This window comes from Lithobates pipiens, unplaced genomic scaffold, assembly GCF_037356315.1.
Source record: "Lithobates pipiens isolate NorthernLeopardFrog02 unplaced genomic scaffold, aLitPip1_a1.2 Scaffold_16, whole genome shotgun sequence".
NCBI lineage: Eukaryota > Metazoa > Chordata > Amphibia > Anura > Ranidae > Lithobates > Lithobates pipiens.
The window spans coordinates 252,421,861-253,403,964 of NW_027507748.1; the positions used below are offsets into that span (position 1 = coordinate 252,421,861).

Below are 982,104 nucleotides of genomic sequence, written 5' to 3' on the forward strand. Positions count from 1 at the left end.
AAGGCTTACATCTTCATGTGTGAGGAGATGGGTTGGTGTCTGCACACATACTCAGCTTCGGGGATCCTGCTGTTTTTGCAGCGAAGAATGGATCGGAAACTTGCTTTGAGTGTCTTTTTCCAACATCCCTTGGCAACTCACTTATTGGTGAGTACTTTTGTGCGAGGGGCTCGACACGTAGTCCCTCCGGTTCCACCACCGCTACCTCCGTGGGATCTGAACGTGGTGCTATCAGCGCTTCAGAAACCGCCGTTTGAAAATATTAGGGAGATTCCTTTTGTTAACTCTTTCTCAGAAAGTAGTCTTTCTAGCGGCTATTACATCTCCCAGGAGGGTTTCAGCCTTGTCATGCAAGTCTCCCTACCTGGTCATCCACAAGGATAAGGTGGTGCTAAGTCCGCAGCTCTCTTTTCTTCCAAAGGTGGTTTCAGCATTTCATCTGAATGAGGACACCGTGTTACCATCCGTATGTCCTAAGCCGACACATTTGAAAGAAGTTGCTTTACATTCCCTGGATGTTTGTCTCTTTGGCTGGTCCAAAGAAAGGTCTATCGGTCTCGTCAACCACCATTTCTCAGTGGATCAGACAGATCGTGGTTCCTGCCTATGACTTAAAGGGTTGGGTGCCCCCTTTTCCTGTCACAGCTCATTTCACCAGGGCAATTGGAACCTCCAAGACTTTCCGACATCAAGCGTCTGTCTCCCAGGTGTGTAAGGCGGCAACTTGGTCGTCCGTTCACACTTTCACAAAATTCTACAAAGTTGACATCGGATGCTTGCTTTGGCTGCAAGGTTTTGCAGGCAGCTGTGTAGGTTGCAATTCACACTTTCATTAAGTTACAAATTTGTTGTGAACGCATCTTAGATGCATAAGTTGGCCGCAGGTTTTGTTGGCGGCCATTTAAGGTGGCAACTCCTCTGTTGAGGTGTTCCTCTTGTTGTGGGTGAAGTGTGTTGTGCGTTTTTGCCATTTCCACCCCTCGTTTTTTGACACTGCTTGGGGATGTCCCTAAGGTCAAGAATTGAAGGAGCTGTGTCAATCAATGAACTCCAGAGAAAAGGATTTTACAGGGAGTACAAAAACGTTTTTTTTTACGCCCAATATCTTCCACAGTTTAGTCATTACTTCACTAGTGAAATGTGTACCCCTATCAGATTCTATTCTTTTCTCTGGGGAAGGCCGAAGCATGAAAATCTATAATTTATCAAAAGGGCAGCACATGTGTCGGCACTGTTTTGGTGCTGAAATACACTCAACATATTTGGTAAACAAACATGTCACGGTTAACATATATTGATTCCTTAGAAGATTTAGTTACATAGCTAATGAAATTAATTTGAAGGTCTGACCAAGGCATGCATATCCCCCTTTTCTGAAGGGGTGCCCTATGGGTGGGCAAAGCTGGTTGAAATTGAGGACATATTAAGCAGCCTTGGCAGTATGCTTTTACATCATGCAGCATATGAGGCCAGTAAGCGTAATCTTGGAGAATCTGATTTTTTTTTTCCTCTGCAGTGCCCAGACGTGGGGGCATCATGGACAGGCTGTAGCATTAAACCTTTGAATTTAAGTGGCACTAACCATTGTTGGATACCCCCTTTTGAGGTGCGGATCACCAATCCCTGGGATTTGGATTTCATTAATGTATGTAAGTCTTTCTTACTAGGAAAATTTTCTTGACTAAGGGGATTCTGGTCTGGGCGTTCTAAATGGTTAGAAAACAAGCCACTTATTGGGTCTTCCTTTTGGGCTGTGATTAAATCTTCACTGTGGTTTTTATGACACCATTGCAATACATTTGAATCATCTGTCATTTTAGCTTGTTGTCTAGTCACAGCTTCTAACTGTACCGAACCTAAGAGATTATCTATATCTAGCAACTCCTTCTTTTGCTAGGGTATGGGCCTGATCATTCCCTTCCTTTTCTTCACCTTGGACTTTGGAGTGACCCTTGGTTTTTTTAAAATAGAGTTATCTTGTGTTCCCTTACCAATTGGTCGATTTGACAAAACAACTTACCAAGCTTGACATGTTTATGGTTACTTTTTACCATGTTGTTCCTTTTTCCATCATGGAAGATGCGCAACTAAACTATCCCTGGCATAATTTGAATCGGTGATGATGGCAAATTCTTTAATGCGGTAATCTATGGCCATCTCAGCAGCTTTCAGGATTGCAGCGAGTTCAGAAACTTGACTGCTTCTTGGACCAAGCTTGTATCCCACAGAGTTTGGAGCTACACCTTGGGACCATATGATCCCAATAACGGCCACAGTTGTTGTGTATGTCCGTGTATGTCCGTGGTCCCAGTGCAGGGATCAGGGGCAGAACAATCATGCAGCTCATCAAGGCCCTGGGCCACTGGACTTTTCTTGTTCTGTTTGTATAGAATTTCCAGGGGCCACCCTTGCAAGGACAGAGTCCAAGCAGTGATGCAGCTATTAGACACATTTCCATCCCTGATGCGTTCACTCTTTCACCTTGAATATAACTGCATAAATTCTGTAATGCCCAGACAGTGGACAATAAAGCTTTTTCGCAGTCAGAAAACGTAATCTCAACTGAGCACAGTGTTTTACTGACATAGGTGATAATCTTACTGACATTCTTTTGTTTTTTGGTAAAGAATGGAACTCATACTCACCAGCATGTACCCTGATTCAAGGAAAAATGGTTTACTTCCTTCTGGATATGCAAGGCAGGGGGCTTGGGTGAGTCGTACCTTCAGTTCCTTCACCGCGTCTGCTTGTTCCTTGCCCCATGACCATTCAGTGTCTTTCTTCAGCAGATGAAGTAACGGTTTGCTAATCTCTTTGCTAATTTTCGATGAACTTGCGTGAATAGTTAACAATTCCTAGAAACCATCTTAATTCCTTAAGATTAGTAGGGACCTTACAGTTAAGTACTGCCTTAACCTTTTTCTTTTGGGGATTTAAACCTTCTGAGGTAACTTCACGGCCTAAGAAATTTACCCGGGTGTGGCACCACTGTGCTTTCTGAATGGATAACTTCACTCCGGCTGTCCTTAACTGGCCCAAGATATGTCGAAGTTCTGTAAGGTGCTTGGTCATAACAGTACTTTTGATGAGGATGTCATTGACATATGCCAATGTTCCTCACTCAAAGGCATTTAGCACAGCCTTTTGCGTGAAGATGGCAAATTCATGGCCAGAATTAATATAGAAGAAAGGCATACGCGCCCAGCAGTGCTGTTGGTTTCCAAAACTGAAGTCCAGTTTATACTGATCTTCTTCGATGACTTTTATGGTCCAGTACCCCTGGGCACAGTCAAGAGCCGAGAATACTTGGGATCCCTGGAGTTGGGCAAGGCACTGGTCTATGTAGGGTACAGGCCATCCTGACATGTAGACACATTTGTTGAGTCGTTGGAGATCAGCGCACAAGCGCCACTGTGCATTGGGTTTAAAAATCCTCAGGATGGGGAGATTGTACGAGCTGTGAATGGGCTTAATTATACCCTGTTCATGTAACTTTCTAATGATCTCAGCGAGATACTCATAGGAGTCTGAGGATCGGTCTGGATCAATGGCGTCCCTAGGGCAATGTCTTTTTGTTTGCATTTGTAGGGGATGTGCCGCATCTTACTCAGGCCGCTGCTGGAGTAACAGTTTCTATTGAGAGGGAGAGCATCCCCAGTCAGCTCCTGCGTGTGATTCCTCCCCTCTCCCTCTGCTCGCTGACACTGCATAATGCGAATGCTCACACAAACACGGCTGTCCGATCTGCTCCTTCCCCTGCATCCTCATTGGCAGGGAGAAGAGCGAGTTGCAGTAAGGACTCCACCAGGACTCGGTTTCTGAAAAAACAGACTGATTTCTCTCGTCATTAGGACAGGAGGACCAGCCTGTAAATTCCAAGAGTTGTGACTGCAAGCTGAGCCGAATGTCAGTCTATGACCCTCTTTCACAGCCTCTCTCCTCATGTACGTTAGAGCAGAGATGAATACAGCTCCTCCTCCTCCCCCCGCCCCTGTTCCTCCTGAGTCTACCAGTCCCGCCCACACTATCCCCAGCGTGCAGCTATAATATCTGAAGAGAGGGGATGTGTGGGCGGGAAATATGAAAAGCGACAGCATTCCTGGCTGTGTGTCAACAATGATGCCTAAGCCTTGACTTGTGGGTAAGTGTGTGCACTGCAGTACAGTGATTACAGTGAACTGCGTTATCTCCATCCCTTCTCTCCCCCATCTGTCCCTCTCCCTCTCCTGTTTTTTCAGGACCTTCACAATTTACTTTCACTTTCAGTTAGGCAGGTAATATATGGTGCAAATGTATTTCCTGCATCCAGAGATTGAAGGAAAGAAACTTGCATAATTCCCCCCCATCAACACAGACAGTGGTGACGGGGAATCCTTCCTGCCCAGCAATTGTATTCTCCCAACAAACAGTGATTTATCACTAGTGGCTATAGCAACCCTTAGTGATAATCATAAGCGTATCTGGCAGGCTGGTTGTACCAAATTTGATCGATCAACTTGGTACATTCAGCCTGCCCATTAATGGTTCAAATCTCAGCCAGTTCCTGCTGAACCAGCTGGGACTTAAACTGTCTATGGCTGGTCTTAGCACTTAGGTAGTCATACATTGATCACTTTTTTCATTCAACTAGTAGGTGAATGGAAAAAAAAAAAAAAGAAGTGATCCAATTCTCCCATCTACACATTATAGGTGGTTGGGGGAATCCTCCCAGTGTGGACCAGTGGTGGAACTACCAGGGCTGCTGTCCTGTCCCAGCTATTCACAGCTCTGGTCTCTGTCTCCATGGCAGCGGTGGCACATTGGAACCCAGTGCTGGTTACTTTATGGGGCCAGCACAATTTGTTGTTAGAGATGGGCTGGGCATGTTCAAAATCCCACATGCCCAAGCCCGCCAGGAAGCCCACACTGCACAGCGCTAATCAAAAGCAGTGAGACATTTCCCGGTCCGCAGCTGCACAGATCAGGAATGTCTCACTGCCTGTGATTAGCCGTGTGCAGTCTTGGCTTCCTGGCAGCATCGGGCATGTGGGATTTCAAACACACATGAGCCCATCTCTAATGGTTGTAGAGTAGACAGTTGACCGCCCTGCAGGTTGATTAGCAGCAGTGCAGCCTTCTCTGACATGCTGATCGGGATGCAATCCAGGTGATGCTCCTAGTCAAATCCTAGTGTTAAATATCATAGTGATTTTATTGATCAAAGCCCACACCTTACAGGCATAGAGCCCACATGGCTGCTGAACATATGGTTGATGTGGTTGTACTCTTGATGCTAATAAATACTGTGTTTATTAGATCTGACTGGGAGCATCACTTGGATCACATCCTGATCAGCATTATTGCTGCTAGGTGACCAGCTGCTAGGTGACCAGCTGGGGGCTTGGCTCTCTACAACCAATAGTGCCAGCCTTCCCCTGCATGCACCCATCAGCACTAGGTCCTAATAGACTGCCACCACTGAGACAGGAGACAGATGCCAGACCAGCACTGTCAATAGCAGGGGAAGGACAGCAAGAGGGGGCTGGGGAACCCCGTAGTGGCAGAACACCAAGGCGCCTGCAAGAAGAGGCCGGTTTGAAGATGTGTTGGTGACTTCGGATATGAGGTCATTCTTTCAGCCGACCCATCGACAGGTGTCATCCGGATCCAGCATCAGGGAACGCCTAGACCGTCAGGTGTCCGACTACATCGGGTTAATGGCCGGTTATGGATGCTCTGAGGAGTGATGAACCCCTGGACTACTGGGTGGGCAGGCTTGACCTCTGGCCAGAGCTTGCCCAATTTGCAATGGAACTGTTGGCTTGCCCCTCATCCAGTGTCCTGTCCGAAAGGACGTTCAGCGCAGCAGGGGGGGGATCGTGACCGATAAGTGTACTCGCCTAGCTCACGACAGTGTTAACTACCTCACATTTCTAAAAATGAATGAGGCATGGATCTTGGAGGAATTCAACACATGTGACCAGTAGACCATGTGTATGTCTATAAACAATTTTTTTAAACGAGCACAAAGACCTTCTTTCTTCATTTGGCTCACTTCCTTGTCCAAAAAAAGCACACCGTACTATATGCCCGTACCCTCCTCTTTAAAGAGGTTGAGCGGTGTCATATTTCTACTGGGGCTGCTTATTATGAGGGGCTCCCACCATCCCTGTGCTGTGCTGACTTCCTCCTGGGGCTGCTTATTATGAGGGGCTCCCACCATCCCTGTGCTGTGCTGACTTCCTCCTGGGACTGTACCTCTGCTGTGCATATTATGAGGGGCTCCCACCATCCCTGTGCTATGCTCATTATGAGGGGCTTCCACCATCCCTGTGCTATGCTGACTTCCTCCTGGGGCTGCTTACGGTGCAGGTGTCAGTGCTGTATATCACGGTGCTTGTGTGAGTGCTTTATGTCACGCTGCTGATGTCAGTGCTCTCTATCACGGGTGCTGTTGTCAGATCACTATCACGGTGCAGGTGTCATTGCTGTATGTCACGCTGCTGATGTCAGTGCTCTCTATCACGGTGCTGTTGTCAGATCACTATCAAGGTGCAGGTGTCATTGCTGTATGTCACGCTGCTGATGTCAGTGCTCTCTATCACGGTGCTGCTGTCAGATGACTCTATCACGGTGCAGGTGTCATTGCTGTATGTCACGCTGCTGGTGATCATCTCCTGCACCCTCTTCTTTGCCTACCCTGGTCCCTGACCTTCCCTCTCCTCCATTGCCTTCATGCGCTCCACAGTCCTGAATTGTCACAACAATTTCCCATATAAAAAAAGAATGCTAGTAGTTGTCGATCCCAGATTCACCTCATGCATGTGTTATGTCATTGGCCACGTGGTGGGACTATGTTTGCACAGCTATTAATTATTTTGTGGCTGCAAATTTGACCTGTAAGTTTGAAAAGTTCGCCTCCCATTGAAGTCAATGGGGCCCGCCGCGAACGTTACGGTTCGCGAACTATCGGCCGCGTTCGCGGTCCGCGTTCGCGAAACGTCCCGTCGGAAGTTCGTCCATCACTAATGCTCTTGCTTTTAGATCAGTTTTGGCATATTTTCTTTTCAAATGTTTTTATTGAGATTTTTAGCAGAGTTAGTTACAACAAGGGTTACAAAAAAATAAAATAATATATACCGTATATACTCGAGTATAGGCCGACCCGAATATAAGCCGAGGCCCCCAATTTACCCCCAAAAAAACTGGCAAACTTATTGACTCGTGTATAAGCCGAGGGTGAGACATGCCTGTCCATCCCTGTGTGTGTGTCCGTCCATCCCTGTGTGTCCGTCCATCCCTGTGTGTCCGTCCATCCCTGTGTGTCCGTCCATCCCTGTGTGTCCGTCCATCCATCCCTGTGTGTGTGTGTGTCCATCCATCCATCCATCCCTGTGTGTGTGTGTGTCCATCCATCCATCCATCCCTGTGTGTGTGTGTGTCCATCCATCCATCCATCCCTGTGTGTGTGTGTCTCCATCCATCCATCCATCCCTGTGTGTGTGTGTCTCCATCCATCCATCCCTGTGTGTGTGTGTCTCCATCCATCCCTGTGTGTGTGTGTATCCATCCATCCCTGTGTGTGTGTGTCTCCATCCATCCATCCCTGTGTGTGTGTGTCCATGTGTGTGTGTGTGTGTGTGTGTGTGTGTGTGTGTGTGTGTGTGTGTGTGTGTGTGTGTCCAGCCTACCTGTGTCCCGAGCCTGTGTCCCGAGCCTCCGTCCCGTGCCTTGCCTCCTTGCCTCCGTCCCGTGCCGTGCCTTGCCTCCTTGCCTCCGTCCCGTGCCGTGCCTTGCCTCCGTCCCGTGTCGTGCCTTGCCTCCGTCCCGTCCCGTGCCGTGCCTTGCCTTGCCTCCATCCCGTGCCTTGCCAGGATCGCCGCTCTTCGTCGGCGCCTCGGCGGCCATTCTAAAATTCAAAAGCCGCGCCTCCGCCTTCGCCTGTGATAGGCGGAACACTGAATTTCCCAGCAGCCTGTGTTCCGCCTATCACGGACATCGTCTCATCCTCGTCCGTAGTACGAGGATGAGACGATGTCCGTGATAGGCGGAACACAGGCTGCTGGGAAATTCAGTGTTCCGCCTATCACAGGCGAAGGCGGAGGCGGAGGCGCGGCGTTTGAAGGGTAGAATGTCCGCTGTCTGTCTGCTCGACACGCTGATCGAGCAGGCAGACAGCGATGACTCGAGTATAAGCCGAGGGGGGCACTTTCAGCCTCAAAAAAGAGGCTGAAAATCTCGGCTTATACTCGAGTATATACGGTAGTAACAAAAGTAACCTAACACAGTATAATGTAGTGACAGGGTTTTCTCAGCACAATATAGCATAGTAACAAATAGTCCACAATAAAGAATAAAGTAGTATTCCCAAGTATCTAATATTCATAGTCATAAAGGGATTCGTACAAGAGTAAGTCTCTAGGAACTTGTATAATAAAGTCCGTAATATAATTATTGTAAGAGTTATAAATAGCAATATGGATAATGGCCACTTCTGGACCCCAAGACACCCCTCACAGGGATCTATCTGTGTGTGTGTGGAGTACCTAGGCCAACATCCTAAAGGAAATTCAAACACAGTAGTTATCTTTTATGAAGGAGAATAAAGATCTATTCTTACTCCGCAGCTCAATTCAGATAAACAGACGTGATATATTTGTCACTTTGTTATGAAATTATTTTTAAAGCCATCCAAAAAAATATTAAAAACGCACAGGAGTTCTTTCTTCTATATGATTAAAGAATCAGCATTATCTAAATTGTGGAAGTATAATTTTTGTACCATATACTCCAAGGTTCCCATAGTTGTTGTTCCCTAATATATAGGGATTTGTCATTAGGAATTAATTCGTAGGAGTGGTGGAGTTGGGTTAATTCTATAACTTCTGTCATAGTAGGAAGAGAGTCAGTTTTCCATTTTCTAGTTATGGATAGTCTCGCAGCTAAAAGTATATGTGTTACTACTTTACGATATTGTTTGGGAATCGTATGTAAATTCATATTCAGAATGGCTAGTTCTGGTGAAAGTTGAAGGACAATACCTGTTACGGAAGTGAGTAAATGGGAGATTGCCTGCCAGTAGTTATGTAAGCTTGAACAGTCCCACATAATATGAAATAGGGTCCCCAATTGGGTACAATTTCTCCAACAATTTGGTGAAGAGTTCCCCTTGAATTTTGCTAGGATATGTGGAGTCAGGTATTGCCTTTGAACATTTTTTTGTGCCAATTCCCATAGTGTAACACATGCAGTGGCCCTATATATGCTTCGTAGGGAAGCCATCCATTGTTTAATTGAAAATTCTTGCTCCAAATCTTGTTCCCATTTAAGGAAGGAAGGTAGTTTGCTGGGTATGTTTTTTTCCCCTAGAATTGGGTATATTGTAGCTACTCCTTTCTGTGAGGTGGCATGGTTATTGAGGAAAGACCATATTTTAACCGGGATTGAAGCTCTGAGTTGTGGATTGTGTAGCAGACACTTTTCTATTTGAATATATGTAGATCGCTCAGATTTCGGAAGCTGTAATTCATTACTTAACTGAGAAAAAAGACTTTAATGAGCCCTGTTGGAAGAAGGAACCAAGTTTGATATCCCGACCAAAATTCCAGTAGTGTATTTGTATGCCAGGAATTAATGTTGGTATGATTGTTAGAGGAGGGTTTAACACCATGATTGGAGTTTTATCCCATTTGTATGTGATGATTCTCTGCCAAGAGTGTAGCGTCGCTTTCACCGTTGGTGGGTATTGAGCTGTAATTGTGGACTTAATTTTCCTACTAAGTAACCAGAATTGCATATTAGGCTGTCGCGTGATGTCTTTCTCAATTTGTCCCCATAAAGTTTTAGGAGTAGGCAAGAACCATTCTTGCAATTGGGTCAAAAGAGTTGCGTCATAATAATCCTGTAGATCAGGTACGGTCGCACCACCTATATTTCTATGTTTAATTAGTATATGGTATGCGCAATGGGATTTTTTGCCATTCCATAGATATTTTCCCCAAGCTGCTTTGTAAGGATTTAAAGTAGTATTTAGGGATATATATTGGAAGGGACCTGAGTTGATATAATAATTTTGGTAAGGTCATCATTTTGAAAGCTGCCAGGCAACCGGCCCATGTAAATTCGAATTTACTAAGTGTTGTCAGATCTGTTTCAAAATGTTTCTTAAATGGTAAAAAGTTTGTTTTTAATAACTGTTTTGTTTTGTTAGTGAGAGTGATTCCTAAGTAAGAAATCTCCTCGTCTTTCCAGTGGTAGGGGTATTTATTAGACAATAACTGCCTGGTTGTGTTATCTAATCCTAGGTCTAAAATATGGGACTTGGTTTCATTGATTTTATAATATGATGCTGCTCCAAATGTCGTTAGTATATTTTGGAGATTCGGGAGAGATGAAATAGGATCAGACACTATAAGCACTATGTCATCTGTGAACAGACTCATTTTATTATCTATTTGCCCAATTTTTATACAAGATAGTTTTGTGTCAGATCGTATACGTTCTGCTAGAGGTTCGATGGCTAAATTAAATATTAAAAGGAGATAAGGGGCAACCTTGTCGTGTTCCATTCGAGATGCCAAAGGGCCTAGATATCATATAATTTGTGTATACTCTCGCTGAGGGGCCTCTATACAGTGCAAAAATTGCCGATAAAGGGGGGCGTGGCCGGACCTCACAGGAAGATGGACACATAACAGGTTAGCTCCCGCTGTGTTAACTGCCGCTTTGCTGCTGAGAGACTTTTCTTTGCTTACCCGGTCCAGCTGACATGGGGACAGCATCGCGGACATCCTCCAGCTCTCGTTCCCGCTCACCAAGAAGTAATCAAAGCGGCACAAACAGCAATTTTCCTGACCCTTTCTGGACACAGGGCTCTAACATGGCAGCTTCCCGCCAAATTTCCTCACAGAACTCCCAGTTACCTCAGCAGAGAATACCTGGAATGCAGCCAGATTATCACCCCGCTGACTCAGATATTTCAGTGGCCTCTGCTTCTGCCCTAGGTGCTACACACCCAAGTCTTTTAGACCTCAGAACAGTAGCAGCAGATATAAAGGATACTCTGTCAGCTGCCATTGCAAACCTGCATCTAGACATCTGTGCTATTGCTGACAGGGTTCTTGTGGTAGAAAACACAGCTGCCCATCATCATACAATTCTGCGCAGAATGTCCCATAAAATAGATGCCCACACACTACAGTTTAGAGACCTACAAAGACACACAGAAGATTTGGATAATAGAGGGACAAGACATAATCTGATAATTTACTGTCTGCCATTACTACTATATTCAATGACCTGCTAGACAGACCAGTGCACACAAATATAGCAATGGAAAGAATTCACAGGGCCCTCAAACCTAAAGACAGAGAGAATAATCCCCCCAGGGATGTGGTGTGCTGTTTGGTTGATTATAAACTTAAAGAAGACATTCTTCACAAAGCGAGAAACAGGATTCGCATTATGTATGAGGGAGCGGAGATTCATATATACCAAGACCTTTCTGGCATTACTCTGAAGAACCGAAGAGACCTAAAACCCCTATTAGACACACTGCGTGCCAAAAATATTCCGTACAGGTGGAAATTCTCCTTTGGGCTCTCAGCTACATTTCAAGGTCGCACGGCTCTGTTGAGAGTGCCCGAGGACCTACCATCCTTTTGCAACACCATGGGCATTCCTCTAGCAGAAGTCCCAAATTGGTACGCTGAATTCCGACAATCTGCGACTAAAAAAGAACAACAACATGAAGAGCCTATGGAGGCACAGGAGACCCGACACCGTCGTCGCAGATCTCCATCAGACAACAGGTCTTCAATGTCCACCAGAAGACAGCACAACGGTACAAGCTCACCTGAATCACCACGACCTAGAAGGGCCAGAAGGGACCACGGGTCACAGCACAACCGTGTTTACCAACGCTAACAATCAAGCTTGGAGAGTATACTGGTTTAATCCATGGTTACATAGTTAGTCAGGTTGAAAAAAGACACAAGTCCACCCAGTTCAACCAAAAAAAATAAAAATAAAATATATATAATAAATATACCAGCCCATATACCCAATTCTATACCCACAGTTGATCCAGAGGAAGGCAAAAAAAAACAGCAGAGCATGATCCAATTTGCTAAAGCAGGGGAAAAAATTCCTTCCTGATCCCCCGAGAGGCAATCGGATTTTCCCCGGATCAACTTTACCTATAAATTTTAGTACCCAGTTATATTACGTACACTTAGGAAATAATCCAGGCCTTTCTTAAAGCAATCCACTGAGCTGGCCATAACCACCTCTGCAGGGGGTCTATTCCACAATTTCACAGCTCTTACTGTGAAGAAACCTTTCTGTATTTGGAGATTAAATCTCTTCTCCTCTAGACGTAAAGAGTGCCCCCTTGTCCTCTTTGTTGACTTTAAAGTGAATAACTCGACACCAAGTTCCCTATATGGACCCCTTATATATTTGTACATGTTGATCAAATCCCCCCTTAATCTCCTCTTATCAAGAGTGAATAAATTCAGTTCCTCTAATCTTTCCTCATAGCTGAGTTGCTCCATGCCTCTTATCAGTTTGGTTGCCCTTCTCTGCACTTTCTCCAGTTCCCCGATATCCTTTTTGAGAACTGGTGCCCAAAACTGAACGGCATATTCCAGATGAGGTCTTACTAATGATTTGAACAGGGGCAAAATGATAGCTCTCTCTCTGGAGTACATACCTCTCTTAATACAGGAAAGGACTTTGCTCGCTTTGGAAACCGCAGCTTGGCATTGCATGCTATTATTGAGCTTATGATCTACCAAAACCCCCAGATCCTTCTCCACTATGGATTCCCCCAGTTGTACTCCCCCTAGCGTGTATGATGCATGCATATTCTTAGCCCCCAAGTGCATAACCTTACATTTCTCAACATTAAACCTCCTCTGTCACATAGTCCCCAATTAGACAGAGCATTGAGGTCGGCTTGTAAATTGGTGACATCCTGTAAGGACTTTATTGCACTGCATAGCTTGGTGTCATCTGCAAAGACGGAAATGTTACTCTTGATCCCAGACCCAATATCATTTATAAAGATATTAAAAAGCAAGGGTCCCAGCACTGAACCTTGGGGTACACCACTTATAACCTTAGACCATTCAGAGTAAGAATCATTAACCACTACTCTCTGAATTCTGTCTTTTAGCCAGTTTTCTATCCATCTACAAACTGATGTTTCCAAACCTGTAGACTTTACCTTACACATGAGCCGTGTGTGCGGAACTGTATCGAACGCTTTTGCAAAATCCAAATATATCACGTCCACCGCCACCCCTCTGTCCAAGGTTTTACTTACCACCTCATAAAAAGAAATCAGGTTTGTCTGACAACTCCTGTCTTTCATGAATCCATGCTGTCTATTGCTCAAAATATTTTTTTCCTGCAAGAACTTGTCTATGTGGTCTTTTATTAATCCCTCCAGTATCTTCCCAACTATAGAAGTTAAACTAACGGGTCTATAATTACTTGGTAAAGACTTTGTTCCCTTTTTAAATATAGGCCCCACATTGGCCCTGCGCCAATCCAGTGGTACTATTCCTGTCATTAATGAGTCCCTAAAAATTTGATACAATGGCTTTGAAATTACAGAGCTCAATTCTTTTAGGATCCGTGGGTGGATGCCATCAGGTCCAGGTGCTTTATCCATCTTTATTCTGTCCAAATATTTCTGGACCATATCACTTATGAGCCATTGTGGATTAGGGGCTGCGTCAGTACCACCCCCATTGTGGACATGAGCTCCCCCCATGCTCCTTTGTATACACAGAGCTGAAGAAAGTATTTAATAAGTTAGCCTTCTCTTTGTCCCCAGTCACCCACTCCAGATTATTTTGCAAAGGCCTACATGCTCAGACTTAACCTTTTTACTATTAATATATTTGAAGAATTTTTTGGGGTTTGTCCTACTGTCTTTTGCAATCTGTCTTTCATTTTACATTTTTGCATCCTTGATTTCCTTTTTAAATATTCTGTTATATTCCTTGTAACATTTAAAGCACACTTGTGTTCCTTCATTTTTATATTTTTTGAAAGCTCCTTTTTTATAGTTTATAGCTTTTTTAACTTTGGCCGTGAGCCACATCGGCTTTATTTTTAACCTTTTAAACTTATTGCCCATGGGAATATACTTGTCAGGTACTCACCAAAGCCGAAGTGCTGAGAGCGGCTTCCCTTGCAGCTGGGTGCACAGTACCCCTGAGGATGGAACAGTGGGTACAGGGCACAGAGAGGCACGGGTTACCAGCAGGTGACTGGAATGCAGCAGGTCTACTGAAGGAAGAGATGCCCGTGCAGAAGATCTCGAAACTGGTAGAGGTAAACGCCTGCCAGGGGTTCCAACACCTGGAGTGAAGGCCGAGGGTCAAACACAGGTACAGTCCGTGAGACAAAGGATATTCCAGAGGCAGGCCAAGGGTCAAGTACAGGTATCAGTCCGTGAGATAAAGGATATTCCAGAAGCAGGCCGAGGGTCAAGCACAGGTATCAGTCCGTGAGATAAAGGATATTCCAGAGGCAAGCCGAGGGTCAAGCACAGGTATCAGTCCGTGAGCCAGCAAGGCTAAGTGTAGAAAGTCCGTTTAAACAAGCCAGGGGTCAGATCAGGAGAGAAGCAGAGTGGTCTTCAAACAAGCCGGGTCACAACAGGAAGTGGTCAACAGGAACAGGAAACAGGAACACAGGAACACAGGTGAGCTGAGGAGACAAACCAGCAAAGACACAGAGCACATTGATGCCTTTTATAGGACTGTCAGGCCAATCAGGTAAGGCCCATAGCCGTGTGCATAGGCTTGCACATGCATGTACGACATTGTGTCGTACGACGCATATGCATGCGTCGTTGTGCAGCTCTTCCCCGCAGGCGCACGGGGAAGTGCCGACGTTGAAGTCTGGTGATTCTCTGACAATACTTTGCCGTGAGATCACAAACAAGCTTTTTGAAGAATTCCCATTTCTGTTCTGTGCCCATTGGTGCCAATATTCTCTCCCAGTCTAAGTCCTGGAGAGCAGCCCTCATCCTTGGAAAATTTGCTCTCTTGAAATTAAGTGTTTTTATCTTTCCCGTATGTGATTTTTGCTTACAGCTAACATCAAATGAAATCATGTTATGGTCACTGCTACCCAGATGTTCCTTTATCTGAACATTAGTAATACGTTCTGCTTGGTTTGAGATTACCAGGTCCAACAGAGCATCATTCCTAGTTGGGGCCTCAATAAACTGTACCATAAAATTGTCCTGTAATAGGTTTACAAATTTTTGCCCTTTAACTGTCCCAGCAGTGCCATTACCCCAGTCAATTTCTGGGTAGTTAAAATCCCCCATTATTATCACTGTCCCAGCCCTTGCAGCCCTTTCTATCTGTGCAAGGAGCTGAGTCTCCACCTCCTCATGAACATTGGGTGGTCTATAACATACTCCAATGATTAACTTTGAACTACGCGCATCTGTATGCAGTTCTACCCATAATGCCTCAGACTCATCACACTCTCCGCCCACCAGGTCCTCTTTCTCACTCGCTTTGAGATTATTTCTCACATACAGCCAGACCCCTCCACCTTTCCTTTTTACTCTGTCTTTCCGAAAGAGTGCATAGCCAGGAATATTAATAGCCCAGTCATGTGAGGAATGAAGCCAAGTTTCAGCAATACCGATTACATCATAGCTCTCCTGATGCACCAGAGCTTCCAACTCGCCTATTTTGCTTCTGGCATTGGCGAACAAACATTTTAATGTATTAATATATTTTGACCGGTCACATACTATCCTCTTGGGTGTTCCAAGATTACAACTAGGACTTGCTACTATATTTACCTTGGGTTTATGTGCTTCGGTTACCCCACCACTAATGCCCCTAATATTACCCTCTGGAATATGCTCCACGCTGACTATCTCTATCTCTGAACCCCCCCCCCCATCACCTAGTTTAAAAAACCCTCTCACTTTTTTGGCCATCCTCAATCCCAGCTGATCTGCACCCTCCTCATTTAGGTGCAGTCCGTCCCTTCTATAGTACCGGTTGTCGACTGAGAAGTTGTCCCAGTCCTCCAGGAACCCAAACCCCTCCTTACTACACCAGCTTTTGAGCCACTTGTTTACTTCCCTAATCTCCCTCTTCCTTTCTGGTGTGGCTCGATGTACTGGTAGTATTCCTGAGAATACTACCTTGGAGGTCCTTTTCCTCAACTTAGCTCCCAAGCCCCTAAAATCATTCTTTAGGACACTCCATCTGCCTCTGACTTTGTCATTGGTGCCAACGTGCACCATGACAGCTGGGTCTTCCCCAGCCCCTCCCAGTAATCTGTCCACCAGATCCGTGATGTGCCGAACCCGAGCGCCCGGCAGACAACATACAGTTCGGCACTTCAGGTTGTTGTTACAGATTGGCCTCTCTGTCCTCCTAAGAATTGAGTCCCCTATCACCAGAATCTGTCTTTCCTTTCCCTTCGCTCCCCCCCCCCCACTCTCACTGGAGGAGTTCTTCTCCTGGCAGCTAGGAGAATCCCTCAGCTCCAGCAGTGCTGGTCCCTGACTGGGATCACCAATGTCACTCAATGGAGCGTACTTATTGGGATGCTCCAGCCCTGGATCAGCCTCCCTGGCACTTGCCCCTCTACCCTTCCTGACTGTCACCCATCTACTCTCTGCTACTGCCTGCACCTCCTTGTCTCCACCCACCTCTGTGCTGGCCCCTGCTGGCACCTGCCGTGTACTATCCTGGTTCTCATTTAGGGTGGAGGGGCCTCTCAGTGCTGACAGTTGCTTCCCCAGATTCAGAACCTGGGCTTCCAGGGAAACAATGTGCTTACATTTTGCACAGCAGTATTCACCCTCGATCAGATGATCAAGGAACGCATACATGCCGCAAGATGTACACGAGTCGCCTCTCCACACCCGCCAGTCATCGTACCTATTAAATTTAATGAGGATTAGAGATTATACCCAGTCCAAATTACATAACAACTAGCTTCCTGACACTGATACTCAACAAGACAGTACACAGGTACTCAAAGACCAGCGTGCACCCACAATGCACAAGTACTAACGATATACACACTACTCAGACAAAAACTCGGGTACTTACACTACACAGCTACTATGACCCCTGTTATAACCTCCTGTTTTAAACTCTGGTTTTTAACTCCCCACTTGGACCAGTTCCACTAACTCTGGTTTTTAACTCACCACTTTGACCAGTTCCACTAACTCTGGTTTTTAACTCACCACTTTGACCAGTTCCACTTAGACAGAGTTCTCACAAATTCAAGATGAGCAGGCTCAAATGAGTTCTACCCAAACTTATATAGTCCTCAAGCACCTGTGCCCAATTAAACCCTCCCCTTAATTAGTAGGCTGAAGGAAGGAAAGGAAGAAAAAAAACAAAAAAAAACACTATTTAAAAAGTGACAGAAAAGGGTATAAAAAGCTACAAGAAAAAGCCCCAAAAGAACCTAAAAATGCAACCCAGCAGTCACCAGCAGCCAAAAAGCAATACTTATTGACACTCCACTCAAGGCTCCACGCAAGCACTTTGGCTGGTTATTTATAATCTCCTAGTTCAATGGGTTTATTGCATAGTACAAGATGCCTTTTCTAGCCTCTTTACACCGACTTTACTCATCTGCTTTGGTTAAACTGATTAGAGATTGTCAACATCATATAAATTCTGGGGTTAAGTTACTGTTATAGATTGGATATGATAAATTCTCTTACACAATTCAAATCTCATGTTCCCACTAGAAGAGTACATAGGAAAGTACTACTGCACAGTTTTTAAACATCCTCATCCTCATTTATAGTGCTTTGATATTAGTTACTGCTCAGTCTGTTTCGTTCAATTTCCAGCAGTTGATTAGTCCTATATAAGGTTTTCCAATGCAGAACTCCCCTCCCCCTCATCACACCCGTAGGACTACGGTTATTAGGATTTGTTTTCGTTTATCCTGCTCTGAGGAGACCAATGAACTAGTATCATCCTCTGTATGATACCTAGAAACAGTCAAGCTAGGCAATGTTTAAATGAGATGTAAGGCATAAAGGTGGTCCAACAAGGCCCAAGGAAAATCGGAAGCACTATTCATTTTTTTTTTTTTCTTTGCTTTTTTTATTTATTTATTTATTTTGCATTTTTTAAGCCATCATAGGTAAAATTGGCCTTTAATTTTAATTTCAATTTTAGTGTTATAGTATACCACTTTAGTGGAATCATCATAATGGTTATGTCTCGTTCTTATGGATGAAATACTAGAAAGCTTTATTGAATTACACTACGGTCAAAACAGTAAGTGAGACTCGAATTTTATAATTGTTAGTTTTGCATTAATACTTGTGCTGTTGTCCTAGTTAGTGCTTAGGTATGGCTATTTTACTTCCAGCACTTGATAAGTCCATCCCAGCATTCTACCTTAAACTATCCCCAACTATCCTCACACCCACTGGAATGTGGCAGTGAGAGATTGTTATATTTCTTCCACCGTTGTGGATATACTAAGGAACGAGAATGGGTTTATACATAGGTATAGTACCAATACAATTAGACACTACACAAGTAGTTGGGAGATACTAGTTTGGTTCAAGAAAGCCCAAAATACTCCGACTGCACTAGAATTATTTTATTACATTATTTTTATTTTATTTATTTTCCTGTTCCGTACTTGTCTTCTTAGGTTAAGATAATCTTTGATATTAAGGTTAAAGTACACCAAAGACACCTTATTAATGGTATATTGGTAAGGACTAGGGATGAGCTTTGTGTTCAACTCGAACATCGGCTGTTCGTCCGTTCGGCGAAGTCTGAACATTTTGGTCCGTTCGCGCCAAATTCGTGTGGCGCTCACGGCCCACAATGCACTGCGATGGCGCAGTGCATTGCTGGCTCATGATTGGCCAAGCATGCACTGTGACCCCGCATGCTTGGCCAATCGCAGCGCCAGCAGCGAGGAGAGCCATGATTGGCCACAGGCAGGATGCCCCACACTATATAAGGCCACCAGGGCTTCGGCCTTGTGTAGTGTGTTGGCGTCTGAAGCAGTGGGTGTTCTGTGTACCTTCAACACAGTACACACCGATCGTTTTCGGCCGATTTTCGATCTTGCTGTTGTGTAGTGGTTGTTGTCTACATGCCCTGACCGCAGTATACACCGCTATATTCACCTCACCTATATAGCTAGTGATCTATCTTTTATAATAGAGCTTGCAGTCAGTAGTATTAGGAGCTAGTGCGTGCTGTCTGCGTGCTCTGTACCCAGTACATACCGCTATATCCACCTACATAGCTCTTCTCTATTTGAGCCCACTTGCCATCTGCAGGAGTTATTGGAAGTTGTGTGTGCCTCCAGCACAGCACAGTATACATCTGTATATACCCCTTTATCTCTGGTGTTCGATAATAAAGGCATCTGCAGGAGTTAGTAGGTGTTCTGTGTACCTTCAACACAGTACACACTGATCGTTTTCGGACGATTTTCGATCTTGCTGTTGTGTAGTGGTTGTTGTCTGCGTGCCCTGACCGCAGTATACACCGCTATATTCACCTCACCTATATAGCTAGTGATCTATCTTTTATAATAGAGCTTGCAGTCAGTAGTGTTAGGAGCTAGTGCGTGCTGTCTGCGTGCTCTGTACCCAGTACATACCGCTACATCCACCTACATAGCTCTTCTCTATTTGAGACCACTTGCCATCTGCAGGAGTTATTGGAAGTTGTGTGTGCCTCCAGCACAGCACAGTATACATTTGTATATACCCCTTTATCTCTGGTGTTCTATAATAAAGGCATCTGCAGGAGTTAGTGGGTGTTGTGTGCCTCTAGCACAATATACACTACCCAACTGCTTTTTTACCCAACTCCCTTCAGGCCATTACCATGTCTGGAAGGCCAGCAAGTAGAGGCAGACAGGCGCGAGCCGATAAAAGAGGGCAAGCAGGCTCTGTGTCTAGAGACAACAGTGCTGGTCGTGGACGCGGTGCATTGTCATCAGCACGTGGCCATGGGACACGCTTGTCCTTCTTTTCGGCAGCTGGACATGTTGAGCCGCAACATGCCAACGACTTGGTAGAGTGGATGACCAAGCCCTCTTCATCCTCCTCATCCTCTCTCACCCAGTCTCAGGATACCAGCAAAGCAGCTGCCAACGCATCGTCTTCCCTCCTCTCAATGTCATCATCAGTGACTCCTTCCCTAGACCCACCACGTCCTCCTGAGGAGTCTCCTGAACTCTTTGAGCACAGTGTTGGGTACATGCTCCAGGAGGATGCCCAGTGTTTTGTAGCCTCTGATGATGACACTCAGCTAGAGGAAGGCAGTAGCGTGAATGCAGAAAGAGGGGATGCTCAAGAAGGACAGCAAACTGGCAGTCATGTTCCACAAGCTGCAGCATACTGCCAGGTTTGCTACAGCGATGAAGAGGGAGGGGATGATGAGGGCACTGACTCCACGTGGGTGCCTGGTAGGAGAGAGGAGGAGGAGGAGGCACATGTCCAACGAGGCAGGATGCCCTCCGGGGCCAGCTTAGGGGCAGCACACTGACTGAATCACACCGCAGAGCTCAGCCTGTGCAGGGCGCTGCCTCTGCACGTTATGCTAAAAGTTCTTTGGTGTGGGCCTTTTTTGAGACGAGTGCATCAGATCGCACCGCTGCTATTTGCAACATATGTCTCAAGCGTATCTCGTGTGGCCAAAACATCAGCCGCTTGGACACCACATGCTTGACCAGACATATGTTGACCTGCCATGCAGCTCGTTGGCAAGCGTACCTCAAAGACCCACACCAAAGAACAAAGTGGCCCTCTCCTTGCTCCTCATCAGCTGGCATCTCCAACCCCACTAGACCCTCAGTCCTCTCTGAAACCTGCTCTGAGAGGAATGAAGGTGTAGAATTAGGTGTGTCACAGCCAAGTGCTTCCGGGCACTCTGCTAGCAGTAACCCACGTCCGATTATAGCAGGCAAATGTCCCTGCCCCAGCTGCTGGACCGGCGAAAAAAGTTCACTCCCAGCCATCCACATGCCCAGCGGTTGAATGCTAGCTTGGCTAAATTGCTAGCACTTCAACTGCTGCCTTTTCAGTTGGTAGACTCGGCCCCCTTCCGTGAGTTTGTACAATGTGCGGTTCCTCAGTGGCAGGTCCCCAAACGCCACTTTTTCTCACGGAAGGCGATTCCGGCTCTCTACCGGCATGTGGAAGGCAATGTCCTTGCCTCGCTGGACAGGGCGGTCAGCAGTAAGGTGCATATTACCGCTGACTCATGGTCCAGCAGGCATGGACAGGGACGTTACCTGTCTTTCACGGCCCATTGGGTCACTCTTCTGGCAGCTGGGAAGGATGCAGGACAAGGTGCAGTAGTGTTGGAGGTTGTTCCGCCACCACGCCTCCAAAATGCTACTATTGGTTGTGACACACCTCTCTCCTCCACCCCCTCCTCTTCTTCTTCCTCCATGGCCTCTTCCAGTGCTCTGTCCTCAGAACCGGCGGTGCTCCCTAGGCGCTCCAGGGGCTACGCAAGTACGCAGGCAAAACGATGCCATGCCGTGCTTGCGCTGGTTTGTTTGGGGGACAGGAGCCACACTGGGGTGGATGTTTTGTCAGCTCTGCAGGGGCAGGCCGAGAGGTGGTTGACGCCACGCCAGCTTAAGCCAGGAATGGTGGTTTGCGACAATGGTACGAACCTCCTCTCCGCCCTCCGACAGGGACAACTGACCCATGTGCCCTGTGTAGCTCACGTCCTTAACCTGGTGGTGCAGCGGTTCTTGGGCAGGTACCCCGGCTTACAGGATGTCCTGAAGCAGGCCAGGAAAGTCTGTGTGCATTTCCGCCGATCATTTAATGCCTGTGCTCGGCTGGCTGAGCTCCAAAAGGAGTTGAACCTGCCCAAGAACCGCCTTATATGTGACATGCCCACCAGGTGGAACTCAACGTTGGCCATGCTGCAGCGGCTGCACACGCAGAAGAGGGCCATCAATGAGTACCTGTGCGACTACGGCACCAGGACAGGGTCAGGGGAGCTCAGATTTTTCTCACCACGCCAGTGGGGCATGATCAGGGATGCATGCACTGTCCTGTCACCGTTTGAGGAGGCCACAAGGATGGTGAGCAGTGACAGTGCATGCATCAGTGACACTGTACCTCTTGTCCACCTCTTGGAGCATACGCTGCGTGGAATAATGGACAGGGCACTTGAGGCAGAACAGAGGCAGGAAGAGGAGGACTTCCTTGCCTCTCAAGGCCCCCTTTATCCAGACAGTGTTCCTGCTGTGCCACCCATCACACAGGAAGAGGATGAGGAGGAGGAAGAGGAGGAGGAGGATGATTGTGTCAGCATGGAGGTGGAGGCTGGCACTCAGCATCAGCAGCAGCAGTCTTGTAGGGATGATTTACAGTCCCAAGAAACACGTGGACTTGTACGTGGCTGGGAGGAGGTAGCTGCGGATCATGTTGTCCTTAGTGACCCAGAGGACTCCGGACTGAATGCCTCAGCTAACCTACGCTGCATGGCCTCCCTGATCCTGCAAAGCCTGCGGAAGGATCCTCGTATTCTTCGGATCAAGGAGAGGGACCATTACTGGCTGGCCACTCTCCTTGATCCACGGTACAAGGGTAAGGTTGCCGACCTTATCTTGCCATCGCAGAGGGAGCAGAGGATGAGACATCTCCGGGAGGCCTTGCAGAAAGGTCTGTGCAATGCGTTCCCAGAGACTGGAAGGTTACAAACTCCTGGTCCTGGACAACGTGTTGCTGAGGCATCGGTCAGAAGGAGCGGTGGAGAAGGTGGCCGTCTGACTGATGCTTTCAGACAATTTTTTAGTCCGCAGCCCCAAGGTATGATCGGTTCCAGCACCCATCGCCAGCGTCTGATTTACATGGTGCAGGAATACCTAGGGGCAAGGTCAGACTTGGACCCCATTCCCACAGAAAATCCTCTGGCTTACTGGGTCTTGAGGATGGATCACTGGCCAGAGCTTGCACAGTATGCAATTGAGCTACTGGCCTGTCCTGCATCCAGCGTTCTTTCGGAACGCACCTTCAGTGCTGCTGGTGGCTTTGTTACCGATCACAGGGTGCGGCTGTCTATCAAATCAGTTGATTGACTGACCTTCATCAAGATGAATCAGTCTTGGATCACCCACAGCTACCAAGCACCTGAAGCTGATGTAACCGAATAATTTTTTTTGAAATATCACATCCCTTCAAGACTGCCTATGCTGATGCTGAGTGACTGTCCTGTTATGTTGATTGTCTATCCTCTTCCTCCTCCGATGATATGTTGGAAGAACATTTCTGTTTCTGGGTGATGCCATCAGCCCAATTTTTCTGCCCCTGTTTAACAGGGGCGTTTAAGTACTATTTTTGATGCAATGCTTTGCAGCAGGGCTAATTCCTGCAATAAAACTAGAGTATATGGGAGAGGTTGCAGTGTGATGGCACCAGCACCAAAGGCCCAATTTTTCTGCCCCTGTTTAACAGGGACATGTAATTACAATTCTTGATATAATATTTTACTGGAGGGCCCGTTCCTGTGCCCATCCAGAGTAACTGTGAGGACTTATAGTGTTGTGGCACCAGCACCACAACCACCAAAGGTCAATTTTTCTACCACTGTTCAACAATGGCATGTAATTACAATTCTTGATATAATCGTTCACAGCAGGGCGCTCCAGCGCCCACCAAAAGTCACTTTGAGGGCTTACAATGTTGTGGCAAAACCAACACCTTGTTCCGCCATTTCTGCAGAGCATATAGGGCAGGCCCCTACTTTCAAACATCCAACTTACAAACATCTCCTACTTGCAAACGGAAGGAGACAACAGCAAGTGAGATGAAAAAAGATGGACGACAAAACAAATTATACAGGGGTGATAACCCTTCCCTATGTTTTCCAAAAAGCTTAAAAATTTTTTTTTTGACTGGAGCTACACTTTAAAAATAGACAGAGGATATATATAGAGAAAGGCTAATGGTCACATAAGTATATATGATAGAAAAAGTGCCACATCCCAATTAAAATTTTTTGAAAGAAAGGGGGAAATGAATAAAGGGGACTGGAGGGTAACCAACCCCCGGGACTTTTTTAAGTCCTTCTAGGGATCCCCAATCTCCCCCACGAATCTGCAGAGGCACGAGAAAAATATATATAATGTATCTAGGCCATTTAAGTGTGATCTTCATATGGCAAAATAAATATTAGAAACATACCTGGCAATGCCCAGAAGGTGGCTGAATTAGAACCAGTTGAACATGCCCAATAACAGCAAACCCCGTGTGTTGTCAGATAGAGATTAAACGAAATATGTTTTTGAACCCGAGAGATTTCTCTGTGCTGATCTAGAGAACGTAGAGTAAAAAAGGGAGACCACATCCCCATCAATAATATATATCTACTTCAGAGATATAGAGTACATAGTTCCAATTGAGACTTCAGGAACATCCTTCAGGTCCCATCAAAACCATCCCATTCCTACCTGTTTTGTAAGGCAATAGTAATGTAGTCAGAGAGATTTAAATACTTCTCCGTCTGGGAGTGGCCCCACGTGTCTTCTCCCGTCGCTTGCCTGAATGACACTGACGGGACCCGCGTCTTAACTCGTGTCTCCAGCCCGGCGGCGTCTGACGTCACTGCCGGGCTGCGGGCACACCTATAGGGAGGATCTCCTCACTGTGCGTACGTTCTCTATTGCGCATGCGCAGAGGACGTAAATCACGTCCATGCAGCGCATCGGCCATTTTAGAGTATGGCCAAAGTCAGGAAGTTTGCCAGTAATGGTCTGTCCATATCCGCACTCAGACTTAGCATGACGCTTTGTCAGAGGCAGGCGACCATGATGGACAAAGGGCAGTATGCTCTGGTCTTCTTCTCGGATAGAACAAAATGCAAATAAACGGGCATGGGGATGACCCGAAACAATTGCCACTCACCATATAATCCCCGGTTTCAAATGATGGTAAAAGAAAGTTATTTGCGACAATCAGGCAAAAAAGGAAACCTCACATTTAGAAACGGGGCGGGCTGACCAAACCCCTAACTGGTTGGAATGGGTTTTAGGTCAAACCCGCCCCGGGGTGCCCGTACAGACTCAAGTGGAAGACATTCAGAAGATCCCTTATAGAATACGGAGCTCCCACCACAGTCCACTAATTAACCATAGTGTATTACTAATGGTACAATGCATTTTATTTAATACAGTATATTTTTTTCTTCTCCATCCCACTGGGAAAAAAAAAAAAAAAATTCATCTTAAAATCTACAGAAAAGGTTTGAAGCTAATCGCATCATTGAGTCCGGGAGATCGAGTGGCTTCCAAATTAAATATCCATCGGGTCTCTCGTTGTAAGAGAGTATGATTATAGTCCCCCCCTCTTTCTCCCGGAGGGACATATTCCAATGGAAAGAAGTGCATGAGGTTATCATTAAACTGATGATATAAACCAAAATGTCGACTGATTGGGGTTTCCATCTTCTTCCCCCGCACCAGGGACACATGGTCCCTGATGCGGTGGAAGAAGGGACGTTTTGTTTTCCCAACGTAGAAAGCATTACATTGACAAATCATGATGTACACCACCCCCACTGATTGACATGTCACAGCAAATTTGGGCTTGAATAGATGACCATTTGGCAAACGTATAGATCCCAACGCATGTAGGTATCTGCAAAAACCACACTTATGGCATGGGGCACATCCTGTTCGTTTGAGTCCCACCTTCAAAGGAGGGGAAAAATGGCTTTGTACTAGAGAGTCCTTTAAAGATCGTGATCTCCTGTAAGTAATGCCTGGATAGTCCGGGAGATGTTTAGCTAAAAGGGATCCCCCTTCAGGAGATACCAATATCTCTGGAGGATTCCTTTTACTTGCAAGTGTTGTTCGTTGAATGTGGTGATAAATCTAACCTCATCAATGGTCTTTGATGGTCTATGACTATGTATTAAGGAGGCCCTACTTTGTTTCCTAGCTTGCGTATATGCCCTTTTTAGGCTTTTATTGCTGTAGCCTCTTTGACGAAGGCGCAGTCTTAATTTCCTAGCCTCTAAGGCAAAATATCCATGATTGCTACAATTCTGTCTTAGACGGAGATACTGTCCGTATGGGATGCTCGCTATCAGAGGGGACGGGTGTGAGCTGGATGCATGTAAAAGCAAATTTGCCGCAGTGGTTTTTCGGTGGAGAGTGGACTGAATCCCTCCCCCCAAATCGGTAAAAATTTGCACATCAAGGAAAGTTATCCTAGAAAGGCTCTTTTCCATGGTAAATTTTAAATTAAAGGAATTCGTCCCCAACAAGTCCACAAAGGTATCTAAGTCTTCCTCATTACCCGTCCAAATAAAGAAGATGTGGGGGGCGCATGCACGGCGCGATGGAGAGCGGACGTCCATAGAGAGAGCTCCAGAGGCACGGAGACTTCTCGCCTTCCCGCAGGGCTAATATCCCACTAAATCTTACCGAAATTGCCAGACACCCCTGCGGGAACTCCGGGTGTATGCCGTCCCGCAAAAAACTGAAAAACAACAAGCCGCAAGGGTCGCTTTCAACTTACCTCCTTCGCACAACTCCCAGAACAAGCATGGCTAAAGATGGCGCCCAGGCGCGGCGATCCGCTTTATCTCCGGAGGTCTGCCCTGGAATCTCCTCTCCTGTCCAGGATGATGGTGAGTGCCCCGCACATCTCACTAAAGCAGATTTGGAAGATAGCCTGACATCCATGTATGAAAAGTTAGCTGGGACTTTCCAATCAGAGCTGCACAAAGCTACGAACACTTTATCATTGGAAATTACGAAACTAGCCAACCGAACGGATATCCTAGAGACCAAACACGATGAGTTGGCACTAGCGCATGCGGATCTTCGTAAAGAATACGAAGCCCTTGCCGACAACTTTCACATGGTTCAATCACAGGTCGAGGACCTCGACAATCGTAACCGCAGATATAACCTTCGTTTGCGTGGCATTCCCGAAACTGTCACCGACCTCACTGCGGCGGCCATTAAAATATTTCTATCTCTTCTCCCCACTACCCCTTCTTCAGCGTTCACATGCGACAGGATACACAGGGCTCTCCGCCCCAAACCTCCCGCAGACAAACCGCCTCGAGACATTATTCTGTGCCTCAAAGACTATTTAACTAAGGAAGAAATCCTGTGCTCGGCAAGAAATTCCACCAATATTGAATTGGAGGGAAACAAAATTCAAATCTATCCAGATATCTCCCAAGCTACATTAGACCGTAGACGTAGGATGAAAGAAGTCACCTCTGTGCTACAAGCTGCTAGGATCCGCTACAGATGGGGATTCCCATTTAAACTTACGATACCTCATAATGGTTCAACATATACAGCATACAACGCAACAGAAGGAAAGGAGATACTGATTAAGCTGGGCCTCATGGAACCGAACACTCCAAACCGCCGCCCTTCTACACCGGCACCCAGTCCTATCTGGAACACACCTTCTTCACGCCGTGGTCAAGGTAGTTGGCGCCAATCCCTCCGTGACAAGCCAGCCTGATTCATCATTTCCCTCACGTTTTTGCTCTTCACGAACTCAAACTTTAATCCAACAGCTATTTTTTACCCACTTGCCGTTGGCCACTTGGCCTATTTGTTCACCACTTAACATTTCAATCTGTCTTCTATGACCGGTCTCTAGGTCTATGGCTGAACATTGGGTTTTCCCTCCTACCCCCCCCCCTGTCCCCCATACCCCCCCCCCCCCCTGTGTGTCTACTTTTTCTCCACCCCTTTCGCCTTTTATATCCACAAAATGGGGACGGCCTTCCTACACCTATGCACTTTTAAGTTTGTTACTGTAGTCCTGTTGGGCGACTGGTCTCCCCTCGTCCGCTGTTATGCCCCCCTATCAGCCACTGGCATCCTCCTTTTTCTGGATCCACTGGCTGATATTGGACGTATTGTCCATGGTTATTTTGTCTTTTTTGGTCATTAAGATTTTTTTTTCTTATGACCCCATTGCCTTCAGATTAATGAGAAAGAGATCCGGCCTTTTTTTTTGGCCCCTCATTGATCCACTTTTTTTCTCTGGGTCTTTTCTCTTTCCAGATTTTTTCAATGACGCTAGAAAACTTAGTTACATCATTTTGTTCTTTTTACACTCATTTAAATATTCAGTATGTTATAGTCGATCAGACGGTTACTTGTAAAATACTAACACATGGATTTGGTCATTATTTCTATCACTATGTATGCATTCTGCTTATGGTCTCTCCACGATACGTAATCCCCCTCTATCTTGCCTATGCTATCCTAGTCAAAGTGTTGATATTTTATCAATGGCTTTAAAAATTTTATCACATAATGTTCAAGGCTTTAACCTACCACAAAACGCAAAAAAGCCTTTTATCAATATAAAAGCCTGGGAGCTGATATCCTCCTGCTCCAAGAGACCCATTTTTCAACCGATAACCACCCACATTACTTTGATAAATCATTTAAACAATTTTTTGTATCCTCTTATTCTTCCAAGTCTCGTGGAGTGGCCATATTCATTAAAAACTCTCTATTTTTTGACCCCGAACATATTTATAGAGACCCTGGTAGCAGATTTATAATTCTACAAGGCAAACTGCAAGGCCGTACCACAACAATTGCCTCTGTTTACGCCCCAAATGTCGCACAAGTAACTTTTTTTCAACAATTTTTTACCATTCTTGATAGGTACATATCTCCTCATATGATAGTAGGTGGCGACTTTAATCTAACAGCACACCCCACCCTTGACAGAAGCAGTGTTACCCCTTCCTCCAAGGCCTTTCCTAAATCACTCTCACATAGCTTAAACACACATCAACTCTTAGACGCATGGCGAGCACACAATATCGGTTGTAAATCATACACTTTCTATTCTCATCCACATGATAGCTCAGCCCGCATAGACTACATCTTCTGTACTCCTTTAGTTCTTGCAAATTCCACCAATGCTGACATACATGTCTGCCCATGGTCAGACCATCAAATTGTGGCTTTCAGCATCTCTAGATTAGGTCTTAAGCCCACCACTCACACCTGGAGACTGAATGACTCCCTGTTAATTGATACGTTAACTGTGGAGAATCTCACAACACATCTCCATAACTACTTTAATGAGAATCAACTACCAGACACCCAACCTGGTTCTCTCTGGACTGCCCACAAAGCAGTGATGCGTGGACATCTCATCAACATAGCCTCCAAGAAGAATAAGGCTAGGTTGTTGGAACTCAAATCACTTACTAAAACACTTGATAAACTTTACAATCGTTACAACCAATCACCCACCCCTGACTTATTACAGCAAATAAATAGCAAAAAACAAACCTTAGACCTTTTATTATCTGACAAAACAGAAAAATCCCTACGTTGGGCTAAAGCTAAGTTCCTCCTTTACAGTAATACTGCTTCTACAATGTTTGCTCGCAAACTCAATCAAACGGTTAAACCGACTCACAATTACAAACTCCGTAACTCCACAGGCTCCTTGGTTACACACCCTGAAGATATACTTAGAATCTTTGTAGATTATTATGAAAAACTTTATGCTGCTCCCTCTTCTACTAAGGACCCTTCCTCCCAATCTTGGTTCTCCAACCTCTCACTGCCATCTTTGTCACCTCAACAAATAGAGGCATTAAATGCCCCATGCACAGAGCTAGAGATCTTGACGCTTATCAAATCACTTAAAACTTCTACTGCGCCAGGCCCCGACGGATACTCAGCCTCTTACTACAAAAAATTTGCACACATCCTATCTCCCAAACTGACCTCTCTATATAATCATGTATTAAAGGGTAATGACTTCCCTACAGAAATGTTATTAGCCAACATGTCCCTTATCCCCAAACCCCACAAAGACCATACTCTCCCCCAAAATTTTCGCCCAATATCAGTGATTAACAACGATTTGAAGATTTTCGGTAAGTTGTTAGCCAACAGGTTGGCTGCTGTTATATCTTCTCTCATCTCACCTGACCAAACCGGATTTATTCCAGGCAGACAAATTACCGACAATATTCGCTTGGTCACAAACATAATCCAGGATGCCAATCTTAACTCGAACCAAACACTCCTGCTTAGTCTTGACGTTCACAAGGCATTTGACAGCGTCAGCTGGTCCTACTTAGACCACCTATTACCCAAATTCAGTATCTCTGGCGAATTCTTACACGGCTTCCACGCCTTATATAGAGAACCCCAAACTAGAATCAAATTGCCAGGTAATTACTCCCAATTTTTCCCACTGCAGAGAGGCACAAGGCAGGGATGCCCTTTATCCCCCCCCTCCTCTTTGCTCTAGCAATAGAGCCCCTAGCCTGTGCCATTAAAGGTAACACTAACATTCAAGGTTATCACAAAGGCCCAGACGAATTCAAAATAAGCCTATATGCTGACGATGTACTTCTTTTTATAACCAACCCCTTAATTGCGCTCCCCAACTTAATTACTCTGTTAGATTCTTTCTTCTCTATCTCAGGGTTAGGAGTTAATTTATCCAAATGCTCAGCTATGCCCATTAACATCCCTAACGACTTGGCCTTTTCATTACAACGCCTCTTCCCCTTTGCTTGGTGCACCCAAACGTTTCGCTACCTAGGTATTCAACTTACCCCTGATTTTAAAACTTTGCTCCAAGCAAATTATCACCCGGTAGTTACAAAAATTTGATCGCTTCTACTTACTTGGGATAAGTATCATATCTCATTTCTTGGCAGGGTCACAGCCATTAAGATGGCTATATTGCCAAAATTACTCTTTTTTTTTAGATCCCTACCTATTTATATCACAAAAACATACATAGACTCTATTCAAAGAGACATCAATAAATTTATTTGGCACCATAAAAAGCCCAGATTCCACAAATCCTTGCTATACAGACCTCTTCATGTGGGAGGCCTAGGACTTCCAAATTTATGGCTTTACTATTTATACGCCAGACTAGCCCAATCGGCTCAATGGCATAGCCCTCCAGCCGATATCCCTTGGCTTAAATTTGAAAGCAACTCCATCTTTCCCTTCCTACCCTCAGGATTGCTATGGTCTAATTCAATCAAACCCAGTTGTTTCACCTCTCGCAATACAATCATCTATCAATCCATATATTTATGGTCACTCTATAGAAAGAAATTCCATCTAGCCTCCTCTATCTCACCCTTACTGTCATATCTGGGAGACCCTGAGTTTCCCCAAGCATTCCATGACTCCTCACAGTTTTTTCTTTGGCGAAGGGCTAATCTAAACACACTCCAGTGCTTTTTAACAGGATCTCACTTTAAGTCTTTTCCTCAATTACAAATGCAATACAAACTCCCTTCCTCACAACTACATAATTACACGTTAATTAAACAATTTTTTCAATCTAGAGGCCCCTTAGACTCACGCCTACAATGTACCTGCTTTGAACGTATTTGCTCTCATTCCCCTAGAGATAGAGGCATAATTTCTATCTTATATCGCTCACTTATGGAGACCACAATTGATGATAAAACCAAACCAATACTCAAATGGGAAACAGATATGGGCTTATCATTTAGTCCATCTGATTGGCAGAAAATGCTGTCCAACATGCTCAAAAGTACAATATCTTACTCGATACGTGAAACCGCTGTTAAATTACATATGAGATGGTACATGACCCCTGCAAAAATCCATTCGATTTACCCTGCAGTTTCCCCACTTTGCTTCCGTGGATGCAACGAAACAGGCACACTATCACATATCTTTTGGAGCTGTAGCCGCCTTTCCCCAATATGGCAGAAAGCCTTGGCCGTGGTCTCCTCCATAGTAGGCCGTCCTATCACCTTTACGATGCAAACCTGCCTATGTTTTTCTTCCATCCCCAATATACCAAAACACTGTAGAAAGCTTATTTACACACTCTTTATAGCGATCCACTGGGTTATTGCTTTTAACTGGCGTTCTCCATCTCTTCCGTGGGCACAAGTCTTGTCAAGAATGGAAACTATTAAATTATCTGAACGCATCCACCATATCTTATTCGACACTATGCAGTTATTTGATGCTAAATGGAAACATTGGAACACATCACTACTATAAATGCCTTGCATGTTTTCCAAACTTCCACCCCTCAGTTTTTGTCTTGCTTCTTACCCTCTCAGACCAATTTCTATACCTAATAACCTTTTATATCCCATCCTGTATATGTAAACTTTATCTCACTCTGTATACAAAATCCATTCTGACGCTACTGTTGTACTCATTTTTACATTTATTGAATAAAAACTCTTTGTAAACAAATAAAGAAGATGTCATCAATGAATCTTCGCCACATTGGTATCGAATCAAAAAATCGTTGTAAATTTTCTTGGTGAAATATCTGGCGCTCCCAACCCCCCAGGTACAGGTTGGCATATGAGGGAGCACATTTGGTCCCCATAGCCACCCCCTGCACCTGGAGGTAATGGGAGTGCCCAAACATAAAGGTGAGAATAAAATGTAGGAGATCCAAAATGAATTTCATATAGTTGGGAGGGATGCGCCCATCCTCCACTATGAAACTCTCAACTATCCGAACCCCCAAATCATGGGGGATCGAATTGTACAGAGCCTCTACATCCAAGGTCACTAGCCAGGTCCCCTCTGATAGCGAAATCCCATCCAAAGCCCGCAGTAAGTCAGAGGTATCCCGTAAATATGATGTCAAATCCTCCACATAGGGACGTAAGAAATCGTCAACTAGAGCACTTGCATGCTCAGTCAGACAGCCTCTTCCTGAGACGATAGGGCGGCCCGGGGGTTTCAAAGGATGTTTATGCACCTTTGGAAGGGCATACATTGTTGGCATTTTGGGATTAGAAACGTGTAACTATTCTCAAGTCTTTTTCGTAATGGTTCCCTGTCTATAATTTAATTCAATAAGTTTGCCAAATTGGGCATTGATGTGACCAATATGGCTCGCTGGAATTTTTCGATACCATTGTTTATTTTGCAAGAGGTCTAGAACCATATTTTCATATTGGGTGACATCTATTATTACAAGGTTGCCCCCTTTGTCTGCTGGTTTAATCATAATATCTGTGTTAGCTTTTAACACAGATAGGGCCTCCTTTTGTTGTTTCGTTAGATTAGATTGTTGTGAACCCACCCATTTGGTTTTTGTTATTTCTTTAGTCACCTGTTGTACAAATGCCCATATGTTGGGATTATTTTGTAGAGTGGGAAATTTTTGAGACCGTGATTTGTACTCCTTCACTGTATATGAGGAGTGTGATTCTGAGGTGGCATCTGAGAGCTACGGTTCAGAATCCTGGTCCGCGAACAATGCAGATGCCTCCTCAAGATCAGTAGAGTCAATTCCCCCCTCATCCCATAATTCCATTAAATCTTCGATGGCTTTAATCTCAGAGAGACTGAGGCCATCCAATGATGTATTGGATTGTTGTGAGTCTTGTTTAAAGTTTGATGATTTATCAAAAATCACTTTAAACATAAGTTTTCGAGCAAACAGATACGTGTCTTTCACCAAATTCAAAAGTGTCAATAGGTTGTGTAGGACAAAAAGAGAGACCCAGTCTCAATAAAGAGATTTGGGCTTCTGTGAGTGAACTCGAAGAGAGATTAATTATTTCAAAGGGATTTTGTTGTGTCTCGAGTGAGTCGTGGTTTGATCTAACAATTTGGGAACAGGTTGGCTGAAGATAGGAGCTGTACGAAAACCCGACTCAGTGGTGCCCATAGTCCGCCCCCCATCTATTTGGGGCAAGGCCATGGGCACCTGTGAGTCGGGCGTTGAATTGTGATGTGAGAGGGGCAAAGTATTGGGTTTAGTCGCAGAAGCCGCTTTGGCTGCTGAGGCTCTGGTGTGAATAGAAGTGTTTGATGTGTGAGAGATTGATTTAATTTGGGAGATACCCTCCTTCTCATTAGTGCGTTTCGTGTGACGTGTTTTCTTACCCGACATAGTAATTGCTGTGACCTGTGAAGATGAAAGAGAAGAAGAAGAAACAGAAGAGTTAGAAGACATATCTGAGTCTGTTTGCTCTACAGTATTGGTTCTCACTTTACCTTGTTTGGGCATAAATCTGGTTTTATTACTTCGATTAGAAGTCCAATTGTATGCCTGGTTGTTATCGTAGGCTAATTTGTCTCGCATGTATTTATTCTCTTTATTTTGTATCAATGTGGCCACATATTGTTCTAAATTGGATTTTAAATTCATTTCTCCATCTAAAAAAGATTCATGCGAGATCACTTTGGTATTTTCTTCATACAATTTTTGGATTTCATTGTCAGTAATGTTCAACTCACTTGTATAATGAGAACATAATATCTGCATCATAGTAGTGGAACATTGCTGAAGATTTGCTTCCCATTGAAGTTTAAAGGTGGATTCTATTTTGTAAATAGTAGGAAAAATTTGTATTCTCAAGCCCCAAGGGGACATCTCATCCTCTATGTATTTAAGGAAATATTGTTTATTCCAATAAATACGTGATTTTTTTTCCAACATTCGTTGGAGTCTTAAAAAGAAATGATTCATAGTTAATCCCCCTGTTGCCAAGCCTTGGGAGTGATGAAAAGTGTTCATAAGCCCATCAAACTCGCTGCCACAGAATTTAGCCATACCAAAAAAAAAGGAAAAAAATAAAAAATAAAAAAATAAACACAAATAACAACCCCCACCTGCTAGAACATCAATAACTAGTATTCATTCAATTTGCAAGGACAACCTTGCTAGGATTTACCTAAAACAGGGAATTGAGACCCAAAATTATTATTTTTTTTTCCCAGTGGCATGGAGAAGAAAAAAATATACTGTATTAAATAAAATGCATTGTACCATTAGTAATACACTATGGTTAACATTGGATAATTAGTGGACTGTGGTGGGAGCTCCGTATTCTATAAGGGATCTTCTGAATGTCTTCCACTTCTTGAGTCTGTACGGGCACCCCGGGGTGGGTTTGACCTATAACCCATTCCAACCAGTTAGGGGTTTGGTCAGCCCGCCCCGTTTCTAAATGTGAGGTTTCCTTTTTTGCCTGATTGTCGCAAATAACTTTCTTTTACCATCATTTGAAACCGGGGATTATATGGTGAGTGGCAATTGTTTCGGGCCATCCCCATCCCCGTTTATTTGCATTTTGTTCTATCCGAGAAGAAGACCAGGGCATACTGCCCTTTGTCCATCATGGTCGCCTGCCTCTGACAAAGCGTCATGCTAAGTCTGAGTGCGGATATGGACAGACCATTACTGGCAAACTTCCTGACTTTGGCCATACTCTAAAATGGCTGATGCGCTGCATGGACGTGATTTACGTCCTCTGCGCATGCGCAATAGAGAACGTACGCGCAGTGAGGAGATCCTCCCTATAGGTGTGCCCGCAGTCACCGCCGGGCTGGAGACATGAGTTAAGACGCGGGTCCCGTCAGTGTCATTCAGACAAGCGACGGGAGAAGACACGTGGGGCCGCTCCCAGACGGAGAAGTATTTTAATCTCTCTGACTACATTACTATTGCCTTTCAAAACAGGTAGGAATGGGATGGTTTTGATGGGACCTGAAGGATGTTCCTGAAGTCTCAATTGGAACTATGTACTCTATATCTCTGAAGTAGATATATATTATTGATGGGGATGTGGTCTCCCTTTTTTACTCTACGTTCTCTAGATCAGCACAGAGAAATCGCTCGGGTTCAAAAACATATTTCGTTTAATCTCTATCTGACAACACACGGGGTTTGCTGTTATTGGGCATGTTCAACTGGTTCTAATTCAGCCACCTTCTGGGCATTGCCAGGTATGTTTCTAATATTTATTTTGCCATATGAAGATCACACTTAAATGGCCTAGATACATTATATATATTTTTCTCGTGCCTCTGCAGATTCGTGGGGGAGATTGGGGATCCCTAGCGTTGCTCTCATCACAGTCCACCTATTTGGTGGAAAAGGAGGAGAATCTAAATTTTTCTCGCCTAAGCATAAATTAATGTTTACAACATTTGGAAATAATGATATACATTTATATGAATTCACCAACTATATGGGGTAAGATGTTCTTTTTGCTTTTTTTGTCTGTTTTCTCATAATTCTATCTGCAATCTCCATAATGGAGAATTATATTATTATTTGTTTATTCAATAGATTTGGGATGCCACTCATGGGAGTAAGTGTCTGTTCCCCTTAACGAATCAATTTGTTATTTAGTATTGTGGCAGCATGCAGGTAAAGTCACCTGGTTGTATCCAGGATGGGAAATATGTGTGCCCTAGATTCAGGCTTTATGCAGACTTGTACAATTAGAGGGGAAGAGTTAATGAGCCCAGCTGAAGTAAGTGGGCTCATTAAGACCTCTACAAAAAACCCCAGCATGCTTAGGGAGATGCTCCATCCTGGAACCAGTTTTGTGTTGTATAGACTGGGGAGTGTGATATCTGTTCTGTGCGGTGAGTTAACGCCTGTGTGGCAAACCTCTACAACAGAGACAGGGACTGGTGCAGCACAAGGCTGCACTCAGTTGTTAGATAGGGAATCTAAGTGTGTAATTAGAGGTCAAGCTGACCAGGATTTATTTTCATGTTTTATTTTTGTTTGGCTGTTATATGTTTCACTGCATGTAGCATAAATAAACCGCATCTTTTGTTTTTTTGCACCTACAATGCTGTCTGCTGGGCCTGATTTTGTGTTGTGAACCCATCCAGGGGGTCACACACACCCGCTGCCGAGCTAACCCCTCACAGTATTTATATAAAAACTATGTCCTGTTGTTCAATATTGTAGAGGTGGTCGATTCATTCCTCTCTGGCTAAAATGTTAGATTCAAATGAATCCATCACCAGATTTATTTAATTGGTTGTGTTAACCTGTTGGGTGGACACTTTTTGTGCCCCCCAGGGGTCTCTTGTGTGTACAGAACCACTTATGTTTATTTATTTATTTTTTGTATATTTTCAGTTTTCTATTGATTGCTGTATGCTGCAATTGTCCTGAGGAAGCTCAGAAGAGCGAAACATGTAGGAAAGAAACAATGCAGTTTAAATCGTATATAAATGTGGTAATTTGTGGAGTCTTGTAGGCTTATGTACCAACTTTTGTATACTCATATTTTCTACTTTGTATGTATATGGACAAAATTGTCTTTTTTATCTGAAAAATGTTTTTTGTACATTGAATAAAACTTTATTGATTTTACTTATCGTTTATACATATTTGGTGCCGTTAAAAAAGTCCCGGGGGTTGGTTACCCTCCAGTCCCCTTTATTCATTTCCCCCTTTCTTTCAAAAATACACTTTAAAAATGTACCAGTTGAAAATTACAAACAGATTCAACTTAACACAACAAACCTACACAGTCCCTGTCTTGTTTGCACCGCCTGTATACTGCTGTTCTGAGTATATAGGGCCTGGGGGCCACACGCATTTCCTTTTTTTAATATGGGTATGGGGTTCCCCTTAATATGCGTACAAGACCCAAAGGGGCTGGTAATGGGCAGGGAGGGCTACCCATGCCATTTTTCTCAATGATTTTCAACCATATTGCAGGAACCAGATATAACATTAAAACCGCAAGCAGCTTTAAATGACGTTATTTCCGTTAAATGTTATTTTGTGCAGGGACTGTTCTAAACACGGGAAACACGTGGCACTTCACAGGCATACTACAGACACCCCCCAGGCACCATATTTAAAGGAATATTTCACTTTTTTTTTCCACTTTAATCGTCATTAAAATCAGTGCTCCCGCCAAAACGGACGTTTTTAAAACTTTTTTTTGCATTGACCCATGTCCCCTGGGGCAGGAGCCAGGTCCCCAAACCCTTTTTAGGACAGTATCTTGCATATTAGCCGTTAAAATGAGCACTTTTAATTCCGAACGTTCGAGTCCCATAGACTTCAATGGGGTTCTAACGTTCGTACGAATTTGGGGTCCGTTCGAAAGTTCTGGTGCGAACCGAACCGGGGGGTGTTCGGCTCATCCCTAGTAAGGACATTCTGGTGTGGCAAATATTTCAAATTTTACACTGTCTATTCCATACACCCACTAATATTTCCTGTTAGTTGTTCTATATATATATATATATATATATATATATATATATATATATATATATATATAAAAGGATTCAGAGCTGGGGTTTGTAGTCCTTTCCAAAGAAGTAGAAGTTTATATAGGCGTGATACTGCTATGCTTTATAAATTTACAATTTATTTATTTATTTTTAATTTTTTTATGTGAGAACATCTCAGTATTTTTATTTGCAGATTCCACAAAACAAGTCTCTACTCGCATACACCATGTCCTGATTTGCGTCACTCATGTAGTTGCTCGGGTCTATTATCATAATTAGATATTTCGTACTTCCACACCCATGCATAGTTACACCTTTACAGGCATTTGGCATTGATAACAGCGGATTACCATGCCACTCATTCTCCTGTTCTCCGTGAGGTTTTATCCAACCCCCACACAGTAGCTTGGACCAGAGTTGGCCTGTGTTATGTAGGCTCTCTGGCCTTGCTCTGTACTTCTCCGATTAATTTTACACAGGTCTTGGGTAGATCCCATAACCTGCTCGGTTATTGCTTCAGACTTTTCCCCACATTACACCATCTTAGCCTTATCACATAACCTGGTCTATTCCCCTTTCCCTTTCCCCTATTGCCAAAGTTAATCCAAAAAGAAAGCTACTAATCAAAACATACAATGTCTCTTGCAGGAAGGCACTTCCCTCCTCCCCAGGTCAAGCTATATTCTTTAACCACTTACCGACCAGCGCACGACGATGCACGTCGACAGAATGGCACGGGCAGGCATATTGGCGTACAGGTACGTCCAATATTCGATGCCGCCCTGCCATCGGGAGTGCGCCGCCGACGGCGCGCTCCCGCGCTGGTCGGGACCCCCGTGAGTCCGGTCGCGGGACCCGCGGACTCGATCGCTGCGGGCATCCCCGCGATCGTCTCACGGAGCGGCCGAATGGAGGAAATGCTGTATAAACAACATTTCTCCATTCTGCCTAGCAACTAGTGACGCTGATCTCTGCTCCATGTGATTGGAGCAGAGATCAGTGTACACTAAATGAAAGCCCAACCCCCCCACAGTTAGTAACACACCCCTAGGAACACTTAACCCCTACACTGCCACCCACTGGTTAACCCTTTCACTGCCAGTGTCATTTACACAGGAATCACTGCATTTATATAGCAGTGATTACTGTATAAATGACAATGGTCCCAAAAATGTGTCAAAAATGTCCGATGGGTCCCCCACAATGTTGCAGTCACAATAAAAATCGCAGATCGCCGCCATTACTAGTAAAAAAAAAAATAATAAAAAATTATTAATAAAAATGCTACAAAACTATCCCTATTTTGTAAACGCTATAACTTTTGCGCAAACCAATTAATAATCGCTTATTGCGATTTTTTTTACCAAAAATATGTAGAAGAATACGCATCGGCCTAAACTGAGGGAAAAAAATGTTTTTTTATATATTTTTGGGGGATATTTATTATAACAAAAAGTAAAAAATAATGCGTTTTTTTCAAAATTGTCGCTCTATTTTTGTTTATAGCGCAAAAAATAAAAACCGCAGGGGTGATCAAATACCACCAAAAGAAAGCTCTATTTGTGGGGAAAAAAGGACGTCAATTTTGTTTGGGAGCCACGTCGCACGACCGCGCAATTGTCAGTTAAAGCGACGCAGTGCCGAATCGCAAAAAGTGGTCTGGTCTTTGACCAGCAAAATGGTCCGGTCTGCAAGTGGTTAAACATAAGGGGTCTTAACACTCCAGAAAAAAGATCTCAGTTGTTTATGTTACTAAGAAAAGCTAAAGCGGACATTGTATACCTCCAAGAAACACATATTCAGATAATATCCCCAAACTTTTCAATCCGGAGTATCCAACAGTATTTCATGCCACTAATCCAGACTCCAAATCAAAGGGAGTATCTATTCTGATATCTAAAAAATGCCCATTGCAGATCCAAGATACTTTGATTGATACTAATGCAAGATATTTTTTTCTAAAAGGCAAATTGCATAACAAACTCGTTACTTTGGCTAATTTGTACACCCCTAACAAACAACACGTTCCTTATTTCCGCGAAGCCTTACAAAACCTTAGTACATTTCGCGCAGGCATACTCATCGTCGGGGGTGATTTCAATTTGGCCTTGAACCCCTCACTTGATACGTCCTCAGGTGCCTCCTCTATCACACGTAGGGCTCTTCGGGTAATAAAAACACAGCTATCTAACCTGGAGTTACACGATACTTGGCGCACATTGAACCCAAACTGTAAAGATTTCACTTTCTATTCCCCTCCGCATCATAGATACACAAGAATAGACTACTTCTTCTTATCACAACCGGATTTGGATCTACTTCATCAAGCTACAATTGACCCAATGGTAATTTCAGATCATCACCCTATTTCTGTCACAATCACATTTTTTACATCCAACACTAGACAATCAATATGGCGAATGAATAGCTCTATTTTAACGGATCCAGTAAATGTTAAGCGTATAAATGATCGCTTGTTGCAGTATTTTCAGGAGAATGATTCCTCCGAAATTACCCCGGTAACTCTTTGGGCGGCACCATAAGTGTGTCATACGGGGAGAACTCATTTCCATAAACGCTCAATGTCAAAAAGCTAGACAAGCTCTGATATCCAAATTATCGGATACAATTCATTCCCTGGAAAGACAGCATAAACAATCATTGGCTGATCAAACTTTTCAAGAGTTATTAAAAACTAGGGAAGAACTAGGGAAATCCATACGTCGCAAATATGCCCTATCACAAAAAACCTTCTATGAGTTTGGGAATAAATCCAGCAAATTTCTAGCTAAAGCCCTGCAATCTAAAAAAGCAAATACTACCATTCATTACATAACGGACCCCAAAGGGAATAAAATAGAATCATCCAGTGGAATTGCAAATCAATTTAAACAATTTTTTTCTAAACTTTACAACATACAATCCCATTCGCAGACAGGCTCAAACAAGGACAGGATAAGATTAATACAAGATTTCCTTACACAATATGGTCCACACCCTATCACTGAAGAGGAAGCAGATGATTTAGATAAACCTCTTACCAGGGAAGAAACGCTGGAAGCCCTCAAAATTATGAAGCCAAACAAAAGCCCTGGCCCAGATGGCCTTCCAGTTAGTTACTATAAAACATTCATTGAAGTTCTCATACCAAGGTTCTTAGAGACCTTTAATTCCCTAGATACCCTCTCAGATAAAAATAAAGATCTTTTAGAAGCCCATATAGTTATGATACCAAAACCAAATAAAGATTAATCTATAGTTTCTAACTACAGGCCCATTTCTTTAATAAATGTTGATGTGAAACTTTATGCAAAAATTTTAGCTAATCGTATACTTCCTCTACTGTCCTCTTTGATTTCTCTGGACCAAGTGGGATTTGTCCCAGGCAGAGAAGCTAGGGACAATACCTTGAAGGCACTCAATGTTCATCATTGGCTGACATCTTCCAACACCCCTGCGTTTTTCCTTTCCCTCGATGCGGAGAAAGCGTTCGACAGAGTGGCCTGGGACTATATGACGGAAGTCTTACGCAAAATAGGTTTCAAGGAACGCATGATGAACTATATCTTAACCTTATATTCGTCCCCAACAGCAAAAATCAGAGTTAATGGTCTTCTGTCGGACGCTTTCTCCATGTCGAATGGAACTAGACAGGGTTGTCCCTTATCCCCCCTTATATTTATACTAACCATGGAACCTATTCTAAGCAAAATTAGAGCCAACAGAGATATTAAAGGAGTTGAAATAGCAAATACTCATTACAAATTAGCGGCTTACGCCGATGATATTCTTCTTTTTCTTACTGATCCCATCATAACAATTCCAAAAACTTATTGAAGGATTTTGACCTTTTCAAAAAAATCTCCAACCTCCAAATAAATTTATCCAAATCGAAAGCACTCAACATTTCTCTGTCAGATTCCATTGTATCGCAATATCAGTCCAATTTCCCGTTTGGCTGGGATGCATCAGCCATAACCTACCTAGGGATACAATTACCATCAAAACTACCTGATCTTTACAATAAAAATTTCGCCCCCATTTTAAAAACCATACAGAAGAACCTTCAAGACTGGAACAAAGGCAATTTTTCCTGGTTTGGTAGGGCAGCGATTATAAAAATGAATGTACTCCCTAGACTCTTATATTTACTCCAAACAATTCCTATAAAACTACCGCCAGCTTTCTTCTCCACATAAAAAAGATTATGTTTAAAATTTATCTGGGCAGAGAAACCATCACGGGTCAAATGGGGTAAGCTAGTATCCCCAAAATTGAAGGGGGGGAATAGGTCTTCTGGATATTCAAAAGTATTACTGGGCTTGTCATCTGACTAGAATATTAGATTGGCATTTACATCACAAGACAAAGGCCTGGATAGGTATCGAAGAAGCTGTCCTCCATTTACCAATGTCTTATTTACCATGGATCAATCCACAAAAATTAACACACGAGTTCAGATCACATCCTCTAATAGCTCCCACGTTACAAATCTTCCATTCGAATCGCAAGAAGCTACACATTGCCTCAGTTCCGGGCCCACTAACCCCAATTGACCAGAATCCGGACTTCCCTCCTGGTATTTCGCCTAAATCCGATGCTGACATATCTGCAGTGGAACCCGTGAGAGCTAAATCCTTCTATCACAATGGTCAGATATTATCTTTTCAAGAAATTTTAGCTCGTTTCCCTGGAATGAAGATTCCTTTCTTTAAATACCTTCAAATAAGACATTTTTTGCAAAGCTCTAACTCCCAATCTCTGTGGTATAGAGACCATACGCTGTTCGAAAACGTATGCTCCAAAACAGACCCTCAAAGACATCTCATTTCATTGACCTATTCTTTAATGTTCCCAAATGCTTCTTTCTCAAATGACACCACATGTAAGAAATGGGTTAGAGAACTGTCCTTGGATTTAACACACGAGGACTGGCAAAACATATATACACACATACATTCAGGCTCCCTAAATGTTACCACTCAAGAAAATGGATACAAATTATACTCTAGATGGTATAGAATGCCTGACCGAATTCACAAATTCCATTCTACTATCCCTCCCACATGTTGGAGATGTAATCTAGCGCACGGTTCTCTTCTCCACATATGGTGGGATTGTCCTTTAATCCAACCATATTGGAAGGAAGTCCATAAGCTCATCACTAAAATCACAACCTATACCCCAGACTACACACCAGCTCAATACCTCCTGCATCATACATCTATTCCGCAATCGACTTATAAAAGATCCCTCACATTACATCTTATAAATGCAGCAAAGCTTTGCGTCCCCGTTCATTGGCGTTCTTCCTCTCCCCCCACTATTTCTGAATGGCTCAGCAGAATAGAGAAAATAGCTGAAATGGAGGGCTTGATCTCTCAAGCGAAAGATACCCATATTGAATTTCATAAAACGTGGTCATGTTGGTCACATTTTAAGTGCTCGACTACATATAACACCCTAATATCTGTCCCTGTTTAGCTTGACCTGGGGACCCCAACTTAATATAATAGAATAAATTACATTTCACTGCTTTTATATAGCAGCTTGTACTCAATTCTGGATACTAATCCCTTATAAGGTAGACAACCATGTTGGTTGTAGCTCAGATTAAAGCCATACAGACCACTACTTTATATATAGTCTGATATTAGGACTCAAATTATTTTCACGCACAGTTTGATCCCATTAGGGGTGCGTGAGATAATATGGAATTTACAGATTGATTGTTACTCTAGTTTTTTACACCTTTTTTTGGTTTCTTATGAGATGTAGGTATGCGACTAATATGACTCCATATATACACATGTGTTGTTTAAATCAATTTTTTCCAGCTTGGAGTAATTTCATCTATATGATAGATATTTACAAGTGTGTTTTTTTTTTTTTGTTTAATTTTTATTTTATTGATCTATGCATTTCTATCTTATGCCAAATATCAATTCATATTGTTGCTTTATTTTCAAATTCAGATTTATGTTTTACTATGTGTATGTAACATGCAATTTTAGTTTTATCATAGTTTCATAGTTAGTAAGGTTGAATAAAGACACCAGTCCATCCAGTTCAACCTGAGCGAGTGTCTACCCCTATGCCTGTACATTGCACACTCACATTGGTCCCTACCCTCAAGGAGCCCACAATCTAAGGTCTCCATTCATATACTAGGGCCAATTTTGGACAGAAGCCAATTAACCTACCTGCATGTCTTTGGAGTGTGGGAGGAAACCGGAGTACCCGGAGGAAACCCACGCAAGCACAGGGAGAACATGCAAACTCCAGGCAGGTAGTGTCGTGGTTGGGATTTGAACCAGCGACCCTTTTTACTGCTAGGTGAGAGTGCTAACCACTACACCACTGTGCTGCCCACAATAATAATCAATAAAAACATTGAAACAAAAAAATTGCAGATAAAATATTTCCATGAAAGTCGAATTTTAAAAGCACTGACTGTAAATAGCCCCAATGGACCCTATCAAACGCCTTCTCTGCATCCAAAGAAAGAAGCAGAGAAGGCGTTTGATGTCTCTCAGTGAAGTGTATAATATCAATCAGACGTCTTGTTGCATCTGAAGATTGTCGACCTTTAGTAAAGCCAGATTGATCTTTGTGAATGAGGTCTGGTATGTAGTTCATCAGTCGATTCGCTATTGCTTTGGCGTATATTTTGATGTCAATGTTCAATAATGAAATCGGTCTGAAATTTTGGGGAGGGTTGGGGTCTTTGCCTGGTTTCGGCAGTGTTATGATCAAGGCCTGAAGCATCTCAGCCGGAAATTCTGATTTGGATACCGCTTCGTTACAAAGTGAACATAAGTGGGGAGCCAGTATATCTCAAAGTAATTTATAGTATTCTCCTATCATTCCGTCTGGGCCCGGAGATTTATTGTTGGGCAGGGAGTCTATAGTTCTAGCAATTTCTTCCACTGAAAATGGGACGTTAAGGTCAGAGATTTGATCAGTAGTTAATGATGGGAGACTAATAGTATCTAAGAAATCACTTATTATCTTTGGGGTAGGTGTGGGAGTTTGAGAATCATCTTTAAGATTGTAAAGGGAGCTATAATAACAGCTAAATGCATTCGCTATGTCTTGCGGGTCTTGCAATTTTTCTCTAGTAATAGGGTGGTATAGATATGGAATCTTTGATTTGGAATATCTGCCTTTGATCCGAAGTGCCATGTTTTTTCCTGCTTTGTTGCTAGTATGGTAATATTTAGCTTTAAGTTTTCTAGTATGTTTTTCAAATGTATCCAATAAAGTCGTTCTGAGTTCCTGTCATAATATTTGTAGTTTAGTTTTCCTTTGTTGTGATGGGTGAGATTGGTTTTGGGAATCTAATGTTTTATGTCAGCAGTAAGTTTCTCAATGAGTTTCGTTTTATTTTTCCTGAATTGAGCGTTCAGTTGCATTAGGATTCCCCTACTAAATGCTTTATGAGCTCCCCATAGGGTGGCGGAGTCTGACACCGATCCCACATTATATTTAAAGAATTCAGTTATCTGGTTTTGTATAGCTGTAGCATAGGTAGGCATTTTGATAAGATATGCATTTGTTCTCCATAGAAAATGGGTCGTTTGAGAGTGTTTAGGTAGAATAGTCATACTAATTGGGGCATGATCAGTCCAAGTGATGGGTGCAATGTCAGACTCCCTCACCCGCTGCAATAACCACTTATCCGTAAAAATATAATCGATACGAGTATAGGTATTATGTACCAGGGAATGATATGTGTATTCACGATCTCCAGGATGATGGCATCTCCATACATCATAGAGATCGCTTTTATTAAAAAAAAATTTAAGTGCACAGTTGGTTCTGGTTTTGGAATTAGAAGTGTCTAGTTCTTGTTCATGTATTGTGTTGAAGTCTCCACAAATTATTAAGGCACCTTTTCGGCATTTACCTATTTTTCTCATCAGGCCATTCAGAAAATGGGATTGCCTTTTATTAGGCGCATACACATTTACCAATGTAGTAAGTGTATTATCAATGGTACATATTAATATGAGGTATCGTCCATTGGTATCTACAATAGATTCATGTAATTGAATATTAACTGAATGATGTATGGCAATAAGTACTCCTCTTTTTTTCTGTTGGCCTGAGGCTGTAAATATGTGAGGAAAGTTCTTATGGGTGCATGTGGGAATAGCGCCTGTTTTGAAATGGGTTTCTTGTATACACAATATTTGACATCGCTGGGTGTTAGCCATTTGCCACATCGACGCTTTTTGCTGGATGGTTAAGACCATTAGTATTTAAAGATATTAACTTTATACTCATAAAAGGATATTAATAAGATGGAAAAAGTAAGTACATACTAGCCTGATAATAGCTTTAAACCCTACTTCCATGTGAACAATCTGTAGTCTGAAATGACTATGAATGTCCAAAAATTTAGTGACTGAAAAGTTTTGATTCAAATTTTGTAGGTTCACAATATACCTGTCTCTTTGAACGCTATGAGTTGTGTATAGGATACTGTGAAGAAAAAAATAAAAGTGAAAACAAATAAAAATATAACCAAACGTTAAACTTAACTTGCAGTGGTAAACATTTCAATGCATACTGCAACATTAGAATGGGGAATTAGTTCAAAAGTCAGCTGTTCCAAAGATTTAGTATCGCACGGCACGGCGGGCAAGCTGATAGATCGGTTTCCTATAGATAGGATTGTATTTTGACCGGATCTAGTCAATGAAAGCTAATGCCATTGTGGCGTAAGTTTCTCTGGATTCTTCTTAGCTCCGATGGGTGGAGTTGGTTCGGGGATAATACCCCATGTGTGAAGTAACTTGATGCCTTGTTCCACAGAAGTGATTGTATGGTAGGTGTCGTTCTTCTGTATCAGTAGTTTAGATGGTTGTTTCCAACGGTATTCAATTTTATGATTGCGCAGAGCTTTTGTAATCGTGGAAAGTTGTCTTCTCATATCTAGAGTATGTTTAGACAAGTCAGCAGAAATCTGGATTGTATTATATGGTTGTGGAAGTTGTCCTAGATGTGGCACTTTATATAGGATTTGTTCTTTAACATGGTAGAAATGTACTCTAAGTAGTACATCACGTGGTATCTGTGGAGGGAGAAATGATGGTTTTGGAATCCGATTGATACGATCAATTGTGAGCTCTAAAGCCGCGTACACACGGGCGGACTGTCTGTCAAACTTAGTCCGTCAGACAATCCGACGGACAGTCCGTCATACTTTCGAATGAACAGACTTGCCCACACACACCACTTTTTGAGCGGACTAATACGGCGTACTAAGTCCGCCATACTATCCGCCCTACTTTTGAAATGAACGGACTCACCCACACACGCGGAGGAAAGTCCGCTCATTTCGAGCGCGTCTCCAGGTAGGCGGGGCCCGCGAAGGAGACGTCGCTGACCCCGCCGCCTGGTATGGACTTAAAGGGGAACCCCAAATCGGCGTGGGGGTCCCCCCCAAGTCCACAACAGACCCTTGTCCGAGCAAGCTACCCGGCCGGCCAGGAAAGGGGGGCGAGCGAGCGCCCCCCCTCCTAAACCGTACCAGGCCGCGTGCCCTCAACATGGGGGGGTGCCTTGGGGAAGGGGGGCCCCGCGGCCCACCCACCCCAAAGCACCTTGTCCCCATGTTGATGAGGACAAGGGCCTCTTCCCGACAACCCTGGCCGTTGGTTGTCGGGGTCTGCGGGCGGGGGGCTTATCGGAATCCGGGAGCCCCCTTTAATAAGGGGGCCCCCGGATACCGGCCCCCCACCCTATGTGAATGAGTATGGAGTACAATGTACCCCTACCCATTCACCTGTAAAATAAAAGTACAAAAAAAACACAACACACGAGATAAAATACTTTATTGCACAGCTCCGGGGGTCTTCCGTCTTCGGGGGTCTTCTCGCCGGACTCCTCCGCTATCTTCTTGTAGCTCTTTTGCTAGCGGAGGAGTCCGGCTTTCTTCCTCGCCGCCGGCCTCTTCTCCCGACTTCGGGGGTCTTGTCCCCCTCTTCGGTTCTTCTGCCGGGCCACCGCGCCTTCTTATAGCTCTTTTACAGGCGGTGGCCCAGTCTTCTGTCGCCGTCGCCGCCGCCGCCTTCTGTTCTTCTTCTTCTTCTTCTCCAGGAGATGTTGCCTCGACGATCTCTCCGGCCGGAATGCCAGGGACGCACTGCGCGGCCACTTATATAGGGACAATGGGGCGGTGTCACATGGCTTTATGTCACATGGGTTGATGTCACATGGGGACTATGACATCGTAAGGGGGCGGGGTCACCATGTGACACCAACCCATGTGACATAAAGCCATGTGACACCGCCCCATTGTCCCTATATAAGTGGCCGCGCAGCGCTTCCCTGGCATTCCGGCCGGAGAGATCGTCGAGGCAACATCTCCTGGAGAAGAAGAAGAAGAAGAAGAAGAACGGAAGGCGGCGGCGGCGGCGACGGCGACGGCGACAGAAGACCGGGCCACCGCCTGTAAAAGAGCTATAAGAAGGCGAGGTGGCCCGGCAGAAGAACCGAAGAGGGGGACAAGACCCCCGAAGTCGGGAGAAGAGGCCGGCGGCGAGGAAGAAAGCCGGACTCTTCCGCTAGCAAAAGAGCTACAAGAAGATAGCGGAGGAGTCCGGCGAGAAGACCCCCGAAGACGGAAGGCCCCCGGAGCTGTGCAATAAAGTATTTTATCTCGTGTGTTGTGTTTTTTTTTGTACTTTTATTTTACAGGTGAATGGGTAGGGGTACATTGTACCTCATACTCATTCACATAGGGTGGGGGCCGGTATCCGGGGGCCCCCTTATTAAAGGGGGCTCCCAGGTTCCAATAAGCCCCCCGCCCGCAGACCCCGACAACCAACGGCCAGGGTTGTCGGGAAGAGGCCCTTGTCCTCATTAACATGGGGACAAGGTGCTTTGGGGTGGGGGGGCCGCGTGGCCCCCCTTCCCCAAGGCACCCCCCTTGTTGAGGGCACGCGGCCTGGTACGGCTCAGGAGGGGGGCGCTCGCTCGTCCCCCTTTCCTGGCCGGCCGGGTAGCGTGCTCGGACAAGGGTCTGTTGTGGACTTGGGGGGGACCCCCACGCCGATTTTTTTTCGGCGTTGGGGTTCCCATTTAAGTCCATACCAGGCGGCGGGGCCAGCGACGTCTCCTTCGCGGGCCCTGCCTACCTGGATACCCGCTCGAAATGAGCGGACTTTTCTCCGGGCGGGAAAAGTCCGCTCATTTCAAAAGTACGGCGGACTGGCATACACACGGGCGGATTGTCCGCCGAAATGCGAGTCCGACGGACAGTATTACGGAAATTCCGAAATACTTAGTCCGCCAGACTGTACGCTGAAAAAGTCCGCTGAAGCCCACACACGAGCGGACTGTCCGCTGAAATGTGTTTCGGCGGACTAATTGGGTGTCCAGAATAGGCTGGTTATTAGTGGGGAATGCGGCTATAGGCGAAGCTATAGGAGTTATGACTGTGTTATCTTGACTAATATGAGGTATTTTATGGCTTACCTCCTGGTCTGTGAAATCCAGTTTGATACGAGTTTTAGCCGGGCTGTGACATGTAGGGCTGAGGCAATCTTCCTCATGAGGAGATTCCAGATGTGTTTTGTGAGATGATTCTTCTAGAGCAGCATCAGGCATGTCAGTGTAGTGCGCTCTCCCTGAGGAGGCCGTTGCTGGTACAGCAGCTGTGAGAGGATCTGCGCCATCTTTTTTTCTCCTTCCCGCTGACTGAGAGGAGAATGTCATTAGTTTTTTCATTTTCCGTTCGTCTTTCCGCTTTTTCGACATCACCTTCGGATTCAGGAACTCTTCCGTCGTCTGTTTGTATCTTTTTTACCGATATTCGCTGTGAATTGTCGCTAATATGCCCGTTCGTGTCACGGAGCTCTCTCACAGAGCGTCCATTCGGCTTGTGCGCTGGCCACGCCCCCGAATAATCAATTTTGGCATATTATGACCTATTAAGACCATTAGGGATAGGGATAAATGGGTCTTTGCTAACCCTTTCCACTTCTGTCAGGAACTGGGCATGATTCCCCCCTTTCTTAGTTGTATCCTCCCGATGGAGGGATAGTACATTATCCTGGAGGGAGATCATTTTTATTTTATCCCAGGGAATTTTAAAAATATGGTCTCCTAATCCCAGGCCATGATTGTCGGTTGGATAACCGTAACATTGGGGAACTGACTATTCCTGAAATGTATTTCTAGGGAACCAGGTGGCAATGTCGCCAGGAATGGGTAGTTTTAAGTCTTTCATATTTAATTGGGAAATTGACCTGTGACCACATCACTTGATTCACACAGTCCACAATTATGTTGAGCCTCTTATGGAGATCCATCTCAATTATCATGTGATGGCGTGGAAGATTTGCAATAATAATAGGCCTTATTGCCCAATTTCCTTAATGCCTAATTTAAGTTTAAGCCAGGCAGTACCCATGACTTGCAGTGGCTCTCCCCCCCAGCAATCAAAGTTTCTAAGTTTTGGTTTGTTGGGCACTGAATTTATTGCTTCATTAAACTGTTCCTGCGACAGGATGGTGGCTTGGGATCCTGTGTTAATTAAACATGAAATGGGATGATCATCGGCCTCATGTAGCTTTACAGTAGTGAAATATCTTCAAATTCAGTCAACTCACACATGAAATTAGCATGATTGAGGATATGTGGGCTTTCCTATAATTTACAGTTGGCATTTATCTCACCGCATGTCAAAGCTTCTTTGCGCTTATGATTCCTGCCAGATGGCCTGTGGGGCCTACCCGAGACAGAAGCATCACGGAGGTGATAACTCTCTCTGACTAACCAAACCAGGGAACGTCCTTTCTTAAAATCCAAAAAATACGAGTATCGCCTCTCGTACAAATATGTAATCACCAAGTACCATCATCCACAATTCTTAGTATTGAGAAATTGTTTGGTGTGGGGGTACTGGGGCAGCCATTCGCGCTAGCCTTCTAGACAAAACCCAAATCAAAATAATATTACTTGGACTATACCGGTACTTTAAAGTCAGACAAAAATATAATTTTAAGATTTACTAATGTTTAATAAATACATAAAAGAACAAACAATACACAGAACATCCTTATTAAAATATGAATCATTGTACACCACAATATAAATGTTGTTTATAGATACTCAAAAAGAGTTTGATTCTAGTGGCGTACAGGGTCTCCTCTACTAGTTTCGCGGGACAACCGCTTCTTCAGGAGGATATCTATATAAAGTGTAATAGACAATATAAAAGCCATTAACAGTTGGACAAAAATAATATAGAAGAATCGAAACATCCATTAACAATCAGTATAAGTCATTACATAGGGAAGATGAAGAGGTCGACTCACCCAAGATTCAAAAGATAGCTTTAAGAACAAAAGACAGACCCCTATATTCCCCCTACGGCGGACATGGGGGATTGGTTAGGCGGCTCCAATGAAGAAGATAGATATTTGATTAATGACAATAGAAGAAAAAAAAAAAAGGAAAAAGGGGGGGGGGGGAGGGGGATGGGGTTTGGGGGGAAAAAAAACATTTAATTATTTTTCCTTTCCATTGCTATAATCAAAGCTTACCAAAAAGATATAAATTTACCAAGTCGTAGTATATGTGACCTCCAAGGTTATAGCCATTTAGGTATTAAGTTGCAAATAGACTGATAAATTCACATAAATCCAATCAGCAGGAAAGTGGATTGCAGGTTAATCTATAAATAAGGAAGTAACTGGAATTAAAAGATATACCCATCATTGGATGAATAAATATAAGACTAGGTTCTTTGGGAGGCATTTACCTGATGGTGCGGTTCAAAGCCTTCAGTCCTCAGAGCGATCTCTCCTAACCTGCCCACCCAGCGGTCAAATGGCCGCTATATGGGCTCCCTGATGCACACCACGCCAGACGCCCACCGGCGGGAAGCCGGCGGCATCTGACATCATGCAGTCACCTCCTCCACACTGCGCAGGTGCAGTATACAGTGCTACTGCGGAAGTGCGCAGGGGAAATAGAGAGGAGACACCGGTAATCCGGATGTCTCTATCTTAACCCCTGCAAGCCTAAATACAGACAAAAAGAAAGAATAATAATGAAAATATATAATCATGCAATATGATACAAAAAAATATATCAAAGCAGTTTTAAGAATATATATCGGGACTATACAATATCCCAATAGTATGCCCTTAATAGCAAAATGACTAACAAAAAAAAAAGAAAGAAAAGACAATACATATATTTTCCAAAAAAGGTTTATAAGAAATTGGTTTCCCTCTGTAGGATCATTCGGTCCCAATCGCCACCCCTTGGGTTTGGAGGGATCACCTCCAGGACATAGAACTGTATAACCGAAGTATCGAAGCGGTGGTGAAGGCCTATATGTCTACCAATCCTTGTAAGTTTACCACTTTCAGAATAATAAAGGTGGTCTCCAATTCGTTGTCTAAATTCCTGGATTGTTTTTCCAATATAGAATGCATCACATCTGCAAATCATTATGTATACGATACCTCTAGTGCCACAATCAGAAAAAGTATGTGGTGAGAGTAATTCACCATTTGGTAAGGTAAATTATTTACCTTCCATAACCCATGGGCAACGAGAACAGCTGTTACATTTGTATGTACCGCCAGGGGCATCATGTACCTGACCGACAGGTGTATAGTGACTGTGTGTTAGGTGGTCACGTAGTGAACGTGCTCTATGGAACACTAACTCCGGAGTAGAGCGTACATGTTTGGTCAAAATATGGTGGTTGGTAAGGAGATGCCAATTTTTACTTAAAATGTATTTGATGGTGAGCAGAGTATGTTGTAATAAACCTGACGGAATCCCTATCTGCGACTTTAGGGCGTTGATGTAATAGTGTACTACGAGGACGTGACACAACCCTATTGAATGCTCTCTTCAAGCTCGTATGAGAGTATCCTCTTAATAAGAATTGATCACTTAAGGCATCAGCCTGAATCTTAAAGTCTGTATCTAAGCTACAATTTCTGTGCAAACGCAGAAATTGCACAAAAGGAATACTACGTATCAAAGGTTCTGGGTGGGCACTAGTAGCGAACAAAAGAGTATTACCCGCAGTGGGTTTACGATAAAGATCTGTATATAGGGTACCGTCAGACCGTTTAATGATAAGCAAGTCCAGAAAGGAAATCTATCTTCTACATTAGAGCCGCCTAACCAATCCCCCATGTCCGCTGTAGGGGGAATATAGGGGTCCGTCTTTTGTTCTTAAAGCTATCTTTTGAATCTTGGGTGAGTCGACCTCTTAATCTTCCCTATGTAATGACTTATACTGATTGTTAATGGATTTTCGATTCCTCTATATTTTTGTCCAACTGTTAATGGCATTTATATTGTCTATTACACTTTATATAGATATCCTCCTGAAGAAGCGCTTGTCCTGCGAAACTAGTAAAGGAGACCCTGTACACCACTAGAATCAAACTCTTTGAGTATCTATAAACAACATTTATATTGTGGTGTACAACAATGATTCATATTTTAATAAGGATGTTCTGTGTATTGTTTCTTCTTTTATGTATTTATTAAACATTAGTAAATCTTAAAATTATATTTTTGTCTGACTTTAAAGTACCGGCATAGTCCAAGTAATATTATTTTGGTTTGGGTTTTGTCTAGAAGGCTAGCGTGAACGGCTGCCCCAATACCCCCACACCAAACAATTTCTCGATACCTTCTTAAAATCCCTTGCTAGTCTTTTTTTTTTTTTTTTTTTTTTTTATCATTAGTTTTTCATTGAAGAAAACAATTTCCATTACATATTTACATTAGTGTCATTTGTATGCTAACAGCAATGCTTTTTATTATATATCTGATTCTCACTTTAGTACAAGTATAAACAGTACTAATACTGGGGTTCAGATGTGTACATTTGTTACCTTTTTGATTTGTTTCCTTTTTTTGATTTGTGTGGCGCTCTTCCAGCTCGAGATGCCCTAATGGGAACACTCTGCATCCCGGAGCTGGAGTTACTACTATTTCGTACACTCTGGTGGCCCAAATCGTTATATGACATCTCTTTTCGGGAAATTGGAATCAGCATAGTATAGATTATTTGGATTTGCAGATTTTTAAACAAGAGGGGACAATAGGTACACACACACTTTCTTTAAAACCACGGATCGCATCGGGTATATTCCTACCAAAAGCTGCCATCATCCTCAGTGGATAAGGAATATACTCAAAGGGCAATTGGTGCGACTATATAGGACTGCAGTAGGGAAACGGACTTTGAAATGCAAGCAGAAGAGATCATACAGAGATTACAAAGGGATACAAGGAAAGTGAATTATGTAGCCTAAAAGATAAGGTAAAAGATGATGGAAAGAAACAGTTTGATCGATGGAGTACCGAATGCCAGACGACAAAAAAAAATAAAAAAAGAGAACAAAAAAGGTGGATGTTGCATTCTTGACAGGATACAACAGACAACATAAGGCTTTGGAACACATAATCAAAAAACATTGGCCCATTCTGCAATCCGATAACATTCTAAAGTCTGTACTACCTAACAAGCCCTTGTTTATTTAACGAAGAGCACCAACCTTGAGAAACAAGTTGGTAAAACTTTTTATAGATCCCCTCCAAACAAACAAAGATTTTCGCCAACTTAAAAGGATTTTTCATATGTGGGAGGTGTCTTCCTTGTAAACTTAGTAAAAAAAAAACGACACTTTATGTCTTTCGCTAATGGAAGTGAGTACAAGATCAATGAGTACTTTCGTCACGTATGTCATTGAATGTCTTTGCCGCAAACAATACGTAGGAAGAACCACAAGACAACTACATGTAAGAATCAAGGAACACATTGCGAATATAAAAAAAGGATACAATAACCATACTGTTTCTAGACACTTCCGAGACCATCATGACCGTGACCCTACATGCATGGCATTTTACGCAATAGATCAGATAAAAGGACATTGGAGGGGAGGAGACAAGAGAATAAAGGTGTCACAAAATGAGACCAAATGGATTTTTTAATTAGAAACCCTCCAACCCTTGGGCCTTAACATCAATCTTGATCTGAATTGCTTTTTAACAAATGATTAGGTCCTGTTCTTTATGAAAAATGTAATGTATTCACAGTTACTTTGGGGATAAAATGCAAAATTCAAAAAATTAAACGTTTTGGTAGGGTCGAATATGATATATTCATAAAACCAACAGCAGGTATACATACAGGGAAACAAAATCTCTGACTATTAGGGCCCTTTTCTCTTTTTTAAAGAAAAAAATACATCGAAAGATAACTAAATGAAAGATAAAAAATAAGAAGGTTTTCATGCATTGGGTCGAATGTACCACCAAAAAGTACCAAAAGTATAAAATAAAATTCAGTACTGGCTCTTTGCCAATATGGATATAGTCCATGTATATATATTCCTAATCTATAAATCCCAACATCAGGTCATTTTCTAATGCTAGCTTCCCTCTACCTCTTTTGTTCCTTTAGTAGATCTTATAAGAGCCTTTTTCAGAGCTTGTATTGGTTGATCTACCTCCTTTTATTGGTTTATTTCTAATTTTTAGTAATGGGCCCATTTCATTTTGTTTTTATTAAAATACATTCTCAGGGTCCACATCTATTTATTCACTGTTCATTTCCATTTCATTTTTGTTTTTCATTTTTTCTCATTTTTACTTTTTGCTTATTTTTTATTCTTATTTTTTCTCATTGATTTGTATTTACATGACTTTTGGAAGAGAATTTTATATGCCAATAGAAATGTACGGGTATGCAGTATTTGTCTATCCCAATATACAAGCACATCAGCGGTATGTATATAATGTAGTGTGGAGTTAGGCTGAATGGTCATATAATAGGAGAAGTTGCAGCCATAATAGGGCGGGTGTAATGTAATATCACCTGTATAAATAAATGAACGCTGGTTTAGCATCACACGATCGCGGAGTAACAACAGGGAAGTTCCCTCACCAAATATGGCGACCGAAGGTTCGCGCAGGCGTGGTATGACATTACACCCTATAAAAAGGAAGAGGTGTACAAAATGGCCGCTCCAGAGGACGTCGTATGACTAAACGCATAGGGCGTGGCCTAGGACGTACACAGACTCTTCCTTCAAGCGGCAGTACCTGGAGATATTTGTATACTGCGTTTTTTAATTCTATCATTGTGAGTAAGCTCTTTTACTTTACCAATAAACCTTGCCTGTTACTGTATTACACTATGGGCGGTTTTCTTTCCTCATATCCATGGAAAATAACATATCACTGAGATGAGAGACAGCGGTTCTGGAAGCAGCACATAGCAGAAATTCCTGGATCAGTGTATAGCAACACAGTGGCTGATACTGTGGAGGCGCTTCTACCCTTGAAGGGGCAAGGAAGTCGGTGAGTGCAAGATTCACCTGTTGCACAGATATTGCACTGGGTTTTTACCCGCCAAGGAACATTTGCACTTGGCACTTTAGGACTGTGTGACATTGGGGTGTTTAGCGCAAGTGGTTAGATGTATTTTCAGTCCACATCAGGCAGGCATTTATAGTTAAGGGCCTGGTAGCCCACGTTATTAACCACTTGCTTACTGGGCACTTAAACACCCTTCCTGACCAGACCAATTTTCAGCTTTTGGTGCTCTCACACTTTGAATGACAATTACTCAGTCATGCAACACTGTACCCAAATGAATTTTGTGTCCTTTTTTTCCCACAAATAGAGCTTTCTTTTGGTGGTATTTGATCACCTCTGGGGTTTTTATTTTTTGAGCTATAAATGAAAAAAGACCGAAAATTTTGAAAAAAAACGCATATTTCTTTGTTTCTGTGATAAAATTTTGCAAATTATAATTTTTTTTCATAAATTTTGGCCACAATTTATACTGCTACATATCTTTGGTAAAAATAACCCAAATTAGTGGATATTATTTGGTCTTTGTGAAAGTTAGAGAGTCTCCCAGCTGTGGTGCGAATTGCACAAAATTGATCACACCTGATGTACTGGTGGCCTATCTCATTTCTTGCGACCCGAACAAGTCAGGAAAGTACAAATACCCCCCAAATGACCCCTTTAGACATTCCAAGGTATTTACTAAGATGCATTGTGAGGTTTTTGATGTTGTCATCTTTTTCCCACAATTCTTTGCAAAATGAAGATTTTTTTTTTTTTTCTCACAAAATTTTCAATGTAATAGGTTATTTCTCTCACATGGCATGTGTATACCACAAATGACACCCCAAAATACGTTCTGCTACTCCTTCTGAGTATTACGATACCAAATGTGTGAGACTTTTACACAGCCTGGCCACATACATAGGCCCAATATTGAAATAGCACCATCAGGCGTTCTAGGAGCATAAATTACACATTTCATTTCTCAACCACCTATTACATTTTTGAAGGCCCTGGAGCACCAGAACAATGGAAATGCCCACAAAGTGACCCCATTTTGGAAAGCTAATACCCCAACGTATAATCTATGAGGCATAATGAGTCGTTTGAATGGTTCATTTTTTTTTTCCAGAAGTTTTGGGAAAATGTGGGAAAAAAATGAAAACGCATTTTTTTTACGCAAAGTTGTCCATTTATAAGATATTTCCAACACATAGCATGTACATAGCAAAAATGACACCCCAAAATACGTTCTACTACTCCTCCTGAGTATAACGATACCAAATGTGTGAGACTTACACAGCCTGGCCACATACAGAGGCCCAATATTGAAATAGCACCATCAGGCGTTCTAGGAGCATAAATTACACATCTTATTTCTCAACCACCTATTACAGTTTTGAAGGCCCTGGAGCACCAGGACAATGGAAATGCCCACAAAGTGACCCCACGTGGCACTGACAACACGTGGCACTGACGACACGTGGCACTGACAGATGGCACTGGAGGCAGATGGGGCTGACAGATGGGGCTGGCAGATGGGGCTGGCAGATGGGGCTGGCAGATGTCGCTGACAGATGGCACTGGGGCTGGCACTGGCAGATGGTGCTGGCTATTTGCTCAGGCTAATTTCTCTGGCAAATGGGGCTGGCAGATGGCACTGCGGCTGGCAGATGGCGCTGGCAGGTGGCACTGGCGCTGGCAGGTGGCACTGGCAGGTGGCACTGGCGCTGACGGCACTGGGGCTGACGGATGGCACTGGCAGGTGGCACTGGCGCTGGCAGGTGGCACTGGCAGGTGGCACTGGCACTGGCAGGTGGCACTGGCACGTGGCACTGGCGGCACTGGGGCTGGCGGCACTGGGGCTGGCGGCACTGGGGCTGACGGATGGCACTGGCAGGTGGCACTGGTGCTGGCAGGTGGCACTGGCGGCACTGGCACTGGCGGCACTGGTGGCACTGGTGCTGGCAGGTGGCACTGGCAGGTGGCACTGGCGGCACTGGCAGCACTGGGGCTGACGGCACTGGGGCTGACGGCACTGGGGCTGACGGATGGCACTGGCGCTGGCAGGTGGCACTGGCGCTGGCGGCACTGACGGCACTGGGGCTGACGGCACTGGGGCTGACGGATGGCACTGGCGCTGGCAGGTGGCACTGGTGCTGGCAGGTGGCACTGGCGCTGGCAGGTGGCACTGGCACTGGCAGGTGGCACTGGCGGCACTGGGGCTGACGGCACTGGCGGCACTGGGGCTGACGGCACTGGGGCTGACGGATGGCACTGGCGCTGGCAGGTGGCACTGGTGCTGGCAGGTGGCACTGGCGCTGGCAGGTGGCGCTGGCGGCACTGGCGCTGGGGGCACTGGGGCTGACGGCACTAGGGCTGACGGCAGGCACTGGCGCTGGCAGGTGGCACTGGCGCTGGCAGGTGGCACTACTGGCAGATGGCACTGGGCTGACAGATGGCACTGGGGCTGACAGATGGCACTGGGGCTGACTTACAGATCGCTCTCACACGCTGTCTCTGTGTGAGGAGGGAGAGACACGGCAATGGGAGATGATCTCATATGTTTACATATGAGATCATCTCCCATTGGCAGCTGCGATCGCGCTGTGAACGGCCGCTTTGATTGGCCGTTCGCGGCGATCTGTATTTGCCTGTCTCCGGGAGACACGGCGAATACAAAACTTCAGCGATGCGCGCCCCCGGCGGCGCGCATTGCAGAAGTAAACACAAGGCCGTCCAGGGACGGCCAGGCGAAGGAACCCGCCTGCTCTACGGCCGTCATTCGGCTATAGGGCGGGCGGGAGGTGGTTAAAGGAAAAACAAAGCAATAGTCCATCCAGGAATCCCACGCAGGGGTTTAACTTCATTCAGCACACAAATGAAAACATACCAAGCCACCTGGCTCTCAATTGTCAGCAGTTCCTCTGCTTGCTCCCAACAGATTTATCAATTCTTTCCAGCCCCCTGGACTCACTGGCTTCCTTAGTCTTCCTGACTCTCAAGACTGTTAGCCTTTCCCAGTCCCTTACACAGACTACAGTCTCCCCAGAGGGCAGACCACTCTCCAAACACAGGCTTGTCTTCAAGCAGCAGCAGCAAGCTGCTCACACTCCACCATCCTCCACACTCTACTCCCAACAGCCCCTCGTTATATGGGCTGTGTGCAGCTGGGCACACACCCTGCTCGCTATCGTCAAGACCCGGACACAGGGTTGGAGATCCCGTCCCAACCATGACTCTCAGGGATCTCCAAACTACAGAATCCCATCAAAACTAGCAAAACCTGGAGAAAACTGGACAGGGCAGTTTTCTCCATTTAAATGCTACACTCTGTAGTCTTGCAGTCCGCAGATATGCAAACTCTGTGTCTGTGTCTCTTTTTCCTCTAATTTCATAAGGGCAGAGCCTCGCTCTGTCACATATCCCCCCCCCTTTGTTTCGATCCGGAGGGAGGAACACCAGCACCCATCATGATGGTTGGGACACCTCTGTGCTGGCTGTCAGCCACGTAGGCCCAACCCTTTTTCTGGGTGCGCTTCCAGGAACATTTCCCCCTGGATCTTAACAGGTTCCTATATTGTCCTATACTCAGCCTTCCTCTTCTTTTGGGGTCCCTGGGCTTATTGATTTTTCTTGGGGGAACTCTGCCTTCCTTGAGCCCTCCTTTCAACTTACAAATACCCATTTTACCCTGCACCATCGGTATTTCAGGTTCAAAACTGTTTCTCTTGGTACCCACTGCAACCAAATCATTGTTTGCAGAACAAACTCTTAACAGAACACAGCTTTCCATATCATCAGTGCTTTCCAACTCAGTGTTTGTTAGAAGAAGACCTGAGGAGGGACTACATCCGACGGGACCATAGCACAGCTCCTCCTCACCCTTTGTCCAACACTCCATGGGTACCTGTTCTAACAAACTACCCTGACCCAAGCATAAACCATTTTTTTCAGGTGTACACATTACATTGTTACGGCAACCAACACTTTCTCCCACAGTGTCTATTCTGGGCCGTTCCTTCTCATGAGGCCTAGCGGGTATGGCAGTATCTGCGCCCTCTACTGACCACTGCTCAGCCGCACCTCGGACCACACCAGCAGAGATTTTTCTAGTCACCGCATCAGGCGGAGAGACCTCTGATATCTCAAGCAGTTCTCCCTCGTGCCTTCCATACCAATCAATAACTAGAAGTACGCTCACAGAGAATCTGGAGATCCTGTGCCAAATGTTTAACCATTGGTCCCACCAATTCCACTCTTGGTCAAGGTTTCTCAGCACTGCCTGTACCACCTGGCTCCACCCATTGGTGCTACGCAGCACCACCTGATCCAACTGCGGTGGAGACACCCAAGTATACAGTAAGTTCATCTTTACCAACTCTAGCATTTCCAGTAAGGTTTCTGTCATCTCTAAACATCCCATATCTAAACACCAGAACTTTCTAGGGTCTTTTACCCTGTCCAAGACATGGAGGGGCTCATCGACTGCAGGTCGAGACATTTGAAGAGACCTCATCCTCCTTGGGAGGTACCCATCATCACAGCCTTTTGCTCCCCTGGAGTGCTGTCAGACACATGTCTCACACTTATCCCTTCTGCACATGTGTTAGTGAACCGCTGCAGGTCATTACAAGTCACACTATCACTTTGATACTCAACATTATTTAGCTGTGGGGCTGTGGACAACACATCTGCGATGCCAGTGCCCTGAACTGTTTCTTCAGACTGGAGGGCAGCATCCTTTGCAGGGACCAAGACGCCCTCAACCACCGGCGGCTCTGCGATCCCCCTGTCTGGCATAGCAGTTGTGTCCACACCCTTGTTACTTAAGCTAGCCTTACCCAGCATGGCTAGCAATTGTTTGGCCCAGCTGTCCCAGTCCATCGTGGTTACCTCATGGGCGTTCCACAGCGTTGCATCACCTGCTGTAGAAGGCCGCACAGAAACCTGGGATTCAATAGCTTCAACTGCACATTCGTCACTTCTATATACATCATTTTGTGACACCACACTTTTACCAATGTTGCATTGGGATGATGCTTCGTTACCTAAAGCTTGGTGCAACACACCATTTTGAACACCTTTTTCTGGTGGCACTACAGACACATCCAGCTTTGTACACTCAGCTTTTGCAGGCTGAATTAACCCCTTGCCCACTGGGCTATACGTAGGGTTGTGGGGCTGCGCCCACACTCGCTCACTGTGTGACTCAGTCATAACATTACCAATAACATCACATTGGCCAACACCATTGTCGGCATGACCATCAATATTCTCATTACATGGAGACATAGCTACTGCTTTTGTGGGTTGTCTATGAGCCACCACAATCTCTGAGTGACTCCTGACAGCACACGTTCTCTGTAAAGGAGCACTCTTACCTACTTGGGCAGCTCCATAGCTGACCTGAAAAACTCTCGGCTCCATCACTGTGGGCTTCTTGGAAGTTTCCCTGGGCAACCCTGCAGCAGCTGTCACTAGGGAACATGGTACCAGCACTGTTTTGGTCACCCCTAGCTCATTTTCCCCAGCCATCTGCTGGATCATAGCAGGCACATGCAGAGCCCCAATGTCCTTTTCAGTCTTTAGTCCTGCGTCTAGTTGGGCTTTACGCTGTGCCTCCCCACTGCTCTGGGTAGCACACTGCAGCAAGTCTATGTCCATTTGTACTGCAGATCTCCCCATTGGACATACTCCCACATCACTGGGTTCAGCATCATAAACTGAAACAGTCTTACCAGTTCCCGCAGCTGGTTTCATAGCCTTCACTTGAGTGCGTTGTCTCACAGGTGTGGTGTCTTCACAGGCTGACTCCCCCATGTGGCCATGGAGCAAAACTGCAGCCTTTCTGTACCCACTGACGCCCCCTGTAGGTAACACAAGATTCTGATTGCTAGGAGTAACTGCAGACCTGCACTCCAAATCTGGTCGGCTATACCTCATGCAGGATTCAGGCTGATGTGCTCTTCTTTCTGGTCTGACCACTTTCCCTAAGCGGTCATGACAGAAAACCTAGCGTTTCTCTGGATTTCGAAAACCTAGGACTTCAGGTGACACTTCTCCCATCCTGGAGCATTGCTGGCGGCCCATGATGCAATGGAACTCTCCTCTAAGAAGAATTTCCTCTTTAAACTTGCGGTAGTCATCTTGGTCCCCATCCATCAAATGGTAAACCGACCGGAACTCTATCTGCAATAAGGTTTGCAGCAGTTTTGGCCACCGGTCCCTAGGCCATTTTCTCTTTACAGCAACTTTTTCAAATCTTACAAGGAAGTCTCCCACCTCCTCTGTAGGCAGCATGGGTTGCATATAGTCAGAGGCCAAGATCTGAGCCCCTTGCACTGCACCCCACTCTTTGCGATTCCGCTTGAACCATTCATTCACTGTCTCACACATCACTGGCCCCTTTTTACTGACCCTACAAGGTGGAAACATCTTCTCAGGTCATGCTGAGCTCACTTCTTGGCATCTTCTCCATGACTGGCTTTCACTCGTTGCCATGGGATACCACTTCTGAGGACACAGCTGATCACAATCATTAGTAGATGAGTTCCAGAATTCATTAACCTCCCGTCCAGCTTGGTTATGCCACGAACATTCCTGTGACAAGGGGCAATGGGCAACAGCATGTCCCCACTCACTACAACGCATGCAGCGCAGAGGCCTCCTTGCGTCATGCTGTGGCACCTTTGGGCTCAGGCTGCCAGGAACAACATCCTCTTTCACTTCTCCTTTAACTGGGGGTGACATGATCAATTTACCCCAGGTCAAAGCGATGTCAGACTCAGACGAATTCTCTGGTGTGGCTGGGGCATGTGGTGAAATACCCTCTAGCCACAATAGCCACTCCCTTGCTTTAGCAAGGATTGCTTCCTTTTTTTGCTTCGACTGTCCCATCCTTGCGATCTTGCACACAGCAGCTTGTAACAGTTCTCAGCAGAGGGAAAAAAAATAATATGAGGTTTGATTCTTCTTTCACAGGTACATAACCTGCATGCAACACAGTCCATCAAATACCTATGCGCAATGCTGTTCGCCTGGCTGCCACACACCGCTATCAGTAGTTCCTGATGCGACTCACCATGGAGCAAGGACCCGGATTCCACCATCTACATGCCCGCATTCAAGCACCACTTGTGACATTGGGGTGTTTAGCTCAAGTGGTTAGATGCATTTTCAGTCCACATCAGACATGCATTTATAGTTAAGGGCCTGGTAGCCCACATTTATTAAAGGAAAAACAAAGCAATAGTCCATCCAGGAATCCCACGCAGGGGTTTAACTTCATTCAGCACACAAATGAAAACATACCAAGCCACCTGGCTCTCAATTGTCAGCAGTTCCTCTGCTTGCTCCCAACAGATTTATCAATTCTTTCCAGTCCCCTGGACTCACTGGCTTCCTTAGTCTTCCTGACTCTCAAGGCTGTCAGCCTTTCCCAGTCCCTTACACGGACTACAGTCTCCCCAGAGGGCAGACCACTCTCCAAACACAGGCTTGTCTTCAAGCAGCAAGCTGCTCACACTCCACCATCCTCCACACTCTACTCCCAACAGCCCCTTGTTATATGGGCTGTGTGCAGCTGGGCACATACCCTGCTCGCTATCGTCAAGACCCGGACACAGGGTTGGAGATCCCGTCCCACCCATTACTCTCAGGGATCTCCAAACTACAGAATCCCATCCAAAACTAGCAAAACCTGGAGAAAACTGACAGAGCAGTTTTCTCCATTTAAACGCTACACTCTGTAGTCTTGCAGTCTGCAGATATGCAAACTCTGTGTCTGTGTCTCTTTTTCCTCCAATTTCATAAGGGCAGAGCCTCGCTCTGTCACAACTGTTATTCACGTTTCCAGCATTGCAAATCATATACATGTAGTTTCATAATATCTGCATCACGTGTTTGTGTAATATAGCATTGTGCACGTGTGATTTTAACACACAACAGTGGTGTTTCATATATTTTTATTAATTTTATTTCTATTTTTCACCTTGTACTTTACTTGTTCTGGCATTTTAATTTTAATTTTTAATTTTTATCACGAGTTACCATTCATTTATAATATTGTTCAATAGGATTTATTAGATATTCAGGAATTTTTATTGTGAGACACTTTGGTTTATAAAATGTTTATTTATTTTTTCCTGCTATGCACATAGTTTGCACATTGCACTTTTTTCATATTGCACTTTTTACACATAACCTTTGGCACAGATTTTAACAAGCAGCACTTTTAGTGTTTTTTTTTATTTTTAGAAATAGCACTTATTAATTTCCTTACTGGAGATTTGGGTTTAGAGTGGAGCACCTTTACTATCTATATTTCCATTTCTTTCGCTATTGTTCCTACCTATGGTTGTAAACTTTGGATAGTGGCAGCCCTCCTTTTTGCATGGTAATTCTTCTGTTGCTTATCCATAGCGCAAACCCACCATATTTTTTGCCAGATTGTTAATTAACAAGCAATAGAGCAAACAAAACATGAATGAAGGGTGGAGTGGAGAATTTCCAAGTACATACGCTTATGTAGTGCTAGTCCTAATTTGATATAAGCAGGTATTGCTTCATAAAATAGAGTCTTGAATTCTGGCTGGTCTGGATTGGGGTCCTTTTCAGACAGAAAGTACGTGCTTCTCAATGCGGCCAGAAATTCTGTGGGACTTTGATAAGGGCCACATTTTAAATTGTAGGCCGTAGCTTTGGCAACGGTGACAGTTTTGTAGGGCCCAAACTCCATTTGACACCTATGTTTAATTTCCCTCCATGACTGATCATATAGGGCCTGTAATGAATCAAAGAATTGTCTGTACTTTTCTCCAAATATCCATGGCAGTAACTCAATTTTGGAACAGGGGTGGTAGGTTGCGCTATGGAGCTTATATGTAAATATAAAATAAAATGAGATGAAATAGGTAGGAGCTGCCTCTATTAGTATCCACCTGGTAGGGTGGGGAATGTTAAATTGGGGGTTGCTATGAATAGATCTGGCGCTATACCTATATGTGAAAGTATGTCTCCAGGGACTTAATGGTGTAATAAATTAAAAGTGTTACTTCAACCTGATATATAAGTGACAATGTGCAATGTGCTGTTCTAGTATGAAATATATATAAGTAAAAATTGGAAAATGTATAAATAGAAATATTTGCCACAGAAGATATTTGCCAGCGTGCTGGCTATAGAATAAAATTATGTGCAATGTAAGACTTAAATTAGTGATCACTACTTAATGTCTAAAAACATATAAATATCCAGAACATGTAAGGTGCTAGTGCTAGTTCTACTTAATATATTGGTGACAAATATGAAATGTAAACACAGAATTAACCAAACTATAAAGTTTAAAGTGCACAAATGTGACGGTAAAATATATGCATGCAATAATAAAATACACAATAAATATGTGATAGATGTCAGTACATCAAGTGGAACATGCCAAAAAATTGGGAGTGAAAAAAAGGGGGAAAAAACCAAGAAAAAGGGTAAAAATTAAAAATAAAAATGTTAAATATTTGTCCAAGAAATATAAAAATATATAAAAATATAAAAGAAAAAATGTAAAAAAGAGCAAGAAGTCTTTAGTGCAGTGCAATTAATGGGGTTTTTTCCGTGGATAAAAGGAGGGGATGTGATAGATCCAAATCTATTCTTCATGCATTGTGGACACTTCTAGGTTGTACTCTCACCAGAAAAATAACCCCATCCGGGGAGGATCAGCCTTCACAGTATGAGCTACTGTGTCGCTCTCTGGCTTGCTTCTGGTGGGCTGCTGGGGATCCCTCGTTATTTCCAGGTGGAGTGTGCCACAGTATGTATATGTTAAAAGAGAGGACCATCCATAGTGTGATACCGTATAAATCAATTTATTAAACAAATACTTAAAACTACTCACAATTTTAGATATAGGTAATGGCATAAAGGGTTGCTGTATAAGAAGTAAGGAAGCTGCTGCGAGCGTTCCGTTCGGCTTCCCCGCCGTCTGTGTTGAAAGTGTGTGTTCAATAGGCCACGCCCTACGCGTTTCGTCACTGGGACGTCATCTGGAGCGGCCATCTTCACACACCTTACGCTCTATATAGAGCACAATACACCTATCGCGCATGCGCGGGCGAACGCCGCCATTTTAACTATGGGAATGCCCTTATATCGAATAAAGCGCTGTGGTGATTGTGTTCCTGCTACTATCCTTTACAGTATTCTACAATTTAGCCCACCGGAGGTTTTTCAAGACCTACAAAGCATATATGTGCATACCCATGCATATATGCCTATTTGCTGTTATATATTTATGCACATATTCTCTATGCTAAAATCAGAGTTACAATTACGGACTAATATAAAAAATAAGTGAATATAAAAATACAGATAAAAATGCAAATAAAAATGACATTAACAATAGACAGACCGTGCTATAGAAAGTAAGATACAAATATTAATACCCGATCATAAAAACAATAGAGGCTTGGACGGATAATGTTTAGATTTGGTTATATGATACAGAGGGAAGGAAGTATGTTGTGAATGGGAATTATCATTCCTTAGCACCATAAAATGTATCTGGGCATAAAATAAAGACATATGTGTATGATGGAAAAAATGCCTGGAAGTGTGAGGTAGGGAGTAAGGAATAAAGGTTAGAATTGAAGGATTGGATTGGGATGAAGTGAATACAGTGATTTTAATAAAATTTACTTAATATGAGATGTTTGGACTTTTCGACTACGTGAATTACATAAAACCATATGTATATATATATATATGTGTGTACAAAGAGAATAGAGAGGAATGTTTCAAGGTTAAATGTGCCCCTCCACAGTTATTGTTTTTCGTATTAAAGTAATGGGTTGGAATGTTGGTTTATCGAATAGATAACATTCGACCCACAGTACTGCAGGTTTCATTCGATTCGAAATTCGACCTAAAAACGTATGTATTTTTTTCTTTAATAATGTTAAAATGGTTGCTTGGTTTATTAAGTGGACAGCATTCGGCCTAAGATGCTGTGGACTGTATTCGATCAGAAATTCGACACTAAATAATATATTTTCTCTTTGGTAATAGTGTGGATAGAGTTACATTCGATCTGGATGAATTATTAAAAAATTAAAATTATTGGAAATGTTAAAAGGAAGAATTTTAAATGAATTTTGAATTAAAAATTAGTTAAAAAACAATTCAAATCCAGGTCTATGTTCATTCCTGCTGGGTGTAAACTTTCTAAATTAAAAATCCACCTTGTTTCATTCTGTGAAATCTTTTTAGTCATGTCTTCTCCTCTCCAGTGTCCCTTCACTTTATCAATGGCATAAAAAATCATTTGATTGGGATCTTGATTGTGAAAATCCCTAAAATGCCGCGAGACACTGTGTTTGTCATATCCTTTCTTAATATTTTTAATGTGTTCACTGATTCTTATATGTAGTTCCCGTGTTGTTCTTCCTACATATTGTTTGCGGCACGGACATTCTATAACGTATGTCACATGCGTGCTTTTACAGGAAATCAGTTCTTTTATGAGGAATTCCCTTCCATTGGTGGCTGACATGAATTTGGTGGTTTTTCTTTGGGTTTTTTTGCTTTTGCGACATGGGAGACACTGTCCACATTTGAAGAAACCTTTCAGGTGTTTACTGATTTTTATGTGTCGTGGGGGGTCGATAGTGTTTTTAACCAATTTATTTCTTAGGTTAGGGGCCTTCTTATAAATGAAAGCGGGGTTATTGGGTAATATTTTCTTTAGCGTTTCATCTGTTTTTAGGATTGGCCAATGTTTCTTTATGATCTTTTCTATTTGTTTGTGATGTCTATTAAAACCTGTAAAAAAAGCCGTTTCTATATTTTTCTTGTTCCTGAAGGTCGTCTTGTCCTCTATTAATTTTTTTCTCTCCGTTTTATTTATGGTTTCTTTGAGGGCTCTGAGATAGGGTTCTTTATATCCCTTCTGTGTAAATCTCCTAATTATAACCTCCGCTTGTGCTTCAAAGTCCTCTCTTTTGGTACAGTTTCTATATATTCTTAAGAGCTGTCCTTTGGGTATATTGCCTATCCATCTTGGGTGGTGGCAGCTTGACGTAGGTATGTACCCATGACCAGGGTAGTCTAAGGGCCCACCACTATTACCTGTTGCCCATATACTCCCACCTCAACCCCCCATGTTATTACATAAGTAAGAGACCACACCTTGCTTGGAGTAAAATGGCCACAACAGCCTTTATTACAAACCTCAAAAATACTCCAACCAAAATATATAAATATATATAAATATATATCTCCATAAATATATATATATAACCAAGAAAATGTGCAATATCAAATGTACTTGTAAACATAAACATATAACCAATAACACACAAACATGCCCGGTCTGGTGATCTCTGACGGTGACCCATAACTTTTCCAACCAACAAGTCACTGCGGTACCCACTTCCCACTTCTCCAGGCCTCGAGCTGTGAACGCTCGGAGACAACCTCCGCAGTGACAACCATACCGGTATTCCCTCCAACGTTCAGGAATACACCGGAGGGACCCATCTTAGCAATGGGCCCCCCACCCCATATCAGATGACTTCTGATTTTTACCGCCAACCGTCAAAGACCACCAGACACACACCGCCAGCATCCAATTCCGACTCCACCGCTGTCATGACATGCGATCCACAGAACCTGCAAGACAAGAAAAAACAAACAAACACAAGAACCAAGAACCCATCTGAAAAAGTAGGGAGGGAGGGTGGGACAACTGCCTCCTCTCTGTTTCCCCTCCGACGAACTGGCTCAAAGCTCCGCCCCCCTCCACTTTTAAGCCGCTCCGCCCCCCTACAGCAACGGACACTCCCAGCTCCTCCTCCCAGCTTCTGCCTGAAAATTAACCCCCTGCTGCCCTATCCATCCCTGTCATGCCCGGTCCTCCGTTATCTTCCTTGCAGTCATTGCACTCCGGGCCTCACTTTTCTGTCCGTAGCCTTAAAGAAAGTTTTTGTACCTAGTGATCCTTCTGACTTAAAGATTTGTAGATCTAGGTAGTCTATACTTTGTGTGTCCCATTTTTCTGTAAATGTGATGCCATAAATGTTATAATTTATTTCTTACAGAAAGGACCGTAGTTCCTCTTGGGAGCCACCCCAGACTATTAAAATGTCATCTATATATCTTCTGTACATTTTTAAATTCTCTCTGGGGGTTCCATAAATTTGCTCTTCCTCCCAGTGATCCAGGAATAAGTTTGCTACGCTAGGTGCGTATTTGGCCCCCATGGCAACTCCCTTGGTTTGGACATAATATTTGTCTTTGTACCAGAAGTGGTTATGTTTCATCGCCAAGTCTAATCCTTCCAGTATGTAGTCTATTTGTTCTTGTTTTAGATCAGATCTTCTGTGGAGGGCCCATTCTACCGCATTGAGGCCGTCTTTCTGTTTAATGTTAGTGTATAAAGAATTGACATCAATAGTGACTAGTAAATCCTTTTCATCTATCTTAATGTTATCCAGTTCCTTCAATAATTGTCTGCTATCTCTTAGGTAAGATTTGCCTTTGGTTACCAGCGGTTGTAAAAAACCATCCACATATGCTCCCAGTCTTGAAAAAAGGGAGTCAATTCCACTTACTATGGGTCTCCCTGGGGGTTGCGTTTGGCTCTTGTGGATTTTTGGGACATAGTAAATTACAGGAATTTTTGGTGCTTTTGGGATTAAGTATTGGGCTTCTTTTTTATTAAGAATCCCATTGTTTAGGCCTTTCTGGACGTAGCTGTTAAGTTTGTTCTTATATACCGTTTTTGGATTTTTCTTTAATTGTTGGTAAGTGTCTGGAATATTCAGAAGATTGGCCATTTCTTGTTCGTAGTCTGTTTTGTTAAGTATGACCAGTCCACCGCCCTTGTCCGCTGGTCTTATGACTATATCTTTCTTTTTTTCCAACTGTTTTATGGTCTTCCAAATACCCTTCTTCTTGGAGGGTTTAATTGTTAATTCCCTAATGTCTCTTTCAACCAATTTTTTGAAAACTTTAATTCCCTCGTTTTGCTGTTGATTTGGATTAAAAATTTAATTATTTCTCAACTCAGAATGTTTGAAACTTGATTCTTCCTTCCCTTTTTCTGAGTTTTTATTGTTGGCAAAAAACTTTTTTATATTTAATTTCCTAATGAATTTTTGTAGGTCGATAAAGGTTTCAAATTTATCCAGATCTTTATCCGGCGCATATTTTAAGCCTAAGTCAAGTATTTTGAGTTCCTCCTCGCAGAAAGTGGTCCCGCTTAGATTGTATATACCTTCACCTAATATTCTCGCCTTCTTTTTCTTGAGGCCTCCTCTTTTGCCCCTCTTTCGTTTCCTTCTGCCCACCTTGGGGGTCTGTACTCTCTTCCTTGGTTCTCTCGGTAGTCCTGTTGTGCTAAATGTTCTTCTCTCATGTTTCCTGGACCTGTCCACCTGGGATTCCATCCTCCATTCCTCCTCGGAGGTCTCTGATGTTGGTTTCTTGTTGGGTACCGGAAAGGTCTCCAGCCGTCTCTTGGTCCAAATGGGGGATTCCTCGGTGGTCTGTGTCCTTGTCCCCTGTGAAAAAAATCATTTTGGTACCTGCCATGAGAGGGGGTAGTTTGAGGGTATCTTCTAAGAGGGGAGTACCTGTTGTGATGTCTTGGAATGTTATAAGGATCCGGGTGTGGTTGAGGGACATATCTAGGAGTGTCCCATTCTCTTCTGTCCCTGTTTGTGTTCTGATTAGTTTCTGGTCCTCGGTAATTAGGTGTGTAAGGTTCTGTTAGTCTAATTGCCCTGTTGGGTGTTTGGGTGGGTTGTTGCCATTCTACATCTCCTCCATTTCCTTGATCTTCGTCTGGGTCATCACCCATGGAAATGTTGTTGTCCTCATCTGTATAAGTGGTATCCATTTGCCACTTGTAGATTTGTTGATTTTTATAATCCAGTACATCCCTCCGGAATTTTTTCTGCTTTTTTTGTTGGACATCCTTATCATATTTCCTGATTGCTTCTTGCAAATTTTGTTCTTTCTCCTTGTATTCAGTTGTTTCTTTATGTGGTGACAGTTGTTCTTTAATGTGTGAAATCTCTGCTTCAATGTTTTTGAGTTTGACTTGTCTTCTCAGTACAATCTTTTGTAGTAGCAGAGTTTCACTTTCATTAAAAAATTTAAACCAGTCTTCCATTAGGTGTTTATCATTTAGGGCGTCGTTGGGGGAAACATCCCATCTTAGCCTCCTGGGGGTGATTTTTGCTGAGATGTACATCTCCAAGATGGCTATGTCCCACCATACTCTTAATTGCTTTTCTAAATTGTGCTTTAATTGTTTGAACAGACTGTCTAAATCCTGTTTATTGGCTACATGTTCTTGGTTAAAGATTTCCATTAAATTAATAGCTCTGCTGTCAACATATTTAAAAAGGTCCATTGCTGCAACCTGTTATTGGGAGTCAAAAAGGCTCCAAATAAAGGAACCCCCAGAGAGAATTTAAAAATGTACAGAAGATATATAGATGACATTTTAATAGTCTGGGGTGGCTCCCAAGAGGAACTACGGTCCTTTCTGTAAGAAATAAATTATAACATTTATGGCATCACATTTACAGAAAAATGGGACACACAAAGTATAGACTACCTAGATCTACAAATCTTTAAGTCAGAAGGATCACTAGGTACAAAAACTTTCTTTAAGGCTACGGACAGAAATGGGTACATACCTACGTCAAGCTGCCACCACCCAAGATGGATAGGCAATATACCCAAAGGACAGCTCTTAAGAATATATAGAAACTGTACCAAAAGAGAGGACTTTGAAGCACAAGCGGAGGTTATAATTAGGAGATTTACACAGAAGGGATATAAAGAACCCTATCTCAGAGCCCTCAAAGAAACCATAAATAAAACGGAGAGAAAAAAATTAATAGAGGACAAGACGACCTTCAGGAACAAGAAAAATATAGAAACGGCTTTTTTTACAGGTTTTAATAGACATCACAAACAAATAGAAAAGATCATAAAGAAACATTGGCCAATCCTAAAAACAGATGAAACGCTAAAGAAAATATTACCCAATAACCCCGCTTTCATTTATAAGAAGGCCCCTAACCTAAGAAATAAATTGGTTAAAAACACTATCGACCCCCCACGACACATAAAAATCAGTAAACACCTGAAAGGTTTCTTCAAATGTGGACAGTGTCTCCCATGTCGCAAAAGCAAAAAAACCCAAAGAAAAACCACCAAATTCATGTCAGCCACCAATGGAAGGGAATTCCTCATAAAAGAACTGATTTCCTGTAAAAGCACGCATGTGACATACGTTATAGAATGTCCGTGCCGCAAACAATATGTAGGAAGAACAACACGGGAACTACATATAAGAATCAGTGAACACATTAAAAATATTAAGAAAGGATATGACAAACACAGTGTCTCGCGGCATTTTAGGGATTTTCACAATCAAGATCCCAATCAAATGATTTTTTATGCCATTGATAAAGTGAAGGGACACTGGAGAGGAGAAGACATGACTAAAAAGATTTCACAGAATGAAACAAGGTGGATTTTTAATTTAGAAAGTTTACACCCAGCAGGAATGAACATAGACCTGGATTTGAATTGTTTTTTAACTAATTTTTAATTCAAAATTCATTTAAAATTCTTCCTTTTAACATTTCCAATAATTTTAATTTTTTAATAATTCATCCAGATCGAATGTAACTCTATCCACACTATTACCAAAGAGAAAATATATTATTTAGTGTCGAATTTCTGATCGAATACAGTCCACAGCATCTTAGGCCGAATGCTGTCCACTTAATAAACCAAGCAACCATTTTAACATTATTAAAGAAAAAAATACATACGTTTTTAGGTCGAATTTCGAATCGAATGAAACCTGCAGTACTGTGGGTCGAATGTTATCTATTCGATAAACCAACATTCCAACCCATTACTTTAATACGAAAAACAATAACTGTGGAGGGGCACATTTAACCTTGAAACATTCCTCTCTATTCTCTTTGTACACACATATATATATATATACATATGGTTTTATGTAATTCACGTAGTCGAAAAGTCCAAACATCTCATATTAAGTAAATTTTATTAAAATCACTGTATTCACTTCATCCCAATCCAATCCTTCAATTCTAACCTTTATTCCTTACTCCCTACCTCACACTTCCAGGCATTTTTTCCATCATACACATATGTCTTTATTTTATGCCCAGATACATTTTATGGTGCTAAGGAATGATAATTCCCATTCACAACATACTTCCTTCCCTCTGTATCATATAACCAAATCTAAACATTATCCGTCCAAGCCTCTATTGTTTTTATGATCGGGTATTAATATTTGTATCTTACTTTCTATAGCACGGTCTGTCTATTGTTAATGTCATTTTTATTTGCATTTTTATCTGTATTTTTATATTCACTTATTTTTTATATTAGTCCGTAATTGTAACTCTGATTTTAGCATAGAGAATATGTGCATAAATATATAACAGCAAATAGGCATATATGCATGGGTATGCACATATATGCTTTGTAGGTCTTGAAAAACCTCCGGTGGGCTAAATTGTAGAATACTGTAAAGGATAGTAGCAGGAACACAATCACCACAGCGCTTTATTCGATATAAGGGCATTCCCATAGTTAAAATGGCGGCGTTCGCCCGCGCATGCGCGATAGGTGTATTGTGCTCTATATAGAGCGTAAGGTGTGTGAAGATGGCCGCTCCAGATGACGTCCCAGTGACGAAACGCGTAGGGCGTGGCCTATTGAACACACACTTTCAACACAGACGGCGGGGAAGCCGAACGGAACGCTCGCAGCAGCTTCCTTACTTCTTATACAGCAACCCTTTATGCCATTACCTATATCTAAAATTGTGAGTAGTTTTAAGTATTTGTTTAATAAATTGATTTATACGGTATCACACTATGGATGGTCCTCTCTAGTGATGGACGAACTTCCGACGGGACGTTTCGCGAACGCGAAATGCGAACGGACCCAAACGTTCGCGAAACCGAACGTTCGCCGCGGGCCCCATTGACTTCAATGGGAGGCGAACTTTGCAAACCTTCATGTCGAATTTGCGGCCACGTGGTAATTATTAGGGGGTAAAACGTAGTCCCACCATCTGGACAATGACATAATACATGTATGAGGTGAATTTGGGATCGATAACTACAAGCATTTTTATTTTATTTGGGAAATTGTTCTAACAATTCAGGACTATGGAGCTAATGAAGGCAATGGAGGAGAGGGAAGGTCAGGGACCAGGGTAGGCAAAGAAGAGGGTGCAGGAGATGATCACCAGCAGCGTGACATACCGGAATGACACATGCACCGTGATAGAGGCATCTGACAGCAGCACCGTAATACAGAGCACTGACAGCAGCACCGTGACATACAGCGCTGACAGCAGCACCGTGACATACAGCGCTGACAGCAGCACCGTGACATACAGCGCTGACAGCAGCACCGTGACATACAGCGCTGACAGCAGCACCGTGACATACAGCGCTGACAGCAGCACCGTGACATACAGCGCTGACAGCAGCACCGTGACATACAGCGCTGACAGCAGCACCGTGACATACAGCGCTGACAGCAGCACCGTGACATACAGCGCTGACAGCAGCACCGTGACATACAGCGCTGACAGCAGCACCGTGACATACAGCGCTGACAGCAGCACCGTGACATACAGCACTGACAGCAGCACCGTAAGCAGCCCCAGGAGGAAGTCAGCACAGCACAGGGATGGTGTGATCCCCTCATAATAAGAACCCCCAGGAGGAAGTCAGCACAGCACAGGGATAGTGTGATCCCTTCATAATAAGAACCCCCAGGAGGAAGTCAGCACAGCACAGGGATATCATAAGCAGCCCCAGTAGAAATATGACACCGCTCAACCTCTTCAAAGAGGAGGGTAGGGGCATATAGTACGGTGTGCTTTTTTGGGTCAAGGAAGTGAGCCAAATGAATTAAGAAGGTCTGTGTGCTTGATTAAAAAAATAGTTTATAGACATATACATGGTCTACTGGTCACATGTGTTGAATTCCTCCGAGATCCATGCCTCATTCATTTTTAGAAATGTGAGGTAGTTAACACTGTGGTGAGCTAGGCGAGTACGCTTATCGGTCACAATCCCCCCTGCTGCGCTGAACGTCCTTTCGGACAGGACACTGGATGAGGGGCAAGCCAACAGTTCGATTGCAAATTGGGCAAGCTCTGGCCAGAGGTCAAGCCTGCCCACCCAGTAGTCTAGGGGTTCATCACTCCTCAGAGCGTCCACATCGGCCGTTAACCCAATGTAGTCGGACACCTGACGGTCTAGGCGTTCCCTGATGCTGGATCCGGATGACACCTGTCGATGGGTCGGCTGAAAGAATGACCTCATATCCGAAGTCACCAACACATCTTCAAACCGGCCTCTTCTTGCAGGCGCTGTTGGATTGGTACCCGCAAATCCTTCTCTGGGAGTGGGAATTGCTCCTCTGCCAGCGCACGCAAAAGCAGAATGCAGCATTTCTCGAAGCAAGGCCTGGAAGTGCTGCATTCTGACAGCCCTCTGCGACGGCGGTAACATTTCCGCCATTTTGTGTTTGTACCGGGGGTCTAAGTACGTTGCCACCCAGTACTGGTCCTTGACCCTCATGCTTTTTATACGGGGGTCCCTATTAAAACACTGGAGCATGAAGGCCCCCATTTGCACTAAAGTGGAAGCGGTGTGGTGGCCTGGCTCCTGCTCATCATCCAGGATAATGTCGTCCTCTTCATTCTCCTCTCCCCATCCTCGCACAACAGGGATCCCAGAAAGGTTTAAAGCATGCTCTTCTTGCTCCTGCTCATCCGCCCCGGCACCATCCTCCTCTGACTCCTCATCAGACTCCTGTTGTTGACTTGTCTCAGATAGAGTAGCCCCCCCTGGGAATTCATCCAGCATTGCGACTTCCTCATCTTCCCGCTCCTGCTCCTCCACAGCCTGATCAATGACACGACGCAATGCACGCTCCAGAAAGAAGGCATAAGGTACCATGTCACTGATGGCGCCATGGCTGCGACTGACCAGTTTGGTGATCTCCTCAAATGGCCGCAGAAGTCTGCATGTGTCGCGCATGAGCAGCCACTGGCGCGGTGAAAAAAAACCCAGCTCCCCAGAACCGTTTCTTTCGCAGAGTTCATACAGGTAGACGTTAACTGCACGTTTCTGCTGGAGCAGCCTATCAAGCATATAGAAGGTTGAGTTCCATCGCGTCGGGCAATCGCAAATAAGACGTCTGACCGGCAGATGGTGTCGCCGCTGAATGTCAGCAAGGCGAGCCATGGCCGTGTAAGATCTTCTGAAATGGGCCGAGATTTTCCTTGCCTGCCGCAAGATGTCCTGGACCCCAGGGTATTTGACAAGGAATCGCTGCACGACCAAGTTTAAGACGTGTGCCATGCACGGCACGTGCGTGATTTTGCCCTGTTTCAATGCGCTAAGCAGATTGGCACCGTTGTCACACACCACTTTACCAACTGTCAAATTGAGCGGTGTTAGCCACTCATCTGCCTGTGAACGCAAAGCTGAAAGGAGTGCCGGGCCAGTGTGGCTCTTTGCTTCCAGGCACAACAGACGCAGCACGGCATGGCAACGTCTCACCTGGCATGTGGAATAGGTTCTGGGGAGCTTGGGCGGTGCAGTGGAAGAGACGCTAGCAGCGGAAAAGGAGGAGGCAGCTGAGGAGGAGAGGGAGGAGGATGGAGTAGGAGGAGGAGAAGAAGAGTCAGGCCTGCATGCAATCCGTGGCGGTAAAACCAAATCTACACGGGTGCCACGGGTTACATGCTTGACGGCCGTCAGAAGGTTCACCCAGTGGGCAGTAAAACTGATATACCTTCCCTGCCCGTGTTTGCTAGACCACGTGTCTGTGGTCAGATGTATCTTGGCACCGACACTGTGTGCCAGAGATACATTCACTTGCCGCTGAACATGGCCATATAGCTCTGGGATGCCCTTCTCTGAGAAATACTTCCTTCCTGGGACCTTCCATTGTGGTGTTCCAATGGCCACAAATTTGCGAAAGGCCTCCGAGTCCACCAGTTTATATGGCAGTAGTTGGCGGGCTATGAGTTCTGACAAGCCAGCCGCCAACCGTTGGGCAAGAGGGTTATCCGGCATCATCATTTTTTTACGCTCAAACATTAGGCCCACGGAAGCCTGCCTTTTTGCAGAAAAATGTGAGCTTGGCGTGATGGAAGGTGGAGTGGAGGACAATTGTGAGGAGAGAGGAGAAGGAGAAGTAGAAGACGAGGCTGGACGGTGAGAGCCTGCAGTGTGGCTTTGTGTGTTCCGTTGCTCCCACTGGGCTCGGTGATGGCTGCTCATGTGCCTTCTTAAGGCGGTCGTCCCTAGGTGAGTATTGGGCTTACCGCGACTAACGCGTTGACTGCAAAGATTGCAGATGGCAACGCTATTGTCAGCAGCGGACACGTTAAAAAAAGCCCACACTGCGGAGCCATGTGCCGGTGTCCTGGGAGCGCCAGATGTGACCGTACATGGTCGATGACTCGCTCCTGATACATTTGCAGTCTGCTTTGTCCCTGCTGTGCAATGTAAGTCATTGCTGCTTCTCCTCCCTATCTGCTGGTCCATATCTCCCTCTGAACTCCCCTCCTCTTCCTCTCTTGTGGGCACCCACGTGACATCACTAGACACGTCATCATCAACGTCACCTTCCCCACCGCTATAAGTAGAGATCTCGGAGTAGGCAGCAACACCGGGGACCAACCTCCTCCTTGGGCTGATCTGGGTACTGGCGTCAGACTGCTGAGTAGCGCTTGTTGCTACCTCCTCTTCCTGATCCAATACCAAGAGTGGCTGCGCATCAGAAATGTCCTCTTGATATGGATCGGAAAATAATTCCAGTGACTCAAGCGGAAGGTATGTGGTGGTGGTGGTGGTGGTCGTGTTGTTGGTGGTAGTGTCTTTGGGGGTGCACATAGCAGAGAGTGAAGAAGAGGGTGCAGATCGAGAGGATGAGGAGGGTGCAGAAGAGTAAGGCTGAGCGAGCCACTCAACCAAGTCTGGTGCATCCTTTAAAGTAATTGAACGCACCTTCTGCAACTTCCCACTTTGGCTCAAGCCTGTTGCTCCTGCCCTACCCCTACCACCCCTGCGGAAGGGCCTGCCTCTTCCTCTGCATGTCATTTTTTAAATGACCCTGTGACAAAACTCTTAGTCCCTATACCGCTGAAGGACTGCTGCAGTATAGGTGAGCGGTCAGCAGTGGTGCACGTCAACCCTATCTATTGTGGACCGATAGCGGTCCTTACAGAACAGCAGACTGTACCGCACTCAAGCCTATGTACCGTAGCACCCTATACCAAGTTACCAGTCCTTATAAGAACTTTTGTGGAACAAGCAGGTTGTGTGTTAGTGATTAGCAGACTGTACGTCAGTCCCTATACCGCTGAAGGACTGCTGCAGTATAGGTGAGCGGTCAGCAGTGGTGCACGTCAACCCTATCTATTGTGGACCGATAGCGGTCCTTACAGAACAGCAGACTGTACCGCACTCAAGCCTATGTACCGTAGCACCCTATACCAAGTTACCAGTCCTTATAAGAACTTTTGTGGACCAAGCAGGTTGTGTATTAGTGTTTAGCAGACTGTACGTCAGTCCCTATACCGCTGAAGGACTGCTGCAGTATAGGGCAGCGGTCAGCAGTGGTGCACGTCAACCCTATCTATTGTGGACCGATAGCGGTCCTTACAGAACAGCAGACTGTACCGCACTCAAGCCTATGTACCGTAGCACCCTATACCAAGTTACCAGTCCTTATAAGAACTTTTGTGGACCAAGCAGGTTGTGTATTAGTGTTTAGCAGACTGTACGTCAGTCCCTATACCGCTGAAGGACTGCTGCAGTATAGGGCAGCGGTCAGCAGTGGTGCACGTCAACCCTATCTATTGTGGACCGATAGCGGTCCTTACAGAACAGCAGACTGTACCGCACTCAAGCCTATGTACCGTAGCACCCTATACCAAGTTACCAGTCCTTATAAGAACTTTTGTGGAACAAGCAGGTTGTGTGTTAGTGATTAGCAGACTGTACGTCAGTCCCTATACCGCTGAAGGACTGCTGCAGTATAGGTGAGCGGTCAGCAGTGGTGCACGTCAACCCTATCTATTGTGGACCGATAGCGGTCCTTACAGAACAGCAGACTGTACCGCACTCAAGCCTATGTACCGTAGCACCCTATACCAAGTTACCAGTCCTTATAAGAACTTTTGTGGAACAAGCAGGTTGTGTGTTAGTGATTAGCAGACTGTACGTCAGTCCCTATACCGCTGAAGGACTGCTGCAGTATAGGTGAGCGGTCAGCAGTGGTGCACGTCAACCCTATCTATTGTGGACCGATAGCGGTCCTTACAGAACAGCAGACTGTACCGCACTCAAGCCTATGTACCGTAGCACCCTATACCAAGTTACCAGTCCTTATAAGAACTTTTGTGGACCAAGCAGGTTGTGTATTAGTGTTTAGCAGACTGTACGTCAGTCCCTATACCGCTGAAGGACTGCTGCAGTATAGGGCAGCGGTCAGCAGTGGTGCACGTCAACCCTATCTATTGTGGACCGATAGCGGTCCTTACAGAACAGCAGACTGTACCGCACTCAAGCCTATGTACCGTAGCACCCTATACCAAGTTACCAGTCCTTATAAGAACTTTTGTGGACCAAGCAGGTTGTGTGTTAGTGATTAGCAGACTGTACGTCAGTCCCTATACCGCTGAAGGACTGCTGCAGTATAGGTGAGCGGTCAGCAGTGGTGCACGTCAACCCTATCTATTGTGGACCGATAGCGGTCCTTACAGAACAGCAGACTGTACCGCACTCAAGCCTATGTACCGTAGCACCCTATACCAAGTTACCAGTCCTTATAAGAACTTTTGTGGAACAAGCAGGTTGTGTGTTAGTGATTAGCAGACTGTACGTCAGTCCCTATACCGCTGAAGGACTGCTGCAGTATAGGTGAGCGGTCAGCAGTGGTGCACGTCAACCCTATCTATTGTGGACCGATAGCGGTCCTTACAGAACAGCAGACTGTACCGCACTCAAGCCTATGTACCGTAGCACCCTATACCAAGTTACCAGTCCTTATAAGAACTTTTGTGGACCAAGCAGGTTGTGTATTAGTGTTTAGCAGACTGTACGTCAGTCCCTATACCGCTGAAGGACTGCTGCAGTATAGGGCAGCGGTCAGCAGTGGTGCACGTCAACCCTATCTATTGTGGACCGATAGCGGTCCTTACAGAACAGCAGACTGTACCGCACTCAAGCCTATGTACCGTAGCACCCTATACCAAGTTACCAGTCCTTATAAGAACTTTTGTGGACCAAGCAGGTTGTGTGTTAGTGATTAGCAGACTGTACGTCAGTCCCTATACCGCTGAAGGACTGCTGCAGTATAGGGCAGCGGTCAGCAGTGGTGCACGTCAACCCTATCTATTGTGGACCGATAGCGGTCCTTACAGAACAGCAGACTGTACCGCACTCAAGCCTATGTACCGTAGCACCCTATACCAAGTTACCAGTCCTTATAAGAACTTTTGTGGAACAAGCAGGTTGTGTGTTAGTGATTAGCAGACTGTACGTCAGTCCCTATACCGCTGAAGGACTGCTGCAGTATAGGTGAGCGGTCAGCAGTGGTGCACGTCAACCCTATCTATTGTGGACCGATAGCGGTCCTTACAGAACAGCAGACTGTACCGCACTCAAGCCTATGTACCGTAGCACCCTATACCAAGTTACCAGTCCTTATAAGAACTTTTGTGGACCAAGCAGGTTGTGTATTAGTGTTTAGCAGACTGTACGTCAGTCCCTATACCGCTGAAGGACTGCTGCAGTATAGGGCAGCGGTCAGCAGTGGTGCACGTCAACCCTATCTATTGTGGACCGATAGCGGTCCTTACAGAACAGCAGACTGTACCGCACTCAAGCCTATGTACCGTAGCACCCTATACCAAGTTACCAGTCCTTATAAGAACTTTTGTGGACCAAGCAGGTTGTGTATTAGTGTTTAGCAGACTGTACGTCAGTCCCTATACCGCTGAAGGACTGCTGCAGTATAGGGCAGCGGTCAGCAGTGGTGCACGTCAACCCTATCTATTGTGGACCGATAGCGGTCCTTACAGAACAGCAGACTGTACCGCACTCAAGCCTATGTACCGTAGCACCCTATACCAAGTTACCAGTCCTTATAAGAACTTTTGTGGAACAAGCAGGTTGTGTGTTAGTGATTAGCAGACTGTACGTCAGTCCCTATACCGCTGAAGGACTGCTGCAGTATAGGGCAGCGGTCAGCAGTGGTGCACGTCAACCCTATCTATTGTGGACCGATAGCGGTCCTTACAGAACAGCAGACTGTACCGCACTCAAGCCTATGTACCGTAGCACCCTATACCAAGTTACCAGTCCTTATAAGAACTTTTGTGGAACAAGCAGGTTGTGTGTTAGTGATTAGCAGACTGTACGTCAGTCCCTATACCGCTGAAGGACTGCTGCAGTATAGGTGAGCGGTCAGCAGTGGTGCACGTCAACCCTATCTATTGTGGACCGATAGCGGTCCTTACAGAACAGCAGACTGTACCGCACTCAAGCCTATGTACCGTAGCACCCTATACCAAGTTACCAGTCCTTATAAGAACTTTTGTGGACCAAGCAGGTTGTGTATTAGTGTTTAGCAGACTGTACGTCAGTCCCTATACCGCTGAAGGACTGCTGCAGTATAGGGCAGCGGTCAGCAGTGGTGCACGTCAACCCTATCTATTGTGGACCGATAGCGGTCCTTACAGAACAGCAGACTGTACCGCACTCAAGCCTATGTACCGTAGCACCCTATACCAAGTTACCAGTCCTTATAAGAACTTTTGTGGACCAAGCAGGTTGTGTATTAGTGTTTAGCAGACTGTACGTCAGTCCCTATACCGCTGAAGGACTGCTGCAGTATAGGGCAGCGGTCAGCAGTGGTGCACGTCAACCCTATCTATTGTGGACCGATAGCGGTCCTTACAGAACAGCAGACTGTACCGCACTCAAGCCTATGTACCGTAGCACCCTATACCAAGTTACCAGTCCTTATAAGAACTTTTGTGGAACAAGCAGGTTGTGTGTTAGTGATTAGCAGACTGTACGTCAGTCCCTATACCGCTGAAGGACTGCTGCAGTATAGGGCAGCGGTCAGCAGTGGTGCACGTCAACCCTATCTATTGTGGACCGATAGCGGTCCTTACAGAACAGCAGACTGTACCGCACTCAAGCCTATGTACCGTAGCACCCTATACCAAGTTACCAGTCCTTATAAGAACTTTTGTGGAACAAGTGAGTTGTGAATGTTTAGCAGACTGCAGCAGAAGGGCAGCAGTCAAGTATAATATCCTTTCTATATTTGGAAGAAAGAATATTATACATGTACAAGCCTATTACTGTACCACTGATACCAGTCCTGAAAAGAACCTTTGTGGAACTAATAATAACAGCAAGTCTTTAAAATTACCCTCACTGCCTGACAACACTGCTTCCTTCCTGTCCCTATACAAATTGGCAAAAAAAGAGAACGATTAGTGGTTACTGGAACAGCTCTTTTGTGGACCTTGATAGTAACAGCTAATGATGATGATGATGATGATGATGATGAAAGACTAATCTGGCTGTCCCTGTAGCATACACCGTCCTTTCCCTTTCTCTAAACTAACAAAAGACACTCAGGCTGCTGCAAGAATCAGCAGCACAGCAAACCTATCAACACCTAACACCTATACCAGTCCTGAAAAGAACTTTTGTGTACCAAATAGCTAGTGGTTTATCTCTCCCTACTCCACACAGGAACCTGTCCCTATCTTAACAGAAGAAAGAATGTAAAATGGCCACCGGATCGGGTGTATTTATAGGTTAGGGGGAATGTACAAGTGTCCATGTGCTGTCATGTCTCAATTGGCTGTCCTGTATCACATGATAAACGTGTCACCAAAGGTTAAAGTTCTTGTATACATTAAACACGTAAGTCCGCCGCGGCGAACGACGGAAAAAGGCGTTCGAACGTGCGGACCGCGAATGTCGGAAATTCGCCGCGAAACGACCGCCGGGCGAACCGTTCGGCCATCACTAGTCCTCTCTTTTAACATATACATACTGTGGCACACTCCACCTGGAAATAACGAGGGATCCCCAGCAGCCCACCAGAAGCAAGCCAGAGAGCGACACAGTAGCTCATACTGTGAAGGCTGATCCTCCCCGGATGGGGTTATTTTTCTGGTGAGAGTACAACCTAGAAGTGTCCACAATGCATGAAGAATAGATTTGGATCTATCACATCCCCTCCTTTTATCCACGGAAAAAACCCCATTAATTGCACTGCACTAAAGACTTCTTGCTCTTTTTTACATTTTTTCTTTTATATTTTTATATATTTTTATATTTCTTGGACAAATATTTAACATTTTTATTTTTAATTTTTACCCTTTTTCTTGGTTTTTTCCCCCTTTTTTTCACTCCCAATTTTTTGGCATGTTCCACTTGATGTACTGACATCTATCACATATTTATTGTGTATTTTATTATTGCATGCATATATTTTACCGTCACATTTGTGCACTTTAAACTTTATAGTTTGGTTAATTCTGTGTTTACATTTCATATTTGTCACCAATATATTAAGTAGAACTAGCACTAGCACCTTACATGTTCTGGATATTTATATGTTTTTAGACATTAAGTAGTGATCACTAATTTAAGTCTTACATTGCACATAATTTTATTCTATAGCCAGCACGCTGGCAAATATCTTCTGTGGCAAATATTTCTATTTATACATTTTCCAATTTTTACTTATATATATTTCATACTAGAACAGCACATTGCACATTGTCACTTATATATCAGGTTGAAGTAACACTTTTAATTTATTACACCATTAAGTCCCTGGAGACATACTTTCACATATAGGTATAGCGCCAGATCTATTCATAGCAACCCCCAATGTAACTCAATTTTGGTACGATCGTCCTGAATGTTTAAGATTTTTAAGGTACGTTCATAGGTTTCTAGATGGTCAGCGATAGTTGGGGATCCCTTCTTGGGGAAAAAAAAAACGGGAACGGTTTCTTTTAAGAATTTTATCATTTTGGGGATGTCAGATCTTTTAACTCCTCCTCTGTACACTCTGGGGAGTATCTTTGAAGCTTAGGGGGTGACCTGTCTTCTAACCTAGTCTCATTGTGACTTACCTGTGTCCCCTGGAAATATAAATATTTTCTTTCCTTTCCATTTCCCATTCCTCTAAGCTACTTCAGCTCATGGATTAATAGTCTAATTTTTATGTTCATTTTTCTATCCATTCCTCCATTGCTCTCTGCTCGGATTGGAGTGTATCAATTTCTGCTTCTCTCTTTATCTCCAGCAGCATAGTTTGCTTCAATGGAGCCTTTTTTCTGTCATTTGTAATATTCTATTTCTTGTTTAGATTTTTGACATTTCTCTTGCAGGTTTTTAAGTAGTTGATGGGATTCTTCATTTAAGGCTCATTTTGGATCTGGCCCACAAACTCTTCCTGACCTTCTCTAGATTGTCTGAGTCTGCTCTCAGCCTGTTGGACTTTGATTGACAGGGATTCTATCATCTCTATTTTGTTATTTAGGGTGGTGCGGGTTTCCAGCAATTCTATCTTTAAGGCTGGCATTTGTTTGGCAACTTCATTACACAAAAATCACAAGATTGGCCAAGACTCCATAATGAGCCATTCTTGACTTTTTGTGTCTTTTTGTACTAGCAAAAGCCATAATCATTTGGTAAACCCAATCATTTTCAATAAAAAAAAAAACTATCACTTAACCTCTGGGCCTGCTCTTTCTCCTCTTTGATACATTTCTCTAAATTGCCTCCTAGGTCTAATCTTTTACGAAGATATTTGGTCACACCATAGTCCAACCATTCTCAACCCTTTCAACACAGAGGAGCCCTTGAAATAGTTCTCCAGTAGATTTCTAAAAATTAGAAATCTACAACTCATGATACATTAGTGTGATGGTCAGTGGGAAGAATGGTGCCTACACTTGTGGTTTTTGGGAAGAATTACCTCCTTACAGATAGCTAAAAAGATCAATGGTGTCAGTGGGAACTCATCCCAGAGGCATAAATGGTCCCATGCTGAAGGAACCCCTAGCAACCTCTGGAGGAACCCTGGTTGAGAATCACTGCCATAGTCAATGACCTCACTTAAGTTTTTCTGAGGCCCAGTGACCTTTTTCTGTTTTGAGGTAGCTACAGCTGGGGCGGAATTACCATCTCGACTGTTTCTAGATGAACTCGATTCATTATCACTTCCTGCCATGTTATTATAGAACAGATATCTTTTACAATGTATATGCAAATACAATCACCGGTATGTTCTGTAATGTGGTAAGATTCCCTCTTACAAAATATCTCAGCAGTGCCTCAAATTTTATGTTGTGAGTGTGGTATGGAATTTAAATTAAGATCTTAGTGTTTTGTTCAGTGCCTTATGGTAAAATTGTGAATTTGGTCAGATAATCAGTACATACCACAATACTTTCCTGAGTTTATTTATGGGGAATTCTTGCCAATGTATACATTTCTCCCAATAAAATTAATAAGTAAATAATTAGATTTCATTAATTTACAAGTATAGTTATACAATATCATACAGAACTGGAATTTCTGGGGATTTATATTTCACACACTAACAAAAACATCGACGTGGCAATAAAAACGATTTTTCTTAATATATTGCAATTAACTCAGCCGAGCCCTAATGGCTGTTAGAAAAATATTTGCGGTAATTGCGCCTTACGTTCAAGAACACAATATCCCTCGTTGCTCGGAAACAGTCCTCTGAATTTCTCTGGCCGAAAGGAATAAACTAAATCCTACTAATTAATCCTACTAAATTGAATGGGGCGATAAATACTTTCCCTGGGACCACAGTAATTTAAATTGATGTAATACAGGTATATGTCTAAATTCCCCAAACAACACAGCTTCAACTCCCACAGCCTAGACAACCAATATGGAAAAATTATAAATGATAAAACTACTCTACACACTGTACATGATAACAGTAACAATCCCTACAATTTTGAGAGGAAAAGATTAATATTCGTCTGATGGGAAGATATCAGGCAAATTATAAGTACTTCGAGTAGTTCCAGTAACAAGATCCAGCAAGCTGGGGAGTGATAAATTATCAGCAGGCTTCTTCATCATTTAGGGGTGTATGGCCCTCACCTACTTTATACTATCTGGGACAATTAGCTCATAAAATTATCGTGAGCTCACCCCAGAAGGTTTGGCTTATTCTCCAGTGTTTGGAGAACTGTAATGATTTACCTGGTGTGCTCAGGTAATATCATCTTCAGCCAATAGACGTGTCTAAGGGTAGAAAAATGTGTTCTAAATTATTTGTTAAAATAAAATATGTTCTCTTTCATAATGGGCATCTACCTATATATTGGGGCTCATGAATATATATCTATATTATTCAGGGACTTCGGCAACTGGCACGATATACAATGTACTCAGTATAATTCTAATTAATCAATATAACACAAAATGGATGTCTATATGGATAAATGCATAACTCCTGGATATCCTATGAAGACCTAGTCATCTTGGGACAACACATGCTATACGGGTATTTTTATGTAGATGTGGTCATGATTTATATGTCTTTATAATAATGATGGGTATCTTCACACAATTTATAATTTGTTCTGTATCAAAATATTATATTTCTGATGTAGGAAGACGTGCTTACCTTGAGCTCCGCCAGCCATCCGTGAATCCATCCTTCCAGTCTGCCCTGAAACGTCGTTTTCGGGGCCCCTACCTCCTGCCCCGCTAGGTGAAGCATCCCGGACCACCGCGGCACATCCCGGGACCCCCGCTGCGATGTCCAGACGCCATACCGGAGGGAAGGGGCTGACCGACCCCCCAGGCCAAGATGGCGCCGGCGCGCGGTGTGCAGCCAAAGACCAATACAAGGAAGCAGCACAGAAGCTCCTCTATGGCGGTAAATCATACAAGGATGCCCTGGCTGGCCAGCCCTCTGCTCAAGCTACCCCTGGAGGCTCTCCTGAGGCAGATGACACAGTCCCCTTGGAGGATGAGGATGGATTGTCTGCAGCATGGCAAACAGTGAGTACACCCAGGGACAGTGTTAGGCCTGACACACAGGCCATCCCCTCCCCAGTGCTGGAAAATGAGCCTACACTAAGGGACATATTCACTGCTGTCACTTCCTGTAATCACTCTATTGCAGCCCTCTCTGAGGACATTAAAGGGGTTAAAGCTGAAATAACGTTTGTCCGCCATGACATGCAAAAGCTCAGGGAGCGAACGGCTGCATTGGAAGGCAGACTGAGCACAGTAGAGGATGACCTGGCCCCCATGCAAAGGGATCTAAAATATAATTGCCATCTTACTGAACAGCACCCTATGCGACTTGATGAGATGGAAAATCGCATGAGACGCAATAATATACGCGCTTTGGGGATTCCGGAACGTGTTGAGGGTAAAAACCCAGTAGACTTTATTGAAAATTGGTTGATTGCCACCTTTGGTAAAGAATCCTTGTCACCGCTTTTTGCAGTGGAACGTGCCCACCGGGTGCCGTCTCGCCCCCTACCTACGGGCAATCGTCCCAGGCCCTTCTTGTTTAAACTCCTCAACTATAGAGACAGGGACACCATTCTCTCTAAAGCGTGGGGGTTGTTGGACAAGATGGAGATTGAGAATTCCAGGATTTCACTATTTCCGGATTTTTCAGCAGAGCTCCAGAAAAAGCGTGCAACATTTCTTGAAGTTAAGAGGCGCCTTCGGGACCTTAACGTTCAATATGGAATGCTATATCCAGCCAGGCTCAGAGTTACGGCCCTGGGTTCAACGCACTTTTTTTGATCGCCCCGCGGCGGCAGCACAGTGGCTTGACCAGGAGTACAACGCACTCAAAGCCGCCAAACTTCAAAGATCTCCTCCACGCTAACGGCACTTTCAAACAGGCTGACTGGACTTCCACTTTTGCAGGACCGGCAGAAGGCTGAGGTTTGTGGTTCCACTGTAACCCTACTAGAACTACAACATGCATGCGTATGTGAAACCCCGTCTGTCATCAGGGAGAGTCCTCTCTGGGTGTTTCCATGGCCTTCCCCCAGCCCCCAAGTTTCGGATGGGGCCTGTTATTCTGCTATTTTTCCCGTGTGTGAGCCCCATGGGCTTTAATACAGAAGATGCCACGGTTTTTTGCTGTTTAACTGTTTCTCTTTTCTTTTTCTTTTTGGTTCATTTTTTCTCTCTCAGGATCGCAACGGACAAGGACTATTTTCTGGCCTGTCTGCACCCCTCTGGGCGCCTCTTCCTAGCTGCGACAGCTCCTGTCGGACTTTTTTCTCTCCAGATTTGGGACATCTCAGGTGATGCGACTTCCCAGTCGCTAGTTGCTGCTAAATGTGTATTAATTGCCTTTTTCCTCCTCCCTGGTGGTTTACGACTGTTAATATGGTTACTCCTACTTGCACTTATGTTTTGTATTTCTGATGGCTAAGATTAGATTTCTTTCTTGGAATGTTAGGGGGCTGGGCAGTCCGGTGAAGAGGCTGGCGGTGCTGAGGCACCTTAAAGATATGAAAGCTGACATTGTGTGTCTGCAGGAGACGCATTTTGCTCCTGCTGGTACTCTTAGCCTGGGTTCCAGACTGTATATCCACCAATACCATTCTACATACTCTGCCTATGCAAGAGGAGTGAGTATTCTCATCAGACAGCATACACGTTTCTCTTGCTCCCAACAGGTTATTGATCCGGGGGGGAGGTACATTTTTTTGCTGTGTAAGCTTGCTACTATACAATGCATTATTGCCAATGTTTATATCCCACCGCCGTATTCGGCGGAGATTCTTAGGCGCCTAGCTGGGTTTATGGCACAGTTCCCCGGCATACCCCTGTTGGCGATGGGTGATTTTAACAACTATGTCAACGGCCTGTGGGATAAGATTCCAACTCCTCCTGTGGTCCCCTCACACGCCCTAATGGCGATACTCCTTTTGCTGCTCTGTTAGCTGAACTTGGGCTGGTTGATGTCTGGCGGAGAGCCCACCCCCACTCCCGTTTATACTCCTGTTGCTCTCCAGCGTTTGGGAGCTTGTCCAGAATAGACCTGGGACTGGGGAACTCCGCCCTCCTCCCCCTAATTAGAGATTCTGGTTATGGGGTTAGACATGTATCCGACCACTCCTCTTTGTGGATTGAGATGTCCCTGTCTACTGACCTCGCACCTAGGAGTTGGAAGCTTAACCCCTTTTGGCTTGCACTGTTCCCGCAGCCTGACCCCATTGCAAATGCCCTTAAACTTTTCCTGCAGGACAATTTAGGTTCGGCATCTATAGATGTAGTCTGGGATGCAGCTAAGGCCTTTCTTAGGGGGCAATTTATCACTACTATAACTGATATAAAACGGAACACTAAAGCTTGGGAACTGGAGGTCGGTAGAGCACTTAGAGAGTCGGAGCAGGCCTATGTTGACAACCCCTCGGAGGACACTAAGAGGGCTTGGTTGGGGGCGCAATCTATGTCTAGACAGGTAACTTTACAACTGGCAGAAAATAAAAGGTTTTTCCTACAACAAACACACTTTGAGGAGGGGGAATCGACGGGCCATATGCTGGCTCTGCTGGCGAGGGCCCAGGGTTCCGCTCCTATGACTCACTCACTGTGCGATTCGCAGGGAGTGACCCACTCGGATACCCCTGGGATCTTGCGGGTATTTCGATCCTTTTATGCAGATCTGTACTCCTCTAAGGTGCAGCCTGGTGATGGGGAGATTGCGGACTTTTTAAATGGTTGTGATATTCCATGCCTGTCTGCGTCGGATGGAGAGCTGTTGAACGCCCCCTTAACGGAGGATGAATTGGCTTCTGCATTGGAACATTCTCATAATAACAAAGCTCCGGGGGCGGATGGTCTCCCATCCGAGGTATACAAGCGTTATGCCGGTGTTCTTTTGCCAACCCTTTTAAAAGTGTTTAACAATGCCTTAGAGACGGGGGTCCTACCTGCTTCTATGAACGAAGCAATCATAATTGTACTTCTAAAACCGGGTAAGGTAGCAACATCACCGGACGCATATAGGCCCATCTCCTTGCTCACGACAGACGTTAAACTATTGGCTCGGGTCTTGGCAACGAGATTATCTCTGGTAATACACAAACTGATCCATAGGGATCAATCAGGTTTTATTCCCTCACGTTCCACTGCCCTAAATATTCGCCGTTTATTTTTAAACCTACAGGTCCCTGTGGATAACCCTGGTAATCAGGCCGTCCTCTCGCTGGACGCGGCTAAGGCCTTTGATAGTGTTGAGTGGCCTTATCTGTGGAAAGTGATGGAGTGGATGGGGCTGGGCAGTACATTTATTAGCTGGGTCCGACTGTTATATGCCAAGCCTACGGCTAGAATCAGAGCTAATGCGGAGCTCTCCGACCCATTCGTGCTGCACAGAGGCACGAGACAGGGGTGCCCTCTGTCGCCCCTGCTCTTTGCCATGGCGCTTGAACCACTAGCAGCCAGAATGAGATCGGCTCCGGATATTGTGGGTTTCCGCAGGCCCACTGGAATAGATGTGGTATCGCTATATGCTGATGACACGCTTATATACCTGGGGGACACGCAGGATTCCCTTACGGCCACCATGAACCTGATTACCCTATTTGGTACACTGTCAGGTTTTAAGATTAACTGGGACAAATCTGTGTTGCTGCCCTTGTCCCCTCTAACGGCTCCCTTACCGCCTTGTGCAAGCATGATTCAGACGGTTACATCCTTTAAGTATCTGGGGGTGCAGATATCCCCCGAGGTGACGGAATATGCCAAACTGAATCTTATGCCATTGTTACTTAAGTTCAGGGATAAATGTAAGATCTGGTGCAAACTACCGTTATCGGTGGTGGGCAGGGTAAACCTCATTAAAATGGTGTGGGCCCCGCAGTTACTCTATATTTGTCATAATTCCCCGACCTGGATCCCGAAACGTTGGTTCGATAAAATTGACTCTCAGTTTAGGGAATTAATATGGTGTAGAAAGACGGCCAGACTTAGTTTACATACCTTGCAACATAATAAGGACGAAGGGGGTTGGCACTTCCACACGCCAGGATGTATTTTTTGGCTTCGCAGCTCCAGCACCTGGGTGGGTGGGGGTCAGATGATCCCCTGGACCCGATCCGGAGGATACTGGCTGACACGGTCGCCTCGGACACAGCATTGTCTAGATTGGAGGCAGGTTTCCCTCATATGGAAAGGGGTTCCCCGACTATTATACTGCTGAATACCATGTGGTCTCATGTTAAAAAACTGCTACGAATACGTGGCTTCCTTGCCCTCACCCCTATTTGGCGGAATGCTAATTATGCTGAACTTTTTAAGCTCAAGGGATTTGGCAACTGGAGTAGGAGTGGTCTTCAGTATCTCTCGCAACTGTATAGTGGACGGGTACTGAAGTCCTTTATGGAAATACAAGCTGAGTTTGACATCCCACGCAGGGATTTTTTTAAATATTTACAGTTACGTCATGCGCTGCAGACACAGGCACGGAGTGTGCAGCTCTCTCTAACAGACCATCCTGTGGTGCAGGGGATATTCATGCAGATTGACCGTAAAGGCATGATCTCTAGGGGGTATGCTATGCTTCTTGACGCGGTGCAGGACCCGGCACGTCTCCCATGTCGGCAGAGATGGGAGGCGGACCTGGGGCCCGTGGACGCGGAGACCTGGAACCTTTGCTTGTCCTCCGCTCCGTTGGTGTCGGTATCGACCTCTCATAGGCTCTCCCACCTATATTTACTACATAGGACCTATAGAACTCCAGTTAAACTGCACAGTTGGGGTGTTAGAGGGTCTCCCCTTTGCCCCAAATGTATGCGGGACCATGGGGATCTTATGCACATGTTCTGGAGGTGCCCGAAACTAAAACGATATTGGGCTGGAATTCTTGACAATATATCCTCAGTGTTCTCTGTTAGTATTCCGCGGTGTCCGTTGGTCTGCCTGTTGGGGGCCCTGGATGAGGAATCATTGACGCCCTCGACCCATACAGCCATTATTAGGTTACTATATGTAGCCAGAAAATTGATAGCGAGATTGTGGATGACCCACAGGGTTCCCACCAGGCAGCAATGGATAGAACAGGTGAACCAGATGCTGATCAGGGAAAAGATAACATACCAACACAGAAACGCACCGCACAAATTTAATGCCATGTGGGGGGGTTGGCTTGAGGTCCCGGGACTAGCTCCCCACCAACTTATACAAGACAGACTTTTACAGGGTTGACTGAAGGTCCTAGGACCGGTATATGGAGGTACATAAATGGTTATGTTCCCAGGATGGGTCTAATCCTATGTCTCTCCCTCATCCGATAATTGTACAGGGTGTAGGGAGACACCAGTGGGACGGTATGATGGGCTGTGGGCCGCAGTATATGTTTAAGGTACCTATGAGGTTGATTCCTGATACGGAGTGGTCTATGAGAGAATGTTACTTTTGTTTTTACTTTTGGTTCCTTCTTCTTACCTCCTTTCTTATTTATTTTTTAGTTTTCTTGATACTTTCCATGTCTCAACAGTCTTCAAACCAAACCTATTTGTATTTTTATATTTCCTGTATACTTTTGGATGTAAAACCAATGTTACTGTAAGACTGTACTTTACTCATATGTTTGATTTGTACCATATGTGTTTTACAATAAAAACTTATTTGATTTAAAAAAAAATATATATTATATTTCTACTTTATGACCGAGTACTAATCGGGTCAGTGGATACCAAAATCATGGTTGGATCTGTGATCTGGAATCTAATATAGAATTTGAATGACTTATAATCACATATATTTAACCACTTGACCACTGGGCACTTAAACACCCTTAATAGCCAGACCAATTTTCAGCTTCCGGTGCTCTCACATTTTGAATGACAATTACTCAGTCATGCAACAGTGTACCCATATGAATTTTTTGTCCTTTTCTTCGCACAAATAGAGCTTTCTTTTGGTGCTATTTAATCACCACTGGGTTTTTTATTTTTTGTGCTATAAAAGAAAGACCGAAAATTCTGTAAAAAAAAAAAGTTTCTTCGTTTCTGTTATAAAATTTAGCAGATTAGTAATTTTTCTTCATAAATTTTGGCCAAAATTTATACTACTGGATATCTTTGGTAAAAATAAGTACAAATTGGTGGATATTATTTGGTCTTAGTGAAAGTTATAGAGTCCACAAGCTATGGTGCCAATATCTGAAATTTGATCACACCTAGAGTACTGATGGCCTGTCTCATTTCTTGAGACCCTAACATGCCAGAAAAGTACAAATACCCCCCAAATGACCCCCTTTTGGAAAGAAGACATTCCAAGGTATTTAGTAAGAGGCATCGTGAGGTTTTTGAAGTTGTCATTTTTTTCCCACAATTTTTTGAAAAATCAAGATATTTTTTTCACAAAATTGTCATATTATCAGGTTATTTCTCACACACAGCATATGCATACCACAAATTACACCCCAAAACACATTTTGCTATTATTCCCGAGTATGGCGATACCACGTGTGAGATTTTTACACAGTGTGGCCACATACAGAGGCCCAACATGCAGGGAGCACCATCAGGCGTTCTGGAGCACCCAGGCCAATTCTGACATTTCTCTCCTACATGTAAAAATCATCATTTATTTGCAAGAAAACTACATAGAACCCCAAAACATTATATATGTTTTTTTAGCAAAGACCCTAGAGAATAGAATGGTGGTCGTTGCAACTTTTTATCTCACACGGTATTTTTGCAGCAATTTTTCAAACACTTTTTTTTAGAAGAAAAACTGTTTTGTGCTTTTAAAAAAACAAAACAGTAAAGTTAGCCCAATGTTTTTGCATAATGTGAAAGATGAAGTTACGCTGAGTAAATAGATATCTAACATGTCACCCTTCAAAATTGCACACGCTCGTGGAATGGTGCAAAACGTCGCTACTTAAAAATCCCCATAGGCGACGCTTTAAATTTTTTTACTGGTTACATGTTTTGACTTAGAGGAGGTCTAGGGCCAAAATGTATTGCTCTCGCTCTAACGTTCGCAGTGACACCTCACATGTGTGGTTTGAACACTGTTTTCATATGTGGGTGGGACTTGCGTATGAGATCGCTTCTGTGTGCGAGCACATGGGGACAGGGGCGCTTTAAAAAAATGTTTTCTTTTTTTATTGTTCATTTTACTTTTATTTTAGTTTGACTTTTTTTTCCCCCAAAAATACATTTTTTGATCACTTTTTTTTATTCCTAATGCAAACATCCCTTGTAATAGGAATATGGCATGATAGGTCCTCTTTACATTGAGATATAGGGTCAATAAGAACCCACATCTCACCTCTAGGCTGGGAAGCCTGAAATAAAAAAATAAAAAAATATTCTGGCTTTGATCATATTGGCGAGTCGGTAGAAGCGCCGGAGGACGGTGGGAGGGGGGGATGTCCCGTCTCTCCTACTGTAAGAACGATCAAGCAGCGGAACAGCCACTACGATCATTTTTATGGCGTAGGGAATCGCCGGCTGAAAAGGCTGATATCTGAATGATGCCTGTAGCTACACCCATCATTCAGATATCCCCGCACAAAGTCAAGGATGCCATATGACAGCCGGCGGGCGGGAAGTGGTTAAAATGCATTTTTTTTAACACAAAGTTGTCCATATGTACAATATTTCTAACACATAGCATGTACATACCAAAAATGACACCACAAAATAGATTCTCCTTCTCCTCCTGGGTACGGCGATACCACGTGTGTGAGACTTCCACAGCCTGGCAACATACAGAGGCTGAGTACAGCCAAGCATGGCTGAGCATGGCTGGGTATCACTGAGTATTGGAGGGTATCACCGAGTATGGCTGGTTATTGCAGGGTATTGCAGGGTATCACCAGGTATTGCAGGGTATCACCGGGTATGGCTGGGTATGGCAGGGTATCACTGGGTAAGGCAGGGTATCACTGGGTAAGGCAGGGTATCACCGGGTATGGCAATTTATGGCAGAGTATTGGCTGGGCATTGCAGAATATTGGCAGGGCATTGAGGAGTTAATTGTCAGTGAGCAGTGCTGCGGGCACTGCAGATGCAGCCCACAGCACTGCTGACACCGATATCTCCCCTCTCACTGTACTGATTGGTACAGAGAGGGGAGGGAGGAACCGGCATCGTAACATGGCGCTGGTTTGTTTACAAGTGATCGCTCCGTCATTTGACAAAGCGATTACGTGGTAAACAGCCGCGATGAGAGGCCGTTTACCGTGATCCGTGATGCACTGGGTCCTGTGGACCCGATGGTCATGGATGCTCACGCGGGCGCACGAGAGTGGAATTCTGGGAGGACGTCATATGACGGCCTCCCAGAGTTAAGCAACCACCCTGTAGCCGTCATTCAGCTATGGGCCAGTTGTTAACTGGTTAAAATGCCACATGTATCAGGCCGTATCCAGGGCCCTGTTCCAGGCCCACAAGCTGCTCCTTAGGTGCTGGAAGGCGGTGGACCCCGCGACACTTGGAGAGTGGATAGCACAGATGGGGGACACACTCCATCTGGAAAAATATATTTTCCAACATAGGGGACGCCCACAAAAATGTGACAAATTGTGGTCACCCAGGCTGGACACCCCGGCCTTTCACCTTTAGACTTGGTGCTGGATAGATTATTGCTTTAAATTATTTATATATCCTTGGAGTATTAGTAAATATTGGAGCCAGGAATGTGTTGAGTTAGAGCCCAGGGATAAACATTGTGGGTGAGGGTGCAGACATGCGCGACCAGGGGGTGTGGGTGGGTTGAATTTACATTGAATGTCTCTTATAAATTGGAATCACTAGTTATGGTCCTTTACCGTATGTTACTGACTTTTCTGGGTGTTGGTGCCTTATTTGTGCAATGAGAACATGGAGCGTTGTTGGATTGTTTTTTGAGAGTCCTGGGAACTTTTACAGAGAAATCGAGAATTTTTTTTCTAATTTGCCAGGCCTAACCTCTGATATCATGTCATATCCTGGCGCTATGGTAAACCTCAAACCATACCGCATAGCTGAAGCTTGCCCGAATATTGTCTTGGCAGAGCTTAAAAGAAAAATCTTGGGATCATTGAAGAGTCCTCAAATAGTTGGTCAAGTCCTATAGTGATTGTCCACAAGCCAAATGGAACCTGGTGGTTATGATTTTTATAAATTAAATGAAGTCTCCAAACCAGATGCGTATGCAATCCGCCTTGTGGAATTCATTAATCAAGAGATTAGGGCCGGCCTAATGCATTACCACTTGATTTGACAAAAGGATATCGGCATATTCTACTTTCCTAAGAAGCTACGGAGAAAACTGCATTTGCCACACCAGAGGTGTTGTGGCAGTACGCCAGAATGCCATTTGTGTTGGATGGGGCCTCAGATACTTTCCAGAGAGCCACGGACTTCGTTCTGAGACCCCATAATGAAGTTTCAGGAGCCTACCTTGTTGACATTGCCATCTTTAGTCATGAATAGGAGAGTAATTTACTGAAAGTACAGTTAGTGTAGGCCGGTTCACACTGCGGGCGACTGCGATCCGACTTCAGGTCGGTCTAGGTCGCCTCAAGTCGCCTCCAGGTCGCGCTGCAGAAATAACAATGAGAGTCAATGGAGCTGTCTTAATAGACGCTACTGCAGTAGCTCCGACTTTTAAAAAAGGTTCCTGTACTACTTTGAAACGACTTCTAGGCGACTTGTACCCATTCATTTCAATGTAAGTCGCCTCCCCTGTTCATCTGCAGGCTACTTGCAGGCTACTTGACAGGAAGTCACCCAGCCCCCGCTGCAGGCAGCCCCTCCTTCCCATACACATTTTAGTTTCGTTTTCCTCCTGATCTTGAACACACAGAACAAGAGCTCTCTCCTCAAAAATGTCTGCTGTGAACAGAAGAGATCCTGTAGACAATGAGTCCCTGATACGATATGTTAGGGAGAGAAGGTGCCTCTATACCAAGACAGACAAATCATATCAGTTGATCCAAAAAAGAGAGAGTGCCTGGCTAGAGATCTGCCGACTCTCTTTTGAAGACTGGGATGTCTTGTCGCAGGCCGACCGCTCTGCAAAAAGTAAGTTTATATGTCTTTTCTCCTTCACTATGCATGATTGTTGTAGTTCAATATAGGTCTTGTAGGTCTTCTTTTGCACAGAGAATCGGTGCATAAATGCCCCCTTTCACAACAGTCCTTGTTTCCTCCCCCTAGATCCCCCTGTCATCGAAAATATAACACCCGAGCAACAAAAGCTCCAATTACATGAACATTAGATGAACTGACTGTTCTAATGGTGTCTGAACTGTATTCCCCACGTTTTTGCTTCAAAAAAGCATTGTTTCAATACCAACTTGATGTGCCACGTGACCTGCCACGGCTGCCACGGGACCTGCCACGGGACATGCCACGGGTGCCACGGGACGTGCCACGGGTGCCACGTAACCTGCCACGGGTGCCACGGGACGTGCCACAGGTGCCACGTAACCTGCCACGGGTGCCACGGGACGTGCCACGGGTGCCACGTAACCTGCCATGGGTGCCACGGGACGTGCCACGGGTGCCACGGGACCTGCCACGGGTGCCACGGGACGTGCCACGGGTGCCACGTAACCTGCCACGGATGCCACGGGACGTGCCACGGGTGCCACGGGACCTGCCACGGGTGCCACGTAACCTGCCACGGGTGCCACGGGACGTGCCACGGGTGCCACGGGACCTGCCACATGTGACATTTTACATGGCACTCATTACAGGTCACCTGGCACTTGGGGTTCCTAATGGTGCCTATTAACTCTAGGGCAAGATTACGGCGCAACCTTGTGAAGTCTGTCACTGATGTGTAGCACTATGCTAATTTTATTCCAAGAATGATTGAACAATATAACCACAGCAAAAGTAAGTTCAACATAATTTTAACATATTAAATTTATTGAACATATAATAACAAATAACAAAAAACATAGCAGACAACTTTAATTAAAAAACAATAATCCATATCAGCACATGTTAACAACCGTACTCAAAAATTCAAAAAAAGATACTTGATATGAAATCAAAACAGTTGTGTAAAAATATTTATGAAGTTGATTAGGAAATGGCGTCCATCTGCCACGGTACTGCACCAGCCGGTGAATTGAAATAGGATCTAAATTGATCGCGCACTGTGGCACCATCAGTGGATCCCCTTGTAGCACTGATGTGTGCACTTTCCATTTCGTGTATTAGAGAATCCTCAAAACAATATCCGTCCCTGACTCTGACAAAATTGTGCAGCACGCATGCTGCTTTTACAGCAGTTATAGCATTTTCAATGTTTAAGCTTATTGTAGTATGTAGAAAGCGCCATTTATTGGCTAGAATTCCAAAACTACACTCAACCACCCTTCTTGCCCTTGTTAACCGGTAGTTGAAAATCCTTTTAGGAGTGGACAGGTGCCTACTAGAGTAAGGCCTCATCATGTGTTCACCCAATGCAAAGGCCTCATCCGCAACAAACACATAGGGTAGCGCAGGTTCAGCTGTGCCAGGAAGGGGGCAATTTTCAGGAATATCAAGTAGATTCTCCCGTAGTCTTTCAGCAAAGGATGAATTTCCAAAAATCCTTGCATCACAGCTACCTCCATAGGATCCAATGTCTACATATGTGAAACAGTAGTTGGAATCTGTAACGGCGAGCAGTACAAAGGAGCAATATTTTTTGTAGTTAAAGTACATACTTCCGCTACCCACAGGCTTTTGTACACGTACATGCTTCCCATCGATAGCTCCAATGCAATTGGGAAAATTGCACCTACTCCAAAATTGATTTGCTATATCACGCCATGTTTCAGGTGTCGGCCTCTTCATCACCATGGTGTTAAGCACGTCCCATAAAACTTTGCTGGTGTCTCGGATGATATAGCTGATAGTCGACTTGCCAGCCATGAACTCATAATGTAGACTTACAATTGAATGACCTGTTGCAAGGTATCTGAAAAACAAAAGAATTGATTATGTTCCTGTTTATGTTTTGCAGTGACCATCTTACAAACGAGGTGGAAGGGGCTTAGGGATTGTTTTAACAGATACCTCAAAAAAGTGGCCAACCAAAGAAGTGGTTCCGGGGGGAAAAGGGTAGTACCCTACATCCATGCGGAAGAGATGGAGTTCCTGAGGCCGTTCATGGATCTTAGAGCGTAAGATAATATTTTTCATATTAGGACAGTGATACTATACAGTTGTATAAGGTTATAATAATTGTATTCTATCTTTCATGCAGAACACAATCCAGTATGCCGCACCCTGACCAGGCAGGTGCATCTGCGCAATGTGCTGCAGCGGGCAATGCTCCCGGCGAAGAGGAAGGGGCACCTTCTCCGTCTTTGCTCCAGAGTACTGTTCTTAACTCGATGGAGACAAACTTCAATGATGATTCCCAGCCGGCCAATAGCAGTATGGCTGAGGTCGAGGAGCAGGAATGTCCACAAGAACCAGAGCGTCCCGCTCTACCGGGAAGATCGGGCAGACCGATTCGACACCAGAGCAACATGGACCGATTTGCCACCCTGATGGAGCGAATGAACAATAAATTGGCAGACATGGAGAGTGCCGAAAGTGGCTTCGGAATTATGGTGGCAGCAATGCTAAAAAAAGTTCCGCAGGAGCGCCAGGGTTATGTAAAAAAAAAACATTATTGATCTCCTTGAGGCTAATATAGCCTACCAGCCAGCCGCCACTGCCCCCTCTCCAATGTTTGCCCCACCACCACCCCCATCAGTACCCTTCCCAAATTATTATAATCCCCCGCCACCCAGAACCCACCCCTACTATTCCCCTCGTTACAGGCCATATTCTGACGAATATGGCAACACCGCCCAAAATACCAATGCCCCCATGCCCTATCCATTGCCAACCCCTGCAATGGCCACCCGTGATGCCGTCCCACCCACACCTTCCCCCATTCCTTCGACTGAAGGTGATAATTTTTTTCAACTTATCACAATTTATAATTTGTATCATTATTTTCTTTGTTTTTAAAAAAAAATTTCTGCTGTTATTTGTTAAAAAAATTTTTACTGTTTTTTGCTGCTAGTTTGAAAAAAAAAATTAATATTAAAAAAGTTTATGTTTTGCTAATGTGTGGTATGTTTGAGTGTTATTTTATTACATTTAATTACATGATATGTTTTTTTATGTCAAAAATAATTACCTAGGTGGCTGCAGCATTGGAGCAAAGCTTCATCTGCTGCTCCTTCACACAAAAAATAATAATCAAACATCATCAATGGGTCTCTTCTATCCCCTCCAAGATGTGAGAGCTGCTGACACTCAGCAGCTATCCTGCTCTGCTCCTCCACGCTAATTGTAGCGCTGAGCTGTGAGGATGCAAAGTGTATTGCGCACCAGAAAGACAGTTTACCTTAATGTAATAATTAGTCTTTCAATGGATGAGATACTCTTCCTGTATGTTGTGTTCTGTCGCTCAAGATGGATGTCAACCAGACCAAGCAATTCATCAAAACTGCAACAAATTATTTTTAATCATCTATGTTGAAAATAAGAAATATAAACCACTGGTATCTACACACACACACATTATCGCATCAACAATATGCCAAATATAAATCATCCAATTGAAGGGATTTAGCTAGGGTGAGGTGACGTAGCAAGTCATGTGTTAAGTAGACAATACACAAAGTGTGGAATGTGTGACACCTGTGGCAGGTAATGTCGAAGGGGAAAACTACTCTATTTTACTCCTGAAAAATGCTTTTGCAACATGACTTTAAGGCCACATATTTGGGAACACTTACTGCTAGCAAACACACTACTTCTGGTATGTCATGTGCCATCTGTGCCAAGTCACGTGGCACCCGTGGCAGGTTACGTGGCACCCGTGGCACGTCCCGTGGCACCCGTGGCAGGTCTCGTGGCACGTCCCGTGGCACCAGTGGCACGTCCCGTGGCACCCGTGGCAGGTCCCGTGGCACCCGTGGCAGGTCCCGTGGCACCCGTGGCACGTCCCGTGGCACCCGTGGCAGGTCCCGTGGCACCCGTGGCAGGTCCCGTGGCACCCGTGGCATGTCCCGTGGCACCCGTGGCAGGTCCCGTGGCACCCGTGGCACGTCCCGTGGCACCCGTGGCAGGTCCCGTGGCACCCGTGGCACGTCCCGTGGCACCCGTGGCAGGTCCCGTGGCACCCGTGGCACGTCCCGTGGCACCCGTGGCAGGTCCCGTGGCACCCGTGGCACGTCCCGTGGCACCCGTGGCAGGTCCCGTGGCACCCGTGGCACGTCCCGTGGCACCCGTGGCAGGTTCAGTGGCACCCGTGGCATGTCCCGTGGCACCCGTGGCAGGTCCCGTGGCACCCGTGGCACGTCCCGTGGCACCCGTGGCAGGTCCCGTGGCACGTCCCGTGGCACCCGTGGAAGGTCCCGTGGCACCCGTGGCAGGTCTCGTGGCACCCGTGGCACATCCCGTGGCACCCGTGGCAGGTCCCGTGGCACCCGTGGCAGGTCCCGTGGCACCCCCCGTGGCACCCGTGGCACGTCCCGTGGCACCCGTGGCAGGTCCCGTGGCACCCGTGGCACGTCCCGTGGCACCCGTGGCAGGTCTCGTGGCACCCGTGGCAGGTCCCGTGGCACCCGTGGCAGGTCCCGTGGCAGGTCCCGTGGCACCCGTGGCACGTCCCGTGGCACCCGTGGCAGGTCCCGTGGCACCCGTGGCACGTCCCGTGGCACCCGTGGCAGGTCCCGTGGCACATCCCGTGGCACCCGTGGCAGGTCCCGTGGCACGTCTTGTGCCAAGCGCGGCACGTCGCGTGGCATGTGACATGGCACATGTGGCAAGGGACGTGGCAGGTCGACAATCCACAACTTGTGGCAAGTGACGTGGAAAGTGGACAATGACATACAGCATATGTACTTGCCTTGTGATCGACATCCGTGTATACTTGAAAAACTTGTCATCAAAACTACGCAAGTTCTCATACATAGCCCAGAACTGCCCTCTGTTATGTCGATTGGCAATGATTGGATGGATCCAGTAGCGACGTCTTCTTCCCATCCTCCTCCTCCGCTTCATTTCTTCTTCTTCCTCTTCCATCAGTACTGCCAAACCAGCTGTTAGGACAGCTGACATAAGGTAACGCACAGAGAGCATTTTGGACACAGAACAACAGGCAAGAACAGGAACAAGGAAGAAGACAGGAACAGGAATGATGTCACAAGGGGTGAAAGCTCACTTGTACAGTTCCCTGTCCTGGAGGCGACTTGTAAGTGGCCCCAAGTCGCGCTGTTAAGTCGGATACAAGTCGTATCCGACTTGCCTTCCCAAGTCGTATCGCCTCGTGTCGCCCCCTGTGTGAACCGGCCCTTAGTGTTGGATGCGAACCAAAAGGCTTGGTTCACAGTGAAGCCAGAAAAAAAACAAGATTGGGTTGGATGAGGCCGAATATTTGGGTCATGTTGTAGGCAGAGGGGTGATTAAACTCCAACTGAACAAGGTGGAGGCCATCTAAAATTGGCCCTGTCCCCTCACAAAAACAGATGCTTTCCTTTCTTGGTATTGTGGGGTATTTTAGGAGAATTGTCCCCAACTTTGCCAGCCTAGCAGCCCCTTTGGCAGATCTCACAAAAGGGAAGAAATTCTACGGTTGTTCATTGGAATACTGAAACAGGAGCAGTGTTCTGCCATCTTGAAGCATGCTTTGTTCCAGGAACCAGTAGTAGTAGCCCCAGACATTCAAAAAGAGTTTGTGGTACAAACTGATGCTTCAAAGTTGGGGGAGAGTGCAATATTGGCCCAGGTGGTTGGGGGAGATGAGCACCCTGTTGTGCATTTGAGCCGGAAACTCACCCCGGCTGAGAGGAGCTATTAGGGAGTGTCTGGCAATAAAATGGGCCCTGGGGACACTCCACTACTACCTGTTGGGCCAATCCTTCTCCCAAAATAAAGATAAAACCTCCAGAACCATCCGATTGTTTCTCGGCCTACAGGACTTCAAATTTGCAGTTATGCAGTTAGACTGGGGGCAGTACATCAGAAAGCAGATGCATTTTCCCGGTTCTATTGCCATTTTGCTCATGGTGTCCATTCCTCTTGCCTGGAATGGGGTGGAGGAATATATGGAGAGTCAACTTGGGGCAGGGTTGAGAGGGCTCACGGAGGAGGGCAGGTACTTTCCCTTCAGACTTGGTTACTAGTCAGCTGGTCTGAGAGTTTGGGTGGAGCTGTTTGCTAGCAGTGAGAGAGAGACATCTGTATCCTGTTGGGATGGCTCCACAAGTGGACTGTGACCTGCTGGGTGAGCTAACCTTTGTGAAGGACTGTAACTCTGGCCTGTCTGCTGAAGAAACTGAACTTTACCTGTTTGTGGGAACTGTATCTAAAAGACAAGCCTGTAATTTCTTCAGTTTGTTTTGCTTTTATGCTGAATAAAGCACCTTATACTTTAATTTAACTTTCTCCGAGCCAGTTGTTCACCCCTCTGATCTTGACTCTATATATATATATATATATATATATATATATATATATATATATATATATATATATATTACTATACACACGAGTACACCCCTACAGATCTGTCAGAAAAACTTTTACTTTCCTTTTAAAATCAACATTTTCTATGGCACACTATGCTACGAAATACTCCCACAAATGCGGGCCATTGACTGTAACCAAGATTTGTTCATTTTCACACACAAAAAAGTATTTTTCCTAACAAATTCATTTAAGACCATGTTGTAAAAATGAATACATGTCAATGAAAAGGTCCTTTCACATGGGACGGATCTGTGATGATCCATCCCGTGAACATCCGCTTGCTCAGCGGGGATCACTCCATTGATCCCCACTGAGCCGGCGGATGACAGGGTGGTCCCTGTCCTGTCAGATTTCCGATCTCCCCTATGGGGGGATCGGATGAACAAGGACCGTCTGTCCGTGTTCATCTGATTCGCTCTGCAGACGGATAGAAAAATAGGATTTTCCTCCGTCTGTAGAATCCCACCATAGTGGGGACGGATGATATAGGGGGTCAGAGGATGTTCATCCGCTGACACCCGCTATCCCATAGGGATGCATGTATGTCCGTATTTCATCCAAAAACGTATGGATGAAATACAGACATACTGTCTGCATATGTGAAAGGGGCCAAAGTTTTAGGAGCAAAGCTACATTTTAGACAACAAAATCCTAATTAACATTTAAAGGACAGGCGAGTCTAATTATTCACTAAACAGGTATCAAGCAGACAGTTGATTATCAAAGGGCATTTCTTAATAAAGGAAACCTCTTCCCATTTCATGCTGTCACAAGAAAGGTAAAGGCTACAAGACGATTAGCAAAGCTTTAGTTGTCAGAATAAGTAGATACAAGTGATACAAAATTTAACAAAAGATGGAACTGCAACCATCTCACAGATGTCCAGGCCTTCCATAGAAATTAATACTTCGTCAGGAGCATCTTCTGATAATAAGGGTTGAAGAAAATCACCATGCAAATTCACTGCACTACTGTAGCTAAAGAAATAGAAAGCCAAACTAGGGTGATTGTTTCCACAATACACAATACGGCATACACTGCAGAGGAATGGCATGCATTAGTGTTGCCCACAAAGGAAGCCTCTCCTAAAACCCATGCACAAAAAAGCCTGCCTAGAATTTTCAAGGATCCATGCTACAAAAGATGATGGCTGGGACTCTGTACTTTGGAGTGGTGATACCAAGATAAATGGTTTTGGAACTGATGGCTTAAAAACTGTATGGCACTGCAAAGATGAGTACAAAGAAAAATGCATGGTTTCTACAGTGAAACATGGTGGTGGTAGTGTCCTTCTGTGGGGGTGCCCGAGTGCTGCTGATGTTGGAAGGCTGCATCATGAATTCACAGATGTACTGCTCTTTATTGAAAGAAAAGATGCACCCATCACTCCGTGCCCTTGGTTGTCTTGCACTTTTCCAACATGACAATGATATCCAAAACACACATCTAAGGCCACTGTTGCATTTCTGAAGGAGAACAGGGTGAATGATTCAGTGGCCAAGTATGTCTCCTGATCTGAACCCAATTGAACACCTATGGGGAATTCTGAAGAGACAAGTTGAGCATCACTCTCCATCCAGCATCCAGGCTCTAAAAGAGGTCATTTTTGAAGAATGGAAAAAGATGTTGCAATATGTCGCCATATTGTTCATTACATGCCTAGAAGACTTGGTTCTGTCCTTACAAATCATGGAGGTCATACAAAATACTAAATGTAGTCGTTTTTGTTGTGGAGTGTATTCATTTTTGCATTAACTAATTTGAGTAAAACTGAAGATTTTGTAATCCTAAGCTATATTATTAACCTTACAGTATCCCACAAAAGTGAGTACTCAGCTCATATTTTTGTAAATATTTTATTACATCTTTTCATGTGACAACACTGAAGAAATTACACTTTGCTACAATGTAAAGCAGTGAATGTACAGCTTGTATAACAGTGTACATTTGCTGTCCCCCCAAAATAACACACAGCCATTAATGTCTAAACCGCTGGCAACAAATGTGAGTACACGCCTAAGTGAAAATGTCCAAATTGGGCCTAAAGTGTCAATATTTTGTGTGCCTTGAGGGTTACTGCCTTAACCGTCTTGGGCATGGAGTTCACCAGAGCTTCACAGGTTGCCGCTGGAGTCCTCTTCCACTCCTCCATGATGACATTGTGGATGTTAGAGACCTTGCACTCCACCACCTTCTGATTTGAGGATGCCCTTTAATAGGATTTAGGTCTGGAGATATCCTTGGCCAGTCCATCACCTTTACCCTCAGCTTCTTTAGCAAGGCAGTGTTCATCTTGGAGGTGTGTTTGGGGTCGTTATGTTGAAATAATGCCCTGCAGCCTAGTCACCAAAGGGAGGAGATCATGCTCTGCTTCAGTAAGTCACAGTACATACACAAAGCACACACCCGCAAAAACAAATCGGGCTGGTTCAATGACTCTTAAATCACTGAAACAAGAATGCAGAAGAGCCGAAGAAGCATGGAGAAGGAACCCAACAATGGAAAACCACACAAATTACAAATCACTCACCACAAGATACCACAAAGTCATCGTCATAGCAAAAAAAAGAAAATATTTCTCCATAACCATCTCAAAAGCCATAAACCGCCCTCGAGCACTCTTCAAACTAGTCGCCCAGACTATGAACCCCACCTGTTTAGAGTCTCCAGCAAACGAAACACAAGATGCAATGAGTTATCTGATTTTAATTTTTTTTTCATTAACAAAAACGTAACCGTTCAGGAAATAATTTAGCAGAACATAGCAACTAACCCCACTCGGCCAGAACAAGAAAAAAAAAAACACACAAAGTTTCTACAACCACTGAGATTTACTCTGGTCCTAATCACCATTGACACCACCAAAACCATTATCAGAAACCTCAGAGACAGCACATTGCCAAACGACATCATTCCCACAAAACTTCTGAAAGAATGTACCAACATCCTTGGCCCCTATCATAACATACCTCATAAACCAATCATTTAAAGAAGGAATCATCCCGACCTCTCTCAAGCAAGGCACAATCAAACCCCTCCTAAAGAAGTCTAACTTTGAGCCCAAAGACCCAAATGATCGCAGACCTGTTGTCACAATTAGGGATGAGCTTCGAGTTCGAGGCGAACTCATGTTCGACTCGAACATTGTCTGTTCGGTGAACAATTTGAGGTGTTCGCGGCAAATTCGAAAAGCCGGGAACACCCTGTACAAGTCCATGGGAGAAATCTAAAGAGCTAATTTTAAAGGCTAATATGCAAGTTATTGTCCTAAAGTGTTTTTGGGACCTGGGTCCTGCCCCAGGGGGACATGGATCAATGCAAAAAAAAGTTTTAAAAACTGCAGTTTTTTCGGGAGCAATGATTAAAGTGAATCAATGAAAGTGTAATATTGCTTTAAATTTTGTACCTGGGGGGGTGTCTATAGTATGCCTGTGAAGAGACGCATGTTTCCCGTGCTTAGAACTGTCATTTCTGCAGGAAAAAAAGTACCTTCAGGTCTGGTGTGGATATTAAGGGGAACCCCGCGACAAATTAAAAAAAAAACTTGACTTGGGGGTCGCCCTAAACATCCATACCAGACCCTTTATCCGAGCACGCAACCAGGCAGGCCGCAGGAAAAGAGGGGTGATGAGAGAGCGCCCCCCTCCTGAACTGTACCAGGCCACATGCCCTCAACATTGGGGGTCTGTGACCCCTCAAAACACCATGTCCCCATGTTGATGGGGACAAGGGCCTCATCCTCACAACCCTGGCCGGTGGTTGTGGGGGTCTGCGGGCGGGGGGCTTATCAGAATCTGGAAGCCCCCTTTAACAAGGAGATCCCGCCCCCCTGTTTGAAATGGTAAGGGGGTACAAAAGTACCCCTACCATTTCACAAAGAAAGTGTAAAGAATAGTTAAATAAGACAAACACACTTTTGAAAAATTCCTTTGTTAAAAATAAAAAAAAAGATTCCAGCGGTGGTAATCCACTCTTGCTATCCAGCGACGGATGATCATCTCTCCGGGGTCCAGCGATGGCTGATCTGATCCAGCGCAATCCATCCATGCATCCATCTTCTGTCTCCACTGTCGGGGACACTGCGGGATGCTGGCGCCTGACGTTTCTTATATTAGGAGGGCAGGGCCATCCATCACCCTCCCCCTCCCCCTCTGATGCTAGTGAGGGAAGCCGGGGATCCCCAATGACTAATGGGTGACCCCGCCCCCCTCTGATGTAACGGAAACCTGCAAATCAATCACCTCCCATTCCTGAGGAACCTCCATTGGCTAGCCGTGAGTTACGTTCAAGACCCTCTGCCTCACTCACAAATGTGCACAAGGAAAAGCCCCGCAATACCTCTGCAACAAAATAAAGCACTACACCCCCAGGTCGCACGCTTCGGTCAACTAACCAGAACCTCCTCCACATCCCCAAGACCCGTTACAAATTAAAAGGTGAACGAAAACTATCTGGCCTCAGGAAGAAGCTCAAGACCCATCTCTTCTGCAGAAGCGCCGAGGCGATTTAGTTTGCATATGTAGCACTATACAATTTGTTCATTCATTCACATGTTGGCATTCATGGTTCTCTTAATGAACTGTAGCTCCCCAGTGCCGGCAGCACTCATGCAGCCCCAGACCATGACACTCCCACCACCATGCTTGACTGTAGGCAAGACACACTTGTCTTTGTACTCCTCACCTGGTTGCTGCCACATACGCTTAACACCACCTGAACCTAATAAGTTCATCTTGGTCTCATCAGACCACAGGACATGATTTCAATAATCCATGTCCTTAGTCAGCAAACTGTTTGCAGGCTTTCTTGTGCATCATCTTTATAAGAGGCTTCCTTCTGGGATGAAAGCCATGCAGACAAATTTAATGAAGTGTGCAGCATATGACCACTGACAGGCTGACCCCTTCAACCTCTGCAGCAATGCTGGCAGCACTCATATGTCTATTTCCCAAAGTAAACCTCTGGATATGACACTGAACACATGCACTCAACTTCTTTGGCGAGGCCTATTTTGAGTGGAACCTGTCCTGTTAAACCGCTGTATGGTCTTGGCCACCATGCTGCAGCTCATTTTCAGGGTCTTGCCAATCTTCTGATAGCCTAGACCATCTTTATGTAGAGCAATAATTCTTTTATTTTCAGATCCTCAGAGATTTCTTTGCCATGAGGTGCTATGATGAACTTCCAGTGGCCAGTAAGAGTGAGAACGATAAAACAAAATTTAACACACCTGCTCCCCCATTCCCATATGAGGAGTGTACACACTTTTGTGAGATACCGTACTTTCATGTAATACATGTAATGTAATGTAATACATCTAAACAAATGTCCTAAAACTCAGTTTTGTCAAATTTTGGAAATTGTTCTTGTATATTGAGATATAAAATTACAATCTTACTTTTCAAAGGGGGTGTACTTATTTATTCTGAGCACTGTATAATATAGATAGAGTGCCTTCTCTCTCTCATATTATATTATACACACACTTTTTTTTTTTTTTACATATACAATTGTGTAAATACAGTGCCTTGAAAAAGTATTCACGCCCCTTGACATTTTCCACATTTAGTCATCTTACAACGTAAATGTATATTATTGGGAATTTATGAGATAATATAAATGGTTTTAAATGTTTTACATATAAATATCTGAAAAGTGTGGTGTGCATTTGTATTCAGACCCCTTTACTCTGATACACCTAACTAAAATCTAGTGAAACCAATTGCCTTCAGAAGTCACCAAACTAGTGAATAAAGTCCAACTGCGTGTAATTTAATCTCAGTATAAATACAGATGTTCTGTAAAGTCCTCAGGAATTTGTTAGAGAACCAGAGTAAACAAACTGCATCATGAAGGCAAAGGAACACACCAGACAGGCCAGGGATACAGTTGTGGAGAAGTTTAAAGCAGGGTTAGGTTATAGAAAATATCCCAGGCTTTGAACGTCTCATAGAGCACTGTTCAAGCCATCATCTGAAAGTGGAAAGCGTATGGAACAACTGCAAACCTACCATGACATGACCATCAACCTAAATTGATAGGCTGGGCAATGAGAGCATTAATCATAAAAGCAGCCAAGAGGCCCATGTTAACTCTGGAGGAGCTGCAGAGATCCAGAGCTCAGAGAATCTGTCCACAGGACAATTATTAGTTGTGCACTCCACAAATCTGGCCTTTATGGAAGTGTGGTAAGAAAGCCATTGTTGAAAGAAAGCCATAAGAAGGCTTGTTTTTAGTGTGCGAGAAGCCATGTGGGGGACACAGCAACCATGTGGAAGAAGGTGCTGTGTTGTGGGGATGCTTTTCTTCAGCAGGGACAGGGAAGATGGTCAGAGTTGATGGGAAGATGGATGGAGCTAAATACAGGGAAATCTTAGAAGAAAACCTGTTGTGCCGTGTACACACAACCGGACTTTCTGGTAGAAAATGTACGACGGAATCAATCTGTTGGATATTACGATTGTGTGTGGGCTCCAGTGGACTTTTTTTCTTCAAAAACTCAGATGGACCTAGAAATAGAACATGTTTCAAATCTATCCGATGGACTTGAATTTCTATTGGGAAAACCATTCGTCTGTGTGCTAGACCAACGGGCCAAAAACAACGCATGCTCTGAAGCAAGTACAAGACGGAAGTGCTCGGTGTGGTAAAACTAGCGTTCGTAATGAAGCTAGCACATTCCTCATGCTGCTAATTCTGTGATCTTTTAATACAGCACATTCTTTTCTTTAGAATGCTAGAAGAATGAAATTGTTTTGCTGATCATATTTACACAGATTTCTCACAAACGTCTTTCTTCATTATTATCCTCATCTCATGACTAATATATTCTAGTTTTCAAAAGCCTGATCTCCATAAAGGTTTCCAATTATTTTTTATACTCCTTTTTTATAATTGTTTTATTTCATCAATATTTATTTTACAATTACTTAAAAAAAACGAATTATATGGAGCTCACTAGAAAATAATTTTTGAGTTTCAAGTTACCACAATATTATCTTGCACTTTTTATTAACCTTAAGAAGGTTGGTGTCCCTATTTAATTTGACATAGGGGATTATTTACGAAAGGCAAAATCATTTTGCACTACAAGTGCAAAGAGCACTTGAAATTGCACTTGGAAGTGCAGTTGCTGCAGATCCAAGGGGGACATGCAAGGATAATAAACAGCATTTTAGCTTGCATGTGATTGGATGATAAAATGAGCAGAGCTTCCCTTCATTTCAGATCTACCCCTCAGATTTACAGTGACTGCACTTCCAAGTGCACTTGCAGTGCAATTTCAAGTGCACTTTGCACTTGTCGTGCAAAGTGGATTTGCCTTTTGTAAATAACCCCCATAGTCTTTTTGAAATGTACCTGCCTACTCACAAACTATCCTTTTTGAATAAAAAACACATAAGAAAGTATTTAGTGAAAATAAAATACTCATTTATTCTGGTTAATAAAATTAAGAGGAAGGCAACACTGGAGAAACTTTTGGCATTTGTGAAGCCTTTTGGCCCCCAGGGCACACATCAAGTCAGTGGAAAACAAAATTGAGGAGTCCATATAATCAGGAGTACAATCTGGTCCAGGAATCCCAGAGATCAGGACAAGCAGCAGATGACATTTCCGTCCCCAGGCTGTGGTACTACAACAGCCTGCGTCTTTTGTCAGACCAGACTGAACCCAGGCCATCACTTTCTTGTCTTTGCTGCAGCCATCCCTCCATGCTTCCCTGCAGCCTTTCTTGGAGGCTGTGCCTCTGGTGGTGGACTTGTGGCAGGAGGAGGAGGAAGAGGAGTAGGGGCTTGCTCATATATATGGCTGTTTTCAGTGAGCTGGCCCCTTAACCCCTTCGGAAGGGCCTCAGCAAAAATTCCCTCACAGAGGAGGCGTTGGCCCTTCTCCAATTCCACCAAACTAGTGGCCAGATAGCAGCCATAGGCTTCTTCAGCATTGGGGCTTCTCAGGAACTGTCTGGCTTGCCGAATGAGGGCAAGTGACGCCTCCTCTGTCATTGACGCCTTCCTGGGCCTTTTGGTGGTAATGCAGAGGGGAGGCACCTGTGATTGTGTGAGGCTCCTACTACTGGGCCAAGCCACCTTCTGCCTGCCACTGGTCATGGCCTCCTCCTGGTTGCCAGTGGGCACGGCCTCCTCCTGGCTACCACTTTCCAGACTCTCCTCCTGGCTACCACTTTCCAGACTCTCCTCCTGGCTGAGATTGTCCTGTGTATAAAAAAAAGGGACATAGTTGTAGTTTTTGCTTCATCAATCACAATTTTCATCTCGTGAATTGCAAATTGAATGTTAATAAATAGAAAAGGCTATCATTCTGGCCCCAACATTATTCAAGCTGGTCACCAACATTTTTGGCCACTACTGTCTAGTGATATTTATACATAATTTTTGGTATAAAATCATTGATTTGTAAGCAATTATAACCTAAATCTATTTCTAAAAAAATAATATACCTGGCTCCAGCTGGGCGCATCCACTTCCTTAATGATGGAAGGGCCCGGTTGTTCCTGGAAAGCCACTGCTGGGGTTAAGGGAAGGGTGGAGGGAAGGGTGGAGGGAAGGGTGGAGGGAAGGCTGCAGGGAAGGGTCGAAAAAGATTCCCTCGCTTCAGTCTGGTCGTCCAGAAACCGCAGTTTGTGGAAGCACCACAGCTTGGGGACATAAACATTATCTGCTGCTGCTTCTGATCTGAGGGAAACCTGGATCCTCTTGTGCTCCCACCTGTACGTGTTCCTCAAGATCCCAATTTTATTTTCCAAAAATGTGATGTTTGCTTCAGGGACCCGAGTCTTGACAAATTCCAGAAGTGTCTCCAGTGTTGCCTTCCTTGTTTGCTTATTATAATACAAACTGTGTTTGACCTCCCACAGATTTCTCCTCTCCCTCTTCCTCTCTTTAAACTGATTATTTTTTTCTGTAAGACAATACACAAGACAAAAACATTAATGTCAGTCATAACTCTCATTATTATCTTATCCCAATATAGGGCACACACACACACACACACACACACACACACACACACACACCGAACGTACGATGTGTGTTAGCTTGATATGACTAAAACAACAATGTCAATCTAAACTAGCCCAATATAGGCCTCAATCTGGGCCTAGTTCAAATGTTACCTTTGTTTAGGACTCTTGTCACTGCCGTTCATCTGACACAAATCGGCTGTACGGTGCGCAGTAGGAGTGTATTGAGAAAAATGGAGACACATTGTGGAAGTAGCGCGGAGGAAAGCCCGGAACCACAAACATCTGGTTCCAGGAGGAGATTGAAGGCCACCAACATGGCCTTTGAGGAAATGGTAGAGATGAAGGGGATTTTAAAGAGTGAGGATAATTATGGAAAACATGGCCCATACACCCATCCAAATAGAAGAAAGGATGACATGTCAACTGTGGTCAGCACTCTGGAGCAGAAGCTTGGGGTACGCCGGACAAAATAGCAGTTGAGGAAGCAATGATCCGACATAAAACTGAGGGAGCCGGATCAGTATTGCAACATCAAGAAGGAGCTCCAAAAAAGTAAGTACTTGTCGTGTGTTCCTATAATGATAATTAACTTGAATGGTTACATTCATCATTGTGGGCAGTCGTTCGTAGAAAACATTGTTTGTAGAACATCGTTCATCGTTCTGGTAATTTTGAAGATGCACATGGTGTGTCAACATGTGCTATCTGCTATCGGATCTCGATGTTCACATTTTAGGGGGTGGGCGAGGGTTATAAATTTAAGAACACACATTACATTTTGACACATTTTAGGGGGTGTTTCGGGGAAAGGAGTACAATGGAGCTGACAATATACATTGTTAAAGGGACTAGGCTATAGGTGTACATGGGCCCAGGATAGCATGCTGGGGAGGTTAGTGAAAGCAAATATGCATGTAGGCAGGGCCATCTTTAATATTGATTGACTGCTCCGGAGTGATGGCTTGCCGCCTGCAGATATCCTGCCTGCTGATATAAGGGATCAGCAAAGCCAACAGATGGTGAAAACGGGGTCCGTCATCCTGAGATCATTCCTGAAATCCCCAGGATTATTCTCCTGGATCTCACGAAGCAAAGGCATGTGCGAGAATTGGTCACACTGGAGTAACCAATTCTTGGTTTCCTCGCCCTGTTCATGGACCGGGCTCGGGCCAAAGTATTAACCCCAACACCAAGCCTCCACACAGCACGAACTCGAGAACGAGTATGTCCATGCACAATGGCTTCAAAACGGTTGGCTGGTCAGAACAAACTTACAGGAGCGCACTGAAGAACAGCAAGGCCTGTGAAGAGTGAGCTGAAGAACAGGAACGAGTGGATCAGAACACCCAGATATACAGGTACGAACAGACCAACACGCACTGAAAACCAGATACAAACCCTACAAGCACAAACTGAACCACAGTAAAACGAGTGGAATAAGCTGGAGTCTGAAAAGCGTGAATTGTCTCTAACCAAACTTCTACTAACACAAGATAAACGCGTGATCAGCAGAAGGAGCCCAAAGGGTGGTGTACTGGGTCTTAGACTTCCTTATTCTAGTCCTGTCGTGCGTATTGTACGTCAATGCGTTCTAAGCGGGTGGAATTTGAAGAGATCGTGTGTGGGCAAGTCCGTTTGTTCTAAGGTCCGTCTGACCTTCTCTGAAAAGTCTGTCTGGAATATTGTTGGACTTGTGTGTACGTGGCAATAGAGTCTTCAAAAGACTTGAGAATGTGGTGGAAGTTCACCTTCCACCAGGACAACGACCCTAAACATACAGCCAGAACTACAATGGAATGGTTTAGATCATAGCATATTCATGTGCTAGAATGGCCCAGTCAAAGTCCAAACCTAAATCCAATTGAGAATCTGTGGCAAGCCTTGAAATTTGCTGTTCACAGATGCTCCCCACCCAATCTGACAGAGCTTGAGCTATTTTGCAAAAAAGAATGGGCAAAAAAAAATTCACTCTCTAGTGTGCATACCCAAAACGTTTTGCAGCTGTAATTGCAGAGACATGTGCTTCTACCAAGTATTGACTCAGGAGGCCTGAATACAAATGCATGCCACTTTTCAGATATGTATTTGTAAAAAAAATGTAAAACCATTTATAATTTTCCTTCTACTTCACAATTATGTGGCACTTTGTGTTGGCCTATCACATAAAATTCCAATAAAATACATTTATGTTTTTGCTTGTAACATGACAAAATGTGGAAACTTTCAAGGGGTATGAATACTTTTTCAAAACACTGTGTGTTGTATATTTATACATACACATCTATATATAATATATCTATCTATCTATCTATCTATCTATCTATCTATCTATCTATCTATCTATCTATCTATCTCACACATACACTTTTTTTTGCAGTGCAGAAGACTTGGGGGAAATATCTGAGATCTAAAAAGACCACTGATATTAAATTTTTATTAAAAGGAAGATATTGAAGAGGGAGGTAATTTATGAAAGTCAAATCCACTTTGCACTGCAAGAGCACTTTCAAGCGCAATCACTGTAGATCTGAGGGGGACATGCAAGGAAAACAAAAAAAAAATGCATTTTTGCTTGCAAATGAGTGGTTGATAAAATCAGCAGAGCTTACCCTAACTTCAGAGCTTCCTCTCAGCGACTGCACTTACAAATGCACTTGTAGTGCAAAGGGGATTTGCCTTTCGTAAATAACCCCCACGGTCTCCAGTTTCCCTCTCCTCTGTAGCACTGCAATGAACTGAACACAGTAAATGCTCTAGATAGATGTCATTGTGTTTATTCACAAACAGAAAGACACAGTAAACAGGTGGCTGATATTTACCATGTCTTTCCAGTCTGACCGAACACAGTGGGACGTGTAGCACATTCTGTGTTCATCCAGAAAATCGTTTTATCAAATTGTTGTTCTGCAGTTTTTCCAGTGGCCTACATTCATGGAACATGTTCTTTTTTCCCATAAGGCACACAGATTCTGATCCACCAGTTTACCAAACAACTGGATGTGACTGGATGGGACTACTCTGAGGCAATAGTGGAGTGTAATTGCCTAAGGGTAAAACAAATCTTAATGCCCAACCACAATTTTTGCAACTAACATTTTTTGAGAACAAATTGGGATTTTATTTGGTTATGGATATTCCCTGATTTTTTTTTTATTTAGCTGTATATTTCTTGTTTTACCTACCACCAAACGAACAAGTGTTCCAGTCTCTGTTGCAGAGAAACACCCCCATAACAGGATATTACTACCTCTGTGCTTTACTCTAGGAATGGTGTTATTTGGATGGTGAGCTGTATAGTATTTCCATGGGACATATTGTTTGGTGTTGAGGCCAAATAATTCAATTTTAGTCTCATCTGACCATTTTAAACGCACCTTGAAGATTCTGGGGCCACATGTGTGAGAGAGCCCATACCTGTCACTCTGCCACTCATAAAAATGTTGCAGATGGACTTGAGGTGTGCAGTATCTCCATACTTCCGAGAGGATTTTCAGAACACACCCCTGGGTTAGTCTGCTTACATTTATCTGCTGCCACATTGGAATGGCTTTGGAGGCTATTCTGGTTCTGGATAGCCTCCAAAGGCTATCCAGAACCAGGATTCCCACCTTTGCCTGAGGTGGAAATGCCTATGGGTGACACTAAAGATCATTACTGGTTACTTAACTCTGAGTCTGCTTCGGTAGAAGCACTTTGGGATGCCTTCAAGGGCTGAGAAAACAGCTCAGGCATTTGAAACTAGTTGTGAATCTACCTCCGATTCCTGAGCATATCATGATGTGTAAATCATTGTAAATCTATTAACCACTAGAGAAGTTCCCCTGCTTCATACTGCTAGCACCATAAAAAGGTTACTAGCCCAGAAACAGCGTATTTTTGAAAAGGACAAACATATTAGGAAGCTTCTGGCATGGTTTAGCAAGAGAGCAGTCTCCTCTCACTATTACTGCTTGCATGCAAGCTCAGGATGGTATGCTCTTGCAGGACTCACTCAGCAACAACCAGTGTTTCTCTGAATAGCTTATACACCTCCATATGCACCTCTGACCCAGTTAGTCTACTTCATTATCTATATACTATTGAGGTTCCTTATGCTTTCTGCAGCTCAACGGGAAAACTGTGAGAAGTCGCTCTTCTCTAGATGATGAAGTTCAATCCACCTTTGCAGAATTGCAATCCAATAAAACTCTCCGGCCTTCCCATCCAGTTTTACAAAACATATGTTGACTGGCTGACACTCTCACCTACATCGGACTAAAGCATTAGAAGTTGGATCCCTCCCTGCCTCAATGTGTCCTAGAGCTAGCAGTACTGTTCACCTCCTACTGTCACATTTCTCTTTATAATTCCAACTCAAAAATCCTGACAGTCACTCTCTGCCCTGTCGACAGGGCAGGAGTGCCATGCCGAGAGGCTCAGACAGCTGCTGGTAGGGAATTTGGTTAATCCCGACATTTTAAGTGACATCATCCAACAGCTGGCTTTAGCTGAATATGAATCACAGGAGTGTAGAACTATGTGCACTCCTGTGACTCACAGGAAATGTAGGGCCAAAAGAACTCTTGCCTTTAATTTGTCCATAAACAATATAGAGGTTGGAATAATTAGTTCAATCTCAGTGTTGAGACAATACAAAACTTGCAAGATATAGACATTTTACAAGAAGACCTAGCTAAAATAGGGAGGTGGGCAGCAATGTGGCAAATGTGGCCTAAAAACTGTACTCATCCCATCAAGTACAGAGTAACTTCCCAGGCGGTAGGAGCAATATGCCTTTGCGGAGGTTTCTATATAGGGAAAACTAAGGGCCCTTTTTTTATAAGAGATCATATCAAATCAATACGAAAATGATTGATGGCGACAGCTATTAGCCGGTATGTGGGTATATACCATAACTTTAAACTAAACATGATTAAAGTTATGGCCCTGGAACACATGCCCTTACACGCTAGAGGTGGCAGTGTTGATCAAACATTGTTACAATTAAAGTCTCACTGGATCTATAATCTAAAAGCCACTGAATATATCCTAGATTTAATGAAAAGTTTTAAAGAGGAAGTAAACCCTCTCTAATAAAAAAAAACACCCTGCAGGACAAAGGCATAATGAGCATAGCATACTAGCTCATTATGAATTACTTACCTGAGATCGAAGCCCCGAAGCGACCCACATTCACATCCTCTGTGGCCACCATGCTACTCAGAGTGACTTCTGGGTATCGTGCTCCGGCACTGTGACTGGCTGGAGCAGCGATGACGTGCATGCGCGCCAGATCCCTCAGTGATGGCATGATAGCCTTCACTAATGGCATGCTCAGTGCGCCTGCGCCATTGGCTACGGTGCACATGCGCCATAGACATCAGTGCCCGTTTTTAGGAAAATATCTTCTTAACCGTGTAGGTTAAGGAGATATTTCTTGCACCTACAGGTAAGCCTTAATCTAGGTTTACCTGTAAATTAAAAGTGGTCTGTAAGGGTTTACAACCACCTTAAGCCCTTTCTTTAATTTGTGGTTTAATTAGTGGTTCCAAATTAATAACTACTGCAGTAGGGAACAGACACAAAAGATACGCTCAGCATCTTTCCAAATAACCGTTCTCCTTTATTATGACGCATTTGAAGGCTTTTATACACATGATTACGTAGGTATCACATTATTATTACAATTGTACGTTTATGGTAACAAGGGGCGTTACATAGGCAGGCTAATTCTAATCAGGACTTGAAAGAATGCAAAACATGTACTGAAAACATTGTTAGTGCCGTGTGCACAGTGAGGGCATCGTGCAATACATATAAAATAGAATACAATTATATACAGAACCTACAAATTGCCATTACAGTCTCCTCTCTTTTGATCAATATTTTGATCACTAACCATACCTGCTATCACCTTTAACCTGGAACCTCCACACGCTTAGGTGGAGGTAGTCCTGGCCAAAGAGGCAAAAACTCCATTGTGGAGAAAATAATAGCCGAGCAGCTTTTTTCATTACAAAACGACTTTTCACTGTGAAAAACAAATGATTGATAAGACATATTTACAGAGTACTGGCTGTACACTCCTGTGGCCAGAATGGCCTTCTAGCTTAATTGCTGGTATGCTGACTTATCAGCATATGTAAACACAGACAATTCTACATAAAATGGAAGAGGTACAAAAGACAAATATTACTTCAACATGGCTAAACTACTTTTCAAATATATGTATCCCTTACAATTAAAGTAATTGAATCATAAAATACCCTAGACTGTTATTGCAAGAGGGAATCAAATCAAACAGAGATTTCTTTAATTTAGACATTTTTTCACTGTCTGGTGTGGATCCAGGTGACTTTTCCTTCAAGTGTTGCAAAACTGTACATTAAATAGATGCTGTATTGAGTCTCCAAACATTTCTTTATATATAAATGTCTCTTAACAATCCACATGTCACCTGGCTTTAGTTTTAGATCTTTCCAAACTTTTAGGATCTGGAATTGGGGAGAAAACACATAAATAAGTTTGTCAAAAACCTTAAAAGATCAGCACCATTCTCTGTGAGATCTGAATGGAGGACTTCAGCTGCTGAGACAAAATATAAGCAAGTGAGCAACACACCCCCAAACCAAATCCCATAGGGAAAGAGTCCAACATCCCCCTACGGGCTTGATAAAATATAATAAAACATTCAGGCAAAAGTTTTCTAGTTTCTTACTCTACTTTGTCCGCTACATTGTAGACAGTAGGGGGTGTAAAAATAAAACTTCAAAACTTCTAATAAGGACTCTGCTATAAAAATGATTTCCTCTATTACTCTCTTTTTTTTTTTAAATGCACTGTTTCCACTATCACAGGATATTAAATTTGTGTAAGACATGGTTAATTTGTAACCTTCATTTTACCATGTTTGGAAAACAGATTCAAAAATAATTGTGATCACATTGTTTATCATTAGATTCGTTAACCCAGCACATTTTGTTATAAATGTTTTGTCTAAAAAACTGAAATTGGCATGGTGTCCTTCCAGCTTATCACCAACCTCTCATGCCAGCTACATTCTTACAGGAGAGCACAAAGGAGGGGGTCACATCTGCGTACATGACACAAGCGATAGAACTAAAGGTTCCAGCATTCACAAACATACACAAGTATATCTCTAAAATCGCTTACATTATTCCCATTTGTACAAAACACATGCATATCATTCTCTCACTTTATTTTAACACTTTTTAATACTTCCTTGCTTAAATTTCTGCTTTCTTTATTTTGTTCTGATATCCTTTGCATCCAATGTATTGTAATTCCATACTTCACATACTGTACCTTCTATGATCAGACGGGCAGCCATAGTGCTCATCCCATCTTCCCTCTCTGACAACATATAAAGGATTCTGTTTTAACTCTCATTACTGTTTCTTGACTTTACTAGTTGTAATGTCTGACCCCAAATTCATCCCACAACTTAACATCAAAAAGTCCCTTTCTGTCTAGTGTTAATGTCCCTTTTGATCCATCCTGCTCACATAAATAGTTGTTTCTCTAGATGTATACTCTGCACGATTCTTTGTTCCTGCGGACTTTGGTGGTAACCCTTTGTGGATCCCTGTCCACTTTAACCATTAATCTAGGGGCTCAGTATAGGCGGAACCGCACCTTCGGTTCATATATAGCGCTCCTCTTGCGCTGTGCATTTTTGAGGGTCTCTTACCCATCATTCCCTTACTTAATTTAATGCCCATAATGAATGGCCAGTCTTCTCTACGTGTGGCTATACCCTTTTGCCTCTAAACTACTTTATCTAGCAGATGTACTACATATACCTGTGAACAGCACTATTCTTCCCTTTCTCTATAACACTCTGATGGACAGTAGACAGTGACAACATAACATATAACCACTAATCAAAACAGTTCGATTAAGGGGAGTAAAATAGGTACCCTTTGTCCCGAAAATGCCTTACCGATCAAGGAAGTCTGATAACTCAAAATGTAAGCAAAATTCTTACCTCAGCCGGCTGATTATCAGAAATTCCCGGATCGTCTCAAGCTCCTCGTTTCAGATATTCAGGGTCACCTGATAACCCCACCTGGCTGGCTTTGCCACCTGAAATGGATATTTTGATGATAGGCAACTCCTATCCTCATATTGATTAGTGGTTCCAAATTAATAACTACTGTAGTAGGGAACAGACACAAAAGATACGCTCAGCATCTTTCCAAATAACCGTTCTCCTTTATTATGACGCATTTGAAGGCTTTTATACACATGATTACGTAGGTATCACATTAATATTACAATTGTACGTTTATGGTAACAAGGGGCGTTACATAGGCAGGCTAATTCTAATCAGGACTTGAAAGAATGCAAAACATGTACTGAAAACATTGTTAGTGCCGTGTGCACAGTGAGGGCATCGTGCAATACATATAAAATAGAATACAATTATATACAGAACCTACAAATTTCCATTACAATATGGTTATGTGTTTTCCCTCCCTGTGTCCTGTCCTACAGTAGGCCAGTTAGCCAACATTATGTTTTAGTCATCAATCTAACAATATTTCCTACACATTTATTGTTTTGTTTTTCTCTCTCATTTTTATTGTATTATGGATGTATGTATACAGAGATATATGCTTAATTGATATTGGCTATAGATACTGTATATATGAATTTTTGATTATATTATAATTTTGTATTTTTTGTTTCTTGGTACTCATTTGCCTTGTCTATCACTGTGGGAACTGGATATGTGGTCGGAGAAATATGTATCCCTTGCCCAATTGGCCAATGAAGGGATGGGTTGATGAGATGAGCATTCCCATGGCAATACGGCGACTGGGTCCTCTGACCATCATCGCCATCGCTGGTCACACCCTTCACAACCCCCTGCTAGGCATTTTGGGCAAAGGCAGTACAGAGACTGATCTGGGACTCCGACGCATGCGCAGTGGTGCCCTCACGTCCACATTCGGCCAATGACGTCACACGCCGGTCGAATGGAGGACACAAAGCTGGCTCCTCTGGCATGAGAACAGCCAGGGATTGAGGGCGGCCTGCTGAACGTTATTTGTTTTGCTTGAAAGGTGAGCCTCTGTGCAAAATTGTTTAAACTATTTCTCTCTCTTGCTTTTAAGACCATTACACTATATTAATATATAAATAGACTAAGGCCGCGTACACACGGGCGGACTGTCTGCCCAACTTAGTCCGCCGAAACACATTTCAGCGGACAGTCCACTCGTGTGTGGGCTTCAGCGGACTTTTTCAGCGGACAGTCTGGCGGACTAAGTCTTTCGGAATGTTGGAAAGACTGTCCGCTGGACTCGCATTTGGGCGGACAATCCGCCCGTGTGTGTGCCAGTCCGCCCAACTTTTGAAATGAGCGGACTTTTCCTGCCCGGAGAAAAGTCAGCTCATTTCGAGCGGGTATCCAGGTAGGCGGGGCCCGCAACGGAGATGTCGCTGGCCCCGCCGCCTGATATGGATTTAAAGGGGAACCCCAACGCCGAAAAAAATCGGCGTGGGGGTCCCCCTTAAGTCCACAACAGACCCTCGTCCGAGCACGCTACCCGGCCGGCCAGGAAAGGGGGGCGAGCGAGCGCCCCCCCCTCCTGAGCCGTACCAGGCCGCGTGCCCTCAACATGGGGGGGTGCCTTGGGGAAGGGGGGGCCGCGCGGTCCCCCCACCCCAAAGCACCTTGTCCCCATGTTGATGAGGACAAGGGCCTCTTCCCGACAACCCTGGCCGTTGGTTGTCGGGGTCTGCGGGCAGGGGGCTTATCGGAATCCGGGAGCACCCTTTAATAAGGGGGCCCCCGGATACCGGCCCCCCACCCTATGTGAATGAGTATGGGGTACAATGTACCCCTACCCATTCACCTGTGAAAAAAAGTACAAAAAAAACACAACACAGGGTTAAAATATTTTATTGCACAGCTCCGGGGGTCTTCCGTCTTCGGGGGTCTTCTCGCCGGACTCCTCCGCTATCTTCTTGTAGCTCTTTTGCTAGCGGAGGAGTCCGGCTTTCTTCCTCCCCGCCGCCGGCCTCTTCTCCCGACTTCGGGGGTCTTGTCCCCCTCTTTGGTCTTCTGCCGCCGCCGCCTTCCATTCTTCTTCTTCTTCTTCTTCTTCTTCTTCTTCTCCAGGAGATGTTGCCTCGACGATCTCTCCGGCCGGAATGCCAGAGCCGCGCTGCGCGGCCACTTATATAGTGACAATGGGGCGGTGTCACATGGCTTTATGTCACATGGGTTGGTCACATGGGTTGATGTCACATGGGGACTATGACATCTTAAGGGGGCGGGGTCACCATGTGACACCAACCCATGTGACATATACCATGTGACACCGCCCCATTGTCACTATATAAGTGGCCGCGCAGCGCGGCTCTGGCATTCCGGCCGGAGAGATCGTCGAGGCAACATCTCCTGGAGAAGAAGAAGAAGAAGAAGAACGGAAGGCGGTGGCGACAGCGGCGACAGAAGACCGGGCCACCGCCTGTAAAAGAGCTACAAGAAGGCGCGGTGGCCCGGCAGAAGAACCAAAGAGGGGGACAAGACCCCCGAAGTCGGGAGAAGAGGCCGGCGGCGGGGAGGAAGAAAGCCGGACTCCTCCGCTAGTAAAAGAGCTACACACAGATAGCGGAGGAGTCCGGCGAGAAGACCCCCGAAGACGGAAGACCCCCGGAGCTGTGCAATAAAATATTTTTTCCCCTGTGTTGTGTTTTTTTTTGTACTTTATTTCACAGGTGAATGGGTAGGGGTACATTGTACCCCATACTCATTCACATAGGGTGGGGGGCCGGTATCCGGGGGCCCCCTTATTAAAGGGGGCTCCCGGATTCCGATAAGCCCCCTGCCCGCAGACCCCGACAACCAACGGCCAGGGTTGTCGGGAAGAGGCCCTTGTCCTCATCAACATGGGGACAAGGCACCCCCCCATGTTGAGGGCACGCGGCCTGGTACGGCTCAGGAGGGGGGGGCGCTCGCTCGCCCCCCTTTCCTGGCCGGCCGGGTAGCGTGCTCGGACAAGGGTCTGTTGTGGACTTGGGGGCACCCCACGCCGATTTTTTTCGGCGTTGGGGTTCCCCTTTAAGTCCATTCCAGGCGGCGGGGTCAGAGACGTCTCCTTCACGGGCCCCGCCTACCTGGAGACGCGCTCGAAATGAGCGGACTTTCCTCCGCGTGTGTGGGCGAGTCCGTTCATTTCAAAAGTAGGGCGGATAGTATGGCGGACTTAGTCCGCCGTATTAGTCCGCTGAAAAAGTGCCGTGTGTGGGCAAGTCCGGTCATTCAAAAGTTTGGACGGACTGTCTGTCGGATTGTCTGACGAACTTAGTTGGGCAGACAATCTGCCCGTGTGTACGCGGCCTAACACCTTTTGCTTTATACATCTCTCTAAGCCCTTGTACACACGGTCGGAGATTCCGACGGAATGTTTCGGATATTCCGACTGTGTGTGGTCTGCATCGGACTGTTTCCGTCGGAGTGTCCGGCAGACCAACTTTTCCAACTTGCCGGTAAAATTTTCCGACAAAATGCTCCGATCGGACATACTCCGATCATGTGTAGCCTACTCCGACGGACAAGGTGCCACACATGCTCGCAATCAAATTCGGACACGGAAGCGCTCGCTCAGGTAAAACTACTGCTCGTAATCGATATAGCACATTCGTCACGCTGCAATGTTAAAAATTCTTTCATGAAGCGCATTCTCTTGTTCTTTACAATGCTGCAAGAATGAACTTCTTTTGATGCTCATAGTCCCACACACTTATCCCGAACGTATTTCCTGAGTCTTTTTTACTCATTTCAGCAATACAATTTTTTAAATCGTCACATCTACACAATTTTTTTGTTTTGTTTTTTGGGTGAATTTTGTGTTTTTTTTTCATAAACATCTCCTTTTTTGACAGTTTGCTCATCTTTGCATTTTTTGGGGTGTGTTTTGTGTGTCAACTTACCACAACAACATTATTATCTTTTTTATATTTTCTTTTTCTTTTTTTAATCTACAGGAGGTTGTTTAGTGTTGGTGTCCCTTGTTATTCATTTTACTTTGTATTTTTGAAATGTACCTGCCTGCTCACAAATAAACTGGCCTTTTTGAAGTAAAACACATACGCAAGTATTTCTTCAAACAAAAAAACGTTATTTAGGTGTCAGTAACAGATAAAGAGGGAGGCAGCGATGGAGAAACTGGGGAGATTAGCGAAGCCTTTGGCCCCCAGGGCACACATCAACTATTTAAATGCAAAAATTGGTGGCCTGAGGAATACATGTCTGAGGGAGAGAAGTCTGGTCCTGAAGTCCAAGAAACCCGGAACAGCAGCAGATGACATCTATGTTCCCAGGCTGTGGTACTACAACAGGCTGCATCTTCTGTCAGACCAGTCTGAATCCAGGTCATCACACTCTGGTCTTCCTTCCATGCTTCCTTCTAGGCTGTGGCTGTGGTGCTGGAGGTGTGGCAGAAGGAGGAGGAGGAGGGGCATGGGCCAAATCACACAAGTGTGTTGTTTGTGTCATTTGGCCCAACAGACCCTTGTTGAGGGTGTGTATAATTATCTCCTCACATAACAGCTGTTGCCCCTCCTCCATGTTCTCCAGTTTGCACGCAGCCAAGGCGGCAAAGGCCTCTTGATAGGTGGGGGTGGCTTTGAGGGCAGAAGCCTCCCCGATCAGCCTCAGAGCCGACTCCTCCACATTCCCCCCCTTTCTCGCCCTTTTGCGTGGAAGGCGGAGGGGAGGGACCTGGCATTCTGTCAGGCTCCTCCGCCCGCCCACCGCCTGGCTGCCACTTACCCCTGCCTCCTCCTGGCTGCCACTTTCCACAGCCACCTCCTGGCTGCTGCATTCCACACCCTCCTCCTGGCTGATGTATTCCTGTGTATGAAAAAGGGACATAGTTTTAGTTTTTGGTTCATCAAACACGCACACAATTTTCACATCAAGACTGTTGCAAATTGTTAAGCAATACAAAAGACTATCATTCTGAGCCCAGCATTTTTCTTTCTTGTCCCAAAGGTTTTGGCCACTACTGTCTATTGATATATGAAACACTTTCTAAAATCAGCAATTAGTGAGCAAAAATCAAGTTAACATCATTAATTTTTACTCCCAAAATATGTACAACAATACTATACCTGGCTCAAGCTGGGCTCCCCCAGTTCTTCCTGAGTGGAAGGCCCAGGTTGGGCATCGGAAGACTCAGTGGGTGTGGAATGTAGCATAGGACGCGTGAAAGGAAGGGTAGAGAGTGATTCTCTGACCTCAGCCTGGTCTGACAGAAACGACATCCTGTTATAATACCACAGCCTGGGGACATAAACGTCATCTGCTGAAGCTCCAGATTGCATGGACTGCAGCACCTTCTTCCTCTGCTTCAGATATGTACTCCTCAGGCCACCGATTTTCACTTTTAAATAGTGGATGTCTGCCCTGAGGACCACCGGCTTCACAAACTCAACCAGTTTCTCCATTGCTGCCTGCCTCTTTTGTCTGTTACTATAATGAGGGTGCGTTGCTTGCCACAGGCTAAACTCCACTAATGCAGGCCTCAATCTAGAAGCAGTATAGCCTAGTGATGTACCAAGTTCAAAATGTTACCTTCGTTTGCACGATCGTCTCGTCAGCTTCTCCCTCTGTTCACAGATCGTACGTACGACACACGCGTGTTGCGTTTTATATACAGTGCGCATGTGTGAAACTCCGTGCGCCCCTGACGTTCTTTCTAGACTATTCCCCGCCCCTTTGCTTTCGGTGCAGTGGGGAGAGCACATGGCGGAGAGAATGCAGGTGCGCAATCATAGTTCCACTAACGAGGAGGAGGGTGAGGAAAGCCCGGAGCATGAAGCGTCCCGATCCAGGAAGAGAAGGCCTCCAATATGTCTCTTGTAGAGATGTTGGAGATGGTGGACATATTGAAGAGGACCGACTATGATGGGAAGTATGGACCTTACCCAAACCCAAATATCAGAAAGGCCAAGATCATGACTAAAGTTGTGAAGAGTCTTCACAAGAACTGAGAAAATGCTGGTCAGACCTGAAACTGAGGGTGCACGATCAGTACAGAAGGATCAAGCGTCTTCTTCAAAAATGTAAGTAGTTGTCGTGTGTTCATATGATTATTCTTGCTTGCATACTGCTCCATGTGCTTTGATTTCATGTTGTGCAGTTTAAAATGGCCACTTTCAAGTTCATGGTTTCATTCGTTCATAAGAAACATTGTTCTGCAGGTAAGTATTCCAGCTTAACAAAGTGTCCCCAATAATGTTCTCACCTTTGAACTTGGCCAAAAAACACAAATGTACAACACTTCCAAGCAATGTTTCATATTTCTATTTCTGCCCTCTGTGTGCTAATTATAAATTTTTTACATTCTCATAGGGGAGAGAAGACTCGGGAAGTCTGAGGACACCAGGGACCCCACCCCTCCCAAAGAAGGCAAAATTCCAACATCAGAAGCAGAGGAGCAGGAGGAGGAATTGTTGAAGTTGGACAAATTGTCACCACAACAGGTGAGTGTCGGAGAACACAGCTTCCGGTAAGCTCATCAATGTATGTCGTCATATTTATAATACATGGTGTTTTTTTGCTTTGTTTTGTAGGTGATGTGGAAGAAGAATCACATTTTTCCAGTGAAAGTGCCCAGATCCTGATTGGGGAGAAAATGGGGTGTAATCAGGATTTAGAAAATATACAGCAAAACATCAATGATGTTAAAAATAAAATGAAGAACATCATTGATGTTTTGGGGAGAGTGTGAAACACCCCAAACTAGCTAGGATTTAATTTTTTTGCTTTTAAACAACTTTTGTCTTTTATAAAAATCCACATTTGGAAGATGCACAGAGTGTGTCAACATGCGCTCCCATCATGGGGATCAATGTACGTGTTTTGTGGAATGTGGCTGAGATGAAGGAATTGCAGCCCCAAAACATGTACATTGATCCCCCATGATGGGAGATAGCACATGTTGACACACTGTGTGCATCTTCCAAATTTGGATTTTCCAGGGGTGACACCCCATGTGATGAAGGCAATATCAGCCCAGTTTGTACATACTCATGTCTGATATTGTCTTCACTTTTAAAAGTTGAACTTTGTAAGTTCCTGTGTTCTGTATGTTACGCTTTGATACATGCATGTTTACACAAAAACACCAAGTTACAAAAAAAATACCTGAAATAATGTTTTTGATACACCCAATTTGTTGGTTTGTTGTAAAACCCTTTTCTACACGCACATGTGAATGTGCTTTGATTAAAAAGTTAAATTATCAACAATGTGTGGCTTCCTTTTTCAATGCGCAAAAGCAGGATTTGTAGTAAAATTGTTGTTTTCGGTGACAATGGGTGTTATTTACTAAAGGCAACTCCACTTTGCACTCCAAGTGCAGTTTTAGGTGCACTTTTACAGTGCACTTGTAGTGCATAGTGGATGTGCCTTTAGTAAATAATACCCACAGTGATGTGTTAATTTTCACAATCATGCCATTTCCTGAGCCCACATATTTCTGTCATGGTGCTGAAAATGAGCAAGATTGTGGTCAGTTATGCACTACATACATTAGTTAACAAAAACAAGGTGTGTGTGTAGCAGACCCACAACATAATAAGCTTATCTGAAGAAGAGACTGTCCCCTCATCTCGCTCAGAACTTGAGTTTGCACTGTTGTAGAAAAAGGCACAACAAGAAAAATCATAAATTTACCTAGGAGACACCTAAAACCAAGCCAAGCAGTAAATGAAAACAAATATTGGAGTTTCAAAGAAAAATGTATTCCAAAAATGCCGCTCAGACATTGTCTGGCATATCAATGGCCCCCCTACCCACAAAGTACTCCATGTATTGGTTTCTGACCTCACGGGCGCTTTGGGGGGGCAAGCCAGGACGAGCAGCTTCAAAGCCCGTGAGGTTCTCATTTTCAAGCAAATCTGCTTCTTGGACAACTGAGACTGCATAGTTTGCAGAATGTCTTTTTAGGAAATTGTGCAGAACACAGCAGGCCAGCACAATGTGATTTTGTATTCCGCCATGTGGATAGGTGTTAATAAAAGGCGGAACCGGCTGGCCAGTATTCCAAAAGTGTTCTCCACCACTCTTCTGGCTCTGGACAGCCGGAAATTAAAAATCCTCTGGTCCAGGGTGAGGGTCCTCATCGGGAAAGGCCGCATCAAATGGTTTGCCAGGGCAAACACCTCATCAGCGACAAAGACGAACGGGAGTCCTTCCTGATTCTCTTCTGGGGGTGGCAAGCCCAGACTGCCACTCTGGAGACGCCAGTAGAATTCCGTCCATGAGAACACTCCACCATCCGACATCCGGCCATTTTGCCCCACGTCCACATACCAGAAGTCATAGGTCGCAGACACCACCGCCAACATCACAATACTATTAAACCCCTTGTAGTTAAAATAGTACGACCCCGAGTTGGGTGGTGGGACGAAGCGGACGTGTTTCCCATCAATTGCACCTCCACTATTGGAAAAGTCCCAACGACTGGCAAAGTGGGAGGCCACAGTCTGCCATTCCTGTAGCGTTGAAGGAAACTGTGGAGTGAAACAAGACCAAAAATTTGTAATTTTGCAAATCAACATTGCAAGCAGATTAGACACCAACAATTTTGGCCAAGATCAGTATAACATTTTGGGAAATTAGTATTTAAAGCCTAAAGTATAAGGTCCCCTTATCAGAGTCATCACCCCCCCATCCCTCCCCCACCCCCCATCCCCCCCCATCTGATGGGCCCTTGCAAAAAAGGAGGGGGGGGTGTTTTGGACAGGTAACCCTCTCCACTTGATTGAGAGCTGAATGGCTAAATAATATGTGATACTTTGGGCAGCCCCTCCTTACTTACACTATTGGTGCATGTAGAGAACTTGAGGTCCTGAAGGATTCTCCCTGTTGCCAAGTAGCGCAACGTGGCGATGAGCCTCTGCTCCGGAGTGATGGCTTGCCGCATGCAGGTATCCTGCCTGCTGATATAAGGGGACAGCAAAGCCAGCAGACGGTGAAAAACGGGGTATGTCATCCGGAGATAATTCCTGAAATCATCAGGATTATTCTCTCGGACCTCACGGAGCAAAGGCATGTGCGAGAACTGGTCATACTGGCGTAACCAATTCTTGGTCCACAAACGCCTTCCCTCCCTGTTCATGGACCGGGCTTGTGTCAAAGTAAGAACCCCAACACGAAGCCCCTGCACAGCACAAACTCTACGACGAGTACGTAGACGAAACATGGTTTGAAAACGGTCGGCTGGTCAGAATGGACAACAGAAAGCACCGATAAACAGCAATGCCTGAAAGAACGACCTGAATAGCAAAAGCAAGCAGACAATAAGCAATGCAAATCAAAGCGTACTATACCAAGATATAGTCCACAATGAGAAACAAATGCTTACCGACTACAGGCGCTGATTATCAGATACGCAAAGACAAGCAGAAACTGAAGAGCAGTAGCGAACTGAAGCACAAATCTGAAAAGCGCGAATCGTCTCTCACCAAACTTCTACTAACATGCGATACACACGAGATCAGCAGAAGGAGCCCAAAGGGTGCCGGACGTGGTGCTGAACTTCCCTTTTCTAGGCCCATCGTACGCGGCTTACGTCACCGCGTTCTCTGCAACCGGAAATTCTGACAACTTAGTCCGACCGTGTGTATGCAACATCACTTTCGGACCTCGTCCGGAATTAATCCGTCGGAATGACTCAGACAGATTTGGTTGTCGGAATCTCCGACCGTGTGTACAAGGGGTAAGACTGTTAGTATATATTTTTTCTATTTTTTTTATCTGATTGGCTTCTATTTATCTTGATAGATATAGGATCTCTTTTTTTTTTCTCCTAAATTATTTACTATTGTGAGACATTAGTCCTTGTATTTATTGATGTTTAATAGTGGAAAGGAAACAAAATAATTGATTGAATATATAATGAATTAACCACCTTCAGACCGGACCATTTTGCTGGTAAATGACCAGAGGTCTTTTTACAATTTGGCACTGCGCTGCTTTAACTGGTAATTGCGCGGTCATGCAATGTTGTACCCAAACAAAATTTGCGTCCTTTTCTTCCCACAAATAGAGCTTTCTTTTGATGGTATTTGATTGCCTCTGCGATTTTTATTTTTTTGCGATATAAACGTAAAAAGACCGCAAATTTTGAAAAAAAATGATATTTTCTACTTTTTGTTATTAGAAAAATCCAATAAACTCAATTTTAGTCATACATTTAGGCCAAAATGTATTCAGCCACATGTCTTTGGTAAAAAAAAAGTCAATAATTGTATATTTATTGGTTTGCGCAAAAGTTGTCACATCTACAAACTAAGGTAAGTTTTCTGGAATTTACGCAGCTTTTAGTTTACGACTGCCTATCTCATTTCTTGAGGTGCTAAAATGGCAGGGCAGTACAAAACCCCCCCAAATGACCCATTTTGGAAAGTAGACACCCTAAGGAAATTGATAAGTGGCATGTTGAGCCCATTGAATATTTTATTTTTTTGCCTCAAGCGATTGAATAATGACAAAAAATATATATATTTTTTTTTTTACACAAAGTTGTCACTAAATGATATATTGCTCACACATGCTATGGGCATATGTGAAATGACACCCCAAAATAAATTCTGCTGCTTCTCCTGAGTACGGGGATACCACATATGTGGGACTTTTTGGGAGCCTAGCCGCGTAGGGGGCCCCGAAAACCAAGCACCGCCTTCAGGCTTTCTAAGGGCGTAAATTTTTGATTTCACTTCTCACTACCTATTACAGTTTTGAAGGCCATAAAATGCCAAGATGGCACAAAACCCCCACAAATGACCCCATTTTAGAAAGTAGACACCCCAAGCTATTTGCTGAGAGGCATTTTGAGTCCATGGAATATTTTATATTTTGCCACAAGTTGCGGGAAAATTACAAACTTTTATTTTTTTTTCACAAAGTTGTCACTAAATGATATATTGCTCACACATGCTATGGGCATATGTGAAATGACACCCCAAAATAAATTCTGCTGCTTCTCCTGAGTACGGGGATACCACATATGTGGGACTTTTTGGGAGCCTAGCCACGTACGGGGCCCCGAAAACCAAGAACCGCCTTCAGGTTTTCTAAGGGCGTAAATATTTGACTTCACTCCTCACTACCTATTACAGTTTTGAAGGCCATAAAATGCCAAGATGGCACAAAACCCCCACAAATTACCCCATTTTAGAAAGTAGACACCCCAAGCTATTTTCTGAGAGGCATGTTGAGTCCATGGAATATTTTATATTTTGCCACAAGTTGCGGGAAAATTACAAACTTTTTTTTTCACAAAGTTGTCACTAAATGATATATTGCTCACGCATGCCATGGGCATATGTGAAATGACACCCCAAAATAAATTCTGCTGCTTCTCCTGAGTACGGGGATACCACATATGTGGGACTTTTTGGGAGCCTAGCCGCGTACGGGGCCCCGAAAACCAAGCACCGCCTTCAGGCTTTCTAAGGGCGTTACAGTTTTGAAGGCCATAAAATGCCAAGATGGCACAAACCCCCCCCCCAAATGACCCCATTTTGGAAAGTAGACACCCCTAAATTTAGGGGTACACTAGTGAGACTAGGTAATAAATGGCGGGTGCCCTGAAACTATAAAAAAATAACTAACCAACCAGCGTCACCTGTAACAGTTATATGGTGATCACTGGTGAAAGGGTTAACTAGGGGGCAATCAGGGGGCTTTATGCGGTAGTATATGGGGGTCCCTGGCGCTATAAAAAGCTGCGGCGAACCTAAATACCTACCTGCCTAACTAGCGTCACCTGTGACACTAATACAGTGATCAGAAAAACGATCGCTTATTAGGCTGGGTTCACACTGGAGCGATGTGGGAACGCCACGAATGCGCGGCGGGTTCCCGCATCGCATGCCTCCCGGCGGCAGTTCACACTGCCCTATGCGAACTGCTGGGAGTGTCAGTGAAATGTTAATGACACCCCCAGATCAGTTCGCATATCGCAGTGCGATCTGCAAACTCGGATCGCATGGTGTGAACACCCATGCGATCCGATTCTGCTGCGGGCCAAAAAAAGGGTCCCGTGCGAATTTACGGCGGGTGCGGCGGGTGCGACACGAATTCAGCCATACTATCTGTATGGCTGAACTCGAATCGCACAGAGATCGGATGTGATTTGCACTGCAGTGCGGTGCGAATCACATTCGTTCTCATAAACCGCTGCAATGTGAACCCAGCCTTAGTGACACTGGCGAGGGGGGGTGATCACGGGGTTAAACCTTTATTGGGGGGGTTAGGGGGGCACATTAGAACTAAAGGGGGCTAACCCTAACTGCCCTAACAGTTATTACAGTCACAAATGACACCAATGCAAAAAAAAAAAAAAAAAGCAATTGGTGTCACTGTGACTGGGGGGGCAGGGGTAATTGGGGGGTGATCGGGGGGTAAAGGGGGGGTGTGAGTGTGCCTGGCATTTTCTACTGTGTAGTGTAGTGCTTGTGCAACTCACCGATGCTCTCTCCTCGGTGCCGGAACGAAAAATACCGACACGGAGGAGAGAATACATCACTTCCTCTCCTGTGTTAACATTACAGGAGAGGAAGTGATGTCACGGGACATTTTCATTCGTCGGGAGCGATCGCGAGGGGGTGGCCATGAATGAATGGCCGTCCCCTCGTCCGGGATCGCTCCCGAACGAATACCGACCACCGCAGGCACCGGGCGGGGGCCCGATCGGGCCCCCAACCGGCGGGCAGGCAAGGACGTACATGTAAGCCTGCCCGTGCCATTCTGTCGACGTACATCGTCGTGCGGCGGTCGGCAAGTGGTTAATATATACCATATTTAATGAATCCATTGAATAGGGAATTTTTCTTTTGTTGTTAGCCAGGTCGTTGTGTTGCCCTCTGTGGCCACATGGTGCCTCCTCATTTCGTTGGTGCTGATTGCCTAGGGGCTCTAGGAAGATAGCCTAGAAAAGCAGTTACTGGTAAGTAAGGCCGCGTACACACGAGAGGATTGTCCGTCCAACTTAGTCCGCTGAAACGTGTTTCAGCGGACAGTCCGCTCGTGTGTGGGCTTCAGTGGACTTTTTCAGCGGACAGTCTGGCGGACTAAGTCTTTCCGAATTTCCGTAATACACTCCGTCCAACTTTGGTTTCAGCGGACAGTCCGCTCGTGAGTAGGCTAGTTGGACGGACTAAGTATGGCGCATGCTCAGAAAGGATTTACACGCCCAAAGGTTGCATTGCAGTGTATTGGACGTCGTATTTCTAGTCCCGTCGTACGTGCTGTACACGTCATCGTGCAAGCTTTCAGCGGACTGTCTGTTCATCGTGTGTGGTCAAGTCCGTTCATTCAAAAGTAGGACGGACTGTCTGTTGGATTGTCTGACGGACTTAGTTGGCCAGACAATCCTCTCGTGTGTACGCGGCCTAACTGTCAATTTTCACTATCATATCCCTTAAGTGTTGCTTCTGCAAAGAGAATGTGTTTGTAGTTGTTCCTCATAACTGAGGTCCTCCAGCTTTGTTGCCCTTCTCTGTTCAAGGACATCCTTCTTCCTGTTTGATGACCAGAGCTGGACCGCATATTCATGATGTGGATTCACCTGAATTTTGTAAAGTGGTACAAAATTCACAGTAGCATTTTCAGCCCTTCTGTCCACTTGGTCTTTAAGGTTATCCGAGTCCTCAAATGACAAATCAGATTTTTTTAGAGACCTGAGACAGGGCTGCATCCAATTTGGGGGTCTTGAAGAACTTCTCCTCTTCTTCCCCAGAGGGAAACCCCCTCTTCCAAGCTTTGAGCTTAAAGCGGCGTTCCACCCTGAAGTGGAACTTCCACTCATCAGATTCCTCCCCCCTCTGGTGTCACAATTGGCACCTTTCGGGGGGAGGGGGTACAGGATACCCGTCTTTGACAGGTATCCTTTCCCACTTCCGGGAGTCCGGCCGCAGCCGTGATGTCACCGCGGGGCTCCCTCGGCCGCTGGGCTAATAGGAGAGAGGAGCGGGGGCCTTGCGCATGCGCAGCAGGGTTCCCAGCATGAAGCCGAAAGGCTACACTGTCGCGTTCCCTTACCCGCAATGGCGGCGAACAGCACCCGGCAGCTGATGGAAACATCAGCTGCAGTGCCGACATTGAGGGACTGCAGGACAGGTAAGCGTCCATTTATTAAAAGCCAGCAGCTGCAGTATGTGTAGCTAATGGCTTTTAATTATTTATTTTTTCCCAGAACTCCACTTTAAGGACCTTTCTCTCTGGGTCCTTCCACTCTCTCTCAAGATTACCTCTTTCAAAGTTGGATGAACTGAAAAATACCCCGGACTGAGGTTTAGCCGACACCCTGTACATCTTATCCCGGGCTGTCGCCTGAACCAGAGGTTCTGGGATATCCTCAGAGGCATAGATTGCCCTGAGTAACTGCCCATGTCCTTCATGGGGAAAAGGTGTCTATTATGCCTAGGGCTATCGATATCCTGGCTCTCAGAGTCTGAGTTTTCCCCCTCCTCTAATGAGCTTTCATCTGACTCCTCCAATTCCTCAAACTCCTCTACTCCTGAAGTGACAGAGGAGGGAGGCCTCTGCAGAGTTTTCAAACTTCTGTCAGAAGCACTTTCTTGAGCGGAAGTACCTTATTTAGAAGACAGTCTCTCTGCCACTAGTACTAGACCCTTCTTTAGATGCTATTGTAATGGATGTGGGAATGTCAGGATGCTTATAAGCCTTAAAACATATTCAGTAAATATCAAAGCTTATCCCTCCCTTGCTGTTGTGGAACTGAAGAGTTAACAGGAGGAGAGTTAACAGAAGGATCACACCTCTTCTAAGAATACACTCAAAGTTAACACCAACATTTCAGAAGAAGGAAGAACACTGCAAGAACAAAGCTACTTCCTCATATGGGCGACCCAGCTAAAGCCAATACTTTGTCACTATGTGTATTTATATATCTGTGGTTGTTTTGTGGTTTGCATATGCCAGTCTTATCTGACGTATCTTAATCTTAACGAAATGGTATATAAGTCTTGAAAAGAGGAAATAAATAAGAGAAAGTAATTTGACTCTGAACTAAGTGTCAGCGTGAATTGCTTGAAGCATGCACACTTTATATTCAATAATTTGATCAGGGGCAGATAAAAAAAATACCGAACCTTGTTTCTGGTTCTGGTCCAATACATCTGGAGCCCAACATGGGGCTTGAGGCTAGGCCCAAAGCATAGCAGAATGAGGAGGAGACTGAGAGAAATCAACATGGGCAGGGCGGAGACTGATCACCTCTGGGGAAACGGTAAGACAGTTTTAATATCTAGTCTACAGTTTATCCTGTACCCGTGGCTGGTTAATCTCTGTGTCCATATCAACTTCCTTTGGTCCTCAAAGACATGTACATATCTTGCTTCGAGTCTGTTGATACAATAAGGAACCTGCAATTATATCTGCCCCTTGTTTTGTTCTGTTTTTCTGATCGATCTTGTGTCTTGGGGTGGCTGTCGGAAATGTGGGATTGATTTTATAGTCACTGATGAAATTAGTTGACGTGGATTAAACTTCTCTTGGAGGAATAAATAAATGTACGGTAACGCATGGGTGCAAGGAAGCATGGGAGAACTAGGAGGGGGCATCAAGAACATGTGGGTATCCCGTGAGGATCTGAGCAATCCTGTATTTCTCTACGGCCATCACACATCTTGTTTGTTGGTCACATCTTGTTGGTGGTAATGTCATGTCCTAAGTGTGTCTGAGGTCTGTTATTTGGCATACATGAAGAGGGTTGGGGGTTGATTGAAGTGGTAGAGCCAGGATATAGGACTAAGTCTCTTGGTTATAAACCCTAATTCCCGGAGACGTATTGGTGTTCAGATGTACATTATCCAGTCAAAATTGTTGTTGGCAAATCATTGAAAGTCATAGAAGCTGGATCTAGAATAAGAGGACAGGGAGATGAGAGGTTGATCTTGAATAACCAGAAGGACTTGAAGTGGTAGAGAAGGACAGAGTGAGAAGTTTGGGTTTTGTGTTGGGACATCTAGATAATGTTTAAAATTGTATTTTAAAGTGGTACATTATTGAATTGTATTTTATCTGCTAAACACAGTAGACACTCTCTCTCTCTATCACTCCCTGTCTCTCCTCGTTAACTTGAGACTGTGATATAGTCTGAACTGGTACCAGGTGACAGATAGAGGAATTGTCGGACCCTTGAGTCCAGGACAGCCTCGTGACCCATCTAAAAATCCTGAGCAGACACAAAAATATTCCAGTCATCAAGAGAGAACATAACAAGGTAGCCTTATATATTGGAGGGTGGTCCTAATGAGGACAGGTGGCAGTCAGGATTGTTGGACCTTTGAGTCCAACACAGCTTCATGACACCGCCATACAAACCCTGAGCCCGAACACAAACTCTTCAATAGCTAACAATGGGGCAAAAGTTAGAAAGGCCCAAAGAAGGCAGCCTGGCCTGTGATCTGGTGCTAGAACGGGAAGGAGAGGGTGCTGTTAAAAAGGGAAAGAAATTGGCAAAAGTTTATGGGGTCGATATGCATTTGGGAGGATAGCTACAGCCAGATGAATGGAGCACTATTTTATGTATTTAAGTCTGTTGTTAGATCACGGACTGCTACAGATGCTTGGTTCAAAGTGGCAAAAGCTATTCATGAGGAAGATAGGGTTTAAATATTTGGACTTTAAAAGGCACATTGGTAAACAAACTAGAGGTAAAAATAGTTTTTTTAATTATATTTTTTATAAAAAGATTTTTTTATATATAAATAGTACACTATAAAAGATGATTCAGAAGACATATTGCATAATATCACCATATTATAACCACAGCAGAAATCAGTAGATGGAAATCGTCTGTTGAAACCTTCTAAGTAACAATGTAGTTATATGGCAGTTGTGAATCAGGTTATGAATCCGGGTGCAAGGCGCTTATCTAGTTGCTCGACATGTTGTGCGGAAGAGTACATTTCTTCAGGAGCTTAAGATTCTATTAAAATATGTACAAAACAATAACATCATAAAGAACATTTCTTCTTTCCCCCTTCTTTCCTCTTTCTTCAATAACCTTATTTAGTGATATGTCAATAATTTGTACATTTGTGCTGGACACTGGCACGCCCCTAAGTCATGTACTCCCCTATATAACCCCTCCCATTACTGGGAGTCCTCAGTTTTGTAGGCAAGCAATACAAGTGTATACAGGGGTCAAGACCTGGGGAAAAAAGTGTGGGAACTCCCACCCAAGATCCGCTCGCCCACCCAAAAAAATAAATGATAAGCTTCATACACACAATCCAAAAATTGGATGAAAAATACCACTTTTGAAGCGTTCGTCCATATGAGTGTAACTGCTAGTACATAAAAAAGCAATCCTCAATAAACATAAATACGGTAATTATCTGAATAATCAGCATTCATTCAATTGTGCTTCCATGCAAATGTGAACATCATGTTCGGATCTTTATTGGGGGATTTTATTTTGTATATAGAGTGTTTATGTCTCAAGTTTACACTTTTCATTGAACAGAGTTTGGATAACACAGGGTTAAATGGAAAGGTCATAAATTAACTGCACATTATCTGGACAGAATGCTTGATAGTGATCTGTTCCTGCTTAGGAGATGTATGTTAGCTTGGGGGGCTGCAAACTCTGCAGGGCTCCAACACACACTTGCTGCTATTCCAACCCTTCACATATTTCCACATAAACTTCCGTCCTGGCATTAAACTTTGCCAGGTATTGTGCTCAGCTTACCACCCCTAACTGATGTTCCTCCCTCAGCTCACCTTTCTCCCTGCATGTCCTGTAAGCAGAATAGCTGTGCTCCTCCTCTGGGTTCTCTCATCATATGGCACTGAAGATAGAGGAGGGGGAATTCAGCGGGACACACAGAGCAAGTATGCAGGAGACTGGGAGGGGGGGATGAGGAGACAGAAAATGAGGAGGGGCCGGCGGGGAGGAGCGCATCACGAGAGGTCTGACTAAATACAATCTCTTAGCAGCAGGGACCTGATCTACCCGTCAGCTAGCTGTGATTGACAGGTAGATCGAAGCGGAAGATGTCATGGGGCCCCCTACTGGCAATGCCTGAATGGTCAGGTGTGTGGCACTTACTATTGCGAGCTGTGTCGGCAGCTGCTGGTGTAGCACCTGCCACACAGCTCACATACTTCAAAGTCTTGGAGGACACGGCAGGTAACAGGAACTGAGTTCCTGTTGTGGAAAAAGTACAGGAACTCCATTCCCATGCATTCCCACAGGACTTGAGCCCTGAGTGTATACCAAAGAAGGGAGGGACCTCTGTGTACCCTGATGTACAGCAAAGAAAAGGATTTAAGGATTTCTTCTCTTACATCAGGGGACACAGAGCCATAGTAATTACTATGTGGGATGTCCCATAGCAATGGCAACTAAAGGAGGGGGAAGACACAACAAAAAAGAAAGGAAGTCAGAGGACTCATACTGCAGCCTGCAGCACACTGTGCCTGAAGGCAATATCTGCATGACCTTTAACATCGATTTTATAAAATCTGTTAAACGTATGAACTGAAGACCAGGTTGCAGCCTTACAGATCTGAGCCATAGAGGCCTGATGATGCACCGCCCAAAAGGCACTAATCGCCCTGGTTGAGTGTGCTTTAACATGAAAAGGAGGAATTTTCTTCTTTAACCACTTGCCGCCCGCCCTATTACAAATAGACGGCGGCAAAGTGGTTTCATAATCCTAACCGGACGTCATATGACATGATCAGGATTATGAGCCGCTGCGCGCCCCCGGGGGCGCGCATCGCGGCGATCGTTGTTGCGGGGTGTCATTCTGACACCCGGCAACTACGATCTCGGTAAAGAGTCTCCGACGGAGACTCTTTACCACGTGATCAGCCGTGTCCAATCACGGCTGATCACAGTGTAAATGGGAAGAGCCGGTGATCGGCTTTTCCTCACTCGCGTCTGTCAGACGCGAGTAGAGGAGAGCCGATCGGCTGCTCCTCTGACAGGGGGGGTCTGTGCTGATCGATTATCAGCACAGCCCCCCCGAGGATGCCCACACTGGACCACCAGGGACGCCACCAGACCACCAGGGATGCCCAGCAGAGGTAATCCTCCCTAGACCACCAGGGATGCCAGTCAGGCACAATGGATGCCAATCAGTGCCCACAATGGGCATCACTGATTGGCATGCATTATTGTTTGGCACTGATTGGCATCCATTAGTACAGTATAACACCTGTGTTGCTAATGAGTGCCCACCTGTGCCGCTAATGAGTGCCCACCTGTGCCGCTAATGAGTGCCCACCTGTGCCGCCTATCAGTGCCCACCCATGCCCATCTGTGCCGCCTACCATTGCCCATCTGTGCCGCCTACCCATGCCCATCTGTGCCGCCTACCCATGCCCATCTGTGCCGCCCATCCATGCCAATACATGCCAGCTATCAGTGCCAATTTGTGCCACCTATCAGTGTCCATCCGTGTCGCCCATCCGTGTCGCCTATCAGTGTCGCCTATCAGTGCCGCCTATCAGTGTCCATCAATGCCACCTCATCAGTGCCACTTCATTGGTGCCCATCAGTGCCGCCTTATCAGTGCCCATCAGTGTAGCCCCATCAGTGCCCATCCGTGAAGGAGAAAACGTACTTATTTACAAAGTTTTGAAACTGAAACAAAAAAAAAACATTTTTTTTTTCAAAATTTTCGGTATTTTTTTATTTGTAGCACAAAAAATAAAAACCGCAGAGGTGATCAAATACCACCAAAAGAAAGCTCTATTTGTGGGAAAAAAATGATAAAAATTTCATTTGGGTACAGTGTAGCATGACCGCGCAATTGTCATTCAAAGTGCGACAGCGCTGAAAGCTCAAAATTGGTCTGGGCAGGAAGGTGTTTAAGTGCCCTGTATTGAAGTGGTTAAACCATAAGCCTGAATAATGACTTGACAAATCCACTTGGAAATAGTGGATTTTGACCCCGCCTGTCCTCTCTTTGGACCATATAGCAGCACGAATGAAAAAATCTGTTTTACAAACCTGAGCGGTCTCCCTTGAATGCACTCTGACTGCTCTTACTACATCAAGGGAATGTAGTGCCTTTTCTTCCCTAGATCGAGGCTCTGGGAAGAGAGAAGGAAGAACAATATCTTGGTTTAAGTGAAATCCTGTCACCACTTTTGGCAGGAATTCAGGATGAGGACTTAACATCACCTTATCCTTATGCATGATCAGATATGGCTCTTTATAAGACAGATCCTCTAGTTCTGATAGTCTTTCTGGTTGCCATTTCTTCTGCTAGAAGAGTATCTTTCTAGTCAAAAGAACAAAGGGAATTTTACGTAAAGGTTCAAAAGGCTGTTTCTGCAAAGCCAACAAAACCAAATTCAAATGCCAAGGATTTAGAGGTGCCTTGATAGGGGGATGAATTCGTGTTACACCCTGAACAAAGCTACACACTAAAGAGTGAGAAGCCAAAGAGTGAGAAGACAAGGCCCAGATCTGGCCCTTGATATAGTATTCAAGGCCAGATTCATTTCTAATCCCATTTGCAGGAATTCAAGGTTCCTTCCTTATGACATACTTCCTTGGGTGCCAACTAGGGATGAGCTTCGTGTTCGAGTCAAACGCATGTTCGACTCGAACATCGGTCGTTCGTGCGTTCGCCGAATTCCGAACGTTTGGGCCGTTCGCAGCAAAATTCGTGTGGCCCACAATGCACTGCGATGGCGCAATGCATTGCTGTCTCACGATTGGCCAAGCATGCACTGTGACCCCGCATGCTTGGCCAATCGCAGCGCCAGCAGCGAGGAGAGCCATGGTTGGCCACAGGCATCCTGCCTGTGGCCAATCATAGCTCAGGCTGTGTAGTGCACGCCCCACACTATATAAGGCCGCCATTAAGGCAGCCTCGTGCAGTGTGTTGGCGTCTGAAGCAGTGGGTGTTCTGTGTACCTTCAACACAGTTACACACCAATCGTTTTTGGCTGATTTACTATCTTGCTCTTGTGTAGTGGTTACTGTCTGTGCCCTGACCGCAGTATACACCACTATATTCACCTCACCTATATAGCTAGTGATCTAGCTTTAATAATAGAGCTTGCAGTCAGTAGTGTTAGTGCGTGCTGTGTGCGTGCTCTGTACCCAGTACATACCGCTATAATCCACCTACATAGCTGTTCTCTATTTGGGCCCGATTGTCATCTGCAGGAGTTATAGGAAGTTGTGTGTGCTTCCAGCACAGCACAGTATACATCTGTATATACCCCTTTAACTCTGCTGTTTTCTGGTTATTGTCTGCGTGCCCTGACCGCAGTATACACCGTGATATTCACCTCACCTATATAGCTAGTGGTCCATCTTTAACAATAGAGCTTGCAGTCAGTAGTGTCACTCAGGAGATAGTGCGTGCTGTGTGCGTGCTCTGTACCCAGTACATACCGCTATAATCCACCTACATAGCTGTTCTCTATTTGGGCCCGATTGTCATCTGCAGGAGTTATAGGAAGTTGTGTGTGCTTCCAGCACAGCACAGTATACATCTGTATATACCCCTTTAACTCTGCTGTTTTCTGGTTATTGTCTGCGTGCCCTGACCGCAGTATACACCGTGATATTCACCTCACCTATATAGCTAGTGGTCCATCTTTAACAATAGAGCTTGCAGTCAGTAGTGTCACTCAGGAGATAGTGCGTGCTGTGTGCGTGCTCTGTACCCAGTACATACCGCTATAATCCACCTACATAGCTGTTCTCTATTTGGGCCCGATTGTCATCTGCAGGAGTTATAGGAAGTTGTGTGTGCTTCCAGCACAGCACAGTATACATCTGTATATACCCCTTTAACTCTGCTGTTTTCTGGTTATTGTCTGCGTGCCCTGACCGCAGTATACACCGTGATATTCACCTCACCTATATAGCTAGTGGTCCATCTTTAACAATAGAGCTTGCAGTCAGTAGTGTCACTCAGGAGATAGTGCGTGCTGTGTGCGTGCTCTGTACCCAGTACATACCGCTATAATCCACCTACATAGCTGTTCTCTATTTGGGCCCGATTGTCATCTGCAGGAGTTATTGGAAGTTGTGTGTGCTTCCAGCACAGCACAGTATACATCTGTATATACCCCTTTAACTCTGCTGTTCTATAAAAAAGGCATCTGCAGGAGTTAGTGGGTGTTGTGTGCCTCCAGCACAATATAAACTACCCAACTACTGTTTTACCCAACTCCCTTCAGGCCATTACCATGTCTGGAAGGCCAGCAAGGAGAGGCAGACAGGCGCGAGCCGATAAAAGAGGGCAAGCAGGCTCTATGTCTAGAGACAACAGTGCTGGTCGTGGACGAGGTGCATTGTCATCAGCACGTGGCCATGGGACATGCTTGTCCTTCTTTTCTGCAGCTGGACATGTTGAACCGCAACATGCCAACGACTTGGTAGAGTGGATGACCAAGCCCTCTTCATCCTCCTCATCCTCTCTCACCCAGTCTCAGGGTAGTAGAAAAGCAGCTGCCAACACATCGTCGTCCCTCCTCTCAATGTCATCATCAGTGACTCCTTCCCTAGACCCACCACGTCCTCCTGAGGAGTCTCCTGAACTCTTTGAGCACAGTGTTGGGTACATGCTCCAGGAGGATGCCCAGTGTTTGGTGGGCTCTGATGATGACACTCAGCTAGAGGAAGGCAGTAGCGTGAGCGCAGAGAGAGAGGATGCTCAAGAAGCACAGCAATCTGGCAGTCATGTTCCACAAGCTGCAGCATACTGCCAGGTTTGCTACAGCGATGAAGAGGGAGGGGATGATGAGGGCACTGACTCCACGTGGGTGCCTGGAAGGAGGGAGGAGGAGAAGGAGGAGGCACATGTCCAACGAGGCAGGATGCCCTCCGGGGGCCAGCTTAGGGGCAGCACACCGACTGAATCACACCGCAGAGCTCCGCCTGCGCAGAGCGCTTCCTCTGCGCGTTATTCTAAAAGTTCTTTGGTGTGGGCCTTTTTTGAGACGAGTGCATCAGATCGCACCGCTGCTATTTGCAACATATGTCTCAAGCGTATCTCACGTGGCCAAAACATCAGCCGCTTGGGCACCACATGCTTGACCAGACATATGTTGACCTGCCATGCAGCTCGTTGGCAAGCATACCTCAAAGACCCACACCAAAGAACAAAGCGGACCTCTCCTTGCTCCTCATCAGCTGGCATCTCCAACCCCACTAGACCTTCAGTCCTCTCTGAAACCTGCTCTGAGAGGAATGAAGGTGTAGAATTAGGTGTGTCACAGCCAAGTGCTTCCGGGAACTCTGCTAGTGGTACATCCACGTCCGAATATAGCAGACAAATGTCCCTGCCCCAGCTGCTGGACCGGCGGAAGAAATTTACTCCCAGCCATCCACATGCCCAGCGGTTGAATGCTAGCTTGGCTAAATTGCTAGCACTTCAACTGCTGCCTTTTCAGTTGGTAGACTCGGCCCCCTTCCGTGAGTTTGTACAATGTGCGGTTCCTCAGTGGCAGGTCCCCAAACGCCACTTTTTCTCACGGAAGGCGATTCCAGCTCTCTACCGGCATGTAGAAGGCAATGTCCTTGCCTCGCTGGACAGGGCGGTCAGCGGTAAGGTGCATATTACCGCTGACTCATGGTCCAGCAGGCATGGACAGGGACGTTACCTGTCTTTCACGGCCCATTGGGTCACTCTTCTGGCTGCTGGGAAGGATGCAGGACAAGGTGCAGTAGTGTTGGAGGTTGTTCCGCCACCACGCCTCCAAAATGCTACTATTGGTTGTGACACACCTCTCTCCTCCACCCCCTCCTCTTCGTCTTCCTCCATGGCCTCTTCCAGTGCACTGTCCTCAGAACCAGCGGTGCTCCGTAGGCGTTGCAGGGGCTACGCAAGTACGCAGGCAAAACGATGCCATGCCGTGCTTGCGCTGGTTTGTTTGGGGGACAGGAGCCACACTGGGGCGGATGTTTTGTCAGCTCTGCAGGGGCAGGCCGAGAGGTGGTTGACGCCACGCCAGCTTAAGCCAGGAATGGTGGTTTGCGACAATGGCACCAACCTCCTCTCCGCCCTCCGACAGGGACAACTGACCCATGTGCCCTGTGTAGCTCACGTCCTTAACCTGGTGGTGTAGCGGTTCTTGGGCAGGTACCCCGGCTTACAGGATGTCCTGAAACAGGCCAGGAGAGTCTGTGTGCATTTCCGCCGATCATTTAATGCCTGTGCTCGGCTGGCTGAGCTCCAAAAGGAGTTGAACCTGCCCAAGAACCGCCTTATATGTGACATGCCCACCAGATGGAACTCAACATTGGCCATGCTGCAGCGGCTGCACACGCAGCAGAGGGCCATCAATGAGTACCTGTGCGACTACGGCACCAGGACAGGGTCAGGGGAGCTTGGTTTTTTCTCACCACGCCAGTGGGGCATGATCAGGGATGCATGCACTGTCCTGTCACCGTTTGAGGAGGCCACAAGGATGGTGAGCAGTGACAGTGCATGCATCAGTGACACTGTACCTCTTGTCCACCTCTTGGAGCATACGCTGCGCGGAATAATGGACAGGGCACTTGAGGCAGAACAGAGGCAGGAAGAGGAGGACTTCCTTGCCTCTCAAGGCCCCCTTTATCCAGACAGTGTTCCTGCTGTGCCACCCATCACACAGGAAGAGGGTGAGGAGGAGGAAGAGGAGGAGGAGGATGATTGTGTCAGCATGGAGGTGGAGGCTGGCACTCAGCATCAGCAGCAGCAGCAGCAGTCTTATAGGGATGATTTACAGTCCCAAGAAACACGTGGACTTGTATGTGGCTGGGAGGAGGTAGCTGCGGATCATGTTGTCCTTAGTGACCCAGAGGACTCCGGACCGAATGCCTCAGCTAACCTACGCTGCATGGCCTCCCTGATCCTGCAAAGCCTGTGGAAGGATCCTCGTATTCTTCGGATCAAGGAGAGGGACCATTACTGGCTGGCCACTCTCCTTGATCCACGGTACAAGGGTAAGGTTGCCGACCTTATCTTGCCATCGCAGAGGGAGCAGAGGATGATGCAATGCTTTGCAGCAGGGCTAATTCCTGCAATAAAACTACAGTATATGGCAGAGGTTGCAGTGTGATGGCACCAGTGCCTAAGGCCCAATTTTTCTGCCCCTGTTTAACAGGGGCGTTTAAGTACAATTTTTGATGCAATGCTTTGCAGCAGGGCTAATTCCTGCAATAAAACTACAGTATATGGCAGAGGTTGCAGTGTGATGGCACCAGTGCCTAAGGCCCAATTTTTCTGCCCCTGTTTAACAGGGGCATTTAAGTACAATTTTTGATGCAATGCTTTGCAGCAGGGCTAATTCCTGCAATAAAACTACAGTATATGGCAGAGGTTGCAGTGTTATGGCACCAGTGCCTAAGGCCCAATTTTTCTGCCCCTGTTTAACAGGGGCGTTTAAGTACAATTTTTGATGCAATGCTTTGCAGCAGGGCTAATTCCTGCAATAAAACTAGAGTATATACGCCTGACCGAATTCACAAATTCCATTCTACTATCCCTCCCACATGTTGGAGATGTAATCTAGCGCACGGTTCTCTTCTCCACATATGGTGGGATTGTCCTTTAATCCAACCATATTGGAAGGAAGTCCATAAGCTCATCACTAAAATCACAACCTATTCCCCAGACTACACGCCAGCTCAATACCTCCTGCATCATACATCTATTCCGCAATCCACTTATAAAAGATCCCTCACATTACATCTTATAAATGCAGCAAAGCTTTGCGTCCCCGTTCATTGGCGTTCTACCTCTCCCCCCACTATTTCTGAATGGCTCCGCAGAATAGAGAAAATAGCTGAAATGGAGGGCTTGATCTCTCAAGCGAAAGATACTCATACTAAATTTTATAAAACGTGGTCATTTTGGTCACATTTTAAGTGCTCGACTACCTATAACACCCTAATATCTGTCCCTGTTTAGCTTGACCTGGGGACCCCAACATAATATAATAGAATAAATTACATTTCACTGCTTTTATATAGCAGCTTGTACTCAATTCTGGATACTAATCCCTTATAAGGTAGACAACCATGTTGGTTGTAGCTCAGATTAAAGCCATACAGACCACTACCTTATATATAGTCTGATGTTAAGACTCAAATTATTTTCGCGCACAGTTTGATCCCATTAGGGGTGCGTGAGATAATATGGAATTTACAGATTCATTGTTACTCTAGTTTGTTACACCTTTTTTTTGGTTTCTTATGAGATGTAGGTATGCGACTAATATGACTCCATATATACGCATGTGTTGTTTAAATCAATTTTATCCAGCTTGGAGTAATTTCATCTATATGATAGATATTTACAAGTGTTTTTTTTTTTTTTTTTTTTTGTTTAATTTTTTTTTTTTTTATTGATCTATGCATGTCTATCTTATGCCAAATATCAATTCATATTGTTGCTTTATTTTCAAATTCTGTATTTCATAATTACAATGATATTCAGATTTATGTTTTACTATGTGTATGTAGCATGCAATATTTGTTTTATCAATAATAATCAATAAAAACATTGAAACAAAAACTAGAGTATATGGCAGAGGTTGCAGTGTGATGGCACCAGTGCCTAAGGCCCAATTTTTCTGCCCCTGTTTAACAGGGGCATTTAAGTACAATTTTTGATGCAATGCTTTGCAGCAGGGCTAATTCCTGCAATAAAACTACAGTATATGGCAGAGGTTGCAGTGTGATGGCACCAGTGCCTAAGGCCCAATTTTTCTGCCCCTGTTTAACAGGGGCGTTTAAGTACAATTTTTGATGCAATGCTTTGCAGCAGGGCTAATTCCTGCAATAAAACTAGAGTATATGGCAGAGGTTGCAGTGTGATGGCACCAGTGCCTAAGGCCCAATTTTTCTGCCCCTGTTTAACAGGGGCGTTTAAGTACAATTTTTGATGCAATGCTTTGCAGCAGGGCTAATTTCTGCAATAAAACTAGAGTATATGGCAGAGGTTGCAGTGTGATGGCACCAGTGCCTAAGGCCCAATTTTTATGCCCCTGTTTAACAGGGGCGTTTAAGTACAATTTTTGATGCAATGCTTTGCAGCAGGGCTAATTTCTGCAATAAAACTAGAGTATATGGCAGAGGTTGCAGTGTGATGGCACCAGTGCCTAAGGCCCAATTTTTCTGCCCCTGTTTAACAGGGGCGTTTAAGTACAATTTTTGATGCAATGCTTTGCAGCAGGGCTAATTCCTGCAATAAAACTACAGTATATGGCAGAGGTTGCAGTGTGATGGCACCAGTGCCTAAGGCCCAATTTTTCTGCCCCTGTTTAACAGGGGCGTTTAAGTACAATTTTTGATGCAATGCTTTGCAGCAGGGCTAATTCCTGCAATAAAACTAGAGTATATGGCAGAGGTTGCAGTGTGATGGCACCAGTGCCTAAGGCCCAATTTTTCTGCCCCTGTTTAACAGGGACATGTAATTACAATTCTTGATATAATATTTCACAGGAGGGCCCCTTCCTGTGCCCACCCAGAGTAACGGTGAGGACTTATAGTGTGGTGGCACCAGCACCACAACCACTAAAGGTCAATTTTTCTACCACTGTTCAACAATGGCATGTAATTACAATTCTTGATATAATCGTTCACAGCAGGGCGCTCCAGCGCCCACCAAGAGTCACTTTGAGGGCTTACAATGTTGTGGCAAAACCAACACCTTGTTCCGCCATTTCTGCAGAGCATATAGGGCAGGCCCCTACTTTCAAACATCCAATTTACAAACATCTCCTACTTGCAAACGGAAGGAGACAACAGCAAGTGAGATGAAAAAAGATGGACGACAAAACAAATTATACAGGGGTGATAACCCTTCCCTATGTTTTCCAAAAAGCTTAAAAATAGTTTTTTTGACTGGAGCTACACTTTAAAAATGTACCAGTTGAAAATTACAAACAGATTCAACTTAACACAACAAACCTACACAGTCCCTGTCTTGTTTGCACCACCTGTATACTGCTGTTCTGAGTATATAGGGCCTGGGGGCCACACACATTTCCTTTTTTTAATATGGGTACGGGGTTCCCCTTAATATGCGTACAAGACCCAAATAGGCTGGTAATGGGCAGGGAGGGCTACCCATGCCATTTTTCTGAATGATTTTCAACCATATTGCAGGAACCAGATATAACATTAAAACCGCAAGCAGTTTTAAATGGTGTTATTTCCGTTTAATGTCATTTTGTGCAGGGACTGTTCTAAACACGGGAAACACGTGGCACTTCACAGGCATACTACAGACATCCCCCAGGCACCATATTTAAAGGAATATTTCATTTTTTTTTTCACTTTAATCGTCATTAAAATCAGTGTTCCCGCCAAAACGGCCGCTTTTAAAACTTTTTATTGCATTGACCCATGTCCCCTGAGGCAGGAGTCAGGTCCCCAAACCCTTTTTAGGACAGTATCTTGCATATCAGCCGTTAAAATTAGCACTTTCCATTTCGAACGTTCGAGTCCCATAGACTTCAATGGGGTTCTAACGTTCGTTACGAACGCGGGGTCCGTTCGAAAGTTCTGGTGCGAACCGAACCGGGGGGTGTTCGGCTCATCCCTAGTGCCAACCCCTGGATCCACACCAGGAAACATATATGCCTTCCAGACTCTATAGTAAATTAACCTGGAAGCCGCTTTCCTGGCATTAATCAAGGTAGATATTCCCGAAGGAGACAACCCACAATCCTTTAGAATGGGGGTCTCAATAGCCAGACCATTACATTTTTAGCGATTGTAAGGTAGGATGGAATACCGGACCTTGCGCGAGAAGGTCTGGCCATAATGGCAGAGTGCAAGGGACTCCTACTGCCATCTTTATGATCTCGACAAACCAAGATCTTCTGGGCCACCAGATTCGCCTCCTTTTGTTCCTGCATGATCCTGTGAAGAAGACGCAGAAGAAGCAGAACTGGAGGAGATGCATAGATCAGAGAAAACTGATCCCATGGGAAGACTAATGTGTCTTTTTTCCACAAGTTAACGGATCTTTTGTTCCCGACACAAAGTTGTCAACTTTGTTGTTGAATCTGGATGCAAACAGGTCTACGTCCGGAGTACCCATCTCTGACATATCACTAGGAAGATGTCGGGGTGAAGAGACCATTCTCCCATAAATAATTGGTGGCGACTCAAGTAGTCCGCCTGCCAATTCTCTATCCTGGGAATGAAAACCTCCGATAGGCAAGGGACGTTGTGTTCTGCCCAAGACAGAACACGATTCCTGTCTTTTTGGGCTGCATTGACTCCTCGTGCCCCCCTGGTGATTGATGTGAGCCACAGCTGTGGCATTGTCAGACTGAATCCTGACAGGACAGTCCCTCAGTCTGATTGTCCAGGACTTTAGAGCCAGACGAACTGCCCGAATCTCCAAAATGTTGATAGGCAAGGTCCTTTTCAACTTGGACCACTTCCCCTGGACAGAATCCTCTTCCAGGACTGCTCCCCAGCCTAGAGGACTGGCATCCGTAGTCACCAATTTCCAAGAGACTGATAGAAACCATTTTCCCTTTTAAAGGTTGCTGGATATCAACCACCAGTTTAGGCTCTGACGCACGTCAGGAACCAAACAAATTGGAAAATCTAAGGCCTGAACCTTCTTGTTCCAGGCCGACAGGATTGCGTTTTGTAGCAATCTTGAATTAAACTGCGCGTAAGGGATGGCCTCGAAGGAGGCCACCATTTTTTCCAATAGTCTCAACCGAATGGAAGGCTTTTTCTTTGCCTTTGATGAGTTGAATTAGTTCTACAAATGAAATGATTATTTTCTGGGGTAGAAATACCTTTTTCTGTATGATATCTATGACCAGACCCAGGCACTGTAATCTCCTTGATGGAGGAGAAGAAGCCTGCTTAAAGGAGAAATGTCTGAATTTCTTCTTTACTGGTAAAAGAGAACTTTTACCATTAAAAATCTTTTGTAGGTATTTATCCAAATCATATCCAAATAGCCATTCACCATGAAAGGGGAAACTGGCTAAGAGCTTTTTACACTGCGTTTCTGCTGACCAACTTTACCAAAGAATTCTGTGAGAATGCACCAGTCCAAGCATAAGCGGTGAGATCTGAATGACAGCATCTCTCATAGCGTCTATTGTGAAACAAAGTGCGTCTGATAAATCAGCGCAATGTTGGACCTGTTCATCAGGCAGAATTTTAAACATCTCCTCAAACTGTTCCTTAATGGACTGGGATATGCCAATTGTGGCAAGAACCGGCTGCGCTGCTGAACTTACTAAAGCCATATGGTTTTTAGAAAGAAGCTCCAACTTTTTATCTGCTGGATCCTTTAACATGAGCACATTATCAACCGGACATGTGAGATTCTTATTCACTGAGGCGATTGCAGCATCAACCGCTGGAACCCCCTATTTCTTATAGAAATCCTCTTCCATAGGATAAAGTGTGAAGAATCTCTTAGGCAGATAATATTGTTTATCTGGATGTTCCCATTCAGCATACATAAGCTTCCTTAGCCATGCATGAATAGGAAAGGCATCCCCAGACGGAGGAGGTTTTAATGATCCAAACTTAGAGCTGGGATCATCAAGAGCCTGCGCCGCAGGTAGCAGAAAAAGTTGAATGAACCAACTTAGTAAGAGAGTGCACAAGCAAGCAGTCTTGTGATGTTGCTCCTTCTATATTAAGATCCCCAGAAGAGGATAAACCAGTATCTTCCAAATCTTTGGGAAGATCTGCCTGATCCCCAGCGTCCTGAACCTCCCAAGGAGGGTCTTCAGCACTAGATGGGGATCTGCTATGTTTAATCCCACTATGGAGGGATAAAATGGCATCAATCTTCTTTTCCAAATTGGCAATGGTAGAAGACAAAACCTCTCATGTAATATACTCAGGGGCTGAAATGTCTTGTGCGACTGCAAGCACAGTTTCCCCTGAAACTGACTGGCCACAACACTCTCAGAGGAGGATGACATTCTTTTGGAAATGGTTTTAGTTTGTTGTGTAACCAGTGACCCCTTAGAACTCTAAGCCCTTGTACACACGGTCGGAGAATCCGTCGGAATGTGTCCTATCGGACCGTGTCGTCGGATAATCCGACTGTGTGTGGTATGTATCGGACTGATTCGGTCGGAATATCCGTCGGACCCAATTTTCCAACATGTTGGAAATATTTCCCGACCAACTGGGCCGATCGGACATACTCCGATCATGTGTAGAGAATTTTGATCGGACCAAGTGCCACGCATGCTCAGATCAAATTCCTACATCAAAACTATTGGCTACTAGCTTGAATGTAGTCCCATCGTAACGAAATTATGTCATCACGTTCTGAAAGATCAGATTTTTCGCCAACTTTGTCCGACCATGTGTATGCAACAGTTTCGGACAAGATGCGACGGGCAAAATCCGACGGATTTGGTTGTGGAAATCTCCGACCGTTTGTACAAGGGCTTAGAGGAGTTCCTGGTCCCTTTGCCACTCATAGCTTAAAAACACAAAGCAGAGGCACTACCAGCAAAAGAATGTAAACTTGCTAGGCTATAGTACAGCACAATAGCTGCTAATAATCCCAGCTTATTTACAGTACAATGTGTCAAAGGGAAATGCCTGTGTCAAACCTGATCCAGCCAACCTCTCTGCTCTGTCCCTCCACCGCCAGGCAGCAGCTTCACTCACAGTGCTTTAAACACTTCCTAAAACAAAACAATATAAAGTTGGCGCACAAATGACTGGACTCTTTAAGAGCGCTTGGCTATCTCGTGGGATGTTCGTTTATTTAAATAAATGTCCTGTAGATGGTCTCAATGTGCGGCTGTTAACCCATTATGGACTTGGCAAAAAATGGATGCAGCAGAAAAAACGATCAAAAACAGCGCATCAAAGGGACTAGTAGATTGATGTGAAAAAGACTATAAAATGTCATTTATTAAATGTAAACAATGAACACAGACATCTGATCCCTGCAGGATCTAAAACACATAAAAAACACCAATCATAAAACGGACAGATGTTTGATAATGAAAAGCTCCTCAGATCTCTCAATTATAACTTTGGAAAGGTGAAAACCAAAGACCAATGTGCACAGCTATCGAATGTGTCAGGGAAATAGGCGTAACCTTGCGAGGTACGATCGTGTTAACGCGCGTCAGCGCTCACAGAGGCGCAACGTGGTTCCCAGACGAACGCCTGATGCTACGTCCGATCGAGTGCGAGTACGCGGGGCAGGACGAATGCTTAACGCTACACGTCGTAGGCGTACGAACACGACGGCGCGCTCACGACGTAATCCAGGCTCCGTGTCTATTTAAACGTTCACCTGACAGTGCAGCATCGCTGGATTATCGTCAGCTTCTCCTGTGTACCTGTGCATGTTATCCCTGCTGTTTGATCTCCTGTTACCGACCCGGCTTGTTTGACCTGCTTCTGCTACTCTCCTGGCTCCGACCTCTGGCTTGTACCCGGCATTCCCTGTCTGCTCCCGGCACCGACCTCGGCTTGGCTTGGCTTCTGCTTCCCGGTCCCCAGCTCAGGACCCATTGCTCTGACCTCCGGATTGATCTCCCGTGTTTGACCCTCGGCCTGGCCTTGACCCTGCCTTTGGACTTCCTTGCACAGTTGCCTCCAGAGACTGCTCCTCTCAGCTTTTCCATCTGCTGCTGCTACCCGGCAACCTGTGCTACTGTGGGCACTGCATCCCTGTGTCATCTTCAGGGTTGTACTGCACTCGGCCGCAAGGGGAGCCCTCTCAGCATCTCGGCCTCCTACCTCGTTATTGACAGTATAATCCAGCCAAAATGTCAGAGGCCGACAGAGGTAACTCCCCGATAGAGGCCATTCTACAGGAAGTTATGGCCCTTACCCCAGCGATTAAGGGACTCCAAGAGAAGTATCTCCGGCTGGAGGAACGTCTGCAGCACTCTTCTGAGTCACCCATCCCTTCCGGCCAGGGTTCTACCACTATAGTCACAACCCCTCCAGAGCCACAAGTCCCTGTACCAGAGTATTTTCACGGGAACCGAAGAAAATTTAGATCCTTCAGGAACTCATGCTATTTGTACTTCTCCCTGCAGCCTCAGACTTTTTCTTCTGAAGAGACCAAAGTGGGTTTTACCATCTCTCTACTAAGGGACGATCCCCAGACATGGGCCCACGGCCTACTAGAGCAACGCAGCTCTTTCACTAATACTTTGGATCAGTTTTTTCAAGCTATGGCTCACTTATATGATGATCCCTTTCGGGCAGCTACTGCCGAAGCAACCTTGTACTCCCTCCGCCAGGGTGAGCGGCCTGCAGAGGACTATACAGTAGAGTTCCGTACTTGGTCTACAGATGCTGGCTGGAATGAGGCAGCCCTAAAATATCAATACCGGATGGGGTTGTCCGAAGTCCTCAAGGATGAGCTAGCCAGATTGGAGGTTCCCCCAACACTTGAGGATCTGATCCGACTTACCATTCAGCTTGACAGGCGCCTACGAGAGCGCCAGTCTGAACGCGCTCGGGCTCCTAATTCTATCCAGGCCCCACCTCCGGTCTGCCCGATGGCAACCTCTGTTCCGAATGGCCTGTTCCGTTCCTCCTTAACCACTGAGGAAAGGCTGCACCGTCATCAGGCACACCTCTGCTTCTATTGTGGGGAGTCAGGACATCTTATAAACAACTGTCCCACAAGACCAAGTAAACCGACCCCCTGTACTCCATTTCACCTCCAAGTAACGAAGCCTGCTTCAGCCCACATCACCCTTCCTGTCACGTTGATGGTGGCAGGCCAGGAAGTCCACTTACAGGCAATACTTGATTCTGGGGCCTGCAGCTGTTTTTTGGATTTAACCTTGGCTAAGAGTCTTGCTCTCCCACTTCTTCTAAAGAAACAAAGACTGACTGTCCGTCTGGCCGATGGCTCCCTACCTAGCTCTGGCCATGTCACCAGGGAAACGAGACCCATTCTAACGACTACAGATTCAGGTCATCGGGAGTTTCTTAAATTTGATATCCTGTGTTCTCCCATGTTTCCCGTCATCCTAGGAATCCCGTGGCTTCAGGCACACAACCCTCGGATTGATTGGTTCAAGAAAGAAATAACCTTTACTTCCGCCTACTGCCAACAATATTGTCTGGATTCCGAATCTAGAGACTTGTCCAGCTGTTTGACCGTTCAACCCGTACCCAGTCCAGCTCCTAACATACCAGCAGCTTACCAGGAATTCAGAGATGTGTTCGACAAGAAGAAGGCAGATATCTTACCCCCTCATCGTCACTACGACTGCCCCATCGAATTATTGCCAGGAGCTCCCATTCCCTTCGGCCGGATATTCCCTCTTTCCGAGACTGAACTTGGGGCCTTGAGACAGTATATAGACGAGAATCTGGCAAAGGGATTCATCCGTCCCTCTTCATCCCCTGCCGGTACAGGCATCTTCTTTGTAGAAAAGAAGGACAAGACTCTAAGACCATGTGTGGACTACAGGGAATTAAATAACATCACCCTTAAGAACCGCTACCCACTTCCGCTCATCCCAGAACTTTTCCAAAGGTTCCACACTTCCCGCATTTTTACCAAACTTGATCTACGTGGAGCCTATAATCTTGTCCGTATCCAGGAGGGGGACGAGTGGAAGACGGCATTCAGAACAAGATTTGGGCATTTCGAATATTTAGTCATGCCCTTCGGATTGTGCAATGCCCCAGCAACTTTCCAGCACTTTATTAATGATATCTTCCGGGAGTACTTAGACCACTTCGTCGTTGCTTATTTAGACGACATTCTTATCTTCTCGACCACTCTGGAACTCCACAGAATACACGTTAGGAAAGTGTTATGCATTCTTAGGACCCATGGACTATTCGTTAAAGCCGAGAAGTGTGACTTTGAAAAAGAATCCATTCAATTCCTGGGACTCATCATCACCACAGGTGGAATTGCCATGGACCCCCAAAAGGTGAAATCTATTCTGGACTGGCCCGCTCCCTCTGACAAGAAGGGTGTTCAGAGATTTATCGGGTTCGCAAACTTCTACCGAAGATTCATAAGGAACTTCTCCACCATCGTAGCACCCATCACGCAGACCACTCGTCAGCATACCAAGTTCCTCTGGTCCTCAGCAGCACAGTCCGCCTTTGACCAGCTCAAGACCCTCTTCACTACCGCACCAATTCTGCAGCATCCAGATCCTGCCTTACCCTACGTGCTGGAGGTTGATGCCTCAGAGGTGGCCACAGGGGCAATTCTATCTCAGCGTCAAGGTCCCAAAGCATTATTGCACCCCGTAGCCTTCTTCTCACGGAAGATGAGCCCCCCAGAAAGGAACTACGATGTAGGTGATCGGGAACTTCTGGCGATTAAAACCGCCCTCGAAGAGTGGAGGTACCTCCTGGAAGGTGCCGCTCACCCCATTCTGGTCTTCACTGATCACAAAAACTTAGAATATCTCCGCACGGCCAAACGTCTAAGACCCCGACAAGCCCGTTGGGCTTTATTCTTCTCGAGGTTCAATTTTCATGTGACCTATCGTCCAGGATCAAAGAATGGCAAGGCAGATGCCTTGTCCCGGATGTTCCCAGATTCCCCAGAAAGAATTCCACCCAGTACAATTCTGTCCCCTCAGAATTTCCTATTAATTCAACCGGATCTAAGGGCTTCAATAGTGCAGGCCTCTAGCCAGTGTACAGAAATAGAAGCTTCTTCCCTGAGAAGCCAAGAAGGGCTTCTATGGCATCAAAATAAAATTTTTGTTCCTCAGCAAGCCAGGTTACTTGTATTAAGGACCTTCCACGACCATCAACTAGCCAGCCACTTCGGAGTCCGGAAGACGATTGATCTTGTGCAGCGGTCCCTATGGTGGCCTACCCTAAGATCTGACTGTAAGAAGTACGTTGACTCCTGTACAACCTGCCAATGTAACAAGGGGTCTAACGCTAGATCCTGGGGCCTGCTAAGGCCGCTACCAGTCCCAGAAAAACCCTGGAAGGAAATCTCGCTGGATTTCATTGTGGAGTTACCTCCTTCTGAAGAGTATACTACCATCTTGGTGGTGGTGGACCGTTTATCCAAGATGGCGCACTTTTTGCCGATGAAAGGGACCCCCTCCGCCTTGGATACCGCAAAAATGTTCATAAAGGAAATTGTCCGATTACATGGTGTGCCCGACAGCATTGTATCAGATAGAGGGGTACAGTTTACCTCCAGGTTTTGGAAGGAGCTCTGTAAGTTGCTGTCAATTAGAATATGTCTATCCTCGGCCTATCATCCACAGAGTAATGGACAAACGGAAAGAACCAACCAGACGCTTGAACAATACCTACGATGCTTCTGTTCCTTTTCCCAGGATGACTGGGTTTCCTTGCTACCTTGTGCGGAATTCGCATATAACAATTCAGTGCACGCTTCTACCAACCAATCACCCTTTTGGGCAAATTACGGTTTCCATCCTTTATTCTTACCCAATACCATTCCTGAATCCACGGTCCCAGCAGTCCAAGACAGAGTAAACCTCATCCAAGCAAACTATCAATTGCTCCAGGATACTATGAAGAAGGCTCAGGAGGAGTACAAGAAACATTATGACAAGAGGAAGAGAATTAACCCTGCTTTTAAGATAGGGGACAAAGTGTGGCTCTCAGCAGTGAATCTGAAATTGTCATGTCCATCTCGGAAGTTGGGACCCAAATTTCTGGGCCCTTTTGAGATTAGACGTGAAATTAACCCTGTAGCATTTGAACTTGCTTTGCCTAAATCTTTCAGAATCCATCCTGTGTTTCATGTCTCTCTTCTCAAACGTGTCATCTTCAGTCCTTTTTCAGGAAGAGAAGAGGTGCCCCCGCCTCCGGTTCAGGTTGGTGGCGAAACCGAATTTGAGGTTGAGTCTATCCTTGATTGTCGTCGGAGAGGTAGGACAATCCAATTTCTAATTAAATGGAAGGGGTACTCTGCTGAAGAGAATTCTTGGGAACCTGCAAGTTTTGTACATGCACCTAGGCTCATACACAGGTTTCGTAGTCTTCATCCCGAAAAATGGGCTCGTTTAGGCATCCGGTGGCTGCCCCTTGGGGGGAGGCACTGTCAGGGAAATAGGCGTAACCTTGCGAGGTACGATCGTGTTAACGCGCGTCAGCGCTCACGGAGGCGCAACGTGGTTCCCAGACGAACGCCTGATGCTACGTCCGATCGAGTGCGAGTACGCGGGGCAGGACGAATGCTTAACGCTACACTTAGTAGGCGTACGAACGCGACGGCGCGCTCACGACGTAATCCAGGCTCCGTGTCTATTTAAACGTTCACCTGACAGTGCAGCATCGCTGGATTATCGTCAGCTTCTCCTGTGTACCTGTGCCTGTTATCCCTGCTGTTTGATCTCCTGTTACCGACCCGGCTTGTTTGACCTGCTTCTGCTACTCTCCTGGCTCCGACCTCTGGCTTGTACCCGGCATTCCCTGTCTGCTCCCGGCACCGACCTCGGCTTGGCTTGGCTTCTGCTTCCCGGTCCCCAGCTCAGGACCCATTGCTCTGACCTCCGGATTGATCTCCCGTGTTTGACCCTCGGCCTGGCCTTGACCCTGCCTTTGGACTTCCTTGCACAGTTGCCTCCAGAGACTGATCCTCTCAGCTTTTCCATCTGCTGCTGCTACCCGGCAACCTGTGCTACTGTGGGCACTGCATCCCTGTGTCATCTTCAGGGTTGTACTGCACTCGGCCGCAAGGGGAGCCCTCTCAGCATCTCGGCCTCCTACCTCGTTATTGACAGAATGCCTAATGAATGCAATCAATCATCTGAAAGAACCCAGAGCGTTGTATGAAAAGTCAGTGTAAACGAATGGAACAACGTTCCTAGGGACACTCACTTCATAGGTGTTCAATGGGCTGCAGAGCTGATGAGTCCAGTCTGATGACCGAGGGGGAGGTGTTTATTTCAGCTCCATCTGAAGCGTTCGGCTTGGAGGCAGAGGTGTAATGCTGCACGCTGGGTGGTAAGGATCAAGCTTAGTCACCAGATGATATCAGCTGTACACATAGGCAGCTTAGAGAACGCTGCACTGCTTGCAGCGCCGCTTGTCCGAGCGGCTGTGGATCACATGAGAGGCTTGTCACGTGGAAGGCTGTGAAGGGGAAGGTTGCTATGCCGACTCTCCTGCTTACATGTTTCGCGCTCCTGCGCTTTGTCAAAGCTTTGAAAGGACATCAGAATGGATCCAGTCAGCATGGCTAGCCCTCGTCAAGGATTACTACCTGTGGAGCTCAGCTGAGCACATCTTTACTCGTGACCAACACCTTAGACACTGAAAAAAAAAACTGATGACTCCCAGTAATGGGAGGGGTTATATAGGGAAGTAAACGCCTTAGGGCGTGTTCAGCACCTGTCGGTCCAATATAACCCACATAGTAATTACTATGGCTCTGTGTCCCTTGAGGTAAGAAAAGAAAGGAAGATACGTAGTCAGCCACCGGCCTATGATGGCGTCTGGTCCTCCCGAATTAGGTACGGCCCCTCTGCCACTGGCGACCCCTCCCACTTTGATACCTCCCACTTTGATACCCCCCTGTGGCAACACGCCCTATGCCACCACCCCTTGAACTGCCCACACCGAAACCCACCCACATGTTCCCGGTGATAGACCAGTCCTCCGGAACATATTATAATCAAAGTAGTATTTAAATTTATGTACAGGGTGTCTTGATTATTTTGGTCAGAGTCTGACTTTAAGGACTGTTTTAGTTGTAGTTGCCTATCCTTGCATTATTGAAGTTAAAAGGTGTTTCATTTCTAATAACAGCAAATGTGTTATTTTTATGGTTTTAATTCTTTAAGCTGTATTAACAATAATTGGGGATTTTAAAATGTTGATTTTGACCAAATACAAGTTTAAGAATATTATAATTGACAGGTATATATATCAATGCTAAGAATGAGGAAGTTATATATTCTGGGCATTATGCCAGATGAATTGTGGTTAGTAAGGAAAAAAAAGTAGTGATTTAAGGGTGCGTAATTCTATGCACTAGAATCTCACAAGTGTTTACCAACTGCCGTGTTAGTCTCAGGAGTATAGAGTAATGGCTCTTGAGACATTGTTATTAGTAGCAAAAGGTCTAAAATCCTCACAGAGCAGTAGAAATGTAGCTCCTCTCATGATGGCCTCTGACACACCGTATCTGCGCCCACCAGTACCAACTCCATGTGTCTGCTACACACATGAAAGCACTCAGTATCAGAAACAAAATCAATATAATTCGTGCAGGCTGGAGATCGACACTCACTGATCCAGCACTTCACACTTTTGCTGAGGCATCTGCAGTTCAGGATCTTATTGATCTTCTTGATGAAAATGCACCCACTGATCTAATTGATACCATCGATCTTGATCGCATTTTTGCTGAGGTTGACAGTGATTCAGTCATTAATAGGCCACATACTTCTATAAAAAAGAAATCTAGTGTATATCCACCTCCTAGCATGAACCTCAATGTAGCCCTATTCCTCAAATTGGTAACTCGTGAACTACGCTATTTCAAACACACCTCCAAGTATGATAGAAACCTTACATATCATGAGCACCTTGCTCTTCAGTATCTTAAAGCTAATTCTTCTATTGTCATCAAACCTGCTGATAAAGGTGGGAATATAGTTATTCAAAATAAGTCTGATTATGTGCATAGCTATCCTCTCTGACACAAACTGTTATATAACCATATCCCATTCCTCTATTCAAGGTTTTACTCAAGAACTTTACAGTCTAATAGACCAGGCATTTAATCAACATATCATTAACAAATCTACTCGTGACTTCGTTAGGACGGCCTTTCCTCGCAAAGCTACCTTCTACGCACTTCCCAAAGTGCACAAAAATCCCACACATCCACCCGGTCGACCCATTGTATCGGGTCGTGGTAGTCTCACTGACAACCTCAGCAAATATGTTGACAAATTATCGTTGTGCTTCTTTACTTGCCAACATTATTGCCATATTCCATAGGGGGCGCACACATAACTGCATCTAATGCATATACTTATTTACATACAATACAATTACACTTTTCCCCTTTAATATATAGTCCATAATGGTTGTTGTGGTACCCTGCGCGCGGGAGACTTGCACACTCCCATGCTACATGGGATTCGTGCAGTCTCTTTGCCCAACTGGCGGGGCTCTCACACTTTGCCATGGCGTGCTTGCGCTCCAGCATGGTGCGTAGACGCCAGGGCTACCCGTGCATCGGTGACGTCATGACGGGGGATGCAGCCCCACCCATTGGGGGCGGGTCTGCGCCCTGCGCTGTCCCGTCAGAGGTCTCAATGTGGCCGGCTAGGAAGTAGCCATAGGCGCTCCCACCGGCCCCATCAGCTTCAGCTGTGGAGGTGGCTTATCGCCGCCTACTCACAGCTGACAAGTATTACCCTTGTGGGTTATATATGGCATGCACAGACGGCATTCAGTACACTGCCTGGTGCATGCCGCTCTGGATCTTCACACATCCCTAACGACTGGGTGAGACACTATGGTACTGTATTTATTCTTATTGATGTTCTCATTCGCTTATACTCCAACATACCTATTGCTTCCATATACTCTCCTTCTCACCTAGATATATATCAATGCTGTTCCAACCTTGTGCTGGTGTTATACTGTGGTAAGCTAATAGATTAGCTTCCCAGTAGAGACCTTGTAATCACAGCAGCCATGGACATCACTGGCTTATTTAGCCTCATTCTCTATAGCACAAATTGGCTTACTTCACATCAGGCACAGCTCTACATACTTTGGCACTCTTGAACACTAGACCTGCACCCCCTGCGGATTTCCATTGGTATTTGGGTTTGGTTGGTATATATCGTTTATTTTTGGATTTTGTTATGCATTGTTATTTATGACCTCTTTGCAAACTTTTTGCACGTATTAATTTATACAAAGTTGTACTAATGCCATTATATTTACGTTTATAGACTATGTACATACGAGATAAAATATATGCCTAGGAAAAAGGACCATCGGCCTGAAACATGTCGGCATTCCTCTCAAAATATACATAAGTCGCAAGTCCATTGTTTACATTATCAATGTTTGGTCTAGTAATTTTTCATGCATTGCTACTACTATGTTTTTTTTTACTATATATGTATGTAATATCTTCTATGAATAAACTTATTGTATTATCCTTTTTTTACGGACTGGTCTATCTATATTCAAACATCCCCAGGGGTACTGGCTGTGCTATTTGCACTAGGCTAAGTTTTCAAGTCAGTATCAGAAACATGACACCCCACCGCCATCCCTCTCTGGATCACATGGACCTTCTTCGCTAGGATTCAGGCAAGCCTGTGTTACCTGCCCCTGCCATGGTATCCCCTGGAGACTCAGGAGGCCCTCTTGCAAAAATTACCCTAAATGCACCTCACCAAAGAAAGAGTTGCTGTAATCAAGGCCATCCTTTTGCCTCAAGGTCAAAAGCCCCTTCACACCTTTCTGGGTTTAATTCCCTATTATCGCTCCTGGATCCTGGGAGCCTCCCTCTTGATGCAACCTCTCTATGATGCCCTTAATTCTGATCCTTTCTCACTTTCTTCATAAGCTGTGGACAATTTTGAAGTTCTGAAGGACAATCCTCTCAACAGCCCCTGCTTTGGGCCTCCCAGACTATGAAAAGACTTTCAAACTGTTTGTCTCAGAGATACAAGGACATGCCACAGGAGTTTTGGCTCAAGCCCATGGCAACAGGCTCAGACTCATTGGGTATTACTCTTGTCAGCTGGACTCAGTGGCCAGGGGAGACCTTCCTTCCGTTTTTGCGGCCCAAGTTCTTTTGGACAAGATTGCTGACCGACCTTGTGTTGGGCCATCCCTTGATCCTCCTTGCCCCTCATGACATAACTGCCCTACTAAACCAAGCAGAACCCAAACACCTGTCCTCGCAGAGGCACCTCAGACTCCAGTGTGCCATGCTTCTCCCCGATAACATCACCATCCTCCAATGTGATACCCTTAACCCATCCACTCTGCTTCCTCTTCTCGAGGGGGAAACCTCTTTGAAGAATGAGCCTCACCTCACCACTCATGACTGCTTTAGCGTGAATACACCCATCCTGGATGACCCAATAGATACGCCTTTTGTAGAATCATGGTGCAAACCACCATGATGCTACAAAACCCTCCTGCAGACAGGACGTACCTCAAGGAACAGGAAGCAGCTGACAAAGAAGAAAAAGAAGAGTGGATCAAAAAATTAGCCACAGAAGTTGAGGGAATCATGGAATTAAACAAGAGGCCGTGTCTGCCACGATCAATGTCTCCTGCAGTGGTACCGTGGGCTCACGGTGCCTCGCATCTGTCAAAAACCTTGATGAATGCCCCGATTAACAAATACTACTAGGCTCTGGGGATCACCCCACTCACCAACAACTTCTGCAAGTCGTGCACTATCTGTGCTAAATGCAATCCAGGAAGAACAGAGAAGGTACATTTTGAAGCATCTGGCAAAAGCCCAGTACCCCTTCCAAAGGATACAGATCGACCCCATCCAGATGCCAAAAGTGGCTGATAAGAGTACACATTAGTCATCCTATCCTAGAGACCTATCCCATCACCAACATGACAGCAAAGACCACAGCACAAAGACTTCTCACAGAAATAGTGTGCAGATATGGTGTCCCAGAAGTTACAGAGAGTGACCAGGGGCCGGCTTTCATGGCCTCAGTGACCAAGGAAATATGGGCAGCCTTAGGGGTCACGCTAGCTTTCCACACCCCATACCATCCTTAGAGCAGTGGGAAGGTGGAAAAATTTAATGGCACAATACAATCTAGAATGCTAAAAATGTCTCAAGGAAACAGGAATGAGTTGGCCAGACAGCCTACCCATTGCCTTATTTAGTGTTTGGTACTCTCCAAGGGGAAACCATGGTCTGTCACCCTATGAGATATTGTATGGTTCAACCCCCAGACTGGGTTGTTACTTCCCACAGCAATTACAGCTCCAAGCTGATGTATTGGCTGATTATGTGACTGCTTTATCTCAAGAATTAACCCGTATCAATTCGCAAGTGTTTTCCTCCATTCCAGATCCTGAGTTAGATACAGGAACACACAAGCTGGTCCCTGGTGACTGGGTGTCAGGGCTGGCTTAGCCCTTCCTTCTCTGGGCGGGCTGCTCAGCTGTCGGCTAATTGCCAGCTCTCATCTCTCTCCACAGTTACCAGCAGTTCCTGATCATGCTCGTCTGACCTGCCTAGTTAAAGCTGTCCAGCTCACTTCACCTCTGCCTTGGTCACATCACAAGAAACCATCTCCTGCGGTTCGGTTTAAAGACTGGATTGCTGACATCCCTTCTGGCTCCTTATCCTGCTTGCTCTACTTGGATCCTTGACTCTGGCTTGGCTGATTATCCGATCTTGTTATTGAACTCTGGCCTGGCTGACTACTCGATCTGGTTACTGGACTCTGGCTATGCTTTGACTATGCTTTTTCTATTTACCTTTTTTTTATTTTTATTTAATAAACAAGTGTGATTTAATTGTACTTCTGTCTCGGTCTTTTTCATGGTTTCTGACAGTAGGCAAAGGCCATGAATTCAGAAGATACAGTCAATCCACTTGTTGGTAATATTTTTTCCAGATTGGATGAGCAAGATCACTGCATGGATCAGTTTGCCATTTGTTTCGCAGCACTCGATTCCACTGCAGCTGCGCGACACTCCACTTGCCATTGAGGCTCTTGATGGGAGACCTTTACAGCCTGCCCATGTGACTCACGACACGGTTCCATTGTCCATGGCCGTAGGGGCTCTTCACCATGAGATAATCCAATTCCAAGTTATTTCCTCACCCAGGTTTCCGCTGGTTATTGGTTATCCTTGGTTACAGAGGCACAACCCCTCTTTTGATTGGCTCTGTGCGGTAGGGATAGACAGCGCCTGGTCATCCTCCTCTATGTTTTGAGGGGGGTAGTGAGTTAGTTTCTGCTCTTTTCTATATACAGCACAAAAGAGTTTGAGGAGAATCGGCCATGTGAGTAGGACCTTCAGTATGAGGGACAGTATTGAAATAGACTGTAATGGATGTGGGAATGTCATGGTGAAATGTCTTTTCCAATATATATGTACATTTTTTATATATCTGACATATATCAGCTTCTATGCTTATAAGCCTTCAGTAGATATCAAAGCTTATCCCTCCCTTGCTGCTGTGGAACTGAAGCGTTAAAAGAAGGACAGTTAACAGAAGGATCACACCTCTTTTAAGAATACACTCAAAGGTGTTGTGTTTTGTTTTCCAAAATTTCTGTTTATTATTGTTTAGTTTCATAGAAAACATAGAAATACAACGTCTACTGGGTCATGTCAAATGTAGCATTAACCCAGCAAGGCGGCCATGCAGGACCTAACAATCCACTTACTAACAAGTGCAAACTATCTCTCTTAAACATCCCAAAATCCCCCCCCCCCCCTTTTTGTCACAGCTCAGTTGCCCTGGTGTATGGTATTATGTAATGAAGGTAAGCTCCTAAATATTCAGATCATATAATCCTTATAAAATAGTTGCCTGTTGTTTCATTTGATTCCACTTCCCCTAATTTTATTTCAATCACCCATATATGGTAAAGCATAAAGATTGTATAGTTTTCTTCAGTCTGACTTTTCCTATCTACACAGATTATATTATATCTACGAACCATAATATGCTTGCCTTTCAATCCACCATGGTATCCGATTCATACCAAGCCCTTCACACTTTATCAATTTTTTTCCCACAACCCCTCGCCCTGTATGTTGTTTTATAGTAGGGTAACATGGAATTGACCAACTTCTTCCAGAAACTAATATACGGGGCTTGTTTGTTCTTCCATTTGAGTAATATAGCTTTTTTGCCATAGAACAGAAGGCTGGTTAGTATTGTTTTCAGTTCATCTCCTCCACCAATCCCAACAAGCACACCCGTACCGTCAATGGAATGGGCACCGATATCAGATCTGAGATACATGCTGCAATCTCCTTCCAGAAACCTTGTACGTGTGGGCACTGCCAGAAAACATGGTCAGCATCTGCTGGAGAGAAGGAACACCTCCAGCACTCCGCCACACCATTTCCATATATTCTAGCAAGCCTAACCAGTGTGTAGTAGCTTCTATGCAAGAATTTGAATTGTATCAGTCGGTCCCTTGCTGGGTTGAGTCCAGAGGTCATCCCAGTCTTCTCCCTGTATATCAGGGACTTCCAGTTCCCATTTGTTTCACCCTCAGATCCCCAAACTGTGCTTGATAAGTGTGTCGGAGCTGAAGATAGTGAAAAAAAATAGGAGTTGGGTAGGTCATGTCTTGTTTTCAGTTGTGGGAAAGTCTGCAATTCCCCCAAATAGGTGAGATCTTTAAGTGTATTAACCCCTTTAACCGCCCAAATCACGGGATCTGGTAAGTTGTAAAAGTGAGGCAACTTCTGGTTCATCCCCAGTGGGGTAGATGGGGACATTCCTGTATAACTGGGAGATGCTAATTTAACTGCTGTTTCCCACGCCTTAATAGTGGCTGTCATTGTTAAGGTTATGGGCAAGTCCGCTTTGGTACCTCTAAGCAGGGCCAGGCGCAAACTTTCATAGAATCCCAGATGGGCTGCTTCCAACACTGTGGCCGCGTCTCCATCATCTGATATTAACCATCTGCGGGCAAAAACCATTTGCCCCGCAAGATATTTGTGCCAGTCTGGTAGCGCCAACCCTCCCTGATCACCCGGTTCTTGCAGTACTTTGATCCCTATCCTAGGTGGTTTAGGTGCCCATAGGAATGAGCTAACAATGCCATCTATCTGTTTGAAAAATGATCTTGGTATCCAAACCGGTGCATGTCTAATTACTGGAAGGATTATAGAGAATTACCGGAAAGATTTTCATTTTAAGCATACTTATTCTACCAATTAGATAGGGGTAGTTTGATCCAGGGCTTTGTTTTCTGTTTGAGGAGAGACAACAATGGGAGTAAGTTTAGAGTCAGGTAGTCATGCACATTTGAAGTAGTCTTTATCCCCAAATATTTGAGGGACTCCACCCACTGCAATGGCAAGTCTGGGTCGGCTCTTTCTTTAGCCTTTGCATCTAGCGGCAGAATAGACCACTTACTCCAGTTTACCGAGTCCGAGTATGTGGTAAATTCTTCAAAAACTGCCAGAACCGCCCTTAGGGAGTCCTCCGGGTCGTTGAGAAACAGGAGCATGTCGTCTGCATAAAGTGCTAGATTCTTGAATTGTACCCACCCTAATGGCCCGAACCTCCCCAGAAGACCTCAGTGCAGTGGCCAGGGGCTCCATTACCAGGGAAAAGAGGAATGGGGATAATGGGCAACCCTGTCTGGTGCCCCTGCCCACCTCAAAGAAGTCCGATATCATGGACCCCAATCTAATTGCTACCTTGGGGTTTTTATATAACAGAGATCCATTTTTGAAATTCTGGCCCAAATCCCATGACCTCCAATCCACAGAATCAAATGCCTTCTCTGTCTATGGACACTACTATTCTGTGAGTTGAGTCACCAGGTGGGAGTTGTAAATGGGTGAAAAGCCTACGTAAATTTGTGGCTGTCAATTTCCCTGGCATAAACCCCATCTGGCCAATGTCGACTATCGTTGGGATGACCTTAGCAAGTCTGGTAGCTCGAATTTTGGTTAGGATCTCAAGGTCTGCATTTAAAAGGGTTATGGGGCTATATGATGCAAATTCCGTCGGGTCTTTCCCTGGCTTTAATAGTAGAATCATGTACGCCTCTAACAGAGTCTGGCAGTGAGGAACTGACCAAGCAGTGTTCCAACAGCCAGTTAAATCTCGTGGTCAGCTGTTCAATATGGGCTTTGTAAAAATCTAAGGGAAAACCGTCCGGCCTGGTTGGGCGGGAAAGCAAAAATTGCTGCTTGAATTTTCTTGAGTGTTATTTTGGCTTCTAGTTCATTACTATCTTCCTCTGACAATTTCGGTATGGGCAACCCTGCCAACAGTGAGTCCAGAGCCCCAGAGTCGTAGCTTGGGATTGGTGAGTATAGAGCATTATAAGGGACGGCTCAGTAACTAAATTGCCCACCCCATTTTTGATTGCAGGAATATGTGCAATAGGGTGTTGATCCGCCTACTAGCATAGCCAAGAGCTTGCCTTTCCTATCCCCTTCTGCAAACACTGTGTGTACGGTTTTGGTAATGTCCGAGCTCGTCAACCCCTTAATATGGAGAGACAAGCACCGCTGCGCCTTAAGCAGATTCTCATATGCGGTCCCAGTGGGAGACCCCGCAAGAGCCTCCACACATTCTCATGCTCCAGAGTATTAAGCTCTTTGTTTTCATTAATTCGTGCCATTTTTATGGTTGATATACATTCTCCTCTTGTAACCGCCTTAAAGGCGTCCCAAAGTATTGGTGGCTCAGAGGTATCTACATTATCCAACCAGTATGTCTTGATTGCGCTTTTCAAGATGTCCTGATACGTGTTCATTTTGCAGCCAGCTTGGAGAGACGCCACCCTTCCTTTCCCAACCCCGTCGGAAAGGACAGGGTAAGGGAGAGAGGATTATGATCTGACAATCCCCCTGCCAGGTATTCTACACTTTCTACATTTTGTAACATTCTGTCATTACCAAATGCCAGATCAATTCTGGCTGCCGATCTATGTGACGTTGAAATATGAGAGTAGCATATAACTGCCGGATGCCTCCATCTCCACAATTCGATCAAACTCGCAACAGAAGCCCATCCTACCAGTTCGGTCTAAATCTACCTGCCCCGATTAGAATAGTCTAGCGCCGCATCCAATATGGCGTTGAAATCTCCCATCATCACCAGGGGTAGATGGAGGAAGTGGGCCAACCAAGCAAGCATATCATATAACAATTGTACCTGGAATGGCGGTATATAAACATTTATCAATAACAGTCGACAATAACACACATCCAGCACCACTGGCACGTACCTCCGCGCCCCCCCCCCCAATCTGATATGACCTGATGGATCGTACATGAGATTGCCTTGTTGATAAGCACAGACACGCCTCTGGCAAAGGTGGAATAAGTAGAGTGTAAGGCTCTCTGAATCCACGGTTTCCGAAGGGCTATCACCCTGCTACCATCAAGGTGTGTCTCCTGAAAGAAAATTATGTGTGGTTTTGACTGTTTTAGATATTGGAATACTGAGGCCCTCTTAAACTTGTGATTCAGGCCCCTGACAATCCAAGATACTATCTTTAGTCTATCCGCCATTATCCCATGCACTGTAAAATTTAACATACTTAATTATGTGAAACTCTTTCTTCCTTTACCTTGGGAACCTTTTCTATTACATTGCATTTCCAAGATAGGAACTTCTGGGCAGTTATAGGCTTCTGAGCAGTGACAATTGATCAATTCCCCCCCTACTATTATACCAGTAACCTTTAAAAAAAAAAAAAAAAAGTCCTGGAATTTATCTTTCTCCCAAAAACAATCCTGCAAGAACTTGCGGTGAGTCCTAGCCGCATTGATCAAAAGTCTGGCAAAGTCTTCATGGTGAAGAGAACGAGAGGTACTGGGCAGGATTATTGCGGTGCTATAGAAATAGAAAAACTATATAATATAAAAAAGGAAAAAGGTTTTATTTAATATAATGATAAAAAATTTTTTTTAAAGAGTGAAGATAAATTCGAGATTTTGAAAACACAGATAACAATATCAGTACAATAATTAAGAGTACATATAACCACAATCCGTCAATTAGTTCAAATCGAAAACTTCTTGGCTATTCTGATGGAATCCCGACATGTTTCGCCTACACATAGGCTTCTTCAGGGGAGCCAGTGAATTGACATAGATTAGTGCATAAAACAAGAAAAGAGATTCACTGTGAAAAAAATACAACAAATTTAGTAAATTAGGTCATGAAAAACAAAAGCAGCCCAGACTCTGAACACGCTCACAAATTTCAAGAAATATTATTAGGCTGGTGTAATGGAAATTTGTAGGTTCTGTATATAATTGTATTCTATTTTATATGTATTGCACAATGCCCTCACTGTGCACACGGCACTAACAATGTTTTCAGTACATGTTTTGCATTCTTTCGAGTTCTGATTAGAATAAGCCTGCCTATGTAACGCCCCTTGTTACCATAAACGTACAATTGTAATATTAATGTGATACCTACGTAATCATGTGTATAAAAGCCTTCAAATGCGTCATAATAAAGGAGAACGGTTATTTGGAAAGATGCTGAGCGTATCTTTTGTGTCTGTTCCCTACTGCAGTAGTTATTAATTTGGAACCACTAATCAATATGAGGATAGGAGTTGCCTATCATCAAAATATCCATTTCAGGTGGCGAAGCCAGCCCAGCAGGGGTTATCAGGTGACCCTGAGTATCCGAAACGAGGAGCTTGAGACGATCCGGGAATTTCTGATAATCAGCCGGCTGAGGTAAGCCTTTTGCTTACATTTGAGTTATCAGACTTCCTTGATCGGTAAGGCATTTTCGGGACAAAGGGTACCTATTTTACTCCCCTTAATCGAACTGTATTGATTAGTGGTTATATGTTATGTTGTCACTGTCTACTGTCCATCAGAGTGTTATAGAGAAAGGGAAGAATAGTGCTGTTCACAGATATATGTAGTACATCTGCTAGTTAAAGTAGTTTAGAGGCAAGAGGGTATAGGCACACGTAGAGAAGACTGGCCAGTCATTATGGGCATTAAATTAAGTAAGGGAATGATGGGTAAGAGACCCTCAAAAATGCCCAGCGCAAGAGGAGCGCTATATATGAACCGAAGGTGCGGTTCCGCCTATACTGAGCCCCTAGATTAATGGTTAAAGTGGACAGGGATCCACAAAGGGTAACTGGGTTACCACCAAAGTCCATAGGGACAAAGAATCATGCAGAGTATACAGCTAGAGAAACAGCTATTTATGTGAGCAGGATGGATCAAGAGTGACATTAACACTAGACAGAAAGGGACTTTTTGATGTTAAGTTGTGGGCTGAATTTGGGGTCAGGCACTACAACTAGTAAAGTCAAGAAACAGTAATGAGAGTTAAAACAGAATGCTTTATATGTTGTCAGAGAGGGAAGATGGGATGAGCACTATGGCTGCCCGTCTGATTATAGAAGGTACAGTATGTGAAGTATGGAATTACAATACATTGGATGCAAAGGATATCAGAACAAAATAAAGAAAGCAGAAGTTTAAGCAAGGAAGTATTAAAAAAGCGTTAAAAGAAAGTGAGAGAATGATATGCATGTGTTGTGTACAAATGGGAATAATGTAAGCAATTTTAGAGATATATTTGAGTATGTTTGTGAATGCTGGAACCTTTAGTTCGCTCGCTTGTGTCATGTACGCAGATGTGACCCCCCCCTTTGTGCTCTCCTCAAAGAATGTAGCTGGGATGAGAGTTGGTGATAAGCTGGGAGGACACCATGCCAATTTCAGTTTTTTAGACAAAACATTTATAACTAAATGTGTCGGGTTAACGAATCTAATGATAAACAATGTGATCACAATTATTTTTGAATCTGTTTTCCAAACATGGTAAAATGAAGGTTACAAATTAACCGTGTCTTACACAAATTTAATATCCTATGATAGTGGAAACAGTGCATTAAAAAAAAAAAAAGAGAGAGAAATTGAGTAAAATTAAGTAATATGTCCCCCTTTAAGGACATTTATCTGTGCATATATATTAGTGTGTGATATTGAAATTATCATATGAGTATTAATTTCTAATATGAGTTTAACAATTTTATTAATAAATATAGATATATTGAAACTGGTTTAGACAACCTTTGGTTGGAAATGAAATCAAGGTTAATGGGGAAATTGGTAAAAATTGAATTAGTTTAGATTAAGATAACAATTTTGTAATTTTACATTTATTGAGTGGAAAGAAAAAATATTAAGATGAGGTTGTTGATTTGAATACAGCTGCAATAATGTTTAACAAAGCCAAGATGGATGGGATACATAGGAAGTTTTTCTACAAAAATGAAATCTTAAAGTCTGATAATAACTTAATGTGTGGTCCATGATGTGAGAGTAATAATAACATGTAAATATAACAGACCCATCACATCAAGTCCACACACCCTGTTAGGATAGCTGCAGCCTGCAGCCAGTTGGTTTATAGTTTTTGATGGCCAAGTGCTTTCTGGTCCGTCATACATATTGTTGGTCCTTTTGTTTTTATGTATTTTTATTTTTGAAATCCAAAGCAGAATGTGTGGATTGTGAAATGATGTGCCCCTTTTCCTTGTAAGTGCAGTGGGTATAAGTAGAAGAATATTTAGGATTTATGGACATCTCTGCATGACTGCAGGGTATTCTTATCATTTATTATAATATTGCTAGGAAAAAGTTGTCTTTTTGAAACATTAAACTGGAGTTCTTACACAAACAGCATGATAGAAAACAAGCCATTGTTATATTTATGCAAGCTGGACCCAGTAATGAAGGGTTCACTCTGATATATCAGAGTTGTAGCTTTATGCAAAGTTGCTATTAGACAAAGTTACATATATTATTTTGGTTGAATATTTAATTTTTAATAGTCCGACATTCTGCACAGCAAATATATAGCTAAGTGTTTGTCTAATGAAAGGTTCAAAATATGAATTTGTTTTGTGTGTTTATGTACAAATCTAACAATGAAAAATGTGTACATTTGAATCCAGCCACCTTATTGCCTCTATTAGAGGAGGCTGGAGACAAAGAAAAAACACATGTGTTAAATTGATGACATAGGAATCAGCTGCTGTGAGCCCAGTGCAGGACACACTCCCTGAAGACCCGAGTATTTACTTTTTTGTAGTGTTATTCCTGGTTTTATACCGAGGATGAAGTTTATCACCCAGAAGGATTCCCTGTATTCAGAGTCATTGGATCCTTTTTCCCCATCTCAAGAAGCAGAGCTCCATGTTTTAGAAAAACCTGTGAGCTATAAAAAGAGTATATATTTATATAGTCAAGAGATAGAGAGCTTTTGGTTCCATTTGAAGGGTCAGAAGTTTGTTTTACTTCGGCAGGTAAACCAATCAAGCATGCCAAGTTAATTTGATCGGCTGTTTTCAGCCTTCCAGGTTCTTGCTGAGGTAGCCATACTAACAGTAAAACTCACATATGGAAGCAGACCAGGCGACTCTAAAGATGCTGCATTTACAGCCCTGGACACTTGCTGGGTCTGTGCAACTCACAGATTCCACCCTAGTTCTGGCCCAGTATAGCTGGGATTAATAATTCAACTTTAAGGTAGAGAGAGATAGCAAAAAGATATATCCAAATGCCCAAGTCAGGATGTTACGAGTATGTATTTTGTTTGTATGGACATGTTTCCTGGATGTCCAGTGGCAAATGCTACTGCAACGGCCACAGTAAAAAAGTGTTATCAGAAGTAGTTTTTAAGTACAGAGTGCAGAATCTACAGAGAGTAACAGAGGAAATCATTTTTATAGGAGAGTCCTTACTAGAAGTTTTGAGGTTTTATTTTTACACCCCCTACTGTCTACAATGTAGCGGACAAAGTAGAGTAAGAAACTAGAAAACTTTTGCCTGAATGTTTTATTATATTTTATCAAGCCCGTGAGGGGATATTGGACTCTCTGGGATTTGGTTTGGGAGTGTGTTGCTCACTTGCTTATATTTTGTCTCAGCAGCTGAAGTCCTCCATTCGGATCTCACAGAGAATGTTGCTGATCTTTTAAGGTTTTTGACAAACTCATTTATGTGTTTTCTCCCCAATTCCAGATCCTAAAAGTTTGGAAGGATCTAAAATTAAAGCCAGTTGACTTGTGGATTGTTAAGAGACATTTATATATAAGGAGATGTTTGGAGACTCAATACAGCATCTATTTCATGTACAGTTTTGCAAAACTTGAAGGAAAAGTGACCTGGATCTACACCAGACACTGCAAAAATGACTAAATGAAAGAAATCTCTGTGTTTGATTTGTTTCCTTCTTGCGATCACAGTCTAGGGCAATTTTTGATTCAATTACTTTAATTGTAAGGGATATATATATATTTGAAAAGTAGTTTAGCCATGTTGAAGTCATATTTGTCTTTTGTACCTCCATTTTATGTAGAATCGTCTGTGTTTACATATGCTGATAAGTCAGCATACCAGCAATTACGCTAGAAGGCCATTCTGGCCACAGGAGTGTACAGCCAGTACTCTGTAAATATGTCTTTGTTTTTCACAGTGAAAAGTCATTTTGTAATGAAAAAAGCTGCTCAGCTATTATTTTCTCCACAATGGAGTTTTTGCCTCTTTGGCCAGGATTACCTCCACCTAAGCGTGTGGAGGTTCCAGGTTAAAGGTGATAGCAGGTATGGTTAGTGATCAAAATATTGATCAAAAGAGAGGAGACTGTAATGGAAATTTGTAGGTTCTGTATATAATTGTATTCTATTTTATATGTATTGCACAATGCCCTCACTGTGCACACGGCACTAACAATGTTTTCAGTACATGTTTTGCATTCTTTCGAGTTCTGATTAGAATAAGCCTGCCTATGTAACGCCCCTTGTTACCATAAACGTACAATTGTAATATTAATGTGATACCTACGTAATCATGTGTATAAAAGCCTTCAAATGCGTCATAATAAAGGAGAACGGTTATTTGGAAAGATGCTGAGCGTATCTTTTGTGTCTGTTCCCTACTGCAGTAGTTATTAATTTGGAACCACTAATCAATATGAGGATAGGAGTTGCCTATCATCAAAATATCCATTTCAGCTGGAAAAGCCAGTTGTGCATTAGATTGAAGAACTGTGCCTACCTAACTCCAAACAAGAACCCCACCCTCACGATAAGACAGGGACACCTTTAGTACGTGGAGAGCGGACCAGTCCCAAAATTCCCCAAATGGTGGCTGCAGGAGATAAATGGGACAGATATCCACTATCAGTTAGAATTCAAGAGGCCAGAACGGGCTCCCAAGATCGATCTACCGGATTTAGAGGAGATGCCAATATCACTTAAGGTAAAACAACAATAAGAGCCTACCTGAGCCTACCTGAGCAAGTTGGTATTTGGTGTGTTTCAAAAAAGGAACAAATAGCTGCGGATAAGCAGGTCCAGAATAGAATGTAGTATCAAAGTGTGGACCTAGATTATGATTGAATTAATAAGGAGTTACCCTGAGAAAGGCCAATATATGTATGTACAAAAGAAATAAAATATATGGATGGATGAAATTATTCATAGATAATATTTGGTTAAGCTATGATTTTAAAGATGGCATTATGCTCAGATTTGTTAAATAGATCGCTAGAAGAAAAACGCTTACCATAGGCAGACAAAAGAAAGAAATTTCAGTGTTCCACTGGACTTGATATAAGCTTGCACTGTGATGGAGGAATTTGGCAATGGGTTACAGCAGGCAGGTCAAACAGCCAACGTATGTAGACCCTATAGGTATCAATATGTGACAGATAAGAAATAAGGAGACCCCAATAGAAAGACAGGGGGAGGAAAAGGAGAAGGTATAACTCAAAAGTAGGACAAGAAACATGGGCTGTGTGGAGAGACCATGTTCTAGTCAAAAAACCAACCTTTAGAAAAAAGTATCCTCGCTGTAGTGTCTTGCAGAGCCGACACACCTGCAAAGTGGGTGTGCCTTTTATCTCCCAGACACTCGGCGTCAAATCAATTACGCCGGGTGAAAGCCGACGAAAATGCATGACTGCGCATGCGTCCCGGGAGGTTGAGCCTACAATCCCCACAAAGCAATGCGGCGGCGGCTCCGTAACCACGGAAACCCGAATGACGCAGCAAGCATATGCGGAGATCGCAGAGATGACAGCGTAGAGGTTCGCTAAGCGTAGCAAGCCGCTACCTCACAATGACCACCACGGGACACAATACTCTCCCGAGGCAGCCTGCATTCAAACGGGTCGGGCTTCCACACAGCTCGACCCGTGCGTCCATACAGGCACCAATCCCGGGGATGAGGGAGACAGGTACGCTCCCACAAAAGAGACCCCATCAGGAGGATGGGCTCCAGGAGAGGAGAAATAAGTGGCTACAAGTGCTAAAAGGATTTTTTGTATAAAAAAAAACATTTATTATTAGGAAGTAGATAGGTGTTGGTAAAATAAGTGAGCGAGCAGAGTAATGGGCTGCAATGTGTAGACCAAATCCACAAAGATACAAAAATACACAATAAAGGAATGATGGTAGGATAATCAAATGAACAAGAAAAAAATAATCAAAAAATAAAACGTTATTATGAATATACAAGGGACAATGAATTAAACTTATTTTGGTAAGTATAACGCAACAACAAGTAACAGAAAAATGGATAATAAGGTCCGTTTAACAATCTTATAACATCCTTACAACAATGTGACAATATAACACTATATAGTGATCCAAAGGAACTACAATTAAATACAGAAATAGATAAATATACGTAAAAAAGGAACAATGAGGTGAGCACATACGGACATAAAAACATACCATTCGCACAGAAGACAATAAAAAAAAAAAAGGGGGTATATTATCTTTAAATATGGGAAGTACAGGGAAGGGAAACAGTCAACCATATAACAATTATGTGAAGCTGGTACCTAAATTTATGAAGTATGGATTTTTATAGAGTACTGACAAAAATCCATTCTTGAATAATGTAAATGCATAATTCTAAGCAGAGGGTTGAACAGAATTAAATTAAAGGAAATGCTTATAGGTTATATATTCATTTAAGCCTGGATTATTTGTGGCCTCTAGAGTGTATATCCATTTTGTTTCTAATTGAAGTAAACGGGTATCGATTTCACCCCCTCGAGCATGAGAAGGTACATGCTCAAGGGCCGAGAAATATACAACATTGGGATCAAAGTTGTGAAAAATACCTATGTGTCTATTCAATGCTGTAGTGCACAGTCGTTTGAATAGTGGTGACATATGGTCTCTGATCCGTTTAAAAAACGGGCGCTTGGTTTTACCAATATAGAAACTTCCGCAGGAGCAGCTTGCAAGGTATACTATTCCTACGGTTTTGCATGTCACATTATATCTGATGGTGTGAAGAGACCCATTAGGTAATGTAATGTGTGGTGATTTAGAGATGAACCGGCAAACATCGCAGTGGCCACAAGGATATGTGCCAGTGCGATTAGTTTTAATAAGTTGTCGAATATCAAAATGACTTGTGACTAGTCGGTCTTTCATAGACTGGGACCTACGATATGCAAGTTGAGGAAATGGTTTTATATATTTGTGAATTGTTTGGTCCGCCAGCAATAAAGGCCAGTACTTGATGAGAATTGCTCTCATTTGGTTGTGTTGCCGGGAGTATTGCGTAATGATGCGTAGAGGTGAATTAGAAGTAGGTTTCGGTTTCGGATTAATTAGGTCAGTTCTATTTAATTGAATCACTTTATTATAAGTACGTTTAAGTAATGATTTACTGTAACCACGTTGATATAATCTAGTGGACAAATCTTTGGCAGCTAATTGAAAATCTGAGTCTTGAGTGCAGTTTCGGCGAAGACGCAAATATTGGCTGTAGGGAATGCTATTTAGAAGTGATCTAGGATGTGCACTTTCGGCGTGTAAGATAGTGTTTCCTGCTGGGGGCTTACGGTAGAGAGATGTATCGATTACACCCCTATCATCTAATTTGATGCATAAGTCGAGAAAATTAACCTGAGTCTGACTGTATTCCATTGTGAATTTCAAATTAAATTGATTGTTAGCCAAACCATCAAAAAACTCATGTAGTTCGTCAAGGGTGCCTGTCCAAAGGATCAGGATATCATCGATATAGCAATGCCAACCCAGGATGAACTGATTCCAATCCTGAGGTTGGTCGCTGGAAAAAATCTGTCGTTCCCACCCCCCAGGTACAGATTGGCATAGGAAGGGGCACATTTGGTGCCCATTGCTACACCCTGTACCTGGAGGTAGTGGGAACGATCAAACATAAAAATATTATGAGTGAGGATGAACTCCAAAAGTTGGAGCACAAAACCATCATACGCTTGAGAGGTTGGTCCTCTTTCTTTCAAAAAAGAATGCATGACTTTAATGCCCGCCGTATGCGGAATGGAGTTATAGAGACACTCCACATCTAGGGCAACCAGCCAAGTATTCAAGGGAAGCTGTTTTCCATCCAGGATTCGTAGTAAGTCAATGGTGTCCTTTACATAGGAGGGCAAAGATAGTACATGCGGGAATAAATGCTTGTCAACTAGTGTGCTAGCGTTTTCTGTTAAACCCTGGCACCCTGATACAATGAGTCGGCCCGGGGGGTTAACAAGGGATTTATGCAGTTTTGGTAACGAATAGAATGTGGGAATTTGTGGATTTTTTACATTTAAGTATTTCCACGTATTAAGGTCAATGATGCCCTGTCGATAAGCTTGAAAAATGAGTTGGTAGTATTCCGTGTTGAAATTTGCAATGATGAGTTTATATATATATATATATATATATATATATATATGTGTATATCTATAATGAGAAAGCAATATAAGAAAAATGTAGCAATATATTTGTAGAGGTGACCACAAATATTGACCATAGAAATGAGAACATCTCACATATAAATTCAACCATATATACTGACCCTGTGGTGTATCATGCAATCATAATAATGCATCCAAATTTTCTTTTTTTAAAATCAAAGGAGGGAAGATCCTTGGTGATGTATGTACAAAGGTAGGAGAGAAATCACCGCTCGGTACTCAGATGCCCGGCCCGGGGCTAAAGGCGGAGCCCACTCATTCACCCACTGCAGAAAGTCCTCAGCAGGGGCGCCCACAAGAAATCCCCCACGGGGCCCGGGAACAAACACCATGTAGGAAACAGGTAGCTGGAAGAGGGAGAAAATGGTGATAGGGTCTTGATAAAGAGGTAGAAATGTATAGGTATGTAAATATGAGAAACAAAAGGGGGCTATGCAGGGTACCTTTTTTCGCAGGGAGCCATTAGGAGGGGTCCCATCTGTATTTAACAAGAATATATGGGAGCCCATCCATTGTCAACAATAGTAGACAGGAGTCCTCAGAGGGGACGTGAACTATCCAGAAAGAGAGGGTGTTACAGTCACAGATTGTTGGGGGGTTGCAACCAGGGCACCTGGGGCATCAAAGCACTGCTGGAAAATGTTGAAAGGACACAAAGCTGCATAGAAGCTGGCCAAAGGGCCCAAGGAGGGCTCCTAAAGGGGTAATAGTGTACAAGTAAACACGGTAGGTCTAAAGCAGGGGTGTCCAAACTTTTTTCAAAGAGGGCCAGATTTGATGAAGTGAACATGCACGAGGGCCGACCATTTTGCCTGACATTCTTTGAACCATTAAAAATCGGTCTAAGTGTGTTCGTTCGAACACTAATACACGGCCCAACAAGAATTCTCTTGCCTTTGTGGCTGTGTGTGTTGAAGAGATGAGCTTGGGCGTGTTATTTGGATATACCGTATTTATTGGCGAATAAGAGGGAAGTTTCCGGAAAAAAAACTTAAAATTTTAAATAAAAAACTCTGAAGCAAAATAAGGGTCAGTGCCCATCTGCGCTCCCACCATTGCCAGGAATGCACCCACCATTAGCCAGGAATGCAGCCACCATTAGCCAGGATTTCAGCCACCATTAGCCAGGAATGCAGCCACCATTGGCAGGATTTCACTCACTATTAGCCAGGAATGCAGCCACCATTAGCCAGGAATGCAGCCACCATTAGCCAGGAATGCAGCCACCATTAGCCAGGATTTCACTCACTATTGCCAGGAATGCAGCCACCATTAGCCAGGATTTCACTCACTATTGCCAGGAATGCAGCCACCATTGCCAGGATTTCACTCACTATTGCCAGGAATGCAGCCACCATTAGCCAGGATTTCACTCACTATTGCCAGGAATGCAGCCACCATTGCCAGGATTTCACTCACTATTAGCCAGGAATGCAGCCACCATTGCCAGGATTTCACATACTATTGCCAGGAATGCAGCCACCATTGCCAGGATTTCACTCACTATTAGCCAGGAATGCAGCCACCATTGCCAGGATTTCACTCACTATTGCCAGGAATGCAGCCACCATTGCCAGGATTTCACTTACTATTGCCAGGAATGCACCCACCATTGCCAGGATTTCACATACTATTGCCAGAAATGCAGCCACCATTGCCAGGATTTCACATACTATTGCCAGGAATGCCGCCACCATTGCCAGGATTTCACATACTATTGCCAGGAATGCAGCCACCATTGCCAGGATTTCACATACTATTGCCAGAAATGCAGCCACCATTAGCCAGGATTTCACTCACTATTGCCAGGAATGCAGCCACCATTGCCAGGATTTCACTCACTATTAGCCAGGAATGCAGCCACCATTGCCAGGATTTCACATACTATTGCCAGGAATGCAGCCACCATTGCCAGGATTTCACATACTACTGCCAGGAATGCAGCCACCATTGCCAGGATTTCACTCACTATTGCCAGGAATGCAGCCACCATTGCCAGGATTTCACATACTATTGCCAGGAATGCAGCCACCATTGCCAGGATTTCACTTACTATTGCCAGGAATGCACCCACCATTGCCAGGATTTCACTCACTATTGCCAGGAATGCAGCCACCATTGCCAGGATTTCACATACTATTGCCAGAAATGCAGCCACCATTGCCAGGATTTCACTCACTATTGCCAGGAATGCAGCCACCATTGCCAGGATTTCACTCACTATTGCCAGGAATGCAGCCACCATTAGCCAGGATTTCACATACTATTGCCAGAAATGCAGCCACCATTGCCAGGATTTCACATACTATTGCCAGGAATGCAGCCACCATTGCCAGGATTCCACATACTATTGCCAGAAATGCAGCCACCATTGCCAGGATTTCACTCACTATTGCCAGAAATGCAGCCACCATTGCCAGGATTTCACTCACTATTGCCAGGAATGCAGCCACCATTAGCCAGGATTTCACTCACTATTGCCAGGAATGCAGCCACCATTAGCCAGGATTTCACATACTATTGCCAGGAATGCAGCCACCATTAGCCAGGATTTCACATACTATTGCCAGGAATGCAGCCACCATTGCCAGGATTTCACTCACTATTGCCAGGAATGCAGCCACCATTAGCCAGGATTTCACATACTATTGCCAGAAATGCAGCCACCATTGCCAGGATTTCACATACTATTGCCAGGAATGCAGCCACCATTGCCAGGATTTCACTCACTATTAGCCAGGAATGCACTTACCATTGCCATCAGTGCAGCCTTGGAGGAGACATGGAGGGGGCTGGACGAGCGCCAAAGAACAGGAGAATCTCCTGTTTTCACAGCGGCCTCTTTAAGAGAAAGTCCCGCCTCCTTTGATGGACAGAACAGTCGTCCAATGGCGGAGATGGGACTTCCTATTACAGAGGCTGCAGTGTAAACAGGAAATACTCCTGTGTGCACAGCGCTCGTACAGCCTCCTATCTCCAATGCAGCCAGACTATATATCTTTTGTGGCCCTGGCGCTGGGAGATCGTCGGGGGCCACAAAAGATATATATGTTTAGATTACCAGGCGGGCCGCTCAAAACCGGACCGCGGGCCGCGATTGGCCCGCGGGCCGGACTTTGGACATGCTTGGTCTAAAGTAACATCTATAAAATCCAAATGTGTTTATGTATAAAAAGGTACCTGATGCAGCGGTCCTGTTAGAGCAGTGGTCATCAACCCTGTCCTCAGGGCCCACTAACAGGCCAGGTTTTATGTATTACCTTGAGGGAGATGCAGACTAGAATACTACAATCACTGAGCAGCAAATGATATCACCTGTGATGTATTTCGGTTATCTTGCAAACCTGGCCTGTTAGTGGGCCCTGAGGACAGGGTTGATGACCACTGTGTTAGAGTATAGGATGCCTCTGTGCAGGGGAATTGACCCCCCTCAACCAGGAGGTAAAGAGAACCTGGTATATATAGGAGACCAACCTGGGACACCTGGCATGGAAGGCAATATTACCGGCCAGGGAATCTGTGGAGGACAGCGGTACAAAAAGGTGCTATTGCCATGTATGCAACAGAGGTCAACAGACCCGCAGAAAAATGAAAAAATATATGTCTAATACACAAGGATCGGATTAGTACCTGAGATGGATGTTAACCAGTCAAGGGGCGGGAGGTCCAGCAAACAAGCCATGACAGACCTGCAGGTATATGCCTGCTACACTCACAAAGTGAGAGCAGCCATTAAATAACTGGTGGCATGAAGTATTGAATTCCCAGTGGAGGGTTTCCTAAACAGACCTGTTATAAGTAGGCCGTGGGTATCTTTTTGTATGGTTGTGTCAAGGAACGCGATAGCTTCCTTGTTCCAAGTCATAGTAAAAGACAGATTAAATGCATTGATGTTGAGTTGTTCCAAAAAGTTAGAAACCACATGTGTGACATTCTCCATGTATTGAGCCAGTGGTGCCGAGTGCTGAATCATTTGTTCCCACTCCCCCAAGTACAGATTAGTGTACGATGGGGCACAAGAGGTCCCCATTGCAACACCCTGCACCTGGAGGCAGTGGGAACCATTGAAGGTTAAATAGTTGTAGTGTACGATGAATTCAAGAGCAGCCAAGGGGAACTCATTGGTCTTAGGGTCACACTGGCTGTTCTGACATATAATATGTCTTATGCATGCAAGGCCTTTGTCATGCGGGATCGAGCTGTATAAGGCCTGGTCATCCATGGCAACTAGTACAGAGTCTGGGGGGACACTCAGCCCGTCTAAATTTTGAAGTAGGTGTGGAGTATCACGGATGTAGCTAGGAAGTTTGAGGAGGGGGGGCGTAAGTAGCTGTCCACAAATTTGCTAAGCTTCTCGGTTAGGGAACCATTACCGGAGATAATGGGTCTACCTAAAGGTCGTGTCAAGCTTTTATGGAGTTTTGGCAAAGCATAGAAGGTAGGCGTGCGTGGGTGCTGCGTTCTGATGTAGTTCCACTCAGCTTTGTTAAGAATGTTAGCACTATAGGCCTGGTCAATCAACTCATAAAATGCTTTGCGAAATCTCTCAATCCGTCCAGCTGGTATCTTGCAATACCAGTCTTGATTGTTCAATATGGAAGTACACATATCCACATAGAATTCATTATCCATCACCACAATGTTACCACCCCTGTCGGATGGTTTGATCGTTATTGTGGGGTGGTCCCTGAGTGAACTCAGGGCTTCACGTTCAGGTCCGGACAGGTTGTTCTTGCTGCAGTCAGATAATTTGATCTTGCATATGTCTCTGGTTACTAGTTTTACGAAAAGCTAATACATTAGGATTGGTGTTAAGGTTAGGGAACTTGTCCGATTTCTTTTTGACTGCAGGGGGTGGTGGAGTGGGGAGATGCCGACTGATCGAAAGGAACCAAAAGTTGTTCAAGATCTATATGGTTGATAAGGTCTGGCGTTTCATTTTCCTCTAACAGTTTGGATAAGTGTTTCTAATGCTTCTAATTTGTATGGTTAGAAGTCTGATCGGGTAGGAATTTCTTTAGTATACATTTGTTTTAAGATGAGTTTCCTGGCAAAGAGTTGGAGATCTTTGATAACTTCAAACTGATCTATGTTCTGGTTGGGGCAGAAGCTTAATCCCCTAGCCAAGACTTGTATTTGTAAGTTGGATAGGGTGTACGTAGACAGATTAATAACATTCAGATTGTCCGAAAAAGGATCAGTGGGTACAGGGGATTCAGTCCTTACCTGATCCGAATGTCATGAAGCTTCCGAATTGTGCGTAGTTTCAACAGTGCGATCTTCCCGAGACGTGGTGGTGCCTTTGTACCGGATAATGGAATTCTCGGGAGTAGAGTGTTAGTGTCAGATTGGAACATGGTGGGGAGAGGTGGGGCAGTATTACCAGGGACCGAGGAGTCGTGGCGAGATGCGCCAAGTACCGACGATTTAGTTATGTGTTTTTTCTGGGAGTTACCGTGGGTGTTGTTGCCCTGGGAGTTCCTTTTGGATTTCTTGGGCCTATTGTAATTGAGTTGACTTCTAGAGGAAGCTTATGATGCTGATGAAGCATTAGAAAAATTGGGGTCACTCAAAGATGTGAAGGATTTGGGGATCTATTTCGTAAATTGTAATTTTTCCAATTTTAGGCTTTGGATTCCTGAAAGGCCTTTGTATCTCTCAGGAGCTTCTTCTCCTTTTTAATGAGTATGTCACGATTAAACTGTTCCAGATGCTCATTGAGTTCTCTGCCCAGTTGGTTGTATAAAGCGTGGGTTTTATGTGTAGCTAATTGTGCATACAGGGGGTCAAGTTCTTTGTCTAGCTCGCTGATTGTTCTTTTGTATTCATCAATGAGGAGGGCCATCATTTTATTAGAGCATGAGGAGAGGTTCTCCTCCCATTCTTTTTTAAAATTGGGATTGATATTTTCTATGGTCGGAAAAATCTGGATTCTAAGGCTGAAGGGATTTATGTTTTTGGCCATATATTGTTCAAAGAAATGAACATGCCAGTGGTTAAGGGATCCCTTAACCACGTCGCGTTGCACCCGGAAGTGGTGTTCCTCATGCACGCCCACCACTAGAGATCTCTTGGCGACGTGTATGAGGACATGGGGTGCTAGGGGCTGGTGCACGTGCTACCCGAGCTGGTCGGGTAACTCCGCCCACTTGGGTTACTTAACGGCTGCTCTCACTTTGTGTGTGCAGCAGGCATATACCTGCAGGTCTGTCATGGCTTGCTCACTGGACCTCCTGCCCCTTGACTGGTTAACATCCATCTCAGGTACTAATCCGATCCTTGTGTATTAGACATATATTTTTTCATTTTTCTGCAGGTCTGTTGATCTTTTTTGCATATATGGCGATAGCACCTTTTTGTACTGCTGCACTTCACAGATTCCCTTGCCAGTAATATTGCTTTCAATCCCAGGTGTCCCAGGTTGGTCTCCTATATATACCAGGTTCTCTTTACCTCCCTGGCTGAGGGGGGTCAATTCCCCTGCGCAGAAGCATCCCATACTCTAACAGGACATCTGCATCAGGTACCTTTTTATACATAAACCCATTTGGATTTTATAGATGTTACTTTAGACCTACCCTGTTCACTTGTACACTATTACCCCTTTAGGAGCCCTCCTGGGGCCCTTTGGCCAGCTTCTATGCAGCTTTGTGTCTTTTCAATATTTTTCAGCAGTGCTTTGATGCCCCAGGGTGCCCTGATTGCAACAATCCGTGACTGTGGTTCTTCCCACACACCAGGTATATGCTTCTGTTTTGGTTTCCTCCTTAACACTCTCTCTTTCTGGATAGTTCACGTCCCCTCCGAGGACTCCTGTCTACTATTGTTGACAATGGACAGACTCCCGTATATTCCTGTTAAATACAGGCGGGACCCCCCTAATGTGTCCCTGTGAGTACAGTACCCTGCATAGCCCCCCTTTTGTTTCTCACATTTAAATACCTATACATTTCTACCTCTTTATCAAGACCCTATCACCATTTTCTCCCTCTTCCAGCTACCAGTTTCCTACATGGTGTTTGTTCCCAGGCCCCGTGGGGGATTTCATGTAGGCGCCCTCTGCTGAGGACTTTCTGCAGTGGGTGAATGAGTGGGCTCCGCCTTCAGCCCCGGGCCGGGCACCTGAGTACCGAGCAGTGATTTCTCTCCTACTTTCGTGCATACCGCACCAAAGGATCTTCCCTCCTCCTTTGTTTTTTTTTAAAAGAATGTTTTGGATGCATTATTTTCAACCTTTTGCCACATTTCAGACTTCAAACATAAAGATATAACAATTTTATTTTTTGTGAAGAATCACCAACAAGTGGGACACAATTGTGAAGTGGAACGAAATCTATTGAATTTTTGAAACTTTTTTAACTAATAAAAAAATGAAAAGTGGGGCGTGCAAAATTATTCGGCCCCCTTGCGTTAATACTTTGTAGAGCCACCTTTTGCTGCGATTACAGCTGCAAGTCGCTTGGGGTATGTCTCTATCAGTTTTGCACATCGAGAGACTGAAATTCTTGCCCATTCTTCCTTGCAAAACAGCTCGAGCTCAGTGAGGTTGGATGGAGAGCGTTTGTGAACAGCAGTTTTCAGCTCTTTCCACAGATTCTCGATTGGATTCAGGTCTGGACTTTGACTTGGCCATTCTAACACCTGGATACGTTTATTTGTGAACCATTCCTTTGTAGATTTTGCTGTATGTTTGGGATCATTGTCTCGTTGGAAGATAAATCTCCGTCCCAGTTTCAGGTCTTTTGCAGACTCCAACAGGTTTTCATCCAGAATGGTCCTGTATTTGGCTGCATCCATCTTCCCCTCAATTTTAACCATCTTCCCTGTCCCTGCTGAAGAGCAGACCCAAACCATGATGCTGCCACCACCATGTTTGACAGTGGGGATGGTGTGTTGAGGGTGATGAGCTGTGTTGCTTTTCCGCCAAACATATCGTTTTGCACTGTGGGCAAAAAGTTGGATTTTGGTTTCATCTGACCAGAGCACCTTCTTCCACATGTTTGGTGTGTCTCCCAGGTGGCTTGTGGCAAACTTTAGACGAGACTTTTTATGGATATCTTTGAGAAATGGCTTTCTTCTTGCCACTCTTCCATAAAGGCCAGATTTGTGCAGTGTACGACAGACTCTCCCACCTCAGCTGTAGTTCTCTGCAGTTCATCCAGAGTGATCATGGGCCTCTTGGCTGCATCTCTGATCAGTCTTCTCCTTGTCTGAGCTGAAAGTTTAGAGGGACGGCCAGGTCTTGGTAGATTTGCAGTGGTCTGATACTCTTTCCATTTCAAAATGATCGCTTGCACAGTGCTCCTTGGGATGTTTAAAGCTTGGGAAATCTTTTTGTATCCAAATCCGGCTTTAAACTTCTCCACAACAGTATTACGGACCTACCTGGTGTGTTCCTTGGTCTTTATGATGCTCTCTGCGCTTTCAACAGAACCCTGAGACTATCACAGAGCAGGTCCATTTATACTGAGACTTGATTACACACAGGTGGATTCTATTTATCACCATCAGTCATTTAGGACAACATTGGATCATTCAGAGATCCTCGCTGAACTTCTGGCGTGAGTTTGCTGCACTGAAAGTAAAGGGGCTAAATAATTTTGCACGCATCACTTTTCAGTTTTTTATTTGCTAAAAAAGTTTAAAATATCGAATAGATTTCATTCCACTTCACAATTGTGTCCCACTTGTTGGTGATTCTTCACAAAAAATTAAAATTTTATATCTTTATGTTTGAAGCCTGAAATGTGGCAAAAGGTTAAAAAGTTCAAAGGGGCCGAATACTTTCGCAAGGCACTGTATGTTGATCAGTGTTCCCTGAAGAAGAATCGAAATGCGTCGGAATACCAACCTGTATCTGTGATTCTTTTTTTTGCATCCTATATCATTTTCATGTACACCTCCTGTTCACATTGTTTAGCACTTATACGTACCCCACTTTTTTAGCTCTCTAAATAAATCGTGAATAATTTAGCATAACAGAGTAGTTGTCTTTTCCATAAAAAAAAAAAAATCCCCAAGAAGAATAAACTCCACCTATACTGGATTTATGGGATGTGGGTTAAACCTACTCCAGATCAAATCTAGCACCTCTCCCCCAGCTAATCTTAACAAAATGGCATTTAAGTATTGAAAAGAGGAAATATTAAAGAGAAAGTAATTTGACTCTGAACTAAGTGTCAGCGTGAGTTGCTTGAAGCATACACATTTTATATTCAATAATTTTATCAGGGTCAGATATAAAAATACCAGACCTTGGTTCTGGTTCTAATCCAATACACTATAACTACCTTCAGAGATTGGCGCAGAGAAAGCATCTCTGACTGTACTAAGGAAGTACCTCATAACCTGTGAGGGTTTCCTTAGCCGACAATTTATGTATGCATCTGTAACAAAAAGGTTTTACATGATCTTGTTGGAGCTTTTCGTTGCAATACCCACACCTTTTTGTTCTAGGGGGAGGGGTTTTTTTGCCCTTAGCCTTGTGTGCCCCTTGAGAAGATCCACTGGGTTCTAAGGAGACAAAATACAGAACCCAAACTTTAAAGTCTATAATTTTTCTCCTAACCTCCCCCAAACGGGTGTGGGTAAGACCCCTCTTAACTCACCACCTGCCAAACAGAGGAGGAATCACCACCTGTGTCCTCCTCTCTTTCCATAACTGGCCCCCGCTGGTTCCGTACCAAGGAGCCCTGCTGTGAAGATCCAGAAGGTGTGAGGGCTTGTGGGGCCTCCGCCTGGCTCCACCGGAGTCTTATAGCAAAGACGCCACTGATCGGCACCATTTTGTTGGAGTCCCACCGTCGGAAGGGTGTTTTGGCCTCTAGTGTCTCCGGTCCCGCGATTTTGGCGTAGATAGGAAACAGAATTGAAGCCGCCTGGAAATGGAAGCGGCACCATCACTCAGCTAGAACGCTCACTCCTAACCCGGGAGTGTTACCAGCATTACCTATGGAGCAGAAATCTGCAGGAGACAGACGCCCTCTGCCCCTCCAACAGCCTGGACTCCAGCTGACCCTCTGCCTCCTTCAGCCCCCATGTACCTGGAATGGGTGGAAGGCACGTAAGGAGGTATGTGCCCACAGAAGCTCTGGGATGCCCCAGCCATTGGGGCTCCCTGAGAAGGGACTAGGCCCTGGCTGGACCCGCAGCCCTCCCTGGCATTGGCGTCCAGCTGCCGGGGGGAGCTTCCGCTACCGGCTGCGGGTCTGACAAAAAATAAACATTTCACTGAAGGGAAACACAATCAAGAACTGAGGTGCAGGGGGAAAGAAGGGGCCTTTTAACCTCATGTGTTGATTGTGTTTCCTGTCAGGTGGACCAGTCATCTCAGGTTGTGCCGTCCTGGAAGATGACTAGAGAAATACAAATCTTTAAATGGGGACTCTAGCACTAGTAGGAAACGTTTTGTCATGTAAATGTTTTAAATGCAAATGTTTTGTCATGTCCGTCAATGATGAAACGCATACGACGGAGCCATGCACACTATGTAGCCATGCACACTACGTCACTTCCAGGTCGCTGATCATGTGGAACGCAGTTGGAGCGCACACCGCTCTTCCACAGATGTAGCATCCCCCTGCAACATAATGCCTAATTTTGTTTGGACTTTTCTTCCCAATATGTGGCACATTATTTAAAACCTATGTGCCAGTAGTGGGTGAATAACGTCGGTGACTAGCTCATTACATGGACGCTTCTAATAGCTGATAAAAAATGTTTTTTTTTATATATATATTTTTTATTTATATATTTTTTTGACATTTTTGTCATTTGCTATTTGTATATTTTTTTTGATTATGTTCTATGGAAAAAAAAAAATTAATAAATGAACTGTGACAGTTAAACTACTACGCTATGGGAGCTGCTTTTTGTTTCCTCTGAGGATTCACCAGATCATATTGCTATAAGCACATACTTTCAAGGAGAACACCCCCAGATATAAGGACCTCCCGGAATATACGGATTGGAGAGAGGAGGGGAAGGAGCGGAGGTGATCCGGCTGGATACAGAGAGATTATATGCACTTGGCCCCTTAGGGGTAAGAGGATCTGGTGAGTGGGGACCCAAGAGGGCGAGCACGCAAGTCACTGGAAATTTCTGCTCAAGAACATAAAGTCATTCCTCCTTTTTTATCTATTTTGGACTTATTATATATATGCAGTTCCTTTTGTGCTGCTGTGCACACTGTTTGCATTTTTTTGCACTATAAAAAATATTTTTGCACTATTTTGGACTTGATTGATATATGGACACTTTTTTCTTCTCTACTTATTTATATATAAATTGGGATAGTATGGTGTTATAAACATAAGAACATCATTATTGTAATTTTGTATTCATCGTGCACGTAGCACTTTCATTGCATGTGTATTCTATATTTTCCATTTATTAGTCTTTATTTTTTCTTTATTTTTCCAATATTGCTTTCGGTAGTTCACACATAATTGCACATGTACAGTATGCACGCATGGTATTTGGTGCGTGCATTTCTAGCCCACTTTTATTGTGCATATTGCATATATGGCGTTTGATCATAATACAATATAGGTTTAGTACACATTATATATAATTTGTTTTTTGCAAATAGGTTATGGTGTTTAAGGCCGGGTACTTTATGAGTACACTATATATATTCCTCTGATAAAACAGCCTAGGGGGACATCTGATGTAAGCTCTGTGAACTGTGGGAAATCTATTAGTGAGTGGATACTCCTGGCTTTTTTCCCCCCCTATCCAGGTTTTTTTTCTCCCTGCTGTTTGAGAGGATTCTGGGGAAGCGCTGCTTCTGGAGGGAGTACCTCCATAATTATTATACATTATTTGAGGTAGTGCCTTTTTACCTTATTTTATTATATATTTGTACATCGTCAGCCTTCTAGGGGGTTGTAGATTTAAGGGTGGCAGCAACCGGGTTTTCAATCTAAGAGCGGCCTTGTATAAATTGATTTACTCCCCACACCTTACCAACTATATAACTGTAGCTGGGCTCATTCCTTTTGGCTTTGTTTGAGCAACAGATGATTTTTCTAGCATCAGGTACCAGTGGTTTCAAGTGATTTCCATGTAGTTTAGTAGACAATAGTCCCCCATCATTCTAAGCAGAGAAGATTCCTAGTGTAGAAGTTAAATAGTGTCCCTGGCTTCCTTGTGACCCAAGACTCCTAGCATTATAGGCTTTGAAAAACTCCTAGTGACCTAGATTTTCCTTATGGTCCTGTGGCTGGACCCCCCTTGATCCTAGTGTATGTTTGCAAGCATCACCCAGTGCCATTCAGTGTGATCTCAGTACCCCCAAACTTTCTTGGTCTGCCCCATTGTGTTCCCTGCTGTATCCACGTACCTGTTGCCAGTGTCATTGTGCCTGTGTTTACCTTGTGTACTTTTGACAGCTTTTACATCCTCTGTGATTTCCTTCCTGCTATTGTGTCTGTAGTCTGCTTCAGTATCTCCCAGTTCATTTCTAGTTTGGTGAATTCTTATCTGCTTATCAGTTCTTAGTTCCCAGTAGTTGCCTGTTTGGGTGAGCCCAAGAACCACAACCTGGAAATGCCTGCCGTGCAATGTATTTCCACCTGCTGAAGACCAGAATGAGCCTCAGCCCTTTCAAGGGCCCTCACCTTTGTGGTATGCGTGGGCAGGCTGGGTTTTCCCCAGACACTACCAATATGTATCCTTCCTGTCCTAGACTCCTCCTTGTGTACTTTGTCTGTATTCCTGTGCAAATGTATCCCTGTGACCCCATGCACTTTAATGATGCTGAAACAGAGGTAACAGTATGTGGTTACCTCTGTTTCTGTAAGCTCAGCATCCAACTGATGCTACCTGTTTCCCTATGAGCTGGTATTCTGTATCATACATGCCTGTATGACCAGCACACAAGTGCACTCACTCCAGTGAGTCCTGTATTACATGCTTTCCAAGATCTTTGTCTGTGCTTCTCTGCGCTAGGGCAGGTGTAGCCTGCATGAGAGCATTCTTACAATATATTATCATCCAGTGCGCAGGCTAAATCCCAATGATTCAAGTCCACTATCCAAATGATATCTTATTTGTGACACTGAAGTTAGATAAAACCAGCCCTGTGGCCCTGACCCAAGGTGACACACCAGATCCCTCTACCAACAATGCTGTGAATCCTCAATGAATATTTAAATCTGGGGCACTGGTATGACACTAAGCTGGTATGATACTGGGACCGATGATACCCACTGGAATGCATATCTGAATAATGTGGTCCAATATTGTCAGAGAAGCAGGAAATAATCCCTTTTCTCTTAGTTTAAATGATCTCTGTCCTCACAATTGCAGTGCACAATGCTCTTCTACTGCAGAGAAAGAGGGGAAGTATCTGCCAAAGTCTGCTAGAACAGGAAACTAGAGCAGATGAATGAAATAGAAGAAATGGGGCTATTGGTATTAGTCTATATGTGGCCTAAGCTGGGTATTTAATTGACCACACGGGGTAGATGTTACAGCAACACTAAAGCTCTGTAGCATTTCGTTTTTGCTTACAATGTTCAGCAATACTGATTGGAAGAGACCATTGACAACTAAAAAGAAAACAGCTTGCAGCAGCCTCTATGAATATTTACTTTCAACTTATATTGCACTGGGAATGGAAAGTGTCATTTTAGTGTCCATGCATACATGAAAGAACGTCAGCACCCCTTATCTGGGCTAAGCTTAGTCCAAACAAAAAAACTTAAATGTTTTAGTGAGGAGTTGTACTGTAAATGTTGCACCTGTTATATATGTATACCAATTGTTCTTTATTCTTATCTCTATGGGTTAGGAACTATAAGCTCTACTTTGTTTTTTGTTAATTGATACAAATCAAAAGTTGATACTCGAAATATCTAAACTGAGATTACATAGTCTCTAAAGCTAAAACAGATCTAACTACATTATCATAAAACATTCTACAAGAAATATAACATAATAAACAATATTAAGCCATTATTGAATGATAATGATAACGAGTAATGAGATAACAGCCTTCACAGACCTCCCATGTAAAACAGTACAAAATGGTTATGCTGAATCGGCTGAACCATGCAAGAGAAAGTTAAAACTAATGAAAAAATGTGTAGTTCTTTACAATACTTTGTTAAATTTAAAGCACAGTTTTCAAGAAGAAGTGATTACATTTGTTACATATCTAACTTTTTGCCATATTACTACTTAAAGCACACTTTCAGATTTTTTTCAAAATATAAAAGTCAAATATATACACTCTTTAAAAATGGCTATTTTGGCCAGCCTTTTACTCGTAGGTTAGCAAATGGGTATGGACTGGACCATTTGCAAATGAAAACTGATTTGACTTATGGTACTGACTGGATCAGTGGTTAACAAATTAACAAGTAGAAATGTGTATTTAAATAAGTACTAAGTTTAGGTTGGGGTTTGAAGTCTCTAAATTGCATCATAGACTGCAATTACTACCAAAGCTCCTGCCAAAAATAAGTTGTCAGCATTCTAAAAGATATAAACGCAGGTCAAGCTAAAAGTTAATAATAGAACTTGGTAAAAATTTGAATACGTGAAATGCAAGAGTTTATAAAACAGAAACACAAACCAAAATAAATGTCATCAGTTTATATAGTACACAAATCTCTTAGAAGAGGATTGTGAATCAGCATATGTTATTCTAGCAGAGTAAAGGATATTCATCCAATCAAATAAAACATTAAGTCTCCAAAAATAATGGTGCTGGTTTAATTTTAGACATTGTTGAATGCGAATGAAGGAGGATTCGGTAACCCATTCATTAACAATCTATGCAGATTTTCTATAGGGAATCAGGCTCTCAGAAGGTTCAGCTGTCTATCATTTCCGACAATTCCATTAGAAGATCATCCTCATCTTTGCTGGGATCCAGATCAATTTCCTCATCTAGTTTACCATCTGAGATATCCCAGATCAGTTCATCAAAGTCATCTTCTGTGAGAATTGAAGGTTTCCCCAGTAAAGCAATACTTGCTCTTCGTGAATTTACAACAGTCGGCGCCATACCTGAATGTCCAGGATCTGACGCAGGAACCTGAGAACTAAAGCATAAAAGTCCTTCAGTTGGGGGATAGGCAACAGGTAAAACATAACTTTTTAAAGAGACCAATATTTTTGTCAATGTAATAACATTTACAAAAAAAAAGATCACTTTAAAAAGAAACTTGCATTAGATAAAAAAGTGATTTTTTATGTTTTAACCCTTTTATGACTAAGCCTATTTTTGACATTTGTTGTTTACAAGTTAAAATTCGTATTTTATTCTGGAAAATTACTTGGAACCCTCAAACATTATATATATTTTTTATAAGAGAATCTAGAGAATAAAATGGCGATTGTTACAATATTTTATGTCACACAGTATTTGTGCAGTATATCGAGTAAATAGATACCAAACATGGCTAATAGGGTAGTTATTCCAGTGCTGCCACTATTATGATATAGATTGAGGAATTGCTGCGTTCACCGAGATGGATCAAACCAAATCCACTTAGTTATAACGTGAGGGTAGGTTGGTGTCGCGCTGTTCTGGTTTAAGGTATTACACGGGAGGGGATAGTTCCCTATATTTCTCACTCAACAAATATGAGTGGGAGAGGTATTTCTCACTCAAAGATATGGGGGAGAGGTATTATCCCTTAACACAATATGAAACTCTTCCCCTCTAGTTAGAAGTGCATATAATACATTTATATAAATTATCAGACACTGAAATAAACCCAGACTATTAAAAAAATTAAAAGATTTTTTTTTTAATTAGTAAACGCACTACAGGGGTGCCTGCACCTAGACCCCACACAAGAAATATAATACTTGTTTGACCAGAAAGGTAAGTTCAGTGTAATCGTGGTACACCAATACGAACAATATAGTCAGAAGAATTATCAGAAAAGTAAACGCACTGCAGAGCCAGCTGACTAAACATGCACCAGAATGGAAATAAAAGCTTAGCTCCGTCACCTTCAGCAGACCCAGCAAGCAAAAAAGTGCTATGTGCTAATAAAACCAGGGTAAATAAATAACTACATGTCTCTTGGTGCAGTGTATAAAACTTAATTTAAAATAAAAGTGAAATCAGGTGACCAAAATAGATTAACCACTTCAGCCCCGGACCAATTTTCAACCTAAGGACCAGAGGTCTTTTTACAATTTCGCACTGCACTGCTTTAACTGGTAATTGCACGGTCATGCAATGTTGTACCCAAACAAAATTTGCGTCCTTTTCTTCCCACAAATAGAGCTTTCTTTTGACGGTATTTGATTGCCTCTGCGTTTTTTATTTTTTGCAATATAAATGGAAAAAGACCGAACATTTTGAGAAAAAAATATATTTTCTACTTTTTGTTATAAGAAAAATCGAATAAACTCAATTTTAGTCATACATTTAGGGCAAAATTTATTCAGCCACATGTCTTTAGTAAAAAAAAATGTCAATAAGGGTATATTTATTGGTTTACGCAAAAGTTATAGCGTCTACAAACTAGAGTAAATTTTCTGGAATTTACACAGCTTTTAATTTATGACTGCCTATCTCATTTCTTGAGGTGCTAAAATGGCAGGGCAGTACAAACCCACCCAAATGACCCCATTTTGGAAAGTAGACACCCCAAGGAAATTGCTGAGGGGCATGTTGAGCCCATTGAATATTGTTTTTGTCCCAAGTGATTGAATAATGACACAAAAAAAAGTTTACAAAAAGTTGTCACTAAATGATATATTGCTCACACATGCCATAGTTATATGTGGAATTGCACCCCAAAATATATTCTGCTGCTTCTCCTGGGTACGAAGATACCACATATGTGGGACTTTTTGGGAGTCTAGCTGCGTACGGCACCCCGAAAACCAATCACTGCCTTCAGGGTTTCTAAGGGTGTAAATTTTTGATTTCACTCCTCACTACCTATCACAGTTTCGAAGGCCATAAAATGCCAAAATAGCACAACCCCCCCCCCCCCCCCCCAAATGACCCCATTTTGGAAAGTAGACACCCCAAGCTATTTACTGAGAGGCATGTTGAGTTCATGAAATATTTTATATTTTGCCACAAGTTGCAGGAATATTAAAATTATTTATTTTTTGCACAAAGTTGTCACTAAATGATATATTGCTCACACATGCTATGGGCATAAGTCAAATTACACCCCAAAATAAATTCTGCTGCTTCTCCCGAGTACGGGGATACCACATGTGGGGTACTTTTTGGGAGCCTAGCCACGTACGGGACCCCGAAAACCAAGCACTGCCTTCCGGATTTAAATATAAAACGCTACCAAAAAAACTGTTAGTGATCGCAGGGATCAGGCCTGACTCTGCGATCGCTGCAGTTATGTGTTTAGTGTTTTGTAAGTGACAGTGATCGATCGATACTGCACTTGGGTGGGCTGGGCGGAGGGGCAAAACGCAGGTGCTAGCAGGTATCTGGGCTGATCCTACTAACAATGCATTTTTTTGGAACCCTAAACTCCTGGGGACGGAAACTCGAGGACCCCCCTACCCCTGCCTTGTGGAGGAAATCAGTGAACCTGGTGCTCCCCCTGTATAAGCTGACCTATGAAAGTAGACAATGCCCGGGGAAATTTGATAAAATTTGGTCATCCTGGATAGATGCGTCCGCTGATCTTGGTTCCCCCTCCCCCTAACTTTGAGTTGAGCTGAGACGGTGGTGATTCCCCCCCCCCCCCCCCCCCGGCCGACCGCCCTGTCCTCTCTCTCCCGACCATTTCCTCCCTGGCCCCCCCCCTTCCGCGGGCTCGCGCAAATGTCAGGTACCTGCATGATGGCTGTGAAGTTTCGCTGGGAATGTCCTGCATTTATGATAGAGTTATGGATGCTCCTGTTATCTGTACTGCTGGATTATTGATTTAAGAATGGTTACTGGATGAAGGTGTTTTTGTTTTTTTTGTTTTTTTTTTTCCTTTCTACAACTGTGTAATATTGGATCTACTGTACTTTGCAATGTAATGCTGATTTGTCTAATAAAATTTTCTGTTAAAAAAAAAAAAAAAAACTCCTGGGGACGCTAGTATAGATCTGATCAGATCAGATATTGATCTGTTCAGATTCTATACCACTACGGGAGGTGTATGCTTTGCGTGTGGGTGTTAGTGGTACTGGCACTAACCTAGCGCTGCCTGGGGCGACGCAGACCCTGACCCTAAAACCTAATTGATATCACCCGCCGGGTGATCAGGGGGTTAAACCTTTATTGGGTAATAAATGGTGGGTGCCCTGATGCTATAAAAAGCAAACTAACCAGAGTCACCCATAACACTTATACGGTGGTCACTGGTGAAAGGGTTAACTAGGGGCAATCAGGGGGTTCAAATTTTTATTAGGTAGTATATGGGGGTCCCTGGCGCTATATAAAAACCTGACGGGGAACCTAAATAACTAACTGGCTAACCAGCGTCACCAGTGACACTTATACTGTGATCGCTGGTGAAAGGGTTAACTAGGGGCAATCAGGGGGTTAAAACCATTATTGGGTAGTATATGGGGGTACCTAGTGCTATAAAAACCTGGCGGTGAACCTAAAAAAATAACTAGCTACCTAGCGACACTAATGCAGCGATCAGAAAAATTATCGCTTAGTGACACTGGCAAAAGGGGGTGAAAGGGTTAACTAGGGGCAATCAGGGGGTTAAAACCATTATTGGGTAGTATATCGGGGTACCTAGCATTATAAAAAACCTGGCGGTGAACCTAAAAAAATAACTAGCTACTTAGCGGCACCAGTGACACTAATGCAGCGATCAGAAAAACGATCGCTTAGTGACACTGGCAAAAGGGAATGAAAGGGTTAACTAGGGGCAATCAGGGGGTTAAAACCATTATTGGGTAGTATATCAGGTTCTTGTGTGTGGTCTAGGTGCAGGCACCCCTGTAGTGAGTTTACTAATTTAAAAAATAAAATAAAAATCTTTTCCTTTTTTTAATGGCCTGGGTTTATTTCAGTGTCTGATAATTGATATAAATATGACTGCATTATATGCACTTCTAGCTGGAGGGGAAGAGTTTCATATTGTGTTAAGGGATAATACCCCTCCCCCATATCTTTGAGTGAGAAATACCTCGCCCACTCATATTTGTTGAGTGAGAAATATAGGGAACTATCCCCTCCCGTGTAATACCTTAAACCAGAACAGCACGACACCAACCTACCCTCGCGTTAGATACCAAACATGTCACGCTTTATAATTGCACGCACTCGTGGAATGACGACCAACCAGGGTACCTAAAAATCTCCATAGGCGACGATTTAATTTTTTTTCCAGTTACCAGGTTAAAGTTACAGAAGAGGTCTAGTGCTAGAATTATTGCTCTCGCTCTGATGATCGCGGCGATACCTCACATGTATGATTTGAACACCGTTTACATATGCGGATGCGACTTCCTTATGCGTTTTCTTTGCTGTGCGAACTCGCGGCGACGGGGGTGTTTAAAAAAAAATAGAAAATTCTTATTTATTTTAACCACTTCAGCCCCAGAGAGGATTTTACCCCCTTCGTTACCAGAGCACTTTTTTGCGATTTGGCACTGCGTCGCTTTAACTGACAATTGCGCAGACTTGCGACGTTGCACCCAAACAAAATTGATGTCCTTTTTTTCCCACAAATAGAGCTTTATTTTGGTGGTATTTGATCACCTCTGCAGCTTTTATTTTTTGCACTATAAACAAAGAGCGACAATTTTGAAAAAAAAAAAAAAAAACACAATATTTTTTACTTTTTGCTATAATAAATATCCCATTTAAAAAAAAAAAAATATATGTTTTCCTCAGTTTAGGCCAATACGTATTCTTCTACATATTTTTGGTTAAAAGAAAACACAATTAGCGATTATTGATTGGTTTGTGCAAAGGTTATAGCATCTACAAAATAGGGGATAGATTTATGTCATTTTTTAAACAAAACTTTTTTTAAATTTGCATTTATGTGAGATCTGAGGTTTTTTTGACTCTAGATCTCCCATTTAAGAGGTCCTGTCATGATTTGTTATATTACCAGGGATATTTACATTGTAATAGGAATAAAAAAAGAGACCCAAATTTATTTTCTTAAATGGGACAGTGTAAAAAAGTGAAATCAATAATAAACAAAAAAAATTTTAAGCGCCCCATCCTGCAGAAGTGAACGCATACATAAGTTGCGCCCGCATATGAAAACAGTGTTCAAATCACACATGTGAGGTATCTCTGTGATCATTAGTGTTAGAGCTCCTTTGTAACTCAAAACTGGTAACCTGTAGAATTTTTTTAAACATCGCCTACGGAGATTTTTAAGGGTCAAAGTTTGTCGCCATTACACGAACTGGCACAATTTTGTAGCATGACATTAGGTACCAATTTACTTGGTGTAACATTATCTTTCATGATGTAAATAATAAAATAATTCAAAAAGTGTATTTTGCCCAAAAATGCGTTTGTAAGACCGTTGCACAAATACGGTGTGACAAAGTATTTGAACGACCACCATTTTATTCTCTAGGGTGTCTGGAAAAATTATTTTTGGAGGGTTCTAAGTAATTTTCTACCAAAAAAATTATTTTAACTTGTAAACAACAGGTCTCAAAAAGAGGCTTAGTCCTTAAGTAGTTAAACATATGTACCATCATATTTGCAACTCACAATTCAATAGATCACCATTCTGTTGCACTGTGGATGACAGGCGTGGACAGAGCGAGTTTAACGTGGACCTATACCTAAAGTTATTTGGCACTAATACCACACAGACAGCACTATTAAGAACCTCAAAAATGGACTTATGAATTGCTTTATTTATCTATCACCATAACGTTGGATTTAGTTGACTGTTATATGCATTTTACACTTTATTTATAGAGCATTGTTATTTGATATGTGTATTTTAGCACTGTGCACTTTCATTTATTCAGGAATATTTGGTTGAATTATATATCTTTTTTAGATAGTAACTGATGTATTAATATGCGTTTAAATGTGGTGTAGGGATAAGAGGATACACATTACTTCACAGTCATTAAAGATCTGTCTCACCTACCTTCTCCATTGTCTGTATAACTAGAAAGGGATTAGCATTACACACCAAGATAGTGTGATCAGATGCTTTCCAAACTTAAAAATGACACTGTTTATATTCAGCGAAACAGAAGTGATGAAATGCTCATAGCTTTTGGTTTCTTAGATTGGAAACTTTGCGACCTTCGTTCAGCTCCGACTGACAACCACCGACTGCATTCTAGGGTTACCCAGTGGGACGGGAGAGGCTGAGAAAACTTAGGGGGCGCGCTAGGATTGATTTTACATGAAAGACGGTTGAAGAAAACGATACCAAGATGATCATCCCAATATAAAAAGTCAAAGTCCAGCGACATATCAGCTGGTCCTTGTTCTTTTTTTCATGCAGCTTGTAGGCTGCACGAAAATAAGTATCTAACAGGTTCCTCCATTCACATCGATCAATGTGGATGAATAAATCTCTGCTAAAAAACTGAAAAAGATCTCCCCGAAGCATAGGGACAGTCAGCCCACTGACCACCCCAGGCCCCCATTAATTTTATCATTACACATGATTTGTATAGCGCCAACAATTTATGCAGTGCTTTACAATGTACAGTACAGTTCAATACAGAAGGGACAGGAGGGCCCTGCTTGTAGAGCTTATATTCTAAAGGGAGGGGGTGGTGGTACAAAAGGTAATAGCTGCGGGGGATGATTTGATGGGGGTAGCTTAGGTACAGTTCTTAGGTGGGTGGGGGATAGGCTTCCCTGAATAGATGAGCTAATAGGGATCTCCTAAAGGTGGACAGGTTATGGGCTGATCGGACATACTGGGGCAGGGAGTTCCAGAGGATGGGGGCTCTGGAGAAGCCCTTAAGGCGAGCATGGGAGCAGGTAACAAGGGAGCTAGAGAGCAGGCGGTCCTGGGAGGAGTGCAGTGGACAATTTGGGTTATATCTGCAGATGAGATTGGTGGTTTAGCTGGGTGCGATGTTGTGTGTGGCCTTGTATGTTGTAGTTAGTATTTTTAATTTTACACAAAGGGGTAGGGGAAGTCAATGAAGGGATTTGCAGAGAGGAGCAGCAGTCACAGATCGGTTAGTGAGGTGTATTAGTCTATTATGAATGCTGCTGCTAGACTAAAGGGAGATAGCATGCGTAAGTGTAGGCCATTAAGGTGAGAGTTGCAGTAGTCAAGGTGGGAAAGAACCAAGGAGTGAATAAGTTGCTTTGTGGTGTCATTAGTCAGGAAGGGTTGAATTCTAGAGATGTTGCGAAGGTTAAGTCATCAAGATTTAGCCAGTGATTGGATGTGGGGCTGAAGGAGAGGTCAAAGTTAAGGATTACACCCAGCACCCTGCCAGGTGTGGAGGGACCAATGGTTGTGCTGTTGATCTTATAGGTAAAATCATGGGGGGGGGAGGGGGGGGAATGGGAAGGAGGAAATATAACAAGCTCAGTTTTAGAAAGATTGAGTTTAACTAGATGCTGACCGCCGACCGTCAAATGGGGCGCACCTATTGTGGTGGGAGGCCGTCATACGACGGCCTCCCATTTAAACAGGGAATGCCCGCGATTGTGCGCGCGCATCCCTGTTTCTTCGGTGGCGGCGTGTCACGGAGACACCGCTCGCCACCGAAGGGGGTGAACAGCCATTGGTTATGGCTGTTTACCACGTGATCGGCCGTGATGAAGTCACGGCTGATCACAGATGGTCACACCCCGGCTGTGCACGGCGCATGCGCGCGATCGCGCTGCGCGTGCACGTCGGTGGCGGCGTGTTCCCCAGGAACACTGCTCGTCACCGACGCTGGTAAACAGCCATTGGCCGGCTGTTTACCCACGTGATCGGCTGTGATCCTTTCACAGCCGATCACTAAAATGTAAACAAACCGCGGTAACGTGATGTTACCGGGTTGTTCTCCTCCTCACACACCGATTGTGTGTGAGGAGGAGATTGCATCTCGTTACCGCCTAGTGTACACCAACCACACTGATTGCCCCCCCCCCAATAAAGAGGACCTGTCACCACCCCTCATAGTACCTATCAATCACAGTCCATCAGAGTACCTGTCCCAGCCCATTAGAGTACCCGAGTACCTGTCCCAGCCTATCAGAGTACCAGAGTACCTGTCCCAGCCCATCAGAGTACCCGAGTACCTGTCCCAGCCCATCAGAGTACCCGAGTACCTGTCCCAGCCCATCAGAGTACCCGAGTACCCGTCCCAGCCCATCAGAGTACCCGAGTACCCGTCCCAGCCCATCAGAGTACCCGAGTACCCGTCCCAGCCCATCAGAGTACCCGAGTACCTGTCACAGCACATCAGGGTACCCGAGTACCTGTCACAGCACATCAGAGTACCCAAGTACCTATCACGGCCCATCAGAGTACCCGAAGACCTGTCACGGCACATCAGGGTATCCGAGTACCTGTCACAGTCCATCAGGGTACCCGAGTACCTGTCACAGTCCATCAGGGTACCCGAGTACCTGTCACAGTCCATCAGGGTACCCGAGTACCTGTCACAGTCGATCAGGGTACCCGAGTACCTGTCACAGTTCATCTGAGTACCCGAGTACCTGTCACAGTTCATCTGAGTACCTGTCACAGATTCATCTGAGTACCTGTCACAGATTCATCTGAGTACCTGTCACAGATTCATCTGAGTACCTGTCACAGATTCATCTGAGTACCTGTCACAGTTCATCTGAGTAATTATTCTGAGTACCTGTCACAGTTCATCTGAGTACCTGTCACAGTTCATCTGAGTACCTGTCACAGTTCATCTGAGTACCCGAGTACCTGTCACTGCCCTTCAGAGTACCCAAATACCAGTCACCAAGCCAACAGAGTACCTGTCACCAGGCCATCAGAGTACCTGAGTACCTGTCACCAGGCCATCAGAGTACCCGAGTACCTGTCACCAGGCCATCAGACTACCCCGAGTACCTGTCACCAGGCCATCAGAGTACCCGAGTACCTGTCACCAGGCCATCAGAGTACCAAAGTACCCATCTCCAGCCCATCAGAGTACCCAAGTACCTATTTGCAGCCCATGTCTCATAGAATATACGTTGGGGTGTTTGCTTTCCAAAATGGGGTCATTTTGGGGGTAATTTCACTGTCCTGGTGGTCCAGGACCTTCAAAAGTGTGATGGGTAGGAATGAAATGAGATGTGTCATTTATGCTCCTAGAACGCCTGAACGTACTACTTCAATGTTCGGCGCCTCTATGTGGCCAGGCTGTGTAAAAGTCCTACACATGTGGTATCGCCATACTCGGGAGGAGTAGCAGAATGTGTTGTGGGTTGTAATTTTTGCTATATACATGCTATGTGTTAGAAATATCTCATAAATTGACAATTTTGTGTAAAAAAAATGTGTTTTAATTTTTTTCCACATATTCCAAAAACTTCTGGAAAAAAATTAACCATTCAAAAGACTCATTATGCCTCACAGATTATACGTTGGGGTGTTTGCTTTCCAAAATGGGGTCATTTTATGGGAAATTCCATTGTCCTGGTGGTTGAGAAATGAGATGCGTCATTTTTGCTCGTAGAACGTCTGAAGGTACTTCATCAATGTTGGTGCTCTGTATGTGGCCAGGCTGTGTAAAAGTCTCACACATGTGGTATCGCCGTACTCGGGAAGAGTAGCAGAATGTATTTTGGGGTGTAATTTGTTGTATGCATATGTTGTGTGTGAGAAATAACCTGATAATATGACAATTTAGTAAAAAATAATAATAATAATACTAAAAATCTTCATTTTGCAAAGAATTGTGGAAAAAATGACAACTTAAAAAAACTCATCATGCTACTTACTTAATACCTTGGAATGTCTACTTTGTAAAAAGGGGTCATTTGGGGGGTATTTGTACTTTCCTGACTTGTTAGTGTCTCAAGAAATGAGGTACACCTGATGTACTGAAGGCCTGATCAGATGTGATCAATTTTCAGCGATTGGCACCATAGTTTGTAGACTCTATAACTTTCACAAAGACCAAATAATATATACTAATGTGGGTTATTTTTACCAAAGATATGTAGCAGTATAAATTTTGGCCAAAATGTATGAAGAAAAATTACTAATTAGCAAAAATTTATGACAAAAAACAAAGAAAAAGGCATTTTTTTTCACAAAATTTACGTTTTATTTTATTTATAGCACAAAAAATAAAAAACTCACTAGTGATTAAATACCACTAAAAGAAAGCTCTATTTGTGTGGAAAAAAGGACGCAAGTTTCATATGGGTACAGTGTTGCATGACTGAGTAATTGTCATTCAAACTGTGAGAGCGCTGAAAGCTGAAAATTGGTCTGGTCAGGAAGGGGGTGTAACTGCACTGTATTGAGGTGGTTAAGATCTGTAAGGAAAACGAGGGGGTGAGTTGATGAGTGGAGAGATAGATCTGAGTTTCGTCGGCATAGAGGTGGTATTGAAAGCCATGGGAGGTTTTTTAAATATATATGCCGAAGCATAGGAGTGATATGCCCACTGACCACCCAGGCTCCCTTGCTTGGGCATATACGTATATGAGATATCTCCTCCTACAGTGCTGCAATCACTGACGTATGTATTCGGAAAGCACACCCTGCTGCTATCAGAATAAACAGATTAGTGCTGCAGCTGAATGGCGTTCCTGCATAGCAAACAACTGTCAACAATAAAACAAAGTAAGAACCAAACATTAAAGTAAATGTAAACCTGATTCATGAAGTTTGACCCGTGCACAACTATCTCTAGTGTTTTCTTATCTCTCTCCCAAGCACTAAGTCCTGTGTGTTACTGCTGCTCTGTTCTTCTGTTATCAGCATAATAACTTCTAACAAGGTCTCTGTAAACAGAGATAAAACCAGCCTGAAATGTGTGTTGTGAGAAGTTGCTATAAATAGATTACCAGAGAGATTGTCATGCCACAGCACAGCTGTGCACATTACTTCCTTCCTTTGCCTATGTGGGAGTGGGGTTGTGTGCCTTTCCCTCCAATCAGATGTTTTGGCTGTATGTCAAGAATCCACTCCCAGTGCTGAACAGGAAGAGAAAATCTCTGACACAATGTGCACTTTCTAAAGAATATATCAAGTTGAAGACAGCAGATATACATTTAAAACATATGTAGGAAGATCTTTGTATCATCTGAGCTTATTCACTTCACTGGGTTCACTGGTAAGGGTTTACATACATAATTTTTTTACTTTTTTAAACTTTTTGAAACCTATGAACTGTAAACTTTCCAGGCTAGGGTCTCTCAAAATGCAAGAGCCAGTTTCCTAAATCTTTTGAGACACTGTGTGTGCTCTAGACTGTGCTGTACCCTATTAACTCCACTAGCGGATAGAAGCAGTCCTTGAGGACTCTTTCTCTTCCTCTTCCTCTCTCCTGCAACTTCTTACTTATTATCATTTAATTGTTTTTTAGATACTAAATCCTGTGTTATTCTGTTTTTAGATTTCCTGTTTTCTGTTTGATGCAATTTATTTATACCCCTGATGAAGAGAGTTTATTTAAGATCTCGAAACGCGTTGGGTTTGTTGCCTTCCGTCCACTGTAGGGTTTTGTTATACAGTTGGATTGAGGAAGTATACAGTGTAACAGGATATGTACTTTGTATATTTGTCACCTTATATTTGTAAACACATGTAATTTGTATTGTATCTAATATTGTAAATTTTAAATTACTATTATTAAATTACGTATTATCATCTTGATATAATTTTGTACACTTGTATGGCCACCTGCCAATGTTAAAGTCCTCTCCCTAGAGGAGCAAATGTCTTTTCATATTATTTTGTTAACTAGGATGGGGTTCTGGTAGGCCTTTTATAGACTTGTGATTTATAGTACCTTGTTCAATTTGTCTTACTTTCTCAAGCTATATGACAATAACTAGCTGGTTTGTAATATAAGGGCGGGGAGGGGCAGTGGCTAGGATCTGGTGCGCCGTGAATGAATGGCACATACGAGTGGGGATAATGCTGAATAACGGTCGAGCGGGACATACCAAGAAATTTATGCATGGATATGAATGTTTTCTTTTAAAAATACACTTAATCACAGGTTAAAACAAAACAAAGGGGCATAAAAGGACATGGATAGAACTGCATGTAAAAAAGACTTTCCCTTTTGTAAAAAAGACTGCATGCATACATACATCCCGCATGTGTGCACAAGGAAAACAAATGGATAATATTCTTTATATGGGATAATATGTGCATCTAAATAGTGGAAAAGGATAGTTTAAAGGGTTATTAAATTGGTAATATAGATGAATAAAATAAAACAAACGAATATATATATATATATATATATATATATATATATATATATATATATATATATATATATATATATGGGATGGGGCCGAATGTATAAATTTGGTCATAGGTGTCAAGAAGATAGTATAGAGGCAAGAGCATTGCATATCAGCAAAGAAGCCCAGAGGTATCCGGTGAGACAGGTGATCTAAAGATCAAGTATGGTGACTTGAGTGACACCCTCCACCACCGATAGTAATGGCCACTCACCTCAGGAGATGGACCCCTGAGTAAATCAGACAGGTCAAACACAATGGTCCCTTTCAGGGAATAAATTAGTGGACCCAAACGCTGGTATCACCTGTGGAGCTTGCTGTATCTCAGGCTTAACATCATCATTCTTTTCCAGACGTAATACATGTAATGAAAGCAGCAAAATCGAGTGCTCTCTGATTGCTTAAAACAATATTTATTTAAAAATAAAAATGCGCACTCACATAAACCGCACTGTGCCCCAGTGCTAAGGATAAAAAACAGACCTAAAATTAAGTGTTCCATGAGGATCAGCGTATAAGGACGTGGGTGATGTCACGATCACAGTCATGTAGTTTCCGGACTTCATCAGCGTCAACGGCATGACGTAAGCCATCTGCTTTATACACCTAGTCAGTTGACCGCTACGGCCAATGAGAACGTATATACGGCCATCACCATGACAATCAATTCAGCCATAGAATGCGGCAGCGAATATAACAATACGAGAGTATAGGAGAAAAATAAGCCTCAATGTCCGTGTGATAATTCATCACATAATCAGCTGTAATAGTCTACCTACTAAGGCTGAGTGTCCAATTTGTTTATGGCCCACTGGGAGGAGGACGTGGTCTTCAAGAGCCGCCCCCCTGAATTAGTCTGCTATAAAAGATTTATAGATGACTTGATAATGATTTGGGAGGGAGTCTAATCTAGTTTAGACAGGTTTGTTCAGACACCGAATTCCAATACTAACAATATCCAACTGTCTTGGAATTTCAGTAAGGAAAAGATGATTTTCCTTGATCTTGAGATCTGGAAGGATTGTGACCACTTTCGACTGTGCAACTACCTGAAGCCTACTGACCGTAATTCTTATATCAAACTGGAGAGTTGCCACCATAAATCTTGGCTGTGCAACATCACCAGGGGTCAGTTTGTTAGGCTCAGACGTAACTTCACAAGGGAAGATGATTTCTTGATTCAGTCACAACTTTTATCCTCCAGGTTTCAGGAAAAAGGATATGATAAAAGCGTGTTGGAAAATTATATTGACAAAGTTCGGGCTATGGATAGAGTAGTGTGTATGATAATGTTAAGGCCATGAGTGCTAGCATCACTTATTTCAAAATTATTCTTGACTACAATGTGCAGCACAAAAAAATTGAGAAATTGGTTGCTAAGAACTGGTCTACATTGAAGCAGTAACATGTATTAGGACCGTTATTGTCAATACGTCCTGCTTTTATATACAAAAAAGCCCCTAACTTTACGTGACCGGCTGGCCCCAGGAGTAGTTGATCCTCCGATACAGTCGGAGAGTAGATTATTTTCTTTTCTCTCCGGCTCTTATGCCTGTGGGCGGTGCACAGCTTGCAAACATTCCAAATGTAACATCAAAAAGAGGAAAACTTTTGTAGCTGCAGCAATTAAGAATATCAAATTGGTCAACTCATCACCCGCACGACCGTAGGAGTTGTGTATATGCTCCAGTGTGGGTGTGGCCTTCAATACTTTGGGAGGACATTGAGATCTCTTCATGTCAGACTCGGAGAACATGCAAATAATATAAAAAAAGGGCTTGAAGACGCATAATGTCTCTAGACATTTTAAGCTAGTACATGGTCAAAGTCCTAAAAGTTTGAGTTTTTGGGGTGTTTTTTTTTGCCACATCAGTAAACTCATTCAGAAAACTCAAATCAACTCTGCCATTCATCGTAGTCCTGACTCGTTATGACATCATTGTAGCATTCATCTCTCCAGTATATGTGGTATTTTTTTTTGTTGTAAATTATGCCCGTCGGGCGGAATTAATCTACCCTCTTTAAACATATCTTTGCAAAATATTCTCCCACCCTTCTGCCACCCCCCCCCCCCCCCCGGTCTTTCCTCTGTATCAAATAACCAACACACTCTGCTCTTATACATTCTATAATACTTCTGCCATCCTAACATCATGTCTTGGCGTTTGTTGGTATTTTTCCCAGACTTTCCATCTCTTTACAAATCCCGTTTCTCCTGGTTCTCCACTATGCTTTAAATACTCCAGATTATCAATTTTATTGATTTTACTAAACCAACTTTTCAAAGAGAGAGTCTCTGGATTTTTCCACTGGCAGGGGATTAAACTCATTGCAGAATTTGGTAAACTTGGAATCAATGATAGCCTGTATTGTTTAATAGGCAAGGTGGTCCCATGAAGCAGGCATACCCTAGGGTCCTCTGGAATATCTAGACCTGTAATTTCTTTGATTATTAACAAAATGGTCTTGCAGAAAACTTTATTTTAGGGCATGACCACCAAATGTGGACCACAGAGCCTATTTCTGAGCATCCCTTCAAGCATAGGTTAGAGAGCCCTTTTTGATTTTTTTTTTTTAAAGGTGTTGATTTTAGTTTTCAACATTACATGTCAATCAGTATACATAGTATATATATATATATATATATATATATATATATATATACCTAGTTTGTACAAACAGCAATATATACACTTAATGCTTGCTTATAAGGTATTGTATACGTTGGCCCGAGTAACCGTTAGTAAGAGTAACCTCCCAACCTGGGAGCTGTCATACAGCTCACTGCTTCCACAATCATGACAGCTGAAGCAGTGTTGTTACTCGATTCCACCAAGAGTGTACATCAAAGGAGTAGAAACTAAAAACCAACAAAACAGAGACAGAAGACAAACATACCAAAGACACACACCACATTCATACACATCACCGTCCCACTGTTCATATCAAAGTTCCAATAAACTCAGCATCAGTCCTGTGTCTTATTACACCAACCTTCCTTATGATCTGCCTTTCCCATTCCTACAGCATATACCAATAACCTTCAGGTCCAGTCCTAACCCCAGCAATCCCAACTAGGATATTTGTGAGGATAGGACTGTCCCCCAGAAGGAGCCAGCGACATCCAACCATGGCTGCCACACTTTATCGAACTTTTTCAAACAAGCTCTATTCTTATAAACAATTTTTTACATTTGGGAAGTTCCCCATTAATAATACCATATAGGGATTGGGTTTTGGGGGGCCACTCTTTCCAGTTCAACAAAATCACTTTACGTGCATAGACCAAGATGGTACGTAGTAAAATCCGAGCAGATTTGTGAATTAAGTCATTCAGAATACCCAGTAATCCCACCTCAGGGGTTTGGGGGTACAGGGAGGGCGATATGTTCTTCAAAAAAATTAAACAGGTCCTTCCAGTCTAGGACAACTCCAGAACATGTGGTATAAATCCGCATTATCAAAAGTACATCTAGCCCACGATGCTTCAGCTCTCAAGCCACTTCATGCCAGTCTGGCTGGGTATAATGCAAATGGTGAATAAACTTAAATTGAACATATTGATCAGCTGTGCTTATAATGTCTTGAAAACAAACTTCGGTAACCTCCTCCCAATCCTCCTCTGACAATTCAGGTATCAATCTTTTCCACTTCGTATAGGAATTTTGAAATGGGTCCTGGACAGGCTGCACCAGTTTTTTCTCACCTGCGTGATGAACCCAACCCCCTCATGGCTGAGGTGACCATTTGCTCATGGAATGTGCGCGGGCTGAATTCTAAACTTAAGTGTGCATTGGTGTTTGAACAACTCAAAAGGCTACACCCACATGTCCTTTGCCTACAAGAGACCCATCTTGTAGGCTCGAAAATCCTTGCACTGAAAAAGTGCTGGGTGGCTCAAAAGTTTCATTCCACGTACTCCAATTATGCCCGAGGGGTGGCCATCCTGATTCGTAAGGGACTTCTTTTTGAGTGTCACCCTAAGGTCGAGATCACCTCTAAGGTCTTGACCCTAAGGTCGAGATCACCTTGGTGTTACATGCTACTGTGCAGAGAACGCCTGTCATTCTGGTCACGATATATGTTCCTCCGCCAGCCACGGCCACAGTGTTCTCAGACCTGAACATTACATAGTTAGTAAGGTTGAAGACACCAGTCCAACCTGAGTGAGTGTCTAAAATTGTCCCTATCCCTGTACATTACACACTCACATCGGTCCCTACCCTCAAGGAGCCCACAATCCCCATTCATTTACTAGGACCAATTTGGGACAGAAGCCAATTAACCTGTCTGCATGTCTTTGGAGTGTGGGAGGAAACCCACGCAGGCACAGGGAGAACATGCAAACTGCAGGCAGGTAGTGTCGTGGTTGGGATTCAATTCACTTTTTTCTGCTAGGTGAGAGTGCTAACCACTACACCACTGTGCTGACCTCATAGCGTTAAGCTATCACTTTTACCTGTTTGTCCTACGTTTATTGTCGGGATTTTAACTCAGTGTTGGAGCCTACTCTTGATAGACTAAAACCTCAAGTAAATGAGTCCAAGCTGTTTAGTAAATGGTGTGAAGCGTATGGATATGTAGATATTTGGCGTTGGAAGTTTCCTACTGAAAAAATATTCTCCTTTTAATCTAAGACATATGGTTCTCTTTCCAGGTTGGATTATGCAAAGTATGCAGGGGGTTCCGTTATTTTTAAACCACTCAGTATTTTATATATCTTCGCAATCCCTTGCATGCCTTCAGTCGCCACACACAACTGCTCCAATGGGAGCAAGCTGTTTGCTGATCTAATCGGGTGTGGGAGGGTTTCCACAAAATGTTTCAGCTGGGCGTTCCTCCACCAATTAATATCTGACACCTCTTTTAAGTGTTTCATTTCTCAAAAAATATTAGCTCTTTTAATTTGGGTATTGAGTCCCCAAACATTATAGGACACTACCTTTAGTGTGGCCATCTGGGAAAATAAAGCCTCTCACGACCCTTCCTACCCTTCTCGCCAACCAAAATTCCAGAGATCCGTACCCCAGTCCAGTGGCATCATACCACTCCCCGGCCTTGGCAGCTTCGGATCTCGGTTGCCCCTTTCCCTGAATAGAGGAGAGACCAAACCACCCCACTCCCCTTCTCCTAATAACCACACCCCCCCTATTTCCCACCCCCACCCTAACCCCCAGACCGAAAAAAGGGGAAAATGCCTTATCAAAGGCTCTGGGATCCATGGTTGCCCTAGACCTTCCCTGGATCCCTCCCCCCAAGGTTGAGCTCTAATTGTAGTGCCCTCCGCAGGCTTCTGCTTCCCCCGTTGGGGTACAGATTCCACCCCCCCCCAATGGCGTTCCCCCTCCCCCCCCCCTTTTGCCCCCCCATACTTCTATCCGGAAAACACCTCCTTCCCCTCGGCTTTAGTCTTATTTCTTCTGTGGGGTTTTCTTCCTCCTGTCGATCAAATGACATTGTTGATGGCAACATTATTTGATGAATTCTCTTTAACGTCCCACCAGCCCGGGATGTCTACTAACGCAATGTCTAATTTGTTACAGAAGAACTCCATATCCTCTGGGAATCTCAATGTTGCCGTTTGCCCCTCTTTCTTACCAATGAGAGAGACTGGAAAACCCCAAAATTACTGAATGTTATTTTCTTTAAGTACCTCTAGGAGGGGTTTCAGCACTTTTTTCCTCCTAAGTGTGACTGGTGCCAGATCAGGAAAAATCTGTAGGGGTATCTCTTCATATTTCACTGGTGTTAGTTTTAAGTTCCCCCAGATCCGATCTTTATCACTGTAATTTGGAAATCTGACAATCACATCTCTGGGTGTTCCAGTTGGCATCTCTGCAGGTTTGATAATCCTTTGGATTCTCTCATATTTGATTTTTATTAATTCCACATTTCCCCATATAGGGCCAAAGATTGTATCCATTTTCTGTTTTAAATCCTCGCCTGCCGTTTCTGGGAGACCTCTAATCCTTAGATTTTTCCTCCTACTGCAATTTTCCTGGTCTTCCAGTTTGTACCAGATGAATTTTTGCTCTCTCTGCATCTCCTCCAGCTGCTCTTTAAACTCTGACATGGCCAGTGACTGGGATTCTATTTTCCCCTCTACCTCTTCCACTCTTAAGAATGTGGTGCATATCCTTGTGCATAGTAACCAATTTCCCCTGTATGGATTCTTCCAACCTGGCAAACATCTCAACCATCTCATCTTTTGTTGGTAAATGCTTATTCTTAATTCAGAACCACCATCCTTGTCCATTACCTCTGTGTTTTGTGGTGGGATCGCCTCTCCCCTCCTGAGGTTTTACTTTTAGCCCCCAACTGCATACTTGGGGTGTCTAACAGCTTCCGCTGTCATATATTTCTTAATTGTGCCCGGGCTCAAAGTCACCTTAGGGGGGTTTGCTCCAGTTCCCTTTGCCGGCTTCCCCCTCATCTTTTGGAATTTACCTTCCCTCCCTTTACTTGACCTAAGAAGAATGGTTAAAAATGTATTCAATCCTAAGTCTTCTCCCTATTGCCTATGATGGACAATATCACAATACAACTATATGAGGGCAGAAAAAGTTACATGTCATATGCAACCCCCTTTAAAATCACCGTCAGGAGTGCTGCAATGGGTATGGGGGCAGGCAGGCAAATGAAAGGGCCGTGGGCAAACTGCAGGCGCAACACCACAGCTTTCCACCCCATATATCTCGCAGTCACACTAGACCATGTGACTACAAATCGCAGTGTCTTGTGTTCTCTCAGACCGTCTCAATCCAATTCAGAGGGGAAAAAGAAAAAAGTCTTACACAGTCATATACAGCGTGGAGGGAAATCTTATCCGTATCAATGCTGATCTTCCTTAAGTTCAACTGGGCTTTATTTTCCTATGCACTTGGTGTCTGATAAGGGAAGTGCAGAGGAGCCAAAAAATTATACCAAAACCAAACAATGTGCAATGTGGAACAATATAGGGATATATGTTATATGTAACCCCCCCCCCCCCCCTTTTTTTTCCCCTTTCGCTGACACCTGCAGAGTTCAGCCCTTTCTTTCTTTTCTTTTTTCCTAGTCTGCTTACTCCACATATATAATTTCGTCCCCCGTAACATCCAAAATAACCACAAGGTGGCGCACAGAGTCCATACGATTAATACTCTTTCTATATTACAACTGCTGTATGGCTTACCCCTCCAGAGGCTTTTCTTATGGGACCACAATTCAGTTCATTGTGCATCCATATTTCAGCGTAATCACGTGACCTTAATAGAGATTCAACTTTTACTTAGCTGTATATGAAAAAGCCCAGAGTGGGAGAGGGGGTGTCCGCTGTCGCCTCGGAGGATCAAGGGCTCTAATTCCAGTACTCTCGGCCATACTGCTGTTGCCGCTGGGACGCTCACAAATATGGGATGCAGGGTGACACATAGATTGATGTTTTTAAAAAGATATTTTTAAATAATTTCGACTCAGCCTTAGTAGGTACACTATTACAGCCGATTATCCACTTAAGCCCCGGACCAATTGTCAGCCTAAGGACCAGAGGTCTTTTTACAATTTCGCACTGCACTGCTTTAACTGGTAAATTGCGTGGTCATGCAATGTTGTACCCAAACGAAATTTGCGTCCTTTTCTTCCCACAAATAGAGCTTTCTTTTGATGGTATTTGATTGCCTCTGCGATTTTTATTTTTTACGATATAAAAGGAAAAAGACTGAAAATTTTGAAAAAAAATTATATTTTCTACTTTTTGTTATAAGAAAAATCGAACAAAATTTTAGTCATACGTTGAGGCCAAAATGTATTCAGCCACATGTCTTTAGTAAAAAAAAGTCAATAAGCATATATTTATTGGTTTGCGCAAAAGTTATAGCGTCTACAAACTACATTTTCTGGAATTTACACAGCTTTTAATTTATGACTGCCTATCATTTCTTGAGGCACTAAAATGGCAGGGCAGTACAACCCCCCCCCCCCAAATGACCCCATTTTGTAAAGTAGACACCCCAAGAAAATTGCTGAGTGGCATGTTGAGCCCACTGAATATTTTTTTTTTGTCCCAAGTGATTGAATAATGACACAAAAAAAAAAAAAAGTTTACAAAAAGTTGTCACTAAATGATATATTGCTCACACATGCCATAGTTAATTGTGGAATTGCACCCCAAAATATATTCTGCTGCTTCTCCCGAGTAGGGGACACCACATATGTGGGACTTTTTGGGAGTCTAGCTGCTCACGGCACCCCAAAAACCAATCACTGCCTTCAGGATTTCTGATGCCGCGTACACACCTAGCCAACTATCCGGCGGACTTAGTCTGACGGACTTCCCGCCGGACTGTCCGCTGGACTTTCCGAACGAGCTACTTGCCCACACACGGCACTTTTTTCAGCGGACTAATACGGTGTACTAAGTCCGCTGGACTATCCGCCGTACTTTTGAAATGAACGGACTTGCCCACACACGCGGAGGAAGTCCGCTCATTTTGAGCGCGTCTCCAGGTAGCCGGGGCCAGTGAAGGAGGCGTCGCTGGCCCCGTCACCTGGTATGGACTTAAAGGGGAACCCCTACGCCGGAAAAAATCGGCGTGGGGGTCCCCCCTAGGTCCACATCAGACCCTTGTCCGAGCACGCTACCCGGCTGGCCAGGAAAGGGGGTGGGGACGAGCGAGCGCCCCCCCCCCCCCCCTCCTGAGCCGCTCGCTATTTACGCTATTTAAGCTATTTACTGAGAGGCATGTTGAGTCCATGAAATATTTTATATTTTGCCACAAGTTGTGGGAATGTTACAAACTTTTTTTTTTTTGCACAAAGTTGTCACTAAATGATATATTGCTCAAACATGCTATGGGCATAAGTGAAATTACACCCCAAAATAAATTTTGCTGCTTCTCCTGAGTACGGGGATACCACATGCGGGGGACTTTTTGTGAGCCTAGCCGCGTACGGGACCCCGAAAACCAAGCACCGCCTTCAGGATTTAAATATAAAACGCTACCAAAAAAACCTGTTAACGATCGCAGGGATTAGACCTGCAGTTATGTGTTTAGTGTTTTGTAAGTGACAGTGATCAATCGATACTGCACTTGGGTGGGCTGGGCGGAGGGGCAAAACGCAGGTGCTAGCAGGTATATGGGCTGATCCCGCTAACAATGCGTTTTTTTGGAACCCTAAACTGCTAGGGACGCTAGTATAAATCTGATCAGATCAGATATTGATCTGTTCAGATACTATACCACTACGGGAGGTGTATGCTTTGCGCGTGGGTGTTAGCGGTACTGGCACTAACCTAGCGCTGCCTGGGGAGATGCAGACCCTGACCCTAAAACCTAATTGATATCACCTAAGTGATCAGGGGGTTAAACCTTTATTGGGTAATAAATGGTGGGTGCCCTGATGCTATGAAAAGCAAACTAACTAACCAGAGTCACCCGTAACACTTATACGGTGATCACTGGTGAAAGGGTTAACTAGGGGCAATTAGGGGGTTAAAATCTTTATTAGGTAGTATATGGGAATCCCCGACGCTATATAAAAACCTGACGGGGAACCTAAATAACTAACTGGCTAACCAGCATCACCAGTGGCACTTATACGGTGATCACTGGTGAAAGGGTTAACTCTAAGGGCAATCAGGGGGTTAAAATCTTTATTAAGTCGTATATGGGGGTACCTAATGCTATAAAAACCTGGCGGTTAACCTAAAAAAATAACTAGCTACCTAGCGGCACCAGTGACACTAATGCAGCGATCAGAAAAACGATTGCTTGGTGAGACTGGCAAAAGGGGGTGAAAGGGTTAACTCTAGGGGCAATCAGGGGGTTAAAACTGTTATTAGGTAGTATATTGGGGTCCCGGACGCTATATAAAAACCTGACAGGGAACCTAAATAACTAAATAACTGGCTATCCAGCATCACCAGTGACACTTATACGGTGATCGCTGGTGAAAGGGTTAACTCTAGGGGCAATCAGGGGGTTAAAACCTTTATTGGGTAGTATATGGGGGTACCTAATGCTATAAAAACCTGGCAGTGAACCTAAAAAAATAACTAGCTACCTAGCGGCACCAGTGACACTAATGCAGCGATGAGAAAAACAATTGCTTGGTGAGACTGGCAAAAGGGGGTGAAAGGGTTAACTCTAGGGGCAATCAGGGGGTTAAACCTTTATTAGGGGGGGTAGGGGGCTACCCTGGACCTAACACTAACTGCCCTGACACTTTTTACTGTCACAACTGACACTGAATGCAGTGATCAGTAAATAAATGATCACTGCAATCAGTGACACTGTGACTGGGAGGGGGGCTGGGGGGGATCGGGGGGCGATCGGGGGGGGGGGTGATTTGTGTGCCTATGTGTACCTAAATGTCAGTGTAGTGTTGGTGCACACTTACTATGTGTTCTCCTCGCAGTCCGGTCAAAAAGACCGCCCCGAGGAGAGTGACATCACTTCCTCCCTGCCTGTGTTTACACTACACAGGCAGGGGAAGCTTCTCATTCGCCAGGAGCGATCGAGAGGGGATGGCCAGAAACCAACGGCCATCCCCTCACCCCAGATCGCTCCTGATGCGAAACGGACCGCCGCAGCCAGCGGGAGGGGGTCCGATCGGACCCCCCACCCTCTGGAAGGCAAGCACATGCTTGTACGTGTACGTGCTTGTGCCTGTCGGTGCCATTGTGCCGACGTAGATTTACATGCGCTGGTCCTTAAGTGGTTAAGTGGTGAATTATCACATGGACATTGAGGCTTATTTTTCTTCTATCCCCTCTTATTGTTATATTTGCTACCGCATTCTATGGCTGAATCGGTTGTCATGGTGATGGCCGTATATCTGTTCTCATTAGCCGTAACGGTCAGCTGACTAGGTGTATAAAGCGGGTGGCTTACGGCATTCCGTCGCCGCTGATGAAGTCCCGCCCCCTTGGGACCTAACATGTACAGAAACCATGTGACTGCGATTGTGACGCCACTCGCGTCCTTACACGCTGATCTTTGTGGAACACTTCATTTTAGATCTGTCTTTTATACTTAGCACTAGGGCATAGTGCGGTTTATGTGAGTGCACATTTTTACTTTTAAATAAATACTGTTTTAAGCAATCAGAGAGCACTAGATTTTGCTGCTTTCATTACATGTATTACATCTGCAAGAGAATGATGATGTTAAGCTCCACAGGTGATACCAGCGTTTGGATTGTACTGTGTTTTTCCTTTGATAAGGAGCCAATATCTTCATGTGGCAGTAATTGGATATATGAGATTACTAGTTGTGAGACAGGTTGGTGTGTTATTGGACCTGCTGGCATTTTTTGGGTTTTTCCACCAAAATACATTTTCTTTTCAAGTGTTTATAATTATTATTTTCCGATAAAAGGTAGCGCCAGATAGTTGTTAGGTCGTATTTATTGTTGTAGAAACCCCGTTTGGGGATTTTCTTCATTTTTGGGGGGGCTGCAACCTAAAAATATACATATATATACAGTTTTTGAGTCCATTGCCTGGGTTTGTCTATCCTACACCCAGAACTGATTAGCGCGGTTTCTCCAATTTTTATAATACCAGCGTTTGGGTCCGCTAATTTATTTCCTGAAAGGGACCGTTGTATTTGACCTGTCTGATTTACTCAGGGGTCCATCTCCTGAGGTGAGCGGCCCTTACTATTGGTGGTGGAGGGTGTCACTCAAGTACCATACCTGATGTATAGATCACCTGTCTCACTGGATACCTCTGGGCTTCTTTTCTGATTTCATCGTTTTTTTTTTCGCTTTCAGTGTAAAGAGAATGGACTGTTCTTTGTGTTTTATTTTAGTTTCAATTTTAGTTTAATTATCTGTACTGCTCTTTTATGATTAACTATTTTGGGATTTGGTAATTTGACCCTCAGCATCTCAGCTGTAGTTTGTGTTAGGGTTTGTTATTTAGCGCTGGTTGATTTTACTGTTTGTTAGAGCAGTGCATATGCTAGCATATCTCCGCACACAGTCTTGTACTTAAGAAACTTTATGCATAAGGAACATTATTAATGTATATGTGCAAAAGATATGCACATATAAGAAAACATCTCTAAACCCATTTTAAAATTGTTGTGGTGGTACATACTTATATATGATGGGGACTGGGTACCACAGGGAAGGAAAGGAGAGGATGGGAGTAGGAAACAAAGGGGGGGGGGGGAGGAGGAATGGGAAAGAAAAGGGGGAAGGGGTACCATACTTATGGGTGCCCACCCCCCGGTGAAATATAAGGAAGGATGTGGATGAGAAGGCCCATCTATAAAAAGGAGAGAGGAATAATAATAATAATAATAATTTAAAACAAATTACTACCCCTAATCATGCAAATGGAATTGTTATATATTGATTGGATAGGCCATGAGGGTATAGTGTGCACTCTAAGAAATTATAAAATATAAAACTGATATGAAAATATTTATAAAAATATTCATATATATTTTAATTATGTAAAAAGGGGGGAATTCTGCGCAGAACAGGAGACAGATGAAAGTAGTTAAAGAATGGTGGCTATTTCTATGCATTCGTTGATACCTCTGGGGAGAGGGTGTCTAGACTGTAAATCTAAACAGTTTCTCTAGCACATAACTTTTTAAATCGTTCGGCTGTCGGAAAAGATCTAGGGATTTGTTCTATTACTCAGATTTTTAGGCCCACGGTGGATCCTTGGTGGACCATCACAAAATGTTTAGGAACACTGTGTGGGTCTGTGCCACCTTCGATAAACCTTCTGTGTTCTCCAAAGCATTGTCTGAATGGTCTGATGGTTCTGCCCATGTAAAGTAAGTTGCATGGGCAAGTGAGGGCATACACAACATATTCAGAAGAACAGTTGTAAAATTCTTTTAATGGATAAGTCTTTCCCTTAGTGCAGAAGGTTTTTTGGCCGTGCTCTACAAATTTGCAGGTCTTGCAGAGCACTTTGCGACACTTATACATCCCTATTAGCGGTATCAGGATGGGACAGCGGTAGGTTTTATTTTGCTGGGGCCAATTTTATTGTTGAGGTTTGGGGCCCTACGGTATATAACTCAGATGCGGTGGAAGGATAGTTTTTAGGTGAGGGTCTTGTAGCATGTTCCAGTGCCTGGACAATATTTTTCTTGTACTTGGAGTGAAAAGTGGTAATGAACCTGCTAGAACCATCTTTTTTGGATTGGTTGGTTTTGGGGGGCTTTCCGTGGAGATATAGATGGTATGCTTCCCCCACTGTCAGGATATTGTTTTTCAAGGAATTTGTTTTTTTTAGGGGACACAAATTTTGACAATCTGTATCTCTGGTGCAGACAAAATTGCCCTTTCTGAATATTTGGGATCCATTTTGGGTGGTGGCAGCTCTTAAAATGTAGGTATGGATTACCAGCCGTTGGTTTCATGTAGTTCTTGGCATAGATAGAAAGGCTAAAGAAGTCAAGTTGCTTTCATGGGTAAAAATAGGATTTTTGTACTCACCGTAAAATCATTTTCTCTGTAATTCACCGACCGACACAGCTCCTCTCTGTAACTAAATGGGTTTGTTAGCCTGCCACTAGGAGAACTAGGCAAAATTGTAACACAATACACAGAATTGTCAGTACCATCCAGGGGGCGGACACTGTGCTAACAACCCTCCCTGCTGCCCCAGCAGCCTCAGTACGTCAACAAGCAGTATAACGTAGAGAAAAGGAGGGGGTGGGTGCTGTGTCGGTCGGTGAATTACAGAGAAAAGGATTTTACGGTGAGTACAAAAATCCTATTTTCTCTTATATTCACCAATCGACACAGCTTCTCTCTGTAACTAAATGGGATGTCCCCAAGCAGTGCCAAACGAGGGGTGGGAAAAAACAGCATTAAAACTTCATCCACCATGGCAAGTGGGAACTAGTGAAACTAAACCCACAAAAAATGGCAGTGTACGGAAAAACACACCGTCATATAACCGGGTATTCTCAACACCACAACCTTTTTGCGGAAGTAATGCAACAGTGCATTAACAACACAGTACTGCGTTTTTTATCAAAAAACTGGAAAAAAATCTCAACTGCAACTACGCGGCCGCCTGCAAAACTTTGCGCCCAAAACAGGCATCAGCTGATGCACTGACGTCTACCTTGTAGAACTTGGTAAACGTATGGACAGACGACCAGGTCGCCGCCTTACACACCTGAGCGACCGACGATGATGTCGGAAAGGCCCATTACGTTCCGATTGCCCTTGTAGAGTGGGCCGTGACCAGAAAGGGGGGCACCTGCCCCTTCAAGGCGTAGGCTTGTACTACAATCTGTCTGATCCACCTGGAAATGGTGGCAGACGAGACCGCCATAACCTTCTTTGGACCAGCAACCAAAACAAACAGCGAGTCTGACTTCCAAAAGGGAACTGTGGCAGACAAATACACTTTTAGAGCCCTAACCACGTCGAGAGCATGAAGGGCCACCTCTTGGGGGTGCTTCGGCTTAGGTCACAACAATGGTAATACAATGTGCTCATTGATATGAAAAGCCAAGACCACCTTTAGTAGAAAGGACGGATGCGGACGCAACACCACCTTATCCCTGTGGATGACCAGATAAGGCGACTTGCAGGACAAGGCCGCCAATTCCTAAACCCTCCTGGCCGATGTTATGGCCACTAGGAAAATCACTTTCTGTGAAAGGGTCAACAAGGGAATCTCACTGATAATCTCAAACGGCGGCTTTTGAAGCGCCGACAACACCAGGTTCAAATCCCACAGAGGTAACAGTGGACGCACCGGAGGGACTTCATGTCATACCCCCTGAACAAAGGTACTTACTAATGAATGAGACGCCAGTGGTCCCTGAAAAAAGACAGCGCTGAAATTTGCCCCTTAATGGTGCTGAACGCCAACTTCTGGTCTACGCCTTGCTGAAGAAACAGCAGGATCCTGGATATAGAAAAGGAGCATGGATGCCACCCTTTCTCCTCACACATGGAGATATAGGCCTTCCAGGTATGATGATATATCTTCCGTGAAGATTTCCGTGCCCTCAACATAGTCCGACAGACCCCGGTTGCTCAGCACCTGGCTCTCAATAGCCATGCCGTTAAAGCCAGCGATGGTAAAGCAGGGTGAAAGATTGGACCTTGAGACAGGAGGTCCTCTCACAGCGGCAGTCACAAGGGAGCGTCTGCCACCAGACACACCAGGTCTGCGTAGATCCCCTCGGCTTCCACTCTGCGCAGCAGACGTGGCAACAGTTTTAGCGGAGGAAAGGTGTAGATCAGCTGGTACTGATCCCATGGAGCCACCAGTGTTGCTGACGTGCCTGCCCATGGATCTCTTGTCGTGGACACAAATCTCGGCACCTTCCGATAGATCCACATCTGGTGTGCCCCATTTCAGGCACAACAGCCTGAATATCTCCGGATGCAATGCCCATTCTCCTGGATCCAGCATCTGTCGACTCAGATAGTCCGCCTGCCAATTTAACCACCCCCGCGATGTAAATGGCCGACAGGACCGGAACGTGTCGCTCTGCCCAAGTATGTGAGCGAGCTCCCGAGCAGCGACTGAGCTTCTTGTTCCCCCTTGGTGATTTATGTATGCCACAGCCGTGGTGTTGTCTGACTGACTGTATCCTGGTCGGACGCCCTTGAAGACACATCGACCATGTGTGGAGACACAGCCTGATCACTCTCAAATCGAGCAGACTGATCGGCAACTCGGATTCTTCAGTCGACCAGAAGCCCTGCGTCGACTGAATCCCCATCACTCCACCCCAGCCCGATAGACTGGTGCCGTAGTGATCACCGTCCATTTCAGAGGAAGGAACAATTTTCTGGACTGAATCACCAGGGACTTCAACCACCAGATCAGAGAGTCCCTGACAGGCTGACTCACCTGGATCTGCCGATCCAGGGACAACGGATATTTGTCCCATTTTGTTGAAATCTCCTTCTGCAGGACTCTGGTGTGGAACTGGGCATAAGGTACTGCCTCGAAAGAAGCCCCAGTACTCGCATGCAAAAGCGGAGCCACGACCACTTGCGGTTCATCAGTAGTTTGACCGCAGATCTGAGAGGCTGCAATTTGTCTGAAGGGAGAAAGACTCTCGCTTCCCTGGAGTCCAATAGTAAACCTAGGACTCTAGACGCTGGATCGGTACAATCACTGACTTCTTTAGGTTCAACAGCCACCCAAATTGTCGCAGGGTCTGTATGGTGTTCGACACATCCTCCTTTAATTCTGAGGTGGAAGATGCTCTCAGGAGGAGATCGTCTAGGTAATCCACGATCGTGATCCCGGGTTGTCGCAGCGACGCCATTACTGGAGCCAGTACTTTGGTAAAGACTTGGGGGGCTGATGCCAGGCCAAAAGGAAGATCCACAAATTAGTAGTGGGCTTCCCCGACTGTCAAACGCAGAAATTTTTGATGCCGAAGGCATATGGATATGTGCAGGTACGCATCCTGGATGTCCAAGGACGCCAGGGAGTCCCCTTGATGGAGTGCAGCGACTACTAAGCGAACTGATACCATTCTGAACCTTTGCACTTTTACAAAGTGATTGAGGGCTTTTAAGTCCAAGATCGGAAGTACCCCTTCTTTCTTGGGAACCACAAACAGATTTGAGTAGAACCTCTGGAAGTGTTCCGATTCCGGAACTGGTACAATCACCCCCTGATTCAGCAAGTCCATCACCACCCCTAACAGGGCCTCCCGGTGAACCGGGGATGCGGGTATGCTGGAGGGGAAGAATCTGTTTGGCGGCCAAGAGAGGAACTCTATCTTGTAGCCTGTGGAAATCAGGTCGCAGACCCATTGGTCAGATAACGGGGAGGTCCACTGGGCTGAAAACTCCCGAAGGCGACCCCCCCCACCCGAGATGTGGGTGGGGACAAACCTTCATGCGGTAGCACTTTTGTTTGCAGGCTTGTTAGGCTTGCAGTTCCAGGGACGCTTCTGACTGTCCGTGGGCGTCCTGTCGGGCTGGGAACGTTTTGTCGAAAACTCCGGGAGGACAGAAAAGCCGATTGTGAGCGGAAAAAGAGGGCCCTTGCCTGCGGCGTGGCACCTTAGCCTTCCTGGCCTGTGGGAGTAGTGTACTCTTACCACCCGTGGCATTTTTAATAATGTCATCCAACGAGGCTCCAAAGAGCCGGCGGCCAATGAAGGGAAGATCCGTCATGGCTTTCTTGGATGCCTGGTCAGCAGACCAGCATTTTAGCCAAATCAGGCGCCTCAGCTGACACTGAAGCCCTCGGTAACAGAGGGAGAGTATCCAGGGCCACATCACAAATGTACTTAAAGTGGAGGGCCACCCTAAAAAAAAAAAAAAAGACATAAAAAAATCTGAAAAAAAATTAATTTTATATATTTTTTTAACTTACCAGAAATGCCTGTTGCTAGGCACATCGTCCTAATCTGCCTCTTCCTCCTCCGTGGAGATCTTCTATCTTCTCTCCTCCGTGCGGCGTCTTCTGGGTAATGGGTCACGCTGTGTTCTGGGAACTGTGTGTCCCAGAACACAGCGCGCCCCATTCACAAAGCGCTGCGCGACTCGCGCATGCGCAGTAGGAAACGGGCAGTGAAGCCGCAAGGCTCCACTGCCTGTTTCCCTTAGCCAAAATGGCGGCGCCAGGACCCAAGAGCCGTTTTGCGGGCGCCCTGGACAGGTAAGTGTGCTTATTAAAAGTCAGCAGCTACAGTGTTTGCAGCTGCTGACTTTAAAACATTTTTTTTTTTAAACCGGCCCTCCTCTTTAAGACCTTGCACTAGTTGTTCTGCTAGTTCCACGCAGACAGGGGAGGCCTGTTGCTCTCCCAATTCGCGGTGCAAAAGTTTTGCCCACTCAGTCAGTGTCTGCGACACCAGTGCGGATGCCAGTACAAGTTGCACCGCTGACCCCACAACTGTAAACAAGGAACGAGCCACCGCCTCTGCCTTTCTATCTGTGGGATCCTTGAATGCAGGAGTCCCCTCAACCGGGATCATGGTTACTTTATTTAACCTAGATACTGGGGGGGGGGTCCATGACCGGAGGAGCCGACCATTTCTTGAAGGCTTTCCTCAAAGGGGTAACGCACCACCATGTTTTTGGGGACTGAAAAGGTCCTTTGCCACCGACCCATTCCCTGTAGATGAACTTGTCAAAATAAGTAAAATACAGGAACACCTTAGGCGAATGTGCTGGCTTGTGGGACCCAAAAGGGACCGATACATCAGCAGAGGGATCCGCTGGCTCCTGGAACTTCAGGGAATCACGCACAGCTGTGATGAGTGCTCCAACCAGCGCCTTGTCGCGCCCGGACCCGGACGGGGAATCATCCTCGCTGCCCAAATGGTCCTGGTCAGCCTCGTCTGATAGTTCAGAGCAGGGGTCACCAGTCGCAGCAGGGCCCAAGTCTGCATCAGAGCTCTCCCCAGAGGACGGGGAGGCAGGGGCCTTTTACGTGTACCTTTCCTATTTTTGCAACAAAAGAGTCAAGGACCGCCGTCAGGGTGTCCATGGGCACAGCGATATCCGCAGGTGACCCGGCTGCAATAGCCTGGATTTCGGGGGGAAGAAACACCAGTTTCTGAAGCCATGCTGACCCTACCTTGTCTGCCACCTGAAAGGGGACTTAGGACAGTGAAGGTACCACCCTCCTGCTGCCACCGCCTGGGGGGCTGGGGGGTTCCTAGAGCCAGACTCACCACCCTGGGGCATTCTGTGATGGTTATTAGCCGTGCCTGTAGTCCCCAGGAGGTTACCCAAGTGCAGAGTGAAGAAACTGTGTCGGCAGCAGCTGTAGAAAAGAGCGGTGAAACAATCTGCAGAGCTTGCACCAGCATTCAGGAAATGGCCATCCAGCCTCCTGTATACACAGAGGACACAGGAAACAGCATGTGATAGTCACAAGAGAACTGCGGTGAATAGAGCGTTCGGGCTTCAAAAAAATGGCCACCAATGCTAATAATAAGTAAATCTCATAGAAAATGGCTGCTGAGGCTCACAAGGGGAACCTGCTCTGCCCTCATCCAAAATGGCCACCAGACAGCACCATGCGGTGACAAGAAAAACATAGTGCTACCCTCTACACCAGGATCAGGGCCATCGCTAGCCGCACAGACCCCCTACAAGTGAGAGACCCAGCGATCCCCATACACACACAGCCCGCAGCACATGCAGCCGCCCCCCCCTCCCAGGGAGAAGGGAAGATAGGGACGTGGAAGAGAAGAGAAGGAGGTGAGGTGGCCCCCGAATCAACCTCCCAGGGAATGCCCAGCTGTTCAACCCCCCCGAAGCAGGGAGAGCCATACCTACCAGTCCTGAAGAGCTGGGAGACACTCCATCACAGACCCACATCTGCACAGTTACAGGGTGGCTGCTGGCCTCGGTATACTGTGATCCAGACATGAGTAGCCCGGTCATATGTATACCCCGGAGCATTGAAGCTCACCGACCACCTCTGGAGCTGAGGTATGTCGTGGCCTGACGAGCCTTAGCTGCGACCTGCACACGCTCGATGGCCGGACTGGGGGGACTACAAGGATAACTCAACCAGCCTATCACCCAGCCGGCAGTTGATAGAAGATCACAGGATCTTTCATCTTGCCCAAAAGTATAAATCCTGCGTCAAAAAGATGGACCAAAGGGCCTGCAGGGTTGCTAGGTCATTCTCCTTCACTAGGCAAAATAAAACTGAGGCTGCTGGGGCAGCAGGGAGGGTTGTTCGCACAGGGTCCGCCCCCTGGGCGGTACCGACAGTTCTGTGTATTGTGTTACAATTTTTCCTAGTTCTCCTAGTGGCAGGCTAACAAACCCATTTAGTTACAGAGAGGAGCTGTGTCGGTCGGTGAATATAAGAGAAAGTTAGACCGTATATATTGTCATTGCAATGTTTAACGAGGTAATGAGTTCAGGGGCGCCATCCCAAATGATAAGGTCATCGATGTATCTTCCAAAAAATACAATGTTAGCAGAGAAGCGGTTGTTGTGGTAGTTTCTCCCAAAAGCCCTTGAAAAACAATATCCTGAGAGCTTTGTGGATGAAGCATACCATCTATATCTCCACGGAAAACCCTCCAAAACTAACCAATCTGAAAAAGATTGTTCTAGCAGGTTCATTACCACTTTTCCCTCTAAGTACAAGAGAATGGAAAAAATATGGTCTGCAAGACCTGAAAATTTGTAGAGCAGGGCCAAAACACCTTCTGCACTAAGGGAAAGACTTGTCCACTAAAAGAATTTTAAAACTGTTCTTCTGAATATATTGTGTATGCCCTCACTTGCCCATGCAACTTAATTTTCATGGGCAGAACCATCAGACCGCTCAGACAATGCTTTGGAGAACACACAAGGTTTATCGAAGGTGGCACAGACCCACAGTGTGTTCCTAAACATTTTGCGATGGCCCACCAAGGATCCAGAGTGGGCCTAAAAATCGGAGTAATAGAACAAATCCCTAGATCTTTTCCGACAGCTGAACGATTTAAAAAGTTATGCGCTAGAGAAACTTATTGGATCTACAGTCTGGACACCCTCTCACCAAGAGGTATCAACGAATGCATAGCCAATAGCCACCATTCTTTAACTACTTTCATCTATATCCTGTTCTGCACATAATTCCCCCCTTTTTACATAGTTATAAAAATACATATGAATATTTTTATAGATATTTTCATATCAGTTTTATAATTTCTTAGTTCTTGCACACTATACCCTCATAGGCTATCCAACCAATATAAAAATTCCATTTGCATCATTAGGGGTAATAATTTGTTTTAAATTATCTAATTCCTCTCCCTTTTGTATAGATTGGCCTTCTCATCCACATCCTTCCTTATATTTCACGGGGGTGGCGGGCACCCGCAAGTATGGTTCCCCTCCCTTAACCCACCCCCTCTCCCCTTTTCTTTCCCATACCCCATTCTCCCCCTTTTTTTCCTACTCCCATCCTCTCCTTTCCCTCAACATGGTACCCAGTCCCCATCATATATAAGTATTTACCCCCAAAACAATTTTAAAGCGGTTGTATAGTCATTTTTTTTTACTTTTACCTACAGGAAAGCCTATAATAAGGCTTACCTGTAGGTAAAAAAAATATCTCCTAAACCTGTACGGTTTAGGAGATATTCCCCTCGGTATGCGCCGCTGACTGCAGCGGCGCATGGGCACAAGGGGATTCTCAGCTGAAAGCTCGGCAGTCGACGGACCCGGCCGGGATGAAATCTCCCGTGCGCATGCGCGGGAGTGACGATATCGCAGCTCCGGCCACTCACAGCGCTGGAGCCGCGATACCCGGAAGAAACGCAGAGGGAGCATGTCAGCTCCCTCGGCGTGGATCGGGCCAGATGTCGGGGGCCTCGTTCTAAGGTAAGTATTTCATAATGAGCTAGTATGCGGTGCATACTAGATCATTATGCCTTTTCCTTTGTAGGTGGCAAAAAACATTAGCGGGTATACAACCGCTTTAAAATGGGTTTATAGATGTTTTCCTATATGTGCATATCTTTTACACATATACATTAGAAATGTTCCTTATGTATAAAATTTCTTATGTACAAGACTGTGTGCGGAGATATAATAGCATATGCACTGCTTTTGCCTCTTACTTTCCCTCTTGACAGCTATGACCAAATACATGCAGTTCTAGCTATTTCCTTTTATGCCCCTTTGTTTCAACCTGTGATTAAGTGTATTTAAAAAAAAAAAGTTCATATCCATGCATAAATATCTCCCTATGTCCCACTCGTCCATTATTCAGTTCCTTCCCCACTCATATGTGCCATTCATTCACGGCGCATACGATCCTAGCCACTCCCCCTCCCTGCTCTTATATTATAAACTGGCTAGCTATTGTCCTATAGCTTGAGAAAGGAGTGTGGCTGTGTAAGTCATCCACAGCCTGCATGCTCGTGAAATGCATTGCTATAGAGTGAAGTCATCCTCCCCCACCTGGACACTTCCTTGTGTCCCAAGCTTTGTGTTGAGGATAGATTCCACAGCGGTCGACCAAGCACCCTCCAGTGGTGCCTGAAGCACAGGACGCTTGCACAGCTGAGAGACGCCACTACAGCTGGCAGAATATCATCCAGCTGCACACGAGAAACACCACAGGACGCACACAGAAGGGCTAAAGGGATCAACTCCACTGAGGACAGCCCCAAATCTTTGGGATAATATTTAATGCCTTCTTTTAACTACAGAAATGTGAGTTTATTATAAGAAAACTGAGTGAGTTTATTATAAGAAAACTTTACTGTTTTTACTAAACTTGTTAAACATCTTTCCCCCCAGAGGCGCCTCTTCTCCCTCTCCTTTCTTTGCTATATAAGGAATAAATTGTAAGAAGCTCACTGTGAATTGGCAATAAAGCTGTTATGCCTCATGAGCCGCCAGTGAGCTTTTAGCCAATAGGAGTCTTTTTGTTGATCGCATAAAAGAAAGTTACATCCTGTATTCTGGATGACTTCTGCATTTTCCCTCAACGTGTAAGAAGCTTATCCTTTTGTGTTGACACAAATGAAATAAATTGTCTGCTTTTCAATACATCCGGAGTTTGACTGATTACAGGAGAAGAGTATTCCAAACATTTTGGTTCTTCAAGCCGGAAACAAGTGGATCCCGGGTCGGACGGTTCTGACCAAGACCTTGGTGAGTAGTGGACTTCAAAGTTCACTGAGAACCAAAGTCCCCCCACTTAACGTTAGTGGTAAAACAGGGGCTGGTTGGTACCGGGACCTGGACCCATGTCTGGTTCTGAACCTGCATGATCCAGTCCTCCAAGATGTTTGAGAGGTAAGAATTTGAAATATTCTTAATCATTTCCTCTCTCTGTTTGATTTTTTTCTGATAATGAGTTGTAATTGCCGGCATTGGGATTGATCATACATCTCGGTAGTCCCAACAGTCGAAGACAGAGGCATTAGGGGCGTTGCCTACAGTAACATGGATGTTCCTGCTGTCCAGGACAGATAAGAAAAGTTTTTTTTTAAAGGTATACCGAACATCAGAGGTTGATTGCCTTACGATCTAGAGCGCTAAAATTTTCTTCTGGGTGTTTAGTCTCTTCTTTCTCATGTTTAACCTTAATACCAACTTTACAACTTCACTGAACAACAGTACTGCAGTGATGGGTTTTAACTATTTTTTGATTCTCCCCATAGTGTGGGGAGTCTTGATATTTTTGCTTTTCTTGTATTGTATTCTTATTGTTACCGTGACCCAAGGGTTGCTGGTACGTGGTTTACATGTTGATAAAAGGTCCACTTAATGCTAACAGTGGGGAATTTGTTAAGGCAGTTATATGTTCTGTGTGCCTGCTAACTTGTGGCTAAAAAAACTGGACTCACTCCCCCCCCCCCCCCCCCATGGACATCTAAGTGCACTTCCTCGTTTGTGTTTGTGTGTGTGACATTTCTGATCAGAAGACTAATTTTCCTGTTTTTCTGTTTGGGGAGTTTAGACTGTTGTTTTATATAGATTTTCGCAGGGTTTGAGAGTAGAATTACCAGTGTTGTATTCTAAACTCAAGAAAGAAAAAAAAAACAGAGACATGGGGAATAGTTTCTGTAAAAGAATCTCTTGCGCCTTAAGTTGCTCTTGGGTTCCTAATGTGCCATTTTAGGGAGATAAGAAATGTATGCCTAGCAAAAAACCGAAGTCTGTTAAGTATTGTGCTAAGTGGGAAAGAAAGTTTGGATTCAATGGTAAACTAACTGTGAAAGGGTAAAAAAATATATATAGGAAAATCCTGTGAGCCACCACTTCCTGTATGTTTAAATGTAAATAAAATTACCTCAAGCAGATAGCATTACACACGTCACATACTGTATATCATGCAAAGACAAAATATAAATATATATATACGCTGCCCTAAAAAAGGTGCGTGTATATGTGTATGTATATATATATATATATATATATATATATATAGTGCACAGTTGGTAAATAAATTTAATAATGTATCAATGAAATATAAGTAACGCATACATCATACAGCAAATGTTATGATTAAACTGCCTAGTGAATAGTTGTGTGTTCCAAACAAAATTATATATATAAAAAAACAATATATCAAAATGCTCCTGTGCTTTCATACAGTGTCCAAATAAGTCAATAATGACCGTACTGAAAAGCAATACTGTAGGTGATTTAGGTCAAATGACAAAGTGCTCATGTGCATATAAGTAGCGACCAACTGCATCACTGATCCAGTAATAATAAAAGTCTGTGTAATCCAAATGATGTGATTCAAGCCGTGCTAAGGTGTCATCACTCAGGTGCCCCCCATTAGGCAATAAATGCTCACCTTAGAGTGCGATTTTGCGATTAAGCCAAGTCAAAGCATGCATGTGAAATAGTGTAATAGTGTTAGCCCTTGTACACAGGGTCGGACATTCCGACAACAAAATCAGTCAGATAAATTCTGACGGATTTAGTCCAAAAGTGGTCCGGAAGTGGTGTTGCATACACACGGTCAGACCAAGTTGTCGGAATTTCCGGTTGCCAAGAACGCAGTGACGTAAGCCGCGTATGACGGGACTAGAAAAGGGAAGTTCAGCACCACGCCCGGCACCCTTTGGGCTCCTTCTGCTGATCTTGTGTTTATCGCATGTTAGTAGACGTTTGGTTAGAGACGATTCGCGCTTTTCAGATTTGTGCTTCAGATCGTTACTGCTGTTCAGTTTGTGCTCATCAGTGTGTGTAGTCAGTTAGCATTTGTTGGTCATTGTGCACTATTTATAGTATAGTACACTTTGATTTTCAGTGCTTATTGTCCGTTCGTTTCTGGTTTTCGGTTCCTTCTTTCAGGCCTTGCTGTTTATCGGTGCCTTCTGTTTTCCGTTCTGACCAGCCAACCGTTTTAAGCCATGTTTCGTGTACATACTCGTCGTAGAGTTCTTGCTGTGCAGGGGCTTGGTGTTGGGCTTTTAGCTTTGACACAAGCCCGGTCCATGAACAGGGCGAGGAGGAGTACGTGGACCAAGAATTGGTTGCTCCAGCGTGACCAGTTCTCGCACATGCCTTTGCTTCGTGAGATCTGGGAGAATAATCCTGATGATTTCAGGAATTATCTCCGGATGACGGACCCTGTTTTTCACCGCCTGCTGGCTTTTCTGTCCCCTTATATCAGCAGGCAGGATACCTGCATGTGACAAGCCATCACTCCAGAGCAGAGGCTCATCGCCACGTTGCGCTACTTGGTAACAGAGAGAAGTCTTCAGGACCTGAAGTTCTCGACAGGCATCTCCCCCCAGGCTCTGGGAATCATTATTCCAGAGACCTGTTCTGCCATCATGCACATCCTGCAGAAGGACTGTATTAAAGGTAAGTTTTCTCCTTTAACATCACATTCTATACATTTAATGTTTGCTAATGTATTGGATTTCTTTCCTCATTCCCTAACTACCATGATTGCAATATGCTCTAATTGATATGCTGTGCCCTTGTCCTCATGCATACTGGAAGCTTTTCAAGTTCCTTTTTTGTCCTTCATGCATATTTGCCTTCACTAACTTACCCAACATGCTCTTCTGGGGCCATAAACCTATAGCCTAGTCACTTAGCAATGTATTTTGTCAGCTCCATAGTATAGCTTTCCCCTAAACACCCCCTAAAATGAGTACAAATGTTATGTTTGTGCTTAAATTTATGCAGAGTGCCAGATTTTTTTTTGGTGGGCCAAACTCATTAGAAACCCCCTCCCCCCAACTGCTAGGTCAGCTGATAGCAATCCTCTATCTGCTGACTTTGCCATACCCAATACCTACCTTTTTCCTGGCCAGATTTATGGATGAATTCACCAAAGCATGTAGTACAAGGGCCTGCCTCAATACTTTCAAATTCTACAGTTTAAAGTTTTTTTTCTCCTATTATTATCTTGATAGGTAATAGCAGAATGTCAAAATGTGCTTCCATTTGTTCCTTTTTTTTTGTATTATGACACTTCTTACCTGTCCGGTGGGCATGCAGCTCTCAATTAAGTGGAGAGGGTTACCTGTCCAAAACACCCCCCCCCCTCATTTTTTGCAATGGGCCATTAGATGGGGGGGGGGGGGGGGAGTAATCTGATAAGGGGACCTTATACTTTTGGCTTTAAATACTCATTTCCAAAAATGTTATACTGATCTTGGCCAAAAATGTTTGTGTCTAATCTGCTTGCAATGTTGATGTGCAAAATGACAATTTTTTTTTTTTGTTTGACTCCACAGTTTCCTTCAACGCCACAGGAATGGCAGACTGTGGCCTCCCACTTTGCCAGCCGTTGGGACTTTCCCAATTGTGGAGGTGCAATTGATGGGAAACATGTCCGCATCATCCCACCCCCCAACTCAGGCTCCTACTATTATAATTGCAAGGGGTATAATAGTATCGTGATGTTGCTGGTGGTGTCAGCGACGTATGACTTCCTGTATGTGGACGTGGGGGACAGTGAGGTGACAGTCTCTTCTTCAGATAATCTTATTATGTTGTGGGTCTGCTACACACACACCTTGTTTTTGTTGATAATCTATGTAGTACATTACTGACAAAAATATTGATCATTTTCAGCACCATGGCAGAAATATGTGGGGTCATGAAAATGGCGTCATTGGGGACATTTAAACATCACTGTGGGTGTTATTTACTAAAGGCAAATCGACTATGCACTACAAGTGCACTGCAAAAGTGCACCTGAAACTGCACTTGGAGTGCAAAGTGGATTTGCCTTTAGTAAATACGACCCATTGTCAAAGAAAACAACAACTTTACTACAAATACTGCTTTTGCACATTGAAAAAGGAAGCCACACATTGTTGATAATTTAACTTTTTACTCAAAGCACATTCACATGTGCATTTAGAAAAGGGTTTTACAACAAACCAACATATTTGGTGTATATAAAACATTATTTTGGGTAACATTTTTCTAACTTGGCGTTTTTGTGTAAACAGGCATGTATCAAAGCATAACATACAGAACACAGGAACTTACAAAGTTTAACTTTGAAAAGTGAAGACAATATCAGACATGAGTATGTACAAACTGGGCTGATATTGCCTTCATCACATGTGGTGTCACCCCTGGAAAAGACAAATTTGGAAGATGCACAGAAATTGAGAATCATAAAGTGGCCTGTTTCCTCCTGTTCCCATGCCTAATGTCAACATGTGCTATCGCCTATCATGTGGTATCAATGTACGTGTTTTGGGGGTGCAACCCCTTCATCTCAGCCACTTTAGTAGCAAGGAAGGGGTTGCACCCACAAAACACGTACATTGACCCTCCTTGAAGGGAGATAGCACATGTTGACACGCTGTGTGCACCTTCAAAATTTGGCTTTTCTAAAAATATAAAAGTGTTTTTTAAAATTTAAAATGTATGCTAGCTAGTTTTGGGTGTTTCAGACTCTCCCTAAAACATCAATGATGTTCTTAATTTTTTGTTGAACATCATTGATCTTTTTCTGTATATTCTCTAAATCGCGATTGCACCCCATTATCTCCCCAATGAGGATCTGGGCACTTTCAGTCGTAAAATGCGATTCTTCGTCCACAACATCCACATCACCTAAAAAGAAACAAAAAAAACACACCATGTATTATAAATATGCAGGCATACATTGATTAGCTTACCTTAAGCTGTCGTCTCCAACAATCACCTGTTGTGGTGCCAATTTTGCCAATCTCTCCCTCCTCCTCCTCTGCTTGTGCTTTTGGTATTTCCCCTTCTTTGGGAGGTGTGGGGTCCCGCGTGTCCTCAGACGTCCCGAGTCTTCTCTCCCCTGAGAATGTAAAAAAGCAATACTTGGCACACAGATATTTGAGGGCAGAAATAGGAATATGAAAGTTCAAAGGTGAAAACATTATTTTTGACACTTTCTAAAGCTGGAATACTTACCTGTTGTGTGAACAAATGTAGTCAAGTGCAAGTTGGCAAAATATTGTTTTTGGAGTGGGCTAATGAACAATGTTTATTAGGAATGATTGAACCCATGAACATGAAAGTGGCCATTTTAAACTGTACAACATTAAATCAAAGCACATGGAGCAGTATGCAAGCAATAATAATAATATGAACACACTACTTACTAACTACTTACTTTTTTGAAGAACTCGCTTGATCCTTCTGTACTGATCGTGCTTCCTCAGTTTCAGGTCTGACCAGCGTTTCCTCAGTCGATCCTTGGATCGTTGTACCCCAAAATTCTTCTGAAGACTTTTCACAACTTTAGTCATGATCTTGGCCTTTCTGACATTTGGGTTTGGGTAAGGTCCATACTTTCCATCATAGTCGTTCCTCTTCAATATGTCCACCATCTCCAACATCTCTCCAAAAGACACATTTGAGGCCTTAAATCTGCTCCTTCAGGATCGGAACGTTTCAGGCTCTGGGCTTTCCTCGTCCTCCTCCTTATTAGTGAAATTATTAGTGCTCACCTGCTGTGTCTCCACCATGTGCTCTAGCCACTGTGCCGAAAGAGAAGGGGCAGGGAATAGTCTTGAAAGAACATCAGGGGCGGGCGGAGTTTCACGCATGCACACTGTATATAAAACCCAACACACGTGTGTCGTACCTACGATCTGTGAGCAGAGTGAGGAGCTAAAGCGCCGATCGTTCACGCGAAGGTACAATTTTAACTTGGTACATCACTAGCCTATACTGCTTCTATATAGGCCTATGTTGGGACAAGATTAGGAGAGTTTAGCCTGACATTATTATTAGGGTTTGTCTTGTGTTGTGTCTTGCAGACAAGATGGATCCCTTTAAGGAATCACATTTTATGGGGCTATTCATTGATCTGCTCAGGGAGCTGCCCTGCCTGTGGCAGATGAACAACCCCTTTTATAAGGACCTAAGAAAGAGGAAGGCAGCGCTGGAGAAACTGCTTGGTTTGGTAAAGATCATGACCTATGTGAAGGCCAAAATTGGTGCCCTGAGGAGTATATATCTCAGGGAGCGCAAGAAGTACAAGGATTCCCTGAGATCAGGAGATCCAGATGCCATTAATGTCCCCAGGATGGTGTACTACGAGAGGCTGCATTTTCTGGCAGACCAGGTGGATCCCAGGCCACCACTCTACCGTCTTCCTTCACCCCCCAGCTGAGGCTTCCGATGTCCAACCTGGGCCTTCAAGGCAGCAACATGTGGAGGGACCCAGCTTGAGACAGGTATAGCATTGTTGAACCCATTTCTTGTCGTACATTTAATGATGTTAACTAGATGTTATTATTGATCAGTAAGTTGTGATTTAACAAAGTGATTTACATATCAATAGACAGTAGTGACCAAAATTGATAGGGACAAGAATGAAAAATGCTGGGCTCAGAATAATAGTCTGTTCTATTTGTTAACATTCAATTTGCAACAGACATGAGCACAAAATTGTGTGATTGATGACCAAAAAAATTAAAACTATGTCCCATTTTCATACACAGGTAGACTTCAGCCGGGAGGAGGCTGTGGCAAGTGGCAGCCGGGAGGTCGACCATCACCCTCATCCTCCTCCTGCCACAACTACAGGAGCCGAGCCACAGCCTGGAAGGAAGCCTGGAGGGAAGTGCCTAAGGAAGACCAGAGAATGATGGCCTGGGTTCAGTCTGGTCTGACAGAAGATGCAGCCTCTTGTATGACCACAGCTTGGGGACATAGATGGCATCTACATCTCCTGATCTCTTGGACCTCTGGACCAGACTTCTCTCCCTGAGATATGTACTCCTCTGGCCACCAATTTTGCATTTTCAAATTATTTCATGTCTGCCCTGGAGGCCAAAGGCTTCGCCAAATTGACCAGTTTCTCAAGCGTTGCCTTCCTGTTTATTTGTTTGACCCCTAAATAAAGGTTTTTTTTTTGGATCAAGAAATACTTGCCTATGTGTTTTACTTCAAAAAGGATAGTTTATTTGTGAGTAGGCAGGTACATTTCAAAAATACAAAGTCAAATTAACAACAACCTCCTAGAGATTAAAAAAGAAAAAAAGAAAATAAAAAGATAATAATGGTGTTGTGGTAAGTTGACACACAAAACACACCAAAAAAATTCCCGAAAATGAGCAAACTGTCAAAAAAGGAGATGTTGATTAAAAAATCCAACCACAAAATTTAAAAACCAAAAAATGATTGGGGAGATGTGACGAATTAAAATATTGTATTCATGAAATGAGGAAAAAGAATAAAGAAATAAGTTTTGGAGAAGTGTGTGTGAATGTGAGCAGCAAAACAACTTCATTCTTGTAGCATTGTAAAGAAAAAGAGAATGCGCTGCATTAAAGAATTTTTAACATTGCAGCGTGACGAATGTGTTATATCGATTACAAGCGGTAGTTTTACCTGACCCATGCTTCCATCTTAGAATTTATTCTGAGCATGCGTTGCACCTTGTCCGTCGGACTAGGCTACACACGATCAGAACTGACGCACATCGGATCATGTTGTCGGAAAGTTTGGATAGCCAGCTATCAAACTTTGTTAATCGGATATTCCGACGGAAACAGTCTGATGGAGCCCACACACTGTCGGATTATCTGACAACACGGTCTGATCGGACATTTTCCGTCGGAATGTCCGACCGTGTGTACAAGGGCTTAGGCTCCTGGATTCCTCAGCATACACCAACCAGGATATGAAACAGGAAAACAATTGATAGTGCAAATAAAGTTTTGAACCATTTATTAAATATAAAAAAAATACTGACCCGCGCTATGGAGATAAACAATACCATTATTATTATTTACATTAGAATAGCACTTTAGTTGTTTATACTAGTATTTGATACTATATATTATAGGAGCAGCGCTGAGTTTGAAATTTCTTTTTCATTTATTAAATAAAGCAAAAAACTCCCTTCAGGGGTACTCACACAGATCGGGTGCATCAGTGCACCACTCTATGATAAGCCTCTACTGGCGTATATCAATGATGGTATCAGGATAATACGAGCGTCCTCAGAACACAAGATGCCTGTCGTGACATCCTGACCCCTGCCCAATGCTTGTCGATGCAGGGATGATGCATTTTGCTTTATTTAATAAATGGTTCAAAACTTTTTTTTCTTGCTTTGTATCCCGGTTGGTGTATGCTGAGGAATCCAGGAGCCTAACATTATCATAGAGCCCAGAGGTGATTCACATGCATGCTTTGAATTTTGGCTTAATCACAAAGTCACACACTCCAAGGTGAGCATTTATTGCTCACTTGAGTGATGACACCTTAGCACGGCTTGGATCACATCTTTTGGATTACACAGACTTTTATTATTGGATCAGTGACGCAGTTGGTCTCTACTTATATGCACATGAGCACTATGTCGTATGACCTAAATCACCTACAGTATTGCTTTTCAGCACGGTCATTGACTTATTTGGACACTGTATGAAAGCACAGGAGCACTTTGATATATTGTTTTTATATATTATATATATATATATATATATATATATATATATATATATATATATATAAAATTTTGTTTGGAACACACAGCTATACACTAGGCACTTTAAATATAACATTCACTGTATGATTTATGTATTAGTATTTATATTGCATTGGTTCAATTTATTTACCAACTGCACTTTTTATATATATCTTTTTAGCGCAGTGTATAATATTTATTTAACTGTGAAAGGGTGTCAGGAGTTGATTAACGGCTTCCCGACTGCCTAGCGCAGATATACTGCGGCAGAAGGGCACGCACAAGCATAATCATGTACCTGTACGTTGCCCTTTAAGAGGCGGGTTGCGGGTGCGCGTGCCCGCCAGGAGCTTCGCGAGTGTGATCGCAGGTCCCACGGACTCGATGTCCGCGGGGATACCTGCGATCATCTCACGGAGAGGAAGAATGGGGAAATGCTAATGTGAACAAGCATTTCACACACACACAGCCCCTCCCCCCAAAGTTAGAATCACTTCCTAGGACACACTTAACCCCTACAGCGCCACCTAATGGTTAACCCCTTCACTGCCTGTCACATTTACACAGTAATCAATGCATTTTTAATTGCACTGATCGCTGTATTAATGTGAACGGTACCAAAATCCTGCCAAAAGTGTCCGATCTGTCCACCATGTCGCAGTCACAATAAAAATCATTGATCGCCGCCATTACTAATAAAACAAATGAATAAAAATGCCATAAAACTATCCCCTATTTCGTAAACGCTAAAACGTTTGGGTAAACCAATCAAATGGTTATTACGTATTTTTCTACATATTTTTGGTTAAAAAAAAAAATCGCATCGACCTAAACTGAGGGAAAAAAAATGTAAACGCAAAAAAAAATTTTTTTTTTCAAAATGTTCGCTTTTTTTTGTTTATAGCGCAAAAAATAACAACCGCAGGGGTGATCAAATACCACCAAAAGAAAGCTCTATTTGTGGGAAAAAAAAGGGATGTCAATTTTGTTTGGGAGTCATATTGCACGACCTCGCAATTGTCAGTTAAAGTCCTCTGGTCCCAAAGTGGTTAATAAGCTTAAATTATTAGGACCCAAAGATAAAAAAAAGTATGGGTTAGAAATGGCGGAATACTAGGTTGAGGCCGCTAGAATTAGAGCCAAAGGAAAGAGAACAAAAGAAAAACGCCAAGCCCAACTGCCCCTAGTAGACAAAGAGTATTATCTCATTTGTTACCCCCAGAGACCACCTCCTTATAACTGTCCTCCCCCTCAGGTGCAGGCCACTGTCCAGAGTATCACCCTCCCTGTGACATCCACCCCTGTCTTAGGAACCGCCTCTGAACAAAACCCCAAACCCTTTTCCCCAATCTCCGCAGATGACAGCTCCGTGCGAGGATCAGATCTATATTAGAGATGTTGACTGACACAAGGATGGGGAGTTCCCGAGGGAACCAAGAGACCCAGAAAACCAGTAGATTATGGTGAAGAGGACACTGAGGACGCTGAAGGGTATCCCCTATTAGAAGTTCCAAACCCTAGAGGTGAACAAAATGGTCAGCCCCATCACTATGACTGTTTTTAGACCATGGACTGAGAGTGACGTGCAGAAGGCTACCGAGCATATTAAACAGTCTAAGTATGGGGCCCCAGAATTTAATGAAAATATGGAAGGTCTCAGGAATTGTTATAGGCTAAACAGGGTTGAAGTGGAAAGGGCCTTAAGGAGGGTTCTAGGATCAGATTGGGCATCAGTAAAGGGAAATTGGGACATGTTACCTGTGCATCCCCAGTGCTCCCTCAACAAAGAGGAACCACTGGCCCATGAGAGCCAAGATTTGACAGATCGACTGCCTTTTATCAGAGATGCAATCTCCAACGGGTACAGCGAATTGACTGGCAAAAGATTAATATGTCTGTACAGGAAGACAAGGAAAGTGTCAGTGATTATCTGAATAAACTACGAGAAGTTTTTAAAGTGTTCCCTGGGCTCCCCAAAGGGGAGGATGTGAATAGTGCATATCAATAGTTAAAAATAGCTTTTGTTGATGGCTTGAAACAAGATCATAAGGACTATATTGTTAAAAATATGATTAAATACTGCACTGCCAGTGTCCTAGACAGTATGCTAAACATTCTGATAAATATTTGAAAAATGATGGCAAAAAAGAATGTGAAAGTGAAGATCTTTTGTGCAAGGTGGTGAAGGAGATGAGGCTGTAGAAGAGTAAATCGTGAGGCAGAACCGGAGGAGTCTCGTAGAGGGAGAGGCAGAGGTGGTTTTAGAGTAAGGAGCAGGTTAAGAGGAAGGGGTAGAGGACAATGGAAGAATAAAGAATGGGTAGAAAGAAGGGAATGTTGGGTTTGTGGAAAACAGAGGCATTTGGCCAGGGACTGCCCTGATGGGCCAGGCCCCCACAAATCGGATTGACTAGAAACGGTATGTGTGAGTCACCCTAAAAAGATGGGATACGTTGGAAACTTACCACAGGTGGAGGTAATGGTTGAAAGTGTGTGTAGTTTTTAGTGGACTCCGGGGGGCCTCTAGGACCTTAATCCACCCTGCAGATGTGCCTCATATTGTCCAATCTACAAAAACTATTCTGGTACAAGGAGTAAGTGGAAAATTGGTGAGGCAAACATTGTCTGAGTACATCACCATTGAGGAGCCAGAGACAGGGGTCAAGACCACAACCAGAGTGATCTTGTCTACTGTCTGTCCTGTAAATCTCTTGGGCAGAGACCTAATGTCAGCCATGCGCATGTCAGTCAGTCTACAAAATAATGGGTTTGTAGTCCAGGTAGGACAGGGACCCATGAACCCAACAGAAGAAACACATTATTATTACTTCTTAGATGTGTATATGAAAGACAAGGAAATGGTTTATACTGTTGACAAAATTATTAATTATGCTGAAACTGTGATGGAAGGTAGGACAGTAGATTTACAGGCACCAAATAGGGCTCTCTGCACAAAGTATTTTAAGAGAACGCCGGGACCCGATAGGTATTATGCCTCCAGATTTTTCTCAAAGAAGGAAGTTACCCTGCAATTAACCAACGTTTACTTGAGTGTTGAGGGATTTTTTGCATCAGCATGTTGTATACCCCCCGAGGAAGAAGTTTTGTTTAGGAAAATCACCCCACATCTATCCCTGGTTAAACCCAAATGCCGAGATTGGAGGGATGTGGGAGGATTTGTGAGGGAATGCCAAGGCTCCTTAAGGTGTACCTGACCTATACAAAAGTAAGTAGACAGGTTATTTCTGTCACAAACCCTTAGGATACTAAACCATTACAACACCCTCGGCACACATGTGGGCTACAGGAACTGAACTATACGTGGACACAAGGGGGTCACCTGTTAGAGGGGCTTCCCAGAGACACTGTGGACTAAAGGTCCAGCAGATGTGGGACTCATGAAAAGTCCAAAATCACACCAAAGACCCCACCAAAGACAATACCCCCTTAAGAAGGAAGCAGAGGAGGGTAAAGTACCTGTAAGAGACACACTTTTACAAACAGGGGTGATTATTCTGTGTCCTGACAGCCCCTGCAATAACCCTCTTTTTCCTGTTAAGAAGGCTCCGCTTTCCACAGGTTGGGGAATGGTACAGGATTTACAAGCTGTTAACCAGGCAGTTATACCAAGACCTCCAGTGGTACCAGATCCCCCACACACTATTGAATGCTTTAGATCCAAGAAATTAATTATTTTCTGTGATTGATATCAGTAATGCCTTCTTTAGTATTCCGGTGCACCCCGACCATCAATTTTGGTTTGCCTTCACCTATCAGGGAAAAAGGTATACCTTCACCAGGTTTCCCTAGGGCTATTGTGAGTTCCCCACTATCTTTTCACAGGTAATGTCCGCAAACTTGGCTCAATTTGTACCCCTGGGGGGGAAGCCAGCTCCTCCTCTATGTAGATGACATCCTGGTGGCGTCTCCCACAGAGGAGGTTTGCAGGACTGACACAATAGCTCTGCTGTATTTCCTCCATGACCAAGGGCATAAGGTAAATAAAACTAAACTCCAGTTGTGGTAACAGCAGGTCAAATACTTAAGGTATAATATCTAAAAAGAAGGTCGACACCTGGTTGAGGAGAGAATTCGAGCCCTCCTCCAGGTGCCGAAGCCAGAAACAAATGATGTATTTTTTGGGCATGAAAATTTTTTGTAGGGCTTAGATCCCTGAGTATTCAATACTGACCATCCTGTTGGTCCATGCCCCACAGGAAGCTATAAAATAAAAATGGAGTGAGGAAACAGACAGCCTTTACTGACCTACAACAAGTCCTTTCTAGTTCATCAGTACTAGCCTTACCAAACTATGACAAACCTTTCGAACAAGCAGTAGACTCAAGGGAAGGTCACATGACATCAGTACTTACACAGTCACATAGCAGGTGCCAGAGGCCAATTTGCTTACTATTCTACAAAACTAGACAGTGTAACTAGAGCACTTCCACCCTGTGTACAGGCAGTGGTAGCTGCAGCTGAAGCAGTTAAGCCCTCAACATCTATAGTGCTGTATCACCCACTGACAATCAAAGTACCACATGCAGTATCTGTTATCCTTTTACAACAAAAGATATCACATTTGACCCCAGCATGACACCTTTCCTGTATGACAATACTTTTGACACAACGATACAGAGGTGTATGACATTAAATCTATCCACACTTCTACCACTTCCTACTGATGGTCATAAACATAACTGTACTGCTGCCATCGCTGAAAAGGTACTGCCACAAAGTGATTTGAGATATGTACCGTTATCTAACCCCCGACATGACACTTTTTGTTGATGGCTCCAGTAAGAAAAATACAGATGGCACAAAGGCAACTGAATATGCAGTAGAGACACAGGATGAAATTAGAAGCTAGGCCATTACCAAAACATTATTCAGCACAAGTAGCAGAACTCGTAGCACTAACAAGAGCATGCATACTAGACACGTGCGATTGTACGATTCACAAATTTAGTGAAATTTGTACGTTCGGGAGGATCCGAAATACGAATTGCCATATGTCCAAATCTTGTACGAAATACAAACTTTTGTTTACGAATTTCAGATCAGTCATAGTCGTCGACTCATTATACTTATTATGAGGGGCTCTCACCATCCCTGTGCTGTGCTGACATACTGAGCACAGCAGGGGTACAGCCCCAGGAGGAAGTCAGCACAGCACAAGGATGGTGGGAGCCCCTCATAACGAGCACATGGCTGGCATGCACAGCTGCTCCAGTTTTTGCCTGCTCCAGTTTTGATCCCCCACACTGTACGGAGTCACCGGGGATGTGCGGGGTCACTGGAAATTGCTCTCCGCACATCCCCGATGACCCCAAACAGTGTGGGGGATCTATTGAAACTGGATAAGGTGAAAACTGGACCAGTGGTGCATGGCAGACAATCCGCTTCTCTCTCTCATTTTCAAATCTTAACGGAACAAACTGAAGAGAAACAGATTGGTTGCCATGGGCAACTGCTCCAGATTCTGTTCGCTCCAATTTTGATCAATTTCCCTAAATGTCTTTTTATCTATTCTAGCAGTCATATGTGTAAATGAGAAGAATGGTGGGGGCACATCAGGGCACATTGGGGCACATCAGGGCATATTGGAGCACATTGGGACACATTGGGGAACATCAGGGCACATTGGGGAACATCAGGGCACAGCGTTTACCAGCCAGCATGCAGAGTAGCGCAGGAAGCGCGTGTAATAAGTTCTCTCTCCGCTGCTCCCTGGCGGCCCCTCCTCTCTTCTCGTCCATCTCAGATGATGTCACAAGCAAATAGGGGTAGGTGAGAAGCGAGGGGAGGGATTGTTTGGAGGGACAGGGACCAACTAAGACCAAATGGCCATCTCTGCTGCAGACAGTCAGTCAGTCCAAGGAATGTTCAGAGTGAGGGAGGGATATCCCAGCTTTGGCAAATTGATTTTCAAAAATGCTAACTGCTCCATTAGCTGGGGGGACAACTGGGATCTTTGGGGTGACAGGATGTTTCCCGTCACAAAAAACACCCACTCACTCTGGACACTTGTCGGAGGGCAGGACAGTAGTTCCTTGGCAATATCTGTGAGGGCAGGCCACTCCTCGCTCTTCTCCTGCCAAAAAAACATTGGATCTGTGGTGGGGTGCACTGGTGGAGCTGAAAAATAGGACATGACAACCTTCTTTGCTGATATGGGTTTCTTGGGGCGCACTATGCTGGAGGTTCCCATTAGGGTGTCAAGTGCCTCAGCCAAGACAGAAGATGCTCCGCTGGCAGGAGCTCTGCTCACTTCACTAGATGATGCATGGAAGAGGGGGTGTTCAATATCTTCTTCCTCCTCTCCCAGCCTTACCATCTGCCTTTCCCTCTGACGCACACTGTCGATTAGTCTGTCCCGCCATGTTGTCAGAGCACTACACTGCACAGCCATTTTGCCCTTGATGCGAGGGTCACACATGGCAGCCAACATCAGTTCTGGGCAAGAGGTGGTCAACTCCTGCGTGAGCCTGCCCAACTCCATCAGAAATGTGTTTAGCAGAGCCAACACATCAGGTTGAGGGCCACCACCAGGCCAAGGTTCCTCAGCCTACTTGAACCGCTCCAATTTGCTCTGAAGGTGGTTGAAGAGTGGGAGTACATGACCAATGCTGGCATCCTCGCGGCTTAGGTGTTCTGTGACAGAGAGGAAAGGTTTGAGGAGTGCCACAATCTGCCCAACTATGGCCAAGTCCTCGATGCCTAAAGGTCTCACTATGCCAATGTTATGATCACAGGTCATGGCATAGAGAGCCTTCTGCTGCTCAAGGATACGTTCAAGCATTGCTAGGGTTGAATTCCACCTAGTCCCCACATCCTGTTTTAGGCAGTGTTCTGGAAGGCCTGCCTTCCTCTGTTCCACCCTGAGGAGGTGGCTGTCCCTCACACTCCGATGGAAGTGGCCAGCCATCTTCCGACAAGAGTCCACCACTTTGGACAGCCTTCCATCGCCGCCAAAAATGGCCTCCACCAACCGAAAACTGTCAGTTACCACCTGGTGGAGAAGGTGGGCTGAGCAGCGCACACCCACAAAGCTGCCATCCCTTACAGCCTTAACCATGTTGCTGCCACCAGCAGTGACAACATAGCCAATCCGGTAGTTGCTGTCTGCCTGTCCAAACCACTGCAACAACATTTTCTGCAGGGCTTGCAGGATGTTTTGCGCTGTGTGTTTTTCATCAAGCACCTCAGTGTGCAGGAGGAAGGAACGGTTCCCCTGTTTGTCAACTGCTGACGAGGATTCAGATGTTTGAATTACATCATGGGACACCTTGGCCTGCCACCAATGTGCTGTCAGGCACAGGAAGGCATGCTGGGCACTACCCGCACTTCACAGGTCAGTGGTCAGGTGCACAATCTCCTCCTTGAGCACCCCAACACAAGACCTGTATAAGGCTGGCACCACAGTTTGGCTGAAGGTCTTAAGTGATGGCACACGGTACTGTGGTGCAACAGCCTGCATCAATTGCTTGAAGGGCTCACATTCCACCATGTTGAAAGGTGTTCCTCCTACTGCAATTAGCTGCCCAATCAGGCGTGTTATTTTACGTATCTGCGCCCAAGACATACCCTTACTCTGAAAGCCACCAAAATCTTCCAGGGTGGCCTGGCTGGTATGGATTGGATGCAGGATGGTAACAGCATTCTTTTCTGCCTTATACTGGCTGGTGGTGCTGGCACTCATGGTGGCTGTGGCGGTGTCACTATTGGTTTCCCTTTTGGTGTTTGGAGGAGTGGCCATTATACTTTTCTCCCCTAACAGCAGTGCGTGGTGGTGTACACGCATGTGCTGGTTCATGCCATTATTACTGAGATGCCCTATGTCTCGGCCCCGGCTGACCTCCCTGCCAACAGTGATTGCATTTGGCCTTCTGACCAACACCAATTCTTTTAAAATGCTGCCAAATGCTGGAACGGCAGCCACCACCAATGAAACTGCCTGATGGAATCCCTCCCATTGCAGTGCTCACACTCTCTTCCTGAGGTTCGGCAGGAGCAGGAGAAAGAGACCTGAACATCCCAGGTATTTTGGGTGCTGTGATGGATTGAGGCCTAATGGTTGCATTGGCCCATTCTGATACTGGAGGCTTAGAAAGCACTTGGGTGGGGTTTTTTTTCAGGAGAGAAAAGTAGTGGTGACTGAGGGGAGATACTTTCTGGGTTGTTGGTGGTGCCAACATGGGTAGAGGGCTGGAAATTAAATTTGTCTACAACAATCTCAGGAAAGCCTGCTTCCACCTCTTCCACGTTGCCAAGGGAACAGTGATCTTTAGAAGCAGTAAACTCTGTCTCCTTGCTGATCACTGCCAAGCTCCCTGTAGTGCTGATGGTGATGGCACTGGCAGCAATGGTGGTGGTGACATCATCATGAGCCTTGGCCTTCTGACATGTTTCCTGCTGTATGACCTGGATCTCCATCTTTGGCTGCACAAATGTATGTGCACTGGGAACCCCTTTGGCCTGCCCTCTTCCACAAAAGGTACCAATGGGCAGCATGCTACCAGCAGCAGTGGCAGAGGTGGTAGCACCACTTTTGCTATGAACTGTGCTGCTGGTTCTAGGCGGTTAATCCTGGAACAGCTGGCGACGTGCATATGTCTGCTGTTTGCCAGGCTCTTTACCACCAGCAGTCTTCACTCCCATAAAGCCTCAGCTTTATGGAAGGTGAGCTGAGCTCAGAGGGTGCAGAGACAGAACCGTAACGGAATGAAACAAAACAAATTTATTGACGGCGTCCATGTCTAATGCATACTATCAAAAGGAAAATCTGTAACCATATACACTGACAGTCAATATGCATTTTCAACAGTACATGTTTTTGCACAACAATGGAAAAACAGGGGGATGGTCACCTTCAGTGGTAAGCCAATTTCACACACGGACTTAATTCTAGAACTCCCAGATGCAATGCAGTTACCAAAAGAGCTTGCAATCTGCAAATATCAAGCACACACAAAACATACAGACCTCATCTCGGAAGGAAATAAAAGGACAGTTGAAGCAGATAAAATAGCGGCACATTTGACTTTCTGGAAACAGCCCCAGTGGACGTCCCAGATTGGCTCCAATTGATCCCGAGATCTTCCTCCTGGCCGGGAGTTCCAAACCAACGGAGATCCCGATCTCCAAGACCACAAAGGAATCAATGCAGGTCCCGCTTTACCTCATCAGAAATCACCAGAGAAACCTAGCGGCGGCCGCTGCTGAGTGCACCCCCTGTTTTACATCAATCTGCGGCCTGCCTTCTGGGCCCATTAGACACCAGGTCCTGGGTGCCGCCTTTCCTCTCCGATCGCAAATCAAGTAAGACATTATTGACATTTCTACCCCTGAATACTCTACAGTGACCGTTACACCATAGGTGTGCTATTCAGGGTTGGTGAGAAACTGTGGGCGGGGGTGGTTTGTTGGAGCACAAGAATGGAGAAATGTTGGGGGCCTATTTCTAGTTACATCTTTTGACACAAGTGCCCGGTGTAATAGACACCTGCAGCGGTCCGCTGCTGTGGCCCTTTGGCGGTCGCCCTCCCTCCAACCCCTTATTGGCCAGCCGTGGGTTAGAGGGAAACATTACAACCCTCTGGAACACTCACGGTAGATTGCTTGCATGTCTGCAGAATAGAGCAGGGTTTAAGAATGGCACAACCGTTGGAGACACAACGGGGACTAATTCTCATATTGAAAGAAGGAAAACCAGCGGAAGGCGACAAAAAATCCTAGACCACCAATCTTGTGAGGGAACAAACACGTATGGGAAACACATAACTAAAATGGGCTGAGACTTGAGTTAAGATGTACCACATCCCTGCAGTATGTTAATATCACAAGGAGTATCTTTGTTGGTGGGGGGGTGTGGTCCCAGAGGGTACTTTAGGTTTCAGGATGTGGGAGGGCCCTGGGTCTTCCCGCATGGTGTGGCTATGGAAGACCTGGGTGATCTATGGACCCACCTGCTCCACAATACATCCCCTGTAGTCATGTTTGGAAACACAGCTTTACCGTGATTTTGGCCAGAGGGGTCTAGGAGGTGGTAGGGGCACTGATGGTGCCGCGTCCCAGTTATATTATTGGCTGCCTGCAGATAATGTTTATGTGTGTTATGTTTAACCACATCAGCCCCGGACCATTTTGCTGGTCAAAGACCAGACCACTTTTTGCAATTCGGCACTGCGTCGCTTTAACTGACAATTGCGCGGTCATGCGATGTGGCTCCTAAACAAAATTGATGTCCTTTTTTTCCCCACAAATAGAGCTTTCTTTTGGTGGTATTTGATCACCCCTGCGGTTTTTATTTTTTGCGCTATAAACAAAAATAGAGCGACAATTTAGAAAAAAAAAAACGAATTATTTTTTACTTTTTGTTATAATAAATATCCCCCAAAAATATATAAAAAAACATTTATTTCCCCTCAGTTTAGGCCGATACGAATTCTTCTACATATTTTTGGTAAAAAAAAATCACACTAAGCGATTATTGATTGGTTTGCGCAAAAGTTATAGCGTTTACAAAATAGGGGATAGTTTTATGGCATTTTTAACTAGTAATGGTGGCGATCAGCAATTTTTATTGTGACTGCGACATTATGGTGGACGCATCGGACATTTTTGACACATTTTTGGGACCACTGTCATTTATACAGCAATCACTGCTATACAAATGCAGTGATTCCTGTGTATATGACACTGGCAGTGAAGGGGTTAACCAGTGGGTGGCAGTGTAGGGGTTAAGTGTTCCTAGGGGTGTGTTACTAACTGTGGGGGGCTGTGCTTTAATTTAGTGAACACTGATCTCTGCTCCAATCACATGGAGCAGAGATCAGCATCACTAGTTGCTAGGCAGAATGGGGAGATGCTGTTTACAACGGCATTTCCTCGCTCAGCCGCCCCGTGAGACGATCGCGGATATGCCCGTGGCGATCGAGTCCGCGGGACCCGCGACTGGACTCACGGGGGTCCCGACCAGCACGCGAGCACGCTGGCGGCGCGCTCGCAATGGCAGGGCGGCAAATTTAAAGGGACGTACAGGTACGCCCATTTGCCTGCCTGTGCCATTCTGCCGACAAACATCGGCGTTTGCTGGTCGGGAACCGGTTAATGCTTACAGTAATGGGGTTAGGTCTGAATGCATATGTGAAATATGTATAAAAGTATTGCTTGCTTGACCACTTATTGGATTTAGTTCTTATGTTATTAAAGTTACATGCCTAAGTTACACTTTAGGGCGGATGGGTTGGGCGGACTTGGGTTAGCTCCCACAGCCATAGTCTAACCACATCCACAATAGGTTGAAGCATTCTCTCTGTGATAACCGGAGTGTGCGTCATTGCAAAAACTTGCACGCAGTTGTTTGTTAACAGCTGTATCTAGACCGGACGGTCGATAAACTCGATTGTCCGCCCCACTCCTCTTTGAACTTTCCCTGTCTCTCTCCCCCTTCCCCCCTTTTTTTTCTCCCTCTCTCTAGACTCTTCTATCTTTTCTGCCTACACTAAGTATCCTCCCCTCCTTCTTTCGGGTACTTACCATTTTGACGCGAGTACGATTGACCACGTCACTATTTTCTCCCTAAACGCTAAAGGGTTAAATGTACCTGAGAAACGCCATATGCTCCTGCATGATCTCAGAAGAGCGAGAACAGACATAGCATTCATTCAGGAAACTCACTTAAGGACGGGGGGGCACCGCCATGCCTGAAAAACTGGTACTTTCCAATTACATACCATGCCACAAATATAGCAGCTAAATCTAAGGGAGTATCCATACTGGCAGGGAAGGTACCTTGGACATGTAGAGACACGAAAATCGACACGGAAGGGCGATATGTGTTTATTAAAGTGCTTATAGGTGAAGTGTTAGTGACACTAGCTACAATCTACGCACCAAATGACAGATAAGACGATTTTATACAAGATACTCTGACCACTCTGATGGACTTTACTGAAGGACAATTGATTTTGGGCGGTGACTTCAACGTCCCCTTAAACCCAACGGTGGACACATCTACCGGTTCCTCCTCTCTGCGCACCAGCCTACATAAACGCATCACTCGGGTTCTCCATGAGGCCCAGCTGATAGACGTATGGAGGCTCCAACACACAGGGGAAAGAGACTATACGTTCTTCTCGCCGCCACACAAAACATACTCGCGCATCGACTTTTTCCTGCTACCACATAACCAACTATAGGCAGTGGACGCTGCGAACATAGGTAGCATAACTTGGTCAGACCACGCATTTATTACGATACGTTACTCCCTTTCTCAGACTTTGATGACTAAAGCTAAGTTCTGGAGACTAAATTAAAGTCTATTGCAGACCCCCTCAGTACTGACCAACGGCACAAAAGAGCTTAATCAATATTTCCTAACCAACGATATAAACATTTGCGATCCTGGGATACTGTGGGAAGCCCACAAATCTGTGATTAGAGGGGTTCTGATCAAGCATGGGACGTATATTAAAAAAGAACGGGAGAAACAACTTAAGTTTCTTCTACAGAAGGTACATGACCTAGAAAAGGAAAACAAGCGAAACCCGACAACATCAATAGAAGCGAAACTTCTGACCCTCCGCAAACGGTAGATCTGTTACAATACCAGGCAAAAGCTGCATTGCAAACATGTAGGAAACTTACATACGAGTCAGGGAACAAGTGCGGGAAACTCCTGGCCAGAACAGTTAGACAACAGAGACTCCGGGCGTATATTCCCCAAATCATCTCTCCCTCAGGACAGAGGGAAGCCTTACCCACTCAGATCGCCAATGCATTCCAGGCCTACTATTCCTCCTTATACAATCTCCCGAAACAGTTACCCAATGATGCTACAGTAGGGGATTATCTTATTCATTCTAATATCCCAAAACTCTCAGAAGAAAGTGCGGCCGCATTGTAAGAACCCGCCACATTGATGGAACTACAATGCGCCATCAAAAACATGAAACCGGGAAAGGCACCGGGACCGGATGGGTTCACTCTTCAATATTGCCAAACCCTTTTACCAATCCTAGGCCCGCACATGCTAAAACTTTAATAATCTCACAAACGGTGGCCGACTCCAGAGAGACACGTGAAGCGCCCACATCTCCCTCACACCCAAACAAGGAAAAGGTCTGTCGGCCTGCGGCAGCTATAGGCCCATGTCACTCCTAAGCATAGATCTCAAACTCCTTTTTTTTTTTTTTTTTTTTTTTTTAACAGGTAAGTTTTTATTTATCACCATTAAGTGAATTAAACAAACATTAGTACAATACAACAGTGCATCGTACAACACAACATAACACAGTGTTCAGTATCCAGTCGGTTAATCAAACTTACAAATCAGCTGATAAGGGTCAAAAGGTAGAGGGGAGGAAAGATGGTGAAAGGAAAAAGGAAGGAGAGGAAGAAGTGGGGGGGGGAAGAAATCAGAGGCCAAGCCTCCAGATACAGCTCATAGAAATAGACAAACCACATCAATTCTGCATTTCACTCGTAGCATTCGGTAATAATCAATTAGATACAAGAGAACGTCCCAGATCCTACAACCACCCATCCCACGGTTGACCCATCTAAACTCCCACCCAAGATCCCCAAATCTTGTCAAATTTAGACGGGCACTTCCGACTCATGTAAGTCAACTTATATAGTGGAAGAGCGGAGTCAATCAACCCTTTCCATTGAGAAATCCCAGGGGGGTCCGCCTTCTTCCAGTTAAGAAGAATAGTCTTCCTGGCATAAAATGCCGCATAAAATACAAACAGTTGCCTATGCGTGCCCACCACCACTCCATCACACACCCCCAACAGCAGGACCACAGGGTCCATCCCCACCGAGAGGCCCCCCACCGAAATCAGAACCCCCACCACCTCCCTCCAGAAGGTCTGAATAACTGGACATTCCCACACTACATGCATAAATGTCCCAACCTCCACACCACATTTCGGACATCTATCGGAGCTTAGTGGGTATATTCTCGAAAGTCTCTGTGGAGTGTAGTAAGCCCTATGTAGAAACTTCAGCTGAATGAATCTATCGCGTGCAGAGATCATCCGGGGGATATAGTTCTGGATGCCTTCCTGCCAGTCCTCCTCATTCAGTGATGGAAGATCAGACCTCCATTTGCGAAAAAGCGCAGACTCTGCTACGGGTTCCGAAGCGGAGAGCCGGAGGTACAAGGAGGAGAGGACACGATCAGCATATTTGGAGATAAGGAACTTTTCAATCTGGTGCGAGCAGACCGAGATTGGGGCAGGGAATTGGGCCCGCGCCGCATGGCGCAGTTGCAGGTATCGAAAAAACATCTTATTCGGCAACCCGAAGTCCCTCTTAAGGGTATCAAAATTTAGGAGGACCCCCCTAGGCATAATCTGCTGTATGGTTGTGATGCCATATTTGGCCCACAGGGCAGGATCCGGGATGGAGTTGAAATGGCGCAGCTGCGGGTTGCCCCACAACGGCGTATGGGGTGAGACCTCCAGAGGATCGTTAAGCTTCCTCGACACCTGCATCCACACACGCACCGTCGTCGCCATGTTCGACGTGACCGTAGGGTGAGCTTTAGGGCCCCTAAATACCAAATTACTAAGCGCAGCATAAGACCCCAGAATGGCCGCCTCTAGGTTAACCGACGGATTGGACCTCGATTGCACAAACCACCACCTCACTGTCACCAGCACCGCCGCCCAGTAGTATTGTTTCAGGCATGGCAAGGCCAGTCCCCCAGCCGAAAGAGGCAGCTGAAGGGCCCGCCTCCCCACCCTGGGCACCGCTCCAGCCCAAATAAACGTGTTGATCACCCGATCCGCCCTGAGGAAGAAGGAATTCGGGATCGGGGTAGGGGTGTTTCGAAAGACATACAAAAACTTTGGCAAAAAGGTCATCTTCAGGAGGTTGATTCTACCCACCGGTGATAAGGGCAAAGACTTCCACACTTGGCACCTGACAGTCAGGTCATCCAAGATAGGGTACACGTTGTCAACTAGGTATTGCTTGGGCTCTCCTCTCACTAGAATCCCCAAGTAACGAAACCCCTGCACAAATTTCAGTGGCGTTGGCGTGACTTCATCACGGGGGTCTTGAGAGAGTGAGAACAACAAGGATTTATCCCAGTTAATCCTAACTCCCGAGAAGGAAGCAAATTCCTCCATGATACACAGGACCCTCTGTAAGGAGGCAGAAGCATCAGGTAGGTAAAGCAGTGCGTCGTCCGCATAAAGCGAAATTTTCTCACTAAGGGGGCCCACCCGCAGTCCCACAAACTCCTCCGACGCCCTTAAGAGTATGGCCAGGGGCTCTACTGCCAGCGCAAAGAGGCCAGGGGACAGAGGGCACCCCTGCCTCGTGCCTCTACCCAACACAAACTCCTCCGACACCGCACCATTGGTGCGAATTCTGGCCACGGGGTGGTTATAAAGCAGCCGAATCCAGGAGATAAATTTGGGGCCAAAGTGAAAGCGCTCCAAAACTCCCCAGAGAAATTGCCATTCTACAGAGTCGAACGCTTTTTCCGCGTCTAGCGACGCCACTACTCCTTGTCCCCGACCCACCTTAGCCCTAGAGATGTGGGTATAAAGGCGTCTAATGTTAATGTCAGTGCCCTTGCCCGGCATAAAGCCCGTTTGATCACCATGAACCAGGGTCAAGATAACGGAGTTAAGCCGATTTGCCAAAATCTTTGTCACTATTTTTGCATCAACATTAAGCAGAGAAATTGGGCGATAGGAGGAGCAATACTCAGGGTCCTTATTTGGTTTAGGGATAACGACTATCACCGCCTCGGACATAGTGGGCGGCAGACTCCCCTCTGCTAGCATAGTACGGAGTAGGGCGTGAAAGCGCGGCGCCAGTGTGTCAGCGTGCATTTTATAAAATTCTGCCGGTAGGCCATCTGAGCCCGGAGTTTTCGAACCCTTGAGGGAGGCAATAGCCGCCTGAACCTCTTCAAGAGAGATCGGGGCCTCCAGGCGGGTACGGTCACCATCAGAGAGCTGCGGAAAGTCCACCCGGTCTAAAAATTGACCAAGGGCTGCCAGAGTAAAAACCTCCCTAGGAGCATAAAGGGCCTTGTAATATTGTACAAATCGAGCATTAATTTGAGAAGGGTCTGAGAACACCTCATCGTGTTCCCCTCTGATCCTGGCGATATGCGCCACAGAAGCCCTCTCCCTAGCCAACCAGGCCAAGAGTCTACCCGTTTTTTCCCCCTGTTCAAAAATGCGTTGTGATTGGGCCAACAAGATCTTTCTACTACCCTCTGTCCTGAGCAAAGCGATCTCTCTGTGTACCGACTGCAAGGCAGTGTAGGAGTCTCCGCCACCCCCCAGCGTATAAGCTCTCTCAAGCTCCTGCGCCTTCTTCTCCGCCTCCGCCAGTGCCAACCTAGAATGCTTCCGGGCCTTGGAAATGGCAGACTGATATTGACCTCTGGCGTAGGCCTTAAAAGCGTCCCATAGCACCGAGGACGTCGCGGTGCCGGCATTTACCCCCCAGTAGGCTCCCAACTCCCCCTCCACCTCCGGGGCTACCCGCTCGTCCGTCACCCAATAACCAGAAAGTCGCCACATGGCTGGTCCCAGAGTAGGGCCCACCTCAAGCCGCAGCAGCATGGGAGCGTGATCTGATATACCCCTAGGTAAGATTTCCACATTGACCGTGCGGGGCAGTAACAAAGCGTCTGCCAACAGCAGGTCAATCCTTGAAAAAGAAGCATAAGTGGCAGAATGGCACGTGTATTGTTTATCAGTAGGATGCTTCCACCGCCAGATATCAGTGAGCCCGTAGAGATCCATCCAGGTCATAAGCGGGGAGCTCTGACCCGCCCCCCCCCCGAAACCTATCCAGAGAGGGGTTCGGGGTCATATTAAGGTCACCTGCCAACAATATAGCAGCACCTGGGTACAATGCCATGATAGGGGTCAACTTGTTGAGGAGCTCCATGGTAGCCGGCGGTGGAACATAGACACCCATCACCAGCATCTCCAATCCATTACACATGGCATGGATCACCACATACCTGCCACCCGGGTCTAAGTGGAGATCTAGTAGGTTAAACTGAAGAGATCTGTGCACCAGAACACTGACCCCCCTGGCATACACCGAGTAAGTAGAATGATAATATGCCCCAACCCAGGGTTTCTTGAGGGCCAGCGTCTTCCCACCCGTCAGATGAGTCTCCTGTAGTATGCAGATCTGCTTGAGAAATGTGAATACCAGGGAACGTTTGAGCCTCGAGTTGAGGCCTCGCACGTTCCAGGACAGAATGGTTAGAGGAGCCATAGAGTCATCTCACAGAAAAAGACGCGGCCTCCCGGAAACCACCACTCAAGACCCAGGAGACCACCTGATATTCCACCAGTCCAAACCCCCCCACCCCCCCCCCCAGAGACCCCCACCCCCCACAGTAGTAAATAGAAATTCCCAAAATTCCTCCCTTAACACTGTAGACCTATAGCAAAAATCTGACCTCAGCACTGCACATAGAGACAAAGAAAAATACATATAAAAGAATTTCCTGAACACCGTACCCAAAACCCCCCCCCCCACCCCCCACCCCGACACCACCCCCCAAACTTCGGTGTGTCCTAACCCCAAACCAAACCGCCCTGGCAATAACCATGGGGATGCATGAAAAGATGAGCACCATGTGTGCAACCGTCTGAGCACCGCAAGTCCGGCCCAGACCATCTGTCGGATAAAAGGGCCCTGCAGAGGCATGATTATCTAAGTTCACCCGGCATGAGCCGGGGGCAGAGTCTTGAAAAAAGAACTGTTGCATAACAAAGGAAATAAGTAATGCGCCACCAACAAATGAAAGTCATAGTCAGAATAAGCTCAGGCACAGTAAAAACAGTAGGCAGTCAATCGGGAAGTAGCGTAGTAGTACACCGCCATTGTCACAAAACGGAGCTCAAGCCAGCTCATGTCCAACTAGACCGGCTGGGGCGCCGCGTAAATTGAAGGTAGGGTACAGGTAGAAATCAAACAAACAGCACCCCAGGGGCAGCTCACCGATCATCTCTGTTCCTCGGCAAGGTTTCCAACCAGGTCGCAGCATCATCCGGCGATGTGAAGAAGCGAACCGTTTCACCATCTTGGACACGAAGTCGGGCCGGGAACAACATACTGTACTTAATTCGTCTATTGCGGAGGTTGAGCTTAACCTGGTCAAATGATCGACGTAACTTCTGGGTATCGATAGAATAGTCCGGGAAGATCATCAGTCGCGCCCCCTCATAGGTAAGGGCCTCCACCTTGCGTGCCTCCCGTAGCACCAAATCTCGGTCTCGAAAGTGGAGTAGGCGAAGGATGAAGGTGCGTGGAGGAGCCCCCGGAATTGGCCGGACGGCAGGCATTCTATGTGCCCTCTCCACCGTGAAGAAACTTGAAAAGGGTGCCTGGGGTAGGAGTGTGCGAAGTAGATTTTCTGTGAAGGTGTGTGGGTCTGCTCCTTCCGCCCCCTCAGGCAGGCCCACAATGCGAAGGTTATTCCTTCGATTCCTGTTCTCAGAATCTTCTGCCCTGCTTTCCAGTATCTTCACCCTGGTCTGCAGCGTTCTGAGTGTCCCGGAGTGGTCTCGCAGCACATCCTCAGAGTCACCCACCCGCCGCTCCGCTTCAGTCAGCCGGGCGCGGAACGAATCCATATCTCTGCGGATAAGGCTTATATCGAGCTGCACCGATTCGATCTTGCCCGTCAGGGTGGATTGGCAGGTGGTGATAGCCTGCATCAGCGCCGTAAAATTCGACTGCTCTGAGAGCGCCGGGTCCGAATCTTCCGACGGAGACGCCATGCTGGCCGCAGGCTTCGGGTCCGGAGATAGGCCGGAGTTGGGCCTCGGCTTTGATTTGGCCGATGCAGGGGTCCTACGGCAACCGGAATTGCCCCTACCTTTGGTCATCCCCTCCCGGGACCGTGCGCACCGGATTAGGCTGCTCCACGAGCGGTATCTGCAGGGCTAAGGGTCGTTTGCAGCGGATGAGCGGCCGGAGCTCTCAGCAAGTGCGTCCGCTCAGTCGGCCATCTTGGACACGCCCCCATCTCAAACTCCTTAATAAGGTACTAGCCAACAGACTATACCGACATATGATAGACTTGATACATTTGGATCAGGGGTTTTTTGTCCCCACAAGAGAAGCTAGGGACAACACCACTAAGGTGCTTAACCTAATACACAGGGCTTCAATGACCAAGACAGCATGTGTTTTTCTCAGTACAGACACAAAAAAGGCCTTTGACCGGGTTAGCTGGGAATTTATGGCCTTGGTCCTTAAACATATCGGACTTGGTAGGCACATGCTTAACTGGATCTCAAACATATATTCTATACCTACAGCACAGGTCAAAGCCAACGGAGTCCTCTTTGACCCCTTTTCCATCTCCAATGGTACCAGACAGGGTTGCCCTTTATCACCCCTGTTCTATGCCTTGGTACTGGAACCCTTCTTATGCACGATACGGCAAAACCCGGATATTTCAGGAATCACCATTGCTCAAACTCAGTATAAGATGTCCGAATATGCTGACGATCTTTTGTATTCCCTGACAAACCTGGTCATTTTTCTCCCAAATCTAATTAAAGAATTTCAGAGATATGGAAACCTATCTAACCTAAAAATTAACTTCAACAAATCCACAGCTATGGGCATTAATATACCAGCTGAAAAATTGACCACCCTACAGTCTAAATTTAATTTTAAATGGTCAGACAGTCACTTGACATATTTAGGAACCAATATGCCCAGAGATTTTAAATGGACACGAACAAACCAAATTATGGGTCCAAACAGAAAGCACCCAGGCAGGGGTCCCGTTGAAAGGGGCAGTCTGGTGCTATGAAAGACTCCCTGCAGACCTGACGAAACAACGGATCATAGGCGTTACATTATGTATAGGCTCACTAATAATAGAGTCCACACCCTTGACCTCCACACAGTCCCCTCTGTTCCCTATTCTGGGCAATCCAGCGTTTGCACCAGGTCTGGATCGCTTGGAGTATGGCACATTAAGGACTGAGGGTAAACATTGCGCATTACATTATGTAGAAGGAGAACACTGGGCCTCGATCCAATCATTGACAAGCACCACTGGGGGATTACAGTTACCATTTTGGAAAGCAATCCGTCTACAACACTTCATCCACTCAATTCCAGACCCTACACATTTTAAATGGGACCTGACAACTCTAGAGGAATATTGTAGAGATGAAGGTACATTATCCCAGGTACATTCCAAAACATATACGTTGCTCAATACCCCAGCAGAACAGACTGATTTACTGTTCATGCAGAAATGGGAAAATGACCTACAATGTACTTTTACAGCCATAAAAAAACTAAATATTCTCCAATTCTCACTGAAGTCATCTATCTGCACAAAAATTCAGGAGACAAAATCTAAAATCCTAACTAGGTGGTACTATACACCTCAGTTACTACATAGATTCTTCCCCAATACTTCAGATAAATGCTGGAGGTGTCAGACAGACAAAGGGACACTTCAACACATATTCTGGACTTGCCCATTATTACAACACTTTTGGACGAATTGAAAAAGTAATTCAGAGGATGACAGATCATGTAATTCAGAGGGACCTGGGTTCTTTCTGTTGCACACAACCGCAGTTATGGCATGGTCGTACAAGAAATCCGTGATCAGACATTTGCTAAATGCCGCAAAGTCGTGTATCCCAGCTACATGGAAGCAAAACGTGCCTCCGTCAGTGGGATTGTGGTTGCGCAGAGTAGAAGATATTAAATCACTGGAAGACTTGGTGCTCACAGCCCAACACAAACAAGACAAACACTCCATTACTTGGTCATTATGGAATATGTTAATTTTCTCTGACAAAGGACAGACTTTACTGAACTCTTGAATTTAACGCCGATATAGTCCAATGACATGACAACTCCACTGTCGCGCCCATCGCGCTCGCGTTGAACAGATGCCCACCCCCTACCCATTTCTCCCTTACCCCTCTTTATACTGCACCCCTCCCTTTTTCCTTAACCAAGGGTCTTATCTTCAATGGGTCTTCCTATGCCCCTAATGCTCTAAAGCCACAGAGCAGTTAGTAGCCAGATGGAGTACACCATCAATTACATATAGTAAGAATATGCAGATCTAAACATCTATATAAAGGATACAGTTTGACTTATGATCTAGACGATATATGCATACGAGGACTTACCTCGTCTTTTACTCTGGCAGACAGATGTTATGCTACCCTTTCAGGGACTGAATGTGCATTTCTATTGCATACCCACATATATGCTGGAAAAACATATTTGACCATTGTTGTACTGTACTTTTCTGTATTTTTTGTCTATACAATTTTCAATAAAATTTATATTTGAAAAAAAAATATATAGCGGCACAAGAAACACATTAAATAATGACAGAACAGGAAATCAGAGATAGATCATACAGTCCTTACTGATATGCAGCAGAATGCACCCCCTGGGAGAAACAATATTGGAAAACAAAAGGTTGCACAATAATAGATAACATCTACACAACATCTGAAGGAAAGCCAGTATTGGCAAAATCCTTATTTAGTTATCCAGCAGTATTGACACATGGAGTAACTTAAGTGTCAACAGGGGGATGACTGAGATATTAAATAAGGTATGTACGCAGCCTATCTCTTCACAAACTACTCAAAAACACTTTGTGCTCAAATCATTATATGTGCAAGACACAATGCTCAGGGAGGCATAAGACCAAGAAAAGGGAAGTTCCCCACACCGCATTATCCATTCCAACACATTTGCATGGATTTTATTGAATTGGACAAATGTGAAAGGAAAAAATATTGTCTGGTAATAATAGATGCCTTGATCAAATGGGTGGAGGTATTCCCAACAGAAAGTGCAGATGCACAGACTGTGGCCAAAGCATTACTAAAAGATATAATTCTTAGATTTGGGATCCCTGAAAAGATCTACAGTGATAATGGACCCAATTTTGTGAATAAAACTATAAAAAATTTGACAGAAGTGATGGGTATCCAAGTAAAAAAAAATTGCGCCTACCACCCCCAATCAGCTGGATTGCTGGAGAGACACAATGGAATCCTAAAAAATAAGCTGAAAAAAGCTATGGAAGAAACAGGTTAAAAATTGGATTTACTACTTACCATTGGTAGTGATTAGTATACATATTACACCCACAAAAGATTTGAGCCCATTTGAAATGATACATGGAAGGCCATATAGAATAACCTTACTACCAAATGAAACACCAGATGAAGAATCTGAACAAACTTTAGCAGAATATATAGAATATATGTCTAACGTGTTGAAACAGAAACAAATGAATGAAGTCTGTTCTATTACAGAAGGTCCAATCCAAGGAGGAGAGAAAATTCATATTGGAGACTGGGTCCTGGTAAAGGTAATAAAAAGAAAACATTGGAACTCACCCAAGTGGCAGGGGCTGTATCAGGTTCTTCTCACCACTCCCACGGCTATAAGGATTGCAGAGAGGTCTACCTGGATTCACCAGTTCCATTACAAAAAGGTTTTACAGGCAGAGTAGGGCCAGTTGGCTACAAGAGAACCAGAAAATCTGCCTACAAAGGGAGGTCTCACACAAGGTGGGACTTGTCTCAAAACGGTGAAGTCTCCCTCCCCTTCCAACTCCCCTATCTGCCGGGGCTCTGTAGCTGATTAGGATGAAAGGGATAGTAATTATCCTTGGGTTAATGTGGACTCTAGGAGAGGCATCCATAAGAGGGGGTATACATTATGGAAGAGCAGAGGAACCTTTGGATTGGGAAAGAACAGGCAAAGCATTGAATCTAACTTTTATAGAGGGAATAACTAGCACTATACTGGTAGACTTCTGTCAGACTGAAGATTGTGGGGATACAACTGGGGCTAAAGGACTTCTAGGGGCAGATAAATACATTTGCTGGCTCTGGAATAGGACTGGATGTCAACCATGGGATCGGGCCCTGTGGACCACAGCGCATCAAGATTGGGGGTATTATCTACGAGGGCCTAAAGAGAGTGGAATAAAAGAAAAACTCACAATTACAAAAGCGGCCAACTCCCCCTGCACACATAGTAAGAACTGTAACCAATTATTGATAACATTAAAGGAGCCGAGGAAGTACGATCAGCTGTTGTACTCTGTGGGAGCATGGGTGTCAGGAACCTCAGGCAAATTTTTCCTCAAAGTGTTACCACCTAATAAAACTAGACAACAGGAGGAGGTAGATGCGAGGGAAAAAAAAAAAGGAGGGCCACACTAAAAAAGAAATTGTGAGTAAAACTGTGAGATTCACTAACTTAACTGTAGAGGAAGTCCTAGCCCTAGAGTCAGGATATCAGGAAAAAAAAATAGTGGCTAGAATGGTTGAGATATACAGCTAAAACCCTTAAAAGGGAAAATTGTTTAGTTAACCCTTTCATGACTAAGCCTATTTTTGGAATTTGGTGTTTACAAGTTAAAATCCATATTTTTTGCTAGAAAATTACTTGGAACCCCCAAACATTATATATATTTTTTTAGCAGAGGCTCTAGAGAATAAAACGGCGATTGTTGCAATATTTTATGTCACACGGTATTTGCGCAGTGGTGTTTTAAACGCAACTTTTTGGGAAAAGGGACACTTTCATGAATAAAAAAAAAAAAAAACAGTAAAATTAGCCCAATTTTTTTGCGAAATGTGAAAGATAATGTTACGCCGAGTAAATAGATACCAAACATGTCACACTTTATAATTGCGCGCACTTGTAGATTGACGACAAAGTACGGTACCTAAAAATCTCAATAGGCGTCGCTTTAAAATTTTTTTACGGTTACCAGGTTAGCGTTACAGAGGAGGTCTACTGCTAGAATTATTGCTCTCGCTCTGACGATCGCGGCGATACTTGACATGTGTGATTTGAACACCGTTTACATACGCGGGCGCGACTTCCGTATGCGTTTTCTTTGCTTCGCGAGCTCGCGGGGACGGCGGGCGCTTTGAAAAATTTTTTTTTTTTTTTTTATTTATTTTATTTATTTTTAAATGACTAAATTGTTTAAAAAAATAAAAAATAAATTTGATCACTTTTATTGCTGTCACAAGGAATGTAAACATCCCTTGTGACAGTAATAGGTAGTGACAGGTACTCTTTATGGAGGGATCGGGGGTCTAAAAGACCCCCCACCCCTCCTTTACACTTCAATGTATTCAGATCGCCAAAAACGGCGATTCTGAATACCGGATATTTTTTTAAAACCGGCGCCATTGGCAGCCGAGTAAACGGGAAGTGACGTCATGACGTCGCTTCCGTGTTTACGATGAGGAGACTGGAACGAAGCCGATTACGGCTTCGTTCCAGTTCCTCCCCAGCAGCCAGAGCCGACGGATCTCTAATCGGTGCTCCCGATCGAGCGGGAGCACCGGTAACAGCGGCGAGAGGCGGCGGGAGGGGGGGACGTCCCCTCCCGCTCCTCCGGCATAACAGCCGAGCGGCTTTTAGCCGCATCGGTTGTTATGCCTGGATAGCCAATCGCCTGCTGTAAAAAACGGTACCGGGATGATGCCTGCAGGTGCGGGCATCATCCCGGTATAACCCCCGGAAGCCGAGTACGCAGATGTGCGTACGCTCGGCGGGAAAGGGTTAACCACATTTAGCAATGGGGGACCCCTTTTCTTCTGGATCACAATACAGATCCAGAAGGTTTGAAATGTATGTTGCGGTTGTATAATAATGCCGCGTACACACGTAGCCGACTATCCGGCGGAATTAGTCTGGCGGACTTCCCGCCGGACTGTCTGTCCGACAGGGCTACTTGCCCACACACGGCACTTTTTCAGTGGACTAATACGGCGTACTAAGTCCGCCGTACTATCCGCCCTACTTTTGAAATGAACGGACTCGCCCACACACGCGGAGGAAAGTCCGCTCATTTTGAGCGGGTCTCCAGGTAGGCGGGGCCCGCAAAGGAGACGTCGCTGACCCCGCCACCTGGTATGGACTTAAAGGGGAACCCCAACGCCGAAAAAAATCGGCGTGGGGGTCCCCCCAGGTCCACATCAGACCCTTGTCCGAGCACGCTATCCGGCCGTCCAGGAAAGGGGGGGACGAGCGAGCCCCCCCTCTCCTGAGCCGTACCAGGCCACGTGCCCTCAACATGGGGGGTGCCTTGGGGAAGGGGGGGCCGCGCAGCCCCCCCACCCCACAACACCTTGTCCCCATGTTGATGAGGACAAGGGCCTCTTCCCGACAACCCTGGCCGTTGGTTGTCGGGGTCTGCGGGCGGGGGGCCTATATTTAATAAGGAGGCCCCCGGATACCGAAGACCGGGCCACCGCCTGTAAAAGAGCTATAAGAAGGCGTAGTGGCCCAGCAGAAGAACCAAAGAGGGGGACAAGACCCCCGAAGTCGGAAGAAGAAGCCGGCGGCGAGGAAGAAAGCCGGGCTCCTCCGCTAGTAAAAGAGCTAGCAGAAGCTAGCGGAGGAGTCCGGTGAGAAGACCCGCGAAGACAGAAGACCCCCGGAGCTGTGCAATAAACAATTTTTACCCTGTGTTGTGTTTTTTTTTGTACTTTTTTCACAGGTGAATGGGTAGGGGTACATTGTACCCCATACTCATTCACATAGGGTGGGTGGCCGGTATCCGGGGGCCCCCTTATTAAAGGGGGCTCTCGAATTCCGATAAGCCCCCCGCCCGCAGACCCCGACAACCAACGGCCAGGGTTATCGGGAAGAGGCCCTTGTCCTCATCAACATAGGGACAAGGTGCTTTGGGGTGGGCGGGCCGCGCGCCCCCCTTCCCCAAGGCACCCCCCGGGTACGGCTCAGGAGGGGGGCCGCTCGCTTGTCCCCCCCTTTCCTGGCCGGCCGGGTAGCGTGCTCGGACAAGGGTCTGATGTGGACCTGGGGGGACCCCACGATGATTTTTTTTCGGCTTTGGGGTTCCCCTTTAAGTCCATACCAGGTGGCGGGGTCAGCGACGTCTCCTTCGCGGGCCCCGCCTACCTGGAGACCCGCTCAAAATGAGCGGACTTTTATTCAGGCGGGAAAAGTCTGTTCATCTCAAAAGTACGGCGGACTGGCATACGCACGGCCGGATTGTCCTCCAAAATGCAAGTCCGGCGGGAAGAATGGAGTGCAAAACTACTTTCTAAGTCCGCCGTACGTTCGGGTCAAAAAAGTACACCGGAGGCTACACACGGGGGGATTGTCCCGCGGACTTGAGTTTGCCGGACTTTTCCACCCGATTGTTTGATCGTGTGTACGCGGCATAAGAGCTACAAACCTGAAACAAATTCTACCAGTCACACGTTGAATTTGTGGTTTCCCCCAGTACAGAGACCTCAGATACCTCAGGCAGTTACTGCATATCTGGGCAACTTTACTTGTTTTGTACTCCCAGGGAACGGTAGAGAGGATTAACAAGGGCAATGGTGACTGGGTTGAACATGACACTCAGAGAGCTGATGTCTGGTGGATGTGTGGGGAATACAAACTGTGAGCTAGGATACCTGTCAATGGGGATTGTGCTATGGTCCAGCTAGCTATGCCCCTGAGGATCCTGTCAGAACACCCGTGGACTAAGAGTCACCAACGGTATCGAAGGGACACCTCTCCCAAGGGGTCATTTGACTTTCAGATATCCATAGACGAGACGAAGGCTAGAAACCAAGTGCCAGCTAGATTTTAATCTCTTTTCTGGTGGGTGACTATAAATAAAAATGTTGACTAAATTAACTATATATACTATAACCAACAATTTGTAAATTATACAAGGGGCGCAGTGAAGGGCAGAACAGCTAGCTCCCACATCTCTAATGACATGGCAAAACCGTATGGCCCTAGATATATTAGCGGAGAGAGGGGGAGTATGTAAAATGGTCGGTACTATATCCCTAATAATACAGCTCTTGGAGGGACCGTGACCACAGCCCTGGAAGGATTGACTGCTCTATCGAATGAATTAGCGGAAAACTCTGGTATTAATGATCTATTCATAAACTGGCATATACCAGCATTTACTTTATGCTGGTCCCTATACATTTATATGTATATGTATATGAAACAACACAGGAAAATCACCTGCAACTACATACACTCTTATTATTTTTGCAATATGCATACCCAACATAGCAGGAAGTTTACCTTATTCGCAGTGTCTTTCTGATATATACATATAATTTTTTTCACAATCTTTACAGTTCATGGACAAGGGCGGACTTCTAGGGACACTTATATTTTTATCTATCAAGGCCATGTTGGTGCTCCGGTTGTTCCCCTCTCCCGCTCCCTCAGCTCCCGTGCTGGATGTTTGTTGCTGCCGCCACCAGTGGAATCAGCGACTGATGGCCTGGTCCAGCCCATTGGTGATTATGGGGTCCCTAGCCTGACCCTAATCATTACTCACCTTCCTGCCTATTTGATGCAACATACATTTATTTGATTTACTACTTGTATTACAGATTTAGCAAAGCATTTACCCCTGAAGAGCGTGCATGGTCTCGCGAAACGTCGTTGGGTACTACTCCTCATGCAGGCAAATTTCTTTGATGTTTGTATATTAGTATATATGGTTTTGCCATGTATATTGATTGTCTCATGTTCACATATGCATATTTTATTGGCCTGTCGTTATTGCTGTTGTGTTTCAGATGCGCAACAACTGTAATAAATCAACATTATTTTACTTCCATGACATGTTTCTTGACTAATCATATTCACCTCACTCAAAGTCCCAGGGCAAACCCCTTGTACATATGTATAAATCTGTTTTGGGGCGTTATTCCACATATACCCATAGCATGTGTGAGAAATATATAATTTAAAGCGACAACTTTGTGTAAACAAAATAAAAATTTAAATATTATATATATAATATTTTTTACCACAAGTTTCTGGAAAATGTATATATATATATATATATATATATATATATATATATATATATATATATATACACACACACACACACACACACATTTTCCAGAAACTTGTGGCAAAAAATAAAATCTTCCATGGACTCAACATGCCTCTCAGCAAATAGCTTGGGGTGTATATTTTCTGAAAAGGGGTCATATGGGGGGAGGGGTGTTATTTCAGGGCCTCTGAAACTGTGATAAGCAATGAGGAACTGAAATTAGCAACTTATGCCCTTTGAAAGCATGAAGGTGGTCATTCGTTTTTGGTCCCTGTACGTGGCTAGGCTCCCAAAAATTCTCACATATGTGGTATCCTCATACTCAGAAGAAGAAGCACATATCATAGGTATATGTAGATTTACACCCCAAAATACATTCATTTTGGGGTGTAAAATTCTACATATACCCATAGTATGTGTGAGCAAAAATGGGATTTTTGTACTCACCGTAAAATCCATTTCCTTGAGTTCATCGACAGACACAGCTCCTCCACAATTTTGACCATTGGGTTAGATCGCCTCCGCAGGAGTAGGATTAGGCAGAACAAAAAACACCTGTATACGCCCATGGGCTGTCCCCAGTCAGTATATAACCCACTTCCTGCTCTAGGTATTCAGTTTAGTAGCAAGCAGTAATAGAAGTATCAAAAACTCCATAGAGGGGTGGGTACTGTGTCCGTCAATGAACAAATTTTCTCTCTTATTCATCCACGGAAACAGTGCAACCTTAATCTTGACCATTGGGACATTTAAAAGCAGTGACAAAGAAAAATGGAGGGGTGGGTAAAAATAGGATTTTTTGTACTCACCTTAAAATCCTTTTCTCTGTAACTCACCGACCGACACAGCTCCTCTCTATAACAAAATGGGTTGTCACTGGATATTGTAACAGAACACTTCAGAACTTTTAGTTCCGCCCAGGGGGCGGTCCCCAGGCTACAACCCCCACAGCCTGCCCTAGCAGACTCAGTACGTCAACAAGCAGTATAACAAGGAGAAAAAGGAGGGGCGGGTGCAGTGTCGGTCGGTGAATTACAGAGAAAAGGATTTTACGGGGAGTACAAAAAAATCGTATTTTCTCTTATATTCACCGAACCAACATAGCTCCTCTCTGTAACAAATTGGGACGTCCTCAAGCAGTGCCAAATGAGGGGTGGGGATAAAAGCATAAAAACTTCATCCACCATGACAAGTGGGAACTAGTGAAACTAGTCAAACTAAACCCACAAAAAACAGCAGTGTGTGAAAAAACACCGCCATATAACTGGGTATCCTCAACAGGAGTGATCCCCAACACCACAACAGTGCATAAACACAACAGTACTGCGTTTTTATCGAAAAACCAGGAAAAACGAAGCTTGCATATCCAATTGAAACTTTGTGGCCAAAGCAGGCATCAGCCGATGCACTGACGTCTACCTTGTAGAACTTGGTAAACGTATTGACAGACGACGTATGGACAGACGACCAGCTTGCCGCCTTACACAGCTGAGCGACCGACGCTTGGTGTCGGAAGGCCCATGACGTTCCGACTGCCCTTGTAGAGTGGGCCATGACCGGAAAGGGGGGCACCTGCCCCTTCAAAGCGTTGGCTTGTACTACAATCTGTCTGATCCACCTGGAAATGGTGGCCGACGAGATCCCCATACCCTTCTTTGGACAAGCCACCGAAATAAACAGTGAGTCTGACTTCCGAAAGGGAGCCTTGGCATACAAATACACCTTCAGAGCCCTAACCACGTCGAGAGCGTGAAGGGTCACCTCTTTGGGGTGCTTCAGCTTAGGACACAACGATGGTAATACAATGTCCTCATTGATATGAAAAGCCGAGACCACCTTCGGTAGAAAAGATGGTTGCAGACGCAACACCACCTTATCCCTATGGATGACCAGATAGGGCGACTTGCAAGACAAGGCCGCCAATTCCGAATCCCTCCTGGCCGAGGTAATGGCCACAAGAAAGACCACTTTCTGGGAAAGAGTCAACAGGGGAATCTCCCTGATATTTTCAAACGGCGGTTTTTGAAGCGCCGACAACACCAGGTTCAAATCCCATGGGGGTAACAGGTGGGAGCACTGGAGGGACTACATGTCGTACTCTCTGAACAAAGGTACCAACTAAGCAGTGCGATGCCAGGGGTCGTTGAAAAAAAAAAGACAGCCAGAGCTGCCCCTTGATGGTGCTCAATGCCAATCTCTGGTCTACTCCTCGCTGGAGAAACAGCAGGATCCTTGCTATGGAAAAGGAACGCAGATGCCAACCATTCTCCTCACACATGGAGATGTAAGCCTTCCAGGTATGATGGTATATCTTCCTAGAAGAAGATTTCCGTGCCCTCAACATAGTTGGAATCACCGAGTCCATCAGACCCCGGTTCCTCAACACCTGGCTCTCAACAGCCATGCCGTTAAAGCCAGCGATGGTAAAGCAGGATGAAAAATCAGACCTTGAGACAGAAGGTCCTCTCGCAACGGCAGTCGCCAGGGAGCGTTTGCAACCAGACGCACCAGATCTGCGTACCAGGGACCCTGAGGCCAATCTGGGGCAACCAGTATCACTGGGATCCCCTCGGCTTCCACTCTGCGAAGCAGACATGGCAACAATTTCAGTAGAGAAAAGGCGTAGATCAGCCGATACTGATCCCACGGGGCCCACCAGCGTGTCGGACGCGTATGCCCACGGATCTCTTGTCCTGGACACGAATCTTGGCACCTTACGATTGAGACGGGAGGCCAATAGATCCACATCTGGTGTTCCCCACTTCAGGCACAGCAGCCTGAATGTCTCCGGATGCAATGCCCATTCTCCTGGGTCCAGCATCTGCCAACACAGATAGTCCACCTGCCAGTTTTCCACACCCGGGATGTAAATGGCCGACAGGGCCGGAACATGTCGCTCTGCCCACCGAAGTATGTGAGCGACCTCTCGAGCAGCGGCTGTGCTTCTTGTTCCCCCTTGGTGATTTATGTATGCCACCGCCGTGGCGTTGTCCAACTGAATCCTGATCGGACGCCCTTGAAGACTCACCGACCACGTACGGAGACACAGCCTGATCGCTCTCAATTTGAGCAGATTGATCAGCAACTCGGATTCTACTGTCGACCAGAGGCCCTGAGTCGACTGAACCCCCATCACTCCACCCCAGCCGGATAGACTGGTGTCTTTAGTGACCACCGTCCACTTCAGAGGAAGGAATGATTTTCCGGACTGAATCACCGGGGACCTCAACCACCAGATCAGAGAGTCCCTGACTGGTTGGCTCACCTGGAACTATCCATCCAGGAACAACTGAGACTTGTCCCATTTTAACAAGATCTCCTTCTGCAGTACTCTGCTGTGGAACAGGGCGTAAGGTACTGCCTTGAAGGAGGCTACCATGAGCCCCAGTACGCGCATGCAAAACTGGAGCGACGACCACTTGCGGTTCATCAGCAGTTTCACCGTGGACCTGAGAGTCTGCAATTTGTCTGAAAGGAGAAAAACTCACGCTTCCCTGGACTCTAACAGCAAACCTAGGTACTCCAGACGCTGGGTTGGCACAATCACCAACTTCTTTAGGCTCAACAGCCACCCAAATTCTTGCAGGGTCTGCATGGTAATCGCCACATCCTCCTCTGAGGTGGAAGTGCAGCGAATACTGAGCGAACTGATTAAATCCTGAACCTCTGCACTTTTACAAAGCGATTGAGGGCTTTCAAGTCCAAATTGTGGTTCCCTAGAAGGAAGGGGTACATCCAAATAGATTTGAGTAGAATCCCTGGAAGCGTTCCGGCTCCGGAACAAGTACAATCACCCCTCGATTCAGCAAGTCCCTTACAGCCCCCAACAGGGCCTCCAGACGAACCGGGGACACGGGTATGCTGGAGGGGAATAATCTGTTTGGCAGCCAAGTGAGGAACTCTATCTTGTAGCCTGTGAAAATCAGATCGCAGACCCATTGGTCGGATAACCGGGAGGACCACCGGGCTGCAAACTCCCGAAGGCAAACCTTCATGCGGTAGCACTTTTGTTCGCAGGCTTGTTAGGCTTGTGGTTCCAGGGACGTTTTTGACCGTCCATGGGTGTCCTGACGGGCTGGGGATGTTTTGTCGAAGAACCGGGAGGACGAAAAAGACACTTGTGAGCGGAAAAAGAGGGCCCTTGCCTGCTGCGTGGCTCCTTAGCCTTCCTGGCCTTTGGGAGTAGAGTACTCTTACCACCAGTGGCATTTTTAATAATGTCATCTAACGAGGCTCCAAAGAGCCGGTCGCCAAGGAAAGGAAGATCCGGCAGGGCTTTCTTGGATGCCTGGTCAGCAGACCAGCATTTTAGCCAAATCAGGCGCCTCAGCACCACAGCTGACACTGAAGCCCTGGAACAGAGGGAGAGTATCCAGGGCCGCGTCACAAACATACTTAAGACCTTGCACTAGTTGGTCTGCTAGTTCCACGCAGACAGGGGAGGCCTGTTGCTCTCCCAGATCACGGTGCAAACGTTTTGCCCACTCACTCAGTGTCTGCGATACCAGTGCGGATGCCAGTACAGGTCGCACGGCTGACCCCCACAACCGTAAACAAGGAACGAGACACCGCCTCGGCCTTCCTGTCCGTGGGATCCTTAAATGCAGGAGTCCCCTCAATCAGGATCGTGGTTACTTTATTTACCCTGGATACTGGGAGGTCCACGACCAGAGGAGCTGACCACTTTTTGACAAGGCTTTCCTCAAAGGGGTAATGCACCGCCATGTATTTGGGGACCGCAAAGGTCCGTTGCGGGCGACCCCATTCCTTGTAAATGAACTTATCAAAATAAGTCAGATACGGGAACACCTTGGGTGAACGTGCTGGCTTGCAGGACCCAAAAGGGACAGGTACATCAGCAGAGAGATCCGCTGGCTCCTGAATCTTCAGGGTATCACGCACAACTGTGATAAGTGCTCCAACTAGCGCTTTGTCGCACACGGACCCGGATGGGGACTCATCCTCACTGTCCAAACGGTCCTGGTCAGCATCATCTGACAAGACAGAGCAGGGGTCACCAGCCTCAGCAGGACCCGAGTCTGTGTCAGAGCTCTCCCCAGATGACGGGGGGAGGCAGGGGCCACTTTTTAGCACCTTTCTTCCCACGCATTGCCTCTATCTTGGCAACGAACGAATTGAGGACCGCCGTAAGGGTGTCCATAGGGACCGCACAGTCTGCGGTGACCCGGTTGAAATTGCCTGGATTTCAGGGGAAGAAACACCAGTTTCTGAAGCCATGCTGACCCTACCCTGTCTGCCACCCGAAGGGGACTTAGGACAGTGAGAGTCCCACCCTCCTGCTGCCGCTGACTGAGGGGCTCTAACCCGCTGGACTCACCGCCCTGAGCAGTTCCACACTGTATTACAGCAGTGCCTGTTGATCCCCAGCACTCCCAGATGCAGAGATAGCAAAACTGTGTCGGTGGCCGGCCAGCCGGTCGCACGATCGTTGAACGATCGGTGAGCGATCTGACACACGTGTCCACAATCACAGGATAAACCTCCCAGTGCTCTGTGATGACCAAACAGGAAGCTGAGGGCACAGGGGCTGCTGCTCGAGCACAAAAAACATGGCGCAGCTACAAGAAAATGGCCGCCAGTGTTCTAATAGAGAATCACTAGGAAAATGGCCGCTTGAAGCCAGAAGCATGTCTGACCCTTGCCCATACTTAAAATGGCCGCCGATCAGTGCTACAAGAAGCTAGAGAAAACATGTGGCAGACACAGCGCTGCACCAACACAGAGGCAGACTACACAGGCATCCAGTGGGACTAAGCTGCAGGACCCAGGCACCTCAGTACAGCTAAACCCACAGGTGAGAGCCCAGCACATGCACGCACCACTCAGCATCATGGCCCCCCCCCGTGAGGGGGGAAAGGAGGGGATTTAGGGACCGGGGAGAGAAGAGAGGGGGGGGTGAGGGGGGCCCCCGAATCAACCTCCCAGGGAATGCCCAGCTGCTCCACCCTACCAAGATAGGGAGAGCTGTAGTTACCAGTCCTGAAGAGCTGGGGGACATCCCATGGTAGTCAATTCCTGATCAGTACAGGGAAAACTACTGGCCCGGCATACTGTGACGCAGACATCAGTAGCCCGGTCATATGTATGCCCTGGAGCATAAAGCTCACCGACCACCTCTGGAGTTGAGGTATGTCGTGGCCTGCCGAGACGTAGCTGCAACCTGCACACACTCAGTGGCCGGACTGGGGAGACTACAAGGATAAGTGAACCAGCCTGTCACCCAGCCAGCTGTTGATAGAAAATCACAGGATCATTCATCTTGCGCAAAAAGCCAAGCTTCTGCATCAAAAAAACACGGACCTATGGGCCCGCAGGGTTCGTAGGTCTCATCTCCTCACTAGGCAAGAAAAAACTGAGTCTGCTAGGGCAGGCTGTGGGGGTGGTAGCCTACGGACCGCCCCCCTGGGCAGAACTAAAAGTTCTGAAGTGTTGTGTTACAACGTTGCCTAGTAATCTCCAGTGATAGGGCTGACAACCCATTTTGTTACAGAGCGGAGCTGTGTCGGTCGGTGAATATAAGAGAAATAACCCAAGGCTAACTAAAAGTGCCTTAACCAGGACACAGAAGCCTTAACTGGGTCACAGGAGCCCCATCAGAAATAAAACATTTTAAAGAAAAAAATACCCCTCAAGAGGGAACCCCCCTCTTAAAAAGAAGCCTGCAAAACCTTGCCGCCAAAAGAAGCATCCGCAAATGCCTAAATATCTACTTTATAGAATTTAGTGAAGGTATGCACTGATGACCAAGTGGCCGCTTTGCAAACCTGACACTTGATGATGGAAGACCCAAGAAGAACCAAGCACCTGAGTAGAATGTGCCGTGACAGGGAAAGGAGGAACCCGACCCTTAACAGAATAGGCCTGAGTCAGTCTGTCTGATCCATCTGGAGATTGTAGCCAAGGAAGTGGGCAGCCCTGTCCTTGGTCCCTGTGTAACCAAAAAAAAAAAAGTGAGTCTGACCTCCGGAAGAACTCAGTGGCTGCCAGATACACTCGAATCGCACGAACCACATCCAAGGTAAGCAAAGCAAATTCCATGGGATGAGCCAGCTCTGTACACAAGGAGGGCAAAACAATGTCCCTATTCAAATGGAAGACGGAGACAACCTTGGGCAGAAATGACGACAGGATATTGCTGTCAACTCTGAAACCCTGCGGGCCAAGGTAATAGCCACTAAGAATGCCACCTCCTGGGATAATGTAAGTAAGGGAATCTCCCGAATATTCTCAAATGGCGGTTTCTAGAGAATAGCAGCAAGTATAAACCCCATGGCGGCAAAAGAGACCGTACAGGAGGAGCCACATGTCGGACTCCTTGAATGAAGGTACAAACTAAAGAGTGAGTGGCTAGGGATCGCTGAAATAAGACTGCTAAGGCAGACACCTGGCCCTTGATGGTGCTCAAAGCCAACTTTTGCTCAATGCCCTGTTGAAGAAAAGCTAAGATCTGAGCCACAGAAAAGGATCGAGGCTGAACGCCATTCGACTCACACCAAGAAACGTACGCTTTCCACCTTACAATGTTATATCTTACTAAAAGTTGACTTCCTCACCTTCACCATAGTAGGGAGGGGTTCACTGATCCCGACAGACTGGTTCTCTTTGAGAGGTAGCTTCCAAGGGACGTTTACGGCCACCAGAAGACTTTCGCCCTCGGTCCTTCGAAGGCACTGCAGAAGAGGAAGCTGTTGGCCCTGCATTGGCACTAGGATGACTGCAGCGTCTACCAGAGGAACTCGCAAGATTTCAACGAGCCTCAGTTGCTTCCTGTTGAACTGAATCTGCTGAAGGGCTGACATTTGAGAAGAAAAACTACTAACCTGGTCAGCATTCACTCCAGAGTCAGACCCAGGTAGCCCAATTTCCTGGACAGGGCTAGAGGGGACCCTTGGGTAGTTCGGACGTCACCCAAACCTTTACAGAAATTATACTCATGCAAGGAGACACAGGGCCCCCTTGAAGTGGACATATTATGTCCCTCTTCTTTGCTACCCCCAAAAGGTTCACAAAGGAGGTCCATGAATCTGCAAACCAGTAAAGATGTCCCCCCCCCAGCAATGGGTGAAGGCAGACCTTCATGCTAAAGGAGTCTTGTCAGTGGATCCAGAGAAGCCTGCTCTGGCTTACCAGACCAAGATTGCTTGGAACTTTCCGGGGAAGACTTGAGAGATCTGTTTCCTTTATCTGCAGTCCCAGAAGCCTGGAAGAATTTCTTATGGGTTGAAAAGGAAGGCCCCTGTCTGCGACAAGGTTCTTTCCTTTTCCTAGATTGAGGCAGGAAGGTACTCTTCCCCCCTGTGACACCCTTAACTGCTTGCCGCCTGCCCACCATCAAATGACGGTGGGGCGGTGCGGCTCTCGTTTTGGGACACGCACGCCCCCGATCACTGGAAAGAGCCAGGTCCGCGGCTCTTTAACCATGTCATTGGCTGTGTCCAATCACAGCCGGTCACATGCAAACAGGGAAGTGCTGGTAATCGGCGGAGAGCCGATCAGCGGCATCCAGGAATGTAATCAAGGCACTGATCCTTAGTTCCCTGATTACAATATTGCAAAATAGTGTCACAAATCAGTGCCCACCACTGCCCACAAGTGCCACCAATCAGTGCCCATTAGCGATGCCAGTTAGTGCTGGCAATCAGTGCTGCCCATAACTGCTGTCAATCAATGCCCATCAGTGTCACCCACCAGTGCCACCTATCTGTGTCCACAAATACGGCATATTAGTGCCTCCTCATCAGTGCCCATAAGTGCCACCTCATCACGCACATAAGTGAAGGCGAAAAATGACTTAGTTACAAAATTTACTGACAAAAAAAAAAAATTTTTTGTAAAAAATAAAAAACCCAGCAGTGATTAAATACTGTCAAAAGAAAGCTCTATTTGTGTTAAGAAAAACTGGGTACAGTGTAGCACGACCGCACAATTGTCATTCAAAGTGTGACAGCGCTGAAAGATGAAAAATTTCTTGGGTAGGAAGGGGGTGTAAGTGCCCGGTAGGCAAGTGGTTAATGTCATCCAGGGGAGCCCCAAACAGGTAGTCGCCTTGAAAGCCAAAGGACACAGCCACATCTGTGGCTCTGTCAGCCGCACCCCCCATCAATAGAGTGTCCCGAACCACAGTAACAAGTGCATCCAGCAGCACATTTTCATTCGCTGCTGAGATCGCAGAGGACTCATCCTCACTATTGGACGGGTCAGGGGGTGAGATATTAAACTCCCCTGGACTGGCCACGTCCCTGGCGTCATCAGGCTCAGAATCAGATGAGACAGACTGAGAAGGGAAAGGAGGGGGACGCTTCCTCCTGGGTATTTGCCCACATGCTACTTCCACCCGGGATACCAATGACTCAAGGACCGCCGTCAGCGCAACCATGGAAAGCTGGGGTTCGGAGGGACCTGCCACCCCCATGAGGGGATCAGTGCATGAAATGTGACCCTGAGGCTCTATAGGGAAAAAAGACCCTGTAGTACAAAAGGAATCTTTGGTACCACCAAGGCACACCCCAATCAGCAGGGTACCTAACAGCAGAGAGGGAGATAAACAAGGACCCCCAAAGACTCACCCTCCCATCCGGAAAAGCGGCGTAATTCGGACCCAGCAAACATCAATGATCGGCATCTATTTCATCAATCCCGGGCAGGAAGAGGGGAAGAGAGGAGGAAGAGTCAAAGCCCTGGCATCTCCAGCGTCTCCTTAGACTAAGGAAAAATGGCTGTTGTGATGTCATCGGCTACACAAACATGGCCGCTGGCTGAAGACCAGCCAAACCAAGGGAAAATGACCATTGTGATGTCATAGGACCTCGCAAACATGGCCGCTGGTCGTTTGACATGTTGAAGCATGCTGCCGGGATCCTCTCTGTGCCTTTAACATCACTGCGCCCTCTGCAAAGGGACTCCCCTCCAAAAAGGTACTGTACGCCACCAGGCCGGGTGAACAGTTAAGGGGACACCGCTGTGCACGCTGCGCTCTCAGCACTGGGATCCCCAAGCTGCACACTACCTCACACAACAGGGCATGCACCTAGGGGTCTCCGCTGCACCCTCTGCATTGGCACCCCCCCTTACCACCAGGGCAGGACACCACCCAGAATGGGAATGGCGGGGAAGCCCACAGGAGTCCCTGCTGTCTAAACTGGGACTTCCAGACGCCCATCTTAAAAAAGGGACTTTAGGATGGGAAGAGGGATCCTGTAGGAAGGTCCGACCATCCCTGGAGGGTACCTGCGTCCACCCCAAACTGCACCAAGGAGGAGAGGGGGGCTGTACTTGCCGATCCACGGTGCGGGTGACCCTCCAGACAGAACTCCCTGCCACCAAAGTGGAGGGCTGTCGGCCAAGGGACCGCTGCAACATCCTGCCAGAGCCCCTTAGTCTGCGACCCTGCAAGACGTTTAACTCACGGGCCAGCCTCTGTCCATTAAGGCTAAGTGACAACTTTGGGTAAAAAATATACATTTTTTTTAAAACTTGTGACAAAAAATAAAATCATCCATGGGCTCAATGTGCCTCTCAGCAAATTCCTTGGGTTGTCTAAAATAAAAAAAAATAAAAAAAAGGGGGTAATTTGGGGGCCGTGGAATTTTAGCACCTCAAGAAATGCCAGTCAGAAAGTATAAGCTGCATAAATTCCAGAATACAGTGGATATAAAAAGTCTACACACCCGTTAGAATGTCAGGTTTCTGTGATGTAAAAAATGAGACAATAGTTTCAGAACTTTTTCCACCTTAATGTGACCTATAAACTGTACAAATGAGTTGAACAACAAAATTTGATCTTTTAGGTGGAGGTGAAGTAAAAATAAAAGACTAAAATAATATGGTTGCATACGTGTGCACACCCATAAACCAATACTTTGTTGAAGCCCCTTTTGATTTTATTACAACACTCAGTTGTTCTGGGTATGAGTCTGTCAGCATGGCACATCTTGACTTGGCAATATTTGCCCACTCTTCTTTGCAAAAAAACTCAGAATCTGTCAGATTGCAAGGGCATCTCCTGTGCGCAGCCCTCTCCAGCTCACTCCAGAGATTTTCAATCAGATTCAGGTCGGAGCTCTGGTTGGGCCACTCCAAAACTTCTTCTGGTGAAGCCATTTGTTGATTGGGATGTATGCTTTGGGTCGTTGCCATACTGAAAGATGAAGTTCCTCTTCATGTTCAGCTTTCTAGCAGAAGCCTGAAGGTTTTGTGCCAATATTGACTGGTATTTGGAACTGTTCATAATTCCCTCTACCTTGACTAAGGCCCCTGTTCCAGCTGAAGAAAAACAGCGCCAAACCATGCTGCTGCCACCACCACCACGCTTCACGGTGGGGGAAACTCTACTTAACACTTGCGGGTTTCCCCCACATCCAATTCGCACAGCAGGAGATTGTGACTGGGTCTCTATGGAGCCGGCTCACATTTCACCGCATCGATTTGCACCGGAGCCCTGTGCGTCTTTTGGTCCATTTCAGGTCCGAATTCAGACAAAAATTTGGCTTGAAATTGGACCTGATACAGTGAACGAGGACGCACCGGACTCCTGCTGTGAGCCACTGCATACTCATGTGTGAAACCAGCCTCGTGCTGCTAGTAGCAGATAGGAAAGTACATTATATCATATTTACTTGCGTTAAACTTTTTTTTTTTTTACATTTCTTCAGTTACTTCATGTTCCCATGCCTAGGCAAATGATGTTACACATCCCAGGAATCCTTCAGGTGGGGAGGAGGATTTTTTTCCAGCTAAGCAAACCCTCCTGTCACATGCCATCTAAGGCAGGAATCCATCTGCCCTGCATGCGTCTAAGGGCGGATGTATTTCAGGAAGTAAATGCTAGAATCATCTAGCTGCCAGAAATGGGTGTTTTTCAAATTAATTTCTCAGCAAAATAAAGCATGGAGACATGGATGGATGGGTGAGTTTGCTATAAAATTTGAGTTTGCTATAATATTAAAAATGACAAATTGAATTTTGGTGCTCAGATAGTGTAGTTTCACTTTAAGGAGGGTCTTCAGTCTATATAAAAAAAAAAAAAAAGTCAAAGTCAGCAGTTACAAATAGTGTAGCTGCTGACTTTTAACCACTAGGGATCCACGCTATAGACGAATGACAGCTACAGCGCGGACTTGCTTTGCCGGGACTACATCTATTGACGTCGTCCCGTGCACGAGCGGCCTGCGCGCCCCCTGCGTAGCGCGCTCTGTGATCAGCGAGTCTATGAGACTCGCCTGATCACGGATCGGAGCAAGGGGTCGATCCCGACCCCTTACCACGTGATCAGCTGTCAACCAATGACAGCTGATCATGTGACACAACAGAGACGGTAATCGGCTATTTTTCCTCCTCGCGCTGCCAGAAAAAAAAAAGCCGATCATGGCCAGCTTATCAGTGCCCGCCTGCCCCCTGCCAGTGCCACCTAGATAATAAAAACATGCCCCCCATCAGTGCCACCCATCAGTGCCCACAATCTGCCTCAACAGTGCTGCACCCCAATGCCACATATCCGTGCCCATCAGTGTCATCTACCAGTGCCCATCAGTGCCGCCCATCAGTGCCACCTATCAGAGCCACCTATCAGTGCCCATCAGTCCCATCTATCAGTGGTACCTATCAGTGTCCCTTAGTGCCACCCATCCGTGCCACCCATCTGTGCCATCTTATCTGTACCCATCTTTGCCGCCTTATCTGTGCCCATCAGTACTGCCTTATCTGTGCCTATCGGTGCCCACCAGTGCAGCCTATCGGTGCCCACCAGTGCAGCCTATTGGTGCCCACCAGTGCCGCCTCATCAGCATATTTCAATGAAGGAGAAAAATGACCTGTTTCCAAAATTTTATAACAAACTATGAAACATGATTTTATTATTTATTTTTTTGCATCTTTTTTTGTTTGTTTAGCAAAAAATAAAACTCCCAGCTGTAATTAAATACCACCAAAAGAAAGCTCTATTTGTGGGAAAAAAATGATAAAAATTTCATTTGGGTACAGTGTTGTATGGCCGCGCAATTGTCTGGGCAGGAGGGTGCCCAGTAAGCAAGTGGTTAAAGACCCTTACCTGTACAGGGATCCCAGCACTGTCACTGGAGCTGGTTCTTCACTGTGTGGCTTTACAGCAAGCTCCCCATTGCACATGTGTGAGTTCTGCTGTGCTTTATGAATGAACCTGTAGCCTCCTTGAGACCTGTGACATGCTTATCGTAGGTGATTACAGCGGGAGTTGGAGTGGGTATCTGTCAAAACTAGGTACCCACTCCCTTAAAAAAAAAAGAAGAAAAAACACACCTTCAAAAGAGGTAGGGGGAGGAGATAAAGTGGAACTTTAGGTGTAGTTCCACCTTAACCAGGGGAAAGTATGTATGTAATGCCCTCCAATTTGGGCTGTCAGTTTTTGGACTTCTATTGGAGCAGGAATTGTTTTGTTTGGTCTTTTCAAGATGGAAGTTTGTTTGCTTCACCCTGCCTCACAAGTTGAGGGAGGGAGAATTCAAATGTCCAGCCTGAATACAGGGCTGGTACTAGACTATTTTGCTATTTTGTGCCCTAGGCAAGACCGGATACTTATGCCCCCCCCCTCCCCAAAAAAAGGGAATGGCTTCATGCAGTGTCATTAAAATAACAGCCCAATACACTCTTTGATCACAGATTCACAGATCACAGTGTGTGTTGTGTGAAAATCTGTCAGTGTTTTTTTTTTTTTTTTTTTTTTTTTTTTTTTTTAATAATAGCACTACAACAGCAAACCTGCCAAGAGAAGGCTGCACACCAAAACTCATGGACGGGGCAAGGAGGGCATTAATCAGAGAGGCAGCACAGAGACCTAAGGTAACTCTAGAGGAGCTGCAGAGTTCCACAGCAGAGACCGGAGTATCTGTGCATAGGACGACAATAAGCCGCACGCTCCATTAGTTGGGCTTTATGGCAGAGTGGCCAGAAGAAAGCCATTACTTTAATCAAAAAAACAAAATGGCACCTTTTAAGTTTGCGAAAAGGCACGTTGAAGACTCCAAAAATGTATGGAGGAAGGTGCTCTGGTCTGATGAGACTAAAGTGTAACTTTATGGCCATCAAAGAAAATGCTATGTCTGGCGCAATCCCAACACATCACATCACCCAAAGAACACCATCCCCACAGTGAAACATAGTGGTGGACACATCATGCTGTGAGGATGTTTTTCAGCAGTCAGGACTGGGAAACTGGTCAGAGTTGAGGGAAAGATGGATGGTGCTAAATACAGGGATATTCTTTAGCAAAACCCGTACCACTTTGTGTGTGATTTGAGGCTAGGATGTAGGTTCACCTTGCAGCAGGACAATGACCCCAAACACACTGCTAAACACTCGAGTGGTTTAAGGGGAAACGTGTAAATGTGTTGGAATGGCCTAATCAGAGCACAGACCTCAATCCAATAGAAAATCTTTGGTCAGACTTAAAGATTGCTATTTACAAGTGCAAACCATCCAACTTGAAGGAGCTGGAGCAGTTTTGCAAATTCTGTAAATTAAATAATGCAAATCCTCAAACAATCCATGTTAATTCCAGGTTGTGAGGCAACAAAACACGAAAAATGCCAAGGGAGGTGAATACTTTTGCAAGGCATGGAGGAGATGGTCAGAGACTGCAGACATAGTACAGGATATGGTCAGACACTGCAGACATAAAACAGGAGAAGGTCAGAGACTGTCACCATAATATAGGAGATGGTCAGAGACTGCAGACACAGTACAGGAGATGGTCAGAGATGGCAGACAAATTACAAGTGTGTCCTAGCAGTGACCAGTGTGGAAAAACAATCACTGCACTATGTGTAAGCGTTTACAAGATACAACAAAGTGCCAAAAAAAAAACTTTACCATCAATTTCCTATTTTACACACAGAACCAGGAGAACACACTGATGATTAGACTTCTAACCTGGCATTATCAGTGAGCTTGTGACATGTTTTATCTAAGACCCATTTCACACTGGGGCGGGGGGCATCAGTGATAAGGTGATGCTAGTTTTAGCAGCGCTTTACCGCTGTTATAGCAACGCTATTTGGCCGCTAGTGGTGGTGCTTTTAACACCCCCCGCTAGCGGCTGAGGAAAGGGCCACTGCCATTTCAATGGGCAGGGGCTGCGGAGGAGCACTGTATACACCGCTCCGGCACCGCCCCAAAGATGCTGCTTGCAGGACTTTTTTTTCCGTGTCCTGCATGCGCACCGCCCCAGTGTGAAAGCACCCGGGCTTTCACACTGGGGCTGCAGAAGTGGCAGTTTACAGGTGCCTTTCAGGCACTATTTTTTAGGGCTCAGTGTGAAAGGGGTCTTAATGTGATCGTACCTTTTTCATGCTAGGTGTGTCAGATCCTCTCCATCCCGCCCAGCTCTGGCCACTAGCATCTTCTGGATAGGGATGAGCTCAGGCACATTCACATGGTCCACGTGCAGAGCTCGCCAGGAAGTCGGTGCATGAGACATTTCCCGATCTCTGCAGCCGCGCATCGGGGCAATGTCTCACTGCCTGTGATTAGCGCAGCGCTGCGCCGACTTCCTGGCGGGCTCGGCACGTGGACCATGCGAACACGCCTGAGCTCATCCTTACTTCTGGACAAATGTGATGGGCTGGGTAATCTGATTGGCTAAGGAGGTGGGAGGCTGAGCAATTTGGCAGTTATGCCCCCCCACTCAGAAGAGCAGCGCTATTGGCTGCCTGTTACACTGGTTGTTCCCTCCCCCTCCAGCATCTGAAAGTCAATGGGAGGGAGAGGGGGAAAGCTACCCACAGCTCTGCAATTGTTACCACCCGCTGCTCCAAACTCCTTGCTGTCCAGTCCTCCCCATCAGTGGCTCTGCTGGGTAAAAGGTGAGGCATGGGTCTGCTGCGCCCTAGGCGGCTGCCTAGTTTGCCTAGCGGAAGCGCCGGCCCTGCCTAAATATTTAGTAGGGCCTGGCCAATCCTGTTAAATAATCTTGAGCCCTGGGTCTTTTCTACCTATCGGAATGGATCTGCAGGCGGAGAGGAAGGGGAACTGCTTATCCCTGTAATCCCCCCCCCCCCCTTTCTGGGCTGCAGACTGGACTACCTTGCTGAACTAATTTTTTTGCCAGCATCCTGTGAATAAAGTCTGTTTATCTGTGGTTTGTGGCATCTAGCTGTAAACCATATAGAGCCATCTTTAATATTGATTGGACCCTGAGCTAACATTTTCTTGCGTGCCCCCACTCCCATGTAATTTCACCCTCCACCTGCTCTGAGACATACAATAAATAGTTTACAGCTCACATTACAGCTCACTTATTATTTGCTAGAGGTTACAGCATATGACTTCTGCTTGTCGATTAGTTGCTAGAGATTACTTTACATCAATACTGCTCACTGATTGGTTGCTAGAGGCTACTGGACATCCTTACCATTCACTAATTGGTTTCTAGAGATTACTGCATATTATTACCGCTCAATAATTGGTTGCAAGAAGTTAGTGCACATTGTTACTGCTCACTGATTGGTTTTTAAAGATCACAGCACATCATCTCCTCACTGTCTGCACAACATGGACTGGGGAGGTGAGGGGACCCATCAATAGAGAGAAAACTCCCAGGAAACATAGGACTCCTGGGATTAGTGGCAATGCTGAAGGGGTGTGTGTGTGTGTGTGTGTGTGGGTGATCAGCGGCAATGCTGGGGGGTTTATGAGTTCACCATGTAATGGGGGATTTTATGCCACCCACCAATATAAAACGGAAAATTCCTCAGAAAATACTTACTGTAATTTTTCTTTCCTGATGGACTCTATGGCAGCCAACGTGTGGGTTTAGTCCCACCTCTTCTACTACCCTATAGGACTCCACTCCCATAAATCTTTGCTCCCAGCCAGCGGGAGCAAAGGGAACTCTTGCTGCCATGGAGTTCATCAGGAAAGAAAAATTACGGTAAGTATTTTCTGAGGAATTTTCTGTTTTCCCGAGACAGACTCCATGGCAATCAACGTGTGGGAAATAACTTGCCGTACATACCCAGGTGGGCAAAATGCTGAACAAAGATTTAATTAACACCGTCAACAGACAGCACTTTAACACCAACATTAACAAAAGACAGAGCAGCTGGTTCAACACAATAATGAGACATAAAGGTATAGATTGATGACCAGGAAGCTGCCTTGCAGATCACTTCAGGCGCAACATTACATGAGACTGCCCATGAAGTTGAGAGACTTCTGGTTGAGTGCACGGTTACAGCCTCAGGAGGAGCCAAGCCCTTCTCTTTATAGGCCCATTGAATGGCTTGGATGACCCACGCAGCAATGGATCTGACGAATGCCCAGAGCCCCTTGTTTTTCCCATGAAACAGAACAAAGAAATAATCCGACTGATGGAAAGAAGCCGTGGAAACCAAGTATTGCTTCAAGGAGACTCCTACATCGAGGGTAGATTTACAGCTGATTTAAAGGTGGGAAGTGTGATCTCCTGATTCTCATGAAAGATTGAGGTGACCTTAGGGTTTGACCCTAGCATTGGAATTAGAACCCCTCTGTCTGGGGAAAAAAGGTAGAACAAGGTTCTTTTGATCCTAAAACCTGGATTACGGATACCCTCTTCGCCGAGGTGATGGCTATCAAAAAGGCAGTTTTGAGGGCAAGCTCTCTGATTGAAATTGACAATTGGTTTGTCGAGTTGTGAGAAAAACTCAAGGACTAGAGGGAGATTCTACTTGGGAAACCTAGGTTTCCTTTGAGGCCTCAGTCCAACTGCTCCTTTGAAAAATTGCTGAATAAGGGTGTGTCTAGTCCACTAGAAGGCTGTTTCACTAGCCCCAGTGAAGGCTGATATCGCTGATACCTGTGCACGGAGAGAACTGAAAGATAAGGATAAATCCAGGCCTGACTGCAGGAAGCTCAAAATGTTATGAATTGCTGGTGTGCTACATGAATTAGCTCTAGAAGACATGTGGATCGTGAATTTAGCCCATATTCATTCATACACTTGGTTGGGGCTTCTTGTTCTTGCATTCAGGTATGTGGGAATGACCTCTTCGGGGCATCCAAGTGCCTCCAACTTTCGACTCTCAAGAACCAGGCCTTTAATTGCAGGTGAGCTGGGCACGGGTGAAGAATTGTGCCCTGGGACAGCAGATCCGCTCTGAGCGGATGAGGAACCGGTTCCTGGAAACTGAGAAGTGTTAGGAGGGGAAACCAAGGCCTGTTGGGCCAGTAAGGAACAATGGCTATTACTTCCACTTCTTCCCACCAGAGTTTCTGCAGGAACTGAAGGACAATGGGTGTCGGATGGAAGGCATAGGCTCTGCAGAACCACCAACGCTCTGTCAGTGTGTCTATCTCGTAGGCCTGAGGCTCCCCGGCCTTGAATAATACCTCACCAGCTTCCTGTTGCATGGGGAGGCGAAGAGATCGACTTCTGGGGATATCCCAAAAGTTAGGATTCATCTAAACACATCCTCGTGAAGAGACCATTTGTTGTTGTCTAAGCAGACTCGAGAGAGGAAGTCCGCTTGGACATTCAGAATCCCAGGTACATATGTTGCTGTTATGTTGACCAGGTTCTTCTGTGCCCAGGTCATAATTGGTTCCACCTCTTGTAGCAGGGACGGGCTTCGGGTGCCCCCTTGTTTCCTTATGTAGGCTACTGTTGTCATGTTGTCTAATCTGATTAATACAGATGCCCCTGTTATATGGTTAAATGCCTGCAGAGTCTGGAACGCTACCCGTAATTCTAGGATGTTTGATACTGTTCCTCGAGAGTAAAAATCCCAGGAGCCCTGAGACACTACCATTAAGCAATCAGAGCCCCAACCTCTGTTTCTGGCACCAGTCGTTATTGTGACCCACGTGATGGGAAAGATAGAGTGACAGTTGCATAGGTCTTCCCGTTGAAGCCACTAGAGGAGGGAACCCCTCACGGCTGGAGTAATGTGAATACATTGGGCTTTGCTGCCCAACCGCTAATGAACAAAACCCCTTCTGGAAGGGCTGCATCCTCCACTGTGCCCACTTCACCATCGGTATTGTGGACAGCAGGGTACAGATGATCCTCACACACTGGAGGGCATGGAGATAAGAAGAGGTGAGAGCCAGACGAATCCTGTCTCAAACTATTGTAACCTTCTTCTTGGGTAGGGAGATGGTGTCTCTCACTGTGTTGAAGTGAGCTCAGAGGAACATAAGAGACTGCAAAGGTTCTAAATGACTCTTCTCTAGGTTCAGGAGCCACCCAAAGAGTTGAGATGACTTGACCTTTGTGTTCCAGGAGACAATCTCTGTCTTAAGCCAGCAGGAGGGGCTCATCTAGGTAACGGAGATGGATCCCTTTGGTTCACAGCAGCCAACAAGACCTTCAAGAAGACACGTGGAGATGTCGACAGCCTGAAGGGAAGGCAGGTGAATTGTAAATGAAGTTGGCCTATGGAAAACCGGAGAAGCTGTTGGAAATCTGCTGCCACTGGAACGTGGAAATAAGTGTCCTTGAAGTCTATAGAGACCAGCAAGTCTCCCGGTTGGACCAACTGCTGGATTGTGGACAGGGTCTCCATTTTGAACCTTTCTTTCCTGATAACACGGTTCAGATGGGTCAGATCTATGATGGGCCTGCATGCACCGTTCTTCTTTTGGACCAAAAAGAGAGGAGAATACATTCCCATGCCTCACTGGTCATCTGGAACAGGAAGAGCAATACAAATTTTACTGATAGAATCTGCCTTTTTTTCTTCTGAGGCTTGAAGAGACATGGGAACACACCCGAGCCTGGGAGCGCTGCTGAAAGTCCAGGCGTGACATGAAGAGACAGTTTTGATGGTCCAGAAGTCCTGGATTGAGGCTGCCCAGAAATGCCGAAAGCGGAGAAGGCGAGCCCCCACGCAGCCTGCCTGGGCAGGCTCAATTTTAAAAAAATAGACTTGATCAGTTCCCTTTCACCCATCGAACCGCTCTTAGCGGTTTTCTTGAAAGATGACTGTTTTGCCTTGTGCCGCGTATACACGATCGGAATTTTGGTCGGAAAAAGCTCTGATGGTTTTCCCTACAGTATTCCAACAGGATTTCGCTCAAGCTGCCTTGCATACACACAGTCACACCAAATTCCGACCATCAAGAACGAGGTGACATACAACACGTACGACAGGACTAGAAAAAAAAAGTTCAATAGCCAGCAGCCAATAGCTTCCGTCTCTTAGTTGAATCTGAGCATGCGTGAGCTTTTGCACGTCGGAATTGCATACATACGTTCGGAAATGTCTCCCTTGAACACAGATGTCCCTTGTTTTTCTTTTTTCTGTCAGCCGCCATTCACTTCCTGGTTTTGTTTTTGCGGCCGTTCTGCGCATGCGCAAGTCTTGCACAAGACAAGAATGAGACTTAATTTGTGCATGCACACTGCCATCAAAATGACAGTGAATGCGCAAGCGCACTAGTGTTGCGGCCAGCACGGCGGTGATGTCACAGGGGTGCCCCTTTTAAACAGGAAATAGCCTGCAAGCTTGGAAATGCTTGCGGGATTATAGCAGTGACTTCCTCTAGCCCCTGATCGTGTGTACCAGGAGTCTGTCAGGAAAGAGATTTCTACACCGACACCTATGTAATATAAGCATTTACACCAATCACTGGTGTAAAAGGGGAATATACAATGACCGCCATGTAAAGGGAAATTGACACTGACAACCATTGTCGAGGAGATTTGTACTGACCAATAATGTAAGGTGACACTACTACACCGACCACCAGTGTTAAAGTGTAAGTAAACCCTCCTGTAGTTTTCAGCCAAAGAAGCCGCTATTTAAAGCGGAGCTCCACCCGAATCACAACTCATATACCCTTAACATTGTTATATGCTCTAATTTCATTATAGCACCTTTACCTTGCTACTACATTCGTCTGTCTTTCTTTTTTTCTTTATTTCCTGGTCCTGGACGCTGCGGATATTGGCGGTGCGGCTGCGGATAGGGGCGGGGTTTCAGCAGCCAGGTCTCCTGGGATCCTTTTTTCAAGTTCCCAGGAGTCTGTGCGGCGCCCAGGCATGAGTTATCATGCGATTTAGAAAAAGGAAGTTGTTGTCGGCGCTTGGATTAGTTTTAACTGCGCATGCGCGAGATCAGCGCTTGAACGGGCGGTGCATGCTGGGACATCAGCAGCACAGTGTCCCGGAAGAGAATGCCTGTGGGCTTCACATGCCCACAGGCAAGATGGAAACAGTCAGCAGAAGATTTTATAAATGAGTATCTTTTCGGAAAAACGGCAGCAGGACATTTTAAAAAGGGAACAAGTAAGTGCAACATTTAAATATAGTACTCCTTGTGATTTCCCCCCACAAAAAAAAAAAAAAAAAAAAAAAAAAAAAAGAAGGTGGAACCCTGCTTTAAGTCTGCTTATTATAGTGCTACTTAGTGAAGGATTTCCTCTACTATTGCCATTTCTTTTTTGTAGCATCCTACATCATCCCAGATTTCCCCACCCAAGTACCATAAAGACAAACCTCCTAGAATGAAAAATTATTGAGCCTGACTGATGGATTGATGTTGTATTCCTGGCTGTTTTGTACCGTTTTGGGAACTAGCCAGTCTAATTTCAGCAACCCCTCCAGCGCTACATGTATAAAGACTTCCATGAGGGTAGAGAGATATCTTTTGGCCATTTGGATTATTACATCCTGCCTTTTCTGGCCCAATGTAACTTGTGGGTCAAAAAGCTTCTGGTGAGTCTATTCATAATTGTGCACAGTATGAAGAAGGATTTGACTTCATCTTGAATTGTGAAGTGTGTACTGTTTGTTCACAATGGAGTTGCGGATATTTGTTATTTGCCGTTTTGCAAAATTTATATATGTGTTTTACAGGTGTTTTTCAAAAAGTTTCTGCACTTTTTAAAATAAGTTTTGCAGCCATTTTCATCACAGAGTATTAACTCTTAAGCCTCATACACACGATAGGACTTTGTACAAACTTTCCCTTGGATTTTTGTACAAAGGGCGTCGGCCCTGAACTTGTATTGCATACACACAGCAGGACTTTTTCAGCCAACTTTCACCAAATCATGTGGGTTTTCTGCTCTTTACCGCCACCTTTGGTCAACTTCTGTATTGTTGTCTGATCTTTTGCATTGGTTCTGAGCATGCCTGTTTGTACTTTGTACAAAAGTCCTATGGTTTTCTGTACACACGATCAGACTTTGCTCCATCAGACTTTTGTTGCCAGAAAGTTTGTCCGTTCGCACAGCCAACAAAAGTCTGATGAAAACCAAAAAAGTTTGTCCGATGGAGCGTACACACGGTCGGATGTTGGTCCAAAACAGCTAATTTGCATGTTTGTTGTCAAAAAGTCTGATCGTGTGTATGGGCCTTTATACTAAACTGCAAGGTCAACCGGCTTGCCAGACAAACTAGCCACATGACACTCTCAGACAGGGCCAATTACAACTCTGCCCACCCTCACCATTTCCAAAGAAAAGAAGTGCTGAAACTTTTTGATGATCCATTGCATTTTATTGAGGGATTGTTGAGTGCTGGTTGAGTGGGAGGGTGGACATAGGCTTTCTGGCTTGGTTCGCTCTTTCTTTGGGGTGTCTCCCTTCAGGGGAGCCCCTACCCTAGTACCTGGGTGGGTCTGTTTCGGCAGACCTTCCGGAGAAAGGCGGTCGTCTGGTTTCAGCTAGGTGGGCCATGTATTGATACCTCAGTCCCCGTCTGGAGCCCAACTCCCCGGGGGATCAGGGTAAGGTCCTTCCTTGTGGAGGATAGCAGACACCCGCGGCACATTTTTGTGTTTCACTCGATGTGTGTGCACCGGGTGTAAGTTTTTTTGGCACCGGGTGTAAGTTTTTGGGTGTGTTTTGCACACCATAGGCTTTTTCAATAGAAAAAAAACAAAACACTTCAGTCCCTGTATATATTATACCAAAGGTTTTTTCTTCTACCATTTGTAATTTGGAAAGAAGATTTATGCTATGATGTCTCTCCATAGTGGGGCTAAACATAGCAGATTCCCATCTAGTGCTCAGGACCCACTTATTGAGGTGCAGGAGGCTGGGGATCAGGAAGATCTTCCCAAATATTTGGAAGATACTTATTTATCCTCTTCTGAGGATCGTAATATGGAAGAAGTAGCATCACAAGACAGGTTGCTTGTGTACTCCCTTACTCAACCTTTTTTGCTGTCTGCAGCACAGGCTCTTGAGGAACCTACCTCTAATTGGGTTCATTAGAACCTCCCCTATCTGGGGATGTTTTTTCCTATCCATGCATGGCTAAAAAAGCTTATGTATTCTGAATGGGAACATCCGGATAAACAATATTATCCTCCCAAGAAATTCTCCACAGTTTATCCTATGAAGAAAATAGGGAGTTCCAGCAATTGATGCTGCAATCGCCTCAGTGAGCAAGAATCTCACATGTCCGCTGGATAATGCACTGATGTTAAAGGATCCAACAGATTAAAAGTTGGAACTTCTTTCTAAAAACAATGTCTTTAGTAAGTTCAGTAGCGCAGCCGATTTTTGCTGCAATTGGTGTATCCAAGTCCATTAAGGAACAGTTTGTGGAGATACATGAAATTCTGTCTGATCAGCAGGCCCAGCAAAGTTTTCTGTGGCTGAAAAATTGGTCAGCCGAAGCACCATGTAAAAAGCTCTTAGCCAGTTTTCCCTTTCATGGTGAATGGCTATTTAGAGACGATCTGGATAAGTACATCCAAAGGACCCCTAATGGGAAAAGCGCTCTTTTACCATTAAAGAAGTTCAAATATTTCTCCTTTAATCGTGCTGCCTCTCCTGTGCCAGGGGCATCAGCCTCTAGGCAATCTGGACGGCCTCAACCGTCAGATTCAAGGGAAAGTCCCAAAGGGTAGCACCAGGGTCAGAAGAGATCGTGAAGCAGAAAGCCCACAAAGCAGAATTCTAAAGCCTCCTCATGAAGGGGCGCACCCACTTGTTTGGGTGGGGGGAAGGCTCCTGCAATTCTCAAGATCTGGCAGGAACAATGTCAAGACAGATGGGTGGTCAGACTACGGAACTGTCTTGTCAGGTTTCAGTCCGACAATGCCACGGTGGTGGCTTACATCAATCACCTGGTTGGCACAAGAAGTCGTGCAGCCCAAAAAGAGGTGAATAATATTCTAGCTTGGGCAGAACACAACATTCCTTGCCTATCGGCAATTTTCATTTCAGGAATAGAGAATTGGCAGGCGGACTACTTGAGTTGCCAACAATGATTTCCGGGAGAATGGTCTCTTCACCCCGACATCTTCCTATCGATATGTCAGAGATGGGGTATTCCGGACATGGACCTATTCGCGTCCAGATTCAACAAGAAAGTTGACAACTTTGTGTCGAGAAAAGGGGATCCGCTAGAAGGTGGAACAGATGCATTAGTCTTCCCATCGGATCAGTTTTCACTGATCTATGCATTTCCTCCAGTTCTGCTACATCCGCGCCTTCGCCGTAGGATTAAGCAGGAACAAAAGGAGGTGATTCTGGTGGCCCCAGTGGGTCCCAGAAGATCTTTATTTACCAAGATAATAAAGATGGCAGTAAGAGTCCTTTGGACTCTGCCATTATAGCTAGACCTTCTCGCACAAGGTCCGGTATTTCATCCTACAGTAGAGGTGCAGCCGATATTCCCGGCGACAGACTTCTCTAACCAGGGCGATCCCATTACACTGGTTCTCACGCTGGCTGCAATAAGAATATGTAATTTTCCTATATTAGCGAGCGAGAGAGATCAGTGACAATGTTGCCTCACTAATGAGACCTGCATGCCTTCAGGGGCATACCAGGCCCTACGCTGAAATAAACGGGAGTCCCCCCAAAATCCATACCAGACCCCTATCCGAGCATGCAGGCCGGCCGGTCAGGAAAGGGGGTGGGAGGAGCAAGCGCCCCCCCCTCCTGAGCCGTACCAGGCCGCACGTGCCCTCAACATGGAGGGGTGAGTGCTTTGGGGGAAGGGGGTACCCTGCAGCCCCCCACCCCAAAGCACCCTGTCCCCATGTTGATGAAGACAAGGGCCTCTTGCCGACAACACTGGCCATTGGTTGTCGGGGTTTGCAGCGGGGGGCTTATCAGAATCCGTGAGCCTCTTTTAATAAGAGGGCCCCCGGATACCGGCCCCCCACCTGGTGAAAAAAGTGTAAATAAAAAACACAAGTTTTTAAAAATACTTTATTAGACAGGGGGGTTTCCCTTAAAATCCCTACCAGACCTAAGAGCCTGGTATGCTTCCAGATGGGGAACCCATGCCGGTTATTTATTAAAAATTTGGTGTGGAGTTCTCACTTAAGATTTATACCAAATACAGTGCCTGGTATTGGCGGGAATCCAATTCGGATCCCCACACCAGTGTGAACCTGGCCTTAATGTCAGCGATGCTTGTCGCTTAAAAGGAAAGGAAAAACATTTTTCCTTTCCTGATGTGAGCCGGCTCGGCGCTGGCTCCGGCGATGGGGCTCGCAGGGTGTCACTCTCGCCAATAAAAGTGGCGAGATTGACACAATATCTCTGGCACCTACTGTACCATAAAATTTAACAGGTTTGACAGCTGAATCCCACTTTATAAAAGATCGTGGGTGATCTCCTTCGGTAGTGTCTACTTTGATTAATGCCAGGAAGCCGGCGTGGTGGGGATCCAGGGGTTGGTACCCCAGGAAGTATGTCATAGGCTGACAGCATGAGGAGAAAAAGGGACAAGGGACACCGGTCCCCGAAGAGGAAGGAGGCACATCTGCATCCTCCTCTGCGCCAATCAATACCACCTGCCAGTGCCCACAGTGCCCTCCCAGTGCCACCTATCAATGCCCATGAGTGCCTCCATTTACCTTCACCAAAGCCTGTGGGGGGGGAATATATCCCAGCAATCCACCGTAACATACCCTCTCCCACCCCCATGTGTCTTAATACCGCGAATATAAATCTCCAGTTGACCCGGTCAAATGCCTTTTCTGCTTCCGAACTTAAAAAGACACTCTGGGTTTTTGTTTGGTTGGAAAAGTGTACCAAGTTCAGTACTTTGATTACATTATCTCTCGCTTCACGTGAAGGGATAAACCCTACTTGGTCCAAATGCACCAGCTGATGTAATTGCGATTGTAGACGGGAAGCCAATATTTTAGTAAAAGGTTTTAAATCCACGTTCAACAATGAGATCGGCCGGTAACTGCCGCACTCCGCCGGATCCTTCCCTTCCTTTGGGATAACCTAGATGTGTGCCCTAAGCATATCCAGAGGGGGTGCGGCTGTCCGGCCGAGCGCATTGAAAACCTTTACCATATGTGGACCAAAGAAGTTCCTATAGTATTGTATTGTATATCCATCCGGACCTGGTGCCTTCCCTTTTTTGACTGATTTTGTTGCTACACTTAGTTCTTCAACAGTTATTGGGGTTTCTAAGCTATTGCTGACCAGAGAGGGCAGTCTATGAAGACCTGCCGAGGATAAATAATCCTCCACTTTAGCCATGGGAAAAGAAGGGGATGTCAAATTATAGAGGGCCGCATAGTATTCTTTGAACCTCTGCGCTATATCTTTGGGCATTGTAATTACCTGTCCATTTCTTCCCTTTATATTGGGTACGTAGATTGTCCTCCCCTGCTCCTTAAGCTTCCCCGCCAACACTCTACCACACTTGTCTCCTAGTTCATACCCTCTTCTCCTCCCTGCCTGTATCGCCACTTTCGCCTTATAACAGAGCAGGTCTGTCATCTGCCTCCTCAGATGTGATAGGTCCTTCCCCAGGAGTGGTGTCTGTACTCTCTTATGTTGCATTTCAAGTTTTTGAATTTCTTCTGATATTTTTGCGCTTCTCGTGCTTTTTCATTTGGGAGTAATGTTTAATCAAGATCCTCTGCATGACCACCTTATGTGCCTCCCATATCATGCCCGGGTCGCTCCTCGGGGTGTCGTTGGTCTGAAAATATGCCATCATTTCCTTTGTTATATCCTCCTGTATATCTGCTTTCTGTAGCAGACTTTAATTCAAACGCCAACTACGTCCCGAGGAGCAAGCCGGGCTAGACAGGGAGATCTGCAATGTGACCGATGCATGGTCTGACCAAGTTATATTTCCTATCGTCACCTCTATTACCTACGTAAGTAGGTAATGTGGCACAAGGAATAGATCCACACGGGAGTACTGTTGATGCGGGTTGGAAAAAAAAGTATAATCCTTTTCTCCTGCGTGAAAAATCCGCCATGCATCTACCAACTGCATCTCCTGCATCTCCCGTTTGACCCTTTTCCTAACACCATCTGGGGTCGAGGATGATCCCATGGAGATATCCATTCCGGGGTCCAAGGAGACATTAAAGTCTCCTCCAAGAATCAACTTTCCTTCTACAAATTCTGCTAGTTTTCTCAAGGTTTTGTTAAAGAAAACATCTTGTTGTATGTTTGGTGCATATATTGTAGCCAATGTTACTTTTACTCCATCAATATGGCCTTTAAGAAATAAGAAGCGTCCATTCCCATCCACTCGTCTATCCAAAAGAGACCAAGATATCCGATTAGAAATCAGAATGGACACCCCTTTAGATTTTACTTCTTGATTATGTGCATGATAAACACAGGGAAAAAATCTGTTCTGAAGTAAGGGTAGTCCACCCGTTCTAAAATGCATTTCCTGTACAAATGCTACATCTGTATGGTGGCGTTTCAAATCATTTAATAGCATCCTTCTTTTTTCCAGGACATTAAGTCCCTTTACGTTCAAAAAAGTCACCCTTATCCCCTCCATCCTGGGGGAGGGGAAGGGGAGAGGAGAGAGGGAGAGAAAAAACCCCCAAAAAAACCCAATACCCCTAAGAGAGACACCCCCTTCTGAGCCTCCGGCTGTCTGGCTCAGGTGGGTGTAGGCCTAATTTGGGGTTCGGCCTGGATCTGGCATAGAGCCGAGAGCTCTGTTCCTGGTCCCCTCCACCTGGTCCTATAGCCGTCTAGGGCTTCCTATCCATTTTACCTTGCCTTTTTACCTATACTTACATGCCTTCCTTCCTTCCTTCCTTCCTTTCCCTCCTCCCGTTGCACCTTCCTCCCCACCATCCCCCAAGGGGCAGTGGTAATCTTCTCCCACTTTCCTCTTTCTTACCCCTTCCCACCTCTACCCCTCTCTTGCTTCCTCCCAATTACGAATACCATACGCTCTATCTTAGATTCCCTAGAGTTCCCATTCTTCTAAGCTGTCAATGTAAACAAATCCAATACCTTCCCTACTTTCCCCCTCTTATTTGTATCTTCCCTCCAGATTTTCCTATTTATTCCATATATTCTCAATCTTCCTTCCCTTTTCAAAAATTAGTCAGAGTATTCCCCCCAGGTATTCCCTATACACATACCAGATTATATAGTGCAACCTAAATTATGTAGTAGTACAAAATAATACAGTGCTAGTTTCCTTATTTCATAACATAATTACAATATAATAATATAATTACAATAGAAACGGCGATACCACTCCTCTTATATGTTCCATTGCTCTCTGAAATTCTCTCTCTCCCCATATATATATATATATATATATATACATACATAAATATACATTCCTATAGACACACACCTGTGCATGCATACATACCTACACCAATTTATACAAAATCCACTACCCCCCATCCATCTCCCCTCACCCCCACCTCCCCCCCTAACTCCTAAAAAGAACGCAAGTTTTTAATAAGGGTGCCATATCTGTTAGGCACCAACAAATTATACGGTGATACCACAGTGATATAATATTCTCACAGCAAACATAAAAAAAAAAATTAAAAAAATATTTCTCCTGTGTGTCCCTATTATCTTCCCCAAATACCCCATATACCCCCCCCCCCGATATAACCACCTCCCACCCCTCCCTCTTCATTCTCTGTGCACCTACAACCCCTATTTTCCTTCTCCAGTGTGTACCGGAGCCCCCAAATCTCAAAATCCCAAGAGTGTTCACCAGTCAAAAAAAAAAAAGGGGGAGCGGAAAGAAATTAAACCTCCCCCTTAAAAAAAAAAAAATCACCCCCACCCCCAAAAAAAAATTCCTTCCTCCTCTTCCTTCTTCTCAGGTATGGAAAAGGGGCGGTATCTAAATTCTAAAATCTGAAGCACCAACAGCTCACTTATTTATATTCCTATTAGGGAAAACCCGGGTGGACTCTCTAGGAACATCCCGGGGGGGGGGGGAAAGATAAGGGGGAGGAAAATTCCCCCCCTACCTCCCCCCTCCATCCACCCTCCCCGAGACGCCCACCCCATCCAGTCTCTCCGAGGGGGCAAATAAAGAGGAAAAGAGAAAAAAAAAATCTAATGAGGTATTACCAAAAAAGAGAAAGGGGAAGGAAAGGGGAGTCGGGCGGGGGCAGCACTTTTTAGCTAATAAAAAGAAGGAACCATAAAAGGGGGGCATCCCACCCAAACCCTATATCTTCCCTTCTATTTAAAGTGAAATTGTCCTTTCTCTTCTCAGTCCATCTCTTTCTGGGGTACGTGGTCCCCTTTCTCTACTAGTGACTTTATTTCTTAGGGTGTTTACTATTGGTTGCAGCCAGTTCTGTATCGCAAACGCCTCCACTTCAAGGAAGGCAAATAACTCCGGGAGTTCCGTCGGATATCGCAAGGTAAATGTCATTGAGTTTTTTTTTATAATTAACGAGATGGGGTAACCCCACCTATAGGACCCTCCTATCATCTTGATTTTATCCAGGAGTGGGCGCAACATTGCCCTACGCTGCAGGGTGGCCCGTGAGAGATCAGGCAGTATTTTCACCAGAGCCCCGTCCTGTTCTACCTCTCCACTTTCCCATGCCTTACGGCTTATTAACTCCTTTTGCGCAAAGCGAAAAAAACGACATATCACGTCCCTTGGCCTGTTTGCGTTTGTTGCAGGGGGACCCGGGGCTCTATGCACTCTTTCAAATTCCAGAGGTTGGGAAAGGGGACCGGCTAGTTTTTGGCATATTGAAGAAATTGTAGTCTGCAGCATTTCCCGTCCTATAGCCTCCAGAATCCCCCTAAACCGTAGATTCTGACGTCTACTACGATCTTCTAACTCTTCCAGCCGTAGTTGCATAACAGAGACCTGGGAGGTTTGTACATTGTGTACCTGCTCCAGATGGTAAACTCGGCTTTCCAGGGAGGACCATGCGGTCTCCCCACTCACCAGTCTCTCTGTCAGCTGCTGAACTTCTACCTGTACAGCCTTGAGCTCTCTGCGGTGCATCTCCTCCAGACGAGCAACCATCACTTCCATGTCCGCTCGGTTTGGTAGTGCCAGCAGGTCTACACGGGTAGGGAGAGCTTGCAATAGCGATCTCAGATGCAGATCTCCCGTTCTCCCTCCTTGCTGTCCCTCGTATTCAGCGTGTTGCTGCTCCATGTCGCTCTCAGCTGATGCAGCGGGGAAGGACCACACCGGCTCTCTCACTTCCTGGTGTGTCACGTGCTCCACATGTCCCTCAGCGTTCTCTGTATCAGGCTCTGCGTGTCTCCGCAAGGCTCGTGTATGGGGGAAAAACAGCTCAATCTCAGGCTGTGCTGTCTGTCTCCGCGGCTTCTCCCTTCTCTTCATCCCAGTGCAGATTACCACATGCAGGCTACCACATCATAGTCTGGCATTCCAGGTATTCCATCACCGTCTAATGACCAGGTGGAGGGTCAGGGCTCTCAGAGCATGTGTCTCACTCCTCCGCCATCTCCAAGCCACGCCCCCATCTGCTCTAACTAAAATGGGCTGGAGATAATAGTGGACTAAAATGTACTGGAGATAATAGTGGACTAAAATGTACTGGAGATTTTAGTAAACTAAAATATGACCAAGCCCCTGTACACAAGGTCGGACATTCCTACAACAAAATCCGTTGGATTTTGTCAGAAACTGGTGTTGCATACACATGGTCGGACAAAGTTGTCGGAAAATCCGATCGTACGTAACGTGATGACGTTAGTTACGACGGGACTACGTTCAGGCTAGTAGCCAATAGCTTTGGTCTAGGAATTTGATCTGAGCATGCGTGGCACTTTGTCCGATCGAAATTCTCTACACACAATCGGACAAAGTCCGATCAGATCATGTTGTCGGAAAGTTTTATAGCCCAGCTCTAAAACTTTGTTGGTCGGATATTCCGACGGAAACAGTCCGATGGAGCCCACACACAGTCGGATTATCTGACAACACGGTCCGATCGGACATTTTACGTCAGAATGTCCGACCATGTGTACAAGGGCTTAAACTATTCAGATGACTAAAATATGACTAAGTTCTGAAAAGTGCCATTCTGGTGTGGTTCAGGCCTTGTAAACTGTCTGGGAATCTCCATACTGAGAACCTTGCCTTTTATGTTTCCCTGGTCCATTAACTTTGTGGTCTTATTCCATGCACCTGTTACCAGGGGCAGCCCATCCATTAAGGGCGCACGGGCACTGCCCCCTCCTCTCCAGACATCCCCTCTATGACTAATGGATAGATTCCTGCATTGCATGAATCTATCCATGGCCTGAATTCCAGCGGCAGGTGTGTTTTTTTTTTTTTAGCATCCGATTAGAGTCATAGGCTCTAATAGGCTTAAAAAAAGTGGAATTGGATCGCAGAGCATTTCGCTTGCAGTTCACTCAGATGCATTAGAAAAACAAATGAATATTTGCTTTTCTAACACTGAACCGCCTCTCTGCCAATCAGGTAGCGCGGGTATAATACCCATCACCCGATTGGCTGAAGGCACAGGCGCCCCAATGCCTGTCACTCGCTGCCTGACCTGCCACTAAGATGGGTTAAGGGCCAGGGGTGGGGGTTACAGTGGAGGCATTTTATGGGTATGAGTGGCTGCATATGACAGGCATGAGTGGCTGCATTTGATGGGGTTTTTCTTTTCAGTATTTTTCAGTTTGTTTGCGCCCCTCAAAAAATTTGGAGCATCAGCTGCCTGTTAGACTTAAAGAGGCCACCCCCCCACAGAAAAATGAAAAGTCAGCAGCTACTGCCTTTTAATATATGGACACTTGCCCATCCAGGGAGCCCACAATGTTGGTACCCCAAACGATCTTCGGATTGGCTGTAGGGTGCAACTGACGCCATCCCTGGTCAGGGAACCCGCCAGTGAAGCATTTCAGCTTCACAGCCGGTTCCCTACTGCGCATGTGTGAAGCTCGCTGCACTTTCTAATTGGTCTAGCGGTGGAGGAAAAAGGAGGGGGGTTGAACTTCCCAGAGATGGAGCGCTCTCTCTGGAAGTGTGGAACAGTACCTGTCAAAAACATTCCCCCTGAAAAGGTGCCAGAGGGGGCGAAGAGACAGATAAGCGAAAGTTCGACTTTTGAGTGGAACTCTGCTTTAAAGTGGTTGTAATCCCGTGTCATGAAATTTGAAATAAGCACATGTATCTTTAGTGTTTACTTGTCTCTCTCCAAAACTCTAATGCCGCATACACACGATCCTAATTCTGGCCAGAAAAAGACAGATGAGAGATTTTTATCGGAAAATGCGACCGTATGTATGCTCCATCGGAATTTAGCTGTCCGAATTTCCGCCAGCCAAAAATTTATAGCATGTTCTCGATTTTCCCGATGGAAATTCCGATCGTGTGTATGCAATTCCGACACACCAAAAATCACGCATACTCTGATTGAACTAAGAGACAGAAGCTATTGGCTACTGGCTATTGAACTTTTTTCTAGTCCCGTTGTATGTGTTGTACGTCACCGCGTTTCACCTGTAAAATAAAGTAAAAAAACAACACACAAGGGTTAAAATAGTTTATTGCACAGCTCCGGGGGTCTTCCGTCTTCGGGGGTCTTCTCGCCGGACTCCTCCGCTATCTTCTTCTCGCGGATTCCGATAAGGCCCTCGCCCACAGACCCCGACAACCAACGGCCAGGGTTGTCGTGAAGAGGCCCTTGTCCTCATCAACATGGGGACAAGGTGCTGTGGGGTGGGGGGGCCGCGCGGCCCCCCTTCCCCAAGGCACCCACCATGTTGAGGGCACGCGGCCTGGTACGGCTCAGGAGGGGGGCGCTCGCTCGTCCCCCCCTTTCCTGGCCGGCCGGGTAGCGTGCTTGGACAAGGGTCTGATGTGGACCTGGGGGGGACCCCCACACCAAAATTTTTTCGCATCCTTCGCGGGCCCCGCCTACCTGGAGAGGCGCTCAAAATGAGCGGACTTTCCTCCGCGTGCGTGGGCGAGTCCATTCATTTCAAAAGTACGGCAGATTAGTCCGCTGAAAAAGTGCTGTGTGTGGGCAAGTAGCCCGTTCGGAAAGTCCGACGGACTAAGTCCGCCGGATAGTCGGCTACGTGTGTATGCGGCATTAGTCTTCAAACAGGTGAAACTTTAAAGTGACTGGTGCTCAAACAGGTAATTCGGTGACTTCCGTCCACCCTTTATCTTCTTCCTCTGATGCACAAGGGTTCCAGTACGGCCGGTGATTATGGGTCAGTATATCCTCAGGGAAATGAAAAAGATCTCATAGTGTAGTAACTCCAGGTCACAAAAACTTATGTTCAAAAATAGGCTTTATTTGTTTGCAGACCGGAATCCGATGAAAGATGTATAAAAAATTACAAAAATATATAAAAAACGTTCAAATCTTACAAGACCATAGACCCACAGGAAGGGGAATACATATCATACAAATGTATGTCTCAGGTTCAGTCCCGGGCTCAGAATAAACTACATCACGGAGATTGATTGAAAATAAAAATAAAAATAGAAAAAAATATATGTATAAAAAAAATATATATAAAAAAAAATATATATAAAAAAATATATATATAAAAAAAAACGGGCTAGAGACTGCACAAACCCCTCAGGGTGATCAGATGCATATAACGGGGGTCATCAGTGTAAATTGTCCATCTACAGGGGTCACAGTAAAAAATCCCAGAGCTGACACCCTGGAGAGGGCCACCCTCCGTTGGCGCTCCGGGGAACAGTAGTATTCGTCCATGGTCTGTATACAAGAACCAAGCCGGGGAACGAGCAAAGGAACGGGCAGGAAAAACAGCGTGCGTTCCACTCAGCTCGCCAGACCGGAAGTGACGTGGTGTGCGTGGCTACGTCGTACGCGTTTCGTCATGGACGTCTTCAGCGACGATGCCACGCCACCCCACACCAACGTCTTATGAGTCCGAGGAGCTCCGCCCATTAGCTGGAAAGAGTCACAGATTAGGGCGGCCGGTCCTAGGATTCCCCACCTTTGTCATCAATAGATGTAAATTGTATGGGGAAGCTAAAGCAGTGCCCGTGTGCCCTTAATGGATGGATGGGACAGGTGCATGGAATAAGACCACAAAGTTAATGGACCAGGGAAACATAAAAGGCAAGGTTCTCAGTATGGAGATTCCCAGACAGTTTACAAGGCCTGAACCACACCAGAATGGCACTTTTCAGAACTTAGTCATATTTTAGTCATCTGAATAGTTTAAGCCCTTGTACACACGGTCGGACATTCTGACGGAAAATGTCCGATCGGACCGTGTTGTCAGATAATCCGACTGTGTGTGGGCTCCATCGGACTGTTTCCGTCGGAATATCCGACCAACAAAGTTTTAGAGCTGGGCTATAAAACTTTCCGACAACATGATCTGATCGGACTTTGTCCGATTGTGTGTAGAGAATTTCGATCGGACAAAGTGCCACGCATGCTCAGATCAAATTCCTAGACCAAAGCTATTGGCTACTAGCCTGAACGTAGTCCCGTCGTAACTAAATAATGTCATCACGTTACGTATGATCAGATTTTCCGACAACTTTGTCCGACCATGTGTATGCAACACCAGTTTCTGACAAAATCCATTGGACAAAATCCAACGGATTTTGTTGTCGGAATGTCCGACCATGTGTACAAGGGCTTGGTCATATTTTAGTTTACTAAAATCTCCAGTACGTTTTAGTCTACTATTGTCTCCAGTACATATTAGTCCACTATTATCTCCAGCCCATTTTAGTTGACCAAAGTCTCCAGTTAGGGAGGGAGAACATCCTCTTTCTTCTAAGCTCCACCTGTCTGCTAAAACCGCAGCCCCTTGACACTGTCCACAAGCTTTATTAGCTGAGAGACGCAGGCTCCCTCTGTCTTCCTATTGCCTAGGACAGTGATGGCAAACCTTGGCACTCCAGCTGTTTTGGAACTACATTTCCCATGATGCTCATGCACTCTGCAGTGTAGCCGAGCATCATGGGAAATGTAGTTCCAAAACATCTGGGGTGCCAAGGTTCGCCATCACTGGCCTAGGAGTTCTGGAAAAATACCCTTTAGAAGGGTACAAAAAAAACTACAGAAGAGGAACTCCTCCATTAGATTTAGGTCCTTCTAGTTGTGACGTGATGCAGTAGCGGCACTAGGGTTGGTGTCACCTGGTGCGGTAAAATGTGGTGTCTCACCCCCCCCAACTGAGCAATCCAAGGCACTAAGCAGGCTAGCACATCAGCACGGCTCTCTCCCCTAGCCTGCCGCAGTGCTCTGTCCTGCCACTGCAAAGTGACAGCAGGAGCAGGACAGAGCAGAAGACCCTGGGCAGGCTAGTGCATTGGGCTCTCTACTGTCTAGCCTGCCACAGTGTTCTGCAGGACACTGGGCAGGCTAGCTTCGGGATGGTAGTGTACGGTCACGGTGCAAACCCCAAACCGGCCCCTGTGGTTTATGCCAGTGAGCTAATCCATGTATTGTCACGGATGGGGGTGTTGGTTAGCTATAATTTCTTCTTAGTGGTGTCACCCAGGCCTGGACTGGGACAAAGAAATAGCCCAGTGTAATCCCCCCCCCCCAGTGTAATTCCCCCTCTCCCATGTAAATCCTTCCAGTTTATTCTCCCATAGTGTGAATTCCCCAAGTGTAAATCCCCCCACCACCGTTGTTGTACTGCCCCATGTAAATCCCCGCAATGTAAAACCGACACAGTGTACCCCCTCCAGTGTATTCCCCCCCGTGTAACCTCCCCTGTGGAATGCAAATTTAACCCTCTTGTGTTCCCCACTTCCAGAGAGAGCGCCGCAGCGCCGTCTCTGGGAAGTTCGGCCCCCCTCCTCTTTCCTCCAGCTCCAGACCAATTTAACCCCTCCTGTCTAATAATGTAGCCTATGTATATTGGTTTATTGTTGACTGTATAGTGTATATCTCCCCTCCCACATTTACAGACCCCAGATCAGCGCGGCTCTGTCAACTCAAATGTCCCTCCTCCTGTTGTGGATGCACTGTTTAGGAGGAGTCTAGCAGTGAGGTGTGTAATTGCGATAGGCAGCCGGCACCTCTCCCCTGCCTGCCTGTCACAATAATAGGCCATTGCAGTGCCGGTTCACGGAGGACATGTGGGCTCTGGGCTATGGGAGTCTGCCTCTGCATCACAATTCTTTTTCCTCCAGGAGCATATAATGAGTTTGGAAATTCAAAGAAATGCTTAAACAATGCATTACAATTTAACTAAACCCATACGATTTTAGTCGACTAAAAAGGTACTGGAGAGTTTAGTAGAGTTTATCTCTTCCGCTACTTGTCCTTGATTCAGGCGTAATTTATTTTATGAGCAATGCCAGTATTGATGACCAGGGGACCATGGAAACCTCCCTTGTTTAGTTTTATTTTTTTATTTTTTTTAACCACCTGTCCTTTTACCCAGCTCACACAGACTCGCCTTCCTTCTATGTTTGGAAGCATTAGGTCTGACTAGGCCATTGGGTATTCAGGGGATTCAGGGGATGTGCTGAGAGGGGCACTCCCGTTCCTATGTGACACATTATAGCAATTCTGGGCGGAGATCTTTAACCACTTCCCACCTGGCCAATGCACATATATGGCCGGGTGGGAGCCGTCTACTTCTGATAGGACGTTCAGGAACGTCCTTCAGAAGGAGCGGGATTGCCCAATGTGCTCGTGTCACCCGGACACGGCGCATCTCAGATCGGCAGGAGGGCTCTGTGATTGGCCCTCCTGATCACATGACGGCTGTGTCCAATCACGGCTGTCATGTGATGTAAACAAACAGCCGGTTGCTAGGCAATCGGCTCCTCCTCTCCTCACACAGAAGTCATCGCTGAGGAGAGGAGAGCAGATCGCTGCAGCCGGCTGATGATCAGTGAGTATGAGCTGTTTTTTACAGCTTTTTACTCACTGATCACCAGTCTAGTGTAAACACACAACACACCACACAGTATAAACAGTCTCCACACATGTCCCCAAAACACACATGTCCCCAAAACATACATGTCCCCAAATAATAAAAACACATGTCCCTAATAATAAAAACATGCCCCCCATATATGTCCCACTAAAATCACACGTCCAAATGATTATCTGTACAAATATGTACGTGATCACCTGCACACATGCGTACATGATCATTTGCGTACATATGTCCTTGATCACACAAACCAATTATTATACACTTAACGGAATTTTTTTTACCAAAAACATGTAGCAGAATACATTTTGGCTTAAATTTATGACAAAATTTGATTTTATTGGATTTCTTTTAAAATAGAAAAAAGAAAATATTGTTTTTTTTCCAAATTTCTGCTTTTTTTGCTCTTATATCGCAAAAAATAAAAAACGGAGTCGTGAATAAATCCCACCAAAATAAAGCTCTATTTGTGCGAACAAAATGATAAAAAATTATTTTGGGCACAGTGTAGCATGACCGCGCAATTGTCACTGAAAGCGCTAGAGCGATGAAAGCTGAAAATTGGGCTGGGAAGGAAGGGGGCGAAAGTGCCCTGTATTGTAGTGGTTAAAATGGTAGCTACTTCGGTTAATTTACCCTTAAGGCCTGTTCCTACTTTTGCATTTCTCAACCACTGTCCCTCTGATATCACGAAAGCACAATCGAGACTTTCTGTACAAATTATGATGGCTTCTAAGCAAAGGGCCTGTAAATTCCCCCTCGCTTTTATTAAGGTATTATAAATACACACAATGATACATAGTAAAATTAGGGCTACAATAATGGATACAATCCCTAAATATCTCAAAGATTGGCAGCCCTGGGTGGACCATTTTATCCCACTGGGCTTTGACTTCTCACTCGTGGAGCTGTACGTTTCTGGCACGACCTGTCCTGCTGTTCTCTTTTGTTCATTGACAGACACAGCTCCAGTAATCTTGACCGTAGGGTTATTACGCCACCTTCAGAAGAGGACTAGGCAGAACATGTAATACATGTCAAAAACAACAGAACTTTGCAGTTCTGCTCAAGGAGCGGTCCCTCTGGTAATAACCCCTCAGCCTGCTTCCTGCAGCTCAGTTTTTTTTTTTGCCTAGATTTTAAGATCCTGTGATCTGCCATCAACAGCCAGCTGGGTGACAGGCTGGATAATCTAGATCCTTGTAGTCTCCCCAGCCTGGCCATCGAGCGTGTGCAGACCCTAGCTACGCGCTGGGTCAGCCACAACATGCCTCTTAGGCTCCAGGGGTGGCCAGTGAAGGCAACGCTCCAGGGCACACATATGACCGGACTACAGATGTCTTTGTGTTATATTCTTAATATCTAAATTTTAATTGGCTTTATTATACTTTATTCAGAATAATAATATTTCCATACTGTGTGAAAGAACTTTGAGACAATAATTTCTATGTTATGAATTGCGATAATTGAAGAAGTAAATATTTAAAACCTGTCAGGATTTTGATAAATGTTGTTTATGTTATATTCTCCAGTTCATTATATATATGTTTTTAGAAAGTCATTTTATATGTAAGTGAGGAGGCCTATGTAAGTTGAGACAATATTTTTCTAGAGTCTAAGTCTAAATTCTCCCTTCCCCCTTACATCCTGTCATTAGAATGTGGAGCTGTGTTCTCCTTAGCCATACCCTTGTGAAGGAGGGTCTGTCTTTTTGGCACGAAATTAGAAGTCTGGTTAATATAATGGTAAACCTGGGAGGAAGACTGCCTGTTGTTTCCTGCTCTCGCCATGAGGCAGATGTGCTCTTGAAAGACCAAAGCAGGCAAGCTAATACATCTCTTATACACAGCAGACAAAGGGTTATTCCACACATGCAATAACTTTATACAAATGATTATCATTGTACTATTTTTGTAAGCATCCTTTTGTATTTAAATGTGTACAAATAAATACACATTTTTTTGAATTACGCTGACTCAGATCTAATTAAGGAAATTCGTCGCACAAGATTGATCGACCTCAACATATACTTAAGACTTTGAAATATCGTTATCATTTCATTTATTTCACTTTGTCACAGTGTGCCGTGGCCAGCAGCCACCCCGTACTGCTCGGATGTGGGTCTGATGGGATGTCCACAGCTCATCCAGATGGTAAGTACAGCTCTTCCTGCCTCGGTGGGAGCAGCTGGGCATTCCCTGGGAGGTCGATTAGGGGGTCCCTCTCCTCCCTCTCTTCTCTCCCTGTCCCTATTTTCCACCCCCCTCGTGGGGGAACTGCATGGCTGGGCTGCTGAGCACTCGGTCGGGGTGGTGAGTCCTGTGGTGGGGGCCCCTCAGTCTGCAGCAGCTAGGATGGCCCCTCAGTCTGCAGCAGCTAGGAGGGTGGGATTGTACACCAGTCCCAAGTCCCCAAGCGTGGCAGACAGAGTGGGTCAGCATGGCTTCAAAAACAGTGTTTCTTCACCAGAATTCCCTGCAATTGCAACAGGCCCATCTGCAAACAGTGCAGTGCCTTTGGACGCTTTGTCGGCAGTACTTGAAACGCTCGTTGCCAGGGTGGAGGTGGTGTGCGGGTGTAAGGGTGGTAAAAAACGGCCCCTGCCCCCTGTCCTCCAGGGAGAGCTCTGATTCAGACTCGGGCCTCGCAGCGACTGGTGGCCCCTGCTCTGATGTGTCAGAACTAAAATTGATATACAAAAGCAGGTGCTGATGGTTGCCAGACTAACAGCGTGTGGAAAAAATGCCAATATCCCAAATGTGGGTTGGTAATGAACAATTGATACAATCAAGTAAATGTGCAAAACAGGTGCTAACAGTTGCCAAACTTAGGTACGTGAAACAAGGTGCATATATCCCAAGTGTAAACTAATAATAGACTAGATTAAGATGATAAAAGCAAATGTTAAATAATACATGTAAATTAAAAGGTTAACCACTTGCCTACTGAGCACTTAAACCCCCCTCCTGCCCAGACCAATTTTCAGCTTTCGGTGCTCTCACAATTTGAATGACAATTATTCAGTCATGTAGCACTGTACCCAAATGAATTTTTTGGCCATTTTTTCCCACAAATAGTGCTTTCTTTTGGTGGTATTTGATCACCTCTGGGTTATTTTTGAAAATAATAATTGAAAAAAAAGCATTTTTCTTTGTTTCTGTGATAAAATTTTGCAAATTATTAATTTTTCTTCATAAATTTTGGCAACAATTTATACTGCTACATATCTTTGGTAAAAAATAACCTAAATTTGTGGATATTATTTGGTCTTTATGAAAGTTAGAGAGACTACATGGTGCAAATCATAAAAAATTGATCACATCTGATGTACTAGTGGCCTATCTCATTTCGTACGACCCGAACAAGCCAGGAAAGTACAAATACCCCCCAAATGACACCCTTTTTGAAAGTAGACATTCCAAGGTATTTATTAAGAGGAATGGTGAGCTTTTTGATGTTGTCATTTTTTCCCACAATTCTTTGCAAAATGAAGATGTTTATTTTTTATTTTTTTTCCACAAAATTGTCATTGTATTAGGTTATTTCTCTCACTTGGCATGTGTATACCACAAATAATGCCCCAAAATAAATTCTGCTACTCCTCCTGAGTATTACGATACCACATGTGTGGAACTTTTTCACAGCATGGCCACAGAGAGACCCAACATGCAGGGAGCACCATCACGTGTTCTAGGAGCATAAATTACATATCTAACTTGTTGACTACCTATTACACTTTTGAAGGCCATGGAGCACCAGGACAATGACACGTGACACCGATGACAGATGGCACGTGGCACTAATACATGGCACTGATACCTGGCATTGATGACACATGACACTGATAACAGATGGCACTGATATGTGGCACTGATGTCAGATGGCACTAATATGTGGCACTGATGACAGATGGCACTAATATGTGGCACTGATGACAGATGGCACTAATATGTGGCACTGACAGATGGCACTTATATGTGGCACTGGGGACAGATGGCACTGATGACAGGTGGCACTGGGGACAGATGGCACTTATACATGGCACTGGGGACAGGTGGCACTGGGGACAGATGGCCCCTTTTTTTTTTTTTTTTTGCAGCGGTTCATCTCTCCCTCCTCACACGCTGTCTGTGTGAGGAGGGGAGCCGGCGATGAGAGATGATGACATATGTTTACATATGAGATCACCTCTCATTGGACACGCCGATCGCACTGTAAACGGCCACTGTGATTGCCCGTTTACAGAGATCTGTGACTGGCTGTGTCCGAGGGACATGGCCAGCACAGAACTTCCCAGATGCACGCCTGCGGCGGCGCACAGAGGGGAAGTAAACAGGAGTACATCCAGGGACGCCCTCCCGGTAGTTAGCATCCGCGCTGTAGCTGTCTTTTGGCTATAGTGCGGGCGCGAAGTGGTTAATAAGTCCATACAAAAGCATATATCAGAGTGTTCATAAAAATGCTTCCTTCTGCAGAAGTATAGTGCAATATATAGTGGCTCTGTAAACCCAATAGTAAAGTGCTGGTGCTAGTAAACAAAATTCTGCCAGGTGCTGCTAGTGGTGGATGACTCGTGAGATCCTCCATGCTGATTAAATATATGGGTGTCCCCTTACCTTACTGCTGTAAGGTAACAGCATGTAAATATGTATCTTTGGGGTCCTTGGTGACCATCCTAGCGTGGTAGCACAGGCTCTTGTTGGTATCGGTGTCCTGCCTAAAATCAGCGTTAGGCCCCCTTTAATAGTAACCTTAAGGTATCCGGGATGGATGGGTCTCGGCAGTGGACCATAGGTGGAGATTAAGAACAGGAGGGATACCCCATAGTGTAGTATATTAAAACATATTTATTCAATTAAAATAAAGATAGACATGTATTCATATAAACATAAATCAAAGTAAAGCAGTGTAAAAACAAGCAGTGAGCTTGATAGTGTCACTTCTGGTGTCTCAGTCCTGACGCCTGTTCGTCACGATCACGTGACATCGGGTGATGACTGTGCCTGTGGTGGGGCACACCAGACATGGATCTCCTGGCCTCCCAGCTTAATCAGAAGGTGCCGAGGTTCGTATCTAGGACAAGAGATCCTTGGGCAGACGCGTCAGAGGCTCCATGGGCTCAGTACCAACTGTTCTACGCCTTTCCTCCGCTAAAACCGTTACCACGTCTGCTCCGCAGAGTGGAGGCCGAGGGGATTCCAGTGATACTGATTGCCCCTGATTGGCCTCGACGTCCCTGGTACAACGACCTAGTACGCCTGGCTGCGGACCCTCCCTGGCAGCTATCGATGCGAGAAGACCTCCTGTCTCAAGGTTCAATTCTCCATGCTGCTTTACCATCGCTGGTTTTAACGGCATGGTTGTTGAGAGCCAGGTATGTTGAGGGCATGGAAATCTTCTTCTTGGAAGATATACCATCTTACATGGAAGTCTTATATCTCCATGTATGAGGAGACGAGGTGGCGTCCGCACACCTATTCCATTTCCAGGATCCTGCTGCATGGAGTAGATCAGAAACTGGCTTTAAGCACCATTAAAGGGACAGATATCAGCCTTGGCTGTCTTTTTCCAATGACCCCTGACGTCTCACTCTCTAGTGAGCACCTTTGTACAAGGGGTCCGGCATGTAGTCCCTCTGGTGCGTCCACCCTTGCCCCCATGGGATCTGAACCTGGTGCTATCGGCACTTCAGAAACCGCCATTTGAGAACATCAGGGATATTCCCTTGTTGACTCTCTCAGAAAGTGGTCTTCCTAGTGGCCATTACAAAGGCCAGGAGGGTTTCAGAACTGGCGGCCTTGTCTTGCAAGTCGCCCTATCTTGTTATCCACAAGGATAAGGTGGTGTTTCTACCGAAGGTGGTTTCGGCTTTTCACATTAATGAAGACATTGTGTTACCATCTCTGCGTCCCAAACCGACACATCCTAAGGAGGTGGCCCTCCATTCCCTGGACGTGGTCTGGGCTCTAAGTGTATATCTGTCTGCCACAGTTCCCTTCTGGAAGTCAGACTCTCTGTTAGTTTCGGTAGCTGGTCCGAAAAAAGGGATAGCGGTCTCGTCAGCCAAAATGTCCAGGTGGATCAGGCAGATTGTGGTCCAGGTTTACGTCTTGAATAGGCAGGTGCCCCCCTTTCCTGTCACAGCCCATTCCACCAGGGCAATTGGGACCTCTTGGGCTTTCCGACATCAAGTGTCAGTTGCTCAAGTGTGTAAGGCGGCGAATTGGCCGTTCGTTCACACCTTGCTGAATTTGTTGACCGCAAGTTCTGATGCGGTTAGTTGAGATAGTGACTCCCCTGTTAGGGAGCACCACTGGTTGTGGGTGGAGTTATGTTGCTGTTCCCACCCCTTGTTATGACACTGCTTGGGGACGTCCCTTCTGTCAAGATTACTGGAGCTGTGTCCATCAAAAAACGAAAGAGAAAATGATTTTTTGTACTCACCGTAAAATCTTTTTCTCTGAAGTTCATTGACGGACACAGCACCTCCCCTCCTATTGGTTTACATTATACTACTTGTTGACGTACTGAGCTGCAGGAAGCAGGCTGAGGGGTTATTACAAGAGAGACCGCCCCCTGGGAGGAACTGTAAAGTTCTGCTGTTTTTCACATGTATTACATGTTCTGCCTAGTCCTCTGCTGAAGGTGGCGTAATAACCCTACGGTCAAGATTACTGGAGCTGTGTCCATCAATGAACTTCAGAAAAAAGGATTTTACGGTGAGTACAAAAATCCTATTTTCTCTTATCCTGCTGTTGTCATAATGGAAAATAATTGGGGTTCTCCAGGCATGCTTATATACTTTACTCCATTGTTGGGTAGTTTATATTATACTCTCTGTACAATATAAATATATACTATATTACATATGTTTTGTGGGGGCTCATTGCTCCCCTAACTCATACCTCTTATAGATGATGGATGGATCTATGTGATTCACAATTGGCTATTTAACTAGACATGTATGGACATTTTCTTTGTACTTTCAACCTAATTGTGGTCTTGTATGTTTTGCTATCTCCTTTCAATAAAGATATTGGAGCAAGAAAAAAATATGCAGTAAGGCCTAGTGATTCGCTATTGCCTGACATTTTTCCTCAGTTACCTTTCTTTCAGATGTTTTGGTGACATACTCCTTACATGTTGAGAGACCAAAGATTCAGCTGTTGAAAGCTGTAAAAAAAAAAGAAATAAGAGGAAAGCACCATTAAACACGTCTAGAATAAAGAAGCTGAATATCTATTCTTCATTGGTTGTATTAGGCCATTCATTTGTATTCAGTTTATTATTCTAAATGATGCTATAACATTTGTATAATCGTATACTCTGTCTAACAAACGTCCATTTGTTTTCAAATCAATGCTTGCTCCAGCATAAATTGTTTCTTTACAAGAAGAGGACATAGCTGTAATACTCACTTTCTATTAGACATTGTTCAATACAGTAGCTTGAAAAAGTATTTATACCCCCCTTTTTTTTGTCATGTTACAACCAAAAATGTAAATGTATTTTATTGGAATATTATGTGATAGACAAAGAGGCACATAATTGTGAAGTGGAAGGAAAATGATAAATGGTTTTAAATTTTTTTTTATTTTTTATAAATATGTGAAAACTGTGGTGTGCATTTGTATTCAGCCACCTTTACTCTGATACTCTTAACAAAAATCTAGTTGAACCAATTGCCTTCAGAAGTCACCTTTCTTTAATCTCAGTATAAATACAGCTGTTCTGTGAAGCCCTAGGTGTTTTGTTAGAGAACCACAGTGAACAAACAGCCTCATGAAGGCCAAGGAACACACCAGATAGGTCAGGGATAACGTTGTGGAGAAGTGTAACTAGTTGCCGACCAGCCATTGTCGTTATATGGCAACAGGTTGGCACTCACATGAATCGCCATAGCTGTTCGACGCTCGTGCACGGGAGTAGGGGGCACGCCCAGCCCTGCAGCGATCAAATTCAGGCCCAGGCCAATGATTTGTGGCCTGGACCTGGTCACCGGTTCTGGCAAATGGCAGACTGTCCTCTGCCTGTGTAATGTAAACACAGGCAGAGGAAGTGATCTCTCCTCTCCTCGTGGAGCCCTTTTCGGTTCCAGTGCGAGGAGGTCCATCTTACCATGAGTACACAACAGTACATTGACACCAGTACATGTAAGTACACTTGTCACCCCCTGATCACCCCTCCCCCGTTAACACTTTCACTCTCTGTCATTGTGTCATCAAGTGCAGTTTTCAGATTTTTCACTGATCACTGTACTGGTTTACTTGTGACACTAATCAGCGTTAGGGCAGTTAGTAACGGTTGGTAGTAGGCCCAGGTAGGTTTAGGGTACCCCCTTTTAACCCCTTAATAAAGGTTTAACCCTCTGATCACCCCCAGTTAACCCTTTCACCCAGTCACCAGGGTCACTAGTATAATGTACAGATCTCTTTTCTGATAACTGTATTTAGTGTCCCAGGTGATGCTAGTCAGCTAGTTAGTGTTCCTGTTTCTTTTTTATAGCGTCAGGGTACCCGCTGCATATTTCCTAATAAGGGTTTAACCCCTTGATCAACCCCCAGTTAACCCTTTCACCTACTGTCACATTGTCACTAGTATAGTGTACAGATTTCTTTTTTCCTGATCACCGTTTTCGTGTCACATCAGATTTTAGTGTCAGTTAGGGTCAGCGTCAGATTAGTGCCAGTAGTGCTAACACACATGCACACATCATACACCTCCCTTACTAGTATAGTGTTTGAACGGAGCAATATCTTTGATCTGATCAGAACTATATTAGCGTCCCCAGTAGTGTTCTCAAAAACACTGCGTAAGCAGGATCAGCCCAGACACCTGCTAGCACCTGCCTTTAGCCCCTATGCCCACCCCAGCCTACCCAAGTGGAGTATCAATAATTCACTATTACTTACAAAACACAGCACACATAACTGCAACATTAGCATTTGCAGGGATCAGGCGTGCCTCTCCTAACAGTTCATTTTTTTGGTAGTGATTGAAGCAGTCTCCGACAATCAGGTGCTCTTTTGCCTGTGAGTCGCACTAACTACCTATAAATTTAGTGGCCAAAATGTCCAGAGGTACACTAGTGAAGAGGCCTACAAGTTGTGGAGCATGATGGATGAGAGCAAAGGGTAAGCCTCGCTGTCAGATTCAGGCTCAGTATACGAACCAGTAGAGAGCAGCGGCACCCTGACAGATAGGGACCACTACTCCGTTGTCAGAGCTGCTAAGGTCAGGCGTACCTGACCCAATTCTTCTGTTGCCGAGAACCAGTACTAGTGCTGCTCAACCTTCTGGTGAACTGGCAAGCACCGGCGGCCTAGAACATCCTGGTAATAGACAACCCAGCACTGCAGTAACACTTGGCTATATGGCGAGTCCCATAAGTGCAGTTCAAGCTGGTGGCTAGCACAAGTAGTGCCTCGGAGCCACTAAGAGTTCGAACACAGGCCAGTAGACCCCATAGTGTCCTTCCTGCTGCGTTTGGCAATTCTGATCCCACCACTTCTGCAGTGCCAGTACTTCCCCCATTCACTGGCCAACCTGCAATTCAGATGGAAACAGCAGATTGTACTTCCCTTGACTTTTATTTGATGTTTTTCATGGAAGATCTCTACAGATCTATTGTGGATCAAATACATTTATACGCTGGTCAATTTATCGCTGAAAATCTCCATTTGACCTTTACCAGAGAATTTGCTTGGAAACCTATTATGGTTACCAAATTTAACACCTTTCTGGACCTCTCTCACCTCATGGGCATAACTTAAAAAAAAAAGAGTGCAGTCATATTGGTCCACTGAGCCAAATCATCATATGCCCGTGTTCTTTGCTTTCATGACCAGGACTAGATACAAGCAGACCTTGCGGTTAATGCCCTTCAATGACAATGAGCTTTGTTGCTCTCGGGGGTGACCGTAAAAATGATCGGCTTCACAAAATTCGGCCGCTCTTAAACCACTTCAACCACCAATTCACAGCCTTGTTTATTCCCGATCAAGTTGTCTGCATTGACGAGTCCCTGATTAAATTTTCTGGCCGCCTGACTTTCAAACATTATCTCCCAGCAAATGTGTCAGAAGATATGGGGTCAAGTTGCATAAGCTCCATGACAGGGCAACATGCTATACATATAGTTTTATGGTTTACAAGGGAAGAGATAGTCATGTGGAGCCCACAAACTGCCCAGGCTACATAGGGAGCAGGGGTATGATTGCTTGGGACACATTCAGCTACAGCACAGGTTTATTTATATTGACTGCAACAGGGTTTGCTCTCAAGATATGTAAATTAGAGACTGCAGCGCTGTAGTAGGTGATTTCACCACCACAGTTAAAAAAGAGAACATATATGCTAAGGCATAGGAGCAGGGGTGGAAATAGGGGCAGTTCATCCCTATGCTTCAACATTATTTTTATATTTATTGTATGCCCATCATTAGAAGTGGGTGGATGCAGGGCAGTATTCCAATGATGGGCATACCAGCTATCAATTGATTTGAATAGAGAAACCTGTTAGGTTCTCTTTTTTCATTTAGCCCACAGGCTGCATTAAAAAAAAAAAAAGAACATTACAATATATGCCCAACAAGGAGCAGCAACGTACTGGTATGGTATACCAGAATGATGCCTGTAGGTTTAGGTATCATCTTGGTATCGTTATTTTCGGACGACTTTCATGTAAAAGCAATCTTAGTGGCTATTTAGCCACTAGACTGCTTTTACAAGCAGTGGCAGGGAACGCCCCCCCCTTCTTCTGTGGTTTTCTTTGGCTCTCCTGTCCCACCGGGGAACCCGAGAATGCAGCCGTTGGTTCCACCAGCTGACCATGGAGCTGATCGGAGACTAGAATGGCTCCAATCATCTCTAGTGCCTAAGAAACAGGAAGCTACAAGCATTTCAAGACTTTGGTTTCGCTGAATATAAACAGCGCCACTGGGAAATTGGGAAAGCATCTTATCACACCAATCTTGTGTGTGGTCAGATGCTTTAACCACTACAATACCGGGCACTTTCGTCCCCTTCCTTCCCAGACCATTTTTCAGCTTTCATCGCTCTCGCAATTTCAATGACAATTGCGCGGTCATGCTACACTGTACCCAATTAAATTTTTATCATTTCATTTGCACAAATAGAGCTTTATTTTGGTGTTATTTATTAACGACTCAGTTATTTTATTTTTTGTGAAAAAAACACAATATTTTCTTCTTTCTATTTTAAAAGAAATCCAATAAAATCTAATTTTGTCATAAATTTAAGCCAAAATGTATTCTGCTACATGTTTTTGTTAAAAAAAAATTCCGTTAAGTGTATAATAATTGGTTTGTGTGATCACGGACATATGTACGCAAATGATCATCTACATATGTGTGCAGGTGATCACGTACATATGTGTGCAGATAATCATTGGGACATGTGATTTTAGTGGGACATATGTTTTTTTATTTGGGGACATGTCTTTTTATTATTTGGGGACATTTGTGGTGACATGTGTATTGTGGTGACATGTGTGTTTACACTGTGTGGTGATGTGTGTTTACACTAGACTAGTGATCAGTGAGTAAAAAGCTGTAAAAACAGCTCATACTCACTGATCACCAGCCGGCTGCAGCGATCTGCTCTCCTCTCCTCAGTGACAACTTCCATGTGAGGAGAGGAGAGCCGATTGCCTAGCAACCGGCTCTTTGTTTTGATCACATGGTGGCTGTGATTGGACATGGCCGTCATGTGATCAGGAGGCCCAATCACAGAGCCCTCCTGCCGATCCGAGATGTGCCGTGTCCGGGTGACACAAGCGCATCGGGATCGCGCCGCTGCTCGGGCACGCGCGCGCGATCCCCCTCCTTCTGAAGGACGTTCCTGAACGTCCAGTCAGGAGGCAGCTCCCACCCGGCCGTATATGTACATTGGCCTGGTGGGAAGTGGTTAAGGACTGAGGAGACATCCAGAGTCTAATAGACCCCATTTAAAAAAAAAAAAAAGTCCCTGTCACTACATATTGCTATCAAAGGGGATATTCAAATTCCCTGTGATAACAATAAAAATTATAAAAAAACAAAAAATGAAAGGGACAGTGTAAAAATAAAATAAAAAGCTAAATTAATAATTAAAAGAAATTTAATTAATAACATCCCTGTCCCCCCGGTGTACGTGCACAAAGATGAACGCAAGTGTTTGTCTATATGTAAACAGCAATTGCACCATGCATGTGAGGTATCACCGCGAATGTCAGATCGAGGGCAGAAATTCTAGCAGTAGACCTCCTCCGTAATTCTAAAGTGGTAATCTGTAAAGCAGGGGTCTCAATCTGGCAGCCTTCCAGCTGTTGCAAAACTACAAGTCCCATGAGGCATTACAAGGCTGACAGTTACAAGCAGGACTCCCACAGGCAAAGGCATGATCGGACTTGTAATTTCACAATAGCTGGAGGGCCGCCAGTTTCAGACCCCTGCTGTAAAGGTTTTTAAAAATGTAGATAGGAAGGAGGAATTTTGTGGGACTTTAAATGAGGGTACGCCACGTTAAGAGAAAATGACAACATAAAAATGAACGTACGGTACATGATTTGTTTATTACAATCTAGAATATATATCAGATATTTTGTATCAAATAGATAGGTAATCACCAGACTTACACTAAATATGCTGCTCATAGCACGCAATACAAATAAAAAGTAGACATGGCAAATATACATGGTATAATTAATCAATTGAAAGACAAATGTAATAAAGACAAATAACTGTTGGCATCTAGTGGCACTCTACGTGTTTCCTGGCATTACAGCCATTTATCAGGAGTGTTATGAAGTAATATACTAGGAAAGAAAGAACAGGGATTAATAATAATACCCTAGAACAGGGGTTGACAAATTTGCTTGGAATCTAGGAGCCAGCTAAAAAAGTTAGGAGCCAGGTCCGTGACGGCGATCTGGACCTGTCCCTGGTCTGACATGGAGACGAGTGAGGGGAAGATAGCCCCCAGCCCCCCACCTGTCTCCAAGTCATTGCCCATAGCTCTTAGAGGGACATTTTATTTATTTTATTTTTTTCAAATCTCATATATAAAAGAGGACCTGTCATGCTTTTTCTATTACAAGGGATTTTTACATTCCTTGTAATAGAAATAAAAGTGACACACATTTTTTTTTTTTTTTAAAAGAACAGTGAAAAAAATAAAAATAAAAGTTAAAATAAGAAAAAAAATAAAAAAATTTAAACGCGCCCTGTCCCACCAAGCTTGCGTGCAGAAGTGAATGCATATGAAAGTAGTGTTCAAACCACACATGTGAGGTATCGCTGCGATCGGTAGAGTGAGAGCAATAATTCTAGCCCCAGACCTCCTCTGTAACTTAAAAAGTTCAACCTGCAGAATTTTTTTAAACGTCGCCTATGAAGATTTTAAAGGGTAAAAGTTTGTCGCCATTCCATGAGCGGGCGCAATTTTGAAGCATGACATGTTGAGTATCAATTTACTCGGCGTAACATTATCTTTCACAATATAAAAAAAATAATTGGGCTAACTTTACTGTTGTCTTATTTTTTTATTTATTAAATAAATGATTTTTCCCCCAAAAAGTGCGCTTGCAAGTCCGCTGTGCAAATACGGTGTCACAGACAGTATTGCAACGACCACCATTTTATTCTCTAGGGTGTTAGAATAAAAAATATATATCATGTTTAGGAATTCTAAGTAAAGGGAAGGAGATAGGCTGGCAGGCAGGGGAAGCTCCATAAGCATTGCTGGTTGTCATTCCAACGGCCACCACATGAGGGCGCCAGATTCCAGAAGGAACCATAGGATCGCAGAAGGCCTCAAAGCCGGGGGCTCAATTACCGGCCGCCGGCTGCCCGGCCCGACGTGATCACGCCGGGGGGGTCTACGGAGACAGGATACCCCCAGCTGTGCTGCCCCAGGCGCCAGGTCGCTAAATCTAGTCGCAAATGCGACCTGGCGCCCGGGTTTTGTCGAGCCCTGCCCTAGAATAAGGGAGGACAGGCAAATTATGTCCCAACAAGATGGAGATAGTTTGGGATACTTACTACAAAGACACAAATATGCTGGATGAAATAGAACTGAAAAGACCACTTTTTTTTTCCTTTTTTTAAACCAAAACTAACCTTAGAAAGTGTTTTATTCCATGAAGAGTAGTGGATGCATGGCACGGACTTCCAGAAGAGTTGTCTGCGCACTTGAAAGTCTTCCGGGAGAAGCTCCAGTCATAGTTGGTGGCGAATTTGTGATCCATCCGGCAGATTAAGTGGCATATGTTGTGAGCCTTTACATGCTTTCTTCTGGTAAGGGTGTATTTGTATTGGTGATCAGCACATTGTGTTGGTGAAGGAGGATTGCACGGTCTATCAATATCTACCTAAGGAGTCACTCTTCTCATTCAACATACCTTTGAGTGGACTATTGCACTTTTGGCTTTGGGCACTTTTTTGGTTACATTAGTGTTTCCTTTATCATGTTTTATCACTGTCATAATTTAATATGATCTATTTAATCACTGTCATATTTTATTATTTATTAATTTGATTAATATATATTCACTTATTATTTAAATATTTATTAATTTAATATTATTTATTCAATCACTGTTATATTTTAGTTTATTTGATTAATATATATTCACTTATTATTGTAATATTTATTATTTTGATCCATATTCACTTATTATTCAGATATTTATGTATTTGATTCTTTTATTTTTATTTTCATTCAGTATTTAAATATTTATTAATTTGTATATTGTTCAGATATTTTTCATCCTTATCACTTTCATATTTCTTTAGAGTATCTATGAGTTGTGTATGATATTTATTCATTTATATAATTTTTTCATATGCTGAGGAATTATATGGTAAAACATTTATCCTTATGGTGATGTTCTGTACGTTGCAGTAGCATTAGTCACTTAATACAGTTGGGTGGGAGTAGTTAGATAGCACAGCTACACTTTTTTACGTATTGACATTTTTGATGTGTATCGCATCTTAGTAACTGCAGCTCCTGAGATTTAGGGTATTTTGTATTTTTTAGATTTAAAGCACAATATTTTCCCATTTTTTGTTTGTTGCACTTACTAACAGCCTCAAGGCCAAGTCCGGTATCAGCCAAGGAAGACGGGGGTAAGAGGCATGATATTTGAAACAGGGGAACCCTCCAAGGACAGCAAACAGTGCCCGGAGCCCAACATAGTGGTCACAGCATGATCCAATAGACTATGTGTACACCAAAATTGCATGGTGTTCTTACAAAAAATGTGTCAAAAGGATTAGTTAAATGTGTACAAGTGTAAAGATAATGGGGCAAAAATGTCTGTGTGTTCCTGCAAAGGGACTACATGAGGGGGTGTTTGTGAAGTAAACGCAAGTAAGGGGAGAAAAAACAAAACAAAACATATCAAAAGATGATGGCTGATCTCCTAGCAAAGAGGTTAGCCTGTGTGTGGGATCAGAATGTGATTACTTGTGATTGAATCAAGCAAATGAACCACCAGCTGCTCTAAGGCTACTATATACTCCCATTCCTAGGGAGGGGCCCCGTTAATGTCATGCCTGATTGACCAGTGGGCACAAGGGAGGTGGGGAGAGGATTCCCAGCTCCATGTGGAGGAGCCATCAGCAGTGGGTCTCCACCCCTCTCGTGCGTGGGTAAGGATGGAATAAAAAATACGTTAAATCAACGTCAATGACACTGCTGGTTTCGGCGTTGAAGCATGACGCCAATGAGCAGGAGGCCAAGCCCCGCCCCCACCTACGGTTGGTGGGGAGGGATGGGCTGCTGCACATCACAACCCCAGAGACAGAGAAAACACCGAACCCCCCCAAAAACCAAGCTGAACCGGACAAGGGGTTGGTAAGTAGTCTGGAGAAGATAATGCGTCAAAGATAATACATAGGAAAAATATGACATAGGAATCTATTGGAAACAGGGAATGAATCAATAATAAACCTGTTTACAGTGACCTGTCACATCTTATACACTTCATCGATTTCTGTTTATCGCCCTACTACTGGGCCATAACAGGGAATGAATCTAATAATACATTGCCGAACACCATTTCCAAGAGATCCCTATGTCATATTTTCCCTATGTCGTGCTACAGTGGACACAGCACCTAGAACCACCATAATACAGATGAGCTTGTATACTTATTATATTTTGTGAGTAGCCCATCATGGGGGCAATTAAACAGGTCTTTTACAGTTTCCCTATTCTTCTCCCTAGAGTGCAATAGTGTACCTAGCAGATTACATCCCTAGGGAGGTAAGCAAGGTCACCTCCAGATCCTCCCACTCCATGTACTCTGTCCAATTCAATGGGAGATGAAGGCATGGACGATGGGGTAGTTAGGCCAACATCCCAGATAAATAGAAAGCAAAAGAAATAACCCCCTGATGGGACTTTACCAACTTACAGTATATAATCAGTTCATATTAGGATATAGACATATAAAGTATTTAAAACAATATCAAATATTTTTATTAAAATCATTAAAGGGCACATGAGCACGCCGTGACTCGACCTAATCCGGCTGCATCTTGCTGATCAGAGGGCCCGTGAGCTCCATAAACCACCCACAGCTCATCTTACACTGCTTGGCCACTATTATATGGCAAAGGGGAAGCCGAAAAACAATTTGGAGCAGGCGCAGGAGATCGTAGTTTCCCTGCCCGGACCTATCATTATGGTAGTGCTGCTGGCGCATATGGCCTCTCCCCAGGCAGACCATCTCGAAGCAGGCTCTATGCACTCCGACTGCACTGAGGACTGTGTTGCAACCCCAGCTGTCCTCCCTACTCATCAGGATGGTGACTTCTCAGGTGGTGAGTCCCCTTTTACTTTGCAGGACAAATCAAAACACAGACCATATCTGCGATCTTGAAGCATGCTTGAAAGGCGTTGGTAAAAATGATGACTTGGAAAATAAGTCCTGTAGATACAACTTCTGCATACATTGGTTACCTGAATCACACAGATGCCCAGGAAGCTACAACAACATTGCTAACCTTTCTGTTACCAGATAACCCTGCTCATAAGTTGGAGCTGGACCAGGCTCATAGGGCTCTCACTGCCCTGCATCTAGAGGGTCCCCCTAGGGACATTATTGCGAAGTCCCACTTTTACACAGTGAAAGAATGTGTTATACAAAAGACCCATGAACTACCCTCGACCCAGCTACTTGGTCAAGAAGTGCAAATATTTACAGACCTTTCCCCAGCTACTGTGTCAAACATGGGTCCTTTAAGACTTTACTTCAGCCACTACAGCAAAAAGGAATAAGGTACCGCTGGTCATTTCCTTTTTGCCTCTCATTTCCTTACAAGGGTAAATCTTACTCGTTTTCCACTTTACCTCCAGCATTGCCAGGCCTTCAATCTCCTTCTACGTCTGGCTGAAGCAGCGGTAACAGAGAGTGTCCAACCTTTTGTGGCAATCTCCTAGAACCACCAGAAGCTGTTCCAGTCGCCAGTCCACACTACCCTGACAGCTAACGGGGTTGAGATACTTGACCCTTTCTGGAGGAGTTCTTCCGTCAGTCCTGTCTTGGGTCCTTCGAATACAAATGTTGAATGTATGTTATGTTTTTCTTCTTTTTCTTTTAATGGTTATGATTCAAGACTCATAGGCCGCTTGTGATACAACTTCCTTAGGATGCTGTTCATGCACCTTCCAGGTCATTCGTGCATCACGGTTATGGTCTCATCCTTGAACATTACCACATATTAAGTACTTGTTCCATATCTATCTAAGTTCCGCTCAGGTCGAGTCGGTGAGCCATGCGCCTCAACCCAATTCCAACCCCCCTTCCTCCTGTATAGTAGTTTCGGAGGTAGAGGCTTTGGAAGTCCAAGGACCCAATTTATAGCCTAGTTTTCTTGACAAATGAGTAAATTGCCTTTACTTTTGCAATACGTTTATGATTGATAACTATGTTTTGCACTACATACATACATAGTTACATAGTAAGGTTGAATAAAGACACCAGTCCATTCAGTTCAACCTGAGTGTCTACAATTGTACCTATCCATGTACATTGCACACTCACATCAATCTTTAGAAAATGGTTCATACAGGAACACATCATAAAGATCATACCAGCGCATATAACAAGACACATACCAGTTGATCAACTCCACAGAATGTCTCTCCACCGCCATGCAAGCTGCCGTTAAGACATAAATAGTGTGTGCCGAGGCGCTACAATATGACATCAATGGATATGACTCCAGACTCCATGTGGACATGCGCAGTACTGCACAATGATTTATAAGTGTGAAACAAAAAATAAAAACGTCGGGCCATCCACAAGTTGGATATCTGTGTGCGCCATCTAGTGGATCTAACACAGAAGACAGGAGGGTGGGGAATCACACACTCGCCCAAGAGAAATAGACCTCCAAAAAAAAACAAAAAAAACAGGAAGTCGGACATGGGGAGTAATGGCCCCTACTCACAAGGATCCAATCCAAAGCAGAGGAATATAATTGAAGAAAAAAGAGGGGATAAAGAATTATATTAATCTAAAAGTATAAAAATACATATAAATCCATTAGATAGTATTAACTATGTGGGTTCAATATCACGTGTCCAGATAACCATTGTTTATATAAAATTCTAATCCTACAATATCGCAGTATCCAAAAATTCAGGTACCATAAAGCAAGAACCACTGACAGAGTAGAAAGGAAAGAGAATGGGGACTTTTAATAGAAAGAACAAACAAGGATTTTAAGAATTTTATAATAAGAGACAGAGATAGTGCCATGAGGTCCTAAGGGATACCAATTGGTCCCATGGGATCAACGCCCAGAAGAAGGGTCTGTAGGAGTTAACCTCATTAATCCCTGGGGGATTAAGAGCGGAAAGCTTTACAACCCATTAAGTCTCGGCCTTTGCTGAGCATTGTCCCAGTCGCCACCCCTAGGATTAAGGGGGTCAACTTCCAATACAAAAAATGAAATCACTGAATTATCAAATCTGTGATTTAAACCTATGTGTTGAGTAACTGGTGTCACAATTTTACCTCCACCGGAATAATAAAGATGATCCCTCATCCTTAATCTGAGCTCACAAATGGTCTTGCCTATGTAAAATGCATGGCATTGACAAGTCATCAAATAAATCACTCCACGAGTAGCACAATCAGCATATTGTCTCGATTGGAACCAAGTAGATATATGCCAGCGCCCTCACAGATCCATGGGCATCAGCTACATCTACCACAGCGGTAGGTTCCCTTACAGGAGCAAGATAAAGTCTCCGAATTGGGTTGGTAATGGCTGCTAGTCAATGTATCATGCAGTGAGGTGGCCCTCCTAAATACCAACTCTGGGGTAGAACGTAATTTAGCCAGGGTATAATCTTTGCCAATTATTAGAAATCAACTAACGTAAAGCTCATTCATGAGCAGAAAAACGAGTGATGAATTTCACTGAATTAATTTCAGTTATGGAAGTTTTTTGAATAGGAATTCAGCTCTGGGTCTTATTCTAGCTTTATTGAAGGTTTTCCTCAACAAAGTTCTAGAATATCCCGTCAGATAGTCTTGATCTTAAAAGATCAGACTGACGAAAGAAATCTTCTTCAAATGAGCAATTCCTGCAAAGATGTGGCAATTGCGCATATGGTATGCTTCTGATGAGTGGGGCAGGGTGAGAACTTTGGGCTTACAAGATAGTGTTACCCGAGCTAGGCTTACAATATAAATCAGTAGTTATGTAGCCATTTTCATCAATACAAATTAACCACTTAACGACCGCCGCATGTAAATCTACGTCGGCAGAATGGCATGTACGGGCACAAGCACGTACCCGTACGTGCTTGCCTTCCAGCGGGTGGGGGGTCCGATCGGACCCCCCTCCTGCTGGCTGCGGTGGTCCGTTTCGCTTCAGGAGCGGGATGAGGGGATGGCCGTTGGTTTCTGGCCATCCCCTCTTGATCGCTCCTGGCAAATGAGAAGCTTCCCCTGCCTGTGTAATGTAAACACAGGCAGGGAGGAAGTGAGTTCACTCTCCTCGTGGCAGTCTTTTTTACCGGACGGCGAAGAGAGAAGACATCCAAGTAAGTGCACCAACAGTTCACTGACACATAGGTACACATAGGCACACAAATCACCCCAGTCACCCCCCGATCACCCCCGCCCCAGTCACAGTGTCACTGATTGCAATGATCATTTATTTACTGATCACTGCATTTAGTGTCAGTTGTGACTGTAAAAAGTGTCAGGGCAGTTAGTGTTAGGCCCCTTTAGGTCCAGGGTAGCCCCCTACCCCCCCCCAATAAAGGTTAAACCCCTTTATTGCCCCCCCAGTTAACCCTTTCACCCCCTTTTACCAGTGTCACTAAGCAATCGTTTTTCTGATCGCTGCATTAGTGTCACTGGTGCCGCTAGGAAGCTAGTTGTTTTTTAGGTTCACCGCCAGGTTTTTATAGTGTTAGGTACCCCCATATATAACCTAATAAAGGTTTTAACCCCCTGATTGCCTCTAGAGTTAACCCTTTCCCCAGCGATCACTGTATAAGTGTCACTGGTGACGCTGGTTAGCCAGTTAGTTATTTAGGTTCCCTGTCAGGTTTTTATATAGCGTCACGGGAACCCCCATATAATACCTAATAAAGGTTTTAACCCCCCGATTGCCCCTAGTTAACCCTTTCACCAGTGATCACCGTATAAGTGTTACGGGTGACGCTAGTTAGGTAGTTCGCTTTTTATAGCATCAGGTTACCCGCCATTTATTACCCAATAAAGGTTTAACCCCCTGATCACCCGGCGGGTGATATCAATTAGGTTTTAGGGTCAGCTAGTGTCTGCGTCGCCCCAGGCAGCGCTAGGTTAGTGCCAGTACCGCTAACACCCACGCGCAAAGCATACACCTCCCTTGGTGGTATAGAATTTGAACAGATCAATATCTGATGTGATCAGATCTATACTAGCGTCCCCAGCAATTTAGGGTTCCAAAAAAATGCATTGTTAGCGGGATCAATCCAGATACCTGCTAGCACCTGCGTTTTGCCCCTCCTCCCAGCCCAGCCCACCCAAGTGCAGTATCGATTGATCACTGTCACTTACAAAACACAACACACATAACTGCAGCTATAAGTAAATAAATAAAGTTGCGCTATGGACTACTCAAAATATTGGTAAAAAATGGGTTAGAGCTGCCTCTACTTAGAAACCTCTGCCCCAAAAAAGGGGAGAGGGTACTATGATTAAAAGTGTAGGAGGGTAGATTGTGGCTCTAAACCCAAAGCCTTTATACTTGGTATTTTATATATTATAACCAATCCTTAACGAAGGAGTTATACTAGTTTACATAATACTCTATGTGCAATACATGCTCATATTTAAATATATATTGGTGCCCAGAAAGTCCCCGAAAGGGTGCCCAAAAAACTATGATAAATTATTAATTAAATAATGATAATAATTCATATAATATGTGCTAACAAAAGTGTGCCGATAAAATTAAATTACAGGTGACCATTAAACATTATAAAGTTCATTCAAGTTCACTATGCAAAAACCATTGTGCATAATGAAATTCATTCAAAAACTCATCCATAAATCATTGAGAAAATGTCCCATATAGCAGTGAAGTAAAGTGACTAGTGCAAAGGTGATGTGTCTTCCAGAGAGAGGTTGCAACAGACCTTCTGTATCCAGACGGTTCTGCACCTCACCATTCCCAACCAAATGCAGTAAGCCGGCTGCATGAGAGGCATTTTCCTTATGCCCTCCCGAGTACCCCTACCCAACGAACCCCCCAAAGAAGATGTCGTGTCTTTACCAAGCGCGGATATAGGCGTGACACCCGGTGTTATTGTTCATGCTGTCCTGGCAATCCTGGTCTTTGCCTTGGTGAATGTTTTGAACGCTACCATTCACTAGTGAAGTATTAGCGTAGGGTACAGCATTTCACAGGCTAGGCACACTAACACAGGGTCTCCCAAGATGCCATCGCATTTTGAGAGACCCGAACCATTACAGTTTTTACAGGTTACAGTTAAAAAAAAAAAAAAGTGTAAAAAAAACCACAAAAATAGTAAAATAAAAAAAACCCCAAAAAAGATAAAATATAAAAAACAAAAATAGTTGTCGTTTTATTGTTCTCTCTCTCTCTTCTCTCTAATTTTTTATACTTTTCTGTTTACTGTGTTTTATTGCTAACCATTTTTTTTTATTTTCAGGTACGCCATTCAGCTGCAGCATGGATTTATTTATCTTGACAGCAATAGTGTTTGCTCCCACGATACATAAAGCCGTGACTCCAGTGCTGTAGGAGGTGATTTCACCACCACAGTAAAAAAAAAAAAAAAAAAAAAAAAAAAAAAAGAGCATATATGCTGAAGCATGGGGGCAGCAGGGGCGGAGGAGCGATTTTGCTCCTAATGCCGCGTATATACAGTCAAAATTCCAACAGAGGGCTTGCCCGTACGCAGCATAACTTTTTTTGCGGGAGGATGCCCCCATGCTTCGGCATATATATATTTTAGGCACAGGTTGTGTTAAAAAAATTTTTTTTTTTTACAGTTTTTTTTGGCATTTGCTTTGCAGGTATGGTAAGATTTTACGGTTATACTGTAATGTTACTTTGTTTTAACGTTAACCATAATTTGCTTAGCAGGTGCGCCATTCAGTTGCAGCGCTGATTTATTTATCTTGACAGCAACAGCGTTTGCTCCCATGATACATAAAGCCGTGACTCCAACGCTGTAGGAGGTGATTTCCCCACTACAGTTAAAAAAAAAAAAAAAAGAGCATATATGCCGAAGCATGGGGGTAGTAGGGGCGGAGGAGCGATTTTGCTCCTAATGCCGCGTACATACGGTTGAAATTCCGACGGAGGGCTTGCCCGTGGAAAAGTTTGACCGTGTGTACGTGGCATAACTTTTTTGTGAGAGGATGCTTCGGCATATATAAATGGTGCATGTATGCCCATCATCAGAAGTGGGTGGATGAAGGGAGGTATTCTAATGGTGGGCATACCCACGATCAATCTCTTTTTATTCGTTCAGCCAACATGACAACATGACTCTCAGCAAATAGCTTGGGGTGTCTACTTTCCAAAATGGGGTCATTTGGAGGGGTTTTGTGCTATTTTGGCATTTTATGGCCTTCGAAACTCTAATAGGTAGTGAGGAGTGAAATCAAAAATTTGCGCCCTTAGAAATCCAGAAGGTGGCGATTGGTTTTCGGGGCCCCATACGTGGCTAGGCTCCCAAAAAGTCCAACACATGTGGTATCCTCGTACTCAGGAGAAGCAGAAAAATGTATTTTGGGGTGCAATTCCACATATAACCATGGAATGTGTGAGCAATATATCATTTAGTGACAACTTTAAAAAAAAAAAAAAAAATGTATTTCTTTGTCATTCAATCACTTGGGACAAAAAAATATATATATTCAATGAGCTCAACATGCCCCTCAGCAAATAGCTTGGGTTATCCACTTTCCAAAATGGGGTCATTTGGGGGGTTTTGTGCCATCTTGGCATTTTATGGCCTTCAAAACTGTGATAGGTAGTGAGGAGTAAAATAAAAAATGAATGCCCTTAGAAATCCTGAAGGCGGTGCTTGGATTTCGGGGTCCCGTACGTGGCTAGGCTCCCAAAAAGTCCCACACATGTGGTATCCCCATACTCAGGAGAAGCAGCAGAATGTATTTTGGGGTGCATTTTTCACATATGCCCATAGCATGTGTGAGCAATATATAATTAATGACAACTTTGAGCAAAAAAAAAAAAAGTTTGTAATATTCCCGCAACTTGTGGCAAAATATAAAATATTCCATGGACTCAACATGCCTCTCAGCAAATAGGTGGGGTGTCTACTTTCCAAAATGGGGTAATTTTGGGGGGGGGGGGGTTTGTTCTATTTTGGCATTTTATGGCCTTCGAAACTGTAATAGGTAGTGAGGAGTGAAATCAAAAATTTTCACCCTTAGAAATCCTGAAGGTGGTGATTGGTTTTCGGGGGGGCCGGACGCGGCGGGAGAAGTAGCAGAATATATTTTGGGGTGCAATTCCACATATAACCATGGCATGTGTGAGCAATATATCATTTAGTGACAACTTTTTGTAACATTTTTTTTTTGTCATTATTGAATCCCTTGGGACAAAAAAAAAAATATTCAATGGGCTCAACATGCCCCTCAGCAATTTCCTTGGGGTGTCTACTTTCCAAAATGCGGTCATTTGTCTACTTTCCAAAATACTGCCCAGCCATTTTAGCACCTCAAGAAATGAGATAGGCAGTCATAAATTAAAAGCTGTGTAAATTCCAGAAAATGTACTCTAGTTTGTAGACGCTATAACTTTTGCGCAAACCGATAAATATACGCTTATTGACATTTTTTTTACTAAAGACATGTGGCTATATAGATTTTGCCCTAAATGTGTGACCAATTTATAGTTCATTTCGATGGTATTCATGTCCCATGCGCTGTCATGGACTGCTCCTATCATCCTCTCAACTTGGCCATCATCGAAATTTAAGTCCATTTCCTTTTCCCATTAGTCTATATAGGCCGGTCTTCCTTGTCCTTCCAATTTTGAAAGTATTCCGTATACTTTTGATATTCCTCTCTTTAATACCTGTTGTGTGTAGCAGAGCCTTTCCAGGGGCCTCTTCTCGCCTTCAACTCTTATTGTTTGTGGAAGTGTTTTTATAAAGTGTCTTAATTGGATTAGATTCCATTCTATTTCTTACCGTGATTTGATCTTTCCATTCACTATAATATCTTTCAATTGAGGATTTTTTATTTGTCGTGCGGTGAATATCTATTTCCCTGGTGCAAAGAAATTGGTTCCTGTGAGTGCCATTAATGGGGAATAGTACTCCCACTTCTCTTTCCGATTCACTGCATCCCAAATTTTAAAAACATTTTTAGTCAGAACGTGTGTATCTTGATCCAATATCCTATATTTTTGTGGTACCCATATGTTTTTGTGTAATATGCTCCTACTTAGTGTGTTTTCTATCTCTAGCCATGTTTTTCCACTGTTCTCATTTGTCCACTCTATCAACCGAGTCAGAACTACTGCTTTGTAGTATCTGTATATATCTGGAGTTGTCAGTCCACCGTGTTCCCTTTTCCTGGTGATAAGTGCCAAATTTATTCTTGGCTTTCTATTCCGCCATATATATATTATCAACATTTTTTCATTGTTCTGAAAAAGCTCTGTGGAATCCCTATTGGTATCATTTGAAAGATATACATTATTTTTGGTAAGATGGCCATTTTAAACATATTTATCCTACCTATCCATGACAGCACGCGTGAGTATATTTTCGACAGATCCGCCTTGACCTTGTTTATTAATGGGATATAAATTGCTACAATTAGTTTATCGACAGTAGGGGCTAGCTTAATTCCCAGATATTTTAATTCTTTCTTAACCCAGGTGAACGGGAGTTCTTTTTGAAAAATCTGTACCTCCTTTTCCTCTACTCCTATATTTAATATTTGTTTTAATAGGATTTATTTTGAAGTTTGACAGTTCCCCATATTTTGTTATTTCTTTCAATATATTTGACAAAGTCTCCTTAAGGTTTGTCACGTACATCAGCACATCATCCGCGTATGCCACTATTTTATATACCTTTTCTCCCACTCTCACCCCTCCTATATTCCAGTTGTTTCTTAGGGTTGTCAAAAAGGGTGCCATTGTTAGAACATATAGGAAAGGTGAGAGCGGACATCCCTGGCGGGTTCCATTGCACATCTCAAAACTAGAAGATAGCCTCCCATTTACCCTCACCATGGCAGTTGGACCATTATATAGATTCTCAATCCATTGCATGTACTTTGGTCCTATTCCTAGTTGCCGTAGTGTGTCCATCGTGAATCCCCAGTCTACCCTGTCAAATGCCTTTTCGGCATCTATTGACAGTAGTAGAGCTGGGGTCTCATTTACCTTTCCTTTTGAATTGTTTTTAAACTGTTATCTCTTCCCTCTCTACCTGGGACGAACCCAGTCTGGTCGGGATTTATCCAGTTTGGTATTCGTTTTTTTAATCTGGTAGCCAGGATCTTCATGCATAGATTTTTATATCAGCATTTAGAAGGGCAATGGGTCTGTAACTTGAACAATTATTTTTATCTTTCCCTTCTTTAGGTATTATGGTAATGTACCAATAATGATTCTTTTCTTGTTTTTTCCTTTTCTCCCAGTTGGTTTAGATATTCACATATTCTAGGGGTCAAAAGCTCTTGAAATTTTTTGTAATATTTAATCGTGAAGCCGTCTGGTCCTGGGCTCTTTCCAGATGGAGTTTAACTTGTTGCTTGTTTAATCGCTTCCTCCGTCATTTTTCTTTCCAGTTCTGTTAATTGCTCGGTTTGTATTCTGGGTAATTTTGCTTCAGATATGTCTGGATCTTCCTTCTTCTGAGTTCCTTTTCTTGAGCAGACTCTTCCTTTTTTACTGAATATAGTGCACTATAGTAGCGTTGAAAAGCTGCTGCGATCTCTGATGTTTTATTTACTATTTCACCCTTTTCATTTTTGATCTTTCCTATATAATTTGTGGACTTCTTTTTTCTTACCAAATTTGCTAAATACTTCCCTGTTTTATTACCCCGCTTGTAGCTCTCTTGGGCTACTCTGTAGTATTTACATCTCTCTTCTTCCTCCAATACTGTCTTCAGGATTTTTAGTCAGTTCCCGAAATATTTCCATTGTCGCCTGCATTTTATGGCTCTGTTCTAGTTCATAGATTTTTTTAGTGATTCACATCATAGCCTTTTCCCTTTTCTGTTTTTTTTTCCCGTTCCTATAGCGATCAGTTTGCCTTTGATTACAGACTTATGGGCTTCCCAAATGGTTGCCTTTGCCAGGTCTGGGGTATAATTTTCCTGTAAATATTTTTCGATCTCCTCTTTTATAATTTTATAGGTTTCTTCATCTTACAATGGATCTTCGTTTATTCTCCATGTGCCTCTTCCCATAGGTTCTCCTTGCAAGTTCATCCTTAACATTACTGGGGCGTGATCTGAGACTGTTATTATCCAGATACTTGTTTCTGAGATATCCTCCAGGGTTCTGTGTTGCACTATAATGTAATCCAAACAGAGTATACTCCATGTACTGCTGAATAAAACGTATAGCCCTTTATATTTTTATGTTGTTGTCGCCAAGAATCTACCAATTGATACTCAAAAAGTTTTTTTCTTATTTTCTATTATGACCGATGTACTATCAATTTATAATCCATAGGGCAATTAAAGTCTCCTGCTAGTATTAATTTACCTTGTTTAAATTCGATTAGGTATTTCAATATTTTCACCAGGTATTTTTTTTCGGGCTTTTATTTGGGCAGTAAATGTTAGCAAGTGTGTACATTCGAACAGAATATCTTTTCCCAGCCAAATTGCCACCCTTTTTGCCCTACTAACTGGTGAATCTCCATAGAACCATGTTGGTAAGGTTCTTGAACGTATTTTAATATTTGAGTCCTGTGTAATATGCGTTTCTTGTATAAACACTATTCCTGCCTTATAACTTTCCAATTCCCGTAATATTATTTCTCTTCCTAGGTCAATTCAGGCCACGTACATTATAGGACACAACTTATCTTCCATTTCTATCCCAGACCCCGGGGGGCCCCTCCGACCCCCCTTAGGGAGTTCGGGCCGGTCCCACCCACGGCGACACGTGGGGCTAATGACTATCTTGATCATGGTGGCGAGACTAACTTTTATTTCTTTCACGAACTCCCGTGCCTACCCGCACCCCCCCTTCCACCCCATCTTCTCCCCCCCTCCCTTTTGCTGTTGGTGATTTGACCCTATGGTCTCGAGAGCGAGCAAAAGTCGTTAGTTATTATTTATTTGAGGTGGAAATCTATTTGGCTCACTAAGTCCCTATCTCTCATTTCACTAGGAGGGTGGCCTCTCCTGCACGCGGGCATCCTGCCCTCCTCCTCCCATCTCCACTATATTTTCTCCACTCTGCCTTAGTCCCTGCCTTGTGGTCGCCCCCCCCTCCCCCACCCCACCCTAGCACCGGTATTTCCAGTTTCTTACAAAAACCTGGGATCTCTTCTATAAATCTTAGTTTCTCATAACGATCAAGCAAGCAGGAAAACCCCAGTTATACTGTATTCCTTGATCTTGAAGGATTTTTAACAAGGGTTTAAACATCTTTCTTTTTCTCAGGGTCTCTGGTACATGGGCCTAAAAGACTTGTATGGTTTTTTCCTCATATTCAATTGGTGGCTTCCACCTCATATTCTTCCAGATTGATTTCTTATCCTCTCATCTTTTAAAATGTACAATTATATCTCTTTGTTTTTCCTTAGGGAGTCTGGGCGGTTTTCTTTATCTGTATATATTTTTTTAATTCTATTATGTTGGTACCATCTTTAACCAGCATTGGGTTTAATAAGTTCAATATTATTTCTGCAAGTTTGTCTTCCTGTACGGATTCTGACAAACCACGTATTCTCAGATTTTTCTTCCGTTCTCTATTTTCCCGGTCCTCTATTTTATATATTTGTTCCTGTTGTTCCTTTTTTATTAACGTTATTTCACCTCTCAGTTCCTTTATTGTTTCTGTGTGGAGGACCATCGTTGTCTCTACTTCTTCCATTTGTGAAAGCATATACCCCACATTTTCAGAGAATTCTCCAAGGCTGCAAACATTTTTTCCATATCCCATTTTGTTGGCAATTGTGTTGGATCTAAGGTTTCAGTCCCTCCACAAGCTCCTTCTCCAGGCTCTTCCACATCTTGCTCTGTTCTTACTTCCAAAGGTGGGCTACTGTCTGCTGTTATTTTACTTTGTCCCTTTGTTTCCCTCTTTTCCTTCTTCTCCTTTATTTCTTGTTGCCACCCTCTCCCACTTAACCGTCTTTCTCCCCCCCCCCCTTCATCCTGCAATAAATATCTACTCATTGGCCCCGGACTTAAGTTGGGGCCTAAGCTGGTCCGCGGCGACTTAGCTGTTGTTCCCCCACCTCTTCCCGTCTTTCCTCTCATTTTTTAAAGAGGTCAAAACTCAGGGTTCTACCTGTCTGAGACAAGTGTATATATGTATCCTTTGTTAATCTACCTATTTTAGCCTATTTTTTACTGCTGTATTAAAACAAATATATAAACTTCGGAAAGGAAAAAGAAGAAAAAAAAAAACAAAATAGTCCCAAAAAAACAAGAAAAAACACAACTGTTCCAACAAAAAAATGAAAAAAAAACCCTCCAAATTCTCCAAGACATGAAAGGTCTTTCTAAATTTGTTTGTCCACCACAGTTTTTTTTCCTTCCTTCAGATATACCAGGGCAATTTCTCAGAACAACAAGCAGTACAGCTTTTTAATCTTACTCAGAGACCCCAGACCGATCGATCAACCCTCCAAGATCTTCCAACCACGGCCTTATGTGTATATCTTATCCTAAACATACTATATTATATTATATTTCATTTTATGATGTTCACTCGAATTTTTATTTATTTTTTCTCTGGACATATAGAAAAAATATAAAGTCTCGTCCTGGTGTCCCCAACAGCCTATCGCTCACTCCTTTAAGCCTTCTCTGTATCAATTTCAGTCTATCAAATCTTCAACAGTTTACACCGCTTAGCCTTGGCTTTGAAAAAAAAAAAAAAAGAGAGAGGGAAGCTAAACTAACAAGCAATTCAACAACAGTTCATCAGCTTGTTTTCTACTTATCTGGATCAGCCACCTGTAGGAGTGGGTGTGAGACCGAATACTTCTGTCCTGCTGCAGCCCGGGGAGCTTCCCCCAATCGAGGTTGAGACTCTGATGCCTCAGAGACCTTCGGGTCTCCCTGCTCCTCTCAGTATTCCTCCGGGGGGCTTCTTTGTACACTCGGCTCTCCTTCTGCGTTTCTCGGTCGCCCAAGCACCTCCAACCGGTCCTCTCAGGTCCGCCGCGTCAGACCGGCAGCCACAGCCTCGGATCACCTCACCACAGAGCTCTGCCCTTCCCGACAAGGAACCACCTGGCCTCCGGGGACCACCGCTACCGGGCACCGCCGAGTATCTCAGGTGCGTGCTACATGTTCCAGGTGTATGAAGATACGGGGGAGTGGCTGATCAAAGGCAGGGCTTCCTTTTTAGCATCATAGGCTGGAGAGGAGGGGGCAGTTACAAGCCCTCACGGCGTGCAGGCTGTCGGCGCCATATCAGACTCCTCCCTCCCCGGGGACCAAAAATGCGATTTCAACAGCATTAAATGTGTGTAAATTTAAATCACTGATGTTAAGGGCATTGAGAAACCCCAACAGTTCATCTCTAGACCCTGTCTACACAATAAGAATATCATCAATGAACCAAAACCAAAATTGTACACGTTCAAGTAAGGCACAAATCTTTCATCGGAGAACAACTACCTCTCCCATCCCCCCAAATATTAATTGGCATAAGCCGGGCATAACAGATGCCTATTGCCATGTCTTGCCTTTGTAAGTAGGCTTGATTCATGAAGACAAAATGATTTCTGGTAAGTATAAATCCAAGTACATCCAGAATAAATACAGGTGGTAGGATCCTGCCCTTTTAGAAAGGACTCTATCACCCAGATGCCCCGCTTGTGTGGGATACTAGAGTACAAAGCCTCTATATCCACAGCTACAAGCAGGGCATCTGGGGGAACACGAGTCCCCCTCTATATGTCTCAACAGGTCCTGTGTGTCCCGAATGTAAGATGGAAGGCAAGTGACATGTGGCATTAAAAATTAGTCCACATATCTGTTAGCCTTTTCTGTTAAGGATTCATTTCCAGAAAAAATAGGTCTCCCTGGGGGATTTTTTGTAGTCTTGTGAATCTTGGGGAGGGCATAAAAAGTAGCCAATTTTGAAAATTTGGGGATCAGGTATTCTAGGGTTTTTTGGTCAATCAATCCTTTAAGGTAGGCCTTTGTACAAAGAACACGTAGTTCATCAATGTATAACATAATTTGTTGTGAATCAATTTTGCAGTACCATTCGTGATTTGTTTAAGATGTTAATAGAAATTTTTTGATATTGGGGGTGGGACATCAGAACAATGTTCCCACCCTTGTCTGAGGGTTTTATGACAATGTCATCACCTAATTGCAAGGATTTTAGAGCCTCTTGTTGTTCACTGGAATATTCCTCTCCGCTCTATCCCACTGTCGGGACTTCAATTCTCTAATTGTTAATTGCAAAAAGGCCCATATTTTAGGAGAGGCAGATATATCTGGGAAATGACAGGACTTTGGTTTAAAGGTAGTACTTATACAATTTCTGGCAAAAGGGACAACTCTGTCCGCCTCAATACCAGAAGAGGGAACAGGATCATCCAGGTCATTTTCCTCATAAAGGAGCATGAGGTACCTGAGGGCTCGGAATTCATCCATTGTGAAATGTTTAACATGTTCGTTATACTCCTTTTCCAATTTTGTATTATTTTGTTCCGAGTCAAACATAAATCTGTAGGTCAGTCTATGGGCAAAGAGATAAAGGTCCTTAATAGTTTCTGATATATTGATAGGTTGGGCTGGACAAAAGCCCAATCCCAATTGTAATATGGACCTTTGTGCCGAACTGAGTTTAATAGTAGTTAGATTTATGATATTGAGCTCAGACTGACTACTGGATTCTGAGGATTGAATGGAGATGAACAAAGGCACTTAGATTCCCCTGCTTCTTGGCCTCCTGAAGGGCCAAGGCAGGATCTAAAGGGATCCCCCTAGATAGTATTCCCTGCAATGCAGGAGTTAAGTTACTACCTGTAGCCTGTTCCCTCATCTAGGATGATATCTCAGGACGCTTCTTATGTTTGGGGTCAAATGGTGAAGATGCGCCACTTCGAGTACGTTTATTAGAACGTGGTGTTGGTGCTCCAGATGAGTGACCCTGTACCTGAGAAAAGGAAGAGGTAGATAATGATGAATCAGATTCAGTAATTTCCTCATTGCTAGACGGGGCTGTCAAATTAGGTCTTCTCCCACCCCCACCTCTACCCATCCATTTATAGGCGTAGCTTTGCGAGAAGGCCAATTTGTCCAAATTCAATTTCTTTTGTTTTTTTACAATAATATCCCTATTTATAGTCTCCAATCTCTCTCTAATCTCTTTCCATTTAGTGTTGAAGTTGGATAGTTCAGCCGAAGATTACACCCTCGCTAAATATATACGTTGTACCCCGGAGTTGGTATTTAGGAGGGTGACCTCACTGCTTGATACTTTGACTAGCAGCCATTTCCAACCCAAATCAGAGACTTTATCTCGCTCCTGTAAGGGAACATACTACTGTGGTAGATGTAGCCACTGCTCATGGATCTGTGAGTAGAGGTCGACCGATATGGGTTTTTCTCTGGCCGATGCCGATATTTAGAAATCATGGCGGCCGATTGCCGATATATGATGCCGATTTTTTTGGGCCGATATGTTAGGCCGATTTTATTTTATTTATTTATTTTTTAATCCCCCTTGATCTAACACACCTTTCCCACTGTGGCGTTTTAAGGCGCTTTTGGGCTAAAAATAGCGCCTGTAAAGTGCCTGTAAAATGGCTCCCCTGCAGTCTGTGTGAAAGACAGAGAGCTTTCACACTGAGGCGATGCGCTGGCAGGATCTTAAAAAAAATTCCTGCAAGCAGCACGTTTGGAGTGGTGTATACCGCTCCTCCACCACTCCTGCCCATTGATATGAATGGGCACCACTGCCGAAGCGCATGCAATGCGATTTGGCAGCAGTGCTTCATGGGCGCATTTAACCTCTTCCTTGGCCGCTAGCTGGGTTATATGTGCCCCACTAGCAGCCAAATAGCACCGCTAAAATGATGGTAAAGAGCCGCTAAAACTTGCGTTTTACCATCAACGCCTGCCCGCTCCAGTGTGAAAGCAGTCTTCATAAGTGATACAGAAAATTTCTTACAGTTAAACATTTATTAAACAAAACAAACCTCCAATCAGTTTACTTGTATGTATGATTTAGATAAAAAAAAAAAAAAAATATATATATATATATATATATATATATATATATATAAAATAAAAACAGGTAGTCAAAACTTTTGGACAAAAAAAAAAAATGGGCTAAGTTTACTGTTTTTATTTTATTTTTATTTTTTAAATGGTGTATTTTTTTTCCCCAAAAAATGCATTTGAAAGACCTCTGTGCAAATGCTGTGTGACATAAAATATTGCAACAACCGCTATTTTATTCCCTAGGATCTCTGCTAAAAAAATATATATCATTTTTGGGGGGTCTAAGTGATTTTCTGGCAGAAAATACAGGATTTTTACTTGTAAGCAACAAGTGTCAGAAAAGATTTAGTCTTTAAATGGTTAAACTGAGAACTTCTACACACTGAGATGACTTAATTCATTCAAGTGTAAACATTGTATCTTTTAGTTCTTTTCTTGGCAGCCTGCCCAGAGAGGAGGAAGACGTTTCTATGACGACTCAGTCAACTTAGACTGACTTCTATACAGAAATCATTTCAAAGTCCCGCTGTAGTTCTAAATCGGCTTTTTATCAGCACAAATCGGCCGATGCCGATTATTTAAAAAACGGCAAATATCGGCCGATATATCGGTCGACCTCTATCTGTGAGGACGCTATATATCTACTTAACCACTTAAGCCCCGGACCAATTGTCAGCCTAAGGACCAGAGGTCTTTTTACAATTTCGCACTGCACTGCTTTAACTAGTAATTGCGCGGTCATGCAATATTGTACCCAAACGAAATTTGCGTCCTTTTCTTCCCACAAATAGAGCTTTCTTTTGATGGTATTTGATTGCCTCTGCGATTTTTATTTTTTAGGATATAAATGGGAAAAGACCGAAAAAAATTTAAAAGAAAGATATTTTCTACTTTTTTTTTATAAGAAAAATCGAATAAACTCAATTTTAGTCATACATTTAGGCCAAAATGTATTCAGCCACGTCTTTAGTAAAAAAAACAAAAAGTCAATCGGTTTGCGCAAAAGTTATAGCGTCTACAAACTAGAGTACATTTTCTAAAATTTACACAGCTTTTAATTTATGACTGCCGATTTCATTTCTTGAGGTGCTAAAATGGCAGGGCAGTACAACCCCCCCCCCCAAATGACCCCATTTTGGAAAGTAGACACCCCAAGGAAATTGCTGAGAGGCATGTTGAGCCCATTGAAATTTTTTATTTTTTTTTTGTCCCAAGTGATTGAATAATGACAAAAAAAAATGTTTACAAAAAGTTGTCACTAAATGATATATTGCTCACACATGCTATGGTTATATGTGGAATTGCATCCCAAAATACATTTTGCTACTTCTCCTGAGTACGGGGATAACACATGTGTGGGACCGCCTTCAGGATTTCTAAGGGCATTCATTTTTTATTTCACTCCTCGCTACCTAGTACAGTTTTGAAGGCCATAAAATGCCAAGATGGCACAAAACCAGTAGACACCCCAAGCTATTTTCTGAAAGACATGTTGAGCCCATTGAAATTTTTTTTTTTCCCAAGTGATTGAATAATGACAAAAAAAAAATGTTTACAAAAAGTTGTCAATAATGATATATTGCTCACACATGCTATGGTTATATGTGGAATTGCATCCCAAAATACATTTTGCTACTTCTCCCGAGTACGGGGATAACACATGTGTGGGACCGCTTCAGAATTTCTAAGGGCATTCATTTTTTATTTCACTCCTCGCTACCTAGTAGTTTTGAAGGCCATAAAATGCCAAGATGGCACAAAACCAGTAGACACCCCAAGCTATTTTCTGAGAGGCATGTTGAGCCCATTGAATATTTTTTTTTTCCCAAGTGATTGAATAATGACAACAAAAAAAATAAAAAAAATTTTTTTACAAAAAGTTGTCACTAAATGATATATTGCTCACACATGCCATGGTTATATGTGTAATTGCACCCCAAAATGCATTTTGCTGCTGCTCCTGAGTACGGGGATACCACATGTGTGGGACTTTTTGGGAGCCTAGCCGTGTACGGGATCCCGAAAACCAAGCACAACCTTCAGAATTTATAAAGGCATTCACTTTTTATTTCACTGAGCCTGAATCTGACAGATGAGTGACTTCCTCTTCCCTATCGATCATGCTCAGAAACGCGTAGGCCTCTTCACTAGTGTACCTTCGCTTTGCCATTTTGGGCTCTAAATTTAGTGGTACACTAGTGAGATTCACTGGTTAAAAAGTACCTAGGCTGTCAGCAACTGTATAAAATGCTACCAAAAAAAAAACTGTTAGCGATCGCAGGGATCAGGCCTGACTCTGCGAATGTGGCAGTTATGTGTTTAGTGTTTTGTAAGTGGCAGTGATCGATCGATACTGCACTTGGGTGGGCTGGACTGGGCGGAGGGGCAAAACGCAGGTACTAGCAGGTATCTGGACTGATCCTGCTAACAATGCATTTTTTGGAACCCTAAACTGCTGGGGAAGCTAGTATAGATCTGATCAAATCAGATATTGATCTGTTCAGATACTATACCACTAAGGGAGGTGTATGCTTTGCGCGTGGGCGTTAGCGGTACTGGCACTAACCTAGCCCTGCCTGGGGCGACACAGACCCTATCTGACCCTAAAACCTAATTAATATCACCCGCCGAGTGATCAGGGGGTTAAACCTTTATTGGGTAATAAATGCCCTATAAAAAGCAAACTATCTAACCAGTGTCACCCGCAACACTTATACAGTGATCACTGGTGAAAAGGTTAACTAGGGGCAATCAGGGGGTTAAAACCTTTATTAGGTAGTACATGGGGATCCCTGACGCTATATAAAAACCTGACGGGAAACCTAAATAACTAACTGGCTAACCAGCGTCACCAGTGGCACTTATACAGTGATCACTGGTGAAAGGGTTAACTCTAGGGGCAATCAGGGGGTTAAAACCTTTATTAGGTTGTATATGGGTTACCCAACGTTATAAAAACCTGGCGGTGAGCATAAAAAATAACTAGCTACCTAGTGGCACCAGTGACACTAATGCAGCGATCAGAAAAATGATCGCTTAGTGACACTGGCAAAAGGGGGTGAAAGTTTTACCTGGGGGGCAATCAAGGGGTTAAACCTTTATTTAGGGGTAGGGGGCTAACCCTGGACCTAACACTAACTGCCCTGACACTAAATGCAGTGATCAGTAAATAAATGATCACTGCAATCAGTGACACTGTGACTGGGGGGGGGGTTGATCAGGGAGTGACTGGGGTGAAAAGTGTGCCTATGTGTGCCTACGTGTCAGTGGACTGTTGGTGCGCTTACTATGATGTCTTCTCTCCTCGCCGTCCGGTCAAAAAGACCGCCACGAGGAGAGTGAGATCACTTCCTCCTGCCTGTGTTTACACTACACAGACAGGGGAAGCTTCTCATTCGCCAGGAGCGATCGCGAGGGGATGGCCAGAAACAAACGGCTGTCCCCTCATCCCAGATCACTCCTGAAGAGAAACAGATCCGCTGCAGCCGGCGGGAGTGGGTCCGATCGGACCCCCCACCCGCTGGAAGGCAGGCACGTATGGGTAGGTGCTTGTGCCTGTCCGTGCCATTGTGCCGATCCTCATGTGACGGTCCTTAACTGGTTAATGGCCAATGGTTCTAGTCGAGACAATATGCTGATCGTGCTACTCGTGGAGTGATTTATTTGATGACTTGTCAATGCCATGCATTTTACATAGGAAAGACCATTCCTGAGCTCAGATTAAGGATGAGGGATCATCTTTATTATTCCGGTGGAGGTAAAATTGTGACACTAGTCACTCAACACATCACAAATTTAAAAATTCAGTGATTTCATTTTTTGTATTGGAAGCTGTCTCTCCTAATCCTAGGGGTGGCGACTGGGACAATGCTATCTTAAGGGACAATACTTACTGGATTGAAAAGCTTTCTGCTCTTAATCCCCCAGGGATTAATGAGGTCAAATCCTGCAAACCCTTCTTCTAGGCGTTGATCCCATGGGACCAATTGGGATTTAGGACCTCATGGCACTCTCTCTGTCTCTTATTATAAAATTCTTAAAATACTTGTTTGTTCTTTCTATTGAAAGTCCCTATTCTCTTTCCTTTCTACTCTGTCCGTGGTTCTAGCTTTATGGTACCCGAATTTTGGATACTGCGTTATTGTAGGGTTAGAATTGTATACAAACAATGGTTATCTGGACACTTGATATTGAACCCACATAGTTAATACTATCTAATGGATTAATATGTATTTTTAGATTAATTCTTTATCCCCTCTTATTCCTTTGATTATATTCCTTGGCTTTGGATTGAATCCTTGTGAATAGGAGCCATTACTCCCCATATCCAACTTCCTGTTTTTTTTTGGAGGTCTATTTCTCTAGGGCAGGTGTGTGATTCCCCACCCTCCTGTCTTCCGTGTTAGATCCACTAGATGGCACACAAAGATATCAGACTTGTGGATAGGCCTACGTTCTGCACATGTCCACATGCACAGTCTGGAGTCGTATCCGTTGATGTCATATTGCAGTGCCTCGGCGCATGCTATTGACTTCTTAACGGATAGGAATCAGGTGCATCTCATGGCATTTAAGGGGAACTGATTTTTCAGATGTTCCCCATGGCAGCTTGCATGGCTGTGGAGAGAAGTTCTGTGGAGTTGATTGACTGGTATGTGTCTTGTTATATGCGCTGGTATGATCTTTATGTGTTCCTGTAATGCCACGTACACACGGTCGAACTGTTTGACGAACTTAGTCCGTCATACAATCCGACGGACAATCCGTCGTACTTTCCACTGAACGGACTTGACCACACACGGATGCACAAACAGTCCGTCGAAAGCTTGCGCGATGACGTGTACAGCACGTACGACGGGACTAGAAATAGGAAGTCCAAGACACAGCAAAGCACCCTTCTGCCATGTAAATCCTTTCTGGGCATGCGCCATTCTTAGTCCGTCGAACTAGCATACTGACGACCGTATTGTTTCCGCTAAAACCAAAGTACGACAGACAGATTTTTGGAAAATCCGAAATTCTTGGTACTCCGGACTGCACGCTGAAAAAGTCCGCTGAAGCCCACACACGAGCGGATTGTCCGCTGAAATGTGTTTCAACGGACTAAGTACGTCAAACAGTTCGACCGTGTGTACGCGGCATTAGAACCACTGTCTAAAGATATGTTTTTCCACAGATCCTGTTAGATCTGGTGTTTGTCTGAGCTCCTGTGTAATACTTCATTGTGAACATTCTTTGAAGCTTGGATCCCTACTGAGTATATCCAACCCGCATGATGTGATCTTGACATTATGCTTTGAGATCTTTCAGATAGGTTGGTGTTTCTTTTGATTACTCTCATTAGGATGAGATCTATGCCAAGACGTTTTAATCACTCTAACAACAAGGTTCTTTAATGTTCTTTATATATTATATAGAATTCATATGTGGCTTTAGACGATTCCATGGACTATTGCCATCTACATTTGACATCAATATCCACTTGGATAACACACTCTCTCTCCACCTAATTATATGCTCTGTTTAGTGAAGATTTCATAGGTGTGTATCACTAATTGAAATGCTTTGATTGTATTCTTTGAATTTAATTATCTGAATTACACTTACATTTCTCCATCCTATGAATTTTTTTTTTTTAAATATCAGTTTTTTATTTTTAAAGTATTTTATTTTTTAAGAAACAGTCTCTTTATGTGACTTCACTTTTCCTGGTTCCCGCACTCGCCCGAGAGATTGCCAATTCTTTTGGCATTGTGACGCCCAAAATTATGGTGCTGGCTATGTGGACGAGTTAATTTTTTCGCTCCTAAATTAACCATTTCACAGGGACCTAATCCTAATGTCAAGGGGTATACTGAGGGATATATTAGACTATGTCCTTTTTGATTTAAGATACATGAAAGTACTGTATACCAGGTTGGTTATTAGTTTTTTTTTTTTTTTTTTAGGTTAATACAGTATATTTGATTTATATGCTTTCTTGTATATCATTTTCTGACCTAATATTCTCCTGAAGAAGGGGGTTACCCCGAAATATGTAGTGTGTGCAACTGGAAGAATAAATCTCAGTGTGTAACAGCGCATGATGTGTGTATTTGTGTATAATAAATGTATATATTTTTGTAAATTGACCGTTGTAACTTCATATCGTACGACAAGAGTCTATATTGCCTCCACAACTGTCCAAATTTCTATCTAGTAATAGGACAATACATACAATAGGACAATACATTTTTTCCTAACAAGTAGCGCTTCCATAGATGGCTGATTGTTCAACATAAAAAGAACATGTCTGTAAGTCATACTCTGTAACTTGTCACAAATCCTTTCTTTTGAATCGCGCATTTATATGAATCTAAAGCTCCTCACTGCTCCTATGTTATTTCACATGCTAAGGAATAACATGTTGTATTCTGTTTGGAGGCTATTTGGAGCAGTAGTGAGTAGAGGAGACGAAAGTGGAAAAAACAGAAGCACCTCCAAGTTTAGTGTTTTAAAGGTTTATTACAGCAAATGTGTCAAACAACTCACATTTTCCAGGTTAAAAACTAGCATAAAGGGGGCGTGGCCAAGATGGCAACCAGCTAGGACGTGTTTGCAGAGAGCTCCGCACCTGGCAGGCTATTTATCCGGTATTTAGGGACATATATCTCTCCCCGTGGGCCGGTGAAGCGGTGGTGAGGCTCGGGGATGCGCAGGGGTAGCTCCGGTTCCCATAGGAAGAAGCACACGGTCCCGGGAACCCCGCCGGGAACCCCGCTACAGACCCGCGCGGCACGCCTACATCAACATGGCGTCTCAAACGGACCACGCTGACACGCCACCGATGGGTGATGATCAATTTCAAGCTCTTATGCAAGCGATCACTGGTTGCCAGACTACCCTAACCACTAAGATAGAGCAGATACAGCTCGACATGGGGCTTATCCGGCGAGATATGGATAAACACCGGGAGCGGCTTGCCGAGGTGGAGCGGAGGGTTGGAGACGTGGAAGATGTTACCCGCGACCATGATGCCTCCCTCCGTACCCTGCAGGTGCGGGTGAAGGCGCTGGAATCCAGGGCTGAGGACCACGAGAACAGGAATAGGAGGAACAACCTGAGGTTGGTGGGCCTCCCGGAGGGGTCGGAGGGCCGTGACACCGAAGCCTTTACCGAACGTTTGCTACGTACACTTCTCCCGCTCGCTGAGTTCTCCCCTCATTTTGTCGTGGAACGAGCGCACAGAATGCCGTCGGTTCGTGGCCCACCGGGCGCCCCGCCACGCACGTTTATTTTCCGCCTTTTGAACTTCAGAGACAGAGACCTGGTTCTTCGGGAGGCGAGGAAGGTGGGGGACCTGCGCTTTGAAAATGCTAAATTAATGCTCTTTCCTGATTATTCTGTGGAGACGCAGAGGCAACGCAGGACATTCGACCAAGTCAAGGCCCAGCTGCGCACCAAAGGTCTCAAGTACAACATGATGTTCCCCGCGAAACTCAGAGTGATTGACGGAGAATCCGTTCGTTTCTTTACCTCCCCGAGTGAGGCCTCCAGATGGATCGATTCCCTTCCCCGGCAGAGATAATTTTTGATGGTGATTACCTGACTGGGGTCCACAAGCATCACAAGTTTTGCCCAGTGCCACGCGGATCGGATTTCCCCCCCCCCCCCCAGCTCTGTCCCTCCATCTCGGAACTTGGAGGGCAGGTCGGAGTGCCCCTCTCCTTTTCATTACTGGTTTTGGGCAGGGGGCGCGGAGCCGACCTGATATTCTGATGCTCCTTAGGGGGGGTCTACAGGTTCATGTTTTCATATTTCTGCCTTACGGGCCTTAGGGCCCTACCCCTTCCCTAGTTTATACCCGGGGGGGTTTGCATGATTACTTCTGGACGTGAATACACTGTACTGAGGATGCTGGACCCCGCTACTCCGATGTTGTCGTCCTGTTGGATGAGTTGCTACTAAGAATGGGCCCTTGGAACATTCCAAGAGAATCTTGCACTTCAATCTGAGGCGTCACATACACTACTATTGGTTCCCTTTTGACTTGTTTTTTTTTTCTTTGCCTCCAGGAAGCGGCTGCGCTGGAGTTTGTCTACTCTGCGCAGGAGACTCTGTCCTAGGTGTGCTGGTTGATACGCACCGCCCCCACGGGAGATTTCTCCTTTAAATGGGTTTGATTATGTTTGGTTTGGGTTCTCAAACACCCTGGGGCTGTTTTTCTGGGGTGTGGGGTGGGAAGGGAGGGGAGTTCCGTTTTTTTTTCTGTTTTTTTTGTTGTCTTTTTGTTACATGCTTTCATGTTTTCTGGTATAGACAGCGCTACTATAATGAATGTACAAGGTATATCATTGCATTACTTAAGATGAGATATTTGTGCCTTGACCCTGGTCGGGTGGTCTTATCCGTTGGTCCCCCCTGCCCTTCCAGATTATGGCTCCGTTGAAGATCCTCTCCTGGAACGTTAGGGGGCTTAACCAGAAGATTAAACGCTCTCTTGTTTTTGACTACATGAAAAAATATGCTCCGCATATCTGTATTCTTCAGGAGACGCACCTAGTGGGGGGAAGGATTATGGGATTGAAGAGGCCTTGGGTGGGATACCACTATCATGCCACATATTCCGGCTATGCCCGGGGGGTTAGCGTCCTTATCCATAAGTCCCTTAATTTTGAGCCTCTTGATATTGTCACAGATAAGGACGGGAGATACGTGCTGGTCCATGCCACAATAGACATGATAGAAATGGTGCTGGTGGGTCTTTATATGCCTCCTCCTGCGGATCTGTCTCTACTACATAAACTGACTGCCCTGATAGCCCAATTCCAGACTGACAATGTGGTTATAGCAGGGGACTTTAATATTCCTCCTAACCCTTCCCTGGATAGGTTGACGCCTGACCGGGCCACAGACTCTCCAGTTTCTCGCTGGGCACAGGTGTTTGGGCTGGAGGATGTCTGGAGGTGGAAACACCCATCAGATCGCCAGTTTACGTGCCACTCCTCCTCCCACAACACACTCTCCCGTATTGACCTAGTCTATGCTGGTGCCCCCATGCTTCCCAGGGTCCTTGGAATAGAGTTACTTCCTCGGGGCATCTCTGACCACTCCCCACTGCTGTGTAGATTGCAAACCTCTACCCCTCAGAGGGATAGACTATGGCGTTTGTCTAGGTACTGGATTGAGCATCCCACCATTGCCTTTGAGATGGGCGGTGAAATCCGGGGATTTTGGGCCTCAAATGTTGGCACGGCTTCTGGGGGGATGGTCTGGGATGCCTTCAAGGCCTATATGAGGGGGTGTTACCTCTCCTCCATTGGTCGGGAGCGCAGGAATGATAAGATCACGGTAGAGGAGGCAGAGGCCAGGGCCCAAGAACTGGAGACCCGGTTCACCCTCACGGGTAACCCGCTCACGGCTCAGGATATGAAAGTAGCGTATAGAGAGGTGGTGCTCCTTAGGGTGGCTAAGACAAGCAAACGTCAACTGGCTCAGACGCAGAGGATTTTTGAACAGGGCGAAAAGACGGGGAGATTGTTGGCCTGGATCTCGAGGGAGCAGGCCCCAATCTCCACTATCCCTCGAATACAGAATAGTGCTGGGACACTGGTGACGGATCCCCTTGCCATCAACGCTTGCTTTGCAGAGTTCTACTCCGCCCTCTACTCATCTAGGGTGCAGTACTCAGCGCAGGAGTTAAGTGCTTTTCTAGAGGGGGTGACACTCCCTGCCCTTACTTCTGAGGCCAGGGACGGTCTGGACTCCCCGATCACTCTGGCGGAGGTCCGGGTGGCACTGGGGTCCATGCAGCCCGGGAAGACCCCTGGGGAGGATGGGATACCCCCGGAATTTTATAAGCATTACCTAGAGGAGGTGTCAGTTAGAATGCATGATATGCTCACCGTGTCCCTCCGGGAGGGAGAACTTCCTCCATCTATGGCACAAGCCATCATAGTGGTGATCCCTAAACCTGGGAAGGACCCCCAGTTGTGCTCGTCATACCGACCCATTTCCCTACTCAACTCGGACGCGAAAGTGCTGACCAAAATCCTTGCCAGGCGACTGAACGAGGTTATACTTACCTTGATCCATGAGGATCAGTCTGGCTTTATGCCAGGGAAGGGGACAGATATTAATATTCGCAGGCTCTTTACTGTTTTGGCCTCGGGGGATGCAGAATGCGGGGAGGAGGTTGTGGTCTCCCTAGACGCGGAGAAGGCCTTTGATTCCGTGGAGTGGGACTATTTGTGGGCAGTCCTCCATAGATTTGGATTCGGTCCAACCTTTATCTCGTGGGTCAGGGCGGTGTACAGAGCTCCCACGGCCAGAGTGCGTACGGGTGCGGTCCTCTCCCCGCTCTTTCCCCTCCATAGGGGAACCAGGCAGGGGTGCCCACTGTCCCCGGGGCTTTTTGCACTGGCAATTGAACCTATGGCGGCTATTCTCCGCTCCTCTCCTGAGGTTCGGGGTATTGTCCGGGGTCCTTTGCAGGAAAAAGTTTTGTTATACGCTGATGATACCTTGTTGTATCTCAAGGACGACGGAGCCTCCCTACAGGCGGCATTGTCGCATATAGACCGGTTTGGACAGTTCTCGGGTATACGTATAAACTGGGCGAAATCAATTTTATTCCCACTACATGATGGTGCGGGTGGTTCCCGGGTAGATGGGCAACTGCAGAGGGTTTCCCAATTTAAATATCTGGGGGTGGAAATACACAGAGACTTGAAACAATTTATTACCCTTAACCTGAGTCCGGTGGTTACCCAGTTGACCCAGAGGTGTACTGGGTGGAGGTCCTTGCCGCTTTCGCCAGTGGGACGGGTCAATTTAATTAAAATGTCGGTCCTTCCTCGGTTTACCTATCTCTTCCGTCAGACCCCGGTCCGCATCCCGCTTAGATTCTTTAAGAAATTAGATGGCATTGTTTCGTCCTTCGTCTGGAATGGTAGGCCCCCTAGAATAGCTAAAACAACCCTCCAACGGCCCCTTGTGAGGGGCGGTCTGGCACTGCCCTGTTTTCTGAAATATTACTGGGCGGCAGTCCTAGTGACTGTCAGGTGGTGGCTCTCCGAGGGCCCGGTCAACCCTGCGTCCTCGTTGGAGGCGGCGTTGTTGGGCTCTTATGCGGAACTCAGGAACCTGATCTATAGGGGACCACGATCTAACCCTGGGATAACCCTCCCGATGCGTACGACGCTTAAAATATGGGATCTGGTGAACAAAAGGTTGGTGGGCGCAGGGGTGTGGGCCCCGGGGACTCCCCTCTGGGGGAACCCCCGCTTGCCCCATTTTCAATCCATCCCGGATCCGATTGTTTGGGCCAGGCATGGAGTTACAACACTGGGGGACATAGTGTCCCAGGGGCAGCTACTCTCCTTCGATGCTATTAAACAGGCCAGGGACCTCCCGAACCATATGTTTTTCAGATTCCTGCAGTTGCGACACGCCTTCCGTTCTCAATTCCCATCTAGAGTGACTCTTGGGGTGTCGGCGGTGGAGGAGGCGCTTGGTCCTGAGGGGGGAGGGACGCGCACACTGTCCATGGTGTATGCCGCGCTGACCGTATCGGAGGAGACTAGGATCTCCCATTTGTTTGAGCTCTGGCAAGGCGACATTCCGGAGCTTACTGAGGAGGACTGGGAGGAGGGTTTACAGCAATACCTGACCCTTGCGATTTCTGCAAGGGACAGGTTTATACAATTGAAGTTCCTCCACCGGGTATATTTTTCACCGGCACGCCTGGCAAGGATTTACCCTGACCGATTGACTACCTGCCCCAGATGCAAAGAAGATGATGCTGACTTTTTTCACATGGTGTGGTCCTGCCCTGGGGTAGTGGGATTTTGGAGAGGGGTCCTGGCCGATATTAATGCAGTGGGGGAGCTTACGATTCCACTTAGCCCGATACCTCTCCTGCTGGGTATCTGTGATTTTCTGGATATCTCCTGGGGGAAGAAACTGTTTATTTTTTACACTACACTCTATGCGAGGAAAGCCATACTACTGCAATGGAATCAACCTCTCCCTCCTACTAAACAACTGTGGCAGTCCCTGGTGAACGCGGCTTTGCCGCTCTACAAACTCACATATCTGGGCAGGAACTGCCCTGGGAAATTTGGAAAGATTTGGGCGGCATGGGTTGAGGCGAAGCATTTGACTATTGCTTAGGCTAGGGGGAGTGGAGGGTGGGGGGGGGGGGGGGGTTTCCTTTTTTGTAATTTCGGTGTTTTTTTGTGTGGTGGGGGGAGGTCTCGGGGAGGTTTTACATTCTATGCTGCAATGATTAGTGACTCTACACACTGTTAAGAACTATCTGTGCTTCTATGTGATACATTTGATTATCTGTCTACTCAAAATATGTATGTACCTTGCTGATGCATGTCTGTTTTCTGTTTTTCTTTTGTTTGAAACATAAATAAAAATCTTTGTTAAAAAAAAAAAAAAAAACTAGCATAAAACAGGTCCATCTCCTGCTGGATCAGTCAGTCATGTCGGCCACTCATCTGGTTCCAGAAGCTGGCTGTGTGTGAAAGGAGACCAGAAAGTAGGGCTGGAACGCTTGAGGAACATGGGCACTGAGGGTGGTACTACAGGTGTGCTCCTTTGTCAAGCAGCAGTAGCCGACTTGATATGACTGACTGATCCCACAGGAGATGGACCTGTTTATGCTTGTTTTGACACATTTTCTGTAATAAATATTTTAAAAGTCTACACTTAGGGGCGCTTCTGTTTTTCCCATTTTTTTGCATGTACCTTTGGAGATCACTTCTGCTCCATCAAGAGGCTTGACTTTTTTAAAAAACAACTTTGCAGCTTTTAGCTTTGGATGGAACATATTCATTTTTATTCAAGGACTCACTCATATGGACTGTTTTTTTTCCTAATGGTTATTTAAATTGCACCGATACTATACCAACAGATTGGAAGAGTAGACTGTAAACGCAGAGCCCTAATTGCTCTTGTAGAGCATTGGTTGATTGAATAAAGTTTAAAAAAAAATGTTTACAGGCACCATAGAAAAACAAACAATAATAATTCATTAACAATACAAAACAATAAAAAACATTTAAAATACTCCAAATTAATTGCAATAGCAGCTAAGCCTCTCCAATGTGGACATTGAATGTCAAAATCATTCCATCTAGGACATGTATGACTTAGGTAGATAACGTTCACTATAAGCTCATAGGCTCTACATGTTTCGTGATAACTCGTTTCTTCAGGCGCTTGATAAGCATTTTAATGAGAGAAAGAGGCAGTCAATGATTGTAACCATTTGTAATAATCTATATATAGCACAACTATAAAGAAAAGGGGGGTCTCAACAAATGCGTGAAAAATTGCAGGATCACATCCAACTGCGGCTAAACAGAGGGCATGCAATGTGCATGGCAAGCAACATGTGGGGATGTTCCAGTTAGAAAATAATACTTAAGTAGCCATATATACAGTCAGGTCCATAAATATTGGGACATCAACACAATGCAATTTTTTTTGGCTCTATACACCACCACAATGGATATGAAATGAAACTAACAAGATGTGCTTTAACAGCAGACTTTCAGCTTCAATTTGAGGGTACTTACATTCAAATCAGGTGAACGGTGTAGGAATTACAACAGTTTGTATATGTGCCTCCCACTTTTTAAAGGGACTAAAAGTAATGGGACAGATTAACAATCATCCATTAAACTTTCACTTTTTAATACTTGGTTGCAACTCCTTTGCAGTCAATTACAGCCTGAAATCTGGAAAGCATAGACCTCACCAGATGCTGGGTTTCATCCCTGGTGATGATCTGCCAGGCCTCTACTGCAACTATCTTCAGTTACTGCTTGTTCTTGGGGCATTTTCCCTTCAGTTTTGTCTTCAGCAAGTGAAAAGCATGCTCAATTGGATTCAGGTCAGGTGATTGACTTGGTCATTGCATAACATTCCACTTCTTTCCCTTAAAAAAAAACTCTTTGGTTGCTTTTGCAGTAGGTCATTGTCCATCTGCACTGCGAAGCACCGTCCAATGAGTTCTGAAGCATTTTGCTTAATATGAGCAGATAATATTGCCCGAAACACTTCAGAATTCATTCTGCTGCTTTTGTCAGCAGTCATATCGTCAATAAATACTAGTGAACCAGTTCCATTGGCAGCCATACATGCCCATGCCATGAGACTTCCACCACCATGCTTCACTGATGAGGTGGTAATCCTTGTGATCATGAGCCGTTCCTTTCGTTCTCCATACTTTTTCTTCCCATCACTCTGGTAAAAATTGATCTTGGTCTCATCTGTCCATAGGATGTTGTTCCAGAACTGTGAAGGCTTTTTTAGATGTTGTTTGGCAAACGCTAATCTGGCCTTCCTATTTTTGAGGCTCACCAATGGTTTACATCTTGTGGTGAACCCTCTCTATTCACTCTGGTGATGTCTTCTCTTGATTGTTGACTTTGACACACATATACCTACCTCCTGGAGAGTGTTTTTGATCTGACCAACTGTTGTGAAGGGTATTTTCTTCACCAGGAAAATAATTCTTCGGTCATCCACCACAGTTGTTTTCCGTGGTCTTTTAGTGTTGCTGAGCTCACTGATGTGTTCTTTCTTTTTAAGGATGTTCCAAACAGTTGATTTGGCCACACCTAATGTTTTTGCCATCTCTCTGATGGTTTTGTTTTGTTTTTTCAGCCTAATGATGGCTTGCTTCACTGATAGTGACAGCTCTTTGGATCTCACATTGAGAGTTGACAGCAACAGATTCCAGATGCAAATAGCACACTTGAAATGAACTCTGGACCTTTTATCTGCTCCTTGTAAATGGGATAATGAGGGAATAACACAAACCTGGCCATACAACAGCTGAGCAGCCAATTGCCCCATTACTTTTGGTCCCTTAAAAAGTGGGAGGCACATATGCAAACTGTTGTAATTCCTACACCGTTTACCTGATTTGGATGTAAATACCCTCAAATTAAAGCTGAAAGTCTGCAGTTAAAGCACGTCTAGTTTGTTTCATTGCAAATACATTGTGGTGGTGTATAGAGCCATAAAGATTAGAATTGCGTCGATGTCCCAATATTTATGGACCTGACTGTATCATAAAGGAAAATACAATCCCCAAGTGTATCAATGTAGAAAGGGTCAAAAAGCATAGGTATAAGGCAACCAAACATCGCAAACACCTACTATTGTGCAAAAGAAAAGCACAATCATGCAATCTAAGCATAGTTTTTGTATAAATCAATAGCAACTGGGATCTTTAGGTCTTAGCTTGTAATATGCTGAGCGATAAAGATGCCACCTATAGACGTATGCATGTACTGTATATAACGACTCAAAGAGAGGTAGATTAGAGTTAATCTCACCTGATACTTATGGTTAATACATTCAAAAGATGTCAAGGCCAAAAATATATATTTTAGACCAGCATAGAACCCAGAGAGATCAACATAATGGGAAAATGACACACACTGACACTGCAGCAGCACAAAAAATGCAAACAAAGGGCTTCAAATCCACATCATCTGAAAAAGCAGAAGCACAACCAATTCAAACAAGAAAAGAGTTTACCACCATAATGTTAGGTGGTCAAAGAAAGCTACATACTGGGCCAGATAAAATGGAGGCGTGCATATGGATCCTAGATAGAAACAGCGCTTGGGGTGAATGCCATGATATAAGTCTGTGACTGCAGCCTTATGTACACATCACAATCAGGTTTACGGAAAGACTTCTGCCAAATGGGAATGCGCACGCAGCTCCACCCGGCCGCGCATGTGCAAACCTTAAAAATGGGAACGGAACAAGACCGAGCTTCCCAGTGAGGACCAAAGGGCAATGGGCTCCCCCCAGAGGAACCGCCCGCAATAAGTGCACCAAGCATGTACAATAAGGGTGTAGATGGTAAAAGCCTATGCTGCTAAGTGATAGCAGCTAACCAGGGGTAACAACTGAGGGGAGAACCAAGCCCAAGGCCTACAAGCTGCAGCGCCGCCACAATGTGTGACGAGACTGCGGTTTAGTGGCCGCACATTTGGCTAAGAACGCCACATACCATGCAAGGCCAGCACATCGGTGCAATCCGATGCACAAGGAAAGACCAATAAACAACATAAATTAAAAAAGTACAACAATAGAATATATAATAAACTTCACATATATACAAACAAGAGAAATAAACCTGATAATAACAACATATGACATAGCATTTGGAAATTGAATGTACATAGGCAGGAAGTGCCAGAGCCAAATAATTGATGATACATTAATTTAGGCAAAGGACAAGAACAAGTGCCACCACAGCACCAAAAATACGTCACAATAATCAAGAATAATAATAAATTCACGACCACATATCAGGCACCGGGGCAGAGGAATAATAGGACTTACCTGTAAAATCCTTTTCTTTGATGTACATCAGGGGACACCGCGCCATAGTAATAACTATGTGGGTTATATCGGACCATCAGGTGCTGGACACTGGCACGCCCCTTAAGGCGCAAACTTCCCCCATATAACCTCTCCCACTACTGGGAGTGCTCAGTTTTGTAGCCAAGCAATCAAAGTGTATAAGAAGAAGAAGGGAAGGACCTCTGTGTTCCCGGATGTGCATCAAAGAAAAGGATTTTACAGGTAAGCTGTTTTAAAAATCCTATTTTCTTTTCTTAAATCAGGCGACACAGCGCCATAGTAATAACTATGTGGGATGTCCCATAGCAATGGCAACTGAAGGGGGGGAGACAGAATCAAGGAAACAGGAGGCCAGAGGACAGTATATGCTGTGCCCAAAGGCAATCTCCTTATGATCTTTAATATCGATTTAAAAAAAAAAAATCGGATAAACGTCTGAACCAAAGACCAATGTTGCGGTCTTACAGATCTGAGCCATATAGGACTGATGATGCATCACCCAAGAGGCACTAATTGCCCTGGATGAGTGTGCTCTTAATATGAGAAGGAAGAATTTTCTTCTTTAAGCTGAAGCTTGATCAATCACTTGACAAACCCATTTGGAAATCAGTGGATCTTGATGCTGCCTGTCCATATCTTGGAACCTCTGGCAGTACAAACAAAACCTGTGTTTTGCGAACCTGAGCGGTCGCCTTTAAATAGATTCTGATCGCTCTTACTACATCAAGAGACTGTAGTGCTTTCTCTTCCCCAGATTAAGGCTTCTGGGGAGAAAGAAGGAAGAATAATATCTTGGTTTAAATGAAAACCTGTTACCACTTTTGGTAAGAGTTCGGGATGAGGACATCAAATCACCTCGTCCCTATACATGATGAAATATGGCTCTTACAAGACAGAGCCGTTAGTTCCAATATTCTTCTAGCAGAAGAAATGGCAAGCAAAAGATTATCTTTCTTGTCAAAGAACCAAGAGAATTTCTCGTAAGGTTCAAACGGCTGATTTAACAAAGCCGACAAGACCAATTTAGAGACAGAATTGAAAAGACATTGACATCGGCCTGGATCTGGCTCTTGATAAAAGTCAAGGCCAGCTTCATTTCAGATCCCATATGCAGGAATCCTGCCTATTGACATACCTCCTGGGGTGCCAACCCCTGGATCCATACCAAGAAACCTATGCCTTCCAGATTCTATAGTAAGTGATTCTTGAAGCCGGCTTCCTGGCATTAGTCAAAGTAAACACTACTGAAGGAGATCACCCACAATCTTTTATAGAGTGGGATTCAACAGTCAAACCTGTTAAACTCCTTGTCCGTAAAGTAGGATGCTGTGCAAGAATGTCTGGCTATAATGGCAGAGTCCAAAGGACTTCAACTGCCATCCGTATGATCTCGATAAATTCAGATCTTCTGGGATCCGCTGGGGCCACCAGAGTCCCCGCCTTCTGTTCCTGTTAATCCTGCAGAGAAGGCGTGGAAGTAGCAGAGCTGGAAGAAATGCATAGATCAGTGAGAACTGATCCCCTGGGAAGACTAATGCATCTGTTCCGCCTGCTAGCGGATCCCTAGTTTGACATAAAGTTGTAGACCTTACTAATGAATGTGGACGCGAATAGGTCCATGTCCGGAGTACCTCATTTGACATACTGCTAGGAAGATGTCGGGGTGAAGAGATCATTCTCCCGGAAATAATTGTTGGCCTTTCAGGTAGTATGCCTGAAATATTAAAATTGTCGATAGGCAAGGAGTGTTGTGTTCTGCCAAAGCTAGAACATTATTAAATTTTTTCGTTTTAATTTATTTATTTTTTGATGTAAGCCACCACCGTGGCTCTGTCAGACTAAACCCTGTCAGGACAGTCCTGTAATCTGACAGCCAAGTTTCTATGGCCAGATGTACTGCCTGAAACTTGCAACAAAATTGATAGGCAAGGTCCTCTAACCTGGACCATCTCCCCTGGACAGAATCTTGTTCCAGGGCTGCTCCCCAGCCTAGAAGGCTGGCATCTGTTGTTAACATCTTGCAGGATAAAGATTTTCCCACCTGCTGGATAACAACCACCAATTTAGGCGATTACCTATGTCGGGAGCCAAGCGTATTGGAAACAAACAAGGCCTGAATCCTCTTTTTTCCAGACCAACAGGATGGTGTCTTGAAGCTGTCTTTGAATAAAACTGAGCGTAAGGGATGGCCTTGAAGGAGGCCACCATTTCCCCTAAAAATCTCCTGCAGGCAAAATGAAGGAATTTTCCTTCCAGATAAGTTGAATAAGTCCTACAATGGAACCGATTCACGTCTGGGATAAGAATACCTTCTTCTGTATGGTATCTATAACCAGCCCCCAAGTAACCTCCTTGATGGTTTTAAGGAGAATCTTCCTAGGCTGAGAATCCAACCTAGAGATTTCAGCTATCTACAGCTGAGATCAGACTCTGGTTTTAGACCTCAGACTGAATGATCTATTCAAAGTAGATCTTCTAATAGGCTAGGACCGCTGTGCCTTGAGCCTTTAACCTGGCTAAAGGAGGTGCCAGAATTCTTCAGAGCACTCGTAGTGCTGTGGCTAAGCCGAATGGCAGTGCCACAAAATTATATATATACTTTATATAGCAGAGATTTCTGGTAAGCAGGAAACTTTGGCACATGGAGATATGCAACTCCCCTCCTTGCAGGATGGACCACAGCCGATTGAATTATGAAAGGATCGAATAAGTGCCGATTCAGATCTCCGAGATCTATAATGGGTCTTACCTCTCTGCTTGGCTCTGGGACCTTAAAAGGTTTGAGCCAAAAAACCCTGTTCCACTAAGGGAATCTGATATCACTGACTGGGATAACAGCTGATCCAGAGACCAGAAAGAGACACTTCTCTTCTTTATTTTTTTTCTGGAACCTTAGGAGCATTCTTTGCATAAGACTGCCACATCAGCAGCCCCAAGGACCCCACAGGCAGCACCCAAACAGGACCTGAACCCCGGACCCTCGCATCGAAAGTCGTCTGGGCCATCCGGGCTCTTGAAACTGTAGATGTAACCTAGAGAAGAAAATCACAGAAATCACTCTGCTCTTAACATTGTTCCTGCCAGACTTTGTGAATCGCAGGACCTTTCCCCTCACTCAAACAAGTGGGGGTGCTCCTTCATGAGAAGGCCTTAGTATTCTGCTTCATGGGCTTTCTGCCCCCAAGATCCTGGTGCTGCCCCTGGGAACTTTCTCCTGAACCTGACGATTAAGAACATCAAGACTGCCTAAAAGGCAGATACCCCAGGCACAGGAGAGGCTGCATGATTAAGGGACACAGACTGGCTAAGGGGTTTCACCTGGTGCTTCGGCTGACCAATCTCTCAGCCACGGAGTCCAAGTATAAGCCATAGGGCTTAAATGATCAAGTCCTTCATAGCATCTGTGAGAAACAGTGCGTCAAATACACCAGCCCCCTGCCGGTTCTGCTGATCAGGAAGAACTTTTAGGTATCTCACACCTGTTCCTTAACCCCTTCGAGTCCATTCCAATGTATTGGCTTGACTCAAAATGTGCTCCGCCACAATAGTGAAGCAGACGTTAAGGGGTTAATGGACTGAGCTATTCCAATTGCAGCCAGAACTGCAAAAGACATCTCGTCTTTAAAAGGAAAATCCCACCTTAACCTGCTGGATCCTTTAACATCAGTGCATTATCCACTGGACATGTGAAACTCTGCTCACTGAGGTGAATGCAGCATTAATAGCTGGAACCCCCCATTTCTTTGATAAAAATGTTCCCATTCAGAATGCATAGCTATGTATTTTTTGTGCATTTTGCATCTTGCAGATTTGCACTACAGAACTTATTCCACAGGACACCATGTTGAATGGACTCCCAAGTGGGGGAGGTTCAAATGAACCCTATTAGAGGTAGATACCTCAAGCCTGTGGCAGGCAACAAAAGGGTTAAGTAAGGGAGTAGACTAACACCTGACTTGTGCAGCTACTCCCTCCCTGTTAGGATCCACTGAAGAGGAAAATAACTATCTTCCAATATTTGGGAAGATCTACCTGATCCCCAGCCTCCTGCACCTCAACAAAAGGGTCCCGAGGACTAGATGGGAATCTGCTATGTTTAGTCCTACTATGGAGAGACATCATAGCAATAATCTTTTAAATGGTAGAAGAAAAACCTGTTTGTATGAAATGCAGGGACAGAAGTGTTCTACCCTTGACGGCTTCATCTGACTGGCCGCATTTTACTTTTTACCTCCCAGGGAGGAAGACAGACATTCTTTTGGAAGGGTTTTTAGTTTGTTATATACCATTAAACCCTCCGAACCCTTAGAGGGGTTCCTGGTTCCTTTGTCATTCATAGCTTACAGTACAAAGCAGAGGCAGAACGAGAAAAAGAATGTTACACTTGCTAGGCTATAGTACAGTACAATAACTGCTATTAATCCTAGCTATACAATACAATGTTGTCAATCAAAAGGGAGATGCCTGTGTCACCAAACCTGACCAGCAACCACTCTGCTCTGTCCCTCCACCGCCAGACTTCAGCTTTTCCTGTATAGCTTAAAATACTTTCTCCACATATGGACAGCGTCTGACGCAGTTTAGCCACGCCCCCATGTGAAAACTGGAGTTAGTACTTACCGGTAACTCCTTCCAGGACAACCCTTGAGAGATAGAGTCCCTCCCATCGACCCTGGAAACACATTGCTACAGTTCAAAAGGCGGTCCCTCAGGTCCCTGGTCAGTCATTCACCAAGAACCGAAGGATGGAACTGCAAAACATATAAACCATAACAGGTAATAACATTAGTACATCAATATAATCAAATAAAGGGTGGGATCGTGCTGTCCTGGAAGACCACCGGAAAAGGAGTTACCGGTAAGTACTAACTCCAATTTTCCCAAGTGTTCTTCCAGGACAGCCCTTGAGAGGATCCCCAAGTACTCACCAGATTAGGGGGTGGGGGACCATAGCCTGGATGACTTTCCTCTCAAAAGCCTGATCCTGACTAGACATTAGGTCCAGTCGATAATGCCTTGGAAAGGTGGAAAAGCTTGACCATGTGGCTGCTTTACATACCTTACATACCTGCTCCGGGGTGGCACCAGCTCTTTTTGCCCAGGATGCAGATAACGCTCTTGTGGAGTGAGCTTTAACACCATCAGGAAGATCCCTGTTCAAGGCTTTATACCCCTCTGCTATAGCTAGCCTAATCCATCTAGCTATGGTTACTTTTGACGCTTTTTGCCCCCTATGCTGCCTGGAAAAAAGGCCAAAAAGGGAGTCAGAGATACTGAATGGATTTGTTACCTTTAGGTATTCTAGAATACACCTCCTTACATCTAATAGATGAAACCATTCTTCTTTCTCATTTGCTGCATTCTGCCAAAATGAGGGTGGAACAATATCTTGTGACCTATGGAAGCTAGATGCTACCTTTGGTAAGAACCCAGGGTCTGTCTTTAGAATGACTCTGTCCTCTAGGATCTGTAAAAACGGTTCCCTGATGGAAAGGGCTTGGATTTCACTGACCCTACGGGCTGAGGTGATCACCACCAGGAGTACTGTCTTAAAATGTAATAAGCCTCAGGGAGGCTTCCGAGATAGGTTCAAAGGGTGACCCCAAGAAAGCTTTTGAAACCACTGCTAAATCCCAGGATGCAACTTTGTTGACTCTGACCGGCTTACGTCTAGCAACTGCCTTACAGAATCTAGCGACAAAAGGATTTTCCTGTAAGCGTTCATCTAGGTACACACTTAAGGCAGCTATCTGTACCTTAATAGTACTCAGAGTTAACCCTTTGTTTATCCCCTCCTGGAGAAACTGTAGAATATTAGCCGTATTCATGTTTCTCTCCTTACGGCTATTTAAATTTCCTCCAGACTTTCTTGTAAATAGCTCTCGTGACTGGTTTACGACTCTGTAGTAAGGTCGCAATTACCTTGCCTGTCAGGCCCTTACTCCTCAAAATTTCCTCCTCAGTAGCCATGCTGAAAGCTTCAGCGTGGCCACCTGCGGATGATAGAGAGGTCCCTGCGACAGGAGGTCCCGTCTGCAGGGAAGCCTTAGAGGAGGATAGTCTGTCAATTGTAGCAAGGTTATGAACCACGGTCTCCTGGGCCAAAACGGTGCTACTAGGATTAAACAGGTTTCCTCTTTGAGGAATTTTGCTAGGACCCTCGGAATGGTGGGAATGCATACACCAGATTGAAGGTCCACGGAGTCTGCAAGGCATCTACAGCCAGGGGCTGATGATCTGGGCTTAGCGAGCAAAAACTGGAAACCTCTGCTTGCAAAAATATCCACTACTGGTTTTCCCCAGTGAGCTGTTTATAAGATTGAATACCTCCGGGTGCAAAGACCATTCTTGATTCGAAAGTCTTTGTCAACTCAAGAAGCTCCCCTTTCAGGTGTACTGCAGAAATGGATTCTAGATTGGATTCTGCCCACTGGAATATGCGTCTGGCCACCGACATCAAACAAGGACTTCTGGTACCTCCTTGTTTGTTTATATAGGCTACAGCCGTCATGTTGTCTGAATGGACTTGTAGATGGTGACCTTGTATTGTGGTCTGAAAAGCTAAAACAGCTCTTAAGATTGCTGTTAGCTCCTTCCAATTGGAGGAGAAACATTTCTCTTCCAGGGTCCTCCTGCCCTGGACCCAGTTCGAGACGAGGTGGGCTCCCCAGCCACAGCTGCTCGCATCCGTGGTCAGTGTTGATGTGATAGGCAGGACCCAAGGAACCCCTTTGTTTAAGTTCTGCCTGTCCTTTCACCACCAGAGGGAGCGTTTTATTTTTGCGGGGATCGATACCTCCTCCTCCAGATCTCTGCCCTTTAACTGTTCCAACAGAAACCTCTGAAGGTCTCTTTGGTGGAACCTGGCCCATTGTACGGCTGGAATGGCTGCTGTCATAAGACCTAGTACTGACATTACCTCCCTCACTGTACATTTGGGGCTGCATTGAAGAAAAGACATTCTCTGCCACAGATTCAAAATCTTTTCTTCCGGCAGGACTACACTCTGGTCTACAGACTTGATCCTGTAACCTAAATACAGGATCTCCTGTATTGGGGTAGTCTTGGATTTTTCCTGACTGATAATCCACCCCAATCGACTCAGGCTGAGTTGTGTCAACTCTAAATCCTGAGAAAGACGACTCTCCGAGTGTGCTGTTAGAAGTAAGTCATCTAGAAAGGGAATAATCGAGACTAACTGGAGTCTTAACGGAACTAGTGCCCCTCCGAGAACCTTGGTAAAGATCCTCGGGGAGGACGACGGTCCGAAAGGGGAGCGCTCTGCACTTTTGTGTCTATCTGCACTGCCATCCAAAGGAATTTTTGGCATTCCTTCCTTATTGGGATATGCAAATAAGCATCCCTTAGATCCAGGGTAGCCATAAATATCTCTTTGTGGAGAAGATTTTTTATGGAATAAATGGACTCCATCCAAAATCTCTTGTAACGGATGGAGTGATTCAGTGGTCGAAGGTTCATAATTAGTCTGAACTTTCCTGACGGCTTTTTTACCGCAAAAATATGTGAGTAAAAACCATCCCCCTGTTCCTGAATAGGGACTGGTGTCAATACCTCTTGATCCACCATCTCCCCTATCAGTAAAGGTAAGGCCCTGGCCTTTTCTGAGTGACTTGGGCGTTTTGTCACCAAAAATTTTGAGGGAGGGCTGCTGTGAAATTCCTGAGCGTGACTCCTTTTTATTATATTTAAGACAAACTCGTTCGAGGTTGTCCTTTCCCACAGTGGAAGAAATTTGCTCAATCTTCCTCCCACAGGAACCCTGACGTCACTGGGGTTTGTGTTCCTGATTGGGGCGGTTAAAAAGTATGCCCCTTTTTCCCTTCCCCCTATGTCCCAACCAGTGTTTTTTGGGGATGGAGCCCTTCTCTGATTTAGAGAGTTCCTTAGAGGGACGAAAAATCTTTCTTTGAAAATGTTTCTTTTTTGTGGGAAAGGTTTTCTTTTTATCCGCCGTCCTTTGTAACTCAGGCCCGAAGACTAAGTCTCTTTTAAAAGGGATGCTGCACAGGTGGGTTTTAGACGCCATGTCTCCCCCCCCCAGTTTTCATCCATACTGACCTCCTTGCTGCCACTGAAAGTGCTGCAGACTTAGCCGTAAACTTTACGGAATCCGTGGATGCGTCAGAGATGAAACTAGTGGCCTTGAAAAGTATAGGGAAGGTTTTCAAAAGCTCCCCCCTAGGAGTGCCTGCTTTTAAATGTTCCTGCAGTTGTGACAACCAGAACTCCAGGTTTCTAGCTACACAAGAAGTGGCTAGAGCTGGTTTCAAGCCTGCATCCCAGGCCCTTTTTAAGACTATGTCTGTTCTCCTGTCCATTGGATCTTTTAAATGGCCCATATCCTCAAAGGCCAGATCAGCTTGCTTTGAGACTTTGGGCAGAGGGGCGTCTAGTTTAGGATTTTTATTCCAGACCGCCTCTGGGCTCTCATCAAAGGGAAACCTCCTCTTAAGGGAATTAGGAAAGAAAACCTTTTTATCTGGTTCAGACCACTCCTTAAGGACAAGGTCAGAAAGCACTTTATGTATTGGAAAAACCTTTGCTTTCTTTTTCCCCAGAGCCTCTCAATCTTATCATGTCTGGTTAATTGAGTTTCTTCCTCCTCAATTTCCAATGTATCATAGATAGCGCTCAATAGCTCCTCTACTTCCTCAAGAGATAGATTATATTTTGAGACTTTAGATGCCGCTTGATCCTCATCCTAATCTGAATCTGCATCAGAGGAATCAGGACTAATCAACGTGGGGCTAGGCTCCCTGACTATACGGGGCTCCCCCAAGCTGGGTGTTGTAAAGCATGGTGAGGAGGAAATCGCAGTTGTTCTACTAGTGGAGGCAGCTGTGCCTACATCCGTGATTAATTCCCAGAGGGACTTAAAAGTTGATGCCATTTCTTCTTTAAAGGAGCCCAAAAATTTAGCCAAAGGAGAGTCTGCCTCAGATTTAAGCAAGCTTGCAATGCACTGCTTGCATAGGGCTTTGTTAGAGCCATAGGATAACCTATTCCCACAATTAGGTCACTTTTTGCGGCCTGTCTTGTCTTCCTTTGGGAGCTGTTCAGTCTGAAAATAAGAAAACATTCTTAGCATCAGCTCCACGTCCCTCCTTAGAATCACCACTAACTGCATAAATCCTTAACTGTGAGTTAACCACCACCATAGGGCACTACAGATCCCAGCCTTACAAACACCACAACTCCCTAGACCACCAGAGTAATAGCATGCCCAGCAGCCTACCTGGGATTGGCTGGTGCCTGCCTCCGCCAGAGTGTCCTGGGGAATAGCCTCCATGGTCCCCCTCTGCCGCTCCGGATCCCGCCGCTAGTCCTGTGTCGCTGGACACTGGTTGGGACTGCGTAGGCACAGCGCTGGCTCTCCCTCTCCTCCCTGTGCCCTAGAGACCCAGAAGTCTTGGCACGCAGTGATGACGCAGTTCCACCGGAAATGACGCTCGGCGTCTCCGGCCCCACCACAACAAGGAGCTGAGATGGAAGGTTCCACTCACCGTTCCCGGGGGAAACCGGCGCCATTCTGCCCTTGGCCACCTTGGCATTGGAAGGAGGAGGGTAACGGGTCTGCTCCGGTCAGCTGGACGGTACCCGAGCCGTGATAGAGAAGGTAAGGACCCCACTGTAACCACAAACAGGAACCAGTCCCTTATGGCTTACAGGTTCTTCAGGCAGTCCCTGAGAAAGGAGTCCCTCCAGGTTCCTGGCAACATGTTCCTCCGATGGAGGAAACACTAATGACTGACCAGGGACCTGAGGGACCACCTTTTGAACTGTGGCAATGTGTTTCCTGGGTCGATAGGAGGGACTCCATCTCTCAAGGGCTGTCCTGGAAGAACTCTTTCCCCTTTCAACTAGGGAAGTGTACGAGTGCTGGCAACAAGGCGGCCAGCGGCGGGGGGGGGATGGGGGGGGGGTTAAAACGGACTCAATTTTCCCCAAAAACAAAAAACTTTTCCCCCCACATTTTTCTTTTAGGAAAAAAGAGGCAGCTGGCTGGCATCCACAGGAACAAAAACTGCCACTCTGGGGGCCCAGGAAGTGATAAGACCCCCCTTCATACCTGAGGGCCTGAGCTGGCTTGAACAGAGAGGAGAGAGAAAGCTTCTGCTGTTTCCAGCGTCAGAATGGTGAGTGCTCAATACAGCCTTCAGTGGTGACACATAGACATGACATGACAACATAAATACATGGTAGGAGAGATTCCTTGCAGAAAATCTCCCCTACCTTTCCGCCGCAGGGCTTTATCAGAGATAAAAAGCCCAATCTTCGCCCTTCACGGTAGGCTTTGAGACCTTGAAAGGAAACCTTCAGGAACAGGGGTACACTCAGGTAATCCCGCAATCCTGGACCTGTGAGAAGACCCTGCCAGTAAATTTTTATTGGCCTACCAAAAAGTACTGGATTCCAGGGCCCAGCTTAAAAGCACCCGCAAGCAAAACCTTGTGTCTTCGGATGACGAGGCCCGGGTACCGTTCATTTAGTCCATTACGGAGACATCAGAATGGATCCGGTCAGGATGGCTGGCTGGCAAAGGATTACTGCCCGTGGAGCTCAGTACACACATCCTTGCACGTGCCCAACACCTTAGACACTGGCGAAAAAACTGAGGACTCCCAGTAATGGGAGGGGTTATATGGGGGAAGTTCACATCTTAAAGAGGAAGTAAACCCTGATGGGTTTACTTCCTCTTTGATTCCCTGCAAAGGTAAAGCATAATGGACTACTATGCATCGCATGTCACTAAAGCCCCATACACACTATCAGATTTTCTGCTGATTTTTGTCTTCAGATTTACCAAAATCATGTAGTGCAAGGGCCTGCCTGATTGCATAAAAATTGAAACTCCTAAGGTTTGACCTCATATTACATGGTTTTGGTAAATCTGAAGGAAAAAATCAGCAGAAAATCTGAGTGTGTATGGGGCTTTACCTGGCACAGGAGCCAGTGAAGTCACCGCTGTCCCCTTGTGTATGGAGCCTCCATCTTCTTGGTGGGTCTCGCTGCTCCGGAGCTGTCAGAGCCACGATGACGTCACTCGTGGCATATCGCCGTTAACAGCGGTGCGCTCAGCACATGCCCCGTAGACAGCTGTGCCTGTCTTTTGGCAAATATCTCCTAAACCATGTAGGTTTAGGAGATATTTCTTGGACCTACAGGTAAGCCTTAATCTAGGCTTACCTGTAGGTCAAAGTGGTTTGTAAGGGTTTACAACCACTTTAAGGGGCGTGCCAGTGTCCAGCCCCTGATGGTCCGATATAACCCACATAGTTATTACTATGGTGCTGTGTCCCCTGATGTAAGAAAATAAATGCATATTCCTCTGCCCCGGTGCCTTATATACGGTCTTGAATTTATTGTTATTCTTGATTATTGTGACATATTTTTGGTGCTGTAGTGGCACTTGTCCTTGTCCTTTTCCTAAATGAATGTATTATCAATTATTTGGCTCTGGCACTTCCTGGCTATGTACATTCAATGTCCAAATGCTATGTCACATGTTATTATCAGGTTTATTTATCTTGTTTGTATATATGTGAAGTTTATAATATATTTGTAGCACTGACCCCCGAAGGAGGTGCTGGTTTTTGTTAGGCTTACCGTTACCTCATCTGTTCACTATGTCCGTCCTAGGGGTCCCGTTGTAGAGTGGATTAAAGAATGTTAGCTCCAACACTTAGTCCTTTTTCCAAAGATGTATTTGAAAGAACATGAATTTTGCAATAGAGGGATAGAGGGTTAATGGGCATTCAGGTACCTTGTAATTGCAGGTTAGAGGTATTTCCTTGATCCAGAGGACAAGCAGCTTCCACAGGCTAGATCTGGCAACCACCGGATAGGCCTCTCTCACTGACCTGCCACAGACATGCAATTCAACTGAATCTGCCACAGGAAAGCACAACCAGCAGCTTGTTGTAAAATTAAAGAGCTGTCACACAGTACCAGTTTTTCAGCCAATCCGGCGATACTGAGTGGTAGGTGACTTGGGATGCATCCTCCAACTGATTCTCCAGGCTCTTCTAGAGGCACCGGCCTTGTTGCTCGGTCCTCTGCTGAAAAGTCCTCCCCTGGATCCTCCAGTCGCTCGTCTTTTTCTCGCAGGCAAGACAACACAGGACCATCCCTGGATCGGTAGGCACCAGGACTTTTGGGCCTACCTTTTAGTTGCGAAGCCTCAGGCCATCCGGCCCCGAGACATAAAGTAAGGCAGCACACACCATAGGCCAGGAGGGCCACGAGGTCGGGATAATGAACCCAAAGAAAATTATGCCTGTACCTTAAGTACCCTTACCCAGAATGCACAGTGGGTGAACCACTCCCATCGGGCTGTTTCTGTGCCAAAGGGGTACCCAATGCATTCAGCCTGTTGCATTTCCAAAACTTACCGGTGGTGACAGCAACACCCACGGCCACGTGGAAACTAGCACAACCCAGCTGAACTGGTACAGAAACCAGAACTTTGACATAATTAGTCTGAGCCAAACTACAGCTTCAGACAAACTTAAATTTACAAAAATAATAGCGTCTGTATTGAAAATACCAGCGCTACATATTCTATTTTCTACTTTTTTCGTTTATTGGTCTCTCCTTGTGTGGAAGTGTGGGATTACACCGATGTTCTAGCCTTGCATGGTATGTGGCATTGTTAGCCACATGTTCAGCCACTAATGCGCAGTCTCGTCACACATTGTGTTGGCACTGTGGCTTGTAGGCCTTGGGCTTGGTTCTCCCCTCAGTTGTTACCCCTGGTTAGCTGCTATCACTTAGCAGCATAGGCTTTTACCATCTATGCCCTTATTGTGCACGCATGGTTCACTGTTCTTGCCAGCTGTTCCTCTGGGGGGAGCTCATTATCCTCTGGTCCTCATTGGGACGCTCAATCTTGTTCCAGTCCCATTTTTACGGTTTGCACATGCGCGGCCGGGTGGGGTTGCATGTGCATCCCCATTCGGCCGAATCAAGTGATGAAGAAGTATTTCCGCACACCTGATTGTGATGTGTACATAAGGTTGTGCCAAGCCCTGTTTCTATTTAGGATCCATCTGCGTGCCTCAATCCTATCTGGCCTGGTATGTAGCTTTCTTTGACCACCTAACATTATAGTGGTAAACTTTTTTCTTGTATTGATTGGTTGCGCTTCTGCTTTTTCAGATGATGTGGGTTTGAAGCCCTGTGTTTGCTTTTTTGTGCTGCTGCTGTGTCAGTGTGTGTCATCTTCCCATGATGTTGATCTCTCTGGTTCTATGCTGGTCTAAAATATTTTTTTTGGCCTTGACATCTTTTAAATGTATTAACCATAAGTATTAGGTGAGATTAACTCTAATCTACCTCTCAGTTATTACCTCTTTGAGTCGTTTTTTAATGGATTTACCTTTAACACTATCCTCTTATATACGTCTATAGGTGGCATCTTGATCGCTCAGCATATTACAGGCTAAGACCTAAAGATCCCAGTTGCTATTGATTTAAGCAAAAGATATGCTTAGATTGCATGATTGTGCTTTTCAGTTGCACAATAGTAGGTGCTTGTGGTGTTTAGTTGCCTTATACCTATGCTTTTTGGCCCTTTCTACATTGGTTGGAAGGCTGGCTGCAGGCTAGCCTGAATTTGTAGGAGTCTGAGGGCTTTAAATCCCTCCTCCTCCATCAGAGCCTTCGTCGGCTCATTTCTGGGTTGTCGGGATTTCTGGGTGATGCTGTCACTCCTGGCAGAACGGCGCCCCCCCTCCCCCCTCATCCCTGGGTTCCACCAGCTGTTTGGTGTCCCCCCTTGCAGCCCTTGTTCCAGCATCGTGGGCGGCACTCATGGGGATGGGGCAGTCTTTCCATCCACTACCATCTACTTGGAGTGGGGGTCCCACACTACTCTGGCCAGCATGCCCGCTTCTCCTGGCTGTCAGGCCGGTGGGGAGTGGGGGTGCTCTTCTGTCATGGCTCCTCTTTCTCTCCCCGCCCGCCCTCTCCCCATGTACATGTCTCCACGTGGCAGCTCGCCGTTTTTCTCCCGTTGTGGGGGGGGGGGCAGCCGGCTCTGGCTCCTCTCTCTCCCCATATGCTTTTTTGCTCCACTCGCCGATTCTCCTGGTGGGGGGGAGGGGGGGTGATCGGCCGCCGCCGGCTCAACCTCTCCCCTCGCATGTGCGGAGCGCCCGCCGATCCTCTTGATGGGGGGGGAGGTGATTGGCCACCGCCAGCTCCCCCTCTCCCCTCGCATGTGTGGAGCGCCAGCCGATTCTTTTGGTGGGGGGGAGGGGGAGGTGATCGGCCGCCGCCGGCTCCCCCTCTCCCCTCGCATGTGCGAGCGCCAGCCTATTCTCTTGGTGGGGGGAGGTGATCGGCCGCCGCCGGTTCCCCCTCTCCCCTCGCATGTGCAGAGCGCCGGCCGATTCTCTTGGTGGGGGGGATAGCGTTTCTGTCCAGCTTTCAGTCGTAGCGTCACCCTACACCCACAACTTGCCGCTTGACCAGCCAGTTCACCTCCCGGGAACTCTCGCCATGCTCCATGGAGGGGATGCCCACACGCTTTCCGGTTTTCATGGGGGGGCACTCACGCACCTGTTCACCTCCCGGCACTCTCGTACCCCCCCACACGTCTAGGCACCCATTTCAGTCACTGGGATTTATCATGGCGTTCGGCACCAGGTTTCTGTCTCTGCGTTCTTCTGTCATCATGTTCTGTCCAGGGGTTTCCGTCATATCGTTCGGTCCAGTTTTTCTGTCATATCGTTCGGTCCAGCTTTTCGTTCGGTCCAGCTTTTGTCATATCATTCGGTCCAGCTTTTTCCGGCATAGCGTCCAGTCCAGCTTTTTCCGGCATAGCGTTTCTGTCCAGCACGTCCGGCAAATCGTTTCTGTCCAGCACGTCCGGCAAAGCGTTTCTGTCCAGCACGTCCGGCAAAGCGTTTCTGTCCAGCACGTCCGGCAAAGCGTTTCTGTCCAGCACGTCCGGCAAAGCGTTTCTGTCCAGCACGTCCGGCAAAGCGTTTCTGTCCAGCACGTCCGGCATAGTGTTTCTGTCCAGCACGTCCGGCATAGTGTTTCTGTCCAGCACGTCCGGCATAGTGTTTCTGTCCAGCATTTCTTTCATAGCGTTTGTTCAGCATTTCCGTCGTAGCGTTTCTGTCCAGCATTTCCGTCGTAGCGTTTCTGTCCAGCATTTCCGTCGTAGCGTTTCTGTCCAGCATTTCTGTCGTAGCGTTCTGTCCAGCATTTCCGTCGTAGCGTTCTGTCCAGCATTTCCGTCGTAGCGTTCTGTCCAGCATTTCCGTCGTAGCGTTCTGTCCAGCATTTCCGTCGTAGCGTTCTGTCCAGCATTTCCGTCGTAGCGTTCTGTCCTGCATTTCTGTCGGATCCATCCAGGCTGAGGTTTGTTTCATTTTGTTTGTCGTCCCATAATTTTCTCTCCCGTATAACACAAGTCATACGATGCGCGCTCATTCTCATTGTTTGCTACCTGTCTGCTTTCTGTCATGGCATTTTGTACATAGCATTTCTGTTAGCCAGGGCTCATATCCTGGTCTGTCATGCCTACGGACCCATACGGGTTGAGGTTTTGTTTTAATTGATTGCCGTTCCGCAATCTTCTCGCCCGCATACCATACGTCATACGTTGCATGCTTATTTAATCTCACTTGTACGTCTACCCACCAGGGTCTGTGGGTACACTAGCCCTGAAGGTTGTTTGCCATCTGTCTCTGTTGTTCGGTCATAGCATTTCCGTTGGTAGCATTATTGTCGTTCATAGTGTGTATGTTAGCTGGGGCTCACATCCAGGGTCTGTCACGTCTACGGAGCCATACAAGCTGAGGTTTTGTTATTAATTGATTGTCATCCCACAATCTTCTCACCCATATACCGTACGTTATACGCTTATTTCATCACTCTTGTACATCTACCCACTACGGTCTGTGGGTACACCAGCCCGGAGGGTTTGTTTGCCATCTGTCTCTGTTGTTCTGTCATAACTTTTCGTTCGTAACTTTCATGTCACAGATTGTTGTTCGTAGTATGTCTGTTAGCTAGGGCGCACATCCAGGGTCCGTCACGTCTACGGACCCATACGGGCTGAGGTTTCCTTTTTTAATTGATTGTCGTCCCACAATCTCCTCACCCGTATACCATACGTCATACGTGCACGTTCACCATACCCTTACTACTACCCACCACGGTCTGTGGGTACCTCATCCCTGAGTGTTCGTTTTGAATTACCTGTCTTGGCGCTGCAGGTTGCTCGGGCTCGCTCACTAGGGTTGTTTCAGCATTAGGTTCACATTCACGCGCTGTTGGTCTTGTCATTTTTGCACCTACATTCTCATACTTGTCTGGTACGTAGGGGGATTTTTGTTTCGTGTGTTGGTTGTCTGTTCTCTTTTCGCTTGTTGTGTTTTCTCTGTTTAGGGCATGGGGTGGGTTGCAGAGGAGGCCGGTGGACATTCATCCCCCAGTGCTTGGTAGCACTCCATCTTTAGGGGTGGGACCATTCCAAACTCTTAGCTCAGTTATCGCCGGGGTACCCCTTTCCCGGCCTCAGCTGGGGGAGGCAGTTTTTAGGTGGTTATTCCCAACTCTGTTACAACCCCTTCCATCCACCGGTGCAGAGCATGTTTCGTGCAGGATTCTTCAACTCAGTTCATGCGGTTTCTCTATGCGCTCTTATTTGTTAGTTAGGATGGTGGGGTTCATAGCCCGTTAGGCTTGAACTGAGGTTTCAGCTGTGGCTCCTGTTCTTCTCTGTGGGCCTTCAGGTGATGTTGGAATTTCTCACAGTGGCTTATGGAACTGGGGGCAGTGTGGTCTCGGGTAATCAATCTGGCCAATGGTTCTTATCCAGATTTTTCAGTGGGCTTTTCACAAAGGCGGGATGGTCTCATAGGTTCATGTTTATGGCTTTCGCTGGTTATTCCATCTGCAATTTGGCCTCATCTGCCAATTCCATGAAGTATCTATCAGGTGACCAGTTTTCAGGACCTAAAAACTCCTGTCAGTCTGTCCATTTTTTGCAGCTCACCCTCTCTAACCGTCAAGGGAGGGAAGTCAGGGATGTTCTCTTTGGCACGGCTACCAGTTACCGGCCAGGTTTTCATGGTGTTTCAGACTTCCCGTCACCTTCCCTTGGCAGTTCCCAGGTAGTGCTCTAGGCAGTTTCTCTCTTACCGCTTACAACTTCCCCTTCATTGGAATAGATGGGTAGCTAGGGGTTTGTGGTCATATTTCTGTACCTTAGCAATGGTGTCGGGTAAAGTAAGTTGGCCTTCTCTGCATCATTCCTTGGGTCTGCACTTTCTCCATCCTCTCACTACAAACAGGTTGTTCTCATGTCCAGGTTACTTGCCAAACCTGGCTGGAATCCTAACCCCTTTTCTGTTATTCATCTGGTTCCTAGGCAACTTTTGTAGGTCCTACAGGGGGTGCTTTTTTTACATCGGGTTTATGGGGCGCTGGAGATCCTCCATGTTAGCAGCTACATACATAACCCCCCTTTCTGTAGTCATCCGGGCATTCGCATTTTCTGGACTAACGGTTGTTGCGGGCCTTCTTTGTAGCTTTCACATCACACCTACTTTGCGTCTCTTTTTGCCCTCTTTTAGGCATACTGTCCAGCCAGGCCAAGGCACACCTCAGGCCTTGGTAGTTAGGGTCATCATATTTCCGAATGAAGACTCTGACTACAAATACACTTGGGGATTGTATTTTCCCTCATGATATATACGGCTACTTAAGTATTATTTTCTAACTGGCACATCTGGCTTGCCACACAAATTGCATGCCCTCTGTTTGGCCGCCCTTGGATATGATCTTGCGTTTTTTCACGCATTTGTTGAGCCCCAATTTCTTTATATTTGTGCTATATATAGATTATTACAAACTGTTACAATCATTGACTGCCTCTTTCTCTCTTTAGAATGCTTATCAAGCTCCTGAAGAAGTTTTTGTGAAAACATGTAGAGCCTATGAGCTTATAGTGAACGTTATTATCTACCCAAGTCATAAATGTCCTATATGGCAGGATTTTGACATTCAATGTCCACATTGGAGAGGCTTAGCTGCTATTGCAATTAGTTTGCAGTATTTTAAATGTTTTTTTTATTGTTTTGTATTAATTAATAAAATATTATTGTTTTTTTTTCTATGATTGGTGCCTGGAAAGTCCAGTTTTTCAACTTCCTTTAATCAATCAACCAATGTTTAGGATGTGGCACTGCGCTATCTTAGGGTCCCACAGTTCCATCCTGTGTTGGTGCCTTTTGTAACTCTTTGAGTCACTCTTGTACAGCATGCCCAGAAATCTCTATCTAGTATCTCTAATGGGCCCTCTGGGAAAGATGGCAATACTACTGGCATTATGCTTTAGTAGATAACGACTTTGCAGTATGTAATGTTAATAAACAGATTTAAAAATATTCTTACCAAAACTGTTGTTCTTTCTTTATCAGTTGAGGTTAGAGTAGTTTTCATAGGCTTCACTTCAGCCACTGGCGACTTTTGTTGTGCTTTCTGTTTTAATATAGTTTTGGTTGGAGATTGTTTTTTCATGACTACTATGAACAAAAAATAAAAACAAACTCTTATTACAAAATAAATACATACGCAGCAGGCTAAGAACTTAAATAATTTTGTGCCCCCGTGCTTCAAATAAAGGTTAAAAGAATATTCTTCCATAATGAGCATATTTGGTTTACCTACAACCAAAACCAATTTTCTCAAGCTCAGCATTATTTCTTACATGAAACCCCCCATAAATAAACTCTTACATAGGCAGCCATCTAAGGAATTAAATCGTTTTGTGTCCTCAAGCACACAAAAGCTGCAATCATATGTTGGCATATTGGGCATTCACAATAACCACCAGAGCTGTATAGATAAACCCAGAATTGTGTGGTTGGTGGCTGAATCAAATTCTGTTAACCACTTCAGTTCCGGACCAATAAACACCTTAAGGACCAGAGGTCTTTTTGCAATTTCGCACTGCGCTGCTTTAACTGGTAATTGCGCGGTCATGCAATATTGCACCCAAACGAAATTTGCGTCCTTTTCTTCCCACAAATAGAGCTTTCTTTTGATGGTATTTGATTGCCTCTGCGATTTTTTTTTTTTGCGATATAAATGAAAAAAGAGCGAAAATTTTGAAAAAAAAAGATATTTTCTTCTTTTTGTTATAAGAAAAATCGAATAAACTAAATTTTAGTCATACATTGAGGGCAAAATTTATTCAGCCACATGTCTTTAGTAAAAAAAATGTCAATAAGCGTATATTTTTTGGTTTGCGCAAAAGTTATAGCGTCTACAAACTAGAGTACATTTTCTGGAATTTACACAGCTTTTAATTTATGACTGCCGATCTCATTTCTTGAGGTGCTAAAATGGCAGGGCAGTACAAATCCCCCCCAAATGACCCCATTTTGGAAAGTAGACACCCCAAGGAAATTGCTGATGGGTATGTTGAGCCCATTGAATATTTATTTTTTTTGTCCTAAGGGATTGAATAATGACAAAAAAAAAAAAAAAATTTTTTTTTACAAAAAGTTGTCACTAAATGATATATTGCTCACACATGCCATGGTTATATGTGAAATGACACCCCAAAATACATTCTGCTGCTTCTCCCGAGTACGGGGATACCACATGTGTGGGACTTTTTGGGAGTCTAGTCGCGCACAGCACCCCGAAAACCAATCACCACCTTCAGGATTTCTAAGGGTGCAAATTTTTGATTTAACTCCTCACTACCTATCACAGTTTCGAAGGCCATAAAATGCCAAAATAGCACAAAACCCCCCCAAATGACCCCATTTTGGAAAGTAGACACCCCAAGCTATTTACTGAGAGGCATGTTGAGTCCATGGAATATTTTATATTTTGCCAAAAGTTGCGGGAATATTACAAACTTTTTTTTTTTTGCACAAAGTTGTCACTAAATGATATATTGCTCACACATGCTATGGGCAGAAGTCAAATTACACCCCAAAATAAATTCTGCTGCTTCTCCCGAGTACGGGGATACCACATGTGGGGGACTTTTTGGGAGCCTAGTTAACTAGCTACCTAGCGACACTAGCGACACTGATGCAGCGTTCAGAAAAATTATCGCTTAGTGACACTGGCAAAAGGGGGTGAAAGGGTTAACTAGCGGAAATCAGGGGGTTAAAACCATTATTGGGTAGTATATCGGGGTACCTAGCGCTATAAAAACCTGGCGGTGAACCTAAAAAAATAACTAGCTACCTAGCGACTGTAGCGACACTAATGCAGCGATCAGAAAAACGATCGCTTAGTGACACTGGCAAAAGGGGGTGAAAGGGTTAACTAGCGGCAATCAGGGGGTTAAAAACATTATTGGGTAGTATATCGGGGTACCTAGCGATATAAAAACCTGGCGGTGAACCTAAAAAAATAACTAGCTACCTAGCGACACATGCAGCGATCAGAAAAATGATCGCTTAGTGACACTGGCAAAAGGGGGTGAAAGGGTTAACTAGCGGCAATCAGGGGGTTAAAAACATTATTGGGTAGTATATCGGGGTACCTAGCGCTATAAAAACCTGGCGGTGAACCTAAAAAAATAACTAGCTACCTAGCGACTGTAGCGACACTAATGCAGCGATCAGAAAAACGATCGCTTAGTGACACTGGCAAAAGGGGGTGAAAGGGTTAACTAGCGGCAATCAGGGGGTTAAAAACATTATTGGGTAGTATATCGGGGTACCTAGCGATATAAAAACCTGGCGGTGAACCTAAAAAAATAACTAGCTACCTAGCGACACTAGCGACACATGCAGCGATCAGAAAAATGATCGCTTAGTGACACTGGCAAAAGGGGGTGAAAGGGTTAACTCTAGGGGCAATCAGGGGGTTAAATCTTTATTGGGGGGTGATAGGGGGCTACCCTGGACCTAACACTAACTGTCCTGACAGTTTTTACTGTCACAACTGACACTGAATGCATTGATCAGTAAAGAAATGATCAATGCAATCAGTGACACTGTGACTGGGGGGGGGAGGGGGGGCGGGGGGGGGATCGGGGGGCGATCGGGGGGGGTTTGTGTGCCTGTGTGTACCTACATGTCAGTGTAGTGTTCGTGCAGACTCACTTTTACTCTTCTCCTCGTAGTCCGGTCAAAAAGACCGCCCCGAGGAGAATGACATCACTTCCTCCTTCCTGTGTAAACAATACACAGGGGAGGAAGCTTCTCATTGGCCAGGAGCGATCCAGAGGGGGTGGCCGAAAACGAACGGCCATCCCCTCATCACGGAGCGCTCCTGGACCGAATCGGACCGCCGTAACCAGCGGGAGGGGGTCCGATGGGACCCCCCACCCGCTGGAAGGCAATCACGTAGATGTACGTGATTCTGCCTGCCTGTGCCATTGTGCTGACGTACAATGGCAATACGGCGGTCCTGAAGTGGTTAATTACCATTGTCCTGCAGAATACATTTATGACTTTCTAGAGATACAATGGTGCTATTGCACTTTTAGGACTGCAGTTATCTGTTTGCTATGTTCCTGCTGATACAAAAGGTTTAGTTATACAGCATTTCAGACTTATGCATGCTGAAAAGTATGGTTTCATATAAGTGAAGACATTACATTTTTGTTTAGTACATACGGGATTCTAAAACTTAAATTGTTAAAACTAGACTAGAGAAACAATTTAGATTGTAAATAGACTCAGATGTTAAAAGACCACCTCTAGCAAAATGCAATAAGCCTCAATAAATATTATTACATATATTAATTGTAATCCAAATTTGTAACTTCTATTTGTTTCTAAACTGCTCCAAACAGTGTGACACTGGGTTTGTAAAAAAATAAACAAGACAGATTATAGTTGGCCCCACCAGTAAATGGAATACTGTTAAGACATTTGTGTTTAAATTTTTTTCCCAGTAGAACAGTGTAAAGGAATAGCTACGGTACGTATAGCTAGTATGGGGGTCTGTGAGGGTGGGTGTGTCAGTGAATGTGTGTGTCTTGATACAGCTAGATGATAAAGGATAAAACAGAAAACTAAGGTCTGACTGCATACATTTGCTCTGATACCTAACACTTCCCATATGCTCGGAGTCTGAAATATGAATAAATCCTCTCTGTAAAAGAGCCAAGGTTTGTTAGTCCTGAATATGTGGACTGAATAATATTTTAAACACTCCTTCAATCGTCTACAGTAGATCATAGCATAACAGGGTTTATTTTTGTATTCGGGCTGAATTTACATTTGTGCAGAGCAATTTTCAGGTGTTTGTGGGTGATTTTGCAAGCATATATGTGCATTTTAGAAGTGTATTTCAAGCTGCAGGTATTTTTGTTATGGCAAATAGAAAGCACTAGGAGGAGCAGAGAAGTTAATATAGGCTAAAACAAATGCATGAAATAAAAATAATGCTAAAATCAAGCATTTTCAGAGGTTCCTATTGAAGAGCATGCAGGGCCGGACTGGGAATAAAAAACAGCCCTGGAAAAAAATTCATACCAGCCCCACAGCATTACGTCATTATTTTCTTGTTCGTGAAAGGGAAAACCATACATTTTAAAGCAAATTTGATGAAGAGAGTATTATATATAGATATGAAATCACATAGGGCTATATATATATATATATATATATATATATATATTTTTTTTTTTTTTTTCTTTTTTTTAATTCCAGTTAAAAAGTGGTAAGTGATCAATCATCAAGAGGGACCCCAGGAACTCAGAATGTGTACACTAAGGTAAGGGGGTGGGTTAATAATATAAGGAGGAAACCCTTCATATCAGTGCCCCCTTACATTATTGTATTCACTTCCCCCTTACATCAGTGACCCCCCCCCCGACTGGCCTGGCGGCGCTGTCACTAACCTCCTCTCAGGTGCACTGTGCAGGGCTCAGTCAGTCGGCTCCAGCTTGGTGGCTCTGGTTTTATCCTATAGTCTCCTGTCCACAGTCCACACAAGTCTGACTTCTCCCATGACCCCCATCCCGGTGGTGCTCCCCCTCAGAGACTGCAGACATGATACAGGAGATGGTCAGAGACTGCAGCCTTGATGTAAGAGCTCAATGCAGCCTCACCAGTGCCCATTAAATGCAGCCTCTCTTTCCCCCATCAATTCAGCCTCACTGTGCCCACCAATGCAGCCTCACTGTGCCCACAAATGCAGCCTCACTGTGCCCACAAATGCGGCCTCACTGTGCCCACCTTTGCAGCCTCACTGTGCCCACCTTTGCAGCCTCACTGTGCCCATCAATGCAGCCTCACTGTGCCCATCAAATGCAGCTTCACTGTGCCGTGAATGCAGTCTCACTGTGCCCATCATTGCAGCCCCTCCTGTGCCCCATGTCCCAGTCTGCAGTCCGTCTGTGGGAAGGTGCGTTGTTGATGCTCGGTACGGTACCTTGCATGCCAGCAGGATATCCATTACGAGCAGCAGCAGGGTCTGTTCTCATTTTGGATGGGGACAGTGCTCCTTCTAGAGGATCTGTTTGCTGTGAGATAGAGTGGTCCCTGGCCACCTGCACCTTCAGCCATCCTCATGTTCCAGCCCCAGTAAGCCTGTACTCTGGTCCTGGGGAAGTGTAGAGCACTGGGTGGGAGCTGGAGAGAAGGGGGAGCAGAGAGTACTGGCGGGGTTGAAGAGCAGGGGGGAGTGGAGATCACAGGGGTGGGGAGCGTAGAGCGCTGGGGGAAACTTGAGAGCACGGGGGGGGGGGGGGGGGCAAAACGAACAGGGGCGAAGAGTACAGTAGGCTGAGAGCACTGGGGGGGGGTAAAGTTTGGGGTAGTGAAAAGCACTGGGGGGGGCAGAAAATAAGGGGTGGAGAGCACAGGGGCTGGAGAGTACTGGGGGGAGTGGAGAGCAATGGGGGGGAGCTTGAGAGCACCAGTGGGGGCCAGAAAGAGAGCACTATGGGGGGTGGAGAGCACATGGGTAGGGGCAAAATGCAGGGAGGAGTGGAGAGTGCTGAGGGGGGAGCCAAAAAACAGGGTGGAGAGCACGGGGGGGTGGAGAGCATGGGGGGGGCTGGAGAGCACCAAGGGGCCAGAAAGAACAGGGGTGGGGAGAATGGGGGCTAGAGAGTGATGGGGAGAGCTGGAGAGCACTGGGGGGGAGAAAGAACAGGGGGAGAGCACTGGGGGAGGAAAGAACAGAGGGGAGAGCACTGGGGGAGGAAAGAACAGAGGGGAGAGCACTGGAGAGGAAGAACAGGGGGGCAGACCACTGGGGGGAGAGCACTGGGGGGGGAGTAGAGGGCACTGGGGGAAAAAGGGTGGAGAGCACTGGGGGGAGTGGAGAGCGATGGGGGGGGAGAACGGAGGGGAGAGCACTAGAGAGAGTGGAGAGCACTGGGGGGAGAACAGGGGGGAGAGCACTGGGGGGGTGGAGAGCACTGGGGGGAGAACAGGGGGGTGAGCACTGGGGGGAATGGCGAGCACTGGAGGGTGAACAGGAGGGGAGAACACTGGGGGGAGTGGAGGGGGGACAGCACGGGGGAGAAAAGTGGGGGAGAACAGGGGGGACAGCACGGGGGGAGAACAGGGAGGAGAGCCTTGGGGGGAGGGGGATCACTGGGGGGGAGAGCACTGGGGGGGGAGAACAGGGGGGAGAGCACTGGGGTGGGAGAACAGGGGGGAGAGCACTGGGGTGGGAGAACAGGGGAGGGAGAGCACTGAGGGGGAGAACAGGGGGGAGAGCACTGTGTGGGAGAACAGGGCGGAGAGCACTGGAGGAAGAGCACTGGGAGGAGGGCACTGCGGGGAGTGGAGAGCACTGGGGGGGAGAACAGGGGGGAGAGCACTGGGGGGTAGAACGAGAGGAGCAATGGGGGAGTGGAGAGTACTGGAGGGAGTGGAGAGCACTGGGGGGAGAACAAGGGGGAAAGCACTGTGGGGAAAACGGGGGGAGAGCACTGGAGGGAACAGGAGGGAGAGCACTGGAGGGAGTGGAGATAACTGGGGGAGGAACAAGGGGGAGAGCACTGGGGGGAGTGGAGAGCACTGGGATGGTGGCTAGAGAAGGATGGGGAGAGCTGGAGAGCAGCAAGAACAGGGGAGGAGAGAACTGTGGGGGGGGGGCTGGAGAGTGTGGTGGGGGAGAAGAGCACTGGGGGGGGCAGGGAGCACAAGGTTAACTGGGGATAGTAAAATAAGCCCTGCAGCCCCATCGATCCTCCTATCCAGGCACTTTGGCACACAGGGCGGGCATCTCCTCCTATGGATCACAGAGCTGGCTGGGTCTGTGTTCGGCGGCTGCTCTGTAACACAGTTCCGCCCCCCAGTCGGGCTCTTGTGATAGGCGGAACTTTGATTCTCTCTACTATAACACGAGCAGGTCTGAGGGGGCGGGACTGTGTTATAGAGCAGCCGTCGAATACAGGGCCAGCCAGCGCTGAGATCCACAGGAGAGAGCGGAGAATGCAGCCAAAACTAAAAGCGGCCCCAGGGCGGGCGGCCTACCGGGAAGTCTCCCGGTAGGCCAGTCCGACCCTGAGCGCATGTACTTTCCTGAGCAACAGGTGTCCAGCTACAAGCAACAGGACACTCACATGTGAGCAGAGGATTTGGCTTTTTGAAGCCTTGAGCTTCAAGCTACAAAAAGGAATGACATTGAGACATGAATACAAAAAGAAAAAACACTTTTCTCCTCAGTTTTGTTAAAACAAATCCCTTGTACCTTTTGATTTGTTTACACTTATTATTTTACTTGGTTTCACAGAACATCCAACTTCATGCTGTGTTATCTTCTGTGTGTCAGTGAAATCTGCATTGTTGACAGACTGTATTCCAAAGGTTTTGTCACTATCAACTTTTTCAGTAATTTTCTTTTTTTCAAGGGTTGAGGCAGGCGTTTCAAAATTCACTGTTGTCTAAACATAAAAAATACCATATAAATATCATATAAAGTAGGCTTTTCATTTCTACACAAATTTCATTCTAAAGAAGATCCATGACAAACAGACATACCTTTGTGTCTGCTGCTGCGGCAGAATTATTAGTTTGGGAGTTTGTATCTTGGTCCGTTTCTTTACTTACTGCATAAAAACAAAAAGAATGCCATCTTATCAGTGACATTTTCTACATAACATATGCAAAGCACAATTCTCAAAAAATAAAATAAAAAATCATGCACCAATCCCACAGCTTATTATAAAGTTAAAGTGTGGCCAGCCAATACAAACATGCTGCAGCACTTACATTTTTTAAGCCGTCCCCTTAAAAATTCTCAGAAATAGTTGAACCTGCCAGTCCACCTTTTCAGCTGCTATGGGTTGACAATGCTGTTGAGTAGCTCAATGTTAAATAAATCTCCTTGAGTACAGTTGCTGCTCCATATTTGGAGACAAAACACTGAATGGCTGCTTAAAGTGGATCTAAAGGCACCAATCTTACCTCTTCTCTAATTGTCTGGGTCCCTCGCCGGTGTTCTGCCATATAGTGTCCGGCCATCATATAGTGTCCGCATGCGCAGTACGGAGCAGACGAAGCTTCGGAAAATCTCCGAAGCTGAATGGCACCTGCGCCGTGAGTGGAGGTGGTAGCCCCACCATCCAAGCGGACATAGGGTTGTGAATATTAGAGGGCCCCTCGTGGGCGAGCTTCGCTCGCCACGCTGGGCTCTTTTATATTCCTACTCTATGTCCACTTGGATAGTGGGGATGGAACCTGGACTCACGGCGCAGGCGTCTTTCATCCTCTGCAATTTTCAGAATCTGTGTTGCTGTGTCCTGCGCATGCGCAGTACGCAGCGGACACTATCGGATGGAGGACCTTATATGATAAGACACCGGCATCTTCTTCCCGGGTGCTGGTCTATGGGCATCTCTACTACAGCATGCAATAATCCCGGCACACAGGGACCATGCTGACGATGTAAGCTGAGCTGCCCACCTGCAGCTCAGGTTACATGATGCAGAAGACTGCTAGCAGGCAAGTAGCTGTATTTTTATTACAGAAGAGACATTAAATGCCTTCAGTTCCACTTTAACGGTACAGTCCTTATGAGGAGTTCACGCCCTTCCTAGTTAGGGGGCTTTCTGATGGGAAAAATGCCCCCATGACCAATGAAACTCAGCAGCTTGCAGTAGGAGATGACTGCAAGTGAAACCTCTGCTGAGATAGATGATATTGAGAAGCCAGCCTACCAGTTATCTGTTATTATTAAATTAACTGGTATTATATAAAATAGCGCATATATAACCAGTTTCCTTGGAATAATTGCATACAAATTTTATAGATGAATACTGCCAGGCAGCTGGAGATCTCACGAAGATCTGATAAATAAATGAAGAGTCTAAGCACCAATAATGGTGCCCATGGGTGAATTTTTTTATTTAAGTCATGGGATCTTATGTACACTGGAGCTTCTGGATGTTCTGTAAAGTGTATACTTGGCTTCATGCTTTATTGCAAACAGTTTTTGTAAGCAAATATTTTTTTATGAATCTGCTAAAACTTTCTTACCTGGAATCAAGTTGGTAAGATTATCTGTACCTGTTGTTGTAGGCTTACAACACTAAGCTACTGCGCAATGGTACAACAGTAAAGCCCGGTACACACACAAAGTATTTGTTTCGTTCAACCCAGCAGGCTATATGAGAAAAAAAAAAAGAGTAATTGGCGTACCAATACAAGCAATGTTAGTGCGGATCTCTCCCCCTGCTGTGCATTTGAGTTCTGACAGGGTGACATTGGCTGCCAGTGCTAATCGGATGTTGGTTTTCAACAAAAGCCAGTCGTTAGACAAGCTTCTGTTGTAAAGACAGCTGTACACACTGACTGAATGTTGGCTGCTTTCTGTTGAACCTAAGCTCTGTTACGGGTGGGATTTCTAGCTAAAAAACTTTGTAAGAAATTTAACAAAATATTATTTTCTTATCAAAACACTATATAGTAAAGCATATGATGTTAAATATACTGAAAAATAGATTTAGGGCTTACATACACTTAGGGGTCCGTAAAATTGTTCTATTCAATTTTTCTATTCAGTTTAACCTCCCTGGCAGTATGATTATTTCGGATTTTAGGTGCTAAAAGCGGTACAATTATTTTGCATGAAAATTTGGTGTTTTATATTTTGGTCCTGTAATTCTTAGGAATAACTCACTTAAATCTGTGCAAACCAGAGTCTAGCAGACATCCCAGGTATAATAAAGTTTGAAAAATGAAATCATAAATTATAATATAATAAATAACTATAAATAATTATACCAAATAATAATATAAGAATAATAAAAATTATTCAATAATGTAATCAAATCAAAAACACTGAAATTTGCTCAGTTGCAGAATTGTCACTGTCATTACTTTTCAGTATTTGAAAATACTCCCCACAAACCGCTATCGCTCAATTCTGCAAGTGATTACAATTTATTATTGGTGTTTTATAGCTGGTCTAAAATCATTTTTGATGTAAAGGGACAGTTTTGGTTTCTATGGACAATCTCCAGTTTCCAGGCATAGAGAACAGTTTTTATAATATAAAACTGCATGCAGGGCACTGGGCAGACCACTAGGGACAAAGGGGATGTGAAATTATTACATACAGCAAAGTAATCTGTAAGATTACATTATACTGTATGTATACTGTGTGTTTCACTTTGAATTTGGCGCCGATCTCCGTCCCCGTGCGTCGCAACGCTCGCAGGGAACAGAGACCGGCTCCGTGATGAATCGTACGGAAGACGAGCCGCTCGTACAGCGGGGGGACATCGCTGGATCCAAGGGAGAAGGTAAGTAAACCGCCTCCTGGATTCAGTGATGCAATCCCAAGTCTGGCTCTGAATACCGCCAGGGGGGTTAATATTTAAAAAATATAAGTATTAAAAATATTGCATAGGCTCAAGAAATACTTCTTTCACCCCTCCCAAATTTTTGGGTTTGAATGAATAAGCAAGTTCTCTGTGCATAAGCTAGAGTAAACAGTCAAGCCTTTTAAATGATAACGTTTGCTTTTTCTTTAAGAATTGATATGTAACAAATATTTTGCTTTGTTATAATTCAGAAAATCTGGCTAGATGTCTATGACATCTAAATATTGTTTATTTTATCAATTAATGTAAGTATGAGTAAGGGATCTGTTACACTAATCAACCAATGTGTTGAGGTGGCCCACTTCCTCCTTCCCAGGGGCGGACTGGACCGGGGGGGGGGGGGCAATTGCCTGATGCTACTTAAAAAGGCTGCGGTGTCTACGCCGCAGACATGCCTAAAGGCTTCCTGTTGAAGAGGAGTAAAAAGTCCCTGCTCGTGTCCTACCGAGTGCAGGATGAGGACGAAGGCAAAGGCTGATCACATCCCAAAATAGATGATGTATGCCGTGTCCAAGCAGAGGCAGGCTCTGTGCCTCACTGGAGGTTCAGGAGCCTGGAGTTGCTGCAGCCCAACCCACCCAGTGAACAGAGAGTACCTGGAGTGAAGCTTCAGCCTGGGATGGGGTTTGGGAGGAGGCAGGGAAGAGGGAGAGCGGGAAGAGGTAGAGCAGGAGGAGGACTGAATAGCTGCCCCATAGGCCTATGGGTTGTACTTGCCCCCTGGGCCAAAAGTTGGCAGTCAGCCCCTGCTCTTCCCCTCCACTTGATAAAAGGCTCAAATTTCAAATTTCAACTGGTATATCTTATATCAAATATAAGTATACCTTATACTCAAATTTCAATCTGATACGTCATTTGACTTCAAGTGGTTGACCAAGGTGATGACCTCTGTACCGTTTTACAAAAACAGACTCTTGTAATAGCACTCTTGGGCTCTCCCGTCCCACTGGGAGACCCAAGCTACTAGCCGGCATGTTCGACAGCTAGTCGGAGCATACAAAGCTGGATTCGGAAACCATGAAGCAATGACACTTCCCACTTACCTTGATGTCAACAGCGCCATTTTTTAAAAAACTGGATCTTGGAATTTTGAATGCTTACAAGTGTCTAGGAGGGATTTGGGGTCTTACTGACCCCAGATCCCTCCATAAAGAGTACCTGCCACATTGCTGTTACAAGGATGTTTACATTCATTGTGACACCAATAAAAGTGATAAAAAATTTATTTTATAGCAACAGTATAAAAATAAAATAAATTTATAATTTAAAAAGCCCCCATGCTAGCACGCAAAGACGAATGCGCGTCAGTCCTGCACGCATGCAAACAGCGATCATCATATCATATCATATCTATTAAGTGATTGATCAAGCTTCAGAAGTAATTGTAGAACCTGAATCGAAAGGTGAAAGTGTTTGAGCAGAGTGGTGTGTGGTGATGACAAGTCCAGTGGTACGCGTGACTGAGCCAGCTGATGAGGAAAAATCTTTGAAATCTGTGAGTAAAAGTATAATTCGTTGATTCATTAGCTAGCAAGAGCAAACTTAAATTTAGGGTTTATCTAGCCATGCTTCTGATGCTGCATTATGGGGATCTATGGGTGAGGTGTTTTCAGGGGAATACAGAAATAGTTAAGTCTATAAATAAGCTAAAGAAAAAGCTTAAAAAAATGTGATGAAGGGGGCATGTCTGGATCCCGACCTGAATGGCAGCATAGTCTAATAGCTCTCTCCCTGCCCTCTGCTTCAGAGCTCACCAGAGACCACTCTACCCCACTAATATGGGTGGCTCCAGGACGACCTGGTCAATGAAACCTCGGGGCACATCGCAAGACCCGCCAAGTACCTCATCAGACCTCCGGGACTATTTTATTCCACCCGAGATGTCGCCGGGCGGGAAGCCCAAGATGGCGCTGGCCGACACACCAGCGCAAGCTGAAATCATCTACCAGGATGCCATCTCGGCCCCAGCGCTGCAACGGACCCCCCCGAACCAACACACCTACCGGAGGGACGTGGATGGGGAGAGCCGAGACCCGGGAGCGGTGAGTCCACAACACAGGCCTACTACCCAACCAGAGGCCTCTCAGCCAGCACTCCCGGCGGCCATCTTGGGACTCCCAATGAAGCAGGAGTACACTCAATGTACTGAGGCCTTCCCACAGTTGCTGCACTCTGCCTCAGATCCCGGCCTGCAGGGGACACCTTCCAGTTCACCAGCATCATGGGGGGAGATAGAGGATTTCCCTTCCCTGCCGGGCCCGGACCACCCACCCACCCTCTACCAGCATTTGAACCTGCTGATGCCCACACCTTCAGCGAGACCCTCCAGTCAGGGTTGTTAATCCCCGGGGCACAGAGGTGCTCAAGATCAAGGGACCCCTGCCTAAACAGGTCCCAGATGACCCCAGCCATAACTTATGCGCAAGCAGCCAGCGCACCAGCCCCCACCCAGACCCCCGATCCATTGGAAAGGGCCCCACAGCCAGCTCAAAGCCCACATTGGAATGAACCCTGGGATAACCCACCCATCCATCTCCGATCCCCCCCAGAGGGGCCAATCGACAGCCTTCCCACTCCACCCACAGCAGCCTCCATTTACAGGGTCTGGAACAATCCCCACCCATGCTCCCACAATGACATGCCTACTTGCAAGCAATGCCGACTAAGGATGATTTCAGACAACTTATAGAGGATGTGAAATCCACCTGCAGATCAGAGATTCAGACCCTCCAATCGGGCCTTAAACACTTAGCTGATAGAGTGGAGATGGCAGAGGAGGAAATTCAAGAAACCAAACTTGCGGTCCACAGAACCCAACTCCAGGGGACAGAACACCGTTCCCTCCTCAGAGACATGCAATGTCACGTAGAGGACCTGGACAACAGGGGGCGCAGTTACAATATTCGAGTTCGTGGTGTTCCAGAATCTGAGGGTCCCGAAGACGTCCACGCTACCCTACAATCCCTGTTTAACAACCTGACTGGGGACCCCCCATCCAAAGCTATTGAAATGGACAGAGCACATCGGGCCTTGCGGCCTAAAGGCTCCAGTACCAGGCCCCGCGACATCATCTGTAGACTAAACTCCTACCCCCTGAAGGAGGAAATAGTGAAGCAGGCCTGCCTCGCCCTAAAGGTGACTCTGGGTGACAACCAAGTCCAGCTTTTTCCGGACTTATCCTGGATTAAACTACAAAAATGCAGATTACTCCAGCCACTGCTTTGCACCCTACAGGAAGAAAACATCTACTACTGCTGGGGATTTCCCTTCAGCCTCACAGCCAAGCACCAAGGCAAAACAGCCGTCCTGAGATATTCAGAGGACCTGTAGGCCTTCTGCGACACTTTAGATCTCAGGGCTCCTCAGCTCTCAGATTGGCAATCTCATAGCCACTCCACCCTTGCCACCCATGGTGTGGCAGAGGGTCCCCCACCTAAGCGTTCCTGAGGATCGGAGTCATCTCCAAGGGGTCGGCGCACTCAGCGGCGAAGGTCACGAAGGACTGAAGCTTATAGCAATGAAGGTCACAATCATGCTTTATTCCCAGAGAAACAAGCTACACTAAGGATCTTCCTTTTCCTCTGCTACCCCTACCAAGGGAGAAATCCTGGCAGCGAGCCTCACACTGAAACACCTCTGAGGCCTTGACTACAGTTTTGATCTACATTTTGGGTGAGTCTCGGACGAAACTTTAGAGAGAGAGACTTCCCATTCTACCCCCTTCACCCCCTCCGTTAGCTTATTGTACTATAACTCCAAGCGGCACTAACGGGCTTGCATGTTTGGCTCTGGGTTCCCCTGGGTCTCCCTGGGCCACCTTGACTGGTTCGGTCCGTGGGGACTCACGGGAAGCCGCTCTGACCTAGGCCCGTTGGACTATATAGGTCTGGAAATGTTGTTACTATTGTTTACTTATAGTTATGCAACGTTAACTCCTCTTTCCTCTTTTCTAGCTTCTCTTAATCCTCTTCCTCCCCGTGTCGTTGACTGGGTCATCAAAGGTTGTCTGCAACACAACTGGACTTCCTCCCGTGTAGTGCCCACCTCTATCCTTGGTTCTGTGGAACTCCTCCTGCTACTGCAGATGAGTATATACACTCCCCACCCTAGGTCCCATGGCTAAGCTTTTTTCTTTAAATGTCCACGGCCTGAACTCTAACCATAAAAGGCATCTGGCATTAAGGGAATTTAGACAATCAGGCGCAGATATTATAATAGTACAGGAAACCCACTTAGACAAAGAGGGCTCCTTTGTATTTGTCTCCAGGTACTACTCCCATATCTGCCTCTCCTCAGGTCCCCAAAAGCGAGCAGGATTGGCACTGATGAAACAGAAATCTCCCTTCACCCACTTAACTCACTACAATGACCCGCAGAGCCACTTCCTTATACTCTGAGGTCTTTGGCAGAGCCAGGAGGTTACATTCTGTGTAGTCTATGTCCCAAATCTTAGGCAAACTGGCTTCTTGAATAAATTGCTTTCTCGACTTTTTATATCAGAACACAGGGTGCTGGTGGTGGGGGGGGGACTTTAACTTAATCCATTCAACAGTCTCGGACCACTAGGGTGTGGACACCAGGGAAACCACAGCTTGAGCTCTTAAAGACTCAAAAACGTTCTACCAGCTTACCAGAAGGTATGCTCTCGTTGAAGCCTGGCAGGCTCTACACCCTGGCGACCGACAGTACACTTTCTACTCAGCCCCCATCACACACACTCCCAAATAGACTACATCTTCTTTAACAATGCTGCCCTGCGCCTGGCCCGCACTGCGCAGACCCTGTCAATCTCGTGGTCAGATCATGCCCCGGTAGTAATATCACTTGATTTAGGCACCTCCACCCGCAGGCCCTATAGTTGGTGCCTGAACACATTTTTACCACATATTACCTAGTGGAAAATAATACAGAGGATATCTTCATCCCCACTTTATGGGAGGCCCATAATGCGGTGATAAGGGGTAAGTGCATGGCCTTGTCATCAGCCATGAAAAAAACACACAGGCCATGAGGGTACAAACAGAGATGGAGCTTAGAATTCTAGAGAAACGATTGCAAGATGCGCCCACGGTCTCTCTCCTTAAAATTACGGAATGGCGCCCAGTTGTCGACGCCTCATCAGATTAAGAACAGTTCAGGCTGCCTGATCACACCCAAAGGACATAGCTCAATCCTTTGCGGAATTTTACACAGCCCTCTATAACAATCCTGATATCCCCAGTAACCCCCCTCACCCGACCTTACTAAAAGAATACAATATCTAGAACACAGTGGGATAACTCGGCTTCAGTCTACAGATCTGGACTCCTTAAATGCTCCAATTACCCTAGAGGAACTAGAGCTCATTATCAAATCTCTCCAACAATAAAGCCCCAGGCCTGGATGGATTCCCCTATGAGTACTACAAGGAATTCCTTCCTCAATTACTTCCCCACATGTGCAAACTATTTAATGCCTTCTTGCATGACACTCCGATCCCGGGGGACATGCAACGCTCCTTTATCACGGTGATCCCAAAACTGGAGAGGGACCCTTCCCTGTGTGTCAATTATAGACCTATCACCCTCTTAAATTCGGATCTCAAAATCTTTATCAAATTGCTCTCAATTCAGTTGAACATGGTCCTGCCTTCCCTTATTCACAAGGACCAGGTGGGCTTTGTCCCTCTCCGGCAGGCGGGGGACAACACTAGGAAAATTATTGACCTGGTGGAGGTGGCGAATAGGGAGGCCGAGCAAGCTTTATTGCTCAGCCTAGATGCAGAAAAGGCATCTGACCACCTGGGCTGGCCCTTCTTGTTTGCCACACTATGCCACATAGAATTCAGGGGCCCCTATTCAAATCCCTCCTCCCGGGTTAAAACTCCCTTTACCCTTTCTGCCCCCCCTGCAGGTGAGGAACGGCACTAGGCAGGGGTGCCCACATTCACCACTGATCTTCGCATGTGTGGAGCCCTTAGCAGCAACCATCTGGAAGAACCCGGACATTAAGGGTATAGAGGTCAGGGGTAGAGAGTTTAAAATCTCCCTTTTTGCAGACGACATAATTCTCTCGCTATCTCGGCCCAGAGTTTCCCTTCCAAACCTGCATGCGGAGCTTGACCAGTATGGAGCCCTGTCGGGCTACAAAATAAACACGTCCAAATCAGAAGCCCTCCCAATTAATCTCTCTGAGGGGGAGATAGAACACTTGAAGGCCAACTTCACCTACAGATGGAAAGTTAGCGCCCTAAAGTACCTTGGGATTATAATCACCCCAAAATTCTCCACTCTATATTAGGAAAACTTTCCCCCTATAGTCCATAAAATCAGGACCCTCCTTCAACAATGGAAAAAACACCACATTTTCCCTATTAGGGTGGATTGCATCGGTGAAGATGAGAATCCTTCCAAAACTATTGCATCTCTTCCAAACCCTACCCATCCCAGTCCCCCATGGCCAACTAAGACACTTAGAAACTGATCTACTGCAATTCATTTGAAATTACAAAAGACACAGGATCCCTCGTTCGGTACTTCAGGCGGCGCAGAAGGACGGTGGCCTAGCCTTCCCCAATCTCATTAAGTACTATCAGGCAGCTTAACTGAGGGCAATAACCTCCTGGTTCACATTTCGTTCTTACAACAAATGGACTGAAATAGAAAAACTATGGTTAGCCCCAATACATCCAAATAGTTTACTGTGGAGCGCAAACACGGAGGTAGACCCAACCCGACTCTTGGGCCCAATGATACAGCTCAGGAGGCTGTGGCGTAAATTGGTGCAGCAACATAAAAACTGTCCTCGGACATTTCCCTGCTGACCTCTTTCGCCCGCAACTCCAAGATGCCAGACAGCCTAACCCATCAATTGTCCTCCCCCTGGACCACGAGAAACCTATTCCATTACGGAAACTTGGCAGAACCTCGCACTCCCAAATCACTTTTGTTTGTGGATTTGCAGGCCAAAAATGATTTGCCAAGGCAGGTTTTCTACGGGTATCTCCAAATCCGCCATTATGCCTTGACGTTTGCTCCGAACTTGCAATTCTCCAATTCTCGCTTTGAAAACCTTGTCTTGGCGGGCTCTGCCCAGAGGGGTCTGATCTCTGATATATATAAAATACTAACCGCAAGAACAATTAAAACGATGGGCAAGCATGCCTATATGCTCAAATGAGAAAGGGCATTGGGTGAGGAGATATCCGTGGAGCAGTGGGGGGCTATATGGACCTAGGCGTCCAAGAACTCGATCTGTACGCTATATAAGGAAAACACATATAAAGTACTATACTTCTGGTACATGCCATTTACCCGGCCAGTTCAGACAGCTGCTGGCGTTGCATGGGAGCTAGAGGCATTTACTAGGATTAAAGATATGAAGTTGATGAAGAGAATGACAGCCAGGATCATCCTTTTCATCCTCCCCCCTTTTTTTTCTCTCTCTCTTTTTCTTTATTAGGAGTCCTCCTGAAAATCATGCTTCCAATTTACTAAACAAGTTAAAATGTTTAGTTGATAACGACCTATGTGTAATGGTTAATCTAACCTGATATAAACAGGAAAGTACATCGCAGTTAGAATACAGAAACCATGAGACCAGGAAGTATTATAGCCATGTAAGATATGACAGTGCGTCAAAGCTATGATCTGTTGACTATGCAATGCACTTGAAATGTACCTGACAAATCTTTAAATAAAAATTGTTATTGATAAAAAAAAAAAAAAATGTGATGAAGTTCGTGAAGAAGTTTAATTTTAATCAAACCGAGTTTGGAAATGAGCAGAGATAAATCTGTCAAAAGAATGATGCAGATTGTCCAGTGAGAGTTATTTTAATTTTACATTGAACATCTTGTGCAGAAAACAGAATCTCAGAAATTTTTTTTGTCAAACATTCAAAATAATGCTAGATTGTCTAAGTAGCTAATAAAACTGTTCCTTCAAAGAAAGGTGAAAAAAAAATCAGATGCAGGACAGGCTTATATTCCAGATACTCCTGTAGCTGTCTTTACTCCCAGGAGGCATCCATCTGGATGTTATGGATTTACTGATATGCCTGTTTTTCGCTTGCATCTTGTAAGTGTTTTAACCCTTCCTTATCAATAGGTGTTTTATTACTGCACTTAGAAGCGCCTTCTCTGCAGTGTAGGATACAAAGGCTGATGCATTCTATAATGCATATGGTTTTAAGTTATACACAGGCAGATTTAATCTGACAGATAAACCTCACAACCAGAGAAGAAATACCTTCTCCAGAAATTCAGGACTCATTACAAACCGCAGTCAGTAATGATCAATTTGACTTTAGCATAACATTTTCTAAAGGCATACAAAATGGTCATGGGAGTAGAGGACAGAAATACAGCAATGGTGAAAGCTTTTGTTAAGGAATTTAGGTACCTTGATCCCACATTGTTTGCCATCGCTTTACAAAGCAGCTGGATTTATAGATACAATCAGGAGAGAACTGGAACACAGCAACCTAAAAAGATAGTGGGGGCATGGCCAAGCTTTGCATGTAAGTGGACTCTGAACTCACAGCTCCTGCCGATACCCTGCTAACATTCAAGCTAAGGAAACTTCCAAGAGGGGCAATCAGCTCATATTGGTGATCCCCGGAGACTCCGACCCGGCGATCAGTTTCACTTTTTTGGCTGCTGCGATGCCCAAAAAGATTAAAAAGGAGGATGGAGATGGCACTGGCTCCCTTCTTATGTGGTCTCAGAAGGATAGGAGTAGCTAGAGCGCTTCATACGCATGCCAGTGAGGGAAGCGGAGGACGATCCTGTTTTGCCTGTCCATGCACAAGATAACTCTTCATCTGTATATGAAGTTGTCATGAATACTGTGGTAACAGAGGAGATAGAGCCAGGGGTATGGGAGCAGGTGGATAGAGAAGAGGAGGGGGACTGGGTGCGTACCACACCAGGTTTAGAACTCACACTTAAGGATGTTTTCTTGGCTGTACCCTCATATCTCAATTTCAGCAACGTAAGGAGGCAGTAACTTTTATCTGGCATGACATGCAGAAAGTGAGGGAATACACAGCTGCTTCAGAAGGCCAAGTTACAGTAGCTCTATAGAGCATGAACTGGCTCCAACAAAACGAGAAATTAAATATATTGGGCTTTAATCCAAACATCAAGTTAACTGAAATGATGACAAAAAAAAAAAATCAGCTTCGGCAATAAAAAAGTCAGATCGCTAGGTCTCCCAGAATGTATGGAGGGCAAGAATCCTACAGAGTTCACTAAAAATTGGCTTGCTGACACTTCTGATCACAATAAGTTCATGCCATTTTCACAGAGGAGCAAGTGCAAACGATACCTGCCAGGCCCCTCCCTCCAAGGGATTTCTCCAGGTCTTTTATTCTGAAATTCTTACATTACAAGGATTGGATACTCTTCTCACACTGGCCCAGAAGTAAGGTAGTGGAAATTAATGGGTCTAAGATCTTATTTTTTTCAGACTTGTCCATTTAGGTGCAAAACCTACAAGCTCAATAAACTGATGTCAAGCGTCTTTGCGATCTTTAAATAGAGTACGCCATGTAGTACCCAGCTAAATTGAGGATCGTGGCAAACACTCTTTTTCGATACTCCCAAAGTGGCAGCTCATTGGCTAGACAGCAATAAGCAGCATTTGCCTGTATCTTGAGAAAAGCCATTGTTTCTCCACACTATGGGTCACAGCAACTTTAGAAAGTCTACGTAATACCCTGCTATGGGAGATCTTATATGTTCCGAAACAAATATAATAATTTAGGTAAAATATCCATTTTCTGTATGTTTATTCGTCCAAACCATGGAACTTTCAGATGATGCCAGGGTTCTAAGGATCTCCAAATTTTGGTTAACACGGGACTTTAATTGAGAGTGTACAAGTCGTGTAAACACTGTGGTATCTTAGTAACTAAATACATAATAGATTTAGTTTGCCAATGAAAAGGGAAGTTACTCTGGAGGGTGGAGAGGATGGGTTGAGGAAAAGAAATATTTAAGGCCTCAGCCTTGGTGATATTCAGCTTAAAGTTACTAAATGCCCCACATATGTCGATTTCATCCAAGTTATCGAAACTCTAAACACAGCAAACTGCACCCGAGCACAACACTTTCTGATAAACTGTTTGTGGCCCTCTCTGGAGACACTAAGAAGGGACACGGGTCCATTTAAGCTGCCCTTTTGGACCACCCTCCAATTAAGACACTACCTCACATCCATAACAAGCGCTTTAGCAAACCCTTAACGACATTTGAGGAACATTGCTCAGTATCTTTCCACAGGTTTAATCCAAAACATATAACCCCCTGACCTCCCCGGCAGAAAAACTGACCCTACTCTTCATAAGCAAATGGGACCTGAACCATACATTCGCCTCCGCCAAAAATCAACACATCCTCATGCTTGCATTAAAATATTCCATTTGTAAAAAAGTACAGGAGACCAACTACAAGCTCTTAACAAGATGGTACCTTACCCCCTACATTTTACATAAATGTTACCCAGACACGTCCACACATTGCTGGAGATGCGAGGGGAACAGGGGCACGCTGTCCAAAGCTATCTTGCTTCTGGCCTACAGTCATAACAACCATTCAGAAGTTTACGGAATATGTTGCTCTGAATGATACGCCCTTTTTCTTATTTCTTTCTCGAACCGGGTCCCTTTCTCTACCTAATCCTTCAGGCTGACAATTGTGTATAAATATATATTGTGTATACATATATACACTTTAGCTATTTAGTACTTAGAGAGTGGTTGCTATTTTTAACACCGCTTTAAAACCTAATGTATGTACAAGTCCTTGTTCTATTTTTTTTCTATAATGCTGTTACTTATGTCTGCATTTTGTTTGTATTGCACTGCCTTGGCCCATGTTGGGCCTTAATAAAAACCAATGTTTGCAAAAAAAACAAAAAAACTGCACGCTACGGTTTCTGGGCCCTATTAACCACTTCAGCCCCGGACCATTTTGCTGGTCAAAGACCAGACCACTTTTTGCAATTCGCCACTGCGTCGTTTTAACTGACAATTGCGCAGTCGTGCGACGTGGCTCCCAAACAAAAATTGCCGTCCTTTTTTTCCCACAAATAGAGCTTTCTTTTGGTGGTATTTGATCACCCCTGCGGTTTTTATTTTTTGCGCTATAAACAAAAAGAGAGCAACAATTTTGAAAAAAAACGCATTATTTTTTACTTTTTGTTATAATAAATATCACCCAAAAATATAGAAAAAATAACTTTTTTCCCTCAGTTTAGGCCGATACGTATTCTTCTACATATTTTTTGTAATAAGCGATTATTGGTTGGTTTGCGCAAAAGTTATAGCGTTTACAAAATAGGGGATAGTTTTATGGCATTTTTATTAATATTTTTTTTTTTACTAGTAATGGTGGCGATCAGCGATTTTTATTGTGACTTTTTTTGGACCATTGTCATTTATACAGCAATCACTGCTATATAAATGCAGTGATTCCTGTGTAAATGATACTGGCAGTGAAGGGGTTAACCAGTGGGTGGCAGTGTAGGGGTCAAGTGTTCCTAGGGGTGTGTTACTAACTGTGGGGGGGCTCGGCTTTCATTTAGTGAACACTGATCTCTGCTCCAATCACATGGAGCAGAGATCAGCGTCACTAGTTGCTAGGCAGAACAGGAAAATGCTGTTTACAACAGAATTTCTCCATTCAGCCTCCCCGTGAGACGATTGCGGGTATGCCCGCGGCGATCAAGTTCGCGGGACCCGCGACCGGACTAACGGGGGTCCCGACCGGCACGCTCACGATGGCAGGGTGGCATTAAAGATTGGACGTACCTGTACACCAATATGCCTGCCCGTGCCATTCTGCCGACGTACATAGGCGTCGGGAGCCGGTTAAGGGTGCAAACAACAAATAACATAGACATATGTGGTATCACTGCTTACATCAGGAGCAGAAGAATTTATTCTAAATTGCTTATTTTTAAAAACTACCTTTTTAAAAATAATTTTTTACTATTTTGGGCCAGTTTTCCAAGCCAAATGTGTCCTGAAAAAACAAGGTATAATCCACCTTGATACACCTATGTAGTTGCAAATGAACAGTTTTACAAACGCATACAAATGTGTGAGACTGCAAAACTGTGTTCAGGCATTAGGATTGGTTACCCTTTTTTTCTCCGTGCTGGCTGAAGCCTAATTAATGAGCATTTCTATAGGGGTGCCCCCACTCTCAGTGACAAGAATATGTTCAGAATATGTTCAATTTTCCAGCTTGCCCTGCCAGCACTGAGAGTCAGTGTAGGTTGTATAAGGTAAGTCAATACACAGTGCCTAATGTCATAACATCAATTGCTTACTATTTTGTGGATGCGCTTTTGTGGGGCCCTCCCCCCCATTTTATACCTTTCAATACAGGTCTTATCAAACTTTTTGAAGCTGGCCACATATAGACTTAAATTCGGCCAGTTGAGCAGCGCCTGGCCACATTTTGACCCATGCATGGCTGGTCCTGTTTGACAGACGTCAAATGTTAAGGCTCCGTTCACACTTGATCATTTTGTCATCCAACTCTGGACATCAAAGCTGCACTCCATTCTTTTCAATGGCACCTGTTCAAATTGGTAGGACTTTGAAAAGGTGCCTGCACTAGTTCGGTGTGACTTAGATCCAAATTGAATCAAAGTTGCTCCAAAAGTCGCAATGGAAATCATACGACTTTGGAGACGGGCTAATGTGAATTGAGCCCAAATCAACATCAATGCATACAAATGTTTCTTGATCAGCGACTGCAGACATTCATTTGGCTGTAGCTGCCGATTCATGTAATCCGCTGAGAGTCCCGCTGTTAGACTATAATGTCCCAGCAGGAAGGATTCCTTCAACAACCTCACTTGGATGGAAGAATCCGTTCAATACTTTTTCATTCAACGTGCTGGCTGATCGGAAAAAAACAAACAAACAGTCATCCATGGCCAGCTTGAGATATGCACACAGACAGCCTGCAAATGGCATTGTAAATGAAAGGGGGACAGGTGTTGAAGTACAATATTGAGGTCTAGATGTCAAGTGTACCTCTCTTAGCACACAGTTCTGATTCATATTATTTGTGTTTACAATTTATATTTATTGTTTATGATATATTTCGCATAGTGAAAAATAAAAAGCTTTGTGATACTTTGCAATATATGCATTATTAGCAAGAAAAAAAAAAAAAATGTTCCTTTTGTATTGTACAAAATGAAGAAAAACTGTAGCACAAGGTACTTTCATTTGTATTGTTTTATTATGGTTGCTTCTTTGCGTTTATGGCAAATAAGGTTAGGCTTATGTTCTAGTAAAGGGATTATTGTCCCTTACAGTACAAAGAAAAAGAATAACCATGATCTATGATATTTACAATTTAGTCGTATATTGCTTAAAGGGAAGCATCTAGATAAATTAGAATTAAGTAAATATGCGCCAAAAGAATAAATAATCGTTTACTCTGGGGCAATGAAGCTAGGGAAAAATTAGTTTTAACGCTAGTTAAATGATAATGTAATTTAACTAGATTAACATTTTTTACTTATGGAATATAAGCATAAGGGGACATTTGCCCTGCTAGTTTTTATTACTAGACTTTTAAAGACAAATCGACTATTAGGGCATGAAAGAGGGATTATGTTCTCATGTCTACGTACTTTTTTTGTTTTATAACAAATTCAAACTCCCAATGATTTGATAAGACATTGATAGAGTTCCTTTGTGTTTACCTCAAAGGGCCTGGTATAAATCATACGGAAACCATGTTATGGAATTGGTTTTTGAATTATAAATCATCAGCTTTGGCCAGAATCTGAAAAATAAATTGGAAACGGTTTTGCGTGTTCTTTTAATACTGCAGGACAGATGTATGTGCATATTTTTGTATATTTGTCTTTTTCATCAAGAAGTTCCCTTTATACCACAGTAATTATCTTTATCATTTTGACATACATTATTCAGGAAACAGCTAGTATTCATTTTTAAAATGTAATATATATCAAGCGATACATTCCTACATCAAAAGTTACCTCTCAAAGTAAACATTTTAATAAAGTGAAGCAATCAAATAATAGGACAGGCTGTGGTTTAGCAGCAACGGGTTGTAGATGGGTTATAATGGAAATATCAGGGGCCGATTATATATATATACATATATACACACACACACACACACACACAGTGCCTTGCAAAAGTATTCGGCCCCCTTGAACTTTTCAACCTTTTGCCACATTTCAGGCTTCAAACAAAGAAAACAAAGATATAAAATTGTAATTTTTTTGTGAAGAATCACCAACAAATGGGACACAATTGTGAAGTGGAACGAAATCTATTGGATAATTTAAACTTTTTTAGCTAATAAAAAACTGAAAAGTGGTGCGTGCAAAATTATTCGGCCCCTTTACTTTCAGTGCAGCAAACTCACTCCAGAAGTTCAGCGAGGATCTCTGAATGATCCAATGTTGTCCTAAATGACTGATGGTGATAAATAGAATCCACCTGTGTGTAATCAAGTCTCTGTATAAATGCACCTGCTCTGTGATAGTCTCAGGGTTCTGTTGAAAGCGCAGAGAGCATCATGAAGACCAAGGAACACACCAGGTAGGTCCGTAATACTGTTGTGGAGAAGTTTAAAGCCGGATTTGGATACAAAAAGATTTCCCAAGCTTTAAACATCCCAAGGAGCACTGTGCAAGCGATCATTTTGAAATGGAAGGAGTATCAGACCACTGCAAATCTACCAAGACCTGGCCGTCCCTCTAAACTTTCAGCTCAGACAAGGAGAAGACTGATCAGAGATGCAGCCAAGAGGCCCATGATCACTCTGGATGAACTGCAGAGAACTACAGCTGAGGTGGGAGAGTCTGTCCATAGGACAACAATCAGTCGTACACTGCACAAATCTGGCCTTTATGGAAGAGTGGCAAGAAGAAAGCCATTTCTCAAAGATATCCATAAAAAGTCTCGTCTAAAGTTTGCCACAAGCCACCTGGGAGACACACCAAACATGTGGAAGAAGGTGCTCTGGTCAGATGAAACTAAAATCCAACTTTTTGCCCACAATGCAAAACGATATGTTTGGCGTAAAAGCAACACAGCTCATCACCCTCAACACACCATCCCCACTGTCAAACATGGTGGTGGCAGCATCATGGTTTGGGCCTGCTTTTTTTCAGCGGGGACAGGGAAGATGGATGCAGCCAAATACAGGACCATTCTGGATGAAAACCTGTTGGAGTCTGCAAAAGACCTGAAACTGAGACGGAGATTTATCTTCCAACAAGACAATGATCCCAAACATACAGCAAAATCTACAAAGGAATGGTTCACAAATAAACGTATCCAGGTGTTAGAATGGCCAAGTCAAAGTCCAGACCTGAATCCAATCGAGAATCTGTGGAAAGAGCTGAAAACTGCTGTTCACAAACGCTCTCCATCCAACCTCACTGAGCTTGAGCTGTTTTGCAAGGAAGAATGGGCAAGAATTTTAGTCTCTCGATGTGCAAAACTGATAGAGACATACCCCAAGTGACTTGCAGCTGTAATCGCAGCAAAAGGTGGCTCTACAAAGTATTAACGCAAGGGGGCCGAATAATTTTGCACGCCCCACTTTTCATTTTTTTATTAGTTAAAAAAGTTTCAAAAATCCAATAGATTTCGTTCCACTTCACAATTGTGTCCCACTTGTTGGTGATTCTTCACAAAAAATAAAAATTTTATATCTTTATGTTTGAAGCCTGAAATGTGGCAAAAGGTTGAAAAGTTCAAGGGGGCCGAATACTTTCGCAAGGCACTGTATATATATATATATATATATATATATATATATATATATATATAAAACACACACACACACACAGTGATCAGCATAAATGAGTACACTCCTTTTGAAAAGTAAGATTTTAAACAATAAATCTAGCATACATCCACCCCTGATGACTGGATAGATCCCATGAAATGCGTGGGGCTTAACCTAGATGCAATGCATACATACTTATATGGTCTTTGGACTCAGGCAATACTGTGGATTATAACTGTTATATTATAGTGACTTTTTTATTACTGGGCACAATACGATTGTATATTATATTTATGCTTTTAACATGTATATGATTTGGATATATGATTTGTTATATTATGTGCCATTATTGCATGTATTTTCTGCTATGCACCTACTCAATCATGGCAAACAAATAAATACTTGTTCATGTTTTATTTTGACTCCATTGATTAGCCACAATATACACACCTCATTTAAAGTCCCAACCCTCTTTCTTTATGTACTTGAATAGGGATGGAGATGCATCATTTAAAGTCCCAAAGCCCCCCTATTACCCCAGTTCTTAATACTGTGTATTGCCCCCTTTAACATCAATGACAGCTTGAAGTATTTTGTGGTTGAGGCTCTTTATCTTCTCATATGGTAAAGATGCCCATTCCTCTTTGCAAAAACCCTCCAGTCTCCAGAGTGGCTCAATTATATTGATGTCAGGAAACTGAGATGGCCACTCCAGACCCTTCACTTTATTCTACTGTAGCCAATGACAGGTTGACTTGGCTTTGTGTTTTGAAACATTGTCATGTTGAAACGTGCAACTATGTCCCATGCGTGGCTTCCTGGCTGATGAATGCAAATGTTCCTTCTTTGATAACATACTGCATTCATCTTGCCATCATTTTTGTCCTGTGCCTTTGTAGCTCACACACTCCCAAAACATCAGCAATCCACCTCCGTGTTTCACAGTAGGAATGGTGTACCTTTCATCATATGCCTTCTTGACTCCTTTCCAAATGTGGTGTTTATGGTTGTGGCCAAAAAGCTTAATTTTGGTCTCATCACTGCAAATTACTTTGTGCCAGGTTTGAGGCTTGTCTCTGTGCTGTTTGGCGTATTGTAAGCGGGATACTTTGTGGCATTTGTGTAGTAATGGCTTTCTTCTGGCGACCATGCAGCCCATCTTTCTTCAAGTGCCTCATTATTGTGCATCTTGAAACAGTCACTACACACATTTTCAGAGAGTCCTGTATTTTACCTGAAGTTATTTTGTGGGTTTTTCTTTGCATCCCGAACAATTTTCCTGGCAGCTGTGGCTGAAATTTTAGTTGGCCTACCTGACCATGGTTTGGTTTCAATGGAACCACTCATTTTCCACTTCTTGATTAGAGTTTTAACCCTGCTGATTGGCATTCTCAATTCCTTGGATATCTTTTTATTTATATATTTATACAGTTCCACTACCTTTCCCCACAAATCCTTTGACTGTTCTTTTGCTTTCTCCATGACTCAGAATCCAGAAACGTCAGTGCAGCACTAGATGAAAAATGCAAGCGTCTGTCAGGAGTCCAGAAACTCATTGACCTTTTATACACACACACTAATTACAAGAAAACAGATCACAGGTGAGGATGGTTACCGTCAATAGCCATTCAAACCCCTTTGTGTCAACTTGTGTGCATGTTATCAGGCCCAAATTACAGGGTATGAAAACTTTTGATCAGGGTCATTTAGGTAGTTTGTGTTGACATTATGATTTAAACAGAGTAAACACAGTTCATTGATAATAAATGGCTTCAGCCAAACACTAACCATGAGTGAAAGAATTTTTTTTGTTTTATTCATATTGTCTGAAAATGGCTAAGAAATCATAAATTCTGCCAGGGTATGTAAACATATATATATACATACACAGTTGTGCTCATATTTTATATATATATATATATATATATATATATATATATATATATATATATATATATATATATATATATATATCTGTAGTATATACATTCAAACAAGTGAGGCAAAGTGCATATCAGTGATTTTCTCAGTGCAAAGCAATCAGGTCCTCCCACACCATATATAAGAAAGTCCAAACAGGGATTGCTGCACTTAAACCCACAACAGTAAAATCAGTCTGTATATGTGTGCTGCATTTGTTAATATGTTTTTTTTTTATATTAATCAGACATAGCATTACATGGGACAATATTACAATAGTGATAAATACTGTCAGGTTTTAACTTGAGTAGACAATGGATACATAGATACCCCTCACTGATCCCAGCGCTCAAAAGAAAGTTAATCAAGAACTAATTGCAAGCTGCTATCATAAAATAAAATCATAAATCACATAGGCATATAGTATACGTCATCCGTTAACCTCTCATTAAATATATACTATATTTACAGTGCTAAATATCCAATAAATTTAAAAAATAAATGTACATAAAAAGATGACAGTCCGTGATTATCAAGGAATCCACCAGAAAAGTTTTCCTGAAAGTCCCAAAAACATGAGTATGAGCTTTCCACTAAAGTGTTCACAAGATGATGTAAAAGAGAAGAATGTCCATCTCCAAGTCAGAAACACCAGTGCACAGAAACTTCACAATCGGTGACACCCCTTATGGTAACAAACTCACCAGAACTCAAAGGGTTAACAGGCACATCATCACCAATTATTATGATTGGTTCACCGGATTCTTTATGGAGAAGCCAAACGGTTGTCAACATCAATAGTAAAGGTTCCTTCATCCCTTACAGCAATACCTTTTCAGATTTACAGTACTCCACTCAAAACGAATTCACATGTAGGAAACGATAAAAAACATATCCCATAGTGCAAACCGTTTTTTTATTTAATAAATTTCTCATGCGCAGATAAAAACATACGTACACAATTTTAAAATTGTAAAAATCGTTATCATTAATGTCACTCGCAGTACGGTCAGGTTTGTCTCACCGCAGTCCTGAGCACATAAGATAGTACACGGTCTCAGCGTCCACGGCGGGTCCCGGGTAAACATTCAAACCATCTCCTCTGTGATGACGTATGGTTGCTTGGCCACGCCCATACGCGTTTCGTCACTACGTCTTCGTCTGTGGGCGCGGCCAAGCAGCGCAGCTCATACGTTTATATACACAGCGGGAGGTGAGCCAACACGAAGTCACTCCTCCGTCCGGCCCCCTCAACTCCCGCGTTAATACAAAATGCGGAAATGTTAGGACACGCCGTGCAAGCCGTCACCATGCCAACGCGTTTAACACAACACAACAGTGACTCAGAAGAGCATTTCCTTCTGACAAACTCGTCATCAATACGCTGCTGAGTCACCGGGCGCCATTTATAAACCGGATCTGCCATCTCCTTACTATCAGAAGTGCCAATCCCCATTCAGCGCAGAACTCTGGTGATGTAGTATATGCAGATAACCTACAGCAAAATTAGTAACACACTAACAGGTCAATACTGCTTTCGATACGTTCTATTACATCACCATTCTCTGTGATTTATAGATGTTTTTCTAAAGGAAGGTATATAATTTAATGTACAAAATAACAAATATCTCATACATTTTAAATATGCATAATTTACGATAGAGTGAATTCATACAACCGTTAAAATTAATTAAAAACAACATTCAAAAAATAATACAAATCCAATTATCAAAACGGAGGTAAATTATCCTCTCTTGCAGATCTTGACCAACTCTAGATTATGATCAAGATTCACCACAAACGCCACTATATACGCTCTTATTAATAACAATGTAATTTAATCATAACATGCCACTCCTATTACTACAAACAAAATAAAAATAAAAGAAAATAGAAATAAATATAAACAACAAAATAAAATAAAAACAAAAAATAAAAAACATTTTATAAACAAAATAATAATAAAATTAAATGAAATAAAATAAACATGATACGCTGTGCCAGGAATATTCTAAACTAAATCTTGGCCTTATTTCTGGTGCACTCAACTGAGTCATCAGTAATCACTGATAAAGCAGTTAACGTCCACCTCTATATTTAAACCATGGGGACTCAAAGTATTAGCACGAAAGATCCATTCAGTTTCCCGTTTTGATATTTCCCGGACTAGATTGCTCCCCCTCCAAGCTGGAAAAATCCTATCTATGCCCCAAAACTTTAGGCCTGTTGGATCCCTATTGTGCTTAAGTCTAAAATGCAGAGAGACGCTGTGGTCTCTATAACCAATGGAGATATTATAAATATGCTCTGCCACCCGTGTACACAGCTTTCTTTTCGTTCGTCCTATATACATAAGGCCGCATGGGCATTGAAGAACATACACCGCATGCGTCGTTATGCATGTGATGAACTGATCTATTTTAAAATTGTGTCCATTGCCAGTAGAGGTGAATTGATCAATCCCCCTCATATGGCTATGTACTGACTTACAGGCTGTACATCTACGGCAGGCAAAAAAAAACGCCCTATCCCAGAACATATGCGACCTAGACGGAGGATCTAAAACCTTTTTAACAATTTTGTCCCCAAACGAGGGATTACGTCTATATATAAATCTGGGATTTTCGGGAATCACCTCCTTAAGAGTCCGGTCTAATTTAAGAATGTTCCAATGTTTCTGGACAATCTTCTCTACCTCCTTATATTGACCGTGTAGAGTACTAATAAAACCCCACTCATGACCATTTCCCGTTGCTCTTTCTTTGGGTTGTAGACAGTTCTCCTGGGGTATCTGTAGAACTTGATATAACTCCTGATCCAAAATTTCAGAAGTATATCCTTTTTCCACAAATTTGTCTATAACCAGAGATGCCTGTGTCAAGTAGTCATCATCAGAGGTACAGTTTCTTTGAATGCGGAGAAATTGTCCCTTAGGTATGCCTCGCAGCCAAAGAGGATGATGACCACTTTGAATTGGAATGTAACTATTTTTGTCTGTTGGTTTGAAAAAAAACTTTTGTAGACAGATTAGTACGTTCCCTCCATTATAGTTACATCCAAAAAATGGATTGACTCCCTACTCCAATTGAAGTCTAATTTGATGTTATTATTATTGTTATTCAGACTGTCAGAAAACAGTTTCAAAGATTCTTCAGTACCCTGCCAAATAAAAAATAAATCGTCTATATACCTCTGGTACAAAAGTAATTCTCGTCTCCGGGCTGCAAAAATACATATGTCCTCCCATTGGCTCATAAATAAGTTTGCCAGACTCGGCGCGAACTTCGAACCCATCGCTATCCCTTTCTGATTGTAAAATTTGCCATCATACCAAAAGTAGTTGTGCGAAAGGCAGAATTCTAAAGCCATTCGCAAAAACTTCTTTTGAATGAATGGCAGGTCGTCTCTCTGAGAGAATGCCCAATTGAGAGCCAAAAGGGCATCCTCATGTTGTATAATTGTATAGAGAGACGACACATCTGCCGTTACAAAAAATAAATAAATCGGAATCTACAGGAAATTCCACCCCCCGCAACAGTCGAAGAAAACTTGTGGTGTCTTTCAGATAGGTGCGCGTCGTAACTACACTCATCTGTAAAAAACGGTCTAAATATTGTCCTATTCTGGATGCCACTGAATTTATTCCATTTACGATAGGCCTGGCCGGGGGTTCAATCTGATTTTTATGGATTTTAGGTAACGTATAGATATTAGGAATTCTATTGAAACTTGGAACCAGGAATAATTGTTCTTTTTTTGTTAAAACCCGCATATAGTACCCAAAGTCAACTAGATTTGCCAAATCATCTCGATATGCTTTACTGGGATCCTTTTCCAGTAGTGTATATGTTGTTTGATCAGACAGCATACCACTTAGTTGGGTATGGTAAAACTTCTTATCAAGCAAAACCACACCCCCCCTTTGTCTGCCGGTCGGACAATTACATCCTTCCTTTCTTCTAGGGCCTTAATCCCTTCTTTAATATGTTTAGGACAGATATTTTTCTTCAATGGGAGGTTATCCAAGTCCCTAAGGACTGATTGTTTAAAAACCTCCACTTGGTGACGCGCGCCTATCTGAAAGACACCACAAGTTTTCTTCAAATGTTGCGGGGGGTGGAATTTCCTGTAGATTCAGATTTTTTTTTAGTAACGGCAGATGTGTCGTCTCTCTATACAATTATACAACATGAGGATGCCCTTTTGGCTCTCAATTGGGCATTCTCTCAGAGCGACGACCTGCCATTCATTCAAAAGAAGTTTTTGCGAATGGCTTTAGAATTCTGCCTTTCGCACAACTACTTTTGGTATGATGGCAAATTTTACAATCAGAAAGGGGTAGCGATGGGTTCGAAGTTCGCGCCGAGTCTGGCAAACTTATTTATGAGCCAATGGGAGGACATACGTATTTTTGCAGCCCGGAGACGAGAATTACTTTTGTACCAGAGGTATATAGACGATTTATTTTTCATTTGGCAGGGTACTGAAGAATCTTTGAAACTGTTTTCTGACAGTCTGAATAACAACAATAATAACATCAAATTAGACTTCAATTGGAGTAGGGAGTCAATCCATTTTTTGGATGTAACTATAATGGAGGGAACGTACTAATCTGTCTACAAAAGTTTTTTTTCAAACCAACAGACAAAAATAGTTACATTCCAATTCAAAGTGGTCATCATCCTCTTTGGCTGCGAGGCATACCTAAGGGACAATTTCTCCGCATTCAAAGAAACTGTACCTCTGATGATGACTACTTGACACAGGCATCTCTGGTTAAAGACAAATTTGTGGAAAAAGGATATACTTCTGAAATTTTGGATCAGGAGTTATATCAAGTTCTACAGATACCCCAGGAGAACTGTCTACAACCCAAAGAAAGAGCAATGGGAAATGGTCATGAGTGGGGTTTTATTAGTACTCTACACGGTCAATATAAGGAGGTAGAGAAGATTGTCCAGAAACATTGGAACATTCTTAAATTAGACCGGACTCTTAAGGAGGTGATTCCCGAAAATCCCAGATTTATATATAGACGTAATCCCTCGTTTGGGGACAAAATTGTTAAAAAGGTTTTAGATCCTCCGTCTAGGTCGCATATGTTCTGGGATAGGGCGTTTTTTTTTGCCTGCCGTAGATGTAGAGCCTGTAAGTCAGTACATAGCCATATGAGGGGGATTGATCAATTCACCTCTACTGGCAATGGACACAATTTTAAAATAGATCAGTTCATCACATGCATAACGACGCATGTGGTGTATGTTCTTCAATGCCCATGCGGCCTTATATATATAGGACGAACGAAAAGAAAGCTGTGTACACGGGTGGCAGAGCATATTTATAATATCTCCATTGGTTATAGAGACCACAGCGTCTCTCTGCATTTTAGACTTAAGCACAATAGGGATCCAACAGGCCTAAAGTTTTGGGGCATAGATAGGATTTTTCCAGCTTGGAGGGGGAGCAATCTAGTCCGGGAAATATCAAAACGGGAAACTGAATGGATCTTTCGTGCTAATACTTTGAGTCCCCATGGTTTAAATATAGAGGTGGACGTTAACTGCTTTATCAGTGATTACTGATGACTCAGTTGAGTGCACCAGAAATAAGGCCAAGATTTAGTTTAGAATATTCCTGGCACAGCGTATCATGTTTATTTTATTTCATTTAATTTTATTATTATTTTGTTTATAAAATGTTTTTTATTTTTTGTTTTTATTTTATTTTGTTGTTTATATTTATTTCTATTTTATTTTATTTTTATTTTGTTTGTAGTAATAGGAGTGGCATGTTATGATTAAATTACATTGTTATTAATAAGAGCGCATATAGTGGCGTTTGTGGCGAATCTTGATCATAATCTAGAGTTGGTCAAGATCTGCAAGAGAGGATAATTTACCTCCGTTTTGATAATTGGATTTGTATTATTTTTTGAATGTTGTTTTTAATTCATTTTAACGGTTGTATGAATTCACTCTATCGTAAATTATGCATATTTAAAATGTATGAGATATTTATGTTATTTTGTAAATTTCATTATATACCTTCCTTTAGAAAAACATCTATAAATCACAAAGAATGGTGATGTAATAGAATGTATCGAAAGCAGTATTGACCTGTTAGTGTGTTACTAATTTTGCTGTAGGTTATCTGCATATACTACATCACCAGAGTTCTGCGCTGAATGGGGATTGGCACTTCCGATAGTAAGGAGATGACCGATCCGGTTTATAAATGGCGCCCGGTGACTCAGCAGCGTATTGATGACGAGTTTGTCAGAAGGAAATGCTCTTCTGAGTCACTGTTGTGTTGTGTTAAACGCGTTGGCATGGTGACGGCTTGCACGGCGTGTCCTAACATTTCCGCATTTTGTATTAACGCGGGAGTTGAGGGGGCCGGACGGAGGAGTGACTTCGTGTTGGCTCGCCTCCCGCAGTGTATATAAAACGTATGAGCTGCGCTGCTTGGCCGCGCCCACAGACGAAGACGTAGTGACGAAACGCGTATGGGGGCGTGACCATGCAGCCATACGTCATCGCAGAGGAGATGGTTTGAATGTTTACCCGGGACCCGCCGTGGACGCTGAGACCGTGTACTATCTTATGTGCTCAGGACTGCGGTGAGACAAACCTGACCGTACTGCGAGTGACATTAATGATAACGATTTTACAATTTAAAAATTGTGTACGTATGTTTTTATCTGCGCATGAGAAATTTATTAAATAAAAAAACGGTTTGCACTATGGAATATGTTTTTTATCGTTTCCTACATGTGAATTCGTTTTGAGTGGAGTACTGTAAATCTGAAAAGGTATTGCTGTAAGGAGATGAAGGAACCTTTACTATTGATGTTGACAACCGTTTGGCTTTGGGTATAATGAGAAGCATCTCCATAAAGAATCCGGTGAACCAAGCATAATAATTGGTGATGATGTGCCTGTTAACCCTTTGAGTTCTGGCGAGTTTGTTACCATAAGGGGTGTCACCGATTGTGAAGTTTCTGTGCACTGGTGTTTCTGACTTGGAGATGGACATTCTGCTCTTTTACATCATCTTGTGAACACTTTAGTGGAAAGCTCATACTCATGTTTTTGGGACTTTCAGGAAAACTTTTCTTGTGGATTCCTTGATAATCACGGACTGTCATCTTTTTATGTACATTTATTTTTTAAATTTATTGGATATTTAGCGCTGTCAATATAGTATATATTTTATGAGAGGTTAACGGATGACGTATACTATATGCCTATGTAATACATAGATACCATTGTTGTATTCAAGTGACAGTTTGAATAGGCTATTGTCTCTATAGCTACAGTAAACAAGTAAGAGACTTGCTTGTTTACAATTCTTTCAGTTCTCAAACTGAAAGAATGACTGTTAGTCGGTTGTTACGGAAACAAGTTTGTAACCATTAACTTTTGGCAACAAACTTGTACACATTAAAAGGATGAGTAGACTGGAATAGACACAGATCATGCTTTGAAGATCAGAAGCCACTCATGATACAAGAACAGAGTCGGATTTCCAGAAGAATCATTGCTAATGGAGATCACGAGCATACAGTAACAGAAGATAAGTAACCTTTAAGTGTATTTGTACTATTATAGACCATAGGCTGTTCATTTGCTAGGCATTTTGCTTGTTATAGATATCTGTCAGTCTTGTATTATATTCCTAAGATTGTAATAGTTTTGTATGTACAGCATCTTTGTATAGTAAAAGCACATTCATACACTGCAGAAGTCTCAGCTTCCTTGTTATACCACAGAGTAACGTTGCTAGATAGACGCAAGCAAAACAATATGCAGTAAAGCAAGCTTGTTATATTCACTAAGGGGTTAATCCTTTGCATTGTGAGAAAGGCTGTTTGGTCTTCTCTGATCCCCCCCTTCTTCCACTGTCCTCAATCCATCTGCTGATGTAACAGAGTCTTGGGGGCACTCTGCACATGCTCAGAGTGTATTGCTAGAGTTTTTTGTGGAGGTGTGCATATGGTCATCACAGGGTCAATTAGCACTGTCAAGACAGAGGGTCAGGGTCATGCAGCCTCATAGGGCAGTCAGAGGAAAATTAAAACTCCTCCTACGAGCTTTAACCAGTGGCACAAGTCACAAGACTGCTATATACTGCTAATGAGGAAAGGGATTTAGCAGTTTTTTACTAAAATAATTGCATTTCCATGTTCTGTGTACCGTGGGAGACCGGATATAGGGAATACAGGGTTCTGGGTTTAGTAACACTTATTTTTTTTATTTATCTTAACAAAAAAGCTTTCCCTCATCCATTGGGCTACAAAGCTATTGCCCTTATATACACTGTACACAGGCCCGTCGCAACAGGACAGGCAAAGCAAGCAATTGCTTGGAGGCCCAAGCTGGCCTGGGGCCCCAGCCACGCCGCTGCTTCCTATAAGCTGCAACCTGTAGCGTGGTCGAGCTGCTCTTCCTTCCTCCTGCAGTCCGCACGGTACAGAAGATTCCATTTCCCGGCCGGACTGACAGGAAGTGTATACACTGAATGGTCACTTCCTTTCAGTCTCACCGGCCGGGAACAGAAAACTGAATCTCCTGCCACACGGTATGCGGTAGGGAGGGGGGTTAAAAAAAAACACGGGAGGGGGGGGGGGGGGTAGTAAGGGGGAAGGCATTCATCAAGACCCATTTAGTGATAAAGATATGGTAGCTTGCTGACCATAATAAAAAACAATTACCATAGCTTTCTTTACCATCCCATTTCCATCTTATTGCTTCTTTTTTGAATCAGGTAATATTTATTAAAGCTTTTTGCAAAAATTTACAAACGCAGAGAAAAGATTCTATGATATACTATAGCAAATGTTCACATTTTATGCACATTATATGCAACAGCAGTATTTGCACTGTAAATCTTTTTTATTTATATAAAGTGTTGGTGAACTTAAACTGTATCGCTATGCTGTGATTCCTGTAGGCTTTGCGTGCGTGCGGGGGGGCCTCCATGTCCATTTTGCTTGGGGCCCCCAAATTCTTTCAAATGGCCCTGACTGTACATATATATTCAGAGAGAAATGCCCAGAAAGCAGAAAGCCTATGCTCTGTGCATTCGTCCCTGCATGTATACCACTAAGTACAGCTGTTCAGCCTCATCCTGCCGCAGCCTGCCAAATACTTTGACAGGCTTCAGGCACCAGGACTAGATGCTCCACCTGTCCCTCTCATGTGCATTATAACACCTGATGACAAATGGCAGCTAGATGGCCCAGTGTGCAAGGGTCTTAAGGTAGGAGAAAGAAAACACTTTGTTCAGATAATGCAGTGTGACTGAAAATAAGGTGCCGCCTTCAGTGCACATTTGCAGGAGAGGGTCTTGTGCTTGTTATGACATTGCTTAGTATTGGCACAGCTTATGTTACAGGATTTGCATCCTGATTTTTTCAAACAAAAGCTCTTGGTGTAAGATTCCTCTATATGTATGCTCCCTAGGTAGAGCATTGCATAATGGGTTTTTGCAGTCATAAAAGATCACTGAGGCTGGGTTCACACCATCCCCTCATCATTCTCACAGAGGAGGTTCGATGCATCCTGGTTCACTGTTTCAGGTCCGATTTCAGGCAGAATTTTGGGCTGAATTGGGACCTGAAATGGACCAAAAAATGCACCAGACCTGCTGTGGAGATATGTGAACCGGCTCCATAGAGAGGTCAAAATCTCCTGCTATTGCAAATTGGATGCGGTGAAACCGCATCCAATTGGCAATGGTGTGAACCCAGCCTGAATATTTTCTGTGACAACACTTGCTGGCTTACACTGGGGGGTTGATTTACTAAAATTGGAGAGTGAAAAATCTGGTGCAGCTCTGCATAAAAAGGAACAGTAAATGTGATAAGTGTGGGGTTTAATGCCGCTACCTATAGGCTACAGGGTGTGGGACTCTATCCTTCCTATTTAGCAGTGGATAGATATAAAGTGCGGCATATACCAGATATAAAGCTCTCCCGTTTGTATCTAATGGGTAATGGTCCTCCCTTTGTATATACAAATAAATATGTGTAAGGTGATATTTGTACTTAAAGTGCTCAATGGACATAATAGTCCTGTAATGTGACTTTCAATGCAAAAAAATAACAAAAACAATTACACATTGCTAACAGGACGTAATACTGGGATTTCATTGGAGTATTTCGGGAACTGCATTTGAGAATCACTGGAAAGCCTAGGTGTCCTGGTTCGGTCAAGTGGTTGGAGCCATCGGGGACGTGACGTCCGGATATTCCTTTATGCTAATCATCCCTGTAGGGGTAGTAGGAGCTGGTGAGTGGGGAATCCACAAGGGGGAGCACAAGAGTCATCTGATAACTTGAGCACCTTAGTAACAATGGCCTATAAATAAGCTGGATAGATATAATGCACCATCATCCAAATTGTATGAAATAAATAATAGTAACTCTGGTCCCCAGCCAGAGAAACATCAAAAACAGAGAGAGCAGGCGGACTATTGCGGTGCAGAATAATGTGAGAATGGAAAACAACACTATAAAAAATATTTTATACATTTATTAGAAAATTAGTATGGACATAAAAAACACATATACATCATCAATGGCTAGTAGAAACGGTGAGGTATTTTGACTAGTTTCGCTTTTCCAGCTTCCTCAGGAAATACAAACATCTACAAAATACACAACAACAGTTAAATATGACTAAAAATACATACGTGAAAATACGTAAAAAAGGGAGGGGTGAATAGGGGAATCACATGAGAAACATAGAAGAGTCTTAGCAACCAAGCTGCAGCCCATTAGAATGCTCAAGCACCGCAATTGTCTCAACCGGCGACTGGGTGCGGTAGATTAGCCACAAACAGGCCAGAATCTAAATAAAGATATAGGACATGTACATGAGATGTGAAAAAGAGAATTATAAGGTAAGTGATTGGGATTCTCTTTTTCACATCTCATTTCATCCTCTTTTGGGGGTTCTAGCCAGCATGTTTTGATAATTTATTCATGTCTTTTTATGCACTCTTCACTCCATTCATTGTTTTCACATGTCCTATATCTTTATTTAGATTCTGGCCTGTTTGTGGCTAATCTACCGCCCCCAGACGCCGGTAGAGACAATTGCGGTGCTTGAGCATTCTAATGGGTAGGCAAAAGGCATTTTTTCTTTTTCTCTCTTTATGTTTGGTGATCGCACCATTTAGTGGCAGCTGCTCCATTATATTGGTTTTGAGCCTCACTAGGGGACTCCTGGGTTCGGTTTGTGACAGAATTCTCGAACATCGCAAATGTTCAGACCCGAATGGCGAACCCCATTGAAGTTTATGGGACTCAAACGTGAAAATCCAAAAGTCCCCATTTTGAAGGCACATTATGAATGCAAGTTATTGAACAAAAAGGGTAATGGGGGCCCGGCTACTGCCCTGTGGGGACATGTACCAATGCAAAAAAACCTTTTTAAATAAGTTCATAAAAAAGCACCGATTTTAATTATGCTTAAACTAAGACAAGAAACAGGATTTTTTTCTACTCATCATAAAATCCCTTTCTCTGAGTTAATTGACAGACACAGCACTTCCATTCTTGAACTTAGGGTTATATCACCACCTTCAGGAGTAGGACTAGGCAGAAAAAAGGAACAAGCACAGCACCACCTAGGGGCAGTCCTTACTGCTACAGGCAGCTCAGTTTGTTACAAAGCAGTAAAAAAAATACAAACAGGAGGGGTGGGTGCTGTGTCTGTCAATGAACTCAGAGAAAGGGATTTTACGGCGAGTAGAAAAAAAATCCAGTTTTCTCTTTCGTTCATTGACGGACACAGCACTTACATTCTTGACCTTAGTGATGTCCCAAAGCAGTGCCACAACAAGGGATGGGAACACAGAAAAAAGGAAAAATAAACTCCACCCAAACAGTACCCCCCCATAAGGGGAGCCAAAATCTCAGATGAATGTCTGCAAAACTTTGCGGCCGAAACACACATCTGAAGATGCCCAAAAATCCACCCTGTAAAACTTGGTGAAAGTGTGCACAGACGACAAGGTAGCAACCTTACAAACTTGAGAAACAGAATCTTGATGTCAGAGGCCCAGGAAGCACTAATCGTCCTGGTAGAATGTGCCGTGACAGGAAAGGGGGGCACCTACCACCTAATGGCATATGCCTGGACAATGGTCTGTCTGATCCAACGAGAAATTGTGGCCGAAGAGGCCATCCACATTCACAAACAGCGAATCTGACTTCCGAAAAGGAGCCATCACCGACAGATACACACGGAGAGCCTGAACCACATCCAAAGAGTACAAGGAGACCTCCTTGGGGTGCAACGGTCGAGCACACAAGGAAGGAAGGATAAGGTCTTCATTTAGATAAAAGGCAGATACCAACTTTGGGAGAAACAAGGGATGCGGATGCAGCACTGCCTTATCCTTGTGGAGAACCAAATAGGGAGACTAACGTGACAAGGCTCAGAAACTCGTTGAGTGGACGTAATAGATCGCAAAGATAGAGAGGGTAAAAAAGGGGGAGAGGTAGGCCTATATATCAAGAATAATGTAAAGTGAAGGTGAGCGATGGCATCACTAAGGGGGCTAGGGAGGAGGTGGAATTCTTATGGGTAAAGCTCCAAAGGGATAAAGCTAAGGGGAAAATAATACTGAAAGTATACTATAGGCCTCCTAACCTGAGGGAGGAAGGGGAGACAGATCTATCACAATATGGATTAGCAGCAAGAATGGGAAGTGTTATCATAATGGGGGATTTTAATTATCCAGACAGACTGGGCGGAGGGAACCACGCATTCATCTAAGGCTCGCCAGTTCCTAAATGTCATGCAGGACAATTTCATGGGTCAGATGGTAGACACACCAACTAGAAATAAAGCGTTACTGGATCTACTGATTACCAACAATACAGACCTGATCACGAATGTGGAAATACAGGGCAATTTAGGTAACAGTGATCCAAAGTCAATTGGCTTCAGTATAAATCACACAAATAGGAAACATAAGGGGAATACAAAGACAGTGAATTTCAAAAGAGCCAACTTCCCTAAGCTACAAACCTTACTAGAAGGCATAAATTGAGATGAAATCTTAGGAACAAAGAAAACAGAGGAATTGCTTTAAGAGCATATTAAATAAGGGCATTAGCCAATGCATCCCATTGGGTAATACATTTAAAAGAGTGAACAAAAGTCCTGAATGGCTCAACTCCAATATAAAAATGCATATAAAAGCAAAGGAGAAGGCCTTAAAAAAATACAAGGTTGAGGGATCATCATCAGCATTCAGACTTTATAAAGAATGCAACAAAACATGTAAGGGTGCAATAAGGACAGCTACGATAGAACATGAAAATCACATAATGAGAGAGAGCAAAATTGGCCCCATAAAAAATGAGGAAGGACATCTGGTTACAAAGGATGGGAAGATGGCGAAGGCATTTAATTTATTCTTCTCCTAAGTCTTCACAAGGGAATCGAGGGGCTTCAGTAACCAAAACTGCAGTGTTTATACTCATGACACATCACAAGAAGCACCTCCATAGTTAACAGAGAACAGAATTAAAATTAGACTTGGGAAACTTAACGTTACTAAATAACCGGGACCAGATGGCTTGCACCCTTAGGGAACTCAGTCAAGTAATTGCCAGACAATTGTTCCTAATTTTTACTGACAGTCTACTGACTGGAATGGTACCAGCTGATTGGAGAAAAACCAATATTTAAAAAGGGCCCAACATACATCCCTGGGAATTACAGACCAGTTAGCCTAACATTAATAGTATATAAACTCTTAGAGGGGATGATAAGGGACGACATACAAGATTTTAGTAATAGATTTTAAGTGAAAAAACCGCGCTGGATGGTGTATATGGGTATACCAGAAAAATAGACAACAGAAATATACAGCAAAAAATATATATATCAAAAGGTATATAGGTAAAAATATAAATATAAATATAAACAGGTGCCGCCCCACCCCTTGGCCTCACAGTCTTAAAAAGGAACGTGAGGAGTGTCGGTAAAAGAGTTATTATGTTAGAGGGGCCCAGGCGCTACCTAACATAACTTGATAGGCTCCATATGCAGAAATTATTAGAAATTATGACAAATATGTGTACGCCACCTTGTACCCCCGCCGAAGGAAAATGGAGAGACTGGCCACCAGGATAAGTGGTGGTTAAATACCCAACACGCACAAGTAAGGGAAGGCCAGGCAAAACAGGCTACAGGGAGGTAGTAGTGATATATAATACTCGCCCTAAAATAAATGGATGACAGGAAGGTGTACCTCCAGTATGGCTACTTACAGGAGGGAAAGGAGACCTACAATACTGATACAGTTAGTACTAGAGGGTATTCAAGTGACACTGTGAAAAGGTCATACATACATAATAGCACTAAAACATCCAAATACTAAATCATCCAAATAAACACGTATACCCAGTATATAGTGAGTGTTGAGATTGTGCAAAAAATGCAAAATAGCAAAAATGTGCAACAGTGCAAAATGGCAAAAATGTGCAAAATAGCAGAAAATTACAAAAAATGGCAAAAAAGTGCAAAGAATTACAGTACCATAAGTGATCAAATAAAATTAAATATGTATGTATATAAATCTAGCTTAATGCATGAAGTCCGTAAATTAATACAAAAGTTGATCAGTGAGGTAATCTTATAAAAACATTTGGTGCAGTCCTTATACAAAGCAAAACAATTAGTGCAGTCCTTATAGAGGGCAAAGATAAAACCAAAATCGCAGACAAAACCAAAAACCACAAAGTGCAGTCCAAATCAAAATAAAAATCAAAAATCAAAAACAGAGGTGAACTTTAAATCTTCAAGCGGATGCAGTTGAAAGTGACTGGTGCTCAAACACATAAAATTCAGGTGACTTCCGTGCTCACCCCTTCAGCTCCCCACTCACCGAATCTCTATGCCCAAACGGGGAAAGCAGGCCTGTATGGTTCGCGGTGTAGGATCTGGTTACTCCACAGGGAGGTACATCCAAGGGGGAAAACCGACCTTCCTTCTTTATCTCCTTTCTCAGTGTATGGGAGGGAGTTGTTCTCGATTGGAGGTAGTATATCAGGATATCCTCAGAAAAATAGAAGGGGTCTCATAGTGCAGTAATTCCAGGATTTAAAAAATGTAATTCAAAATAAACTTTATTGGTTGGGACATCAAAAAAAAAAAAATACAACAATCAAATAGCATAAGTCCCCACGGGAGGTGGTTTACATAGTGCAGCAAGGGGCACAGTCCCAAGATGGTAACTATACCATATGAATAAAATATTAAAAATGAGAAAAATTAATACAAATGTATGTAAAAAAATGTTAAATTTTTTTTATATATATATATATATATATATATATATATATATGTATATAGCTACAGAAAAATGGTGAAAGTAGACCGGGGCAAGAGTATTAGCATACCCCCTCTGAGTAAACAATAAGGACAGAGGAGCCCTTTGGTGAGGTAGCCCCAACCCCTGGGGTCGCAACTCAGCTCCAAAGTGCGACACCTTAGGGGAGAGGCACTCATCGTTGGTCTATGCACCAATTAGTATTAGACCCTAATGGTCTGGGAGCCGGTGAACGAGCGAGGAAAAACGAGCGGAGGTGTAGACGCGATGCCGGCGTGCGTTCCACTTTGCGCTCCGTCTCAGCTCGTCAACCCGGAAGTGGTGTGCGTGGTACGTCAGACGCGTTTCGTCATAGGACGTCTTCAGCGACGATCCCACGCCACCGCACACACACATCCTGATATTCAGGAAAGGGGCCGCCCCTAAGCTGAAAGGAGGCAGAGGATAAGTCAGCTGGCTGAGAAATCCCCACCTACCCGGTCCATTGACATGGTATACGTAATATGGGGCCGCCCTCCTTTTAGTTTTTAGAGGGAAATCCAAGCATAAATTATATATATATAATATAGGCAATGATATGAAATAAAGGATAATGCAAGTTATAAAGGTACTTCTTCCACGTAGCACTATAAACGAGTAAGAGGGAACAAAGAAAGAAAGGTTAGGTTATGATTGTTATTGTGCCAATTACAGGTTAATGTCCAGGTTAATAATATAATGGTAGATAAGGGGAAAAAAAGAAGAAAAGACCGGGGAAGAAGGGGACCCTCTAGTGGCCATTGGTCATATTACAAAAACATTTATATAAATGTCAACTCCAGCTATTATCTTGTAAAAAGTGTCCAGATAGCTAAATAAATAAGAAAATAAAAATTGAAATAAAAAATTAAAAAAATTATTATTATTTTAACCCTCTGGGCAATAGGGAAGTTGTAAATAAGGCACAATGGCAGAGGAACACCGCATGATGGTAAAATTGTGCCATAGTGGTATATTAAAGGAGTACACTGTGTGTGTAGTACTGAAATCTAAAATGGAGAGGCTATTTGTTTGTTCTTGGAGATATTGAGGAATAAATGTCCCAAAAATGGAAGAAGAAGGTGCTCATAGGGAAAGCAATTGCTGTTTGTTGTTTAACATAGCAAAGTTTATGGTTATAAACTTGCAGGAACAAAAGGATAGAAGATGGATAGAGGCTTAGAGGGATAAAGAAAGTTATCTTTTAGAGAGAAATATTCCCTAAAAAATAATAAATAATTCTCTAAAAAATAATTCTCCAAAAAACATATAATTCTCTAAAAAATATAATTCTCCAAAAAATAACAAGTTATGGGGAACAATGGTCATAGCAAGGGTGTACTTTTCACAATAGGTCCAGGCCAGACCAACTGGGTTCGCATCAAGTCCCGCATTCTCCCTAAAATGATGGCCCATGGGAGGAAGAAAAAAATAAGGATAACAATACCAACAACATATGAAGAGCAAAAAAAATTTTTAAAAATAGATTCCCTATGGGTTGGCTATAAAACAATTAAGGTCAATATCCAAATTCAACCCCCTCGGAGCAAGGGTGTCAAAGCGATATATCCAGGATGTTTCGTTTTGGGATATGAGTGTGGTACTATTACCACCCCTCCAATTTTTCTTAACACAGTCAATCCCATAAAAGACTAAGTTAGATGGGTCTCTATGGTGGAACAGGTCAAAGTGACGGGAGAGGTTATGGTTGGGAAAGCCTTTTTTGATGTTATTTATGTGTTCTCTTATCCGTACAAATAAGGGGCGTGTGGTTCTCCCAACGTATTGCAACTTACACGGACATTCAATCACATAGGTGACATGTGTGCTCCTACATGTAATAAGGTTCCGTATTGCATACTCTTTATGGTTTGTTCTAGACTTAAAAATATAAAAAACCCGATACACACTTCAAAATACGCCAACTTAGTGTATCATCACAGCGCTAAACACACCCTGCCCCCAGCTGCTACTTAAATATATGAATACATAAACCAGAAGGTGAATAAAGAAATAAAATAAATTGTCACATAAATCACCTTGTAGCGCTTAACTACTACTGAAATAAATAACAAAAGTTATCAGCATTAATTGCAAAACTGTGTTAGCCCCAAATCTATATAGATTCACATGTGCATAATCAATAGTGACTCAATAGTAATAAACTCTAATGCAATACACTGCAAATGTGAAAAATTAATAAAGCACAAGTGTATAGAGAGCAAAATATATATATATAGTCCATAAAAAGAAATCCAGAATGCGGAAAACTTTTTCTTATGTGAAAATTCAGTGTCCATATAACAAAAGCCTTCACCACACCCTTGGTGTTCGTGACCCCCCTCGTTTGGAGCACTCACCAGCTGTAGCGCTCAGCACTCTCGTGTTGAGCCAGAAAAGCGTTTTAAGATCTTATTAATGATGTTGATAAATATCCAGCAATCGCTTGCAGTATAATTCCCTTCAGATATCACTAGAATTTCATCTCAAAATACCTCGGGGAGACAGAAAGACTTTCCATAGTGTAACACTGTAAAAATCTTTTAATCTCAATAAAAAACACTCATTATTACACTCGCATGAACCAAACTTGAATGAAAGCACTTCAAAACACTTCACTTCTCAACAACAGCTTCCTTTCCTCCGAGGCATCGGTGAGCACACTAGATACTGGCAGGATTAGCAGCATAAACGCTGTCTCTAGTTCTTAATGATTGCTGTATGGTACCTGACAGCAAAGCATCGAGCCAAAAATCAGCACCAGAAAATCACGTCCAGTCCTCTCTCCTGTGTCTCCTCCTCTCTCCGCCTCAACTGTGCTCCTTAGTATGTCAAAAGATAGTTGCCAGATAGCCACGCCCCCGACATGTTTCGTCACACGACTTCCTCATGGGATTGGCTATCCAGCTCTCAGTTCAACCCTTTTATTCAAATTGAATGGCAACCATCCCTTAATACCCCACGGGAACCCCCACCTCCACCATTAAATCCGATTGGGTGTCGGCATCGTCTGGCGAATCAATCGCCGTCCAGTACAGCCCCCTTTTTCCCACGTGGGTCCAGTCACCGAACGTGTCTACCGAACCAAATTGTTAAGAACATCCGCCGCCGATCCCCTATTCGATATGCGCGTCTGTCGCGCATGCGCGGAGGCCCGCAATTTCCCATTCAAACCACATAACATTCAGTCCTTATTAACTGCGCAGGCGTTACCCATCTCGCCGTGCCAGCCCACAATCAACATAACACGGCGGAGCTCCCAGCGTTTTCCTCATTAACATTACTGGTCACTCAGATATGTCCGGTTTCTATTCGCTAACCAGCGCAGAGGGGCAGACATGTTCCCAAGACCAGCCCCACATCGAAACCGCACACAAATATATTCTAGACACCTCCCTCCCCCCTGGGCAGACGGTCCACCAAACACACATTACCCAAGCCCAGCAAAGCTATACTCAGGGGCACCCTCCCAAATGTCATAAGTCAGACAAGTTGAATGCTGTGTATGAATGTACTAATCTCCCTAATATTTGGATCAATGCACTACAACCCACACGTACGTAGAGCAAGCCTTGAGTATTTTAAAAATATATATACGCCTGCAGACAAGGCACTGAGTGTTTAAACAGAACTAAAACTTAAAAAAGAACAAGGAAGTACGGGGGAGGCAAATGTTAGACAAGAGAATAAGGTAAAACTAGCCTCATCCCTCCTACACTCCACATCCCATATTATACATATTGCAAAAAGCAATATCTAAAAAGCTTATACCCAATTCTCCCAACTGCCATATCCCTGTGTCACCAATGCCTGAGAGTTTACATCAGCATAAATAAATCCAGATATAGTGATAGTATACTCTAATGTTTCCTCACATCCCAGAGGATGCACCTTATCCAAAACCAGTTAAAGTCTAAATACACTCTAAGAGCAAATACGGCAAGCATAAATAAAATTATAATTAAAATAATACACATTTTATATAGGTGAACCTCCTCAAACAAATGTAGTTATTTGTACATAATGAGTGTACATATTATTAAAAATGTACAGATATATGAGTGGACACAGACATATAGCTCCACATCTAAATCTATCACAATAAAAGATAAAAAATACAAAATACTATCGACAAATTATAAGTTCATCTCCTAGCCTAAAATAGAAACAGATGAACATGACATGAGTGCCATAGATAGCACCCCCAGATTACTCCTAATACACATCTTTTTATCAAGGATCTCTATAATTATATGTGCATATGCCCCCCAAGCTTTCTAATGTTAAGATCAAATAAATAAAAGGGGGTCCTCTACCCATAGGTTGTGCCCCATTAGCAATAACTCCTATTCCGGGTATTCCCTCCAAAAAAGAATCGAATCCCCTTAAATGGACATCAAGAATTGTTAATGAAGCTGTTGACATCTAATTCGATGTTCATTCCCATTGGTGTCAAACTCCTCATCAAAAATATCCATTTCGTTTCCCTTTGGGAAAGATCCCTTATTCGGTTTGAACCCCTCCAAGAGGGATGGACATGATCTATGCCACAGAACTGTAAAAGGCTTGGGTCCTGTTGGTGACATTCCTTGAAATGCATTGATACACTGTGATATTTATACCCCTTACGTATATTGGCTAGGTGTTCAAAAATCCGAATCCTCAGCAGCCTCTTAGTGCGTCCCACATAAAAGAGGTTGCAGGGGCACCATAGCAGATATAAGACATATGACATATTACAAGTCATAAATTCCTCTATCTTAAAAGTATCCCCCATTCCATTGGTTACTGAGGTAATACCTCTGTTTACTTGTCGAACAGTTCTGCAGCAAATGCCTCTTCTGCACGCATAAAACCCTTTTAAATCCCCAGAAATAGTTTGTCTTACCGGGGGGTCTAATACCTTCCTAACAATTTTGTCCCCAATATTGGGTGCCCTTTTATAGATACATTTGGGACAGGTTGGTAAAATTGGACCCAGATGCTTATCCCTACCTAAAATATGCCAATGTTTGGCGAAAATCTGTTCTATATCTCTATATTGATGATGGTAGCCTGATAAAAATTTAAATTGGTGTTGTGCCTCCTCCCTCATCTTAGCGTGTCCCTGAAGGCATACACTCCTAGGAGTATTAACAACCTCCTCTATGGTAGTATCCAGACAGGTGACATTATAACCCTTTTGTATAAACCTATTCATCAAGACACCAGATTGAATAACAAAGTCCGCATCTGTGGTGCAATTACGGCGGACCCTCAGAAACTGTCCCTTCGGGATGTTTCTTATCCAAGCGGGGTGATGACCACTCATCGTGGACAAGTAACTATTTCGGTCTGTGGTCTTGAAAAATACAATTGTCTTCAACTGGTCACCATCCCTTTCTATGGTGAGGTCCAAAAAGTTGACACTTTTAGGGCTGATATTGAAGTCCAATCTCTCCATGAACAATCTAGCTGTTTGTTCAGTACCCACCCAAATAAACAACACATCATCTATAAATCTCCGATAGAAGATTAGTTGTTGAGGTTTATTTGAAAAAACAACCCTGTCTTCCCACTCAGCCATAAAAAGGTTGGCGAGGCTCGGAGCATACTTAGCCCCCATTGCCACGCCAACACGCTGGGAATAGAATACACCTCCATACCAAAAATAATTGTGGGACATACAAAAATCTAAAGCATGTCCCACAAACACCTTTCGGGCATGAGGGACATCCTCCCTTCTACTCATAGCCCAATTTAGGGCCAACAACGCATCCTGGTGTTGGATAATGGTATATAAGCTCGCCACATCAGCTGTCACCAAATACAGTTCAGCTTCAGGGGGGACCTTTATCTCACTTAATGCTTGTAAGAGGTCGGTTGTGTCCCTCAAATATGCCCTCGTGTTTTTTACACTAGGTTGAAGAGCTCTATCCAAATACTCGCCCAACCTTGCCGTTACTGATCCTATCCCATTTACAATTGGATGTGGTGGAGGGGCCTCCTGGTCCTTGTGTATCTTGAGTAGGGTGTAGATCACTGGTATCCTGCATGCGCTAGGGACTAGATATTTAGTTTCTTTAATATTCAAGACCCCCTTTCCATATCCCCATTGGATTAAAGCCTCCAATTGATTTTTATATTGATCCGTAGGATCTACATCTAATCTCTTATATGTAGTAGTGTCACTTAGTAGTTCTTTTATCTGGTTGTCATAGAAGGCAGGCGAATGCTCTGGTTGAAAGGAATGTCCAGGGGAACCCTGATGAGGGAAACGGAGGAGGGGAGGCCCATAAACAGGGTGTTAAAGTGAAAGAGGGAAAAGGAAAGATCACTACTAAGACCACTAATAGAACACCCATACCTCAGATTGGGGATTCAAGATATAATAGTGATCATCAGAGGAGATCAATTCCCCAGGGAGGATACCTTTCACCTAGAGTAGCACCGGTGGAGAGATTGGAAGGTTATCCACCAAGACACTATGACCTTCAGCCACCACAGATGAATGGGTACCCATATCCAACACAATATGCACCCTATGGGGACCAGAGGTGGCCACAAGAAGGGTATGAGAACAATAGGGGTTTCCCGATACCACTGCACAATATGTTTGCACCATTGAGACAGGAAGATATGGGAAGAAGGTATAGTGGCAACACATACCCGCCATACCACCCTCCTCCTCCACCTTTTTTGAATCAGAGGGGGAAGGGAGGGAGGTACTCCAAGGGGATGCATATTGGTCAAAGGAATGCACCTCTCCAACACAGTGGCCCAGTGGGAAGAGACGGAGAGGATGCCGGGCAGGAAGGCGGAAACAATACAAACAATCCAAGAAAGAGAATGAGGGACATGTAGATGGTGGCATATTCAAATTAAGTGAGGTTCAATTAAATACTAATGAGCTAAACATTCTAAAGGCAGGGCTTAAATGTGCCCCGAGAAAAGTGATGAATAAATTTGAGGTATATATGGATGTGCATAGGTATGTACGGACTTTAAACATCAAGAAGCACTTCTTGATGCATCCCGCTAAGAGACGTCCAATAGATAGATTAACTGTCACACAAAGTGACAGTGGATTGAAGAATCGGTCCCTATTTAACCCTCAGATTCCTAGTAACCATTTTGTAGAAGTATTTAAAAACTTAGTACTGAATGATTTAGATGTATTACCCCTTAAGAAAGCTGTCAATGCTAGACACTTTAGAGACGGGATCAAGTCCCTTGAGGACAAAAAAGAAATCATCATACGCCCCGCTGACAAGGGGGGTGGGGTAATCATTTTGGATAGATCCTTCTATGACAACCAGATAAAAGAACTACTAAGTGACACTACTACATATAAGAGATTAGATGTAGATCCTACAGATCAATATAAAAATCAATTGGAGGCTTTAATCCAATGGGGATATGGAAAGGGGGTCTTGAATATTAAAAAAACTAAATATCTAGTCCCTAGCGCATGCAGGATACCAGTGATCTACACCCTACCCAAGATACACAAGGACCAGGAGGCCCCTCCACCACGTCCAATTGTAAATGGGATAGGATCAGTAACGGCAAGGTTGGGCGAGTATTTGGATAGAGCTCTTCAACCTAGTGTAAAAAACTTGAGGGCATATTTGAGGGACACAACCAACCTCTTACAAGCATTAAGTGAGATAAAGGTCCCCCCTGAAGCTGAACTGTATTTGGTGACAGCTGATGTGGCAAGCTTATATATCATTATCCAATACCAGGATGCGTTGTTGGCCCTAAATTGGGCTATGAGTAGAAGGGAGGATGTCCCTCATGCCCGAAAGGTGTTTGTGGGACATGCTTTAGATTTTTGTATGTCCCACAATTATTTTTGATATGGAGGTGTATTCTATTCCCAGCGTGTTGGCGTGGCAATGGGGGCTAAGTATGCTCCGAGCCTCGCCAACCTTTTTATGGCTGAGTGGGAAGACAGGGTTGTTTTTTCAAATAAACCTCAACAACTAATCTTCTATCGGAGATATATAGATGATGTGTTGTTTATTTGGGTGGGTACTGAACAAACAGCTAGATTGTTCATGGAGAGATTCGACTTCAATATCAGCCCTAAAAGTGTCAACTTTTTGGACCTCACCATAGAAAGGGATGGTGACCAGTTGAAGACAATTGTATTTTTCAAGACCACAGACTGAAATAGTTACCTGTCCACGATGAGTGGTCATCACCCCGCTTGGATAAGAAACATCCCGAAGGGACAGTTTCTGAGGGTCCTCCGTAATTGCACCACAGATGCGGACTTTGTTATTCAATCTGGTGTCTTGAAGAATAGGTTTATACAAAAGGGTTATAATGTCACCTGTCTGGATACTACCATAGAGGAGGTTGTTAATACTCCTAGGAGTGTATGCCTTCAGGGACACGCTAAGATGAGGGAGGAGGCACAACACCAATTTAAATTTTTATCAGGCTACCATCATCAATATAGAGATATAGAACAGATTTTCGCCAAACATTGGCATATTTTAGGTAGGGATAAGCATCTGGGTCCAATTTTACCAACCTGTCCCAAATTTATCTATAAAAGGGCACCCAATATTGGGGACAAAATTGTTAGGAAGGTATTAGACCCCCCGGTAAGACAAACTATTTCCGGGGATTTAAAAGGGCGTGCAGAAGATGCATTTGCTGCAGAACTGTTCGACAAGTAAACAGAGGTATTACCTCAGTAACCAATGGAATGGGGGATACTTTTAAGATAGAGGAATTTATGACTTGTAATATGTCATATGTCTTATATCTGCTATGGTGCCCCTGCAACCTCTTTTATGTGGGACGCACTAAGAGGCTGCTGAGGATTCGGATTTTTGAACACCTAGCCAATATACGTAAGGGGTATAAATATCACAGTGTATCAATGCATTTCAAGGAATGTCACCAACAGGACCCAAGCCTTTTACAGTTCTGTGGCATAGATCATGTCCATCCCTCTTGGAGGGGTTCAAACCGAATAAGGGATCTTTCCCAAAGGGAAACGAAATGGATATTTTTGATGAGGAGTTTGACACCAATGGGAATGAACATCGAATTAGATGTCAACAGCTTCATTAACAATTCTTGATGTCCATTTAAGGGGATTCGATTCTTTTTTGGAGGGAATACCCGGAATAGGAGTTATTGCTAATGGGGCACAACCTATGGGTAGAGGACCCCCTTTTATTTATTTGATCTTAACATTAGAAAGCTTGGGGGGCATATGCACATATAATTATAGAGATCCTTGATAAAAAGATGTGTATTAGGAGTAATCTGGGGGTGCTATCTATGGCACTCATGTCATGTTCATCTGTTTCTATTTTAGGCTAGGAGATGAACTTATAATTTGTCGATAGTATTTTGTATTTTTTATCTTTTATTGTGATAGATTTAGATGTGGAGCTATATGTCTGTGTCCACTCATATATCTGTACATTTTTAATAATATGTACACTCATTATGTACAAATAACTACATTTGTTTGAGGAGGTTCACCTATATAAAATGTGTATTATTTTAATTATAATTTTATTTATGCTTGCCGTATTTGCTCTTAGAGTGTATTTAGACTTTAACTGGTTTTGGATAAGGTGCATCCTCTGGGATGTGAGGAAACATTAGAGTATACTATCACTATATCTGGATTTATTTATGCTGATGTAAACTCTCAGGCATTGGTGACACAGGGATATGGCAGTTGGGAGAATTGGGTATAAGCTTTTTAGATATTGCTTTTTGCAATATGTATAATATGGGATGTGGAGTGTAGGAGGGATGAGGCTAGTTTTACCTTATTCTCTTGTCTAACATTTGCCTCCCCCGTACTTCCTTGTTCTTTTTTAAGTTTTAGTTCTGTTTAAACACTCAGTGCCTTGTCTGCAGGCGTATATATATTTTTAAAATACTCAAGGCTTGCTCTACGTACGTGTGGGTTGTAGTGCATTGATCCAAATATTAGGGAGATTAGTACATTCATACACAGCATTCAACTTGTCTGACTTATGACATTTGGGAGGGTGCCCCTGAGTATAGCTTTGCTGGGCTTGGGTAATGTGTGTTTGGTGGACCGTCTGCCCAGGGGGGAGGGAGGTGTCTAGAATATATTTGTGTGCGGTTTCGATGTGGGGCTGGTCTTGGGAACATGTCTGCCCCTCTGCGCTGGTTAGCGAATAGAAACCGGACATATCTGAGTGACCAGTAATGTTAATGAGGAAAACGCTGGGAGCTCCGCCGTGTTATGTTGATTGTGGGCTGGCACGGCGAGATGGGTAACGCCTGCGCAGTTAATAAGGACTGAATGTTATGTGGTTTGAATGGGAAATTGCGGGCCTCCGCGCATGCGCGACAGACGCGCATATCGAATAGGGGATCGGCGGCGGATGTTCTTAACAATTTGGTTCGGTAGACACGTTCGGTGACTGGACCCACGTGGGAAAAAGGGGGCTGTACTGGACGGCGATTGATTCGCCAGACGATGCCGACACCCAATCGGATTTAATGGTGGAGGTGGGGGTTCCCGTGGGGTATTAAGGGATGGTTGCCATTCAATTTGAATAAAAGGGTTGAACTGAGAGCTGGATAGCCAATCCCATGAGGAAGTCGTGTGACGAAACATGTCGGGGGCGTGGCTATCTGGCAACTATCTTTTGACATACTAAGGAGCACAGTTGAGGCGGAGAGAGGAGGAGACACAGGAGAGAGGACTGGACGTGATTTTCTGGTGCTGATTTTTGGCTCGATGCTTTGCTGTCAGGTACCATACAGCAATCATTAAGAACTAGAGACAGCGTTTATGCTGCTAATCCTGCCAGTATCTAGTGTGCTCACCGATGCCTCGGAGGAAAGGAAGCTGTTGTTGAGAAGTGAAGTGTTTTGAAGTGCTTTCATTCAAGTTTGGTTCATGCGAGTGTAATAATGAGTGTTTTTTATTGAGATTAAAAGATTTTTACAGTGTTACACTATGGAAAGTCTTTCTGTCTCCCCGAGGTATTTTGAGATGAAATTCTAGTGATATCTGAAGGGAATTATACTGCAAGCGATTGCTGGATATTTATCAACATCATTAATAAGATCTTAAAACGCTTTTCTGGCTCAACACGAGAGTGCTGAGCGCTACAGCTGGTGAGTGCTCCAAACGAGGGGGGTCACGAACACCAAGGGTGTGGTGAAGGCTTTTGTTATATGGACACTGAATTTTCACATAAGAAAAAGTTTTCCGCATTCTGGATTTCTTTTTATGGACTATATATATATATATTGCTCTCTATACACTTGTGCTTTATTAATTTTTCACATTTGCAGTGTATTGCATTAGAGTTTATTACTATTGAGTCACTATTGATTATGCACATGTGAATCTATATAGATTTGGGGCTAACACAGTTTTGCAATTAATGCTGATAACTTTTGTTATTTATTTCAGTAGTAGTTAAGCGCTACAAGGTGATTTATGTGACAATTTATTTTATTTCTTTATTCACCTTCTGGTTTATGTATTCATATATTTAAGTAGCAGCTGGGGGCAGGGTGTGTTTAGCGCTGTGATGATACACTAAGTTGGCGTATTTTGAAGTGTGTATCGGGTTTTTTATATTTTTAAGTCTAGAACAAACCATAAAGAGTATGCAATACGGAACCTTATTACATGTAGGAGCACACATGTCACCTATGTGATTGAATGTCCGTGTAAGTTGCAATACGTTGGGAGAACCACACGCCCCTTATTTGTACGGATAAGAGAACACATAAATAACATCAAAAAAGGCTTTCCCAACCATAACCTCTCCCGTCACTTTGACCTGTTCCACCATAGAGACCCATCTAACTTAGTCTTTTATGGGATTGACTGTGTTAAGAAAAATTGGAGGGGTGGTAATAGTACCACACTCATATCCCAAAACGAAACATCCTGGATATATCGCTTTGACACCCTTGCTCCGAGGGGGTTGAATTTGGATATTGACCTTAATTGTTTTATAGCCAACCCATAGGGAATCTATTTTTAAAAAATTTTTTTGCTCTTCATATGTTGTTGGTATTGTTATCCTTATTTTTTTCTTCCTCCCATGGGCCATCATTTTAGGGAGAATGCGGGACTTGATGCGAACCCAGTTGGTCTGGCCTGGACCTATTGTGAAAAGTACACCCTTGCTATGACCATTGTTCCCCATAACTTGTTATTTTTTGGAGAATTATATTTTTTAGAGAATTATATGTTTTTTGGAGAATTATTTTTTAGAGAATTATTTATTATTTTTTAGGGAATATTTCTCTCTAAAAGATAACTTTCTTTATCCCTCTAAGCCTCTATCCATCTTCTATCCTTTTGTTCCTGCAAGTTTATAACCATAAACTTTGCTATGTTAAACAACAAACAACAATTGCTTTCCCTATGAGCACCTTCTTCTTCCATTTTTGGGACATTTATTCCTCAATATCTCCAAGAACAAATAGCCTCTCCATTTTAGATTTCAGTACTACACCCACAGTGTACTCCTTTAATATACCACTATGGCACAATTTTACCATCATGCGGTGTTCCTCTGCCATTGTGCCTTATTTACAACTTCCCTATTGCCCAGAGGGTTAAAATAATAATAATTTTTTTAATTTTTTATTTCAATTTTTATTTTCTTATTTATTTAGCTATCTGGACACTTTTTACAAGATAATAGCTGGAGTTGACATTTATATAAATGTTTTTGTAATATGACCAATGGCCACTAGAGGGTCCCCTTCTTCCCCGGTCTTTTCTTCTTTTTTTCCCCTTATCTACCATTATATTATTAACCTGGACATTAACCTGTAATTGGCACAATAACAATCATAACCTAACCTTTCTTTCTTTGTTCCCCCTTACTCGTTTATAGTGCTACGTGGAAGAAGTACCTTTATAACTTGCACTATCCTTTATTTCATATCATTGCCTATATTATATATATATATATATATATATATATATATATACACACACAATTTATGTTTGGATTTCCCTCTAAAAACTAAAAGGAGGGCGGCCCCATATTACGTATACCATGTCAATGGACCGGGTAGGTGGGGATTCCTCAGCCAGCTGACTTATCCTCTGCCTCCTTTCAGCTTAGGGGCGGCCCCTTTCCTGAATATCAGGATGTGTGTGTGCGGTGGCGTGGGATCGTCGCTGAAGACGTCCTATGACGAAACGCGTCTGACGTACCACGCACACCACTTCCGAAGGAAGGAAGGAAGGTCGGTTTTCCCCCTTGGATGTACCTCCCTGTGGAGTAACCAGATCCTACACCGCGAACCATACAGGCCTGCTTGCCCCGTGTGGGCATAGAGATTCGGTGAGTGGGGAGCTGAAGGGGTGAGCACGGAAGTCATCTGAATTTTATGTGTTTGAGCACCAGTCACTTTCAACTGCATCCGCTTGAAGATTTAAAGTTCACCTCTGTTTTTGATTTTTGATTTTGATTTGGACTGCACTTTGTGGTTTTTGGTTTTGTCTGCGATTTTGGTTTTATCTTTGCCCTCTATAAGGACTGCACTAACTGCTTTGCTTTGTATAAGGACTGCATCAAATGTTTGTATAAGATTACCTCACTGATCAACTTTTGTATTCATTTACGGACTTTATGCATTAAGCTAGATTTATATACATATACATACATATTTAATTTTATTTGATCACTTATGGTACTGTAATTCTTTGCACTTTTTTGCCATTTTTTGTCATTTTCTGCTATTTTGCACATTTTTGCCATTTTGCACTGTTGCACATTTTTGCTATTTTGCATTTTTTGCACAATCTCAACACTCACTATATACTGGGTATACGTGTTTATCTGGATGATATAGTATTTGGATGTTTTAGTGCTATTATGTATGTATGACCTTTTCACAGTGTCACTTGAATACCCTCTAGTACTAACTGTATCAGTATTGTAGGTCTCCTTTCCCTCCTGTAAGTAGCCATACTGGAGGTACACCTTCCTGTCATCCATTTATTTTAGGGCGAGTATTATATATCACTACTACCTCCCTGTAGCCTGTTTTGCCTGGCCTTCCCTTACTTGTGCCTGTTGGGTATTTAACCACCACTTATCCTGGTGGCCAGTCTCTCCATTTTCCATCGGCGGGGGTACAAGGTGGCGTACCCATATTTGTCATACTTTCTAATAATTTCTGCATATGGAGCCTATCAAGTTATGTTAGGTAGCGCCTGGGCCCCTCTAACATAATAACTCTTTTACAAAGATTTTAGTAATGAGAACAGTATAATTAGCAGTAATCAGCATGGATTCATGATTCATGAAAAATCGTTCTTGCCAAACCAATCTATTAACCTCCTATGAGGAGGTGAGTTGCCATCTAGATAAAGCAAGGCCCGTAGACACAGTTCCCCATAAACATTTACTGTACAAAATAGGGCAAGTTCAGAGGGTGATAATAAATGGAGAGTACTCGTAATGCTCAGGGGTGGGTAGTGGAGTCCTCCAGGGTTCTGTGCTGGGACCAATCCTATTTAATTTGTTCATAAAACGACCTGGAGGATGGGATAAACAGCTCTGTCTCTGTATTTGCAGACAATACTAAGCTAAGCAGGGCAATAACTTCTCTGTAGGATGTGGAAATCTGGCAAATGAGGTTCAATGTAGAAAAATGTAAAATGCATTTAGGTGGCAAAAATACTGTATGAATGCAATTTATACACGGGGGGGGGGGGGGGGACCTCTGGGGGAATGGGGGAATATAGGATGGAAAAGAACCTGGGAGTTCTAGTATGTAATGCCAAGCTGCTGCTAACAAAGCAAACAGAATATTGGCATGCATTAAAAATGGATTCATTCCAGAGATAAAACGATAACTCTCCTGCTCTACAAGGCTCTGGTCTGGCCACATCTATGCTGTCCATTTTGCTGTCCAGTTCTGGGCACCAGTCCTGAGGAAGGATGTACTGGAAATGGAGCAAGTACAAAGAAGGGCAACAAAGCAAATAAAGGGTCTGGAGGATATTAGTTATGAGGAAAGGTTGCGAGCACTGAGCTTATTCTCTCTGGAGAAGAGAGGCTTGAAAGGGGATAGGATTTCAATATACAAATAACATACTGGTGACCCCACAATAGGGATGAAACTATTTTGCAGAAGAGAGTTTAACCTCTTGGCATCCGCGCTATAGTCAAATGATGGCCACAGCGTGGACCTGACTTTCCCCTTTGTACGTGCCCCCTGCAGGGCGTGTGTGGTGTGCGATGTGATCATCGAGTCACTGAGACTCGGATGATCACAGATCCAAGTAAGGGGCCAATGACAGTTGATCACATGATGTAAACAAAAGCTCGGTAATCATTTTTTTTCTCCAGGGTGAGGAGAAAAAAAAAGCTGATCACCGGCTTATGTGCAAGGGACATCGGTCCCGAAGAGGAAGAAGAAATTCTGCCTCATCTGTGCCACCAGTACCCCCTGCCAGTGCCACCTAACAATGGTCACCAATGGTGCCAATCAGTGCCAACTAGCAGTGCTGCCTATCACTGTAACCAACCATTGCTGATCAGTGCCCATTATTGCTACCCATCAGTGTCCATCACTGCCACCTCATCAGCGTACATCAATGTAGGAGAAAAAGTACCTGTTTGCAAAAATTTGTAACAAAATATATATATAAAAAAAATTTTTTTTTAAATTCGGTCTTTTAAAAAAAAATTTTAACAACAAATAAATATTGCAGAGGTGATCAAATACCACTAAAAGAAAGATCTATTTGTGGGAAAGAAATTATAAAAAGTTCATTGGGGTACAGTGTTGTATGACCGTGCAACTGTCATTCAAAATGCATCAGCTCTGAAAGCTCAAAAATGGTCTGGACAGGAGGGGGGGGGGTTTAAGTGCGCAGTAAGTAAGTGGTTAACAAGACTCATAGCCACTCATTCAAATTAGAAGAAGAAAGGTTTAACCTTAAACTACGTAGAGGGTTCTTTACTGTAAGAGTGGCAAGGATGTGGAATTCCCTTCCACAGGCGGTGGTCTCAGCGGGGGGGGGCATCGATAGTTTCAAGAAACTATTGGATAAGCACCTAAACGACCACAACATACAGGGGTATAGAATATAATACTGACATATAATCACACACATAGGTTGGACTTGATGGACTTTGTCTTTTTTTCGACCTCACCTACTATGTAACTATGTAATAGCCACTAGAAAGACAACCTTCTGAGAGAGCGTAAGGGGATCTCCCTAATGTTCTCGAATGGTGACTTCTGAAGTATCGAGAGCACCATGTTTAGCTCCCACGGAGACAGTGGCGAGCGTACCGGGGGAGTCATGTGCTGAACCCCTTGAACAAAGGTATGCACCAATGCGTGAGTAGCCAACGGCTGCTGAAAAAAGATGGCAAGAGACGATATTTGCCCCTTGATAGTGCTCAAAGCTAGCTTCTGATCAACCCCACGCTGCAGGAAAATAAGGATCTTAGATACCAAATAGGAGCGCAGATGCCACCCCACAGCCTCTCACAAAGAGAAACCTTCCAAGTGCGATGATAAATCCTCACTGAAGGACTTGCCCCTTCAACATAGTAAGAATCATAGAAACCGGCAACCCCCGGTCTCTCAGCACCTAGCTTTCAATAGCCAGGCCGTCAAAGACAGACAGAAAAGCAGGGTGGAATATCGGTCCCTGAGACAGAAGTTCCTCCTGCACCAGCAGTCGCCACCATCTGTACCATGTGAGCGTATCATGGATGCCGAGGCCAATCTGGAGTGATTAGAATGACCAGAATCCCCTTGGCCTCTACCCTGCGCAGAAGATGAGGGAGGAGCTTGAGAGGAGGGAAGGTATAAATGAGCTGATAGTGCCCCAATGGTGCCACCAGCGCTTCTGATGCGTCTGCCAAGGGATCCCTTGTTCTGGCCATAAATCTTTGCACCTTCCAATTGAGACGGGAGGCCAGAAGATCCACGTCTGGCATGCCCCACCGCAGGCAAATAGATGAAACACCTCCAGATTCAGCGACCACTCCTCCTGATCCAGCAATTGACGGCTGAGGTAGTCCGCTTGCCAGTTTTCTACACCCGGGATGTAGATAGCAGAGCCGACACGTGAAGTTCTGCCCACCGCAGAATGTAAGAGACCTTCAGCTCCACTGCTGAGCTCCTCATCCCCCCAGGTGGTTGACGTAACCCACCGCCGTGGCATTGTCCGACTGGATCCTGACCGGACGACCGAGCAGCAGAGTCCAAATAGAGAGGCTTAAGCTGATCGCACACAAATCCAGAAAATTGATCGATAGACAAGACTCTTCTGACTTCCAGTAGCCCTGGGCCGATCAAAGGCCCAGAACCCCCCCCCCCCCCAGCCCGTCAGGCTGGCATCCGTTGTGATCGCCGTCCAATGAAGAGGGAGAAATTAATTGTCAGTCCATGGGGCCAGAGATCTTAGCCCCCAAAGAAGCGGGCCCTGGTCAGATGCCCCATGCAAATCTGACAAACCAGAAATGCCGGGGATTTGTCCCATTTGGACCCGCATGCAAAAATAGAGACTACCACTTGAGGGATAGCAGTAACCACACCGCAAAGTGAAGGGTCTGAAGTTTAATCGGCGGAAGAAAAACCCTCGCCCATGTAGAGTCGAAAACGGACCCCAAGTATTCCAGGCGTTTGGCTAGGAGCAACATGGACTTCTGGAGGTTCAACACCCAGCCAAACTCTTGTAAGGCTTGCATGGCGATCTTCACATTGTCCCTCAGTTCTGAAGCTGTTGCCGCTCACAGGAAGAGATTGTCCAGGTCGCCCACGACCACGATCCCTCCACTGTCTCAGCAACACCAGAACTAGTGCCAGCAACTTAGTGAAGGCCCGGGGAGCCCAGGCCAGGCCAAAGGGAAGTGCCACAAACTGTTAGTGTGCGTCCCCGACCTCAAATCGCAGGAAACGCTGGTGCCTGACACAGATGGGGATATGCAAGTGGAGAAGGAGAGAAAGCCAGGTCGGGCAAAAGTTTATCAGCGCACCTCATCCCAATTTAAACAGAGTGAAGAGAATGAGAGGTACTGGGCGGGATTATTGCGGTGCTATAGAAATAGAAAAACTATATAATATAAAAATGGAAAAAGGTTTTATTTAATATAATGATAAAAAATTTTTTTTTAAAGAGTGAAGATAAATTCGAGATTTTGAAAACACAGATAACAATATCAGTACAATAATTAAGAGTACAAATAACCACAATCCGTCAATTAGTTCAAATCGAAAACTTCTTGGCTATTCTGATGGAATCCCGACATGTTTCGCCTACACATAGGCTTCTTCAGGGGAGCCAGTGAATTGACATAGATTAGTGTATAAAACAAGAAAAGAGATTCACTGTGAAAAAAATACAACAAATTTTGTCAATTAGGTCATGAAAAACAAAAGCAGCCCAGACTCTGAACACGCTCACAAATTTCAAGAAATATTATTAGGCTGGAAAAGCCAGTTGTGCATTAGATTGAAAAACTGTGCCTACCTAACTCCAAACAAGAACCCCACCCTCACGATATGACAGGGACAACTTTAGTACGTGGAGAGCGGACCAGTCCCAAAATTCTCCAAATGGTGGCTGCAGGAGATAAATGGAACAGACAGATGTCCACTATCAGTTAGAATTCAAGAGGCCAGAACGGGCTCCCAAGATCGATCTACCGGATTTAGAGGAGATGCCAATATCACTTAAGGTAAAACAACAATAAGAGCCTACCTGAGCAAGTTGGTATTTGGTGTGTTTCAAAAAAGGAACAAATAGCTGCGGATAAGCAGGTCCAGAATAGAATGTAGTATCAAAGTGTGGACCTAGATTATGATTGAATTAATAAGGAGTTACCCTGAGAAAGGCCAATATATGTATGTACAAAAGAAATAAAATATATGGATGGATGAAATTATTCATAGATAATATTTGGTTAAGCTATGGTTTTAAAGATGGCATTATGCTCAGATTTGTTAAATAGATCGCTAAAAGAAAAACGCTTACCATAGGCAGACAAAAGAAAAAAATTTCAGTGTTCCACTGGACTTGATATAAGCTTGCACTGTGATGGAGGAATTTGGCAATGGGTTACAGCAGGCAGGTCAAACAGCCAACGTATGTAGACCCTATAGGATCAATATGTGACAGATAAGAAATAAGGAGACCCCAATAGAAAGACAGGGGGAGGAAAAGGAGAAGGTATAACTCAAAAGTAGGACAAGAAACATGGGCTGTGTGGAGAGACCATGTTCTAGTCAAAAAACCAACCTTTAGAAAAAAGTATCCACGCTGTAGTGTCTTGCAGAGCCGACACACCTGCAAAGTGGGTGTGCCTTTTATCTCCCAGACACTCAGCGTCAAATCAATTACGCCGGGTGAAAGCGGACGAAAATGCATGACTGCGCATGAGTCCCGGGAGGTTGAGCCTACAATCCCCACAAAGCAATGCGGCGGCGGCTCCGTAACCACGGAAACTCGAACGCCGCAGCAAGCATATGCGGAGATCGCAGAGATGACAGCGTAGAGGTTCGCTAAGCGTAGCAAGCCGCTACCTCACAATGACCACCACGGGACACAATACTCTCACGAGGCAGCCTGCATTCAAACGGGTCGGGCTTCCACACAGCTCGACCCGTGCGTCCATACAGGCACCAATCCCGGGGATGAGGGAGACAGGTACGCTCCCACAAAAGAGACCCAATCAGGAGGATGGGCTCCAGGAGAGGAGAAATAAGTGGCTACAAGTGCTAAAAGGATTTTTTGTATAAAAAAAAACATTTATTATTAGGAAGTAGATAGGTGTTGGTAAAATAAGTGAGTGAGCAGAGTAATGGGCTGCAATGTGTAGACCAAATCCACAAAGATACAAAAATACACAATAAAGGGATGATGGTAGGATAATCAAATGAACAAGAAGAAAATAATCAAAAAATAAAACGTTATTATGAATATACAAGGGACAATGAATTAATCAGTAACTTATTTTGGTAAATATAACGCAACAACAAGTAACAGAAAAATGGATAATAAGGTCCGTTTAACAATCTTATGACATCCTTACAACAATGTGACAATATAACACTATATAGTGATCCAAAGGAACTACAATTAAATACAGAAATAGATAAATATACGTAAAAAAGGATCAATGAGGTGAACACATACGGACATAAAAACATACCATTCGCACAAAAGACAAAAAAAAATAAGGGTATATTATCTTTAAATATGGGAAGTACAGGGAAGGGAAACAGTCAATCATATAACAATTATGTGAAGCTGGTACCTAAATTTATGAAGTATGGATTTTTATAGAGTACTGACAAAAATCCATTCTTGAATAATGTAAATGCATAATTCTAAGCAGAGGGTTGAACAGAATTAAATTAAAGGAAATGCTTATAGGTTATATATTCATTTAAGCCTGGATTATTTGTGGCCTCTAGAGTGTATATCCATTTTGTTTCTAATTGAAGTAAACGGGTATCGATTTCACCCCCTTGAGCATGAGAAGGTACAATAAATATACAGAAATATACAACATTGGGATCAAAGTTGTGAAAAATACCTATGTGTCTATTCAATGCTGTAGTGCACAGTCGTTTGAATAGTGGTGACATATGGTCTCTGATCCGTTTAAAAAACGGGCGCTTGGTTTTACCAATATAGAAACTTCCGCAGGAGCAGCTTGCAAGGTATACTATTCCTACGGTTTTGCATGTCACATTATATCTGATGGTGTGAAGAGACCCATTAGGTAATGTAATGTGTGGTGATTTAGAGATGAACCGGCAAACATCGCAGTGGCCACAAGGATATGTGCCAGTGCGATTAGTTTTAATAGGTTGTCGAATATCAAAATGACTTGTGACTAGTCGGTCTTTCATAGACTGGGACCTACGATATGTAAATTGAGGAAATGGTTTTATATATTTGTGAATTGTTTGGTCCGCCAGCAATAAAGGCCAGTACTTGATGAGAATTGCTCTCATTTGGTTGTGTTGCCGGGAGTATTGCGTAATGATGCGTAGAGGTGAATTGGAAGTAGGTTTCGGTTTCGGATAAATTAGGTCAGTTCTATTTAATTGAATCACTTTATTATAAGTACGTTTAAGTAATGATTTACTGTAACCACGTTGATATAATCTAGTGGACAAATCTTTGACAGCTAATTGAAAATCTGAATCTTGAGTGCAGTTTCGGCGAAGACGCAAATATTGGCTGTAGGGAATGCTATTTAGAAGTGATCTAGGATGTGCACTTTCGGCGTGTAAGATAGTGTTGCCTGCTGAGGGCTTACGGTAGAGAGATGTATCGATTACACCCCTATCATCTAATTTGATGCATAAGTCAAGAAAATTAACCTGAGTCTGACTGTATTCCATTGTGAATTTCAAATTAAATTGATTGTTAGCCAAACCATCAAAAAATTCATGTAGTTCGTCAAGGGTGCCTGTCCAAAGGATCAGGATATCATCGATATAGCGATGCCAACCCAGGATGAACTGATTCCAATCCTGAGGTTGGTCGCTGGAAAAAATCTGTCGTTCCCACCCCCCCAGGTACAGATTGGCATAGGAAGGGGCACATTTGGTGCCCATTGCTACACCCTGTACCTGGAGGTAGTGGGAACGATCAAACATAAAAATATTATGAGTGAGGATGAACTCCAAAAGTTGGAGCACAAAACCATCATACGCTTGAGAGGTTGGTCCTCTTTCTTTCAAAAAAGAATGCATGACTTTAATGCCCGCCGTATGCGGAATGGAGTTGTAGAGACACTCCACATCTAGGGCAACCAGCCAAGTATTCAAGGGAAGCTGTTTTCCATCCAAGATTCTTAGTAAGTCAATGGTGTCCTTTACATAGGAGGGCAAAGATAATACATGCGGGAATAAATGTTTGTCAACTAGTGCGCTAGCGTTTTCTGTTAAACCCTGGCACCCTGATACAGTGGGTTGGCCCGGGGGGTTAACAAGGGATTTATGCAGTTTTGGTAACGAATAGAATGTGGGAATTTGTGGATTTTTTACATTTAAGTATTTCCACGTATAAAGGTCAATGATGCCCTGTCGATAAGCTTGAAAAATGAGTTGGTAGTATTCCGTGTTGAAATTTTCAATGATGAGTTTAGATATCGGACGATACCACTCTTTATTGTTAAGGATGTCGAGACACATTTTTTTGTTTGCCTGGGCATCCATAACGCACACATTACCGCCCTTGTCTGCAGGTTTTATAATCAAATTTGAATTGCTCTGAAGATTTTGGAGTGCCTGGCGATGTTTGAGAGAAAGATTATTAGGTTCTTGTGCATCCAGGGGATATGCAAGTACGTGTCCTTGATGTCCAAGGAAGCCAGGAAATCCCATCGATGAAGCGTGGCCACCACAGAACGAACTCCATCCTGAAACTCCGTACCTTCACAAAACAATTGAGGGCCTTGAGATCCAGGATCAAACAAACTCCTTCCTTCTTTGGAACTATTTACAGATTGGAGTAGAAGCCCCGAAACCTCAGCGAAGCTGGTACCGGAATCATCACCCCCCCGAAGAAGCAAGTCCTGCACTGACGAGACGAGACAGAGGAAGAAGATGATTCGAGAAGATTTGAGAGAAAAAAAAAACCTGTCTGGTGGACAGGAAAGAAACTATTTTCTGGCCAGACAAAATTGGTTTGCAGACCCACTAGTTGGAAAGTAGGGAAGTCCACTGGTCGGTCTGTCGACCCACCATCCGCAAGTCGGGCAGTACATGCGGAAGAGGGCGTGTCCGTGGGCTTGCCATGCCAAGGATGCTTTGGTCTGTACGCCGACCAGCACTTAAGCCAAAGCAACCAGCAAAGAACCACGGCTGACACAGAGATTTTAGAAAGTAACAGGGTCCTGCCCAAGGCCGCATCACAAACATACTTGAGCCCTTGCACTAACTGGTCTGCCAGTTCCACATAGATCAGAGAAATGTACTCATTACCCAACTCGCAGTGTAATAGCTTAGCCCACTCAGTCAGCGTCTGTGACACCAGAGCCATGGCGAACACCGGACGAAGGGCAGAACCTGCCATTGTAAACATAGAGCAAGCAACCACCTCTGCCTTTCTGTCCTTTGCTTTCTGTCAATCATGGCTTGAATCAGTTCCTCGCAGCCAATTCCTTAGACTGCGTAGGAATTGTAGAGATATTGATACTTATTTTGTTCAGGCTTCTATTCTTAAACAAAGGTTTATTGAAAAGGGCTATAATGAAATCTCATTAAACTCGAAATTACACAGGGTGGCGTTGATAGACAGGGAACTCTTCTCTTTATACCAAAACCTCCACGTGAATCCAATGATGCCTACACGTGTTCTATGCTCATGGCTTTTTCTGTTCAACACAAAGATATAAAGATGATTATTAATCGTCATTGAGGTATTCTTAAAAATTACCATATACTGGATACCATTCTTTCAGAATGTCCTAATGTTATCTTCAAAGGTGCACCTTCACTTTGGAGTAAAAATTGCCCCCAATATTATTGATTTCCCCCCCCCCCCACACACACCTGTCATTTTTTCACAATATGGTTGGTTACTTTCCCTGTAAAAAATGTGTGGTTTGTAAACACAATTCATGTGGGAGAAGTAAGAGTTTAGAATTTAGGTCTAACGTCACTAACAAGACTTATCCCATCAAAATATTCTGTACTTGTGCCACTACACACATTGTGTATATGATCACCTGCCCTTGAAGAAAACAGTATGTGGGACATACTATTCGTTCCTTTTCCACAAGGGTAGGTGAACATATTGGTGATATCAACCGAGACCCCAGTGGTTCCCAATTTGTCATTATTGACAAATACACCCCCCCATGGAGAGGGGGTGCTATGACCAGGGGTGTCTCGCATCTTGAAACTTACTGGATATACCAGCTACCCCCCCATTCCTCATTCCCCTCTTGGTTTAAATATAGAGTGGGATATTAATGGTTTTATAAATCAAGGATAACACACTTTTTGTTAGGTTTGGCATATCTAGGTGCAATCGATATTTTTCCATTTCTTTATTTTCTCATTTTTTATTCAGTTAATTTTATCACCCCTATTTTTATTAAGTTTTTGTAAAATAATTAACAATTTTTTAGATTTTGCGCATATTTACAGTATTTTCTATACGATTTACTAACTATGATTGTACTGTTTATAAATTAATATGGGCCACCACTCTGCACATCAGCTCTGAGATATATTATTTCCATTGAATTTTTTAAATTTTTTAATAGAAGACATTGCTATAGAATAATGTTCATTAATATTCCTTATTGTCGTTTAAATCACTCAATTTCACATATTGAAGTATTTGCATCCCTTTTAAAATGGATGCCATTGTTTTGGTTATTACTATACTGCAATTTGGTCCTTTTTTAATTTCTTTTTTATTAAGATTGTTTTTTTTCTTTCAAATAACATGTTTATTTATTTTCAAAAAGTGCATTACACGTCATGCATTACTACATCAGAATAAAACAGCTAGAACAGAAAAGAGTAGGCCGCAGGGACCACCCACCTCTTGGCCCATCCCAGTTGGCCCCCCAGGGCCGGCAAATGCCAGCCCGGGGGGGCCCCCCGCGAACAACCGGGCCGACCCTGAGAAATAAAGAATGGCTTTACCCACCATAGGGTCCAGTGGAGTAGCCCCGCATCAAGTCATGGACCTCTTCTTACAGTATCAATCTCTCATGACAAACAGCATCCACAAAGTAGTGTGCTAAAAGAACAACAAAGCACGTACATGCACCAGCCAAGATAGAAAAGGAGAGAGAGGCTGGCAAAAAAGAAATAGGGGTACTAAGCAGCAGAGAGAGAAGAAGAACGAGAGCAGAGGTGAGAAGTATAGGAGATAAGAGGGATAAGAAGAAAGAAAGAGAGTTTAGCAAAGGCTAAAAAGTAAAGAGAAAGGGGGGAGGAGAGTGTGGGGGAGGAGGGGTAGGGAAAGGTAGGGGGTATAGTCACCGTGCGTGGTCTCTGCTTCTTTTTCACAGTTGGATCTCCCGGGAGTTCCATGGACTCCAGACCACATCGTGGGCCTCGAGCCTGTCCTGTATCCTGGCGGTCATCCTCTCCATCAACTCCATGTCCTGAACTCTAGCATGGAGTGCTCCCAGAGCGGGGGGCAGCACCTTTTTCCAGTGTAGGGCTATTAGGCATCTCGCCGCAGTCAGGATATGCCGTGATAATTTCTTGCGGGACTTCGTCAATGTAGGGAGAGGGATGCCCAACAAGAAGGTCTTAGGGTCCAGGTCCACCCGCCGATCCAAAAGATCAGCCAGGAGGCGCCGGACCCCTTCCCAGAAGGGGACCACTAGGGGACACTGCCAGAAGATGTGGAACAGCGTGCCTTTGTGGGTCAAGCACCGCCAGCATCTGTCAGAGGTGGTAGGGTAAATGGCGTGAAGGACGTCCGGGGTCATGTACCAGAAAAATAAAATTTTGTACGCGTTCTCCCTATAGAGCGTGCATAGAGAGCTTTTCGAGGCCTGGGACCATATCGTCTGCCATTGCCCATCCGTGATCTCCTCCCCCAGCTGTTCCTCCCACTTGAGCATGTAGGCATGTTTACCTACCGGAGCTAGCGGGGGTGCATTAAGGATTTTATATATAGCCGACATCAATCCCCTTTGGGCCGTGCCCTCAAGGATTATGGTCTCAAAAGCGGAGGGAGGGGAGAAGCGCAAATCAGAGGATATGGTCTGGGCAAAGTGTCGTATCTGCAGATAGCTGTAGAAGCTCTGTCTCGGGAGGTCAAATTTGGACTGAAGGTCTGCATAAGACAACATTCTCCACGATCTGGGGTCCACTAAGGTCCCCAGGTGAAAGAGATTCCGGGAAGACCACGGGTGGGACATCGCACACGTCAGGCTGTCTGGCATCTTAGGGTGGTACAGGAAGGACGTCAGGAGCGTTTTGTCCGAAGCCAGGACATATATCTTAGAAAGCTTGCGCCATAGGCCCTGTAGGTAGGACATAGATCCTAGCAGTTGGGTCTGGGGGGTTAGTGCTGGGGCGCTCCATAGCATACTATTAGGGTGCACTGGAGCCAACCAGAGCTTCTCAATTTCCGTCCATCTGTTGTACGACCTCTGGGTGAACCAGGAGGTCACTGCCCGGAGCTGAGCCGCTTGGAAATACTTTACCAGGTCCGGAAACGCCAGTCCCCCGGCTGAGCGAGAGGCTGTCATTACCGAGCGGGGGATTCTATGACGTTTGTAGTTCCATGTAAAATCTAGCAGGTCCGCCTGTAATTTTCTCAGGTGGTGATATGGTACTGGGATAGGAAGGGTCTGGAAAAGGTAGAGGAGTTTCGGGAGAATCGTCATTTTCACCGAAGCTATCCTACCAAAGAGGGAGATCTGGTGCTTCCGCCATTGGGAAAGTAATTGCCTAATGACGCTATATAGGGGCGGGAAGTTTGCCTGATACAGAGAAGCGAAGGTCGGGGTGATATGAATCCCCAAGTATTTCAGGGAATCAGTTTTCCAGTGGTATGGAAAAGTGGCTCGGAGAAGTTCGACCTCCGGGGACGGCATATTTACCGGGAGGGCTTCCGATTTGGAAGCATTAATTTTATAGCCCGATAGGGCGCTGTAGCGGTCCAACTCCTTATGTAAGTTAGGCAGGGATATCCTGGGCTGGGTCAGGGTGAGGATGACATCATCCGCAAACAACGACACCTTAAACTCCCTGCCTTGAACCGGGACGCCCCTGATAGTCGGGTTCCGCCGGATGGACGCCGCCAGGGGTTCCACGCAGATAGCAAATAATAAAGGCGACAGGGGACAGCCCTGGCGCGTGCCATTGGAGACCGAAAATGCCGAGGAGGTAGCGAAGGGGGTCTTAACCTGGGAGGACGGGTTGGAATAAAGGTGGCGTATTGCCCGCAGGAACGGTCCCTTCATCCCCATGTGCTGCAACGTGGCGAACAGGAAGGGCCACCCCAGTCTATCAAATGCCTTTTCCGCATCCAAACTCAGAAGCAAAGACGGGATGCCCCCCCTATTCGCCACGTCGACTAAATCTATGACCTTTCTAGTGTTGTCGCCGGCTTGGCGAAGAGGGACAAATCCCACCTGATCTTTATGGATGAGGGAGGGTAGGACCCTAAGATTGTTTTTTTTATTTCGCAGTCACTCCACCTGGCTGCTTATGCGGTTAGGTTTTAGTATCAACGCTTATATTATTATCTATGTTGTATATTCAGATTGGTTTTCTTTTTGATACTGGGCCACTTCCTGTTCCATCATTTCAGAATGAGGCTTGCAACACACATGTCAGAGCAATTTTCTAACCGGAAATGACCTGTTAACCATCTGGATCCACTTCTTGTGTTTCAGAATGAGGCTTGAAACAGGAAGTGACCTCAGAAATGTCGCTGCTGTTCATTATGGGGGGCTTATAGATCTATATAAAGGTGGTAACTACCATGGAAAAGCAAAAAACCCCAGATGATGCCTATTTAGGCGAAACGCATCCGTTTGTTACGCTGATCCCCTGGTTACTGTCTAATTTGAAGCACTTGTTTTTACTCTGGAAAATGTAAGTGCAATTCTTATGTTTCCAACAATAAATATTCCTTACGGAATTACGCTATGTGCCCTGTTCTTCTCTTTTCCCTTTATGGTTGGGCTTATTTGCCCATTTGTTTTACCTGCCTTAGCCATCGTTTTGGAGTGTTTGCCTGAAGACCGCATCCACATAGTAAGCCTGAATTCCCTGGTCATCCTGTAAAGCCTGTTTGACCCATCAGGTGTACACCCGTATGAGTCTATCTTTTCTAGCAAACGACTGGTGCTTTTGGTGGCAGATCTTCTATGTTACCTCTGTCACATTTTGGATGTTCAGTCTGGATTTTTGTGACTGTTACCCATTTATGTTTTGAACTTCACCCCTGTGGAATACATTTGGGACTTGTCTGCATCCCTTTTTTTGTTTACACCTTGGACATTAATTTCTCACAGAACACGTCACTATTTATATTGCATTTTTTCATATGTCAATTTTATTTTTGATATTGATCATTATTAGCTTAGCAATGCACATTTTGTACTTACCCATCCAGTAGGAATTGCGGGTCAAACTCCCAAGACAGATCCACCTCTCATCTAAACGGAATGACTGTCGGCTATGGTGCCACTGTGACCCAGACATCGGGTGCCTGGTCACGTATGTCCCTGCGAGGCATCTAGCCCGCTGGCCTCCCCAGAATCGGGTTTGTCACGGCCGAACCAGTGTGGAACTCAGATCTGCGCGCGCTCGGTAGCCAGGCTGGGGAGACTACCAGGATATAATATCCAGCCCAGCAGTTGAATGCAGATGAAGATAAAAAACAAAAAACGGGGGCGTGGCCTGGACGGAGACCGAGATGGCTGCCTAGCTTAGGAGCTCCTGCGTTCTGGGGACATATTACCTGTTTGTACGGGAGCCTACCACCCTTTCCTGCTATGCACAGGTCCACCAGAAGCTCGTCCACCTCCCGCACCCCCAAGGACTCCCAGACCCATCTGGGGAGAAACATTCCGGAGATATTCCGATCGCAGAAACTCCAGGCACACGCGCCACCACAGGCCCAATCCCCGGCCTCGCCTGACGGATCATCGCCCGCTCACATGCCTGGGGCGTCCTCATCTAGCCTCTTGGACTTAGAGAAAGTTGCCCAGGACATTAACAGCATGGTAAACAGCGGCGATTGTGGATCTAAAGGCTGACCTGCTTGCTGTCGCCCACCGCATCGACAATGTGGAACAAACGGCCCAGACTCATGCTGCAGCCATTCGTCAGGTAAGATCTGCCTATGACTCCCAACTCTCCCAGGTCTTTGAACTCCATAGACATGTGGAAGACCTGGACAATCGAGGGCGGAGGCATAATATCAGGGTGCGGGGAGCCCCTGAAATCATTGAGTCTGATGCAATTCAGCCAGCTCTATGTGCCATATTTAATGACCTCATGGAACGCCCGGCGGACTCCCCCATCGACATGGAAAGAGCCCACCGCGCCCTCCGTCCCCTATCCAGGGACTCTGAGCCACCTAGAGACATTATTTGTTGTATTGTGAACTTCCCCCTTAAGGAAGAAATTCTCCGCAAGGCTCGGATACGGGGTCGCATCCTTTTTAATGGGGCAGAGGTGAAACTGTTTCAAGATCTCTCGCAGATCACCCTCCAGAATAGGAAGGCCCTGCGACCACTGCTAGATGCTTTGCGCTCTAGAAATATCCAATACCGCTGGAGATTTCCCTTTGGCCTGTCTGCATCCTCCAGAGGGCGCTCCGCCCTCCTCCGCACTCCTGAAGACCTTCCAGCCTTCTGTGACGAACTCGACCTTCCACACATCGAGCTGCCGGACTGGTACGCGATCTTCTTCCCGACAAAACCCTGGCATACTGTATCTCTCAACCTCTCACCAAAAGCCTCCCGGCAGAGATCCCGATGTCGCAGGCCGGGACCAATGTCACCGAACGCCCGCTCATCACGCCGCGACCTACGCCAACGTAGCCCTTCTCCTCCGCAGGCGCGAGGCGAATCCTTGGAGGACTGAAATACTTCGGTGCCCACAGAGGCCTGCCGCATGTGAGTAACCCCTTCAGCATGCCAATCCCACCTGTTCCCACCCCACCCGAGACTTTTGTGGCCCCCTCTATTATTTTTACCTATGCCATGGCAGCTTTTTCCTGCTGATCATCCTGGCCGACAGCCTCTCCCAATCTCCAGCCCATGAGTATCCGAGACCTCCGGGACTTCCTCACAACATCTCCTACCGCCTCACCTGCACCTGTTGACATATTGCTGCTCTCCCTGCCCCCCGGCAAAGGCGATGCTGCTCTGCCGGGTGTTGCTCCGACCCCCCGGGTCTGGAGGTCGGCCGGAGATGCCCGGGACTTACCATGTAACACCCACTAAGATGCTCTTTGTCTCCGACCTGCTTCTGCATCCATGAGGGCTTCGCCGGGACACCCTTTGCCCCCGCCCGGATCTTCTGCTACATTGATATATTCTGCACCCCTCTGTGAATATCATTTTTGTTGAACCTTTTCTACAACATCTCCAGCGGATCCTGGGTCCTGGGACCTAGCCGGCCCCACGATTCCCGGTGGGGGGGGGGTCTTTGCTTCAATCTCCCATGCAGTTCAGTTTGCTCACCAGACTACCCCCACACCCCCTCCACTGGCGCCGGGAGGGGGTGCTTCCAGCTGCCTGACGCCTCCTCCAGCGACCGCTCAGTGAGCGGCCTTCTCCGGCTTGATCCATACTGTGTATGTATGTTTCTGCTTCCACCCCCCGGACTGGATTTTTGCTTCACTGAGCTTTAGGACGCCAGGCAGAGCTATAACATACAGCTGCTAAGCTCTAACGAGGCTGAAAACACCGGGTGGGTCTCTTGCAAGCTCACTGTATCACCCCTGACCCCCCTACCTACCCCTACTCCCCCTATTCTCCCTCCCTCCCCTTCTCCCTCTCCCCCTTTCCCCTCCCTCCTTTCCCCCTCTCCCTCCCCCTCGGGTCCCACGATCCATCCCAATGTGGATGGCTCCTCTACCCCTCTCTCCGGAGGGATTGGTACCCGGTCAGGTTACTTCACAGGCCTTCCTTATTGGCCATAACTGTCTTTTTTGCTAAGGTTCCAAACATTGGCCGAATTGTTTATACACGGTTTATATATTATTGATACTCTGTGGCCCATGGCCCGAGAATCCTGCTTGTTAAGTTATATTGTTCTCACTGTTTTATCTTACTGTTCATATGTATGTTTTTTTTTTTAGGCTCTCTCCCATTGGTAGGCTCCCTACTACGCTATGACCCACCTCATTTTAGGTGAGGTCCTCTTTATCTTTATCAGGCCCCCCGGACCGCGGCCATCCCGTGGTCCCCGCCCTTTCTACAGTCCCCACACAGCGGTCTCCCCGAGACAAGGCTGACACTCCAGATTATCCCCTCCTTCCCCTTCAGGTGGGTAGCCGGGGACTAACCCCACCTCTGGTTTACTTCCCCCGGACCTCTACCCTCACCCTCCCTATCCTCTTCTCCTTCTCTTTCCTCTCCTCTCTTCCTTCTTGCCTTCCCTTTTCTCCTCCCTCACTTTGATCTCTCATTTCCCCCCCCCAGACCCTACATCCCCCCCTTTTTTATGACCTCCCCTTACCCCCTCCACCCCCCTCCCCCTTCACCTTTCCTTGGGGGTGTGGCCCTCGACCCCTCTTCCTCTGTAAGGAACCCAGCATTTACACTGCCGAGCGTCAGCCTCTCCCACCGTTTAGCCTCTCACAATGCAGCCCACCCCCCAAGTTAGCAGTCCGCTGAAGTGTGTATCACTCAATGTGAAAGGTCTCAACCTGCCGGAAAAGAGGTCTCAGGTTCTCTCCTCCCTCACTAAATTCAAAGCTCATTTTATTCTCTTACAGGAGACTCATTTCCGATATATCGAACCACATATCGAACCACATATACTGGTCTGCCTTCCATGCCACCAATCCTGATGCGAAATCGAAGGGCGTCTCCATCCTTGTTTCTAAACACGCAAATTTCCATGTGACCGACTCCCTAATAGATACAGAGGGCAAGTATGTCTTCCTTAAGGGCACTTACGCTTCCACACCGATCACGTTGGCCAACATCAACTGCCCCAATGAACATCAGGGGACTTTTTTCCGCAACACCTGTGCCCTCTTATTCTCTTTCCAGAGTGGGCTACTTCTTCTGGCTGGCGACTTTAATGTACCCCTGAAACCCCTGTTAGACACGTCCACAGGGACGTCCTCATTGACTTACAAGGCCCTACACCAGATCAAAGCCAAACTCCAAGCCTCATCTCTCCATGATGCTTGGCGCACTCTCTATCCTTCCACTAAAGACTACACCTACTTTTCGGCCCCTCACTAAAAATATTCCAGAATTGATTTATTTTTTCTGTCCCAGACTGACCTCCCCCTTTTACAACACTCCTCCATTGAACCCATGTTCCTCTCCGACCACTACCCCATCACAATTACACTGTCTTTCCCCGAATCCTGTCCCAAACCAAGATATGGCGCTTTAACCCATCTCTATTAAAGGACCCACTTGCCCTGGAACGCATACGCGCTCGTATTCAGTTATATTTCCAGGAGAACACCAGCTCAGACGTTTCTCCGGTTTCCCTCTGGGAGGCGCACAAGTGCTGTTAGCTCTGTCCTCACAGGCCAAAAAACGTCATCAGGAACGTGTTACTACTCTCCTGAGGAAGTTGAAAACATTAGAACTGTCTAACAAACAAGCACACGCACAAACTACACTTCAAGAACTGATCCGCACTCGCACTCTACTCGCGGAGGAGTTAGGCAGGCGCACCAGAAGACGGTACATCCTTGGCCAAAAGATCTTTTATGAACATGGCAACAAGTGTGGCCGCCTCCTGGCGCGATCAGTTCAATTGGCCAAGCTGCCCATAACTTACGCAACCCCAGAGGCTCTCTCCTAGCCAAAAACGAGGACATTGCAAATGAATTTGAAAACTTTTTTTTTTTTTGGTTCAAAGGACAATTTTATTGAGCATAATGAACAGGATATAGTCACGAAAACGCAATGCAACAGGCACTACGCAAACAAACTTGTGCATTTTACAGACAGGTACAGTAAATATACGAAAATGTTTTGCAACAAAAAATGTGTGATACAGTGATCAGCAGAGGAACCTAAAGGGTATACAGTGTAGGGAATAGTCCCTTGAAAAGACATAAAGACATACAGTACAGAGGTCAGCTAAGTCACGGCATTGCAGGTAGAGGCATTCTCCAACCATCTATCCCATATTTTGTTGTATTTATGGGGACAACCCCTATGAGCATACAACAGCTTCTTGAGGGGAAGCGTGTCATTGATCGCCCTAATCCATTGCTGTAGCGTGGGGGGGCGCCCTCTCAACCACGTCCTAGCAATCTGCATCCTAGCCAAAAACAAGGTCTCCTGTAAAAAAATGTTGAGGTACTTCTCACTGTCGGGTAAAGAGAGGAGCCCCAGTATACACTGTCGAGGGGACAGGGACACCGGGGAGCCCATGCGGTCGTGAAGAAATCGGACCACCTGCGCCCAGTATCCCTGTATGATCGGGCAAGCCCACAATAGGTGGTAAAAGGATGCAGTCGGGGAGTCACAACGGGGACAGTTGGGGTTGAAATCAGGTCTGTATTTAGCTATGCGTTGAGGCGTAAGATAGGACCTGTGCAGAATGTAGAGGTGGGTAAGGCGGTCCGGGAGCCTAGGTGACATGAGCCTGTGATTCGCCAGAGCTTCATCCCAATCCGCGTCCGACACCGCACCCAAATCACCCTCCCACCGAGAGCGCACCTGATAGGCCACGCTCAGGGCAGCGGGGGATAGCAGATACGCGTACAGCCGCGAGATCAATTGCCGATGGTCGTCACCCAGCACCAGGTCAACCACAGCTGGCGTCTCAACCCTTGGGATACTCCCAGGAAACTGGGTTTGAAGCGCGTGTCGGAGTTGGAGATAGCGAAACAACATGTGGTTGGGCAGGGCGTAGGTATCCTTGAGGGCCTGAAAGGATCTGACCACCCCATGGGAGACCACCTGTGACAGATAAATAACACCCTTATGCACCCATAACCCGGGATCCGGGACAAGGGCCAGTTCTGGTAGCTCGGAATTATTCCACAGAGGTGTGTGAGAGTGAGGAGAGGGGGCCTGTCCAAGGCGCATAGTAAGCTGCCAGATTCTACAATGATGGGAGAGGAGGAGGTGTCTGTCGTTAGGGAGGGGCGGAAGGCGGGAGCTACTAAACAGCAGTTGGAAAGGGTGAAACAAAGGGCCTGAGGCCCGTGAACACACTAGGGTGGTATAGCGGGCTCTGTCCGTTTGATTGAAGTGAAAAAAGTGGGATAGTTGAGAGGCTATGTAATAGAGTTGGAGATCGGGCAGGGCGGCTCCCCCCAGGGTTGACGGACATTTTAAGACCCGCCACGACAACTTGTGTCGAGACGAGCCCCAAACAAATGTGTTAAGGATAGACTCCATAGCTTTAAATAGGCGGGGAGGGAGGTACAGCGGTGCCTGCCAGAATACATAAAGCAGCATGGGAAGGATAATCATCTTAACCAAATTTATTAGGCCCATCACCCCAAGGGGGAGACGAGACCAGACTTGAGTTTTGGATTTTAGAACGTCAAATAGGGGTTCAACATTAAGGACGAGATAGTCGGAAAGGGACCTAGAGATATGTACACCGAGATATTTAATGGAGTCAGTTCTAGCAAGTGGGAGCGCTGCCTGTTCAGCGGTGGGGGGCCCCAAATCTAGCGGGAGTATTTGAGATTTGGACCAATTAATCTGGAGCCCAGAGAAGGCTCCAAAGGCCGTAATGAGACGCAGGGCTGTCTGCAATGAGGGACCAGCATCAGCTAGATACAACAGCATATCGTCTGCATATAGGCTGATCACCTCATGCAGATCACCACAGCGAAGACCCCTAATGTCTGGGTGAGACCTAAGGGCTATGGCCAGGGGCTCTACAGCCAAGGCGTACAGCAGCGGGGAAATGGGGCAGCCCTGACGGGTCCCCCTGGAGAGGGCAAATGAGGGGGAAGTCCTACCATTCACTTGAATACGTGCCGTGGGGGCGTAATATAGGAGCTGGATCCACTTAATAAACTTGGGGCCTATTCCGAATCTGCGGAGGCACTCCCAGAGGTAACGCCACTCCACAGAGTCAAACGCCTTGGCGGCGTCCAGGCTGACCACAACCCTGGATCCAATATCAGCGTGCTGGGCCTGGAGGTTCATGTGGAGCCGCAGCAGGTTAAAGGCCGTGTTTCTTTGGGGCATGAACCCAGTCTGGTCCGGATGTATAAGGGAGTGGATCACTTTGTTTAGTCGTAGGGCGAGGACTTTGGCCAAAATTTTAACGTCCAGTTGGAGTAAGGATATGGGTCGGTATGAGTCGGGTAATTGCGGGTCTTTGCCGGGTTTGGGTATGAGGACTATGCGGGCCTCGCCCATAGATCTGGGGAGAATGCCGGTGTCAAATATATGCGAGTACAGTTTAGCCAATTGGGGGATTAAAATTTCGCTGAATTGGGTGTAAAACTCCAGAGGCAAACCGTCAGAGCCGGGGGTCTTGGACGTTGGGAGCTGCGACAGGGCTTCCATAATACAGTCAGTGGTGATAGGAGTCTCAAGTTGAGCTTTTTGCGAAGGGGTGAGGGAGGGGAAAGGAACGTCACCAAGAAAAGTGGTAAGTTCGTCCTGGGTGTAACATGCAGCGGAGGAGTACAGGCCCGAGTAGAAGGACCCAAACTCCTCCGCCACCAGGTCGGGGTCCACAACCACCGCACCAGACACAGTTCTCAGGGACACCACCACTGGAGGACGATGGTCAAGATGGGCCATGTAGGCCAACAACTTGCCCGCATGTTCGCCTTGTTCAAACAGGCGTTGTCTGTTGAAAAAAATACCCTGCTTGGCCTTCTCATGATGAAGTTGGTCTGTGAGCCTAACCTGCAATTTCAACAAAGAGGCGTTAGTCACCGAAGGATCAGCCTGAAAGGCCACCTCAAGAGCACGCACTCGCTCCTCCGCCTGCCTCAGCAGGCGCTTAGAGGAGGCCTTATGTCTAGATATGCGCATGGTGAGGATCATGCGGGCATGCATCTTGAAGGCCTCCCAGACGGAACCGAACGATGTGGAGCCGGCGTTTATGTGGAAGAAATGTTCCCACTCACGCTGGACAGAATCCAAGTCTGGCAAGACATTGAGCCAGAAAGGGTTGAGTTTCCAGTCTCGGGGCCCAGGGGGTGTTGGCAGCCGCAACTTGATCCAGTATGGGGAGTGGTCGGATAGCACCCTAGCTTCAAATCCTACGTCAAGAAGGTGGGGAAGGAGATGGGGCGAGAGTAGTATGAGGTCAATGCGGGACAGGGCCGATCTAGAGGGTGTGTAGCATGAAAAGTGAGTCGATGTAGGGTGCCTGTGTCTCCACGTGTCCGTGAGGGCGAACTCCGCTATAAACCTCCCAAACCGCGTGATACCCGAAGGCGGGGGCGAGGAGACAAGGGGGCTCAGCCGGTCAAGTGAGGGGCTCACAACCATGTTAAAATCCCCCGCCCAGACAGCCGGGACCAGGGGGTAGCGAGCCATAAATGCGACACCTTGCTGCAGTGCTGCAAAGGCAAAGGGTGGGGGAATATAAAATGCGAGAATGAGAAGCTCCAAGCCCCCTATAGTGGCATATAGAAATAGGAAGCGTCCCTGGGGGTCCGACTGCAAGTAATGCAGCTGGAATTGAACAGTCTTGGCTACCAAGACCGCGACCCCCCGGGAGTTCGTGGTGTGCGGAGCCTGGTACAGCCAGCCCACCCACGGTTTTTTAAGGCACAACTGTTTCTGTCCCGCCAGGTGGGTCTCCACCAAGATCGAGACGTCCGCCCTTTGGGACTTAACATGGGACAAAATTGCGGCCCTCTTAGCCCTGTCACCCAGACCTCTGACATTCCATGTCAGAAGTTTAAGAGACGCCATAACATAGGTAGATGCCGTAACAACAGGTATATCCCCCCAATACCATGAACACACAGATTCTTAGAAAAGTCCATCCCATCCAGTGCGGACCCTGCTCCAGCCATCCGGGGCCAGCGCCAACATGGCGCATAGCAGGGGAGGGCGCAGACGCCACAGAGACGCCTGGCAACATGGGTAGGCACCGTCGGGAGGGCAGAAATACAATATATAGCATAGCGATAAACCAGTTGCAAACAATAATGTAAGGCAGCAAAATGCACAGAAAAATAATAAACAAAAATACTGCATCAACTCTGGACCGACTAAGCAGGTTCAACGCTCCAACCTCCTCCGATGGCAGAGGGGCAGAGGCCGGCCAGGGAAACTGAAGCTTAGGGGTGCTGGGCAATCGCGGCATACACGCCAGCGTCCTGGAATCAGCCACAGCAAGAGGGGCGAACAAACTGAAGGGCATACAATAGTCACAGGAGGGATCAACCAGACCCACATCAGACGTGCAAGCAGGAGCCGCTCGAGGCATGCACAAACGGTTCGTGTTGGACAATGTCATATTGGGGCGTGCTGCACCCGCACAGGAGTGCAGAAGCGCTGGAAAGCCAAGAAGAGCACCGGGAGAGGAAGGGCAAGGGCAACAAAGGGGGGCACAGGTAGCTCACTCACATGTCCCAACGGCGTGTATAGTCCAGGGGTCAAACAAGGTCGGTGTGAACGATCGTTCCAGATAGCATGTAGCAAGGATCAGGCCGGGCCAGCCCCCCCACGGCGCTCCATCCAGGAAAAGACAGCCTGCGGATCGTCAAAGAAGTGTGCTTTGCCTTCGCTGGTCACACGGAGACGGGCCGGAAAGAGCATTGCATATGGCAGGTGGAGCACGCGGAGCTGGCGCTTCGCCTCAATAAACTTAGCCCTCTTTTTCTGCACCTCCGCGGAGAAATCCGGGTACACCGCCACGGTCCCGTTGTCGATCGGTATGTTGCCCCGCTCCCGGGTAAGCCGAAGGATAGTGTCACGGTCGCGGTAATTAAGAAACTTGGCGATGAGGGTCCGAGACGGGGCCCCCGCCGGAGGCGGCTTGGCAGCAAGACGATGAGCGCGCTCCACCACAAATGAGGAGGAGAACGCCTCACGACCATAAGTCCGAATTAGGAGATTCTCAAGATAAGTGGGGGGATCAGCACCCTCACATCTCTCAGGCCGACCCACAAAACGAAGATTGCACCTCCGGAGACGGTTCTCCATATCGTCCTGTTTGGAGAGGATATTGTTCAGCTGGTACTGTAGTTGCTCAGTGGTGACCTGGAGAGGATGCAGGCCATCTTCCACCTGGCCGACCCGCCGCTCAGTCTCTGACACCCGCTCCCGGAGTTTGTGCATGTCCTGTCTAATTAAGGATATGTCGACCTTCACTTCTTCAATCCTGGAGGTGAGGGTCGATTGACAGAGGGCGATAGCCTCTAGCACGCGGGCGGTATCGCTTGCAGGATGGTCGTCTGCCTCAGGGCACGGGCCGGCGCCATCTTCCTCGGGAGGGCCGCGCTCGTCGCGGCGGTATTTATCCAGCTTAGCAGCGGCACCTGAGCGCTTAGAGGGTGACATAGTGGATGGCAGGGTTGCCCCGGGCCGATGTGACATCCAAAACTGGCAAAAAGGTTCTCAGGATCGGAGAAAAGGATAGGCCTCGAGCGGAGCTCCTACACAACGCGTCCTACTCCATGTAGCACCAGACCACGCCCCCCCAATTTGAAAACTTTTACACCAAGCTCTACAACCTTCAGCCACACCAACCGTCCCAGACCGTCCGCGATGCACACAACTCTTATCACAGACTTTCTCTCCCTACATGGCCCCAAATGCATTTCCCCCCAGTGCATGCAATCTCTAGAAGCACGGTTTTCACCCCTTGAGCTAGAAACTGCTCTGAAACAAATGAAAATTGGTAAAAGTCCTGGGCCCGACGGCTATACACTCCAATATTACAAGACCTTTCTAGATATCCTCTCCCCACACCTTCTGCACACTTTCAATGTCCTGGCCGACCCACAAGTGCAACCAGGTAGGATGTTGGCGGCTCACATCATCGTAATACCTAAGGAAGGCAAGGACCCCTTTCTAGTAGCAAATTACAGGCCAATATCGCTGTTGAACGTGGACATAAAAATTTATGCCAAGATCCTTGCTAATAGACTGTTGCCCCTGATCTCTGGTCTGATCCCCAATGACTAGATGGGTTTTGTTCCAGGCAGGGAAGCCCGGGACAAAACCACCCGTGCGCTGAACCTACACCACTGGCTTACTTCTTCCAAAGCCCAAGGCTTCTACCTCTCACTAGATGCTGAGAAGGCGTTCGATAGGGTGGCCTGGGACTACATGCGAGCAGTTCTGGAAGCGATAGGACTGGGAGACCGCATGCTCGCTTCCATAATGGCATTGTACTCCAGGCCCACTGCGGCGGTGAGAGTTAATGGCCACCTGTCGAACGCCTTCAACATCAGCAACGGCACCCGCCAAGGTTGCCCACTTTTCCCGCTGATCTATGTTCTCACCTTAGAGCCCCTCTTAAACAAACTTAGAGCAAACCCAGATATCAGGGGAGTGCTGGTGAGGGGTAGGGAGTTCAAGGTCTCAGCCTTCGCTGATGACATCTTGCTTTCCCTGACGTCTCCGCGCACCTCCTTGCCATCACTTCTCCAGGATTTGGAGGCCTTCGGGAAGATCTGGAACCTCAAAATCAATTACACAAAATCTCATTCTTTAAACGTAACCCTCCCCCTCCAGGAAGTAGCCCACTGCCAATAATCCTTCCCATTTCAATGGGAACGAACCGCAATTTCCTACCTAGGGATTAAGATTCCATCCTGCCTTTCAGACCTTTACTCACTCAACTTTCACACTGCCTTGGTCCAGGCCCAAAACTATCTTAAGGACTGGCTGCATTTAAATGTATCATGGTTTGGCCGCGCAGCCCTGATCAAAATTATTGTTTTGCCTCGTTTGCTACACCTGATCCAAACCGTTCCTATTGCCTTACCTGCTTGCTTTTTCTCCTCCTATCGGAAGGCTTGCTCTTCCTTTCTTTGGAGGAACTCCCCCCCCCCCCCCCAAGGATCAAATACACCCGACTCACCTTACCCAAACCCAAAGGAGGCATTGCGCTTCCGGACTTACATAAATACTATGTAGCCTGCCATCTCACAAGAATTGTGGATTGGAACATCCACCCCTTCGAAAAGGTATGGGTCTCCCTTGAAAACGCTTTTCCCCCCACTCCTATCCACCTTTTTCCCTGGCTGCTCCCGAAACAATGGCCGCAAACACTCGCCGCCACACACCCATTAATTTACACTTCGTTAATGTTATGCAAGAAAATCCCCGTTAGCAGAGCGCTCGCACCGACTCCAGGCCCTCTAACCACATTGAGAGGGAATCCCGATTTCCCCCCTGGAAATTCACCTAATATCCTCAGGCAGGAATGGCCTTTCGAGGACGTTCTGGTCTCCCACTTTTACCCAGAGGGTAGACTCAACTCCATAGATACTCTTAGAAATCTCTCGAGGACCTTGTCCTTCTCGTTGTGGATGTACAGACAAATATGCCACTTTTTATACACCCATGCTGCCCCAGACAGTTGGACGAGACGGCTTACTCCATTCGAGGACCTGTGCAATCGTAAGACGGCCCAAAAACATCTAATTTCCCTCCTGTATGCTCTTCTCCTTGACCCCGGTGACTTGGCCCTTTCTCCATCGCAATCCTCCTGGAATAGGGACCTGACGACTCCTTTATCTGCTGGAGATGTAATTCAGAGGTAGGGACCATGATTCACATATGGTGGGACTGCCTAGGCATTCAATCCTTCTGGAGGGAGGTCCATAGACTTACCTCAGCAATCACCACCTTTACTCTAGATTTTACACCGGCACAATTCCTCCTTCATCACACGTCTTTATCTAAAAAGGCTTACTTCAAGTCCTTGGCCATGCACATGGTCAATGCTGCAAGACTATGTATCCCCAAACACTGGCGCCCTTCCCACACTCCAACTCTTAAGGAATGGTTTGCGACCATTTCAAGGATTTCAAGGTCACATTTCACAGGAGAGACCGGAGAAATTTTCTCTTACCTGGGCTTGTTGGTCTCACTTCACAACTACCTCTGAATACAAGCAACATGTCCCTCCGGATTGAGAGATGACTCTCTCATGGGGAATTGTAACCCCACCCCATCTTGACCTACCCCCTCCCTATCCCCCACCTGGCCCTTCCGTTCCCATCCCCACTGCCCCTTTTCCCTTTACCCGCTTTCCTTTCTCGCTGTCTTTTTCTCTCTTCTTCTTTTCCTGCCACCCTCCTTTTCGCCTCCTCCTACCCTACCCTCCTGCCCTTAAACCTTCTCTCTGATGATGCAGGCACGTGCTGGTAGCCACCTGTGTCACCCTTTCCAACAGTAATGGTCATACGCATGTGAAATTAGAATTAAGACAACAAAGACTTCAGGTTGGGTCTCCCTCCCCCTTTATCTAACTGGGTACACCCAGGAGACTCCTCCTGGCTTATCATATAATGTTCCTCTGTATCTGTATCATACGCTGTATCAGTTTGATTGTACATACCTATTTCTATTTTTATTGCAACCTCAATAAAATCTTTATGGAAAAAAAAAAACACAAAAGAACCACAGGTCTCAACAGGGAGCCAAGTCCTTCTAGACTAGGCAGAAAAAAACAGCTGCCTGCAGCAGAGTGGGGGGTTACTACTAGTAAGGACCGCCCCTAGGCGGTGCTGTGCTTGTTCTTTTTTTCTGCCTAGTCCTACTCCTGAAAGTAGTGATATAACCCCAAGGTCAAGAATGGAAGTGCTCTGTCTGTCTATGAATGAATGAGAAATGAAAAATTCCTTTAACCACTTGCCACCCAGGCCAATTCTGCCACTTCTCTACTACATGTAATTAGTTTGTTAGAAAATAACTCTAAACCCTAAACATTATATATATTTTTTAGCAGAGGCCTTAGGGAATAAAATAATGGTCATTGCAACTTTTTATCTCACAGGGTATTTTCACAGATATTTTTCAAACTCTTTGACAAAAAAACTGTTTCATGCATTAAAAAAAAGAAAAAAAATTTAGCCCAATTTGTTTGCAAAATGTGAAAGAGTATGTTACGCCGAGTAAATAGATACCCAATATGTCACACTTTAAAGAAATACAATGGATAGTGGCGTAGGTTAGAATATATAGCATGAGATTAGAGTCCATACAAGAGTCCTTTGAGCTATTAAGCTCTGTGTCTATGCAGACAGGGCAGTCTTACAGGGGGAGCCGAAGCAGACTCCAAACATGTAGAGCGAGAACAAAATAGGAAGCAGGCACCTCTTAGTTAAGACTGTATAATTTTAGTAGACAAAATGCATTAAAAACACTCACATATAGGTTTCAGAAATCAGGCACAGGATAGTCCGGTTACACCGATCTCCGTCACAGCTTCCAGCAGAGGGAGTCATGTCCTGTGAATCCTTCTCATGGTCAGTGTCCTAACCAGCATGAATCTTCTGAGTCCAAAGCGAGGCTTGGAGAGCAGCTGGTGGATTACATGGAAGCACTGGAACACAGAATGTGGCGTGATGGCGTCAGACAAAATGGTGACTTGTTTCCAAGCATGCGCTCTAGGGGGATGTCTGTAGTGCGTGCTGCTTTCTCAAGCTGAATTGAATAGGATGTGAACAGCCTTTTTATGTGCCATGGTTGTGCTGCCACTCAGAGGGGAAATGGAAATAGCACTCTATACATACACATAGAGGCTTACATATTCATAAAGGAAAAAGGAAAGGGGAAGTTTAGCTATTATACTGGTTGAGGTACAAATAAATAATACATTTTTCTTTCAAGATTACTTACTATGAAATGAAGAGGCCCACAACCCCCGTTATCTCATATATATGTTTTGTGTGCGACATCACATCTAGAACATCACCTGAAGGGGGGGGGGGACGTATGGTTAGATATAATTTTATAATATAGTGGATATTTCTAAATTCTTTGTTAAAGTGGTTGTAAAGCCTTACAAACCACTTTGACCTACAGGCAAGCCTAGATTGAGGCCTACCTGTAGGTCCAAGAAATATCTCCTAAACCGTGTAGGTTTATTTTACTAAAAACAGTGACAGCTGTCTATGGTGCATGCGCCATAGAAAGTGTCGCGAACGGCAGCTCCCGTGCGTATGCGCAGGAGTGACATCATCGCTGCTCCAGCTCTGTGAGTGGCCGGAGCAGCGATACCAGGAAGAAGATGGACTCTCCGGACTACAGGGTGACTTCGCTGGCTCCTGTGTTAGGTAAGTGAAAAAAGAGCGTGAAGGGCCCCCACGTCCAGAGCGTGAAGGGCCCCCTCCTTAGGGTGTTTTGGCCTAGGACAGAGATATGGTAACACAATGTCCTCATTAATGTGAAAAGCCGAGACCACCTTCGGTAGAAAGAACGGTTGTGAACGCAACACCACCTTATCCTTATGGATAACCAGATAAGGCGACTTGCAAGACAAGGCCGCCAGTTCCGAAACCCTCCTGGCCGACGTGATGACCGCTAGAAAGACCACTTTCTGGGAAAGAGTGAACAGGGGAAACTCCCTGATAGTTTCAAGCGGCGGTTTTTGAAGCCCCGATAATACCAGGTCCAAAGCCAATGGTGATAACAGTGGACACACCGGAGGGACTACATGACAAACCCCCTGAACAAAGGTACTCACTAATGAGTGAGACTCCAGGGCTCGCTGAAAAAAAAGACAGTCAAAGCTGAAATTTGCCCCTTAATAGTGCTTAACACCAATTTCTGGTCTACTCCTTGCTAAAGAAACAGCAGGGTCCTGGATATGGAAAAAGAGCGCAGATGCCAACCTTCTCCTCACACATGGAGATATAGGCCGTCCAGGTACGATGATATATCTTCCAAGAAGAAGATTTCCGTGCTATCAACATAGTTGGGATCACCAAGTCCGACAGACCCCAGTTCCTCAACCCCTGGCTCTCAATAGCCATGCCGTTAAAGCCAGCGATGGTAAACCCGGATGGAGAATCGGACCTTGAGACAGAAGGTCCTCTCGTAATGGCAGTCGTCAGGGAGCGTATGCCACCAGATGCACCAGGTCTGTGTACCAGGGACGCTGAGGCCAATCTGGGGACACCAGTATTACTGGATTCCCCTCAGCTTCCACTCTGCGATCAGACGTGGTAGCAACTTCAGTGGAGGAAAGGAATAGATCAGCTGGTACTGATCCCACGGAGCCACCAGCGCGTCTGACACGTCTGGCCACGGATCTCTTATCCTGGACACGAACCTTGGCACCCCCGATTGAGACGGGAGGCCAGAAGATCCACATCTGGTGTGCCCCACCTCAGGCACAGTAACCTGAATATCGGATGCAATGCCCATTCTCCTGGGTCCAGCATCTGGCGACTCAGATAGTCCGCCTGCCAGTTCTCCACTCCAGGAATGTAAACGGCCGACAAAACCGGTACATGACGCTCTGCCCACTGAAGTATGTGAGCGACCTCCCGTGCCGCGGCTGAGCTTCTTGTCCCCCCTTGGTGATTGACATATGCCACTGCAGTGGCTTTGTCTGACTGGATCCTGATCGGACGTCCTTGCAGTCTCATTGACCATGTGGAGAGGCACAGCCTGATCGCTCTCAGTTCGAGTAGATTGATCGGCAACTTGGATTCTTCCGTCGACCAGAGGCCCTGCGCCGACTGAACCCCCATCACTCCACCCCAGCCGAAAAGTCTGGCGTGAGGTGTGATCACTGTCCACTTTATAAGTAGGAACGACTTTCCAGCCTGAATCACCAGGGACCTCAGCCACCAGATCAGTGATTTTCTGACTGACTGGCTCACCTAAACCTGACGATCCAGGGACAACGGAGATTTGTCCCATTTTGACAAGATCTCCTTCTGTAAGACTCTGGTGTAGAACTAGGCAAACAGTGCAGCCTCCAGGGAGGCCACCATGAGCCCCAGGACTCGCATGCAAAAGCGAATGCGACGACCACCTGCGGTTCATCAGCAGTTTTACCGCAGATCTGAAAGTCTGCAGCTTGTCTGAAGGGAGAAAAACTCTCGCTTCCATGGAGTCTAGCAGAAATCCTAGGTACTCCAAAAGCAGAGTTGGTACAATCACTGAGTTCTTTAGGTTCAACAGCCACCCAAATTCTCGCAGAGTCTGCATGGTGATCGCCACATCCTCCTCTAATTCTGAGGCGGAAGATGCTCTCAGGAGGAGATCGTCTATATATCCCACGATCGCGATCCCACGTTGCTGTAGCAAAGTCAAAACTGGAGCCAAAACCTTGGTAAAGACTCGGGGGGCTGATGCCAGACCAAAAGGGAGAGCCACAAACTGGTAGTGGGCTTCCCTGACTGCAAATCATAGAAACTTCTGCTGCCACAGGCATATGGGTACGTGCAGGTACGCATCCTGGATGTCCAAGGACGCCAGGGAGTATCCTTGATGGAGTGCTTGATGGGCGAACTGATTCCATTCTGAACCTCTGCACTTTAACAAAGTGATAGAGGGCTTTTAGGTCCAAGATTGGACGTACCCCTTCCTTCTTGGGAACGACAAACATATTTGAGGAGAAACCCTGGAAACGTTCCGATTCCGGAACTGGTACAACCACCCTGCTACTCAGCAGGTCCCTTACTGCCCCCAAGAGGGCCTCCCAGCGAGCCTGAGATACGGGTATGCTGGAAGGGAAGAATCTGTTTGGCAACCAAGAGCGCAACTCTATCTTGTAGCCTGAGGAAATCAGATAGCAGGAACTGAGGGGACCACCGGGCTGAAAACCCCCGAAGGCGACTCCCCACCCAAGACATGGGTGGAGGCAAACCTTCTTATACCTTATAAGAACCTTATACCCGCAAGCTTGTTAGGCTTCGGTTCCAGGGATGTGTTTTTTCCATCCGTAATCGTCCTGTCGGGCTGGGGACGTTATACCAAAGCTCAAGGTGGACGGAAAAGCCGTTAGTGAACGGAAAAAGATGCTTGGCTCCTTAGCCTTCCTGGCCTGTGGGAGTAGTGCACTCTTACCACCGGTGGCATGTTTACTAATGCCATCCAAAGAGGCTCCAAAGAGCCGGTCGCCAAGGAAGGGAAGATCTTCAGTGCTTCATTGGATGCTTGGTCAGCAGACCAGCATTTTAGTCAAATCAGGCGTTTCAGCACCACAGCTGACACTGAAGCCCTAGATACAGAGGGAGGGTATCCAGGGTCGCATCACAAACATACTTAGGCCTTGCACTAGTTGGTCTGTTCCACACTGACAGGAGAAGCCTGCTACTCTCCCAATTTGCGGTGCAAAAGGTTTGCCCACTTGGTCAGTGTCTGCGACACAAGTGTGGATGCCAGTACTGGTCGCACAGCGGCCCCCGAAACCGTAAACAAGGAACAAGCTACTGCCTCGCGTCTTCCTGTCTGTGGGATCCTTAAATGCACGAGTCCCCACTACCGGGATCATGGTTACCTATTTAACCTGGATACTGGGGGTCCATGACCGGAGGAGCCGACCACTTCTTGAGAAGGCTTCCCCCAAAGGGGTAACGCATCGCCATTTGGGGACCGAAAAGGTCAGTTGCCTGCGACCCCATTCCCTGTAAGTGAACTTGTCAAAATAAGTCAGATATGGGAACACTTTAGGTGAACGTGCTGGCTTGCGGGACCCAAAAGGGACCGTTACATCAGCAGGGAGACCTGCTGGCTCCTGAATTTTCAGGATATCACGCACAGCTGTGATAAGTGCTCTAACAAGTGCTTTTTGGCGCCTGGACCCGGACAGGGACTCATCCTCACTGTCCGAACGGTCCTGGTCAGCGTCATCTGACAAGACAGAGCAGGGATCACCAGCCTCACCAGCCTCAACAAGGCCTGAGTCTGCTTCAGGGCTCTCCCCATAGGATGGGGGGGGGGGGGCAGGGGCCGCCTTATTGCACCTGTCTTCCCACGCACATATTTGCAACAAACTAATTGAGGACCGCCATCAGGGTGTCCATGGGCACTGTGCAGTCTGCAGGTGACCCGGTTGCAATTGCCTGGATTTTGGGGAAAGAAACACTCGTTTCTGAAGCCTTGCTGACCCTACCCTGCCTGCCACCCAAAGGGGACTTAGGACAGTGACAGTCCCACCCTCCCTGCTGCCGCTGACTGAGGGGCTCATTCCAGCTGGACTCACGGCCCTGAGGAGTTCTGCGCTGTCCACTAGTGGTGCCTGTAGTCCCTGAGTGATCCCAAGTGCAGAGGAAACTGTGTCGGTGGCAGCAGCTAGAATGGTCGGTAAATGATCTAGAAATATGCTCAGGTTTCAATAAAATGACCGCCCAGCATCTAGTACACAAACAGGAACATGAGCTATGATACTGCTAGAGAACACTGACAACGTGTTCAGGCTTCCAGAAAATGGCCACCAGTGTCCTAAATAGGATATCACTCTGAAAATGGCCACTGAAGCCCAGCAAGCCATGCTGCCCTGCCCACACCTAAAATGGCCGATGGACATGCCATAAGGTGAAGAATACACAGCGCTGCCCCAGACCACAGCAGACCCTTGCAGGCACCTCCAGATAACAGAAACACAGGACTCAGGACCAACGCTATCCAGCCAGTCCCCCAATCCAGGTGAGAGCCCTCAGAGATCCCCTGTATGGGTACACACACACACCGCTCAGCAGTCACATGCGGCATCACCACCTGAGGGGGGAGGGAGGGAAGATAGGGACAGGGGAGAGAAGAGAGGGGGCTCCCAAATCGACCTCCCAGGGAATGCCCAGCTGATCAACCCCACGAGGCAGGGTGAGCCGTACTTACCAGTCCTGAAGCGCTGGGAGACATTCCATGGCAGAACTACTCTCTGATCAGTACAGGGTAGACTGCTGGCCCGGCATACTGTGAAGCTGACATCAGTAGCTCGGTCATATGTATGCCCCGGAGCATAAAAGCTCACCAACAACCTCTGGAGCTGAGATTTTGTCGTGGCCTGCTGAGCCGTAGCTGCGACCTGCACACGATCGATGACTGGGGAGACTACAAGGATAAGTGAACCAGCCTGTCACCGAGCTGGCTGTTGATAGAAGATCACAGGATCACTCATCTTGCGCAAAAAGAAAAGCTTCTGCATTAAAAAACACAGACCTATGGGCCCGCAGGGTTCCTAGGTCTTTCCCCTTCACTAGGCAAAATAAAACTGAGGTCTGCTGGCAGACAGGAGGGTTGATACCTAAGGGACCGCCCCCTGGGCGGAACTGAGAGTTTTGAGTGTTGTATTACAACTTTTTGCCTAGTATTCTCCTAGAGGTGAAGTATACAACCCAATGGCTAAAAGAGGAGCTGTGTTGGTCGATGAATATAAGAGAAATCTTTTTTACCATGTTTAACAAAGAACATGTTTTGCACAAAGATTTTTTTTTTTACACTGGAACATATCCTTTAAAGGGATCAAAAAGATGTGTGTTGAAGAAGTTTTTTGGAGAGGTTTTAATTTGCTAGATGCAATTTTATTTTTTAAGTTGAGTGTTCTATATAGGTTACCCTGGGTGTCTCTGGTAAAAGGTTTGATGTGAGAATCTTCTAGTAGTATTTGCCAATGTTTTTTTAGGATTGTTTCCATTTTTTTGGAGGCTATGTGGAATTTTGTGATAAAGTGAGCAGACTGATCAAAACTTTTTTTAGTTGTGGGTAAGTCAAATTGTAAATAATGCTTGGTCAACTAAAGATTTGGGATAACCTTGGTCTTTGACATATACCATACCAATTATAAGATGCATGCAAAAAAATATTTTAAACCCACGGCTGGTAAATCTTTGCTTCATTACAAAAGTTGTCACTGTCAGAAATGGACCAATAACATTCCCAAAGGACAGTTCGACAATTGCAGACTAAGACGCAATTGTACCAAAATATGTGATTATATGGAACAAAATAAATTCAAAAAGACAAAGGCTATCCCAAATCTTTAGTTGACCAAGCATACAAGAATTATTTACAATATGACTTCCCCACAGCTAAAAAAAACAGGATTTTTAAAACAGCTAACCTGTAAAATCCTTTTCTTTGATGTACATCAGGGGACACAAAGCCATAGTACTTACTATGTGGGATGTCCCATAGCAATGGCAACTGAAGGGAGGGGGACTCACAAAAACGCATAGATCAGTAAAAACTGATCCCATGGGAAGACTAATGCGGTTGTTCCGCATGCTAGCGTATCCCTCGTACTCGACACAAAGTTGTCGACTTTGGACGCGAATAGGTCCAAGTCCGGAATACCCCATCTCTGACATATCGCTAGGAAGATGTCGGGGGTGAAGAGACCATTCTCCTGGAAATAATTGTTGGCGACTCAAGTGTCCGCCTGCCAATTCTGTATTCCTGGAATGAAAATTGCCAATAGGCAAGGAATGTTGTGTTCTGCCCAAACTAGAACACGATTCACCTCTTTTCTTGGGCTGCATGACTTCTCGTGCCCCCCTGGTGATTGATGTAAGCCACAGCCGTGGCATTGTCGGACTGAATCCTGACAGGACAATCCCATAGTCTGACCGTCCAAGATTCTAGGGCCAGACGTACTTCCCGAATCTACCAAATGTTGATAGGTAAGGTCCCCTCTAACCTGGACCATCTCCCCTGGACAGAAGAATCTTAGAGAACACCTGCGGTGCTGTGGCTAGACCGAATGGCAGGGCTGCAAACTGAAAATGATTATTTTTTCTGCCGATTCAGATCTTTGAGATCTAGAATGGTCTTACCTCTCCTCTCTGGTTTTGGAACCGTGAAAAAGGTTTGCATAAAAACCTGTGTCCTGTGGGAACCTCTGATATCACCAACTGGGATAATAGATGATCCAGAGCTAAAAAGAGAAACTTCTTTTTCTCTGGATCCCTGGGAACATTTGACCTTGGAAAACGAGGAGACAGAAACTCTCGGAACTCTAGTTTGTAACCTAGAGAATCAGAAGAAGCCACCCATCTGTCTTGACATTGTTCCTACCAGATCTTTGAGAATTGCAGGAGCCTTCCCCCCACCTGAGCGAGCGGGGGTGCCCCTTCATAAGGAGGCTTTAGCATTCAGCTTTGTGGGCTTTCTGCCACAAGATCTCTTTTGACCCTGGTGCTGCCCTTGAGGTCTTCCCCTTGTAACCTGACGGTTGAGGCCGTCGAGACTGCCTAGAGCAGGGATATGCAATTAGCAGACCTCCAGCTGTTGCTGAACTACAAGTCCCATGAGGCATAGCAATACTCTGACAGCCACAAGCATGACACCCAGAGGCAGAGTATGATGGGACTTGTAGTTTTGCAACAGCTGGAGGTCCACTAATTGCATATCCCTGGCCTAGAGGCTGATGCCCCTGGCACAGGTGATGGAGCATGCTAAAGGAGAAATTTTGAACTTCTTCTTTGCTGGTAAAAGAGAACTTTTTCCCATTAGAGATCCTTTGGAGGTATTTATTCAAATAGTCTTCAAATAGCTGTTCACCATGTAAGGGGAAACTGGCTAAGAGCTTTTCACACAGTGCTTCGGCTGACCAATTTTTCAGCTACAGAACTCTGAGAGAACGCACTAGTCCAAGCATAAGCCGTGAGGCTTGAATGATAGAATCTTTCATAGCATCTACTGTGAAACATAGTGCGTCTGATACATCAGCCCATTGCTGGGCCTACTGATCAGGCAGAATTTAAGTATCTCCAAAAACTGTTCCTTAATGGACTGAGATACACCGATTGCCACAAGAACAGGCTGCGCTATTGCACTTGCTAAAGACATATTGCTTTTGGAAAGAAGTTCCAACGTTTTATCTGTTGGATCCCTTAACATTAGCACATTATCCACCGAACACGTGAGACTTTTTGTTCACTGAGGCAATTGCAGCAACCATTGCTGGAACTCCCAGTTCTTATAGAATATCCACTTCCATAGGTTAAACTGTGGAGAATTTTGTAGGAGGATAATATTGTTTATCAGGATGTTCCCATTCAAAATATATAAGCTTTATTAGCCATGAATGAATGGGAAAGGCATCCCCAGATGGGTTCATCAAGAGCCTGCGCTGCAGGCAGCAAAAAAAAGGTTTGAACCAAACTAGTAAGAGTGCACAAGCAACCAGTCTTGTGATGCTACTCCCTCTATATTAGGATCCTCAGAAGAGGATTAGTATCTTCCAAATCTTTTGGAAGATCTTCCTGATCCCCTCCCCCTTGCACCTCAATAAGAGGGTCCTGAGCATTGCATGGGGATCTGCTATGTTTATACCCACTATGGAGAGATATCATAGCATCAATCTTCTTTTCCAAATTACAAATTGTAAAAGAGAATAAACCTCCTTTAGAGGAGTTCCTGGTTCCTTTTTCACTCATAGCCTGAAGCAAAAAAGCAGAGGCACTACCAAAAAGAATGTACACTGCCAGGTTATAGTTCAGCTCTATAAGCTGCTATTAATACCTAGCCTGGTAAAGTAATAATGTGTCAAAGGAAAAAAAAAGCCTGTGTCACCAACCTGAAGCAAGCCAATCTCCTGCTCATGTGTCCCTCCATGGCCAGCAGCAGCTACACATACAGTGCTTTGAAAACTTCCTCCACATGTGGCTGGCTTCTGACACTTAAGGGCTCTGAAACCTTCAGGAACAGGGGAACCTAGAGGTTACCCACAATCTTGGACCTGCAACAGCACCCTGCCAGTAAAACTTCATGGCCTTACTACCAAAAAGTACTGGATCCCAGGGTCCAGCTCTCTAAATAAAGAAGCATTCAAAAGCAAAAACCTTGTTTCTTCGGATACGAGGCCAGAGTACCATTCCTTTAGCCCATGAAAGGGCACTCTGAACGGATCTGGTCAGCATGGCTAGCCCCAGCAAGGATTGCTTCCAGTGGAGCTCAGCACAGCACATCTTTACTCATGGCCAACACATTAGACACTGGCGAAAAAACTGAGGACTACCAGTAGTGGGAGGGGTTATATAGGGAGTGCACTTCTTGCCTTAGGGCATGCCAGTGTCCATCACCTATCAGTGGCCCTATAACCCACATAGTAAGTACTATGGCTCTGTGTCCCCTGATGTAAGAAAATAAAAAGTTTTGATCAGTCCACTCGCTTTATCACAAAATTCCACAGACTCCATAAAATGGAAACAATCCTATAGAAAGGCACCCAACTTAAAAAATAAAATCGCACCTAGCAAATTAAAAAACTTCAACACACACCTATTTGATCCCTTTAAAGGTTATATGTTTAAATGTAAAAAATCTTTGTGCAAAACATGTTCTTTCGTTAAACCTGGTAAAAAAAAAAAAAAAAAAAACATTTACCACAAAAGGAAAGAACTACATTCTAGGTGAATTTTATAATTGCAGTTCAGATTTCGTAAATTATGGCCTTGTTTGCCCTTGCCACTTGTTATATGTGGGTTGCGCCATATGACCACTTAGGGATTTAGCGAACACCAAAAAAATAGAGATGGGTAAAGATAAACACACAGTGTCCCTCGCCATTTTGCTGAACATCACAACAAGTCCACAGAGGGTTTGAAAGTCTGGGTCATAGAATAAATCCTAAAAGATTTCATAGACTTTGTGAGCCCGAGGCATATTGGATATATTCATTAGATACTATATCATAAAATGATGTCTAACCATAAGTTTTCATCAACCACCCCCCCCCCCCCCCCCTTTGTTCAGGTGATGTTCTATATGTGATGCCACACACAAAACATATATATCAGATAACCGGGGCGGTGGGCCTCCATTTCATAGTAAGTAATCTTGAAAGAAAAATGTATTTATTTGTACCTCACCCATTTTGCCTGTGACGCCATCACACCACACATGCTGTGTCCCAGTGCTTCCCTGTGATCCACCAGCTGCTCTCCAAGCCTCACTTTGGTCTCTGCACACATGCCTGCTGGTCTTGACGCTGGCCATGACCCCCTCTTCTGGAAGCTGTGACGGAGATCGGTGTAACCGGACTATCCTGTGTCTGATTAATGAAACCTAAATGTGAGTGTTTTTAATGCACTTTGTATATTAAAACTATACAGTCTTAACTAAAATGTCACACTTTAAAACTGCACACACTCGTGGAATGGCGGCAAACTTTGGTACTTAAAAATCCCCATAGGCGACGCTTTAAAAATGTTTACAGGTTATCTGTTTAGAGTTACAGAGGAGGTCTAGTACTAGAATTATTGCTCTCGCTCTAAGGTTCACGGTGATACCTCACATGCGTGGTTTGAACGCTGTTTACATATGCGGGATCAACCTACATATACGTTCGGTTCTGCGAGCGAGCACCCGGGGATGGACGCACTTTAAATTTTACTTTTTTTATTGTTTATTTTACTTTTATTTTTCTAATTATGACACTTTATTCTTACCTTTTTTTATTACTTTTATTCCTATTAGAAGGAATGTAAATGTCCCTTGGAATAGGGTATGACAGGTCCTTTTTACATTGAGATCTGGGATCCATAAGTCCCCAGATCCCGCCTCTAGGCTGGGAAACCTGAAATAAAAAAATTAAAAAAAACGATCTCGGCGTGACAACATAACATCCGGCCTCCGAAAGGTTATAGAGACTTCCAGGGAGTCAGAAACCATGAATCAGACTGAGAAAGAAGTACAGTTAATCACACTAGTTTATTAATAATAAAAAGCTAAACAGAGTAAGCGTAGTCAATACATAGCCAGAGTTCAGTAATCAGTTAGGGTAGTCAGCCAATGCCAATGTCAGAGAGCCAGAGATCAACGTATTAGTACAGCAAGCAGGATCAGGAGCAAGAAGGGATGTCAGCTGAGCAAGTCTTCAACAGGAATGCAGGAGAAAGTCTTTGAGATGTGACCAAAGGCGAAGGCAGAGATGAAGTGAGCTGGATGGCTTTAAGTAGGCAGGACTGACAAGCAGATCATCAACAACTGAGTCACTGTACAGAGAAAGGAGCTGGCAATTAGCCGACAGCTGAGCGGCCAGCTCAGAGAGAGAAGGGCTGAGCCCAGACCTGACAGTACTCCCTACTCAATGACCCCTCCCCCCTGGAGGACTACTGGGCTTGAGCGGAAAATGTCTATGGAAATCACGGAGGTGGAAAAGGGCATGTACGTCCGAGGATGAGACCCAAGAGCGCACCCCTTCCAATGCACCAGGTACTGTATGCACCCACAAAACCTAAGGGAGTCAACAATGGATTGTACTTCATACTCCTTATGGTTCTCAACCTGTATAGGGTGAGGACGTGGCACCAAGGTGGTAAAATGTTTGCAGACCAAAGATTTCAAAAAGTAGACATGAAGAGAAAAGTGTTTGCAGGGTGGTGGTGAGTCAGCACTGGAAACGTAAGACACACACGCAAGACACACTGGAGACGCAAGAGACACTGGAGACGCAAGAGACACTGGAGACGCAAGAGACACTGGAGACACAAGGTGGAACGATTGATGAGATTTAGTGAGTGTGGGGTGACGGAGGTTGTTTTTTGAATTTGTGAGTGTGAGACTTGGTGTGTGCTTGTATTATTTGAGAGGCACGCATTTTGTCTAAAAAAATCACCTCCGTCACCCCAGACTCACTAAATCTCATCAATCTTTCCACCTATAATTTATCTTTGCATGAAATTTCTGTGTTGTTAAAGGGTTTAACCTTTTGTCCTGTTTCACAAATTGACACATTTTCTGTGATTACGGATATACACCTTTTTATCCGTAAACTACTATTACAATGCATATATATTCTCAAACACCGTTCACAGATTCGTCACTACACGTCTACTGAGGCAGCTGCAGTTCAAGACCTCATTGATCTTCTAGATGAAAATGAACCCACTGATTTAATTGACACTTTAGACCTTGACAAAATCCTTGCTGAGGTGGACAGTGATCTTACCCCTAACTCCTACTAGGCCTGATATCACTATTAAAAAAAGTCAAGTCTATACCCTCCCCCCAGCACCAATCCCAATGCAGCTCTTTTTCTGAAATTGGTAACCCGAGAATTAAGCAATTTTAAACCTACATCTCGACATACCAAGAATCTCACATACAATGAATATCTTGCCCTCCAGAGCTTAAAAGAATACCCTTCTATCATCAAGCCAGCCGATAAGGGTGCTTATATAGTCATCCAGAATAGGTCTGATTATGAAGTTATGTGTTTGGATATTCTTTCCAACAAAGACTGGCATAGACCAATTTTGGGCTCTCTCATGGAGGGGTTCACACACCAATTTTATTCCTTTACTGACCAGGCCTACAGTCAACACATCATTGACAAATCCACTTGTGACTTTATTAGGACAGCCTTTCCCCGCGAAGCTACGTTTTATGTACTACCTAAAGTACATAAAAATCTCAAGAACCCTCCTGGTCGGCCTATTGTATCTGGCCGTGGCAGCCTTACGGATAATCTCAGCAAGTATATTGATACATTTTTGCATCCTCTGGTGGTAGCATTACCATTTTATGTATAGGATACTACTCATTTACTCCGGGTTCTTGAGGGCCTCCATGTTGATGGTCGCCATTGACGTGGAGGCCCTCTACAGTTCCATCCCTTATCAATTGGGCCTTACCACTATTCACCATATCTTATCAACTCCTCAGCTATATTCTACAGTTATCCGATTTTATTGTACAAGCCTTAGAGTTTATACTCACACATCATTTTTTCTCATTTAGTCGTTCCCACTACCTCCAGGTGCAGGGCATTGCTATGGGCACCTGTTGTGCTCCGGCATACGCCAATCTGTACCTGGGGGAGTGGGAACAGCTACTTTTCCTGGACCCTGATGTGGCTTGTTTTTGCCACCATGTCACGACATGGTGTCGCTATATTGATGACATCTTGTTACTTTGAAACGGTCCAGTAGATGTATTGCAACAGTTCCTGCATTTTCTGAATTCTAAAATTGCATTAAGTTTGAGTCACCATGTCATACAGTACTTCTAGTATATCCTTTTTAGACCTAACTATTATTAAGGATAATAAGGGACACCTCTAAACAAACTATTCAGGAAACCAACCGCTGGCAACCCCATGTCAGCAGCCAGTTTTCACCCCAAACCTCTACTTAAAGCGGAGGTCCACCCTAAAGTGGACCTTCCGCTCATCGGAACCCCCCCCCCCTCCGGCGCCACAATTGGCACCTTTCAGGGGGGAGGGGGGTACAGATACCTGTACAGTACAGGTATCTGCACCCACTTCCGGGATAGCTCTCTGCGGAAAGGGGCGTAGATTACGCCCCTTTCCGCAAGTGCCCGCCCCTTTCCGCAAGTGCCCCGCTGTCTGCTGGGAAACACACAGATCCCAGAGGCAGCGGGGACCGTCCTTATTGTGCAGCGCGACTCGCGCATGCGCAGTAGGGAACCGGGGAAATGAAGCCGAAAGGCTCCATTTCCTGATTCCCATACCCAAGATGGTGGCGGCAGCACCCGAGAGACGATCTAGAGACCGGCTTCGGGTGCCGACATCGCGGGTGCGCTGGACAGGTAAGGGTCACTATTTTAAAAGTCAGCAGCTGCAGTATTTGTCCCGGCGGACTCCCGCTTTAATTCTATTCCGTTTGTCCAATATTTGCAAGCCCGACGTAATTGTTCAATCAATGCCTTTTTCAACCAGGAGGCTGCTCTACTTAGAGATAGGCTCTTAGCCCGTGGTTACTCTAATAAAATGCTCAAAATAGCATATAAAGAAGCCAAAGCCAGGTCTAGACGTGACCTCCTTTTCCAGAAACGTGCAACTCAACGCTCCCCTTAAGTATTATTACCACATACTGCCAACAGCACCAGCAAATAAAAAACATAATATCTGGATACTGGCATATACTTTACTACAGATAACTGCCTTGCACCGTTTGTACCTGTACAGCCACTTCTCACATACAGACAAGCTCCATCCATATGCGACAAATTGGTTAAAAGTGAATACTCTACTAGTACCTTCAATACTACCAAACCACGCGGCACTTATCAGTGTGGGAGCTGCGGATATTGCAAATATATGGACACCCAAAAGGGTTACTTTGCCCAATGGACAACCCTTCAGTCCACATCACTATGTCAATTGTAGCACTATTGGGGTGGTTTATCGTCTGTCATGTGAATGTGGCTGTTATGTAGAAAAAACGAAGTTGCCGTTTTGGAAGCCGATTTACCATCATACCATCTGCATCAATACTAAAGATCCTGACTTTCCCACTGGCTGCCACTGCCGTTTAGTTCACCCTGCTCACACACCTAAAATACGGTTTCTTTCTTTGGACCATATTCCCCACAGCACTAGAGGTGGGAATTACAATAAATTAGTATTGCAAAGTAAATTGAGGTGGATTTTACACCTCAGCGCCACCTCACCCCATGGCCTCAACGAGGCGTTAAATTTCAAGCCCTTTCTTGATGGCTTCCAACCTGGGGTTTGTGAACTTGATTTACGATATTTGCATTTATTTTCTTCTTTGCCCTTCTCTCTATGCCTTAACTTCAATTATTGTTTACTTTTATATACTACACACCATCCTCTGTATGTATCATACTCCAATACTGTTTGTACCATGCTAATATCAATCTAACTCCATGATATTATATTGGCATTCATATATGTGCTTTATGTGGCTGTATATTTTACTATAACTAAGTAAAGTTTCCTTATTGCATATATGTTGTCATTATGTGTAATTTATGTTCATTTTACCCTACTGTATTATGATGCCTAACTCACAATTCTTGTTTACCTTTTCTGCAATGTATTGCTCTTTACTCCAGCCTGCACTTCCCTCCGTTCACCACTAGGGGGCTATATATATTTTTCTCCTTTCAGATTAAGTCATTATATTTGTGTGACTACTCTAAGTTATTTTTAATTATTTATCCACCAACCATTCCGGATTGTCACTGTGCTGTGCGGCACGCGGGAGACCTACATTCCCCCATGGTTCACTCTGGGTGCCTGTGGTCTTTATGCCTGTTTGGCGCAGCATGACTGCGCCTCTTCCCGTTTGCACTCCATCTTGGAGTGCAGGCAGCCGGGCTCCCTGCGCGTCAATGACGTCAACGCGGGATGTGATCCCGACCACTCCTGGGCGGGGCTCCGCCCCGTGCCGCCTCGACAGGGATCTCCTCAGACGGACTGGCTGCAGCCAGTGGCGTACCAGTCTGTCTCATCGGCCTCAGATGTGGAGGCTGCCGATGGCGCCTGTCCATAGCTAATTGGCATAACCCTTTTGGGTTATTTAAGGCCTGCACTCATGGCGCTCCGCACGCCGTGGGTTGCATGCCGCTGTGAACTGTCTTACAGATTTACTTCAGCCAAGGTGAGGACAGCACCTCTGGTATTTTGATACTTTGTTACTCCCATATTGCCTGCATTTAGGTATTCACTCTCACTCTTTGACATCCTTGTATCTCTTTATTAGACACACTTTTGTGGACATCAGCCGTTGTCATACTGTTCTGGCCACCTATATAGCCAGACAGCTGAGATGCTGCAGTCACAGCGCTCCCGGACATTTTTACTTAGTGCCTTGTTTTGTCAATACTCAGCCCCCCAGTGGCACATACCTACAGGTCAACCCACTGCAATACCAAGCTTTTCTGATTGATACTACAGTACTTCTACCCCCTACTGGTGATCATCGGTGATAATCTCAGGCTTGTGAGTATATTAATTTTTTTCAGCACTACCCACTAAATATGTTCATGCAGAGCTATGCACCTGTTTTCTTTGTTACATTTGTACTAATTTGATCATACTTATATTTTAAACCATGTGTACACAAAAGGTTTGTTATGCCTAGGAATACTACATATGTTGCAAGCCTCCTCCAAACCAGCTTTGTGAAGTACTCTTTTTTTGTATATGTTGGATATTTTGGTATATACAATATATTGATTAGACTTTTTCAATAAAAATATATATATTATTTTAACTATGGACTGGTCCATCTTATTCAAAACATCCCTAGGGGTATGGGCTGTGCTTATTGCACTAGGCCATTTTTTTCTTTTGTTGCAATAAGGAGACATGAAACATTAGAGATGCGCATACTAGGAGGAAGGTCCAACGCACAAGCCACTGGGTTAATCCTGGCAAGTATACGGAAAGGCCCAATAAACCGAGGTGCGAACTGTAGCCAGAATACGATCATGAGGAATCACAGGAACTGGAACCGGCTCCAACTTGGAAGTGGAGGAAAATTGTTGTGACAAGGTTTCAACCCTTACATTTTTGGTACTGGGTACGAATGAGACAATGTAATTAAAACTCGACAAGAAAAGAGCCCATCGCGCCCTTCTGGGAGAGAGGCACTTAGCCTCAGACAAGAATGTGAGATTCTTACAGGGCTAAAATGATCGCCAACAGCTCTCTGTCACCAATCTCATAATTGCACTCTGCCGGTGACAATTTCTTGGAAAAGTAGCCACACAGATGCATAGCGCACTCAGAGTTAGGACGTTGAGACAGAAGGGTGCCAACTCCAGTCTTGGAAGCATCAACTTCTAGGATAAAAGGTAACGTAGGATCTGGGTGTGCCAACACAGGAGCAGAAACAAAGGCAACCTTGAGACTCTCGAAGGCTTTAATGGACTTCGGAGACCAACTCTGTGGGTTGCCGTCTATCCTGGTCATATCAGTCAGGGGCTTGACCAGAGACGAGAAGTTACGAATAAACTTCCCATAATAGTTGGCAAAGCCAAGAAAAGCTGCAGAGGACGTAAACCCATAGGTCGAGGCCACTGCAGGACCGCTGAAATGTTCTCTCGGTTCATCGAAAAACCAGCAGTGGACATGACATAGCCCAGGAATTCCACCTGGGCTAAAATGGAATTTGCACTTTTCCAATTTACAATAGCGATTGTTCTCTCGTCTCTGAAGCACACAACAGACATCCAGGGACTTGGAAAATATGAGGATATCATTGAGATAAACCACCACACATAACTGCAACAAATCTCGGAGGACATTGTTAATGAACTTCTAGAAAACTGCCAGAGCATTATAAAGGCCAAAAGGCATTATTAGATACTCATAATGACCTGCTCTGGTATTAAAAACACAGTTTTCCACTTGTCGCCCTCCTTAATCCTGACGAGATTGTATGCCCCTCTCAAATCAAGCTTTGTTGCTCCCTTGAGGCGGTCAAATAACTCTGTAATCAACGGAATGGGATAGGCATTTTTAATCGTGAAATGATTGAGACCCTTATAATCGATACAAGGTCTCAGTTAACCACTCTTCTTCACAAAAAAGAAACCAGCAGATGAGGATTTTGTATATGAAACCACGAGAAAGTGCGCCTGCAACATACTCCTCCATGGCCTTATCCTCAAAGACCGACAAAGGCCGCGTACACACGGGCGGACTGTTCGCCCAACCTTGTCCGCTGAACAGTGTTTGGGCGGACAGTCCGCTCGTGTGTGGGCTTTCAGCGGACAGTTTCAGCGGACAGTTGGACGGACAAAGTCTTTCGGAAATTCCGAAAAACTGTCCGCTGAAACTGTGTTTGAGCGAACAGTCCGCCCGTGTGTGGGCCTGTCCGCTGTACTTTCGAAATGAGCGGACTGTTCCCGCTCGGAAAGTCCGCCCATTTCGAGCGCGTGTACAGGTAGGCGGGGCCCGCGAGGGAGACGTCGCGGGCTCCGCCGCCTGGAATGGGCTTAAAGGGGAACCCCAACGCCGAAAAAAATCGGCGTGGGGGTTCCCCCCAAGTCCACACCAGACCCTTGTCCGAGCACGCTACCCGGCCGGCCAGGAAAGGGGGGCGAGCGAGCGCGCCCCCCCTTCTGAGCCGTACCAGGCCGCGTGCCCTCAACATGGGGGGGTGCCTTGGGGAAGGGGGGGCCGCGCGGCCCCCCCACCCCAAAGCACCTTGTCCCCATGTTGATGAGGACAAGGGCCTCTTCCCGACAACCCTGGCCGTTGGTTGTCGGGGTCTGCGGGCGGGGGGCTTATCGGAATCCGGGAGCCCCCTTTAAGAAGGGGGCCCCCGGATACTGGCCCCCCACCCTATGTGAATGAGTATGGGGTACAATGTACCCCTACCCATTCACCTGTGAAATAAAGTACAAAAAAAAACACAACACATGGAAAAAGTATTTTATTGCACAGCTCCGGGGGTCTTCCGTCTTCGGGGGTCTTCTCGCCGGACTCCTCCGCTATGTGTGTGTAGCTCTTTTACTAGCGGAGGAGTCCGGCTTTCTTCCTCCCCGCCGCCGGCCTCTTCTCCCGACTTCGGGGGTCTTGTCCCCCTCTTCGGTTCTTCTGCCGGGCCACCGCGCCTGGTCCGGTGGCCCGGTCTTCTGTCGCCGTCTTCCGTTCTTCTGTCGCCGCCTTCGGTTCTTCTGCCGGGCCACCGCGCCTTCTTGTAGCTCTTTTACAGGCGGTGGCCCGGTCTTCTGTCGCCGCTGTCGTCGCCGCCGCCATCGCCTTCCGTTCTTGTTCTTCTTGTTCTTCTTCTTGTTCTTCTCCTGGAGATGTTGACTCGACGATCTCTCCGGCCGGAATGCCAGAGCCGCGCTGTGCGGTCACTTATATAGTGACAATGGGGCGGTGTCACATGGTATATGTCACATGGGTTGGTCACATGGTGACCCCGCCCCCTTACGATGTCATAGTCCCCATGTGACATCAACCCATGTGACCAACCCATGTGACATATACCATGTGACACCGCCCCATTGTCACTATATAAGTGGCAGCGGAGCGTGTCCCTGGCATTCCGGCCGGAGAGATCGTCGAGTCAACATCTCCAGGAGAAGAACAAGAAGAAGAACAAGAACAAGAACGGAAGGCGGCGGCGGCGGCGGCGACGACAGCGGCGACAGAAGACCGGGCCACCGCCTGTAAAAGAGCTACAAGAAGGCGCGGTGGCCCGGCAGAAGAACCGAAGGCGGCGACAGAAGAACGGAAGACGGCGACAGAAGACCGGGCCACCGGACCAGGCGCGGTGGCCCGGCAGAAGAACCGAAGAGGGGGACAAGACCCCCGAAGTCGGGAGAAGAGGCCGGCGGCGGGGAGGAAGAAAGCCGGACTCCTCCGCTAGTAAAAGAGCTACACACACATAGCGGAGGAGTCCGGCGAGAAGACCCCCGAAGACGGAAGACCCCCGGAGCTGTGCAATAAAATACTTTTTCCATGTGTTGTGTTTTTTTTTGTACTTTATTTCACAGGTGAATGGGTAGGGGTACATTGTACCCCATACTCATTCACATAGGGTGGGGGGCCGGTATCCGGGGGCCCCCTTCTTAAAGGGGGCTCCCGGATTCCGATAAGCCCCCCGCCCGCAGACCCCGACAACCAACGGCCAGGGTTGTCGGGAAGAGGCCCTTGTCCTCATCAACATGGGGACAAGGTGCTTTGGGGTGGGGGGGCCGCGCGGCCCCCCTTCCCCAAGGCACCCCCCCATGTTGAGGGCACGCGGCCTGGTACGGCTCAGGAGGGGGGGCGCGCTCGCTCGCCCCCCTTTCCTGGCCGGCCGGGTAGCGTGCTCGGACAAGGGTCTGGTGTGGACTTGGGGGGAACCCCCACGCCGATTTTTTTCGGCGTTGGGGTTCCCCTTTAAGCCCATTCCAGGCGGCGGAGCCCGCGACGTCTCCCTCGCGGGCCCCGCCTACCTGTACACGCGCTCGAAATGGGCGGATTTGCCTCCTCCTTACGTGGGCGAGTCCGTTCATTTCAAAAGTTGAGCGAACTGTTTGCCCAACCTTGTTCGTCAAACAGTCCGCTCGTGTGTGGGCAAGTCCGCTCATGCAAATTTTGAGCGGACTGTTTGCCCAAACTGTTTGACGAACAAGGTTGGGCAAACAGTCCGCGCGTGTGTACGCGGCCAAAGGGTAAACCCGGCCACGAGGGCGTATGGCACCAGGTTGAAGGTCAATTGGGCAAACATATGACTGGAGTGAAGGAAAACTACCGGCTTGACCTTTGTCAAAGACATTGCTAAAAGCTCCTCCAGCAGGGAGGAGAGTGAAGAGGTGCACAGGACCTTGGCTACCTTCTGGAAGCATCTCTCACTGCACTGTGGCAACCAGGACAGATCTAATCAAAAGAAGGGTTGTGCCTCTGTAACCAAGGATAACTAATAACCAGCGGAAACTTAGGTGCGGAAATAGCTTGGAATTGGATTATCTCATGGTGAAGGGCCCTTACGGCCATGGACAATAGAACAGTCTGATGAGTCACATGGGCAGGCTGTAGAGGTTTCCCGTCAAGAGCCTCAATGGCAAGTGGAGTGTCATGCAGCTGCAGTGAAATCATGTGATTCAATACAAAGGCAGCATCAATGAACAGGCCTGCAGCCCAGGAATTGATTAGAGCCTGTATCTCGACGGATGACTAAGCCCAAGACAGGGTAACCAAAACCAGGGGCTTATCTTTCTGGAAAACTGGAGACGAAACAATGCTACCTAAGGTCTGTCCATGACAGGACATCAAGGTTCGGGCATTCTCTGGACGGGTAGGAAAAGACTTGAAAAAGTGACCAGCCTGGCCACAATAAAGGCACAATCTCTCCCTCCTCCAAAGGGCTTTGTCATCCACAGAGAGACGCGTGAAGCCCAAGTTCATCTTCACAGACCGACTCCTACAGGAGGCTTGCGCCAGCGCTCCTTAAAAGAGTCTTTCTCTGAGTCTGGAGTCAATGAGGATGGCAAATGTGATCAACCTCTTCAGCTCAGTGTGTATATCTCGGGCTGCCATCTCATCCTTGATGTTATCCGGGAGACCATGCGAGAAGGCAGCAATGAGGGCCTCATTGTTCCATGCAACCTCTGCTGCCAGAGTAAAGTATTCAATGGTGTAATAGGCAACAGTTCTCATACTCTGATGGACATGAGGCTCTTGGCAGCAGAAGTAAAGAGTGCGGGAACATCAAATAACCTTTTGATGGAAGTCACAAATTCTGGGTAACTCCAGAACCACAGAGGGTTTTGCCCAGGCCAAGGCTCTCTCAGAAAGCAAAGATATCATGAAACCTACTTTGCTTCTGTCTGTGGGAAATAAGTTTTATTAAACACCAACCAAGGAAAAGATCCCGACATTACAGTCAATCTAAAGATACAAATTATGTGCATATACCGTGTTTATCATAACAAGCTTACATATGGTACCACATAGTCATACATTGTCCAACTAACATCTAGTAAACCGGTAACGCATAAGGCTATGTAATACCCTCTCCAGATTTGCATCTGGTGTCCAGCGGCTCTACTCCCTACATTTTCCACTTTTTCTGCGTGAAACAGTTGAAAAAGAGAGGGGGAGGTAGGAGAGACGTAGAAAGATTAGAAATTGAAAAGGGGGGGGGGGGGACAGAGGCAGAGGTGAGAGGAGGGTGTAGTGGGGGGAACAGCAGGAGCGAAGGTTATCATGGGTGAGCGACCCAGGTTTCACTGTGCCGTAGCTGGTAAATTTAATGTTTATGGCCCTAAAAGGGATTTACCCTCATCTAAGTATATATAAATGTTCGAAACAGACCAGGTAGCAGCACATTTTTTCACTTTTGTTTTGCGCAGTGAGGACCAGGTCTTCCAGTTTCATGATTTCCTCCACCTTGCGTATCCTAATCTGACACCATCTGCGGGCATTGTTGTTTCCAGTAAAGCGGAATACATGCCTTCTCTGCATTTAGGAGGTGGCGGATCAATGACTTTTTGTATTTTTTAAGGGGGATTTTTGATAGGTGTAGGAGGAAGAAGGCAGCATCATCTGGTATGACATATTCCATAAATGTTATAGGATTTTAAATTGTATAGGATTTTATAGTTTGTCTCCTGTGTTCTAATACATATGGACGTTTTTACAACTGATAATTAATAAGATGTTTTTGTGTGTCAGAGAATGTCTGTCCGAAATCTCTCTCCCATCTATCTAGGCCAAGTAGACGGGGTTGTGTAGGGGGTTGTGTAGTTAAGTAGTGTGTACATTTTGGATTTTCTCCAGTGGTTCAGTACCTGTGCAGTGATCTTCGAAGGTTGTCAGTTGGCGGGAAAAGTCTTGAGGATCAGGGATCGAGTGAAGGAAGTGGTGCAACTGCACAGATTTCCAGAAAGGGAGTCGGTATGTGCCTGTCACTTCAGTCAGTTCCAGCAGTGTAGGCCAACGTCCCACCACCACAAACTTGGCTGCATGATCAGAGCCTGTGCTCCTCAGCTCACCAAACTCAGTGGACTGGAGGCCCGGTGTAAAGTCTGGATGTCCCAGTATTGGATAGAGTGGGAATTTGTTTGCGGTAAGAGAATATTGTGCAGTTGTCTGCTTACCATGATATAATGTGGTTCCCAGAAGGGGGTGTGATTTCAGTCTAAGAGGGAGGGAGTCGTAGCACCATAGCGCCATGGCGCACTCTTTAGTGGGATGTTCGTCTGAGCCTGCTCTGCCTGCAGCCAGAGCTTAGTTGTTTTGCTTTGTCTGCAATCTAATATACAACCTAGTTATGTGGCCTGTAAATATTGTCGGATATCCGATATCGCTAAGCCTCCCTGATTTTTGGGGAGTGACATCTGAATTCTGTTTCAGCTGGGCTTTTTGTTAACCCAGATGAAACGTGTGACGAGGGCATGTACTTTTACGAAAGTGGTATATGGACGGGGAGGGCTTGAAATAAATAGAGAATTTTGGGTAGGATACACATTTTTATGAGGTTGCATCCGCCAAACCAGGAGTGCCAGAATGGGAGGAAAGTTCAGCTCGTACGTGTGTTTGATGTTCGTGGGGATGTGGGTCCCTAAGTATTTTAAAGCTATATTCGTCCATTTGAAGTGGAAGTGAGCTTGCATGGAGTGCATGACGGGGGGGGGGGGGGCTATTCCGATAGCTGTTGATTTTGAGAAGTTGATTTTTACGTTTGACAGCATACCATGAGTCTAATTCTTTCAGGAGATTTGGCAGGGAAATCGTGGGATTGGTCAAGGAGAATAACAGGTCGTCCGCTTACACCTATATTTTACAATCAATGTCATCTACCTGGAGGCCCTGAATGTCAGGGTTACCTCTTATTTTGCACTGAAATGGTTCTAACGAGAGTGCCATTTGCCTTCACTTGTGCCGTGGGTTTAGAGTAAATTTTGTTACTCCAAATAAGCATTATGTCCCCCAGGGTGATGTGACGGAGTACTGAGAATATGAAGTTCCAACTCACTCTGTCAAACGATTTTTCAGCGTCAGTGCTTAAAAATACGCATGGGGCATATGGCAACGTGGAGGAGATTTAGTACTTTGATGGTATTGTCACATGCTTCCTTAGTGGGTATAAAGCCCACCTGGTCCAGGTGGATTAGGGACTGGAGATGATGCGCCAGTCGAGTTGACAGTATTTCCGTAAACAATTTTAGATCCGTGTTTATCAGGGAAATGGGTCTGTAACTCCCGCACACAGCAGGGTCTTTACCCTCTTTGGGAATTAGAGAAATGTGGGCTTTCAGCATATCTCTGGGAAAGACAGCTTTCGCTCCAATAGCATTGAAAAATGCCATCATACGTGGGCCTACGATGGGGAGGAAGGTTTTGTAGTATTGGATGGTGTATCCATCCGGGCCCGGGGCTTTACCTGGTTTCATGGTTTCAATGGCAGTCTGGAGCACTATTAAGGTTATCGTGCGTCTAATTCATCTCTAACGTCCAGGGAAAGAGTTGGCAATTGGGAGGTCGCTATATAGTCATCTATAGTAGTAGAGGGTAGTTTGTGTGGTAGATTATATAGCTTAGTATAAAAGTCGCTGAACACCTGCGAGATTTGTTTCGGAAGAGTAACCCTCTGACCATTTGGGCCTGCAATATGGGGGATGTAAGCTGCCTGCTTTTGCTCCCGGACTGCTCTAGCCAAGACTCGTAAGTAATTTGTCGGATGCGCTGTATTGCCGCCTTGGCCTTGTAGTGCAGAAGGTCTGTAATCTGTTTGCGTATGCTCCCTAATTCTGACTCCAGGGCTTGGGAAGGGGCGTGTTTATGTCGTGCTTCTGTAGTTGACAGAGTGCTGAAGAGCTTGGATAGCTATTCAGCTCGTTCTCTTTTGATACATGCTCTGTGACTAATTAACCACTTGCCGACCGCCGCACGACGATATACGTCGGCAGAATGGCACGGGCAGGCATATGGGCGTATATATAAGTCCCTGCCTGCCCGCGGGTGGGGGGCCCGATAGGGCCCCCCCCCAGTGCCTGCGGCGGTCGGCATTCCTTCGAGAGCGATCCGGGATGAGGGGGCGGCCATTCATTCATGGCCACCCCCTCGCGATCGCTCCCGACGAATAGAAATCCCCCGTGACATCACTTCCTCTCCTGTAATGTAAACACAGGAGAGGAAGTGATGTATTCTCTCCTCCGTGTCGGTATTTTTCGTTCCGACACGGAGGAGAGCGGATCGGTGAGTTGCACCAACACTCTACACACACAGTAGAACATGCCAGGCACACTCACACCCCCCCTTTACCCCCCGATCACCCCCCCAATTACCCCTGCCCCCCAGTCACAGTGACACCAATGTCATTTTTTTTTTTTTTTTTGCATTGGTGTCATTTGTGACTGTAATAACTGTTAGGGCAGTTAGAGTTAGCCCCCTTTAGTTCTAATGTACCCCCCTAACCCCCCCAATAAAGGTTTAACCCCGTGATCACCCCCCGTCGCCAGTGTCACTAAGGCTGGGTTCACATTGCAGCGGTTTATGAGAACGAATGTGATTCGCACCGCACTGCAGTGCAAATCACATCCGATCTCTGTGCGATTCGAGTTCAGCCATTCGCCGCACCCGCCGCAAATTCGCACGGGACCCTTTTTTTGGCCCGCAGCAGAATCGGATCGCATGGGTGTTCACACCATGCGATCCGAGTTTGCAGATCGCACTGCGATATGCGAACTGATCTGGGGGTGTCAGTAACATTTCACTGACACTCCCAGCAGTTCGCATAGGGCAGTGTGAACTGCCGCCGGGAGGCATGCGATGCGGGAACCCGCCGCGGATTCGCGGCGTTTCCGCATCGCTCCAGTGTGAACCCAGCCTAATAAGCGATCATTTTTCTGATCGCCGTATTAGTGTCACAGGTGACGCTAGTTAGGCAGGCAGCTTTTTATAGCGCCAGGGACCCCCATATACTACCGCATAAAGCCCCCTGATTGCCCCCTAGTTAACCCTTTCACCAGTGATCACCATATAACTGTTACAGGTGACGCTGGTTGGTTAGTTATTTTTTTATAGTTTCAGGGCACCCGCCATTTATTACCTAGTCTCACTAGTGTACCCCTAAATTTAGGGGTGTCTACTTTCCAAAATGGGGTCATTTGGGGGGGGGTTTGTGCCATCTTGGCATTTTATGGCCTTCAAAACTGTAACGCCCTTAGAAAGCCTGAAGGCGGTGCTTGGTTTTCGGGGCCCCGTACGCGGCTAGGCTCCCAAAAAGTCCCACATATGTGGTATCCCCGTACTCAGGAGAAGCAGCAGAATTTATTTTGGGGTGTCATTTCACATATGCCCATGGCATGCGTGAGCAATATATCATTTAGTGACAACTTTGTGAGAAAAAAAAAAAAAAAAAAGTTTGTAATTTTCCCGCAACTTGTGGCAAAATATAAAATATTCCATGGACTCAACATGCCTCTCAGCAAATAGCTTGGGGTGTCTACTTTCTAAAATGGGGTCATTTGTGGGGGTTTTGTGCCATCTTGGCATTTTATGGCCTTCAAAACTGTAATAGGTAGTGAGAAGTGAACTCAAAAATTTACGCCCTTAGAAAGCCTGAAGGCGGTGCTTGGTTTTCGGGGCCCCGTACGCGGCTAGGCTCCCAAAAAGTCCCACATATGTGGTATCCCCGTACTCAGGAGAAGCAGCAGAATTTATTTTGGGGTGTCATTTCACATATGCCCATGGCATGCATGAGCAATATATCATTTAGTGACAACTTTGTGAAAAAAAAAAAAAAAAAAAAAAAAAAAAAAGTTTGTAATTTTCCCGCAACTTGTGGCAAAATATAAAATATTCCATGAACTCAACATGCCTCTCAGCAAATAGCTTGGGGTGTCTACTTTCTAAAATGGGGTCATTTGTGGGGGTTTTGTGCCATCTTGGCATTTTATGGCCTTCAAAACTGTAATAGGTAGTGAGAAGTGAACTCAAAAATTTACGCCCTTAGAAAGCCTGAAGGCGGTGCTTGGTTTTCGGGGCCCCGTACGCGGCTAGGCTCCCAAAAAGTCCCACATATGTGGTATCCCCGTACTCAGGAGAAGCAGCAGAATTTATTTTGGGGTGTCATTTCACATACGCCCATAGCATGTGTGAGCAATATATCATTTAGTGACAACTTTGTGTAAAAAAAAAATAATATTTTTTTTTTTGTCATTATTCAATCGCTTGAGGCAAAAAAATAAAATATTCAATGGGCTCAACATGCCTCTTATCAATTTCCTTAGGGGGTCTACTTTCCAAAATGGGGTCATTTGGGGGGGTTTTGTACTGCCCTGCCATTTTAGCACCTCAAGAAATGAGATAGGCAGTCGTAAACTAAAAGCTGCGTAAATTCCAGAAAACGTACCTTAGTTTGTAGATGTGACAACTTTTGCGCAAACCAATAAATATACAATTATTGACTTTTTTTTTACCAAAGACATGTGGCTGAATACATTTTGGCCTAAATGTATGACTAAAATTGAGTTTATTGGATTTTTCTAATAACAAAAAGTAGAAAATATCATTTTTTTTCAAAATTTGCGGTCTTTTTACGTTTATATCGCAAAAAATAACAATCGCAGAGGCAATCAAATACCATCAAAAGAAAGCTCTATTTGTGGGAAGAAAAGGACGCAAATTTTGTTTGGGTACAACATTGCATGACCGCGCAATTACCAGTTAAAGCAGCGCAGTGCCAAAGTGTAAAAAGACCTCTGGTCATTTACCAGCAAAATGGTCCGGTCTGAAAGTGGTTAAGAGCACCCTGAGGACTGCTTTATGAGCCTCCCAAAGAGATCCAGGATCACAATCTGGGGTGTCATTCTCCTGAAAGTACAGATTAAGTGTTTTAGTCACTCCTGCCAGAATTTCAGGTACCTGGAGAAGGCTCTCATTTAGTCGACAAAACTGCGAATTGGCCGTTGGCCTCCCAGTGAGTGTGTACGTAAGGCATGTAGGGGCATGGTCCGACCATGTAATGTGTCCTATGGAAGAATCTATTACCGAATGTAATTGATTGTGGGGAATTAGGAAGAAATCAATTCTGGTGTAGAGTTTATGAGTTTGCGAGTAAAAAGTGTAATCGCGTTCACCAGCGTGCTGCAAGCGCCATATGTCAACCAGTTGGGCTTTATGAAGAGAGTTAGCCACCCATTTTCTGTGGAACGGAGGTATTGAGGAGTGTCCAGAGGAGGTGTCTGAGGAAGGTATTAGAGGAATGTTGAAGTCTCCCCCTAAGATCAAGTCGCCCGTCGTAAATTCCCCTAATTTGACTAGGATGTTTGCGATAAAAGTGTTCTGACGTTTGTTGGGGGCATACACCGTTGGCAAGTGTGATTGGAACTTCGCCAACCAGTCCTTTAACTAGTTGCTGACCGCCGGCCGTCAAATGACGGCCAGGCGGCGCAGCTATTGTGGCGGGAGGCCGTCATATGACGGCCTCCCGTTTAAACAGGGATGCGCGCGATCGTGCGCGCGCATCCCTGTTTCTTCGGTGGCGGCGTGTCACGGAGACACCGCTCGCCACCGAAGGGGGTGAACAGCCATTCGTTATGGCTGTTTACCACGTGATCGGCCGTGATGAAGTCACGGCCGATCACAGATGGTCACACCCCCTACGTGCACGGCGCATGCGCGCGATCGCGAGCGCGCTGCGCGTGCACGTCGGTGGCGGCGTGTTCCCCGGGAACACTGCTCGTCACCGACACTGGTAAACAGCCATTGGCTGGCTGTTTACCCACGTGATCGGCTGTGATCCTTTCACAGCCGATCACTAAAATGTAAACAAACCGCGGTAACGGGATGTTACCGGGTTCTCCTCCTCACACACCGATCGTGTGTGAGGAGGAGATTGCGGTAACATCTCGTTACCGCATACAGTGTACACCAAACATACTGATTGCCCCCCCCCCAATAAAGAGGACCTGTCACCACCCCTCATAGTACCTGTCAATCACAGTCCATCAGAGTATCTGTCACAGTCCATCAGAGTATTTGAGTACCTGTCCCAGCCCATCAGAGTACCCGAGTACCTGTCCCAGCCCATCAGAGTACCCGAGTACCTGTCCCAGCCCATCAGAGTACCCGAGTACCTGTCCCAGCCCATCAGAGTACCCGAGTACCTGTCCCAGCCCATCAGAGTACCCGAGTACCTGTCCCAGCCCATCAGAGTACCCGAGTACCTGTCCCAGCCCATCTGAGTACCCGAGTACCTGTCCCAGCCCATCTGAGTACCCGAGTACCTGTCACAGTTCATCTGAGTACCCGAGTACCTGTCACGGCACATCAGAGTACCCGAGTACCTGTCACGGCACATCAGAGTACCCGAGTACCTGTCACGGCACATCAGAGTACCCGAGTACCTGTCACGGCACATCAGGGTACCCGAGTACCTGTCACGGCCCATCAGGGTACCCGAGTACCTGTCACGGCCCATCAGGGTACCCGAGTACCTGTCACGGCCCATCAGGATACCCGAGTACCTGTCACGGCCCATCAGGGTACCCGAGTACCTGTCACAGTCCATTAGAGTACCGAGTACCTGTCACAGTCCATTAGAGTACCGAGTACCTGTCACAGTCCATTAGAGTACTGAGTACCTGTCACAGTCCATTAGAGTACCGAGTACCTGTCACAGTCCATTAGAGTACCGAGTACCTGTCACAGCCCATCTGAGTACCCGAGTACCTGTCACAGTTCATCTGAGTACCTGTCACCGCCCTTCAGAGTACCCAAATACCAGTCACCAAACCATCAGAGTACCTGTCTCCAGGCCATCAGAGTACCCGAGTACCTGTCACCAGGCCATCAGAGTACCCGAGTACCTGTCACCAGGCCATCAGAGTACCCGAGTACCTGTCACCAGGCCATCAGAGTACCCGAGTACCTGTCACCAGGCCATCAGAGTACCCGAGTACCTGTCACCAGGCCATCAGAGTACCCGAGTACCTGTCACCAGGCCATCAGAGTACTCGAGTACCTGTCACCAGGCCATCAGAGTACCCGAGTACCTGTCACCAGGCAATCAGAGTACCCGAGTACCTGTTCCAGTCCACCTGAGTACCCGAGTACCTATCTCCAGCCCATCAGAGTACCCGAGTACCTGTCACCAGGCCATCAGAGTACCCGAGTACCTGTCACCAGGCCATCAGAGTACTCGAGTACCTGTCACCAGGCCATCAGAGTACCCGAGTACCTGTCACCAGGCAATCAGAGTACCCGAGTACCTGTTCCAGTCCACCTGAGTACCCGAGTACCTATCTCCAGCCCATCAGAGTACCCGAGTACCTGTCACCAGGCCATCAGAGTACCCGAGTACCTATTTGCAGCCCATGTCTCATAGAATATACGTTGGGGTGTTTACTTTCCAAAATGGGGTAATTTTGTGGGTAATTTCACTGTCCTGGTGGTCCAGGACCTTCAAAAGTGTGATGGGTAGGAATGAAATGAGATGTGTCATTTATGCTCCTAGAACGCCTGAACGTACTACTTCAATGTTTGGCCCATCTATGTGGCCAGGCTGTGTAAAAGTCCTACACATGTGGTATCGCCATACTCGGGAGGAGTAGCAGAATGTATTTTGGGGTGTAATTTTTGCTATATACATGTTATGTGTTAGAAATATCTTATAAATTGACAATTTTGTGTAAAAAAAAAATGCGTTTTAATTTTTGTCCACATATTCCAAAAACTTCTGGAAAAAAATGAACCGTTCAAAAGACTCATGATGCCTCACAGATTATACGTTGGGGTGTTTTCTTTCCAAAATGGGGTGATTTTATGGGAAATTCCATTGTCCTGGTACTCCAGGGCCTTCAAAAGTGTAATAGGTGGTTGAGAAATGATATGCGTCATTTTTGCTCGTAGAACGTCTGAAGGTACTACATCGATGTTGGTGCTCTGTATGTGGCCAGGCTGTGTAAAAGTCTCACACATGTGGTATCGCCGTACTCGGGAAGAGTAGCAGAATGTATTTTGGGGGGTAATTTGTTGTATGCATATGCTGTGTGTGAGAAATAACCTGATAATATGACAATTTAGTAAAAAAAAATAAAAAAAAATAAAAAATCTTCATTTTGCAAAGAATTGTGGGAAAAAATGACAACTTAAAAAAACTCACCATGCTACTTACTTAATACCTTGGGATGTCTACTTTGTAAAAAGGGGTCATTTGGGGGGTATTTGTACTTTCCTGACTAGTTAGAGTCTCAAGAAATGAGATACACCTGATGTACTGAAGGCCTGATCAGAAGTGATGAATTTTCAGTGATTGGCACCATAGATTGTAGACTCTATAACTTTCACAAAGACCAAATAATATATACTAATGTGGGTTATTTTTACCAAAGATATGTAGCAGTATAAATTTTGGCCAAAATTTATGAAGAAAAATTACTAATTAGCAAAAATTTATGACAGAAACGAAGAAAAAGGCATTTTTTTCACAAAATTTACGTTTTATTTTATTTATAGCACAAAAAATAAAAAACCCACTAGTGATTAAATACCACTAAAAGAAAGCTCTATTTGTGTGGAAAAAAGGACGCAAGTTTCATATGGATACTGTGTTGGATGACTGAGTAATTGTAATTCAAAGTGTGAGAGCGCTGAAAGCTGAAAATTGGTCTGGTCAGGAAGGGGGTGTAACTGCACTGTACTGAGGTGGTTAAGGAACAGGTAACGGCCATCCGGGTCTCCAAGCACTGTCTGGCACTTCCAGGGAAGTTTACTAGAGATCAGTATAGATACTCTTTTAGATTTGGCTGATGAGTTAGTGGCATGGTACGTTATGGGGAAGGATATATTTTTAAGGAATGGGAGTTTAGCATGTTGGAAATGAGTTTCCTGAACAAAGGCGATGTCTGCATGGGATTTCCGGAGGTCATTCAATAACATACACCTTTTTTTCCCGGAATGTTTAGGCCCTTATTTATATGGAGTCCATCACTCTGGCTGAGGGAAGGGAGGAGGAAGACATGCAAGGAGTAGAGGAGGAGGAGGGGGGGGGAGAGGAGAGTGGGATGTGAAAGTAAAGTAGGTGGGGGAGAGAGGAGGAACCAGAGGAAGAGAGAGATAGGGACAAGAGAGTGACCCGAGCAAAGGGAAGGAGCAACTCTCCTGAACATAGGAGGGTGGTTACAGAGTAGGTCTTAAATAGGAGACCTAGCGCTCTATTTAGATAACACGTCGCCTCCAGGAACCTGGTGTGTTGGAGGATGGGTTGGACTATGGCCAAGAAAGAGGAGCCCCAAACCTCCCACCCCTCCGAGCCTGAATGCCAGTAGCTAAAGAAGCATGAAAGAAATAAAAAATAAAAAATAAGGACAAACATACAAATCGGTTTACCAAACACACGTTAATACAAGATGTACAACCCCACTGATCTGGGGTTAGCACAAAACAGAGAAACATATTTGTCTACCCGGCCACACACATGGCTATAGCAAAATAACTTTATAATATACTCTTCCACTGTTCCCTCCTGCACCGTGCACAACTCCTTGCTACAGTTTAGTTTAATTAAATTTGTAGACGGGGGGGGGGGGGGTTAGAGGCGCAGAGGGGGTGCCGGGGGAGGGAGGAACTATGTACCCGCCCAGGGTTCACTCAAATTGGCGGCACACCCGTGCCTCACACCGTTAACAGAGCAAACCTATGCTCCCCCCATCCCGCACCCCACTCCCTCCAATGTGCGTCTGGTCCAACCCGCCGGCGCCTACCATACACTTAGGCATCCTCCGGTTGCTTTTATGCATGATTACAATGATTACATGATTGATTGCTTTTATACAATGATTACTTGTACTCTTTCAAAAATATGAGTGCTCACAATTTTTTTACATTATACTTAGTATACCTACGGGTTTACACTATGTGGATTTTTCCATTTCCCTGTCGGTTATACTGCATGTTACAAGGTTAAAGACACATCCCACCGAGACTTGTGGACACCGGTCTTTCTTAACCGAGTCAGGTCAGAGTCCTTTTCAGTATATGGAAGCATCTCCCACCTTGGCATAAACCATACAAGTGGATGATCCATCCTCTGGTGTTTACAACACAAGCTTTGGTGACTCATTGGGCATATGCCCATTTGTTCCAGTAAGCCTTCCTGCAAATGGATGATGGATGTCTTTCACATCTATTAACGCCTGCTAGTTTTATCAGCGCTTTACCGTCATTTCAGTGGCGACATTTGGCCGCTAGCGGGGGGGGGGGGGGGGCGCTTCTGACCCCTGCTAGCGGACGAATAAAGGATTAAATGCGCTTGTGTAGCACCGCTCATTTCAATGGGCAGAAGCGGTGTATACACCGATCCTTCACCACCGCAAAGATGCTGCTTGCAGGACTTTTTCTTAACGTCCTACCAGCGCATCGCCCCAGTGTGAAAGCACTCAGACTTTCACACTTGGACTGCAGGGAGGTGTTTTTCAGGCGCTATTTTTAGCCAAAGAGCACCTGAAAAATGCCCCAGTTTGAAAGGGGACTAAAAGGATTATCATTTTCCTAATATATCCAGTCTGATCATATATAATCACAATTTTTTAGTTCTTGCACTATATGAATTTTTTTCACGGACATTATTACTATATACATATGATTATTTCTTTTTATAGAAATTAACAGTCTTGATTTCTGTAGCATTGCAGATTTTGTTTTTCAGTAATGCTGCACAATTGTTATAATCACTAGTTTTGCATTTTTGTCTATTGCTGTCTATTTGGGTGTCAGCACGATATATTCCTTACATAATTAAGTTACAGATAAGTATTGTATCCTTGGATCCCACGTTGCATCAAATTTCTTAATAGAGTTGCGAAGAATACAGGTAAGTCCATCATTAACCATGATCAAGTTAGGTTTATTCTTCAGGTTTTCAAGGGGAATCGACTGCTTCTAGCTGCTAAAAATATATATGTAATGAGTTTTATCATTTTGGGGGACCTCATCAGGAAACTTTAGAAAAAGCGCTGCTTCCGGGGATCTACAGATATTAACCCATGCCACTGAGTATATCAAATTAAATATTAAAATCCAAAATCTGGTGAATACAGGGCTCTGCCACCAAACATGATATATTGTCCCATCTGGCCACAATGCCTAAAGCAAGTGGGGGATGCAGATGGGTGCATCCTCGCAACTCTGGTCGAGACCAAATACCAACTTAGGAGTGTTTTATAAATTGCTTCAATTAGTGTTGTGTTAATAGATACTTTGGATAAAGCATAGGCAATATCTTGCCAGTCAGATAATTCAAAAGAGGTATTCAAGTCCCATTAGCATGGATTCACATAATGGAGCTTAGTAGTCTGGTCAGTAAGAGTGGCGTATACCGTAGATACCCATCTCCGTAGGAGGCCTTTTGTTTGACAAGATAATTCAAACTTTGTGAGTGTACTGAGCTCCAAGATGGACGCCTGACCTAGGAGCTCCGCTCGGCCCCCGGAGAAATCCGAACACATCGGAGCGCACCGATCCGATACACGAATACAAACTACTCCGTGACACTGCCGAAGCTTCGTGGGATGACGAGGCGAAGGAAGAATCCACCACAACCGAACAAAATGCCAGATTTCTTCTCACAGAAGTCCCGCAGGCTTTTCGCAAAATGGTGGCGGTTTCCACACACAGAGGCTGGAGGACAGGGCCACGATTCACAAAACTGGTCAGAACGGTACTGCCGATCGGTCTTCACGAACGCAACCACACAGCGGATCCTCCTCAGGCACTTCCAGCCCTTCCACGAGAAGCCCGGCTAAGTCCAAACCGAGGATGACATCCCCTCACGGGCGGCAAGAAGCATCGGATATGGAGGTAAGCAGGCCGCAGGCCTCCAATACCTCACAAACCACCTCTCTGATATACCCAATAGCAGATTTTCCAACTGCAGATAGGCCAATCTCTGACACCATGCTCAAGGAGATGCTGCTTTCCCTCAGATCATCCCTACAAGTCGACCTGTTGAAAGGGATCAATCAGTGCCACAAAGAAGTGCAGGCCTTGGGGGTCAGAGTAGACCAAATGGAACATCAGATGGATACCTATGCCTCCACATATAATACTATGGTGGATGCCCATACAGCACAGGGAGAGGACATAACATGGTTGAAAGACAAGGTCGCTGACCTTGAGGACAGAAATAGGAGGAACAATACAAAGCTACGTGGGGTCCCAGAATATGTCCCAGCCATACAGCTCATACAATATGCACACACCTTATTCTCTACTCTGGTCCCTGAAGTAACCACACAGGACCTCATAGTGGACAGAATCCACAGACTTCCTAAACCCTCCTTCCTACCAGAAGGTACTCCAAGGGATGTACTTTTGAGAGTCTATTTCTATCATGCCAAAGAACGGATCCCTCAGGCTGCACGTAAGTATTGCCGCGTACACACGAGCGGACTGTATGGCGTACTTAGTTCGTCATACAATCCGACGGACAGTCCGTTGTACTTTCCACTGAACGGACTTGACCACACACGGATTCACAAACAGTCCGTCGAAAGCTTTCGCGATGACGTGTACAGCACGTACGACGGGACTAGAAATAGGAAGTCCAAGCAAAGCACCCTTCCGCCGTGTAAATCCTTTCTGGACATGCACCATTCTTAGTCCGTTGAACTAGCATACTGACGACCGTATTGTCCGCTGAAACCAAAGTACGACGGACAGAATTTCGAAAAAAACGAAATTCTTAGTACGCCGGACTGCACGCTGAAAAAGTCAGCTGAAGCCCACACACGAGCGGATTGTCCGCTGAAATGTGTTTCGTCGGACTAAGTATGCCATACAGTCCGCTCGTGTGTACGCGGCATTAGATTCTCCTCTTCCACAGTATGCAGAAGTCCTCCTGCTACCAGACATCTCCAGGCACACTCTGCAGGAGGCGCCACAACCTAGCAATGATTACAAATGCCCTGAGAAAGTACAAGATTTTACACAAGTGGAAATATCCAGCAATGCTAACCATTACACACAACGGAACCACAAAATCCATCACCAGCTTAGAAGAAGGTATGACGATCCTGCGACACTGGGGGATTCTAGCAGACCAGGCAGTGCCGCCCATCTCTTCGTCTCAACCCCAAGCATTGCACACAGAATGGCAGGTGGTGTCACATAAACGTGCTAACAACAAAAAGCATGCCGGTGCTAGCTTATGATCAACATACGATGACAACCAACTATTTCTACGGATGCAGGAGTCTAATGTATAGTCTCCTATAGCCCCGTTATGTTACGCAGCAATGTCTGCACACGGACCAGTTTTAAGGTCCTTTCTGACAGAACCACAGTTCTTGCTTTACATGTCTTGTCTTTTTTTGTTCCTTTAGTTATCTCTTCTTTACACACAGCAACCTCAGTCGCTTAAAACTGTTACCGGAAGATGAAGATGAACAGCCGAACGCTCCACCCCATCTCCCAGTGGACTCTAACATAGTACCTGGGGTCACAGTGAGTACTTGCCTCCCAATCTTAAGCACCACACCCCTCTACACTATAAATGACTATTAATTGTTTATCTATAAACGCACAGGGCCTGAACCACCCAGCGAAGAGATTCTCCCTATGGAAAGAAGCCCTTGCACAAAAAGCGGATATCCTTTATGAGCAGGAGACCTACTTCCAAATGCACAAAGCGCACACATAGAGAATAACCACATGTATTTCTAGCATGCACACCTAACAGCAAAAAAGGTGGTGTGATGCTGGCTATAAGACACTCCCTATGGTTCCAACTCAAAGACTTATATCAACTCCAACCCGCACACAATAGTTAGTTATAGTGTACACCCCGAACACCCACCAAATACGCTTTTTACAGAAGGTGTTCAAAAAAGCCAAGTCCATGCTTTATGGAAACCTTCTAATTGGAGGGGACTTCAACCTTATTGTGGATCTGTCCTTAGACACCACCATGATCAAGCCACATAGACCGGCAACCCTCCAACACCTTCTACACACTCAAGAACTGTTCGATGCATGGAGATGCCTTCATGCCAACGAAAGGGACTATACCTTCTTTTCTACTAGCCATAATTCGTACTCCTGAATTGATATATTCCTTGTGGATCAATGGCTTTTGCAACGCATTAGCTCTACGCAGATATATGACATAACGTGGTCCGACCACGCCGCTATATTAATGTCTATTAATGAACAGGGTGTCTCCTCCTCACCTCCCATCTGGCGCTGCAATACTAGACTTTTAAAGGAACCACACAAGTTCTCTGTGATCTCTCAGCATCTCTGTGACTCTTTCCATACTTATGACACACCTACAATAGACCCTTTCATCTTGTGGAACTCTCATAAAGCTTATATGAGAGGCATACTAATACAGTTAGGAGCTCAGGAAAAAAAAAAAAAAAAGATTCTCCAAAAAATTACACACCTTAATATCAGACATACACAAAACAGAACAACAAAATAAAGACTCCCCGTCCGCATCTAGGTCACACACCCTGTCCAAACTCAGAGAATCCCTAAGGGAACATTTATCTCAACAATATGACAAACATCTCAGAAAACTACAATAAAATTCATACGCTAACGCTAACAGAGCAGGGAAATACGTAGCTAGTCGAATCAAAAAAGCACACATTAAAAACAGGATAGCCTACCTTCACCACAAAACCACTAATCCACAGGACATAGCGAATCAGTTTGCAGACTACTATAGTGTGTTATACAACTTGAATACAGATGCCTCTATTCCACAACCAGACATACCCAAAATACAACAATTTTTACAAAAGAATTTACCTGCCATCACTGACAGAAGAACACCTTGTACAACTGAATGCTCCCTTTTCCACAAATGAAATAGAGAAAATCACGATAACACTACCTAATGGTAAATCACCAGGCCCTGATGGCTTTATTAACGAATATTACAAAACACTCAAAAACATTTTGGCTCCACGCATGCAAGATGTTTTTAACCAAGCAAAAGATTCTTCCCCATTACCCCAGAAGACGCTGAGAGCCCACATTGTCACGTTGCCCAAACCGGAAAAAGAACCCACTATCCCAGCTAATTTCAGACCAATATCTCTTCTCAACTCGGACATCAAAACATATATGTGAAACTATTAGCCAAACGTTTAACGGCTATAGTTCCATTGCTCATTAAGTGAGACCAGATGGGATTTGTTCAGGGGAGGCAGACCTCTGATGCCACCAGACGCATTGTTAATATTATTCACCATACTGTTAAAACTGGAAGCCTTCTCTGCTGCTCTCCATAGACGCAGAGAAGGCGTTTGATAGGGTTCACTGGACATATATGCAAATGGTGCTGTCCAAATTTGGCTTTCAAGGCCCAATCCTGGCAGTCATACTGACACTGTACTCGTGTCCTTCCGTAAAAGAACATACCTCGGGGTTTCTCTCCAAAATGTTCAATATTTTCAACGGTACCGACAAGGATGTCCTCTCTCCCCCACAATAATGATAGAACCACTAGCCAAAACCATTAGATCCAATGCTAACATCACAGGATTCACCTTTAGCTCTAGCAACCATATAATTAACCTTTTTGCAGACGATGTGATACTAATGATGACACATCCACAAACCTCCCTACCACAGGCACATCAAATTTTAAAATACTTTGGGGAAGTATTGCATTATAAAGTCAACTTCACCAAATCCATGATATTAGATTTAGGGGTCTCTACATCTACTAGAAACCTACTACAAAAATCTCTACCTTACTCCTGGTCACTGAAAGGTATCCCATATTTAGGCATTACTCTTACCAACACGACCTCAGCTTAACTTAACCACTTCAATACCAGGCACTTAAACACCTTCCTGCCCAGACCAATTTTGAGCTTTCAGCGCCGTCGCACTTTGAATGACAATTGCGCGGTCATGCTACACTGTACCCAAATTAAATTTTTATAATTTTTTTACCACAAATAGAGCTTTCTTTTGGTGGTATTTGATCACCTCTGCGGTTTTTATTTTTTGCTAAACAATTAAAAAAAAAACGAAAATTTTGAAAAAAATATGTTTTTTTTGTTTCAGTTTCAAATCTTTGCAAATAAGTAAGTTTTCTCCTTCACTGATGGGCACTGATGGGGTTACACTGATGGGCAATGATAAGGCGGCACTGATGGGCACCGATGAGGTGGCACCAATGAAGTGGCACTGATGAGGTGGCATTGATGGACACCGATATGTGGCACTGATAGGCGGCACTGATGGGTGGCACTGATGGGCAACACGGATGGGCACTGATAGGTGGCACAAATTGGCACTGATAGCTGGCACGGATTGGCATGGATAGGTGGCACAGGTGGGCATGGGTTAGTCGGCACAGGTGGGCATGGGTAGGCGGCACAGGTGGGCATGGGTAGGAGGCACAGGTGGGCATGGGTAGGCGGCACAGGTGGGCATGGATGGGCACTGATAGGTGGCATGGATGGGCACTGATAGGCGGCACAGATGGGAACTGATAGGCGGCACAGATGGGAACTGATAGGCGGCATTGTATTATAATATATTGTACTAATGGATGCCAATCAGTGCAAATCAATAATGCATGCCAATCAGTGATGCCCATTGTGGGCACTGATTGGCATCCATTGTGGGCACTGATTGGCATCCATTATGGGCACTGATTGGCATCCATTGTGGCACTGACTGGAATCCCTGGTGGTCTAGGGTGGCATACCTTATCCTGGGCATCCCTGGTGGTCTGGTGGCGTCCCTGGTGGTCCAGTGTGAGCATCCTCGGGGGGGCTGGGCTGATAATCGATCAGCACAGACCCCCCCCCCCCCCTGTCAGAGGAGCAGCCGATTGGCTCTCCTCTACTCGCGATCACCGGCTTTTCCTATTTACACTGTGATCAGCCGTGTCTGATCACGTGGTAAAGAGTCTCCGTCAGACTGACACCCCGCAACATAGATTGCCGCGATGCACGCCCCCGGGGGCGCGCATCGGCTCATAATCCTGATCACGTCATATGATGTCCGGTCAGGATTATGCAACCACTTTTCCACCGTCTATGTGTTATAGGGCGGGCGGCAAGTGGTTAAAACCACTTGTAATTAAACTAGAACAACAACTCACTAATATCTCCAAAATAGAACTGCCATGGTTGGGCAGGATAGCGGCATTCAAAATGTCCGTCCTCCCACAGATTCATTATATATTCAGATCGCTCCCTCTCCCCATACCATCCACCTACATCCGCACCATGACCAAAATCATCTGGAAGTTTATATGGGGAGATAAGAGAGCTAGATGTCCACGTAATAACCTCATACTACACAAGACCTCTACAAAAGATCAACCTCCAAATCTGCAGAACAAATCACCCATCCACCCATCACCTACCCAGCAATCACATATTCCCCTGCTTACGCATTTCCCACTTCTTAAAGACCCGACCATTACCCAAATTTCTGTTGCCCTCCACAGCATGGCGTTTTTACAAAAAACGCGCCCGCACCAATAAGGGTATATCACTGTTCTATAACCTAATGCATAACAAACGCACCTTTAGTAAAAACATCTGCCATTAAGAAGTGGGAAACAGAGCTGAATACTATCTTTTCAGATGAACAATGGCTACACGCTTTCAAAGTAATATAAAAAAACTCACACTGTATAAGCCATTGGGAAATGACACTTAAAATCACCAACAGGTGGCATTATACACCGTATAGACTGGCTACATTCTTCCCAAATACATCTACCTCATGTTGGATGCAATGTGGACAAATTGATAATCTATTACACACACTATGGAAATGCCCGAGCTTAACCAGCCTCTGGAATTATGTTTTTCGGATAATATCATCCACCACAGGAATTCTAATCCCAACAAACCCTGCAATGGCACTCCTTAATATTGGGTTAGAGAACATTCCACCAGAATGTAGAGCAGTCACCACTCACATATTATTAGCAACCCGCAATCTTATCATCCGTTATTGGAAAAACACATTAGCCATTAATACCTCAGAGGTGATTGCACTAGTTAACAGAAACCAGACCTTTGAACGCCTATTAGCCATCAATTCCTCAACATGTAAATCTTTTGACTCGCAATGGAAAATTTGGACAGATAAATATAAAAGCACCTATATTGAATAATGATAAATATGCTTGGTAACAACACAAAATCTATTTCAAATCTATTTCAAACTCCAAAGACATGCAGGTAGGTTAATTGGCCTAGTATATGAATGGGGACCTTGGATTGTGGGCTCCTTGAGGGTAGGGACAGATGTGAGTGTGCAATATACAGGGATAGGGACAATTGTAGGACACTTACTCAGGTTGAACTGGATGGACTGTTGTCTTTATTCAACCTTACTAACTAACTATGTAACTATTGAAACATAAAAAAAAACAAAAAAAAACACTTTGTGATTGTAAGGGGTCCCTTTAGCAAATTAAGTTTAGATCGTACAAAAGCGATAAGCTGATTGTACCAAAATATTTCACTAGAGGGCATATGCAATATATCCTTAAATAATGCAAGGAGTATGGTTTATCCCCATTAAGCTACCCTAAAAGGCCCCTTGTTAAGCCACCATAGGAATGGCATCAGAGTCTCAGTCCAGGGCAGAACTAAGGGTTGCATAACAAGGGGTCCAGCGGGTTATGTGAAGACAACAGGGGTCTTTGATGTTTTACCCCATCCCTTACCACTAGTGAATGAGATAGGGTAGGACACAAAATAGGGGGGGCGAAGACTGCTAGGAAGCCACATTAGAGAACCAATGGTATAAGGGTGGCACAAGAGAGCTTCAATAGAGACCCAGAGGGGTATAGATCCCTTGGCCGAAGTGTAGGAAAGCTGAGTTATTTGAGCAGCTTGATAGTAAGCCTCGGTTTTGAGACATACAACTACAATTTATTCATTCTGGGTTTTTTATTACCTCAAATAAAGCAAAGGACATCTGATTGTAAACACTGTACATCTCCCCTTGGGACAGCAATTGGTAAGGTTCTAAAATAATAAAATATCATGGGTAGAAATGTCATTAATAGAGTTGATTCTGCCAAACCAAGAAAATGGATAGTCTGCCCATCGTCGAAGATCTTCCTGATGTCATCGAAAGAGTGTAGGATAGTTAGCTCGATAAAGCGTTTCGATCAAAGGTGTCAGTTGGATGCCTAAATATGGAAGGGAGCTTAATGCCCATTGAAAACTATAGGCATTTCATAAGGTCAGTACCGTTGAGGGAAGTAAAGAAACATGAAGGGCCATTGTTTTTTGGGTATTCAAAGAAAGCCCTGAGAGCTGGGAAAATTAGTGTAACAATGTTAGGAAATTAGGTAGGGTAATTTGAGGATTTACAGTGCAGTCACAGAAATCTAAATTCCCATGAGCAAACAGCTCTTGCTGTTAACAAGTGAAACCAAACTTGGTTAAATGCGCAAACACAATGTATAAATTAACATAGATTGATACTAAACATATATACAGTAATACATAAGTCCATATACAGTGATGAATATGCGACTCCTTTTGCCAGAAGAAAAGGGCATGTAGTCCGTTGAAATCCCCCACAGTAGTAATTAACAGTTGAAAGTGCTCCCAAAACGACTCATATAAATAGGGTGAAGATCCGTACTCACCAAATGTAGTTGACCCTCACTGTTATACAACAAGAGAGGTCAAAAAGAGTTTGTGTTGTCTCATTGACCAGAAGATCCCCGAACCAACTCCAATCGTAATCTCCTTACTGCAATCTGTAATCTAAGGGTTAATCCCGTGGTAATCAAAAAATAAAAATGGCTCCCCATAGCATAAAAATGTTTTTTCTCATTATTTTAAAAGAAACGTTAAAACCAAGTACAGTTTCCAAACATGATTAGTGTAAACCTTTGCCATACAGGCATACGTAACATCAAATATACCATAAAAGGCTTAGGTTGATTAGCGTGCATTCCACCTAAAGCCCTACACACCGCACTGTGTGTCCTAACGTGACGTGTTTTGTCATGAGAAATTACGTCATCAGAACCTGGGAATCGCAGTGCTTATGTATCTTTATATACCCTCCGTAGTGGGTTCACTGAATCATCGACACCAATAACAAAAAAATGTATGCATAGGACAAAAAAACAATCTCCCATTGCATTCATTCATACTACAATAACTATTACTAATGAAATTAAAAATAAAAATATAAGATTACTTTAAATGTATAGCAAAATAAAAACCAAACGCCATCTTGTGGAGATATACGATATTTATAAAAAGACCAACACTGGTCAAAGAGAACTCTTAGTATCTAAAAATTTAACAATCTATATCAGGTTTTGTTTATAAAGGTGCCCAAAAAAGGAAGATTTCATGAGTATTTTGAATAATATTGTAACATAGGAATTAAAAAAATGTATTAAAAATAATCAATATGTGAAACCCATGACCTGGAAGCATCCTACTATGCAAACATTAGTAATTGGTAATAAAAAAGTTAATATCAATATCTAAATTCATTCCCTGTGGAATCAGTGTTTCATTCTGTAATACTGCTTCGTGCATGTCTCTACTTCTCCAATGGTTATCTATTTTTATCTATTTTCTCTATAGCACAAAATGTAAGCAACAAGGAGTCCCTGTTACGAAAGAGCCTAACATGATGGGAAAGACTATGCTTTCAAAACCCCTTTATGTTATTAGCCGGTTCCCAACCAGCGCACGCCGATGTACGTCGGCAGAATGGCACGGACAGGCAAATGGGCATACCTGTACGTCCTTTTAAATTTGCCGCCCTGCCATCGAGAACATGCAACTGGTCGGGACCCCCGTGAGTCCGGTTGCAGGTCCAGCGGACTCGATCGCCGCGGGCATACCCGTGATCGTCTCACGGGGTGGCTGAAAGGAGAGATGCCGTTGTAAACAGCATCTCCCCGTTCTGCCTAGCAACTAGTGACGCTGATCTCTGCTCCATGTGATTGGAGCAGAGATCAGTGTTCACTAAATGAAAGCCTAGCCCCCAACAGTTAGTAACATACCCCTAGGAACACTTAACCCCTACACTGCCACCCACTGGTTAACCCCTTCACTGCCAGTGTCATTTACACAGGAATCACTGCATTTATATAGCAGTGATTGCTGTATAAATGACAATGGTCCCAAAAATTTGTCAAAAATGTCCGATGTGTACGCCATAATGTCGCAGTCACAATATAAATTGCTGATCGCCGCCATTACTAGTAAAAAAAAATATTAATAAAAATGCCATACAACTATCCCCTATTTTGTAAACGCTATAACTTTTGCGCAAACCAATCAATAATCGTTTATTGCAAACATTTTTTACCAAAAATATGTAGAAGAATACATATCGTCCTAAACTGAGGGAAAAAAATTTTTTTTTTATATATTTTGGGGGATATTTATTATAACAAAAAGTAAAAAATAATGCATTTTTTCAAAATTGTCGCTCTATTTTTGTTTATAGCGCAAAAAATAAAAACCACAGGGGTGATCAAATACCACCAAAAGAAAGCTCTATTTGTGGGAAAAAAAATTACATCAATTTTGTTTGGGAGCCATGTCGCATGACCGCGCAATTGTCAGTTAAAGCAACGCAATGCCGAATCGCAAAAAGTGGTCTGGTCTTTGGCCAGCAAAATGGTCCGGGGCTGAAGTGGTTAAGGTGCTCACCCAATCTAACCGCCAACCTGTGTATAGTACGGCCAACATATTGCTGGCCGCACGGACAGGATAGAAGGTAGGTTACTTGAGTACCCTGGCACGTAATCAATTTTTAATAGGGTATTGTTTGAGGGTAGCATTGGTTCGGAATGTGTGGGTACATCTGTGTTTCTGTGTTGTACATGGCTTACACTTTCTGCAAGAATAAAAACCTTTGTGATCCAAGAAAGTTCCAAACCTCCTTGGATAATCTGGTACATTATGCACCAAACTATCTCTTAAGTTAGGTGCCTTTCTGTACACAAACACTGGCTTATTTGGCAAAAGGGATGCCAAAGTGCTGTTCCTCATTGAAAGTGGCCAGTGTTTAACCACTTCGCGCCCGCCCTATAGCCGAAAGACGGCTACAGAGTTGACGCTAACTGCCGGGATGCCGTCCCTGGACGTCCTCCTGTTTACTTCCCCTCTGCGCGCCTTGGGGAAGTTCTGTGCTGGCCATGTCCCCCGGACACAGATATGAGATCATCTCTCATCGCCGCTCTCCCTCCTCACACAGACAGCGTGTGAGGAGGGAGAGATGAACCGCTGTGAGATCTCAGCGGTTAGTGTAAAAAAAATAAAAATAAAAAAAAATAAAGGAAAATAAAGTGCCCACCTGTCCCCACTGCCCCTACTGTCATCTGCCCCCACTGCCACCTGTCAGTGCCATCTGCCACCTGTCAGTGCCATCTGCCACCTGTCAGTGCCATCTGCCCCCACTGCCATATGCCCCCACTGCCATATGCCCCCACTGCCACCTGTCATCAGTGCCACCTATCATCAGTGCCACATGTCATCTGTGCCACATAGTGCCATCTGTCATCAGTGCCATATCAGTGTCATGTGTCATCAGTGCCACATATTAGTGCCATCTGTCATCAGTGCCACATATCAGTGCCATCTGTCATCAGTGCCACCTGTCAGTGTCACGTGCCATCTGTTATCAGTGTCACTTCTCATCAATGCCAGGTATCAGTGCCATCTGTCATCAGTGTCACGTGTAATCAGTGCCACGTATTAGTGCCATCTGTCATCAGTGCCACGTATTAGTGCCATCTGTCATCAGTGCCACATATTAGTGCCATCTGTCAGTGTCACGTATTAGTGCCATCTGTCATCAGTGCCACGTCGGTGTCACGTGTCATTGTCCTGGTGCTCCAGGGCCTTCAAAAGTTTAATAGGTAGTCAACAAGTTAGATGTGTAATTTATGCTCCTAGAACACGTGACGGGGCTCCCTGCATGTTGGGCCTCTCTATGTGGTCAGGCTGTGGAAAAGTCCAACACATGTGGTATCGTAATACTCAGGAGGAGTAGCAGAATTTATTTTGGGGCATTATTTGTGGTATACACATGCCACGTGAGCGAAATAATCTATTACAATGACAATTTTGTGGAAATTTTTTTAATAAAATAATTTTTTTTTCATTTTGCAAAGAATTGGGGGAAAAATTGACAGTCAAAAAGCTCACTATGCCTCTTACTAAATACCTTGGAATGTCTACTTTCAAAAAAGGGGTCATTTGGGGGGTAATAAATACTAAAGTGCAAATGCTCAACGTGCAATCACAAGGTGACAGTAGTGCAAATCACAATTCATTCCATAATTGGTGCTATGATTATAGAGAAATGCATATATAAAACAAAACCTTAAAAAAAAAAAAAAAAAAAAAAAAAAAAAAGATCAATGCCCAACTCAAATAAAGTAAGTCTTTCTAAAGGGAAACAGTTTAACAATCATCTGTATCCGGTATATAAAGCTTGGTGCTAGTAGATATCATTCAATAAAGTGCTGTAAGTGGTGGAAATCCCGTGCGGTCCTGGGTGGTAAGTATATGGGCGTCCCCTTATCTTACTGCTGTAAGGTTACAGCATAAATATATGTATCTTGTAGGGTCCTTGGTGGTCTTTATCTTCTTATCAAGGTCCCCCAGATCTTGGTTGGCGTTTTTCACTCTGCCTGTTACAGGCAGTGTGTGGTCCCCTTTAAGAGTGGTCTAAGGCTGCTCAGGGTCGGAGGTCTCACCACAATATACCATGGAAGGGTTAAAGCAAAGAGGATGGATGCCTCATTGTGTAGTAGTTTAAAACGATAGTTTATTAATTTAAAATAGACAAACAGGTACTCACAAACATGTAATGGTAATAAAGCAGTGTATGAACGAGTGACGAGTTCGGTAAACGTCACTTCCGGTAGGCGGTCCCGACGCGTGTTCGTCACGAGTCACGTGACTTCATAGACAGCACAAGACTTTCACTGTTCCTGTAACACATTTGTTCCAAAACCATTATTTCTTAAAGTAATGCAGTGCCACATCGCAAAAAATGGCCTGGTCATGAAGGGAGGCAAATCTTTCGGAGGTCAAGTGGTTAATAATTAACTGTTTCAGCGCATGTTTGCTTTCAAAATATGAGACCATATTTGTACTGTAACCACTTGCTGCCAGGCCAATTTTCAGCTTTCAGTGCTGTTGCACTTTGAATGACAGTTGAGTGGTCATACAACCCTGTACACCACTGGATTTACATTTTTTTGCAAAATGAAAAGACCACAAATTTTGAAAAAAAAATATAGTTTTTCTTAAACAATTTGGAAACTGATAATTTTTCTCCTTCACTGACAAGGCATTGATGAGGTGGCACTGATAATCAGAGCCCTGATTATCAGTGTAGATGTCTCCTTTCGCACTTGCAGCCACTCTTCATGCTGTGACAGCACAAGGAAAGGATGCCATGCCAATAACCTGCAGGTGTGTTTGCATTGTGATCAGCTGTGATTGATCATGTGGTAAAGGGCCACTGTGATTGGCCATTTTCACCGATCAGCTGTATCAGAAAGACACAGCACTCACAGAGCGCACCGTATGCGAACCGCAGGGGTTCTCGGGAGGCATCAATAGACGCCATCCCAGAACTGGATGACTGTGCTGCAGCCGTCATTTGGCTATAGTGTGGTCAGCAGGTGGTTAAGTAGACTTCTACATTAAGCCATGAATGGGCCTATTATACAAGGATTGATGCTGAAGACATAATTTATTTAAAAAAAATCGGTAACATATAATTACGTTTGAAGGCCAAGAGGATGCAGATGTGAGTGCTTGTGATGTGTGAGGGGGGTGGGCAGGCTCTGATCCTGTGGGGCCTCCATCGAGAGATGCTGAGCTCTGTACAGGCTGAATGTTTTCCCCCCATGCTGGCTAGAGGAGAGCATTACACACCAGATGCTGCAGCTGAAATCCTTCTCAGGTGCTGATGGATTCTCTCCCTCCCCTGGCTGTTCTGAGGAGATTATCGGACATTCAGCACAGACAGAAACAGAGGTTGGAGCTGCTCTGTGAGTATCAGCTGAGAACCTTCCAGGCTTGTAAAACAGAGGGATGGATGGATGGATGTCTCCTCTTGTATGCCTTGAACAGAAGCAGAGTTTGCAGGCAGTACCGGAAACACGGACATAACGGTAGGCTGTAAAATTACCTGTTTTTCCTCTTCTTATCTACACTTGGAAAGAGGGGAGAAAAGATTGAAAAGGGAGGAAGGAGGAGAGCCAGGTGAGGTAGACGTGAAATATTTTTTGTTACCTCTATGTTGTTTTGCTGAACAGTGGGGAAGCCTGGAAGGTGTGTGACTAAGTGGTTAAATGGCTCCTACTAAACCACGTGTAAGAGCACAAATTGTTACCCCCGTTCCTCCCCCACAGCAGTGTCTGCAAAGACAGCAGGGAAACCTGCAATAAAATCCTCCCAAAAATCCCCACTGAGGGCGACACCAGCAGAGACTCCGATTGTGATAGAAGGAGAGGTAATAGCCTCCATGATGTCTGGTAAAGACACCATGGAGGCTATTAAAACAAGTAGAGAGACTCTTACAAACAAAATTGATGCATTAGCAGTGGATATAAATCTAATGAGACATGGAGTTTGATAGAATACTGCAAAGGACTACAGAAATAGAAACTCGTATCTCTAAAATAGAGGATGAATTAAAAGCAGATAACAGAATGGCGTCTATTGAGAAAACAAATCAAAGTGTTACAGGACAGGGCAATTGACACAGAAAGTCGTCTGCGGAGAAATAACATTCCTATTGTGGGTTTACCAGAGCGTGTGGAGGGAGACAACCCAATTACATTTTCAGAGAAATTATTGACCAAAGCCTTTGGCCTAGTGGATATGTCCGCAACGTTTGTGGTGGAGAGAGCGCATAGGATCTCCTTTCTCCTCCCAAAATCAGGGGCGCCTCCTCGTCCATTTTTGATACGTCTATTGAATTATAGAGATCGAGATCGCATCTCATCAACAGCCAGGATAAAGGCAGATTTACAGTATGAGAACACCAAATTATCATTTTTTTCAGACTATCCGCAGGAGATACAGCAGAAAAGAGCAGCCTACCTGGATATATGAAAAAGATTGAGAGAGAGAAAGGGTTAAAATATAGCCTTTTATACCCCAGTAAATTATGAGTGATTGACGGGACACACACACTTTTTTTTTTTTTTTTTTTAACCACTTGAGATCCGCGCTATAGTCAATTGACGGCTACAGCGCGGATCTCCTTTTCCGGGACTACGTCTATTGAGGTCGTCCCGTGTACGAGCGCCCTGCGCGCCCCCTGAGGGGCGCGCACTGTGATCGGCGAGTCCATGAAACTCGCCTGATCACCGATCTGTGCAAGGGGTCGATCCCGACCCCTTATCACGTGATCAGCTGTCAGCCAATGACAGCTGATCATGTGATATAACGGAGCCGGTAATCGGCTATTATTCCTCCTCGCGCTGACAGCGCGAGGAGAAGAAAAAAAAAGCCGATCACCGGCGGCCGTGATCGGGACATCAGTCCCAATCACGGCCAGCCCTGCTAGCGACCACCTGCCCCCTGACAGTGCCCACCTGCCCCCTGGAGTGCCCCACTTAATAAAAGTCAGTGCCACCCATCAGTGCCCACAGTGCCACCCAGCAGTGCCACCCACAGTGCCACCCAGCAGTGCCCACAATCTGCCTCAAAGGTGCTGCACCCCAGTGCCGTCCATCAGTGCCCAGCAGTGCCGCCCATCAGTGCCCAGCAGTGCCACCTATCAGTGCCCATCAGTCCTATCTATCAGTGTTGCCCATCCGTACCCATCCGTGCCACCCATCAGTGCCGCCTTATCTGTGCCCATCGGTGCCGCCTTATCTGTGCCTATCAGTGCCCACCAGTGCAGCCCATCAGTGCCCACCAGTGCCCACCAATGCAGCCCATCAGTGCCCACCAGTGCAGCCTATCAGTGCCGCCTAATCAGCGCACTTCAATGAAGGAGAAAAATGACCCGTTGGCAAAATTTTATAACAAACTATTAAAACATGATTTTTTTTTTTTTTGCATCTTTTTTTGTTTGTTTAGCAAAAAATAAAACTCCAAGCTGTAACTAAATACCACCAAAAGAAAGCTCTATTTGTGGGAAAAAAATGATAAAAATTTCATTTGGGTACAGTGTTGTATGCCCGCGCAATTGTCATTCAAAGTGCATCAGCGCTGAAAATTGGTCGGGGACTGAGGGGGGTTTAAGTGCCCAGTAAGCAAGTGGTTAAACACCGCTCTTAGCAGCAGAATGGCTGGACATTAGATTGATTTTTTCTGTGTCCCTTTTTTTTTCTCCATATATACTGGTATAGATTTGAGTAACAACAAAACATTATACTTTAAGGGATCAATTTACGGGGGGACGGGGTTTGGGGGGGGTTATTGTTTAATTTTTTTGTGTTTTTTTTTCTTGGGGAGATCACATATATGGAATTATGGGGGGAGGGGGGAAAGGGAGAGAAAAGAAAGGAAAAAAAGACAATAAGCACTAATGATGTAAAGAAATTCTGAAAACATATATAAATAGGATAATGGCACATGGGAATAAAGGAGGGGTGGTTGGAAATAGATTGCTACACGGAATGTAGAATGTGTATTTATTTATCTATTTCTTTTCTTTTTCCTTCACTAAATATTATCTAAAACATGTTAAATATTTTTTTATATAGTAGGATACAGGGAAATATACATAGGAGAATGGCACCTGGGAAACAAAGGAGGGGTGGTTGGAAGAGGAGCGTTGCACAATTATAGAGGGGGTTTTTTTTGCCCCCTTTTTTTCCCCCCCTTCTCCCTCTGAAAATATATAAAGCGATAAATTGTGATAATTATTATATATATCAACAACACAAAAAGAAAGAAAAATAATATATATATTTTTGGGGGTTTCTTTTATGTACAATTGTGATATGGTAAATTATGATAATTGTTATATAGATTGATAATATAATTTTTGGAATGATAAAAGGGAAGGACAAAAAAAAAAAAAAAAAAAAAAAAAAAAAAAAAATTATATATATATATATATATATATATATATATATATATATATATATATATATATATATTTTTTTTCCTTTGTATAACGGTGCGGTTTGAGACTCACTAATAGAAAGCCCGCGCCACAATGGAATGGAAGGGTGACAGTTTTTATGTAGTTTTTTTTGGATATGTTGGGTACTGAGCATGGAATATATACTATGTTCAGTGAAGAAGGGGTAAGGAGATGTTCCTCTCCATTCCCATCCATGAATGTATGGGGTTGCAGAACAGGGAAGGGAGTGGAAAGGGACAGGGTGGGATGGTAGGAGGGGGGTGAAGTGAATGAGGAGAAGGGAGTGGAAGGAGAAGGGAGTGGAAGGAGAAGGGAGTGGAAGGGGATGGGGTGGGATGGGGGAGAGAGGTGAAGGAAGTGGAAGGGGGAAGTATGGATGGGTGCAACAAGGGTGTTGCTTAAGAACCCTATGGACATCCTCTATGATATGGTGGAGGTGTTTAACCTCCCCACACTTCCAATATAATGACAGGTAAAAATAATAGCTATTCAATACTCTCATGGGATGTCCGAGGGATGAACTCGAAGTTTAAGCGAGCATTAATGTTTCAATATATAAGAAGATATAGTCCTCAATTGATCATACTTCAGGAGACATATTTAATGGGTAAAAGACTAACAACTTTAAAAAAAAGACTGGATAAAAAAGCATACCATGCTACGTATTCCTCCTATGCTAGAGGAGTATCCGTTTTAGTAAATAAAACTTTTCCGGGAGAAATAAAGAAGGCCTTTATAGACATACAAGGAAAATATGTTATTTTATTCTATACAATTGGGCAGCAAAGATACATTTGCGGTGGGAATTTTGAATGAGATAATAGAGAAAATAATCGAATATCTCCCAGCAAAGTTATTATTTATTGGAGATTTTAATTCAATTCTATTGCCAGAGCTGGATAGACCAAAACCTCTTAAGCATTATTCAGCGGACTTGTATAATTGGGCTCAGGATGACAGGAGTAACAGAAATTTGGAGATAGAGAAATCCCAAAAAAATAAAAAGAGTCTATTCCTGTTTTTCTGTCTTCTATAAAACAGCGTCCAAAATAGATTTAGCATTTGCAGATGTAACAATGTTAACGGATATTTCAGAAGTAACATACTTACCGAGTGGCCTATCAGATCATTCTCCCTTATTTTTGTCAATACGTGTCCCCACCCCGAGGAGTGCATCATTGTGGAGGTTAATTCAGCAATGGGGGTCACACCCTGAGATAGAAGGAAAAATGGAATCCCTAATAGTAGAGTACTAGGAAAATAATGCAGGGTCCTCCTTGGTGGACATTGTCTAGGATGTGTTTAAAGTGTATATACGGAGACAATACATCTCAAATATCGCCACAGTTAATAAAAAAACAGAAGGTTAGGACACAGGAATTGCAAAAAAACATAGAAATATGGTCAAGACTCCAGTGTATTAAATTTTGAGCAAATGAAGGCTGCACAAAGAGACCTCTATTTACACATGGAAGAAATAACAAGGTTGGAACTACATAAAAACAGACAAAATAATTTTGAGCAAGGAGATAATAGTGGGAGATTTTTAGCAAGATTAGCGCAACTATAATACCAAACTACAACTATATCAGAAATTGAAACCCTACAGAAAAAGAGTAAAAGAACCGGAGATTTTAGAAACTCTCTTCCCTCCGACTTCCGCCCGCCGGCTATGGCGGACCCTTTGGACCGGGTAGCTCTCGGGTGGTTGTTGGATAGGGAGAGAGGCATTGATATGTCCGATTACAGGTGAGGAGATCATAAAGGTCATACATTCCCAGGGGAGAAAGCACCAGGCCCAGATGGAATTCCTATGGAATTTTATAAGAAATATGGAGCTATATTAGCTCCAAAATTAGCAGAAGTAATGAAAATATTAACATTGAGATTACAACCTTTATTAAAGAATATCATAGATTCGGATCAGACAAGATTTATGCCAGAGATAACAACAGATGTTAGTCTACGTAGATTACATACACACATACATACATACTCACCACGTCTATGAGGGATCTAGAACGATGGCCTCTCTGTACATAGAGAAGGCCTTCGATACAGTCGAATGGCCTTTTCTTTGGGAAATACTTAGAAGGATGGGATTTCCATTCATATTTATTAAATGGATACAAACAATATATAAAAAACCCATGGCATCGGTAAGGAAGGCTCTCGTCCCCATTTCAGATGCATAGAGGCACAAGGCAGGGCTGCCCTCTCTCTTCGTCACTCTTTGTGATTGCAATAGAGCCAGTGGCAGAGGCTCTTAGGACCTTGCTGAATATTCAGGGACTTCGGATTTGGGGGCTGGAGGAGAGTAGCCCTGTATGCCGATGATATGTTGCTGTTTTTGAGAGATGCAGGTCCTTCATTGAAAGGAGCTCTAAAACTACTAAATATTTTTTCAATGTTTACAGGGCTTAAAGTGAATTGGGATAAGTGGTTGTTATTCTCTATTGACAAAGGGGCACAGGACACAGCTTCCCCAGATCTACCGTTAAAATGGGTATTAGAATTTAAGTATCTAGGCATAACAATATCTTAAAAATATCTTTAAAATGCTAAATTTAGATCCAGTAATACAGGAGTGTAGGAAAAAGTTAAGGATCTGGGAGGCATTGCCCTTATCGCTGCTGGGACGTATACATTTAATAAAGATGAAGATTCTTCCTAAATTTCTGTATTTATTTGGAAATTCTCTGCAGTGGTTGCCTAAGAAGTTTTTTACACAGCTACATGGTATGTTTTCCACATTTATATGGAAAGGCAAAACAGCTAGAATTAAACTAAGCGTACTTATGCCTCCAGCGGTACAGGGGGGATTGGCTTTCCCAGACCTTTATAAATATTATATGGCTACACAGTTAGTGATGATAGGGAGATGGCTGAATACGGATGGATTCGACTCTGCCACGATGGCAGAGGCCGCAGTGGTCCAGTCGTGGGAGGCGCTGCAGTCACTGCCGTTCACGGATTAAAATATAGGTCAGATCTGACTCCCTCAATGATTACGACAGTAAAAATATGTAGAGCAGCCATGGCAAAAGAGGATCATTTGAGAGGGGATTTATCCCCAAACACTCCATTATGGAGAAATCCAGAGCTCCCACATTTGGATTCCATCCAAGATCCAGAGGCATGGACTAGATTTGGGTTTAAAAAACTATCACAAGTTGTACCCGAAGGGAGAATTATTTCATTTGCCGAAGTAAGGAAATGTTGAAATATACCTGGGAACTATACTTTTTAGATACATGCAGTTGGTCCATTCTTTATTGGTTCAGTTCCAGGGGGGAATCCCACAATTGATAGAAACAGAATTAGAGCAAATGGTAAGGAAAAAGAACAAAAAAAAAGCACATTTCAATTTTATATAGCTACTTATTAAAAACTACATTTTCAGATATATCTGAAAATGTAGTTTTGGATAAGTACTATTTTTAGTAAGCTATGTGAAAGCTGGACAAGAGATGTTCCAACATTAGCAGATAAAAACTGGGAGGAGATATGGAGATCTCCACTCCAAATACTAGTATCTCTGCGAGATAAATACAATTTAAAATATCACACAGAAGTTATTAATACGCCATACAAATTACATAAAATATTTCCAACAAATTCTCAAAACTGCTGGAGAGTTCATCCACATATTCTGGTCTTGTCCAAAGATAGTGATATTTTGGAGGGAGGTTTTGAGAGTAATTACTATAGTAACATCAGTCTCTTTAAATCAAAAGGCAGAGATCTGCCTATTAGAACTAGTAGGGAATAATATCACGCCTATAGGAAGGAGAATACAGGTGGGTCTGTTGCTTTTTTATGCTATAAAGACAATATTGCTGAATTGGAAGAAGGCGGAAGTCCCAACGTTAACACAGTGGAAAAAAAATAAGTAAATAGTAATCTACCACTATATAGGAAAACATATTGGAGTAGAGGACATGGAGAGAAATATGAGAGAGTATGGGCAAGTTGGATAGAAAATTCCATAACGGCATCAGGATAAAATAGCATGGAGATAGAGCAAGCTACACCAAAAGGGGGGACAAAAAAGGGGTAAGAGGGATATGAATGTAAAAAAAGTGTATGTATAATTTTGTAGTATTTGAGGATATGACTATGAAATGACTTTATGGAAGCTTATAAGAGAACGATGAATGTAAATGGTAAAATGTATAATGGATATGTAAAAAAACAAATAAAGAGATATTAAAAAAAAAAACATATACTTACGTTTGCAGAATACAACCACAATACAGGTGAACTAGGACTATACTGCCATTTATATGTTAAAAATAATGTTTTTACCTTGAGGTTTTGAAAGACGCAAAATCCTTTTATGACGAGACTTAACTTGTGGCTGGGAAACAGACTTGAGGACTTCAGTATTTGTGGCTTGTCTGTTTTGTTTCATTCTAAAAGGCATTTTTTTTCTGATTTCTTCTAGGGTTTTAATTTTTTCCACTGGCTGTAAAATTGCTTTTGTTGCTTTTAAACTGATAGAACTGCTGGGAACAATATCAGTGAGGTGTGATGGTTTAATCTCTCTTTCACAAAAGCGTTTCCAAATAATGCAAGCTTGACCTCCCAGTTTTTTTTCCGATTCTGGCAAATTCTTATCTTCAAAGTTTTGATTTGTGTGCAAAGCTCTACCCACTCTGCAGTCAGCCTTGTCTACATTATTTTCATCTTTCTGTTCTCCATCTTTTAGTTGTTTTAGCTTCTTTTCTGCATGTATTTCGTGTAATGATTTAACATGAATATCAGCCTGGGGCTTGATGAAAATATGGCTTTTTAAACAGAAATGGTCTTCAATTTTGATAGACCGACACTTAAGCTGTTGCTCCGGTCTTTGGCTGGCCTTTTCCTTTTGGATTTCTTGAAGGGTCTTAATATGAAAGTTTGTCGTTGGGTTAGCAGCGTTCTCTGCAAAAAGATAAGACACATATATCTATCAAGATACACGCAAAAGGAAAATTACAAAGGGATGCAGACCCTGTAACTTGCCTCAGAGCCCTGTGGCTGATAGATAATATAACCACTCACAGAACCCACGCAGATTCACTTTTCGCATAGAAACAGACACACAAACAGCTATTCCTTCAGAATAAAAGGCAGAAATCTGCAACAAAGTTTGTTAAAATCCCTGCAATGTACACAGATCACCAAGAGGGGAATATTTTTTCCCATAACAGTAGAGTTACTATTTAAGCATATCAAAGTTCAATAATGTGCCAGGGGGGCGTGGCTAGCGCGCAGCGGAATGGACGCTTAACCTGAGAGCTCTGCTCCAGCGAAGGGATTCAGCATATACCGAGGCGGCAATCCCGGATTTGTCTTCACCGGACCGCAGCTAAGTTCTCACCCACCCTCTGGAGATGACCCGTAAGCGAGCTAACGCCGCTCAACCGAAGAAACTCCGGGACTTTTTTACAACTAAAGGCCGCGAGGTCCAAGATGGCGCCGGCGGCGAATCTCCGTCCCCTGCAGGCGGGTCTCCATCTGCGACGCCGAGCCCGGGATCCGACGGAGGCTCACAGAGACACTCCCCGGCTGCCTCGACTCCTCTCTCAGGCAGCCCGGCTAAATCGAGGCCCGACTGACGAGCGAACCACCGGGAGATAAGGTCAGTGCACAGCACAGTTTTTTGGATGACACGAGAGAACTAGCTGACAATATTAACTCCTTCCCTACTGTGAGTCAACCTATAACGGACACTACTTTAAAAGACATGCTTATTTCCTTGCGAGGTTCGTTACATTCTGACCTAATGGAATGCATGAGAAATTTCAAATCTTTAGTGAATGAACTGGGGAGCAGAATTGACCATGTTGAGAAAAAAATGGGGGAGTACGCGACCTCTTACAATACACTGGTAGACTCCCATAACGATCAGGCTGATGAAGTAACTTGGCTTAAAGCTAAACTTGCCGACCTCGAGGACAGGTCTCGCAGGAATATTATTAAATTGCGTGGCATACCAGAAACCGTTTTACCTGCCCATCTACAGCAATACGCTAAAGATCTCATGCTAGCGCTTCTTCCTACAGCCCCGGTTAATGAGCTGGTCATTGACCGGATCCATCGTTTGCCCAAACCGTCTCATCTCCCAGACAACATCCCCTGAGACATTCTGATGAGGGTGCACTTCTACCACATAAAAGACCAGCTCATGGCGGCCTACCGTAAGAACCCTAACCCCCCGGAACAATACTCCACTCTGCAGCTGTTTGCGGATCTTTCGCAATATACTATGCAAAAACGCAAATCCCTCCTATCGATCACGAAGGCACTCAGGAACCATAATATTGCGTACAGATGGGGGTACCCAACCAAACTTCTTGTCACGCGGGAAGGCAGAGTATCCATAATATCCAACTTGAAGGAGGGCCTCGACATGCTTCGTGCGTGGGACATCCTGCCGGCCCAAATCTCTGACACTACAGTGGCTACTCCAGCGCTACATACTAGCGACGACTGGCAAGTTGTATCTTGCAAAAGACACACCAAGAATTCTGCCAACTAACTGCCTCGGTTAGTCTACTACATCCACTTAGCCAACAAGATCCCTAGCCTTGGAGCTCCTAGCCCCTGTATTACCCCTCGTTTTCATACACGTGCAGTATACCTGCCTCCAGATTCCTGATGGAATCTACCTTTTTATTTCTTTACCAGTTGTCTTTTTGTTCCTATTTGACTTTTGCCTTTCTTTCATCTATTTTTCTTACTCTTTTTTTTTTTACCATCCCTCGGAGATGGATACGGAGGAACGCACATGGAGATGATATATCCGACATCTATACTACCAGCCCACCATACTTGGTCTTCCTGGAGCAACCTGGACTCATTGAGGTACTTTCAATGGCATTTCCCTTTACTTAAAATATGTCTATTAAGATAACATCTTTTAATGTTCGTGGTCTGAACCACCCCGCCAAACGTGCCTCGCTATGGAGAGAGGCTCTCCGGCTGGGGTCTGATGTCTTATGTGTCCAGGAAACGCACTGGTCATCCCTTGGTGAGTCCACTTTCAAGCACAACAGATTCCCACATATTTTCAGAGCCTCTGCCTCTACAAAAAAGAAGGGAGTACTAATTGCCATAAAAGATTCGGTTTCCTTCTCCTTACAGAAGACCTTTACTGATCCTGAAGGACGATATTTGGCCTTGCTAGGCAGCTTCAATAACAAACCTTACACGATTCTTAATGTTTACGCACCCAATACTCACCAACTACGCTTCTTGAAAAAGCTCCTCCGTAAAGTAGATTTACTGAAACAAGGCGACCTGATAGTATGCGGAGACTTCAATGTTATACCTAACTACGAAATGGACACAACTTCTAAATCGCAGCGTCCACGACCTACTCTGCAGCCGTTGCTTCATACTGAGGGCCTATTTGATGTCTGGCGCTGCCAACATTCTACTGAACGAGACTATTCTTATCACTCCCCCAGACACAACTAGTATTCCCATATAGACTTAATTCTAACTGAAAAGCTACTGTTACAAAGAATTGCATCTTCGTCCATTCATGAAATTACATGGTCGGACCACGCTTCTGTGTCCATCACGGTGGATGGGGAGCGCCCTCTGACCCCTGCTAGTGTCTGGCGGGCCAATTCTCGTCTTTTTCAACAGCCGCAGCAAGTTGCTCTCCTTACCAAGCATCTGAAGGAATATTTTTCTTTTAATACCAACTCTGTATCTAGTCCGTTTACTTTGTGGTGTGCCCATAAGGCTTTTATAAGAGGTATTCTCATACAAATGAGTTCAAGGGCAAAAAGGCAGAGGACACAAAAGTTAGACTCCCTTCTCTCCGACATTAGACATCTGGAGGATCAAAATAAAAACGCAACCGAAACGAACTATAGTCTAATGCACAATTTGAACAAACTGCGCTCGGATCTCAGGCTCCTATTGTTAGAGCAATACGACAAACATGTCCATTCTCTGAAATTGTCCCACTATTCATCCGGAAATCGAGCTGGTAAATTATTGGCCCAAAGATTGAAAGACCGTAAAGCTAAAACCAACATTCCTTTCTTAATTCGTAAATCTGATAACGGTAAATTGTACAACCCTAGGGACATTGCAAATTCCTTCGCAGATTATTACTCTTCTCTGTATAACCTCAAAAATGACCCATCTACCCCACAACCTACTGAGAATGACATTCAAAAATTCTTTGTTGATCTTGCACTCCCCACCATGACACAAGATCAGTTACAGACCCTTAATTCGCCCATCATGGAACCTGAGATCCGACGGGTTATTAAAGCTCTCCCAAACGCAAAGTCCCCAGGCCCTGACGGACTCCCGAATAGTTACTACAAGACGTTTTCTCAAATCCTTTCTCCGGCTTTAGAAGCAGTTTACTCTGACGCTGTGTCCTCTGCCTCGTTTCCCTCCAAAATGCTTAAGGCATTTATAATTACCATCCCAAAGCCTGGGAAGGAACCCACTACTCCAGCTAATTTCAGGCCTATTTCCTTATTAAATACTGATGTGAAATTATTTGCCAAAATTCTGTCCCATAGGCTCCTTCCGATTCTTCCATCCCTGATCAAACCAGAACAAACTGGTTTCACGAAGGGTAGGCAGGCGTCGGACGCCACTAGGAGAGTTGTAAATATTTTACATTATGCTAAATCGTGTCGAATGCCTTCTCTGCTGTTGTCCTTGGACGCGGAAAAGGCATTCGACAGGATACATTGGGGATATATGTCCCACACTCTTGGCAGATTTGGGTTCTCAGGTCCTATTCTGTCGGCGATCTTGGCTTTGTATTCCTCCCCCTGTGCCCAGGTCTACACCTCCAATATGCTCTCATCCCCTTTCCCTATATCCAACGGGACTAGGCAGGGCTGCCCCCTGTCCCCCTCCATTTTCAACCTCCTCATAGAGCCCCTTGCTGAAAAAATAAGAACCCATCCTGGCATCCCGGGTTTTACGTTTCTAGACAAATCCCACAATATAAGTCTCTTTGCGGACGATGTCATCCTCTTTCTATCCTCCCCGCACTCTTCCCTGCCATACGCCCATTCTATCCTTAAGGATTTTAGTTGTATATCTTATTGTAAGGTAAACTTCACAAAATCTCTTATTTTAGGCCTAAATCTTTCTCCTCAACTCCAAGCCAGCCTCCAAAAAAGCTTTCCCTACACATGGTCAGAGTCAAGTATCCCCTATCTTGGCTTGCAAATTACATCTGACCCACTTGAACTAGCAGATGCCAAATATGCTCCCTTAATAGCCAAAATAGAAAAAGATACAAATAGGTTAACTAAAACAGAACTCACCTGGTCTGGAAGGTTAGCGTCTTTTAAAATGCTCTTACTCCCTCAAATACTTATGTGTTTCGTACGTTGCCCATTCCTCTTAAACATATTCACTTAAAAGCGCTTAATAGTATTCTTAGGAAATATATTTGGGGAGGTAGACGACCCAGGTGCTCTAGATCCCTTCTCATTAAACATACATCAGTGGGCGGAATGGGATTGATTGACCTAAGGGACTACTGCAGAGCAACTATACTTACCTCGCTTAAATATTGGTTCTCCCCGCCCCTGATATTCTTTGGTGTAGCATAGAACAGGCCCTTAGCCCGACTAGCGATCTGCGTATGCTTCTATTGCTGGATACGTGGAAACCTTTCCCCTTACGTCAGTTCGCACCTACTCTTCAGGGCTCTTTGTTAGCTTGGAGAGATTTGCATAGACTATCTGCTACATCCTCTGAAGTCTCAAAACTCCCTGTCCCTATAGAGATTTTACACCACATAATCCCAGACAGACTATTCGAAATGGAAGGCTAGAGGTATTTTTCATATTGATGACCTATATCGGGACAACTTCCCTAAGCTATTTGAGTCTCTTAGAGATGAATTCGGCCTGCTGCCTACGGACCGTTACCGATACTTACAAACAATGCATTTCTTTAAAACATTAGGATCTCCTCATATTTTTATACTAAACAAATTGTGGCAATTTTACACGAAATCTCCTCCCCCTCCTAAAGGGATTTCCCTTTTTTACTCTGCTTTTCAAAACAAACTTATCTTCACTAACTCACGTCCTTACGTTAAATGGTCGTCAAGACTTTAACAAGAGTTTTACTCCGTGTGAGTGGCAAAAGGCATTTCAAACTATTTATAAAGCTTCCAGATGTGTGAACCACTGGGAGCTCTCTCAAAAAATAGCCTTAAGATGGTACTTGACACCGTACATTATGGCGAAGTTCTCATCATCCAACTCTCCCATGTGCTGGAGAGGGTGTGGAGAGATGGGTAACATTTCGCATATGTTTTGGTTTTGCAAACACCTCTCCAGTTTCTGGGGTAGTGTATTTCGGTGCATCTCACGTATTACAGGGATTCTAATGCCATTGAGCCCCGAGTTAGCAGTACTGAACTTGGGTATCGAGAACTTCCCCCCTGGCTGCCGAACAGTAGTTCTATTCTATTGGCGGCTAGATTACTGATCACCAGAAATTGGAAATCCAACAGAACCCCCAATATGTCCGAAGTACTCAGTATTACCAGACAAAACCACGTCTATGTATCATTACTTGCTGGCAGAAGTGGAACCAAAAAGAGCTTTGATAGCCAATGGAAAGTCTGGGTGGACTGGTCTGAAATGAATCAGAGTCAATAGAGATCTTTACTTGTACTGATTACGAGTATTAGCATGTGAATTTAGCCTGTTGCTGTATATTATGGAAATAGTTTGTACCTATCCTCCCCGTATCCATCTATCAGTCCGATATCCATGTCCTCCTTATCCCTCTCCAATGCTTCTTTTTTTTCTCCCATTTTCTACCTTTACTCTTCTTTTTTTTTTTTTCATTTTCCTAATATTTCTTATTGACTTTATGGAGTCACACACAGTAGGCAGATCTTTTTGCCTTCTTCATTTTCTTTTCTTACTTTCAACCCCACAAGGATAAGACTGCAATTTATGCCTGTATACATGCCTTGACAAGTAATGTATGTCACGAATTCTTGCATGTTTATTGTGTACTCTATGTGATCTTTGTATTTGTTATAATTATCTTCTTTTGTGAAAATTTTTCAATAAAAACCAATAAAAAAAAAAAAAAAAAAAAATAATGTGCCCAATGCATAATCTAATTTAACATCCTGATCCCATGGTTTGCCCAAAGATGGGGATCTGGAAATTATGTACAGGCGAGGGAGAGTCGGTTACCCCCAAAGTGATGTGTATGTGTGTGTGGAGAGATGGAATCTTTAACCACTTGCCGCCCGCCCTATTACAAAATGACGGTGGCAAAGTGGTTTCATAATCCTGATCGGACGTCATATGACGTGATCAGGATCCGATGCGCACCCGGGGGCGCGCATCGCGGCGATCGTTGTTGCAGGGTGTCAGTCTGACACCCTGCAACTACGATCTCGGTAAAGAGTCTCCGACGGAGACTCTTTACCACGTGATTAGCCGTGTCCAATCACGGCTGATCACAGTGTTAATAGGAAGAGCCGGTGATCGGCTTTTCCTCACTCGCGTCTGTCAGACGTGAGTAGAGGAGAGCCGATCGGCTGCTCCTCTGACAGAGGGGGCCTGTGCTGATCTATTATCAGCACAGCCCCCCCCGAGGATGCCCACACTGGACCACCAGGGACGCCACCAGACCACCAGGGATGGTCAGGATAAGGTATGCCACCCTAGACCACCAGGGATTCCAGTCAGTGCTACAATGGATGCCAATCAGTGCCCATAATGGATGCCAATCAGTGCCCACAATGGGCATCACTGATTGGCATGCATTATTGCTTGGCACTGATTGGCATCCATTAGTACAGTATAATAATACAATGCTGCCTATCAGTTCCCATCCGTGCCGCCTATCAGTGCCCATCCATGCCACCTATCAGTGCCCATCCATGCCCACCTGTGCCGACTACCCATGCCCACCTGTGCCGCCTATCCACGCCCATCCATGCCAGCTATCAGTGCCAATTTGTGCCACCTATCAGTGCCCATCCGTGTCGCCCATCAGTGCCACCCATCAGTGCCGCCTATCAGTGCCACATATCAGTGTCCATCAATGCCACCTCATCAGTGCCACTTCATTGGTGCCACCTCATCGGTGCCCATCAGTGCCGCCTTATCATTGCCCATCAGTGTATCCCCATCAGTGCCCATCAGTGAAGGAGAAAATTTACTTATTTACAAAGTTTTGAAACAAACAAAAAAAAACATTATTTTTTTCAAGATTTTCGGTATTTTTTTATTTGTTTAGCAAAAAATAAAATCCGCAGAGGTGATCAAATACCACCAAAAGAAAGCTCTATTTGTGGGAAAAAAATGATAAAAATTTAATTTGGGTACCGTGTAGCATGACCGCGCAATTGTCATTCAAAGTGCGACAGCGCTGAAAGCTCAAAATTGGTCTGGGCAGGAAGGTGTTTAAGTGCCCGGTATTGAAGTGGTTAAGGTGAAATCGTAACCCTAGTTTGCCTCCAAACCACAAGAGTACTGCGCATAGGGACTGTAACTGCTGGGTTAGTGCAAGGGCCTAGAAATGGTAAATTACTGAGCTCTGAGTAAGAACAATATTGGGTGATGGTGCTGGTTTGGCTATGCAGAGTGAAGTTTACCCACATCCCAAAAAAATAAGTATATTGGAAGGATTTCTACTCTAGTGGGACTTTTTTTTATTAACAAAGTTTATTTTGTACATGGCATGTTAAAACAGTGGTACAGTCTCATCAGTGGTTATTCCTAACAGGACTACAAATAAAACAGAGTATTAGCTGTCAACAGTTTAGACAATCCAAAATAGTCAGTAACATATATTGCTTTTAGACATTATAAGCCATATAAAAGACGTCAGTATTAGGGAGTTAGGACTGGAGGTAGAATTAATCCATAGAGTAGGTTGGTAGGAGGAACTGGATGGGGGGGGGGGACCCCATGCTCTTGCAAATATGCAATCATTAATTGGGTCTATGCCCTACCTATCGCCAAGTGTGTCAGGGGAAAGGTAGGAGCCCCCCCCCCCCCCCCTCCATGTGGATGTCAAGGCCTTACTCAATTTTATACATGCTTTTGCTCAACCTCAGTTCTATGTCAAGGTAGTTTGTCTCTCCCGGGTCCAGGCCTCCCAGATTTTTTTAAAATTTCTTGGGGCAATTTCGCTCCAAGTATGTCAGTTTATAAAGTGGTAAGGCCGCGTCAACAAGAGCCCTCCATTGGGGGACAGTTGGGGGGCTGGGGTCCTTCCATTTGAGGAGGACCCCTTTCCTTGCATAGAAGGCTGTATAAAATATGAAGTGCTTCTTTGCCTGTATCGTGTCGACAATGCCTAGCAGCAGTGGTAGCGGGTTGTAGGGAACATTAAGTTTGCCTAAAGAGTTAATTTCTGAAACCACTTCCCTCCAGAAGGTCTGGAGGTGTTGACAAGACCATATGACATGGAAGAGGGTCCCCAGAGCTGAGGTGCATTTGGGGCATAGAGCACTCCTTTCAGGGTAGATTTTGGCTAGGCGCTCTGGGGAATAGTAAGCTTGGTGAATTAACCTAATCTGGGTGAACCTATCCCTGGAGGAGACCATGAGGGGAAGGTATTGCTGTATACCGGGGATCTTCAATTAGCGGACCTCCAGCTGTTGCAGAACTACAACTCCCATGAGGCATAGCAAGACTCTGACGGCCACAAGCATGACACCCAGAGGCAGAGGCATGATGGGACTTGTAGTTTTGCAACAGCTGGAGGTACGCTAATTGCAGATGCCTACTGTATACCCTCCTTCCTGTCATCATCCTCCAGTGCTGGTATGTCCTCTGTCCATTTTGAGAATAGTCGAGAGACTACAGAGGTATCTAGACCAATTAGTTCAGCGTAGAGGGCCGACAGCGGTTTTATGTCCCTATCTAGGGCCAACGTGCTCTCTATGCAGTTAGCTTCAAGTGTAATAGGCTGGGGAAATTGCATCTGGTAAGCATGCCGGAGCTGGATGTACCTCAAGAACATGTGGTTAGGTAGTTTGTGTCTTCTTTTTAGGTCATCAAATGTGCGCAACCCGTTCAAGGAGGTGACATCCGCCAAAGTTTTGATACCACATCGGGCCCATATTGCCAGGTCCAGAATGGATCTGAAGTGGGGCAATCTCGGGTTACCCCATAGCGGGGTATATGGGGACTATTGGGTTTTTCCACCTTGGCCTTTACTGTGTCCCAGACCTGCAGCATGACCCGCATTGATGGAGTAATGTTGGGGTTGGATCTGGGGCCTCTGTGTATTAATTTCTGGAGTTCGGAGTAGGAGCCCAAAAATGCCGCCTCCAGCATAGCCGCAGGGTTAGCCGGTTCCTCGGACAGCCACCAATTGACCATCACAAGGACTGCTGCCTAGTAATATTTAACATTATTTAAGCAGGGCATTACCAGGCCTCACAGAGAGATTGGGAGCTGGAGTGTGCTCTGCGCAATCCTAGGGGTACCTCCGTTCAAGATAAAAGAGATAAGCAGACATTTAACTTTTGGAAGAACACTTGCAGAATGTGCACTGGGGTCTGTCTGAACAAATAAGTCAATTTGCAAAGTACAGACATTTTTACCAAGTTCACTGTGCCGACAGGCGTAAGGGGTAGGGCCTTCCAGGTCGAACATTTCTGTGTCAGGGAGGACATAACTGGTTCTAGCTTGAGAGTAATAAAGTCCTTGTGAATAGCAATACCTAGATACTTAAACTGGGAGACTATCTGCAGTGGGGTATCCGTTGGCATCCCATTGTCAGGGCAAACAGGACAGACTTCCCCCAATTTACCCAAACGGCTGAGTATCTGCCGAATCTGTTTATAAGAGAGAGGGCCTCTCCCAGGGAAGTGGTCGTGTCTCTAAGATACAATAAGGTGTTGTCGGCATATAGAGAAATTTTCTCCTCCACAGGGCCCAAGGTGATGCCACGGTGGTGCGTATCAGGATCGCCATTGGCTCTATGGCCAGCGCAAAAAACACCGGAGAGAGCGGGCATCCTTGCCTTGTTTGCCCGCGGAGGAGAAAGGGGGAGAGATGCTTGACCCAGTGTGCACGCTGCCCTTTGGGGAGTTGTATAGGGCTTTTACCCATGAGATAAACCTAGGGCCGAAGTGGAGTAGGACCTCCCATAGATAATCCCATTCAACTGAATCAAATGCTTTTTCAGCATCTAGGGAGGCCACTGCATCCGAGGGGGCCAGTTGATTTTTGGATCCCAGGACTATGTGTAACCTCCGCAAGTTTATATCTGTACCCTTACCCAGCATGAAACTGGTCTGATCCTCATGGACCAGTGTAAGGATTGCCTTGTTCAATCGCCACACCAAGATCTTGGTGAGGATCTTGGTATCAGCATTGAGCAGGAAAATGGGTCGATAGGAGGAACACAGCTCAGGATCCTTGCCTGGTTTGGCTATAACCACTATGATTGCCTCTGCCATAGATGCTGGTAGAGTCCCCTCCCTTAGAGCCCTGACTATCATATGGTGAATTTTGGGCATCAGTTGGTCCCCATATTGCCTGTAAAACTCCGGGTGGATTCCATCTACATCTGGAGTCTTTCCTGCCTGGAGTTCACACAGAGCTTGCTGGACCTCCTCCACAGTTATGAAGCCATCCAGGCGTTCACGAGCTGTGTCAGATAGAGTGGGGAATTTGATCTGATGAAGAAATGAATGCAGTTCTTCATTAGAGTAATCTACCCTGGAGGAGTAGAGATCACTATAGTAGGAAGCAAAGCGGGCATTTATGACCAGGGGGTCCACCATCACTGTCCCATCCAAATCCCGAACACGGGCAATGGATGTAGTTAGCTGTTGCTCTCTAGCCAGCCAGGCCAGAAGTCGTCCGGCTTTAACTACCTGTTCAAAAATGCGCTGCTTTTGCGCCAATTGTTACTTTTTTGCTTTGGAGACCCGAGGAGCATTACTTCCCTGTACGCCGCCTGCATGTCGAGATAGGTAATAGGGTTTTGGGTGGAAGCATAACGGGATTCTAGATTTTGAGCTGCGGCCTCTGCTTCAGCAAGGGTGACTGTTGTATTTTGCCTGACCTTGGATATAGAGGATTGATACGAGCCCCTAATGTATGCCTTGAATGCGTCCCATGTGTTGTGTACTGCAGCGGTGCCCTCATTTGTTAGCCAGAAGCTCCGTATATGTGTAGAGATTTCAGCTTCCACCAAGGGATCTGAGATCCAGTAACGAGATAATTGCCATAATTTCTCTGAAGGGAGGTTTGAGTCTGGAAAGTACACATCATAGGGGCGTGATCAGATATTCCCCTTGGCAGCATGTCCAACCCCCACATACGTGAGCATCCCCCCGCTAACTAGGATCAGGTCAATTTGTGACATGGCTCTGTGTGAAGTAGAGTGGCATATGTAGGCCCGCCCGGTCCGTCGGGTATCTCCAGCACCAGACATCTGTCAGGCCATAGAGGGAGGCCCATTTTGACAAAGGAGAGTCCACACTAGCCCCTTGCGATGGCCTGTCTAATGAAGGGTTCAGGATCATATTAAAGTCGCCCGCAATAATTATGTTATCGGTGGGAGGGATATCTAGACATGAGGGGGATCAAGCATTTTAAGAGGGCCAGAGGTGGCTGGCGGAGGGATATAGAGTCCCAAAATTAACATTTCAATAGTATCTATAACTGCATGCAATAATACGTACGTCCCTCCGGGTCCACCTTGACATACAATAATTCATATGTTAGGGATTTGTGAATCAGCACACTGACACCCTGTGCAAAGCTGGAGTGTGTGGCGTGGTAACAGTGGCTGATCCAAGGTTTCTTTAGACTCAGTAATTTGCTCCCCAACAGGTGTGTCTCCTGTAGGATCCACACATGTGGATTATATTTTTTAAGGTATGTTAGAACCAAGGAGCGTTTCAGTGCATCATTTAATCCCTGGAGATTCCAGGAGAGCACCCTTATTTGTGCCATGGGGAGATCTGCAATGTGGGACTGCCAGGGGGGTATATTACAATTGGACCCGGGGAGAAACAAGCAACACATATCACACATCTAGTCACATGTATGGTCCTATGGACCCATATTAGTAGCCTGGGCTGTAGACAGACAAACCGCCAGAGAGAAGTAACGTAGTAAAGACGTTTCAACATGTACATAACCTCATGAAAAACGAACCTATAAAACCCCCAACCTGCACAACCGTTGGGGAACTCGGATTGCCCATTCCCTTAACCAAAACTCAGCTAAACTGGAGCAAATTAGGTAAACAGAAAAACAGAAGGATGTGCAGGGTGGCGCTGAAGGCAAAGTTCTTATAGTCTATGTGGGCCTTGAGCCACCGACCCCAACCTGAAGAGTTGAAGACAGAAAACCAGCATATAATGCAATATTAAGTGAGTTTGCTTAGCACAAGCGAAGGGCACATACTTGTACAGCATTGCAATGTGAACACGATCAGTTCCTTCCAGAAGCTTGTTTCGTTTCATCTCTTGCCGGGCAACAATTCCACAGAGCTCCCACCCCCCCTCCCCACTGGAGCTCATCCCACCATCACTCTCCGCTTTATAAAGTTCCCCCAACCCTTAGGCAGATCCAATTCAAGGCAGTATCCCAATGGGAGAAGGAGGGGGGAGGCAGGGGCTGTAGTCATTCAGACAGGGGAGTCCTACCATGCGGTTTAGTGTGGGAGAACAGGTAGTATTTTCACCCCTGGCCTTCTGCATCGGGTGATACTGTGTAGGGGAGAAAGCTCCAGCATCACAGCAAGGGTTTTTTGCTGCATAGTATGCAATGGCAAGGTGTGGGGCAAGCAGAGCTCAAGAGTAGTCTGCATAGTCAGCCGCCATAGAGCGCCAGCAGCCACTCGAGGGGAAGGGAGGCGGGAGATGGCAGCAGAAACACAGGTAGGAGAAACCAGCAGAAAACAGAAATACAGTTCCTGGGGTCTAGGGAGAGTGTCCAGCCACTGGGAGGCCTCCTCCGGCAATGTGAAGTAACGAGTGGATTCTCCATCCACCACCCGGAGGCGGGCAGGGAACAACATACTGTATTTGATGTTTTTTGTTCGCAGTTGGGCTTTAACTTGATCGAAGGTCCTTCGGAGCAGATGCTCCGTGAAGGCCATTGGATCTTGCCCCTCCTCTCTCTCAGGCAGACCCACAACTCGGACGTTGTTCTTCTTGCTCAATCTTGGCCATGAGGGCTGTTCTGCAGTCAGAGATAGCCTGCATTAGGGCTTGAAAGCGGTCCTCCTCCACCGTTGCCGGGTCCGAGGCCGGAGATTAAGTCTCCATGTGCACGCCAGCCGGAGGAGGCCACCTCAGCTTCTGGTGCTGTGGAGAGGCTGTAGGGATGGATGAATTCTCTCTGTCTAGAGCTGGACTTGCCTCTTCGCATGCCCGGAGGTCTCAGGAGGGTGTCAGGGGGCGATATTCGGCAGTTTGACAGTATTAATCAGATAAATTATCCAGGTAAGAATGGAGCTCCCGCAGCACACGTCTGCTCAGGCTGCCAGCTTGACCACGCCCCCCTAGTGGGACTTTGAAAGGTAAACTACTCTTGTAGATATCAATGTAGGGTATGGACATCAGAGGTTTTATTTAAATTTAAAGGTGATAGTAGATGAACACAATCATAACATAAGGACAAGTGGATATACAGGATGCACAAAAACTGATCAAAGAAAAAAACATGCAATACAAGAGGTACAATCTAGGCTCCGTTGTGTGTGATTATACAAACAAGACAAAAACCCAACGTTTCAAGTTTAGGATTGATAATACTCTTCTTCAGGGGTATAAGATTGTAATCATGATGAGGAATAGGTCAAAGTATAAACAAGAAGATAGTCACATGGTTGGGCATACCCCCATTTTACTAAAACTAGCACCGCAGTAATATATTCAAAAAATTGTCAGGGGCAGTCCACCCTCCATGCAGAAAAAACATAGGGAAGTAGTGCTGTTGCTCAATTAATAGTGTTTGAACCTTATTGTCCATTCAAAAAAAATGCAGTTCTGAATTGAAGGGGAAAGGATAATTAATAAACTAAAAATCAAGTGGGGAAAAAAACCTGTGTGTGTTATTTGCAACAAGTCCATATTCCAGGGCAGGCCTTCAGGGGGGAAGTTGAGAGCAGACTCCAAGTTGCATGCAAAAAGACAAGAAAGGTGCCACCAGATTAAAAACAGTTGCATTTATTTAGAACGCACAGGTGCATACATCCACTTATATATGGTATAGGGGATTTTCAGCACAAATGTCCTCTGTGGCATCAACCAACGTTAGCCTGTGGATGTTTTCGTACAGATGTAAGGTCCATGTACAACATTTCGGAGCATGCTCACTGTGGGTAAACAGGCACACTCCTTCCTCAAGCTTAAGGGACTTGGGCTGTATTCAGCCTTATATGTGCTCACCGGTTTGCTGCCATCTAGCGGCTATAGTGAGAACCAAACACTATCGGATCAAAACATGGTTAAAAACCTTAGCTTGATTATTGCAAATGCAGGATGTGGCAATTCACTGATTTAAACATATATACACATAGATAAATACTAAAACTAGTAGAGGGGTTGGGAGAGGGGGATGAGAGAAAAAGGAGGGGGGCAGGAGAATTGGAAAGGATTTAATAAGGATAGATATCCATGTATTTTGTTGCTATTTTTGCCTGCACACAGTAATACATACATGAAAATGCAATCATATATTTAAATTGATTAAAAATATCAAATCTGATCTTCAGAACTATATATGCTATGTGTACTACTCAGGTATAATACAAATTGATAGACATAATAAAAAATTAATATACATTGGTGTGACCACTGCATAGTAAAAATCATTATATAAATAATTTAATATCTAAATGTGTCTGTTACTAAATTGATAAAATATATATATATATGATATATATATATATATATATATATATATATATATATATATAAATAATGCAAAATAAATTAATAGAATATAGCTACATTTTAACATGATTATATAGATTTCCCTAGGAATAGATTATTATTAGATGGTATGAAAAATTATATAATAAATTATGTAATTATCCCTCAAATATTATAAAAAAGGTAAAGAAACAAATCAAGTGTAAAGAACAGTTTAATTTATAAAATTGTGGACAATTCCAATACTTTGTTTATTCCACCGGGTGACAAAGCATCAAGGGAATATATCCAAAAAGTTTTGCATTTGCAAAGCCTAAAAAAATCTTTCTGCCCCTGATATATTTTTGGGCATTTGTTCCAATACCCAATAGGCCATCAGTAGAACCTTTGTGACACTGTGCTCGTCCTTGCCTGTCTCTATTTTCCTGCAGTGTTCACCAAACCTCTCTAAGTGGGCAGAAGGTACGGCCCACATAGAGTAAATGGCAAGGACAACATAGGCAATACACTGCGAAGTCTCATGATGTGAGCATGATGAAACCTGGTGGTGAAACGGACTGATTGATCAAATGTTCTTTTACTTTGATGGGATATCTTGTGATCTTCTCCCTGAGTTTTTTACTGAGTACCTTACTTTCTTCCAAAAAATAATTTGGATTGGTGCAGTTGCGTTTGAGGCGACAAAATTGTCCTCTAGGGATGTTGTTTTTCCACTTATGGAAGTGGAAACTTCTATAATGTAAAAGAGTCGCCCGTGGTCGGTTTTAAATAGTTCTTAGCATGTATAACATCCTCAATGTGATATAGCTCTAGGTCTAAAAATGCCAATTTTTCAGCATCTGAGACATATGCAAATCTTAAGCCATGTGGGTGGTTGTTACAGTGGTTGACAAAATCTTCAGTATCTTGGGGGGGAACCATTCCAAATAATGACAATGTCATCTATATACCTACCATAATAAATTAGGTGTTCAGAATAGGGATTATTATTCCATATGTACTTGTGTTCCCATAATCCCATTGCAAGGTTCACGTACGAGGGAGCGAAATTCGCTCCCATCGACGTGCCTTGGACCTGCACATAAAATTGATCAAAGACAAAATAATTATGCTCAAGGCAAAATTTTGTACAATCTACAATAAATGCAGCTTGTCTACTATTCATGTATTGGTCTAAAAACAAAAAAATGATTCAGTGCTTCAAGACCAAAGGCATGTGGAATAGACGTATATAAACAAATTACATCTAGTGAAATCCAGATGTAATTGCTATTCCAAGAGTAGGGTTTAAGTGATTCAAGCAAATGGGTACCATATCTGATATAAGATTGTAGCCCTTGAGCCAGCGGCTGGAGATAATAATCAACATATTTTGATAGGCCAGAGGTGATGCTATCCATGGCCACTATGATAAGCCTACCTGGGGGATTAGTCAAACTTCTTTGTACCTTAGGGATATAGTAAAAATAAGGGGTCCGATAAAAACCTTTAAATTAAAACAAAACTTCAGATTTTTCAAGGATTTTAGACTGGGTTGCCTTTTCTATTAGTCGATTAACTTCATCTTTAAATTCAGGGAGTGTATCTTTATTTAATTTTTTATATGTTGATATGTCAGAGAGGAGGCAATACGCCTCTTTGGTATAATCATCACAATCGATGACAACGATACCCCCTTCCTTGTCTGCAGTTTTTACAATTAAGGACTTCATTGCAGGCAAGGGATTTGATAGCCTTATTTTCCAACGGTGTGAGGTAACCAAGATCTGGGGAACAAGGTGATGCATGAGAGCATAGTCTCTTGATATAAGCAAATTGTTAATCTGGTGTTTTTTTTTTCTTGCCCAAATAAAGAAGATAACAATTTGATCAATTTTGCCAAAAAGTGTTCTGGGGACACAAGAAGATAATTTTGATGAGCTTGATACGGCCTACCAAAATCCCCAAAAAAAGAGGAGATCTCCTTGTGGTGCACCGAGTTAGTCGTACAAGTAGGGGGTGAAGGTTGTCGGTTGCCGACGCGTTTCAGCCTATCAATGGGCCATCATCAGGAAGATCTGATTCTGCCATTTATTGGTCACATGATTTAAATCAATCCAATGGTTTTAAATACTTGTCGTTTACTCAGGGGAGCTTACAATCGGGTATTGGCACCCAAATACATATAAAGTGCATTAAAAGAGATTAATATTAAACAAAAAAATTTATGAAAAACCATGTCTAGTAATTAAAATTAAATGTAAATCTTGTGACCAACAGTAAGGGTATAAATGCCCTCATCCAAAATGGCTTCCTGATAAAGGCCTGAAATGCACTGAGGCTTGATCGCGTCTTCACGACACTCTTCCGCCGGTGACCAACTTCCAGGGATCTAGCAGAACCGCAGCCAGTGGTCAACAATCTCTGAGGGTCCAACTTCACCCTAAATAATCACTTGCTATTCACACCAGGTGCCAGGACACAGACATCCATCCATGTGAGTGTCATTTTATTGTTTTAAAATAAACCTTTTTTAAACATTATAGCGCAATGAGGTCCTTTTCTTCATATCTACTTACATAAGGCTTATCCATTTCAGGAATCACCAGCAAAAAGATATCTCCAGGGGTCTCCCCACATACCTGTTTCACCACACTAGCGATAGTTGTGTGTACACACCTGATATAAAATCATAAACAAGCATATTTGCTGATCTCAATTGAGAGAAAATAAAAAAAAAATATATAAAAAAAAATAATGTCAAATAGACCCTCATTTATTTAAAAGACCTGACGTCACCACAGCCACCTTTGTACAATTTTTAACTCTAAGATCACCACTCAGATTTGATCCTCATTATATAAAATAATTGAATAATACATAAAAATATATAAATTTACTCAAATTAAAATTAACCAAACGAAAAAAATCTAACGATCTGAAATGAAACAATTTAGATCAAATTCGATATTGAGCACCGTGGGTACCCTCACTTGGGTCTCATAGGCCCAAAAGGACTCACGGTGGCTCAATTGCTGAATAAAATTGCCCCCCCTCCAAAGTTGTCTCTTTCTCCACCCCCCAAAATGTTAATTTGGTGGGGTTACAACCATGGAACAGTTTAAAATGTTTGGAGAAATTATGTGTAACTAGGCCCTTTTTAATATTACTCACATGTTCTCCAATCCTTATATGTAGGGTTCTGAATGTTCTCCCTACATATTCGAGGCCCCATTCACACTCCATAATGTACACAACCCCTGACGTAGAGCAAGTTATCAAATCCTTAATTTGATACACTTTGTAGCTGTAGCAACAAACTCTTTACGTTTCTTGATATTGCCTCTGGCTTGTTTACATGGTGGGCAATGACCATACGCATAACATCCTGTCAGGAAATTCAATATCCTATTCTCAAACAGGATAGGTGGGTTGATAACCCCAGGGGCCAATTTGTCTCTCAAAGAGGGGGCCTTCTTGTGAACGAACTGCAAATATTCCGAGAGAACTGCACCAAGTACCCTATCCTGCTAAAGAATAGGCCAATGCTTGCAAACTATTCGTTCAAATTTTTTATATTAAACATTAAAGTACAAAATCATTCTCATATTCCTAGGTGTATCCTGTTTATCCTCAGGACAACTGGACACCAGTGTAGTTCTATCTATTCTCCAGTCTCAATATCTCTTTCAACAATAGATTTGTCATACCCCTTTTGTAAAAAGCAGCAGACAAAACCTGAGATTGAGAAAGTTAATTGCTTTCATATGTACAATTTTGTCTAATGCGCACAAATTATCCCCTCGAGATGTTGCACAACTGTGGTGACAACTTCCAAGGGGAATGAACGCATTGCGATCATTGGGCTTAAAATGGTTCATCTTTATCCTATGATCTTCCTGGCTTATGTCTAAATCCAGGAAGACAATTACTCACATTCCAGGATAAGACGATGTTCCTATTACCATAAAGCCTCTGCATAAATTGTTCAAGACTTACTCTGTCACCACTCCAGATCCTAATGATATCGTCTATATACCTTTAGTAGCAGACAAGTTCAGGGGGCCTGTTTTTAAAAGATGGCATCTTTCTCCCAGTGTGCCATAAATAAATTGCCAACACTGGGAGCGAAATGAGCCCCCATCGCTACACCTCTAGTTTGGAGGTAGAACTGTCTGCTATACCAAGTAATTATTGGATAAACAAAACTTCAAACAGTCCAAAATGTAGTTGTTATGTCTTCTGGACAGATCAGATGATCTAAATGCACATTGTACAGAAGTCAGCGCATCCTCGTGACTGATAATGGTGTACAAAGAACTCACATCTGCAGTTATCAAAAAAACAAGAGGACAAAATGGTAAGAGCTTCAAGATAATAAAATAAATAAATAAATAAATAAATAAGAAAAGAAAGCACCTACAGTTCTGTAGTCGGGTCCTCACCCCAAAGTTTTCAGAGTCCTTACAGAGATCTTTTGCAGCCTCCAAAACAGCAAGCCAGCTCCTCAGACAGGTGGTAATCTCCTTCTCACCACACATCTCTACTACTTCCTGTCTTATGAGCCGTCTTCTTGGAGGCCTTTAACCCCCTGTGTGCCGAATCCCTGTGGCCAGGGAGGGAGGCTCTTTCCCACCCAAATATCACTTCAGAGCCCCCCAAATTCTGGGTCCCAACTATCTCTCTTAATCTAGAGAGGACCGCGAGTCAGTCCTCTTGGGTGACCCTCTGAAGCCTACTGGGATTTCCTTAAAGGGACCATAACCCAATTACAGGTGCTACATAGCACCCGTCCAGGACCCAACCTTGGCGTCCTCTACAATATATATATGTTGTTTGGGGGTTCCAAGTAATTTTCTATCAAAAAATACTGATTTTAACATTATATGAAATAAGTGTCAGAAAAAGGTTTAGTCTTTAAGTGGTTAAACTTCCCTCATTTACACACGAAAAGTCATCCCTTTGATCTAAGAATGAAAAGTTCCAATGTTTATAGTTATCAGACAGTGTTTTTCTTTTGACAGAAGAGTGAGCAGAGAAACCTTTGCGTTGGTCACATCACAAGGAAGCATCTCCTGCTGTTTGTTTCAAGACTGGCTTGCTGACATCCCTCCTGGCTTCTTATACTGCTTGCAGTTGCTCTCCTTGGATCCCTGACTTCAGGCCTGGCTGACTACCCGATCTGGCTACTGGACTCTGGCTATGCTTGACTACGCTTTTTTCTATTTACCTTTTATTTTTATTAACAAACAAGTGTGATTTGATTGTACTTCTGTCTCGGTCTGTTTCATGGTTTCTGACAGTACGCAAAGGCCATGAATTCAGAAGATACAGTCAATCCACTTGTTGGTAATATTTTTTCCAGATTGGATGAGCAAGATCACCGCATGGATCAGTTTGCCTTGGAGTTAAAATGCTCCTGAATCGCACGGCTCACCTGGAATCGCCCCACGGTGGCTGCTCCGGTACAACCTGAGTCGCAGGCTGTCCCTGCTGCTGCGCCAGTCTCTGTGCAGACACCAGCCTCGAGTATTAACTCTATAAGAGGTATGTGTGGTTCTGCTCTGCTTCCCCAGCGATTTGGGGGTGATCCAGTTCAATGCAGAGGGTTTCTCAATCAGGTTGAGATATACTTCGAAATGCTGCCCCAGGCGTTTCCCACGGACAGAAGCAAAGTAGGTTTTGTGATATCTTTGCTTTCTGAGAGAGCCTTGGCCTGGGCTAACCCTCTATGGGAGACGCAAAAACCTGTTGTCTTGAGTTACCCTCAGTTTGTGGCCTCCTTTAAAAGGGTTTATGATGTTCCCGCACGCTCCGCTTCTGCTGCCAAGTGCCTCATGTCCATCAAACAGAGTACGAGAACGAAGGGGGCGTGGCCTGACGATGCACTAGAGCAGACGTGCTTCGCAGGAGCTCCGGCATCGGCGTGGCAATTTCGATCTCTTTAATCACGATCCCCTCGCATTTGCCCAACTTAAGTATGGGGAGGAAGACGGGCAAGTCCCTGCCTAAGAAGGGAACGGCTACGGGAACGATTAAGCGTTTTTTATCCGCGGAACCCGAGGACGCTGAGGAACAAGACGGCCTAGGCCGCTCACCACACAGCACGCTGCTTGCGCAAAGCACCGCCTCCTCAGCTAGGCCGGAGCGCAGACCGCGCTTGCCTGACACCTCGACCAACTCGGAGGGAGAAGGGGATCTATCGGAGCAGCTACCAGGGTGAGTGATCTCCCGACCAAGGCTGACCTAGCCTCAATGCTGCTGAACCTTGAGCGGGTGATTAGGAAGGAGGTCTTGGCGGTCCGCTCTGACCTGTCACAGGTTCTGATACGAGTGGAAGAGACGGAACAACGCTTAGACCGGCACGCGTCCGCCATAAGAACTCTCCAGACGACCACCCGCCAGCTTGCAATCGCCCACCGGACGGCCCTTTACAAGATCGAGGACCAGGAGAACCGGAACAGGCGTAACAATATTCGGATCCGCAGCCTGCCAGAAGCAACCGGAGATGATGACCTCTTGCCCTCAGTCAGAGGCATTTTCAACAGCCTCCTTGGCCGAGCAGCGGATGCACCTTTGAAAATCGATCGGGTTCACAGAACCCTCCGCCCCCGTAATCTAGCCACTGATGCTCCACGAGACATCATCTGTAGAGTCCACCACTATCTGGACAAAGAGCTGATTATGAAGAAGGCCAGAGACGCCACACCGTTTGATTTTAATGGTGCCTCTCTCACCCTCTTCCCAGATCTGGCGAAGGAGACATTGGACAGGCGCAGGGCCTTACGCCCTCTTACAGAAGGTAGGAGAGGAACTAGATTTTTATTTTAAAACTAATGTGTGCACTGAGATTTCCCCGGGCATACTGTGGGAAGCTCACAAAGATTTTATTAGAGGTAAACTTATTGAAATGGGCGCCAGGAAGAAGAGGGAATGGGCGGCTCAACAAAATGCGTTGATACAGGATATCAAGGGATTAGAGCGGCTCCACAAACAGAGCCTCTCTGCGGCCATCTTTCATACCCTCACTGAAAAAAGAGAATCCCTAAAGACTCTCCTACACCTGGATCAGAAGAATAGGTCTAGGTTGGTGTCCCAACATTTTTACAAGTGGGGGGACAGACCCAGTAGATTGTTAGCTAATTCCATCAGACAGCGGAAAGTTGCAGCGTTTATCCCTAAAATTAGGACCACTGGGGGAATCTATGGCATTTACCACCCCACATATTGCTAAGGAATTCAGGGAGTTCTACCAGCATCTCTATCACGTCCGACAAAGTGATGTAACCGGAAATGCTAAGCAGAAACTTACACAGGATTACTTGGCCCGAGCTGCCCTCCCACAGCTCCCACCGGAGGCCCTGGCCTCTTTGGAGGGGGAGTTTACATCGGCGGAGTTTACATCGGCGGAGTTACTGAGGGCCCTGAAAGGTATGGCGAAGGGCAAAGAACCTGGACCTGATGGCTTTACGGTGTCATATTACCGCTCCTATGCTGATAAACTATTCCCCCACTTGACCAAACATGCCAAAGTTTTTAATCAGATTATCGATGGAGCCAGTCAGAGTGATAGCTATTCTGCCGTACTGGCCGAAGAGGCCGTGGTTCCCTTGGGCAGTGAACCTCAGCGTAGTCCCCGCTGGTCAAGATCCCAGTGTTCCTGCAGCTTCTCTCACAGGGGAAATTGGTGCACCCAGCTCCTCACAAACTGAATCTACATCTTTGGATCTTGAGCGGCAGAATTTCATTAGGATTCTCAGTGGTGGTGATTTCTACTCTCCTAAAGGCTAGGAAACCTTCCACGAACTTTATCTATTCTAAAATATGGAATACATTTAAAACATTTGCAGAAAGTAAGCAGTGTGACCCCACCACTCCGTCCACCTCAGTAGTTTTGGAGTTTCTGCAGAATGGTTTAGATCTGCGGCTCAGTTTAAAAAGTAGAGACCCGCGCTATAGCCAAATGACGGCTACAGCGTGGACCCCCTTTGCCGGGGCGACGTCTATTGACGTCGTCCCGTGCACGAGCGGCCTGCGCGTCTACGAGACTCGCCTGATCACAGATCCAAGCAAGGGGTCGATCCCGACCCCTTACCATGTGATCAGCTGTCAGCCAATGACAGCGGATCATGTGATACAACGGAGCCGGTAATCTGCTATTTTTCCTCCTCGCGCTAACAGCGCGAGAAGAAAAAAAGAGAGCCGTTCACCGGCGGCCGTGATCGGGACATCAGTCCCGATCACGGCCAGCTTACCAGTACCCACCTGCCCCCTGCCAGTGCCACCTCTGTAATAAAAAAGTGCCCCCCATCAGTGCCACCCAGCAGTGCTCATAGTGCTACCCAGCAGTGCCCACAGTGCCACACATCAGTGCCCACAGTGCCACCCATCAGTGCCCACAATCTGCCTCAACAACGGTGCTGCACCCCAGTGCCACATATCCGTGCCCATCAGTGTCATCTACCAGTGCCCATCAGTGCCGCCCATCAGTGCCCAGCAGTGCCACCTATCAGTGCCTTAAACGGCGGAGCTCTCCGCCCGGAAACTACCCATGCCCATATTACGGTTATCCCTAAAGCGGGGAAAGATCCTGCCGACTGTGCAAGTTACCGCCCTATTTCGTTGCTAAATATAGACGCCAAAATCTATGCTAAAGCGATTGCGAACAGACTGCTCCCTCTAGTCCCGAGGTGGATATCAAAGGACCAAACTGGTTTCATACCAGGGAGGGAAGCACGTGATAATTCTTTGCACACTTTCTCCCTGATGACGTACGTACGGCGCCTCTTCCAGCCCACCCTGTTACTCTCCACAGATGCTGAAAAAGCGTTTGACAGGGTGGACTGGGAGTTCCTTATGGCGACGTTGTCTCACCTCGGAATTGGTCCTTCCCTTAGGTCTCAAATCTCAGCTCTCTACCATCAACCCACAGCCCAATTGAGAATTGATGGCTCTCTCAGTGACCCCTTCACCTTACATAATGGCACACGCCCGGGCTGCCCGCTTTCCCCCATATTATTTGCGATATCCCTAGAACCCTTCCTGTCTATTGTCCGACATAACCTGAACATACATGGCATCACAGTTGGCAGGTCGGAACACAAATACGCTGCATATGCAGACGATATATTGTTTTATGTGCAACAACCCCTGATTTCTCTCCCTAACCTCATATCTGAATTCTCGGCTTATGGTAAGGTCTCTAATTTCAAAATTAATATGTCTAAATCCGAAATATTAAATGTAACGATCCCCACACACACCACATCACACATGAATTTCCCTTTTACCTGGCACATAAAATATTTAGGTATTTAACACCCAACCCATCCGCCCTCTTCCGTGCCTATTTTCTGCCACTCCTCAACACACTCAGGTCGGACCTCCAGAAATGGTCTCAGCTAGGTCACTCATGGTTGGGGAGAATTGGGCTGGTTAAAATGAACTTGCTGCCTAGGGTGCTCTTTATGCTGCAAATGATTCCATTTGGGATACCAGTGGGTTTCTTTACTATATTGAACTCTATGGTGTATAGGTATGTCTGGAACAGGAAGAAACCCAGGCTCCCACGGTCCTTACTCCTGTGACTACGGAGTGCTGGGGGCCTGGCAATGCCGGATTTCCGACTGTATTTCCGCTCCATCGTATTGGCCAGACTGTCAGATTGGAAATGTATAAATACTAAACTTTGGGTCGCATTAGAAACGGAACTATGTGGGACTGACCTCTCCACCCAAATGTGGATACCGAAAAAATATAGGTCTTTGTCTATTACCTCGTCGCCACTAACAACTTCTTCTCTCGCACTATGGGATTCTCTGTGCAAAAACCAGGGATGGCCCTACAACTCACCCTTGATGTCTTTGTCGGGACATAACTACTTCCCACCTGGAAACATGGGACCTCACCTACACTCCCCTTGGAGTTTGGGGTCTAAGACTCTCCTGCATCAGCTCACTGGTCCCTCTGGTGTTCTCCCACTCTCTGCCATCATGGATGACTTACCTATTTCATACATGGACCGCTGGAAACATTGCCAACTGGCAGAGTTTGTCCGCTCCCTTCCTAAGACTCTACGCTCCATAACCGAGCTCACACCCCTGGAGCCTTTCTCAGATAACCAGCCCATGGAGAAACCCATCTCTTATTTCTACCATGCGCTACTGTCCCTGGAGCCCAACAAGACCTACTTTTATCCGTAATTGGGAGCTAGACTTTAATAAGGAACTCACCCCTACCCAAACATCCACTATCCTTACCATGGCACATACTGCTTCAGGCTCATCAAAAACATCAGAGATGGCTTACAAGTTGTTAACCAGGTGGCATTACACACCTGTGACACTGCATAAGATTTTCCCTCAGATATCCCCGCTGTGTTGGAGGGAATGTGGTGAATGAGCCACTCATGCTCACGTTTGGTGGTTTTGTCCACGGATCCGCCCATTCTGGCTCGCTGTCCTGTATTGGATTAAGCAAATTCAGGGTCCGGAGGTGCCTAATGATCTGTGGTATGTCTTGCTTCATTGTACAGGTGAACCAGCAGGCTCGTTTAAAAATTCTATTACACCAAATCTCCTTAATGCCGCAAAAACTCTTATACCACGGTACTGGAAGCAGAGGACGATCCCAACGCTCCGCTGCTGGCTACTCAAGGTCGATTACATATATCATATGGAAGACTTGACACTTTCTTTGAGAGGCAAGTCTGACCTAGCCAAAAAGATATGGGCCTGCTGGGTCGCCTTTAAGTACACCTCTGTATATGCGGATATTGTGTCTCAACCTATGTAATGTAATGTACTGGTACTTTAAAATTTAATCTTAATTTCTATGACCAATGCTGAAGATGGACCCTGCTGAGGCGTCCATCGAGATACAGGCTCTAATCGACTCTGGGCCTGAAGGCCTGTTCATTGATGCTGCATTTGTTTCGCAGCACTCATTTCCGCTGCAGCTGCGTGACACTCCACTTGCCATTGAGGCTCTTGATGGGAGACCTTTACAGCCTGCCCATGTGACTCATGATACGGTTCCATTGTCCATGGCCATAGGGGCTCTTCACCATGAGATAATCCAATTCCAAGTTATTTCTTCACCCAGATTTCCGCTGGTTATTGGTTATCCTTGCTTACAGAGGCACAACCCCTCTTTTGATTGGCTCCGTGCTGAGGTTCTCTCCTGGTCACAATGCAGCGAGACATGCTTCCTGAAGGTATCCAAGGTCCTGTGCACCGCTTCACTCCCCTACTTTCCGGAGGAGTACTGTGATTTTGGCGATGTCTTTAATAAAGGTCAAGCTGGTAGTTTGCCTCCACACTGGCCTTATGATTGTGCAATTGACCTTCAACCTGGTGCTATACCTCCTCGTGGCCGGGTTTACCCTTTGTCGGTTTTGGAGGATAAGTCCATGGAGGAGTATGTTGCTGACACACTTTCTCGAGGTTTCATCTGCAAGTCCTCGTCTCCTGCTGGTGCTGGTTTCTTCTTTGTGAAAAAGAAGAGCGGTGAACTGAGACCTTGTATAGATTATAGGGGTCTCAATCGTACCACCATTGAATGCCTACCGGATTCCATTGACTACGGAGAGCGGCATAAAATCTTGTGCACATTAAGGAGGGCGACGAGTGGAAAACTGCGTTTAATACCAGAACAGGACATTATGAATACCTGGTAATGCCTTTTGGCCTTTGTAACACCCCGGCAGTTTTCCAGGAATTAACAATGTCCTCCGAGATTTGTTGCAATTGTGTTTGGTGGTTTATCTCGATGATATCCTCATATTTTCCAAGTCCCTGGAGAGCCACCACACAGATGTCTGTCGTGTACTTCAGAAACTAAGAGAGAACAATCTCTACTGTAAACTGGAGAAGTGCGAGTTCCATCGTGAACAGGTTACATTCCTGGGCTATGTCATTTCCACTGCTGTTTTTTTTTCGATGGACCCAGAGAAACTGTCGGCAGTCCTACAGTGGCCTCGATCCATGGGTTTAGGTCCTCTGCAGCGTTTCCTGGGCTTTGCCATCTACTATCGGAAGTTTATTCGTCTCTGGTCAAGCCTCTGACTGATATGACCAGAAAGGACGGTAACCCACAGAGTTGGTCTCCATTAAGGCCTTTGAGACTCTCAAGGCTGCCTTTGTTTCTGCTCCTGTGTTGGCACATCCTGATCCTACGTTGCCTTTTATCCTAGAAGTTGATGCTTCCGAGACTGGAGTTGGCGCCCTTCTGTCTCAACGTCCTAACTTTGAGAGCACTATGCATCCGTGTGGCTACTTTTCCAAGAAATTGTCACCTGCTGAGTGCAATTATGAGATTGGTGACAGAGAGCTGTTGGCGATCATTTTAGCCCTGAAAGAATGGAGACATCTCCTTGAGGTACCACTGTGCCCGTTCTTATTCTTACTGACCATAAGAATCTTGCATTCTTGTCTGAGGCTAAGCAACTCTCTCCCAGAAGGGTGCGATGGGCTCTTTTCTTGACGAGCTTTAATTACATTGTCTCATTCTTCTTAAGAATGCAAGGGCGGATGTCTTGTCACGACAATTTTCCTCCACTTCCAAGTCGGAGTTGATTCCGGTTCCTATGATTCCTCCTGATCGTATGTTGGCTACGGTTGGCACCAGTCTTACGTCTCCTTTGGGTGACAAAATTCTTGCTGCTCAGGTTCATGCTCCTCCTGATAAACCTTGTGACCGCTGCTTTGTCCCAGAGAGTCTCCGTACTGCAGTGCTCCAGACTTACCATTCTCCCAAGGCAGCTGGCCATCCTGGGAAGAATCAACTCATTTGGGCCATCTCCCAACAATTCTGGTGGCCTAGTCTACGGGCTGATGTTACTGCCTTCGTAGCTGCCTGTCCCGTGTGTGCTCAGAGTAAGACTCCACGAAACCTTCCAGTGGGCCTCCTACAACCCATACCCAATGGAGAGAGGCCCTGAACTCACCTGTCTATGGACTTCATTATAGAATTGCCCAAAGGCAACACTGTTATCCTTATGGTGGTTGACCGGTTCTCAACGATGTGTCATTGTATTCCACTTAAGAAGTTGCCCACCTCTAAGGAACTGGCTTCCATTTTTGCCCGGGAGATCTTTCGCTTACATGGGCTACCCAAGGTGATTATCTCGGATAGGGGCAGTCAGTTTGTCTCCCGGTTCTGGCGAGCCTTTTGTGCACAGTTGGGAATCCAGCTTGCGTTCTCTTCTGCGTATCACCCGCAGTCTAATGGGGCCGCAGAACGAGCCAATCAGTCCTTGGAGCAGTTCCTACGGTGCTATATTTCTGACCATCATAACAACTGGTCTGACCTATTACCTTGGGCAGAGCTTGCTCACAACAGTGCCTTGAATTCTGCCTCCCGATTGTCTTCATTTATGGCGAATTATGGTTTCCAACCTTCCATGTTGCCTGACTTGTTTGTTCCGCAGAGTATTCCTGCGTTAGAGGAGCATCTCCGTGGTCTTCGTTCCATTCGGGTACAAGTCCAGGAGGCTTTGCGTCATGCTAATGATAGGTACAGACTCCATGCTGACCACAGATGCCTGCCTGCGCCTTCCTACCAGGTTGGGGACAGGGTCTGGCTGTCAACTCGCAATCTGCGGCTTCGTGTTCCCTCACTGAAGTTTGCACCTCAGTTTATTGGGCCGTTCCGTATCCTTCGCAGGATTAACCCAGTAGCTTACTCGTTGGACCTTCCTCCTAGTATGAGCATCTCTAATGTTTTTCATGTCTCTTTATTGAAACCGTTGGTCTGTAACCGATTTACCACCTCAGTGCCACGTCCTCACCCTATTCTGGTTGAGAACCATGAGAAGTATGAGGTACAATCCATTGTTGACTCCCGTAGGTTCCGTGGGCGCATACAGTACCTGGTGCATTGGAAGGGGTACAGTCTGGAGGAACGCTCCTGGGTTTCATCCTCTGACGTACATGCCCCTGTCCTCCTCCGCGAGTTCCGTAGACGGTTTCCTCTGAAGCCTGATGGCCCTCCGAGGGAGAGGGGTCATTGAGGGGGGTACTGTCAGGGCTGGCTTAGCCCTTCCTCCTCTGGGCTGGCTGCTCAGCTGTCGGCTAATTGCCAGCTCTCTTCTCTTTCCACAGTTACCAGCTGTTCCTGATGATGCTCGTTTGACCTGCCTATTTAAAGCCTTCCTGCTCACTTTTTCATTTGCCTTCACATTGGTCACATCACAAGGAACCATCTCCTGCTGTTTGTATCAAGACTGGCTTGCTGACATCCCTCCTGGCTTCTTATCCTGCTTGCAGTTGCTCTCCTTGGATCCCTCACTTCAGGCCTGGCTGATTACCCGATCTGGTTAATGAACTTTGGACTGGCTGACTACCCGATCTGGCTATTGGACTCTGACTATGCTTGACTACGCTTTTTTCTATTTACCTTTTATTTTTATTAGTAAACAAGTGTGATTTGATTGTACTTCTGTCTCTGTCTGTTTCATGGTTTCTGACAATCGTGCAGCTCTAGTATGTCTATAGCTGATGTACTTGTACAACTTGTACAGTTTCCAAGTTGTCAATCAAAACATGAACCATAATGAATATGCTTTGAAGATTTAATAGTCAATAGGGCAAAGATTTATAGATCAATATGCTCAGCCCCCAAACTTAAGTATTAGGTTGCATTTTAATAATGATCCACTCATGGTTGTCCTACTAGCAACAAGGTAAGTTTCTTGCAGTAAACCAGATGTGAGCAAAGAAATAGGAAGAAATGACACTAAACGGTGGGAGTAAATTGAAGAGTATACAACTGGAAAAACTAAGTTAATGAACCTGATTTAAACTGAACCACCAAAGAACTACATTGAATAATATAACGCTACTTACGGGACTAAAATAAATACATTTTATCAAAAATATAACAATAGGTATATGCAACTTGTATAATGCATTAAAATTATACCAAACCCACAACATACACATCTAAAAACATGCATCCACCTCTCTCACTACATATAAATACTCAATAAGCCCCTACACACATCATTATGTAATGATTTAGTAGACAATTATCAAAAAATAAAAATTAGAGACTCAAAAAGAATGACGACGAGCCCATGCATGGTAAACAAATGGAACTATGGAGGTAAAAAGTTCAATACTTTGTGAGGCAAAAGAAAAAACAAGCCAATAGCCATTCAATGACAAATAGCCTTGTAAAAGGTGATGGGTAGGTATCATATGTATTAGTACTCCAAGGTGCCAGATGAAAGGACAAACTGTAAAAGCATAGGTCTCCGTTTGACTCATATTGTGAAATCTCCCATAATGGTAAGGGAGAGATGAATTTGGGCAGTCCAGAGGTGGATAAAATGTTCACCAAAGCAGCATCAATGACTGTCTAGAGCAGGCATGTCCAAAGACCGGCCTTGCGGGCCAATCGCAGCCCGCCGCACCGGTTTTGAACGGCCCGCCTGGTTATCTAAACATATATATCTTTTGTGGCCCCCGACGATCTCCCAGCGCCGGGGCCACAAAAGATATATAGGCTCAGTCTGGCTGCCTCGGAGAAAGGAGGCAATATGAGTGTCGTGCACACAGGAGTATTTCCTGTTTACAGCAGCTTCTGCAATAGGAAGTCCCGTATCCACCATTGGACGACTGTTCTGTCCATCAAAGGAGGCGGGACTTTCTCTTAAGGAGGCCCGTGTAAACAGGAGATTCTACTGTTCTTTGGCCCTCGTCCTGCCCCCTCCAAGGCTGCACTGATGGCAATGGTGAGTACATTCCTGGCTAATGGTGGGTGCATTCCTGGCTAATGGTGGGTGAATTCCTGGCAATAGTGAGTGAAATCATGGCAAATGGTGAGTACATTCCTAGCTAATGGTGGGTGCATTCCTGGCAATGGTGGCTGCATTCCTGGCAATGGTGGCTGCATTCCTGGCAATAGTGAGTGAAATCCTGGCAATGGTGGGTGCATTCCTGGGTAATGGTGGGTGCATTCCTGGCTAATGGTGGGTGCATTCCTGGCAATAGTGGGTGCATTCCTGGCTAATAGTGGGTGTAGTCCTGGCAATAGTAGGTGAAATCCTGGCAACGGTGGCTGCATTCCTAGCTAATGGTGGCTGCATTCCTGGCTAATGATGGCTGCATTCCTGGCTAATGATGGCTGCATTCCTGGCTAATGATGGCAGCATTCCTGGCTAATGATGGCTGCATTCCTGGCAATGGTGGGTGAAATTATGGCAATGCTGGGTGCATTCCTGGCAATGCTGGGTGCATTCCTGGCAATGGTGGGTGCATTCCTAGCAATAGTGGGTGCTGCATTCCCAGCAATGGTGGGTGGGTAGATGGGCACTGACCCTTATTTTGCTTCACAGTTTATTATTTAAAATGTTACGTTTTTTTCCCTGAAACTTCCCTTTAAAGGTGCATTGAAGGTGCGTGCTATTTGCCAATAAATACGGTATATCCAAATAACAAGTCCGAGTTCATCTCTTCAACACACACAGCCACAAAGGCAAGAGAATTCTTGTTGGGCCGTGTATTAGTGTTCGAACTAACACACTTAGACCAAATTTTAATGGTTCAAAGAATGTCAGGCAAAATGGTTGTCCCTCGCGCATGTTCACTTCATCATATCTGGCCCTCCTTGAAAAAAGTTTGGATACCCCTGGTCTAGAGCATATGTCCGTATGGTTCCAAGATGGATTATCTGAACATAACTTCCCTCGCACATCAATACATATTCAAGCATACCATTCCATTGGCTGCCTTGGAAGAGTGTTTTTAAAGTATTTGAACAGGACCCACGGTTTACAAAGTCAATGACTGCTTGTAAAAACATGCATGTCAATTTTCTATACTTATCAATCCAGTAGTTCATGAAAAAATTGACCCATAGTTCACATGCAGGAGAATGTACTTCCTGAACGCACAAAGCCATGCACCAACAGATCACCAATGTGGCAGAGAAAGAGGGTGGACGTCAGATGTGCCTGACCGGTTTTGCCAGGCACAGGCTGGCTGCTTCAGAGGTGAGTGGCTCTGTCACCAAGTGCTTAATTATTGTTTGAAAATGGGCAACATGTCACATTGTGTTGGCGCACAAAAATGCAGGACCGTACAAATTTGTGCATATGCATGACGTCACCGTACGCTATGGCTATTCTTTTTTTTTTTTTAAAGGAAATTTTATTAAATTTTATTTCAATACATGTGAAAAATGATAAGTACAAACAGATCTCTTCTGCGTTAATCCAAATATCAAGCATTATTAATACAGCGAAGCCAAAAATTCCAGTAAGGAGACTAAAAGAAAATATAGAGACCTCATACATGTAGATGATTTTATCCCAATTGGCCTAGGCAAGTGTGGATTGTACCTAGCGGACCCGATGTAAGTAGGTTGACTGGGGAATCGAGCTCTAATCCAAAGGCTATGTCCCCTAGGAATAATAAGCTTTGTGTACATATCAACATATATATAATGTGGATTCAGGGGGTATATATCCATACATATTCTCAGAGACCAATAGGAAAACCCTTGAATCATGTGTCTAATAGATTATGGGAAAAGCGTTATCTGTATCTTATGTAGAGATAATAGACTAAAGTCGCCCGATTTGGGGTGAGCCGGGTCTTACGCTGCAATGGAAACCATCCAGGAGTGTGGGGTCTTACAAAGGATGATGACTGGTGAAGAGCATGAACGTGTATAAAAAGGGGGATCATAAGTTCAGAAGAGAGGGATCAGGAGGGGGGGAGAGGGGAAGAAGGAAAAGGGTAGTCAGAGGATATAGAGATAATGAGAGAGAAAAAGCATATATAGAAGAAAGAAAGGCAAGGTAAGTGAGTTTGCCTCCCGGGATTGTTTCGAGTAGTCAATTGTTCCTAAGAGGGGAGTTGTGTTTTTAACTGTTACAGGAGAAGGTAGAACGATCTTTGTGTCTATTGCATTTGCAGTGTTCAGGAACGACTATTCATGAGATTAGTGTAGGATGGAGTGGTTTTGAAGTGGGTCCAGCAGGCCCATTTCGAACTAAATTTTGAAGGAGTATCACGAGCAATGTGGATCAGCTCTTCCATCGTTGCCGAGTGATTGATTCTGCAAAACCATTCTTTAATGGTGGGTACCTGGGTGGATTTCCATTTGGTCGGAATACATTGTTTTGCTGCGTTTATCATGAACATAGCTAGTGATTTATGGTAAGTGTTGTGAGATCCGGGAAAGATATGCAGTAAACACTGAGCTGGGGAAGGTTCAATGTTGTATGTAGTGACCTGGGTAGTTATGTTGCAAACTTCTGTCCAGAAAGGGACCAACATGGGGCAGGACCACCAAATATGCAGGAAAGTTCCTGTGTCCGAGAGACATCTCCAACATCTATTTTGTGAATTCGGGAATAATTTGTTTAGTTTCGCTGGTGTATAGTACCACCTGGTTTGGACTTTGTAATTATTTTCTTGGGAATTAACATTTAACGTGCCCTTGTGTGTGGTTAAGAAAATGTTACTCCATTGCTCGTCAGCCAAGGATAGGTTCAAGTCCTCTTCCCAGTGATTGTAAGCGACGTAATCCCTTGGGCTTAAATGGTCGAAGAGCAATGCATGCGTAAGGGCTATCAGGTGTCTTTGTGGGGATTGTTGGGAACATCATTTTTCAAAGGGAGTTTGTGTACGGGAGCAGTCAAGATTTTTATTCAATGAGCGGAGGAACTGGGAGATTTGGATATACGGCCATTGGGGGATGGGGGGCATCTCTAGTTTTTCTGCAATGTCTGATGTCGATAGTAGTTCACCTCTGGAGAAAAAGTTGCCTGCTCTAGTTTGGGTTGGCGTCCAGTCCGGGCTCGGGAAGTGGGTGGATAAACCTGGGGGAAAGTCTGGGTTTAGTTTGAAAGTCGTTAGCGGGCCAGGAATAGATGATATTTGTGATCGTTTGCAGATTAGTTGGAAATAATGTAGGGTCGGGCCAATTATTGGGTGACTCTTTATAGACAATGGGATTTTGTTCGGGTTGAACCAAGGAGTAGAGCCAAGGGGTGCGTGTGAGAAGGATGATTCTATGGAGACCCAATCTTTAGAGGTTGCATGTAGATTCCAGTCAGCAATTCGAGACAGGTGTACGGCATAGCAATAGTTAAGTATGTCAGGTAGGCCTATGCCACCTAGAGCCTTTGGGCGTGTTAGAAATTTGAAGCTAATCCTGGGTCTTCGGTCATTCCAGAGAAATCTGGAGCAAATAGAATTATATGTTTTGAAAAATGTTGTTGGGAGCCGGATAGGAACTGCCTGTAGGATATAAAGAAGTCTCGGAAGAGCGTTCATTTTGAGAATGGCCGCCCTTCCGAACCAGGAAAAAATCGGCCTATTCCAACTTTGAAGGTCCAGGATTAGCTTGTTTAATAAGGGTAAATGGTTCTTAGAGTATAGATCAGCTAGCTTGGGGGGGATTTGAATACCCAGATATGTTATGTGATCGGTTCTCCATTTAAACGGAAAGTTATTCTCGCATTGTTGTACTGTGTCCTGCGGTAAGGAAATGTTGAGTGCATATGACTTTGTGAAATTGATTTTTAGATTAGATATAGTTTGGAAGGAATGGAATTCGGCTAGGAGATTCGGGAGGGTAGTTATAGGTTCAGTAAAAAAAAGTAGAATGTCGTCCGCGAAGGCGGCGTATTTGAATTCTTTAAGTCTGGTGTGAATCCCTTTGATGTTTGGGTTGTTTTTTAGCTGTTCAAGAAAGGGTTCCAGTGTTAGTATAAAAAGGATGGGAGACAGCGGGCATCCTTGTCGCGTGCCGTTGCGTATGTGAAAGGCGTCTGACAGAGTGCCATTAACTTTTACTTTAGCTGTTGGATTAGAGTATAATGCTAGGATAAAGTTCAGCATGTTAGGGCCCATACCTAGTGTGCGGAGCACAGCTTCCATGTAGTCCCATGACACTCTGTCAAACGCCTTTTCTGCATCTAGGGACAAAAAAAAAACCCTTTTGGCCCGAATGAGTGATGAGGTGATGTAGATTAAGGGCCTTGAGTGTATTGTCTCTAGCTTCACATCCAGGGACGAAACCTACTTGGTCGCTTGAGATGAGATCTGGGATCAAAGGAAGCAATCTGTTTGCCAAAATTTTTGAGAAAATTTTTAGGTCCACGTTCAATAACGAGATTGGTCTGTAGTTCCCTGTGTTAGTGGGGTCCCTGTCTGGTTTCGGGATTACTGCAATGTGGGCTTCTAGAAGCCCCGTAGGGAGTGACCCAGTGGAAGCAGTCGAGTTAAAAGCTTTAAGAAAAGGATTTTGTAGGGTGTCCATGAATGTCTTATAATAGGCCGCCGTGAGGCCGTCCGGGCCTGGGCTTTTAGCAGGCTTTAGTTGTTTTACCGCTTGTTTCCATTCTAAAATGGTGATTGGGGCGTCTAAAGTGTCAACAGTAGCTGGGCTTATCTTTTTAAGAGACGGATTGTCAAGGAGAGAACGCAGTTTTTCGGTTTTCAGTCGAGAGGGGATGTTGTCAGGTTTGGTAAGGTCAAGGTTGTATAAAGAATTGTAGTAATTCTCAAATTCCTGTGCAATTTCTTGATTTTTCGTGATGGGTTTACCCTTTGGGGAGTGGAGTAGGTGAATTGTATGTTTTGCCTTCCTCGTGTGGAGGGCCTGGGCTAAGAGATGCCCAGATTTATTTCCGAATTCGTAAAAGATTTTTTTCGTGAGAATGAACTTTCTTTTCATTTTGAGCTCTAAGTCTTCTCTGATGAGTGAGCACACCTCTAAAAGTTCTGTGAGCGTGTTTTGAGCTAGAGTGCGTTTATGTGTGGCTTCTAAAGATTTGAGTCTGGAGAAGAGAGTCGCTAGCTTAGCTGCTTTCTGCTTTCTAATTGCTGAAGCAATAGCGATAATCTTCCCCCTTACCACACTTTTGTGGGCTTCCCATTGTGTTAAGTGAGAGACATCAGGCGTGTCATTTTCTCTAAAGTAGTTCGTCAGGCATTCCCTAATGTCCGATGTGTTGATTTGGTCAGATAAAATGCTGGCGTCTAGTCTCCAAACATGTTTGCCGGATCGCTTGTCAGGGAAAACAAGCGTTGCTGAGACCGGATGATGGTCAGAGCAGGTCATAGGTTCAATCGTGGCCGAGTATAGAAAGTCAAGAGATTCTTGTTGGATAAAGATACCGTCTATGCGTGAATACTTATTATGCGGTGCAGAGTAAAAGGTGTAGTCTTTTTCCTGGGGGAAAAGTGTCCTCCAGGTGTCATGGAGTAAGAGATTTTGGAGACTTTTTCTTATCTGTTTAATGGCCCTGTAAGGTAGATGGGATGTACCTGAGGAGGAATCTAAAATTGGTTCCAGAGGTACATTCAGATCACCTCCAAAAATTAAAAGACCTTCCTGAAAGGAGGATAATCGATTGATTGTCTCCCGGAAGAATTTGACTTGAGATGTGTTCGGGCTATAGATGTTTGCTAGAGTTACGGATCTACCATTGATGGTCCCTTTCAGGAAGAGAAATCTACCTTCTGTGTCTGCGATAGTGTCTACAATTTGGATCGCTATATTTTTAGAGAACAGGATGGAAACCCCTTTAGCCTTGGAGGTGGATGAGGTGGCGTGGAAACTATGGGGGTATGCATGGTTTTGTAATTTGGGTATGGAGTCCTGTCGGAAGTGCGTTTCCTGGAGGAAAATAATATCAGCTTTCATAGTTTTCATGTTTGTCAGTACTTGGGATCGTTTTTCTGGGGAGTTCAGGCCTTTTGCATTCAATGAAATTGTTTTCAGGGAGTTATTTTTATTAGGAGTATACGGAGAGGGCATGATGAACGGGTTAGGTAGACTGATAATAAAGGGAGGCAGATGCGGCTATGTAAGTGAGTCTAAGGAATCCCGGGAGGCAAAGAACACGAAGGAGAAGAGGTAGGTGTGGGGGGGGGGGGGCAGCAAGATAAGAGGAGAGAAAGGAGGAGAGAAAGGAGAAGACAGACAAAAAAAAAAAAAAAAAAGGGGGGGGGGGAATCGTAGGGCAAAAGGAAGTGTTTTGAGAACTGGTATCTCAGGAGGGGCAGGGGTGGTGGGTGATACCGGTTATAGGGGCAAACCAGTAGTCCCTAAGATTCTATGTACTAGTTACCGGGACAGTCGACCGTGACTACCTGCGTCGATCTTGTGGGGGTGGTGTGCAAAGTACCAAAACGTATTTGCTCTGATGTCCAGTAATGGCCATAAGGCTGATTGGCTAGGTTCACGCCGGTCAGATAACCGGAGGCGTGCATATGGTTGGGCCCTGTGCGACTGTTAGTCACAGGGTTTTAGATGAGCTTGTTGTCGGAAAATGCATGAACATGTAAAATAACAGAGAGATCAAACCAATAAATATAAAGATGGATCTCGTAGAATCTTGGACAGCAATAACTGAGGCGTCCGGTGAATCTTTGTACATGCATTGCGAGATCCCAAAATCCCAAACAGATAGAAAAGAAACAAACCTATCTGGTGGAGACATATAAGTAATACTTAAGAGGATAAAAGAGAAGAAGACTTTAGTGTATGTAACAGATTACAACATGGAGTGTGGTAAACAAAACATTTGAGACCTCACAGGCCATAACAGTTCTCATTAACACGTAGATAGGGTAAATAAGCAACTGAAAAGTGTGCACCTGTTGAAGTGGTTCGAAAGGACCTCATAGAACAGTGAGACAATACTAAGTGCATACCACTGTCTCTTTTCCTTCCACCCTTAACAAATTCTAATGTTAATATGTCCAATGGAAAAGAGGGGAGCTTCTCAATAGTTTCCTAATTATCATAATATTAACCGAGGAGAGCATTATAAATCCTTTTCCCCATTGCACTCCCCCTGTAGGCGTATCTTTACTTATTAGGGCCACAGTAATTGGTCTTTGAGCCATCAAATGCCTGATCCCCAACGAATTGGACCTAAATTTAATCTGAAGGACTGGATTTCTGTTGTGAGAAGCTTCCCTCTTATCAAGCTTGAAGAGCAGATTTGTATGAAAAGGAACTACAATCTGTGTGGTGAGGTGGTGTTCATATGCCTGTTTGGGGAGAGACTATACTGAGGGCCAGCATGTCCTAAGTGAGAGTTAGAGAAGAAGGAAAAAAAAATAAAGAAGAAAAAAAGAAAAAGGGGAATGGTTCTGATAGAGCAGCACTTCTAGATGAGTGGTTGCCTTCGTATACAATTCTGTTTCTTTTCTACTGTTTGTATAGAGAAACTCAGTCCCGTTTAAACTTATTGTGCTTTTCTCCTCCTTCGTGGGGGATCGTTGGGGATAGTCGATCGGCTGAACGACTTTTAATATATGCACTTGGAAGTGTGTGTCATAAGTTTTCGTACCTGGGAAATACGAACGTTCACCAGATCCTTTTTTTTTCCACAGTCCTTGTGTTGTCTGTAGTCGCAAGAACGTTCACCTTCAACGAATGAGTAGGAACTGTCGGAGCGTTCGAGGAAAAAACTGTTACCTCTGACCATCCGGATCCGAATCATGCACATAAGAAAGCGTGCGTTTCGCTGGTTTGTCTTCAGTTTCTAACTCTCGGTTGCCGTAAGGGGAGAAAGGATAGATCAGGAAACTCTTATATATCCGACTCGCTGCACGAAGGCTGTAGTTATAACTGACAGGTAGCTAAGTCAGAGACAGGTGCACAGTTATGGAAACGAAACGAAAAATGAGGCTAAACCGGACTGTGAGGTCGACAACATTTCAAAACAAGAACAATTCGTAAAAGCTTACGTATCATGCGCTCAGTTGATCCGGGCTCTACGATGGGCCGGAGAAGCTGAAGGGCTGCCGTTCCTGGGTATATCTCTCTCCCTCGAGTGTGGTTGTTGGATAGAGGGGACTGGAACTGGTCTGCGGCGTCTTCCAAGGCTAAAATTTCCTGCTTCTTCTAAGCCTTCCATATTAGTGGATCTGGCGGGTGTCGGAAGTCTAAAGTCGCTGTACCAGTCCGGTAAGCTTACCACTGGAATGTCGATGGTGGCGCAGAAGTGCTCGATGTCTTCCGGCACCCTCAAATTTGCTGTACGGCCTTGGTGGTTTACCGATAAGCAGAAGGGGAATTTCCATCTGTATTGTATCGCTCTGTCTCGTAGGACATCTAGCAGTGGTCTGAGTTCTCTTCTGCGCTGCAGCGTGATGTTGGAGAGATCCTGAAATATCTTTATCTGTACTCCTTCAAACATCACTTGGTTTCTTGATCTGGCCTTACGGAGAATCTCTTCTTTAATCGGGAACTCCATGAGGCAGCACACGATGTCGCGTGGAGGGTCTGCTTCTCTGTTTCTAGGCCGCAGGGCTCTGTGCAATCTTTCAAAGACAATCAGTGTTTCTGCAGGCCTTTCCAAGATATCATTAAAAATTGTAGTTACTGTTTGGGCAAGGTTGGAGGGCTCAACGGACTCCGGAATACCCCTCACCCTCAAGTTCCGATGTCTCCCCCTGTTGTCCAGGTCCTCCATATGGCGGTTAATCTCCCGCAGGTGGATGGCGTGTGATTCCGTTACTTGCTGGACCTGGCAGAGAGAGACATCATGGCGGGCTTGTGTGATCTCCATATCTTCCACTCTCTCAGAAATGGAGTGTAGGTCATCCCTGAGGTCTGCTATTGCCGCAGCTAGGGTGGATTTAATATCCGCTGCTACCGATCTGAGATCCTCTATGCTGATGGCTGAGTGTGCTCTAGGCATTGGATCTCCTCTGTCCCTATGCGGGCTTCTGCTGTGGGAGCGGTGTGCACGCGACGGCGCTGCAGTGGAGGCCTGAGAGCTGCCTCTAGGCCGCGTTTTGAAGATCTCAGGGATTTGCCGGGCTGAGTGCGATTCCGGGTCCGCCGGTGATCGTGATCGGGCCCCTGCTGTTTTGTCCTCCTGTCTCTCCATAATTCCGCCTTTAATCAGTGGGTAGCAAGCCGAAAGCTAAATTTGCAGGGCCGACTGGACGGGAGCTAGAGAATCACGCGTCCATCTTGGTACGGTGCCGAGCCACGCCCCTCCTATGGCTATTCTTTTACCCAAAGGCCGGTACTATTTAACCGCTTGCCGATCGCCTCACGCCGATATACGTCAGCAGAAGGGCTCGTACAGGCAGAATCACGCACCTGTACGTTGACCTTTAAGAGTTGCCCTTTTAGAGTCAAACACAGCCATGCCCCTCCACAGTTAGAAACACGCCCCTAGGACACACTTAACCCCTACACTGCCACCTAGTGGTTAATCCTTTCACTGCCAGTGTAATTTACAGAGGAATCAGTGCATTTGTATAGCACTGATTGCTGTATAAATGGCAATGCTCTCAAAAATGTATCAAAAATGTCCGATGTGTCCGCCATAATATCGTAGTCACAATAAAAATCGCTGATCGCCACCATTTAAAAAAATATATATATATTAATAAAAATGCCATAAAACTATCACTAATTTTGTAAACGCTATAACTTTTGTGCAAACCAATCAATCGCTTATTGCAAATTTTTTTACCAAAAATATGTAGAAGAATACATATCGGCCTAAACGGTGGAAAAAAATGTTTTTTTTATATATATATATATATATATATATATATTTGGGGGATATTATAGCAAAAAGTAAAAAATAATGCTTTTTTTTTCAAAGTTGACACTTTTCATGTTTATAGCACAAAAAATAAAAACCGCAGGTGTGATACCAGCAAAAGAAAGCTCTATTTGTGGGGGGAAAAGGGCAATTTCGTTTGGGAGCCATGTCACACGACACGTGCAATTGTCAGTTAAAACGACGCAGTGCCAAATCGCAAAAAGGAACCAGCGGGCAGAAACTAAAACAAAAAAATAAACAAATACAAAAAGAATATTAAAAATTGTATCACCGTGTTTGACAAAGGAAAAATTCTATATTTCCATGCACATGGTGACATACCTACCTAAAAATATATACAGTTGTGCTCATAAATGTACATACCCTTGCAGAATTTATGATTTCTTGGCCATTTTTCAATATGAATGATAACACAAAGCCCTTTATTATCAATCAACTGTGCTTACTCTTTTTAAAGCATAATCAAACAACCCAAATTACCCTGATCAAAAGTTTACATACAACAGCTCTTAATACCGTGTATTGCCCCCTTTAACATCAATGACAGCTTGAAGTCTTGTGGTATTTGTGGATTAGGCCCTTTATCTTCTCAGATGGTAAATCTGCCTATATCTCTTGGCAAAAAGCCTCCAGTTCTTTTAAATTCTTGGGCTGTCTTGCATGAACTGCACGTTTGAAATCTCCCTAGAGTTGCTCAATGATATTGAGGTCAGGAGACTGAGATGGCCACTCCAGAACCTTCACTTTATTATGTAGCCAATGACAGGTTGACTTGGCCTTGTGTTTTGGATCATTGTCATGTTGGAATGTCCAAGTACTTCCCATGCGTAGCTTCCTGGCTGATGAATGCAAATGTTCCTCCAGTATTTTTTGATAATGTACTGCATTCATCTTGCCATCAATTTTGACCAAATTTCCTTTGCCTTTGTAGCTCACACATCCCCAAAACAGTGATCCACATCTGTGTTTCACAGTAGAAATGGTGAACCCATCATCAAAGGCGTTGTTGACTCCACTCCAAATGAAGCATTTATGGTTGTGGCCAAAAAAAAGGATTTTTATAACAGCTTACCTGTAAAATCCTTTTCTTTGAAATACATCATTGGACACAGAGTCATAGTAGTTACTATGTGGGTTATAGGCCATCTTCAGGTGATGGACACTGGCACGCCCCAAGACAAAAAAGAGCCCTCCCTATTTATACAGGACTTGTATAGTTCTGACAGTTTGCACAACGCTTTACAGTAGGGCAGACAGTACAATTACAATACAATTCAATATATATATATATAAGTGTTTGTATATATGTGTATAATAATAATAATGGCAGATTCCAGTTCCTCTGTATGCATATGAACATTTTTAGAGAGTACACCGGTAATGGACATTTCCATAGAGAGTGGCCCTAAAAGCCTCCCAATCCATTGAGGGAGAAGCAGTTTTAAGATTAAGGTACAACGGTACATTCCCCTTGCACCACCTCATCCTCAAGCCAGTACAAATTTAAGCGCCAGAGGCCCGAACCACTACACGGCTGCCTGCAAAACTTTGCGGCCAAAGCAGGCATCAGCCGATGCACTGACGTCTACCTTATAGAACTTGGTAAACGTATGGACAGACGACCAGGTCGCCGCCTTACACACCTGAGCGACCGACGTTTGGTGTCAGAAGGCCCATGACGTTCCGATTGCCCTTGTAGAGTGGGCCATGACCGGAAAGTGGGGCACCTGCCCCTTCAAGGCATAGGCTTGTACTACAATCTGTCTGATCCACCTGGAAACGGTGGCCGACGAGACCGCCATACCCTTCTTTGGACCAGTCACCGAAAACAAACAGGGAGAGTCTGACTTCCGAAAGGGAGCCGTGGCAGACAAATACACCTTCAGATCCCTAACCATGTTGAGAGCGTGGAGGGCCACCTCTTTTGGGTGCTTCGGCTTAGGACACAACAATGGTAATACAATGTCCTCATTGATATGAAAAGCTGAGACCACCTTCGGTAGAAAAGATTGTTTCGGACCCAACACCACCTTATCCCTGTGGATGACCAAATAGGGCGACTTGCAAGACAAGGCTGCCAATTCCGAAACCCTCCTGGCTGAGGTAATGGCCACTAGAAAGACCACTTTCTGGGAAAGAATCAACAGGGGAATCTCCCTGATATTTTCAAACGGCAGTTTTTAAAGCGCCGACAACACCAGGTTCAAACCCCATGGGTGTAACGTGGGGCGAACAAAGGTACCGACTAAGGAGTGCGATGCCAGGGGTCGTTGAAAATAAGACAGCCAGGGCTGAGATCTGCCCCTTGATGGTGCTCAATGCCAATCTCTGGTCTACTCCTCACTGGAGAAACAGCAGGATCCTTGCTATGGAAAAGGAACGCGGATGCCAACCATTCTCCTCACACATGGAGATGTAAGCCTTCCAGGTACGATGGTATATCTTCCTAGAAGAAGATTTCCGTGCCCTCAACATAGTTGGAACCACCGAGTCTGACAGACCCCGGTTCCTCAACACCTGGCTCTCAACAGCCATGCCTTTAAATCCAGCGATGGTAAAGCAGGATGAAAAATCAGACCTTGAGACAGAAGGTCCTCTCGCAATGGCAGTCGCCAGGGAGCGTCTGCCACCAGACGCACTAGATCTGCGTACCAGGGGCGCTGAGGCCAATCAGGGGCAACCAGTATCACTGGGATCCCCTCAGCTTCCACTCTGCGAAGCAGATGTAGCAACAATTTCAGTGGAGGAAAGGCGTAGATCAGCTGATACTGCTCCCACGGGGCCACCAGCGTGTCTGACGCGTCTGCCCATGGATCTCTTGTCCTGTACACAAATCTTGGCACCTTCCGATTGAGATGGGAGGCCAATAGATCCACATCTGGTGTTCTCCACTTCAGGCACAGCAACCTGAATGTCTCCGGATGCAATGCCCATTCCCCTGGGTCCAGCATCTGTCGACTCAGATAGTCTGCCTGCCAGTTTACCACTCCCGGGATGTAAATGGCCGACAGGGCCGGAATGTGTCGCTCTTCTCACCGAAGTATGTGAGCGACCTCCCGAGCAGCGGCTGCACTTCGTGTTCCCCCTTGGTGATTTATGTATGCCACCGCCGTGGCGTTGTCCGACTGAATCCTGATCAGACACCCCTGAAGACTCACCGACTACGTGTGGAGACACAGCCTGATCGCTCTCAATTCGAGCAAATTGCTCGGCAACTCGGATTCTACCGTCGACCCGAGGCCCTGAGTCGACTGAACCCCCATCACCCCACCCCAGCCGGATAGACTGGCGTCCGTAGTGACCACCGTCAACTTCAGAGGAAAGAACAATTTTCCAGACTGAATCACCGGGGACCTCAACCACCAGATGAGAGAGTAGCTGACTGGTTGGCTCACCTGGATCTGTTGATCCAGGGACAACTGAGACGTGTCCCATTTTAACCAGATCTCCTTCTGCAGTACTCTGGTGTGGAACTGGGCGTAAGGTACTGCCTCGGAGGAGGCTACCATGAGTCCCAGTACTCGCATGCAAAATCAGAGCGATGACCACTTGCGGTTCATCAGCAGCTTCACTGCGGATCTGAGAGTCTGCAATTTGTCTGAAGGGAGAAAAACTCTTGCTTCCCTGGAGTCCAACAGAAAACAAAGGTACTCCAGATGTTGGGTCGGTACAATCACCGACTTCTTTAGGTTCAACAGCCACCCAAATTCTTGCAGGGTCTGCATGGTGATCACCATATGCTCCTCTAATTCTGAGGCGGAAGATGCTCTCAGGAGGAGATAGTCCAGGTAGCCCACGATCACGATCCCACGTTGTCTATGCAAAGCCAATACTGGAGCCAATACCTTGGTAAAGACTCGGGGGGGCTGATGCCAGACCAAAAGGAAGAGCCACAGAAACTTTTGATGCCGAAGGCATATGGGTATGTGCAGGCATACATCCTGGATGTCCAAGGACGCCAGGGAGTCCCCTTGATGGAGTGCAGCAACTACTGAGTAGGGATGCACCGAAATTTCAGCCGCCGAAACATATCAGCCGAAAATGCCCTTTTCGTCAATTTGCCGAAAGGAAAAAACGGCCTATAATTGAGCCGAAAATGGGGCGGGGCCTGGGGGCGGAACGTGCCGCCCATGATGGGGGTGAATAGCGCAGGACTGATGCAGCCAGCGATGCCCCTCTGCAGTGAAGAGAGCCGTCTGGTTGAATAGAGCGCCGGGAAAATCACAGCTTTAATTTCAATAGCTGTGTGTTCCCCGTCACGCGCCGTCACACACAGCCCCTCCCCCTTGTCCGGGAACTTTGATAGACAGATCACCTGTCCAGATTGGACGGGTGATCTGTCTATCAAAGTGCCTGGACAAGGGGGAGGGGCTGTGTGTGACGGCGCGCGACGGGGAACACACAGCTATTGAAAATTAAAGCTGTGATGTTCCCGGCGCTATGTTCAACCAGACAGCTCTCTTCACTGCAGAGGGGCATCGCTGGCTGAATCGCTGGGGGGGCATCGCTGGATGAATCACTGGGGTGGCATCGCTGGCTGATTTACTGGGGTGCCAGCATCACTGGGGGGGGCATCGCTGGCTGAATCACTGGGGGGGCATCGCTGGCTGAATCACTGGGGGGGCATCGCTGGCTGAATCACTGGGGGGGGCAACGCTGGCTGCATCACTGGGGGCAACACTGGCTGCACTTATCTCTTTTACCATGTCGCCAGTCTCTGACCACCTCCTGTACCATGTCGCCAGTCTCTGACCACCTCCTGTACCATGTCGCCAGTCTCTGACCACCTCCTGTACCATGTCGCCAGTCTCTGACCACCTCCTGTACCATGTCGCCAGTCTCTGACCACTTCCTGTGCCATGTCGCCAGTCTCTGACCACCTCCTGTGCCATGTCGCCAGTCTCTGACCACCTCCTGTACCATGTCGCCAGTCTCTGACCACCTCCTGTACCATGTCGCCAGTCTCTGACCACCTCCTGCACCATGTCGCCAGTCTCTGACCACCTCCTGCACCATGTCGCCAGTCTCTGACCACCTCCTGCACCATGTCGCCAGTCTCTGACCACCTCCTGCACCATGTCGCCAGTCTCTGACCACCTCCTGCACCATGTCGCCAGTCTCTGACCACCTCCTGCACCATGTCGCCAGTCTCTGACCACCTCCTGCACCATGTCGCCAGTCTCTGACCACCTCCTGCACCATGTCGCCAGTCTCTGACCACCTCCTGTACCATGTCGCCAGTCTCTGACCACCTCCTGTACCATGTCGCCAGTCTCTGACCACCTCCTGTACCATGTCGCCAGTCTCTGACCACCTCCTGTACCATGTCGCCAGTCTCTGACCACCTCCTGTACCATGTCGCCAGTCTCTGACCACCTCCTGTACCATGTTCCCAGTCTCTGACCACCTCCTGTACCATGTCCCCAGTCTCTGACCACCTCCTGTATAAAAATATTTTTTAAAAACAGTCATTTTCGGTATCGGTGCTGTTTCGGTATCGGTTTCGGTTTTCGGCCTAGTGTATTTTTCATTTTCGGTATCGGTTTCGGAACCAAAAAACCAATTCGGTGCATCCCTACTACTGAGCGAACTGATTCCATCCTGAGCCTCTGCACTTTTACAAAGTGATTGAGGGCTTTTAAGTCCAGGATTGGACATACCCCTTCCTTCTTGGGAACCACAAACAGATTTGAGTAGAATCCCTGGAAGCGTTCCGGCTCTGGAACAGGTACAATCAACCCTCGATTCAGCAAGTCCCTTACAGCCCCCAACAGGGCCTCCCAGCAAGCCGGGGATACGGGTATGCTGGAGGGGAAGAATCTGTTTGGCGGCCAAGAGAGGAACTCTATCTTGTAGCCTGTGGAAATCAGATTGCAGAACCACTGGTCGGATAACCGGAAGGACCACCGGGCTGCAAACTCCTGAAGGCGACCCCCCACCCGAGACATGGGTGGGGGCAAACCTTCATGCGGTAGCACTTTTGTTCGCAGGCTTGTTAGGCTTGCGGTTCGAGGGGCGTTTTTGACTGTCCGTGGGCGTCCTGCCGGGCTTTTGTCAAAGCACCAGGCGAACAAAAAAGCCGCTTGTGAGCGGAAAAAGAAGGACCTTGCCTGCAGCGTGGCTCCTTGGCCTTCCTGGCCTGTGGAAGTAGAATACTCTTACCACCCATGGCATTTTTAATAATGTCATCTAACGAGGCTCCAAAGAGCTGGTCGCCAAGGAAGGGAAGATCTGTCAGGGCTTTCTTGGATGCCTGGTCAGCAGACCAGCATTTTAGCCAAATCAGGCGCCTCAGCACCACAGCTGAGACTGAAGCCCTGGATAACAGGGGGAGAGTATGCAGGGCCACGTCACAGACGTACTTAAGGCCTTGCACTAGTTGGTCTGCTAGTTCCATGCAGACAGGGGAGGCCTGTTGCTCTCCCAATTTGCGGTGCAAAAGTTTTGCCCACTCAGTCAGTGTCTGCGACACCAGTGCGGATGCCAGTACAGGTCGCACGGCTGACCCTACAACCGTAAACAAGGAACGAGCCACCGCCTCGGCCTTCCTATCCATGGGATCCTTGAATGCAGGAGTCCCCTCAACCAGGATCGTGGTTACTTTGTTTAACCTGGATACTGGGGGGTCCACAACCGGAGGAGCTGACCACTTTTTCAGAAGGCTTTCCTCAAAGGGGTAACGCACGGCCATATATTTGGGGACCGCAAAAGTCCATTGCGGGTGACCCCATTCCTTGTAAATGAACTTATCAAAATAAGTCAGATACGGGAACACCTTAGGTGAACGTGCTGGCTTGCGGGACCCAAAAGGGACCGGAATATCAGCAGAGGGATCCGCTGGCTCATAGTTTCATAGTTAGTAAGGTTGAATAAAGACACCAGTCCATCCAGTTCAACCTGAGTGTCTACAATTGTCCCTATCCCTGTACATTGCACACTCACATCGGTCTCTACCCTCAAGGAGCCCACTATCCTAGGTCCCAATTCCTATACTAGGGCCACTTTTTGGACAGAAGCCAATTAACCTACCTGCATGTCTTTGGATTTGGCTCCTGAATCTTCAGGGTATCACACACAGTTGTGATAAGTGCTCCAACTAACGCTTTGTCGCGCACGGATCCAGACGGGGACTCATCCTCACTGTCCGGTCCTGGTCAGCATCATCTGACAAGACAGAGCAGGGGTCTCCGGCCTCAGCAGGACAAGAGTCTGCATCAGTGCTCTCCCCAGAGGATGAGGGGGCAGGGGCCACTTTTTAGCACCTTTCTTCCCACGTACCGCCTCTATCTTGGCAACTGAGGACCACCGTAAGGGTGTGCATAGGGACAGTGCAGTCCCCAGGTGACCCGGTTGCAATTGCCTGGATTTCGGGGAAGAAACACCAGTTTCTGACCCTACCCTGTCTGCCACCCGAAGGGGACTTAGGACAGTGACAGTCCCACTCTCTGCCGCTGACTGAGGGGCTCTAACCCGCTGGACTCACCACCCTGGGCAGTTTCACGCTGTATTACTGCAGTGCCTGATAATCCCCAGCGCTCCCAGATGCAGAGATAGCAAAACTACGTTGGTTGCCGGCCGGTTGCACGATCGGTGAGCGATCTGACACACATGTCCAAAATCACAGGATAAACCTCCCAGTTCTCTGTGATGACCAAACAGGAATCTGAGGGCACAGGGGCTGCTGCTAGAGCACAAAAAATGCGGTCCGGCTACAAGAAAATGGCTGCCAGTGTACTTAATAGGGAATCACCAGGAAAATGGCCGCTTGAAGCCAGAAGTCTGTCTGACCCTTGCCCATACTTAAAATGGCCGCTGGACAGCGCTATGAGGGACTAAAGAGAACATGGGGCAGACTACACAGGCATCCAGTGGGACTTAGCTGCAGGACCCAGGCACCCAGTACAGCTAAACCCACAGGTGAGAGCCCAGCACATGCACGCACCACTCAGCATCATGGCTCCCCCGTGAGGGGGGAAAGGAGGGGATTTAGGGACCAGGGAGAGAAGAGGGGGGGGGTGAGGGGGGCCCCCGAATCGACCTCCCAGGGAATGCCCAGCTGCTCCACCCTGCCGAGGCAGGGAGAGCTGTACTTACCAGTCCTGAAGAGCTGGGGGACATCCCATGGTAGTCAGCTCCTGATCAGCACAGGGAAGACTACTGGCCCGGCATACGGTGACGCAGACATCAGTAGCCCGGTCATATGTATGCCCCGGAGCATAAAGCTCACCGACCACCTCTGGAGCTGAGGTATGTCGTGGCCTGCCGAGCCGTAGCTGCGACCTGCATGCGCTCGATGGCCGGACTGGGGAGACTACAAGGATAAGTGAACCAGCCTGTCACCCAGCCGGCTGTTGCTGTCGCAGGATCATTCATCTTGCGCAAAAAGCCAAGCTTCTGCATCAAAAAAAAAAAAAAAACACAGACCTATGGACCCACAGGGTTCCTAGGTCTTATCTCCTCACTAGGCAAGAAAAAACGGAGTCTGCTAGGGCAGGCTGTGGGGGTTGTAGCCTAGGGACCGCCCCCTGGGCGGAACTGAAAGTTCTGAAGTGTCGTGTTACAACTTTGCCTAGTATCTCCAGTGATAGGGCTGACAACCCATTTTGTTACAGAGAGGAGCTGTCTCGGTCGGTGAATATAAGATAAATTAATTCTACAGAGGGGATCATCATATTAACAGTAAAAGAGTTGTTTGTTTAATCTTAAGAACAGTAGGGTTCCAGAGAGTCCAGTGGCAGGAGTGTATAGCCCCAGTGAGAAGTATATAGTAGGAATCATCACACACCCTTGCAAACACTAGGTAACTTTTTTTGGTGGTAAGTTTCTTGGCTCACACTACACACCTATTTGGGTCTATCTGTGTCCAATCATTACTCCTATTGGAGTTTTAGACATGGTTTCCCCCGCTACATTTCTTACATTTTTAGTTTTCATTTGCAATACACATTTAGTATAGCACCTCCTTAGTATACATATTAACCTCACTTGTAACACAGTTGAGATACTTTTCTTGTCTATATTGACAGTACCTGGAAGTACTTTGTACTATTCTAATTTCTCTTCAACATGTCCCTTTTATTTTGTGGTTTTTAGTACTTTGGTATTTTTTTTTTTACCACAGCCATGGACTCTTGTGCTATCTCATTGGTTTTTCCATTGGATGCCTTGGTCCCCTTCCACTACTCCCCTGACAGATACTGAGCAGTAGTCACCATGTTGTATCAAGTTCCAAGCTGGCACGTAAGTCCCTTTTTAGAACATCAATATGTAGTGGTGGTACCCCTGCTTTTTTAGGGAATGCTTCAATGCAATATATATATATATATATATATATATATATATATATATATATATATATATATATATATATATACAGTAGCTGTTTTTTCATACAGAGTTCTGTTGGAGGCATCTACTCCTGAAGAAGTATTTACAAAATGTGTCAATTTACACAATGCACTTCTCTCCCATCTAGCAATCATCTTGGTTATGAAAAGTGTGTGTTTGAAAATATACAAGCTTGATGTACATTATATATTGTTATGAGTAACCCATTGGCTTGATATGCCAAACATTTTTTTTATGTGTACTTCATACATTTGTGTGTCAAATCCTTGTACAATAAATAGTTTTTTGACCTTTGTATTATTCCTTATTTAAAGTCTAATGGGCAATTATTGGTTGTGTGCATGTTATATATGAAGATAGAGGTATGATACGTTCGGCACATGGTCACAGTCATATAGATATGTATTATACATTCAGCAGGTGGAGCAGGAGAGGTAGATACACTAAGGCAGATGTAGGATTAGAGTAAAAGGCACATCAAATGTAGGAGAAAAGCATGTACAATCTGGCAAACTTAGCCAGGAACAGAAACATCTAGTAGTAAGGCTATATGTAGCAGATGAGCCATGCCAACAGGAGTGGGTGGTTATGAGTACCTCTGTCTCTGCAGGAGTACAAAACAATCATCCAACCAGGTTGGTGCTTCTTGAGGGTAGCTGAAGAGGCATGACTTGCCCTCATAGGTGATGCAGAGTTTGCCAGGTTCAACATGGCGTATCAAGCCCTGTGCTCTCAAGTAGGTTTTGATGTCCATAAAGGAGGCACATTGTCGCTGAACTTCCACTGAAAAGTCAGGGAAAATGGGGACTGAATTAACATTGTAACAGACTCCACACTTCTCTCTGGCAGCATGTAATATGGTAAGATTCTCTTGAAAGTTGAGGATTTGTGCGATCAATGGATTGATCCTTCCAATTGAGGATGACATAGTGTGTCCTATCTATAGCAAAAGTATAGGATAATGAATCAGCCCCCAGTGCTTCTCATAGCAAGATGGTCAGGAATGGCTCAGGGGTTGCCCTTTCTGAATGCTCAGGAAATCCTATGAAGCGCAAATTATTACTGTGTGAGCCATTCTCCAAGTCGTCAATTTTAGATTTAAAGGGCCACCATTTCATTGGCAGCTGTTTGGAGGTTAGGAGTCAGTGGCAATGTACTCACTAATGCCAGGTATTCATTGCAGTGCAGGGTTTGCCCACACCATCTCTCCACGCCACCTGTGTAACAGAGCTGACAGCTGAGGAAGCCTCCACTAGGCTGCTCCTGGGCTCTAATCTTTCTTATGACAGACTACCTGGTCTGGGAGCCTGGGAGGAAAAAAATATTGCACAAAGCAACACTATCTGAATTAATTGTTGGGATGGGGGAAATAACACAATTTAAAGTGGCATTTGTACATCTAGGAGAATGGGGCATTGTGATGGCAATCCCGTCGAGGATGGGAATATGGGTTAGAGGAGAACACTGTACTGGGGGAAGGAAAGATGTGGAGGGGAGTCATTTTTGGATTAAAGAGGCCAGTGAGAAATACAGTCCTGAATGCTGAATTCTGTACATACCATCCTCCTTAATTCTGTAAGCAGCATGCCCCCCCCCCCCCCCCTGCACTCTGTACACAGCATGCCCCCAACAGTGTTAGATAGGATTAAAAAAGACACAAGTCCATCTAGTTCAACCAAAAAATAATAATAATACAATTCCATATACACAATCCTTTATCCACAGTTGTTCCAGAGGAAGGCGAAAAACCCCAGCAAAGCATGCTCCAATTTGCTACAGCAGGGGAAAAAAGTTCTTCCTGATCCCCTGAGAGGCAAATCGGATTTTCCCTGGATCAACTTTACCTATAAATGTTATTACTCAGTTATATTATGTACATTTAGGAAATAATTCAGCCCTTTTTTAAAGCAATCTACTGAGCTTGCCAGAACCACCTTTGGAGGTAGTCAATTCCACATTTTCACAGCTCTTACTGTGAAAAAAAAAACTTTCCTTTCTTTTTTCCTCTAGACATAAAGCATGCTCCCTTGTCCTTTGTGATGACCTTAAAGTGGTGGTGCCACCAAAAAATAAAAAAGTGTTTAAAATTCTTAAAAAGCTAAATTCTACTCACCTCAATACCTGTTGCTAGGAGGTCCCTCATAGTCTGCCTTCTTCCTTGCCCGGGCTGGTGACATCACTTCCCCTCGCGCCGCACAGTCATCTGGGACCTGTCACGCGTCCCAGATGACTGTGCTGCGTATCACGGAGCCCTGCGTCGCTCGCGCATGCGCAGTAGGTGCCCGGCTGTGAAGCTACAGCCGGGTGCCCACAGTACGAATGACAGCGCCACGAGCGGAGAGGGGGACGAGGGGGGGCTTCGTTACCCCGCATCGCTGGACCCTGGGACATGTGAGTGTCCAATTATTAAAAGTCAGCAGCTGCAGTATTTGTAGCTGCTGACTTTTTTTTTTTGTTTTTGTTAGGGGCACCCCACTTTAAAGTGAATAACTCAACACCAAGTTCACTATATTAACCACTTATGTATTTGTACATGTTGATCATATCCTCCCTTAATCTCCTCTTCTCAAGAGGGAATGGATTTTGTTCCTCTAATCTTTCTTCATAGCTGAGCTCCTCCATGACTGTTATCAGTTTGGTTGCCCTTCTCTGCACTTTCTCCAGTTCCTTGATATCCTTTTTGAGAACTGGTGCCCAAAACTGAACTGCATATACCAGATGCTATCTTAATAATGATTTGTACAGGGGCAAAATGATCTCTTAATCTCTCTCTTGAGTCCATACCTCTAAATACAAGAAAGGACTTTGCTCACTTTTGAAACCACAAGCTTGGCATTGTATGATATTGTTGAGCTTGTGATCTACTGAAACCCCAAGTCCTTCTCTATTATGGATTTTCCCAGTTGTACTCCCCTTAGTACGTATGATGCATGCATATTCTTAGTCCCCAAGCACACAACTTTACATTTATCAATATTAAACCTCATTTGCCACTTAGTTACCCAATTAGACAGGTCGGCTTGTAAATTGGAGACATCCTGTAAGGAAGTTATTCCACCGCATAGCTTAGTGTCATTTGCAAAGACAGAAATGTTACTTTTAATCCCAGATCCTGTATCATTTATAAAGTTATTAAAACGTAAGGGTCCCGGCACTGAGCCTTGGGGTACACCACTGATAACCTTAGACCATTCAGTGTAAGAGTCATTAACCACTACTCTCTGAATTCTGTCTTTTAGCCAGTTTTCTATCCATTTACAATCTGATCTTCCCAAGCCTTGTAGACTTTACCTTACACGTGTGTGAGGAACTGTGTCAAAATCCAGGTATACCGTGTCCACAGCCACCCCTCTGTCCAAGGTCTTACCTCCTCATAAAAAGAAATCAGTTTTTTCTGACCTCTGTCTTTCATGAATCCATGCTGTCTAATGCTTCAAAATATATTTTTTCCAGCAAGAACTCGTCTGTGGTATTTTATTAAACTTTCCAGTATCTTATAGATTTATAGAAGTTAAATGAACAGGTCTATAGTCATTTGGTAAAGACTTTGATCCCTTTTTAACCACTTCACATCCAGGCCAATTCTGACATTTCTCTCCTACATGTAAAATTCATAATTTTTTTGCTAGAAAATTACATAGAACCCCCAAACATTATATATGTTTTTTTAGCAAACACTCTAGAGAATACAATGGCGGTCATTGCAACTTTTTATCTCGCATGGTATTTGCGCAGCAATTTTTCAAACACGTTTTGTTCAGAAAAAAAACAGTTTCATGCTTTAAAAAAAAACAGTAAAGTTAGCCTATTTTTAGTTTTTTGCATAATATGAAAGAGGAAGATACGCTGAGTAAATAGATACCCAACATGTCAAGCTTCAAAATTGCACACACTCATGGAATGGCGCCAAACGTTGGTATTTAAAAATCCCCATAGGCGACACTTACAATTTTTTTACTGGTTACATGTTTTGGGTTACAGAGGAGGTCTAGGGCTATAATTATTGCTCTCGCTTTAACGTTCACGGCGATACCTCACGTGTGGTTTGAACACTGTTTTCATATGTGGGCGGGACTTACGTATGTGTTCGCTTCTGCGTACGAGCTCACGGGGACAGGGGCGCTTTAAATTTTTTTTATTGTTAATTTTATTTTTTTAATTTGACACTTTAAAAAAAAAAATAAAATTTGATTACTTTTATTCCTATTACAAGGAATGTAAACATCCCTTGTAATAGGAATATGGCATGATCAGACCTATTTACAGTGAGATATGGGGTCAATAAGACCTCACATCTCACTTCTAGGCTGGGAAGTCTAAAATCCAAAAAAAAAAAAAAAAAATGATCCTGGCTTCCCAGCCAAAGTGGCACCGTTAATTTGAATGCAGAGGCCGGGCGTGGCGTCATAACATCATGATCATAGAGACTTCCGGGGACCATCTGGTCTGCCGGAAATCTCTATGATATCATCCGGGGGCCGGCAGATCCTGTGACCGGAAGCACCGGAGGGCGGCGGGAAGGGGAGTCCCCTCCCGCTTCCCATAAGAATGATCAAGCGGCAGAACAACCTCTATGATTGTTCTTATGGTGCAGGGAATCACCGGCTGAAAATGCCGATATCTGAATGATGTCTGTAACCTCAGGCATCATTCAGATATACCACCACAAAGCCCACAATGTCATATGACGTAGCTTGGGCGCCAAGTGGTTAAATATGGGCACCACATTGGTCCTGCCCCAATCCAGTGGTACCATTCTAGTCATCAATGATATGGTCTGGGCAAAAGTTTTCCTTGCCTCCCTAGGATCTCATGATCCGACTTTAGGATCAGAAAGACATCCCTCTGAGATTTCTCTATGAGGCTCCTAGGCCTTATGATAGCCTCATTTGAGACTGTTCCTTTTGCTCAGTTCCACTCAAGTGCTCTTCAGCACACGATTTTGTTGGCCTGGAAAAAATACTCTCCTTCTTTTCAGAGTATGGGGTACCACATTTGTGAGACTTTTTAGGAGTCTAGCTGCATACAGAACCCTGAAAACCAATCACCAGCTTCAGGATTTCTAAGGGCGTAATTTTTTTATTTCACTCCTCAGTACCCATTACAGTTTAGGAGGCCATGAAATGCCAAGATAGCGCCAACCCCCCCCCAAGTTATGCCATTTTGGAAAGTAGACATCCCAAGCTATTTGATGAGAGGCATGTTGTGTATTTTGCAGATCTCACTTTGTCACATTTTAAAAAATTGAAAAAGAAAAGAAAAATCCTTTTCTTTCTTCATTTTCAAAAACAAATGAAAGCTGTAAAATACTCACCACTGCCTCTTAGCAAATACCTTGTGTTGTCTACTTTCCAAAATGGGGTGATTTGGGGTTTTTTTTTCATAATTTTACCAAAACTTGTGGCAAAATATAAACTATTCCATGGACTCAACATGCCTCTCAGCAAATAGCTGTCTACTAATAATAATTTGGTGGAGGGGGGGGGGGGGCGGATTTGAACGGTCCTGGCATTTTATGCACAACATTAGAAGCTTATGCCGCACATCACCCACTCTTGTAACCATTTTAAGCCAAAGCCCTTTCTGACACTTTTTGTTTACATGAAAAAAAAAAATATTTTCTTACATCAGGGGACACAGAGCCATAGTAGTTACTATGTGGGTTATAGGGCCACTGACAGGTGATGGACACTGGCATGCCCTAAGGCAAGAACTCCCTATATAACCCATCCCACTACGGGGAGTCCTCAGTTTTTTCTCCAGTGTCTAAGCTGTTGGTCATGAGTAAAGATGTGCTGTGCTCCACTGGAAGCTTCCTTCCTGGGACTAGCCATGCTGACCGGATCTGTTTTGGTGTCCTTTTCATGGGCTAAATGAATGGTACCCAGGCCTCGTGTCTGAAGAAACAAGGTTTTGTTTGTCAACGCTTCTCTTTTATAGAGCTGGACCCTGGGATCCAGGACTTTTTGGTATTAAGGCCTTAAAGCTTTTTACTGGCAGGGTGCTGTCGCAGGTCCAGGATTGTAGGGTAACCTGAGGTTCCCCTGTTCCTGAAGGTTTTGGAGCCCACGGTTAAGGGTGAAGATTGTGTTTTATCTCAGATAACCTTGCTGTGAGGAAAGGTAAGGGAGATTTTCTCAGGAATGTCTCCTATGTATAATGCTGTCATGCATATGTGTCACCACTGGGGGCAGTATTGAGCACACACTGACCAGAAGCCTTCATGTCTCCTCTCCTCCGGCCACAAGCAGATCCTCCGGTAAGAAAAGGGGTCTAGTTCTTCTCCTGCACCTACAGTGTTGTTGTTTTTCAGAGGATTGATATGCCAAAGCAGTTTCCTTTTTTTTTTTAAGAGGAGACAGACCGTGTCAGCCCGTTCAGCAGATTTATCACCCCCCGCCATGTCTGCTGTTTCACAGGATGCCGCTCGCACGGGAAAGCACTTTAGTTTGAAAGGAAGATGGGTGTAATTTGCGAGGAAGAGCGTGGCTAATGGCGTCAGATGCCGGCCACACATGCAGGAAGTTGTTAAAGCACTGTATGTATGTAGCTGCTGCTGGCTGTGGAGGGACAGAGCAGTAGGATGACTTGTTTCAGGTTGGTGACACAGGCATTTCCCTTTGACACATTGTACTTTACCAGGCTAGGATTAATGGCATCTATTAGTGCTGGCCTATAACCTAGCAGTGTGCATTCTTTTGCTGGTAGTGCCTCTGTTTTATGCTTCAGGCTATGAGTGGTAATGGGACCAGGAACTCCTCTAAGGGTTCTAAAGGGGTCTATGGTTTCACAATAAACTAAATCCATTTCCAAAAGAATGTCATCCTCCTCTAAGAGGGATGTGGCTGGTCAGATTAAGCCGTTAGGGGGAACTGTTGTTGCAGCTGTGCTAGACACTTCAGTCCCTGTATATATCACAAAAAAGGTTTTTTTCTTCTACCATTTGTAATTTGGAAAGAAGATTGATGCTATGTTATCCCTCCATAGTGGTGCCAAACAGAGCAGATTCCCATTTAGTGCTCAGGACCCTCTTATTGAGGTGCAGGAGGCTGGGGATCAGGTAGATCTTCCCAAAGATTTGGAAGATACTTCTTTATCATCTTCCGAGGATCTTAAAATAGAAGGAGTAACATCACAAGACAGGTTGCTTGTGCACTCCCTTACTAAATTGGTTTGTTCAACCTTTTTTTGCTGCCTGCAACGCAGGCTCTTGAGGAGCCCACCTCTAATTTGGGTTCATTGGAATCTGCCCCATCTGGGAGTGTTTTTCCTATTCATGCATGGCTAAAAAAGCTTATCTATTCTGAATGGGAACATCCGGATAAACAATATTATCCTCCTAAGAACTCTCCACACTTTATCCTATAGATAGAAGAAAAGCGCAGCGCTGGGTCATATACTGATGATACAAGTGAATATAAATAAAAAACGTGATGATACAAAAGTTGTGTTCTAAGTGACCAAGTATTCAAAAAAAACATCATAATAGTCCATATGTGTTAATATAATCAATCCATGAGCAGCAAACACGTGTATTAAACGCAAAAACAGTTCATGGGTGAAATAATTCAACAAATAAGTGTTCACAAACGAAATCCAGTTGATAAGTTTCCACCACTAGTGCAGCCCGTCACCTAAGAATAAACAATGAAGGCTTACCGAAAAGCTGGCGGCCACCCATATTCAGGGGGGTCACATGAGGCTTAGTAGAACAGCAGGGTTGCTGTTAGGATACCACCGACTGCCCTCACAGGTAACCGGCCAACATCTGTGGAAAGTTGTTTCAAAGGCGCTTCTGTCAGGAGACGATCACTGCGCATCAATGGACGTTACCTTCCACCAGTGGGATGTAATCATCCAATGGATTTCCACAAAAAGTTGTAAGGAGAAAAAAAGACTCCAATAGTGCAGAGATACCGTTTGGCTAGTTTATTCAAAAAGGTTCCAAAAGGTTCACAATGCATAAAACCGTTCCTTGCACGGATAAATAATAAAAAAGCTCTTCTAGTCTCCAAAAAGCGAGACTTCTGCTGCTCATGGATTGATCATATTAACATATATGGACTATTATGTTTTTTCTGATTACTTGATCACTTAGCACACACCTTTCGTATAATCACGTTTATTTATATTCACTTGTATCATCAGTATAATTACCCAGCGCTGCACTTTTCTTCTATCTATATTTCCTTGTGCCCTATATCGGGGTTATAGTGCTTATCTGCAGGGTATCCTTCACAGTTTATTTATATACGATTTTCACATTGTTTATTACACAACTAGCGCAATTCTTCCTTTTTTTTTTTTTTTTACTTTTTACACTTTATCCTATGGAAGAGGATTTCTATTAAAAAAAAAAAAAAAACGGGGGAAACGGGGGGTTCCAGCAATTGATGCTGCAATCGCCTCCGTGAACAAGGATCTCACATGTGTGTCTAGGATAAGACCCAAGCAGACAAAGGGTAGGTCTGAAAGCAGACATTTGAAAATTGATTACCCAGCTGAAGGTCTGAAGAATCTGGATAGTCGTTTGGATGTTTGCAGATAGTTGTGAGGGAAATGGATCCTTCAGAAGAAGGCCATCTAGGTATCCTATGACCTGAATGCTCCATGTTCTTAAGAGAGCCAACAGGGTTGCAAGCACTTTTGTGAATACTCTTGGGGCAGAGGATAGACCAAATAACAGTACTATAAAGTGAAAATGTTGGTCTCATTCTGCAAAGTGTATAGAAAGCACTGATAAGGTGGGCAAATGAGAATGTTGAATGTCTACCGATACAAGAAGGGGTCCCACACTGGTGTCATTGCTTACGTTTTTTGGCTAAGAAAAAAAAATATGAATATTGATTCCAGTTATATCAGTCTTCACCAATTTGTACATCCCTCTTTAACCACTTCAGATCCGCGCTATTGCCAAATGACGGCATTAGCGCGGACCTACATTTCCGGGACTACGTCTATTGACGTAGTCCCGGTTACGAGCGGCTCTGTGATCGGCGAGTCCGTGAGACTCGCCTGATCACCGATCCGTGTAAGGGATCGACCCCTTATCACGTGATCAGCTGTCAGCCAATGACAGCTGATCATGTAATAGAACGGAGCCGGTAATCGGCTATTATTCCTCCTCGCGCTGACAGCGCGAGGAGAGAAAAAAAAAGCCGATCACCGGCGGCCGTGATCGGGACATCAGTCCCGATCACGGCCATCAATACAAGGGACCACCTGCCACCTGCCTGTGCCCACCTGCCTCCCGCAGTGCCATCCTGAAGTAAAATAAAAGCAAAAGTAAGTGCCCCCCGTCAGTGCCCCCTGTCAGTGCCCATAGTGCCCACAGTGCCACCCACAGTGCCACCCACAGTGCCACCCAATCTGCCTCAAAGGTGCTGCACCCCAGTGCCGCCCATCAGTGCCCAGCAGTGCCGCCCATCAGTGCCCAGCAGTGCCGCCCATCAGTGCCCAGCAGTGCCACCTATCAGAGCCACCTATCAGTGCCACCTATCAGTGCCCATCAGTCCCATCTATCTGTGGTACCTATCAGTGCCCATCCGTGCCACCCATCCGTGCCACTTATCCGTGCCACCCATCCGTGCCATCTTATCTGTGCCCATCTTTGCCCATCAGTGCCGCCTTATCTGTGCCCATCGGTGCCGCCTTATCTGTGCCTATTAGTGCCGCCTTAACTATGCCTATCAGTGCCCACCAGTGCAGCCTATCAGTGCCCACCAATGCAGCCCATCAGTGCCCACCAATGCAGCCCATCAGTGCCCACCAATGCAGCCCATCAGTGCCCACCAATGCAGCCCATCAGTGCCCACCATTGCAGCCTATCAGTGCCGCCTAATCAGCGCACTTCAATGAAGGAGAAAAATGACCCGTTTGCAAAATTTTATAACAAACTATTAAAACATGATTTTTTATTTTTATTTTTTTGCATTTTTTTTTGTTTGTTTAGCAAAAAATAAAACTCCGAGCTGTAACTAAATACCACCAAAAGAAAGCTCTATTTGTGGGAAAAAAATGATAAAAATTTCATTTGGGTACAGTGTTGTATGACCGCGTAATTGTCACTCAAAGTGCATCAGCGCTGAAAGCTGAAAATTGGTCTGGGACTGAGGGGGGTTTAAGTGCCCAGTAAGCAAGTGGTTAAGATCAGTTCAATTCAGTTTACATCAGTTCATCTGCCTGTCTTCAGTTCAGTCTAAACTGACCTTTTCCAATTCAGTCTAAATAGGCCTTTTCCATTTTTTTTTTTTTTTCTACAAACTGACTCAAATGTAATCCATCCATTTAAAACAAACCACATATTACTTATTCACTGCTAAACCTTTTTATAACTTAAAGCAATAAACGTGAGCTACTGCTGACACCTATGTGTCCCCGCATATGTGAATCACTCACTAACACACACACACACACACACACACACACACACACACACACAAATATAATATATATATATTATTATACACGATTTATATAGCACCAACAGTTTACGCAGCGCTTTACAATGTATGGGGGGGGACAACACAATTACAGTACAATACAAAAGGTACAGGAGGGCCCTGCTCATAGAGCTTACATTCTAAAGGGAGGGGGTGGTGATACAAAACGTAATAGCTGCAGAGAATAATTTGATGGGGGTGGCTCGGGGACAATTAGGTGGGTGTGGGATAGGCTTCCCTGAATAAATGAGTTTTCAGGGAACTCCTAAAGATGGACAGGGTAGGGGCTGATCGGGCAGACTGGGGCAGAGAATTCCAGAGGATAAGAGCGGCTCTGGAGAAGTCTTGAAGGCGAGCATGAGGAGGTAACAAGGGAGCTAGAAAGCAGGAGGTCCTGGGAGGAGCGGAGGGGATGATTTGGGCAATATCTGCAGATGAGGTTGGTGATGTAGATGGGGGCGATGTTGAGGATGGCTTTGTATGTTATGGTTAGCATTTTGAATTTTACATGGTGGGGTAGGGGAAGCCAATGAGAGGGGCAGCAGTCACGGAACGATTAGTGAGGTGTATTAGTTTAGCAGCAGCATTCATAATAGACTGAAGGGGGGATAGCCTGCTTAAAGTGGAGGGCCACCCTGAAAAAAAAATACATTAAAAATAAAAAATAAATCAGAAAAAAAAGGTACCAGTTACTTACCGGTAACTGTCTTTCTGGGAAATCTTCCAGGACGGCACACCTGAGAGATGAGAGGCTCCTCCCTACAGGAAACACAATCAATCGACAGCTGTTTTAAGTCCCCACCCTTCCCCTTGATCCTCAGTTTGTAGAGAAGTAACTCCTGAACCCGGTTGACAAGGGAAATCATTCCTCATAGGTACTCACCTTCTAGTGTTCTAGAATTTTCCCTCCTCCAACGGGCGGGAAGTAGGCCTGCCGTCCTGGAAGATTTCCCAGAAAGACATTTACCGGTAAGTAACTGGTACCTTTCTCAAGTCATCTTCCAGGACGGCACACCTGAGAGAATAAACAAGTACCTCAGGCCTACCTTAGGGTGGGGCCACTGCAAGACCCTCTTGGCGAACCTTGGTTCTGCAGTGAGCTTTACCTCCACTCCATATGCTCATATGCTTGATGAAGGTATCTTAGCTGGATCATACAGCTGATCTGCAGGTCTGCTTCACAGATGTCCCTGCCTTTTCCGCTTCGGATGCAGTATCTAGGTGAAATGGACCCCACCCAAACTCAGTATAAAATTAGACCTTGCATAGGGGATGCCCAGGCAGGGGTTCTGCACAGGCAGGAGTTGCATTGGCCACTAACATCTTGGATAAAGTATTCATATTGGATTAAGTATTGCACTTCTGCTCAGCACTTCAGCAATTGCACAAAGCGAAAATACACAACAGACTTCAGCAGAACATTAAACAGACTACAGGTGACCTGATTCTCCAAACTTTTTCTTCTCTTATTCATGCTTCCTCTCAATCTCACCACTCTGTATCATGCACTCTCTATTTTTCCTTCTCACAGTTGCATCATCTCTGCTTAAATTCTCACTCCTTCACCCACCTTCTCCACCCCACAGCTTACATATCACCCTCACTCCTGTCTTCACCTTATTACTGCACTCATCAGCTCCTGCCAACTCTAAATCCATATACTAATAAAGCCTGCAGGCCACTGGGACGTGTCCCCCCACATAAGTCACACTCCCATATCACCTCTCTCACCCTTCTTCTTCTCCTAACTTCTGGAGATATTTTCCCAAATCCTGGACCACAATCATTTACCTTCGGCCAACATACCCAGCACAACCCATCCTCTGCTAGCAGCCGCAATCCACACAATCTCATTTCTATGCCTCTTCAGCCTAGAGCCAGCCTCCCCTTCTCCTGTGCCCTTTGGAATGCCCGCGCTGTTTGTAACAAACTCACCACCGTCCATGACCTATTTATCACTAACTCCCTGAACCTACTTGCAATTACTGAGACCTGGATTTAAGAATCTGGCCTTCCTTCTCCTGCGTCTCTCTCCTATGGTGGCCTCCTGTGGACTCACTCTCCCAGGCCTAGTGGACGGAAAGGAGGTGGTGTTGGAATCCCCCCTATCCCCTCAAAGCACTTTTCAGGTTCTTCATCCACCCCCCTTCTCTGTCCCTCTCTTCATTTGAAGCTCACTGTATTCGCCTATTTTCTCCGGTTTCATTGAAAATTGCTGTGATCTATCGGCCCCCTGGACCGGTATCAAACTTCCTTGACGACTTCTCTGCCTGGCTACCCTACTTTCTCTCCTCTGAAATTCCAACACTCATTCTTGGTGACTTCAACATCCCTGTTAATCTTAACACTCCTGCTACTTCTAAGCTGTTGAGCCTAACCTCCTCTTTTGATCTAAAACAATGGACAAGTGCTTCCACTCACTCTGTTAGCAACTGCCTTGACCTCATCTTCTCCTACCTATGTACTCCGCACACCCTCTCCAATATTCCTTTGCCTCTATCTGATCACCACCTTATTCGTTTCAATCTTTCCTTGTCTGCCTCCTCCTTACCCTCCAACTACCAAACTATTACCCGTAGAAACCTTCGCCATCTTAACCCTTCTCTTCTTTTCTCTGCTACAGATTGTCTCTACGACAAAATCTCCTCCTTGTCCTGCCCCAACTTGGCTATTTCTGTCTACAACAGTTCACTGTCATCCACCCTGGATACCTTGGCCCCCCTTACTACACACAGAACCAGGCCCCGGCCGCTGCAACCCTGGCAGACAGACAATACCAGAAGCCTCAAAAAACGTAGCCGTGCTCTTGAGCATCTGTGGCGTAAAACTAAGTCACAGCAAGACTTCAGCCAATATAAATCTGCCCTCCAAAAATACCATTCTTGCCTGCACGCTGCCAAACAGACCTACTTTATCACTTTTATTAACACCCTCTCACACAGTCCCCGTCAACTCTTTTCTACCTTTACCACTCTACTTCGTCCTCCATTACCCCCACCCACTAACTTACTCACTGCCCAGGAGATTGCTTATCACTTCAAAAATAAGATTGAGACAATTCGTCTCGAGATCTCCGCCCTACAGACATCTCCCTCACCTTACACTCCCTGTCCTCCTGCACAATCAATACTTTCCTCTTTTAACCCAGCTACTATAGAGGAAGTCACTAAACTTTTTTCTAATGCCCACCTAACCTCCTGCCCCCTGGACCCCGTTCCTTCTCAAATACTACGGTCACCATCTGACTCAATCCTACACTCCTTAACTCATATCTTCAACCTCTCACTATCTACTGGCATCTTCCCCAACCCTCTAAAACATGCACTAGTCACTCCCATACCAAAAAAGGCCTCAGACCCCACCAATCTTAACAACTTAAGACCCATCTCTTTACTCCCTTTTGCCTCCAAACTCCTTGAACGTTTAGTCTACAACCGACTGAGCAACCACCTCATTGAAAATAACCTTCTCGATCCTTTTCAGTCTGGATTTCGCCCACAGCACTCCACAGAAACTGCCCTTCTAAAACTCACTAATGACTTACTAACAGCCAAATCCAACGGTCATTATTCCATACTCTTACTCTTGGACCTTTCTGCTGCCTTTGATACAGTTGACCACCCCCTCCTCCTCAAAAAACTCAATTTGCTTGGTCTCCATGACTGCACTCTCCGTTGGTTTGAATCTTACCTATCTCATCGCACCTTCAGTGTCACTTACAACTCCACTTCCTCTTCTCCAACTCCTCTTACCGTTGGGGTCCCCCAAGGTTCTGTCCTTGGACCTCTACTATTCTCGATCTACACGTCCTCCTTGGGTCAGCTGATAGCATCTCATGGCTTTCACTACCATTTATATGCTGATGACACCCAAATCTATCTCTCTACCCCTCAGCTCACCCCATCAATCTCCTCACGCATCGCTGATCTACTAACAGATGTATCAGCCTGGATGTCACACCACTTCCTCAAACTTAATCTATCTAAAACCGAGCTCTTAATATTTCCTCCCCCACGTGCCCCTTCGCCTGACTTCTCTGTCAAGATCAATGGCACATCTATCAGTCCATCCCCACATGCCAGGGTGCTAGGGGTGACCTTAGACTCCGAACTGTCCTTTAGGCCCACATACAAGCCCTGTCCAAATCATGCCGCCTTAGCCTCCGCAACATTTCCAGAATACGCCCCTTTTTAACTAATGACACCACCAAGCTTCTAATTCACTCCCTGGTCATCTCTGGCCTCGACTACTGCAACTCCCTCCTCGTTGGATTACCTTTACACAGACTATCCCCCCTCCAGTCCATAATGAATGCCGCTGCCAGACTCATCCACCTTACCAGCCATTCAGTGTCCTCCACCCCTCTCTGCCAATCCCTGCACTGGCTTCCACTCACCCAACGAATAAAATTCAAAGTACTAACAATAATTTACAAAGCCATCCATAACTCTGCCCCCAGCTACATCACTGACCTAGTCCCAAAATACCAACCAAACCGCCCTCTACGGTCATCCCAAGACCTCCTGCTCTCTAGCTCCCTTGTCACCTCCTTCCATGCTCGCCTCCAGGATTTCTCCAGAGCTTCTCCCACCCTTTGGAACTCCCTACCCCAATCTGTCCGACTGTCCCCTAATCTATCCATCTTTAGACGATCCCTGAAAACCCTTCTCTTCAAAGAAGCCTATCCTGCTTCTAACTCTGTTTTACTTCCTCCATCAGCTCATCCCCCACAGCTATTACCTCTTGTATCAATTGCCCCTTCCTTTTTAGATTGTAAGCTCTAATGAGCAGGGCCCTCTTATTCCTCTTGTGCCAATTTGTAATGTAAATGTAATGTCTACCCTCATGTTGTAAAGTGCTGAGCAAACTGTTGGCGCTATATAAATAATAATAATAATAATAATAATAATAATAATTAAAGATGGAATCAGAAAACATGTTAAACTTGTAGGTTAGCAATGTTGCCTATCTCACACATCTAACAACCATGGCCTATTGTGCCTGTAGGTGCTACTTAGAACCACTAAAAAGATAAATAAGAGACCTGTGTAAGACAAGGACACTACATTAAGCAATAAGAGGGCCTCTCTTAACACTACCCTGTTCAGGGAAATAAAACTGCAAAAAAAGGGGGGGCCCTGACAGACAACTTTTTTGTTCCTTTTTATCTTTAGGTCAGCAAAGACTAAAGGGAAGCCTACTTAAGGGTAAGATTAACAGAAGCTTGATCCCTGGGTTTAAGGCATGCCCAATCTATGTCTTTACTTACGCCTGAGAGCCTACTTCAGGAGATTAAAGTATTGCTACCTCTAGTTTTGCTAAAAGGGTGAAATGAAGGCCATGCCTCGAGCCGAAAACCTATTCGATCGGGTATACATCTTTATACTTCAGCCTCAGGCCCTAATACTCCTCTGAAAAGAACTCTCCAAGTTCTTACTAAACAGAGCAATTCATTATCCCCTTCCTCCAGTGTCCCATAACCCTACAGGGCTTCAACCCTAGGAAATGGTTCTGGCATCCCTGAATGTAAGTGGTCAAGGTTTTCTGGCATGTGGCATCTGCAGCCCGAACTCCTGGCCCCTCCATGGAAAAGAAGGCTGAAATACAAAAGATGATACATGTATTAATATCACAAATAAAATGATCATAGATTGTGGGCATGGCACAATAGATTTAGACAGAAAGGACACAAGCATAGACAACAATGTTGTGTGCCTGAGTGTGACTAGCTAAACCCAGATATCAAATATGGGAAGAGACCCAAATCTGAACCTCAATGTAGACAAACAGTCCTCAGAGTCTGGTTTTCTGATGTGCTGCCAAGACGTAAAAACATTAAGACACAAGCAAACCCTAAATGCTGCATATTTCTTTAGTGCAGCTAGCTAGGTCATAACTGATATATAAATACAGAAAGGACAGGAACCCCCTTTACTGTTGTGTTTTACTGATGTACAGCAAAACAAGGCTATAAATATAAAGACAGAAAGACCCAAACTTCTATGTTGTGTATTTCTGACAAACCACCAAATACAGTTATAAGCTCAATATGAACACCAACTCCCGTGTTGTGCATTTCTGCTATGCCAAGGGTAAAATATGGCAGACAAGACAATCCTTTCTGTCATGCACTTCTGTAGTGTAGTTCAGATAGAACCAAACACTGAGAAAGGACACAAGCAACCTGCAGCATTGTGTTTTTCTGAAACAGAAAGCACCAACAAGCTTCAATCTTGAGCATTTCTGCTGTGTAGCAAAACCTCAATCAGAAGGGACAGATAAGTTTAGGGTTCCCACACCCGTGCGTCCCAACCTGCGACTTGGGACTGCAAGACGCATGAGAAGTCATACACTATGGCTTCCATTTGTGTCTGTGCGACTCCAGCAGTCCCTGATTCCTGGATCCACAGACCTCAAGATTACACAGGTCGCAGGGAAAAACAAATAGCAATTTTCAGGTCAAACAAGTAAGGGGTCCCCAATGCTGTGACTCCCTGGAGGATTGCAGCCAACAAACCCCTGCTGTGTATCCCTAAGATGCAGAAAGGTAGATCAATGAGAAATACTGCTCACTGCTGTGCCTGATATACAAACGATAAGGCAGTAAATATAGGACATAGAGGACACAAACATTCAATCTTTGTGTATGTCTGATGTGTAGCAATATCCCAATACTGAGCAGAGATGCCACCATCCTCAATGTGTCTCAGCTGAGCAGCAAAAACAAAATCAGAAAAAGACAAGCAACCTTCACTGCTGTGTCCTTTCTGATATGCAGCCAATAAGGCAGTATATGCAAGACAAAGGACAGACAGCCATCAATCTTGTATATGTCTGATGTGCAACAATATAACAATTCTGAATAGAGATAGCACATCCATATTGAAGCGATTTTTGGCCTTGCGACTCAACATGTCAAATCGCATGGCTAAAATCAGCACGACACCACTTTGTGGTGCTACACGGATTACCAAAGGCAGTATATGTACTACACCTGGCAGAGGTTCAATTTGTATTTCTGCTATGTAGCCCAACAAATTCGAACCATCAATTTTCACTGCTGCCTTTCTGATAAGGCAGTAATACAGGACACAAAACCCCACAGACCTTAATCCTGTATATGTCTGATGTGCAACAATAAAACACTGAATAGAGATAGCACATCCATATTGAAATGATTTGTCATGTGACTCAACATGTCAAATCGCATGTTTAAACTCGGCAGCCATTGCCGTTAATAGCACTGTCTGAATCAGCACAACGCCACTCAAATCAGGACCATCAGACTTCACTGCTGCCTTTCTGATAAGTAACCACCAACAAGACAGTAATACAGGACACAAAGCACCACAGACAGACCTCAATCTTGTGTATGTCTGATGTACAGCAATATCACCATTATGAGCAGAGATGTCACCAGACACAATGATGTGCATTTCTGCTGTGCAGCACAAAACCAGAAAGTACAGACCACCTTCACTGTTGTATTTTTCTGATCTGTAGCCAAACAAAGCAGTACCTTTAGGATATAAAGGACAGCAAACAAGCTTCAGTGCAGCACATTTCTGATGTACACCAATATAGCCCCTATGAGCAGAGATGTCACAAATCTCAATGTGTACTTCTGTTGTGCCACAAAAACATCCCAGCAAGGACAATTCTAAACTACTGAGGTCTACTGGTGTGCAGCCAATGAGGAGTCATGGTCTATCCCTTTATGAAATAACCAACAGGCAATTTATTTCATAGGCATAGCCTGTGCTGTAGCTACTAAACCTTCACCACCAGTGAAGGAACAAATCCTAAAATGGTTGGGCACCCTACTATAGTAGTTGTTGTCCTACCTTACCTCCATAGACTGAGCAAACGCTAGCCAGCTCATACCCAGGTGGTGCTGATTAGCAACTAAAGTCTCAATGAGCCCAGCCCTAGAGACCAATTTAAGACAGCCTCTAGAAGAGGTGGTTACCAATTTAGCCTGGGGGGGGGGGGGGGGGGTAAAAAGCTATTTGCAGGCTTCAAACAAGCAATTATGTTGCTCTTGCATAGGTTTGCACAGAAAATCCTCAATTAAAAGGATGTAGGAAGCGATCTATGGTGAATCGCCCTTAGATCCGCCACTGAGTGGATTGTAGCCCAAACCAATAAAAAAAGTTTCTTCTTACCTCCTACACTATAATATAACCACAGTGTAAAGGTGGAGTGGGAGGTTGGAGCTTATGAAAGTTACCTATAGCAAGCAACACCCAAAAAGAGGATCTGTCACAAGGGAACCCCTACTGTGCCACACCGGAGCTTGGTCCCTGCCCATCCTTGAACATTAGGTCAGCTTTTAAGCATCATGAAGCAACTTCAGATTCCTAGCAGCTGGACTAATAGGGCCGGTAACCTAGTGCACCTGCTGACCAGGGGAGCTTCTGAATCCACCAACCACTGCCCAATAACTTGTTCAGTGGTATACCTGGCCTGTAAGTAACTTTGTATCTACCAGGTCCCCCCTGTACGCTATATTCATCCCTACTAATGTACCACAACTGGGCATGTAGGGAGAGGCTGGCAACCTACTGCTGCAATAACCACAGTGTCTCTGCTGTAGGAGGGAGCTGTGGCTGGTGGTTTTAGCAGTGGCGTCTGGGCTATTTGTATCCTGACCCCAGGTTCTGCACTGCACCAGTCAGTATATACATGGGGAAGGAGGAGCAATGGCCTACCTACCTCTTTCCCATCTGAGTTGGTTTAGGCACACTCGTTCCTCTGCACCACCTGTCCACCATACAGCTTCTCTGATGTAAGAGGGAGCTGCAGCTGGTGTTTTTAGCAGAAGCTTAAGGGCTATTTGAATCCACACCCCAAGGGAGATCTCAAATGCCCAGAAACCCTCTGGCTGGAATTGGGGATTTTGCAGCTAAATTCCCACGGCAAAAGGAAATTACTCACCGTTGTCGTCTTCCTCTTTTTGCCACAGCCAGCGGGCTTGCTTTTCCATCCTTATGGTCCACACGCAAGGAGGATAGCCACCAAAGTGCCCCCCCCAACTGCTGTCCCCATAGGGAGGTGCCAGGTTAGGCTGTGTCCTGCAGTGTACCAGTCAGTCTATACACATGGGGGGGGCAATGCCTTCCGTTCCTCATTGCCATCTGAGGTGGTTAAGGCAGACATCCACCGTAGTAAACTGGTGCCTCCTCGCTCTAGCGAAAGGAGGATGTGGGCGCCTGCTCCTACTGACTCTCAGCCTTCCCTCCTGGGTAAGAACGCCGCCATTTTCCCGAAGTTTGAAAATGATGCGGGTGCTTGTGGCCACGCCCTCTCCGTCAGCCCACGCGAGCTACCGGGGACCCTGGAGTCGGGGACACGATCCCCCTGGAAAGAACCGATGGCCAGCACCCCCGTCTGAACAGCCATCTGTACAGGTAAGGAGGGGAGACAGGATAATGGCCCCTAAAGTTCTGGGTACACCACTGTACCCAGGGTCCTTCAGCTCTCAGGGCTCTTCCAATTTCTGCTGCCCCCCCTGACGAAAAGATAGGGGAACCCCCCAGGAAGGACAAGAATATCCTACCAGACCCAGAGGCTTCCCAAGCTTGTGGTCCGGCTCCCAGGGGGAGACCATCAGCCCCAGGCTTCGGGTCATTTGGAAAAAAAACAAACAGTTTCGCTGCGTAGGGAGAAACACAATCAAAAACTGAGGATCAAGGGGAAGGGTGGGGACTTAAAACAGCTGTCGATTGATTGTGTTTCCTGTAGGGAGGAGCCTCTCATCTCTCAGGTGTGCCGTCCTGGAAGATGACTTGAGAAAAAATGAAAAACATTTTTTTTTCAACTTACCAGAAATGCCTGTTGCTAGGCACATCATCCTAATCTGCCTCTTCCTCCTCCGCGGAGATCTTCCGTCTTCTCTCCTCCGTGCTGCGTCTTCTGGGTAATGGGTCACGCTGTGTTCTGGGAACTGTGTGTCCCAGAACATAGCGCGCCCCATTCACAAAGCGCTGTGCGACTCGCGCATGCGCAGTAGGAAACGGGCAGTGAAGCCGCAAAGCTCCACTGCCTGTTTCCCTTAGTTTAAATGGTGGCGCCGGGACCTGAGAGCCGAGGAACGGGTCAGCCTCAGGCGGCCGACATCGCGGGCGCCCTGGACAGGTAAGTGTGCTTATTAAGTCAGCAGCTACAGTGTTTGCAGCTGCTGACTTTTAATTTTTTTTAAACCGGCCCTCCTCTTTAAGGGTAGGCCATTAAGAAGAGAGTTGCAGTGGTCAAGGCAGGAAATAATCAAGGCGTGAATGAGTTGCTTTGTGGTGTCATTAGTCAGGAAGGGTCGAATTCTGGAGATGTTGCGAAAGGTGAAGACGGCAGGATTTAGGCAGTGATTGGATATGGGGGCTGAAGGAGAGGTCAGAGTCAAGGATTACACCCAGGACCCTGGCATGTGTGGAGGGACCGGTGGTTGTGTTGTTGATATTAAATGGTGAAGTCACGGGGGGGGGGGGATTGTGAAGGAGGAAATATAACAAGCTCAGTTTTAGAAAGATTGAGTTTGAGGAAAGATATGTCATTCAGTAAGTTGGAGATCTGTGAGGAGATTGAGGGAGTGAGTTGAGGAGTGGAGAGATAAATCTGGGTGCCGTCGGCACTGAGGTGGTATTGGAAACCATGGGAGGTTATCAACTGGCCCAGGGAAGAGATATGGAGCGAGAATAGGAGGGGCCCAAGGATATTATATGTATATAGATATATATACACATACACACACACATATATACACATAGGTAGTGTAGCACAAACTACAGTAATTAATGAATAAGGAAAACAAAATACCAATCTGTGTGTAATTTATCAAAACAGGTGTGTGAGCCTTAGGCAGATATTAGGTTGATGCATATAAACAATATACAATAATGGTATGTGTATCAAAAAAAAAAAAAAAAAAATGTAATATTGCATGACAACCATCAAATAAAAAATAGCACATAAATTATTAAATTAAGACCATAAAAGCCCAAACCATGCAAGCCCAAAAGAACATATCCAAATAACATTGCAATTATAATATTCATTTGATCAACTGAATCAATCAATTGAATAAATAACAATTGCAACCAAAGTCCCAGTGCTTTAAGTAAAGAAAGGTGATATAAAGTCCAGTTGGTGCAATTCATAGTTTCATAGTTAGTAAGGTTGAATAAAGACACCATTCCATCCAGTTCAACCTGAGTGAGTGTCTACAATTGTCCCTATTGAAAGGGTCACTAGCAGCAATTAAAAATGATAGACTATGCTGTGATGCCTGAAATCGCAATAGATCAATCCTCCTGGCTAAGGTAATATTGGTCGCACCAAAATACTGTGGTCCACCTCTGTGTGAAGTGACTGCTTAACTTAATTTTAGACCCATACTCTCATGCAGGTCATAAAAGCTTTTGTTAAAAATGCCCAGATGGAAAAAGTCACCCATACTGAAGTACGTCTTATAATAAGTTTTATTAAGTAAAAAGAATGCCACTCACATTAAAAACTTTAAAATGCACTTTGTATTATATACAGGCGATATGCTCACCAAGCTTTCTGGTCTCGGCTGCGACCGGAAGGGATATCAACCGACTCCTTCCAATGCGTTGTGTCACAGATCACGTGACTTCCTCAGGGATCCCTGAAAAAAGTTATTATGAAATTTCCTTCACTATGGGTGGCTTTTTTCTTTTCAGCATTTTTACTAATTGCTGGAGATTGAGCAAAGCCATTAAAGGGACCTGCAGCAGAAGGAGGATTGGGAATGTATTCAATTTAATATTATAACTGGAAATGCGATTTGGATGTGTTATTTTGGGTGTGCAGCACCGAGACTATGGTCTTCTTCAGCTTCATTACTGTATTTTTTGCCATTTATTTTTTTATTTTTTTTCGCAATAGTCACATAAATTAGTGATTAATGGAATAACATTCTGTAAAGACTGATGAGTATCTTCCAAACATATGTCTGCCTACAAAGAGATTATATCTTCCCACAGGCCTCACAAAAATCCTGTGATGGATGTGTAGAAGAACAGAGATGTATTGCCAATGGTTTCAGTGCTAGGGCAAACAACAGGGGTGACCACGTTCACCCCTGCTGTGTGCACCTATGCAGTGGAAAGGACTCCGATAACTCCACATTTATCCGTGGTTTAGCCAATGGAGCTGCATATAAGAGTTGAATCCATTTAATAAAGACATGGCCTAAACCAAAACATGAGAGCACCTCCCAACTCCCATAAGCAAGGTCACTCCACACTATCAAATGTCTTTGCAGCGAGTATATGACACTGTTTCTTGGGTTTTTTAGACCTTTATTTTCATATTTAGGAACCAAAGTATATTCTGTACTTGTTGGGATAAATCCCAATTGATCTCTATGAATCAATGTATAATTTTAGCCGGTCTATTTGCGAATACTTGGACCAAGAGCTTTACATCAAATGTGAAAAGGGAGATGGGTCGCTAAGAGTCAGGTGACAAAGCATCCTTCCCGGGCTTCAGCAAAACCCCAATTGCTTCATTCATAGACGAGGGCAGTCTACCCTTTCGTAAAGCCTCATGTATACCTTCAAAGTGACGGCAAAAGTTGAGGAACATATTTCTTGTTGTTTTAAGAATAAACGTTTATTCTCAGCCAACTGCAATGCAAATTGTTGAGAAAGGGATTGGGATGCTAACCATGCCCTCTTGGTGGTATCTGAGGGATTGGCAATATAGTTGGCTTCTGTCCTTTGTACCTCTGATGAGTAAGGAAAATTGTTGCCCATACTTACCGTAATTTTCCTTTCCTGGCTCCTCCCCATGTCAGCCTACTATGGGTCAGCTCCGCCCCCTCTGACCCCTCCAGGACCACCTTTTTTCCAGCCCATAAAGGGCGGCTGTCGGACCAAGACGATGTTCCATCACCCTTCCTCACAATGGATGATAGGGTGGGACTCCCCGGCTGACATGGAGGAAAATTACGGTAAGTATGGGCAACAATTTTCCTTATTCCTGGACCTCCCCATGTCAGCCTACTATGGGATGTAGCAAACTTCTTTCAAAAAAGGGAGGGAAAAATAAAAGACTCAGAGAGAGAACTACTGCTAAACAAATTTAATGGCAGACAGCTGCAGAAATCACAGATGAACCAAACAATTCCGTAGGAGAGAACACTACATTCAGCCTATAATGCTGGATGAAAGTGTTGGGAGCACTCCAGCTTGCTGCTCTGCAAACTATCTCGGGTGACACCTTCGCATAGGCTGCCCATGACGCTGCCATACCTCTAGTCGAATTTGCCCTGACCTCCGCTGGCGGGGGAAGACCTAGTGATTCGTAAGTGATCTGGATGGTCTTCACAATCCAGGATGAAACAATCCTAGGAGGCGCCGCCATGTCCTTAGGTCCCATGGGAAAGATGAACAGCTGACTGTGCTTGCAAAACTTCTCAGTCCGCTCCAAATAAGCCGAAATAGAGGAGACCAAGTCTAACTTCTTCCAGTCACCTTGGGACTGATCTACATTGAAGGCTGGCAAGATAGTCTCCCAATTCATGTGAAAAGCCGTAGAGACCTTCGGTAGAAAGCTAGGAACCAGCCTGAGAACAATCTTGTCAGGAAAAATCATACAAAAAGGCTCTTTGGATGAAAAGGCGCATAATTCGGAAACTCTCCTAGCGGAGGCAATGGCCGTCAGGAATACTGTCCTCAATGTCAAATGAAATACCGAACAGGATGATGTTGGGTCAAAAGGAGGAGCCAACAAGGCTTTTAAGACCAGAGTCAGGTCCCATTTGGGAAAAAAAAAAAAAAAAGACTTCAGGGGAGGTCTGATCTTAATGTCTGCCTTCAGGATATGGACCACGAGCGGTTCCATTGCCCAACTGGAGTTCGTCATTGCTGAAAGGGCCAAAACCTGGACCTTCAGGGAGTTGTAAGCCAGGCCATCATCTAGTCCCTGCTGGAGAAACTCCAAGATGTTTGAGACTGGAGGAGATTCGGGTTGCCAGCCCTTCTTCACAGCGATACGACAGAAAGCCTTTCAAACTCGGTGATAGGTCGCGTTCGATCTTTTCAGAGACTGCAACAAGGTGTTCAATACTTTCACCGAGAAGCCTAAACACTTTAGAGACCTCCTCTCAATTTCCACGCCATTAGCCTCAGACTCCTGGGATTTGGATGACATATTCTGTTGTGGAGTAGGAGATCCCGACAGCATGACAACGGGATTGGTTGACACATTTTCATTCTCCACACCAGTGGGAACCAAGGCCTTCTGGGCCAAAATGGTAGAATTGCTATGGCTGTTACTTCCTCCCTGTAAATCTTCAGTATGGTCTTGAGGATTAAAGGAAGCAGAAGGAACACATACACCAGGGGAAAGTCCCATGGTTTGTACAGGGCATCTTGGCCGCAAGCTTGTGGATGGTATGTTCTGGAGAAGAACCAAGGAAGCTGGGCGTTCCTCTCTGATGCCATGAGATCTATAACCGGTAACCCCCCCGAATCCTGAAGATCCTCCGCAGGAATTTCGGATTCAAGGCCCACTCGCCGGGATCTACGAAGTTTCGACTCAAATGGTCCTCTAATGTATTCACGGGCCCGGGAGATATGCTGCCATCAAAGAAACAAGGTTGTTCTCTGCCCACTGGAATATCTGGCATGAGACCTGAAGTAGGACTTGGTTCCTGGTACCCCCTTGACGGGACACATACGCAACAGTGGCCTTGTTGTCAGACAGAATTTTGACCGCTTGATCTTTCAAAAGTGGCTGGAAGGCTAGAAGAGCACACCAGACGGCCTCTAACTCCAAGAAATTTGATGTTTGCGGGACATCGGGGTGCCACCGACCCTGAGCCTGCTGACCCAAGCAGTAGGCTCCCCAACCCCGGAGACTGGCATCGGTAGTAAGTTCTGGAGGCCGAAGGGATACACCCCAGGCAAGGTTGCGTGAGACTGTCCACCAACGAAGGGATTGCCTTATCGACCTCGGAATGTGTATCCTTTGACTCTGAGGAAATTGCACTGAAAAATCCTTCTTCTCCACTTGGCCCAAGGAACTCCCGGAATCGTGGCTGATAATATTCCGAGATAGCACATGCACTGTCTTGCAGCAAGGAATGAGCTGGGCATCACTTTCCCAGTTTGGATCTGAATATCCCGAATTTTCCTCTGAGGGAGAAAGACTCAACCTTGTTTTGTGTCGAACTTTACAGGTATTAAGTATTCTAAAACTTGGGTCGGCTGCATTTGGCTTTTTCAATGATTGACTAGCCAGCCAAACCGGGCTAGTGTCTCACAGATGAGGGTCACATGACGAAGGAGATGATGTTCTGAAGACGCTAGTAACAGCAGATAGTCTAGATACTGAAAAATTTGAACGTCTCTGACTCTGAGGGTGACGATGATGGCTGAAAGTACTTTCGAAAAGGTTCTGGGTGCTGTGCACAGGCCAAACAGGAGGCATCAAAACTGGTAATGAGCACCTTCCACCGCAAACCTGAGGAACTGATGATGAGCTGGATGGATGGGAACATGTAAATAGGCGTCTGCCAAGTCTATTGAGGCCATCCAGTCTTCCTCCTTCACAACAGAAATAATGGTCTCCAGGGACTCCATCCTGAAAGGCGGGACCCTTATGTACGAGTTTAGAGCTTTCAGATCTAACACTGGTGTGAAACCCCCCGAAGCTTTCGCCACTAGGAACAATGGGGAATATACCCCTAAACCCGGTTCTCGTCTTGGCACCGGGACACTGGCTTTTGCTGTCAGCAATCCACTTATATAACCTTGCAAACACTGTCTCTTCTCCGGAGAAGTCGGAACCCTGGTTTCCACAAACAGGGACTGCGGAGGCCTTGACCCGAACTTGAGACGATAGCCGTCCAGAATTATGGTATAGGAGGGTATTCCTGCGCCAGGTCAGGGTAGAGATAGAAGGCGTACTGCTGCATGCACTGAGGGGAAATGTTTGATCCCAAGGAGATTAAAAGTAAAAAAGTAGTAGTGGTGCGCTGTACTGGGGTGGAATTCGCCTACCCCCACAAAAACAGTATGCTATATCAGTAATTAGAACAAGCAGTAATCCTAAAGGTTAAAAACTGGATTGGTGTAAGTATAGATACGACATGTCATAAAATCAGTTGCTCGAATAAAACATATATATGAATTCGTACAGCATACTTCAATAAAAAAGTAGTGATAATTTCGGTATTCATATAGCTGTGAAAAATGCTAATAATATACAGTATAGAAAAAACATACAAAATAAAGAATATATTTTAGGTGCACCATGTAGCGATTAATTTGTAATCGCATAAAGTGCAAGTGCTCTAATGTAATAGATAACCTTCCCAAATATATAAAAATAGTAGCAGACAAGACTAATGCAAAAAAAAAACAAATGTCCATTTAAAGTGCAGCGATTATCCTCAAAAACGCACAGAGTGCTGGTGCTTCAATATAACAAATGTGATTAATTGTGAAAAAATTGCGATGGGGATATATCCTTTGTGATCCCGTATGGTCTGGTAATGGGTGTCCCCTTACCTTACCGCTGTAAGGTAACAGCGTATATAAGGATCTTTGGGATCCTTGGTGGTATTTCCCTTTACAATCCCATTGTGATGTTTGCAGGTCCTGGCGTGTTGTGTGGCCCCTTTAAGGGATTTCTCTGGGGTATTTCAGCAATAGGGTCCCTCAGCGAAATGGCATGTATATAGAGTCAAAAAGACATGGAGGAAGGATGCCCAATAGTGTAGTATATTTGGACAATAAGTTTTATTAAAAAACAAAAAGGACAAATACTCACAAACACAGAGTAAAAAACAAGCTCAGTATGCGTCACTTCCGGTAGCTAGTGTCCCCTTTATGGTTTCTAGGTAACCGATCTGCAAGACACGAGGGAGGGCTACAGAGCCCAGCAGAGCTCCAGACACACAGAGAAAGGTAAAGCAGCAATAAAAATGGAGAGACTTACTCCAGCAGCTCCACAAGCCTGTTTGTTCCTCCCCTGCCACACACACACACACACAGTTGTTAAAACTGAAGCATAGATCCCAGCACCGTGGGAACCCACCACCTTGGGAGATTTACAGCCCGTCTGGGGGGGTCTTCTGTGCCGGGAGAGGCTTAACCCGGACAGGACATAAAGCCGGCCCAGATCAATATATTACTTCTTTTTTTTTTAAAACAAAAAATAAAAATAATTTGAAAAGGTGTCCGGAGCGAGGACGAAAAAAGAATATTGTCTTGGTCCGACAGCCGCCCTTTATGGGCTGGAAAAAAGGTGGTTCTGGAGGAGTCAGAGGGGGCGGAGCTGACCCATAGTAGGCTGACATGGGGAGGTCCAGGAAATAAAGTTTTCCCAGGATATTGTCTTAGATTTGATGCAATTAAAATCCTACCCAAACTAGGGAATGATCCCAGCCTCATAGTCAGGGTTTGTCATTAAAGCTAGCATAGCACCATTACTTAAACCCAGATCAATCCTGGAGAGCCCTCTGTGAGAGGCAGAAAACCAAGAGTACATACATAAATCAGAATATCTTATTCTCCACACATCTCTAAGGCCAAGCTCCTCAAGTAATTGTGCAAAAATGTAGGGACTATAGTTAAAAAGGCAGTGTCTAAAGCGGCAGGTCAGAGAAAAGAGACATAATTTGCCAGGGTCCTAAAGATTTTAGCCGAGAATGGTGGAGGAATATACATTTAACCACTTGCCGACCAGCCACCGTCATTATACTGCGGCAGATCGGCACGAGCCCGCAAACCGTCGTAGCTGTACGTCGGCTCCTTTAAGCGGGATAGCGCCCCCACACCCACTGAATTGCGGGGGAGTAATAGCACAGATCGCTGTATAATTGTCAATGGTTTCAAAAATGTGTCAAAAGTGTCCGATGTGTTCGCCATAATGCCACAGTCCCGATAACCGCAGATCAACGCTATTACTAGTAAAAAAAATAGCTATAACTTTTGCGCAAACCAATCAAACACTTATTGCAATTTTTATTACCAAAAACATGTAGAGGAATACATAATCGGCCTAAATTGAGGAAAAAAATAGCTTTTTTAAAGAAAAAAATTGGGGATATTTATTATAGCAAAAAGTACAAAATATAGTTTTTTTTTCAAAATTGTCGTTTTTTGTTTATAGCACAAAAAATAAAAACTACAGAGATGATCAAATACCACCAAAATAAACTATATTAGTTGGAAATGTTGTTTGGGTACAACTTCACACGACCACGCAATTGTCAGTTAAAGAATGCAGTGCTGAATCGAAAAAAAATGGCCTGGTCATTGACCAGCTAAATCTTCCAGGCTGAAGTAGTTAAATAAAGCGAACACAACGAAAAGACAAAATGTCCATCGAGGTCAATAAATACATTTGTAGCGGAGAACATAGTCCCTTGACATATAGCGACACTGACAACTTTGGGTATTACGAACAAACTGAGTGAAGTTTTTTGACTAAATTGACGTTGGGAGAATTGGGTAGGTTTTCAGAGAGAAAATGTGTTTGTTGTAGGCATTTAATAGGAAAGTGCAGGTGTTTGATAGTTCGGAAGACAGTTAATCGTTTAACTGGATTACTCATTCCTCTAACATTTCAGGACTCTTCAAGTGTTCTTGTCATTTGGACTTTGAGAAATACTGAATGTTCAACCAGTATTTGCACATGGCCTCGGATCATATAATGTGGCAAACAAATCAAATTTGGCAGGGGTATGGCCGTTTCAAGTGGTCATCCTAAGCACATGCCAAACATACAGCAACCATGTAAGGTGAACATTGCAAAGCTTATATCATACAGAATCCATGAGAGTAGGAACCAGTCATACACATACATACTGCCATATGAATAGAATCATTTTGACAGTCCTGTAGGTTCAAAATGGAAGGTGGGCATCCATGCAGTACACATAGAACCATGAGGGAGGCCACAGTGGAAGCTCACACAGATGAATTAAAGAGCTTCTCTGCAACAGTGAAGTCAGTAGTATCCAGAAGTAGTATTCAACCATAGTGTTAGTATACCTCCGCCTATGCCAACATAAAATAAAAAGCTGGGCATGTAAAAATGATAGCGGATACATAGGAGGATAATGACACCCTCAAGTAGGTTCTGGCCGGCAACCCGTTGCAGCTCTCATGGATCTTTCCCCCTCCATCCAGTCACTGCACCGCCAGTGTAGGCTTTTCAAAAAAGTGTTGAAGAATTTTGAAGTAATCAATAATCAAGCTCCAAGGCATGGTACGGGGTTTGGAGAGTATGGCATCTCAGTCCTTGTAATTAAGGAGTTTAAATGGGGGGCTCACTAGAACCCTGTGAAAACGAAGAACATTCGAGAAAAGACACCCTTATCAAATGTAGAAAGTAAGCAATTTTCAATAAACGTTAAAGGGTTCTTCCCTTCTGCTCTTTCAGGGATGTCAATGGCGCGGACACAGTATGTCTCAGCTTGTTTTTTTTTGTAGGTCATTCAGGCGGACAGAATGCTGGGTTGTAAGATGGATATTAAAACTGAGATCTCACTGTAAAGGTGTAATGTTGTCTTCTACCTAGCTACCCGCCCCTCCAGAGCTGATGTTCTCTCTCAATTTTTGAACGTGATTTCTGCTTTCACTTTGAGCTCATCAGCAATGGCAGCAATAGATGCATTTCCCATTGTAACTGCCGAGATAATATCTGTAAGGGTTGGCTCAGAGTCCTCCATTATTCCTGCAGGCCCAAGGTGTCTGCAGGGGTACTTACTGTATCCCATTACAGCCCAGATCCAATGCCATCCTCAAGGGGAACCTTGTCATCGGCCTCAGACTCCTCCAGAAGAATCCTCAGGTGTTGGGGAGAAGGTGTGATTGATGTCTTTAGGTAAGGCCTTAGCAAAATATTTTTGTGTCGCTGCTTTGTATTGTTCCATTGCGGGCCGGTGGAGCCCCCCCCCCCCCCCTGGCCGATAGGTGGACCGAAGCAGCAGGAAGTCTCTGGTAATTATGTGAGGTGATTGGCTCGGATAGAACGGTGCCCTCAGGATAATGTAGCGGATAGACAGCAGTGGATATGTAGGACACATCTGGTTACATCCACTGTTCAGACATGCCTCCAACGACACATTTACATAAGTCTTACAGATATATTTTGACAAATTACACACAAATTGGTATTTTTATTTATTAACCATCTCAATACTGGACACTTTCATCTACTTCCATGCCAGGCCAATTTTTAGCTTTCAGTGCTGTTGCGCTTTGAATGATAATTACGGTCATTCAACACTGTACCCATATGACAGTTTTATATTTTTTCACACAAATAGAGCTTTCTTTTGGTTTTGTTTAACTACCACTGTTTTTTTTACTTTTTTGTGCTACAAATGAAAAAAAGACCAAAAAAATTTTTTTTCTTCATACATTTTTTTTTTTATTTTCTTTGTAGGTTTTGGCATCTTTCTGTAATCTCATTGAAATATTGTACTATATAATTTATCATGTATTATTCTTTTTTTTTTTCAGCAACCACACTCAACCACACCCCACAAACCCCTGAGGAAGGCTGCAGTCTGAAACTCATCAGTGTAAGGCATCCCTCCCCCCTTCTTTCCCACAGAATGCATGCCATCAAATCCTTTGTGATGCATCACATATACAGTATATCTGCTCTATGGGACACATGTGCAAACAGGAAAGGCGTCACCCTCAAGGGGGCCGTGCCAATGAATATGTTCTCCTGAATTTATGCATGCTTTTAAGGGGATTTTATTTTTTATTTTTTATTCTTTATTTACATTTTTCATTTAAGTTGCGTACAAAACATAATCAAGTATTAAAAGAAAACCATAGGACCAAAATACATTCATGCCCTTCAATTTTTCACATTATCCTGGTTTTCTTTCTTTACTTCTCGAGTTCTTCTAAAATATCTCCCTCCCACCCCTCTCCCCACCCCTACCGACCCATTACCTCGTTAAAAATCATAGATTGTCTAAAGATTTTCCAGTATTTCCATTTCACATGGAATCTCTTTCTTTCTCTTTCTTCCTCCATTCCCAGCCCTTCAATACTATACATTTCCTCAACTTTTCCTAACCATTCCTTTACTTTGGATGCTTCTATTTCTTTCAATTTTTTCGAAATCAGACTTTTTGCCACGTTTATTAATGAGCTTGTAAGGGAATTTCTATACTCCTTAATTGGGGTATCTACTGCATGGAATAGGCATAACCATGGGTTCTCAGGTAACTGTATTTTAGCTATTACTTCTATATATCTTATTATTTCTCTCCAATATTCTTTAATCTTGGGACAGTCCCACCATATATGGGCCAAACTTCCCGTTTGTCCACAATTCCTCCAACATTTCCCAGATTGTCCCTCCTGGTACTTTGCCATTATATCTGGGGTCCTATACCATCTTACTAAAATTTTATAATTTGTTTCTATCATCTTACTATTTTCCGTGGATCTGTGCACCATCTTCAATATTTTTTCTATATTTTGGTTTTCACCCTGTGCTCCTATCTCTTCTTCCCATTTTTTAATGAAAGTTGGTACCTCCGCTTCACATTCCCGTCTCAAGACCTTATAAAACTGGGCAATACCTGCCCTTGGGGTTTTCCCCTCACATATCCGCTCCAAGGCAGTCAAATTTTCTCCATCTCTAAGCGGTTGTGGTAGTTTTGAGACGAAATGTCTAAGCTGCAGGTATCGCCACCCATTCAAATCCATCCAATCATTTTCTTTCTGTAATATTGCTAGTGTTTTCAATTTCCCCTCTTTAATTATGTGTCGTAATTGCATATTATCTTGTTTTATCCATTTCCCTCCTATTGTACTTTTACCAGGTGCAAAAAAATCATTATCTTTTAAATAAATTAAAGGGGAATTATATTTCCACTTGTTATGTTTGTGTATTCCCTCCCATACTCTAAACACATTTTTTGTGACCAAAGGTGTTGTCTTCCCTAGTGATCTATATTTTAAAGGAGTCCAGATTTCTCTACCTAGTTTTGTGCCTGATAAACTGTGTTCTATTTTTACCCATCTTTTTTTACTTTCTAATTTTGCCCATTCCACCACCCGTGTTAACACTGCTGCTTCGTAATATTTTCTAAAATCTGGGACATTCAGACCCCCCTCATCTTTTCCCTTTTGCAAAGTCTTCAGTGGGGTTCTAGGTTTCTTGTTGTTCCAGATAAATTTAGAAATTAAAGAGTTTATCATTTTAAAATATAGAGGGGGGATATATATTGGTAATAGCTGAAATTTATAAAGGATTTTAGGTTGAATAATCATTTTTAAGGCATTAATTCTTCCTAACCATGACAGGGGCTTTATTCTCATTCTCCTTATTTCTTCTCTCAATTCTTCTAGAAGGGGGATATAGTTTATTTGATATATAGAACAAGAACATAAAAAGGCAAATGGCAGGGAAAATGGACAGGTAGTGGACCTATTATATAAACTGGCTATGAAAAGAGAAGAACTTGGGGAATTAATGGAACAGGAAATTAGGACAATATATAATAGGATTACTAAAGAGAGATATTATAGCGGCATTAAAAATAGTAAGATCTTAGCAAAGATATTGAGGAAAAAAAGATCGAAGAATTATATAGAGAAAATATTAAATAAAGAGGGAGAGTCGGTCTATAAAACTAAGGAAATAGCAGAAGTTTTTAGAGAATATTATGGGCAGTTATATTCCGTGAGAAAAAAAGAGACAGAAAAACAAGAGATGAAGAGAAGGGGAAAAATCAAAGACTATATATTTCAAGCAAATATCCCTAAAATACCGGGGGAATTGGCGCAGGAATTGGAGAATCCAATCTCAGTCCAAGAAGTAATACAGGCAATAAAAGAGACCAAAGGAGGAAAGAGTCCAGGGCCTGATGGCTATATAATAGAATATCTAAAAAAGTTTGGAGACATACTAGCCCCAATCTTATGTGCATATTATAATGGACTAGGTACAAAATATGGACTGAGCGAGGAGGCCTCCACTGCGACAATCTCCACGATATTGAAAGAGGGAAAAGAGAATACAATATGCTCAAACTATAGACCGATCTCACTACTCAATACGGACCTTAAATTGTTCGCAAAAATATTGGCCGCTAGAATAAAGAAGTTAATGCCTAGCTTAGTCCATGCAGATCAGGTGGGATTCATTGAGGGGCGAGAAGGAAAAGATAATGGAGTAAGGTCAATATTACTGCTTCAGAGGATGAAGGAGAGTAGAATCCCCAGTCTACTCCTATCAATAGATGCTGAGAAAGCTTTTGATCGAGTAGACTGGGGATTCATGATGGGTACCCTAAGGGGAATGGGGTTTGGACCCAAAATTTTGAAGTGGATAAAGGCACTATATAACAGCCCCAAGGCAGTGGTAAGAGTTAATGGGGTACTATCAACAGCCTTCAGAATGAACAATGGGACTAGACAGGGGTGTCCACTGTCCCCCCTATTGTTCGTTCTGGCATTGGAGCCACTCCTGGAGACGATAAGGAGAAACCCAGATATAAAGGGGGTTGAGATAGAGGGGGAAATACATAAGACAGCCGCATTCGCGGATGATATTCTGTTTTATGTATCTAGCCCACGAATCTCCATGCCAAACTTGTTAAAGGCTTTACAGGAGTACAGGGAATTATCTAACTTTAAAATTAACCCAAGCAAGTCAGAAATCTTAAACGTAAATATAAATTAGAGAGAAGAACTTGGCATTAAGAGAGAATTCCCATTTCTATGGCAAAAAGAAATTAAATATTTAGGGATTAAACTGACTGCATCAATAGAAAAAATATATCAAATAAACTATATCCCCCTTCTTCATACATTTTTACCAAAATTTATACTGCTACCTTTGGTAAAAATTACCCAAATCAGTTTATATTATTTGGTTATAGGGTCTTTAATGTATGGTGGCAATCATTGAAAAATGATCACACCTGAGCTACTAGAGTTACACATTAGATCTGGTGCTAGAATTATTACTCACTCTGACATTCGTGGCAACACCTCACGTGAGGTGTGATCACGGTTTACGTATATGTTCGGAAGCAACATGTGCGGGACATTGGTACACCGACAGATTTTTTTGTGCACTTGTACAATGAGAGATGTTGATGTTACAATGCAACACTATTGCAGATATTTTTGTGCACTGATGCAGATGTTCATGGGACACTTGGACAGGGACAGATGGTGCTTGGTGTACAGTGTGGGGGTGGTTGTAGTATGTGTGATCTCTGTGCAAAGGCTATGCAAAGGCTGCAGGGAGAGCCAACATAGACATGTTTCTCAGTTTACACTGTGTGAAGGCTGTGATTGGAAAAACCCATCATGTGATTGGGACAAGAAATGGTTCAGGATGGTCTTGCAAAACTGATTGTCTTGGTTTGAGTGAAGAAAGCAATGAGGGGTAGAGTTTTGAACTCTATTTTTTACTCCTTTGAAACTGATGGAACCCATAGGTCTGGGACATCTGTGACCCACAGAATGACAAAACTAACAAGCTTCCCTCCACAGGAGGTTTTGTGTTCCAAGTCTTACAACAAAAGGAAGGACTGAGTTTTGGATCTGAAGATGAAGCCTGAGAAAAGCGGTGGGGCACTCTCATTGAGGAGGCAGAGGCCCCCAAGGAAGAGGGTTTAGGAAACTTTCACAGTGGAAGGACTTTTTCTCTTGTGACATCTTTTATGAATTTATTTCATGTCTAACCAAATAAACATCCTTTAAAGAGCATACATATGAGGTTATGCTTGCAAGTGGCTTCAGCTGACCAGGCTTTAAAGTGGTTGTTAACCTAGTCACACCACTTGTACCTACAGGTAAACCAATAAGGCTTTCCTGTAAGTACTGTGAATATCTCTTAAACCTGAACGATTTAGGAGATATTTACCATATACACTTGTGCCCTTCATGCCGTTTATTCATGAGCAAGTGTTGTGACGACGGCTACCGTGTGCATGCGTGGGTGTGACGTCATGCGACTTTGCCTAGACACAGAGCCGGAGTCTGTGGCCCTGGAAGGAATAGGGGCAAAGGTTAATGCGGATACCAGCGGGGAAAACGCAGGCTTCATATGCAGGCAAGTGCCACATAATGGGCTAGTATGTGAAGCATATTAGCCCATAATGCTTTTACTTGCAGGGGAAAAACGAGGCAGTAAAACCCATTAGGCTTTTCTTACGCTTTAAGTCACAAGATTCTGAGAATATGGAGAGAAAGCAATTCTGGAGATCTGTGTCATGACTTGGTGAAGGGCAGTGTCTGCAATTGCTCTGCCAAAGATTTGTCAATATTTGTCAGAAGAATCATTAAATGAAGGAACATCTTCTATAGGCACAGTGGGATGTTTGCTACCAGAACAAACTACATTATATTTTATAAACTTTTCCCACTGGATAAAGTTTAGCAATGACTCTAGGAGGGTGGGAAAATCTTTTCAAGGTTAACCCAATTGTTGTAAATTGCCCATCCCATTTGTTAATGAATTAGGAATTTCTTATTAACTTAGTACCCAAAAGAGCATGGTAAAATGGAAAAAAAAAATCAATTGCAACTATGCCTACGCTTTTGCGCCCAGCAGAAGTGAGCATATCTACATTGGCAAGCATATTCTGTGAAGCCATTGTATCAGTGTATGAGAGGCTGGGGGTGAAAAATCTTCTATGACCTTTAACCACTTGAGACCCGCGCTATAGCCGAATGACGGCTACATCGCGGATCTCCTTTGCCGGGACGACGTCTATTGACGTCGTCCCATGCGCGAGCGGCCTGCGCGCCCCGTGATCGGCGAGTCTGTGAGACTCGCCTGATCACTGATCCGAGCAAGGGGTCGATCCCGACCCCTTATCATGTGATCAGCTGTCAGCCAAGGACAGCTGATCATGTGATACAACGGAGCCGGTAATTGGCTATTATTCCTCCTCGCACTGTCAGCGCGAGGTGAAAAAAAAAGAGCCGATCATCGGCGGCCGTGATCGGGACATCAGTCCCGATTACGGCCGGCCCTGCCAGTGCCCACCTGCCAGTGCCACATCAATAAAAAATGTGTCCCCCCTGTCAGTGCCACCCAGCAGTGCCCACAGTGCCACCCAGCAGTGCCCACAGTGCCACCCAGCAGTGCCACCCACAGTGCCACCCAGCAGTGCCCACAATCTGCCTCAAAGGTGCTGCACCCCAGTGCCACATATCTGTGCCCATCAGTGTCATCTACCAGTGCCCATCAGTGCCGCCCATCAATGCCCAGCAGTGCCACCCATCAGTGCCCATCAGTCCCATCTATCAGTGGTACCTATCAGTGCCACCTATCAGTGCCCATCAGTCCCATCTATCAGTGGTACCTATCAGTGCCCCTTAGTGCCACCCATCTGTGCCACCCATCCGTGCCATCTTACCTGTGTCCATCTTTGCCCATCAGTGCTGCCTTATCTGTGCCCATCAGTGCCGCCTTACCTGTGCCTATTAGTGCCGCCTTAACTATGCCCATCAGTGCCCACCAGTGCAGCCTATCAGTGCCGCCTCATCAGCGCACTTCAATGAAGGAGAAAAATGACCTGTTTGCAAAATTTTATAACAAACTATTAAACATAAATTTTTTTTTTTCATTTTTTTTTTTTTTTTAGCAAAAAATAAAACTCCCAGCTGTAATTAAATACCACCAAAAGAAAGCTCTATTTGTGGGAAAAAAATGATAAAAATTTAATTTGGGTACAGTGTTGTATGCCCGCGCAATTGTCATTCAAAGTGCATCAGCGCTGAAAGCTGAAAATTGGTCTGGGCATGAGGGGGGTTTAAGTGCCCAGTAAGCAAGTGGTTAACAGGACCTTTGGGTCCTTCTCATATCTTTCAATGTCTGCATCCTTTGGGGAGCATTTCACTTTCTGACTCCAAAGATGCTATGGGGAGATGGAGGGGGGAGGAGCTGCTGACTAAGATGGCTCCGTGAGGCAGGCATGCTGCTATAGCCAGCGTTTCCCTTTCTTTAGAACCGAGGTGAAAAGGAGCTTTTCTCTGCTGGTTTGGCATGGATTACTTGGATTACCAAGCAGAAATATAAAGACTTTTGCAGTCCCTCTGGATCTAACAGATAGAGGCGGGTGAGCTGACATACGAGACATACTCGATTTGAATCCGAAAATGCAAATTGCAACCGCGCACTACAAATGCACACAGACAGAGGCAATATCTAACTGGTTTTCGGCAAGTGAAGCTCTGTTACTTACATGCAGCAGAATATCCAGAGGCCGATGTATTGAAGAGGAAAAGCCCGTGGGGTGCTGTGGAGTTGAGGACCGAGAGTGTCTGGCCGAAGAAGCCAAGGGGGAGGGGGGAGTTGATCGGGTGTGAATGCTCCGTGGTACTGTACCGCTAAGTTCGGAACAGGACTGGTAACCTCGCGATCCTCCCATCAGAAACCATCGGAAACCTCCGGAAAGCAAACGGCAGTGATCGGGGAACCTCAGAAAACCTCGAAGAACCTTGGGGGGAGTTCGGAGAATGTTGGAGATCCGTAAAAGGATCGCTAACCAAGTAGCTACAGACACTGTTATTGGCGGGAGTGTTTGTAGCCTGGATTGATGTGCAAGTAAGCAAAACAGACTCATCCTGAGTTGGTCAGCAATTGATGTTTGATTTTCCCGGTGGACAGAGGTGGTGGTGAGTGAGCTTTATAAGCTGGAAATTATGGAAAGTTAAAAAGCTATATTGAGGATGGTAAGAAGGAAAATATAATACTGGAGACGCAGGATATAAGGATAAAAAAAAAAAGATTTCTACGGACAGAGATAAAGAGGGGTAGGGAAAAGAAGAAAAGAAAAAAATTGTATTTGATTGCTAGTCTCAACGGCATTAACGACATCAGACTTTATCCTATGAACTTTTGTGTTTCTTATCAGTTTCAACTGTGTTGATACTGGACTTGGCCCTATTATCTAGGAACTTCTATATGTCACATATTTTCTAACTGGAAAGGGAATGATTAATGAAGATGGTATATATTGAGAGAAATTGGTGACTGGGTGTATTTGTGATTGTTAAATGAGCTAATGAACATTGCAAGGTGGTGAATGAAATTGTAAAGGGCCAATACTAATATAAAAATATGGCACCAAAAAAGGGGAACAAGATGCCACATACTGGGGTGGATAAAAAAGAAAAAAAGGAGGGTATGAATAAAAGCACCACTGGGGTTCAAGCAACACAAACAACTGACATTAAATAATTCTTTCAGCAATTACAACCACAATCACCTCAGACACTACAGATATCTGAAGAAGGCTCAAATGTAGTGGAGTCATCTTTAACATCTGGGATTTCAGGGGAGGATTCAGCAAGCCATCCTAGAAATAGCTCCCCAAATAGCCCCCCAACAAATACAATGGAATTATTAATAGAAAAAAAAAAGGAGAAGGATAGAGATAAATATGAGAATGTATATATCTTCCCTACCCACTAGGGCAGATATGGATCAATATATACAAAGACTGGAAAAATTATATAAAACAGAAATTCAAGAAATAAAAACAGCTACTATAAAAACACAAGAGAAGGTAGAAAATATGGATATGAGAATGATAAATATGGAAAAAAGAGCTGAAACAGGTAAAGGAGAAAGTACAAGAACAGGACACAGAATAAAAACAAGCGATAAATGCAATTGATGAGCAGGAAAATAGGAGCAGAAGGAATAATATAAGAATAAGAGGAATAAAGGAGAGTGTGAGCACAGATGAGCTATTGTCAGTAATAAAAACGATATTTCAAGAAATAATAAAGGATCCTATGCAAGCGGAAATAATAATTGATAGAGCACATCGAGCTATGGGACCAAAAAAAGCAGATCCCAGTATGCCAAGAGATGGAATATGCAAATTACATTATGCACAAAGGATAGAATCATGACAGCTGTACGGAAAGATAATCATATACAATACGAAGGGACACAATTACAATTTTTTCACGATTTGTCCAAATTTACGCTGGACAGCAGAAGAGCATTAAAGCCCCTACTTGAACAGTTAATAAAGAAGAATCTGCATTACAGATGGAAATTTTCTTTTCAATTGCAAGTCCAATATGAAGGTCAAACAGCAAGATATAGGGACCTAGAGGATTTAGTGGAGTTCCAGAAGTTGAATTACCGGATCGGCCTCGAGAATTCAAGAGAACTTTTAAAAAATTCTAAGAAACTATGGGGGGGGCGGGGGGGGGGGCGTTATTAGTATGATGGCAATAGGAAAAGGGAAGGGAGAAGAAAAGAAGGGAAATCGTGAAATTAATAGAAGGATTGAAAGAAAAAAAAAGAGAAAAGAAAAAAGTGAAATAGATAAAGCAGCATGAGAAAAGCCGAGAGGTAGCACATCTGGTTCAGCAGCCTCAAATCCCCTTCAATAGGCATCTTACTGTTTAGTAAGTTAGACTTATTTGAAGTCATTAGATAAAGGATAAGTGGTGTGGATAGGAAAGCGTAGTGTGTGTGTTGTGTGTGGAAGAAATAGAAAGACACTGTGTGCGTGTGTTAGGGAGGGTGGGGAGGGTAGCTGTGTGGGTGGGTGATATTTTATAACATTTTTTTTCCTTCTCTTTTCCTTTTTTCCTCTTCCTCCTCTGCTCCCTGTTCTGCTCTAATCTTCCTGATCTCCCCTTTTGGACCCTGAATACTCTCGTGGATCATTTATCCCTCTACTGAGATATGGGAGGGGTAAAATTTTGTTCCTTTAACGTAAGAGGCCTTAATTCCCCCTCTAAAAGAAATCAAATATTACATTTTCTCCATAAACAAAAAATAGATAGTTTTATTTCAAGAAACTCATTTTCGTTCAGATCACATAACCAAAATAAATAATAGGAATTATAGTTTATGGTTACATGATACTTTTTCATATTCCAAATCAAAAGGAGTATCAATTGCGTTCCACAGGGACTTGTATCAAATTTTACAAAAATATAGAGGGAAAGATGGTAGATCCTTAATAATAAAGGCCATGCTATATGGAAAAAAAGTTCACAATAATTAATCTTTATTTACCGAATTATGAGCAAATTGAGGCTGGAGTGAGAGCCTTGTCGGACGCAATGGAGAAAGCGTAACAGTAATTCTGGGAGGGGATTTGAATTTTATAATGGATGTAAAACTTGATACGACTAATACTCAAACCTATAAGAAAAATAATAAAATTAGGGAGTTCAAAAATGTATTGGGAAAATATCAATTGACTGATATTTGGAGGGCTCAGCACCAAAAGGAAAAGAATTTTACTTATTATTCAAATATTCATAATTCCTATCATAGATTGGATTACTTTTTTGTGAATCAACCTGGACTGAGGATGAGCCCAAAATTAGGGGGATTTTTGTGGGGGGATTTTTGTGGGGGGATTTTTGTGGTCAGATCATGCTCCGATATTTTTGGCGCTTAGAATAATGGAGTATAAAAAAAACAGAGTATGGAGGTTGAATGATAATTTAATTAAAGGTAAAAAATGTGAACTAGAGATTTAGCAAGTAATAAAGGAGTATCTAATAATTCATGAGAAAGATGAGACTGCACCCCCAATTCAATGGGAAGCATTAAAATGTGTACTGAGGGGAATATTTGTCAAGCACGGATCCATAAAAAAAAGAACAAAGAAAATCTCAACTCTTGATAGAGATTGAAAAATTGGAAAGGACACATAAGCAGATCTTGGACTCAGCGGATCGAATAAAACTAAATGAAAAGCAAATGAAATTGCAATCGGTACTTGATGAAGCGTTCCTTCAGACTAGAGATAAAAGTAGAATACAATGGTATCAATATGGAGATAAATCTGGGAAATTACTGGCTAGATCATTAAAAGAACAGCAACCCCCGAGCTCGATAGCTAAATTTTTTAAATCAAATGGGGATATGACCTATGACCCACTAGACATATCTAAAACCTTTCATACGTATTACTCTAAATTATATAATATAGAAGAAAAACAAGAGTATAAAGGAAAAAAAAATGGAAAGATAGAAGAGATACGCAAATATGTAAGAGAAACGGCTTTATCTAATTTCCCTAAAGAAATTGTAGAAGACTTGGAGGAAGAAATTTCAACTGAAGAGATTCAGCAAGCTATTACAGAGCTGGCTTCAGGGAAAAGTCCAGGTTCAGATGGGTATACTGCTAGATTTTATTAAGTTTTTCAAGACTTAATTAAACCTATTCTTAAAAAGAGATATAATTCTATATCCAAAACACAAACATTTGTAACACAAAGCACAGAAGCTCATATTATATTAATACCAAAGCCAGAGAAAGACCATACACTATGTAAGAACTATAGACCTATATCTCTGACAAACATAGATATAAGAATATACTCAAAGATTATATCTAAAAGACTAACATTTATTATATCAGAATATACAAATTTGGAGGAGGCAGGTTTTACGAAAGAGAGAGAAACAAGGGACAATATTATTAAAACCTGTACATTGATGGAATATTCTCAGAGAATTGCCATCCCAGCATGCCTTCTAACTATAGATGCCGAGAAGGCATTTGATATTGGAAGAAGCATTAAAAAGATAGGAATGGGACCAAAAATGTTAGGAAGGATTGGTGCTCTGTATACTAACTCAAGAGCTAAATTTAGAACAAATGGAATACTATCAGACTATATAAAAATTTCAAAATTTCACTCGACAGGGATGTCCGTTATCCCCATTGTTATATATAATAGCGATGGAGCATCTCATGAAAGCCATAAGAGAAAATAAGGATATCAAAGGGATAAAGATTAAGGGTAAAGAATATAAAATGGCTGCATATGCAGATGATCTACTATTATATATAACCAACCCTATAATAACAATTCCAAATTTAATAAAATAATTTGATTTGGGGAATTGAGTAATTTTAAAGTGAACTATGACAAATCTGAGCTGATGAACATTTCGCTTGAAGAAAGAACACAAGTATTATTACAAAAGGATTGGAATCAAGATAAGGTTAAATATTTGGGTATATATATATATATATCCCAAAAAAATTTAAGAAGTTACAAGAATTGAATTATAACAGTTCATAAGATAAATGGAAATATTGCCAATATTGCTGTATAATTTTCAAACGATACCTACAATACCATAAAAAAAAAAAAAAAAAAAAAAAAAAAAAAAAAACTTATGACAGACTTAAGAAAAGCGGTGGGAAGCTTTATCTGGTCTCATAAACCCCTAGAGTAAGTAGAGAAATATTAACCCTTTCATGACTAAGCCTATTTTTGGCATTTGAAGTTTACAAGTTAAAATCCATATTTTTTGCTAGAAAATACTTGGAACCCCCAAACATTATATATTTTTTTTAGCAGAGACTCTAGAGAATAAAACGGCGATTGTTGCAATATTTTATGTCACACGGTATTTGCGCAGCGGTGTTTTAAACGCAACTTTTTGGGATAAGGGACACTTTCATGAATAAAAAAAAAAAAAAAACTAAACAGTAAAATTAGCCAATTTTTTTTGCATAACGTGAAAGATAATGTTACGCCAAGTAAATAGATACCGAACATGTCACACTTTATAATTGCATGCACCCGTGGAATGAAGACAAACTACGGTACCTAAAAATCTCAATAGGCAATGTTTTACATTTTTTTTACGGTTACCAGGTTAGAGTCACAGAGGGGTTCTAGTGTTAGAATTATTGCTCTCGCTCTGACGATCGTGGTGATACCTCACATGTGCGATTTGAACACCGTTTACATATGGGGGCGCGAATTCCGTATGCGTGTTCTTTGCTTCGCAAGCTCGCGGGGACGGAGGCCACTTTAAATTTTTTATTTTTTATTAAACAAACCCCCGATCCCTCCTTTACACTTCAAAGTATTCAGATCCCCGAAAACGGTGATTCTGAATACTGTATAACTTTTTAAAACCAGAGCCAATGGCAACCGAGTAAACGGGAAGTGACGTCATGATGTCGCTTCCGTGTTTACTATTAGGATACTGGAATGAAGCCGCTTACAGCTTCATTCCAGTCCCTCCCTAGCCGCTGGAAGCGGCAGATGTGAGATCGGTGCTCCCGTAAGAGCGGCGGGAGGTCCCCTCCCCCTCCTCCAGCATAACAGTCAAGCAGCTTTTAGCCACATCGGTTGTTATGGCTGGATAGTCGATCGCCCACTCTGAAAAACGGTACCGGGATGATGCCTGCAGGTGCGGGCATCACCCCGGTTTAACCCCCCGAAGCCGAGTACGCACATCTGCGTACGTTCGGCGGGAAGGGGTTAATTCGATAAAAAAAAAATGGAGGATTAGCATTACCGGATTTTTCTAAATATTTGCAAGTAGCATCATTGCTTAGAATAATGGATTGGCAGCACAATGTGGATAATAAACAACGGGTCAATTTAGAGGAAGATATTGTAGAGATAAAAATAAAGTATTTACCTTGGATACAACCTAATAGGAGACCAAAGGAAAACAAATTACCAATATTTGTAAAGGCCGCATTACAAATATGGGATACTATATTAAAAAAAGAAATCTGTCCACTATGATAGGACCTATGACCCCATTATTTTCCAATCCAGAATTGATGCCAGCATTAAAAGATACAACATTTTTAAAATTGAATAAATGGGAGCATTAATGGGTAATACAGATTTTAGAGGATGGAAAATTGCCAAAACTTCAAAATCTGAGACAAGAATGTAAAAATAAATGGCTACAATATTTTGAGCTAAGGACATTTATAGAACCAATGGAGGTAGAAATAAATAGACAAACAACTAAATTTGAACAAATAGCTATAGATAAGGATAAAGCATCTAAAAAATTATCTAAGCTATATAATTTAATTTATTACTTCCCTCAGGTGACATTAAGGAAATAAATGGAATAAAAAAATGGGAGGAAGAAATGGGGAAATCATTAATGGAGAAAAAATATTTGGACGCATTCATAAATTGTCAATAGCAACTAAATATCAAGAAAATAATTATAAGATTGTATTGAGATGGTACAGGAGTCCAGTGGTAATGAATATGATAAATAAAGAGAACACTGAAAAATGTTGGAGATGTACGGTAGATAGAGGGACTCTAGAACATATATGGTATAGCTGCGGTAAAATAAGGGTGTTTTGGACTAGGATTATGGAAATCCATCAGAAAGTGGCAGGAATAGGAATAAATATGGATATAAGTATCGTTTTATTCTCTCTTACATCAAAATAAATAAGACAAGGGGAGTTAAAGATATTACACCATATGATTACAGCAGCAAAGGTAGTGATAACACGTAAATGGAGAGACAAAAGCAGTCCAACGGTGATAGATTGGGTATGTGAAATGAACAAAATATATTATATGGACAAACAGATAAGAGAAAAATTATCAAGGTTATGGCAAAATTGGGAGGAATTTTGGACTTCAAGGAGATTGAAAGATTATTTGTAAATGGAAAGGAGGATTTGGGGACGGATGGTGGGGGGGGGGGGGGGGGAGCAAGGGGAGAGGGGGAGGAGGAGGGAAGGATTAGGAAAGGGAATATATATATATATTTTTTTTTTTTGGTTGGTGTTAGGAATGGGATTGGGGTTTTGAATGTTGGATATTGAATAAATGTAAAATTATGTATGTTTTAAAATTAATAAAAACAGGATTTTTAAAACAGCTTACCTGTAAAATCCTTTTCTTGGAGTACATCATAGGACAGAGAGTCTCAAGTGATTACTTGGTGGGTTATAGGCCTACCTTCAGGTGTTGACACTGGTATAACCAATACAGGAAGTTGACTCCCCTATATAACCTCTCCTCCATCCAGGAGCACTCCGTTTTTGTAGCCAAGCAATATAAGTAATATACTCTCACCCCATAAAACATAGGGGCGGGAGCTCTGTGTCCTATGATGTACTCCAAGAAAAAGGATTTTTACCGGTAAGCTGTTTTAAAAATCCTATTTTCTTTATCGTACATCATATGACACAGAGTCTCAAGTAATTATTTGGTGGGGTGTCCCATAGCAATGCTACTTGAGTAGAGGGAGACACAACCCGTAGGGTAACCCCCAGACCTGAGGACTTATACTGCTGCCTGCAACACACTGAGCCCGAAGGCGATATCCTCATTCCATATTACATGCACTTGATAAAATTTTGCAAATGTTTGTTCTGAAGGCCAAGTCGCAGCCTTGCAGATTTGAGACCTGGAGGCCTGGTGACGCACTGCCCAAAAAGCACCAACCGCTCTGGTAGAGTGCGCCTTAACTTGAAAAGGGGGAATGTTTCCCTTTAAATCATAAGTTTGAATTATAACTTGCCAAATGCACTTAGCAACAGTTGATTTTGACGCTGCCTGTCCCTTCTTAGGACCCTCTGGCAGAAGAAATAAGACATCAGTCTTACGAATCGGAGCAGTTTTCTTAAATACATTTTCACTGCTCACTGCATCAAGACAATGCAGTGACCTTTCTTCCCTGGAACAAGGTCTCGGGAAAAAACCCTGGCAGGACAATATCTTCATTGATATGAAAGCCTGAAACCACTTTTGGCAAAAAACCTGGATGAGGGCGTAACACCACTCTGTCCTCATGAATAATCAAATATGACTTCTTACAAGAAAGAGCAGCCAATTCTGAAATCCTCCTTGCTGAGGATATAGCAAACAAAAATATCAGCTTCCTAGTCAGAAGGACTAAGGGAACACGCTGCAACGGTTCGAATGGCTGTTTTTGCAACACTGACAAAACTAAATTTAATTCCCAAGGGCTTAAGAGTGATTTAACTGGCGGATTAATCCGCAGCACTCCTTGCATGAAACCCTGGACTAAAGAATGCATAGCAAGCAGTCTTTGAAATAAAAATTGATAAGGCTGAGACTTGGCCCTTAATAATACTCAGGGCCAACTTCAGCTCTACGCTTAATAGTAGAAAGGTAAGAATTCTGCCTATATCACCGAGGGTATAGCGGGTCTGGCCTTAGTGGGAAGAGCCCTGGACCCTCCACTGCCATCCTTACAATCTCTGCATACCATGACCTTCTCGGCCATGCTGGTGCTACCAGTATTACCGGTTTTCTTTCCGGCTTGATCCTGCAAAGAACTTGAGGTAGCAACTGAATCGGGGAAAAGTGCATACATCAGTAAAAACTGTTTCCACGGGGTCGCCAACGCATCTGTTCCGTATGCGAGTGGGTCCCCTGTCCTGGATGCAAAGTTGACTAGCTTAGCGTTGAATCTGGACACTAGAAGGTCTATGCCCAGAGTACCCCATCTTTGGCAAACAGCCTGAAACACCTTGGGGTGAAGAGACCATTCTCCTGGGAATAACTGCCGGCGACTTAGATAGTCCACCTGCCAATTCTCTACTCCCGGAATGAAAACTGCTGATAGGCATGGGACATTCTCTTCTGTCCAAGTTAGAATCTGGTTCACCTCTCTCTGAGCTGAGAGACTCTAGGTGACCCCTTGTGATTGATATATGCCACAGCCATGGCATTGTCGGACTGGATCCTGGCAGGACAATTCTTTAACCTGGAGGTCCAGGTTTCTAGAGCCAGATACACTGCCGGAATCTCTAGGATGCTGTTGGGCAAGGCTCCTACTCCCCAGCCTGAAAGGCTGGCATCTGTTGTTACTACCTTCCAGATAATTGATCTGAAGGACTTTCCCTTCAGCAGGTTCCAAGATAGTAACCACCAACTGAGGCTTTGGGACACTCATGGGGACAGCCACATTGGCAAGTCCAAAGCTTGAATCGTTTTGTTCCAAGCAGACACAATACTGCTTTCAGTTTCTAATGGAATTGAGCATAGGGAACTGCTTCGAATGAAGCTACCATCTTCCCCAACAACCTCATGCAAGGGCGAATTGAAGGATTTCTCTTCAACCTGATCATCCTCACCAGCTCTTGTATGGAGTGGATCCTTGCGGGAGGCAAGAACACCCCTTTTCTGGGCTGTGTCTATGATCAGGCCCAGATACTCTAGCCTTCTTAGTGGCTTTAAGGAGGATTTCTTTAGGTTGAGAATCCAACCCAAACCTTCCAGGTAACTGCTTGTGATAGCTACACCTTGCTTCAAGCAAGCCACTGACTGGTCTATTAACAATAGATCGTCTAAGTAAGCCAAGACAGTTACAGTGCCTTGCGAAAGTATTCGGCCTCCTTGAACTTTTCAACCTTTTGCCACATTTCAGGCTTAAAACATAAAGATATAATATTTTATTTTTTTGTGAAGAATCACCAACAAGTGGGACACAATTGTGAAATCTATTGGATATTTTAAACTTTTTTAGCAAATAAAAAAACTGAAAAGTGGTGCGTGCAAAATTATTCGGCCCCTTTACTTTCAGTGCAGCAAACTCACTCCAGAAGTTCAGCGAGGATCTCTGAATGATCCAATGTTGTCCTAAATGACTGATGGTGATAAATAGAATCCACCTGTGTGTAATCAAGTCTCTGTATAAATGCACCTGCTCTGTGATAGTCTCAGGGTTCTGTTGAAAGCGCAGAGAGCATCATGAAGACCAAAGGAACACACCAGGCAGGTCCGTAATACTGTTGTGGAGAAGTTTAAAGCCGGATTTGGATACAAAAAGATTTCCCAAGCTTTAAACATCCCAAGGAGCACTGTGCAAGCGATCATTTTAAAATGGAAGGAGTATCAGACCACTGCAAATCTACCAAGACCTGGACATCCCTCTAAACTTTCAGCTCAGACAAGGAGAAGACTGATCAGAGATGCGGCCAAGAGGCCCATGATCCCTCTGGATGAACTGCAGAGAACTACAGCTGAGGTGGGAGAGTCTGTCCATAGGACAACAATCAGTCGTACACTGCACAAATCTGGCCTTTATGGAAGAGTGGCAAGAAGAAAGCCATTTCTCAAAGATATCCATAAAAAGTCTCGTCTAAAGTTTGCCACAAGCCACCTGGGAGACACACCAAACATGTGGAAGAAGGTGCTCTGGTCAGATGAAACCAAAATCCAACTTTTTGCCCACAATGCAAAACAATATGTTTGGTGTAAAAGCAACACAGCTCATCACCCTCAACACACCATCCCCACTGTCAAACATGGTGGTGGCAGCATCATGGTTTGGACCTGCTTTTCTTCAGCAGGGACAGGGGAGATGGTTAAAATTGAGGGGAAGATGGATGCAGCCAAATACAGGACCATTCTGGATGAAAACCTGTTGGAGTCTGCAAAAGACCTGAAACTGGGACGGAGATTCATCTTCCAACAAGACAATGATCCCAAACATACAGCAAAATCTACAAAGGAATGGTTCACAAATAAACGTATCCAGGTGTTAGAATGGCCAAGTCAAAGTCCAGACCTGAATCCAATCGAGAATCTGTGGAAAGAGCTGAAAACTGCTGTTCACAAATGCTCTCCATCCAACCTCACTGAGCTCGAGCTGTTTTGCAAGGAAGAATGGGCAAGAATTTCAGTCTCTCGATGTGCAAAACTGATAGAGACATACCCCAAGCGACTTGCAGCTGTAATCGCAGCAAAAGGTGGCTCTACAAAGTATTAACACAAGGGGGCCGAATAATTTTGCACGCCCCACTTTTCATTTTTTTATTAGTTAAAAAAGTTTCAAAAATCCAATAGATTTCATTCCACTTCACAATTGTGTCCCACTTGTTGGTGATTCTTCACAAAAAATTAAAATGTTATATCTTTATGTTTGAAGCCTGAAATGTGGCAAAAGGTTGAAAAGTTCAAGGGGGCCGAATACTTTCGCAAGGCACTGTATACCCTGTGCCCTTAACCTGACTAGAGGTGGAGCTAATACCTTAATGAATACCCGAGATGCTGTAGCAAGCCCGAAGGGCAAGGCTATTAACTGAAAATGCTTCTGTTCTACTTTGAACCGCAGAAACCTCTGGTGAGGAGAACATATATGGACAAGCAGCTATGCATCTCTGATGTCGATGGACGCCAGAAATTTTTCTCCTTGCAGGATGGAAACGACTGACTTGATTGACTCCATGCAAATAGAGCGGATTTTCAGGAACCGATTTAGATTACATAGATCTAGACTTGGTCTGATATCCCCATTTGGCTTTGGCACCGTAATTAGGTTTGAGTAAAACCTCAAACCTTGCTCTTGTTTGAGAATCTGTCTGATCACCCCTTGAGCCAACAATCGGTCTAATGATTGCAACAGGGATTGCCTTTTCCCTGGATCCTTGGGAATGTTTGATCTCAGAAAACGAGATGGTGGAAACTCTCAAAGCTCTAGCTTGTATCCTAGAGAGACTGTGGAGAGTCCATTTGTCCTGAATATCTCTTTGCCAGACTTCTAAGTACATCAGATGCCTCTTCATAATGAGGTCTTGTATTCTGCTTTGCAGACTTGTAGCCCCAGGTCTTCCTTTATGCCTGGTCTGATGGCAGAGGCCGGACAGTTTAAATGAAAGTCGCTTATATTTTTTTTTTGACTGGGAAAAGAGTACTATTTCCGCTGGAAATTGTTTGAATGTATTTATCCAAATTATTGTCAAATAATCATTCTCCCTTGAAGGGGAAACTAGTTAGAAGGTTCTTACAAGGCATTTTAGCTGACCAACCCTTTAACCAAAGGGTCCTTCTATTATGTACAAGTACAAAACGCAAGACATGATGCCTGGTGAATAGAATCCTTCATAGCGTCTACAGCAAAGCACAATGCTTTAGGTAGCTCGGCCAGTTCCTGTGCTTGTTGTGCTGGGAGCTCCTCTGAGAGCATCTGTGAACTGGTCCTTTAACCACTTTCAGACCGGACCATTTTGCTGGTAAATGACCAGAGGTCTTTTTACACTTTGGCACTGCGCTGCTTTAACTGGTAATTGCGCGGTCATGCAATGTTGTACCCAAACAAAATTTGCGTCCTTTTCTTCCCACAAATAGAGCTTTCTTTTGATGGTATTTGATTGCCTCTGCGATTTTTATTTTTTGCGATATAAACGTAAAAAGACCGCAAATTTTGAAAAAAAAATGATATTTTCTACTTTTTGTTATTAGAAAAATCCAATAAACTCAATTTTAGTCATACATTTAGGCCAAAATGTATTCAGCCACATGTCTTTGGTAAAAAAAAAGTCAATAATTGTATATTTATTGGTTTGCGCAAAAGTTGTCACATCTACAAACTAAGGTACGTTTTCTGGAATTTACGCAGCTTTTAGTTTACGACTGCCTATCTCATTTCTTGAGGTGCTAAAATGGCAGGGCAGTACAAAACCCCCCCAAATGACCCCATTTTGGAAAGTAGACCCCCTAAGGAAATTGATAAGAGGCATGTTGAGCCCATTGAATATTTTATTTTTTTGCCTCAAGCGATTGAATAATGACAAAAAAAAAAATTTTTTTTTTTTTTTTACACAAAGTTGTCACTAAATGATATATTGCTCACACATGCTATGGGCGTATGTGAAATGACACCCCAAAATAAATTCTGCTGCTTCTCCTGAGTATGGGGATACCACATATGTGGGACTTTTTGGGAGCCTAGCCGCGTACGGGGCCCCGAAAACCAAGCACCGCCTTCAGGCTTTCTAAGGGCGTAAATTTTTGAGTTCACTTCTCACTACCTATTACAGTTTTGAAGGCCATAAAATGCCAAGATGGCACAAAACCCCCACAAATGACCCCATTTTAGAAAGTAGACACCCCAAGCTATTTGCTGAGAGGCATGTTGAGTTCATGGAATATTTTATATTTTGCCACAAGTTGCGGGAAAATTACAAACTTTTTTTTATTTTTTTTTTTTTTAACAAAGTTGTCACTAAATGATATATTGCTCATGCATGCCATGGGCATATGTGAAATGACACCCCAAAATAAATTCTGCTGCTTCTCCTGAGTACGGGGATACCACATATGTGGGACTTTTTGGGAGCCTAGCCGCGTACGGGGCCCCGAAAACCAAGCACCGCCTTCAGGCTTTCTAAGGGCGTAATTTTTTGATTTCACTCCTCACTACCTATTACAGTTTTGAAGGCCATAAAATGCCAAGATGGCACAAAACCCCCACAAATGACCCCATTTTAGAAAGTAGACACCCCAAGCTATTTGCTGAGAGGCATGTTGAGTCCATGGAATATTTTATATTTTGCCACAAGTTGCGGGAAAATTACAAACTTTTTTTTTTTTTTTTTTTTTTTCACAAAGTTGTCACTAAATGATATATTGCTCACGCATGCCATGGGCATATGTGAAATGACACCCCAAAATAAATTCTGCTGCTTCTCCTGAGTATGGGGATACCACATATGTGGGACTTTTTGGGAGCCTAGCCGCGTACGGGGCCCCGAAAACCAAGCACCGCCTTCAGGCTTTCTAAGGGCGTTACAGTTTTGAAGGCCATAAAATGCCAAGATGGCACAAACCCCCCCCAAATGACCCCATTTTGGAAAGTAGACACCCCTAAATTTAGGGGTACACTAGTGAGACTAGGTAATAAATGGCGGGTGCCCTGAAACTATAAAAAAATAACTAACCAACCAGCGTCACCTGTAACAGTTATATGGTGATCACTGGTGAAAGGGTTAACTAGGGGGCAATTAGGGGGCTTTATGCGGTAGTATATGGGGGTCCCTGGCGCTATAAAAAGCTGCAGCGAACCTAAATACCTACCTGCCTAACTAGCGTCACCTGTGACACTAATACGGCGATCAGAAAAACGATCGCTTATTAGGCTGGGTTCACACTGGAGCGATGCGGGAACGCCACGAATGCGCGGCGGGTTCCCGCATCGCATGCCTCCCGGCGGCAGTTCACACTGCCCTATGCGAACTGCTGGGAGTGTCAGTGAAATGTTACTGACACCCCCAGATCAGTTCGCATATCGCAGTGCGATCTGCAAACTCGGATCGCATGGTGTGAACACCCATGCGATCCGATTCTGCTGCGGGCCAAAAAAAGGGTCCCGTGCGAATTTGCGGCGGGTGCGGCGGGTGCGGCGAATGGCTGAACTCGAATCGCACAGAGATCGGATGTGATTTGCACTGCAGTGCGGTGCGAATCACATCCGTTCTCATAAACCGCTGCAATGTGAACCCAGCCTTAGTGACACTGGCGACGGGGGGTGATCACGGGGTTAAACCTTTATTGGGGGGGTTAGGGGGGTACCTTAGAACTAAAGGGGGCTAACCCTAACTGCCCTAACAGTTATTAGTCACAAATGACACCCGCCGGGTGATCAGGGGGTTAAACCTTTATTAGGTAATAAATGGCGGGTGCCCTGAAACTATAAAAAAATAACTAACCAACCAGCGTCACCTGTAACAGTTATATGGTGATCACTGGTGAAAGGGTTAACTAGGGGGCAATCAGGGGGCTTTATGCGGTAGTATATGGGGGTCCCTGGCGCTATAAAAAGCTGCGGCGAACCTAAATACCTACCTGCCTAACTAGCGTCACCTGTGACACTAATACGGCGATCAGAAAAATGATCGCTTATTAGGCTGGGTTCACACTGGAGCGATGCGGAAACGCCGCAAATCCGCGGCGGGTTCCCGCATCGCATGCCTCCCGGCGGCAGTTCACACTGCCCTATGCGAACTGCTGGGAGTGTCAGTGAAATGTTACTGACACCCCCAGATCAGTTCGCATATCGCAGTGCGATCTGCAAACTCGGATCGCATGGTGTGAACACCCATGCGATCCGATTCTGCTGCGGGCCAAAAAAAGGGTCCCGTGCGAATTTGCGGCGGGTGCGGCGGGTGTGGCGGGTGCGGCGGGTGCGGCGAATGGCTGAACTCGAATCGCACAGAGATCGGATGTGATTTGCACTGCAGTGCGGTGCGAATCACATTCGTTCTCATAAACCGCTGCAATGTGAACCCAGCCTTAGTGACACTGGCGACGGGGGGTGATCACGGGGTTAAACCTTTATTGGGGGGGTTAGGGGGGTACATTAGAACTAAAGGGGGCTAACTCTAACTGCCCTAACAGTTATTACAGTCACAAATGACACCAATGCAAAAAAAAAAAAAAAAAAAAAAAAAATGACATTGGTGTCACTGTGACTGGGGGGCAGGGGTAATTGGGGGGGTGATCGGGGGGTAAAGGGGGGGTGTGAGTGTGCCTGGCATGTTCTACTGTGTGTGTGAGTGTTGGTGCAACTTACTGATCCGCTCTCCTCCGTGTCGGAACGAAAAATACCGACACGGAGGAGAGAGTACATCACTTCCTCTCCTGTGTTTACATTACAGGAGAGGAAGTGATGTCACCGGGGATTTCTATTCGTCGGGAGCGATCGCGAGGGGGTGGCCATGAATGAATGGCCGTCCCCTCGTCCGGGATCGCTCCCGTACGAATACCGACCGCCGCAGGCACCGGGCGGGGGCCCGATCGGGCCCCCGACCCGCGGGAGGCAAGGGACGTACATGTATGTCCTTATGCCTGCCCGTGCCATTGTACCGACGTACATCGGCGTGCGGCGGTCGGCAACTGGTTAAGGACTGATGGATGCCTACAGCTGCAATTGCAGGCTGAGCAACAGTACCTGCTAAAAAAACAAGGATTTTAACAGACCCTCCAACTTCTTATCTGTTGGATTTTTAAGCATAAGCACATTGTCCACTGGGTAGAAAAAAAAAAAAAAAAAACTTTTTTTTTTCCACATTGGAAATCGCAGCGTCAACTGCTGGAACTTTCCATCTTTTAGTGAATTTTTGCGAGTCTCTTTGGAAGGGAAAAAATGCTTATCCAGATGATCCCATTTGGTATAAATAAGCTTTTTTAGTAATGCGTGGACGGGAAACGCATGCAAAGGCTGTAAAGGCTTCAAAGAACCCAAGGAAGAGGCCGTTCCTTCAGCTAACTCTGTCGAGCGAACCATCTTTGCAAGCCTCTGTACTTCAGATTGTGAAGTAGGGATCCTTGGGAACTTCAAGTATTTTTTCCTCCACAGAGAAATAATCGCATGTCTTTCCTCCCGATCATCTGAGGGCAATACCCCATCCTGTCCCCATAATTGTCTTGGAACCTCCACTGACTGTAAAGAGTCTAAGGTGGGGGATGGGGATCTAGGATGCTTCCTATACACTGGAGGGAGGATGTGATTAAAGCCGCTAATCTTCCTTCTAAGCCTTGCAATGCAGAGGAAAATGCATCTTCAGTCACCTCTACAGGGGCTGAAGTGCGTGAAACAGTTGCACCACTGCTAGCTTCCAATGACTCACCCTGGCTTGCCATGTCTGATCTCTCCGAAGAGGAAGACAGTATGGAGGCATAACTGGGATTCCCAGCGCCTGGGGGGTGACACCTTAGGTACCTTTATGGTAGATCTGGAAGACAGTATGGAGGCATAACTGGGATTCCCAGCGCCTGGGGGGTGACACCTTAGGTACCTTTATGGTAGATCTGGAAGACATAGTGCAAAGCAGAGGTACGCACAAAATAACAGTTCTTTTGCTACTAAGTAACAATAGTTTTTCCTGTCTGGAAATGCCTGTTTACACCCTTACGTGCCCAGCGCTCTGGTATCTCTTAGTGTGACAGACTGCCTCTCCAGTTAAAAAGTCTTTCTAAAATGAGTGTCTGTGATATAAAGCCTCAGGTGGAACCTGATTGGCATCCTTAGCGCTTCCCCTCAGCTATGCGGCAAGTGCTGTGTGTGTGTGTGTGTGTGTGGACATTACATCCATACACAGCATAGGGCGTTTCCCCAATGTTACTAGGTGTAAGTGCTGGGTTGTAATTAAACCATGTAGCTAAAGCAGCTGCGTCAACCAATCAGCCACTGCCCATAGAGAAGTTTAAACACATCTCTGTATTAGCAACTGCTGTATTTTTTACCAAATCCCACAAGATCTATTTAGGCAAGAACCCCCTCTGCCGCTGGGACCACACATGTTCTGAGACAGAACTGTACTAATACACATCATAGGTAGTGTAAGTTACTCCTTATAGAGGAGATATTTATAAGGCATATAAGGTATATTGAAGGAAAAAGCAAAGCTTCTTCCCCTACCTTGTCCTCGCTGCAGGATACTGCCGATTTAACAGACAGATCCAACTTTCACCCATCATGGCGGGCTGCGTTTAACCACTTAACAACCGGTCCATAGCCGGATGACGGCTACAGGGCGTTTGCTTAACTCTGGGAGGCCGTCATATGACGTCCTCCCAGAATTCCGCTCTCGCGCGCCCCCTGGGGCGCGCACTCGAGAACATCCGTGACCGCCGGGTCCTGTGGATCATGGATCACGGTAAACGGCCGCTCATCGTAGCCGTTTACCACGTGATCGCTCCGTCAAATGACGGAGTGATCACTTATAAACAAACCGGCGTCATGTTATGACGCCGGTTCCTCCCTCCCCCTCTCTGTACTGATCGGTACAGCGGAGGGGGAAGAGATCAGTGTCAGCAGCGCTGTGGGCTGCATCTGCAGTGCCCACATTGCTGCTCACCGAAATGTAACCCCTCAATTCCCCGCCAATACTCTGCAATACCCGCCAATACTCTGCAATACCCGCCAATACTCTGCAGTACAATTCCAGCCAATACTCTGCAATACCCTGCCAATACCCTGCCATAAATTGCCATACCTGGAGATACCCAGCCATACTCGATGATACCCTGCAATACCCAGCCATAGACATCCCCCCCTCCCGCCGCCCTCCAGTGCTTCTACCGACTCGCCAATACGATCAAAGCCAGAATCTTTTTTTTTTTTTTTATTTCAGGCTTCCCAGCTTAGAGGTGAGATGTGGGGTCTTATTGACCCCATATCTCACTGTAAAGAGGACCTGTCATGCCATATTCCTATTACAAGGTATGTTTACATTCCTTGTAATAGGAATAAAAGTGATCAAAAAATGTATTTTTTGGGGAAAAAAATGTCAAACTAAAATAAAGTAAAATGAACAATAAGAAAAATAAATACATTTTAAAGCGCCCCTGTCCCCATGTGCTCGCATGCAGAAGCGAACGCATACGCAAGTCCCGCCCACATATGAAAACGGTGTTCAAACCACACATGTGAGGTATCGCTGCGAACGTTAGAGCGAGAGCAATAATTCTAGCCCTAGACCTTCCTCTGCAACTCAAAACATGTAACCAGTAAAAAAAATTAAAGCGTCGCCTATGGGGATTTTTAAGTAGCGACGTTTGGCGCCATTCCACAAGCGTGTGCAATTTTTTTTTAACCAAAGATTTTTATTAGATTTTGCATTAAACAAGTATACATCATTTGACAAAGATATGTGTAGCGTTGTTATACATATTGAAAGCAGTGTTCCACATACTTACATGGAAAAGAAAACAAACAATAGTATCCTATTAGAGCTACAATAGATTGATAACCACAAATGGCCTACTAGTAGGCCTAGCCTGTCACCCCAAATGGGTACACACTGTGAGCAGGCTTAGCGCTGGAGTAGGATTACTTGAGTATTAGTATCCTTTGACCTTACCGAGGGTCAAGGGCGGTGGTACATGTAAGTACGTAGCTCATTTGTGTGAACATAAAGGACGGCAAAACTTGTCCATACAGCATTGGGAAAACGGTAACCAGGGAACTTCAACACAAACAAAGATACATAGTCCTCCTTGGGCACTACTCCTGGGTTAACATGAATGATATTACCTCTACTCACACTGCAATTGGATGATACGCATTTCGGGTTCAGGCAACTTAATGTCAAGATACAGTTCAACATGAAAATCCATGAATTAGATCACAAATGTGGAGAGGCATGTTTGGAGGAATCCCAAGCCTCCCAGTATTTATGGAAACTCAGGATTGCCCCTTCTTTGTAAGCCAACATCTTTTACATAAGGTATATGTTGTTTACTCTGGTAACAACCTCCTCTAGAGAGGGGGGTGTGGGGGTCTTCCAATGTCTTGTCAGCGAAATTCTGGCAGCAAAGAGGATATTAATCACTATTTTCCGCATTACTGGAGGGAAGTGTTCTATCGAAAGGCTAAGAAGAGCCAAACCTGGATCTATCTTACACTTAGACTTTGTGATGTCTCTGATCAGGGATTCCACTTTTTTCCAATATGGGGTGATAATTTCACAACTCCATAATATATGAAAAAGATTCCCCATGTGCTGGCAGTTTCTCCAGCACATAGGGCCTATATCTGTATGCATTTTGTGGAGGCGTAGCGGGGTAAGGTACCATCGGTGTAATATTTTCTGGGCATTGTCCCAGTGATCTATACAAGCAGAGGATTTCCCATTATATTTTAGCGCCATATGCCACTGCGAAAGTGAGTAGTCCTTCTTCAATTCTCTTTCCCAGTGTAACATACAGGGCAGTTTAGTGTTTAGATACAGAGGGTTTGCTAGTCTATAGAAAAGTGAGATCCCCTTTCTACAATTAGAGCTTTTGTTTAGGAGGAAATCCCATAGTGCTTGTGGGATTTCAACCGGATTAGGAGTGCTGGTCACATTGAGGTGCTGAATTTGGTGTAGCCTATACCGGTCAGCTAGGTCTATGTGTTCGCCGAGGGGCGCAGTGAAATGATTGCCTGTTTGCTTGCACTTCTGTGTGGAGAAGTCGGGTATTAGGTATTGGTAGGTTGCTAATGGAATTTGTAGTCTGCTTAGTGGTACGTCAGTAACTTTACTTTGAGTCAGGCCCGACCATGCCTTAATCGAGGCTTGTATAGTAGGGTACTCAGGGACAATCGGTTTGTGGTGAATGCTAGCCGCCATAGCTAGAGCAGGGAGGTTATGCCCAGGGGTGACCGTACGTTCTATGTTTGACCATTTATTGTCGGATTGACAGGAGAACCAGTACTTCATTTGGTCCAATATGGCTGCGTGATAGTAATCCTGGGCGTTAGGGAGACCCATACCACCAAGGTATTTTGGCTTATAGAGTTTCGCTAAGGCTAGTCTAGGTTTTTTACCTGCCCATATGAATTTATTCAGATGTGTGGATAGGTGAGCAAAGAATTTGCACGGTATAGGGATTGGTAACGTCCTGAAGTGGTACAGTAGTTTAGGCAGTACTTGCATTTGATAAGCCGCTATTCTGCCTACCCAGGAGAGGTGTAGTTTAGCTATTTGATTCATTTCTTCAGCCAGTTTATCTAACAAGGGAGGATAGTTGTGCAAGTATATATCAGAAGCGGAGGGGGAAAGTTGTACTCCTAAGTATGTGATCGAGGGAGGATTCCAGTTACATTGGAAGACACTTTTTAGTTTGCTTAGTGTACTTGATGACAAGTGCAACCCTAGGGCATAGCATTTATTAGTATTAACCTTATAATAGGATACCCTCCCAAAGTTGTTAATCAGCTCTTGAATTTTAGCAAGGGATGTGACAGGGTCAGTAACTGTGAGGATGACATCATCAGCAAATAGTCCTATTTTATGGGTTTCTGCACCTATCCGAATACCTTTCACGTCTGTCGCTTCCCTGATACTTTCTGCTAGCGGTTCTATGACAAGTGAGAAAATTATGGGAGACAGTGGGCACCCTTGTCTTGTACCATTAGTCAGATTAAAGGGGTCTGAGAGAAGGCCTGAAGTATAGACACTTGCTGATGGGTGAGAGTACAAGGACATGATAGCTGTATGAATTTGGCCCGACAATCCAAATTTTTGAAGGGTTTTAGATAGATATGGCCAGTGTACCCTATCAAAGGCCTTTTCTGCATCTAAGGCTAAAAATACACTAGGAAGTTTGTTAATTTCAGAATATCGCAGGAGATTGATCATGCGTCTTGTTCCGTCAGGTGCTTGCCTACCCTTAACAAAGCCTACTTGATCTAAACCTAGCAGGGTAGGGGTAACATTCATCAATCTATTTGCTAGTACCTTAGCATATATTTTTAAATCGGAGTTCAAGAGTGAGATCGGCCTAAAGTTCTGGGGGAGAGAGTTGTCTTTTCCTGGTTTAGGGATCGTGACTATGATAGCTTGTAGCATTTCTTTGGGAAAGGAGCCTGTGGATATAGCAGAATTGAAAACAGTCGCAAGTTTAGGTGTCAGGATAGTCGAAAGTGCTTTATAGTATTCAGCTGAGAAGCCATCCGCCCCTGGGGACTTATGCATGGGCAATGACTTAGTCACTGCGGTCACTTCCTCACAAGTGATGGGGGAGTTTAAAGCATTCAGTGTAGGGATATCTATTTTAGGTAGTTTCAAAGTGCCAAGGAAACGATCAATTTCCGTGTCAGAGGGTTGGTGAGTGTCATGGTCCTGGTTAAGGTTATACAAGGAGTGGTAGTAATCTTTAAAAGTATTCGCTATGTCTTTAGGATTACGAAAAATCAGATGTGACTGATGGTGCTTGATGAAAGGTAGGTTAGCTTTAGTCTGTCTTTTTTTAAGTTGGGAGGCTAGTAGCTTACCAGCCTTATTACTTTGTGAGTAATATGATAATTGCAGTCTTTTGAAGTACAGGTCATGGTCAGTTTTGATCTCCTGCCGTAGGTCTTCCCGACATTGATTGAGCTGTTGGAGTATGGTGGGGGAAGTGAGGGTCGGGTTTTTATGCATTCCCTCTAATTCAATAATTTTATTTTGGAGCTGCGTTAAGCGGCGGGTTTTATTTTTGCGTTCCCTCGAGGCTATTTGTATGAGGACACCTCGAGTGAAGGCCTTGTGAGCGCACCATACCATTGCAGGGGAGGATTCTCCATTGTCATTTAAGTGGAAAAATTCCTTGACCTTCGCTTCCACTTCATCCCTAATAGCGGGGCGAGACAGTAGGAAGGTATTGTTGCGCCAAAGCGGCCTACTATTAGTCTTGTTAAAGTCTACAATTTCCAGCGTTATAGGTGCGTGATCTGACCAAGTGATACTATGGACCTCTGATTTAATCACATTTTGTAGCAAATGCATATCTGTGAGGAAATAATCAATCCTCGAATAGCTGTTATGTATTGCAGAGAAATACGTATAGTCCCTCTCCGTAGCCCTGGTGCAGCGCCAAGGATCAAAAAGCCTTTCTTCATGACGGAAGCTGCCTAGACAGGGGCGCTGCCTGAGGGCTACAGAGGAGGAATCAAGATCAGCATTCAATACTATATTAAAATCACCACACAAAATCAGACTACCCTTTTGCATAGATTTCGCTTTGCGTACAACTTTGCGGACAAATCGTGCAGGTCTAACATTTGGGGCATATAAATTCACTAACGTATATATAGAGTGATTAATTTCAGCAATCAGTATAATATACCGACCATGAGGGTCAATGTAATCTTGCAACAAAGAAAAGGTGACAGTGTCTCTTACAGCTATTAAAACCCCATTTTTTTTCTTCAAGTCATTGGCAGTAAATATATGGGGGAATTTCCCATGTGTGCATCTAGGTGGATTAGCACTGGGGAAGTGAGTTTCTTGTATACACAGGATGTCACAGTGCATATCCATAGCAGACTTCCAAAGTGATCTACGTTTGTAGGGGCTGTTAAGGCCTCTCACATTGTGAGACATAACTTTAATGTTCATTCGTAAACAGTACAGCCGTTAGTTGCCATCCAATTGTAAGTTGAAGAAGTAGAGCCCAAGAAGCGAGCATAACTCTCAGGAGGGTGTTACATGTCAATGACATCAATAGTTGTGGTTGGGAAGTCAGAAACCGGGAATTGGGCCTCCAACGGCCAACAGTGAACTTGGGGAAAATAGTCATAGGAAAATCCAATGAACAGTGTGCAGGGTTCATCCTGCAAAATTTCCTGGGGGAAAGAAACGTAGAACAATGGCCGTTCAGCGGGTGCTTAGTTGAACCTAAGCCCGAGTAATTATCTGCTTCAAATAAGGCACTTGGGCGATGGCCAAAGTGAGGGGCAATAGAATAGTGTAGCCCGGAGACTCAATAATAAGGCACAATGGTATCAGGCTGGTACTTATCTGTTTCTTCTGTTGAGTCGATGATAACTCCTTCTGTCAGGAAGGGGGTCCGGATCCGCCGCTTCTCCATTGGTAGGGAGGAGGCGCCATTTTCTGAGGAGCTCCATACCTTTCTCTATGGAAGCAATCACATGTGTTTCATTATGCATTTCCAAAACCAGTTTAGCTGGAAATCCCCATTTGTACAGAACCTTATGATTACGCAAAATCTTGGTGATGGGGACTAGGTTGTGCCTAGCCGCGAGTGTAGCTTGTGACAGATCTGCGTATAGAGCGATCCCTGTAAAGGGGTCCGGGAGAGACGGGTGCTGTCTAGCAAAACGCATTAACTGATCTTTTACATGGAAGAAATGGATACGTGCAATCACATCTCTGGGGACCTGCTCGGATAGAAAAGAAGGCTTGGGCAGTCTGTGCGCTCGATCAATAATAAGATCAGCCGGCGCTAAGTCTGGTAAAGCAGTAATCATAAGCTTTTGGAGATAGGCAGTAAGATCAGCGGGTTTCACAGTCTCAGGGACTCCTCTGAATTTCACGTTATTTCTGCGTGTCCTATCCTCAATGTCCGCCATTTTGAGACGCATAGTTTTAATTTCACTCTCAACATCAAAGTGAGCATCAACCAGCTCATTGTGAGCTAATGTGAATTCCTCCATCTTGTTTTCCACATAAGCTACTCTTTCTTTAACTGCTGACAGTTCTGTGTTAGTGGAGCGTACAAACGAAGCCATGTCCTGTTGTAAGGCCCCTCTCAGCATCTGCAACATCTCTTTCATAGTGGTGTCCAGGATGGGCTGCCCTGATGTGGGAAAGGCATCTAGCTGCTGTGTAGCCAGGGATGATTCATCCATCTCCTCCCCTTCAGCTTCAGTGACCCCCTGGGTGTCCCCCTTCTCTCCCATCTTCCTTTTCTGTTTAGCTGGGCTTGTGAATGGTGAGGAGGGCAGAGGAGATTGTGAGGAATGAGACTCACCCAGGTCCGTACGATCAGTATGGGCAGCGCGTCCCGAGGAGGCCGCCGCATTGTATGCTGCACGGGCGCCATCTTGGGCCTCTTTGTCCGCCGCCGGCGGGAAGAAATCGGTCAGCCGACGGGGCCCCTCTCTCTCCTTCCGTTTAGACATGCTGCTCGGCGTGTGCCTGAGGTATTCCCCTACCGGAGGATACCGAATGTGGGCCGAAAAGGTCGCTGTGGGCCGCTTAATTCGATCCGCTGATACGGAGCTCTCTCCTCACACCACCATGCGCTCCGGCTGCCGGCTCCGCCCCCCCCCGCGTGTGCAATTTTGAAGAGTGACATGTTAGGTATCTATTTAATCGGCGCAACTTCATCTTTCACATTATGCAAAAATTGGGCTAACTTTACTGTGTTTTTTTTTAAGCACAATTCTTTTTTTTTCCAAAAAAAACCATTCGAAAAATTGCTGCGCAAATACCGTGCGAGATAAAAAGCAACGACCACCATTGTATTCTCCAGGGTGTTTGCTAAAAAAACATATATAATGTTTTGGGATTCGATGTAATTTTCTAGCAAATAAATGATGATTTTTACATGTAGGAGAGAAATGTCTGAATTGTCCTGGGTGCTCCAGAACGCCTGATGGTGCTTCCCTGCATGTTGGGCCTCTGTATGTGGCCACACTGTGTATAGGTCTCACACATGTGGTATCGCCGTACTCGGGAGTAATAGCAGAATGTGTTTTGGGGTGTAATTTGTGGTATGCATATGCTGTGTGTGAGAAATAAACTAATATGACAATTTTGTGGAAAAAAAAAAAGTAAAAAAAATCTTGATTTTGCAAAGAATTGTGGGAAAAAATTACAACTTCAAAAAACTCACCATGCCTCTTACTAAATACATTGGAATGTCTTCTTTCCAAAAAGGGGTCATTTGGGGGGTATTTGTACTTTTCTGGCATGGTAGGGTCTCAAGAATTGAAATAGGCCGTCAGTACTTCAGGTGTGATCAATTTTCATATATTGGCACCATAGCTTGTGGACTTTCACAAAGATCAAATAATATCCACCAATTTGTACTTATTTTTACCAAAGATATGTAGTAGTATAAATTTTGGCTAAAATTTATGAAGAAAAATTACTAATCTGCTAAATTTTATAACAGAAACAAAGAAAAATTAATTTTTTTACAGAATTTGTCTTTTTTCTTTCATAGCACAAAAAATAAAAAAAAACGAGCGGTGATTAAATACCACCAAAAGAAAGCTCTATTTGTGTGAAAAAAAGGACAAAAAATTCATACAGGTCCAGTGTTGCATGACTGAGTAATTGCCATTCAAAATGTGAGAGCACCGAAAGCTGAAAATTGGTCTGGTTATTAAGGGTGTTTAAGTGCCCAGTGGTCAAGTGGTTAACCACTTGAGATCCGCGCTATAGTCAAATGACGGCTACAACGCGGATCTCGAATGCCGGGACGACGTCTATTGACGTCGTCCCCTTTACTGGCTCCCCGCGCGCTACCGGGAGCGCGCATCGGGGAAAATCTGTGTTGGCCGTGTCCCCTGGACACAGCCAATCACAGATTGCTGTAAACGGCCAATAACAGCGGCCGTTTAAAGCACGATCTCCGCCTCCAATGGGTGATGATCTCAAATGTAAACAAATGAGATCATCACCCATTGCCGAATCTGTCTCCTCACACAGAGATAGCGTGAGGAGAGAGATTCCGTGAGTTAAAAAAAGTGTTTTTGTGCCATCTGTGCCCATCTCTACCCTGCCAGTGCCCATCTCTACCCTGCCAGTGCCCATCTCTACCCCACCAGTGCCCACCTGTGCCATCTGTGCACCATCTGTGCACCGCCAGTGCCCATCTGTGCACCACCAGTGCCAATCAGTGCCCATCTGTGCCGCCTCAGCAGTGCCCATCTGCTGCCTCATCAGTGCACATCTGTGCAATAAATCTGTGCCGACCCATCAGTGCCCATCTGTGCCGACCCATCAGTGCCCATCTGTGCCGACCCATCAGTGCCCATCTGTGCCGACCCATCAGTGCCCATCTGTGCTGACTCAGCAGTGCCCATCTGTGCCGACTCAGCAGTGCCCATCTTTGCCGCCTCAGCAGTGCCCATCTGTGCCGCCTCAGCAGTGCACATCTGCCGCCTCATCAGTGCACATCTGCCGCCTCATCAGTGCACATCTGTGCAATAAATCTGCACATCTGTGCAATAAATCAGTGCACATCTGTGCCGACCCATCAGTGCCCATTTGTGCCGCATCAACAGCGCCCATCTGTGCCACCTCAAAAGCGCCCATCTGTGCCACCTCAAAAGCACCCATCTGTGCCACCTAAACAGTGCACATCTGTACAATCAGTGCACATCTGTGCCGACTCATCAGTGCACATCTGTGCCGACTCATCAGTGCACATCTGTGCCGACTCATCAGTGCACATCTGTGCCACCTCTGTGCTGCTTCAACAGTACACATCTGTGCCACCTCATCAGTGCACATCTGTGCCATAAGTGCACATCAGTGCCACCTCATCAGTGCCCATCAGTGCAGGCTTAACCAGCAACCATGGCTAAACAAGTCTTTTCCGCCGAGGAGGCATACCAAATTCTTTCCACAGCCGACGAGAGCAACGGGGAGCTCTCCTCTTCAGATTCCTTTTCAGATTCGGATTCTGAAGCCGACATAAATTATGAGCCAGTCCTCAGCAGTGAAACACTGACTGAATCCGAGGAGGAAGATATCAGGCCCATCAAATGAAGGCGTTCTAGTGAGGCAGTGCCGTCCACCAGCACCGAAGTGCCGTCCACCAGCACCGCAGTGCCGTCCACCAGCACCGCAGTGCCGTCCACCAGCACCGCAGTGCCGTCCACCAGCACCGCAGTGCCCCGGCAAGAAAGGCCAAGTACCAGTGGGGTGTCATCTCAGCCCCAAAGGGTTAGGAGCCATGCCGGCCTTCCCTATGCCCTTCAGAACCCCTTGTGGCTTCCTCCTAATTCAGGCGAGGCCAATGTTCCCCCTTTCACTGCCCAGCCAGGAGTCCAGGTGGACACGGAGAATTTTACCCCAATAGATTTTTTTAATTTAATTTTTACGGAGGATATGTTGTCGTCAATTGTGGCCCAGTGCAACCTGTATGCACAACAATTTATTTTGAAAAATCCGACATCTTATTATGCCCGTCCCTACGAATGGAGAGACCTAACGGTGGAGGAGTTCAAGGTTTCTTTAGGCCTCACATTTAACATGGGACTCAACAAAAAAAATCACTTGCGTACCTATTGGTCAACCCACCCCCTCCACCACACACCGCTCTTCTCCGCGGTAATGCCCAGAACCAGGTATCAGATGATCCTGAGGTTCTTACATTTCAGCGACAATACCCAGTGCCTTCCACTAAATGATCCATATTACGACAGGCTTTACAAAATTCGACCAATACTTAATTATTTTTCAGAAACATTCCCCAAATTGTTTACCCCGGACCAACACATATGTGTGGATGAGTCCCTTATTAAATTTAGCGGCAGGCTTAAAATGAAGCAATTTATGCCCAGCAAAAGGGCCCGCTATGGGGTGAAGGTCTACAAATTATGCGACCGAGCCACAGGGTACACATATTCATAGTGTACGAAGGGAAGGACACCCAGCTGCAGCCCCCTAACTGTCCGGACTACTTGGGATCCAGCGGAAAAGTTGTTTGGGACCTCATATACCCCCTATTGGATAAAGGCTACCACCTGTATGTAGATAACTTCTACACATCTCTGCCCCTGTTCCACAACCTTCACCGGAAGAAGACGCCAGCATGTGGCACCGTAAAAAGGAATCGGAAGGGCTTTCCTCAAAGTCTTGTGAATAAGAAGCTGCGAAAAGGAGAAACAAGGAGGTTCTGGCAGTGAAGTGGAGGGACAGAAGGGATGTGTATATGTTGTCTTCTATCCACAATGATACCTTCGTGGAAAACCCCAGAAGGAATGGCCCCGTATAAAAAACAAAATGCATTTATGAATACAATTTGTTCATGGGGGGAGTCGACTTCAACGACCAAATGATGGAACCATATCTTGTCACAAGACAGACATACCATTGGTACAAAAAAGTAGCAATTTATTTTTTTCAATTGGCCATTTACAATTCCTATGTCATTTACCGCAACTCCACCCAAAACCCCAAACGTGGCTATGGCTACCAGGAGGAAGTTTTCACTGCCCTTATTTTCCCAAACGGCCCACCAGAAAATATCCGATCAGATGTTATTAGTCGACTCTCCGAGCGCCACTTTCCCGATAAAATCCCTCCCAAACCAACAGGCCAAAGATGTCAAAAAAGATGTAAGGTGTGTACCAGAGCAGGAGTCAGAAGAGACACATCTTATTATTGTGCACAATGTCCTTCCCAACCAGGCCTTTGCATAGGCGACTGTTTTCGGCGTTACCATACTTCAATACATTTTTAGTGAAGTATGGTAAACATAATCCTCAGTTCCTGCCTTCATACACCTTCACACCCCTTATGCCACTGCCTGCTCTGTAACTGACCCTGGCTTGTTATTTGACCACTCTTATGCCTGCCGATTCTGTACATACAGCTGCCTGATCTGGAACTGACCTTGGACTGTTTGACCACGATATTTGCCTGCCTCTTGGACTGATCTTGTATTCTGCAACTGGACTAGTGGGATTCAACACGGGGTCTCACATATGTGAGGGGCTCCAGTATAGTTTTTTCTGGAAGAAGAAAACAATTTTCTTTGTTTTCTTATTCCTAGATTAGGGTCTGGAGACTCGGAGGCTTCAAAGAGATTTGGGAGGGAGAAGCCTCTACCCCTATCCCCATTCTGTCCTGAACGAGGCTCTACTTCTGTCTGCTGCCTGTAGGACTTACTGCCGTCATGCCGCACTGACCACACCACAAGGACCTGCCTACTACCAGGACCAATATTTTTGGCACTGCTGACATCTCTGCACTGACCCTGGACTGTAATATGGACAGTATCCCTGCCTGCTGCCTGAAAAACTGTGTTCGCTGTTGCTGACCAAGTCCCTGCCTGCTGCCTGGACCAGTGATATCCTCCTGTGGACAACTGCGCTTCTAAAACCACAGGTAATCTTTTCTTTACCCTTTGCTCAGCATAATGTATTTGGGGGTGTAATTCTTGGTATGTGCAGGCTATGTGTCCCTGGAACGCCGACGGTGTTCCTTGCATGTTGCGCCTCTGTATGTGGCCAGGCTGTGTAAACGTCTCACACATGTGATATTGCCATACTCAGGAGTAGTAGAATGTATTTTGGGGTGCTATTTTTGCTATGTAAATGCTATGCGTTAGAAATATCTTATAAACGGACAACTTTGTGTAAAAAAAAATGCGTTTTAATTTTTTTCCACATTTTCCGAAAACTTCTGAAAAAAAAGGAACCGTTGAAAAGACTCATTATGCCTCATAGGTTATACGTTGGGGTGTTAGCTTTCCAAAATGGGGTCATTTTCTGGATGTTTCCATTGCCCTGGTGTTCCAGGGCCTTCAAAACCGTAATAGGTGGTTGAGAAATGAAATGTGTAATTTATGCTCCTAGAATGCCTTAAGGTGCTACTTCAAAATTAGGCCTCTGTATGTGGTCAGTCTGTGTAAAAGTCTCACACATGTGGTATCGTTATACTCAGGAGGAGTAGAAGTATGTATTTTGGGGTGTTATTTGTGGTATGCACATTCCGTGTGGGAGAAATAAGATATTACAATGAAAATTTTGTGAAAAAAAAAATCTTAATTTTGCAAAGAATTGTGGGAAAAAATTACAACTTAAAATAACTCACCATGCCTCTTACTAAATACATTGGAATGTCTACTTTCCAAAAAGGGGTCATTTGGGGGGCATTTGTACTTTCCTGGCTTGTTAGGGTCTCAAGAATGGAGATAGGCCTTAGTAAATCAGATGTGATCTTTTTTTGCAAATCTTTATGATTTGCACCATAGCTTGTAGACTCTATAAATTTCACACAGATCATATAATATGCAATAATTTGGGTAATTTTTACCAAAGATGTGCAGTAGTATAAATTGTGGCCAAAATTTATGAAGAAAAATTGCTAATTTGCTAAATTTTATCACAGAAATGAAGAAAAAATCATTTTTTTTCAAAATTTTCAGTCTTTTTTCATTTATAGCACAGAAAATAAAAAACAGAGAGGTGATCAAATACCACCAAAAGAAAGCTCTATTGGTATGAAGAAAAGGACAAAAAAAATCATTTGGTTACAGTGTTGCATGTTGCAATTGTCATTCAAAATGTGAGAGCACTGAAAGCTGAAAATTGGTCTGGGACTGAGGGGGGTTTAAGTGCCCAGTAAGCAAGTGGTTAAACACGCTCAAAGACTGGGGCCCTTTTAAAAGGGGTTCCGCTCCTTTGGGCCTTGTATAGCACCCCTCAGGACAACTTTAGGAAATGTAGCAAGACCAAAAAGAGTCCTGGTTCCTAGGGTCAGCTCTCAAGGCCCAGGTACCATCCTATGGCCTCAGTGGTGAGGATGGATCTAATTGTGGAGGTTTCTTTAAATCCAGCATGGATCCCTCCTGGAGCTCCGCAGAGCACATCTTCACTCGTCACCAACACCTTAGACACTGGCGAAAAAACTGAGTGCTCCTGGAAGGAGGAGGGGTTATATAGGGGAGTCAACTTCCTGTATTGGTTATACCAGTGTCAACACCTGAAGGTAGGCCTATAACCCACCAAGTAATTACTTGAGACTTTGTGTCCTATGATGTACGATAAAGAAAAGTAATTTGAAACAAAGATGCTAAGGGTGAAGGAGCTTGGTGCTTTCGGGCTGTGGACAGTGGTGGCTATATTAAGGCCATTAGTTGTCCAAGAAAATCTGACATACAGTAGTTGCAGAAAAATCTGCCTCGGTCGGATAGGCCGCTTGCCTAAGGGGTGTGTCCAGCAAAGCTTTGACATTACCCACTCACCTAAAAGTACCAGCTTATAACCAAGGGTCCATGAATATCCAGCTTGTGTCCTGTACTGTACACATTTTTTTTATTACAGGAGCACCATCAATTTTATGCATCTCTTTACAAATGCATATCAGTCCCTGCCCTCAAGTAGTTTACAATCTAAGGTACCTAACTCACATTCATTCAGATACTAGGGCCATTTTAGACAGCAGCCAAATAACCTTTTAGCGTGTATTTGGAGCATGGGGGAACATCCACACAGGAACAGGGAGAACATGCTAACTTTGTGCATGTGCTGCCATGGTTGGGATTCGAACAGATGTCCCTAGTGCTGCTAGCCTCTGTGCTGCTCAAGATAAAGCAGTAATCCTGATTTTTTTGTTGGGGGGGGGGGGGGGCAGAGGTACCTCCTATAATTTGCACTGCATTTTATCTGTCTGTTAAAATTTGTGCATACAATATATTAAAATACACGTGGGTCCAAGGTTATGTAGGTATATGAATGGCTTGGGGACAGAGCACAAAATGTGTAGAGAGGCCCTGACCTCGACAATTACAGTAATCCCAAACGAGGGAAAGGATGCATCATTGTGTTCTAGTTATAGGCCAATTTCACTGTTAAATGTGAATGTACACGCAAAAGTTTTAGCAGGATGGTTGAAAGGCCTGATGAACACCTTGGTACACCCTGACCAGTTGGGCTTTGTCCCGGGAAGGCAGGGGAGGGACAATGGGGTGAGAACATTGCTTCTGCTCCAGAAAATAAAATAAAATGGGTCCCCTGGTCTATTCCTGTTGATGGACGCGGAGAAAGCTTTCGACAGGGTAGACTGGGGACTCATGACGCAGACTTTGGAAATTATGGGAATAGGGCCAAGGATGCTTCAATGGATTAAAATCTTAAATAAAAGACCATTAGCATACATAAAAATAAACGGAACATCATCTTCTACTTTTGAGATGAAGAATGGGACGCAGCAAGGTTGTCCCCTGCCCCCCTTGCTATTTGTATTATCGCTGGAACCATTACTGGCCGCAATTCGTAACAACCCGGATATAGGGGGAATTAAAGTAGGAGGGGAGGAACATAAAATGGCAGCATTCACGGATGACGTACTGTTTTATATAGGAAATCCACGGATCACTATACCCAATCTATTAAAGACATTAAAACAATATGGGGAAATATCAAACCTTAAAATAAACCCTGGAAAATCAGAGATCCTAAATATAAATCTAAGTTAGACAAAAGAACATTGCAAGGTGAATTTAATTTCCCCTGGTGAAAAGAACTGAATTATTTGGGAATATCAAAACAGAATGTAGAAATCTGACGTATAGACCATTATCATAGATAGGGCGAATTAACACATTGAAAATGACGTTGCTCCCCAAAATTACATACAAGTTCCAAATGATACTGGTAGCCCTACCCCAAGTGTATCTCAGGAAATTGAAATTAATAGTGATGAATTTTATTTGACAATATAAAAAGCCTAGAGTCTCTTTTCAGGTACTAAAACAAGAGAAAAAAAAAAGGGGTGGACTCTCAGTCCCAGATATCCAAAAATACTATCAAGCTATAGTTTTGTCAAGAGTAGCGGAGTGGGTTAGGGATAAAAAGGAATAAAAAAGATGGGTAGAGTTACCATCCAAAATTTGCTGAAATTTTATTGAATCCATTTTTCCTTCTACTCGTGAAATGTTCCCTGTGCCACTGGCTGCAATACAACCCCAAAGCATGATTAATCCACCCCCATGCTTAACAGTTGGACAGAGGTTCTTTTCATTCAATTCTGTGCCCTTTCTTCTCCAAACGTACCTTTGCTCATTCAAAGTTCTATTTTAACCTCATCGGTCCACAGAACTTGTTTCCAAAATGCCTCAGGCTTGTCTATATGTTCATTTGCAAAGTTCAAACGCTGATTTTTGTGGTTCGGGCGTGGAAGAGGTTTTCTTCTGATGACTCTTCCATGAAGACCATATTTGTACAAGTATCTCTTTATAGTGGAATAGTGTACCACAACTTCAGTGTCTGCCAGATCTTTCTGGACGAATTGTGCAGTCAAACGTGGGCTTTGAATTGCTTTTCTCACAATCCTGCGAGCTGTTCTGTCTGATATTTTTCATGGTCTTCCAGATCTTGCTTTAACTTCCACTGTTCCTGATGACTGCCATTTCTTAATTACATTCCAAACAGAGGATATTGACATCTGAAAACGCTTTGCTATCTTCTTACAGCTTTCTCCAGCTTTGTGAGCGTCAACTATTTTCAGTTTCAGTTTTCTAGACAACTGCTTAGAAGAACCCATGGTGCTGATTGTTGGGGCAAGGTCAGATGAGTCTGGCCATTTAAAACCTTTGAGATTGACATCACCTGGTCTTCCCAGATGATGATTGAGAACAATCCATGACACTGGCAGGTCTCAGCTTTGCAAAGGGGGCAGTGCATGCTATAAATTCTGCAGGGTGCCCAAACTTTTGCAGACACCATTTTTTTGTTTTCTGTCATTTTGAAAGTGTAAATGATGGAAATAAAATCTAACTTTTTTGACATATTATAAGAATGTCTAATCTGTAATTTGAGGATTTTTCCATCTTTCCTTGGCTTCATTATGCACATTAATACACATTTTTACCTGGGGTGCCCAAACTTTCGATCCCCACTGTATGCTACCCCAGATAAAATGAGTAAAATTCAATCTGGCAAAACCCCAGAGTGTTGGAGAGGATGTAAGGAACTCGGGACAGCGGCTCACATATGGTGGAATTGCCCCAAAATCAAAAAGTATTGGCGAGAGATCCTAACGTTAATAACAGAAATTACTGGAGAAGATATGATAGAAGATTCATGGGTGATTTTATTACATGGAACTGAACAAGGAGTAGAACAGTATAGGAAGTTGTTGATACCACACCTGCTAAATGCGGCTAAGAGGCTTATACCAAAAAAGTGGGGTGAAATTGAAAGCCCACAAATATGGGAGTGGATAGAAGAAGTCAAAAGAGTATATAAGATGGAATGTCTGAGGTGCGAAATAGAAGAAAAGAGTATGGGGTTGAAGGAAAAATGGCAGTCATGGAGAGAGTTTGAAAAAAAACATGGAGTTATGCGGAAGGTCTGAGGAGATAGGATAACGTTAGTAAGGAGGAGTGGAGATCTTTTTTATGGTGGATGGAGAAATTTAAAAAAAAGATTTGTTAAATAAATTGTATAAGTATGTAAAAATAATGATAAACGCCACAATGATGTGAAAAAGAGAAAGGACTAAAATGAATGGATAAGCTGATCCCAGTTTCTCAAAATTTCGCTGAGGTGGCAAAAAAATAAAAATACACGTGGGCAAAAATATATTCAAAATCAGATAAACTTCCCAGCTGTGCATAGTAACCGATCAACTTCCAAGTTTTATCATGAAGGTTTAACTGAACAAGCTGAAGTTAGAAGCCGATTGGTTACTATGCACAGCTGCACCAGTTTTAGCAAATGTCACCCACTGTATGCCATTTTCTTTGTTACTGAGACAAGCATGCAAAACCTTTGAATTTTGTTCAAACACAGATCTCTGTAAACACTGTCAGCATTACAAGACAACGTTTTTAAATTACCAGTTTCTGTGCTGTTCTGTTCTGGTGCCAATCCCAGTCGATCCTTCAAAAGTCTTGGAACCTGAACTGAAAAAGACAAGATTTTTTTGACTGCTGCAACTACATTGTAAAAAAGTGATGAGATCCTAGAAGGAACTAATACTAAAATGTCTAATAAGCAAAAGAAAACATTTGTTTAGAAAGTAAGAGAGGGGGGAAAAAAGCACCTCCTGCAATGCTAAAACTAAAAGAAATACAAACTTTTTATTTTGTACCTTAGTGTATAGTACTTGCAGATACCTTTTTTGTTTCGGGGGGGGGGGGGGGGGGTTCAGCAGCAGGTACCAAGTAAAGGTCTTTTTAAATAAAATTAATTGCGCCAAATTCATAGAGATTGGAAAAATTATTGCATGGTTGTTTTGTACCATGAAACCTGGTGCAGGCAAATGCAATACATTTGCAACCTGTGTTTGGGGTGTCATTAAGATTACACTGACACCCCAAACACAGGTTGTAAACACATTGCATTTGCCTGCACTGGATTGCATGGTAAAAAACAACTGAGTTGCAGTGCAATTCCGAAATTGGTGCATGCACGACTTTGGTGTGATCTGAGCCTGTTCAAAATGAATGGGCCCAAATCACACCACCCTGAAGCGCATGTGAACCGAACAGGAATGTGGTGTGGTTCCTGTGCGATTCATATGTGGATCATATTGTGAACAAAGGTTTAATCAGTCCAGCCTGGTTCTGGCAGCCATGTTGTGGTGCTCACTGCTGAGTCAGAGAGCTAAGGGGTAACCCAGTGAACACCACAGCATGGCTGTCAGTGCTAGGCTGAACTGTCAGTAACACAACAGCAATGGAAAAAAGTCCAGCCTCAGTCAATGTCATTAACAACTTGAAGACCGGGCCTATTCTGACACGTACTTGCTTACATGTAACAAAAAAAACAGCCGTGTTTTTTGCTAGGCCCCCCCAAATAGCATTTTTAAAACAGCTTACCTGTAAAATCCTTTTCTTGGAGTACATCATAGGACACAAAGCCTTAAATATTTACTTAGTGGGCTATATATAGCTATCTTCAGGTGTTGATACTGGCACACCCAATACAGGAAGTTGACTCCCCTATACAACCCCTCTGTTTTTGTAGCCAAGCAATATAAGCAATATACTTACACCCCATAAAAAGAGGGGTGGGTCCTATGATGTACTCCAAGAAAATTATTTTACAGGTAAGCCGTTTTAAAAATCCTATTTTCTTTATCGTACATCATAGGACAAAGAGCCTTAAGTATTTACTTAGTGGGACGTCCCATAGCAATGCTACTTGAGGGGAGGGAGACTCGACCCGTGGGGCACCCCCAGAACTTGAGGACTTATACTGCTGCCTGTAGCACACTGCACCCGAAGGAGATATCCTCATTCCTTCTTACATCCACTTGGTAAAATTTTGTGAATGTATGGACAAGTTGCGGTCTTGCAGATCTGAGCAAAGGAGGCCTGGTGACGCACTGTCCAAGAAGCACTAACCTCTCTGGTATAGTGCGCCTTAACTTGAATAGGGGGAATTTTACCCCCTAAATCATAAGTTTGAATTATAACTTGCCGACTCCACTTAGCAACAGTGGATTTCAATGCTGCCTGTCCTCTTTTAGGACCTTCTGGCAGAATAAATAAGACATCAGTCTTACGAATCTGAACAGTTTTCTTTAAATAGATTTTCACTGCTCTCACTACATCAAGATAATGTAGTGGTTTTTCTTGCCTTTAAATTTAACGTTCCTAAAGTAGGATGGAATATCGGCCCCTGTGATAGCAAGTCTGGCCTTAGTGGGAGAGGCCAAGGACCCTCCACTGCCATCTTTACGACCTCTGTGTACCATGACATTCTGGGCCATGCTGGTGCTACCAGAATTACTGGCTTTCTTTCCAGCTTGATCCTGCAAAGAAGTTGAGGCAGCAACTGAATCGGGGGAAAGCTTAGATCAGTGAAAACTGATCCCACAGGGTTACCAGCACATCTGTTCCGTATGCGAGTGGATCCCTTATTCTGGACACGAAGTTGACCAACTTCATGTTGAATCTGGATGCTAATAGATCTATGTCCGGAGTCCCCCATCTTTGGCAAACAGCCAGAAACACTTCAGGGTGAAGAGACCCTGGGAATAACTGCTGGCTACTTACATAGTCCACCTGCCAATTTTCTACTCCCAGAATGAAAACTGCAGATAGGGATGGGGATTCCTTTCTGCCCAAGTTAGGATATGGTTCACCTCTGAGCTGAGAGACTCTTGGTGCCCCTTGGTGATTGATATAGACCACAGCTGTGGCATTGTCAGACTGAATCTGGACTGGGCAATTCTTTAACCTGGAGGTCCAGGTTTTAAGAGCCAAATACACTGCCCGAATCTCTAGGATGTTGATGGGCAGGGTTCTTTTGTGTTTTGACACAGTCCCTGGACAGTCATCTCCTCTAGTACCGTTCCCCAGCCTGAGAGGCTGGCATCTGCCGTTACTACTTTCCAGATCCTTTGTCTGAAGGATTTTCCTTTCAGCAAATTCTGGCTTCGTAACCACCAACTGAGGCTTTGAGACACTCTTGGGGGCAGCCGCATTGGTAAGCCAAAGCTTGGATCGTCTTATTGCAAGCAGAGAGGATTCTGTTTTGCAACAGTCTTGAATGGAACTGGGCATAGGGGACTGCATCAAATGAAGCTACCATCTTTTCTAACAACCTCATGCAAAGGTGAATTGAAGGATTTGCTTTTGACCTGACCAACCGTACCAGCTCTTGTATGGAGCTGATCTTTTCTGGAGGCAAGAACACCCTTTTCTGGGCTGTATCTATGATCATGATCAGGCCTAAGTAATCCAGCCTTCTTACTGGTTTTAAGGAAGAATTCTCTAGGTTGAGGATCCAACCAAGACTTTCCAGGTAACTGGTTGTAATGCGTACGCTTTGCCTTAAGCGAGTCATAGATCATCTGTGCCCTCAACCTGGCTAGAGGTGGGGCCAGTATTTTTGTGACTACCCGTGGTGCTGTGGCTAACCTGAAAGTTAAGGTAGATATGCATCCCTGTCGGCAATGAATGCCAGAAGTTCTCCACCTTGTAGGATGGAAACCACTGACCTGATCGACTTCATTCGAAATGAGCAAATTTTTAGTAACCGATTTAGATTTTTTTAGATCCAGAATGGGCCTGACATCTCCATTCGGTTCAGGTAGCGTAAACAGGTTTGAATAGAAACCTAAACCTTGTTCTTCTGTGGGGATCTCTATGATTACCCCTTGAGTCAATTGGTCTAATGCTTGAAACAGAGATTGTCTTTTCCCTGGATCCTTGGGAACATTTGATCTCAGAAAGTGACTCTAGTTTGTATCCTAGAGTCACTGTGGAGAGAGACCATCTGTCCTGAGTTTCCCTCTGCCAGACTTCTGCGAAATGCAGAAGTCTTCCCCCACCTTGATGAGGGGAGACACCTCTTCATGAAGAGGTCTTCGTATTCTGCTTTGTAGTCTTTTTTTTTTTTTTTTTTTAACAATTTGTTTTTATTGAAAAATTTGTATAAAACATATACAAGAAGAAATGAAAATAAAGAAGATAAGAAGTAACAAGGATAACAAAGGATATGTACATTTCACTAAGGTAGAAAAGGTACATAGGTCAATTGTCAGAGCACAAGCATGAGATACATTTCACATTAAGTTCCAGCCGGAAAGCGTAGGTTAATAATTCAAACTGTATATTACTCATACCAAATCCTATCAATGGTAGGCATTATTCTCTCTGCTCTGATATAGGACAGTAGATAGTTATTGGGGAAAAGAAGGAAGGGGAGGGAGAGGGGGAGGGAGGGGGTATAGGGGGAGAAAACGGGGGTTAGTGGGTCATTGGTCCAGTGGTCATCTCCATCCGTCATTCTTGCATCAGTATAATACACGCATATTAGAGTCAAGCAGGTTTGTACCATTTTGTCCATGCTTGCCATTTTCCCACTATGTTCTCTCTATTACCTTGTCTACTAGCAACTAAGGTTTCATAAACAAAATGGGTTTGGGTGGTCATCAAAACTTCAGACACCCTTGGGGCAGAGTCGGATTTCCAGTGTTTCGCTATCAGTGTACGAGCTACCAATAGAATGTGTGTAATCACTACTCTAAATTCAGGGGGAAAATTGTTAATTCCTATGTTCAATATGGCTAGGGAGGGATTAGGCCTTGTAATGATTCCTGAGATGCTGGAGACGATGCGGAACAAGGAGTTCCAGAAGCTAGTCAGGCTCCTACAACTCCAAAACATGTGGTATAGATTTCCAATATCACCACACCGTCTCCAGCACAACGGGGACCCCCCATGTTCAAACTTAGATATTTTATAGGGTGTGAGGTACCATCGTAGGGCAATTTTTTGTGATAGTTCCCAGTGATTAAAAGATTTGGAGGAAACGTAAATAGCTCGGAAAGCTTCTTTCCATTGCTGGAGCGTGAATGTAGTGTTCAGATCTCTCTCCCACAACACGTAGGGGCGAGATTTAGCAAATTCTAATTTGCTTTGGTATATGTTGTAAAAAAGGGAGATCCCGCCCCGGGCTAGAGAACTAGAGTTATAGAACTTCCAAGCAACCTTCGGGATGAACACCTGGTGTGGTCTTATGGACCCTAAACAATGCATCACTCGGTAGTGTGTATATCTGAGGGTAGGAGGCCATATCGGTCCTGAAGCATGTCAAAGTCGATGGGCCTAGACTCAGCGTATAAATCAGCGATAAACCGAATCCCCTTGTCATGCCATTTAGCTACAGAGAGATTAGAAACAATGTGAGAGACAGCCTTTAATGGTACAGATATCTCCATGATCTCCTGTCCTTCTGAAGCGAGTTTTTGGAGAGTTCTCCAGGCCAGTAAGGAGGCCTGGATAGTGGGAGGAAGAGTGTGCACGGAGTATGGTTTCAAGGTGTCTAGGAGAAGCATTAGCTTCAGTTCGTCTGTCGGGCATAGGGCTTTTTCTAATGCGACCCAAGGTGTCTCGTATAAGGGATTAAACCAGTTTTTAAGTTGTGTAAGGAGTGAGGCCCATACCACCCGCTAGTCTGTGTTTCACCAGTAGTGTTTTTGCGCATCTCGGCCTTTTGCCCCTCCATATGAACTGCTTAAGTAATGCATTGAAAGGTCCAATATGGGTATCCCCCAGGGGGATCGGGAGAGTGCGGAACATATACAGAATTTGTGGTAAAATAATCATTTTAAAGGTGGCTAGTCTCCCTGTCCAGGTCAATTCGGTTTTGTTCAGTTGGGCGGTTTCTGTTTTAAGTTTTGCCAATAGGGAAGAATAATTAGAAGGGGCCAATTGCTTTAAATCTTTTGTTACCTTAATGCCCAGGTATGTAATATATTCCTTGCTCCAACTATAGGGAAATTCCTTTTTTAATGCAGCCTCTAAGGGAGGGGGAATGTCCAGACCCAAGATTAAAGATTTTGTAGAATTAACTTTATAGAGAGAGATTTCACCAAACTCCTTCAGGGTCTGATGGGCCCGTCGAAAGAGAGATGTCCGGGGTAGTCAGAAACAAAATGATATCATCGGCAAATAAATTCAATACATGTTCTCTGCCGTGTACATTGAAGCCAGTGATGGAGGGATCCGACCTCACCTTCTCCGCCAGTGGCTCAATGAGGAGGTTAAAAATGGAGGGGGATAGGGGGCACCCCTGTCTCGTACCATTTGATATATCGAAAACTGATGACAGCATATTAGATGAATAAACTTGTGCACAGGGTGAAGAGTACAAGGCCAGAACGGCCGAGAGTATGGGGCCCGAGAAACCAAACCTCATCAGAACCTGCCTCATGTAACCCCAATGAATCCTGTCGAACGCCTTCTCCGCGTCCAAAGAAAGGAGCAGAGAAGGCGTCCGACAGGCTTTTGCATATTGGACGACATTAATGACCCTTCTTGTGGCATCAGATGCCTGTCTACCCGTAGTGAAGCCAGACTGATCAGGGTTGATAATAGAAGGGAGTACCTGGAGCAATCTAAGCGCTAGAATTTTTGCATAGATCTTAACATCTGTGTTAAGGAGAGAAATCGGCCTAAAATTAGCCGGAGTTATGGGTTCTTTTCCCGGTTTTGGGATCGTTACTACATATGCCTTAAGCATCTCCCTAGGGAAGAAGGCCGAGGACACCGCCGCTGCATATACCTGTTGCAGCGTTGGAGACAATTGCTCACAGAAAGTTTTATAATAGTCATTTGGTAGGCCGTCTGGGCCAGGGGACTTTCCCAACGGGAGTGTACTAATGACTCTTTCGATCTCAGACTTCGTCACTGGGGCGTTAAGCATGGCAAGCTGCTCATCCGAAAGCCTTGGCAATTGGATTTTAGCTAAGAACGATTGTATGGCTTCGTCAGTCGGATTGGGAGTGTTTGGATCCCTATCCAAGTTATATAGTGTTGCGTAGTAATCGGCAAATGAGTCTGCAATCTCCTGCGGATTGACCATCTTTCTATTGTCTTGGGCCCTTAATAAGTACGGTATTCTAGATTTAGTCCTAATGCCTCTAAGCCTGTGAGCCAGAAATGTACCCTCTCTGTTCCCTGAGGAGTAGTAAGACAACCTCCGTGAACGCACGTATTTATCACATTGTTCAATTAACAAGAGTCTGAGATCGGAACGAGCCCTAGACAGCTGCTGGGCCAAGTGGGAATCAATATTGGTTTTATTAAGAGATTCAAGGGTTTTTATGGTAGTGAGCAATTGGTCAACCTTTTGTGTCCTCAGCCTCTTCTCCCCTGCACAAATCTTAATCATCACCCCTCTGATATATGCCTTATGGGCGCACCATAGTACCATCGGATCATCTACGGATCCTTCATTGCAAGCGGAGAAGTCTTTCAAATGAGCTCTAATGCTGGCAGCATGGTCTGGCATTTGGAAGATACGGGAGTTGGCTCTCCAGATGTAAGCAGGTCCAGGAGTGTGTCCCTCCATCACCACAATGGAGACCGGGGCGTGATCAGACCACGTAATGTCATGTATAGTGGATGCAGATACCGCCTGTAACAGTTGTTTATCTACAAGTATCAAGTCTATACGGGAATACGAGTTATGCCTGGAGGAATAAAATGTATAATCCCGTTCGTCGCTGTGTTGGCACCTCCAAACATCATACACGTCTGCGGCATGTAGAAGAGGTTGTAATTTAGGAGGAGATCTCTTAGCTACTGTAGTAGAGTCCAGGGCAAAATCGGGTAATGTTATGATCTCCACAAATAACCAAGGAGCCCCACCGTATAGATGCAATCTTCCTATAGAGTCTCTGTAGGAAACGAATTTGGTGGGCGTTGGGCGCATAGAGATTGACCAGGGTATATGGCCTATTATTGAGCTCTCCTTGAACTATTAAAAAGCAACCAGCTGGGTCAGCATGCAGCTCTTTCAGGGTAAAGGACACAGAGTCTCTGATAGCAATAAGGACCCCTCTATGTTTCTTCGGTGCACAGGCCATAAACAGGAACGGAAAACTTTTGTGTTGGAATTTTGGGGCTTTATCTGCCTCAAAATGAGTTTCCTGTATATAAAGGACATCTGCTCTGAGTTTGATAGCTTCCTTCCAGGCAGAAGAGCGCTTTGCAGGGTGATTCAGCCCGTTGGCGTTAAAAGAGACTACTTTGAAAGACATAGTTATCAGTTAAATGTTGATACTCACAGCGCCTGGAATATTGACCGCCAATGTCCTGTATGGTAACACTGCAACCATGCGACTGTATGAGTCCATTCTCCAGAACAGTTGCATTCGAGAGAGGGAGGAGACGACCAGACCACGGGAAACATGGACGAAAAGGGGGGAAAAAGAGGGATAAAGTAATGTCCAGAAAAAAGAAACAACACATTAATAAAAAAGTAGGATTCAACAAGAACCAGGGGGCGGAAAAACCGTCCACTAGTGCTCCATAGTGCGACAAGGACCCAATATGCATCCGCCTGCACCTCGGCGAGGGAGGTAAGCAAATTAAAGACTACTTTTCTTAACCTTTGTCTTCTTCTTATGCGACACTGTATGCCATGCTTCTGGAGAGTGTGCCACTTTTGCAGAAGAGGACTCGTCAGCAGCGTGCACCGGCAAGATGGCTAGGGAGCACAGCAGGGCTAGGCCCTCTTCAATATTAGTCACCACAGTGGTGTTGTCTTCATGGGTGACAGTCAGTTTCACTGGGTATCCCCATCTATACGGAATATTGTGATTCCTCAAAGCTTTGGTCAGTGACACTAACGACTTCCGCTTTTGCATCGTGTATTGCGAAAGGTCCGCAAACAATTGAATGTGGGCGAATTGTTCTGGTGGATACTGCTGCTTGCGAAACGCCATCATGAGCTTCTCTTTAGTTTGGAAAAAGTGCACTCGCATTAACACATCTCTGGGAATGTTGTCTGGCAGATGAGATGGTTTGGGTAACCTGTGGATGCGATCTACCTGCATCTCCGCTTCATCTGTAGAGGGAAGGAATGCACACATGAGTTCCTTAGCGTATTGTTGTAGGTGTGCAGGGAGGATGGTCTCAGGGACTCCTCTTAGCTTGATATTATTCCTTCTCGACCTGTCCTCAAGGTCTGCGATTTTACCCTTTAGCCATGTAATTTCATCTGCTTGTTCATGAAAGGCATCAATCAATGTATTATGTGAGGTTGCAAATTCCCCCATTTTAGTCTCTATATGTTCAACTCTGCCACTCACCTCCCCCACTTCATTTTTAAAAGTACTGACACATTTCAGCATGTCTGCATGCATGGAAGTGCGGAGGGAGAGCAGCATCTCCTTAAGCATGGTGTCTGAAACAGGTTTATCAGCAGTGGGGAAAGCATTGAAAGGGTCTGTCAGCTCTCTTGTGTCCTCTAATGAGTCCTGCTCTGTGCTCACCTGTCTGCAGTCTTCTTCCAACCTCGGTTTAGACTTCACAGGGCTGCAGGAGTTCGGTGTAGATGCCACTGGGGAGCGTCCAGGTGGTACACTAGTGGCTTCAGGGCTAGATGCATCCGACCGGGAGCTGCATGAGGAAGACGGCGGCGAGGCTCCTCCACCGGCGCCATCTTGCCGCAGGCCGCGATCCGCCGGTCTGAAGAAATCGACCAATTTCTTTGGTTTGGCTGCGTCTTTTCGTTTGCGGGACATACCGTCTGGTTCTGCAGGGTCTCCGGTCACCGAGATCGCAGGTGGAATTGCTTTTCGTCGCGTCAGTGTTGTTTAGGGACCGTTGCTGGAGCGGAGCTCACTGCTCAAGCGTCCATACACCAGTGCGCGGTAGCCACGCCCCTGCTTTGTAGTCTTGCGGCTCCAGGTCTTCCTCTGAGCCTAGGGCCTGACCCTGCAATTTTCCTCTGGAATCTGATGGTGAAAACAGTCACCACTGCCTGAAGGTGGATGCGCTTGGCAGGGTGCTTCGGCAGACCAACCCTTTAGCCAAAGGGTCCTATGCATGTGTACCAGCACAAGTGCAAGGAGAGACGCCTGGTGAATAGAATCCTTTATAGCATCTATGACAAAACATAATGCTTTTGGTAAATCGGCTAATTCACTGGCCTGTTGTGCAGGGAGCTCATGAAGGGCCTCTGTGAACTGGTCTTTTAAGGACTGACAGATGCCTATTGCAGGCTGAGCAACAGTACCTGCTAAAGAAAAAAAAAGAGGATCTTAAACAGGAATTCCAACTTTTTATCTGTTGGATCCTTTAGCATTTGCACATTGTCCAGTAGACAAGTTAAACTTTTATTCACATTGGAAGTCACAGCATCTACTGCTGGAACTTCCCATTTTTTGGTGAATTTTTCCTCCATACGATAGAGAACCTCTTTGGAAGGAGAAAATTCTTATCCGGATGATCTCATTCGGTATAAATAAGCTTCTCTAGTAATGTAAGAACTGGAAACGCATGCACTGGTTGTGAAGGTTTCAAGGAACCCAAAGAAGAAACCAGACTTTCAGCTGACTCCGTTAGGGGTAGCATGAAAGTGGAGCGAATCATGTCCGTAAGGATTTGTATATCAGATTGTGAAGCTGAAACTTCAACTGTAGTTTCCTCTGCAGAGGAGTAATCGGTTTGTTTTTCCTGATCGTTTGAGGGCAATACCTCATCCTGTCCCCACTGTTCCCCTGGTAAAGGGTTTGGAGTGGGCGAGAGGAATCTAGCACGCTTCTTATCCACTTTAATGGAGGATGCGATTAAAGCTGCTAATCTTCCTTCTATGCCCTGCAGGGCAGAGTAAAATGCATCTTCAGTCACGTATACAGGGGATGAAGTATGAGAAACAGTTACACCACCAATTGCTCCAATGACTCAAGCCCTGGCTTGCCATGTCAGGCATCTCTGGAGAGGATGACAATGTGGAGGCATGTCTGGAGTTCCCAGTGCCTGGGGGTGGTTTTGGTGCCTTAGTAGTAAGCCTTCAACCCATAGTGCAAAGCACAAAAAGCAAAAGGTACTCTAAGAACTGTTCTATTTATTTGAACAAAAGTAGGAAAAACAGTGGTAGCATACAATGATCTAATACTAAACAATACATTTTTTCCTGTACTGCAAATGCCTGTGTAAACCCCTCACATGCACCAAAGCTTCTGTGTCCTATGGCAGCCTTGCATCAGCTGCTCTGATAGACACTGTTTCCCAGAGTATCAGCTTTAAGCTTTTTCAGGTGTAAGCCTGATTGTCTATACGCCACGCCATTTTCTGTGCTTTAGCAAGAGTCACCTCAGAGGGGAGGCGGGAAGGGTATTTACACAGCCGTTTTAACAGCTTTTCAGATTTATGCTTGTTTAAACATAACACATATCCCTATCCACTCAGTTTCCTCATTCAGGGGGAGAGGAGACCCCCCCCCCCCCCCCTACAGCTGATGACACATGCTGTATGAGCACAAATTTAAACAGGGTCTATAAACTATTACTCCCTCTAGAGGAGTTTTTTTTTTTTTTTTTTTTTTTTTTTTTTTTTAAAGTAGTTTTTATTAGGATTTTCCAAGTAAAAACATAAGAACAACTTTTAGATACTTGCCCACAATAGGCAGCAATATACATACACATCAGATACATAACAGTATGTGTACAAGAAATCAAGGCCTACTATACATATGTACGGAGCTATACAATAGTCTCCACTGCACATCCATCACTTACTTGCATAGTATGCCACATATAATCTACTACTCTCCAGTTTAGGCACTGACACAAATAATACTGACCACGGAGAGCAAGAGTTAAACAGAATGGGAATAAAGCAGAAAACAGAATAAAAGAGAATAGAGTAGAATAGCAAAGAAAAAAGGAGAAGAGAAACTAGAATACTGATAGATGGCCCAGCTTATACCAGACTTTTACGAAGCTCAATTCTAGGCAGAGGTATTCCATTCAGACCAGTTATTCAGATATGTCTTAATTGACCCATCTCTGTACGCTAAAATTTTCTCAAATTCTGAGATAATGTTTACTTTCCTAATCAATTCTGATATGCTAGGAATGTTGTTCGTTTTCCAGTTATATACTATTAGAGTTCTGGCCGCGAAGATAACATGCATTGCTATCGTTCTCTTGTTGACTTGGTAAGACGACATACCAATACTGAGTAGGGCTTTTTCCGGGGAGGGCTCAATGAGAACGCCAGTGATACGGGCAATCAGTTTAAATACCTCGTTCCAGAAGCTCCGCAGGTGCGGACATCTCCACCACATGTGTAGTAACGTCCCCACCTGTCCACATCCCCTCCAACACTCGCTTGAGCTGTCACCTGAGAATTTGGCTAAAACATAAGGGGTAAGGTGCCATCTTGCCGTAATCTTCGCAGCCAGTTCCTCATAGTTAGCACATCTCGAGAAACTAACATTAGTTCTAAAGGCCTGCAACCATTGTAACTCAGTAAATTTCTGACCTAGGTCTTTTTCCCATTTTTCCAGGTGACCGAATCTGGAAAACTGAGATTTCGTACCTAATACGTTGTACATTAATGAAATACCCTTATTTTTTGTATGAGGCGAGGTCAGGAAATCCCACACTTCCGTAATAACTTGAGTACCTGAGGTTTTCTTAGTTTGAAGCCAAGACACAACTTGGCAATACGGCAGAAATGCATTCTGAGATAGCCGATATTTGGCTTGAAATGTCGGGAAGTCTATGGGGCGGTTATTTACCATAAGATCCTGAACCGTAGATATCCCGCTCTGTCGCCACCCGACTAGTGATAAGTTCGGGATCAACCACAGGAGCGACTCCACTGGAATAAGAATCCGTGTAAATGTGTTTGTGGCTTGGTACGATTCCAGGAGGGATCTCCAGGCCCCAAGGGAAGCCTGCACAGTTGGTAGATCAGTATTAACATGAAATTGTTCAATATTATATGCAATTAGGAGGGAGCGTAGTGACCCATAACGAACCTCTGCCTGTTCCAATTGGCACCAGGGTTTCAGCTCCCGGGAAGAGAACCACTCCCGGAGCTGATCTAGGACCGCTGCCGTAGCGTAGTCCTTTAATATGGGTACACCCAGGCCCCCAACCCATTTCTTCTTGCCCTGTACCAAGGTGGAAAATCTAGCTCTCTTCCCCGCCCAAATAAATGTTAACATTTGTTTTTGTAATGCTTTAAAAAATTGGTCAGGTATGAGGATAGGAAGCGCCCTAAATAAATATGTCAATTTTGGGAGGAGCAACATTTTGTAAGCCGCTAGTCTTCCATGCCATGTAATATAATGTTTCTTAAGTCTATTCATATCCATTTGCAGTGATTCAAATAAGGGGGGAAAATTAGCTTGAAACAGCTGTTTGATTGAAGGCGTAAGATTCGTGCCCAGGTACTTAATGGAATTGGAGGCCCATGGGTATGGGAGGGCTGCTTGAATTTGAGATTGCATGTGGGCATCTACACCAATGCCTAAAATGCAGGACTTGTTTTCGTTTATTTTATAATATGAGGCTTCCCCAAATTGTACGATAACGTTATGCGCTGCCATGATAGAGTTAATGGGATCAGATAGCGTCAAAATGACGTCATCCGCAAACAATGACAGTTTGTGTTGAGTTGTCTGAGAAATAATGCCCTTCACTGCCAACTGTTTCCTAATGGTTTCGGCAAAGGGTTCCATTACCAAAGCAAAAATAATGGGGGATAACGGGCAGCCCTGCCTAGTGCCGTTTGAGATAATGAATTTTTTGGAGAACATACCTTCAGTGTACACATAGGCAGATGGGGATGAGTACAAAGCTAGAATGGCCTGGTAAATGTTTCCCGTCAAACCAAACTTTTTTAGAACTTCGGCTAGATAACCCCAATGTATTCTATCGAAGGCCTTCTCTGCATCCAAAGAGAGGAGCAGAGAAGGCCTTCCCGACCTTTCAGCCGTATAAATTAGATTTATCAATCTTCTAGTTGCGTCATTAGCCTGACGGCCTAGTACAAAGCCAACCTGATCATGGTTGACAAGACCCGGTAGTAATCTCGCCAATCTCCCAGCAATGAGCTTCGCATAGATTTTGATATCTACGTTTAGTAACGATATCGGTCTGTAGCTTTGTGGAAGTGTGGGATCCTTACCTTCTTTGGGTAACGTAATAATGGATGCTGTAAGCATCTCGCACGGAAATGAGGCAGCGGACATTGCGGCTCCAAAGATCTGTTGCATATATGGAGACAATTCACCTTGGAATAGTTGATAGTACTCAGCCGAGTAACCATCCGGGCCCGGCGCTTTATTATGTGGCATACTGCCAATAATTTTTTGAATTTCTGTAATTGTACAAGGCGCGTTCAACGCCTCTAAATCACTTTGAGAGACCTTGGGTAAATTTAGCGAACTTAGAAAATCCGAAATCGATCGCTCGGATGGTTGGAGTGTATCCGGGTCATTCTTAAGATTATAAAGAGATTCATAATAGTCGCTGAAAGCGTCCGCGATTTCCTTAGGGTTGTGCACTGTACGCTTCGTAATGGGGTTAACCATGCAGCCAATTTTTTGCTGTATCAACCTTTCACGAAGCTGGCTCGCTAGCAGTTTCCCCGCCTTGTTGCCATATCTGTAGTTGTGAGCTTTGAGAGAACGAAGGCGGTTCTCCTGCTGCGAGACCAGCAACGCACGCAGATCTTGGCGCAACCCGAACAGTTCTTCCCTAAGTTTTAGTGTTGAGGTTTGTTTGTTTATAGTCTCCAAAGCTTCTATTTTCTCTAACAGACCATTAAGCCTTTCTGTCCGCTGCCTCCTAACCCTAGCACTCAACTGCAACAATAATCCCCTCATATACACCTTGTGCGTATTCCATAGGGAAAAGGGATCCGACACCGACGGAGCATTAATCTGAAAAAATTCTGTTAATGCCATCTTTAAGTGATTTGCATTCTCCGGTTGGGAAATGACAGATACATCATTTCGCCACCTGTTAGCTCTCGTCGTGGTGCCACGATCCCCTACCCTAATTGAAATTGGCGCATGGTCTGACCAAGTTATTGTGTGTATCTCAGATTTAATAACTTTTTGCAGTAAGAATTTATCAACATGAAATCTGTCTATGCGTGAATATGAATGGTGTACATTTGAAAAAAACGTATAGTCCTTTTCGGACGCGTGTTGACACCGCCACACATCAAAGAGATCCCCAGATGAGAAAATTTTTGAGAGAGTTTGCCTGCGTGACTTACGGATGTGCGGATTAGAAACATCCATTTCACTGTGCATAACCGCATTAAAATCCCCACACATAATTACATGCCCTTTTTTCATGGTTGAAACTTTTTTCAAAATTTTTTGTAGGAATCCCCCCTGGTTGGAATTCGGGAGATATACATTTACTAGAGTGTAAGTCACCCGGGCAATCTCACAAATAATAATAATAAAGCGACCCGACCCATCCAGGTGAGAGTCCATAAGACGGAAAGGAATAGTGTTCTTAACTGCTATGATCACTCCAGCCTTCTTCTTGGGGCCATTCGCTAAGAACACCTGTGGAAACTTGCGATTGGAAAATGAGGGGTGATTTCCTGCCATGAAATGAGATTCCTGAAAACAAATTATGTCACTGTTCAGTTTGTTCGCCTCCTTCCACGCCATTTGACGTTTGAAGGGGCTATTAAGTCCTTTAACATTAAGTGACGAAATGGTAAAAGCCATATTGAAAAAAAAAAAGGTAAGCAAACCAGATCAAAACTCAGCCTTCGATGATATGTGCAAATAAAATCTTCAACAGTATTCTGGAAAAGGCCAGGCACTGAATTCAAAAAAAGAAAAAGAAAAAAAACAAGAGAAAAAAAAAAAAAATACAAACAAGGAATAGACAAGAAAGAAAATAAAAAGTAACGATTCCCTATGGAATCTGTGCTGGCTAAAAGCCGCTAGATTTTGGGGGTATAGAAGGGTGTCTGTGACGACAACCGATCGGTGGAGAGATAACACTCTACAAAAAACGAACAGCCAAAAAAGAAAAACAAAATAGAAGTTAAACTCTTCATAACAATTCCTGAGCGTAAAGGCGAATGAGGTATTACCGTCAAAGTATGCTTTCAGCCGGTTTCAGCATCCGAACTTGTTCGAGTAGAGGGAGGTGATTCCGTTCTCTGTGGACCAGCGGATTGTGGTGATAAAATTTGCCACTCTTCCAGGAGGCGGATGCCCTCTGCGACTTTGGCCACGACGTGCGACTTCCCTTCAAATGTGATCAGCAGCTTGGCCGGATATATCCATCTGTATGGGATTCGATGGTTATTTAGAGGTTTCGTTATGGTGACCAGTTGCTTTCGCCGTTGCATAGTGTACGCCGAAAAGTCGGCGAAAAAAGACAGATCTTTAAATTCCGGAGGTAGTTCCTCCCGCTTTCTTGTCGCACGGACGAAATTTTCTTTGATATGATAGAAATGAATCCTCACTATCGTATCTCTGGGCAGATGCGAGGGAATGCTCTTAGGTCTGGGCAACCTGTGAATGCGGTCCACCACTAATTCTTCCACAGGAATGTCTGGAAGCGCAGCTTTCAATAAATTGATAAAAAACTCCCGCAACTCCTGAAGCTGTACAGTCTCTGGAATTCCACGGATTCTAATATTATTGCGCCGTGAGCGGTCCTCGAGGTCCGCTAATTTAGCCTGGATGGCCGCCATGTCCTCTTCTCTATCATTGTGGGCATCCACAAGCTCATTAAAGGTTTGGGCAAATTCCCCCATTTTCGTTTCAACATGGGACACTCTGCTAGTTACTGCCTGCACTTCAGATTTAAACTGCTGAGTGATAGCTAGTATGTCCGCATGCAAAGTGGACCTTAGTGAGACTAACATGTCCTTTAAAGTAGTATCCAGCACAGGCTGATTTAATGTGGGAAATTCAGTGATAGAGTCCTGCAGCTCTCTGGTATCCTCCAAGGAAGAATTAAGAGCACTCACCTCCCCTGTATCATTCAATCGCTCCTCTGTTCTCTGCTTGTTTTTCGCCGGGCTGGTGGATGCAGAGGAGGAGGCAGAGTGGAAAGCCTGCATCGCTGCATGTTGGGCGCCTTGTTCTGTGTGACGGGCCGTCCATTCCCGCTGTGACTGTAGGCCTCGTGCGCCGCCGCCATCTTGGACGGGCCTCTGCCGCTGCTGGACAAAGAAATCCAGCATTTTGTTCGGTTTGGTATGTCCCTTTCTTTTCCTCGATGGCATCAGGGATGTTGCCCGCAGGTACTGGCAGCAAATTCGGCCGAAAACGAGGGCTGGAAAACGCTGTTATTCGCCTTTTTAGCTCAGGGTACAGCGGAGCTTCTCACTCACACGTCCATCCGCTCCGCTCGTTGGCCACGCCCCCCCTCTAGAGGAGTTTTAAGGCATTTTACAATATAATTTAAAGCAGGGGTTGACAAATTTGCTTGGAATCTAGGAGCCAGCTAAAAAAGTTAGGAGCCAGGTCCGTGACGGCGATCTGGACCTGTCCCTGGCCTGACATGGAGATGAGTGAGGGGAAGATAGCCCCCAGGCCCTCACCTGTCTCCAAGTCATTGCCCATAGCTCTTAGAGGGACATTTTATTTTTTAATTTTTTTCAAATGACAAATTTTTTTTAAATTGCATTTTAGTGTAAATATGAGATGTGAGGTCTCTCTGACCCCAGATCTCGTATACAAGAGGACCTGTCATGCTTTTTTCTATTACAAGGGATTTTTACATTCCTTGTAATAGGAATAAAAGTGACACACATTTTTTTACTGTTAAAAGAACAGTGAAAAAAATAAAAATTAAAGTTAAAATAAGAAAAAATAATATTTTAAACGCACCCTGTCCCGCCAAGCTTGCGTGCAGAAGCGAACGCATATATGAAAGCGGTGTTCAAACCACACATGTGAGTTATCGCTGCGATCGGTAGAGTGAGAGCAATAATTCTAGCACCAGACCTATGGAGATTTTAAAGGGTAAAAGTTTGTCGCCATTCCATGAGCGGGCGCAATTTTGAAGCATGACATGTTGGGTATCGATTTACTCGATGTAACATTATCTTTCACAATATAAAAAAAAAAAAAAATGGGCTAACTTTACTGTTGTCTTATTTTTTATTTTATTAAATACATTTTCCCCAAAAAAGTCCGCTTGTAAGTCCGCTGTGCAAATACGGTGTGACAGACAGTATTGCAACGACCACCATTTTATTCTCTAGGGTGTTAGAATAAAATATATATATAATGTTTAGGGGTTCTGAGTAAAGGGAAGGAGATAGGCTGGCAAGCAGGGGAATTAGCATTGCATCCATTAGCATTGCTGGTTGTAATTCCAACGGCCACCACAAGTGGGCGCCAGATTCCAGAAGGAACCATAGGATCGTAGAAGGCCTCAAAGCCGGGGGCTCAATTACCGGCCGCCGGCAGCGCGGCCCGACGCGATCACGCTGGGGGGGTCCGCGGAGACAGGATACCCCCAGCTGTGCTGCCCCAGGCGCCAGGTCGCTAATTTTAGTCGCAAATGCGACCTGTTGCTCGGGTTTTGTCGAGCCCTGATAAAAGTCATAGGTGGACTTTGCAGTTCCTATGCTTTGCTCTTACCTTTTCCTCGCTGCAGGATACTGCTGTAAACAAACAGATCCAAACTTCACCCATCACGGCGGGCAGCGTGCTTAAACCTTCAAAGAATGGGACCCTTTTAATAGGGGTTCCACTCCTTTGGACCATGTATAGCACCTCTCCGGACAGCTTTAGGTAATGTAGCAAGACCAAAAAGAGCCCTGGTTCCTAGGGTCCAGCCCTTAAAGAGCAGCGTTACATGCAAAATCCCGTTCTTCTATGCGAGGCCAGGGTACCATCTTGGAGCTGCCGTGGTGGGATGGATCCGGTTGTGGGGTCTTTTTAAATGGAAAACACTATAACCTATTTTTTTTTGGGAAAAATATAAAAGATGATGTTGTGCTAAACAAATATGTCTATCTTTAAAATTGTGCATGCCTGACTCATGGCGACCTCGGTCACACCCTCTCCTGAGGTGGTTCTGCTATCTCTGCTCCCGGGATCACTTAAGTCAGTCAAGAAGGACGTTCTGTGTCACTCGCCTTCCCTGGGGGATTGGGCAATTGAAGTGGACCGAATTAATAGTTTGGAACGAATGTTGGCACAGGAAACGGGTAGGGAGGAACAATTCTCCAAGACCTGGACCACATGGACTATGTTTCGATATTCCTCATTAATGTGTAATCAGGGTGGAATGTCTATCTCTTGATCCCTAAGCTCTTTACTGTCCTGACCCCTCTTTCCTTACTCTCTCCCCCCTCCCCCCCTTACATGTTGCAGTACTATCCAATTATTTACTACTCTACCTCTAGTCTTATTAGACCGGAATGGTGACACACACAGCTTCCCCCCCCAGAGAGAACGTGGCCAGATTAAGAACAATAGCCCTAGCCTACCTGTAATGAGTGTGCATCACTCGTAGAGAGGATAGTGGTGCGCACATACCCACTAACTTGGACTAGACATTGTAGGTATGCAGGCTCTTACAATTTACTAAACAATCCGAAGCTCAACAACGTATTTTAACCCCATGATAGTTTGACACCATTGTAACAGAGCTGGTTTCTTCTGCTTAAGTATCATTGTACAACAAATCTGTTTGATTACTTTGTATTTTCTCTAGCTTGCTTTCTATATATCAATAAAATTAAGATTGAATTAAAATTGTGCATGTTCGTGGAATGGTGACAAACTACAATACCTGAAAATCTCCATAGGTGACATTTGTTTTTTACAGGTTACCAGTTTAGAGTAATAGAGCAGGTCTATTGCTAGAATTATTGCTCTTATCACATGTGTGGTGCGAACACTGTATACATATGCGTGCGCAACCAACGCATATGTTCACCTCTGCAGGCGTGTACAAGGGGGGAGGCCTAAAAAAAACCCAATTTTTTTCCCTCCTCTAAAAAAGTTCTTGTTTACATTTTCCCAAACCGGAAGTGACGGTATACTCATTGCTTCTGGTCTCCTAGACCATAGAGATGATCGGTGATATTCTGGTCCTCTATCACATCTATGGCTAGCTGCATCAACTGCCAGATAGGATGCCGGGCATCCTACAGTGTAGGGTATTGCGGAATAAATGACACTGGGATTATGGCTGACAGCTGCAGCAATGGCCATGATAGAACTTCTTGAACACAATGATGTCCATGACATCAAGCGGCTAAGGCCCAGTTCACACCAAGTGATTTGGGATCGCTGACAGAATCACTGCGATTCTGCCGCAATTCCAAATCACATTGTAATGCTGGCAAAATGCAACACATGCGTTTGCGTGCGATTTATTTTTAACGGCACATAAAATGTGGTGCAGTTTTGGCACAATTGTCATGTGATTTATCACATGGCAAACAGCATCACGTGAAGCTTGTCGCTAAAAAAAATGAGCAGGAGCTTCTTTTGTATGTCAATTGCAGCAAAACCACACAGTCATTTGGTGCCAATAAAAATGAATGGCACAAATATGTATGCTGCATTTTAAAAGCATTGCAGTGCAATTTGGAATCTCACGCAATTCCACAAGCAATCCCAAATCGCTAGATGTGAACAGAGCCAAAACAGAAATGGAAGGCTCAGCCCAGCCTTAGTCCCTACGGCACCCGAGAGTGTAAATCGGCACATGAGGGTAGACCAGTGGTGATGCATGCGGGTGGTAAGTGATGATGTCATCTCTCTGCTTGCACGCTACCCCTCTTACAGTGCAGCCTTTGCGACCCGGCGGCATAGAGGTCACGCACCAGCACCAATCCATGGCCTGGGGGTTGAGGACCCCCGGCCTAGTATGACCAAAAGAATGCCAGAATTAGCACAGTTGTGGTAAGTCTGCTCTATGCAAGCCTTGCATTTTGCGAGCCAGGGCCCAGGCAAAGCTCCTCCCCCCAATACCAAGTTGGGAAGCACTGCAAGCAAGCCAATAAGAATTTGCAAAAATTGAAACATATGATGTCCTTGTCAGTGGTGGAGTGTAGCGTCCAACATCATTGGGCACGTGCCAAGCTATCGCTGTTCACCACTGGGCTGTTGGGGTCGGACTGACAGACACAGTTCTATACCACCAGGCAGCAATGAACAGAGCAAGAGCAGTGGGCAGGACTAAGGATGCCTCTCCCACTGTGATCAATGCTGCCTAGCGGAGTGGGGATGGTACCATGGGCGCTGCTCCTGCTGTGTTCAAAGCTGCCTAGCGGGACTACGGGTGCTGCTCCTGCAGTGTTCAATGCTTCCTGGTGGTAAACAGTCCGAGTTTGACATTCCGGCAGTGAACAACATGAGTTCAGAGAGTGCCCGATGATCAATTAACCCTTGCTGCAGTACTACACAGGCTACACATCGACACTGACAGGGACATCCTGTGTTTGCATTTTTGGCAGGATGCTGGGGGGGGGGGGGGGAGGTTCAACCCTCCTAGCCCCCCTTTATCCATGCCCCTGAAATTGTACATTGTTTCTTGGTTTTGGCAACCCTGGACATTTTTGTTCACTCTCTCACGTCTGCTACTCTGATATTGGTACAATGCAAAAAAATAATAATAAATACATAAAAAAATAAGAAAAAAGTAAAAAGTAAAAAAAAAAAAAAAAGCCATAAATTCTTTTGAGAGCCATAATAGTCCACCGATTATATGCCCTGCCATAAGAAGACTGGACACCCCTGCATGTCCCTCCCAAAGAGCCTATCTTTTTGTGCAGAAAGTCAGTCACCCCCTGCTTGAGTATGTTAGGTTCTGTGCTCTGCCTCTCAAACACAAGAACAGTGCCACCCCATCTGGCACACCTAATAAACAGTGTTATGCAACTTGTGGTGAACCAGAAAGTTTTCTTTACTGGGAGACTTTCCACCAAACAGTAATAGGGTAATCCAGTAGTCAGAAATGACAAGACTCTGATTTAGAACAGAATAACACAAACCACATGTGAATTTCAAAATAGCACAATCAAACCCACTTAAATGGCTCTAATGTGAGCTATGTGCATGAAGGGAAACAGGACTGGCTTGTTCAAGCTCAGTCTAAAATCCTGAAATCACAGGCCCAGGCGGTCAACACATGATGCAACAAGCAACAATGGGAATTATTGACTTTAAGCTTAACCACTTCAGCCCCGGACCAATTTTCAGCCTAAGGACCAGAGGTCTTTTTACAATTTCGCACTGCACTGTTTTAACTGGTAATTGCACGGTCATGCAATGTTGTACCCAAACAAAATTTGCGTCCTTTTCTTCCCACAAATAGAGCTTTCTTTTGATGGTATTTAATTGCCTCTGCGATTTTTTTTTTTTTTTTGCGATATAAATGGAAAAAGACCGAAAATTTTGTGAAAAAAATGATATTTTCTACTTTTTGTTATAAGAAAAATCGAATAAACTCAATTTTAGTCATACATTTAGGGCAAAATTTATTCAGCCACATGTCTTTGGTAAAAAAAATGTCAATAAGCGTATATTTATTGGTTTGTGCAAAAGTTACAGCGTCTACAAACTAGAGTACATTTTCTGGAATTTACACAGCTTTTAATTTACGACTGCCTATCTCATTTCTTGAGGTGCTAAAATGGCAGGGCAGTACAAACCCCCCCCCCCCCAATGACCCCCATTTTGGAAAGTAGACACCCCAAGGAAATTGCTGAGGGGCTTGTTGAGCCCATTGAATATTTTTTTTTTGTCCAACGTCATTGAATAATGACAAAAAAAAAAGTTTACAAAAAGTTGTCACTAAATGATATATTGCTCACACATGCCATAGTTATATGTGGAATTGCACCCCAAAATATATTCTGCTGCTTCTCCTGAGTACGGGGATACCACATATGTGGGACTTTTTGGGAGTCTAGCCACGTACGGCACCCCAAAAACCAATCACTGCCTTCAGGATTTCTAAGGGTGCAAATTTTTGATTTCACTCCTCACTACCCATCACAGTTTCGAAGGCCATAAAATGCCAAAATAACACAAAACCCCCCCAAATGACCCCATTTTGGAAAGTAGACACCCCAAGCTATTTACTGAGAGGCATGTTGAGTCCATGAAATATTTTATATTTTGCCACAAGTTGCAAGAATATTAAGTTTTTTTTTTTTTTTTGCACAAAGTTGTCACTAAATGATATATTGCTCACACATGCTATGGGCAGAAGTCAAATTACACCCCAAAATAAATTCTGCTGCTTCTCCCGAGTATGGGGATACCACATGTGGGGAACTTTTTGGGAGCCTAGCCACGTACGGGACCCCGAAAACCAAGCACTGCCTTCCGGATTTAAATATAAAACGCTACCAAAAAAGACTGTTAGCGATTGCAGGGATCAGGCCTGACTCTGCGATCGCTGCAGTTATGTGTTTAGTGTTTTGTAAGTGACAGTGATCGATCGATACTGCACTTGGGTGGGCTGGGCGGAGGGGCACAACGCAGGTGCTAGCAGGTATCTGGGCTGATCCTGCTAACAATGCGTTTTTTTGGAACCCTAAACTGCTGGGGACGCTAGTATAGATCTGATCAGATCAGATATTGATCTGTTCAGATTCTATACCACTACGGGGGGTTTATGCTTTGCGCGTGGGTGTTAGCGGTACTGGCACTAACCTAGGGCTGCCTGGGGCGACGCAGACCCTGACCCTAAAACCTAATTGATATCACCCGCCGGGTGATCAGGGGGTTAAACCTTTATTGGGTAATAAATGGTGGGTGCCCTGATGCTATAAAAAGCAAACTAACCAGAGTCACCCATAACACGTATACGGTGATCACTGGTGAAAGTGTTAACTAGGGGCAATCAGGGGGTTCAAATTTTTTATTAGGTAGTATATGGGGGTCCCTGGCGCTATACAAAAACCCTGACGGGGAACCTAAATAACTAACTGGCTAATCAGCGTCACCAGTGACACTTATACTGTGATCGCTGGTGAAAGGGTTAACTAGGGGCAATCAGGGGGTTAAAACCATTATTGGGTAGTATATCGGGGTACCAGCGCTATAAAAACCTGGCGGTGAACCTGGTTTGTGTGCCTGTGTGTGCCTACATGTCAGTGTAGTGTTGGTGCACACTTACTTTCTGTCTTCTCCTCGTAGTCCGGTCAATAAGACCGCCACGGGGAGAATGAAATCACTTCCTCCCTGCCTGTGTTTACTATACACAGTGGGAGGAAGCTTCTCATTCGCCAGGAGCCATCCTCATCCCGGATCGCTCCTGAAGCGAAACGGACCGCCGCATCCAGCGGGAGGGGGTCCGATCGGACCCCCCCACCCGCTGGAAGGCAAGCACGTACATGTACGTGCTTGTGCCTGTACATGCCATTGTGATGACGTACATTGGCATGCGGCGGTCCTTAAGTGGTTAAAGTTCCTTCCTAGTGAGTATAACTATGATCCCTGAATCACTGCTAAACGAAGAAGAAACAGGAAGTCCTCACAATGGAGATGTCCGGTATCTTCAGCTAGCTGTGTTGCCTGCCTGGAGTTTGCATGTTCTCTCTGCGCCTGCATGGGTTTCTTCCGGGTATTCCGGTTTCCTCCCACACTTCAAAGACATGCAGGTAGGTTAATTGGATTATGTCCAAAAAATTGTCCCTAGTATATGAATGGGGACCTTAGATTGTGGGCTCCTTGAGGGTAGGAACCGATGTGAGTGTGCAATGTACAGGGATAGGGACAATTGTAGACACTCTATCAGGTTGAACTGGATGGACTAGTGTCTTTATTCAACCTTACTAACTATATAACTATGTATTTAGAGATATCATGGCAGGCAAAAGTGATGTACAGCATGCTGCCAGTATCCCGGTGTAAGCAAGATGGATACTGTAAAAAAACAAAAACGTGCTTGCCTAATCAGTGTACAAAAATAAGCTGCAATGCCCAAATTTTATACTACATTCACAAAGAAAAAGAAGAAAAGAAAATTGGGCTGCGCTAAAGAAATAAATATTCAATCAATGAGAAATTAAATACCTCAACAGGTGACTGATTATTGAGAAAACAGATACCAGTGAAAATCAATATAGAAATAATGAATAATAAGGGCACAATCAACTTAGTGCTCTAATCGATCCATAATCACACTAAAAAGTCCATAAAGAATGTTCCAAAGTGGAAAATAGTAATAGTAACTCCCACAGTGATGGAACGGTGAGAAAAATCCAAAGTTGTGTAAACTGTGAACACCTCCACCACAGTTCACGCTGCCGCTTACCAGAAAAAGATGGTTCTTTATTAGAGAGAACCCCAAAGCGCAGATGGCTATTATTTCCCAGCCTGGGATCTTTAGACAGATGAGATGACAAAGGCAGCCTTCTCACTGTTCAAACTCAGCAGAAATCCCCGACATCAGCGAAGATATAAAGAATAAAGCTTGCAATAGCGTAAAACCAAACGTTTAATGTATTTAGTAAAAGACAAAATGCGCACTTGCATAACACCGATAAGAAAACAGCTTAAATCAATCGAGCCGGCCGGTCTCAAAAGAACGCTCGATACTTCCGGGACTATCGTGTGTAGCGGTGACGTCAGGGCGTCGCTCCTCCTTCCTACGCATTTAGTCACTAACAGGATGTCGTCACGGGGTGAAGATGGATACTGTGGCTGCTCAGTAGGGTATAAGTGTAACACAGGTTCTACAGGTGTAGGCACAGATAAAGCAATGTGTCTTTAAGGTGGGCAAGTGCCCGGTCACCAACATCTATTCACTTCTATGACAGACAATAAGGCCCCACCTGTGGCTCCCAAGCCATGGGTAGACACCATGCTTTTTACACTAGACTAATCTATGCACATTTGCATTTGTGTGCTAATACCTTAACACTGGTCACAGACCTCAATCCCCATGGAACTACTGGAAAAAAAAAAACCTTTCAAAGACTAGAAAAGCAGGATTTTTTTTTTTTTTTGTTACTCACCGTGAAATCCCTTTAATTTGGAGTAAATTGACAGACACAGCTTCTCCTTTTTTTTTTTTTCCCATTACATAACGGGGGTTTTATAGCCCCACCTACAGGAGTAGGACACTAAGCAGGAAATGAGAAAAAAAAAAAAAAAGACTCGGCACCTCATATGGGCAGTCATCTCTGCTATAGGTCTCCAGTCAGTCACAAGCAGTGTCTATGGAGAATTTCCATAGAGGGGAGAATGCTGTGTCTGTCAATGAACTCAGAGAAAGGGATTTTACAGTAAGTAACAAAAAATCCTGCTTCCTCTTACATTCATTGACAGACAGTTGCTTCTTCTTTATGCATTACCAAACAGGAATGTCCCGAAGCAATGCCACAACGAGGGGTGGGCAAACCAACTAATGGAGAAATAACCCAGGACAACATGTCAGCACTCTGAACCACCCCAAGGGGTGCCTGAAAAACTTTGTGGCCAAAACTAGCATCCAAGGATGCCATCACATCAACTTTATAGAATTTAGTAAACATGGGCACAGATGACCACGTCACGGTTTGTGAGCAGACACCAGATGCTGGAAGGCCCAGAAGGTGTGAACCTCCGTGCTGGATTGTGCTGCAACAGGGAAGGGAGATTCCAGACCCTTAAAAAGGCATATTCCTGCACAATTTTCTGCCAAATTAAAAAAAAACTAACAAATCCTGCGAGCCCTAAAAAGCTCCCTCCTAACTATATGCCACTATCAAGCTGAAAACGTTAAACATGTCTCATACATACGTGCATAATAAAAAAAAAAAAACTAAACCTAATAATCCGTGCCTTGATCTATAATTATAGATGCACAGGTGAGTAATAAAGTGCATAAATAATAAACACACAGCTGGTATAAAGTGCAGGTTCAATCTGTGGCAAGCAAATAATGCGCACACAAATGTAAACACAAAACTGGAAAAAAGGCAGCCGACAGAAAAACACGCAAACCCTGTCCAAGTAGTACAGGGCCACTTCTTTAGGTGCAATAGCCAAAGACACAGGGAAGAAAGGATAATGTTCTCCTTCAAGTTAAAATCCGACACCACCTTCGTAAGGCAACTTTCTGCAAGAGCCTAAGCAAGAAAATAACCCTGATGTATTCAAAGGGAGGCATTAGAAGAGCTGAAAACACCAAATTCAAGGTCCACTTGGCAACAGGGAATGCACAGAGGGGCACCACATGGGGAACCCCTTGAATGAAGCTGCGGACCAAGGAATGCATGGCCAAGAATGCTGAAAGAAAGTAGCCAGAGCAGAGACTTGGGCCTTGATAATACTCAAAGCAAGCTTCTGATCCACACCACGTTGCAAAATGGCCAATACCTTAGCCACCGAGAAAAAATTAGGATGATCCCCGGGGCTTCTCACTAAACAATATAGGCTGCCTAGGTGCAATGAGAAATCTTCCGGAAGGTAGACTTACAAGCCTTTAACAGAGTCCAGATCACTGAAGCAGACAACCCCCTGTCCATCTAAACCTGGCTTACAACATCCACACCATCAAGCCAAAAAATGGTAAACAGGGTGAAACATCAGCCCCGGGACAGCAAGTCCCCTCCAATCGGTGGCCAACAGGAAGCATTTGCCACCAACTGAACCTTGTCATCGTACCACAGAGGCAAGTCCAGAACCACTAGGATGACCGGGATCCATTGGGCCTCTATCCTGTGCAAAAGACGAGGAAGGTAAGAGACAGAGGAGTCGAAAGGCGTAGATAAGATTTTACTGCTCCCACGGCGCCACTGGCACATCCGTTGCATCTGCCAGAGGGCCCAACGATATTGCCACGAACGTGGGAACCTTCCGGTTGAGGCAAGAAGTAAGCAGATTCACATCTGGCGTCCCTCAATGATGATCGAACTGATAGAATACCTCTGGATGTAGGGACCACTTGCCCTTATCTAGCATCTGACAACTGAGATAGTCCCCTTGCCAGTTTCTGACACCTTGCATGTGCACGGCGGACAGAGCCCGAACTAATGGCTCCACCAATCACAGGATGCGAGTCCCTTATAGCACTGCCGCACTTCTCACACCTCCCTGGAGAATGACATATGCCACCGCAGTGGCATTATCCAACAGGATCTTGATCTGTAGACCCTTTAGGTGATCCATCCAATGTATCAGCGACACCCAGATCGCCCAAAGCACCAGAACATGGATGGGCAAGTGGGCTTCTGCAAGAATGCAGCGATCCTGCACCAAGTCTGAACCCAGGACTCGTCTTCAGCCCGAAAAGGCTGGCGTCCGTCATGACCATATTCCAGCAAAGAGGAAGGAAGGAAGAAAAATCACTCTCTGGAAGGCTGGAGACCGCAGCCACCAGAGAAAGAAGGCCCTCGTTGATCAGTCCCGGTGCATTTGAATGTCCAAGGTAGTGGGAGATCAGTTCCATTAGGATAGATTTTCTGAATGCAGTGTTTTCGTATAGAACTGAGCATATGGAACCGCCTCGAAAGTAGCCATCATTAGGCCCAAATGCTGCCTGCCTGCCTGCAAGCCAAGAGCCGCTGGACTGCAGACCAGAGCTACTGGAGTTTGTGCATACGGAACACCTTGGCTGGCTCTGAGACTAGGGGCAGTCCTAAAGACTTCAAGTGCTTGAGTGGGGTCGACACAGACTTCCTGAGATGCAGGATTCACCGAAGTCCTGGCGCAAATGCACATAAACTCCACCGTATCCAAAAGGGACAAGCAAAACTCTACCCAAAGGAGCAAGTCAACCAGGTCACCAATCACAGTAATCCCCTGTTGTCTCAGCAAGACAAGGACCAAGGCCAAGACCTTGGCAAACACCCAGGAAGTGGGAGCCAGACCAAACTCAAGGAGTACAGGTAAACATCCTTGATGTCTACAGATTTAAAAAAAAACAAAAAAAAAATCCCCCTAGTGAAGGGAAAACACAACCAAACAAATGTGTTTCAGCTTGAACCTATGGACCACACTAAGGCATTCAGGGCCTTGAGGTCCAGTGAACATATAGGATAAAATAACGGCTGACTCAGGCACTAGGACAATCCCTCCACAAAATGCAAAGCCCATACAGGGTCCGCAGATGGCAGAGGGCAGCTGCAGATTGGAGGGAAAATAACCCATCTGGCATAAAAGAATGAAATTCAAATACATAGTCCAAGAGAATGATTTTGTGGACCAACTTGTCGGGAAAGGGGGAAGTCTACATGCCCAGAAACCAGCAAAGGTGACCCTTGTCACACCCTGGGGAACGTGTGGCCACATCAAGGGTTGCGTCACAAATGTACTTCAGCTCCCGGACCAACTGATCTGAAAATTCCACAGACGCTTGATGCATCTGGCTGGTAATCGAGGTTTGCAGAAAAACCTTGGCCCATTCGGTCAGCATCTGAGACACCAGGGCCATGGCCAACGCAGGCTGGAACACAGATCTAGCAAGTCCGCAGGGTCCTAAAAGGAGGGAGATTGCTCCACCGGGATCACTGCGGCCGTGCTGACCCAGGAGATAGGTGGATCTACCATCAGCAGAGCAGTCCATTTCTTCAGAAGGGCCTTCTCAAAAGGGATAGCGTACAGCAGAGCACTTAGGAAGCATAAAGCAAAACCTAAGCAGCCCGAGCTGGCTTGTGTGTACCAAAAAGGTCCGGCACCCCAATAGACGTTTCCACAGAATCCCAAATATTAAGTGTCTCACACACAGCATCGATAAGTGCAGCGACTAGCGCCTTCTCCTGGGCAGTGGCAGAGGCAGGAGGACCCTTTCTCCTAATCCGAGGATTCAGGGAATACATCTGACACTGCAGAACTGGTTACGCAGCCCCATTTGGGCTCAGAACAGTCCAAGGAAGAGGTTAACTATGGGGGCTGCTTGTCTCATGTCTGAAGGCCGGGGGGAGAGTGCTCTTGAGACTTCATAGAGACCACACAACTCAATGGGCGATGCTGCAACCATAGACCCCACCAGGTCCTAAGGCACTGGCCATTCAGTACTCTCTCTCCCCCCCCCCCCCCCCCCACAGCCAGTTCACACAGGCATTCGGTCCACAACAAAATGGCCACTGAGCATGGCCAGCAGAGAACAAGAGCAGGAATTTCTCAAAGCCAAGGGCAGCAGGACATATATATATATATGACACAGACGGAATAGGCAGCAAGGGGGCCCAGTAACTCCCATAGGCAGCATACGTGACTAACCGACCCGAACCTGCACCCCGATGCATCAGACCTGGTAAGCAAGAGGGGGGAGCTGGGGAGGAGGGAGGACCGCATGACGACCACCCCGGGGAGTACCCGCGTTTCATACCACCTGCAGAGATGGGGGGCATCTAATTACCAATCCAGCAGAGCATGCGGGTAACACTCCTGTGACAGATTCTCCTCTCCACCGAATTTGGGGGGCCTTGGTAATACTGAAATGGACTATAGGTGCCCAGTCATGTGGGTCCCCGCAAGGCGGTTAACTCACTGGCCGCCCCGGTCTGCGCATACTCGCTGAGCAGAAATGACTGGAGGCCAATAAAAGAAAGGTTTTATGCCCAGAAAGGACTGCCCATAGGAGGTGCGGAGTCTTTTTTTTTTCTAGTGTACTACTCCGGTATAAAACCCTGTTTGAGTTCCATAAAGAAGAAGTGGCTGTGTCCATCAATGAACGTAAGAGAAATCTCTGCTTCAGCATTCGATAGGAGAAATAGCAGACCACAAGGATGTGCAAAAGCAGTCTCAAATAAGGAAGGTCACACCTCACAGGCCACTTCCGAGTGGCATTATGTCCAACTGATTACATATATGCTTGCAAGAGCTTTCTGCCAAAGGTGGCCTTAGCGAAGGCCAATACGCCCACCTAAGGTAACTTAGTGGATGTGTGAACCCTACCAAACCCTTGGAAGTATATGCTTAAAAGATTGTCAGACACATCAACCATGCACTCTTCAGTCCTAAACCAGCAATGCTAAGAGGTCCTACTTCGGACAAGCCTTCTGCTTCTTTGTATTCAGCATGCTAAAAGCAGTGTATATATCCAGTGGTATACGGTGTCCCCTTATAATTGAGGTAAAATACCTTTCAGGATGATTTTCATGCCTATAACCCACAGTGTATGATAAAGGCTGCCTGTGACCTGTACTGTATAATAATGAACACTTACCTAGATCAGCAATCACATTTAACTGGCCATGCATTATAAAGTTTTCTTATTCAATTTCCTTCAGATTTACTTTCAAACTATAGTGCAAGGTTCTGCCTGATTGCAAACAAATTTAAAGTGTTTAGGTTTCACCTGATATTTTGTTTTGGAAAATCTAAAGGAAAAGTTTTGTTTTTCCTCATATGTGCTCCCTGTAACTATCTTCACTGTATTAAAAACCTATGCACTTTTGGGTTTTCCCAGAAACGCACTACAGTCCATTTAACTTGGTTTAATATGGTACATGTTCACATTATGTGTTTTGTAGCCGGTGCATTTTTGCAAAGGGTTGAGGACTTTTTTCCTGCAGCAGATTGCGTTTTGCATGTAATAGAACAACTGAGTCGCACCAGAAATGCGTGTTGCATTTTTTGTGTGTTTTTATTGTATTTACCCCTATTTAAAAACACTGTATATAGCTAGCTGCTTAGGAGCAAGTCGAGGTCTGTGACACCACAAGGGGGCAGGGCCACCAGGTGATGCCACCGGGAGGCCCTGCCCCTTACCTATTTATGAACTGTCAGACGGAGGAGTGGGCAGTCAGCAGGTAGCCTTCGACGAGTGCGAAGCTCTTTTTTTTCCGGAGTTTGTTGGTGCGGCGAGTGGTGTAACGGACGTTGGATCTACATTGGGGGACATTATTTTTAGAATCCTAAAAGAAAAACAGCTTACCTGTAAAATCCTTTTCTTTGATGTACATCAGGGGACACAGCGCTGTAGTACTTACTACGAGGGTTATATTGGCATATCAGGTGCTGGACACTGGCACGCCCCTTAAGGTGTGAGCTTCCCCCATATAATCTCTCCCACTACTGGGAGTCCTCAGTTTTTAAGCCAAGCATTCAAAGTGTATAAGGAGAAGAAGGGAGGGACCTCTGTGTCCCCTGATGTACATCAAAGAAAAGGATTTTACAGGTAAGCCGTTTAAAAAAACATATTTTCTTTTCTTACATCAGGGGACACAGAGCCGTAGTACTTAATACGTGGGATGTCCCATAGCAATGGCAACTGAAGGGGGGGGACACACTGCAAAAATGAAGTCAGAGGACTTATACTGCAGTCTGTAGTACGCTGTGCCCAAAGGCAGAATCCTCCTGACCCTTGACATCGATTTGATAAAATTTGGTAAATGTATGAACTGAAGACCATGTTGTGGTTTACAGATCTGAGCCGCAGAGGCCTGATGATGCACCGCCCAGGAGGTACTAATCGCCCTGGTAGAATGTGCCTTAATATGAAAAGGAGGAATCTTCCTCTTTAAACCATAAGCCTGCACAATTAGTTGGCCAATCCACTTAGCAATAGTGGATCTAGATGCTGCCTGTCCTCTCCTTGGACTATGCGGCAGAATAAACAAAATATCTGTCTTACGAACTTGAGCGGTTGCTTTTAAATACACTCTGACTGCCCTTACTACATCAAGGGAATGTAGCAACCACTCTTCCCTAGATTGAGGATCTGGGAAGAAAGGAAGAACAATATCCTGGTTTAAGTGAAACCCTGTCACTACCTTTGGCAGAAATTCAGGATGCGGGCGTAAAACCACCTTATCCTTATACATAATCAGATATGGCTCCTTACAAGATAGAGCCGCTATTTCAGAAACTTTTTCTAGCAGAAGAAATAGCAACCAGAAAGACTATCTTCCTGGTCAACAGAACCAAGGGAATTTCCCATAGGGGTTCAAAAGGCTGCTTTTGTAAAGCTGACAGGACCAAATTCAAATCCCAAGGATTTAGGGGTGTCCTGATTGGAGGACTGATCCGTGTTACCCCCTGCACATAGCTACGCACTAAAGAATGAGAAGCTAAAGGCCGCTGAAAGAATACAGACAAAGCTGAAATCTGACCCCTGATGTTATTCAAGGCCAGATTCATCTCTAATCCCATCTGTAGGAAATCAAGGATTCTACATATAACATATTTCCTGGGATGCCAACCTTTGGATCCGCACCAGGCAACATATGCCCTCCAGACTCTATAGTAAATGGAAGCTGGCTTCCTGGCATTAATCAAGGTAGATATGACTGAAGGAGATAACCCCCGATCCCTTAGAATGTGGGTCTCAATAGCCATACCGTCAAATTTAGCGTCTGTAAGGTAGGATGGGATACCAGATCCTGTGAAAGAAGGTCCGGTCGTAATGGCAGAGTCCAGAGAACTCCTACTGCCATCTTTATGATCTTGGTGAACCAAGGCCTTCTGGGCCACCAGAATGACCTCCTTTTGTTCCTGCCTGATCCTGCGAAGAAGACACACAAAGTAGCAGAACTGAAGGAAATGCATAGATCAGAGAAAACCGATCCCAATGGTTAGACTAATCCGTCTGTTCCGCAAGCTAGCAGATCCCTTGTCCTTGACACAATCACAAGAAAGAATTCAGGGTGAAGAGACCACTCTCCTGGAAATAATTGTTGGCTGCTCAAGTAGTCCGCCTGCCAATTCTCTATCCCGGGAATGAAAATTGCTGATAGGCAAGGGACGTTGTGTTCTGTCCAAGACAGAATGTGATTCACCTCTCTCTGGGCTGCACAACTCCTTGTGCCCCCCCTGGTGATTGATGTAAGCCAGAGCCGTGGCGTTGTTGGACTGAATCCTGACAGGACAGCCCTTCAGTCTGGCCGTCCAGGCTCTTAAAGCCAAACGGATTGCCCAAATTTCCAAAATATTGATAGGCAAGGTCCTTTCCAAACTGGACCACTTTCCCTGGACAGAATCCTCTTCCAGAACTGCTCCCCAGCCTAAGAGACTGGTATCCGTGGTTACTACCTTCCAGGTGGAAGGTAGAAATGTCCTTCCCCTTTGAAGGTTGCTGGATATCAGCCACCAATTTAGGCTCTGACGTACTTCAGGAGAAAGCTGAATTGGAAAATCCAAGGCATAAACTCTCTTGTTCCAGGCTGACAGGATTGTGCTTTGTAGCAATCTTTAATGAAACACTGTGTAAGGGACGGCCTCGTGTCTTCCTCAACAATCTCATGCACAACTGAATAGAAGGCTTTTTCTTTGCCTTGATGAGATGAATTAGTTCTACAATGGAACAGATTCTCTTTGGAGGTAGAAATACCTTTCCCTGCCTGGTATCTATGATTAGTCCCAGGTACTGTACTCTCCATGATGGCCTCAAGGAGGATTTTTCTAGGTTGAGAACCCAGCCTAGAGATTCCAGGTAGTTTGCCATTGTCACCAGACCCTGGTCTAACCCAGAAACCGAATGATCTACTAAGAGTAGATCGTCCAAATAGGCTAGGGTCATTATGCCCTGAGCCCTTAATCTGGTTAAAGCAAGAGCCAGAATCTTTGAGAATACTCGAGGAGCTGTGGCTAGACCGAATGGCAGGGCCACAAACTGAAAGTGACAGTTTTCTACTTTGGGTAGAAACCGCTGGTGAGCGGGAAATATTGGCACATGAAGATAGGCATCCTTGATATCGATTGAAGCCAAAAATTCTCCTCCTTGGGGGATAGCTACTACCGACCAAATTGACTCCATGCGGAAGGATCGGATGCTCAAGTGCTGATTTAGATCTCTGAGATCTAAAATAGAGCTTACTTCCCAGTTTGGTTCCCGGGACCGTGAAAAGGTTTGAATAAAAACATGTGCCTTGTTCCTCTAAGGGAACCTCTGATATGACTGCCTTGGCTAGCAGATGGTCCAGTGCTAGAAGGAGAGCCTTCTTTTTTGGGTCCTTGGGAACCCCTGACCTTAGAAACCTGAGACAGCAAAACTCGGAACTCTAGTTGTACTGACATTGCTCCAGCCAGATCTTTGATAATTGCAGGAGCCTTCCCCCCACCCGAGCGACCGGGAGCGCCCCTTCATAAGGAGGCTTTAGTACTCTGCAAGATCTTTTATGACCTTGGTGCTGTGCCTGGGGTTTCCCTCTTGAACCTGATGGCTGAGGTTGTCGAGACTGCCTAGAGGCTGATGTCCCCGATACAGGAGAAGAGGCCCGCTTAAATAAGAAATGTCTAAATTTCTTCTTTACTGGCAACAGAGAGCTTTTGCCATTGGAAATTTTTTGTAAGTTTTTATCCAAATCTTCTCCGAATAGCCGTTCACCGTGAAAAGGGAAACTGGCTAGAAGCTTCTTACACAGTGCTTCAGCTGACCAACTCTTAAGCCAAAGAACTCTGCGAGAATGCACTAGTCCCAACATCAGACGTGAAATCTGAATGGACACATCTCTCATAGCATCTACTGTGAAACACTGTGTGTCTGCAAAACGAGCGTACTGCTGAACCTGTTCAACAGGTAAAAATGTAAGCATCTCCTCAAATTGTCCCTTAATGGCCTGCGATACACCCATTGCGGCCAGAACCGGCTGCACTGCTGAACATGCTAAAGCCATCTGGTTCTTAGAAAAGTGCTCCAGCTTTTTATGCACTGAGTCCTTCAACATGAGCACATTTATCAACTGGACATGTGAGGTTCTTATTTACATAGTTAATCGCAGCATCAACTGCTGGAATCCCTTAATCTCTTAAAGAAATCCTCTTCCATAGGATACAGTTTGGCAAATCTCTTAGGATGATAAAACTGTTTATTTGGATACTCCCACTCTGCGTACATAAGCTTCCTTAGCCACGCATGGATAGGAAAGGCCTCCCCAGCCGGAGGAGGTTTTAATGATCCTAACTTAGAGATGGGATCATCAGAGGCCTGCACAGCAGGTAGCAAAAAAGTTGAACGAACCAACTTAGTGAGAGCGTGTAAAAGCAAGCTCCCCGGCGGTGATACTCCTTCCGTGTTAGGATCCTCAAAAGAGGATAAGCAAGTATCTTCCATATCTCTAGGAAGCTCTGCCTAATCCCCGACATCTTGAACCTCCAGAGGAGGATCTTGAGCACTTGATGGGGATCTACTGCGTTTAACCCCACTCTGAAGGGATAAAATCGCATCAAGCTTTTTCTCTAAGCCAGCGATGGTAGACAACACTTCACGTGTAACATACCCAGGGGCTGAAGCGTCTTGAGCGACTGCAATAACAGCTTCACCTAACGGCTCAATCTGACTGTCCGCAACACTCTCAGAGGAGGATGACATTCTTTTGGACAGGGACATAGTTTGTTGTGACCCCTTAGAACCCTGGCCCCCTTACCACTCATAGCTTACAGTACAAAGCAGAGGCACTACCAGAAAAATAATGTTACACTTGCTTGGCTATAGTACAGTACAAAGCTGCTATTAGTCCTAGCTATACAGTACATGGTTGTCAACAAAAGGGGATGCCTGTTAGTGATGGACGAACATCTGATGGGACATTTCACGAACCCCATTGACTTTAATGGCAAGCAAATCTTAAAAACCTCCAGGTTATATTTTCTTTCAAAATTTTTTATTTGTTTCAAAGGAAAAATAGAATCCATACAATAGATCACGACAACATGTCGTCTCACATATATATGAAGAACGTGGAAAACATGTCAAAAAGTACAGGCAAACAGCATAAGCCGGAGAAGACACATTGCGAATTGTAAGGCATCTGTATTATTAAAAACAAATGAAGATGACAGTGAAAGGAGCTCACTGTGTCTGGAATGGAGTGACATGACAGTTGGGAGTGATATAAGAAATATGGACGGGATGCCACCCAGTACCCCCGACACCCCAATTGGGATCACACTGTGTCGGGGGCAATAGGCGCCCACAAATTATGAACATAAAAGGAGATAAGTGAAAGGAAGTTGTCAAATACCAGAGAACTCCTGTTTTACCAGCCGGTCAGCCCCTAGGCCGATCTGAGGGTCCTCTGTTGGGAGAAGCAAATCAGAGCAAATTGCATCAGACTCTTTGTGTCAACCAACAAACATTGCCTAGGAGACATTTATACAAACTTTTATACCTTTCCGGACTAGCCTTAGTCCATAGTATGGAAACCAAGAGAACATATGCGAACAAGAGGAAAGAAAAAGGGAAAGACAAAGAAAGAGGAGGGAGATAGAGGGGGGGTAGGGGTGGAGAGAGCGTCACTACTTGCGTCAGGTTTAATAAGGGAAGTTCATACATATGGGAAGTTGGTCAGGCCCATTATTCGGGCCCAGGGCTCCCAGGTGGCTACGAACCTATCAGATGTGTCCTCCAACATACTAGCGAGCCTCTCCTGAGACATGATCCAGGAAATCTTTTTCTTAACTATTTTGAAAGAAACCCCTGCTTTCTTCCAATTCCTGGCTATGGAGATTTTGGCTCCCAGCAGTACAAATTGGGTCAACCTGCTGGAGGGTTTAGATAGATGGGGAATTGGATCATTAAGGAGAGCCACCGTGGGAGATCTGGGAACTTTGGCACCAATCAATCTTTCAATCAGGTTAAAAACTTTCTTCCAGAAGGGGCGGATTCTTGGGCATTCCCACCAAATGTGTGACATCGTCCCCGTAAGCATGCAGCCCCGGAAACAGAGCGGACTGGCTGTTGGGAACATGTGTGCAACTCTGACTGGCGTGTAGTACCATCTGGTTAGTACTTTTGTCCCTGCTTCCATAAGGTTTGTGTTGAGCAGACCCCGAAAGGATCTAGCCCCTATTGAGTGCCATTTATCCAATGACCATTGGAAAGAGAAGTCAGTTTCCCAGGCGACCATATAGGGCGCCTTTGTTTTGGGGGTGGTGAGAGATGCGTAGACTAAGGAGATCCCCCCCTTCTGGTCCATGGCTTGACCGCACCAAAGTTCGTATTCTGTAAAGAGCGGGGGGTTTGATTCCCCTTTGCAAAGGGAGTGTAGAAAATGTTGAATCTGATGGAACCGAAAAATTTCGGTCTTAGGAAGGCTTAGTTTCTTGATACAAAATTGCAAGGTAATAGGTCCTGTGGCTGTGAAAAAGTGTCCTATCCTGTAAAGACCCTTATCAACCCACCATTTGAAGGCAAGTACATTGTATCCTGGAGGGAAGCGAGGATTGTTGAAAATATGAGTTAAAGGTTTAATTGCTGAGACCAAGGAGGTAGAGTAGCGCAGGGAATCCCACAGTTTAAATGAGTGGGAGAGAGTTGGGGACAAGATAGTGGGTCTATTTTTCTGAGGGGTCCATAGTAAAAAGTCTAGGGTAAAAGTGGGGGCAGCCTGATTCTCAATATGGATCCAGTCCGGCTTCTCATATTTTGAGTAAATTACGGATAACTGTGTTAGCCTAGCTGCTTAGTAATAACGGAATAGAAGTGGGAGGCCTAAACCACCCCTCTTCCTATGAGCGAAGAGGGTATTGCGGGTTAGTCTATAACCTTTCTTACCCCAAATTAATTTTAGGATTTTGTTTTGGAAGGTTGAGAGGTGATCCTTACTAATGGGGATTGGCAGGGATCTAAACAAATAAAGTAATCTGGGTAATAGAGTCATTTTGATAGCGTGTATCCTGCCTAGCCATGATATGGGAATTCTGTAAATCTGCTTCTAGTTTACGATACATCGAGGGATAATTATGACTGTATCAAGTCTCTACTTTAGCTGTGAGGTTTATACCTAGGTATCTGATGGAGGATTCACTCCATTGGAAATTGAAGTTCTGCTTTAAAAGTTCGACAGTGGAGGGAGTTAGAGAGACGTTGAGAGCCTGAGATTTACTGTAGTTCACTTGAAGACCCGACATCTTGGAGAAGGAATCTAGCATGGCGTTTAAATTGGGCAAGGAGGTTATGGGAGAAGTGATGTAAAGCATGATATCGTCCGCAAATAGGGCACACTTGTGAACACGAGATCTGCATACCACCCCTTTTATGTCTTGGTTTTGTCTAATAGCTATAGCGAGGGTCTCGATTGCCATCGCAAAAATTAAAGGGGACAATGGGCATCCTTGCCTAGTTCCTTGTCTTATGGCAATGGGTTTGGAGTAGAAGCCCTGGATACAGATTCTCGCTGTAGGGGTTGAGTATAGGGCCTGTATTAGGCCAGTAAAGCGTTGCCCAAAGCCCCATTTGCGGAGGATAGCAAAAATATAAGGCCAGGAGACCGAGTCAAAGGCCTTCTGTAGGTCAAGCGAGAGAAGCATACCCGATTGTTGAGGTCTTCCCGCCCAGTTTGTTTGGAGAATGGACATAATATCTATGGTTCTCATTATCTGATCTGGGCCTTGTCTACCAGGAATGAAACCCACCTGATCCTTGTGTACATACGCATTAATGAATTCTGCCAACCGGGAGGCGAGGATTTTGGTTAGTATTTTAATGTCACAGTTAATTAAAGAGATTGGGCGGTAATTTCCAACCTCTTCTGGGTTTTTATCAGGTTTTGGGATGACAGTTATAAGTGCTGCGTTTAGTTGGGGATCAAGTGGGTTTCCCTTTGAGGCATAGTTGAAGAATTTAGAGAGGTAAGGTGCTAAAGTTTCGGCAAACTTTTTGTAATAAGGATTGGACAGGCTATCCGGGCCGGGGGCCGAGCCCGGTTTTAAGGTTTTAATTGCTGCTAAAACTTCTGCCGTTGTAAAAGGGGCTTCTAGGCTGTCTCTATGGTTCGAGGATAGTTGTGGGATAGGAAGGTCGTTTAGGAAAGCGTCTATAGAGTGATCAGCAGGGGCTGGGGATGGAGAGTAAAGTTTATTGTAAAATTCTGCGAATTCTCCCAGTATCTTTGTAGGGTTAGCTGAGGGACCTTGTCCAGGGATTATAATCTTTGGTAGAGCCTGTGTTTTGAGTCTGGGATAATTTATTGGCCAACACAGAGTCCATCTTGTCACCTTGTGTATAGAATCTATTTTGCGACCATCTCATTTGTTTTTCGGCTTTAGCTGTCAGAGCTAGGTTCAGTTCGAGCCTGGTCCTGTCCAATTGAGGGAGTAAATTAAGGGACGGGTCTAGTTTATGCCTGGTTTTTAGGGACACGTAGTCGTTCTCTAGTTTTTTGATTGCTGCCTCTCTCTCCTTTTTAATGGCTGATGATAATCTGATAAGTTCTCCCCTAATAAAGGCTTTATGAGCCGCCCAAAGTGTTTCCGCCGATGCATCATTTCCGTCGTTAAATTGAAAGTATTCCTTTAGGGAGTCAGATAGCACAGAGACTCGGACAGGATCTGATAGTATGGACTCGTTCAGCCTCCATTGCTTCTGGCCCGATCTATTGTATTGCGAACGGATGGTCATGACAACTAATGAGTGATCCGAAAGGGAGGAGTCAATAATTTTTGATTGAATTATGGCAGGGATAATTGAAGATTTCACTAACAGGTGGTCAATTCTGGCGTAAGAATTGTGGGGGTGTGAGAAGTGAGTATAGTCTCGCTTGGTGGGGTTTAGTTCTCTCCAGACATCTGCCAGTCCCTGGTCGTGTATTAATTTGACTCGTTTAAGGCTCTCATTAGAGGGGCTGGTACGTTGGGAACCTGGGGGCCTAGTTTTGTCTAACCCCCTGATCAAAGGCCACATTGGAGTCTCCCCCGAGTATAATTGTTCCCTCTAGAAGGGGGGTGAGGTGAAGGATGAGTCTTCTGAAAAAGGCTGTTTGACCCTTGTTAGGGGAGTAGTAGGAAATAAATGAGTAAAGGTGGCCATCTAAAGTGCCTTTCACTAGCAGATATCTGCCGTCAGGATCTTTAGTTTCGGATATTAATTGGAAATTGCAGGATTTAGCAAACACTATTGCTACCGCCTTGGTCTTGTTAGCTGCATTTGCTAGGTAGAATTTGTTGTAGTGGGAGTGTAAGAAAGAGGGGTTATACGTACTGGGAAAGTGGGTTTCCTGAATCAAAAGGACGTCTAGTTTGGACGATTTATATGAGTTAAAGATTTTCTTGCGTTTAAGGGGAGAGTTTATACCTTGAACATTGTGCGAAGCTACCCTCCAGGTATGTTGTGTGTGATCAGCCATGAACCTCGCAGTGGGGGTAGCTACCCATCAACACATCACTCACCCTCCCAAGGTGCCAAAACAGGAGCCGTAGCCGGACAAATTGAGTTTGTTGGTGGAATGAGAGAACCATTGTGATGTTGCCAAATCCCTTCAAGTCTGAAAGAGAAAATACAAGTGAGTGACGCTCTGGAAAGGGTGGGGGAAGAGAAATAGTAGTATAGAAGGAGCAAGAAGAAAAGGAAGAGGAAACATCCCCCCCTGGTGTACAGAAGAGCAGGAGGGGAGGTAGGAGAACTACGAACATCTCACAGTCAAGTATGAGATATGTAGAAAAAAGAAATTATGCCAACCCTGGGGTTGGTCTTCCGACCTCACCGACCACCGAGGTGATCGAGAAGGTAGGATGAGGCGCATGTGGCTCACGCCGCGCCCCAGCACTTCTTAACCCGCTGGAAAAAAACAAGTGACAAAATAACCATGCGCTTGCCAACAGGTGTATACAAAATAACACGTAAAGAGCCACCCAAGAGGCTTTAAGCCTCAATTACTATAGTCCGGTGCACCACAATAGCGTACAAAAAAAAAGGTTTGTGGGGAACAAAAGTGACGTCAGTGCCCCCATTAAGGGAGGGCTGGTGGACCTTTCAGTCCTCAAGGTTCAAGGAAAATTTTCTTCTAGGATTGGAATCCTTTCTGAGACACAGCTTGGAAAGTCTTGGATGGATCAGGGGGGACCGTGATTGGAAGATCTTCGGAATTTGGTTTTGCTCCAGAGTGGATTGGGGGATCCAGTAGGTGGAGGGCGTTTGTTGGAAGTGGAGGTTGGAGCAGCAGTCTCCATTTCCATTTCTTGGGCTATGATATTCAATTTCAGAAGTAATTTTTCACCGGCGTCGAATGTGGAGAAGGAATATGACCGGTCTTTGAGTGAAAATCGAACCGCAAATGGGAAGGCCCATTTATATTTGATGTCCTTTTGGGCCATGGCGGTCAGGAGCGGCTTCAGGGCTCTTCTCTTTTGGATGGTAGCTGGGGAAATGTCCGCAAATATTTGCACAGGGTGCCCTTGGCATGAGATCTGCGGTAGGGTTCTGGCTTGTTTCATCACCTCCTCCTTTACAGCGTAGTATAGAGGTTTAGCAATGACGTCCCTGTGAGGCCCATCCTTCCTGGGGGGTCCCATAGCTCTGTGGACTCTGTCTAGTTCCAGGCGGGCTGCTGGGATATTGGGGACCAGAACTCGGATCAAATCTTGTGTTGCAGTGGAAACGTCTGTAATGGATTCTGGTAGGCCTCTAATTCTAAAGTTCAGTCTCCTGGACCTATTTTCCAGGTCGTCAATGCGTGAGAATGCTGTATCTAATTGATCTTGCAGAGTTTGAATGAGCCCAGTGTTTTGATGGGAGATGGCTACTGTTTGCTCAATTTTGGCTTCCATAGCATCCATCCTGGATCCTATGTTTTGCAAATCAGCCCCGATTTCGCCCGTGATGGCTGCAGCGTTAGCCGCTAGACCCCTATCTAGGAGTGTTGAGAACTTGAGGAATAGTTCTTCCATGGATGACTGAGTCATATGTGTAACTGGGCCCTGAGGGCCGGGGGTGGGTAAAGCAGGGGGGGCCGCCGGGGAGAGGGCCTGATCTCCAAAAGCTTGATTGAGTAGCGATTCTGTAGAAGTGGGTGAGGGAGTCCCCATGCTGTGAGGTCCTGATGTGAAGTGGAGGATAGCCGGAGCTATGACTGATCTGTGGTCTGGAGTCAGCTCTAGATGTTGTGGTGGGGGCTGAGTGGCGGTGGCCGCCGTGGTGGCCATCTTGTGACTCCCTGATGGAGTGGTGGAGTTAAACTCCCCGTGTAAGTTCCTCCTGGCCCCCGTTTTAAGCATACAAGGGGCGCTTATGGTGGAAGGGATTGAAGTGTACCTTTGGATGCAGTCTTTGAGCCCTTCGGTGCGGTGAGAACTTCTCAGCACGAGTGCTTACAGTCCGGCAGCCATCTTGGTACACCCCACGAAAATGGGATTCGGCCTCCACGAGGCCTACGTTCGTTCCGGATCGACGATTCGGTCTCCGGGTGATCCCCAAGGAATGTGGGGTCCGGTGCACAGCGCGTGAAAACGGTAGCTTGGCTGGGTGGCCCGCTAGCAGTGCTGGAGCTCCTGGCTTAGTCGGCCATCTTGGAACCCTCGCGCATGCGCCGCCCCAGGTTATATTTTCAACCACAAAATACTTAACAGCTGTGCACACATAGTCCCACAACATGGACACTGACATAACAAAAGCATTAACGACAAGCATTCTTTTTTTATCTGTGAAATTTTGACAATTCAGGAGCGCATGAAGGCCATGGAGGAGAGGCAAGGTCAGGCAAGGCTATGAAGGGGGTGCAGGAGATGATCAGTGCCACAGTCAGGGCAGTGCAGTCCTGTGCCAGTGTCTCAACCTGTGCTTGAGCCCCTCCCTCTGCCCGACCCTTACACCCACCTATGCAGGGCTCCACTGCAGTGGTCCGGAGGTGCCAGTCCAGTGCTGATCCTCAGCCATGGTGCTGGCACTGCCTGCTGATTGGCTTCTCCGCTGCCATCTCCCTCACTGACACCAGCACCGTGATAGAGAGCACTGACACCAGCACAGAGATAGTGAGCACTGACACCAGCACAGAGATAGAGAGCACTGACACCAGCAACTCGCTGTGGGACCCAAAAATATGACACACTCAACCTCTTCAAACAGGAGGGTATGGGCATATAGTACGGTGTGCTTTTTTTGTACAAGGAAGTGAGCCAAAGGTAGAAAAAAGGTCTGTGTGCTAGATTAAATAAATGGTTTATAGAGTTATGCATATACATGGTCTACTGGTCACATGTGTTGAATTCCTCTGAGATCCATGCCTCATTCATTTTTATAAATGTGAGGTAGTCAACACTGTCGTGAGCTAGGCGAGTGCGCTTATCGGTCATGATCCCCCCCTGCTGTGCTGAACGTCCTTTCGGACAGAACACTGGACTAGGGGCAAGCAAACAGTTCCATTGCAAATTGGGCAAGCTCTGGCCAGAGGTCAAGCCTGCCCACCCAGTAGTCCAGGGGTTCATCACTTTTCCGAGTGTCCACATCGGCTGTTAACCCGATGTAGTCGGACACCTGTCAGTCTAGGCGTTCCCTGATGCTGGATCCGGATGAGACCTGTCGCTGGGTCGGCTGAAAGAATGAACTCATATCAGAAGTCACCAACACATCTTCAAACCGCCCTCTTCTTGCAGGCACTGTTGGATTGGTACCCGCAACTCTTTCTCTGGGAGTGGGAAATCCTCTGCCAGCGCACGCAAAAGCAGAATGCAGCCTTTCCCTAAGCAAGGCCTTCAAGTGCTTCATTTTGACAGCCCTCTGTGATGGTGGTAATGTTTCCACCATTTTGTGTTTGTACCGGGGGTCTAAGTACGTTGCCACGCAGTGTTAAAACACTGGAACATGAAGGCCCCCATTTGCACTAAACTGGAAACGGTGTGGTGGCCTGGCTGCTGCTCATCATCCAGGATAATGTCCTCCTCGTTCTCCTCTCCTCATCCACGGACAACAGGGATCCCAGAAAGATTTAAAGCATGATCTTCTTGCTCCTCCTCATCCGCCCCGGCACCATCCTCCTCTGACTCCTCTTTAGACACCTGTTGTTGACTTGTCTCAGATAAAGTAGCCCCCCCGGGAATTCATCCAACATTGCAACTTCCTCATCTTCCTGCTCCTCCACGGCTTGATCAATGACACGACGCAATGCACGCTCCATAAAGAAAAGTACTGGTGTCCACCAGTGGATGGATCCTGGCAGTGTGGAGCAGACAGCACCTCCTGCAATCAGGTGTCATTTGAGGCTAATCACAGGCCTATAAATAGCTGGCAAGCATTCACATGTTTGCCTTGGTATTGTCCTTGTGCCCTGACTTGCTGCTTGTGATCCTGAGCCTGATTCTGATTCTGGACCTGTTCCTGTGCCCTGAACCTGTGACCCATTTTTCTGATCCTGTTTCTTGTCCTGGTCCCTACCCTGTCCCACCTGTTACCATCATCCCTGCCCTGCAGTCTGATCCATCCATCCTCTCCCTGTCCTGTGTTCCTACCCCATCTGCTGATCTTCCTGTGTATGACCTTGGCCTGGCTTGTGTCTCTGATTCTGTACTGCCCTGTGTTTATCTACTGATCCTCTGTGCATGACCCTGGCTTGCCTATCGTTTACGATCCTGGTATTTCCCATTTATTGTACACGTTATTTGGGGGTCTCTGTTGGTTGATTTATTGCACTGTGTGGTTGTATTTATATTATTCCCTTTCCTTAATAAATCATTATATTTCACTAATACACATTTGGGTTTCCTCTGTTGCAGTCCACACAGTTCTGGTTTTAACTGATACATGACAGAATACCAAGGCCATCCCTGACCAGAAATGGCTACACAGAGGAACCATCTTGGTTCAGGTTGCTTACTGAAATGAACTTAGAGGTGATTCGTTATTATGCTTTGCTGGCGTCTGAGAGTAGTGACTATCTCCGGCAGACACTGAAAGAGTGGACCAGTGATCAGCTGTGGGAAACCATTCGTTAACTCACTCCTGGGTTGATCAGGGCTGTATGCTGTTTGGGGATGTTCAACCGTTAATTCAGATCTGCACAGAGCTGGCCTTGCACTGCATCCCAGAGGGTCAGGATGATTGTTCTCCCCCTTTCAGTATTAATCAAGTCACATCACTGGTATGGCTTCTGGAAGATGATTCCCCTTACTTTTTTGAGCATTACACAGCCTGTTCCCAACAGATGATAATAGAATGTTTTGATTCTGTACAATCCCTTGTCAGACAGGCAGTATGTAACCCGCAGTTTGTACAACTACTACTTTTAGCATGGTCTGCTATTTTTCAATCAGCCACAGCCAGCCCACAACAAACCATCTCTGCTACCAAACACCTGCCTGCCCAAGAGTCTCTTCCTCCATCACCTATGGCAACCTCAGTTTCAGCCCAATATACTCTACTCTCCACCAAATATCAATACTTTGTTTCTTCCTGCTGCACATACCCTGCCTTTAATCCAACTGCCTCTTTCCTGTTGCCTACTATCCCTCAAGAACTTCCCCCAACTACTGTTACCTCTTTACTGCCATATTCCAACCCTTCGTTTCAGTATGTCTCACCTCCTACCTACAGTCCTACAGCCACCTACAGATCTCTTTCAGTTAAGCCAAAGAAAAAACAAAAGTTCTTCCCCACTCACACGACCCTGCCAGTAACCCAACTTGCTTCCACACCAACCAACCTGCTTCAGTCTGATGCCTTCCAGTCTGATGTCCTGGCCTTCCAGTCTGATGTCCCGGCCTTCCAGTCTGATGTCCCTGACGTCCCAGTGCCGGCCTTCCAGCCTGACGTCCCGGTGCCGGCCTTCCAGCCTGACATCCCGGTGCCGGCCTTCCAGCCTGACGTCCTGGTGCCGGCCTTCCAGCCTGACGTCCTGGTGTCGGCCTCCCAGCCTGACGTGCCGCTGCCTGCCTTCCAGCCTGACGGGCAGCTGCCTGCCTTCCAGCCTGACGGGCAGCTGCCTGCCTTCCAGCCTGACGGGCAGCTGCCTGCCTTCCAGCCTGACGAGCAGCTGCCTGCCTTCCAGTCCAATGTGTTCATGTCTGCTGTCCAGCCAGAGGTGTTCCTGTCTGCTGCCCAGCCTGAGGTGCCCACTGCCCAGCCTGAGGTGCCCGCTGCCCAGCCTGAAGTGCCTGTGCCTGCTGTCCAGCTTGCAGCGCCTGTACCCTCTGCCCAGCTTGCGGTGCCCTCTGCCCAGCTTGAAGTGCATGTGCCTGCTGTCCAGCTTGAAGTGCCCGTGCCCACTGCCCAGCCCGAAGTGCCCGCTGCCCAGCTTGAAGTGCCCGCTGCCCAGCCTGATGTACCCGCTGCCCCGCTTGATGTACCTGTGCGCCGGCTGCCCAGCCTGATGTGCCTGTTGCCCAGTTCAAGGTGACTGCTTCCCAGTCCGACAACCCGGACCCTGCCGATGACCAGGAGTCTGCTGCCCAACCCAACGACTCGAAGCCTGCCGTCCAGTTCGATGTGCCTGCTGCTAAGCCTGTTATGTCTTCACCTGCTGTCCAGCTTGAGATGCCCATCGCCTGGTTTAATATTTTAGACTGTCTTCATATCCAGCTTAATGTGACTCCGCCTGCTGCCCAGCTTGATGCCATGGACTTGTCCCAGCAGCAGCTAGTTGGAGCGTCCAGGGGGCCGCTCCTTTGGGGGGGGGGGGTACTATCAGGAAACGTTCCATCCGCTGATAATATCTGTCTTTTGGCGTGCAGTACTGAGGTCCACCAGCAGGTGTCTCCTGGCAGTTTTGAACGGTCAGGAGAGCTTTTCCCTGCTGATGTTATGTCATCTTTGGCCTGCAGTACTGGTTTCCACCAGTGGATGGATCCTGGCAGTGTGGAGCAGACAGCACCTCCTGCAATCAGGTGTCACTTGAGGCCAATCACAGGCCTATAAATAGCTGACAAGCATTCACATGTTTGCCTTGGTATTGTCCTTGTGCCCTGACCTGCTGCTTGTGATCCTGAGCCCGATTCTGAACCTGTTCCTGTGCCCTGAACCTGTGACCCATTTTTCTGATCCTGTTTCCCTGTCCTGGTCCCTACCCTGTCCCACCTGTTACCATCATCCCTGCCCTGCAGTCTGATCCATCCATTCTCTCCCTGTCCTGTGTTCCTACCCCATCTGCTGATCTCCCCGTGTATGACCTTGGCCTGGCTTGTCTCTGATTCTGGACTGCCCTATGTTAATCTACTGATCCTCTGTGCATGACTCTGGCCTGCCTATCGTTTACGATCCTGGTATTTCAAATGTATTGTACATATCTGTCTATTGTTATTTGGGGGTCTCTGTTGGTTGATTTATTGCACTGTGTGGTTGTATTTATATTATTCACTTTCCTTAATAAATCATTATATTTCACTTATACACATTTGGTTTTCCTCTGTTGCAGTCCACACAGTTCTGGTCTTATCTGATACATGACACACACACACCACTTTACCAACTGTCAAATTGAGAGGTGTTAGCCACTGATCTGCCTGTGAACGCAAAGCTGAAAGGAGTGCAGGGCCAGTGTGGCTCTTGGCTTCCAGGCACAACAGACGCAGCACAGCATGGCAACGTCTCCCCTGGCATGTCGAATAGGTTCTGGGGATCTTGGGCGGCACAGCGGAAGAGACGCTAGCAGCGGAAAAGGAGGAGTCAGCCAAAGAGGAAAGGGAGGATGGAGTAGGAGGAGAAGAAGATCCAGGCCTGCATGCAATCTGTGGCGGTAAAACCAAATCTACACGGGTGCCACGGGTTACATGCTTGACAGCCATCAGAAGGTTCACCCAGTGGGCAGTAAAAGTTATATACCTTCCCTGCCCGTGTTTGCTAGACCACATGTCTGTGGTCAGATGTATCTTGGCACTGACACTGTGTGCCAGAGATACATTCACTTGCCACTGAACCTGGCCATATAGCTCTGGGATGCTCTGTGAGAAATACTTCCTTCCTGGGACCTTCCACTGTGGTGTTCCAATGGCCACAAATTTTCGAAAGGCCTCCGAGTCCACCAGTTTATATGCCAGTAGTTGGCGGGCTATCAGTTCTGACAAGCCAGCCATCAACCGTTGGGCAAGAGGGTTATCCAGCGTCATTTTTTTATGTTCGGACATTTGGCCCACGGAAGCCTGCCTTTTTCCAGAAAAACTTGGACGGCATGATGGAAGGTGGAGTGGAGGACAATTGTGAGGAGAGAGGAGAAGGAGAAGTAGAAGACGAGGCTGGACAGTGAGTGTGGCTTTGTGTGTTCCTTTACTCCCACTGGGCTCGGTGATGGCAGCTCATGTGCCTTCTTTTTTTTTTTATAATCACCTTTTATTTATCTTCTTTAATCATATCAGTTTAATTACAACAATCAATTAATACAATACCATAAACATTCTTTCCATTTTCTTTATCCCTTTACCCGTGTACATCCCAGAAAAGAAAAAGAAAAAAAAAAAAAACACAACCCACATTTTAATTATAACAATTCTCTCTTCCCCTCTCCCCCCGCTGCCTATTTTATCTCTGTTGTGTACTCTTTCCAACCTTCCCAAATATCATTAAAATCATCTTGTTTATTTCTAATCATATGTAACCATTTCTCAGCTTCTATTATTCTATCTACTTCCTTTTTTCCATTCTACCAATGTGGGGCATTTAGACTGTTTCCATAACCATGTATCATTACCTTAGCTGCGTTCAACAGATGCGGTGTAAGGCCGCGTACACACGGGCGGACTGTTCGCCCAACTTTGTTTGTCAAACAGTTTCGGCAAACAGTCCGCTCAAAATTAGCATGGACGGACATGGCCACACACGGCACTTTTTGAGCGGACTGTTTCAGCGAACTGTTTGCCAAACAGTTCGCTCAACTTTTGAAATGAACGGACTCGCCCACGTAAGGCGGAGGCAAATCCGCCCATTTCGAGCGCGTGTACAGGTAGGCGGGGCCCGCGAAGGAGACGTCGCGGGCTCCGCCGCCTGGAATGGACTTAAAGGGAAACCCCAACGCCGAAAAAAATCGGCGTGGGGTCCCCCCAAAGTCCACAACAGACCCTTGTCCGAGCACGCTACCCGGCCGGCCAGGAAAGGGGGGCGAGCGAGCGCGCCCCCCCTCCTGAGCCGTACCAGGCCGCGTGCCCTCAACATGGGGGGGTGCCTTGGGAAAGGGGGGGCCACGCGGCCCCCCCACCCCAAAGCACCTTGTCCCCATGTTGATGAGGACAAGGGCCTCTTCCCGACAACCCTGGCCGTTGGTTGTCGGGGTCTGCGGGCGGGGGGCTTATCGGAATCCGGGAGCCCCCTTTAAGAAGGGGGCCCCCGAATACCGGCCCCCCACCCTATGTGAATGAGTATGGGGTACAATGTACCCCTACCCATTCACCTGTGAAATAAAGTACAAAAAAAAACACAACACAGAGAAAAAATATTTTATTGCACAGCTCCGGGGGTCTTCCGTCTTCGGGGGTCTTCTCGCCGGACTCCTCCGCTATCTTCGTGTAGCTCTTTTACTAGCGGAGGAGCCCGGCTTTCTTCCTCCCCGCCGCCGGCCTCTTCTCCCGACTTCGGGGGTCTTGTCCCCCTCTTCGGTTCTTCTGCCGGGCCACCGCGCCTTCTTGTAGCTCTTTTGCAGGCGGTGGCCCGGTCTTCTGTCGCCGCTGCCTTCCGTTCTTCTGTCGCCGCCTTCGGTTCTTCTGCCGGGCCACCGCGCCTTCTTGTAGCTCTTTTACAGGCGGTGGCCCGGTCTTCTGTCGCTGTCGCCGTCGCCGCCTTCCGTTCTTCTTCTTCTTCTTCCCCAGGAGATGTTGACACGTCGCTCTCTCCGGCCGGAATGCCAGAGCCGCGCTGTGCGGTCACTTATATAGTGACAATGGGGCGGTGTCACATGGTATATGTCACATGGGTTGATGTCACATGGGGACTATGACATCGTAAGGGGGCGGGGTCACCATGTGACCAACCCATGTGACATATACCATGTGACACCGCCCCATTGTCACTATATAAGTGACCGCACAGCGCGGCTCTGGCATTCCGGCCAGAGAGAGCGACGTGTCAACATCTCCTGGGGAAGAAGAAGAAGAAGAAGAAGAAGAAGAAGAAGAAGAAGAAGAAGAAGAAGAAGAAGAAGAAGAAGAAGAAGAAGAAGAAGAAGAAGAAGAAGAAGAAGAAGAAGAAGAAGAAGAAGAAGAAGAAGAAGAAGAAGAAGAAGAAGAAGAAGAAGAAGAAGAAGAAGAAGAAGAAGAAGAAGAAGAAGAAGAAGAAGAAGAAGAAGAAGAAGAAGAAGAAGAAGAAGAAGAAGAAGAAGAAGAAGAAGAAGAAGAAGAAGAAGAAGAAGAAGAAGAAGAAGAAGAAGAAGAAGAAGAAGAAGAAGAAGAAGAAGAAGAAGAAGAAGAAGAAGAAGAAGAAGAAGAAGAAGAAGAAGAAGAAGAAGAAGAAGAAGAACGGAAGGCGGCGACGGCGACAGCGGCGACAGAAGACCGGGCCACCGCCTGTAAAAGAGCTACAAGAAGGCGCGGTGGCCCGGCAGAAGAACCGAAGGCGGCGACAGAAGAACGGAAGGCAGCGGCGACAGAAGACCCGAAGATGGCCCGGCAGAAGAACCGAAGAGGGGGACAAGACCTCCGAAGTCGGGAGAAGAGGCCGGCGGCGGGGAGGAAGAAAGCCGGGCTCCTCCGCTAGTAAAAGAGCTACACGAAGATAGCGGAGGAGTCCGGCGAGAAGACCCCCGAAGACGGAAGACCCCCGGAGCTGTGCAATAAAATATTTTTTCTCTGTGTTGTGTTTTTTTTTGTACTTTATTTCACAGGTGAATGGGTAGGGGTACATTGTACCCCATACTCATTCACATAGGGTGGGGGGCCGGTATCCGGGGGCCCCCTTCTTAAAGGGGGCTCCCGGATTCCGATAAGCCCCCCGCCCGCAGACCCCGACAACCAACGGCCAGGGTTGTCGGGAAGAGGCCCTTGTCCTCATCAACATGGGGACAAGGTGCTTTGGGGTGGGGGGGCGCGCGGCCCCCCCTTCCCCAAGGCACCCCCCCATGTTGAGGGCACGCGGCCTGGTACGGCTCAGGAGGGGGGGCGCGCTCGCTCGCCCCCCTTTCCTGGCCGGCCGGGTAGCGTGCTTGGACAAGGGTCTGTTGTGGACTTTGGGGGAACCCCCACGCCGATTTTTTTCGGCGTTGGGGTTCCCCTTTAAGCCCATTCCAGGCGGCGAAGCATGCGACGTCTCCGTCGCGGGCCCCGCCTACCTTCACACGCGCTCGAAATGAGCAAACTTTCCTCCGAGCGGGAACAGTTTGCTCATTTCGAAAGTAGCCTACACACGGGCGGACTGTTCGCTCAAACACAGTTTCAGCGGACAGTTTTTCGGAATTTCTGAAAGACTTTGTCCGTCAAACTGTCCGCTGAAACTGTCCGCTGAAAGCCCACACACGAGCGGACTGTCCGCCCAAACACTGTTCAGCGGACAAAGTTGGGCGAACAGTCCGCCCGTGTGTACGCGGCCTGATGCTTCATTTAGACTTTACTTGCTAATGGCATCCCGTGGAACAGAAAGTGATCAATCAAAAATTCTATAGGCTTCAGAGTCAGCCTCTTGATCCACGGGGCCACTGCCTCCCAGCATTTTTTAATCTTAGGGCACGTCCACCAAATATGGAGATATGTGCCTTTCTGCACACATCCCCTCCAGCATCTTGCATCCGCTTTCGGAAACATCTGTATTAAACGTGCTGGGGTACGATACCATCTAATTAAAAATGTATATGCCATCTCCTGGGTTTGGGAGCTAATAGAGGAGCCATGTGTTACTTTTATCATCCTTTGTATTTGTACTGTCGTAAACTTCTGCCCAATTTCTCTCTCCCATTCTCTTATATAATAAGGTATTGCCATGTTCATCGTCTTAAGTATCAGTTTATACATCCTAGATATTACATGTTTAGCCTCAGGATTATTTATACACCATGATTCAAATAATCGAGTGGTAATCGAGTCCAGTGGCCTCATCATGTTTTTCCTTCTATTAAAAAAATCCATTATTTGGAAATACCTCCAAGTGGCCATTGGAATTTTCCCCCATATCGATATCAATTCTGTTATGGGTACCACAACACCCTTTGGGGCTATTCTAGCACATGTGGCCCCTCCCTCTCTATTCCAGCTCCCTAAATTCCTCCCATCTTCCCCTGGACAGAACCAAGGGTATCCTTCTATTGGTGTTAGAGGGGATATCATAGGGGCAAACTTGCCCTGAATATTCAACCTATCCCATATTGAAAATGTTGACTTAGTTAATGGTGATGTCCACTCTGATAACCCTCTATTCGCAGTTGGTATCCACGGGGCCCCCTCTAGCTTCCTGTCTGCTATTGTTTTTTCAAGTTCACCCATATACTGTTTGAAGAATCATGACGCCAGTTCATTATTCTTACTAGAGCCACCGCTTTATAATATATATTTATATCTGGTAATCCAAGCCCTCCCTCCAGTTTTGGTCTCCTTAGTGTGTCATATGACACCCTAGGGTGTTTATCCCCCCACACAAAGTTTGTAAGGGCCTTTCTCACTTGCCTAAAAAAAAAGGACTGTGGGAGTGACACAGGTACTGTTGATAATACATAAATAATTCTTGGCAGCACATTCATTTTAATAACATTCACTCTTCCAAACCACGTCAGAGAAAGGCCCTTCCAACTCCGTAGGTCTTTTATTACTTTTTTAATAGGGGGTCATAATTTAGTTCGTATCATTTTTTTAAATTATGCGTTATATGTATCCCCAAATATACCAATGATTCTGGACTCCAGATAAAGGGGACATTTGATTGTATATAGGATCTCATCTTACTAGGAACATGAATTGCCATCATAAGTGATTTCCCGAAATTTATTTTAAAATTAGACAGATCACCAAATCGGTCCACCTCCTGCATCAACTCTCTTAGTGAGTCCTTAGGGTTGGAGAGATAGAACAGAAGGTCATCTGCATATGCGGAGACCTTGTGCTCCACTGCCCCAATCCGAATCCCCGTGACTCCCCCATTCCTCCTAATCATACATAAAAATGGTTCCAGAACTAAAGCAAACAACATAGGCGAAGGAGGACACCCTTGTCTGGTCCCGTTCTTTATATTAACATATTCCGACAACCCCCCATTCATCTTAATCCTTGCTTTGGGGCTATTATATAATGCCATCACCCATCCCATCATACGCTCTTCCAGTCCCACCTCCCTCAGAACCTCGGACATAAAGGCCCAATTAACTCGATCAAACGCCTTTTCGGCGTCCATCGACAATACTACCCTCGGTATTTTATCCGGCCCAGTGCAAAATGTGTAGGGCTCTGATGGTATTGTCTCTAGTTTCCCCTTCCTTTTATAAATCCTGTCTGGTCCAAATGGACTGTTTTTGCTACCTGTTCTTGCATTCGAAGGGCCAGTATTTTAGATAGGATCTTCGTGTCTGAGTTCAAAGGGAGATGGGCCTGTAGTTCGCACACTGTTGGGGGTCCTTCACCCCCTTTGGCAATACTGTTATATATGCCAATAGCGCCTCAGGTGGTAAAGGGTTCGATATTTTAATCGCATTAAAGTAGTTACATAGGGGGCAGCTTAAGATTGGCAGGAATCTTTTTATTTTAATAATGTTTATTGAAGATTTGCATCAGAACATAAATGATAAACAATCCTCAATACAAACAAGCTAAATCCACCCGTACATAGGCTAAGCCGAGCTAGACATACATGGATCTAGACCAGAATATATCAAAACCAATCTATAAAGCCAACAGGAAGTGCATTGAAAAAACATTGGTATTATCTTGTACCCATAACAACCAGTTCAGCCCCCGTGGGGGAGTATGTCTAGTCAAAGCACACGAGCCACGGATCCCCTGGTGCCCCAAACGGGATCAAGCTGCAGACCAAGGGCTAGGCCCGCCCGCCAAGACCAGGACACTCCCCACCCATCCCTACAAAGTTCAGTTGCCTGGGATGCCCAAAGGAATTTTGGGCCAAAAACCAGCCCAGAACATCGCTGCCATCTCCAGTAGAGCCCCATGTGGGGCCGATCCCAATACACCAAGGGAGGTGAAGAGAAGAGAGAAAACGTGTGAAAAAAAAAAAAAAAAGGGGGGAGAGGAGAAAGAAAGGTAATGTAAAAAGCTGAATCAAGTGTTACCTGCCCTAGCAGACAAAGCACCAGGCTGCACTCCTGGAATAAGAGAAATATTACACAACGTCGCCCAAGGTTCCCAGATCAACCGGAATCTCTCCGTTTTGTCGTGCCACTTGGCCACTACTTGTTCTTGCACCATAATCCATGTTACCTTAGATCTGAACATCTTATATGAAACCGTGTGTTTCTTCCAGGCCTTAGCTATCGTAATTTTAGCCCCAAGGAAAACAAAAAACGCCAATTGCTGTAAATGTTTGGATAAAGCCGGGATGAAAAGATTTAGTAAGGCTAAACTGGGGTGTGGTAGTACAGCAGTCCCCGTAATGGAACTAACCGTACGAAACACTTTCCGCCAGAAGGAACGGATGCGTGGACAGGACCACCAGACATGAAACACATCTCCTCCCAGACCACAACCTCTGAAGCACACTGGCGAGGAACCCGGAAAAATTCTTGCCAGCCTGGAAGGAACATAGTACCATCTAAACAGGACTTTGATACCTGCCTCAATTAGAGAAACATTAAGTATACCTTTGTGAGCTCTCATCGAGGCCCCAAACCACTGTTTCGATTCCCATGAGCTGCCCAAATCAGCTTCCCATGCGAGAGCATAAGGGGGCTTGTTGTCCTTCCACATGAGAGCCGCGTAAATCAGGGAGATGCCCCCCCTCTGGTCCGTGGCCTGCGCACACCATTGCTCATATTGCGTTATAAAAGGAGGAAGAGGCTTGGAAGTCCAAATGGAATTCAAATAGTGTGAGATTTGTGTAAATCTGAACATTTCCGATTCGGGCATATCTAGTTTCTTTTTGCAATGTGATAAAGAAAGAGGACCGGAAGGGGAAAAGAAGTGTCCAATTCTGTATAACCCCTTATCCGTCCACCATTTAAAGGCTTCTATATTTTCCCCCGTGGGAAAATCCCCATTATGAAAAATGTGTGTTAGCGGTTTCAGTGGGGAGATCAACGAGTCCCGTTTGAATAGGTTGGAGCTAAGCGCCAATGAATGCGAAAGGGTGGGAGCCAGAATCGCTGGTCTGCGTTTGGGGCTACAACCCATCAGGAAATCTATTGTGTGGTGGGGAATAGATTGCCGTTCCATCAATAACCAGTCCGGTTTTACAGAACCCGAGAAAGCCATTGATATCTGGGCCAGTTGTGCCGCTTGATAATAACCCCATAAATTGGGAAGACCCAACCCCCCTTGAGATTTCAATCGATAGAGTGTGGCTGAGGAGCACCTATAGCCTTTCTTCCCCCAGACAAACCTCACAATGTCCGTTTGTATTTTGTCAAGGAATGTTTTGGGGACTGGAATTGGGAGTGAACGGAACAAGTACAATAGACGCGGTAGAAGTGTCATTTTCACCGCATTAATCCTACCCAGCCAGGAGATGCCACAACCGGACCAAGGTACTAAATCCTCTTTGCATTTTTGCGCCATGTAGGGATAGTTAGCTTTGAATAATGTGTGTATATGGGAAGTGAGTTTTATTCCTAAGTATGGAAGCTGGGATTGTGCCCATGAGAAGGTAAAATTATTCGAAAGTTGTGATAGCATATCTGTGGATAGCGTAACATTCAGGGCTAAAGATTTCTCCATATTGACCCGGAGTCCCGAAATCTTACTAAAATCTAATAAAGTCCGGTTAATGATGGGCATGGAGGTCAGGGGCGAAGTAACAAAAAGAAGGAGGTCGTCCGCATAAAAAGGGCGCATTTATGTTCGCAGGACCCGCACCTGACCCCCCTAATGTCGGGGTTGGAAGTAAGGCAATGGCTAAAGTTTCTATGGCTATGGCAAAAAGAAGCGGAGATAATGGGCACCCCTTTCTTGTCCCCCTACCAATACCGAACGAGTTAGAATATCTGCCCAACAGACGCACCTGTGCCGAAGGATTAGAATAAAGAGCCGATATAAGGTTAAGAAAGTATTTTCCGCACCCCCATCTCTCCAGAATATCCGTAAGGTACAACCAATCAATAGAGTCAAAGGCCTTATGAAGGTCAATGGACAACAGAAACCCCTGTTGCGGGGAACCTCCGTCCCATTGTGCCTTTAGGAGTGAAATAATATCTACTGCGCGCCTAATCTGGTCTGGTCCTTGTCTCCCAGGGATGAACCCCACCTGATCTTTGTGGATATACCGGGAGATAAAGCTTGAAAGCCTGTTCGCCAGTATTTTCGTCATTATCTTAATATCATTATTGATAAGCGATATAGGCCTAAAATTGCCTACCACGCTGGCATCTTTACCAGGTTTTGGAATCACCGATATAAATGCGGAGTTCATGAGAGAGTTAAACATTTTCACCAGATAAGGAGCCAGAGAAGGGCCAAACTTCTTATAATAACCGTTGGAGAATCCGTCCGGACCCGGGGCAGAACCCACTGGAAGCGTTTTGATAGTGTCAAGTACTTCTGCCTGAGTGAACGGATCCTCCATAAGATCCCTGTGATCCTCTGAGAGCTTGGGCAGTGGGAGATCACTCAGGAGCCGCTCCCGAGCACCCTTGGAGGTACTAGTCCCCTGCTTGTATAAGTCCGAGTAGAACTTCAAAAAAGTGTCCATGACTTTAACAGGATTCTGAGAGAGGTCCCCTGAGTGAACCCTGATTTTAGGGAAAGACTGAGATCGTGGCTTGGGGGTCAGTTTTACTGCTAGGCGTGAGCCCACCCTGTCTTTTTGTGCATAGAATTTAGCCCCCGTCCAAGTAAGATGTTGAGCAGCCGCTGTAGTTAAGGACATATTCAGTCGGGCCTTGACCTAGTCTAGTTTGGCTAATGAATCTGCCGTAGGGCGCTGTTTGTGTGTTTTAGCTAGGGTACGGAACTCCTCCATGAGTTTGAGAGTGTCAGCCCGGTGTTGCGCTTTGAGATTAGAGGACAACTGTATCAGTTTGCCTCTCATTACAGTTTTATGTGCGGCCCACAAAGTAACCGGCGTCGCCTCCCCGGTATCATTCAGCTCAAAGTATTCTCGAATAGCAGCCTCCAACATTGCGCTATGTGCAGGATCGCTCAAAATGGATTCCCGGAGACGCCAACATGGGCGGCTCCCGGAGCCCATAGGTCTCCTGGACACTACAACCACCATGGAGTGGCCCGATAAGGACGAGTCCAAGATCCTTGCAGTAACCAGCAGAGGAACCGTCTGGGGTTTCGTAAAAATGTGATCTATTCTGGCATAGGTGTGGTGTGGCACCGAAAAATGTGTATAATCCTTCGCCCGAGGATTCATCTCCCGCCAGGAGTCAATCAGACCACCCGAGTGGAGCATGCGAGCAATGCTAATGCTCTGTTTCGATGGACGCTTGGGTTTTGACCCACCAGATCCCGATTTATCCAAAGAAAAGTCAAATGCTACATTCGAGTCACCTCCAATAAACACCGTGCCCTGAAGGCGGTTCTGTAGCTTCCTCAGCATGGATGCAAAAAAGGAGCTTTGGCCCTTATTGGGTGCATAGTAGGAAACAAAAGTGTAGCATTCCCCATCTATGTGTCCCGAAACCAGAATATATCGACCCTGGGGGTCCTGAACAATCTCAGGTTGGGAGAGGTTTATATGTTTGGAGAAACACACTGCCACCCCTCTAGTCTTGTTTTCCGCGGAGGCCAAAAAGAACTGAGGATAGTGCTGATGTAAAAATGTGGGTTTGAAAGAGGAAGGGAAGTGCGTCTCCTGTAGTAATAGAATGTCCGCATGTATGGATCGGTAATGTTCTAGAATCTTCCTACGTTTTAGTGGGGAGTTAAGGCCTTGAGTGTTTTGCGAGACAAGTTTAAGGGTGGGCGCTTTAGCAGGTGTGTCAGCCATGGACCAGAGGGGGGAGACCCACGCAACTGAACAAGAACTCACCGCTCCCATGAAATAGGCCACGCTGTGGGCGAATCCAGAACCACCAATAGGTCCCATAAACGTCCAGGAGTGCAGGCGGGATGTCGTAAGTAAAGTCGCCTTGTCTGCAATAAACATGAGGAGAAAGGAGAAGGAAAAAGATGAAAAAGAAGAGGGACAAACAATCATAGGGAGAGAGAACAGCAGCATGAGGAGAACCATGTTGCAATACCATTGTGTTGTCAGAAAAATACATACAGGGGACCCCCGTCCCCATCCTCCCCCCCGAGCGGTCGGAACCCCTCCAACCAACTCTCATCCGTAAATGGACGGGGCAACCCCAGACAAGGTTACCCCGAAAATGGCCCAGAAGCTTAAACAATACCTCTGAGCCAGGGGGAGCGCACTAAATCCACCACCGCCCCGCCACCTTAACTATATAAACTGTGGAGCCGCCACGGGCTCCTATCGAAAATGTAAACCGAGCGCCCCTCAAGAATTTTAACAGTGGAGCAGCACTCCTATACCTATGGCAAAGGGAATGGCCCATTTCTCGCTCCAGACCCACCATCCCCCACCCCCCCCCCCCCCCCCAAAATAGAGACGGTGGAGAAATGGCCATACCCTTATCAGACCAGTACCTAGGGGCCGTAAAGGACTATTTCAAACAAAGATTATGAAAATATGCATATCCCTTAAAACATTCCCTGCTACCACAGACAGTAAACCTAATATTATCCCCGATAAGGCATATACATTACAGGCCCGTCCGATATGAGAAGAGTTCGCTGTACCGGTCGTTCGAGTCCAGAATAGCAAGGCCTGAGACCTCAACCTGAAACTAAAAGAAGTTGACCTAGACCAAGGTTATAATGCAAAAAATACAAGAGAACAAAAATACAAAAAAATGTAAAGATGCAAAGATGCCAAAGCCCCCCCCTATAAAGATACATGGCGAAAGGAGAGCAAAAAATCAGACAACTTGGGGAGGGGAAGAAGGCCCCAAAACATATTTCAGAACATGTGAAGACTTCCCACCCGTAACCCTCTAGATAGAGGAGGGGGCCAAGAGAGTCCCAAAAGACCCCCGAGTCCCGTGGCCCGTGCCACAACCAGGGGATCCCCGAAAAAGAGGAAGTTCAACCCCATATGGGGAAACTAAAATAGTCTCAAGGTGGCAGATTTTCTTTGGATCGTTTGGAGCTTTGTGTCAGCCAGATCTGCTGCAGCGGGCTCGCTGGGGGAGGCCTCTTGGTTGACGCTGGGGTACCCCTGGTGGAAGGTTCCTTTGTGGGTTCCAATTGTAGCAGACCTAGTCGAATCAAAAGTTTTTCACCTTCCTGGAACGAGGAGAATCCAAAGCTTTTGTTCTTGTAAGAAAAATTCAGCCTCAAAGGAAACGACCATCTGTAAGCGATTTCTTTGTCCAACAAAACTTGTAGCAAAGGTTTAAACGACCGTCTCCTCTGTATAGTGTATGGGGAGAGGTCAGCGAATAGCTGGATCTTGTGACCCTGGAACGAGAGATTTTCTGCATATCTGGATTTTCGCATGACCTCCTCCTTCACCGAGTAATAGTGCGGCTTGACTATAATGTCCCTGGGTAAACCGTCAGAGCGGGGGGCCTGGAGAGCCCTATGTGCTCTATCCAGTTCTAGATGGCGATCCGGGATGTCAGGGATCAAATTCTTTATGAGAGATCTCACCACCTTGTGTACCTCTTTTTCAGATTCTGGGATCCCCCGTACCCTAAAATTTTATCTTCTCGACCTGTTTTCGAGGTCATCGATTTTTGCAAACGCCGTTTCTAGTTGGTCCTGAACCTCCTCCAATCTAGCCGAATTCTGATTGATCCGTGATACAGCCTGGTCAGTTTTCCGTTCCACAGTGTCCCGCCTCAGACCTATTTGCTGCAGATCTGCATGTATAGAGGTAGTGATCTGATTTGCCTAAATAGCTAGGCTTTTGGAAAGCATATGTGAGAAAGCAGTCATCATGGAAGGAAAGTCTGTGGGGGGAGGGAAATCTTCCTGTGCCTCACTGACTGCCAGCAGCATGCCTGTATGGGGATCCCTCATAGGTGTAGTGGGATATCCTGCACTCAATCCCCCCAGCAAAGACTCAGTGGAAGAGGGAGAGTTAACTGATGGTAAAGGGGCACAGTCTGTACCTTGGAAAGGCAACCGTTCCTGGTCCTGGTCCGCTATGGAAACTTCCTGGGAAGCTGTGACTGGGAGGCCTCGTGTAGCCGCCATCTTGGCGTAACTGACAGGGCCGGTTTCGGCTTTCATACGGCCGGACAAATCCTTTCTGGCGCTCGGGGACGCCATCCGCGGGTTCCCTGAGTGTTCCCCCACTTGAATCTGCTGTCCGGTACAGTGTGAGGGCGCTCTGGAGGCTCCGGTGGTTAACCACTTCAATACAGGGCACTTTCACCCCCTTCCTTCCCAGCCCAATTTTCAGCTTTCAGCGCTCTAGCGCTTTCAGTGACAATTGCGCGGTCATGCTACACTGTACCCAAATGAAATTGTTATCATTTTGTTCGCACAAATAGAGCTTTATTTTGGTGGTATTTATTCACGACTCCGTTTTTTTTTTTTGCGATATAAGCGCAAAAAAAGCGGAAATTTGGGAAAAAAACAATATTTTATTTTTTCTATTTGAATAGAAATCCAATAAAATCAAATTTTGTCATAAATTTAAGCCAAAATGTATTCTGCTACATGTTTTTGGTAAAAAAAATTCCGTTAAGTGTATAATAATTGGTTTGTGTGATCACGGACATATGTACGCAAATGATCATGTACATATGTGTGCAGGTGATCACGTACATATGTGTGCAGATAATCATTGGGACATGTGATTTTAGTGGGACATATGTGGGGGACATGTTTTTATTATTAGGGACATGTGTTTTTATTATTTGGGGACATGTATGTTTTGGGACATGTGTGTTTTGGGGACATATGTGGGGACTGTGTTTGTACTGTGTGGTGTGTTGACACTACACTGATGATCAGTGAGTAAAAAGCTGTGAAAAGCAGCCCATACTCACTGATCATCAGCCGGCTGCAGCGATCCGCTCTCCTCTGCGATGTCTTCCGTGTGAGGAGAGGAGAGCCGATTGCCTAGCAATCGGCTGTTTGTTTACATCACATGACGGCCGTGATTGGACACGGCCATCATGTGATCAGGAGGGCCAATCACAGAGCCCTCCTGCCGATCTGAGATGTGCCGTGTCCGGGTGACACGAGCACATCGGGATCGCGCCGCTGCGCGGGCGCGCGCGCGATCCCGCTACTCCTGAAGGACGTTCCTGAACGTCCTATCAGGAGCAGGCGGCTCCCACCCGGCCGTATATATACATTGGCCGGGTGGGAAGTGGTTAAAGCAGGGCAGCGGTGGAGCGGAGCTCTAGATGCCGGCGGCCATCTTGGGAAACCCCGCGCATGCGCTTGAGGGCAGGAATCTTTTATAATATGCGTTTGTGAAGCCATCCGGTCCTGGACTCTTCCCTAACGCTAAATTCATCATCACCCTATTTAGTTCTTCTTCCGTAATTATTTGTTCCATTTCCTCCAATGCTCTTTTCGGAATAGTCGGCAGTTCCGCTGCTCTTAAATAATCTCTATTTTTTTTTTTTTTTCCTTTCCTCTAATCCCCCCTCCCCGTTCCTCACTGGGTTCGGTTCAATATTATACAACAACTTGTAATACTTTTGAAATTCTGCTGTAATTTTCTGGGTATCTATGTTTTGTTTCTTATTCACTACCAAATTATGGACATGCTTTAATTCTTGTTGTCTCTTTAACTGTCTAGCTAGTAACTTTCCTCCTTTACTCCCTTGCTCATAGAAACGGTGTGCATAATACCTTTGTTTATTTTTCACTTTTAGATCTAGACATTGGACTAATTTCAATAGTAATCCCTCCACTTTATTCGCCTCTACACATTGTAGATTATTTTTATGTTTAATTTCTAATTTATGTATTTCTTCTAAAAGTTCCTCTATTTCCTTTTGCCGTTCCTTTTTTATATATGAGCCCTGCACAATCAATGCCCCCCTCATTACTGCCTTATGGGCCTCCCACACCATCTGGTTGGACACATCACCTGGAACATTATCTACAAAATAATCAGTTAACCTTTTATATAATTTTTCAAAAACTCTTTTATCATCCAATATATTTTCATTTAAACGCCACATTTTCCCTTTACTCCCTACCGTTCTCATCCTCATATTTATTTCTATTGAGGCATGATCTGAAATTGTGATTAATCTAATTTTAGAGGATTGTACCCTATGTAGATCAAACTGATCTATCATAAATAGGTCTATCCGTGAGTATGTGTTATGTATCTTAGAGTAATAACTAAAATCTTTCTCTCGTGCATGTAGTGTCCGCCAACTATCTATCAAATGTAACATTCTTAAACTCTTTTTTAAGTGTCTCTGTGCTCTAAATGATAATGGTGTTTTTCCAGATGATGTGTCCATCTCAGGATCTAATGTGAGGTTAAAATCTCCTCCTAATATTAATATCCCCTCCCTAAACTTCCCTAATTTTTTCAACGTTTTTGATATGAAATCCACTGTGCAATTATTAGGGGCATAAATTGTTGCAAATGTACAGCACTGCCCATAAATTTTCCCCTTCACAAACAGATAACGTCCCTCTGGGTCTGCTTTTACTTCCATACAAGAAAAAGGGCATTGCTTATGGAACGCTATTGAAACTCCTCTTGCTCCCTTAATAGGGGAAGTCGCATGATGCCACTGACTAAACAGTGAACATGGCAATCGAGGGGTTGCCCCTGACGTGAAGTGCGTCTCCTGAAGAAAATCTCTGTTCCCAGGGAACACAGCTCGCACCAGAGCCTACCCCTTTTACATGGGGAACCCAGTCCCCTTACATTGTAAGATATTATCTTGACATCCTCCATCTCCCTTCACCTTCCTCCTCCTACCCCCCCCCCCCCCCCCACACTCCGTTGACTTCCTCTGGTCATACCTGACATCATCAAAGCATTGAGATACCAAGGGCAGGGGAGAGAGAGAGAAAAAAAAAAAAAGGAAACCCCCCCTCCCCCTCCCGGATGTACTTATTTTACCCAAATACCCTCCACTAATCGGGGGATTTCACCTCCTTCCCACCTATCTGCGGAATTAGAGGTCTCCCTTCTTGTTACCATCCTATTGGGGGCAACATAACCATCGGTGCGGGTGATAACCCTAGTGTCCCCCCCGAGCGGCACCACCCACCAGTACAGAGCAACCGAAAAAAAAGAAAAAATAATACTTGCTAAATGAGAGAGACTGATAGGTACACACAACCAAGACCTCTTGTGTGTCCGCCACTGCCAGTTTAATGCCGTCTTGGTCTGTCTCCACCTCTTCCACTCTATGTCCCAGGGCTACTATATCCTCTCTTAATCCATCCATCATTTGTTTACAAGATAGCTCTACAGCTGCAATTAATGCTTGTATATCCGTTTTTGTAGGAAGAGCTCTCAATAACTCCTTTAGTTCTTTATCCATTGTCACCCCTATTACCTCTGATTGGGACACTATTTGCTCTAATGAGGGACTCTGTGCCAGTGTTGCGGGTTTTAATATAGCTTGTGGTATTTGTTTGCTTATATCCCTTCCTGGGGATCCTTCTGGGAACTTATCGTGGGTCCGACTCCCCTCACAGTCCGCCCCTCGTTTATTTTCTTTTAAGGGGTCTACCTTTCTCACCCCTTTAGTCCCTTCTCCAGGGATATCCTGTGTCCCATGCTGCCCCTGGGCTTCTTTAATAGACTCAGTCTCTATGCCTTGGTAGGTTACTTTACAGGCCCTAGCTGTATTCGTATGCTTCTCCCTCCCAGCCAAGCCATCCTGCTCCTCCATCCCCAGCACACCAATCAGTCCATCTCCAGCCAGTGTTAGACTTGTTAAACTTCTCCTTTCAAATCCCGGTGGGCCTTGACCCTTCATTAACATTTCTTTTTCATACCTGAGCCTTTCTTGACTGACCTGGCATTCCGGAGATCCAGCGTTTTTCATGTCTCGTGGGTGGGAGGAGCCTGAATTCAGGAAGTGGGAGGACCGTTTCACGTCTCACTCCAGCTCTGCACTGGTCGGCTCAGCCTCCCCAAGCCCGGAAGTTCACCGCACGCTCACACAGCGCGTCTCATCTCCACAACATGCCCTTCGGCTTTCCTCCCCCTGGCCTGCAGTCATTTGGGCACCAGCTCATGTGCCTTCTTAAGGCAGTCATCCCTAGGTGAGTGTTGGGCTTACCAAGACTTATGCGTTGACTGCAAAGGCTGCAGATGGCAACACTATTGTCAGCAGCGGACACGTTAAAAAAAGCCCACACTGCGGAGCCATGTTCCGGCGTCCTGGGAGCGCCAGATGTGACTGTACATGGCTGATGCCTCGCTTCTGATACATTAGCAGCCTGGTTTGTCCCTTCTGTGCAATGTAAGTCCCGTCTGCTTCTCCTCCCTATCTGCTGGTCCATATCTCCCTTTGAACTCCCCTCCTCTTCCTCTCTTGTGGGCACCCACGTGCCATCACTAGACACAGCATCATCAACGTCACCTTCCCCACCGCTATAATTAGAGATCTCGCAGTAGACAGCAACACCGGGGACCAACCTCCTCGGGCTGATCTGGGTACTGTCGTCAGACTGCTGAGTGGCGGTTGTTGCTACTTCCTCTTCCTGATCCAATGCCAAGAGTGGCTGCGCATCGGCAATGTCTTGTGATGGATCAGAAAATAATTCCTGTGACTCAAGCATTTGGTGGTGGTAGTGTCTTTGGGGGTGCACACAGCAGAGAGTGAAGAAGAGGGTGCAGATCGAGAGGATGGGGAGGGTGCAGAAGAGTAAGGTTGAGTGAGCCACTCAACCAAGTCTGGTGCGTCCTTTGACGTAATCAAATGCACTTTCTGCAACTTGCCACTTTGGCTCAAGCCTGTTGCTCCTGCCCTACCCCTACCACCCCTGCGGAAGGGCCTGCCTCTTCCTCTGCCTGTCATTTTTTAAATTACCCTGTAACAAAAGTCTCTAGAGAAGTGTAGTATATGTGGAAGAAGGTATATAACACCCCGCTTCAATCTGTCATTTTGGGGGGGCCACTGGTCTATCACACCAGTTATAATACTTTTTTCTAATTACGTTTGTCACTCTTTGTAGTATCACTGCAGAACCGCTCAGCAGTCACAATGCTCCACAGTGGAAATGCACTATACTATGCTTTCTATATTTGAAAGTATTTTATACGTGTATCACACCTCTATATACTGCACACCAAATAGTACACCTATACCAGTCCTTAAAAGGACCTTTGTGGACCTAATAGTAGCTAGCTAGTAGCCAGTGAATTGCAGACTGTCCCTGCTCCAAACATCAAACTATTCCTCCCTACACTGAGAAATGACAGCTGCAGAATCGGTCAGCAGCACTGCATGCAGTGCACTATAATATGCTTTCTATATTTGAAAGAAAGTATATTATACGTTTATTCCAACCCTATATACTGTACACCTATACCAGTGGACCTAGTACTAGCTAGCTGGTAAATTGCAGACTGTCCCTTCTCCAAACACCAAACTGTCCCTCAGTCCCTACACTGATAAAAGACAGCTGCAGAATCGGTCAGCACTCAGCAGCACAGCAGTGCACCATAATATACTTTCTATATTTGAAAGAAAGTATATTATACGTGTATTACAACCCTATATACTGTACACCTATACCAGTCCTTAAAAGGACTTTTGTGGACCTAATAGTAATAGCTAGCTAGTGATTAGAGTGACTGTTCCTGCTCCACACAGCGTCCTTTCCCTACAATGACAAAAGACAGAATGTAAAATGGCCGCCAGATCAGGTCTATTTATAAGGTAGCGGGTATGTCCATGTGCTGAAATGTCTTAATTGGCTGACCTCTACCCCATGATGGATGTGTCATGGGTCAAAGTTCTTCACAATGTAAACAAATATGGCCACCGCAAACAGCACCCGAAGTCCGCCGGGTTGGCGAATCGCGAACGAGCAAAGTTTTGCTGCAAACCAACCACCGTGCGAACCGAAAGGCCATCTCTATTGCCCGTGTCACCAAACCTGAGCAGCAACCACTCTGCTCTATCCCTCCACCGCCAGGCTGCAGCTTTTCCTGTTTAGCTTAAATTACTTCCGTATTACTGATGCCGTTTAGCCACGCCCCCGCACAAAAATGCCCCCCTTCCTCTTTCAACAGGGAAGTGTGTGAGCGCTGGCATCATGGTGGGTGGTGGCGGGGTAAATTCTCCACCTGACGAGCGGCCGCGACTTGCCCAAAAAAACATTTTTTTTTCTTTTTTTATAAGAAAAAAAAGAGGCAGCTGGCTGGCATTCAAGGGATCAAAAAACGCCAATATGGGGGTCCAGGAAGTGATCAGAACCCCCCTTCATACCCGAGGGTCTGAGCTGGCTTGAATGGAGAGGCGAGTGGAGCTTCTGCTGTTTCCAGCATCAGAATGGTGAGTGTTCAATACAGCCTCCAGTGGTGATACATAGACATGACATAACAACACAATACATGGAAGCAGAGATTCCTGAGAAAATCTCCCCTACCTTTCCTCACAGCAGGGTTTATCAGAGATAAAAAAAACAATCTTCACCTTTCACGGTAGACTCTGAGACCTTAAGAAAACCTTCAGGAACAGGGGTACACTCAGGTAATCCCACAATCCTGGACCTTCCTAGAAGACCCTGCCAGTAAACTTTTATTAGCCTTACTACCAAAAAGTACTGGATCCAAGGGCCCAACTTTAAAAGCATTCGCAAGCAAAACCTTGCATCTTCGGATGACGAGGCCCAGGTACAATTCATTTAGTCCATTATGGGGACATCAGAATGGATCCAGTCAGGATGTCTGGCTCTCATCAAAGGATTACTGCCCGTGGAGCTCAGTACACACATCCTTACACATGCCCAACACCTTAGACACTGGCAAAAAAAAAACCGAGGACTCCCAGTAGTGGGAGGGGTTATATGGGGAAGTTCACACCTTAAGGGGCAAACCAGTGTCCAGCACCTGATACGCCAATATAACCCACGTGTGTCCCCTGATGTAAGAAAAGACCCCCTTGTTAAAGGAGGCTTCCGAATTCTGATAAGCACGCCGACCACAGCCCAGGATTGTGGGGAAGAGGCCCTTGCCCCCGTTAACATGGGGTCAAGGTGCTTCAGAGTGGGAAGAAGTCTGCCACAATGTGCTAAACTGCTGTGCACACTAGCACATTACCTGTCAAACCATGCTTTCCAGCACAGTTGTCACTGTTCCCACTGGTAAAGAGCACTGCCATCTTTCTTCTGGTGTTTTTTCCAGGTTTGGTCAGTTTGTCTGCTTGAATGGCCAGTCTGCAATGACATCACTCTCACGCATGGAAGTCATGGTACAGAGTGGTGCAGTAAAAGTACACTGTGCTGTGCAAGGGCAGCTCAGTGTACATTCTGTCATTAAAAAAAAAAAAAAAAAACTTCCCTATCGGGGGTTTTAATTTTTTAGGTTCAATACTGCTTTAGAGCTGAAATATGTTACTGCAATTTCCACTGCTGGGGAAGAAACATTTAATAAGTGCAGCTTATTCATATAGTAAAGATGCAATTTCCTCTTCATTCTGCTGGCTGCACTTTCCTGTTTCAAATGGCTGTTTCCCCTTTCAAGTTCCTAATGAATTCCCTGGAATTCATTCTATGAATTTTATGCACCCTCCTCCCAACAGGACAATGTGCCCATGTGCACATGCAGCCAGAGATAAAAACACACAGATAACACTCCTTTCCTCCTCCAAGGGAAGTGATTGACAGTGACTCCTGAGACGTGGGAAGCCACTGTCAATCCCTACATTTGGAGGAGGAGGAAAGAAGTGTCTTCAGTGTCTTCTCATCTGGGGCTGGCATTAGTCTCTGCTGGTAGAGGAAGCATACAGATGTCAGACAGGTGTTACGAATGCCAGAGCATGCTGACACAGAGACTCATGAGATTTGTGACCAGTGATGTCAAGAGTGCACCCTTCCCCACCTGTAAGATTGAGGAAGCAGAGCAGTCAAAGCAGGTGTATGCGGTTGCTATATGATCTAGATAAATTAAGACATATAAATCCCCACAAGCACCTGTTCAATGGGATAAAAACAGTATTTTTAACTCATTGTAAAATCCTTCTCCTAGAATACATTAACCACTTGCCGTCCAGACCAATTTGGACATTTTTTTTACATACAAGATTTTTTTGTTAGAAAATTACTTAGAGGCCCTGGAGAATAAAATGGTGGCTGTTGCAATTTTGTATGTCCCACAATATTTGTGCAGCCATTTCTGAAACATATACATTCAGGAAAAGATCCAGTTAAATGTATTTTAATGCACACAAACAGAATAGAAAACCCAATTTTTCGGTAAAAATATAAAAGATTATATTTTGCCAAGAATACAGATAGCAAACAAGTAAATATTTTAATTTTTGCACGGCAGTAAAAAGATGACAAACTACGGCACCTAAAACTTGCAAAGTATTCCACCTGTGATCAGTGAATAGTGGGTGCAATAGCCTTTAATATTCCTATGTACACCATACCATTGACAGTAGTCCTCTATTAATGAGGTTTTCTGAAGGACAAATTGCATATCAAAACAAAAGCAGTCTAATTATGAAATGTGAGTAATTCTAATTAAGGACAGTACTTAATCCTACACAAAACTTACAACAATATTTTGTAACTTTTTGGGACATACTTTTTTTATGGCGAGCATCAGGAGCAATAACAGGTGATATCTTCTTTCCAAGTCTTTCAGATAGTGTTTTCTTTACTGCCGGAAAGCTTTCTCCCCCTGAAACAGCATACAGAAAAAATAATTTATTGAAAGTACGTCTGTTGCCGTATTTGTAAGATTTCTTAAAGAACCAAAAGCCAATATGGATACTGTATATTTACAGTATATCCATGCATCTATTTACATGTATGCAATATAAATAACATACAATATGCGCACATATTAATGATGCAGTGCATTCTGAAGCTTGCATAGAGGTGCTGAGAAGTGGAAATAGTAGACTCACCTGTATCTACAGGTTTGTTGCTTCATTCCTAACTGCATTTGCTTTATGTACTCCCAAAGACGATTTTGGCTAAAACATGCTTAAAGGTGTAACGATAACCTGCCTTGTCTTGAGAAAGGACAGAGGTGGAACAGAGATTTAAATAAAGAGAATGAACACTAGAGTTAAATGTTACAAAATAAATCAATTTTATGCATGCGCAGTCTCCTCTACCTGAGCTCAGCTATAGAAGGTGCATACAATTGTTAGCCTCCTTGCGTTAGCAAGAAGGTTAAATAAATAAATTAAAAAAAAAAAAAAAAAAACGAAAAATACATAAAACCAATAAAAAAAATAAAAAATTAAAAGCACCTGTCACCCCCCTAAAAAAAGCCAGCGCATAGCCTAGGGTGTGTATGTAAACAAACATGCATTTGACGTAACTCTATGACCATCAGCAGGAGAGCAGTAATTCTAGAGCCATCATTAATGGTTAACTCTAAAATGATAAAGGCTTTTAAAGGACCACTTCAGGATCAATAAACGTGGTCATTTCTTATTGGATGGCTGCTAGCGGTGTCTCCTCAGGAGAGAAGAGGACCACCATCATTACAGGGGGATGGTAGGGGATTGGTAGTTTCAGTGCCATTGCAGCACCAGCATTCTTGCCGGCAGTCTGTAATGATAGGGCCCACCCTCAACCCTGAAGGTTAAAGAGGAGAACGCTGGTTTTGAGACTAAGGTTGCTATATAAAAGATCCTGTGAGCCTCCTCTGATTATAAATTGCCTAAATGGCACAGTGAAACAGCTGCAAGTGTTAAGCATGTCTCATAAAAAACATGCAGATAAAAGCATAAATAAATATATACGCTGCACTTTCAAATAAACTCTTCACATTATATATATATATATAAAATGTGATAACCAAAGTGCAAATATGCATGTGAAACACACATAGTAACTAGTAACACCCAGTAACTAGTGACTGTAAAAAGTGACAATAGTGCAACAAATGGTTACAAAAAATAAATGAACATATAAATGAAAATAAATATTCACACTAGTAAAAAGTGCTATAACCTGCATCCATATGTTGATTGGTTGTATCAAAATTATTGTTCATAAAATCATATAGTGGACCCAATCCACTTAAATATATAGATGAATAAAAAGTGCTTCTATGCGCATGTGTCATCCAATTTCAAAAGTGCTTCTAAAGTCCATGCGATTTGCAAACTGCTGTGTAAATTATCCAAAATAAGCCGCAGTGATCCATGCGATTTGTAAACTGCTGTGTGGATAATCCCAAGCAAGCCACAGTGATCACACTCAGGTGCTCCTAAGCTTGTGACTTTGAACTTAAGCTTAGTAAATACACGCCTGTGAACCCCCTCTGGGGCTCTGCAGTTTTAACCAGACTCCTGGACCCATCAGCACTATACCTCCGTTGAGTGAAAAAAGGACTGGATGGTGTAATAACGTTTTTACAGTTTATTAATCACATGAAAAACCACTCTATGAGGTACTCACATAGTATAGGTGTGTCAGTGCGCCACTCTGCATCAGGAAAACAGCATGTAAAGATACCTGATCGATATTGGGATGGTATGGGGTTCTTTCCTGACAGCTCACATGTTGAACGTCCATCCTGTCCCCCTCCCCATGAGTATTGATACAGGGAACTTCCGTATCTACTTAAAGACTATATTTCCCCCCTGAAGTAGATACGGAAGATCCCTGTATTGATATGCTTTGGGGAGTTACTAGTTACTGGATGTATCACGATGTGTGATTCACACACATATTTGCACTTTGGTTATCACATATACATAAATAATGTGAAGAGTATATTTTAAAGCACAACGTTTATATTTATTTTAAAGAATAAAGTTATTTCACTATCCCTAGTCCCAATGAGCATTTATTGTGGTTGTAAAGTCAGAAGGTTTGTTAATGTTAATGCATCCTATGCATGAAAATAAAAAGCCTTCTGTAGGTGGCAGCCCCCCTTAGCCTCATCTCGATAAAGCGATGCTGCACAAGAGACTTGGCTGTCGGTGACTCCCCTCTTCACTGACTGAGACAGCAGCGTGGGGCCATTGGCTCCCGCTGCTGTCAATCAAAATCAGTCAGCCAATAAGGAAAGAAAAAGGGTGGGCCCACTGCTCATTGTCTGAATGGACACAAGGAGCTATGGCTCGGCTCCAGTGCCCCAGTAGCTGTCTGCTTCCTGTGGGGGCACTCAACAGGAGGGAGGGGCCAGGAACACCAAAGAGGGACCCAAGAGAAGGAGGATCTGGGCTGCTCTGTGAAAAACCACTGTACAGAGCAGGCAAGTATAACAGGTTTGTTCTTTTTTTTTTTTTTTTTAGGTAAAATTAAGACTTTAGTATCACTTTAACCCTTGCAGTATTGAGGGCAATGCAATTTTTAACAATCCTAGGGTTTCAGCTTTATATCAAAACAGAATCCTGTTATAGTCACAATGACCCAGATTTTCATTAAATGAGTGTCTGTAATAAGCTCTGCATTGTTTGAAATTAACCACTTTCAGACCGGACCATTTCGCTGGTCAATGACCAGAGGTCTTTTTACAATTTGGCACTGCGCTGCTTTAACTGGTAATTGCGCGGTCATGCAATGTTGTACCCAAACAAAATTTGCGTCCTTTTCTTCCCACAAATAGAGCTTTCTTTTGATGGTATTTGATTGCCTCTGCGATTTTTATTTTTTGCGATATAAATGTAAAAAGACCGCAAATTTTGAAAAAAAATGATATTTTCTACTTTTTGTTATTAGAAAAATCCAATAAACTCAATTTTAGTCATACATTTAGGCCAAAATATATTCAGCCACATGTCTTTGGTAAAAAAAAAAGTCAATAACTGTATATTTATTGGTTTGCGCAAAAGTTGTCACATCTACAAACTAAGGTACGTTTTCTGGAATTTACGCAGCTTTTAGTTTACGACTGCCTATCTCATTCCTTGAGGTGCTAAAATGGCAGGGCAGTACAAAACCCCCCCAAATGACCCCATTTTGGAAAGTAGACCCCCTAAGGAAATTGATAAGTGGCATGTTGAGCCCATTGAATATTTTATTTTTTTGCCTCAAGCGATTGAATAATGACAATTTTTTTTTTTTTTTTTACACAAAGTTGTCACTAAATGATATATTGCTCACACATGCTATGGGCATATGTGAAATGACACCCCAAAATAAATTCTGCTGCTTCTCCTGAGTACGGGGATACCACATATGTGGGACTTTTTGGGAGCCTAGCCACGTACGGGGCCCCGAAAACCAAGCACCGCCTTCAGGCTTTCTAAGGGCGTTACAGTTTTGAAGGCCATAAAATGCCAAGATGGCACAAACCCCCCCCCCCCCCAATGACCCCATTTTGGAAAGTAGACACCCCTAAATTTAGGGGTACACTAGTGAGACTAGGTAATAAATGGCGGGTGCCCTGAAACTATAAAAAAATAACTAACCAACCAGCGTCACCTGTAACAGTTATATGGTGATCACTGGTGAAAGGGTTAACTAGGGGGCAATCAGGGGGCTTTATGCGGTAGTATATGGGGGTCCCTGGCGCTATAAAAAGCTGCGGCGAACCTAAATACCTACCTGCCTAACTAACGTCACCTGTGACACTAATACAGCGATCAGAAAAATGATCGCTTATTAGGCTGGGTTCACACTGGAGCGATGCGGGAACGCCACGAATCCGCGGCGGGTTCCCGCATCGCATGCCTCCCGGCGGCAGTTCACACTGCCCTATGCGAACTGCTGGGAGTGTCAGTGAAATGTTAATGACACCCCCAGATCAGTTCGCATATCGCAGTGCGATCTGCAAACTCGGATCGCATGGTGTGAACACCCATGCAATCCGATTCTGCTGCGGACCAAAAAAAGGGTCCCGTGCGAGTTTGCGGCGGGTGCGGCACGAATTCAGCCATACTATCTGTATGGCTGAACTCGAATCGCACAGAGATCGGATGTGATTTGCACTGCAGTGCGGTGCGAATCACATCCGTTCTCATAAACCGCTGCAATGTGAACCCAGCCTTAGTGACACTGGCGACGGGGGGTGATCACGGGGTTAAACCTTTATTGGGGGGTTAGGGGGGTACCTTAGAACTAAAGGGGGCTAACCCTAACTGCCCTAACAGTTATTACAGTCACAAATGACACCCGCCGGGTGATCAGGGGGTTAAACCTTTATTAGGTAATAAATGGCGGGTGCCCTGAAACTATAAAAAATAACTAACCAACCAGCGTCACCTGTAACAGTTATATGGTGATCACTGGTGAAAGGGTTAACTAGGGGGCAATCAGGGGGCTTTATGCGGTAGTATATGGGGGTCCCTGAGCTATAAAAAGCTGCGGCGAACCTAAATACCTACCTGCCTAACTAGCGTCACCTGTGACACTAATACAGCGATCAGAAAAATGATCGCTTATTAGGCTGGGTTCACACTGGAGCGATGCGGGAACGCCACAAATCCGCGGCGGGTTCCCGCATCGCATGCTTCCCGGCGGCAGTTCACACTGCCCTATGCGAACTGCTGGGAGTGTCAGTGAAATGTTAATGACACCCCCAGATCAGTTCGCATATCGCAGTGCGATCTGCAAACTCGGATCGCATGGTGTGAACACCCATGCGATCCGATTCTGCTGCGGACCAAAAAAAGGGTCCCGTGCGAATTTGCGGCGGGTGCAGTGGGTGCGGCGCGAATTCAGCCATACTATCTGTATGGCTGAACTCGAATCGCACAGAGATCGGATGTGATTTGCACTGCAGTGCGGTGCGAATCACATCCGTTCTCATAAACCGCTGCAATGTGAACCCAGCCTTAGTGACACTGGCGACGGGGGGTGATCACGGGGTTAAACCTTTATTGGGGGGGGTTAGGGGGGTACATTAGAACTAAAGGGGGCCAACTCTAACTGCCCTAACAGTTATTACAGTCACAAATGACACCAATGCAAAAAAAAAAAAAATGCAATTGGTGTCACTGTGACTGGGGGGGCAGGGGTAATTGGGGGGGTGATCGGGGGGTGAAGGGGGGGTGTGAGTGTGCCTGGCATGTTCTACTGTGTAGTGTCGTGTTGGTGCAACTCACTGATCCTCTCTCCTCGGTGCCGGAACGAAAAATACCGACACGGAGGAGAGATTACATCACTTCCTCTCCTGTGTTTACATTACAGGAGAGGAAGTGATGTCACGGAGCATTTCCATTCGTCGGGAGCGATCGCAAGGGGGTGGCCATGAATGAATGGCCGCCCCCTCATCCCGGATCGCTCCCGAACGAATACCGACCGCCGCAGGCACCGGGGGGGGCCCGATCGGGCCCCCCACCCGCGGGAACGCAGGGACGTATATATATACGCCCATATGCCTGCCCGTGCCATTCTGTCGACGTATATCGTCGTGCGGCGGTCGGCAAGTGGTTAAACATGTTACAAGCTAATTTTATTGGGATTGGATGGCTATCCCTGCGGCTGTCAGAAATCAAAAAACTCTTTAGCACAATCAAGTAGTGGCCCCTTGGTAGTTATCTTTTTTAGCTGTAATAGCCACATACAATATCTCACAAAAGTGAGTACACCCCTCACAATTGTGAAAATATTTTATTATATCTTTTCATGTGACAACACTGAAGAAATGACACTTTGCTACAATGTAATGTAGGGAGTGTATAGCTTGTATAACAGTGTAAATTTGCTGCCCCCTCAAAATAACACAACACACAGCCATTAATCCTTTTGCTGCCAGAGCCGGTTTTCTGTTTTTTGCACACGTTTACAAAATCATTTTAGACCTGAAGATTACACAAAACCCCAAACATTATATATTTTCTCTAAGTAGACACCCTAGAGAAATGAGTAAATAGATACCCAACATGCCAAACCTTGATTTTTTTTTTTGCGCCCAATAAATGGTGTCAAACTTCAGTACCCTATATTTGCTATAGGCGACAAGCTTCAAAGACCCCTCTATAGGTATCAGTTTAGTGTTACGGAGGTGGTCTTGGTGAAAGAATTATTGCTTTCACTCCAGCGTGCATGTAACATGTGTATCACAATCGACTGTTTCACGTGTAGGCGCCCGGCGCATGCGTTTACATTTGTGCGTGTGTAAATGTGGGGGGGGGGGGGGGGTTAAAAAATTAGTGGGGGGGATTTTATATGTTTGGGTGTAACTTTTTTGCAAAAAAAAATAAAAAATTTTACGGAACTATTTTTTTCCAATCACATAGGTAACAGTCTCCTATATGATTTATTTGATGACAGGTTCTCTTTATTGAGAAATGCAGGGTCTAAAAAAAAAAAAAAAACCCTGCATGTCTCCCCTGTACTCCACTAAATGATTTGCAATGCAGATCGCATTGCAAATTAACCTACACTGGCAAAGTGAGATGCGGACACCAAGAACATGACTCGGAAGTGACGTCAGAGGCGTCGCTTTCCGGGTCACTGCAAGAAGGGGAGGAGAGCTGACATGTATACTCTACTCTCCTTCCCCTCTACCCGCTATGACTTTCCCAGACCCGCTGATGGGCAAGTGGAGCCCGGTAGGCATGGTGCATGCGAGGGGGGGGGGGGGTTGTGCCATTATTGGGGGAGTGTGAGAGCAGTCGGATGGCAGCGGGTTTGCCTGTCAGTTTCACACACAATCCCAGTGGCTGTGCAATACCCCCTGCCGTTGTACGATGGTGTCAAGCGTGCCTTGCGGGAACTAAGTGAGTACAAAGACAAGTGCGTCTTGCCTACAGTCAAGCATGGTGGTGGGAGTGTCATGACCTGGGGCTGCATGACTGCTGCCGACACTGGGGAGCTACAGTTCATTGAGGGAACCATGAATGCCAACATGTACTGTGACATACTGAAGCAGAGCAAGATCCCCATCCCTTCGGGGAATGGGCCTCAGGGCAGTATTTCAACATGATAATGACCCCAAACTCAACTCCAAGATGACCACTGCATTGCTAAAGAAGCTATAGAGGGTAAAGGTGATGGATTGGCCAAGTATGTCTCCAGACCTAAACCCTATTGAGCATCTGTGGGCCATCCTCAAATGGAAGGTTGAGGAGCGCAAGGTCTCCAACATCCACCAGCTCTGTGATGTAGTCATGGAGGAGTGGAAGAGGACTCTAGTGGCAACCTGTGAAGTTCTGTGAACTCCATGCCCAAGAAAGAGTGTAAAGACAGTGCTGGAAAATAATGGTGGCCACACAAAATACTGACATTTTGGGCCCAATTTGGAAAATTTCACTTAGGGGTCTACTCACTTTTGTTGCCAGCAGTTTAGACATTAATGGCTGTGTGTCGAGTTTTGAGGGAACATCAAATTTATACTGCTATCTGCTTGCCAACCGCCGGCTGTCAAATGACGGCCAGGCGGTGCGGCTCTTGTAGTGCGAGGCCGTCACAGCCGATCACTAAATGTAAACAAACTGTGGTAACAAGATGTTACCAGGTTCTCCTCCTCACACACCCATCGTGTGTGAGGAGAAGATTGCGGTGACATCTCGTTACCGCTTACAGAGTACACCAACACACACGGATTGCCCCCCCCCGACCAATAAAGAGGACGTGTCACCACCCATCATAGTACCTGTCACTCACAGTCCATCAGAGTATCTGAATACCTGAGTACCTGTCACAGCCCATCAGAGTACCAGAGTACCTGTCACAGCCCATCAGAGTACCTGACAACCTGTCACAGCCATCAGAATACCCAAATACCTGCCACAGTTCATCTGAGTACCTGTCAAAGTCCATATGAGTACCTGGATACCTGTCACAATCCATATGAGTATCTGTCACAGTTCATCTGAGTACCCGAGTGCCTGCCACAGTCCATATGAGTACCTGAGAACCTACCACCGCCTTTCAGAGTACCTGAGTACCAGTCACCAGGCCATCAGAGTACCCGAGTACCTGTCACCAGGCCATCAGAGTACCCGAGTACCTGTCACCAGGCCATGAGAGTACCCGAGTACCTGTCACCAGGCCATCAGAGTACCCGAGTACCTGTCACCAGGCCTTCAGAGTACCCGAGTACCTGTCACCAGGCCATCAGAGTACCCGAGTACCTGTCAGCAGGCCAGAGTACCCAAGTACCTGTCAGCAGGCCATCAGAGTACCAGAGTACCTGTCACCAGGCCATCAGAGTACCCAATTACCTATTTGCAGCCCATGCCTCATAGAATATACGTTGGGGTGTTTGCTTTCCAAAATGGGGTAATATTGAGGGTAATTTCACCGTCCTGGTGCTCAAGGACCTTCAAAAGTGTGATGGGTAGGGATGAAATGAAATGTGCAATTTATGCTTGTAGAACGCCTGAAGGTACTACTTCAATGTTCAGCCTCTCTATGTGACCAGACTGTGTAAAAGTCCTACACATGTGGTATCGCCATACTCGGGAGGAGTAGCAGAATGTGTTTTGGGATGTAATTTTTGTTATATACATGCTATGTGTTAGAAATATCTTATAAATTGACAATTTTGTGTAAAAAAAAAAAAAAAGCATTTTAACTTTTTCCCAAAAACTTCTGGAAAAAATTAACAGTTTAAAAGACTCATTATGCCTCAGATTATACGTTGGGGTGTTTGCTTTCCAAAATGGGGTCATTTTGTGGGCAACACCATTGTCCTACTCCAGGGCCTTCAAAAGTGTAATAAGTGGTTGTGAAATGAGATGTGTAATTTTTGCTCGTAGAATGCCTGAATGTGCTACTTCAATGTTGGTGCTCTGTATGTGGGCAGGCTGTGTAAAAGTCTCACACATGTGGTATCGCCATACTCGGGAAGAGTAGCAGAATGTATTTTGGGGTGTAATTTGTTGTATGCATATGCTGTGTGTGAGAAATAACCTGATAATATGACAATTAAAAAAAAAAAAAATAACTTAATTTTGAAAAGAATTGTGGGAAAAAAATGACAACTTAAAAAAAAACTCACCATGCTACTTAGTGTAGTAATATGGCTGAACCAAAGTGACTTTGTATATAGAAATACCATATTAATCACAACACTTAGGGTTGAATATATTTTTATTATATGTCAGGTCGAGCGCGGTTGCCATTTAAAGGAGAATCACTTTTGAATGAAGTCTAGGTCTTTCGGTTCTAATGATATATTTAAAGCTTCTGTTTTGTTCAGGTTCAGTTTGAAATTGCTATGCGCTCCGAACCGGGCAAGCTCCTCCAGGATGGCAGGGAGACTGATTCGGGGTTGAGTGACATATAGGAGTAAATCGTCTGCGTAGAGTGACAGCTTACGGGGAGCCGAGGGGATGTTGATCCCATGAATAGAGTTATTGTTACGAATGGCTTGAGCCAAATGTTCAACAGTAATTGCAAACAGGAGTGGCGATAGCGGGCATCCCTGCCTGGTGTCGTTCTGGATCCCGAAAGCCGCTGACGATTCCCCATTGGCTAAGACCCTCGCAGACGGGCTTGTATACAAAGCCATGATTTTAGTGAGCATTCGTGGGCCTAAGCCTAGTTGCTGCAGGGAGGCCTGGAGAAACATCCAGCTCACCCTATCAAATGCCTTTTCGGCATCACAAGCTAGGAGAGAAATTGGAATGTTGTGGAGTTTGGCATATGAGATAAGGTGGAGGGTCTTAGTGGTATTATCCCTGGCCTCCCGGCCTGGGATAAAGCCCACTTGGTCACTATGAATAATGGAGGGGAGCAAGGCGTGTTGCTAAAATTTTGGAGTGAAGCTTGAGGTCGATGTTCAGTAGGGATATGGGCCTATTGTTTCCACAGTGTGCATGGTCTTTCCCCGGTTTAGGTATTACAACTATCTGGGCTTGGAGAGTATGTAGTGAAAGGGGATGTGTTTCGTCTATTTCCTCAAATGCCCTGGCCATAATCGGGGCGAGTTGATGTGCAAATTTTTTATAAAATTGCGGGGAGTATCCGTCAGGGCCTGGGCTTTTACCATTCTTCAGACCTTTAATCACTGTTAGGAAGTCAGACGTGGTCAGAGGTAGCTCCAAGTCAGCCCTATCGTTTAAGGAGATGGTAGGTAAGGCCGTAAATCTTGAATATAGCAATACAGATCGGACGATGAAGCGGGGCTCGATACATCTGGGGAGGGGAGGTTGTAAAGGGAGGAATAGAAGTCCCTGAACTCCAAGACAATCTCAGAGTTCCTGAACTTCTTCTGTTGGGAAGACGATAAGATGTGAGGGATGTTTTGTCTCTGTTGTCTAGGGTGGATAACTCGTGCAAGGTGCTTTCCGCATTTGTTAGCCTGTGAGTAGTGGGTATGGCGGCCTTTGTTGTATGTGTTTGGCGATCTCGCCGAAAAGATCTGAAGCAAGTCCCACCTCACGTTAGAGAGTTCCGTCAGGGTCCGAGCGTCTAATGTGCGTTTATGGGAGGCCTCTAGGGAAGCTATCTGTGAGAAAAGTCGGCGTATATCCTCAGTACATGCTTTTTTCAATCTAGAGCCGTGTTGTATAAAAATACAGCGAATAACGCATTTCATGGCTTCCCACTTGGTCATATTACTTGTCTCATCGTGGGCATGGTCGCTGGCGAACTCTGTGATTGCTTGAGATACTTCTGCGGCGCATACCGTGTCAGTCAGTAAGTTGTCGTTCAGCCTCCACGTACCACGGCGAGGGTAGCGAGGGAGTTTCCCAAGAGTCAAGTGTACTGGAGCGTGATCTGACCACAACCTCTCACACTGAGGGTCGAAGTCTAGAAGGTTTTGGCAGAGGAGGAAGTAGTCTATCCTACTGTAGGATTTATGTGCAGGAGAGTAGTATGTATAGTCCCTATCAGAAGGGTGTAGCAGTAACATATCTGCCAAGGTGGCCCTGAGCTTGGTCAGTGAGGTGGGTGACAGGTGGGACTTGCCGGTAGAGGAGTCCAGTCTCGGCACGAGAGGGACATTCAAGTCGCCCCCTAGGATCAGGTTAGGAGTCCCGAAGGATTTGAGGCGAGCGGTCACGGAGCAAAGGAATTGGAGTTGGTTCTGGTTTGGGAGATAAATATTGGCAACAGTTAACACAGTTTGTAAATATTGTAATTTCAAGAATAAAAACCTTCCTTTGGGATCTATGTCACTTTCAAGCACCTGTGGTGTAAAGGATCGGTGAAAAGCCATGAGACCCCTTTTGAGCTCGCTAGGGGATTCGTGCTGTGAAACCAGGTTGTGTAATGTCTATCCAGTATTGAAGGCACCTTATCGGTCCGAAAGTGAGTCTCCTGTAGTAACAGGACTTGCGAGCCGGCCTTGTGAAAGTGATGTAGAATCTGTCTACGTTTTTACGGAGTGTTAAATTCTCTACAGTTAAGAGAGGAAAACTTAATGTCTAGGGCAGCAGCCATGGCGAGGGGAGGTGGAGGGTATGCCCAATGGAGCTACTGAATGCAACTGAGTGGGAAAGTGTATGAGTAAGCTGTGCATCAGTGGTGAGGTAGAGGAGGGAAGAGGGGGAGGACAAGATAAGAGGGGAAAAAAGAGAGTCAAAGCGCTGAGGTAGGAAAGTGCACAAGCGCGCCCACAGAGGGGCATGGGAGGTGTAATGCAGGTAGGAATGGAAACAGGATACCTGTAACAGCGTGGTATATTGCTTGCTAGGAAGCTGAAGGTGTAAACTTGTAGGGAGAATACTCCCTCTAGTGTCCATTCGGGGGTAGAAGCGATGGACACTACAATGTAAAGCTAGGGGATATATCAATAACAAAGGCACCAAAGACTCTGTACACCCTATCGTGGGGGGACGTGGCAAACTGAACCCAGGGGCTCCGCCCCAACTGTAATTAACTGTAAAACGAAATAAGCTGATGTATAGCACACAGCGCCTATCATTTCTGAAGTTATCCGATGGTATATGCAAGTTCAAATAATCGGCTAACCAAAATGGCAGATATCTGCCTGCAAAAGCATGAAAAGCACATGCCATCAAACTAGTAAGTGAGACCAAGAGGATCTATCATATACCCATTTAACCATAACTGTAACCTGATAAGCATGAAAAACCTTATATAAAAGGTTACTCTAATACAGTCGATTCTCAGACCAACTCAATTTCCCCCCTCCCCCACTCACGCAACATAACATAACATAAACCCACATCGGCGGGGGCCCAACAGAATAGAAGGGCAGCCCGCAGTCCTTGTAGCGAGGGGGGGGGGGGGAGAGGGGAGGACAGTCCACATATGAAACAATAAAAGTAAAAATAGAAAAAAGAAAGTGCAAAAGTGAAAAAATTACAAAATGCTAAATGACAAAAAGAAGAGGAAGGAGAATGGTCAGATGAGTGACAGTCAAGTCACGGGGTATAGGGGAACAACCTGAGGCACAGGTCCCCAAAAAACTGAGGAAAAAATGTGGAAGTCAAACACCCACCATTCGGTGGGACACAGAGCGTTCATCCTGGAGGGGATTTGGCAGAGCGGGAGCGGGACCTCTTCTTCTTAGTTTGCGTTACCCAGGCCGAGGTGCTGGATAGACCAGGGGTGACGGCAGTCAGTGGCCAGTCCGGGATCCTGATTTGAGGCAATTCAAAAGTGCCAAGGAAGTTGGGCAGGTCCCCTAATGTGCAGAAGGTGGCAGATTTACCATCATGGGAAGCAAAAAGATGGAATGGGAACCCCCAGCGAAATTTGATCTGTTTAGCGTGCAAAGCGTCCGTGACCAGCTTCAAAGCTTTCCTCATTAGCAGCGTCTGCTTTGAGAGATCTGTCAGGAGCATAACGTGTGCCTTTGAACATAATGGATTCCTGTGCACGTGCAGCTTGCATTATTTCAGCATTGACATTAAAGAAATGGACGCGGCAGATTACGTCTCTGGGGTGCGCAGGGTTAGGATTGCGAGGGCCAAGGGATCCGTGGATCCTATCTATCTCGATCAGTGTTTCTTTGGGCTTGTTCAGCAGCTGGTTAAACATGGCGGTGGCCGCCAACAACAGATCTTTGTTTTCAATCGCTTCCGGGATACGGCGGATACGGATATTGTTGCAGCGACTTCTATTCTCCTGGTCGTCGAGACCATAGAATAAGTGTTGAATCTGATTAGTATGCTGTTGCAAGACATGGTCATGTTCCTTGAGTCTATTTGCTGATTCCTCACCATGGATCTCAATGTCCTCTATGTGTTGGCCTATGTCCTGGCGCAAGTCCTTAATCTCTCTTTTGTATGACCTCTCCAATCTGCTAATGTATGCCTCAATGTCCCCCTTAGTAGGAAGAGCTTTAATATAGCTCTCCATGTCCCAGCCTCTGCTCTGCTTGCCCGAGACTGGGGAGGGGCTTCTTGAATGTGCTAGGCTCCTGCTGTGTAGTTCAGGGGACCTGGGAGAGGATGGGGGCGAGGAGGGCCGAGAGGCCTGTACCTTGGAGGCAGTGTGTGCTGCCTGTGCCGCCGCCGAGCGGGTCACCGCCATCTTGGATTCCTGCGCGGCCTTGCTGTTCGGCCCTCTCGTGGGGAAAAAACTGCCAATTTCCCCCAGCTTCTGGGTCCCCGAGGTGCGGGGGGTGTTGGTGCCTCCTCTCCTGCTCATGTAGATGTCAGAGGTGGCGCGGATCGGCGGCGCCGTGTGCCGTTCGGATCGGTGGAGCGGGAGCTGAGCTCTCACACGTCCTTCTCCTCCATGCGCTTGGCCACGCCCCCCATGCTACTTAATACCTTGGAATGTCTACTTTCTAAAAAGGGGTCATTTGTGGGGTAATTGTACTTTGCTGACTTGTTAGTGTTTCAAGAAATGAGATACACCTGATGTACTGAAGGCCTGATCAGCCTGATCAATTTTCAGTGACTGGCACCAGTTTGTAGACTCTAACTTTCACAAAGATCAAATAATATACATTAATTTGGGTTATTTTTTTTACCAAAGATATGTAGCAGTATACATTTTGGCCAAAACGTATGAAGAAAAATTACTAAATTAGCTAAATTTTATGACAGAAACAAAGCAAACCGGCGTATAAGGCGACTGGGCGTATAAGACGACCCCCTATTTTTCAAGTGAAAACATAGGTTTTGGGCAATACTCGTGGTATAAGACTACCCCCCTTCTGAGGCAACACCATTTAAAAAAAACATTAGAACCATTAAAAAACACAAAGCAAGAATGCCAACTACTCATCCGCCATGCTTTGATATGTCATAAAGTAAATCAAACAATAATAACACAGAGATCTATTGAATGCCACAACTCTGGAAAGTAGAATTTTTCACTAACCAAACCTATACCACTTTTGGGTTACATTCTATGGGAATTGTCCACCAAAATGCATTTAATAAACCCCCTGTCATATGTCCCAGATTTACCTGTCCCTCTTGGGTGCCTGGGACCTCAAAGGCAAACAGCAGGATGTATAGTAGTAGGAGATCAGTGAATGGATTTACCCAGGGAAGTATGGTGAGCGGTGTATTATTTTAATGAATACAACGCCTGCTTGGATTGGCAGAGGCTGTAGCATCATCAGCCCTTGCGCCTCTCTCTCTCTCTCTCTCAAAGCCAATCCGAGCAGGCTACTCTATGTAGCCTGCTCGGATTGGCAGGGGTTGTTACTCCAATCCAAACAGGCTCTGTATTCATTAATAAAATACATTGCTCGCCGGGATTGGCTCAACGGCATATACTGTTTGTAGCTGAAGCCACATACAGTATTAGCAGACATTTGGGGGCTGACATCCATCGGGCAGCATTGTATACCCGGCGTATAAGACGACCCCCGATGTTTGGGCATTTTTTTTTTAAGTGTAAAAGGTAGTCTTATACGCCAGAAAATATGGTAAGTTTTTTATTTATTTATAGCACAACAAATAAAAAAAACCACTAGTGATTGAATACCACTAAAAGAAAGCTCTATTTGTGTGGAAAAAAGGACGCAAGTTTCATATGGGTACATTGTTGCCTGAGTGAGTAATTGTCATTCAAACTGAGAGCGATGGAAGCTGAAAATTGGTCTGGACAGGAAGGGAGTGTAAGTGCACTGTATTGAGGTGGTTATACAAGCTGTAAACTCATTACTTTACATTGTAGCAAAGTGTCATATATGAGTGGTGTACTCACTTTTGTGATATACCGTATGTTGTATTATCAGAGATTATCTATATTCCCATATAACTTTGCTATACAGTATAGACAATAATGATGGACTCCTGAAATACCGACTGGGTATCTCCGCCAGAGAGCTGCTTCCTCACCACTGGAACAAGGCATTATAGCTGAGTACTGCACCCAAGAACTACTAGACAACACTAGCTTAGGTACAAACAGGAACAACTCTCGAGCAGAATCAGAGGTTTTTACACTTCATAAATAGGGGCAGTCACCATATGAAACAATGCAAATTTCAAACAGCAACCCAACAGTTAACAGTGATCTAATTAAAGCTGACCATACATTTTACAATCTTCTATAAATTTCCTTTAGATTTACCAAAACTTTATAATATGAGGTCACACATAAACACTTGAAATTGTATATGCAATCAGCAGGCCCTTGTACTACATAGTTAAAGGTAAATCTAAAGGAAATTGAACAAGAAATGTGTATAATGCATGGCCAGCTTAACAGCTAACTAATTAACCAGTAAGCTAACAGCTAGGCACCTAGACAGGCCCTGATTAGTCAAGAAGTGCCCACCACAGACTATCCAGCAACAGTTCTCCAGAATTCAAGATGACCCAGGGCTGTCCAAATCTCATTAACCAGCTTTCTTTTCACATTCATCTTCTCTGAGCAAGTTGGCAGAGACCATCATATGGCTTTCTTGACTGTTATCTTGCATTATATAACAGAACCTCTTCATGAATGCTTGTAGCCCCCTCAAATGACAAGGCTCATAGTCAGTAGGCAAGAGGTTACCCTGCAGGCCCCTCCAAAAGCCCCTATCCTGGGTGGATCTGTCACACGTAAAGCGACTGACCACGTTTGGATACATTAGACAGAAAAAACACAGGAATGTATGTACCCTTTACAGACTTGGCTATTCTAAGCTGCAAACGGGCAACAGTGAGGTAATCCGTCAACATACATGTTGGTCCACCTGTGGTCCTGCTATACCCTGACATTCAGTTGAAGGTGTGACTGAGTTTCCCCTGGAAGGGTAGAGTCCAATAGACCAATCATACGTCCTCTGTGGGTTAGTGTTTACCACACATTCCCATATGAATTGATATATATACAAGTGTAGCTCTACAAAGTTAACCAGTAAGGCCCCTTTCACAATTGTGCGACTTGCCCTGCGACTTGAGACTGCAAAGTCATATGACGTCGTACCCCATGATTTCCAATGAGTACCATTCATATCTGTGTACATTGTGTATTCATTGTGTGTTTGGCTTCCTGGTTCCTGCTTGCCGTGTGCTCTATGTTTGACTCTGTTACCGACCTTGGCGTGTTCTTAACGATTCCTGCCTGCTTGTGACTTTGACCTTTTTGCATGTCCCTGACCATCCCTGTCTGCCTGTGACCCTGAACCTTTGTACTCTGTTGTTCCTGTCTGCTAGTTGCCCTGACCTCTATCGTATCCTCTTACTATCCTTGTCGTTCCAGCCTGCTGCTTCCTTCTCCTGTAGTCTACTGTGAGCGTGAGCGTGAGCTGTGAGACCCTAGGGGCCGCGACCTGGAGCCAGACTGCAGAGAAGTCCATCCTCACCACTGGAGGCTCTGGCGAACACCCGCTGGCTCTTAGACTCCGCGCCCTGGGGAATCTATGCTCCAGCTCCCATTGGGATCTGTTAGTGATCCTGTAGACCTGTGTCCTGAATCTCCCTGGGTACAGCCCGCAGCAGTCAGTCCTAAGGTCCACTACCTAGCGGTGCACTTCCGACTCCTATGGAGTGCATCTGTCACCTGCTCTCAGGTGACCTGACACCTAGACAGCTTCCTGCTCAGGGCTCCTCATCCCAGTCAGGCACACTCAGCTGTCAGTCAGAGATTCTGTGTGAACCAAGAGAGGGTGAGGAAAAAAAAAAAGGCATGCCGGCTTCGCGTGCTGCATGAGGCTTAGGGGGGACTCAGATGTGTCCCCCCGCCATACTGCCCCTCACCCCTGATCCATCCCTGCTCTGAGCACATCTCTCCTTCCCTCCCGCCGCACTGAGCTGCCAGGCTGGGGGGGGAGCGGTGCGGGTGAAGTTGGGGCTTGGTAAACATGCCTTTACCACCCCCCCACAATGGATATAGGCAGTGATCGCTGCTATATACACTGCCAGCTGATCCTTGTAACTGCGAGTGTTACAATGTATCAGATTGTAATTTTATGAATGAATGAAACTTCTATGCAGATCGCTACAGGCTACTATCTTCGGTTCCTTTCTCTGTCTCAAAAAATAAATAAAATATAGGGGGTCTGTTTAGACCTCTGATATCTCACCAAAGACCCACCCAAATAAAACAAATAAATGTAAAATTAAACAAACACAAAAATAGTAAGAACCCCCAAGTTCGCTTGCAATCATCTCCCCCCCCGCCCCCCAGCACTCACCCTTCAGCAGCTTCCTCAGCTTCTCCTCCTAGCCAACCTGTTCCACCCCTGATTGGCCAGAAGGAGAAGCCAGAAGACAACAGCAAATATTAATTCGCTATTGTCACAAGTGGGTGGGTTAGGGGTGCAATGCTCTGCAGCCCAAGCCCAACTTTTTTTCAAGCCAATTAGAGTCTCAGCTGTAATCATGTAGGGCGGCGGCACCCCAGCGCCCCTAACAGACCGGCCGCTCCTGGTAAGACCCCTTACACATGGAGCAAACTCTGTGAAGAAGATCCACCTGCTCAGTGGGGGATCTGTCTGCTGATCTCTGCTGAGCAGGCGGATGACAGGTCTATGTCCGCTCCGCTGATGCAGAGCGGACACAGACACAGCTTGCTGTTCTCGATGGGGTGGTCGGATGGAAACAGACCACCTGTCCATTTCCATCCGATCTGCTAGATGGATGGGAAATTGAATCCCCATCCATCTGTTTTAGTGGACTGGATCGGAGGCAGGCGGTCTGATATTTACACAACAGACACATGTCCATCAACATCAGCCTCTATAGAGAACGATGGACAGTCTGATTAGGCCTGCCTGAAAAACAGACAGGCAGACCTGATCGATCTGCTTGTGTGAAAGAGGCCCAAGGCCTTGTTCACACAGGGCATACACAGCGCACCTTTACGGGGACACACAGGTGTTCCATGCATCTCTGTGAAGGCTGTCCCATTGATGTCATGTGGGATGCAGCCCCTGCACAAACAGAGCCGCTGCTCCCAATTTTACATCCATGTAGGTCCGCATGCACGTTCCTGAGCTCACACTAGCTGCGTTTGGGGTCATGTACCCACACCCACACGGATGCCAAAATAGGAACAGTAGCTATGCCTGTGTAGCTGTTGCATCCCAATTGACATAAATGGGACTGCCTGAATAAGGATGCATGAAACAACTGTGCATCCCTGTGGGGGTAAACATGCCCCCCCATGAGTGTACACTTTAGTATGACACATGTAAACAATGCTTTAGTAGCAATTTAGCAGGAATTTTGTAAGTTGTGTTGAGTTTATGTGCACTGTGATTTTAGTGTATTTTTTGTGAAAATATTGTTTTGATAAACATTTGCGCAAATATAGCAATGCCTTAAAAATGTGCCTTCAGAAAATGTATGGTTTGGGGGGACTTTTACAAATACTGAAAGCTGTAAATGAAAAATGAAAACCTCCAGATTTTTTGAGAAATTTTGGGGTATGTTCGATTTTCACCATGTGTCGGTCTGTGAATTACAGAGAAAAGGATTTTACCGCGAGTACAAATAATCCTATTTTCACCGACCGACACAGCTCCTCTCTTAGCCATTGAGACGTCCCCAAGCAGTGCCAAACGAGGGGTGGGAAAAACAGCAAAAAAACAGCAGTGCGTGGAAAACAACCACAAAAAAACAGGATATCCTCAACAGGAGTGATCCCCAAGACTGCACGAAACTGCAGAAGTAATGCAACAGTGCATTAACATAACAGTACTGCGTTTTTCTCGAAAAACCAGGAAAAAATAAATCTATTGCATATTCAATTGCAACTACACGGCCACCTGCAAAACTTTGCGGCCAAAACAGGCATCAGCTGATGCACTGACGTCTACCTTGTAGAACTTGGTAAATGTATGGACAGACGACCAAGTCGCCGACTTACACACCTGAGCGACCGACGCTTGGTGTCGGAAGGCCCAAGACGTCCCGATTGCCCTTCTGGAGTGGGCCATGACCGGGGGCACCTGCCCCTTCAAGGCATGGGCTTGTACTACAATCTGTCTGATCCACCTGGAAATGGTGGCACACGAGACCGCCATGTCTTTCTTTGGACCAGCCACCGAAACAAACAGCGAGTCTGACTTCCGAAAGGGAGCCGTGGCAGACAAATACACCTTCAGAGCCCTAACCACATCAAGAGCCAGAAGGGCCACCTCCTTAGGGTGCTTCAGCTTAGGACACAGCGATGATAATACAATTTCCTCATTGATATGAAAAGCCGAGACCACTTCCGGTAGAAAAGACGGTTGCAGAAGCAACACCACCTTTATCCCTGTGGATAACCAGATAGGTCGACTTGCAGGACAAGGCCGCCAGTTCCGAAAACCCTCCTGGCGGATGTGATGGCCACCAGAAAGAACACTTTCTGGGAAAGAGTCAACAGGGAAATCTCCCTGATATTTTCAAACAACGGTTTTTGAAGCCCCGCCAACACCAGGTTCAAATCCCATTTTGGTAACAGTGGACGCACCGGAGGGACTACATGTCATATTCCCTGAACGAAGGTACTCACTAAGGAGTGCAATGCCAGGTGTTACTGAAAAAAAAAAAGACAGCTATGGCTGAAATTTGCCCTTTGATGGTGCTTAATGCCAATCTCTGGTCTACTCCTTGCTGGAGAAACAACAGGATCCTGGATATGGAAAAGGAGCGCAGATGCCATCCTTTCTCCTCACACATGGAAATGTAGGCCTTCCAGGTACGATGGTATATCTTCCGAGAAGAAGATTTCCATGCTCTTAACATAGTTGGAATCACAGAGTCCGACAGACCCCTGTTCTATTATGTTAAAGCAGGATGGAGAATCAGACCTTGAGACAGAAGGTCCTCTCGCAACGGCAGCCGCCAGGGAGCGTCTGCCACCAGACGCACCATGTCAGCGTACCAAGGAAGCTGAGACCAATCTGGGGCAACCAGTATTACTGGGATCCCCTCGGCTTCCACTCTGCGAAACAAACGTGGCAACAGTTTCCATGGAGGAAAGACGTAGATCAACTGATCCCACGGAGCCACCAGCGCGTCTGATACGTTGGCCCTTGGATCTCTTGTCCTGGACACGAATCTTGGCACCTTGCGATTGAGACGGGAGGCCAGCAGATCAACGTCTGGTGTGCCCCACTTCAGGCACAGCAACCTGAATATCTCCGGATGCAAAGCCCATTCTCCTGGGTCCAGAATCTGTCGACTGCTGTCCAGCATCTGTCCAGCTCTGCCCACCAAAGTATGTGAGCGACCTACCGTACAGCGGCTGAGCTTCTTGTTCCCCCTTGGTGATTTATGCATGCCACGGCCGTGGCATTGTCTGACTGGATCCTGACCGGACACCCTTGCAGTCTCATCGACCATGTGGAGAGGCCCAGCCTGATCGCTCTCAATTCAAGCAGATTCTTCCATCGACCAGAGGCCCTGAGCCAACTGAATCCCCATCACTCCACCCTAGCCGGATAGACTGGCGTCTGTTGTGATCACCGTCCATTTCAGAGGAAGGAACGATTTTCCGGACTGAATCACCGGGGACCTCAACCACCAGATCAGTGAATCTCTGACTGACTGGCTCACCTGGATCTGTCGAACCAGGGACAACTGAGATTTGTCCCATTTTGTCAAAATCTCCTTCTGCAGGACTCTGGTGTGGAACTGGGCATAAGGCACTGCCTCAAAGGAGGCTAACATGAGACCCAGTACCCACATGCAAAAGCGGAGTGTCGGCCACTTACAGTTCATCAGCAGTTTTACCGCGGATCTGAGAGTCTGCAATTTGTCTGAAGGGAGAAAAACTCTTGCTTCCCTGGAGTCCAATAGAAAACCTAGGTACTCCAGACGTGGGTCGGCACAATCACCAACTTTTTGAGGTTCAACAGCCACCCAAATTCTTGCAGGGTTTGCATGGTGATCGCCACATCCGCCTCTAATTCTGAGGTGGAAGATGCTCTCAGGAGGAGATCGTCTAGGTATCCCATGATTGCGATCCCACGTTGTCGCAGCAATGCCAAAACTGGAGCCAGTACCTTGGTAAAGACTCGGCCAGGCCAAAAGGAAGAGCCACAAACTGGTAGTGGGCTTCCCCAACTGCAAAGCACAGAAACTGTTGATGTTAAAGGCATACGAGTGTGTGCAGGTACGCATCCTGGATGTCTAAGGATGCCAGGGAGTCCCCTTGATGGAGTGCAGCAACTACTGAGCGAACTGATTCCATTCTGAACCTCTGCACTTTCTCAAAGTGATCGAGGGCTTTTAGGTCCAAAATCGGAGGTACCTCTTCCTTCTTGGAAACCACAAACAGATTTGAGTAGAATCCCTGGAAGCGCTCAGAGTCTGGAACCGGTACAATCACCCACACGATTCAGCAGATCCCTTACCACCCCAAACAGGGCCTCCCGGCAAACCAGTGATACGGGTATGCTGGAGGAGAAGAATCTGTTTGGCGACCAAGAAACTATCTTGTAGCCTGTGGAAATCAGATCGCAGACCCATTGGTCGGATAACTGGGAGGACCACCGGGCTGCAAACTCCCGAAGACAATGCCCCACCCGTGACATGAGTGGGGGCAAACCTTCATGCGGTAGCACTTTTATTCACAGGCTTGTTGGGCTTGCGGTTCCAGGGACGTTTTTGACCGTCCGTTGGCGTCCTGCCGGGCTGGTGATGTTTTGTCGAAGCTCCGGGCAGACAAAAAAGCCGTTTGTGGGCGGGAAAAGAGGGCCCTTGCCTACAGCGTGGCTCCTTAGCCTTCCTGGCCTGTGGGAGTAGAGTACTCTTACCACTGGTGGCATTTTTAATAATGTCATCTAATGAGGCTCCAAAAAGCCGGTTGCCAAGGAAGGGAAGATCCATCTGGGCTTTTTTGGATGCCTGGTCAGCAGACCAGCATTTTAGCCAAATTAGGCGCCTCAGCACCACAGCTGACACTGAAGCCCTGGATAACCGAGGGAGAGTATCCAGGGCCACGTCACAGACGTACCTAAGGCCTTCTAGTTCCACGCAGACAGGGGAAGCCTGTTGCTCTCCCAATTCGTGGTGCAAAAGTTTTGCGCACTCAGTCACTGTCTGCGACACAAGTGCGGATTGCCAGTACAGGTCGCATGGCTGACCCCACAACCATAAACAAGGAACAAGCCACTGCCTTGGCCTTCCTGTCCGTGGGATCCTTGAATGCAGGAGCCCCCTCAACCGGGATCGTGGTCACTTTATTTAACCTGGATACTGGGGGGTCCACGACTGGAGGAGCCGACCATTTTTTGAGAAGGCTTTCCACAAAGGGCTAATGCACCGCCATGTATTTGGGGACCGAAAAAGTCTGTTGCGCGCCGGCCCCATTCCTTGTAAATCATCTTTTCAAAATAAGTCAGATACGGGAACACCTTAGGTGAACGTGCTGGCTTGCGGGACCCAAAAGGGACCGGTACGTCAGCAGAAGGATCTGCTGGCTCCTAAATCTTCAGGGTATCCCGCACAGCTGTGATAAGTGCTCCAACAAGCGCTTTGTCGCGCCCGGACCCCGGACGGGGACTCATCTTCACTATTCGAAACGGTCCTGGTCAGCGTCGTTTGACAAGACAGAGCAGGGGTCGCCAGCCTCAGCAGTCTGCATCAGAGCTCTCCCCAGAGGACGGGGGGGGGGGGCGCTTTTTAGCCCCTTTCTTCCCACGCACCGCCTCCATCTCGGCAACAAATTGAGGACTGCCGGCAGGGTGTCCATGGGGACTGCACAGTTTGCAGGTGTCGCGGTTGCAATTGCTTGGATTTCGGGGGAAGAAACACCAGTTTTTGAAGCCATGCTGACCCTACCCTGTCTGCCACCCGAAGGGGACTTAGGACAGTGACAGCCCCACCCACCTTGCTGCCGCTGAGGGGTTCTAACCCGCTGGACTCACCACCCTGAGGGGTTCTGCGCTGTTCACAAGTAGTGCCTGTAGACCCCGAGTGCTGCTAGGTGCAGAGGAAACCAAAACTGTGTCGGTGGCAGTCCGTCAGGATGATTGCAGAACGATCTGAAAAATGTGCTCAGGCTTCAATAAAATGGCCGCCCAGCGTCCAGTAAACAGACAGGAAACAGAGCACATGCAGCTGCTGCTGGAGAACACTGAAACGTGCTCAGGCTTCTAAAAAATTACCACCAGTGTCCTGAATAGGAGAGCACTGGGAAAATGCCCGCTTGAAGCCCAGAAAGACATGCTGCCCTTGCCCACACCTAAAATGGCCACAGACCAAATGTGACAAAGACAAAGCGCTTCACCGAAAACACAGCCAGACCCTCACAGGCACCCCCTGGGAGCTTAACACACATGATCCAGGACACCACCAGCGAGCCAGTCCCCTATCCCAGGTGAGAGCCCTCAGGGATCTTACACATACACCGCTCAGCACCACATGCAGCATCTCCCCCGTGACGGGGAGGGAGGGGGGTAGGTCCAGGGGAGAGAAGAGAGGGAGGTGAGGGACCCCCGAATCAACCTCCCAGGGAATGCCCAGCTGCTCAGCCCCGCCGAGGCAGGGAGAGCTGTACTTACCAGTCCTGAAGAGCTGGGAGACATTCCATTGTAGATCTACTCCTGATCAGTACAGGGTAGACTACTGGCCTCGGCATACTGTGACACAGACATCAGTAGCCCGGTCATATGTACGCCTCGGAGCATAAAAGCTCACTGACCACCTCTGGAGCTGAGGTATGTCGTGGCCTGCCAAGCCGTAGCTGCGACCTGCACACGCTCGATGGTCAGACTGGGGAGACCACAAGGATAAGGGTATCCAGCCTGTCACCCAGCTGGCTGTTGATAGTAGACCACATGATCATTCATCTTGCGCAAAAACCCATGCTTCTGCGTAAAAAAGCATGGACCGATGGGCCCGCAGGGTTCCTATGTCCTTCTCCTTTGCTAGGCAAAATAAAACTGATGCTGCTTTGCAGGGTGGGGGGGGGGGGGTTGTAACCTGGGGGACTGCCCCCCTGGGCGGTAATTAGAGTTCTGAGCGTTGTATTACAACTATGCATAGTATTCTCCTAGTGATAAGGCTAATAACCCATCCGTTACAGAGAGGAGCTGTGTCGGTCAGTGAATATAAGAGAAATATGATTTGGAGTGTCTTTTTGATTACCAGGCAGCAGAGTGTAGTGTTACACATTGGTTTTGGTATTTTTATTTGTAGACAGCAGTGAATCTTTAGTATTTATTTTTAATTTAAGGAACATAAATAATACATCCCACTATAGCATGACATTCAACTTGAGGAATTGGGAAAACTTGAAGGCTTTGACTTTTAAAATCAATTAGGGGTTAAATATTTATCTTGCATGCACTTATAGCATGCCCTATTGTCTTAAACTAAAAAAAAATAAGAAAATTACTTGGTCCCTTACTCATTTGATAATCTGGCTCATGCTACGGCTGAAACAGGGTTGTTTCTCCACATGCCACTTCATAATAGACTGACAATACCAAACTGTCATGTACAGTAGAAGGGGGGAGTTAATAGCGGGAACCTCTCAGAAGACATCTGGCAAAAACCACTGGAGGTTATGCCCTAAATATTCCTTTCATCAATGCGGATATTAAAGTAGTTGTAAACCAACAAAAAAAAAAACAAGGCATAACGAGCTAGTATGCATAATAGCATACTGACTCATTATGAAATACTCACCTTAGATCGAAGCCCTCGCAGCAGTACCCGTACACCACTCTTGCTGGCAACATCGCTCCCAGAGTTACTTCTGGGTATCACAGGCTCTGGCGCTGTAATTGGCTTGTGTGTGGAAGCCACCGGTAAACGTCATGTGCCAATTGTGCTGATGACATCGGTCCGTGCAGATACGTGGAGATATCTGGGGTAGCTACAGGTAAGCCTTATTATAGGCTTAACTGTAGTCAAAAGTGGATTGTAAGGGTTTTCAACCACTTTAACACAATTATTCATGATGCATAGCTCCTATCGCACTCCTCAAAAGTTGTTTCAGTGGCATTGAAGGGACACAACAAATTGCCAGAGATGTTCTTTTTTCTATTGGTTGAATGTTCTTTATGGTCAAATATTTTTAAGGGTTTATTCCCTTAGGATTGAAGGTTAGGGAGTGCTACATACACTCTGCAAAAGACAATAGAAACTGACATGTCACACAGATTACAAATATTATTCATGACTTTTACCCGCCTGCTGAGATATATGCAAAAAAAAATATTTATACATAAACCCCAAGTGTAATTCTGGAACTAAAGCCATGACCACAGTTCTAACTTCATCTGAATCTCTAGAGAAGCGAGTCCTGGCCCATTTGGCCAGAATGCTCCTTTTGGTCAAAGTGGATCACCTCAAGGAGACCATTACCTCTAGAAACTGCATATGAACGGAAAGAAAAGTTTTTTGATTTTTTTTTTAGATAGGTTGATTGATTTGTATAGTACAGGTAAAAGTATTAGTACACCATGGGTTATTGACTTGTACCTTCAGGTGATTGGCCACTGGCAAGCTTTTTGGGTGCCTCCCGTATAAACACTAAATACCCCCCCATGAGTCTTCAGTTTTGTAACAAGCAATGCAGCATAACCACGTAATGGGAGGGATCAGTACAGGCCTATGTCTAGTGATGTACTCGAATATATAGAATTTACTGGTAAGCAAAAAAATTATTGGGGGGGGGGGGGGGGGTGGCATGTAAGCAGTCACATCTCACAGGGCTCCCAACATTGATCCTTTTCCAATCCTGCTCCCAGCCAGTTGATGTGGCTGTTTCGGCTCCTCTCTGCGGCAGTACCTCTCCCCGACATGGCATTAGCTTCTGATCACTGCAACACTAACCATGCGGTCCAGAAAAGCAAGCAAAGGACGACGGAGCTCAGCTTCATCTCCCACATGGCAAAACCCCCCTCTCACAACGCGGCCCAAGTGGAGCTGATCAACTTAAGGACAGTGGGTAAAATGCCTAAATCCCTCAAAACAGCAGGAACAGATCCCCTGAAAGATGTGCTGCATTATGCCCAGAAGCTAGCGGGCCCCTCTGGGCAGGTCATGGGAGAAGATTTTACTACCACACTGGCCATTTTTCATACTGGAAGTGTGGCATACCAACTAATGCAGGTCTCAGGTGCCAGTGCAGAACAGCTCCCCTCAGGCAACGAGGCGGGGGAGGAGGAGGGAACACAACCTACCCTATCTGAAGTACTCTGAGCAGTAAACAAGTGCTCTTTCAACACGCTAAAAGAGCCTTTTGGGGGCTGAAGGAGGAGGTGGGGTTGATACTCCAGGATTTACAAAAAAAAAAAAAAAGCGTACATCGGCAGTTGAAAGCAGGATGAAGGATGTGGAGGGCAAGCTGGCCCCAATTGTTAGACACACTCAACCCACCGAAAGGTTGGCAAAGGCCACAGAGCTGAGAGCAGAGGGTATGGAGAATCTTCTAAGACGTAATAACGTGCAGATTGAGGGGCTCCTCGAGAAAGTGGAGAGGTGGGACCAAACAACATTTTTGGAATTTTTGGTCCTTCACTCCCTTATACTCAGTAGAAAGGATGCATAGAGTGCCGACCAGACTGCTACCTCTGGAACGTCCACCGCACACTATGCTGGCCTGGTTGTTAAACTATAAGGATAAAGCTCCATGGAAGCCTAATGCTTTCTGGTTGCACCTCATCCCTTCCATAGTCTCTCTAATATCTGAGCATTGGCACAATCATTCTGATTATTAGGACCTTCTTAGTGTATGGGATGTCTTCGAGGTCTTCCTTAGAGGTGTGTTCATATTGGAAATTGCAAACATCAAACAGGCCACTAACACACAAAAAGAACAGGCTACACAGCTGGTGAGTCGATTGAAGGCTGAGTTTATTGCCTATCCCTCAGACTCTGCTAGAGAGGCATGGATCTCTGCACAAGATGCTATGTTCCACATTATTGCAGGTGCTGAGAGGAAACTATTTTTTAGTAAATTGGCCTTTTGCAAGAAGGGAGAGCAGGCTGGTCAACTACTGGCAAGGATTGTTCAATCCCAACAGGCCTCCCTGTCTATAGGTGCCTTACATATGCAGACGGGGGCCGTGATATAGTCTCCAGATCAAATTCAACTACACTTTATATCAGTTCAAAACAAAATTATTCTCTAATCTCTGTCCAATTTGTTGCAGGGGGTGGATCTACCTTGCTTGTCGGATAACAATAAACGTGTTCTGGATTCCCCTTTAACCTTGAAAGAACTGTAGCTGACGACCAGTCTGTTTCCCAATTCCCAGGCACCGGGAGATGATGGCCTTTCCATGGAGATCAAATAAGCAATGTGGGGAGGGTATCCTCCCTCATTTTAAGTGTTTAATGCAGCCAGACAGGCAACAGTGCCTTCCAGTGTCCATGACTAAAGCGAACATTATCTTACTGTAAATAAACCCTGGACCCGGGTTCCTATAAGCCTATCTCCCTCCTACAGTTCAACATAAAAAAAAATCTAGCTAAAGTGATGTCCTTGCATTTGAATATGGTAATTTCAACTATCATTCACTCTGATCAGTCGGGTTTCATTCCCCAAAAATCAACGGCAATCAACCTACGCAGTTTATTCCTTAAATTACAGTCCAAGGTGGACAATATGGGGGACAGGGTCCTACTGTCGTTAGACCCCCATAAGGCCTTCAACAGTATAAAGATACTTATAGGACACAATGGGGAAATTTGTCTTGCAAAGACATTCTTGTTCTGGGTTCGCTTGCTATGCATCTCTCCCCAAGCAGCAAGCAGAGTGGTGGGTCAGCTCTCACCCACTTTTTCCCCTTTTGCGGGGGGGTACCTGATAGAGGTGCTCGCTGTCTCTACTCATCTTTGCCATAGCAATTGAGTCCTTAGAGGCCATGATTTGTTCTAATCCCTCTACTTTGGGCTCTCAGTATGGAGAAAGGCAAGATAAGATCATGCTATATGCAGATAATACCATGCTCCTTCTGCAGGACACCAATACCTCCTTATGAGAAGTCATGTCTATTAACTAGCTTTGGGACTTACTCTGGTTTGCATATAAATTGGACAAAATTGGCCATTATGCTTTTAGATGCTAAAATCGGGAAACTCAGCATATGTCCTCTGTAACATCCCTGTGGCCTCTAACTTCAAATACTTAGGCATTAATGTTACCCCAAGACCCCTTGATTATATCTTCCTAAACTTGTCACCTTTAATTACAGGTATAGGTGATAAAGTCAAACTATGGAGCAAACTTAGGCTTTCTATGGTAGGAAGAACCAACCTTATAAAAATGATCTTTATGCCACAACTATTATATACATTACACAATTCTCCCATGGTTATTCCCTTCAAGATGTATAAAGTTATCAACTCTATCTTTTGTGCACTTATATGGCACACTAAACTCCCGAGAATTAAGCTAGAACCAAACCCTGGGCATATTATGTGGCAGCCCAGTTACAGCATATTGCTAGAGCCATGCACCAGACCAACAACAACTTTGATACAACGAGCCATATTCTACACCACATGACAGGGGTGGAGGAGGTTGCAATGAGTCAAGAAGTTCTATCCTACAGTAAATCTAATAAGCTTTTCCCCATCTGCATGTTCTCATGCAGAAGATATAGAACAACGTGAGGCAAATGCAGGAGGTTATAGGGTTCACTAGATATAGCCCAATATGGGATAATGCATATTATATGGAGTTGAAGATGCTGCAATATGGGGCCAAATGGCGAAATTATGTAATACACTTTTATCCCATGCCTTTGAAAATGGTAAACTGTGCTAATTCACCACTCTACAGTCTAAATTCTGGATTTCACAGAATATGTATTTATATTATATCTACCTGCGCCTTGGATACAGTCTGACACCTTTTTTTTAAACTAGATGTCTGAGGTGGAAGTATATATAGGCTTCATATTATGATCCTATTACATGTTGCTGCTCATCTTCTTGAAGGATTTTCCATCAAGGGCTGAGGCTAGGTGGGAACGTGATGTGGGGGAAGAGAATGAACAATGGGAGGAGGCTCTACAGGCTGTACAAATGTGTTCACTCAATGTTGCACAACGACTGTTACAGTTGTACATCCTTCTCAGGGTTCATCTTACTCCAGCAAGACTCTTCAAATTGGGTGCGAGAGAGGACGCTGTGCTAGATGTTCTAGGGACCACAGTGACCTCATCCACCTACTATGGAGATGTCCCAAATTACACCTCTACTGGGAGAAAGTCCTTGATAACCTAAATAGGGTAGTCCAAGTCACTGTTCGATGGAACCCTTGTCTTTTGGGTGTCTTGGATGACCTGCCGGTAAAATAGGTCTCCAAACACACATTGGCCGGGCTTTGTTCTAGGCCAGGAAATTAATTATCCGACACTGGAAATCCACTGATCCTCCCTACGAATAGAAAAACACATCTTCCAGCATAGAGGAAGCCAGAACAATTTTCAAGTGGTGTGGTCTCCGTGGCTGGACACACCTGGTTTGACACCCGTTAATTTAATTTTGGACAACATTTTGTGATTATGGTTACATGTGTGGTATAGTTACGATTGTATTACAGGCTGGGCAAGTACATAATGCTACCAAAAACTGACTATGCAGATGAATGGGTACAGTAGGGACATTGTTGGGGTACTAATTTGTGATACCTTTATGTTAGGTTATTTTTTTTTTCCAATTCTTTATTTAGATACGGTGATACAGAAACCACAACAATATTGAATCCACATTGGATATTCTCAACATACAAGATCCCATGCCCATACAGCCCTTGGCATCAATGGACTAAACACATGAAATGTAGCTCACACCATTGGTTTAGACGGCTAGGAAGTCTGAGTATCCTGCACAGTTTTTCCTTTTTCTTTTTTGATTCCTTTCTCTTAATGATGATATCAAGAGAATAGAGAGATCAAGAATACCCAGAGGGGCCGAAACAAAAGAGAATAGAGTCAAGGGTATAGTAGCAGAGGGGAGAGAAGAGGGGGGGTGGTGGGGGAGCACTACCACCGGCACGTGCCACAATCCACATCTGGGGGGAGTTCTTCCTCAGGACCCATCTCTTAAGACAGTTGGGTCATCAGCTCGGAACGCTCCTTGGAGTAGACAGACTCGCACCAATAATACAATTTTGTTTTAAACTTCTCCTGGAGCCCCCTTTCCTCAGCCACCAGATCCTCCATTGCATAGATTTCAGATACCTTTTTCAGCCATATTGCCACGCTCGGTGGCTGTGTCTGCTTCCAGCACAGTGGAATGCAATTATTTTACGCTGTGAGCAGAAGAGGCAGAATGGATTTCCTATATATCTTGCTTGAGATCTCATGGTCATGTAGGAGGAAGAATGCGTAGGTCCAAGGTAACTTGTGGTCTGAATTTCTGAACTATACGTTGAACCACAGTCCAAAAAGGACACAGGAGGCAACAGGACCAGAAAATGTGCAGGAGAGACCCTGGTTCCTCCCTGTGTCTCCAGCATAGCTCTGAGCTTTGAGGGAACATTCTGTGGATCTTCTCTGGTGTGTAGTGCCACCTCGTCAGTACCTTGCAACCTGCTTCCTGGTGTTTAGTCAGTGAAAAGGAAAAGTCTCCCTGTGAACTGGATTCCCAAGTCTTGTTCCCACCTAAGTATGTAGGTCTGAAATTCAGGGTTGGTGTTATAACTGATATGTCTGGAAAACCAATGGGACTGTTCCAGGCACAAAAGCTGGAAACCAGTAAGGCTCCCCCTAAGAGGTTTCCGGGGAAGGTAGGGAGCCAATGAAGTGAGCTAGCTGTATTTTTTGCCAGACGTATAGGCTCAACGATTATGAGGAAGTGTCAAACCTGGGAACGGTCGGTCTCTTAGTTCCTGAAATCTAGGGTCACTTAGTCCCAGGCTGAAGACGAAGTTCCCCACAACAGGAGTAATTGGTGAAGGGGTGGGTGCTACGGAGAAGTCTTGAAAGGCTTTTTGGGCTATCCTCCACATTTCTCTTACAGTAGGGTGCTCTTACCTTGGCAAGGCAAGTGCATTCGGCACCAGGGCAAGGTGTCCAGCTGGGTACCAGCGAGGAGTCCTTCCAACTGTACCCACTGTTTCAGGGGTCGCGGCAACACCAGTCCAGAATTCGTGTCAAGTGGCATGCCATAAGATAAAGGTTGGCTTCCAGTAGAGCCATACCACCCATCCCTTTTGGCAGTCGCAAAATAGACAGGGCCAATCTCTGGGCTTTCTGGCCCCATAGGAAGGATGTTATAGTATCGTTCACTGCTCTGAGAAAGGACTCCAGAGTCTGGATGGAAAGGATCTGCAGGTGGTACAATATCCGGGGGCATAATATTCATTTTAACAATCCCACAGCGTCCAATCCACGAAAACAGTCCGTGCTGCCAAGACTGAAGGTCTCTTTTAATGGCCGAAAGCGGTGTAGGAAAGTTAAGGGAGAATATGCCTTCTGTATTATCGGGCAAAAATATGGCCAGATATTTAATGTGTGATGTTGCCCATTTGAACGGGAAGTCTGATCAAAGTTAGGTGGCCACTGGGGTTGGCATGGACACATTCAGTGCCTCCAATTTCTGGAGACTAATTTTGAAAAAGGATAGTGCCCCGTATGTCTTTAGTTCTCAAAGAAAATTAGGGACAGACACCAGGGGGATAGTTACGAAGAATAATAGGTCATCCGTGAACGCCACAATTTTCAGGGAGAGGGTGTTGTCAATGAGGAGGCACTTTATGTTAGGACTGTCCCTAACTGAACGTAGGAAAGGTTCCAGGGTCAGGATAAAAATTAAAGGGGACAGGGGGCATCCCTGTCTCGTTCCATTGGCTATTTTAAAGGACGTGGATAGGTGGCCATTCACCTTAACTTGAGACGAAGGGTAGGAGTAAATGGCTTGAACACAATTCAAAATTTTGTTGACCAAGCCCCCACATGGTGGAGAGTCTCTAGCAGGAAGGGCCAGTGTCGATTTTTGTAGGTACTCTCGTACCGTGTTTGTCTTTTATTGAAAAAAATTCACCAATATAAATTACATGCTCATATCAAAAAAAGATAGAGTTAAACACTGGTGCGAATGCACGGGACTCCCGGGAAGACGCTCTAACCGAGAGCTCTGCACCGCTCCAGCCCCGTTCGGCTCCCCTAACAGCTACCTTGAGCAAGACACTTCCCACACGGACCCCCAAGCCTCCTGGACCACTCAGGCACCGGATCGCATGCGGATCGGCTCCAAAAAGAAAGACGTTAGTCGCCAGCTGGACTTCACACAGAAGGCCCCTGGATCAGCTAAGATGGCGGCCGCGTCTCAGGCACGAGGCGGCACAGAGGTACAGCTTCTCCCCAGGGCTTCACCCCTGCCTCCACTGAATCCCTGCTTGACAGAACTTTAGGGGGCATTCTCCATACTCCCACACTGCAAACTCCCACAGGCCTGGCAGGCCTGGAAGGCATTTCAAGCACCCTGCATTCATCCCCCATGCAGCCAGCCCAGTCCCCTGATGTACATCTACCAATGCAGAGCTTCTCTGACATGCTAGCTGCAGGATTAGCCCAAAATGCTAAGCAGAACACAACACAGATTTACAAAGCCTGGGAGCCCGCTTGGATGCAATAGAACATGTTGTAGACGACAACACAGTGGCCCGTACTGTCCAGAACTCGACCTGTATCCAAACGCTCCAAGATCAATTGGAAGCCGCTCAGGCTAAAATTGACGACCTTGAGAACAGAAGCAGACGATACAATTTCTGCATAAGGGGGTTACCCAAATCTGTCACAGATGTACCTAGCTCAGACTTTCATCATGGACCCTCGCAGAATCCTCTGCCTCCTGTAATCGGGCCCCATTAGCCCCCCTATGGCTAGCTGGGATACCCGACTGTGCCTTCAATAGTTTCCACCCCGGCAGGGATGGTGTTTCCCCCTCAAGGACTCTTTTCTCCCCACTTTTTTTTTCTTCTCTCATGGTACCTCCCTGCCTTTGGTTACACTCTTAATTGCTCCTTGCCCCTATCCTAACCTCCAGCCTAAGGCTTCCTCCCCTAACCACCTACCCAGAGAGCTTATCTCTCTCATACAAAGGTGTATTTTTGCTATGCAATTTTCTGTTTTTACTTTGTGTCCTGTTTGGTTCTTTTGTACTGTTCTGGTTATTGATACTAGATTGTTTCATGGTTAACCCTTGAGACACTTGTTATTTCACTTGTCCCTTAAAATGGCTTTTCACCGGAGCAGCTTATCATGCAACCCTTTCTGTTGCGACTCGGAGGGACGCACCTCCCTCGGGTGACACCAGGAAAACAACCATTTGTGGTTGTACTTTTTCCGAGGCCTCCCTAACAGGAGGTCCTGGACTAGGACTTGGTTCGCCAGTCCTTTTTGTTATCACAAGAGAGTTGTTGATTGTTATGTTTTATACTTCTCCTGTACTAAATATGTACTTTTTCACATTTTTCGCTCCATCCTTTTTCTCCCATTCCCCATGCTTTCTCTCTGGCTCCTCCCCTTCCCTTCCCTCTCCCCCCAGGAACCTTCACCCATTCCATCCCCAGGGGACCACCAGGAAGATAGTCCACCACAGTCCGTGTCCAGTGCTCCAAGGACAAAGGTGAGCCCTCCTCACACATGTTCGTTGCTCACCCCTGACTCCCATGGCTGACTCTATCCCCCACAATCTTTCACTTAAGATCGCCTCGCATAACACGTAAGGGCTTAACTCGCCCTCCAAACGCCGTAAGGCATTCCAGAGTTACCACGCCAGAAGCCTTGATATTGTGCTCCTCCAGGAGACCCATTTCCCAGCTAGCTACACCCCTTCCTTTCTTCACAGCAGCTTCCCCACATTTTACCTGGCAAATGCCGACTCTAAAAAAAGGGGGGTGGCTATCTTGCTAGCGAAACAAATTCCATTCCTATTCTCTCACATGATCAAAGACACCGAAGGCAGATACTTACTCATTAAAGGTCAGATCGCGGGAGTTATGTATTCCATCATCTCTTAGTATGCCCCCAACCAGGGCCAATCACGCTTCTTTGCCTCCATGCTTTCCACCCTCGCCCCACACTTGGAAGGCAGAATTATCTTAGGGGGTGACTCCAACATCACATTTGATCACATGCTTGACAAAACTACCCTAGACAAGGCCAAACTGAAAAGACCCCCTAAACAGAGTCTTAGAATTGCACGACTTCTCCATGACAGAGGTCTGATTGATTCTTGGAGAGAATTAAACCATACGGCCAAAGACTACACGCACTACTCTGCGCCGCACAAAACGTATGCCAGAATTGATCATATCTTCATACCCAACTTGGAAATACACACTGCGACTCATGCCGATATTCACAAAGTTCATTCGTCTGACCACTCTATGGTGACCCTGCGTATAACTAGCTCCCTCTCCCCTCCCGGCCCCCCTCAGTGGCGCCTTAGTAAAACCCTTCTTTCCAATCCAGTCCACTGCACCATGCTGGAAAGAGACATTCGGGAATTCTTCAGTCTTAATGATACTGGGGATATATCCCCAAGCAATCTATGGGGAGCACATAAGGCGGTCCTGAGGGGGAACATAATTCAACTAGCATCCAAACTAAAACGGGAAAGGAAGATAGACGTGGGAAAACTTGAATGTGAATTTAAGTCTCATAGTAAAGCCCACAAAAACAACCCCACCTCCGAAACGCTAGCCAATATGGATTCTGCCTGGGTCACCCTCAATTTAGCCCTAACGTCCAATGCAAACAAACATTTAGGCTGGCTAAGCGCCAGGTTCTATCTACAGGCCGGTAAAATTGGCCTGCAGCTGGCAGCAAGACTTTCCCCTAAAATAAGGGTTTATTCTTTACCTAAGATCAAATCCCAGGCAGGCAATTTTACTCAGAACCCCCATAAAATACTAGAGGCCTTCCAGACCTTTTACTTGAATATATACTCTAATTCCACCCCGAATGATCCTGATTCCATTAACGCATTTCTAGAAGAGGTCACAATTCCCAAACTTACAGACTCTCATCGTGATGTCATGGGGACCCCTTCCAGATTGAGGAAGTCCAGGACGTCATCAAGAGCCTCAGATCTGACTCAGCCCCAGGTCCAGACGGGTTCTCATCACGCTACTATAAAGCCTTCTCTGAGGTCCTCTCTCCTCATCTGGTCCGGCTCTTTAACTCCCTCCGGGAGGGCTCCCAATTGGAGCCAGCAGCCAACCTAGCATTCATGTCGGTCATCCCCAAGCCGGGCAAAGATCCCAGTGAAGTAGGCAACTATAGGCCAATATCTTTGATTAATAATGATCTAAAAATCATGACAAAAATTTTAGCAAACAGGATGGTCTCGTTTATTGGAAAATATATAAACAAAGACCAGGTGGCTTTCATCCCGGGGAGACAGGGGCCGGACCAGATTAGGAGAGCAATTAACCTAATTTCCCTCGTGCAATCTTCCTGGGACGGAAACCCCCCCAATCTGGATCTATTCTCTCCACAGACCTCCAAAAGGCCTTTGACACGGTCACTTGGCCGTACCTCTTCATCACTCTCCAAAAATGGGGCTTTGGTCCAAAGTTCCTTACAATGCTTTCATCCCTCTATTCTTCTCCAAAAGCTCAAGTTAAATTGCAGGGTCCCCTCTCCGACCAATTCCCAATCCTCAAAGGCACCAGGCAAGGTTGCCCCCTTTCCCCCATTCTTTTCACCATAGCGATAGAAACACTGGCCTTAGCTATCAGACAACACCCAGATATTCATGGAGTACAATGCGGTAAAAAAACTCACAAATGTGCCCTTTTTGCTGATGACGTGTTGCTGTTCATTACAGCCCCACTCATCTTCACACCTAATATTCTCCTACTCCTTCAAAAATTCGGTGTAGTATCAGGACTTCAGGTAAACATGTCCAAGTCTACCGCCCTTAACATATCTACCCCCCCAAGAACTGGTGGATAGAATTAAAGCCCGCTGCCCTTTCTCTTGGCGTTCCTCCTCTCTCCCTTACCTAGGTATTCACCTCACCCCCAAGACCGATCTATTATATCGCCATAACTACCCCCCCTTATTTAAGAAGTTATCAGAAGATCTCGTGCAATTTGTCGCTCTATAAAATGTCATGACTGGGATAGGTAAATGCAATCAAGATGACCTTGCTCCCCAGGATCTTATATCTCTTCCCTTCCCATACCCATTAGAAAATGCCTCCTTGATAAACTCCAGTCAGCAATTATTCGATTTATCTGGGGGGGGGGGGGGCACCACCTCTCTAAGTCGGTTCTTTACAGATCTAGGAAAAAAGGGGGCCTGGGTCTACCTAATTTATGGTGGTACTTCTAAGCTGCCCAACTTTGTCAATACTCGGCCATATACTCTAAAGGCCCAAAACCGGACTGGGTAGACTTAGAAAGACAAGCAACTCCTAATCATACCCTTGACTTCCTCACTTGGAGACCACAAAAAGAAAGGCCTCCGATCCTTTCCCCAACCTTGTCACACGCTTTGGCCCTTTGACACTCTTCACAAAAAACACTCTCAGATTTTGCCCTGGCACCCACTCGCACACATCTTCCACAACCTCCATTTTCCCCCAGGTCTCAATATCAAGGCTTTCCAGTGGTGGCTCGATAAGGGCCTCTACAGAATAGGACATTTATTCAATAGCAACGGCCCCTTATCTCTTAAACACTGCATCTCCAATTTGGACATGCCACCCTCAGAAACTTTTCCCTACAACCAACTTTCACATTATTTGCAGGGGATTTGGAAGAGCCATGACAATCCTCTGTCGGTAACTCCATACGAGCTCTGGTGCTCCTCAGCCACAGGGGTCGGGGGGGGGGGGATTTCCCTTATCTATTCTGCGTTGGCTGATCCCCAGGGAAAAGCAAACTACATGGTGAAGTGGGAGCAAGACCTCCAGTTCGAATGGGACCTGGATACCTGGCACTTAAATTTTGCTCGCTCCTACAGGGGTATTCTTAATAACTCCCTTGTGGAAGCAGATCTTAAAGTCATTTCTCGATGGTACCTGGTCCCCACCCGGCTCACCAAGTTTTTTCCCCAGTCTTCCCCGCTCTGTTTCGGGGGTGCGGCCTGATGGGCTCTCTCCTTCACACACTTTGGGAATACCCCAAAATCAAGGGTTACTGGGGCAAAATCTTCAGTCTCATTTGTAAATCCACAGGGCACGTAATTAAACAGGATCCCACCACTGCCCTTCTCAACTTTCGCATCCCCAATGTTCCTAAACAGACATCCTCTCTAATCCACTTTCTCCTTCTGGGAGCCAAGATTACCCTCGCACACTCGTGGAAATCTCCTTCAGTTTCCTTTTACCAGGCCAAACAAAAAATATCCTTGATAATGGCGCAAGAAAAAACGGCCAGTGCAATCCTGGACTCTGCTGAGAAATTCAGACTCATTTGGGAACCCTGGGCTGCATACGTTGGAATATCCCTATTGCCCTGACATTTTTCAAGGGCTTTCCCCCCAACCCCTTCTAGAGCCAGGTACTCCCGCGAGGGTTCCTACCCTTCCCTTCCCCTGCATCTTCATCCTCGCCCTCCTCTTCCCCTCTCTTTCCTTTCCTCCTCCTCCTCTCACCTACTTGCTTTTTTTTTGCTACTTGCCTTTATGCAGGATCGTCTTGACCCACCACACGTACCGGAGCGAACTGTATGACAGTTGGTCATTCCAACTGTTAAGGTTTTTCTTTTCTTGTTTTTGCCTTCACTTTAGATTCCCTTTCCGATATTGGACTAGGGGGGGGGGGGGGTCTGTCCTCCTCCTGCCCAGCTCATGGTAACTTCCCCAAGTTAAATGCGACCTCTCCTAGCGGTTCTTGCATTTCACAGGTTTGGGTTTAAGGACAGCGAGCTCTCCTTGGCTACCCTCGGAGGGCCTTCGGGAACTCCTTGGTCAGCCCCCTCACAGCAAGATCCCTATGAGGTGAGGGGTCCTGGCCTTGGATTGATCCTGGTGGGCCCAGAAACAGGGACCCACACGTTTAAGTGTTTACTTCCTCCAAGACCTGTTATCAGAATTTGCTTATTACTCCCAGTGGACCGCCAGTCACACGGAAGTCTTTTTTTTTTTTTTTTTTTTTTCTTTTTGCCACCTCAGTGAGTTTATTTTGGAGACTCAATTCACTTTTAAGTTCATCTATATCTCCTCCCACATTACACATCATTGTGGCTTATTTATTTAAATATGTTCTATTAAATAGAGTTAATTTACAAGTAAACAGCCAAAATATCAAGTCTCTCTGCCTACGGGTCTTCTTAGTCTGACCACCTTAGTTATTTATCTTATTCTACACCTAGGTGTTTTAATCTACCCACTTCTCCCCTCCCCCACCCCCCCACCTCCCAAACTCCCCACCCCTCATCGCATATATATATATATATATATATATAAAAAAAAAAAAAAAACACACACTAAACGGCAGGAAAAAGGAGAAAAGGGAGAAAAAAAAAAAAGAGAAAAAACAAAGAAGGAAAAAAAGAATGTACAGACTACAAGACGCACAATCTTTCTCGGCTACCTATAAAAGAATCCCCGATTTCTTCAATCCATAGCTCCATATCCTTTCAAACTTCTTACTATTCCCCTGTTTAGTATAGAAAACCCTTTCATTACTAATTACTTTCCCTATATTCGTCCGCCATGTTTCAGGTAGTGGACTAGAATGTGACTGCCAATTTTGAGCAATTAGCCTCCTTGCCTGAAAAAGGCATCTAGTAACTGGTGTAAATAAGTTTTTAGGGATTTTATATCCCTCTGGTATAGCCAACAAGCAGGTCCTCACTGTTGCATCCAATGTCAAGTTAAAGATTTCATTTATGTGCTCTATTACCCGTGTCCAGTATCTAAAAAGCTTCGGGCACCTCCAAAACATATGGATGAACTCTCCAACCTGACCACATCTAGGACACTGATCATTCTCTCTCCACCCCATTTTAAACATTTTCCTAGGTGTATGATATACCCGGTGAAAAAAGAAAAGTTGGGAGGCTTTCTGTGCCGGAGAAATAGAGACCTTGGTTCCCTGATCCATTATCCACTCCCAATCGGGTATGGACACTGGTCCCACGTCCCTCTCCCATTTCCTTTTGCTTTTGGTCATACCGCTTCGATCTAACAATTTATCCCCCAACCTAGTATATATAAATGAAATCAAGCCTTTAAGCGTATCTCGAGACATAATTTGAGATATCGGGATCTGAATCAGCTGTATCTCCTGCGATCTAAATTGGGCCTGAATTGCATGTCTGACCTGGAGATATTTATAGAATGAGCGGTTTGATAAAGAGAATTCAGCTCTTAAGTCAGCAAATTACCTAATAGCTGAACCCTGAACCATTTGCGCTAACTTATGTATCCCTTGAGTTTCCCATTCCTTACATCTTTCAACTTTAAATAGCTCATCTAAATTCCTATTATCCCATAGAGGAGCCAACACGGATACCTTCTGGTATCCCAATAAAGCCTTGACTGTTTTCCAGAGTTTAGTAACCTGAGTAGTTGTTGAGCAGTGCATATTAAACGAATTTGCCTCTAACGCCTCCATAAGCGTATTATGTGGACATCCTAGCATTAATAGCCTATGGCAGGGATTAGCTTCATTTATTGCTATTGCTCCAGCTAAATGCTGTAACTGGGCCGCTAAATAATAGAGTCTAGGATATGGAATCACCAACCCCCCTTCTTCCAACGGCAGTTGCAAAGTCCGTAAGCTAATCCTCGGTGGGCCCTTTTTCCATATAAGAAGTCTAAATAAGGATTCTATTTTCTTAAACCATCCTTCCCCAATCCATAATGGTGAGTTATGAAGGAAGTACAGGATTTGAGGGAGCCATACCATCTTAACCAAATTGCAACGGCCCGCCATCGAGAGGTGGGAGACGACTCCAAATATCGGCCTTTTGTCTTAACTTTACTAGGAGAGGAGATAGATTATCTTCCAAGTAGGAGTTTACGTCCCTAGTAATCCATACCCCTAGATATTTAAACTTCTCAACCTGTTTCAAGTTCAGAATATCCTGGGGAGCGCAAATAAACCCCCGTTCCAGCGGCAGCAAAGCGGACTTATCCCAATTAATGGTTAATCCTGATATGAGACCAAATTCTCTAATCATCTTCATTGCCACTTTCAATGAAGTTTGAGCATCCCCCAGGAAAAGCAAAATATCATCGGCAAACAGTGCAATTTTTTCCTCTACCTGTCCTCTCCTAAATCCCTGTATATCAGGGCTAGCCCTAATGGCGATGGCCAATGGCTCCACCGCCAAGAGAAACAATAAGGAGGAGAGGGGACACCCCTGCCTCGTGCCTCGTTCCAACAGAAACGTCTCAGAGAGCTCATTATTGATTTTAATTTTCGCTCTTGGATCTGTATAGAGCAATTTAATCCATTTAAGAAAGTTTGGTCCAAACCCAAATCTAATAAGCACTTTAAATAAATATACCCATTCAAGGCTGTCAAATGCTTTGGCTGCATCCAGAGCCAAAACTGCTCTGGAGCTTCCATTGTCTACCGGAATCTGGGCATTCAGAAACAGTCTACGGATATTAATACTAGTAGATCTATTCGGGATAAAACCCGACTGGTCGAGGTGAATAAGCTTGTGGACACTTCTTTTTAGGCGTGTTGCGAGCACCTTTGCTAATATTTTAACATCTGATCCCAAAAGTGAGATCGGGCGATATGAGGCCGGGTCCATAGGGTCCTTATCCTCTTTAGGGATAACCACTATAGTGGCTTCCAACATCGAGGAAGGCAAGGCTCCACACTCCAAGGACTGCCTGTGTCTCCAATAATTGTGGCAGCAGGATCTCCCCATATCTCTTGTAGACCTCGATTGGTAATCCATCGGGTCCTGGTGCTTTTAAATTAGGCATATCTGCCACCGCTCTTTGGAGTTCCTCGATAGTAATTGGGGCCTCCAATGTTACTAAATCTTTTGCTGTTACTGTTGGCATATTCAGATTCCCCAGAAAGGCAGCCGTAGCTCCCCCTTCACTCCCCCCTTGGGATTTATATAGTGAGCTATAGTAATAATAAAATGTGTTAGTAATGGTGGATGGTTCAAAAGTAGTCTCTCCCTCTGGGGTCCTAATTGATAGTATCGCTGAGGGGGCCGTATTCACTTTAACCAGCAATGACAGCATTCGCCCCACTCTCTCTCCCTCCCCAAAATTTGCTTGTTTCTGCAATATACATCTGTTATCCGTCTTATGCCTAATAATTGTCTTAAATTCTTGCTGTTTATCGAGCCAAGCCTTCTGTGTTATAGGATTCGGATTTATAATATATTGTCTTTCTGTCTCTAATACCGCCTTAGTGGCTTCCTCTTCCTGTTTTTTCATCTCGGTCCTATTTCTAGCAATTTGTTGAATAAAAAAGACCTCTTAAAAAGGCCTTTAAAGAGTCCCAAACAACCCCTCCTGATGCTGTACCCATATTAACCTTGATGAACTCTTTTAACATAGTTGTCACCCGATCCATATCCTTCGTTAGTTCCAACCATACGGGGTCCATTTTCCATTGGCCAGAATATTGTTTCTTACCTACACAAAGTGTCAGTGTTAAGGGGGAATGGTCCGAGATTCCTCTCGGGCCATATTCTACCTCGTCCACTCGTAACATCGCACTGCTATTCACCAGAGCCATGTCAAGTCTTGATAATGTAGAAAAAGTTGCTGAGTAACAAGAATATTGTCGCTCCCCCGGGTGACGAGTGCGCCATGCATCGCATAGGCCAGCTTCATGTAGGAAGCGAGCTAACCCCGTTGCATCTTTCACCGTTGATGTATTTACAGTTGGGAACCTATCCAAGGATTTATCCAAAACTTTGTTAAAGTCCCCTACTGCTATCACAGGGATATCAGGTTTATCTATTACGAAGGCTAATAACTCATATAAAATTTCCAATTTAAATGGAGGAGGAACATACATGTTGGCTATCACGTAGGGATTATTTTCAATTTGGCAATATAAAAAAATATACCTACCCTCTACATCTATACAGCTATTATAACAGGAGAACCGAACCGCCCTATCAACAAGGATGCTAACCCCTCTTGCATAGGTTGAGAATATGGAATGGAACTGGGTCTGGAATTTCCGACCTTGTAGACACCGAATCGTATCACCCGTTATGTGAGTCTCCTGGAGGCATAATAATCCGGGTCCTTTACCCTCTAAAACTGACAAGACCACTTTTCTTTTGGTCGGATCTCCCAGGCCCCGCACATTCCACGATGCTATCCTAATTCTTTTCACCTGCATCACTACTTGGCAACCTATAAATTAGACAGTTTTCTTTTAAGAAAGACAGTAAAAAATAAATAAAAAAAATGTATAAATATATTAATACCAAAAAAGACCTTCCCCTTTTTTCCCTTTTACATATATGTGCTCTATATAGTGCATAATATTTTCTCCCATTCCCTTCTAAATAATGCATCTCCAAATTTGTGTATCCTTGTATTACTTTTATTGTCATTCCCTTACCCCACCCTCCCTTCCCAACTCTCCCGCCCAAATTTATGTGTCCTTGTGTTGTTTTTGTTATTATTCCCTTTCCCCCCTTCCCATCTCATCTCTCCCACCTCCCCTTTTACCAAACTCCCTCTCTCACCCCCCTCGCCCCATAGGGCTACCCCCTAGGGGTACATTTGTGGCCTTCTTACAACACTCCAACCACTCACCCATACCAATCCTACTGGGTGCTCTCACCCCCAATTTTCACCCACTCATGGGAACCCTTTGTCCCCCACTACAAATACCCACTTGTACTCCACGCACCCTTACTGCTCAACCCCTGCCCCCACCCATATTGTGCATAATACCAATGTAAAAATTTTCAACAAACTTACCCCTTATTCCTATCCACCCCCCCAAAAATATATACCCCCGAATCCCTTGAAAACCACCTAACTGCCCTGTAACGTGTATTTATAAGTCTTTTTTACTTTCATCTAACCATTGGGATGCTTCCTCTGGCATATTGAAAAAGAACGTCTTTCCTAGTGCAATCACCCTTAAGCGGGCTGGATAGAGGAGTGCATATTCTAACTTATATTTAACCATTTCTCTTTTGACTGGTATAAATTCAGCTCTTCTTTTCTGAAGGTCAGGAGAAAAATCAGGATACAAAGAAACCCTAGCTCCCTTAAACCTAATGTCTCCCCTCATTCTGGCCTCTCGCAGTAGGGACACTTTATCCTGGTAATTAAGAATCTTGAGCATTATAGGCCTAGGGCGCTCCCCCATATGGCGGGTTTTTTCCCGGGGTACGATGTGCCCGTTCTATTGCAAATATCGGGGTAAATGTTGCCGCCCCGAAGAGTTCTCAGAACCACCCCTCAAGAAAATCAGATTAGTCCCCTCACAGTGTTCAGGGAGACCTAGCACCCTGATATTGTTTCTTCGATTCCTATTCTCCATCTCTTCGAATTTATCCGCTTGTATAATAGCTGCTTTTTTAAGTGAATCAATTTCCAGCCTCATAGGCCCCAGTCGTCCTCCATCGCACCCATGCGTTCCTCGAGCTTGGTAGTTCTTAGTATAGTCCTATTCAATTCCTGTCTCATGGACAATAGTTCCTCCTTTATATATCTTAGCTGTTCATCAAAATTGGATATTGGACACGTGTCCGCGCACCAAGCTCGAGCGGAGCGGAGGGAGAAGCTCCGCAGCGTCGCGGGAGTCCAGGAGCCGCTCGAGATCTCGCGAGATCCCCCGCGAGACTCTCGGCCCCCGTTCTAATAGCTCAACACGGACAGCAGCAGTCCCCGTGCTCCAGCACAAACCGCACAAACTTGAAGGTAGCAAGCTACAGCCGCTCAGTTTGAGCCGTCAAGCAATAATATGTGCCTAGGCATAAGGGCCTGAATGCCATACAAGTGCTATACACTGAGGGGCCTTAGGCAGCATCAGATAATCCAGGGGGAATCAGAGCGAAGACATCAGAGCAGGCAGGGCAACGAAGGGCAGAGCAGCACCATGCTCTCACTCCTCACACACGTCCACTCCCATCGACATCCGGCCACACCCCCCCCATCACACGGAAGTCTACTCTCATTTTTTCTTTTCCTCCTCTCTCCTTAGTATGTCTTGTCTGCCTCAACGCCCAGTGTCTATTGACATATGTTTTGTACCAACTTCACTTTTTTGTCATTGTCAGATGGATGTCTTGTTTTAAGATTCAATAAACGCTTTTTGAAATGAAAAAAAAAAAAAAAAAAAAGACAGAGTTAAAAACAAAAAACGTGCAAAAAAAAAAAAAAAAAAAAAAAAAAAAACTGGAGGTAGAGGCTCCTGAGGAGGGAGGTTTTGGAAACTTCCAGTGTGGAAGTAAAACCTTCCTTCCTATGACATCTTATGAATTGGACAAGTGCCTTGCCAAACAGCTCTGCCCTGAAAAGAATACACGTGAGGCGCTTTTTAGGCAGCTTTAGCCATCAAGGCTTTTAGCTACAAGATTCTGTGTCTCAAACTTACTGTTTGCAGAATATTTGAAAGAAGGAACAATTTCATTGGGTACAAGGATTTGTTTGTTTGACCACTTGTGGACTGCCTCATTGTAAAAACACTGCAGCAGGGAGGCCACTCTGCACCAGATCATGTACATGATTCGACATTTCTGAGCAGGTGGGTGCACGCACACCTGCCGCCAAATCTTTGCTGTGATTTGGTATAGCATAAGTTGGTCAGCAGGTCCTGGTCAATGATTTATGGCCGGGACTGGCTTAGCGAGTCACAGTACAGAGCCTGGTGTTTAACACCACAGGCAGCGATGTGGATGTTTGTTTGTTTTTTTCCTGTAAAGCAGGGAGAAAAAGCAATTTTTTTAGTAAAAGCAGCACATATTACATTGCAATTACATACATTATGTACTGGCAAACACAACATTTCTGTGACTATACGGTTAATTATCTCTAGATGGTGCATGTGTGCTTACTTGTCCATTTATTTCCCCCATCATGCATGATTACATGCTAGCTTCCTGTCTGTTTTTCTTGCAACTGAAAGATTATCTGTGCTGTTCTCTCAAAGTTTAAAGTGTTTTTTTTTTTTTTTGTGTGTGTGTAAATGAAGTCATCTACTAAGAAACTTCAAGATGCAACCCCCACTTTTAGCTCACAAGCAGGCAAAAGTGGTATGTAGATTTATTTCTGTCTATTAGTTTCAAGTCACGTTCACTGTATGTCCGATTATTTGCCCTTCCTATTTGTTCTCTTTGTTTAGTTCTATGGTGTTGATGTAAATGTCGGTGTAAGAACTTGATATGTAAATTAACCACTTCAATACAGGGCACTTCCGCCCCTTCCTGCAAAGGCTAATTTTCAGCTTTCAGTGCTGTCACTTTTTAAATGACAATTGAACAGTCATGCTACACTGTACCCAAACTAAAGTTTTTTTTTTTTTACATTCAAGAAATATATTTATTGAAAGGTAGAAACAGTACAGGGGTAAAGTACAGACTCGGAGTGGAGTTAGACAAAAATAAGGCATAAGAATACAAATTACCAATCAATAAGTGTATCAGGTTATGTCCAAAACAAGAATTATCTATCAGCTCAAATCTGAACAGGACTGTAAACCAGGGTTAGCAGCACAGCTAATTGGCCATACAAATTGTGGCTAACAATGAGCAGCGCAACATATCTATACTTTGTGAGATAAAAGAGAATAAGAAGAAACAGGAAAAAAGGAGAACAAAAAGGAAAGAGAAAGTTGAGTCAGCAGGAATAACGGTGGGGGATCCGGTGGACTAAGGACATTGTATACAGCATGTAATTAGTATCATAGTGGAGGGTCATCAATCCAGACCACGGTAACTTTGTATTTCTGCCAGGTCAAACTCCAGGTCACCCGACCAAAGACTTGAATTCCGGCGAGAGCCGGTACTCGAACCAGGGAGACCAGGTCTTATGGTAGCGTTCAATGTTTTCCTCCGATTGTGCTTTGGTGTCTTCTAGCTCACCAATGTAAGAAATTTTGAGTAACCATTCTTTCAGGGAGGGAGTGCGAGTGGTCTTCCAGTGTAGCGGAACAAGTGACCGAGCCGCATTGATTAAGTGTCTAGATAAGGAGTTTTTGTACTTCTTCATAGAGAAGTTGGTAATGTTGAGTAAACAGCACGCAGCATCTAAAGTAAGCCTGGTCTCCGTGATTCGACGCACCTGCCCAATCACTGCATCCCAGTATGGCTTTATCTTTTCGCACGTCCACCAAATATGTAATATAGTACCCTTATCCTTTTGACAACGCCAGCATAAGTCGCTCGACAGAGGATACCATTTGTGTATTCTGTCGGGTGTAGCATACCAGCGGGTAAGTACCTTGTACGCTGTCTCCTGCATCCTTGTACTGATGGAACACTTATGAGCCAGTGAGCAAGCCCTCTCCCATTGGACATCAGAAATGTTTACATTCAGGTCTTCCGACCATCTCTCTCTGAACCGGTCGCTCGTTGTTGCTTTTAGGTGCTGTAGCCACTCGTAGGCTGTAGAGGTTGTTTTTAGAACCCTGTCCCCCTTGAGGCACACCGACTCCAACTCCGTGAGGTCTCTAGCAAAAAAATGCTTACTAGACTGTCGATTAACATAAGAACGTATTTGGAAATACGTCCACAGGGGCATGTCGGGTATATCGTTGTCAGTTTTCAGGTCTGAAAAGTCCTTCATAACTCCCTCATTGAAACAGTGAAGTGCAAGGAGGGGGTGTTGTTTGTTGTTGGATCTTAACAATTGGTTCCCCAATCCTGGGGTGAATTCTGGATTGTTTTGTAAGGGCGTGAGGGGACCTAAGGGTGTGGTAAATCTGTCTTGTTTAGATAGTAAGTGGAAAACGTCCAATGTTGTCCCTATTAAGGGATGTTTTTTTAGGCACGAAGGGTACACGGATCTCGGGATCCAGGGGGAAAAGAGCAGGGGTATTGGGGCAGACTCCTTTTCCAGCACCACCCACTCCTTTGTATCGGCATTACAGTGCCAGTCAATAATGCGGGCGATGTGGGAGGCATGGTAATAGGTCTTGAAGTTTGGCACCCCCAACCCTCCCAGATGTTTAGGTCTCATTAATAGAGCGAATCTAATACGAGGCGTTTTCTGCGCCCACAAGAATTTCAGCAGCAATGCCTGTATGGACCTAAAGAAACTTTGGGGAATCCTGACAGGGAGGGCGCGAATTAGGTATAGTACCCTAGGCAGGACATTCATTTTACAAATAGCAGCCCTACCAAACCATGAGAAGAGCTTGGCATGCCAATTTTGCAAGTCCTTCTCAATTGACCGGAGGAGGGGCACAAAGTTATGTGTGAAAATAGAGTCAACCTTGGGAGTTAACCAAACCCCCAGATATTTAATGGCATGCGTGACCCATCTGAAGGTACTATTGTCCATGAGTTGTTGCAATTTCTGTGCCGGCAATGATATGTTCATCGCTTCCGACTTGGAGTAGTTTATTTTAAGGTTAGATATGTAACCATACGTTGTGAATTCCTTTAAGAGGGATGGCAGTGTTATGTGTGGTTCGGTGACAAAAAATAGGAGATCGTCGGCGTAACCGGCCACCTTAAACTCCCTCTCTCCGACCTCGAAACCTCTCACCGACCTGTTAGTCATGATCTTTCTAATGAAAGGTTCAAGTGTAAGGATGAATAGCAAGGGGGACAGGGGACAACCCTGTCGGGTGCCATTCCTTATGCTTACTCTGTTAGACAGCACACCGTTAATTTTTAACCTAGCTGAGGGATCCTGGTACAGGGATGCTATCAAGTTCAGCATGCCGGGTCCCAGTCCCACATATCTACAAGTCTCAAACATGTAATCCCAAGCTACTCTATCGAAGGCCTTCTCCGCATCGGTTGACAGGAGAAGGCCCTCGATCTTTCGCTCACGGGCCGCATGTATCAGGTCCAGGGCCTTAGTAACGTTATCTCTGGCCTCCTTTCCAGGCATAAAACCCGCCTGACTCGGGCCTATCAGTTTGGGAAGAAAAGGTAACAGTCTCGTAGCTACAATCTTCGCTAGCAGTTTGGCATCTAGGTTTAACAGCGAGATCGGCCTATAACTAGCGCAGTTTACTGGGTCCTTGTCCGGTTTTAAGATAACTGCAATGTGAGCAGACAGAAAATCCGGTGGGACCTGCCCTCCCTCCGTCAAAGAATTCAAAGCGGCCAGAAGGTGTGGGGTCAGTATGTCACGGAATGTCTTGTAGTATATGGCTGTGTATCCGTCCGGGCCCGGGCTTTTGCCTGTCTTAAGTTCCTTGATTGCCAAATTGAGTTCTGCTAGGGTTATGGGGGCGTCAAGAGCAGTAGAGTCTTCCTGTGTAAGTGCGGGGAGTCCCGAGTCATGTAGGTATTCCCGTATCGCATGTGTTCTAACACTCTGTATGTCTGGGGGTTTATGTTGGGGCGGGAGGTTATAAAGCTTAGTATAAAAATCGTGGAAGTGTTGGGCTATTTTGTCAGTCGTCCTGTCAACGTGACCGTCTTTGTTGCGAATACCTGGTATGTTGGTATTATTTGTGAGGTCCCTCAGGGCTCTAGCGAGCAAACGTCCAGCCTTGTCTCCCTGTTCATAATACATCTTTTTCCGAAGAAACAGAAGCTGCTTGGTTTTTGAATCAAAGAGCTGTTTAAGGGTCAGTCGCGTCTCTAGTAATGTTGCAGCAGAGCGTTCGGACAGAGACTGCTTATGGAGTGTTTCTAAACGACGAATGGTGTGAGTCAGTCGTCGAATTTCGTCCTCTCTGTCCCTCTTCCTTTGAGCTCCCATCGCCATCAGAGTCCCCCTAACGGTGCATTTATGGGCTTCCCAGAGCACTAAAGGGTCAATATCAGGGGTTACATTATGCTCAAAAAAATCTTTTACGGCAGCTTCAATTTTTGGAAACAGTGAAGGATCCGTCAGGAGTGAGGAGTTCAGTCTCCACATGGGGGACGTTTTATTGGTAGGCACCAAGTCGATACTGAGCGACACCGGGGCATGGTCAGAAATAGTTTGAATTCCTATATGAGCCGCATGTACTAAGTGTAGGTCTCTTTGGGAAACAAATAGGTAGTCGATCCGCGAGTGTCTGTCGTGCGGGATAGAATAAAATGAAAAGTCTTTATCAGCTGGGTGTAAATAACGCCATGTGTCTATCAAGTCTAAAGTGTGGAGAAGAATTTTTATTGTTTTCAAGGTCTGAAAGGAGACGAAAGTCTTCCCAGTAGAAGTGTCCAGTAAGGGGTTGAGTGGGATATTAAAATCCCCACCTAGGACCAAGCATCCCGACCCAAAGCTCTCAAGTTCTTTTATCATTCCCCTACAGAAGGCTAGATGGGAGGTATTAGGGAAATAAACATTCGCCAATGTAGTAGGTATTCCCGCCAAGGTCCCCTTTAAGAAGATAAATCTCCCGTCTGGGTCCACTAGTTTGTCAGAAAGCTCAAAGTTTGCCCCCTTACTCAGTAGGATGGAAACCCCTTTCGACTTAGAGACATCATTAGTTGAGTGGTGTGCTTCTGTGAAGTAGGAGTCGGTGAGCCTAGGGACCTGGCCCGTTCTAAAATGAGTCTCCTGTAGGAAGACGATCTTAGGCCTACCTTTTTTCAACTCCCTCAACAAGGTTGAGCGCTTCTCAGGGATGTTTAACCCTTTCACATTGTGGGACACCAGCGTAGGCGCAGTGCCCAGTGCCCAGTGCCGAGTAAGCCATCGGTCCAGGTCAGAGAGAGATGTCGAGCTGTGTCCAAAAGCCCCACCTGTGGAGAACAAAAATTACAAACTTAGAAATTATTCCACTCCCACCGATTCCACCAATAAGAAGGCCAAGAGAAACAGATAGAGAATGGGGAAAGGAAACAGAGAAAGAAAGAAGGCAAAAGAGAGTCAGATGTAGAGTAGGAGGTAGAGGTAACGACCCACCTGGACTAATAAGTCGTCCAAGCAGGACAAAAAATCTGGAGCCCGGGCGGCAACAGAAGCACCGCACAGACCCCCAACTGTTTGTGGGGACAAGGGAGGCACCCAAACGGAGCCGCGGTCACTACCCTGTGCGCAATGGCATAAGCAAAAAGTTGAAAATGCCAAAGCGCAAAGGGTACACCAGCAAAGTAGGGAAAAAAAAAAACCCACAATAAATCAGAGGGAGCCGAGCCCCAGCCCTTGTAGCGTACATAACTAACTATAGAATCCTCTCTGCCATAAGAGGAGATGTATAAAACTTAACTCTTAAACGGGTGAACATATTAAACTAAATCCGGGCATAAGAACTGAGAATCAAACCTGCTAAATATTAAAGCCAGCATCAGGGGGTGCCGCCGACAGAGGTGCGGGCAGGAAGAACGGGCAACCTCCCCCCTCCACCACCACACACCACCCCCCTCACAGGTACGCTGTGGGATACCCCATGGCCCACCCCAAACCATCTTAGAACCCGTAGCTGCTCAAGTAATACAAATGTCTGCAGGGTCCTGCGGTTATAGGGCAATAGACTGTTACAACCCTCACAGCGCCCCTAAAAACAATAAACCTGAGGGGTCAAATGGTGAGACAGCATTGCATAGCAAACTAGGAAAGGCACTAGTCTCTAAGGTCAAAAATGTCTTAGAACATCCACAGTGATACTGAAAGCGCAGGAACGGTAGCAATTGTTTGCCCAGAAAAGAAGCGGTGAGGGCGAACCACAAAAACTAGGAACTTGTGCGTAGTGATCCAACATGTCAAACTCTAGTCCTCAGGCTGGGACCGCGAGGAGTGTGCTCTTCTGCGAGGCGTGCCCGCACCAGGGCTCTCCAGCCAGGCCGAACGTTGTTTTTTAGGATGGCGCTTGTCGGGTGTTGACACGGGGGAATGGGGCGGACTTCTCTCCCTGGGTGGCAGTGCATACTCCTGGTACCAGTCCGGTAAGTCCACAGGATCTAGGTGCAAAGCGTTGCAAAATTCTGGGAGATCATTCGGCGTGCGGAGCGTGTATTGCTTGCCATTGTGAGACACCAGGAGGGCGAAGGGGAAGCGCCACGTGTAACGTAGGTCTCTGGCCCGCAGTATCTCCAGCAAAGGGCGCAGGGCTCTGCGATTTTTAAGGGTTATTTGCGAGAGATCTTGAAACAGCTTAATGTTCTCGCCGTTAAACACGATCAGTTCGTTTCTACGAGCCTTAAGCATGATTTCCTCCTTTAGGGAAAAGTTCTGCAAGCAGCATATAATGTCACGCGGAGGCAAGGTATCAGGGCCTCTAGCTCGGAGAGCCCTGTGGGCCCGGACGAATTCAATAGCAGAATCTTCTGGCCTCTCCAGTACACTATTAAAGAACCTTTGGAGCGCTGGTACTATCTGCTCAGCGGTCACTGATTCTGGCACCCCCCTGACTCTTATGTTGTTCCTCCTTCCTCTGTTGTCGAGGTCCTCCATGTGCCTGTTCAGCTCAATAAAGTGCTGAGCATGTGTGGAGGTGACATTGTCTAAGCGGAGTATTGCTTTGTCTCTGAGCTTCCCTGCTGTTTCGGCGGTAGCCATCTTTTCAGTGAGCACAAGCAGGTTAGTTTTCAAGTCTGTAATGGCCGCTGAAAATGATGCCTTGATGTCAGCAGCAAAACCTGACATGTCTGCATATGTGAGGGGATGGTCAGGTCGAGCCATTCTCCTACCGTTATCCTCCGTAGCGGATTGGGAGTCCTCGCTGAGATCGCCATCAGTGGGAACCGGCGCCATCTTGCCTCGTTCCGGGGCCCGCTGTGCCATCGCCTGTTTCTGAAATATGTCAGATATTTCTGCTAGCAGATACCGCAGTCGATCGGCGGGATCGTGAGTGCTGTGATCCGCGAAATTGCTTGTTCATCCTCGCTGGGTGCTGGGCAGAGAGGTGCTTAGGGCTTCAGGCTGTACGGAGCTCCTCTTTCAGGCGGCCATCTCCGTCGCGTGCCAAGCCACGCCCCCCCCCCCCCCCAAACTAAAGTTTTATCATTTTGTTCCCACAAATAGAGCTTTCTTTTGGTGGTATTTGATCACCTCTGCATTATTTTTTGCTAAACAAATAAAAAAAGGCCAACATTTTGGAAAAAAAAAAAAGTTTGTTTTTGTTATAAAATTTTGTAAATACGTTTTCTCTTTCACTGATAGAAACTGATAAGACAACACCAATGAGATGGCACTGATGGGCACTCATAGGCGGCACTAATAGGCAGCCATTGATAGGCGGCACTGATGAGTACTTATGGGTGGGTACTGATAGACGGCACTGATGGGCACTGATAGATTTCACTAACAGGCATCTCTGGTGGCACTGGCAGGCATTTTTCATTGGCACCGATTGGCATTTCCCTGGTGGTCTAGGGTGGCATCCCTGGCAGCATCCTGGTGGTCCTGGGTGGGCATCCGATCTGAGGGGGGCTGCACTGATAAACAATCAGCACAGACACCCCCCCGACACAAGTGAGGAAAAGCCGATCAACGAGTCTTCCTGTTTACATGGTCATCAGCTGTGATTGGACATCTCATGTTAAAGAGTTTCTATCAGAATTTTAACTAGATCGGAGTTGCGGTGTGTCAGACACTCCACAACAACAATTGCCACAATGTGTGCCCCCGGCAGTTTGATATCCTGACAACGTCATATGATGTCCGGTCAGGATATTGCAAACCACTTTGCCAAAGTCATTTTGCTATATGGCGAGCGGGAAGTGGTTAAACATCAGTGATACAAGAACCTCAACCTTCTCATCGTGACTAATGATGGAATACATTACATTGTAAGGCATACAATTAACCCTTTGATTGCCCCTAGATTTTAACCTCTTCCCAGTCAGTGTCATTAGTACAGTGACAGTGTATAATATTAGCAATGGTCACTATATTAGTGTCACTAGTGATATCAGTGTCAGATTGCCCAACTATCACAGTCCCACTATAACTCACTGATCACCAGGATTAAAAAAAAAAAAAAAAAAGAGGGAGGTGGTCAGAGTTCCAGAATACGATCATTTGTAGTTGCTATAACTCTAACACTAATCAAAATACACTTATTGGGATTATTTTTTTTTTTTTTTACTTTTTTTTTTTTTTTACCAAAGGCATAGCAGAATACATTTTGTCCTAAATTCATAAATATATATATATTTTTTTTTGGATGGGTTTTATTAGCAGAAGGTAAAAAAAAAAAAAAAAAAAAATGTTTTTCCACATTTTCAGTCTTTTATTCACTTATGAAAAAAAAAAAAAAAAAAAACAGTGGTGATTGAATGGCATCAAAAGAAAGCTCTATTTGAGTGAAATAAAAGATCTACATTTCATTTGGGTACAGTGTTGCATGACCGTGCAATTGTCAATTAAAGTAGGTAATTGCTGAATAGCAAAAAATGCCCTGGTTATGAAGGGGGGTAAAATCTTTTCAGCTGAAGTAGCTAAAGAGGAACTGCAGTCTTTTTTTTTTTTTCTGAAAAATTAAGTCTGTAGTAGTAACATTGTGTAGCTGTTCGCTTTTAATAAACAGGCAAGTCCACTGCTGTCTTCACCCAAGGCGATTCTGTGCTCATCTTCGGATCCCCCAACAGTAGCCAGCTGTGACTTACTGCAATTTCAAAGCTGGCTCTACCACTGTGTATGCACAAACTTGTGATGTGCTTTCAGGCTAGTCCAGCAGTCCCCTGGGACATGTGATGTGTATCAGGAGGTTAAAGGCAAGAAAAGTGGAAGTGGGAGTGGATACCTGTAAGAAAAAGGCACCTACTCCCAGAAAAAAAAAAAAAAAAGAAAGAAAAAATACAACAAAAAAACTTTCAATGACGCTGCTCTGAAAGTCCAGGCTTCACTCCTCTTGGTGGGCGTTTGACTTTGTAGTGTTTTAAGAAATTTATGCTGGCCTGCAGGTCCCTGTAGGAGAGCCCTGGTGAGCAGGTTGTCTAGAATAAGCTATGATTGAAATGTCCCCGACTCTAAATAAAGACAGTACCAGGGACAAGGTCTTAGTAAAAATCCTACAAGCTGTGCCTGGGCCAAATGTAAAGGTCACAAACTGGAAACAAAGCAAAACACAAAAAGCGTTGGTGCACAAAGAATATGGATGACAGGGCTCTGGAAAATCCACGTGCACAAGAAATTCTCTCTGTTCCAAGGATGTCATAAGGGATGGTCGATGCAAGGAAGTTTTAGAGCCAAAGACATTCTTGTCCTTGAAGTCCAGGATGTGCTGGACTATGCCATCTTGTTTGGGAAGTGTTAACCAACTTCAACTGAAACCTGCTGAACCATTCCTGAAGTTGAACAGGAACCATAAAGCCCAGTATACACACTCAGAGATAAGGTACTGTAAAGCCTTCAAAAGTGCACCTCTGCACTGTGGAGAAAGTGAAAGATTTTAGTCAACAAATCTGTGTATGTGGAGAGATAGAAACCCTGCTTTTAATTACTGAAGATTACGCTGGCATTAGCAGTCTTTCTCCACCTTTTTAGATAAAGTTGCTGATATGGATTACTCTGGCACCTTGTTAGACTTGATGGCCCAGGAAAGCTTCTGCCTGGGTTGAGACCATTGTTTCAGGGGCTGAAAAGATATAGTCCTTTCCTGCACACAAATTTAACAGCAAAAGGAGGAAGACATGCACACATAAAAATAAAGAAAAAGCTTGGGACAGAAAAGCCCTCGTCAGGGTATCTGGTTATTGGAATCACTAAAAAGAAGGATCATCGATCAATTAAAAAAATGCAACTTGCTGGACCCAAAGCAGCATGGATTTACTGAAGGCATATCATACCAATCTGATTGAATGTATTTACTATGTCACTAATGTTTTGGACCAGGGTGGTGCTATGGACAATTTTGATTTCAGCAAAGCATTTGCTACAGTTCCACAAGCTAGGACTTAACCCTTGGGTAGTTCAGTGAATATGCAGTTGGCTAAAGGATAGATACCAGAGTTGTGGTAAAGACACAAAGTTGTGCAATAGGATTGGTATCCCTGGAGGTGTCTCTAACATGGAACATGATTTGGCATTGTTGGTAAACTGGTCAAAGCAGTGGAAATTGTAGTTTAAGGTCTCTGAATGTGAAATATTGCATTTAGGGAAAAAGAAAAAAAACCTCATGCGCCAAAGTGTGATATTCCAGTAAATGGTAATGATAAGGATTCCACAGCATGGGGATATAGCCTCTTGGACTGGGGATGTCCTGAAGCCCCTACAAAAAAAAAAAAAAAAAGAGGGCACATCAGCCTAGTGCATTATATTACGATATTTAATAAGAAATATTTGGCAAAAATTATACTCACAAACATATCAATTTATAATCAAGCTACTCGTCTATAGCCCTGTAGTCCTAGGTAAAGCAAAACTAGAGTACAGGGGGCCCTCACCAGGCCTTACCGACTGATGTGTTTATAAGAAGGTTTTACTTTCAAAATGTATCTGTCAGTAAGGACCCTGGTGATGCCCTCCTGTTCTCTGGAGTTTGCTGTACCTAGGACTACAGATGAGTGGCTTGATGAGCAATTTTAATTCATAGGTTTGCGAGTATAATTTATGACAAATATTTCTTATTAAATATTGTGGGATAATGCATAAGGCTGGTGCACCCTCTTGTTATTTTTTTGTAGGGAAAGAGAACCACTTGATTAAGTACAATATTGAGGGTACACAGTGTTGGTCAACACTAAAGTTTGCAAGTAAAATTCAAAATAGGGTGATCAAGCACCTACAGTGCCTAAGGGTCACAGCAGCACCCCTTGGACAATCTCCTTTAGAGAAGTTTCAAAAAGTTCATTTTTATTGTGGTCTGTGTCTCTTACAAATTTCCCCTCTCTTTTTGTCCGTTTAGTTGAACTCTGCAATGTGTGTGCATAATATTCTATACTAGATTTACAGAATACTTGACGTCACCAGATGACAAACCGATCACCATGACAATTGAAAATAAATCACAACTTGTCAACATGTGTTGCGTAAGGTATGTAGTATTTCAGCACTGTTGGTTATTGATCTGTGAACTCTGCATTACCAACTACTGATCTCGGAGCGCAGAGTTTGGTAGATGGCAATGCAGAGTTCAGTAGTTGGCAACGCAGGAAGAAAAGGTAGCGGCACATCCAAGAATAAAAGTAATTCCTTTCATAAATATCCTTTAGGCTCAGTTCACACTGGAACAAGCTGCAGATCGCTCAGGAACACTGTGCATCCCCGTTCTCCATTTCAGGGATGAATTGGGGCCAAATCTTTGCCTGAATCCAGCCCTAGAATGGAGCCAAAGACACACATCGTTTCTGTGCAGTGTGCTCTGCAGCCGCCCCAGAGATATGTGACGGGGCTCCATAGAGAGTCAGTCACATTCTCCTGCTATGTGAATTAGATGCGGTGAAACCCGCATCCAAATTCACGAAGGTGTGAACCCAGCCTCCAAAAAAGTACATCAAGACATATGTAGCGATTTTAGTTTATTCAGTTTGTCCCGTTTTTCTTTTTATGCTTCATTTGTTTTTTCACAATTTTTGATATGTATGAGGAACATCACTTTAGTCCTGCCTCTAAAGTCTATGTACGGTATATACATCAGTGGTTATATATTTTTCTCTTATGGTGATTTTACTGGCAGGATTAATGGTCTCATGATGGACCTCAGCTGGATGGGTTAAGACAGGGGTGGCCAACCAGTGGCCTGCGACCTCCTGCTCTGGAATGGTAGGTTAGCAAGCCCAGATTGCAGGTTGCCAACCTGTCATACCACAGCATCAGTGTTGTAAATTAAGCTGATGGTAGAGGAAGAAAGCGGCTGCCCCATAAGCTGATGCTTCCTGTAAAGCACCGGCTTTTGCCACAGGCAGAGTCTATGACAAGGTTCAGTTAACCCACAGGATAGACACGTGCACTACGCTGCACCCGCGGTGTGGGTAAACCGCAGCACATCAGTATGAAAGTCTTAAGCCCTTTTCATATGATCGGCCCTACCCAATCAGACCCTCAATTCACTTCTACAGAGCGGCAGATGTAAACAGACTTTTGTCTGTTTTGTGTTCTCCCGCCTACCTCCAATCCTCTAAAAAAAAAAAAAAAAAAATCTGGTTGGATCGGATTGGAGGGCCTATAGAGTACCCGTCATCCACCCACTCCGCTCATTGTGGCCCACGACTGGTTACCAAGTTGCTTAAGTGGCCCTCGCGCTTAAAAAGATTGGGCACCCCTTGTGGGGGTGTATCACTATCTCCTCTGTTGATTTGTGGCCATAAATGGGTACTTGCACTGGGGGCACTTTGTAATGAGTAAGCACAGGAGTGTGAAATGCATCTACTGATCAGCTGTAAGCTACAGTATCTCACAAAAGTGAGTACACCCCTCACATTTTATAAATATTTTATTATATCTTTTCATGTGACAACACTGAAGAAATGACACTTTGCTACAATGTAAAGTAGTGAGTGTACAGCTTGTATAACAGTGTAAATTTGCTGTTCCCTCAAAATAACTCAATATACAGCAATTAATGTCTAAACCGCTGCCAACAAAAGTGAGTACACCCCTAAGTGAAAATGTCCAAATTGGGCCCAATTAGCCATTTTCCCTCCCTGGTGTCATGTGACTCGTTATTGTTACAAGGTCTCAGGTGTGAATGGGGAGCAGGGGTGTGAAATTTGGTGTCATCGCTCTCACTCTCTCATACTGGTCACTAGACGTTCAACATGGCACCTCATGGCAAAGAACCCTGAGGATCTGAAAAAAATATTTTTTGTTCTACAACCAGATGGCCTAGGCTATAAGAAGATAGCCAAGACCCTGAAACTGAGCTGCAGCACAGTGGCCAAGACCATACAGCAGTTTAACGGGACAGATTCAACTGAGAACAGGCCTCACCATGGTCGACCAAAGAAGTTGAGTTCACGTGCTCAGCATCATATCCAGAAGTTGTCTTTAAGAAATAGACGTATGAGTACCGCCAGCATTGCTGCAGAGGTTGAAGGGGAGGGGGTGGGCCAGCCTGATGATGCACAAGAAAGCCTGCAAACAGTTTGTTGAAGACAAGCAGACTAAGGACATTGATTACTGGAACCATGTCCTGTGGTCTGAGGAGACCAAAATAAACTTATTTGTTTGAGATGGTGTCAAGCGTACCAGGTGAGGAGTACAAAGTCAAGTGTGTCTTACCTACAGTCAAGTACGATCTTGGGAGTGTCATGGTCTGGGGTTGCCCAAGTGCTGCTGGCACTGGGGTGCTACAGTTCATTGAGAGAACTATGAATGCCAACATTTACTGTGACATGCTGAAGCAGAGCACGATCCCCTCTCTTTGGAGACTGGGCAGTATTCCAACATGACAATGACCCCAAACACACCTCTAAGACAACCACTGCCTTGCTAAAGAAGCTGAGGGTAAAGGGGATGGACTGAGCAAGCATGTCTCCAGACCTAAACCCTACTGAGCATCTGTGGGGCATCCTCAAACGGAAGGTGGAGGAGCGCAAGGTCTCCAACATCCACCAGCTCCATGATGTCATCATGGAGGAGTGGAAGAGGACTCCAGTGGCAACTTGTGAAGTTCTGGTGAACTCCATGCCCAAAAGGGTTAAGGCAGTGCTGGAAAATAATGGGGCCCAATTCCGACATTTTCACTTAGGGGTGTACTCGCTTTTGTTGTCAGAGATATTATATATGTATGTACAGTGGGGATCGAAAGTTTGGGCACCCCAGGTAAAAATGTGTATTAATGTGCATAACAAAGCCAAGGAAAGATGGAAAAATCTCCAAATGGCATCAAATTACAGATTAGACATTCTTATAATGTGTCAAAAAAAAGTTAGATTTTATTTCCATCATTTACACTTTCAAAATTACAGAAAACAAAAAAAATGGTGTCTGCAAAAGTTTGGGCACCCTGCAGAATTTATAGCATGCACTGCCCCCTTTGCAAAGCTAAGACCTGCCAGTGTCATGGATTGTTCTCAGTCATCGTCTGGGAAGACCAGGTGATGTCAATCTCAAAGGTTTTAAATGGCCAGACTCATCTGACCTTGCCCCAACAATCAGCACCATGGGTTCTTCTAAGCAGTTGTCTAAAAAACAGAAACTGAAAATAGTTGACGCTCACAAAGCTGGAGAAGTCTATAAGAAGATAGCAAAGCGTTTTCAGATGTCAATATCCTCTGTTCGGAATGTAATTAAGAAATGGCAGTCATCAGGAACAGTGGAAGTTTAAAGCAAGATCTGGAAGACCAAGAAAAATATCAGACAGAACAGCTCGCAGGATTGTGAGAAAAGCAATTCAAAACCCACGTTTGACTGCACGATCCCTCCAGAAAGATCTGGCAGACACTGAAGTTGTGGTACACTATTCCACTATAAAGAGATACTTGTACAAATATGGTCTTCATGGAAGAGTCCTCAGAAGAAAACCTCTTCTACGTCCTCACCACAAAAATCAGCATTTGAACTTTGCAAATGAATATATAGACAAGCCTGAGGCATTTAAACAAGTTCTGTGGACCGATGAGGTTAAAATAGAACTTTTTGGCCGGAATGAGCAGAGGTACGCTTGGAGAAGAAAGGGCACAGAATTTAATGAAAAGAACCTCTGCCCAACTGTTAAGCATGGGGGTGTATCAATCATGCTTTGGGGTTGTATTGCAGCCAGTGGCACAGGGAACATTTCACGAGTAGAAGGAAAAATGTATTCAATAAAATTTCAGCAAATTTTGGATGGTAACTTGATGCCATCTGTGAAAGCTGAAGTTAAAGAGAGGATGGCTTCTACAAATGGATAATGATCCTAAACACACCTCAAAATCCACGGGGGATTACATCAAGAGGCGTAAACTGAAGGTTTTGCCATGGCCTTCACAATCTCCTGACCTCAACATTATTGAAAATCGATGGATAGACCTTAAAAGAGCAGTGCGTGACAGACAGCCCAGAAATCTCAAAGAACTGGAACACTTTTGTAAGGAAGAATGGGCAAAGATACCTCAAACAAGAATTGAAAGACTCTTGGCTGGCTACAAAAAGCGTTTACAAACTGTGATACTTGCCAAAGGGGACAGTACAAGATATTCATTCTGCAGGGTACCCAAACTTTTGCAGATGCCATTTTTTTGTTTGTCATTTCGAAAGTGTAAATGATGGAAATAAAATCTTACTTTTTTTGACATATTATAAGAATGTCTAATCTGTAATTTGATGCCATTTGGAGATTTTTCCATCTTTCCTTGGCTTCGTTATGCACATTAATACACATTTTTACCTGGGGTGCCCAAACTTTCGATCCCCACTGTATGTATAATTATATATATATATATATATATATATATATATATATATATATATATATATATATATATATATATATATATATATATATATATATCATATGCAATTGTGACTCGTCATATTGTAACTGAATGTTATTAGTATGTACCTTTACTTTTCAGTCTGCAATGCTGTAATTTTCTGTAAAATGCAATATGGCTACTTGAAGACGTTCTGTACACAGGTACAGGACTCCCCCTGAGAATTTTCTGATGCTTACTGATTTTCCCAGAAGTCTACACCAAGATAAAATTCACTTTTTGGCATCCCTGCAACAGAAATTTCATTTTTGGTGAGATACTCCCAAAGGGAAATTAAGTCTAATGGGATGTGATGTAGACCCTGACAATTTTCTCATTAGAGCCCTACAGGTGCAGTAGCTGACTGATCACTAACATGATTATAAAATCACTTTGCACGTGGATAGAGCCAAACCACTATTTATTTAACCACTTAACGACCACCGCATGCCATTGTACGTCATCACAATGGCATGTACAGGCACAAGCACGTACATGTACGTGCTTGCCTTCCAGCGGGTGGGAGGTACGATCGGACACCCTCCCGCTGGATGTGGCGGTCCGTTTCGCTTCAGGAGCGATCCGGGATGAGGGGATGGCTCTCGATCGCTCCTGGCGAATGAGAAGCTTCCTCCCACTGTGTATTGTATACACAGGCAGGGAGGACGTGATGTCATTCTCCTCGGGGCGGTCTTTTTGACCGGACTACGAGGAGAAGACTAAAAGTAAGTGTGCACCAACACTACACTGACATGTAGGCACACACAGGCACACAAGGGTCAGGGTCTGCGTCGCCCCAGGCAGCGCTAGGTTAGTGCCAGTACCACTAACACCCACGCGCAAAGCATACACCTCCCGTAGTGGTATCGAATCTGAACAGATCAATATCTGATCTGATCAGATCTATACTAGCGTCCCCAGCAGTTTAGGGTTCCAAAAAAACGCATTGTTAGCGGGATCAGCCCAGATACCTGCTAGCACCTGCGTTTTCCCCTCTGCCCAGCCCACCCAACTGCAGTATCGATAGATCACTGTCACTTACAAAACACTAAACACATAACTGCAGCGATCACAGAGTGAGGCCTGATCCCTGCGATCGCTAACAGTTTTTTTTGGTAGCGTTTTATATTTAAATCTGGAAGGCAGTGCTTGGTTTTTGGGGTCCCGTACGTGGCTAGGCTCCCAAAAAGTCCCCCACATGTGGTATCCCCGTACTCGGGAGAAGCAGCAGAATTTATTTTGGGGTGTAATTTGACTTATGCCCATAGCATGTGTGAGCAATATATCATTTAGTGACAACTTTGTGCAAAAAAAAAAAAAAAAAATTGTAATATTCCTGCAACTTGTGGCAAAATATAAAATATTTCATGGACTCAACATGCCTCTCAGTAAATAGCTTGGGGTGTCTACTTTCCAAAATGGGGTCATTTGGGGGGGGGGGTTTGTGCTATTTTGGCATTTTATGGCCTTCGAAACTGTGATAGGTAGTGAGGAGTGAAATCAAAAATTTGCATCCTTAGAAACCCTGAAGGCAGTGATTGGTTTTTGGGTGCCATACGCAGATAGACTCCCAAAAAGTCCCACATATGTGGTATCCCCATACTCAGGAGAAGCAGAATATATTTTGGGGGTGCAATTCCACATATAACTATGGCATGTGTGAGAAATATATCATTTAGTGACAACGTTTTGTAAACTTTTTTTTTTTGTCATTATTCAATCACTTGGGACAAAAAAAATATATATATATATATATATTCAATGGGCTCAACATGCCCCTCGGCAATTTCCTTGGGGTGTCTACTTTCCAAAATGGGGTCATTTGGGGAGGGGGGGGGGTTTGTACTGCCCTGCCATTTTAGCACCTCAAGAAATGAGATAGGCAGTCATAAATTAAAAGCTGTGTACATTCCAGAAAATGTACTCTAGTTTGTAGACGCTATAACTTTTGCGCAAACCAATAAATATACGCTTATTGACATTTTTTTTTTTTTACTAAAGACATGTGGCTGAATAAATGTTGTCCTAAATGTATGACTAAAATTGAGTTTATTCGATTTTTCTTATAACAAAAAGTAGAGAATATATTTTTTTTTCTCAAAATTTTCGGTCTTTTTCCATTTATATCGCAAAAAATAAAAATCGCAGAGGCAATCAAATACCATCAAAAGAAAGCTCTATTTGTGGGAAGAAAAGGACGCAAATTTTGTTTGGGTACAACATTGCATGACCGCGCAATTACCAGTTAAAGCAGTGCAGTGCGAAATTGTAAAAAGACCTCTGGTCCTTAGGCTGAAAATTAGTCCGGGGCTAAAGTGCTTAAAATAACAAAATGTAGGAATCTGCAAAAAAGTTTGTTAAAATCCTTGCAATGTACACATCACCCAGAGGGGAATGTTACTCTTTAACCTCTTGCTGCCCACCCACCATCAAATTAGGGAGGAGCTGTGCGGCTCTCGTTCTTGGTGGATATCATATTACGTTTCCCCAGAATGGCTGATCTCATGGAGAACACAGAAACACAGTGCAATCCCGATCTCTGTAAAGAGCCGATGATGCGGCTCTTTAACCATGTGATCGGCTGTGTCCAATCACAGCTGGTCACATGTAAATGCAGAAATGCTGGTAATGGTCTCTCATCACCTCCCACTGACAGAGTGCTCTGGTTACAGTAAAGCCCCCTAGTGCCACAATCAGTACCCATCAGTTACACCAGTGGCGATCAGTGATGCCAGTGAGTGCTGCCTTTCAGTGCCGCCTATCTGTGCCCCTCAGTGAAGCCTTATTAGCACACATCACCGAAGGAATAAATTTACTTATTTAAAAAATATACTGACAGAAACTAAGAAAAACTTTAAAAAAATGTTTTTAGTATTAGTAAAAACAATAAAATAAAAAGCCAGCAGTGATTAAATTCCATCAAACGAAAGCTCCATTTGTGCAAAGAAAATGACTAAAATTTAGTTTGGATACAGTATAGCATGACCATACACTTTTCATTCAAAGTGCAACAGGGCTGAAAGCTGAAAAATATCCCAGCCCACAGCGCTGCCACACTCGACTCTCCCCCTCTACTCACACTGTACTGATCGGCGAGAGGGGAGGAGCTGAACCGAACATCCCCCGGTTAGTTTACAAGTAATCACACAGTCATTGGATGGCGTGGACACGTGGTAAAGAGCCGCTGTCATTGGCTCTTTACCCCAATCCGAAGACCCGGTGGTCACTGACATTCCTGGGTGTGTGCCTCATATGATGGCCAGAGTTATCCATAAACACTGTAGCCCTCTTTCGGCTATGGCCTGGTCAGCAACTGGTTAATTCATTTAAACTGTTCAAACCTTTCAGACAGAGCAGTTTTACACCCCTTTACTGCCAACGATACCTCTCTCAAAGATGGTTCCTCCATTAATGACTCCTCTAAATTATAGGCCTCCTGTGATCTTGCTGTGGTTGGGGTGCAAGGTGTTGAGGCGATTTTAGGGGATCCATTGCAAAAACCTGTGCCTTTGGAGGCTATGGATGGAGATGTGGATAGCCTTGATTGCTACAGTTTTCCTAAGTTCTGAGATAGATTATGCTCCAAGTTTTCCAATTTTGCCGCTGCTTCTTTACTTTTATCCTTTACTGTCCGTTGTGGTTGTGAATTGGCTGTTTCCTGCAGCCCCGGCATTTCCCATTTTTTCCTAGTCATACTACTGTTTGTCTTCATCTTAATTCGGGGATATGGATTTAACATTATGACTTTATAGCCATTTCTTGGAACGGTCACAACAAGAAGCATCCGCACCACAGTCCTGAGAAATCCTCTTTCACCACTTTTAGTCTGTTTATTCCATTAGTCGTCTTTTAGCCAGTCTTTTTTTTTTTTTTTTTTTTCTTTTAGCAAGTCTTTTTTTTTTTTTTTACCTTCTTTCTTTCCTTGCATTTTCTTTTCCCATGGTCACATAAAGTGAGGGTCTATCTGAGCTCTAAAATAGTACCGCTCCAACCTTCACCCATGACAGGCAACCAGCAGAGACTGAGAAGAGCCAGGGACAACTGAGGCACACCGAAGACTGCTCCACCTGAAGTAACACACACTAACACCAACGTCCTCTGAGCGCCAGGCCAGCCACCAGCCTCTCCCTCCTTAATGGGGCGAGACCAACCAGACACCACTGGGACATGACTGGGGGCCTCCAGAACCACCAGGGCAGTCCGAACAGGACTGTACCTGGGTTCCAGCACCAGGGACCCCGCACTCCTCAGACCCACCAGTGAAAACCTGCCTCCACGAGGAGTCCCAGCAGCTTCTCCCAGGGACACAGCTCACCATCAAGATAGCAGACCAAAGGTGAGCTGTCCACACCCATTCACATTGGCATTAGGCCATCACCTCCCAACTTTTTATATTAGCTTAAACACTTAGTTTGGCATAATCTGCCCCTCAGCCAGTAGACACTAGCTGGACTTAAAATGGCTGGGTCTGACTAATTGATCATGACAACATGGTGAGGTGGCTTATGGTATTTTAGCAGTGGTGCTGAGGGCCTCCAGTGGTGGAGCTAATGTTTATATAAGGACGTATGTCAGGCACAGCACGGAAATTGGAGGCTGTAGGAATGTGTTTTTAATGCTTGTTTTTATCCTTGCTGCTGTAAGTACAATCCTTTACTAAAGGGTAAATCCACTTTCGTGAGAAAAAAAAAAAAAAAAAAAGCAAAGAAAAAAATATAGTGCATAGGATTGCGACACCAATCATTTTGTAATTGAATGTTATTAAATATTACCTTTCCTTTTCAATCTGCAGTCAATGTCATTTTCTGAGAAAATATTGTAATATGGCTACCTGGAGTTTTCTGTACACAGCGTGTGTACTGAACACAACCCAGAAACATAATTTTCTACTTGTGTGATTGGCTCACCAATTTTCTCAGAAGTCTGCCTAAGATACAAGTCAGATTTCAGATATCTCTTGCAACAACAATTTCATTATTTGAGAAATATTTTCAATAGGAGCATGGCTAAAGGGATGCAAACCCAGCAGATTTCCTCATTAGTGCACTGTAGCTCCACACCTGACAGTTAATTATGAAACCACTCCCAATAGACCTACTCAGAACAGAGGCACAAAGAAAAACACAGGTATTTCTTCAGAACAACAAAAGGTAGGAATCTGCAACAAAGGGGAATGTTTTTTTTTTATCAATAAAAGTGGAGTTACTCTTTAAACTTTTCAAATGGAACTGGATGTTGCACAATGAGTTTTCCTTTTTTCTTTTTGGTATGGTAAACATCTGCTCTGAGATTCCTACTGTATGGTACCTTTTCCCATTATTGTCATCCAAGAGACAGTCCACATCTGCAGTGAGAGGTGGAGCTCACTAAGGCGCATACTGACCTTGATAGGTCTAATGTTCTGGTAAGAGGATAAGCCTGTTTGACCTCTCATATTTCTCTTTTTGCACATTTGAAATGCCACTGTGGGACTTTTTTTCCTTTTTTGAACTCTAATATGTTATACTCATCATAGTCACTTTCATGATGCATGAATTTAGGATAGTGTTGACATGCTTATGCTATTATGAAATTGCATGTTAATTATTACTTTTTATGCACTTTTTATTAAGGCACACAGACATTTGTAATTTGGTTACAGATTTCACAGCACAACACGTTTTTCTTTATTTCTGGCTTATTGGTGATGTATACACTATTGTGATTCCTGCCAACTCACACTTATTCATAATAATTTTACATTAAATGTATATTTATTGAGAAAAAATTTTCATTTACAGAACAAAAATAAGATTGCTTTCAATACATACAGACAAAATTAACATTGCAAATGTAACAGCAAAAACCGCCGCAGGCGGGACATCAAATGTTGATATCTTGATATAAAACATAGGGGGGAAAGGAAAAAGGATACACCACAGGTCTGCAAGTAAAGATGCATAAGTAAACCAAATGCCGTAAACTATATAGGTGATGCAGGGATAGGATCCCGGGGGGAAGCCTCAGGGAGGCTGACTCGGGGGCTCACATCCATACAGTAGGGTGTTGCCTCAGGGTTCAGTATGGAGTTGTCCCATCTATCCCATATTTTAAAAAATTTAGGTAGGGAGTCCTGTGCCAAGGCAGTCATATGTTCCATTCTGCGTATGTTTGCCACCGCGGATATCAATTGCGAGTGAGTGGGTGGGGAGGAGGACAGCCAAAGCGCAGGAATCACTCTTTTGGCAGCTAGAAGGACATAAGCTGTCAGCTTCTTAGCGCTTTTAGATAGTGTTGCCACCGGCAAGCCCAATAAATAATGCCTAGGATCCAAAGGGATATCAATCCCCAGCACAGTATGGAGCAGGGATTGGACCATAGACCAAAAGGGTACAATCATAGGGCAACTCCAAAAAATATGATAATGAGTGCCCTCATGTCGCAGACATCTCCAACACAGCTTAGATATAGAGGGATCGTATTTATGCAACATTTCAGGAGTCTTGTACCAGAACATCAGTATCTTATAAGCCGTCTCTCTCTGCTCCACACACCTAGAGACTTTGGAGGTAGACATCCAGATATCCTGCCATTGAGAGATAGTTAAGGGAGACTGTAAAACAGAGGACCATCTTCTCATATAGAGGTGAGTGTCCGTGTTGGGGGTGGTTGAGTTATGAAGTATGCTATATATGGAGGATATTAGACCCTTCTGGCAAGGACCCTGGGAGCATAAGGTTTCAAAGGTACTAGGGTTGACCAAAGCCAGATCTGGGGATCTGGAATGAAAATAGTGTTTGAATTGAAGATATGAGAAAAGAAGTTGGTTCGGGATATCATACTTATTCTGAAGCTCTAAAAAGGATAGAAATTTACGGGATATCGGATGTACCAAGTGGCGAAGTTGGAAGATACCCGAACTAAACCAGGGGAACATGTTCTTCAGGGAAAGGCTGTCTGGAAGGTCTGGGTTGAAAATAACATTCAGCAAAGGTGAGCATGGAGAAGAGAGAGAGAACCTCTTGTGACATTTTTTCCATATGGATAAAGAAAATAGCATCGGCCCAAGAAGTATGCGTCTAAGCTGGACCATAGATGAGGGCAAATCTGACCACAGCATAGAGCATGGGTGAACCGGACTGACAACGCTCATCTCTAGTTCCGACCATCTACTGGAAGCGAAATACGATGACCAGGAGATAGCCGGCAGGAGGTGAGTCGCATAGAAATACTTCAATATATCAGGGGCTCCCAACCCCCCTTGGGATCGTGGAGCAAAGACCACGGTCTGGGCGATTCTGTGCATTTTATTTCCCCATTATTCATAATAATTTTTCACAAAGTGCAGGTTTTTTCCTATAATATATAGATTTACTTTCACTGTTTCACAGTATAAATTAACTCCTTATAGTAGTGATTATCAGTAGACATTTGTTTTTTGTACTATAAATAGCAAATTTTATTTTTTTAACCCCAAAATGACAGGTGATATAAAAAGTGTGGCAATCGCCAGCAGTAATCAAATGTAAAAAAAAATCTGACAGGCTGGCAATACATGGATCAAATTTTGTCCAGTCCCTGCTGAACTGGCAAATTTCACGAGTCTCCCACTTTTCTGCCATCTGTACCGAAAGAAGACCGTGGTCTGTGGGACAGCACGGACCTACCGCAAGGGTTTCCCACAGAGATTGGTCGCCAATAAATTGAAACAGGGGATTGGAGCAGAGATCAGTGTTCACTAACACACAGCCCAGCCCCCCCCCCCGCCCAGTTAGTAACATGCCCCTAGGACACACTTAACCGCTACACTGCCACCCCCTGGTTAACCCCTTCACTGCCAGTGCCATTTACACAGGAATTTGTATAGCACTGATTGCTGTATAAATGACAATGGTCCCAAAAATGTATCAAAAATGTCCGATGTGTCCGCCATAATGTCACAGTCACAATAAAAATCGCAGATTGCCTCCATTACTAGTAAAAAAAAAAATGAATAAAAATGCCATAAAACTATCCCCTATTTTGTAAACAATATAAATTTTGCGCAAACTAAATTGAGGAAAAAAAAGTTGTTTTTTTTAAATATATTTTTGGGGGATATTTATTATAGCAAAAAGTAAAAAAAAAAAAATAAAGTTTTTTTCAAAATTGTCGCTCTTTTTTTGTTTATAGCGCAAAAAATAAAACTGCAGGGGTGATCAAATACCACCAAAAGAAAGCTCTATTTGTGGGGGGAAAAAAATGACATCAATTTTGTTTGGGAGCCACGACGCACGACCGCGCCATTGTCAGTTAAAGTGACGTAGTGCCGAATCGCAAAAAAAGTGGTCTGGTATTAAGCCAGAAAAATGGTCCAGTCTGAAAGTGGTTAAAAATATATGTATATATTATATAAAATATGTATATATATATATATTTATGTACGAACAAACAGCCAATCACTTCCAGCGCTCAGTGGTCCTCAACAGATGGAAGGCCTAACCAGTGACACATGTATACTCGGTCCTATGCTCGCTGGATGCCGCCCTCCTTGGATGGGGCATCCAGTGTGAAACTACAAAAACAAAGAAGGGAAGGCGCAAACCCATGGTGCATTACCGGCATAAAAAATTTAGACTTACCGGTAACTTGTTTTCCAGAATACCTCTTCACCTCCGTGTCCAGGGATCCCAAACTGTGATCCCATGACCAAGATCCCATGTGATCCCATGCAAAGTCAGTCTGCAGACACCTAAAATGCAGTCTCACCCACTGGACAGCCGGCATTGTCAGTACTCCTAATGACGACATAATCGGTCTTATCGTTATCTAATTGTTGGTCTGCAGTATTGAATCTTTTTTGATCCGCATAATTGATTAGATAACCCAGAAAGTGAATCTCTTGAGACGGACTTAGGGAAAATTTCTGAAGGTTTAAAATCCATACCAGAGATTCCAGATGGTTGCTTGCCATGAAACGCCAATCGAGGGGGTGAAAAATAACAGGTCTAAATAGGGAATCACTGTGATTTCCTGAAGAGGAAGCAGAGCTAAATCTTCTGCCATCACCGTGGTAAAAATTCAGGGTGAGAATGACAGAACCAATGCTAAGGCCCTGAACTGCAGATGATGAATGATACCTTCCATCTTTTTTTTTTTTTTTTTTTTTAATAAACATTTTATTGGGGGAAACAAGGGAAATAATACAAGCACATAGGAAAGTAAAGGACATTCCATAATTTCTTACGGGAACCAATAGCCAGTGGCTGAAAAACAGCTAACGTCACAGACAGTTATCAGAGCAGATATGTGAACACTTACAAGTACAATCAATGTGATAGAACTGAACCACGATTACCCTGGAGGGGTGACCTAGCTGGATCATGTTTGGTGCTCAAATAAGGGTGACTCTATTCCCTCTTTGCCATTGGGGTCCATTCCCCAGGCGACTTCCAGGAGGGCCCAGAATTATGGTGACACTTAGTGAGTACTTGAGGATAGCAGGGTATAATGTACACTTCCAATACTACTCCTGATAATCTATCTCATTAGGGTTCTTCAGACATATTTAAGAGGATGGTCCTCCTTTGGATAGTACAATGTGGAGCTTGGTTCCCGTATTATATCCGTTGAAATACCTGTCTTCCAAGTCTCGGGAATGATTCAGCATGGGAGAGTTGGGGGGGGGGGGGTAATTGAAGGTATATGTAAAGTGATCCTCCAGGAGGGGGGATAAGAAAAGAAGAAAGAAAGAAAAAAAAAAAAAAAAAACACACGCAAGTGGGGGCAGAAATAGGGGAGAAGTATTAATCCCTACTGACACGGGGAAGAATTTCGCTCTCTACTGACTCATCAACTCTGCCACTTCCCCCCACCTCAAAGGCTGCTTTAACATGTCCGTGCGATATTCTGTAAAATAAACCCTAGTTATATTTTTGTTTGTGCCATAATTCCAGTGTATTTTGGGGTGGAAGTAAAATGTTTCCAACAGGTCCAAATTATGTTACATTTTTGGGTTGCATCTCTGGAGATGTGAATCAGTTCTTCCATATCTGCCATTTTGTTGATCCTATGAAACCAATCTTTCAATGTGGGGACCCTAGGGGAACCCCAGTGGACGGGAATGCATTGTTTCGCTGCGTTAAGCATAAACATTGCCAGTGACTTGTGATAGGTGCCGTGTGGTAGAGGTGACAAATGGAGGAGGCATTGGGCCGGGTCGCATCTACCTGATAAGATGTCACCTGGGAAGTGATTTGGCAAATTTCCTTCCAGAAAGCCTGCATCAGCGGACACGTCCACCAAATGTGCATAAATGTCCCGATGTCATTCCGGCACCTCCAGCAAGTATTAGTTGCGGAAGGGTAGAATTTTTTAAGGAGAGCGGGTGTGCGATACCATCTTACCTGGATCTTGAACCCGTTCTCTTGTGAGTTCACATTAAGTGATCCTGAGTGGATATTCTGAAATATGTGTCCCCATTGATCATCCGTCACAGTCATCGATAGATCTTCTTCCCACTTCCGGCAGGCCTTGCCCGAACTGGGACGTATATCATCAAATAGGAGGTTATGCGTGATCGCAATAAGATGCCGCTGTGGGGCATTTTGAGTACATAATTTTTCAAATGTGGTAAGTGGCCTAGAGCAAACAGAGTTTTTGTCTATCGATTTTAGGAAGTGTGCGATTAACAGATAAGACCAGGGAGACATGGGCATTTTGTCCATTTGTGATGCCGCGCGTAGTGTTCCCGAGTCAAAGAAGTGAAAAGCCTGAACGAGATTTTTCGACCAACTGTTTACAAGGAATTGGGAAGACATGCCCGGGGGGAAGTTAGGGTTGAATTTAAGTGGCGTAAGGGGGCCTGGTACCGACGAGAGCTTTGTTTGGAAGCAGGTTTTCTTAAAGCACGTTAAAGTAGGACCTATCAGCGAATGCTGGAATAGTTCCGGCGGGATGTGGGTCTGTTCCAGCCAAGGAATAGTAGCTAGAGTGAGATCGGTGAAAGAGGCTTCTAATGGAATCCAATCCTTGTACTGACTGTGAAGATTCCAGTCTACTATTCTGGATAAATGGATCGCCCTATAGTAATTGTAGATATCGGGGAGGCCGATCCCCCCCAAGAGTTTTGGATAGGTGAGATGTCTGAAGTTAATTCTTGGTGTTTTCCCTCCCCATAGGAATTTGGTGCATACGTTCCTGTAGGACTTAAAAAAGGAGCTAGGCATTTGAATAGGGATTGCCTGAAGCACATACAGCAATCTTGGTAGCACGTTCATCTTTAAAATGGCAGCTCTGCCAAACCATGAGAACGTGGGTTTATTCCATTTGACAAGATCATCTGTTAATTTGCACAGCAAGGGTAAGTGGTTTTTGGTATATAGTTCCGACAGATCTGATGGGAGATTAATTCCTAAATAAGGGATGCAGTCACTCCTCTAGTGAAAAGGGAAGTTAAGTTCACACTGGACCTTCGTCGTTTCATGTAGAGATATGTTCAAAGTATATGACTTGGTATAATTAATTTTAAGATTATCTATTGACTGAAAGTCGCCAAATTCTTTAAGGACCACCGGTAGGGAGGTCATAGGTTCAGAGAGGAAAAGCAGGATATCATCCGCAAAAGCGGCGTATTTAAATTCTCTATGTGGGGTTAGTATCCCTTTGATATCCGGATTGTGCCTGATTTTTTGCAGAAGGGGTTCCAAGGTCAAAATGTATAAAATTGGGGAGAGAGGGCAACCTTGCCGCGTGCCGTTTTGGATGGAGAAGGCATCCGACAGAGTATTATTAACCCTGACCCTAGCAGTTGGGACAGAGTACAGAGACATGATCAAGTTGAGCATGTGGGGGCCTAAGCCCAAGTTTTGTAGTACTGCCTCCATGTAGTCCCATGCTACTCTGTCAAACGCCTTCTCCGCATCCAAAGATAGAAACATGGCCTTCTGCCCTGATTGAGTAATTAGATGATGTAGATTAATGGCCTTAATTGTGTTGTCCCTCGCTTCACGGCCAGGGACAAAACCTACTTGGTCAGTGGAAATTAGAGAGGGAAGGAATGGGAGAAGCCTATTAGCCAATATTTTGGAAAAAATCTTAATGTCCACATTTAACCACTTCAGCTCCGGACCAATAAACACCTTAAGGACCAGAGGTCTTTTTGCAATTTCGCACTGCGCTGCTTTAACTGGTAATTGCGCGGTCATGCAATATTGCACCCAAACGAAATTTGCGTCCTTTTCTTCCCACAAATAGAGCTTTCTTTTGATGGTATTTGATTGCCTCTGCGATTTTTTTTTTTTTTGCGATATAAATGGAAAAAGAGCGAAAATTTTGAAAAAAAAAGATATTTTCTTCTTTTTGTTATAAGAAAAATCGAATAAACTAAATTTTAGTCATACATTGAGGGCAAAATTTATTCAGCCACATGTCTTTAGTAAAAAAAATGTCAATAAGCGTATATTTTTTGGTTTGCGCAAAAGTTATAGCGTCTACAAACTAGAGTACATTTTCTGGAATTTACACAGCTTTTAATTTATGACTGCCGATCTCATTTCTTGAGGTGCTAAAATGGCAGGGCAGTACAAATCCCCCCCAAATGACCCCATTTTGGAAAGTAGACACCCCAAGGAAATTGCTGATGGGTATGTTGAGCCCATTGAATATTTATTTTTTTGTCCTAAGGGATTGAATAATGACAAAAAAAAAAAAGTATGGGGATACCACATGTGTGGGACTTTTTGGGAGTCTAGTCGCGCACGGCACCCCGAAAACCAATCACCACCTTCAGGATTTCTAAGGGTGCAAATTTTTGATTTAACTCCTCACTACCTATCACAGTTTCGAAGGCCATAAAATGCCAAAATAGCACAAAACCCCCCAAAATGACCCCATTTTGGAAAGTAGACACCCCAAGCTATTTACTGAGAGGCATGTTGAGTCCATGGAATATTTTATATTTTGCCACAAGTTGCGGGAATATTACAAACTTTTTTTTTTTTGCGCCAAGTTGTCACTAAATGATATATTGCTCACACATGCTATGGGCATATGTGAAATGACACCCCAAAATACATTCTGCTGCTTCTCCCGAGTACGGGAATACCACATGTGTGGGACTTTTTGGGAGTCTAGTCGCGCACGGCACCCCGAAAACCAATCACCACCTTCAGGATTTCTAAGGGTGCAAATTGTTGATTTAACTCCTCACTACCTATCACAGTTTCGAAGGCCATAAAATGCCAAAATAGCACAAAACCCCCCCAAATGACCCCATTTTGGAAAGTAGACACCCCAAGCTATTTACTGAGAGGCATGTTGAGTCCATGGAATATTTTATATTTTGCCAAAAGTTGCGGGAATATTACAAACTTTTTTTTTTTTTGCACAAAGTTGTCACTAAATGATATATTGCTCACACATGCTATGGGCAGAAGTCAAATTACACCCCAAAATAAATTCTGCTGCTTCTCCCGAGTACGGGGATACCACATGTGGGGGACTTTTTGGGAGCCTAGCCACGTACGGGACCCCGAAAACCAAGCACTGCCTTCCGGATTTGAATATAAAATGCTATAAAAAACAAACTAACCAGAGTCACCCGTAACACTTATACGGTGATCAGTGGTGAAAGGGTTAACTAGGGGCAATCAGGGGGTTCAAATTTTTATTAGGTAGTATATGGGGGTCCCTGGCGCTATATAAAAACCTGACGGGGAACCTAAATAACTAACTGGCTAACCAGCGTCACCAGTGACACTTATACTGTGATCACTGGTGAAAGGGGGTGAAAGGGTTAACTAGCAGCAATCAGGGGGTTAAAACCATTATTGGGTAGTATATCGGGGTACCTAGCGCTATAAAAACCTGGCGGTGAACCTAAAAAAATAACTAGCTACCTAGCGACTGTAGCGACACTAATGCAGCGATCAGAAAAACGATCGCTTAGTGACACTGGCAAAAGGGGGTGAAAGGGTTAACTAGCGGCAATCAGGGGGTTAAAACCATTATTGGGTAGTATATCGGGGTACCTAGCGATATAAAAACCTGGCGGTGAACCTAAAAAAATAACTAGCTACCTAGCGACACATACAGCGATCAGAAAAATGATCGCTTAGTGACACTGGCAAAAGGGGGTGAAAGGGTTAACTCTAGGGGCAATCAGGGGGTTAAATCTTTATTGGGGGGTGATAGGGGGCTACCCTGGACCTAACACTAACTGTCCTGACAGTTTTTACTGTCACAACTGACACTGAATGCATTGATCAGTAAAGAAATGAAAAGAAATGATCAATGCAATCAGTGACACTGTGACTGGGGGGGGGAGGGGGGGCGGGGGGGGGGGATCGGGGGGCGATCGGGGGGGGGGATCGGGGGGGGTTTGTGTGCCTGTGTGTACCTACATGTCAGTGTAGTGTTGGTGCACACTTACTATTAGTCTTCTCCTCGTAGTCCGGTCAAAAAGACCGCCCCGAGGAGAATGACATCACTTCCTCCTTCCTGTGTAAACAATACACAGGGGAGGAAGCTTCTCATTGGCCAGGAGCGATCCAGAGGGGGTGGCCGAAAACCAACGGCCATCCCCTCATCACGGAGCGCTCCTGGACCGAATCGGACCGCCGTAAACACGTGATGTACGTGATTGTGCCTGCCTGTGCCATTGTGCTGACGTACAATGGCAATACGGCGGTCCTGAAGTGGTTAAGAGGGATATAGGTCTATAACTGCTCACATTAGTGGCATCTTTATCTGGCTTAGGTATGACAGTGATATGTGCTTCAAGGAGTCCCTTTGAGATAGATCTAGAGAGGTGGGGGGTATTAAATGCCTTTAAAAAGGGGGTTTGGAGAGTTTCCATAAAGATTTTGTAGTAAGCCGCCGTCAGACCATCAGGACCAGGGCTTTTACCCGACTTCATTTGCTTCACCACCCTTACCCATTCTGAGGGGGAGATCTGAGCTTCTAGTGCCTCTGACGCCTCTTTAGAGACTTTCCCTACCGGTATGTTTTTTAAGTTATTCTGCCTCAGTTGTGGGTCTTGGGTATGCGAAGAATGACCATTCAAATTGTAAAGGGAAGCGTAGTATTTTTTAAATTCACGCGCTATTTCGGGGTTTGATTCGTATACGGCGCCCGTTGGCGACCTGATTTGGTGAACTGTGTGTTTGGCTCTTTTCACCCGCAGCGCTTGCGCCAATAAATGGCCTGTTTTATTGCCCGATTCGTAAAAGAGCTTCTGGGTCAGGATATATTTTCTTTTGGCGTGGCGATTTAGTTCATCTTGGATGCATGTGCGGGTTTCTGTCAATTCAGCTTGGGTGTCAAGAGCAAGGGAGCGTTTGTGTTGTGCCTCCAATTTTCTGAGTTTGGCCAGTAGGGCTGTCATTTTAGCTTGTTTCTCTTTTCGCATTGCAGCTGCAATAGCGATCATTTTCCCCCTCACTACGCATTTGTGGGCTTCCCACTGCAATTTGAAAGATGCGTCGGGTGTATCATTCTCATGAAAGAAATGCTTTAAACAGTCTCGAATTTCCATCTCCCTGATCTTATCTGTCAGAATGCTCGCGTCTAACCTCCATACATTGGATCGGGTCAGCTTTTCAGGAAAGGAGAGAGTTGTTGTGACCTGATGGTGGTCCGAAAATGTCATGGGTTCAATTGTTGCTCTCGCTAGATGTTGGAGACCCTGTTGGGAAATCATGATGTAGTCTAAGCATGAATATCTGTTATGAGGAATAGAAAAGAATGTAAAGTCCTTTTCCTTGGGGAAGAGTATGCGCCACGTGTCATGAAGGAGAGCCTCTTGTAAGCTTTTCTTAATTTGCTTAATGGCTCTGAACGGGATGCTGGAGGTGCCAGAGGACGTATCAATGAGAGGGTCGAGCGGGACATTAAAATCCCCGCCTAGAATCAGTAGGCCTGCTTGGAATTCGGACAGTCTATTTATCGTTTCGCGGAAGAAAGGCACTTGAGCGGTATTAGGACTATAAATATTGGCCAATGTAATTTTCCTATTTCTGAACGTTCCCTTGATGAAAAGGAACCTACCCTGTTCGTCTGCTAGCGTATCTGTTATTTGAATATGGGAATTCTTAGCAAGAAGAATGGATACCCCCTTGCATTTTGAGGTGGGGGAGGTGGCATTGTAGCAGAGAAGGAATCTAGGGCTAAATAGTTTCGGGATCGACTTGAAGCAAAAATGCGTTTCTTGCAGGAAGACAATGCCTGCCTGCAATGATCGCATGAGAGCGAGCACTTGAGTGCGTTTTTTCTGGGGTATTAAGCCCTATTACATTCAAGGATACTAGTTTTAGGCTATCATGCTGTTGGCGTGGAGTGGGGGAAGGCATTGTCATTAGGGGGGAGGAAAGAAGAGGAGGACAGACAAAAAAAAAAGGAGGGGGGAGTGATAGTCTAGATAGATAGGTCTTCACGTGATGGGGAGTGGGGAAATAGGGGTCAGGCCGAAGAGTAGGTTGAGCTTGTCAACCTTCTCAATGAGTCCAAGTTCGGTGTGGTCAACAGGGACTACCAGCGTCCGTTGTGCGGGGGTGGCGGACAGAGTAGCACGAGGGGGCAACGAGCCCTGGGTCCTAATGAGGCCTAAAGTGACATATAAATGGCGGGGTGGCATATACAACAGGTAAGGAGCTAAGATAGGAGAGATAGGGGCCAAGAACAACGTTACCTTCCCTCTTTACTCAACATCTACAATAGAGCTGGAAGGAGGTCCTCATCATAGGGAGCAAAGAGGGGGAAGGAGAGATAGCCCATCACAGGTTGTACTGAACACTAGAGGGTTTGTGCGTCCTCTGGAGCGCCCACAAGCTGATAATGTGCTTAGGGTAGAGCATGGAGGGGGGATAGCCAGTGGAAGGCGTTATTTCCGCAGAGGGACTGAATACCTGAGTCCCAGAGAGTTCAACAACTGGAACGGCCCAATTCATGAGCAAGATAATCTGCTACATGATTAAGTTAGACTAGTACGTATAGGGGATAACCTGTGTAAGGGCACCATTTAGCTATGACACTGTAAGTAACAACCTAAACAACATGCAATAGAACATAACTGGTGCATGACAAGACCTTAAAGTGAGCAAACACAAAAAAATAACACAAAACAAAACAAACAAAAAAGAAAAACAAGGCGTTGGAACCAATATTTTAGCTCCCAGGCAACTGAGAAAAGTCATTAAACACGAGTCGGAGGAGTCCATGTAGGCTATTAATCTCAAAAATATTGCCGTAACCTGTGTGACAAAATTACCCGTTGCGTCAGGTTGAACGGGGACTCAAGCACAGGTGTGTAATAAAAAAAAAATAAAAATTATACCTGGCGACTGTTCTCCTCAATTTGGAGACCTTCCGGCAAAGGGAGGGACTCATCCTTGGGTTCACTATTCTGGACTCCTCCCACTCGGTAGTTCCTTTACAGCAAGCGTTTGATAGGCCCCCTATAGGGGTGTCCTCATTGTGAACCGGACTACAATATAAAACAGAACCATTAGTGTACAATACAACATTTAGAAGATAACCCATACTGCCGAGGCCTGTAACCCGAAAACAGAAAAGACAAGCAGGGGGGTGGGAGAAGGGAGTCAAGATAGGCAGAGGCCCAAAGGAGAGGAGGGTGAGAAAAAAAAAAATAAATGAGCGGCAGGAGGGACAGATAGAAAGGGAGGAGCATGTCAGGAGAGGGAAAGAGTCGCAGATCCCAGGCAGCACCTAGCCCTCCCCCCATCCCACCCCAATATCGAGTCCTTGTGCTAAGAGTTTTCAACGTCATTCAGTTCTGCCGAATGGGGGTCTTCTTCAGAAGTGTCTGTGGAAACAGTATTATCTCAGAGACTATAAGTCAGTCTAGTGAGGAATGGAATGTCTATGTGGGCGAAGGCTAGTCTGCATGGAGAGTCCAATTCTACCATAGGTAGATAGGAGCACCAGGTGGGAGCAGGAAAGTCAGATTGCAGGACCTCCGGGGAGAGAAGCCGTAAATGGACCCGTACATGTACCGACATGACATAAACAGTAGATTACTACACTAATAGGCTTAATGCATCGCAATCCAACTCCCCTGAGGACAAATAGCAGTTAAGGGTCAGAAAAAAAAAAATAAGAAAAATAAAATAAAAATTCCTGACCATGCCAACAAGGGCAAACCGTAGTTGAGTCTAATCCAAGGTGGGGCAGATGGTTTCAGGGAAGCGGTCAATCGACCTCAAAGCAGGCAGGTCAGGTCATGCAAACAAGTTCAAGCTGGGTACCTGGTCAATCATGTCTAGGCCTTCGGTGGGCTGGAGATGCAGTGGGACTGCCATTTTGTGGGGCGTCCGGGAGCCTACGGGGCGAGAGAGGAGGAGGGTGATAGTGAGGGTCTCTGCGCCTACGGCCAATGTGGAAGTTACCCGCTTCCTCCATTCCTTCCATGGAGGAAACTCTTGTTAAAGAAGGGAGCTTGAAATCGCTGTACCAATCAGGAAGGTCCACTGTAGGAATATCCATGGCTAAGCAGAAGTGGTCCAAGTCCTCTGGTACCCTAAGGGTTGCAGTACGACCCTGATGGGAAGCTGACAGGCCAAAAGGGTATTTCCAGCGGTACTAAATGTCTCTACGCCGGAGAACCTCCAGGAGGGGCCTCAGCTCCCTCCTGCGTTGCAACGTAATACTGGAGAGGTCCTGAAATTTTTTATGGTGGTTCCCCTGTAAGTGAGCGGATTTCTTCCCCGAGCTTTGCGGAGGATCTCCTCCTTCAGTTGAAAGTCTATTAGACAACATACTGCGTCCCTCGGGGGGTCTGCATCTCTACCCCTCGGGCGAAGTGCTCGGTGAATGCGTTCAAAAGCAACCGGGGTTTCCGGGGGTCTTTCCAGCAGGTCATTAAAGATGTGGGTAACCGCCTGAGTAAGGTGATGGGGTTCAACTAATTCGGGGAGACCTCTCACCCTAAGGTTCCGACGCCTCCCCCTATTGTCTAGGTCCTCCATATGCTGATTTATATCTCTGAGATGAATGGCGTGGGACTCAGTGATCTGTTGAACATGACACAGGGAGGCATCATGGCGGGCCTGCACAGATTCAATTTCTTCCACTCTGACTGACATGGATTGAATGTCCCCTCTTAAATCCGCAATAGCGGCAGACAGTGTGCCTTTGATGTCGGCAGCTACACTCCTGAGGTCACCTATAGTAAGCATCTGGGGTTCCCGGGCTTCGGGGTCCGGCCTCGGGCGTAGCGGGCTCCTGCTGTGGGAGCGCGATCTACTCGAGGCCGCGGCTTGCGAGCCACCTCTAGGCCTCACGCGGAAGAGGTCCGGAATTTGCCTATTCGGCTGAGTGTTCTGCTTCGAAGGGGAGCGGGACCTAGCCGCCGACATCCCCTGTGGTGGTCCCCGCTTACCACTGCTTTTCTGCCGTCTTTTCCCTGCCGTGTTTAGTGTGTGCTGGGGCTCGTGGACCGGAGCTCCAGGTCTACGCCGCCATCTCGGGTTGCCGCCAAGCCACGCCCCCTCCATCTTTTTTTTTTTTTTATTGGAAACCCAACTTTATTGAAAAGTGTAATCGTAGTACAAACATCTGTGCGTGCCAACATGGCCAGAACAATAATACATACATACACACATTGTAGTGTCAGCGTGACATAAAACCAAAGATCCACCGGGGGTAGGACCAGTACTTAGTCAAGAACAGGAGGGAGGAGAAGAGGGGGGGGGGGGGAGCAGGAATAAACATATCAGGTACACATTTCACCATCTGCTAATCATCTACTCCAAACCTTCTCATACTTTTGCGGACACCCTCTATGTAGTACATATATCAACTTTCTGTATGGGAGAGTATCGTTAATCCCCTTTTTTCCAACACTGGATCGTAGGGGGCTGGGCCTGCAGCCAATTGCAAGCTACTTCTTTTCTCGCCATGAATAGCGTCTCGTGTAGAAAGGTGCAAAGGGGCTTATCAGCATCTAAGTCTGGTATTAGACCAAGCAGGCACATCTTCGGGTCTAAAGTGGCAGGGGAGTCCATTTGGTCATGTAGGAAGCGAACCACCTGTGTCCAGTACCCCTGCATGGTTGGGCAGGACCATAGAAGGTGATAGAAAGAGCCTGGTGTGTGTGATCACATAGTCGGCACCCCGGGTTGTATGAGGGTTTGTAGCGCGCTATCCACCGAGGAGTCAGATACGTCCTGTGTATAATGTACAACTGCATAAGGTGGTCTGACAGTTTGGGGAAAACTCTTTTCACGTCCTCAAAAATCTCATCCCAATCCTCATTGTCAATGGTTCCAACATCCACCTCCCACCCAGTCTTGGCAGTATAGGCCAATGCTGTAGTACTAGGGAGGCGAATGGCAGAGTATAGGGTAGAAATCAGTTTAGCTGGTTCAGTACCTGTGACTATGTCTACTACAGAGGGGACTGCCAGAGATGGGTTGGAACCAGTAAACTGTGTTTGTATAGCGTGGCAGAGTTGTAGATACCTGAAGAGAAGGCAATCAGGAAGGGAAAATTCGTCCTTTAGCGCTTGGAATGTTTTAAGTCCCGTAGTGGTTATGATCTTCAGGTACAGGTATAGGACCCCATGGCGTATCCACACCTCCGGGTCCGGAATAGACAATAATTCTGGTAGGTGTGTGTTGAACCAGAGGGGGGTGTGGGAGTGTACCTGTGGGGTCCCGAGTTTTAGTAATGTCATCCACCATACCCTACGGTGATGAGTCAGCATGTCCACTTTGTGTTGGGAGGGGCGTCTTGTCGATGGGGCTCTAAGGACTGCCTTAAGTGGGGCATGGGCTGGGTCACCCGGGCGCCCACAGAGTAGTGCTTGGTATCTTGGTAGCTCGTCTTTATCAAAATGATAGAAGTGGGACAGTTGGGAGGCAAGGTAATAGTCCGGAAAATCTGGAAGACTGGTTCCCCCCATTGTCACTGGGTTCTTTAGGATTCTCCATGCTAATTTGTGTCTACTGTGGCCCAATGCAAACAAATTAAGAATGGATTCAATTATTTTGAAAAAAAAAAAAAAATGTGGGATATACAGAGGGGCGTGCCATACCAAATAGAATATCTTTGGGAGAAGTATCATTTTGACTAAACTAATGCGCCCCATTACACCCAGAGGTAGTCTGGCCCAAGTCTGTGTCTTAGTTTTAATTAGCACATATAGAGGTTTAATGTTCAGGTGTTTATAGTCTGTGAGTGATCTGGTAACCTGTACTCCAAGGTACTTGATCAGGGAGACTCTTGGAAGAGTCAAAGGAAGGGAGGTGGGTGGGGGGAGTGGTCAATCGGAAGGATCTGGGATTTCGACCAGTTGATACTCAGACCCGAATGACGACCGATCCTTTCTATGGAGAGTAGGGCTGCGACGAGAGAGGGACCCGAGTCCGCCAGAAATAAGGAGCGTGTCATCGGCATACATTCCAATCTTTTCTTCCAGACTCCCTATCTTAAGGCCTCAGATGCTAGTGTCTGCTCGAATCATAATAGCCAATGGCTCCACCGTCAATGCATAGAGCATGGGGGAAGGAGGGCAGCCTTGTCGGGTCCCCCTCTCCAACGAAAACTGGTCAGAAAGCCAGCCATTCACGAATACCTTGACCCTCAGGGATTGATATAGGAGCTGAACCCAGTGAATACATTTGGAGCCAAATTCAAAGAGGCACTCCCTCGGGTAATTTCCCTCCACGGAGTCTAATGCCTTGGCGGCATCAAGAGCCACCACGACCCTCGAGCCAATTTCATCATGGGACCCTTGGAGGTTCATAAATAGATGGCGTATATTCATAGCTGTGTTTTTTCCTGGCATAAAACCTGTCTGATCAGGGTGGATCAGTGACAGAATGACCTGGTTAAGGCGTGAGGGCAAAATCTTAGCTAGTATTTTAATATGCCTGCAGTAAGGAGATGGGTCTATACGATTCCGGGTATTTGGGGTCCTTACCCGGCTTGGAGATTACTATAATTTGGGCTTCTCTCATAGAGGGGGGCAGGGTTCCCGAATCAAATATAGATTTATATAGATCGTAGAGTTTAGGGATTAGAATTTCAGAATAGGTGGCATAGAACTCAAGTGGTAGGCTGTCCAGTCCTGGGGCCTTTGATGTGGCCAGACAGGAGATAGCTCCAGAGATGTCCTCCTTAGTAATGGGGGCCTCGAGGAGCTTAAGCTGGTCATTAGTCAACCTAGGGAATTTAACCCCTGCTAGGTAGTCCTTGGTGTCTTGGGGAGTGTGGGTGACTCTGGAGGTGTAAAGTGCACGGTAGAATTTCCCAAATTCCTCCGCCACTTGTTGCGGGTCAGTGATTTATTTCCCTTGAGGGCCGACCAACGTCACCACCACGGGGGGACGAGAGTCTAGGTGGGCAAGGTATGCAAGTAGTTTACCCGATCTTTCTCCATGCTCAAATACCCTTTGTTTACAGAAAAAGATGCGTTGTTTAGCTTTCTGTGCAGTTGAGAGACCTGTCGTGTCTGAATCCTAAGGTTATGGGCTGCGCTGGGTGAGGGGTCCCGATGGAACGCCTCCTCCAGCACCTGGAGGTGTTCTGCAGCCTACTGGACAATAAGATTGGAGGATCGTTTTAGTCTATTGATACGTGAGGAGAGTAAGGAACGGGCATGGAGCTTAAACATCTCCCACACCATATCATACGTAGCAGAGTTCACGTTGGCTGTGAAGTAGTGTTGTAGTTCCGCAGGGATGTCACCATGGTCCTGCAGAGCGGTTAACCAAACGGGTTTAGCCGCCATGAGGGAGCCAGGGAGGCCTTCAAGAGTTGGAGCGTAACCCAGTAGGGAGCGTGGTCTAAGAGAATTCTTGGGAGCAAAGCCCACTTCTCCTAGTTTAGGTATCAGGGACATTGAGATTAAAATAAAATGTGCCTGTGGCGCCAGGTATCTACAAGGGCAAAGTCAGTCAGAAGCGGTACAGTCTGGTATGGGCTTGTGGATTAAGGGGGGGGGGGGGGTCCAGTGTGCCCATACGGCCATATTAAAGTACCCCATCCACACGTAATGTGCCATAAAGGCAAGGCCCTCCTTAATTACTGCTGAGTTGTAAGGGGGAGGGACATAACAAGCTAGAATTAGGATGGGGGATCTGTTAACGGTGGCATGGATAAACACATATCTGCCCTGCTGGTCTGTTTGGAGCAGCACTAGATCAAACGGCACCCTTTTTGCAATCAGGACCGATACTCCTCTGGAGTGAGAGGTGTGGGTGGCGTGGTATGCCCAAGCTATCCAGGGCTTTTTAAGAGAGGCCTGCCGGTGGCCTGTGACATGTGTCTCTACCAATGTAATGATGTCAGCGCGCTGGGACTTGAGAAATGTTAAGACTGCTGTGCGTTTGATCTTATTGCGCAGGTCTCTAACATTCCACGTGAGAAATTTTAAAGAACTCATGGCGGGTATAGGGCGTATATGGAAGACCACGACTGGACCAAGACCGGCAGAGCAGATATAGTCATACTTGATAGCATAGAACACATTGACATCCAATATTGATAAAGTACAGTGGTGTGAAAAAGTGTTTGCCCCCTTCCTCATTTCCTGTTCCTTTGCATGTTTGTCACACTTAAGTGTTTCGGAAACATCAAACCAATTTAAACAATAGTCAAGGACAACAAAAGTAAACAAAATGCAATTTGTAAATGAAGGTGTTTATTATTAAAGGTGAAAAAAAATCCAAACCATCATGGCCCTGTGTGAAAAAGTGATTGCCCCCTAAACCTAATAACTGGTTGGGCCACCCTTAGCAGCAACAACTGCAACCAAGCGCTTGCGATAACGTGCAATGAGGCTTTTACAGCGTCCTGGAGGAATTTTGGCCCACTCATCTTTGCAGAATTGTCCTAATTCAGTTACATTAGAGGGTTTTCGAGCATGAACGGCCTTTTTAAGGTCATACCACAACATCTCAATAGGATTCAGGTCAGGACTTTGGCTAGGCCACTCCAAAGTCTTCATTTTGTTTTTCTTCAGCCATTCGGTGGTGGATTTGCTGGTGTGTTTAGGATCATTGTCCTGCTGCAGAACCCAAGTTCGTTTCAGCTTGAGTACACGAACAGATGGTCAGACATTCTCCTTCAGGATCTCTTGGTAGACAGCAGAATTCATAGTTCCTTTTATCACGGCAAGTCTTCCAGGTCCTGAAGCAGCAAAACAGCCCCAGACCATCACACTACCACCACCATATTTTACTGTTGGTATAATGTTCTTTTTATGAAATGCAGTGTTCCTTCTACGCCAGATATACTTGGACACACACCTTCCAAAGAGTTCCACTTCTGTCTCATCGGTCCACAGAATGTTGTCCCAAAAGTCTTGGGGATCATCAAGATGTGTTGTGGAGAAATTGAGACAAGCTTTGATGTTCTTTTTGCTCAGCAGTGGTTTTCTCCTTGGAACTCTGCCATGCAGGCCATTTTTGCCCAGTCTTTTCCTGATGGTGGAGGCATGAACGCTGACCTTAACTGAGGCAAGTGAGGCCTGCAGTTCCTTGGACGTTGTTGTGGGGTCTTTTGTGACCTCTTGGAGGAGTCATCGCTGCGCTCTTGGGGTAATTTTGGGCGGCCGGCCACTCCTGGGAAGGTTCACCACTGTTCCATGTCTTCGCCATTTGTGGATAATGGCTCTCACTGTGGTTCGCTGGATTCTTAAAGCTTTGGAAATGGCTTTATAACCCTTTCCAGACTGATAGATCTCAATTACTTTCTTTCTCAATTGTTCCTGAATTTCTTTGGGTCTCGGCATGATGTGTAGCTTTTAGGCCGGGTTCACACCGCTGCGATGCGGGAACGCCGCAAATCCGCGGCGTTTTCCCGCATCGCACACCTCCCGCCGGCAGTTCACACTGCCCTATGCGGACGGCTGGGAGTGTCAATGATATGTTAATGACACCCCCAGATCTGTCCACATATCGCAGTGCGATCTGCCGACTCGCACAGGAATCGGATCGCATGGTGTGAACACCCATGCGATCCGATTCTGTTGCGGACCAAAAAAAGGGTCCCGTGCGAGTTTGCTGCGGGAGCGATGCGAATTCAGCCATACTATCTGTATGGCTGAACTCGCATCGCTACGGAGATCGGATGTGATTTGCGGTGCGAATCACATCCGGATCTCCCCCCGCTGCAGTGTGAACCCAGCCTTAAGGATCTTCTGGTGGACCTTACTGTGTCAAGCAGCTCCTATTTAAGTGATGCCTTGATTGTGATCAGGTGTGGCAATAATCAGGCCTGGGTGTGGCTACAGAAATTGAACTCAGGTGTGGACAACCACAGTTATAGTATGTTTTAACAAGGGGGGCAATCACTTTTTCACACAGGGCCATGATGGTTTGGATTTTTTTTCACCTTTAATAATAAACACCTTCATTTACAAATTGCATTTTGTGTTTACTTGTCCTTGACTATTGTTTAAATTGGTTTGATGTTCCAAAACACTTAAGTGTGACAAACATGCAAAGGAACAGGAAATGAGGAAGGGGGCAAACACTTTTTCACACCACTGTATGTTTGACAGTAGCACAGTACCTTTAGCATTGATAAGCAGTTGTAAATTTGGTGATACATAAAAAACAATAACCACAACATTTCCCCTACCACTCTGTCCACTGCCACCCCAGCTCGGCATGGACATAGTACCCCTTAACCAGGTATCAACAGGGGACATCCAGCGTAAAAAGACCCATTGGAGGCAGGGAACTTGATTGCAAGGGGGCATAGACACCTGTGGTGAACAGTAGAAAAACGGGGAAGAAAAAAAAAACTAAAACATTGGGAAATCAGGGGGCAAAAAAGTTAACAAAGGTCCTGGGGTGGGGCCACTTCTTCTCTGAAAAGTGCATGGGGTGTACGTGCCATGACAGTGTAATACCATTACAGCTGTGCAGCAGGAGATCCCGCTTGCCAACAGGATGGTAAATAAGTTGAGTTAAGTAATCTCAGCACCGTTCGACATGCCATCCTCCACAAACAACTCTCAGGAGGGGGGAGAATGAGGAGCACAAATCAACAGGATCGCTGAGGGGCGGTGAGCATGCTATAAAAAACAGCGTATAACAGGACATAGTTCCCAGGTCTGCCCCCCTGCTCCGTTCAAGAACATGTACATACGATGCACTCGCTCAAGGGCTAGACATCATAGACATCAGGGTGGCAATGAGCAGCCTGGCGGATGCAGGGGGGAGCGAGGAGGAAAATAAAATAAAATAAAATAGAGGTGCTCCAAGCTTGTAAAGGATGTGATGGATCGATCAGAGGGATTGTCAAGATTGAGTCTAAGTGGACGCCATCTCCCGGTCCTTAAAAAGTGGGTTCGGCCATCACACTCCACGCAAAGCCTCACAGGGTACAGCATAGCGTATTTAAGGTGTAAGACGCGGAGTCGTCTCTTAACATCCTGGAACCTGGAACACTGCCGCTGTACCTCATTGGAGAAGTCCGGGAATACAGCCACATGCGTGTTGGTGTGGGGAATATTTCCCTTCTCCCTGGTCAGGCGGAGGATCTTGTCGCGGTCTCTAAGATTAAGGAATTTTGCTATCAGTGTACGCGGTGGGGCTCCCTGAGGGGGAGGACGGGCAGGGATTCGATGAGCTCTCTCCACTGTAAACATCACAGAGAATGCGTCTCTGCCAAATGTGGTTACCAAGAGGTTTTCAAGATAGCCCGCCGGGTCGTGGCCCTCGGCATCCTCAGGAAGGCCAATAAAACGGAGATTGCATCTTCGAAGGCGGTTCTTGCGCTAATCTGTTGTAGCTGGTGGCGCACCTCATCCGTCGTGTGTTGTAGGGGGTGCAAGATGTCTTCCGCTCTGCCGATATGGGTCTCCGTCTTCGCCACACGGTCCCGCAGAGTAGAGAGGTCTTGGCAGATAAAGGACACGTCAATTTTGACCTCCTCAATTTTGGTGGGAAGCGTACGCTGACATAAGGCAATAGCCTCACACACTTTGTTGGTGGCTGCCATAGAATGCTCCACATCCGAGGACGCTCTGGCGCCGTCCCTGTTCTGTTGGTCCCCCTCAAGCCGGCGATATTTAGCTAATTTGTCAGCAGCTTCAGAGCTCTTCTTTGGTGGAGACATGTTCCAGGGGTATTCAGGAGGGTCCCCAAGTGTACCACAATGACCACTGCTCACCAGGCCCACTCCGCAGGGGCTCCCTCCTGGCACAGTGTATAGATAGGACACAGAGGGCTGCAGGAAAAAAGCACTTCCCAGCAGAAGTCCAGTGAGTGTCACAGGAGGGATCTGGGCTCACAGATCCCGAGGAGACCTAGGGCATCCGTCCCAGTCGCCCCAGGGTGAAACAAGATGACCGCTGCTCCGCAAGCTGGGTGTGGGCCGCGGACAATCCCCCAGACAGCTGAAGGGCACTGATGGGGTGCAGGAGTGGCCACATTGGGTCAGGTGGCTATAGCAGGGGGGGACCAGGCTCAGGGCAGTTATACAGAGCTGAGATGCCTGCAGGATTCCTCTCCGGGTGTACCAAGATGTACGCTCCACCGGGAGTTAGGCCAGGGCCATGGGCCCACTCAAAGGCAGCTGCGGGGCACTGGGGAGCTGTATCTGCGGCCGGGGGCTGTCTGGAGGCTGCTCCAATGACCAGGCTGACACGGGACCACCAGGGAGGCCAAATATCTTCACAGGGGCCGTCTCCGGGTGTAGCAAGATGGCCGCCACTCCGGGAGGTAGGCCGGAGCCGCAGACTTTCCTGAAGACTCCCGCGGAACGCACGGACCCGTGACGGCGGCCCCCCGGGGGTCCAAAGACCACTCAAATCCACGGGTAGGGCAGAGCAAGACCACTGCGGTGCGGAGGGCAGTCTTGAATGAACAGGATCACTGCAGGATGTCTGAAAAGGTGTATGGGCAGGCAGAGCTCTCACTGCCTGTGTCCTACTCCATAGCTCTCTAGGCCACGCCCCGATACCTTCCATCTTTACCGCCAACCTGAGATACTTCTGGGACTGGGGTGAAACTGGGATGTGCATCCTTTAAATCTATTGACGCCATGAAGCAACATGGGGTCAGCAGATTTCTGATTGAAAAAAAAAATAGTCCATCTTGAACCTTCTGTATTTGATGGATTTATTCAGAGGCTTTAGATTCAATTGGAATTTTCCTGTTGGTTTTCTTACCAAGTTGAGAAAACCCCTCCTGCCACTTCTTTTGGTGGTACTTGGATCACTATACCCTGCTGTATCAGTAGCTCTAAAGAGGACTTCATGGCCAGGGCTTTTACTGGACCCCTTGGGGTATTTGTCACCATAAATATTTTTGGAGGGCTTTCCGTAAACTCCACCGTGTAGCCGAGAGAGAGAGTGGTCAGTATAAACTGATTTAACATTATCCCTGACCACTGTGGAAGGAATTTTTGCAGCCTTCCGCCCACCCGCAGGGTCCAGCCATTGGAGTTTTTTGGCCTGTGTAGGAGGACAAAAGGATTCTACCCTTTCCTTTCGCCCTTTATGTGGACCAATTTTTCCTTCTCTGAGACTTGCTGTCCTGCTCCTGAGCTTTTTGAGGTGGAAACAGGAGTTTTGGGAGTTGTTTCTTCATTTTAACTGGGAAGGACATTTCCTTATCAGCAGTCCTGTCTAGAATGTTATCTAGATCAGGGCTAAAAAGAAGGTCACCCCTAAAAGGGAATCCCACAAAGATTACTCTTTGACGCTGTGTCACCTGGCCAGGTCCTTGGCCATAAAGCTCTTCTCGCAGCAATTGTCAAGGCTGCTGATCTAGCCGACATTATAATTGCTTCAGCTAAAGCATCTCCTATATAAGCTACTGCAGACGACGGGGTAGAAAATCTGCCACTATATGAGAGACTTCAACTGGTTAATCCAGTATTCCACATTCCTGGCTACACATGTTGTGGCCATAGCTAAGTTTAAATTGCTCATGACTGACTGCCACAATCTTTTGAGCAAAAGATCCATACGTTTATCCATTGGATCCCTTAGAACCCCCATGTCTTCAAAGGACAGGTCGTGGATCTTGAGACCTGGGAGAAGGCAGCATCCAACCTGGGCATCTTGTTCCAAATTGCAAAGGGGTTCTCCTCAAAAGGAAAACATATCTTGTGGGCTTTGGAGAAAAAAGTTTTCTCTCTGGATACAATTTTTTTAATGGCATCAAATGACAGAATGGACCAGAAATGTCTGCCCCCTAGGCTCACTTAAACCTGCATACAAAAGGAATCAATAAAATCGGGTGGATGGGGGGGGGGGGGGGGTGTCCATACTGCTGTTTTGTTACTGGACACTGCAATGTTTTAGGAGTTGCTCTTCCCTTTCTTTTTTTGGCGTAATACATGTCCAGTGTGATGTTTGCCGCCCCCTGTTCTTAGAGAGAAGGAAAAATTTGGTTAAATCACTGAGCGGAGGGAGGGGGAAGGGGTTAAGGGGTTTTTAAAAATAGGGGTGAAACGTTGGGCACACTCAACCCCCTCTCGCAGTGAGAGAGGGTGGGGAGGGGTGGTAATTGGGCCGACATGTCGTGAGCTCCACGCTCGGGATTTGGTGGGGTCAGCACAGATTCCCTACTTAGGGTACAGAGCTGAGATATGGCTGGAGGGGGGTGAAGGGGGGGAGGTGGGCTACACCAAATAGGGCAACTGGCCCCACAAGACCTTAAGGCAGTGATGGTGAACCTTGGCACCCCAGATGTTTTGGAACTACATTTCCCATGATGCTCGTACACTCTGCACTGTAGTTGAGCATCATGGGAAATGTAGTTCCAAAACATCTGGGGTGTGAAGGTTCACCATCACTGCCTTAAGGTAATGCTTTTTTCTCTAACCCGAGTATCCCCTGGACATAAATGGACATACATTTTTTGACATATAATGTTAAGGGACTGAACTCCCAGATTAAGAGACATAAATTTCTTCAAGACATTAAATAACGTCAGGCAGATGTGGTATTCTTACAAGAGACATATCTGACTCAGGAAACCAATATCAAAATATATTCAACAGACTTCCCCAATTGGTATTATAGTGACTCTCCCATAAGGGGGGCAAAAGGGGGTTGCAGTGGGGTTTCGAAAAAAAAATAATTCATTGTAACTGAAAGAGTGACAGACCCAGGTGGTCGTTTTTTATTTTTAAAAGGTAGACTGGGAGAGCGAATATATACCCTAGCGAACCTTTACTGCCCAAATAAAAACCCAATGTGTTTCCTGAGGCAGATGTTGAATGGGTTTAAGTCGAGGGAGCTTATTTTGGCGGGGGATTTGAATGTTGGTCTGGACCCCTCGATAGATAGTACGTCCCGTGCGCAGGGGACAAGATAAAAGATAAATTGCATCAATCTCAAATCGTAGATATTTGGTGGGTGAAACACGCTAAAATCAAAGACTACACCTTCTCCCCTGCACACGGGACCTACTCCAGACTAGACTATACATTTGTAGATCATAGAATGATAGAACAAGTGAGGGATGTGAATATAGAGACAATGTCTATTTCTGACCACGCTTCGGTCTCGATGAAGCTGAGGACCCAGTATATCCAAAGAGTGCTGTTCACCTGGCAGTTAAACAAAAGTGTGTTACAAGAGGAGGAGTTAGGTGAAGAAGTTCGGAAAGTAATTGAACATTATTTCTTGAGGAACAACACTGGGGATGTATTGGCTGCATCCCTTTGGGAGGCACATAAGGTTTACATTAGAGGGATCCCTCATCTCCATCAGGGCGAGGAGGAAAAGGGAAAAGGAAAAGGGAAAAAAAAATACTAAGAATCTTCTAGAAGAAATCTACAGACTCGAACAAGCACATAAAAATCCCGGGGGCCAAAAGCAGGAAGTTGACCATGCATTAATAAATAAAAGAGGAGAACTTAATGATATCATGGAGTTCTAAATCTAGAAAGGAGATAAGTAGAATTAAACGAGATAAACATTACTGGGCAGATAAATCTAGTAAACATTTATCTAGACTGTTGAAGAAAAGGGAAGTAAACTTCATTGAAAAAATAAAAAAATAAAACAGGTGAGATAGTGTACGCAACAAAGGAGATCGTGCAGGAGTTTGGGAAGTACTATGAAGCACTTTATGCAGTTAAGAAGAGGGATCAGCCTGTACAGGAGGAGGAGGAAATAATGAGAGAATTCCTAGATAAAAGGACACTAACTTTACTATCATATAGTGATAGGTCAGGTACGGAGGGACCAATAACAGTGGAAGAAATTTACAAAGCTCTGAAAAAGTCGCCCTCGGGCAAAAGCCAGACGGCTTTATGATGTTATATTATAAAAAATACAAAGAAATACTGGACCCAAAACTTTGCCATTACTGGCACAAACTAGGAATGGAATGTGAAATGGGAAGGGACGCTCTGTTGGCCATCGATAACAGTTATATTAAAAGAAGGCAAGGGCAGTAGTGTCTGTTCAAGCTATAGACCTTTTGCCTTACTGAATACCAACACTAAACTATAAGTGTATTGCCCAACAGATTGAGGAATAAGATGTCCGAGCTGGTCCACCCGGGTCAGGTTGGTTTTATAGCTGGTAGAGAAGGAAGGGATAATTGAGTGCGGGCATTATTGCTTCTGCAGGCAGCCAGGATTGGTGGTGACCCCAGCCTACTCCTGTTGATAGATGCCGAAAAGGCGTTCGACAGGGTAGGCTGGGGTTACATGTTGAAATCTCTGGAGGCCATGAGAATTGGCCCCAGGATGGTTAGTTGGATAAGGGGGCTGTACAGGGATTCCCAAACGACTGTAAGACCGCGTACACACGGGCGGACTGTTCGCCCAACTTTGTCCGCTGAACAGTGTTTCAGCGGACAGTCCGCTCGTGTGTGGGCTTCAGCGGACAGTTTCAGCGGACAGTCTGACGAACAAAATTTTTCGTAATTTCCGTAAGACAGTCCGCTGAAACTTGGTTTCAGCGGACAGTCCGCTCGTGTGTAGGCTTGTTCGACAAACTAAGTTTTGCGCATGCTCAGAAAGGATTTACACGGCGAAGGTTGCATTGCAGTGTATTGGACGTCGAATTTCGCGTCCCGTCGTACGTGCCATTCACGTCATCGCGCACGCTTTCAGCGGACTGTTCGTTCATCGTGTGTGGTCAAGTCCGTTCATGCAAATTTTGAGCGGACTGTTTGTCGGATTGTTTGACGAACAGTCATCACGTCATCGCGCACGCTTTCAGCGGACTGTTCGTTCATCGTGTGTGGTCAAGTCCGTTCATGCAAATTTTGAGCGGACTGTTTGTCGGATTGTTTGACGAACAGTCCGCCCGTGTGTACGTGGCCTCAGAGTGAACGGCATATCTTCTCAGCCGTTCTCAATGAAAAACGGTACTAGACAAGGGTGCCCACTTTCCCCCTTGTTGTCCATACTATCCCTGGAACCCTTATTGGCATATATCAGGGCAAGTGCGTACATAGGGGGGATTAGGGTGGGTGAGGAGGAATACAAGTTAGCAGATTTTGCTGATGATGTGCTCTTCTTCATAACAAAGCCCAGGATAACAATCCCTAATTTGTTAAAAGTGTTAAAAAAATTTGGAGAAATTCCAAATTTTTTAATAAATCTGAATAAATCAGAAATATTAAATATTAACATAAAGAAATCAGAGAAAGAAAAGCTCTCAAGGGAATTTCACTTCCCATGGAAGGCGTAACATTAACCGACACCCTAAAGAAAACTTATATGTTAAATTACATACCGTTACTGGATGAAATACGAAGAGATAGTAAAAAAAAAAAGTCAAACTGTGCTTAGTCATGGTTTGGGCGAATAAACGCTGTAAAAACGATAACTCCTAAAATTCTTTACAAATTCCAAATGATCCCTATAACAATCCCGCAATCCTTCTTCAGAATATTGACAGGTAGAATATCGAGCTTTATATGACAAAATAAAAAACCCTGCCTGACACCCACCATCTTGAATTTAGGAAAACATCGGGGAGGATTTGCATTGCCATACTTAAAAAAAAATACTATAGTGCCACGATGCTCTCACGATTAATCTAATGAGTAATTCACACTTAGGACACATAATATGGAATCCACCTCAATTTTGAATTCTGGGTCAAAATACACACCACATAACAAGCACTTTATTTAACCCCTTCCCGCCGAGCGGACGCAGATGTGCGTACTCGGCTTCCGGGGGTTATACCGGGATGAAGCCTGCAGCTGCAGGCATCATCCTGGTACTGATTTTTAGAGCCGGCGATTGGCTTCCAGCCATAACAACTGATGCGGCTAAAAGCCGCTCAGCTGTTATGCCGGAGGAGCCGCTCTCACCAGGGCTCCCATTCAATCAGCACCGATTAACAATCCGATGCCGTAAGCGGCTTCATTCCAGTCTTTTAATTGTCATGACATCACTTCGCGTTTACTTGGCTGTCAATGGCGCCGGATTTAAAAATATATACAGTATTCAGAATCGCCGAAAACGGCAATCTGAATACTTTGACGTGTAAAGGAGGGATCCGGGGTCTTTTAGACCCCCAATCCCTCCATAAAAAGTACCTGTCACCGCCCATTACTGTCACAGGGGATGTTTACATTCCTTGTGACAGCAATAAAAGTGATCCATTTTTTTTTAAACAATTTATTCATTTTAAAATAAATAAGAAAAAAATAAATTAAAGCGCCCGCCATCGTCGCGAGCTCGCGCAGCAAAGAAACCGCATACGGAAGTCGCGCCCACATATGTAAACGGTGTTCAAATCACACATGTGTGGTATCACCACGATTGTCAGAGTGATAGCAATAATTCTAGACCCCCTCTGTTTTTTTTTTTTTTTTTTATTCATGAAAGTCTCCCTTTTGCCAAAAAGTTGTGTTTAAAACACTGCTGCACAAATACCGTGTGACATAAAATATTGCAACAATCACCATTTTATTCTCTAGAGTCTCTGCTAAAATATTATATATATATATATATATATATATATATATATATATATATATATATAATGTTTGGGGGTTCCAAGTAATTTTCTAGCAAAAAATATGGATTTTAGCTTGTAAACACCAAATGTCAAAAATAGGCTTAGTCATGAAAGGGTTAAGGTATGGGATAGATTACATACTTACAGGAAATGGAAGTATAATTTGTCATTGATTTATTTAAAGGATAACAAATATTTCCCGACAGGCTCCATGGCAGCATACGTGTGGGTAGCCCCGCCTCCATAATTACCCAATAGGACCCAACTCCCATAAATCTTTGCTCCTGGCTACTATCCGTGTTCCTTTTTTGTCCTCCCCAGGAGGACCAGATGGTTTCTTTCCCAGAAACAAAACTTCACGATGATCGATTGGCTGATTGACTGAGAGTTTTTCCTCCAATAGGCCCAAACTGTTATGCAGGGTATGGAGTGTATTTGCAGAGTAGCACTGAAGAAAGGATTTTCATACCTGAAGTGCGCACGGTCTGTTTCCCGTTGCTATGGGTGACCATTATCTGCTTGGAGGTGCGGCGCGTGTGTTCAAGTCCGTTCGGCCAGGTGATCGTTGGTGGAGTGGTGAACCTCTTGTCTATCCATGGTAGCAATGTATTTGTGTATTTGCTCTTTTTTTACTGTTTGTCTAGCGGTCTCCTCTATGCTGTTTGCGGATGCTTCCGCGTTCCAGCAAGCCTCTCTTTCCTATTTCTGGGTTGCACAGGCGTTCTGCGCATGTGCGGACCCGATGTGAAACCGAGGCTTGGTTTCCGCGCATGCGCCTCGCGTCTGACATCAGCAATGACGTCACAGGCTCCACTTTTAAAATCCTTGGAAGCTGTCAGGACCCTGGGAATGTTTGCAGAGGACACAGCGACTTCCCGGGGCTGACAGTGTGGCGGTTTAAGGTAAGAGCATGTCCCTTAGGCTAGGCATATGCTTACTCTTCATTTTCTAAAAAAAAAAAAAAAAAAAAAAATTATTTTATTTCTCTTTGGCTTGCAGTGTTTCTTTGGTCTGTTGGTTTGTTTGGATATGGACGCCATACTGCCTCCTAGTGGCCAGCCCGCTCATGTTAGGTAGGTTACTAGTAATTATGTGTTTATTCTGGAGAGAGTTTTGCATAGGTAGGATTGACCGTCTGTCTTTTTATCTTTCTGTCTGTTTCCACAGCCCTTCTGGGTCTGATCCACAGCATAATGCCTCTAGACGCAGTGGATCATCAAAATCACACCACCATAAATCCTCCTCAAGGTCTAGCCAGCATAGGTCAAGGTCTGAACAGCGTGACAAGGATTATTCTCACCCCCCTGCTGCTCACTCTAGCAAGGAGCCGGAAAAATCATGCTGGGGGTGCAGGATGCCTGTTCCATTAGCCCTTGTACACACGGTCGGAGAATCCGTCGGAGTGTGTCCTATCGGACCGTGCCGTTGGATAATCCGACTGTGTGTGGTATGCATCGGACTGATTCCGTTGGAATATCCGTCGGACCCAATTTTCCAACATGTTGGAAATATTTCCCGACCAACTGGGCCGGTCGGACATACTCCGATCATGTGTAGCGAATTTTGATTGGACCAAGTGCCACGCATGCTCAGATCAAATTCCTACATCAAAGCTATTGGCTACTAGCCTGAATGTAGTCCCATCGTAACGAAATTACGTCAGCACGTTCTGAAAGATCGGATTTTTTGACAACTTAGTCCGACCGTGTGTATGCAACAGTTTCGGACAAGATCCGCCGGAGAAAATCCGACGGATTTATTTGTTGAAATCTCCGACCGTGTGTACAGGGGCTTAGACAAATCCCTATGCGATCACTGCTTCTCCAAAGGTGCAGATGAGAGGGATGGTGCAGACCAGCGATTGGAGTCGATAGTAAGACAGGTTGTAAAGGAGTCTCTGCAGGAGAGGGATGCGCTACAGTCATGTGAATCCCCGTCGGATTTGTTGGTCCCTCCAACTGGAGAGAACCTATTGCAAGAGACATGGGAATCCTCTCAACCAAGTCACCTCTCTGCTCCTATCTCAGACAGTGAATCTGACTTGGAGGATCCTGGCTTAGGATTTGACTATGGACTGGTTCCTTCATTGAGTAAAGCAGTGAGAAGCTCTGAAGTGGTAAGACCCTATTACTTCCCCACCAAAGCAGAGAAAATTCTTTAAGCAGCTCAATAAGGAGCAACAATATTTTCCTTTCCTTTCGGAGTTGGGTGACATTATCACAGAGGAATGGAGAAAGATGGATAAAAAGGGTCCCATGCAGTCAATGATCCTGAAGCTATACCCTTTTAAGGAAGAGGATGTGAAACACCAGGAGTCGGCTCCACTGGTGGATGCAGCGCTCATGCGTTTGGTAAGATATGTAACTCTCCCTTTAGAAGATATGGTATCTTTTAAAGATCCTTTAGAAAGGCAGATCAATTCAGACCTGAAAAGGATCTACCCAACTTCTGGAATGGCCAGTGCTTGCAATGGCAGCGGTCTCTAAGGCCATAGAATCCTGGGCTGATAATGTGGAAGAATTCCTGAGGAGTATTTCTATCGAAACAGCCAAAGACTCCCCTATCCAAGAAATCAGAATGGTGTCTGCCTTTTTGGGGGAAGCATCTATTGATGTTATTCGCCTGATATCTCGGGATATGTTAGCAGCTGTTTCAGCACGCCGTGCGTTATGGCTCCGTCCATGGCTGGTGGATCAGGCATCCAAACAGGCCTGATGCCGTATTCCTTTTGCAGGGACATCTTTGTTTGGTAATAAGCTGGATACTGCCATTTCCCGGGCTACAGGTGGGAAATCTGGGTTTCTTCCCCAGGACAGACGTCTTGAGAATCAAAAACATCAATTTCCAAGGAGACAGGGCCCTGATCGTGCCAGGGAGGCACGTAGCTATAGGCCTGGTCGAGAATTCTCAAGGTCATGGAAATCCAGGCAGTCTTCTTTTAAAAATACCTCAAAAGGGGGTTCATCCGTCAAGCAGGATTCTGCTAAATCCTTTTGAAATTGGGCCCGCTCAAGCTTGTCAGGTGGGGGCTCGTCTTCTCCACTTCAGGCATGTTTGGGCGGCCTCAATTCGGGATTTTTGGACAGTAAAAACAGTATCCTCAGGTCACAAGTGGGGTTTTGTCAACACCCCAAGGTTAAGATTCATTCCCACAACTCTTCCAGGATCAGAAGAGAAGAAACAAGTCCTATTGACCTACGTGAGCTCTTTACTGGATCAAGGTGCAGTCATACCCGTTCCAGAAGACGAACGTGGCGAGGGCATGTATTCCCCTCTGTTTATGGTTCGGAAGAAAAACGGCACATGGAGGCCGATAATAGATTTGACCCATCTCAATTCCTTCATTCGCAAAGAGAAGTTCAAGATGGAATCTCTGCTTACCATCCAACAGTCAGTGCATCTGGGGGACTGGATGATAACAATCGACTTGAAGGATGCATACTTCCATGTGCCTGTGGCAAAGGAGTTTCAACAGTTCCTCAGCTTTGCGGTAGGGGATCAACATCTTCAGTTTACATGTCTTCCCTTTGGGTTAACGACGTCCCCACGGGTCTTCTTCAAAGTTCTTCTGGCAGTTGTGGCCCTTCTCCGAGTCAAAGGCGTTAGTCTCTACCACTATCTCGGCGACCTACTTCTGCCATCTCAGAACAGAGTGCAGCTCTTGGAGCACAAAGATCTAGTTATCTCCACCCTGCAAGAGTTTGGATGGCTTCTGAACCTAGAAAAGAGTCACCAGGATCCAACTCAATCTCTCGTCTTTCTAGGGGCATAGTTCAACACGGTGGAAGGTACCATCTCCCTTCCAGAAGAGAAGGTTGGAGTCATACGAGACAGGATTCACGCAGCCCTTGTGTCATCTCATCTTTCGGCTCTCCAATGTCTGAAGGTGATTGGCACAACGTCAGCCACCATTCCCATGGTAAAGTGGGCCCAGTTGCACACTCATCCCTTTCAGAAAGGGTTTCTACAGCCGTGGGACTTATCCAGCCAGACACAGCACATATTCCTCACTCCAGCCATGAGGATGTCTCTTCTTTGGTGGCTTCAGGGGAAGAACCTGCACAACCACCATTTGATCATTCCCATCTCATTGGTCACGGTAACATCAGATGCCAGCAACCGAGGATGGGGCGCTCACTGCCTTTCAGATGTCGCTCAGGGCAGGTGGACATTTCCGTCACAAAGGGTTGTCTCCAATGTTCTGGAGTTGAGGGCGGCCTTCCAGGCGCTTCTGTCATTCCACCATCTGATAGTGAATTCCTCGGTAATGCTAAGGTTGGACAACACAACCGCGGTGGCTTACATAAGGAAGCAAGGGGGTACTCGCAGCTGATCTCTGTTACAGGAGGTGGAGCCGATAATGAACTGGGCTCAGAGGAATTTGTCCAACCTTTCTGCGGTCTACATCCCAGGAGTGCAGAATGTCCAGGCGGACTTCCTATGGCTTGTCGAGATGGACAACAACAAATGGTCCCTCCACAGGGAAGTATTCGAATGGCTTCTGACATTGGGATCGTCTCCGGAGGTCGACCTGTTCGCTTCCCCGTGCAATCGGAAGCTACCCAAATATTACTCAAGGTTCAAGGATCCTCAGGCATATGGGATAGATGCCCTCACAGAGCATTGGAAGTTTCAGATAGCTTATGCCTTCCCTCCAGTTCCGGTGATCCTGCAGTTCCTTCGGAGGCTCAGGACAGAGAAGGTAGAGATCCTTGCAGCGATTCCATTCTGGCCCAACAGGCCTTGGTTCCCTCTACTGCTGCTCCTCAGTTATCAAGAGCCAGTTCCCCTGCCTCTCAGGCCGGATTTACTATCTCAAGACACAATGTTACATCCATGCCCATCATGCTTACACCTCAGGGTATGGTTTTTGAGATGGAAAGGCTAGAAGCTCTTGGTTGTCCGGAAGAAGCTGTTCCAACCCTTCTCAATTCCAGACGGGGGAGTACTAACAGAGTATATGAGCGCATATGGTCCAAGTTTCAGTCCATATGTCCTCCAGAGAAAATTATTGTAGTTCAACAGTACAAGATATACTGAGCTTTCTCCAAACAGGCCTTGATTTACCTTTGGCAATCAGTTCATTGAGAGTCCAAGTGTCGGCTATTTCAGCTTTTACGGGAATTTCATGGGCGAATCATGCACTGGTACAGCAATTCTTCAAGGGAGCTATCAGGCTCAGGCCCCAAAGAAAACCGAGGTTTCCTAAATGGGACCTCCCTTTAGTGCTGGACTTTCTTTCGAACCTTGGAAAGGATCCTATAGAGCCTCTGTCCGTAAGGGATCTCACGCTCAAGACCATCTTCTTGGAAGCTATAACCTAAGCCAAGAGAGTTTCAGAGATTAGGAATCCAGGTTCGGAGGAACCTTTTCTGACCTTTTTTTCCGGACAGGGCAGTATTGATTCCCATGTTGGGATCGAATCCCAAAGTAACCTCTGTCTTCCATGAGAATCAGGAAATTGTGCTTCCTACTTTCAAAACATCGGACAAGTCAGGATGTTCATCCTCTGGACGTAGGACACGCACTAAAACAATATTTGGAAGTCACGGCTCCTTTTAGGCAAACAAAATTCCTTTTTGTTCTCCCTCATGGCAAGAATAAAGGAATGCGAGCTTCAGCCAGATCTATCTCTGCCTGGATCATTCAGATCATCCAGAGGGCATACAGAGCAAAGGGCTTGGCTCCTCCTGAGGCATTAACGGCTCATTCAACATGAAGTATCTCAACGTTGTGGGCAGCTTCTCGGCATGTTGCGCCTGAAGTTATTTGCAGAGCGGCCTCTTGGTCTTCCATTAATACTTTTGTTTCCCATTATTGTGTAGAGCCAGCTGCTCTGTCTTCTGTTAGTTTAGGTTTGCAACTTTAATAAATAAACTTTAGTTCTTTGCTCGACATTTTGCCCACCCGGGTGTGTTTGGCGAGTTATTTCCCACACGTATGCTGCCATGGAGCCTGTCAGGAAAACTGAAAATTTGTATCAAATACTTACCGTAATTTTCCTTTCCTGCTAGGCTCCATGGCAGCAGGAGTTCCTTCCCAAATGTCTGGAGTAGGCTAGTTACGGAACACAGATAGTAGCCATGAGCAAAGATTTATGGGAGTTGGGTCCTATTGGGTAATTATGGAGGTGGGGCTACCCACATGTATGCTGCCATGGAGCCTATTAGGAAAGGAAAATTACGGTAAGTATTTGATACAAATTTTTCGTTTTTGAGCCCGGCAGGTGGGAAACGGGGGGAAATTGGATCAAAAATATTAATTTGCAACTGAAAGATATAGTAAAAAAAATTGTAAAATTTGCACTTTGCAAGAACTTCAACTAGACACAGAGGTGATGAAAATTGATATATGTAGGTACGTCCAATTGAAAGGTTTTGTGGAGAAATTACCAAACCCAATTAGATCTGGAGAAGAGCTTACCCCGATTGAGAGCTGGATTATGAAGGGGAACTCTAAAAATAAAATAACATGTTTATATAAAATTCTCACCAAGGAGGGATTGGACGCCCCTTGATATATAAAGAGATGGGAAATGGTAATAGGAACTAACTGCACTACACAGAGATTAGGTAAAATTCTTGAAACCGATTCATGGTTCTGCAATAGATGCCAAGATGGCAGAAACGAATTATAAATGTCTGGCAAGATGGTACCTCACGCCTGATAGAATTAAGCACTTTCAGCAAGAAGGATCCTCCATGTGCTGGAGAGGGTGTGAAGATAAAGATACAATGTACCACATTTGGTGGGATTGTATTATCATAAAAAAATATTGGGGGGAGATACTTGACCTTATTGAATTACTTACTTATGAAAAAATCCAAGCGGATCCATGGATATGTTTATTCCATGGGACTGATACGCCCACCAAGAGTAACTGTGAGAACTTACAGTGTTATGGCACCACCACCAAAGGCCCAATTTTTCTACCACTGTTCAACAATGCCATGTAATTACAATTCTTGATATAATAGTTCACAGCAGGGCGTTCCAGCGCCCACCAAAAGTCACTTTGAGGGCTTACAGTGTTGTGACAACACCAACACCTTAGGCCCAAATTTCTGCAGAGCATATAGGGCAGACTCCTACTTTCAAACATCCACCTTACAAACGTCTCCTACTTGCAAATGGGAGACAACAGGAAGCGAGATGAAAAAAGACAGACGCCCATAAAAAAAAAAATTATACAAGGGTGATAACCCTTCCCTATGTTTTCAAAAAGCTTAAAAAAATATGTTTTGACTGGAGCTACACTTTAAAAATGTACCAGTTCAAAATTACAAACAGATTCTACTTAACACAACAAACCTACACAGTCCCTGTTTTGTTTGCACCGCCTGTATAATGCTGTTCTGAGTATATAGGGCCCGGGGGCCCCACGCCTATCCTTTTTTTAATTTGGGTATGGGGTTCCCCTTAATATCCGTACAAGACCCAAAGGGGTTGGTAATGGGCAGGGGGGCTACCCATGCCATTTTTCTCAATGAGTTTCATCCGTATTTCCGGAACCAGACATCAAAACCACAAGCAGTTTTAAATAACTTTTTTTACGTTAGAAATGCCATTTTGTGCAGGGACTGTTCTAAACACGGGAAGCATGAGCCACTTCACAGGCATACTATAGACACCCCCCAGGCATGATATTTAAAGGAATATTTCACTTTTTTCATTAAAATCAGTGCTCCCAAAAAAAAAAATGTTTTTAAAACTTTTTTGCATTGATACATGTCCCCTGGGGCAGGAGCCGGGTCCCCAAATTCTTTAATGGACAATAACTTGCATATTAGCCTTTAAAATTAGCACTTTTGATTTTAAATGTTCGAGTCCCATAGACTTTAATGGGGTTCTAAAGTTCGTATGAATTTTCGGTCCGTTCGCAGGTTCTGATGCGAACTGAACCGGGGGGGGTGTTCGGCTCATCCCTATACACGATGAATACTGATGTCCATACAGATAAAAACGATCTGAGGATGGTAGAGTACAGTAAAATAAAATAAAATGGGATTGATCACATCTATAGTAACAACAATTCAATATATTATAATGATCCTGCATATAAAGGGCATATAAATGTGCTGGATGCAAAAAATTGGATAAATAATTATATAAAAAAAAAAAACAAGCATCATAAATAAGTCCAAAAGAATATATAGTGACTAATAATAATTAAAAAAAAAAATATATATATATATATATATATATATATATATAAAGTGCTAGTGCAATTCAATGGCAATAATATTCGGAAAGCAGACACCATAAAAAAATAAGTCTCTCAATAATGTTCAGCAGCACCAGAAGAGTTCAAATAAATTCTTATCCAGGTGAAATATGATGCAAAAAGACATGGGCTCTCAGAACTCTCACCTCCACTCCTTGATATAATAGCACATCAAATACAATGAATGACCTCCATTCTCTCCTTTACCACCAGGGGGTCTTCAGTTAATAACATGGAAATTATGGACATCCACACTGGGTCACCAGGGGACCATTCATCCCTGTATCAACCATAAGCAAAGCCAGGCAGCGACCTCCGCAAAAATATGCCACTCAATAGAGATATAGGGAGAGAGAGAAAGGCTCCAATAGTGTAGTATTAGGTAAAATGAAAGGTTCAATTTATTAAAATAATGATGAAGTCACGTGACTGACATAACGCGTAAGGATTGGCCGTGACGTAATACCGGAATGTGACGCAAGACTGGCGGAAGTCGCCAGGACACCATTTTCCTTATGTGCTGTTTGTTATTTCTATTCATGTGAGAGTCATATCATTATTTTAATAAATTGAACCTTTGATTTTACCTAATACTACACTATTGGAGCCTTTCTCTCTCTCCCTATATCTCTATTGAGTGGCATATTTTCGCGGAGGCCGCTGCCTGGCTGTGCTTATGGTTGATACAGGGATGAATGACCCCCTTGTGGCCCAGTGTGGATGTCCATAATTTCCATGTTATCAACAACTGAAGACCCCCTGGTGGTAAAGGAGAGAAAGGAGGTTATTCATTGTATTTGATGTGCTATTATATCAAGGAGTGGAGGTGAGAGTTCTGAGATCCCATATCTTTTTGCATTATATTTCACCTGCCGTTTCCTGGATAAGAATTTATTTGAACTCTTCTGGTGCTGTTAAACATTATTGAGAGACTTATTTTTTATGGTGCCTACTTTCCCAATATTATTGCTATTGGATTGCACTAGCACTTAGCACTTTATATATTTATTATTTATTTTTTATTATTAGTCACTATATATTCTTTTGGACTTATTTATGATGCATGCCTTTCTAATATAATTATTTATCCAATTTTTTGCATCAAGCACATTGCACTTTATATGGTTTTTATTCACTGTTACACATTCCACTTGCGCAGGATCATTATTGATTATATTATATTTTATTTGCAGTATCATGTGAATACTGATAGATCCAGCTGCATGTATTAGCACTTTGTTTGCAATTTGCAAGTGTATTTTTATTTGTCTTTTTTCAAATTTTTTCTTTTTGTCTTTTTTAAAATGTCTTTTTGATATTTATCACTATTTACCATATTCATAGTCTTTACCTTTAGGTAGTAGCGTGAGGGCTGCCTTATTTTATTTAGATACACATGTTTATACATGGCAGGGGACCGATTAAGTATATTATTATATAAAATCTACATACTACTACTGAGAGGTAAATGTTTGAACACATCTAATCCATAAAATAAAATATCTAAATATATATATCTAAATATATAATATAATAAATCTCAAATATATTTATCACAGATTTCTTAAAGTGGTTGTATACTCAAATTTGTAACTTTTACCTACAGGAAAGCCTATAATAAGGCTTACCTGTAGGTAAAAAAAATATCTCCTAAACCTGTACGGTTTAGGAGATATTCCCCTCGGTATGCGCCGCTGGCTGCAGCGGCGCATGCACATAAGGGGATTCTCGGCCTGAAAATCCGGCAGTGGCCGGCCGGCCGGAATCAAATCTCCTGCGCGCATGCACGGGAGTGACGATATCGCGGCTCCGACCACTCACAGCGCCGGAGCCACGATACCCGGAAGAAAAGCAGAGGGAGCATGTCAGCTCCCTCGGCGTGGATCAGACCAAATGTCGGGGCTTCGTTCTAAGGTAAGTATTTCATAATGAGCTAGTATGCAGTGCATACTAGCTCATTATGCCTTTTGCTTTGCAGGTTTAAAAAACATATTACTTGCGGTCAGAGAGAAGATCAACAGAGTTTATGAATAGAATGGGAGCAGAGAAAGAAAACGCACACAAACGCATAAAACGCACTGATCACTAAGAACATTAAAACTGGAACAGCAAGCAGGATAAGGAGCCAGAACGGATGTCAGCAAGCCAGTCTTTAACCACTTTCAGACCGGACCATTTTGCTGGCTTAAGACCAGACCACTTTTTGCGATTCGGCACTGTGTCGCTTTAACTGGCAATTGCGTGGTCATGCGACGAGGCTTCCAAACAAAATTTACGTCCCTTTTTCCCACAAATCTAGCTTTCTTTTGGTGGCATTTGATCACCCATGCGGTTTTTATTTCTTGCACTATAAACAAAAAAAGCGGCAATTTTGAAAAAAAACACATTTTTTACTTTTTGCTATAATATACCTCAAAAATATATATAAAAAAAAAAAAAAACATTTTTCCCTCAGTTTAGGCCGATACGTATTCTTCTACATATTTTTGGTAAAAAAAAAAAAAAAAAAAAAAATCGCAATAAGCGTTTGATTGGTTTGCGCAAAATTTATAGCATTTACAAAAAAGGGGATAGTTTTATGGCATTTTATTATTTTTTTTTTTATTAGTAATGGTGGCGATCAGTGATGTTTATTGTGACTGCAACATTATGGCAGACACATCGGACATTGACACATTTTTGGGACCACTGTCATTTATACAGCAATCGGTGTTATACAAATGCACCAGCGGGTGGCAGTGTAGGGGTTAAGTGTGTCCTAGTGGCGTGTTACTAACTGTGGGGGGCTGGGCTGTGTGTTAGTGAACACTGATCTCTGCTCCAATCACAGGGAGCAGAGATCAGTGTCACTTGTTGTAAACAGCATCTCCCCGTTCAACCTCCCTGTGAGATGATCGCGGGTACCCCAGCGGCGATCAACTCTGCCGACCCGCGACTGGACTCACAGGGGTCCCGACCGGCATGCACACAATGGCAGCGTGACAATTTCAACTGGACGTACCAGTTTGCCTGCCTGTGCCATGCTGCCGACGTACATCGCCATGCGCCGGTTGGGAACTAGTTAAACAGGAACGCAGGAGATGGTTTCTTGTGATGTGACCAAGGTGAAGGTGGAGATGAAGTGAGCTGGACAGCTTTAAGTAGGCAGGTCAGACGAGCAGGATCAAGACCAGCTGGTTAACTGTGAAGAGAGATGAGAGCTGGCAATTAGCCGATAGCTGAGCAGCCAGCCCAGAGAAGGAAGGGCTAAGCCAGCCCTGACAACACCCCAGAACTTCAGCCCCGTGGGATCCTGATTGTGGTGCATTTTAAAGTGCAATAACATGTTGTGGTCCTTGAAACCTATCTTGATATTGGCTATATGTTCTGCTATATGTATTTTTAGCAATCTTTTCGTATAAATGAATCCACAAGGACATTGTATTGCATATACCACATATGCCGTATTGCAGGTAAACTCCTTAATTCTAAATTCCTTATTGTTGGAAGTTGATAAGAATTTATCCAGAGCTCTTATTGGTGTCCTCACCTCTTTGCATGCACAGCATTTTCTACAAGCGTAGAACCAGTCTTTATCCCAAAAAGAGGGGGGGTCTACATGGAGGGTTGATTATCTTATTTAAAATTTTATCGACATAGCTGGGGCCTCTTCTGTAAATGAAGCCAGGTTTAGGAGATAATGCAGGTTTTAATACTGCATCCATTAATAGGATATGCCAGTGGGAGATTAAAATTTCCTCAAATTCCTTATACTGGGCGTGAAATCCAGATATGAAACTCCATACCTGGTTATTAGATTTCAAAGGCTGTACCCCAACCCTCAAGAATTCTTCTCTTGGAATTGAGGCAATGATTTCAATGATGTGATCCAGAATTTTTTCATGATATCCCTTCTCCACAAATTGCTTCTCAATTATCAGAGCCTGAGTTTCAAAGTCTTCAGTTTTTGTACAATTTCTCCTCACCGTAGTTAGTTGTCCCTTTGGGATGTTTCTCAGCCTAGTGCGGTGTCCACTTTGGATAGGTAAAATGCTATTTGAATCTGTGGGTTTGAAGTATACTGAAGTACCCAATTTGTTCCCCTGTCTGTAAATGTTAATAATAGAGAAAATTGATGCATTTTTCACTAAATTCACTTTTTAATTTAAAGTTGCTGGTATTGCGATTTAGTTCTTCTAACAATTGATGTAGAGACGCTTCCGTGCCTGACCAGATGAATAGGAAGTCATCGATGTACCTTCTGTACAGCTGCAATTGATCCCTTTTTACTGAGAATATTGTCTTATTTTCCCACTCTCCCATAAAGAAGTTTGCTATACTTGGGGCGAATTAAGCACCCATCGCAACACTGCATTTCTGGGAGTAGTAGTTGCCATCATGCCAAAAGTAGTTGTGATCTAAACAGAAATCCAAGGCATTTCTTATAAACAGCTTCTGATTATGTGATATATCATCTCTCTTACATAGGGCCCAATTTCTGGCTAATAGCGCATCACCATGTTGTATAATAGTGTAAAGGGAGGAGACGTCTGCAGTTACTAAGTATACATCATCTTTTCCTGATAAATCAATTTTGTGTATAAGCTGTAATAGGTTTTTTGTATCTCGTAGATAAGCTTTTGTTTGTACAATACTTTTCTGTAGAAACAGATCTAGGTATTGTCCCATCCGAGATGTCACTGAGCCTATCCCGTTAACAATTGGTCTCCCAGGAGAGCATTGTGTATCCTTATGGATTTTAGGAAGGGTGTAGTTAACCGGGATTCTGCTTCTACTCAGAACTAGATCATGTCTTTCTTTAGCAGACAACAATAATAATAACCTGATTCAACAAGAATTTTTAAATCATTTTCATATTGTGCGGTGGGATCATTGTCCAATTTCCGATAAGTATCTCCATCCATCAGCAATTCAATTAATTGGTTATTATAAAATTCTTTCATGAGTATAACTACTCCCCCACCTTTATCTGCAGGTCTTATGATCAGGTATTTTCTTTTTTCCAATAATTCAATACCTTCTTGTATGTACCTTGGATTCACATCTTTTTTTGGATAAAACCTTCTAGATCCTGTATGACTAGACCTCTAAATACCTCTATTTGATGATTTGTGCCATTCAGGTGATTAAAAAGTGTCTTATTGTGTAAGCCGCTATCCATGGTTACCGACGACAGACTTGTGACAGGCTGAGAACTCTTATTCAGAAAGAACTTCTTCATATTTAATTTTCTCATATATTTGTGGATATCAATAAAAACATCAAACTTATTGACTGGTCTTTTCGGACCACATTTCAGACCTAGATTTAAAATATTAGTTTCCTTGTGTGTCAAATTAACATCTGTCAGGTTAAAAATGCCTCCTAATCCTGCTCTCTCCTTTTTCTGGATCCTTCGCCCAACTCTGTGATTCTTCTCTCCTTAGTCCCGAGTACTGGGCTCGTTCTCTCTCCCAGTATAGAGGTTCTCTCCATTGTGGTCCTCTGTAATCCTGTATTGAGTTTGCATTGGAGGTCTTCCTCTCCGAGGGGGGGAATCCTCTCTCCCTATTCTTCATGTTGCCACAAAGCATCATATCTATTGTGTACTGGAATGTGATATTAGTCATTATATGTTGAATGAAAGTGTGAATTTGTAGTGACACCTCTTGTAGTTCTATCTCTTCCTTGATTCACATTATTCCCAATGACAGTAGACTGCTCTCGAGGTGGATGTATGGGATCCTCCATTCTCAAAGGAGTTCAATGAGATCCCTCTAGCTTAATAAATATCTTTTTACTCTGGAAATACACCAGTGGTTTGTGACGTCCCTTCTTTGTTTAGTATATATATTATTATTATATATATTAATTATATTAAACTTTGGGGATAATAGCTCTGTGGGACCAAGTGAATAATTAAAGTCCGCTTATCTTCAGCACACAAAAATAAGAAAAGAAAGCACCTACTGTTCTGTAGTCGGGTCTTCACCCCAAAGTTTTCAGAGATCTTTTGTAGCCTCCATAACAGCAAGACAGCTCCTCAGACAGGTGTTGATCTCCTACTCCTCCTCACCACCACCTCTCTACTACTTCCTGTCTTATGAGCCGTCTTTTTGGAGGCCTTTGTCGAGTGGCTGAAAGCCGTGGGGAAACTATAGAGCAGTTGCTGGTTCCCCAACTGTATAGGCAGATGCTACTTGATCTAGCCCACAACGATGCACTGGGAGGACACTTGGGGGCAGAGAAAACAGAGGCCAGGCTAACCAACCAGTTTTGCTGGCCAGGGGTGAATGTTGAGATTAAAAGATATTGTGCATCTTGTCCGATTTGCCAGTTAACTGCCCCAGTGCCCCACTATAGAAGCCCTCTGGTACCCTTGCCAATTATTAAGGTTTCATTCGAGCGGATCGCTATGGATCTCGTGGAACCCCTGGTAAAGTCGGCAAGGGGCACCAATATATATTAGTCATCCTAGACTACACAACCAGGTATCCAGAAGCCGTTCCTTTGAGGAAAACTTCCGCTAAAGCCATTGCCGGGGAACTATTTCAAATGTTTTCACGAACTGGATTTCCCAAAGAGATACTAACGGACCAGAGCACCCCTTTTATGTCAAAGGTGATGGCGGACTTGTGCAAACTGTTTCAGATTAAGCAGTTGCGGATGTTCGTCTATCACCCGCAGACCGATGGCCTAGTTGAGAGGTTTAATAAAACTCTAAAGTCCATGCTAAGAAAGACGGGAAGGATTGGGATATGTTACTCCATGCCCTCTTGTTTGCCATCCGGGAGGTTCCACAAGCGTCCACGGCTTCTCACCGTTTGAGCTAGTGTATGGGCGATGGCCCCAGGGGTTGCTTGATCTGGTAAAGGAAACGTGGGAAAGTGAGTCTTCGCCACACAAAACCGTGGTAGAGCATATCTCTAAAATGTGAGAGAGGGTGGCTAAGGTGATGCCGCTGGTGAGGGAGCACATGCAGAAGGCTCAGAATGCCCAAAGAAAGGTGTATAACCGATCTGCGAAAGTCAAACAGTTTCAAGTAGGAGACCGGGTGGCTGTCCTAATACCCACAGTGGAGAGCAAGTTCTTGGCCAAGTGGCAAGGTCGTTTGAGGTAGTAGAAAAAGTGGGGGAGGTAAACTACAAGGTACACCAGCCAGGCAAAAGAAAACCATACCAGATCTATCACGTGAATTTGTTGAAACCCTGGAGAGACAGAGAACAGGTATCTGCGGTGGTAGCGGTACAGTTAGGAGACCATGCAGGGATCGACCTGGTGCAGGTGGCTGCTACCTTAACTAGGCCCCTAACCCAGCAAGCAAAAGAGTTCCTTCAAAGAAATAGGGACATGTTTTCAGGGTTGCCGGGACTCACCAATGTCATCAAGCATGACATCGGAACTGAACCCAATGTAAAAATTCAGTTTAAGCCTTACCGTATCCCAGAAGCTCATAGAGTGGCAGTGTCTGAAGAGGTCAAAAGAATGCTCGAGCTTGATGTCATCGAGGAGTCGCAGAGCGAGTGGTCAAGTCCAATCGTGTTGGTACCCAAACCCAATGGCACTCTTCGCTTCTGCAATTACTTTAGAAAACTTAATGAAATCTCCAAGTTTGATGCTTATCTCATGCCACGGGTAGATGAGCTAATTGAGAGGTTGGGTCCTGCCAGGTATATTACCACGCTGGACCTCGCGAAAGGGTACTGGCAGATTCCCCTGACCAAGGAAGCTAGGGAGAAAACAGCCTTCTCTACCCCAGAAAGCCACTCCCAATTCAAAAGAATGTCATTTGGTTTAAACTCTGCCCCCGCTACGTTCCAAAGGGCCATGGACAAAACTTTGCTTCCACATCATCGGTACACTTCTGTTTATTTGGATGACAGTCATCTTCCCCGAGTTCAGGCAGTCATAGACTCCTTGAGAAGAGCAGAATTTGCCATCAATCCAGAAAAATGTGCAATTGGGGTGGAGGAAGCCAAATACCTAGGGTACATTGTGGGTAGAGGGCTGGTGAAGCCCCAAATGAGTAAAGTAAAAGCCATACAGGACTGGCCCTGTGCCCTAACCAAGAAGCAGGTAAGAGCATTTTTGGGCATAGTTGGCTACTACCGGAGGTTCATCCTCAACTTTGCCACCATTGCTGCCCCATTGACTGACCTGACCAAAGGCAGAAAGTCGGTGATGGTAAAGTGGAATGACGGATGCCGAAAAAGCTTTTCAGAAGCTTAAGACGACATTGTGCCAGGACCCAGTGCTCGCTGCTCCGGACTTTACTAATGATTTTGTAGTACAGACAGATGCTTCAAATGAAGGGTTAGGAGCAGTCCTGTCACAAGTGATCAATGGGGAAGAGCACCCCGTAGTTTTTCTAAGTAGGAAGCTGACGGCAGTGATGAAAAACTATGCATTAAGTGGGCTTTGGACTCTTTGCGGTATTTCCTTCTAGGCAGAAGCTTTCACCTGGTATACGACCACGCCCCATTGACCTGGATGAGGCAAAATAAGCACACTAATGCCAGAGTAACAAGGTGGTTCCTTTCCCTCCAGGAGTTCAATTTTGTGGTAGAGCACAGAACCGGGAAAAAACATCAGAACGCCGATGCCCTCTCCCGGGTCCATTGTATGGCATCAAGTGGTGCCTCAAACACCTCCGCGTTGAGGCAGAGGGGGGATATGTACAGGACGCCAAGGTTGGGTCCTGGACGGGTGCTATGTCACTTCAGAGCCCCCCCAAATTCCGGGTCCCAACTGTCTCTCTTAATATAGAGAGGACCATGAGTCAGTCCTCTCCTAAAACTATCCCCGGAATTTCTCACCCATTTTTGGGTGACCCCCTGAAGCCTACCAGGATTCCCTTAAAGGGACCTCAACCCGAATATAGGTGCTACATAGCACCCGTCCAGGACCCAACCTTGGTGTCCTGTACAATAAATATATATTCCAAAACTCTGCGTGCGAAGCAGCAGTTTAGGTTGCAAATCAGTGTGAATGGGCCCTCAGTACTGGCAGAGCAGGTGAAGCTCAAATGTTATAACACTGCCACAGACAAAAGAAAAGCCCGTGGAGGTCTGCCCATTGCAGGTTCAACCAAGTATTTACTAACTATAATGAGCTGAATGATAAAAATCTTCTGCTACAGGGTATAATACTTTTAAAAACACACAAAAAAAGATGAGAAAACCTCTTGCCGACCACTATGTATATATTTACTACGGGGAGGTGGCTCCTGTGCAAAAAATCACGTAAAGGTACGTGCCTCTACACTTTCAGATCTGTGTTGCGATGCCTGCTGGAACCCACCAATCGTTCGAGGTACAGGCAGAACGATGATCTGTAAACAAGACACCGCGTTTCAGTGACAAGGGAAGCCAGTAATCTTGTGTTTCCGCTAAGCAGAAACACAGATCTCGGTCTTCCCACAGTACAAGCACCCCCCACACAGCAAGAAAGCACTCCCTAGTAACACATTTAACCCTTTGATTGCCCCTGATGTTAAGCCCTTCCCAGCCAGTGTCATTAGTACAGTGACAGTGAAATTGTTTAGCACTGATCATTGTCACTGTTCCCCAAAAAAAAGCGTAAAAAGTGTCAGTTGGTGTCCGATTAATCCATCACAATATCTCAGTCCCACTATAAGTCGCTGATCACCACCATTACTAGTAAAAATATAAAAATTCCATAAATATATCCCATAGTTTGTAGTTTGCGCAAACCAATCAATATACACTTATTTGGATTTTGTTTACCAAAAATATGTAGCAGAATACATATTGGCCAAAATTGATGAAGAAATTCGATTTTTTACATATTTTTATTGGACATGTTTTATAGCAGAAAGTAAAAAATATTGTTTTTTTTTCTAAAAATCGTCCGTCTTTGTTTATATCGCAAGAAATAAAAACCACACAGGTGATCAAATACCACCAAAGATCTATTTATAGGGAAACAACAAAACAAATGTAATTTCGGTACAGTGTCGCGCGGCTACGCAATTGTCAGTTAAAATAACGCAGTGCTGTATCACAAAAAATTGCCTGGTCGTGAAGAGGGGTAAAATTTCCGGAGCTGAAGCAGTCAATGACATTTAAAGGGCTGATTAACACTTGCTTCATCTGCAATACACATTAATGGCTAGTTTACACTTGCTTCAAAACAAGGCTTTTGACAGGCTTTGTTAAAGTTCCCTGAAAGCTAGTCAACGATCCCGTCACTAAATAAAATGCTTAGTTTACAGTCCTGTTTACACCTGCTCTTGCTTTGCTTCAAAAATTATATCCCATGTAGCTTTAGCGGTGCTTCAAAACGTCTTCAAAGCCTCTATAGAAGTCTATGGCAAAGCTAGCTTGAAGCCACACCAAAGCCTCATCGAAGCACCAAGCAAAAGCAAGGTGTAAACAGGACTGCAAGCAAATCATTTTACCGGTATTTAGTGACGGGGGCTTTGACTGGCATTCAGAGAGCTTTAACAAAGCGTGTCCAAAGCCATGTTTTGACGCAAGTGTAAACTAGCACTAAGACCCCTTTCACACCGGGGCAGTACGGGCATTAGCGGTAAAGCTAGTTTTAGTGGCGCTTTACCGCTTTTATAGTGGGGCACTTTTAACCCCTGCTAGCGGACAAAGAAAGGGTTAATAGTGCCTGTGTTGCGGTGCTTCGGCACTGCTGCCCATTCATTCTAACGTGCTGGACATTTTGGGAGCGGAGTATACAAAGATGCTGCTGGCATGACTTTTCCCCTCCTGCAAGCTCACTCTGGCGTTCACACTGGTGTGGCTTGAGAGGTGCTTTTCAGGTGCTATTTTTAGCGCTAAAATGCCTGAAAAGCTCCCCAGTATGAAAGGGGTCTTAATGTGTGTTGAAGCCAAAGCAAGTTTAAATAAGTCCCAACAAAGACAGAAAGCCCTTGAACTGTAGACAGTGAATGCATAACTGCATTGGGGTTCATAAGCATTTCGAATGGCTACCCTACTTGCTAACCTGCAGGTAAAGGTGAGTCAAAGACTGAGCACTGAATATTAATCACTTGCAATCTTAACACATACACTGGAAGAAAAATAGGTATTGCCACCCTAAGGATGGATTACATATTTATTAGTCACGACAATTTAATATGCAAATAACCCGGTTTAATTTACGGGTACAAACTGTCAAATTTATTATACATCTGTTGGCAAAGCTTGAGGAAATTTCCAAAAATCTTACTGTGCATAGGCAACCCATGTTTTAATAAGAAAAAAAGAAATAGAAATACTGTATTTATCGGCGTATAACATGTGCCCTTTTCCCCTTAAAACCAGGGGAAAACCGTGGGTGCGTGTTATACACTGATCCCCACTGTCTCTAAGGGGAAGAGGAGCACCGCCGACATAGACCGAGCCACGCTGAGTGTACTGTGTACTCAGCTAGGCTCGGCTCGCAGTCACGCCTCCTAGCATTAACGTCCTGCCATTGGACCGGTGTTATGTCAATCATAGGAGCCGGGCCAAGGGCCGGGACGAGCCGAGGACACAGGACATCCAGCTGTGTCTATCTCGGCACCGCAATTTTAAAAATGATCATGCTGCAATTGTGTACAAGGCTGCAGATGGACACTTCATTCTGCAATGATGGGCAAGTCTGCAGAGGGACACTGAAAAGGCTGCAATGATGGGCATTTAAAATATGTTTTTTTTTCCTTGAACTTCCCTCCTAAAATTAGGGTGCATGTTATATGCCGATAAATACAGTATTTTGATACGATTGAAAATTGTTTATGTAATGCAGAAGAGCACACCGTTAGAAAATGGTATTACCTGAAGAGCTCTCTTGAGAGAAAACCTTACGCTTCCCAAGTCTTTGAGACAGGTTTCGATGAAGAGCTGGAGGATCTGTTGACATTTGAAAAAAAAAAAAAAAAAAGAAGAGGGGGGGGGGGAGAAGCATTACCACCAAGTCACAGATCAGTAAAAAAGAAAAATTCCATTGACATACTGGATGCTGAAGCTGAATGAAAACCATCACAATCTTCTTGGTGTTCTGGTCACAAAAACAACACATTACCTTTGTTTTTAAAGACGGATCTGTTTATTTTAAAAGTCATGAGGCTGTGCCCATAAAAGGGAAGCAAAAACAAGCTAACTATTCGGCTGCTACACAGACGCTATAGTGATAAAAATAGAGCCTGCATAGGTAAGAGATCATGCTCTGAAGCCTACACAATTTAAACGGCATATCTTTCGCCTCCACAGCGAGTTCCCAATAGGGGTGGATGGACGAAAGTTACAGGGCCCGTTTCCCACTCTAATGGTCTCACTGACATAACCCTAAGAACCCCCCCATAACAACTATGGCCTACTGACTTGGAATTTCCACAAATATAGATCACCCAAATGGTGCCTCTAAACTCCCTAACTCTACATCCTGCTCGTGCTGAGGATTGGCGCTCTGTACAATCCCCACCTGAGAGGCAGGTTCGTCCCTTACATGTCTTGTTCCTACTCACCTATCCTATTCAGATTGCCACACTTATACCATTGGCTCCAAACACGCCACTTTCACTTGGTTTACTTTACATTGTAATAATAAAAACCAAAAGCCTATGATAATAATACTGCTTGATACCTACTGTTATTTCCAATTATATGGCAGTCGCTGATGGATTATACATATGATTTTGATTTTGTTACGGTTACTGTATTTGCCTTGACTGTATTGTTATCTATACTTTAATAAAATGTTTGAAAACAAAAATAGAGCCTGCATAGCGCCAGTAAAGAGCCGAGAGCTTTCTCACTGGAGCAGTGGGCTGGCAGGACACCAAAAAAGCAGTGCAAGTTGCATCTTTGTAACACTGTAGGAGTGGTGTACACACTGCTCCTAAAGTGCCCCTGCATTTTGCGGGCAGTTTGAACCCTTTTTTGGACGCTAGTGGGGGTTAAAAGGGCCCTGCTAACAGCCAAAAACCTCTGCTAAAACGACGGTAAAGCACCGCTAAATATTGCCCTAGTGTGAAAGTAGCCTTAGTCAATGTTACTGCCTGTAGGCTCCCTGCAGCTGATCTGTTTGGCTTACACTTACACTTTGTTCCACACTGGGGGATATTTAGTAAAACTGAAGCATGCAAAATCTGGTGCAGCTCTGCACAGAAAACAAACAGCTTCCAGGTTTTTATCAAAGCTCAATTGAACAAACTGAAATTTGAAGCCAATTGGCTACCATGCACAGCTACACCAGATTCTGAGTGCTACAATTTTAGTAAACCATCCCCATTTTGTTTCTGTGAAGAGGGCCTTCTTATTGCAGAAATACACCTTTGCCTCATGTTAGAGCTGATATACTTACTACTCTCTAGTGGAGCTATTGGGTAGGATGGGAGGAGAAAGTACCCGATTGTGACAGGTACACTCTGCTGCAATCCTCCCTCTCCCTCCTGCAGTCTTCTGGGACACGTGCCAGGTCCCAGAAGACTGCAAGGCCGCTCGGTGTGCAGAGCTGCTCGAGCATGTGGGCTCCTTGAGGGTAGGGACCGATGTTAGAGTGCAAAAGAACAGGGATAGGGACAATTGTAGACACTCACTTAGGTTGAACTGGATGGACTGGTGTCTTTATTCAACCTTACTAACTATGTAACTATGTGCAGTGGGCACCCAGCTGTGAAGTCCCAAGATGTCACACCCAGGTGCCCTTAGTAGAGATGCTGGTGCTAGGGAGAGAGGACACAGGGTGAAAACAGCTCGGATGAGCACACTGTTGGATTGTGGGACAGGCGAGTGGAAGTTTATTAAAAAAAATAAAAAATCAGCAGCTACAGTTTCTGCTGCCAATTTTTCATTTTTACATAGGAGCTGTCCATATGTTAGTCAGTTAAATTTCAATCAATGTAAGGCCAGCATTAGGGTTCAAAACAACCTATCACTGCGTAAAGGACACCAAACTGGAGAAAACACAGGAATCGCCCCACAGAGCAATTCCTGGATTCAAAATCACTTGCCTTGCAACAGGAGAAAACATTTCCAGTTTCAATGATAAACTTTGTCACAAGTTGACTTAGAAAAAGCTTAAAAGCTTAGCCACTTCAGCCTCGGAAGGTTTTTACCGCCTTCCTGACCAGAGCACTTCTTACAATTTGGCATTGTGCTGCTTTAACTGGTAATTGCATCATCATGCAATGCTGTACCCCAACTAAATTTGCATAATTTTTTTTTTTTCCCCACAAATAGAGATTTCTTTTGGTTTGTATAACAAAAAGTAGAAAAAAATACAATAAATTCTATTTAGTCATACATTTAGGCCAAAATGCATTCAGTCACATGTCTCGGGTAAAAAAAAATTCAGTAATGCCCCGTACACACGAGAGGACTTATGTCCGACAGACTTCCAAAGGAGTTCCGACGGAGTTCCGACGGAGTTCTGACAGACTTTTCGGCCGAACGGACTTGGCCACACACGATCACACTAAACTCCGACGGATTCGAACGTGATGACGTACGACCCGACTCGAATAAGGAAGTTCATAGCCAGTAGCCAATAGCTGCCCTAGCGTCGGTTTTAGTCCGTCGGAGTAGCATACACACGAGCGGATTTTTCGAAGGGGACCGGGTCCGGCGGAGTTCCGTCGGGAAAATTTGAAGCATGCTTCATTTCTAAAGTCCGTCAGACTTTTGCGAAGCTAAAGTCCGTTGCAGCCCACACACGATCGGATAGTCTGACGGACTCGGTCTGACGGACTTTGGATGTTGAAAAGTCCGCTCGTGTGTACGGGGCATAAGCGTATATTTAACCACCTCAATACAGTGCAGTTACACCCCCTTCCTGACCAGACCAATTTTCAGCTTTCAGCGCTCTCACAGTTTGAATGACAATTACTCAGTCATCCTACACTGTATCCATATGAAACTTGCGTCTTATTTTCCACACAAATAGAGCTTTCTTTTAGTGGTATTTAATCACTAGTGGGTTTTTTATTTTTTGTGCTATAAATAAAACGTAAATTTTGTGAAAAAAAATGCCTTTTTCTTCTTTTCTGTCATAAATTTTTGCTAATTAGTAATTTTTCTTCATAAATTTTGGCCAAAATTTATACTGCTACATATCTTTGGTAAAAATAACCCACATTAGTATATATTATTTGGTCTTTGTGAAAGTTATAGAGTCTACAAACTATGGTGCCAATCACTGAAAATTGATCACTTCTGATCAGGCCTTCAGTACATCAGGTGTACCTCATTTCTTGAGACACTAACAAGTCAGGAAAGTACAAATAACCCCCAAATGACCCCTTTTTACAAAGTAGACATCCCAAGGTATTAAGTAAGTAGCATGGTGAGTTTTTTTTAAGTTGTCATTTTTTCCCATAATTCTTTGCAAAATGAAGATTTTTTATTTTTTTTATTTTTTTTTACTAAATTGTCATATTATCAGGTTATTTCTCACACACAGCATATGCATACAACAAATTACACCCCAAAATACATTCTGCTACTCTTCCCGAGTACAGTGATACCACATGTGTAGGACTTTTACACAGCCTGGCCACATACAGAGCACTAACATTGATGTAGTACCTTCAGACGTTCTACGAGCAAAAATTACGCATCTCATTTCTCAACCACCTATTACACTTTTGAAGGCCCTGGAGTACCAGGACAATGGAATTTCCCATAAAATTACCCCATTTTGGAAAGCAAACACCCCAATGTATAATCTGTGAGGCATAATGAGTCTTTTGAACGGTTCATTTTTTTCCAGAAGTTTTTGGAATATGTGGAAAAAAATTAAAACGCATTTTTGTTTTTTACACAAAATTGTCAATTTATAAGATATTTCTAACACATAGCATGTATATAGCAAAAATTACACCCCAAAATACATTCTGCTACTCCTCCCGAGTATGGCGATACCACATGTGTAGGACTTTTACACAGCCTGGCCACATAGAGAGGCCGAACATTGAAGTAGTACGTTCAGGCGTTCTAGGAGCATAAATGACACATCTCATTTCATTCCTACCCATCACACTTTTGAAGGTCCTGGACCACCAGGACAGTGAAATTACCCACAAAATGACCCCATTTTGGAAAGCAAACACCCCAACGTATATTCTATGAGACATGCCTGGTGACAGGTACTCGGGTACTCTGATGGCCTGGTGACAGGTACTCGGGTACTCTGATGGCCTGGTGACAGGTACTCGGGTACTCTGATGGCCTGGTGACAGGTACTCGGGTACTCTGATGGCCTGGTGACAGGTACTCTGATGGTTTGGTGACTGGTATTTGGGTACTCTGAAGGGCGGTGACAGGTACTCATATGGACTGTGACAGGTACTCGGGTACTCAGATGGACTGTGACAGGTACTCTGGTACACAGATGGACTGGAACAGGTACTCGGGTACTCAGATGGGCTGTGACAGGTACTCGGGCACCCTGATGGACTGTGACAGGTACTCGGTACTCTAATGGACTGTGACAGGTACTCGGTACTCTAATGGACTGTGACAGGTACTCGGTACTCTAATGGACTGTGACAAGTACTTGGGTACCCCGATGGACTGTGACAGGTACTCGGTACTCTAATGGACTGTGACAGGTACTCGGTACTCTAATGGACTGTGACAGGTACTCGGTACTCTAATGGACTGTGACAGGTACTCGGTACTCTAATGGACTGTGACAGGTACTCGGTACTCTAATGGACTGTGACAAGTACTTGGGTACCCTGATGGACTGTGACAGGTACTCGGTACTCTAATGGACTGTGACAGGTACTCGGGTACCCTGATGGGCCGTGACAGGTACTCGGGTACTCTGATGTGCCGTGACAGGTACTCGGGTACCCTGATGTGCCGTGACAGGTACTCGGGTACCCTGATGTGCCGTGACAGGTACTCGGGTACTCTGATGTGCCGTGACAGGTACTCGGGTACTCTGATGGGCCGTGACAGGTACTCGGGTACTCTGATGAGCCGTGACAGGTACTCGGGTACTCTGATGGGCCGTGACAGGTACTCGGGTACTCTGATGGGCTGTGACAGGTACTCGGGTACTCTGATGAACTGTGACAGGTACTCGGGTACTCAGATGGGCTGTGACAGGTACTCGGGTACTCTGATGGGCTGACAGGTACTCTGATGGGCTGTGACAGGTACTCGGGTACCCAGATGGACTGTGACAGATACTCTGATGGACTGTGATTGACAGGTACTATGAGGGGTGGTGACAGGTCCTCTTTATTGGGGGGGGGGGGGGGCAATCAGTATGATTGGTGTACACTGTATGCGGTAACAAGATGTTACCGCAATCTCCTCCTCACACACGATCGGTGTGTGAGGAGGAGAACCCGGTAACATCCCGTTACCGCAGTTTGTTTACATTGTTGTGATCGGCTGTGAAAGGATCACAGCCGATCACGTGGGTAAACAGCCGGCCAATGGCTGTTTACCAGCGTCGGTGACGAGCAGTGTTCCCAGAGAACACGCCGCCACCGACGTGCACGCGCGCATGTGCCGTGCACGTTCGGGGTGTGACCATCTGTGATCGGCTGTGACTTCATTACGGCTGATCACGTGGTAAACAGCCATAACGAATGGCTGTTCACCCCCTTCGGTGGCGAGCGGTGTCTCCGTGACACGCCGCCACCGAAGAAACAGGGATGCGTGCGCACGATCGCGCGCATTCCCTGTTTAAACGGGAGGCCGTCATATGACAGCCTCCCGCCACAATAGGTGCGCCGCCTGGCCGTCATTTGACGGCCGGCGGTCAGCAACTAGTTAATGGTTTGTGCAAAAATTATAGAGTCTACAAACTAGGGTACATTTTCTGGAATTTATGCAGATTTTAGTTTATGACCGTCTATCTCATTTCTTGAGGTGCTATAATGGCAGGGCAGTACAACCCCCCCCCCCCCATGCCCCCATTTTAGAAAGTAGATACCCCAAGGAATTTCCTGAGAGGCATGTTGAGCACATTTAATTTTATTTTTTTCAAAAGTTATGAAAAATTACAGAAAGTAAAAAATGTACACAGTTGTCACTGAAATGATATATTGTCACACATGCCATGGGTATATGTGAAATTACACCCCAAAATACATTCTGATACTTCTCCTGAGTACAGAGATACCATGTGTGAGACATTTTGGGAGCCTAGCCATGTACAGGACCCTGAAAACCAATCAACACAGGTTGTTTCTTAGGCCATAGAGATGATTGGAGCCGTTAACCACCGGGTACATTCTCAGGTTCCCTGGCGGGACAGGAGAGCCAGAGAAAACCATGGAAGATGGCGGAGGGGGGGGGGGGCAATTGTTCCTTACCACTGCTTGTAATAAGCCACTAGGATTGCTTTTACATGAAAGCTGACCGCTTTTTTTTTTGCAGCCTGTGGTATGCCCACCAATAGAATACTGCCCTGCATCCACCCACTTTAATGATGGGCACACATGCACCATTTTTTTTTTTTTTTTTTAACTGTGGTGGTAAAATCACCTTCAGTGCTGGAGTCGCTGATTTACGTATCGTGAAAGCAAACCATGTTGCTTTCAAATAAATAAATTTGTGCTGCAGCTGAATGGAGTACCTGAAAAGCAAACAATGGTGACAATAAAACATTAACTCAATAAAACAACTTTGTTTTATTGCAATCTGTGCCTAAAAAATATATGCCCAAGCATGGAGGCAATCCGCCCCTAATGTTAGGGGTAAATTGGCCCTCCACCCCTGCCCCCATGATTCCGCATATATGCTCTTTTTGTGGGTTGAGTGAAAAAAAGTGATTGATGGGTGGGTATGCCCACCAATAGAATTCCGCCCTGCATCCACCCACTTTAATGATACATGCACCATTTTATTTATCTTTTTTAACTGTGGTGGTGAAATCACCGCCTACAGCACTAGAGTCGCTGATTTACTTATCGTGAGAGCAAACGCTGTTGCCGTCAAGATAAATAAATCAGTGCTACAGCTGAATGGCATACCTACAAATAAAATAAAAAAAATGGCTAACAATAAAACACAGTAAACAGTAAAATATAAAAGAATTACATACCTGCAAAGTAAACATGATAAAATGCAGTAACAATAAGACATTGCAGTTATAAAATACAGTAAAACAGAGCAGAATAGATATTGCTAAAAAATACTTTTGCGTTTAAAAAAAAAATATTTTTTTTTACACTTTTATTTGTAACTGTAAAGGTTCCAGGTTGGGGTCTCTAAAAATACGATGGCATCTTTTGAGACCCTGTGAAAGTGGGTGGACTGTACCCTACGTTAACCACTTAACAACCGCCCATTGCCGATTAACGGCTTCAGGGCGGTTGTTTAACTCTGAGAGGCCGTTAATTAACGACCTCCCAGAATTCTGCTCTCGCGGCCGATTACCACGTGATCGCTCCGTCAAATGACGGAGTGATCACTTGTAAACAAACCGGCGTCATGTTATGACGCTGGTTCCTCCCTCCCCCTCTCTGTACCGATCGGTACAGCGGAGGGGGAAGAGATCGGTGTCAGCAGTGCTGCCCTCAATTCCCTGTCATTACTCTGCAATGCCCTGCAACACCCTGCAACACCCGCCAATACCCTGCAACACTCTGCAACACCCGCCAATACCCTGAAACACTCTGCAACACCCGCCAATACCCTGAAACACTCTGCAATGCTCTGCAACACCCACCAATACCCTGCAATACTCTGCAACGCCATAATCGGAGATACCCAGCCATACCCTGAGATACCCAGCCATAGTGGGTGATACTCTGCAATACCCAGCCATAGACACCCCCCCCCATCCCGCCGCCCTCCGGTGCTTCTACCGACTCGCCAATACGATCAAAGCCAGAATCTTTTTTTTTTCCAGACTTCCCAGCTTAGAGGTGAGATGTGGGGTCTTATTGACCCCATATCTCACTGTAAAGAGGACCTGTCATGCCATATTCCTATTACAAGGGATGTTTACATTCCTTGTAATAGAAATAAAAGTGATCAAAAAATGTATTTTTAGGGAAAAAAATGTCAAACTAAAATAAAGTAAAATGAACAATATATATTTTTTTTTTAAAGCGCCCCTGTCCCCATGTGCTCGCATGCAGAAGTGAACGCATACGTAAGTCCCGCCCACATATGAAAACGGTGTTCAAACCACACATGTGAAGTATCGCTGCGAACGCTAGAGCGAGAGCAATAATTCTAGCCCTAGACCTCCTCTGTAACTCAAAACATATAACCAGTAAAAAAAATTAAAATCGCCGCCTATGGGGATTTTTAAGTAGCGACGTTTAGCGCCATTCCACGAGTGTGTGCAATTTTGAAGAGTGACATGTTAGGTATCTATTTACTCAGCGTAACTTCATCTTTCACATTATGCAAAAATTGGGCTAACTTTACTGTGTTTTTTTTTTAAGCACAAAACAGTTTTTTTCCCCAAAAAAGCATTTGAAAAATTTCTGCGCAAATACCGTGCGAGATAAAAAGTTGCAACGACCACCATTGTATTCTCCAGGGTGGTGGCTAAAAAAAATATATATAATGTTTTGGGGTTCTATGTAATTTTCTAGCAAATAAATTATGATTTTTACATGTAGGAGAGAAATGTCAGAATTGTCCTAGGTGCTCCAGAACACCTGATGGAGCTCCCTGCATGTTGGGCCTCTGTATGTGGCCACGCTGTGTAAAAGTCTAACACATGTGGTATCGCCGTACTTGGGAGTAATAGCAGAATGTGTTTTGGGGTTTAATTTGTGATATGCATATGCTGTGTGTGAGAAAAACTGATAATTTTGTGAAAAAAAAAAAGTAAAAAAAAATCTTGATTTTGCAAAGAATTGTGGGAAAAAATGACAACTTCAAAAAACTCATCATGCCTCTTACTAAATACCTTGGAATGTCTTCTTTCCAAAAAGGGGTCATTTGGTGGGTTATTTGTACTTTTCTGGCATGTTAGGGTCTCAAGAATTGAAATAGGCCGCCAGTACTTCAGGTGTGATCAATTTTCAGATATTGGTACCATAGCTTGTGGTAACTTTCACAAAGACCAAATAATATCCACCAATTTGTACTTATTTTTACCAAAGATATGTAGTAGTATAAATTTTGGCCAAAATGTATGAAGAAAAAATTACTAATCTGCTAAATTTTATAACAGAAACAAAGAAAAATTCATTTTTTTACAGAATTTTCTGTATTTTTTTATTTTATAGCACAAAAAATAAAAAACCCAGCGGTGATTAAATACCACCAAAAGAAAGCTCCATTTGTGTGAATTTTTTTTATATAGGTCCAGTGTTGCATGACTGAGTAATTGTCATTCAAAATGTGAGAGCACCGAAAGCTGAAAATTGATCTGGTTATTAAGGGTGTTTAAGTGCCCAGTGGTCAAGTGGTTAATATTCAACTAGTGTGTGGTAGTGCTGGAAAGATTCCCCCAATGAAGAGACCAGGTCAGTTAGGACAGGAGGGACAATAAAAGCGGTGTCACACCTGTATCCGCATTTCTTATAGACACTGCATGTTTTTTGGGGGGGGTTCTTTGGCCTGGGGCACCACAGAGGACTTCTGGAAGTGCCTCTCATGCAGCCAGATCACTGCATTTGCATTGTGATGTCAGGGCAGAGCACCATCTGGAAACAGAAGGGCTGTGACGATCTCTTCCTGGAATTTTAGGAAGGATCCAGTTTGTCCTGATGCTTTGTATAGCACATAAGCGTTCAGCAGAGCCAATGGAAATAGGTATACAGACACTTGATGTACCAGCGTCTGGTCATTGAAGTCCACCCCTCCCATGTTAAGCATTCGTGGACACAGAGGGGCTACTCAACACCAGTCGCTGTTTGAATTTGGATAGACGAATCTGCGTGAAGGGAGGACAGAACAAAAACATTCTGTTTATCCCTCCACTTCACTGCAGTCAAATTATTACACTTCAAGCATGCTTTCCCCCCCCCCCATCCAAGTCGGGATTCTACAAGCTGTTGAGGGAAGCCCCGGCGATTACATTGCACGGTGCCACGTGCGCCAATTCCATGATCAAACGGGTGACTAAAATATGGCACGCTCATGTAATAATTGTCCACGTACAAGTGGTACCCCTTTCCGAATAAAGGTGACATCAAGTCCCAAACAATATCACCACTGCTCCATATGTAGTCTGGGCAGTTCTCATACTATCTCTTCCCTCTTAAACCATAAAACTATATGTATAGCCTGTTGCCCTGTCACAGAGCTTATACAACTTGACCCCATATCTGGCAAGCTTGCTGGGGAGATAATGTCTGAAAGACAAGCCGACAGAAAATGTAATCAGGGACTCATCAACGCAGACAAACAATGCAGAATAAACAAGGCTGCAAACTGTTGGTTCAAGTGGTTTATGAGAGGCTAAATTTTATGGAGCCAATTATATCCAGGGTCCCCCCTGAGGACGACAGAGTTCATTATCATTGAAAGGCATGAACCGCAAGATCTGCTTCCATCGCTCCCTGGCTATGGAAGCAAAGGACACAGGCATATAATGAATTGGGTCAGTGGACCAATATGACCGCAACGGACTCTTAAAGAGAAAGTAAACCCTAATGGGTTTACTTCCTCTTTGATTCCCTGCAAAGGTAAAGCATAATGGACTACATTGTATCGCATAGTAGCCCATTATGTGTCACTTACCTGACACAGGAGCCAGCGAAGTCACCGCTGTCCCCTGTAGTTCCGAGCGTCCATCTTCTTGGTGGGTCTCCGTGGGTCTCGCTGCTCCGCCGCTGTCATTCGGTGAAGCCGCGATTACGTCACTCCCGTGCACGCACACGGGAGCCGCCACTCGCGGCATATTGCCATTGACAGCGAAGTTTAGGAGATATTTCTTGGACATACAGGTAAGCCTTAATCTAGGCTTACCTGTAGGTCAAAGTTGGTTGTAAGGGTTTACAACCACTTTAAGTTATGCCCAGAAAGGTCTTAAATTCGGAAACCATAATAGGTTTCCATTTTCTGGAAAGGGTCAAATGGGGATTAGCAGCAATGAATTGACCAGCATACAAATTGCTTTGGTCCACAATAGATCTATAGCGATCTTCCTTAACCACTTTCAGACCGGACCATTTTGCTGGTAAATGACCAGAGGTCTTTTTACACTTTGGCACTGCGCTGCTTTAACTGGTAATTGCGCGGTCATGCAATGTTGTACCCAAACAAAATTTGCGTCCTTTTCTTCCCACAAATAGAGCTTTCTTTTGATGGTATTTGATTGCCTCTGCGATTTTTATTTTTTGCGATATAAACGTAAAAAGACCGCAAATTTTGAAAAAAAATGATATTTTCTACTTTTTGTTATTAGAAAAATCCAATAAACTCAATTTTAGTCATACATTTAGGACAAAATGTATTCAGCCACATGTCTTTGGTAAAAAAAAAGTCAATAATTGTATATTTATTGGTTTGCGCAAAAGTTGTCACATCTACAAACTAAGGTACGTTTTCTGGAATTTACGCAGCTTTTAGTTTACGACTGCCTATCTCATTTCTTGAGGTGCTAAAATGACAGGGCAGTACAAAACCCCCCCAAATGACCCCATTTTGGAAAGTAGACCCCCTAAGGAAATTGATAAGAGGCATGTTGAGCCCATTGAATATTTTATTTTTTTGCCTCAAGCGATTGAATAATGACAAAAAAAAAATTTTTTTTTTTTTTTTACACAAAGTTGTCACTAAATGATATATTGCTCACACATGCTATGGGCGTATGTGAAATGACACCCCAAAATAAATTCTGCTGCTTCTCCTGAGTACGGGGATACCACATATGTGGGACTTTTTGGGAGCCTAGCCGCGTACAGGGCCCCGAAAACCAAGCACCGCCTTCAGGCTTTCTAAGGGCGTAAATTTTTGATTTCACGCCTCACTACCTATTACAGTTTTGAAGGCCATAAAATGCCAAGATGGCACAAAACCCCCACAAATGACCCCATTTTAGAAAGTAGACACCCCAAGCTATTTGCTGAGAGGCATGTTGAGTCCATGGAATATTTTATATTTTGCCACAAGTTGCGGGAAAATTACAAACTTTTTTTTTTTTTTTTTTTTTTTTCACAAAGTTGTCACTAAATGATATATTGCTCATGCATGCCATGGGCATATGTGAAATGACACCCCAAAATAAATTCTGCTGCTTCTCCTGAGTACGGGGATACCACATATGTGGGACTTTTTGGGAGCCTAGCCGCGTACGGGGCCCCGAAAACCAAGCACCGCCTTCAGGCTTTCTAAGGGCGTAATTTTTTGAGTTCACTTCTCACTACCTATTACAGTTTTGAAGGCCATAAAATGCCAAGATGGCACAAAACCCCCACAAATGACCCCATTTTAGAAAGTAGACACCCCAAGCTATTTGCTGAGAGGCATGTTGAGTCCATGGAATATTTTATATTTTGCCACAAGTTGCGGGAAAATTACAAACTTTTTTTTTTTTTCACAAAGTTGTCACTAAATGATATATTGCTCACGCATGCCATGGGCATATGTGAAATGACACCCCAAAATAAATTCTGCTGCTTCTCCTGAGTACGGGGATACCACATATGTGGGACTTTTTGGGAGCCTAGCCGCGTACGGGGCCCCAAAAACCAAGCACCGCCTTCAGGCTTTCTAAGGGCGTTACAGTTTTGAAGGCCATAAAATGCCAAGATGGCACAAACCCCCCCCCCCAAATGACCCCATTTTAGAAAGTAGACACCCCTAAATTTAGGGGTACACTAGTGAGACTAGGTAATAAATGGCGGGTGCCCTGAAACTATAAAAAAATAACTAACCAACCAGCGTCACCTGTAACAGTTATATGGTGATCACTGGTGAAAGGGTTAACTAGGGGGCAATCAGGGGGCTTTATGCGGTAGTATATGGGGGTCCCTGGCGCTATAAAAAGCTGCGGCGAACCTAAATACCTACCTGCCTAACTAGCGTCACCTGTGACACTAATACAGCGATCAGAAAAACGATCGCTTATTAGGCTGGGTTCACACTGGAGCGATGCGGGAACGCCACGAATGCGCGGCGGGTTCCCGCATCGCATGCCTCCCGGCGGCAGTTCACACTGCCCTATGCGAACTGCTGGGAGTGTCAGTGAAATGTTAATGACACCCCCAGATCAGTTCGCATATCGCAGTGCGATCTGCAAACTTGGATCGCATGGTGTGAACACCCATGCGATCCGATTCTGCTGCGGACCAAAAAAAGGGTCCCGTGCGAGTTTGCGGCGGGTGCGGCGGGTGCGACACGAATTCAGCCATACTATCTGTATAGCTGAACTCGAATCGCACAGAGATCGGATGTGATTTGCACTGCAGTGCGGTGCGAATCACATCCGTTCTCATAAACCGCTGCAATGTGAACCCAGCCTTAGTGACACTGGCGACGGGGGGTGATCACGGGGTTAAACCTTTATTGGGGGGGTTAGGGGGGTACCTTAGAACTAAAGGGGGCTAACCCTAACTGCCCTAACAGTTATTAGTCACAAATGACACCTGCCGGGTGATCAGGGGGTTAAACCTTTATTAGGTAATAAATGGCGGGTGCCCTGAAACTATAAAAAAATAACTAACCAACCAGCGTCACCTGTAACAGTTATATGGTGATCACTGGTGAAAGGGTTAACTAGGGGGCAATCAGGGGGCTTTATGCGGTAGTATATGGGGGTCCCTAGCGCTATAAAAAGCTGCGGCGAACCTAAATACCTACCTGCCTAACTAGCGTCACCTGTGACACTAATACGGCGATCAGAAAAATGATCGCTTATTAGGCTGGGTTCACACTGGAGCGATGCGGAAACGCCGCGAATCCGCGGCGGGTTCCCGCATCGCATGCCTCCCGGCGGCAGTTCACACTGCCCTATGCGAACTGCTGGGAGTGTCAGTGAAATGTTACTGACACCCCCAGATCAGTTCGCATATCGCAGTGCGATCTGCAAACTCGGATCGCATGGTGTGAACACCCATGCGATCCGATTCTGCTGCGGGCCAAAAAAAGGGTCCCGTGCGAATTTGCGGCGGGTGCGGCGGGTGTGGCGGGTGCGGCGGGTGCGGCGAATGGCTGAACTCGAATCGCACAGAGATCGGATGTGATTTGCACTGCAGTGCGGTGCGAATCACATTCGTTCTCATAAACCGCTGCAATGTGAACCCAGCCTTAGTGACACTGGCGACGGGGGGTGATCACGGGGTTAAACCTTTATTGGGGGGGTTAGGGGGGTACATTAGAACTAAAGGGGGCTAACCCTAACTGCCCTAACAGTTATTACAGTCACAAATGACACCAATGCAAAAAAAAAAAAAAAAAAAAAAAAAATGACATTGGTGTCACTGTGACTGGGGGGCAGGGGTAATTGGGGGGGTGATCGGGGGGTAAAGGGGGGGTGTGAGTGTGCCTGGCATGTTCTACTGTGTGTGGGATGTGTTGGTGCAACTCACTGATCCGCTCTCCTCCGTGTCGGAACGAAAAATACCGACACGGAGGAGAGAATACATCACTTCCTCTCCTGTGTTTACATTACAGGAGAGGAAGTGATGTCACCGGGGATTTCCATTCGTCGGGAGCGATCGCGAGGGGGTGGCCATGAATGAATGGCCGTCCCCTCGTCCGGGATCGCTCCCGAACGAAAACCGACCGCCGCAGGCACCGGGCGGGGGCCCGATCGGGCCCCCGACCCGCGGGAGGCAAATCACGTACATGTACGTGCTTATGCCTGCCCGTGCCATTCTGCCGACGTACATCGGCGTGCGGCGGTCGGCAAGTGGTTAAAAACAGTGAATAAAAGTCAAGTGACATAAAATCCACAGTTTACACCTGAATTCCAGGTTGGCCAGTGAATAGGAGGGGGGTGGGGGGTTTTGGAGTAATGGCACTGCAGAAGTGGTGGGCTCCCAATTGGATTGGTAAATGCAGTGGGAAGGGCACTATGGGCTCGACGGGCCAGTCTGTCTTCTTGGTGGCTGTGGGAGACTACTTGTGCTAGCCGCTGCACTAGCTTGAACTGCACTTATGGGACTTGCCACATCACCTTGTGATACTGCAGTGCTGGTTTGTTTATGACCAGGATGTACTAGGCCACTGGTGCTTGCCAGGTTACTAGAAGGATGAGCAGCACTAGTACTGTCTCTCTGCTCCATACGAGAGCCCTGTGGTTCTTGCACCTAAACAACAGAAGAATGGGGTCAGGTATGCCTGACCTTAGCAGGGACCACTACTCCGTTGTCAGAGCAGAGTTATCTGTCAGGGTGCCGCTGCAGTCTACAGGTTCATATACTGAGCCTGAATCAGCCAGTGAGGCTGATTCTCCTTTGCTCTCATCAGTGATGCTCAGCAACATACTTACATAGTACATACATGTAGGCCTCTTCACTACCTCTGATTGGACAGCATCTGATTGTCAGCGACTGCTTCAATCACTACCAAAAAAAACTATTAGCGTTCGCAGGGATCAGGCCTGACTCTGAACGCTGCAGTTATGCAAGTGACAGTGATTGACTAATACTGCACGTGGGCTGGGCAGAGAGGCTAAACGCAGGTGCTAGCAAGTATCTGGGCTGATCCCACTAATGCTGCGTTTTTGGGAACCCTAAACTACTGGAGATGCGAGCATAGATCTTATAGGATCAAAAAATATTGATCTGTTCAGACACTATACTAGTAAGGGAGGTGTATGGTGCGTGTTGTGGGTGTTAGCATTACTAGCACTAATCTGACACTGCCCGGGATTGACACTGACCCTAACTGATGCCAACACCTGTACTGGGGGGGAGGTCTGGGGATTAAACCTTTATTAATAATATATGGCAGGTACCCTTATGCTATAAAAAACCTGACGGTGACAGTAACTAGCCAATTGGCTAACTAGCGCCACCCTTCCTAGACCGATACATATACATTACTGTTTCTAATCTGTTCTTGATTTTTTTTTATTTTTTTAAGATTGTGGCATAATGTGTGGCTTTTTGTGTTTTGTAAGAAGTTGTCTGACAAAGTGAAGCACGCTTTTTACAGGATTTCTTGATTTAACAGGTCTGGCAGTAATCAGGCCTGGGTGTGGCAAGTGAAATTTAACTCAGCTTTCCAAAAAATTGTGGCTAATTACAGTTCATTCATGATTCAGCATGGGAGGGGGCAATTACTTTTTCAGAGGCAGGTTTGAAGAGCTTTTTTCCCTTAATAAATTAAATAATTTAAAAATTGCATCTTAAATTTACCTGGGTTATCTTTGTGTAATATTAAAATTTGTTTGATGATCTGAATCATTTAATTGTGAAAGAAATGCAAAAAATAAATAAATAAATCAGGAAGGGGGCAAATACTTTATCACACAACTGTATTACACAGTCTGGGAATCTTACATTTCCTGGTATGAGGCCAAGAGATGTCATCGCCAAAAATATGTCATTAGGAGAATTCTCATTCCTCCAGTCTGGGGTGGAGATGACGTTGGCCTTGAGCACCACTAAGGGGGTCAGATTTCGGCTTTGGTCGGTTTTCTTTCAAAGGCCAATTGCCCTCTGGTTCGTGACTTCCTCAAAAAGGGACGATTCCGTAAGGTCCCCCCTGGCAGGCCTCGTTTATACCCTCCTTGGGATATAAATTTAGTGTTGTCTGTCTTGCAGAGGCAGCCTTTCGAGCCTATACTCAAAAAATAAGCTTGTCCTTTTGACTTGAAAAGTACTTTTTTGATTGCAATCACTTTGGCAAGAGTGTCAGAGTTGCCAGCTCTTTAACCACTTCCCAACCGCCTCACGCAGATATAATGTGGCAAAAGGGCACATACAGGCAGAATCACGTACCTGTATGCTGCCCTTTAAGAGGTGGGTTGCAGGTGCGCGCACCCGCCGGGAGCTTCGTGAGCGTGATTGCGGGTCCCACGGACTATGTCTTTGGGGATACCCACAATCGTCTCACAGAGAGGAAGAACAGGGAAATGCTAATGTTAACAAGCATTTCCCCATTCTGCCTAGTGACATTGTCACTGATCACATCTCCCTGTAATTGGGAGTGGTGATCAGTGTTGTGTCACACACAGCCTACCCCCATAGTTAAAATCACTCCCTAGGACACACTTAACCCCTTCACTGCCAGTCACATTTACACAGTAAGCAATGATTGTGTAATTGCACTGATCGCTGTATAAATGTGAATGGTCCCAAAATTGCACCAAAAGTGTCCGATCTGTCTGCCATAATGTCACAGTCATGATAAAAATCGCTGTTTGCTACCATTGCTAATAAACAATGCCATAAAACTACTCCCTATTTTGTAAACGCTATAACTTTTGCACAAACATCAAAATCAATAAACGCTTATTGCATTTTTTTTTTTTTTTTACCAAAAATATGTAGAATAATATGTATCGGCCTAAACTGAGGGAAAATGTTTTTTTTTTATATATTTTTGGGGATATTTATTATAGCAAAAAGTAAAAAATAATGCATTTTTTTTTCAAAATTGTTATTTTTTTTTTTTATAGCGCAAAAAATAAACGCAGAGGTTATCAAATAACACCAAAAGAAAGCTCTATTTGTGGGGGGGGGGGGGGGGAAAGGACGTCAATTTTTGTTGCATGACCACCCAATTGCCAGTTAAAGTGAAACAGTGCCGAAACGCAAAAAGTGCTCTGGTCTTTGACCAACCAAATGGTTCGGGGCTTTAGTGGTTAATTTTAAAATACACAATGATATAATGTTATTGTGCCTTCATCCATCCTTTTTGCCTAAAGTGGTTTCTAGCTTTCATTTAAATCAGGATATTGTCCTACCCTACTTTTTTCCAAATCCTCAATCTAAAAAGGGAGAAGTTGCTGCAATCCTTGAACGTAGTATGTACCGTCAGAATCTGAAAATGTCGGCTCAAATCAGAAAGCCAGAACTTTTGTTTGTGCTACCAGAAGGGCCCAGGAAAGGGCAGGTGGTACTTTCGGTTCCGGCGCCGCATGGAGTGACTGCTCTGCCTTCCAGGCTGTGGCTGCTCTCTCATCACCCATGATAGCAGCATCTGTGGAAAAGGTCGTGAATGCTGGCATGAAACAACTCAAGGCCCAAATAGGGGAACATACTACCCGGCTGAATGACCTAGAGCATCAAATATGGAAGAGGAGCTCTACCAGGCTCAAGACACAGAGCAATCCCAGGACAGGACAAATTAGTACATTTTACAGAAACCCGATGATTTGGAAAATAGGGCCAGGCGGAGCAACCTGCGATTCGTAGGCATCCCCGAATCGCTACAAACCTCCGTGTTGACTGACTTATGCGCTGTGCGTATCCCAGAATCACTAGGCCTCCCAGGTCCCTGCACAGTAGAAGGGGCCCATCGCATGGGATCCAATCGCATGGGATCCACTGCACCTGAGCACAAATTTCCTAGGCCTATCATCGCAAAATATCTTAACTACTCTGACAAGGCCCTTATCCTGCAAAAGTTCAGGCAAACCCGCTCTCGCCAAATTGATGGAATCAGGGTCCTGATTTTCGCCGACTATTCCATTGAGGTCTCAAAGAAAAGAAAAGCATTCCAGTAAGTGTGCACAGAACTTTTCAAACAACAACTCAAGTTTACCCTGGCCTTCCCGGCTGTACTTTGCCTCAAGGCTCCAAACGGCGATCGACTCTCTTTTCAGGACCCCTCCGAGGCGGAGGCCTTCCTCCGCTCTCTTCAACCGGGTACGCATCCTCACACCCCTTCCAAGTCCTCTCCGCTCAACCGCTCCCTGGATAAAAGGAGCCCACGAAAAGATTCTCCAAAACGCTTCAGACCCTCCGCACCAGATTGTCACCATCGTGTCACCCCTCGCTGAGGAGACGACTGCAATTTCAGTCCTGGTCCTATTCACCTCCTCGGAGCTCTCTCCCACCAGTGCTGCAAGTCTGGCACTGATCTGTAAATCTACTCTGGTTTGAATCTTTTTTTACTGTTTGTTTGTACATCACCCAGGCATTCCATGCTATGGTCAAATTCATGGACTGCCCCCCCCGGTGGTCGTAACACTGCTTTCGTGTTACGCTCATCCCCCTTTTCTTCCTCTTAGCCTCGGCTAGGAGCAACTCGCCACATTCCGGCTGTATTAAATGTTCTATTTCAATGGGTTTCTTTTTCAATGTTTTGTACTGTACATCTGCTTGTGTTAATATGTTACATCTCTGACTCTATACTGCTCCCCCTGGACTCACTGCGTACGACTGTTGCTATACCCCAACACATGATCCATGCAGGCGATCCCATCATTTTTGCTTCCCGCTCGGGCGCCTACATATCCTATCGCAGGGTCGTGTACTGGGGGCTGGCTTACACAGTGACTCCATGTGGAAAAAAGTGAAGTTAGCTTGATTGTTTACGTTTTGTTCTTGTTTCAGGTTCCCCTCCCCCTCGCTGCCCCCCCTGTCCTAATCCCCTCAACGGGGATACTGACCCCACACTAGCTACCATGTTAACTCCGTCCCACAGCTCCAACAGGTCCTTACAATGCGATCCGCAGTCCTACTCACCCATCATGTGGCGACAAATCTATAAAACCGGCCCACTTCCTTTTTCCAACCCCCCCTAACATGAGAATTATCTCTTGGAACGTGAAGGGGCTCAGGTCCCCTAACAAGAGAATGAAGGTCCTCCGGCATCTTAAAAGACTAAAAACAGATATCACCCTACTACAGGAAACTCATTTGACCACACCTGATTTCCATCGAATGAAAAAGCTATGGGTTGGCAAAGTATTAGGATCGGACGGCATTGGACGTAAAGCGGGTGTTCTCCTGCTGATACACAAAAACCTCCCTTGCGAGGTACTGTCCATGCAATCAGACTCCCAGGGCCAGCTCCTCTGGCCGGTGCATGTCCGTTTGGGTTCCAAAGAATTAGTGATCATGAACGTTTATGCTCCTAACAACCCTAGCAAATCTCTCTATGGAGATCTGACCTCATGGCTACTCCAAAATACTCATGTCCCTCATTTAGTTGGAGGAGATTTTAACGATATCCTACACCCTTCTGACGATAGGCCCTTCAAGCCACGCAACAGATCAGGATGCGTCCCCCTCACTCCCAACCACTTTGCCTCAACCATGGACTCTCTCCACCTCGGCGACCTTTGGCATCTTACACACCCGGCGGACAGGGAATTCACGTTCTATTCTCACCCTCACACTGTGTTCACGAGAATCAACTACTTCTTTGGCTCTGATAACCTCATTCCCATGATGTCTGAAGTGGACATACTAGATATAGCTATAGCCGACCATGCCCCGATATCAGTCCGACTTGACAATCTTGACCTACCCCCCCACCCTAAACTGTGGCGCTTCCCCTCAAACCTCCACAATAACCCTGACTTCCAACACTTTATGGAAAAATCCTGGCTAGAATACTCAGAGGCTAACGCACCCCACTCCGATTCCCCAAACCTCTTCTGGGATGCTGGCAAAGTGTTCCTCAGATGACAGATCATCTCATACGCCACCTCCTTTAAAAGAAACGCCTTGTCAATCTATAAACGGGCCAGCGCACGGCTACATCTAGCCCAAAGATCCCTCACTGACAATGACTCCCCCGACACTAGATCTGAATGGCAGGCGGCCAAGAAAGCGTTTGACACATGGGCAGACACGCTTGAACTAACTAAAAGATCCTACTTCGACGCAACACTTCACAAATTCGGAAAAAAGCGGGCAAACTTTTAGCGAGGCTCTGCAAAGGTCCCTTCCCCCCGACGCACATCACCTTCCTCAGGGACAGCGACGGTAAGATGCATAACACCCCGCAAGCGATTAACAAGGTGATACTCAAATACTATACAGCACTTTATGCTCCGGACCCCATAGATAACGCATCTGCTCAGTCATTCCTAGCTGATGTGGTCATGCCCAGGGTCACTCCCGAACAATTAGAGGCCCTCAATGCTCCCATCTCTCTTAGTGAAATCTCTACCACCGTACGCAAATTGACCCCTTCCAAAGCCCCAGGCCCAGACGGTTTCACAAGCGAATTCTACAAAACCCTCCCATCCATCACAGAACCCACTCTCTACAAGGTATACAATGGTATATGGTCTGGTGGCACATATCTGCCCTCAGGAAACCGGGCTATTATGAAGCTACTTTCCAAGAAAGGGAAAGACCCTCTTGACCCAGGCTCCTATAGACCCATTTCCCTGCTCAACCTGGACGTCAACCTTTTTGTCTAAAATCATTGCCACAAAGCTAGCTGCCATTATCCCCTCCCTGATTCACGCTGCCCAATCTGGCTTTGTGAAAGGCAGAACTGCCACCTTGAATATCCGCAAGGTCAAGCTTGCTTTGGAACATGCTAACAACAATCCGGAGGGTAACTTTGCCATCATCACATTAGACGTGGAGAAAGCTTTTGATAATGCCAGCTTCGAGTGGCTCTCCATGGCTATGTCCAAAATGGGTTTCACGGGGCACTTCTGTCATCTTTTTTTTTCAAATCTTTTTTATTGAAAGGCTTAAACGATACAATTATCAGCAAATAGTTATGACAAAGAACATTGAAAATTTCACATTGAGTAATAATCAGCAATTCTACATAAGTAGTTTGTGTTCCAATCCTCCGTTCCAAAGAGGATTTTCAAGCCTTGCATATTATATATATTATATAAAAGTACAGCTGAATATCCCTTTCCATAAAACTTGTAACAAAAAAAGTAATAGGTGCATTTACTTATACAATTTTCCTGGTATCTATCCAAGATGACCACTGTGCATATAAATGAAAAGACTTCCCTTCCATTGTGGCAAGTATCTGCTCATATTTAAAGGTTCCATCCACTTTTTATTATAAGTTCACCAACATTAGGGGGACTAGAGGTTTTCCATTTCTTAGCAATTAATAGCCTGGCCGTCATCAAGATTTCAACTGCTATCATTCTGAAAGGTGGAGGGTACTGGTCTACATGAATATTTAGTATTGCTAATTCAGGAGTTGCTTTCCAGTAATTTTGGAAATGAGTGAAAACACCCCACCCCAGAAACTCCTGAGATTAGGGCATTCCCATAGCATGTGTAAAAGAGTGCCAACTTTACCACAGCCTCACCAACATTCATTGGTGTTTCCCTGTACAAATTTTGCAGTAATATATGGGGTGTAGTACCACCTAAGCAGTATTTTCTGAGTTATTTCCCAATGCGTTATGGATCTGATGCATCGAGAGTTGCTTTGTATAGCTTTTTTCCATTGTTCATCAGAAAATGATACAGTAAGATCTCTCTCTCATTTTTGGAAGGGAGATATTTTACTAAATTGACTCTTGTATTGTAACAAGTCGTAGAAAAGGGAAATTCCCCCTTTAACTTTTGTGTCATCAGACCAGAACGCCCAGGCTTGGTGTGGTATTTTAACAGAAGTGCCCTTATGTTGTTTTAAGAAAGAAGTCATTCTTAGATATACAAAATAGTCTGTTACAGGTAGAGAGTATTTGTGTGCCAAGGTCTCAAAAGGAATCAACTTATCCCTCGCCATCAGGTCCGAAACCAAGGAGATACCTTTTTGTTCCCATACCGACAGGTCGAGATCTTCAATGTATGTACACATGGAGGAAATAGGAGTGGGTACCTCGGTCAGAGTTTGATGTTGATCCACGTTTTGGTTTCAATGATTTTTATTGAGATAAAGAAATGCAAAGTACAGTTTTAAGAAAGACAACGTAATAAAATGTCTTTAACAGTACAGAGTATGCGAGTATCAACAGACAGGGGGGCGTGACCGGATGCAGAGGGAGGAGGCTGTGTGTGTGTGAGTGAGCGGCGTCTCGCTCTCCTCCCCATGCTGTTACACTGAGCGGCGTCTTCCCCCACCACCCCCGCCTGCTTGCGGATGGATGGTGGCTTGAATCTCGGACCCCATGCCGCACGGATATTCCTTTCTGCCTCTGCCTACCGTTCCGCTGTGCGACGGAGCCCGCGACCCGGAGGTGGTGGGAATAGCCCTGAGGAGGGGGTCAGTCCTTTTGCCTGTCTCTTGTGGAGCGGTTAGGACTTAAAATTAACCTAGGATCCGGGAGCTGTGAGCGGAGAGGCTGAAGAGCATCTAGTGAGAGACCAGGGTTGCTGCACATTCGTTGCCAAAAAAGAAAGAAAAAAGACAGGACCGGAGCAACATGCAACATGCAGATGAGCTCAAAGGAAGGGTGAGAAACAGCTGAGGGAGGAGAAATTTTCTTGCATAAATCCTTTTGCATAAATAGGGTGGTGAGTCAGTATTGCTCAATGAACATTGCAATGTGAATAAGTTTGTATACTCTGTGGAAGGATGTGGAATAGCTTCTATAATTCCCACCCTATATACTGTTTTTTTTTCCCTCCCCCCCCTGCTCCTACCCAGATAGTTAAGCAGATTGCTTGAGAAATAATTTGAAGACCTGGGGCTTTGTTTCATGGTTGTCTGGAGGAGTTGTTAACTCATTATAAAGAACTTGTCGGGACGCATAAACCCTGAGTGGAGCTGTTGTTGCTAGACCCATTTTTTGATCTCCCGGGAAACTGTTCCTTCCCAGGGTTTGACTGTTGTTGGGACTGTATAATGCTCTACGGAAGCCACCTAGTAGATTAAAGCTCGTCAGCCTTTTAAAATACTACCTTACATACCTGTTTGCTTGCTTTTCTCCTCCACCTCAGCTTTGGCAACTTATTTATCATTTTGTTCGATTAACATAAGTCTGAGATCGGAACGAGCTCTAGAAAGCTGTTGAGCTAATTGGGAGTCAGTATTGGTTTTATTGAGAGATTCAAGAGTTTTTATGGTGGTAAGCAATTGGTCGACCTTTTGTGTCCTCCGCCTCCTCTCCCCCGCACAAATCTTAATCATCACCCCTCTAATAAATGCCTTATGGGCACACCATAAAACCATCGGGTCATCTACCGAACCTTTGTTACAAACAAAGTAGTCCTTCAAATGTACTCTAATGCTAGCAGCATGTTCTGGCATCTGAAAGATACGGGAGTTGGCTCTCCATATGCAAGCCGGACCAGGAGTACGCCCCTCCATCACCACCATGGAAACCGGGGCGTGGTCAGACCACGTAATGTCATGAATAGTAGATGCAGAGATTAACTGTAACAACTGTTTGTCGACAAGTATCAAGTCAATACGGGAATACGAGTTATGCCTGGGAGAGTAAAATGTATAGTCTCGTTCTTCACTGTGTTGGCACCTCCAAACGTCATACATGTCTGCCGCATGTAGAAAAGGTTGCAATTTGGGAGGAGACCTCTTGGCAACTGTAGTAGAGTCCAAGGCAAAATCAGGAGTAATGTTGTGATCTCCACAGATAATTAGGGAACCCCATCTTATAGCTGCAATTTTCCTATATAGTCTTTGCAAAAACCAAATTTGGTGGGTGTTGGGAGCGTAGAGGTTGACCAGGGTATATGGCTTATTATTAAGCTCTCCTTGAACAATTAGGTATCTACCCGATGGGTCTGTATGTAACTCTTTCAGGACAAAGGACACCGAGTCCCTAATAGCAATAAGGACCCCTCTGTGTTTCTTCGGTGCACAGGACATAAAAAGGGACGGAAAGCTTTTATGTTGGAATTTTGGTGCATTACCAGCTTCAAAATGCGTCTCCTGTATAGCGCTTTGCAGGGTGATTCAACACGTTAGCGTTAAATGAAACTACTTTGAAAGACATAGTTATCAGGTATTTGATGATACTCACGACACTTGGGGCAGGTACTACCAATGACCCACATGCTTCTGCTGCGACCACACGGATGTATGAGTCTATTCATCATACTTTCTGTTCTCGAAAGAAGAAGAAGACCACCAGACCCTGAGGAACATAAATGAAAAAGGGGAAGAGAGAGGGATAGAGTCATGTCCATGTAAAGGAGACAAAACGGTAATAAAAAGGTAGGATTCAACAAGAACCAGAGGGCGGAAAAACCGTCCATTATTACTAGGGGGGGAAAGGAACGCACTATTGCTCCATAGTGCGGCAAGGCCCCAATATGTATCCGTCTGCTCCTCGGCGAGGGATGAAAGCATATCAAGGATTACTTTTCTTAGAGTTCTTCTTCTTCTTATGTGACACTGTGTGCCATCCATCCGGGGAGTGTGCTACCTTTGCGGAAGCAGGCTCGTCATCCGCCTGTACTGGTAAGATGGCCAGGGAGCGTAGCAGGGCTAGGCCCTCTGCGATATTGGTCACAACAGTGGTGATGTCTTTGTGGGTAACAGTCAATTTCACTGGGTAGCCCCATCTATATGGAATATTGTGATTCTTCAAGGCTTTGGTCACTGATACTAACGATTTCCTTTTTAGCATTGTGTACTGCGAAAGGTCCGCAAACAGTTGGATGTGGGTAAATTTTTCAGGAGGGAACTGCTGCTTTCGAAACGCCATCATGAGCTTCTTCTTGGTTTGGAAAAAGTGCACTCGCATTAACACATCCCTAGGGATGTTATCTGGCAGATGGGATGGTTTAGGCAGCCTGTGTATGCGATCTACCTGCATCTCCGCTTCATCTGTGGAGGGAAGGAACGCACACATGAGTTCTTTGGCATATTGTTGTAGATGCGCAGGGAGGACGGTTTCAGGGACTCCTCTTATTTTGATATTATTCCTTCTCGACCTGTCCTCAAGGTCTGCGATTTTACTCTTTAGCCATGTGATTTCATCTGCCTGCTCATGAAAAGCATCAATCAATGTGTTGTGGGAAGTTGCAAATTCCCCCATTTTTGACTCGATATGATCAACTCTGCCACTCACCTCCCCAACTTCGGTTTTAAAAGAACTAACACACTTCAACATGTCTGCATGCATGGAAGTGTGGAGGGAGAGCAGCATCTCCTTGAGCATGGTATCTGAGACAGGTCTATCAGCGGTGGGGAAAGCACTGAAGGGGTCTGTTAACTCCCTTGTGTCCTCTAATGAGTCTTGCTCTGTGCTCACCTGTCTGCAGTCTTCCTCCAGTCTGGGCTTAGACTTCACAGGGCTACAGGAATTCGGAGTGGATGTCGCTGGAGAACGTCCTCGCTGAGCACTTGTTGTTTCAGGGCTGGATTCGTCCGACCTGGAGCTGCACGAGGGAGGTGGAGGCGAATCTGCTCCGTCGGCGCCATCTTGCCGCAGGCCGCGCTCCGCCGGTCTGAAGAAATCCACCAATTTCTTCGGTTTGGCCGCGTCTTTCCGTTTGCGGGACATAGCGTCCGGGTCTGTAGGGTCTCCGGTCACCGGGAACACAAGTGGGTACACTATCCGTCGCTTCTATGTCGCTGAGGGACCGTTGCTGGAGCGGAGCTCACTGCCTAAGCGTCCATGCACCAGCGCGCGGTAGCCACGCCCCTTGTTTCTATTATTATTGATGGGGGAGGGAGTGGGAGGGCGAGATAGAGAAGAAGGGGAGTGGCAGACATTGTGCCCCTTTATACGGGGGGGGGTTGGTGGGTTGCTCTCCCCATATGTGTATCGTATGGGGTATACTTTGTGTTTGGAGGGTTTCAGGGGGGGGGGGGGGTAGAGAGATGGGGGCGAGGGAGGGGAGGAATTCACGGTAGAATGGGGAGCCAAGTTTTTGTATGGGAAGGTCACATTAGAAGGCCCCAGGGGGTGCCTAGAGAGGCAACGGGAGAAGTGTGTGGGTTGAATGGTGAGTGTGATTGGAGAGATGTGGGGGGGAAGAGTATAAGGGAGGGTGGACATATAGGATGTAGAAAAGGATGGAAGAAGCACACTCTAGGAGCACAATATAATGAATACTCAATCACAGGGAAACGATGGGTAAGAGATAACCACATACAATTAAGTGTTAAAGATGGAGTAAATGAATTTTGTAATAAGGATGATCACTATAATTAGTAATGGGTGAATTCACAGCGTTAAAAGGGGAAAGTTTTATTGTGTACTCTTGGAATGTAAGAGGTTTGGGAGATCCGAGGAAGAGGATGGCGGTTAAGTCAATAGTTGGGACACAAGGGGTAACGTTTCTTTGTTTACAGGAAACACATTTCACAAATGTTTCTAGTTCATAGTTAAATTGGGGTGAATATCCTATTCAATACCATTCGATACATACCTTTTTTTCTAGGTGGGTTAGCACTTTGATTAAGGTAGGGACACCTTTTGACGGTCTTCAGGTTAAGACTGATGAACAGGGGAGGTACCTTTTCTTGTACGGCAGAATAAGGGAAAAGGCTTTGATTCTGGCCAATATTTATATACCACCGCCCTCTTCCATGGATATTCTATATGCACAGGTTGAGTTTGTGTTGGATAAACCGGGGGTCCCATTGATGATAGTAGGGGACTTTAATATGGTTATTGACATAGCAATGGACAGATTCCCCAAAGGGAGGATACAACAGGGAGGTACAATTGAAAGACGGTTTTTGCAGTTTATGGGAGAAATGGGATTGAAAGACCTCTGGAGAATTCAGAATCCAACAGCCCGGTCTTTTTCGTGTCTTTCTGCCTCACATTCAACCTTTTTAAGGATAGACATGGTCTTAGGGAATGACGAGGCAGTGGGATTAGTAAGTAAAATAAAATATATGCCGACGAGTCTTTCTGACCACTCAGCAATGATGGCCTCCCTGGAGATAGAGAGGGAAAATCAGCAACGAGGGTGGAGATTTAGTCCCTTATGGCTGGAGCTTATAGGCGAACCAAAAGATTTACTTGATGCACTAAAGGAATATGTTGATTGGAATACAGGTACGGCCTCGCAGGGGATGGTGTGGGACACATTAAAAGCCTACCTTCGAGGCCTTCTGATACAGCAGATCTCCAAAATTAAAAAACAGTCAGGGGAAAGGGAGGAACTGGCTTCAAGGAGAGTGTCGAAGTTAGAAATCCAGTATATAAATGTTCCAACGATCGATAACCAGAAACAATGGTTAAAAGTGCAGCAGGAATACGGACATATAATGTTGGAGAAAGCTGAAAATAAATATATATTCCAGAAACAACAAGCATTTGGAGAAGGTGAAAGGGTTGGTCGGATGCTAGCGCATGTAGTGAAAACAAACTTGTCACCTTCCATGGTAACAAGGATCAGAATGGTAGAGGGTGGGATATCTACAAACAAGCTAGATATATTGGAGAGATTTAGAGCCTATTATGAGTATTTATATTACTCGAATCAGGATGAGAAGGGAGAAGAAATGGACACATTTTTTGGCGGGCTGACAATACCTTACCTCTCTGGGGAAGACAGGGATACTCTCGATGGTCCTATAACGATAGAAGAGATTTGGCGCATCGTACAGGAAATGGCAGGGCAAAAAGCTCCAGGCCCAGACGGTCTCCCAGTGGAGGTTTACCGCCACCTTGGTGAGGTGTTGCTGCCTGAATTGTCAAAAATCTTTAATTGGGCACTAAAAACAGGAGAGCTTCCATCTTCAATGATGGAATCAATCATAATAGTGATACCGAAAGAAAATAAAGACCCCCTCAACCCCGCGTCATATAGACCTATCTCTTTATTGAACTTGGATGTAAAGATCCTAGCAAAGGTCTTGGCAGCTAGACTAAATAGAGTGATAGAAAACCTTATACATCCTGATCAATCAGGCTTTATTCCTGGTAGATCCACAAGTATAAACATAAGGAGGGTTTTCCTAAATCTTCAAATACCAGTGGATGGTGAGGGCCAGAGAGCCGTCCTATCTTTGGATGCTGCCAAGGCCTTTGATACTATAGAGTGGAGCTATCTGTGGAGGGTTTTGAGGGAATTTCAGGTGGGCCCGGTATTTATAAAATGGGTTCAAATGCTATATAGGTCCCCGGAAGCAAGGATAAGAATAAATAATGGTAGTTCGTCAGGGATTCAGTTGAAGAGAGGAACGAGACAGGGGTGCCCTCTGTCTCCTCTCTTGTTTGCCATGGCAATTGAACCCCTGGCTATGTCCCTTAGATTAAATTCGGGGATAAAGGGATTCAAGAGAGGAGACGAGGAAGAAAAAATAGTGCTATTTGCAGATGATCTCCTTCTGCTTCTTGGAGATGTGCAGCATTCTATAGGGGAGGTAATGTGTCGAATCAACGATTTTGGACATCTTGCGGGATTAAAGATAAATTGGGAGAAATCCTGTATATTGCCCATTGACCCCCTGGATAGTCCGCTACCTTGTGAAGCTGCACATGTCCAGATAGTGACACAAATGAAATACCTAGGCATATACATTTCTAAAAATCCCAAACAGTATATAATGGACAACCTGGCCCCTTTGTTACTTAAAATCAAACAGAAAATTAATATCTGGAAGAGACTACCTCTATCAGCAGCAGGCCGATGTGACTTAATTAAAATGATAATTCTACCACAACTTTTATACGTTCTACACAACTCTCCAGTATGGATCTACAAAAAATGGTTTTATAAGGTGGATTACATATTTAGAGAATTGATCTGGAAAGGTGGCCAAGCACGCATTGGCTTAAAAACGTTGCAACTTCCCAGCGATGGAGGGGGAGTTGCACTCCCACATCCATTTAACTATTTTCTAGTGGCCCAGATACAGCACCTGGTGGGAGAGGACCTAGAGGGTGGAGGATGGAAAAAGAAAGCCCCTCTTGAACAACGTCTAGGCAGACCATTGGTAGCGACACTAGAGTCAGGGATTCACCTGCGAGATATCCCTACTCTGGGTTTGATGATAAAGGTGTGGGAGGCAATCAAAAAAACGTTGGGATATAAGGGATTTACGGAGTACTCCCCCCTTTGGGATAATAACAATCTAGATGAGATACAGAAAATAGGACAAATAAGGGAATGGGAAAGGTGTGGTATAAAATTCATTCATCAGATTTACCAGAATGGTAATCTGAAACAGTTTCAAGAGTTAAGGGATCAGTTTGCAATTCCGAGGAAGTCTTTTTTTTAGATATTTACAAGTCAGGCATGCGTTGGGAAAACAGTTTGGGGAAGAGGCAATAAAATGGTGTGAGATGCCAATAATTAAAGACATATTACGAGCAAAATCAGGAAAAGGGTCAATATCTAAAGTCTATGTGAATTTGTGTAGGAAGACCCGGGTAGGAAGGCAGGAGCAAACGAATAGGAAAAAATGGACGGCAGATGTGGGAAACAACTCGGAAGAACAGTGGGAGAGGATTCTCGAGTTGGCACCCTGGGTGTCCATCCCCCCCCCCCTCAAAAGCTTTCTCATTTGTTCCTGTTGTATAGAGCATACTACACCCCTAAGAGGCTCTTTCTGTTTGGTAGGAGATGTGATGCGGCTTGCCCTAGGTGCGGAAGGACAGAGGCAGATATGATACACATGTTCTGGAGATGCCCCAAGCTATACCGATATTGGAGAGAGGTAGTGACCATAATTAACCGAGTGTTTGAGATAGCAGTAGAAATGGAACCAATGGGGTGTGTACTGGGGTGGACTGCGGGGGGTGGCGACCCCAAGGATAGTAAACTGGCGAAAATAAGGTCCCTCTTTCAGGCTAGGAAATTGATAGCTCAGAAATGACAGTCTTCAATACCCCCTACCAGCGGAGAGTGGGTGCAGAATATGAATAGGGTTATCCTTAAGGAAAGGGTTGCTTATATAAGCCAGGGTGGTATTAAAAAATTTGATAGGATTTGGAAGCTGTGGTATGAGAAAATGAATAAAGGGGCCTATATTTAAAAGGGGAAGAGTTGGTCGAGAAATAACGGGAGAAGTGTGTTTGAGTGAGTGGGGAGGGGGTTGTCAGTTAAAAAAAAACAGTGTAAGGAGTGGGTTTGAGTGAGTGTGGGAATAAGATGAATGTGGGGAATGGTAGGGTGTAAAAGGGTTACATGCAATTCATATGTTGTTTTGGTTTTATTTGATAATGTGGTATGTCATGTTTATATATTGGGAAAGAAAAATTAATAAAGAGATAAAGTTAAAAAAATAAAACAGTACAGAGTATGCGATTATTACATCCAATTTTCAAATACAACAGAAAAAAAAAAAAAAAACTATAAGGGGTAGAGATCATTATGTAAGAGGCTATAACATTAGTATTCCAAAATGTGATATATAGGTGGGGTTGCACCCTGCCCCAGGTACCCCAAATGGGAACACACTGTACGCAGGAGCAAGGTGCCATCCGGGTAAAGTTGGTAACAGATGAGTACACTAATGACACCATATTCTATCCCTGTTGTAGCAGAATGAACCAGTGTATCATAGACTAGAGACAGAAAATGGCAATAACAAAGCCAATGTAGTGTTGGCAACATGAAAACAGAAAACAGAACCAAGGAGGGTATCCAGTTGGTAGTAGCCAGTAGTGAACAATCAGCTAGGATGAAGGCATACATAAAAAAAAAAAAAAAAAAGGGGGGGGGGAGATATATGAGGGCAGGGGCAAAATTAGTCCCTCTTGGAGCATTGATATTAGTCAGTGGAATAAAGGTTTGGACGATTCGTACCAGTTTAGCCAAGCTTCCCATCTGTGTGTCAGTTTAGAGAGAGATCCTTCTGCCAAGGCATATATGTGTTCATACATGCCGTGTATATGTGTTATTCTTATGACTTGTGTGTGTGAAAGTTGCTCATTGGATTTCCAGTTATGTACAATGGTTAACCTTGCAGCTAAGCATATATGTGTAACTATGCATTGAGAATTGTGGGGGTAGTTTTTGATTCCAATATTAAGGAGTGCCAGTTCTGGAGATGGAGGGGAGGCAATATGTGTAATTTCTGTTATGAGACAAAAGGTATCGACCCAAAACTGTGTTAATTTAGGGCAGTCCCATAATTTGTGGTATAAGGTACCTGGGAGGCCACACAGTCTCCAACAGTTAGGATCTGTGGAGGGGCTAAATCTGTGTATTTGCGATGGGGTAATGTACCACCGATGGTGTAGTTTATGTGAGAGATCCCACAGGTTAGCCGATTTAGTTGCCTTGAAGGTGGCACTGATTGCAGTGTGCCATTGTTGTGGAGAATATGTGGTACCTAAGTCTCTTTCCCAAATTAGCATGGGAGGTAATTTTTCAAAAGTAGTTTTGCCATCTAGTAGGACATAAAAGAGGGAGATACCTTTGGTCGATGTGGAGTTGTTGGACAGGTATTGCCAAGCCGATATTGGTATGTTACGACGTAGGGAGGGATTTCTTATGAGACAATGTGATATTTGGACATATTTGAAGTAATTTGTGTGAGGCAAGGAAAATTCGGTCTGCAAAGAGGTAAAAGGGTGTATGAATTCATTGTCATATAAGTCTGAGATGTGGGAGATACCTTTGTGTTTCCAAGAGGAAAGCTGTATGTCTTTAATCAGTAACTGTAACGTTTCTATGGGGAGAGGGATTTCGCAGGTATGAGCAGTGGAGTGTAAATGCTTAAAAAGATATGTAAAGGCTGCCACTGATGCCTTGATGGTCGGGGATAGATATTGGTCAGATTTTTTTTTAAATTTGGGTGCGGATAATAGCCAATTTTTTAGATTGTTGCCTAAAACTTGAGAGGCTTCCATATTGCTCCATTGGTTATTTGGGTCGGAGGTGAACCAAGCTTTGAGTTGGGTTAGGAGTGCCGCATTGTAGTAGTGTCTCAAATCAATATATCCTAATCCCCCCTACTCGTCTATATTTTATAAGAATACGTCTTGCCACTCTGGATTTTTTATCTTGCCATATAAACTTTTGAAGTATGGATTGAATTTGCGTAAAGAAGGAGGACGGTATGGGTATGGACAGTGCTCTAAATAGGTAAAGCAGCTGAGGGAGTTTGAGCATTTTGAATGCTGCAAGTCTGCCTGAGGTAGATAGCGTGATTTTAGAGATGTTGGCTAAGTCTGCAGGAAGCTTGGCTAAGAAAGGGATGAAGTTCGCTTTATATAAAGCAGTGGTTGTCTTTGTGAGAGAAGTGCCCAGGTAGGTAAGTGAGTCCGAAGACCAGGCATAATGGTATTGATTACGCAGGTGTTGTTGCTGCAAATGAGACATTGCTAGGGGTAATATATAAGATTTAGTTACATTAACCTTATAGTAGGATACACAGCTGAATTCATCAAGTAAGTTTTGTACCGAAGCCAGGGAAAAGGAAGGGTTGGTTAATGAAAAGATCACATCATCAGCAAAGAGGCTGATTTTGTGTTCTTTGCTGCCCATATTCACACCCGAAATAGATGCGTGTGATCTTACTTTAGCCGCAAGGGGTTCGATTAACAAATCAAAGATTAGGGGTGAAAGGGAACAGCCTTGTCGTGTGCCATTAGTTATATTAAATTCAGTGGATAACATGGAAGAACAATAGACTTGTGCTGATGGGGTGGAGTACAAGGCCAAGATTGCCAACAAGATATGGCCTTGGAAGCCAAATTTTTCCAAAGTTTGTTTCAAATATTGCCAATGAACCCTATCGAATGCCTTCTCCGCATCCAGAGATAGGAGCAGAGAAGGCACTCGATGGGCCACCGTGTGATGAATAATATTGATCATTCGTCGGGTCGCATCAGATGTCTGGCGGCCTTTTAGAAATCCTGATTGGTCAGGGTGTATCAATTGTGGCAGTAGGTCCAATAATCTATTAGCTATTACTTTAGCATAGAGTTTTACATCATGGTCAAGTAGGGAGATAGGACGGAAATTTTGTGTGTATGTGGGCTCCTTCCCTGGCTTCGGTATTGTTATAATTAAAGCTTTCAGCATTTCTTGCGGGAAAGAGGCTGAGGAGGCAGCAGAATCGAACAATGGAGTAATGTGCTTATTAAGGATCGGATGGAATTGTTTGAAGTATTCTGCTACAAAGCCGTCAGGTCCAGGTGCTTTATTGTTGGGCAAGGATTGAATGACACGCGTAATTTCTGTCGTCGTGAATGGTGCGTTGAGTTCCTCTAATTGAAGGGGAGTTAAGCTGGGTAGGCTAGTTGAGTCTAAAAACGTTTTGATTTGTTGGGGCGTAGGTTGAGGTTGGCGTGGGTCGTCTTTCAAATTATAAAGAGTGCTATAATAGGTGCTAAAGGCGTCAGCAATGGCTTGAGGGTCATTCAGTTTGGCATTAGTAATTGGATGGTACATGTAAGGAATGTGGGACTTAGAGGAGTAACCTTTGATCTGGCAGGAGAGTAGTTTACCTGGCTTATTGCTCTCAGCATAGAATCTCATTTTTAGTCGTTTTTGGTATTTGTCGTGGGTTTCTAACAACAGGGCTCTGAGATCTAATCTGAGGGCAATCAGTTTCGATTTAAGTGCTTGTGTAGGAGTTTGCTTATTGAGGAGATCAGTGGATTGAATGTCTGCCAATAATGTGTTTATTCGCTGCCTCCTTTGTCTCTTATCTCTAGCTCCCAATTGAATAAAGAGTCTGCGCATATACGCCTTATGTGCTGACCATAAAACCTGTGGGTCAGTAACTGAGTCTGCATTTTGTTCAAAGAAGGAAATTAAATTATCCTGTAGTGGGGGCATGGTTTGGCGCTGGAAGAGAATGGCTGCCTGAACTCCCAGCTCCCGCTAACGGAGGACACAGCACCCTCATTAACCGGAGTAAGAGCCAACCGACATGGGTAAGGGAGACAGACACAACTCCGCTACCAGGTCCCGCTCACCACGGAGCAACGAGACCCAGCCGAGCCACAACATACCCGCGATCTTCAGATCGCAACAGCGGGACTCACAGCCATCTGCACAGGCCTCCCCCCCGCACCACACGTTCGGGCAGCGGCAGCCCCGAGCGTGACAGGGACAGACACAGCCCCCCTGCACAAGCTACAACACCCAGCCAGGCTCAACCTTTGTGCCTAGGGGACATGCAATCCATAGCCTCTGACATCAAAAACACTTTGGCAGCCGCTATAGCTGACCTCCGCTTTGATGTCCAATCAGTTGCAGCACGGCTGGAGGGAGTAGAAGCTGCCACAAGCAGGCAAGAAACCACCATTACACAAATACAACAAGTCTCTGATATACACTCTCTTCAACTGAGAGAAATGCATAGACACTTAGAAGACTTGGATAACAGGGGCCGCAGGCACAATATAAGAGTGAGAGGACTCACTGAAGCTGTAGAACCTGGCAACCTTCACCAATGTGTCCAGTCTATCTTCAATAGCCTGCTTGACAGACCCCACGACTCTCCTATAGACATGGAGCGTATACACAGAGCTTTACGCCCCAGGGGAAGGGATACTGATCCCTCACGCGACGTCATCTGCTGCTTAGTAAACTTTCCGCTGAAAGAAGACATCCTCAAGCGTGCCAGAGAGAGATGTCAAGTTTTGCATGAGGGCACAGAAATCAAGCTCTTTCAAGATTTGTCTCCCATCACATTACAACACAGAAAGGATCTTCGCCCCCTCCTGGACCTCCTTCTCACACGCAACATCTCCTATAGGTGGAAATTCCCATTTGCCCTGTCAGCATCGTCAATGGGACGCTCCGCCTTACTACGAGTCCCGGAAGACCTACCACAGTTCTGTGCTGCCATGGATATTCCTCAACCTCCGCTGTCCGACTGTTATAATGATCAACGCATACTGACGGCGAGACGTCCAGAGCACCGAGAAGATCCGATGGAATGGAATACACAAAGACCCAGGCGACAACGATCTCCCCCAGCAACTCCTCCACATCAAGCACATCGCCAACCACCAGGCGGAAACCCACTGGCCTCACCAGCCCATAGGAGACCTAGACAGGACTCCTAAACCGCCTTCTATACTCCAGGTCAGCAGTCTATAGAAGACCTTCTTCCACCCGTTCTCACCAAGGTTATGTGAGTCCTTCACGAGTTACACACAGTTCTCAAATTCTTTTTCTTTTCTTCCTTTTTTTTTGAGTATAAGACACTGTTAAGCCACCATGTCTGACTAACCTGTTCTGCCAGCTGGGCAATCATAACCCACTTTGATGGGCGGAACCCTCAAGTGGAGCTCCCACAACCCACCCCCCACTTCCTGATTAGATGCCACTCCCAACTACCCTTCCGGCAACATTCCAATCTCCCCCCGACTTGTTTAGAACTACACCACCTGTCTCCCTGGAATGGATACCGGATAGACACAAGCCAGATACATCCTTTTTCCTTGACTTGCTAACCTGCCACAGCTTGCCCACAGGTATCTCTACGCTAACAATTTACGACCGGGATGTTCCCAGGGATCATGGGAAACTACTCAGAGGCAGCGAAGAAGCAAACACAAACCCACCAACGATCTGCCTAATTTTCACTTCTCATCACCTAGAACCATACCACGAACTACCGGGCTCAAACGCTACATAGATACCTCCACCCCCCCCCCCCCCCCTTATATTGTATATCAGGGCTACAACACAACCTCACCCAGAGTCGCATGAACGAGGGCCCTAAACCCATCCCTGGGCACGATCCAGTGGGGTCCCCAATAACTTACTACCCCACACTCAAACACCCCCAACCTGCTTACTTCAAGTTTCATGACTCACTACTGCCCTGGACCACATGAAGGCCACTTCCATCTACCCGAGTCATTCATCCATCCTTTCTCAGGATCCTGCATAACTATGGGACGTTCTACGATCCCACACCACCTCATGCCAGGGGGGATTCCCTTGCCATTACACAGCAATAAGGTGCACCTCTTATATCCAAACAACTACTAGCACCAATGTTGTGAAGGTTTTTTTTTTATTTTTTATTTTTTTTTCTCTCTGTAGTATCTTGATTACATCTGATAATGAGGATGCCATGTTACCATTATTTGTTTGCTTATTTGATTTGTTTGTCCGAACAGGATGCGAGGGAGAATCTTTCGGTCCAGCTCATGAATGAGAAAAAGAGCTCAATGAATCGTGCCCAATACCCATGACTCAGAAAGCACATATACAAACCTCTATATGTGAACCTGACAGGGGGAAGGCTTTCATTCCTCCCATCCCTATCAATACGCTTGACCCACTAATCAACGTCCAGGGGTGTAAATTGACACGACGCTTATAGAACCACAGGCCCGGATGTGACTCCCTCGCATTTTGTTCACCCTGTGTACCCTATTTGTCTTGCTCTTACTGCTCATTGTACATCTTGCAAGATCATCAGGTATTATCCCACCGTACCTTCTCCTGTCCATTGAACATGCCCTTCCTAACACGTACAGCCATACCCATCCTACCTTCAACAATCACACTACGACACCCCCCCCCCCCCCCCAACAAATTGATTCAACTCTCCCATGACACACAATCATACACTCTCTCAAGCAAAAGGCACACCCGGACACTCAAGTGGCAAATCAACTTACACCCTCTCCCACTCCCCCATTACAGGAACACGCAACACGTACCAGGCAGATATCTCTTACTCCGCTATCTCTCACAAGGGGTCTCCACCTCCTAATGCTCCATACCTTCAAAGGCCCCAAAACAGTAGTTGGGGGGCATGATGACTGTACGCCCGTCGAAAGTTCGCTCAAAAGTCTTCTATGCTAATTTTTCTGGTTCTCTTTTTCTTTGCCTTGCCTTTTCCTTCTGAAGTTATACGCTGGTGGCGTTAAAACTAGTTGCCCTAGACTACACTCCTATATTAAGTATGCTGAATAATAACCATCTTGTCCCCCATCTGTATCTCCTACAATAACACGCTCTCTCCCTCTCAACGCAAAATAACAATCCTCCACAGCGGGTACTCGCTATTCTCAACCGGTCCTCCTATATCCCCAACCAGCAGACTTTCTGAGTCTCAGCTGACAACAGCCGGATTCTATTTATTCCATTAGGTAAAGTAGCTGGTCTACTCTCACCTCCGGTCTACCCCCCCTCTCCTCCCCCCTCTCTCTCTGCCCTCACCCACACTCAAGGTCAGTGCTCAACCAGATACATCTCCCCTATTGACTAGATAAAACTGCCCCAACTTGCATTGAAAATGTCTCTGAAAAACTTGACGGCCCCTCTCACGCTAAAACTTCTTTCTCTAAATATCAAGGGCCTAAATATCCCGGAAAAACGCTCTCAGGTACTTTCCTCAATGAAAAACCATAAAGCAGATATTGTTTATCTACAGGAAACGCATTTCAAAACGAATTGCCAACCTAAACTAGAGAATGCACATTATGCGACTGCTTTCCACGCATCAAACCCCAACTCAAAATCGAAAGGAGTGTCAATCTTAATAGCAAAAACATTGCCCCATAGAAATAACCGACTCGCTAGCGGACTCTGACGGTCGCTACTTAATTCTTAAAGGCCGCCTATGGAATAGACCAATCACCCTGGCCAACATTTACGCCCCGAATGTAAAACAGGTCCCATTCTTCTGCAAGATTGCCTCCCTCTTGTCTTCTTTCCAGTCAGGTATACTGATTCTAGGAGGAGACTTTAACGTCCCCCTTAACCCCATTCTAGACTCCTCCACAAGCACTTCTTCTCGTGTGTACCGTGCACTACGCCAGATACATTGCCAACTTCACAATCTCCTGCTACACGACACATGGCGCACCCTCCATCCTGGAGATAAAGATTACACATATTTCTCAACCCCGCACAATCGATATTCTAGAATCGACTATTTCTTCCTAACCCAGCAGGACTTATCCCTATTAACCAAAGCCACGATCGAACCCATGTTTCTCTCCGACCATCATCCCATCTCCATCTCACTGACCTTCCCAGAGACAATCAAACGATCTAAAGTGTGGCGCCTAGACGCTTCTCTTCTAACAGACAAAGCCAATTTAGACCACATACATTCACGCATTAAATTGTTCTTCCAAATAAACAACACGCCTGATACACATCCCCTAACTCAATGGGAAACGCACAAATGCACCATAAGAGGGGAGCTCTTATCCCTTTCATCCAAACGAAAACGACAGAAGCAAGCACACATCAACGACCTGACCAATCAAATTAAAAAACTGGAAACAGCACACAAAAAGACCCTAGCCACACAAACCTTACAAGAACTTACCCGGGCAAGATCCCTCCTACTTGAGGAGCTGAATGAACTAACAAATCGCAAATTTACCTTGACACGTAAACTGTTTTACGAACATGCTAACAAAAGCGGGACACTCAGGGGGCGTGGCCAGCGCGTAGCGGAATGGACGCCTGACTCGAGAGCTCCGCTCCAGCATAGAGGGAAAGCATACTTCGAGGCGGCGTACAACACCCTGACTCACAGCAACGTATAGCTGAATCACCGCTCGACCTCCGGAGATGACCCGCAAGCGGAACAACGATTCTCAGCCGAGGAAACTCCGGGATTTCTTCTTCACCACCGTAGGCCGCGAGGCCCAAGATGGCGCCGGCGGCGAATCCCCGTCTCCCGCGAGCGGATCCCCTTCACAGACGCCGAGCCCGGGCTCAGACGTAGGCCCGATGCGGCGCTCTCCGGCTGCCTCAACTCCTCTCTCCGGTAGTCCGGCAAAGTCGAGACCTCGTTTAAAGGCTGATCCACTGGAAGACAAGGTCAGTGTACATCAGAGTTCCCTTGATGACACGAGGGAACTGGCTGACACCATCAACTCCTTCCCTACCACGAACCAGCCCATCTCTGACACTACTTTAAAAGATATGTTGATCTCCCTCCGTGGATCACTACATACAGACCTAATGGAGTGCATGAGAAACTTTAAATCAGATATGAATGAACTGGGGGGGCAGGATTGACCACGTGGAAAAAAAAATGGGGGAATATGCGTCCTCCTACAACACCCTGGTGGACTCCCATAATGAGCAAGCAGATGAGGTGGCCTGGCTTAAAGCTAAGATTGCCGACCTCGAGGACAGGTCTCGCAGGAACAATGTTAAACTACGGGGCATACTTGAAAATGTCCTACCGGCTCACCTTCACCAATACGCTAGAGACCTCATGTTAGCGTTCTTACCCTCAACGCCAGAGGCCAAACTGGTTATAGACCGGTTCCACCGCCTGCCTAAGCCATCTCATCTCCCAGACAATACTCCAAGAGATGTCCTAATGAGGGTACATTTTTTCCATGTGAAGGAGAGACTCATGGCGGCTTACCGTAAAAATCCTAGCCCCCCACCACAATATTCAGCTATTCAGCTATACGCGGACCTTTCGTAGTTCACCATGCAAAAACGTAAGTCCCTCTTATCAATCACCAAAGCACTCAGAAATCACAACATCTTGTACAGATGGGGATACCCAACCAAACTTATTGTCACAAGAGAGGGCAAAGCATCCGTAATCTCCACCTTAGCTGAAGGTTTGGAACTGCTCCGCATGTGGGACATTCTCCCAGTACAAGATAACACCCCAGCCGCCTCGGAGTTGAATACTAGTGAGGATTGGCAAGTGGTATCTCGCAAGAGACATAGCAAAAAAAATGACAAATAACTGCCTTGAGTATACCGTTTGCTTAAACCTAGCAAATTGATCAACTAGATCCCTTTTCAAAGACTCCGTCACTGAAAAGTTGGATGCGTAAAATCGAGGCAGTTTACCTCATGGAGGACATCACTCATGCCAATAAGAATTCCTCGCAAAAAACCCTCTTGACTTGGTCTTGTTGGAAAGAATTTACCTCCACTACATTTTACGCAGATATCTTAGCGCATCCCCACTGAGCAGCGCAAACTAAGTTTCTACATGCCACCACGTGAGCCACCGTACCCCCACCCTCTTTCTCCCCTCCTTGACCCTCCTCTCCTTCTCTCTCCCCCCCCCCCCTTTTTACACTCTCTTGCCTTTTTCTGTTATCTCTCAGTTTCTGTGATAGACAACATGATACCTGGTCCTTGAATCAGAGCTGTGTACTTTGCTCATTATCTCTTGAATGCTTTTCGGTTTTGTTTTTGTGTTTTTTTTTGTTTGTTTTTCTTCACTGGCACTTCCGTTATTGCTTTACTGTGTTTGCCCTAAGATGCTCTGATGCTAATTACTAATCCTGTCCCCTGGTTTATGGGACTGGGTGCTGTATGTGGATTTAACAGTATATGTTTGTTGTTTATCTTTAATAAACATTTATTAAACAAAAAAACTAGATCCCTTTTGCTTTGGAGCTCTCAGCCTATGAGCCTCCCTTTTACCAATATGTGCAGTCCATCTGCCACCGGATTCCGGACGGAGTCTACTTTTTTATTTCTTTGCCATTTGATTGTTGGCTCTCTTTTGACTTTTGTTTTTCTCTTGTTTATTATTTGTGTTTTCTCCCCCTTCCCCATGGAGATGGATGAGGACGGTCTATCCGAGACCAAGACCAACCACATATCGACGCTTCCATTCAATACATCTTGGATTGCCTGGAGCAGGTATGGACTCCTTAAGGATCTTTGTTTATCACTTTTTTTTTTACTGACCAATGTCGTTCACACTAACATCTTTTAATGTCCGGGGCCTGCACCATCCAGCCAAACGTGCCTCGCTGTGGAAGGAAGCTCTGAGATTAGGCTCTGATGTATTGTGTGTACAGGAGACACATTGGGCATCTTCTTGTGAACCCACTTTTAAACACTGCAGATTCCCTCATATCTTCCGAGCCTCTTTTTCCGCAAAAAAAAAGGGAGTCTTAATTGCCATAAAAGACTCGGTAACTTTCTCGTTGCAAGAGACGTACGCTGACCCAGACGGTCGATACTTGATCCTAGTGGGCACCTTTAATCATAGACTGTATACCTTAGTCAACGTTTACGCTCCCAACACACACCAACTGCGCTTCTTGAAAAAAAAACCTTCGTAAAGTTGACCTGCTTAAGAAAGGCGAATTGATAGTTTGTGGGGATTTCAATATCACACCCAATTACACAATGGACACAACTTCATCCTCGAAAAGGTCCCTGCCTACTCTACAACCTCTACTCCATATGGAGGAATTGCATGATGTCTGGCGCTGCCAACACTCAACTGAAAGGGACTATTCCTACCACTCCTCCAGGCATAACTCGTACTCACGAATTGATTTAATTTTAACGGACAAACTACTTCTGCAACGACTCTCATCATCGATCATTCATGACATTACATGGTCAGATCACGCCCCAGTGTCCATCACAGTAGATGAGAAGCGCTCTTCGGTATGCGCAAATGTTTGGCGTGCCAACCCCTTTCTTCTTCAGCAACCACAGCATGTGTCTTATTTGTCAAAGCATTTGCAAGAGTATTTTACTTTTAATAGCAACACAGTATCTGATCCCTTTACTATGTGGTGTGCCCATAAGGCTTATATGAGAGGTATTCTAATACAATTAAACTCACGGGTTAGAAGGCAGAGGACACTGAAGATAGATTCCCTTTTATCTGATATCAAACGGCTAGAGGCCCAAAACAAAACGAACAAAAACCTTAAAACGATGAATTCATTAAATAAACTTCGTTCGGATCTCAGGCTCCTACTGCTAGAACAATACGACAAACATGTCTAGTACTTGAAACTGTCACACTACTCATCCGGCAACAGGGCTGGTAAACTGTTAGCTCGGAGGCTAAAAGAGCACAAAACTAAATCTAATATCCCCTTCTTAATCCGAAAGAGTGATAACAGTAAATTATATAACCCCCTGGACATTGCAAATTCCTTTGCGGATTACTACTCCTCCCTATACAACCTTAAAAACGACCCCGACCACCCCACAACCCACCGAGACTGACATTCAAAAATGTTTTACTGATCTTTCCCTTCCTACCCTAACGCAAGATCAATTAGATGTCCTCAACTCTCCTATCACCGAACCTGAGATCCGACGGGTCACTAAGACCCTCCCAAATGGGAAATCCCCTGGCCCCGATGGCCTACCAAATTGTTATTACAAAGTTTTCTCTCAAATCTTATCCCCAGCCTTGAAAGAGGTTTACTCTGCAGCAGTGTCCTCTGCCTCGTTCCCTTCGGAGATGCTCAAAGCATATATAGTCACTATTCCGAAACCTGTAAAAGAACCCTCTACCCCGGCCAATTTCCGGCCTATCTCATTACTAAACACCGATGTGAAACTATATGCCAAGATTTTGTCTTCAAGGCTTCTCCCTATCCTCCCGTCCTTGATTGGACCGGAGCAGACGGGCTTTACGAAGGGACGACAAGCGTCCGATGCCACCAGGAGGGTTGTGAATGTTTTACAGTTTGCCGGGTCCTGTCGGATGCCTTCTCTGCTGCTATCTTTAGATGCGGAGAAGGCATTCAACAGGATACATTGGGGTTATATGTCCCACACACTTAGTAGATTCGGGTTTTCGGGACCCATTTTGTCTGCGGTTCTAGCCCTATACTCCTCCCCTTGTGCCCAGGTGTACACGTCCAATATGCTTTCCTCCTCTTTCCATATTTCCAATGGGACTAGACAGGGGTGCCCCCTTTCTCCCTCCATTTTCAACCTTCTTATAGAACCCCTCGCAGAAAAAAATCAGAACCCATCCTGACATACCGGGCTTTCTATTTGCAGACAAATCCCATAACATAAGTCTTTTTGCAGATGACATCATCCTTTTCCTGTCCTCCCCTCATTCCTCCCTCCCGCAGGCCCACTCTATACTCAACCATTTTAGTCGCATATCTTATTATAAGGTTAATTTTACAAAGTCCCTTATTTTAGGCTTAAACCTTACCCCTCAACTTAAGCTTAGCTTACAAGACAATTTCCCCTACTCATGGGCGAAGTCTAGTCTCCCCTACTTAGGGCTACAAATTACGGATGACCCACTCAAATTAGCGGACGCTAATTATACGCCTTTAATTGCTAAATTAGAAAAAGAAACACATAGACTTGCTAAAACGGAGCTTACTTGGTCGGGAAGACTTGCATCTTTCAAAATGTTGCTACTCCCTCAGATACTATATATATTCCGCACATTACCCATTCCACTCAAACACGCCCACTTAAAAGCGCTTGATGCCATACTTAGGCAATATATTTGGGGGGGCCAAACGACCCAGATGTTCCAGACATCTATTGATTAAGCATAGGTCAGCAGGAGGAATGGGACTGATTGACCTCAAGGACTACCATAGAGCGGCCATACTTACCTCACTTAAACACTGGCTCTCTCCTTCACCAGATATTCTCTGGTGCGGCATAGAGCAAGCCCTTAGACCGACAAAGGATTTACGATTGTTCCTACTATCAGACATATGGAGGCCTTTCTCTTTACACCATCTTCCACTTACCCTACAGGCCTCGTTGTTAGCGTGGAGGGACTTACAGAAACTGTCGGATACACCCTCCGGCACTACTGAGGTCCCTGTACCCATAGAAATCCTATCCCAATTGATTCCTAATACAAACTATTCGAAGTGGAAAGCTATGGGTATTTCCTACATCTCTGATCTATACCAGGATGATCACCTTAAAACTTTTGCAGTACTGCGAGATGAATTTGCGTTGCTTCCTAGGGATCACTATGGTCATTTGCAAGCAACCCATTTTCTCAAATCACTAGAACCTTCCCGTGTTCATATTTATATCCCTGATAAATTATGGAAATATTATGCTCTATCCTCTCCTAATACTAAAGGGATTTCCCTTTTTTACTCCACATTTCAGGATAAACTTACGTTTACTAATTCCCGCCCTTATATTAAATGGGCATCTGATTTTAACAAGGTTTTCGCCCCTTCTGAGTGGCACAAAGCATTTCAGGCTATTTACAGATCCTCGAGGTGCGTGAACCACTGGGAGCTCTCACAGAAAATAGCTTTGCGTTGGTATTTGACGCCGTACCTTATGGCAAAAATCTCGCCATCTAACTCTCCCCTGTGTTGGGGATGTGGCGAGATTGCCAACATCTCACATATGTTTTGGTTTTGTAAACATCTCTCCAGTTTTTGGGGGAGCATATTCCGGTATATCTCGTGCATCTCGGGTATCTTAACACCAATAAGTCCTGAACTAGCGGTTTTGAATCTGGGTATTGGAAACTTTCCCCCTCAGTGTCATACAGTGATCACACATCTACTACTAGCGGCCAGGTTAGTGATCACCAGAAACTGGAAGTCTGACCGCTCTCCCAACACCTCAGAAGCTCTCGATATCATCAGACAAAATTACAAACTAGAATCTTTATTAGCTGATAAGAATGGGTCTAGAATAAGTTTTGACAACCAGTGGAAGGCGTGGGTGGATTGGTCTACTCTGAACTGATTATGAAACAGATCCTTTTCCTCTCTTTGTTGTTCCTTTTACTGATTACGAATATTGCCAATCCTATTAGTTTCTATTTATAACTAATATTGGTATGTTATTATCCATGGGTCCCTTCCTTGCTTATCCAAATTCTAGCTTGTTAACTCTACATTACTGTTCTCCTCCATCTCTTATCTCTTATCTCCTCTCTCCTCTTTCCCACCCTTCTTTTCTTTTTCCCTTTCCCCCTGCCCTTGCTGATCTTATGGAAATACATATTGTAAGCTAATTTTTCTTACTCTTACAGTACACGATCGGTACTTTGTTATTGTTATTCTTGTGTACAATGTGTTGAATTGCTTACTATTCGACTTCTTCCAATATGTGATCATTGTATACTCTGTATCCATACGTTTGTTGTAATCATATTTCTGTTAAAACTCTAATAAAAACTATTTTGAAAAAAAAAAAAAAAAAAGCGGGACACTCCTGGCAAGAGCCTTACGGGCCAAGAGAGCGCTCAATGTGGTAAGACAAATACGTAAAATGGACGACACGCTCGCCACCAAAAATGAAGATATAGCTACATGCTTTGAACACTATTACACCGATCTATACAACTTAGCTCACACAAACCCATCCCAGGAATCCACTATACCGAGACAGACACTCATACATGACTTCCTGAAACAACACGCACCCAGACCAATACCTCAGGATATAGCTCAATCCCTAGAAAACCCTATCTCTAAAGAAGAATTAGCCCTAGTAATCAAACAGATGAAAGCGGGGAAGAGTCCTGGCCCAGACGGCTATACAGCTGCATATTACAAAACATTCCAGGATATACTCTCCACCCCCTTCCTCTCCGCGTTCAACTCTCTAACATCACCAACGCATCCACCACATCGTCTCCTAGAAGCCCACATAACTGTGTTACCTAAGGCAGGGAAAGATCACACTAGAGTCACTAATTACCGTCCTATCTCCCTTCTCAATGTAGATACCAAGCTCTATGCGAAAATTCTATCAAACCGCCTTCTCCCACTAATCCCTTCACTGGTGTCCACAGACCAAGTGGGTTTTGTTCCTGGCCGCGAGGCCAGGGACAATACCATCAAAGCTATTAACCTGCACTCCTGGCTGACCTCCTCTAAACAAAATGGCTTCTTCCTCTCATTAGATGCAGAGAAGGCGTTTGACAGGGTGGCCTGGGACTACACGTCTTCCACCCTAAGAGCCTTTGGACTTGGTGAAAATATGCTTGAAATGATCCTTGCCCTCTACTCAAGTCCAACAGCACAAGTAAAAGTCAACGGCCGACTGTCAAACGCCTTCGTTATCCGAAACGGGACCCGCCAGGGCTGCCCCCTATCCCCCCTCCTCTATATACTTACATTGGAACCATTCCTTAACTGTATTGGAAACAACCCAAATATCCAGGGAATCTCGGTCTCAGGACACGAATTTAAAATATCAGCCTTTGCAGATGACATCCTTCTAACCCTCTTCGAGCCACACGTCACCATCCCAAACTTATTAAAAGATTTTGCCCACTTTCAACATATTTCCAACCTCAAAATCAATTTTGATAAGTCTTACGCCCTAAACATCTCACTGCCGAAAGATACAGTATCTCTATGCCAAAATAATTTTCCCTTTTCTTGGAAAACCAAAGTGATCACATATCTAGGCATACAACTCCCGGCTCACTTAGATGAACTATATTCCTTGAATTTTGCCCCTCTATTATCATCGATTAGAAATGACCTACAAAAATGGGATATCCCCTCCTTCTCATGGTTCGGAAGAGCCGCCATTCTAAAAATGAATGTCCTACCGAGACTTTTATATATGATGCAAGCCATCCCCATCCACCTACCTCCTACCTTTTTCTCTACCTATAAAGCCAGCTGCACTAAATTTTAATGACAAAATAAAAGTCCTCGCATTAAATTCGAACATCTTGTGCTCCCCAGATCCAAAGGAGGCATAGGTCTCCCAGATATACGCAACTATCATAAAGCATGCCTCCTTACCAGAATAGTGGATTGGAACATCCATGCGTCAACAAAGCAATGGGTTAAGCTAGAAGAATCCATATCCACGCTACCACTAGCTACCACGCCTTGGTTACTGCCTAAACATATCCATCCCACTACGTCCAACCACTTACTCATAGGACCTACACTACGCTGCTTCCATGAAACTAGGTTCAAACACTCCCTTTCATCCAGCCCAGGCCCTATGACACCACTACGTCTAAATCCCGATTTTCCCCCAGGAATGTCCAAACAATTCCTGTCAACTTCCTGGCCACACAAATACGTCTTAGCCAAACAATTCTTCAACAAGGCCATACTGCTAAGACGCGAGGAACTAGCATCTCAAATGAGAGATCTTAAGTTTCCTCTATGGACATATCTTCAAATACAACATTTTCTCTTAGACCCGAACCAAAAACGGCTCTGGACTCGCCAACTTACCCCCCTAGAATCCCTATGCTCAGAAAGCACACCACAGAGACATGTGATCTCAACCATCTACCCCCTACTCTTCGACAACTATCCCCTGAAAAAACAAAATATGCCAATTCTGGGAAAAAGAACTATCCCTTGACCTCACAAACACACAATGGGAACAAATTTTTGAAAACATTCTCAAGGGATCAACAAACGTGTCTACACAGGAAAATGGCTACAAAATACTCACAAAGTGGTACAGAGTACCTACCCTTATACACAAATTTGCCCCATCCACCTCCAACAAATGCTGGAGATGCAATTCTGAAATAGGATCTCTTCTACACATCTGGTGGTCGTGTCCCATCATTCAAAGATTCTGGCGAGAAGTCCACAACTTCATATCCAAGATATCTACTGTCACATTAGAATTCTCACCTTCACAATTTCTCTTGCACCATACCACTATAGCTAGACGCTCCTACTTCAAATCTCTCGCTATGTACATGCTGAATGCCGCTAAGCGATGCGTTCCAACCTTATGGGGCAAAACCCACGCCCTATCAATCAAAGATTGGTTTCAGAAAATTGACACAATTGCCAAAATGGAAGAAATTAGTTCTTCCATTTTGGCAATTGTGTCGATTTTCTGAAACCAATCTTTGATTGATAGGGCGTGGGTTTTGCCCCATAAGGTTGGAACGCATCGCTTAGCGGCCATCTCTCACGACAACATCTCCAAACACACCATTACCTGGTCCTGCTGGTCGCAATTCAGAACTACCCCTGATTATACCCAAGCCCTGAACTCCAAACCTTAGTGGGAAGGGAACATTCCGTAAGCGCATTCTCTACAGCCCTGGGACAACCAAGGCTGGATAGACGGCGAACTAGGGACAGACAGGAGGCATAGGCCCCCCCGTGCCGATCTATCCAGCCAATGCCCCCTGATAGCCCTCGTCCTCCCTCTCACCCCCCATACCTACCCTTCCTCACCCACCCATCTTCTCTCTCTCCCCCTATTATATATATTATATATATAATAATATAATATTTATATTTCCACCTACATATAACTAATACACCCAAATCAGGTTGTCAGCGGGTCTGACAAGCCGGAAAACATCCCCAAACACCTTCTATATCTACCTCGGAAAACCTATGACACCACAAACAATATCCACCCATTTTCATACAGAGATTTTCCCACACAACTGTTATCTCAAAAAACTAGTGCTTCCTCAAAAACAGCTCTCTCCAAAAGCCAATTCCTCCTGGCCAACGAATTACATAAACTACTGACATTCACCATACAAGGTATGCTACCTGGCTTTTCCTCCTTAAGAACACCATATCTTCTCCTCTACATAGTTCTTGTTGCTACGACAAGACTAAACGTTTAAGACAATATGTTGGTTTTGATTTCCTGTATCTTCTCGTGCCAACAGGCCCATGCAAAGCCTGTTTTTTCTTGTTCTCGTTTATACACACATTCGATTCTGTATGTATACCGTTTTATTGTTGTCTTCAATAAAAATATTTAAAAAAAAAAGAAAAATTGTTGCACCACTGAGATAGGAACAGACGCTCTTTTTTTCAATGGCATACCAGAACATATGCATTGTAGCATGTTGGAACATGTGCATTAAAACGCAAGAGTGTAAATAAATTATCCTGTAGTAGTTGTGCATATGGTGGGGATTGCAGTAACCTGGTATTCAGACTCCATAAGTAGGTTGCAGCACGTTTGATGGAATCTTCAATGGTTAGGCTGACAGGGGAATGGTCAGACCAAGAGGTCAAATGGATAGTAGAGGCAGAGACTTTCTGTAGAGTCCATGGGTCTGTGAGGAAGAGGTCAATACGCGAGTAAGAATTATGACATGGAGAGAAAAATGTAAAGTCTTTTTCATCTGCGTGAGTGCATCTCCAGACATCATAGAGTCCCAATTCACGCAGGAGTGACTTTAATTCCGGGCGGCGTCTTGCAGTGCGGGAAGAGGAGTCTAGTGCTGGGTCAGGGGTGCAGTTGAAGTCACCACACCATATAGTTGCACCATGTTGTAGTGCTTCAACTTTTTTGTGTAGCTTGCGGAGTTGATGGGTATTGGGGACATACACATTGACAATAGTGTAGGGGGCATCATTAATATGACATTTTAAGATGATATAACGGCCTCCTGGATCCAAAAGGCAATGGTCTTGGCGAAAGGTCAAAGAGTTGTGAACAGCTATTAGCACACCTTTTTTTTGCTGGTCTGCGCTGGCTGTGATTATCGTATTAAAGTTTCTATTGGTACAGGAAGGAGGGTTGTTGGCCAAGAAGTGTGTCTCCTGTGCACAGAGGATGCCGCATTTGGTTTGTTTAGCCAAAGCCCAGAGAGAGGCTCTTTTAGCAGGATGATTTAGACCTTTATTATTGATTGTAACAATGGTTATAGTCATGTTGTGTACATGATGGACAACTGTGGTGGAGTGAGGTACCTTTGTTTACCTTGAGGATTGGAAAGAGATCAGTTGTCCTCGCAATCTGAGAGGATCCGGGTTGGTAGGTGTTTCCGGGGAGAGGACGTCCTTGAAGTGCTGTGCGGTGGTCTGTCGAGGGTGCAAAGGCGGACTGCGGGCGGAAATCCAGTAGGAAATCTTGGGTACCTGCAATAAATAAAAAAAGGAAAAAAAAAAGAAAAGGGGGAGGGAAAGAGTTTTAGGGAGGTCGGTGCCTTCAAGCGATAGCACGGCAAGTGCCGTGTGATCCAAGTGAGCAATCAGCTGAGGAGACCGGGGTGCCCCCGGGTATTGGTTACTGTGCCAATAGGTAGAAAAGAAAAAACAAAACAAAAAAAAAACAGTGAATGGGGTGGAATATGACGAAACTGGAGCCAAAAAAAACAGTTCTCAGGGTGTAAGAACGACACAGCTGTGTCTAAAAAAAAGAGAACCCTGGATGGGGGTATAAGTCTTAACACGACCGAGTGTGAGCAGGAGTCACATCTACACGGCCAAAGGGAAAAGTGTACCCCAGCCTTTCAAATAGGTAGGACATGCCTGTGACCTCTCGGGGGGAGAGGCTGGGTCAGCACGGTGCCAGCATTGCTCTGGTCCATAGGCAGTATCTCATTATTGGAAGGGTCCATAGGCAGTATCTCATTATTGGAAGGGACAATAGCCCAATCTTGTAATAAACGTAGACCTTGTGAAACTGAAGAGATCACATGTTTGGAGCCAGCATGGCTGATGGAGAATTTGGCTGGGGCAATCCATTGATATTGTATCTGGTTATTGCGTAAGGTTTTGGTAATATTATTTAGTTCCCTACGTCTGCTCAGTGTGCTGAGAAAGGTCGGCAAAAAATTGGAGGTGGTTATAGGGTTCAGGCAGCGTTTGCAGAGCTCTGACTTTTTGCATGAACTGCTCTTTGATATGAAAAAAATGTACCCTGAGAATGACGTCTCTGGGAATTGAGTCTGGCAGAAATGCAGGTTTTGGTAGTCTGTGGATACGGTCTACAAGTAATTCCATATTCTTTGCTTCCGGAAGCACAGATTTGAGTAAGCCCTTTGCAAAGGCAGGAAGATCAGCATTTTGCACCGATTCTGGCACCCCGCGGATTTTAAAATTATTGCGTCTAGCCCGATCTTCCAAATTTGCCAATTTGTCAGTCAGCCATATAGTTTCTTGGGCCTGTGCTTCTTGCGAGTCAATTATGTCATTTATAGTGGCAGTCATAGCATCCACATTAGTTTCCAAATGAGTGACCCTGTCATCCATTACTGTCATTCTATTGCCAAAGCCATGCATGACTGAAAGCAGGTCAGATTGTAGGGAACTGCGGAGAGACATTAGCATGTCTTTAAGGGTTGTGTCCATGACAGCCTGACCCACAGTGGGGCTGAGGGCTCTGTAAGGGGAATCCATAGGGCACCTCCCCTGTGTTGTCTCCCTCCCGGATTTCCTCTGAGGCATCCAGCCTCATTTTACTTTTTGCAGGACTGTGGGTGGTTGGAGTCCCGGGAGGGGAGCGTGAGGAGTCCCCCGATGTAGAGGCACTTACCAGTGCAGCTTCCGATGCGGCGTGATTCTCACTTCTGCGGGGAGGGCCTGCAGACTTTGCCTGTGTGCTTCTCTCGTCCGCCGCGGCGCCATCTTGGCCGCGCCGCGCGGACGGCTGGTACATGAAGGCCGTCAGCTTACGGGGCAGCCTGGGCTCCTTTCGCTTCAGCTACATGTTCCTGAGGTAGTGCGGGTGTTGGTGTCGCACTATAGGCGTCTGATAACGGCTGGGGTATGCGGAGAGTAGCTGTTAGTCGCCATGGATGGAGAGAGCTCAGAGCTCAAGCGGCCATCTTAGTCACGCGCCAGCCACGCCCGTCGATCCACGTTTTGGAGAAAATTCCTCCATGTGTCCATTACCAATTGAATAATAGGATGTTCAGACTTAAAAGTCGTGTTGGCAAAGGAGGATGCTAGCAAGGTGGAATGTAGGGAGTTGGGATTCAACCATGAACTATCTATTACAGCCCATTGTTTCACCGCAGGAGATTGAATCCAGTACTTCATTTGATCTAACAAGCACGCTGTGTAATAGTCCCTCAGAATAGGAAACCCCATACCTCCAGTGTCTCTTCTATATAAAAAAGGACTGGGAGCACCAAGGTTTCTTATCGTGCCATACAAATTTGTTAAGTTGTGCTTGAGCGGATTTAAAGAATGACGAAGGAATAGGGATTGGTAGGGCCCTAAAAAGATATAAAAATTTTGGGAGAATTGTCATTTTGTATGCTGCTAATCTTCCCATCCAGGACAGGTAAAACTTTTTAAGTCTGTCTAACTCTTGTTGCAGGGAGGTAAGAAGAGGTAAAAAATCTACTTTGAATAGGCAGGAACTAGGTGACATTATCTGAATACCCAAATATTGAATAGGCTGGTTTGTCCATGGGTATGGAAATTGTGACTTTGACTTCCCAGTCGAAGTCACGTGTGGTGACACAACGCGTAGGGCCCGAGGCTAATCAGATACCGGAACAGACGCTCAGACGCTTAGACACGAGCTCGGCGCTCGTTTTTACATCGCCATTGTAACCCCACAAAATGTGAGTGTTTTTAACATATGCAAATAAAAGTATATATTTCCATTCAAAAATTCTACACCATGGTGGGCCTCTTATCTCTTTTAATGTACATTGAGAACCCTATGACCTGAAGCACCTAGTGGAAAGAGAGGAATAAAAGGATCATCTCTACCTCTCCCCCCTCCCCTTTCCCTGGCTCTACTTAAAAGTGAATGAATGCCTAGGAAAAGATCGAGCTGAAGGGACCCCCCTCCTCCTATAATTATTCTGCTACATGCTGTTTACCTTACAGCAGTAAGGTAATTATTCACTTCTACCACGGGTGTCAGTGACACTGAAGATTTATCTTACTTTCTGCACTTAAAGGCACAGTGTCACTTTAATGGCAAGACAGCTACACACAGTGTTCCAGTGAAACACTCTGCACATTTGCACTAATATTGCACATTGGACTAAGGAACGACGTCCAATACTGCACTGAATACCTGTTTAGTCAGATTATTTAAAATATTTCTATTTATACGCTATTTATATATGTATTTATTTTTTTGCTTTATTGTTTTTTGCTCATATCAGTCACTGTAGGAACTATTCACCTTTGTTTTATATATATTTCACAGCGGTATAACCACTTGTAGCTACACTTTATATATTTTTATAATATTTGCATTATTTTATAGTTTTGATAGATATTGTTTATTTGGTTTTTGCTGTTTTGCACAATTGAAAAACTACTATGCTTTTTTAATATATTTGCCAAGTAATTTAGATTATTTATCCATTTTGCACTCATGCACTTTACTGATAACCTTGATAAAGAATAATCGGATACATAATTGATATTTTGGCAATATTTTGGTAACATATTAGAAGAAAAATATATTGTAAGGAGCGCAACACCACTCCCCCTTTTTCACAACCTACACAAATTTGGACACGGGTTTGGTCCTTGCGGTGGATGCAGCACCTACTATTTGAATATATCACAAATCCCTCTTAGCGCAGGAGTACCTACCTTACAAAGGTTGGTAAAATGCTTGACAATCTATTGGCCAGAATTTTTACAAAGATCTTCAGGTCTACATTCAATAAAGATATAGGCCTGGAATTATGTGGATTATCTGGCGACTTCCCGGGTTTAGGTAGCGTTATAATCGTGGCAGCTAGCATTTCCGGAGGGAAAGAATAATCTGAAGTAGCTTTCTCAAATGTTTTAAGTAAATGCTGGCCTAGAATGGGGTAGAACGCACAGTAGTATTCAGATGAAAATCCATCTGGGCCAGGAGATTTATTTCGCGGTAATGCTAGAATTGTTTTGTGTAGTTCACTTAGTGTTATGGGGTCATTTAAAATATTTAATTGGGGGGAGCGCATGCGCCGAGGCTCCCAAGACGGCCGCCGGCTTCTAGAGCTCCGCTCCACCGCAGCCCTGTAGTGACCACCGCGGCACATAGAGCGCCCTAACGCACAGCAGGTAGGCGGATTCGAACGGGGGAATACTCAGGGATCCCGCGGATGGCGTCCCCGAACGCCAGGAAGGATTTATCCGGCAGCATGAAGGCCGAAAACGGCCCAGTCAGCTATGCCAAGATGGCGGCGGCGTCACGAGGCTTCCCGGTCACAGCGCCACAGGACACCTCCTTTGCGGATCAGGACCAAGAGCGTTTGCCTTTCCAAGGTACAGACTGTGCCCCCTTACAGACAGCTAACTCTCCCTCTTCCACTGAGTCTCTGCTGGGTGGATTGAGCGCAGGATATCCCTCCACCCCTATGAGGGATCCCCATACAGGCCTGCTGCTTGCAGTCAGTGAGGCACAAGAAGATTTCCCTCCCCCCACAGACTTTCCTTCCATGATGAATGCTTTCTCACACATGCTGTCCAAAAGCCTTGCTGTGCAGGCAAACCAGATAACTACCTCTCTACAGGCAGATCTACAGCAGATAGGTCAGAGACTGGACACTGTGGAACGGAAAACTGACCAAGCAGTATCCCGGATCAACCAAAATTCGGCTAGATTAGAGGAGGTTCAGGACCAACTAGAGACTGCGTTTGCAAAAATTGATGACCTCGAAAACAGATCGAGAAGATACAATTTCAGGGTACGGGGGATCCCCGAAACTGAAAAAGAGGTACATAAGGTGATGAGATCTCTCATAAAGAATTTGATCCCAGACATTCCGGATCGCCATTTGGAATTGGATAGAGCTCATAGGGCTCTCCAGGCTCCCCGTACTGACGGTTTACCCAGGGACATTATTGTCAAACCCCATTATTACTCGGTGAAGGAAGAGGTCATGCGTAAGTCCAGATATACGGAGAACCTCTAGTTTCAGGGTCACAAGATCCAGATATTCGCTGACCTCTCCCCATACACTATACAGAAGAGACGATTGCTCAAACCCTTGCTACAAGTATTATTGGACAAAGAAATCGCTTACAGATGGTCGTTTCCTTTGCGGCTGAATTTTTCGTACAAGAACAAAAGCTTTGGTTTCTCCTCGTTCCAGGAAGGCGAAAAACTTTTGACTCGAATTGGTCTGATACAATTGGAACCCACAACCGAACAATCCAACAGGGGGACCCCTGCGTCAGTCAAGAGACCGTCCCCAGCGAGTCCGCTGCAACAGATCTGGTTGACACAAAGCTCCAAACGATCAAAGGAAAATTTACCACCATGAGACTGCTTTTGTTTCCCCTTATGGGGATGAACTTTCTATCTTTTGTAGATCCCCTGATTGTGCCACATGCTCTGGGATACAGGGGTCTTTAGGAGCTCCCCTTACCCCCTCTTTCTTATAGAGGGAAACGTGAGGGAGGTCTTCCCACGTCTTGGGATGTATAGTTGGGCCCTCATTACCCCTTTTTTTTTTCTTTGTTGTTTTCGCCTGGTTCAGCTCAAGTCTGGACATAATGCGCCTGTCCAGTTTGGCCCATTGTTCTCCCTGCAGAGGGGGGGTTTCAAACTGTTTCTATGTTCTTTATTTCCCTATTTGCCACACAAATTTTTTCCCCTTTTAAATTTTTTTTTTATTTTTTTTTTTTTAAAAAGGGTCTGTTCTTTGCCCTTGATCCGGGTTAGCCTCTTTTACTTTCGGATCGAGGTGTCAGTCCTTGTTTCTCATAACTTTTGCAGTCAGTGAAGCGGACTATTTTCACAGCGGAAAGGCCAGACATGTGACTATCCTGTTGGTGATAACATTGGGTCTTCTCTCAGCGGCTACAAGGGATGCTCCAGGGGAACCGTTTTAGTTCATTTTTTATTTTTATCTTGTTGTACTATTTAATATGGGTTCTAGGTAGTGATTCGATAAGGGATAGGTCATTACACCACCATGCCTATTTTTTGGGGGGGGGGGGAGAGGGGGTGGTGGGCCTGGAGCGAGTTACTGGGGTCATACCCTTTGATATAGGTCTAGTTACCCTGTTTCAGTTCATTATGGGCGCTCTGTTAGCAGTTGGATATGGGCCCTTGCCGGCTCAATAGTTTATATAGTTAAAGGTGGCGGGGCAGTGGTGGTTTCAGTGCGCTCCCCCTGGTTCAGAAGCACTTTCACTTTCAGCGCTTCTGAGCCACATACGGGGTACCCTTATCTAGGGTTCCCCCGACTCTTTGCAAATGAGGGTTGGTTGGGGGGGTTCCGACCACTCAGGGGGGTTGATGGGGACTGGGGTCCCCTGTAGGTATTTATTTGACCACATAATGGTAATGTGACATGGTTATTCTCATGCTGCTGTCCTTTCTCCCTATGATTCTTCATCCCTCTTCTTGTTCATCTCTTTCTTTCTTCTCTCTTCACATGTATATTGCAGGTATCGAGACTCCAGCTTTGACATCCAGCCTGCACTCCCGGACTTTTGTGGAACTTATTGGTGGCTCGTGAATCGACGACAGTATGGCCCTCTTCATGGGAGCAGTGAGTTTCTGATCAATTGTGTAGTTCGCCCCCCTCTGGTCCATGACTGATACACCCGCTAAAGCGCCCACCCTTAAAATTCTCTCCCACAACACTCAAACGTAGGAAGCTCTTAGAGCATTATCGTTCTGTACATGCGGACATTCTCTTACTTCAGGAAACACACTTCCCTTCTACTTTCAAACCCACATATTTACACCAGCACTATCCTCAATTCTTTCTAGCTTCCGCAGAGAACAAAACTAGAGGGGTAGCAGTGTGTTTCTCCAAACATATTAACTTGTCTCAACCTGAGACTTTTACGGACCCTCAGGGTCGATATATACTGGTATCCGGACACATAGATGGGGAATGCTACACTTTTGTTTCCTATTACGCGCCGAACAAGGGCCAAAGCTCCTTCTTTGCATCCATGCTGGGGAAGCTGCAGAACCACCTTAAGGGCACGGTGTTTATAGGAGGAGAATCGAATGTAGCATTTGATTTTACTCTTGATAAATTGGCATCTGGTAGGTCCAAACCCAAGCGTCCGTCGAAACAGAGCGTTAACATTGCCCACACGATCCACTCCGAAGGTCTGATTGACATTTGGCGAGAGATGAACCCACGGGCGAAGGATTACACACACTTTTCGGCACCACACCACACTTATGCCAGAATAGATCACATTTTTACGAAACCCCAGATGATCCCTTTGCTAGAACATGCGAGGATTCTGGACTCGTCCTTATCAGATCACTCAATGGTGGTTGTAGTGTCCAGGAGACCTACGGGATCCGGGAGTCGCCCATGCTGGCGTCTCCGGGAATCCATTCTGAGCGATCCTGCACATAGCGCAGCTTTAGAGGCTTCTATAAGAGAATACTTTGAGCTGAATGATACAGGGGAAATATCACCGGTTACTCTGTGGGCTGCACATAAAACTGTAATAAGAGGCAAATGGATACAGTTGTCCTCTAATCTCAAAGCACAACATCAGGCCGACACTCTCAAATTCACGGAAGAGTTCCGTTCACTAGCTAAGGCACATAAAAAGCGCCCCACGGCAGACTCCCTAGCCAAACTAGACACGGCCAAGGCCCGACTGAACATGTCCCTGACTACAGCGGCTGCTCAGCATCTTATTTGGACGGGGGCCAAATTTTATGCCCAGAAAGACAGGATTGGCTCACGACTAGCGGTAAAACTGACCCCCAAGCCACACTCACAGTCTTTTCCTAAAATCAGGGTGCATTCAAGGGACCTTTCTCAGAATCCTTCTAAAGTAATGGAAACTTTTTTGCGGTTTTACTCAGACTTGTATAAACAAGGCCCTGTTCCCCCTACAAGTGTTCGCGAGACGCTCCTGAACGCTCTCCCATTGCCCGAGATATCCAAGGCACACAGGGATCTGTTGGAGGATCCGTTCACTCTCGCAGAAGTCCTTGACACTATTAAATCTCTTACCGTGGGCTCTGCTCCGGGTCCGGACGGATTCTCCAATGGGTATTATAAGAAGTTTGGCCCTGGTCTAGCCCCTTATCTGGTGAAAATGTTCAATTCTCTCAGGGATGGAGCCTCCATGCACCCAGATATGAACTCTGCATTTATTTCAGTGATTCCGAAACCCGATAAAGATGCCAGCGAGGTGGGCAATTATCGGCCTATATCGCTTATCAATAATGACATTAAGATAATGCCGAAAATTTTGGCGAACAGACTTTCAAGCTTTATCCCTAGATATATACACAAAGATCAGGTGGGGTTCATCCCTGGGAGACAGGGACCAGACCAGATTAGGTGCATAGTAGATATTATATCACTCCTAAAGGCACAATGGGACGGGGGTACCCTGCAACAAGGGTTTCTGTTGTCAATCGACCTTCATAAGGCCTTTGATTCCATTGATTGGACATACCTAACTGATATCCTAGGGAGATGGGGGTGCGGCCAGTACTTTCTTAATCGTATATCGGCACTCTATTCGCATCCTACGGCTCAGGTGCGTCTGATGGGTAGGTATTCTAACGCATTTAGCATCGGTAGGGGGACAAGACAGGGATGCCCACTATCACCGCTTCTCTTTGCCATAGCCATAGAAACTTTGGCCATTGCCTTACGCTCCAACCCCGACATTAGGGGGGTCATGTGCGGGTCATGTGAACACAAATGTGCTCTTTATGCGGACGACCTCCTCCTTTTTGTTACCTCACCCTTGACCTCCATGTCCATCATTAACCGGACTTTATTGGACTTTAGTAGGATCTCGGGTCTTCGGGTCAATATGGAAAAATCTTTAGCTCTGAACATCACGATCTCCACAGACATGCTCTCACAACTGTCGAATAATTTTACCTTCTCCTGGGCGCACTCCCAGCTTCCATACTTAGGGATCAATCTCACTTCAGACATGCACACACTATTCCAAGCTAACTATCCTAACATGGTGAAAAAATGTAGAACGGATATGGCTCGTTGGTCTGGTTGTGGCATTTCCTGGCTGGGTAGGATTAACGCGGTGAAAATGACACTTCTACCGCGTCTATTGTACTTGTTTTGTTCACTCCCAATTCCGGTCCCCAAAACATTTCTGAGCAAATTACAATCGGACATCGTGAGGTTTGTTTGGGGGAAGAAAGGTTATAGATGCTCCTCAGACACACTTTACCGTCTGAAATCTCAAGGGGGGTTAGGTCTTCCCAACTTGTGGGGTTATTATCAAGCGGCGCAATTGGCCCAGATATCAATGGCTTTCTCCGGTTCTGTAAAACCGGACTGGTTGTTGATGGAACGGCAGTCTATTCCCCACCACACAATAGATTTCCTGATGGGTTGCAACCCTAAACGTAAACCTGTGATTCTAGCTCCCACCCTTTCACACTCCATGGCGCTGAGCTCTAACCTTTTTAAACGGGACTCGCTGATCTCCCCACTGAGACCACTAACACACATTTTCCATAATGGGGATTTTCCCCCGGGGGAAAATATAGAAGCCTTTAAATGGTGGACGGATAAGGGGTTATACAGAATTGGACACTTCTTTTCCCCTACAGGCCCTCTATCTTTATCACACTGCAGGAAGAAACTGGATATGCCCGATTCGGAAATATACAGATTTACGCAAATCTCACACTTTTTAAATTCCATTTGGACCTCTAAGCCACTTCCCCCTGTTATAACACAATATGAACAATGGTGAGGTCAGGCTACGGACCAGATGGGGGGGCATCGCATTGATCTACACAGCTCTTATGAAGACGGACAACAAGCCCCCTTATGCTCGGGCATGGGAAGCTGACTTGGGCCACACCTGGGAGTCGAAACAATGGTTTGGGGCCGCGATGAGAGCTCACAAAGGTATCCTGAATGTTTCGCTCATCGAGGCGGGTATCTAAGTTTTATTTAGATGGTACTATGTTCCTTCCAGGCTGGCCAAAATCTTTCCGGGCTCTTCGCCAGTGTGTTTCAGAAGTTGTGGTCTGTTGTGGTATGTTTCATGTCTGGTGGTCTTGCCCACGCATCCGCACTTTTTGGCGGAAGGTGTTTTGCACGGTTAGCTCCATTACAGGGACCACCTTAGTACCACATCCCAGTACAGCCTTACTAAATCACATTATCCCGACTCTACCCAGACATTTACAGCAACTGGCGTTTTTTATTTTTCTTGGGGCCAAAGTTACGATAGCTAAGGCCTGGAAGAAACACACGGTTTCCTTTAAGATGTTTAGAACTAAGGTAACTTGGATTATGGTACAAGAACAAGTAGTGGCCACATGGAAGGACAAAACAGAGAGATTCTGGTTGATCTGGGAACCTTGGGCAACAAAGTGTAATATTTCTCTTATTCCGGGGGTGCAGCCTGGAACCCTGGCCTCTGGGGCAGGTAGCACTTGAAAAGCATTTTACATTCTTTCTTCTCCTATCTCACACGTTTTCTCTTTTTCCTCCTTCGTCACCTCTCTTGGTGTACCATGTTGTGCCCCGAATGGGGTCCTAAGACAGACAGTAGCTATGTTATGGGCTAATTAGTCGCACAAATTTCTATCGGCATCCTAGGTATTGGAACTCTGGTGGGATGGGTTGGGAGTACCCTGGTTTTGGTGGGCGGGCCCGACTCCTGGTCTGCAGCTTGATCTCGTTTGGGGCGTCAGGGGGCTTCGGGCTCGTACGCCTTGACTGGACATACTCCAATGATGGGAATTGACTAGATGATATGGGTCCATGATATTACAGTTGATATAGCAACACCATGCCTGATCGTTTTACAGGTCTGGTTTGTTAGGTTATTGTCTAGATCCTTGTTAGTCTAGAATGGCTTTGTATATGCAAAGGTGGATTTTACTTGCTTGTTATAAGGAATGTTCATCTATATTGTTCTGATGAAAATCTTCAATAAAAATTATTGAAATAAAAAATATTTAATTGGGCCTGATCTATTTTAGGAAGTGCAATTTTGTCAAGGAACTTTTGGATCAAATCTGTAGTTGGTTGTGGGATCGAGACGTCATCTTTTAAGTTATATAGGGCGCTGCAATAATCCTTAAAAGTGTTGTCTTTTGGGTTGGACAACTTGGAGCCACTAATCGGATGATAAATGAAGGGGATTTTCTGCTTAATTGTTTTCTCTTTAATTTGCCTAGCTAGGAGTTTCCCTGCATGATTCCCTTGATGGTAGAAGCGGGCTCTCCATCTCTTAAGTGTACGGTCATGATGTGAGATCAGTAACAATCTGAGCTCATGTCTAAGACCATCCAATTGAGAACTATTGGCTTGGTCAGAGGCCTTTTTGTTTAGGGATTCCAAATTATCAATTTGTGAAAGGAGATTTTGAATTTTCTGGTTCATTTGTTTTTTAGCCATGCTGCTCAGTTTTATAAAAACCCCTCTCATAAATGCCTTATGGGCGTTCCATAATGTGAAGGGGTCCGACACAGACCGGGCGTTCATCTCAAAAAACTCTCGAAGCTCAGAAGTAATTGTTGTATTGAATTTTGGATGCGAGAAGAGGGAGGTGTAATTTTTCCACCTGTTAGCCCTGGTTTCTGTCCGCCACCCCTCCACCTCAATGGACACTGGGGCATGGTCTGACCATGTGATGTTGTGTATAGATGACATACTGACTTTTTGTAATAAAAATTTGTCTACCAAAAACAGGTCAATCCTGGAATACGTGCTATGCACACTAGAGAAATACGAATAGTAACGTTCAGTGGAGTGCTGGCACCGCCACACATCATATAAGCTTTCTGAGGCTATGAAACGCGCAAGGGTAATCCTGTCTTTGGCTTTAAGAGGTCTCAATGACACGTGCAGGGATTGGTTCGGTATTGCATTAAAATCACCAGAGTATTAGATAACCCTTGCGCATTGCAGTCACCTTCTTCCACACTTTATGCAAGAAAGACAGTTGTTTAACATTGGGCAAATAAACATTCACTATAGTGTAAACCTTGTTGTTAATCTCCCCCACCAGGATAATATACCTGCCCGATTTGTCAATTTCAACATGAGTACAATTAAATTAAATCAAGTCTCTAATTAATATAGCCACTCCTCTATGCTTCTTCTGTGCGTTTGAGCAGAATATTGTTGGGAAATGTCTATTTTGCAACTGTGGGTGTTTAGAGTCCAAAAAGTGTGTTTCTTGGAGACACAAGAAGTCACTTTGAAACTTCTTAGCCTCATTCCATAACAAACTTCTTTTATGGGGGCTGTTCAGGCCTCTAACATTGAATGAGGTAATTTTAAATCCCATGGTGGTGAATATACAGGGTGTGCTTTGCCCAGGTCCTTGAAGCTATACCAGTAGTAAAGTACACAGACTTGCACCGACTTGCGTTGGAGGTAAGCAGAAAAAGTAGAAACATCTTGGGCCTGTGTGCTGCAGGGACGGCAGTAGAAGTCTGTCATTCGGCTCAGTCTCTTAGCCTCATTCCTCCTCCGGGACATGGTCCCCACGTCTGCCCGACCTCAGTAGTGTAAAAACCGCCAGTTTTCGCCGATCAGGTATGCTGCTATAAGCCCCGGTATAGTTGCGGTGGACGGAGCTCTCTCACTACACGGCCATTCTCCTCGGTTGCGGGCCACACCCCTCCACTTCTGTCATCTTATCAACGCCATGTACACGTCCCTGGCAGCTAAACTGGTAGCAGCAGGCCTCCTCTCTGAAGATTTCCGCTTACATAAGGGACCCCGCCAGGGCTGCCCACTTTCCCCGCTCCTTTTTAACATCGCCCTGGAACCCCTTTCCAGATATCGAATTCAAAAAGCCCCTCTACATGGCATCCGCATTGGCCAACATGACCTGCACACATCTTTACGGCGAACCCCTCGTCCGACATGTTAACCATCAGAGGTTTTTGACACATTCAGGTCTTGCTCAGGGCTCAGCATAAATTACGGCAAAAGTGAAATTCTCCCTTTAGGTTCTCTTCCCAAGCCCCCCTGGACACAACACTCCATCTTTTCAGTCGCCAGCTCCCACATTACATATTTGGGTATAAAAATAGGAAAACTACCCTCCTCCCTCTATCACCTCAATTACCCCCCCTCTGATTACACAAATATCAGAGGAATTGGTGAACTGGATGGATCTGCCACTCCCGCTCCTGGGAAGATGCCACTTGGTGAAAATGGTTCGTTTCGCCAGATTATTATACCCCCTACAAACCATCCCCTTGCTCCATCATAAGGATGTCAAAACTTTGAATTCAGCCATTTCATCTTTCCTATGGCAGGGCAAACGCCCACGTATAGCCCTGAAGAAATTATATCTTCCCAGACGCGAGGGGGGTATCAGTCTTCCTAATGTTAGAGTTTATAACCTGTCATGTATGCTGAGAACCAGCCTAGACTGGATCTCCCAATCCTCGAGATATTCAAACTACTCTATGGAGGCCACCATGGTATCCCCGTTATCACTGGTTGCCCTCCTACACTGTAGATGGAAATCGACCCCACCACTTTATCAACACAACCTCCTACTGAGGGATACTGCTATCGCATGGAGGGAAACTAGGAAATGCCTTAAGCTTCCTCCTTTCATGTCTAGACACCTCCCGATCCAAGGGAACCCCAACTTCCCTCCTGGTCTACTCCACAAACCATTCTCTGTCTGGCAAGCGAAAGGACTTACGAACTTCATCGCTCTCTGCGATTTGGAAACAGGTCATCCACTGCCCTTCCCAATCATAGCAGAGAAGTTCTCCCTTCCGCCAACTCACGCTTTCCATCTAAGGCAATGCATCAGGTACTTAAGGGACATTTGCAGAGAAGAGCGTAAACGCTTCACTCCCAACTTTCTAGATCAGCTACTCAAGGACGACTCATACAAAATCTCGGACATCTACAAGCCCCTGCTCCAGAAAACCTCCTTCCCACTAATATCCTCATCAGTCGCCAACTGGGGTAAAGACTTTCCTGACGCGGACATAGTTGATAAGATTCTGCAAGGTCTCAACAAGGTGCAACGCCTAACCCCCAATGAAGTGTGGAGAGAAAAACACAATTGAAAATCGCCCACAGGGCATACTTACCCTTCCTTCCGTCCAACACCGACCAGCACAGTGTAAAATGCCCCCATTGTCTTCAACACAGGCCCTCCTTGGCCCACCGTTTTTGGTCATGCTCCTATATCTCCACATTTTGGGACCGAGTCCTATCCTACATTTTCAAAATAACTTTGCTAAAACTACCAAAGGACCCCCTCCTCCTCATTTTTAGATACTGGGACCCTTTACCACTACCGTGGTCTCTCAACACGAGCCCCGTGCCCACCAATTACTCAAGAGCCAGCCCAACACTTTCGGACTGGACTTTGCTATGCCTACTCATCGCCAGGAGAACCATCCTAAAGAATTGGACTTCTTCTCCTTACCCTAATCTCGCCCAAATACAAAGAGCTCCTCTTTCTTTTATACAGGGACTGCCTCAACGCAAACTTTCGTGACGACAGATCAAAAGCCCACTTCTATGCATTGTGGTAACCCTTTATGTCCTCCACTCTTCCTCCAGAGGACATAACCAATATTGGCCAATTCACCTTCTCGTACTATGGGTCGCACCAAACGGACATAGGGGTTCCAACACCCCATCTGTGATCCGTGATCTAACCTATCACCAGCCACATACAGGATATATGGTCCACTTTTTTGTTCTTTTTTTTCTCTTCTCCCAGGGACTGCATGCCAAGGACCCCCACTTCTCCCCTCGCCTCTTCAGTAAATGCTGTTCATTATTACTCTAGAAATGTTGATGTTCCTGTTAACATTGCTATTGCAACCAATTTCTAATATATGATCCATCCAGTTAGTAATATTTGAGAATATTACTCAGATGTATACCCGGCACTGCTCTCCTGTTAGCTGTAACGCTGTCTATACTACTTGATCGTTCAATTTACCTTGATCTGGTTAATCAAATCCTGCTGAATGTATGTTTATTGCCTCTATGTATCTCATCTGTGATGATGATCTTACGACATCGTGCCTGTAACTGTTGCAACTCTTTATCTTTCAATAAATACTTTTTGAAAAAAAAAAAAAAAAAAAAAAGAAAGGGCAGGTGGTATTGAAAGAAAATATTTCTCATTGGAACTGCCAGTTAATCAGCAAGAGTAAAGCACCACCCTTTCAGGTCAGGGTGCACTCTACCAGGGGTATTGAAGCCTCTTGGGCAATTCGTCATCAAGCGTCAGTGGCTCAGGTTTGCAAGGTTACTACCTGGTCTCCAGTGCATACATTCACAGGATTCTACATGGTGAATTTGAGAACTGCAGAGGATACAGCCTTTGACATCAGTGAATTACGAGCTAAAGAATAGGTCCTTTGGTGATGATTTGTGTGATGTGTCTCCTTCCCCTCAAATATATTGCTTTGGGGCATCCCAGATAGCAATGGTTATAGCCTGTTCTGTGTCCCGTGATGTACGATAAAGAATATTGGATTTTTTTCTATTACCTGTAAAATCCATTTCTTTGAGTAACTGTAAAGTTCTGTTTTTCACATTTATTACATATATTACCAGATGGTAGCCGGAGTCTCTATGATCGTTTGGAGGCCGGGCACGATGTTATGACGTCACACCCTGCCTATGCATTCAAATAACACCGCTGCCTCAGCTGGGAAGCCATGATCATTTTTGGTTTTTATTTTAGACTTCCCAGCCTAGAGGTGAGATGTGGGGTCTTGTTGACCCCATATATCACTGTAAATAGGTCCGATCATGTCATATTCCTATTACAAGGGATGTTTACATTCCTTGTAATAGGAATAAAAATAATCATTTTTTTTTTTTTTTTTTTTTTAAGTGTCGAACTAAAGTTAACTATAGTAGCTTTACAGTAAAAGTAAAAAGTAAAATAAAGTAAAATTAACAACCAAAATAAAAATAAAATAAAAGCATCCCTGTCCCTGTGAGCTTGTACGCAGAAGCTAACACATATGTAAGTCCCGCCCACATATGAAAACTGTGTTAAAACCACACATGTGAGATATTTCCGCGAGCGTTCGAGCGAGAGCAATAATTCTAGCTCCTCTGTAACTCAAAACATGTAACCAGTAAAAAAAATGTCACAGCGTCGCCTATGGGGATTTTTAAATACGAAAAGTTTGGCGCCATTCCATGAGCACGTGCAATTTTGAAGCATGACATGTTGGGTATCTATTTACTCAGCGTATCTTCATCTTTCACATTATGTCACACACATTGTGTCACACGCTATTCATTGCCTCCGAATGGACCAGCTGGCGAAAGGGTATTGAAATAGAGGATTCGCGTCCGGGCCGGCGCTACCTACTGTGACATGCCCAATTGTGCTTGACCTTTGTAAGTGCATTTTCTACTTTTTACTATTTTCAATAAAACGTTTTTAAACACTATTTGGAGTGTTTTCCCTTCTTTTTATGGTGGACCGGTTATTGCCAAATATTGGAGCCTGACTGCATAATGATCTAGCCTATGGGTGGAGCCTATGGACGCTTGATGAATGTATATGGCCTGGTTTGACCTTTTAGAGCATACTATTTAAGAGCATCTGGTAAGGAGCTAATTGTCACTTCCGGTGGTGGTGCACTTTTACATTTGCTGAGATGTTGAACAAAATCCTGAGAATTTAATGTCACATCTGACACGTGGTGATTTCATAGTCTTTATGGACTGATTTCAAATGATTGGACACTTTTATTTTATTTTATGTGTTTGTAATCTTCTATGATAACACATTGACCTTTTTTTTGTATTATCGAATATAATAATATGTCACATGTTTTATTTACTTGAGCCAAGAGTTTATTTGGTACCATCTGTATAGTTGAATTTATATAGCATATATATGCACTTATTGAATTAAGGTTATAGACGGTACTATCTTTTAGTCTTGGGCGATTCTTTCACATTTCCTTGGTATCACCCACCAATATAATTTTTGACATTGAAACATAATTTTGTAAATTGGAATTCCCTGTTGGGGAAACACACAACCTAAGCTCATACTTAGGACAGCGCGGTTCTTTTGGGTTATTTTGTTTGAGCATATATTTTTTTGGTATATAGCAGAACTGCAGCAGTATTTGATGTGTGCACACAAATCTTTGGTCTTCTTTTAAACTGTAGGTGGTAGCGCGATTTTTTCTCTGTTTTTCTATACCTGGATGATGCCCGCAGCTGCAGGCATTATCCTGGTACTGTTGTTTAGAGCGGGTGATTGACTTCCCAAGTATAAAAGTCGCTCGGCTTTAATACAGGAGGAGCGGGAGGGGACGTGTCCCCCTCCCGCCGCTCTTCTCGGGACTCTCGTTCCACCAGAAGGCATGATCGAACATCCGACGCTTCCGGTGGCTAGTGATAGACTGAAGCGAAGCCGGAAACTGCTTCATTCCAGTCACCTAGATGTAAATACGGAAGTGACATCACAACGTCACTTCTTCTTTACTCGGCTACCAATGGTGTCGGATTTTAAAAAATATACAGTATTCACAGACACCGTTTTTGGTGAGCTGAATACTTTGAAGTGTAAAGGAGGGATCGGGGGTGGGTGGAAGAGTACCTGCCACCACTTATTACAGTCACAAGGGATGTTTGCATTCCTTGTGACAGCAATAAAAGTGATCAAATATAAAATATAAAAAATAAATAAGAAAAAAATTAAAAATTTCAAAGTGCCCCCAACACCGCGGGCTCGCACATCAAATAAAACCCATACGGAAGTCGCGCCTGCATATGTAAATGGTGTTCAAATCACACAAGTGAGGCATCGCCGCAATCGTCAGAGCGAGAGCAATAATAATAGCATTAGACCTCCTCTGTAACTCTAACCTGGCAGCTGTAAAAAAATTGAAAGCGCCCCCTATGGAGATTTTTAGGTACCAAAGTTTGTCGCCATTCCACGAGTGCGTGCAATTATAAAGCGTGACATGTTTGGTATCTATTTACTCGGCATAACATCATCTTTCACATTATACAAACAAATTTGGATAACTATACTGTTTTTTTTTTTTTTTTTTAATTCATGAAAGTCTCCCTTTTCCCAAAAAGTTGCTTTTAAAACACCGCTGCATGAATACTGTGTGACATAAAATATTGCAACAATCGCCATTTTATTCTCTGGATTCTCTGCTAAAAAAAAAATAGGATTTTTGTACTGTAATTCACCGACTGACACAGCTCCTCTCTAACTAAATGGGTTTGTTAGCCTGCCACTAGGAAAAATTGTAACAATACACAGAATTGTCAGTACCGTTCAGGGGGCGGACCCTGTGCCAACAACCCACCCTGCTGCCCCAGCAGCCTCAGTACGTCAACAAGCAGTATAACGTAGAGAAAAGGAGGGGTGGGTGCTGTGTCGGTCGGTGAATTACAGAGAAAAGGATTTTACGGTGAGTACAAAAATCCTATTTTCTCTTATATTCACAGACCGACACAGCTCCTCTCTGTAACTAAATGGGACGTCCCCAAGCAGTGCCAAACGAGGGTAGGAAAAAACAGCATTAAAACTTCATCCACCATGGCAAGTGGGAACTAGTGAAACTAAACCCACAAAAAACAGCAGTGGATGGAAAAACACACTGCCATATAACCGGGTATTCTCAACAGGAGAGATCCTCAACACCGCAATCTTTTTGTGGAAGTAATGCAACGATGCATTAACAAAACAGTACTGCGTTTTTATTGAAAAACAGGAAAAATCTCAATTGCAACTACACGGCCGCCTGCAAAACTTTGCGGCCAAAGCAGGCATCAGCGGATGCACTGACGTCTACCTTGTAGAACTTGGTAAACGTATAGGCAGACGACCAGGTCGCCGCCTTTCACACCTGAGCGATCGACGCTTGGTGTCGGAAGGCCCAAGACGTTCCGATTGCCCTTGTAGAGTGGGCCATGACCGGAAAAGGGGTGCACATGCCCCTTCAAGGCGTAGGTTTGTACTACAATCTGTCTGATCCACCTGGAAATGGTGGTAGACGAGACCGCCATACCCTTCTTTGGACCAGCCACCGAAACAAACCGTGAGTCTGACTTCCGAAAGGGAGCTGTGGCAGACAAATACACCTTCAGAGCCCTAACCACGTAGAGAGCGAGGAGGGCCACCTCTTTGGGGTGCTTTGGCTTAGGACACAATGATGGTAATACAATGTCCTCATTGATATGAAAAGCCGAGACCACCTTCAGTAGAAAGGACGGTTGCGGACGCAACACCACCTTATCCCTGTGGATGACCTGTGGAGATAAGGTGACTTGCAGGAAAAGGCCGCCAATTCCAAAACCCTCCTGGCCGATGTTATGGCCACTAGGAAAACCACTTTCTGTGTAAGGGTCAACAAGGGAATCTCTCTGATATTCTCAAACGGCGGTTTTGAAGCGCCAACACCAGGTTAAAATACCACGGAGGTAACGGTGGACACACCAGAGGGACTACATGTTGTACACCCTGAACAAAGGTACTAACTAATGAATGAGATGCCAGGGGTCGCTGAAAAAAGACAGCCAGAGTTGAAATTTGCCCCTTAATGGTGCTCAACGCCAACTTCTGGTCTACACCTTGCTAAAGAAACAGCAGGATCCTGGATATAGAAAAGGAGCGCGGATGCCACCCTTTCTCCTCACACATGGAGATATATGCCTTCCAGGTACGATGATATATGTTCCGTGAAGAAGATTTCTGCGCCCTCAACATAGTCGGAATCATTGAGTCTGGCAGACCCCGATTCCTGAGCACCTGGCTCTCAATAGCCATGCTGTTAAAGCCAGTGATGGTAAAGCAGGGTGAAAGATTGGACCTTGGGACAGGAGGTCCTCTCGCAGCGGCAGTCACCAGGGAGCGTCTGCTACCAGACACACCAGGTCTGCATACCAGGGCCACTGAGGCCAATCTGGGGCCCCCAGGATTACTGGGATCCCCTCGGCTTCCACTCTGCGCAGCAGACATGGCAACAGTTTTAGCGGAGGAAAAGCGTAGATGAGCTGGTACCGATCCCACGGAGACACCAGTGCGTCTGCCCACGGATCTCTAGTCCTGTACACGAATCTCGGCACCCTCCAATTGAGGCGGGAGGCCAATAGACCCACATCTGGTGTGCTCCTTTTCAGGCACAACAGCCTGATTATCTCCGGATGCAATGCCCATTCTCCTGGGTCCAGCATCTGCCAATTTTCCACCCCCGGGATGTAAATGGCCGACAGAGCCGGAATGTGACGCTCTGCCCACCGAAGTATGTGAGCGACCTCCCAAGCAGCTGCTGAGCTTCTTGTTCCCCCTTGGTGATTTATGTACGCCACAGCCGTGGCGTTTTCTGACTGTATCCTGGTTGGAAGCCCTTGAAGACACATTGACCATGTGTGGAGACACAGTATGATTGCTCTCAATTCGAGCAGATTGATCGGCAACTCGGATTCTTCCATCGACCAGAGGCCCTGCGCCGACTGAATTCCCGTCACTCCACCCCAGCCTAATAGACTGGCGTCTGTAGTGATCACTATCAATTTCAGAGGAAGGAACGATTTTCCGGACTGAATCACCGGGGACCTCAACCACCAGATCAGAGAGTCCCTGACTGGCTGGCTCACCTGGATCTGCCGATCCAGGGACAATGGAGATTTTTTCCCATTTTGTCAAAATCTCCTTCTGCAGGGCTCTGGTGTGGAGTAGTGGAGTCAGTAGTTTGACCGCAGATCTGAGAGTCTTCAATTTGTCTGAAGGGAGAAAAACTCTCGCTTCCCTGGAGTCCAATAGTAAACCTAGGTACTCCAGACGCTGGGTCGGTACAATCACCGACTTCATGTTCAACAGCCACCCAAATTCTTGCAGGTCTGCATGGTGATTGCCACATCCTCCTCTAATTCTGAGGCAGAAGATGCTCTCAGGAGGAGTTCGTCTATGTAACCCAGGATCGCGATCCTGCGTTGTCGCAGCAACGCCAATACTGGAGCCAGTACTTTGGTAAAGACTCGGGGGGGCTGCTGCCAGGCCAAAAGGAAGAGCCACAAATTGGTAGTGGGCAGAAATTTTTGATGCTGAAGGCATATGGGTATGTGCAGGCCAGGTACGCATCCAGGATGTTCAAGGACGCCAGGGAGTCCCCTTGATGAAGTGCAGCGACTACTGAGCGAACTGATTCCATTCTGAACCTCTGCACTTTTACAAAGTGATTGAGGGCTTTTAAGTCCAAGATCGGACATACCCCTTCCTTCTTGGGAACCACAAACAGATTTGAGTAGAACCCCTGGAAGCGTTCCGATTCCGGAACTGGTACAATCATCCCCTGATTCAGCAAGTCCCTCACCCCCCCCCCCCAACAGGGCCTCCCGGCACACCGGGATACGGGTATGCTGGAGGGGAAGAATCTGTTTGGCGGCCAAGAGAGAAACTCTATCTTGTAGCCTGTGGAAATCAGGTCACAGACCCATTGGTCGGATAACCCCATTGGTCGGATAACCAGGAGGTCCACCGGGCTGCAAGCTCCTGAAGGCAACCCCCCTCCTGAGATTGGGGTGGGGGCAAACCTTCATAGTTTCATAGTTAGGTTGAATAAAGACACCAGTCCATCCAGTTCAACCTGAGTGAGTGTCTACAATTGTCCCTATCCTTGTACATTGCACACTCACATTGGTCCCTACCCTAAAGGAGCCCACAATCCAAGGTCCACATTCATATACTAGGGCCAATTTTGGACAGAAGCCAATTAACCTACCTGCATGTCTTTGGAGTGTGGGAGGAAACCCACGCAGGCACAGGGAGAACATGCAAACTCCAGGCAGGTAGTGTTGTGGTTGGGATTTGAACCAGCAACCCTTCTTACTGCTAGGTGAGAGTGCTAACCACTACACCACTGTGCTGCCTTCATGCCTTCATGCAGTAGTACTTTTTCTTCGCAGGCTTGCGGTTCCAGGGACACTTTTGACCATCCGTGGGTGTCCTGTCGGGTTGGGAACGTTTTGTCGAAGCACTGGGTGGACGAAAAAGCTGCTTGTGAGTGGAAAAAGAGGGCTCTTGCCTGTGGCTTGGCTCCTTAGTCTTCCTGGCCTGTGAGAGTAGTGTACTCTTACCCCCTGTGGCATTTTTAATAATGTCATCCAAAGAGGCTCCAAAGAGCCGGTCGCCAAGGATACCTCCACAGACACCTTTTGGGACCCCCCACACCGGGACCAGGACCATCGCTAGCCACATAGACCCCCTACAGATGAGAGACCCAGCGATCCCCATACACACACCACCCGCAGCACATGCAGCCGCCCCCCCCCCCCCCCCAGGGAAGATAGGACCGTGGGAGAGAAGAGAAGGAGGTGAGGTGGCCTCTCCTGGTGTTCTCACGGGGGAGGGGGGAGGATTTGATCACCTGTCTCTACGAGGGAGACGCTTCTCCTGCCCGCCTGCTACTCCTGGTGTTTCTTCCGGGGGGAGGGGGGTTTTGGCCGTCTAACAGCTCCTCTGTCCACGAGGGGGACGCCCACCTACTTCTCCCGGTGGTTCTGCCGGGGGATGGGGGGTTTGGCTCCCCGATGGCTCCTCTGTCCAGGCAGATCGGTCTCCATGGGGGGCCTCCGGTCCACTCCTGCCTGTGTTTCCGTGGGGGGGGGTGGAGGTTTCGGTCGCCCACCAGCTCTTCTCCTGGCACAGTTCTGGCTCCATGAGAGGGCCTGAATGGGGGGGTTGGGCTTCTGTGCTCAGTCTATTCTGCGCCCGTTCTGGGTCCACCTGGCGCTGTCCCTCTGTCTGGCAGCTTTCTGCAATTTACGGTTTCTCATGCAATTATGTTCTCACACAATTTATGGTTTCTCATGCGATTCACGTTCTGATGAGGTGTATGTTCTCATGCAATTTACGTGCTCATGCAATTTACGGTTTCTCATGCAATTTACGTTTCTCATGCGATTCACGTTCTGATGGGGTGTATGTGCTCACATTTTATGTCATATGCCTTTTTATGTCATTGCTTTTTGTTCGCTGCATTACCGTTAGCTGGTGCTTATATCCAGGATCTGTCATGCTTACAGATCCATACGGGCTGAGGTTTTGTTTTTAATTGATTGTCATCCCACAATCTTCTCACCTGTTTTTCCATACGTCATACGTACACATTCACCATTACACCTTTTACTACTACCCACCACAGTGTTCGTTTTAATTTCCTGTCTTGGTGCTGCAGGTTGCTCTGGCTCATTTCTGCATACACTAGGGTGGTGTCATTCGGTTCACATTCATGCGCTGTTGGTCCTGTCATTTCTGCACCCATGTCCTTATACTTGTCAGGTACAAGGGGAAATTGTTAAGTTATGGGCTGGTTGTCTGTTATGTTCTCTGGTTGTTTCACACAGCTGAATTGTCATTTTCTTCCACTGCAGGTTACCCATCACGTCTATGGGTTTAACAGATTGAGTTGATCGTCTTTAATTGGTTTGTTCGGTGGTAAATCTTCTCATCTGTTCTTACGCTGCTCACATATTTCGTAGAAACTCAAGTTTCTCATGCGGGCAAGTTTCTCATGCGGGCAAGTTTCTCATGCTATTTTTGTTTCTCTCGTTTGTCCAGGTTTCTCTCATTGTTTCATCAGTTCATGTTCTCATGCAACCTGTGTTTCTTATACAGGTGGCTTTTTCTTGCAGCCTCTGTTCTTATGCTGCTCATGTTTTTATCAGCTCGCGCTACTCACGTTTCTCGTTCAGTCACGTTTCCTGCATGCAGCTTACATTCTTGTCACAGGTTTTCTGTGCTCACGTTTCTCTTGCATGTTATGTTCCTGACCCAGTTGTGTGTAATTTTTCACACTATCTTTAATTTCCTAGCTGCGTCCAGCCAGGAGTTGCACAATGGTATGGAACGATTGGTAAGTCAGCCTATTGCCGCTCCAGCAGCTTCTACTGGCTCAAGGGCTTTAGTGGATCCCAGAACCCTCTCGGGGCCTAGGACAGTATCAGTAGGCCCAGGTCTCGGACGCAGGTACCAGTGTCACACCTTCTCTTAAGTTCCAGTTTTGTGATGGATTGGCTTTCCATTTGGCTGACACACCAGCCTTGATCATTACGTTTCAGCAATCGGGGGTGACACTGTTATCGGGTTCTTGGAGCCTAGAGAGGCGTGGTGCCCGGTGTTGGTTTTATACCAGCTCGTTAGTACTACATTTGTCAAACTCTGGGATGGTCCTCTGATGCCTTTACCTAGTACTCCCCTCTCCGCAGTAACTGCATGCTTCATTGCCGACTCCCTTTTTTTGGCCAAACAGGGTCTGGACCCTAAGCATACTTTGGCTATTCATTCAGGGTATTAGTGGTGTCTGCGAATTTGCGCCAGGGGGCCCCAACCCTTATTATTTGGTTAGGTGGAGGTAGTCTTGTTTCTCTGGGTATGTCCCAGAGCCACTTTTTTGAGATACCACAAGCGTTTGTCAATTTTGGCAGGTCATACGTTAATTCACTGTTAGAAATCTGGTTGTTAAGCTTTCATCCTATTGTGTTTATTGTTGCCCCTTTTAGGCATACTGACCATGTGACCCCGGCACACTTCAGGTCTATGATCTCTGTTGCTCTTTGTTCCTTTCCTACACTAGCCACAGATTGACTCAGAATACAAGTGTAAGGCTGACCACAGGTCAGCCTGTACTTGTAGGAATAGTCAAGCTGCATAAAGCCTGCCCTCCTTTGCCTCTTCCCCTCGTGGTCATAGGCTCTCATGTCATACCCACCCTCCCCCCCTTTCTTTCATTTAATTTCATACTTGGGTATTCCCCCGGAACATTTCAGGTCTATGTTCTCTGTTGTTCTTCGTTCCTTTCCTATACTATCCACAGATTGACTCAGAGTACAAAAACAAAGAAGGGAAGGTGCAAACCCCTGGTGCATTACCGGAGTAAAAAGATATTTCTTAATCGAAAAACAAACTTTATTGAAAGGAGCAGAAAACAGGGTAAAAAAAGCAGACATGGCAAACATGCCAACGGTACAAAAGGTAACATAGGCCAACATGGCCAAGGCAGTATTGCATATATGAGTACATTGGATTAGCTGTGCTTTATAAGAATAGACACTCATCATTGGTAAAGTCATTATAAAGCCACTGTGTATCAGCCGGGGTAGGAGGGGCAAACAGAGAAAAAAAAAGAGAAAATTAATACAAAAATAACTAAAAACTAAAAAGGGGGGGGGGGGGGGGGAGGAGGGGAAGATAATAAGAGGAGGCCCAAGGGGTGGAAGAAACACAGAAAGGGAGAGGCAGAGGGGGGAGGGGGGTAAGGGATCAATATAGCAGTAGATCAGGTACATGTCTCCCCATCTTCCAGCCATCTACCCCAGATATGCTCATATTTAAGTGGACATCCTCTATGTGCATAAATCAATTTCTTATATGGAAGGGTATCGTTAATCTCCTTCTTCCAGCACTGGACAGTGGGGGGGGGGGGGGGCCTGCATCCAGCCATGAGCAATCGCTTTTCTCGCTAGGAACAGCGTTTCATGTAAAAAGGTGCGAAGGGGTTTGTCAGCGTCTAACTCTGGCAACAGACCAAGCAGGCACATCTTCGGGTCAAGGCTAGCAGGAGAGCCCATCTGATCATGGAGAAAGCTTATCACCTGTATCCAGTACGTTTGGATAACCGGACAGGACGATATGAGGTGATAAAAGGAGCCTGGGGTGTGGTCGCATAAGCGGCATCCTGGATTATACATTGGTTTGAACCGTGCTATCCTCTGGGGAGTCAAGTATGTTCTATGTATGATGTACAACTGCATAAGGCGGCCCGACAGCCTGGGGGAAACTCTCTTCACATCCCCCAAGACATCATCCCACTCCTCATCCTCAATTATTCCAACATCCACCTCCCATCTGGTCTTAGCAGCATAAGCCAATGTCGCGGTGCCTGGGAGACGGATGGTGGAGTAGAGGGTGGAAATAAACTTGGTTGGCTCATCACCTTTGATTATGTCAACTATAGGAGGGACTGTCAGGGTTGGGTTTGGAGCCGGCGAATTGAGTCTGTAAAGCATGTCGGAGCTGTAAGTACCTGAAGAGGAGATGGTTAGGGAGTGAGAATTCTTCCTTTAGCGTTTGAAATGATTTGAGTCCAGTGTTAGTCATAGTTTGGTGCACGTATAGGATCCCATAACGTATCCAGACTGCGGGGTCTGGAACGGACAACAGTTCGGGCAAATGAGTGTTGAACCAGAGAGGTGTATAGGAATGGACCTGCAGGGTCCCAATTTTTTTCAGGGCCATCCGCCAGATCCTCCGGTGATGTGTCAACATGTCTACTTTGTGATGGGGGGAACGTCCTGACAATGGGGCCCGAAGGAAGTGGGGTATGGGCTGGGTTGCCCGGGTGTTGGCAAAGTAGTGTCTGGTATCTTGGTAGCTCGCTCTTGTCAAAATGATAAAAGTGGGACAATTGGGAGGCAAGATAATAATCCTGGCAATCTGGAAGAGCAGCCCCCCCCGCACCCCCAATGTCACTGGATTCTTCAGAATTTTCCAAGACAATTTGTGTCTGCTGTGACCCCATACGAATGAATTAAGAATTGATTTGATTGTTTTGAAAAACTTTTGTGGTATGTATAGGGGTGCATGCCACACCAAATAAAGTATCTTAGGTAGAAGTATCATTTTGACCAGACTGATGTGTCCCATAACACCTAGAGGTAGTCTGCCCCAGGTCTGTGTCTTGTTCTTGATCAGGGTATACAGGGGTTCAATGTTTAGAGGCACATAGTCTGTCAGCGATCTAGTGACCTGCACTCCTAAATACTTGATCACAGAGACTCTAGGGAGATTCAGAGGAGGGGAAGTGGGTACAGGGGGGAAATGATCAAGTGGAAGGATCTGGGATTTAGACCAGTTGATACTCAGACCCGAGTGACTACCAATACAGTCCATGGTGTGAAGGGCTGCAAGAAGGGAGGGACCCGAATCGGCTAAGTAGAGGAGTGTATTGCCAGCATACATCCCGATCTTCTCCTCCAGATTCCCTATCTTAAGCCTACGGATTCTGGGGTCTGCGCGAACCATAATAGCAAGTGGTTCCACAGCCAAAGCATATAGCATGGGAGAGGGGGGGCAGCCTTGTCGGGTCCCCCTCGCCAGCGGGAACTGGTCAGAGAGCCAGCCATTCACGAACACCTTGGCCTTTGGGGATTGATACAGAAGTTGGACCCATCGAATAAAGTTGGGGCCAAGTCCAAATCCCGAAAAGGCACTCCCACAGGTAGTTCCACTCCATGGAGTCGAAGGCCTTGGCAGCATCTAGAGCCACCACGACCCGCGAGCCGACTTCATCATGGGATCCCTGGATGTTCATGAGTAAGCGGCGGATATTTATGGCGGTGTTTTTCCCAGGCATAAAGCCAGTCTGGTCCGGGGGGATCGGTGAAAGGATGACCTGGTTAAGGCAGGAGGCAAGAATTTTAGCCAATATTTTAATGTCGACCTGTAGTAGGGAGATGGGTCTATATGATTCCGGATAGTTTGGGTCCTTCCCGGGCTTGGGAATTACTACTATTTGAGCTTCGAGGTCAAAATTTCAGAGTAGGTAACATAAAATTCAAGCGGTAGACCGCCCAGTCCCGGTGCTTTAGAGGTGGCCAGAGAGGAGATAGCCCCGGAAATATCCTCCTCAGTAATGGGGGCCTCTAAGAGCTCACGTTGGGCATCTGTCAGTTTGGGAAATGTAATTCTCGCTAAGTAGTCTCTGGTGTCTTGGGGGGTGTGAGCGACCCGGGTGGCGTAGAGTGCGCGATAAAATTTTGCAAATTCCTCCACCACTTGTTGTGGATCAGTAATATCATTCCCCTGGATGTCTTTCAGTGATACCACAACTGGGGGACGGGAATCTAAGTGGGCAAGGTAAGCAAGTAGTTTGCCCGATCTTTCTCCGTACTCAAATATCCTTTGCCTACAGAAAAAAATGTGCTGCTTGGCCTTCTCCGTATGCAGTTAGGAGACCTGCCGTAACTGAATCTTAAGATTATTTGCTGTGTTGTGCGAGGGGTCTCGAAACGCCTCCTCTAGTCTTTGTAGGTGATCTGTCGCCTGTTGGACAAGGAGGTTTGACGACCGCTTAAGTCTGTTAATGCGCGTGGTGAGCAGGGATCGGGCGTAAAGCTTAAATGTCTCCCACACTATGTCATGCGTAGCAGAGTCCCTGTTAACTGTAAAATAGTGTTGGAACTCCGTAGGGATGTCTTCTTGCTCCCGCAGGGCGGTCAACCACAATGGGTTAAGCCGCCAAGCAGGAGGGGGAGAGGCCTTCAGGAGCCGCATCGTGATCCAGTAGGGGGCGTGGTCCGAGAGGATTCTCGGAGCGAAGCTCACATCTCCCAGTTTGGTTGTCAAGGTCTGTGAAATGAGGATGAAGTCAATCCGGGACATTGTGTTATGGCTAGCGGAGAAGCACGATTATGCTTTAGCATGCGGATACCTGTGATGCCAAGTATCCACAAGGGCAAAGTCGGTCAATATACGATGTAGTCTGGTATGGGCTGGCGGGTCAGCAAGGGAGTCTGGTGTGCCCATTCTGTCCAGAGCGGGAGTGAGGGTCAAATTAAAGTCCCCCATCCACACTGCCAGCACCGAGGGGTATTGTGCCATAAATGCAAGGCCCTCCTTAATTACAACGGTATCATAGGGAGGGGGGACATAGCAGGCTAGTATCAAAATAGGGGATCCGTTAATGGTGGCGTGTAGAAACACATATCTGCCCTGCCGATCCGTCTGGAGCAGCACTAGATCAAACGGCACCCTTTTAGCAATTAGGACCAAAACCCCCCTGGAGTATGAGGTGTGGGTGGCATGGTATGCCCAACCTATCCATGGCTTTTTGAGAGAGGATTGAAGATGGCCAGTAACATGGGTCTCAACAAGCGCGATTATGTCAGCACGCTGGGACTTAAGGAATGCCAGGGCGGCGGTGCGTTTTATCTTATTCCGCATGCCTCTGACATTCCACGTAAGGAACATTAGAGAGCTCATGGCGGGTGCAGGGCGCATACAATAAACCAGAGGTGTACTAGAGTCAGCAGAGCAGTCACGGCTATATCAGATAGCATAAAACACAATAGCAGCCAATACCAATAGTGCATGTATAACTTTAACATAGTACCTTCAGCATAAACAAACGTTTGCAAACATAGTGGTGTAAGAAAAATAGAAACCACAACATTCCCTCCCTCACCTAGTCCAGCGCCACCCCAACACGGCTTGGACATCAAACCCCGTAACCGGGTACCAACAGGGGACATCCAATGCGTAGGACCCATAGGAAATTTGATTGCAGGGGGGCATAGATACCCATGGCAACAAAGAAAAAAACAAAGGGGGGGGGGGGAAAGAGTCAAACAGGGGAGGAAGAAGTACACAAAAATCCCAAAAATCCTAGGGGGTGACTTCTTCTCTGAAGGGTGCTTGGGGAGTAGCAGCCAAAAAGGTGTAGCACCATCATGGCTGAGCAGGGGGCAGCTCCGTCCGCCATAGGGATGATTGCTTAAAGTATAGTAGAAAAGGTGTGGACGGTCTTCCCCAGGCGCTCCACAGGTATAAAGGAGGCAGGGATCGCAGGTCGGTAATCATGCTGTGAGAGCCAGAACTAGTGGTAAAAGAATTTCCAGGTTAGCCCCCTGCTTCCGCAAAGGGCCTTTAGTTGTAATGTGCCCATCAACAGCTCAATCAGAAAGTTGTGGGCGCCCAGGTAGGGTAGCATGTTCAGCCTCGGTTTTCCCTCTGGTCAATCCAGGTGGACGCCAATGCAGGGTCTTCAAAAAAGTGGGTTCGGCCCTCGTGTTCCACGCGAAGCTTCGCAGGATACAACATTGCGTATTTGAGGTGTAGAACCCGAAGGCGACGTTTAACATCCTGAAACCTGGAGTGCTGCCGTTGTACCTCGCTGGAGAAGTCTGGAAATACTGCCACATACGTATTGGTATGGGGGATATTCCCCCTTTCTCTGGTCAGGCGGAGGATTTTGTCGCGGTCCCGGAAATTAAGAAATTTCGCTATCAAGGTGCGCGGTGGGGCTCCCTGGGGAGGAGGACGGGCAGGAATGCGATGAGCTCTCTCCACCTCGAACATCACCGAAAATGCCTCTCTGCCGAAGGTGGAGGTAAGGAGATTTTCAAGGAAAACCGCCGGATCGTTGCCCTCAGCCATCTCAGGGAGGCCAATAAAGCGGAGATTACATCTCCAAAGGCGGTTTTCCATGTTGTCCTGTTTTGCGCTAAGCTGTTGCAGCTGGCGGCGCACCTCGTCAGTGGTGTGTTGCAGGGGGTGTATGATGTCTTCAGCTCTACTTATGCGGGTTTCTGTCTCCGCCACGCGGCCCCGGAGGGTGGAGAGGTCTTGCCGGATGAGGGACACATCAATTTTGACCTCCTCAATTTTGGAGGTGAGCGTGCTCTGGCATAGGGCGATAGCCTCGAGGACTTGGTTAGTGGCTGACGCAGAGTGGTCAGTGTCAGAGTGAGTGCCAGCGCCATCTTTGACCCGGTGCTCCTCTTCATGGCGGCGGTACCTGGCAAGCTTGTCAGCAGCCTCGGCTGACTTTTTAGGTGGGGACATGGTCCGGAAGTGGTCCGAGGCGTTCCAAAATGGCCACTGTGTATTAGGCCAACCTCTTAAATCTCCCCGCCCACAATAACTGTACAGTTAAATTAAAGTTATGGACCGTGCCTGAAAAGATCAGCAGCTGCAACGGGAAAAAAACGGGGACAGGGCGGTCAGGGGGTCACAGATCACCGGACACAGGACCGCAGTGGGTATAGCAAGATGGCCACTGCTCCTAGGCCCAGGCCGGTCCTACAGGCTGTCCCACCGGTCGCAGTAAGGTAAAAGGTGGTAGAAAGCAATCTGGCAGCCACAGCAGAAGGATACAAGTTTGCAGGCAGTCATAGAGGTCTGTAGAGGCCGCCTCGGGTGTAGCAATATGGCCGCCGGCAGAGGGACCAGGCCGAAGCCGCGGACTGTCCCACCGGTCGCTGTCAGAAAAATAGGCCCCACGCCCGCAGCCGAGGGCGTTCCGTCAGCCGGGGGTGCTGCGGGGCGATTCTAGGGTAGTTTAGAGGGCTGGGGAGGCCCGAGAGAGCCGCCGCCGGGTATAGCAAGATGGCCGCCGTTAGGCCGAAGCCGCGGACTTTCCTACAGGCAGTCCCCGAATGGGGAAATCCTACCGGAACGGCTCCGTGCGGCGTCCGAACGGGCAGATGGCTCCAGGGGTATTGCGGGGGAGAAGGCAGGGACGTCCAGGCACAATACCAAGGCAGGATGTTGCAGGATGGAGGTTGCAGGAGTGTGGACGAGCGGAGCTCCTACTGCAGACGTCCTACTCTATTGCACCTCAGGCCACGCCCCCGCGTAAAAAGATATTTATTAAAATAGAAGGAAGTCAATAAAATGCATACACACAAAAGTACCAAGGTTTACAGCATGTAAATGGAAGGATAACAGGAGGTAAAATGTGTAAGTGCTTCAAAAACAGCACATGGAGCATGCTGATGTGTTTTGGGGGTGCACTTGCACTTTTAAAATCCTGTTAACCTTCCATTTACACGCTGTATACCTTGGTACTTTTGCGAATATGCATTCTATTGGCTTCTTTCCATCTTAATAAATAGATTTTTACTCCGGAAATGCACCAGGGGTTTGCGCCTTACAATCTTTGTTTTTGTAGATAGATATAGATATATATCCCAAAATAGGAAGCAGCAGTTTAGGTTGCAAATCAGTGTGAATGGGCCCTAAGGGTACTGGTGGAGTGAGGATGAAATGTTATAACATTATAAATGTTATAACTGCTACAGACAACAGAAAAGCCCATAGAAATTATAGGATCAACCAAGGATTTACTAACTATAACAAGCTGAATGATAAAAAAGCTTCTGCTAAAAGGAACAGATAATACTAAAAACACCAAAAAATTGATTTTTTTTTCTACTCACCGTAAAATCTTTTTCTCTGTAATTCACAGACTGACACAGCTTCTCTCTTTAGACCATTGGAATGTTATGCCAGCTTTAGGGGAGGACTAGGCATTGCATGTTAACATGTGATAATAAAACTAGAACTTTCTAGTTCCGCCCAAGGGGTCCCTTATGCTGCGTACACACGATCAAACAATCCGGTGGAAAAGTCCGGCAAACTCAAGTCCGCCAAACAAAAGTATGGCGGACTTAGAATGCCGTGTTGCACTCCAATCTTCCCGCCGGACTCGTATTTTGGCGCACAACCCGGCCTTGTGTATGCCAGTCCGCCGTACTTTTGAAATGAGCGGACTTTTCCCGCCCGGAGAAAAGACCGCTCATTCTGAGCGGGTCTCCAGGTAGGCGGGGCCCGCGAAGGAGACGTCGCTGGCCCCGCCGCCTGGTATGGACTTAAAGGGGAACCCCAACACCGAAAAAAATCGGTGTGGGGGTTCCCCCCAAGTCCACAACAGACCCTTGTCCGAGCACGCTACCCGGCCGGCCAGGAAAGGGGGGGCGAGCGAGCGCCCCCCCCCCTTCTGAGTCGTACCAGGCCGCGTGCCCTCAACATGGGGGGTGCCTTGGGGAAGAGGGGTCCGCGTGCCCCCCACCCCAAAGCACCTTGTCCCCATGTTGATGCCAATCAGAGAATGAGCTCTGAAGGGGGAACTCCACGCCAAATTTCTGGAAAAAAAATGGCGTGGGTTCCCCCTCCGAGAGCATACCAGGCCCTTAGGTCCGGTATGGATTCCAAGGGGAACCCCCTACGAAAAAATGGTGTGGGGGTCCCCCCCAGATCCACACCAGACCCTTATCCGAGCACGCTACCCGGCCGGCCAGGAAAGGGGGTGGGGACGAGCGGGCGCCCCCCCCCCTCCTGAAGCCGTACCAGGCCGCGTGCCCTCAACATGAGGGGTGCCTTGGGGAGGGAGAGCGTGCGGCCCCCCCACCCCAAAGCACCTTGCCCCCATGTTGATGAGGACAAGGGCCTCTTCCCGACAACCCTGGCCGTTGGTTGTCGGGGTCTGCGGGCGGGGGGCTTATCGGAATCCGGGAGCCCCCTTTAATAAGGGGGCCCCCGGATACCGGCCCCCCACCCTATGTGAATGAGTATGGGGTACAATGTACCCCTACCTATTCACCTGTAAAAGAAAAGTACAAAAAAAACACAACACACGAGATAAAATACTTTATTGCACAGCTCCGGGGTCTTCCATCTTCGGGGGTCTTCTCGCCGGACTCCTCCGCTATCTTCTTGTAGCTCTTTTGCTAATCTTTTGATTCCGATAAGCCCCCCGCCCGCAGACCCCGACAACCAACGGCCAGGGTTGTCGGGAAGAGGCCCTTGTCCTCATCAACATGGGGACAAGGTGCTTTGGGGTGGGGGGGCCGTGCGACCCCCCTTCCCCAAGGCACCCCCATGTTGAGGGCACGCGGCCTGGTACGGCTCAGGAGGGGGGGCGCTCGCTCGCCCCCCCTTTCCTGGCCGGCCGGGTAGCGTGCTCGGACAAGGGTCTGTTGTGGACTTGGGGGGGGGGGGGACCCCCACGCCGATTTTTTTCGGCGTTGGGGGTCCCCTTTAAGTCCATACCAGGCGGACTCGCCCACACACGCAGAGCGTGAAGGAGACATCGCTGGCCCCGCCTACCTGGAGACACGCTCAAAATGAGCGGACTTTCCTCTGCGTGTGTGGGCGAGTCCGTTCATTTCAAAAGTAGGGCGGATAGTATGGCGGACTTAGTACGCCGTATTAGTCCGCTCAAAAAGTGCCGTGTGTGGGCAAGTAGCCCGTTTGGAAAGTCCGACGGAAAGTCTGGCGGGAAGTCCGCCAGACTAAGTAGGTCGGACATACCGCTACGTGTGTACGCGGCTTAAGGTAACACCCCTCAGCATGCTACTGCAGCCTCATAATGTCAACAAGCAGTACAACGTAAAGAAAAAAAATCAGTCAGTCCGTGAATTACAGAGAAAACAATTTTACGGTGAGTACAAAAAATCCTATTTTCTCTTATATTCACCGACTGACAGAGCTTCTCTCTTAAGACCATTGTGGCATCCCCAAGCAGTGCGAAAACGAGGGGTGGGAAAACAGCATAATACTTCACCCACCATGGCATGTGGGAGCTAGTACAACTTCACCCACAAAAACGACAGTGTGAAGAAAAACCACCACAAAAAAATTGGATTTTTTTGTACTCACCGTAAAATCCCTTTCTCTGTAATTCAGCTCCTCTCTGTAACAAATGGGTTGTTAGCCCTATCACTAGGAGAATACTAGGCGTAGTTTTAATACAACACTCAGAACTCTCAGTTCCGCCCAGGGGAACGGTCCCTCAGGCTACAAACTCCGACCCTGCAAAGCAGCCTCAGTACGTCAACAAGCAGTAGAGATAAAAGTAGGAGCAGGTGCTTTGTCGGTCAGTGAATTGCAGAGAAAAGGATTTTACGGTGAGTACAAAAAAAAAATCCTATTTTCTCTTATATTCACCGACCAACACAGCTCTTCTCTGTAACAAATGGGACATCTCCAAACAGTGCCAAAACGAGGGGTGGGAATCAGCCTAGAAACTTCATCCACCATGACAAGTGGGAACTAGTGAAAATGTACCCACAAAAAACAACAGTGCATGGAAAACCACCACAAAAAAATATAAAAAAAATAAAAAAATAAAACGGTATCCTCAACAGGAGAGATCACCCAAGACTGCACCAAACTGCGGAAGTAATGCAACAGTGCATTAACATAAAAGTACTGTGTTTTTATCGACAAAAAACAGGAAAAATATATATTGCATATTCAATTGCAACTACACGGCTGCCTGCAAAACGTTGCAGCCAAAACAGGCATCAACCGATGCACTGACGTCTACCTTGTAAAACTTGGTAAACGTATGGACAGACGACCAGTTTGCCGCCTTACACACCTGAGCGACCGACTCTTGGTGTTGGAAGGCCCAAGACGTTCCGATTGCCCTTGTGGAGTGGGCCGGGCCCGGAAAGGGGGGGCACCTGCCCCTTCAAGGCGTAGGCTTGTACTACAATCTGTCTGATCCACCTGCAAATAGTGGCCGACGAGACCGCCATCCCTTTCTTTGGACCAGACACCGAAACAAAGAGTGAGTCTAACTTCCGAAAGGGAGCCGTGGCAGACAAATACACCTTCAGAGCCCTAACCATGTCCAGAGTGTGAAGGGCCACTTCCTTAGGATGCTTTGGCTTAGGACACAGAGATGGTAATACAATGTCCTTATTGATATGAAAAGCCAAGACCACTTTCAGTAAAAAAGACAGTCGTGGACGCAACACCACCTTATCCCTGTGGATAACCAGATAAAGTGACTTGCAGGACAAGGCCACCAGTTCCGAAACCCTCCTGGCTGATGTGATGGCCACTAGGAAGATCACCTTCTGGGAAAGGGTCAACAGAGTGATCTCTCTGATATTTTCAAACGGTGGCTTTTCGAAGCACCGACAACACCAGGTTCAAACCCCAAGAGAGTAACGGTGGACGCACCGGAGGGACTACGTGTCGTACCCCCTGAATGAAGGTACTCACTAAGGAGTGCAATGCCAGGGGTCATTGAAAAAAGACAGCTAAGGCTGATATTTGCCCTTTGATGGTGCTTAATGCCAATCTCTAGTCAACTCCTTGCTGGAGAAACAGCAGGATCCTGGATATGGAAAAGGAGCACGGATGCCATCCTTTCTCCTCACACATGGAGATGTAGGCCTTCCAGGTACGATGGTATATCTTCTGAGAAGATTTCCGACCCTCAACATAGTTGGAATCACAGAGTCCGACAGACCCGGTTCCTCAACACCTGGCTCTCAATAGCCATGCCGTTAAAGCCAGCAATGGTAAAGCAGGATGGAGAATTGGACCTTGAGACAGGAGGTCCTCTCGTAACAGCAGTCGCCACAGAGCGTCTGCCACTAGGCGCACCAGGTCTGCGTACCAAGGACGCTCAGGCCAATCTGGGGCAACCAGTATTACTGGGATCCCCTCGGCTTCCACTCTGCGAATCACACATGGCAAAAGTTTCAGTGGAGGAAAGGCGTAAATCAGCTGGTACTGATCCTACAGAGCCACCAGCGCATCTGCCCACGGATCTCTTGTCCTGGACACGAATCTTGGCACCTTCCGATTGAGACGGGAGGCCAGTAGATTCACATCTGGTGTTCCCCACTTCAGGCACAGCAACCTGAATATCTCCGGATGCAATGCCCATTCTCCTGGGTCCAGCATCTGTCGACTCAGATAGTCCGCTTGCCAGCTCTCCAATCCCGGGATGTAAATGGCCGACAGGGCAGGTAAGTGTCGCTCTGCCCACCGAAGTATGTGAGTGACCTCCCGTGCAGCGGCTGAGCTTCTTCATCCCCCTTGGTGATTGACATATGCCACAGCCGTGGCGTTCTCTAACTGTATCCTGATCGGACGCCCTTGAAGTCTCATCGACCATGTGTAGAGGCACAGCCTGATCGCTCTCTCTCAATTCGAGCAGATTGATTGGCAACTCGGATTCTTCCGTCGACCAGAGGCCCTGAGCCGACTGGACCCCCATCACTCCACCCCAGCCGGATAGACTGGAGTCTGTTGTGATCACCGTCCACTTCAGGGGAAGGAACGATTTTCCGGACTGAATCATCGGGGACCTCAACCACCAGATCAGTGAGTCTGACTGACTGGCTCACCTGGATCTGTCGATCCAGGGACAACTGAGATTTGTCCCATTTTGTCAGAATCTCCTTCTGCAGTACACCGGTGTGAAACTGGGCATAAGGTACTGTCTCGAAGGAGGCTACCATGAGTCCCAATATTCGCATGCAGAAAAAGAGCGAAGACCACTTGCGGTTCATCAGCAGCTTGACTGTGGATCTGAGTCTCTGCAATTTGTCTGAAGGGAGAAAAACTCTTGCTTCCCTCCTGAGTCCAACAGCAAACCTAGGTACTCCAGACGCTGGGTCGGCACAACCACCGACTTTTTGAGGTTCAACAGCGACCCAAATTCTTGCAGCGTCTGCATGGTGATCGCCATATCCTCCTCAAATTCTGAGGCAGAAGATGCTCTCAGGAGATCGTCTAGGTATCCCACGATCGCAATCCCACGTTGTCGCAACAATGCGAAAACTGGAGTCAGCACCTTGGTAAAGACTCAGGGGACTGATGCCAGACCAAAAGGAAGAGCAACAAACCGGTACTGGGCTTCCCCGACTGCAAATCACAGAAACTTTTGATGTCGAAGGCATATGGGTATGTGCAGGTACGTGTCCTGGATGTCAAAGGATGCCAGGGAGTCCCCTTGATGGAGTGCAGCAACTACTGAGCGAACTGATTCCATTCCGAACCTCTGCACTTTCACAAAGTGATTGAGGGCTTTTAGGTCCAAGATCGGATGTACCCCTTCCTTCTTGGGAACCACAAACAGATTTGAGTAGAATCCCTGGAATCGTTTAGACTCTGGGACCGGTACAATCACCCCGCGATTCAGCAAATCTCTTACCGCCCCCAACAGGGCCTCCCGGCGAACCGGGGATACGGGTATGTTGGAGGAGAAGAATCTGTTTGGCAGCCAAGAGAGAAACTATCTTGTAGCCTGTGGAAATCAGATCGCAGACCCATTGGTCGGATAACCGGGAGGACTACCGGGCTGCAAACTCCTGAAGGCGACCCCCCACCGGAGACCTGGGTGGGGGCAAACCTTCATGCGGTAGCACTTTTATTCGCAGGCTTGTTAGGCTTGCGGTTCCAGGGACATTTTCGACCGTCCGTGGGCGTCCTGTCAGGCTGGGGACGTTTTGTTGAAGCTCCGGGCTGACAAAAAACAGTTTGTGAGCGAAAAAAAAAAGGCCCTTGCCTACGGCGTGGCTCCTTAGCTTTCCTTGCCTGCGGGAGTAGGGTACTTTTACCACCGGTGGCACTTTTAATAATCTCATCTAGTGAGGCCCTAAAGAGCCGGTCGCCAAGGAAAGGAAGATCCGTCAGGGATTTCTTGGATGCCTGGTCAGCAGACCAGCATTTTAGCCAAATTAAGTTCCTCAGCACCACAGCTGACACTGAGGCCCTGGATAACAGGGGGAGAGTATCCAGGGCCGCGTCACAGACGTAGTTAAGGCCTTGCACTAGTTGGTCTGCTAGTTTCACGCAGACAGGAGAAGCCTGTTGCTCTCCCAATTTGTGGTGCAAAAGTTTTGCCTACTCAGTGTCTGCGACACAATTGTGGATGCCAGTACAGGTTGCACGGCAGACCCCATAGCCATAAACAAGGAACAAGCCACCGCCTCGGCCTTCCTGTCCGTGGGATCCTTGAATGCAGGTGTCCCCTCAACCGGGATTGTGGTTACTTTATTTAACCTGGATACTGGGGGGGTCTACGACCGGAGGAGCCAACCACTTCTTGAGAAGGCTTTCCTCAAAGGGGTAACACACCGCCATGAATTTGGGGACCGAAAAGGCCCGTTGCGGCAGACCGCATTCCTTGTAAATTAACTTTTCAAAATAAGTCAGATACGGGAACACCTTTAGGTGAACATGCTGGCTTGCGGGACCCAAAAGGGACCGCTACCTCAGCAGAGGAAACTGCTAGCTCATGAATCTTCAGGGTATAATGCAGAGCAGTGATAAGTGCTCCAACAAGCGCTTTGTCGCGCACGGACCTGGACGGGGACGGGGACTCATCCTCACTGTCCGAACAGTCCTGGTCAGCGTCATCTGACGGGACAGAGCAGGGGTCACCAGCCTCAGTGAGACCCAAGTCTACATCAGAGCTCTACCCAGAGGACGGGGGGCATGGGCCATTTTTTAGCACCTTTCTGTCCACACACCGCCTCCATCTTGGCAACAAACAAATTGAGGGCTGCCGACCAGGTGTCCAGGGGCACTGAGCAGTCTGCAGGCAACCCGGTTGCAATTGCCTGGATTTCGGGGTAAGAAACACCAGTTTCTGAAGCCATGATGACCCTAGCCTCTCTGCCACCCGAAGGGGACTTAGGACAGTGACCGTCCCACCCCAATTACTGCTGCTGAGAGGCGCTTTCCCGCAGGACTCACCACCCTGAGGGGTTTTGCGCTATCCAGCAGGTAGTGCCTGTAGTCTCGGTTGGCTCCCTGGTGCAGTGGAAACAGTGATGTGTCAGTGAAAAAATCTGCTAATGATGCTGAAACCGCTCTGAAGTGTGCCCAGGCTCAAAGAAAATGGCCGCTCAGCATCCAGCATAAGGACATAAAACACAGGGAAAATGGCCTATGAGCACAGGAACACAAGCTACCGCTAGAGAACGCTGAAAACGTGTTCAGGCTTCTAGAAAGTGGCCACCGGCGTCCTGTATAGGGACAATCACAAGGAAAATGGCCGTCGAAGCCCAGGAGAGCATGCTTTCTCTTGCCCACACCTAAGATGGCCGTCCGAATGCAGAACCATGAGGGGAGAAACAATGGCGGTGAGCACAGCGCTGCACAGGACACCAGCAAAGCCTCACAGACACCTTCCAGGGACATGAAAAATAGCACCCAGGACCACCCCCTCAGAGAGCCCCTGCACAGACACACACACACCGCTCAGCAGCATCCCCCGGGGAGGGGGGAGGGGGAAAGGGACAGGGAGAGAAGAGAGGGAGGCGAGGGACCCCCGAATCGACCTCCCAGGGAATGCCCAGCTGATCAGCCCCACTGAGACAGGGATAGCTGTACTTACCAGTCCTGCAGGGCAGGGAGACATTCCATTACAGAACCACTCTCCGATCAGTACAGGGCGGTACACTGACAGAGACATCAGTAGCCCGGTCATATGTATGCCCCGGAGAATAAAAGCTCACCAACCACCTCTGAAGCTGAGGTTTCATTGTGGCTGGCCTAGCGCAGAGCTGCGACCTGCACATGCTCGATGGCCAGGCTGGGGAGACTACAAGGAAAAGGGTACCCAGCCTGTCACCCAGCCGGCTGTTGATAGCAGATCACAGGATCTATTATCTTGCTCAAAAAGCCACGCTTCTGCAGAAAAAAAAAAAAAAAAAAGAGACCGATGGGCCTGTTAGGGTTCCTTCTCCTTCACGGTCAGAAACCATCAGACCGAGACATAAGTACAATTAAATCACACTTGTTTAATAAATAAAAAGGTAAATAGAAAAAGCATAATCAAAGCTTAGCCAGAGTCCAGTAACCGGATAGAGTAGTCAGCCAGGCCAGAGTTCAATAACCAGATCGGCTAATCAGCCAGGCCAAAAGTCAGGGATCCAAATAGAGCAACAGCAAGGAGGATAAGTAGCCAGACGGGATGTCAGCAAGCCAGTCTTTAAACAGAACCGCAGGAGATGGTTTCTTGTGATGTGACCTAGGCGAAGGCAGAGGTGAAGTGAGCTGGACAGCTTTAAGTAGGCAGGTTAGACGAGCATGATCAGGAACAGCTGGTAACTGTGGAGAGAGATGAGAGCTGGCAATTAGCCTACAGTTGAGCAGCCAACCCAGAGAAGGAAGGGCTAAGCCAGCCCCAACAGTACCCCCTCCTCAATGACCCCTCTCCCTCAGAGGGCCACCGGGCTTGAGGGGAAACCATCTATGGAACTTGCGGAGGCGGACAGGGGCATGTACATCCGAGAAGAACCCAGGAGCGTTCCTCCGGGTTGTACCCTTTCCAATGCACCAGGTACTGTATGCGCCCACGGAACCTACGGGAGTCAACAATGGATTGTACCTCATACTCCTTATGGTTCTCAACCTGAATAGGTTGAGAGCGTGGAACCGAGGTGGTAAAACGGTTATAGACCAACGGTTTCAATAAGGAGACATGAAACACTTGAGATGTGCATACTAGGAGGAAGGTCCAACGCGTAAGCCACTGGGTTAATCCTATGAAGGATATGGAAAGGCCCAATAAACCGAGGTACAAACTTCAGTGAGGGAACACGAAGCCGGAGGTTGTGAGATGACAGCCAGACCCTGTCCCAACCCGTTACGAAGGTGCAGGCAGGTGTCTGCGGTCAGCATGGAGTCTGTAGCTATCATTAGCATGACACAAAGCCTTCTGGACTTGTACCCAAGTGGAACAAAGACCACAGAGATGCTCCTCTAACGCAGGAAAACTCTGCGGAAAAAACGAGTCAGGCAACATGAAAAGGTTGGAAACCATAATTGGCCATAAATGGAGACAATCAGGAGGCAGAATCCAAGGCACTGTTGTGAGCAAACTCTGCCCATTGGTAATAGGTCTGACCAGTTGTTATGGTGGTCAGAAATATAGCAACGTAGGAATTGCTCCAAGGACTGATTGGCTCACTCTGCGGCCCCATTAGACTGCGAGTGATACGCAGAAGAGAACACAAGCTGGATTCCCAACTGTGCAAAAAAGTTAGCCAGAACCGGGAGACAAACTGACTACCCCTGTCCGAGACAATCACCTTGGGTGGCCCATCTAAGCGAAAGATCTCCCAAGCAAAAATGGAAGCCAGTTCCTTAGAGGTAGGCAACTTCTTCAGTGGAATACAATGACACATCTTTGAGAACCGGTCAACCACCATAAGGATAACAGTGTTGCCTTGGGAGTTGGGCAACTCCACAATGAAATCCATTGACAGGTGAGTTCAGGGCCTCTCTCCATTGGGTATGGGTGATATTAAAACACAGTTTTCCACTTGTCGCCCTCCTTAATGCGCACAAGATTATGTGCCCCTCTCAAGTCAAGCTTTGTGAAAACTATTGCTCCCTTGAGGCGGTCAAATAACTCCATAATCAATGGAATCAAGTAGGCATTCTTAATCGTGACACGATTGAGACCCCTATAATCTATACAAGGTCTCAGTTCACCGCTCTTCTTCACAATGAAGAAACCAGCACCATCAGAAGATGAGAATTTGTGGATGAAACCTCGCGGAAGTGCGTCAGCAACATACTCCTCCATGGCTTTATCCTCCAAGACCGACAAAGGGTAAACCCCGCCATGAGGAGGTATTGCACCAGGTTGAAGGTCAATTGCGCAATTATAAGTCCGGTGTGGAAGCAAACTACCGGCTTGACCTTTATTGAATACATCACTAAAATCACGGTACTCGTCCGGCAGGGAGGGGGGTGAGGAGGTGTACAGGACCTTGGATACCTTCAGGAAGCATGCCTCACTGCATTGTGGTGACCAGGAGAGAACCTCATCATGGAGCCAATCAAAATAGAGGGTTGTGCCTCTGTAACAAAGGATAACCAATAACCAGCGGCGATCTGGGTGAAGAAATAACTTGGAATTGGATTATCTCATGGTGAAGAGCCCATATGGCCACGGACAACGGAACCGTCTCATGAGTCACATGGGCAGGCTGTAAAGGTCTCCCGGCAAGAGTCTCTATGTCAAGTGGAGTGTCAGGCAGCTGCAGCGGAATCGAGTGTGAAACAAATGCAGCATCAATGAACAGGCCTGCAGCCCCAGAGTCAATTAGAGCCTGTATCTCGATAGACGACTCAGCCCAAGAAAGGGTGACAGAAACCAGGGGCTTATCCTTCCGGATAACTGGGGATGAAACAACGCCACCTAAGGTCTTTCCATGACAGGACCTCAAGGTTCAGGCATTCCCTGGATGGGTAGAACAAGACTTCAAAAAGTGACCTGCCTGGCCACAATAAAGACACAGTCTCTCCCTCCTCCTAAAGGCTCTGTCATCCACAGAGAGACGCGTGAAGCCCAGGCCCATGGGTTCATCTTCACTGACCGACTCGGTACCAGGAGGCATGGGAGGCGAGGGAGGCATGGGTGGGACTACGAAGCTTGAAGGCAAACGTACAGGAGGCTTCTGCAAGCGCTCCTTAAGAGAAAGTCTTTCTCTGAGTCTGGAGTCAATGAGGATGGCAAACGACATCAAGCTCTCCAGCTTAGTGTGTATATCCCGGGCTGCTATCTCATCCTTGATGGAATCCGAGAGACCATGAGAAAAAGCAGCCACGAGGGCCTCATTGTTCCAAGCAACCTCTGCTGCCAGAGTACGGAATTCAATGGCATAGTCGGCAACAGTTCTCGTACTCCGTTTGATGGACATGAGGCACTTGGCAGCAGAAGCGGAGTGTGCGGGAACGTCAAATACCCTTTTAAAGGAGACCACAAACTGAGGGTAACTCAAGACAACAGGTTTTTCGTCTCCCATAGAGGGTTAGCGCAGGCCAAGGCTCTCTCAGAAAGCAAAGATATCACGAAACCTACTTTGCTTCTGTCCGCGGGAAACGCCTGGGGCAGCATCTTGAAGTGTATCTCAACCTGATTGAGAAACCCTCTGCATTGAACTGGATCACCCCCAAATCGCTGGGGAAGCAGAGCAGAACCACACATACCTCTTATAGAGTTAATACTCGAGGCTGGTGTCTGCACAGAGACTGAAGCAGCAGCAGGGATGGCCTGTGACTCAGGTTGTACCGGAGCAGCCACCGCAGGGGATTCCAGGTGAGCCGTGCAACTTAGGAGCGTTTTTAATGCCATGACAAACTGATCCGTGCGGTGATCTTGCTCTTGATCTTCCAATGGAAAAAATATTACCAACAAGTGGATTGACTCTATCTTCAGAGTTCATGGCCTTCGCCTACTGTCAGAAACCATGAATCAGACCAAGATAGAAGTACAATTAAATCACACTTGTTTAATAAATAAAAATAAAAAGACAAATAGAAAAAGCATAGTCAAAGCTTAGCCAGAGTCCAGTAACCGGATAGAGTAGTCAGCCAGGCCAGAGTTCAATAACCAGACCGGCTAATCAGCCAGGCCAAAAGTCAGGGATCCAAATAGAGTAACAGCAAGGAGGATAAGTAGCCAGAAGGGATGTCAGCAAGCCAGTCTTTAAACAGAACCGCAGGAGATGGTTTCTTGTGATGTGACCAAGGCGAAGGCAGAGGTGAAGTGAGCTGGACAGCTTTAAGTAGGCAGGTCAGACGAGCATGATCAAGAACAGCTGGTAACTGTGGAGAGAGATGAGAGCTGGCAATTAGCCGACAGCTGTGCAGCCAACCCAGAGAAGGAAGGGCTAAGCCAGCCCTGACACTTCACTAGGCAAAATAAAATTGAGGCTGCAGTAGCATGAGAGGTTGTTACCTAAGAGACCCCTTGGGCGGAACGAAAGTTCTAGTTTTATTATCACACGTTAACATGTAATGCCTAGTCCTCTCCTGAATGTGGCATAACAATTCAATGGTCTAAAGAGAGAAGCTGTGTCAGTTGGTGAATATAAGAGAAAAGATGGTTTAACCTCTTGCTGACCACCGTGTGTACATTTACTACAGGGTGGCAGCTCCCATGCACAGAATCATGTACAGATATGTGCCTCTACACTTTGGGGTCTGTGGTGTGATGCCTGAATGACGATCTGTCTATGTAAACAAGGCAGAGCACTGTTCTGTGACAAGGGAAGCCAGTGATCTTGCATTTCTGCTCAGCAGAAACACAGATCTCTGTCTTCCTACAGTACAAGCACCCCCCACACAGTATGAAAGCACTCCCTAGTAACCCATTTAACCCTTTGATCGCCCCTGATGTTAACCCTTTCCCAGCCGGTGTACAGTGACTGTGTACTTTTTTTTTTTTTTAGCACTGATCATGGTCACTGGTCCCCAAAAAAAAAGTGTCAGTTGGTGTCCAGTTTATCCACTGCAATATCTTAGTCCCGCTATAAGTCACTGATCGCCACCATTACGAGTAAAATTAGGATTTTTTGTACTCACAGTAAAATGCATTATAGTAATTCACCAACTGACACAGCTTCTCTCTGTAACAAAATGGGTTGTTAGCTCTATCACTAGGAGATACTAGGTAAAGTTGTAATAAAACACTCAGAGCTCGCAGTTCCACCCAGGGGGGCGGCCCCTCAGGCTACAATCCCCACACCCTGCAACAGCATCCTCAGTACGTCAACAAGCAGTATAACGTAAAAACAAAAGGAGGGGCGGGTGCTGTGTCAGTTGGTGAATTACAGAGAAAAGGCTTTTACGGTGAGTACAAAAAATCATATTTTCTCCTATATTCACCAACCGACACAGCTCCTCTCTAACAAAATGGGACATCACCAAGCAGTGCCAAACGAGGGGTGGGGAAAAAACAGCATAAAACTTCATCCACCATGGCAAGTGGGAACTAGTGAAACTATACCCACACAAAAAGAACAGCAGTGTGTGAAAAAAAAAACACCACGCACAACAGGGTACCCTCAACAGGAGTGATCCCCAAGTCCGCAGCGAATTGCGGAAGTAATGCAGCAGTGCATTAACATAACAGTACTGCATTTTTATCGAAAAAACAGGAAAAAATATCGATTGCATATTCAATTGCAACTACATGGCCTGCAAAACCTTGCGGCCAAAACAGGCCTCAGCCGATGCACTGACATCTACCTTGTAGAATGTGGTAAACGTAAGGACAGATGACCAGGTCGCCGCCTTACACAACTGAGTGACCAACGATTGGTGTCGGAAGGCCCAAGACGTTCCGATTGCCCTTGTGGAGTGGGCCGTGTCCGGAAAGGGAGGCACCTGCCCCTTAAAGGTGTAGGCTTGCACTACAATCTGTCTGATCCACCTGGTAATGGTGGCCGACGAGACCGCCATGCCTTTCTTTGGATCAGCCACCGAAACAAACACTGAGTCTGACTTCCAAAAGGGAGCCGTGGCAGACAAATACACTTTCAGAGCCCTAACCACATCCAGAGTGTGAAGGGCCGAGATCACTTTCGGTAGAAAAGATGGTTGCGGATGCAACACCACCTTATGCCTGTGGATAACCAGATAGGATGACTTGCAGGACAAGGCCGCCAGTTCCGAAACCCTCCTGGCCGATGTGATGGCCACTAGGAAGACCATTTTCTGGGAAAGAGTCAACAATGGAATCTCCCTGATATTTTCAAACTGTGGTTTTTGAAGCGCCGACAACACCAGGTTCAAATCCCAGGGGGGCAACGATGGGCGCACCGGAGGGACTACATGTCGTACCCCCTGGACAAAGGTACTCACTAGGGAGTGTGACGCCAGAGGTTGTTGAAAAAAGACAGCTAAGGCTGATATTTGCTCTTTGATGGTGCTTATTGCCAATCTCTGGTCAATTCCTTGCTGAAGAAACAGCAGGATCCTGGATATGGCAAAGGAGCGCGGATGTCATCCTCTTTCCTCACACATGGAGATGTAGGCCTTCCAGGTACGATGGTATATCTTCCGAGAAGATTTCCGTGCCCCCAACATAGTTGGAATCACAGCGTCTGTCAGACCCCGGTTCCTCAATACCTGGTTCTCAATAGCTATGCCGTTAAAGTCAACGAAGGTAAAGCAGGATTGAAAATTGGACCATGAGATAGGAGGCCCTCTCGCAACGGTAGTCGCCAGAGAGCGTCTGCCACCAGACGCACCAGGTCTGTGTACCAAGGATGCTGAAGCCAATCTGGGGAACCAGTATTACCGAGATCCCCTCGGCTTCCACTCTGCGAATCAGACGTGGCAACAGTTTCAGTGGAGGAAAGACAAAACAAATCTTGGCACCTTCCGATTGAGATGGGAGGCCAGTAGATCCACATCTGGTGTGCCCCACTTCAGGCACAGCAGCCTGAATATCTTTGGATGCAATGCCCATTCTCCTGGGTCCTGCATCTGTCGACTCAGATAGTCTGCCTGCCAGTTCTCCACTCCCGGGATGTAAATGGCCGGCAAGGCCGGTATGTGTCGCTCTGCCCACCGAAGTATGTGAGCAACCTCCCAAGCAGTGGCTGAGCTTCTTGTTCCCCCCTGGTGATTTACGTACGCAAAAGCCGTGGCGTTGTCGGACTGTATCCTGATCGGACACCCTTAAAGTCTCATTGACGATGTAAGGAGACACAACCTAATCGCTCTCAATTCGAGCAGATCGGCAATTCGGATTCTTCCATAGACCAGAGGCCCTGTGCCGACTGAACTCCCATCACTCCACCCCAGCCTGATAGACTGGCGTCCATTGTGATCACCATTCATTTCACAGGAAGCCAAGATTTTCTGGACTAAATCATCGGGGACCTCAACCACCAGATCAGTGAGTCTGACTGACTGGCTCACCTGGATCTGTCGATCCAGGGACAACTGAGATTTGTCCCATTTTGTCAGAATCTCCTTCTGCAGGAGTCTGGAGTGCAACTGGGCATAAGGTACTGCCTCGAAGGAGGCTACCATGAATCCCAGTACTTGCATGCAAAACCAGAGAGAGACGACCACTTGCGGTTCATCAGCAGTTTGACTGTGGATCTGAGAGTCTGAAATTTGTCTGAAGGGAGAAAAACTCTCGCTTCCCTAGAGTCCAACCGCAAACCTAGGTACTCCAGACACTGGGTCGGCACAAGCACAGACTTTTTTAGGTTCAACAGCCACCCAAATTTTTGCAGGGTCTGCATGGTGATCGCCACATCCTCCTCTAATTCTGAGGCAGAAGATGCTCTCAGGAGGAGATCTTCTAGGTATCCCACGATCGCAGTCCCACGTTGTCGCAGCAACGCCAAAACTGGAGCCAGTACCTTGGTAAAGACTAGGGGGGCTGATCCCAGACCAAAGGGAAGAGCCACAAACTGGTAATAGGCTTCCCGACTGCAAAACGCAGAATCTTTTTTTTTTTTTTTCCAAAAGTTTTTATTGTTTTTCAAAATGCATCATACAGAAGAATAAGTCATATAACAGGCAATCCATATTGAACATTAACAATACAAACATCTTGTATATTGTTATACGGTTGATGTAGATGTTAACCTGCGGTCTAATTAAACATTTGACAACATGTAGAAATATATGGAAGAGATTCCAGATGCACGTGAAATCAGAGCATTTCGTTGCGTACGTGTAGGGTTGTAATAATACCAACAAGTCTGAGGTTGGATTGCCATACTGTAACAACGAAGAACATGTCGAAGTGAGGAAAGATCATGGAAGGAGGTAAGGGGAGATGCTACAAGTTTACACCTTCTACTCTGGATATGCATATCCTTTTCGGGAGAGGGGGGGGGAACTACGTGAAGGAGGGATGGGATAAAGAATTAAGGGGAAATGGCAGGGAGGGGGGGGGATTGTTGCTTCAGGTAAGAGACTAAGATGAGGGTTCATGAGATCCGCTACTCGCCGTCCACGAACCAACACCTAGTTAGGGTGAACGATTGTAGTGTCGTATGCTAGAAACGGTCTCTCCGATAATAGTAATATATTACAGATCTGAGGCGAAACCCAGGGGGTACATGGTGTTCGATACGTGTACCTAAATATCAGATGGTTAGTCAGGTGGGGTTTTGTATCATGTCGTGAAAGTCAGCAGTATTCCGAAAGTGGTGCCAGGGTGCCCATTTCGAGCCAAAACTCGTCGGAGTGTCATTATGAATATGGATCAGTTGTTCTATATTTGCTATCTTGTCTACTCTACGAAGCCATTCTGCAATGGAGGGGATGGTAGGAGACTTCCAGTAAGTCGGGATGCACTGCTTCGCCGCACTGATTAAGTGAAGTGTGAGAGATTTTCGGTAAGATGTGCTAGAGTGGGCATTGTGGTGTAGTAAGAAGAGGGCTGGAGAGAAGGGTATGATCGTGCTTGTAATTTGTTCAATCACCTTATGTATTTTCTGCCAGAAAGGACGTATGGCCGAGCAGAGCCACCACAAGTGTAGGAGGGTGCCGCATTGATTGTGGCATCTCCAGCAGGTATCCGGAATCTGTGCATCCCAGGAGTGAATCAGGGCAGGAGTACGGTACCAGCGGCATTGTAATTTGAATCCATTTTCCTGAGCCGAGACATTCAGCGTACCTTTATGAATATTGAGAAAGATATGTTCCCAATCTTCCTGTGAAAAGGAAGATGCCAGGTCTTTTCCCCAAGCCTTGCAAGCCAAAGAGGTGCCAGGGATGTTACTCTGAAATAGAAGGGAATGGGTCAAAGAGATGAGATGAGTCAGGGGTGTCTGTGAGGAGCAGAGTTTCTTGAAGGGAGTCAGAGATCTAGTACAGTCATATTGTTTATTAGTGTATTGCAGGTAATGTCGAATTTGTTGGTAGGTCCATATGGGGATTAGGGGCATTCGCATGTTCTCTGCGATTTGTTGTGTCGTGAGCAGTCGTCCTTTGTTGTAAAAGGATTTAATGAGGATCGGTTCATTTGTCCAATGTTTAACAAGGAAAGATTCGTGCATGCCTGGCGGGAAGAGTGGGTTTTGTTTCAGTGGGGTCATTGGTCCAGGGTTGGATGAAATTTCCTTTTGAGTACATATAGTAGAGAAGCAATGTAAAGTTGGGGCTATTAGTGGATGGGATTTAGTCGGAGAGGACATGTGTGAACGCTGTACCCATGGAAGATATTGAAGAGGGGAGTCTATGAATGAGGCTTCCAGAGCGACCCAATCTTTGTAGGGTAAATGAATGTTCCAATCAATTATTCTCGTCATATGAGTGGTTTTGTAGTAGTTATTGATATCAGGAAGACCTATGCCACCTTTGTCTTTGGGTAGAGAAAGTTGGGAATAGCCAATTTTGGGTCTGCGCATATTCCACAGGAAGTTTGTACACGCTCGTCTGTACGATTTAAAAAAAGCTATGGGGAGTTTTATCGGTACGGCCTGTAAAAGATATAGGATGCGAGGGAGAATGTTCATTTTTAGAATGGAAGCCCTACCGAACCACGAAAAAATTGGTTTGTTCCATAGTTTTAAGTCCATCAATATCTTGTGTAGGATAGGCAAGTAGTTTTTAGCGTATAGGTCGTCTAGATTTTTTGGAAGTTGTATGCCCAGATAGGTAATAGTCTCATTGGTCCATTGGAACGGAAAGTTGAGTTTACATTGTTCGGCCAATTTATGAGGTAAAGAGATGTTGAGGGCATAGGATTTGCTAAAGTTAATTTTTAAGTTGGACAATGTATGAAATGAGCTAAATGCTTTTAAGAGGGATGGAATCGTGATAAAGGGATTGGTAAGAAACATCAAGATGTCGTCAGCGTACGCAGCAATTTTATATTCTCTCATTTTAGATTTAATTCCATTAATATCTGGGTTATGTCGGGGGCGTGGCCGGAAGTCGGTGAGGACGGACGTGTTCAGCCAGAGCTCCGCTGAGGCCTTCTTGCATCCGCCGCAATCCGGACCCCTAACACCGCAGATCAGACTCTCTTCAGGCTGCAGGCCCTGCTGGTACTCCCCGCTGTCATCCGGGGGTCATTCGGCGCTTCTCCGGGCGGTCCACAAGCTCCGGTCCGTCCCGGGCCTGCCGCCCACACGTGAGGCGCTCCGCCGCCATCTTGCGGCCTACCTGGCTCCCGGAGCAGCTGGACATCCCTCGGCTCCATGGGGGTCCCTCTCCCTTAGCATCCACTTAGCGGTGCATACCTGCCCTGGTCCGGTGCCCGAACGTAGCGCATTACAGGCGCCTGGAGGTCTGGGGCCTAGCGTTCCACTACAGCAAACGGCGGCCATCTTGGTACACCCGGAGCAGGCCGCAGCCCTCCGCCTGCACTTCTGAGGCTGAAAACTACTTACAACTGTACACCCCCTCTGAATTCTGCTCTCCCGAGCGTCGTGGGTCAACATTGGAACCAGAAAGGGCCTCCCCAGCCCCATCGTCAAGTATTAACCCTCAGACGGAGCGGTTTTGGAGCTACCTGGGCCTATTGTGTCTTCCCTGCCACCGCTTTGCTTGACTTCTTCATCTCCAACATATGCGGTTCGCAGGGTTCCTTGCTACAATTATTGCACCAGTGATCCCGGGACTTGCGGTGAGTGCGGCAAAACCCCCCTCCCCCCCCCCGGCTGTAGACTGTTTCCTGGCACCCTAATCCCCCTGTTGGCGGTTCATTCTGGGGGGTGCCCCCTTCTACCGGCCACTTTGGAACCGGCTGCTGCCGGGCGGTTCTATCAATCAGAGGCACAGCAGCCCTCAGCTTTCCCAAGGACTGCCTCATGACATTTTGCTAATTGCTGCTGCTTCGCTGCACCGCAACCCTATACAGCAGCAACGCACGCACCTAGTTTTCAAATGATTTTCTAAGACCCCAGATTAGCTCCGTTCGGGACTTCAATCTATCTCAGAGGTATTCCTGCACCACGTTTCACCTCATCCACAATTTTTCCTTTCCCCCTTACCTCATCTTCTAACCCGCTGAGCCTTAGTGTATGCCGTCTAAAAAAAAGAAGGCACGGAGCACCGCCCAAAAGACTCTCACACAATACCTTCTCCGCTCTCAAGAACATTCTAGCATGGAGCGTGAGGGGTCGGTTGACGGGCACCTCTCCCCGGACCCGGCCTCCCCGCCTCGCTTATTGGGCCCTACCTCTCCTGCTCCTTTGTCGGATAAAAGAACTCCCAGTGCCCTCTCAAAAGCAGATCTGGAGGACAGTCTGGACTCCATGTACAATAGATTGGCATCCAAGTTTCAATCAGAACTTCAGAAAACTTCTCATGCACTTTCACAGGAAATCTCGGCCCTTGGAGCAAGGACTGAAAGGCTAGAGACTAAACATGACGAGTTGGCAATAGCTCATAATGACCTCAGCCGGGAACACGAAGCCCTTTCCTCCACGGTCCAACTTCTACAGTCTCAAATAGAAGACCTCGACAACAGAAATAGACGTAACAATCTGCGTATCCGTGGCATCCCGGAGTCCGAATCTGAGCTTATTCCGGTAGTTATCAGGTTGTTTAAGTCCTTGCTCCCTGAACATGAAGCCACTATGTTCAAATGTGATCGGATACATAGAGCTCTGCGCCCTAAACCCCCGGAGGACAAACCTCCCAGAGACATCATTCTCTGCATGAAGGACTTTCTGGTCAAGGAGGAGATTTTGAGAGCAGCTCGTAACAAACAGAGGATCACTCTCGATGACAAAGTTATCCAAATTTTCCCAGATATCGCACCTGCGACCTTGGAGCGTAGAAGGAACCTAAAGGAGATAACCACTGTCCTGCAGTCAGCCCGCATCAGGTACCGTTGGGGGTTCCCGTTTCGTCTTGTGATTCCACATAACGGCTCGACATACTCTGCTACCTCGGTCCTGGAGGGTCAGGAGATCCTGGTGAAGCTGGGACTTTTGGACGCCTCGGCGGTTCGCAGATTGCCCTCCACTCCCAGAGCTACACCTATTTGGCAAACCCCTCCGACCAGAAGAGACAGACGCAGAATCAGATATGGTGCAGATGATCGGGTGGAAGATAGTCCTCGATGATGTTGTTTTGCTCTCCTTTATCTGAAGGCTCAGACTGTGGTTTGCTATAAGTTCTCAATGGCTGTTTATATGCTGCTCTTGTTTATATGTTACAGGGTAGTGTGTGTTTAAGTTTCTGGTTTTATACTGTTTCCCCCTCTTGGCTCCCGCTTGCTCCACGCCTCCGTCCTATCGGGGGACGGTGGAGCTTGTCGGAGAGAGGGGCCTTATGTGTTCTAGGTTCTTCCTACCCAATCCACCAGCCATTTACAAGTCCCTAGGAGCTGTTGTATGGCTCCCCTTTCCAGTGGTCGGTTGCTTCTTTGGTGGGCACCCCCTACCATTGCGCAACCCTACTGGTCACGAGACCTTGTTGTCTCGGTGTTTGATCGTTATTTTGGTGTGGCTATGTTTCCCCACACGCTATTATATTTAGCTTTAATGTTGGGCCCCAGGCCCTTCTTGGGCTTTGGGCCTTTTCCTTTTGATGCATATTCCCCTTTTTTATGTCTTTTGATTTTCTCCCTTCTAGGTCGATCATATTCCTTGTTCTATGCTCTTACAATCGCTCAGACGTCTTTTATACTCAAGATTGGTATTTTCCCTATACACTTGTTTTTATTGCACTGTGTCTTATTTTTCTATTATCCCGCAGATGATATGAGGGTCCCCCTGCGTCTCTGGCGCCTGTTGGACGAGTATTCCCCGAGAGTTTCCCTTTCTCCCCCTGCCACCATATCTGACCTCTCCACTATAGTTGTCCTTTTTTACTTGCCATGGCAATAACTTGTGTTTCCCATAATGTCAAGGGATTTAATTCACCATCCAAAAGGCGTAAAGCCTTCTCCTTTTATAAAAGCCTTGGAGCTAAAATCATTCTACTCCAAGAAACACATTTCTCCCGCTCCTCTCACCCTAAATTTTTCCATAAAGACTTCCCTCAAGCCTTTTACTCACTCCACTCGTCCAAGACCAGGGGTGCCGCCATTCTCCTTCACTCCTCCCTCCCTATGGAGGTCAAGCATATATTTAGAGACCCCGAGAGCCGCTATGTTATTATTCAGGGTGTGGTCCACAACAGAGAACTTACTATTGCTAGTATTTACGCACCCAACGAGGGATCGGCCACGTTCTTTGGGTCATTTTTTGAGAAAATTGCTCAATACCACTCCCCTCACTTAATAGTAGGTGGTGATTTTAATTCAGTTGCCAACGCCACTCTCAACCGTTCATCAACACCAATCACTTCTAGAGCTTTCCCGAAATCGCTCTCCAGGGGCCTACGTGAACTGCAACTCACTGACACCTGGAGAGCTCACAACATAGGCTGCAGGGAATACACTTTCTTCTCCCACCCGCACAACAGTTATGCGAGGTTAGACTACATTTACTCCACTCCAATTATTCTTGCTAACTCGATGGAGGCCTCCATCCACCCCTGTGTTTGGTCCGATCATCAGGCAACTTCCTTTACTACAGGGTTCATTAGGCTCGCTCCCACGCCTCACTCCTGGAGATTGAATGAATCCCTTCTCTCGGACTCAGGGGTGGAAGCCCAGGTAGCTCAGTCTCTGGAGGAGTATTTTTCCTTGAATGCTCGCCCGGACATGCAACCTTCGACCCTCTGGATGGCGCATAAAGCCGCCATCAGGGGACGACTTATTAGTCTTTCCGCAGCCCGGAATAGAGCCAATAGACTTAGGATAGTGGAACTAACCAGAGAATTAGATCATCTATACAAAGACGCATCCTCGTTGCACTTGGACTCGTCCAGGCGCACCATAGATCAGAAGCGCCTGGAACTCGACTCCTTGTTGTCCTCCAAGGTTGAGAAGACGCTACGCTGGGCCAAGGCTCGCAGTTTGCTATTCAACAACTCTGCCTCGACTTCGTTTGCTAGGAAGTTGTCTAGCACACTTCGACCGCCTCACGTCTACCGGCTATCTAATAGTGAGGGTTTTGTATCGTCACATCCCAAGGAGGTTCTCAAGATCTTTGAGCAATTCTACTCTAAACTCCTAGAAGCCCCCCGCACCCTTCCTTCTCTTGATGACCTGTCCTGGTTGCAGGACATCCCTCTCCCAACGCTCTCCCCCTCACAAGTGGAGGCGTTGAATGCCCCCTTTACTGTTCCGGAAATCTTAGGGGTTCTCAAGTCCCTAAAGTTGGGTTCGGCCCCTGGTCCGGACGGCTTTTCAGCCCTATATTACAAAAAATTCTCCATGATTTTAGCCCCCAGAATGATGCAACTTTTCAACTCGATTCTACTAGGTGGTAGCTTCCCAGAGGAAATGCTGTTAGCCAACATGTCACTGATCCCTAAACCCAATAAGAATCATAATTTACCTCAAAACTTTAGGCCAATTTCGGTTATAAATAATGATATCAAAGTATTTAGCAGAATCTTAGCTGACAGACTAGCAAAATGTATCCCTTCTCTAATTTCCCCCTTCCAATCTGGGTTTATTCCGCATCGTTTTATCACTGACAATATACGCCTTGCCTCCAATGTTATCCAAGATGCCAACCTTTTTTCCCGTAAGCTCCTCCTGTTGAGTTTAGACATACAGAAGGCATTTGACAGTGTTACATGGAACTATTTAGACACACTTTTGCCTCTCATGGGCTTTCAGGGTAACTTTCTAGCAGGATTCCAAGCCCTCTATAATAATCCTATGACTCGCATTAAGTTGCCCGGCTGTAACTCAGAATTCTTCCCCATAGGTAAAGGCACTAGACAGGGGTGTCCCCTTTCCCCTTTGATCTTTGCCCTAGCCCTGGAGCCCCTCGCAATTGCTCTCCTTAGACATCCTGATATTACTGGTTACACTAAGGGGTCCGAAACGTATAAATTTTGCATGTATGCAGATGATGTTTTGATGTTTATTACTAACCCTCATGTCTCCCTCCCCAATCTTTTCCTGACTCTGTCTCATTTTGCGAAAATCTCTGGCCTGTCCATTAATGTGTCTAAATCTGTAGCCCTCCCTATAGGCTTTACACCCAATGATTTGGCTCTTATTAAACAAAACTACTCATTTACTTGGGCCTCCACCCACATTTCTTATCTGGGGGTTGGTCTACCCGGGAATTTCGGGGACCTCTTTGGGGTCAATTATCCCCCACTGATTAGCAAACTTAAAAACACCCTGAAAAGTTGGCTCTCTTTACGTATCCCCTTTATAGGTCGAATCACTGCCCTCAAAATGGTCATCCTACCCAGGCTGCTATATCTATTTCGCTCTCTACCGGTTAAGCTCCCCAAGAGCTTTCTCCTTGACCTTCAGTCTCATTTCAATAGGTTTGTTTGGAACAATAGACCTCCCAGGTTTGCGAGAGGGGTACTCTATAGATCTATGAAAAATGGTGGTCTGGGGGTACCTCAGATTTGGTTGTACTACCTTGCCTGTATATTTACTCAACAGGCACAGTGGTCGATCCCTAATTCTAAAGTCCCCTGGGTGAGGTTTGAGGGTGACTCGATCACTCCATTCTATCTCCCCGGCCTTATGTGGTCAACTAATCATCCTCTCCTGACTCTAACCACGCGCAATACTATAGTGGCGGATTGCCTCCAACTGTGGCACCGCTTTAAGCAGAGATACGACAGCACCCTGGGGCGATCTTTAGGGGCCTCCTTCCTGGGTGACCCTAGGTTCCCCCAGGCTTATCTCCATCCTGAATCTTTTGATATTTGGGTCCGTTGTGGGCTTACCCAGTTGAAGGACTTTGTGACGGGCTCTGGCTTTGCTCAATTTTCGACTCTGCAGGCCCAGCACAAACTCCCGGACTCTGAATGCTATAGTTACTTGCAGATCCGTCACTTCTTCCTCTCCCGGTATGGACTCCGTCCTCGGGCACAGCTCACTGTCTTTGAGGACGTGTGTTTCAATTTCCCACGCCAAAAGGGATTGATCTCTCTGATATATAGGGCCCTTGAGGGACATTCGGAGTGCCAATCCCTTCGATATAGAGCTCGCTGGGAGGAGGAGTTGGCTCTGGAGACGGGAGTGGTGGATTGGGAGGAAGGTTGGAACAACATGCGCAAATGCACTAGATCCCTAACTGTTAGGGAGACGGCCATCAAGGTTCTCACTAGGTGGTACTACACCCCGGTACGTTTGCACCAGATTTATCCCCTTACATCCCCCAACTGTTTTAGAGGGTGCAATCGTCCCGGCACCTTTGTACACATTTTTTGGGATTGTGACTTAATTCGCCCTGTCTGGCAGGAGGTCTTAAAGCTGGTGGATGGGTTCGCGGGCCGAACACTGTCCCTCTCTTATCACCACTGTCTTCTATTCCAGACCCCCCCCGACACCCCTAAACATTTTATAAGACTAGTGCACTCTATCTGTGTTGCTGTACTGTGGACTATTGCTCTTCATTGGAAGTCCCCGTCTATACCTTTAGTACAGGTTCTCACTCGTATTGATCAGGTAATGCTGTCTGAAAAGATCTTTCACACCCTACATGACACTGAACACATCTATGACCTTAAATGGAACCCATGGTTCTTGTTTCGTTTACAGAAGTGATCGCACCTTAGGTTTTTCCTTTGGCTTCTCTTTTCTGTTTGCTTTTTCTCCTCTTTTTCCTTTGTTTCTCTCTGCTCTCCCTCCCCCTTCTCCCTGTCATGATCTTTCTTTCATAATTGAGTTATGATGGTCAGCACGTTTAACCTGTCATTCTCTTTACTATTATGATTGATGGTTGGAATATAAGACCCATACAGTGTATCATCTATCTATTGTTTGTCCTGCAGGGTTCTGTTATGTGTTTATTACCTTTTGGTAACCTGGTCTTCCATCATTTTATGCCAATGTTGAAATATGATTCTTTTTGCTGACTTTGTATTTCTGTTGATAACTTTAATAAAACCTCTTTTGAAAACAAAAAAATATCTGGGTTATGTCTTAAGCTATTTAAGAAAGGTTCCAGAGTGAGAATATATAGAATAGGGGATAGGGGACATCCCTGTCTGGTCCCGTTTTTTATGGAGAAGGCACTCGATAGGGTATTATTCACTCTTATCTTCGCTTTTGGGTTGATGTATAGGGCATTAATGAAGCGGAGTAGTTGAGGTCCCAGTCCGATGGTTTGCAGAACACAATGCATGTAATCCCATGCTACCCTATCAAATGCCTTCTCCACGTCGAGGGAAAGGAAGAAGCCTTTTTGTCCAGAAGTTTTGATCAAGTGATGTAAGTTAATGGCTTTAATCGTGTTGTCCCGTGCCTCACGGCCAGGGACGAATCCGACTTGATCGCAAGAGACCAATTTAGGGACAAGAGGAAGAATTCTGTTAGCAAGAATTTTGGAGAAGAGTTTCAAATCAACGTTAAGTAGTGAAATAGGTCTATAATTTTCAGCTTTGGTTGGGTCTTTGTCACCTTTCGATATTACCATTATATGGGCTTCTAGCATATCCTGATGAAGGGGGGTAGTGTCTGAAATGGAGTTGAAGGCTCTACAAAAAGGATCTTGGAGAACCTCCGAGAAGGTTTTGTAGTAAACCGCGGGTAGCCCATCTGAGCCTGGGCTCTTTCCAGTTTTAGTCTGTTTAAGGGCGGTCTTCCATTCTAAAGGGGTAATCGGGTCCTCTAGAGTAGATATGATGTCTGGATTTTGAATCTTGGGGCAGAATTGGCTTAAAAATCCCTCCATTGTGCGTTGTCTGTGAAGATTAGCTAAGGGGGACAAGTCAGAATTCTCAAGATTGTATAAATGAGAGTAGAAACATTCGAATTCTTTAGCTATATCCTCGTTTGAGGTGAGTTTTTTACCAGAGGAAGTATGTAAGGAATGTACGATCATTTTCGACCGTTTGGCTTTCAAGGCTTGGGCTAGAAGGTGACCACTTTTATTGCCGAACTGGTAAAATAGTTTCTGAGAAAGCATAGATTTTTTCCGGATAGTTTTCCCCAATTCCTCACGAATGGAGGAACGAGTGGCTTGTAAATCGTGGAGGGTCTGCTCAGCCAACGTACATTTGTGTGCCGCTTCTAACTTTCTGAGTCGTGCGAAGAGATTGGATAGGCGACGTTTTCGTTCTCTATTGAGCTCAGCGGAAATGGATATAAGTTTCCCTCTGATAACACTTTTGTGTGCGGCCCACTGGGTGATAGAAGAAGTGTCTGGTGTAGTGTTTGCGATGAAATAATCTGTGAGACATTGTCGGATTTGTGCAGTGCGAACAGTATCAGTCAGGATACCTGGGTCCAATTTCCAGATATATGTTCGGTCACGATTCTCAGGGAATGTCAGTGTGATCGAGATAGGGTGATGGTCTGACAGGATCATAGGTTCTATAGACGCATGTTTGAGGTAGGAGAGATCAGACTGGGTTAGGAAAATATAGTCAAGTCTAGAGTATTTGTCGTGAGGGTTAGAGTAGAAGGTGAAGTCTTTCTCCGTCGGATGAAGGGTTCTCCATGTTTCGTGGAGAAGGAGGTCTTGTAGAGTCAGTTTAATCTGTTTTAGGGCCCTGTAAGGGAGAAGAGAGGATCCAGTTGAGGTATCTATCAGGGGATCTAGGGGGACGTTAAAGTCGCCCCCTAGGACCAACATGCCTGTTTGGAAAGCAGCCAATTGATTCGTAATCGTCCTAAAGAAGGGGACTTGCGCCGAATTGGGGCTATATATATTTGCTAATGTAATAGGTTTGTCGTGTATGGAGCCCTTAAGAAAAATGTATCTACCATTATCGTCAGCTATGGTATCAGTAATTTGTAAGGGGGTCTGTTTGGATATGAGAATGGAGACACCTTTTGTTTTAGAGTTCGGAGTGGTTGAGTGATAACCCTGAGGGTAGTATAAGTTGGAGAATTTAGGTGTGGCCTGAGAGCTGAAATGGGTTTCCTGAATGAAAATGATATCAGCTTTCAGAGATTTCATATGGGCCAGAAGCTGAAATCTTTTTCCGGGGGTGTTAAGACCTTTCGCATTTAGAGATACGATCTTGAGAGATCTATATTGTGGTGTGCGGATTGAATTCCGGGGAGGCATGATGAACGAAATCGTAATTAAGCTGTGGGGAAGTAGACGGCGAGTAGCAGAGAACCTAAGGGGTTGGGAAGGGGGGTACGAGGAGAAGGATAATAAGCTATAGGAAAAGAGGGGGGAGGTGAGGGGTCAAGGACGACAGGAGTAAATCTGTGAACAAAGGTGAGTATATTGTAGATAAGATGCGATGTAGAAGGTGGATTTAGGGTGTAAATACAACTGGGGTCCGGAAGTGTTAGTAGAAACTTCCCGACAGAAAATAATACCAGTAAAGGTCAGGTGAGTCTCATAGAGATTCCTGTGTTGGAGAGTGTTTGGTAACTGAGCACAGATGGGTATATGCTCTATGTCCCTTGAGGTCAAGAAGGGATAAAGAGGGATATCGGTTCGTATGTGATGACATATGTATCATGAGGGGAGATTCGGAAACATGTAGGAGATTGGAGATATTGCTATGTAAAGTTACGGGGAGTGGGTAGGTTCTTTAGTAAGGTCATGGAGAGAATCATTCCTGATCAGGAGGATGATCGTTACAACTCTGAGGGAACGGAGGGGAGCTCTTAATACAGTATAATGTACAACGAGTCTAAAACATAAACATTAATCAGAAGGTAATCTTAATAACAACAAGTGAAGCGAGCAGTCTGGGCCTGAGAATATACGTTCCGGGGTTCGAGTTAACTATAGAATCTATGAACTAGGTGGGATTGACTCCCCCAGCGAAGGCTGCATCAAAGAGATCAATTGTTCATGTCAACCTAATCATAGGGGATACAATGCTATGTGCTATGAGTTCGGAAATCGGATGAGAGAGTGACTAGGCAAATAACATCAGATGAAAATCTATACAGATTATTATAACTGAACGTATACCCTTATCGTGTGTCTGGCTGATCAGGTAAGTAGAGATCCGAGGAAACTTGCGGAAAACAGAAAAAATAGTAAACCGATAAGTAAAAGAAAAAATAGAACTACTTCACAAAAAGAAAAAAGAAAAAAGAAAAGTTGAGTGTGAGATCATGACAACGTCCATGGGTGAGTTCTCCAACTGTTATTGATCGGATCGTGAGTATATATATAGTCCAGCAAGACAGCTTACCTACAGGCTTGATGTTAGAAGCCAGATGCAAAGGAGCGGAGTCTTTAGGTGCCATGTTGAAGATTCGGGAGAATATTTGGAGGAGAAGTCTCTGACCGAGTGTATCTGGAGTATATTCTAGGTCAAGACAATTCGAAAGTTCTCACACATCAATATTGGTTTTCAAATGGAAAAGGGAATAGAAGTCCTCAGAACAGCATTGGTTCTAGGTTTTATGGAGGCTGCACGAAACTCTGGTAACAGAAGAAACAGAGAACAAGGTTCGGTAAGTTGTGTGTCATCGAGACTGGTCTCCAGTAATAAGAGTCTTTGCGATCTTCTGGGCTTTCGGTGGTCCGGTGAAGCTGTAGGGCTGAGATTACGCAAGTTGCCTTGTGCTCTCGGTGATGAGGCAGGAGGATGGCTCCTCCTGCGTCTGCCGATGTTAAAGTTGCCAGCCTCTGCTATGCCTTCCATAGATTCTGCTCTTCGTAACAAGGGGAGACGGAAATCACTGTACCAGTCAGGTACTTCAACGTGAGGCAAATTGAGAGTACTACAAAAATTATCAAGATCTTCAGGAACTCTGAGATTGACCGTGTGACCATTATAGTTGACAGATAGGCAAAGAGGGAATTTCCATCTGTATGGAATAGCGCGGGCTCTCAATAGGTCTAGGACCGGCTTCAGTTCTCTCCTTCTCTGCAGGGTAATGGCCGACAAGTCTTGGAATAGTTTAATTTCAGCGCCTTGATGGTGCAGCCGCCCTCCATTCCTTGCTCTCCGCATAATTTCTTCCTTTAGGATATAATCAGCTATGCAGCATATTTCATCCCTAGGGGGGTCAGCATCCCTTCCCCTGGGTCTCAAGGCACGGTGTATGCGCTCTAGGATAATAGGCGTATCGGGGGGCCTCTCTAAGAGGCCATTTAAAATGGCCGCAACAGAGCGAGCAAGCTGTGTTGGTTCCACAGACTCTGGAAGACCTCGTACCCGAACGTTGTGTCTTCTTCCACGGTTGTCAAGGTCTTCCAGGTGGCGATTGATGTCCCTCAAGTGGACCGCGTGGGATTCGGAGACTTGTTGCATTCGGCAAAGAGTAGTGTCATGGCGGGCTTGTGTCTTCTACTCTCAGGACCATCGACTGAAAGTCCGCGCGTAATTCGGAGACCGCAGCCGCTAGTGCTCCTTTGATGTCCGCCGTCATAGCTTTTAAGTCCGCAAGACTGAGTGATTGAGACGACGGTGGATCCGGGGGTTGGGATTGCGGGCTCCGGCTTCTGGATCTGTTAGGCCCTCTGCCATGAGGTGATGTGTCGCACGGTGCTGCTTGTGAGTCAGACGCCGATCCTCTAGGCCGCGTCCGGAATATCTCCGGTATGTGTTGGTTTACGTGGGCATCTTGGCTCCTGGACGAACGGGAGGGTAGTCCAGAGGGGGTTTGCGGTGTGCTCCCCATGATTTTCGGTAATATAGATATCCGATGAATAGATAGCTGGACCTCCGGGAGAGAGAGCTTAGAAGCGAGCGTCTATCTTCCTCAGGCACCAAGCCACGCCCCCCACGCAGAATCTTTTAATGCTGAAGGCATATGGGTATGTGCAGGTACGCATCCTGGATGTCTAAGGACGCCAGGGAGACCCCTTGATGGAGTGCAGCGACTACTGAGCAAACTGATTCCATCCTGAATCTCTGTACTTTCACAAAGTGATTGAGGGCTTTTAAGTTCAAGACTGGACGTACCCCTTCCTTCTTGGGAACCACAGACTTGAGTAGAATCCCTGGAAGCATTCCTAATCCGGAATCGGTACTATCACCCCACGATTCAGCAAATCCCTTACTGCCCCCAACAGGGCCTCCCGGCAAACCGGGGATAACTGGAGGGGAAGAATCTGTGTTGCGGCCAAGAGAGAAACTATCTTGTAGCCTGTGGAAATCAGATTGCAGACCCATTGGTCGTATAACCGGGAGGACCACCGGGCTGCAAACTCCCGAAGGAGACCCCCCCACCTTCATGTGGTAGCACTTTTATTTGCAGGCTTGCGGTTCCAGGGACGTTTTTTGATCCTCCGTGAGCTTCCTGTCGGGCTGGGGACATTTTGTCAAAGCTCCAGTCGGACGAAGAAGCCGATTGTGAGCGGAAAAAGAAGGCCCTTGCTTACGGTGTGGGAGTAGTGTACTCTTACCACCTGTGGCATTTTTAATAATGTCATCTAACGAGGCTCAAAAGAGCTGGTCGCCAAGGAAAGGCAGATCTGTCAGGGCTTTTTTGGATGCCTGGTCCACAGACCAGCATTTTAGCCAAATTAGGTGCCTCAGCACCACAGTGGAAACTGAGGCCCTGAATAACAGAGGGAGAGTATCCAGGGCCGCGTCACAGATGTACTTAAGGCCTTGCACTAGTTGGTCTGCTAGTTCCACGCAGACAGGGGAAGCCTGTTGCTCTCCCAATTTGTGGTGCAAAAGTTTTGCCCACTCAGTCAGTGTCTGCGACACAAGTGCGGATGCCAGTACAGGTCGCACGGCTGACCCCACAACCGTAAACAAGGAACGAGCCACCGTCTCGGCCCTCCTGTCAGTGGGATCCTTGAATGCAGGAGTCCCCTCAACCGGGATTGTGGTTACTTTATTTAAGCTGGATAGTGGGGGCTCCACGACCGGAGGAGCCGACCATTTCTTGAGAAGGCTTTCCTTAAAGGGGTAACGCACCACCATGTATTTGGGGACCGAAAAGGTCTGTTGCGGGCGACCCCATTCCTTGTAAATTAACTTGTCAAAATAAGTCAGATACGGGAACACCTTAGGTGAACGTGCTGGCTTTTGGGACCCAAAAGGGACCGGTACATCAGCAGAGGAATCCACTGGCTCCTGAATCTTCAGGGTATCATGCACAGCTGTGATAAGTGCTCCAACAAGCGCATTGTCGCGCCCGGATCCAGACAGGGACTCATCCTCATATTGTCCGAACGGTCCTAGTCAGCGTCGTCTGACAAGACAGAGCAGAGGTCACCGGCCTCAGCAGTAACCGAGTCTGCGTCAGAGCTCTCCCCAGAGGATGGGGGGGAGACAGGAGCCACTTTTTAGCACCTTTCTTCCCACGCACCACCATCAGGGTGTCCATGGGGACTGCACCATTCGCAGGTGACCTGGTTGCAATTGCCTGGATTTCGGGGGAAGAAACACCAGTTTCTGAAACCATGCTGACCCTACCCTGTCTGCCACCCGAAGGGGACTTAGGATAGTGACAGTCCTTGCTGCCGCTGACTGAGGGGTTCTAACCCGCCAGACTCACCGCTCTGAGGAGTTCTGCGTTGTTTATAGCAGTGCCTGTAGACTTCTAGTGCTCCCAGGTGCAGAGGAACCAAAACTGTGTCATTGACAGTCTGTCAGAATGATCGGTGAACGATCACTTAACGATCTGAAAAACTTGCTTAGACTACATAGAAGGCTGTCCAGCGCTGAGTAATGACAAAACAGGAAGCTGAGGGCACAAGAAGCTGCTGCTAGAGAACTAAAACGTGCTCCGGCTTCTAGAAAATGGTAGCCAGTGTCCTGAATAGGGAACCACCGGGAAAATGGCAGCTTGATGCCCAGAAGCATGCTGCCCTTGCCCACACTGAAAATGGCCGCCAGCCAGCGCCATGAGAGACAGAGATAAACATGTGTCAGAGACACAGAACTGCACCGACACACAGGCAAACCTCACAGACACCTCCCGGGAGTTAAGCACGTAGAGTCCAGGCACCACCAGTGAGCCAGAACCCAGGTGAAAGCCCCAGGGGCACACACACACACCGCTCAGTACCCATGCACAGCCCCCCCCCCCCCCCCGTGAGGGGGAAAAGGAGGGGAGATAGGGAGAGAAGAGAGAGAGGCGAGGGACCCCCGAATTGACCTTCCAGGGAATGCCCAGCTGCTTAGCCCTGCCGGGACAGGGAGAGCCATACTTGCCAGTCCTGAAGAGCTGAGAGACATTCCATTGTAGACCAACTCATGATCAGTACATGGAAGGCTACTGGCCCGGCATACTGTGACACAGACATCAGTAGCCCGGTCATACGTACGCCCTGGAGCATAAAAGCTCACCGACCACCTCTGGAGCTGAGGTATGTTGTGGCCTGCCGAGCCGTAGCTGCGACCTACACACGCTCAATGGCCAGACTGGGGAGACTACAGGGATAAGTGAACCAGCCTGTCACCCAGCCGGCTGTTGATAGAAGATCACAGGATTATTCAACTTGCGCAAAAAGCAAAGCTTCTGCATAAAAAAAAAAACACAGACCTATGGGCCCACAGGGTTCCTAGGTCTATCTCCTTCACTAGGCAAAATAAAACTGAGGCTGCTGTTGCAGGGTGTGGGGATTGTAGCCTGAGTGACCCCTGGGTGGAACTGAGTTCTGAGTGTTGTATTACAACTTTGCCTAGTATCTCCTAGTGACAGGGCTAAAAACCCATTTTGTTACAGAGAGGAGCTGTGTCGGTCGGTGAATATAAGACAAAAAATATATCCCATAGTTTGTAGATGCTATAACTTTTGCGCAAACCAATCAATATACACTTATTTGGTCTTTTTTTTTATTTTTATTTTTTTACCAAAAATATGTAGCACAATACATATTGCCCTACATTTATGAATTACTTTTTTTTTTATTGGATATGTCTTATAGCAGAAAGTAAAACTTTTTTTATGTATTTTTTTTTTTTTTTTAATTGTCTGTCTTTGTTTATAGCTCAAAAAATAAAAACCACAGAGGTGTTCAAATACCACCAAAACAAAGCTCCATTTATAGGGAAAAAAAAGTATATAAATGTTATTTGGTTACATCGTCACACGGCTGTGCAATTGTCAGTTAAAGTAATGCAGTGCTGTATCGCAAGAAATTGCCTGGTCGTGAATAGGGATAAACTTTCCATAGCGGAAGCGGTTAATTACACTTAAAGGGCTCATTTACACTTGATTAGGCTTCAACACACATTAACTGCTAGTTTACACTTGCTTTAAAACAAGGCTTCTGACAGGCTTTGTTAAAGTTCTCTGAACGCTAGTCAAAGCTCCTGTTACTAAATAAAATGGTTAGCTTACAGTCCTGTTTACAGCTGCTTTCGCTTTGCTTCAAAAATTATACCCCATTAGCTTAACATAGCTTTAGTGGTGAGTCAAAGCGTCTTTAAAGCCTCCATAGAAGTCTACGGCAAAGCTCGCTTGAAGCACCCCCAAAGCTCCAAAGCCCCACTGAAGCACCAAGCAAAAGCAAGGTGTAAACAGGACCGTAAGGGAACCATTTTATTTAGTGAAAGGGGCTTTGACTGGCGTTTAGAGAGCTTTAACAAAGTGTGTCCAAAGCCATGTTTTGACACAAGTGTAAACCCCTTTCACACTGGGGCAGTGCGGGCTTTACCTCTGTAGTAGTGGGGCTATTCGGCCAATAGGTGGGGACTTTTAACCCCCGCTAGAGGACAAAGGGTTAATAGCGCTTGTGTTGTGGCACTTTGGCAGTGCTGCCCATTAATTTCAATGGGCTGGGATGTATTAGGAGTGGTGTATACACCGCTACCGCACTCCTCAAAGATGCTGCTTGCAGGACTTGTTCCCCTCCTGCAAGCTCCCTCTGGCTTTCATACTGGGGTGGCTTGAGAGGTGCTTTTCAGGTGCTATTTTTAGCGCTAAAACGCCTGAAAAGCTTGCCAGTGTGAAAGGGGTCTTAATGTTTGTTGAAGCTTAAGTGTAAATGAGCCCTAACAAAGACAGAAAGACCTTGAACTGTAGATAGTGAATGCATAACTGCATTTGGGGTTCATAAGCACTTCGGGTGTATGCATTACTTCCTAACCTGCAGGTAAAGGTGAGTCACAGACTGAGCACTGAATATTTATCAGTTGCAGTCTTAACACATACCCTGGAAGAAACATAGGTATTGCCACCCTAAAGATGGATTGCATTTGTATTAGCAACGATAATTTAATATGCAAATAACCCGGTTTAATTTACTGTTACAGACTGTCAAATGTATTATACATTTGTTGGTAAAGCTTGAGGAAATCTCCAAAATGTTACTGTGCATAGGCAACCCATGTTCTAAGAACAAAAATGAAATAGAAATATTTTGATATGATTGGAATTGTTTATGCAATGCAGAAGAACACACAGAAAACAGTATTACCTGAAGGGCTCTCTTGAGAGAAAACCTTATGCTTCCCAAGTCTTTGAGACAGGTGTCGAATATCAGGAGGATCTGTTCACATTTGAACAAAAAAGGGAGAAAGAAGCATTACCGCCAAGTCACAGATCAGTAACAAAATAATTTACAATGACATACTGGATGATGAAGCTGAATGAAAACCACCACAAACTTCTTGGTGTTCTGGTCAGAAAAAACACAATGCCTTTGTTTTTAAAGACAGATATGTTAAGATCTCTGAATGTAACCCATTTTAAAAGTTGTGTGGCTGTGCCCATAAAAGGCAAGCAAAAAAAAAAAAAAAAAAGCTAATTATTAGTCAATAGTACTGCCTGTAGGCTCTGTGAAGAGGGCCTTCTTATTGAAGAAATACACCTTTGCCTCATGTTAGAGCTGATACACTTACTACTATAGTGGAGCTTTTGGGTAGGATGGGGGTAGAAAGTACCAGATTTTGACAGGTACACACCTTCAACTTGCACCGCAATCCTTCCCCTTCCTCCTGCAGCCTTCTGGGAGATGTGGCAGGTCCCAGAAGACTGCAAGACCATTCAGTGTGCAGCACCACTCGAGCATGTGCAGTGGGCACCCAGCTGTGAAGCTGCAAACTGTCACACCCAGGTGCCCTTAGTAGAGATACTGGTGCTGGGGAGAGAGGACACAGGGTGAGCACACTGCTGGATTGTGGGACAGATCATTGCGAGTTTATTAAAAAACAAACTACAATTGTTGTAGCTACTGATTTAAAATGTTTACATAGGAGACTGGAGCTCCTCTTTAAGCTGTCCAAACATTCTCTTTGCATTCAGCTAGCTGTCAGAGAAATTTCAATCCATGTAAGGCTAACATTGTATAATAGCTTTAAAACTATTATACAGTCTGCACCCAGAGGCGCCGCCTTCTTCCTTGTGTCCTTCACTTGGTCATACAGCTTTTATTTACGTGATTTCTTGATTCAACAATTCTGGCAGTAATCCGGCCTGGGTGTGGCAAATGAATTTTTTTTCCAAAAAAATGTGGTTAATCAAAGCTCATTCATGATTCAGCAAGGGAGGGGGCATTTACTTTTTCACAGAGGGCCAGGCAGGTTTGAACAGCTTTTTTCCATTAAATTATTTTAAAAACTGTATCTTGAATTTACCCAGGTTATCTTTGCTTAATATTAAAATTTGTTTGATGATCTCAAGAATTTAGGTGTGAGAAAAATGCAAAAAAATGAATAAATCCGGAAGGGGCAAATACTTTATCACACAACTGTATTACACAGTCTGGAAGTCTTACATTTCCTATTGTGAGGCCAAGGGATGGCATCCCCAAAACATGTCATTAGGAGAATTCTCTTTCCTCCAGTCTGGGGTGGAGAGGACGTTGGCCTTGAGTACCATTAATGGTCTGATTTCCGCTTTATTAACAGTTGGTTTTCTTTCAAATGCTATTGCTTCGCACCATCTGGTTCACGACTTCCTGTTAGGCGGAACCTTATGAAATTGCCCTTATCAGGCCTAATTTATACCCCCCCTTAGGATCCAAATTTAGTGTTGTCTGTCTTGCAGAGGCAGCCTTTTAAGCCTATTCGCAATAATGTGCTTGTCCTTTTGACTCAAAAAATATTTTTTTGGATTGCCACCACTTTGGCAAGGGTGTCGGAGTGCCCAGCTATTTCTTGTAAGGATTTTTTTTTTTTTTTTTTACCATACACCATGATAGGATGGTATTGTGCCCTCCTTCAACCTTTTTGCCTAAAGTGGCATTAAGCTTTCAGTTAAATCAGGATACTGTACTACCCTCCTTTTTTCCGAAGCCTCAATCTGAATGGGAGAAGTTTCTGCATTCCTTGGATGTAGTATGTGCCATCAGAATATAAAAATGTTGGCTCAAATCACCATGCCAGAACCTTTGTTTGTGCTACCAGAAGGGCCCAGGAAAGGGCAGGCTGCATCGAAAGCAACTATTTATCATAGGATCTGCCAGTTAATCAGCAAGGGTGTTGGAATTGAACATGCAGTAATGTTATATTATCTAAAGTTCTACACATCTGTTTGTACAACCAAACTCAGCCATATTGATATGTGCAGTCCCACATGTTTAAAAGGTATAGAGGAATGTGGCACTAAACAGAATCTGCATAGAAAAGGAGTTATCTTCAGCCCACCTGGTGTGCACGAAGCTTCAAAGAGATTGATGACAAAGACGGCCCAGGGCACATCAACTGCAATACTGTCCCCAGAAGCCAAGTATGGCAGAACAGTCAGTAATATAAGGAGGGCTGTCATGTGAACACTGATTGGTCCAAAGCAAATGGGACTGGCAGTAGGATGCGGTTTGGATGGTGTGTGTTTATCAAAAAGGGATTCATCAAAGAGAGCTGCCTCTCATTCCATCACGAGGTTCAGTCACAAGTGTCTGCTAAGTATACTGCTTGTATTGTATTCTAATTGTTTGCTATGTACTCTTGTAATTTCTATTGATACCTAAGCTTTCTTATTTCCTTGGGAAATAAATGAGATTTGTTTGATTTTAGACCGTGTGTTTGGGCTAATTGCTGTAGTATTGTGATATTAACGATAGCATGTGCTCAGAGTGATAGACTAACTAATCTATAGGGACTAGACAAAGTAATACATAACTGATAATAATAATAGTTTGTATCGATCAGTTACTTCATTTGGCACCCCAGAAAGGTGTGTAGAAGGTATTTTTTACACAGAATCCACAAAAATCTAATGTATTTTTGTTTCTGAGTCCCTGTAAGCACAGATCCTCAGACACCCAGAACTGAAAATCATCTCTAGTGTGAACAAGATTGGCGCTGGCTCGCGAATTCTGAAAGCACGCTTGGATGAGCATGAAAATTCTGTGAGATATTTCACCAGTGAAACGGACGCGTAGAACCTGGTGAGAACTGTGGCTGATATATGCATGTACGTTAATGTTGTATTGTGCTGCAGACCTGTAACCAGAGGGCAAATTGGCGCACTGGTGAGATCGGGACTGATCATCCCTGGTTATGTGATATAACCGCAGATTGACAGGATAACCATACAATTTTGAGGGAAAAGTGGAAATCCCCACGCGAGTGTGAAAAAGCTCTGCCCCAATAGAAATTCCACGTGGCCTGCAATTGGAGAGGAGAGCATTGATTAAGAGTGTGTTCTCCTGAAGAAATTTGTGGTTAAACAGATTTTTTTTTTCTCACATACATTTTTATTAGAATTTTGCGATAATACAATAAGGCAAAAAGGTACATGTTGCATTATACAGGTACAAATGAGCTGTCAGCGCAATGACAGTATACAGCGCAAATATTAACGAAACAGTTGAACACATATGGATCATAAAAGAAAACATATCAAATAAAGAGGCCGGAGGCCTTCATCAGCTAGTGCAAACCCATCTTGTTAATAAAGGAATGTACCGCTTCTATATAACTTCCTAATGAACATGAGTGAACAGAGTATCATTGCAATATGCTTCAGAAACCGGACCACACTTTCAGACCGCCGGACACCCCTAAAGGGATCAAGCTGTGACCGGTGGCTGAATGATGGGAGTAAGCAGGTATGTAGGAAGGGTCAGATAGTGCCGGAATCTGCTAGCTTTCTTTTTATCAGATACTTATAAGGGAGTTTGACCTTATAATAGTCTAGGTCTAAGGTAGAGAAGAAGAGTCCATTAGAGGCAAAGGATGTAGGTGTACCTGGGGGCATATTAGAATCAGGAATGAGAGGTTGAAAGTAGAGGACACACTGAGTCACAGTACAGGGTAAAAACAAAACAAAAAAAAAAGCATCAGAACTTGTGCATTGAGGAGGGGGAAGACGGATCTAGAGGTAACCCTAACCCGTGGTTGTTAAGAAGAATACTGAGGGAACAGCTATGTGTTGTTACCAAGGTTCCCCGAATTAAAGGAATCTCTGAAGTGTTTCCAACATGCCCAAATTCTCCCATATTTAGTGGGTTCATCTCTCGCCTGGTGAATGAGACTTTCCATGTCCGCTAATTTATCCACCCGTGTGACCCATTCAGTCAGTGTAGGAGGAGAGTGGCTCCTCCAATGAACTGGAATACACTGATTGGCTGCATTAATAAGATGCATTGTGAGGGATTTAGCATGTGCTCTCTTGGAAGCGGAGGAGTAGTGTAAAAGGAATTGGGCAGGAGTGAATTCAGGGGTGTATGTTATTTTGGCGATGTGTCTGTGAATTTCTAGCCAAAACGGTTGCAGAAGTGGGCATTCCCACCATATGTGGAGTAGAGTTCCTAATGCTGTATTGCAACGCCAACATGTAGAAAGGACACTAGGGAAGAATTTATGAATTTTGTCGGGGGTTCTATACCATTTAGAGAATATTTTATATCTACTCTCCTGGGTAGATACATTAATGGAACCCTTGTGAATAATATGATATACCTGTTTTCATTCCTCCATTGAGAAAGACATCTGTAGGTCAGATTCCCATTGCTGGACTAATTTATCGCTTTGAATGTCATATGTAGAAAAAAGCATTGCGTAAGTCAGAGATAACATGTCTTTGGGGTTCCTGGTTGGAACAAATAGATTCATTTGGTGTAAGAGCTCTATACCAATTGGAATAGCTTTTGGAGCCGTGGAAAAGGTGCCTGAGTTGTAAATATTTGAAAAAGGGAACATGAAGATCTGGAAATAAGGATACTATGGTAGGATGGGATAAAAGATTGCCATCTTGAAAAAAGTTGAATGCTCTTGGTACGGACCCGCCTAGGGACCGCTGCGTGTTGCGTGGGTATAGGCCCGGTAGAAAACCTGGATTAGCATCTAAAGGTGTCATGGGACCAAAAGTAGGGTCCAAATGCAGGTATTTGCAAGCTTCTCTAAATTGTTGCAACGTAGTATGTATGAATGGATTCGTACGTATGCTTTGTGGAACGTGTGATGTATGTATCCATGGTAAATGAGCCAACGGTAACTGCGTGAATGCTTGCTCCCACTTGATCCAATCCTTATGTGATTCGTTAGAATGCCAATCTATTATTCTGGTCAGGTGGCATGCCATATGGTATTTCTCAATATCTGGAAAACCCAGGCCACCTATTGCTTTAGGTAGTGTCAAACGATCCCAGCTTAGTCTTGGTGTTTTAGACAGCCATATAAAGTGTCTGCACATGCGTTTGTAGGAAAGGAAGAAATCTGGTGGTAGATTGATAGGAATCGCTTGAAGCAAGTAAAGAAGCCTGGGCAGCACATTCATTTTTAAAATAGCCATTCTGCCAAACCATGAGAAGGGACCTTTGAGCCATTTGTGTAAATCAGTTTGAATCGTATGAAGGAGGGGTTGGAAATTTTTCGCATATAAATCTGTTAGGTTGATGGGAATTTGAATACCTAAATACTTGAATTGAATTTTTTTTTTTTGCATTGTGATACTAAGGAGTGTGAGAGTGACACATTTAGAGCTTTTGATTTGGAAAAATTTATTTTCAGATTAGATAGCGACTGGAATAGTGAAAAATCTTTAAGGAGATTGTGAATAGAGATTATAGGATCAGATAGAAAGAGCAGAACGTCGTCTGCGTAAGCTGCAACCTTATAAGTTGTATTGTTTATATGGATACCTTTGATATCTGGGTTGTCTCGCAGCCTACGAAGAAGGGGCTCCATGGTGAGTAAGATCAGGGGCGAGAGAGGGCATCCCTGACGGGTGCCATTGGAAATGGAGAAGCCGTTCGACAGGTGGCCATTAATCCGGATTTTAGCCACAGGAGAGGAGTAGAGAGCCATTTCATCCGTATTAAATGAGGAGGCAGACCCACTGCTTGCAAGACTGCCTCCATATAGTCCCAGGCCACTCGGTTGAACGCCTTCTCCGCGTCAAGGGATAAAAAGAAACCAGGGGTAGAATTCTTAGAAAGCCAATGGTGTATGTGAAGCGCTTTGGTGGTGTTATCCCTGGCTTCCCTGCCAGGGACGAACCCAACTTGGTCTAAGTCGATTAAGCTCGGGAGGAGGGGTAGAATACGGTTTGCTAGTGCTTTGGCATATAATTTCACGTCAACGTTTAGAAGTGATATAGGGCGATAATTGGTAACGAGGGTGGGGTCTTTATCGGGCTTGGGAATAAGGTTAATGTGTGCTTCCAGAAGATCTTTGTGGGCTACATTGGAGGGCGAAATTGCATTAAAGGCTTTTACCAAATGGGGGATTAGTGTGTCCGGGAAGGATTTATAATAGCTGACCAATAAGCCGCCGGGGCCTGGACTTTTTCCGGGTTTCATCTGCTTTAAAGCGTGAAGTATTTCTTCATTAGACAGTGGAGAATTTAAACCAGGGAATTGTGCAGTATCAATTGGGTCAGGGGAATATTGTTGTAAAAAAGTTTGAATAGCTGTTGATCGATCAGTCGGGGTGGACATCTGGGGTGAGTGGGTAGGTTGTATAAATTGGAAAAATAACGAACAAATTGATTAAAAATTTCTTCTGTCAAGGACAAGGTGGCACCATTTCCGTCCTTGATGGAGTGTATAGTGTGTTGTGCCTTCTTAGCTTGAAGGGCTCTGGCCAATAATTTGCCAGATTTGTTTCCAAATTCATAGAAAACTTTTTGGGACAACGTGTAATTACGCTTCACATTTTTATGGAGTATTTCTAGAAGTTCTTCTCTAGATTGCAGTAATTTAGTCATAACTTCAGCTGCTCGTGAGGCTTTGTGAGTTTTTTCTAAAGAGTGTATACATTTTGTTAAATCCTCTATGTGAGCTTTCCTGAGCTTATGACGTTTAGCGGCCAGAGATATGAATTCTCCCCTTATTACACATTTGTGTGCCGCCCATATCATGTCATGTGTAGATTCTATGCCCGAGTTTTCAGTAAAAAAGTTAGAGGCTTTGGGTTATGTTCTGAACAATTTCGGAATCAGTAAGTAGGGAATTGTCTAGGCACCAAATGTGTGACCGAACTCGTTTATCAGGAAAGGAGAGAGTTAGAGAAATTGGGTTGTGGTCCGAGAGAACCATAGGTTCGATAGTGGCGCTGGTTAGAAAAGGTAGATCATTTTGGGAAATAAAAATATAGTCAAGTCATGAATATGTATTGTGGGGTGGGGAGAAAAAAGTGAAGTCTTTCTTGTTAGGGTGTAAAGTCCGCCAGGAATCGTGGAGCAAAAGATCTTGTAACTGGGTTTTCATCGCACGTAGGGCCCTATACTTCAATACCGAGAAGCCATTTGATGTGTCTAGGGAGGGGTTTAGAGCGACGTTAAAATCTCCACCGACAATTAGAGTACCAGATTGAAATGTGGTCAGTTGTTGAAGGGTAATGCGAAAGAATGTGACCTTCTGTGTATTGGGTGCATAAATATTAGCGATAGTGATAGATCTGTTATATAGTATGCCTTTCAAAAAGAGGAATCTGCGGGGGGCGTGGCGACCGCGCAGCGTGATGGCCGCTATCTAAAAGAGCTCCGCTCAGCGCTCGGGGAATCAGGCAGCAATCGCCCGCTATAGACCTGCAAGAGCCAGCAGAACGACCGATCCGCATCTCGGAGACACCCGCTGTGCATATCAACATGCCGCGGAAACATCAGAAGCAGCCAAACGAGCTGAAATTGTCGGATTTCTACCCGGCCATAGATCGCGGGCCACAGAAAGATGGCGGAGGGAGACACATACCGCAACTACAGCAGCCTCCAGTGCGCACAGAGGCTCGAGCGGAAGATGCAGCGCAGATGGAGGAAGATACAGGAACTTCATCTTCAGACTCTGACTCTCCCAACACGTCTCCGTCGTCCAGGAGCCCAGTCAAGTCGAAACCCAGGATGGAGCCAGTCACCCACCCACAACCCAGGGCAACAGACAGGGATATGGAGGTGAGTGGCCTGACCAGCGGCCGACCTACCCCTCAGTGCACGCAAGACCCTTTTGCACAGTTTCCGACCACAGGGCAACCCATTTCTGACACTATGCTAAAGGAACTATTAATGTTATTGAGATCCTCATTGCAAACAGACATAACAACATGCTTACGCCAATGCAGAGTTGAAATAAACGAACTAGGTGACAGGGTACAACAGGTGGAAGACAAAATGAGTGATGTCACCTCCTCATTTAATACACTGGTGGACTCGCACTCAGCACACCATGAAACTATCGATAAAATCCAACGGAAAATGGCGGACCTTGAGGACCGTTCCCGTAGGAACAATCTTAAAATTAGGGGGGTCCCAGAAATGGTCACTACACAACAACTCTTGCCCTACGCCCAAGACCTCTTTCGCACCTTAGTGCCGTCATTGTCACCACTGGACCTGACAATCGACAGAATCCACAGGGTCCCTAAACCGTCTTTCCTGCCTCAAGAAATTCCCAGGGACGTTCTGCTTCGACTCCACTTCTATACCACTAAAGAGAAAGTCATGGAAGCATTACGGAAAGGGAATAACTTACCTGAGGGTATGTCCACCCTTAAGATTCTACCTGATTTGTCGCAATACACTTTGCAACTTCGTCGCAATATGGCAACGCTAACTAAGGCCATGAGGAATCACAACATCTTATATAAATGGAAATATCCCGCTACCCTACAGGTAACCCATAACGGTTCCACCCACATCATCCGCTCCTTGGAAGAAGGTCTCCCTTTTCTGAGACAATGGCAAATTGTGCTTCCCGACTCAACGCCTTCTGTTCATCAACAGATAGAACACCTTCCAGCCAAGATTCATGACGATTGGCAAGTGGTGAGGCCCAGAAGGTCGAAAACACGTCGCACCTGATCTGATCTGTTCACATGTTCTCCTCCTGTTAATGGATCCATAAGAATTCCCCGAGCGCACCAGGTACCTGTCATCGTACCATTACCCCTCCACATTGGGCACATCAGTGCCCGGTCTCTGAAGGCCTTACTTTTTATTCTGGTTACGTCGTTTTGTGTTTTTTTGTTTTAGGTTATTTACCCCTTTTTTTCCCAATTATTGCTTTCACGGTTGAATATCTCATGGCGCTTAGCCTCGTTCAAAGGTTGACAGACTACAGACGGAACTATTCCTTTACAGAATGCCTTCCTCTGTTAACTACCCTACAAACTTTCTTCAGCATTTCGTATATATTCGATCATAGGTGGTCACTTCCTACAAGATTGTGCTAAATTTTTGTTTTTCCATTGCTTTCTGATGGGAGTATTTTCTAGGACAGCGAGTTGGAGTCTATTACATTATAGCACACGTCGCTCCATGCTATTGACCTATGAGCATTAATATAATGTCACTTAACGCGCGGGGTCTCAACCACCCCGCCAAAAGACGATCTTTATGGCAAGAAGCAACTAAACTGAATGTAGACATATTGGCGGTACAAGAAACCCACTTCCACAAAATGTCCATGCCGCCTTGCACACATAAAAACTTCCCATTCATTATGCACTCTTCGATTTCAGCTAAAAAAAAGGGGGGTAATGATTGCGGTAAGAGACTCGGTTGATTTTGTACTTGATAACTCTTTTATTGACCCTGATGGAAGATTTATTGTTCTGGTGTGTAAAGTGAACAAAATCCCTATTACTTTTACGTGTATTTATGCTCCTAACTCGCACCAGTTAAGGTTCCTGAAGAAAGTTTTTAACCGCATAGAACTGATGCGAGTTGGCAGCATCCTGATTTGTGGGGATTTCAACATGATACTAGATAAAGATTTAGACACGTCCTCTGGAGTTCGGAATAATTTCCCCAAATTTAAAGATTTCTTGATTAAAGAGGAACTATTTGATGCCTGGCGTTGCCTTAACGCCAGTGAAAGATCTTACACATATTACTCCCCCAGATTTAATTCCTACTCCAGATTGGATATGTTTATTACGGATAAGAACATGTTACATAGAATTACAAAATCCTCTATTTTTGACATTACATGGTCGGACCATGCTCCTGTTCTAATTCATATTGATAGTGGTAGATCCCATGTCCCGGTACGCATTTGGAGAAATGATGAAACCGTACTACAAGACCCGAAACTGCATAAAGAAATTGCCCAACAGCTCGATGAATACTTCATCCTTAATGACCCTACTAATACTAGTCCCTTCAACAATTGGAACGCACACAAAGCGTATATAAGGGGAATCTTAATTAAAATTAAATCCAAAATCCAAAAAATCCGAGCTTCCACGCTAAATGACCTATTAGCTGACTTGCGTAATCTAGAAACCCGCAATCAATTAAACCCATCTGCTGACCTCGCAAACCAATTATACAATGTACGCTACAAACTTAGAGAATGGTACTGCACAATACATGACCGAGCCATGAAAAGGCTCCGACTTAATTATTATGGACATAATAATAGGGTAGGTAAGTTCTTAGCCAATCGCCTAAAAGAAAAACGTATCAAAACAGCAATTCCATTCTTATTCCACTATAAAACTGCACAGAGACTGGAACACCCTCAAGAAATCGCAAATGCATTTGCGGATTATTATGCAGCCTTATACAACCTACACGCTGATCCCAACTCCTCCAGACCATCTAACGAACAAATAAATTCCTTTTTAGACAAAATTCAACTACCTTCACTATCCAATACCCAACTACATGACCTTAATGAGCCATTCACACTTAGCGAATTAGAGAAAGCTATACACTCCCTACCTTTAGGAAAGTCCCCTGGCCCTGACGGACTATCAAATGCATATTATAAAACTTTCTCCAAAATACTGTCCCCTCATCTTCTTTCTATCTTTAATACAGCCAGGACGACAGGTTCATTTCCAACAGAAATGCTCAAGGCCTATGTCGTTACCTTACCCAAACCAGGTAAATCTCCTGATACACCGGCTAATTTTCGCCCCATCTCCCTCCTCAATGGAGACATTAAATTATATGCCAAAATGGTAGCCAATAGAATTTTTGATCTTATGCCAACCTTAATAAACCCGGATCAAACTGGTTTCACGAAGGGGAGGCAGGCGTCAGACGCTACACGGCGCTTGCTTAATATTATACACCAGGCAACGGCTCGGAAAACGCCTTCTCTGCTTCTCTCTATAGATGCAGAGAAGGCGTTTGATAGAGTCCAGTGGGACTACATGGCGGCGGCTTTGCAAAAATTCGGTTTTCGGGAGGAGGCCCTTTCTTCTATCTTAGCATTATATTCCAACCCCTCAGCTCAGGTGTTTACTATGGGACACTTGTCTAAATCCTTCCAAATATCGAATGGTACCCGCCAGGGGTGCCCCCTGTCTCCTCTTATATTTAATCTGATGATAGAACCCCTGGCGGAGACCATCAGATCACATCCACACATATCAGGTCTCAAAGTCCTCCACAAAAATCATATAGTTAATTTGTTCGCAGATGATCTCATCCTATACTTAACTAACCCAGCTGTATCTCTACCTTTCGCGCATGAAATCTTTGAAACGTTCGGTCAAATTTCGTACTATAAGGTGAATTTTACCAAGTCTCTAATATTGAACTTAGGAATAAACCAATACACGAGCTCGCATCTCAAAAAAACGTTCCCGTACGTATGGACCTCCAAACAAATCCCCTACTTAGGCATTCAACTAACGACTGACTTATCTCATATAGCAGAAGTAAATATCAAAAACCTTCTACAAGATGTGAAGAAGACTATTTCACAATTCTCTAAAACAGAGTTATCATGGGCAGGAAGAATAGCGTCCTACAAAATGATGATTTTGCCAAAAATACTATATATCTTCAGAACCCTACCAATAGTATATAAGCAGTCACACTTCCAGGACCTAAGTAAGCTCCTTAAACAATACATATGGCAGGGAAAGAGGGCTCGATGCCCTTCTAACAAACTTATATTACATAGAAATGCGGGAGGAATGGGCCTCCCTGACATTAAGGACTACTACTGGGCAGCAGTTCTAGCGCAAGCCAAGCATTGGTTCCTACAAGGCTCTGAGCCTTTATGGACTAACCTAGAAGCTTCCATAGCGAACACCTCCCACTTAAGTCTTTTTCTACTGGCTGACGCTTGGAGACCTAGAACCTTAACCTACCTTTCCCCTACAATCATGGCAACTATCCTAGCCTGGAGACACTTACGCCTGCAACAACCGAGGGAAAACCTTGGTGCCACCATCAGGTTCCCAATTCAAACACTGAACATTCTACTTCCGTATAGTAAAGTTACTTTATGGAAGGAGAATGGGTTAGAGTGGGTTGACGACTTATACTCCGATTCAAAACTAATTCCTTTCCACTCCTTAAAATCTACATATGCAATTCCCCAAACGAGTGAATTTTTGTATAACCAGGTTTCATCCTTTCTCCTAAAGATTCCTCCACCAAACATTGAAATTGACAGCTCGGCATGGAAGTTCCTTCTCTCCCCCACCACGGTGGGAAAGGGTATCTCAGTGTTCTATAACATCCTCCAATATAAAAAGGAAATGGTGAAGTCCCCGTCCATGCTAACGTGGGAAAAGGATTTGAACAAATCTTATGATGTTATCCAATGGAGCAGAGCCCTTAAATGCACATATATTGCTACTCGATGTGTCAGCCACTGGGAGCTCACTCAAAAGATTTTACATAAATGGTATAGGACTCCCCGCCAACTAGCTAGAATGTTTAATACACAATCTCCTCTCTGTTGGAGAGATTGTGGTAACGTAGGTACGACATTGCACATATTCTGGCATTGTAAGAGCATTTCTAGTTTCTGGAGGAAAATGTTCACCATCCTCGCTGAAATTACAGGTGTGCTACAATCTCCAGACCCCGCCTTAGCAATTCTGCACCTCGGAATTGATACTTATCCGACCCAATTCCGTACAGTAGTAATTCAAATTCTGAACACAGCTAAATTGATTATCGCACGACATTGGAAAAGCTCACTATCCCCAAATCCATCAGAAGTACTAGCTCAAGTGAATCTCAATTTTCAATATGAAAGGTTATTGGCTCTTACGAACTCGTGTGGTAAAAACGTAGACATGCAATGGAAATGTTGGACGGATTGGTATAGAAAGTAGCCTCCTCTATGATGTTCAATGCAATTCCACGCCTTCTGTGGAAAAAGTTACTCAACAAGGCTCGGTATGACACCTCTGTCACAGCGTGATCCCACTTGGGGTGCGGAGGAGTCATACGGAAACCGTTACCTTATAAGGGCATATGTTTCATCTTAAAATACTAGTTACTTATGTTGCGCTAGAGTTGAATGTTGGAGATAAACCTATGAAAAAAACCGGTTTCATGTTGTCAACCGTACTGCAATTCCTTTTTTCTTTGTCCTGTTATTTTCCCCTTGTGTTCTTTTTTTTTGTATTTTTTCTGTGATCCAGCATATCTTTTTTCTTTTTCTTACTTTGTTTGATATTTGTCATGTACCTGTAACACTTTTTCATCTGAAATGAGTACATTATACCTGTATTGTATACCGTTTCTTTTCAATAAAAACAATTTAACCTTAAAAAAAAAAAAAAAAAAAAAAAAGAAGAGGAATCTGCCTCGTGTGTCCTTCTGAGTATCGGTAATTTGAAGTGGGCAATTTCGGGAAATAAGTATAGAGACTTGCACAGGACAAATATCTGGTAGTTAAGAGAGGGGTAAGCATCCAAATACCATTAGGCAAGAAAAGCTTACAAAAGGAGCGCGTCTCCATCTTGACCTGCAGCCAATGGGAGGAGCAATATCGGACAGTGTTGTACTGCCGGGATGACGTAAATGCGTGTTGCCGCTGACATCGACCTGCAGGGGGGAAGGATACAGTCGCAAAGAGTTATGGGGATTGTAGTATGTGCCGTATAAGCCATCGCCTGAGAGGCGCCTTCGGAAAAGAGTCGTATCACCGTCCCGTATGCCGGGTATATAGAGCAGGCACACCAGACAGTTTGTCAGGGAGAGAAACACCAGAAAAAGGAACTTGTCAACTAGATCAACTTGAGTCCATAAAATATATAATAAAATAAAAAGAACCTGGCCAAGCATGTGAAGAGGCAATTGTGTTCAAAAATTCCACCTCACTTCCGGTTCCGGCGCCACATGAGGAGGTAAGCGGTCTCAGCTCCCGCCGCATACCCCCCTAAAAGACAGCTACAAAGCAGCCATCCACCTCGGGGACCCACCCGCCTGTTTGGGGAAGACTCTGTGCCCTTGATGGACCGATTTGTAGAGCGATCCGGGCACCGATCGCTTGCCGCCGCGATGTCCGCTACGGCTGACGCGGCCGAATCCTCGGCCAATATGGCGCCGGCGCGCAGCCTCACGGAGCCCTCGCAGACGTGCCCTGTGCTCCCAGGCACAGACGCAATTCCTTCGGCCGACATCGCCCAAGCGGTGGTCGCTTTACTAACACCCACGCTGACATCCTCTATTGACTCAGCCATACAAAAGGCTATGGAGCAATACCACAGCGAACTGCAGGCCCAGGCGCAACGCCTTACACAGGCTGAAGAGCGGATCTCCATTATGGAGGAGAACACCACTGCTCAGGCTGCAGCTCTTGCTCGCCTCACCCGTTCTACCAGAGATTTGAGGATCAAATTGGACGATTTTGAGAACCGCGCAAGGAGGAATAATTTGAGAATCGTGGGGCTACCTGAGTCTGTCTCCACCGCACAACTGACGGATCTCTGTGCGGTAGCTATCCCTGCTCAACTGGGCCTCCCTACTCCGTGCGTAGTGGAACGAGCGCACCGCCTAGGCCAGCCCTCAGACCAGCGCAACAAGCCCAGAGCGGTCATTGCCCGATACCTTAATTACGCGGACAAACATGCCATCCTGCAGAAGTTCCGCTCCCAGCGCACCCCAACTATTGATGGCGTCAACTTGCTTCTGTTCGCTGATTACTCGGCTGAAGTTATGAGGTTGAGAAAAGCATTTTCACCAATCTGTGCCACCCTGTTCAAGAACCATGTCAAGTTTACTCTGGCCTACCCGGCGGTTCTTCATGTTACTTCTCCCAACGGCACACGACGCCCCTTCACCTCACCTTCTGAAGCGGAGCACTTTCTTAACTACCCCACAGAAATGGATACCACGCATGACCCCTCAGCGAAGGTTCCCTCCTCTGGAGCGGCGACTGATCCTCATGCTCCCACCGTCCACCAGCTGAGCCCTGCCAAACCACCGTACAAGCGCAGTCGCTCAACCACCCAGCATCCACGTGCTGAGCTCCGCTGAACTCGACCCTTCCTTCCTCTTCTTTCCCGACCTGGGTGTTGGTAACATTACTATGTACTCTACATTGCTGGTACTGTCTGCCACTGATCTCGTTGTGCGGTCCTTCATGGGATGCTTGCCAATGAGACTGTGCCTACACACTGTTGATATGTTTGGTGCTTCTTTAATGCAGGGGCATGTACCCTTATTGTTAAACTGTTCATAATATGTTTTTGGTTTCCTGAGATAGCCCGCCTAGTTCACCTGCACGCTATATCGTACCATTTTCGGCACAACGATATCGTGATGCCCTTCTAGGGTTCTAGGGTCTTCTCAGCTCCCCTTTCTCACCCTCTCAGCCCCCCCCCCTCCCCTGGGACACTGATCTGTGTTCTCTCCCCTCTCTTACTCTCCCCCCCTTGCCCTCTCCCCTCCCCGAGGAACATATTCAGCTTCTCCCAGGGGGTGCATGCACTCGCTGGGAGACTTGTACCTTAGATGCATCCCATGTGGAAAAAGGTGAAGTGGGCTACGGCTACTATATGGTGTCTACACCAAAACTGTTATTTTCTGTTACTTGCTGTTTGGTTTTGTCCCCCCTTCCCCCCTTTTCTGTTTCCTGCTCCCCCTTTTCCTTCCCCTCCCCCCCCCCTTTTACATGGTCACCCTTAGAGGCTCTCCTATCTGTGCGTACTCCCAGGTGCCTTTCAATCAGTCCCAGACTAGACTTAATGGTTTTGTTTCCAATTACTACCACCCCTACTGAACCCTATGGCTGACACCACCAGAGACCAATTCACTATAGTATCGTGGAATGTTAAGGGCCTGCGGTCACCTAACAAACGCATGAAAGTCCTTCGTCACCTGAAGAGGCTACGGGCTGACGTGGTGCTCCTACAGGAGACCCATTTAACCGCTGGAGATCTCCCACGCCTTCGCAAACTTTGGGTTGGCGAAGTCCATGGATCCCCGGCTGAAGGCCGTAAGGCGGGGGCGGCTATTTTGCTTCACAAACACCTACAATATACCACCCGTAACGTTCGTACTGACTCATGCGGTCGTAAGATCAAGTTGCACCTTACCCTGGCCTCTAAAGACATTGCTATTACGAATATATATGCTCCCAACTCCCCTGACTCCACATTTTTCCAAGAACTAGGAGCTTGGATTTCCCAAGCACCCGAGGCTCTCCACCTAGTCGGTGGAGACTTCAACTCTGTTATATGCCCTTCTGAAGACAGAACGTACCGAGATTCCCTCACACCTACACCCACTGCCCTCTCCAACACTGACGCCACCCCCCTTGCCCGTACGATCTCTTCTTTGAACCTCACTGATGTCTGGCGTTTATCCCACCCTACAGAACGCGAATTCACCTTCTTCTCACCCCCCCACAAGTCGTTCTCACGTCTTGACTATATCTTTGTGTCCCCGGCTCTCTTGCCGTTGGTAAGGGATCCAGACATCAAAGACATGGTAATCTCCGATCACTGTCCCATAACGGCTCACTTACTAAGCGTGAAACCTCCCTCCTCTTCGCCCATATGGAGCTTCCCCTCCTATCTAGCTGATAATGAGGATTTTAAACAGATGCTACTTACTAGTTGGACCGACTATATGGAAACTAATGGTGAACACATCTCCAATCCAAATCTCTTTTGGGAGGCTGGAAAAGCCTTCCTCAGCGGCAGAATCCTAGCATATGTGACGCAATATAAGAAACACTCAAAACAACACCATTTGCAGGCCAGTGACAGGTTACGTTCCATGCACCTCAATCTCCTCCGCAACCGCACGCTGGCTAACATTACTGCCTGGCAGATAGCCAAGCAGAACTTTGACCTTTGGGCAGAAAGGCAGGAGCAGATCGCCTCCTCCTTTTCGAACATGCGACTGCACAAATATGGCAATAAAGTGGGCAAACTTCTGTCCCGGCTATGTGCAGGTTTCAAACGGCCCACTCATATCCACGCCCTGAAACACACTGATGGCTCCATTGTTACTACCCCCAAGACGATTAGCAAAATACTGACTGACTATTACACATCCCTATACGCGGAAGACCCCATAGACCACACAGTCGCTGACCAGTTACTATCCAGGGTGCGCCTGCCACAACTGACTGGAACACAGTTGGACGCTATTAATGCTCCCATCACCCTGGATGAAATTAGGTTTACGATAAAATCGCTGTCCCCTTCCAAAGCACCAGGCCCCGACGGCTACTCAGCAGAATTTTATAGACTTACCAAGATTTTATCCCCGCTACCCTGTGCAAGGTATTCACCGCCCTCTGGGAAGGTGGGTCATACCCCCTTACGGGTACACAGGCCCATATTAAGTTAATCACCAAAAATGGCAAGGATCCCCTACACCCAGGTTCCTATAGACCCATTTCCCTTATAAATGTTGACGTTAAGATCTTGTCCAAAATTATAGCTTCGCGCTTGGCCACCATTCTCCCCACTCTTCTGCACCAGGCCCAATCAGGCTTCACTACTGGTAGATCTGCAACCTTGAATATTCGCAAAGTACTACTGGCATTGGAACGAGCGAAATTGTGCCCAGATCAAGATATAGCCATCATATCCATTGACGCCGATAAGGCCTTTGATAAAATTAGTTTTGCCTGGCTATTTAAGGTGTTACAAGCCTTTGGCTTTTCAGGCCCAGTTACGCATTTCCTATGCCAGATGTACAGTGCCCCGACTGCCAGATTAGTTACTCCAGACTTTGTTTCGCCCACTATCCCTCTCACCAAAGGGATAAGACAAGGCTGCCCCTTGTCTCCCCTACTGTTCAATTTAGTGATCGAACCCTTATCCAGAATTCTAAATTCCCCCAACGGCGTCAGCGGAATCACAATTGGTGACCAGACCTTGCAGTCTGCTCTTTTTGCAGACGACATTTTACTTTTTTCGTCCAACCCACCAGCTGATTTTGCCACACTACGTGACCTATTTGCGTCGTATCGCCTTTGCTCTGGGTTCCGAATTAATTTTGATAAAAGTGAGGTTCTATCCCTGAATCCGCGAAAGGCCGTTGCCTGGCATTCATCCTCACCCTTCGCAATGGCACAACATCATATTACTTACCTGGGAGTGCGCATAGGTCGGGAGCCCTCTTCTCTATATACCCTTAACTACCCACCCTTGATTACTAAGATTACACAAGAATTGGAAGCTTGGGCAGGCCTGCTGCTATCACTTTTTGGAAGATGCTATCTCTTCAAGATGGTCTCCTTTGCGAGACTGCTGTACCCGATGCAAACCATCCTGCTTTTGCTTAAACACTCGGATGTACAGAAGATACACAAGGCCTTATCCACTTTTCTCTGGGCCAACAAGAAACCTCGCATTGCCCTTCAGAAATTATGCCTTCCAAAGCCAGACGGGGGCGCAGGCCTGCCCAATCTACGTTTCTATAATCTCTCCTGCCTGTTGAGACAAGGCCTTGACTGGATAGCGGGTAAATCTAAATATTCGAATCACAACTTTGAGAAAGCATTGGTACACCCCTACACGCTTCCTGCGGTTCTCCATTCCAATATTCACATTCTACCTGAACATCTTAAAATGGAAGTAAACCCTTCCAAACAACTTTGACCTACAGGTAAGCCTAGATTAAGGCTTACCTGTAGGTCCAAGTAATATCTCCTAAACCTATATGGTTTAGGAGATATTTGCCCGAAAATGGGCACCGCTGTCTACGGCGCATGCGCCGTAGACAGCGGCGCGCATGCGCACTAAATGCGGCAAGTCCAAGAATGGATTTGCCAAATTTGTCGACTCCCGTGCGCATGCGCGGGAGTGACGTCATCGCGGCCTCGCCGTATGACAGCGGCGGAGCTGCGAGGCGCGACTCCCGTGCGCATGCGCGGGAGTGACGTCATCGCGGCTTCGCCGCTGTCATTGGTCGGAGCTGCGAGACGCCACCAGCAAGATGGACGCGGCGGACTACAGGGATCAGCGGCGACTTCGCTGGCTCCTGTGTCAGGTAAGTGACACATAATGAGCTACTATGCGATGCATAGTAGTCCATTATGCTTTACCTTTGCAGGGAAAAAAAGAGGAAGTAAACCCATCAGGGTTTACTTCCTCTTTAAGTCGAATGTGCTCATCCGAGACACAGTGGTAGCTTGGAGGGAGGTTCGGAGGCTCTTAGGATTACCCGCTAACATTTCCATCCATCTGCCCATCCAAGGCAACCCTATGTTTCCACCCTCCACCATTCATTCGGCCTTTGATCTCTGGGGGGAAGCGTGGTTTGCTCAAAGTGGCCTCCCTATACGAACCTGGACGCGGAACACTTAAACCCTTCCAAACCCTGTCTCAGGAATACTCGCTCCCTTCTTCCCATGTGTTTCACCACTACCAACTGTTGAGCTATCTGAAAAGGATTGGAGGGTTGCGCCCGGACTGCCTACGCAAGTCTCAACTGGATGCTGTGCTTCAACAAGGTGACTACTCCATCTCTACCCTCTATTCTCACCTAATCATCTACCACGCGGACAAACACCACATTACCCCTTTTAAGCAGTGGGCCTCTATCTTCAATGATGTGAACTTACCGGAAAGAATCCTGAAAGATGGAGGGACTTTATCGAGCAGTCATTCAACCCGGAGGAGATCACGTCTCTTGTTTATCCCTTTCGATATACTAGCTGGTACCTACGCCACAATATCAGCAACACGCTGGGGAGACTCAAGATTTCGACCTCACAAGTCGGCTCCTCTCCTTCAAAGGACTCTGCCCACTTGCTGAACCAACTACCATCTTGTGTACTCGACCCTATCACCGATGAACCGGGTGCTATGCAATCCTATGCCCATCCCTCTATATCTCCATAATCCTCTTCTGAATCGTAGATATGCCTATGTTAGAACTGTCCCCATGTCCTACATGTAGGGTGCACGTGTTTTTGTTCTTGTTTTTATTCCTATGTAAGGGTTTCACGCCTGCCAATGGTTATCTCTTTCACTGGATTTCATTACCATAGCCGTGAGAGGGTCTTCGCCTCCCTGGGTACCGTTCCCCACCCCTCCTCTCCCCCCTCTCCCCCCCTCCCCTCTTTTTTCTTTTTTCTTCTCTCTCTTTCCCCTTTGTTAACAACTAAACTGCATGATGTCGCGACCTCCTAGGTCGCAAGGATGTTATTTTCTTCTTTTTACCATGGATACTGTCAATCGACCTACTGATATGTATTGTTTAAACTTTCAATAAAAATATGTTTAAAAAAATAAATAAAATTCCACCTCATACCGTAACTTACACAAGAATGTCATTCTTGAATCCTGAGTTAGGATGAATCTGATGAACAAAAAGCCAACAAACAGAGCATACTGGTCATGTAACAAACGGTAGTAATTGAGAGGTAGAATCAGCAGTCTCTTCTAGCTCTCTGGGAGCTGTGTGTGTAGTATGGGCTACGAGGGCGGCGGGGGCCCCTCCGAGCGTTGTAATCATCAGCCGGTGAGAGAAATCTGCGCCGTTGTAGACTGTGGTCCTGAGCTCCCATCGGTTCCACGGGGAGCAACTCTTTTCACAGCAGAGCGGCGAAAGTCCGCGAACCAGTTCGGTACCTCCACCACAGGGATATTAAGGGCGCGACAGAAGTGTGGTAAGACCTCAGGTACCTTTAGGAGTGCTGTACGGCCTAGGGCTGATGCCGAGAGGCAGAATGGAAATCTCCATTTATATGCAATACCATTTGCACGGAGGACATCCAAAAGTGGTTGCAGATCCCTACGATGTTGCAGTGTTATACTGGATAGATCTTGATATATTTGGATAGTCTTTCCAGCATGAGTGATTTGCGGAGAACCCCTGGCATGTTTGAGGATTTCTTTTTGATTTTGATTTTAAAGTCTGTAAGACAGCATATAATATCGCGTGGGGGGTCCGAATCCCTTCCCCTGGGCTTCAAAGCTCGGTGGATTCTGGCCATGTCTATAGGAGTCAGGGGTGGTCTGTTTAGCAAGTTGTTGAAAATGCTTGTCACAGACTGTAGGACCTGGTCTCCTTCAATTGTTTCTGGAAGGCCTCTGACCCTTAGGCCTCTGTTGTCGAGGTCTTCCAGATGGATGTGGACTGCCTGCAATTGAAGAGTATGTGTGTCAACATGATGTGTTGTTTTCCCAAGCGGTGACTCCCATTTCCGCACGTTGTCTTCCATCTCAACCACTCTGTCAGTTAGGGATCGCATGTCAAGGCGAAGTTCTGAAATGGCCACCGAGAGCGTGTCTTTGATGTCGTCCGCTATGGACCTTACTCAGTCATGCAACACTGGACCTATATGCAATTTTTGTCCTTTTTTCACACAAATAGAGCTTTCTTTTGGTGGTATTTAATCACCGCTCTGTTTTTTATTTTTTGTGCTATAAAAGAAAAAAAGACCGAAAATTCTGTAAAAAAATGAATTTTTCTTTGTTTCTGTTATAAAATTTAGCGGATTAGTAATTTTTCTTCATAAATTTTGGCCAAACTTTATACTACTACATATCTTTGGTAAAAATAAGTAGTGATGGACGAACTCCCGATGGGACGTTTGGCGAAAGCAAACCGCGAACGCGGCTGATAGTTTGCGAACCGTAAAGTTCACGGAGGGCCCCGTTGACTTCAATGGGAGGCGAACTTTACAAACCTACAGTTCAAATTTGCAGCCACAAAATAATTACTAGCTGTGCACACATAGTCCCACCACATGGCCAATGACATAACACATGTGTGAGGTGAATCTGGGATCGACAACTACAAGCATTCTTTTTTTATATGTGAAATTCTGACAATTCAGGACTCATGAGGCAATGGAGGCGAGGGAAGGTCAGGGTAGGCAAAGAAAAGGGTGCACGAGATGATCACCAGCACCGTGATATAGAGCACTGACACCTGCACCGTGATAGAGAGCACTGACATCAGCAGCGTGACATAAAGCACTGACACCAGCACCGTGATATACAGCACTGACACCTGCACCGTAAGCAGCCCCAGGAGGAAGTCAGCATAGCACAGGGATGGTGGGAGCCCCTCATAATGAGCATAGCACAGGGATGGTGGGAGCCCCTCATAATATGCACAGCAGAGTTACAGCCCCAGGAGGAATTCAGCACAGCACAGGGATGGTGGGAGCCCCTCATAATAAGCAGCCCCAGGAGGAAGTCAGCATAGCACAGGGATGGTGGGAGCCCCTCATAATAAGCAGCCCCAGGAGGAAGTCAGCATAGCACAGGGATGGTGGGAGCCCCTCATGATGAGCATAGCACAGGGATGGTGGGAGCCCCTCATAATGAGCATAGCACAGGGATGGTGGGAGCCCTCATATAATATGCACAGCAGAGGTACAGCCCCAGGAGGAGGTCAGCACAGCACAGGGATGGTGGGAGCTTCTCATAATAAGCAGCCCCAGGAGGAAGTCAGCACAGGGATGGTGGGAGCCCCTCATAATAAGCAAGCCCCAGGAGGAAGTCAGCACAGCACAGGGATGGTGAACTTTACAAACCTACAGGTCATATTTGCAGCCACAAAATAATTACTAGCTGTGCACACATAGTCCCACCACATGGCCAATGACATAACACATGTATGAGGTGAATCTGGGATCGACAACTACAAGCATTCTTTTTTTATATGTGAAATTCTGAAAATTCAGGACTCTTGAGACAATGGAGGCGAGGAAAGGTCAGGGTAGGCAAAGAAGAGGGTGCAGGAGATGATCACCAGCACCGTGATATAGAGCACTGACACCTGCACCGTGATAGAGAGCACTGACATCAGCAGCATGACATAAAGCACTGACACGAGCGCTGTGATATACAGCACTGACACCTGCACCGTAAGCAGCCCCAGGAGGAAGTCAGCATAGCACAGGGATGGTGGGAGCCCCTCATAATATGCACAGCAGAGGGTGCAGAAAAGTAAGGCCGAGTGAGCCACTCAACCAATTCTGGTGCTTCCTTTGACATCATCGCATGCACCTTCTGCAATTTCCCACTTTGGCTCAAGCCTGTTGCTCCTGCCCTACCCCTACCACCTGCGGAAGGGCCAGCCTCTTCCTCTGCCTATAATTTTTTTTAAATGACCCTGTGACAAAACTCTCTACAGAAGTGCAGTATGCATGTGGAAGAAGGTATATAACACCCCGCTTTAATTATTGTTTTTGGGGGCCACTGGTCTATCACACCAGTTACAATACTTTTTTTTTGGATTGCGTTTGTCACTCTTTGTAGTATCGCTGCAGAACCGCTCAGCAGTCACAATGCTGCACAGTGGAAACGCACTATACTATGCTTTCTATATGTGCTTTTTTTTAATATGTGTATTACACAACTATATACTGCACACCAAATAGTACACCTATACCAGTCCTTAAGGACCTTTGTGGAACTAGTAGGTTGTGATTAGCAGACTGTACCTCTGTCCCTATACTGATAAAGGACTGCTGCAGCAGAAGGGCAGCAGTCAGCAGTAGTGCACCCAAACCCTATATATTGTGGACCTATACCAGTCCTTAAGGATTAACAGACTGTACCTCACTCAACCCTATATACTGTAGTACGCTACACCTTACCAGTCCTTAGAAGGACCTTTGTGGAACTAGTAGGTAGCAGCAGAAGGGCAGCAGTCAGCAGTAGTGCACCTCAACCCTATATATTGTGGACCTATACCAGTCCTTAAGGATTAACAGACTGTACCTCACTCAACCCTATATACTGTAGTACGCTATACCTTACCAGTCCTTAGAAGGACCTTTGTGGAACTAGTAGGTAGTGATTAGCAGACTGTACCTCAGTCCCTATACTCATAAAGGACTACTGCAGCAGAAGGGCAGCAGTCAAGTATAATATTCTTTCTATATTTGGAAGAAAGAATATTATATGTGCACAACCCTATTACTATACCAGTCCTGAAAAGGACCTTTGTGGACCTAATAGTAACAACTAATGATTAAATTGACTGTCCCTGCTACACACAGCGTCCTGTCCCTCCCTGCACTCACTAAAGACTAAAGACTAAAGACCGTTGGTTTCTGGCCACCCCCTCTGGATCGCTCCTGGCCAATGACAAGCTTCCTCCCACTGTGCATTGTTTACACAGGAAGGAGGAAGTGATGTCATTTTCCTCGGGGCGGTCTTTTTGACCGGACTACGAGGAGAAGACTAACAGTAAGTGCACCAAAACACGACACTGACACATAGGTACACAACCCCCCCCCCCCCCCCGATCGCCCCCCGACCCCCCCCCCCAGTCACAGTGTCACTGATTGCATTGATCATTTCTTTACTGATCACTGCATTCAGTGTCAGTTGTAACAGTTAAAACTGTCAGGGCACTTAGTGTTAGGTCCAGGGTAGCCCCCTATCACCCCCCAATAAAGATTTAACCCCCTGATTGCCCCTAGAGTTAACCCTTTCACCCCCTTTTGCCAGTGTCACTAAGCGATAATTTTTCTGATCGCTGGATTAGTGTCGCTACTGTCGCTAGGTAGCTAGTTATTTTTTTTAGGTTCACCGCCAGGTTTTTATATCGCTAAGTACCCCGATATACTACCCAATAATGGTTTTAACCCCCTGATTGCCCCTAGTTAACCCTGTCACCCCCTTTTGCCAGTGTCACTAAGCGATCATTTTTCTGATCGCTGCATTAGTGTCACTAATGTCGTTAGGTGGCTAGTTATTTTTTTTAGGTTCACCGCCAGGTTTTTATAGCGTTAGGTACCTCCATATACTACCCAATAATGGTTTTAACCCCCTGATTGCCCCTAGTTAACCCTTTCACCAGCGATCACAGTATAAGTGTCACTGGTGACGCTGGTTAGCCAGTTAGTTATTTAGGTTCCCCGTCAGGTTTTTATATAGCGCCATGGACCCCCATATACTACCTAATAAAAATTTGAACCCCCTGATTGCCCCTAGTTAACCCTTTCACCACTGATCACCGTATAAGTGTTACGGGTGACTCTGGTTAGTTAGTTTGCTTTTTATAGCATCAGGGCACCCACCATTTATTACCCAATAAAGGTTTAACCACCTGATCACCCGGCGGGTGATATCAATTAGGTTTTAGGGTCAGGGTCTGCGTCGCCCTAGGCAGCGCTAGGTTAGTGCCAGTACCGCTAACACCCACGCGCAAAGCATAAACCTCCCGTAGTGGTATAGAATCTGAACAGATCAATATCTGATCATCTCAGATCTATACTAGCATCCCCAGCAGTTTAGGGTTCCAAAAAAACGCATTGTTAGCGGGATCAGCCCAGATACCTGCTAGCACCTGCGTCTTGCCCCTCCGCCCAGCCCACGCAAGTGCAGTATCGATCGATCACTGTCACTTACAAAACACTAAACACATAACTGCAGTGTTCGCAGAGTCAGGCCTGATCCCTGCGATCGCTAACAGTTTTTTTTGGTAGCGTTTTACATTTAAATCCGGAAGGCAGTGCTTGGTTTTCGGGTCCCGTATGTAGCTAGGCTCCCAAAAAGTCCCCCACATGTGGTATCCCCGTACTCGGAAGAAGCAGCAGAATTTATTTTGGGGTGTAATTTGACTTATACCCATAGCATGTGTGAGCAATATATCATTTAGTGACAACTTTGTGCAAAAAAATAAAAAAATAAAAAAATTATAATATTCCTGCAACTTGTGGCAAAATATTAAATATTTCATGGACTCAACATGCCTCTCAGTAAATAGCTTGGGGTGTCTACTTTCTAAAATGAGGTCATTTGGGGGGATTTTGTGCTATTTTGGCATTTTATGGCCTTCAAAACTGTTATAGGTAGTGAGGAGTGAAATCAAAAATTCGCACCCTTAGAAATCCTGAAGGCAGTGATTGGTTTTCGGGGTGCCGTACGCGGCTAGACTCCCAAAAAGTCCCACATATGTAGTATCCTCGTACTCAGGAAAAGCAGCAGAATATATTTTGGGGTGCAATTCCACATATAACTATGGCATGTGTGAGCAATATATCATTTAGTGACAACTTTTTGTAAACTTTTTTTCTGTCATTATTCAATCACTTGGGACAAAAAAAATAAAAATATTCAATGGGCTCAACATGCCCCTCAGCAATTTCCTTGGGGTGTCTAATTTCCAAAATGGGGTCATTTAGGGGGGGGGGGGGGTTGTACTGCCCTGCCATTTTAGCACCTCAAGAAATGAGACAAGCAGTCATAAATTAAAAGCTGTGTAAATTCCAGAAAATGTACTCTAGTTTGTAGACGCTATAACTTTTGCGCAAACCAATAAATATATGCTTATTGACATTTTTTTTACTAAAGACATGTGGCTGAATAAATTTTGCCCTAAATGTATGACTAAAATTGAGTTTATTAGATTTTTCTTATAACGAAAAGTAGAAAATATCTTTTTTTCTCAAAATTTTCGGTCTTTTTCCATTTATATCGCAAAAAATAAAAATTGCAGAGGCAATCAAATACCATCAAAAGAAAGCTCTATTTGTGGGAAGAAAAGGACGCAAATTTTGTTTGGGTACAACATTGCATGACCGCGCAAATACCAGTTAAAGCAGTGCAGTGCGAAATTGTAACAAGGTCCTTAGGCTGAAAATTGGTCCGGGGCTAAAGTGGTTAAAATGTGGTGTCCTAAGGGCTCCTGATATTATAAAATACTATTATGCTACCCACTTACGAGCTGTGGTTTCATGGTCGAGTTTACATGCCCCTAACTATTGGTCGGAAATTGAGAGAGGTTCCTTATTTTGTTTTATTAAAAAAAGTATATTTTTTTCCAAAAAATAAAATAAAAGTGCGCTTGTAAGACCACTGCGCACATACGATGTAACAGAAAGTATAGCGGACCTACAGCTGTTGCAAAACTACAAGTCCCATCATGCCTCTTGGTGTCATGCTTTTGGCTGTCAGTCTTGCTATGCCTCATGGGACTTGTAGTTCTGCAACAGTTGATTACATATCCCTGCTCTAGGGTGTTAGAAAAAAATATATATGTTTGGGGGTTCCAAGTAATTTTCTAGCAAAAAAAAAAAATATTTTAACTTGTAAACACCAAAATCTCAGAAAGAAGCTTGGTCCTTAAGTGGTTAACTAATCTGCGATTTTGGTCAGTCTGAGCTCCACGACTCGAAACCGGAATAGATGCAACGGCGCTGTTAGTCCCGCCCTTTAACAAAGAAATATACCATTGCTGGGGGACCAGAACCCCTGAAAAAACTTTCCGTATCTGGTTCCAGAAGCCCCGCAGCGTCGGACATTCCCACCATACGAGGTACATACTGCCTAGTGCTTGGCCTCAGAAGCATAGGGCTGAAGAAGACGATAAAGCCTTGAAAAGCGAAGAAGGACCATGTGCCATCGTGACATAACCATAACCACTTAAGGACCAGAAGGTTTTACCCCCTTTGACCAGGCTATTTTTGCGATAGGGCACTGCATTATTTTAGTTGACAATTGCGTGGGGGGGTGCGGCGCTGTACCCAAATAAAATCAATGTTTTTTTTTTTTCATACCAATAAGAGCTTTCTTTTGGTGGCATCTGATCACCTCTGAGGTTTTTATTTTTTGTGCTATAAACAAAAAAGACTGACCATTTTGAAAAAAAAACTTTTTTTTTTTTTACTTTCTGCCATCATACATATCCCAAAAAATATATAAAAACAAATGTAGTCATCAGTTTAGGCCAATATGTATTTTTCTACATCATTTTGGTTAAAAAATAAATAAAAAATAAATCGCAATAAGCGTTTGATTGGTTTGCGCAAAAGTTATAGTGTCTACAATATAGGGAAAAGATTTATGGTATTTTTGTTTATTTTTTTACTGGCAATGGCAGTGATCAGCAATTTTTAGCAGGACAACGACAATGCGGTGGACAGATCGGACACTGTTTTGAGACCAGTGACATTATTACAGTGATCAGAGTTAAAAATATGACACTGGCAGGGAAGTTAACACTAGAGGGTGATCAAGGGGTTAAGTGTGTCCTAGGAGGGTGTTTCTAACTGGGGGGAGTAGACTGCCCGGGAGTACAGAGAGATCGTTGTTCTTGATCACTAAGAATAGACACTCTCACTGTACTCTTGTGTCATAACTGGGATCTGCTTTATTTACATTGGCAGATCCCCGTTCTGCTTCTTTGAGAAGTGATCGCTGCCGCCAGACCTTCACATTGGCTCCCTCGCATGCACCCACAGTGTCTCGTGCATGAGACGACAAACAGGTATGTCGCTTCACGCAATAGGGCCGCCCTGTCGCAATATATATACGGTGGGCAATCCTTAAGTGGTTAACCACTTCCCGCCTGGCCTATAGCAAAATGACAGGCAGGCAGTGGTTCAGTTATCCTGACTGGGCATCATATGACGTCCAGCAGGATAACTGCTGGCGTACCCCGTGGGGGCACACATCACAGTGATCGGTGATACAGTGTGTCAGTCTGACGGAGGCTCTTTACCACGTGATCAGCCGTATCCATTCATGGCTGATCATAATGTAAACAGGAAAAAACATTTTTTTCGTCTTTTCCTCACTCGCGACGAGACGCGAGTAGAAGAGCCCATCGACGGCTCTCCTGATGGGGGGGTTTGTGCTGATTATCAGCACAGCGCCACCGACGAATGCCCACACTGGACCACCAGGGATGTGGCCAGAACAACCAGGAAAGCTCCCAACACATGGATGGCCAGGTATGTCCCCCCATGGCCACCAGGGATGCCACAGTGTGCCCAATATATGCCAGTGTCCACAAATGGTGCCAGTCAGTGCCCATTATGAATGCCTGCCAGATCAGTGATGCCCATCAGTGCCACCCATCCATGCCCAACTATCAGTGCCCATCTGTGCAGCTTTTCAGTGCCCATCAGGGCAGCCTATCAATGTCCATCAATGCTGCATATCAGTGCCCGTCATTGAAGGAGAAAACATACTGATTTACAAACTGTTATAACAAAGAAAAACGTTTTCCCCCTAAATTTCGGTATATTTTTATTTGTTGTGCAAAAAAAAAAAAAAAAAAAACAGCAGTGATCAAATACTACCAAAAGAAAGCTCAATTTATGGGAACAAAATGATAAAAAATGTGTTTTGGTACAATGTAGCGTGGCTGCACAATTGTCATCCAAAGTGTGACAGCGCTGAAAGCTAAAAATTGGCTTAGGCAGAAAGGTGGTGTGCCTGGTATTAAAGTGGTTAAAGAGCAACTCCACGTGTGTGTGTGTGTGTGTGTGTGTGTGTGTGTGTGTGTGTGTGTGTGTGTGTGTGTGTGTGTGTGTGTGTGTGTGTGTGGTGGGGGGGGGGGGGGGGGGGGGGGGGGTCGGGGGAGATAATATAGCGTGCACAATTATGATACAAGTCATATTGTAATTGAATGATGGTAAAAATTATCTTTCCTTTTCAATCTGCAGCCGCTGTAATTTTCTATAAATGAAATGCAATATGGCTACATGGAGTTGGAGTTCTGTATACAGAACGTGTACTGACCACTCCCCAGAAACATGATCTACTGCCTGTGAAATTGGCTCACTAATTTTCCCAGAAGTCTAAGATCCAAATCAGACTTCAGGCATCCATTGCAACAAAAATTTTATTTTTGGCGACATATTTCCAATAGGAACACATCAAAATGGATGCAGGACCAGCAGCTTTCCTCATTAGTGCTCATCAGATGCCACAACTAGAGGCACAGACAAACACACATTGATTTCTTCAGAATAACAAAAAGGTAGGAATCTGCAGCAAAGGTTGTTATAATCCTTTCATTGTACATAGATCACCTGGGGGGGGGGGGGGGGGTGTTTTTTCTCAACAAAAGTAGAGATACGTTTTAGCATTAGTCTCCATTAAGGAAATGTTCAGCACACCCTTGCAAGCTCAGTGGAAAGATGAATGCCAATGGTCAACATCCATGTAGGGTAATTTATTGGGGGAGTCAAGCAGCAGTCTGCAGGTAATAGCAATGCCTCCCCTATGCCCTGCCTCCTGTGTGCACAATATCTCATAGGGAATAATTTTGAAGTCTTTGGTAACTGACTGGTATATGGAATGCACATTTTTTTTTTTTTTGGCATACTTAACTGTAGGGCTGCAACTAACGATTATTTTCATAATCGATTAGGTGGCCGATTATTGTTTAGAATAATCGGTTAATAACCTTAAAAAAAAAAAGTGGGTCGAATTGACGTTCATTTTTAACCACAGCGACAAGAAAATTTGGAAATTGTAAATTCCTTTGACCAAGAAGTTTTCAGACAGTGTATGTGGTTTTTGTTCAGAAATGAAGTGAAAACGTCAAACAAAATTCTTTCATTCAGCGAATGTACAAACATTTTTCATCTGAATATTCTTACCAGGAAATTGATCCACAAGGCCAGCATAAGGCTCGGTACACGCCTATGCAGTTTTTGCTGTTGATCTGTTTCTGCAGTGATTTCTGCTGTGCGTTTTGATTTTTGCGCACGTGATTTTACCGCAATTTGTGTTTTTTGCATTTTTTTGGGGCATATTAAAAAACACAAATTGCTGCAAAAACGCATTACATGCTTTTCTGCAGCTTCTCCACTGAAGTATATTAAACCAAAAAAAGCACAGTTTTGCGTTAAAAGTCCCTGACCCTTTCCAAATATGCAGCGGCTAAAAAAAGCACAGATATGAACGTGTCCCATAGGAAACCATGTAAATGAACTGTAGTGCGTTTCAACAAAAAGCACCAAATATATAGATGTGAACCAGGCCTAAGACGTTTAGTAACATAATTGGGTTAAAAAAACTAAATTAGATCTTTATAGTACAAAAAAGCAGATAATCACTACTGGAAGGGGTTCTTTTTTTTACCGTAGAACAGTGAAATTAATATTTACAGTAGTGATTATATTTTAGTACTAGAAAGGGCTCATTTTAGTTTTTTTAACCTCATTATGTTACTGGTCGATTATGAAAATAGTAATCGATTCATTTCATAATCAATTAGTTGTCGATTAATCGATAAGTTGTTTCGGCCCTACTTAACTGTACAATCCTTTTCTTTGAATGCATCACTGGGCACAGTGTTAGGCTATTATTCATTACTTACTGGGTTATAAGCCATCTCTAGGTGAATGGACAATGGTAGCCAAAGTTTTAGACAGGAAGTCCACCCCTATATAACCCCTCCTATACAGGAAGTACTTCAGTATTGTAGCAAGCACTGAATCCTCAAAGGAGGGGGAGGGACCTCTGTGTCCCTTGCTATGTAAAAAAAATAAAAAATAAAATAGATTTTACAAGTATGACAAAAAAAAAAAAAAAATCCTATTTTCTTTTTCATACCTCACAGGACAAAGCGTTCGGGTATTTATTACTTACTGGGATGTTCCAGAGCAATAGCCTTGAGGGGAGGGAGACACCCTGTCAAAAATCAAAAAAAACATCAGACTTTATATGGCAGCCTGTAGTACACTACGGCCGAAAGCCAAATCCTCTGCGGCTCTAGAATCCACCTGATAAAATATTGTGGACTTATGCACTGAAGACCAGGTAGCAGCCTTACAAATCTGAGCCACAGATATCTAAAAGGCAAAAAAGCCCAGGAGGTTCCTACACCTCTGGTAGCATGAGTTCTCACCCTGAAGAGAGGATCCTTGCGTTTCAGACCATAGGCCTGAATGACCAACTGGCTGACCCAATTGGCAATAGAGGCTTTGGAAGCAGCCTGACCCTTCTTGGGTCCTTCTGGTAAAACAAAAATAAGTCTGATCCTCAGATCTCCACAGATCTAGACAAAAACTCTGACTGCCCGTACTGCATCCAACGAACGAGGCTGAGAGATCAAAGGCAACAAAATCTGATTTAAATGAAAGGCCGACGGGATGGAATAGGACATGACAACACCTTGTTGTGGTGAAAGATTAAGTATGGCTCCCTACATGAAGGGCTTCAAATTCCAACACCCTTCAAGCTAGCTTGCATAACAGCAAGACAGAATTTTCCCAATCACGTATTCCGAGGATGTCATTTTCTGGCTTCACACCAAGCAATGTAAGTCTTCTAGTCCTAGTGACCACTTTCCTAGCATTCACTAGGGTAGACACCACCGGTCCCGAGATGCCACGATCCTTCAGCATCCTGGCTTCAATAGCCATGCCGTCAAATTTAGAGACTGTATATTAGGGTGGAATATAGGACCTTGAGGCAATAGATCTGAGCAGTGTGGAATTGTCCATGTTCCATCTATTGTCGTTCTCAATCTCTGGGAGCCAATGCCTTATGGGCCAGGCTGGTGGAATGAGAGGGATCGGGGAAAGCATAAACCAGGGAGAACGAGCTCCATGGAACTAACAGAGCATCTGCTCTGATTGCCAGGGGATCCCTTATTTGGGACACAAACTGATGTAGCTTGTGGTTGAACCTGGATGCTAATAGCTCAACATCTGGACATTCCCATCGCTGGCAAATTTTTGTGAAACACATTCAGGTGTAGGGACCATTCGCCCGGGCAGATCTGCTGATGGCTGAGATAATCTCCCTTTCAGTTCTCTACCCTGGGGATATGGACTTCTGATAGAACAGGCTAGTATGTAGTTCACCTCCTGAGCTGAATGACTCCTGGTACCGCCCTGGTGGTTTAAATAGGCCACCTCAGTGGCATTGTCAGACTGAACCCCGATAGGGCAGTCCTGAAGCTCCACCGTTCAGGACCGTAGGGCCAGACGTACTGCCCGCAACTCCAGGATGTTGATGCACTCATTTCAAGCCGACAAGGTGTATAGGCCTGGAATGGAGCTGAGTGCAGGGGACTGCCTCTGAGGACACCATCCTTCCTAGAAGACTGATACAGAGCCAAATGGAGGGTTGCCTGGTGCCCCTTACCCTGACACACCTGAACCTTCAGGGCACAGATTATTACGGGTGGCAAAAATACCCTTGCCTGGACCGTATCTAGGATCAGACCTCACTACTTCAGACTGAGCTGGTCTCAAGGCTGACTTTTCGGTATGCAGCCCAGGGTTTCTATATATCGCACTGTGCAGGCTACGCTCTGTTCTAGGGCCTGCAGTGTGTGATCTCTGAGCAGGAGGTTGTCCAAGTATCCAAGCACCAAGATTCCATGGGCCCTTGAAAGACCCAGTACTGGTGCTAGGACCTTTGTAAGCACCTGGGGTGCTGTGGTAAACAGGAAGGGCAGTGCCACAAACTGGAAATGGCGTTCCTCTACAAATGGTAGAAACCACTAATGAGGTTGAAAGATGGGTACATGTAAATATGCGTCTCTGATTTCTATGGAGGCTAGAATGTCTCCCTTCTGGAGCGAGGTTGACTCCATCCAAAAGGACTGGATCTTGGATTTTATATCCAAAAATGGGCCTTGTGTCCAAGATTGGTTTTTGAACCGTGGACAGATTTGAATAAAACCCAGTGGCTCTTTCGATAATCACTCCCTGATGCACTAAATGATCTAGTCCCTGAAACAATAAGTCTCTTTTTGGAGGATCCGAAGGAACGCTGGAAACTTAGAAACCTCTGAGGCAGTAACCCCTGCAATTCCAGCTTGTAACCATGGAATACTGTCAAGGTGACCCACTCGTCCTGAACCACTGCACTTCCAAATGTCTGCAAAGCAAAGCAGCCTTCCCCCCACTCAATAGATTTGGGGCGACCCTCCTTAAAATGAGGGCTTGATGCCGGATTTAGAAGAGTTTTTGAGCCATGGTTTCTTCTGGCTCTGCGGCTTGCCCCTGGCTCTAGCACCCTGTTGGCAGTGGAACTGCCTTGGTGCTAAGACACTTGAGGAAGTGATCCCTGAGGTTTTAAATGAGGGAAACCAGGTCCTTCTCTTCATAAAAAGTGGAGAGTTCTTCCCTCTGGAAATCTTGACTCCAAATGCTGCAACAGCTGGCTGAATAGCTGAACTGAAAAAGAAAAAGATGCCCTTAATAGTGACTCCAGTTTCTTGTTAACAGAGTCCGTCATGCCCTTTGCGTTATCCACCATACCATACCATACTTATCCATCCATACACGATGACGAACGATGGGACTAGAAAAGGAAGTTCAATAGCCAGTAGCCAATAGCTGCCCTTGCGTCGCATTTGGTCCGTCGGACTAGCATACAGACAAACGGATTTCCCGATAGGAATTGATTTTGACAAAAAGATTTAAAACGTTCTATTTCTAGGTCCGTCAGAATTTTTGAAGAAAAAAAAGTCAGATGAAGCCCACACACGAACGGAATATCCGATTAAATTATTCCGTCTGACCTTTTCTGCCAGAAAGTTCGGTCGTGTGTACACGGCATAAGAGTCTGGAATCAAAAGCCTCTGCGACAGACGCTGTTACTAACTGGACATTTTATGGCCCAGATTCTTCAGAAGCAGACTCATCTGCCAGACCCTCCAAAGAATCCTGAGCAATTAGCTCCTCCACTTCATCAATCCATTCCTGCTCCAAGTTAGGAGGATCAGAGGAGGGGGGAACCGGTCACATTTCTTACCACCTTGCGAGATAGAGGCAATAATGCCAGCAATCCTGTCATCTAACCCAGCTAGAGCTGAGAACAGATCATCCCTGGTGATAAAGGCTGAAGCAGCAGCATTGACAGTAGGCATAACAGACAGGCGCAGCGGCTCAGATTGCCCGGAAACTTCTGGTCTCTCAGGGAATACAACACTAGGCTTTTGACTAGGCTCCTCAGGAGCTACTGACACAGATGTGCCCTTTCCTGTAGCATTAGTACCGCTCCTCTTTTTTGAAGACATTGCAAGGCACAAAAAGGGAGACCCTTTAATAGTGCTCACCAAGACCCTATGCAACAATCCTGCTAAGTACCTTAGCCTGCCAACCAACACCTAGGGACTCATATGACCCGGGTAAGGAGAAATGAACTGCTGAACGTGACTGGTTCAAAGCCTGCTCTGTGTCCCACAGCTGTCACCTGGAAGCGCCACATGTCTGCCACACTCAGCTTCAAAAAGCTGGCTGGGAGCCGGGAGATTCTGTGCATGAACGTGCACAGCTGACGCAAATCTTTGCGCGCTATGGTATGTGCGCACAATGTTCAGTGTGGCAAAACCGCGTGCACCATGGCTGCCAACAGCTGTGAATACTCATGCACTCTGGCGAACCAACATGCGCACCCTCGTGTGCAGATCCTCCATAAGAAAAAACGGCCAAGACAACAAGAAAAACGTACTCCTATATAAACACCAGCAGCTAGCCCAAACTCCCCCTGCAGTCCCCGCAGACAGGTGTCCAGCCTTTAACTGCTTTGGCAGATTGTTACACACATTCGGCAACCCTAAATAGGTAAATAAGGGGGTTTTCACTTACCACTTTCCAGGTGCAGGGCAACCTTAGAAACTAAGAGCCGGATTCCATCACTTGGGGTTCTTTAAAGACTGGGTACCCTTTTCATGTTTTAGGGACCACTCCCTTGGACCCGTACAGTACCCTGCAGGAATGCCTTAACTTTGTAGTGTCCAGGATTCCACTTCGCAGGATCCAGCACCTGAAGGGCGCGTTACAGGCAAAACCTTTCAGGATCCTTAAGTCTTCTTTGCAAGGCTCGGGTATCATTTATTTAAGCATATAAGCTTTTCTCAAAGTGGATCCGATCAGTCAATGCCTTGATTCATTTAAGAACCGTCTTGGGGCTAAAGACCTGGAGCTATAGAGAGCTTAAACAAATGTGCCCATCCATCTTGCAGACACTGGTTAAAAACTGAAGTACTTCCTGTATGGGAGGGGTTATATAGGGGAGGACTTCCTGTCTAAGACTGTGTCTACCAGTGTTCATTCACCTAGAGATGGCATATAACCCAGTACGCAATAAAAAATATGTCCCATAATGGTAGATAAAAGAATTAGAAAGTTGGTGAAAGCGAAAGATTTTAGACAATGGCTATTTAAGCTTCGCACAACAATGGGCCAGGGTGAATAGACTCAGAGGAGCTAAAAACATCCCCACTTCTATAAAAGGCCTTTATTCGGCCACCAGCAAAAGGCCTCGGGATCCTGGCTGGGGGGGGGGGGGGATTTCTACATGTGTCGCGTCCGTGTGCACCGTGCACACACACACAGTGGCAATCCAATGGGTGCCACGCGAGCATCGTGAGCGAGACAGATCAGATGAGGTCGGTCGCCAATGCAAACCACCGTACTGATGCGCTCCTGACTGGAGGCCCTATAAGGAGGTGTCCATGGCGGCTCTCATTTGCAGATTTGCAGATGGCCGTCACCTGGGGGCACAACTGAATCCAGCACTCGCAAGGTAGGACTATTTAGCTACTGCATACCGCAGTGATGCCTTCTTCCTCCTTTTATGATGGCAAGTGCAGGAGTGGACCTTCGGTCCTTACTCTTGTTTATATTCATTATACTGCTTTGTAATTTAACATTTGCAGGGGAACTACAAATAGCAGGGTCCTGAACACCGGAATTTGCTTGGGGCTTAGTCTATTTCCCTGTCCTTGCTGCAGTGCTATGGCTTGAATCTTGCTCTTGATTAAGGATGAGCTCAGGGTTCTTATTTTCCATACGCCATTTATTGGGTGGGTCTAATTTCCAATGGATAGATTCTATTCTTTTCTCCCCTTGGCCCCCCCTTAACCCCCCCATTTTTAGACTCACGGGGGGGGGGGGGGGGCGACTACCCATTTTGGGTGCCTAAAAATTGTGCCGCCCATGCCCCTGAATAGGTATTCCATTGGTAAGCCAGGCCCGATTGTAAATACTTCAAAGTACCAGTGTATTTATTTGTGATGTTCAGTGCAACTTCCCCTCCCCCTTCACCATGTGTGACAGTTTAATTCTAAGTCTGTACTTCTTTATAGATGTATAAAGTCAACTCCTGCTAAAGAGTAGGGCTGAAACAACTAATCGGTTAATCAATAACAAATTGATTATGAAATTAATTGATTAATATTTCCATAATCGATTAATTGGCCAGTAACAAAATGGGGTTAAAGTTAATGAGTCTGATGATATTTACTAGATTGACCCTTTAATAGTATATACACTATATCATTCCTCAAATAGTATATGCAGTATATATCCATATCTATATCTATATATATCTATCTATATATATATCTATATATCTATATACACACACATACATACATACATACACATTATATCTCTCCTCTAATAGTATATACAGCCTCTAATTATAGGCCTCTAATAGCATATATGGTATATCTCTTTTAATAGTATATACAGTATATCTCGTCTAATAGTACCGGTAAATACAGTATCGCTCTCCTCTAATAGTATATATCCCCTCTTTTTATATATTAATTATATATATATATATATATATATATATATATATATATATATATATAATATATATATATATATATATATATATATATATATATATATATTATATATATATATTATATATAATATATAATATATATATATATATATAATACATATACATATACATATATATATACATACATATATACACACACACAACACAAATACATGTATATACATTTATATATAGGATGTGATCCTCTACATGATTTGCTTCTTTATAGGGATGCAACTAACGATTATTTTCATAATCGATTAGTTGTCCGATTATTGTTTCGATTAATCGGTTAATATCCATAAAAAATATAAAATAAAATAAAATAAAAATGGGTGGTGTATAATTTAGTTAATATGTAAAGTTTAAAAAAAAGGCAATTTATTCTTAAATATCTATATGCAGTAGTAAATATAAATAACCAACTATATGGTTAGGGAGCAAAAATATCTAATCCAAAATATCTAGTATCTAATCCACTCTGAGAATAACAGACAGAGAGATATGCTGTATAACAGACAGAAGATGAGCACTGTATGTATACCATACAGTATTTCTCTCCTGTCTGTTATTCTCAGAGTGGATTAGATATTAGATATTTTGGTTTAGATATTTTGCTCCCTAACATATAGTTGGTTATTTATATTTACTACTGCATATAGATATTTTAAGAATAAATTGCCTTTTTTTTTAAACTTTACATATTAACTAAATTATACACCACACTTTATTTTATTTTATATTTTTTATGGATATTAACGGATTAATCGAAACAATAATCAGACAACTAATCGATTATAGAAAATAATCGTTAGTTGCAGCCCTATAAAGCAGAATCATGTAGAGGATCACATCCTGGACCTGTCCCCCGGCTCTCGGGTCCCGGTGCCACCATTCCTTCTAAGGGAAACAGGCAGTGGAGCCTTGTGGCTTCACTGTCCGTTTCCTACTGAGCATGCCGGAGTCGCGCAGCGCTTGTGGAATGGAACGCGCTGTGTTCTGGGACACACAGTTCCCAGAACACAGCGCGACCCTTTACCCAGAAGACAACGCGACGAGGAGAGAAGAAAGAAGTTCTCCGTGGAGGAGGAAGAGGCAGATAAGGATGATGTGCCTAGCAACAGGCATTTCTGGTAAGTTAAAAAAAAGAATTTTTTTTCATTTATTTTTTTTATATTTTTTGTAATTTTTTATATATTTTTTCAGGGTGGCCATCCACTTTAAAGTGGGGTGCCCCCTAAAAAAAAAAAAAAATTAAAGTCAGCAGCTACAAATACTACAGCTGCTAACTTTTAATAAATCAGACACTTACCTGTCCTAGGGTCCAGCGATGTGGGGGGGGGGAATGAAGCCACCCCCCCCCCCCCTCGTTCCCCCGCTCCGCTCGCAGCGCCGGCATTCTTACTGTGCACCCACTGCGCATGTGCGAGCGGCACCGGGATATACCGCACAGTAATCTGGGACATGTGACAGGTCCCAAATGACTGTGTGTGGCAAGGGAAGTGATCTCACGTGCCCGGGCATTTTAGAAGGCAGACTACGAGGGACCCCTAGCAACAGGCATTTAGAGGGGAGTAAAAAAAAATGTGTTTTTTTTTTTTATGAATTTTGAGCTATTTTTTTTATTTATTTTTTGGTGGCAACACCACTTTAAGGATGACGGTACCCGCTTCTGTGTTTATATACCATTTCAGATTAAGGCATCATTCTGCCATCTGATTGTAATGCCCAGATGAGGAAGACCCAGACGACCCCACTGTTTTATTGGCATATAACACTTCTTTGGAAAGCCTGTAACTTTCCACCCCTACACATAGCATACAAGTTTAGACTGTAAATTTAGATAATCTGATTATATGACTGCTATGGGTAGGGAAAATAAATATAAAAGGGAATAAGTGTAATTTTTATAGAATGGATCCCTACACAGCCAGGACAGCATGTCCCGCCCATCCCTGAATATCCTCCTCCAGTTCTCTATATTAAAAGTTGGGTAGTTAGTAGGGCTGCAACTAACGATTATTTTCATAATCGATTAGTTGGCCGATTATTGTTTCGATTAATCGATTAATCGGTTAATAACCTTTTTAAAAAAAAGTGGGTCAAATTGATGTTCATTTTCAACCACAGTGACGGGAAAATTTGGAAATAGAAAACTTCTTAGTCAAAGGAATTTTCAGACAAGTCAAAATTTCAAACAAAATTCTTTCATTCAGTGAATGTACAAAGGATTTTCGTCTGAATATTCTCATCTGAAAACTGATCTGTGTGGCCAGCATAAGGCACGGTGCACACCTATGCAGTTTGCTTTGATCTGTTTCTGCAGTGTTTTTTTGCTGTACATTTTGATTTTTGCGCACGTGATTTTACTGCAATTTGCATGTTTGCCTTTTTTTGGGCAGATTTAAAAAAACACAAATTGCTTGAAAAAACGCATTACATGCATTTTCTGCAGCTTCTCCATTGAAGTATGGTATATTGAACCAATAAAGCACTATTTTGCGTTAAAAAGTCCCCAACCCTTTCAGATGTGAACGTGTCTCACAGGCAACCATGTAAATGAACTGTAATGCATTTCTGCAAAAAGCACCAACACATAGATGTGAACCAGGTATAAGACATTTACTAACATAATGGGGTTAAACAAACTAAAATAAGCCCTTTATAGTAGAAAAAAAAGCAGATAATCACTATTGTAAGGGGTTCATTTTTTTTTACTGTAGAACAGTAATATTTACAGTAGCGATTATTTGCTCTTTTTGTACTATAAAGGGCTCATTTTAGTTTTTTTAACCCTATTATGTTACTCGCCGATTAATCGATTATGAAAATAATAATCGATTAATTTCATAATCGATTAGTAGTCGATTAATCGATTAGTTGTTTCAGCCCTAGTAGTTAGCCTTATACATGGATAATAGGGAGGATATCAGAGGAATCCCTGGACATGGGATATAATCAAACCTGTAGGGAAAACGAAAATGCATCTTGTAATCTAGCGATCGGCGACAAGGGAAAATTAATATTCAAGGCGATCAATTTGTGTGCATTCACCTGGAGGCTAGAAGAGTGTAAAATGGGTTAAGTTAGGAAGGGAGATTAATGGCGAGATAAGGAAGCAAATTGGCAAATAACACCCATTATGGATTTGTCCGTCGCAATCTACTCCATATGAGGTGGAGAGAGGGGCACCCTTGCCTAATAACTTTGATGACTGAAAAAGGCTTGGACTGAATGCCCTGGGGCCCTACTTTCACCACCGGGTTTGCATAGAGTGCTCGCAGGATAGTAAGAAAGTTAATTCTAAAACCTCATGCCTCCAGCAGTCCAAATAGGCCAAGAGTCTAAGGCTTTTTGGAGATTAATGGACAAAAGCATGGCGGTTGAGAATTGATCCACCCCCGACTGCAGTATAAGTAAATAAGGTCAACCACAGGGCGTACTCTGTCAGACCCCTGTCTGCCCGGGATGAACCCTACGTGGCTTTTATGAATATAGGTGTTTATGAAGAACATAGTTTTTTTGGCCAAGATTTTCATAAGTAGCATGGAGGTCGTTATGCAATAAAGAAATCGGCCTGTAGTTTTCAACCTCCACCAGAGTCCTTCCCACGTTTAGGGATCACGGAAATGAACACGCATTCATAATTAGTCAAATTTATGGCCCCCCGCATTTGGCCTCTCCAGGTGAGAGGCCAAAATGTTAGAAAACTGTTAGCAATAGACTGCGGTAAACATGTCTGGACCAGGCGCCAAAAGCACGCTTCATCAGCTTAATGACATGGAGGACTTCTTTATACCATAATGGGCGACTCCATTTCCCTGTGCACTGTAGCGATTTTCAGAAGCAAAAATGACATTGACGAATCAGCCGGGGAATAAAATCTATGGAATTCTGTTATTGCCTTCTGCGGATCCTGGGTGTAGACTCCAGACGAGCAATGAATTTTAGGAGGTGGCGAAAAGCGTACTTTAGGGCTAAGCTTTGCAGCCAACATAGAGCCAATAGAACAAACTATATAAAATGAAAAAAACAATGTTTGACAATAGAAAATTTATCAGATCCCTTACCATTCTTTGAGAACATGACAGTGCGAACAACTGGTTATGTTCTTCTCTATATTCACTGGATTTGAAGAGCATTCCTGAACGTTTAGTGTGGATATTGCACCTATGGAAGGTAAAGAGTAAACAGTTAGCAAATGTTGCTGCTTCAAAAGGTTAGTTTGTTACTTACATTAACCACTCGACCACTGGGCACTTAAAACCCCCTTAATAATCAGACCAATTTTCAGTGCTCTCACAATTTGAATGACAATTACTCAGTCATGCAACACTGTACCCATATGAAATGTTTGTCCTTTTTTTTTTCCCCACAAATAGAGATTTCTTTTGGTATTTGATCACCTCTTTTTTTTGTAAAATTTTGTAAAAAAAAATGCCTTTTTCTTCATTTCTATTAAAGATTTTGCAAATAAGTAATTTTTTCTTCATAAATTTGGCCAAAAATGTATACTGCTACATATCTTTGGTGAAAATAACCCAAATTAGTGGATATTATTTAGTCTGTGTGAAAGTTATAGGGTCTACAAGCTATGGTAAGACATGAAAATGTATCAATTTGATCACACCTGATGTACTGACAGCTATCTAATTTCTTGAGACCCTAAAAAGCCAGTAAAGTACAAATACCCCCCAAATGACCCCTTTTTGAAAGTAGAAATTCCAAGGTAGTTCGTACGAGGCACGGTTAGTTTTTTGAAGTTGTAATTTTTCCCACAATTCTTTGCAAAAAATACGTTTTTTTTTTATTAATTTTTTTTTTTTTTTCACACCAAATTGTCATTATAACAGGTTATTTTTCTCACATGGCATGTACATTTCACAAATGAAACCCAAAATATATTCTGCTGCTCCTCCTGAGTATGGCGATACCACATGTGTGAGACTTTTACACAGCCTGGCCACATACAGAGGCCCAACATTGAAGTAGACCCTTCAGGCATTCTAGGAGCATAAAACTACACATCTCATTTTCTCAAACACCTATTACACCTTTGAAGGCCCTGGAGCACCAGGACAATAGAAAAGCCCACAAAGTGATCCCATTTTGGAAAGCAAACACCCCAACGTAAAATCTATGTGGCATAATGAGGTCTTTTGAATGGTTCATTTTTTTCCAAAGTTTTGGGAAAAATGTGAAAAAAAAAATGAAAACGCATTCTTTTTTTTTTTTTTTTTTTTTTTTACAAAGTGTCCATTTATAAGAATTTCCACACATAGCATGTACATAGCAAAAATGACACCCCAAAATATATTCTGCTACCCCTCCTGAGTATGGCGATACCACATGTGTAAGACTTGCCACATAGAGGCCCCAACATCCAAGAAGCATCATCAGGTGTTCTAGGAACATAAATTACGCATTCAATTTCCTTACGATCTATCACATTTTTGAAGGCCCTTCAGATTTCTAACACAGCATGTACATACCAAGAATTACACCCTGAAATACATTCTGCTAATAAGGTAAACAAAAGATTACCTGTGGTTTTAGTAGTGCAATTGTCCACAAGAGGAGAGCCCTGATCCAGGCAGCAGGGCAGGGACGTGGTCAGTGACAGTGAACGGAATTGTCCAGGCAGCAGGGCAGGAATATTGTCCATAGTCAGTACAGGCAGGGATATTGTCCATATACAGTCCAGGGTCAGTGCAAGTAGAGGTTGCCAGCAGCGCCAAAATATTGGTCTGGTAGTAAGCAGGAACATGGCCCAAGTAGCAGGCCAGGAAAGAATGGGGACAGGGGTAGAGGCTTCTCCCACCCAAATCTCTTTGAAGCCTCCGAGTCTCCAGACCCTAAGCCGGGGAATGAGAAAACAAAAAAAAAATCTTCATCCAAAAAACAACTCCAGAGTCCCTCACATATGTGAGACCCCTGTGTTCCCACTAGCAAAGCAGGGGTAAAAGATTAATCCAAGAGGCAGGCAAAAAAAATGGTCAAACAGTCCTGGGTCTGTTCCAGAGCAGGCAGAGGTAGGTAAAGTTTAGCGTACGTGTGGCATAAGTGTGGTCATTTAACAAGCCTGGGTCAGTTCCGGAGAAGGCAGAAGTATGTTTAGCGTTAGACAGAAGCGGCGGCATGACAGGCCAGGGTTGGTTCCGGAGAAGGCAGAGGTATGTACAGTTCAGTGCAGTGGCATAAGGGGTGTGGAGGAAAAATGACAGGAAATGATATTTACGCTTACCACACTCGGCGGAAACATTCACTTATACAGAGGCCTGGTTGGGAAGGACAACTGGGACAATTAATACGTGGTGTCTCTTCCAATTCCTCCTCTGGAACACACCCGGCATTCTTCTGACATCTGTTGGCCTTGTTTTCCGGGGAGGGGGGGGGGGAGATTTTATGTCTAGGAAAAAGTGGCCGAATTCCTTTGGGAGTTCTGCTAATGGAAATCGTTGGGCTTTCAGGGTACAAAAGGGCCGAAATAGCCTCTTCTTGGTAGTGCAGATAGGATACGGGGTTCTCTGCAGATTTTTGGTAAATAACTTAAGTGTTATACATGGCCAAACTGAAAAAATAAATGGATACTTTTTTAAACCAGTGGCCGGATGTTCATGTTGGAAGGTAGGGTTCAGTCATCTGATTGTTGAAGTCCACTCCCCCCCATAAACAAATTATAGTTATAAACACAAGCTGGTTTCTGGATTGGACTGTTTCTTCTGGAGACTTCCACGTAGGTGTGATTATGGATTGTTGTGAGCATGTGGACATTTTGTCAGTCCCTCCACTTGACAGCCAATAGCTCCTGGTTCCGCAAAGACGCAGTATCCCCTCATCGTAGCCTTTCATTGACGAGTTTTTGTGGGAAGCCCTTTCTATTGCTCTTACTGTACCACATGCCGGGTGTCTCTCCGGTGAAGACTGCAGAAGACGGGCAAGTTAGTATAAAAATTATCCACATAAAGATGGTATCCCTTTCCAAGGAGTGGATACACAAGCTCCCAGACAACTCTTTGGTTGTCTCCATTGTACTCTGGGCATTCAGGGGGATGCAGTTGGGAGTCCTTCCCTTCATATACACCAGGAAGGCGTAGATGTACCCCGTGGCTCGGTCACAAAGTTTGTACAGTTTAACCCCATATTGGGCCCTTTTGGTGGGGATAAATTGTTTGATGCCCAGGCTGTTTGAGAATTTTACAAGGGATCCATCCATGGAAATATTGTGTCCGGGGTATATAACTGGGGACATTTTTCAGAGACATCATTTAGGAGTGGCCGAATTTTAAATAGTTCGTCAAAAGCTGGTTATTTCGGGGAGGGCACTGGGTGTTGTCATTGTAGTGGAGGAATCACATAATCATTAGGTATCTTGATCTTGGCATAAGGGATGAGAAGAGTGGCATGTGGTGGATGGGTTTGGTAAAACAATAGGAGTACAACAGTTTTTTTTTTTTGCTTTTTTTTTGCGAGTCCCATTGGAAAAGTTAGGCCTAAGAAATTGTTTTATTCCTCTATGGTTAATTCTCCCCACTCAAAGGGACGGGCGTAAGTAGAGCAAGGGTTGCTTACTATGTGCGTCTGTGGGTAGAGGTTGCACTGGGCCACAATGGACAATAGTAAGTCTTCTGTGAAAATCAAATGAAAAAAATCAAGCATGGCCAAATCATCAGTGTTCATCTGGACACCTGGGCTGGGCTGGCTTTGTTGCTCTGGAATTAAGGAGAAGCCACAGGGTGTTTTGAAGGGCATAGGAAAGGCTGGCATGGCCCCTATCCCTTTGAGATGACACCCTACTGGTGCCTGGCCTTTGTTGTAGTGGCTCTGCTCTCGAGGTGGATGGCCCTACGCTGCTGGTAGTAGACTGCTGCTCCACGCCAGAATGCCTTCTTTTCACGGGCACACATTCCTCTTCCAATTCTGTATCACACACCCGCTGCTTGTAAGCCCTGTGTACACACAGTCGGACATTCCGATGGACAATGTCCGATAGGACCGTGTTGTCGGATAAGCCGACAGTGTGTGGCTCCAAAATTGTGGAGCCCACACACTGGGCTATAAAATTTTATAGCCCAGAGTTGGGCTATAAAATTTTACGACACCATGATCCGATCACGTCAGTTCCGATCGTGTGTACCCTAGTCCGACGGACAGGTGCCACGCATACTCACAATAAAATTCTGAGACGGAAGCGATCCGTCAGGTAAAACTACCGCTCGTAATTGACATAGCACATTTGTCACGCTGCAATATTAAAAAAAAAAAATTATGCAGCGCATTCTGTTTTTCTTTACAATGCTACAAGAATGAAGTCGTTTTGCTGCTCATATTCACACACACACACACACACACACACACTTATTTCTTTATTCTTTTTACTCATTTCATCAATACAATATTTTAATTTGTCACATCATCCAATCTTTTTTTTTTTTTTTTTATAATTTTGTGGTTGTTTTTTTTTAATCAACATCTCCTTTTTTGACAGTTTGCTCATCTTTGCATTTTCTTGGAGTGTTTTGTGTGTCAACTTACCACAATACCATTATTATCTTTTTAATTTATTGTTTTCTTGGAGGTTGTTTGGTGTTGGTGCCCCTTGTTATTATTTGACTTTGTATTTTTGAAACGTACCTGCCTACTCACAAATAAACTGTCCTTTTTGAAGTAAAACACATAGGCAAGTATTTCTTCAACCAAAAAAAAACCTTTATTTAGGTGTCAGTAAAAAATAAACAGGGAAGGTGAAGCTGGAGAAACTGGTCAATTTGGCGAAGCCTTTGGCCCCCAGGGCAGACATAACTAATTTGAAAATGCAACATTGGTGGCATGAGGAGTACATATCTCAGGGAGAGCAGTCTGGTCCAGAAGTCCAAGAGATCAGGAAGAGCAGATGACATCTATGTCCCCAGGCTGTGGTCCTACAAGAGGCTGCATCGTCTGTCAGACCAGACTGAACCCAGGCTATCACTCTGGTCTTCCTTGGGCACTTCCCTCCAGGTTTCCTTCCAGGCTGTGGCTCGGTTCCTGTAGTTGTGGCAGGAGGAGGAGGGCGATGGTCGACCTCCCGGCTGCCACTTGCCACAGCATCCTCCCGGCTGAGGTCTTCCTGTGTATGAAAATGGGACATAACATACGTACGACACGTGTTGCGTTTTATATACAGTGCGCGTGCGTGAAACTCCGCCCGCCCCGGACTATTCCCCGCCCTTCTCTTTAGGCGTAGTGGGGAGAGCACATGGCAGAGACACAGCAGGTGCGCAATAATAGTTCCACTAACGAGGAGGGCGGCGAGGAAAGTCCGGAGGCTGAAACGTCCCGATCCTGGAGGAGAAGATTTAGGGGCTCAAATATGTCTTTTGGAGAGAGGTTGGAGATGGTGGACATATTGAAGAGGAACGACTATGATGGGAAGTATGGACCTTACCCAAAACCCAAATATCAGAAAGGCCAAGATCATGACTAAAGTTGTGAAAAGTCTTTAGAAGAATTTTGGGTACGACGATCCAAGGATCAACTGGGAAAACGCTGGTCAGACCTGAAACTGAGGGAGCACGATACAGTACAGAAGGATCAAGCGAGTTCTTCAAAAAAGTAAGTAGTCGTGTGTTCATATTATTATTATCGCTTGCATACTGCTCCATGTGCTTTGATTTCACGTTGTGCAGTTTAAAATGGCCACTTTCATGTTCATGGGTTCATTCGTACTAAACATCGTTAGCCCATTTCAAAAACCATATTTTGCCAAATTGCACTTGACTACATTTGTTCACGCTACAGGTAAGCATTCAGCTTTCGAAAGTGTCAAAAATAATGTTTTCACCTTTGAACTCGGCCAAAAAACACAATTGTACGACACTTCCAAGCAATGTTTCATATTCGTATTTCTGCCTTTTGTATGCGAAGTATTCCTTTTTACATTCTCATAGGGGAGAGAAGACTCGGACGTCTGAAGACACCACGGACCCCACACCTCCCAAAGAAGGTGAAATACCAACACCAGAAGCAGAGGAGGAGGAGGAAGGAGAGATTGTTGAAGTTGGCCAAATTGTCACAACAGGTGAGTGTCTGAGACCACAGCTTCTGGTAAACTTATCAATGTATGTCTGCATATTTATAATACATGGTGTGTTTTTTTTTGTTTTTTTTAGGTGATGTGGAAGAAGAATCACATTTTACCAGTGAAAGTGCCCAGATCCTCATTGGGGAGATAATGGGGTGCAATCGCGATTTAGAGAATATACAGAAAAACATCAATGATGTTCAACAAAAAATTAAGAACATCATTGATGTTTTGGGGAGAGTCTGAAACACCCCAAACTATCTAGCATAGTTTTTACATTTTCTAAAACAATTTTATATTTTTAATAAAGCCAGATTTGGAAGACGCACACAGTGTGTCAACATGTACCATCTCCATCATGGGGGATCAACGTATGTGTTTTGTGGGTGCAACCCCTTCCTTGCTACTAAAGTGGCTGAGATGAAGGGTTGCACCCCCAAAACATGTACATTGATACCCCATGATGGGAGATAGCACGTGTTGACATTAGGCATGGGATCAGGAGGAAACCGGCCACTTTTTGATTCTCAATTTGTGTGCATCTTCAAAATTTGGCTTTTCCAGGGGTGACACCCCATCTAAATGAAGGCAATATCAGCACAGTTTGTACATACTCATGTCTGATATTGTCTTCACTTTTCAAAGTTGAACTTTGTAAGTTCCTGTGTTCTGTATGTTATGCTTTGATACATGCCTGTTTACACAAAAATGCCAAGTTAGAAAAATGTTACCCAAAATAATGTTTTCTATACACCAAATATGTTGGTTTGTTGTAAAACCCTTTTCTAAACGGACATGTGAATGTGCTTTGAGTAAAAAGTGAAATTATCAACAATGTGTGGCTTCCTTTTTCAATGTGCAAAAGCAGTATTGTAGTAAAGTTGTTGTTTTCTGTGGCAATGGGTGTTATTTACTAAAAGGCAAATCTATTTTGCACTCCAAGTGCAGTTTCAGGTGCACTTTGCAGTGCATAGTGGATGTGCCTTTAGTAAATAGCACCACAGTGATGTTTACATTTCCCCAATCATGGCATTTTCATGACCCCATATATTTCTGCCATGGTGCTGAAAATTAGCAATATTTTTGTCAGTAATGCACTACATACATTTATCAACAAAAACAAGGTGTGTGGTGTAGCAGATCCACAACATAATAGGATTATCTGAAGAAGAGACTGTCACCTCATCTTGCTCAGAACTTGGGTTTCCACTGTTAAAAAAGGCCCCCCAAAAAAACTGCAAAAATACCTATGAGACACCTAAAACAAAGCCAAGCATTAAATGAAAACAAAGATTATTGGAGTTTCAAAGAAAAAATGTATTAAAATACTATTAAACCCCTTGTAATTATAATAGTACGACCCGGGATGGGGGGTGGGACGATGCAAACGTGTTTTCCATCAATTGCACCTCCACAATTGCAATGGCTGGCAAAGTGGGAGGCCACAGTCTGCCATTCCTGTGGAG

At 45.0% G+C, this 982,104-nt stretch overlaps 1 protein-coding gene and 1 long non-coding RNA gene across 13 annotated transcripts; both read right to left on the reverse strand.

Moving 5' to 3' along the window:
* Positions 1-98,413: 98,413 nt before the first annotated feature.
* LOC143984323 (uncharacterized) lies at positions 98,414-101,013 on the reverse strand. Its single transcript, XR_013274794.1, has 2 exons — positions 100,905-101,013; positions 98,414-99,476 (listed from the first exon to the last, which is right to left on the reverse strand). It is a non-coding gene; the product is annotated as an uncharacterized LOC143984323 (long non-coding RNA).
* Positions 101,014-169,545: 68,532 nt separating this feature from the next.
* Positions 169,546-974,769, reverse strand: LOC143982506 (zinc finger CCCH domain-containing protein 11A-like). Of its 12 annotated transcripts, XM_077481307.1 has the most exons (13): positions 974,646-974,769; positions 933,195-933,266; positions 816,846-816,920; positions 752,276-752,434; positions 702,171-702,266; positions 633,478-633,543; positions 510,259-510,876; positions 377,278-377,345; positions 376,988-377,180; positions 369,749-369,879; positions 309,109-309,176; positions 265,751-265,796; positions 193,020-193,486 (listed from the first exon to the last, which is right to left on the reverse strand). In XM_077481307.1, exons 1-13 carry the CDS (start codon positions 974,659-974,661, stop codon positions 193,373-193,375), a joined length of 1,722 nt encoding a protein of 573 aa, XP_077337433.1. In that variant the 5' UTR covers positions 974,662-974,769; the 3' UTR covers positions 193,020-193,372. The 12 variants fall into 12 exon arrangements, with proteins under 12 accessions (XP_077337435.1, XP_077337433.1, XP_077337430.1 ...); XM_077481309.1 differs by lacking the exons at positions 193,020-193,486; positions 265,751-265,796 and adding an exon at positions 169,546-169,814; XM_077481304.1 differs by lacking the exon at positions 265,751-265,796 and having other exon boundaries at positions 369,749-369,876.
* Positions 974,770-982,104: the final 7,335 nt, after the last annotated feature.

What these genes read in the sequence shown, in the direction of transcription:
- LOC143982506 (XM_077481303.1), bottom strand. An exon ending in GCGTCTTTCAAAACCTCAAG is followed by an intron (nt 377,346 to 510,258) that starts GTAAAAACATTA and finishes GTTTTTATGCAG; the next exon opens with TAAGTAAAGAAACGGACCAA. An exon ending in CCGCAGCAGCAGACACAAAG is followed by an intron (nt 377,181 to 377,277) that starts GTATGTCTGTTT and finishes TTTTATGTTTAG; the next exon opens with ACAACAGTGAATTTTGAAAC.